This window comes from Lepisosteus oculatus, unplaced genomic scaffold (assembly GCF_040954835.1).
Source record: "Lepisosteus oculatus isolate fLepOcu1 unplaced genomic scaffold, fLepOcu1.hap2 HAP2_SCAFFOLD_41, whole genome shotgun sequence".
NCBI lineage: Eukaryota > Metazoa > Chordata > Actinopteri > Semionotiformes > Lepisosteidae > Lepisosteus > Lepisosteus oculatus.
Window position 1 is genome coordinate 51,255 of NW_027167945.1, and position 1,153,433 is coordinate 1,204,687.

Here is a 1,153,433-nt window from a genome sequence, read left to right on the forward strand (position 1 = left end):
AGACAGCTGTATCCCTATGTAACTGCAAGGCTCAGAAGAGCCCACACACTCAGGTCTTAACCCCAGTGTGCTGAAAGTGTCAAAACATGTTTTTCAGCAGAAATAAACATGTTTCTGCAAGTTTGATCAACCCCATGTAACTTATGGGGCAGTAACAGCTCACTTTTCAAAACGTGTTTTTCAGCCTGAAATAAACGCGTTTTTTCAGACAGCTGTATCCCTATGTAACTGCAAGGCTCAGAAGAGCTCACACACTCAGGTCTTAACACCAGTGTGCTGAAAGTGTCAAAACGTGTTTTTCAGCAGAAATAAACATGTTTCTGCAAGTTTGGTCAACCCCATGTAACTTATGGGGCAGTAACAGCTCACTTTTCAAAACGTGTTTTTCAGCCCGAAATAAACGCGTTTTTTCAGACAGCTGTATCCCTATGTAACTGCAAGGCTCAGAAGAGCCCACACACTCAGGTCTTAACCCCAGTGTGCTGAAAGTGTCAAAACGTGTTTTTCAGCAGAAATAAACATGTTTCTCCAAGTTTGGTAAGCCCCATGTAAGTTATGCGTCAGTAACAGATCACTTTTCAAAACGTGTTTTTCAGCCCGAAATAAATGCGTTTTTTCAGACAGCTGTATCCCTATATAACTGCAAGGCTCGGAAGAGCCCACACACTCAGGTCTTAACCCCAGTGTGCTGAAAGTGTCAAAACGTGTTTTTCAGCAGAAGTAAACATGTTTCTGCAAGTTTGGTCAACCCCATGTAAGTTATGGGGCAGTAACAGCTCACTTTTCAAAACGTGTTTTTCAGCCCGAAATAAACGCGTTTTTTCAGACAGCAGTATCCCTATGTAACTGCAAGGCTCAGAAGAGCCCACACACTCAGGTCTTAACCCCAGTGTGCTGAAAGTGTCAAAACGTGTTTTTCAGCAGAAATAAACATGTTTCTCCAAGTTTGGTAAGCCCCATGTAAGTTATGCGTCAGTAACAGCTCCCTTTTCAAAACGTGTTTTTCAGCCCGAAATAAACGCGTTTTTTCAGAAAGCTGTATCCCTATGTAACTGCAAGGCTCAGAAGAGCCCACACACTCAGGTCTTAACCCCAGTGTGCTGAAAGTGTCAAAACGTGTTTTTCAGCAGAAATAAACATGTTTCTGCAAGTTTGGTCAACCCCATGTAAGTTATGGGGCAGTAACAGCTCACTTTTCAAAATGTGTTTTTCAGCCCGAAATAAACGCGTTTTTTCAGAAAGCTGTATCCCTATGTAACTGCAAGGCTCAGAAGAGCCCACACACTCAGGTCTTAACCCCAGTGTGCTGAAAGTGTCAAAACGTGTTTTTCAGCAGAAATAAACATGTTTCTCCAAGTTTGGTAAGCCCCATGTAAGTTATGCGTTAGTAACAGCTCACTTTTCAAAACGTGTTTTTCAGCCCGAAATAAACGCGTTTTTTCAGACAGCTGTATCCCTATATAACTGCAAGGCTCGGAAGAGCCCACACACTCAGGTCTTAACCCCAGTGTGCTGAAAGTGTCAAAACGTGTTTTTCAGCAGAAATAAACATGTTTCTGCAAGTTTGGTCAACCCCATGTAAGTTATGGGGCAGTAACAGCTCACTTTTCAAAAAGTGTTTTTCAGCCCGAAATAAACGCGTTTTTTCAGACAGCTGTATCCCTATGTAACTGCAAGGCTCAGAAGAGCCCACACACTCAGGTCTTAACCCCAGTGTGCTGAAAGTGTCAAAACGTGTTTTTCAGCAGAAATAAACATGTTTCTCCAAGTTTGGTAAGCCCCATGTAAGTTATGCGTCAGTAACAGCTCACTTTTCAAAACGTGTTTTTCAGCCCGAAATAAACGCGTTTTTTCAGACAGCTGTATCCCTATATAACTGCAAGGCTCGGAAGAGCCCACACACTCAGGTCTTAACCCCAGTGTGCTGAAAGTGTCAAAACGTGTTTTTCAGCAGAAATAAACATGTTTCTGCAAGTTTGGTCAACCCCATGTAAGTTATGGGGCAGTAACAGCTCACTTTTCAAAACGTGTTTTTCAGCCCGAAATAAACGCGTTTTTTCAGACAGCAGTATCCCTATGTAACTGCAAGGCTCAGAAGAGCCCACACACTCAGGTCTTAACCCCAGTGTGCTGAAAGTGTAAAAACGTGTTTTTCAGCAGAAATAAACATGTTTCTCCAAGTTTGGTAAGCCCCATGTAAGTTATGTGTCAGTAACAGCACACTTTTCAAAACGTGTTTTTCAGCCCGAAATAAACGCGTTTTTTCAGACAGCTGTATCCCTATGTAACTGCAAGGCTCAGAAGAGCCCACACACTCAGGTCTTAACCCCCGTGTGCTGAAAGTGTCAAAACGTGTTTTTAAGTAGTTTTTTGATTTGAGGAAAAATTCATCTTTCATCAGATGAAAAGTGTGAAGAATACCTGTTCTAATGGGTAAACTCTCTTCATTTTGTCATTTTAAGTGCAGCTAAAAGTGCAACAGCGGGCAAAATTCTATGGTTCTTGTAACCCTAACCCTAGCCAGGCATTAAAAGCATGCCGATTTAACAACCATTTAACAGCATTTTTCAGCTTCATGAAAATTTGCCTAAACCAGACAGATTATTAAAGACGATACATTTCCTAGAGGTTTATGAAACCGTTCTGATAGTTTGAGACTGATTTTTTGGAGTTTGAGGAAAAAATTCAACTTTGATGTTTGGAGGGCTTCAGAGACACCCTGCCGGAATGTACATTTGAAACCCTAGCTAGGGTTAGGGTTAGCATTCCCACAACAGGTAGAAGTTTTTTACTGTCAGTGCTGCATTCCGGGTCCCCAGTTATCTTTAGAATGAGTGATAATTTGCTCCTATCTGCACTTTTAGTTTTCGGACAGTTTTGGTCACCTTTTTGTATATTGCCCTATCCAGTGATTTTACCAGAACTGAGCCAGATGAAAAGTGTGAAGAATACCTGTTCTAATGGGTAAACTCTCTTCATTTTGTCATTTTAAGTGCAGCTAAAAGTGCAACAGCGGGCAAAATTCTATGGTTCTTGTAACCCTAACCCTAGCCAGGCATTAAAAGCATGCCGATTTAACAACCATTTAACAGCATTTTTCAGCTTCATGAAAATTTGCCTAAACCAGACAGATTATTAAAGACGATACATTTCCTAGAGGTTTATGAAACCGTTCTGATAGTTTGAGACTGATTTTTTGGAGTTTGAGGAAAAAATTCAACTTTGATGTTTGGAGGGCTTCAGAGACACCCTGCCGGAATGTACATTTGAAACCCTAGCTAGGGTTAGGGTTAGCATTCCCACAACAGGTAGAAGTTTTTTACTGTCAGTGCTGCATTCCGGGTCCCCAGTTATCTTTAGAATGAGTGATAATTTGCTCCTATCTGCACTTTTAGTTTTCGGACAGTTTTGGTCACCTTTTTGTATATTGCCCTATCCAGTGATTTTATCCAGAACTGAGCCAGATGAAAAGTGTGAAGAATACCTGTTCTAATGGGTAAACTCTCTTCATTTTGTCATTTAAAGTGCAGCTAAAAGTGCAACAGCATGCAAAATTCTATGGTTCTTGTAACCCTAACTCTAGCCAGGCATTAAAAGCATGCCGATTTAACTACCATTTAACAGCATTTTTCAGCTTCATGAAAATTTGCCTGAACAAGACAGATTATTAAAAAAGATACATTTCCTAGAGGTTTTAAAAACCGTTTTGATAGTTTAAGACTGATTTTTTTTGGTTTGAGGAAAAAAATCATCTTTAATGTTTGGAGGGCTTCTGAGACACCCTGCCGGAACGTACATTTGAAACCCTAGCTAGGGTTAGGGTTAGCATTCCCACAACAGGTAGAAGTTTTTTACTGTCAGTGCTGCATTCCGGGTCCCCAGTTATCTTTAGGATGAGTGATAATTTGCTCCTATCTGCACTTTTAGTTTTCGGACAGTTTTGGTCACCTTTTTGTATATTGCCCTATCCAGTGATTTTATCCAAAACTGAGCGAGATGAAAAGTGTGAAGAATACCTGTTCTAATGGGTAAACTCTCTTCATTTTGTCATTTAAAGTGCTGCTAAAAGTGCAACAGAGGGCAAAATTCTATGGTTCTTGTATCCCTAATCCTAGCCAGGCATTAAAAGCGTGCCGATTTAACTACCATTTAACAGCATTTTTCAGCTTCATGAAAATTTGCCTAAACCAGACAGATTATTAAAGAAGATACATCTCCTAGAGGTTTTAAAAACCGTTTTGATAGTTTGAGACTGATTTTTTGGAGTTTGAGGAAGAAATTCTACTTTGATGTTTGGAGGGCTTCTGAGACACCCTGCCGTAATGTACATTTGAAACCCTAGCTAGGGTTAGGGTTAGCATTCCCACAACAGGTAGAAGTTTTTTACTGTCAGTGCTGCATTCCGGGTCCCCAGTTATCTTTAGGATGAGTGATAATTTTCTCCTATCTGCACTTTTAGTTTTTGGACAGTTTTGGTCACCTTTTTGTATATTGCCCTATCCAGTGATTTTATCCAAAACTTAGCCAGATGAAAAGTGTGAAGAATACCTGTTCTAATGGGTAAACTCTCTTCATTTTGTCATTTAAAGTGCAGCTAAAAGTGCAACAGCGGGCAAAATTCTATGGTTCTTGTAACCCTAACCCTAGCCAGGCATTAAAAGCAGACCGATTTAACTATCATTTAAAAGCATTTTTCAGCTTCATGAAAATTTGCTGAACAAGACAGATTATTAAAGAAGATACATTTCCTAGAGGTTTTAAAAACCGTTTTGATAGTTTAAGAATGATTTTTTTTGGTTTGAGGAGAAAAATCATCTTTGATGTTTGGAGGGCTTCTGAGACACCCTGCCGGAACGTACATTTGAAACCCTAGCTAGGGTTAGGGTTAGCATTCCCACAACAGGTAGAAGTTTTTTACTGTCAGTGCTGCATTCCGGGTCCCCAGTTATCTTTAGGATGAGTGATAATTTGCTCCTATCTGCACTTTTAGTTTTCGGACAGTTTTGGTCACCTTTTTGTATATTGCCCTATCCAGTGATTTTATCCAAAACTGAGCCAGATGAAAAGTGTGAAGAATACCTGTTCTAATGGGTAAACTCTCTTCATTTTGTCATTTAAAGTGCTGCTAAAAGTGCAACAGAGAGCAAAATTCTATGGTTCTTGTATCCCTAATCCTAGCCAGGCATTAAAAGCGTGCCGATTTAACTACCATTTAACAGCATTTTTCAGCTTCATGAAAATTTGCCTAAACCAGACAGATTATTAAAGAAGATACATCTCCTAGAGGTTTTAAAAACCGTTTTGATAGTTTGAGACTGATTTTTTGGAGTTTGAGGAAGAAATTCTACTTTGATGTTTGGAGGGCTTCTGAGACACCCTGCCGTAAAGTACATTTGAAACCCTAGCTAGGGTTAGGGTTAGCATTCCCACAACAGGTAGAAGTTTTTTACTGTCAGTGCTGCATTCCGGGTCCCCAGTTATCTTTAGGATGAGTGATAATTTTCTCCTATCTGCACTTTTAGTTTTTGGACAGTTTTGGTCACCTTTTTGTATATTGCCCTATCCAGTGATTTTATCCAAAACTTAGCCAGATGAAAAGTGTGAAGAATACCTGTTCTAATGGGTAAACTCTCTTCATTTTGTGTTTTAAAGTGCAGCTAAAAGTGCAACAGCGGGCACAATTCTATGGTTCTTGTAACCCTAACCCTAGCCAGGCATTTAAAGCATGCCGATTTAACTACCATTTAAAACCATTTTTCAGATTCATGAAAATTTGCCTGAACAAAACAGATTATTAAAGAAGATACATCTCCTATAGGTTTTAAAAACCATTTTGATAGTTTGAGACTGATTTTTGGAGTTTGAGGAAGAAATTCTACTTTGATGTTTGGAGGGCTTCTGAGACACCCTGCCGGAACGTACATTTGCAACCCTAGCTAGGGTTAGGGTTAGCATTCCCACAACAGGTAGAAGTTTTTTACTGTCAGTGCTGCATTCCGGGCCCCCAGTTATCTTTAGGATGAGTGATAATTTTCTCCTATCTGCACTTTTAGTTTTTGGACAGTTATGGTCACCTTTTTGTATATTGCCCTATCTAGTGATTTTATCCAAAACTGAGCCAGATGAAAAGTGTGAAGAATACCTGTTCTAATGGGTAGACTCTCTTCATTTTGTCATTTAAAGTGCAGCTAAAAGTGCAACAGCGGGCAAAATTCTATGGTTCTTGTAACCCTAACCCTAGCCAGACATTAAAAGCATGCCGATTTAACTACCACTTAACAGCAATGTTCAGCTTCAATTTGCCTAAACCAGACAGATTATTAAAGAAGATACTTTTCCTAGAGGTTTTAAAAACCGTTTTGATAGTTTAAGACTGATTTTTTTTGGTTTGAGGAAAAAAATCATCTTTGATGTTTGGAGGGCTTCTGAGACACCCTGCCGGAATGTACATTTGAAACCCTAGCTAGGGTTAGGGTTAGCATTCCCACAACAGGTAGAAGTTTTTTACTGTCAGTGCTGCATTCCGGGTCCCCAGTTATCTTTAGGATGAGTGATAATTTGCTCCTATCTGCACTTTTAGTTTTCGGACAGTTTTGGTCACCTTTTTGTATATTGCCCTATCCAGTGATTTTATCCAAAACTGAGCCAGATGAAAAGTGTGAAGAATACCTGTTCTAATGGGTAAACTCTCTTCATTTTGTCATTTAAAGTGCTGCTAAAAGTGCAACAGAGGGCAAAATTCTATGGTTCTTGTAACCCTAACCCTAGCCAGGCATTAAAAGCGTGCCGATTTAACTACCATTTAACAGCGTTTTTCAGCTTCATGAAAATTTGCCTAAACCAGACAGATTATTAAAGAAGATACATCTCCTAGAGGTTTTAAAAACCGTTTTGATAGTTTGAGACTGATTTTTTGGAGATTGAGGAAGAAATTCTACTTTGATGTTTGGAGGGCTTCTGAGACACCCTGCCGTAATGTACATTTGAAACCCTAGCTAGGGTTAGGGTTAGCATTCCCACAACAGGTAGCAGTTTTTTACTGTCAGTGCTGCATTCCGGGCCCCCAGTTATCTTTAGGATGAGTGATAATTTGCTCCTATCTGCACTTTTAGGTTTCGGACAGTTTTGGTCACATTTTTGTATATTGCCCTATCCAGTGATTTTATCCAAAACTGAGCCAGATGTAAAGTGTGAAGAATACCTGTTCTAATGGGTAAACTCTCTTCATTTTGTCATTTAAAGTGCAGCTAAAAGTGCAACAGCGGGCAAAATTCTATGGTTCTTGTAACCCTAACCCTAGCCAGGCATTAAAAGCTTACCGATTTAACTATCATTTAATAGCATTTTTCAGCTTCATGAAAATTTGCCTGAACAAGACAGATTATTGAAAAAGATACATTTCCTAGAGGTTTTAAAAACCGTTTTGATAGTTTAAGACTGATTTTTTTTGGTTTGAGGAAAAAAATCATCTTTGATATTTGGAGGGCTTCTGAGACACCCTGCCGGAACGTACATTTGAAACCCTAGCTAGGGTTAGGGTTAGCATTCCCACAACAGGTAGAAGTTTTTTACTGTCAGTGCTGCATTCCGGGTCCCCAGTTATCTTTAGGATGAGTGATAATTTGCTCCTATCTGCACTTTTAGTTTTCGGACAGTTTTGGTCACCTTTTTGTATATTGCCCTATCCAGTGATTTTATCCAAAACTGAGCCAGATGAAAGATGTGAAGAATACCTGTTCTAATGGGTAAACTCTCTTCATTTTGTCATTTAAAGTGCAGTTAAAAGTGCAACAGAGGGCAAAATTCTATGGTTCTTGTAACCCTAACCCTAGCCAGGCATTAAAAGCGTGCCGATTAAACTACCATTTAACAGCATTTTTCAGCTTCATGAAAATTTGCCTAAACCAGACAGATTATTAAAGAAGATACATCTCCTAGAGGTTTTAAAAACCGTTTTGATATTTTAAGACTGATTTTTTTTGGTTTGAGGAAAAAAATCATCTTTGATGTTTGGAGGGCTTCTGAGACACCCTGCCGGAATCTGCATTTGAAACCCCAGCTAGGGTTAGGGTTAGCATTCCCACAACAGGTAGAAGTTTTTTACTGTCAGTGCTGCATTCCGGGTCCCCAGTTATCTTTAGGATGAGTGATAATTTGCTCCTATCTGCACTTTTAGTTTTCGGACAGTTTTGGTCACCTTTTTGTATATTGCCCTATCCAGTGATTTTATCCAAAACTGAGCCAGATGAAAAGTGTGAAGAATACCTGTTCTAATGGGTAAACTCTCTTCATTTTGTCATTTAAAGTGCAGCTAAAAGTGCAACAGCGGGCACAATTCTATGGTTCTTGTAACCCTAACCCTAGCCAGGCATTAAAAGCTTACCGATTTAACTATCATTTAATAGCATTTTTCAGCTTCATGAAAATTTGCCTGAACAAGACAGATTATTAAAGAAGATACATTTCCTAGAGGTTTTAAAAACCGTTTTGATAGTTTAAGACTGATTTTTTTTGGTTTGAGGAAAAAAATCATCTTTGATGTTTGGAGGGCTTCTGAGACACCCTGCCGGAACGTACATTTGAAACCCTAGCTAGGGTTAGGGTTAGCATTCCCACAACAGGTAGAAGTTTTTTACTGTCAGTGCTGCATTCCGGGTCCCCAGTTATCTTTAGGATGAGTGATAATTTGCTCCTATCTGCACTTTTAGTTTTCGGACAGTTTTGGTCACCTTTTTGTATATTGCCCTATCCAGTGATTTTATCCAAAACTGAGCCAGATGAAAAGTGTGAAGAATACCTGTTCTAATGGGTAAACTCTCTTCATTTTGTCATTTAAAGTGCTGCTAAAAGTGCAACAGAGGGCAAAATTCTATGGTTCTTGTAACCCTAACCCTAACCAGGCATTAAAAGCTTACCGATTTAACTATCATTTAATAGCATTTTTCAGCTTCATGAAAATTTGCCTGAACAAGACAGATTATTGAAGAAGATACATTTCCTAGAGGTTTTAAAAACCGTTTTGATAGTTTAAGACTGATTTTTTTTGGTTTGAGGAAAAAAATCATCTTTGATGTTTGGAGGGCTTCTGAGACACCCTGCCGGAACGTACATTTGAAACCCTAGCTAGGGTTAGGGTTAGCATTCCCACAACAGGTAGAAGTTTTTTACTGTCAGTGCTGCATTCCGGGTCCCCAGTTATCTTTAGGATGAGTGATAATTTGCTCCTATCTGCACTTTTAGTTTTCGGACAGTTTTGGTCACCTTTTTGTATATTGCCCTATCCAGTGATTTTATCCAAAACTGAGCCAGATGAAAGATGTGAAGAATACCTGTTCTAATGGGTAAACTCTCTTCATTTTGTCATTTAAAGTGCTGCTAAAAGTGCAACAGAGCGCAAAATTCTATGGTTCTTGTAACCCTAACCCTAGCCAGGCATTAAAAGCGTGCCGATTTAACTACCATTTAACAGCATTTTTCAGCTTCATGAAAGTTTGCCTAAACCAGACAGATTATTAAAGAAGATACATCTCCTAGAGGTTTTAAAAACCGTTTTGATAGTTTGAGACTGATTTTTTGGAGTTTGAGGAAGAAATTCTACTTTGATGTTTGGAGGGCTTCTAAGACACCCTGCCGAAATGTACATTCGAAACCCTAGCTAGGGTTAGGGTTAGCATTCCCACAACAGGTAGAAGTTTTTTACTGTCAGTGCTGCATTCCGGGTCCCCAGTTATCTTTAGGATGAGTGATAATTTTCTCCTATCTGCACTTTTAGTTTTTGGACAGTTTTGGTCACCTTTTTGTATATTGCCCTATCCAGTGATTTTATCCAAAACTTAGCCAGATGAAAAGTGTGAAGAATACCTGTTCTAATGGGTAAACTCTCTTCATTTTGTCATTTAAAGTGCAGCTAAAAGTGCAACAGCGGGCACAATTCTATGGTTCTTGTAACCCTAACCCTAGCCAGGCATTTAAAGCATGCCGATTTAACTACCATTTAAAAGCATTTTTCAGATTCATGAAAATTTGCCTGAACAAAACAGATTATTAAAGAAGATACATTTCCTAGAGGTTTTAAAAACCGTTTTGATAGTTTAAGACTGATTTTTTTTGGTTTGAGGAAAAAAATCATCTTTGATGTTTGGAGGCCTTCTGAGACACCCTGCCGGAACGTACATTTGAAACCGTAGCTAGGGTTAGGGTTAGCATTCCCACAACAGGTAGAATTTTTTACTGTCAGTGCTGCATTCCGGGTCCCCAGTTATCTTTAGGATGAGTGATAATTTGCTCCTATCTGCACTTTTAGGTTTCGGACAGTTTTGGTCACATTTTTGTATATTGCCCTATCCGGTGATTTTATCCAAAACTGAGCCAGATGTAAAGTGTGAAGAATACCTGTTCTAATGGGTAAACTCTCTTCATTTTGTCATTTAAAGTGCAGCTAAAAGTGCAACAGCGGGCAAAATTCTATGGTTCTTGTAACCCTAACCCTAGCCAGGCATTAAAAGCGTGCCGATTTAACTACCATTTAACAGCATTTTTCAGCTTCATGAAAATTTGCCTAAACCAGACAGATTATTAAAGAAGATACGTCTCCTAGAGGTTTTAAAAACCGTTTTGATAGTTTAAGACTGATTTTTTTTGGTTTGAGGAAAAAAATCATCTTTGATGTTTGGAGGGCTTCTGAGACACCCTGCCGGAATCTGCATTTGAAACCCCAGCTAGGGTTAGGGTTAGCATTCCCACAACAGGTAGAAGTTTTTTACTGTCAGTGCTGCATTCCGGGTCCCCAGTTATCTTTAGGATGAGTGATAATTTGCTCCTATCTGCACTTTTAGTTTTCGGACAGTTTTGGTCACCTTTTTGTATATTGCCCTATCCAGTGATTTTATCCAAAACTGAGCCAGATGAAAAGTGTGAAGAATACCTGTTCTAATGGGTAAACTCTCTTCATTTTGTCATTTAAAGTGCAGCTAAAAGTGCAACAGCGGGCACAATTCTATGGTTCTTGTAACCCTAACCCTAGCCAGGCATTAAAAGCTTACCGATTTAACTATCATTTAATAGCATTTTTCAGCTTCATGAAAATTTGCCTGAACAAGACAGATTATTAAAGAAGATACATTTCCTAGAGGTTTTAAAAACCGTTTTGATAGTTTAAGACTGATTTTTTTTGGTTTGAGGAAAAAAATCATCTTTGATGTTTGGAGGGCTTCTGAGACACCCTGCCGGAACGTACATTTGAAACCCTAGCTAGGGTTAGGGTTAGCATTCCCACAACAGGTAGAAGTTTTTTACTGTCAGTGCTGCATTCCGGGTCCCCAGTTATCTTTAGGATGAGTGATAATTTGCTCCTATCTGCACTTTTAGTTTTCGGACAGTTTTGGTCACCTTTTTGTATATTGCCCTATCCAGTGATTTTATCCAAAACTGAGCCAGATGAAAAGTGTGAAGAATACCTGTTCTAATGGGTAAACTCTCTTCATTTTGTCATTTAAAGTGCTGCTAAAAGTGCAACAGAGGGCAAAATTCTATGGTTCTTGTAACCCTAACCCTAGCCAGGCATTAAAAGCTTACCGATTTAACTATCATTTAATAGCATTTTTCAGCTTCATGAAAATTTGCCTGAACAAGACAGATTATTGAAGAAGATACATTTCCTAGAGGTTTTAAAAACCGTTTTGATAGTTTAAGACTGATTTTTTTTGGTTTGAGGAAAAAAATCATCTTTGATGTTTGGAGGGCTTCTGAGACACCCTGCCGGAACGTACATTTGAAACCCTAGCTAGGGTTAGGGTTAGCATTCCCACAACAGGTAGAAGTTTTTTACTGTCAGTGCTGCATTCCGGGTCCCCAGTTATCTTTAGGATGAGTGATAATTTGCTCCTATCTGCACTTTTAGTTTTCGGACAGTTTTGGTCACCTTTTTGTATATTGCCCTATCCAGTGATTTTATCCAAAACTGAGCCAGATGAAAGATGTGAAGAATACCTGTTCTAATGGGTAAACTCTCTTCATTTTGTCATTTAAAGTGCTGCTAAAAGTGCAACAGAGCGCAAAATTCTATGGTTCTTGTAACCCTAACCCTAGCCAGGCATTAAAAGCGTACCGATTTAACTACCATTTAACAGCATTTTTCAGCTTCATGAAAGTTTGCCTAAACCAGACAGATTATTAAAGAAGATACATCTCCTAGAAGTTTTAAAAACCGTTTTGATAGTTTGAGACTGATTTTTTGGAGTTTGAGGAAGAAATTCTACTTTGATGTTTGGAGGGCTTCTAAGACACCCTGCCGAAACGTACATTCGAAACCCTAGCTAGGGTTAGGGTTAGCATTCCCACAACAGGTAGAAGTTTTTTACTGTCAGTGCTGCATTCCGGGTCCCCAGTTATCTTTAGGATGAGTGATAATTTGCTCCTATCTGCACTTTTAGTTTTCGGACAGTTTTGGTCACCTTTTTGTATATTGCCCTATCCAGTGATTTTATCCAAAACTGAGCCAGATGTAAAGTGTGAAGAATACCTGTTCTAATGGGTAAACTCTCTTCATTTTGTCATTTAAAGTGCAGCTAAAAGTGCAACAGCGGGCAAAATTCTATGGTTCTTGTAACCCTAACCCCAGCCAGGCATTAAAAGCAGACCGATTTAACTATCATTTAAAAGCATTTTTCAGCTTCATGAAAATTTGCTGAACAAGACAGATTATTAAAGAAGATACATTTCCTAGAGGTTTTAAAAACCGTTTTGATAGTTTGAGACTGATTTTTTGGAGTTTGAGGAAGAAATTCTACTTTGATGTTTGGAGGGCTTCTGAGACACCCTGCCGTAATGTACATTTGTAACCCCAGCTAGGGTTAGGGTTAGCATTCCCACAACAGGTAGAAGTTTTTTACTGTCAGTGCTGCATTCCGGGTCCCCAGTTATCTTTAGGATGAGTGATAATTTTCTCCTATCTGCACTTTTAGTTTTTGGACAGTTTTGGTCACCTTTTTGTATATTGCCCTATCCAGTGATTTTATCCAAAACTTAGCCAGATGAAAAGTGTGAAGAATACCTGTTCTAATGGGTAAACTCTCTTCATTTTGTGTTTTAAAGTGCAGCTAAAAGTGCAACAGCGGGCACAATTCTATGGTTCTTGTAACCCTAACCCTAGCCAGGCATTTAAAGCATGCCGATTTAACTACCATTTAAAAGCATTTTTCAGATTCATGAAAATTTGCCTGAACAAAACAGATTATTAAAGAAGATACATCTCCTAGAGGTTTTAAAAACCATTTTGATAGTTTGAGACTGATTTTTGGAGTTTGAGGAAGAAATTCTACTTTGATGTTTGGAGGGCTTCTGAGACACCCTGCCGGAACGTATATTTGAAACCCTAGCTAGGATTAGGGTTAGCATTCCCACAACAGGTAGAAGTTTTTTACTGTCAGTGCTGCATTCCGGGCCCCCAGTTATCTTTAGGATGAGTGATAATTTGCTCCTATCTGCACTTTTACGTTTCGGACAGTTTTGTTCACATTTTTGTATATTGCCCTATCCGGTGATTTTATCCCAAACTGAGCCAGATGTAAAGTGTGAAGAATACCTGTTCTAATGGGTAAACTCTCTTCATTTTGTCATTTAAAGTGCAGCTAAAAGTGCAACAGCGGGCAAAATTCTATGGTTCTTGTAACCCCAACCCTAGCCAGACATTAAAAGCATGCCGATTTAACTATCATTTAATAGCATTTTTCAGCTTCATGAAAATTTGCCTGAACAAGACAGATTATTGAAGAAGATACATTTCCTAGAGGTTTTAAAAACCGTTTTGATAGTTTAAGACTGATTTTTTTTGGTTTGAGGAAAAAAATCATCTTTGATGTTTGGAGGGCTTCTGAGACACCCTGCCGGAACGTACATTTGAAACCCTAGCTAGGGTTAGGGTTAGCATTCCCACAACAGGTAGAAGTTTTTTACTGTCAGTGCTGCATTCCGGGTCCCCAGTTATCTTTAGGATGAGTGATAATTTGCTCCTATCTGCACTTTTAGTTTTCGGACAGTTTTGGTCACCTTTTTGTATATTGCCCTATCCAGTGATTTTATCCAAAACTGAGCCAGATGAAAGATGTGAAGAATACCTGTTCTAATGGGTAAACTCTCTTCATTTTGTCATTTAAAGTGCTGCTAAAAGTGCAACAGAGCGCAAAATTCTATGGTTCTTGTAACCCTAACCCTAGCCAGGCATTAAAAGCGTGCCGATTTAACTACCATTTAACAGCATTTTTCAGCTTCATGAAAGTTTGCCTAAACCAGACAGATTATTAAAGAAGATACATCTCCTAGAGGTTTTAAAAACCGTTTTGATAGTTTGAGACTGATTTTTTGGAGTTTGAGGAAGAAATTCTACTTTGATGTTTGGAGGGCTTCTAAGACACCCTGCCGAAATGTACATTCGAAACCCTAGCTAGGGTTAGGGTTAGCATTCCCACAACAGGTAGAAGTTTTTTACTGTCAGTGCTGCATTCCGGGTCCCCAGTTATCTTTAGGATGAGTGATAATTTGCTCCTATCTGCACTTTTAGTTTTTGGACAGTTTTGGTCACCTTTTTGTATATTGCCCTATCCAGTGATTTTATCCAAAACTGAGCCAGATGTAAAGTGTGAAGAATACCTGTTCTAATGGGTAAACTCTCTTCATTTTGTCATTTAAAGTGCAGCTAAAAGTGCAACAGCGGGCAAAATTCTATGGTTCTTGTAACCCTAACCCCAGCCAGGCATTAAAAGCAGACCGATTTAACTATCATTTAAAAGCATTTTTCAGCTTCATGAAAATTTGCTGAACAAGACAGATTATTAAAGAAGATACATTTCCTAGAGGTTTTAAAAACCGTTTTGATAGTTTGAGACTGATTTTTTGGAGTTTGAGGAAGAAATTCTACTTTGATGTTTGGAGGGCTTCTGAGACACCCTGCCGTAATGTACATTTGTAACCCCAGCTAGGGTTAGGGTTAGCATTCCCACAACAGGTAGAAGTTTTTTACTGTCAGTGCTGCATTCCGGGTCCCCAGTTATCTTTAGGATGAGTGATAATTTTCTCCTATCTGCACTTTTAGTTTTTGGACAGTTTTGGTCACCTTTTTGTATATTGCCCTATCCAGTGATTTTATCCAAAACTTAGCCAGATGAAAAGTGTGAAGAATACCTGTTCTAATGGGTAAACTCTCTTCATTTTGTGTTTTAAAGTGCAGCTAAAAGTGCAACAGCGGGCACAATTCTATGGTTCTTGTAACCCTAACCCTAGCCAGGCATTTAAAGCATGCCGATTTAACTACCATTTAAAAGCATTTTTCAGATTCATGAAAATTTGCCTGAACAAAACAGATTATTAAAGAAGATACATCTCCTAGAGGTTTTAAAAACCATTTTGATAGTTTGAGACTGATTTTTGGAGTTTGAGGAAGAAATTCTACTTTGATGTTTGGAGGGCTTCTGAGACACCCTGCCGGAACGTATATTTGAAACCCTAGCTAGGATTAGGGTTAGCATTCCCACAACAGGTAGAAGTTTTTTACTGTCAGTGCTGCATTCCGGGCCCCCAGTTATCTTTAGGATGAGTGATAATTTGCTCCTATCTGCACTTTTACGTTTCGGACAGTTTTGTTCACATTTTTGTATATTGCCCTATCCGGTGATTTTATCCAAAACTGAGCCAGATGTAAAGTGTGAAGAATACCTGTTCTAATGGGTAAACTCTCTTCATTTTGTCATTTAAAGTGCAGCTAAAAGTGCAACAGCGGGCAAAATTCTATGGTTCTTGTAACCCCAACCCTAGCCAGACATTAAAAGCATGCCGATTTAACTATCATTTAATAGCATTTTTCAGCTTCATGAAAATTTGCCTGAACAAGACAGATTATTGAAGAAGATACATTTCCTAGAGGTTTTAAAAACCGTTTTGATAGTTTAAGACTGATTTTTTTTGGTTTGAGGAAAAAAATCATCTTTGATGTTTGGAGGGCTTCTGAGACACCCTGCCGGAACGTACATTTGAAACCCTAGCTAGGGTTAGGGTTAGCATTCCCACAACAGGTAGAAGTTTTTTACTGTCAGTGCTGCATTCCGGGTCCCCAGTTATCTTTAGGATGAGTGATAATTTGCTCCTATCTGCACTTTTAGTTTTCGGACAGTTTTGGTCACCTTTTTGTATATTGCCCTATCCAGTGATTTTATCCAAAACTGAGCCAGATGAAAGATGTGAAGAATACCTGTTCTAATGGGTAAACTCTCTTCATTTTGTCATTTAAAGTGCTGCTAAAAGTGCAACAGAGCGCAAAATTCTATGGTTCTTGTAACCCTAACCCTAGCCAGGCATTAAAAGCGTGCCGATTTAACTACCATTTAACAGCATTTTTCAGCTTCATGAAAGTTTGCCTAAACCAGACAGATTATTAAAGAAGATACATCTCCTAGAGGTTTTAAAAACCGTTTTGATAGTTTGAGACTGATTTTTTGGAGTTTGAGGAAGAAATTCTACTTTGATGTTTGGAGGGCTTCTAAGACACCCTGCCGAAATGTACATTCGAAACCCTAGCTAGGGTTAGGGTTAGCATTCCCACAACAGGTAGAAGTTTTTTACTGTCAGTGCTGCATTCCGGGTCCCCAGTTATCTTTAGGATGAGTGATAATTTTCTCCTATCTGCACTTTTAGTTTTTGGACAGTTTTGGTCACCTTTTTGTATATTGCCCTATCCAGTGATTTTATCCAAAACTTAGCCAGATGAAAAGTGTGAAGAATACCTGTTCTAATGGGTAAACTCTCTTCATTTTGTCATTTAAAGTGCTGCTAAAAGTGCAACAGAGGGCAAAATTCTATGGTTCTTGTAACCCTAACCCTAGCCAGGCATTAAAAGCTTACCGATTTAACTATCATTTAATAGCATTTTTCAGCTTCATGAAAATTTGCCTGAACAAGACAGATTATTGAAGAAGATACATTTCCTAGAGGTTTTAAAAACCGTTTTGATAGTTTAAGACTGATTTTTTTTGGTTTGAGGAAAAAAATCATCTTTGATGTTTGGAGGGCTTCTGAGACACCCTGCCGGAACGTACATTTGAAACCCTAGCTAGGGTTAGGGTTAGCATTCCCACAACAGGTAGAAGTTTTTTACTGTCAGTGCTGCATTCCGGGTCCCCAGTTATCTTTAGGATGAGTGATAATTTGCTCCTATCTGCACTTTTAGTTTTCGGACAGTTTTGGTCACCTTTTTGTATATTGCCCTATCCAGTGATTTTATCCAAAACTGAGCCAGATGAAAGATGTGAAGAATACCTGTTCTAATGGGTAAACTCTCTTCATTTTGTCATTTAAAGTGCTGCTAAAAGTGCAACAGAGCGCAAAATTCTATGGTTCTTGTAACCCTAACCCTAGCCAGGCATTAAAAGCGTACCGATTTAACTACCATTTAACAGCATTTTTCAGCTTCATGAAAGTTTGCCTAAACCAGACAGATTATTAAAGAAGATACATCTCCTAGAAGTTTTAAAAACCGTTTTGATAGTTTGAGACTGATTTTTTGGAGTTTGAGGAAGAAATTCTACTTTGATGTTTGGAGGGCTTCTAAGACACCCTGCCGAAATGTACATTCGAAACCCTAGCTAGGGTTAGGGTTAGCATTCCCACAACAGGTAGAAGTTTTTTACTGTCAGTGCTGCATTCCGGGTCCCCAGTTATCTTTAGGATGAGTGATAATTTTCTCCTATCTGCACTTTTAGTTTTTGGACAGTTTTGGTCACCTTTTTGTATATTGCCCTATCCAGTGATTTTATCCAAAACTTAGCCAGATGAAAAGTGTGAAGAATACCTGTTCTAATGGGTAAACTCTCTTCATTTTGTCATTTAAAGTGCAGGTAAAAGTGCAACAGCGGGCACAATTCTATGGTTCTTGTAACTCTAACCCTAGCCAGGCATTTAAAGCATGCCGATTTAACTACCATTTAAAAGCATTTTTCAGATTCATGAAAATTTGCCTGAACAAAACAGATTATTAAAGAAGATACATCTCCTAGAGGTTTTAAAAACCGTTTTGATAGTTTAAGACTGATTTTTTTTGGTTTGAGGAAAAAAATCATCTTTGATGTTTGGAGGCCTTCTGAGACACCCTGCCGGAACGTACATTTGAAACCCTAGCTAGGGTTAGGGTTAGCATTCCCACAACAGGTAGAAGTTTTTTACTGTCAGTGCTGCATTCCGGGCCCCCAGTTATCTTTAGGATGAGTGATAATTTGCTCCTATCTGCACTTTTAGGTTTCGGACAGTTTTGGTCACATTTTTGTATATTGCCCTATCCAGTGATTTTATCCAAAACTGAGCCAGATGTAAAGTGTGAAGAATACCTGTTCTAATGGGTAAACTCTCTTCATTTTGTCATTTAAAGTGCAGCTAAAAGTGCAACAGCGGGCAAAATTCTATGGTTCTTGTAACCCTAACCCTAGCCAGGCATTAAAAGCTTACCGATTTAACTATCATTTAATAACATTTTTCAGCTTCATGAAAATTTGCCTGAACAAGACAGATTATTAAAGAAGATACATTTCCTAGAGGTTTTAAAAACCGTTTTGATAGTTTAAGACTGATTTTTTTGGTTTGAGGAAAAAAATCATCTTTGATGTTTGGAGGGCTTCTGAGACACGCTGCCGGAACGTACATTTGAAACCCTAGCTAGGGTTAGGGTTAGCATTCCCACAACAGGTAGAGGTTTTTTACTGTCAGTGCTGCATTCCGGGTCCCCAGTTATCTTTAGAATGAGTGATAATTTGCTCCTATCTGCACTTTTAGTTTTCGGACAGTTTTGGTCACCTTTTTGTATATTGCCCTATCCAGTGATTTTATCCAAAACTGAGCCAGATGAAAAGTGTGAAGAATACCTGTTCTAATGGGTAAACTCTCTTCATTTTGTCATTTAAAGTGCTGCTAAAAGTGCAACAGAGGGCAAAATTCTATGGTTCTTGTAACCCTAACCCTAGCCAGGCATTAAAAGCTTACCGATTTAACTATCATTTAATAGCATTTTTCAGCTTCATGAAAATTTGCCTGAACAAGACAGATTATTGAAGAAGATACATTTCCTAGAGGTTTTAAAAACCGTTTTGATAGTTTAAGACTGATTTTTTTTGCTTTGAGGAAAAAAATCATCTTTGATGTTTGGAGGGCTTCTGAGACACCCTGCCGGAACGTACATTTGAAACCCTAGCTAGGGTTAGGGTTAGCATTCCCACAACAGGTAGAAGTTTTTTACTGTCAGTGCTGCATTCCGGGTCCCCAGTTATCTTTAGGATGAGTGATAATTTGCTCCTATCTGCACTTTTAGTTTTCGGACAGTTTTGGTCACCTTTTTGTATATTGCCCTATCCAGTGATTTTATCCAAAACTGAGCCAGATGTAAAGTGTGAAGAATACCTGTTCTAATGGGTAAACTCTCTTCATTTTGTCATTTAAAGTGCAGCTAAAAGTGCAACAGCGGGCAAAATTCTATGGTTCTTGTAACCCTAACCCCAGCCAGGCATTAAAAGCAGACCGATTTAACTATCATTTAAAAGCATTTTTCAGCTTCATGAAAATTTGCTGAACAAGACAGATTATTAAAGAAGATACATTTCCTAGAGGTTTTAAAAACCGTTTTGATAGTTTGAGACTGATTTTTTGGAGTTTGAGGAAGAAATTCTACTTTGATGTTTGGAGGGCTTCTGAGACACCCTGCCGTAATGTACATTTGTAACCCCAGCTAGGGTTAGGGTTAGCATTCCCACAACAGGTAGAAGTTTTTTACTGTCAGTGCTGCATTCCGGGTCCCCAGTTATCTTTAGGATGAGTGATAATTTTCTCCTATCTGCACTTTTAGTTTTTGGACAGTTTTGGTCACCTTTTTGTATATTGCCCTATCCAGTGATTTTATCCAAAACTTAGCCAGATGAAAAGTGTGAAGAATACCTGTTCTAATGGGTAAACTCTCTTCATTTTGTGTTTTAAAGTGCAGCTAAAAGTGCAACAGCGGGCACAATTCTATGGTTCTTGTAACCCTAACCCTAGCCAGGCATTTAAAGCATGCCGATTTAACTACCATTTAAAAGCATTTTTCAGATTCATGAAAATTTGCCTGAACAAAACAGATTATTAAAGAAGATACATCTCCTAGAGGTTTTAAAAACCATTTTGATAGTTTGAGACTGATTTTTGGAGTTTGAGGAAGAAATTCTACTTTGATGTTTGGAGGGCTTCTGAGACACCCTGCCGGAACGTACATTTGAAACCCTAGCTAGGGTTAGGGTTAGCATTCCCACAACAGGTAGAAGTTTTTACTGTCAGTGCTGCATTCCGGGTCCCCAGTTATCTTTAGGATGAGTGATAATTTGCTCCTATCTGCACTTTTAGTTTTCGGACAGTTTTGGTCACCTTTTTGTATATTGCCCTATCCAGTGATTTTATCCAAAACTGAGCCAGATGAAAGATGTGAAGAATACCTGTTCTAATGGGTAAACTCTCTTCATTTTGTCATTTAAAGTGCTGCTAAAAGTGCAACAGAGCGCAAAATTCTATGGTTCTTGTAACCCTAACCCTAGCCAGGCATTAAAAGCGTGCCGATTTAACTACCATTTAACAGCATTTTTCAGCTTCATGAAAGTTTGCCTAAACCAGACAGATTATTAAAGAAGATACATCTCCTAGAGGTTTTAAAAACCGTTTTGATAGTTTGAGACTGATTTTTTGGAGTTTGAGGAAGAAATTCTACTTTGATGTTTGGAGGGCTTCTAAGACACCCTGCCGAAATGTACATTCGAAACCCTAGCTAGGGTTAGGGTTAGCATTCCCACAACAGGTAGAAGTTTTTTACTGTCAGTGCTGCATTCCGGGTCCCCAGTTATCTTTAGGATGAGTGATAATTTTCTCCTATCTGCACTTTTAGTTTTTGGACAGTTTTGGTCACCTTTTTGTATATTGCCCTATCCAGTGATTTTATCCAAAACTGAGCCAGATGTAAAGTGTGAAGAATACCTGTTCTAATGGGTAAACTCTCTTCATTTTGTCATTTAAAGTGCAGCTAAAAGTGCAACAGCGGGCAAAATTCTATGGTTCTTGTAACCCCAACCCTAGCCAGACAATAAAAGCATGCCGATTTAACTATCATTTAATAGCATTTTTCAGCTTCATGAAAATTTGCCTGAACAAGACAGATTATTGAAGAAGATACATTTCCTAGAGGTTTTAAAAACCGTTTTGATAGTTTAAGACTGATTTTTTTTGGTTTGAGGAAAAAAATCATCTTTGATGTTTGGAGGGCTTCTGAGACACCCTGCCGGAACGTACATTTGAAACCCTAGCTAGGGTTAGGGTTAGCATTCCCACAACAGGTAGAAGTTTTTTACTGTCAGTGCTGCATTCCGGGTCCCCAGTTATCTTTAGGATGAGTGATAATTTTCTCCTATCTGCACTTTTAGTTTTTGGACAGTTTTGGTCACCTTTTTGTATATTGCCCTATCCAGTGATTTTATCCAAAACTTAGCCAGATGAAAAGTGTGAAGAATACCTGTTCTAATGGGTAAACTCTCTTCATTTTGTCATTTAAAGTGCAGCTAAAAGTGCAACAGCGGGCACAATTCTATGGTTCTTGTAACCCTAACCCTAGCCAGGCATTTAAAGCATGCCGATTTAACTACCATTTAAAAGCATTTTTCAGATTCATGAAAATTTGCCTGAACAAAACAGATTATTAAAGAAGATACATTTCCTAGAGGTTTTAAAAACCGTTTTGATAGTTTAAGACTGATTTTTTTTGGTTTGAGGAAAAAAATCATCTTTGATGTTTGGAGGCCTTCTGAGACACCCTGCCGGAACGTACATTTGAAACCCTAGCTAGGGTTAGGGTTAGCATTCCCACAACAGGTAGAAGTTTTTTACTGTCAGTGCTGCATTCCGGGCCCCCAGTTATCTTTAGGATGAGTGATAATTTGCTCCTATCTGCACTTTTAGGTTTCGGACAGTTTTGGTCACATTTTTGTATATTGCCCTATCCAGTGATTTTATCCAAAACTGAGCCAGATGTAAAGTGTGAAGAATACCTGTTCTAATGGGTAAACTCTCTTCATTTTGTCATTTAAAGTGCAACTAAAAGTGCAACAGCGGGCAAAATTCTATGGTTCTTGTAACCCTAACCCTAGCCAGGCATTAAAAGCGTGCCGATTTAACTACCATTTAACAGCATTTTTCAGCTTCATGAAAATTTGCCTAAACCAGACAGATTATTAAAGAAGATACGTCTCCTAGAGGTTTTAAAAACCGTTTTGATAGTTTAAGACTGATTTTTTTTGGTTTGAGGAAAAAAATCATCTTTGATGTTTGGAGGGCTTCTGAGACACCCTGCCGGAATCTGCATTTGAAACCCCAGCTAGGGTTAGGGTTAGCATTCCCACAACAGGTAGAAGTTTTTTACTGTCAGTGCTGCATTCCGGGTCCCCAGTTATCTTTAGGATGAGTGATAATTTGCTCCTATCTGCACTTTTAGTTTTCGGACAGTTTTGGTCACCTTTTTGTATATTGCCCTATCCAGTGATTTTATCCAAAACTGAGCCAGATGAAAAGTGTGAAGAATACCTGTTCTAATGGGTAAACTCTCTTCATTTTGTCATTTAAAGTGCAGCTAAAAGTGCAACAGCGGGCACAATTCTATGGTTCTTGTAACCCTAACCCTAGCCAGGCATTAAAAGCTTACCGATTTAACTATCATTTAATAGCATTTTTCAGCTTCATGAAAATTTGCCTGAACAAGACAGATTATTAAAGAAGATACATTTCCTAGAGGTTTTAAAAACCGTTTTGATAGTTTAAGACTGATTTTTTTTGGTTTGAGGAAAAAAATCATCTTTGATGTTTGGAGGGCTTCTGAGACACCCTGCCGGAACGTACATTTGAAACCCTAGCTAGGGTTAGGGTTAGCATTCCCACAACAGGTAGAAGTTTTTTACTGTCAGTGCTGCATTCCGGGTCCCCAGTTATCTTTAGGATGAGTGATAATTTGCTCCTATCTGCACTTTTAGTTTTCGGACAGTTTTGGTCACCTTTTTGTATATTGCCCTATCCAGTGATTTTATCCAAAACTGAGCCAGATGAAAAGTGTGAAGAATACCTGTTCTAATGGGTAAACTCTCTTCATTTTGTCATTTAAAGTGCTGCTAAAAGTGCAACAGAGGGCAAAATTCTATGGTTCTTGTAACCCTAACCCTAGCCAGGCATTAAAAGCTTACCGATTTAACTATCATTTAATAGCATTTTTCAGCTTCATGAAAATTTGCCTGAACAAGACAGATTATTGAAGAAGATACATTTCCTAGAGGTTTTAAAAACCGTTTTGATAGTTTAAGACTGATTTTTTTTGGTTTGAGGAAAAAAATCATCTTTGATGTTTGGAGGGCTTCTGAGACACCCTGCCGGAACGTACATTTGAAACCCTAGCTAGGGTTAGGGTTAGCATTCCCACAACAGGTAGAAGTTTTTTACTGTCAGTGCTGCATTCCGGGTCCCCAGTTATCTTTAGGATGAGTGATAATTTGCTCCTATCTGCACTTTTAGTTTTCGGACAGTTTTGGTCACCTTTTTGTATATTGCCCTATCCAGTGATTTTATCCAAAACTGAGCCAGATGTAAAGTGTGAAGAATACCTGTTCTAATGGGTAAACTCTCTTCATTTTGTCGTTTAAAGTGCAGCTAAAAGTGCAACAGCGGGCACAATTCTATGGTTCTTGTAACCCTAACCCTAGCCAGGCATTTAAAGCATGCCGATTTAACTACCATTTAAAAGCATTTTTCAGATTCATGAAAATTTGCCTGAACAAAACAGATTATTAAAGAAGATACATCTCCTAGAGGTTTTAAAAACCATTTTGATAGTTTGAGACTGATTTTTGGAGTTTGAGGAAGAAATTCTACTTTGATGTTTGGAGGGCTTCTGAGACACCCTGCCGGAACGTACATTTGAAACCCTAGCTAGGGTTAGGGTTAGCATTCCCACAACAGGTAGAAGTTTTTTACTGTCAGTGCTGCATTCCGGGCCCCCAGTTATCTTTAGGATGAGTGATAATTTGCTCCTATCTGCACTTTTACGTTTCGGACAGTTTTGTTCACATTTTTGTATATTGCCCTATCCGGTGATTTTATCCAAAACTGAGCCAGATGTAAAGTGTGAAGAATACCTGTTCTAATGGGTAAACTCTCTTCATTTTGTCATTTAAAGTGCAGCTAAAAGTGCAACAGCGGGCAAAATTCAATGGTTCTTGTAACCCCAACCCTAGCCAGACATTAAAAGCATGCCGATTTAACTACCACTTAACAGCAATGTTCAGCTTCAATTTGCCTAAACCAGACAGATTATTAAAGAACATACATTTCCTAGAGGTTTTAAAAACCGTTTTGATAGTTTAAGACTGATTTTTTTTGGTTTGAGGAAAAAAATCATCTTTGATGTTTGGAGGGCTTCTGAGACACCCTGCCGGAACGTACATTTGAAACCCTAGCTAGGGTTAGGGTTAGCATTCCCACAACAGGTAGAAGTTTTTTACTGTCAGTGCTGCATTCCGGGCCCCCAGTTATCTTTAGGATGAGTGATAATTTTCTCCTATCTGCACTTTTAGTTTTTGGACAGTTATGGTCACCTTTTTGTATATTGCCCTATCTAGTGATTTTATCCAAAACTGAGCCAGATGAAAAGTGTGAAGAATACCTGTTCTAATGGGTAGACTCTCTTCATTTTGTCATTTAAAGTGCAGCTAAAAGTGCAACAGCGGGCAAAATTCTATGGTTCTTGTAACCCTAACCCTAGCCAGACATTAAAAGCATGCCGATTTAACTACCACTTAACAGCAATGTTCAGCTTCATTTTGCCTAAACCAGACAGATTATTAAAGAAGATACTTTTCCTAGAGGTTTTAAAAACCGTTTTGATAGTTTAAGACTGATTTTTTTTGGTTTGAGGAAAAAAATCATCTTTGATGTTTGGAGGGCTTCTGAGACACCCTGCCGGAACGTACATTTGAAACCCTAGCAAGGGTTAGGGTTAGCATTCCCACAACAGGTAGAAGTTTTTTACTGTCAGTGCTGCATTCCGGGTCCCCAGTTATCTTTAGGATGAGTGATAATTTGCTCCTATCTGCACTTTTAGTTTTCGGACAGTTTTGGTCACCTTTTTGTATATTGCCCTATCCAGTGATTTTATCCAAAACTGAGCCAGATGAAAAGTGTGAAGAATACCTGTTCTAATGGGTAAACTCTCTTCATTTTGTCATTTAAAGTGCTGCTAAAAGTGCAACAGAGGGCAAAATTCTATGGTTCTTGTAACCCTAACCCTAGCCATGCATTAAAAGCGTGCCGATTTAACTACCATTTAACAGCGTTTTTCAGCTTCATGAAAATTTGCCTAAACCAGACAGATTATTAAAGAAGATACATCTCCTAGAGGTTTTAAAAACCGTTTTGATAGTTTGAGACTGATTTTTTGGAGATTGAGGAAGAAATTCTACTTTGATGTTTGGAGGGCTTCTGAGACACCCTGCCGTAATGTACATTTGAAACCCTAGCTAGGGTTAGGGTTAGCATTCCCACAACAGGTAGCAGTTTTTTACTGTCAGTGCTGCATTCCGGGCCCCCAGTTATCTTTAGGATGAGTGATAATTTGCTCCTATCTGCACTTTTAGGTTTCGGACAGTTTTGGTCACATTTTTGTATATTGCCCTATCCAGTGATTTTATCCAAAACTGAGCCAGATGTAAAGTGTGAAGAATACCTGTTCTAATGGGTAAACTCTCTTCATTTTGTCATTTAAAGTGCAGCTAAAAGTGCAACAGCGGGCAAAATTCTATGGTTCTTGTAACCCTAACCCTAGCCAGGCATTAAAAGCTTACCGATTTAACTATCATTTAATAGCAATTTTCAGCTTCATGAAAATTTGCCTGAACAAGACAGATTATTAAAGAAGATACATTTCCTAGAGGTTTTAAAAACCGTTTTGATAGTTTAAGACTGATTTTTTTTGGTTTGAGGAAAAAAATCATCTTTGATGTTTGGAGGGCTTCTGAGACACCCTGCCGGAACGTACATTTGAAACCCTAGCTAGGGTTAGGGATAGCATTCCCACAACAGGTAGAAGTTTTTTACTGTCAGTGCTGCATTCCGGGTCCCCAGTTATCTTTAGGATGAGTGATAATTTGCTCCTATCTGCACTTTTAGTTTTCGGACAGTTTTGGTCACCTTTTTGTATATTGCCCTATCCAGTGATTTTATCCAAAACTGAGCCAGATGAAAAGTGTGAAGAATACCTGTTCTAATGGGTAAACTCTCTTCATTTTGTCATTTAAAGTGCTGCTAAAAGTGCAACAGAGGGCAAAATTCTATGGTTCTTGTAACCCTAACCCTAGCCAGGCATTAAAAGCTTACCGATTTAACTATCATTTAATAGCATTTTTCAGCTTCATGAAAATTTGCCTGAACAAGACAGATTATTGAAAAAGATACATTTCCTAGAGGTTTTAAAAACCGTTTTGATAGTTTAAGACTGATTTTTTTTGGTTTGAGGAAAAAAATCATCTTTGATATTTGGAGGGCTTCTGAGACACCCTGCCGGAACGTACATTTGAAACCCTAGCTAGGGTTAGGGTTAGCATTCCCACAACAGGTAGAAGTTTTTTACTGTCAGTGCTGCATTCCGGGTCCCCAGTTATCTTTAGGATGAGTGATAATTTGCTCCTATCTGCACTTTTAGTTTTCGGACAGTTTTGGTCACCTTTTTGTATATTGCCCTATCCAGTGATTTTATCCAAAACTGAGCCAGATGAAAGATGTGAAGAATACCTGTTCTAATGGGTAAACTCTCTTCATTTTGTCATTTAAAGTGCAGTTAAAAGTGCAACAGAGGGCAAAATTCTATGGTTCTTGTAACCCTAACCCTAGCCAGGCATTAAAAGCGTGCCGATTTAACTACCATTTAACAGCATTTTTCAGCTTCATGAAAATTTGCCTAAACCAGACAGATTATTAAAGAAGATACATCTCCTAGAGGTTTTAAAAACCGTTTTGATAGTTTAAGACTGATTTTTTTTGGTTTGAGGAAAAAAATCATCTTTGATGTTTGGAGGGCTTTTGAGACACCCTGCCGGAATCTGCATTTGAAACCCCAGCTAGGGTTAGGGTTAGCATTCCCACAACAGGTAGAAGTTTTTTACTGTCAGTGCTGCATTCCGGGTCCCCAGTTATCTTTAGGATGAGTGATAATTTGCTCCTATCTGCACTTTTAGTTTTCGGACAGTTTTGGTCACCTTTTGTATATTGCCCTATCCAGTGATTTTATCCAAAACTGAGCCAGATGAAAAGTGTGAAGAATACCTGTTCTAATGGGTAAACTCTCTTCATTTTGTCATTTAAAGTGCAGCTAAAAGTGCAACAGCGGGCACAATTCTATGGTTCTTGTAACCCTAACCCTAGCCAGGCATTAAAAGCTTACCGATTTAACTATCATTTAATACCATTTTTCAGCTTCATGAAAATTTGCCTGAACAAGACAGATTATTAAAGAAGATACATTTCCTAGAGGTTTTAAAAACCGTTTTGATAGTTTAAGACTGATTTTTTTTGGTTTGAGGAAAAAAATCATCTTTGATGTTTGGAGGGCTTCTGAGACACCCTGCCGGAACGTACATTTGAAACCCTAGCTAGGGTTAGGGTTAGCATTCCCACAACAGGTAGAAGTTTTTTACTGTCAGTGCTGCATTCCGGGTCCCCAGTTATCTTTAGGATGAGTGATAATTTGCTCCTATCTGCACTTTTAGTTTTCGGACAGTTTTGGTCACCTTTTTGTATATTGCCCTATCCAGTGATTTTATCCAAAACTGAGCCAGATGAAAGATGTGAAGAATACCTGTTCTAATGGGTAAACTCTCTTCATTTTGTCATTTAAAGTGCTGCTAAAAGTGCAACAGAGCGCAAAATTCTATGGTTCTTGTAACCCTAACCCTAGCCAGGCATTAAAAGCGTGCCGATTTAACTACCATTTAACAGCATTTTTCAGCTTCATGAAAGTTTGCCTAAACCAGACAGATTATTAAAGAAGATACATCTCCTAGAGGTTTTAAAAACCGTTTTGATAGTTTGAGACTGATTTTTTGGAGTTTGAGGAAGAAATTCTACTTTGATGTTTGCAGGGCTTCTAAGACACCCTGCCGAAATGTACACTCGAAACCCTAGCTAGGGTTAGGGTTAGCATTCCCACAACAGGTAGAAGTTTTTTACTGTCAGTGCTGCATTCCGGGTCCCCAGTTATCTTTAGGATGAGTGATAATTTTCTCCTATCTGCACTTTTAGTTTTTGGACAGTTTTGGTCACCTTTTTGTATACTGCCCTATCCAGTGATTTTATCCAAAACTTAGCCAGATGAAAAGTGTGAAGAATACCTGTTCTAATGGGTAAACTCTCTTCATTTTGTCATTTAAAGTGCAGCTAAAAGTGCAACAGCGGGCACAATTCTATGGTTCTTGTAACCCTAACCCTAGCCAGGCATTTAAAGCATGCCGATTTAACTACCATTTAAAAGCATTTTTCAGATTCATGAAAATTTGCCTGAACAAAACAGATTATTAAAGAAGATACATTTCCTAGAGGTTTTAAAAACCGTTTTGATAGTTTAAGACTGATTTTTTTTGGTTTGAGGAAAAAAATCATCTTTGATGTTTGGAGGCCTTCTGAGACACCCTGCCGGAACGTACATTTGAAACCCTAGCTAGGGTTAGGGTTAGCATTCCCACAAAAGGTAGAAGTTTTTTACTGTCAGTGCTGCATTCCGGGCCCCCAGTTATCTTTAGGATGAGTGATAATTTGCTCCTATCTGCACTTTTAGGTTTCGGACAGTTTTGGTCACATTTTTGTATATTGCCCTATCCAGTGATTTTATCCAAAACTGAGCCAGATGTAAAGTGTGAAGAATACCTGTTCTAATGGGTAAACTCTCTTCATTTTGTCATTTAAAGTGCAGCTAAAAGTGCAACAGCGGGCAAAATTCTATGGTTCTTGTAACCCTAACCCTAGCCAGGCATTAAAAGCTTACCGATTTAACTATCATTTAATAACATTTTTCAGCTTCATGAAAATTTGCCTGAACAAGACAGATTATTAAAGAAGATACATTTCCTAGAGGTTTTAAAAACCGTTTTGATAGTTTGAGACTGATTTTTTGGAGTTTGAGGAAGAAATTCTACTTTGATGTTTGGAGGGCTTCTAAGACACCCTGCCGAAATGTACACTCGAAACCCTAGCTAGGGTTAGGGTTAGCATTCCCACAACAGGTAGAAGTTTTTTACTGTCAGTGCTGCATTCCGGGTCCCCAGTTATCTTTAGGATGAGTGATAATTTTCTCCTATCTGCACTTTTAGTTTTTGGACAGTTTTGGTCACCTTTTTGTATACTGCCCTATCCAGTGATTTTATCCAAAACTTAGCCAGATGAAAAGTGTGAAGAATACCTGTTCTAATGGGTAAACTCTCTTCATTTTGTCATTTAAAGTGCAGCTAAAAGTGCAACAGCGGGCACAATTCTATGGTTCTTGTAACCCTAACCCTAGCCAGGCATTTAAAGCATGCCGATTTAACTACCATTTAAAAGCATTTTTCAGATTCATGAAAATTTGCCTGAACAAAACAGATTATTAAAGAAGATACATTTCCTAGAGGTTTTAAAAACCGTTTTGATAGTTTAAGACTGATTTTTTTTGGTTTGAGGAAAAAAATCATCTTTGATGTTTGGAGGCCTTCTGAGACACCCTGCCGGAACGTACATTTGAAACCCTAGCTAGGGTTAGGGTTAGCATTCCCACAAAAGGTAGAAGTTTTTTACTGTCAGTGCTGCATTCCGGGCCCCCAGTTATCTTTAGGATGAGTGATAATTTGCTCCTATCTGCACTTTTAGGTTTCGGACAGTTTTGGTCACATTTTTGTATATTGCCCTATCCAGTGATTTTATCCAAAACTGAGCCAGATGTAAAGTGTGAAGAATACCTGTTCTAATGGGTAAACTCTCTTCATTTTGTCATTTAAAGTGCAGCTAAAAGTGCAACAGCGGGCAAAATTCTATGGTTCTTGTAACCCTAACCCTAGCCAGGCATTAAAAGCTTACCGATTTAACTATCATTTAATAACATTTTTCAGCTTCATGAAAATTTGCCTGAACAAGACAGATTATTAAAGAAGATACATTTCCTAGAGGTTTTAAAAACCGTTTTGATAGTTTAAGACTGATTTTTTTTGGTTTGAGGAAAAAAATCATCTTTGATGTTTGGAGGGCTTCTGAGACACCCTGCCGGAACGTACATTTGAAACCCTAGCTAGGGTTAGGGTTAGCATTCCCACAACAGGTAGAAGTTTTTTACTGTCAGTGCTGCATTCCGGGTCCCCAGTTATCTTTAGGATGAGTGATAATTTGCTCCTATCTGCACTTTTAGTTTTCGGACAGTTTTGGTCACCTTTTTGTATATTGCCCTATCCAGTGATTTTATCCAAAACTGAGCCAGATGAAAAGTGTGAAGAATACCTGTTCTAATGGGTAAACTCTCTTCATTTTGTCATTTAAAGTGCTGCTAAAAGTGCAACAGAGGGCAAAATTCTATGGTTCTTGTAACCCTAACCCTAGCCAGGCATTAAAAGCTTACCGATTTAACTATCATTTAATAGCATTTTTCAGCTTCATGAAAATTTGCCTGAACAAGACAGATTATTGAAGAAGATACATTTCCTAGAGGTTTTAAAAACCGTTTTGATAGTTTAAGACTGATTTTTTTTGGTTTGAGGAAAAAAATCATCTTTGATGTTTGGAGGGCTTCTGAGACACCCTGCCGGAACGTACATTTGAAACCCTAGCTAGGGTTAGGGTTAGCATTCCCACAACAGGTAGAAGTTTTTTACTGTCAGTGCTGCATTCCGGGCCCCCAGTTATCTTTAGGATGAGTGATAATTTGCTCCTATCTGCACTTTTACGTTTCGGACAGTTTTGTTCACATTTTTGTATATTGCCCTATCCGGTGATTTTATCCAAAACTGAGCCAGATGTAAAGTGTGAAGAATACCTGTTCTAATGGGTAAACTCTCTTCATTTTGTCATTTAAAGTGCAGCTAAAAGTGCAACAGCGGGCAAAATTCAATGGTTCTTGTAACCCCAACCCTAGCCAGACATTAAAAGCATGCCGATTTAACTACCACTTAACAGCAATGTTCAGCTTCAATTTGCCTAAACCAGACAGATTATTAAAGAACATACATTTCCTAGAGGTTTTAAAAACCGTTTTGATAGTTTAAGACTGATTTTTTTTGGTTTGAGGAAAAAAATCATCTTTGATGTTTGGAGGGCTTCTGAGACACCCTGCCGGAACGTACATTTGAAACCCTAGCTAGGGTTAGGGTTAGCATTCCCACAACAGGTAGAAGTTTTTTACTGTCAGTGCTGCATTCCGGGCCCCCAGTTATCTTTAGGATGAGTGATAATTTTCTCCTATCTGCACTTTTAGTTTTTGGACAGTTATGGTCACCTTTTTGTATATTGCCCTATCTAGTGATTTTATCCAAAACTGAGCCAGATGAAAAGTGTGAAGAATACCTGTTCTAATGGGTAGACTCTCTTCATTTTGTCATTTAAAGTGCAGCTAAAAGTGCAACAGCGGGCAAAATTCTATGGTTCTTGTAACCCTAACCCTAGCCAGACATTAAAAGCATGCCGATTTAACTACCACTTAACAGCAATGTTCAGCTTCATTTTGCCTAAACCAGACAGATTATTAAAGAAGATACTTTTCCTAGAGGTTTTAAAAACCGTTTTGATAGTTTAAGACTGATTTTTTTTGGTTTGAGGAAAAAAATCATCTTTGATGTTTGGAGGGCTTCTGAGACACCCTGCCGGAACGTACATTTGAAACCCTAGCAAGGGTTAGGGTTAGCATTCCCACAACAGGTAGAAGTTTTTTACTGTCAGTGCTGCATTCCGGGTCCCCAGTTATCTTTAGGATGAGTGATAATTTGCTCCTATCTGCACTTTTAGTTTTCGGACAGTTTTGGTCACCTTTTTGTATATTGCCCTATCCAGTGATTTTATCCAAAACTGAGCCAGATGAAAAGTGTGAAGAATACCTGTTCTAATGGGTAAACTCTCTTCATTTTGTCATTTAAAGTGCTGCTAAAAGTGCAACAGAGGGCAAAATTCTATGGTTCTTGTAACCCTAACCCTAGCCATGCATTAAAAGCGTGCCGATTTAACTACCATTTAACAGCGTTTTTCAGCTTCATGAAAATTTGCCTAAACCAGACAGATTATTAAAGAAGATACATCTCCTAGAGGTTTTAAAAACCGTTTTGATAGTTTGAGACTGATTTTTTGGAGATTGAGGAAGAAATTCTACTTTGATGTTTGGAGGGCTTCTGAGACACCCTGCCGTAATGTACATTTGAAACCCTAGCTAGGGTTAGGGTTAGCATTCCCACAACAGGTAGCAGTTTTTTACTGTCAGTGCTGCATTCCGGGCCCCCAGTTATCTTTAGGATGAGTGATAATTTGCTCCTATCTGCACTTTTAGGTTTCGGACAGTTTTGGTCACATTTTTGTATATTGCCCTATCCAGTGATTTTATCCAAAACTGAGCCAGATGTAAAGTGTGAAGAATACCTGTTCTAATGGGTAAACTCTCTTCATTTTGTCATTTAAAGTGCAGCTAAAAGTGCAACAGCGGGCAAAATTCTATGGTTCTTGTAACCCTAACCCTAGCCAGGCATTAAAAGCTTACCGATTTAACTATCATTTAATAGCAATTTTCAGCTTCATGAAAATTTGCCTGAACAAGACAGATTATTAAAGAAGATACATTTCCTAGAGGTTTTAAAAACCGTTTTGATAGTTTAAGACTGATTTTTTTTGGTTTGAGGAAAAAAATCATCTTTGATGTTTGGAGGGCTTCTGAGACACCCTGCCGGAACGTACATTTGAAACCCTAGCTAGGGTTAGGGATAGCATTCCCACAACAGGTAGAAGTTTTTTACTGTCAGTGCTGCATTCCGGGTCCCCAGTTATCTTTAGGATGAGTGATAATTTGCTCCTATCTGCACTTTTAGTTTTCGGACAGTTTTGGTCACCTTTTTGTATATTGCCCTATCCAGTGATTTTATCCAAAACTGAGCCAGATGAAAAGTGTGAAGAATACCTGTTCTAATGGGTAAACTCTCTTCATTTTGTCATTTAAAGTGCTGCTAAAAGTGCAACAGAGGGCAAAATTCTATGGTTCTTGTAACCCTAACCCTAGCCAGGCATTAAAAGCTTACCGATTTAACTATCATTTAATAGCATTTTTCAGCTTCATGAAAATTTGCCTGAACAAGACAGATTATTGAAAAAGATACATTTCCTAGAGGTTTTAAAAACCGTTTTGATAGTTTAAGACTGATTTTTTTTGGTTTGAGGAAAAAAATCATCTTTGATATTTGGAGGGCTTCTGAGACACCCTGCCGGAACGTACATTTGAAACCCTAGCTAGGGTTAGGGTTAGCATTCCCACAACAGGTAGAAGTTTTTTACTGTCAGTGCTGCATTCCGGGTCCCCAGTTATCTTTAGGATGAGTGATAATTTGCTCCTATCTGCACTTTTAGTTTTCGGACAGTTTTGGTCACCTTTTTGTATATTGCCCTATCCAGTGATTTTATCCAAAACTGAGCCAGATGAAAGATGTGAAGAATACCTGTTCTAATGGGTAAACTCTCTTCATTTTGTCATTTAAAGTGCAGTTAAAAGTGCAACAGAGGGCAAAATTCTATGGTTCTTGTAACCCTAACCCTAGCCAGGCATTAAAAGCGTGCCGATTTAACTACCATTTAACAGCATTTTTCAGCTTCATGAAAATTTGCCTAAACCAGACAGATTATTAAAGAAGATACATCTCCTAGAGGTTTTAAAAACCGTTTTGATAGTTTAAGACTGATTTTTTTTGGTTTGAGGAAAAAAATCATCTTTGATGTTTGGAGGGCTTTTGAGACACCCTGCCGGAATCTGCATTTGAAACCCCAGCTAGGGTTAGGGTTAGCATTCCCACAACAGGTAGAAGTTTTTTACTGTCAGTGCTGCATTCCGGGTCCCCAGTTATCTTTAGGATGAGTGATAATTTGCTCCTATCTGCACTTTTAGTTTTCGGACAGTTTTGGTCACCTTTTGTATATTGCCCTATCCAGTGATTTTATCCAAAACTGAGCCAGATGAAAAGTGTGAAGAATACCTGTTCTAATGGGTAAACTCTCTTCATTTTGTCATTTAAAGTGCAGCTAAAAGTGCAACAGCGGGCACAATTCTATGGTTCTTGTAACCCTAACCCTAGCCAGGCATTAAAAGCTTACCGATTTAACTATCATTTAATACCATTTTTCAGCTTCATGAAAATTTGCCTGAACAAGACAGATTATTAAAGAAGATACATTTCCTAGAGGTTTTAAAAACCGTTTTGATAGTTTAAGACTGATTTTTTTTGGTTTGAGGAAAAAAATCATCTTTGATGTTTGGAGGGCTTCTGAGACACCCTGCCGGAACGTACATTTGAAACCCTAGCTAGGGTTAGGGTTAGCATTCCCACAACAGGTAGAAGTTTTTTACTGTCAGTGCTGCATTCCGGGTCCCCAGTTATCTTTAGGATGAGTGATAATTTGCTCCTATCTGCACTTTTAGTTTTCGGACAGTTTTGGTCACCTTTTTGTATATTGCCCTATCCAGTGATTTTATCCAAAACTGAGCCAGATGAAAGATGTGAAGAATACCTGTTCTAATGGGTAAACTCTCTTCATTTTGTCATTTAAAGTGCTGCTAAAAGTGCAACAGAGCGCAAAATTCTATGGTTCTTGTAACCCTAACCCTAGCCAGGCATTAAAAGCGTGCCGATTTAACTACCATTTAACAGCATTTTTCAGCTTCATGAAAGTTTGCCTAAACCAGACAGATTATTAAAGAAGATACATCTCCTAGAGGTTTTAAAAACCGTTTTGATAGTTTGAGACTGATTTTTTGGAGTTTGAGGAAGAAATTCTACTTTGATGTTTGGAGGGCTTCTAAGACACCCTGCCGAAATGTACACTCGAAACCCTAGCTAGGGTTAGGGTTAGCATTCCCACAACAGGTAGAAGTTTTTTACTGTCAGTGCTGCATTCCGGGTCCCCAGTTATCTTTAGGATGAGTGATAATTTTCTCCTATCTGCACTTTTAGTTTTTGGACAGTTTTGGTCACCTTTTTGTATACTGCCCTATCCAGTGATTTTATCCAAAACTTAGCCAGATGAAAAGTGTGAAGAATACCTGTTCTAATGGGTAAACTCTCTTCATTTTGTCATTTAAAGTGCAGCTAAAAGTGCAACAGCGGGCACAATTCTATGGTTCTTGTAACCCTAACCCTAGCCAGGCATTTAAAGCATGCCGATTTAACTACCATTTAAAAGCATTTTTCAGATTCATGAAAATTTGCCTGAACAAAACAGATTATTAAAGAAGATACATTTCCTAGAGGTTTTAAAAACCGTTTTGATAGTTTAAGACTGATTTTTTTTGGTTTGAGGAAAAAAATCATCTTTGATGTTTGGAGGCCTTCTGAGACACCCTGCCGGAACGTACATTTGAAACCCTAGCTAGGGTTAGGGTTAGCATTCCCACAAAAGGTAGAAGTTTTTTACTGTCAGTGCTGCATTCCGGGCCCCCAGTTATCTTTAGGATGAGTGATAATTTGCTCCTATCTGCACTTTTAGGTTTCGGACAGTTTTGGTCACATTTTTGTATATTGCCCTATCCAGTGATTTTATCCAAAACTGAGCCAGATGTAAAGTGTGAAGAATACCTGTTCTAATGGGTAAACTCTCTTCATTTTGTCATTTAAAGTGCAGCTAAAAGTGCAACAGCGGGCAAAATTCTATGGTTCTTGTAACCCTAACCCTAGCCAGGCATTAAAAGCTTACCGATTTAACTATCATTTAATAACATTTTTCAGCTTCATGAAAATTTGCCTGAACAAGACAGATTATTAAAGAAGATACATTTCCTAGAGGTTTTAAAAACCGTTTTGATAGTTTGAGACTGATTTTTTGGAGTTTGAGGAAGAAATTCTACTTTGATGTTTGGAGGGCTTCTAAGACACCCTGCCGAAATGTACACTCGAAACCCTAGCTAGGGTTAGGGTTAGCATTCCCACAACAGGTAGAAGTTTTTTACTGTCAGTGCTGCATTCCGGGTCCCCAGTTATCTTTAGGATGAGTGATAATTTTCTCCTATCTGCACTTTTAGTTTTTGGACAGTTTTGGTCACCTTTTTGTATACTGCCCTATCCAGTGATTTTATCCAAAACTTAGCCAGATGAAAAGTGTGAAGAATACCTGTTCTAATGGGTAAACTCTCTTCATTTTGTCATTTAAAGTGCAGCTAAAAGTGCAACAGCGGGCACAATTCTATGGTTCTTGTAACCCTAACCCTAGCCAGGCATTTAAAGCATGCCGATTTAACTACCATTTAAAAGCATTTTTCAGATTCATGAAAATTTGCCTGAACAAAACAGATTATTAAAGAAGATACATTTCCTAGAGGTTTTAAAAACCGTTTTGATAGTTTAAGACTGATTTTTTTTGGTTTGAGGAAAAAAATCATCTTTGATGTTTGGAGGCCTTCTGAGACACCCTGCCGGAACGTACATTTGAAACCCTAGCTAGGGTTAGGGTTAGCATTCCCACAAAAGGTAGAAGTTTTTTACTGTCAGTGCTGCATTCCGGGCCCCCAGTTATCTTTAGGATGAGTGATAATTTGCTCCTATCTGCACTTTTAGGTTTCGGACAGTTTTGGTCACATTTTTGTATATTGCCCTATCCAGTGATTTTATCCAAAACTGAGCCAGATGTAAAGTGTGAAGAATACCTGTTCTAATGGGTAAACTCTCTTCATTTTGTCATTTAAAGTGCAGCTAAAAGTGCAACAGCGGGCAAAATTCTATGGTTCTTGTAACCCTAACCCTAGCCAGGCATTAAAAGCTTACCGATTTAACTATCATTTAATAACATTTTTCAGCTTCATGAAAATTTGCCTGAACAAGACAGATTATTAAAGAAGATACATTTCCTAGAGGTTTTAAAAACCGTTTTGATAGTTTAAGACTGATTTTTTTTGGTTTGAGGAAAAAAATCATCTTTGATGTTTGGAGGGCTTCTGAGACACCCTGCCGGAACGTACATTTGAAACCCTAGCAAGGGTTAGGGTTAGCATTCCCACAACAGGTAGAAGTTTTTTACTGTCAGTGCTGCATTCCGGGTCCCCAGTTATCTTTAGGATGAGTGATAATTTGCTCCTATCTGCACTTTTAGTTTTCGGACAGTTTTGGTCACCTTTTTGTATATTGCCCTATCCAGTGATTTTATCCAAAACTGAGCCAGATGAAAAGTGTGAAGAATACCTGTTCTAATGGGTAAACTCTCTTCATTTTGTCATTTAAAGTGCTGCTAAAAGTGCAACAGAGGGCAAAATTCTATGGTTCTTGTAACCCTAACCCTAGCCAGGCATTAAAAGCTTACCGATTTAACTATAATTTAATAGCATTTTTCAGCTTCATGAAAATTTGCCTGAACAAGACAGATTATTGAAGAAGATACATTTCCTAGAGGTTTTAAAAACCGTTTTGATAGTTTAAGACTGATTTTTTTTGGTTTGAGGAAAAAAATCATCTTTGATGTTTGGAGGGATTCTGAGACACCCTACCGGAACGTACATTTGAAACCCTAGCTAGGGTTAGGGTTAGCATTCCCACAACAGGTAGAAGTTTTTTACTGTCAGTGCTGCATTCCGGGTCCCCAGTTATCTTTAGGATGAGTGATAATTTGCTCCTATCTGCACTTTTAGTTTTCGGACAGTTTTGGTTACCTTTTTGTATATTGCCCTATCCAGTGATTTTATCCAAAACTGAGCCAGATGAAAGATGTGAAGAATACCTGTTCTAATGGGTAAACTCTCTTCATTTTGTCATTTAAAGTGCTGCTAAAAGTGCAACAGAGGGCAAAATTCTATGGTTCTTGTAACCCTAACCCTAGCCAGGCATTAAAAGCGTGCCGATTTAACTACCATTTAACAGCATTTTTCAGCTTCATGAAAATTTGCCTAAACCAGACAGATTATTAAAGAAGATACATCTCCTAGAGGTTTTAAAAACCGTTTTGATAGTTTGAGACTGATTTTTTGGAGTTTGAGGAAGAAATTCTACTTTGATGTTTGGAGGGCTTCTAAGACACACTGCCGAAGTGTACATTTGAAACCCTAGCTAGGGTTAGGGTTAGCATTCCCACAACAGGTAGAAGTTTTTTACTGTCAGTGCTGCATTCCGGGCCCCCAGTTATCTTTAGGATGAGTGATAATTTGCTCCTATCTGCACTTTTAGGTTTCGGACAGTTTTGGTCACATTTTTGTATATTGCCCTATCCAGTGATTTTATCCAAAACTGAGCCAGATGTAAAGTGTGAAGAATACCTGTTCTAATGGGTAAACTCTCTTCATTTTGTCATTTAAAGTGCAGCTAAAAGTGCAACAGCGGGCAAAATTCTATGGTTCTTGTAACCCTAACCCTAGCCAGGCATTTAAAGCTTACCGATTTAACTATCATTTAATAGCATTTTTCAGCTTCATGAAAATTTGCCTGAACAAGACAGATTATTAAAGAAGATACATTTCCTAGAGGTTTTAAAAACCGTTTTGATAGTTTAAGACTGATTTTTTTTGGTTTGAGGAAAAAAATCATCTTTGATGTTTGGAGGGCTTCTGAGACACCCTGCCGGAACGTACATTTGAAACCCTAGCTAGGGTTAGGGTTAGCATTCCCACAACAGGTAGAGGTTTTTTACTGTCAGTGCTGCATTCCGGGTCCCCAGTTATCTTTAGGATGAGTGATAATTTGCTCCTATCTGCACTTTTAGTTTTCGGACAGTTTTGGTCACCTTTTTGTATATTGCCCTATCCAGTGATTTTATCCAAAACTGAGCCAGATGAAAAGTGTGAAGAATACCTGTTCTAATGGGTAAACTCTCTTCATTTTGTCATTTAAAGTGCTGCTAAAAGTGCAAAAGAGGGCAAAATTCTATGGTTCTTGTAACCCTAACCCTAGCCAGGCATTAAAAGCGTGCCGATTTAACTACCATTTAACAGCATTTTTCAGCTTCATGAAAATTTGCCTAAACCAGACAGATTATTAAAGAAGATACATCTCCTAGAGGTTTTAAAAACCGTTTTGATAGTTTAAGACTGATTTTTTTTGGTTTGAGGAGAAAAATCATCTTTGATGTTTGGAGGGCTTCTGAGACACCCTGCCGGAACGTACATTTGAAACCCTAGCAAGGGTTAGGGTTAGCATTCCCACAACAGGTAGAAGTTTTTTACTGTCAGTGCTGCATTCCGGGTCCCCAGTTATCTTTAGGATGAGTGATAATTTGCTCCTATCTGCACTTTTAGTTTTCGGACAGTTTTGGTCACCTTTTTGTATATTGCCCTATCCAGTGATTTTATCCAAAACTGAGCCAGATGAAAAGTGTGAAGAATACCTGTTCTAATGGGTAAACTCTCTTCATTTTGTCATTTAAAGTGCTGCTAAAAGTGCAACAGAGGGCAAAATTCTATGGTTCTTGTATCCCTAATCCTAGCCAGGCATTAAAAGCGTGCCGATTTAACTACCATTTAACAGCATTTTTCAGCTTCATGAAAATTTGCCTAAACCAGACAGATTATTAAAGAAGATACATCTCCTAGAGGTTTTAAAAACCGTTTTGATAGTTTGAGACTGATTTTTTGGAGTTTGAGGAAGAAATTCTACTTTGATGTTTGGAGGGCTTCTGAGACACCCTGCCGTAATGTACATTTGAAACCCTAGCTAGGGTTAGGGTTAGCATTCCCACAACAGGTAGAAGTTTTTTACTGTCAGTGCTGCATTCCGGGTCCCCAGTTATCTTTAGGATGAGTGATAATTTTCTCCTATCTGCACTTTTAGTTTTTGGACAGTTTTGGTCACCTTTTTGTATATTGCCCTATCCAGTGATTTTATCCAAAACTTAGCCAGATGAAAAGTGTGAAGAATACCTGTTCTAATGGGTAAACTCTCTTCATTTTGTGTTTTAAAGTGCAGCTAAAAGTGCAACAGCAGGCACAATTCTATGGTTCTTGTAACCCTAACCCTAGCCAGGCATTTAAAGCATGCCGATTTAACTACCATTTAAAAGCATTTTTCAGATTCATGAAAATTTGCCTGAACAAAACAGATTATTAAAGAAGATACATTTCCTAGAGGTTTTAAAAACCGTTTTGATAGTTTAAGACTGATTTTTTTTGGTTTGAGGAAAAAAATCATCTTTGATGTTTGGAGGGCTTCTGAGACACCCTGCCGGAACGTACATTTGAAACCCTAGCTAGGGTTAGGTTTAGCATTCCCACAACAGGTAGAAGTTTTTTACTGTCAGTGCTGCATTCCGGGTCCCCAGTTATCTTTAGGATGAGTGATAATTTGCTCCTATCTGCACTTTTAGTTTTCGGACAGTTTTGGTCACCTTTTTGTATATTGCCCTATCCAGTGATTTTATCCAAAACTGAGCCAGATGAAAAGTGTGAAGAATACCTGTTCTAATGGGTAAACTCTCTTCATTTTGTCATTTAAAGTGCTGCTAAAAGTGCAACAGAGGGCAAAATTCTATGGTTCTTGTAACCCTAACCCTAGCCAGGCATTAAAAGCGTGCCGATTTAACTACCATTTAACAGCATTTTTCAGCTTCATGAAAATTTGCCTAAACCAGACAGATTATTAAAGAAGATACTTCTCCTAGAGGTTTTAAAAACCGTTTTGATAGTTTGAGACTGATTTTTTGGAGTTTGAGGAAGAAATTCTACTTTGATGTTTGGAGGGCTTCTGAGACACCCTGCCGTAATGTACATTTGAAACCCTAGCTAGGGTTAGGGTTAGCATTCCCACAACAGGTAGAAGTTTTTTACTGTCAGTGCTGCATTCCGGGTCCCCAGTTATCTTTAGGATGAGTGATAATTTGCTCCTATCTGCACTTTTAGTTTTTGGACAGTTTTGGTCACCTTTTTGTATATTGCCCTATCCAGTGATTTTATCCAAAACTTAGCCAGATGAAAAGTGTGAAGAATACCTGTTCTAATGGGTAAACTCTCTTCATTTTGTGTTTTAAAGTGCAGCTAAAAGTGCAACAGCAGGCACAATTCTATGGTTCTTGTAACCCTAACCCTAGCCAGGCATTTAAAGCATGCCGATTTAACTACCATTTAAAAGCATTTTTCAGATTCATGAAAATTTGCCTGAACAAAACAGATTATTAAAGAAGATACATTTCCTAGAGGTTTTAAAAACCGTTTTGATAGTTTAAGACTGATTTTTTTTGGTTTGAGGAAAAAAATCATCTTTGATGTTTGGAGGGCTTCTGAGACACCCTGCCGGAACGTACATTTGAAACCCTAGCTAGGGTTAGGTTTAGCATTCCCACAACAGGTAGAAGTTTTTTACTGTCAGTGCTGCATTCCGGGTCCCCAGTTATCTTTAGGATGAGTGATAATTTGCTCCTATCTGCACTTTTAGTTTTCGGACAGTTTTGGTCACCTTTTTGTATATTGCCCTATCCAGTGATTTTATCCAAAACTGAGCCAGATGAAAAGTGTGAAGAATACCTGTTCTAATGGGTAAACTCTCTTCATTTTGTCATTTAAAGTGCTGCTAAAAGTGCAACAGAGGGCAAAATTCTATGGTTCTTGTAACCCTAACCCTAGCCAGGCATTAAAAGCGTGCCGATTTAACTACCATTTAACAGCATTTTTCAGCTTCATGAAAATTTGCCTAAACCAGACAGATTATTAAAGAAGATACTTCTCCTAGAGGTTTTAAAAACCGTTTTGATAGTTTGAGACTGATTTTTTGGAGTTTGAGGAAGAAATTCTACTTTGATGTTTGGAGGGCTTCTGAGACACCCTGCCGTAATGTACATTTGAAACCCTAGCTAGGGTTAGGGTTAGCATTCCCACAACAGGTAGAAGTTTTTTACTGTCAGTGCTGCATTCCGGGTCCCCAGTTATCTTTAGGATGAGTGATAATTTGCTCCTATCTGCACTTTTAGTTTTCGGACACTTTTGGTCACCTTTTTGTATATTGCCCTATCTAGTGATTTTATCCAAAACTGAGCCAGATGAAAAGTGTGAAGAATACCTGTTCTAATGGGTAAACTCTCTTCATTTTGTCATTTAAAGTGCTGCTAAAAGTGCAACAGAGGGCAAAATTCTATGGTTCTTGTAACCCTAACCCTAGCCAGGCATTTAAAGCGTGCCGATTTAACTACCATTTAACAGCATTTTTCAGCTTCATGAAAATTTGCCTAAACCAGACAGATTATTAAAGAAGATACATCTCCTAGAGGTTTTAAAAACCGTTTTGATAGTTTGAGACTGATTTTTTGGAGTTTGAGGAAGAAATTCTACTTTGATGTTTGGAGGGCTTCTAAGACACCCTGCCGAAGTGTACATTTGAAACCCTAGCTAGGGTTAGGGTTAGCATTCCCACAACAGGTAGAAGTTTTTTACTGTCAGTGCTGCATTCCGGGCCCACAGTTATCTTTAGGATGAGTGATAATTTGCTCCTATCTGCACTTTTAGGTTTCGGACAGTTTTGGACACATTTTTGTATATTGCCCTATCCAGTGATTTTATCCAAAACTGAGCCAGATGTAAAGTGTGAAGAATACCTGTTCTAATGGGTAAACTCTCTTCATTTTGTCATTTAAAGTGCAGCTAAAAGTGCAACAGCGGGCAAAATTCTATGGTTCTTGTAATCCTAACCCTAGCCAGGCATTAAAAGCAGACCGATTTAACTATCATTTAAAAGCATTTTTCAGCTTCATGAAAATTTGCTGAACAAGACGGATTATTAAAGAAGATACATTTCCTAGAGGTTTTAAAAACCGTTTTGATAGTTTAAGACTGATTTTTTTTGGTTTGAGGAGAAAAATCATCTTTGATGTTTGGAGGGCTTCTGAGACACCCTGCCGGAACGTACATTTGAAACCCTAGCAAGGGTTAGGGTTAGCATTCCCACAACAGGTAGAAGTTTTTTACTGTCAGTGCTGCATTCCGGGTCCCCAGTTATCTTTAGCATGAGTGATAATTTGCTCCTATCTGCACTTTTAGTTTTCGGACAGTTTTGGTCACCTTTTTGTATATTGCCCTATCCAGTGATTTTATCCAAAACTGAGCCAGATGAAAAGTGTGAAGAATACCTGTTCTAATGGGTAAACTCTCTTCATTTTGTCATTTAAAGTGCTGCTAAAAGTGCAACAGAGGGCAAAATTCTATGGTTCTTGTAACCCTAACCCTAGCCAGGCATTAAAAGCGTGCCGATTTAACTACCATTTAACAGCATTTTTCAGCTTCATGAAAATTTGCCTAAACCAGACAGATTATTAAAGAAGATACTTCTCCTAGAGGTTTTAAAAACCGCTTTGATAGTTTGAGACTGATTTTTTGGAGTTTGAGGAAGAAATTCTACTTTGATGTTTGGAGGGCTTCTGAGACACCCTGCCGTAATGTACATTTGAAACCCTAGCTAGGGTTAGGGTTAGCATTCCCACAACAGGTAGAAGTTTTTTACTGTCAGTGCTGCATTCCGGGTCCCCAGTTATCTTTAGGATGAGTGATAATTTTCTCCTATCTGCACTTTTAGTTTTTGGACAGTTTTGGTCACCTTTTTGTATATTGCCCTATCCAGTGATTTTATCCAAAACTTAGCCAGATGAAAAGTGTGAAGAATACCTGTTCTAATGGGTAAACTCTCTTCATTTTGTGTTTTAAAGTGCAGCTAAAAGTGCAACAGCGGGCAAAATTCTATGGTTCTTGTAACCCTAACCCTAGCCAGGCATTAAAAGCAGACCGATTTAACTATCATTTAAAAGCATTTTTCAGCTTCATGAAAATTTGCTGAACAAGACAGATTATTAAAGAAGATACATTTCCTAGAGGTTTTAAAAACCGTTTTGATAGTTTAAGACTGATTTTTTTTGGTTTGAGGAGAAAAATCATCTTTGATGTTTGGAGGGCTTCTGAGACACCCTGCCGGAACGTACATTTGAAACCCTAGCAAGGGTTAGGGTTAGCATTCCCACAACAGGTAGAAGTTTTTTACTGTCAGTGCTGCATTCCGGGTCCCCAGTTATCTTTAGGATGAGTGATAATTTGCTCCTATCTGCACTTTTAGTTTTCGGACAGTTTTGGTCACCTTTTTGTATATTGCCCTATCCAGTGATTTTATCCAAAACTGAGCCAGATGAAAAGTGTGAAGAATACCTGTTCTAATGGGTAAACTCTCTTCATTTTGTCATTTAAAGTGCTGCTAAAAGTGCAACAGAGGGCAAAATTCTATGGTTCTTGTATCCCTAATCGTAGCCAGGCATTAAAAGCGTGCCGATTTAACTACCATTTAACAGCATTTTTCAGCTTCATGAAAATTTGCCTAAACCAGACAGATTATTAAAGAAGATACATCTCCTAGAGGTTTTAAAAACCGTTTTGATAGTTTGAGACTGATTTTTTGGAGTTTGAGGAAGAAATTCTACTTTGATGTTTGGAGGGCTTCTGAGACACCCTGCCGTAATGTACATTTGAAACCCTAGCTAGGGTTAGGGTTAGCATTCCCACAACAGGTAGAAGTTTTTTACTGTCAGTGCTGCATTCCGGGTCCCCAGTTATCTTTAGGATGAGTGATAATTTTCTCCTATCTGCACTTTTAGTTTTTGGACAGTTTTGGTCACCTTTTTGTATATTGCCCTATCCAGTGATTTTATCCAAAACTTAGCCAGATGAAAAGTGTGAAGAATACCTGTTCTAATGGGTAAACTCTCTTCATTTTGTGTTTTAAAGTGCAGCTAAATGTGCAACAGCAGGCACAATTCTATGGTTCTTGTAACCCTAACCCTAGCCAGGCATTTAAAGCATGCCGATTTAACTACCATTTAAAAGCATTTTTCAGATTCATGAAAATTTGCCTGAACAAAACAGATTATTAAAGAAGATACATTTCCTAGAGGTTTTAAAAACCGTTTTGATAGTTTAAGACTGATTTTTTTTGGTTTGAGGAAAAAAATCATCTTTGATGTTTGGAGGGCTTCTGAGACACCCTGCCGGAACGTACATTTGAAACCCTAGCTAGGGTTAGGTTTAGCATTCCCACAACAGGTAGAAGTTTTTTACTGTCAGTGCTGCATTCCGGGTCCCCAGTTATCTTTAGGATGAGTGATAATTTTCTCCTATCTGCACTTTTAGTTTTCGGACAGTTTTGGTCACCTTTTTGTATATTGCCCTATCTAGTGATTTTATCCAAAACTGAGCCAGATGAAAAGTGTGAAGAATACCTGTTCTAATGGGTAAACTCTCTTCATTTTGTCATTTAAAGTGCTGCTAAAAGTGCAACAGAGGGCAAAATTCTATGGTTCTTGTAACCCTAACCCTAGCCAGGCATTTAAAGCGTGCCGATTTAACTACCATTTAACAGCATTTTTCAGCTTCATGAAAATTTGCCTAAACCAGACAGATTATTAAAGAAGATACATCTCCTAGAGGTTTTAAAAACCGTTTTGATAGTTTGAGACTGATTTTTTGGAGTTTGAGGAAGAAATTCTACTTTGATGTTTGGAGGGCTTCTAAGACACCCTGCCGAAGTGTACATTTGAAACCCTAGCTAGGGTTAGGGTTAGCATTCCCACAACAGGTAGAAGTTTTTTACTGTCAGTGCTGCATTCCGGGCCCACAGTTATCTTTAGGATGAGTGATAATTTGCTCCTATCTGCACTTTTAGGTTTCGGACAGTTTTGGACACATTTTTGTATATTGCCCTATCCAGTGATTTTATCCAAAACTGAGCCAGATGTAAAGTGTGAAGAATACCTGTTCTAATGGGTAAACTCTCTTCATTTTGTCATTTAAAGTGCAGCTAAAAGTGCAACAGCGGGCAAAATTCTATGGTTCTTGTAATCCTAACCCTAGCCAGGCATTAAAAGCAGACCGATTTAACTATCATTTAAAAGCATTTTTCAGCTTCATGAAAATTTGCTGAACAAGACGGATTATTAAAGAAGATACATTTCCTAGAGGTTTTAAAAACCGTTTTGATAGTTTAAGACTGATTTTTTTTGGTTTGAGGAGAAAAATCATCTTTGATGTTTGGAGGGCTTCTGAGACACCCTGCCGGAACGTACATTTGAAACCCTAGCAAGGGTTAGGGTTAGCATTCCCACAACAGGTAGAAGTTTTTTACTGTCAGTGCTGCATTCCGGGTCCCCAGTTATCTTTAGCATGAGTGATAATTTGCTCCTATCTGCACTTTTAGTTTTCGGACAGTTTTGGTCACCTTTTTGTATATTGCCCTATCCAGTGATTTTATCCAAAACTGAGCCAGATGAAAAGTGTGAAGAATACCTGTTCTAATGGGTAAACTCTCTTCATTTTGTCATTTAAAGTGCTGCTAAAAGTGCAACAGAGGGCAAAATTCTATGGTTCTTGTAACCCTAACCCTAGCCAGGCATTAAAAGCGTGCCGATTTAACTACCATTTAACAGCATTTTTCAGCTTCATGAAAATTTGCCTAAACCAGACAGATTATTAAAGAAGATACTTCTCCTAGAGGTTTTAAAAACCGCTTTGATAGTTTGAGACTGATTTTTTGGAGTTTGAGGAAGAAATTCTACTTTGATGTTTGGAGGGCTTCTGAGACACCCTGCCGTAATGTACATTTGAAACCCTAGCTAGGGTTAGGGTTAGCATTCCCACAACAGGTAGAAGTTTTTTACTGTCAGTGCTGCATTCCGGGTCCCCAGTTATCTTTAGGATGAGTGATAATTTTCTCCTATCTGCACTTTTAGTTTTTGGACAGTTTTGGTCACCTTTTTGTATATTGCCCTATCCAGTGATTTTATCCAAAACTTAGCCAGATGAAAAGTGTGAAGAATACCTGTTCTAATGGGTAAACTCTCTTCATTTTGTGTTTTAAAGTGCAGCTAAAAGTGCAACAGCGGGCAAAATTCTATGGTTCTTGTAACCCTAACCCTAGCCAGGCATTAAAAGCAGACCGATTTAACTATCATTTAAAAGCATTTTTCAGCTTCATGAAAATTTGCTGAACAAGACAGATTATTAAAGAAGATACATTTCCTAGAGGTTTTAAAAACCGTTTTGATAGTTTAAGACTGATTTTTTTTGGTTTGAGGAGAAAAATCATCTTTGATGTTTGGAGGGCTTCTGAGACACCCTGCCGGAACGTACATTTGAAACCCTAGCAAGGGTTAGGGTTAGCATTCCCACAACAGGTAGAAGTTTTTTACTGTCAGTGCTGCATTCCGGGTCCCCAGTTATCTTTAGGATGAGTGATAATTTGCTCCTATCTGCACTTTTAGTTTTCGGACAGTTTTGGTCACCTTTTTGTATATTGCCCTATCCAGTGATTTTATCCAAAACTGAGCCAGATGAAAAGTGTGAAGAATACCTGTTCTAATGGGTAAACTCTCTTCATTTTGTCATTTAAAGTGCTGCTAAAAGTGCAACAGAGGGCAAAATTCTATGGTTCTTGTATCCCTAATCGTAGCCAGGCATTAAAAGCGTGCCGATTTAACTACCATTTAACAGCATTTTTCAGCTTCATGAAAATTTGCCTAAACCAGACAGATTATTAAAGAAGATACATCTCCTAGAGGTTTTAAAAACCGTTTTGATAGTTTGAGACTGATTTTTTGGAGTTTGAGGAAGAAATTCTACTTTGATGTTTGGAGGGCTTCTGAGACACCCTGCCGTAATGTACATTTGAAACCCTAGCTAGGGTTAGGGTTAGCATTCCCACAACAGGTAGAAGTTTTTTACTGTCAGTGCTGCATTCCGGGTCCCCAGTTATCTTTAGGATGAGTGATAATTTTCTCCTATCTGCACTTTTAGTTTTTGGACAGTTTTGGTCACCTTTTTGTATATTGCCCTATCCAGTGATTTTATCCAAAACTTAGCCAGATGAAAAGTGTGAAGAATACCTGTTCTAATGGGTAAACTCTCTTCATTTTGTGTTTTAAAGTGCAGCTAAATGTGCAACAGCAGGCACAATTCTATGGTTCTTGTAACCCTAACCCTAGCCAGGCATTTAAAGCATGCCGATTTAACTACCATTTAAAAGCATTTTTCAGATTCATGAAAATTTGCCTGAACAAAACAGATTATTAAAGAAGATACATTTCCTAGAGGTTTTAAAAACCGTTTTGATAGTTTAAGACTGATTTTTTTTGGTTTGAGGAAAAAAATCATCTTTGATGTTTGGAGGGCTTCTGAGACACCCTGCCGGAACGTACATTTGAAACCCTAGCTAGGGTTAGGTTTAGCATTCCCACAACAGGTAGAAGTTTTTTACTGTCAGTGCTGCATTCCGGGTCCCCAGTTATCTTTAGGATGAGTGATAATTTTCTCCTATCTGCACTTTTAGTTTTCGGACAGTTTTGGTCACCTTTTTGTATATTGCCCTATCCAGTGATTTTATCCAAAACTGAGCCAGATGAAAAGTGTGAAGAATACCTGTTCTAATGGGTAAACTCTCTTCATTTTGTCATTTAAAGTGCAGCTAAAAGTGCAACAGCGGGCACAATTCTATGGTTCTTGTAACCCAAACCCTAGCCAGGCATTTAAAGCATGCCGATTTAACTACCATTTAAAAGCATTTTTCAGATTCATGAAAATTTGCCTGAACAAAACAGATTATTAAAGAAGATACATTTCCTAGAGGTTTTAAAAACCGTTTTGATAGTTTAAGACTGATTTTTTTTGGTTTGAGGAAAAAAATCATCTTTGATGTTTGGAGGGCTTCTGAGACACCCTGCCGGAACGTACATTTGAAACCCTAGCTAGGTTTAGGGTTAGCATTCCCACAACAGGTAGAAGTTTTTTACTGTCAGTGCTGCATTCCGGGCCCCCAGTTATCTTTAGGATGAGTGATAATTTGCTCCTATCTGCACTTTTAGGTTTCGGACAGTTTTGGTCACATTTTTGTATATTGCCCTATCCAGTGATTTTATCCAAAACTGAGCCAGATGTAAAGTGTGAAGAATATCTGTTCTAATGGGTAAACTCTCTTCATTTTGTCATTTAAAGTGCAGCTAAAAGTGCAACAGCGGGCAAAATTCTATGGTTCTTGTAACCCTAACCCTAGCCAGGCATTAAAAGCTTACCGATTTAACTATCATTTAATAGCATTTTTCAGCTTCATGAAAATTTGCCTGAACAAGACAGATTATTAAAGAAGATACATTTCCTAGAGGTTTTAAAAACCGTTTTGATAGTTTAAGACTGATTTTTTTTGGTTTGAGGAAAAAAATCATCTTTGATGCTTGGAGGGCTTCTGAGACACCCTGCCGGAACGTACATTTGAAACCCTAGCTAGGGTTAGGGTTAGCATTCCCACAACAGGTAGAAGTTTTTTACTGTCAGTGCTGCATTCCGGGCCCCCAGTTATCTTTAGGATGAGTGATAATTTGCTCCTATCTGCACTTTTAGTTTTCGGACAGTTTTGGTCACCTTTTTGTATATTGCCCTATCCAGTGATTTTATCCAAAACTGAGACAGATGAAAAGTGTGAAGAATACCTGTTCTAATGGGTAAACTCTCTTCATTTTGTCATTTAAAGTGCTGCTAAAAGTGCAACAGAGGGCAAAATTCTATGGTTCTTGTAACCCTAACCCTAGCCAGGCATTAAAAGCGTGCCGATTTAACTACCATTTAACAGCATTTTTTAGCTTCATGAAAATTTGCCTAAACCAGACAGATTATTAAAGAAGATACATCTCCTAGAGGTTTTAAAAACCGTTTTGATAGTTTGAGACTGATTTTTGGAGTTTGAGGAAGAAATTCTACTTTGATGTTTGGAGGGCTTCTGAGACACCCTGCCGTAATGTACATTTGAAACCCTAGCTAGGGTTAGGGTTAGCATTCCCACAACAGGTAGAAGTTTTTTACTGTCAGTGCTGCATTCCGGGCCCCCAGTTATCTTTAGGATGAGTGATAATTTGCTCCTATCTGCACTTTTAGGTTTCGGACAGTTTTGTTCACATTTTTGTATATTGCCCTATCCGGTGATTTTATCCAAAACTGAGCCAGATGTAAAGTGTGAAGAATACCTGTTCTAATGGGTAAACTCTCTTCATTTTGTCATTTAAAGTGCAGCTAAAAGTGCAACAGCGGGCAAAATTCTATGGTTCTTGTAACCCCAACCCTAGCCAGACATTAAAAGCATGCCGATTTAACTACCACTTAACAGCAATGTTCAGCTTCAATTTGCCTAAACCAGACAGATTATTAAAGAACATACATTTCCTAGAGGTTTTAAAAACCGTTTTGATAGTTTAAGACTGATTTTTTTTGGTTTGAGGAAAAAAATCATCTTTGATGTTTGGAGGGCTTCTGAGACACCCTGCCGGAACGTACATTTGAAACCCTAGCTAGGGTTAGGTTTAGCATTCCCACAACAGGTAGAAGTTTTTTACTGTCAGTGCTGCATTCCGGGTCCCCAGTTATCTTTAGCATGAGTGATAATTTATTCCTATCTGCACTTTTAGTTTTCGGACAGTTTTGGTCACCTTTTTGTATATTGCCCTATCCAGTGATTTTATCCAAAACTGAGCCAGATGAAAAGTGTGAAGAATACCTGTTCTAATGGGTAAACTCTCTTCATTTTGTCATTTAAAGTGCTGCTAAAAGTGCAACAGAGGGCAAAATTCTATGGTTCTTGTAACCCTAACCCTAGCCAGGCATTAAAAGCGTGCCGATTTAACTACCATTTAACAGCATTTTTCAGCTTCATGAAAATTTGCCTAAACCAGACAGATTATTAAAGAAGATACTTCTCCTAGAGGTTTTAAAAACCGTTTTGATAGTTTGAGACTGATTTTTTGGAGTTTGAGGAAGAAATTCTACTTTGATGTTTGGAGGGCTTCTGAGACACCCTGCCGTAATGTACATTTGAAACCCTAGCTAGGGTTAGGGTTAGCATTCCCACAACAGGTAGAAGTTTTTTACTGTCAGTGCTGCATTCCGGGTCCCCAGTTATCTTTAGGATGAGTGATAATTTTCTCCTATCTGCACTTTTAGTTTTTGGACAGTTTTGGTCACCTTTTTGTATATTGCCCTATCCAGTGATTTTATCCAAAACTTAGCCAGATGAAAAGTGTGAAGAATACCTGTTCTAATGGGTAAACTCTCTTCATTTTGTGTTTTAAAGTGCAGCTAAAAGTGCAACAGCGGGCAAAATTCTATGGTTCTTGTAACCCTAACCCTAGCCAGGCATTAAAAGCAGACCGATTTAACTATCATTTAAAAGCATTTTTCAGCTTCATGAAAATTTGCTGAACAAGACAGATTATTAAAGAAGATACATTTCCTAGAGGTTTTAAAAACCGTTTTGATAGTTTAAGACTGATTTTTTTTGGTTTGAGGAGAAAAATCATCTTTGATGTTTGGAGGGCTTCTGAGACACCCTGCCGGAACGTACATTTGAAACCCTAGCAAGGGTTAGGGTTAGCATTCCCACAACAGGTAGAAGTTTTTTACTGTCAGTGCTGCATTCCGGGTCCCCAGTTATCTTTAGGATGAGTGATAATTTGCTCCTATCTGCACTTTTAGTTTTCGGACAGTTTTGGTCACCTTTTTGTATATTGCCCTATCCAGTGATTTTATCCAAAACTGAGCCAGATGAAAAGTGTGAAGAATACCTGTTCTAATGGGTAAACTCTCTTCATTTTGTCATTTAAAGTGCTGCTAAAAGTGCAACAGAGGGCAAAATTCTATGGTTCTTGTATCCCTAATCGTAGCCAGGCATTAAAAGCGTGCCGATTTAACTACCATTTAACAGCATTTTTCAGCTTCATGAAAATTTGCCTAAACCAGACAGATTATTAAAGAAGATACATCTCCTAGAGGTTTTAAAAACCGTTTTGATAGTTTGAGACTGATTTTTTGGAGTTTGAGGAAGAAATTCTACTTTGATGTTTGGAGGGCTTCTGAGACACCCTGCCGTAATGTACATTTGAAACCCTAGCTAGGGTTAGGGTTAGCATTCCCACAACAGGTAGAAGTTTTTTACTGTCAGTGCTGCATTCCGGGTCCCCAGTTATCTTTAGGATGAGTGATAATTTTCTCCTATCTGCACTTTTAGTTTTTGGACAGTTTTGGTCACCTTTTTGTATATTGCCCTATCCAGTGATTTTATCCAAAACTTAGCCAGATGAAAAGTGTGAAGAATACCTGTTCTAATGGGTAAACTCTCTTCATTTTGTGTTTTAAAGTGCAGCTAAATGTGCAACAGCAGGCACAATTCTATGGTTCTTGTAACCCTAACCCTAGCCAGGCATTTAAAGCATGCCGATTTAACTACCATTTAAAAGCATTTTTCAGATTCATGAAAATTTGCCTGAACAAAACAGATTATTAAAGAAGATACATTTCCTAGAGGTTTTAAAAACCGTTTTGATAGTTTAAGACTGATTTTTTTTGGTTTGAGGAAAAAAATCATCTTTGATGTTTGGAGGGCTTCTGAGACACCCTGCCGGAACGTACATTTGAAACCCTAGCTAGGGTTAGGTTTAGCATTCCCACAACAGGTAGAAGTTTTTTACTGTCAGTGCTGCATTCCGGGTCCTCAGTTATCTTTAGGATGAGTGATAATTTTCTCCTATCTGCACTTTTAGTTTTCGGACAGTTTTGGTCACCTTTTTGTATATTGCCCTATCCAGTGATTTTATCCAAAACTGAGCCAGATGAAAAGTGTGAAGAATACCTGTTCTAATGGGTAAACTCTCTTCATTTTGTCATTTAAAGTGCAGCTAAAAGTGCAACAGCGGGCACAATTCTATGGTTCTTGTAACCCAAACCCTAGCCAGGCATTTAAAGCATGCCGATTTAACTACCATTTAAAAGCATTTTTCAGATTCATGAAAATTTGCCTGAACAAAACAGATTATTAAAGAAGATACATTTCCTAGAGGTTTTAAAAACCGTTTTGATAGTTTAAGACTGATTTTTTTTGGTTTGAGGAAAAAAATCATCTTTGATGTTTGGAGGGCTTCTGAGACACCCTGCCGGAACGTACATTTGAAACCCTAGCTAGGTTTAGGGTTAGCATTCCCACAACAGGTAGAAGTTTTTTACTGTCAGTGCTGCATTCCGGGCCCCCAGTTATCTTTAGGATGAGTGATAATTTGCTCCTATCTGCACTTTTAGGTTTCGGACAGTTTTGGTCACATTTTTGTATATTGCCCTATCCAGTGATTTTATCCAAAACTGAGCCAGATGTAAAGTGTGAAGAATATCTGTTCTAATGGGTAAACTCTCTTCATTTTGTCATTTAAAGTGCAGCTAAAAGTGCAACAGCGGGCAAAATTCTATGGTTCTTGTAACCCTAACCCTAGCCAGGCATTAAAAGCGTGCCGATTTAACTACCATTTAACAGCATTTTTCAGCTTCATGAAAATTTGCCTAAACCAGACAGATTATTAAAGAAGATACTTCTCCTAGAGGTTTTAAAAACCGTTTTGATAGTTTGAGACTGATTTTTTGGAGTTTGAGGAAGAAATTCTACTTTGATGTTTGGAGGGCTTCTGAGACACCCTGCCGTAATGTACATTTGAAACCCTAGCTAGGGTTAGGGTTAGCATTCCCACAACAGGTAGAAGTTTTTTACTGTCAGTGCTGCATTCCGGGTCCCCAGTTATCTTTAGGATGAGTGATAATTTTCTCCTATCTGCACTTTTAGTTTTTGGACAGTTTTGGTCACCTTTTTGTATATTGCCCTATCCAGTGATTTTATCCAAAACTTAGCCAGATGAAAAGTGTGAAGAATACCTGTTCTAATGGGTAAACTCTCTTCATTTTGTGTTTTAAAGTGCAGCTAAAAGTGCAACAGCGGGCAAAATTCTATGGTTCTTGTAACCCTAACCCTAGCCAGGCATTAAAAGCAGACCGATTTAACTATCATTTAAAAGCATTTTTCAGCTTCATGAAAATTTGCTGAACAAGACAGATTATTAAAGAAGATACATTTCCTAGAGGTTTTAAAAACCGTTTTGATAGTTTAAGACTGATTTTTTTTGGTTTGAGGAGAAAAATCATCTTTGATGTTTGGAGGGCTTCTGAGACACCCTGCCGGAACGTACATTTGAAACCCTAGCAAGGGTTAGGGTTAGCATTCCCACAACAGGTAGAAGTTTTTTACTGTCAGTGCTGCATTCCGGGTCCCCAGTTATCTTTAGGATGAGTGATAATTTGCTCCTATCTGCACTTTTAGTTTTCGGACAGTTTTGGTCACCTTTTTGTATATTGCCCTATCCAGTGATTTTATCCAAAACTGAGCCAGATGAAAAGTGTGAAGAATACCTGTTCTAATGGGTAAACTCTCTTCATTTTGTCATTTAAAGTGCTGCTAAAAGTGCAACAGAGGGCAAAATTCTATGGTTCTTGTATCCCTAATCGTAGCCAGGCATTAAAAGCGTGCCGATTTAACTACCATTTAACAGCATTTTTCAGCTTCATGAAAATTTGCCTAAACCAGACAGATTATTAAAGAAGATACATCTCCTAGAGGTTTTAAAAACCGTTTTGATAGTTTGAGACTGATTTTTTGGAGTTTGAGGAAGAAATTCTACTTTGATGTTTGGAGGGCTTCTGAGACACCCTGCCGTAATGTACATTTGAAACCCTAGCTAGGGTTAGGGTTAGCATTCCCACAACAGGTAGAAGTTTTTTACTGTCAGTGCTGCATTCCGGGTCCCCAGTTATCTTTAGGATGAGTGATAATTTTCTCCTATCTGCACTTTTAGTTTTTGGACAGTTTTGGTCACCTTTTTGTATATTGCCCTATCCAGTGATTTTATCCAAAACTTAGCCAGATGAAAAGTGTGAAGAATACCTGTTCTAATGGGTAAACTCTCTTCATTTTGTGTTTTAAAGTGCAGCTAAATGTGCAACAGCAGGCACAATTCTATGGTTCTTGTAACCCTAACCCTAGCCAGGCATTTAAAGCATGCCGATTTAACTACCATTTAAAAGCATTTTTCAGATTCATGAAAATTTGCCTGAACAAAACAGATTATTAAAGAAGATACATTTCCTAGAGGTTTTAAAAACCGTTTTGATAGTTTAAGACTGATTTTTTTTGGTTTGAGGAAAAAAATCATCTTTGATGTTTGGAGGGCTTCTGAGACACCCTGCCGGAACGTACATTTGAAACCCTAGCTAGGGTTAGGTTTAGCATTCCCACAACAGGTAGAAGTTTTTTACTGTCAGTGCTGCATTCCGGGTCCCCAGTTATCTTTAGGATGAGTGATAATTTTCTCCTATCTGCACTTTTAGTTTTCGGACAGTTTTGGTCACCTTTTTGTATATTGCCCTATCCAGTGATTTTATCCAAAACTGAGCCAGATGAAAAGTGTGAAGAATACCTGTTCTAATGGGTAAACTCTCTTCATTTTGTCATTTAAAGTGCAGCTAAAAGTGCAACAGCGGGCACAATTCTATGGTTCTTGTAACCCAAACCCTAGCCAGGCATTTAAAGCATGCCGATTTAACTACCATTTAAAAGCATTTTTCAGATTCATGAAAATTTGCCTGAACAAAACAGATTATTAAAGAAGATACATTTCCTAGAGGTTTTAAAAACCGTTTTGATAGTTTAAGACTGATTTTTTTTGGTTTGAGGAAAAAAATCATCTTTGATGTTTGGAGGGCTTCTGAGACACCCTGCCGGAACGTACATTTGAAACCCTAGCTAGGTTTAGGGTTAGCATTCCCACAACAGGTAGAAGTTTTTTACTGTCAGTGCTGCATTCCGGGCCCCCAGTTATCTTTAGGATGAGTGATAATTTGCTCCTATCTGCACTTTTAGGTTTCGGACAGTTTTGGTCACATTTTTGTATATTGCCCTATCCAGTGATTTTATCCAAAACTGAGCCAGATGTAAAGTGTGAAGAATATCTGTTCTAATGGGTAAACTCTCTTCATTTTGTCATTTAAAGTGCAGCTAAAAGTGCAACAGCGGGCAAAATTCTATGGTTCTTGTAACCCTAACCCTAGCCAGGCATTAAAAGCTTACCGATTTAACTATCATTTAATAGCATTTTTCAGCTTCATGAAAATTTGCCTGAACAAGACAGATTATTAAAGAAGATACATTTCCTAGAGGTTTTAAAAACCGTTTTGATAGTTTAAGACTGATTTTTTTTGGTTTGAGGAAAAAAATCATCTTTGATGCTTGGAGGGCTTCTGAGACACCCTGCCGGAACGTACATTTGAAACCCTAGCTAGGGTTAGGGTTAGCATTCCCACAACAGGTAGAAGTTTTTTACTGTCAGTGCTGCATTCCGGGTCCCCAGTTATCTTTAGGATGAGTGATAATTTTCTCCTATCTGCACTTTTAGTTTTTGGACAGTTTTGGTCACCTTTTTGTATATTGCCCTATCCAGTGATTTTATCCAAAACTTAGCCAGATGAAAAGTGTGAAGAATACCTGTTCTAATGGGTAAACTCTCTTCATTTTGTCATTTAAAGTGCAGCTAAAAGTGCAACAGCGGGCACAATTCTATGGTTCTTGTAATCCTAACCCTAGCCAGGCATTTAAAGCATGCCGATTTAACTACCATTTAAAAGCATTTTTCAGATTCATGAAAATTTGCTTGAACAAAACAGATTATTAAAGAAGATACATTTCCTAGAGGTTTTAAAAACCGTTTTGATAGTTTAAGACTGATTTTTTTTGGTTTGAGGAAAAAAATCATCTTTGATGTTTGGAGGGCTTCTGAGACACCCTGCCGGAACGTACATTTGAAACCCTAGCTAGGGTTAGGGTTAGCATTCCCACAACAGTTAGAAGTTTTTTACTGTCAGTGCTGCATTCCGGGCCCCCAGTTATCTTTAGGATGAGTGATAATTTGCTCCTATCTGCACTTTTAGTTTTCGGACAGTTTTGGTCACCTTTTTGTATATTGCCCTATCCAGTGATTTTATCCAAAACTGAGCCAGATGAAAAGTGTGAAGAATACCTGTTCTAATGGGTAAACTCTCTTCATTTTGTCATTTAAAGTGCTGCTAAAAGTGCAACAGAGGGCAAAATTCTATGGTTCTTGTAACCCTAACCCTAGCCAGGCATTAAAAGCGTGCCGATTTAACTACCATTTAACAGCATTTTTTAGCTTCATGAAAATTTGCCTAAACCAGACAGATTATTAAAGAAGATACATCTCCTAGAGGTTTTAAAAACCGTTTTGATAGTTTGAGACTGATTTTTGGAGTTTGAGGAAGAAATTCTACTTTGATGTTTGGAGGGCTTCTGAGACACCCTGCCGTAATGTACATTTGAAACCCTAGCTAGGGTTAGGGTTAGCATTCCCACAACAGGTAGAAGTTTTTTACTGTCAGTGCTGCATTCCGGGCCCCCAGTTATCTTTAGGATGAGTGATAATTTGCTCCTATCTGCACTTTTAGGTTTCGGACAGTTTTGTTCACATTTTTGTATATTGCCCTATCCGGTGATTTTATCCAAAACTGAGCCAGATGTAAAGTGTGAAGAATACCTGTTCTAATGGGTAAACTCTCTTCATTTTGTCATTTAAAGTGCAGCTAAAAGTGCAACAGCGGGCAAAATTCTATGGTTCTTGTAACCCCAACCCTAGCCAGACATTAAAAGCATGCCGATTTAACTACCACTTAACAGCAATGTTCAGCTTCAATTTGCCTAAACCAGACAGATTATTAAAGAACATACATTTCCTAGAGGTTTTAAAAACCGTTTTGATAGTTTAAGACTGATTTTTTTTGGTTTGAGGAAAAAAATCATCTTTGATGTTTGGAGGGCTTCTGAGACACCCTGCCGGAACGTACATTTGAAACCCTAGCTAGGGTTAGGGTTAGCATTCCCACAACAGGTAGAAGTTTTTTACTGTCAGTGCTGCATTCCGGGTCCCCAGTTATCTTTAGGATGAGTGATAATTTGCTCCTATCTGCACTTTTAGTTTTTGGACAGTTTTGGTCACCTTTTTGTATATTGCCCTATCCAGTGATTTTATCCAAAACTTAGCCAGATGAAAAGTGTGAAGAATACCTGTTCTAATGGGTAAACTCTCTTTATTTTGTCATTTAAAGTGCAGCTAAAAGTGCAACAGCGGGCACAATTCTATGGTTCTTGTAACCCAAACCCTAGCCAGGCATTTAAAGCATGCCGATTTAACTACCATTTAAAAGCATTTTTCAGATTCATGAAAATTTGCCTGAACAAAACAGATTATTAAAGAAGATACATTTCCTAGAGGTTTTAAAAACCGTTTTGATAGTTTAAGACTGATTTTTTTTGGTTTGAGGAAAAAAATCATCTTTGATGTTTGGAGGGCTTCTGAGACACCCTGCCGGAACGTACATTTGAAACCCTAGCTAGGGTTAGGGTTAGCATTCCCACAACAGTTAGAAGTTTTTTACTGTCAGTGCTGCATTCCGGGCCCCCAGTTATCTTTAGGATGAGTGATAATTTGCTCCTATCTGCACTTTTAGTTTTCGGACAGTTTTGGTCACCTTTTTGTATATTGCCCTATCCAGTGATTTTATCCAAAACTGAGCCAGATGAAAAGTGTGAAGAATACCTGTTCTAATGGGTAAACTCTCTTCATTTTGTCATTTAAAGTGCTGCTAAAAGTGCAACAGAGGGCAAAATTCTATGGTTCTTGTAACCCTAACCCTAGCCAGGCATTAAAAGCGTGCCGATTTAACTACCATTTAACAGCATTTTTTAGCTTCATGAAAATTTGCCTAAACCAGACAGATTATTAAAGAAGATACATCTCCTAGAGGTTTTAAAAACCGTTTTGATAGTTTGAGACTGATTTTTGGAGTTTGAGGAAGAAATTCTACTTTGATGTTTGGAGGGCTTCTGAGACACCCTGCCGTAATGTACATTTGAAACCCTAGCTAGGGTTAGGGTTAGCATTCCCACAACAGGTAGAAGTTTTTTACTGTCAGTGCTGCATTCCGGGCCCCCAGTTATCTTTAGGATGAGTGATAATTTGCTCCTATCTGCACTTTTAGGTTTCGGACAGTTTTGTTCACATTTTTGTATATTGCCCTATCCGGTGATTTTATCCAAAACTGAGCCAGATGTAAAGTGTGAAGAATACCTGTTCTAATGGGTAAACTCTCTTCATTTTGTCATTTAAAGTGCAGCTAAAAGTGCAACAGGGGGCAAAATTCTATGGTTCTTGTAACCCCAACCCTAGCCAGACATTAAAAGCATGCCGATTTAACTACCACTTAACAGCAATGTTCAGCTTCAATTTGCCTAAACCAGACAGATTATTAAAGAACATACATTTCCTAGAGGTTTTAAAAACCGTTTTGATAGTTTAAGACTGATTTTTTTTGGTTTGAGGAAAAAAATCATCTTTGATGTTTGGAGGGCTTCTGAGACACCCTGCCGGAACGTACATTTGAAACCCTAGCTAGGGTTAGGGTTAGCATTCCCACAACAGGTAGAAGTTTTTACTGTCAGTGCTGCATTCCGGGTCCCCAGTTATCTTTAGGATGAGTGATAATTTGCTCCTATCTGCACTTTTAGTTTTTGGACAGTTTTGGTCACCTTTTTGTATATTGCCCTATCCAGTGATTTTATCCAAAACTTAGCCAGATGAAAAGTGTGAAGAATACCTGTTCTAATGGGTAAACTCTCTTCATTTTGTCATTTAAAGTGCAGCTAAAAGTGCAACAGCGGGCACAATTCTATGGTTCTTGTAACCCAAACCCTAGCCAGGCATTTAAAGCATGCCGATTTAACTACCATTTAAAAGCATTTTTCAGATTCATGAAAATTTGCCTGAACAAAACAGATTATTAAAGAAGATACATTTCCTAGAGGTTTTAAAAACCGTTTTGATAGTTTAAGACTGATTTTTTTTGGTTTGAGGAAAAAAATCATCTTTGATGTTTGGAGGGCTTCTGAGACACCCTGCCGGAACGTACATTTGAAACCCTAGCTAGGGTTAGGGTTAGCATTCCCACAACAGGTAGAAGTTTTTTACTGTCAGTGCTGCATTCCGGGCCCCCAGTTATCTTTAGGATGAGTGATAATTTGCTCCTATCTGCACTTTTAGGTTTCGGACAGTTTTGGTCACATTTTTGTATATTGCCCTATCCAGTGATTTTATCCAAAACTGAGCCAGATGTAAAGTGTGAAGAATATCTGTTCTAATGGGTAAACTCTCTTCATTTTGTCATTTAAAGTGCAGCTAAAAGTGCAACAGCGGGCAAAATTCTATGGTTCTTGTAACCCTAACCCTAGCCAGGCATTAAAAGCTTACCGATTTAACTATCATTTAATAGCATTTTTCAGCTTCATGAAAATTTGCCTGAACAAGACAGATTATTAAAGAAGATACATTTCCTAGAGGTTTTAAAAACCGTTTTGATAGTTTAAGACTGATTTTTTTTGGTTTGAGGAAAAAAATCATCTTTGATGCTTGGAGGGCTTCTGAGACACCCTGCCGGAACGTACATTTGAAACCCTAGCTAGGGTTAGGGTTAGCATTCCCACAACAGGTAGAAGTTTTTTACTGTCAGTGCTGCATTCCGGGTCCCCAGTTATCTTTAGGATGAGTGATAATTTTCTCCTATCTGCACTTTTAGTTTTTGGACAGTTTTGGTCACCTTTTTGTATATTGCCCTATCCAGTGATTTTATCCAAAACTTAGCCAGATGAAAAGTGTGAAGAATACCTGTTCTAATGGGTAAACTCTCTTCATTTTGTCATTTAAAGTGCAGCTAAAAGTGCAACAGCGGGCACAATTCTATGGTTCTTGTAACCCTAACCCTAGCCAGGCATTTAAAGCATGCCGATTTAACTACCATTTAAAAGCATTTTTCAGATTCATGAAAATTTGCTTGAACAAAACAGATTATTAAAGAAGATACATTTCCTAGAAGTTTTAAAAACCGTTTTGATAGTTTAAGACTGATTTTTTTTGGTTTGAGGAAAAAAATCATCTTTGATGTTTGGAGGGCTTCTGAGACACCCTGCCGGAACGTACATTTGAAACCCTAGCTAGGGTTAGGGTTAGCATTCCCACAACAGTTAGAAGTTTTTTACTGTCAGTGCTGCATTCCGGGCCCCCAGTTATCTTTAGGATGAGTGATAATTTGCTCCTATCTGCACTTTTAGTTTTCGGACAGTTTTGGTCACCTTTTTGTATATTGCCCTATCCAGTGATTTTATCCAAAACTGAGCCAGATGAAAAGTGTGAAGAATACCTGTTCTAATGGGTAAACTCTCTTCATTTTGTCATTTAAAGTGCTGCTAAAAGTGCAACAGAGGGCAAAATTCTATGGTTCTTGTAACCCTAACCCTAGCCAGGCATTAAAAGCGTGCCGATTTAACTACCATTTAACAGCATTTTTCAGCTTCATGAAAATTTGCCTAAACCAGACAGATTATTAAAGAAGATACTTCTCCTAGAGGTTTTAAAAACCGTTTTGATAGTTTGAGACTAATTTTTTGGAGTTTGAGGAAGAAATTCTACTTTGATGTTTGGAGGGCTTCTGAGACACCCTGCCGTAATGTACATTTGAAACCCTAGCTAGGGTTAGGGTTAGCATTCCCACAACAGGTAGAAGTTTTTTACTGTCAGTGCTGCATTCCGGGTCCCCAGTTATCTTTAGGATGAGTGATAATTTTCTCCTATCTGCACTTTTAGTTTTTGGACAGTTTTGGTCACCTTTTTGTATATTGCCCTATCCAGTGATTTTATCCAAAACTTAGCCAGATGAAAAGTGTGAAGAATACCTGTTCTAATGGGTAAACTCTCTTCATTTTGTCATTTAAAGTGCTGCTAAAAGTGCAACAGAGGGCAAAATTCTATGGTTCTAGTAACCCTAACCCTAGCCAGGCATTAAAAGCTTACCGATTTAACTATCATTTAATAGCATTTTTCAGCTTCATGAAAATTTGCCTGAACAAGACAGATTATTGAAGAAGATACATTTCCTAGAGGTTTTAAAAACCGTTTTGATAGTTTAAGACTGATTTTTTTTGGTTTGAGGAAAAAAATCATCTTTGATGTTTGGAGGGCTTCTGAGACACCCTGCCGGAACGTACATTTGAAACCCTAGCTAGGGTTAGGGTTAGCATTCCCACAACAGGTAGAAGTTTTTTACTGTCAGTGCTGCATTCCGGGTCCCCAGTTATCTTTAGGATGAGTGATAATTTGCTCCTATCTGCACTTTTAGTTTTCGGACAGTTTTGGTCACCTTTTTGTATATTGCCCTATCCAGTGATTTTATCCAAAACTGAGCCAGATGAAAAGTGTGAAGAATACCTGTTCTAATGGGTAAACTCTCTTCATTTTGTCATTTAAAGTGCTGCTAAAAGTGCAACAGAGGGCAAAATTCTATGGTTCTTGTAACCCTAACCCTAGCCAGGCATTAAAAGCGTGCCGATTTAACTACCATTTAACAGCATTTTTCAGCTTCATGAAAATTTGCCTAAACCAGACAGATTATTAAAGAAGATACTTCTCCTAGAGGTTTTAAAAACCGTTTTGATAGTTTGAGACTAATTTTTTGGAGTTTGAGGAAGAAATTCTACTTTGATGTTTGGAGGGCTTCTGAGACACCCTGCCGTAATGTACATTTGAAACCCTAGCTAGGGTTAGGGTTAGCATTCCCACAACAGGTAGAAGTTTTTTACTGTCAGTGCTGCATTCCGGGTCCCCAGTTATCTTTAGGATGAGTGATAATTTTCTCCTATCTGCACTTTTAGTTTTTGGACAGTTTTGGTCACCTTTTTGTATATTGCCCTATCCAGTGATTTTATCCAAAACTTAGCCAGATGAAAAGTGTGAAGAATACCTGTTCTAATGGGTAAACTCTCTTCATTTTGTCATTTAAAGTGCTGCTAAAAGTGCAACAGAGGGCAAAATTCTATGGTTCTAGTAACCCTAACCCTAGCCAGGCATTAAAAGCTTACCGATTTAACTATCATTTAATAGCATTTTTCAGCTTCATGAAAATTTGCCTGAACAAGACAGATTATTGAAGAAGATACATTTCCTAGAGGTTTTAAAAACCGTTTTGATAGTTTAAGACTGATTTTTTTTGGTTTGAGGAAAAAAATCATCTTTGATGTTTGGAGGGCTTCTGAGACACCCTGCCGGAACGTACATTTGAAACCCTAGTTAGGGTTAGGGTTAGCATTCCCACAACAGGTAGAAGTTTTTTACTGTCAGTGCTGCATTCCGGGTCCCCAGTTATCTTTAGGATGAGTGATAATTTGCTCCTATCTGCACTTTTAGTTTTCGGACACTTTTGGTCACCTTTTTGTATATTGCCCTATCTAGTGATTTTATCCAAAACTGAGCCAGATGAAAAGTGTGAAGAATACCTGTTCTAATGGGTAAACTCTCTTCATTTTGTCATTTAAAGTGCTGCTAAAAGTGCAACAGAGGGCAAAATTCTATGGTTCTTGTAACCCTAACCCTAGCCAGGCATTTAAAGCGTGCCGATTTAACTACCATTTAACAGCATTTTTCAGCTTCATGAAAATTTGCCTAAACCAGACAGATTATTAAAGAAGATACATCTCCTAGAGGTTTTAAAAACCGTTTTGATCGTTTGAGACTGATTTTTTGGAGTTTGAGGAAGAAATTCTACTTTGATGTTTGGAGGGCTTCTAAGACACCCTGCCGGAATCTGCATTTGAAACCCCAGCTAGGGTTAGGGTTAGCATTCCCACAACAGGTAGAAGTTTTTTACTGTCAGTGCTGCATTCCGGGCCCCCAGTTATCTTTAGGATGAGTGATAATTTGCTCCTATCTGCACTTTTAGGTTTCGGACAGTTTTGGACACATTTTTGTATATTGCCCTATCCAGTGATTTTATCCAAAACTGAGCCAGATGTAAAGTGTGAAGAATACCTGTTCTAATGGGTAAACTCTCTTCATTTTGTCATTTAAAGTGCAGCTAAAAGTGCAACAGCGGGCAAAATTCTATGGTTCTTGTAACCCTAACCCTAGCCAGGCATTAAAAGCAGAACGATTTAACTATCATTTAAAAGCATTTTTCAGCTTCATGAAAATTTGCTGAACAAGACAGATTATTAAAGAAGATACATTTCCTAGAGGTTTTAAAAACCGTTTTGATAGTTTAAGACTGATTTTTTTTGGTTTGAGGAGAAAAATCATCTTTGATGTTTGGAGGGCTTCTGAGACACCCTGCCGGAACGTACATTTGAAACCCTAGCTAGGGTTAGGGTTAGCATTCCCACAACAGGTAGAAGTTTTTTACTGTCAGTGCTGCATTCCGGGTCCCCAGTTATCTTTAGGATGAGTGATAATTTGCTCCTATCTGCACTTTTAGTTTTCGGACAGTTTTGGTCACCTTTTTGTATATTGCCCTATCCAGTGATTTTATCCAAAACTGAGCCAGATGAAAAGTGTGAAGAATACCTGTTCTAATGGGTAAACTCTCTTCATTTTGTCATTTAAAGTGCTGCTAAAAGTGCAACAGAGGGCAAAATTCTATGGTTCTTGTAACCCTAACCCTAGCCAGGCATTAAAAGCGTGCCGATTTAACTACCATTTAACAGCATTTTTTAGCTTCATGAAAATTTGCCTAAACCAGACAGATTATTAAAGAAGATACATCTCCTAGAGGTTTTAAAAACCGTTTTGATAGTTTGAGACTGATTTTTGGAGTTTGAGGAAGAAATTCTACTTTGATGTTTGGAGGGCTTCTGAGACACCCTGCCGTAATGTACATTTGAAACCCTAGCTAGGGTTAGGGTTAGCATTCCCACAACAGGTAGAAGTTTTTTACTGTCAGTGCTGCATTCCGGGCCCCCAGTTATCTTTAGGATGAGTGATAATTTGCTCCTATCTGCACTTTTAGGTTTCGGACAGTTTTGTTCACATTTTTGTATATTGCCCTATCCGGTGATTTTATCCAAAACTGAGCCAGATGAAAAGTGTGAAGAATACCTGTTCTAATGGGTAAACTCTCTTCATTTTGTCATTTAAAGTGCAGCTAAAAGTGCAACAGCGGGCAAAATTCTATGGTTCTTGTAACCCCAACCCTAGCCAGACATTAAAAGCATGCCGATTTAACTACCACTTAACAGCAATGTTCAGCTTCAATTTGCCTAAACCAGACAGATTATTAAAGAACATACATTTCCTAGAGGTTTTAAAAACCGTTTTGATAGTTTAAGACTGATTTTTTTTGGTTTGAGGAAAAAAATCATCTTTGATGTTTGGAGGGCTTCTGAGACACCCTGCCGGAACGTACATTTGAAACCCTAGCTAGGGTTAGGGTTAGCATTCCCACAACAGGTAGAAGTTTTTTACTGTCAGTGCTGCATTCCGGGTCCCCAGTTATCTTTAGGATGAGTGATAATTTGCTCCTATCTGCACTTTTAGTTTTTGGACAGTTTTGGTCACCTTTTTGTATATTGCCCTATCCAGTGATTTTATCCAAAACTTAGCCAGATGAAAAGTGTGAAGAATACCTGTTCTAATGGGTAAACTCTCTTCATTTTGTCATTTAAAGTGCAGCTAAAAGTGCAACAGCGGGCACAATTCTATGGTTCTTGTAACCCAAACCCTAGCCAGGTATTTAAAGCATGCCGATTTAACTACCATTTAAAAGCATTTTTCAGATTCATGAAAATTTGCCTGAACAAAACAGATTATTAAAGAAGATACATTTCCTAGAGGTTTTAAAAACCGTTTTGATAGTTTAAGACTGATTTTTTTTGGTTTGAGGAAAAAAATCATCTTTGATGTTTGGAGGGCTTCTGAGACACCCTGCCGGAACGTACATTTGAAACCCTAGCTAGGGTTAGGGTTAGCATTCCCACAACAGGTAGAAGTTTTTTACTGTCAGTGCTGCATTCCGGGCCCCCAGTTATCTTTAGGATGAGTGATAATTTGCTCCTATCTGCACTTTTAGGTTTCGGACAGTTTTGGTCACATTTTTGTATATTGCCCTATCCAGTGATTTTATCCAAAACTGAGCCAGATGTAAAGTGTGAAGAATACCTGTTCTAATGGGTAAACTCTCTTCATTTTGTCATTTAAAGTGCTGCTAAAAGTGCAACAGAGGGCAAAATTCTATGGTTCTTGTAACCCTAACCCTAGCCAGGCATTTAAAGCGTGCCGATTTAACTACCATTTAACAGCATTTTTCAGCTTCATGAAAATTTGCCTAAACCAGACAGATTATTAAAGAAGATACATCTCCTAGAGGTTTTAAAAACCGTTTTGATCGTTTGAGACTGATTTTTTGGAGTTTGAGGAAGAAATTCTACTTTGATGTTTGGAGGGCTTCTAAGACACCCTGCCGGAATCTGCATTTGAAACCCCAGCTAGGGTTAGGGTTAGCATTCCCACAACAGGTAGAAGTTTTTTACTGTCAGTGCTGCATTCCGGGCCCCCAGTTATCTTTAGGATGAGTGATAATTTGCTCCTATCTGCACTTTTAGGTTTCGGACAGTTTTGGACACATTTTTGTATATTGCCCTATCCAGTGATTTTATCCAAAACTGAGCCAGATGTAAAGTGTGAAGAATACCTGTTCTAATGGGTAAACTCTCTTCATTTTGTCATTTAAAGTGCAGCTAAAAGTGCAACAGCGGGCAAAATTCTATGGTTCTTGTAACCCTAACCCTAGCCAGGCATTAAAAGCAGAACGATTTAACTATCATTTAAAAGCATTTTTCAGCTTCATGAAAATTTGCTGAACAAGACAGATTATTAAAGAAGATACATTTCCTAGAGGTTTTAAAAACCGTTTTGATAGTTTAAGACTGATTTTTTTTGGTTTGAGGAGAAAAATCATCTTTGATGTTTGGAGGGCTTCTGAGACACCCTGCCGGAACGTACATTTGAAACCCTAGCTAGGGTTAGGGTTAGCATTCCCACAACAGGTAGAAGTTTTTTACTGTCAGTGCTGCATTCCGGGTCCCCAGTTATCTTTAGGATGAGTGATAATTTGCTCCTATCTGCACTTTTAGTTTTCGGACAGTTTTGGTCACCTTTTTGTATATTGCCCTATCCAGTGATTTTATGCAAAACTGAGCCAGATGAAAAGTGTGAAGAATACCTGTTCTAATGGGTAAACTCTCTTCATTTTGTCATTTAAAGTGCTGCTAAAAGTGCAACAGAGGGCAAAATTCTATGGTTCTTGTAACCCTAACCCTAGCCAGGCATTAAAAGCGTGCCGATTTAACTACCATTTAAAAGCATTTTTCAGATTCATGAAAATTTGCCTGAACAAAACAGATTATTAAAGAAGATACATTTCCTAGAGGTTTTAAAAACCGTTTTGATAGTTTAAGACTGATTTTTTTTGGTTTGAGGAAAAAAATCATCTTTGATGTTTGGAGGGCTTCTGAGACACCCTGCCGGAACGTACATTTGAAACCCTAGCTAGGGTTAGGGTTAGCATTCCCACAACAGGTAGAAGTTTTTTACTGTCAGTGCTGCATTCCGGGCCCCCATTTATCTTTAGGATGAGTGATAATTTGCTCCTATCTGCACTTTTAGGTTTCGGACAGTTTTGGTCACCTTTTTGTATATTGCCCTATCCAGTGATTTTATCCAAAACTGAGCCAGATGTAAAGTGTGAAGAATATCTGTTCTAATGGGTAAACTCTCTTCATTTTGTCATTTAAAGTGCAGCTAAAAGTGCAACAGCGGGCAAAATTCTATGGTTCTTGTAACCCTAACCCTAGCCAGGCATTAAAAGCTTACCGATTTAACTATCATTTAATAGCACTTTTCAGCTTCATGAAAATTTGCCTGAACAAGACACATTATTAAAGAAGATACATTTCCTAGAGGTTTTAAAAACCGTTTTGATAGTTTAAGACTGATTTTTTTTGGTTTGAGGAAAAAAATCATCTTTGATGCTTGGAGGGCTTCTGAGACACCCTGCCGGAACGTACATTTGAAACCCTAGCTAGGGTTAGGGTTAGCATTCCCACAACAGGTAGAAGTTTTTTACTGTCAGTGCTGCATTCCGGGTCCCCAGTTATCTTTAGGATGAGTGATAATTTGCTCCTATCTGCACTTTTAGTTTTTGGACAGTTTTGGTCACCTTTTTGTATATTGCCCTATCCAGTGATTTTATCCAAAACTTAGCCAGATGAAAAGTGTGAAGAATACCTGTTCTAATGGGTAAACTCTCTTCATTTTGTCATTTAAAGTGCAGCTAAAAGTGCAACAGCGGGCACAATTCTATGGTTCTTGTAACCCTAACCCTAGCCAGGCATTTAAAGCATGCCGATTTAACTACCATTTAAAAGCATTTTTCAGATTCATGAAAATTTGCTTGAACAAAACAGATTATTGAAGAAGATACATTTCCTAGAAGTTTTAAAAACCGTTTTGATAGTTTAAGACTGATTTTTTTTGGTTTGAGGAAAAAAATCATCTTTGATGTTTGGAGGGCTTCTGAGACACCCTGCCGGAACGTACATTTGAAACCCTAGCTAGGGTTAGGGTTAGCATTCCCACAACAGTTAGAAGTTTTTTACTGTCAGTGCTGCATTCCGGGCCCCCAGTTATCTTTAGGATGAGTGATAATTTGCTCCTATCTGCACTTTTAGTTTTCGGACAGTTTTGGTCACCTTTTTGTATATTGCCCTATCCAGTGATTTTATCCAAAACTGAGCCAGATGAAAAGTGTGAAGAATACCTGTTCTAATGGGTAAACTCTCTTCATTTTGTCATTTAAAGTGCTGCTAAAAGTGCAACAGAGGGCAAAATTCTATGGTTCTTGTAACCCTAACCCTAGCCAGGCATTAAAAGCGTGCCGATTTAACTACCATTTAACAGCATTTTTCAGCTTCATGAAAATTTGCCTAAACCAGACAGATTATTAAAGAAGATACTTCTCCTAGAGGTTTTAAAAACCGTTTTGATAGTTTGAGACTAATTTTTTGGAGTTTGAGGAAGAAATTCTACTTTGATGTTTGGAGGGCTTCTGAGACACCCTGCCGTAATGTACATTTGAAACCCTAGCTAGGGTTAGGGTTAGCATTCCCACAACAGGTAGAAGTTTTTTACTGTCAGTGCTGCATTCCGGGTCCCCAGTTATCTTTAGGATGAGTGATAATTTTCTCCTATCTGCACTTTTAGTTTTTGGACAGTTTTGGTCACCTTTTTGTATATTGCCCCATCCAGTGATTTTATCCAAAACTTAGCCAGATGAAAAGTGTGAAGAATACCTGTTCTAATGGGTAAACTCTCTTCATTTTGTCATTTAAAGTGCTGCTAAAAGTGCAACAGAGGGCAAAATTCTATGGTTCTTGTAACCCTAACCCTAGCCAGGCATTAAAAGCTTACCGATTTAACTATCATTTAATAGCATTTTTCAGCTTCATGAAAATTTGCCTGAACAAGACAGATTATTGAAGAAGATACATTTCCTAGAGGTTTTAAAAACCGTTCTGATAGTTTAAGACTGATTTTTTTTGGTTTGAGGAAAAAAATCATCTTTGATGTTTGGAGGGCTTCTGAGACACGCTGCCGGAACGTACATTTGAAACCCTAGCTAGGGTTAGGGTTAGCATTCCCACAACAGGTAGAAGTTTTTTACTGTCAGTGCTGCATTCCGGGTCCCCAGTTATCTTTAGGATGAGTGATAATTTGCTCCTATCTGCACTTTTAGTTTTCGGACAGTTTTGGTCACCTTTTTGTATATTGCCCTATCCAGTGATTTTATCCAAAACTGAGCCAGATGAAAAGTGTGAAGAATACCTGTTCTAATGGGTAAACTCTCTTCATTTTGTCATTTAAAGTGCTGCAAAAAGTGCAACAGAGGGCAAAATTCTATGGTTCTTGTATCCCTAATCGTAGCCAGGCATTAAAAGCGTGCCGATTTAACTACCATTTAACAGCATTTTTCAGCTTCATGAAAATTTGCCTAAACCAGACAGATTATTAAAGAAGATACATCTCCTAGAGGTTTTAAAAACCGTTTTGATAGTTTGAGACTGATTTTTTGGAGTTTGAGGAAGAAATTCTACTTTGATGTTTGGAGGGCTTCTGAGACACCCTGCCGTAATGTACATTTGAAACCCTAGCTAGGGTTAGGGTTAGCATTCCCACAACAGGTAGAAGTTTTTTACTGTCAGTGCTGCATTCCGGGTCCCCAGTTATCTTTAGGATGAGTGATAATTTGCTCCTATCTGCACTTTTAGGTTTCGGACAGTTTTTTTCACATTTTTGTATATTGCCCTATCCAGTGATTTTATCCAAAACTTAGCCAGATGAAAAGTGTGAAGAATACCTGTTCTAATGGGTAAACTCTCTTCATTTTGTCATTTAAAGTGCAGCTAAAAGTGCAACAGCGGGCACAATTCTATGGTTCTTGTAACCCAAACCCTAGCCAGGCATTTAAAGCATGCCGATTTAACTACCATTTAAAAGCATTTTTCAGATTCATGAAAATTTGCCTGAACAAAACAGATTATTAAAGAAGATACATTTCCTAGAGGTTTTAAAAACCGTTTTGATAGTTTAAGACTGATTTTTTTTGGTTTGAGGAAAAAAATCATCTTTGATGTTTGGAGGGCTTCTGAGACACCCTGCCGGAACGTACATTTGAAACCCTAGCTAGGGTTAGGGTTAGCATTCCCACAACAGGTAGAAGTTTTTTACTGTCAGTGCTGCATTCCGGGCCCCCAGTTATCTTTAGGATGAGTGATAATTTGCTCCTATCTGCACTTTTAGGTTTCTTACAGTTTTGGTCACATTTTTGTATATTGCCCTATCCAGTGATTTTATCCAAAACTGAGCCAGATGTAAAGTGTGAAGAATATCTGTTCTAATGGGTAAACTCTCTTCATTTTGTCATTTAAAGTGCAGCTAAAAGTGCAACAGCGGGCAAAATTCTATGGTTCTTGTAACCCTAACCTTAGCCAGGCATTAAAAGCTTACCGATTTAACTATCATTTAATAGCATTTTTCAGCTTCATGAAAATTTGCCTGAACAAGACAGATTATTAAAGAAGATACATTTCCTAGAGGTTTTAAAAACCGTTTTGATAGTTTAAGACTGATTTTTTTTGGTTTGAGGAAAAAAATCATCTTTGATGCTTGGAGGGCTTCTGAGACACCCTGCCGGAACGTACATTTGAAACCCTAGCTAGGGTTAGGGTTAGCATTCCCACAACAAGTAGAAGTTTTTTACTGTCAGTGCTGCATTCCGGGTCCCCAGTTATCTTTAGGATGAGTGATAATTTGCTCCTATCTGTACTTTTAGTTTTCGGACAGTTTTGGTCACCTTTTTGTATATTGCCCTATCCAGTGATTTTATCCAAAACTGAGCCAGATGAAAAGTGTGAAGAATACCTGTTCTAATGGGTAAACTCTCTTCATTTTGTCATTTAAAGTCCTGCTAAAAGTGCAAAAGAGGGCAAAATTCTATGGTTCTTGTAACCCTAACCCTAGCCAGGCATTAAAAGCGTGCCGATTTAACTACCATTTAACAGCATTTTTCAGCTTCATGAAAATTTGCCTAAACCAGACAGATTATTAAAGAAGATACATATCCTAGAGGTTTTAAAAACCGTTTTGATAGTTTGAGACTGACTTTTTGGAGTTTGAGGAAGAAATTCTACTTTGATGTTTGGAGGGCTTCTGAGACACCCTGCCGTAATGTACTTTTGAAACCCTAGCTAGGGTTAGGGTTAGCATTCCCACAACAGGTAGAAGTTTTTTACTGTCAGTGCTGCATTCCGGGTCCCCAGTTATCTTTAGGATGAGTGATAATTTTCTCGTATCTGCACTTTTAGTATTTGGACAGTTTTGGTCACCTTTTTGTATATTGCCCTATCCAGTGATTTTATCCAAAACTTAGCCAGATGAAAAGTGTGAAGAATACCTGTTCTAATGGGTAAACTCTCTTCATTTTGTCATTTAAAGTGCAGCTAAAAGTGCAACAGCGGGCACAATTCTATGGTTCTTGTAACCCTAACCCTAGCCAGGCATTTAAAGCATGACGATTTAACTACCATTTAAAAGCATTTTTCAGATTCATGAAAATTTGCCTGAACAAAACAGATTATTAAAGAAGATACATTTCCTAGAAGTTTTAAAAACCGTTTTGATAGTTTAAGACTGATTTTTTTTGGTTTGAGGAAAAAAATCATCTTTGATGTTTGGAGGGCTTCTGAGACACCCTGCCGGAACGTACATTTGAAACCCTAGCTAGGGTTAGGGTTAGCATTCCCACAACAGTTAGAAGTTTTTTACTGTCAGTGCTGCATTCCGGGCCCCCAGTTATCTTTAGGATGAGTGATAATTTGCTCCTATCTGCACTTTTAGTTTTCGGACAGTTTTGGTCACCTTTCTGTATATTGCCCTATCCAGTGATTTTATCCAAAACTGAGCCAGATGAAAAGTGTGAAGAATACCTGTTCTAATGGGTAAACTCTCTTCATTTTGTCATTTAAAGTGCTGCTAAAAGTGCAACAGAGGGAAAAATTCTATGGTTCTTGTAACCCTAACCCTAGCCAGGCATTAAAAGCGTGCCGATTTAACTACCATTTAACAGCATTTTTCAGCTTCATGAAAATTTGCCTAAACCAGACAGATTATTAAAGAAGATACATCTCCTAGAGGTTTTAAAAACCGTTTTGATAGTTTGAGACTGATTTTTTGGAGTTTGAGGAAGAAATTCTACTTTGATGTTTGGAGGGCTTCTGAGACACCCTGCCGTAATGTACATTTGAAACCCTAGCTAGGGTTAGGGTTAGCATTCCCACAACAGGTAGAAGTTTTTTACTGTCAGTGCTGCATTCCGGGTCCCCAGTTATCTTTAGGATGAGTGATAATTTTCTCCTATCTGCACTTTTAGTTTTTGGACAGTTTTGGTCACCTTTTTGTATATTGCCCTATCCAGTGATTTTATCCAAAACTTAGCCAGATGAAAAGTGTGAAGAATACCTGTTCTAATGGGTAAACTCTCTTCATTTTGTGTTTTAAAGTGCAGCTAAAAGTGCAACAGCGGGCACAATTCTATGGTTCTTGTAACCCTAACCCTAGCCAGGCATTTAAAGCATGCCGATTTAACTACCATTTAAAAGCATTTTTCAGATTCATGAAAATTTGCCTGAACAAAACAGATTATTAAAGAAGATACATTTCCTAGAGGTTTTAAAAACCGTTTTGATAGTTTAAGACTGATTTTTTTTGGTTTGAGGAAAAAAATCATCTTTGATGTTTGGAGGGCTTCTGAGCACCCTGCCGGAACGTACATTTGAAACCCTAGCTAGGGTTAGGTTTAGCATTCCCACAACAGGTAGAAGTTTTTTACTGTCAGTGCTGCATTCCGGGTCCCCAGTTATCTTTAGGATGAGTGATAATTTTCTCCTATCTGCACTTTTAGTTTTCGGACAGTTTTGGTCACCTTTTTGTATATTGCCCTATCCAGTGATTTTATCCAAAACTGAGCCAGATGAAAAGTGTGAAGAATACCTGTTCTAATGGGTAAACTCTCTTCATTTTGTCATTTAAAGTGCTGCTAAAAGTGCAACAGAGGGCAAAATTCTATGGTTCTAGTAACCCTAACCCTAGCCAGGCATTAAAAGCTTACCGATTTAACTATCATTTAATAGCATTTTTCAGCTTCATGAAAATTTGCCTGAACAAGACAGATTATTGAAGAAGATACATTTCCTAGAGGTTTTAAAAACCGTTTTGATAGTTTAAGACTGATTTTTTTTGGTTTGAGGAAAAAAATCATCTTTGATGTTTGGAGGGCTTCTGAGACACCCTGCCGGAACGTACATTTGAAACCCTAGCTAGGGTTAGGGTTAGCATTCCCACAACAGGTAGAAGTTTTTTACTGTCAGTGCTGCATTCCGGGTCCCCAGTTATCTTTAGGATGAGTGATAATTTGCTCCTATCTGCACTTTTAGTTTTCGGACACTTTTGGTCACCTTTTTGTATATTGCCCTATCTAGTGATTTTATCCAAAACTGAGCCAGATGAAAAGTGTGAAGAATACCTGTTCTAATGGGTAAACTCTCTTCATTTTGTCATTTAAAGTGCAGCTAAAAGTGCAACAGCGGGCAAAATTCTATGGTTCTTGTAACCCTAACCTTAGCCAGGCATTAAAAGCTTACCGATTTAACTATCATTTAATAGCATTTTTCAGCTTCATGAAAATTTGCCTGAACAAGACAGATTATTAAAGAAGATACATTTCCTAGAGGTTTTAAAAACCGTTTTGATAGTTTAAGACTGATTTTTTTTGGTTTGAGGAAAAAAATCATCTTTGATGCTTGGAGGGCTTCTGAGACACCCTGCCGGAACGTACATTTGAAACCCTAGCTAGGGTTAGGGTTAGCATTCCCACAACAAGTAGAAGTTTTTTACTGTCAGTGCTGCATTCCGGGTCCCCAGTTATCTTTAGGATGAGTGATAATTTGCTCCTATCTGTACTTTTAGTTTTCGGACAGTTTTGGTCACCTTTTTGTACATTGCCCTATCCAGTGATTTTATCCAAAACTGAGCCAGATGAAAAGTGTGAAGAATACCTGTTCTAATGGGTAAACTCTCTTCATTTTGTCATTTAAAGTGCTGCTAAAAGTGCAAAAGAGGGCAAAATTCTATGGTTCTTGTAACCCCAACCCTAGCCAGGCATTAAAAGCGTGCCGATTTAACTACCATTTAACAGCATTTTTCAGCTTCATGAAAATTTGCCTAAACCAGACAGATTATTAAAGAAGATACATATCCTAGAGGTTTTAAAAACCGTTTTGATAGTTTGAGACTGACTTTTTGGAGTTTGAGGAAGAAATTCTACTTTGATGTTTGGAGGGCTTCTGAGACACCCTGCCGTAATGTACTTTTGAAACCCTAGCTAGGGTTAGGGTTAGCATTCCCACAACAGGTAGAAGTTTTTTACTGTCAGTGCTGCATTCCGGGTCCCCAGTTATCTTTAGGATGAGTGATAATTTTCTCGTATCTGCACTTTTAGTATTTGGACAGTTTTGGTCACCTTTTTGTATATTGCCCTATCCAGTGATTTTATCCAAAACTTAGCCAGATGAAAAGTGTGAAGAATACCTGTTCTAATGGGTAAACTCTCTTCATTTTGTCATTTAAAGTGCAGCTAAAAGTGCAACAGCGGGCACAATTCTATGGTTCTTGTAACCCTAACCCTAGCCAGGCATTTAAAGCATGCCGATTTAACTACCATTTAAAAGCATTTTTCAGATTCATGAAAATTTGCCTGAACAAAACAGATTATTAAAGAAGATACATTTCCTAGAAGTTTTAAAAACCGTTTTGATAGTTTAAGACTGATTTTTTTTGGTTTGAGGAAAAAAATCATCTTTGATGTTTGGAGGGCTTCTGAGACACCCTGCCGGAACGTACATTTGAAACCCTAGCTAGGGTTAGGGTTAGCATTCCCACAACAGTTAGAAGTTTTTTACTGTCAGTGCTGCATTCCGGGCCCCCAGTTATCTTTAGGATGAGTGATAATTTGCTCCTATCTGCACTTTTAGTTTTCGGACAGTTTTGGTCACCTTTTTGTATATTGCCCTATCCAGTGATTTTATCCAAAACTGAGCCAGATGAAAAGTGTGAAGAATACCTGTTCTAATGGGTAAACTCTCTTCATTTTGTCATTTAAAGTGCTGCTAAAAGTGCAACAGAGGGAAAAATTCTATGGTTCTTGTAACCCTAACCCTAGCCAGGCATTAAAAGCGTGCCGATTTAACTACCATTTAACAGCATTTTTCAGCTTCATGAAAATTTGCCTAAACCAGACAGATTATTAAAGAAGATACATCTCCTAGAGGTTTTAAAAACCGTTTTGATAGTTTGAGACTGATTTTTTGGAGTTTGAGGAAGAAATTCTACTTTGATGTTTGGAGGGCTTCTGAGACACCCTGCCGTAATGTACATTTGAAACCCTAGCTAGGGTTAGGGTTAGCATTCCCACAACAGGTAGAAGTTTTTTACTGTCAGTGCTGCATTCCGGGTCCCCAGTTATCTTTAGGATGAGTGATAATTTTCTCCTATCTGCACTTTTAGTTTTTGGACAGTTTTGGTCACCTTTTTGTATATTGCCCTATCCAGTGATTTTATCCAAAACTTAGCCAGATGAAAAGTGTGAAGAATACCTGTTCTAATGGGTAAACTCTCTTCATTTTGTGTTTTAAAGTGCAGCTAAAAGTGCAACAGCGGGCACAATTCTATGGTTCTTGTAACCCTAACCCTAGCCAGGCATTTAAAGCATGCCGATTTAACTACCATTTAAAAGCATTTTTCAGATTCATGAAAATTTGCCTGAACAAAACAGATTATTAAAGAAGATACATTTCCTAGAGGTTTTAAAAACCGTTTTGATAGTTTAAGACTGATTTTTTTTGGTTTGAGGAAAAAAATCATCTTTGATGTTTGGAGGGCTTCTGAGCACCCTGCCGGAACGTACATTTGAAACCCTAGCTAGGGTTAGGTTTAGCATTCCCACAACAGGTAGAAGTTTTTTACTGTCAGTGCTGCATTCCGGGTCCCCAGTTATCTTTAGGATGAGTGATAATTTTCTCCTATCTGCACTTTTAGTTTTCGGACAGTTTTGGTCACCTTTTTGTATATTGCCCTATCCAGTGATTTTATCCAAAACTGAGCCAGATGAAAAGTGTGAAGAATACCTGTTCTAATGGGTAAACTCTCTTCATTTTGTCATTTAAAGTGCTGCTAAAAGTGCAACAGAGGGCAAAATTCTATGGTTCTAGTAACCCTAACCCTAGCCAGGCATTAAAAGCTTACCGATTTAACTATCATTTAATAGCATTTTTCAGCTTCATGAAAATTTGCCTGAACAAGACAGATTATTGAAGAAGATACATTTCCTAGAGGTTTTAAAAACCGTTTTGATAGTTTAAGACTGATTTTTTTTGGTTTGAGGAAAAAAATCATCTTTGATGTTTGGAGGGCTTCTGAGACACCCTGCCGGAACATACATTTGAAACCCTAGCTAGGGTTAGGGTTAGCATTCCCACAACAGGTAGAAGTTTTTTTACTGTCAGTGCTGCATTCCGGGTCCCCAGTTATCTTTAGGATGAGTGACAATTTGCTCCTATCTGCACTTTTAGTTTTCGGACACTTTTGGTCACCTTTTTGTATATTGCCCTATCTAGTGATTTTATCCAAAACTGAGCCAGATGAAAAGTGTGAAGAATACCTGTTCTAATGGGTAAACTCTCTTCATTTTGTCATTTAAAGTGCTGCTAAAAGTGCAACAGAGGGCAAAATTCTATGGTTCTTGTAACCCTAACCCTAGCCAGGCATTTAAAGCGTGCCGATTTAACTACCATTTAACAGCATTTTTCAGCTTCATGAAAATTTGCCTACACCAGACAGATTATTAAAGAAGATACATCTCCTAGAGGTTTTAAAAACCGTTTTGATAGTTTGAGACTGATTTTTTGGAGTTTGAGGAAGAAATTCTACTTTGATGTTTGGAGGGCTTTTAAGACACCCTGCCGGAATCTGCATTTGAAACCCCAGCTAGGGTTAGGGTTAGCATTCCCACAACAGGTAGAAGTTTTTTACTGTCAGTGCTGCATTCCGGGCCCCCAGTTATCTTTAGGATGAGTGATAATATGCTCCTATCTGCACTTTTAGGTTTCGGACAGTTTTGGACACATTTTTGTATATTGCCCTATCCAGTGATTTTATCCAAAACTGAGCCAGATGTAAAGTGTGAAGAATACCTGTTCTAATGGGTAAACTCTCTTCATTTTGTCATTTAAAGTGCAGCTAAAAGTGCAACAGCGGGCAAAATTCTATGGTTCTTGTAACCCTAACCCTAGCCAGGCATTAAAAGCAGACCGATTTAACTATCATTTAAAAGCATTTTTCAGCTTCATGAAAATTTGCTGAACAAGACAGATTATTAAAGAAGATACATTTCCTAGAGGTTTTAAAAACCGTTTTGATAGTTTAAGACTGATTTTTTTTGGTTTGAGGAGAAAAATCATCTTTGATGTTTGGAGGGCTTCTGAGACACCCTGCCGGAACGTACATTTGAAACCCTAGCTAGGGTTAGGGTTAGCATTCCCACAACAGGTAGAAGTTTTTTACTGTCAGTGCTGCATTCCGGGTCCCCAGTTATCTTTAGGATGAGTGATAATTTGCTCCTATCTGCACTTTTAGTTTTCAGAGAGTTTTGGTCACCTTTTTGTATATTGCCCTATCCAGTGATTTTATCCAAAACTGAGCCAGATGAAAAGTGTGAAGAATACCTGTTCTAATGGGTAAACTCTCTTCATTTTGTCATTTAAAGTGCTGCTAAAAGTGCAACAGAGGGCAAAATTCTATGGTTCTTGTATCCCTAATCGTAGCCAGGCATTAAAAGCGTGCCGATTTAACTACCATTTAACAGCATTTTTCAGCTTCATGAAAATTTGCCTAAACCAGACAGATTATTAAAGAAGATACATCTCCTAGAGGTTTTAAAAACCGTTTTGATAGTTTGAGACTGATTTTTTGGAGTTTGAGGAAGAAATTCTACTTTGATGTTTGGAGGGCTTCTGAGACACCCTGCCGTAATGTACATTTGAAACCCTAGCTAGGGTTAGGGTTAGCATTCCCACAACAGGTAGAAGTTTTTTACTGTCAGTGCTGCATTCCGGGTCCCCAGTTATCTTTAGGATGAGTGATAATTTGCTCCTATCTGCACTTTTAGGTTTCGGACAGTTTTTTTCACATTTTTGTATATTGCCCTATCCAGTGATTTTATCCAAAACTTAGCCAGATGAAAAGTGTGAAGAATACCTGTTCTAATGGGTAAACTCTCTTCATTTTGTCATTTAAAGTGCAGCTAAAAGTGCAACAGCGGGCACAATTCTATGGTTCTTGTAACCCAAACCCTAGCCAGGCATTTAAAGCATGCCGATTTAACTACCATTTAAAAGCATTTTTCAGATTCATGAAAATTTGCCTGAACAAAACAGATTATTAAAGAAGATACATTTCCTAGAGGTTTTAAAAACCGTTTTGATAGTTTAAGACTGATTTTTTTTGGTTTGAGGAAAAAAATCATCTTTGATGTTTGGAGGGCTTCTGAGACACCCTGCCGGAACGTACATTTGAAACCCTAGCTAGGGTTAGGGTTAGCATTCCCACAACAGGTAGAAGTTTTTTACTGTCAGTGCTGCATTCCGGGCCCCCAGTTATCTTTAGGATGAGTGATAATTTGCTCCTATCTGCACTTTTAGGTTTCTTACAGTTTTGGTCACATTTTTGTATATTGCCCTATCCAGTGATTTTATCCAAAACTGAGCCAGATGTAAAGTGTGAAGAATATCTGTTCTAATGGGTAAACTCTCTTCATTTTGTCATTTAAAGTGCTGCTAAAAGTGCAAAAGAGGGCAAAATTCTATGGTTCTTGGAACCCTAACCCTAGCCAGGCATTAAAAGCGTGCCGATTTAACTACCATTTAACAGCATTTTTCAGCTTCATGAAAATTTGCCTAAACCAGACAGATTATTAAAGAAGATACATATCCTAGAGGTTTTAAAAACCGTTTTGATAGTTTGAGACTGACTTTTTGGAGTTTGAGGAAGAAATTCTACTTTGATGTTTGGAGGGCTTCTGAGACACCCTGCCGTAATGTACTTTTGAAACCCTAGCTAGGGTTAGGGTTAGCATTCCCACAACAGGTAGAAGTTTTTTACTGTCAGTGCTGCATTCCGGGTCCCCAGTTATCTTTAGGATGAGTGATAATTTTCTCGTATCTGCACTTTTAGTATTTGGACAGTTTTGGTCACCTTTTTGTATATTGCCCTATCCAGTGATTTTATCCAAAACTTAGCCAGATGAAAAGTGTGAAGAATACCTGTTCTAATGGGTAAACTCTCTTCATTTTGTCATTTAAAGTGCAGCTAAAAGTGCAACAGCGGGCACAATTCTATGGTTCTTGTAACCCTAACCCTAGCCAGGCATTTAAAGCATGCCGATTTAACTACCATTTAAAAGCATTTTTCAGATTCATGAAAATTTGCCTGAACAAAACAGATTATTAAAGAAGATACATTTCCTAGAAGTTTTAAAAACCGTTTTGATAGTTTAAGACTGATTTTTTTTGGTTTGAGGAAAAAAATCATCTTTGATGTTTGGAGGGCTTCTGAGACACCCTGCCGGAACGTACATTTGAAACCCTAGCTAGGGTTAGGGTTAGCATTCCCACAACAGTTAGAAGTTTTTTACTGTCAGTGCTGCATTCCGGGCCCCCAGTTATCTTTAGGATGAGTGATAATTTGCTCCTATCTGCACTTTTAGTTTTCGGACAGTTTTGGTCACCTTTTTGTATATTGCCCTATCCAGTGATTTTATCCAAAACTGAGCCAGATGAAAAGTGTGAAGAATACCTGTTCTAATGGGTAAACTCTCTTCATTTTGTCATTTAAAGTGCTGCTAAAAGTGCAACAGAGGGAAAAATTCTATGGTTCTTGTAACCCTAACCCTAGCCAGGCATTAAAAGCGTGCCGATTTAACTACCATTTAACAGCATTTTTCAGCTTCATGAAAATTTGCCTAAACCAGACAGATTATTAAAGAAGATACATCTCCTAGAGGTTTTAAAAACCGTTTTGATAGTTTGAGACTGATTTTTTGGAGTTTGAGGAAGAAATTCTACTTTGATGTTTGGAGGGCTTCTGAGACACCCTGCCGTAATGTACATTTGAAACCCTAGCTAGGGTTAGGGTTAGCATTCCCACAACAGGTAGAAGTTTTTTACTGTCAGTGCTGCATTCCGGGTCCCCAGTTATCTTTAGGATGAGTGATAATTTTCTCCTATCTGCACTTTTAGTTTTTGGACAGTTTTGGTCACCTTTTTGTATATTGCCCTATCCAGTGATTTTATCCAAAACTTAGCCAGATGAAAAGTGTGAAGAATACCTGTTCTAATGGGTAAACTCTCTTCATTTTGTGTTTTAAAGTGCAGCTAAAAGTGCAACAGCGGGCACAATTCTATGGTTCTTGTAACCCTAACCCTAGCCAGGCATTTAAAGCATGCCGATTTAACTACCATTTAAAAGCATTTTTCAGATTCATGAAAATTTGCCTGAACAAAACAGATTATTAAAGAAGATACATTTCCTAGAGGTTTTAAAAACCGTTTTGATAGTTTAAGACTGATTTTTTTTGGTTTGAGGAAAAAAATCATCTTTGATGTTTGGAGGGCTTCTGAGCACCCTGCCGGAACGTACATTTGAAACCCTAGCTAGGGTTAGGTTTAGCATTCCCACAACAGGTAGAAGTTTTTTACTGTCAGTGCTGCATTCCGGGTCCCCAGTTATCTTTAGGATGAGTGATAATTTTCTCCTATCTGCACTTTTAGTTTTCGGACAGTTTTGGTCACCTTTTTGTATATTGCCCTATCCAGTGATTTTATCCAAAACTGAGCCAGATGAAAAGTGTGAAGAATACCTGTTCTAATGGGTAAACTCTCTTCATTTTGTCATTTAAAGTGCTGCTAAAAGTGCAACAGAGGGCAAAATTCTATGGTTCTAGTAACCCTAACCCTAGCCAGGCATTAAAAGCTTACCGATTTAACTATCATTTAATAGCATTTTTCAGCTTCATGAAAATTTGCCTGAACAAGACAGATTATTGAAGAAGATACATTTCCTAGAGGTTTTAAAAACCGTTTTGATAGTTTAAGACTGATTTTTTTTGGTTTGAGGAAAAAAATCATCTTTGATGTTTGGAGGGCTTCTGAGACACCCTGCCGGAACGTACATTTGAAACCCTAGCTAGGGTTAGGGTTAGCATTCCCACAACAGGTAGAAGTTTTTTACTGTCAGTGCTGCATTCCGGGTCCCCAGTTATCTTTAGGATGAGTGATAATTTGCTCCTATCTGCACTTTTAGTTTTCGGACAGTTTTGGTCACCTTTTTGTATATTGCCCTATCTAGTGATTTTATCCAAAACTGAGCCAGATGAAAAGTGTGAAGAATACCTGTTCTAATGGGTAAACTCTCTTCATTTTGTCATTTAAAGTGCTGCTAAAAGTGCAACAGAGGGCAAAATTCTATGGTTCTTGTAACCCTAACCCTAGCCAGGCATTTAAAGCGTGCCGATTTAACTACCATTTAACAGCATTTTTCAGCTTCATGAAAATTTGCCTACACCAGACAGATTATTAAAGAAGATACATCTCCTAGAGGTTTTAAAAACCGTTTTGATAGTTTGAGACTGATTTTTTGGAGTTTGAGGAAGAAATTCTACTTTGATGTTTGGAGGGCTTTTAAGACACCCTGCCGGAATCTGCATTTGAAACCCCAGCTAGGGTTAGGGTTAGCATTCCCACAACAGGTAGAAGTTTTTTACTGTCAGTGCTGCATTCCGGGCCCCCAGTTATCTTTAGGATGAGTGATAATTTGCTCCTATCTGCACTTTTAGGTTTCGGACAGTTTTGGACACATTTTTGTATATTGCCCTATCCAGTGATTTTATCCAAAACTGAGCCAGATGTAAAGTGTGAAGAATACCTGTTCTAATGGGTAAACTCTCTTCATTTTGTCATTTAAAGTGCAGCTAAAAGTGCAACAGCGGGCAAAATTCTATGGTTCTTGTAACCCTAACCCTAGCCAGGCATTAAAAGCAGACCGATTTAACTATCATTTAAAAGCATTTTTCAGCTTCATGAAAATTTGCTGAACAAGACAGATTATTAAAGAAGATACATTTCCTAGAGGTTTTAAAAACCGTTTTGATAGTTTAAGACTGATTTTTTTTGGTTTGAGGAGAAAAATCATCTTTGATGTTTGGAGGGCTTCTGAGACACCCTGCCGGAACGTACATTTGAAACCCTAGCTAGGGTTAGGGTTAGCATTCCCACAACAGGTAGAAGTTTTTTACTGTCAGTGCTGCATTCCGGGTCCCCAGTTATCTTTAGGATGAGTGATAATTTGCTCCTATCTGCACTTTTAGTTTTCAGACAGTTTTGGTCACCTTTTTGTATATTGCCCTATCCAGTGATTTTATCCAAAACTGAGCCAGATGAAAAGTGTGAAGAATACCTGTTCTAATGGGTAAACTCTCTTCATTTTGTCATTTAAAGTGCTGCTAAAAGTGCAACAGAGGGCAAAATTCTATGGTTCTTGTATCCCTAATCGTAGCCAGGCATTAAAAGCGTGCCGATTTAACTACCATTTAACAGCATTTTTCAGCTTCATGAAAATTTGCCTAAACCAGACAGATTATTAAAGAAGATACATCTCCTAGAGGTTTTAAAAACCGTTTTGATAGTTTGAGACTGATTTTTTGGAGTTTGAGGAAGAAATTCTACTTTGATGTTTGGAGGGCTTCTGAGACACCCTGCCGTAATGTACATTTGAAACCCTAGCTAGGGTTAGGGTTAGCATTCCCACAACAGGTAGAAGTTTTTTACTGTCAGTGCTGCATTCCGGGTCCCCAGTTATCTTTAGGATGAGTGATAATTTGCTCCTATCTGCACTTTTAGGTTTCGGACAGTTTTTTTCACATTTTTGTATATTGCCCTATCCAGTGATTTTATCCAAAACTTAGCCAGATGAAAAGTGTGAAGAATACCTGTTCTAATGGGTAAACTCTCTTCATTTTGTCATTTAAAGTGCAGCTAAAAGTGCAACAGCGGGCACAATTCTATGGTTCTTGTAACCCAAACCCTAGCCAGGCATTTAAAGCATGCCGATTTAACTACCATTTAAAAGCATTTTTCAGATTCATGAAAATTTGCCTGAACAAAACAGATTATTAAAGAAGATACATTTCCTAGAGGTTTTAAAAACCGTTTTGATAGTTTAAGACTGATTTTTTTTGGTTTGAGGAAAAAAATCATCTTTGATGTTTGGAGGGCTTCTGAGACACCCTGCCGGAACGTACATTTGAAACCCTAGCTAGGGTTAGGGTTAGCATTCCCACAACAGGTAGAAGTTTTTTACTGTCAGTGCTGCATTCCGGGCCCCCAGTTATCTTTAGGATGAGTGATAATTTGCTCCTATCTGCACTTTTAGGTTTCTTACAGTTTTGGTCACATTTTTGTATATTGCCCTATCCAGTGATTTTATCCAAAACTGAGCCAGATGTAAAGTGTGAAGAATATCTGTTCTAATGGGTAAACTCTCTTCATTTTGTCATTTAAAGTGCAGCTAAAAGTGCAACAGCGGGCAAAATTCTATGGTTCTTGTAACCCTAACCCTAGCCAGGCATTAAAAGCTTACCGATTTAACTATCATTTAATAGCATTTTTCAGCTTCATGAAAATTTGCCTGAACAAGACAGATTATTAAAGAAGATACATTTCCTAGAGGTTTTAAAAACCGTTTTGATAGTTTAAGACTGATTTTTCTTGGTTTGAGGAAAAAAATCATCTTTGATGCTTGGAGGGCTTCTGAGACACCCTGCCGGAACGTACATTTGAAACCCTAGCTAGGGTTAGGGTTAGCATTCCCACAACAGGTAGAAGTTTTTTACTGTCAGTGCTGCATTCCGGGTCCCCAGTTATCTTTAGGATGAGTGATAATTTTCTCCTATCTGCACTTTTAGTTTTCGGACAGTTTTGGTCACCTTTTTGTATATTGCCCTATCCAGTGATTTTATCCAAAACTGAGCCAGATGAAAAGTGTGAAGAATACCTGTTCTAATGGGTAAACTCTCTTCATTTTGTCATTTAAAGTGCTGCTAAAAGTGCAACAGAGGGCAAAATTCTATGGTTCTAGTAACCCTAACCCTAGCCAGGCATTAAAAGCTTACCGATTTAACTATCATTTAACAGCATTTTTCAGATTCATGAAAATTTGCCTGAACAAAACAGATTATTAAAGAAGATACATTTCCTAGAGGTTTTAAAAACCGTTTTGATAGTTTAAGACTGATTTTTTTTGGTTTGAGGAAAAAAATCATCTTTGATGTTTGGAGGGCTTCTGAGACACCCTGCCGGAACGTACATTTGAAACCAGCTAGGGTTAGGGTTAGCATTCCCACAACAGGTAGAAGTTTTTTACTGTCAGTGCTGCATTCCGGGCCCCCAGTTATCTTTAGGATGAGTGATAATTTGCTCCTATCTGCACTTTTAGGTTTCGGACAGTTTTGGTCACATTTTTGTATATTGCCCTATCCAGTGATTTTATCCAAAACTGAGCCAGATGTAAAGTGTGAAGAATATCTGTTCTAATGGGTAAACTCTCTTCATTTTGTCATTTAAAGTGCAGCTAAAAGTGCAACAGCGGGCAAAATTCTATGGTTCTTGTAACCCTAACCTTAGCCAGGCATTAAAAGCTTACCGATTTAACTATCATTTAATAGCATTTTTCAGCTTCATGAAAATTTGCCTGAACAAGACAGATTATTAAAGAAGATACATTTCCTAGAGGTTTTAAAAACCGTTTTGATAGTTTAAGACTGATTTTTTTTGGTTTGAGGAAAAAAATCATCTTTGATGCTTGGAGGGCTTCTGAGACACCCTGCCGTAATGTACTTTTGAAACCCTAGCTAGGGTTAGGGTTAGCATTCCCACAACAGGTAGAAGTTTTTTACTGTCAGTGCTGCATTCCGGGTCCCCAGTTATCTTTAGGATGAGTGATAATTTTCTCGTATCTGCACTTTTAGTATTTGGACAGTTTTGGTCACCTTTTTGTATATTGCCCTATCCAGTGATTTTATCCAAAACTTAGCCAGATGAAAAGTGTGAAGAATACCTGTTCTAATGGGTAAACTCTCTTCATTTTGTCATTTAAAGTGCAGCTAAAAGTGCAACAGCGGGCACAATTCTATGGTTCTTGTAACCCAAACCCTAGCCAGGCATTTAAAGCATGCCGATTTAACTACCATTTAAAAGCATTTTTCAGATTCATGAAAATTTGCCTGAACAAAACAGATTATTAAAGAAGATACATTTCCTAGAGGTTTTAAAAACCGTTTTGATAGTTTAAGACTGATTTTTTTTGGTTTGAGGAAAAAAATCATCTTTGATGTTTGGAGGGCTTCTGAGACACCCTGCCGGAACGTACATTTGAAACCCTAGCTAGGGTTAGGGTTAGCATTCCCACAACAGGTAGAAGTTTTTTACTGTCAGTGCTGCATTCCGGGTCCCCAGTTATCTTTAGGATGAGTGATAATTTGCTCCTATATGCACTTTTAGTTTTCAGACAGTTTTGGTCACCTTTTTGTATATTGCCCTATCCAGTGATTTTATCCAAAACTGAGCCAGATGAAAAGTGTGAAGAATACCTGTTCTAATGGGTAAACTCTCTTCATTTTGTCATTTAAAGTGCTGCTAAAAGTGCAACAGAGGGCAAAATTCTATGGTTCTTGTATCCCTAATCGTAGCCAGGCATTAAAAGCGTGCCGATTTAACTACCATTTAACAGCATTTTTCAGCTTCATGAAAATTTGCCTAAACCAGACAGATTATTAAAGAAGATACATCTCCTAGAGGTTTTAAAAACCGTTTTGATAGTTTGAGACTGATTTTTTGGAGTTTGAGGAAGAAATTCTACTTTGATGTTTGGAGGGCTTCTGAGACACCCTGCCGTAATGTACATTTGAAACCCTAGCTAGGGTTAGGGTTAGCATTCCCACAACAGGTAGAAGTTTTTTACTGTCAGTGCTGCATTCCGGGTCCCCAGTTATCTTTAGGATGAGTGATAATTTGCTCCTATCTGCACTTTTAGGTTTCGGACAGTTTTTTTCACATTTTTGTATATTGCCCTATCCAGTGATTTTATCCAAAACTTAGCCAGATGAAAAGTGTGAAGAATACCTGTTCTAATGGGTAAACTCTCTTCATTTTGTCATTTAAAGTGCAGCTAAAAGTGCAACAGCGGGCACAATTCTATGGTTCTTGTAACCCAAACCCTAGCCAGGCATTTAAAGCATGCCGATTTAACTACCATTTAAAAGCATTTTTCAGATTCATGAAAATTTGCCTGAACAAAACAGATTATTAAAGAAGATACATTTCCTAGAGGTTTTAAAAACCGTTTTGATAGTTTAAGACTGATTTTTTTTGGTTTGAGGAAAAAAATCATCTTTGATGTTTGGAGGGCTTCTGAGACACCCTGCCGGAACGTACATTTGAAACCCTAGCTAGGGTTAGGGTTAGCATTCCCACAACAGGTAGAAGTTTTTTACTGTCAGTGCTGCATTCCGGGCCCCCAGTTATCTTTAGGATGAGTGATAATTTGCTCCTATCTGCACTTTTAGGTTTCTTACAGTTTTGGTCACATTTTTGTATATTGCCCTATCCAGTGATTTTATCCAAAACTGAGCCAGATGTAAAGTGTGAAGAATATCTGTTCTAATGGGTAAACTCTCTTCATTTTGTCATTTAAAGTGCAGCTAAAAGTGCAACAGCGGGCAAAATTCTATGGTTCTTGTAACCCTAACCCTAGCCAGGCATTAAAAGCTTACCGATTTAACTATCATTTAATAGCATTTTTCAGCTTCATGAAAATTTGCCTGAACAAGACAGATTATTAAAGAAGATACATTTCCTAGAGGTTTTAAAAACCGTTTTGATAGTTTAAGACTGATTTTTCTTGGTTTGAGGAAAAAAATCATCTTTGATGCTTGGAGGGCTTCTGAGACACCCTGCCGGAACGTACATTTGAAACCCTAGCTAGGGTTAGGGTTAGCATTCCCACAACAGGTAGAAGTTTTTTACTGTCAGTGCTGCATTCCGGGTCCCCAGTTATCTTTAGGATGAGTGATAATTTTCTCCTATCTGCACTTTTAGTTTTCGGACAGTTTTGGTCACCTTTTTGTATATTGCCCTATCCAGTGATTTTATCCAAAACTGAGCCAGATGAAAAGTGTGAAGAATACCTGTTCTAATGGGTAAACTCTCTTCATTTTGTCATTTAAAGTGCTGCTAAAAGTGCAACAGAGGGCAAAATTCTATGGTTCTAGTAACCCTAACCCTAGCCAGGCATTAAAAGCTTACCGATTTAACTATCATTTAACAGCATTTTTCAGATTCATGAAAATTTGCCTGAACAAAACAGATTATTAAAGAACATACATTTCCTAGAGGTTTTAAAAACCGTTTTGATAGTTTAAGACTGATTTTTTTTGGTTTGAGGAAAAAAATCATCTTTGATGTTTGGAGGGCTTCTGAGACACCCTGCCGGAACGTACATTTGAAACCAGCTAGGGTTAGGGTTAGCATTCCCACAACAGGTAGAAGTTTTTTACTGTCAGTGCTGCATTCCGGGCCCCCAGTTATCTTTAGGATGAGTGATAATTTGCTCCTATCTGCACTTTTAGGTTTCGGACAGTTTTGGTCACATTTTTGTATATTGCCCTATCCAGTGATTTTATCCAAAACTGAGCCAGATGTAAAGTGTGAAGAATATCTGTTCTAATGGGTAAACTCTCTTCATTTTGTCATTTAAAGTGCAGCTAAAAGTGCAACAGCGGGCAAAATTCTATGGTTCTTGTAACCCTAACCCTAGCCAGGCATTAAAAGCTTACCGATTTAACTATCATTTAATAGCATTTTTCAGCTTCATGAAAATTTGCCTGAACAAGACAGATTATTAAAGAAGATACATTTCCTAGAGGTTTTAAAAACCGTTTTGATAGTTTAAGACTGATTTTTCTTGGTTTGAGGAAAAAAATCATCTTTGATGCTTGGAGGGCTTCTGAGACACCCTGCCGGAACGTACATTTGAAACCCTAGCTAGGGTTAGGGTTAGCATTCCCACAACAGGTAGAAGTTTTTTACTGTCAGTGCTGCATTCCGGGTCCCCAGTTATCTTTAGGATGAGTGATAATTTTCTCCTATCTGCACTTTTAGTTTTCGGACAGTTTTGGTCACCTTTTTGTATATTGCCCTATCCAGTGATTTTATCCAAAACTGAGCCAGATGAAAAGTGTGAAGAATACCTGTTCTAATGGGTAAACTCTCTTCATTTTGTCATTTAAAGTGCAGCTAAAAGTGCAACAGCGGGCACAATTCTATGGTTCTTGTAACCCTAACCCTAGCCAGGCATTTAAAGCATGCCGATTTAACTACCATTTAAAAGCATTTTTCAGATTCATGAAAATTTGCCTGAACAAAACAGATTATTAAAGAAGATACATTTCCTAGAAGTTTTAAAAACCGTTTTGATAGTTTAAGACTGATTTTTTTTGGTTTGAGGAAAAAAATCATCTTTGATGTTTGGAGGGCTTCTGAGACACCCTGCCGGAACGTACATTTGAAACCCTAGCTAGGGTTAGGGTTAGCATTCCCACAACAGTTAGAAGTTTTTTACTGTCAGTGCTGCATTCCGGGCCCCCAGTTATCTTTAGGATGAGTGATAATTTGCTCCTATCTGCACTTTTAGGTTTCGGACAGTTTTGGACACATTTTTGTATATTGCCCTATCCAGTGATTTTATCCAAAACTGAGCCAGATGTAAAGTGTGAAGAATACCTGTTCTAATGGGTAAACTCTCTTCATTTTGTCATTTAAAGTGCAGCTAAAAGTGCAACAGCGGGCAAAATTCTATGGTTCTTGTAACCCTAACCCTAGCCAGGCATTAAAAGCAGACCGATTTAACTATCATTTAAAAGCATTTTTCAGCTTCATGAAAATTTGCTGAACAAGACAGATTATTAAAGAAGATACATTTCCTAGAGGTTTTAAAAACCGTTTTGATAGTTTAAGACTGATTTTTTTTGGTTTGAGGAGAAAAATCATCTTTGATGTTTGGAGGGCTTCTGAGACACCCTGCCGGAACGTACATTTGAAACCCTAGCTAGGGTTAGGGTTAGCATTCCCACAACAGGTAGAAGTTTTTTACTGTCAGTGCTGCATTCCGGGTCCCCAGTTATCTTTAGGATGAGTGATAATTTGCTCCTATCTGCACTTTTAGTTTTCAGACAGTTTTGGTCACCTTTTTGTATATTGCCCTATCCAGTGATTTTATCCAAAACTGAGCCAGATGAAAAGTGTGAAGAATACCTGTTCTAATGGGTAAACTCTCTTCATTTTGTCATTTAAAGTGCTGCTAAAAGTGCAACAGAGGGCAAAATTCTATGGTTCTTGTATCCCTAATCGTAGCCAGGCATTAAAAGCGTGCCGATTTAACTACCATTTAACAGCATTTTTCAGCTTCATGAAAATTTGCCTAAACCAGACAGATTATTAAAGAAGATACATCTCCTAGAGGTTTTAAAAACCGTTTTGATAGTTTGAGACTGATTTTTTGGAGTTTGAGGAAGAAATTCTACTTTGATGTTTGGAGGGCTTCTGAGACACCCTGCCGTAATGTACATTTGAAACCCTAGCTAGGGTTAGGGTTAGCATTCCCACAACAGGTAGAAGTTTTTTACTGTCAGTGCTGCATTCCGGGTCCCCAGTTATCTTTAGGATGAGTGATAATTTGCTCCTATCTGCACTTTTAGGTTTCGGACAGTTTTTTTCACATTTTTGTATATTGCCCTATCCAGTGATTTTATCCAAAACTTAGCCAGATGAAAAGTGTGAAGAATACCTGTTCTAATGGGTAAACTCTCTTCATTTTGTCATTTAAAGTGCAGCTAAAAGTGCAACAGCGGGCACAATTCTATGGTTCTTGTAACCCAAACCCTAGCCAGGCATTTAAAGCATGCCGATTTAACTACCATTTAAAAGCATTTTTCAGATTCATGAAAATTTGCCTGAACAAAACAGATTATTAAAGAAGATACATTTCCTAGAGGTTTTAAAAACCGTTTTGATAGTTTAAGACTGATTTTTTTTGGTTTGAGGAAAAAAATCATCTTTGATGTTTGGAGGGCTTCTGAGACACCCTGCCGGAACGTACATTTGAAACCCTAGCTAGGGTTAGGGTTAGCATTCCCACAACAGGTAGAGGTTTTTTACTGTTAGTGCTGCATTCCGGGTCCCCAGTTATCTTTAGGATGAGTGATAATTTGCTCCTATCTGCACTTTTAGTTTTCAGAGAGTTTTGGTCACCTTTTTGTATATTGCCCTATCCAGTGATTTTATCCAAAACTGAGCCAGATGAAAAGTGTGAAGAATACCTGTTCTAATGGGTAAACTCTCTTCATTTTGTCATTTAAAGTGCTGCTAAAAGTGCAACAGAGGGCAAAATTCTATGGTTCTAGTAACCCTAACCCTAGCCAGGCATTAAAAGCTTACCGATTTAACTATCATTTAACAGCATTTTTCAGATTCATGAAAATTTGCCTGAACAAAACAGATTATTAAAGAAGATACATTTCCTAGAGGTTTTAAAAACCGTTTTGATAGTTTAAGACTGATTTTTTTTGGTTTGAGGAAAAAAATCATCTTTGATGTTTGGAGGGCTTCTGAGACACCCTGCCGGAACGTACATTTGAAACCAGCTAGGGTTAGGGTTAGCATTCCCACAACAGGTAGAAGTTTTTTACTGTCAGTGCTGCATTCCGGGCCCCCAGTTATCTTTAGGATGAGTGATAATTTGCTCCTATCTGCACTTTTAGGTTTCGGACAGTTTTGGTCACATTTTTGTATATTGCCCTATCCAGTGATTTTATCCAAAACTGAGCCAGATGTAAAGTGTGAAGAATATCTGTTCTAATGGGTAAACTCTCTTCATTTTGTCATTTAAAGTGCAGCTAAAAGTGCAACAGCGGGCAAAATTCTATGGTTCTTGTAACCCTAACCTTAGCCAGGCATTAAAAGCTTACCGATTTAACTATCATTTAATAGCATTTTTCAGCTTCATGAAAATTTGCCTGAACAAGACAGATTATTAAAGAAGATACATTTCCTAGAGGTTTTAAAAACCGTTTTGATAGTTTAAGACTGATTTTTTTTGGTTTGAGGAAAAAAATCATCTTTGATGCTTGGAGGGCTTCTGAGACACCCTGCCGGAACGTACATTTGAAACCCTAGCTAGGGTTAGGGTTAGCATTCCCACAACAAGTAGAAGTTTTTTACTGTCAGTGCTGCATTCCGGGCCCCCAGTTATCTTTAGGATGAGTGATAATTTGCTCCTATCTGCACTTTTAGGTTTCGGACAGTTTTGGACACATTTTTGTATATTGCCCTATCCAGTGATTTTATCCAAAACTGAGCCAGATGTAAAGTGTGAAGAATACCTGTTCTAATGGGTAAACTCTCTTCATTTTGTCATTTAAAGTGCAGCTAAAAGTGCAACAGCGGGCAAAATTCTATGGTTCTTGTAACCCTAACCCTAGCCAGGCATTAAAAGCAGACCGATTTAACTATCATTTAAAAGCATTTTTCAGCTTCATGAAAATTTGCTGAACAAGACAGATTATTAAAGAAGATACATTTCCTAGAGGTTTTAAAAACCGTTTTGATAGTTTAAGACTGATTTTTTTTGGTTTGAGGAGAAAAATCATCTTTGATGTTTGGAGGGCTTCTGAGACACCCTGCCGGAACGTACATTTGAAACCCTAGCTAGGGTTAGGGTTAGCATTCCCACAACAGGTATAAGTTTTTTACTGTCAGTGCTGCATTCCGGGTCCCCAGTTATCTTTAGGATGAGTGATAATTTGCTCCTATCTGCACTTTTAGTTTTCAGACAGTTTTGGTCACCTTTTTGTATATTGCCCTATCCAGTGATTTTATCCAAAACTGAGCCAGATGAAAAGTGTGAAGAATACCTGTTCTAATGGGTAAACTCTCTTCATTTTGTCATTTAAAGTGCTGCTAAAAGTGCAACAGAGGGCAAAATTCTATGGTTCTTGTATCCCTAATCGTAGCCAGGCATTAAAAGCGTGCCGATTTAACTACCATTTAACAGCATTTTTCAGCTTCATGAAAATTTGCCTAAACCAGACAGATTATTAAAGAAGATACATCTCCTAGAGGTTTTAAAAACCGTTTTGATAGTTTGAGACTGATTTTTTGGAGTTTGAGGAAGAAATTCTACTTTGATGTTTGGAGGGCTTCTGAGACACCCTGCCGTAATGTACATTTGAAACCCTAGCTAGGGTTAGGGTTAGCATTCCCACAACAGGTAGAAGTTTTTTACTGTCAGTGCTGCATTCCGGGTCCCCAGTTATCTTTAGGATGAGTGATAATTTGCTCCTATCTGCACTTTTAGGTTTCGGACAGTTTTTTTCACATTTTTGTATATTGCCCTATCCAGTGATTTTATCCAAAACTTAGCCAGATGAAAAGTGTGAAGAATACCTGTTCTAATGGGTAAACTCTCTTCATTTTGTCATTTAAAGTGCAGCTAAAAGTGCAACAGCGGGCACAATTCTATGGTTCTTGTAACCCAAACCCTAGCCAGGCATTTAAAGCATGCCGATTTAACTACCATTTAAAAGCATTTTTCAGATTCATGAAAATTTGCCTGAACAAAACAGATTATTAAAGAAGATACATTTCCTAGAGGTTTTAAAAACCGTTTTGATAGTTTAAGACTGATTTTTTTTGGTTTGAGGAAAAAAATCATCTTTGATGTTTGGAGGGCTTCTGAGACACCCTGCCGGAACGTACATTTGAAACCCTAGCTAGGGTTAGGGTTAGCATTCCCACAACAGGTAGAGGTTTTTTACTGTTAGTGCTGCATTCCGGGTCCCCAGTTATCTTTAGGATGAGTGATAATTTGCTCCTATCTGCACTTTTAGTTTTCGGACAGTTTTGGTCACCTTTTTGTATATTGCCCTATCCAGTGATTTTATCCAAAACTGAGCCAGATGAAAAGTGTGAAGAATACCTGTTCTAATGGGTAAACTCTCTTCATTTTGTCATTTAAAGTGCTGCTAAAAGTGCAACAGAGGGCAAAATTCTATGGTTCTAGTAACCCTAACCCTAGCCAGGCATTAAAAGCTTACCGATTTAACTATCATTTAACAGCATTTTTCAGATTCATGAAAATTTGCCTGAACAAAACAGATTATTAAAGAAGATACATTTCCTAGAGGTTTTAAAAACCGTTTTGATAGTTTAAGACTGATTTTTTTTGGTTTGAGGAAAAAAATCATCTTTGATGTTTGGAGGGCTTCTGAGACACCCTGCCGGAACGTACATTTGAAACCAGCTAGGGTTAGGGTTAGCATTCCCACAACAGGTAGAAGTTTTTTACTGTCAGTGCTGCATTCCGGGCCCCCAGTTATCTTTAGGATGAGTGATAATTTGCTCCTATCTGCACTTTTAGGTTTCGGACAGTTTTGGTCACATTTTTGTATATTGCCCTATCCAGTGATTTTATCCAAAACTGAGCCAGATGTAAAGTGTGAAGAATATCTGTTCTAATGGGTAAACTCTCTTCATTTTGTCATTTAAAGTGCAGCTAAAAGTGCAACAGCGGGCAAAATTCTATGGTTCTTGTAACCCTAACCTTAGCCAGGCATTAAAAGCTTACCGATTTAACTATCATTTAATAGCATTTTTCAGCTTCATGAAAATTTGCCTGAACAAGACAGATTATTAAAGAAGATACATTTCCTAGAGGTTTTAAAAACCGTTTTGATAGTTTAAGACTGATTTTTTTTGGTTTGAGGAAAAAAATCATCTTTGATGTTTGGAGGGCTTCTGAGACACCCTGCCGGAACGTACATTTGAAACCCTAGCTAGGGTTAGGTTTAGCATTCCCACAACAGGTAGAAGTTTTTTACTGTCAGTGCTGCATTCCGGGTCCCCAGTTATCTTTAGGATGAGTGATAATTTTCTCCTATCTGCACTTTTAGTTTTCGGACAGTTTTGGTCACCTTTTTGTATATTGCCCTATCCAGTGATTTTATCCAAAACTGAGCCAGATGAAAAGTGTGAAGAATACCTGTTCTAATGGGTAAACTCTCTTCATTTTGTCATTTAAAGTGCTGCTAAAAGTGCAAAAGAGGGCAAAATTCTATGGTTCTTGTAACCCTAACCCTAGCCAGGCATTAAAAGCTTACCGATTTAACTATCATTTAATAGCATTTTTCAGCTTCATGAAAATTTGCCTGAACAAGACAGATTATTAAAGAAGATACATTTCCTAGAGGTTTTAAAAACCGTTTTGATAGTTTAAGACTGATTTTTTTTGGTTTGAGGAAAAAAATCATCTTTGATGTTTGGAGGGCTTCTGAGACACCCTGCCGGAACGTACATTTGAAACCCTAGCTAGGGTTAGGGTTAGCATTCCCACAACAGGTAGAAGTTTTTTACTGTCAGTGCTGCATTCCGGGCCCCCAGTTATCTTTAGGATGAGTGATAATTTGCTCCTATCTGCACTTTTAGGTTTCGGACAGTTTTGGTCACATTTTTGTATATTGCCCTATCCAGTGATTTTATCCAAAACTGAGCCAGATGTAAAGTGTGAAGAATATCTGTTCTAATGGGTAAACTCTCTTCATTTTGTCATTTAAAGTGCAGCTAAAAGTGCAACAGCGGGCAAAATTCTATGGTTCTTGTAACCCTAACCCTAGCCAGGCATTAAAAGCTTACCGATTTAACTATCATTTAATAGCATTTTTCAGCTTCATGAAAATTTGCCTGAACAAGACAGATTATTAAAGAAGATACATTTCCTAGAGGTTTTAAAAACCGTTTTGATAGTTTAAGACTGATTTTTTTTGGTTTGAGGAAAAAAATCATCTTTGATGCTTGGAGGGCTTCTGAGACACCCTGCCGGAACGTACATTTGAAACCCTAGCTAGGGTTAGGGTTAGCATTCCCTCAACAGGTAGAAGTTTTTTACTGTCAGTGCTGCATTCCGGGTCCCCAGTTATCTTTAGGATGAGTGATAATTTGCTCCTATCTGTACTTTTAGTTTTCGGACAGTTTTGGTCACCTTTTTGTATATTGCCCTATCCAGTGATTTTATCCAAAACTGAGCCAGATGAAAAGTGTGAAGAATACCTGTTCTAATGGGTAAACTCTCTTCATTTTGTCATTTAAAGTGCTGCTAAAAGTGCAAAAGAGGGCAAAATTCTATGGTTCTTGTAACCCTAACCCTAGCCAGGCATTAAAAGCGTACCGATTTAACTACCATTTAACAGCATTTTTCAGCTTCATGAAAATTTGCCTAAACCAGACAGATTATTAAAGAAGATACATCTCCTAGAGGTTTTAAAAACCGTTTTGATAGTTTGAGACTGATTTTTTGGAGTTTGAGGAAGAAATTCTACTTTGATGTTTGGAGGGCTTCTGAGACACCCTGCCGTAATGTACATTTGAAACCCTAGCTAGGGTTAGGGTTAGCATTCCCACAACAGGTAGAAGTTTTTTACTGTCAGTGCTGCATTCCGGGTCCCCAGTTATCTTTAGGATGAGTGATAATTTTCTCCTATCTGCACTTTTAGTTTTTGGACAGTTTTGGTCACCTTTTTGTATATTGCCCTATCCAGTGATTTTATCCAAAACTTAGCCAGATGAAAAGTGTGAAGAATACCTGTTCTAATGGGTAAACTCTCTTCATTTTGTCATTTAAAGTGCAGCTAAAAGTGCAACAGCGGGCAAAATTCTATGGTTCTTGTAACCCTAACGCTAGCCAGGCATTAAAAGCTTACCGATTTAACTCTCATTTAATAGCATTTTTCAGCTTCATGAAAATTTGCCTGAACAAGACAGATTATTAAAGAAGATACATTTCCTAGAGGTTTTAAAAACCGTTTTGATAGTTTAAGACTGATTTTTTTTGGTTTGAGGAAAAAAATCATCTTTGATGCTTGGAGGGCTTCTGAGACACCCTGCCGGAACGTACATTTGAAACCCTAGCTAGGGTTAGGGTTAGCATTCCCTCAACAGGTAGAAGTTTTTTACTGTCAGTGCTGCATTCCGGGTCCCCAGTTATCTTTAGGATGAGTGATAATTTGCTCCTATCTGTACTTTTAGTTTTCGGACAGTTTTGGTCACCTTTTTGTATATTGCCCTATCCAGTGATTTTATCCAAAACTGAGCCAGATGAAAAGTGTGAAGAATACCTGTTCTAATGGGTAAACTCTCTTCATTTTGTCATTTAAAGTGCTGCTAAAAGTGCAAAAGAGGGCAAAATTCTATGGTTCTTGTAACCCTAACCCTAGCCAGGCATTAAAAGCGTGCCGATTTAACTACCATTTAACAGCATTTTTCAGCTTCATGAAAATTTGCCTAAACCAGACAGATTATTAAAGAAGATACATATCCTAGAGGTTTTAAAAACCGTTTTGATAGTTTGAGACTGACTTTTTGGAGTTTGAGGAAGAAATTCTACTTTGATGTTTGGAGGGCTTCTGAGACACCCTGCCGTAATGTACTTTTGAAACCCTAGCTAGGGTTAGGGTTAGCATTCCCACAACAGGTAGAAGTTTTTTACTGTCAGTGCTGCATTCCGGGTCCCCAGTTATCTTTAGGATGAGTGATAATTTTCTCGTATCTGCACTTTTAGTATTTGGACAGTTTTGGTCACCTTTTTGTATATTGCCCTATCCAGTGATTTTATCCAAAACTTAGCCAGATGAAAAGTGTGAAGAATACCTGTTCTAATGGGTAAACTCTCTTCATTTTGTCATTTAAAGTGCAGCTAAAAGTGCAACAGCGGGCACAATTCTATGGTTCTTGTAACCCTAACCCTAGCCAGGCATTTAAAGCATGCCGATTTAACTACCATTTAAAAGCATTTTTCAGATTCATGAAAATTTGCCTGAACAAAACAGATTATTAAAGAAGATACATTTCCTAGAAGTTTTAAAAACCGTTTTGATAGTTTAAGACTGATTTTTTTTGGTTTGAGGAAAAAAATCATCTTTGATGTTTGGAGGGCTTCTGAGACACCCTGCCGGAACGTACATTTGAAACCCTAGCTAGGGTTAGGGTTAGCATTCCCACAACAGTTAGAAGTTTTTTACTGTCAGTGCTGCATTCCGGGCCCCCAGTTATCTTTAGGATGAGTGATAATTTGCTCCTATCTGCACTTTTAGGTTTCGGACAGTTTTGGACACATTTTTGTATATTGCCCTATCCAGTGATTTTATCCAAAACTGAGCCAGATGTAAAGTGTGAAGAATACCTGTTCTAATGGGTAAACTCTCTTCATTTTGTCATTTAAAGTGCAGCTAAAAGTGCAACAGCGGGCAAAATTCTATGGTTCTTGTAACCCTAACCCTAGCCAGGCATTAAAAGCAGACCGATTTAACTATCATTTAAAAGCATTTTTCAGCTTCATGAAAATTTGCTGAACAAGACAGATTATTAAAGAAGATACATTTCCTAGAGGTTTTAAAAACCGTTTTGATAGTTTAAGACTGATTTTTTTTGGTTTGAGGAGAAAAATCATCTTTGATGTTTGGAGGGCTTCTGAGACACCCTGCCGGAACGTACATTTGAAACCCTAGCTAGGGTTAGGGTTAGCATTCCCACAACAGGTAGAAGTTTTTTACTGTCAGTGCTGCATTCCGGGTCCCCAGTTATCTTTAGGATGAGTGATAATTTGCTCCTATCTGCACTTTTAGTTTTCAGACAGTTTTGGTCACCTTTTTGTATATTGCCCTATCCAGTGATTTTATCCAAAACTGAGCCAGATGAAAAGTGTGAAGAATACCTGTTCTAATGGGTAAACTCTCTTCATTTTGTCATTTAAAGTGCTGCTAAAAGTGCAACAGAGGGCAAAATTCTATGGTTCTTGTATCCCTAATCGTAGCCAGGCATTAAAAGCGTGCCGATTTAACTACCATTTAACAGCATTTTTCAGCTTCATGAAAATTTGCCTAAACCAGACAGATTATTAAAGAAGATACATCTCCTAGAGGTTTTAAAAACCGTTTTGATAGTTTGAGACTGATTTTTTGGAGTTTGAGGAAGAAATTCTACTTTGATGTTTGGAGGGCTTCTGAGACACCCTGCCGTAATGTACATTTGAAACCCTAGCTAGGGTTAGGGTTAGCATTCCCACAACAGGTAGAAGTTTTTTACTGTCAGTGCTGCATTCCGGGTCCCCAGTTATCTTTAGGATGAGTGATAATTTGCTCCTATCTGCACTTTTAGGTTTCGGACAGTTTTTTTCACATTTTTGTATATTGCCCTATCCAGTGATTTTATCCAAAACTTAGCCAGATGAAAAGTGTGAAGAATACCTGTTCTAATGGGTAAACTCTCTTCATTTTGTCATTTAAAGTGCAGCTAAAAGTGCAACAGCGGGCACAATTCTATGGTTCTTGTAACCCAAACCCTAGCCAGGCATTTAAAGCATGCCGATTTAACTACCATTTAAAAGCATTTTTCAGATTCATGAAAATTTGCCTGAACAAAACAGATTATTAAAGAAGATACATTTCCTAGAGGTTTTAAAAACCGTTTTGATAGTTTAAGACTGATTTTTTTTGGTTTGAGGAAAAAAATCATCTTTGATGTTTGGAGGGCTTCTGAGACACCCTGCCGGAACGTACATTTGAAACCCTAGCTAGGGTTAGGGTTAGCATTCCCACAACAGGTAGAGGTTTTTTACTGTTAGTGCTGCATTCCGGGTCCCCAGTTATCTTTAGGATGAGTGATAATTTGCTCCTATCTGCACTTTTAGTTTTCAGAGAGTTTTGGTCACCTTTTTGTATATTGCCCTATCCAGTGATTTTATCCAAAACTGAGCCAGATGAAAAGTGTGAAGAATACCTGTTCTAATGGGTAAACTCTCTTCATTTTGTCATTTAAAGTGCTGCTAAAAGTGCAACAGAGGGCAAAATTCTATGGTTCTAGTAACCCTAACCCTAGCCAGGCATTAAAAGCTTACCGATTTAACTATCATTTAACAGCATTTTTCAGATTCATGAAAATTTGCCTGAACAAAACAGATTATTAAAGAAGATACATTTCCTAGAGGTTTTAAAAACCGTTTTGATAGTTTAAGACTGATTTTTTTTGGTTTGAGGAAAAAAATCATCTTTGATGTTTGGAGGGCTTCTGAGACACCCTGCCGGAACGTACATTTGAAACCAGCTAGGGTTAGGGTTAGCATTCCCACAACAGGTAGAAGTTTTTTACTGTCAGTGCTGCATTCCGGGCCCCCAGTTATCTTTAGGATGAGTGATAATTTGCTCCTATCTGCACTTTTAGGTTTCGGACAGTTTTGGTCACATTTTTGTATATTGCCCTATCCAGTGATTTTATCCAAAACTGAGCCAGATGTAAAGTGTGAAGAATATCTGTTCTAATGGGTAAACTCTCTTCATTTTGTCATTTAAAGTGCAGCTAAAAGTGCAACAGCGGGCAAAATTCTATGGTTCTTGTAACCCTAACCTTAGCCAGGCATTAAAAGCTTACCGATTTAACTATCATTTAATAGCATTTTTCAGCTTCATGAAAATTTGCCTGAACAAGACAGATTATTAAAGAAGATACATTTCCTAGAGGTTTTAAAAACCGTTTTGATAGTTTAAGACTGATTTTTTTTGGTTTGAGGAAAAAAATCATCTTTGATGCTTGGAGGGCTTCTGAGACACCCTGCCGGAACGTACATTTGAAACCCTAGCTAGGGTTAGGGTTAGCATTCCCACAACAAGTAGAAGTTTTTTACTGTCAGTGCTGCATTCCGGGCCCCCAGTTATCTTTAGGATGAGTGATAATTTGCTCCTATCTGCACTTTTAGGTTTCGGACAGTTTTGGACACATTTTTGTATATTGCCCTATCCAGTGATTTTATCCAAAACTGAGCCAGATGTAAAGTGTGAAGAATACCTGTTCTAATGGGTAAACTCTCTTCATTTTGTCATTTAAAGTGCAGCTAAAAGTGCAACAGCGGGCAAAATTCTATGGTTCTTGTAACCCTAACCCTAGCCAGGCATTAAAAGCAGACCGATTTAACTATCATTTAAAAGCATTTTTCAGCTTCATGAAAATTTGCTGAACAAGACAGATTATTAAAGAAGATACATTTCCTAGAGGTTTTAAAAACCGTTTTGATAGTTTAAGACTGATTTTTTTTGGTTTGAGGAGAAAAATCATCTTTGATGTTTGGAGGGCTTCTGAGACACCCTGCCGGAACGTACATTTGAAACCCTAGCTAGGGTTAGGGTTAGCATTCCCACAACAGGTATAAGTTTTTTACTGTCAGTGCTGCATTCCGGGTCCCCAGTTATCTTTAGGATGAGTGATAATTTGCTCCTATCTGCACTTTTAGTTTTCAGACAGTTTTGGTCACCTTTTTGTATATTGCCCTATCCAGTGATTTTATCCAAAACTGAGCCAGATGAAAAGTGTGAAGAATACCTGTTCTAATGGGTAAACTCTCTTCATTTTGTCATTTAAAGTGCTGCTAAAAGTGCAACAGAGGGCAAAATTCTATGGTTCTTGTATCCCTAATCGTAGCCAGGCATTAAAAGCGTGCCGATTTAACTACCATTTAACAGCATTTTTCAGCTTCATGAAAATTTGCCTAAACCAGACAGATTATTAAAGAAGATACATCTCCTAGAGGTTTTAAAAACCGTTTTGATAGTTTGAGACTGATTTTTTGGAGTTTGAGGAAGAAATTCTACTTTGATGTTTGGAGGGCTTCTGAGACACCCTGCCGTAATGTACATTTGAAACCCTAGCTAGGGTTAGGGTTAGCATTCCCACAACAGGTAGAAGTTTTTTACTGTCAGTGCTGCATTCCGGGTCCCCAGTTATCTTTAGGATGAGTGATAATTTGCTCCTATCTGCACTTTTAGGTTTCGGACAGTTTTTTTCACATTTTTGTATATTGCCCTATCCAGTGATTTTATCCAAAACTTAGCCAGATGAAAAGTGTGAAGAATACCTGTTCTAATGGGTAAACTCTCTTCATTTTGTCATTTAAAGTGCAGCTAAAAGTGCAACAGCGGGCACAATTCTATGGTTCTTGTAACCCAAACCCTAGCCAGGCATTTAAAGCATGCCGATTTAACTACCATTTAAAAGCATTTTTCAGATTCATGAAAATTTGCCTGAACAAAACAGATTATTAAAGAAGATACATTTCCTAGAGGTTTTAAAAACCGTTTTGATAGTTTAAGACTGATTTTTTTTGGTTTGAGGAAAAAAATCATCTTTGATGTTTGGAGGGCTTCTGAGACACCCTGCCGGAACGTACATTTGAAACCCTAGCTAGGGTTAGGGTTAGCATTCCCACAACAGGTAGAGGTTTTTTACTGTTAGTGCTGCATTCCGGGTCCCCAGTTATCTTTAGGATGAGTGATAATTTGCTCCTATCTGCACTTTTAGTTTTCGGACAGTTTTGGTCACCTTTTTGTATATTGCCCTATCCAGTGATTTTATCCAAAACTGAGCCAGATGAAAAGTGTGAAGAATACCTGTTCTAATGGGTAAACTCTCTTCATTTTGTCATTTAAAGTGCTGCTAAAAGTGCAACAGAGGGCAAAATTCTATGGTTCTAGTAACCCTAACCCTAGCCAGGCATTAAAAGCTTACCGATTTAACTATCATTTAACAGCATTTTTCAGATTCATGAAAATTTGCCTGAACAAAACAGATTATTAAAGAAGATACATTTCCTAGAGGTTTTAAAAACCGTTTTGATAGTTTAAGACTGATTTTTTTTGGTTTGAGGAAAAAAATCATCTTTGATGTTTGGAGGGCTTCTGAGACACCCTGCCGGAACGTACATTTGAAACCAGCTAGGGTTAGGGTTAGCATTCCCACAACAGGTAGAAGTTTTTTACTGTCAGTGCTGCATTCCGGGCCCCCAGTTATCTTTAGGATGAGTGATAATTTGCTCCTATCTGCACTTTTAGGTTTCGGACAGTTTTGGTCACATTTTTGTATATTGCCCTATCCAGTGATTTTATCCAAAACTGAGCCAGATGTAAAGTGTGAAGAATATCTGTTCTAATGGGTAAACTCTCTTCATTTTGTCATTTAAAGTGCAGCTAAAAGTGCAACAGCGGGCAAAATTCTATGGTTCTTGTAACCCTAACCTTAGCCAGGCATTAAAAGCTTACCGATTTAACTATCATTTAATAGCATTTTTCAGCTTCATGAAAATTTGCCTGAACAAGACAGATTATTAAAGAAGATACATTTCCTAGAGGTTTTAAAAACCGTTTTGATAGTTTAAGACTGATTTTTTTTGGTTTGAGGAAAAAAATCATCTTTGATGTTTGGAGGGCTTCTGAGACACCCTGCCGGAACGTACATTTGAAACCCTAGCTAGGGTTAGGTTTAGCATTCCCACAACAGGTAGAAGTTTTTTACTGTCAGTGCTGCATTCCGGGTCCCCAGTTATCTTTAGGATGAGTGATAATTTTCTCCTATCTGCACTTTTAGTTTTCGGACAGTTTTGGTCACCTTTTTGTATATTGCCCTATCCAGTGATTTTATCCAAAACTGAGCCAGATGAAAAGTGTGAAGAATACCTGTTCTAATGGGTAAACTCTCTTCATTTTGTCATTTAAAGTGCTGCTAAAAGTGCAAAAGAGGGCAAAATTCTATGGTTCTAGTAACCCTAACCCTAGCCAGGCATTAAAAGCTTACCGATTTAACTATCATTTAATAGCATTTTTCAGCTTCATGAAAATTTGCCTGAACAAGACAGATTATTGAAGAAGATACATTTCCTAGAGGTTTTAAAAACCGTTTTGATAGTTTAAGACTGATTTTTTTTGGTTTGAGGAAAAAAATCATCTTTGATGTTTGGAGGGCTTCTGAGACACCCTGCCGGAACGTACATTTGAAACCCTAGCTAGGGTTAGGGTTAGCATTCCCACAACAGGTAGAAGTTTTTTACTGTCAGTGCTGCATTCCGGGCCCCCAGTTATCTTTAGGATGAGTGATAATTTGCTCCTATCTGCACTTTTAGGTTTCGGACAGTTTTGGTCACATTTTTGTATATTGCCCTATCCAGTGATTTTATCCAAAACTGAGCCAGATGTAAAGTGTGAAGAATATCTGTTCTAATGGGTAAACTCTCTTCATTTTGTCATTTAAAGTGCAGCTAAAAGTGCAACAGCGGGCAAAATTCTATGGTTCTTGTAACCCTAACCCTAGCCAGGCATTAAAAGCTTACCGATTTAACTATCATTTAATAGCATTTTTCAGCTTCATGAAAATTTGCCTGAACAAGACAGATTATTAAAGAAGATACATTTCCTAGAGGTTTTAAAAACCGTTTTGATAGTTTAAGACTGATTTTTTTTGGTTTGAGGAAAAAAATCATCTTTGATGCTTGGAGGGCTTCTGAGACACCCTGCCGGAACGTACATTTGAAACCCTAGCTAGGGTTAGGGTTAGCATTCCCTCAACAGGTAGAAGTTTTTTACTGTCAGTGCTGCATTCCGGGTCCCCAGTTATCTTTAGGATGAGTGATAATTTGCTCCTATCTGTACTTTTAGTTTTCGGACAGTTTTGGTCACCTTTTTGTATATTGCCCTATCCAGTGATTTTATCCAAAACTGAGCCAGATGAAAAGTGTGAAGAATACCTGTTCTAATGGGTAAACTCTCTTCATTTTGTCATTTAAAGTGCTGCTAAAAGTGCAAAAGAGGGCAAAATTCTATGGTTCTTGTAACCCTAACCCTAGCCAGGCATTAAAAGCGTACCGATTTAACTACCATTTAACAGCATTTTTCAGCTTCATGAAAATTTGCCTAAACCAGACAGATTATTAAAGAAGATACATCTCCTAGAGGTTTTAAAAACCGTTTTGATAGTTTGAGACTGATTTTTTGGAGTTTGAGGAAGAAATTCTACTTTGATGTTTGGAGGGCTTCTGAGACACCCTGCCGTAATGTACATTTGAAACCCTAGCTAGGGTTAGGGTTAGCATTCCCACAACAGGTAGAAGTTTTTTACTGTCAGTGCTGCATTCCGGGTCCCCAGTTATCTTTAGGATGAGTGATAATTTTCTCCTATCTGCACTTTTAGTTTTTGGACAGTTTTGGTCACCTTTTTGTATATTGCCCTATCCAGTGATTTTATCCAAAACTTAGCCAGATGAAAAGTGTGAAGAATACCTGTTCTAATGGGTAAACTCTCTTCATTTTGTCATTTAAAGTGCAGCTAAAAGTGCAACAGCGGGCAAAATTCTATGGTTCTTGTAACCCTAACGCTAGCCAGGCATTAAAAGCTTACCGATTTAACTATCATTTAATAGCATTTTTCAGCTTCATGAAAATTTGCCTGAACAAGACAGATTATTAAAGAAGATACATTTCCTAGAGGTTTTAAAAACCGTTTTGATAGTTTAAGACTGATTTTTTTTGGTTTGAGGAAAAAAATCATCTTTGATGCTTGGAGGGCTTCTGAGACACCCTGCCGGAACGTACATTTGAAACCCTAGCTAGGGTTAGGGTTAGCATTCCCTCAACAGGTAGAAGTTTTTTACTGTCAGTGCTGCATTCCGGGTCCCCAGTTATCTTTAGGATGAGTGATAATTTGCTCCTATCTGCACTTTTAGTTTTCGGACAGTTTTGGTCACCTTTTTGTATATTGCCCTATCCAGTGATTTTATCCAAAACTGAGCCAGATGAAAAGTGTGAAGAATACCTGTTCTAATGGGTAAACTCTCTTCATTTTGTCATTTAAAGTGCTGCTAAAAGTGCAAAAGAGGGCAAAATTCTATGGTTCTTGTAACCCTAACCCTAGCCAGGCATTAAAAGCGTGCCGATTTAACTACCATTTAACAGCATTTTTCAGCTTCATGAAAATTTGCCTAAACCAGACAGATTATTAAAGAAGATACATCTCCTAGAGGTTTTAAAAACCGTTTTGATAGTTTGAGACTGACTTTTTGGAGTTTGAGGAAGAAATTCTACTTTGATGTTTGGAGGGCTTCTGAGACACCCTGCCGTAATGTACTTTTGAAACCCTAGCTAGGGTTAGGGTTAGCATTCCCACAACAGGTAGAAGTTTTTTACTGTCAGTGCTGCATTCCAGGTCCCCAGTTATCTTTAGGATGAGTGATAATTTTCTCCTATCTGCACTTTTAGTTTTTGGACAGTTTTGGTCACCTTTTTGTATATTGCCCTATCCAGTGATTTTATCCAAAACTTAGCCAGATGAAAAGTGTGAAGAATACCTGTTCTAATGGGTAAACTCTCTTCATTTTGTCATTTAAAGTGCAGCTAAAAGTGCAACAGCGGGCACAATTCTATGGTTCTTGTAACCCTAACCCTAGCCAGGCATTTAAAGCATGCCGATTTAATTACCATTTAAAAGCATTTTTCAGATTCATGAAAATTTGCCTGAAAAAAACAGATTATTAAAGAAGATACATTTCCTAGAAGTTTTAAAAACCGTTTTGATAGTTTAAGACTGATTTTTTTTGGTTTGAGGAAAAAAATCATCTTTGATGTTTGGAGGGCTTCTGAGACACCCTGCCGGAACGTACATTTGAAACCCTAGCTAGGGTTAGGGTTAGCATTCCCACAACAGTTAGAAGTTTTTTACTGTCAGTGCTGCATTCCGGGCCCCCAGTTATCTTTAGGATGAGTGATAATTTGCTCCTATCTGCACTTTTAGTTTTCGGACAGTTTTGGTCACCTTTTTGTATATTGCCCTATCCAGTGATTTTATCCAAAACTGAGCCAGATGAAAAGTGTGAAGAATACCTGTTCTAATGGGTAAACTCTCTTCATTTTGTCATTTAAAGTGCTGCTAAAAGTGCAACAGAGGGCAAAATTCTATGGTTCTTGTAACCCTAAACCTAGCCAGGCATTAAAAGCGTACCGATTTAACTACCATTTAACAGCATTTTTCAGCTTCATGAAAATTTGCCTAAACCAGACAGATTATTAAAGAAGATACATCTCCTAGAGGTTTTAAAAACCGTTTTGATAGTTTGAGACTGATTTTTTGGAGTTTGAGGAAGAAATTCTACTTTGATGTTTGGAGGGCTTCTGAGACACCCTGCCGTAATGTACATTTGAAACCCTAGCTAGGGTTAGGGTTAGCATTCCCACAACAGGTAGAAGTTTTTTACTGTCAGTGCTGCATTCCGGGTCCCCAGTTATCTTTAGGATGAGTGATAATTTTCTCCTATCTGCACTTTTAGTTTTTGGACAGTTTTGGTCACCTTTTTGTATATTGCCCTATCCAGTGATTTTATCCAAAACTTAGCCAGATGAAAAGTGTGAAGAATACCTGTTCTAATGGGTAAACTCTCTTCATTTTGTGTTTTAAAGTGCAGCTAAAAGTGCAACAGCGGGCAAAATTCTATGGTTCTTGTAACCCTAACCCTAGCCAGGCATTAAAAGCTTTCCGATTTAACTATCATTTAATAGCATTTTTCAGCTTCATGAAAATTTGCCTAAACCAGACAGATTATTAAAGAAGATACATCTCCTAGAGGTTTTAAAAACCGTTTTGATAGTTTGAGACTGACTTTTTGGAGTTTGAGGAAGAAATTCTACTTTGATGTTTGGAGGGCTTCTGAGACACCCTGCCGTAATGTACTTTTGAAACCCTAGCTAGGGTTAGGGTTAGCATTCCCACAACAGTTAGAAGTTTTTTACTGTCAGTGCTGCATTCCGGGCCCCCAGTTATCTTTAGGATGAGTGATAATTTGCTCCTATCTGCACTTTTAGTTTTCGGACAGTTTTGGTCACCTTTTTGTATATTGCCCTATCCAGTGATTTTATCCAAAACTTAGCCAGATGAAAAGTGTGAAGAATACCTGTTCTAATGGGTAAACTCTCTTCATTTTGTCATTTAAAGTGCTGCTAAAAGTGCAACAGAGGGCAAAATTCTATGGTTCTTGTAACCCTAACCCTAGCCAGGCATTAAAAGCGTGCCGATTTAACTACCATTTAACAGCATTTTTCAGCTTCATGAAAATTTGCCTAAACCAGACAGATTATTAAAGAAGATACATCTCCTAGAGGTTTTAAAAACCGTTTTGATAGTTTGAGACTGATTTTTTGGAGTTTGAGGAAGAAATTCTACTTTGATGTTTGGAGGGCTTCTGAGGCACCCTGCCGTAATGTACATTTGAAACCCTAGCTATAGGGTTAGGGTTAGCATTCCCACAACAGGTAGAAGTTTTTTACTGTCAGTGCTGCATTCCGGGTCACCAGTTATCTTTAGGATGAGTGATAATTTTCTCCTATCTGCACTTTTAGTTTTCGGACAGTTTTGGTCACCTTTTTGTATATTGCCCTATCCAGTGATTTTATCCAAAACTTAGCCAGATGAAAAGTGTGAAGAATACCTGTTCTAATGGGTAAACTCTCTTCATTTTGTGTTTTAAAGTGCAGCTAAAAGTGCAACAGCGGGCAAAATTCTATGGTTCTAGTAACCCTAACCCTAGCCAGGCATTAAAAGCTTACCGATTTAACTATCATTTAATAGCATTTTTCAGCTTCATGAAAATTTGCCTGAACAAGACAGATTATTAAAGAAGATACATTTCCTAGAGGTTTTAAAAACCGTTTTGATAGTTTAAGACTGATTTTTTTTGGTTTGAGGAAAAAAATCATCTTTGATGTTTGGAGGGCTTCTGAGGCACCCTGCCGTAATGTACATTTGAAACCCTAGCTATAGGGTTAGGGTTAGCATTCCCACAACAGGTAGAAGTTTTTTACTGTCAGTGCTGCATTCCGGGTCACCAGTTATCTTTAGGATGAGTGATAATTTTCTCCTATCTGCACTTTTAGTTTTCGGACAGTTTTGGTCACCTTTTTGTATATTGCCCTATCCAGTGATTTTATCCAAAACTTAGCCAGATGAAAAGTGTGAAGAATACCTGTTCTAATGGGTAAACTCTCTTCATTTTGTGTTTTAAAGTGCAGCTAAAAGTGCAACAGCGGGCAAAATTCTATGGTTCTAGTAACCCTAACCCTAGCCAGGCATTAAAAGCTTTCCGATTTAACTATCATTTAATAGCATTTTTCAGCTTCATGAAAATTTGCCTGAACAAGACAGATTATTGAAGAAGATACATTTCCTAGAGGTTTTAAAAACCGTTTTGATAGTTTAAGACTGATTTTTTTTGGTTTGAGGAGAAAAATCATCTTTGATGCTTGGAGGGCTTCTGAGACACCCTGCCGGAACGTACATTTGAAACCCTAGCTAGGGTTAGGGTTAGCATTCCCACAACAGGTAGAAGTTTTTTACTGTCAGTGCTGCATTCCGGGTCCCCAGTTATCTTTAGGATGAGTGATAATTTGCTCCTATCTGTACTTTTAGTTTTCGGACAGTTTTGGTCACCTTTTTGTATATTGCCCTATCCAGTGATTTTATCCAAAACTGAGCCAGATGAAAAGTGTGAAGAATACCTGTTCTAATGGGTAAACTCTCTTCATTTTGTCATTTAAAGTGCAGCTAAAAGTGCAACAGCGGGCAAAATTCTATGGTTCTTGTAACCCTAACCCTAGCCAGGCATTAAAAGCTTACCGATTTAACTACCATTTAACAGCATTTTTCAGCTTCATGAAAATTTGCCTAAACCAGACAGATTATTAAAGAAGATACATCTCCTAGAGGTTTTAAAAACCGTTTTGATAGTTTGAGACTGATTTTTTGGAGTTTGAGGAAGAAATTCTACTTTGATGTTTGGAGGGCTTCTGAGACACCCTGCCGTAATGTACATTTGAAACCCTAGCTAGGGTTAGGGTTAGCATTCCCACAACAGGTAGAAGTTTTTTACTGTCAGTGCTGCATTCCGGGTCCCCAGTTATCTTTAGGATGAGTGATAATTTTCTCCTATCTGCACTTTTAGTTTTTGGACAGTTTTGGTCACCTTTTTGTATATTGCCCTATCCAGTGATTTTATCCAAAACTTAGCCAGATGAAAAGTGTGAAGAATACCTGTTCTAATGGGTAAACTCTCTTCATTTTGTCATTTAAAGTGCAGCTAAAAGTGCAACAGCGGGCAAAATTCTATGGTTCTTGTAACCCTAACCCTAGCCAGGCATTAAAAGCTTACCGATTTAACTATCATTTAATAGCATTTTTCAGCTTCATGAAAATTTGCCTGAACAAGACAGATTATTAAAGAAGATACATTTCCTAGAGGTTTTAAAAACCGTTTTGATAGTTTAAGACTGATTTTTTTTGGTTTGAGGAAAAAAATCATCTTTGATGCTTGGAGGGCTTCTGAGACACCCTGCCGGAACGTACATTTGAAACCCTAGCTAGGGTTAGGGTTAGCATTCCCTCAACAGGTAGAAGTTTTTTACTGTCAGTGCTGCATTCCGGGTCCCCAGTTATCTTTAGGATGAGTGATAATTTGCTCCTATCTGCACTTTTAGTTTTCGGACAGTTTTGGTCACCTTTTTGTATATTGCCCTATCCAGTGATTTTATCCAAAACTGAGCCAGATGAAAAGTGTGAAGAATACCTGTTCTAATGGGTAAACTCTCTTCATTTTGTCATTTAAAGTGCTGCTAAAAGTGCAAAAGAGGGCAAAATTCTATGGTTCTTGTAACCCTAACCCTAGCCAGGCATTAAAAGCGTGCCGATTTAACTACCATTTAACAGCATTTTTCAGCTTCATGAAAATTTGCCTAAACCAGACAGATTATTAAAGAAGATACATCTCCTAGAGGTTTTAAAAACCGTTTTGATAGTTTGAGACTGACTTTTTGGAGTTTGAGGAAGAAATTCTACTTTGATGTTTGGAGGGCTTCTGAGACACCCTGCCGTAATGTACTTTTGAAACCCTAGCTAGGGTTAGGGTTAGCATTCCCACAACAGGTAGAAGTTTTTTACTGTCAGTGCTGCATTCCGGGTCCCCAGTTATCTTTAGGATGAGTGATAATTTTCTCCTATCTGCACTTTTAGTTTTTGGACAGTTTTGGTCACCTTTTTGTATATTGCCCTATCCAGTGATTTTATCCAAAACTTAGCCAGATGAAAAGTGTGAAGAATACCTGTTCTAATGGGTAAACTCTCTTCATTTTGTCATTTAAAGTGCAGCTAAAAGTGCAACAGCGGGCACAATTCTATGGTTCTTGTAACCCTAACCCTAGCCAGGCATTTAAAGCATGCCGATTTAATTACCATTTAAAAGCATTTTTCAGATTCATGAAAATTTGCCTGAACAAAACAGATTATTAAAGAAGATACATTTCCTAGAAGTTTTAAAAACCGTTTTGATAGTTTAAGACTGATTTTTTTTGGTTTGAGGAAAAAAATCATCTTTGATGTTTGGAGGGCTTCTGAGACACCCTGCCGGAACGTACATTTGAAACCCTAGCTAGGGTTAGGGTTAGCATTCCCACAACAGTTAGAAGTTTTTTACTGTCAGTGCTGCATTCCGGGCCCCCAGTTATCTTTAGGATGAGTGATAATTTGCTCCTATCTGCACTTTTAGTTTTCGGACAGTTTTGGTCACCTTTTTGTATATTGCCCTATCCAGTGATTTTATCCAAAACTGAGCCAGATGAAAAGTGTGAAGAATACCTGTTCTAATGGGTAAACTCTCTTCATTTTGTCATTTAAAGTGCTGCTAAAAGTGCAACAGAGGGCAAAATTCTATGGTTCTTGTAACCCTAACCCTAGCCAGGCATTAAAAGCGTACCGATTTAACTACCATTTAACAGCATTTTTCAGCTTCATGAAAATTTGCCTAAACCAGACAGATTATTAAAGAAGATACATCTCCTAGAGGTTTTAAAAACCGTTTTGATAGTTTTAGACTGATTTTTTGGAGTTTGAGGAAGAAATTCTACTTTGATGTTTGGAGGGCTTCTGAGACACCCTGCCGTAATGTACATTTGAAACCCTAGCTAGGGTTAGGGTTAGCATTCCCACAACAGGTAGAAGTTTTTTACTGTCAGTGCTGCATTCCGGGTCCCCAGTTATCTTTAGGATGAGTGATAATTTTCTCCTATCTGCACTTTTAGTTTTTGGACAGTTTTGGTCACCTTTTTGTATATTGCCCTATCCAGTGATTTTATCCAAAACTTAGCCAGATGAAAAGTGTGAAGAATACCTGTTCTAATGGGTAAACTCTCTTCATTTTGTCATTTAAAGTGCAGCTAAAAGTGCAACAGCGGGCACAATTCTATGGTTCTTGTAACCCTAACCCTAGCCAGGCATTTAAAGCATGCCGATTTAACTACCATTTAAAAGCATTTTTCAGATTCATGAAAATTTGCCTGAACAAAACAGATTATTAAAGAAGATACATTTCCTAGAAGTTTTAAAAACCGTTTTGATAGTTTAAGACTGATTTTTTTTGGTTTGAGGAAAAAAATCATCTTTGATGTTTGGAGGGCTTCTGAGACACCCTGCCGGAACGTACATTTGAAACCCTAGCTAGGGTTAGGTTTAGCATTCCCACAACAGGTAGAAGTTTTTTACTGTCAGTGCTGCATTCCGGGTCCCCAGTTATCTTTAGGATGAGTGATAATTTTCTCCTATCTGCACTTTTAGTTTTCGGACAGTTTTGGTCACCTTTTTGTATATTGCCCTATCCAGTGATTTTATCCAAAACTGAGCCAGATGAAAAGTGTGAAGAATACCTGTTCTAATGGGTAAACTCTCTTCATTTTGTCATTTAAAGTGCTGCTAAAAGTGCAACAGAGGGCAAAATTCTATGGTTCTAGTAACCCTAACCCTAGCCAGGCATTAAAAGCTTACCGATTTAACTATCATTTAATAGCATTTTTCAGCTTCATGAAAATTTGCCTGAACAAGACAGATTATTGAAGAAGATACATTTCCTAGAGGTTTTAAAAACCGTTTTGATAGTTTAAGACTGATTTTTTTTGGTTTGAGGAAAAAAATCATCTTTGATGTTTGGAGGGCTTCTGAGACACCCTGCCGGAACGTACATTTGAAACCCTAGCTAGGGTTAGGGTTAGCATTCCCACAACAGGTAGAAGTTTTTTACTGTCAGTGCTGCATTCCGGGCCCCCAGTTATCTTTAGGATGAGTGATAATTTGCTGCTATCTGCACTTTTAGGTTTCGGACAGTTTTGGTCACATTTTTATATATTGCCCTATCCAGTGATTTTATCCAAAACTGAGCCAGATGTAAAGTGTGAAGAATATCTGTTCTAATGGGTAAACTCTCTTCATTTTGTCATTTAAAGTGCAGCTAAAAGTGCAACAGCGGGCAAAATTCTATGGTTCTAGTAACCCTAACCCTAGCCAGGCATTAAAAGCTTTCCGATTTAACTATCATTTAATAGCATTTTTCAGCTTCATGAAAATTTGCCTGAACAAGACAGATTATTAAAGAAGATACATTTCCTAGAGGTTTTAAAAACCGTTTTGATAGTTTAAGACTGATTTTTTTTGGTTTGAGGAAAAAAATCATCTTTGATGCTTGGAGGGCTTCTGAGACACCCTGCCGGAACGTACATTTGAAACCCTAGCTAGGGTTAGGGTTAGCATTCCCTCAACAGGTAGAAGTTTTTTACTGTCAGTGCTGCATTCCGGGTCCCCAGTTATCTTTAGGATGAGTGATAATTTGCTCCTATCTGTACTTTTAGTTTTCGGACAGTTTTGGTCACCTTTTTGTATATTGCCCTATCCAGTGATTTTATCCAAAACTGAGCCAGATGAAAAGTGTGAAGAATACCTGTTCTAATGGGTAAACTCTCTTCATTTTGTCATTTAAAGTGCTGCTAAAAGTGCAAAAGAGGGCAAAATTCTATGGTTCTTGTAACCCTAACCCTAGCCAGGCATTAAAAGCGTACCGATTTAACTACCATTTAACAGCATTTTTCAGCTTCATGAAAATTTGCCTAAACCAGACAGATTATTAAAGAAGATACATCTCCTAGAGGTTTTAAAAACCGTTTTGATAGTTTGAGACTGATTTTTTGGAGTTTGAGGAAGAAATTCTACTTTGATGTTTGGAGGGCTTCTGAGACACCCTGCCGTAATGTACATTTGAAACCCTAGCTAGGGTTAGGGTTAGCATTCCCACAACAGGTAGAAGTTTTTTACTGTCAGTGCTGCATTCCGGGTCCCCAGTTATCTTTAGGATGAGTGATAATTTTCTCCTATCTGCACTTTTAGTTTTTGGACAGTTTTGGTCACCTTTTTGTATATTGCCCTATCCAGTGATTTTATCCAAAACTTAGCCAGATGAAAAGTGTGAAGAATACCTGTTCTAATGGGTAAACTCTCTTCATTTTGTCATTTAAAGTGCAGCTAAAAGTGCAACAGCGGGCAAAATTCTATGGTTCTTGTAACCCTAACCCTAGCCAGGCATTAAAAGCTTACCGATTTAACTATCATTTAATAGCATTTTTCAGCTTCATGAAAATTTGCCTGAACAAGACAGATTATTAAAGAAGATACATTTCCTAGAGGTTTTAAAAACCGTTTTGATAGTTTAAGACTGATTTTTTTTGGTTTGAGGAAAAAAATCATCTTTGATGCTTGGAGGGCTTCTGAGACACCCTGCCGGAACGTACATTTGAAACCCTAGCTAGGGTTAGGGTTAGCATTCCCTCAACAGGTAGAAGTTTTTTACTGTCAGTGCTGCATTCCGGGTCCCCAGTTATCTTTAGGATGAGTGATAATTTGCTCCTATCTGCACTTTTAGTTTTCGGACAGTTTTGGTCACCTTTTTGTATATTGCCCTATCCAGTGATTTTATCCAAAACTGAGCCAGATGAAAAGTGTGAAGAATACCTGTTCTAATGGGTAAACTCTCTTCATTTTGTCATTTAAAGTGCTGCTAAAAGTGCAAAAGAGGGCAAAATTCTATGGTTCTTGTAACCCTAACCCTAGCCAGGCATTAAAAGCGTGCCGATTTAACTACCATTTAACAGCATTTTTCAGCTTCATGAAAATTTGCCTAAACCAGACAGATTATTAAAGAAGATACATCTCCTAGAGGTTTTAAAAACCGTTTTGATAGTTTGAGACTGACTTTTTGGAGTTTGAGGAAGAAATTCTACTTTGATGTTTGGAGGGCTTCTGAGACACCCTGCCGTAATGTACTTTTGAAACCCTAGCTAGGGTTAGGGTTAGCATTCCCACAACAGGTAGAAGTTTTTTACTGTCAGTGCTGCATTCCGGGTCCCCAGTTATCTTTAGGATGAGTGATAATTTTCTCCTATCTGCACTTTTAGTTTTTGGACAGTTTTGGTCACCTTTTTGTATATTGCCCTATCCAGTGATTTTATCCAAAACTTAGCCAGATGAAAAGTGTGAAGAATACCTGTTCTAATGGGTAAACTCTCTTCATTTTGTCATTTAAAGTGCAGCTAAAAGTGCAACAGCGGGCACAATTCTATGGTTCTTGTAACCCTAACCCTAGCCAGGCATTTAAAGCATGCCGATTTAATTACCATTTAAAAGCATTTTTCAGATTCATGAAAATTTGCCTGAACAAAACAGATTATTAAAGAAGATACATTTCCTAGAAGTTTTAAAAACCGTTTTGATAGTTTAAGACTGATTTTTTTTGGTTTGAGGAAAAAAATCATCTTTGATGTTTGGAGGGCTTCTGAGACACCCTGCCGGAACGTACATTTGAAACCCTAGCTAGGGTTAGGGTTAGCATTCCCACAACAGTTAGAAGTTTTTTACTGTCAGTGCTGCATTCCGGGCCCCCAGTTATCTTTAGGATGAGTGATAATTTGCTCCTATCTGCACTTTTAGTTTTCGGACAGTTTTGGTCACCTTTTTGTATATTGCCCTATCCAGTGATTTTATCCAAAACTGAGCCAGATGAAAAGTGTGAAGAATACCTGTTCTAATGGGTAAACTCTCTTCATTTTGTCATTTAAAGTGCTGCTAAAAGTGCAACAGAGGGCAAAATTCTATGGTTCTTGTAACCCTAACCCTAGCCAGGCATTAAAAGCGTACCGATTTAACTACCATTTAACAGCATTTTTCAGCTTCATGAAAATTTGCCTAAACCAGACAGATTATTAAAGAAGATACATCTCCTAGAGGTTTTAAAAACCGTTTTGATAGTTTGAGACTGATGTTTTGGAGTTTGAGGAAGAAATTCTACTTTGATGTTTGGAGGGCTTCTGAGACACCCTGCCGTAATGTACATTTGAAACCCTAGCTAGGGTTAGGGTTAGCATTCCCACAACAGGTAGAAGTTTTTTACTGTCAGTGCTGCATTCCGGGTCCCCAGTTATCTTTAGGATGAGTGATAATTTTCTCCTATCTGCACTTTTAGTTTTTGGACAGTTTTGGTCACCTTTTTGTATATTGCCCTATCCAGTGATTTTATCCAAAACTTAGCCAGATGAAAAGTGTGAAGAATACCTGTTCTAATGGGTAAACTCTCTTCATTTTGTGTTTTAAAGTGCAGCTAAAAGTGCAACAGCGGGCAAAATTCTATGGTTCTTGTAACCCTAACCCTAGCCAGGCATTAAAAGCTTTCCGATTTAACTATCATTTAATAGCATTTTTCAGCTTCATGAAAATTTGCCTAAACCAGACAGATTATTAAAGAAGATACATCTCCTAGAGGTTTTAAAAACCGTTTTGATAGTTTGAGACTGACTTTTTGGAGTTTGAGGAAGAAATTCTACTTTGATGTTTGGAGGGCTTCTGAGACACCCTGCCGTAATGTACTTTTGAAACCCTAGCTAGGGTTAGGGTTAGCATTCCCACAACAGGTAGAAGTTTTTTACTGTCAGTGCTGCATTCCGGGTCCCCAGTTATCTTTAGGATGAGTGATAATTTTCTCCTATCTGCACTTTTAGTTTTTGGACAGTTTTGGTCACCTTTTTGTATATTGCCCTATCCAGTGATTTTATCCAAAACTTAGCCAGATGAAAAGTGTGAAGAATACCTGTTCTAATGGGTAAACTCTCTTCATTTTGTCATTTAAAGTGCAGCTAAAAGTGCAACAGCGGGCACAATTCTATGGTTCTTGTAACCCTAACCCTAGCCAGGCATTTAAAGCATGCCGATTTAATTACCATTTAAAAGCATTTTTCAGATTCATGAAAATTTGCCTGAACAAAACAGATTATTAAAGAAGATACATTTCCTAGAAGTTTTAAAAACCGTTTTGATAGTTTAAGACTGATTTTTTTTGGTTTGAGGAAAAAAATCATCTTTGATGTTTGGAGGGCTTCTGAGACACCCTGCCGGAACGTACATTTGAAACCCTAGCTAGGGTTAGGGTTAGCATTCCCACAACAGTTAGAAGTTTTTTACTGTCAGTGCTGCATTCCGGGCCCCCAGTTATCTTTAGGATGAGTGATAATTTGCTCCTATCTGCACTTTTAGTTTTCGGACAGTTTTGGTCACCTTTTTGTATATTGCCCTATCCAGTGATTTTATCCAAAACTTAGCCAGATGAAAAGTGTGAAGAATACCTGTTCTAATGGGTAAACTCTCTTCATTTTGTCATTTAAAGTGCTGCTAAAAGTGCAACAGAGGGCAAAATTCTATGGTTCTTGTAACCCTAACCCTAGCCAGGCATTAAAAGCGTGCCGATTTAACTACCATTTAACAGCATTTTTCAGCTTCATGAAAATTTGCCTAAACCAGACAGATTATTAAAGAAGATACATCTCCTAGAGGTTTTAAAAACCGTTTTGATAGTTTGAGACTGATTTTTTGGAGTTTGAGGAAGAAATTCTACTTTGATGTTTGGAGGGCTTCTGAGGCACCCTGCCGTAATGTACATTTGAAACCCTAGCTATAGGGTTAGGGTTAGCATTCCCACAACAGGTAGAAGTTTTTTACTGTCAGTGCTGCATTCCGGGTCACCAGTTATCTTTAGGATGAGTGATAATTTTCTCCTATCTGCACTTTTAGTTTTCGGACAGTTTTGGTCACCTTTTTGTATATTGCCCTATCCAGTGATTTTATCCAAAACTTAGCCAGATGAAAAGTGTGAAGAATACCTGTTCTAATGGGTAAACTCTCTTCATTTTGTGTTTTAAAGTGCAGCTAAAAGTGCAACAGCGGGCAAAATTCTATGGTTCTAGTAACCCTAACCCTAGCCAGGCATTAAAAGCTTACCGATTTAACTATCATTTAATAGCATTTTTCAGCTTCATGAAAATTTGCCTGAACAAGACAGATTATTAAAGAAGATACATTTCCTAGAGGTTTTAAAAACCGTTTTGATAGTTTAAGACTGATTTTTTTTGGTTTGAGGAAAAAAATCATCTTTGATGTTTGGAGGGCTTCTGAGGCACCCTGCCGTAATGTACATTTGAAACCCTAGCTATAGGGTTAGGGTTAGCATTCCCACAACAGGTAGAAGTTTTTTACTGTCAGTGCTGCATTCCGGGTCACCAGTTATCTTTAGGATGAGTGATAATTTTCTCCTATCTGCACTTTTAGTTTTCGGACAGTTTTGGTCACCTTTTTGTATATTGCCCTATCCAGTGATTTTATCCAAAACTTAGCCAGATGAAAAGTGTGAAGAATACCTGTTCTAATGGGTAAACTCTCTTCATTTTGTGTTTTAAAGTGCAGCTAAAAGTGCAACAGCGGGCAAAATTCTATGGTTCTAGTAACCCTAACCCTAGCCAGGCATTAAAAGCTTTCCGATTTAACTATCATTTAATAGCATTTTTCAGCTTCATGAAAATTTGCCTGAACAAGACAGATTATTAAAGAAGATACATTTCCTAGAGGTTTTAAAAACCGTTTTGATAGTTTAAGACTGATTTTTTTTGGTTTGAGGAAAAAAATCATCTTTGATGCTTGGAGGGCTTCTGAGACACCCTGCCGGAACGTACATTTGAAACCCTAGCTAGGGTTAGGGTTAGCATTCCCACAACAGGTAGAAGTTTTTTACTGTCAGTGCTGCATTCCGGGTCCCCAGTTATCTTTAGGATGAGTGATAATTTGCTCCTATCTGTACTTTTAGTTTTCGGACAGTTTTGGTCACCTTTTTGTATATTGCCCTATCCAGTGATTTTATCCAAAACTGAGCCAGATGAAAAGTGTGAAGAATACCTGTTCTAATGGGTAAACTCTCTTCATTTTGTCATTTAAAGTGCTGCTAAAAGTGCAAAAGAGGGCAAAATTCTATGGTTCTTGGAACCCTAACCCTAGCCAGGCATTAAAAGCGTGCCGATTTAACTACCATTTAACAGCATTTTTCAGCTTCATGAAAATTTGCCTAAACCAGACAGATTATTAAAGAAGATACATCTCCTAGAGGTTTTAAAAACCGTTTTGATAGTTTGAGACTGACTTTTTGGAGTTTGAGGAAGAAATTCTACTTTGATGTTTGGAGGGCTTCTGAGACACCCTGCCGTAATGTACTTTTGAAACCCTAGCTAGGGTTAGGGTTAGCATTCCCACAACAGGTAGAAGTTTTTTACTGTCAGTGCTGCATTCCGGGTCCCCAGTTATCTTTAGGATGAGTGATAATTTTCTCCTATCTGCACTTTTAGTTTTTGGACAGTTTTGGTCACCTTTTTGTATATTGCCCTATCCAGTGATTTTATCCAAAACTTAGCCAGATGAAAAGTGTGAAGAATACCTGTTCTAATGGGTAAACTCTCTTCATTTTGTCATTTAAAGTGCAGCTAAAAGTGCAACAGCGGGCACAATTCTATGGTTCTTGTAACCCTAACCCTAGCCAGGCATTTAAAGCATGCCGATTTAATTACCATTTAAAAGCATTTTTCAGATTCATGAAAATTTGCCTGAACAAAACAGATTATTAAAGAAGATACATTTCCTAGAAGTTTTAAAAACCGTTTTGATAGTTTAAGACTGATTTTTTTTGGTTTGAGGAAAAAAATCATCTTTGATGTTTGGAGGGCTTCTGAGACACCCTGCCGGAACGTACATTTGAAACCCTAGCTAGGGTTAGGGTTAGCATTCCCACAACAGTTAGAAGTTTTTTACTGTCAGTGCTGCATTCCGGGCCCCCAGTTATCTTTAGGATGAGTGATAATTTGCTCCTATCTGCACTTTTAGTTTTCGGACAGTTTTGGTCACCTTTTTGTATATTGCCCTATCCAGTGATTTTATCCAAAACTTAGCCAGATGAAAAGTGTGAAGAATACCTGTTCTAATGGGTAAACTCTCTTCATTTTGTCATTTAAAGTGCTGCTAAAAGTGCAACAGAGGGCAAAATTCTATGGTTCTAGTAACCCTAACCCTAGCCAGGCATTAAAAGCTTACCGATTTAACTATCATTTAATAGCATTTTTCAGCTTCATGAAAATTTGCCTGAACAAGACAGATTATTGAAGAAGATACATTTCCTAGAGGTTTTAAAAACCGTTTTGATAGTTTAAGACTGATTTTTTTTGGTTTGAGGAAAAAAATCATCTTTGATGTTTGGAGGGCTTCTGAGACACCCTGCCGGAACGTACATTTGAAACCCTAGCTAGGGTTAGGGTTAGCATTCCCACAACAGGTAGAAGTTTTTTACTGTCAGTGCTGCATTCCGGGCCCCCAGTTATCTTTAGGATGAGTGATAATTTGCTCCTATCTGCACTTTTAGGTTTCGGACAGTTTTGGTCACATTTTTGTATATTGCCCTATCCAGTGATTTTATCCAAAACTGAGCCAGATGTAAAGTGTGAAGAATATCTGTTCTAATGGGTAAACTCTCTTCATTTTGTCATTTAAAGTGCAGCTAAAAGTGCAACAGCGGGCAAAATTCTATGGTTCTTGTAACCCTAACCCTAGCCAGGCATTAAAAGCTTACCGATTTAACTATCATTTAATAGCATTTTTCAGCTTCATGAAAATTTGCCTGAACAAGACAGATTATTAAAGAAGATACATTTCCTAGAGGTTTTAAAAACCGTTTTGATAGTTTAAGACTGATTTTTTTTGGTTTGAGGAAAAAAATCATCTTTGATGCTTGGAGGGCTTCTGAGACACCCTGCCGGAACGTACATTTGAAACCCTAGCTAGGGTTAGGGTTAGCATTCCCTCAACAGGTAGAAGTTTTTTACTGTCAGTGCTGCATTCCGGGTCCCCAGTTATCTTTAGGATGAGTGATAATTTGCTCCTATCTGTACTTTTAGTTTTCGGACAGTTTTTGTCACCTTTTTGTATATTGCCCTATCCAGTGATTTTATCCAAAACTGAGCCAGATGAAAAGTGTGAAGAATACCTGTTCTAATGGGTAAACTCTCTTCATTTTGTCATTTAAAGTGCTGCTAAAAGTGCAAAAGAGGGCAAAATTCTATGGTTCTTGTAACCCTAACCCTAGCCAGGCATTAAAAGCGTGCCGATTTAACTACCATTTAACAGCATTTTTCAGCTTCATGAAAATTTGCCTAAACCAGACAGATTATTAAAGAAGATACATCTCCTAGAGGTTTTAAAAACCGTTTTGATAGTTTGAGACTGACTTTTTGGAGTTTGAGGAAGAAATTCTACTTTGATGTTTGGAGGGCTTCTGAGACACCCTGCCGTAATGTACTTTTGAAACCCTAGCTAGGGTTAGGGTTAGCATTCCCACAACAGGTAGAAGTTTTTTACTGTCAGTGCTGCATTCCGGGTCCCCAGTTATCTTTAGGATGAGTGATAATTTTCTCCTATCTGCACTTTTAGTTTTTGGACAGTTTTGGTCACCTTTTTGTATATTGCCCTATCCAGTGATTTTATCCAAAACTTAGCCAGATGAAAAGTGTGAAGAATACCTGTTCTAATGGGTAAACTCTCTTCATTTTGTTATTTAAAGTGCAGCTAAAAGTGCAACAGCGGGCACAATTCTATGGTTCTTGTAACCCTAACCCTAGCCAGGCATTTAAAGCATGCCGATTTAATTACCATTTAAAAGCATTTTTCAGATTCATGAAAATTTGCCTGAACAAAACAGATTATTAAAGAAGATACATTTCCTAGAAGTTTTAAAAACCGTTTTGATAGTTTAAGACTGATTTTTTTTGGTTTGAGGAAAAAAATCATCTTTGATGTTTGGAGGGCTTCTGAGACACCCTGCCGGAACGTACATTTGAAACCCTAGCTAGGGTTAGGGTTAGCATTCCCACAACAGTTAGAAGTTTTTTACTGTCAGTGCTGCATTCCGGGCCCCCAGTTATCTTTAGGATGAGTGATAATTTGCTCCTATCTGCACTTTTAGTTTTCGGACAGTTTTGGTCACCTTTTTGTATATTGCCCTATCCAGTGATTTTATCCAAAACTTAGCCAGATGAAAAGTGTGAAGAATACCTGTTCTAATGGGTAAACTCTCTTCATTTTGTCATTTAAAGTGCTGCTAAAAGTGCAACAGAGGGCAAAATTCTATGGTTCTTGTAACCCTAACCCTAGCCAGGCATTAAAAGCGTGCCGATTTAACTACCATTTAACAGCATTTTTCAGCTTCATGAAAATTTGCCTAAACCAGACAGATTATTAAAGAAGATACATCTCCTAGAGGTTTTAAAAACCGTTTTGATAGTTTGAGACTGATTTTTTGGAGATTGAGGAAGAAATTCTACTTTGATGTTTGGAGGGCTTCTGAGGCACCCTGCCGTAATGTACATTTGAAACCCTAGCTATAGGGTTAGGGTTAGCATTCCCACAACAGGTAGAAGTTTTTTACTGTCAGTGCTGCATTCCGGGTCACCAGTTATCTTTAGGATGAGTGATAATTTTCTCCTATCTGTACTTTTAGTTTTCGGACAGTTTTGGTCACCTTTTTGTATATTGCCCTATCCAGTGATTTTATCCAAAACTTAGCCAGATGAAAAGTGTGAAGAATACCTGTTCTAATGGGTAAACTCTCTTCATTTTGTGTTTTAAAGTGCAGCTAAAAGTGCAACAGAGGGCAAAATTCTATGGTTCTAGTAACCCTAACCCTAGCCAGGCATTAAAAGCTTTCCGATTTAACTATCATTTAATAGCATTTTTCAGCTTCATGAAAATTTGCCTGAACAAGACAGATTATTAAAGAAGATACATTTCCTAGAGGTTTTAAAAACTGTTTTGATAGTTTAAGACTGATTTTTTTTGGTTTGAGGAAAAAAATCATCTTTGATGCTTGGAGGGCTTCTGAGACACCCTGCCGGAACGTACATTTGAAACCCTAGCTAGGGTTAGGGTTAGCATTCCCACAACAGGTAGAAGTTTTTTACTGTCAGTGCTGCATTCCGGGTCCCCAGTTATCTTTAGGATGAGTGATAATTTTCTCCTATCTGCACTTTTAGTTTTTGGACAGTTTTGGTCACCTTTTTGTATATTGCCCTATCCAGTGATTTTATCCAAAACTGAGCGAGATGAAAAGTGTAAAGAATACCTGTTCTAATGGGTAAACTCTCTTCATTTTGTCATTTAAAGTGCTGCTAAAAGTGCAACAGAGGGCAAAATTCTATGGTTCTTGTAACCCTAACCCTAGCCAGGCATTAAAAGCGTACCGATTTAACTACCATTTAACAGCATTTTTCAGCTTCATGAAAATTTGCCTAAACCAGACAGATTATTAAAGAAGATACATCTCCTAGAGGTTTTAAAAACCGTTTTGATAGATTGAGACTGATTTTTTGGAGTTTGAGGAAGAAATTCTACTTTGATGTTTGGAGGGCTTCTGAGACACCCTGCCGTAATGTACATTTGAAACCCTAGCTAGGGTTAGGGTTAGCATTCCCACGACAGGTAGAAGTTTTTTACTGTCAGTGCTGCATTCCGGGTCCCCAGTTATCTTTAGGATGAGTGATAATTTTCTCCTATCTGCACTTTTAGTTTTTGGACAGTTTTGGTCACCTTTTTGTATATTGCCCTATCCAGTGATTTTATCCAAAACTTAGCCAGATGAAAAGTGTGAAGAATACCTGTTCTAATGGGTAAACTCTCTTCATTTTGTGTTTTAAAGTGCAGCTAAAAGTGCAACAGCGGGCACAATTCTATGGTTCTTGTAACCCTAACCCTAGCCAGGCATTTAAAGCATGCCGATTTAACTACCATTTAAAAGCATTTTTCAGATTCATGAAAATTTGCCTGAACAAAACAGATTATTAAAGAAGATACATTTCCTAGAGGTTTTAAAAACCGTTTTGATAGTTTAAGACTGATTTTTTTTGGTTTGAGGAAAAAAATCATCTTTGATGTTTGGAGGGCTTCTGAGACACCCTGCCGGAACGTACATTTGAAACCCTAGCTAGGGTTAGGTTTAGCATTCCCACAACAGGTAGAAGTTTTTTACTGTCAGTGCTGCATTCCGGGTCCCCAGTTATCTTTAGGATGAGTGATAATTTTCTCCTATCTGCACTTTTAGTTTTCGGACAGTTTTGGTCACCTTTTTGTATATTGCCCTATCCAGTGATTTTATCCAAAACTGAGCCAGATGAAAAGTGTAAAGAATACCTGTTCTAATGGGTAAACTCTCTTCATTTTGTCATTTAAAGTGCTGCTAAAAGTGCAACAGAGGGCAAAATTCTATGGTTCTTGTAACCCTAACCCTAGCCAGGCATTAAAAGCGTACCGATTTAACTACCATTTAACAGCATTTTTCAGCTTCATGAAAATTTGCCTAAACCAGACAGATTATTAAAGAAGATACATCTCCTAGAGGTTTTAAAAACCGTTTTGATAGATTGAGACTGATTTTTTGGAGTTTGAGGAAGAAATTCTACTTTGATGTTTGGAGGGCTTCTGAGACACCCTGCCGTAATGTACATTTGAAACCCTAGCTAGGGTTAGGGTTAGCATTCCCACAACAGGTAGAAGTTTTTTACTGTCAGTGCTGCATTCCGGGTCCCCAGTTATCTTTAGGATGAGTGATAATTTTCTCCTATCTGCACTTTTAGTTTTTGGACAGTTTTGGTCACCTTTTTGTATATTGCCCTATCCAGTGATTTTATCCAAAACTTAGCCAGATGAAAAGTGTGAAGAATACCTGTTCTAATGGGTAAACTCTCTTCATTTTGTGTTTTAAAGTGCAGCTAAAAGTGCAACAGCGGGCACAATTCTATGGTTCTTGTAACCCTAACCCTAGCCAGGCATTTAAAGCATGCCGATTTAACTACCATTTAAAAGCATTTTTCAGATTCATGAAAATTTGCCTGAACAAAACAGATTATTAAAGAAGATACATTTCCTAGAGGTTTTAAAAACCGTTTTGATAGTTTAAGACTGATTTTTTTTGGTTTGAGGAAAAAAATCATCTTTGATGTTTGGAGGGCTTCTGAGACACCCTGCCGGAACGTACATTTGAAACCCTAGCTAGGGTTAGGTTTAGCATTCCCACAACAGGTAGAAGTTTTTTACTGTCAGTGCTGCATTCCGGGTCCCCAGTTATCTTTAGGATGAGTGATAATTTTCTCCTATCTGCACTTTTAGTTTTCGGACAGTTTTGGTCACCTTTTTGTATATTGCCCTATCCAGTGATTTTATCCAAAACTGAGCCAGATGAAAAGTGTGAAGAATACCTGTTCTAATGGGTAAACTCTCTTCATTTTGTCATTTAAAGTGCTGCTAAAAGTGCAACAGAGGGCAAAATTCTATGGTTCTAGTAACCCTAACCCTAGCCAGGCATTAAAAGCTTACCGATTTAACTATCATTTAATAGCATTTTTCAGCTTCATGAAAATTTGCCTGAACAAGACAGATTATTGAAGAAGATACATTTCCTAGAGGTTTTAAAAACCGTTTTGATAGTTTAAGACTGATTTTTTTTGGTTTGAGGAAAAAAATCATCTTTGATGTTTGGAGGGCTTCTGAGACACCCTGCCGGAACGTACATTTGAAACCCTAGCTAGGGTTAGGGTTAGCATTCCCACAACAGGTAGAAGTTTTTTACTGTCAGTGCTGCATTCCGGGTCCCCAGTTATCTTTAGGATGAGTGATAATTTGCTCCTATCTGCACTTTTAGTTTTCGGACAGTTTTGGTCACCTTTTTGTATATTGCCCTATCCAGTGATTTTATCCAAAACTGAGCCAGATGAAAAGTGTGAAGAATACCTGTTCTAATGGGTAAACTCTCTTCATTTTGTCATTTAAAGTGCTGCTAAAAGTGCAACAGAGGGCAAAATTCTATGGTTCTTGTAACCCTAACCCTAGCCAGGCATTAAAAGCGTGCCGATTTAACTACCATTTAACAGCATTTTTCAGCTTCATGAAAATTTGCCTAAACCAGACAGATTATTAAAGAAGATACATCTCCTAGAGGTTTTAAAAACCGTTTTGATAGTTTGAAACTGATTTTTTGGAGTTTGAGGAAGAAATTCTACTTTGATGTTTGGAGGGCTTCTGAGACACCCTGCCGAAATGTACATTTGAAACCCTAGCTAGGGTTAGGGTTAGCATTCCCACAACAGGTAGAAGTTTTTTACTGTCAGTGCTGCATTCCGGGTCCCCAGTTATCTTTAGGATGAGTGATAATTTTCTCCTATCTGCACTTTTAGTTTTTGGACAGTTTTGGTCACCTTTTTGTATATTGCCCTATCCAGTGATTTTATCCAAAACTGAGCCAGATGAAAAGTGTAAAGAATACCTGTTCTAATGGGTAAACTCTCTTCATTTTGTCATTTAAAGTGCTGCTAAAAGTGCAACAGCGGGCACAATTCTATGGTTCTTGTAACCCTAACCCTAGCCAGGCATTTAAAGCATGCCGATTTAACTACCATTTAAAAGCATTTTTCAGATATATGAAAATTTGCCTGAACAAAACAGATTATTAAAGAAGATACATTTCCTAGAGGTTTTAAAAACCGATTTGATAGTTTAAGACTGATTTTTTTTGGTTTGAGGAAAAAAATCATCTTTGATGTTTGGAGGGCTTCTGAGACACCCTGCCGGAACGTACATTTGAAACCCTAGCTAGGGTTAGGGTTAGCATTCCCACAACAGGTAGAAGTTTTTTACTGTCAGTGCTGCATTCCGGGCCCCCAGTTATCTTTAGGATGAGTGATAATTTGCTCCTATCTGCACTTTTAGTTTTCGGACAGTTTTGGTCACCTTTTTGTATATTGCCCTATCCAGTGATTTTATCCAAAACTGAGCCAGATGAAAAGTGTGAAGAATACCTGTTCTAATGGGTAAACTCTCTTCATTTTGTCATTTAAAGTGCTGCTAAAAGTGCAAAAGAGGGCAAAATTCTATGGTTCTTGTAACCCTAACCCTAGCCAGGCATTAAAAGCGTGCCGATTTAACTACCATTTAACAGCATTTTTCAGCTTCATGAAAATTTGCCTAAACCAGACAGATTATTAAAGAAGATACATCTCCTAGAGGTTTTAAAAACCGTTTTGATAGTTTGAGACTGACTTTTTGGGGTTTGAGGAAGAAATTCTACTTTGATGTTTGGAGGGCTTCTGAGACACCCTGCCGTAATGTACTTTTGAAACCCTAGCTAGGGTTAGGGTTAGCATTCCCACAACAGGTAGAAGTTTTTTACTGTCAGTGCTGCATTCCGGGTCCCCAGTTATCTTTAGGATGAGTGATAATTTGCTCCTATCTGCACTTTTAGTTTTTTGACAGTTTTGGTCACCTTTTTGTATATTGCCCTATCCAGTGATTTTATCCAAAACTTAGCCAGATGAAAAGTGTGAAGAATACCTGTTCTAATGGGTAAACTCTCTTCATTTTGTGTTTTAAAGTGCAGCTAAAAGTGCAACAGCGGGCACAATTCTATGGTTCTTGTAACCCTAACCCTAGCCAGGCATTTAAAGCATGCCGATTTAACTACCATTTAAAAGCATTTTTCAGATTCATGAAAATTTGCCTGAACAAAACAGATTATTAAAGAAGATACATTTCCTAGAGGTTTTAAAAACCGTTTTGATAGTTTAAGACTGATTTTTTTTGGTTTGAGGAAAAAAATTATCTTTGATGTTTGGAGGGCTTCTGAGACACCCTGCCGGAATGTACATTTGAAACCCTAGCTAGGGTTAGGTTTAGCATTCCCACAACAGGTAGAAGTTTTTTACTGTCAGTGCTGCATTCCGGGTCCCCAGTTATCTTTAGGATGAGTGATAATTTTCTCCTATCTGCACTTTTAGTTTTCGGACAGTTTTGGTCACCTTTTTGTATATTGCCCTATCCAGTGATTTTATCCAAAACTGAGCCAGATGAAAAGTGTGAAGAATACCTGTTCTAATGGGTAAACTCTCTTCATTTTGTCATTTAAAGTGCTGCTAAAAGTGCAACAGAGGGCAAAATTCTATGGTTCTAGTAACCCTAACCCTAGCCAGGCATTAAAAGCTTACCGATTTAACTATCATTTAATAGCATTTTTCAGCTTCATGAAAATTTGCCTGAACAAGACAGATTATTGAAGAAGATACATTTCCTAGAGGTTTTAAAAACCGTTTTGATAGTTTAAGACTGATTTTTTTTGGTTTGAGGAAAAAATCATCTTTGATGTTTGGAGGGCTTCTGAGACACCCTGTCGGAACGTACATTTGAAACCCTAGCTAGGGTTAGGGTTAGCATTCCCACAACAGGTAGAAGTTTTTTACTGTCAGTGCTGCATTCCGGGTCCCCAGTTATCTTTAGGATGAGTGATAATTTGCTCCTATCTGCACTTTTAGTTTTCGGACAGTTTTGGTCACCTTTTTGTATATTGCCCTATCCAGTGATTTTATCCAAAACTGAGCCAGATGAAAAGTGTGAAGAATACCTGTTCTAATGGGTAAACTCTCTTCATTTTGTCATTTAAAGTGCTGCTAAAAGTGCAACAGAGGGCAAAATTCTATGGTTCTTGTAACCCTAACCCTAGCCAGGCATTAAAAGCGTGCCGATTTAACTACCATTTAACAGCATTTTTCAGCTTCATGAAAATTTGCCTAAACCAGACAGATTATTAAAGAAGATACATCTCCTAGAGGTTTTAAAAACCGTTTTGATAGTTTGAGACTGACTTTTTGGAGTTTGAGGAAGAAATTCTACTTTGATGTTTGGAGGGCTTCTGAGACACCCTGCCGGAACGTACATTTGAAACCCTAGCTAGGGTTAGGTTTAGCATTCCCACAACAGGTAGAAGTTTTTTACTGTCAGTGCTGCATTCCGGGTCCCCAGTTATCTTTAGGATGAGTGATAATTTTCTCCTATCTGCACTTTTAGTTTTCGGACAGTTTTGGTCACCTTTTTGTATATTGCCCTATCCAGTGATTTTATCCAAAACTGAGCCAGATGAAAAGTGTGAAGAATACCTGTTCTAATGGGTAAACTCTCTTCATTTTGTCATTTAAAGTGCTGCTAAAAGTGCAACAGAGGGCAAAATTCTATGGTTCTAGTAACCCTAACCCTAGCCAGGCATTAAAAGCTTACCGATTTAACTATCATTTAATAGCATTTTTCAGCTTCATGAAAATTTGCCTGAACAAGACAGATTATTGAAGAAGATACATTTCCTAGAGGTTTTAAAAACCGTTTTGATAGTTTAAGACTGATTTTTTTTGGTTTGAGGAAAAAAATCATCTTTGATGTTTGGAGGGCTTCTGAGACACCCTGCCGGAACGTACATTTGAAACCCTAGCTAGGGTTAGGGTTAGCATTCCCACAACAGGTAGAAGTTTTTTACTGTCAGTGCTGCATTCCGGGTCCCCAGTTATCTTTAGGATGAGTGATAATTTGCTCCTATCTGCACTTTTAGTTTTCGGACAGTTTTGGTCACCTTTTTGTATATTGCCCTATCCAGTGATTTTATCCAAAACTGAGCCAGATGAAAAGTGTGAAGAATACCTGTTCTAATGGGTAAACTCTCTTCATTTTGTCATTTAAAGTGCTGCTAAAAGTGCAACAGCGTGCACAATTCTATGGTTCTTGTAACCCTAACCCTAGCCAGGCATTTAAAGCATGCCTATTTAACTACCATTTAAAAGCATTTTTCAGATATATGAAAATTTGCCTGAACAAAACAGATTATTAAAGAAGATACATTTCCTAGAGGTTTTAAAAACCGTTTTGATAGTTTAAGACTGATTTTTGTTGGTTTGAGGAAAAAAATCATCTTTGATGTTTGGAGGGCTTCTGAGACACCCTGCCGAAATGTACATTTGAAACCCTAGCTAGGGTTAGGGTTAGCATTCCCACAACAGGTAGAAGTTTTTTACTGTCAGTGCTGCATTCCGGGCCCCCAGTTATCTTTAGGATGAGTGATAATTTGTTCCTATCTGCACTTTTAGGTTTTGGACAGTTTTGGTCACCTTTTTGTATATTGCCCTATCCAGTGATTTTATCCAAAACTTAGCCAGATGAAAAGTGTGAAGAATACCTGTTCTAATGGGTAAACTCTCTTCATTTTGTCATTTAAAGTGCAGCTAAAAGTGCAACAGCGGGCACAATTCTATGGTTCTTGTAACCCTAACCCTAGCCAGGCATTTAAAGCATGCCGATTTAACTACCATTTAAAAGCATTTTTCAGATTCATGAAAATTTGCCTGAACAAAACAGATTATTAAAGAAGATACATTTCCTAGAAGTTTTAAAAACCGTTTTGATAGTTTAAGACTGATTTTTTTTGGTTTGAGGAAAAAAATCATCTTTGATGTTTGGAGGGCTTCTGAGACACCCTGCCGGAACGTACATTTGAAACCCTAGCTAGGGTTAGGGTTAGCATTCCCACAACAGTTAGAAGTTTTTTACTGTCAGTGCTGCATTCCGGGCCCCCAGTTATCTTTAGGATGAGTGATAATTTGCTCCTATCTGCACTTTTAGTTTTCGGACAGTTTTGGTCACCTTTTTGTATATTGCCCTATCCAGTGATTTTATCCAAAACTGAGCCAGATGAAAAGTGTGAAGAATACCTGTTCTAATGGGTAAACTCTCTTCATTTTGTCATTTAAAGTGCTGCTAAAAGTGCAACAGAGGGCAAAATTCTATGGTTCTTGTAACCCTAACCCTAGTCAGGCATTAAAAGCGTACCGATTTAACTACCATTTAACAGCATTTTTCAGCTTCATGAAAATTTGCCTAAACCAGACAGATTATTAAAGAAGATACATCTCCTAGAGGTTTTAAAAACCGTTTTGATAGTTTGAGACTGATTTTTTGGAGTTTGAGGAAGAAATTCTACTTTGATGTTTGGAGGGCTTCTGAGACACCCTGCCGTAATGTACATTTGAAACCCTAGCTAGGGTTAGGGTTAGCATTCCCACAACAGGTAGAAGTTTTTTACTGTCAGTGCTGCATTCCGGGTCCCCAGTTATCTTTAGGATGAGTGATAATTTTCTCCTATCTGCACTTTTAGTTTTTGGACAGTTTTGGTCACCTTTTTGTATATTGCCCTATCCAGTGATTTTATCCAAAACTTAGCCAGATGAAAAGTGTGAAGAATACCTGTTCTAATGGGTAAACTCTCTTCATTTTGTGTTTTAAAGTGCAGCTAAAAGTGCAACAGCGGGCACAATTCTATGGTTCTTGTAACCCTAACCCTAGCCAGGCATTTAAAGCATGCCGATTTAACTACCATTTAAAAGCATTTTTCAGATTCATGAAAATTTGCCTGAACAAAACAGATTATTAAAGAAGATACATTTCCTAGAGGTTTTAAAAACCGTTTTGATAGTTTAAGACTGATTTTTTTTGGTTTGAGGAAAAAAATCATCTTTGATGTTTGGAGGGCTTCTGAGACACCCTGCCGGAACGTACATTTGAAACCCTAGCTAGGGTTAGGTTTAGCATTCCCACAACAGGTAGAAGTTTTTTACTGTCAGTGCTGCATTCCGGGTCCCCAGTTATCTTTAGGATGAGTGATAATTTTCTCCTATCTGCACTTTTAGTTTTCGGACAGTTTTGGTCACCTTTTTGTATATTGCCCTATCCAGTGATTTTATCCAAAACTGAGCCAGATGAAAAGTGTGAAGAATACCTGTTCTAATGGGTAAACTCTCTTCATTTTGTCATTTAAAGTGCTGCTAAAAGTGCAACAGAGGGCAAAATTCTATGGTTCTAGTAACCCTAACCCTAGCCAGGCATTAAAAGCTTACCGATTTAACTATCATTTAATAGCATTTTTCAGCTTCATGAAAATTTGCCTGAACAAGACAGATTATTAAAGAAGATACATTTCCTAGAAGTTTTAAAAACCGTTTTGATAGTTTAAGACTGATTTTTTTTGGTTTGAGGAAAAAAATCATCTTTGATGTTTGGAGGGCTTCTGAGACACCCTGCCGGAACGTACATTTGAAACCCTAGCTAGGGTTAGGGTTAGCATTCCCACAACAGTTAGAAGTTTTTTACTGTCAGTGCTGCATTCCGGGCCCCCAGTTATCTTTAGGATGAGTGATAATTTGCTCCTATCTGCACTTTTAGGTTTCGGACAGTTTTGGTCACATTTTTGTATATTGCCCTATCCAGTGATTTTATCCAAAACTGAGCCAGATGTAAAGTGTGAAGAATATCTGTTCTAATGGGTAAACTCTCTTCATTTTGTCATTTAAAGTGCAGCTAAAAGTGCAACAGCGGGCAAAATTCTATGGTTCTTGTAACCCTAACCCTAGCCAGGCATTTAAAGCATGCCGATTTAACTACCATTTAAAAGCATTTTTCAGATTCATGAAAATTTGCCTGAACAAAACAGATTATTAAAGAAGATACATTTCCTAGAAGTTTTAAAAACCGTTTTGATAGTTTAATACTGATTTTTTTTGGTTTGAGGAAAAAAATCATCTTTGATGTTTGGAGGGCTTCTGAGACACCCTGCCGAAATGTACATTTGAAACCCTAGCTAGGGTTAGGGTTAGCATTCCCACAACAGGTAGAAGTTTTTTACTGTCAGTGCTGCATTCCGGGCCCCCAGTTATCTTTAGGATGAGTGATAATTTGCTCCTATCTGCACTTTTAGGTTTCGGACAGTTTTGGTCACATTTTTGTATATTGCCCTATCCAGTGATTTTATCCAAAACTGAGCCAGATGTAAAGTGTGAAGAATATCTGTTCTAATGGGTAAACTCTCTTCATTTTGTCATTTAAAGTGCAGCTAAAAGTGCAACAGCGGGCAAAATTCTATGGTTCTTGTAACCCTAACCCTAGCCAGGCATTTAAAGCATGCCGATTTAACTACCATTTAAAAGCATTTTTCAGATTCATGAAAATTTGCCTGAACAAAACAGATTATTAAAGAAGATACATTTCCTAGAAGTTTTAAAAACCGTTTTGATAGTTTAAGACTGATTTTTTTTGGTTTGAGGAAAAAAATCATCTTTGATGTTTGGAGGGCTTCTGAGACACCCTGCCGGAACGTACATTTGAAACCCTAGCTAGGGTTAGGGTTAGCATTCCCACAACAGTTAGAAGTTTTTTACTGTCAGTGCTGCATTCCGGGCCCCCAGTTATCTTTAGGATGAGTGATAATTTGCTCCTATCTGCACTTTTAGTTTTCGGACAGTTTTGGTCACCTTTTTGTATATTGCCCTATCCAGTGATTTTATCCAAAACTGAGCCAGATGAAAAGTGTGAAGAATACCTGTTCTAATGGGTAAACTCTCTTCATTTTGTCATTTAAAGTGCTGCTAAAAGTGCAACAGAGGGCAAAATTCTATGGTTCTTGTAACCCTAACCCTAGCCAGGCATTAAAAGCGTACCGATTTAACTACCATTTAACAGCATTTTTCAGCTTCATGAAAATTTGCCTAAACCAGACAGATTATTAAAGAAGATACATCTCCTAGAGGTTTTAAAAACCGTTTTGATAGTTTGAGACTGATTTTTTGGAGTTTGAGGAAGAAATTCTACTTTGATGTTTGGAGGGCTTCTGAGACACCCTGCCGTAATGTACATTTGAAACCCTAGCTAGGGTTAGGGTTAGCATTCCCACAACAGGTAGAAGTTTTTTACTGTCAGTGCTGCATTCCGGGTCCCCAGTTATCTTTAGGATGAGTGATAATTTTCTCCTATCTGCACTTTTAGTTTTTGGACAGTTTTGGTCACCTTTTTGTATATTGCCCTATCCAGTGATTTTATCCAAAACTTAGCCAGATGAAAAGTGTGAAGAATACCTGTTCTAATGGGTAAACTCTCTTCATTTTGTGTTTTAAAGTGCAGCTAAAAGTGCAACAGCGGGCACAATTCTATGGTTCTTGTAACCCTAACCCTAGCCAGGCATTTAAAGCATGCCGATTTAACTACCATTTAAAAGCATTTTTCAGATTCATGAAAATTTGCCTGAACAAAACAGATTATTAAAGAAGATACATTTCCTAGAGGTTTTAAAAACCGTTTTGATAGTTTAAGACTGATTTTTTTTGGTTTGAGGAAAAAAATCATCTTTGATGTTTGGAGGGCTTCTGAGACACCCTGCTGGAACGTACATTTGAAACCCTAGCTAGGGTTAGGTTTAGCATTCCCACAACAGGTAGAAGTTTTTTACTGTCAGTGCTGCATTCCGGGTCCCCAGTTATCTTTAGGATGAGTGATAATTTTCTCCTATCTGCACTTTTAGTTTTCGGACAGTTTTGGTCACCTTTTTGTATATTGCCCTATCCAGTGATTTTATCCAAAACTGAGCCAGATGAAAAGTGTGAAGAATACCTGTTCTAATGGGTAAACTCTCTTCATTTTGTCATTTAAAGTGCTGCTAAAAGTGCAACAGAGGACAAAATTCTATGGTTCTAGTAACCCTAACCCTAGCCAGGCATTAAAAGCTTACCGATTTAACTATCATTTAATAGCATTTTTCAGCTTCATGAAAATTTGCCTGAACAAGACAGATTATTGAAGAAGATACATTTCCTAGAGGTTTTAAAAACCGTTTTGATAGTTTAAGACTGATTTTTTTTGGTTTGAGGAAAAAAATCATCTTTGATGTTTGGAGGGCTTCTGAGACACCCTGCCGGAACGTACATTTGAAACCCTAGCTAGGGTTAGGGTTAGCATTCAGACAACAGGTAGAAGTTTTTTACTGTCAGTGCTGCATTCCGGGTCCCCAGTTATCTTTAGGATGAGTGATAATTTTCTCCTATCTGCACTTTTAGTTTTCGGACAGTTTTGGTCACCTTTTTGTATATTGCCCTATCCAGTGATTTTATCCAAAACTGAGCCAGATGAAAAGTGTGAAGAATACCTGTTCTAATGGGTAAACTCTCTTCATTTTGTCATTTAAAGTGCTGCTAAAAGTGCAACAGAGGGCAAAATTCTATGGTTCTTGTAACCCTAACCCTAGCCAGGCATTAAAAGCATGCCGATTTAACTACCATTTAACAGCATTTTTCAGCTTCATGAAAATTTGCCTAAACCAGACAGATTATTAAAGAAGATACATCTCCTAGAGGTTTTAAAAACCGTTTTGATAGTTTGAAACTGATTTTTTGGAGTTTGAGGAAGAAATTCTACTTTGATGTTTGGAGGGCTTCTGAGACACCCTGCCGAAATGTACATTTGAAACCCTAGCTAGGGTTAGGGTTAGCATTCCCACAACAGGTAGAAGTTTTTTACTGTCAGTGCTGCATTCCGGGTCCCCAGTTATCTTTAGGATGAGTGATAATTTTCTCCTATCTGCACTTTTAGTTTTTGGACAGTTTTGGTCACCTTTTTGTATATTGCCCTATCCAGTGATTTTATCCAAAACTGAGCCAGATGAAAAGTGTGAAGAATACCTGTTCTAATGGGTAAACTCTCTTCATTTTGTCATTTAAAGTGCTGCTAAAAGTGCAACAGCGTGCACAATTCTATGGTTCTTGTAACCCTAACCCTAGCCAGGCATTTAAAGCATGCCGATTTAACTACCATTTAAAAGCATTTTTCAGATATATGAAAATTTGCCTGAACAAAACAGATTATTAAAGAAGATACATTTCCTAGAGGTTTTAAAAACCGTTTTGATAGTTTAAGACTGATTTTTTTTGGTTTGAGGAAAAAAATCATCTTTGATGTTTGGAGGGCTTCTGAGACACCCTGCCGAAATGTACATTTGAAACCCTAGCTAGGGTTAGGGTTAGCATTCCCACAACAGGTAGAAGTTTTTTACTGTCAGTGCTGCATTCCGGGCCCCCAGTTATCTTTAGGATGAGTGATAATTTGCTCCTATCTGCACTTTTAGGTTTCGGACAGTTTTGGTCACATTTTTGTATATTGCCCTATCCAGTGATTTTATCCAAAACTGAGCCAGATGTAAAGTGTGAAGAATATCTGTTCTAATGGGTAAACTCTCTTCATTTTGTCATTTAAAGTGCAGCTAAAAGTGCAACAGCGGGCAAAATTCTATGGTTCTTGTAACCCTAACCCTAGCCAGGCATTTAAAGCATGCCGATTTAACTACCATTTAAAAGCATTTTTCAGATTCATGAAAATTTGCCTGAACAAAACAGATTATTAAAGAAGATACATTTCCTAGAAGTTTTAAAAACCGTTTTGATAGTTTAAGACTGATTTTTTTTGGTTTGAGGAAAAAAATCATCTTTGATGTTTGGAGGGCTTCTGAGACACCCTGCCGGAACGTACATTTGAAACCCTAGCTAGGGTTAGGGTTAGCATTCCCACAACAGTTAGAAGTTTTTTACTGTCAGTGCTGCATTCCGGGCCCCCAGTTATCTTTAGGATGAGTGATAATTTGCTCCTATCTGCACTTTTAGTTTTCGGACAGTTTTGGTCACCTTTTTGTATATTGCCCTATCCAGTGATTTTATCCAAAACTGAGCCAGATGAAAAGTGTGAAGAATACCTGTTCTAATGGGTAAACTCTCTTCATTTTGTCATTTAAAGTGCTGCTAAAAGTGCAACAGAGGGCAAAATTCTATGGTTCTTGTAACCCTAACCCTAGCCAGGCATTAAAAGCGTACCGATTTAACTACCATTTAACAGCATTTTTCAGCTTCATGAAAATTTGCCTAAACCAGACAGATTATTAAAGAAGATACATCTCCTAGAGGTTTTAAAAACCGTTTTGATAGTTTGAGACTGATTTTTTGGAGTTTGAGGAAGAAATTCTACTTTGATGTTTGGAGGGCTTCTGAGACACCCTGCCGTAATGTACATTTGAAACCCTAGCTAGGGTTAGGGTTAGCATTCCCACAACAGGTAGAAGTTTTTTACTGTCAGTGCTGCATTCCGGGTCCCCAGTTATCTTTAGGATGAGTGATAATTTTCTCCTATCTGCACTTTTAGTTTTTGGACAGTTTTGGTCACCTTTTTGTATATTGCCCTATCCAGTGATTTTATCCAAAACTTAGCCAGATGAAAAGTGTGAAGAATACCTGTTCTAATGGGTAAACTCTCTTCATTTTGTGTTTTAAAGTGCAGCTAAAAGTGCAACAGCGGGCACAATTCTATGGTTCTTGTAACCCTAACCCTAGCCAGGCATTTAAAGCATGCCGATTTAACTACCATTTAAAAGCATTTTTCAGATTCATGAAAATTTGCCTGAACAAAACAGATTATTAAAGAAGATACATTTCCTAGAGGTTTTAAAAACCGTTTTGATAGTTTAAGACTGATTTTTTTTGGTTTGAGGAAAAAAATCATCTTTGATGTTTGGAGGGCTTCTGAGACACCCTGCCGGAACGTACATTTGAAACCCTAGCTAGGGTTAGGTTTAGCATTCCCACAACAGGTAGAAGTTTTTTACTGTCAGTGCTGCATTCCGGGTCCCCAGTTATCTTTAGGATGAGTGATAATTTTCTCCTATCTGCACTTTTAGTTTTCGGACAGTTTTGGTCACCTTTTTGTATATTGCCCTATCCAGTGATTTTATCCAAAACTGAGCCAGATGAAAAGTGTTAAGAATACCTGTTCTAATGGGTAAACTCTCTTCATTTTGTCATTTAAAGTGCTGCTAAAAGTGCAACAGAGGGCAAAATTCTATGGTTCTAGTAACCCTAACCCTAGCCAGGCATTAAAAGCTTACCGATTTAACTATCATTTAATAGCATTTTTCAGCTTCATGAAAATTTGCCTGAACAAGACAGATTATTGAAGAAGATACATTTCCTAGAGGTTTTAAAAACCGTTTTGATAGTTTAAGACTGATTTTTTTTGGTTTGAGGAAAAAAATCATCTTTGATGTTTGGAGGGCTTCTGAGACACCCTGCCGGAACGTACATTTGAAACCCTAGCTAGGGTTAGGGTTAGCATTCCCACAACAGGTAGAAGTTTTTTACTGTCAGTGCTGCATTCCGGGCCCCCAGTTATCTTTAGGATGAGTGATAATTTGCTCCTATCTGCACTTTTAGGTTTTGGACAGTTTTGGTCACATTTTTGTATATTGCCCTATCCAGTGATTTTATCCAAAACTGAGCCAGATGTAAAGTGTGAAGAATATGTGTTCTAATGGGTAAACTCTCTTCATTTTGTCATTTAAAGTGCAGCTAAAAGTGCAACAGCGGGCAAAATTCTATGGTTCTTGTAACCCTAACCCTAGCCAGGCATTAAAAGCTTACCGATTTAACTATCATTTAATAGCATTTTTCAGCTTCATGAAAATTTGCCTGAACAAGACAGATTATTAAAGAAGATACATTTCCTAGAGGTTTTAAAAACCGTTTTGATAGTTTAAGACTGATTTTTTTTGGTTTGAGGAAAAAAATCATCTTTGATGCTTGGAGGGCTTCTGAGACACCCTGCCGGAACGTACATTTGAAACCCTAGCTAGGGTTAGGGTTAGCATTCCCACAACAGGTAGAAGTTTTTTACTGTCAGTGCTGCATTCCGGGTCCCCAGTTATCTTTAGGATGAGTGATAATTTGCTCCTATCTGTACTTTTAGTTTTCGGACAGTTTTGGTCACCTTTTTGTATATTGCCCTATCCAGTGATTTTATCCAAAACTGAGCCAGATGAAAAGTGTGAAGAATACCTGTTCTAATGGGTAAACTCTCTTCATTTTGTCATTTAAAGTGCTGCTAAAAGTGCAAAAGAGGGCAAAATTCTATGGTTCTTGTAACCCTAACCCTAGCCAGGCATTAAAAGCGTGCCGATTTAACTACCATTTAACAGCATTTTTCAGCTTCATGAAAATTTGCCTAAACCAGACAGATTATTAAAGAAGATACATCTCCTAGAGGTTTTAAAAACCGTTTTGATAGTTTGAGACTGACTTTTTGGAGTTTGAGGAAGAAATTCTACTTTGATGTTTGGAGGGCTTCTGAGACACCCTGCCGTAATGTAGTTTTGAAACCCTAGCTAGGGTTAGGGTTAGCATTCCCACAACAGGTAGAAGTTTTTTACTGTCAGTGCTGCATTCCGGGTCCCCAGTTATCTTTAGGATGAGTGATAATTTTCTCCTATCTGCACTTTTAGTTTTTGGACAGTTTTGGTCACCTTTTTGTATATTGCCCTATCCAGTGATTTTATCCAAAACTTAGCCAGATGAAAAGTGTGAAGAATACCTGTTCTAATGGGTAAACTCTCTTCATTTTGTCATTTAAAGTGCAGCTTAAAGTGCAACAGGGGGCACAATTCTATGGTTCTTGTAACCCTAACCCTAGCCAGGCATTTAAAGCATGCCGATTTAACTACCATTTAAAAGCATTTTTCAGATTCATGAAAATTTGCCTGAACAAAACAGATTATTGAAGAAGATACATTTCCTAGAGGTTTTAAAAACCGTTTTGATAGTTTAAGACTGATTTTTTTTGGTTTGAGGAAAAAAATCATCTTTGATGTTTGGAGGGCTTCTGAGACACCCTGCCGGAACGTACATTTGAAACCCTAGCTAGGGTTAGGGTTAGCATTCCCACAACAGGTAGAAGTTTTTTACTGTCAGTGCTGCATTCCGGGTCCCCAGTTATCTTTAGGATGAGTGATAATTTGCTCCTATCTGCACTTTTAGTTTTCGGACAGTTTTGGTCACCTTTTTGTATATTGCCCTATCCAGTGATTTTATCCAAAACTGAGCCAGATGAAAAGTGTGAAGAATACCTGTTCTAATGGGTAAACTCTCTTCATTTTGTCATTTAAAGTGCTGCTAAAAGTGCAACAGAGGGCAAAATTCTATGGTTCTTGTAACCCTAACCCTAGCCAGGCATTAAAAGCGTGCCGATTTAACTACCATTTAACAGCATTTTTCAGCTTCATGAAAATTTGCCTAAACCAGACAGATTATTAAAGAAGATACATCTCCTAGAGGTTTTAAAAACCGTTTTGATAGTTTGAGACTGATTTTTTGGAGTTTGAGGAAGAAATTCTACTTTGATGTTTGGAGGGCTTCTGAGACACCCTGCCGAAATGTACATTTGAAACCCTAGCTAGGGTTAGGGTTAGCATTCCCACAACAGGTAGAAGTTTTTTACTGTCAGTGCTGCATTCCGGGTCCCCAGTTATCTTTAGGATGAGTGATAATTTTCTCCTATCTGCACTTTTAGTTTTTGGACAGTTTTGGTCACCTTTTTGTATATTGCCCTATCCAGTGATTTTATCCAAAACTTAGCCAGATGAAAAGTGTGAAGAATACCTGTTCTAATGGGTAAACTCTCTTCATTTTGTCATTTAAAGTGCTGCTAAAAGTGCAACAGCGGGCACAATTCTATGGTTCTTGTAACCCTAACCCTAGCCAGGCATTTAAAGCATGCCGATTTAACTACCATTTAAAAGCATTTTTCAGATTCATGAAAATTTGCCTGAACAAAACAGATTATTAAAGAAGATACATTTCCTAGAGGTTTTAAAAACCGTTTTGATAGTTTAAGACTGATTTTTTTTGGTTTGAGGAAAAATCATCTTTGATGTTTGGAGGGCTTCTGAGACACCCTGCCGGAACATACATTTGAAACCCTAGCTAGGGTTAGGGTTAGCATTCCCACAACAGGTAGAAGTTTTTTACTGTCAGTGCTGCATTCCGGGCCCCCAGTTATCTTTAGGATGAGTGATAATTTGCTCCTATCTGCACTTTTAGGTTTTGGACAGTTTTGGTCACATTTTTGTATATTGCCCTATCCAGTGATTTTATCCAAAACTGAGCCAGATGTAAAGTGTGAAGAATATCTGTTCTAATGGGTAAACTCTCTTCATTTTGTCATTTAAAGTGCAGCTAAAAGTGCAACAGCGGGCAAAATTCTATGGTTCTTGTAACCCTAACCCTAGCCAGGCATTAAAAGCTTACCGATTTAACTATCATTTAATAGCATTTTTCAGCTTCATGAAAATTTGCCTGAACAAGACAGATTATTAAAGAAGATACATTTCCTAGAGGTTTTAAAAACCGTTTTGATAGTTTAAGACTGATTTTTTTTGGTTTGAGGAAAAAAATCATCTTTGATGCTTGGAGGGCTTCTGAGACACCCTGCCGGAACGTACATTTGAAACCCTAGCTAGGGTTAGGGTTAGCATTCCCACAACAGGTAGAAGTTTTTTACTGTCAGTGCTGCATTCCGGGTCCCCAGTTATCTTTAGGATGAGTGATAATTTGCTCCTATCTGTACTTTTAGTTTTCGGACAGTTTTGGTCACCTTTTTGTATATTGCCCTATCCAGTGATTTTATCCAAAACTGAGCCAGATGAAAAGTGTGAAGAATACCTGTTCTAATGGGTAAACTCTCTTCATTTTGTCATTTAAAGTGCTGCTAAAAGTGCAACAGAGGGCAAAATTCTATGGTTCTTGTAACCCTAACCCTAGCCAGGCATTAAAAGCGTGCCGATTTAACTACCATTTAACAGCATTTTTCAGCTTCATGAAAATTTGCCTAAACCAGACAGATTATTAAAGAAGATACATCTCCTAGAGGTTTTAAAAACCGTTTTGATAGTTTGAGACTGACTTTTTGGAGTTTGAGGAAGAAATTCTACTTTGATGTTTTGAGGGCTTCTGAGACACCCTGCCGTAATGTAGTTTTGAAACCCTAGCTAGGGTTAGGGTTAGCATTCCCACAACAGGTAGAAGTTTTTTACTGTCAGTGCTGCATTCCGGGTCCCCAGTTATCTTTAGGATGAGTGATAATTTTCTCCTATCTGCACTTTTAGTTTTTGGACAGTTTTGGTCACCTTTTTGTATATTGCCCTATCCAGTGATTTTATCCAAAACTTAGCCAGATGAAAAGTGTGAAGAATACCTGTTCTAATGGGTAAACTCTCTTCATTTTGTCATTTAAAGTGCAGCTTAAAGTGCAACAGGGGGCACAATTCTATGGTTCTTGTAACCCTAACCCTAGCCAGGCATTTAAAGCATGCCGATTTAACTACCATTTAAAAGCATTTTTCAGATTCATGAAAATTTGCCTGAACAAAACAGATTATTAAAGAAGATACATTTCCTAGAAGTTTTAAAAACCGTTTTGATAGTTTAAGACTGATTTTTTTTGGTTTGAGGAAAAAAATCATCTTTGATGTTTGGAGGGCTTCTGAGACACCCTGCCGGAACGTACATTTGAAACCCTAGCTAGGGTTAGGGTGAGCATTCCCACAACAGGTAGAAGTTTTTTACTGTCAGTGCTGCATTCCGGGTCCCCAGTTATCTTTAGGATGAGTGATAATTTTCTCCTATCTGCACTTTTAGTTTTCGGACAGTTTTGGTCACCTTTTTGTATATTGCCCTATCCAGTGATTTTATCCAAAACTTAGCCAGATGAAAAGTGTGAAGAATACCTGTTCTAATGGGTAAACTCTCTTCATTTTGTGTTTTAAAGTGCAGCTAAAAGTGCAACAGAGCGCAAAATTCTATGGTTCTTGTAACCCTAACCCTAGCCAGGCATTAAAAGCGTGCCGATTTAACTATCATTTAACAGCATTTTTCAGCTTCATGAAAATTTGCCTGAACAAGACAGATTATTAAAGAAGATACATTTCCTAGAGGTTTTAAAAACCGTTTTGATAGTTTGAGACTGATTTTTTGGAGTTTGAGTAAAAAATTCAACTTTGATGTTTGGAGGGCTTCTGAGACACCCTGCTGGAATGCACATTTGAAACCCTAGCTAGGTTTAGGGTTAGCATTCCCACAACAGGTAGAAGTTTTTTACTGTCAGTGCTGCATTCCGGGTCCCCAGTTATCTTTTGGATGAGTGACAATTTGCTCCTATCTGCACTTTTAGTTTTCGGACAGTTTTGGTCACCTTTTTGTATATTGCCCTATCCAGTGATTTTACCCTAAACTGAGCCAGATGAAAAGTGTAAAGAATACCTGTTCTAATGGGTAAACTCTCTTCATTTTGTCATTTAAAGTGCAGCTAAAAGTGCAACAGCGGGCAAAATTCTATGGTTCTTGTAACCCTAGCCCTAGCCAGGCATTAAAAGCATGCCGATTTAACTACCATTTAACAACATTTTTCAGCTTCATGAAAATTTGCCTGAACCAGAAAAAATATTAAAAAAGATACATCTCCTAGAGGTTTTAAAAACCGTTTTGATAGTTTGAGACTGATTTTTTTTGGTTTGATGAAAAAATTCATCTTTGATGTTTGGAGGGCTTCTGAGACACCATGCTGGAATGCACATTTGAAACCCTAGTTAGGGTTAGGGTTAGCATTCCCACAACAGGTAGAAGTTTTTTACTGTCAGTGCTGCATTCTGGGTCCCCAGTTATCTGTAGGATGAGTGATAATTTTCTCCTATCTGCACTTTTAGTTTTCGGACAGTTTTGGTCACCTTTTTGTATATTGCCCTATCCAGTGATTTTATCCAAAACTGAGCCAGATGAAAAGTGTGAAGAATACCTGTTCTAATGGGCAAACTCTCATTATTTTGTCATTTAAAGTGCAGCTAAAAGTGCAACAACAGGCAAAATTCTATGGTTCTTGAAATCCTAACCCTGGCCAGACATTAAAAGCATGCCGATTTAACTACCATTTAACAGCATTTTTCAGCTTCATGAAAATTTGCCTAAACCAGACAGAATATTAAAGAAGATACATCTCCTAAAGGTTTTAAAAACCGTTTTGTTAGTTTGAGACTGATTTTTTGGAGTTTGAGGAAAAAATTCAACTTTGATGTTTGAAGGGCTTCTGAGACACCCTGCTGGAATGCACATTTGAAACCCTAGCTAGGGTTAGGGTTAGCATTCCCACAACAGGTAGAAGTTTTTTACTGTCGGTGCTGCATTCCGGATCCCCAGTTATCTTTTGGATGAGTGACAATTTGCTCCTATCTGCACTTTTAGTTTTCGGACAGTTTTGGTCACCTTTTTGTATATTGCCCTATCCAGTGATTTTACCCTAAACTGAGCCAGATGAAAAGTGTAAAGAATACCTGTTCTAATGGGTAAACTCTCTTCATTTTGTCATTTAAAGTGCAGCTAAAAGTGCAACAGCGGGCAAAATTCTATGGTTCTTGTAACCCTAGCCCTAGCCAGGCATTAAAAGCATGCCGATTTAACTACCATTTAACAACATTTTTCAGCTTCATGAAAATTTGCCTGAACCAGAAAAAATATTAAAAAAGATACATTTCCTAGAGGTTTTAGAAACCGTTTTGATAGTTTGAGACTGATTTTTTTTGGTTTGATGAAAAAATTCATCTTTGATGTTTGGAGGGCTTCTGAGACACCATGCTGGAATGCACATTTGAAACCCTAGTTAGGGTTAGGGTTAGCATTCCCACAACAGGTAGAAGTTTTTTACTGTCAGTGCTGCATTCCGGGTCCCCAGTTATCTGTAGGATGAGTGATAATTTTCTCCTATCTGCACTTTTAGTTTTCGGACCTTTTTGTATATTGCCCTATCCAGTGATTTTATCCAAAACTGAGCCAGATGAAAACTGTGAAGAATACCTGTTCTAATGGGCAAACTCTCATTATTTTGTCATTTAAAGTGCAGCTAAAAGTGCAACAAAAGGCAAAATTCTATGGTTCTTGAAACCCTAACCCTGCCGAGACATTAAAAGCATGACGATTTAACTACCATTTAACAGCATTTTTCAGCTTCATGAAAATTTGCCTATACCAGACAGAATATTAAAGAAGATACATTTCCTAGAGGTTTTAGAAACCGTTTTGACAGTTTGAGACTGATTTTTCTTGGTTTGAGGAAAAAATCATCTTTGATGTTTGGAGGGCGTCTGAGACACCCTGCTGGAATGCGCATTTGAAACCCTAGCTAGGGTTAGGGTTAGCATTTCCACAACAGGTAGAAGTTTTTTACTGTCAGTGCTGCATTCCGGGCCCCCAGTTATCTTTAGGATGAGTGATAATTTGCTCCTATCTGCACTTTTAGTTTTCTGACAGTTTTGGTCACCTTTTTGTATATTGCCCTATCCAGTGATTTTACCCTAAACTGAGCCAGATGAAAAGTGTAAAGAATACCTGTTCTAATGGGTAAACTCTCTTCATTTTGTTATTTAAAGTGCAGCTAAAAGTGCAACAGCGGGCAAAATTCTATGGTTCTTGTAACCCTAACACTGGTCAGGCATTAAAAGCGTGCCGATTTAACTACCATTTAACAGCATTTTTCAGCTTCATGAAAATTTGCCTAAACCAGACAGATTTTTTAAGAAGATACATCTCCTAAAGGTTTTAGAAACCGTTTTGATAGTTTGAGACTGACTTTTTTTTGGTTTGATGAAAAAATTCATCTTTGATGTTTGGAGGGCTTCTGAGACACCATGCTGGAATGCACATTTGAAACCCTAGTTAGGGTTAGGGTTAGCATTCCCACAACAGGTAGAAGTTTTTTACTGTCAGTGCTGCATTCCGGGTCCCCAGTTATCTTTAGGATGAGTGATAATTTGCTCCTATCTGCACTTTTAGTTTTCGGACAGTTTTGGTCACCTTTTTGTATATTGCCCTATGCAGTGATTTTATCCAAAACTGAGCCAGATGAAAAGTGTGAAGAATACCTGTTCTAATGGGTAAACTCTCTTCATTTTGTCATTTAAAGTGCAGCTAAAAGTGCAACAGCGGGCAAAATTCTATGGTTCTTGTAACCCTAGCCCTAGCCAGGCATTAAAAGCATGCCGATTTAACTACCATTTAACAACATTTTTCAGCTTCATGAAAATTTGCCTGAACCACACAGAATATTAAAGAAGATACATTTTCTAGAGGTTTTAGAAACCATTTTGATAGTTTGAGACTGATTTTTTTTGGTTTGATGAAAAAATTCATCTTTGATGTTTGGAGGGCTTCTGAGACACCATGCTGGAATGCACATTTGAAACCCTAGTTAGGGTAGGGTTAGCATTCCCACAACAGGTAGAAGTTTTTTACTGTCAGTGCTGCATTCCGGGTCCCCAGTTATCTTTAGGATGAGTGATAATTTTCTCCTATCTGCTCTTTTAGTTTTCGGACAGTTTTGGTCACCTTTTTGTATATTGCCCTATCCAGTGATTTTATCCAAAACTGAGCCAGATGAAAAGTGTGAAGAATACCTGTTCTAATGGGTAAACTCTCTTCATTTTGTCATTTAAAGTGCAGCTAAAAGTGCAACAGCGGGCAAAATTCTATGGTTCTTGTAACCCTTACCCTAGCCAGGCATTAAAAGCATGCCGAATTAACTACCATTTAACAGCATTTCTCAGCTTCATGAAAATTTGCCTAAACCAGACAGAATATTAAAGAAGATACATTTCCTAAAGGTTTTAAAAACCGTTTTGATAGTTTGAGACTGATTTTTTTTGGTTTGCGGAAAAAATTCAACTTTGATGTTTGGAGGGCTTCTGAGACACCCTGCTGGAATGCACATTTGAAACCCTAGCTAGGGTTAGGGTTAGCATTCCCACAACAGGTAGAAGTTTTTTACTGTCAGTGCTTCATTCCGGGTCCCCAGTTATCTTTAGGATGAGTGATAATTTGCTCCTATCTGCACTTTTAGTTTTCGGACAGTTTTGGTCACCTTTTTGTATATTGCCCTATGCAGTGATTTTATCCAAAACTGAGCCAGATGAAAAGTGTGAAGAATAACTGTTCTAATGGGTAAACTCTCTTCATTTTGTCATTTAAAGTGCAGCTAAAAGTGCAACAGCGGGCAAAATTCTATGGTTCTTGTAAGCCTAACCCTAGCCAGGCATTAAAAGCATGCCGATTTAACTACCATTTAACAGCATTTTTCAGCTTCATGACAATTTGCCTAAACCAGACAGATTATTAAAGAAGATACTTTTTCTAGAGGTTTTAAAAACCGTTTTGATAGTTTGAGACTGATTTTTTGGAGTTTGAGGAAAAAATTCATCTTTGATGTTTGGAGGGCTTCTGAGACACCCTGCTGGAATGCACATTTGAAACCCTAGCTAGGGTTAGGGTTAGCATTCCCACAACAGGTAGAAGTTTTTTACTGTCAATGCTGCATTCCGGGTCCCCAGTTATCTTTAGGATGAGTGATAATTTGCTCCTATCTGCAATTTTAGTTTTCAGACAGTTTTGGTCACCTTTTTGTATATTGCCCTATGCAGTGATTTTATCCAAAACTGAGCCAGATGAAAAGTGTGAAGAATACCTGTTCTAATGGGTAAACTCTCTTCATTTTGTCATTTAAAATGCAGCTAAAAGTGCAACAGCGGGCAAAATTCTATGGTTCTTGAACCCTAACCCTAGCCAGGCATTAAAAGCATGCCGATTTAACTACCATTTAACAGCATTTTTCAGCTTCATGAAAATTTGCCTAAACCAGACAGAATATTAAAGAAGATACATTTCCTAAAGGTTTTAAAAAACGTTTTGATAGTTTGAGACTGATTTTTTTTGGTTTGAGGAAAAAAATCATCTTAGATGTTTGGAGGGCTTATGAGACACCCTGCCGGAACGTACATTTGAAACCCTAGCTAGGGTTAGGGTTAGCATTCCCACAACAGGTAGAAGTTTTTTACTGTCAGTGCTGCAGTCCGGGCCCCCAGTTATCTTTAGGATGAGTGATAATTTGCTCCTATCTGCACTTTTAGTTTTCGGACAGTTTTGGTCACCTTTTTGTATATTGCCCTATGCAGTGATTTTATCCAAAACTGAGCCAGATGAAAAGTGTGAAGAATACCTGTTCTAATGGGTAAACTCTCTTCATTTTGTCATTTAAAGTGCAGCTAAAAGTGCAACAGCGGGCAAAATTCTATGGTTCTTGTAACCCTAGCCCTAGCCAGGCATTAAAAGCATGCCGATTTAACTACCATTTAACAACATTTTTCAGCTTCATGAAAATTTGCCTGAACCAGACAGAATATTAAAGAAGATACATTTTCTAGAGGTTTTAGAAACCATTTTGATAGTTTGAGACTGATTTTTTTTGGTTTGATGAAAAAATTCATCTTTGATGTTTGGAGGGCTTCTGAGACACCATGCTGGAATGCACATTTGAAACCCTAGTTAGGGTAGGGTTAGCATTCCCACAACAGGTAGAAGTTTTTTACTGTCAGTGCTGCATTCCGGGTCCCCAGTTATCTGTAGGATGAGTGATAATTTTCTCCTATCTGCTCTTTTAGTTTTCGGACAGTTTTGGTCACCTTTTTGTATATTGCCCTATCCAGTGATTTTATCCAAAACTGAGCCAGATGAAAAGTGTGAAGAATAACTGTTCTAATGGGTAAACTCTCTTCATTTTGTCATTTAAAGTGCAGCTAAAAGTGCAACAGCGGGCAAAATTCTATGGTTCTTGTAAGCCTAACCCTAGCCAGGCATTAAAAGCATGCCGATTTAACTACCATTTAACAGCATTTTTCAGCTTCATGAAAATTTGCCTAAACCAGACAGAATATTAAAGAAGATACATTTCCTAAAGGTTTTAAAAACCGTTTTGATAGTTTGAGACTGATTTTTTGGAGTTTGAGGAAAAAATTCATCTTTGATGTTTGGAGGGCTTCTGAGACACCCTGCTGGAATGCACATTTGAAACCCTAGCTACGGTTAGGGTTAGCATTCCCACAACAGGTAGAAGTTTTTTACTGTCAGTGCTTCATTCCGGGTCCCCAGTTATCTTTAGGATGAGTGATAATTTGCTCCTATCTGCACTTTTAGTTTTCGGACAGTTTTGGTCACCTTTTTGTATATTGCCCTATGCAGTGATTTTATCCAAAACTGAGCCAGATGAAAAGTGTGAAGAATAACTGTTCTAATGGGTAAACTCTCTTCATTTTGTCATTTAAAGTGCAGCTAAAAGTGCAACAGCGGGCAAAATTCTATGGTTCTTGTAAGCCTAACCCTAGCCAGGCATTAAAAGCATGCCGATTTAACTACCATTTAACAGCATTTTTCAGCTTCATGACAATTTGCCTAAACCAGACAGATTATTAAAGAAGATACTTTTTCTAGAGGTTTTAAAAACCGTTTTGATAGTTTGAGACTGATTTTTTGGAGTTTGAGGAAAAAATTCATCTTTGATGTTTGGAGGGCTTCTGAGACACCCTGCTGGAATGCACATTTGAAACCCTAGCTAGGGTTAGGGTTAGCATTCCCACAACAGGTAGAAGTTTTTTACTGTCAATGCTGCATTCCGGGTCCCCAGTTATCTTTAGGATGAGTGATAATTTGCTCCTATCTGCAATTTTAGTTTTCAGACAGTTTTGGTCACCTTTTTGTATATTGCCCTATGCAGTGATTTTATCCAAAACTGAGCCAGATGAAAAGTGTGAAGAATACCTGTTCTAATGGGTAAACTCTCTTCATTTTGTCATTTAAAATGCAGCTAAAAGTGCAACAGCGGGCAAAATTCTATGGTTCTTGAACCCTAACCCTAGCCAGGCATTAAAAGCATGCCGATTTAACTACCATTTAACAGCATTTTTCAGCTTCATGAAAATTTGCCTAAACCAGACAGAATATTAAAGAAGATACATTTCCTAAAGGTTTTAAAAACCGTTTTGATAGTTTGAGACTGATTTTTTGGAGTTTGAGGAAAAAATTCATCTTTGATGTTTGGAGGGCTTCTGAGACACCCTGCTGGAATGCACATTTGAAACCCTAGCTAGGGTTAGGGTTAGCATTCCCACAACAGGTAGAAGTTTTTTACTGTCAATGCTGCATTCCGGGTCCCCAGTTATCTTTAGGATGAGTGATAATTTGCTCCTATCTGCAATTTTAGTTTTCAGACAGTTTTGGTCACCTTTTTGTATATTGCCCTATGCAGTGATTTTATCCAAAACTGAGCCAGATGAAAAGTGTGAAGAATACCTGTTCTAATGGGTAAACTCTCTTCATTTTGTCATTTAAAATGCAGCTAAAAGTGCAACAGCGGGCAAAATTCTATGGTTCTTGAACCCTAACCCTAGCCAGGCATTAAAAGCATGCCGATTTAACTACCATTTAACAACATTTTTCAGCTTCATGAAAATTTGCCTAAACCAGACAGAATATTAAAGAAGATACATTTTCTAGAGGTTTTAGAAACCATTTTGATAGTTTGAGACTGATTTTTTTTGGTTTGATGAAAAAATTCATCTTTGATGTTTGGAGGGCTTCTGAGACACCATGCTGGAATGCACATTTGAAACCCTAGTTAGGGTAGGGTTAGCATTCCCACAACAGGTAGAAGTTTTTTACTGTCAGTGCTGCATTCCGGGTCCCCAGTTATCTGTAGGATGAGTGATAATTTTCTCCTATCTGCTCTTTTAGTTTTCGGACAGTTTTGGTCACCTTTTTGTATATTGCCCTATCCAGTGATTTTATCCAAAACTGAGCCAGATGAAAAGTGTGAAGAATACCTGTTCTAATGGGTAAACTCTCTTCATTTTGTCATTTAAAGTGCAGCTAAAAGTGCAACAGCGGGCAAAATTCTATGGTTCTTGTAACCCTTACCCTAGCCAGGCATTAAAAGCATGCCGAATTAACTACCATTTAACAGCATTTCTCAGCTTCATGAAAATTTGCCTAAACCAGACAGAATATTAAAGAAGATACATTTCCTAAAGGTTTTAAAAACCGTTTTGATAGTTTGAGACTGATTTTTTTTGGTTTGCGGAAAAAATTCAACTTTGATGTTTGGAGGGCTTCTGAGACACCCTGCTGGAATGCACATTTGAAACCCTAGCTAGGGTTAGGGTTAGCATTCCCACAACAGGTAGAAGTTTTTTACTGTCAGTGCTTCATTCCGGGTCCCCAGTTATCTTTAGGATGAGTGATAATTTGCTCCTATCTGCACTTTTAGTTTTCGGACAGTTTTGGTCACCTTTTTGTATATTGCCCTATGCAGTGATTTTATCCAAAACTGAGCCAGATGAAAAGTGTGAAGAATAACTGTTCTAATGGGTAAACTCTCTTCATTTTGTCATTTAAAGTGCAGCTAAAAGTGCAACAGCGGGCAAAATTCTATGGTTCTTGTAAGCCTAACCCTAGCCAGGCATTAAAAGCATGCCGATTTAACTACCATTTAACAGCATTTTTCAGCTTCATGACAATTTGCCTAAACCAGACAGATTATTAAAGAAGATACTTTTTCTAGAGGTTTTAAAAACCGTTTTGATAGTTTGAGACTGATTTTTTGGAGTTTGAGGAAAAAATTCATCTTTGATGTTTGGAGGGCTTCTGAGACACCCTGCTGGAATGCACATTTGAAACCCTAGCTAGGGTTAGGGTTAGCATTCCCACAACAGGTAGAAGTTTTTTACTGTCAATGCTGCATTCCGGGTCCCCAGTTATCTTTAGGATGAGTGATAATTTGCTCCTATCTGCAATTTTAGTTTTCAGACAGTTTTGGTCACCTTTTTGTATATTGCCCTATGCAGTGATTTTATCCAAAACTGAGCCAGATGAAAAGTGTGAAGAATACCTGTTCTAATGGGTAAACTCTCTTCATTTTGTCATTTAAAATGCAGCTAAAAGTGCAACAGCGGGCAAAATTCTATGGTTCTTGAACCCTAACCCTAGCCAGGCATTAAAAGCATGCCGATTTAACTACCATTTAACAGCATTTTTCAGCTTCATGAAAATTTGCCTAAACCAGACAGAATATTAAAGAAGATACATTTCCTAAAGGTTTTAAAAACCGTTTTGATAGTTTGAGACTGATTTTTTGGAGTTTGAGGAAAAAATTCATCTTTGATGTTTGGAGGGCTTCTGAGACACCCTGCTGGAATGCACATTTGAAACCCTAGCTAGGGTTAGGGTTAGCATTCCCACAACAGGTAGAAGTTTTTTACTGTCAATGCTGCATTCCGGGTCCCCAGTTATCTTTAGGATGAGTGATAATTTGCTCCTATCTGCAATTTTAGTTTTCAGACAGTTTTGGTCACCTTTTTGTATATTGCCCTATGCAGTGATTTTATCCAAAACTGAGCCAGATGAAAAGTGTGAAGAATACCTGTTCTAATGGGTAAACTCTCTTCATTTTGTCATTTAAAATGCAGCTAAAAGTGCAACAGCGGGCAAAATTCTATGGTTCTTGAACCCTAACCCTAGCCAGGCATTAAAAGCATGCCGATTTAACTACCATTTAACAACATTTTTCAGCTTCATGAAAATTTGCCTAAACCAGACAGAATATTAAAGAAGATACATTTTCTAGAGGTTTTAGAAACCATTTTGATAGTTTGAGACTGATTTTTTTTGGTTTGATGAAAAAATTCATCTTTGATGTTTGGAGGGCTTCTGAGACACCATGCTGGAATGCACATTTGAAACCCTAGTTAGGGTAGGGTTAGCATTCCCACAACAGGTAGAAGTTTTTTACTGTCAGTGCTGCATTCCGGGTCCCCAGTTATCTGTAGGATGAGTGATAATTTTCTCCTATCTGCTCTTTTAGTTTTCGGACAGTTTTGGTCACCTTTTTGTATATTGCCCTATCCAGTGATTTTATCCAAAACTGAGCCAGATGAAAAGTGTGAAGAATACCTGTTCTAATGGGTAAACTCTCTTCATTTTGTCATTTAAAGTGCAGCTAAAAGTGCAACAGCGGGCAAAATTCTATGGTTCTTGTAACCCTTACCCTAGCCAGGCATTAAAAGCATGCCGAATTAACTACCATTTAACAGCATTTCTCAGCTTCATGAAAATTTGCCTAAACCAGACAGAATATTAAAGAAGATACATTTCCTAAAGGTTTTAAAAACCGTTTTGATAGTTTGAGACTGATTTTTTTTGGTTTGCGGAAAAAATTCAACTTTGATGTTTGGAGGGCTTCTGAGACACCCTGCTGGAATGCACATTTGAAACCCTAGCTAGGGTTAGGGTTAGCATTCCCACAACAGGTAGAAGTTTTTTACTGTCAGTGCTTCATTCCGGGTCCCCAGTTATCTTTAGGATGAGTGATAATTTGCTCCTATCTGCACTTTTAGTTTTCGGACAGTTTTGGTCACCTTTTTGTATATTGCCCTATGCAGTGATTTTATCCAAAACTGAGCCAGATGAAAAGTGTGAAGAATAACTGTTCTAATGGGTAAACTCTCTTCATTTTGTCATTTAAAGTGCAGCTAAAAGTGCAACAGCGGGCAAAATTCTATGGTTCTTGTAAGCCTATCCCTAGACAGGCATTAAAAGCATGCCGATTTAACTACCATTTAACAGCATTTTTCAGCTTCATGACAATTTGCCTAAACCAGACAGATTATTAAAGAAGATACTTTTTCTAGAGGTTTTAAAAACCGTTTTGATAGTTTGAGACTGATTTTTTGGAGTTTGAGGAAAAAATTCATCTTTGATGTTTGGAGGGCTTCTGAGACACCCTGCTGGAATGCACATTTGAAACCCTAGCTAGGGTTAGGGTTAGCATTCCCACAACAGGTAGAAGTTTTTTACTGTCAATGCTGCATTCCGGGTCCCCAGTTATCTTTAGGATGAGTGATAATTTGCTCCTATCTGCAATTTTAGTTTTCAGACAGTTTTGGTCACCTTTTTGTATATTGCCCTATGCAGTGATTTTATCCAAAACTGAGCCAGATGAAAAGTGTGAAGAATACCTGTTCTAATGGGTAAACTCTCTTCATTTTGTCATTTAAAATGCAGCTAAAAGTGCAACAGCGGGCAAAATTCTATGGTTCTTGAACCCTAACCCTAGCCAGGCATTAAAAGCATGCCGATTTAACTACCATTTAACAGCATTTTTCAGCTTCATGAAAATTTGCCTAAACCAGACAGAATATTAAAGAAGATACATTTCCTAAAGGTTTTAAAAACCGTTTTGATAGTTTGAGACTGATTTTTTGGAGTTTGAGGAAAAAATTCATCTTTGATGTTTGGAGGGCTTCTGAGACACCCTGCTGGAATGCACATTTGAAACCCTAGCTAGGGTTAGGGTTAGCATTCCCACAACAGGTAGAAGTTTTTTACTGTCAATGCTGCATTCCGGGTCCCCAGTTATCTTTAGGATGAGTGATAATTTGCTCCTATCTGCAATTTTAGTTTTCAGACAGTTTTGGTCACCTTTTTGTATATTGCCCTATGCAGTGATTTTATCCAAAACTGAGCCAGATGAAAAGTGTGAAGAATACCTGTTCTAATGGGTAAACTCTCTTCATTTTGTCATTTAAAATGCAGCTAAAAGTGCAACAGCGGGCAAAATTCTATGGTTCTTGAACCCTAACCCTAGCCAGGCATTAAAAGCATGCCGATTTAACTACCATTTAACAGCATTTTTCAGCTTCATGAAAATTTGCCTAAACCAGACAGAATATTAAAGAAGATACATTTCCTAAAGGTTTTAAAAAACGTTTTGATAGTTTGAGACTGATTTGTTTTGGTTTGAGGAAAAAATTCATCTTTGATGTTTGGAGGGCTTCTGAGACAACCTGCTGGAATGCACATTTGAAACCCTAGCTAGGGTTAGGGTTAGCATTCCCACAACAGGTAGAAGTTTTTTACTGTCAGTGCTGCATTCCGGGTCCCCAGTTATCTTTAGGATGAGTGATAATTATCTCCTATCTGTTCTTTTAGTTTTCGGACAGTTTTGGTCACCTTTTTGTATATTGCCCTATCCAGTGATTTTATCCAAAACTGAGCCAGATGAAAAGTGTGAAGAATACCTGTTCTAATGGGTAAACTCTCTTCATTTTGTCATTTAAAGTGCAGCTAAAAGTGCAACAGCGGGCAAAATTCTATGGTTCTTGTAACCCTAACCCTAGCCAGACATTAAAAGCATGCCGATTTAACGACCATTTAACAGCATTTTTCAGCTTCATGACAATTTGCCTAAACCAGACAGAATATTAAAGAAGATACATTTCCTAAAGGTTTTAAAAACCGTTTTGATAGTTTGAGACTGATTTTTTTTGGTTTGAGGAAAAAAATCATCTTAGATGTTTGGAGGGCTTATGAGACACCCTGCCGGAACGTACATTTGAAACCCTAGCTAGGGTTAGGGTTAGCATTCCCACAACAGGTAGAAGTTTTTTACTGTCAGTGCTGCAGTCCGGGCCCCCAGTTATCTTTAGGATGAGTGATAATTTGCTCCTATCTGCACTTTTAGTTTTCGGACAGTTTTGGTCACCTTTTTGTATATTGCCCTATGCAGTGATTTTATCCAAAACTGAGCCAGATGAAAAGTGTGAAGAATACCTGTTCTAATGGGTAAACTCTCTTCAATTTGTCATTTAAAGTGCAGCTAAAAGTGCAACAGCGGGCAAAATTCTATGGTTCTTGTAACCCTAACCCTAGCCAGACATTAAAAGCATGCCGATTTAACGACCATTTAACAGCATTTTTCAGCTTCATGACAATTTGCCTAAACCAGACAGATTATTAAAGAAGATACATTTCCTAGAGGTTTTAAAAACCGTTTTGATAGTTTGAAACTGATTTTTTTTGGTTTGAGGAAAAAATTCATCTTTGATGTTTGGAGGGCTTCTGAGACACCCTGCTGGAATGCACATTTGAAACCCTAGTTAGGGTTAGGGTTAGCATTTCCACAACAGGTAGAAGTTTTTTACTGTCAGTGCTGCATTCCGGGTCCCCAGTTATCTTTAGGATGAGTGATAATTTGCTCCTATCTGCACTTTTAGTTTTCGGAAAGTTTTGGTCACTTTTTTGAATATTGCCCTATCCATTGATTTTATCCAAAACTGAGCCAGATGAAAAGTGTAAAGAATACCTGTTCTAATGGGTAAACTCTCTTCAATTTGTCATTTAAATTGCAGCTAAAAGTGCAACAGCGGTCAAAATTCTATGGTTCTTTTAACCCTAGCCCTAGCCAGGCATTAAAAGCATGCCGATTTAACGACCATTTAACAGCATTTTTCAGCTTCATGACAATTTGCCTAAACCAGACAGATTATTAAAGAAGATACATTTCCTAAAAGTTTTAAAAACCGTTTTGATAGTTTGAGACTGATTTTTTTTGGTTTGAGGAAAAAATTCATCTTTGATGTTTGGAGGGCTTCTGAGACAACCTGCTGGAATGCACATTTGAAACCCTAGCTAGGGTTAGGGTTAGCATTCCCACAACAGGTAGAAGTTTTTTACTGTCAGTGCTGCATTCCGGGTCCCCAGTTATCTTTAGGATGAGTGATAATTATCTCCTATCTGTTCTTTTAGTTTTCGGACAGTTTTGGTCACCTTTTTGTATATTGCCCTATCCAGTGATTTTATCCAAAACTGAGCCAGATGAAAAGTGTGAAGAATACCTGTTCTAATGGGTAAACTCTCTTCATTTTGTCATTTAAAGTGCAGCTAAAAGTGCAACAGCGGGCAAAATTCTATGGTTCTTGTAACCCTAACCCTAGCCAGACATTAAAAGCATGCCGATTTAACGACCATTTAACAGCATTTTTCAGCTTCATGACAATTTGCCTAAACCAGACAGAATATTAAAGAAGATACATTTCCTAAAGGTTTTAAAAACCGTTTTGATAGTTTGAGACTGATTTATTTTGGTTTGAGGAAAAAAATCATCTTAGATGTTTGGAGGGCTTATGAGACACCCTGCCGGAACGTACATTTGAAACCCTAGCTAGGGTTAGGGTTAGCATTCCCACAACAGGTAGAAGTTTTTTACTGTCAGTGCTGCAGTCCGGGCCCCCAGTTATCTTTAGGATGAGTGATAATTTGCTCCTATCTGCACTTTTAGTTTTCGGACAGTTTTGGTCACCTTTTTGTATATTGCCCTATGCAGTGATTTTATCCAAAACTGAGCCAGATGAAAAGTGTGAAGAATACCTGTTCTAATGGGTAAACTCTCTTCAATTTGTCATTTAAAGTGCAGCTAAAAGTGCAACAGCGGGCAAAATTCTATGGTTCTTGTAACCCTAACCCTAGCCAGACATTAAAAGCATGCCGATTTAACGACCATTTAACAGCATTTTTCAGCTTCATGACAATTTGCCTAAACCAGACAGATTATTAAAGAAGATACATTTCCTAGAGGTTTTAGAAACCGTTTTGATAGTTTGAGACTGATTTTTTGGAGTTTGAGGAAAAAATTCAACTTTGATGTTTGGAGGGCTTCTGAGACACCCTGCTGGAATGCACATTTGAAACCCTAGCTAGGGTTAGCATTCCCACAACAGGTAGAAGTTTTTTACTGTCAGTGCTGCATTCCGGGCCCGCAGTTATCTTTAGGATGAGTGATAATTTTCTCCTATCTGCACTTTTAGTTTTCGGACAGTTTTGGTCACTTTTTTGTATATTGCTCTATCCAGTGATTTTATCCAAAACTGAGCCAGATGAGAAGTGTGAAGAATACCTGTTCTAATGGGTAAACTCTCTTCATTTTGTCATTTAAAGTGCAGCTAAAAGTGCAACAGCGGGCAAAATTCTACGGTTCTTGTAACCCTAACCCTAGCCAGGCATTAAAAGCATGCCGATTTAACTACCATTTAACAGCATTTTTCAGCTTCATGAAAATTTGCCTAAACCAGACAGAATATTAAAGAAGATACATTTCCTAAAAGTTTTAAAAACCGTTTTGATAGTTTGAGACTGATTTTTTTTGGTTTGAGGAAAAAATTCATCTTTGATGTTTGGAGGGCTTCTGAGACACCCTGCTGGAATGCACATTTGAAACCCTAGCTAGGGTTAGGGTTAGCATTCCCACAACAGGTAGAAGTTTTTTACTGTCAGTGCTGCAGTCCAGGCCCCCAGTTATCTTTAGGATGAGTGATAATTTTCTCCTATCTGCTCTTTTAGTTTTCGGACAGTTTTGGTCACCTTTTTGTATATTGCCCTATCCAGTGATTTTATCCAAAACTGAGCCAGATGAAAAGTGTGAAGAATACCTGTTCTAATGGGTAAACTCTCTTCATTTTGTCATTTAAAGTGCAGCTAAAAGTGCAACAGCGGGCAAAATTCTATGGTTCTTGTAACCCTAACCCTAGCCAGGCATTAAAAGCATGCCGATTTAACTACCATTTAACAGCATTTTTCAGCTTCATGACAATTTGCCTAAACCAGACAGATTATTAAAGAAGATGCATTTCCTAGAGGTTTTAGAAACCGTTTTGATAGTTTGAGACTGATTTTTTGGAGTTTGAGGAAAAAATTCAACTTTGATGTTTGGAGGGCTTCTGAGACATCCTGCTGGAATGCACATTTGAAACCCTAGCTAGGGTTAGGGTTAGCATTCCCACAACAGGTAGAAGTTTTTTACTGTCAGTGCTGCATTCCGGGTCCCCAGTTATCTTTAGGATGAGTGATAATTTTCTCCTATCTGCTCTTTTAGTTTTCGGACAGTTTTGGTCACCTTTTTGTATATTGCCCTATCCAGTGATTTTATCCAAAACTGAGCCAGATTAAAAGTGTGAAGAATACCTGTTCTAATGGGTAAACTCTCTTCATTTTGTCATTTAAAGTGCAGCTAAAAGTGCAACAGCGGGCAAAATTCTATGGTTCTTGTAACCCTAACCCTAGCCAGGCATTAAAAGCATGCCGATTTAACTACCATTTAACAGCATTTTTCAGCTTCATGACAATTTGCCTAAACCAGACAGAATATTAAAGAAGATACATTTCCTAAAGGTTTTAAAATCCGTTTTGATAGTTTGAGACTGATTTTTCTTGGTTTGAGGAAAAAATTCAACTTTGATGTTTGGAGGGCTTCTGAGACAACCTGCTGGAATGCACATTTGAAACCCTAGCTAGGGTTAGGGTTAGCATTCCCACAACAGGTAGAAGTTTTTTACTGTCAGTGCTGCATTCCGGGTCCCCAGTTATCTTTAGGATGAGTGATAATTATCTCCTATCTGTTCTTTTAGTTTTCGGACAGTTTTGGTCACCTTTTTGTATATTGCCCTATCCAGTGATTTTATCCAAAACTGAGCCAGATGAAAAGTGTGAAGAATACCTGTTCTAATGGGTAAACTCTCTTCATTTTGTCATTTAAAGTGCAGCTAAAAGTGCAACAGCGGGCACAATTCTATGGTTCTTGTAACCCTAACCCTAGCCAGGCATTAAAAGCATGCCGATTTAACTACCATTTAACAGCATTTTTCAGCTTCATGAAAATTTGCCTGAACAAGACAGATTATTAAAGAAGATACATTTCCTAGAGGTTTTAAAAACCGTTTTGATAGTTTGAGACTGATTTTTTTTGGTTTGAGGAAAAAATTCATCTTTGATGTTTGGAGGGCTTCTGAGACACCCTGCTGGAATGCACATTTGAAACCCTAGCTAGGGTTAGGGTTAGCATTCCCACAACAAGTAGAAGTTTTTTACTGTCAGTGCTGCATTCCGGGTCCCCAGTTATCTTTAGGATGAGTGATAATTTGCTCCTATCTGTACTTTTAGTTTTCGGACAGTTTTGGTCACCTTTTTGTATATTGCCCTATGCAGTGATTTTATGCAAAACTGAGCCAGATGAAAAGTGTGAAGAATACCTGTTCTAATGGGTAAACTCTCTTCATTTTGTCATTTAAAGTGCAGCTAAAAGTGCAACAGCGTGCAAAATTCTATGGTTCTTGTAACCCTAACCCTAGCCAGGCATTAAAAGCATGCCGATTTAACTACCATTTAACAGCATTTTTCAGCTTCATGACAATTTGCCTAAACCAGACAGATTATTAAAGAAGATGCATTTCCTAGAGGTTTTAGAAACCGTTTTGATAGTTTGAGACTGATTTTTTGGAGTTTGAGGAAAAAATTCAACTTTGATGTTTGGAGGGCTTCTGAGACACCCTGCTGGAATGCACATTTGAAACCCTAGCTAGGGTTAGGGTTAGCATTCCCACAACAGGTAGAAGTTTTTTACTGTCAGTGCTGCATTCCGGGTCCCCAGTTATCTTTAGGATGAGTGATAATTTGCTCCTATCTGCACTTTTAGTTTTCGGACAGTTTTGGTCACCTTTTTGTATATTGCCCTATGCAGTGATTTTATCCAAAACTGAGCCAGATGAAAAGTGTGAAGAATACCTGTTCTAATGGGTAAACTCTCTTCATTTTGTCATTTAAAATGCAGCTAAAAGTGCAACAGCGGGCAAAATTCTATGGTTCTTGAACCCTAACCCTAGCCAGGCATTAAAAGCATGCCGATTTAACTACCATTTAACAGCATTTTTCAGCTTCATGAAAATTTGCCTAAACCAGACAGAATATTAAAGAAGATACATTTCCTAAAGGTTTTAAAAAACGTTTTGATAGTTTGAGACTGATTTTTTTTGGTTTGAGGAAAAAAATCATCTTAGATGTTTGGAGGGCTTATGAGACACCCTGCCGGAACGTACATTTGAAACCCTAGCTAGGGTTAGGGTTAGCATTCCCACAACAGGTAGAAGTTTTTTACTGTCAGTGCTGCAGTCCGGGCCCCCAGTTATCTTTAGGATGAGTGATAATTTGCTCCTATCTGCACTTTTAGTTTTCGGACAGTTTTGGTCACCTTTTTGTATATTGCCCTATGCAGTGATTTTATCCAAAACTGAGCCAGATGAAAAGTGTGAAGAATAACTGTTCTAATGGGTAAACTCTCTTCATTTTGTCATTTAAAGTGCAGCTAAAAGTGCAACAGTGGGCAAAATTCTATGGTTCTTGTAACCCTAACCCTAGCCAGGCATTAAAAGCATGCCGATTTAACTACCATTTAACAGCATTTTTCAGCTTCATGACAATTTGCCTAAACCAGACAGAATATTAAAGAAGATACATTTCCTAAAGGTTTTAAAATCCGTTTTGATAGTTTGAGACTGATTTTTCTTGGTTTGAGGAAAAAATTCAACTTTGATGTTTGGAGGGCTTCTGAGACAACCTGCTGGAATGCACATTTGAAACCCTAGCTAGGGTTAGGGTTAGCATTCCCACAACAGGTAGAAGTTTTTTACTGTCAGTGCTGCATTCCGGGTCCCCAGTTATCTTTAGGATGAGTGATAATTATCTCCTATCTGTTCTTTTAGTTTTCGGACAGTTTTGGTCACCTTTTTGTATATTGCCCTATCCAGTGATTTTATCCAAAACTGAGCCAGATGAAAAGTGTGAAGAATACCTGTTCTAATGGGTAAACTCTCTTCATTTTGTCATTTAAAGTGCAGCTAAAAGTGCAACAGCGGGCACAATTCTATGGTTCTTGTAACCCTAACCCTAGCCAGGCATTTAAAGCATGCCGATTTAACTACCATTTAAAAGCATTTTTCAGATTCATGAAAATTTGCCTGAACAAGACAGATTATTAAAGAAGATACATTTCCTAGAGATTTTAAAAACCGTTTTGATAGTTTGAGACTGATTTTTTGGAGTTTGAGGAAAAAATTCAACTTTGATGTTTGGAGGGCTTCTGAGACACCCTGCTGGAATGCACATTTGAAACCCTAGCTAGGGTTAGCATTCCCACAACAGGTAGAAGTTTTTTACTGTCAGTGCTGCATTCCGGGTCCCCAGTTATCTTTAGGATGAGTGATAACTTGCTCCTATCTGCACTTTTAGTTTTCGGACAGTTTTGGTCACCTTTTTGTATATTGCCCTATCCAGTGATTTTATCCAAAACTGAGCCAGATGAAAAGTGTGAAGAATACCTGTTCTAATGGGTAAACTCTCTTCATTTTGTCATTTAAAGTGCAGCTATAAGTGCAACAGCGGGCAAAATTCTATGGTTCTTGTAACCCTAACCCTAGCCAGGCATTAAAAGCATGCCGATTTAACTACCATTTAACAGCATTATTCAGCTTCATTAAAACTTGCCTAAACCAGAGAGAATATTAAAGAAGATACATTTCCTAAAGGTTTTAAAAACCGTTTTGATAGTTTGAGACTGATTTTTTTTGGTTTGAGGAAAAAATTCATCTTTGATGTTTGGAGGGCTTATGAGACACCCTGCTGGAATGTACATTTGAAACCCTAGCTAGGGTTAGGGTTAGCATTCCCACAACAGGTAGAAGTTTGTTACTGTCAGTGCTGAATTCCGGGACCCCAATTATCTTTAGGATGAGTTATAATTTTCTCCTATCTGCACTTTTAGTTTTCGGACAGTTTTGGTCACCTTTTTGTATATTGCCCTATCCAGTGATTTTATCCAAAACTGAGCCAGATGAAAAGTGTGAAGAATACCTGTTCTAATGGGTAAACTCTCTTCATTTTGTCATTTAAAGTGCAGCTAAAAGTGCAACAGCGGGCACAATTCTATGGTTCTTGTAACCCTAACCCTAGCCAGGCATTAAAAGCATGCCGATTTAACTACCATTTAACAGCATTTTTCAGCTTCATGACAATTTGCCTAAACCAGACAGATTATTAAAGAAGATACATTTCCTAGAGGTTTTAGAAACCGTTTTGATGGTTTGAGACTGATTTTTTGGAGTTTGAGGAAAAAATTCAACTTTGATGTTTGGAGGGCTTCTGAGACACCCTGCCGGAATGCACATTTGAAACCATAGCTAGGGTTAGGGTTAGCATTCCCACAACAGGTAGAAGTTTTTTACTGTCAGTGCTGCAGTCCGGGCCCCCAGTTATCTTTAGGATGAGTGATAATTTTCTCCTATCTGCTCTTTTAGTTTTCGGACAGTTTTGGTCACCTTTTTGTATATTGCCCTATCCAGTGATTTTATCCAAAACTGAGCCAGATGAAAAGTGTGAAGAATACCTGTTCTAATGGGTAAACTCTCTTCATTTTGTCATTTAAAGTGCAGCTAAAAGTGCAACAGCGGGCAAAATTCTATGGTTCTTGTAACCCTAACCCTAGCCAGGCATTAAAAGCATGCCGATTTAACTACCATTTAACAGCATTTTTCAGCTTCATGACAAATTGCCTAAACCAGACAGATTATTAAAGAAGATGCATTTCCTAGAGGTTTTAGAAACCGTTTTGATAGTTTGAGACTGATTTTTTGGAGTTTGAGGAAAAAATTCAACTTTGATGTTTGGAGGGCTTCTGAGACATCCTGCTGGAATGCACATTTGAAACCCTAGCTAGGGTTAGGGTTAGCATTCCCACAACAGGTAGAAGTTTTTTACTGTCAGTGCTGCATTCCGGGTCCCCAGTTATCTTTAGGATGAGTGATAATTTTCTCCTATCTGCTCTTTTAGTTTTCGGACAGTTTTGGTCACCTTTTTGTATATTGCCCTATCCAGTGATTTTATCCAAAACTGAGCCAGATGAAAAGTGTGAAGAATACCTGTTCTAATGGGTAAACTCTCTTCATTTTGTCATTTAAAGTGCAGCTAAAAGTGCAACAGCGGGCAAAATTCTATGGTTCTTGTAACCCTAACCCTAGCCAGGCATTAAAAGCATGCCGATTTAACTACCATTTAACAGCATTTTTCAGCTTCATGACAATTTGCCTAAACCAGACAGATTATTAAAGAAGATGCATTTCCTAGAGGTTTTAGAAACCGTTTTGATAGTTTGAGACTGATTTTTTGGAGTTTGAGGAAAAAATTCAACTTTGATGTTTGGAGGGCTTCTGAGACACCCTGCTGGAATGCACATTTGAAACCCTAGCTAGGGTTAGGGTTAGCATTCCCACAACAGGTAGAAGTTTTTTACTGTCAGTGCTGCATTCCGGGTCCCCAGTTATCTTTAGGATGAGTGATAATTTTCTCCTATCTGCTCTTTTAGTTTTCGGACAGTTTTGGTCACCTTTTTGTATATTGCCCTATCCAGTGATTTTATCCAAAACTGAGCCAGATGAAAAGTGTGAAGAATACCTGTTCTAATGGGTAAACTCTCTTCATTTTGTCATTTAAAGTGCAGCTAAAAGTGCAACAGCGGGCAAAATTCTATGGTTCTTGTAACCCTAACCCTATCCAGGCATTAAAAGCATGCCGAATTAACTACCATTTAACAGCATTTCTCAGCTTCATGAAAATTTGCCTAAACCAGACAGAATGTTAAAGAAGATACATTTCCTAAAGGTTTTAAAAACCGTTTTGATAGTTTGAGACTGATTTTTCTTGGTTTGAGGAAAAAATTCAACTTTGATGTTTGGAGGGCTTCTGAGACAACCTGCTGGAATGCACATTTGAAACCCTAGCTAGGGTTAGGGTTAGCATTCCCACAACAGGTAGAAGTTTTTTACTGTCAGTGCTGCATTCCGGGTCCCCAGTTATCTTTAGGATGAGTGATAATAATCTCCTATCTGTTCTTTTAGTTTTCGGACAGTTTTGGTCACCTTTTTGTATATTGCCCTATGCAGTGATTCTATCCAAAACTGAGCCAGATGAAAAGTGTGAAGAATACCTGTTCTAATGGGTAAACTCTCTTCATTTTGTCATTTAAAGTGCAGCTAAAAGTGCAACAGCGGGCACAATTCTATGGTTCTTGTAACCCTAACCCTAGCCAGGCATTAAATGCATGCCGATTTAACTACCATTTAACAGCATTTTTCAGCTTCATGAAAATTTGCCTGAACAAGACAGATTATTAAAGAAGATACATTTCCTAGAGGTTTTAAAAACCGTTTTGATAGTTTGAGACTGATTTTTTGGAGTTTGAGGAAAAAATTCAACTTTGATGTTTGGAGGGCTTCTGAGACACCCTGCTGGAATGCACATTTGAAACCCTAGCTAGGGTTAGCATTCCCACAACAGGTAGAAGTTTTTTACTGTCAGTGCTGCATTCCGGGTCCCCAGTTATCTTTAGGATGAGTGATAACTTGCTCCTATCTGCACTTTTAGTTTTCGGACAGTTTTGGTCACCTTTTTGTATATTGCCCTATCCAGTGATTTTATCCAAAACTGAGCCAGATGAAAAGTGTGAAGAATACCTGTTCTAATGGGTAAACTCTCTTCATTTTGTCATTTAAAGTGCAGCTATAAGTGCAACAGCGGGCAAAATTCTATGGTTCTTGTAACCCTAACCCTAGCCAGGCATTAAAAGCATGCCGATTTAACTACCATTTAACAGCATTATTCAGCTTCATTAAAACTTGCCTAAACCAGAGAGAATATTAAAGAAGATACATTTCCTAAAGGTTTTAAAAACCGTTTTGATAGTTTGAGACTGATTTTTTTTGGTTTGAGGAAAAAATTCATCTTTGATGTTTGGAGGGCTTATGAGACACCCTGCTGGAATGTACATTTGAAACCCTAGCTAGGGTTAGGGTTAGCATTCCCACAACAGGTAGAAGTTTGTTACTGTCAGTGCTGAATTCCGGGACCCCAATTATCTTTAGGATGAGTTATAATTTTCTCCTATCTGCACTTTTAGTTTTCGGACAGTTTTGGTCACCTTTTTGTATATTGCCCTATCCAGTGATTTTATCCAAAACTGAGCCAGATGAAAAGTGTGAAGAATACCTGTTCTAATGGGTAAACTCTCTTCATTTTGTCATTTAAAGTGCAGCTAAAAGTGCAACAGCGGGCACAATTCTATGGTTCTTGTAACCCTAACCCTAGCCAGGCATTAAAAGCATGCCGATTTAACTACCATTTAACAGCATTTTTCAGCTTCATGACAATTTGCCTAAACCAGACAGATTATTAAAGAAGATACATTTCCTAGAGGTTTTAGAAACCGTTTTGATGGTTTGAGACTGATTTTTTGGAGTTTGAGGAAAAAATTCAACTTTGATGTTTGGAGGGCTTCTGAGACACCCTGCCGGAATGCACATTTGAAACCATAGCTAGGGTTAGGGTAAGCATTCCCACAACAGGTAGAAGTTTTTTACTGTCAGTGCTGCATTCCGGGTCCCCAGTTATCTTTAGGATGAGTGATAATTTGCTCCTATCTGCACTTTTAGATTTCGGACAGTTTTGGTCACCTTTTTGTATATTGCCCTATCCAGTGATTTTATCCAAAACTGAGCCAGATGAAAAGTTTGAAGAATACCTGTTCTGATGGGTAAACTCTCTTCATTTTTTCATTTAAAGTGCAGCTAAAAGTGCAACAACGGGCACAATTCTATGGTTCTTGTAACCCTAACCCTAGCCAGGCATTAAAAGCATGCCGATTTAACTACCATTTAACAGCATTTTTCAGCTTCATGAAAATTTGCCTGAACAAGACAGATTATTAAAGAAGATACATTTCCTAGAGGTTTTAAAAACCGTTTTGATAGTTTGAGACTGATTTTTCTTGGTTTGAGGAAAAAAATCATCTTAGATGTTTGGAGGGCTTATGAGACAACCTGCCGGAACGTACATTTGAAACCCTAGCTAGGGTTAGGGTTAGCATTCCCACAACAGGTAGAAGTTTTTTACTGTCAGTGCTGCAGTCCGGGCCCCCAGTTATCTTTAGGATGAGTGATAATTTGCTCCTATCTGCACTTTTAGTTTTCGGACAGTTTTGGTCACCTTTTTGTATATTGCCCTATGCAGTGATTTTATCCAAAACTGAGCCAGATGAAAAGTGTGAAGAATAACTGTTCTAATGGGTAAACTCTCTTCATTTTGTCATTTAAAGTGCAGCTAAAAGTGCAACAGTGCGCAAAATTCTATGGTTCTTGTAACCCTAACCCTAGCCAGGCATTAAAAGCATGCCGATTTAACTACCATTTAACAGCATTTTTCAGCTTCATGACAATTTGCCTAAACCAGACAGATTATTAAGAAGATGCATTTCATAGAGGTTTTAGAAACCGTTTTGATAGTTTGAGACTGATTTTTTGGAGTTTGAGGAAAAAATTCAACTTTGATGTTTGGAGGGCTTCTGAGACACCCTGCTGGAATGCACATTTGAAACCCTAGCTAGGGTTAGGGTTAGCATTCCCACAACAGGTAGAAGTTTTTTACTGTCAGTGCTGCATTCCGGGTCCCCAGTTATCTTTAGGATGAGTGATAATTATCTCCTATCTGTTCTTTTAGTTTTCGGACAGTTTTGGTCACCTTTTTGTATATTGCCCTATCCAGTGATTTTATCCAAAACTGAGCCAGATGAAAAGTGTGAAGAATACCTGTTCAATTTGGGTAAACTCTCTTCATTTTGTCATTTAAAGTGCAGCTAAAAGTGCAACAGCGGGCACAATTCTATGGTTCTTGTAACCCTAACCCTAGCCAGGCATTAAAAGCATGCCGATTTAACTACCATTTAACAGCATTTTTCAGCTTCATGAAAATTTGCCTGAACAAGACAGATTATTAAAGAAGATACATTTTCTAGAGGTTTTAAAAACCGTTTTGATAGTTTGAGACTGATTTTTTGGAGTTTGAGGAAAAAATTCAACTTTGATGTTTGGAGGGCTTCTGAGACACCCTGCTGGAATGCACATTTGAAACCCTAGCTAGGGTTAGGGTTAGCATTCCCACAACAGGTAGAAGTTTTTTACTGTCAGTGCTGCATTCCGGGTCCCCAGTTATCTTTAGGATGAGTGATAATTTGCTCCTATCTGCACTTTTAGTTTTCGGACAGTTTTGGTCACCTTTTTGTATATCGCCCTATGCAGTGATTTTATCCAAAACTGAGCCAGATGAAAAGTGTGAAGAATACCTGTTCTAATGGGTAAACTCTCTTCATTTTGTCATTTAAAATGCAGCTAAAAGTGCAACAGCGGGCAAAATTCTATGGTTCTTGTAACCCTAACCCTAGCCAGGCATTAAAAGCATGCCGATTTAACTACCATTTAACAGCATTTTTCAGCTTCATGAAAATTTGCCTAAACCAGACAGAATATTAAAGAAGATACATTTCCTAAAAGTTTTAAAAACCGTTTTGATAGTTTGAGACTGATTTTTTTTGGTTTGAGGAAAAAATTCATCTTTGATGTTTGGAGGGCTTCTGAGACACCCTGCTGGAATGCACATTTGAAACCCTAGCTAGGGTTAGGGTTAGCATTCCCACAACAGGTAGAAGTTTTTTACTGTCAGTGCTGCAGTCCGGACCCCCAGTTATCTTTAGGATGAGTGATAATTTTCTCCTATCTGCTCTTTTAGTTTTCGGACAGTTTTGGTCACCTTTTTGTATATTGCCCTATCCAGTGATTTTATCCAAAACTGAGCCAGATGAAAAGTGTGAAGAATACCTGTTCTAATGGGTAAACTCTCTTCATTTTGTCATTTAAAGTGCAGCTAAAAGTGCAACAGCGGGCAAAATTCTATGGTTCTTGTAACCCTAACCCTAGCCAGGCATTAAAAGCATGCCGATTTAACTACCATTTAACAGCATTTTTCAGCTTCATGACAATTTGCCTAAACCAGACAGATTATTAAAGAAGATGCATTTCCTAGAGGTTTTAGAAACCGTTTTGATAGTTTGAGACAGATTTTTTGGAGTTTGAGGAAAAAATTCAACTTTGATGTTTGGAGGGCTTCTGAGACACCCTGCCGGAATGCACATTTGAAACCATAGCTAGGGTTAGGTTAAGCATTCCCACAACAGGTAGAAGTTTTTTACTGTCAGTGCTGCATTCCGGGTCCCCAGTTATCTTTAGGATGAGTGATAATTTGCTCCTATCTGCACTTTTAGATTTCGGACAGTTTTGGTCACCTTTTTGTATATTGCCCTATCCAGTGATTTTATCCAAAACTGAGCCAGATGAAAAGTGTGAAGAATACCTGTTCTAATGGGTAAACTCTCTTCATTTTTTCATTTAAAGTGCAGCTAAAAGTGCAACAACGGGCACAATTCTATGGTTCTTGTAACCCTAACCCTAGCCAGGCATTAAAAGCATGCCGATTTAACTACCATTTAACAGCATTTTTCAGCTTCATGAAAATTTGCCTGAACAAGACAGATTATTAAAGAAGATACATTTCCTAGAGGTTTTAAAAACCGTTTTGATAGTTTGAGACTGATTTTTCTTGGTTTGAGGAAAAAAATCATCTTAGATGTTTGGAGGGCTTATGAGACAACCTGCCGGAACGTACATTTGAAACCCTAGCTAGGGTTAGGGTTAGCATTCCCACAACAGGTAGAAGTTTTTTACTGTCAGTGCTGCAGTCCGGGCCCCCAGTTATCTATAGGATGAGTGATAATTTGCTCCTATCTGCACTTTTAGTTTTCGGACAGTTTTGGTCACCTTTTTGTATATTGCCCTATGCAGTGATTTTATCCAAAACTGAGCCAGATGAAAAGTGTGAAGAATAACTGTTCTAATGGGTAAACTCTCTTCATTTTGTCATTTAAAGTGCAGCTAAAAGTGCAACAGTGGGCAAAATTCTATGGTTCTTGTAACCCTAACCCTAGCCAGGCATTAAAAGCATGCCGATTTAACTACCATTTAACAGCATTTTTCAGCTTCATGACAATTTGCCTAAACCAGACAGATTATTAAAGAAGATGCATTTCCTAGAGGTTTTAGAAACCGTTTTGATAGTTTGAGACTGATTTTTTGGAGTTTGAGGAAAAAATTCAACTTTGATGTTTGGAGGGCTTCTGAGACACCCTGCCGGAATGCACATTTGAAACCCTAGCTAGGGTTAGGGTTAGCATTCCCACAACAGGTAGAAGTTTTTTACTGTCAGTGCTGCATTCCGGGTCCCCAGTTATCTTTAGGATGAGTGATAATTATCTCCTATCTGTTCTTTTAGTTTTCGGACAGTTTTGGTCACCTTTTTGTATATTGCCCTATCCAGTGATTTTATCCAAAACTGAGCCAGATGAAAAGTTTGAAGAATACCTGTTCTAATGGGTAAACTCTCTTCATTTTGTCATTTAAAGTGCAGCTAAAAGTGCAACAGCGGGCACAATTCTATGGTTCTTGTAACCCTAACCCTAGCCAGGCATTAAAAGCATGCCGATTTAACTACCATTTAACAGCATTTTTCAGCTTCATGAAAATTTGCCTGAACAAGACAGATTATTAAAGAAGATACATTTTCTAGAGGTTTTAAAAACCGTTTTGATAGTTTGAGACTGATTTTTTTTGGTTTGAGGAAAAAATTCATCTTTGATGTTTGGAGGGCTTATGAGACACCCTGCCGGAATGTACATTTGAAACCCTAGCTAGGGTTAGGGTTAGCATTCCCACAACAGGTAGAAGTTTGTTACTGTCAGTGCTGCATTCCGGGACCCCAATTATCTTTAGGATGAGTTATAATTTTCTCCTATCTGCACTTTTAGTTTTCGGACAGTTTTGGTCACCTTTTTGTATATTGCCCTATCCAGTGATTTTATCCAAAACTGAGCCAGATGAAAAGTGTGAAGAATACCTGTTCTAATGGGTAAACTCTCTTCATTTTGTCATTTAAAGTGCAGGTAAAAGTGCAACAACGGGCACAATTCTATGGTTCTTGTAACCCTAACCCTTGCCAGGCATTAAAAGCATGCCGATTTAACTACCATTTAACAGCATTTTTCAGCTTCATGAAAATTTGCCTGAACAAGACAGATTATTAAAGAAGATACATTTCCTAGAGGTTTTAAAAACCGTTTTGATAGTTTGAGACTGATTTTTCTTGGTTTGAGGAAAAAAATCATCTTAGATGTTTGGAGGGCTTATGAGACAACCTGCCGGAACGTACATTTGAAACCCTAGCTAGGGTTAGGGTTAGCATTCCCACAACAGGTAGAAGTTTTTTACTGTCAGTGCTGCAGTCCGGGCCCCCAGTTATCTTTAGGATGAGTGATAATTTGCTCCTATCTGCACTTTTAGTTTTCGGACAGTTTTGGTCACCTTTTTGTATATTGCCCTATGCAGTGATTTTATCCAAAACTGAGCCAGATGAAAAGTGTGAAGAATAACTGTTCTAATGGGTAAACTCTCTTCATTTTGTCATTTAAAGTGCAGCTAAAAGTGCAACAGTGCGCAAAATTCTATGGTTCTTGTAACCCTAACCCTAGCCAGGCATTAAAAGCATGCCGATTTAACTACCATTTAACAGCATTTTTCAGCTTCATGACAATTTGCCTAAACCAGACAGATTATTAAAGAAGATGCATTTCCTAGAGGTTTTAGAAACCGTTTTGATAGTTTGAGACTGATTTTTTGGAGTTTGAGGAAAAAATTCAACTTTGATGTTTGGAGGGCTTCTGAGACACCCTGCTGGAATGCACATTTGAAACCCTAGCTAGGGTTAGGGTTAGCATTCCCACAACAGGTAGAAGTTTTTTACTGTCAGTGCTGCATTCCGGGTCCCCAGTTATCTTTAGGATGAGTGATAATTATCTCCTATCTGTTCTTTTAGTTTTCGGACAGTTTTGGTCACCTTTTTGTATATTGCCCTATCAAGTGATTTTATCCAGAACTGAGCCAGATGAAAAGTGTGAAGAATACCTGTTCAATTTGGGTAAACTCTCTTCATTTTGTCATTTAAAGTGCAGCTAAATGTGCAACAGCGGGCACAATTCTATCGTTCTTGTAACCCTAACCCTAGCCAGGCATTAAAAGCATGCCGATTTAACTACCATTTAACAGCATTTTTCAGTTTCATGAAAATTTGCCTGAACAAGACAGATTATTAAAGAAGATACATTTTCTAGAGGTTTTAAAAACCGTTTTGATAGTTTGAGACTGATTTTTTGGAGTTTGAGGAAAAAATTCAACTTTGATGTTTGGAGGGCTTCTGAGACACCCTGCTGGAATGCACATTTGAAACCCTAGCTAGGGTTAGGGTTAGCATTCCCACAACAGGTAGAAGTTTTTTACTGTCAGTGCTGCATTCCGGGTCCCCAGTTATCTTTAGGATGAGTGATAATTTGCTCCTATCTGCACTTTTAGTTTTCGGACAGTTTTGGTCACCTTTTTGTATATCGCCCTATGCAGTGATTTTATCCAAAACTGAGCCAGATGAAAAGTGTGAAGAATACCTGTTCTAATGGGTAAACTCTCTTCATTTTGTCATTTAAAATGCAGCTAAAAGTGCAACAGCGGGCAAAATTCTATGGTTCTTGTATTCCTAACCCTAGCCAGGCATTAAAAGCATGCCGATTTAACTACCATTTAACAGCATTTTTCAGCTTCATGAAAATTTGCCTAAACCAGACAGAATATTAAAGAAGATACATTTCCTAAAAGTTTTAAAAACCGTTTTGATAGTTTGAGACTGATTTTTTTTGGTTTGAGGAAAAAATTCATCTTAGATGTTTGGAGGGCTTCTGAGACACCCTGCTGGAATGCACATTTGAAACCCTAGCTAGGGTTAGGGTTAGCATTCCCACAACAGGTAGAAGTTTTTTACTTTCAGTGCTGCAGTCCGGGCCCCCAGTTATCTTTAGGATGAGTGATAATTTTCTCCTATCTGCTCTTTTAGTTTTCGGACAGTTTTGGTCACCTTTTTGTATATTGCCCTATCCAGTGATTTTATCCAAAACTGAGCCAGATGAAAAGTGTGAAGAATACCTGTTCTAATGGGTAAACTCTCTTCATTTTGTCATTTAAAGTGCAGCTAAAAGTGCAACAGCGGGCAAAATTCTATGGTTCTTGTAACCCTAACCCTAGCCAGGCATTAAAAGCATGCCGATTTAACTACCATTTAACAGCATTTTTCAGCTTCATGACAATTTGCCTAAACCAGAGAGAATATTAAAGAAGATACATTTCCTAAAGGTTTTAAAAACCGTTTTGATAGTTTGAGACTGATTTTTTTTGGTTTGAGGAAAAAATTCATCTTTGATGTTTGGAGGGCTTATGAGACACCCTGCCGGAACGTACATTTGAAACCCTAGCTAGGGTTAGGGTTAGCATTCCCACAACAGGTAGAAGTTTTTTACTGTCAGTGCTGCAGTCCGGGCCCCCAGTTATCTTTAGGATGAGTGATAATTTGCTCCTATGTGCACTTTTAGTTTTCGGACAGTTTTGGTCACCTTTTTGAATATTGCCCTATCCAGTGATTTTATGCAAAACTGAGCCAGATGAAAAGTGTGAAGAATACCTGTTCTAATGGGTAAACTCTCTTCATTTTGTCATTTAAAGTGCAGCTAAATGTGCAACAGCGGGCACAATTCTATCGTTCTTGTAACCCTAACCCTAGCCAGGCATTAAAAGCATGCCGATTTAACTACCATTTAACAGCATTTTTCAGCTTCATGAAAATTTGCCTGAACAAGACAGATTATTAAAGAAGATACATTTTCTAGAGGTTTTAAAAACCGTTTTGATAGTTTGAGACTGATTTTTTGGAGTTTGAGGAAAAAATTCAACTTTGATGTTTGGAGGGCTTCTGAGACACCCTGCTGGAATGCACATTTGAAACCCTAGCTAGGGTTAGGGTTAGCATTCCCACAACAGGTAGAAGTTTTTTACTGTCAGTGCTGCATTCCGGGTCCCCAGTTATCTTTAGGATGAGTGATAATTTGCTCCTATCTGCACTTTTAGTTTTCGGACAGTTTTGGTCACCTTTTTGTATATCGCCCTATGCAGTGATTTTATCCAAAACTGAGCCAGATGAAAAGTGTGAAGAATACCTGTTCTAATGGGTAAACTCTCTTCATTTTGTCATTTAAAATGCAGCTAAAAGTGCAACAGCGGGCAAAATTCTATGGTTCTTGTATTCCTAACCCTAGCCAGGCATTAAAAGCATGCCGATTTAACTACCATTTAACAGCATTTTTCAGCTTCATGAAAATTTGCCTAAACCAGACAGAATATTAAAGAAGATACATTTCCTAAAAGTTTTAAAAACCGTTTTGATAGTTTGAGACTGATTTTTTTTGGTTTGAGGAAAAAATTCATCTTAGATGTTTGGAGGGCTTCTGAGACACCCTGCTGGAATGCACATTTGAAACCCTAGCTAGGGTTAGGGTTAGCATTCCCACAACAGGTAGAAGTTTTTTACTTTCAGTGCTGCAGTCCGGGCCCCCAGTTATCTTTAGGATGAGTGATAATTTTCTCCTATCTGCTCTTTTAGTTTTCGGACAGTTTTGGTCACCTTTTTGTATATTGCCCTATCCAGTGATTTTATCCAAAACTGAGCCAGATGAAAAGTGTGAAGAATACCTGTTCTAATGGGTAAACTCTCTTCATTTTGTCATTTAAAGTGCAGCTAAAAGTGCAACAGCGGGCAAAATTCTATGGTTCTTGTAACCCTAACCCTAGCCAGGCATTAAAAGCATGCCGATTTAACTACCATTTAACAGCATTTTTCAGCTTCATGACAATTTGCCTAAACCAGAGAGAATATTAAAGAAGATACATTTCCTAAAGGTTTTAAAAACCGTTTTGATAGTTTGAGACTGATTTTTTTTGGTTTGAGGAAAAAATTCATCTTTGATGTTTGGAGGGCTTATGAGACACCCTGCCGGAACGTACATTTGAAACCCTAGCTAGGGTTAGGGTTAGCATTCCCACAACAGGTAGAAGTTTTTTACTGTCAGTGCTGCAGTCCGGGCCCCCAGTTATCTTTAGGATGAGTGATAATTTGCTCCTATGTGCACTTTTAGTTTTCGGACAGTTTTGGTCACCTTTTTGAATATTGCCCTATCCAGTGATTTTATGCAAAACTGAGCCAGATGAAAAGTGTGAAGAATACCTGTTCTAATGGGTAAACTCTCTTCATTTTGTCATTTAAAGTGCAGCTAAATTGCAACAGGGGGCAAAATTCTATGGTTCTTGTAACCCTAACCCTAGCCAGGCATTAAAAGCATGCCGATTTAACTACCATTTAAAAGCATTTTTCAGCTTCATGACAATTTGCCTAAACCAGACAGATTATTAAAGAAGATGCATTTCCTAGAGGTTTTAGAAACCGTTTTGATAGTTTGAGACTGATTTTTTGGAGTTTGAGGAAAAAATTCAACTTTGATGTTTGGAGGGCTTCTGAGACACCCTGCTGGAATGCACATTTGAAACCCTAGCTAGGTTTAGGGTTAGCATTCCCACGACAGGTAGAAGTTTTTTACTGTCAGTGCTGCATTCCGGGTCCCCAGATATCTTTAGGATGAGTGATAATTTTCTCCTATCTGCTCTTTTAGTTTTCGGACAGTTTTGGTCACCTTTTTGTATATTGCCCTATCCAGTGATTTTATCCAAAACTGAGCCAGATGAAAAGTGTGAAGAATACCTGTTCTAATGGGTAAACTCTCTTCATTTTGTCATTTAAAGTGCAGCTAAAAGTGCAACAGCGGGCAAAATTCTATGGTTCTTGTAACCCTAACCCTAGCCAGGCATTAAAAGCATGCCGAATTAACTACCATTTAACAGCATTTCTCAGCTTCATGAAAATTTGCCTAAACCAGACAGAATATTAAAGAAGATACATTTCCTAAAGGTTTTAAAAACCGTTTTGATAGTTTGAGACTGATTTTTCTTGGTTTGAGTTAAAAATTCAACTTTGATGTTTGGAGGGCTTCTGAGACAACCTGCTGGAATGCACATTTGAAACCCTAGCTAGGGTTAGGGTTAGCATTCCCACAACAGGTAGAAGTTTTTTACTGTCAGTGCTGCATTCCGGGTCCCCAGTTATCTTTAGGATGAGTGATAATTTTCTCCTATCTGCTCTTTTAGTTTTCGGACAGTTTTGGTCACCTTTTTGTATATTGCCCTATCCAGTGATTTTATCCAAAACTGAGCCAGATGAAAAGTGTGAAGAATACCTGTTCTAATGGGTAAACTCTCTTCATTTTGTCATTTAAAGTGCAGCTAAAAGTGCAACAGCGGGCAAAATTCTATGGTTCTTGTAACCCTAACCCTAGCCAGGCATTAAAAGCATGCCGATTTAACTACCATTTAACAGCATTTTTCAGCTTCATGACAATTTGCCTAAACCAGACAGATTATTAAAGAAGATACATTTCCTAGAGGTTTTAGAAACCGTTTTGATAGTTTGAGACTGATTTTTTGGAGTTTGAGGAAAAAATTCAACTTTGATGTTTGGAGGGCTTCTGAGACACCCTGCCGGAATGCACATTTGAAACCATAGCTAGGGTTAGGTTAAGCATTCCCACAACAGGTAGAAGTTTTTTACTGTCAGTGCTGCATTCCGGGTCCCCAGTTATCTTTAGGATGAGTGATAATTTGCTCCTATCTGCACTTTTAGATTTCGGACAGTTTTGGTCACCTTTTTGTATATTGCCCTATCCAGTGATTTTATCCAAAACTGAGCCAGATGAAAAGTGTGAAGAATACCTGTTCTAATGGGTAAACTCTCTTCATTTTGTCATTTAAAGTGCAGCTAAAAGTGCAACAGCGGGTACAATTCTATGGTTCTTGTAACCCTAACCCTAGCCAGGCATTAAAAGCATGCCGATTTAACTACCATTTAACAGCATTTTTCAGCTTCATGAAAATTTGCCTGAACAAGACAGATTATTAAAGAAGATACATTTTCTAGAGGTTTTAAGAACCGTTTTGATAGTTTGAGACTGATTTTTTGGAGTTTGAGGAAAAAATTCAACTTTGATGTTTGGAGGGCTTCTGAGACACCCTGCTGGAATGCACATTTGAAACCCTAGCTAGGGTTAGGCTTAGCATTCCCACAACAGGTAGAAGTTTTTTACTGTCAGTGCTGCATTCCGGGTCCCCAGTTATCTTTAGGATGAGTGATAATTTGCTCCTATCTGCACTTTTAGTTTTCGGACAGTTTTGGTCACCTTTTTGTATATCGCCCTATGCAGTGATTTTATCCAAAACTGAGCCAGATGAAAAGTGTGAAGAATACCTGTTCTAATGGGTAAACTCTCTTCATTTTGTCATTTAAAATGCAGCTAAAAGTGCAACAGCGGGCAAAATTCTATGGTTCTTGTAACCCTAACCCTAGCCAGGCATTAAAAGAATGCCGATTTAACTACCATTTAACAGCATTTTTCAGCTTCATGAAAATTTGCCTAAACCAGACAGAATATTAAAGAAGATACATTTCCTAAAAGTTTTAAAAACCGTTTTGATAGTTTGAGACTGATTTTTTTTGGTTTGAGGAAAAAATTCATCTTTGATGTTTGGAGGGCTTCTGAGACACCCTGCTGGAATGCACATTTGAAACCCTAGCTAGGGTTAGGGTTAGCATTCCCACAACAGGTAGAAGTTTTTTACTGTCAGTGCTGCATTCCGGGTCCCCAGTTATCTTTAGGATGAGTGATAATTTTCTCCTATCTGCTCTTTTAGTTTTCGGACAGTTTTGGTCACCTTTTTCTATATTGCCCTATCCAGTGATTTTATCCAAAACTGAGCCAGATGAAAAGTGTGAAGAATACCTGTTCTAATGGGTAAACTCTCTTCATTTTGTCATTTAAAGTGCAGCTAAAAGTGCAACAGCGGGCACAATTCTATGGTTCTTGTAACCCTAACCCTAGCCAGGCATTAAAAGCATGCCGATTTAACTACCATTTAACAGCATTTTTCAGCTTCATGAAAATTTGCCTGAACAAGACAGATTATTAAAGAAGATACATTTTCTAGAGGTTTTAAGAACCGATTTGATAGTTTGAGACTGATTTTTTGGAGTTTGAGGAAAAAATTCAACTTTGATGTTTGGAGGGCTTCTGAGACATCCTGCTGGAATGCACATTTGAAACCCTAGCTAGGGTTAGGGTTAGCATTCCCACAACAGGTAGAAGTTTTTTACTGTCAGTGCTGCATTCCGGGTCCCCAGTTATCTTTTGGATGAGTGATAATTTTCTCCTATCTGCTCTTTTAGTTTTCGGACAGTTTTGGTCACCTTTTTGTATATTGCCCTATCCAGTGATTTTATCCAAAACTGAGCCAGATGAAAAGTGTGAAGAATACCTGTTCTAATGGGTAAACTCTCTTCATTTTGTCATTTAAAGTGCAGCTAAAAGTGCAACAGCGGGTACAATTCTATGGTTCTTGTAACCCTAACCCTAGCCAGGCATTAAAAGCATGCCGATTTAACTACCATTTAACAGCATTTTTCAGCTTCATGAAAATTTGCCTGAACAAGACAGATTATTAAAGAAGATACATTTTCTAGAGGTTTTAAGAACCGTTTTGATAGTTTGAGACTGATTTTTTGGAGTTTGAGGAAAAAATTCAACTTTGATGTTTGGAGGGCTTCTGAGACACCCTGCTGGAATGCACATTTGAAACCCTAGCTAGGGTTAGGCTTAGCATTCCCACAACAGGTAGAAGTTTTTTACTGTCAGTGCTGCATTCCGGGTCCCCAGTTATCTTTAGGATGAGTGATAATTTGCTCCTATCTGCACTTTTAGTTTTCGGACAGTTTTGGTCACCTTTTTGTATATCGCCCTATGCAGTGATTTTATCCAAAACTGAGCCAGATGAAAAGTGTGAAGAATACCTGTTCTAATGGGTAAACTCTCTTCATTTTGTCATTTAAAATGCAGCTAAAAGTGCAACAGCGGGCAAAATTCTATGGTTCTTGTAACCCTAACCCTAGCCAGGCATTAAAAGCATGCCGATTTAACTACCATTTAACAGCATTTTTCAGCTTCATGAAAATTTGCCTAAACCAGACAGAATATTAAAGAAGATACATTTCCTAAAAGTTTTAAAAACCGTTTTGATAGTTTGAGACTGATTTTTTTTGGTTTGAGGAAAAAATTCATCTTTGATGTTTGGAGGGCTTCTGAGACACCCTGCTGGAATGCACATTTGAAACCCTAGCTAGGGTTAGGGTTAGCATTCCCACAACAGGTAGAAGTTTTTTACTGTCAGTGCTGCATTCCGGGTCCCCAGTTATCTTTAGGATGAGTGATAATTTTCTCCTATCTGCTCTTTTAGTTTTCGGACAGTTTTGGTCACCTTTTTGTATATTGCCCTATCCAGTGATTTTATCCAAAACTGAGCCAGATGAAAAGTGTGAAGAATACCTGTTCTAATGGGTAAACTCTCTTCATTTTGTCATTTAAAGTGCAGCTAAAAGTGCAACAGCGGGCACAATTCTATGGTTCTTGTAACCCTAACCCTAGCCAGGCATTAAAAGCATGCCGATTTAACTACCATTTAACAGCATTTTTCAGCTTCATGAAAATTTGCCTGAACAAGACAGATTATTAAAGAAGATACATTTTCTAGAGGTTTTAAGAACCGATTTGATAGTTTGAGACTGATTTTTTGGAGTTTGAGGAAAAAATTCAACTTTGATGTTTGGAGGGCTTCTGAGACATCCTGCTGGAATGCACATTTGAAACCCTAGCTAGGGTTAGGGTTAGCATTCCCACAACAGGTAGAAGTTTTTTACTGTCAGTGCTGCATTCCGGGTCCCCAGTTATCTTTTGGATGAGTGATAATTTTCTCCTATCTGCTCTTTTAGTTTTCGGACAGTTTTGGTCACCTTTTTGTATATTGCCCTATCCAGTGATTTTATCCAAAACTGAGCCAGATGAAAAGTGTGAAGAATACCTGTTCTAATGGGTAAACTCTCTTCATTTTGTCATTTAAAGTGCAGCTAAAAGTGCAACAGCGGGCAAAATTCTATGGTTCTTGTAACCCTAACCCTAGCCAGGCATTAAAAGCATGCCGATTTAACTACCATTTAACAGCATTTTTCAGCTTCATGACAATTTGCCTAAACCAGACAGATTATTAAAGAAGATGCATTTCCTAGAGGTTTTAGAAACCGTTTTGATAGTTTGAGACTGATTTTTTGGAGTTTGAGGAAAAAATTCAACTTTGATGTTTGGAGGGCTTCTGAGACATCCTGCTGGAATGCACATTTGAAACCCTAGCTAGGGTTAGGGTTAGCATTCCCACAACAGGTAGAAGTTTTTTACTGTCAGTGCTGCATTCCGGGTCCCCAGTTATCTTTTGGATGAGTGATAATTTTCTCCTATCTGCTCTTTTAGTTTTCGGACAGTTTTGGTCACCTTTTTGTATATTGCCCTATCCAGTGATTTTATCCAAAACTGAGCCAGATGAAAAGTGTGAAGAATACCTGTTCTAATGGGTAAACTCTCTTCATTTTGTCATTTAAAGTGCAGCTAAAAGTGCAACAGCGGGTACAATTCTATGGTTCTTGTAACCCTAACCCTAGCCAGGCATTAAAAGCATGCCGATTTAACTACCATTTAACAGCATTTTTCAGCTTCATGAAAATTTGCCTGAACAAGACAGATTATTAAAGAAGATACATTTTCTAGAGGTTTTAAGAACCGTTTTGATAGTTTGAGACTGATTTTTTGGAGTTTGAGGAAAAAATTCAACTTTGATGTTTGGAGGGCTTCTGAGACACCCTGCTGGAATGCACATTTGAAACCCTAGCTAGGGTTAGGCTTAGCATTCCCACAACAGGTAGAAGTTTTTTACTGTCAGTGCTGCATTCCGGGTCCCCAGTTATCTTTAGGATGAGTGATAATTTGCTCCTATCTGCACTTTTAGTTTTCGGACAGTTTTGGTCACCTTTTTGTATATCGCCCTATGCAGTGATTTTATCCAAAACTGAGCCAGATGAAAAGTGTGAAGAATACCTGTTCTAATGGGTAAACTCTCTTCATTTTGTCATTTAAAATGCAGCTAAAAGTGCAACAGCGGGCAAAATTCTATGGTTCTTGTAACCCTAACCCTAGCCAGGCATTAAAAGCATGCCGATTTAACTACCATTTAACAGCATTTTTCAGCTTCATGAAAATTTGCCTAAACCAGACAGAATATTAAAGAAGATACATTTCCTAAAAGTTTTAAAAACCGTTTTGATAGTTTGAGACTGATTTTTTTTGGTTTGAGGAAAAAATTCATCTTTGATGTTTGGAGGGCTTCTGAGACACCCTGCTGGAATGCACATTTGAAACCCTAGCTAGGGTTAGGGTTAGCATTCCCACAACAGGTAGAAGTTTTTTACTGTCAGTGCTGCATTCCGGGTCCCCAGTTATCTTTAGGATGAGTGATAATTTTCTCCTATCTGCTCTTTTAGTTTTCGGACAGTTTTGGTCACCTTTTTGTATATTGCCCTATCCAGTGATTTTATCCAAAACTGAGCCAGATGAAAAGTGTGAAGAATACCTGTTCTAATGGGTAAACTCTCTTCATTTTGTCATTTAAAGTGCAGCTAAAAGTGCAACAGCGGGCACAATTCTATGGTTCTTGTAACCCTAACCCTAGCCAGGCATTAAAAGCATGCCGATTTAACTACCATTTAACAGCATTTTTCAGCTTCATGAAAATTTGCCTGAACAAGACAGATTATTAAAGAAGATACATTTTCTAGAGGTTTTAAGAACCGATTTGATAGTTTGAGACTGATTTTTTGGAGTTTGAGGAAAAAATTCAACTTTGATGTTTGGAGGGCTTCTGAGACATCCTGCTGGAATGCACATTTGAAACCCTAGCTAGGGTTAGGGTTAGCATTCCCACAACAGGTAGAAGTTTTTTACTGTCAGTGCTGCATTCCGGGTCCCCAGTTATCTTTTGGATGAGTGATAATTTTCTCCTATCTGCTCTTTTAGTTTTCGGACAGTTTTGGTCACCTTTTTGTATATTGCCCTATCCAGTGATTTTATCCAAAACTGAGCCAGATGAAAAGTGTGAAGAATACCTGTTCTAATGGGTAAACTCTCTTCATTTTGTCATTTAAAGTGCAGCTAAAAGTGCAACAGCGGGCAAAATTCTATGGTTCTTGTAACCCTAACCCTAGCCAGGCATTAAAAGCATGCCGATTTAACTACCATTTAACAGCATTTTTCAGCTTCATGACAATTTGCCTAAACCAGACAGATTATTAAAGAAGATGCATTTCCTAGAGGTTTTAGAAACCGTTTTGATAGTTTGAGACTGATTTTTTGGAGTTTGAGGAAAAAATTCAACTTTGATGTTTGGAGGGCTTCTGAGACATCCTGCTGGAATGCACATTTGAAACCCTAGCTAGGGTTAGGGTTAGCATTCCCACAACAGGTAGAAGTTTTTTACTGTCAGTGCTGCATTCCGGGTCCCCAGTTATCTTTAGGATGAGTGATAATTTTCTCCTATCTGCTCTTTTAGTTTTCGGACAGTTTTGGTCACCTTTTTGTATATTGCCCTATCCAGTGATTTTATCCAAAACTGAGCCAGATTAAAAATGTGAAGAATACCTGTTCTAATGGGTAAACTCTCTTCATTTTGTCATTTAAAGTGCAGCTAAAAGTGCAACAGCGGGCAAAATTCTATGGTTCTTGTAACCCTAACCCTAGCCAGGCATTAAAAGCATGCCGATTTAACTACCATTTAACAGCATTTTTCAGCTTCATGACAATTTGCCTAAACCAGACAGATTATTAAAGAAGATGCATTTCCTAGAGGTTTTAGAAACCGTTTTGATAGTATGAGACTGATTTTTTGGAGTTTGAGGAAAAAATTCAACTTTGATGTTTGGAGGGCTTCTGAGACACCCTGCTGGAATGCACATTTGAAACCCTAGCTAGGGTTAGGGTTAGCATTCCCACAACAGGTAGAAGTTTTTTACTGTCAGTGCTGCATTCCGGGTCCCCAGTTATCTTTAGGATGAGTGATAATTTTCTCCTATCTGCTCTTTTAGTTTTCGGACAGTTTTGGTCACCTTTTTGTATATTGCCCTATCCAGTGATTTTATCCAAAACTGAGCCAGATGAAAAGTGTGAAGAATACCTGTTCTAATGGGTAAACTCTCTTCATTTTGTCATTTAAAGTGCAGCTAAAAGTGCAACAGCGGGCAAAATTCTATGGTTCTTGTAACCCTAACCCTAGCCAGGCATTAAAAGCATGCCGATTTAACTACCATTTAACAGCATTTTTCAGCTTCATGACAATTTGCCTAAACCAGACAGATTATTAAAGAAGATGCATTTCCTAGAGGTTTTAGAAACCGTTTTGATAGTTTGAGACTGATTTTTTGGAGTTTGAGGAAAAAATTCAACTTTGATGTTTGGAGGGCTTCTGAGACACCCTGCCGGAATGCACATTTGAAACCATAGCTAGGGTTAGGTTAAGCATTCCCACAACAGGTAGAAGTTTTTTACTGTCAGTGCTGCATTCCGGGTCCCCAGTTATCTTTAGGATGAGTGATAATTTGCTCCTATCTGCACTTTTAGATTTCGGACAGTTTTGGTCACCTTTTTGTATATTGCCCAATCCAGTGATTTTATCCAAAACTGAGCCAGATGAAAAGTGTGAAGAATACCTGTTCTAATGGGTAAACTCTCTTCATTTTGTCATTTAAAGTGCAGCTAAATGTGCAACAACAGGCAAAATTCTATGGTTCTTGAAACCCTAACCCTGGCCAGACATTAAAAGCATGCCGGTTTAACTACCATTTAACAGCATTTTTCAGCTTCATGAAAATTTGCCTAAACCAGACAGATTATTAAAGAAGATACATTTTCTAGAGGTTTTAAGAACCGTTTTGATAGTTTGAGACTGATTTTTTGGAGTTTGAGGAAAAAATTCAACTTTGATGTTTGGAGGGCTTCTGAGACACCCTGCTGGAATGCACATTTGAAACCCTAGCTAGGGTTAGGCTTAGCATTCCCACAACAGGTAGAAGTTTTTTACTGTCAGTGCTGCATTCCGGGTCCCCAGTTATCTTTAGGATGAGTGATAATTTGCTCCTATCTGCACTGTTAGTTTTCGGACAGTTTTGGTCACCTTTTTGTATATCGCCCTATGCAGTGATTTTATCCAAAACTGAGCCAGATGAAAAGTGTGAAGAATACCTGTTCTAATGGGTAAACTCTCTTCATTTTGTCATTTAAAATGCAGCTAAAAGTGCAACAGTGGGCAAAATTCTATGGTTCTTGTAACCCTAACCCTAGCCAGGCATTAAAAGCATGCCGATTTAACTACCATTTAACAGCATTTTTCAGCTTCATGAAAATTTGCCTAAACCAGACAGAATATTAAAGAAGATACATTTCCTAAAAGTTTTAAAAACCGTTTTGATAGTTTGAGACTGATTTTTTTTGGTTTGAGGAAAAAATTCATCTTTGATGTTTGGAGGGCTTCTGAGACACCCTGCTGGAATGCACATTTGAAACCCTAGCTAGGGTTAGGGTTAGCATTCCCACAACAGGTAGAAGTTTTTTACTGTCAGTGCTGCAGTCCGGGCCCCCAGTTATCTTTAGGATGAGTGATAATTTTCTCCTATCTGCTCTTTTAGTTTTCGGACAGTTTTGGTCACCTTTTTGTATATTGCCCTATCCAGTGATTTTATCCAAAACTGAGCCAGATGAAAAGTGTGAAGAATACCTGTTCTAATGGGTAAACTCTCTTCATTTTGTCATTTAAAGTGCAGCTAAAAGTGCAACAGCGGGCAAAATTCTATGGTTCTTGTAACCCTAACCCTAGCCAGGCATTAAAAGCATGCCGATTTAACTACCATTTAACAGCATTTTTCAGCTTCATGACAAATTGCCTAAACCAGACAGATTATTAAAGAAGATGCATTTCCTAGAGGTTTTAGAAACCGTTTTGATAGTTTGAGACTGATTTTTTGGAGTTTGAGGAAAAAATTCAACTTTGATGTTTGGAGGGCTTCTGAGACATCCTGCTGGAATGCACATTTGAAACCCTAGCTAGGGTTAGGGTTAGCATTCCCACAACAGGTAGAAGTTTTTTACTGTCAGTGCTGCATTCCGGGTCCCCAGTTATCTTTAGGATGAGTGATAATTTTCTCCTATCTGCTCTTTTAGTTTTCGGACAGTTTTGGTCACCTTTTTGTATATTGCCCTATCCAGTGATTTTATCCAAAACTGAGCCAGATGAAAAGTGTGAAGAATACCTGTTCTAATGGGTAAACTCTCTTCATTTTGTCATTTAAAGTGCAGCTAAAAGTGCAACAGCGGGCAAAATTCTATGGTTCTTGTAACCCTAACCCTAGCCAGGCATTAAAAGCATGCCGATTTAACTACCATTTAACAGCATTTTTCAGCTTCATGACAATTTGCCTAAACCAGACAGATTATTAAAGAAGATGCATTTCCTAGAGGTTTTAGAAACCGTTTTGATAGTTTGAGACTGATTTTTTGGAGTTTGAGGAAAAAATTCAACTTTGATGTTTGGAGGGCTTCTGAGACACCCTGCTGGAATGCACATTTGAAACCCTAGCTAGGGTTAGGGTTAGCATTCCCACAACAGGTAGAAGTTTTTTACTGTCAGTGCTGCATTCCGGGTCCCCAGTTATCTTTAGGATGAGTGATAATTTTCTCCTATCTGCTCTTTTAGTTTTCGGACAGTTTTGGTCACCTTTTTGTATATTGCCCTATCCAGTGATTTTATCCAAAACTGAGCCAGATGAAAAGTGTGAAGAATACCTGTTCTAATGGGTAAACTCTCTTCATTTTGTCATTTAAAGTGCAGCTAAAAGTGCAACAGCGGGCAAAATTCTATGGTTCTTGTAACCCTAACCCTAGCCAGGCATTAAAAGCATGCCGTTTTAACTACCATTTAACAGCATTTTTCAGCTTCATGACAATTTGCCTAAACCAGACAGATTATTAAAGAAGATGCATTTCCTAGAGGTTTTAGAAACCGTTTTGATAGTTTGAGACTGATTTTTTGGAGTTTGAGGAAAAAATTCAACTTTGATGTTTGGAGGGCTTCTGAGACACCCTGCCGGAATGCACATTTGAAACCATAGCTAGGGTTAGGTTAAGCATTCCCACAACAGGTAGAAGTTTTTTACTGTCAGTGCTGCATTCCGGGTCCCCAGTTATCTTTAGGATGAGTGATAATTTGCTCCTATCTGCACTTTTAGATTTCGGACAGTTTTGGTCACCTTTTTGTATATTGCCCTATCCAGTGATTTTATCCAAAACTGAGCCAGATGAAAAGTGTGAAGAATACCTGTTCTAATGGGTAAACTCTCTTCATTTTGTCATTTAAAGTGCAGCTAAAAGTGCAACAGCGGGCACAATTCTATGGTTCTTGTAACCCTAACCCTAGCCAGGCATTGAAAGCATGCCGATTTAACTACCATTTAACAGCATTTTTCAGCTTCATGAAAATTTGCCTGAACAAGACAGATTATTAAAGAAGATACATTTTCTAGAGGTTTTAAGAACCGTTTTGATAGTTTGAGACTGATTTTTTGGAGTTTGAGGAAAAAATTCAACTTTGATGTTTGGAGGGCTTCTGAGACATCCTGCTGGAATGCACATTTGAAACCCTAGCTAGGGTTAGGGTTAGCATTCCCACAACAGGTAGAAGTTTTTTACTGTCAGTGCTGCATTCCGGGTCCCCAGTTATCTTTAGGATGAGTGATAATTTTCTCCTATCTGCTCTTTTAGTTTTCGGACAGTTTTGGTCACCTTTTTGTATATTGCCCTATCCAGTGATTTTATCCAAAACTGAGCCAGATTAAAAATGTGAAGAATACCTGTTCTAATGGGTAAACTCTCTTCATTTTGTCATTTAAAGTGCAGCTAAAAGTGCAACAGCGGGCAAAATTCTATGGTTCTTGTAACCCTAACCCTAGCCAGGCATTAAAAGCATGCCGATTTAACTACCATTTAACAGCATTTTTCAGCTTCATGACAATTTGCCTAAACCAGACAGATTATTAAAGAAGATGCATTTCCTAGAGGTTTTAGAAACCGTTTTGATAGTTTGAGACTGATTTTTTGGAGTTTGAGGAAAAAATTCAACTTTGATGTTTGGAGGGCTTCTGAGACACCCTGCCGGAATGCACATTTGAAACCATAGCTAGGGTTAGGTTAAGCATTCCCACAACAGGTAGAAGTTTTTTACTGTCAGTGCTGCATTCCGGGTCCCCAGTTATCTTTAGGATGAGTGATAATTTGCTCCTATCTGCACTTTTAGATTTCGGACAGTTTTGGTCACCTTTTTGTATATTGCCCAATCCAGTGATTTTATCCAAAACTGAGCCAGATGAAAAGTGTGAAGAATACCTGTTCTAATGGGTAAACTCTCTTCATTTTGTCATTTAAAGTGCAGCTAAATGTGCAACAACAGGCAAAATTCTATGGTTCTTGAAACCCTAACCCTGGCCAGACATTAAAAGCATGCCGGTTTAACTACCATTTAACAGCATTTTTCAGCTTCATGAAAATTTGCCTAAACCAGACAGATTATTAAAGAAGATACATTTTCTAGAGGTTTTAAGAACCGTTTTGATAGTTTGAGACTGATTTTTTGGAGTTTGAGGAAAAAATTCAACTTTGATGTTTGGAGGGCTTCTGAGACACCCTGCTGGAATGCACATTTGAAACCCTAGCTAGGGTTAGGCTTAGCATTCCCACAACAGGTAGAAGTTTTTTACTGTCAGTGCTGCATTCCGGGTCCCCAGTTATCTTTAGGATGAGTGATAATTTGCTCCTATCTGCACTGTTAGTTTTCGGACAGTTTTGGTCACCTTTTTGTATATCGCCCTATGCAGTGATTTTATCCAAAACTGAGCCAGATGAAAAGTGTGAAGAATACCTGTTCTAATGGGTAAACTCTCTTCATTTTGTCATTTAAAATGCAGCTAAAAGTGCAACAGTGGGCAAAATTCTATGGTTCTTGTAACCCTAACCCTAGCCAGGCATTAAAAGCATGCCGATTTAACTACCATTTAACAGCATTTTTCAGCTTCATGAAAATTTGCCTAAACCAGACAGAATATTAAAGAAGATACATTTCCTAAAAGTTTTAAAAACCGTTTTGATAGTTTGAGACTGATTTTTTTTGGTTTGAGGAAAAAATTCATCTTTGATGTTTGGAGGGCTTCTGAGACACCCTGCTGGAATGCACATTTGAAACCCTAGCTAGGGTTAGGGTTAGCATTCCCACAACAGGTAGAAGTTTTTTACTGTCAGTGCTGCAGTCCGGGCCCCCAGTTATCTTTAGGATGAGTGATAATTTTCTCCTATCTGCTCTTTTAGTTTTCGGACAGTTTTGGTCACCTTTTTGTATATTGCCCTATCCAGTGATTTTATCCAAAACTGAGCCAGATGAAAAGTGTGAAGAATACCTGTTCTAATGGGTAAACTCTCTTCATTTTGTCATTTAAAGTGCAGCTAAAAGTGCAACAGCGGGCAAAATTCTATGGTTCTTGTAACCCTAACCCTAGCCAGGCATTAAAAGCATGCCGATTTAACTACCATTTAACAGCATTTTTCAGCTTCATGACAAATTGCCTAAACCAGACAGATTATTAAAGAAGATGCATTTCCTAGAGGTTTTAGAAACCGTTTTGATAGTTTGAGACTGATTTTTTGGAGTTTGAGGAAAAAATTCAACTTTGATGTTTGGAGGGCTTCTGAGACATCCTGCTGGAATGCACATTTGAAACCCTAGCTAGGGTTAGGGTTAGCATTCCCACAACAGGTAGAAGTTTTTTACTGTCAGTGCTGCATTCCGGGTCCCCAGTTATCTTTAGGATGAGTGATAATTTTCTCCTATCTGCTCTTTTAGTTTTCGGACAGTTTTGGTCACCTTTTTGTATATTGCCCTATCCAGTGATTTTATCCAAAACTGAGCCAGATTAAAAGTGTGAAGAATACCTGTTCTAATGGGTAAACTCTCTTCATTTTGTCATTTAAAGTGCAGCTAAAAGTGCAACAGCGGGCAAAATTCTATGGTTCTTGTAACCCTAACCCTAGCCAGGCATTAAAAGCATGCCGATTTAACTACCATTTAACAGCATTTTTCAGCTTCATGACAATTTGCCTAAACCAGACAGATTATTAAAGAAGATGCATTTCCTAGAGGTTTTAGAAACCGTTTTGATAGTTTGAGACTGATTTTTTGGAGTTTGAGGAAAAAATTCAACTTTGATGTTTGGAGGGCTTCTGAGACACCCTGTTGGAATGCACATTTGAAACCCTAGCTAGGGTTAGGGTTAGCATTCCCACAACAGGTAGAAGTTTTTTACTGTCAGTGCTGCATTCCGGGTCCCCAGTTATCTTTAGGATGAGTGATAATTTTCTCCTATCTGCTCTTTTAGTTTTCGGACAGTTTTGGTCACCTTTTTGTATATTGCCCTATCCAGTGATTTTATCCAAAACTGAGCCAGATGAAAAGTGTGAAGAATACCTGTTCTAATGGGTAAACTCTCTTCATTTTGTCATTTAAAGTGCAGCTAAAAGTGCAACAGCGGGCAAAATTCTATGGTTCTTGTAACCCTAACCCTAGCCAGGCATTAAAAGCATGCCGTTTTAACTACCATTTAACAGCATTTTTCAGCTTCATGACAATTTGCCTAAACCAGACAGATTATTAAAGAAGATGCATTTCCTAGAGGTTTTAGAAACCGTTTTGATAGTTTGAGACTGATTTTTTGGAGTTTGAGGAAAAAATTCAACTTTGATGTTTGGAGGGCTTCTGAGACACCCTGCCGGAATGCACATTTGAAACCATAGCTAGGGTTAGGTTAAGCATTCCCACAACAGGTAGAAGTTTTTTACTGTCAGTGCTGCATTCCGGGTCCCCAGTTATCTTTAGGATGAGTGATAATTTGCTCCTATCTGCACTTTTAGATTTCGGACAGTTTTGGTCACCTTTTTGTATATTGCCCTATCCAGTGATTTTATCCAAAACTGAGCCAGATGAAAAGTGTGAAGAATACCTGTTCTAATGGGTAAACTCTCTTCATTTTGTCATTTAAAGTGCAGCTAAAAGTGCAACAGCGGGCACAATTCTATGGTTCTTGTAACCCTAACCCTAGCCAGGCATTGAAAGCATGCCGATTTAACTACCATTTAACAGCATTTTTCAGCTTCATGAAAATTTGCCTGAACAAGACAGATTATTAAAGAAGATACATTTTCTAGAGGTTTTAAGAACCGTTTTGATAGTTTGAGACTGATTTTTTGGAGTTTGAGGAAAAAATTCAACTTTGATGTTTGGAGGGCTTCTGAGACACCCTGCTGGAATGCACATTTGAAACCCTAGCTAGGGTTAGGGTTAGCATTCCCACAACAGGTAGAAGTTTTTTACTGTCAGTGCTGCAGTCCGGGCCCCCAGTTATCTTTAGGATGAGTGATAATTTTCTCCTATCTGCTCTTTTAGTTTTCGGACAGTTTTGGTCACCTTTTTGTATATTGCCCTATCCAGTGATTTTATCCAAAACTGAGCCAGATGAAAAGTGTGAAGAATACCTGTTCTAATGGGTAAACTCTCTTCATTTTGTCATTTAAAGTGCAGCTAAAAGTGCAACAGCGGGCAAAATTCTATGGTTCTTGTAACCCTAACCCTAGCCAGGCATTAAAAGCATGCCGATTTAACTACCATTTAACAGCATTTTTCAGCTTCATGACAATTTGCCTAAACCAGACAGATTATTAAAGAAGATGCATTTCCTAGAGGTTTTAGAAACCGTTTTGATAGTTTGAGACTGATTTTTTGGAGTTTGAGGATAAAATTCAACTTTGATGTTTGGAGGGCTTCTGAGACACCCTGCCGGAATGCACATTTGAAACCATAGCTAGGGTTAGGTTAAGCATTCCCACAACAGGTAGAAGTTTTTTACTGTCAGTGCTGCATTCCGGGTCCCCAGTTATCTTTAGGATGAGTGATAATTTGCTCCTATCTGCACTTTTAGATTTCGGACAGTTTTGGTCACCTTTTTGTATATTGCCCAATCCAGTGATTTTATCCAAAACTGAGCCAGATGAAAAGTGTGAAGAATACCTGTTCTAATGGGTAAACTCTCTTCATTTTGTCATTTAAAGTGCAGCTAAATGTGCAACAACAGGCAAAATTCTATGGTTCTTGAAACCCTAACCCTGGCCAGACATTAAAAGCATGCCGGTTTAACTACCATTTAACAGCATTTTTCAGCTTCATGAAAATTTGCCTAAACCAGACAGATTATTAAAGAAGATACATTTTCTAGAGGTTTTAAGAACCGTTTTGATAGTTTGAGACTGATTTTTTGGAGTTTGAGGAAAAAATTCAACTTTGATGTTTGGAGGGCTTCTGAGACACCCTGCTGGAATGCACATTTGAAACCCTAGCTAGGGTTAGGCTTAGCATTCCCACAACAGGTAGAAGTTTTTTACTGTCAGTGCTGCATTCCGGGTCCCCAGTTATCTTTAGGATGAGTGATAATTTGCTCCTATCTGCACTGTTAGTTTTCGGACAGTTTTGGTCACCTTTTTGTATATCGCCCTATGCAGTGATTTTATCCAAAACTGAGCCAGATGAAAAGTGTGAAGAATACCTGTTCTAATGGGTAAACTCTCTTCATTTTGTCATTTAAAATGCAGCTAAAAGTGCAACAGTGGGCAAAATTCTATGGTTCTTGTAACCCTAACCCTAGCCAGGCATTAAAAGCATGCCGATTTAACTACCATTTAACAGCATTTTTCAGCTTCATGAAAATTTGCCTAAACCAGACAGAATATTAAAGAAGATACATTTCCTAAAAGTTTTAAAAACCGTTTTGATAGTTTGAGACTGATTTTTTTTGGTTTGAGGAAAAAATTCATCTTTGATGTTTGGAGGGCTTCTGAGACACCCTGCTGGAATGCACATTTGAAACCCTAGCTAGGGTTAGGGTTAGCATTCCCACAACAGGTAGAAGTTTTTTACTGTCAGTGCTGCAGTCCGGGCCCCCAGTTATCTTTAGGATGAGTGATAATTTTCTCCTATCTGCTCTTTTAGTTTTCGGACAGTTTTGGTCACCTTTTTGTATATTGCCCTATCCAGTGATTTTATCCAAAACTGAGCCAGATGAAAAGTGTGAAGAATACCTGTTCTAATGGGTAAACTCTCTTCATTTTGTCATTTAAAGTGCAGCTAAAAGTGCAACAGCGGGCAAAATTCTATGGTTCTTGTAACCCTAACCCTAGCCAGGCATTAAAAGCATGCCGATTTAACTACCATTTAACAGCATTTTTCAGCTTCATGACAAATTGCCTAAACCAGACAGATTATTAAAGAAGATGCATTTCCTAGAGGTTTTAGAAACCGTTTTGATAGTTTGAGACTGATTTTTTGGAGTTTGAGGAAAAAATTCAACTTTGATGTTTGGAGGGCTTCTGAGACATCCTGCTGGAATGCACATTTGAAACCCTAGCTAGGGTTAGGGTTAGCATTCCCACAACAGGTAGAAGTTTTTTACTGTCAGTGCTGCATTCCGGGTCCCCAGTTATCTTTAGGATGAGTGATAATTTTCTCCTATCTGCTCTTTTAGTTTTCGGACAGTTTTGGTCACCTTTTTGTATATTGCCCTATCCAGTGATTTTATCCAAAACTGAGCCAGATTAAAAGTGTGAAGAATACCTGTTCTAATGGGTAAACTCTCTTCATTTTGTCATTTAAAGTGCAGCTAAAAGTGCAACAGCGGGCAAAATTCTATGGTTCTTGTAACCCTAACCCTAGCCAGGCATTAAAAGCATGCCGATTTAACTACCATTTAACAGCATTTTTCAGCTTCATGACAATTTGCCTAAACCAGACAGATTATTAAAGAAGATGCATTTCCTAGAGGTTTTAGAAACCGTTTTGATAGTTTGAGACTGATTTTTTGGAGTTTGAGGAAAAAATTCAACTTTGATGTTTGGAGGGCTTCTGAGACACCCTGTTGGAATGCACATTTGAAACCCTAGCTAGGGTTAGGGTTAGCATTCCCACAACAGGTAGAAGTTTTTTACTGTCAGTGCTGCATTCCGGGTCCCCAGTTATCTTTAGGATGAGTGATAATTTTCTCCTATCTGCTCTTTTAGTTTTCGGACAGTTTTGGTCACCTTTTTGTATATTGCCCTATCCAGTGATTTTATCCAAAACTGAGCCAGATGAAAAGTGTGAAGAATACCTGTTCTAATGGGTAAACTCTCTTCATTTTGTCATTTAAAGTGCAGCTAAAAGTGCAACAGCGGGCAAAATTCTATGGTTCTTGTAACCCTAACCCTAGCCAGGCATTAAAAGCATGCCGTTTTAACTACCATTTAACAGCATTTTTCAGCTTCATGACAATTTGCCTAAACCAGACAGATTATTAAAGAAGATGCATTTCCTAGAGGTTTTAGAAACCGTTTTGATAGTTTGAGACTGATTTTTTGGAGTTTGAGGAAAAAATTCAACTTTGATGTTTGGAGGGCTTCTGAGACACCCTGCCGGAATGCACATTTGAAACCATAGCTAGGGTTAGGTTAAGCATTCCCACAACAGGTAGAAGTTTTTTACTGTCAGTGCTGCATTCCGGGTCCCCAGTTATCTTTAGGATGAGTGATAATTTGCTCCTATCTGCACTTTTAGATTTCGGACAGTTTTGGTCACCTTTTTGTATATTGCCCTATCCAGTGATTTTATCCAAAACTGAGCCAGATGAAAAGTGTGAAGAATACCTGTTCTAATGGGTAAACTCTCTTCATTTTGTCATTTAAAGTGCAGCTAAAAGTGCAACAGCGGGCACAATTCTATGGTTCTTGTAACCCTAACCCTAGCCAGGCATTGAAAGCATGCCGATTTAACTACCATTTAACAGCATTTTTCAGCTTCATGAAAATTTGCCTGAACAAGACAGATTATTAAAGAAGATACATTTTCTAGAGGTTTTAAGAACCGTTTTGATAGTTTGAGACTGATTTTTTGGAGTTTGAGGAAAAAATTCAACTTTGATGTTTGGAGGGCTTCTGAGACACCCTGCTGGAATGCACATTTGAAACCCTAGCTAGGGTTAGGGTTAGCATTCCCACAACAGGTAGAAGTTTTTTACTGTCAGTGCTGCAGTCCGGGCCCCCAGTTATCTTTAGGATGAGTGATAATTTTCTCCTATCTGCTCTTTTAGTTTTCGGACAGTTTTGGTCACCTTTTTGTATATTGCCCTATCCAGTGATTTTATCCAAAACTGAGCCAGATGAAAAGTGTGAAGAATACCTGTTCTAATGGGTAAACTCTCTTCATTTTGTCATTTAAAGTGCAGCTAAAAGTGCAACAGCGGGCAAAATTCTATGGTTCTTGTAACCCTAACCCTAGCCAGGCATTAAAAGCATGCCGATTTAACTACCATTTAACAGCATTTTTCAGCTTCATGACAATTTGCCTAAACCAGAGAGAATATTAAAGAAGGTACATTTCCTAAAGGTTTTAAAAACCGTTTTGATAGTTTGAGACTGATTTTTTTTGGTTTGAGGAAAAAATTCATCTTTGATGTTTGGAGGGCTTATGAGACACCCTGCCGGAACGTACATTTGAAACCCTAGCTAGGGTTAGGGTTAGCATTCCCACAACAGGTAGAAGTTTTTTACTGTCAGTGCTGCAGTCCGGGCCCCCAGTTATCTTTAGGATGAGTGATAATTTGCTCCTATGTGCACTTTTACTTTTCGGACAGTTTTGGTCACCTTTTTGAATATTGCCCTATCCAGTGATTTTATGCAAAACTGAGCCAGATGAAAAGTGTGAAGAATACCTGTTCTAATGGGTAAACTCTCTTCATTTTGTCATTTAAAGTGCAGCTAAATTGCAACAGCGGGCAAAATTCTATGGTTCTTGTAACCCTAACCCTAGCCAGGCATTAAAAGCATGCCGATTTAACTACCATTTAACAGCATTTTTCAGCTTCATGACAATTTGCCTAAACCAGACAGATTATTAAAGAAGATGCATTTCCTAGAGGTTTTAGAAACCGTTTTGATAGTTTGAGACAGATTTTTTGGAGTTTGAGGAAAAAATTCAACTTTGATGTTTGGAGGGCTTCTGAGACACCCTGCTGGAATGCACATTTGAAACCCTAGCTAGGGTTAGGGTTAGCATTCCCACAACAGGTAGAAGTTTTTTACTGTCAGTGCTGCATTCCGGGTCCCCAGTTATCTTTAGGATGAGTGATAATTTTCTCCTATCTGCTCTTTTAGTTTTCGGACAGTTTTGGTCACCTTTTTGTATATTGCCCTATCCAGTGATTTTATCCAAAACTGAGCCAGATGAAAAGTGTGAAGAATACCTGTTCTAATGGGTAAACTCTCTTCATTTTGTCATTTAAAGTGCAGCTAAAAGTGCAACAGCGGGCAAAATTCTATGGTTCTTGTAACCCTAACCCTAGCCAGGCATTAAAAGCATGCCGAATTAACTACCATTTAACAGCATTTCTCAGCTTCATGAAAATTTGCCTAAACCAGACAGAATATTAAAGAAGATACATTTCCTAAAGGTTTTAAAAACCGTTTTGATAGTTTGAGACTGATTTTTCTTGGTTTGAGGAAAAAATTCAACTTTGATGTTTGGAGGGCTTCTGAGATAACCTGCTGGAATGCACATTTGAAACCCTAGCTAGGGTTAGTGTTAGCATTCCCACAACAGGTAGAAGTTTTTTACTGTCAGTGCTGCATTCCGGGTCCCCAGTTATCTTTAGGATGAGTGATAATTATCTCCTATCTGTTCTTTTAGTTTTCGGACAGTTTTGGTCACCTTTTTGTATATTGCCCTATCCAGTGATTTTATCCAAAACTGAGCCAGATGAAAAGTGTGAAGAATACCTGTTCTAATGGGTAAACTCTCTTCATTTTGTCATTTAAAGTGCAGCTAAATTGCAACAGCGGGCAAAATTCTATGGTTCTTGTAACCCTAACCCTAGCCAGGCATTAAAAGCATGCCGATTTAACTACCATTTAACAGCATTTTTCAGCTTCATGACAATTTGCCTAAACCAGACAGATTATTAAAGAAGATGCATTTCCTAGAGGTTTTAGAAACCGTTTTGATAGTTTGAGACAGATTTTTTAGAGTTTGAGGAAAAAATTCAACTTTGATGTTTGGAGGGCTTCTGAGACACCCTGCTGGAATGCACATTTGAAACCCTAGCTAGGGTTAGGGTTAGCATTCCCACAACAGGTAGAAGTTTTTTACTGTCAGTGCTGCATTCCGGGTCCCCAGTTATCTTTAGGATGAGTGATAATTTTCTCCTATCTGCTCTTTTAGTTTTCGGACAGTTTTGGTCACCTTTTTGTATATTGCCCTATCCAGTGATTTTATCCAAAACTGAGCCAGATGAAAAGTGTGAAGAATACCTGTTCTAATGGGTAAACTCTCTTCATTTTGTCATTTAAAGTGCAGCTAAAAGTGCAACAGCGGGCACAATTCTATGGTTCTTGTAACCCTAACCTTAGCCAGGCATTAAAAGCATGCCGATTTAACTACCATTTAACAGCATTTTTCAGCTTCATGAAAATTTGCCTGAACAAGACAGATTATTAAAGAAGATACATTTCCTAGAGGTTTTAAAAACCGTTTTGATAGTTTGAGACTGATTTTTCTTGGTTTGAGGAAAAAAATCATCTTACATGTTTGGAGGGCTTATGAGACAACCTGCCGGAACGTACATTTGAAACCCTAGCTAGGGTTAGGGTTAGCATTCCCACAACAGGTAGAAGTTTTTTACTGTCAGTGCTGCAGTCCGGGCCCCCAGTTATCTTTAGGATGAGTGATAATTTGCTCCTATCTGCACTTTTAGATTTCGGACAGTTTTGGTCACCTTTTTGTATATTGCCCTATCCAGTGATTTTATCCAAAACTGAGCCAGATGAAAAGTGTGAAGAATACCTGTTCTACTGGGTAAACTCTCTACATTTTGTCATTTAAAGTGCAGCTAAAAGTGCAACAGCGGGCAAAATTCTATGGTTCTTGTAACCCTAACCCTAGCCAGGCATTAAAAGCATGCCGATTTAACTACCATTTAACAGCATTTTTCAGCTTCATGACAATTTGCCTAAACCAGACAGATTATTAAAGAAGATACTATTTCTAGAGGTTTTAAAAACCGTTTTGATAGTTTGAGACTGATTTTTCTTGGTTTGAGGAAAAAAATCATCTTAGATGTTTGGAGGGCTTATGAGACAACCTGCCGGAACGTACATTTGAAACCCCAGCTAGGGTTAGGGTTAGCATTCCCACAACAGGTAGAAGTTTTTTACTGTCAGTGCTGCAGTCCGGGCCCCCGGTTATCTTTAGGATGAGTGATAATTTGCTCCTATCTGCACTTTTAGTTTTCGGACAGTTTTGGTCACCTTTTTGTATATTGCCCTATGCAGTGATTTTATCCAAAACTGAGCCAGATGAAAAGTGTGAAGAATAACTGTTCTAATGGGTAAACTCTCTTCATTTTGTCATTTAAAGTGCAGCTAAAAGTGCAACAGCGGGCAAAATTCTATGGTTCTTGTAACCCTAACCCTAGCCAGGCATTAAAAGCATGCCGATTTAACTACCATTTAACAGCATTTTTCAGCTTCATGACAATTTGCCTAAACCAGACAGATTATTAAAGAAGATGCATTTCCTAGAGGTTTTAGAAACCGTTTTGATAGTTTGAGACTGATTTTTTTTGGTTTGCGGAAAAAATTCAACTTTGATGTTTGGAGGGCTTCTGAGACACCCTGCTGGAATGCACATTTGAAACCGTAGCTAGGGTTAGGGTTAGCATTCCCACAACAGGTAGAAGTTTTTTACTGTCAGTGCTGCATTCCGGGTCCCCAGTTATCTTTAGGATGAGTGATAATTTTCTCCTATCTGCACTTTTAGTTTTCGGACAGTTTTGGTCACCTTTTTGTATATTGCCCTATCCAGTGATTTTATCCAAAACTGAGCCAGATGAAAAGTGTGAAGAATACCTGTTCTAATGGGTAAACTCTCTTCATTTTGTCATTTAAAGTGCTGCTAAAAGTGCAACAGAGGGCAAAATTCTATGGTTCTAGTAACCCTAACCCTAGCCAGGCATTAAAAGCTTACCGATTTAACTATCATTTAATAGCATTTTTCTGCTTCATGAAAATTTGCCTGAACAAGACAGATTATTGAAGAAGATACATTTCCTAGAGGTTTTAAAAACCGTTTTGATAGTTTGAGACTGATTTTTCTTGGTTTGAGGAAAAAAATCATCTTAGATGTTTGGAGGGCTTATGAGACAACCTGCCGGAACGTACATTTGAAACCCTAGCTAGGGTTAGGGTTAGCATTCCCACAACAGGTAGAAGTTTTTTACTGTCAGTGCTGCAGTCCGGGCCCCCAGTTATCTTTAGGATGAGTGATAATTTGCTCCTATCTGCACTTTTAGTTTTCGGACAGTTTTGGTCACCTTTTTGTATATTGCCCTATGCAGTGATTTTATCCAAAACTGAGCCAGATGAAAAGTGTGAAGAATAACTGTTCTAATGGGTAAACTCTCTTCATTTTGTCATTTAAAGTGCAGCTAAAAGTGCAACAGCGGGCAAAATTCTATGGTTCTTGTAACCCTAACCCTAGCCAGGCATTAAAAGCATGCCGATTTAACTACCATTTAACAGCATTTTTCAGCTTCATGACAATTTGCCTAAACCAGACAGATTATTAAAGAAGATGCATTTCCTAGAGGTTTTAGAAACCGTTTTGATAGTTTGAGACTGATTTTTTGGAGTTTGAGGAAAAAATTCAACTTTGATGTTTGGTGGGCTTCTGAGACACCCTGCTGGAATGCACATTTGAAACCCTAGCTAGGGTTAGGGTTAGCATTCCCACAACAGGTAGAAGTTTTTTACTGTCAGTGCTGCATTCCGGGTCCCCAGTTATCTTTAGGATGAGTGATAATTTTCTCCTATCTGCTCTTTTAGTTTTCGGACAGTTTTGGTCACCTTTTAATATATATTGCCCTATCCAGTGATTTTATCCAAAACTGAGCCAGATGAAAAGTGTGAAGAATACCTGTTCTAATGGGTAAACTCTCTTCATTTTGTCATTTAAAGTGCAGCTAAAATTGAAACAGGGGGCAAAATTCTATGGTTCTTGTAACCCTAACCCTAGCCAGGCATTAAAAGCATGCCGATTTAACTACCATTTAACAGCATTTTTCAGCTTCATGACAATTTGCCTAAACCAGACAGATTATTAAAGAAGATACTTTTTCTAGAGATTTTAAAAACCGTTTTGATAGTTTGAGACTGATTTTTTGGAGTTTGAGGAAAAAATTCAACTTTGATGTTTGGAGGGCTTCTGAGACACCCTGCTGGAATGCACATTTGAAACCCTAGCTAGGGTTAGGGTTAGCATTCCCACAACAGGTAGAAGTTTTTTACTGTCAGTGCTGCATTCCGGGTCCCCAGTTATCTTTAGGATGAGTGATAATTTGCTCCTATCTGCACTTTTAGTTTTCGGACATTTTGGTCACCTTTTTGTATATTGCCCTATGCAGTGATTTTATCCAAAACTGAGCCAGATGAAAAGTGTGAAGAATACCTGTTCTAATGGGTAAACTCTCTTCATTTTGTCATTTAAAATGCAGCTAAAAGTGCAACAGCGGGCAAAATTCTATGGTTCTTGTAACCCTAGCCCTAGCCAGGCATTAAAAGCATGCCGATTTAACTACCATTTAACTGCATTTTTCAGCTTCATGAAAATTTGCCTAAACCAGACAGAATATTAAAGAAGATACATTTCCTAAAGGTTTTAAAAACCGTTTTGATAGTTTGAGACTGATTTTTTTTGGTTTGAGGAAAAAATTCATCTTAGATGTTTGGAGGGCTTATGAGACACCCTGCCGGAACGTACATTTGAAACCCTAGCTAGGGTTAGGGTTAGCATTCCCACAACAGGTAGAAGTTTTTTACTGTCAGTGCTGCAGTCCGGGCCCCCAGTTATCTTTAGGATGAGTGATAATTTGCTCCTATCTGCACTTTTAGTTTTCGGACAGTTTTGGTCACCTTTTTGTATATTGCCCTATGCAGTGATTTTATCCAAAACTGAGCCAGATGAAAAGTGTGAAGAATACCAATTCTAATGGGTAAACTCTCTTCATTTTGTCATTTAAAGTGCAGCTCAAAGTGCAACAGCGGGCAAAATTCTATGGTTCTTGTAACCCTAACCCTAGCCAGGCATTAAAAGCATGCCGATTTAACTACCATTTAACAGCATTTTTCAGCTTCATGACGATTTGCCTAAACCAGACAGATTATTAAAGAAGATACTTTTTCTAGAGGTTTTAAAAACCGTTTTGATAGTTTGAGACTGATTTTTTGGAGTTTGAGGAAAAAATTCAACTTTGGTGTTTGGAGGGCTTCTGAGACACCCTACTGGAATGCACATTTGAAACCCTAGCTAGGGTTAGCATTCCCACAACAGGTAGAAGTTTTTTACTGTCAGTGCTGCATTCCGGGCCCGCAGTTATCTTTAGGATGAGTGATAATTTTCTCCTATCTGCACTTTTAGTTTTCGGACAGTTTTGGTCACTTTTTTGTATATTGCTCTATCCAGTGATTTTATCCAAAACTGAGCCAGATGAAAAGTGTGAAGAATACCTGTTCTAATGGGTAAACTCTCTTCATTTTGTCATTTAAAGTGCAGCTAAAAGTGCAACAGCGGGCAAAATTCTACGGTTCTTGTAACCCTAACCCTAGCCAGGCATTAAAAGCATGCCGATTTAACTACCATTTAACAGCATTTTTCAGCATCATGAAAATTTGCCTAAACCAGACAGAATATTAAAGAAGATACATTTCATAAAAGTTTTAAAAACTGTTTTGATAGTTTGAGACTGATTTTTTTTGGTTTGAGGAAAAAATTCATCTTTGATGTTTGGAGGGCTTCTGAGACACCCTGCTGGAATGCACATTTGAAACCCTAGCTAGGGTTAGGGTTAGCATTCCCACAACAGGTAGAAGTTTTTTACTGTCAGTGCTGCAGTCCGGGCCCCCAGTTATCTTTAGGATGAGTGATAATTTTCTCCTATCTGCTCTTTTAGTTTTCGGACAGTTTTGGTCACCTTTTTGTATATTGCCCTATCCAGTGATTTTATCCAAAACTGAGCCAGATGAAAAGTGTGAAGAATACCTGTTATAATGGGTAAACTCTCTTCATTTTGTCATTTAAAGTGCAGCTAAAAGTGCAACAGCGGGCAAAATTCTATGGTTCTTGTAACCCTAACCCTAGCCAGGCATTAAAAGCATGCCGATTTAACTACCATTTAACAGCATTTTTCAGCTTCATGACAATTTGCCTAAACCAGAGAGAATATTAAAGAAGATACATTTCCTAAAGGTTTTAAAAACCGTTTTGATAGTTTGAGACTGATTTTGTTTGGTTTGAGGAAAAAATTCATCTTTGATGTTTGGAGGGCTTATGAGACACCCTGCCGGAATGTACATTTGAAACCCTAGCTAGGGTTAGGGTTAGCATTCCCACAACAGGTAGAAGTTTTTTACTGTCAGTGCTGCATTCCGGGTCCCCAGTTATCTTTAGGATGAGTGATAATTTGCTCCTATGTGCACTTTTAGTTTTCGGACAGTTTTGGTCACCTTTTTGTATATTGCCCAATCCAGTGATTTTATCCAAAACTGAGCCAGATGAAAAGTGTGAAGAATACCTGTTCTAATGGGTAAACTCTCTTCATTTTGTCATTTAAAGTGCAGCTAAAAGTGCAACAGCGGGCACAATTCTATGGTTCTTGTAACCCTAACCCTAGCCAGGCATTAAAAGCATGCCGATTTAACTACCATTTAACAGCATTTTTCAGCTTCATGAAAATTTACCTGAACAAGACAGATTATTAAAGAAGATACATTTCCTAGAGGTTTTAAAAACCGTTTTGATAGTTTGAGACTGATTTTTCTTGGTTTGAGGAAAAAAATCATCTTAGATGTTTGGAGGGCTTCTGAGACAACCTGCCGGAACGTACATTTGAAACCCTAGCTAGGGTTAGGGTTAGCATTCCCACAACAGGTAGAAGTTTTTTACTGTCAGTGCTGCAGTCCGGGCCCCCAGTTATCTTTAGGATGAGTGATAATTTGCTCCTATCTGCACTTTTAGTTTTCGGACAGTTTTGGTCACCTTTTTGTATATTGCCCTATGCAGTGATTTTATCCAAAACTGAGCCAGATGAAAAGTGTGAAGAATAACTGTTCTAATGGGTAAACTCTCTTCATTTTGTCATTTAAAGTGCAGCTAAAAGTGCAACAGCGGGCAAAATTCTATGGTTCTTGTAACCCTAACCCTAGCCAGGCATTAAAAGCATGCCGATTTAACTACCATTTAACAGCATTTTTCAGCTTCATGACAATTTGCCTAAACCAGACAGATTATTAAAGAAGATGCATTTCCTAGAGGTTTTAGAAACCGTTTTGATAGTTTGAGACTGATTTTTTGGAGTTTGAGGAAAAAATTCAACTTTGATGTTTGGTGGGCTTCTGAGACACCCTGCTGGAATGCACATTTGAAACCCTAGCTAGGGTTAGGGTTAGCATTCCCACAACAGGTAGAAGTTTTTTACTGTCAGTGCTGCATTCCGGGCCCCCAGTTATCTTTAGGATGAGTGATAATTTTCTCCTATCTGCTCTTTTAGTTTTCGGACAGTTTTGGTCACCTTTTTGTATATTGCCCTATCCAGTGATTTTATCCAAAACTGAGCCAGATGAAAAGTGTGAAGAATACCTGTTCTAATGGGTAAACTCTCTTCATTTTGTCATTTAAAGTGCAGCTAAAATTGAAACAGGGGGCAAAATTCTATGGTTCTTGTAACCCTAACCCTAGCCAGGCATTAAAAGCATGCCGATTTAACTACCATTTAACTGCATTTTTCAGCTTCATGAAAATTTGCCTAAACCAGACAGAATATTAAAGAAGATACATTTCCTAAAGGTTTTAAAAACCGTTTTGATAGTTTGAGACTGATTTTTTTTGGTTTGAGGAAAAATTCATCTTAGATGTTTGGAGGGCTTATGAGACACCCTGCCGGAATGTACATTTGAAACCCTAGCTAGGGTTAGGGTTAGCATTCCCACAACAGGTAGAAGTTTTTTACTGTCAGTGCTGCATTCCGGGCCCGCAGTTATCTTTAGGATGAGTGATAATTTTCTCCTATCTGCACTTTTAGTTTTCGGACAGTTTTGGTCACTTTTTTGTATATTGCTCTATCCAGTGATTTTATCCAAAACTGAGCCAGATGAAAAGTGTGAAGAATACCTGTTCTAATGGGTAAACTCTCTTCATTTTGTCATTTAAAGTGCAGCTAAAAGTGCAACAGCGGGCAAAATTCTACGGTTCTTGTAACCCTAACCCTAGCCAGGCATTAAAAGCATGCCGATTTAACTACCATTTAACAGCATTTTTCAGCTTCATGAAAATTTGCCTAAACCAGACAGAATATTAAAGAAGATACATTTCCTAAAAGTTTTAAAAACCGTTTTGATAGTTTGAGACTGATTTTTTTTTGGTTTGAGGAAAAAATTCATCTTTGAAGTTTGGAGGGCTTCTGAGACACCCTGCTGGAATGCACATTTGAAACCCTAGCTAGGGTTAGGGTTAGCATTCCCACAACAGGTAGAAGTTTTTTACTGTCAGTGCTGCAGTCCGGGCCCCCAGTTATCTTTAGGATGAGTGATAATTTTCTCCTATCTGCTCTTTTAGTTGTCGGACAGTTTTGGTCACCTTTTTGTATATTGCCCTATCCAGTGATTTTATCCAAAACTGAGCCAGATGAAAAGTGTGAAGAATACCTGTTATAATGGGTAAACTCTCTTCATTTTGTCATTTAAAGTGCAGCTAAAAGTGCAACAGCGGGCAAAATTCTATGGTTCTTGTAACCCTAACCCTAGCCAGGCATTAAAAGCATGCCGATTTAACTACCATTTAACAGCATTTTTCAGCTTCATGACAATTTGCCTAAACCAGAGAGAATATTAAAGAAGATACATTTCCTAGAGGTTTTTAAAACCGTTTTGATAGTTTGAGACTGATTTTTTTTGGTTTGAGGAAAAAATTCATCTTTGATGTTTGGAGGGCTTATGAGACACCCTGCCTGAATGTACATTTGAAACCCTAGCTAGGGTTAGGGTTAGCATTCCCACAACAGGTAGAAGTTTTTTACTGTCAGTGCTGCATTCCGGGTCCCCAGTTATCTTTAGGATGAGTGATAATTTGCTCCTATGTGCACTTTTAGTTTTCGGACAGTTTTGGTCACCTTTTTGTATATTGCCCAATCCAGTGATTTTATCCAAAACTGAGCCAGATGAAAAGTGTGAAGAATACCTGTTCTAATGTGTAAACTCTCTTCATTTTGTCATTTAAAGTGCAGCCAAAAGTGCAACAGCGGGCAAAATTCTATGGTTCTTGTAACCCTAACCCTAGCCAGGCATTAAAAGCATGCCGATTTAACTACCATTTAACAGCATTTTTCAGCTTCATGACAATTTGCCTAAACCAGACAGATTATTAAAGAAGATACATTTCCTAGAGGTTTTAGAAACCGTTTTGATAGTTTGAGACTGATTTTTTGGAGTTCGAGGAAAAAATTCAACTTTGATGTTTGGAGGGCTTCTGAGACACCCTGCCGGAATGCACATTTGAAACCATAGCTAGGGTTAGGTTTAGCATTCCCACAACAGGTAGAAGTTTTTTACTGTCAGTGCTGCATTCCGGGTCCCCAGTTATCTTTAGGATGATTGATAATTTGCTCCTATCTGCACTTTAAGATTTCGGACAGTTTTGGTCACCTTTTTGTATATTGCCCTATCCAGTGATTTTATCCAAAACTGAGCCAGATGAAAAGTGTGAAGAATACCTGTTCTAATGGGTAAACTCTCTTCATTTTGTCATTTAAAGTGCAGCTAAAAGTGCAACAGCGGGCACAATTCTATGGTTCTTGTAACCCTAACCCTAGCCAGGCATTAAAAGCATGCCGATTTAACTACCATTTAACAGCATTTTTCAGCTTCATGAAAATTTGCCTGAACAAGACAGATTATTAAAGAAGATACATTTCCTAGAGGTTTTAAAAACCGTTTTGATAGTTTGAGACTGATTTTTCTTGGTTTGAGGAAAAAAATCATCTTAGATGTTTGGAGGGCTTATGAGACAACCTGCCGGAACGTACATTTGAAACCCTAGCTAGGGTTAGGGTTAGCATTCCCACAACAGGTAGAAGTTTTTTACTGTCAGTGCTGCAGTCCGGGCCCCCAGTTATCTTTAGGATGAGTGATAATTTGCTCCTATCTGCACTTTTAGTTTTCGGACAGTTTTGGTCACCTTTTTGTATATTGCCCTATCCAGTGATTTTATCCAAAACTGAGCCAGATGAAAAGTGTGAAGAATAACTGTTCTAATGGGTAAACTCTCATCATTTTGTCATTTAAAGTGCAGCTAAAAGTGCAACAGCTGGCAAAATTCTATGGTTCTTGTAACCCTAACCCTAGCCAGGCATTAAAAGCATGCCGAATTAACTACCATTTAACAGCATTTCTCAGCTTCATGAAAATTTGCCTAAACCAGACAGAATATTAAAGAAGATACATTTCCTAAAGGTTTTAAAAACCGTTTTGATAGTTTGAGACGGATTTTTTTTGGTTTGCGGAAAAAAATCAACTTTGATGTTTGGAGGGCTTCTGAGACACCCTGCTGGAATGCACATTTGAAACCCTAGCTAGGGTTAGGGTTAGCATTCCCACAACAGGTAGAAGTTTTTTACTGTCAGTGCTGCATTCCGGGTCCCCAGTTATCTTTAGGATGAGTGATAATTATCTCCTATCTGTTCTTTTAGTTTTCGGACAGTTTTGGTCACCTTTTTGTATATTGCCCTATCCAGTGATTTTATCCAAAACTGAGCCAGATGAAAAGTGTGAAGAATACCTGTTCTAATGGGTAAACACTCTTCATTTTGTCATTTAAAGTGCAGCTAAAAGTGCAACAGCGGGCACAATTCTATGGTTCTTGTAACCCTAACCCTAGCCAGGCATTAAAAGCATGCCGATTTAACTACCATGTAACAGCATTTTTCAGCTTCATGAAAATTTGCCTAAACCAGACAGAATATTAAAGAAGATACATTTCCTAGAGGTTTTAAAAACCGTTTTGATAGTTTGAGACTAATTTTTTTTGGTTTGAGGAAAAAATTCATCTTTGATGTTTGGAGGGCTTATGAGACACCCTGCCGGAATGCACATTTGAAACCCTAGCTAGGGTTAGGGTTAGCATTCCCACAACAGGTAGAAGTTTTTTACTGTCAGTGCTGCATTCCGGGTCCCCAGTTATCTTTAGGATGAGTGATAATTTCCTCCTATCTGCACTTTTAGATTTCGGACAGTTTTGGTCACCTTTTTGTATATTGCCCTATCCAGTGATTTTATCCAAAACTGAGCCAGATGAAAAGTGTGAAGAATACCTGTTCTAATGGGTAAACTCTCTTCATTTTGTCATTTAAAGTGCAGCTAAAAGTGCAACAGCGGGCACAATTCTATGGTTCTTGTAACCCTAAACCTAGCCAGGCATTAAAAGCATGCCGATTTAACTACCATTTAACAGCATTTTTCAGCTTCATGAAAATTTGCCTGAACAAGACAGATTATTAAAGAAGATACATTTCCTAGAGGTTTTAAAAACCGTTTTGATAGTTTGAGACTGATTTTTCTTGGTTTGAGGAAAAAAATCATCTTAGATGTTTGGAGGGCTTATGAGACAACCTGCCGGAACGTACATTTGAAACCCTAGCTAGGGTTAGGGTTAGCATTCCCACAACAGGTAGAAGTTTTTTACTGTCAGTGCTGCAGTCCGGGCCCCCAGTTATCTTTAGGATGAGTGATAATTTGCTCCTATCTGCACTTTTAGTTTTCGGACAGTTTTGGTCACCTTTTTGTATATTGCCCTATGCAGTGATTTTATCCAAAACTGAGCCAGATGAAAAGTGTGAAGAATAACTGTTCTAATGGGTAAACTCTCATCATTTTGTCATTTAAAGTGCAGCTAAAAGTGCAACAGCTGGCAAAATTCTATGGTTCTTGTAACCCTAATCCTAGCCAGGCATTAAAAGCATGCCGATTTAACTACCATTTAACAGCATTTTTCAGCTTCATGACAATTTGCCTAAATCAGACAGATTATTAAAGAAGATGCATTTCCTAGAGGTTTTAGAAACCGTTTTGATAGTTTGAGACTGATTTTTTGGTTTGAGGAAAAAATTCATCTTTGATGTTTGGAGGGCTTCTGAGACACCCTGCTGGAATGCACATTTGAAACCCTAGCTAGGGTTAGGGTTAGCATTCCCACAACAGGTAGAAGTTTTTTACTGTCAGTGCTGCATTCCGGGTCCCCAATTATCTTTAGGATGAGTGATAATTTTCTCCTATCTGCTCTTTTAGTTTTCGGACAGTTTTGGTCACCTTTTTGTATATTGCCCTATCCAGTGATTTTATCCAAAACTGAGCCAGATGAAAAGTGTGAAGAATACCTGTTCTAATGGGTAAACTCTCTTCATTTTGTCATTTAAAGTGCAGCTAAAAGTGCAACAGCGGGCAAAATTCTACTGTTCTTGTAACCCTAACCCTAGCCAGGCATTAAAAGCATTCCGATTTAACTACCATTTAAGAGCATTTTTCAGCTTCATGAAAATTTGCCTAAACCAGACAGAATATTAAAGAAGATACATTTCCTAAAAGTTTTAAAAACCGTTTTGATAGTTTGAGACTGATTTTTTTTGGTTTGAGGAAAAAAGTCATCTTTGATGTTTGGAGGGCTTCTGAGACACCCTGCTGGAATGCACATTTGAAACCCTAGCTAGGGTTAGGGTTAGCATTCCCACAACAGGTAGAAGTTTTTTACTGTCAGTGCTGCAGTCCGGGCCCCCAGTTATCTTTAGGATGAGTGATATTTTTCTCCTATCTGCTCTTTTAGTTTTCGGACAGTTTTGGTCACCTTTTTGTATATTGCCCTATCCAGTGATTTTATCCAAAACTGAGCCAGATGAAAAGTGTGAAGAATACCTGTTATAATGGGTAAACTCTCATCATTTTGTCATTTAAAGTGCAGCTAAAAGTGCAACAGCGGGCACAATTCTATGATTCTTGTAACCCTAACCCTAGCAAGGCATTAAAAGCATGCCGATTTAACTACCATTTAACAGCATTTTTCAGCTTCATGAAAATTTGCCTGAACAAGACAGATTATTAAAGAAGATACATTTCCTAGAGGTTTTAAAAACCGTTTTGATAGTTTGAGACTGATTTTTCTTGGTTTGAGGAAAAAAATCATCTTTGATGTTTGGAGGGCTTATGAGACACCCTGCCGGAACGTACATTTGAAACCCTAGCTAGGGTTAGGGTTAGCATTCCCACAACAGGTAGAAGTTTTTTACTGTCAGTGCTGCAGTCCGGGCCCCCAGTTATCTTTAGGATGAGTGATAATTTGCTCCTATCTGCACTTTTAGTTTTCGGACAGTTTTGGTCACCTTTTTGTATATTGCCCTATCCAGTGATTTTATGCAAAACTGAGCCAGATGAAAAGTGTGAAGAATACCTGTTCTAATGTGTAAACTCTCTTCATTTTGTCATTTAAAGTGCAGCTAAAAGTGCAACAGCGGGCAAAATTCTATGGTTCTTGTAACCCTAACCCTAGCCAGGCATTAAAAGCATGCCGATTTAACAGCATTTTTCAGCTTCATGAAAATTTGCCTAAACCAGACAGAATATTAAAGAAGATACATTTCCTAAAGGTTTTAAAAACCGTTTTGATAGTTTGAGACTGATTTTTTTTGGTTTGAGGAAAAAATTCATCTTTGATGTTTGGAGGGCTTCTGAGACACCCTGCTGGAACGCACATTTGAAACCCTAGCTAGGGTTAGGGTTAGCATTCCCACAACAGGTAGAAGTTTTTTACTGTCAGTGCTGCATTCCGGGTCCCCAATTATCTTTAGGATGAGTGATAATTTTCTCCTATCTGCTCTTTTAGTTTTCGGACAGTTTTGGTCACCTTTTTGTATATTGCCCTATCCAGTGATTTTATCCAAAACTGAGCCAGATGAAAAGTGTGAAGAATACCTGTTCTAATGGGTAAACTCTCTTCATTTTGTCATTTAAAGTGCAGCTAAAAGTGCAACAGCGGGCAAAATTCTACTGTTCTTGTAACCCTAACCCTAGCCAGGCATTAAAAGCATTCCGATTTAACTACCATTTAACAGCATTTTTCAGCTTCATGAAAATTTGCCTGAACAAGACAGATTATTAAAGAAGATACATTTCCTAGAGGTTTTAAAAACCGTTTTGATAGTTTGAGACTGATTTTTCTTGGTTTGAGGAAAAAAATCATCTTTGATGTTTGGAGGGCTTATGAGACACCCTGCCGGAACGTACATTTGAAACCCTAGCTAGGGTTAGGGTTAGCATTCCCACAACAGGTAGAAGTTTTTTACTGTCAGTGCTGCAGTCCGGGCCCCCAGTTATCTTTAGGATGAGTGATAATTTGCTCCTATCTGCACTTTTAGTTTTCGGACAGTTTTGGTCACCTTTTTGTATATTGCCCTATCCAGTGATTTTATGCAAAACTGAGCCAGATGAAAAGTGTGAAGAATACCTGTTCTAATGTGTAAACTCTCTTCATTTTGTCATTTAAAGTGCAGCTAAAAGTGCAACAGCGGGCAAAATTCTATGGTTCTTGTAACCCTAACCCTAGCCAGGCATTAAAAGCATGCCGATTTAACAGCATTTTTCAGCTTCATGAAAATTTGCCTAAACCAGACAGAATATTAAAGAAGATACATTTCCTAAAGGTTTTAAAAACCGTTTTGATAGTTTGAGACTGATTTTTTTTGGTTTGAGGAATAAATTCATCTTTGATGTTTGGAGGGCTTCTGAGACACCCTGCTGGAATGCAAATTTGAAACCCTAGCTAGGGTTAGGGTTAGCATTCCCACAACAGGTAGAAGTTTTTTACTGTCAGTGCTGCAGTCCGGGCCCCCAGTTATCTTTAGGATGAGTGATAATTTTCTCCTATCTGCTCTTTTAGTTTTCGGACAGTTTTGGTCACCTTTTTGTATATTGCCCTATCCAGTAATTTTATCCAAAACTGAGCCAGATGAAAAGTGTGAAGAATACCTGTTCTAATGGGTAAACTCTCTTCATTTTGTCATTTAAAGTGCAGCTAAAAGTGCAACAGCGGGCACAATTCTATGGTTCTTGTAACCCTAACCCTAGCCAGGCATTAAAAGCATGCCGATTTAACTACCATTTAACAGCATTTTTCAGCTTCATGAAAATTTGCCTGAACAAGACAGATTATTAAAGAAGATACATTTCCTAGAGGTTTTAAAAACCGTTTTGATAGTTTGAGACTGATTTTTCTTGGTTTGAGGAAAAAAATCATCTTAGATGTTTGGAGGGCTTATGAGACACCCTGCCGGAATGTACATTTGAAACCCTAGCTAGGGTTAGGGTTAGCATTCCCACAACAGGTAGAAGTTTTTTACTGTCAGTGCTGCAGTCCGGGCCCCCAGTTATCTTTAGGATGAGTGATAATTTGCTCCTATCTGCACTTTTAGTTTTCAGACAGTTTTGGTCACCTTTTTGTATATTGCCCTATGCAGTGATTTTATCCAAAAGTGAGCCAGATGAAAAGTATGAAGAATACCTGTTCTAATGGGTAAACTCTCTTCATTTTGTCATTTAAAGTGCAGCTAAAAGTGCAACAGCGGACAAAATTCTATGGTTCTTGTAACCCTAACCCTAGCCAGACATTAAAAGCATGCCGATTTAACTACCATTTAACAGCATTTTTCAGCTTCATGACAATTTGCCTAAACCAGACAGATTATTAAAGAAGATACATTTCCTAGAGGTTTTAAAAACCGTTTTGATAGTTTGAGACTGATTTTTCTTGGTTTGAGGAAAAAAATCATCTTAGATGTTTGGAGGGCTTATGAGACACCCTGCCGGAATGTACATTTGAAACCCTAGCTAGGGTTAGGTTTAGCATTCCCACAACAAGTAGAAGTTTTTTACTGTCAGTGCTGCATTCCGGGTCCCCCGTTATCTTTAGGATGAGTGATAATTTGCTCCTATCTGCACTTTTAGATTTCGGACAGTTTTGGTCACCTTTTTGTATATTGCCCTATCCAGTGATTTTATCCAAAACTGAGCCAGATGAAAAGTGTGAAGAATACCTGTTCTAATGGTAAACTCTCTTCATTTTGTTATTTAAAGTGCAGCTAAAAGTGCAACAGCGGGCACAATTCTATGGTTCTTGTAACCCTAACCCTAGCCAGGCATTAAAAGCATGCCGATTTAACTACCATTTAACAGCATTTTTCAGCTTCATGACAATTTGCCTAAACCAGACAGATTATTAAAGAAGATACTTTTTCTAGAGGTTTTAAAAACCGTTTTGATAGTTTGAGACTGATTTTTTGGAGTTTGAGGAAAAAATTCAACTTTGATGTTTGAAGGGCTTCTGAGACACCCTGCTGGAATGCACATTTGAAACCCTAGCTAGGGTTAGGGTTAGCATTCCCACAACAGGTAGAAGTTTTTTACTGTCAGTGCTGCATTCCGGGTCCCCAGTTATCTTTAGGATGAGTGATAATTTGCTCCTATCTGCACTTTTAGTTTTCGGACAGTTTTGGTCACCTTTTTGTATATTGCCCTATGCAGTGATTTTATCCAAAACTGAGCCAGATGAAAAGTGTGAAGAATACCTGTTCTAATGGGTAAACTCTCTTCATTTTGTCATTTAAAGTGCAGCTAAAAGTGCAACAGCGGGCACAATTCTATGATTCTTGTAACCCTAACCCTAGCAAGGCATTAAAAGCATGCCGATTTAACTACCATTTAACAGCATTTTTCAGCTTCATGAAAATTTGCCTGAACAAGACAGATTATTAAAGAAGATACATTTCCTAGAGGTTTTAAAAACCGTTTTGATAGTTTGAGACTGATTTTTCTTGGTTTGAGGAAAAAAATCATCTTTGATGTTTGGAGGGCTTATGAGACACCCTGCCGGAACGTACATTTGAAACCCTAGCTAGGGTTAGGGTTAGCATTCCCACAACAGGTAGAAGTTTTTTACTGTCAGTGCTGCAGTCCGGGCCCCCAGTTATCTTTAGGATGAGTGATAATTTGCTCCTATCTGCACTTTTAGTTTTCGGACAGTTTTGGTCACCTTTTTGTATATTACCCTATGCAGTGATTTTATCCAAAAGTGAGCCAGATGAAAAGTGTGAAGAATACCTGTTCTAATGGGTAAACTCTCTTCATTTTGTCATTTAAAGTGCAGCTCAAAGTGCAACAGCGGGCAAAATTCTATGGTTCTTGTAACCCTAACCCTAGCCAGGCATTAAAAGCATGCCGATTTAACTACCATTTAACAGCATTTTTCAGCTTCATGACGATTTGCCTAAACCAGACAGATTATTAAAGAAGATACTTTTTCTAGAGGTTTTAAAAAACATTTTGATAGTTTGAGACTGATTTTTTGGAGTTTGAGGAAAAAATTCAACTTTGATGTTTGGAGGGCTTCTGAGACACCCTGCTTGAATGCACATTTGAAACCCTAGCTAGGGTTAGCATTCCCACAACAGGTAGAAGTTTTTTACTGTCAGTGCTGCAGTCCGGGCCCCCAGTTATCTTTAGGATGAGTGATAATTTGCTCCTATCTGCACTTTTAGTTTTCGGACAGTTTTGGTCACCTTTTTGTATATTGCCCTATGCAGTGATTTTATCCAAAACTGAGCCAGATGAAAAGTGTGAAGAATACCTGTTCTAATGCGTAAACTCTCTTCATTTTGTCATTTAAAGTGCAGCTCAAAGTGCAACAGCGGGCAAAATTCTATGGTTCTTGTAACCCTAACCCTAGCCAGGCATTAAAAGCATGCCGATTTAACTACCATTTAACAGCATTTTTCAGCTTCATGACGATTTGCCTAAACCAGACAGATTATTAAAGAAGATACTTTTTCTAGAGGTTTTAAAAACCGTTTTGATAGTTTGAGACTGATTTTTTGGAGTTTGAGGAAAAAATTCAACTTTGATGTTTGGAGGGCTTCTGAGACACCCTGCTGGAATGCAAATTTGAAACCCTAGCTAGGGTTAGGGTTAGCATTCCCACAACAGGTAGAAGTTTTTTACTGTCAGTGCTGCAGTCCGGGCCCCCAGTTATCTTTAGGATGAGTGATAATTTTCTCCTATCTACTCTTTTAGTTTTTGGACAGTTTTGGTCACCTTTTTGTATATTGCCCTATCCAGTAATTTTATCCAAAACTGAGCCAGATGAAAAGTGTGAAGAATACCTGTTCTAATGGGTAAACTCTCTTCATTTTGTCATTTAAAGTGCAGCTAAAAGTGCAACAGCGGGCACAATTCTATGGTTCTTGTAACCCTAACCCTAGCCAGGCATTAAAAGCATGCCGATTTAACTACCATTTAACAGCATTTTTCAGCTTCATGAAAATTTGCCTGAACAAGACAGATTATTAAAGAAGATACATTTCCTAGAGGTTTTAGAAACCGTTTTGATAGTTTGAGACTGATTTTTTGGAGTTTGAGGAAAAAAATTATCTTTGATGTTTGGAGGGCTTCTGAGACACCCTGCTGGAATGCACATCTGAAACCCTAGCTAGGGTTAGGGTTAGCATTCCCACAAATGGTAGAAGTTTTTAACTGTCAGTGCTGCATTCCGGGTCCCCAGTTATCTTTAGGATGAGTGATAATTTGCTCCTATCTGCACTTTTAGTTTTCGGACAGTTTTGGTCACCTTTTTGTATATTGCCCTATCCAGTGATTTTATCCAAAACTGAGCCAGATGAAAAGTTTGAAGAATACCTGTTCTAATGGGTAAACTCTCTTTATTTTGTCATTTAAAGTCCAGCTAAAAGTGCAACAACAGGCAAAATTCTATGGTTCTTGAAACCCTAACCCTAGCCAGACATTAAAAGCATGCCGATTTAACTACCATTTAACAGCATTTTTCAGCTTCATGAAAATTTGCCTAAACCAGACAGAATATTAAAGAAGATACATTTCCTAGAGGTTTTAGAAACCGTTTTGATAGTTTGAGACTGATTTTTCTTGGTTTGAGGAAAAAAATCATCTTTGATGTTTGGAGGGCTTCTGAGACACCCTGCTGTAATGCACATTTGAAACCCTAGCTAGGGTTAGGGTTAGCATTCCCACAACAGGTAGAAGTTTTTTACTGTCAGTGCTGCATTCCGGGTCCCCAATTATCTTTAGGATGAGTTATAATTTTCTCCTATCTGCAGTTTTAGTTTTCGGACAGTTTTGGTCACTTTTTTGTATATTGCCCTATCCAGTGATTTTACCCTAAACTGAGCCAGATGAAAAGTGTAAAGAATACCTGTTCTAATGGGTAAACTCTCTTCATTTTGTCATTTAAAGTGCAGCTAAAAGTGCAACAGCGGGCAAAATTCTATGGTTCTTGTAACCCTAACACTGGTCAGACATTAAAAGCGTGCCGATTTAACTACCATTTAACAGCATTTTTCAGCTTCATGAAAATTTGCCTAAACCAGACAGATTTTTAAAGAAGATACATCTCCTAAAGGTTTTAAAAACCGTTTTCATAGTTTGAGATTGAGTTTTTGGAGTTTGAGGAAAAAATTAAACTTTGATGTTTGGAGGGCTTCTGAGACACCCTGCTGGAATGCACATTTGAAACCCTAGCTAGGGTTAGGGTTAGCATTCCCACAACAGGTAGAAGTTTTTTACTGTCAAGTCTGCATTCCGGGTCCCCAGTTATCTTTAGGATGAGTGATAATTTCCTCCTATCTGCACTTTTAGTTTTCGGACAGTTTTGGTCACCTTTTTGTATATTGCCCTATCCAGTGATTTTATGCAAAACTGAGCCAGATGAAAAGTGTGAAGAATACCTGTTCTAATGGGCAAACTCTCATTATTTTGTCATTTAAAGTGCAAATAAAAGTGCAACAACAGGCAAAATTCTATGGTTCTTGAAACCCTAACCCTGGCCAGACATTAAAAGCATGCCGATTTAACTACCATTTAACAGCATTTTTCAGCTTCATGAAAATTTGCCTAAACCAGACAGAATATTAAAAAAGATACATTTCCTAGAGGTTTTAGAAACCGTTTTGATAGTTTGAGACTGATTTTTTGGAGTTTGAGGAAAAAAATTATCTTTGATGTTTGGAGGGCTTCTGAGACACCCTGCTGGAATGCACATCTGAAACCCTAGCTAGGGTTAGGGTTAGCATTCCCACAAATGGTAGAAGTTTTTTACTGTCAGTGCTGCATTCCGGGTCCCCAGTTATCTTTAGGATGAGTGATAATTTGCTCCTATCTGCACTTTTAGTTTTCGGACAGTTTTGGTCACCTTTTTGTATATTGCCCTATCCAGTGATTTTATCCAAAACTGAGCCAGATGAAAAGTTTGAAGAATACCTGTTCTAATGGGTAAACTCTCTTTATTTTGTCATTTAAAGTCCAGCTAAAAGTGCAACAGCGGGCAAAATTCTATGGTTCTTGTAACCCTAACCCTAGCCAGACATTAAAAGCATGCCGATTTAACTACCATTTAACAGCATTTTTCAGCTTCATGAAAATTTGCCTAAACCAGACAGAATATTAAAGAAGATACATTTCCTAGAGGTTTTAGAAGCCGTTTTGATAGTTTGAGACTGATTTTTTGGAGTTTGAGGAAAAAAATTATCTTTGATGTTTGGAGGGCTTCTGAGACACCCTGCTGGAATGCACATTTGAAACCCTAGCTAGGGTTAGGATTAGCATTCCCACAACAGGTAGAAGTTTTTTACTGTCAGTGCTGCATTCCGGGTCCCCAATTATCTTTAGGATGAGTTATAATTGTCTCCTATCTGCACTTTTAGTTTTCGGACAGTTTTGGTCACCTTTTTGTATATTGCCCTATCCAGTGATTTTATCCAAAACTGAGCCAGATGAAAAGTGTGAAGAATACCTGTTCTAATGGGCAAACTCTCATTATTTTGTCATTTAAAGTGCAGCTAAAAGTGCAACAACAGGCAAAATTCTATGGTTCTTGAAACCCTAACCCTAGCCAGACATTAAAAGCATGCCGATTTAACTACCATTTAACAGCATTTTTCAGCTTCATGAAAATTTGCCTAAACCAGACAGAATATTAAAGAAGATACATTTCCTAGAGGTTTTAGAAACCGTTTTGATAGTTTGAGACTGATTTTTCTTGGTTTGAGGAAAAAAATTATCATTGATGTTTGGAGGGCTTCTGAGACACCCTGCTGTAATGCACATTTGAAACCCTAGCTAGGGTTAGGGTTAGCATTCCCACAACAGGTAGAAGTTTTTTACTGTCAGTGCTGCATTCCGGGCCCCCAATTATCTTAAGGATGAGTGATAATTTTCTCCTATCTGCACTTTTAGTTTTCGGACAGTTTTGGTCACTTTTTTGTATATTGCCCTATCCAGTGATTTTATCCAAAACTGAGCCAGATGAAAAGTGTAAAGAATACCTGTTCTAATGGGTAAACTCTCTTCATTTTGTCATTTAAAGTGCAGCTAAAAGTGCAACAGCGGGCAAAATTCTATGGTTCTTGTAACCCTAACACTGGCCAGGCATTAAAAGCATGCCGATTTAACTACCATTTAACAACATTTTTCAGCTTCATGAAAATTTGCCTAAACCAGACAGAATATTAAAGAAGATACATTTCCTAGAGGTTTTAGAAACCGTTTTGATAGTTTGAGACTGAGTTTTTGGAGTTTGAGGAAAAAAATCATCTTTGATGTTTGGAGGGCTTCTGAGACACCCTGCTGGAATGCACATTTGAAACCCTAGCTAGGTTTAGGGTTAGCATTCCCACAAGAGGTAGAAGTTTTTTACTGTCAGTGCTGCATTCCGGGTCCCCAATTATCTTTAGGATGAGTTATAATTTTCTCCTATCTGCAGTTTTAGTTTTTGGACAGTTTTGGTCACCTTTTTGTATATTGCCCTATCCAGTGATTTTATCCAAAACTGAGCCAGATGAAAAGTGTGAAGAATACCTGTTCTAATGGGCAAACTCTCATTATTTTGTCATTTAAAGTGCAGCTAAAAGTGCAACAACAGGCAAAATTCTATGGTTCTTGAAACCCTAACCCTGGCCAGACATTAAAAGCATGCCGATTTAACTACCATTTAACAGCATTTTTCAGCTTCATGAAAATTTGCCTAAACCAGACAGAATATTAAAGAAGATACATTTCCTAGAGGTTTTAGAAACCGTTTTGATAGTTTGAGACTAATTTTTTGGAGTTTGAGGAAAAAAATTATCTTTGATGTTTGGAGGGCTTCTGAGACACCCTGCTGGAATGCACATCTGAAACCCTAGCTAGGGTTAGGGTTAGCATTCCCACAACAGGTAGAAGTTTTTTACTGTCAGTGCTGCATTCCGGGTCCCCAGTTATCTTTAGGATGAGTGATGATTTGCTCCTATCTGCACTTTTAGTTTTCGGACAGTTTTGGTCACCTTTTTGTATATTGCCCTATCCAGTGATTTTATCCAAAACTGAGCCAGATGAAAAGTGTGAAGAATACCTGTTCTAATGGGTAAACTCTCTTTATTTTGTCATTTGAAGTGCAGCTAAAAGTGCAACAGCGGGCAAAATTCTATGGTTCTTGTAACCCTAACCCTAGCCAGACATTAAAAGCATGCCGATTTAACTACCATTTAACAGCATTTTTCAGCTTCATGACAATTTGCCTAAACCAGACAGATTATTAAAGAAGATACTTTTCCTAGAGATTTTAGAAACCGTTTTGATAGTTTGAGACTGATTTTTTGGAGTTTGAGGAAAAATTCAACTTTGATGTTTGGAGGGCTTCTGAGACACCCTGCTGGAATGCACATTTGAAACCCTAGCTAGGGTTAGGGTTAGCATTCCCACAACATGTAGAAGTTTTTTACTGTCAGTGCTGCATTCCGGGTCCCCAGTTATCTTTAGGATGAGTGATAATTTCTTCCTGTCTGCACTTTTAGTTTTCGGACAGTTTTGGTCACTTTTTTGTATATTGCCCTATCCAGTGATTTTACCCTAAACTGAGCCAGATGAAAAGTGTAAAGAATACCTGTTCTAATGGGTAAACTCTCTTCATTTTGTCATTTAAAGTGCAGCTAAAAGTGCAACAGCGGGCAAAATTCTATGGTTCTTGTAACCCTAACACTGGTCAGACATTAAAAGCGTGCCGATTTAACTACCATTTAACAGCATTTTTCAGCTTCATGAAAATTTGCCTAAACCAGACAGATTTTTAAAGAAGATACATCTCCTAAAGGTTTTAAAAACCGTTTTCATAGTTTGAGATTGAGTTTTTGGAGTTTGAGGAAAAAATTAAACTTTGATGTTTGGAGGGTTTCTGAGACACCCTGCTGGAATGCACATTTGAAACCCTAGCTAGGGTTAGGGTTAGCATTCCCACAACAGGTAGAAGTTTTTTACTGTCAGTGCTGCATTCCGGGTCCCCAGTTATCTTTAAGATGAGTGATAATTTCCTCCTATCTGCACTTTTAGTTTTCGGACAGTTTTGGTCACCTTTTTGTATATTGCCCTATCCAGTGATTTTATGCAAAACTGAGCCAGATGAAAAGTGTGAAGAATACCTGTTCTAATGGGCAAACTCTCATTATTTTGTCATTTAAAGTGCAAATAAAAGTGCAACAACAGGCAAAATTCTATGGTTCTTGAAACCCTAACCCTGGCCAGACATTAAAAGCATGCCGATTTAACTACCATTTAACAGCATTTTTCAGCTTCATGAAAATTTGCCTAAACCAGACAGAATATTAAAGAAGATACATTTCCTAGAGGTTTTAGAAACCGTTTTGATAGTTTGAGACTGATTTTTTGGAGTTTGAGGAAAAAAATTATCTTTGATGTTTGGAGGGCTTCTGAGACACCCTGCTGGAATGCACATCTGAAACCCTAGCTAGGGTTAGGGTTAGCATTCCCACAAATGGTAGAAGTTTTTAACTGTCAGTGCTGCATTCCGGGTATCCAGTTATCTTTAGGATGAGTGATAATTTGCTCCTATCTGCACTTTTAGTTTTCGGACAGTTTTGGTCACCTTTTTGTATATTGCCCTATCCAGTGATTTTATCCAAAACTGAGCCAGATGAAAAGTTTGAAGAATACCTGTTCTAATGGGTAAACTCTCTTTATTTTGTCATTTAAAGTCCAGCTAAAAGTGCAACAGCGGGCAAAATTCTATGGTTCTTGTAACCCTAACCCTAGCCAGACATTAAAAGCATGCCGATTTAACTACCATTTAACAGCATTTTTCAGCTTCATGAAAATTTGCCTAAACCAGACAGAATATTAAAGAAGATATATTTCCTAGAGGTTTTAGAAGCCGTTTTGATAGTTTGAGACTGATTTTTTGGAGTTTGAGGAAAAAAATTATCTTTGATGTTTGGAGGGCTTCTGAGACACCCTGCTGGAATGCACATTTGAAACCCTAGCTAGGGTTAGGGTTAGCATTCCCACAACAGGTAGAAGTTTTTTACTGTCAGTGCTGCATTCCGGGTCCCCAATTATCTTTAGGATGAGTTATAATTGTCTCCTATCTGCACTTTTAGTTTTCGGACAGTTTTGGTCACCTTTTTGTATATTGCCCTATCCAGTGATTTTATCCAAAACTGAGCCAGATGAAAAGTGTGAAGAATACCTGTTCTAATGGGCAAACTCTCATTATTTTGTCATTTAAAGTGCAGCTAAAAGTGCAACAACAGGCAAAATTCTATGGTTCTTGAAACCCTAACCCTAGCCAGACATTAAAAGCATGCCGATTTAACTACCATTTAACAGCATTTCTCAGCTTCATGAAAATTTGCCTAAACCAGACAGAATATTAAAGAAGATACATTTCCTAGAGGTTTTAGAAACCGTTTTGATAGTTTGAGACTGAGTTTTTGGAGTTTGAGGAAAAAATTCATCTTTGATGTTTGGAGGGCTTCTGAGACACCCTGCTGGAATGCACATTTGAAACCCTAGTTAGGGTTAGGGTTAGCATTCCCACAACAGGTAGAAGTTTTTTACTGTCAGTGCTGCATTCCGGGTCCCCAGTTATCTTTAGGATGAGTGATAATTTTCTCCTATCTGCACTTTTAGTTTTCGGACAGTTTTGGTCACCTTTTTGTATATTGCCCTATCCAGTGATTTTATCCAAAACTGAGCCAGATGAAAAGTGTGAAGAATACCTGTTCTAATGGGCAAACTCTCATTATTTTGTCATTTAAAGTGCAGCTAAAAGTGCAACAACAGGCAAAATTCTATGGTTCTTGTAACCCTAACCCTGGCCAGACATTAAAAGCATGCCGATTTAACTACCATTTAACAGCATTTTTCAGCTTCATGAAAATTTGCCTAAACCAGACAGAATATTAAAGAAGATACATTTCCTAGAGGTTTTAGAAACCGTTTTGATAGTTTGAGACTGATTTTTCTTGGTTTGAGGAAAAAAATCATCTTTGATGTTTGGAGGGCTTCTGAGACACCCTGCTGTAATGCACATCTGAAACCCTAGCTAGGGTTAGGGTTAGCATTCCAACAAATGGTAGAAGTTTTTTACTGTCAGTGCTGCATTCCGGGTCCCCAGTTATCTTTAGGATGAGTGATAATTTGCTCCTATCTGCACTTTTAGTTTTCGGACAGTTTTGGTCACCTTTTTCTATATAGCCCTATCCAGTGATTTTATCCAAAACTGAGCCAGATGAAAAGTTTGAAGAATACCTGTTCTAATGGGTAAACTCTCTTTATTTTGTCATTTAAAGTGCAGCTAAAAGTGCAACAGCGGGCAAAATTCTATGGTTCTTGTAACCCTAAACCTAGCCAGACATTAAAAGCATGCCGATTTAACTACCATTTAACAGCATTTTTCAGCTTCATGAATATTTGCCTAAACCACACAGAATATTAAAGAAGATACATTTCCTAGAGGTTTTAGAAACCGTTTTGATAGTTTGAGACTGATTTTTTGGAGTTTGAGGAAAAAAATTATCTTTGATGTTTGGAGGGCTTCTGAGACACCCTGCTGGAATGCACATTTAAAACCCTAGCTAGGGTTAGGGTTAGCATTCCCACAACAGGCAGAAGTTTTTTAATGTCAGTGCTGCATTCCGGGTCCCCAGTTATCTTTAGGATGAGTGATAATTTGCTCCTATCTGCACTTTTAGTTTTCGGACAGTTTTGGTCACCTTTTTGTATATTGCCCTATCCAGTGATTTTATCCAAAACTGAGCCAGATGAAAAGTGTGAAGAATACCTGTTCTAATGGGCAAACTCTCATTATTTTGTCATTTAAAGTGCAGCTAAATGTGCAACAACAGGCAAAATTCTATGGTTCTTGAAACCCTAACCCTGGCCAGACATTAAAAGCATGCCGGTTTAACTACCATTTAACAGCATTTTTCAGCTTCATGAAAATTTGCCTAAACCAGACAGAATATTAAAGAAGATACATTTCCTAGAGGTTTTAGAAACCGTTTTGATAGTTTGAGACTGATTTTTCTTGGTTTGAGGAAAAAATTCATCTTTGATGTTTGGAGGGCTTCTGAGACACCCTGCTGTAATGCACATCTGAAACCCTAGCTAGGGTTAGGGTTAGCATTCCCACAAATGATAGAAGTTTTTTACTGTCAGTGCTGCATTCCGGGTCCCCAGTTATCTTTAGGATGAGTGATAATTTGCTCCTATCTGCACTTTTAGTTTTCGGACAGTTTTCGTCACCTTTTTGTATATTGCCCTATCCAGTGATTTTATCCAAAACTGAGCCAGATGAAAAGTTTGAAGAATACCTGTTCTAATGGGTAAACTCTCTTTATTTTGTCATTTAAAGTGCAGCTAAAAGTGCAACAGCGGGCAAAATTCTATGGTTCTTGTAACCCTAACCCTAGCCAGACATTAAAAGCATGCCGATTTAACTACCATTTAACAGCAATTTTCAGCTTCATGAAAATTTGCCTAAACCAGACAGAATATTAAAGAAGATACATTTCCTAGAGGTTTTAGAAACCGTTTTGATAGTTTGAGACTGATTTTTCTTGGTTTGAGGAAAAAAATCATCTTTGATGTTTGGAGGGCTTCTGAGACACCCTGCTGTAATGCACATTTGAAACCCTAGCTAGGGTTAGGGTTAGCATTCCCACAACAGGTAGAAGTTTTTTACTGTCAGTGCTGCATTCCGGGTCCCCAGTTATCTTTAGGATGAGTGATAATTTGCTCCTATCTGCACTTTTAGTTTTCGGAAAGTTTTTGTCACTTTTTTTTAATATTGCCCTATCCATTGATTTTATCCAAAACTGAGCCAGATGAAACGTGTAAAGAATACCTGTTCTAATGGGTAAACTCTCTTCATTTTGTCATTTAAAGTGCAGCTAAAAGTGCAACAGCGGGCAAAATTCTATGGTTCTTGTAACCCTAACCCTAGCCAGACATTAAAAGCATGCCGATTTAACTACCATTTAGCAGCATTTTTCAGCTTCATGAAAATTTGCCTAAACCAGACAGAATATTAAAGAAGATACATTTCCTAGAGGTTTTAGAAACCGTTTTGATAGTTTGAGACTGAGTTTTTGGAGTTTGAGGAAAAAATTTATCTTTGATGTTTGGAGGGCTTCTGAGACACCCTGCTGGAATGCACATTTGAAACCCTAGCTAGGTTTAGGGTTAGCATTCCCACAAATGGTAGAAGTTTTTTACTGTCAGTGCTGCATTCCGGGTCCCCAGTTATCTTTAGGATGAGTGATAATTTGCTCCTATCTGCACTTTTAGTTTTCGGAAAGTTTTTGTCACTTTTTTTTAATATTGCCCTATCCATTGATTTTATCCAAAACTGAGCCAGATGAAAAGTGTAAAGAATACCTGTTCTAATGGGTAAACTCTCTTCATTTTGTCATTTAAAGTGCAGCTAAAAGTGCAACAGCGGGCAAAATTCTATGGTTCTTGTAACCCTAACCCTAGCCAGGCATTAAAAGCATGCCGATTTAACTACCATTTAGCAGCATTTTTCAGCTTCATGAAAATTTGCCTAAACCAGACAGAATATTAAAGAAGATACATTTCCTAGAGGTTTTAGAAACCGTTTTGATAGTTTGAGACTGAGTTTTTGGAGTTTGAGGAAAAAATTTATCTTTGATGTTTGGAGGGCTTCTGAGACACCCTGCTGGAATGCACATTTGAAACCCTAGCTAGGTTTAGGGTTAGCATTCCCACAAATGGTAGAAGTTTTTTACTGTCAGTGCTGCATTCCGGGTCCCCAGTTATCTTTAGGATGAGTGATAAATTGCTCCTATCTGCACTTTTAGTTTTCGGACAGTTTTGGTCACCTTTCTGTATATTGCCCTATCCAGTGATTTTATCCAAAACTGAGCCAGATGAAAAGTTTGATGAATACCTGTTCTAATGGGTAAACTCTCTTTATTTTGTCATTTAAAGTGCAGCTAAAAGTGCAACAGCGGGCAAAATTCTATGGTTCTTGTAACCCTAACCCTAGCCACACATTAAAAGCATGCCGATTTAACTACCATTTAACAGCATTTTTCAGCTTCATGACAATTTGCCTAAACCAGACAGATTATTAAAGAAGATACTTTTCCTAGAGATTTTAGAAACCGTTTTGATAGTTTGAGACTGATTTTTTGGAGTTTGAGGAAAAATTCAACTTTGATGTTTGGAGGGCTTCTGAGACACCCTGCTGGAATGCACATTTGAAACCCTAGCTAGGGTTAGGGTTAGCATTCCCACAACATGTAGAAGTTTTTTACTGTCAGTGCTGCATTCCGGGTCCCCAGTTATCTTTAGGATGAGTGATAATTTCTTCCTGTCTGCACTTTTAGTTTTCGGACAGTTTTGGTCACTTTTTTGTATATTGCCCTATCCAGTGATTTTACCCTAAACTGAGCCAGATGAAAAGTGTAAAGAATACCTGTTCTAATGGGTAAACTCTCTTCATTTTGTCATTTAAAGTGCAGCTAAAAGTGCAACAGCGGGCAAAATTCTATGGTTCTTGTAACCCTAACACTGGTCAGACATTAAAAGCGTGCCGATTTAACTACCATTTAACAGCATTTTTCAGCTTCATGAAAATTTGCCTAAACCAGACAGATTTTTAAAGAAGATACATCTCCTAAAGGTTTTAAAAACCGTTTTCATAGTTTGAGATTGAGTTTTTGGAGTTTGAGGAAAAAATTAAACTTTGATGTTTGGAGGGCTTCTGAGACACCCTGCTGGAATGCACATTTGAAACCCTAGCTAGGGTTAGGGTTAGCATTCCCACAACAGGTAGAAGTTTTTTACTGTCAGTGCTGCATTCCGGGTCCCCAGTTATCTTTAAGATGAGTGATAATTTCCTCCTATCTGCACTTTTAGTTTTCGGACAGTTTTGGTCACCTTTTTGTATATTGCCCTATCCAGTGATTTTATGCAAAACTGAGCCAGATGAAAAGTGTGAAGAATACCTGTTCTAATGGGCAAACTCTCATTATTTTGTCATTTAAAGTGCAAATAAAAGTGCAACAACAGGCAAAATTCTATGGTTCTTGAAACCCTAACCCTGGCCAGACATTAAAAGCATGCCGATTTAACTACCATTTAACAGCATTTTTCAGCTTCATGAAAATTTGCCTAAACCAGACAGAATATTAAAGAAGATACATTTCCTAGAGGTTTTAGAAACCGTTTTGATAGTTTGAGACTGATTTTTTGGAGTTTGAGGAAAAAAATTATCTTTGATGTTTGGAGGGCTTCTGAGACACCCTGCTGGAATGCACATCTGAAACCCTAGCTAGGGTTAGGGTTAGCATTCCCACAAATGGTAGAAGTTTTTAACTGTCAGTGCTGCATTCCGGGTATCCAGTTATCTTTAGGATGAGTGATAATTTGCTCCTATCTGCACTTTTAGTTTTCGGACAGTTTTGGTCACCTTTTTGTATATTGCCCTATCCAGTGATTTTATCCAAAACTGAGCCAGATGAAAAGTTTGAAGAATACCTGTTCTAATGGGTAAACTCTCTTTATTTTGTCATTTAAAGTCCAGCTAAAAGTGCAACAGCGGGCAAAATTCTATGGTTCTTGTAACCCTAACCCTAGCCAGACATTAAAAGCATGCCGATTTAACTACCATTTAACAGCATTTTTCAGCTTCATGAAAATTTGCCTAAACCAGACAGAATATTAAAGAAGATATATTTCCTAGAGGTTTTAGAAGCCGTTTTGATAGTTTGAGACTGATTTTTTGGAGTTTGAGGAAAAAAATTATCTTTGATGTTTGGAGGGCTTCTGAGACACCCTGCTGGAATGCACATTTGAAACCCTAGCTAGGGTTAGGGTTAGCATTCCCACAACAGGTAGAAGTTTTTTACTGTCAGTGCTGCATTCCGGGTCCCCAATTATCTTTAGGATGAGTTATAATTGTCTCCTATCTGCACTTTTAGTTTTCGGACAGTTTTGGTCACCTTTTTGTATATTGCCCTATCCAGTGATTTTATCCAAAACTGAGCCAGATGAAAAGTGTGAAGAATACCTGTTCTAATGGGCAAACTCTCATTATTTTGTCATTTAAAGTGCAGCTAAAAGTGCAACAACAGGCAAAATTCTATGGTTCTTGAAACCCTAACCCTAGCCAGACATTAAAAGCATGCCGATTTAACTACCATTTAACAGCATTTCTCAGCTTCATGAAAATTTGCCTAAACCAGACAGAATATTAAAGAAGATACATTTCCTAGAGGTTTTAGAAACCGTTTTGATAGTTTGAGACTGAGTTTTTGGAGTTTGAGGAAAAAATTCATCTTTGATGTTTGGAGGGCTTCTGAGACACCCTGCTGGAATGCACATTTGAAACCCTAGTTAGGGTTAGGGTTAGCATTCCCACAACAGGTAGAAGTTTTTTACTGTCAGTGCTGCATTCCGGGTCCCCAGTTATCTTTAGGATGAGTGATAATTTTCTCCTATCTGCACTTTTAGTTTTCGGACAGTTTTGGTCACCTTTTTGTATATTGCCCTATCCAGTGATTTTATCCAAAACTGAGCCAGATGAAAAGTGTGAAGAATACCTGTTCTAATGGGCAAACTCTCATTATTTTGTCATTTAAAGTGCAGCTAAAAGTGCAACAACAGGCAAAATTCTATGGTTCTTGTAACCCTAACCCTGGCCAGACATTAAAAGCATGCCGATTTAACTACCATTTAACAGCATTTTTCAGCTTCATGAAAATTTGCCTAAACCAGACAGAATATTAAAGAAGATACATTTCCTAGAGGTTTTAGAAACCGTTTTGATAGTTTGAGACTGATTTTTCTTGGTTTGAGGAAAAAAATCATCTTTGATGTTTGGAGGGCTTCTGAGACACCCTGCTGTAATGCACATCTGAAACCCTAGCTAGGGTTAGGGTTAGCATTCCAACAAATGGTAGAAGTTTTTTACTGTCAGTGCTGCATTCCGGGTCCCCAGTTATCTTTAGGATGAGTGATAATTTGCTCCTATCTGCACTTTTAGTTTTCGGACAGTTTTGGTCACCTTTTTCTATATAGCCCTATCCAGTGATTTTATCCAAAACTGAGCCAGATGAAAAGTTTGAAGAATACCTGTTCTAATGGGTAAACTCTCTTTATTTTGTCATTTAAAGTGCAGCTAAAAGTGCAACAGCGGGCAAAATTCTATGGTTCTTGTAACCCTAAACCTAGCCAGACATTAAAAGCATGCCGATTTAACTACCATTTAACAGCATTTTTCAGCTTCATGAATATTTGCCTAAACCACACAGAATATTAAAGAAGATACATTTCCTAGAGGTTTTAGAAACCGTTTTGATAGTTTGAGACTGATTTTTTGGAGTTTGAGGAAAAAAATTATCTTTGATGTTTGGAGGGCTTCTGAGACACCCTGCTGGAATGCACATTTAAAACCCTAGCTAGGGTTAGGGTTAGCATTCCCACAACAGGCAGAAGTTTTTTAATGTCAGTGCTGCATTCCGGGTCCCCAGTTATCTTTAGGATGAGTGATAATTTGCTCCTATCTGCACTTTTAGTTTTCGGACAGTTTTGGTCACCTTTTTGTATATTGCCCTATCCAGTGATTTTATCCAAAACTGAGCCAGATGAAAAGTGTGAAGAATACCTGTTCTAATGGGCAAACTCTCATTATTTTGTCATTTAAAGTGCAGCTAAATGTGCAACAACAGGCAAAATTCTATGGTTCTTGAAACCCTAACCCTGGCCAGACATTAAAAGCATGCCGGTTTAACTACCATTTAACAGCATTTTTCAGCTTCATGAAAATTTGCCTAAACCAGACAGAATATTAAAGAAGATACATTTCCTAGAGGTTTTAGAAACCGTTTTGATAGTTTGAGACTGATTTTTCTTGGTTTGAGGAAAAAATTCATCTTTGATGTTTGGAGGGCTTCTGAGACACCCTGCTGTAATGCACATCTGAAACCCTAGCTAGGGTTAAGGTTAGCATTCCCACAAATGATAGAAGTTTTTTACTGTCAGTGCTGCATTCCGGGTCCCCAGTTATCTTTAGGATGAGTGATAATTTGCTCCTATCTGCACTTTTAGTTTTCGGACAGTTTTCGTCACCTTTTTGTATATTGCCCTATCCAGTGATTTTATCCAAAACTGAGCCAGATGAAAAGTTTGAAGAATACCTGTTCTAATGGGTAAACTCTCTTTATTTTGTCATTTAAAGTGCAGCTAAAAGTGCAACAGCGGGCAAAATTCTATGGTTCTTGTAACCCTAACCCTAGCCAGACATTAAAAGCATGCCGATTTAACTACCATTTAACAGCAATTTTCAGCTTCATGAAAATTTGCCTAAACCAGACAGAATATTAAAGAAGATACATTTCCTAGAGGTTTTAGAAACCGTTTTGATAGTTTGAGACTGATTTTTCTTGGTTTGAGGAAAAAAATCATCTTTGATGTTTGGAGGGCTTCTGAGACACCCTGCTGTAATGCACATTTGAAACCCTAGCTAGGGTTAGGGTTAGCATTCCCACAACAGGTAGAAGTTTTTTACTGTCAGTGCTGCATTCCGGGTCCCCAGTTATCTTTAGGATGAGTGATAATTTGCTCCTATCTGCACTTTTAGTTTTCGGAAAGTTTTTGTCACTTTTTTTTAATATTGCCCTATCCATTGATTTTATCCAAAACTGAGCCAGATGAAACGTGTAAAGAATACCTGTTCTAATGGGTAAACTCTCTTCATTTTGTCATTTAAAGTGCAGCTAAAAGTGCAACAGCGGGCAAAATTCTATGGTTCTTGTAACCCTAACCCTAGCCAGACATTAAAAGCATGCCGATTTAACTACCATTTAGCAGCATTTTTCAGCTTCATGAAAATTTGCCTAAACCAGACAGAATATTAAAGAAGATACATTTCCTAGAGGTTTTAGAAACCGTTTTGATAGTTTGAGACTGAGTTTTTGGAGTTTGAGGAAAAAATTTATCTTTGATGTTTGGAGGGCTTCTGAGACACCCTGCTGGAATGCACATTTGAAACCCTAGCTAGGTTTAGGGTTAGCATTCCCACAAATGGTAGAAGTTTTTTACTGTCAGTGCTGCATTCCGGGTCCCCAGTTATCTTTAGGATGAGTGATAATTTGCTCCTATCTGCACTTTTAGTTTTCGGAAAGTTTTTGTCACTTTTTTTTAATATTGCCCTATCCATTGATTTTATCCAAAACTGAGCCAGATGAAAAGTGTAAAGAATACCTGTTCTAATGGGTAAACTCTCTTCATTTTGTCATTTAAAGTGCAGCTAAAAGTGCAACAGCGGGCAAAATTCTATGGTTCTTGTAACCCTAACCCTAGCCAGGCATTAAAAGCATGCCGATTTAACTACCATTTAGCAGCATTTTTCAGCTTCATGAAAATTTGCCTAAACCAGACAGAATATTAAAGAAGATACATTTCCTAGAGGTTTTAGAAACCGTTTTGATAGTTTGAGACTGAGTTTTTGGAGTTTGAGGAAAAAATTTATCTTTGATGTTTGGAGGGCTTCTGAGACACCCTGCTGGAATGCACATTTGAAACCCTAGCTAGGTTTAGGGTTAGCATTCCCACAAATGGTAGAAGTTTTTTACTGTCAGTGCTGCATTCCGGGTCCCCAGTTATCTTTAGGATGAGTGATAAATTGCTCCTATCTGCACTTTTAGTTTTCGGACAGTTTTGGTCACCTTTCTGTATATTGCCCTATCCAGTGATTTTATCCAAAACTGAGCCAGATGAAAAGTTTGATGAATACCTGTTCTAATGGGTAAACTCTCTTTATTTTGTCATTTAAAGTGCAGCTAAAAGTGCAACAGCGGGCAAAATTCTATGGTTCTTGTAACCCTAACCCTAGCCACACATTAAAAGCATGCTGATTTAACTACCATTTAACAGCATTTTTCAGCTTCATGAAAAATTGCCTAAACCAGACAGAATATTAAAGAAGATCCATTTCCTAGAGGTTTTAGAAACCGTTTTGATAGTTTGAGACTGATTTTTTGGAGTTTGAGGAAAAAAATTATCTTTGATGTTTGGAGGGCTTCTGAGACACCCTGCTGGAATGCACATTTGAAACCCTAGCTAGGGTTAGGGTTAGCATTCCCACAAGAGGTAGAAGTTTTTTACTGTCAGTGCTGCATTCCGGGTCCCCAATTATCTTTAGGATGAGTTATAATTTTCTCCTATCTGCAGTTTTAGTTTTCGGACAGTTTTGGTCACATTTTTGTATATTGCCCTATCCAGTGATTTTATCCAAAACTGAGCCAGATGAAAAGTGTGAAGAATACCTGTTCTAATGGGCAAACTCTCATTATTTTGTCATTTAAAGTGCAGCTAAAAGTGCAACAATAGGCAAAATTCTATGGTTCTTGAAACCCTAACCCTGACCAGACATTAAAAGCATGCCGATTTAACTTCCATTTAACAGCATTTTTCAGCTTCATGAAAATTTGCCTAAACCAGACAGAATATTAAAGAAGATACATTTCCTAGAGGTTTTAGAAACCGTTTTGATAGTTTGAGACTGATTTTTCTTGGTTTGAGGAAAAAATTCATCTTTGATGTTTGGAGGGCTTCTGAGACACCCTGCTGTAATGCACATCTGAAACCCTAGCTAGGGTTAGGGTTAGCATTCCCACAAATGGTAGAAGTTTTTTACTGTCAGTGCTGCATTCCGGGTCCCAAGTTATCTTTAGGATGAGTGATAATTTGCTCCTATCTGCACTTTTAGTTTTCGGACAGTTTTCGTCACCTTTTTGTATATTGCCCTATCCAGTGATTTTATCCAAAACTGAGCCAGATGAAAAGTTTGAAGAATACCTGTTCTAATGGGTAAACTCTCTTTATTTTGTCATTTAAAGTGCAGCTAAAAGTGTAACAGCGGGCAAAATTCTATGGTTCTTGTAACCCTAACCCTAGCCAGACATTAAAAGCATGCCGATTTAACTACCATTTAACAGCAATTTTCAGCTTCATGAAAATTTGCCTAAACCAGACAGAATATTAAAGAAGATACATTTCCTAGAGGTTTTAGAAACCGTTTTGATAGTTTGAGACTGATTTTTTGGAGTTTGAGGAAAAAAATTATCTTTGATGTTTGGAGGGCTTCTGAGACACCCTGCTGGAATGCACATTTGAAACCCTAGCTAGGGTTAGGGTTAGCATTCCCACAACAGGTAGAAGTTTGTTACTGTCAGTGCTGCATTCCGGGTCCCCAATTATCTTTAGGATGAGTTATAATTTTCTCCTATCTGCACTTTTAGTTTTCGGACAGTTTTGGTCACCTTTTTGTATATTGCCCTATCCAGTGATTTTATCCAAAACTGAGCCAGATGAAAAGTGTGAAGAATACCTGTTCTAATGGGCAAACTCTCATTATTTTGTCATTTAAAGTGCAGCTAAAAGTGCAACAACAGGCAAAATTCTATGGTTCTTGAAACCCTAACCTTGCCAGACATTAAAAGCATGCCGATTTAACTACCATTTAACAGCATTTTTCAGCTTCATGAAAATTTGCCTAAACCAGACAGAATATTAAAGAAGATACATTTCCTAGAGGTTTTAGAAACCGTTTTGATAGTTTGAGACTGAGTTTTTGGAGTTTGAGAAAAAAATTTATCTTTGATGTTTGGAGGGCTTCTGAGACACCCTGCTGGAATGCACATTTGAAACCCTAGCTAGGTTTAGGGTTAGCATTCCCACAAATGGTAGAAGTTTTTTACTGTCAGTGCTGCATTCCGGGTCCCCAGTTATCTTTAGGATGAGTGATAATTTGCTCCTATCTGCACTTTTAGTTTTCGGAAAGTTTTTGTCACTTTTTTTTAATATTGCCCTATCCATTGATTTTATCCAAAACTGAGCCAGATGAAAAGTGTAAAGAATACCTGTTCTAATGGGTAAACTCTCTTCATTTTGTCATTTAAAGTGCAGCTAAAAGTGCAACAGCGGGCAAAATTCTATGGTTCTTGTAACCCTAACCCTAGCCAGGCATTAAAAGCATGCCGATTTAACTACCATTTAGCAGCATTTTTCAGCTTCATGAAAATTTGCCTAAACCAGACAGAATATTAAAGAAGATACATTTCCTAGAGGTTTTAGAAACCGTTTTGATAGTTTGAGACTGAGTTTTTGGAGTTTGAGGAAAAAATTTATCTTTGATGTTTGGAGGGCTTCTGAGACACCCTGCTGGAATGCACATTTGAAACCCTAGATAGGTTTAGGGTTAGCATTCCCACAAATGGTAGAAGTTTTTTACTGTCAGTGCTGCATTCCGGGTCCCCAGTTATCTTTAGGATGAGTGATAAATTGCTCCTATCTGCACTTTTAGTTTTCGGACAGTTTTGGTCACCTTTCTGTATATTGCCCTATCCAGTGATTTTATCCAAAACTGAGCCAGATGAAAAGTTTGATGAATACCTGTTCTAATGGGTAAACTCTCTTTATTTTGTCATTTAAAGTGCAGCTAAAAGTGCAACAGCGGGCAAAATTCTATGGTTCTTGTAACCCTAACCCTAGCCACACATTAAAAGCATGCTGATTTAACTACCATTTAACAGCATTTTTCAGCTTCATGAAAAATTGCCTAAACCAGACAGAATATTAAAGAAGATCCATTTCCTAGAGGTTTTAGAAACCGTTTTGATAGTTTGAGACTGATTTTTTGGAGTTTGAGGAAAAAAATTATCTTTGATGTTTGGAGGGCTTCTGAGACACCCTGCTGGAATGCACATTTGAAACCCTAGCTAGGGTTAGGGTTAGCATTCCCACAAGAGGTAGAAGTTTTTTACTGTCAGTGCTGCATTCCGGGTCCCCAATTATCTTTAGGATGAGTTATAATTTTCTCCTATCTGCAGTTTTAGTTTTCGGACAGTTTTGGTCACATTTTTGTATATTGCCCTATCCAGTGATTTTATCCAAAACTGAGCCAGATGAAAAGTGTGAAGAATACCTGTTCTAATGGGCAAACTCTCATTATTTTGTCATTTAAAGTGCAGCTAAAAGTGCAACAACAGGCAAAATTCTATGGTTCTTGAAACCCTAACCCTGACCAGACATTAAAAGCATGCCGATTTAACTTCCATTTAACAGCATTTTTCAGCTTCATGAAAATTTGCCTAAACCAGACAGAATATTAAAGAAGATACATTTCCTAGAGGTTTTAGAAACCGTTTTGATAGTTTGAGACTGATTTTTCTTGGTTTGAGGAAAAAATTCATCTTTGATGTTTGGAGGGCTTCTGAGACACCCTGCTGTAATGCACATCTGAAACCCTAGCTAGGGTTAGGGTTAGCATTCCCACAAATGGTAGAAGTTTTTTACTGTCAGTGCTGCATTCCGGGTCCCAAGTTATCTTTAGGATGAGTGATAATTTGCTCCTATCTGCACTTTTAGTTTTCGGACAGTTTTCGTCACCTTTTTGTATATTGCCCTATCCAGTGATTTTATCCAAAACTGAGCCAGATGAAAAGTTTGAAGAATACCTGTTCTAATGGGTAAACTCTCTTTATTTTGTCATTTAAAGTGCAGCTAAAAGTGTAACAGCGGGCAAAATTCTATGGTTCTTGTAACCCTAACCCTAGCCAGACATTAAAAGCATGCCGATTTAACTACCATTTAACAGCAATTTTCAGCTTCATGAAAATTTGCCTAAACCAGACAGAATATTAAAGAAGATACATTTCCTAGAGGTTTTAGAAACCGTTTTGATAGTTTGAGACTGATTTTTTGGAGTTTGAGGAAAAAAATTATCTTTGATGTTTGGAGGGCTTCTGAGACACCCTGCTGGAATGCACATTTGAAACCCTAGCTAGGGTTAGGGTTAGCATTCCCACAACAGGTAGAAGTTTGTTACTGTCAGTGCTGCATTCCGGGTCCCCAATTATCTTTAGGATGAGTTATAATTTTCTCCTATCTGCACTTTTAGTTTTCGGACAGTTTTGGTCACCTTTTTGTATATTGCCCTATCCAGTGATTTTATCCAAAACTGAGCCAGATGAAAAGTGTGAAGAATACCTGTTCTAATGGGCAAACTCTCATTATTTTGTCATTTAAAGTGCAGCTAAAAGTGCAACAACAGGCAAAATTCTATGGTTCTTGAAACCCTAACCTTGCCAGACATTAAAAGCATGCCGATTTAACTACCATTTAACAGCATTTTTCAGCTTCATGAAAATTTGCCTAAACCAGACAGAATATTAAAGAAGATACATTTCCTAGAGGTTTTAGAAACCGTTTTGATAGTTTGAGACTGAGTTTTTGGAGTTTGAGAAAAAAATTTATCTTTGATGTTTGGAGGGCTTCTGAGACACCCTGCTGGAATGCACATTTGAAACCCTAGCTAGGTTTAGGGTTAGCATTCCCACAAATGGTAGAAGTTTTTTACTGTCAGTGCTGCATTCCGGGTCCCCAGTTATCTTTAGGATGAGTGATAATTTGCTCCTATCTGCACTTTTAGTTTTCGGAAAGTTTTTGTCACTTTTTTTTAATATTGCCCTATCCATTGATTTTATCCAAAACTGAGCCAGATGAAAAGTGTAAAGAATACCTGTTCTAATGGGTAAACTCTCTTCATTTTGTCATTTAAAGTGCAGCTAAAAGTGCAACAGCGGGCAAAATTCTATGGTTCTTGTAACCCTAACCCTAGCCAGACATTAAAAGCATGCCGATTTAACTACCATTTAGCAGCATTTTTCAGCTTCATGAAAATTTGCCTAAACCAGACAGAATATTAAAGAAGATACATTTCCTAGAGGTTTTAGAAACCGTTTTGATAGTTTGAGACTGAGTTTTTGGAGTTTGAGAAAAAAATTTATCTTTGATGTTTGGAGGGCTTCTGAGACACCCTGCTGGAATGCACATTTGAAACCCTAGCTAGGTTTAGGGTTAGCATTCCCACAAATGGTAGAAGTTTTTTACTGTCAGTGCTGCATTCCGGGTCCCCAGTTATCTTTAGGATGAGTGATAATTTGCTCCTATCTGCACTTTTAGTTTTCGGAAAGTTTTTGTCACTTTTTTTTAATATTGCCCTATCCATTGATTTTATCCAAAACTGAGCCAGATGAAAAGTGTAAAGAATACCTGTTCTAATGGGTAAACTCTCTTCATTTTGTCATTTAAAGTGCAGCTAAAAGTGCAACAGCGGGCAAAATTCTATGGTTCTTGTAACCCTAACCCTAGCCAGGCATTAAAAGCATGCCGATTTAACTACCATTTAGCAGCATTTTTCAGCTTCATGAAAATTTGCCTAAACCAGACAGAATATTAAAGAAGATACATTTCCTAGAGGTTTTAGAAACCGTTTTGATAGTTTGAGACTGAGTTTTTGGAGTTTGAGGAAAAAATTTATCTTTGATGTTTGGAGGGCTTCTGAGACACCCTGCTGGAATGCACATTTGAAACCCTAGCTAGGTTTAGGGTTAGCATTCCCACAAATGGTAGAAGTTTTTTACTGTCAGTGCTGCATTCCGGGTCCCCAGTTATCTTTAGGATGAGTGATAAATTGCTCCTATCTGCACTTTTAGTTTTCGGACAGTTTTGGTCACCTTTCTGTATATTGCCCTATCCAGTGATTTTATCCAAAACTGAGCCAGATGAAAAGTTTGATGAATACCTGTTCTAATGGGTAAACTCTCTTCATTTTGTCATTTAAAGTGCAGCTAAAAGTGCAACAGCGGGCAAAATTCTATGGTTCTTGTAACCCTAACCCTAGCCACACATTAAAAGCATGCTGATTTAACTACCATTTAACAGCATTTTTCAGCTTCATGAAAAATTGCCTAAACCAGACAGAATATTAAAGAAGATCCATTTCCTAGAGGTTTTAGAAACCGTTTTGATAGTTTGAGACTGATTTTGTGGAGTATGAGGAAAAAAATTATCTTTGATGTTTGGAGGGCTTCTGAGACACCCTGCTGGAATGCACATTTGAAACCCTAGCTAGGGTTAGGGTTAGCATTCCCACAACAGGTAGAAGTTTTTTACTGTCAGTGCTGCATTCCGGGTCCCCAGTTATCTTTAGGATGAGTGATAATTTGCTCCTATCTGCACTTTTAGTTTTCGGACAGTTTTGGTCACATTTTTGTATATTGCCCTATCCAGTGATTTTATCCAAAACTGAGCCAGATGAAAAGTGTGAAGAATACCTGTTCTAATGGGCAAACTCTCATTATTTTGTCATTTAAAGTGCAGCTAAATGTGCAACAACAGGCAAAATTCTATGGTTCTTGAAACCCTAACCCTGGCCAGACATTAAAAGCATGCCGATTTAACTACCATTTAACAGCATTTTTCAGCTTCATGAAAATTTGCCTAAACCAGACAGAATATTAAAGAAGATACATTTCCTAGAGGTTTTAGAAACCGTTTTGATAGTTTGAGACTGATTTTTCTTGGTTTGAGGAAAAAAATTATCATTGATGTTTGGAGGGCTTCTGAGACACCCTGCTGTAATGCACATTTGAAACCCTAGCTAGGGTTAGGGTTAGCATTCCCACAACAGGTAGAAGTTTTTTACTGTCAGTGCTGCATTCCGGGCCCCCAATTATCTTAAGGATGAGTGATAATTTTCTCCTATCTGCACTTTTAGTTTTCGGACAGTTTTGGTCACTTTTTTGTATATTGCCCTATCCAGTGATTTTATCCAAAACTGAGCCAGATGAAAAGTGTAAAGAATACCTGTTCTAATGGGTAAACTCTTTTCATTTTGTCATTTAAACTGCAGCTAAAAGTGCAACAGCGGGCAAAATTCTATGGTTCTTGTAACCCTAACACTGGCCAGGCATTAAAAGCATGCCGATTTAACTACCATTTAACAACATTTTTCAGCTTCATGAAAATTTGCCTAAACCAGACAGAATATTAAAGAAGATACATTTCCTAGAGGTTTTAGAAACCGTTTTGATAGTTTGAGACTGAGTTTTTGGAGTTTGAGGAAAAAATTCATCTTTGATGTTTGGAGGGCTTCTGAGACACCCTGCTGGAATGCACATTTGAAACCCTAGTTAGGGTTAGGGTTAGCATTCCCACAACAGGTAGAAGTTTTTTACTGTCAGTGCTGCATTCCGGGTCCCCAGTTATCTTTAGGATGAGTGATAATTTTCTCCTATCTGCACTTTTAGTTTTCAGACAGTTTTGGTCACCTTTTTGTATATTGCCCTATCCAGAGATTTTATCCAAAACTGAGCCAGATGAAAAGTGTGAAGAATACCTGTTCTAATGGGCAAACTCTCATTATTTTGTCATTTAAAGTGCAGCTAAAAGTGCAACAACAGGCAAAATTCTATGGTTCTTGTAACCCTAACCCTGGCCAGACATTAAAAGCATGCCGATTTAACTACCATTTAACAGCATTTTTCAGCTTCATGAAAATTTGCCTAAACCAGACAGAATATTAAAGAAGATACATTTCCTAGAGGTTTTAGAAACCGTTTTGATAGTTTGAGACTGATTTTTCTTGGTTTGAGGAAAAAAATCATCTTTCATGTTTGGAGGACTTCTGAGACACCCTGCTGTAATGCACATCTGAAACCCTAGCTAGGGTTAGGGTTAGCATTCCAACAAATGGTAGAAGTTTTTTACTGTCAGTGCTGCATTCCGGGTCCCCAGTTATCTTTAGGATGAGTGATAATTTGCTCCTATCTGCACTTTTAGTTTTCGGACAGTTTTGGTCACCTTTTTGTATATTGCCCTATCCAGTGATTTTATCCAAAACTGAGCCAGATGAAAAGTTTGAAGAATACCTGTTCTAATGGGTAAACTCTCTTTATTTTGTCATTTAAAGTGCAGCTAAAAGTGCAACAGCGGGCAAAATTCTATGGTTCTTGTAACCCTAAACCTAGCCAGACATTAAAAGCATGCCGATTTAACTACCATTTAACAGCATTTTTCAGCTTCATGAAAATTTGCCTAAACCAGACAGAATATTAAAGAAGATACATTTCCTAGAGGTTTTAGAAACCGTTTTGATAGTTTGAGACTGATTTTTTGGAGTTTGAGGAAAAAAATTATCTTTGATGTTTGGAGGGCTTCTGAGACACCCTGCTGGAATGCACATTTGAAACCCTAGCTAGGGTTAGGGTTAGCATTCCCACAACAGGTAGAAGTTTTTTACTGTCAGTGCTGCATTCCGGGTCCCCAGTTATCTTTAGGATGAGTGATAATTTCCTCCTGTCTGCACTTTTAGTTTTCGGACAGTTTTGGTCACCTTTTTGTATATTGCCCTATCCAGTGATTTTATGCAAAACTAAGCCAGATGAAAAGTGTGAAAAATTCCTGTTCTAATGGGTAGACTCTCTTCATTTTATCATTTAAAGTGCAGCTAAAAGTGCAACAGCGGGCACAATTCTATGGTTCTTGTAACCCTAACCCTAGCCAGGCATTAAAAGCAGTCCGATTTAACTACCATTTAACAGCATTTTTCAGCTTCATGAAAATTTGCCTGAACAAGACAGAATATTAAAGAAAATACATTTCCTAGAGGTTTTAAAAACCGTTTTGATAGTTTGAGACTGATTTTTCTTGGTTTGAGGGAAAAAATCATCTTTGATGTTTGGAGGGCTTCTGAGACACCCTGCCGGAATGTACATTTGAAACCCTAGCTAGGGTTAGGGTTAGCATTCCCACAACAGGTAGAAGTTTTTTACTGTCAGTGCTGCATTCCGGGCCCCCAGTTATCTTTAGGATGAGTGATAATTTGCTCCTATCTGCACTTTTAGTTTTCTGACAGTTTTGGTCACCTTTTTGTATATTGCCCTATCCAGTGATTTTATCCAAAACTGAGCCAGATGAAAAGTGTGAAGAATACCTGTTCTAATGGGTAAACTCTCTTCATTTTGTCATTTAAAGTGCAGCTAAAAGTGCAACAGCGGGCAAAATTCTATGGTTCTTTTAACCCTAACCCTAGCCAGGCATTAAAAACATGCCGATTTAACTACCATTTAACAGCATTTTTCAGCTTCATGAAAATTTGCCTGAACAAGACAGATTATTAAAGAAGATACATTTCCTAGAGGTTTTAAAAACCGTTTTGATAGTTTGAGACTGATTTTTTGGAGTTTGAGGAAAAAATTCAACTTTGATGTTTGTGTTAGCATTCCTACAAAATCTAAAATACAATCCTCATTTCAGTATCTATGTAAACATACAGTCTGTTAACTTCATCATCTTCATCAAAAGTATGCCTAATTAGGAAGTGTTCTTGTTATCAGTGTATTCCTTAGCTTTCCCAAAATTATCCTCTTCTTACCAACATCTCTAGTCTTTTATCCTGCAATAACTCAGCCAACACTTAAATCCCCAAAAGCTGCTTGTGTTAATTTCTTTAAATCACAAATATCATGTGTAAATACTGGCCATTTAATACTCTGCATTGTGGGATAATAGTTTATTTTAAAAGGAACTAGAGAAACTAAGAACTAGAGAAATTAAGAAAGGCTTTTTTTCCCTAGAATTAATAAATGCACATCCTCTTCACTGGGGAAATTAAATCCACACTGAGCAATCTTCAATATGTTCAGAATATGACAGCGAGAATCCTATCAGGGATGCATTACACCTGTTTTCAAGTCCTTGCACTGGTTACCTATCAGGTTTCGAGTCAACTTCAAATTCCTCATCCTCATTCTGTACCTACAGTATATGGCTTATTATCTGTCTACTCCCCTCCTTTGTCCGTCTGACTCTGGTCTTCTAGCTGTCCTCAAGAACATCTACATTCTGTGGGTGACAGGGTCTTCTCTAGCTGCACCCCTGAGCTCTCAATTTGTATTCCCAGTGATATCAGTCACGTACCCTGAGTGCATTTAAATCTAACCTCAGAACCTTTCTTTTCAGAAGACTTAGTGTCTGTATCTGCTTCATTTTCTAATTTTGGTAGCACCTCTAACTGCTTGTCTTTCTTATATGTATTTACTTTGTAATCTGTGGTCCTTTTATCTGTTTTTACATCTACTGTATTGCTTTGAGATGCCACCTTTAATGGTAATATATAAAATAAAGTTTTTTATTATTGTTATAGGGAAACATGATCAGATTTTCCCTGGTTCAGAAAAAAAGATCTAAAGTATACTAGTTTGTCACTCTTCTCATTCCCTTTGCTAAATGACTTTTCATACTAATCTGATCAATCTAACTGCCAGTTTTCTGTGCTTTCTCTATCCTGCTAGATTTGCAATTATTCTGAAAATTTTCATCTTGAAATAACTCATTTCTAAATACCCTTTTCACTGTTAACATCTTATAGCAACTCTGCGACAAAATATACACTTAGCTCAACCTGACAGTTCATCCTGCTACCAACATTAAATAAAACAAATCTTAAGATTTCTATATTTATGTCTTTATTTAGTGGTTTCATTAGTGACAAAGGCTAAACTTTCTTGGAAAAATGTCTTTTATGTGTTGCGGAAAAAACTGACTTGCTTTAACAAAATATGTTTACAAGTCCTTTCACCTGGCAGTTTACCTAAATGCCCAACTATCTGAGAAGCCCTCCATGAAACCATAGTTGCTATTAATTCATTTAGGGCTCACTGACAGAATTGCTGTTTTTTATGCATGCTAATTTCTGATTCCTCACTCTGTTTCATGTTTATAGATAAGACTATTGATCGCGAAGGGAAATTGATGTACATGTTTACATGTTCTTTTGTAACATACACCTTTTTGTGATTTTTTTGTATATCTAAGCAAGTGTTCCTGCATCCCTCTTCTGCACTATAGGCATGGCTTTTATTCTGTTTGCTCCATTTCTAAAACTTTTTGCTCATGTGCATTTTTGAATTTTTTTACACCTCTAGCACTTTAACGTCCTGAATTTTCATTTGCCTTAATTTGTAGAATGAATTTGAGTTTTAGCCTTAAAAATCTTAAGTTTTCACTATCTTTTGTTTCTTGTCCTACAACTGTTATTATTGATCACCATGACTTCATTCAGCCTTTCCTGAACGTCTATGACAGGAAGAGAGAGTGCTGTTTCTGGTGCGATCTTTTGCAGCTGACATTTCACTGTTTTAAACGAACAAGAAATTAGATTGCTCATAAATCACATATTCTATATAAATACAGTGTAATTGCCCTCCAAAAATCCTCCTTTTCTTGTTCGTTTTAGAGACCTTGATCGAAACTGATTTTAGATGTCAGAAAGGATTTCTTTTCTCTGTATTTCCTACATTGCTTTGTCGAGATTTTAACTTTATATTTAGGCTCAGATTTCAACTATAAATCGTACACTAATAGCAGTAAATACTGATGTTTTGCTCCCTCTTACCACAAAAATATATATGTTTTGTAGCTGGGATGAACTTTATTTCGTACGCGTAGCTACTGCGATTTGGACACGAAGCGGTTAAAAATGGCGGCAAATCAGGCACCCAGAGAGGGGGGGGGGGGGCGTCTTCTCGCCTCCATAACTAAAATGCCAAATAGGAGTGGCTTAAGCGACATACGCAGTCGTGTAACTGACAGTTTGAGGTAGCCTATCGTGTAAATTTCGCTTTGTTGCCGATAGGTTAAGCTTTTGAAACTCTGGCCCAAAGTCATGTGACTGATTTTTCGCCCTGTTTCGTTGGTTAAACGCAATGAACACAAGCACCACCATGGTAACTGGGATGTGTAGTTTTTAATTCCGTTTGAATTATAACTGTACGTACTGTCTTCATATTTGGCCAGGGCTTTAAAGAGAAGGCGCGCCAAAAAATTTCGGTGCCGTCGTCTCCGCTTTAAAGGTACAACTGTGCTGGAAGAATTTGACCTCGGAAGTTTGCCCAGCGCACTTCAAGTACTGCACCTTCTCACACGTGTAGCCAGCTGCGTTGAGCCGTGGTTATATGATGTCATCTTTTATTTTATTATTTTATTTTGTGAACTTCCCCCAGATGAGTTCCTTTTTTCTGTATGGAGTTGGCTTTGCGACAGCCCTTGGGGTTTTTTGGTGGCGGGGCGCCAGTGAAGGTGCCCCTGGGGTCACAGGCGGCTCGTTTCTCTGGGGAGCCCTCAGACACGCTGTGGCCGCCAGTCGGGTGAGACGCCATCACTGTCTCTCTTCAGCGAGCTCCTGCCACTGGATTTGAATCCGTTTCTTTTCTGTTTGAAACTGACTAGTGTGGTGTGATATACTGGTGAGCTGTGCTGCCCGTGATGGTTTCTTGCTGAAGGAGAGAGTCGGGTGTCTGGTCTGAGGGGCTGTGGCGAGATGATCACGTGCCGGAGTGGAGTGGCGTGGGGGGGCGACACGTGCTCCTGCATGTGAGCGTGCCAGCGGCATTTTTTATAATTTATTTTTATTACAGATTCGAGTGGCGACATTATATATATATATTATTTCTGTAGTAGTACAGTTGTGTGCCAGATGAATCGCGGTAATGCACGAAGGTGATGTTTAATGCCTCACACGGTGTTGACCCACATGTTGTGTTTTGCTGAGCAGGAGAGAGAGAGACATTCAGCGTGTGTGACGCCAACGGGTTTTCTGTTCTAGAGGCTCTGTCATCCGTTGTGTTATAATTGTTTTCTTTCTTATTTAGTATTTCAGGTGTGTCGATTTAATGAACCAAATGTTAACGTACAACACGGGAAAAGGTGCATTGTAGAGTAAGATAACGGATATCGGCTTGTATCGTGGAGAGGACGTATAATGTGCTGAAAGATGGGAAGAGAAAGGGGCGATTTCTGCGCGCATTCTAATCATTGTGATTGATTTGATATTGATCTGATATGTGTGGTCATGTGAATGTACATAGATGGTGGGTATGGTGTTAATAATATATGATATGATATAATTACTTGTATATATCATATATCATTCTTTCTATTTTTATATATGGTAATCCTTCTAGATATTATGATTCTGTTTCCCGAAAGCATCGTAGCGCTAAGAACATCGTAAACTCGCTCTTAAGCTCGATCGTTTATTGACGAGTGTTTCCCAAAACCCATCGTAACTGAAGTAGCACGTTAAATCCTTCGTCATCTACGTGCTCCCCGACCCGCTCGTTCATCACTAAGTGCTTCTTAAACTGGCCTCCTCCTGCCCACCCTGAGCGCCAGAGATCGCCAGACAGAGCACAGTCACTTCACGGCAGGGGCATCCTCTGGGAATACAGGACACTAAGAGTTTATATGAAGGACTTTGATATTGTGTTGTACTGTGTCGGAGGAAATTCGAAAAAAGAACATTTATTTATACAGTCATCTTGGGTATATTTCATATTCATTTTTATACTTGACTAGATGATATTATTTTCAGTATGAAATGCAGCAATGCATTATTTAAGTGAAATCATTGGGCCTAACATGTATTTATAATGTAGCGCCACGCAGGGCGCTTTAGTCATGCGCACGCAAGGCGGGCTGAGAACAGCACCTGGGTTCTACCGGACTGTATAGCGGGACGGAGGCTGGGATACAGTCTCTTCCCTTCAGGTGTGTGTGTGTGTGTGTTAGTGAAGGTGCAGCGCTGTAACCCCTGTCCCTGTGTGCGTACCTTTCCCGATTTGAGTTAATAAATGTGTTGTTCAGCCCCATTCCTGAGTCCCACGCCTGCTCCATTCCATACCCAAACCCGCGGTCGATACCGCGTAGTTCCAACACCGTTTGATGTTCTGTCGTGATTGTTGACGGTAAAGCTTAGATCTACTTGTTTTTAAATTTGATTATAGGTCCTGTATTTGTTGAGTGACACATGCCAAGCTTAGTGGTTAATGTTTCCATTGAGTTCCAGTACACCCAATAACTATAAATAACAGTTTTTTCTTATGAAATATTGTGATTCTTAACTATGGCAGCGCGCCAAAAAATATTGCTTTAAATCAAGGACGTCGTGCGGGACGCATACACTGTCCACGCAGTTAATCTTGGTTTTCTTTTACGGCATGTCAGTCATTTCTTTTCTTTGCTCTTTGAAACAATAAGGTCCCTTTTTGTGCCTATCTAGATGCTTTTGCTTAAATTATGATGTCAAGTTTACTTCATATTCCTTTTCACAACTTTATTTTATCCCACTGAAGGACAAAAACCGACACCATATAATGAAAGAATTGTCAATTGATTGTTTACATACGTACATACGTACATCGTAAAGTTGCTTGAAAGTCTCTAAGATTAGTTGTTTTCGGGAAACTCACCCCTGTTCTTTATCCTTCTGCTCTCACTGTGTTTAGTACCACCATCTACTGTCTCCTCTAACTGTCCGTGGAGCCTGAATTACGTACTATGCCTATGTCTGCAAAACACCTTTTCTAGTTAATGCTACAGTACTTCACTTTCTCGGGCGTGATTTTTTTAGGTAAAATCCAGGCTAGCAGGCTTGTTTTGTGATCTTCCTAAGATTGTTGAGCGCGGTGTCAAAATGTTTCCATATGAAAGGCAGTGACGTCACCATCCTGAGGTGCGTGTGGTAGATCTGTGATGTGGTTGAGCGTGAATTGTGGTGAGCCTCTGATTGAGGGAAAAAAAGACCATGTTCAAAAAATCCTAAAAAGAGATTTAAAGTTTCACATAACAAGGCATGAGGTGTGCTGGCAGCTGTGGGACGCAGTGGTGGCCTGGCACAGTGAGGTGCACTGGCAGCTGTGTAGTGTGACGCAGTGGTGGCTTGGCACGGTGAGGTGCGCTTTCAGCTGTGTGTGGTCTGACGCAGTGGTGGCCTGGCACGGTGATGTGCGCTGGCAGCTGTGTAGTGTGACGCAGTGGTGGCCTGGTACGGTGAGGTGCGCTTTCAGCTGTGTGTGGTCTGACGCAGTGGTGGCCTGGCACGGTGAGGTGTGCTGGCAACTGCGTGATGGAGTGGTGGCCTGCCACAGTGAGGTGCACTGGCAGCTGTGTGGTCTGACGAAGTGGTGGCCTGGCACAGTGAGGTGCGCTGGCAGCTGTGTGGTGTGACGCAGTGGTGGCCTGGCATGGTGATGTGCGCTGGCAGCTGTGTGGTCTGACGAAGTGGTGGCCGGGCACGGTGAGGTGTGCTGGCAGCTGTGTGACGCAGTGGTGGCCTGGCACAGTGAGGTGCACTGGCACCTGTGTGGTTTGACGTAGTGGTGGCCTGGCACGGTGAGATGCCTTGGCATCTGTGTAATGAAATGGTGGCCGGGCAGAGTGATGTGCACTGGCAACTGTGTGTTGTGATGCAGTGGTGGCCTGGCACGGTGAGTTGCGCTGGTAGCTGTGTGGTATGACGCAGTGGTGGCCTGGTACGGTGAGGTGTGCTGGCAGCTTTGGGACCCAGTGGTGGCCTGGCACTGTGAGGTTCGCTGGCAGCTGTGTGGTGTGACTCAGTGGTGGCCTGGCATGGTGAGGTGTGCTTGTAGCTGTGTGGTGTGACTCTGTGGTTGCCTGTCATAGTGAGGTGCTCTGGCAGCTGTGTGGTGTGACACAGTGGTGGCCTGGCACGGTGAGGTGCGCTGGCAGCTGTGTGATGCAGTGGTGGCCTGGCACGGTGAGGTGCACTGGGAGCTGTGTGATGTGACGCATTGGTGGCCGGGTACTTTGAGGTGCGCTTGCAGCTGTGTGGTGTGACGCAGTGATGGCCTGGCACGGTGAGGTGCACTGGCAGCTGTGAGATGTAGTGGCTTCTGGGCACAGTGAGGTGCACTGGCACCTGTGTGGTTTGACGTAGTGGTGGCCTGGTATGGTGAGGTGCGCTGGCAGCAGTGTGATGCAGTGGTGGCTGGGCATGGGAGGTGTACTGGCAGCTGTGTGATGCAGTTGTGGCCTGGTACGGTGAGGTGTGCTGGCAGCTGTGTGGTGTGACGCAGTGGTTGCCTGTCATGGTGAGGTGCTCTGGCAGCTGTGTGGTGTGACACAGTGGTGTTCATCAGGCACTAGTTCATCAGTGAAAAGACAACTGGCATTTTTCCTTCCCCCTACATTCTCAGAGCAGAATCGAATTTAATATTAGCATAATTTATTACAGTGCTAAGTTTAATATTATTTATTACTAATAGTTTATGCTAACACCTAACTTTCTTAACGCGAGAAGTACTAATGTAAGAACCTACTGTACTGTACTTAAGTACTACCATAAGAAGTACTGCTGTATGCAACAACAAAAAAAAAGGAGTGGTGAAACAGCCCTACTCATACAGTATCAGTATCAACAGACATTGTATCAGTATCAGTTCTTGCTTTGTGCTGGGTTTAGCAGTTTTCCAAACATAGTCTTTCAGCGAATGCCATACCATCTCTATTGGATTTAAATCTGGATATTCGGCTGGAGTTTTCACCCAGTTCACTCATTCTGCTATAAGCCTCGCCCTTGCTGCTGTGTGTTTCGGATCGTTGTCTTGAAAGAGACTGTGCCTTGATCCAATGTGCTCCCTGATATATGGGGCGGCATGCTGTGTGACCCCGACTTCCTCGAAGAATTCCCGATCCATAATTCCTTCAAAATAAGATTGTTTTTCAAGCAATGTAATGCAAGGTGCTTTCTAACGTTGGGCAATGTGTTTTTTCTCGAAATTTTGTTTCGAGAGACTAGATAAGTAAAGTGTTTATCATATGTCACTGTTGTGAATGTCTGTGGAGTGTCTGTGGAGTGTATCTTATTAGCCTGTCCTGACTGGTGGAGCTCATCCAGCTGTGTCTGGATATCTTGGTCAAATATTCGGGTAGTATGTATTGTCTGTTTAGGGTTCTGTAGCATTCCACACGGCTGGGCAGCTTGTTCCCCCCTCCCTCCCCTCTCTGTGTACAGTAGAGCCTCCTGTCTTGGCTGGTAGAGCTCATCCAGCTGTGTCTGGCTAATATTAAAGCCAGTACTTTAATATTGTTTTCTGTATGTTTATCAATAGTGGGTACTGCCCTAATTCGGTCCTGCACCCGTTGTTAGGTGTTTTTTAGGTGTTGTTAGGGCTTCAACCAAATATGAACACATGGCTGAAAATGTATACAATTCTAATATTTCCTTTTTTCCCATTGAAGGTATAACATATGTGGTGTGAGAATGAGGTCCTCATTTAAGTGCATGAAACTCAGGCACTGGCGCAACAAACTGAACAAAGTTCAAGGGGGTATACGCTTTCTGTAGACACTTTATTTCCTCTTTTTCCATACTTTAAGAAATGATTTGGGAAACCTGTGGGACACTGGAGGTCATTATACATGAGCCTCTTTCTGCACCTTTTAAGCCATTGAAACCTAGTTGCCTTGTTAAAAGGTCTAATATTACAGTAGGTGTGGTTTCTGTCTCCTAATTTCTAAGAATGATCAAATTGGGGAATAAGTTGTAGGGAATACCACTCTTGCACTTCTAAGAAAAGACTATCTCAAATGAAACTCGCTATAGAAAGACATCTTGTTGAAAAATTCTTTATTTTTTGTCATTTCTAAAGAAAAAACATTCATCAAGTCCTTCACAAATGTTTTGTTTGTGACTTTCTCTGTCGTTCCCTTTCACACTCAACTGAACTATGTGTTATGTCTTATAAACGTAATCAAATATTTCACTTAGGTGTGTGGGTTAACACAAACCCATATTGTATGAAACATTCAGTTTTTCATTCACGTTTTTTCTAACAATTGCATCCATGCTAGGACTACAGTAAACAACACTTTTTACTAAAGTAAATGAAATTGTTCATTAAACAAGACACATTGTTTTAAATGTATGCAATACTACGACACTAAAAACAACACTGAAACTTTTCATTGAAATACTGTACGAGATTGTGCATATTCAATGGTTTCTCCTGGTGCTTTTTTTCATCAGTCTTTTCATATTCTTGTTCTCTACTCAGGTGTCTTCTTTTCCTTTGGTGATGTCTGCTGTACACACATGGTATCATACACTTGAGCAAAGTGTGAAAACACCGTTTGTTCTTCTCCTAAAATAAAGATGAACATTGACAAAAGTCAGAAGCACTCTTTTCTTTGACAGACGAACAAAACAATGCAAGAATAACCATACTCTCTGTTCCTAACTCATTTCTACCTACCTGTTTGACCACTTTGTCTGCTTCAGTCAGGACAGGGTCCTGGTGCTGACTCTGAGCAATCTGAGAAGAGCTCTCTGTGATCTTCTCCCCTACATTGGCTACATTGTGCTGTGTTTGAAATCCAGGTATCGCCTCCGGTAAGTTCCTCTGTCCTTTTTGGGACTTGAAAGGGTAGAATCATTTTGTGACTACATTTCATTGTCATGCACTGATATGTTCTGGTTTGTGTTTGATTACTGTAGGCGTTCAAGTACTTTCTTTTTGTTCTAGATTGGCAGTGTTTGAGATGGTAGGAACTTGTCATATTCTCAACTTATTTTCACTATGAGACTCTGAATGCTCTGTAAACATACTATTTTAGCAATTCTTAGAAATCTGAAAGCAGTGTTACCTGTATCATTTTTTGTCTTGGTAGTAGTATTGCAGCTCCAACATCAGCACTTAAATAATGGTTTGTGATCTTACTTGTCCTTGGAGTTAGTATACTCCTGAGAAGTCAAGAGAAATCTTACGTAAGCATTAGTTATGTTTCACTTTTGAAAGCAAAGTACGTGTCAAGTACTTTGAAGGCATTTGTTGATACTTTTAAGCACTTTTAGTTGATTATTATTATCCTTCAATTAGTTATTACAAGTCCAACATTCTCTACATGATCTCACTCCATATTCAGAATGTGGGAATACAGTTGTTTTAAGGAAATGCCACTGAATAGATAGTAGCTGCACTCTACAAAGATGAATTTGCTAATTAATCAGTCAGGGACACAGCTTATACTTCAGTAGTCTTAGATCATGTAATGATGATTATTGTACTTTATAACTAGCAAAATCCCCATATCCTGTTCATTGCCCCTTTTTCAGTTATGTGGATTGACTTATGCCTGAAGTGGTTAATTCTCACCTTGACATCTCATAGAACAACTGAATCTCTACTAAGGGTGAATGTGTCCTTCCTCTTAATGTCTAAAAGAAAAGGTTAAAATTCATTGAAGCAAAATGAATGTCTGTCTTCATATGTTCCTATACGTGACCTGAGATCTGCACATACTGGCCTACTGCAAATACCACATGTGAAATGCAGAAAGAGTGGAAAGGCTGCTTTTTGTTTTTATGCTTCTAAATTATGAAACTCACTTCCACTTTTTATTAGGCAGTCAAGCTCGGTATATTGTTTTAAAAAACATTTGAAAATGTTGCTTTTAGTTAAAGTGGTTCTTTGTTCTTTCTATTTCTGTTTCTTTTTTTAGTTCTCTTTAATTGTTCTTATTTTATTATGACTTTCCTAATTTTTATTTATTTAATTGACATGTATGTTGCTTTACTGTATTGCTGTATTTTAAAGGGGCAATGAACAGGATATGGGGATTTTGCTAGTTATAAAGTACAATAATCATCATTAAAAGATCCAAGACTACTGAAGTACAAGCTGTGTCCCTGACTGATTAATTAGCAAATTCATCTTTGTAGAGTGCAGCTACTATCTATTCAGTTGCATTTCCTTAAAACAACTGCATTCCCACATTCTGAATATGGAGTGAGATCATGTAGAGAATGTTGGACTTGTAATAACTAATTGAAGGATAATAATAATCAACGAAAGTGCTTAAAAGTATCAACAAATGCCTTCAAAGTACTTGACACGTACTTTGCTTTCAAAAGTGAAACATAATTAATGCTTACGTAAGATTTCTCTTGACTTCTCAGGAGTATACTAACTCCAAGGACAAGTAACATCACAAACCATTATTTAAGTGCTGATGTTGGAGCTGCAATACTACTACCAAGACAAAAAATGATACAGGTAACACTGCTTTCAGATTTCTAAGAATTGCTAAAATAGTATGTTTACAGAGCATTCAGAGTTGAGAATATGACAAGTTCCTACCATCTCAAACACTGCCAATCTAGAACAAAAAGAAAGTACTTGAACGCCTGCAGTAATCGAACACAAACCAGAACATATCAGTGCATGACAATGAAATGTAGTCACAAAATGATTCTACCCTTTCAAGTCCCAAAAAAGACCGAGGAACTTACCGGAGGCGATACCTGGATTTCAAACAGAGTACAATGTAGCCACTGTAGGGGAGAAGATCACAGAGAGCTCTTCTCAGATTGCTCAGAGTCAGCCCCAGCACCCTGTCCTGACTGAAGCAGACAAAGTGGTCAAACAGGTAGGTAGAAATGAGTAAGGAACAGAGAGTATGGTTATTCTTGCATTGTTTTGTTCGTCTGTCAAAGAAAAGAGTGCTTCTGACTTTTGTCAATGTTCATCTTTATTTTAGGAGAAGAACAAACGGTGGTATCACACTTTGCTCAAGTGTATGATACCATGTGTGTACAGCAGACATCACCAAAGGAACAGGAGACACCTGAGTAGAGAACAAGAATATGAAAAGACTGATGAAAAAAGGCACCAGGAGAAATCCATTGAATATGCACAATCTCGTCCAGTATTTCAATGAAAAGTTTCAGTGTTGTTTTTAGTGTCGTCGTATTGCATACATTTAAAACAATGTGTCTTGTTTAATGAACAATTTCATTTACTTTAGTAAAAAGTGTTGTTTACTGTAGTCCTAGCATGGATGCAATTGTTAGAAAAAACGTGAATGAAAAACTGAATGTTTCATATAATATGGGTTGGTGTTAACCCACACACCTAAGTGAAATGTTTGATTACGTTTACAAGACATAACACATAGTTCAGTTGAGTGTGAAAGGGAACAACAGAGAAAGTCACAAACAAAACATTTGTGAAGGACTTGATGAATGTTTTTTCTTTAGAAATGACAAAAAATAAATAATTTTTCAACAAGATGTCTTTCTATAGCGAGTTTCATTTGAGATAGTCTTTTCTTAGAAGTGCAAGAGTGGTATTCCCTACAACTTATTCCCCAATTTGATCATTCTCAGAAATTAGGAGACGGAAACCACACCTACTGTAATATTAGACCTTGTAACAAGGCAACTAGGTTTCAATGGCTTAAAAGGTGCAGAAAGAGGCTCATGTATAATGACCTCCAGTGTCCCACAGGTTTCCCAAATCATTTCTTAGAGTATGGAAAAAGAGGAAATAAAGTGTCTACAGAAAGCGTATACCCCCTTGAACTTTGTTCAGTTTGTTGCGCCAGTGCCAGAGTTTCATGCAATTAAATGAGGACCTCTTTCTCACACCACATATGTTATACTTTCAATGGGAAAAAAGGAAATATTACAATTGTATACATTTTCACCCACGTGTTAATATTTGGTAGAAGCCCTTTTCACAGCAATTTCAGCTGTGAGTCTGTTGGTAATGGGCTCCACCACCTCTGCACCAACAAGATTTGATAATATTTGAGAATTTCAGAAGTCTGTCTGGTTTAGCTGAAGAATCAGCTAAGGTAAGTTTCAGGAAGAGCATTTGATTTCTTTCAATAAAGCAGAACAGAGAAAAAACACACAATACAAAATCATGAGAATTGTATCCATATGACACTTTGACTCGAATACTTTTATCAGACCTACACAGAGTATATACTGTACACACTTTTTCAGCCCAGGTTTATACATTTGATACATTTGGAACTGCCATTTGTAGGTGTTTTTGTGTCTTAACACAACACTGTGAAACCTGTAGTTACAAACATGGAGGATGAAGACATGAAGACATATATTGTACCTCTGACCGGCCTACCTTCCAAGAGGTGAAAGATGAAACTTTTCCTTTATCGTCAACTCAGTGAATGTCTTTAAACTTTCGAAAACTGTAACAAAGAATAAGTTAAAAAACGTATTTTCATTGGACCCACAGAAAAGTCAAAGTTGTCCATAGAAATGCCCGTCTAAATCAGAAATCTACAGCACAAAGGCAGTGGCCTTTCGGGACATAAAAATGAAATCAGACTTTACTCAGACGAATTGCCCTTGGTCACGGACATCTTGCTATCAGTCACTACAAAGATGTTTTCTCTCGTGCCATGGCTTGCCTGACTTGCTTCTTCTGCCGGATGGCTTCTGGTCGCTGGTCAGGATCGACAGCCAGCATGTCCTGGAGCAGTGTCCTTAGCTCCGTGCTTATGGCTCTATTTACTTTCAGGGGGATGTGGAACTGCAGCCAGGGGTTCTCATGCAGGGCCTCTCCACCAGGGCCTGACAGACATATGCTCCTGTATCGGAAACACACTTTAGTTCAATTCTAAAATATTTCTCATAGGACTGAAGGAACCTTTGCCTGTTAAGAGTTAACAATTAGGTCCTCAAGAACTGTTTTACGGTTTTCTACACCCCTGGCTGGCCAAGGTCTCTTTAAGGTCTCTTAAGTGGAGGTGTAACTCATGTATCCTACATGTGATTTAGCAACATGAAAGGGAATAGCTTCTTATCGGATTATGGTCTTGGTTAACTGCCTAAGGCTGACCTAAGTGCCTAACTTTCTGACTTTCTTTATACCTTATATGTTAAGAAGCTTCTTCTGACCAATCAGAAATGTATGCTTTATGTATGAACATTTTGCTCATCAAAGTGAGTGAGAGACAAGGTTAACAGAAATTAGCCACGGCAGTAAATGACAGCATATTTTTGGGTTCTTAAATGGTCTCTACCTGGCACACCTGCAGTTCAAACTGACACACACTGTTTAGAGAAACAGCTACTCTATTACTAATATTAATGAAACATTTCTTATTCTATGGAACAAAAACAAACAGTAAAACTAAAACACAGATCTCTTAGCTTCCTATTTCATGAACCAGATGACTGAATGACTAAGCCTAACTAGTAGCCAGAACCCCAGTTAACCCTCCGTAAAACAAACTTTAACCACACGACAGGAACTCTTTCAAACTGAGTGAAAATCATAAATAGATCCATAGCTTTACATCAATTTACTATGTTGTGCCAATACCTGCATTTACATTTAGAACGAATGATGTCATAGAACCAGCATCACACCAGTTCCAGGTGTCTCCAAGGAGACAACAGAACTTCAGTTGTGTTTGCTAAAATACACACTTTGAAACATACTGTAACACTTAGTTAACATGTCTGGTTTAGTTGAAGAATCGGCTAAGGTAAGTTTCAGGGTTTAATGGTGGGATGGCACCTGTGCTTTTTTCCCCCAACCGCTAGAATATGATTCGCACCAAACCCAAAAGAAATACTGCACAGTTCAGGAACTTCATCAACCTAGCAACTGTAAAATAAGCTTACAAATAACTGAATTGAAATGCCAAAAAGTTCAGAGAAAGGCACAAACTATGTTTACTTGGGGTTTCCAAAATTAAAGCTAACTAAAACTGTAATGATAAACAATCATGCTGCCAATGGACAGAGAAATATCATGTTTTTTGAATAATGTATTATTTGTTACATAGGAACCCAGTATAAGGGAATCCCTTGCGATCCTGTCTGCAGAGATAAAGGTAAGTATTGTTTTCTCTTTAGCTCTGTCACTCCAAGAAATATAATGAACATAAATATATTTGCCAATCTTTTCATAGTAATCCAAACAACTCTGCGTGTATCTGACATTTGTAATATTTATCTACCGCAGTATAACTCTTCTGGCAAGGCGATTGGTATTGTACCTTGAAAGAAAACTGATTGGAAATGTCATGTACTCTATGGTTTCTATTGATGTCAAGTGGCAAATGTTGACTGGTGATGTTATGTGAATCTTAGGAAATGGTCATTTTTCAATCGAGTCTATGTTTCTCAGAATTTGAGACAGAGAGGTCAATCTCTGCAATCTGAGCTGAGGGCATTTCTTGGAATGGAAAGGTAAGAGCAACGTGTTCTTTGATATTCTCTTAAGACTCTTCGCCAGATTTAACGATGAAAAATGTAAATAATAATAACAAACATTATTTTATATAGTGCCTTGAAAGGTGGCTTCTTTAGAGAATGACAAAACCAACTACAATAAATAATACACAAGATATGCATGATGACAATACACAGTTAGAGGAGACAGTAGATGGTCATTGTCAGTGTATTCTGAAGGTAGTTTTCCAATTTTTTGGAACGGGGTAAAAGAGGCCACCTCTACTAGAATCTTTGTCCTAACCAAAAATGTAACAAAGTATAATAATAATATTAAAAATAATAATAATAAACTTTATCTATAGAGCACCTTTCATACAAATAGTGCTTTGGTGCTTTAAAAACCAAGCGTAAAAATAAAATATTAAAATTGAGAGATATACTTTCAGTTGTAAAGGAAAATACAGCAATTCAGTAAAGCAACATACATGTCAATTAAATAAATAAAAATTAGGAAAGTCGTAATAAAATAAGAACAATTAAAGAGAATTAAAAAAAGAAACAGAAATAGAAAGAACAAAGAACCACTTTAACGAAAAGCAACATTTTCAAATGTTTTTTAAAACAATATACCGAGCTTGACTGCCTAATAAAAAGTGGAAGTGAGTTTCATAATTTGGAAGCATAAAAACAAAAAGCAGCCTCTCCACTCTTTCTGCATTTCACATGTGGTATTTGCAGTAGGCCAGTATGTGCAGATCTCAGGTCACGTATAGGAACATATGAAGACAGACATTCAGTAAGGTACAGACGTGCTAGGTCGCTTAAAGCTTTAAAAACAAGTAAAAGAACTTTCAAATTTATCCTAGATAATACAGGTGACCAGTGAAGTTTTTTCAAAACAGGAATGATATTCTCTTTCTTGTATTTGTTAGGATCTGTGCTACTGCATTTCGAACAAGTAGTAAGGGATTTATTGTTTTCTTGGGAAGCCCACAAAACAGAGCATTATAATCATATCCACATCAATGTGAGCAATGGAGAAGTCAAATTAACGTGTCTAAATATCATCTAGTTCTATCCCAGGGAAGAGGGCTGTTGCCTACACAGACGACAAGACACAAAACGCTCAACTGTGCAAAACACGCATAAGGACATCAGTCAGGAGAAACAAGGTAAAGTGTTTTTTCTTCTTCACCATGGTCATGTAGTTTCACTCCAAGCACTGTCATATGAAATACCTGTGGAAACGACCTCCCCAACATTTTGGGTTGTTGCATTTTGCTTCAATGAATTTTAACCTTTTCTTTTAGACATTAAGAGGAAGGACACATTCACCCTTGGTAGAGATTCAGTTGTTCTATGAGATGTCAAGGTGAGAATTAACCACTTCAGGGATAAGTCAATCCACATAACTGAAAAAGGGGCAATGAACAGGATATGGGGATTTTGCTAGTTATAAAGTACAATAATCATCATTACATGATCTAAGACTACTGAAGTATAAGCTGTGTCCCTGACTGATTAATTAGCAAATTCATCTTTGTAGAGTGCAACTACTATCTATTCAGTGGCATTTCCTTAAAACAATTGTATTCCCACATTCTGAATATGGAGTGAGATCATGTAGAGAATGTTGGACTTGTAATAACTAATTGAAGGATAATAATAATCAACGAAAGTGCTTAAAAGTATCAACAAATGCCTTCAAAGTACTTGACACGTACTTTGCTTTCAAAAGTGAAACATAATTAATGCTTACGTAAGATTTCTCTTGACTTCTCAGGAGTATACTAACTCCAAGGACAAGTAACATCACAAACCATTATTTAAGTGCTGATGTTGGAGCTGCAATACTACTACCAAGACAAAAAATGATACAGGAAACACTGCTTTCAGATTTCTAAGAATTGCTAAAATAGTATATTTACAGAGCATTCAGAGTTGAGAATATGACAAGTTCCTACCATCTCAAACACTGCCAATCTAGAACAAAAAGAAAGTACTTGAACGCCTGCAGTAATCGAACACAAACCAGAACATATCAGTGCATGACAAGGAAATGTAGTCACAAAATGATTCTACCCTTTCAAGTCCCAAAAAGGACAGAGGAACTTACCGGAGGCGATACCTGGATTTCAAACAGAGTACAATGTAGCCACTGTAGGGGAGAAGATCACAGAGAGCTCTTCTCAGATTGCTCAGAGTCAGCCCCAGCACCCTGTCCTGACTGAAGCAGACAAAGTGGTCAAACAGGTAGGTAGAAATGAGTAAGGAACAGAGAGTATGGTTATGCTTGCATTGTTTTGTTCGTCTGTCAAAGAAAAGAGTGCTTCTGACTTTTGTCAATGTTCATCTTTATTTTAGGAGAAGAACAAACGGTGGTATCACACTTTGCTCAAGTGTATGATACCATGTGTGTACAGCAGACATCACCAAAGGAACAGGAGACACCTGAGTAGAGAACAAGAATATGAAAAGACTGATGAAAAAAAGCACCAGGAGAAATCCATTGAATATGCACAATCTCGTACAGTATTTCAATGAAAAGTTTCAGTGTTGTTTTTAGTGTCGTCGTATTGCATACATTTAAAACAATGTGTCTTGTTTAATGAACAATTTCATTTACTTTAGTAAAAAGTGTTGTTTACTGTAGTCCTAGCATGGATGCAATTGTTAGAAAAAACTTGAATGAAAAACTGAATGTTTCATACAATATGGGTTTGTGTTAACCCACACACCTAAGTGAAATGTTTGATTACGTTTACAAGACATAACACATAGTTCAGTTGAGTGTGAAAGGGAACAACAGAGAAAGTCACAAACAAAACATTTGTGAAGGACTTGATGAATGTTTTTTCTTTAGAAATGACAAAAAATAAAGAATTTTTCAACAAGATGTCTTTCTATAGCGAGTTTCATTTGAGATAGTCTTTTCTTAGAAGTGCAAGAGTGGTATTCCCTACAACGTATTCCCCAATTTGATCATTCTCAGAAATTAGGAGACGGAAACCACACCTACTGTAATATTAGACCTTGTAACAAGGCAACTAGGTTTCAATGGCTTAAAAGGTGCAGAAAGAGGCTCATGTATAATGACCTCCAGTGTCCCACAGGTTTCCCAAATCATTTCTTAGAGTATGGAAAAAGAGGAAATAAAGTGTCTACAGAAAGCGTATACCCCCTTGAACTTTGTTCAGTTTGTTGCGCCAGTGCCAGAGTTTCATGCAATTAAATGAGGACCTCTTTCTCACACCACATATGTTATACTTTCAAAGGGAAAAAAGGAAATATTACAATTGTATACATTTTCACCCACATGTTAATATTTGGTAGAAGCCCTTTTCACAGCAATTTCAGCTGTGAGTCTGTTGGTAATGGGCTCCACCACCTCTGCACCAACAAGATTTGATAATATTTGAGAATTTCAGAAGTCTGTCTGGTTTAGCTGAAGAATCAGCTAAGGTAAGTTTCAGGAAGAGCATCTGATTTCTTTCAATAAAGCAGAACAGAGAAAAAACACACAATACAAAATCATGAGAATTTGTATCCATATGACACTTTGACTCGAATACTTTTATCAGACCTACACAGAGTATATACTGTACACACTTTTTCAGCCCAGGTTTATACATTTGGATCTGCCATTTGTAGGTGTTTTTGTGTCTTAGCTCAACACTGTGAAACCTGTAGTTACAAACATGGAGGATGAAGACATGAAGACATATATTGTACCTCTGACCGGCCTACCTTCCAAGAGGTGAAAGATGAAACTTTTCCTTTATCGTCAACTCAGTGAATGTCTTTAAACTTTCGAAAACTGTAACAAAGAATAAGTTAAAAAACTTATTTTCATTGGACCCACAGAAAAGTCAAAGTTGTCCATAGAAATGCCCGTCTAAATCAGAAATCTACAGCACAAAGGCAGTGGCCTTTCGGGACATAAAAATGAAATCAGACTTTACTCAGACGAATTGCCCTTGGTCACGGACATCTTGCTATCACTCACTACAAAGATGTTTTCTCTCGTGCCATGGCTTGCCTGACTTGCTTCTTCTGCTGGATGGCTTCTGGTCGCTGGTCAGGATCGACAGCCAGCATGTCCTGGAGCAGTGTCCTTAGCTCAGTGCTTATGGCTCTATTTACTTTCAGGGGGATGTGGAACTGCAGCCAGGGGTTCTCATGCAGGGCCTCTCCAACAGGCCCTGACAGACATATGCTCCTGTATCGGAAACACACTTTAGTTCAATTCTAAAATATTTCTCATAGGACTGAAGGAACCTTTGCCTGTTAAGAGTTAACAATTAGGTCCTCAAGAACTGTTTTACGGTTTTCTACACTCCTGGCTGGCCAAGGTCTCTTTAAGGTCTCTTAAGTGGAGGTGTAACTCATGTATCCTACATGTGATTTAGCAACATGAAAGGGAATAGCTTCTTATCGGATTATGGTCTTGGTTAACTGCCTAAGGCTGACCTAAGTGCCTAACTTTCTGACTTTCTTTATACCTTATATGTTAAGAAGCTTCTTCTGACCAATCAGAAATGTATGCTTTATGTATGAACATTTTGCTCATCAAAGTGAGAGTGAGAGACAAGGTTAACACAAAATAGCCACGGCAGTAAATGACAGCATATTTTTGGGTTCTTAAATGGTCTCTACCTGGCACACCTGCAGTGCAAACTGACACACACTGTTTAGAGAAACAGCTACTCTATTACTAATATTATTGAAACATTTCTTATTCTATGGAACAAAAACAAACAGTAAAACTAAAACACAGATCTCTTAGCTTCCTATTTCATGAACCAGATGACTGAATGACCAAGCCTAACTAGTAGCCAGAACCCCAGTTAACCCTCCGTAACACAAACTTTAACCACACGACAGGAACTCTTTCAAACTGAGTGAAAATCATAAATGGATCCATAACTTTACATCAATTTACTATGTTGTGCCAATACCTGCATTTACATTTAGAACGAATGATGTCATAGAACCAGCATCACACCAGTTCCAGGTGTCTCCAAGGAGACAACAGAACTTCAGTTGTGTTTGCTAAAATACACACTTTGAAACATACTGTAACACTTAGTTAACATGTCTGGTTTAGTTGAAGAATCGGCTAAGGTAAGTTTCAGGGTTTAATGGTGGGATGGCACCTGTGCTTTTTTCCCCCAACCGCTAGAATATGATTCGCACCAAACCCAAAAGAAATACTGCACAGTTCAGGAACTTCATCAACCTAGCAACTGTAAAATAAGCTTACAAACAACTGAATTGAAATGCCAAAAAGTTCAGAGAAAGGCACAAACTATGTTTACTTGGGGTTTACAAAATTAAAGCTAACTAAAACTGTAATGATAAACAATCATGCTGCCAATGGACAGAGAAATATCATGTTTTTTGAATAATGTATTATTTGTTACATAGGAACCCAGTATAAGGGAATCCCTTGCGATCCTGTCTGCAGAGATAAAGGTAAGTATTGTTTTCTCTTTAGCTCTGTCACTCCAAGAAATATAATGAACATAAATATATTTGCCAATCTTTTCATAGTAATCCAAACAACTCTGCGTGTATCTGACATTTGTAATATTTATCTACCGCAGTATAACTCTTCTGGCAAGGCGATTGGTATTGTACCTTGAAAGAAAACTGATTGGAAATGTCATGTACTCTATGGTTTCTATTGATGTCAAGTGGCAAATGTTGACTGGTGATGTTATGTGAATCTTAGGAAATGGTCATTTTTCAATCGAGTCTATGTTTCTCAGAATTTGAGACAGAGAGGTCAATCTCTGCAATCCGAGCTGAGGGCATTTCTTGGAATGGAAAGGTAAGAGCAACGTGTTCTTTGATATTCTCTTAAGACTCTTCGCCAGATTTTACGATGAAAAATGTAAATAATAATAACAAACATTATTTTATTAGAATCTTTGTCCTAACCAAAAATGTAACAAAGTATAATACTAATATTAAAAATAATAATAATAAACTTTATCTATAGAGCACCTTTCATACAAATAGTGCTTTGGTGCTTTAAAAACCAAGCGTAAAAATAAAATATTAAAATTGAGAGATATACTTTCAGTTGTCAAGGAAAATACAGCAATACAGTAAAGCAACATACATGTCAATTAAATAAATAAAAATTAGGAAAGTCGTAATAAAATAAGAACAATTAAAGAGAACTAAAAAAAGAAACAGAAATAGAAAGAACAAAGAACCACTTTAACTAAAAGCAACATTTTCAAATGTTTTTTAAAACAATGTACCGAGCTTGACTGCCTAATAAAAAGTGGAAGTGAGTTTCATAATTTAGAAGCATAAAAACAAAAAGCAGCCTCTCCACTCTTTCTGCATTTCACATGTGGTATTTGCAGTAGGCCAGTATGTGCAGATCTCAGGTCACGTATAGGAACATATGAAGACAGACATTCAGTAAGGTACAGACGTGCTAGGTCGCTTAAAGCTTTAAAAACAAGTAAAAGAACTTTCAAATTTATCCTAGATAATACAGGTGACCAGTGAAGTTTTTTCAAAACAGGAATGATATTCTCTTTCTTGTATTTGTTAGGATCTGTGCTACTGCATTTCGAACAAGTAGTAAGGGATTTATTGTTTTCTTGGGAAGCCCACAAAACCGAGCATTATAATCATATCCACATCAATGTGAGCAATGGAGAAGTCAAATTAACGTGTCTAAATATCATCTAGTTCTATCCCAGGGAAGTGGGCTGTTGCCTACACAGACGACAAGGCACAAAACGCTCAACTGTGCAAAACACGCATAAGGACATCAGTCAGGAGAAACAAGGTAAAGTGTTTTTTCTTCTTCACCATGGTCATGTAGTTTCACTCCAAGCACTGTCATATGAAATAACTGTGGAAACGACCTCCCCAACATTTTGGGTTGTTGCATTTTGCTTCAATGAATTTTAACCTTTTCTTTTAGACATTAAGAGGAAGGACACATTCACCCTTGGTAGAGATTCAGTTGTTCTATGAGATGTCAAGGTGAGAATTAACCACTTCAGGGATAAGTCAATCCACATAACTGAAAAAGGGGCAATGAACAGGATATGGGGATTTTGCTAGTTATAAAGTACAATAATCATCATTACATGATCTAAGACTACTGAAGTATAAGCTGTGTCCCTGACTGATTAATTAGCAAATTCATCTTTGTAGAGTGCAACTACTATCTATTCAGTGGCATTTCCTTAAAACAATTGTATTCCCACATTCTGAATATGGAGTGAGATCATGTAGAGAATGTTGGACTTGTAATAACTAATTGAAGGATAATAATAATCAATGAAAGTGCTTAAAAGTATCAACAAATGCCTTCAAAGTACTTGACACGTACTTTGCTTTCAAAAGTGAAACATAATTAATGCTTACGTAAGATTTCTCTTGACTTCTCAGGAGTATACTAACTCCAAGGACAAGTAACATCACAAACCATTATTTAAGTGCTGATGTTGGAGCTGCAATACTACTACCAAGACAAAAAATGATACAGGAAACACTGCTTTCAGATTTCTAAGAATTGCTAAAATAGTATATTTACAGAGCATTCAGAGTTGAGAATATGACAAGTTCCTACCATCTCAAACACTGCCAATCTAGAACAAAAAGAAAGTACTTGAACGCCTGCAGTAATCGAACACAAACCAGAACATATCAGTGCATGACAAGGAAATGTAGTCACAAAATGATTCTACCCTTTCAAGTCCCAAAAAGGACAGAGGAACTTACCGGAGGCGATACCTGGATTTCAAACAGAGTACAATGTAGCCACTGTAGGGGAGAAGATCACAGAGAGCTCTTCTCAGATTGCTCAGAGTCAGCCCCAGCACCCTGTCCTGACTGAAGCAGACAAAGTGGTCAAACAGGTAGGTAGAAATGAGTAAGGAACAGAGAGTATGGTTATGCTTGCATTGTTTTGTTCGTCTGTCAAAGAAAAGAGTGCTTCTGACTTTTGTCAATGTTCATCTTTATTTTAGGAGAAGAACAAACGGTGGTATCACACTTTGCTCAAGTGTATGATACCATGTGTGTACAGCAGACATCACCAAAGGAACAGGAGACACCTGAGTAGAGAACAAGAATATGAAAAGACTGATGAAAAAAAGCACCAGGAGAAATCCATTGAATATGCACAATCTCGTACAGTATTTCAATGAAAAGTTTCAGTGTTGTTTTTAGTGTCGTCGTATTGCATACATTTAAAACAATGTGTCTTGTTTAATGAACAATTTCATTTACTTTAGTAAAAAGTGTTGTTTACTGTAGTCCTAGCATGGATGCAATTGTTAGAAAAAACTTGAATGAAAAACTGAATGTTTCATACAATATGGGTTTGTGTTAACCCACACACCTAAGTGAAATGTTTGATTACGTTTACAAGACATAACACATAGTTCAGTTGAGTGTGAAAGGGAACAACAGAGAAAGTCACAAACAAAACATTTGTGAAGGACTTGATGAATGTTTTTTCTTTAGAAATGACAAAAAATAAAGAATTTTTCAACAAGATGTCTTTCTATAGCGAGTTTCATTTGAGATAGTCTTTTCTTAGAAGTGCAAGAGTGGTATTCCCTACAACGTATTCCCCAATTTGATCATTCTCAGAAATTAGGAGACGGAAACCACACCTACTGTAATATTAGACCTTGTAACAAGGCAACTAGGTTTCAATGGCTTAAAAGGTGCAGAAAGAGGCTCATGTATAATGACCTCCAGTGTCCCACAGGTTTCCCAAATCATTTCTTAGAGTATGGAAAAAGAGGAAATAAAGTGTCTACAGAAAGCGTATACCCCCTTGAACTTTGTTCAGTTTGTTGCGCCAGTGCCAGAGTTTCATGCAATTAAATGAGGACCTCTTTCTCACACCACATATGTTATACTTTCAAAGGGAAAAAAGGAAATATTACAATTGTATACATTTTCACCCACATGTTAATATTTGGTAGAAGCCCTTTTCACAGCAATTTCAGCTGTGAGTCTGTTGGTAATGGGCTCCACCACCTCTGCACCAACAAGATTTGATAATATTTGAGAATTTCAGAAGTCTGTCTGGTTTAGCTGAAGAATCAGCTAAGGTAAGTTTCAGGAAGAGCATCTGATTTCTTTCAATAAAGCAGAACAGAGAAAAAACACACAATACAAAATCATGAGAATTTGTATCCATATGACACTTTGACTCGAATACTTTTATCAGACCTACACAGAGTATATACTGTACACACTTTTTCAGCCCAGGTTTATACATTTGGATCTGCCATTTGTAGGTGTTTTTGTGTCTTAGCTCAACACTGTGAAACCTGTAGTTACAAACATGGAGGATGAAGACATGAAGACATATATTGTACCTCTGACCGGCCTACCTTCCAAGAGGTGAAAGATGAAACTTTTCCTTTATCGTCAACTCAGTGAATGTCTTTAAACTTTCGAAAACTGTAACAAAGAATAAGTTAAAAAACTTATTTTCATTGGACCCACAGAAAAGTCAAAGTTGTCCATAGAAATGCCCGTCTAAATCAGAAATCTACAGCACAAAGGCAGTGGCCTTTCGGGACATAAAAATGAAATCAGACTTTACTCAGACGAATTGCCCTTGGTCACGGACATCTTGCTATCACTCACTACAAAGATGTTTTCTCTCGTGCCATGGCTTGCCTGACTTGCTTCTTCTGCTGGATGGCTTCTGGTCGCTGGTCAGGATCGACAGCCAGCATGTCCTGGAGCAGTGTCCTTAGCTCAGTGCTTATGGCTCTATTTACTTTCAGGGGGATGTGGAACTGCAGCCAGGGGTTCTCATGCAGGGCCTCTCCAACAGGCCCTGACAGACATATGCTCCTGTATCGGAAACACACTTTAGTTCAATTCTAAAATATTTCTCATAGGACTGAAGGAACCTTTGCCTGTTAAGAGTTAACAATTAGGTCCTCAAGAACTGTTTTACGGTTTTCTACACTCCTGGCTGGCCAAGGTCTCTTTAAGGTCTCTTAAGTGGAGGTGTAACTCATGTATCCTACATGTGATTTAGCAACATGAAAGGGAATAGCTTTTTATCGGATTATGGTCTTGGTTAACTGCCTAAGGCTGACCTAAGTGCCTAACTTTCTGACTTTCTTTATACCTTATATGTTAAGAAGCTTCTTCTGACCAATCAGAAATGTATGCTTTATGTATGAACATTTTGCTCATCAAAGTGAGAGTGAGAGACAAGCTTAACACAAAATAGCCACGGCAGTAAATGACAGCATATTTTTGGGTTCTTAAATGGTCTCTACCTGGCACACCTGCAGTGCAAACTGACACACACTGTTTAGAGAAACAGCTACTCTATTACTAATATTATTGAAACATTTCTTATTCTATGGAACAAAAACAAACAGTAAAACTAAAACACAGATCTCTTAGCTTCCTATTTCATGAACCAGATGACTGAATGACCAAGCCTAACTAGTAGCCAGAACCCCAGTTAACCCTCCGTAACACAAACTTTAACCACACGACAGGAACTCTTTCAAACTGAGTGAAAATCATAAATGGATCCATAACTTTACATCAATTTACTATGTTGTGCCAATACCTGCATTTACATTTAGAACGAATGATGTCATAGAACCAGCATCACACCAGTTCCAGGTGTCTCCAAGGAGACAACAGAACTTCAGTTGTGTTTGCTAAAATACACACTTTGAAACATACTGTAACACTTAGTTAACATGTATGGTTTAGTTGAAGAATCGGCTAAGGTAAGTTTCAGGGTTTAATGGTGGGATGGCACCTGTGCTTTTTTCCCCCAACCGCTAGAATATGATTCGCACCAAACCCAAAAGAAATACTGCACAGTTCAGGAACTTCATCAACCTAGCAACTGTAAAATAAGCTTACAAACAACTGAATTGAAATGCCAAAAAGTTCAGAGAAAGGCACAAACTATGTTTACTTGGGGTTTACAAAATTAAAGCTAACTAAAACTGTAATGATAAACAATCATGCTGCCAATGGACAGAGAAATATCATGTTTTTTGAATAATGTATTATTTGTTACATAGGAACCCAGTATAAGGGAATCCCTTGCGATCCTGTCTGCAGAGATAAAGGTAAGTATTGTTTTCTCTTTAGCTCTGTCACTCCAAGAAATATAATGAACATAAATATATTTGCCAATCTTTTCATAGTAATCCAAACAACTCTGCGTGTATCTGACATTTGTAATATTTATCTACCGCAGTATAACTCTTCTGGCAAGGCGATTGGTATTGTACCTTGAAAGAAAACTGATTGGAAATGTCATGTACTCTATGGTTTCTATTGATGTCAAGTGGCAAATGTTGACTGGTGATGTTATGTGAATCTTAGGAAATGGTCATTTTTCAATCGAGTCTATGTTTCTCAGAATTTGAGACAGAGAGGTCAATCTCTGCAATCCGAGCTGAGGGCATTTCTTGGAATGGAAAGGTAAGAGCAACGTGTTCTTTGATATTCTCTTAAGACTCTTCGCCAGATTTTACGATGAAAAATGTAAATAATAATAACAAACATTATTTTATTAGAATCTTTGTCTTAACCAAAAATGTAACAAAGTATAATACTAATATTAAAAATAATAATAATAAACTTTATCTATAGAGCACCTTTCATACAAATAGTGCTTTGGTGCTTTAAAAACCAAGCGTAAAAATAAAATATTAAAATTGAGAGATATACTTTCAGTTGTCAAGGAAAATACAGCAATACAGTAAAGCAACATACATGTCAATTAAATAAATAAAAATTAGGAAAGTCGTAATAAAATAAGAACAATTAAAGAGAACTAAAAAAAGAAACAGAAATAGAAAGAACAAAGAACCACTTTAACTAAAAGCAACATTTTCAAATGTTTTTTAAAACAATGTACCGAGCTTGACTGCCTAATAAAAAGTGGAAGTGAGTTTCATAATTTAGAAGCATAAAAACAAAAAGCAGCCTCTCCACTCTTTCTGCATTTCACATGTGGTATTTGCAGTAGGCCAGTATGTGCAGATCTCAGGTCACGTATAGGAACATATGAAGACAGACATTCAGTAAGGTACAGACGTGCTAGGTCGCTTAAAGCTTTAAAAACAAGTAAAAGAACTTTCAAATTTATCCTAGATAATACAGGTGACCAGTGAAGTTTTTTCAAAACAGGAATGATATTCTCTTTCTTGTATTTGTTAGGATCTGTGCTACTGCATTTCGAACAAGTAGTAAGGGATTTATTGTTTTCTTGGGAAGCCCACAAAACAGAGCATTATAATCATATCCACATCAATGTGAGCAATGGAGAAGTCAAATCAACGTGTCTAAATATCATCTAGTTCTATCCCAGGGAAGAGGGCTGTTGCCTACACAGACGACAAGACACAAAACGCTCAACTGTGCAAAACACGCATAAGGACATCAGTCAGGAGAAACAAGGTAAAGTGTTTTTTCTTCTTCACCATGGTCATGTAGTTTCACTCCAAGCACTGTCATATGAAATAACTGTGGAAACGACCTCCCCAACATTTTGGGTTGTTGCATTTTGCTTCAATTAATTTTAACCTTTTCTTTTAGACATTAAGAGGAAGGACACATTCACCCTTGGTAGAGATTCAGTTGTTCTATGAGATGTCAAGGTGAGAATTAACCACTTCAGGGATAAGTCAATCCACATAACTGAAAAAGGGGCAATGAACAGGATATGGGGATTTTGCTAGTTATAAAGTACAATAATCATCATTACATGATCTAAGACTACTGAAGTATAAGCTGTGTCCCTGACTGATTAATTAGCAAATTCATCTTTGTAGAGTGCAGCTACTATCTATTCAGTGGCATTTCCTTAAAACAATTGTATTCCCACATTCTGAATATGGAGTGAGATCATGTAGAGAATGTTGGACTTGTAATAACTAATTGAAGGATAATAATAATCAACGAAAGTGCTTAAAAGTATCAACAAATGCCTTCAAAGTACTTGACACGTACTTTGCTTTCAAAAGTGAAACATAATTAATGCTTACGTAAGATTTCTCTTGACTTCTCAGGAGTATACTAACTCCAAGGACAAGTAACATCACAAACCATTATTTAAGTGCTGATGTTGGAGCTGCAATACTACTACCAAGACAAAAAATGATACAGGTAACACTGCTTTCAGATTTCTAAGAATTGCTAAAATACTATGTTTACAGAGCATTCAGAGTTGAGAATATGACAAGTTCCTACCATCTCAAACACTGCCAATCTAGAACAAAAAGAAAGTACTTGAACGCCTGCAGTAATGGAACACAAACCAGAACATATCAGTGCATGACAAGGAAATGTAGTCACAAAATGATTCTACCCTTTCAAGTCCCAAAAAGGACCGAGGAACTTACCGGAGGCGATACCTGGATTTCAAACAGAGTACAATGTAGCCACTGTAGGGGAGAAGATCACAGAGAGCTCTTCTCAGATTGCTCAGAGTCAGCCCCAGCACCCTGTCCTGACTGAAGCAGACAAAGTGGTCAAACAGGTAGGTAGAAATGAGTAAGGAACAGAGAGTATGGTTATTCTTGCATTGTTTTGTTCGTCTGTCAAAGAAAAGAGTGCTTCTGACTTTTGTCAATGTTCATCTTTATTTTAGGAGAAGAACAAACGGTGGTATCACACTTTGCTCAAGTGTATGATACCATGTGTGTACAGCAGACATCACCAAAGGAACAGGAGACACCTGAGTAGAGAACAAGAATATGAAAAGACTGATGAAAAAAAGCACCAGGAGAAATCCATTGAATATGCACAATCTCGTACAGTATTTCAATGAAAAGTTTCAGTGTTGTTTTTAGTGTCGTCGTATTGCATACATTTAAAACAATGTGTCTTGTTTAATGAACAATTTCATTTACTTTAGTAAAAAGTGTTGTTTACTGTAGTCCTAGCATGGATGCAATTGTTAGAAAAAACTTGAATGAAAAACTGAATGTTTCATACAATATGGGTTTGTGTTAACCCACACACCTAAGTGAAATGTTTGATTACGTTTACAAGACATAACACATAGTTCAGTTGAGTGTGAAAGGGAACAACAGAGAAAGTCACAAACAAAACATTTGTGAAGGACTTGATGACTGTTTTTTCTTTAGAAATGACAAAAAATAAAGAATTTTTCAACAAGATGTCTTTCTATAGCGAGTTTCATTTGAGATAGTCTTTTCTTAGAAGTGCAAGAGTGGTATTCCCTACAACGTATTCCCCAATTTGATCATTCTCAGAAATTAGGAGACGGAAACCACACCTACTGTAATATTAGACCTTGTAACAAGGCAACTAGGTTTCAATGGCTTAAAAGGTGCAGAAAGAGGCTCATGTATAATGACCTCCAGTGTCCCACAGGTTTCCCAAATCATTTCTTAGAGTATGGAAAAAGAGGAAATAAAGTGTCTACAGAAAGCGTATACCCCCTTGAACTTTGTTCAGTTTGTTGCGCCAGTGCCAGAGTTTCATGCAATTAAATGAGGACCTCTTTCTCACACCACATATGTTATACTTTCAAAGGGAAAAAAGGAAATATTACAATTGTATACATTTTCACCCACATGTTAATATTTGGTAGAAGCCCTTTTCACAGCAATTTCAGCTGTGAGTCTGTTGGTAATGGGCTCCACCACCTCTGCACCAACAAGATTTGATAATATTTGAGAATTTCAGAAGTCTGTCTGGTTTAGCTGAAGAATCAGCTAAGGTAAGTTTCAGGAAGAGCATCTGATTTCTTTCAATAAAGCAGAACAGAGAAAAAACACACAATACAAAATCATGAGAATTTGTATCCATATGACACTTTGACTCGAATACTTTTATCAGACCTACACAGAGTATATACTGTACACACTTTTTCAGTCCAGGTTTATACATTTGGATCTGCCATTTGTAGGTGTTTTTGTGTCTTAGCTCAACACTGTGAAACCTGTAGTTACAAACATGGAGGATGAAGACATGAAGACATATATTGTACCTCTGACCGGCCTACCTTCCAAGAGGTGAAAGATGAAACTTTTCCTTTATCGTCAACTCAGTGAATGTCTTTAAACTTTCGAAAACTGTAACAAAGAATAAGTTAAAAAACTTATTTTCATTGGACCCACAGAAAAGTCAAAGTTGTCCATAGAAATGCCCGTCTAAATCAGAAATCTACAGCACAAAGGCAGTGGCCTTTCGGGACATAAAAATGAAATCAGACTTTACTCAGACGAATTGCCCTTGGTCACGGACATCTTGCTATCAGTCACTACAAAGATGTTTTCTCTCGTGCCATGGCTTGCCTGACTTGCTTCTTCTGCCGGATGGCTTCTGGTCGCTGGTCAGGATCGACAGCCAGCATGTCCTGGAGCAGTGTCCTTAGCTCAGTGCTTATGGCTCTATTTACTTTCAGGGGGATGTGGAACTGCAGCCAGGGGTTCTCATGCAGGGCCTCTCCAACAGGCCCTGACAGACATATGCTCCTGTATCGGAAACACACTTTAGTTCAATTCTAAAATATTTCTCATAGGACTGAAGGAACCTTTGCCTGTTAAGAGTTAACAATTAGGTCCTCAAGAACTGTTTTACGGTTTTCTACACTCCTGGCTGGCCAAGGTCTCTTTAAGGTCTCTTAAGTGGAGGTGTAACTCATGTATCCTACATGTGATTTAGCAACATGAAAGGGAATAGCTTCTTATCGGATTATGGTCTTGGTTAACTGCCTAAGGCTGACCTAAGTGCCTAACTTTCTGACTTTCTTTATACCTTATATGTTAAGAAGCTTCTTCTGACCAATCAGAAATGTATGCTTTATGTATGAACATTTTGCTCATCAAAGTGAGTGAGAGACAAGGTTAACACAAAATAGCCACGGCAGTAAATGACAGCATATTTTTGGGTTCTTAAATGGTCTCTACCTGGCACACCTGCAGTGCAAACTGACACACACTGTTTAGAGAAACAGCTACTCTATTACTAATATTATTGAAACATTTCTTATTCTATGGAACAAAAACAAACAGTAAAACTAAAACACAGATCTCTTAGCTTCCTATTTCATGAACCAGATGACTGAATGACCAAGCCTAACTAGTAGCCAGAACCCGTTAACCCTCCGTAACACAAACTTTAACCACACGACAGGAACTCTTTCAAACTGAGTGAAAATCATAAATGGATCCATAACTTTACATCAATTTACTATGTTGTGCCAATACCTGCATTTACATTTAGAACGAATGATGTCATAGAACCAGCATCACACCAGTTCCAGGTGTCTCCAAGGAGACAACAGAACTTCAGTTGTGTTTGCTAAAATACACACTTTGAAACATACTGTAACACTTAGTTAACATGTATGGTTTAGTTGAAGAATCGGCTAAGGTAAGTTTCAGGGTTTAATGGTGGGATGGCACCTGTGCTTTTTTCCCCCAACCGCTAGAATATGATTCGCACCAAACCCAAAAGAAATACTGCACAGTTCAGGAACTTCATCAACCTAGCAACTGTAAAATAAGCTTACAAACAACTGAATTGAAATGCCAAAAAGTTCAGAGAAAGGCACAAACTATGTTTACTTGGGGTTTACAAAATTAAAGCTAACTAAAACTGTAATGATAAACAATCATGCTGCCAATGGACAGAGAAATATCATGTTTTTTGAATAATGTATTATTTGTTACATAGGAACCCAGTATAAGGGAATCCCTTGCGATCCTGTCTGCAGAGATAAAGGTAAGTATTGTTTTCTCTTTAGCTCTGTCACTCCAAGAAATATAATGAACATAAATATATTTGCCAATCTTTTCATAGTAATCCAAACAACTCTGCGTGTATCTGACATTTGTAATATTTATCTACCGCAGTATAACTCTTCTGGCAAGGCGATTGGTATTGTACCTTGAAAGAAAACTGATTGGAAATGTCATGTACTCTATGGTTTCTATTGATGTCAAGTGGCAAATGTTGACTGGTGATGTTATGTGAATCTTAGGAAATGGTCATTTTTCAATCAAGTCTATGTTTCTCAGAATTTGAGACAGAGAGGTCAATCTCTGCAATCCGAGCTGAGGGCATTTCTTGGAATGGAAAGGTAAGAGCAACGTGTTCTTTGATATTCTCTTAAGACTCTTCGCCAGATTTTACGATGAAAAATGTAAATAATAATAACAAACATTATTTTATTAGAATCTTTGTCCTAACCAAAAATGTAACAAAGTATAATACTAATATTAAAAATAATAATAATAAACTTTATCTATAGAGCACCTTTCATACAAATAGTGCTTTGGTGCTTTAAAAACCAAGCGTAAAAATAAAATATTAAAATTGAGAGATATACTTTCAGTTGTAAAGGAAAATACAGCAATACAGTAAAGCAACATACATGTCAATTAAATAAATAAAAATTAGGAAAGTCGTAATAAAATAAGAACAATTAAAGAGAACTAAAAAAAGAAACAGAAATAGAAAGAACAAAGAACCACTTTAACGAAAAGCAACATTTTCAAATGTTTTTTAAAACAATATACTGAGCTTGACTGCCTAATAAAAAGTGGAAGTGAGTTTCATAATTTGGAAGCATAAAAACAAAAAGCAGCCTCTCCACTCTTTCTGCATTTCACATGTGGTATTTGCAGTAGGCCAGTATGTGCAGATCTCAGGTCACGTATAGGAACATATGAAGACAGACATTCAGTAAGGTACAGACGTGCTAGGTCGCTTAAAGCTTTAAAAACAAGTAAAAGAACTTTCAAATTTATCCTAGATAATACAGGTGACCAGTGAAGTTTTTTCAAAACAGGAATGATATTCTCTTTCTTGTATTTGTTAGGATCTGTGCTACTGCATTTCGAACAAGTAGTAAGGGATTTATTGTTTTCTTGGGAAGCCCACAAAACAGAGCATTATAATCATATCCACATCAATGTGAGCAATGGAGAAGTCAAATTAACGTGTCTAAATATCATCTAGTTCTATCCCAGGGAAGAGGGCTGTTGCCTACACAGACGACAAGACACAAAACGCTCAACTGTGCAAAACACGCATAAGGACATCAGTCAGGAGGAACAAGGTAAAGTGTTTTTTCTTCTTCACCATGGTCATGTAGTTTCACTCCAAGCACTGTCATATGAAATAACTGTGGAAACGACCTCCCCAACATTTTGGGTTGTTGCATTTTGCTTCAATGAATTTTAACCTTTTCTTTTAGACATTAAGAGGAAGGACACATTCACCCTTGGTAGAGATTCAGTTGTTCTATGAGATGTCAAGGTGAGAATTAACCACTTCAGGGATAAGTCAATCCACATAACTGAAAAAGGGGCAATGAACAGGATATGGGGATTTTGCTAGTTATAAAGTACAATAATCATCATTACATGATCTAAGACTACTGAAGTATAAGCTGTGTCCCTGACTGATTAATTAGCAAATTCATCTTTGTAGAGTGCAGCTACTATCTATTCAGTGGCATTTCCTTAAAACAATTGTATTCCCACATTCTGAATATGGAGTGAGATCATGTAGAGAATGTTGGACTTGTAATAACTAATTGAAGGATAATAATAATCAACGAAAGTGCTTAAAAGTATCAACAAATGCCTTCAAAGTACTTGACACGTACTTTGCTTTCAAAAGTGAAACATAATTAATGCTTACGTAAGATTTCTCTTGACTTCTCAGGAGTATACTAACTCCAAGGACAAGTAACATCACAAACCATTATTTAAGTGCTGATGTTGGAGCTGCAATACTACTACCAAGACAAAAAATGATACAGGTAACACTGCTTTCAGATTTCTAAGAATTGCTAAAATACTATGTTTACAGAGCATTCAGAGTTGAGAATATGACAAGTTCCTACCATCTCAAACACTGCCAATCTAGAACAAAAAGAAAGTACTTGAACGCCTGCAGTAATCGAACACAAACCAGAACATATCAGTGCATGACAAGGAAATGTAGTCACAAAATGATTCTACCCTTTCAAGTCCCAAAAAGGACCGAGGAACTTACCGGAGGCGATACCTGGATTTCAAACAGAGTACAATGTAGCCACTGTAGGGGAGAAGATCACAGAGAGCTCTTCTCAGATTGCTCAGAGTCAGCCCCAGCACCCTGTCCTGACTGAAGCAGACAAAGTGGTCAAACAGGTAGGTAGAAATGAGTAAGGAACAGAGAGTATGGTTATTCTTGCATTGTTTTGTTCGTCTGTCAAAGAAAAGAGTGCTTCTGACTTTTGTCAATGTTCATCTTTATTTTAGGAGAAGAACAAACGGTGGTATCACACTTTGCTCAAGTGTATGATACCATGTGTGTACAGCAGACATCACCAAAGGAACAGGAGACACCTGAGTAGAGAACAAGAATATGAAAAGACTGATGAAAAAAGCACCAGGAGAAATCCATTGAATATGCACAATCTCGTCCAGTATTTCAATGAAAAGTTTCAGTGTTGTTTGTAGTGTCGTCGTATTGCATACATTTAAAACAATGTGTCTTGTTTAATGAACAATTTCATTTACTTTAGTAAAAAGTGTTGTTTACTGTAGTCCTAGCATGGATGCAATTGTTAGAAAAAACGTGAATGAAAAACTGAATGTTTCATATAATATGGGTTTGTGTTAACCCACACACCTAAGTGAAATGTTTGATTACGTTTACAAGACATAACACATAGTTCAGTTGAGTGTGAAAGGGAACAACAGAGAAAGTCACAAACAAAACATTTGTGAAGGACTTGATGAATGTTTTTTCTTTAGAAATGACAAAAAATAAAGATTCTTTCAACAAGATGTCTTTCTATAGCGAGTTTCATTTGAGATAGTCTTTTCTTAGAAGTGCAAGAGTGGTATTCCCTACAACTTATTCCCCAATTTGATCATTCTCAGAAATTAGGAGACGGAAACCACACCTACTGTAATATTAGACCTTGTAACAAGGCAACTAGGTTTCAATGGCTTAAAAGGTGCAGAAAGAGGCTCATGTATAATGACCTCCAGTGTCCCACAGGTTTCCCAAATCATTTCTTAGAGTATGGAAAAAGAGGAAATAAAGTGTCTACAGAAAGCGTATACCCCCTTGAACATTGTTCAGTTTGTTGCGCCAGTGCCAGAGTTTCATGCAATTAAATGAGGACCTCTTTCTCACACCACATATGTTATACTTTCAATGGGAAAAAAGGAAATATTAGAATTGTATACATTTTAAAGCCATGTGTTCATATTTGGTAGAAGCCCTAACAACACCTAAAAAACACCTAACAACGGGTGCAGGACCGACTTAGGGCAGTACCCACTATTAATAATTATAATAATAATTGCTTACACTTATATAGCGCTTTTCTGGACACTCCACTCAAAGCGCTTTACAGGTAATGGGGACTCCCCTCCACCACCACCAATGTGCAGCATCCACCTGGATGATGCGACGGCAGCCATAGTGCGCCAGGACGCTCACCACACATCAGCTATCAGTGGGAAGGAGAGCAGAGTAATGTAGCCAATTCATAGAGGGGGATTATTAGGAGGCCATGATTAGTAAGGGCCAATTGGAAATTTGGCCAGGACACCGGGGTTACACCCCTACTCTTTTCGAGAAGCGCCCTGGGATTTTTAATGACCACAGAGAGGACCTCGGTTTTACGTCTCATCCGAAGGACGGCGCCTGTTTACAGTATAGTGTCCCCGTCACTATACTGGGGCATTAGGACCCACATGAACCGCAGGGTGAGCGCCCCCTGCTGGCCCCACTAACACCTCTTCCAGCAGCAACCTTAGTTTTTCCCAGGAGGTCTCCCATCCAGGTACTGACCAGGCTCACACCTGCTTAGCTTCAGTGGGTTGCCAGTTGTGAGTTGCAGGGTGATATGGCTGCTATTGATAAACATACAGAAAACAATATTAAAGTACTGGCTTTTATATTAGCCAGACACAGCTGGATGAGCTCTACCAGCCAGGACAGGAGGCTCTACTGTACACAGAGAGGGGAGGGAGAGGGGAACAAGCTGCCCAGCCGTGTGGAATGCTACAGAACCCTAAACAGACAAAACATACTACCCGAATATTTGACCAAGATATCCAGACACAGCTGGATGAGCTCCACCAGTCAGGACAGGCTAATAAGATACACTCCACAGACATTCACAACAGCGACATATCATAAACACTTGAATTACTTATCTACTCTCTCGAAACAAAATTTCGAGAAAAAACACATTGCCCAACGTTAGAAAGCACCTTGCATTACATTGCTTGAAAAACAATTTTATTTCGAAGGAATTATGGATCGGGAATTCTTCGAGAAAGTCGGGGTCACACAGCATGCCGCCCCATATATCAGGGAGCACAATGGATCAAGGCACAGTCTCTTTCAAGACAACGATCCGAAACACACAGCAGCAAGGGCGAGGCTTATAGCAGAACGAGTGAACTGGGTGAAAACTCCAGCCGAATCTCCAGATTTAAATCCAATAAGGATGGTATGGCATTAGCTGAAAGACTATGTTTGGAAAACTCCTAAACCCAGCACAAAGCAAGAACTGATACTGATACAATGTCTGTTGATACTGATACTGTATGAGTAGGGCTGTTTCACCACTCCTTTTTTTTTGTTGCATACAGCAGTACTTCTTATGGTAGTACTTAAGTACAGTACAGTAGGTACTTACATTAGTACTTCTCACGTTAAAAAAGTTAGGTGTTAGCATAAACTATTAGTAAATAAAAAATATTAAACTTAGCACTGTAATAAATTATGCTAATATTAAATTTGATTCTGCTCTGAGAATGTAGGGGGAAGGAAAAATGCCAGTGGTCTTTTCACTGATGAACTTGTGCCTGATGAACACCACTGCGTCACACCACACAGCTGCGAGTGCACCTCACTGTGCCCGGCCACCACTGCATCACACAACTGCCAGCGCACCTCACCGTACCAGGCCACCACTGCGTCACACAGCTGCAAGCACACCTCACCGTGCCAGGCCACCACGGCGTCACAACACACAGCTGCCAGCGCACCTCACCGTGCAGGCCGGGCAGGAGGGGCTCAAGAGTACGCAAACCTAAGGACAGGACTGTCCTCCCCATGGTGGCGACCCCTCCAGGGCAATGCCCTTCTCATGCCAATGGGAAGGAGCACTTTCAGTTGCAAGAGGAGCTACGAAAAGTGGCCGAGGCAGAGGCCGCGCTGAAGGAGGAGCATCGCCGGAGGGAGGCCAGCCTGCAGGATGAGATGCGCCGGAAGGAGGCCATGATGAAGGACGAGATTCGCCAGAAGGAGGCCATGATGCAGGCGAAGCTCTTCAGAGCTCAGGAGGAGCTGAGGATGGTTCCGAGAGAGATGGAAGACTCCAGACAGGTGGCCGGAAGGGAAAATAGAGGCGAGGCAGAGCGAGCTTTGCCCCAGAGGACCATGGGCCAACCACCGCTCTAAGGCCGTGCCTCTTCTGACCTGCAGAATGGAGAAGCAAAAAGCCTTCACTCCAAGGAAAGCCCTTCCTATCAGAGGAGACAACCTTGATTATGGTTCTCCAATGGAAGATGGCGGATGCGCAGAATCTCACTTTCCCTCTGCGCTTTCCCATCAGGAGAGACGTCAAGTGAGCCCTTGCAGCCGTGGGCTAGAAGACGTCCCCTGTGGAAGGAGAAAGTATCTCAAGAAAGCAAGGCTCCCTGAAAGCGACGTGTCAGCGGCACAGGCCGCGCAGGGCCACTTCAGAAATAACACCACATGTCTGGATGAACAAACTCTGTCAGTGGAAAACAGATATTTGTCCCCTACAAGTCTGATGTGCCCTACCGCTGAGCAATTTCCATATGAGAATAGCCAGAGTGGAAACCCTCAGCTGGTGCCCTGTGAACTGTGTCACGGGAAGTTTGCTGTAGAGAGGCTGGAGAAACACAGCAAGATCTGCAAGAAGCTTCAGAATTCAAAGAGGAAGGTTTTTGACTCTTTCAAGCACAGGGCCAAGGGAACAGAACTGGAGACATACATCCATAAGAAGAAGGTTAAACCGCCAATCGTGGTAAGGGCTATCCTTAAACTCTTTCCAAGCTTCCCTTTTTTTCTCCTAGAGTCAGACTCAGCTTATAAATCAATGTAAACAATAAATAAGTGTTTTATGAAGTACTCTTCTGAAAAACTGCCGCAAAGGCACATTTGCCAGACAGAATAAATGTGTCTTAGTGACTTCTGAATTCTGTTGTAAAAATCTACATATCAAGCAAATAGCACTCACAGGAAACAAAACCATAACTACGTAAATTGTACTCTCTACCCAATGACCTGAAAGGTAGCCCCAGAAAGCTACGTTATTACTGTATTGATATTTTCTTGCCTTGTGAATGGTTTGCGACCAGACTGTGTACGCAGTGCTAGTCTGGACTTTTTCTGGAAGCTGTTTTATTGGTTTCATTTCCTGTTCCCAGCTGAGAAAGAACAACTGGAGGCAGAAGCACGAGGATTTCATTCGGAGCATCAAACAGGCCAGGGAGGTGCAGCAGGTGATCACGCAAGGAGGGAAAGTTGTGAACCTGCCCCAGCCCCCCGCGAATCCAGACCCCGACTACGTGCTCTGCCCTCACTGCGGCCGGCGCTTTGCCCCCAGGCCGGCACAGAGGCACTTCCCCAAGTGTCAGCACATCAGGAGCCGCCCTCCTCCTCCTCCTCGCAGATGAAAACTGATGTGAAGAAGAGCAAAAGAGTCATGATCTTGGCTCACGACTCACGTCCTGCTTTTTCTTTTTAGAAACACATTTAGCACAGTTCATCCGTATGATGATGAAAAAAAAATGTTACCTTATTTTAATTCAATGATTTTTTTTTGGTGGACTGGTGTTTGCGTAGCTGTGGTTATTTCAGTTTTTCTCTTATCATTCATACACCTTGACCTCCTAAAAATAATTTTTCAACCTGGAACGTACAATTAGCAGGCAATAGAACAGGTCACATTGGTCTTGGAACCATCAAAAAGCAGTATTCACACATTCTCGGCATCAATTTTCCTTAAAAACAACTGAAAAAGCAAGGTAAAGAGTGATTGATTTTTTTAATGAAAGTTATTTGATTTAATTTATTTAATTTTCATAATATTTGAAATATGTTGGGATTAATGTGACTCAATATTATCTGCAGCTCTTACACTCCAGGCACCTGATAAAGTGGAACGCAGTGTCTTTGCCTTACATGGCGCTCAGCTCTTCCTCAATCCCAGCAGAAGCACCAGCAGAAGCAGCAGCCTCCGGGTCCTGCCTCATGCACAGCTTAAAATGCAACACCAAGTAATACAACAAACAACAGGGAAAACCATTCACGATCAGACACATCCGTTGATTGCTGGCTCTCAGTAAAGGGACATTGCATCATTACATCACAAAATAGACTACATTTCAAGGTTAAAGAATTACCATGTTCTGCGATTCAGAACGAGGCAGCAAAACTTCCTATAATCTGTTGTGGCCCTATGACATTGTAAAGGAGCAGGCTTGTGAATACATCTCGTTTAATCCAATGGAAATATAACTCTCAACTTTTTTACGTTTTTGCCAATAAATAATACTACATTGTTAACTCTGCATAAAGAACCTTGGAATGGAACGTTTTTTGCAGTGAAATGTTTGCTGCATAACCTATACCCTTTCTCTCCTACATCACATTGCATTAGTCATTACAGTGATTAGTGAGCAGGAAGGGCTGCATCACATCGCAATTTGTGTGGAACTTGAATGCGAATTTGTTACAACATGGCGTAACTTACAGTCCTTTCACAAAATTCATGATTTTGTGCTCAATTTTGAGTTTGTAAAGTTTTTCTATAATGTCAATGATTTTATTTTGTGACTGAAATTAAATAATTTTGTGTCTGCAAAATTGGGACTGTAGTTCCACCTTAACCTACTAGTACTGTATGTCTTTGGACTGTGGGAAGAAACTGGAGCACCTGGAAGAAATCCACACAAATGAAGGGAGAACATACAATTCCATCCAGACTGCACCCCAGGAATTGAACCCAGGACCCCAGCTCTGTGAACCACAGTGCCAGCTCATTGCTATAGTCACTATAATTAATGTCAAAACTCATTTGCAAATGAGCAGCCTGGGATCCAAAAGGATCAAGACAAGGATCCAAACAAAGCACTATCCCAAAGCTTGGCTTTGTACCGTATATAATACAGGGCTTGATCCAGAAGGCAGATAATCAAAGTCCATGCAATAATTGCTAAGGGAAAGTGACTTTGTGTTCTTGGAGGGAAGTCACTCAAGACGGAGCTGTGTTAGTGAAATGATTGTTCTGATGTACGGCTGATGTCCAAACACTGAAAACATGATTGTGTATGCAATCGCACTCCTGAGCTCCATTGGGTATGGTTAAAATAACTTTTTATAGTTCATCACATTCAAAGTGTGTGTACTTGATGAAAGTGTAACACGCATTTGGAGGAGTTATTCAGGATTTTCTTTCATTCAACTATTTCAAGACCCATTATTTTCAGATGTTGTAGTATACGTGAATAATGAAAGGCCTTCATATTACACAATGTAGGAATGACTTCGCAGGTGTGAAGAATAAAAGATTAATTCAGCTCACTTTGGGGAGTTTCACAATGGCCCTCCTTATAGAAATGTGGGTTTGATTAAAGGAGTGAAGAAAAAGCACTGAATAATATTTGCTTCTGTAAACGTAATCATCTCAAAATATGGTTGAAGAAATTGAAGAAGGTTAAACATAATCCAAAACGTATAAGGTCAATTTAAGTACAACCAGAATTCTAGTGTTTATGCAATGCATCTGTGGGTTGATATGAAATATGGCCGTACTTAAAATAAACGAGGTTATCGAGAGCATATTCCGAATACGGCTTTGGCCAGTTGTGCTGTGAACTGCGAGGACCGTATCTTATCCTGAACTGGCTGTGCGAATACCGTCCTCTGCTGGCAGAAGGAATAGATTACAACGGCACTGTATTGGCAATTAGTCCTATTGCTAGAATATTGAAACAACAAGGAGTCCGCGGAGTCAAGCAATGCTGAATAAACAAGTACCTGAAATTCAATAGGATTTTGTGTATTGATTACAAATAGGTGTGGAATTCTCATGTACAGTGGTATTCATGGATTCCTTACACAAGCAGCAGTTGTTATGATGCTTTCATAATCTGAATATAAATCTGTTATCTACTTAAAACTGTAATTATTGAATAGATTAATGTCTTTGAAATGCTTCATTAACTGGGCAGTTTCCATGTTTGGAAATGTTTTTATTTTGATTGCTGATTGCTAGATACTGTATGTTTAATAGGCATGCTGTTAATATTTTCTACAAGAGCCAAATAAGACAGTTATGCTGTAGTAAGTTCTATATAAGTTATATAACATAAGTTATATTTTGTTCTGAGGTCAATTTGAATCTCATACTAAATAACTAGTGTCCTTTTATCTGAGAAACACTACCTGATTGATCACCTGATGCCTAGAAATTTGCATGCACAGTAGCCCAGCGTTTAGCATTGCTAGCTCACAGTGCTGAGGCCCTGGGTACACTTCTGGACCTGGGGTGCTATCTGTATGGAGCTTGTATGTTCTCCCCATGTTTGCATGAGTTTGCTTTGGGTGCTCCGGCTTCCTCCCACAGTTCAAAGAACTACTGGTAGGTTAATTGGCTTCTGGGATAATTGGTGAGTGTCTGTGTCTTCCCTGCATTGGACTACCATCCAGTCCCAGGTATCTCCTGCTTATTACTTTCTGAGGCTCTGGCTCCCCCGTGCCCCGCGACCCCCTGACCCCCTGACCCTGAATTGGATGAAGCGGTTAGAAAATGGGTGGTTTCTGTTATGCTCTGGTCATGCTCTGCCATAGCAACAACTTGTAAAAAATGCAGATGCTAGGATTTAACTCAAAGAAGGAGCTCAGATCACTGTGTTGGCATCACTGTACAGGTGTCCGGTGTGTTTTAGAACATATGTTAAAATCTTATTTACTAACTTCTAGACTTTTTACCCCCCATATCAGTCTGCAGGTGCACAGTGGTCTGTGGACACCCTCCTTGCTCTGTCGTAAAACAGGAAATAAAAAGCAACTGGTTTTGACTTTAATGCACTGAGACTGTGGAACTCACAGAACTCTCTTGTCAGAAAGGCAGCTTCTAACAGCTTTTAAGTGAAGACTAAGAACACTTTTCTATTTTATTAAAATAGATTATATATGTTTTGTTTAAATATATGTTATAAATGTTAAAACGACAGCTCGTATAAGCTTGTATTTTTACCTTTCGATCATTTTTAGAATTGCTTTGAGTTGCTTTTACCATGATAAACAGTACAAAATATGAGGTGTTGAACTTGTCTAAAGTTTTAAAGCGCTTTATGACGTAAAGTGTGATGACAGTCCTTGGCGGTCTATGTAACAATTCTTCTTGAAGTAGGTCATCGGGCCAACAGTATACAAACATTACAGCTCAAGTGCTTTTGTATCTGAACGCTTTTAGGTAAGTTATTTAGCAGCTGCGGTATTAATAATGATTTTAATGGCAAATTCAATTGCAGGTAAAATAAAAATGGCGGATAACTTTCTTTCTAGCTTCGTGAAGCGGTCGCGCTATATTATACATATATACCATAATAAGAAACATAATATGTACAGTATAATTTTCACTTTAAGCTGGCATTATCCAGAACCGGGTCAGGGCCCGGACCCGGACCGTGCAGTGTGGTCCGCCGGCCTTCTAAAGATGTTTAGGAGATCGAGGCGCCCTTGGATTTGATTAGAAACTTGCATAATTTCTTAACTTGACCCCATTATCTTAAAAAAAACGGCCAGGCCAAGACCAAAGCATGAAGGCTGCGAGGATCGGGGGACTCTCATTTTTGGTCACAGCGTACAGTAGTAGATCAGTAACCTCTGTTTATCGTGATAACCTTTAATTATTTTCCAGTACTTTTTTAAATGATAAAACACATTGTCTCGCCAGTTTTGCTAAAGATACGGTTTTAGTGTTTACGCATAAATTTGTAAGCCGTAGGTTTAAATCTCGTGGTCTTATTTTCTGCATTTTCATCGTAAGGGAAGGCGCTCGTTTGCGATTTACGCGCTGAATATTGTAAGCAGAGGAGCCTTAAGGTACAGCCTCGCCTTAACACCATCGTTTGCATTGTCATTGTCATCCAGAAAAGCAGTCGTAAGAAAATGAATCTGTGGCGGCTCCGAACATTAAAAAAACTATATCTAGACTGCAAATACATCCCAATCTTACTATCAACACGTTTTAAGACCCCTCTCCTTTCCACCGGTATACAAGCTAAGAGAGAAATATTGGAAATCCCATCTGAAGTAGCCCTCGTCTCACCTTCGGAGCTGTGAGCGATGGGGATCATAATTAAAAGGGGTACAGTTACTTTGAAAATGTGTATGTGATACTTAAATTTAAATAAAATAAAAAGATAAATTATATAACACAGACTGCTATCTATGTCCATGTGTTTAAGACGTATGAATCGGTTTTAAAACAGGCACACCCCTTTACTTCTCACAAATCCGACTGGAGTCTCAGTCCGTCGTCGCGATGAATTAGGAGCTCAGATGTAGGCTAAGTGATTGCAATTTACTTATTTAAAAGAACCACTTCAAATCAAAAGGGAGACATTTTGTAATGGTAGTTATCGTATTATAGTATACGATAACTGTATACGTAGTATACGTAATTGTAGATATACAGTACATAAAGGGTATGAATAGGTGTGAGCTTTTACTGTATATTTAATATTTTATCTGACCCACTTGTAGAAACCGCCTACTCAGATTTATTTAAGTGGTCTGCCACCATAAAGACAGAAAAATATAATGACACCCTGTTACATTAACTGTAAAATAAACGCCGTAACTGCGGCCATATGAAAATTTGGATAAAGATTATACAAACATCCTAAGGAGCTCTATGACATATGAGCGTCGTAATAATGGTTGGTGACCTGACGTAACAGTGCTCCCTGAATTACGTGATCAGTATATACCCAAATACAGATATATCACATAGGGAGATGCAGTCAAACATTGCATTGCTATCGTCGTGGTGAACTATTTCTCCGCTGTTTAAAACTTGTTTGGTAAGTGTCATCAAATATGCTTGTCAATTTGTAGCGAAATCGATATACTGTATCATAATCCTTCAGCTATCTATAATGTAGTGAAACGGCTAATTAATATTGATAAATTCCCTTATTCACAGTGACTTTTGCTCAAACCCCTGTTGCATAATGGGTTAATTTTATATAAAAAAACATTTATATCATAGATATAATACAAGCTTTGAAATGAAATAGCACATTTCCAGGTTTCAGTTAAACATTTTTAAAAAAGCTCATGACTTTAAGCATTCTGAACATTGAGAATGTTATTTGGGAAACAAATGTTTATTATAATGTTTATGTTTAGGATCTGTCTCCTACTGAGTCATGCATGCAGCATTCAACACCATTAGGTTTAATATTAAAAAGTTGTGTATTTCCTGAATTGTTTTTTTTTATTCTTTTCTATTAGACCATACTAGACTGTGCAGGATATCATTTATTTGCCATTTTTGCCTTTTCCAGATACCTGGGAAACAAAGCTCATATCTCATTTGCCAATGGAGCCCAGTCCTAAGCCTGGTGCTCTGTCCCCCTCCCCGAAGGACACAGACTCGAATCGACCCGCGCCCTTAAGGCAACAGGATCTGATCTCCACGTACTGCCCGCCTCCCAAGATACAGCTTCTGAAGGCCACCTTCCAAGAGAAACTGATGCAGGAAAAGGAGAAAAAAATGATCGCCATGTACAATCGGCGGCAGGAGGCAGCTCTACAGAAGATGAGAAAATGTTTCCAATATGTCAAATACGCTGCGGAGAAGAAGATGGGGAACAGCTATCGCTTCCAAGCCCAACAGGGCCCCGAGAAGAACATTGTGGGGTATGATCGGTCTTACCCCCTGAAGCCTATGGGTAACAGGAAAGTCTCCGGCCCTGGTGAGGTTCGGGCTGTGGACCGCCCGGACGCACAGAGTGATTCCTTGTTTGCCCCCACCCCGCCTCAGGATGGTCATGAGAGGCCCTGCGAGAGGCCGGGCAGGAGGGGCTCAAGAGTACGCAAACCTAAGGACAGGACTGTCCTCCCCATGGTGGCGACCCCTCCAGGGCAATGCCCTTCTCATGCCAATGGGAAGGAGCACTTTCAGTTGCAAGAGGAGCTACGAAAAGTGGCCAAGGCAGAGGCCGCGCTGAAGGAGGAGCATCGCCGGAGGGAGGCCAGCCTGCAGGATGAGATGCGCCGGAAGGAGGCCATGATGAAGGACGAGATTCGCCAGAAGGAGGCCATGATGCAGGCGAAGCTCTTCAGAGCTCAGGAGGAGCTGAGGATGGTTCCGAGAGAGATGGAAGACTCCAGAGAGGTGGCCGGAAGGGAAAATAGAGGCGAGGCAGAGCGAGCTTTGCCCCAGAGGACCATGGGCCAACCACCGCTCTAAGGCCGTGCCTCTTCTGACCTGCAGAATGGAGAAGCAAAAAGCCTTCACTCCAAGGAAAGCCCTTCCTATCAGAGGAGACAACCTTGATTATGGTTCTCCAATGGAAGATGGCGGATGCGCAGAATCGCACTTTCCCTCTGCGCTTTCCCATCAGGAGAGACGTCAAGTGAGCCCTTGCAGCCGTGGGCTAGAAGACGTCCCCTGTGGAAGGAGAAAGTATCTCAAGAAAGCAAGGCTCCCTGAAAGCGACGTGTCAGCGGCACAGGCCGCGCAGGGCCACTTCAGAAATAACACCACATGTCTGGATGAACAAACTCTGTCAGTGGAAAACAGATATTTGTCCCCTACAAGTCTGATGTGCCCTACCGCTGAGCAATTTCCATATGAGAATAGCCAGAGTGGAAACCCTCAGCTGGTGCCCTGTGAACTGTGTCACGGGAAGTTTGCTGTAGAGAGGCTGGAGAAACACAGCAAGATCTGCAAGAAGCTTCAGAATTCAAAGAGGAAGGTTTTTGACTCTTTCAAGCACAGGGCCAAGGGAACAGAACTGGAGACATACATCCATAAGAAGAAGGTTAAACCGCCAATCGTGGTAAGGGCTATCCTTAAACTCTTTCCAAGCTTCCCTTTTTTTCTCCTAGAGTCAGACTCAGCTTATAAATCAATGTAAACAATAAATAAGTGTTTTATGAAGTACTCTTCTGAAAAACTGCCGCAAAGGCACATTTGCCAGACAGAATAAATGTGTCTTAGTGACTTCTGAATTCTGTTGTAAAAATCTACATATCAAGCAAATAGCACTCACAGGAAACAAAACCATAACTACGTAAATTGTACTCTCTACCCAATAACCTGAAAGGTGGCCCCAGAAAGCTACGTTATTACTGTATTGATATTTTCTTGCCTTGTGAATGGTTTGCGACCAGACTGTGTACGCAGTGCTAGTCTGGACTTTTTCTGGAAGCTGTTTTATTGGTTTCATTTCCTGTTCCCAGCTGAGAAAGAACAACTGGAGGCAGAAGCACGAGGATTTCATTCGGAGCATCAAACAGGCCAGGGAGGTGCAGCAGGTGATCACGCAAGGAGGGAAAGTTGTGAACCTGCCCCAGCCCCCCGCGAATCCAAACCCCGACTACGTGCCCTGCCCTCACTGCGGCCGGCGCTTTGCCCCCAGGCCGGCACAGAGGCACATCCCCAAGTGTCAGCACATCAGGAGCCGCCCTCCTCCTCCTCCTCGCAGATGAAAACTGATGTGAAGAAGAGCAAAAGAGTCATGATCTTGGCTCACGACTCACGTCCTGCTTTTTCTTTTAAGAAACACATTTAGCACAGTTCATCCGTATGATGATGAAAAAAAAATGTTACCTTATTTTAATTAAATGATTTTTTTTTGGTGGACTGGTGTTTGCGTAGCTGTGGTTATTTCAGTTTTTCTCTTATCATTCATACACCTTGACCTCCTAAAAATAATTTTTCAACCTGGAACGTACAATTAGCAGGCAATAGAACAGGTCACATTGGTCTTGGAACCATCAAAAAGCAGTATTCACACATTCTCGGCATCAATTTTCCTTAAAAACAACTGAAAAAGCAAGGTAAAGAGTGATTGATTTTTTTAATGAAAGTTATTTGATTTAATTTATTTAATTTTCATAATATTTGAAATATGTTGGGATTAATGTGACTCAATATTATCTGCAGCTCTTACACTCCAGGCACCTGATAAAGTGGAACGCAGTGTCTTTGCCTTACATGGCGCTCAGCTCTTCCTCAATCCCAGCAGAAGCACCAGCAGAAGCAGCAGCCTCCGGGTCCTGCCTCATGCACAGCTTAAAATGCAACACCAAGTAATACAACAAACAACAGGGAAAACCATTCACGATCAGACACATCCGTTGATTGCTGGCTCTCAGTAAAGGGACATTGCATCATTACATCACAAAATAGACTACATTTCAAGGTTAAAGAATTACCATGTTCTGCGATTCAGAACGAGGCAGCAAAACTTCCTATAATCTGTTGTGGCCCTGTGACATTGTAAAGGAGCAGGCTTGTGAATACATCTCGTTTAATCCAATGGAAATATTGCTCTCAACTTTTTTACGTTTTTGCCAATAAATAATACTACATTGTTAACTCTGCATAAAGAACCTTGGAATGGAACGTTTTTTGCAGTGAAATGTTTGCTGCATAACCTATACCCTTTCTCTCCTACATCACATTGCATTAGTCATTACAGTGATTAGTGAGCAGGAAGGGCTGCATCACATCGCAATTTGTGTGGAACTTGAATGCGAATTTGTTAAAACATGGCGTAACTTACAGTCCTTTCACAAAATTCATGATTTTGTGCTCAATTTTGAGTTTGTAAAGTTTTTCTATAATGTCAATGATTTTATTTTGTGACTGAAATTAAATACTTTTGTGTCTGCAAAATTGGGACTGTAGTTCCACCTTAACCTACTAGTACTGTATGTCTTTGGACTGTGGGAAGAAACTGGAGCACCTGGAAGAAATCCACACAAATGAAGGGAGAACATACAATTCCATCCAGACTGCACCCCAGGAATTGAACCCAGGACCCCAGATCTGTGAACCACAGTGCCACCTCATTGCTATAGTCACTATAATTAATGTCAAAACTCATTTGCAAATGAGCAGCCTGGGATCCAAAAGGATCAAGACAAGGATCCAAACAAAGCACTATCCCAAAGCTTGGCTTTGTACCGTATATAATACAGGGCTTGATGCAGAATGCAGATAATCAAAGTCCATGCAATAATTGCTAAGGGAAAGTGACTTTGTGTTCTTGGAGGGAAGTCACTCAACACGGAGCTGTGTTAGTGAAATGATTGTTCTGATGTACGGCTGATGTCCAAACACTGAAAACATGATTGTGTATGCAATCGCACTCCTGAGCTCCATTGGGTATGGTTAAAATAACTTTTTATAGTTCATCACATTCAAAGTGTGTGTACTTGATGAAAGTGTAACACGCATTTGGAGGAGTTATTCAGGATTTTCTTTCATTCAACTATTTCAAGACCCATTATTTTCAGATGTTGTAGTATACGTGAATAATGAAAGGCCTTCATATTACACAATGAAGGAATGACTTCGCAGGTGTGAAGAATAAAAGATTAATTCAGCTCACTTTGGGGAGTTTCACAAAGGCCCTCCTTATAGAAATGTGGGTTTGATTAAAGGAGTGAAGAAAAAGCACTGAATAATATTTGCTTCTGTAAACGTAATCATCTCAAAATATGGTTGAAGAAATTGAAGAAGGTTAAACATAATCCAAAACGTATAAGGTCAATTTAAGTACAACCAGAATTCTAGTGTTTATGCAATGCATCTGTGGGTTGATATGAAATATGGCCGTACTTAAACTAAACGAGGTTATCGAGAGCATATTCCGAATACGGCTTTGGCCAGTTGTACTGTGAACTGCGAGGACCGTATCTTATCCTGAACTGGCTGTGCGAATACCGTCCTCTGCTGGCAGAAGGAATAGATTACAACGGCACTGTATTGGCGATTAGTCCTATTGCTAGAATATTGAAACAACAAGGAGTCCGCGGAGTCAAGCAATGCTGAATAAACAAGTACCTGAAATTCAATAGGATTTTGTGTATTGATTACAAATAGGTGTGGAATTCTCATGTACAGTGGTATTCATGGATTCCTTACACAAGCAGCAGTTGTTATGATGCTTTCGTAATCTGAATATAAATCTGTTATCTACTTAAAACTGTAATTATTGAATAGATTAATGTCTTTGAAATGCTTCATTAACTGGGCAGTTTCCATGTTTGGAAATGTTTTTATTTTGATTGCTGATTGCTAGATACTGTATGTTTAATAGGCATGCTGTTAATATTTTCTACAAGAGCCAAATAAGACAGTTATGCTGTAGTAAGTTCTATATAAGTTATATAACATAAGTTATATTTTGTTCTGAGGTCAATTTGAATCTCATACTAAATAACTGGTGTCCTTTTATCTGAGAAACACTACCTGATTGATCACCTGATGCCTAGAAATTAGCATGCACAGTAGCCCAGCGTTTAGCATTGCTAGCTCACAGTGCTGAGGCCCTGGGTACACTTCTGGACCTGGGGTGCTATCTGTATGGAGCTTGTATGTTCTCCCCATGTTTGCATGAGTTTGCTTTGGGTGCTCCGGCTTCCTCCCACAGTTCAAAGAACTACTGGTAGGTTAATTGGCTTCTGGGATAATTGGTGAGTGTCTGTGTCTTCCCTGCATTGGACTACCATCCAGTCCCAGGTATCTCCTGCTTATTACTTTCTGAGGCTCTGGCTCCCCCGTGCCCCGCGACCCCCTGACCCCCTGACCCTGAATTGGATGAAGCGGTTAGAAAATGGGTGGTTTCTGTTATGCTCTGGTCATGCTCTGCCATAGCAACAACTTGTAAAAAATGCAGATGCTAGGATTTAACTCAAAGAAGGAGCTCAGATCACTGTGTTGGCATCACTGTACAGGTGTCCGGTGTGTTTTAGAACATATGTTAAAATCTTATTTACTAACTTCTAGACTTTTTACCCCCCATATCAGTCTGCAGGTGCACAGTGGTCTGTGGACACCCTCCTTGCTCTGTCGTAAAAGAGGAAATAAAAAGCAACTGGTTTTGACTTTAATGCACTGAGACTGTGGAACTCACAGAACTCTCTTGTCAGAAAGGCAGCTTCTAACAGCTTTTAAGTGAAGACTAAGAACACTTTTCTATTTTATTAAAATAGATTATATATGTTTTGTTTAAATATATGTTATAAATGTTAAAACGACAGCTCGTATAAGCTTGTATTTTTACCTTTCGATCATTTTTAGAATTGCTTTGAGTTGCTTTTACCATGATAAACAGTACAAAATATGAGGTGTTGAACTTGTCTAAAGTTTTAAAGCGCTTTATGACGTAAAGTGTGATGACAGTCCTTGGCGGTCTATGTAACAATTCTTCTTGAAGTAGGTCATCGGGCCAACAGTATACAAACATTACAGCTCAAGTGCTTTTGTATCTGAACGCTTTTAGGTAAGTTATTTAGCAGCTGCGGTATTAATAATGATTTTAATGGCAAATTCAATTGCAGGTAAAATAAAAATGGCGGATAACTTTCTTTCTAGCTTCGTGAAGCGGTCGCGCTATATTATACATATATACCATAATAAGAAACATAATATGTACAGTAGAATTTTTCACTTTAAGCTGGCATTATCCAGAACCGGGTCAGGGAACGGACCCGGACCGTGCAGTGTGGTCCGTCGGCCTTCTAAAGATGTTTAGGAGATCGAGGCGCCCTTGGATTTGATTAGAAACTTGCATAATTTCTTAACTTGACCCCATTATCTTAAAAAAAACGGCCAGGCCAAGACCAAAGCATGAAGGCTGCGAGGATCGGGGGACTCTCATTTTTGGTCACAGCGTACAGTAGTAGATCAGTAACCTCTGTTTATCGTGATAACCTTTAATTATTTTCCAGTACTTTTTTAAATGATAAAACACATTGTCTCGCCAGTTTTGCTAAAGATACGGTTTTAGTGTTTACGCATAAATTTGTAAGCCGTAGGTTTAAATCTCGTGGTCTTATTTTCTGCATTTTCAAAGTAAGAGAGGCGCTCGTTTGCGATTTACGCGCTGAACATTGTAAGCAGAGGAGCCTTAAGGCACAGCCTCGCCTTAACACCATCGTTTGCATTGTCATTGTCATCCAGAAAAGCAGTCGTAAGAAAATGAATCTGTGGCGGCTCCGAACATTAAAAAAACTATATCTAGACTGCAAATACATCCCAATCTTACTATCAACACGTTTTAAGACCCCTCTCCTTTCCACCGGTATACAAGCTAAGAGAGAAATATTGGAAATCCCATCTGAAGTAGCCCTCGTCTCACCTTCGGAGCTGTGAGCGATGGGGATCATAATTAAAAGGGGTACAGTTACTTTGAAAATGTGTATGTGATACTTAAATTTAAATAAAATAAAAAGATAAATTATATAACACAGACTGCTATCTATGTCCATGTGTTTAAGACGTATGAATCGGTTTTAAAACAGGCACACCCCTTCTCACAAATCCGACTGGAGTCTCAGTCCGTCGTCGCGATGAATTAGGAGCTCAGATGTAGGCTAAGTGATTGCAATTTACTTATTTAAAAGAACCACTTCAAATCAAAAGGGAGACATTTTGTAATGGTAGTTATCGTATTATAGTATACGATAACTGTATACGTAGTATACGTAATTGTAGATATACAGTACATAAAGGGTATGAATAGGTGTGAGCTTTTACTGTATATTTAATATTTTATCTGACCCACTTGTAGAAACCGCCTACTCAGATTTATTTAAGTGGTCTGCCACCATAAAGACAGAAAAATATAATGACACCCTGTTACATTAACTGTAAAATAAACGCCGTAACTGCGGCCATATGAAAATTTGGATAAAGATTATACAAACATCCTAAGGAGCTCTATGACATATGAGCGTCGTAATAATGGTTGGTGACCTGACGTAACAGTGCTCCCTGAATTACGTGATCTGTATATACCCAAATACAGATATATCACATAGGGAGATGCAGTCAAACATTGCATTGCTATCGTCGTGGTGAACTATTTCTCCGCTGTTTAAAACTTGTTTGGTAAGTGTCATCAAATATGCTTGTCAATTTGTAGCGAAATCGATATACTGTATCATAATCCTTCAGCTATCTATAATGTAGTGAAACAGCTAATTAATATTGATAAATTCCCTTATTCACAGTGACTTTTGCTCAAACCCCTGTTGCATAATGGGTTAATTTTATATAAAAAAACATTTATATCATAGATATAATACAAGCTTTGAAATGAAATAGCACATTTCCAGGTTTCAGTTAAACATTTTTAAAAAAGCTCATGACTTTAAGCATTCTGAACATTGAGAATGTTATTTGGGAAACAAATGTTTATTATAATGTTTATGTTTAGGATCTGTCTCCTACTGAGTCAGCATGCAGCATTCAACACCATTAGGTTTAATATTAAAAAGTTGTGTATTTCCTGAATTGTTTTTTTTTATTCTTTTCTATTAGACCATACTAGACTGTGCAGGATATCATTTATTTGCCATTTTTGCCTTTTCCAGATACCTGGGAAACAAAGCTCATATCTCATTTGCCAATGGAGCCCAGTCCTAAGCCTGGTGCTCTGTCCCCCTCCCCGAAGGACACAGACTCGAATCGACCCGCGCCCTTAAGGCAACAGGATCTGATCTCCACGTACTGCCCGCCTCCCAAGATACAGCTTCTGAAGGCCACCTTCCAAGAGAAACTGATGCAGGAAAAGGAGAAAAAAATGATCGCCATGTACAATCGGCGGCAGGAGGCAGCTCTACAGAAGATGAGAAAATGTTTCCAATATGTCAAATACGCTGCGGAGAAGAAGATGGGGAACAGCTATCGCTTCCAAGCCCAACAGGGCCCCGAGAAGAACATTGTGGGGTATGATCGGTCTTACCCCCTGAAGCCTATGGGTAACAGGAAAGTCTCCGGCCCTGGTGAGGTTCGGGCTGTGGACCGCCCGGACGCACAGAGTGATTCCTTGTTTGCCCCCACCCCGCCTCAGGATGGTCATGAGAGGCCCTGCGAGAGGCAGGGCAGGAGGGGCTCAAGAGTACGCAAACCTAAGGACAGGACTGTCCTCCCCATGGTGGCGACCCCTCCAGGGCAATGCCCTTCTCATGCCAATGGGAAGGAGCACTTTCAGTTGCAAGAGGAGCTACGAAAAGTGGCCGAGGCAGAGGCCGCGCTGAAGGAGGAGCATCGCCGGAGGGAGGCCAGCCTGCAGGATGAGATGCGCCGGAAGGAGGCCATGATGAAGGACGAGATTCCCCAGAAGGAGGCCATGATGCAGGCGAAGCTCTTCAGAGCTCAGGAGGAGCTGAGGATGGTTCCGAGAGAGATGGAAGACTCCAGAGAGGTGGCCGGAAGGGAAAATAGAGGCGAGGCAGAGCGAGCTTTGCCCCAGAGGACCATGGGCCAACCACCGCTCTAAGGCCGTGCCTCTTCTGACCTGCAGAATGGAGAAGCAAAAAGCCTTCACTCCAAGGAAAGCCCTTCCTATCAGAGGAGACAACCTTGATTATGGTTCTCCAATGGAAGATGGCGGATGCGCAGAATCGCACTTTCCCTCTGCGCTTTCCCATCAGGAGAGACGTCAAGTGAGCCCTTGCAGCCGTGGGCTAGAAGACGTCCCCTGTGGAAGGAGAAAGTATCTCAAGAAAGCAAGGCTCCCTGAAAGCGACGTGTCAGCGGCACAGGCCGCGCAGGGCCACTTCAGAAATAACACCACATGTCTGGATGAACAAACTCTGTCAGTGGAAAACAGATATTTGTCCCCTACAAGTCTGATGTGCCCTACCGCTGAGCAATTTCCATATGAGAATAGCCAGAGTGGAAACCCTCAGCTGGTGCCCTGTGAACTGTGTCACGAGAAGTTTGCTGTAGAGAGGCTGGAGAAACACAGCAAGATCTGCAAGAAGCTTCAGAATTCAAAGAGGAAGGTTTTTGACTCTTTCAAGCACAGGGCCAAGGGAACAGAACTGGAGACATACATCCATAAGAAGAAGGTTAAACCGCCAATCGTGGTAAGGGCTATCCTTAAACTCTTTCCAAGCTTCCCTTCTTTTCTCCTAGAGTCAGACTCAGCTTATAAATCAATGTAAACAATAAATAAGTGTTTTATGAAGTACTCTTCTGAAAAACTGCCGCAAAGGCACATTTGCCAGACAGAATAAATGTGTCTTAGTGACTTCTGAATTCTGTTGTAAAAATCTACATATCAAGCAAATAGCACTCACAGGAAACAAAACCATAACTACGTAAATTGTACTCTCTACCCAATGACCTGAAAGGTAGCCCCAGAAAGCTACGTTATTACTGTATTGATATTTTCTTGCCTTGTGAATGGTTTGTGACCAGACTGTGTACGCAGTGCTAGTCTGGACTTTTTCTGGAAGCTGTTTTATTGGTTTCATTTCCTGTTCCCAGCTGAGAAAGAACAACTGGAGGCAGAAGCACGAGGATTTCATTCGGAGCATCAAACAGGCCAGGGAGGTGCAGCAGGTGATCATGCTTTTTCTTTTTAGAAACACATTTAGCACAGTTCATCCGTATGATGATGAAAAAAAAATGTTACCTTATTTTAATTAAATGATTTTTTTTTGGTGGACTGGTGTTTGCGTAGCTGTGGTTATTTCAGTTTTTCTCTTATCATTCATACACCTTGACCTCCTAATAATAATTTTTCAACCTGGAACGTACAATTAGCAGGCAATAGAACAGGTCACATTGGTCTTGGAACCATCAAAAAGCAGTATTCACACATTCTCGGCATCAATTTTCCTTAAAAACAACTGAAAAAGCAAGGTAAAGAGTGATTGATTTTTTTAATGAAAGTTATTTGATTTAATTTATTTAATTTTCATAATATTTGAAATATGTTGGGATTAATGTGACTCAATATTATCTGCAGCTCTTACACTCCAGGCACCTGATAAAGTGGAACGCAGTGTCTTTGCCTTACATGGCGCTCAGCTCTTCCTCAATCCCAGCAGAAGCACCAGCAGAAGCAGCAGCCTCCGGGTCCTGCCTCATGCACAGCTTAAAATGCAACACCAAGTAATACAACAAACAACAGGGAAAACCATTCACGATCAGACACATCCGTTGATTGCTGGCTCTCAGTAAAGGGACATTGCATCATTACATCACAAAATAGACTACATTTCAAGGTTAAAGAATTACCATGTTCTGCGATTCAGAACGAGGCAGCAAAACTTCCTATAATCTGTTGTGGCCCTATGACATTGTAAAGGAGCAGGCTTGTGAATACATCTCGTTTAATCCAATGGAAATATAACTCTCAACTTTTTTACGTTTTTGCCAATAAATAATACTACATTGTTAACTCTGCATAAAGAACCTTGGAATGGAACGTTTTTTGCAGTGAAATGTTTGCTGCATAACCTATACCCTTTCTCTCCTACATCACATTGCATTAGTCATTACAGTGATTAGTGAGCAGGAAGGGCTGCATCACATCGCAATTTGTGTGGAACTTGAATGCGAATTTGTTACAACATGGCGTAACTTACAGTCCTTTCACAAAATTCATGATTTTGTGCTCAATTTTGAGTTTGTAAAGTTTTTCTAAAATGTCAATGATTTTATTTTGTGACTGAAATTAAATAATTTTGTGTCTGCAAAATTGGGACTGTAGTTCCACCTTAACCTACTAGTACTGTATGTCTTTGGACTGTGGGAAGAAACTGGAGCACCTGGAAGAAATCCACACAAATGAAGGGAGAACATACAATTCCATCCAGACTGCACCCCAGGAATTGAACCCAGGACCCCAGCTCTGTGAACCACAGTGCCAGCTCATTGCTATAGTCGCTATAATTAATGTCAAAACTCATTTGCAAATGAGCAGCCTGGGATCCAAAAGGATCAAGACAAGGATCCAAACAAACCACTATCCCAAAGCTTGGCTTTGTACCGTATATAATACAGGGCTTGATGCAGAAGGCAGATAATCAAAGTCCATGCAATAATTGCTAAGGGAAAGTGACTTTGTGTTCTTGGAGGGAAGTCACTCAACACGGAGCTGTGTTAGTGAAATGATTGTTCTGATGTACGGCTGATGTCCAAACACTGAAAACATGATTGTGTATGCAATCGCACTCCTGAGCTCCATTGGGTATGGTTAAAATAACTTTTTATAGTTCATCACATTCAAAGTGTGTGTACTTGATGAAAGTGTAACACGCATTTGGAGGAGTTATTCAGGATTTTCTTTCATTCAACTATTTCAAGACCCATTATTTTCAGATGTTGTAGTATACGTGAATAATGAAAGGCCTTCATATTACACAATGTAGGAATGACTTCGCAGGTGTGAAGAATAAAAGATTAATTCAGCTCACTTTGGGGAGTTTCACAATGGCCCTCCTTATAGAAATGTGGGTTTGATTAAAGGAGTGAAGAAAAAGCACTGAATAATATTTGCTTCTGCAAATGTAATCATCTCAAAATATGGTTGAAGAAATTGAAGAAGGTTAAACATAATCCAAAACGTATAAGGTCAATTTAAGTACAACCAGAATTCTAGTGTTTATGCAATGCATCTGTGGGTTGATATGAAATATGGCCGTACTTAAACTAAACGAGGTTATCGACAGCATATTCCGAATACGGCTTTGGCCAGTTGTACTGTGAACTGCGAGGACCGTATCTTATCCTGAACTGGCTGTGCGAATACCGTCCTCTGCTGGCAGAAGGAATAGATTACAACGGCATTGTATTGGCGATTAGTCCTATTGCTAGAATATTGAAACAACAAGGAGTCCGCGGAGTCAAGCAATGCTGAATAAACAAGTACCTGAAATTCAATAGGATTTTGTGTATTGATTACAAATAGGTGTGGAATTCTCATGTACAGTGGTATTCATGGATTCCTTACACAAGCAGCAGTTGTTATGATGCTTTCGTAATCTGAATATAAATCTGTTATCTACTTAAAACTGTAATTATTGAATAGATTAATGTCTTTGAAATGCTTCATTAACTGGGCAGTTTCCATGTTTGGAAATGTTTTTATTTTGATTGCTGATTGCTAGATACTGTATGTTTAATAGGCATGCTGTTAATATTTTCTACAAGAGCCAAATAAGACAGTTATGCTGTAGTAAGTTCTATATAAGTTATATAACATAAGTTATATTTTGTTCTGAGGTCAATTTGAATCTCATACTAAATAACTGGTGTCCTTTTATCTGAGAAACACTACCTGATTGATCACCTGATGCCTAGAAATTAGCATGCACAGAAGCCCAGCGTTTAGCATTGCTAGCTCACAGTGCTGAGGCCCTGGGTACACTTCTGGACCTGGGGTGCTATCTGTATGGAGCTTGTATGTTCTCCCCATGTTTGCATGAGTTTGCTTTGGGTGCTCCGGCTTCCTCCCACAGTTCAAAGAACTACTGGTAGGTTAATTGGCTTCTGGGATAATTGGTGAGTGTCTGTGTCTTCCCTGCATTGGACTACCATCCAGTCCCAGGTATCTCCTGCTTATTACTTTCTGAGGCTCTGGCTCCCCCGTGCCCCGCGACCCCCTGACCCCCTGACCCTGAATTGGATGAAGCGGTTAGAAAATGGGTGGTTTCTGTTATGCTCTGGTCATGCTCTGCCATAGCAACAACTTGTAAAAAATGCAGATGCTAGGATTTAACTCAAAGAAGGAGCTCAGAGCACTGTGTTGGCATCACTGTACAGGTGTCCGGTTTGTTTTAGAACATGTGCTAAAATCTTATTTACTAACTTCTAGACTTTTTACCCCCCATATCAGTCTGCAGGTGCACAGTGGTCTGTGGACACCCTCCTTGCTCTGTCGTAAAAGAGGAAATAAAAAGCAACTGGTTTTGACTTTAATGCACTGAGACTGTGGAACTCACAGAACTCTCTTGTCAGAAAGGCAGCTTCTAACAGCTTTTAAGTGAAGACTAAGAACACTTTTCTATTTTATTAAAATAGATTATATATGTTTTGTTTAAATATATGTTATAAATGTTAAAACGACAGCTCGTATAAGCTTGTATTTTTACCTTTCGATCATTTTTAGAATTGCTTTGAGTTGCTTTTACCATGATAAACAGTACAAAATATGAGGTGTTGAACTTGTCAAAAGTTTTAAAGCGCTTTATGACGTAAAGTGTGATGACAGTCCTTGGCGGTCTATGTAACAATTCTTCTTGAAGTAGGTCATCGGGCCAACAGTATACAAACATTACAGCTCAAGTGCTTTTGTATCTGAACGCTTTTAGGTAAGTTATTTAGCAGCTGCGGTATTAATAATGATTTTAATGGCAAATTCAATTGCAGGTAAAATAAAAATGGCGGATAACTTTCTTTCTAGCTTCGTGAAGCGGTCGCGCTATATTATACATATATACCATAATAAGAAACATAATATGTACAGTAGAATTTTTCACTTTAAGCTGGCATTATCCAGATCCGGGTCAGGGAACGGACCCGGACCGTGCAGTGTGGTCCGTCGGCCTTCTAAAGATGTTTAGGAGATCGAGGCGCCCTTGGATTTGATTAGAAACTTGCATAATTTCTTAACTTGACCCCATTATCTTAAAAAAAACGGCCAGGCCAAGACCAAAGCATGAAGGCTGCGAGGATCGGGGGACTCTCATTTTTGGTCACAGCGTACAGTAGTAGATCAGTAACCTCTGTTTATCGTGATAACCTTTAATTATTTTCCAGTACTTTTTTAAATGATAAAACACATTGTCTCGCCAGTTTTGCTAAAGATACGGTTTTAGTGTTTACGCATAAATTTGTAAGCCGTAGGTTTAAATCTCGTGGTCTTATTTTCTGCATTTGCATCGTAAGGGAAGGCGCTCGTTTGCGATTTACGCGCTGAATATTGTAAGCAGAGGAGCCTTAAGGCACAGCCTCGCCTTAACACCATCGTTTGCATTGTCATTGTCATCCAGAAAAGCAGTCGTAAGAAAATGAATCTGTGGCGGCTCCGAACATTAAAAAAACTATATCTAGACTGCAAATACATCCCAATCTTACTATCAACACGTTTTAAGACCCCTCTCCTTTCCACCGGTATACAAGCTAAGAGAGAAATATTGGAAATCCCATCTGAAGTAGCCCTCGTCTCACCTTCGGAGCTGTGAGCGATGGGGATCATAATTAAAAGGGGTACAGTTACTTTGAAAATGTGTATGTGATACTTAAATTTAAATAAAATAAAAAGATAAATTATATAACACAGACTGCTATCTATGTCCATGTGTTTAAGACGTATGAATCGGTTTTAAAACAGGCACACCCCTTCTCACAAATCCGACTGGAGTCTCAGTCCGTCGTCGCGATGAATTAGGAGCTCAGATGTAGGCTAAGTGATTGCAATTTACTTATTTAAAAGAACCACTTCAAATCAAAAGGGAGACATTTTGTAATGGTAGTTATCGTATTATAGTATACGATAACTGTATACGTAGTATACGTAATTGTAGATATACAGTACATAAAGGGTATGAATAGGTGTGAGCTTTTACTGTATATTTAATATTTTATCTGACCCACTTGTAGAAACCGCCTACTCAGATTTATTTAAGTGGTCTGCCACCATAAAGACAGAAAAATATAATGACACCCTGTTACATTAACTGTAAAATAAACGCCGTAACTGCGGCCATATGAAAATTTGGATAAAGATTATACAAACATCCTAAGGAGCTCTATGACATATGAGCGTCGTAATAATGGTTGGTGACCTGACGTAACAGTGCTCCCTGAATTACGTGATCTGTATATACCCAAATACAGATATATCACATAGGGAGATGCAGTCAAACATTGCATTGCTATCGTCGTGGTGAACTATTTCTCCGCTGTTTAAAACTTGTTTGGTAAGTGTCATCAAATATGCTTGTCAATTTGTAGCGAAATCGATATACTGTATCATAATCCTTCAGCTATCTATAATGTAGTGAAACGGCTAATTAATATTGATAAATTCCCTTATTCACAGTGACTTTTGCTCAAACCCCTGTTGCATAATGGGTTAATTTTATATAAAAAACATTTATATCATAGATATAATACAAGCTTTGAAATGAAATAGCACATTTCCAGGTTTCAGTTAAACATTTTTAAAAAAGCTCATGACTTTAAGCATTCTGAACATTGAGAATGTTATTTGGGAAACAAATGTTTATTATAATGTTTATGTTTAGGATCTGTCTCCTACTGAGTCAGCATGCAGCATTCAACACCATTAGGTTTAATATTAAAAAGTTGTGTATTTCCTGAATTGTTTTTTTTTATTCTTTTCTATTAGACCATACTAGACTGTGCAGGATATCATTTATTTGCCATTTTTGCCTTTTCCAGATACCTGGGAAACAAAGCTCATATCTCATTTGCCAATGGAGCCCAGTCCTAAGCCTGGTGCTCTGTCCCCCTCCCCGAAGGACACAGACTCGAATCGACCCGCGCCCTTAAGGCAACAGGATCTGATCTCCACGTACTGCCAGCCTCCCAAGATACAGCTTCTGAAGGACACCTTCCATGAGAAACTGATGCAGGAAAAGGAGAAAAAAATGATCGCCATGTACAATCAGCGGCAGGAGGCAGCTCTACAGAAGATGAGAAAATGTTTCCAATATCTCAAATACGCTGCGGAGAAGAAGATGGGGAACAGCTATCGCTTCCAAGCCCAACAGGGCCCCGAGAAGAACATTGTGGGGTATGATCGGTCTTACCCCCTGAAGCCTATGGGTAACAGGAAAGTCTCCGGCCCTGGTGAGGTTCGGGCTGTGGACCGCCCGGACGCACAGAGTGATTCCTTGTTTGCCCCCACCCCGCCTCAGGATGGTCATGAGAGGCCCTGCGAGAGGCCGGGCAGGAGGGGCTCAAGAGTACGCAAACCTAAGGACAGGACTGTCCTCCCCATGGTGGCGACCTCTCCAGGGTAATGCCCTTCTCATGCCAATGGGAAGGAGGACTTTCAGTTGCAAGAGGAGCTACGAAAAGTGGCCGAGGTAGAGGCCGCGCTGAAGGAGGAGCATCGCCGGAGGGAGGCCAGCCTGCAGGATGAGATGCGCCGGAAGGAGGCCATGATGAAGGACGAGATTCGCCAGAAGGAGGCCATGATGCAGGCGAAGCTCTTCAGAGCTCAGGAGGAGCTGAGGATGGTTCCGAGAGAGATGGAAGACTCCAGAGAGGTGGCCGGAAGGGAAAATAGAGGCGAGGCAGAGCGAGCTTTGCCCCAGAGGACCATGGGCCAACCACCGCTCTAAGGCCGTGCCTCTTCTGACCTGCAGAATGGAGAAGCAAAAAGCCTTCACTCCAAGGAAAGCCCTTCCTATCAGAGGAGACAACCTTGATTATGGTTCTCCAATGGAAGATGGCGGATGCGCAGAATCGCACTTTCCCTCTGCGCTTTCCCATCAGGAGAGACGTCAAGTGAGCCCTTGCAGCCGTGGGCTAGAAGACGTCCCCTGTGGAAGGAGAAAGTATCTCAAGAAAGCAAGGCTCCCTGAAAGCGACGTGTCAGCGGCACAGGCCGCGCAGGGCCACTTCAGAAATAACACCACATGTCTGGATGAACAAACTCTGTCAGTGGAAAACAGATATTTGTCCCCTACAAGTCTGATGTGCCCTACCGCTGAGCAATTTCCATATGAGAATAGCCAGAGTGGAAACCCTCAGCTGGTGCCCTGTGAACTGTGTCACGGGAAGTTTGCTGTACAGAGGCTGGAGAAACACAGCAAGATCTGCAAGAAGCTTCAGAATTCAAAGAGGAAGGTTTTTGACTCTTTCAAGCACAGGGCCAAGGGAACAGAACTGGAGACATACATCCATAAGAAGAAGGTTAAACCGCCAATCGTGGTAAGGGCTATCCTTAAACTCTTTCCAAGCTTCCCTTTTTTTCTCCTAGAGTCAGACTCAGCTTATAAATCAATGTAAACAATAAATAAGTGTTTTATGAAGTACTCTTCTGAAAAACTGCCGCAAAGGCACATTTGCCAGACAGAATAAATGTGTCTTAGTGACTTCTGAATTCTGTTGTAAAAATCTACATATCAAGCAAATAGCACTCACAGGAAACAAAACCATAACTACGTAAATTGTACTCTCTACCCAATGACCTGAAAGGTAGCCCCAGAAAGCTAAGTTATTACTGTATTGATATTTTCTTGCCTTGTGAATGGTTTGCGACCAGACTGTGTACGCAGTGCTAGTCTGGACTTTTTCTGGAAGCTGTTTTATTGGTTTCATTTCCTGTTCCCAGCTGAGAAAGAACAACTGGAGGCAGAAGCACGAGGATTTCATTCGGAGCATCAAACAGGCCAGGGAGGTGCAGCAGGTGATCACGCAAGGAGGGAAAGTTGTGAACCTGCCCCAGCCCCCCGCGAATCCAAACCCCGACTACGTGCCCTGCCCTCACTGCGGCCGGCGCTTTGCCCCCAGGCCGGCACAGAGGCACTTCCCCAAGTGTCAGCACATCAGGAGCCGCCCTCCTCCTCCTCCTCGCAGATGAAAACTGATGTGAAGAAGAGCAAAAGAGTCATGATCTTGGCTCACGACTCACGTCCTGCTTTTTCTTTTTAGAAACACATTTAGCACAGTTCATCCGTATGATGATGAAAAAAAAATGTTACCTTATTTTTTTAAATGATTTTTTTTTGGTGGACTGGTGTTTGCGTAGCTGTGGTTATTTCAGTTTTTCTCTTATCATTCATACACCTTGACCTCCTAAAAATAATTTTTCAACCTGGAACGTACAATTAGCAGGCAATAGAACAGGTCACATTGGTCTTGGAACCATCAAAAAGCAGTATTCACACATTCTCGGCATCAATTTTCCTTAAAAACAACTGAAAAAGCAAGGTAAAGAGTGATTGATTTTTTTAATGAAAGTTATTTGATTTAATTTATTTAATTTTCATAATATTTGAAATATGTTGGGATTAATGTGACTCAATATTATCTGCAGCTCTTACACTCCAGGCACCTGATAAAGTGGAACGCAGTGTCTTTGCCTTACATGGCGCTCAGCTCTTCCTCAATCCCAGCAGAAGCACCAGCAGAAGCAGCAGCCTCCGGGTCCTGCCTCATGCACAGCTTAAAATGCAACACCAAGTAATACAACAAACAACAGGGAAAACCATTCACGATCAGACACATCCGTTGATTGCTGGCTCTCAGTAAAGGGACATTGCATCATTACATCACAAAATAGACTACATTTCAAGGTTAAAGAATTACCATGTTCTGCGATTCAGAACGAGGCAGCAAAACTTCCTGTAATCTGATGTGGCCCTGTGACATTGTAAAGGAGCAGGCTTGTGAATACATCTCGTTTAATCCAATGGAAATATTGCTCTCAACTTTTTTACGTTTTTGCCAATAAATAATATTACATTGTTAACTCTGCATAAAGAACCTTGGAATGGAACGTTTTTTGCAGTGAAATGTTTGCTGCATAACCTATACCTTTTCTCTCCTACATCACATTGCATTAGTCATTACAGTGATTAGTGAGCAGGAAGGGCTGCATCACATCGCAATTTGTGTGGAACTTGAATGCGAATTTGTTACAACATGGCGTAACTTACAGTCCTTTCACAAAATTCATGATTTTGTGCTCAATTTTGAGTATGTAAAGTTTTTCTATAATGTCAATTATTTTATTTTGTGACTGAAATTAAATACTTTTGTGTCTGCAAAATTGGGACTGTAGTTCCACCTTAACCTACTAGTACTGTATGTCTTTGGACTGTGGGAAGAAACTGGAGCACCTGGAAGAAATCCACACAAATGAAGGGAGAACATACAATTCCATCCAGACTGCACCCCAGGAATTGAACCCAGGACCCCAGCTCTGTGAACCACAGTGCCACCTCATTGCTATAGTCACTTTAATTAATGTCAAAACTCATTTGCAAATGAGCAGCCTGGGATCCAAAAGGATCAAGACAAGGATCCAAACAAACCACTATCCCAAAGCTTGGCTTTGTACAGTATATCATACAGGGCTTGATGCAGAAGGCAGATAATCTAAGTCCATGCAATAATTGCTAAGGGAAAGTGACTTTGTGTTTTTGGAGGGAAGTCACTCAACATGGAGCTGTGTTAGTGAAATGATTGTTCTGATGTACGGCTGATGTCCAAACACTGAAAACATGATTGTGTATGCAATCGCACTCCCGAGCTCCATTGGGTATGGTTAAAATAACTTTTTATAGTTCATCACATTCAAAGTGTGTGTACCTGATGAAAGTGTAACACGCATTTGGAGGAGTTATTCAGGATTTTCTTTCATTCAACTATTTCAAGACCGATTATTTTCAGATGTTGTAGTATACGTGAATAATGAAAGGCCTTCATATTACACAATGAAGGAATGACTTCGCAGGTGTGAAGAATAAAAGATTAATTCAGCTCACTTTGGGGAGTTTCACAATGGCCCTCCTTAAAGAAATGTGGGTTTGATTAAAGGAGTGAAGAAAAAGCACTGAATAATATTTGCTTCTGTAAACGTAATCATCTCAAAATATGGTTAAAGAAATTGAAGAAGGTTAAACATAATCCAAAACGTATAAGGTCAATTTAAGTACAACCAGAATTCTAGTGTTTATGCAATGCATCTGTGGGTTGATATGAAATACGGCCGTTCTTAAACTAAACGAGGTTATCGAGAGCATATTCCGAGTACGGCTGTGGCCAGTTGTACTGTGAACTGCAAGGACCGTATCTTATCCTGAACTGGCTGTGCGAATACCGTCCTCTGCTGGCAGAAGGAATAGATTACAACGGCACTGTATTGGCGATTAGTCCTATTGCTAGAATATTGAAACAACAAGGAGTCCGCGGAGTCAAGCAATGCTGAATGAACAAGTACCTGAAATTCAATAGGATTTTGTGTATTAATTACAAATAGGTGTGAAATTCTCATGTACAGTGGTATTCATGGATTCCTTACACAAGCAGCCGTTGTTATGATACTTTCGTAATCTGAATATAAATCTGTTATCTACTTGAAACTGTAATTATTGAATAGATTAATGTCTTTGAAATGCTTCATTAACTGGGCAGTTTCCATGTTTGGAAATGTTTTTATTTTGATTGCTGATTGCTAGATACTATATGTTTAATAGGCATGCTGTTAATATTTTCTACAAGAGCCAAATAAGACAGTTATGCTGTAGTAAGTTCTATATAAGTTATATAACATAAGTTATATTTTGTTCTGAGGTCAATTTGAATCTCATACTAAATAACTGGTGTCCTTTTATCTGAGAAACACTACCTGATTGATCACCTGATGCCTAGAAATTAGCATGCACAGTAGCCCAGTGTTTAGCATTGCTAGCTCACAGTGCTGAGGCCCTGGGTACATTTCTGGACCTGGGGTGCTATCTGTATGGTGCTTGTATGTTCTCCCCATGTTTGCATGAGTTTGCTTTGGGTGCTCCGGCTTCCTCCCACACTTCAAAGAACTACTGGTAGGTTAATTGGCTTCTGGGATAATTAATAATAATAATAATAATAATTGCTTACACTTATATAGCGCTTTTCTGGACACTCCACTCAAAGCGCTTTACAGGTAATGGGGACTCCCCTCCACCACCACCAATGTGCAGCATCCACCTGGATGATGCGACGGCAGCCATAGTGCGCCAGAACGCTCACCACACATCAGCTATCAGTGGGGAGGAGAGCAGAGTAATGTAGCCAATTCATAGAGAGCCAATTCATAATTGGTGAGTGTCTGTGTCTTCCCTGCATTGGACTACCATCCAGTCCCAGGTATCTCCTGCTTATTACTTTCTGAGGCTCTGGCTCCCCCGTGCCCCGCGACCCCCTGACCCCCTGACCCTGAATTGGATGAAGCGGTTAGAAAATGGGTGGTTTCTGTTATGCTCTGGTCATGCTCTGCCATAGCAACAACTTGTAAAAAATGCAGATGCTAGGATTTAACTCAAAGAAGGAGCTCAGATCACTGTGTTGGCATCACTGTACAGGTGTCCGGTTTGTTTTAGAACATGTGCTAAAATCTTATTTACTAACTTCTAGACTTTTTACCCCCCATATCAGTCTGCAGGTGCACAGTGGTCTGTGGACACCCTCCTTGCTCTGTCGTAAAAGAGGAAATAAAAAGCAACTGGTTTTGACTTTAATGCACTGAGACTGTGGAACTCACAGAACTCTCTTGTCAGAAAGGCAGCTTCTAACAGCTTTTAAGTGAAGACTAAGAACACTTTTCTATTTTATTAAAATAGATTATATATGTTTTGTTTAAATATATGTTATAAATGTTAAAACGACAGCTCGTATAAGCTTGTATTTTTACCTTTCGATCATTTTTAGAATTGCTTTGAGTTGCTTTTACCATGATAAACAGTACAAAATATGAGGTGTTGAACTTGTCAAAAGTTTTAAAGCGCTTTATGACGTAAAGTGTGATGACAGTCCTTGGCGGTCTATGTAACAATTCTTCTTGAAGTAGGTCATCGGGCCAACAGTATACAAACATTACAGCTCAAGTGCTTTTGTATCTGAACGCTTTTAGGTAAGTTATTTAGCAGCTGCGGTATTAATCGTGATTTTAATGGCAAATTCAATTGCAGGTAAAATAAAAATGGCGGATAACTTTCTTTCTAGCTTCGTGAAGCGGTCGCGCCACATTATACATATATACCATAATAAGAAACATCATATGTACAGTAGAATTTTTCACTTTAAGCTGGCATTATCCAGAACCGGGTCAGGGCCCGGACCCGGACCGTGCAGTGTGGTCCGTCGGCCTTCTAAAGATGTTTAGGAGATCGAGGCGCCCTTGGATTTGATTAGAAACTTGCATAATTTCTTAACTTGACCCCATTATCTTAAAAAAAACGGCCAGGCCAAGACCAAAGCATGAAGGCTGCGAGGATCGGGGGACTCTCATTTTTGGTCACAGCGTACAGTAGTAGATCAGTAACCTCTGTTTATCGTGATAACCTTTAATTATTTTCCAGTACTTTTTTAAATGATAAAACACATTGTCTCGCCAGTTTTGCTAAAGATACGGTTTTAGTGTTTACGCATAAATTTGTAAGCCGTAGGTTTAAATCTCGTGGTCTTATTTTCTGCATTTTCATCGTAAGGGAAGGCGCTCGTTTGCGATTTACGCGCTGAATATTGTAAGCAGAGGAGCCTTAAGGCACAGCCTCGCCTTAACACCATCGTTTGCATTGTCATTGTCATCCAGAAAAGCAGTCCTAAGAAAATGAATCTGTGGCGGCTCCGAACATTAAAAAAACTATATCTAGACTGCAAATACATCCCAATCTTACTATCAACACGTTTTAAGACCCCTCTCCTTTCCACCGGTATACTGTACAAGCTAAGAGAGAAATATTGGAAATCCCATCTGAAGTAGCCCTCGTCTCACCTTCGGAGCTGTGAGCGATGGGGATCATAATTAAAAGGGGTACAGTTACTTTGAAAATATGTATGTGATACTTAAATTTAAATAAAATAAAAATATAAATTATATAACACAGACTGCTATCTATGTCCATGTGTTTAAGACGTATGAATCGGTTTTAAAACAGGCACACCCCTTCTCACAAATCCGACTGGAGTCTCAGTCCGTCGTCGCGATGAATTAGGAGCTCAGATGTAGGCTAAGTGATTGCAATTTACTTATTTAAAAGAACCACTTCAAATCAAAAGGGAGACATTTTGTAATGGTAGTTATCGTATTATAGTATACGATAACTGTATACGTAGTATACGTAATTGTAGATATACAGTACATAAAGGGTATGAATAGGTGTGAGCTTTTACTGTATATTTAATATTTTATCTGACCCACTTGTAGAAACCGCCTACTCAGATTTATTTAAGTGGTCTGCCACCATAAAGACAGAAAAATATAATGACACCCTGTTACATTAACTGTAAAATAAACGCCGTAACTGCGGCCATATGAAAATTTGGATAAAGATTATACAAACATCCTAAGGAGCTCTATGACATATGAGCGTCGTAATAATGGTTGGTGACCTGACGTAACAGTGCTCCCTGAATTACGTGATCTGTATATACCCAAATACAGATATATCACATAGGGAGATGCAGTCAAACATTGCATTGCTATCGTCGTGGTGAACTATTTCTCCGCTGTTTAAAACTTGTTTGGTAAGTGTCATCAAATATGCTTGTCAATTTGTAGCGAAATCGATATACTGTATCATAATCCTTCAGCTATCTATAATGTAGTGAAACGGCTAATTAATATTGATCAATTCCCTTATTCACAGTGACTTTTGCTCAAATCCCTGTTGCATAATGGGTTAATTTTATATAAAAAAACATTTATATCATAGATATAATACAAGCTTTGAAATGAAATAGCACATTTCCAGGTTTCAGTTAAACATTTTTAAAAAAGCTCATGACTTTAAGCATTCTGAACATTGAGAATGTTATTTGGGAAACAAATGTTTATTATAATGTTTATGTTTAGGATCTGTCTCCTACTGAGTCAGCATGCAGCATTCAACACCATTAGGTTTAATATTAAAAAGTTGTGTATTTCCTGAATTGTTTTTTTTTATTCTTTTCTATTAGACCATACTAGACTGTGCAGGATATCATTTATTTGCCATTTTTGCCTTTTCCAGATACCTGGGAAACAAAGCTCATATCTCATTTGCCAATGGAGCCCAGTCCTAAGCCTGGTGCTCTGTCCCCCTCCCCGAAGGACACAGACTCGAATCGACCCGCGCCCTTAAGGCAACAGGATCTGATCTCCACGTACTGCCCGCCTCCCAAGATACAGCTTCTGAAGGACACCTTCCAAGAGAAACTGATGCAGGAAAAGGAGAAAAAAATGATCGCCATGTACAATCGGCGGCAGGAGGGAGCTCTACAGAAGATGAGAAAATGTTTCCAATATGTCAAATACGCTGCGGAGAAGAAGATGGGGAACAGCTATCGCTTCCAAGCCCAACAGGGCCCCGAGAAGAACATTGTGGGGTATGATTGGTCTTACCCCCTGAAGCCTATGGGTAACAGGAAAGTCTCCGGCCCTGGTGAGGTTCGGGCTGTGGACCGCCCGGACGCACAGAGTGATTCCTTGTTTGCCCCCACCCCGCCTCAGGATGGTCATGAGAGGCCCTGCGAGAGGCCGGGCAGGAGGGGCTCAAGAGTACGCAAACCTAAGGACAGGACTGTCCTCCCCATGGTGGCGACCCCTCCAGGGCAATGCCCTTCTCATGCCAATGGGAAGGAGCACTTTCAGTTGCAAGAGGAGCTACGAAAAGTGGCCGAGGCAGAGGCCGCGCTGAAGGAGGAGCATCGCCGGAGGGAGACCAGCCTGCAGGATGAGATGCGCCGGAAGGAGGCCATGATGAAGGACGAGATTCGCCAGAAGGAGGCCATGATGCAGGCGAAGCTCTTCAGAGCTCAGGAGGAGCTGAGGATGGTTCCGAGAGAGATGGAAGACTCCAGAGAGGTGGCCGGAAGGGAAAATAGAGGCGAGGCAGAGCGAGCTTTGCCCCAGAGGACCATGGGCCAACCACCGCTCTAAGGCCGTGCCTCTTCTGACCTGCAGAATGGAGAAGCAAAAAGCCTTCACTCCAAGGAAAGCCCTTCCTATCAGAGGAGACAACCTTGATTATGGTTCTCCAATGGAAGATGGCGGATGCGCAGAATCGCACTTTCCCTCTGCGCTTTCCCATCAGGAGAGACGTCAAGTGAGCCCTTGCAGCCGTGGGCTAGAAGACGTCCCCTGTGGAAGGAGAAAGTATCTCAAGAAAGCAAGGCTCCCTGAAAGCGACGTGTCAGCGGCACAGGCCGCGCAGGGCCACTTCAGAAATAACACCACATGTCTGGATGAACAAACTCTGTCAGTGGAAAACAGATATTTGTCCCCTACAAGTCTGATGTGCCCTACCGCTGAGCAATTTCCATATGAGAATAGCCAGAGTGGAAACCCTCAGCTGGTGCCCTGTGAACTGTGTCACGGGAAGTTTGCTGTACAGAGGCTGGAGAAACACAGCAAGATCTGCAAGAAGCTTCAGAATTCAAAGAGGAAGGTTTTTGACTCTTTCAAGCACAGGGCCAAGGGAACAGAACTGGAGACATACATCCATAAGAAGAAGGTTAAACCGCCAATCGTGGTAAGGGCTATCCTTAAACTCTTTCCAAGCTTCCCTTTTTTTCTCCTAGAGTCAGACTCAGCTTATAAATCAATGTAAACAATAAATAAGTGTTTTATGAAGTACTCTTCTGAAAAACTGCCGCAAAGGCACATTTGCCAGACAGAATAAATGTGTCTTAGTGACTTCTGAATTCTGTTGTAAAAATCTACATATCAAGCAAATAGCACTCACAGGAAACAAAACCATAACTACGTAAATTGTACTCTCTACCCAATGACCTGAAAGGTAGCCCCAGAAAGCTAAGTTATTACTGTATTGATATTTTCTTGCCTTGTGAATGGTTTGCGACCAGACTGTGTACGCAGTGCTAGTCTGGACTTTTTCTGGAAGCTGTTTTATTGGTTTCATTTCCTGTTCCCAGCTGAGAAAGAACAACTGGAGGCAGAAGCACGAGGATTTCATTCGGAGCATCAAACAGGCCAGGGAGGTGCAGCAGGTGATCACGCAAGGAGGGAAAGTTGTGAACCTGCCCCAGCCCCCCGCGAATCCAAACCCCGACTACGTGCCCTGCCCTCACTGCGGCCGGCGCTTTGCCCCCAGGCCGGCACAGAGGCACTTCCCCAAGTGTCAGCACATCAGGAGCCGCCCTCCTCCTCCTCCTCGCAGATGAAAACTGATGTGAAGAAGAGCAAAAGAGTCATGATCTTGGCTCACGACTCACGTCCTGCTTTTTCTTTTTAGAAACACATTTAGCACAGTTCATCCGTATGATGATGAAAAAAAAATGTTACCTTATTTTAATTAAATGATTTTTTTTTGGTGGACTGGTGTTTGCGTAGCTGTGGTTATTTCAGTTTTTCTCTTATCATTCATACACCTTGACCTCCTAAAAATAATTTTTCAACCTGGAACGTACAATTAGCAGGCAATAGAACAGGTCACATTGGTCTTGGAACCATCAAAAAGCAGTATTCACACATTCTCGGCATCAATTTTCCTTAAAAACAACTGAAAAAGCAAGGTAAAGAGTGATTGATTTTTTTAATGAAAGTTATTTGATTTAATTTATTTAATTTTCATAATATTTGAAATATGTTGGGATTAATGTGACTCAATATTATCTGCAGCTCTTACACTCCAGGCACCTGATAAAGTGGAACGCAGTGTCTTTGCCTTACATGGCGCTCAGCTCTTCCTCAATCCCAGCAGAAGCACCAGCAGAAGCAGCAGCCTCCGGGTCCTGCCTCATGCACAGCTTAAAATGCAACACCAAGTAATACAACAAACAACAGGGAAAACCATTCACGATCAGACACATCCGTTGATTGCTGGCTCTCAGTAAAGGGACATTGCATCATTACATCACAAAATAGACTACATTTCAAGGTTAAAGAATTACCATGTTCTGCGATTCAGAACGAGGCAGCAAAACTTCCTGTAATCTGATGTGGCCCTGTGACATTGTAAAGGAGCAGGCTTGTGAATACATCTCGTTTAATCCAATGGAAATATTGCTCTCAACTTTTTTACGTTTTTGCCAATAAATAATATTACATTGTTAACTCTGCATAAAGAACCTTGGAATGGAACGTTTTTTGCAGTGAAATGTTTGCTGCATAACCTATACCTTTTCTCTCCTACATCACATTGCATTAGTCATTACAGTGATTAGTGAGCAGGAAGGGCTGCATCACATCGCAATTTGTGTGGAACTTGAATGCGAATTTGTTACAACATGGCGTAACTTACAGTCCTTTCACAAAATTCATGATTTTGTGCTCAATTTTGAGTATGTAAAGTTTTTCTATAATGTCAATTATTTTATTTTGTGACTGAAATTAAATACTTTTGTGTCTGCAAAATTGGGACTGTAGTTCCACCTTAACCTACTAGTACTGTATGTCTTTGGACTGTGGGAAGAAACTGGAGCACCTGGAAGAAATCCACACAAATGAAGGGAGAACATACAATTCCATCCAGACTGCACCCCAGGAATTGAACCCAGGACCCCAGCTCTGTGAACCACAGTGCCACCTCATTGCTATAGTCACTTTAATTAATGTCAAAACTCATTTGCAAATGAGCAGCCTGGGATCCAAAAGGATCAAGACAAGGATCCAAACAAAGCACTATCCCAAAGCTTGGCTTTGTACAGTATATCATACAGGGCTTGATGCAGAAGGCAGATAATCTAAGTCCATGCAATAATTGCTAAGGGAAAGTGACTTTGTGTTTTTGGAGGGAAGTCACTCAACATGGAGCTGTGTTAGTGAAATGATTGTTCTGATGTACGGCTGATGTCCAAACACTGAAAACATGATTGTGTATGCAATCGCACTCCCGAGCTCCATTGGGTATGGTTAAAATAACTTTTTATAGTTCATCACATTCAAAGTGTGTGTACCTGATGAAAGTGTAACACGCATTTGGAGGAGTTATTCAGGATTTTCTTTCATTCAACTATTTCAAGACCGATTATTTTCAGATGTTGTAGTATACGTGAATAATGAAAGGCCTTCATATTACACAATGAAGGAATGACTTCGCAGGTGTGAAGAATAAAAGATTAATTCAGCTCACTTTGGGGAGTTTCACAATGGCCCTCCTTAAAGAAATGTGGGTTTGATTAAAGGAGTGAAGAAAAAGCACTGAATAATATTTGCTTCTGTAAACGTAATCATCTCAAAATATGGTTAAAGAAATTGAAGAAGGTTAAACATAATCCAAAACGTATAAGGTCAATTTAAGTACAACCAGAATTCTAGTGTTTATGCAATGCATCTGTGGGTTGATATGAAATACGGCCGTTCTTAAACTAAACGAGGTTATCGAGAGCATATTCCGAGTACGGCTGTGGCCAGTTGTACTGTGAACTGCAAGGACCGTATCTTATCCTGAACTGGCTGTGCGAATACCGTCCTCTGCTGGCAGAAGGAATAGATTACAACGGCACTGTATTGGCGATTAGTCCTATTGCTAGAATATTGAAACAACAAGGAGTCCGCGGAGTCAAGCAATGCTGAATGAACAAGTACCTGAAATTCAATAGGATTTTGTGTATTAATTACAAATAGGTGTGAAATTCTCATGTACAGTGGTATTCATGGATTCCTTACACAAGCAGCCGTTGTTATGATACTTTCGTAATCTGAATATAAATCTGTTATCTACTTGAAACTGTAATTATTGAATAGATTAATGTCTTTGAAATGCTTCATTAACTGGGCAGTTTCCATGTTTGGAAATGTTTTTATTTTGATTGCTGATTGCTAGATACTATATGTTTAATAGGCATGCTGTTAATATTTTCTACAAGAGCCAAATAAGACAGTTATGCTGTAGTAAGTTCTATATAAGTTATATAACATAAGTTATATTTTGTTCTGAGGTCAATTTGAATCTCATACTAAATAACTGGTGTCCTTTTATCTGAGAAACACTACCTGATTGATCACCTGATGCCTAGAAATTAGCATGCACAGTAGCCCAGTGTTTAGCATTGCTAGCTCACAGTGCTGAGGCCCTGGGTACATTTCTGGACCTGGGGTGCTATCTGTATGGTGCTTGTATGTTCTCCCCATGTTTGCATGAGTTTGCTTTGGGTGCTCCGGCTTCCTCCCACACTTCAAAGAACTACTGGTAGGTTAATTGGCTTCTGGGATAATTAATAATAATAATAATAATAATTGCTTACACTTATATAGCGCTTTTCTGGACACTCCACTCAAAGCGCTTTACAGGTAATGGGGACTCCCCTCCACCACCACCAATGTGCAGCATCCACCTGGATGATGCGACGGCAGCCATAGTGCGCCAGAACGCTCACCACACATCAGCTATCAGTGGGGAGGAGAGCAGAGTAATGTAGCCAATTCATAGAGAGCCAATTCATAATTGGTGAGTGTCTGTGTCTTCCCTGCATTGGACTACCATCCAGTCCCAGGTATCTCCTGCTTATTACTTTCTGAGGCTCTGGCTCCCCCGTGCCCCGCGACCCCCTGACCCCCTGACCCTGAATTGGATGAAGCGGTTAGAAAATGGGTGGTTTCTGTTATGCTCTGGTCATGCTCTGCCATAGCAACAACTTGTAAAAAATGCAGATGCTAGGATTTAACTCAAAGAAGGAGCTCAGATCACTGTGTTGGCATCACTGTACAGGTGTCCGGTTTGTTTTAGAACATGTGCTAAAATCTTATTTACTAACTTCTAGACTTTTTACCCCCCATATCAGTCTGCAGGTGCACAGTGGTCTGTGGACACCCTCCTTGCTCTGTCGTAAAAGAGGAAATAAAAAGCAACTGGTTTTGACTTTAATGCACTGAGACTGTGGAACTCACAGAACTCTCTTGTCAGAAAGGCAGCTTCTAACAGCTTTTAAGTGAAGACTAAGAACACTTTTCTATTTTATTAAAATAGATTATATATGTTTTGTTTAAATATATGTTATAAATGTTAAAACGACAGCTCGTATAAGCTTGTATTTTTACCTTTCGATCATTTTTAGAATTGCTTTGAGTTGCTTTTACCATGATAAACAGTACAAAATATGAGGTGTTGAACTTGTCAAAAGTTTTAAAGCGCTTTATGACGTAAAGTGTGATGACAGTCCTTGGCGGTCTATGTAACAATTCTTCTTGAAGTAGGTCATCGGGCCAACAGTATACAAACATTACAGCTCAAGTGCTTTTGTATCTGAACGCTTTTAGGTAAGTTATTTAGCAGCTGCGGTATTAATAATGATTTTAATGGCAAATTCAATTGCAGGTAAAATAAAAATGGCGGATAACTTTCTTTCTAGCTTCGTGAAGCGGTCGCGCTATATTATACATATATACCATAATAAGAAACATAATATGTACAGTAGAATTTTTCACTTTAAGCTGGCATTATCCAGATCCGGGTCAGGGAACGGACCCGGACCGTGCAGTGTGGTCCGTCGGCCTTCTAAAGATGTTTAGGAGATCGAGGCGCCCTTGGATTTGATTAGAAACTTGCATAATTTCTTAACTTGACCCCATTATCTTAAAAAAAACGGCCAGGCCAAGACCAAAGCATGAAGGCTGCGAGGATCGGGGGACTCTCATTTTTGGTCACAGCGTACAGTAGTAGATCAGTAACCTCTGTTTATCGTGATAACCTTTAATTATTTTCCAGTACTTTTTTAAATGATAAAACACATTGTCTCGCCAGTTTTGCTAAAGATACGGTTTTAGTGTTTACGCATAAATTTGTAAGCCGTAGGTTTAAATCTCGTGGTCTTATTTTCTGCATTTGCATCGTAAGGGAAGGCGCTCGTTTGCGATTTACGCGCTGAATATTGTAAGCAGAGGAGCCTTAAGGCACAGCCTCGCCTTAACACCATCGTTTGCATTGTCATTGTCATCCAGAAAAGCAGTCGTAAGAAAATGAATCTGTGGCGGCTCCGAACATTAAAAAAACTATATCTAGACTGCAAATACATCCCAATCTTACTATCAACACGTTTTAAGACCCCTCTCCTTTCCACCGGTATACAAGCTAAGAGAGAAATATTGGAAATCCCATCTGAAGTAGCCCTCGTCTCACCTTCGGAGCTGTGAGCGATGGGGATCATAATTAAAAGGGGTACAGTTACTTTGAAAATGTGTATGTGATACTTAAATTTAAATAAAATAAAAAGATAAATTATATAACACAGACTGCTATCTATGTCCATGTGTTTAAGACGTATGAATCGGTTTTAAAACAGGCACACCCCTTCTCACAAATCCGACTGGAGTCTCAGTCCGTCGTCGCGATGAATTAGGAGCTCAGATGTAGGCTAAGTGATTGCAATTTACTTATTTAAAAGAACCACTTCAAATCAAAAGGGAGACATTTTGTAATGGTAGTTATCGTATTATAGTATACGATAACTGTATACGTAGTATACGTAATTGTAGATATACAGTACATAAAGGGTATGAATAGGTGTGAGCTTTTACTGTATATTTAATATTTTATCTGACCCACTTGTAGAAACCGCCTACTCAGATTTATTTAAGTGGTCTGCCACCATAAAGACAGAAAAATATAATGACACCCTGTTACATTAACTGTAAAATAAACGCCGTAACTGCGGCCATATGAAAATTTGGATAAAGATTATACAAACATCCTAAGGAGCTCTATGACATATGAGCGTCGTAATAATGGTTGGTGACCTGACGTAACAGTGCTCCCTGAATTACGTGATCTGTATATACCCAAATACAGATATATCACATAGGGAGATGCAGTCAAACATTGCATTGCTATCGTCGTGGTGAACTATTTCTCCGCTGTTTAAAACTTGTTTGGTAAGTGTCATCAAATATGCTTGTCAATTTGTAGCGAAATCGATATACTGTATCATAATCCTTCAGCTATCTATAATGTAGTGAAACGGCTAATTAATATTGATAAATTCCCTTATTCACAGTGACTTTTGCTCAAACCCCTGTTGCATAATGGGTTAATTTTATATAAAAAACATTTATATCATAGATATAATACAAGCTTTGAAATGAAATAGCACATTTCCAGGTTTCAGTTAAACATTTTTAAAAAAGCTCATGACTTTAAGCATTCTGAACATTGAGAATGTTATTTGGGAAACAAATGTTTATTATAATGTTTATGTTTAGGATCTGTCTCCTACTGAGTCAGCATGCAGCATTCAACACCATTAGGTTTAATATTAAAAAGTTGTGTATTTCCTGAATTGTTTTTTTTTATTCTTTTCTATTAGACCATACTAGACTGTGCAGGATATCATTTATTTGCCATTTTTGCCTTTTCCAGATACCTGGGAAACAAAGCTCATATCTCATTTGCCAATGGAGCCCAGTCCTAAGCCTGGTGCTCTGTCCCCCTCCCCGAAGGACACAGACTCGAATCGACCCGCGCCCTTAAGGCAACAGGATCTGATCTCCACGTACTGCCAGCCTCCCAAGATACAGCTTCTGAAGGACACCTTCCATGAGAAACTGATGCAGGAAAAGGAGAAAAAAATGATCGCCATGTACAATCAGCGGCAGGAGGCAGCTCTACAGAAGATGAGAAAATGTTTCCAATATCTCAAATACGCTGCGGAGAAGAAGATGGGGAACAGCTATCGCTTCCAAGCCCAACAGGGCCCCGAGAAGAACATTGTGGGGTATGATCGGTCTTACCCCCTGAAGCCTATGGGTAACAGGAAAGTCTCCGGCCCTGGTGAGGTTCGGGCTGTGGACCGCCCGGACGCACAGAGTGATTCCTTGTTTGCCCCCACCCCGCCTCAGGATGGTCATGAGAGGCCCTGCGAGAGGCCGGGCAGGAGGGGCTCAAGAGTACGCAAACCTAAGGACAGGACTGTCCTCCCCATGGTGGCGACCTCTCCAGGGTAATGCCCTTCTCATGCCAATGGGAAGGAGGACTTTCAGTTGCAAGAGGAGCTACGAAAAGTGGCCGAGGTAGAGGCCGCGCTGAAGGAGGAGCATCGCCGGAGGGAGGCCAGCCTGCAGGATGAGATGCGCCGGAAGGAGGCCATGATGAAGGACGAGATTCGCCAGAAGGAGGCCATGATGCAGGCGAAGCTCTTCAGAGCTCAGGAGGAGCTGAGGATGGTTCCGAGAGAGATGGAAGACTCCAGAGAGGTGGCCGGAAGGGAAAATAGAGGCGAGGCAGAGCGAGCTTTGCCCCAGAGGACCATGGGCCAACCACCGCTCTAAGGCCGTGCCTCTTCTGACCTGCAGAATGGAGAAGCAAAAAGCCTTCACTCCAAGGAAAGCCCTTCCTATCAGAGGAGACAACCTTGATTATGGTTCTCCAATGGAAGATGGCGGATGCGCAGAATCGCACTTTCCCTCTGCGCTTTCCCATCAGGAGAGACGTCAAGTGAGCCCTTGCAGCCGTGGGCTAGAAGACGTCCCCTGTGGAAGGAGAAAGTATCTCAAGAAAGCAAGGCTCCCTGAAAGCGACGTGTCAGCGGCACAGGCCGCGCAGGGCCACTTCAGAAATAACACCACATGTCTGGATGAACAAACTCTGTCAGTGGAAAACAGATATTTGTCCCCTACAAGTCTGATGTGCCCTACCGCTGAGCAATTTCCATATGAGAATAGCCAGAGTGGAAACCCTCAGCTGGTGCCCTGTGAACTGTGTCACGGGAAGTTTGCTGTACAGAGGCTGGAGAAACACAGCAAGATCTGCAAGAAGCTTCAGAATTCAAAGAGGAAGGTTTTTGACTCTTTCAAGCACAGGGCCAAGGGAACAGAACTGGAGACATACATCCATAAGAAGAAGGTTAAACCGCCAATCGTGGTAAGGGCTATCCTTAAACTCTTTCCAAGCTTCCCTTTTTTTCTCCTAGAGTCAGACTCAGCTTATAAATCAATGTAAACAATAAATAAGTGTTTTATGAAGTACTCTTCTGAAAAACTGCCGCAAAGGCACATTTGCCAGACAGAATAAATGTGTCTTAGTGACTTCTGAATTCTGTTGTAAAAATCTACATATCAAGCAAATAGCACTCACAGGAAACAAAACCATAACTACGTAAATTGTACTCTCTACCCAATGACCTGAAAGGTAGCCCCAGAAAGCTAAGTTATTACTGTATTGATATTTTCTTGCCTTGTGAATGGTTTGCGACCAGACTGTGTACGCAGTGCTAGTCTGGACTTTTTCTGGAAGCTGTTTTATTGGTTTCATTTCCTGTTCCCAGCTGAGAAAGAACAACTGGAGGCAGAAGCACGAGGATTTCATTCGGAGCATCAAACAGGCCAGGGAGGTGCAGCAGGTGATCACGCAGGGAGGGAAAGTTGTGAACCTGCCCCAGCCCCCCGCGAATCCAAACCCCGACTACGTGCCCTGCCCTCACTGCGGCCGGCGCTTTGCCCCCAGGCCGGCACAGAGGCACTTCCCCAAGTGTCAGCACATCAGGAGCCGCCCTCCTCCTCCTCCTCGCAGATGAAAACTGATGTGAAGAAGAGCAAAAGAGTCATGATCTTGGCTCACGACTCACGTCCTGCTTTTTCTTTTTAGAAACACATTTAGCACAGTTCATCCGTATGATGATGAAAAAAAAATGTTACCTTATTTTAATTAAATGATTTTTTTTTGGTGGACTGGTGTTTGCGTAGCTGTGGTTATTTCAGTTTTTCTCTTATCATTCATACACCTTGACCTCCTAAAAATAATTTTTCAACCTGGAACGTACAATTAGCAGGCAATAGAACAGGTCACATTGGTCTTGGAACCATCAAAAAGCAGTATTCACACATTCTCGGCATCAATTTTCCTTAAAAACAACTGAAAAAGCAAGGTAAAGAGTGATTGATTTTTTTAATGAAAGTTATTTGATTTAATTTATTTAATTTTCATAATATTTGAAATATGTTGGGATTAATGTGACTCAATATTATCTGCAGCTCTTACACTCCAGGCACCTGATAAAGTGGAACGCAGTGTCTTTGCCTTACATGGCGCTCAGCTCTTCCTCAATCCCAGCAGAAGCACCAGCAGAAGCAGCAGCCTCCGGGTCCTGCCTCATGCACAGCTTAAAATGCAACACCAAGTAATACAACAAACAACAGGGAAAACCATTCACGATCAGACACATCCGTTGATTGCTGGCTCTCAGTAAAGGGACATTGCATCATTACATCACAAAATAGACTACATTTCAAGGTTAAAGAATTACCATGTTCTGCGATTCAGAACGAGGCAGCAAAACTTCCTGTAATCTGATGTGGCCCTGTGACATTGTAAAGGAGCAGGCTTGTGAATACATCTCGTTTAATCCAATGGAAATATTGCTCTCAACTTTTTTACGTTTTTGCCAATAAATAATATTACATTGTTAACTCTGCATAAAGAACCTTGGAATGGAACGTTTTTTGCAGTGAAATGTTTGCTGCATAACCTATACCTTTTCTCTCCTACATCACATTGCATTAGTCATTACAGTGATTAGTGAGCAGGAAGGGCTGCATCACATCGCAATTTGTGTGGAACTTGAATGCGAATTTGTTACAACATGGCGTAACTTACAGTCCTTTCACAAAATTCATGATTTTGTGCTCAATTTTGAGTATGTAAAGTTTTTCTATAATGTCAATTATTTTATTTTGTGACTGAAATTAAATACTTTTGTGTCTGCAAAATTGGGACTGTAGTTCCACCTTAACCTACTAGTACTGTATGTCTTTGGACTGTGGGAAGAAACTGGAGCACCTGGAAGAAATCCACACAAATGAAGGGAGAACATACAATTCCATCCAGACTGCACCCCAGGAATTGAACCCAGGACCCCAGCTCTGTGAACCACAGTGCCACCTCATTGCTATAGTCACTTTAATTAATGTCAAAACTCATTTGCAAATGAGCAGCCTGGGATCCAAAAGGATCAAGACAAGGATCCAAACAAAGCACTATCCCAAAGCTTGGCTTTGTACAGTATATCATACAGGGCTTGATGCAGAAGGCAGATAATCTAAGTCCATGCAATAATTGCTAAGGGAAAGTGACTTTGTGTTTTTGGAGGGAAGTCACTCAACATGGAGCTGTGTTAGTGAAATGATTGTTCTGATGTACGGCTGATGTCCAAACACTGAAAACATGATTGTGTATGCAATCGCACTCCCGAGCTCCATTGGGTATGGTTAAAATAACTTTTTATAGTTCATCACATTCAAAGTGTGTGTACCTGATGAAAGTGTAACACGCATTTGGAGGAGTTATTCAGGATTTTCTTTCATTCAACTATTTCAAGACCGATTATTTTCAGATGTTGTAGTATACGTGAATAATGAAAGGCCTTCATATTACACAATGAAGGAATGACTTCGCAGGTGTGAAGAATAAAAGATTAATTCAGCTCACTTTGGGGAGTTTCACAATGGCCCTCCTTAAAGAAATGTGGGTTTGATTAAAGGAGTGAAGAAAAAGCACTGAATAATATTTGCTTCTGTAAACGTAATCATCTCAAAATATGGTTAAAGAAATTGAAGAAGGTTAAACATAATCCAAAACGTATAAGGTCAATTTAAGTACAACCAGAATTCTAGTGTTTATGCAATGCATCTGTGGGTTGATATGAAATACGGCCGTTCTTAAACTAAACGAGGTTATCGAGAGCATATTCCGAGTACGGCTGTGGCCAGTTGTACTGTGAACTGCAAGGACCGTATCTTATCCTGAACTGGCTGTGCGAATACCGTCCTCTGCTGGCAGAAGGAATAGATTACAACGGCACTGTATTGGCGATTAGTCCTATTGCTAGAATATTGAAACAACAAGGAGTCCGCGGAGTCAAGCAATGCTGAATGAACAAGTACCTGAAATTCAATAGGATTTTGTGTATTAATTACAAATAGGTGTGAAATTCTCATGTACAGTGGTATTCATGGATTCCTTACACAAGCAGCCGTTGTTATGATACTTTCGTAATCTGAATATAAATCTGTTATCTACTTGAAACTGTAATTATTGAATAGATTAATGTCTTTGAAATGCTTCATTAACTGGGCAGTTTCCATGTTTGGAAATGTTTTTATTTTGATTGCTGATTGCTAGATACTATATGTTTAATAGGCATGCTGTTAATATTTTCTACAAGAGCCAAATAAGACAGTTATGCTGTAGTAAGTTCTATATAAGTTATATAACATAAGTTATATTTTGTTCTGAGGTCAATTTGAATCTCATACTAAATAACTGGTGTCCTTTTATCTGAGAAACACTACCTGATTGATCACCTGATGCCTAGAAATTAGCATGCACAGTAGCCCAGTGTTTAGCATTGCTAGCTCACAGTGCTGAGGCCCTGGGTACATTTCTGGACCTGGGGTGCTATCTGTATGGTGCTTGTATGTTCTCCCCATGTTTGCATGAGTTTGCTTTGGGTGCTCCGGCTTCCTCCCACACTTCAAAGAACTACTGGTAGGTTAATTGGCTTCTGGGATAATTAATAATAATAATAATAATAATTGCTTACACTTATATAGCGCTTTTCTGGACACTCCACTCAAAGCGCTTTACAGGTAATGGGGACTCCCCTCCACCACCACCAATGTGCAGCATCCACCTGGATGATGCGACGGCAGCCATAGTGCGCCAGAACGCTCACCACACATCAGCTATCAGTGGGGAGGAGAGCAGAGTAATGTAGCCAATTCATAGAGAGCCAATTCATAATTGGTGAGTGTCTGTGTCTTCCCTGCATTGGACTACCATCCAGTCCCAGGTATCTCCTGCTTATTACTTTCTGAGGCTCTGGCTCCCCCGTGCCCCGCGACCCCCTGACCCCCTGACCCTGAATTGGATGAAGCGGTTAGAAAATGGGTGGTTTCTGTTATGCTCTGGTCATGCTCTGCCATAGCAACAACTTGTAAAAAATGCAGATGCTAGGATTTAACTCAAAGAAGGAGCTCAGATCACTGTGTTGGCATCACTGTACAGGTGTCCGGTTTGTTTTAGAACATGTGCTAAAATCTTATTTACTAACTTCTAGACTTTTTACCCCCCATATCAGTCTGCAGGTGCACAGTGGTCTGTGGACACCCTCCTTGCTCTGTCGTAAAAGAGGAAATAAAAAGCAACTGGTTTTGACTTTAATGCACTGAGACTGTGGAACTCACAGAACTCTCTTGTCAGAAAGGCAGCTTCTAACAGCTTTTAAGTGAAGACTAAGAACACTTTTCTATTTTATTAAAATAGATTATATATGTTTTGTTTAAATATATGTTATAAATGTTAAAACGACAGCTCGTATAAGCTTGTATTTTTACCTTTCGATCATTTTTAGAATTGCTTTGAGTTGCTTTTACCATGATAAACAGTACAAAATATGAGGTGTTGAACTTGTCAAAAGTTTTAAAGCGCTTTATGACGTAAAGTGTGATGACAGTCCTTGGCGGTCTATGTAACAATTCTTCTTGAAGTAGGTCATCGGGCCAACAGTATACAAACATTACAGCTCAAGTGCTTTTGTATCTGAACGCTTTTAGGTAAGTTATTTAGCAGCTGCGGTATTAATCGTGATTTTAATGGCAAATTCAATTGCAGGTAAAATAAAAATGGCGGATAACTTTCTTTCTAGCTTCGTGAAGCGGTCGCGCCACATTATACATATATACCATAATAAGAAACATCATATGTACAGTAGAATTTTTCACTTTAAGCTGGCATTATCCAGAACCGGGTCAGGGCCCGGACCCGGACCGTGCAGTGTGGTCCGTCGGCCTTCTAAAGATGTTTAGGAGATCGAGGCGCCCTTGGATTTGATTAGAAACTTGCATAATTTCTTAACTTGACCCCATTATCTTAAAAAAAACGGCCAGGCCAAGACCAAAGCATGAAGGCTGCGAGGATCGGGGGACTCTCATTTTTGGTCACAGCGTACAGTAGTAGATCAGTAACCTCTGTTTATCGTGATAACCTTTAATTATTTTCCAGTACTTTTTTAAATGATAAAACACATTGTCTCGCCAGTTTTGCTAAAGATACGGTTTTAGTGTTTACGCATAAATTTGTAAGCCGTAGGTTTAAATCTCGTGGTCTTATTTTCTGCATTTTCATCGTAAGGGAAGGCGCTCGTTTGCGATTTACGCGCTGAATATTGTAAGCAGAGGAGCCTTAAGGCACAGCCTCGCCTTAACACCATCGTTTGCATTGTCATTGTCATCCAGAAAAGCAGTCCTAAGAAAATGAATCTGTGGCGGCTCCGAACATTAAAAAAACTATATCTAGACTGCAAATACATCCCAATCTTACTATCAACACGTTTTAAGACCCCTCTCCTTTCCACCGGTATACTGTACAAGCTAAGAGAGAAATATTGGAAATCCCATCTGAAGTAGCCCTCGTCTCACCTTCGGAGCTGTGAGCGATGGGGATCATAATTAAAAGGGGTACAGTTACTTTGAAAATATGTATGTGATACTTAAATTTAAATAAAATAAAAAGATAAATTATATAACACAGACTGCTATCTATGTCCATGTGTTTAAGACGTATGAATCGGTTTTAAAACAGGCACACCCCTTCTCACAAATCCGACTGGAGTCTCAGTCCGTCGTCGCGATGAATTAGGAGCTCAGATGTAGGCTAAGTGATTGCAATTTACTTATTTAAAAGAACCACTTCAAATCAAAAGGGAGACATTTTGTAATGGTAGTTATCGTATTATAGTATACGATAACTGTATACGTAGTATACGTAATTGTAGATATACAGTACATAAAGGGTATGAATAGGTGTGAGCTTTTACTGTATATTTAATATTTTATCTGACCCACTTGTAGAAACCGCCTACTCAGATTTATTTAAGTGGTCTGCCACCATAAAGACAGAAAAATATAATGACACCCTGTTACATTAACTGTAAAATAAACGCCGTAACTGCGGCCATATGAAAATTTGGATAAAGATTATACAAACATCCTAAGGAGCTCTATGACATATGAGCGTCGTAATAATGGTTGGTGACCTGACGTAACAGTGCTCCCTGAATTACGTGATCTGTATATACCCAAATACAGATATATCACATAGGGAGATGCAGTCAAACATTGCATTGCTATCGTCGTGGTGAACTATTTCTCCGCTGTTTAAAACTTGTTTGGTAAGTGTCATCAAATATGCTTGTCAATTTGTAGCGAAATCGATATACTGTATCATAATCCTTCAGCTATCTATAATGTAGTGAAACGGCTAATTAATATTGATCAATTCCCTTATTCACAGTGACTTTTGCTCAAATCCCTGTTGCATAATGGGTTAATTTTATATAAAAAAACATTTATATCATAGATATAATACAAGCTTTGAAATGAAATAGCACATTTCCAGGTTTCAGTTAAACATTTTTAAAAAAGCTCATGACTTTAAGCATTCTGAACATTGAGAATGTTATTTGGGAAACAAATGTTTATTATAATGTTTATGTTTAGGATCTGTCTCCTACTGAGTCAGCATGCAGCATTCAACACCATTAGGTTTAATATTAAAAAGTTGTGTATTTCCTGAATTGTTTTTTTTTATTCTTTTCTATTAGACCATACTAGACTGTGCAGGATATCATTTATTTGCCATTTTTGCCTTTTCCAGATACCTGGGAAACAAAGCTCATATCTCATTTGCCAATGGAGCCCAGTCCTAAGCCTGGTGCTCTGTCCCCCTCCCCGAAGGACACAGACTCGAATCGACCCGCGCCCTTAAGGCAACAGGATCTGATCTCCACGTACTGCCCGCCTCCCAAGATACAGCTTCTGAAGGACACCTTCCAAGAGAAACTGATGCAGGAAAAGGAGAAAAAAATGATCGCCATGTACAATCGGCGGCAGGAGGGAGCTCTACAGAAGATGAGAAAATGTTTCCAATATGTCAAATACGCTGCGGAGAAGAAGATGGGGAACAGCTATCGCTTCCAAGCCCAACAGGGCCCCGAGAAGAACATTGTGGGGTATGATTGGTCTTACCCCCTGAAGCCTATGGGTAACAGGAAAGTCTCCGGCCCTGGTGAGGTTCGGGCTGTGGACCGCCCGGACGCACAGAGTGATTCCTTGTTTGCCCCCACCCCGCCTCAGGATGGTCATGAGAGGCCCTGCGAGAGGCCGGGCAGGAGGGGCTCAAGAGTACGCAAACCTAAGGACAGGACTGTCCTCCCCATGGTGGCGACCCCTCCAGGGCAATGCCCTTCTCATGCCAATGGGAAGGAGCACTTTCAGTTGCAAGAGGAGCTACGAAAAGTGGCCGAGGCAGAGGCCGCGCTGAAGGAGGAGCATCGCCGGAGGGAGACCAGCCTGCAGGATGAGATGCGCCGGAAGGAGGCCATGATGAAGGACGAGATTCGCCAGAAGGAGGCCATGATGCAGGCGAAGCTCTTCAGAGCTCAGGAGGAGCTGAGGATGGTTCCGAGAGAGATGGAAGACTCCAGAGAGGTGGCCGGAAGGGAAAATAGAGGCGAGGCAGAGCGAGCTTTGCCCCAGAGGACCATGGGCCAACCACCGCTCTAAGGCCGTGCCTCTTCTGACCTGCAGAATGGAGAAGCAAAAAGCCTTCACTCCAAGGAAAGCCCTTCCTATCAGAGGAGACAACCTTGATTATGGTTCTCCAATGGAAGATGGCGGATGCGCAGAATCGCACTTTCCCTCTGCGCTTTCCCATCAGGAGAGACGTCAAGTGAGCCCTTGCAGCCGTGGGCTAGAAGACGTCCCCTGTGGAAGGAGAAAGTATCTCAAGAAAGCAAGGCTCCCTGAAAGCGACGTGTCAGCGGCACAGGCCGCGCAGGGCCACTTCAGAAATAACACCACATGTCTGGATGAACAAACTCTGTCAGTGGAAAACAGATATTTGTCCCCTACAAGTCTGATGTGCCCTACCGCTGAGCAATTTCCATATGAGAATAGCCAGAGTGGAAACCCTCAGCTGGTGCCCTGTGAACTGTGTCACGGGAAGTTTGTTGTAGAGAGGCTGGAGAAACACAGCAAGATCTGCAAGAAGCTTCAGAATTCAAAGAGGAAGGTTTTTGACTCTTTCAAGCACAGGGCCAAGGGAACAGAACTGGAGACATACATCCATAAGAAGAAGGTTAAACCGCCAATCGTGGTAAGGGCTATCCTTAAACTCTTTCCAAGCTTCCCTTTTTTTCTCCTAGAGTCAGACTCAGCTTATAAATCAATGTAAACAATAAATAAGTGTTTTATGAAGTACTCTTCTGAAAAACTGCCGCAAAGGCACATTTGCCAGACAGAATAAATGTGTCTTAGTGACTTCTGAATTCTGTTGTAAAAATCTACATATCAAGCAAATAGCACTCACAGGAAACAAAACCATAACTACGTAAATTGTACTCTCTACCCAATGACCTGAAAGGTAGCCCCAGAAAGCTACGTTATTACTGTATTGATATTTTCTTGCCTTGTGAATGGTTTGCGACCAGACTGTGTACGCAGTGCTAGTCTGGACTTTTTCTGGAAGCTGTTTTATTGGTTTCATTTCCTGTTCCCAGCTGAGAAAGAACAACTGGAGGCAGAAGCACGAGGATTTCATTCGGAGCATCAAACAGGCCAGGGAGGTGCAGCAGGTGATCACGCAAGGAGGGAAAGTTGTGAACCTGCCCCAGCCCCCCGCGAATCCAAACCCCGACTACGTGCCCTGCCCTCACTGCGGCCGGCGCTTTGCCCCCAGGCCGGCACAGAGGCACATCCCCAAGTGTCAGCACATCAGGAGCCGCCCTCCTCCTCCTCCTCGCAGATGAAAACTGATGTGAAGAAGAGCAAAAGAGTCATGATCTTGGCTCACGACTCACGTCCTGCTTTTTCTTTTTAGAAACACATTTAGCACAGTTCATCCGTATGATGATGAAAAAAAAATGTTACCTTATTTTAATTAAATGATTTTTTTTTGGTGGACTGGTGTTTGCGTAGCTATGGTTATTTCAGTTTTTCTCTTATCATTCATACACCTTGACCTCCTAAAAATAATTTTTCAACCTGGAACGTACAATTAGCAGGCAATAGAACAGGTCACATTGGTCTTGGAACCATCAAAAAGCAGTATTCACACATTCTCGGCATCAATTTTCCTTAAAAACAACTGAAAAAGCAAGGTAAAGAGTGATTGATTTTTTTAATGAAAGTTATTTGATTTAATTTATTTAATTTTCATAATATTTGAAATATGTTGGGATTAATGTGACTCAATATTATCTGCAGCTCTTACACTCCAGGCACCTGATAAAGTGGAACGCAGTGTCTTTGCCTTACATGGCCTCATGCACAGCTTAAAATGCAACACCAAGTAATACAACAAACAACAGGGAAAACCATTCACGATCAGACACATCCGTTGATTGCTGGCTCTCAGTAAAGTGACATTGCATCATTACATCACAAAATAGACTACATTTCAAGGTTAAAGAATTACCATGTTCTGCGATTCAGAACGAGGCAGCAAAACTTCCTATAATCTGTTGTGGCCCTATGACATTGTAAAGGAGCAGGCTTGTGAATACATCTCGTTTAATCCAATGGAAATATAACTCTCAACTTTTTTACGTTTTTGCCAATAAATAATACTACATTGTTAACTCTGCATAAAGAACCTTGGAATGGAACGTTTTTTGCAGTGAAATGTTTGCTGCATAACCTATACCCTTTCTCTCCTACATCACATTGCATTAGTCATTACAGTGATTAGTGAGCAGGAAGGGCTGCATCACATCGCAATTTGTGTGGAACTTGAATGCGAATTTGTTACAACATGGCGTAACTTACAGTCCTTTCACAAAATTCATGATTTTGTGCTCAATTTTGAGTTTGTAAAGTTTTTCTATAATGTCAATGATTTTATTTTGTGACTGAAATTAAATAATTTTGTGTCTGCAAAATTGGGACTGTAGTTCCACCTTAACCTACTAGTACTGTATGTCTTTGGACTGTGGGAAGAAACTGGAGCACCTGGAAGAAATCCACACAAATGAAGGGAGAACATACAATTCCATCCAGACTGCACCCCAGGAATTGAACCCAGGACCCCAGCTCTGTGAACCACAGTGCCAGCTCATTGCTATAGTCACTATAATTAATGTCAAAACTCATTTGCAAATGAGCAGCCTGGGATCCAAAAGGATCAAGACAAGGATCCAAACAAAGCACTATCCCAAAGCTTGGCTTTGTACCGTATATAATACAGGGCTTGATGCAGAAGGCAGATAATCAAAGTCCATGCAATAATTGCTAAGGGAAAGTGACTTTGTGTTCTTGGAGGGAAGTCACTCAACATGGAGCTGTGTTAGTGAAATGATTGTTCTGATGTACGGCTGATGTCCAAACACTGAAAACATGATTGTGTATGCAATCGCACTCCTGAGCTCCATTGGGTATGGTTAAAATAACTTTTTATAGTTCATCACATTCAAAGTGTGTGTACTTGATGAAAGTGTAACACGCATTTGGAGGAGTTATTCAGGATTTTCTTTCATTCAACTATTTCAAGACCCATTATTTTCAGATGTTGTAGTATACGTGAATAATGAAAGGCCTTCATATTACACAATGTAGGAATGACTTCGCAGGTGTGAAGAATAAAAGATTAATTCAGCTCACTTTGGGGAGTTTCACAATGGCCCTCCTTATAGAAATGTGGGTTTGATTAAAGGAGTGAAGAAAAAGCACTGAATAATATTTGCTTCTGTAAACGTAATCATCTCAAAATATGGTTAAAGAAATTGAAGAAGGTTAAACATAATCCAAAACGTATAAGGTCAATTTAAGTACAACCAGAATTCTAGTGTTTATGCAATGCATCTGTGGGTTGATATGAAATACGGCCGTTCTTAAACTAAACGAGGTTATCGAGAGCATATTCCGAGTACGGCTGTGGCCAGTTGTACTGTGAACTGCGAGGACCGTATCTTATCCTGAACTGGCTGTGCGAATACCGTCCTCTGCTGGCAGAAGGAATAGATTACAACGGCACTGTATTGGCGATTAGTCCTATTGCTAGAATATTGAAACAACAAGGAGTCCGCGGAGTCAAGCAATGCTGAATGAACAAGTACCTGAAATTCAATAGGATTTTGTGTATTGATTACAAATAGGTGTGAAATTCTCATGTACAGTGGTATTCATGGATTCCTTACACAAGCAGCCGTTGTTATGATACTTTCGTAATCTGAATATAAATCTGTTATCTACTTGAAACTGTAATTATTGAATAGATTAATGTCTTTGAAATGCTTCATTAACTGGGCAGTTTCCATGTTTGGAAATGTTTTTATTTTGATTGCTGATTGCTAGATACTGTATGTTTAATAGGCATGCTGTTAATATTTTCTACAAGAGCCAAATAAGACAGTTATGCTGTAGTAAATTCTATATAAGTTATATAACATAAGTTATATTTTGTTCTGAGGTCAATTTGAATCTCATACTAAATAACTGGTGTCCTTTTATCTGAGAAACACTACCTGATTGATCACCTGATGCCTAGAAATTAGCATGCACAGTAGCCCAGTGTTTAGCATTGCTAGCTCACAGTGCTGAGGCCCTGGGTACACTTCTGGACCTGGGGTGCTATCTGTATGGTGCTTGTATGTTCTCCCCATGTTTGCATGAGTTTGCTTTGGGTGCTCCGGCTTCCTCCCACACTTCAAAGAACTACTGGTAGGTTAATTGGCTTCTGGGATAATTGGTGAGTGTCTGTGTCTTCCCTGCATTGGACTACCATCCAGTCCCAGGTATCTCCTGCTTATTACTTTCTGAGGCTCTGGCTCCCCCGTGCCCCCCGACCCCCTGACCCCCTGACCCTGAATTGGATGAAGCGGTTAGAAAATGGGTGGTTTCTGTTATGCTCTGGTCATGCTCTGCCATAGCAACAACTTGTAAAAAATGCAGATGCTAGGATTTAACTCAAAGAAGGAGCTCAGAGCACTGTGTTGGCATCACTGTACAGGTGTCCGGTTTGTTTTAGAACATGTGCTAAAATCTTATTTACTAACTTCTAGACTTTTTACCCCCCATATCAGTCTGCAGGTGCACAGTGGTCTGTGGACACCCTCCTTGCTCTGTCGTAAAAGAGGAAATAAAAAGCAACTGGTTTTGACTTTAATGCACTGAGACTGTGGAACTCACAGAACTCTCTTGTCAGAAAGGCAGCTTCTAACAGCTTTTAAGTGAAGACTAAGAACACTTTTCTATTTTATTAAAATAGATTACATATGTTTTGTTTAAATATATGTTATAAATGTTAAAACGACAGCTCGTATAAGCTTGTATTTTTACCTTTCGATCATTTTTAGAATTGCTTTGAGTTGCTTTTACCATGATAAACAGTACAAAATATGAGGTGTTGAACTTGTCTAAAGTTTTAAAGCGCTTTATGACGTAAAGTGTGATGACAGTCCTTGGCGGTCTATGTAACAATTCTTCTTGAAGTAGGTCATCGGGCCAACAGTATACAAACATTACAGCTCAAGTGCTTTTGTATCTGAACGCTTTTAGGTAAGTAATTTAGCAGCTGCGGTATTAATCGTGATTTTAATGGCAAATTCAATTGCAGGTAAAATAAAAATGGCGGATAACTTTCTTTCTAGCTTCGTGAAGCGGTCGCGCTATATTATACATATATACCATAATAAGAAACATAATATGTACAGTAGAATTTTTCACTTTAAGCTGGCATTATCCAGAACCGGGTCAGGGCCCGGACCCGGACCGTGCAGTGTGGTCCGCCGGCCTTCTAAAGATGTTTAGGAGATCGAGGCGCCCTTGGATTTGATTAGAAACTTGCATAATTTCTTAACTTGACCCCATTATCTTAAAAAAAACGGCCAGGCCAAGACCAAAGCATGAAGGCTGCGAGGATCGGGGGACTCTCATTTTTGGTCACAGCGTACAGTAGTAGATCAGTAACCTCTGTTTATCGTGATAACCTTTAATTATTTTCCAGTACTTTTTTAAATGATAAAACACATTGTCTCGCCAGTTTTGCTAAAGATACGGTTTTAGTGTTTACGCATAAATTTGTAAGCCGTAGGTTTAAATCTCGTGGTCTTATTTTCTGCATTTTCATCGTAAGGGAAGGCGCTCGTTTGCGATTTACGCGCTGAATATTGTAAGCAGAGGAGCCTTAAGGCACAGCCTCGCCTTAACACCATCGTTTGCATTGTCATTGTCATCCAGAAAAGCAGTCGTAAGAAAATGAATCTGTGGCGGCTCCGAACATTAAAAAAACTATATCTAGACTGCAAATACATCCCAATCTTACTATCAACACGTTTTAAGACCCCTCTCCTTTCCACCGGTATACAAGCTAAGAGAGAAATATTGGAAATCCCATCTGAAGTAGCCCTCGTCTCACCTTCGGAGCTGTGAGCGATGGGGATCATAATTAAAAGGGGTACAGTTACTTTGAAAATGTGTATGTGATACTTAAATTTAAATAAAATAAAAAGATAAATTATATAACACAGACTGCTATCTATGTCCATGTGTTTAAGACGTATGAATCGGTTTTAAAACAGGCACACCCCTTTACTTCTCACAAATCCGACTGGAGTCTCAGTCCGTCGTCGCGATGAATTAGGAGCTCAGATGTAGGCTAAGTGATTGCAATTTACTTATTTAAAAGAACCACTTCAAATCAAAAGGGAGACATTTTGTAATGGTAGTTATCGTATTATAGTATACGATTACTGTATACGTAGTATACGTAATTGTAGATATACAGTACATAAAGGGTATGAATAGGTGTGAGCTTTTACTGTATATTTAATATTTTATCTGACCCACTTGTAGAAACCGCCTACTCAGATTTATTTAAGTGGTCTGCCACCATAAAGACAGAAAAATATAATGACACCCTGTTACATTAACTGTAAAATAAACGCCGTAACTGCGGCCATATGAAAATTTGGATAAAGATTATACAAACATCCTAAGGAGCTCTATGACATATGAGCGTCGTAATAATGGTTGGTGACCTGACGTAACAGTGCTCCCTGAATTACGTGATCTGTATATACCCAAATACAGATATATCACATAGGGAGATGCAGTCAAACATTGCATTGCTATCGTCGTGGTGAACTATTTTTCCGCTGTTTAAAACTTGTTTGGTAAGTGTCATCAAATATGCTTGTCAATTTGTAGCGAAATCGATATACTGTATCATAATCCTTCAGCTATCTATAATGTAGTGAAACGGCTAATTAATATTGATCAATTCCCTTATTCACAGTGACTTTTGCTCAAACCCCTGTTGCATAATGGGTTAATTTTATATAAAAAAACATTTATATCATAGATATAATACAAGCTTTGAAATGAAATAGCACATTTCCAGGTTTCAGTTAAACATTTTTAAAAAAGCTCATGACTTTAAGCATTCTGAACATTGAGAATGTTATTTGGGAAACAAATGTTTATTATAATGTTTATGTTTAGGATCTGTCTCCTACTGAGTCAGCATGCAGCATTCAACACCATTAGGTTTAATATTAAAAAGTTGTGTATTTCCTGAATTGTTTTTTTTTATTCTTTTCTATTAGACCATACTAGACTGTGCAGGATATCATTTATTTGCCATTTTTGCCTTTTCCAGATACCTGGGAAACAAAGCTCATATCTCATTTGCCAATGGAGCCCAGTCCTAAGCCTGGTGCTCTGTCCCCCTCCCCGAAGGACACAGACTCGAATCGACCCGCGCCCTTAAGGCAACAGGATCTGATCTCCACGTACTGCCCGCCTCCCAAGATACAGCTTCTGAAGGACACCTTCCAAGAGAAACTGATGCAGGAAAAGGAGAAAAAAATGATCGCCATGTACAATCGGCGGCAGGAGGCAGCTCTACAGAAGATGAGAAAATGTTTCCAATATGTCAAATACGCTGCGGAGAAGAAGATGGGGAACAGCTATCGCTTCCAAGCCCAACAGGGCCCCGAGAAGAACATTGTGGGGTATGATCGGTCTTACCCCCTGAAGCCTATGGGTAACAGGAAAGTCTCCGGCCCTGGTGAGGTTCGGGCTGTGGACCGCCCGGACGCACAGAGTGATTCCTTGTTTGCCCCCACCCCGCCTCAGGATGGTCATGAGAGGCCCTGCGAGAGGCCGGGCAGGAGGGGCTCAAGAGTACGCAAACCTAAGGACAGGACTGTCCTCCCCATGGTGGCGACCCCTCCAGGGCAATGCCCTTCTCATGCCAATGGGAAGGAGCACTTTCAGTTGCAAGAGGAGCTACGAAAAGTGGCCGAGGCAGAGGCCGCGCTGAAGGAGGAGCATCGCCGGAGGGAGGCCAGCCTGCAGGATGAGATGCGCCGGAAGGAGGCCATGATGAAGGACGAGATTCGCCAGAAGGAGGCCATGATGCAGGCGAAGCTCTTCAGAGCTCAGGAGGAGCTGAGGATGGTTCCGAGAGAGATGGAAGACTCCAGAGAGGTGGCCGGAAGGGAAAATAGAGGCGAGGCAGAGCGAGCTTTGCCCCAGAGGACCATGGGCCAACCACCGCTCTAAGGCCGTGCCTCTTCTGACCTGCAGAATGGAGAAGCAAAAAGCCTTCACTCCAAGGAAAGCCCTTCCTATCAGAGGAGACAACCTTGATTATGGTTCTCCAATGGAAGATGGCGGATGCGCAGAATCGCACTTTCCCTCTGCGCTTTCCCATCAGGAGAGACGTGGGCTAGAAGACGTCCCCTGTGGAAGGAGAAAGTATCTCAAGAAAGCAAGGCTCCCTGAAAGCGACGTGTCAGCGGCACAGGCCGCGCAGGGCCACTTCAGAAATAACACCACATGTCTGGATGAACAAACTCTGTCAGTGGAAAACAGATATTTGTCCCCTACAAGTCTGATGTGCCCTACCGCTGAGCAATTTCCATATGAGAATAGCCAGAGTGGAAACCCTCAGCTGGTGCCCTGTGAACTGTGTCACGGGAAGTTTGCTGTAGAGAGGCTGGAGAAACACAGCAAGATCTGCAAGAAGCTTCAGAATTCAAAGAGGAAGGTTTTTGACTCTTTCAAGCACAGGGCCAAGGGAACAGAACTGGAGACATACATCCATAAGAAGAAGGTTAGACCGCCAATCGTGGTAAGGGCTATCCTTAAACTCTTTCCAAGCTTCCCTTTTTTTCTCCTAGAGTCAGACTCAGCTTATAAATCAATGTAAACAATAAATAAGTGTTTTATGAAGTACTCTTCTGAAAAACTGCCGCAAAGGCACATTTGCCAGACAGAATAAATGTGTCTTAGTGACTTCTGAATTCTGTTGTAAAAATCTACATATCAAGCAAATAGCACTCACAGGAAACAAAACCATAACTACGTAAATTGTACTCTCTACCCAATAACCTGAAAGGTGGCCCCAGAAAGCTACGTTATTACTGTATTGATATTTTCTTGCCTTGTGAATGGTTTGCGACCAGACTGTGTACGCAGTGCTAGTCTGGACTTTTTCTGGAAGCTGTTTTATTGGTTTCATTTCCTGTTCCCAGCTGAGAAAGAACAACTGGAGGCAGAAGCACGAGGATTTCATTCGGAGCATCAAACAGGCCAGGGAGGTGCAGCAGGTGATCACGCAAGGAGGGAAAGTTGTGAACCTGCCCCAGCCCCCTGCGAATCCAAACCCCGACTACGTGCCCTGCCCTCACTGCGGCCGGCGCTTTGCCCCCAGGCCGGCACAGAGGCACATCCCCAAGTGTCAGCACATCAGGAGCCGCCCTCCTCCTCCTCGCAGATGAAAACTGATGTGAAGAAGAGCAAAAGAGTCATGATCTTGGCTCACGACTCACGTCCTGCTTTTTCTTTTTAGAAACACATTTAGCACAATTCATCCGTATGATGATGAAAAAAAGATGTTACCTTATTTTAATTAAATGATTTTTTTTTTGGTGGACTGGTGTTTGCGTAGCTGTGGTTATTTCAGTTTTTCTCTTATCATTCATACACCTTGACCTCCTAAAAATAATTTTTCAACCTGGAACGTACAATTAGCAGGCAATAGAACAGGTCACATTGGTCTTGGAACCATCAAAAAGCAGTATTCACACATTCTCGGCATCAATTTTCCTTAAAAACAACTGAAAAAGCAAGGTAAAGAGTGATTGATTTTTTTAATGAAAGTTATTTGATTTAATTTATTTAATTTTCATAATATTTGAAATATGTTGGGATTAATGTGACTCAATATTATCTGCAGCTCTTACACTCCAGGCACCTGATAAAGTGGAACGCAGTGTCTTTGCCTTACATGGCGCTCAGCTCTTCCTCAATCCCAGCAGAAGCAGCAGCCTCCGGGTCCTGCCTCATGCACAGCTTAAAATGCAACACCAAGTAATACAACAAACAACAGGGAAAACCATTCACGATCAGACACATCCGTTGATTGCTGGCTCTCAGTAAAGGGACATTGCATCATTACATCACAAAATAGACTACATTTCAAGGTTAAAGAATTACCATGTTCTGCGATTCAGAACGAGGCAGCAAAACTTCCTATAATCTGTTGTGGCCCTATGACATTGTAAAGGAGCAGGCTTGTGAATACATCTCGTTTAATCCAATGGAAATATAACTCAACTTTTTTACGTTTTTGCCAATAAATAATACTACATTGTTAACTCTGCATAAAGAACCTTGGAATGGAACGTTTTTTGCAGTGAAATGTTTGCTGCATAACCTATACCCTTTCTCTCCTACATCACATTGCATTAGTCATTACAGTGATTAGTGAGCAGGAAGGGCTGCATCACATCGCAATTTGTGTGGAACTTGAATGCGAATTTGTTACAACATAGCGTAACTTACAGTCCTTTCACAAAATTCATGATTTTGTGCTCAATTTTGAGTTTGTAAAGTTTTTCTATAATGTCAATGATTTTATTTTGTGACTGAAATTAAATAATTTTGTGTCTGCAAAATTGGGACTGTAGTTCCACCTTAACCTACTAGTACTGTATGTCTTTGGACTGTGGGAAGAAACTGGAGCACCTGGAAGAAATCCACACAAATGAAGGGAGAACATACAATTCCATCCAGACTGCACCCCAGGAATTGAACCCAGGACCCCAGCTCTGTGAACCACAGTGCCAGCTCATTGCTATAGTCACTATAATTAATGTCAAAACTCATTTGCAAATGAGCAGCCTGGGATCCAAAAGGATCAAGACAAGGATCCAAACAAAGCACTATCCCAAAGCTTGGCTTTGTACCGTATATAATACAGGGCTTGATGCAGAAGGCAGATAATCAAAGTCCATGCAATAATTGCTAAGGGAAAGTGACTTTGTGTTCTTGGAGGGAAGTCACTCAACACGGAGCTGTGTTAGTGAAATGATTGTTCTGATGTACGGCTGATGTCCAAACACTGAAAACATGATTGTGTATGCAATCGCACTCCTGAGCTCCATTGGGTATGGTTAAAATAACTTTTTATAGTTCATCACATTCAAAGTGTGTGTACTTGATGAAAGTGTAACACGCATTTGGAGGAGTTATTCAGGATTTTCTTTCATTCAACTATTTCAAGACCCATTATTTTCAGATGTTGTAGTATACGTGAATAATGAAAGGCCTTCATATTACACAATGAAGGAATGATTTTGCAGGTGTGAAGAATGAAAGATTAATTCAGCTCACTTTGGGGAGTTTCACAATGGCCCTCCTTATAGAAATGTGGGTTTGATTAAAGGAGTGAAGAAAAAGCACTGAATAATATTTGCTTCTGTAAACGTAATCATCTCAAAATATGGTTGAAGAAATTGAAGAAGGTTAAACATAATCCAAAACGTATAAGGTCAATTTAAGTACAACCAGAATTCTAGTGTTTATGCAATGCATCTGTGGGTTGATATGAAATATGGCCGTACTTAAAGTAAACGAGGTTATCGAGAGCATATTCCGAATACGGCTTTGGCCAGTTGTACTGTGAACTGCGAGGACCGTATCTTATCCTGAACTGGCTGTGCGAATACCGTCCTCTGCTGGCAGAAGGAATAGATTACAACGGCACTGTATTGGCGATTAGTCCTATTGCTAGAATATTGAAACAACAAGGAGTCCGCGGAGTCAAGCAATGCTGAATAAACAAGTACCTGAAATTCAATAGGATTTTGTGTATTGATTACAAATAGGTGTGGAATTCTCATGTACAGTGGTATTCATGGTTTCCTTACACAAGCAGCAGTTGTTATGATGCTTTCGTAATCTGAATATAAATCTGTTATCTACTTAAAACTGTAATTATTGAATAGATTAATGTCTTTGAAATGCTTCATTAACTGGGCAGTTTTCATGTTTGGAAATGTTTTTATTTTGATTGCTGATTGCTAGATACTGTATGTTTAATAGGCATGCTGTTAATATTTTCTACAAGAGCCAAATAAGACAGTTATGCTGTAGTAAGTTCTATATAAGTTATATAACATAAGTTATATTTTGTTCTGAGGTCAATTTGAATCTCATACTAAATAACTGGTGTCCTTTTATCTGAGAAACACTACCTGATTGATCACCTGATGCCTAGAAATTAGCATGCACAGTAGCCCAGCGTTTAGCATTGCTAGCTCACAGTGCTGAGGCCCTGGGTACACTTCTGGACCTGGGGTGCTATCTGTATGGAGCTTGTATGTTCTCCCCATGTTTGCATGAGTTTGCTTTGGGTGCTCCGGCTTCCTCCCACAGTTCAAAGAACTACTGGTAGGTTAATTGGCTTCTGGGATAATTGGTGAGTGTCTGTGTCTTCCCTGCATTGGACTACCATCCAGTCCCAGGTATCTCCTGCTTATTACTTTCTGAGGCTCTGGCTCCCCCGTGACCCCCCGACCCCCTGACCACCTGACCACCTGACCCTGAATTGGATGAAGCGGTTAGAAAATGGGTGGTTTCTGTTATGCTCTGGTCATGCTCTGCCATAGCAACAACTTGTAAAAAATGCAGATGCTAGGATTTAACTCAAAGAAGGAGCTCAGATCACTGTGTTGGCATCGCTGTACAGGTGTCCGGTTTGTTTTAGAACATGTGCTAAAATCTTATTTACTAACTTCTAGACTTTTTACCCCCCATATCAGTCTGCAGGTGCACAGTGGTCTGTGGACACCCTCCTTGCTCTGTCGTAAAACAGGAAATAAAAAGCAACTGGTTTTGACTTTAATGCACTGAGACTGTGGAACTCACAGAACTCTCTTGTCAGAAAGGCAGCTTCTAACAGCTTTTAAGTGAAGACTAAGAACACTTTTCTATTTTATTAAAATAGATTATATATGTTTTGTTTAAATATATGTTATAAATGTTAAAACGACAGCTCGTATAAGCTTGTATTTTTACCTTTCGATCATTTTTAGAATTGCTTTGAGTTGCTTTTACCATGATAAACAGTACAAAATATGAGGTGTTGAACTTGTCTAAAGTTTTAAAGCGCTTTATGACGTAAAGTGTGATGACAGTCCTTGGCGGTCTATGTAACAATTCTTCTTGAAGTAGGTCATCGGGCCAACAGTATACAAACATTACAGCTCAAGTGCTTTTGTATCTGAACGCTTTTAGGTAAGTAATTTAGCAGCTGCGGTATTAATCGTGATTTTAATGGCAAATTCAATTGCAGGTAAAATAAAAATGGCGGATAACTTTCTTTCTAGCTTCGTGAAGCGGTCGCGCCACATTATACATATATACCATAATAAGAAACATAATATGTACAGTAGAATTTTTCACTTTAAGCTGGCATTATCCAGAACCGGGTCAGGACCCGGACCCGGACCGTGCAGTGTGGTCCGTCGGCCTTCTAAAGATGTTTAGGAGATCGGGGCGCCCTTGGATTTGATTAGAAACTTGCATAATTTCTTAACTTGACCCCATTATCTTAAAAAAAACGGCCAGGCCAAGACCAAAGCATGAAGGCTGCGAGGATCGGGGGACTCTCATTTTTGGTCACAGCGTACAGTAGTAGATCAGTAACCTCTGTTTATCGTGATAACCTTTAATTATTTTCCAGTACTTTTTTAAATGATAAAACACATTGTCTCGCCAGTTTTGCTAAAGATACGGTTTTAGTGTTTACGCATAAATTTGTAAGCCGTAGGTTTAAATCTCGTGGTCTTATTTTCTGCATTTTCATCGTAAGGGAAGGCGCTCGTTTGCGATTTACGCGCTGAATATTGTAAGCAGAGGAGCCTTAAGGCACAGCCTCGCCTTAACACCATCGTTTGCATTGTCATTGTCATCCAGAAAAGCAGTCGTAAGAAAATGAATCTGTGGCGGCTCCGAACATTAAAAAAACTATATCTAGACTGCAAATACATCCCAATCTTACTATCAACACGTTTTAAGACCCCTCTCCTTTCCACCGGTATACAAGCTAAGAGAGAAATATTGGAAATCCCATCTGAAGTAGCCCTCGTCTCACCTTCGGAGCTGTGAGCGATGGGGATCATAATTAAAAGGGGTACAGTTACTTTGAAAATGTGTATGTGATACTTAAATTTAAATAAAATAAAAAGATAAATTATATAACACAGACTGCTATCTATGTCCATGTGTTTAAGACGTATGAATCGGTTTTAAAACAGGCACACCCCTTTACTTCTCACAAATCCGACTGGAGTCTCAGTCCGTCGTCGCGATGAATTAGGAGCTCAGATGTAGGCTAAGTGATTGCAATTTACTTATTTAAAAGAACCACTTCAAATCAAAAGGTAGACATTTTGTAATGGTAGTTATCGTATTATAGTATACGATAACTGTATACGTAGTATACGTAATTGTAGATATACAGTACATAAAGGGTATGAATAGGTGTGAGCTTTTACTGTATATTTAATATTTTATCTGACCCACTTGTAGAAACCGCCTACTCAGATTTATTTAAGTGGTCTGCCACCATAAAGACAGAAAAATATAATGACACCCTGTTACATTAACTGTAAAATAAACGCCGTAACTGCGGCCATATGAAAATTTGGATAAAGATTATACAAACATCCTAAGGAGCTCTATGACATATGAGCGTCGTAATAATGGTTGGTGACCTGACGTAACAGTGCTCCCTGAATTACGTGATCTGTATATACCCAAATACAGATATATCACATAGGGAGATGCAGTCAAACATTGCATTGCTATCGTCGTGGTGAACTATTTCTCCGCTGTTTAAAACTTGTTTGGTAAGTGTCATCAAATATGCTTGTCAATTTGTAGCGAAATCGATATACTGTATCATAATCCTTCAGCTATCTATAATGTAGTGAAACGGCTAATTAATATTGATCAATTCCCTTATTCACAGTGACTTTTGCTCAAACCCCTGTTGCATAATGGGTTAATTTTATATAAAAAAACATTTATATCATAGATATAATACAAGCTTTGAAATGAAATAGCACATTTCCAGGTTTCAGTTAAACATTTTTAAAAAAGCTCATGACTTTAAGCATTCTGAACATTGAGAATGTTATTTGGGAAACAAATGTTTATTATAATGTTTATGTTTAGGATCTGTCTCCTACTGAGTCAGCATGCAGCATTCAACACCATTAGGTTTAATATTAAAAAGTTGTGTATTTCCTGAATTGTTTTTTTTTATTCTTTTCTATTAGACCATACTAGACTGTGCAGGATATCATTTATTTGCCATTTTTGCCTTTTCCAGATACCTGAGAAACAAAGCTCATATCTCATTTGCCAATGGAGCCCAGTCCTAAGCCTGGTGCTCTGTCCCCCTCCCCGAAGGACACAGACTCGAATCGACCCGCGCCCTTAAGGCAACAGGATCTGATCTCCACGTACTGCCCGCCTCCCAAGATACAGCTTCTGAAGGACACCTTCCAAGAGAAACTGATGCAGGAAAAGGAGAAAAAAATGATCGCCATGTACAATCGGCGGCAGGAGGCAGCTCTACAGAAGATGAGAAAATGTTTCCAATATGTCAAATACGCTGCGGAGAAGAAGATGGGGAACAGCTATCGCTTCCAAGCCCAACAGGGCCCCGAGAAGAACATTGTGGGGTATGATCGGTCTTACCCCCTGAAGCCTATGGGTAACAGGAAAGTCTCCGGCCCTGGTGAGGTTCGGGCTGTGGACCGCCCGGACGCACAGAGTGATTCCTTGTTTGCCCCCACCCCGCCTCAGGATGGTCATGAGAGGCCCTGCGAGAGGCCGGGCAGGAGGGGCTCAAGAGTACGCAAACCTAAGGACAGGACTGTCCTCCCCATGGTGGCGACCCCTCCAGGGCAATGCCCTTCTCATGCCAATGGGAAGGAGCACTTTCAGTTGCAAGAGGAGCTACGAAAAGTGGCCGAGGCAGAGGCCGCGCTGAAGGAGGAGCATCGCCGGAGGGAGGCCAGCCTGCAGGATGAGATGCGCCGGAAGGAGGCCATGATGAAGGACGAGATTCGCCAGAAGGAGGCCATGATGCAGGCGAAGCTCTTCAGAGCTCAGGAGGAGCTGAGGATGGTTCCTAGAGAGATGGAAGACTCCAGAGAGGTGGCCGGAAGGGAAAATAGAGGCGAGGCAGAGCGAGCTTTGCCCCAGAGGACCATGGGCCAACCACCGCTCTAAGGCCGTGCCTCTTCTGACCTGCAGAATGGAGAAGCAAAAAGCCTTCACTCCAAGGAAAGCCCTTCCTATCAGAGGAGACAACCTTGATTATGGTTCTCCAATGGAAGATGGCGGATGCGCAGAATCGCACTTTCCCTCTGCGCTTTCCCATCAGGAGAGACGTCAAGTGAGCCCTTGCAGCCGTGGGCTAGAAGACGTCCCCTGTGGAAGGAGAAAGTATCTCAAGAAAGCAAGGCTCCCTGAAAGCGACGTGTCAGCGGCACAGGCCGCGCAGGGCCACTTCAGAAATAAGACCACATGTCTGGATGAACAAACTCTGTCAGTGGAAAACAGATATTTGTCCCCTACAAGTCTGATGTGCCCTACCGCTGAGCAATTTCCATATGAGAATAGCCAGAGTGGAAACCCTCAGCTGGTGCCCTGTGAACTGTGTCACGGGAAGTTTGCTGTAGAGAGGCTGGAGAAACACAGCAAGATCTGCAAGAAGCTTCAGAATTCAAAGAGGAAGGTTTTTGACTCTTTCAAGCACAGGGCCAAGGGAACAGAACTGGAGACATACATCCATAAGAAGAAGGTTAAACCGCCAATCGTGGTAAGGGCTATCCTTAAACTCTTTCCAAGCTTCCCTTTTTTTCTCCTAGAGTCAGACTCAGCTTATAAATCAATGTAAACAATAAATAAGTGTTTTATGAAGTACTCTTCTGAAAAACTGCCGCAAAGGCACATTTGCCAGACAGAATAAATGTGTCTTAGTGACTTCTGAATTCTGTTGTAAAAATCTACATATCAAGCAAATAGCACTCACAGGAAACAAAACCATAACTACGTAAATTGTACTCTCTACCCAATGACCTGAAAGGTAGCCCCAGAAAGCTACGTTATTACTGTATTGATATTTTCTTGCCTTGTGAATGGTTTGCGACCAGACTGTGTACGCAGTGCTAGTCTGGACTTTTTCTGGAAGCTGTTTTATTGGTTTCATTTCCTGTTCCCAGCTGAGAAAGAACAACTGGAGGCAGAAGCACGAGGATTTCATTCGGAGCATCAAACAGGCCAGGGAGGTGCAGCAGGTGATCACGCAAGGAGGGAAAGTTGTGAACCTGCCCCAGCCCCCCGCGAATCCAAACCCCGACTACGTGCTCTGCCCTCACTGCGGCCGGCGCTTTGCCCCCAGGCCGGCACAGAGGCACTTCCCCAAGTGTCAGCACATCAGGAGCCGCCCTCCTCCTCCTCCTCGCAGATGAAAACTGATGTGAAGAAGAGCAAAAGAGTCATGATCTTGGCTCACGACTCACGTCCTGCTTTTTCTTTTTAGAAACACATTTAGCACAGTTCATCCGTATGATGATGAAAAGAAAATGTTACCTTATTTTAATTAAATGATTTTTTTTTGGTGGACTGGTGTTTGCGTAGCTATGGTTATTTCAGTTTTTCTCTTATCATTCATACACCTTGACCTCCTAAAAATAATTTTTCAACCTGGAACGTACAATTAGCAGGCAATAGAACAGGTCACATTGGTCTTGGAACCATAAAAAAGCAGTATTCACACATTCTCGGCATCAATTTTCCTTAAAAACAACTGAAAAAGCAAGGTAAAGAGTGATTGATTTTTTTAATGAAAGTTATTTGATTTAATTTATTTAATTTTCATAATATTTGAAATATGTTGGGATTAATGTGACTCAATATTATCTGCAGCTCTTACACTCCAGGCACCTGATAAAGTGGAACGCAGTGTCTTTGCCTTACATGGCGCTCAGCTCTTCCTCAATCCCAGCAGAAGCACCAGCAGAAGCAGCAGCCTCCGGGTCCTGCCTCATGCACAGCTTAAAATGCAACACCAAGTAATACAACAAACAACAGGGAAAACCATTCACGATCAGACACATCCGTTGATTGCTGGCTCTCAGTAAAGGGACATTGCATCATTACATCACAAAATAGACTACATTTCAAGGTTAAAGAATTACCATGTTCTGCGATTCAGAACGAGGCAGCAAAACTTCCTGTAATCTGATGTGGCCCTGTGACATTGTAAAGGAGCAGGCTTGTGAATACATCTCGTTTAATCCAATGGAAATATAACTCTCAACTTTTTTACGTTTTTGCCAATAAATAATACTACATTGTTAACTCTGCATAAAGAACCTTGGAATGGAACGTTTTTTGCAGTGAAATGTTTGCTGCATAACCTATACCCTTTCTCTCCTACATCACATTGCATTAGTCATTACAGTGATTAGTGAGCAGGAAGGGCTGCATCACATTGCAATTTGTGTGGAACTTGAATGCAAATTTGTTACAACATGGCGTAACTTACAGTCCTTTCACAAAATTCATGATTTTGTGCTCAATTTTGAGTTTGTAAAGTTTTTCTATAATGTCAATGATTTTATTTTGTGACTGAAATTAAATACTTTTGTGTCTGCAAAATTGGGACTGTAGTTCCACCTTAACCTACTAGTACTGTATGTCTTTGGACTGTGGGAAGAAACTGGAGCACCTGGAAGAAATCCACACAAATGAAGGGAGAACATACAATTCCATCCAGACTGCACCCCAGGAATTAAACCCAGGACCCCAGCTCTGTGAACCACAGTGCCACCTCATTGCTATAGTCACTATAATTAATGTCAAAACTCATTTGCAAATGAGCAGCCTGGGATCCAAAAGGATCAAGACAAGGATCCAAACAAAGCACTATCCCAAAGCTTGGCTTTGTACAGTATATCATACAGGGCTTGATGCAGAAGGCAGATAATCTAAGTCCATGCAATAATTGCTAAGGGAAAGTGACTTTGTGTTTTTGGAGGGAAGTCACTCAACATGGAGCTGTGTTAGTGAAATGATTGTTCTGATGTACGGCTGATGTCCAAACACTGAAAACATGATTGTATATGCAATCGCACTCCCGAGCTCCATTGGGTATGGTTAAAATAACTTTTTATAGTTCATCACATTCAAAGTGTGTGTACCTGATGAAAGTGTAACACGCATTTGGAGGAGTTATTCAGGATTTTCTTTCATTCAACTATTTCAAGACCCATTATTTTCAGATGTTGTAGTATACGTGAATAATGAAAGGCCTTCATATTACACAATGAAGGAATGACTTCGCAGGTGTGAAGAATAAAAGATTAATTCAGCTCACTTTGGGGAGTTTCACAATGGCCCTCCTTAAAGAAATGTGGGTTTGATTAAAGGAGTGAAGAAAAAGCACTGAATAATATTTGCTTCTGTAAACGTAATCATCTCAAAATATGGTTAAAGAAATTGAAGAAGGTTAAACATAATCCAAAACGTATAAGGTCAATTTAAATACACCCAGAATTCTAGTGTTTATGCAATGCATCTGTGGGTTGATATGAAATACGGCCGTTCTTAAACTAAACGAGGTTATCGAGAGCATATTCCGAGTACGGCTGTGGCCAGTTGTACTGTGAACTGAGAGGACCGTATCTTATCCTGAACTGACTGTGCAAATACCGTCCTCTGCTGGCAGAAGGAATAGATTACAACGGCACTGTATTGGCGATTAGTCCTATTGCTAGAATATTGAAACAACAAGGAGTCCGCGGAGTCAAGCAATGCAGAATAAACAAGTACCTGAAATTCAATAGGATTTTGTGTATTGATTACAAATAGGTGTGAATTTCTCATGTACAGTGGTATTCATGGATTCCTTACACAAGCAGCAGTTGTTATGATGCTTTCGTAATCTGAATATAAATCTGTTATCTACTTAAAACTGTAATTATTGAATAGATTAATGTCTTTGAAATGCTTCATTAACTGGGCAGTTTCCATGTTTGGAAATGTTTTTATTTTGATTGCTGATTGCTAGGTACTGTATGTTTAATAGGCATGCTGTTAATATTTTCTACAAATAAGACAGTTATGCTGTAGTAAGTTCTATATAAGTTATATAACATAAGTTATATTTTGTTCTGAGGTCAATTTGAATCTCATACTAAATTACTGGTGTCCTTTTATCTGAGAAACACTACCTGATTGATCACCTGATGCCTAGAAATTAGCATGCACAGTAGCCCAGTGTTTAGCATTGCTAGCTCACAGTGCTGAGGCCCTGGGTACACTTCTGGACCTGGGGTGCTATCTGTATGGAGCTTGTATGTTCTCCCCATGTTTGCATGAGTTTGCTTTGGGTGCTCCGGCTTCCTCCCACACTTCAAAGAACTACTGGTAGGTTAATTGGCTTCTGGGATAATTGGTGAGTGTCTGTGTCTTCCCTGCATTGGACTACCATCCAGTCCCAGGTATCTCCTGCTTATTACTTTCTGAGGCTCTGGCTCCCCCGTGACCCCCCGACCCCCTGACCACCTGACCACCTGACCCTGAATTGGATGAAGCGGTTAGAAAATGGGTGGTTTCTGTTATGCTCTGGTCATGCTCTGCCATAGCAACAACTTGTAAAAAATGCAGATGCTAGGATTTAACTCAAAGAAGGAGCTCAGATCACTGTGTTGGCATCGCTGTACAGGTGTCCGGTTTGTTTTAGAACATGTGCTAAAATCTTATTTACTAACTTCTAGACTTTTTACCCCCCATATCAGCCTGCAGGTGCACAGTGGTCTGTGGACACCCTCCTTGCTCTGTCGTAAAACAGGAAATAAAAAGCAACTGGTTTTGACTTTAATGCACTGAGACTGTGGAACTCACAGAACTCTCTTGTCAGAAAGGCAGCTTCTAACAGCTTTTAAGTGAAGACTAAGAACACTTTTCTATTTTATTAAAATAGATTATATATGTTTTGTTTAAATATATGTTATAAATGTTAAAACGACAGCTCGTATAAGCTTGTATTTTTACCTTTCGATCATTTTTAGAATTGCTTTGAGTTGCTTTTACCATGATAAACAGTACAAAATATGAGGTGTTGAACTTGTCTAAAGTTTTAAAGCGCTTTATGACGTAAAGTGTGATGACAGTCCTTGGCGGTCTATGTAACAATTCTTCTTGAAGTAGGTCATCGGGCCAACAGTATACAAACATTACAGCTCAAGTGCTTTTGTATCTGAACGCTTTTAGGTAAGTAATTTAGCAGCTGCGGTATTAATCGTGATTTTAATGGCAAATTCAATTGCAGGTAAAATAAAAATGGCGGATAACTTTCTTTCTAGCTTCGTGAAGCGGTCGCGCCACATTATACATATATACCATAATAAGAAACATAATATGTACAGTAGAATTTTTCACTTTAAGCTGGCATTATCCAGAACCGGGTCAGGACCCGGACCCGGACCGTGCAGTGTGGTCCGTCGGCCTTCTAAAGATGTTTAGGAGATCGGGGCGCCCTTGGATTTGATTAGAAACTTGCATAATTTCTTAACTTGACCCCATTATCTTAAAAAAAACGGCCAGGCCAAGACCAAAGCATGAAGGCTGCGAGGATCGGGGGACTCTCATTTTTGGTCACAGCGTACAGTAGTAGATCAGTAACCTCTGTTTATCGTGATAACCTTTAATTATTTTCCAGTACTTTTTTAAATGATAAAACACATTGTCTCGCCAGTTTTGCTAAAGATACGGTTTTAGTGTTTACGCATAAATTTGTAAGCCGTAGGTTTAAATCTCGTGGTCTTATTTTCTGCATTTTCATCGTAAGGGAAGGCGCTCGTTTGCGATTTCCGCGCTGAATATTGTAAGCAGAGGAGCCTTAAGGCACAGCCTCGCCTTAACACCATCGTTTGCATTGTCATTGTCATCCAGAAAAGCAGTCGTAAGAAAATGAATCTGTGGCGGCTCCGAACATTAAAAAAACTATATCTAGACTGCAAATACATCCCAATCTTACTATCAACACGTTTTAAGACCCCTCTCCTTTCCACCGGTATACAAGCTAAGAGAGAAATATTGGAAATCCCATCTGAAGTAGCCCTCGTCTCACCTTCGGAGCTGTGAGCGATGGGGATCATAATTAAAAGGGGTACAGTTACTTTGAAAATGTGTATGTGATACTTAAATTTAAATAAAATAAAAAGATAAATTATATAACACAGACTGCTATCTATGTCCATGTGTTTAAGACGTATGAATCGGTTTTAAAACAGGCACACCCCTTTACTTCTCACAAATCCGACTGGAGTCTCAGTCCGTCGTCGCGATGAATTAGGAGCTCAGATGTAGGCTAAGTGATTGCAATTTACTTATTTAAAAGAACCACTTCAAATCAAAAGGGAGACATTTTGTAATGGTAGTTATCGTATTACAGTATACGATAACTGTATACGTAGTATACGTAATTGTAGATATACAGTACATAAAGGGTATGAATAGGTGTGAGCTTTTACTGTATATTTAATATTTTATCTGACCCACTTGTAGAAACCGCCTACTCAGATTTATTTAAGTGGTCTGCCACCATAAAGACAGAAAAATATAATGACACCCTGTTACATTAACTGTAAAATAAACGCCGTAACTGCGGCCATATGAAAATTTGGATAAAGATTATACAAACATCCTAAGGAGCTCTATGACATATGAGCGTCGTAATAATGGTTGGTGACCTGACGTAACAGTGCTCCCTGAATTACGTGATCTGTATATACCCAAATACAGATATATCACATAGGGAGATGCAGTCAAACATTGCATTGCTATCGTCGTGGTGAACTATTTCTCCGCTGTTTAAAACTTGTTTGGTAAGTGTCATCAAATATGCTTGTCAATTTGTAGCGAAATCGATATACTGTATCATAATCCTTCAGCTATCTATAATGTAGTGAAACGGCTAATTAATATTGATCAATTCCCTTATTCACAGTGACTTTTGCTCAAACCCCTGTTGCATAATGGGTTAATTTTATATAAAAAAACATTTATATCATAGATATAATACAAGCTTTGAAATGAAATAGCACATTTCCAGGTTTCAGTTAAACATTTTTAAAAAAGCTCATGACTTTAAGCATTCTGAACATTGAGAATGTTATTTGGGAAACAAATGTTTATTATAATGTTTATGTTTAGGATCTGTCTCCTACTGAGTCAGCATGCAGCATTCAACACCATTAGGTTTAATATTAAAAAGTTGTGTATTTCCTGAATTGTTTTTTTTTATTCTTTTCTATTAGACCATACTAGACTGTGCAGGATATCATTTATTTGCCATTTTTGCCTTTTCCAGATACCTGGGAAACAAAGCTCATATCTCATTTGCCAATGGAGCCCAGTCCTAAGCCTGGTGCTCTGTCCCCCTCCCCGAAGGACACAGACTCGAATCGACCCGCGCCCTTAAGGCAACAGGATCTGATCTCCACGTACTGCCCGCCTCCCAAGATACAGCTTCTGAAGGACACCTTCCAAGAGAAACTGATGCAGGAAAAGGAGAAAAAAATGATCGCCATGTACAATCGGCGGCAGGAGGCAGCTCTACAGAAGATGAGAAAATGTTTCCAATATGTCAAATACGCTGCGGAGAAGAAGATGGGGAACAGCTATCGCTTCCAAGCCCAACAGGGCCCCGAGAAGAACATTGTGGGGTATGATCGGTCTTACCCCCTGAAGCCTATGGGTAACAGGAAAGTCTCCGGCCCTGGTGAGGTTCGGGCTGTGGACCGCCCGGACGCACAGAGTGATTCCTTGTTTGCCCCCACCCCGCCTCAGGATGGTCATGAGAGGCCCTGCGAGAGGCCGGGCAGGAGGGGCTCAAGAGTACGCAAACCTAAGGACAGGACTGTCCTCCCCATGGTGGCGACCCCTCCAGGGCAATGCCCTTCTCATGCCAATGGGAAGGAGCACTTTCAGTTGCAAGAGGAGCTACGAAAAGTGGCCGAGGCAGAGGCCGCGCTGAAGGAGGAGCATCGCCGAAGGGAGGCCAGCCTGCAGGATGAGATGCGCCGGAAGGAGGCCATGATGAAGGACGAGATTCGCCAGAAGGAGGCCATGATGCAGGCGAAGCTCTTCAGAGCTCAGGAGGAGCTGAGGATGGTTCCGAGAGAGATGGAAGACTCCAGAGAGGTGGCCGGAAGGGAAAATAGAGGCGAGGCAGAGCGAGCTTTGCCCCAGAGGACCATGGGCCAACCACCGTTCTAAGGCCGTGCCTCTTCTGACCTGCAGAATGGAGAAGCAAAAAGCCTTCACTCCAAGGAAAGCCCTTCCTATCAGAGGAGACAACCTTGATTATGGTTCTCCAATGGAAGATGGCGGATGCGCAGAATCTCACTTTCCCTCTGCGCTTTCCCATCAGGAGAGACGTCAAGTGAGCCCTTGCAGCCGTGGGCTAGAAGACGTCCCCTGTGGAAGGAGAAAGTATCTCAAGAAAGCAAGGCTCCCTGAAAGCGACGTGTCAGCGGCACAGGCCGCGCAGGGCCACTTCAGAAATAAGACCACATGTCTGGATGAACAAACTCTGTCAGTGGAAAACAGATATTTGTCCCCTACAAGTCTGATGTGCCCTACCGCTGAGCAATTTCCATATGAGAATAGCCAGAGTGGAAACCCTCAGCTGGTGCCCTGTGAACTGTGTCACGGGAAGTTTGCTGTAGAGAGGCTGGAGAAACACAGCAAGATCTGCAAGAAGCTTCAGAATTCAAAGAGGAAGGTTTTTGACTCTTTCAAGCACAGGGCCAAGGGAACAGAACTGGAGACATACATCCATAAGAAGAAGGTTAAACCGCCAATCGTGGTAAGGGCTATCCTTAAACTCTTTCCAAGCTTCCCTTTTTTTCTCCTAGAGTCAGACTCAGCTTATAAATCAATGTAGACAATAAATAAGTGTTTTATGAAGTACTCTTCTGAAAAACTGCCGCAAAGGCACATTTGCCAGACAGAATAAATGTGTCTTAGTGACTTCTGAATTCTGTTGTAAAAATCTACATATCAAGCAAATAGCACTCACAGGAAACAAAACCATAACTACGTAAATTGTACTCTCTACCCAATGACCTGAAAGGTGGCCCCAGAAAGCTACGTTATTACTGTATTGATATTTTCTTGCCTTGTGAATGGTTTGCGACCAGACTGTGTACGCAGTGCTAGTCTGGACTTTTTCTGGAAGCTGTTTTATTGGTTTCATTTCCTGTTCCCAGCTGAGAAAGAACAACTGGAGGCAGAAGCACGAGGATTTCATTCGGAGCATCAAACAGGCCAGGGAGGTGCAGCAGGTGATCACGCAAGGAGGGAAAGTTGTGAACCTGCCCCAGCCCCCCGCGAATCCAAACCCCGACTACGTGCTCTGCCCTCACTGCGGCCGGCGCTTTGCCCCCAGGCCGGCACAGAGGCACTTCCCCAAGTGTCAGCACATCAGGAGCCGCCCTCCTCCTCCTCCTCGCAGATGAAAACTGATGTGAAGAAGAGCAAAAGAGTCATGATCTTGGCTCACGACTCACGTCCTGCTTTTTCTTTTTAGAAACACATTTAGCACAGTTCATCCGTATGATGATGAAAAGAAAATGTTACCTTATTTTAATTAAATGATTTTTTTTTGGTGGACTGGTGTTTGCGTAGCTATGGTTATTTCAGTTTTTCTCTTATCATTCATACACCTTGACCTCCTAAAAATAATTTTTCAACCTGGAACGTACAATTAGCAGGCAATAGAACAGGTCACATTGGTCTTGGAACCATCAAAAAGCAGTATTCACACATTCTCGGCATCAATTTTCCTTAAAAACAACTGAAAAAGCAAGGTAAAGAGTGATTGATTTTTTTAATGAAAGTTATTTGATTTAATTTATTTAATTTTCATAATATTTGAAATATGTTGGGATTAATGTGACTCAATATTATCTGCAGCTCTTACACTCCAGGCACCTGATAAAGTGGAACGCAGTGTCTTTGCCTTACATGGCGCTCAGCTCTTCCTCAATCCCAGCAGAAGCACCAGCAGAAGCAGCAGCCTCCGGGTCCTGCCTCATGCACAGCTTAAAATGCAACACCAAGTAATACAACAAACAACAGGGAAAACCATTCACGATCAGACACATCCGTTGATTGCTGGCTCTCAGTAAAGGGACATTGCATCATTACATCACAAAATAGACTACATTTCAAGGTTAAAGAATTACCATGTTCTGCGATTCAGAACGAGGCAGCAAAACTTCCTGTAATCTGATGTGGCCCTGTGACATTGTAAAGGAGCAGGCTTGTGAATACATCTCGTTTAATCCAATGGAAATATAACTCTCAACTTTTTTACGTTTTTGCCAATAAATAATACTACATTGTTAACTCTGCATAAAGAACCTTGGAATGGAACGTTTTTTGCAGTGAAATGTTTGCTGCATAACCTATACCCTTTCTCTCCTACATCACATTGCATTAGTCATTACAGTGATTAGTGAGCAGGAAGGGCTGCATCACATTGCAATTTGTGTGGAACTTGAATGCGAATTTGTTACAACATGGCGTAACTTACAGTCCTTTCACAAAATTCATGATTTTGTGCTCAATTTTGAGTTTGTAAAGTTTTTCTATAATGTCAATGATTTTATTTTGTGACTGAAATTAAATACTTTTGTGTCTGCAAAATTGGGACTGTAGTTCCACCTTAACCTACTAGTACTGTATGTCTTTGGACTGTGGGAAGAAACTGGAGCACCTGGAAGAAATCCACACAAATGAAGGGAGAACATACAATTCCATCCAGACTGCACCCCAGGAATTGAACCCAGGACCCCAGCTCTGTGAACCACAGTGCCACCTCATTGCTATAGTCACTATAATTAATGTCAAAACTCATTTGCAAATGAGCAGCCTGGGATCCAAAAGGATCAAGACAAGGATCCAAACAAAGCACTATCCCAAAGCTTGGCTTTGTACAGTATATCATACAGGGCTTGATGCAGAAGGCAGATAATCTAAGTCCATGCAATAATTGCTAAGGGAAAGTGACTTTGTGTTTTTGGAGGGAAGTCACTCAACATGGAGCTGTGTTAGTGAAATGATTGTTCTGATGTACGGCTGATGTCCAAACACTGAAAACATGATTGTATATGCAATCGCACTCCCGAGCTCCATTGGGTATGGTTAAAATAACTTTTTATAGTTCATCACATTCAAAGTGTGTGTACCTGATGAAAGTGTAACACGCATTTGGAGGAGTTATTCAGGATTTTCTTTCATTCAACTATTTCAAGACCCATTATTTTCAGATGTTGTAGTATACGTGAATAATGAAAGGCCTTCATATTACACAATGAAGGAATGACTTTGCAGGTGTGAAGAATAAAAGATTAATTCAGCTCACTTTGGGGAGTTTCACAATGGCCCTCCTTAAAGAAATGTGGGTTTGATTAAAGGAGTGAAGAAAAAGCACTGAATAATATTTGCTTCTGTAAACGTAATCATCTCAAAATATGGTTAAAGAAATTGAAGAAGGTTAAACATAATCCAAAACGTATAAGGTCAATTTAAATACACCCAGAATTCTAGTGTTTATGCAATGCATCTGTGGGTTGATATGAAATACGGCCGTTCTTAAACTAAACGAGGTTATCGAGAGCATATTCCGAGTACGGCTGTGGCCAGTTGTACTGTGAACTGAGAGGACCGTATCTTATCCTGAACTGACTGTGCAAATACCGTCCTCTGCAGGCAGAAGGAATAGATTACAACGGCACTGTATTGGCGATTAGTCCTATTGCTAGAATATTGAAACAACAAGGAGTCCGCGGAGTCAAGCAATGCAGAATAAACAAGTACCTGAAATTCAATAGGATTTTGTGTATTGATTACAAATAGGTGTGAATTTCTCATGTACAGTGGTATTCATGGATTCCTTACACAAGCAGCCGTTGTTATGATACTTTCGTAATCTGAATATAAATCTGTTATCTACTTGAAACTGTAATTATTGAATAGATTAATGTCTTTGAAATGCTTCATTAACTGGGCAGTTTCCATGTTTGGAAATGTTTTTATTTTGATTGCTGATTGCTAGGTACTGTATGTTTAATAGGCATGCTGTTAATATTTTCTACAAATAAGACAGTTATGCTGTAGTAAGTTCTATATAAGTTATATAACATAAGTTATATTTTGTTCTGAGGTCAATTTGAATCTCATACTAAATTACTGGTGTCCTTTTATCTGAGAAACACTACCTGATTGATCACCTGATGCCTAGAAATTAGCATGCACAGTAGCCCAGTGTTTAGCATTGCTAGCTCACAGTGCTGAGGCCCTGGGTACACTTCTGGACCTGGGGTGCTATCTGTATGGAGCTTGTATGTTCTCCCCATGTTTGCATGAGTTTGCTTTGGGTGCTCCGGCTTCCTCCCACACTTCAAAGAACTACTGGTAGGTTAATTGGCTTCTGGGATAATTGGTGAGTGTCTGTGTCTTCCCTGCATTGGACTACCATCCAGTCCCAGGTATCTCCTGCTTATTACTTTCTGAGGCTCTGGCTCCCCCGTGACCCCCCGACCCCCTGACCACCTGACCCTGAATTGGATGAAGCGGTTAGAAAATGGGTGGTTTCTGTTATGCTCTGGTCATGCTCTGCCATAGCAACAACTTGTAAAAAATGCAGATGCTAGGATTTAACTCAAAGAAGGAGCTCAGATCACTGTGTTGGCATCGCTGTACAGGTGTCCGGTTTGTTTTAGAACATGTGCTAAAATCTTATTTACTAACTTCTAGACTTTTTACCCCCCATATCAGCCTGCAGGTGCACAGTGGTCTGTGGACACCCTCCTTGCTCTGTCGTAAAAGAGGAAATAAAAAGCAACTGGTTTTGACTTTAATGCACTGAGACTGTGGAACTCACAGAACTCTCTTGTCAGAAAGGCAGCTTCTAACAGCTTTTAAGTGAAGACTAAGAACACTTTTCTATTTTATTAAAATAGATTATATATGTTTTGTTTAAATATATGTTATAAATGTTAAAACGACAGCTCGTATAAGCTTGTATTTTTACCTTTCGATCATTTTTAGAATTGCTTTGAGTTGCTTTTACCATGATAAACAGTACAAAATATGAGGTGTTGAACTTGTCTAAAGTTTTAAAGCGCTTTATGACGTAAAGTGTGATGACAGTCCTTGGCGGTCTATGTAACAATTCTTCTTGAAGTAGGTCATCGGGCCAACAGTATACAAACATTACAGCTCAAGTGCTTTTGTATCTGAACGCTTTTAGGTAAGTAATTTAGCAGCTGCGGTATTAATCGTGATTTTAATGGCAAATTCAATTGCAGGTAAAATAAAAATGGCGGATAACTTTCTTTCTAGCTTCGTGAAGCGGTCGCGCCACATTATACATATATACCATAATAAGAAACATAATATGTACAGTAGAATTTTTCACTTTAAGCTGGCATTATCCAGAACCGGGTCAGGACCCGGACCCGGACCGTGCAGTGTGGTCCGTCGGCCTTCTAAAGATGTTTAGGAGATCGGGGCGCCCTTGGATTTGATTAGAAACTTGCATAATTTCTTAACTTGACCCCATTATCTTAAAAAAAACGGCCAGGCCAAGACCAAAGCATGAAGGCTGCGAGGATCGGGGGACTCTCATTTTTGGTCACAGCGTACAGTAGTAGATCAGTAACCTCTGTTTATCGTGATAACCTTTAATTATTTTCCAGTACTTTTTTAAATGATAAAACACATTGTCTCGCCAGTTTTGCTAAAGATACGGTTTTAGTGTTTACGCATAAATTTGTAAGCCGTAGGTTTAAATCTCGTGGTCTTATTTTCTGCATTTTCATCGTAAGGGAAGGCGCTCGTTTGCGATTTACGCGCTGAATATTGTAAGCAGAGGAGCCTTAAGGCACAGCCTCGCCTTAACACCATCGTTTGCATTGTCATTGTCATCCAGAAAAGCAGTCGTAAGAAAATGAATCTGTGGCGGCTCCGAACATTAAAAAAACTATATCTAGACTGCAAATACATCCCAATCTTACTATCAACACGTTTTAAGACCCCTCTCCTTTCCACCGGTATACAAGCTAAGAGAGAAATATTGGAAATCCCATCTGAAGTAGCCCTCGTCTCACCTTCGGAGCTGTGAGCGATGGGGATCATAATTAAAAGGGGTACAGTTACTTTGAAAATGTGTATGTGATACTTAAATTTAAATAAAATAAAAAGATAAATTATATAACACAGACTGCTATCTATGTCCATGTGTTTAAGACGTATGAATCGGTTTTAAAACAGGCACACCCCTTTACTTCTCACAAATCCGACTGGAGTCTCAGTCCGTCGTCGCGATGAATTAGGAGCTCAGATGTAGGCTAAGTGATTGCAATTTACTTATTTAAAAGAACCACTTCAAATCAAAAGGGAGACATTTTGTAATGGTAGTTATCGTATTATAGTATACGATAACTGTATACGTAGTATACGTAATTGTAGATATACAGTACATAAAGGGTATGAATAGGTGTGAGCTTTTACTGTATATTTAATATTTTATCTGACCCACTTGTAGAAACCGCCTACTCAGATTTATTTAAGTGGTCTGCCACCATAAAGACAGAAAAATATAATGACACCCTGTTACATTAACTGTAAAATAAACGCCGTAACTGCGGCCATATGAAAATTTGGATAAAGATTATACAAACATCCTAAGGAGCTCTATGACATATGAGCGTCGTAATAATGGTTGGTGACCTGACGTAACAGTGCTCCCTGAATTACGTGATCTGTATATACCCAAATACAGATATATCACATAGGGAGATGCAGTCAAACATTGCATTGCTATCGTCGTGGTGAACTATTTCTCCGCTGTTTAAAACTTGTTTGGTAAGTGTCATCAAATATGCTTGTCAATTTGTAGCGAAATCGATATACTGTATCATAATCCTTCAGCTATCTATAATGTAGTGAAACGGCTAATTAATATTGATCAATTCCCTTATTCACAGTGACTTTTGCTCAAACCCCTGTTGCATAATGGGTTAATTTTATATAAAAAAACATTTATATCATAGATATAATACAAGCTTTGAAATGAAATAGCACATTTCCAGGTTTCAGTTAAACATTTTTAAAAAAGCTCATGACTTTAAGCATTCTGAACATTGAGAATGTTATTTGGGAAACAACTGTTTATTATAATGTTTATGTTTAGGATCTGTCTCCTACTGAGTCAGCATGCAGCATTCAACACCATTAGGTTTAATATTAAAAAGTTGTGTATTTCCTGAATTGTTTTTTTTTATTCTTTTCTATTAGACCATACTAGACTGTGCAGGATATCATTTATTTGCCATTTTTGCCTTTTCCAGATACCTGGGAAACAAAGCTCATATCTCATTTGCCAATGGAGCCCAGTCCTAAGCCTGGTGCTCTGTCCCCCTCCCCGAAGGACACAGACTCGAATCGACCCGCGCCCTTAAGGCAACAGGATCTGATCTCCACGTACTGCCCGCCTCCCAAGATACAGCTTCTGAAGGACACCTTCCAAGAGAAACTGATGCAGGAAAAGGAGAAAAAAATGATCGCCATGTACAATCGGCGGCAGGAAGCAGCTCTACAGAAGATGAGAAAATGTTTCCAATATGTCAAATACGCTGCGGAGAAGAAGATGGGGAACAGCTATCGCTTCCAAGCCCAACAGGGCCCCGAGAAGAACATTGTGGGGTATGATCGGTCTTACCCCCTGAAGCCTATGGGTAACAGGAAAGTCTCCGGCCCTGGTGAGGTTCGGGCTGTGGACCGCCCGGACGCACAGAGTGATTCCTTGTTTGCCCCCACCCCGCCTCAGGATGGTCATGAGAGGCCCTGCGAGAGGCCGGGCAGGAGGGGCTCAAGAGTACGCAAACCTAAGGACAGGACTGTCCTCCCCATGGTGGCGACCCCTCCAGGGCAATGCCCTTCTCATGCCAATGGGAAGGAGCACTTTCAGTTGCAAGAGGAGCTACGAAAAGTGGCCGAGGCAGAGGCCGCGCTGAAGGAGGAGCATCGCCGAAGGGAGGCCAGCCTGCAGGATGAGATGCGCCGGAAGGAGGCCATGATGAAGGACGAGATTCGCCAGAAGGAGGCCATGATGCAGGCGAAGCTCTTCAGAGCTCAGGAGGAGCTGAGGATGGTTCCGAGAGAGATGGAAGACTCCAGAGAGGTGGCCGGAAGGGAAAATAGAGGCGAGGCAGAGCGAGCTTTGCCCCAGAGGACCATGGGCCAACCACCGTTCTAAGGCCGTGCCTCTTCTGACCTGCAGAATGGAGAAGCAAAAAGCCTTCACTCCAAGGAAAGCCCTTCCTATCAGAGGAGACAACCTTGATTATGGTTCTCCAATGGAATATGGCGGATGCGCAGAATCTCACTTTCCCTCTGCGCTTTCCCATCAGGAGAGACGTCAAGTGAGCCCTTGCAGCCGTGGGCTAGAAGACGTCCCCTGTGGAAGGAGAAAGTATCTCAAGAAAGCAAGGCTCCCTGAAAGCGACGTGTCAGCGGCACAGGCCGCGCAGGGCCACTTCAGAAATAACACCACATGTCTGGATGAACAAACTCTGTCAGTGGAAAACAGATATTTGTCCCCTACAAGTCTGATGTGCCCTACCGCTGAGCAATTTCCATATGAGAATAGCCAGAGTGGAAACCCTCAGCTGGTGCCCTGTGAACTGTGTCACGGGAAGTTTGCTGTAGAGAGGCTGGAGAAACACAGCAAGATCTGCAAGAAGCTTCAGAATTCAAAGAGGAAGGTTTTTGACTCTTTCAAGCACAGGGCCAAGGGAACAGAACTGGAGACATACATCCATAAGAAGAAGGTTAAACCGCCAATCGTGGTAAGGGCTATCCTTAAACTGTTTCCAAGCTTCCCTTTTTTTCTCCTAGAGTCAGACTCAGCTTATAAATCAATGTAGACAATAAATAAGTGTTTTATGAAGTACTCTTCTGAAAAACTGCCGCAAAGGCACATTTGCCAGACAGAATAAATGTGTCTTAGTGACTTCTGAATTCTGTTGTAAAAATCTACATATCAAGCAAATAGCACTCACAGGAAACAAAACCATAACTACGTAAATTGTACTCTCTACCCAATGACCTGAAAGGTGGCCCCAGAAAGCTACGTTATTACTGTATTGATATTTTCTTGCCTTGTGAATGGTTTGCGACCAGACTGTGTACGCAGTGCTAGTCTGGACTTTTTCTGGAAGCTGTTTTATTGGTTTCATTCCCTGTTCCCAGCTGAGAAAGAACAACTGGAGGCAGAAGCACGAGGATTTCATTCGGAGCATCAAACAGGCCAGGGAGGTGCAGCAGGTGATCACGCAAGGAGGGAAAGTTGTGAACCTGCCCCAGCCCCCCGCGAATCCAAACCCCGACTACGTGCCCTGCCCTCACTGCGGCCGGCGCTTTGCCCCCAGGCCGGCACAGAGGCACATCCCCAAGTGTCAGCACATCAGGAGCAGCCCTCCTCCTCCTCCTCGCAGATGAAAACTGATGTGAAGAAGAGCAAAAGAGTCATGATCTTGGCTCACGACTCACGTCCTGCTTTTTCTTTTTAGAAACACATTTAGCACAGTTCATCCGTATGATGATGAAAAAAAAATCTTACCTTATTTTAATTAAATGATTTTTTTTTGGTGGACTGGTGTTTGCGTAGCTGTGGTTATTTAAGTTTTTCTCTTATCATTCATACACCTTGACCTCCTAAAAATAATTTTTCAACCTGGAACGTACAATTAGCAGGCAATAGAACAGGTCACATTGGTCTTGGAACCATCAAAAAGCAGTATTCACACATTCTCGGCATCAATTTTCCTTAAAAACAACTGAAAAAGCAAGGTAAAGAGTGATTGATTTTTTTAATGAAAGTTATTTGATTTAATTTATTTAATTTTCATAATATTTGAAATATGTTGGGATTAATGTGACTCAATATTATCTGCAGCTCTTACACTCCAGGCACCTGATAAAGTGGAACGCAGTGTCTTTGCCTTACATGGCGCTCAGCTCTTCCTCAATCCCAGCAGAAGCACCAGCAGAAGCAGCAGCCTCCGGGTCCTGCCTCATGCACAGCTTAAAATGCAACACCAAGTAATACAACAAACAACAGGGAAAACCATTCACGATCAGACACATCCGTTGATTGCTGGCTCTCAGTAAAGGGACATTGCATCATTACATCACAAAATAGACTACATTTCAAGGTTAAAGAATTACCATGTTCTGCGATTCAGAACGAGGCAGCAAAACTTCCTATAATCTGTTGTGGCCCTATGACATTGTAAAGGAGCAGGCTTGTGAATACATCTCGTTTAATCCAATGGAAATATAACTCTCAACTTTTTTACGTTTTTGCCAGTAAATAATACTACATTGTTAACTCTACATAAAGAACCTTGGAATGGAACGTTTTTTGCAGTGAAATGTTTGCTGCATAACCTATACCCTTTCTCTCCTACATCACATTGCATTAGTCATTACAGTGATTAGTGAGCAGGAAGGGCTGCATCACATCGCAATTTGTGTGGAACTTGAATGCGAATTTGTTACAACATGGCGTAACTTACAGTCCTTTCACAAAATTCATGATTTTGTGCTCAATTTTGAGTTTGTAAAGTTTTTCTATAATGTCAATGATTTTATTTTGTGACTGAAATTAAATACTTTTGTGTCTGCAAAATTGGGACTGTAGTTCCACCTTAACCTACTAGTACTGTATGTCTTTGGACTGTGGGAAGAAACTGGAGCACCTGGAAGAAATCCACACAAATGAAGGGAGAACATACAATTCCATCCAGACTGCACCCCAGGAATTGAACCCAGGACCCCAGCTCTGTGAACCACAGTGCCAGCTCATTGCTATAGTCACTATAATTAATGTCAAAACTCATTTGCAAATGAGCAGCCTGGGATCCAAAAGGATCAAGACAAGGATCCAAACAAAGCACTATCCCAAAGCTTGGCTTTGTACCGTATATAATACAGGGCTTGATGCAGAAGGCAGATAATCAAAGTCCATGCAATAATTGCTAAGGGAAAGTGACTTTGTGTTCTTGGAGGGAAGTCACTCAACACGGAGCTGTGTTAGTGAAATGATTGTTCTGATGTACGGCTGATGTCCAAACACTGAAAACATGATTGTGTATGCAATCGCACTCCTGAGCTCCATTGGGTATGGTTAAAATAACTTTTTATAGTTCATCACATTCAAAGTGTGTGTACTTGATGAAAGTGTAACACGCATTTGGAGGAGTTATTCAGGATTTTCTTTCATTCAACTATTTCAAGACCCATTATTTTCAGATGTTGTAGTATACGTGAAGAATGAAAGGCCTTCATATTACACAATGAAGGAATGACTTTGCAGGTGTGAAGAATAAAAGATTAATTCAGCTCACTTTGGGGAGTTTCACAATGGCCCTCCTTATAGAAATGTGGGTTTGATTAAAGGAGTGAAGAAAAAGCACTGAATAATATTTGCTTCTGTAAACGTAATCATCTCAAAATATGGTTGAAGAAATTGAAGAAGGTTAAACATAATCCAAAACGTATAAGGTCAATTTAAGTACAACCAGAATTCTAGTGTTTATGCAATGCATCTGTGGGTTAATATGAAATATGGCCGTACTTAAACTAAACGAGGTTATCGAGAGCATATTCCGAGTACGGCTGTGGCCAGTTGTACTGTGAACTGCGAGGACCGTATCTTATCCTGAACTGACTGTGCGAATACCGTCCTCTGCTGGCAGAAGGAATAGATTACAACGGCACTGTATTGGCGATTAGTCCTATTGCTAGAATATTGAAACAAGGAGTCCGCGGAGTCAAGCAATGCTGAATAAACAAGTACCTGAAATTCAATAGGATTTTGTGTATTGATTACAAATAGGTGTGAATTTCTCATGTACAGTGGTATTCATGGATTCCTTACACAAGCAGCCGTTGTTATGATACTTTCGTAATCTGAATATAAATCTGTTATCTACTTGAAACTGTAATTATTGAATAGATTAATGTCTTTGAAATGCTTCATTAACTGGGCAGTTTCCATGTTTGGAAATGTTTTTATTTTGATTGCTGATTGCTAGATACTGTATGTTTAATAGGCATGCTGTTAATATTTTCTACAAGAGCCAAATAAGACAGTTATGCTGTAGTAAGTTCTATATAAGTTATATAACATAAGTTATATTTTGTTCTGAGGTCAATTTGAATCTCATACTAGATAACTGGTGTCCTTTTATCTGAGAAACACTACCTGATTGATCACCTGATGCCTAGAAATTAGCATGCACAGTAGCCCAGCGTTTAGCATTGCTAGCTCACAGTGCTGAGGCCCTGGGTACACTTCTGGACCTGGGGTGCTATCTGTATGGAGCTCGTATGTTCTCCCCATGTTTGCATGAGTTTGCTTTGGGTGCTCCGGCTTCCTCCCACAGTTCAAAGAACTACTGGTAGGTTAATTGGCTTCTGGGATAATTGGTGAGTGTCTGTGTCTTCCCTGCATTGGACTACCATCCAGTCCCAGGTATCTCCTGCTTATTACTTTCTGAGGCTCTGGCTCCCCCGTGCCCCGCGACCCCCTGACCCCCTGACCCTGAATTGGATGAAGCGGTTAGAAAATGGGTGGTTTCTGTTATGCTCTGGTCATGCTCTGCCATAGCAACAACTTGTAAAAAATGCAGATGCTAGGATTTAACTCAAAGAAGGAGCTCAGAGCACTGTGTTGGCATCACTGTACAGGTGTCCGGTTTGTTTTAGAACATGTGCTAAAATCTTATTTACTAACTTCTAGACTTTTTACCCCCCATATCAGTCTGCAGGTGCACAGTGGTCTGTGGACACCCTCCTTGCTCTGTCGTAAAAGAGGAAATAAAAAGCAACTGGTTTTGACTTTAATGCACTGAGACTGTGGAACTCACAGAACTCTCTTGTCAGAAAGGCAGCTTCTAACAGCTTTTAAGTGAAGACTAAGAACACTTTTCTATTTTATTAAAATAGATTATATATGTTTTGTTTAAATATATGTTATAAATGTTAAAACGACAGCTCGTATAAGCTTGTATTTTTACCTTTCGATCATTTTTATAATTGCTTTGAGTTGCTTTTACCATGATAAACAGTACAAAATATGAGGTGTTGAACTTGTCTAAAGTTTTAAAGCGCTTTATGACGTAAAGTGTGATGACAGTCCTTGGCGGTCTATGTAACAATTCTTCTTGAAGTAGGTCATCGGGCCAACAGTATACAAACATTACAGCTCAAGTGCTTTTGTATCTGAACGCTTTTAGGTAAGTTATTTAGCAGCTGCGGTATTAATAATGATTTTAATGGCAAATTCAATTGCAGGTAAAATAAAAATGGCGGATAACTTTCTTTCTAGCTTCGTGAAGCGGTCGCGCTATATTATACATATATACCATAATAAGAAACATAATATGTACAGTAGAATTTTTCACTTTAAGCTGGCATTATCCAGAACCGGGTCAGGGCCCGGACCCGGACCGTGCAGTGTGGTCCGCCGGCCTTCTAAAGATGTTTAGGAGATCGGGGCGCCCTTGGATTTGATTAGAAACTTGCATAATTTCTTAACTTGACCCCATTATCTTAAAAAAAACGGCCAGGCCAAGACCAAAGCATGAAGGCTGCGAGGATCGGGGGACTCTCATTTTTGGTCACAGCGTACAGTAGTAGATCAGTAACCTCTGTTTATCGTGATAACCTTTAATTATTTTCCAGTACTTTTTTAAATGATAAAACACATTGTCTCGCCAGTTTTGCTAAAGATACGGTTTTAGTGTTTACGCATAAATTTGTAAGCCGTAGGTTTAAATCTCGTGGTCTTATTTTCTGCATTTTCATCGTAAGGGAAGGCGCTCGTTTGCGATTTACGCGCTGAATATTGTAAGCAGAGGAGCCTTAAGGCACAGCCTCGCCTTAACACCATCGTTTGCATTGTCATTGTCATCCAGAAAAGCAGTCGTAAGAAAATGAATCTGTGGCGGCTCCGAACATTAAAAAAACTATATCTAGACTGCAAATACATCCCAATCTTACTATCAACACGTTTTAAGACCCCTCTCCTTTCCACCGGTATACAAGCTAAGAGAGAAATATTGGAAATCCCATCTGAAGTAGCCCTCGTCTCACCTTCGGAGCTGTGAGCGATGGGGATCATAATTAAAAGGGGTACAGTTACTTTGAAAATGTGTATGTGATACTTAAATTTAAATAAAAAAGATAAATTATATAACACAGACTGCTATCTATGTCCATGTGTTTAAGACGTATGAATCGGTTTTAAAACAGGCACACCCCTTCTCACAAATCCGACTGGAGTCTCAGTCCGTCGTCGCGATGAATTAGGAGCTCAGATGTAGGCTAAGTGATTGCAATTTACTTATTTAAAAGAACCACTTCAAATCAAAAGGGAGACATTTTGTAATGGTAGTTATCGTATTATAGTATACGATAACTGTATACGTAGTATACGTAATTGTAGATATACAGTACATAAAGGGTATGAATAGGTGTGAGCTTTTACTGTATATTTAATATTTTATCTGACCCACTTGTAGAAACCGCCTACTCAGATTTATTTAAGTGGTCTGCCACCATAAAGACAGAAAAATATAATGACATCCTGTTACATTAACTGTAAAATAAACGCCGTAACTGCGGCCATATGAAAATTTGGATAAAGATTATACAAACATCCTAAGGAGCTCTATGACATATGAGCGTCGTAATAATGGTTGGTGACCTGACGTAACAGTGCTCCCTGAATTACGTGATCTGTATATACCCAAATACAGATATATCACATAGGGAGATGCAGTCAAACATTGCATTGCTATCGTCGTGGTGAACTATTTCTCCGCTGTTTAAAACTTGTTTGGTAAGTGTCATCAAATATGCTTGTCAATTTGTAGCGAAATCGATATACTGTATCATAATCCTTCAGCTATCTATAATGTAGTGAAACGGCTAATTAATATTGATAAATTCCCTTATTCACAGTGACTTTTGCTCAAACCCCTGTTGCATAATGGGTTAATTTTATATAAAAAAACATTTATATCATAGATATAATACAAGCTTTGAAATGAAATAGCACATTTCCAGGTTTCAGTTAAACATTTTTAAAAAAGCTCATGACTTTAAGCATTCTGAACATTGAGAATGTTATTTGGGAAACAAATGTTTATTATAATGTTTATGTTTAGGATCTGTCTCCTACTGAGTCAGCATGCAGCATTCAACACCATTAGGTTTAATATTAAAAAGTTGTGTATTTCCTGAATTGTTTTTTTTATTCTTTTCTATTAGACCATACTAGACTGTGCAGGATATCATTTATTTGCCATTTTTGCCTTTTCCAGATACCTGGGAAACAAAGCTCATATCTCATTTGCCAATGGAGCCCAGTCCTAAGCCTGGTGCTCTGTCCCCCTCCCCGAAGGACACAGACTCGAATCGACCCGCGCCCTTAAGGCAACAGGATCTGATCTCCACGTACTGCCCGCCTCCCAAGATACAGCTTCTGAAGGACACCTTCCAAGAGAAACTGATGCAGGAAAAGGAGAAAAAAATGATCGCCATGTACAATCGGCGGCAGGAGGCAGCTCTACAGAAGATGAGAAAATGTTTCCAATATGTCAAATACGCTGCGGAGAAGAAGATGGGGAACAGCTATCGCTTCCAAGCCCAACAGGGCCCCGAGAAGAACATTGTGGGGTATGATCGGTCTTACCCCCTGAAGCCTATGGGTAACAGGAAAGTCTCCGGCCCTGGTGAGGTTCGGGCTGTGGACCGCCCGGACGCACAGAGTGATTCCTTGTTTGCCCCCACCCCGCCTCAGGATGGTCATGAGAGGCCCTGCGAGAGGCCGGGCAGGAGGGGCTCAAGAGTACGCAAACCTAAGGACAGGACTGTCCTCCCCATGGTGGCGACCCCTCCAGGGCAATGCCCTTCTCATGCCAATGGGAAGGAGCACTTTCAGTTGCAAGAGGAGCTACGAAAAGTGGCCGAGGCAGAGGCCGCGCTGAAGGAGGAGCATCGCCGGAGGGAGGCCAGCCTGCAGGATGAGATGCGCCGGAAGGAGGCCATGATGAAGGACGAGATTCGCCAGAAGGAGGCCATGATGCAGGCGAAGCTCTTCAGAGCTCAGGAGGAGCTGAGGATGGTTCCGAGAGAGATGGAAGACTCCAGAGAGGTGGCCGGAAGGGAAAATAGAGGCGAGGCAGAGCGAGCTTTGCCCCAGAGGACCATGGGCCAACCACCGCTCTAAGGCCGTGCCTCTTCTGACCTGCAGAATGGAGAAGCAAAAAGAGGAGACAACCTTGATTATGGTTCTCCAATGGAAGATGGCGGATGCGCAGAATCGCACTTACCCTCTGCGCTTTCCCATCAGGAGAGACGTCAAGTGAGCCCTTGCAGCCGTGGGCTAGAAGACGTCCCCTGTGGAAGGAGAAAGTATCTCAAGAAAGCAAGGCTCCCTGAAAGCGACGTGTCAGCGGCACAGGCCGCGCAGGGCCACTTCAGAAATAACACCACATGTCTGGATGAACAAACTCTGTCAGTGGAAAACAGATATTTGTCCCCTACAAGTCTGATGTGCCCTACCGCTGAGCAATTTCCATATGAGAATAGCCAGAGTGGAAACCCTCAGCTGGTGCCCTGTGAACTGTGTCACGGGAAGTTTGCTGTAGAGAGGCTGGAGAAACACAGCAAGATCTGCAAGAAGCTTCAGAATTCAAAGAGGAAGGTTTTTGACTCTTTCAAGCACAGGGCCAAGGGAACAGAACTGGAGACATACATCCATAAGAAGAAGGTTAAACCGCCAATCGTGGTAAGGGCTATCCTTAAACTCTTTCCAAGCTTCCCTTTTTTTCTCCTAGAGTCAGACTCAGCTTATAAATCAATGTAGACAATAAATAAGTGTTTTATGAAGTACTCTTCTGAAAAACTGCCGCAAAGGCACATTTGCCAGACAGAATAAATGTGTCTTAGTGACTTCTGAATTCTGTTGTAAAAATCTACATATCAAGCAAATAGCACTCACAGGAAACAAAACCATAACTACGTAAATTGTACTCTCTACCCAATAACCTGAAAGGTGGCCCCAGAAAGCTACGTTATTACTGTATTGATATTTTCTTGCCTTGTGAATGGTTTGCGACCAGACTGTGTACGCAGTGCTAGTCTGGACTTTTTCTGGAAGCTGTTTTATTGGTTTCATTTCCTGTTCCCAGCTGAGAAAGAACAACTGGAGGCAGAAGCACGAGGATTTCATTCGGAGCATCAAACAGGCCAGGGAGGTGCAGCAGGTGATCACGCAAGGAGGGAAAGTTGTGAACCTGCCCCAGCCCCCCGCGAATCCAAACCCCGACTACGTGCCCTGCCCTCACTGCGGCCGGCGCTTTGCCCCCAGGCCGGCACAGAGGCACATCCCCAAGTGTCAGCACATCAGGAGCCGCCCTCCTCCTCCTCCTCGCAGATGAAAACTGATGTGAAGAAGAGCAAAAGAGTCATGATCTTGGCTCACGACTCACGTCCTGCTTTTTCTTTTTAGAAACACATTTAGCACAGTTCATCCGTATGATGATGAAAAAAAAATGTTACCTTATTTTAATTAAATGATTTTTTTTTGGTGGACTGGTGTTTGCGTAGCTGTGGTTATTTAAGTTTTTCTCTTATCATTCATACACCTTGACCTCCTAAAAATAATTTTTCAACCTGGAACGTACAATTAGCAGGCAATAGAACAGGTCACATTGGTCTTGGAACCATCAAAAAGCAGTATTCACACATTCTCGGCATCAATTTTCCTTAAAAACAACTGAAAAAGCAAGGTAAAGAGTGATTGATTTTTTTAATGAAAGTTATTTGATTTAATTTATTTAATTTTCATAATATTTGAAATATGTTGGGATTAATGTGACTCAATATTATCTGCAGCTCTTACACTCCAGGCACCTGATAAAGTGGAACGCAGTGTCTTTGCCTTACATGGCGCTCAGCTCTTCCTCAATCCCAGCAGAAGCACCAGCAGAAGCAGCAGCCTCCGGGTCCTGCCTCATGCACAGCTTAAAATGCAACACCAAGTAATACAACAAACAACAGGGAAAACCATTCACGATCAGACACATCCGTTGATTGCTGGCTCTCAGTAAAGGGACATTGCATCATTACATCACAAAATAGACTACATTTCAAGGTTAAAGAATTACCATGTTCTGCGATTCAGAACGAGGCAGCAAAACTTCCTATAATCTGTTGTGGCCCTATGACATTGTAAAGGAGCAGGCTTGTGAATACATCTCGTTTAATCCAATGGAAATATAACTCTCAACTTTTTTACGTTTTTGCCAATAAATAATACTACATTGTTAACTCTGCATAAAGAACCTTGGAATGGAACGTTTTTTTGCAGTGAAATGTTTGCTGCATAACCTATACCCTTTCTCTCCTACATCACATTGCATTAGTCATTACAGTGATTAGTGAGCAGGAAGGGCTGCATCACATCGCAATTTGTGTGGAACTTGAATGCGAATTTGTTACAACATGGCGTAACTTACAGTCCTTTCACAAAATTCATGATTTTGTGCTCAATTTTGAGTTTGTAAAGTTTTTCTATAATGTCAATGATTTTATTTTGTGACTGAAATTAAATAATTTTGTGTCTGCAAAATTGGGACTGTAGTTCCACCTTAACCTACTAGTACTGTATGTCTTTGGACTGTGGGAAGAAACTGGAGCACCTGGAAGAAATCCACACAAATGAAGGGAGAACATACAATTCCATCCAGACTGCACCCCAGGAATTGAACCCAGGACCCCAGCTCTGTGAACCACAGTGCCAGCTCATTGCTATAGTCACTATAATTAATGTCAAAACTCATTTGCAAATGAGCAGCCTGGGATCCAAAAGGATCAAGACAAGGATCCAAACAAAGCACTATCCCAAAGCTTGGCTTTGTACCGTATATAATACAGGGCTTGATGCAGAAGGCAGATAATCAAAGTCCATGCAATAATTGCTAAGGGAAAGTGCCTTTGTGTTCTTGGAGGGAAGTCACTCAACACGGAGCTGTGTTAGTGAAATGATTGTTCTGATGTACGGCTGATGTCCAAACACTGAAAACATGATTGTGTATGCAATCGCACTCCTGAGCTCCATTGGGTATGGTTAAAATAACTTTTTATAGTTCATCACATTCAAAGTGTGTGTACTTGATGAAAGTGTAACACGCATTTGGAGGAGTTATTCAGGATTTTCTTTCATTCAACTATTTCAAGACCCATTATTTTCAGATGTTGTAGTATACGTGAATAATGAAAGGCCTTCATATTACACAATGAAGGAATGACTTCGCAGGTGTGAAGAATGAAAGATTAATTCAGCTCACTTTGGGGAGTTTCACAATGGCCCTCCTTATAGAAATGTGGGTTTGATTAAAGGAGTGAAGAAAAAGCACTGAATAATATTTGCTTCTGTAAACGTAATCATCTCAAAATATGGTTGAAGAAATTGAAGAAGGTTAAACATAATCCAAAACGTATAAGGTCAATTTAAGTACAACCAGAATTCTAGTGTTTATGCAATGCATCTGTGGGTTGATATGAAATATGGCCGTACTTAAACTAAACGAGGTTATCGAGAGCATATTCCGAATACGGCTTTGGCCAGTTGTACTGTGAACTGCGAGGACCGTATCTTATCCTGAACTGGCTGTGCGAATACCGTCCTCTGCTGGCAGAAGGAATAGATTACAACGGCACTGTATTGGCGATTAGTCCTATTGCTAGAATATTGAAACAACAAGGAGTCCGCGGAGTCAAGCAATGCTGAATGAACAAGTACCTGAAATTCAATAGGATTTTGTGTATTGATTACAAATAGGTGTGGAATTCTCATGTACAGTGGTATTCATGGATTCCTTACACAAGCAGCAGTTGTTATGATGCTTTCGTAATCTGGATATAAATCTGTTATCTACTTAAAACTGTAATTATTGAATAGATTAATGTCTTTGAAATGCTTCATTAACTGGGCAGTTTCCATGTTTGGAAATGTTTTTATTTTGATTGCTGATTGCTAGATACTGTATGTTTAATAGGCATGCTGTTAATATTTTCTACAAGAGCCAAATAAGACAGTTATGCTGTAGTAAGTTCTATATAAGTTATATAACATAAGTTATATTTTGTTCTGAGGTCAATTTGAATCTCATACTAAATAACTGGTGTCCTTTTATCTGAGAAACACTACCTGATTGATCACCTGAAGCCTAGAAATTAGCATGCACAGTAGCCCAGCGTTTAGCATTGCTAGCTCACAGTGCTGAGGCCCTGGGTACACTTCTGGACCTGGGGTGCTATCTGTATGGAGCTTGTATGTTCTCCCCATGTTTGCATGAGTTTGCTTTGGGTGCTCCGGCTTCCTCCCACAGTTCAAAGAACTACTGGTAGGTTAATTGGCTTCTGGGATAATTGGTGAGTGTCTGTGTCTTCCCTGCATTGGACTACCATCCAGTCCCAGGTATCTCCTGCTTATTACTTTCTGAGGCTCTGGCTCCCCCGTGCCCCGCGACCCCCTGACCCCCTGACCCTGAATTGGATGAAGCGGTTAGAAAATGGGTGGTTTCTGTTATGCTCTGGTCATGCTCTGCCATAGCAACAACTTGTAAAAAATGCAGATGCTAGGATTTAACTCAAAGAAGGAGCTCAGAGCACTGTGTTGGCATCACTGTACAGGTGTCCGGTTTGTTTTAGAACATGTGCTAAAATCTTATTTACTAACTTCTAGACTTTTTACCCCCCATATCAGTCTGCAGGTGCACAGTGGTCTGTGGACACCCTCCTTGCTCTGTCGTAAAAGAGGAAATAAAAAGCAACTGGTTTTGACTTTAATGCACTGAGACTGTGGAACTCACAGAACTCTCTTGTCAGAAAGGCAGCTTCTAACAGCTTTTAAGTGAAGACTAAGAACACTTTTCTATTTTATTAAAATAGATTATATATGTTTTGTTTAAATATATGTTATAAATGTTAAAACGACAGCTCGTATAAGCTTGTATTTTTACCTTTCGATCATTTTTAGAATTGCTTTGAGTTGCTTTTACCATGATAAACAGTACAAAATATGAGGTGTTGAACTTGTCTAAAGTTTTAAAGCGCTTTATGACGTAAAGTGTGATGACAGTCCTTGGCGGTCTATGTAACAATTCTTCTTGAAGTAGGTCATCGGGCCAACAGTATACAAACATTACAGCTCAAGTGCTTTTGTATCTGAACGCTTTTAGGTAAGTTATTTAGCAGCTGCGGTATTAATAATGATTTTAATGGCAAATTCAATTGCAGGTAAAATAAAAATGGCGGATAACTTTCTTTCTAGCTTCGTGAAGCGGTCGCGCTATATTATACATATATACCATAATAAGAAACATAATATGTACAGTAGAATTTTTCACTTTAAGCTGGCATTATCCAGAACCGGGTCAGGGCCCGGACCCGGACCGTGCAGTGTGGTCCGTCGGCCTTCTAAAGATGTTTAGGAGATCGAGGCGCCCTTGGATTTGATTAGAAACTTGCATAATTTCTTAACTTGACCCCATTATCTTAAAAAAAACGGCCAGGCCAAGACCAAAGCATGAAGGCTGCGAGGATCGGGGGACTCTCATTTTTGGTCACAGCGTACAGTAGTAGATCAGTAACCTCTGTTTATCGTGATAACCTTTAATTATTTTCCAGTACTTTTTTAAATGATAAAACACATTGTCTCGCCAGTTTTGCTAAAGATACGGTTTTAGTGTTTACGCATAAATTTGTAAGCCGTAGGTTTAAATCTCGTGGTCTTATTTTCTGCATTTTCATCGTAAGGGAAGGCGCTCGTTTGCGATTTACGCGCTGAATATTGTAAGCAGAGGAGCCTTAAGGCACAGCCTCGCCTTAACACCATCGTTTGCATTGTCATTGTCATCCAGAAAAGCAGTCGTAAGAAAATGAATCTGTGGCGGCTCCGAACATTAAAAAAACTATATCTAGACTGCAAATACATCCCAATCTTACTATCAACACGTTTTAAGACCCCTCTCCTTTCCACCGGTATACAAGCTAAGAGAGAAATATTGGAAATCCCATCTGAAGTAGCCCTCGTCTCACCTTCGGAGCTGTGAGCGATGGGGATCATAATTAAAAGGGGTACAGTTACTTTGAAAATGTGTATGTGATACTTAAATTTAAATAAAATAAAAAGATAAATTATATAACACAGACTGCTATCTATGTCCATGTGTTTAAGACGTATGAATCGGTTTTAAAACAGGCACACCCCTTCTCACAAATCCGACTGGAGTCTCAGTCCGTCGTCGCGATGAATTAGGAGCTCAGATGTAGGCTAAGTGATTGCAATTTACTTATTTAAAAGAACCACTTGAAATCAAAAGGGAGACATTTTGTAATGGTAGTTATCGTATTATAGTATACGATAACTGTATACGTAGTATACGTAATTGTAGATATACAGTACATAAAGGGTATGAATAGGTGTGAGCTTTTACTGTATATTTAATATTTTATCTGACCCACTTGTAGAAACCGCCTACTCAGATTTATTTAAGTGGTCTGCCACCATAAAGACAGAAAAATATAATGACACCCTGTTACATTAACTGTAAAATAAACGCCGTAACTGCGGCCATATGAAAATGTGGATAAAGATTATACAAACATCCTAAGGAGCTCTATGACATATGAGCGTCGTAATAATGGTTGGTGACCTGACGTAACAGTGCTCCCTGAATTACGTGATCTGTATATACCCAAATACAGATATATCACATAGGGAGATGCAGTCAAACATTGCATTGCTATCGTCGTGGTGAACTATTTCTCCGCTGTTTAAAACTTGTTTGGTAAGTGTCATCAAATGTGCTTGTCAATTTGTAGCGAAATCGATATACTGTATCATAATCCTTCAGCTATCTATAATGTAGTGAAACGGCTAATTAATATTGATAAATTCCCTTATTCACAGTGACTTTTGCTCAAACCCCTGTTGCATAATGGGTTAATTTTATATAAAAAAACATTTATATCATAGATATAATACAAGCTTTGAAATGAAATAGCACATTTCCAGATTTCAGTTAAACATTTTTAAAAAAGCTCATGACTTTAAGCATTCTGAACATTGAGAATGTTATTTGGGAAACAAATGTTTATTATAATGTTTATGTTTAGGATCTGTCTCCTACTGAGTCAGCATGCAGCATTCAACACCATTAGGTTTAATATTCAAAAGTTGTGTATTTCCTGAATTGTTTTTTTTTATTCTTTTCTATTAGACCATACTAGACTGTGCAGGATATCATTTATTTGCCATTTTTGCCTTTTCCAGATACCTGGGAAACAAAGCTCATATCTCATTTGCCAATGGAGCCCAGTCCTAAACCTGGTGCTCTGTCCCCCTCCCCGAAGGACACAGACTCGAATCGACCCGCGCCCTTAAGGCAACAGGATCTGATCTCCACGTACTGCCCGCCTCCCAAGATACAGCTTCTGAAAGACACCTTCCAAGAGAAACTGATGCAGGAAAAGGAGAAAAAAATGATCGCCATGTACAATCGGCGGCAGGAGGCAGCTCTACAGAAGATGAGAAAATGTTTCCAATATGTCAAATACGCTGCGGAGAAGAAGATGGGGAACAGCTATCGCTTCCAAGCCCAACAGGGCCCCGAGAAGAACATTGTGGGGTATGATCGGTCTTACCCCCTGAAGCCTATGGGTAACAGGAAAGTCTCCGGCCCTGGTGAGGTTCGGGCTGTGGACCGCCCGGACGCACAGAGTGATTCCTTGTTTGCCCCCACCCCGCCTCAGGATGGTCATGAGAGGCCCTGCGAGAGGCCGGGCAGGAGGGGCTCAAGAGTACGCAAACCTAAGGACAGGACTGTCCTCCCCATGGTGGCGACCCCTCCAGGGCAATGCCCTTCTCATGCCAATGGGAAGGAGCACTTTCAGTTGCAAGAGGAGCTACGAAAAGTGGCCGAGGCAGAGGCCGCGCTGAAGGAGGAGCATCGCCGGAGGGAGGCCAGCCTGCAGGATGAGATGCGCCGGAAGGAGGCCATGATGAAGGACGAGATTCGCCAGAAGGAGGCCATGATGCAGGCGAAGCTCTTCAGAGCTCAGGAGGAGCTGAGGATGGTTCCGAGAGAGATGGAAGACTCCAGAGAGGTGGCCGGAAGGGAAAATAGAGGCGAGGCAGAGCGAGCTTTGCCCCAGAGGACCATGGGCCAACCACCGCTCTAAGGCCGTGCCTCTTCTGACCTGCAGAATGGAGAAGCAAAAAGCCTTCACTCCAAGGAAAGCCCTTCCTATCAGAGGAGACAACCTTGATTATGGTTCTCCAATGGAAGATGGCGGATGCGCAGAATCGCACTTTCCCTCTGCGCTTTCCCATCAGGAGAGACGTCAAGTGAGCCCTTGCAGCCGTGGGCTAGAAGACGTCCCCTGTGGAAGGAGAAAGTATCTCAAGAAAGCAAGGCTCCCTGAAAGCGACGTGTCAGCGGCACAGGCCGCGCAGGGCCACTTCAGAAATAACACCACATGTCTGGATGAACAAACTCTGTCAGTGGAAAATAGATATTTGTCCCCTACAAGTCTGATCTGCCCTACCGCTGAGCAATTTCCATATGAGAATAGCCAGAGTGGAAACCCTCAGCTGGTGCCCTGTGAACTGTGTCACGGGAAGTTTGCTGTAGAGAGGCTGGAGAAACACAGCAAGATCTGCAAGAAGCTTCAGAATTCAAAGAGGAAGGTTTTTGACTCTTTCAAGCACAGGGCCAAGGGAACAGAACTGGAGACATACATCCATAAGAAGAAGGTTAAACCGCCAATCGTGGTAAGGGCTATCCTTAAACTCTTTCCAAGCTTCCCTTTTTTTCTCCTAGAGTCAGACTCAGCTTATAAATCAATGTAAACAATAAATAAGTGTTTTATGAAGTACTCTTCTGAAAAACTGCCGCAAAGGCACATTTGCCAGACAGAATAAAGGTGTCTTAGTGACTTCTGAATTCTGTTGTAAAAATCTACATATCAAGCAAATAGCACTCACAGGAAACAAAACCATAACTACGTAAATTGTACTCTCTACCCAATGACCTGAAAGGTAGCCCCAGAAAGCTACGTTATTACTGTATTGATATTTTCTTGCCTTGTGAATGGTTTGCGACCAGACTGTGTACGCAGTGCTAGTCTGGACTTTTTCTGGAAGCTGTTTTATTGGTTTCATTTCCTGTTCCCAGCTGAGAAAGAACAACTGGAGGCAGAAGCACGAGGATTTCATTCGGAGCATCAAACAGGCCAGGGAGGTGCAGCAGGTGATCACGCAAGGAGGGAAAGTTGTGAACCTGCCCCAGCCCCCCGCGAATCCAAACCCCGACTACGTGCCCTGCCCTCACTGCGGCCGGCGCTTTGCCCCCAGGCCGGCACAGAGGCACTTCCCCAAGTGTCAGCACATCAGGAGCCGCCCTCCTCCTCCTCCTCGCAGATGAAAACTGATGTGAAGAAGAGCAAAAGAGTCATGATCTTGGCTCACGACTCACGTCCTGCTTTTTCTTTTTAGAAACACATTTAGCACAGTTCATCCGTATGATGATGAAAAAAAAATGTTACCTTATTTTAATTAAATGATTTTTTTTTGGTGGACTGGTGTTTGCGTAGCTGTGGTTATTTCAGTTTTTCTCTTATCATTCATACACATTGACCTCCTAATAAAAATTTTTCAACCTGGAACGTACAATTAGCAGGCAATAGAACAGGTCACATTGGTCTTGGAACCATCAAAAAGCAGTATTCACACATTCTCGGCATCAATTTTCCTTAAAAACAACTGAAAAAGCAAGGTAAAGAGTGATTGATTTTTTTAATGAAAGTTATTTGATTTAATTTATTTAATTTTCATAATATTTGAAATATGTTGGGATTAATGTGACTCAATATTATCTGCAGCTCTTACACTCCAGGCACCTGATAAAGTGGAAAGCAGTGTCTTTGCCTTACATGGCGCTCAGCTCTTCCTCAATCCCAGCAGAAGCACCAGCAGAAGCAGCAGCCTCCGGGTCCTGCCTCATGCACAGCTTAAAATGCAACACCAAGTAATACAACAAACAACAGGGAAAACCATTCACGATCAGACACATCCGTTGATTGCTGGCTCTCAGTAAAGGGACATTGCATCATTACATCACAAAATAGACTACATTTCAAGGTTAAAGAATTACCATGTTCTGCGATTCAGAACGAGGCAGCAAAACTTCCTATAATCTGTTGTGGCCCTATGACATTGTAAAGGAGCAGGCTTGTGAATACATCTCGTTTAATCCAATGGAAATATAACTCTCAACTTTTTTACGTTTTTGCCAATAAATAATACTACATTGTTAACTCTGCATAAAGAACCTTGGAATGGAACGTTTTTTGCAGTGAAATGTTTGCTGCATAACCTATACCCTTTCTCTCCTACATCACATTGCATTAGTCATTACAGTGATTAGTGAGCAGGAAGGGCTGCATCACATCGCAATTTGTGTGGAACTTGAATGCGAATTTGTTACAACATGGCGTAACTTAATGAAAGGCCTTCATATTACACAATGTAGGAATGACTTCGCAGGTGTGAAGAATAAAAGATTAATTCAGCTCACTTTGGGGAGTTTCACAATGGCCCTCCTTATAGAAATGTGGGTTTGATTAAAGGAGTGAAGAAAAAGCACTGAATAATATTTGCTTCTGTAAACGTAATCATCTCAAAATATGGTTGAAGAAATTGAAGAAGGTTAAACATAATCCAAAACGTATAAGGTCAATTTAAGTACAACCAGAATTCTAATGTTTATGCAATGCATCTGTGGGTTGATATGAAATATGGCCGTACTTAAACTAAACGAGGTTATCGAGAGCATATTCCGAATACAGCTTTGGCCAGTTGTACTGTGAACTGCGAGGACCGTATCTTATCCTGAACTGGCTGTGTGAATACCGTCCTCTGCTGGCAGAAGGAATAGATTACAACGGCATTGTATTGGCGATTAGTCCTATTGCTAGAATATTGAAACAACAAGGAGTCCGCGGAGTCAAGCAATGCTGAATAAACAAGTACCTGAAATTCAATAGGATTTTGTGTATTGATTACAAATAGGTGTGGAATTCTCATGTACAGTGGTATTCATGGATTCCTTACACAAGCAGCAGTTGTTATGATGCTTTCGTAATCTGAATATAAATCTGTTATCTACTTAAAACTGTAATTATTGAATAGATTAATGTCTTTGAAATGCTTCATTAACTGGGCAGTTTCCATGTTTGGAAATGTTTTTATTTTGATTGCTGATTGCTAGATACTGTATGTTTAATAGGCATGCTGTTAATATTTTCTACAAGAGCCAAATAAGACAGTTATGCTGTAGTAAGTTCTATATAAGTTATATAACATAAGTTATATTTTGTTCTGAGGTCAATTTGAATCTCATACTAAATTACTGGTGTCCTTTTATCTGAGAAACACTACCTGATTGATCACCTGATGCCTAGAAATTAGCATGCACAGTAGCCCAGTGTTTAGCATTGCTAGCTCACAGTGCTGAGGCCCTGGGTACACTTCTGGACCTGGGGTGCTATCTGTATGGAGCTTGTATGTTCTCCCCATGTTTGCATGAGTTTGCTTTGGGTGCTCCGGCTTCCTCCCACAGTTCAAAGAACTACTGGTAGGTTAATTGGCTTCTGGGATAATTGGTGAGTGTCTGTGTCTTCCCTGCATTGGACTACCATCCAGTCCCAGGTATCTCCTGCTTATTACTTTCTGAGGCTCTGGCTCCCCCGTGCCCCGCGACCCCCTGACCCCCTGACCCTGAATTGGATGAAGCGGTTAGAAAATGGGTGGTTTCTGTTATGCTCTGGTCATGCTCTGCCATAGCAACAACTTGTAAAAAATGCAGATGCTAGGATTTAACTCAAAGAAGGAGCTCAGAGCACTGTGTTGGCATCACTGTACAGGTGTCCGGTTTGTTTTAGAGCATGTGCTAAAATCTTATTTACTAACTTCTAGACTTTTTACCCCCCATATCAGTCTGCAGGTGCACAGTGGTCTGTGGACACCCTCCTTGCTCTGTCGTAAAAGAGGAAATAAAAAGCAACTGGTTTTGACTTTAATGCACTGAGACTGTGGAACTCACAGAACTCTCTTGTCAGAAAGGCAGCTTCTAACAGCTTTTAAGTGAAGACTAAGAACACTTTTCTATTTTATTAAAATAGATTATATATGTTTTGTTTAAATATATGTTATAAATGTTAAAACGACAGCTCGTATAAGCTTGTATTTTTACCTTTCGATCATTTTTAGAATTGCTTTGAGTTGCTTTTACCATGATAAACAGTACAAAATATGAGGTGTTGAACTTGTCAAAAGTTTTAAAGCGCTTTATGACGTAAAGTGTGATGACAGTCCTTGGCGGTCTATGTAACAATTCTTCTTGAAGTAGGTCATCGGGCCAACAGTATATAAACATTACAGCTCAAGTGCTTTTGTATCTGAACGCTTTTAGGTAAGTAATTTAGCAGCTGCGGTATTAATCGTGATTTTAATGGCAAATTCAATTGCAGGTAAAATAAAAATGGCGGATAACTTTCTTTCTAGCTTCGTGAAGCGGTCGCGCCACATTATACATATATACCATAATAAGAAACATAATATGTACAGTAGAATTTTTCACTTTAAGCTGGCATTATCCAGAACCGGGTCAGGGCCCGGACCCGGACCGTGCAGTGTGGTCCGTCGGCCTTCTAAAGATGTTTAGGAGATCGGGGCGCCCTTGGATTTGATTAGAAACTTGCATAATTTCTTAACTTGACCCCATTATCTTAAAAAAAACGGCCAGGCCAAGACCAAAGCATGAAGGCTGCGAGGATCGGGGGACTCTCATTTTTGGTCAGAGCGTACAGTAGTAGATCAGTAACCTCTGTTTATCGTGATAACCTTTAATTATTTTCCAGTACTTTTTTAAATGATAAAACACATTGTCTCGCCAGTTTTGGTTTTTAAAGATACGGTTTTAGTGTTTACGCATAAATTTGTAAGCCGTAGGTTTAAATCTCGTGGTCTTATTTTCTGCATTTTCATCGTAAGGGAAGGCGCTCGTTTGCGATTTACGCGCTGAATATTGTAAGCAGAGGAGCCTTAAGGCACAGCCTCGCCTTAACACCATCGTTTGCATTGTCATTGTCATCCAGAAAAGCAGTCGTAAGAAAATGAATCTGTGGCGGCTCCGAACATTAAAAAAACTATATCTAGACTGCAAATACATCCCAATCTTACTATCAACACGTTTTAAGACCCCTCTCCTTTCCACCGGTATACAAGCTAAGAGAGAAATATTGGAAATCCCATCTGAAGTAGCCCTCGTCTCACCTTCGGAGCTGTGAGCGATGGGGATCATAATTAAAAGGGGTACAGTTACTTTGAAAATGTGTATGTGATACTTAAATTTAAATAAAATAAAAAGATAAATTATATAACACAGACTGCTATCTATGTCCATGTGTTTAAGACGTATGAATCGGTTTTCAAACAGGCACACCCCTTCTCACAAATCCGACTGGAGTCTCAGTCCGTCGTCGCGATGAATTAGGAGCTCAGATGTAGGCTAAGTGATTGCAATTTACTTATTTAAAAGAACCACTTCAAATCAAAAGGGAGACATTTTGTAATGGTAGTTATCGTATTATAGTATACGATAACTGTATACGTAGTATACGTAATTGTAGATATACAGTACATAAAGGGTATGAATAGGTGTGAGCTTTTTACTGTATATTTAATATTTTATCTGACCCACTTGTAGAAACCGCCTACTCAGATTTATTTAAGTGGTCTGCCACCATAAAGACAGAAAAATATAATGACACCCTGTTACATTAACTGTAAAATAAACGCCGTAACTGCGGCCATATGAAAATGTGGATAAAGATTATACAAACATCCTAAGGAGCTCTATGACATATGAGCGTCGTAATAATGGTTGGTGACCTGACGTAACAGTGCTCCCTGAATTACGTGATCTGTATATACCCAAATACAGATATATCACATAGGGAGATGCAGTCAAACATTGCATTGCTATCGTCGTGGTGAACTATTTCTCCGCTGTTTAAAACTTGTTTGGTAAGTGTCATCAAATATGCTTGTCAATTTGTAGCGAAATCGATATACTGTATCATAATCCTTCAGCTATCTATAATGTAGTGAAACGGCTAATTAATATTGATCAATTCCCTTATTCACAGTGACTTTTGCTCAAATCCCTGTTGCATAATGGGTTAATTTTATATAAAAAAACATTTATATCATAGATATAATACAAGCTTTGAAATGAAATAGCACATTTCCAGGTTTCAGTTAAACATTTTTAAAAAAGCTCATGACTTTAAGCATTCTGAACATTGAGAATGTTATTTGGGAAACAAATGTTTATTATAATGTTTATGTTTAGGATCTGTCTCCTACTGAGTCAGCATGCAGCATTCAACACCATTAGGTTTAATATTAAAAAGTTGTGTATTTTCTGAATTGTTTTTTTTTATTCTTTTCTATTAGACCATACTAGACTGTGCAGGATATCATTTATTTGCCATTTTTGCCTTTTCCAGATACCTGGGAAACAAAGCTCATATCTCATTTGCCAATGGAGCCCAGTCCTAAGCCTAGTGCTCTGTCCCCCTCCCCGAAGGACACAGACTCGAATCGACCCGCGCCCTTAAGGCAACAGGATCTGATCTCCACGTACTGCCCGCCTCCCAAGATACAGCTTCTGAAGGACACCTTCCAAGAGAAACTGATGCAGGAAAAGGAGAAAAAAATGATCGCCATGTACAATCGGCGGCAGGAGGCAGCTCTACAGAAGATGAGAAAATGTTTCCAATATGTCAAATACGCTGCGGAGAAGAAGATGGGGAACAGCTATCGCTTCCAAGCCCAACAGGGCCCCGAGAAGAACATTGTGGGGTATGATCGGTCTTACCCCCTGAAGCCTATGGGTAACAGGAAAGTCTCCGGCCCTGGTGAGGTTCGGGCTGTGGACCGCCCGGACGCACAGAGTGATTCCTTGTTTGCCCCCACCCCGCCTCAGGATGGTCATGAGAGGCCCTGCGAGAGGCCGGGCAGGAGGGGCTCAAGAGTACGCAAACCTAAGGACAGGACTGTCCTCCCCATGGTGGCGACCCCTCCAGGGCAATGCCCTTCTCATGCCAATGGGAAGGAGCACTTTCAGTTGCAAGAGGAGCTACGAAAAGTGGCCGAGGCAGAGGCCGCGCTGAAGGAGGAGCATCGCCGGAGGGAGACCAGCCTGCAGGATGAGATGCGCCGGAAGGAGGCCATGATGAAGGACGAGATTCGCCAGAAGGAGGCCATGATGCAGGCGAAGCTCTTCAGAGCTCAGGAGGAGCTGAGGATGGTTCCGAGAGAGATGGAAGACTCCAGAGAGGTGGCCGGAAGGGAAAATAGAGGCGAGGCAGAGCGAGCTTTGCCCCAGAGGACCATGGGCCAACCACCGCTCTAAGGCCGTGCCTCTTCTGACCTGCAGAATGGAGAAGCAAAAAGCCTTCACTCCAAGGAAAGCCCTTCCTATCAGAGGAGACAACCTTGATTATGGTTCTCCAATGGAAGATGGCGGATGCGCAGAATCGCACTTTCCCTCTGCGCTTTCCCATCAGGAGAGACGTCAAGTGAGCCCTTGCAGCCGTGGGCTAGAAGACGTCCCCTGTGGAAGGAGAAAGTATCTCAAGAAAGCAAGGCTCCCTGAAAGCGACGTGTCAGCGGCACAGGCCGCGCAGGGCCACTTCAGAAATAACACCACATGTCTGGATGAACAAACTCTGTCAGTGGAAAACAGATATTTGTCCCCTACAAGTCTGATGTGCCCTACCGCTGAGCAATTTCCATATGAGAATAGCCAGAGTGGAAACCCTCAGCTGGTGCCCTGTGAACTGTGTCACGGGAAGTTTGCTGTAGAGAGGCTGGAGAAACACAGCAAGATCTGCAAGAAGCTTCAGAATTCAAAGAGGAAGGTTTTTGACTCTTTCAAGCACAGGGCCAAGGGAACAGAACTGGAGACATACATCCATAAGAAGAAGGTTAAACCGCCAATCGTGGTAAGGGCTATCCTTAAACTCTTTCCAAGCTTCCCTTTTTTTCTCCTAGAGTCAGACTCAGCTTATAAATCAATGTAAACAATAAATAAGTGTTTTATGAAGTACTCTTCTGAAAAACTGCCGCAAAGGCACATTTGCCAGACAGAATAAATGTGTCTTAGTGACTTCTGAATTCTGTTGTAAAAATCTACATATCAAGCAAATAGCACTCACAGGAAACAAAACCATAACTACGTAAATTGTCCTCTCTACCCAATAACCTGAAAGGTGGCCCCAGAAAGCTACGTTATTACTGTATTGATATTTTCTTGCCTTGTGAATGGTTTGCGACCAGACTGTGTACGCAGTGCTAGTCTGGACTTTTTCTGGAAGCTGTTTTATTGGTTTCATTTCCTGTTCCCAGCTGAGAAAGAACAACTGGAGGCAGAAGCACGAGGATTTCATTCGGAGCATCAAACAGGCCAGGGAGGTGCAGCAGGTGATCACGCAAGGAGGGAAAGTTGTGAACCTGCCCCAGCCCCCCGCGAATCCAAACCCCGACTACGTGCCCTGCCCTCACTGCGGCCGGCGCTTTGCCCCCAGGCCGGCACAGAGGCACATCCCCAAGTGTCAGCACATCAGGAGCCGCCCTCCTCCTCCTCCTCGCAGATGAAAACTGATGTGAAGAAGAGCAAAAGAGTCATGATCTTGGCTCACGACTCACGTCCTGCTTTTTCTTTTTAGAAACACATTTAGCACAGTTCATCCGTATGATGATGAAAAAAAAATGTTACCTTATTTTAATTAAATGATTTTTTTTTGGTGGACTGGTGTTTGCGTAGCTGTGGTTATTTCAGTTTTTCTCTTATCATTCATACACCTTGACCTCCTAAAAATAATTTTTCAACCTGGAACGTACAATTAGCAGGCAATAGAACAGGTCACATTGGTCTTGGAACCATCAAAAAGCAATATTCACACATTCTCGGCATCAATTTTCCTTAAAAACAACTGAAAAAGCAAGGTAAAGAGTGATTGATTTTTTTAATGAAAGTTATTTGATTTAATTTATTTAATTTTCATAATATTTGAAATATGTTGGGATTAATGTGACTCAATATTATCTGCAGCTCTTACACTCCAGGCACCTGATAAAGTGGAACGCAGTGTCTTTGCCTTACATGGCCTCATGCACAGCTTAAAATGCAACACCAAGTAATACAACAAACAACAGGGAAAACCATTCAAGATCAGACACATCCGTTGATTGCTGGCTCTCAGTAAAGGGACATTGCATCATTACATCACAAAATAGACTACATTTCAAGGTTAAAGAATTACCATGTTCTGCGATTCAGAACGAGGCAGCAAAACTTCCTATAATCTGTTGTGGCCCTATGACATTGTAAAGGAGCAGGCTTGTGAATACATCTCGTTTAATCCAATGGAAATATAACTCTCAACTTTTTTACGTTTTTGCCAATAAATAATACTACATTGTTAACTCTGCATAAAGAACCTTGGAATGGAACGTTTTTTGCAGTGAAATGTTTGCTGCATAACCTATACCCTTTCTCTCCTACATCACATTGCATTAGTCATTACAGTGATTAGTGAGCAGGAAGGGCTGCATCACATCGCAATTTGTGTGGAACTTGAATGCGAATTTGTTACAACATGGCGTAACTTACAGTCCTTTCACAAAATTCATGATTTTGTGCTCAATTTTGAGTATGTAAAGTTTTTCTATAATGTCAATGATTTTATTTTGTGACTGAAATTAAATAATTTTGTGTCTGCAAAATTGGGACTGTAGTTCCACCTTAACCTACTAGTACTGTATGTCTTTGGACTGTGGGAAGAAACTGGAGCACCTGGAAGAAATCCACACAAATGAAGGGAGAACATACAATTCCATCCAGACTGCACCCCAGGAATTGAACCCAGGACCCCAGCTCTGTGAACCACAGTGCCAGCTCATTGCTATAGTCACTATAATTAATGTCAAAACTCATTTGCAAATGAGCAGCCTGGGATCCAAAAGGATCAAGACAAGGATCCAAACAAAGCACTATCCCAAAGCTTGGCTTTGTACCGTATATAATACAGGGCTTGATGCAGAAGGCAGATAATCAAAGTCCATGCAATAATTGCTAAGGGAAAGTGACTTTGTGTTCTTGGAGGGAAGTCACTCAACACGGAGCTGTGTTAGTGAAATGATTGTTCTGATGTACGGCTGATGTCCAAACACTGAAAACATGATTGTGTATGCAATCGCACTCCTGAGCTCCATTGGGTATGGTTAAAATAACTTTTTATAGTTCATCACATTCAAAGTGTGTGTACTTGATGAAAGTGTAACACGCATTTGGAGGAGTTATTCAGGATTTTCTTTCATTCAACTATTTCAAGACCCATTATTTTCAGATGTTGTAGTATACGTGAATAATGAAAGGCCTTCATATTACACAATGTAGGAATGACTTCGCAGGTGTGAAGAATAAAAGATTAATTCAGCTCACTTTGGGGAGTTTCACAATGGCCCTCCTTATAGAAATGTGGGTTTGATTAAAGGAGTGAAGAAAAAGCACTGAATAATATTTGCTTCTGTAAACGTAATCATCTCAAAATATGGTTGAAGAAATTGAAGAAGGTTAAACATAATCCAAAACGTATAAGGTCAATTTAAGTACAACCAGAATTCTAGTGTTTATGCAATGCATCTGTGGGTTGATATGAAATATGGCCGTACTTAAACTAAACGAGGTTATCGAGAGCATATTCCGAATACGGCTTTGGCCAGTTGTACTGTGAACTGCGAGGACCGTATCTTATCCTGAACTGGCTGTGCGAATACCGTCCTCTGCTGGCAGAAGGAATAGATTACAACGGCACTGTATTGGCGATTAGTCCTATTGCTAGAATATTGAAACAACAAGGAGTCCGCGGAGTCAAGCAATGCAGAATAAACAAGTACCTGAAATTCAATAGGATTTTGTGTATTGATTACAAATAGGTGTGGAATTCTCATGTACAGTGGTATTCATGGATTCCTTACACAAGCAGCAGTTGTTATGATGCTTTCGTAATCTGAATATAAATCTGTTATCTACTTAAAACTGTAATTATTGAATAGATTAATGTCTTTGAAATGCTTCATTAACTGGGCAGTTTCCATGTTTGGAAATGTTTTTATTTTGATTGCTGATTGCTAGATACTGTATGTTTAATAGGCATGCTGTTAATATTTTCTACAAGAGCCAAATAAGACAGTTATGCTGTAGTAAGTTCTATATAAGTTATATAACATAAGTTATATTTTGTTCTGAGGTCAATTTGAATCTCATACTAAATAACTGGTGTCCTTTTATCTGAGAAACACTACCTGATTGATCACCTGATGCCTAGAAATTAGCATGCACAGTAGCCCAGCGTTTAGCATTGCTAGCTCACAGTGCTGAGGCCCTGGGTACACTTCTGGACCTGGGGTGCTATCTGTATGGAGCTTGTATGTTCTCCCCATGTTTGCATGAGTTTGCTTTGGGTGCTCCGGCTTCCTCCCACAGTTCAAAGAACTACTGGTAGGTTAATTGGCTTCTGGGATAATTGGTGAGTGTCTGTGTCTTCCCTGCATTGGACTACCATCCAGTCCCAGGTATCTCCTGCTTATTACTTTCTGAGGCTCTGGCTCCCCCGTGCCCCGCGACCCCCTGACCACCTGACCCTGAATTGGATGAAGCGGTTAGAAAATGGGTGGTTTCTGTTATGCTCTGGTCATGCTCTGCCATAGCAACAACTTGTAAAAAATGCAGATGCTAGGATTTAACTCAAAGAAGGAGCTCAGAGCACTGTGTTGGCATCACTGTACAGGTGTCCGGTTTGTTTTAGAACATGTGCTAAAATCTTATTTACTAACTCCTAGACTTTTTACCCCCCATATCAGTCTGCAGGTGCACGGTGGTCTGTGGACACCCTCCTTGATCTGTCGTAAAAGAGGAAATAAAAAGCAACTGGTTTTGACTTTAATGCACTGAGACTGTGGAACTCACAGAACTCTCTTGTCAGAAAGGCAGCTTCTAACAGCTTTTAAGTGAAGACTAAGAACACTTTTCTATTTTATTAAAATAGATTATATATGTTTTGTTTAAATATATATTATAAATGTTAAAACGACAGCTCGTATAAGCTTGTATTTTTACCTTTCGATCATTTTTATAATTGCTTTGAGTTGCTTTTACCATGATAAACAGTACAAAATATGAGGTGTTGAACTTGTCAAAAGTTTTAAAGCGCTTTATGACGTAAAGTGTGATGACAGTCCTTGGCGGTCTATGTAACAATTCTTCTTGAAGTAGGTCATCGGGCCAACAGTATACAAACATTACAGCTCAAGTGCTTTTGTATCTGAACGCTTTTAGGTAAGTTATTTAGCAGCTGCGGTATTAATAATGATTTTAATGGCAAATTTAATTGCAGGTAAAATAAAAATGGCGGATAACTTTCTTTCTAGCTTCGTGAAGCGGTCGCGCTATATTATACATATATACCATAATAAGAAACATAATATGTACAGTAGAATTTTTCACTTTAAGCTGGCATTATCCAGAACCGGGTCAGGGCCCGGACCCGGACCGTGCAGTGTGGTCCGTCGGCCTTCTAAAGATGTTTAGGAGATCGGGGCGCCCTTGGATTTGATTAGAAACTTGCATAATTTCTTAACTTGACCCCATTATCCTAAAAAAAAAACGGCCAGGCCCAGACCAAAGCATGAAGGCTGCGAGGATCGGGGGACTCTCATTTTTGGTCACAGCGTACAGTAGTAGATCAGTAACCTCTGTTTATCGTGATAACCTTTAATTATTTTCCAGTACTTTTTTAAATGATAAAACACATTGTCTCGCCAGTTTTGCTAAAGATACGGTTTTAGTGTTTACGCATAAATTTGTAAGCCGTAGGTTTAAATCTCGTGGTCTTATTTTCTGCATTTTCAAAGTAAGAGAGGCGCTCGTTTGCGATTTACGCGCTGAACATTGTAAGCAGAGGAGCCTTAAGGCACAGCCTCGCCTTAACACCATCGTTTGCATTGTCATTGTCATCCAGAAAAGCAGTCGTAAGAAAATGAATCTGTGGCGGCTCCGAACATTAAAAAAACTATATCTAGACTGCAAATACATCCCAATCTTACTATCAACACGTTTTAAGACCCCTCTCCTTTCCACCGGTATACAAGCTAAGAGAGAAATATTGGAAATCCCATCTGAAGTAGCCCTCGTCTCACCTTCGGAGCTGTGAGCGATGGGGATCATAATTAAAAGGGGTACAGTTACTTTGAAAATGTGTATGTGATACTTAAATTTAAATAAAATAAAAAGATAAATTATATAACACAGACTGCTATCTATGTCCATGTGTTTAAGACGTATGAATCGGTTTTAAAACAGGCACACCCCTTCTCACAAATCCGACTGGAGTCTCAGTCCGTCGTCGCGATGAATTAGGAGCTCAGATGTAGGCTAAGTGATTGCAATTTACTTATTTAAAAGAACCACTTCAAATCAAAAGGGAGACATTTTGTAATGGTAGTTATCGTATTATAGTATACGATAACTGTATACGTAGTATACGTAATTGTAGATATACAGTACATAAAGGGTATGAATAGGTGTGAGCTTTTACTGTATATTTAATATTTTATCTGACCCACTTGTAGAAACCGCCTACTTAGATTTATTTAAGTGGTCTGCCACCATAAAGACAGAAAAATATAATGACACCCTGTTACATTAACTGTAAAATAAACGCCGTAACTGCGGCCATATGAAAATTTGGATAAAGATTATACAAACATCCTAAGGAGCTCTATGACATATGAGCGTCGTAATAATGGTTGGTGACCTGACGTAACAGTGCTCCCTGAATTACGTGATCTGTATATACCCAAATACAGATATATCACATAGGGAGATGCAGTCAAACATTGCATTGCTATCGTTGTGGTGAACTATTTCTCCGCTGTTTAAAACTTGTTTGGTAAGTGTCATCAAATATGCTTGTCAATTTGTAGCGAAATCGATATACTGTATCATAATCCTTCAGCTATCTATAATGTAGTGAAACGGCTAATTAATATTGATAAATTCCCTTATTCACAGTGACTTTTGCTCAAACCCCTGTTGCATAATGGGTTAATTTTATATAAAAAAACATTTATATCATAGATATAATACAAGCTTTGAAATGAAATAGCACATTTCCAGATTTCAGTTAAACATTTTTAAAAAAGCTCATGACTTTAAGCATTCTGAACATTGAGAATGTTATTTGGGAAACAAATGTTTATTATAATGTTTATGTTTAGGATCTGTCTCCTACTGAGTCAGCATGCAGCATTCAACACCATTAGGTTTAATATTCAAAAGTTGTGTATTTCCTGAATTGTTTTTTTTTATTCTTTTCTATTAGACCATACTAGACTGTGCAGGATATCATTTATTTGCCATTTTTGCCTTTTCCAGATACCTGGGAAACAAAGCTCATATCTCATTTGCCAATGGAGCCCAGTCCTAAACCTGGTGCTCTGTCCCCCTCCCCGAAGGACACAGACTCGAATCGACCCGCGCCCTTAAGGCAACAGGATCTGATCTCCACGTACTGCCCGCCTCCCAAGATACAGCTTCTGAAAGACACCTTCCAAGAGAAACTGATGCAGGAAAAGGAGAAAAAAATGATCGCCATGTACAATCGGCGGCAGGAGGCAGCTCTACAGAAGATGAGAAAATGTTTCCAATATGTCAAATACGCTGCGGAGAAGAAGATGGGGAACAGCTATCGCTTCCAAGCCCAACAGGGCCCCGAGAAGAACATTGTGGGGTATGATCGGTCTTACCCCCTGAAGCCTATGGGTAACAGGAAAGTCTCCGGCCCTGGTGAGGTTCGGGCTGTGGACCGCCCGGACGCACAGAGTGATTCCTTGTTTGCCCCCACCCCGCCTCAGGATGGTCATGAGAGGCCCTGCGAGAGGCCGGGCAGGAGGGGCTCAAGAGTACGCAAACCTAAGGACAGGACTGTCCTCCCCATGGTGGCGACCCCTCCAGGGCAATGCCCTTCTCATGCCAATGGGAAGGAGCACTTTCAGTTGCAAGAGGAGCTACGAAAAGTGGCCGAGGCAGAGGCCGCGCTGAAGGAGGAGCATCGCCGGAGGGAGGCCAGCCTGCAGGATGAGATGCGCCGGAAGGAGGCCATGATGAAGGACGAGATTCGCCAGAAGGAGGCCATGATGCAGGCGAAGCTCTTCAGAGCTCAGGAGGAGCTGAGGATGGTTCCGAGAGAGATGGAAGACTCCAGAGAGGTGGCCGGAAGGGAAAATAGAGGCGAGGCAGAGCGAGCTTTGCCCCAGAGGACCATGGGCCAACCACCGCTCTAAGGCCGTGCCTCTTCTGACCTGCAGAATGGAGAAGCAAAAAGCCTTCACTCCAAGGAAAGCCCTTCCTATCAGAGGAGACAACCTTGATTATGGTTCTCCAATGGAAGATGGCGGATGCGCAGAATCGCACTTTCCCTCTGCGCTTTCCCATCAGGAGAGACGTCAAGTGAGCCCTTGCAGCCGTGGGCTAGAAGACGTCCCCTGTGGAAGGAGAAAGTATCTCAAGAAAGCAAGGCTCCCTGAAAGCGACGTGTCAGCGGCACAGGCCGCGCAGGGCCACTTCAGAAATAACACCACATGTCTGGATGAACAAACTCTGTCAGTGGAAAACAGATATTTGTCCCCTACAAGTCTGATGTGCCCTACCGCTGAGCAATTTCCATATGAGAATAGCCAGAGTGGAAACCCTCAGCTGGTGCCCTGTGAACTGTGTCACGGGAAGTTTGCTGTAGAGAGGCTGGAGAAACACAGCAAGATCTGCAAGAAGCTTCGGAATTCAAAGAGGAAGGTTTTTGACTCTTTCAAGCACAGGGCCAAGGGAACAGAACTGGAGACATACATCCATAAGAAGAAGGTTAAACCGCCAATCGTGGTAAGGGCTATCCTTAAACTCTTTCCAAGCTTCCCTTTTTTTCTCCTAGAGTCAGACTCAGCTTATAAATCAATGTAAACAATAAATAAGTGTTTTATGAAGTACTCTTCTGAAAAACTGCCGCAAAGGCACATTTGCCAGACAGAATAAATGGGTCTTAGTGACTTCTGAATTCTGTTGTAAAAATCTACATATCAAGCAAATAGCACTCACAGGAAACAAAACCATAACTACGTAAATTGTACTCTCTACCCAATGACCTGAAAGGTGGCCCCAGAAAGCTACGTTATTACTGTATTGATATTTTCTTGCCTTGTGAATGGTTTGCGACCAGACTGTGTACGCAGTGCTAGTCTGGACTTTTTCTGGAAGCTGTTTTATTGGTTTCATTTCCTGTTCCCAGCTGAGAAAGAACAACTGGAGGCAGAAGCACGAGGATTTCATTCGGAGCATCAAACAGGCCAGGGAGGTGCAGCAGGTGATCACGCAAGGAGGGAAAGTTGTGAACCTGCCCCAGCCCCCCGCGAATCCAAACCCCGACTACGTGCCCTGCCCTCACTGCGGCCGGCGCTTTGCCCCCAGGCCGGCACAGAGGCACTTCCCCAAGTGTCAGCACATCAGGAGCCGCCCTCCTCCTCCTCCTCGCAGATGAAAACTGATGTGAAGAAGAGCAAAAGAGTCATGATCTTGGCTCACGACTCACGTCCTGCTTTTTCTTTTTAGAAACACATTTAGCACAGTTCATCCGTATGATGATGAAAAAAAAATGTTACCTTATTTTAATTAAATGATTTTTTTTTGGTGGACTGGTGTTTGCGTAGCTGTGGTTATTTCAGTTTTTCTCTTATCATTCATACACCTTGACCTCCTAAAAATAATTTTTCAACCTGGAACGTACAATTAGCAGGCAATAGAACAGGTCACATTGGTCTTGGAACCATCAAAAAGCAGTATTCACACATTCTCGGCATCAATTTTCCTTAAAAACAACTGAAAAAGCAAGGTAAAGAGTGATTGATTTTTTTAATGAAAGTTATTTGATTTAATTTATTTAATTTTCATAATATTTGAAATATGTTGGGATTAATGTGACTCAATATTATCTGCAGCTCTTACACTCCAGGCACCTGATAAAGTGGAACGCAGTGTCTTTGCCTTACATGGCGCTCAGCTCTTCCTCAATCCCAGCAGAAGCACCAGCAGAAGCAGCAGCCTCCGGGTCCTGCCTCATGCACAGCTTAAAATGCAACACCAAGTAATACAACAAACAACAGGGAAAACCATTCACGATCAGACACATCCGTTGATTGCTGGCTCTCAGTAAAGGGACATTGCATCATTACATCACAAAATAGACTACATTTCAAGGTTAAAGAATTACCATGTTCTGCGATTCAGAACGAGGCAGCAAAACTTCCTATAATCTGTTGTGGCCCTATGACATTGTAAAGGAGCAGGCTTGTGAATACATCTCGTTTAATCCAATGGAAATATAACTCTCAACTTTTTTACGTTTTTGCCAATAAATAATACTACATTGTTAACTCTGCATAAAGAACCTTGGAATGGAACGTTTTTTGCAGTGAAATGTTTGCTGCATAACCTATACCCTTTCTCTCCTACATCACATTGCATTAGTCATTACAGTGATTAGTGAGCAGGAAGGGCTGCATCACATCGCAATTTGTGTGGAACTTGAATGCGAATTTGTTACAACATGGCGTAACTTACAGTCTTTTCACAAAATTCATGATTTTGTGCTCAATTTTGAGTTTGTAAAGTTTTTCTAAAATGTCAATGATTTTATTTTGTGACTGAAATTAAATAATTTTGTGTCTGCAAAATTGGGACTGTAGTTCCACCTTAACCTACTAGTACTGTATGTCTTTGGACTGTGGGAAGAAACTGGAGCACCTGGAAGAAATCCACACAAATGAAGGGAGAACATACAATTCCATCCAGACTGCACCCCAGGAATTGAACCCAGGACCCCAGCTCTGTGAACCACAGTGCCAGCTCATTGCTATAGTCACTATAATTAATGTCAAAACTCATTTGCAAATGAGCAGCCTGGGATCCAAAAGGATCAAGACAAGGATCCAAACAAAGCACTATCCCAAAGCTTGGCTTTGTACCGTATATAATACAGGGCTTGATGCAGAAGGCAGATAATCAAAGTCCATGCAATAATTGCTAAGGGAAAGTGACTTTGTGTTCTTGGAGGGAAGTCACTCAACATGGAGCTGTGTTAGTGAAATGATTGTTCTGATGTACGGCTGATGTCCAAACACTGAAAACATGATTGTGTATGCAATCGCACTCCTGAGCTCCATTGGGTATGGTTAAAATAACTTTTTATAGTTCATCACATTCAAAGTGTGTGTACCTGATGAAAGTGTAACACGCATTTGGAGGAGTTATTCAGGATTTTCTTTCATTCAACTATTTCAAGACCCATTATTTTCAGATGTTGTAGTATACGTGAATAATGAAAGGCCTTCATATTACACAATGAAGGAATGACTTCGCAGGTGTGAAGAATAAAAGATTAATTCAGCTCACTTTGGGGAGTTTCACAATGGCCCTCCTTAAAGAAATGTGGGTTTGATTAAAGGAGTGAAGAAAAAGCACTGAATAATATTTGCTTCTGTAAACGTAATCATCTCAAAATATGGTTAAAGAAATTGAAGAAGGTTAAACATAATCCAAAACGTATAAGGTCAATTTAAATACACCCAGAATTCTAGTGTTTATGCAATGCATCTGTGGGTTGATATGAAATACGGCCGTTCTTAAACTAAACGAGGTTATGGAGAGCATAGTCCGAGTACGGCTGTGGCCAGTTGTACTGTAAACAAGTACCTGAAATTCAATAGGATTTTGTGTATTGATTACAAATAGGTGTGGAATTCTCATGTACAGTGGTATTCATGGATTCCTTACACAAGCAGCAGTTGTTATGATGCTTTCGTAATCTGAATATAAATCTGTTATCTACTTAAAACTGTAATTATTGAATAGATTAATGTCTTTGAAATGCTTCATTAACTGGGCAGTTTCCATGTTTGGAAATGTTTTTATTTTGATTGCTGATTGCTAGATACTGTATGTTTAATAGGCATGCTGTTAATATTTTCTACAAGAGCCAAATAAGACAGTTATGCTGTAGTAAGTTCTATATAAGTTATATAACATAAGTTATATTTTGTTCTGAGGTCAATTTGAATCTCATACTAAATAACTGGTGTCCTTTTATCTGAGAAACACTACCTGATTGATCACCTGATGCCTAGAAATTAGCATGCACAGAAGCCCAGCGTTTAGCATTGCTAGCTCACAGTGCTGAGGCCCTGGGTACACTTCTGGACCTGGGGTGCTATCTGTATGGAGCTTGTATGTTCTCCCCATGTTTGCATGAGTTTGCTTTGGGTGCTTCGGCTTCCTCCCACAGTTCAAAGAACTACTGGTAGGTTAATTGGCTTCTGGGATAATTGGTGAGTGTCTGTGTCTTCCCTGCATTGGACTACCATCCAGTCCCAGGTATCTCCTGCTTATTACTTTCTGAGGCTCTGGCTCCCCCGTGCCCCGCGACCCCCTGACCCCCTGACCCTGAATTGGATGAAGCGGTTAGAAAATGGGTGGTTTCTGTTATGCTCTGGTCATGCTCTGCCATAGCAACAACTTGTAAAAAATGCAGATGCTAGGATTTAACTCAAAGAAGGAGCTCAGATCACTGTGTTGGCATCACTGTACAGGTGTCCGGTGTGTTTTAGAACATGTGCTAAAATCTTATTTACTAACTTCTAGACTTTTTACCCCCCATATCAGTCTGCAGGTGCACAGTGGTCTGTGGACACCCTCCTTGCTCTGTCGTAAAAGAGGAAATAAAAAGCAACTGGTTTTGACTTTAATGCACTGAGACTGTGGAACTCACAGAACTCTCTTGTCAGAAAGGCAGCTTCTAACAGCTTTTAAGTGAAGACTAAGAACACTTTTCTATTTTATTAAAATAGATTATATATGTTTTGTTTAAATATATGTTATAAATGTTAAAACGACAGCTCGTATAAGCTTGTATTTTTACCTTTCGATCATTTTTAGAATTGCTTTGAGTTGCTTTTACCATGATAAACAGTACAAAATATGAGGTGTTGAACTTGTCTAAAGTTTTAAAGCGCTTTATGACGTAAAGTGTGATGACAGTCCTTGGCGGTCTATGTAACAATTCTTCTTGAAGTAGGTCATCGGGCCAACAGTATACAAACATTACAGCTCAAGTGCTTTTGTATCTGAACGCTTTTAGGTAAGTTATTTAGCAGCTGCGGTATTAATAATGATTTTAATGGCAAATTCAATTGCAGGTAAAATAAAAATGGCGGATAACTTTCTTTCTAGCTTCGTGAAGCGGTCGCGCTATATTATACATATATACCATAATAAGAAACATAATATGTACAGTAGAATTTTTCACTTTAAGCTGGCATTATCCAGAACCGGGTCAGGGAACGGACCCGGACCGTGCAGTGTGGTCCGTCGGCCTTCTAAAGATGTTTAGGAGATCGAGGCGCCCTTGGATTTGATTAGAAACTTGCATAATTTCTTAACTTGACCCCATTATCTTAAAAAAAACGGCCAGGCCAAGACCAAAGCATGAAGGCTGCGAGGATCGGGGGACTCTCATTTTTGGTCACAGCGTACAGTAGTAGATCAGTAACCTCTGTTTATCGTGATAACCTTTAATTATTTTCCAGTACTTTTTTAAATGATAAAACACATTGTCTCGCCAGTTTTGCTAAAGATACGGTTTTAGTGTTTACGCATAAATTTGTAAGCCGTAGGTTTAAATCTCGTGGTCTTATTTTCTGCATTTTCATCGTAAGGGAAGGCGCTCGTTTGCGATTTACGCGCTGAATATTGTAAGCAGAGGAGCCTTAAGGCACAGCCTCGCCTTAACACCATCGTTTGCATTGTCATTGTCATCCAGAAAAGCAGTCGTAAGAAAATGAATCTGTGGCGGCTCCGAACATTAAAAAAACTATATCTAGACTGCAAATACATCCCAATCTTACTATCAACACGTTTTAAGACCCCTCTCCTTTCCACCGGTATACAAGCTAAGAGAGAAATATTGGAAATCCCATCTGAAGTAGCCCTCGTCTCACCTTCGGAGCTGTGAGCGATGGGGATCATAATTAAAAGGGGTACAGTTACTTTGAAAATGTGTATGTGATACTTAAATTTAAATAAAATAAAAAGATAAATTATATAACACAGACTGCTATCTATGTCCATGTGTTTAAGACGTATGAATCGGTTTTAAAACAGGCACACCCCTTCTCACAAATCCGACTGGAGTCTCAGTCCGTCGTCGCGATGAATTAGGAGCTCAGATGTAGGCTAAGTGATTGCAATTTACTTATTTAAAAGAACCACTTCAAATCAAAAGGGATACATTTTGTAATGGTAGTTATCGTATTATAGTATACGATAACTGTATACGTAGTATACGTAATTGTAGATATTGTAACGCAACAGGGGCTCGGGCGGGCGCCCTTGCCGCATCTGGTCGGCCCCTGCACCGTCCGGGGCTCGAACCCGGGACTTCCGCGTCTCTCTGCAGCGACCTAGCCCCGTGAGCCAAAGAGAGATCTCTCCACAGCCCAGTAGCTGTGGTCGTGCTATCACAGGGAAGGGCGGTGACGTCACCCGCTCTGGTACGCCGGCTCTTACACACTGCTTGTCGGCCGTAAGCGTTACAATATACAGTACATAAAGGGTATGAATAGGTGTGAGCTTTTACTGTATATTTAATATTTTATCTGACCCACTTGTAGAAACCGCCTACTCAGATTTATTTAAGTGGTCTGCCACCATAAAGACAGAAAAATATAATGACACCCTGTTACATTAACTGTAAAATAAACGCCGTAACTGCGGCCATATGAAAATTTGGATAAAGATTATACAAACATCCTAAGGAGCTCTATGACATATGAGCGTCGTAATAATGGTTGGTGACCTGACGTAACAGTGCTCCCTGAATTACGTGATCTGTATATACCCAAATACAGATATATCACATAGGGAGATGCAGTCAAACATTGCATTGCTATCGTCGTGGTGAACTATTTCTCCGCTGTTTAAAACTTGTTTGGTAAGTGTCATCAAATATGCTTGTCAATTTGTAGCGAAATCGATATACTGTATCATAATCCTTCAGCTATCTATAATGTAGTGAAACGGCTAATTAATATTGATCAATTCCCTTATTCACAGTGACTTTTGCTCAAATCCCTGTTGCATAATGGGTTAATTTTATATAAAAAAACATTTATATCATAGATATAATACAAGCTTTGAAATGAAATAGCACATTTCCAGGTTTCAGTTAAACATTTTTAAAAAAGCTCATGACTTTAAGCATTCTGAACATTGAGAATGTTATTTGGGAAACAAATGTTTATTATAATGTTTATGTTTAGGATCTGTCTCCTACTGAGTCAGCATGCAGCATTCAACACCATTAGGTTTAATATTAAAAAGTTGTGTATTTCCTGAATTGTTTTTTTTTATTCTTTTCTATTAGACCATACTAGACTGTGCAGGATATCATTTATTTGCCATTTTTGCCTTTTCCAGATACCTGGGAAACAAAGCTCATATCTCATTTGCCAATGGAGCCCAGTCCTAAGCCTGGTGCTCTGTCCCCCTCCCCGAAGGACACAGACTCGAATCGACCCGCGCCCTTAAGGCAACAGGATCTGATCTCCACGTACTGCCCGCCTCCCAAGATACAGCTTCTGAAGGACACCTTCCAAGAGAAACTGATGCAGGAAAAGGAGAAAAAAATGATCGCCATGTACAATCGGCGGCAGGAGGCAGCTCTACAGAAGATGAGAAAATGTTTCCAATATGTCAAATACGCTGCGGAGAAGAAGATGGGGAACAGCTATCGCTTCCAAGCCCAACAGGGCCCCGAGAAGAACATTGTGGGGTATGATCGGTCTTACCCCCTGAAGTCTATGGGTAACAGGAAAGTCTCCGGCCCTGGTGAGGTTCGGGCTGTGGACCGCCCGGACGCACAGAGTGATTCCTTGTTTGCCCCCACCCCGCCTCAGGATGGTCATGAGAGGCCCTGCGAGAGGCCGGGCAGGAGGGGCTCAAGAGTACGCAAACCTAAGGACAGGACTGTCCTCCCCATGGTGGCGACCCCTCCAGGGCAATGCCCTTCTCATGCCAATGGGAAGGAGCACTTTCAGTTGCAAGAGGAGCTACGAAAAGTGGCCGAGGCAGAGGCCGCGCTGAAGGAGGAGCATCGCCGGAGGGAGGCCAGCCTGCAGGATGAGATGCGCCGGAAGGAGGCCATGATGAAGGACGAGATTCGCCAGAAGGAGGCCATGATGCAGGCGAAGCTCTTCAGAGCTCAGGAGGAGCTGAGGATGGTTCCGAGAGAGATGGAAGACTCCAGAGAGGTGGCCGGAAGGGAAAATAGAGGCGAGGCAGAGCGAGCTTTGCCCCAGAGGACCATGGGCCAACCACCGCTCTAAGGCCGTGCCTCTTCTGACCTGCAGAATGGAGAAGCAAAAAGCCTTCACTCCAAGGAAAGCCCTTCCTATCAGAGGAGACAACCTTGATTATGGTTCTCCAATGGAAGATGGCGGATGCGCAGAATCGCACTTTCCCTCTGCGCTTTCCCATCAGGAGAGACGTCAAGTGAGCCCTTGCAGCCGTGGGCTAGAAGACGTCCCCTGTGGAAGGAGAAAGTATCTCAAGAAAGCAAGGCTCCCTGAAAGCGACGTGTCAGCGGCACAGGCCGCGCAGGGCCACTTCAGAAATAACACCACATGTCTGGATGAACAAACTCTGTCAGTGGAAAACAGATATTTGTCCCCTACAAGTCTGATCTGCCCTACCGCTGAGCAATTTCCATATGAGAATAGCCAGAGTGGAAACCCTCAGCTGGTGCCCTGTGAACTGTGTCACGGGAAGTTTGCTGTAGAGAGGCTGGAGAAACACAGCAAGATCTGCAAGAAGCTTCAGAATTCAAAGAGGAAGGTTTTTGACTCTTTCAAGCACAGGGCCAAGGGAACAGAACTGGAGACATACATCCATAAGAAGAAGGTTAAACCGCCAATCGTGGTAAGGGCTATCCTTAAACTCTTTCCAAGCTTCCCTTTTTTTCTCCTAGAGTCAGACTCAGCTTATAAATCAATGTAAACAATAAATAAGTGTTTTATGAAGTACTCTTCTGAAAAACTGCCGCAAAGGCACATTTGCCAGACAGAATAAATGTGTCTTAGTGACTTCTGAATTCTGTTGTAAAAATCTACATATCAAGCAAATAGCACTCACAGGAAACAAAACCATAACTACGTAAATTGTACTCTCTACCCAATGACCTGAAAGGTAGCCCCAGAAAGCTACGTTATTACTGTATTGATATTTTCTTGCCTTGTGAATGGTTTGCGACCAGACTGTGTACGCAGTGCTAGTCTGGACTTTTTCTGGAAGCTGTTTTATTGGTTTCATTTCCTGTTCCCAGCTGAGAAAGAACAACTGGAGGCAGAAGCACGAGGATTTCATTCGGAGCATCAAACAGGCCAGGGAGGTGCAGCAGGTGATCACGCAAGGAGGGAAAGTTGTGAACCTGCCCCAGCCCCCCGCGAATCCAAACCCCGACTACGTGCCCTGCCCTCACTGCGGCCGGCGCATTGCCCCCAGGCCGGCACAGAGGCACTTCCCCAAGTGTCAGCACATCAGGAGCCGCCCTCCTCCTCCTCCTCGCAGATGAAAACTGATGTGAAGAAGAGCAAAAGAGTCATGATCTTGGCTCACGACTCACGTCCTGCTTTTTCTTTTTAGAAACACATTTAGCACAGTTCATCCGTATGATGATGAAAAAAAAATGTTACCTTATTTTAATTAAATGATTTTTTTTTGGTGGACTGGTGTTTGCGTAGCTGTGGTTATTTCAGTTTTTCTCTTATCATTCATACACCTTGACCTCCTAATAATAATTTTTCAACCTGGAACGTACAATTAGCAGGCAATAGAACAGGTCACATTGGTCTTGGAACCATCAAAAAGCAGTATTCACACATTCTCGGCATCAATTTTCCTTAAAAACAACTGAAAAAGCAAGGTAAAGAGTGATTGATTTTTTTAATGAAAGTTATTTGATTTAATTTATTTAATTTTCATAATATTTGAAATATGTTGGGATTAATGTGACTCAATATTATCTGCAGCTCTTACACTCCAGGCACCTGATAAAGTGGAACGCAGTGTCTTTGCCTTACATGGCCTCATGCACAGCTTAAAATGCAACACCAAGTAATACAACAAACAACAGGGAAAACCATTCACGATCAGACACATCCGTTGATTGCTGGCTCTCAGTAAAGGGACATTGCATCATTACATCACAAAATAGACTACATTTCAAGGTTAAAGAATTACCATGTTCTGCGATTCAGAACGAGGCAGCAAAACTTCCTATAATCTGTTGTGGCCCTATGACATTGTAAAGGAGCAGGCTTGTGAATACATCTCGTTTAATCCAATGGAAATATAACTCTCAACTTTTTTACGTTTTTGCCAATAAATAATACTACATTGTTAACTCTGCATAAAGAACCTTGGAATGGAACGTTTTTTGCAGTGAAATGTTTGCTGCATAACCTATACCCTTTCTCTCCTACATCACATTGCATTAGTCATTACAGTGATTAGTGAGCAGGAAGGGCTGCATCACATCGCAATTTGTGTGGAACTTGAATGCGAATTTGTTACAACATGGCGTAACTTACAGTCCTTTCACAAAATTCATGATTTTGTGCTCAATTTTGAGTTTGTAAAGTTTTTCTATAATGTCAATGATTTTATTTTGTGACTGAAATTAAATAATTTTGTGTCTGCAAAATTGGGACTGTAGTTCCACCTTAACCTACTAGTACTGTATGTCTTTGGACTGTGGGAAGAAACTGGAGCACCTGGAAGAAATCCACACAAATGAAGGGAGAACATACAATTCCATCCAGACTGCACCCCAGGAATTGAACCCAGGACCCCAGCTCTGTGAACCACAGTGCCAGCTCATTGCTATAGTCACTATAATTAATGTCAAAACTCATTTGCAAATGAGCAGCCTGGGATCCAAAAGGATCAAGACAAGGATCCAAACAAAGCACTATCCCAAAGCTTGGCTTTGTACCGTATATAATACAGGGCTTGATGCAGAAGGCAGATAATCAAAGTCCATGCAATAATTGCTAAGGGAAAGTGACTTTGTGTTCTTGGAGGGAAGTCACTCAAGACGGAGCTGTGTTAGTGAAATGATTGTTCTGATGTACGGCTGATGTCCAAACACTGAAAACATGATTGTGTATGCAATCGCACTCCTGAGCTCCATTGGGTATGGTTAAAATAACTTTTTATAGTTCATCACATTCAAAGTGTGTGTACTTGATGAAAGTGTAACACGCATTTGGAGGAGTTATTCAGGATTTTCTTTCATTCAACTATTTCAAGACCCATTATTTTCAGATGTTGTAGTATACGTGAATAATGAAAGGCCTTCATATTACACAATGAAGGAATGACTTCGCAGGTGTGAAGAATGAAAGATTAATTCAGCTCACTTTGGGGAGTTTCACAATGGCCCTCCTTATAGAAATGTGGGTTTGATTAAAGGAGTGAAGAAAAAGCACTGAATAATATTTGCTTCTGTAAACGTAATCATCTCAAAATATGGTTGAAGAAATTGAAGAAGGTTAAACATAATCCAAAACGTATACGGTCAATTTAAGTACAACCAGAATTCTAGTGTTTATGCAATGCATCTGTGGGTTGATATGAAATATGGCTGTACTTAAACTAAACGAGGTTATCGAGAGCATATTCCGAATACGGCTTTGGCCAGTTGTACTGTGAACTGCGAGGACCGTATCTTATCCTGAACTGGCTGTGCGAATACCGTCCTCTGCTGGCAGAAGGAATAGATTACAACGGCACTGTATTGGCGATTAGTCCTATTGCTAGAATATTGAAACAACAAGGAGTCCGCGGAGTCAAGCAATGCTGAATAAACAAGTACCTGAAATTCAATAGGATTTTGTGTATTGATTACAAATAGGTGTGGAATTCTCATGTACAGTGGTATTCATGGATTCCTTACACAAGCAGCAGTTGTTATGATGCTTTCGTAATCTGAATATAAATCTGTTATCTACTTAAAACTGTAATTATTGAATGGATTAATGTCTTTGAAATGCTTCATTAACTGGGCAGTTTCCATGTTTGGAAATGTTTTTATTTTGATTGCTGATTGCTAGATACTGTATGTTTAATAGGCATGCTGTTAATATTTTCTACAAGAGCCAAATAAGACAGTTATGCTGTAGTAAGTTCTATATAAGTTATATAACATAAGTTATATTTTGTTCTGAGGTCAATTTGAATCTCATACTAAATTACTGGTGTCCTTTTATCTGAGAAACACTACCTGATTGATCACCTGATGCCTAGAAATTAGCATGCACAGTAGCCCAGCGTTTAGCATTGCTAGCTCACAGTGCTGAGGCCCTGGGTACACTTCTGGACCTGGGGTGCTATCTGTATGGAGCTTGTATGTTCTCCCCATGTTTGCATGAGTTTGCTTTGGGTGCTCCGGCTTCCTCCCACAGTTCAAAGAACTACTGGTAGGTTAATTGGCTTCTGGGATAATTGGTGAGTGTCTGTGTCTTCCCTGCATTGGACTACCATCCAGTCCCAGGTATCTCCTGCTTATTACTTTCTGAGGCTCTGGCTCCCCCGTGCCCCGCGACCCCCTGACCCCCTGACCCTGAATTGGATGAAGCGGTTAGAAAATGGGTGGTTTCTGTTATGCTCTGGTCATGCTCTGCCATAGCAACAACTTGTAAAAAATGCAGATGCTAGGATTTAACTCAAAGAAGGAGCTCAGAGCACTGTGTTGGCATCACTGTACAGGTGTCCGGTTTGTTTTAGAACATGTGCTAAAATCTTATTTACTAACTTCTAGACTTTTTACCCCCCATATCAGCCTGCAGGTGCACAGTGGTCTGTGGACACCCTCCTTGCTCTGTCGTAAAACAGGAAATAAAAAGCAACTGGTTTTGACTTTAATGCACTGAGACTGTGGAACTCACAGAACTCTCTTGTCAGAAAGGCAGCTTCTAACAGCTTTTAAGTGAAGACTAAGAACACTTTTCTATTTTATTAAAATAGATTATATATGTTTTGTTTAAATATATGTTATAAATGTTAAAACGACAGCTCGTATAAGCTTGTATTTTTACCTTTCGATCATTTTTAGAATTGCTTTGAGTTGCTTTTACCATGATAAACAGTACAAAATATGAGGTGTTGAACTTGTCTAAAGTTTTAAAGCGCTTTATGACGTAAAGTGTGATGACAGTCCTTGGCGGTCTATGTAACAATTCTTCTTGAAGTAGGTCATCGGGCCAACAGTATACAAACATTACAGCTCAAGTGCTTTTGTATCTGAACGCTTTTAGGTAAGTTATTTAGCAGCTGCGGTATTAATAATGATTTTAATGGCAAATTCAATTGCAGGTAAAATAAAAAAGGCGGATAACTTTCTTTCTAGCTTCGTGAAGCGGTCGCGCTGTATTATACATATATACCATAATAAGAAACATAATATGTACAGTAGAATTTTTCACTTTAAGATGGCATTATCCAGAACCGGGTCAGGGCCAGGACCCGGACCGTGCAGTGTGGTCCGTCGGCCTTCTAAAGATGTTTAGGAGATCGGGGCGCCCTTGGATTTGATTAGAAACTTGCATAATTTCTTAACTTGACCCCATTATCCTAAAAAAAAAACGGCCAGGCCCAGATCAAAGCATGAAGGCTGCGAGGATCGGGGGACTCTCATTTTTGGTCACAGCGTACAGTAGTAGATCAGTAACCTCTGTTTATCGTGATAACCTTTAATTATTTTCCAGTACTTTTTTAAATGATAAAACACATTGTCTCGCCAGTTTTGCTAAAGATACGGTTTTAGTGTTTACGCATAAATTTGTAAGCCGTAGGTTTAAATCTCGTGGTCTTATTTTCTGCATTTTCAAAGTAAGAGAGGCGCTCGTTTGCGATTTACGCGCTGAACATTGTAAGCAGAGGAGCCTTAAGGCACAGCCTCGCCTTAACACCATCGTTTGCATTGTCATTGTCATCCAGAAAAGCAGTCGTAAGAAAATGAATCTGTGGCGGCTCCGAACATTAAAAAAACTATATCTAGACTGCAAATACATCCCAATCTTACTATCAACACGTTTTAAGACCCCTCTCCTTTCCACCGGTATACAAGCTAAGAGAGAAATATTGGAAATCCCATCTGAAGTAGCCCTCGTCTCACCTTCGGAGCTGTGAGCGATGGGGATCATAATTAAAAGGGGTCCAGTTACTTTGAAAATGTGTATGTGATACTTAAATTTAAATAAAATAAAAAGATAAATTATATAACACAGACTGCTATCTATGTCCATGTGTTTAAGACGTATGAATCGGTTTTAAAACAGGCACACCCCTTCTCACAAATCCGACTGGAGTCTCAGTCCGTCGTCGCGATGAATTAGGAGCTCAGATGTAGGCTAAGTGATTGCAATTTACTTATTTAAAAGAACCACTTCAAATCAAAAGGGAGACATTTTGTAATGGTAGTTATCGTATTATAGTATACGATAACTGTATACGTAGTATACGTAATTGTAGATATACAGTACATAAAGGGTATGAATAGGTGTGAGCTTTTACTGTATATTTAATATTTTATCTGACCCACTTGTAGAAACCGCCTACTCAGATTTATTTAAGTGGTCTGCCACCATAAAGACAGAAAAATATAATGACACCCTGTTACATTAACTGTAAAATAAACGCCGTAACTGCGGCCATATGAAAATTTGGATAAAGATTATACAAACATCCTAAGGAGCTCTATGACATATGAGCGTCGTAATAATGGTTGGTGACCTGACGTAACAGTGCTCCCTGAATTACGTGATCTGTATATACCCAAATACAGATATATCACATAGGGAGATGCAGTCAAACATTGCATTGCTATCGTCGTGGTGAACTATTTCTCCGCTGTTTAAAACTTGTTTGGTAAGTGTCATCAAATATGCTTGTCAATTTGTAGCGAAATCGATATACTGTATCATAATCCTTCAGCTATCTATAATGTAGTGAAACGGCTAATTAATATTGATAAATTCCCTTATTCACAGTGACTTTTGCTCAAACCCCTGTTGCATAATGGGTTAATTTTATATAAAAAAACATTTATATCATAGATATAATACAAGCTTTGAAATGAAATAGCACATTTCCAGGTTTCAGTTAAACATTTTTAAAAAAGCTCATGACTTTAAGCATTCTGAACATTGAGAATGTTATTTGGGAAACAAATGTTTATTATAATGTTTATGTTTAGGATCTGTCTCCTACTGAGTCAGCATGCAGAATTCAACACCATTAGGTTTAATATTAAAAAGTTGTGTATTTCCTGAATTGTTTTTTTTATTCTTTTCTATTAGACCATACTAGACTGTGCAGGATATCATTTATTTGCCATTTTTGCCTTTTCCAGATACCTGGGAAACAAAGCTCATATCTCATTTGCCAATGGAGCCCAGTCCTAAACCTGGTGCTCTGTCCCCCTCCCCGAAGGACACAGACTCGAATCGACCCGCGCCCTTAAGGCAACAGGATCTGATCTCCACGTACTGCCCGCCTCCCAAGATACAGCTTCTGAAGGACACCTTCCAAGAGAAACTGATGCAGGAAAAGGAGAAAAAAATGATCGCCATGTACAATCGGCGGCAGGAGGCAGCTCTACAGAAGATGAGAAAATGTTTCCAATATGTCAAATACGCTGCGGAGAAGAAGATGGGGAACAGCTATCGCTTCCAAGCCCAACAGGGCCCCGAGAAGAACATTGTGGGGTATGATCGGTCTTACCCCCTGAAGCCTATGGGTAACAGGAAAGTCTCCGGCCCTGGTGAGGTTCGGGCTGTGGACCGCCCGGACGCACAGAGTGATTCCTTGTTTGCCCCCACCCCGCCTCAGGATGGTCATGAGAGGCCCTGCGAGAGGCCGGGCAGGAGGGGCTCAAGAGTACGCAAACCTAAGGACAGGACTGTCCTCCCCATGGTGGCGACCCCTCCAGGGCAATGCCCTTCTCATGCCAATGGGAAGGAGCACTTTCAGTTGCAAGAGGAGCTACGAAAAGTGGCCGAGGCAGAGGCCGCGCTGAAGGAGGAGCATCGCCGGAGGGAGGCCAGCCTGCAGGATGAGATGCGCCGGAAGGAGGCCATGATGAAGGACGAGATTCGCCAGAAGGAGGCCATGATGCAGGCGAAGCTCTTCAGAGCTCAGGAGGAGCTGAGGATGGTTCCGAGAGAGATGGAAGACTCCAGAGAGGTGGCCGGAAGAGAAAATAGAGGCGAGGCAGAGCGAGCTTTGCCCCAGAGGACCATGGGCCAACCACCGCTCTAAGGCCGTGCCTCTTCTGACCTGCAGAATGGAGAAGCAAAAAGCCTTCACTCCAAGGAAAGCCCTTCCTATCAGAGGAGACAACCTTGATTATGGTTCTCCAATGGAAGATGGCGGATGCGCAGAATCGCACTTTCCCTCTGCGCTTTCCCATCAGGAGAGACGTCAAGTGAGCCCTTGCAGCCGTGGGCTAGAAGACGTCCCCTGTGGAAGGAGAAAGTATCTCAAGATAGCAAGGCTCCCTGAAAGCGACGTGTCAGCGGCACAGGCCGCGCAGGGCCACTTCAGAAATAAGACCACATGTCTGGATAAACAAACTCTGTCAGTGGAAAACAGATATTTGTCCCCTACAAGTCTGATGTGCCCTACCGCTGAGCAATTTCCATATGAGAATAGCCAGAGTGGAAACCCTCAGCTGGTGCCCTGTGAACTGTGTCACGGGAAGTTTGCTGTAGAGAGGCTGGAGAAACACAGCAAGATCTGCAAGAAGCTTCAGAATTCAAAGAGGAAGGTTTTTGACTCTTTCAAGCACAGGGCCAAGGGAACAGAACTGGAGACATACATCCATAAGAAGAAGGTTAAACCGCCAATCGTGGTAAGGGCTATCCTTAAACTCTTTCCAAGCTTCCCTTTTTTTCTCCTAGAGTCAGACTCAGCTTATAAATCAATGTAAACAATAAATAAGTGTTTTATGAAGTACTCTTCTGAAAAACTGCCGCAAAGGCACATTTGCCAGACAGAATAAATGTGTCTTAGTGACTTCTGAATTCTGTTGTAAAAATCTACATATCAAGCAAATAGCACTCACAGGAAACAAAACCATAACTACGTAAATTGTACTCTCTACCCAATGACCTGAAAGGTAGCCCCAGAAAGCTACGTTATTACTGTATTGATATTTTCTTGCCTTGTGAATGGTTTGCGACCAGACTGTGTACGCAGTGCTAGTCTGGACTTTTTCTGGAAGCTGTTTTATTGGTTTCATTTCCTGTTCCCAGCTGAGAAAGAACAACTGGAGGCAGAAGCACGAGGATTTCATTCGGAGCATTAAACAGGCCAGGGAGGTGCAGCAGGTGATCACGCAAGGAGGGAAAGTTGTGAACCTGCCCCAGCCCACCGCGAATCCAAACCCCGACTACGTGCCCTGCCCTCACTGCGGCCAGCGCTTTGCCCCCAGGCCGGCACAGAGGCACTTCCCCAAGTGTCAGCACATCAGGAGCCGCCCTCCTCCTCCTCCTCGCAGATGAAAACTGATGTGAAGAAGAGCAAAAGAGTCATGATCTTGGCTCACGACTCACGTCCTGCTTTTTCTTTTTAGAAACACATTTAGCACAGTTCATCCTTATGATGATGAAAAAAAAATGTTACCTTATTTTAATTAAATGATTTTTTTTTGGTGGACTGGTGTTTGCGTAGCTGTGGTTATTTCAGTTTTTCTCTTATCATTCATACACCTTGACCTCCTAAAAATAATTTTTCAACCTGGAACGTACAATTAGCAGGCAATAGAACAGGTCACATTGGTCTTGGAACCATCAAAAAGCAGTATTCACACATTCTCGGCATCAATTTTCCTTAAAAACAACTGAAAAAGCAAGGTAAAGAGTGATTGATTTTTTTAATGAAAGTTATTTGATTTAATTTATTTAATTTTCATAATATTTGAAATATGTTGGGATTAATGTGACTCAATATTATCTGCAGCTCTTACACTCCAGGCACCTGATAAAGTGGAACGCAGTGTCTTTGCCTTACATGGCGCTCAGCTCTTCCTCAATCCCAGCAGAAGCACCAGCAGAAGCAGCAGCCTCCGGGTCCTGCCTCATGCACAGCTTAAAATGCAACACCAAGTAATACAACAAACAACAGGGAAAACCATTCACGATCAGACACATCCGTTGATTGCTGGCTCTCAGTAAAGGGACATTGCATCATTACATCACAAAATAGACTACATTTCAAGGTTAAAGAATTACCATGTTCTGCGATTCAGAACGAGGCAGCAAAACTTCCTATAATCTGTTGTGGCCCTGTGACATTGTAAAGGAGCAGGCTTGTGAATACATCTCGTTTAATCCAATGGAAATATTGCTCTCAACTTTTTTACGTTTTTGCCAATAAATAATACTACATTGTTAACTCTGCATAAAGAACCTTGGAATGGAACGTTTTTTGCAGTGAAATGTTTGCTGCATAACCTATACCCTTTCTCTCCTACATCACATTGCATTAGTCATTACAGTGATTAGTGAGCAGGAAGGGCTGCATCACATCGCAATTTGTGTGGAACTTGAATGCGAATTTGTTACAACATGGCGTAACTTACAGTCCTTTCACAAAATTCATGATTTTGTGCTCAATTTTGAGTTTGTAAAGTTTTTCTATAATGTCAATGATTTTATTTTGTGACTGAAATTAAATAATTTTGTGTCTGCAAAATTGGGACTGTAGTTCCACCTTAACCTACTAGTACTGTATGTCTTTGGACTGTGGGAAGAAACTGGAGCACCTGGAAGAAATCCACACAAATGAAGGGAGAACATACAATTCCATCCAGACTGCACCCCAGGAATTGAACCCAGGACCCCAGCTCTGTGAACCACAGTTCCAGCTCATTACTATAGTCACTATAATTAATGTCAAAACTCATTTGCAAATGAGCAGCCTGGGATCCAAAAGGATCAAGACAAGGATCCAAACAAAGCACTATCCCAAAGCTTGGCTTTGTACCGTATATAATACAGGGCTTGATGCAGAAGGCAGATAATCAAAGTCCATGCAATAATTGCTAAGGGAAAGTGACTTTGTGTTCTTGGAGGGAAGTCACTCAAGACGGAGCTGTGTTAGTGAAATGATTGTTCTGATGTACGGCTGATGTCCAAACACTGAAAACATGATTGTGTATGCAATCGCACTCCTGAGCTCCATTGGGTATGGTTAAAATAACTTTTTATAGTTCATCACATTCAAAGTGTGTGTACTTGATGAAAGTGTAACACGCATTTGGAGGAGTTATTCAGGATTTTCTTTCATTCAACTATTTCAAGACCCATTATTTTCAGATGTTGTAGTATACGTGAATAATGAAAGGCCTTCATATTACACAATGAAGGAATGACTTCGCAGGTGTGAAGAATGAAAGATTAATTCAGCTCACTTTGGGGAGTTTCACAATGGCCCTCCTTATAGAAATGTGGGTTTGATTAAAGGAGTGAAGAAAAAGCACTGAATAATATTTGCTTCTGTAAACGTAATCATCTCAAAATATGGTTGAAGAAATTGAAGAAGGTTAAACATAATCCAAAACGTATAAGGTCAATTTAAGTACAACCAGAATTCTAGTGTTTATGCAATGCATCTGTGGGTTGATATGAAATATGGCCGTACTTAAACTAAACGAGGTTATCGAGAGCATATTCCGAATACGGCTTTGGCCAGTTGTACTGTGAACTGCGAGGACCGTATCTTATCCTGAACTGGCTGTGCGAATACCGTCCTCTGCTGGCAGAAGGAATAGATTACAACGGCACTGTATTGGCGATTAGTCCTATTGCTAGAATATTGAAACAACAAGGAGTCCGCGGAGTCAAGCAATGCTGAATGAACAAGTACCTGAAATTCAATAGGATTTTGTGTATTGATTACAAATAGGTGTGGAATTCTCATGTACAGTGGTATTCATGGATTCCTTACACAAGCAGCAGTTGTTATGATGCTTTCGTAATCTGAATATAAATCTGTTATCTACTTAAAACTGTAATTATTGAATAGATTAATGTCTTTGAAATGCTTCATTAACTGGGAAGTTTCCATGGTTGGAAATGTTTTTATTTTGATTGCTGATTGCTAGATACTGTATGTTTAATAGGCATGCTGTTAATATTTTCTACAAGAGCCAAATAAGACAGTTATGCTGTAGTAAGTTCTATATAAGTTATATAACATAAGTTATATTTTGTTCTGAGGTCAATTTGAATCTCATACTAAATAACTGGTGTCCTTTTATCTGAGAAACACTACCTGATTGATCACCTGATGCCTAGAAATTAGCATGCACAGTAGCCCAGCGTTTAGCATTGCTAGCTCACAGTGCTGAGGCCCTGGGTACACTTCTGGACCTGGGGTGCTATCTGTATGGAGCTTGTATGTTCTCCCCATGTTTGCATGAGTTTGCTTTGGGTGCTCCGGCTTCCTCCCACAGTTCAAAGAACTACTGGTAGGTTAATTGGCTTCTGGGATAATTGGTGAGTGTCTGTGTCTTCCCTGCATTGGACTACCATCCAGTCCCAGGTATCTCCTGCTTATTACTTTCTGAGGCTCTGGCTCCCCCGTGCCCCGCGACCCCCTGACCCCCTGACCCTGAATTGGATGAAGCGGTTAGAAAATGGGTGGTTTCTGTTATGCTCTGGTCATGCTCTGCCATAGCAACAACTTGTAAAAAATGCAGATGCTAGGATTTAACTCAAAGAAGGAGCTCAGAGCACTGTGTTGGCATCACTGTACAGGTGTCCGGTTTGTTTTAGAACATGTGCTAAAATCTTATTTACTAACTTCTAGACTTTTTACCCCCCATATCAGTCTGCAGGTGCACAGTGGTCTGTGGACACCCTCCTTGCTCTGTCGTAAAAGAGGAAATAAAAAGCAACTGGTTTTGACTTTAATGCACTGAGACTGTGGAACTCACAGAACTCTCTTGTCAGAAAGGCAGCTTCTAACAGCTTTTAAGTGAAGACTAAGAACACTTTTCTATTTTATTAAAATAGATTATATATGTTTTGTTTAAATATATGTTATAAATGTTAAAACGACAGCTCGTATAAGCTTGTATTTTTACCTTTCGATCATTTTTAGAATTGCTTTGAGTTGCTTTTACCGTGATAAACAGTACAAAATATGAGGTGTTGAACTTGTCTAAAGTTTTAAAGCGCTTTATGACGTAAAGTGTGATGACAGTCCTTGGCGGTCTATGTAACAATTCTTCTTGAAGTAGGTCATCGGGCCAACAGTATACAAACATTACAGCTCAAGTGCTTTTGTATCTGAACGCTTTTAGGTAAGTTATTTAGCAGCTGCGGTATTAATAATGATTTTAATGGCAAATTCAATTGCAGGTAAAATAAAAATGGCGGATAACTTTCTTTCTAGCTTCGTGAAGCGGTCGCGCTATATTATACATATATACCATAATAAGAAACATAATATGTACAGTAGAATTTTTCACTTTAAGCTGGCATTATCCAGAACCGGGTCAGGGCCCGGACCCGGACCGTGCAGTGTGGTCCGCCGGCCTTCTAAAGATGTTTAGGAGATCGAGGCGCCCTTGGATTTGATTAGAAACTTGCATAATTTCTTAACTTGACCCCATTATCTTAAAAAAAACGGCCAGGCCAAGACCAAAGCATGAAGGCTGCGAGGATCGGGGGACTCTCATTTTTGGTCACAGCGTACAGTAGTAGATCAGTAACCTCTGTTTATCGTGATAACCTTAAATTATTTTCCAGTACTTTTTTAAATGATAAAACACATTGTCTCGCCAGTTTTGCTAAAGATACGGTTTTAGTGTTTACGCATAAATTTGTAAGCCGTAGGTTTAAATCTCGTGGTCTAATTTTCTGCATTTTCATCGTAAGGGAAGGCGCTCGTTTGCGATTTACGCGCTGAATATTGTAAGCAGAGGAGCCTTAAGGCACAGCCTCGCCTTAACACCATCGTTTGCATTGTCATTGTCATCCAGAAAAGCAGTCGTAAGAAAATGAATCTGTGGCGGCTCCGAACATTAAAAAAACTATATCTAGACTGCAAATACATCCCAATCTTACTATCAACACGTTTTAAGACCCCTCTCCTTTCCACCGGTATACAAGCTAAGAGAGAAATATTGGAAATCCCATCTGAAGTAGCCCTCGTCTCACCTTCGGAGCTGTGAGCGATGGGGATCATAATTAAAAGGGGTACAGTTACTTTGAAAATGTGTATGTGATACTTAAATTTAAATAAAATAAAAAGATAAATTATATAACACAGACTGCTATCTATGTCCATGTGTTTAAGACGTATGAATCGGTTTTAAAACAGGCACACCCCTTCTCACAAATCCGACTGGAGTCTCAGTCCGTCGTCGCGATGAATTAGGAGCTCAGATGTAGGCTAAGTGATTGCAATTTACTTATTTAAAAGAACCACTTCAAATCAAAAGGGAGACATTTTGTAATGGTAGTTATCGTATTATAGTATACGATAACTGTATACGTAGTATACGTAATTGTAGATATACAGTACATAAAGGGTATGAATAGGTGTGAGCTTTTACTGTATATTTAATATTTTATCTGACCCACTTGTAGAAACCGCCTACTCAGATTTATTTAAGTGGTCTGCCACCATAAAGACAGAAAAATATAATGACACCCTTTTACATTAACTGTAAAATAAACGCCGTAACTGCGGCCATATGAAAATTTGGATAAAGATTATACAAACATCCTAAGGAGCTCTATGACATATGAGCGTCGTAATAATGGTTGGTGACCTGACGTAACAGTGCTCCCTGAATTAAGTGATCTGTATATACCCAAATACAGATATATCACATAGGGAGATGCAGTCAAACATTGCATTGCTATCGTCGTGGTGAACTATTTCTCCGCTGTTTAAAACTTGTTTGGTAAGTGTCATCAAATATGCTTGTCAATTTGTAGCGAAATCGATATACTGTATCATAATCCTTCAGCTATCTATAATGTAGTGAAACGGCTAATTAATATTGATAAATTCCCTTATTCACAGTGACTTTTGCTCAAACCCCTGTTGCATAATGGGTTAATTTTATATAAAAAAACATTTATATCATAGATATAATACAAGCTTTGAAATGAAATAGCACATTTCCAGGTTTCAGTTAAACATTTTTAAAAAAGCTCATGACTTTAAGCATTCTGAACATTGAGAATGTTATTTGGGAAACAAATGTTTATTATAATGTTTATGTTTAGGATCTGTCTCCTACTGAGTCAGCATGCAGCATTCAACACCATTAGGTTTAATATTAAAAAGTTGTTTATTTCCTGAATTGTTTTTTTTTTATTCTTTTCTATTAGACCATACTAGACTGTGCAGGATATCATTTATTTGCCATTTTTGCCTTTTCCAGATACCTGGGAAACAAAGCTCATATCTCATTTGCCAATGGAGCCCAGTCCTAAGCCTGGTGCTCTGTCCCCCTCCCCGAAGGACACAGACTCGAATCGACCCGCGCCCTTAAGGCAACAGGATCTGATTTCCACGTACTGCCCGCCTCCCAAGATACAGCTTCTGAAGGCCACCTTCCAAGAGAAACTGATGCAGGAAAAGGAGAAAAAAATGATCGCCATGTACAATCGGCGGCAGGAGGCAGCTCTACAGAAGATGAGAAAATGTTTCCAATATGTCAAATACGCTGCGGAGAAGAAGATGGGGAACAGCTATCGCTTCCAAGCCCAACAGGGCCCCGAGAAGAACATTGTGGGGTATGATCGGTCTTACCCCCTGAAGCCTATGGGTAACAGGAAAGTCTCCGGCCCTGGTGAGGTTCGGGCTGTGGACCGCCCGGACGCACAGAGTGATTCCTTGTTTGCCCCCACCCCGCCTCAGGATGGTCATGAGAGGCCCTGCGAGAGGCCGGGCAGGAGGGGCTCAAGAGTACGCAAACCTAAGGACAGGACTGTCCTCCCCATGGTGGCGACCCCTCCAGGGCAATGCCCTTCTCATGCCAATGGGAAGGAGCACTTTCAGTTGCAAGAGGAGCTACGAAAAGTGGCCGAGGCAGAGGCCGCGCTGAAGGAGGAGCATCGCCGGAGGGAGGCCAGCCTGCAGGATGAGATGCGCCGGAAGGAGGCCATGATGAAGGACGAGATTCGCCAGAAGGAGGCCATGATGCAGGCGAAGCTCTTCAGAGCTCAGGAGGAGCTGAGGATGGTTCCGAGAGAGATGGAAGACTCCAGAGAGGTGGCCGGAAGGGAAAATAGAGGCGAGGCAGAGCGAGCTTTGCCCCAGAGGACCATGGGCCAACCACCGCTCTAAGGCCGTGCCTCTTCTGACCTGCAGAATGGAGAAGCAAAAAGCCTTCACTCCAAGGAAAGCCCTTCTTATCAGAGGAGACAACCTTGATTATGGTTCTCCAATGGAAGATGGCGGATGCGCAGAATCGCACTTTCCCTCTGCGCTTTCCCATCAGGAGAGACGTCAAGTGAGCCCTTGCAGCCGTGGGCTAGAAGACGTCCCCTGTGGAAGGAGAAAGTATCTCAAGAAAGCAAGGCTCCCTGAAAGCGACGTGTCAGCGGCACAGGCCGCGCAGGGCCACTTCAGAAATAACACCACATGTCTGGATGAACAAACTCTGTCAGTGGAAAACAGATATTTGTCCCCTACAAGTCTGATGTGCCCTACCGCTGAGCAATTTCCATATGAGAATAGCCAGAGTGGAAACTCTCAGCTGGTGCCCTGTGAACTGTGTCACGGGAAGTTTGCTGTAGAGAGGCTGGAGAAACACAGCAAGATCTGCAAGAAGCTTCAGAATTCAAAGAGGAAGGTTTTTGACTCTTTCAAGCACAGGGCCAAGGGAACAGAACTGGAGACATACATCCATAAGAAGAAGGTTAAACCGCCAATCGTGGTAAGGGCTATCCTTAAACTCTTTCCAAGCTTCCCTTTTTTTCTCCTAGAGTCAGACTCAGCTTATAAATCAATGTAAACAATAAATAAGTGTTTTATGAAGTACTCTTCTGAAAAACTGCCGCAAAGGCACATTTGCCAGACAGAATAAATGTGTCTTAGTGACTTCTGAATTCTGTTGTAAAAATCTACATATCAAGCAAATAGCACTCACAGGAAACAAAACCATAACTACGTAAATTGTACTCTCTACCCAATGACCTGAAAGGTAGCCCCAGAAAGCTAAGTTATTACTGTATTGATATTTTCTTGCCTTGTGAATGGTTTGCGACCAGACTGTGTACGCAGTGCTAGTCTGGACTTTTTCTGGAAGCTGTTTTATTGGTTTCATTTCCTGTTCCCAGCTGAGAAAGAACAACTGGAGGCAGAAGCACGAGGATTTCATTCGGAGCATCAAACAGGCCAGGGAGGTGCAGCAGGTGATCACGCAAGGAGGGAAAGTTGTGAACCTGCCCCAGCCCCCCGCGAATCCAAACCCCGACTACGTGCCCTGCCCTCACTGCGGCCGGCGCTTTGCCCCCAGGCCGGCACAGAGGCACATCCCCAAGTGTCAGCACATCAGGAGCCGCCCTCCTCCTCCTCCTCGCAGATGAAAACTGATGTGAAGAAGAGCAAAAGAGTCATGATCTTGGCTCACGACTCACGTCCTGCTTTTTCTTTTTAGAAACACATTTAGCACAGTTCATCCGTATGATGATGAAAAAAAAATGTTACCTTATTTTAATTAAATGATTTTTTTTTTGGTGGACTGGTGTTTGCGTAGCTGTGGTTATTTCAGTTTTTCTCTTATCATTCATACACCTTGACCTCCTAAAAATAATTTTTCAACCTGGAACGTACAATTGGCAGGCAATAGAACAGGTCACATTGGTCTTGGAACCATCAAAAAGTAGTATTCACACATTCTCGGCATCAATTTTCCTTAAAAACAACTGAAAAAGCAAGGTAAAGAGTGATTGATTTTTTTAATGAAAGTTATTTGATTTAATTTATTTAATTTTCATAATATTTGAAATATGTTGGGATTAATGTGACTCAATATTATCTGCAGCTCTTACACTCCAGGCACCTGATAAAGTGGAAAGCAGTGTCTTTGCCTTACATGGCGCTCAGCTCTTCCTCAATCCCAGCAGTAGCACCAGCAGAAGCAGCAGCCTCCGGGTCCTGCCTCATGCACAGCTTAAAATGCAACACCAAGTAATACAACAAACAACAGGGAAAACCATTCACGATCAGACACATCCGTTGATTGCTGGCTCTCAGTAAAGGGACATTGCATCATTACATCACAAAATAGACTACATTTCAAGGTTAAAGAATTACCATGTTCTGCGATTCAGAACGAGGCAGCAAAACTTCCTATAATCTGTTGTGGCCCTATGACATTGTAAAGGAGCAGGCTTGTGAATACATCTCGTTTAATCCAATGGAAATATAACTCTCAACTTTTTTACGTTTTTGCCAATAAATAATACTACATTGTTAACTCTGCATAAAGAACCTTGGAATGGAACGTTTTTTGCAGTGAAATGTTTGCTGCATAACCTATACCCTTTCTCTCCTACATCACATTGCATTAGTCATTACAGTGATTAGTGAGCAGGAAGGGCTGCATCACATCGCAATTTGTGTGGAACTTGAATGCGAATTTGTTACAACATGGCGTAACTTACAGTCCTTTCACAAAATTCATGATTTTGTGCTCAATTTTGAGTTTGTAAAGTTTTTCTAAAATGTCAATGATTTTATTTTGTGACTGAAATTAAATAATTTTGTGTCTGCAAAATTGGGACTGTAGTTCCACCTTAACCTACTAGTACTGTATGTCTTTGGACTGTGGGAAGAAACTGGAGCACCTGGAAGAAATCCACACAAATGAAGGGAGAACATACAATTCCATCCAGACTGCACCCCAGGAATTGAACCCAGGACCCCAGCTCTGTGAACCACAGTGCCAGCTCATTGCTATAGTCACTATAATTAATGTCAAAACTCATTTGCAAATGAGCAGCCTGGGATCCAAAAGGATCAAGACAAGGATCCAAACAAAGCACTATCCCAAAGCTTGGCTTTGTACCGTATATAATACAGGGCTTGATGCAGAAGGCAGATAATCAAAGTCCATGCAATAATTGCTAAGGGAAAGTGACTTTGTGTTCTTGGAGGGAAGTCACTCAACATGGAGCTGTGTTAGTGAAATGATTGTTCTGATGTACGGCTGATGTCCAAACACTGAAAACATGATTGTGTATGCAATCGCACTCCTGAGCTCCATTGGGTATGGTTAAAATAACTTTTTATAGTTCATCACATTCAAAGTGTGTGTACTTGATGAAAGTGTAACACGCATTTGGAGGAGTTATTCAGGATTTTCTTTCATTCAACTATTTCAAGACCCATTATTTTCAGATGTTGTAGTATACGTGAATAATGAAAGGCCTTCATATTACACAATGTAGGAATGACTTCGCAGGTGTGAAGAATAAAAGATTAATTCAGCTCACTTTGGGGAGTTTCACAATGGCCCTCCTTATAGAAATGTGGGTTTGATTAAAGGAGTGAAGAAAAAGCACTGAATAATATTTGCTTCTGTAAACGTAATCATCTCAAAATATGGTTGAAGAAATTGAAGAAGGTTAAACATAATCCAAAACGTATAAGGTCAATTTAAGTACAACCAGAATTCTAGTGTTTATGCAATGCATCTGTGGGTTGATATGAAATATGGCCGTACTTAAACTAAACGAGGTTATCGAGAGCATATTCCGAATACGGCTTTGGCCAGTTGTACTGTGAACTGCGAGGACCGTATCTTATCCTGAACTGGCTGTGTGAATACCGTCCTCTGCTGGCAGAAGGAATAGATTACAACGGCATTGTATTGGCGATTAGTCCTATTGCTAGAATATTGAAACAACAAGGAGTCCGCGGAGTCAAGCAGTGCTGAATAAACAAGTACCTGAAATTCAATAGGATTTTGTGTATTGATTACAAATAGGTGTGGAATTCTCATGTACAGTGGTATTCATGGATTTCTTACACAAGCAGCAGTTGTTATGATGCTTTCGTAATCTGAATATAAATCTGTTATCTACTTAAAACTGTAATTATTGAATAGATTAATGTCTTTGAAATGCTTCATTAACTGGGCAGTTTCCATGTTTGGAAATGTTTTTATTTTGATTGCTGATTGCTAGATACTGTATGTTTAATAGGCATGCTGTTAATATTTTCTACAAGAGCCAAATAAGACAGTTATGCTGTAGTAAGTTCTATGTAAGTTATATAACATAAGTTATATTTTGTTCTGAGGTCAATTTGAATCTCATACTAAATAACTGGTGTCCTTTTATCTGAGAAACACTACCTGATTGATCACCTGATGCCTAGAAATTAGCATGCACAGTAGCCCAGCGTTTAGCATTGCTAGCTCACAGTGCTGAGGCCCTGGGTACACTTCTGGACCTGGGGTGCTATCTGTATGGAGCTTGTATGTTCTCCCCATGTTTGCATGAGTTTGCTTTGGGTGCTCCGGCTTCCTCCCACAGTTCAAAGAACTACTGGTAGGTTAATTGGCTTCTGGGATAATTGGTGAGTGTCTGTGTCTTCCCTGCATTGGACTACCATCCAGTCCCAGGTATCTCCTGCTTATTACTTTCTGAGGCTCTGGCTCCCCCGTGCCCCGCGACCCCCTGACCCCCTGACCCTGAATTGGATGAAGCGGTTAGAAAATGGGTGGTTTCTGTTATGCTCTGGTCATGCTCTGCCATAGCAACAACTTGTAAAAAATGCAGATGCTAGGATTTAACTCAAAGAAGGAGCTCAGAGCACTGTGTTGGCATCACTGTACAGGTGTCCGGTTTGTTTTAGAACATGTGCTAAAATCTTATTTACTAACTTCTAGACTTTTTACCCCCCATATCAGTCTGCAGGTGCACAGTGGTCTGTGGACACCCTCCTTGCTCTGTCGTAAAAGAGGAAATAAAAAGCAACTGGTTTTGACTTTAATGCACTGAGACTGTGGAACTCACAGAACTCTCTTGTCAGAAAGGCAGCTTCTAACAGCTTTTAAGTGAAGACTAAGAACACTTTTCTATTTTATTAAAATAGATTATATATGTTTTGTTTAAATATATGTTATAAATGTTAAAACGACAGCTCGTATAAGCTTGTATTTTTACCTTTCGATCATTTTTAGAATTGCTTTGAGTTGCTTTTACCGTGATAAACAGTACAAAATATGAGGTGTTGAACTTGTCTAAAGTTTTAAAGCGCTTTATGACGTAAAGTGTGATGACAGTCCTTGGCGGTCTATGTAACAATTCTTCTTGAAGTAGGTCATCGGGCCAACAGTATACAAACATTACAGCTCAAGTGCTTTTGTATCTGAACGCTTTTAGGTAAGTTATTTAGCAGCTGCGGTATTAATAATGATTTTAATGGCAAATTCAATTGCAGGTAAAATAAAAATGGCGGATAACTTTCTTTCTAGCTTCGTGAAGCGGTCGCGCTATATTATACATATATACCATAATAAGAAACATAATATGTACAGTAGAATTTTTCACTTTAAGCTGGCATTATCCAGAACCGGGTCAGGACCCGGACCCGGACCGTGCAGTGTGGTCCGTCGGCCTTCTAAAGATGTTTAGGAGATCGAGGCGCCCTTGGATTTGATTAGAAACTTGCATAATTTCTTAACTTGACCCCATTATCTTAAAAAAAACGGCCAGGCCAAGACCAAAGCATGAAGGCTGCGAGGATCGGGGGACTCTCATTTTTGGTCACAGCGTACAGTAGTAGATCAGTAACCTCTGTTTATCGTGATAACCTTAAATTATTTTCCAGTACTTTTTTAAATGATAAAACACATTGTCTCGCCAGTTTTGCTAAAGATACGGTTTTAGTGTTTACGCATAAATTTGTAAGCCGTAGGTTTAAATCTCGTGGTCTAATTTTCTGCATTTTCATCGTAAGGGAAGGCGCTCGTTTGCGATTTACGCGCTGAATATTGTAAGCAGAGGAGCCTTAAGGCACAGCCTCGCCTTAACACCATCGTTTGCATTGTCATTGTCATCCAGAAAAGCAGTCGTAAGAAAATGAATCTGTGGCGGCTCCGAACATTAAAAAAACTATATCTAGACTGCAAATACATCCCAATCTTACTATCAACACGTTTTAAGACCCCTCTCCTTTCCACCGGTATACAAGCTAAGAGAGAAATATTGGAAATCCCATCTGAAGTAGCCCTCGTCTCACCTTCGGAGCTGTGAGCGATGGGGATCATAATTAAAAGGGGTACAGTTACTTTGAAAATGTGTATGTGATACTTAAATTTAAATAAAATAAAAAGATAAATTATATAACACAGACTGCTATCTATGTCCATGTGTTTAAGACGTATGAATCGGTTTTAAAACAGGCACACCCCTTCTCACAAATCCGACTGGAGTCTCAGTCCGTCGTCGCGATGAATTAGGAGCTCAGATGTAGGCTAAGTGATTGCAATTTACTTATTTAAAAGAACCACTTCAAATCAAAAGGGAGACATTTTGTAATGGTAGTTATCGTATTATAGTATACGATAACTGTATACGTAGTATACGTAATTGTAGATATACAGTACATAAAGGGTATGAATAGGTGTGAGCTTTTACTGTATATTTAATATTTTATCTGACCCACTTGTAGAAACCGCCTACTCAGATTTATTTAAGTGGTCTGCCACCATAAAGACAGAAAAATATAATGACACCCTTTTACATTAACTGTAAAATAAACGCCGTAACTGCGGCCATATGAAAATTTGGATAAAGATTATACAAACATCCTAAGGAGCTCTATGACATATGAGCGTCGTAATAATGGTTGGTGACCTGACGTAACAGTGCTCCCTGAATTACGTGATCTGTATATACCCAAATACAGATATATCACATAGGGAGATGCAGTCAAACATTGCATTGCTATCGTCGTGGTGAACTATTTCTCCGCTGTTTAAAACTTGTTTGGTAAGTGTCATCAAATATGCTTGTCAATTTGTTGCGAAATCGATATACTGTATCATAATCCTTCAGCTATCTATAATGTAGTGAAACGGCTAATTAATATTGATAAATTCCCTTATTCACAGTGACTTTTGCTCAAACCCCTGTTGCATAATGGGTTAATTTTATATAAAAAAACATTTATATCATAGATATAATACAAGCTTTGAAATGAAATAGCACATTTCCAGGTTTCAGTTAAACATTTTTAAAAAAGCTCATGACTTTAAGCATTCTGAACATTGAGAATGTTATTTGGGAAACAAATGTTTATTATAATGTTTATGTTTAGGATCTGTCTCCTACTGAGTCAGCATGCAGCATTCAACACCATTAGGTTTAATATTAAAAAGTTGTTTATTTCCTGAATTGTTTTTTTTTTATTCTTTTCTATTAGACCATACTAGACTGTGCAGGATATCATTTATTTGCCATTTTTGCCTTTTCCAGATACCTGGGAAACAAAGCTCATATCTCATTTGCCAATGGAGCCCAGTCCTAAGCCTGGTGCTCTGTCCCCCTCCCCGAAGGACACAGACTCGAATCGACCCGCGCCCTTAAGGCAACAGGATCTGATTTCCACGTACTGCCCGCCTCCCAAGATACAGCTTCTGAAGGCCACCTTCCAAGAGAAACTGATGCAGGAAAAGGAGAAAAAAATGATCGCCATGTACAATCGGCGGCAGGAGGCAGCTCTACAGAAGATGAGAAAATGTTTCCAATATGTCAAATACGCTGCGGAGAAGAAGATGGGGAACAGCTATCGCTTCCAAGCCCAACAGGGCCCCGAGAAGAACATTGTGGGGTATGATCGGTCTTACCCCCTGAAGCCTATGGGTAACAGGAAAGTCTCCGGCCCTGGTGAGGTTCGGGCTGTGGACCGCCCGGACGCACAGAGTGATTCCTTGTTTGCCCCCACCCCACCTCAGGATGGTCATGAGAGGCCCTGCGAGAGGCCGGGCAGGAGGGGCTCAAGAGTACGCAAACCTAAGGACAGGACTGTCCTCCCCATGGTGGCGACCCCTCCAGGGCAATGCCCTTCTCATGCCAATGGGAAGGAGCACTTTCAGTTGCAAGAGGAGCTACGAAAAGTGGCCGAGGCAGAGGCCGCGCTGAAGGAGGAGCATCGCCGGAGGGAGGCCAGCCTGCAGGATGAGATGCGCCGGAAGGAGGCCATGATGAAGGACGAGATTCGCCAGAAGGAGGCCATGATGCAGGCGAAGCTCTTCAGAGCTCAGGAGGAGCTGAGGATGGTTCCGAGAGAGATGGAAGACTCCAGAGAGGTGGCCGGAAGGGAAAATAGAGGCGAGGCAGAGCGAGCTTTGCCCCAGAGGACCATGGGCCAACCACCGCTCTAAGGCCGTGCCTCTTCTGACCTGCAGAATGGAGAAGCAAAAAGCCTTCACTCCAAGGAAAGCCCTTCTTATCAGAGGAGACAACCTTGATTATGGTTCTCCAATGGAAGATGGCGGATGCGCAGAATCGCACTTTCCCTCTGCGCTTTCCCATCAGGAGAGACGTCAAGTGAGCCCTTGCAGCCGTGGGCTAGAAGACGTCCCCTGTGGAAGGAGAAAGTATCTCAAGAAAGCAAGGCTCCCTGAAAGCGACGTGTCAGCGGCACAGGCCGCGCAGGGCCACTTCAGAAATAACACCACATGTCTGGATGAACAAACTCTGTCAGTGGAAAACAGATATTTGTCCCCTACAAGTCTGATGTGCCCTACCGCTGAGCAATTTCCATATGAGAATAGCCAGAGTGGAAACTCTCAGCTGGTGCCCTGTGAACTGTGTCACGGGAAGTTTGCTGTAGAGAGGCTGGAGAAACACAGCAAGATCTGCAAGAAGCTTCAGAATTCAAAGAGGAAGGTTTTTGACTCTTTCAAGCACAGGGCCAAGGGAACAGAACTGGAGACATACATCCATAAGAAGAAGGTTAAACCGCCAATCGTGGTAAGGGCTATCCTTAAACTCTTTCCAAGCTTCCCTTTTTTTCTCCTAGAGTCAGACTCAGCTTATAAATCAATGTAAACAATAAATAAGTGTTTTATGAAGTACTCTTCTGAAAAACTGCCGCAAAGGCACATTTGCCAGACAGAATAAATGTGTCTTAGTGACTTCTGAATTCTGTTGTAAAAATCTACATATCAAGCAAATAGCACTCACAGGAAACAAAACCATAACTACGTAAATTGTACTCTCTACCCAATGACCTGAAAGGTAGCCCCAGAAAGCTAAGTTATTACTGTATTGATATTTTCTTGCCTTGTGAATGGTTTGCGACCAGACTGTGTACGCAGTGCTAGTCTGGACTTTTTCTGGAAGCTGTTTTATTGGTTTCATTTCCTGTTCCCAGCTGAGAAAGAACAACTGGAGGCAGAAGCACGAGGATTTCATTCGGAGCATCAAACAGGCCAGGGAGGTGCAGCAGGTGATCACGCAAGGAGGGAAAGTTGTGAACCTGCCCCAGCCCCCCGCGAATCCAAACCCCGACTACGTGCCCTGCCCTCACTGCGGCCGGCGCTTTGCCCCCAGGCCGGCACAGAGGCACATCCCCAAGTGTCAGCACATCAGGAGCCGCCCTCCTCCTCCTCCTCGCAGATGAAAACTGATGTGAAGAAGAGCAAAAGAGTCATGATCTTGGCTCACGACTCACGTCCTGCTTTTTCTTTTTAGAAACACATTTAGCACAGTTCATCCGTATGATGATGAAAAAAAAATGTTACCTTATTTTAATTAAATGATTTTTTTTTTGGTGGACTGGTGTTTGCGTAGCTGTGGTTATTTCAGTTTTTCTCTTATCATTCATACACCTTGACCTCCTAAAAATAATTTTTCAACCTGGAACGTACAATTGGCAGGCAATAGAACAGGTCACATTGGTCTTGGAACCATCAAAAAGTAGTATTCACACATTCTCGGCATCAATTTTCCTTAAAAACAACTGAAAAAGCAAGGTAAAGAGTGATTGATTTTTTTAATGAAAGTTATTTGATTTAATTTATTTAATTTTCATAATATTTGAAATATGTTGGGATTAATGTGACTCAATATTATCTGCAGCTCTTACACTCCAGGCACCTGATAAAGTGGAAAGCAGTGTCTTTGCCTTACATGGCGCTCAGCTCTTCCTCAATCCCAGCAGTAGCACCAGCAGAAGCAGCAGCCTCCGGGTCCTGCCTCATGCACAGCTTAAAATGCAACACCAAGTAATACAACAAACAACAGGGAAAACCATTCACGATCAGACACATCCGTTGATTGCTGGCTCTCAGTAAAGGGACATTGCATCATTACATCACAAAATAGACTACATTTCAAGGTTAAAGAATTACCATGTTCTGCGATTCAGAACGAGGCAGCAAAACTTCCTATAATCTGTTGTGGCCCTATGACATTGTAAAGGAGCAGGCTTGTGAATACATCTCGTTTAATCCAATGGAAATATAACTCTCAACTTTTTTACGTTTTTGCCAATAAATAATACTACATTGTTAACTCTGCATAAAGAACCTTGGAATGGAACGTTTTTTGCAGTGAAATGTTTGCTGCATAACCTATACCCTTTCTCTCCTACATCACATTGCATTAGTCATTACAGTGATTAGTGAGCAGGAAGGGCTGCATCACATCGCAATTTGTGTGGAACTTGAATGCGAATTTGTTACAACATGGCGTAACTTACAGTCCTTTCACAAAATTCATGATTTTGTGCTCAATTTTGAGTTTGTAAAGTTTTTCTAAAATGTCAATGATTTTATTTTGTGACTGAAATTAAATAATTTTGTGTCTGCAAAATTGGGACTGTAGTTCCACCTTAACCTACTAGTACTGTATGTCTTTGGACTGTGGGAAGAAACTGGAGCACCTGGAAGAAATCCACACAAATGAAGGGAGAACATACAATTCCATCCAGACTGCACCCCAGGAATTGAACCCAGGACCCCAGCTCTGTGAACCACAGTGCCAGCTCATTGCTATAGTCACTATAATTAATGTCAAAACTCATTTGCAAATGAGCAGCCTGGGATCCAAAAGGATCAAGACAAGGATCCAAACAAAGCACTATCCCAAAGCTTGGCTTTGTACCGTATATAATACAGGGCTTGATGCAGAAGGCAGATAATCAAAGTCCATGCAATAATTGCTAAGGGAAAGTGACTTTGTGTTCTTGGAGGGAAGTCACTCAACATGGAGCTGTGTTAGTGAAATGATTGTTCTGATGTACGGCTGATGTCCAAACACTGAAAACATGATTGTGTATGCAATCGCACTCCTGAGCTCCATTGGGTATGGTTAAAATAACTTTTTATAGTTCATCACATTCAAAGTGTGTGTACTTGATGAAAGTGTAACACGCATTTGGAGGAGTTATTCAGGATTTTCTTTCATTCAACTATTTCAAGACCCATTATTTTCAGATGTTGTAGTATACGTGAATAATGAAAGGCCTTCATATTACACAATGTAGGAATGACTTCGCAGGTGTGAAGAATAAAAGATTAATTCAGCTCACTTTGGGGAGTTTCACAATGGCCCTCCTTATAGAAATGTGGGTTTGATTAAAGGAGTGAAGAAAAAGCACTGAATAATATTTGCTTCTGTAAACGTAATCATCTCAAAATATGGTTGAAGAAATTGAAGAAGGTTAAACATAATCCAAAACGTATAAGGTCAATTTAAGTACAACCAGAATTCTAGTGTTTATGCAATGCATCTGTGGGTTGATATGAAATATGGCCGTACTTAAACTAAACGAGGTTATCGAGAGCATATTCCGAATACGGCTTTGGCCAGTTGTACTGTGAACTGCGAGGACCGTATCTTATCCTGAACTGGCTGTGTGAATACCGTCCTCTGCTGGCAGAAGGAATAGATTACAACGGCATTGTATTGGCGATTAGTCCTATTGCTAGAATATTGAAACAACAAGGAGTCCGCGGAGTCAAGCAGTGCTGAATAAACAAGTACCTGAAATTCAATAGGATTTTGTGTATTGATTACAAATAGGTGTGGAATTCTCATGTACAGTGGTATTCATGGATTTCTTACACAAGCAGCAGTTGTTATGATGCTTTCGTAATCTGAATATAAATCTGTTATCTACTTAAAACTGTAATTATTGAATAGATTAATGTCTTTGAAATGCTTCATTAACTGGGCAGTTTCCATGTTTGGAAATGTTTTTATTTTGATTGCTGATTGCTAGATACTGTATGTTTAATAGGCATGCTGTTAATATTTTCTACAAGAGCCAAATAAGACAGTTATGCTGTAGTAAGTTCTATGTAAGTTATATAACATAAGTTATATTTTGTTCTGAGGTCAATTTGAATCTCATACTAAATAACTGGTGTCCTTTTATCTGAGAAACACTACCTGATTGATCACCTGATGCCTAGAAATTAGCATGCACAGTAGCCCAGCGTTTAGCATTGCTAGCTCACAGTGCTGAGGCCCTGGGTACACTTCTGGACCTGGGGTGCTATCTGTATGGAGCTTGTATGTTCTCCCCATGTTTGCATGAGTTTGCTTTGGGTGCTCCGGCTTCCTCCCACAGTTCAAAGAACTACTGGTAGGTTAATTGGCTTCTGGGATAATTGGTGAGTGTCTGTGTCTTCCCTGCATTGGACTACCATCCAGTCCCAGGTATCTCCTGCTTATTACTTTCTGAGGCTCTGGCTCCCCCGTGCCCCGCGACCCCCTGACCCCCTGACCCTGAATTGGATGAAGCGGTTAGAAAATGGGTGGTTTCTGTTATGCTCTGGTCATGCTCTGCCATAGCAACAACTTGTAAAAAATGCAGATGCTAGGATTTAACTCAAAGAAGGAGCTCAGAGCACTGTGTTGGCATCACTGTACAGGTGTCCGGTTTGTTTTAGAACATGTGCTAAAATCTTATTTACTAACTTCTAGACTTTTTACCCCCCATATCAGTCTGCAGGTGCACAGTGGTCTGTGGACACCCTCCTTGCTCTGTCGTAAAAGAGGAAATAAAAAGCAACTGGTTTTGACTTTAATGCACTGAGACTGTGGAACTCACAGAACTCTCTTGTCAGAAAGGCAGCTTCTAACAGCTTTTAAGTGAAGACTAAGAACACTTTTCTATTTTATTAAAATAGATTATATATGTTTTGTTTAAATATATGTTATAAATGTTAAAACGACAGCTCGTATAAGCTTGTATTTCTACCTTTCGATCATTTTTAGAATTGCTTTGAGTTGCTTTTACCGTGATAAACAGTACAAAATATGAGGTGTTGAACTTGTCTAAAGTTTTAAAGCGCTTTATGACGTAAAGTGTGATGACAGTCCTTGGCGGTCTATGTAACAATTCTTCTTGAAGTAGGTCATCGGGCCAACAGTATACAAACATTACAGCTCAAGTGCTTTTGTATCTGAACGCTTTTAGGTAAGTTATTTAGCAGCTGCGGTATTAATAATGATTTTAATGGCAAATTCAATTGCAGGTAAAATAAAAATGGCGGATAACTTTCTTTCTAGCTTCGTGAAGCGGTCGCGCTATATTATACATATATACCATAATAAGAAACATAATATGTACAGTAGAATTTTTCACTTTAAGCTGGCATTATCCAGAACCGGGTCAGGACCCGGACCCGGACCGTGCAGTGTGGTCCGTCGGCCTTCTAAAGATGTTTAGGAGATCGAGGCGCCCTTGGATTTGATTAGAAACTTGCATAATTTCTTAACTTGACCCCATTATCTTAAAAAAAACGGCCAGGCCAAGACCAAAGCATGAAGGCTGCGAGGATCGGGGGACTCTCATTTTTGGTCACAGCGTACAGTAGTAGATCAGTAACCTCTGTTTATCGTGATAACCTTAAATTATTTTCCAGTACTTTTTTAAATGATAAAACACATTGTCTCGCCAGTTTTGCTAAAGATACGGTTTTAGTGTTTACGCATAAATTTGTAAGCCGTAGGTTTAAATCTCGTGGTCTAATTTTCTGCATTTTCATCGTAAGGGAAGGCGCTCGTTTGCGATTTACGCGCTGAATATTGTAAGCAGAGGAGCCTTAAGGCACAGCCTCGCCTTAACACCATCGTTTGCATTGTCATTGTCATCCAGAAAAGCAGTCGTAAGAAAATGAATCTGTGGCGGCTCCGAACATTAAAAAAACTATATCTAGACTGCAAATACATCCCAATCTTACTATCAACACGTTTTAAGACCCCTCTCCTTTCCACCGGTATACAAGCTAAGAGAGAAATATTGGAAATCCCATCTGAAGTAGCCCTCGTCTCACCTTCGGAGCTGTGAGCGATGGGGATCATAATTAAAAGGGGTACAGTTACTTTGAAAATGTGTATGTGATACTTAAATTTAAATAAAATAAAAAGATAAATTATATAACACAGACTGCTATCTATGTCCATGTGTTTAAGACGTATGAATCGGTTTTAAAACAGGCACACCCCTTCTCACAAATCCGACTGGAGTCTCAGTCCGTCGTCGCGATGAATTAGGAGCTCAGATGTAGGCTAAGTGATTGCAATTTACTTATTTAAAAGAACCACTTCAAATCAAAAGGGAGACATTTTGTAATGGTAGTTATCGTATTATAGTATACGATAACTGTATACGTAGTATACGTAATTGTAGATATACAGTACATAAAGGGTATGAATAGGTGTGAGCTTTTACTGTATATTTAATATTTTATCTGACCCACTTGTAGAAACCGCCTACTCAGATTTATTTAAGTGGTCTGCCACCATAAAGACAGAAAAATATAATGACACCCTTTTACATTAACTGTAAAATAAACGCCGTAACTGCGGCCATATGAAAATTTGGATAAAGATTATACAAACATCCTAAGGAGCTCTATGACATATGAGCGTCGTAATAATGGTTGGTGACCTGACGTAACAGTGCTCCCTGAATTACGTGATCTGTATATACCCAAATACAGATATATCACATAGGGAGATGCAGTCAAACATTGCATTGCTATCGTCGTGGTGAACTATTTCTCCGCTGTTTAAAACTTGTTTGGTAAGTGTCATCAAATATGCTTGTCAATTTGTTGCGAAATCGATATACTGTATCATAATCCTTCAGCTATCTATAATGTAGTGAAACGGCTAATTAATATTGATAAATTCCCTTATTCACAGTGACTTTTGCTCAAACCCCTGTTGCATAATGGGTTAATTTTATATAAAAAAACATTTATATCATAGATATAATACAAGCTTTGAAATGAAATAGCACATTTCCAGGTTTCAGTTAAACATTTTTAAAAAAGCTCATGACTTTAAGCATTCTGAACATTGAGAATGTTATTTGGGAAACAAATGTTTATTATAATGTTTATGTTTAGGATCTGTCTCCTACTGAGTCAGCATGCAGCATTCAACACCATTAGGTTTAATATTAAAAAGTTGTTTATTTCCTGAATTGTTTTTTTTTTATTCTTTTCTATTAGACCATACTAGACTGTGCAGGATATCATTTATTTGCCATTTTTGCCTTTTCCAGATACCTGGGAAACAAAGCTCATATCTCATTTGCCAATGGAGCCCAGTCCTAAGCCTGGTGCTCTGTCCCCCTCCCCGAAGGACACAGACTCGAATCGACCCGCGCCCTTAAGGCAACAGGATCTGATTTCCACGTACTGCCCGCCTCCCAAGATACAGCTTCTGAAGGCCACCTTCCAAGAGAAACTGATGCAGGAAAAGGAGAAAAAAATGATCGCCATGTACAATCGGCGGCAGGAGGCAGCTCTACAGAAGATGAGAAAATGTTTCCAATATGTCAAATACGCTGCGGAGAAGAAGATGGGGAACAGCTATCGCTTCCAAGCCCAACAGGGCCCCGAGAAGAACATTGTGGGGTATGATCGGTCTTACCCCCTGAAGCCTATGGGTAACAGGAAAGTCTCCGGCCCTGGTGAGGTTCGGGCTGTGGACCGCCCGGACGCACAGAGTGATTCCTTGTTTGCCCCCACCCCACCTCAGGATGGTCATGAGAGGCCCTGCGAGAGGCCGGGCAGGAGGGGCTCAAGAGTACGCAAACCTAAGGACAGGACTGTCCTCCCCATGGTGGCGACCCCTCCAGGGCAATGCCCTTCTCATGCCAATGGGAAGGAGCACTTTCAGTTGCAAGAGGAGCTACGAAAAGTGGCCGAGGCAGAGGCCGCGCTGAAGGAGGAGCATCGCCGGAGGGAGGCCAGCCTGCAGGATGAGATGCGCCGGAAGGAGGCCATGATGAAGGACGAGATTCGCCAGAAGGAGGCCATGATGCAGGCGAAGCTCTTCAGAGCTCAGGAGGAGCTGAGGATGGTTCCGAGAGAGATGGAAGACTCCAGAGAGGTGGCCGGAAGGGAAAATAGAGGCGAGGCAGAGCGAGCTTTGCCCCAGAGGACCATGGGCCAACCACCGCTCTAAGGCCGTGCCTCTTCTGACCTGCAGAATGGAGAAGCAAAAAGCCTTCACTCCAAGGAAAGCCCTTCTTATCAGAGGAGACAACCTTGATTATGGTTCTCCAATGGAAGATGGCGGATGCGCAGAATCGCACTTTCCCTCTGCGCTTTCCCATCAGGAGAGACGTCAAGTGAGCCCTTGCAGCCGTGGGCTAGAAGACGTCCCCTGTGGAAGGAGAAAGTATCTCAAGAAAGCAAGGCTCCCTGAAAGCGACGTGTCAGCGGCACAGGCCGCGCAGGGCCACTTCAGAAATAACACCACATGTCTGGATGAACAAACTCTGTCAGTGGAAAACAGATATTTGTCCCCTACAAGTCTGATGTGCCCTACCGCTGAGCAATTTCCATATGAGAATAGCCAGAGTGGAAACTCTCAGCTGGTGCCCTGTGAACTGTGTCACGGGAAGTTTGCTGTAGAGAGGCTGGAGAAACACAGCAAGATCTGCAAGAAGCTTCAGAATTCAAAGAGGAAGGTTTTTGACTCTTTCAAGCACAGGGCCAAGGGAACAGAACTGGAGACATACATCCATAAGAAGAAGGTTAAACCGCCAATCGTGGTAAGGGCTATCCTTAAACTCTTTCCAAGCTTCCCTTTTTTTCTCCTAGAGTCAGACTCAGCTTATAAATCAATGTAAACAATAAATAAGTGTTTTATGAAGTACTCTTCTGAAAAACTGCCGCAAAGGCACATTTGCCAGACAGAATAAATGTGTCTTAGTGACTTCTGAATTCTGTTGTAAAAATCTACATATCAAGCAAATAGCACTCACAGGAAACAAAACCATAACTACGTAAATTGTACTCTCTACCCAATGACCTGAAAGGTAGCCCTTAGAAAGCTAAGTTATTACTGTATTGATATTTTCTTGCCTTGTGAATGGTTTGCGACCAGACTGTGTACGCAGTGCTAGTCTGGACTTTTTCTGGAAGCTGTTTTATTGGTTTCATTTCCTGTTCCCAGCTGAGAAAGAACAACTGGAGGCAGAAGCACGAGGATTTCATTCGGAGCATCAAACAGGCCAGGGAGGTGCAGCAGGTGATCACGCAAGGAGGGAAAGTTGTGAACCTGCCCCAGCCCCCCGCGAATCCAAACCCCGACTACGTGCCCTGCCCTCACTGCGGCCGGCGCTTTGCCCCCAGGCCGGCACAGAGGCACATCCCCAAGTGTCAGCACATCAGGAGCCGCCCTCCTCCTCCTCCTCGCAGATGAAAACTGATGTGAAGAAGAGCAAAAGAGTCATGATCTTGGCTCACGACTCACGTCCTGCTTTTTCTTTTTAGAAACACATTTAGCACAGTTCATCCGTATGATGATGAAAAAAAAATGTTACCTTATTTTAATTAAATGATTTTTTTTTTGGTGGACTGGTGTTTGCGTAGCTGTGGTTATTTCAGTTTTTCTCTTATCATTCATACACCTTGACCTCCTAAAAATAATTTTTCAACCTGGAACGTACAATTGGCAGGCAATAGAACAGGTCACATTGGTCTTGGAACCATCAAAAAGTAGTATTCACACATTCTCGGCATCAATTTTCCTTAAAAACAACTGAAAAAGCAAGGTAAAGAGTGATTGATTTTTTTAATGAAAGTTATTTGATTTAATTTATTTAATTTTCATAATATTTGAAATATGTTGGGATTAATGTGACTCAATATTATCTGCAGCTCTTACACTCCAGGCACCTGATAAAGTGGAAAGCAGTGTCTTTGCCTTACATGGCGCTCAGCTCTTCCTCAATCCCAGCAGTAGCACCAGCAGAAGCAGCAGCCTCCGGGTCCTGCCTCATGCACAGCTTAAAATGCAACACCAAGTAATACAACAAACAACAGGGAAAACCATTCACGATCAGACACATCCGTTGATTGCTGGCTCTCAGTAAAGGGACATTGCATCATTACATCACAAAATAGACTACATTTCAAGGTTAAAGAATTACCATGTTCTGCGATTCAGAACGAGGCAGCAAAACGTCCTATAATCTGTTGTGGCCCTATGACATTGTAAAGGAGCAGGCTTGTGAATACATCTCGTTTAATCCAATGGAAATATAACTCTCAACTTTTTTACGTTTTTGCCAATAAATAATACTACATTGTTAACTCTGCATAAAGAACCTTGGAATGGAACGTTTTTTGCAGTGAAATGTTTGCTGCATAACCTATACCCTTTCTCTCCTACATCACATTGCATTAGTCATTACAGTGATTAGTGAGCAGGAAGGGCTGCATCACATCGCAATTTGTGTGGAACTTGAATGCGAATTTGTTACAACATGGCGTAACTTACAGTCCTTTCACAAAATTCATGATTTTGTGCTCAATTTTGAGTTTGTAAAGTTTTTCTAAAATGTCAATGATTTTATTTTGTGACTGAAATTAAATAATTTTGTGTCTGCAAAATTGGGACTGTAGTTCCACCTTAACCTACTAGTACTGTATGTCTTTGGACTGTGGGAAGAAACTGGAGCACCTGGAAGAAATCCACACAAATGAAGGGAGAACATACAATTCCATCCAGACTGCACCCCAGGAATTGAACCCAGGACCCCAGCTCTGTGAACCACAGTGCCAGCTCATTGCTATAGTCACTATAATTAATGTCAAAACTCATTTGCAAATGAGCAGCCTGGGATCCAAAAGGATCAAGACAAGGATCCAAACAAAGCACTATCCCAAAGCTTGGCTTTGTACCGTATATAATACAGGGCTTGATGCAGAAGGCAGATAATCAAAGTCCATGCAATAATTGCTAAGGGAAAGTGACTTTGTGTTCTTGGAGGGAAGTCACTCAACATGGAGCTGTGTTAGTGAAATGATTGTTCTGATGTACGGCTGATGTCCAAACACTGAAAACATGATTGTGTATGCAATCGCACTCCTGAGCTCCATTGGGTATGGTTAAAATAACTTTTTATAGTTCATCACATTCAAAGTGTGTGTACTTGATGAAAGTGTAACACGCATTTGGAGGAGTTATTCAGGATTTTCTTTCATTCAACTATTTCAAGACCCATTATTTTCAGATGTTGTAGTATACGTGAATAATGAAAGGCCTTCATATTACACAATGTAGGAATGACTTCGCAGGTGTGAAGAATAAAAGATTAATTCAGCTCACTTTGGGGAGTTTCACAATGGCCCTCCTTATAGAAATGTGGGTTTGATTAAAGGAGTGAAGAAAAAGCACTGAATAATATTTGCTTCTGTAAACGTAATCATCTCAAAATATGGTTGAAGAAATTGAAGAAGGTTAAACATAATCCAAAACGTATAAGGTCAATTTAAGTACAACCAGAATTCTAGTGTTTATGCAATGCATCTGTGGGTTGATATGAAATATGGCCGTACTTAAACTAAACGAGGTTATCGAGAGCATATTCCGAATACGGCTTTGGCCAGTTGTACTGTGAACTGCGAGGACCGTATCTTATCCTGAACTGGCTGTGTGAATACCGTCCTCTGCTGGCAGAAGGAATAGATTACAACGGCATTGTATTGGCGATTAGTCCTATTGCTAGAATATTGAAACAACAAGGAGTCCGCGGAGTCAAGCAGTGCTGAATAAACAAGTACCTGAAATTCAATAGGATTTTGTGTATTGATTACAAATAGGTGTGGAATTCTCATGTACAGTGGTATTCATGGATTCCTTACACAAGCAGCAGTTGTTATGATGCTTTCGTAATCTGAATATAAATCTGTTATCTACTTAAAACTGTAATTATTGAATAGATTAATGTCTTTGAAATGCTTCATTAACTGGGCAGTTTCCATGTTTGGAAATGTTTTTATTTTGATTGCTGATTGCTAGATACTGTATGTTTAATAGGCATGCTGTTAATATTTTCTACAAGAGCCAAATAAGACAGTTATGCTGTAGTAAGTTCTATGTAAGTTATATAACATAAGTTATATTTTGTTCTGAGGTCAATTTGAATCTCATACTAAATAACTGGTGTCCTTTTATCTGAGAAACACTACCTGATTGATCACCTGATGCCTAGAAATTAGCATGCACAGTAGCCCAGCGTTTAGCATTGCTAGCTCACAGTGCTGAGGCCCTGGGTACACTTCTGGACCTGGGGTGCTATCTGTATGGAGCTTGTATGTTCTCCCCATGTTTGCATGAGTTTGCTTTGGGTGCTCCGGCTTCCTCCCACAGTTCAAAGAACTACTGGTAGGTTAATTGGCTTCTGGGATAATTGGTGAGTGTCTGTGTCTTCCCTGCATTGGACTACCATCCAGTCCCAGGTATCTCCTGCTTATTACTTTCTGAGGCTCTGGCTCCCCCGTGCCCCGCGACCCCCTGACCCCCTGACCCTGAATTGGATGAAGCGGTTAGAAAATGGGTGGTTTCTGTTATGCTCTGGTCATGCTCTGCCATAGCAACAACTTGTAAAAAATGCAGATGCTAGGATTTAACTCAAAGAAGGAGCTCAGAGCACTGTGTTGGCATCACTGTACAGGTGTCCGGTTTGTTTTAGAACATGTGCTAAAATCTTATTTACTAACTTCTAGACTTTTTACCCCCCATATCAGTCTGCAGGTGCACAGTGGTCTGTGGACACCCTCCTTGCTCTGTCGTAAAAGAGGAAATAAAAAGCAACTGGTTTTGACTTTAATGCACTGAGACTGTGGAACTCACAGAACTCTCTTGTCAGAAAGGCAGCTTCTAACAGCTTTTAAGTGAAGACTAAGAACACTTTTCTATTTTATTAAAATAGATTATATATGTTTTGTTTAAATATATGTTATAAATGTTAAAACGACAGCTCGTATAAGCTTGTATTTCTACCTTTCGATCATTTTTAGAATTGCTTTGAGTTGCTTTTACCGTGATAAACAGTACAAAATATGAGGTGTTGAACTTGTCTAAAGTTTTAAAGCGCTTTATGACGTAAAGTGTGATGACAGTCCTTGGCGGTCTATGTAACAATTCTTCTTGAAGTAGGTCATCGGGCCAACAGTATACAAACATTACAGCTCAAGTGCTTTTGTATCTGAACGCTTTTAGGTAAGTTATTTAGCAGCTGCGGTATTAATAATGATTTTAATGGCAAATTCAATTGCAGGTAAAATAAAAATGGCGGATAACTTTCTTTCTAGCTTCGTGAAGCGGTCGCGCTATATTATACATATATACCATAATAAGAAACATAATATGTACAGTAGAATTTTTCACTTTAAGCTGGCATTATCCAGAACCGGGTCAGGACCCGGACCCGGACCGTGCAGTGTGGTCCGTCGGCCTTCTAAAGATGTTTAGGAGATCGAGGCGCCCTTGGATTTGATTAGAAACTTGCATAATTTCTTAACTTGACCCCATTATCTTAAAAAAAACGGCCAGGCCAAGACCAAAGCATGAAGGCTGCGAGGATCGGGGGACTCTCATTTTTGGTCACAGCGTACAGTAGTAGATCAGTAACCTCTGTTTATCGTGATAACCTTAAATTATTTTCCAGTACTTTTTTAAATGATAAAACACATTGTCTCGCCAGTTTTGCTAAAGATACGGTTTTAGTGTTTACGCATAAATTTGTAAGCCGTAGGTTTAAATCTCGTGGTCTAATTTTCTGCATTTTCATCGTAAGGGAAGGCGCTCGTTTGCGATTTACGCGCTGAATATTGTAAGCAGAGGAGCCTTAAGGCACAGCCTCGCCTTAACACCATCGTTTGCATTGTCATTGTCATCCAGAAAAGCAGTCGTAAGAAAATGAATCTGTGGCGGCTCCGAACATTAAAAAAACTATATCTAGACTGCAAATACATCCCAATCTTACTATCAACACGTTTTAAGACCCCTCTCCTTTCCACCGGTATACAAGCTAAGAGAGAAATATTGGAAATCCCATCTGAAGTAGCCCTCGTCTCACCTTCGGAGCTGTGAGCGATGGGGATCATAATTAAAAGGGGTACAGTTACTTTGAAAATGTGTATGTGATACTTAAATTTAAATAAAATAAAAAGATAAATTATATAACACAGACTGCTATCTATGTCCATGTGTTTAAGACGTATGAATCGGTTTTAAAACAGGCACACCCCTTCTCACAAATCCGACTGGAGTCTCAGTCCGTCGTCGCGATGAATTAGGAGCTCAGATGTAGGCTAAGTGATTGCAATTTACTTATTTAAAAGAACCACTTCAAATCAAAAGGGAGACATTTTGTAATGGTAGTTATCGTATTATAGTATACGATAACTGTATACGTAGTATACGTAATTGTAGATATACAGTACATAAAGGGTATGAATAGGTGTGAGCTTTTACTGTATATTTAATATTTTATCTGACCCACTTGTAGAAACCGCCTACTCAGATTTATTTAAGTGGTCTGCCACCATAAAGACAGAAAAATATAATGACACCCTTTTACATTAACTGTAAAATAAACGCCGTAACTGCGGCCATATGAAAATTTGGATAAAGATTATACAAACATCCTAAGGAGCTCTATGACATATGAGCGTCGTAATAATGGTTGGTGACCTGACGTAACAGTGCTCCCTGAATTACGTGATCTGTATATACCCAAATACAGATATATCACATAGGGAGATGCAGTCAAACATTGCATTGCTATCGTCGTGGTGAACTATTTCTCCGCTGTTTAAAACTTGTTTGGTAAGTGTCATCAAATATGCTTGTCAATTTGTAGCGAAATCGATATACTGTATCATAATCCTTCAGCTATCTATAATGTAGTGAAACGGCTAATTAATATTGATAAATTCCCTTATTCACAGTGACTTTTGCTCAAACCCCTGTTGCATAATGGGTTAATTTTATATAAAAAAACATTTATATCATAGATATAATACAAGCTTTGAAATGAAATAGCACATTTCCAGGTTTCAGTTAAACATTTTTAAAAAAGCTCATGACTTTAAGCATTCTGAACATTGAGAATGTTATTTGGGAAACAAATGTTTATTATAATGTTTATGTTTAGGATCTGTCTCCTACTGAGTCAGCATGCAGCATTCAACACCATTAGGTTTAATATTAAAAAGTTGTTTATTTCCTGAATTGTTTTTTTTTTATTCTTTTCTATTAGACCATACTAGACTGTGCAGGATATCATTTATTTGCCATTTTTGCCTTTTCCAGATACCTGGGAAACAAAGCTCATATCTCATTTGCCAATGGAGCCCAGTCCTAAGCCTGGTGCTCTGTCCCCCTCCCCGAAGGACACAGACTCGAATCGACCCGCGCCCTTAAGGCAACAGGATCTGATTTCCACGTACTGCCCGCCTCCCAAGATACAGCTTCTGAAGGCCACCTTCCAAGAGAAACTGATGCAGGAAAAGGAGAAAAAAATGATCGCCATGTACAATCGGCGGCAGGAGGCAGCTCTACAGAAGATGAGAAAATGTTTCCAATATCTCAAATACGCTGCGGAGAAGAAGATGGGGAACAGCTATCGCTTCCAAGCCCAACAGGGCCCCGAGAAGAACATTGTGGGGTATGATCGGTCTTACCCCCTGAAGCCTATGGGTAACAGGAAAGTCTCCGGCCCTGGTGAGGTTCGGGCTGTGGACCGCCCGGACGCACAGAGTGATTCCTTGTTTGCCCCCACCCCGCCTCAGGATGGTCATGAGAGGCCCTGCGAGAGGCCGGGCAGGAGGGGCTCAAGAGTACGCAAACCTAAGGACAGGACTGTCCTCCCCATGGTGGCGACCCCTCCAGGGCAATGCCCTTCTCATGCCAATGGGAAGGAGCACTTTCAGTTGCAAGAGGAGCTACGAAAAGTGGCCGAGGCAGAGGCCGCGCTGAAGGAGGAGCATCGCCGGAGGGAGGCCAGCCTGCAGGATGAGATGCGCCGGAAGGAGGCCATGATGAAGGACGAGATTCGCCAGAAGGAGGCCATGATGCTGGCGAAGCTCTTCAGAGCTCAGGAGGAGCTGAGGATGGTTCCGAGAGAGATGGAAGACTCCAGAGAGGTGGCCGGAAGGGAAAATAGAGGCGAGGCAGAGCGAGCTTTGCCCCAGAGGACCATGGGCCAACCACCGCTCTAAGGCCGTGCCTCTTCTGACCTGCAGAATGGAGAAGCAAAAAGCCTTCACTCCAAGGAAAGCCCTTCTTATCAGAGGAGACAACCTTGATTATGGTTCTCCAATGGAAGATGGCGGATGCGCAGAATCGCACTTTCCCTCTGCGCTTTCCCATCAGGAGAGACGTCAAGTGAGCCCTTGCAGCCGTGGGCTAGAAGACGTCCCCTGTGGAAGGAGAAAGTATCTCAAGAAAGCAAGGCTCCCTGAAAGCGACGTGTCAGCGGCACAGGCCGCGCAGGGCCACTTCAGAAATAACACCACATGTCTGGATGAACAAACTCTGTCAGTGGAAAACAGATATTTGTCCCCTACAAGTCTGATGTGCCCTACCGCTGAGCAATTTCCATATGAGAATAGCCAGAGTGGAAACTCTCAGCTGGTGCCCTGTGAACTGTGTCACGGGAAGTTTGCTGTAGAGAGGCTGGAGAAACACAGCAAGATCTGCAAGAAGCTTCAGAATTCAAAGAGGAAGGTTTTTGACTCTTTCAAGCACAGGGCCAAGGGAACAGAACTGGAGACATACATCCATAAGAAGAAGGTTAAACCGCCAATCGTGGTAAGGGCTATCCTTAAACTCTTTCCAAGCTTCCCTTTTTTTCTCCTAGAGTCAGACTCAGCTTATAAATCAATGTAAACAATAAATAAGTGTTTTATGAAGTACTCTTCTGAAAAACTGCCGCAAAGGCACATTTGCCAGACAGAATAAATGTGTCTTAGTGACTTCTGAATTCTGTTGTAAAAATCTACATATCAAGCAAATAGCACTCACAGGAAACAAAACCATAACTACGTAAATTGTACTCTCTACCCAATGACCTGAAAGGTAGCCCCAGAAAGCTAAGTTATTACTGTATTGATATTTTCTTGCCTTGTGAATGGTTTGCGACCAGACTGTGTACGCAGTGCTAGTCTGGACTTTTTCTGGAAGCTGTTTTATTGGTTTCATTTCCTGTTCCCAGCTGAGAAAGAACAACTGGAGGCAGAAGCACGAGGATTTCATTCGGAGCATCAAACAGGCCAGGGAGGTGCAGCAGGTGATCACGCAAGGAGGGAAAGTTGTGAACCTGCCCCAGCCCCCCGCGAATCCAAACCCCGACTACGTGCCCTGCCCTCACTGCGGCCGGCGCTTTGCCCCCAGGCCGGCACAGAGGCACATCCCCAAGTGTCAGCACATCAGGAGCCGCCCTCCTCCTCCTCCTCGCAGATGAAAACTGATGTGAAGAAGAGCAAAAGAGTCATGATCTTGGCTCACGACTCACGTCCTGCTTTTTCTTTTTAGAAACACATTTAGCACAGTTCATCCGTATGATGATGAAAAAAAAATGTTACCTTATTTTAATTAAATGATTTTTTTTTTGGTGGACTGGTGTTTGCGTAGCTGTGGTTATTTCAGTTTTTCTCTTATCATTCATACACCTTGACCTCCTAAAAATAATTTTTCAACCTGGAACGTACAATTGGCAGGCAATAGAACAGGTCACATTGGTCTTGGAACCATCAAAAAGTAGTATTCACACATTCTCGGCATCAATTTTCCTTAAAAACAACTGAAAAAGCAAGGTAAAGAGTGATTGATTTTTTTAATGAAAGTTATTTGATTTAATTTATTTAATTTTCATAATATTTGAAATATGTTGGGATTAATGTGACTCAATATTATCTGCAGCTCTTACACTCCAGGCACCTGATAAAGTGGAAAGCAGTGTCTTTGCCTTACATGGCGCTCAGCTCTTCCTCAATCCCAGCAGTAGCACCAGCAGAAGCAGCAGCCTCCGGGTCCTGCCTCATGCACAGCTTAAAATGCAACACCAAGTAATACAACAAACAACAGGGAAAACCATTCACGATCAGACACATCCGTTGATTGCTGGCTCTCAGTAAAGGGACATTGCATCATTACATCACAAAATAGACTACATTTCAAGGTTAAAGAATTACCATGTTCTGCGATTCAGAACGAGGCAGCAAAACTTCCTATAATCTGTTGTGGCCCTATGACATTGTAAAGGAGCAGGCTTGTGAATACATCTCGTTTAATCCAATGGAAATATAACTCTCAACTTTTTTACGTTTTTGCCAATAAATAATACTACATTGTTAACTCTGCATAAAGAACCTTGGAATGGAACGTTTTTTGCAGTGAAATGTTTGCTGCATAACCTATACCCTTTCTCTCCTACATCACATTGCATTAGTCATTACAGTGATTAGTGAGCAGGAAGGGCTGCATCACATCGCAATTTGTGTGGAACTTGAATGCGAATTTGTTACAACATGGCGTAACTTACAGTCCTTTCACAAAATTCATGATTTTGTGCTCAATTTTGAGTTTGTAAAGTTTTTCTATAATGTCAATGATTTTATTTTGTGACTGAAATTAAATAATTTTGTGTCTGCAAAATTGGGACTGTAGTTCCACCTTAACCTACTAGTACTGTATGTCTTTGGACTGTGGGAAGAAACTGGAGCACCTGGAAGAAATCCACACAAATGAAGGGAGAACATACAATTCCATCCAGACTGCACCCCAGGAATTGAACCCAGGACCCCAGCTCTGTGAACCACAGTGCCAGCTCATTGCTATAGTCACTATAATTAATGTCAAAACTCATTTGCAAATGAGCAGCCTGGGATCCAAAAGGATCAAGACAAGGATCCAAACAAAGCACTATCCCAAAGCTTGGCTTTGTACCGTATATAATACAGGGCTTGATGCAGAAGGCAGATAATCAAAGTCCATGCAATAATTGCTAAGGGAAAGTGACTTTGTGTTCTTGGAGGGAAGTCACTCAACATGGAGCTGTGTTAGTGAAATGATTGTTCTGATGTACGGCTGATGTCCAAACACTGAAAACATGATTGTGTATGCAATCGCACTCCTGAGCTCCATTGGGTATGGTTAAAATAACTTTTTATAGTTCATCACATTCAAAGTGTGTGTACTTGATGAAAGTGTAACACGCATTTGGAGGAGTTATTCAGGATTTTCTTTCATTCAACTATTTCAAGACCCATTATTTTCAGATGTTGTAGTATACGTGAATAATGAAAGGCCTTCATATTACACAATGTAGGAATGACTTCGCAGGTGTGAAGAATAAAAGATTAATTCAGCTCACTTTGGGGAGTTTCACAATGGCCCTCCTTATAGAAATGTGGGTTTGATTAAAGGAGTGAAGAAAAAGCACTGAATAATATTTGCTTCTGTAAACGTAATCATCTCAAAATATGGTTGAAGAAATTGAAGAAGGTTAAACATAATCCAAAACGTATAAGGTCAATTTAAGTACAACCAGAATTCTAGTGTTTATGCAATGCATCTGTGGGTTGATATGAAATATGGCCGTACTTAAACTAAACGAGGTTATCGAGAGCATATTCCGAATACGGCTTTGGCCAGTTGTACTGTGAACTGCGAGGACCGTATCTTATCCTGAACTGGCTGTGTGAATACCGTCCTCTGCTGGCAGAAGGAATAGATTACAACGGCATTGTATTGGCGATTAGTCCTATTGCTAGAATATTGAAACAACAAGGAGTCCGCGGAGTCAAGCAATGCTGAATAAACAAGTACCTGAAATTCAATAGGATTTTGTGTATTGATTACAAATAGGTGTGGAATTCTCATGTACAGTGGTATTCATGGATTTCTTACACAAGCAGCAGTTGTTATGATGCTTTCGTAATCTGAATATAAATCTGTTATCTACTTAAAACTGTAATTATTGAATAGATTAATGTCTTTGAAATGCTTCATTAACTGGGCAGTTTCCATGTTTGGAAATGTTTTTATTTTGATTGCTGATTGCTAGATACTGTATGTTTAATAGGCATGCTGTTAATATTTTCTACAAGAGCCAAATAAGACAGTTATGCTGTAGTAAGTTCTATGTAAGTTATATAACATAAGTTATATTTTGTTCTGAGGTCAATTTGAATCTCATACTAAATAACTGGTGTCCTTTTATCTGAGAAACACTACCTGATTGATCACCTGATGCCTAGAAATTAGCATGCACAGTAGCCCAGCGTTTAGCATTGCTAGCTCACAGTGCTGAGGCCCTGGGTACACTTCTGGACCTGGGGTGCTATCTGTATGGAGCTTGTATGTTCTCCCCATGTTTGCATGAGTTTGCTTTGGGTGCTCCGGCTTCCTCCCACAGTTCAAAGAACTACTGGTAGGTTAATTGGCTTCTGGGATAATTGGTGAGTGTCTGTGTCTTCCCTGCATTGGACTACCATCCAGTCCCAGGTATCTCCTGCTTATTACTTTCTGAGGCTCTGGCTCCCCCGTGCCCCGCGACCCCCTGACCCCCTGACCCTGAATTGGATGAAGCGGTTAGAAAATGGGTGGTTTCTGTTATGCTCTGGTCATGCTCTGCCATAGCAACAACTTGTAAAAAATGCAGATGCTAGGATTTAACTCAAAGAAGGAGCTCAGAGCACTGTGTTGGCATCACTGTACAGGTGTCCGGTTTGTTTTAGAACATGTGCTAAAATCTTATTTACTAACTTCTAGACTTTTTACCCCCCATATCAGTCTGCAGGTGCACAGTGGTCTGTGGACACCCTCCTTGCTCTGTCGTAAAAGAGGAAATAAAAAGCAACTGGTTTTGACTTTAATGCACTGAGACTGTGGAACTCACAGAACTCTCTTGTCAGAAAGGCAGCTTCTAACAGCTTTTAAGTGAAGACTAAGAACACTTTTCTATTTTATTAAAATAGATTATATATGTTTTGTTTAAATATATGTTATAAATGTTAAAACGACAGCTCGTATAAGCTTGTATTTTTACCTTTCGATCATTTTTAGAATTGCTTTGAGTTGCTTTTACCATGATAAACAGTACAAAATATGAGGTGTTGAACTTGTCTAAAGTTTTAAAGCGCTTTATGACGTAAAGTGTGATGACAGTCCTTGGCGGTCTATGTAACAATTCTTCTTGAAGTAGGTCATCGGGCCAACAGTATACAAACATTACAGCTCAAGTGCTTTTGTATCTGAACGCTTTTAGGTAAGTTATTTAGCAGCTGCGGTATTAATAATGATTTTAATGGCAAATTCAATTGCAGGTAAAATAAAAATGGCGGATAACTTTCTTTCTAGCTTCGTGAAGCGGTCGCGCTATATTATACATATATACCATAATAAGAAACATAATATGTACAGTAGAATTTTTCACTTTAAGCTGGCATTATCCAGAACCGGGTCAGGGCCCGGACCCGGACCGTGCAGTGTGGTCCGCCGGCCTTCTAAAGATGTTTAGGAGATCGAGGCGCCCTTGGATTTGATTAGAAACTTGCATAATTTCTTAACTTGACCCCATTATCTTAAAAAAAACGGCCAGGCCAAGACCAAAGCATGAAGGCTGCGAGGATCGGGGGACTCTCATTTTTGGTCACAGCGTACAGTAGTAGATCAGTAACCTCTGTTTATCGTGATAACCTTTAATTATTTTCCAGTACTTTTTTAAATGATAAAACACATTGTCTCGCCAGTTTTGCTAAAGATACGGTTTTAGTGTTTACGCATAAATTTGTAAGCCGTAGGTTTAAATCTCGTGGTCTTATTTTCTGCATTTTCATCGTAAGGGAAGGCGCTCGTTTGCGATTTACGCGCTGAATATTGTAAGCAGAGGAGCCTTAAGGCACAGCCTCGCCTTAACACCATCGTTTGCATTGTCATTGTCATCCAGAAAAGCAGTCGTAAGAAAATGAATCTGTGGCGGCTCCGAACATTAAAAAAACTATATCTAGACTGCAAATACATCCCAATCTTACTATCAACACGTTTTAAGACCCCTCTCCTTTCCACCGGTATACAAGCTAAGAGAGAAATATTGGAAATCCCATCTGAAGTAGCCCTCGTCTCACCTTCGGAGCTGTGAGCGATGGGGATCATAATTAAAAGGGGTACAGTTACTTTGAAAATGTGTATGTGATACTTAAATTTAAATAAAATAAAAAGATAAATTATATAACACAGACTGCTATCTATGTCCATGTGTTTAAGACGTATGAATCGGTTTTAAAACAGGCACACCCCTTCTCACAAATCCGACTGGAGTCTCAGTCCGTCGTCGCGATGAATTAGGAGCTCAGATGTAGGCTAAGTGATTGCAATTTACTTATTTAAAAGAACCACTTCAAATCAAAAGGGAGACATTTTGTAATGGTAGTTATCGTATTATAGTATACGATAACTGTATACGTAGTATACGTAATTGTAGATATACAGTACATAAAGGGTATGAATAGGTGTGAGCTTTTACTGTATATTTAATATTTTATCTGACCCACTTGTAGAAACCGCCTACTCAGATTTATTTAAGTGGTCTGCCACCATAAAGACAGAAAAATATAATGACACCCTGTTACATTAACTGTAAAATAAACGCCGTAACTGCGGCCATATGAAAATTTGGATAAAGATTATACAAACATCCTAAGGAGCTCTATGACATATGAGCGTCGTAATAATGGTTGGTGACCTGACGTAACCGTGCTCCCTGATTTACGTGATCTGTATATACCCAAATACAGATATATCACATAGGGAGATGCAGTCAAACATTGCATTGCTATCGTCGTGGTGAACTATTTCTCCGCTGTTTAAAACTTGTTTGGTAAGTGTCATCAAATATGCTTGTCAATTTGTAGCGAAATCGATATACTGTATCATAATCCTTCAGCTATCTATAATGTAGTGAAACGGCTAATTAATATTGATAAATTCCCTTATTCACAGTGACTTTTGCTCAAACCCCTGTTGCATAATGGGTTAATTTTATATAAAAAAACATTTATATCATAGATATAATACAAGCTTTGAAATGAAATAGCACATTTCCAGGTTTCAGTTAAACATTTTTAAAAAAGCTCATGACTTTAAGCATTCTGAACATTGAGAATGTTATTTGGGAAACAAATGTTTATTATAATGTTTATGTTTAGGATCTGTCTCCTACTGAGTCAGCATGCAGCATTCAACACCATTAGGTTTAATATTAAAAAGTTGTGTATTTCCTGAATTGTTTTTTTTTATTCTTTTCTATTAGACCATACTAGACTGTGCAGGATATCATTTATTTGCCATTTTTGCCTTTTCCAGATACCTGGGAAACAAAGCTCATATCTCATTTGCCAATGGAGCCCAGTCCTAAGCCTAGTGCTCTGTCCCCCTCCCCGAAGGACACAGACTCGAATCGACCCGCGCCCTTAAGGCAACAGGATCTGATCTCCACGTACTGCCCGCCTCCCAAGATACAGCTTCTGAAGGACACCTTCCAAGAGAAACTGATGCAGGAAAAGGAGAAAAAAATGATCGCCATGTACAATCGGCGGCAGGAGGCAGCTCTACAGAAGATGAGAAAATGTTTCCAATATGTCAAATACGCTGCGGAGAAGAAGATGGGGAACAGCTATCGCTTCCAAGCCCAACAGGGCCCCGAGAAGAACATTGTGGGGTATGATCGGTCTTACCCCCTGAAGCCTATGGGTAACAGGAAAGTCTCCGGCCCTGGTGAGGTTCGGGCTGTGGACCGCCCGGACGCACAGAGTGATTCCTTGTTTGCCCCCACCCCGCCTCAGGATGGTCATGAGAGGCCCTGCGAGAGGCCGGGCAGGAGGGGCTCAAGAGTACGCAAACCTAAGGACAGGACTGTCCTCCCCATGGTGGCGACCCCTCCAGGGCAATGCCCTTCTCATGCCAATGGGAAGGAGCACTTTCAGTTGCAAGAGGAGCTACGAAAAGTGGCCGAGGCAGAGGCCGCGCTGAAGGAGGAGCATCGCCGGAGGGAGGCCAGCCTGCAGGATGAGATGCGCCGGAAGGAGGCCATGATGAAGGACGAGATTCGCCAGAAGGAGGCCATGATGCAGGCGAAGCTCTTCAGAGCTCAGGAGGAGCTGAGGATGGTTCCGAGAGAGATGGAAGACTCCAGAGAGGTGGCCGGAAGGGAAAATAGAGGCGAGGCAGAGCGAGCTTTGCCCCAGAGGACCATGGGCCAACCACCGCTCTAAGGCCGTGCCTCTTCTGACCTGCAGAATGGAGAAGCAAAAAGCCTTCACTCCAAGGAAAGCCCTTCCTATCAGAGGAGACAACCTTGATTATGGTTCTCCAATGGAAGATGGCGGATGCGCAGAATCGCACTTTCCCTCTGCGCTTTCCCATCAGGAGAGACGTCAAGTGAGCCCTTGCAGCCGTGGGCTAGAAGACGTCCCCTGTGGAAGGAGAAAGTATCTCAAGAAAGCAAGGCTCCCTGAAAGCGACGTGTCAGCGGCACAGGCCGCGCAGGGCCACTTCAGAAATAACACCACATGTCTGGATGAACAAACTCTGTCAGTGGAAAACAGATATTTGTCCCCTACAAGTCTGATGTGCCCTACCGCTGAGCAATTTCCATATGAGAATAGCCAGAGTGGAAACTCTCAGCTGGTGCCCTGTGAACTGTGTCACGGGAAGTTTGCTGTAGAGAGGCTGGAGAAACACAGCAAGATCTGCAAGAAGCTTCAGAATTCAAAGAGGAAGGTTTTTGACTCTTTCAAGCACAGGGCCAAGGGAACAGAACTGGAGACATACATCCATAAGAAGAAGGTTAAACCGCCAATCGTGGTAAGGGCTATCCTTAAACTCTTTCCAAGCTTCCCTTTTTTTCTCCTAGAGTCAGACTCAGCTTATAAATCAATGTAAACAATAAATAAGTGTTTTATGAAGTACTCTTCTGAAAAACTGCCGCAAAGGCACATTTGCCAGACAGAATAAATGTGTCTTAGTGACTTCTGAATTCTGTTGTAAAAATCTACATATCAAGCAAATAGCACTCACAGGAAACAAAACCATAACTACGTAAATTGTACTCTCTACCCAATGACCTGAAAGGTAGCCCCAGAAAGCTAAGTTATTACTGTATTGATATTTTCTTGCCTTGTGAATGGTTTGCGACCAGACTGTGTACGCAGTGCTAGTCTGGACTTTTTCTGGAAGCTGTTTTATTGGTTTCATTTCCTGTTCCCAGCTGAGAAAGAACAACTGGAGGCAGAAGCACGAGGATTTCATTCGGAGCATCAAACAGGCCAGGGAGGTGCAGCAGGTGATCACGCAAGGAGGGAAAGTTGTGAACCTGCCCCAGCCCCCCGCGAATCCAAACCCCGACTACGTGCCCTGCCCTCACTGCGGCCGGCGCTTTGCCCCCAGGCCGGCACAGAGGCACATCCCCAAGTGTCAGCACATCAGGAGCCGCCCTCCTCCTCCTCCTCGCAGATGAAAACTGATGTGAAGAAGAGCAAAAGAGTCATGATCTTGGCTCACGACTCACGTCCTGCTTTTTCTTTTTAGAAACACATTTAGCACAGTTCATCCGTATGATGATGAAAAAAAAATGTTACCTTATTTTAATTAAATGATTTTTTTTTTGGTGGACTGGTGTTTGCGTAGCTGTGGTTATTTCAGTTTTTCTCTTATCATTCATACACCTTGACCTCCTAAAAATAATTTTTCAACCTGGAACGTACAATTGGCAGGCAATAGAACAGGTCACATTGGTCTTGGAACCATCAAAAAGTAGTATTCACACATTCTCGGCATCAATTTTCCTTAAAAACAACTGAAAAAGCAAGGTAAAGAGTGATTGATTTTTTTAATGAAAGTTATTTGATTTAATTTATTTAATTTTCATAATATTTGAAATATGTTGGGATTAATGTGACTCAATATTATCTGCAGCTCTTACACTCCAGGCACCTGATAAAGTGGAACGCAGTGTCTTTGCCTTACATGGCGCTCAGCTCTTCCTCAATCCCAGCAGAAGCACCAGCAGAAGCAGCAGCCTCCGGGTCCTGCCTCATGCACAGCTTAAAATGCAACACCAAGTAATACAACAAACAACAGGGAAAACCATTCACGATCAGACACATCCGTTGATTGCTGGCTCTCAGTAAAGGGACATTGCATCATTACATCACAAAATAGACTACATTTCAAGGTTAAAGAATTACCATGTTCTGCGATTCAGAACGAGGCAGCAAGACTTCCTGTAATCTGATGTGGCCCTGTGACATTGTAAAGGAGCAGGCTTGTGAATACATCTCGTTTAATCCAATGGAAATATTGCTCTCAACTTTTTTACGTTTTTGCCAATAAATAATATTACATTGTTAACTCTGCATAAAGAACCTTGGAATGGAACGTTTTTTGCAGTGAAATGTTTGCTGCATAACCTATACCTTTTCTCTCCTACATCACATTGCATTAGTCATTACAGTGATTAGTGAGCAGGAAGGGCTGCATCACATCGCAATTTGTGTGGAACTTGAATGCGAATTTGTTACAACATGGCGTAACTTACAGTCCTTTCACAAAATTCATGATTTTGTGCTCAATTTTGAGTATGTAAAGTTTTTCTATAATGTCAATTATTTTATTTTGTGACTGAAATTAAATACTTTTGTGTCTGCAAAATTGGGACTGTAGTTCCACCTTAACCTACTAGTACTGTATGTCTTTGGACTGTGGGAAGAAACTGGAGCACCTGGAAGAAATCCACACAAATGAAGGGAGAACATACAATTCCATCCAGACTGCACCCCAGGAATTGAACCCAGGACCCCAGCTCTGTGAACCACAGTGCCACCTCATTGCTATAGTCACTTTAATTAATGTCAAAACTCATTTGCAAATGAGCAGCCTGGGATCCAAAAGGATCAAGACAAGGATCCAAACAAAGCACTATCCCAAAGCTTGGCTTTGTACCGTATATAATACAGGGCTTGATGCAGAAGGCAGATAATCAAAGTCCATGCAATAATTGCTAAGAGAAAGTGACTTTGTGTTCTTGGAGGGAAGTCACTCAACATGGAGCTGTGCTAGTGAAATGATTGTTCTGATGTACGGCTGATGTCCAAACACTGAAAACATGATTGTGTATGCAATCGCACTCCCGAGCTCCATTGGGTATGGTTAAAATAACTTTTTATAGTTCATCACATTCAAAGTGTGTGTACCTGATGAAAGTGTAACACGCATTTGGAGGAGTTATTCAGGATTTTCTTTCATTCAACTATTTCAAGACCGATTATTTTCAGATGTTGTAGTATACGTGAATAATGAAAGGCCTTCATATTACACAATGAAGGAATGACTTCGCAGGTGTGAAGAATAAAAGATTAATTCAGCTCACTTTGGGGAGTTTCACAATGGCCCTCCTTAAAGAAATGTGGGTTTGATTAAAGGAGTGAAGAAAAAGCACTGAATAATATTTGCTTCTGTAAACGTAATCATCTCAAAATATGGTTAAAGAAATTGAAGAAGGTTAAACATAATCCAAAACGTATAAGGTCAATTTAAGTACAACCAGAATTCTAGTGTTTATGCAATGCATCTGTGGGTTGATATGAAATACGGCCGTTCTTAAACTAAACGAGGTTATCGAGAGCATATTCCGAGTACGGCTGTGGCCAGTTGTACTGTGAACTGCGAGGACCGTATCTTATCCTGAACTGGCTGTGCGAATACCGTCCTCTGCTGGCAGAAGGAATAGATTACAACGGCACTGTATTGGCGATTAGTCCTATTGCTAGAATATTGAAACAACAAGGAGTCCGCGGAGTCAAGCAATGCTGAATGAACAAGTACCTGAAATTCAATAGGATTTTGTGTATTGATTACAAATAGGTGTGAAATTCTCATGTACAGTGGTATTCATGGATTCCTTACACAAGCAGCCGTTGTTATGATACTTTCGTAATCTGAATATAAATCTGTTATCTACTTGAAACTGTAATTATTGAATAGATTAATGTCTTTGAAATGCTTCATTAACTGGGCAGTTTCCATGTTTGGAAATGTTTTTATTTTGATTGCTGATTGCTAGATACTGTATGTTTAATAGGCATGCTGTTAATATTTTCTACAAGAGCCAAATAAGACAGTTATGCTGTAGTAAGTTCTATATAAGTTATATAACATAAGTTATATTTTGTTCTGAGGTCAATTTGAATCTCATACTAAATAACTGGTGTCCTTTTATCTGAGAAACACTACCTGATTGATCACCTGATGCCTAGAAATTAGCATGCACAGTAGCCCAGTGTTTAGCATTGCTAGCTCACAGTGCTGAGGCCCTGGGTACACTTCTGGACCTGGGGTGCTATCTGTATGGTGCTTGTATGTTCTCCCCATGTTTGCATGAGTTTGCTTTGGGTGCTCCAGCTTCCTCCCACACTTCAAAGAACTACTGGTAGGTTAATTGGCTTCTGGGATAATTAATAATAATAATAATAATAATTGCTTACACTTATATAGCGCTTTTCTGGACACTCCACTCAAAGCGCTTTACAGGTAATGGGGACTCCCCTCCACCACCACCAATGTGCAGCATCCACCTGGATGATGCGACGGCAGCCATAGTGCGCCAGAACGCTCACCACACATCAGCTATCAGTGGGGAGGAGAGCAGAGTAATGTAGCCAATTCATAGAGAGCCAATTCATAATTGGTGAGTGTCTGTGTCTTCCCTGCATTGGACTACCATCCAGTCCCAGGTATCTCCTGCTTATTACTTTCTGAGGCTCTGACTCCCCCGTGACCCCCCGACCCCCTGACCACCTGACCCTGAATTGGATGAAGCGGTTAGAAAATGGGTGGTTTCTGTTATGCTCTGGTCATGCTCTGCCATAGCAACAACTTGTAAAAAATGCAGATGCTAGGATTTAACTCAAAGAAGGAGCTCAGAGCACTGTGTTGGCATCACTGTACAGGTGTCCGGTTTGTTTTAGAACATGTGCTAAAATCTTATTTACTAACTTCTAGACTTTTTACCCCCCATATCAGTCTGCAGGTGCACAGTGGTCTGTGGACACCCTCCTTGCTCTGTCGTAAAAGAGGAAATAAAAAGCAACTGGTTTTGACTTTAATGCACTGAGACTGTGGAACTCACAGAACTCTCTTGTCAGAAAGGCAGCTTCTAACAGCTTTTAAGTGAAGACTAAGAACACTTTTCTATTTTATTAAAATAGATTATATATGTTTTGTTTAAATATATGTTATAAATGTTAAAACGACAGCTCGTATAAGCTTGTATTTTTACCTTTCGATCATTTTTAGAATTGCTTTGAGTTGCTTTTACCATGATAAACAGTACAAAATATGAGGTGTTGAACTTGTCTAAAGTTTTAAAGCGCTTTATGACGTAAAGTGTGATGACAGTCCTTGGCGGTCTATGTAACAATTCTTCTTGAAGTAGGTCATCGGGCCAACAGTATACAAACATTACAGCTCAAGTGCTTTTGTATCTGAACGCTTTTAGGTAAGTTATTTAGCAGCTGCGGTATTAATAATGATTTTAATGGCAAATTCAATTGCAGGTAAAATAAAAATGGCGGATAACTTTCTTTCTAGCTTCGTGAAGCGGTCGCGCTATATTATACATATATACCATAATAAGAAACATAATATGTACAGTAGAATTTTTCACTTTAAGCTGGCATTATCCAGAACCGGGTCAGGGCCCGGACCCGGACCGTGCAGTGTGGTCCGCCGGCCTTCTAAAGATGTTTAGGAGATCGAGGCGCCCTTGGATTTGATTAGAAACTTGCATAATTTCTTAACTTGACCCCATTATCTTAAAAAAAACGGCCAGGCCAAGACCAAAGCATGAAGGCTGCGAGGATCGGGGGACTCTCATTTTTGGTCACAGCGTACAGTAGTAGATCAGTAACCTCTGTTTATCGTGATAACCTTTAATTATTTTCCAGTAGTTTTTTAAATGATAAAACACATTGTCTCGCCAGTTTTGCTAAAGATACGGTTTTAGTGTTTACGCATAAATTTGTAAGCCGTAGGTTTAAATCTCGTGGTCTTATTTTCTGCATTTTCATCGTAAGGGAAGGCGCTCGTTTGCGATTTACGCGCTGAATATTGTAAGCAGAGGAGCCTTAAGGCACAGCCTCGCCTTAACACCATCGTTTGCATTGTCATTGTCATCCAGAAAAGCAGTCGTAAGAAAATGAATCTGTGGCGGCTCCGAACATTAAAAAAACTATATCTAGACTGCAAATACATCCCAATCTTACTATCAACACGTTTTAAGACCCCTCTCCTTTCCACCGGTATACAAGCTAAGAGAGAAATATTGGAAATCCCATCTGAAGTAGCCCTCGTCTCACCTTCGGAGCTGTGAGCGATGGGGATCATAATTAAAAGGGGTACAGTTACTTTGAAAATGTGTATGTGATACTTAAATTTAAATAAAATAAAAAGATAAATTATATAACACAGACTGCTATCTATGTCCATGTGTTTAAGACGTATGAATCGGTTTTAAAACAGGCACACCCCTTCTCACAAATCCGACTGGAGTCTCAGTCCGTCGTCGCGATGAATTAGGAGCTCAGATGTAGGCTAAGTGATTGCAATTTACTTATTTAAAAGAACCACTTCAAATCAAAAGGGAGACATTTTGTAATGGTAGTTATCGTATTATAGTATACGATAACTGTATACGTAGTATACGTAATTGTAGATATACAGTACATAAAGGGTATGAATAGGTGTGAGCTTTTACTGTATATTTAATATTTTATCTGACCCACTTGTAGAAACCGCCTACTCAGATTTATTTAAGTGGTCTGCCACCATAAAGACAGAAAAATATAATGACACCCTGTTACATTAACTGTAAAATAAACGCCGTAACTGCGGCCATATGAAAATTTGGATAAAGATTATACAAACATCCTAAGGAGCTCTATGACATATGAGCGTCGTAATAATGGTTGGTGACCTGACGTAACAGTGCTCCCTGAATTACGTGATCTGTATATACCCAAATACAGATATATCACATAGGGAGATGCAGTCAAACATTGCATTGCTATCGTCGTGGTGAACTATTTCTCCGCTGTTTAAAACTTGTTTGGTAAGTGTCATCAAATATGCTTGTCAATTTGTAGCGAAATCGATATACTGTATCATAATCCTTCAGCTATCTATAATGTAGTGAAACGGCTAATTAATATTGATCAATTCCCTTATTCACAGTGACTTTTGCTCAAACCCCTGTTGCATAATGGGTTAATTTTATATAAAAAAAACATTTATATCATAGATATAATACAAGCTTTGAAATGAAATAGCACATTTCCAGGTTTCAGTTAAACATTTTTAAAAAAGCTCATGACTTTAAGCATTCTGAACATTGAGAATGTTATTTGGGAAACAAATGTTTATTATAATGTTTATGTTTAGGATCTGTCTCCTACTGAGTCAGCATGCAGCATTCAACACCATTAGGTTTAATATTAAAAAGTTGTGTATTTCCTGAATTGTTTTTTTTTATTCTTTTCTATTAGACCATACTAGACTATGCAGGATATCATTTATTTGCCATTTTTGCCTTTTCCAGATACCTGGGAAACAAAGCTCATATCTCATTTGCCAGTGGAGCCCAGTCCTAAGCCTGGTGCTCTGTCCCCCTCCCCGAAGGACACAGACTCGAATCGACCCGCGCCCTTAAGGCAACAGGATCTGATCTCCACGTACTGCCCGCCTCCCAAGATACAGCTTCTGAAGGACACCTTCCAAGAGAAACTGATGCAGGAAAAGGAGAAAAAAATGATCGCCATGTACAATCGGCGGCAGGAGGCAGCTCTACAGAAGATGAGAAAATGTTTCCAATATGTCAAATACGCTGCGGAGAAGAAGATGGGGAACAGCTATCGCTTCCAAGCCCAACAGGGCCCCGAGAAGAACATTGTGGGGTATGATCGGTCTTACCCCCTGAAGCCTATGGGTAACAGGAAAGTCTCCGGCCCTGGTGAGGTTCGGGCTGTGGACCGCCCGGACGCACAGAGTGATTCCTTGTTTGCCCCCACCCCGCCTCAGGATGGTCATGAGAGGCCCTGCGAGAGGCCGGGCAGGAGGGGCTCAAGAGTACGCAAACCTAAGGACAGGACTGTCCTCCCCATGGTGGCGACCCCTCCAGGGCAATGCCCTTCTCATGCCAATGGGAAGGAGCACTTTCAGTTGCAAGAGGAGCTACGAAAAGTGGCCGAGGCAGAGGCCGCGCTGAAGGAGGAGCATCGCCGGAGGGAGGCCAGCCTGCAGGATGAGATGCGCCGGAAGGAGGCCATGATGAAGGACGAGATTCGCCAGAAGGAGGCCATGATGCAGGCGAAGCTCTTCAGAGCTCAGGAGGAGCTGAGGATGGTTCCGAGAGAGATGGAAGACTCCAGAGAGGTGGCCGGAAGGGAAAATAGAGGCGAGGCAGAGCGAGCTTTGCCCCAGAGGACCATGGGCCAACCACCGCTCTAAGGCCGTGCTTCTTCTGACCTGCAGAATGGAGAAGCAAAAAGCCTTCACTCCAAGGAAAGCCCTTCCTATCAGAGGAGACAACCTTGATTATGGTTCTCCAATGGAAGATGGCGGATGCGCAGAATCGCACTTTCCCTCTGCGCTTTCCCATCAGGAGAGACGTCAAGTGAGCCCTTGCAGCCGTGGGCTAGAAGACGTCCCCTGTGGAAGGAGAAAGTATCTCAAGAAAGCAAGGCTCCCTGAAAGCGACGTGTCAGCGGCACAGGCCGCGCAGGGCCACTTCAGAAATAACACCACATGTCTGGATGAACAAACTCTGTCAGTGGAAAACAGATATTTGTCCCCTACAAGTCTGATGTGCCCTACCGCTGAGCAATTTCCATATGAGAATAGCCAGAGTGGAAACCCTCAGCTGGTGCCCTGTGAACTGTGTCACGGGAAGTTTGCTGTAGAGAGGCTGGAGAAACACAGCAAGATCTGCAAGAAGCTTCAGAATTCAAAGAGGAAGGTTTTTGACTCTTTCAAGCACAGGGCCAAGGGAACAGAACTGGAGACATACATCCATAAGAAGAAGGTTAAACCGCCAATCGTGGTAAGGGCTATCCTTAAACTCTTTCCAAGCTTCCCTTTTTTTCTCCTAGAGTCAGACTCAGCTTATAAATCAATGTAAACAATAAATAAGTGTTTTATGAAGTACTCTTCTGAAAAACTGCCGCAAAGGCACATTTGCCAGACAGAATAAATGTGTCTTAGTGACTTCTGAATTCTGTTGTAAAAATCTACATATCAAGCAAATAGCACTCACAGGAAACAAAACCATAACTACGTAAATTGTACTCTCTACCCAATGACCTGAAAGGTAGCCCCAGAAAGCTACGTTATTACTGTATTGATATTTTCTTGCCTTGTGAATGGTTTGCGACCAGACTGTGTACGCAGTGCTAGTCTGGACTTTTTCTGGAAGCTGTTTTATTGGTTTCATTTCCTGTTCCCAGCTGAGAAAGAACAACTGGAGGCAGAAGCACGAGGATTTCATTCGGAGCATCAAACAGGCCAGGGAGGTGCAGCAGGTGATCACGCAAGGAGGGAAAGTTGTGAACCTGCCCCAGCCCCCCGCGAATCCAAACCCCGACTACGTGCCCTGCCCTCACTGCGGCCGGCGCTTTGCCCCCAGGCCGGCACAGAGGCACTTCCCCAAGTGTCAGCACATCAGGAGCCGCCCTCCTCCTCCTCCTCGCAGATGAAAACTGATGTGAAGAAGAGCAAAAGAGTCATGATCTTGGCTCACGACTCACGTCCTGCTTTTTCTTTTTAGAAACACATTTAGCACAGTTCATCCGTATGATGATGAAAAAAAAATGTTACCTTATTTTAATTAAATGATTTTTTTTTGGTGGACTGGTGTTTGCGTAGCTGTGGTTATTTCAGTTTTTCTCTTATCATTCATACACCTTGACCTCCTAAAAATAATTTTTCAACCTGGAACGTACAATTAGCAGGCAATAGAACAGGTCACATTGGTCTTGGAACCATCAAAAAGCAGTATTCACACATTCTCGGCATCAATTTTCCTTAAAAACAACTGAAAAAGCAAGGTAAAGAGTGATTGATTTTTTTAATGAAAGTTATTTGATTTAATTTATTTAATTTTCATAATATTTGAAATATGTTGGGATTAATGTGACTCAATATTATCTGCAGCTCTTACACTCCAGGCACCTGATAAAGTGGAACGCAGTGTCTTTGCCTTACATGGCGCTCAGCTCTTCCTCAATCCCAGCAGAAGCACCAGCAGAAGCAGCAGCCTCCGGGTCCTGCCTCATGCACAGCTTAAAATGCAACACCAAGTAATACAACAAACAACAGGGAAAACCATTCACGATCAGACACATCCGTTGATTGCTGGCTCTCAGTAAAGGGACATTGCATCATTACATCACAAAATAGACTACATTTCAAGGTTAAAGAATTACCATGTTCTGCGATTCAGAACGAGGCAGCAAAACTTCCTATAATCTGTTGTGGCCCTATGACATTGTAAAGGAGCAGGCTTGTGAATACATCTCGTTTAATCCAATGGAAATATAACTCTCAACTTTTTTACGTTTTTGCCAATAAATAATACTACATTGTTAACTCTGCATAAAGAACCTTGGAATGGAACGTTTTTTGCAGTGAAATGTTTGCTGCATAACCTATACCCTTTCTCTCCTACATCACATTGCATTAGTCATTACAGTGATTAGTGAGCAGGAAGGGCTGCATCACATCGCAATTTGTGTGGAACTTGAATGCGAATTTGTTACAACATGGCGTAACTTACAGTCCTTTCACAAAATTCATGATTTTGTGCTCAATTTTGAGTTTGTAAAGTTTTTCTAAAATGTCAATGATTTTATTTTGTGACTGAAATTAAATAATTTTGTGTCTGCAAAATTGGGACTGTAGTTCCACCTTAACCTACTAGTACTGTATGTCTTTGGACTGTGGGAAGAAACTGGAGCACCTGGAAGAAATCCACACAAATGAAGGGAGAACATACAATTCCATCCAGACTGCACCCCAGGAATTGAACCCAGGACCCCAGCTCTGTGAACCACAGTGCCAGCTCATTGCTATAGTCACTATAATTAATGTCAAAACTCATTTGCAAATGAGCAGCCTGGGATCCAAAAGGATCAAGACAAGGATCCAAACAAAGCACTATCCCAAAGCTTGGCTTTGTACCGTATATAATACAGGGCTTGATGCAGAAGGCAGATAATCAAAGTCCATGCAATAATTGCTAAGGGAAAGTGACTTTGTGTTCTTGGAGGGAAGTCACTCAACATGGAGCTGTGTTAGTGAAATGATTGTTCTGATGTACGGCTGATGTCCAAACACTGAAAACATGATTGTGTATGCAATCGCACTCCTGAGCTCCATTGGGTATGGTTAAAATAACTTTTTATAGTTCATCACATTCAAAGTGTGTGTACTTGATGAAAGTGTAACACGCATTTGGAGGAGTTATTCAGGATTTTCTTTCATTCAACTATTTCAAGACCCATTATTTTCAGATGTTGTAGTATACGTGAATAATGAAAGGCCTTCATATTACACAATGTAGGAATGACTTCGCAGGTGTGAAGAATAAAAGATTAATTCAGCTCACTTTGGGGAGTTTCACAATGGCCCTCCTTATAGAAATGTGGGTTTGATTAAAGGAGTGAAGAAAAAGCACTGAATAATATTTGCTTCTGTAAACGTAATCATCTCAAAATATGGTTGAAGAAATTGAAGAAGGTTAAACATAATCCAAAACGTATAAGGTCAATTTAAGTACAACCAGAATTCTAGTGTTTATGCAATGCATCTGTGGGTTGATATGAAATATGGCCGTACTTAAACTAAACGAGGTTATCGAGAGCATATTCCGAATACGGCTTTGGCCAGTTGTACTGTGAACTGCGAGGACCGTATCTTATCCTGAACTGGCTGTGCGAATACCGTCCTCTGCTGGCAGAAGGAATAGATTACAACGGCACTGTATTGGCGATTAGTCCTATTGCTAGAATATTGAAACAACAAGGAGTCCGCGGAGTCAAGCAATGCTGAATAAACAAGTACCTGAAATTCAATAGGATTTTGTGTATTGATTACAAATAGGTGTGGAATTCTCATGTACAGTGGTATTCATGGATTCCTTACACAAGCAGCAGTTGTTATGATGCTTTCGTAATCTGAATATAAATCTGTTATCTACTTAAAACTGTAATTATTGAATAGATTAATGTCTTTGAAATGCTTCATTAACTGGGCAGTTTCCATGTTTGGAAATGTTTTTATTTTGATTGCTGATTGCTAGATACTGTATGTTTAATAGGCATGCTGTTAATATTTTCTACAAGAGCCAAATAAGACAGTTATGCTGTTGTAAGTTCTATATAAGTTATATAACATAAGTTATATTTTGTTCTGAGGTCAATTTGAATCTCATACTAAATAACTGGTGTCCTTTTATCTGAGAAACACTACCTGATTGATCACCTGATGCCTAGAAATTAGCATGCACAGTAGCCCAGCGTTTAGCATTGCTAGCTCACAGTGCTGAGGCCCTGGGTACACTTCTGGACCTGGGGTGCTATCTGTATGGAGCTTGTATGTTCTCCCCATGTTTGCATGAGTTTGCTTTGGGTGCTCCGGCTTCCTCCCACAGTTCAAAGAACTACTGGTAGGTTAATTGGCTTCTGGGATAATTGGTGAGTGTCTGTGTCTTCCCTGCATTGGACTACCATCCAGTCCCAGGTATCTCCTGCTTATTACTTTCTGAGGCTCTGGCTCCCCCGTGCCCCGCGACCCCCTGACCACCTGACCCTGAATTGGATGAAGCGGTTAGAAAATGGGTGGTTTCTGTTATGCTCTGGTCATGCTCTGCCATAGCAACAACTTGTAAAAAATGCAGATGCTAGGATTTAACTCAAAGAAGGAGCTCAGATCACTGTGTTGGCATCACTGTACAGGTGTCCGGTGTGTTTTAGAACATATGTTAAAATCTTATTTACTAACTTCTAGACTTTTTACCCCCCATATCAGTCTGCAGGTGCACAGTGGTCTGTGGACACCCTCCTTGCTCTGTCGTAAAACAGGAAATAAAAAGCAACTGGTTTTGACTTTAATGCACTGAGACTGTGGAACTCACAGAACTCTCTTGTCAGAAAGGCAGCTTCTAACAGCTTTTAAGTGAAGACTAAGAACACTTTTCTATTTTATTAAAATAGATTATATATGTTTTGTTTAAATATATGTTATAAATGTTAAAACGACAGCTCGTATAAGCTTGTATTTTTACCTTTCGATCATTTTTAGAATTGCTTTGAGTTGCTTTTACCATGATAAACAGTACAAAATATGAGGTGTTGAACTTGTCTAAAGTTTTAAAGCGCTTTATGACGTAAAGTGTGATGACAGTCCTTGGCGGTCTATGTAACAATTCTTCTTGAAGTAGGTCATCGGGCCAACAGTATACAAACATTACAGCTCAAGTGCTTTTGTATCTGAACGCTTTTAGGTAAGTAATTTAGCAGCTGCGGTATTAATCGTGATTTTAATGGCAAATTCAATTGCAGGTAAAATAAAAATGGCGGATAACTTTCTTTCTAGCTTCGTGAAGCGGTCGCGCTATATTATACATATATACCATAATAAGAAACATAATATGTACAGTAGAATTTTTCACTTTAAGCTGGCATTATCCAGAACCGGGTCAGGGCCCGGACCCGGACCGTGCAGTGTGGTCCGCCGGCCTTCTAAAGATGTTTAGGAGATCGAGGCGCCCTTGGATTTGATTAGAAACTTGCATAATTTCTTAACTTGACCCCATTATCTTAAAAAAAACGGCCAGGCCAAGACCAAAGCATGAAGGCTGCGAGGATCGGGGGACTCTCATTTTTGGTCACAGCGTACAGTAGTAGATCAGTAACCTCTGTTTATCGTGATAACCTTTAATTATTTTCCAGTACTTTTTTAAATGATAAAACACATTGTCTCGCCAGTTTTGCTAAAGATACGGTTTTAGTGTTTACGCATAAATTTGTAAGCCCTAGGTTTAAATCTCGTGGTCTTATTTTCTGCATTTTCATCGTAAGGGAAGGCGCTCGTTTGCGATTTACGCGCTGAATATTGTAAGCAGAGGAGCCTTAAGGCACAGCCTCGCCTTAACACCATCGTTTGCATTGTCATTGTCATCCAGAAAAGCAGTCGTAAGAAAATGAATCTGTGGCGGCTCCGAACATTAAAAAAACTATATCTAGACTGCAAATACATCCCAATCTTACTATCAACACGTTTTAAGACCCCTCTCCTTTCCACCGGTATACAAGCTAAGAGAGAAATATTGGAAATCCCATCTGAAGTAGCCCTCGTCTCACCTTCGGAGCTGTGAGCGATGGGGATCATAATTAAAAGGGGTACAGTTACTTTGAAAATGTGTATGTGATACTTAAATTTAAATAAAATAAAAAGATAAATTATATAACACAGACTGCTATCTATGTCCATGTGTTTAAGACGTATGAATCGGTTTTAAAACAGGCACACCCCTTCTCACAAATCCGACTGGAGTCTCAGTCCGTCGTCGCGATGAATTAGGAGCTCAGATGTAGGCTAAGTGATTGCAATTTACTTATTTAAAAGAACCACTTCAAATCAAAAGGGAGACATTTTGTAATGGTAGTTATCGTATTATAGTATACGATAACTGTATACGTAGTATACGTAATTGTAGATATACAGTACATAAAGGGTATGAATAGGTGTGAGCTTTTACTGTATATTTAATATTTTATCTGACCCACTTGTAGAAACCGCCTACTCAGATTTATTTAAGTGGTCTGCCACCATAAAGACAGAAAAATATAATGACACCCTGTTACATTAACTGTAAAATAAACGCCGTAACTGCGGCCATATGAAAATTTGGATAAAGATTATACAAACATCCTAAGGAGCTCTATGACATATGAGCGTCGTAATAATGGTTGGTGACCTGACGTAACAGTGCTCCCTGAATTACGTGATCTGTATATACCCAAATACAGATATATCACATAGGGAGATGCAGTCAAACATTGCATTTCTATCGTCGTGGTGAACTATTTCTCCGCTGTTTAAAACTTGTTTGGTAAGTGTCATCAAATATGCTTGTCAATTTGTAGCGAAATCGATATACTGTATCATAATCCTTCAGCTATCTATAATGTAGTGAAACGGCTAATTAATATTGATAAATTCCCTTATTCACAGTGACTTTTGCTCAAACCCCTGTTGCATAATGGGTTAATTTTATATAAAAAAACATTTATATCATAGATATAATACAAGCTTTGAAATGAAATAGCACATTTCCAGGTTTCAGTTAAACATTTTTAAAAAAGCTCATGACTTTAAGCATTCTGAACATTGAGAATGTTATTTGGGAAACAAATGTTTATTATAATGTTTATGTTTAGGATCTGTCTCCTACTGAGTCAGCATGCAGCATTCAACACCATTAGGTTTAATATTAAAAAGTTGTGTATTTCCTGAATTGTTTTTTTTTATTCTTTTCTATTAGACCATACTAGACTGTGCAGGATATCATTTATTTGCCATTTTTGCCTTTTCCAGATACCTGGGAAACAAAGCTCATATCTCATTTGCCAATGGAGCCCAGTCCTAAGCCTGGTGCTCTGTCCCCCTCCCCGAAGGACACAGACTCGAATCGACCCGCGCCCTTAAGGCAACAGGATCTGATCTCCACGTACTGCCCGCCTCCCAAGATACAGCTTCTGAAGGACACCTTCCAAGAGAAACTGATGCAGGAAAAGGAGAAAAAAATGATCGCCATGTACAATCGGCGGCAGGAGGCAGCTCTACAGAAGATGAGAAAATGTTTCCAATATGTCAAATACGCTGCGGAGAAGAAGATGGGGAACAGCTATCGCTTCCAAGCCCAACAGGGCCCCGAGAAGAACATTGTGGGGTATGATCGGTCTTACCCCCTGAAGCCTATGGGTAACAGGAAAGTCTCCGGCCCTGGTGAGGTTTGGGCTGTGGACCGCCCGGACGCACAGAGTGATTCCTTGTTTGCCCCCACCCCGCCTCAGGATGGTCATGAGAGGCCCTGCGAGAGGCCGGGCAGGAGGGGCTCAAGAGTACGCAAACCTAAGGACAGGACTGTCCTCCCCATGGTGGCGACCCCTCCAGGGCAATGCCCTTCTCATGCCAATGGGAAGGAGCACTTTCAGTTGCAAGAGGAGCTACGAAAAGTGGCCGAGGCAGAGGCCGCGCTGAAGGAGGAGCATCGCCGGAGGGAGGCCAGCCTGCAGGATGAGATGCGCCGGAAGGAGGCCATGATGAAGGACGAGATTCGCCAGAAGGAGGCCATGATGCAGGCGAAGCTCTTCAGAGCTCAGGAGGAGCTGAGGATGGTTCCGAGAGAGATGGAAGACTCCAGAGAGGTGGCCGGAAGGGAAAATAGAGGCGAGGCAGAGCGAGCTTTGCCCCAGAGGACCATGGGCCAACCACCGCTCTAAGGCCGTGCTTCTTCTGACCTGCAGAATGGAGAAGCAAAAAGCCTTCACTCCAAGGAAAGCCCTTCCTATCAGAGGAGACAACCTTGATTATGGTTCTCCAATGGAAGATGGCGGATGCGCAGAATCGCACTTTCCCTCTGCGCTTTCCCATCAGGAGAGACGTCAAGTGAGCCCTTGCAGCCGTGGGCTAGAAGACGTCCCCTGTGGAAGGAGAAAGTATCTCAAGAAAGCAAGGCTCCCTGAAAGCGACGTGTCAGCGGCACAGGCCGCGCAGGGCCACTTCAGAAATAACACCACATGTCTGGATGAACAAACTCTGTCAGTGGAAAACAGATATTTGTCCCCTACAAGTCTGATGTGCCCTACCGCTGAGCAATTTCCATATGAGAATAGCCAGAGTGGAAACCCTCAGCTGGTGCCCTGTGAACTGTGTCACGGGAAGTTTGCTGTAGAGAGGCTGGAGAAACACAGCAAGATCTGCAAGAAGCTTCAGAATTCAAAGAGGAAGGTTTTTGACTCTTTCAAGCACAGGGCCAAGGGAACAGAACTGGAGACATACATCCATAAGAAGAAGGTTAAACCGCCAATCGTGGTAAGGGCTATCCTTAAACTCTTTCCAAGCTTCCCTTTTTTTCTCCTAGAGTCAGACTCAGCTTATAAATCAATGTAAACAATAAATAAGTGTTTTATGAAGTACTCTTCTGAAAAACTGCCGCAAAGGCACATTTGCCAGACAGAATAAATGTGTCTTAGTGACTTCTGAATTCTGTTGTAAAAATCTACATATCAAGCAAATAGCACTCACAGGAAACAAAACCATAACTACGTAAATTGTACTCTCTACCCAATGACCTGAAAGGTAGCCCCAGAAAGCTAAGTTATTACTGTATTGATATTTTCTTGCCTTGTGAATGGTTTGCGACCAGACTGTGTACGCAGTGCTAGTCTGGACTTTTTCTGGAAGCTGTTTTATTGGTTTCATTTCCTGTTCCCAGCTGAGAAAGAACAACTGGAGGCAGAAGCACGAGGATTTCATTCGGAGCATCAAACAGGCCAGGGAGGTGCAGCAGGTGATCACGCAAGGAGGGAAAGTTGTGAACCTGCCCCAGCCCCCCGCGAATCCAAACCCCGACTACGTGCCCTGCCCTCACTGCGGCCGGCGCTTTGCCCCCAGGCCGGCACAGAGGCACTTCCCCAAGTGTCAGCACATCAGGAGCCGCCCTCCTCCTCCTCCTCGCAGATGAAAACTGATGTGAAGAAGAGCAAAAGAGTCATGATCTTGGCTCACGACTCACGTCCTGCTTTTTCTTTTTAGAAACACATTTAGCACAGTTCATCCGTATGATGATGAAAAAAAAATGTTACCTTATTTTAATTAAATGATTTTTTTTTGGTGGACTGGTGTTTGCGTAGCTGTGGTTATTTCAGTTTTTCTCTTATCATTCATACACCTTGACCTCCTAAAAATAATTTTTCAACCTGGAACGTACAATTAGCAGGCAATAGAACAGGTCACATTGGTCTTGGAACCATCAAAAAGCAGTATTCACACATTCTCGGCATCAATTTTCCTTAAAAACAACTGAAAAAGCAAGGTAAAGAGTGATTGATTTTTTTAATGAAAGTTATTTGATTTAATTTATTTAATTTTCATAATATTTGAAATATGTTGGGATTAATGTGACTCAATATTATCTGCAGCTCTTACACTCCAGGCACCTGATAAAGTGGAACGCAGTGTCTTTGCCTTACATGGCGCTCAGCTCTTCCTCAATCCCAGCAGAAGCACCAGCAGAAGCAGCAGCCTCCGGGTCCTGCCTCATGCACAGCTTAAAATGCAACACCAAGTAATACAACAAACAACAGGGAAAACCATTCACGATCAGACACATCCGTTGATTGCTGGCTCTCAGTAAAGGGACATTGCATCATTACATCACAAAATAGACTACATTTCAAGGTTAAAGAATTACCATGTTCTGCGATTCAGAACGAGGCAGCAAAACTTCCTATAATCTGTTGTGGCCCTATGACATTGTAAAGGAGCAGGCTTGTGAATACATCTCGTTTAATCCAATGGAAATATAACTCTCAACTTTTTTACGTTTTTGCCAATAAATAATACTACATTGTTAACTCGGCATAAAGAACCTTGGAATGGAACGTTTTTTGCAGTGAAATGTTTGCTGCATAACCTATACCCTTTCTCTCCTACATCACATTGCATTAGTCATTACAGTGATTAGTGAGCAGGAAGGGCTGCATCACATCGCAATTTGTGTGGAACTTGAATGCGAATTTGTTACAACATGGCGTAACTTACAGTCCTTTCACAAAATTCATGATTTTGTGCTCAATTTTGAGTTTGTAAAGTTTTTCTAAAATGTCAATGATTTTATTTTGTGACTGAAATTAAATAATTTTGTGTCTGCAAAATTGGGACTGTAGTTCCACCTTAACCTACTAGTACTGTATGTCTTTGGACTGTGGGAAGAAACTGGAGCACCTGGAAGAAATCCACACAAATGAAGGGAGAACATACAATTCCATCCAGACTGCACCCCAGGAATTGAACACAGGACCCCAGCTCTGTGAACCACAGTGCCAGCTCATTGCTATAGTCACTATAATTAATGTCAAAACTCATTTGCAAATGAGCAGCCTGGGATCCAAAAGGATCAAGACAAGGATCCAAACAAAGCACTATCCCAAAGCTTGGCTTTGTACCGTATATAATACAGGGCTTGATGCAGAAGGCAGATAATCAAAGTCCATGCAATAATTGCTAAGGGAAAGTGACTTTGTGTTCTTGGAGGGAAGTCACTCAACATGGAGCTGTGTTAGTGAAATGATTGTTCTGATGTACGGCTGATGTCCAAACACTGAAAACATGATTGTGTATGCAATCGCACTCCTGAGCTCCATTGGGTATGGTTAAAATAACTTTTTATAGTTCATCACATTCAAAGTGTGTGTACTTGATGAAAGTGTAACACGCATTTGGAGGAGTTATTCAGGATTTTCTTTCATTCAACTATTTCAAGACCCATTATTTTCAGATGTTGTAGTATACGTGAATAATGAAAGGCCTTCATATTACACAATGTAGGAATGACTTCGCAGGTGTGAAGAATAAAAGATTAATTCAGCTCACTTTGGGGAGTTTCACAATGGCCCTCCTTATAGAAATGTGGGTTTGATTAAAGGAGTGAAGAAAAAGCACTGAATAATATTTGCTTCTGTAAACGTAATCATCTCAAAATATGGTTGAAGAAATTGAAGAAGGTTAAACATAATCCAAAACGTATAAGGTCAATTTAAGTACAACCAGAATTCTAGTGTTTATGCAATGCATCTGTGGGTTGATATGAAATATGGCCGTACTTAAACTAAACGAGGTTATCGAGAGCATATTCCGAATACGGCTTTGGCCAGTTGTACTGTGAACTGCGAGGACCGTATCTTATCCTGAACTGGCTGTGCGAATACCGTCCTCTGCTGGCAGAAGGAATAGATTACAACGGCACTGTATTGGCGATTAGTCCTATTGCTAGAATATTGAAACAACAAGGAGTCCGCGGAGTCAAGCAATGCTGAATAAACAAGTACCTGAAATTCAATAGGATTTTGTGTATTGATTACAAATAGGTGTGGAATTCTCATGTACAGTGGTATTCATGGATTCCTTACACAAGCAGCAGTTGTTATGATGCTTTCGTAATCTGAATATAAATCTGTTATCTACTTAAAACTGTAATTATTGAATAGATTAATGTCTTTGAAATGCTTCATTAACTGGGCAGTTTCCATGTTTGGAAATGTTTTTATTTTGATTGCTGATTGCTAGATACTGTATGTTTAATAGGCATGCTGTTAATATTTTCTACAAGAGCCAAATAAGACAGTTATGCTGTTGTAAGTTCTATATAAGTTATATAACATAAGTTATATTTTGTTCTGAGGTCAATTTGAATCTCATACTAAATAACTGGTGTCCTTTTATCTGAGAAACACTACCTGATTGATCACCTGATGCCTAGAAATTAGCATGCACAGTAGCCCAGCGTTTAGCATTGCTAGCTCACAGTGCTGAGGCCCTGGGTACACTTCTGGACCTGGGGTGCTATCTGTATGGAGCTTGTATGTTCTCCCCATGTTTGCATGAGTTTGCTTTGGGTGCTCCGGCTTCCTCCCACAGTTCAAAGAACTACTGGTAGGTTAATTGGCTTCTGGGATAATTGGTGAGTGTCTGTGTCTTCCCTGCATTGGACTACCATCCAGTCCCAGGTATCTCCTGCTTATTACTTTCTGAGGCTCTGGCTCCCCCGTGCCCCGCGACCCCCTGACCACCTGACCCTGAATTGGATGAAGCGGTTAGAAAATGGGTGGTTTCTGTTATGCTCTGGTCATGCTCTGCCATAGCAACAACTTGTAAAAAATGCAGATGCTAGGATTTAACTCAAAGAAGGAGCTCAGATCACTGTGTTGGCATCACTGTACAGGTGTCCGGTGTGTTTTAGAACATATGTTAAAATCTTATTTACTAACTTCTAGACTTTTTACCCCCCATATCAGTCTGCAGGTGCACAGTGGTCTGTGGACACCCTCCTTGCTCTGTCGTAAAACAGGAAATAAAAAGCAACTGGTTTTGACTTTAATGCACTGAGACTGTGGAACTCACAGAACTCTCTTGTCAGAAAGGCAGCTTCTAACAGCTTTTAAGTGAAGACTAAGAACACTTTTCTATTTTATTAAAATAGATTATATATGTTTTGTTTAAATATATGTTATAAATGTTAAAACGACAGCTCGTATAAGCTTGTATTTTTACCTTTCGATCATTTTTAGAATTGCTTTGAGTTGCTTTTACCATGATAAACAGTACAAAATATGAGGTGTTGAACTTGTCTAAAGTTTTAAAGCGCTTTATGACGTAAAGTGTGATGACAGTCCTTGGCGGTCTATGTAACAATTCTTCTTGAAGTAGGTCATCGGGCCAACAGTATACAAACATTACAGCTCAAGTGCTTTTGTATCTGAACGCTTTTAGGTAAGTAATTTAGCAGCTGCGGTATTAATCGTGATTTTAATGGCAAATTCAATTGCAGGTAAAATAAAAATGGCGGATAACTTTCTTTCTAGCTTCGTGAAGCGGTCGCGCTATATTATACATATATACCATAATAAGAAACATAATATGTACAGTAGAATTTTTCACTTTAAGCTGGCATTATCCAGAACCGGGTCAGGGCCCGGACCCGGACCGTGCAGTGTGGTCCGCCGGCCTTCTAAAGATGTTTAGGAGATCGAGGCGCCCTTGGATTTGATTAGAAACTTGCATAATTTCTTAACTTGACCCCATTATCTTAAAAAAAACGGCCAGGCCAAGACCAAAGCATGAAGGCTGCGAGGATCGGGGGACTCTCATTTTTGGTCACAGCGTACAGTAGTAGATCAGTAACCTCTGTTTATCGTGATAACCTTTAATTATTTTCCAGTACTTTTTTAAATGATAAAACACATTGTCTCGCCAGTTTTGCTAAAGATACGGTTTTAGTGTTTACGCATAAATTTGTAAGCCCTAGGTTTAAATCTCGTGGTCTTATTTTCTGCATTTTCATCGTAAGGGAAGGCGCTCGTTTGCGATTTACGCGCTGAATATTGTAAGCAGAGGAGCCTTAAGGCACAGCCTCGCCTTAACACCATCGTTTGCATTGTCATTGTCATCCAGAAAAGCAGTCGTAAGAAAATGAATCTGTGGCGGCTCCGAACATTAAAAAAACTATATCTAGACTGCAAATACATCCCAATCTTACTATCAACACGTTTTAAGACCCCTCTCCTTTCCACCGGTATACAAGCTAAGAGAGAAATATTGGAAATCCCATCTGAAGTAGCCCTCGTCTCACCTTCGGAGCTGTGAGCGATGGGGATCATAATTAAAAGGGGTACAGTTACTTTGAAAATGTGTATGTGATACTTAAATTTAAATAAAATAAAAAGATAAATTATATAACACAGACTGCTATCTATGTCCATGTGTTTAAGACGTATGAATCGGTTTTAAAACAGGCACACCCCTTCTCACAAATCCGACTGGAGTCTCAGTCCGTCGTCGCGATGAATTAGGAGCTCAGATGTAGGCTAAGTGATTGCAATTTACTTATTTAAAAGAACCACTTCAAATCAAAAGGGAGACATTTTGTAATGGTAGTTATCGTATTATAGTATACGATAACTGTATACGTAGTATACGTAATTGTAGATATACAGTACATAAAGGGTATGAATAGGTGTGAGCTTTTACTGTATATTTAATATTTTATCTGACCCACTTGTAGAAACCGCCTACTCAGATTTATTTAAGTGGTCTGCCACCATAAAGACAGAAAAATATAATGACACCCTGTTACATTAACTGTCAAATAAACGCCGTAACTGCGGCCATATGAAAATTTGGATAAAGATTATACAAACATCCTAAGGAGCTCTATGACATATGAGCGTCGTAATAATGGTTGGTGACCTGACGTAACAGTGCTCCCTGAATTACGTGATCTGTATATACCCAAATACAGATATATCACATAGGGAGATGCAGTCAAACATTGCATTGCTATCGTCGTGGTGAACTATTTCTCCGCTGTTTAAAACTTGTTTGGTAAGTGTCATCAAATATGCTTGTCAATTTGTAGCGAAATCGATATACTGTATCATAATCCTTCAGCTATCTATAATGTAGTGAAACGGCTAATTAATATTGATAAATTCCCTTATTCACAGTGACTTTTGCTCAAACCCCTGTTGCATAATGGGTTAATTTTATATAAAAAAACATTTATATCATAGATATAATACAAGCTTTGAAATGAAATAGCACATTTCCAGGTTTCAGTTAAACATTTTTAAAAAAGCTCATGACTTTAAGCATTCTGAACATTGAGAATGTTATTTGGGAAACAAATGTTTATTATAATGTTTATGTTTAGGATCTGTCTCCTACTGAGTCAGCATGCAGCATTCAACACCATTAGGTTTAATATTAAAAAGTTGTGTATTTCCTGAATTGTTTTTTTTTATTCTTTTCTATTAGACCATACTAGACTGTGCAGGATATCATTTATTTGCCATTTTTGCCTTTTCCAGATACCTGGGAAACAAAGCTCATATCTCATTTGCCAATGGAGCCCAGTCCTAAGCCTGGTGCTCTGTCCCCCTCCCCGAAGGACACAGACTCGAATCGACCCGCGCCCTTAAGGCAACAGGATCTGATCTCCACGTACTGCCCGCCTCCCAAGATACAGCTTCTGAAGGACACCTTCCAAGAGAAACTGATGCAGGAAAAGGAGAAAAAAATGATCGCCATGTACAATCGGCGGCAGGAGGCAGCTCTACAGAAGATGAGAAAATGTTTCCAATATGTCAAATACGCTGCGGAGAAGAAGATGGGGAACAGCTATCGCTTCCAAGCCCAACAGGGCCCCGAGAAGAACATTGTGGGGTATGATCGGTCTTACCCCCTGAAGCCTATGGGTAACAGGAAAGTCTCCGGCCCTGGTGAGGTTCGGGCTGTGGACCGCCCGGACGCACAGAGTGATTCCTTGTTTGCCCCCACCCCGCCTCAGGATGGTCATGAGAGGCCCTGCGAGAGGCCGGGCAGGAGGGGCTCAAGAGTACGCAAACCTAAGGACAGGACTGTCCTCCCCATGGTGGCGACCCCTCCAGGGCAATGCCCTTCTCATGCCAATGGGAAGGAGCACTTTCAGTTGCAAGAGGAGCTACGAAAAGTGGCCGAGGCAGAGGCCGCGCTGAAGGAGGAGCATCGCCGGAGGGAGGCCAGCCTGCAGGATGAGATGCGCCGGAAGGAGGCCATGATGAAGGACGAGATTCGCCAGAAGGAGGCCATGATGCAGGCGAAGCTCTTCAGAGCTCAGGAGGAGCTGAGGATGGTTCCGAGAGAGATGGAAGACTCCAGAGAGGTGGCCGGAAGGGAAAATAGAGGACTCCTGACCCTAAGGAAGACACTCCAGGCGAGGCAGAGCGAGCTTTGCCCCAGAGGACCATGGGCCAACCACCGCTCTAAGGCCGTGCCTCTTCTGACCTGCAGAATGGAGAAGCAAAAAGCCTTCACTCCAAGGAAAGCCCTTGCTATCAGAGGAGACAACCTTGATTATGGTTCTCCAATGGAAGATGGCGGATGCGCAGAATCGCACTTTCCCTCTGCGCTTTCCCATCAGGAGAGACGTCAAGTGAGCCCTTGCAGCCGTGGGCTAGAAGACGTCCCCTGTGGAAGGAGAAAGTATCTCAAGAAAGCAAGGCTCCCTGAAAGCGACGTGTCAGCGGCACAGGCCGCGCAGGGCCACTTCAGAAATAACACCACATGTCTGGATGAACAAACTCTGTCAGTGGAAAACAGATATTTGTCCCCTACAAGTCTGATGTGCCCTACCGCTGAGCAATTTCCATATGAGAATAGCCAGAGTGGAAACCCTCAGCTGGTGCCCTGTGAACTGTGTCACGGGAAGTTTGCTGTAGAGAGGCTGGAGAAACACAGCAAGATCTGCATGAAGCTTCAGAATTCAAAGAGGAAGGTTTTTGACTCTTTCAAGCACAGGGCCAAGGGAACAGAACTGGAGACATACATCCATAAGAAGAAGGTTAAACCGCCAATCGTGGTAAGGGCTATCCTTAAACTCTTTCCAAGCTTCCCTTTTTTTCTCCTAGAGTCAGACTCAGCTTATAAATCAATGTAAACAATAAATAAGTGTTTTATGAAGTACTCTTCTGAAAAACTGCCGCAAAGGCACATTTGCCAGACAGAATAAATGTGTCTTAGTGACTTCTGAATTCTGTTGTAAAAATCTACATATCAAGCAAATAGCACTCACAGGAAACAAAACCATAACTACGTAAATTGTACTCTCTACCCAATGACCTGAAAGGTAGCCCCAGAAAGCTACGTTATTACTGTATTGATATTTTCTTGCCTTGTGAATGGTTTGCGACCAGACTGTGTACGCAGTGCTAGTCTGGACTTTTTCTGGAAGCTGTTTTATTGGTTTCATTTCCTGTTCCCAGCTGAGAAAGAACAACTGGAGGCAGAAGCACGAGGATTTCATTCGGAGCATCAAACAGGCCAGGGAGGTGCAGCAGGTGATCACGCAAGGAGGGAAAGTTGTGAACCTGCCCCAGCCCCCCGCGAATCCAAACCCCGACTACGTGCCCTGCCCTCACTGCGGCCGGCGCTTTGCCCCCAGGCCGGCACAGAGGCACTTCCCCAAGTGTCAGCACATCAGGAGCCGCCCTCCTCCTCCTCCTCGCAGATGAAAACTGATGTGAAGAAGAGCAAAAGAGTCATGATCTTGGCTCACGACTCACGTCCTGCTTTTTCTTTTTAGAAACACATTTAGCACAGTTCATCCGTATGATGATGAAAAAAAAATGTTACCTTATTTTAATTAAATGATTTTTTTTTGGTGGACTGGTGTTTGCGTAGCTGTGGTTATTTCAGTTTTTCTCTTATCATTCATACACCTTGACCTCCTAAAAATAATTTTTCAACCTGGAACGTACAATTAGCAGGCAATAGAACAGGTCACATTGGTCTTGGAACCATCAAAAAGCAGTATTCACACATTCTCGGCATCAATTTTCCTTAAAAACAACTGAAAAAGCAAGGTAAAGAGTGATTGATTTTTTTAATGAAAGTTATTTGATTTAATTTATTTAATTTTCATAATATTTGAAATATGTTGGGATTAATGTGACTCAATATTATCTGCAGCTCTTACACTCCAGGCACCTGATAAAGTGGAACGCAGTGTCTTTGCCTTACATGGCGCTCAGCTCTTCCTCAATCCCAGCAGAAGCAGCAGCCTCCGGGTCCTGCCTCATGCACAGCTTAAAATGCAACACCAAGTAATACAACAAACAACAGGGAAAACCATTCACGATCAGACACATCCGTTGATTGCTGGCTCTCAGTAAAGGGACATTGCATCATTACATCACAAAATAGACTACATTTCAAGGTTAAAGAATTACCATGTTCTGCGATTCAGAACGAGGCAGCAAAACTTCCTATAATCTGTTGTGGCCCTATGACATTGTAAAGGAGCAGGCTTGTGAATACATCTCGTTTAATCCAATGGAAATATAACTCTCAACTTTTTTACGTTTTTGCCAATAAATAATACTACATTGTTAACTCTGCATAAAGAACCTTGGAATGGAACGTTTTTTGCAGTGAAATGTTTGCTGCATAACCTATACCCTTTCTCTCCTACATCACATTGCATTAGTCATTACAGTGATTAGTGAGCAGGAAGGGCTGCATCACATCGCAATTTGTGTGGAACTTGAATGCGAATTTGTTACAACATGGCGTAACTTACAGTCCTTTCACAAAATTCATGATTTTGTGCTCAATTTTGAGTTTGTAAAGTTTTTCTAAAATGTCAATGATTTTATTTTGTGACTGAAATTAAATAATTTTGTGTCTGCAAAATTGGGACTGTAGTTCCACCTTAACCTACTAGTACTGTATGTCTTTGGACTGTGGGAAGAAACTGGAGCACCTGGAAGAAATCCACACAAATGAAGGGAGAACATACAATTCCATCCAGACTGCACCCCAGGAATTGAACCCAGGACCCCAGCTCTGTGAACCACAGTGCCAGCTCATTGCTATAGTCACTATAATTAATGTCAAAACTCATTTGCAAATGAGCAGCCTGGGATCCAAAAGGATCAAGACAAGGATCCAAACAAAGCACTATCCCAAAGCTTGGCTTTGTACCGTATATAATACAGGGCTTGATGCAGAAGGCAGATAATCAAAGTCCATGCAATAATTGCTAAGGGAAAGTGACTTTGTGTTCTTGGAGGGAAGTCACTCAACATGGAGCTGTGTTAGTGAAATGATTGTTCTGATGTACGGCTGATGTCCAAACACTGAAATCATGATTGTGTATGCAATCGCACTCCTGAGCTCCATTGGGTATGGTTAAAATAACTTTTTATAGTTCATCACATTCAAAGTGTGTGTACTTGATGAAAGTGTAACACGCATTTGGAGGAGTTATTCAGGATTTTCTTTCATTCAACTATTTCAAGACCCATTATTTTCAGATGTTGTAGTACACGTGAATAATGAAAGGCCTTCATATTACACAATGTAGGAATGACTTCGCAGGTGTGAAGAATAAAAGATTAATTCAGCTCACTTTGGGGAGTTTCACAATGGCCCTCCTTATAGAAATGTGGGTTTGATTAAAGGAGTGAAGAAAAAGCACTGAATAATATTTGCTTCTGTAAACGTAATCATCTCAAAATATGGTTGAAGAAATTGAAGAAGGTTAAACATAATCCAAAACGTATAAGGTCAATTTAAGTACAACCAGAATTCTAGTGTTTATGCAATGCATCTGTGGGTTGATATGAAATATGGCCGTACTTAAACTAAACGAGGTTATCGAGAGCATATTCCGAATACGGCTTTGGCCAGTTGTACTGTGAACTGCGAGGACCGTATCTTATCCTGAACTGGCTGTGCGAATACCGTCCTCTGCTGGCAGAAGGAATAGATTACAACGGCACTGTATTGGCGATTAGTCCTATTGCTAGAATATTGAAACAACAAGGAGTCCGCGGAGTCAAGCAATGCTGAATAAACAAGTACCTGAAATTCAATAGGATTTTGTGTATTGATTACAAATAGGTGTGGAATTCTCATGTACAGTGGTATTCATGGATTCCTTACACAAGCAGCAGTTGTTATGATGCTTTCGTAATCTGAATATAAATCTGTTATCTACTTAAAACTGTAATTATTGAATAGATTAATGTCTTTGAAATGCTTCATTAACTGGGCAGTTTCCATGTTTGGAAATGTTTTTATTTTGATTGCTGATTGCTAGATACTGTATGTTTAATCGGCATGCTGTTAATATTTTCTACAAGAGCCAAATAAGACAGTTATGCTGTAGTAAGTTCTATATAAGTTATATAACATAAGTTATATTTTGTTCTGAGGTCAATTTGAATCTCATACTAAATAACTGGTGTCCTTTTATCTGAGAAACACTACCTGATTGATCACCTGATGCCTAGAAATTAGCATGCACAGTAGCCCAGCGTTTAGCATTGCTAGCTCACAGTGCTGAGGCCCTGGGTACACTTCTGGACCTGGGGTGCTATCTGTATGGAGCTTGTATGTTCTCCCCATGTTTGCATGAGTTTGCTTTGGGTGCTCCGGCTTCCTCCCACAGTTCAAAGAACTACTGGTAGGTTAATTGGCTTCTGGGATAATTGGTGAGTGTCTGTGTCTTCCCTGCATTGGACTACCATCCAGTCCCAGGTATCTCCTGCTTATTACTTTCTGAGGCTCTGGCTCCCCCGTGACCCCCCGACCCCCTGACCACCTGACCCTGAATTGGATGAAGCGGTTAGAAAATGGGTGGTTTCTGTTATGCTCTGGTCATGCTCTGCCATAGCAACAACTTGTAAAAAATGCAGATGCTAGGATTTAACTCAAAGAAGGAGCTCAGATCACTGTGTTGGCATCGCTGTACAGGTGTCCGGTTTGTTTTAGAACATGTGCTAAAATCTTATTTACTAACTTCTAGACTTTTTACCCCCCATATCAGCCTGCAGGTGCACAGTGGTCTGTGGACACCCTCCTTGCTCTGTCGTAAAACAGGAAATAAAAAGCAACTGGTTTTGACTTTAATGCACTGAGACTGTGGAACTCACAGAACTCTCTTGTCAGAAAGGCAGCTTCTAACAGCTTTTAAGTGAAGACTAAGAACACTTTTCTATTTTATTAAAATAGATTATATATGTTTTGTTTAAATATATGTTATAAATGTTAAAACGACAGCTCGTATAAGCTTGTATTTTTACCTTTCGATCATTTTTATAATTGCTTTGAGTTGCTTTTACCATGATAAACAGTACAAAATATGAGGTGTTGAACTTGTCTAAAGTTTTAAAGCGCTTTATGACGTAAAGTGTGATGACAGTCCTTGGCGGTCTATGTAACAATTCTTCTTGAAGTAGGTCATCGGGCCAACAGTATATAAACATTACAGCTCAAGTGCTTTTGTATCTGAACGCTTTTAGCTAAGTAATTTAGCAGCTGCGGTATTAATCATGATTTTAATGGCAAATTCAATTGCAGGTAAAATAAAAATGGCGGATAACTTTCTTTCTAGCTTCGTGAAGCGGTCGCGCCACATTATACATATATACCATAATAAGAAACATAATATGTACAGTAGAATTTTTCACTTTAAGCTGGCATTATCCAGAACCGGGTCAGGGCCCGGACCCGGACCGTGCAGTGTGGTCCGTCGGCCTTCTAAAGATGTTTAGGAGATCGGGGCGCCCTTGGATTTGATTATAAACTTGCATAATTTCTTAACTTGACCCCATTATCTTAAAAAAAAAACGGCCAGGCCAAGACCAAAGCATGAAGGCTGCGAGGATCGGGGGACTCTCATTTTTGGTCACAGCGTACAGTAGTAGATCAGTAACCTCTGTTTATCGTGATAACCTTTAATTATTTTCCAGTACTTTTTTAAATGATAAAACACATTGTCTCGCCAGTTTTGCTAAAGATACGGTTTTAGTGTTTACGCATAAATTTGTAAGCCGTAGGTTTAAATCTCGTGGTCTTATTTTCTGCATTTTCATCGTAAGGGAAGGCGCTCGTTTGCGATTTACGCGCTGAATATTGTAAGCAGAGGAGCCTTAAGGCACAGCCTCGCCTTAACACCATCGTTTGCATTGTCATTGTCATCCAGAAAAGCAGTCGTAAGAAAATGAATCTGTGGCGGCTCCGAACATTAAAAAAACTATATCTAGACTGCAAATACATCCCAATCTTACTATCAACACGTTTTAAGACCCCTCTCCTTTCCACCGGTATACAAGCTAAGAGAGAAATATTGGAAATCCCATCTGAAGTAGCCCTCGTCTCACCTTCGGAGCTGTGAGCGATGGGGATCATAATTAAAAGGGGTACAGTTACTTTGAAAATGTGTATGTGATACTTAAATTTAAATAAAATAAAAAGATAAATTATATAACACAGACTGCTATCTATGTCCATGTGTTTAAGACGTATGAATCGGTTTTAAAACAGGCACACCCCTTTACTTCTCACAAATCCGACTGGAGTCTCAGTCCGTCGTCGCGATGAATTAGGAGCTCAGATGTAGGCTAAGTGATTGCAATTTACTTATTTAAAAGAACCACTTCAAATCAAAAGGGAGACATTTTGTAATGGTAGTTATCGTATTATAGTATACGATAACTGTATACGTAGTATACGTAATTGTAGATATACAGTACATAAAGGGTATGAATAGGTGTGAGCTTTTACTGTATATTTAATATTTTATCTGACCCACTTGTAGAAACCGCCTACTCAGATTTATTTAAGTGGTCTGCCACCATAAAGACAGAAAAATATAATGACACCCTGTTACATTAACTGTAAAATAAACGCCGTAACTGCGGCCATATGAAAATTTGGATAAAGATTATACAAACATCCTAAGGAGCTCTATGACATATGAGCGTCGTAATAATGGTTGGTGACCTGACGTAACAGTGCTCCCTGAATTACGTGATCTGTATATACCCAAATACAGATATATCACATAGGGAGATGCAGTCAAACATTGCATTGCTATCGTCGTGGTGAACTATTTCTCCGCTGTTTAAAACTTGTTTGGTAAGTGTCATCAAATATGCTTGTCAATTTGTAGCGAAATCGATATACTGTATCATAATCCTTCAGCTATCTATAATGTAGTGAAACGGCTAATTAATATTGATAAATTCCCTTATTCACAGTGACTTTTGCTCAAACCCCTGTTGCATAATGGGTTAATTTTATATAAAAAAACATTTATATCATAGATATAATACAAGCTTTGAAATGAAATAGCACATTTCCAGGTTTCAGTTAAACATTTTTAAAAAAGCTCATGACTTTAAGCATTCTGAACATTGAGAATGTTATTTGGGAAACAAATGTTTATTATAATGTTTATGTTTAGGATCTGTCTCCTACTGAGTCAGCATGCAGCATTCAACACCATTAGGTTTAATATTAAAAAGTTGTGTATTTCCTGAATTGTTTTTTTTTATTCTTTTCTATTAGACCATACTAGACTGTGCAGGATATCATTTATTTGCCATTTTTGCCTTTTCCAGATACCTGGGAAACAAAGCTCATATCTCATTTGCCAATGGAGCCCAGTCCTAAGCCTGGTGCTCTGTCCCCCTCCCCGAAGGACACAGACTCGAATCGACCCGCGCCCTTAAGGCAACAGGATCTGATCTCCACGTACTGCCCGCCTCCCAAGATACAGCTTCTGAAGGACACCTTCCAAGAGAAACTGATGCAGGAAAAGGAGAAAAAAATGATCGCCATGTACAATCGGCGGCAGGAGGCAGCTCTACAGAAGATGAGAAAATGTTTCCAATATGTCAAATACGCTGCGGAGAAGAAGATGGGGAACAGCTATCGCTTCCAAGCCCAACAGGGCCCCGAGAAGAACATTGTGGGGTATGATCGGTCTTACCCCCTGAAGCCTATGGGTAACAGGAAAGTCTCCGGCCCTGGTGAGGTTCGGGCTGTGGACCGCCCGGACGCACAGAGTGATTCCTTGTTTGCCCCCACCCCGCCTCAGGATGGTCATGAGAGGCCCTGCGAGAGGCCGGGCAGGAGGGGCTCAAGAGTACGCAAACCTAAGGACAGGACTGTCCTCCCCATGGTGGCGACCCCTCCAGGGCAATGCCCTTCTCATGCCAATGGGAAGGAGCACTTTCAGTTGCAAGAGGAGCTACGAAAAGTGGCCGAGGCAGAGGCCGCGCTGAAGGAGGAGCATCGCCGGAGGGAGGCCAGCCTGCAGGATGAGATGCGCCGGAAGGAGGCCATGATGAAGGACGAGATTCGCCAGAAGGAGGCCATGATGCAGGCGAAGCTCTTCAGAGCTCAGGAGGAGCTGAGGATGGTTCCGAGAGAGATGGAAGACTCCAGAGAGGTGGCCGGAAGGGAAAATAGAGGCGAGGCAGAGTGAGCTTTGCCCCAGAGGACCATGGGCCAACCACCGCTCTAAGGCCGTGCCTCTTCTGACCTGCAGAATGGAGAAGCAAAAAGCCTTCACTCCAAGGAAAGCCCTTCCTATCAGAGGAGACAACCTTGATTATGGTTCTCCAATGGAAGATGGCGGATGCGCAGAATCGCACTTTCCCTCTGCGCTTTCCCATCAGGAGAGACGTCAAGTGAGCCCTTGCAGCCGTGGGCTAGAAGACGTCCACTGTGGAAGGAGAAAGTATCTCAAGAAAGCAAGGCTCCCTGAAAGCGACGTGTCAGCGGCACAGGCCGCGCAGGGCCACTTCAGAAATAACACCACATGTCTGGATGAACAAACTCTGTCAGTGGAAAACAGATATTTGTCCTCTACAAGTCTGATCTGCCCTACCGCTGAGCAATTTCCATATGAGAATAGCCAGAGTGGAAACCCTCAGCTGGTGCCCTGTGAACTGTGTCACGGGAAGTTTGCTGTAGAGAGGCTGGAGAAACACAGCAAGATCTGCAAGAAGCTTCAGAATACAAAGAGGAAGGTTTTTGACTCTTTCAAGCACAGGGCCAAGGGAACAGAACTGGAGACATACATCCATAAGAAGAAGGTTAAACCGCCAATCGTGGTAAGGGCTATCCTTAAACTCTTTCCAAGCTTCCCTTTTTTTTTCCTAGAGTCAGACTCAGCTTATAAATCAATGTAGACAATAAATAAGTGTTTTATGAAGTACTCTTCTGAAAAACTGCCGCAAAGGCACATTTGCCAGACAGAATAAATGTCTTAGTGACTTCTGAATTCTGTTGTAAAAATCTACATATCAAGAAAATAGCACTCACAGGAAACAAAACCATAACTACGTAAATTGTACTCTCTACCCAATGACCTGAAAGGTGGCCCCAGAAAGCTACGTTATTACTGTATTGATATTTTCTTGCCTTGTGAATGGTTTGCGACCAGACTGTGTACGCAGTGCTGGTCTGGACTTTTTCTGGAAGCTGTTTTATTGGTTTCATTTCCTGTTCCCAGCTGAGAAAGAACAACTGGAGGCAGAAGCACGAGGATTTCATTCGGAGCATCAAACAGGCCAGGGAGGTGCAGCAGGTGATCACGCAAGGAGGGAAAGTTGTGAACCTGCCCCAGCCCCCCGCGAATCCAAACCCCGACTACGTGCCCTGCCCTCACTGCGGCCGGCGCTTTGCCCCCAGGCCGGCACAGAGGCACATCCCCAAGTGTCAGCACATCAGGAGCCGCCCTCCTCCTCCTCCTCGCAGATGAAAACTGATGTGAAGAAGAGCAAAAGAGTCATGATCTTGGCTCACGTCTCACGTCCTGCTTTTTCTTTTTAGAAACACATTTAGCACAGTTCATCCGTATGATGATGAAAAAAAAATGTTACCTTATTTTAATTAAATGATTTTTTTTGGTGGACTGGTGTTTGCGTAGCTGTGGTTATTTCAGTTTTTCTCTTATCATTCATACACCTTGACCTCCTAAAAATAATTTTTCAACCTGGAACGTACAATTAGCAGGCAATAGAACAGGTCACATTGGTCTTGGAACCATCAAAAAGCAGTATTCACACATTCTCGGCATCAATTTTCCTTAAAAACAACTGAAAAAGCAAGGTAAAGAGTGATTGATTTTTTTAATGAAAGTTATTTGATTTAATTTATTTAATTTTCATAATATTTGAAATATGTTGGGATTAATGTGACTCAATATTATCTGCAGCTCTTACACTCCAGGCACCTGATAAAGTGGAACGCAGTGTCTTTGCCTTACATGGCGCTCAGCTCTTCCTCAATCCCAGCAGAAGCAGCAGCCTCCGGGTCCTGCCTCATGCACAGCTTAAAATGCAACACCAAGTAATACAACAAACAACAGGGAAAACCATTCACGATCAGACACATCCGTTGATTGCTGGCTCTCAGTAAAGGGACATTGCATCATTACATCACAAAATAGATTACATTTCAAGGTTAAAGAATTACCATGTTCTGCGATTCAGAACGAGGCAGCAAAACTTCCTATAATCTGTTGTGGCCCTGTGACATTGTAAAGGAGCAGGCTTGTGAATACATCTCGTTTAATCCAATGGAAATATTGCTCTCAACTTTTTTACGTTTTTGCCAATAAATAATACTACATTGTTAACTCTGCATAAAGAACCTTGGAATGGAACGTTTTTTGCAGTGAAATGTTTGCTGCATAACCTATACCCTTTCTCTCCTACATCACATTGCATTAGTCATTACAGTGATTAGTGAGCAGGAAGGGCTGCATCACATCGCAATTTGTGTGGAACTTGAATGCGAATTTGTTACAACATGGCGTAACTTACAGTCCTTTCACAAAATTCATGATTTTGTGCTCAATTTTGAGTTTGTAAAGGTTTTCTATAATGTCAATGATTTTATTTTGTGACTGAAATTAAATACTTTTGTGTCTGCAAAATTGGGACTGTAGTTCCACCTTAACCTACTAGTACTGTATGTCTTTGGACTGTGGGAAGAAACTGGAGCACCTGGAAGAAATCCACACAAATGAAGGGAGAACATACAATTCCATCCAGACTGCACCCCAGGAATTGAACCCAGGACCCCAGATCTGTGAACCACAGTGCCACCTCATTGCTATAGTCACTATAATTAATGTCAAAACTCATTTGCAAATGAGCAGCCTGGGATCCAAAAGGATCAAGACAAGGATCCAAACAAAGCACTATCCCAAAGCTTGGCTTTGTACCGTATATAATACAGGGCTTGATGCAGAAGGCAGATAATCAAAGTCCATGCAATAATTGCTAAGGGAAAGTGACTTTGTGTTCTTGGAGGGAAGTCACTCAACACGGAGCTGTGTTAGTGAAATGATTGTTCTGATGTACGGCTGATGTCCAAACACTGAAAACATGATTGTGTATGCAATCGCACTCCTGAGCTCCATTGGGTATGGTTAAAATAACTTTTTATAGTTCATCACATTCAAAGTGTGTGTACTTGATGAAAGTGTAACACGCATTTGGAGGAGTTATTCAGGATTTTCTTTCATTCAACTATTTCAAGACCCATTATTTTCAGATGTTGTAGTATACGTGAATAATGAAAGGCCTTCATATTACACAATGAAGGAATGACTTCGCAGGTGTGAAGAATAAAAGATTAATTCAGCTCACTTTGGGGAGTTTCACAATGGCCCTCCTTATAGAAATGTGGGTTTGATTAAAGGAGTGAAGAAAAAGCACTGAATAATATTTGCTTCTGTAAACGTAATCATCTCAAAATATGGTTGAAGAAATTGAAGAAGGTTAAACATAATCCAAAACGTATAAGGTCAATTTAAGTACAACCAGAATTCTAGTGTTTATGCAATGCATCTGTGGGTTGATATGAAATATGGCCGTACTTAAACTAAACGAGGTTATCGAGAGCATATTCCGAATACGGCTTTGGCCAGTTGTACTGTGAACTGCGAGGACCGTATCTTATCCTGAACTGGCTGTGCGAATACCGTCCTCTGCTGGCAGAAGGAATAGATTACAACGGCACTGTATTGGCGATTAGTCCTATTGCTAGAATATTGAAACAACAAGGAGTCCGCGGAGTCAAGCAATGCTGAATAAACAAGTACCTGAAATTCAATAGGATTTTGTGTATTGATTACAAATAGGTGTGGAATTCTCATGTACAGTGGTATTCATGGATTCCTTACACAAGCAGCAGTTGTTATGATGCTTTCGTAATCTGAATATAAATCTGTTATCTACTTAAAACTGTAATTATTGAATAGATTAATGTCTTTGAAATGCTTCATTAACTGGGCAGTTTCCATGTTTGGAAATGTTTTTATTTTGATTGCTGATTGCTAGATACTGTATGTTTAATAGGCATGCTGTTAATATTTTCTACAAGAGCCAAATAAGACAGTTATGCTGTAGTAAGTTCTATATAAGTTATATAACATAAGTTATATTTTGTTCTGAGGTCAATTTGAATCTCATACTAAATAACTGGTGTCCTTTTATCTGAGAAACACTACCTGATTGATCACCTGATGCCTAGAAATTAGCATGCACAGTAGCCCAGCGTTTAGCATTGCTAGCTCACAGTGCTGAGGCCCTGGGTACACTTCTGGACCTGGGGTGCTATCTGTATGGAGCTTGTATGTTCTCCCCATGTTTGCATGAGTTTGCTTTGGGTGCTCCGGCTTCCTCCCACAGTTCAAAGAACTACTGGTAGGTTAATTGGCTTCTGGGATAATTGGTGAGTGTCTGTGTCTTCCCTGCATTGGACTACCATCCAGTCCCAGGTATCTCCTGCTTATTACTTTCTGAGGCTCTGGCTCCCCCGTGACCCCCCGACCCCCTGACCACCTGACCCTGAATTGGATGAAGCGGTTAGAAAATGGGTGGTTTCTGTTATGCTCTGGTCATGCTCTGCCATAGCAACAACTTGTAAAAAATGCAGATGCTAGGATTTAACTCAAAGAAGGAGCTCAGATCACTGTGTTGGCATCGCTGTACAGGTGTCCGGTTTGTTTTAGAACATGTGCTAAAATCTTATTTACTAACTTCTAGACTTTTTACCCCCCATATCAGCCTGCAGGTGCACAGTGGTCTGTGGACACCCTCCTTGCTCTGTCGTAAAACAGGAAATAAAAAGCAACTGGTTTTGACTTTAATGCACTGAGACTGTGGAACTCACAGAACTCTCTTGTCAGAAAGGCAGCTTCTAACAGCTTTTAAGTGAAGACTAAGAACACTTTTCTATTTTATTAAAATAGATTATATATGTTTTGTTTAAATATATGTTATAAATGTTAAAACGACAGCTCGTATAAGCTTGTATTTTTACCTTTCGATCATTTTTATAATTGCTTTGAGTTGCTTTTACCATGATAAACAGTACAAAATATGAGGTGTTGAACTTGTCTAAAGTTTTAAAGCGCTTTATGACGTAAAGTGTGATGACAGTCCTTGGCGGTCTATGTAACAATTCTTCTTGAAGTAGGTCATCGGGCCAACAGTATACAAACATTACAGCTCAAGTGCTTTTGTATCTGAACGCTTTTAGGTAAGTAATTTAGCAGCTGCGGTATTAATCGTGATTTTAATGGCAAATTCAATTGCAGGTAAAATAAAAATGGCGGATAACTTTCTTTCTAGCTTCGTGAAGCGGTCGCGCCACATTATACATATATACCATAATAAGAAACATAATATGTACAGTAGAATTTTTCACTTTAAGCTGGCATTATCCAGAACCGGGTCAGGGCCCGGACCCGGACCGTGCAGTGTGGTCCGTCGGCCTTCTAAAGATGTTTAGGAGATCGGGGCGCCCTTGGATTTGATTATAAACTTGCATAATTTCTTAACTTGACCCCATTATCTTAAAAAAAAACGGCCAGGCCAAGACCAAAGCATGAAGGCTGCGAGGATCGGGGGACTCTCATTTTTGGTCACAGCGTACAGTAGTAGATCAGTAACCTCTGTTTATCGTGATAACCTTTAATTATTTTCCAGTACTTTTTTAAATGATAAAACACATTGTCTCGCCAGTTTTGCTAAAGATACGGTTTTAGTGTTTACGCATAAATTTGTAAGCCGTAGGTTTAAATCTCGTGGTCTTATTTTCTGCATTTTCATCGTAAGGGAAGGCGCTCGTTTGCGATTTACGCGCTGAATATTGTAAGCAGAGGAGCCTTAAGGCACAGCCTCGCCTTAACACCATCGTTTGCATTGTCATTGTCATCCAGAAAAGCAGTCGTAAGAAAATGAATCTGTGGCGGCTCCGAACATTAAAAAAACTATATCTAGACTGCAAATACATCCCAATCTTACTATCAACACGTTTTAAGACCCCTCTCCTTTCCACCGGTATACAAGCTAAGAGAGAAATATTGGAAATCCCATCTGAAGTAGCCCTCGTCTCACCTTCGGAGCTGTGAGCGATGGGGATCATAATTAAAAGGGGTACAGTTACTTTGAAAATGTGTATGTGATACTTAAATTTAAATAAAATAAAAAGATAAATTATATAACACAGACTGCTATCTATGTCCATGTGTTTAAGACGTATGAATCGGTTTTAAAACAGGCACACCCCTTCTCACAAATCCGACTGGAGTCTCAGTCCGTCGTCGCGATGAATTAGGAGCTCAGATGTAGGCTAAGTGATTGCAATTTACTTATTTAAAAGAACCACTTCAAATCAAAAGGGAGACATTTTGTAATGGTAGTTATCGTATTATAGTATACGATAACTGTATACGTAGTATACGTAATTGTAGATATACAGTACATAAAGGGTATGAATAGGTGTGAGCTTTTACTGTATATTTAATATTTTATCTGACCCACTTGTAGAAACCGCCTACTCAGATTTATTTAAGTGGTCTGCCACCATAAAGACAGAAAAATATAATGACACCCTGTTACATTAACTGTAAAATAAACGCCGTAACTGCGGCCATATGAAAATTTGGATAAAGATTATACAAACATCCTAAGGAGCTCTATGACATATGAGCGTCGTAATAATGGTTGGTGACCTGACGTAACAGTGCTCCCTGAATTACGTGATCTGTATATACCCAAATACAGATATATCACATAGGGAGATGCAGTCAAACATTGCATTGCTATCGTCGTGGTGAACTATTTCTCCGCTGTTTAAAACTTGTTTGGTAAGTGTCATCAAATATGCTTGTCAATTTGTAGCGAAATCGATATACTGTATCATAATCCTTCAGCTATCTATAATGTAGTGAAACGGCTAATTAATATTGATAAATTCCCTTATTCACAGTGACTTTTGCTCAAACCCCTGTTGCATAATGGGTTAATTTTATATAAAAAAACATTTATATCATAGATATAATACAAGCTTTGAAATGAAATAGCACATTTCCAGGTTTCAGTTAAACATTTTTAAAAAAGCTCATGACTTTAAGCATTCTGAACATTGAGAATGTTATTTGGGAAACAAATGTTTATTATAATGTTTATGTTTAGAATCTGTCTCCTACTGAGTCAGCATGCAGCATTCAACACCATTAGGTTTAATATTAAAAAGTTGTGTATTTCCTGAATTGTTTTTTTTTATTCTTTTCTATTAGACCATACTAGACTGTGCAGGATATCATTTATTTGCCATTTTTGCCTTTTCCAGATACCTGGGAAACAAAGCTCATATCTCATTTGCCAATGGAGCCCAGTCCTAAGCCTGGTGCTCTGTCCCCCTCCCCGAAGGACACAGACTCGAATCGACCCGCGCCCTTAAGGCAACAGGATCTGATCTCCACGTACTGCCCGCCTCCCAAGATACAGCTTCTGAAGGACACCTTCCAAGAGAAACTGATGCAGGAAAAGGAGAAAAAAATGATCGCCATGTACAATCGGCGGCAGGAGGCAGCTCTACAGAAGATGAGAAAATGTTTCCAATATGTCAAATACGCTGCGGAGAAGAAGATGGGGAACAGCTATCGCTTCCAAGCCCAACAGGGCCCCGAGAAGAACATTGTGGGGTATGATCGGTCTTACCCCCTGAAGCCTATGGGTAACAGGAAAGTCTCCGGCCCTGGTGAGGTTCGGGCTGTGGACCGCCCGGACGCACAGAGTGATTCCTTGTTTGCCCCCACCCCGCCTCAGGATGGTCATGAGAGGCCCTGCGAGAGGCCGGGCAGGAGGGGCTCAAGAGTACGCAAACCTAAGGACAGGACTGTCCTCCCCATGGTGGCGACCCCTCCAGGGCAATGCCCTTCTCATGCCAATGGGAAGGAGCACTTTCAGTTGCAAGAGGAGCTACGAAAAGTGGCCGAGGCAGAGGCCGCGCTGAAGGAGGAGCATCGCCGGAGGGAGGCCAGCCTGCAGGATGAGATGCGCCGGAAGGAGGCCATGATGAAGGACGAGATTCGCCAGAAGGAGGCCATGATGCAGGTGAAGCTCTTCAGAGCTCAGGAGGAGCTGAGGATGGTTCCGAGAGAGATGGAAGACTCCAGAGAGGTGGCCGGAAGGGAAAATAGAGGCGAGGCAGAGCGAGCTTTGCCCCAGAGGACCATGGGCCAACCACCGCTCTAAGGCCGTGCCTCTTCTGACCTGCAGAATGGAGAAGCAAAAAGCCTTCACTCCAAGGAAAGCCCTTCCTATCAGAGGAGACAACCTTGATTATGGTTCTCCAATGGAAGATGGCGGATGCGCAGAATCGCACTTTCCCTCTGCGCTTTCCCATCAGGAGAGACGTCAAGTGAGCCCTTGCAGCCGTGGGCTAGAAGACGTCCCCTGTGGAAGGAGAAAGTATCTCAAGAAAGCAAAGCTCCCTGAAAGCGACGTGTCAGCGGCACAGGCCGCGCAGGGCCACTTCAGAAATAACACCACATGTCTGGATGAACAAACTCTGTCAGTGGAAAACAGATATTTGTCCCCTACAAGTCTGATCTGCCCTACCGCTGAGCAATTTCCATATGAGAATAGCCAGAGTGGAAACCCTCAGCTGGTGCCCTGTGAACTGTGTCACGGGAAGTTTGCTGTAGAGAGGCTGGAGAAACACAGCAAGATCTGCAAGAAGCTTCAGAATACAAAGAGGAAGGTTTTTGACTCTTTCAAGCACAGGGCCAAGGGAACAGAACTGGAGACATACATCCATAAGAAGAAGGTTAAACCGCCAATCGTGGTAAGGGCTATCCTTAAACTCTTTCCAAGCTTCCCTTTTTTTTTCCTAGAGTCAGACTCAGCTTATAAATCAATGTAGACAATAAATAAGTGTTTTATGAAGTACTCTTCTGAAAAACTGCCGCAAAGGCACATTTGCCAGACAGAATAAATGTGTCTTAGTGACTTCTGAATTCTGTTGTAAAAATCTACATATCAAGCAAATAGCACTCACAGGAAACAAAACCATAACTACGTAAATTGTACTCTCTACCCAATGACCTGAAAGGTGGCCCCAGAAAGCTACGTTATTACTGTATTGATATTTTCTTGCCTTGTGAATGGTTTGCGACCAGACTGTGTACGCAGTGCTGGTCTGGACTTTTTCTGGAAGCTGTTTTATTGGTTTCATTTCCTGTTCCCAGCTGAGAAAGAACAACTGGAGGCAGAAGCACGAGGATTTCATTCGGAGCATCAAACAGGCCAGGGAGGTGCAGCAGGTGATCACGCAAGGAGGGAAAGTTGTGAACCTGCCCCAGCCCCCCGCGAATCCAAACCCCGACTACGTGCCCTGCCCTCACTGTGGCCGGCGCTTTGCCCCCAGGCCGGCACAGAGGCACATCCCCAAGTGTCAGCACATCAGGAGCCGCCCTCCTCCTCCTCCTCGCAGATGAAAACTGATGTGAAGAAGAGCAAAAGAGTCATGATCTTGGCTCACGTCTCACGTCCTGCTTTTTCTTTTTAGAAACACATTTAGCACAGTTCATCCGTATGATGATGAAAAAAAAATGTTACCTTATTTTAATTAAATGATTTTTTTTTGGTGGACTGGTGTTTGCGTAGCTGTGGTTATTTCAGTTTTTCTCTTATCATTCATACACCTTGACCTCCTAAAAATAATTTTTCAACCTGGAACGTACAATTAGCAGGCAATAGAACAGGTCACATTGGTCTTGGAACCATCAAAAAGCAGTATTCACACATTCTCGGCATCAATTTTCCTTAAAAACAACTGAAAAAGCAAGGTAAAGAGTGATTGATTTTTTTAATGAAAGTTATTTGATTTAATTTATTTAATTTTCATAATATTTGAAATATGTTGGGATTAATGTGACTCAATATTATCTGCAGCTCTTACACTCCAGGCACCTGATAAAGTGGAACGCAGTGTCTTTGCCTTACATGGCGCTCAGCTCTTCCTCAATCCCAGCAGAAGCACCAGCAGAAGCAGCAGCCTCCGGGTCCTGCCTCATGCACAGCTTAAAATGCAACACCAAGTAATACAACAAACAACAGGGAAAACCATTCACGATCAGACACATCCGTTGATTGCTGGCTCTCAGTAAAGGGACATTGCATCATTACATCACAAAATAGACTACATTTCAAGGTTAAAGAATTACCATGTTCTGCGATTCAGAACGAGGCAGCAAAACTTCCTATAATCTGTTGTGGCCCTGTGACATTGTAAAGGAGCAGGCTTGTGAATACATCTCGTTTAATCCAATGGAAATATTGCTCTCAACTTTTTTACGTTTTTGCCAATAAATAATACTACATTGTTAACTCTGCATAAAGAACCTTGGAATGGAACGTTTTTTGCAGTGAAATGTTTGCTGCATAACCTATACCCTTTCTCTCCTACATCACATTGCATTAGTCATTACAGTGATTAGTGAGCAGGAAGGGCTGCATCACATCGCAATTTGTGTGGAACTTGAATGCGAATTTGTTACAACATGGCGTAACTTACAGTCCTTTCACAAAATTCATGATTTTGTGCTCAATTTTGAGTTTGTAAAGGTTTTCTATAATGTCAATGATTTTATTTTGTGACTGAAATTAAATACTTTTGTGTCTGCAAAATTGGGACTGTAGTTCCACCTTAACCTACTAGTACTGTATGTCTTTGGACTGTGGGAAGAAACTGGAGCACCTGGAAGAAATCCACACAAATGAAGGGAGAACATACAATTCCATCCAGACTGCACCCCAGGAATTGAACCCAGGACCCCAGATCTGTGAACCACAGTGCCACCTCATTGCTATAGTCACTATAATTAATGTCAAAACTCATTTGCAAATGAGCAGCCTGGGATCCAAAAGGATCAAGACAAGGATCCAAACAAAGCACTATCCCAAAGCTTGGCTTTGTACCGTATATAATACAGGGCTTGATGCAGAAGGCAGATAATCAAAGTCCATGCAATAATTGCTAAGGGAAAGTGACTTTGTGTTCTTGGAGGGAAGTCACTCAACACGGAGCTGTGTTAGTGAAATGATTGTTCTGATGTACGGCTGATGTCCAAACACTGAAAACATGATTGTGTATGCAATCGCACTCCTGAGCTCCATTGGGTATGGTTAAAATAACTTTTTATAGTTCATCACATTCAAAGTGTGTGTACTTGATGAAAGTGTAACACGCATTTGGAGGAGTTATTCAGGATTTTCTTTCATTCAACTATTTCAAGACCCATTATTTTCAGATGTTGTAGTATACGTGAATAATGAAAGGCCTTCATATTACACAATGAAGGAATGACTTCGCAGGTGTGAAGAATAAAAGATTAATTCAGCTCACTTTGGGGAGTTTCACAATGGCCCTCCTTATAGAAATGTGGGTTTGATTAAAGGAGTGAAGAAAAAGCACTGAATAATATTTGCTTCTGTAAACGTAATCATCTCAAAATATGGTTGAAGAAATTGAAGAAGGTTAAACATAATCCAAAACGTATAAGGTCAATTTAAGTACAACCAGAATTCTAGTGTTTATGCAATGCATCTGTGGGTTGATATGAAATATGGCCGTACTTAAACTAAACGAGGTTATCGAGAGCATATTCCGAATACGGCTTTGGCCAGTTGTACTGTGAACTGCGAGGACCGTATCTTATCCTGAACTGGCTGTGCGAATACCGTCCTCTGCTGGCAGAAGGAATAGATTACAACGGCACTGTATTGGCGATTAGTCCTATTGCTAGAATATTGAAACAACAAGGAGTCCGCGGAGTCAAGCAATGCTGAATAAACAAGTACCTGAAATTCAATAGGATTTTGTGTATTGATTACAAATAGGTGTGGAATTCTCATGTACAGTGGTATTCATGGATTCCTTACACAAGCAGCAGTTGTTATGATGCTTTCGTAATCTGAATATAAATCTGTTATCTACTTAAAACTGTAATTATTGAATAGATTAATGTCTTTGAAATGCTTCATTAACTGGGCAGTTTCCATGTTTGGAAATGTTTTTATTTTGATTGCTGATTGCTAGATACTGTATGTTTAATAGGCATGCTGTTAATATTTTCTACAAGAGCCAAATAAGACAGTTATGCTGTAGTAAGTTCTATATAAGTTATATAACATAAGTTATATTTTGTTCTGAGGTCAATTTGAATCTCATACTAAATAACTGGTGTCCTTTTATCTGAGAAACACTACCTGATTGATCACCTGATGCCTAGAAATTAGCATGCACAGTAGCCCAGCGTTTAGCATTGCTAGCTCACAGTGCTGAGGCCCTGGGTACACTTCTGGACCTGGGGTGCTATCTGTATGGAGCTTGTATGTTCTCCCCATGTTTGCATGAGTTTGCTTTGGGTGCTCCGGCTTCCTCCCACAGTTCAAAGAACTACTGGTAGGTTAATTGGCTTCTGGGATAATTGGTGAGTGTCTGTGTCTTCCCTGCATTGGACTACCATCCAGTCCCAGGTATCTCCTGCTTATTACTTTCTGAGGCTCTGGCTCCCCCGTGCCCCGCGACCCCCTGACCCCCTGACCCTGAATTGGATGAAGCGGTTAGAAAATGGGTGGTTTCTGTTATGCTCTGGTCATGCTCTGCCATAGCAACAACTTGTAAAAAATGCAGATGCTAGGATTTAACTCAAAGAAGGAGCTCAGATCACTGTGTTGGCATCACTGTACAGGTGTCCGGTGTGTTTTAGAACATATGTTAAAATCTTATTTACTAACTTCTAGACTTTTTACCCCCCATATCAGTCTGCAGGTGCACAGTGGTCTGTGGACACCCTCCTTGCTCTGTCGTAAAAGAGGAAATAAAAAGCAACTGGTTTTGACTTTAATGCACTGAGACTGTGGAACTCACAGAACTCTCTTGTCAGAAAGGCAGCTTCTAACAGCTTTTAAGTGAAGACTAAGAACACTTTTCTATTTTATTAAAATAGATTATATATGTTTTGTTTAAATATATGTTATAAATGTTAAAACGACAGCTCGTATAAGCTTGTATTTTTACCTTTCGATCATTTTTAGAATTGCTTTGAGTTGCTTTTACCATGATAAACAGTACAAAATATGAGGTGTTGAACTTGTCTAAAGTTTTAAAGCGCTTTATGACGTAAAGTGTGATGACAGTCCTTGGCGGTCTATGTAACAATTCTTCTTGAAGTAGGTCATCGGGCCAACAGTATACAAACATTACAGCTCAAGTGCTTTTGTATCTGAACGCTTTTAGGTAAGTTATTTAGCAGCTGCGGTATTAATAATGATTTTAATGGCAAATTCAATTGCAGGTAAAATAAAAATGGCGGATAACTTTCTTTCTAGCTTCGTGAAGCGGTCGCGCTATATTATACATATATACCATAATAAGAAACATAATATGTACAGTAGAATTTTTCACTTTAAGCTGGCATTATCCAGAACCGAGTCAGGGAACGGACCCGGACCGTGCAGTGTGGTCCGTCGGCCTTCTAAAGATGTTTAGGAGATCGGGGCGCCCTTGGATTTGATTAGAAACTTGCATAATTTCTTAACTTGACCCCATTATCTTAAAAAAAAACGGCCAGGCCAAGACCAAAGCATGAAGGCTGCGAGGATCGGGGGACTCTCATTTTTGGTCACAGCGTACAGTAGTAGATCAGTAACCTCTGTTTATCGTGATAACCTTTAATTATTTTCCAGTACTTTTTTAAATGATAAAACACATTGTCTCGCCAGTTTTGCTAAAGATACGGTTTTAGTGTTTACGCATAAATTTGTAAGCCGTAGGTTTAAATCTCGTGGTCTTATTTTCTGCATTTTCATCGTAAGGGAAGGCGCTCGTTTGCGATTTACGCGCTGAATATTGTAAGCAGAGGAGCCTTAAGGCACAGCCTCGCCTTAACACCATCGTTTGCATTGTCATTGTCATCCAGAAAAGCAGTCGTAAGAAAATGAATCTGTGGCGGCTCCGAACATTAAAAAAACTATATCTAGACTGCAAATACATCCCAATCTTACTATCAACACGTTTTAAGACCCCTCTCCTTTCCACCGGTATACAAGCTAAGAGAGAAATATTGGAAATCCCATCTGAAGTAGCCCTCGTCTCACCTTCGGAGCTGTGAGCGATGGGGATCATAATTAAAAGGGGTACAGTTACTTTGAAAATGTGTATGTGATACTTAAATTTAAATAAAATAAAAAGATAAATTATATAACACAGACTGCTATCTATGTCCATGTGTTTAAGACGTATGAATCGGTTTTAAAACAGGCACATCCCTTTACTTCTCACAAATCCAACTGGAGTCTCAGTCCGTCGTCGCGATGAATTAGGAGCTCAGATGTAGGCTAAGTGATTGCAATTTACTTATTTAAAAGAACCACTTCAAATCAAAAGGGAGACATTTTGTAATGGTAGTTATCGTATTATAGTATACGATAACTGTATACGTAGTATACGTAATTGTAGATATACAGTACATAAAGGGTATGAATAGGTGTGAGCTTTTACTGTATATTTAATATTTTATCTGACCCACTTGTAGAAACCGCCTACTCAGATTTATTTAAGTGGTCTGCCACCATAAAGACAGAAAAATATAATGACACCCTGTTACATTAACTGTAAAATAAACGCCGTAACTGCGGCCATATGAAAATTTGGATAAAGATTATACAAACATCCTAAGGAGCTCTATGACATATGAGCGTCGTAATAATGGTTGGTGACCTGACGTAACAGTGCTCCCTGAATTACGTGATCTGTATATACCCAAATACAGATATATCACATAGGGAGATGCAGTCAAACATTGCATTGCTATCGTCGTGGTGAACTATTTCTCCGCTGTTTAAAACTTGTTTGGTAAGTGTCATCAAATATTCTTGTCAATTTGTAGCGAAATCGATATACTGTATCATAATCCTTCAGCTATCTATAATGTAGTGAAACGGCTAATTAATATTGATAAATTCCCTTATTCACAGTGACTTTTGCTCAAACCCCTGTTGCATAATGGGTTAATTTTATATAAAAAAACATTTATATCATAGATATAATACAAGCTTTGAAATGAAATAGCACATTTCCAGGTTTCAGTTAAACATTTTTAAAAAAGCTCATGACTTTAAGCATTCTGAACATTGAGAATGTTATTTGGGAAACAAATGTTTATTATAATGTTTATGTTTAGGATCTGTCTCCTACTGAGTCAGCATGCAGCATTCAACACCATTAGGTTTAATATTAAAAAGTTGTGTATTTCCTGAATTGTTTTTTTTTATTCTTTTCTATTAGACCATACTAGACTGTGCAGGATATCATTTATTTGCCATTTTTGCCTTTTCCAGATACCTGGGAAACAAAGCTCATATCTCATTTGCCAATGGAGCCCAGTCCTAAGCCTGGTGCTCTGTCCCCCTCCCCGAAGGACACAGACTCGAATCGACCCGCGCCCTTAAGGCAACAGGATCTGATTTCCACGTACTGCCCGCCTCCCAAGATACAGCTTCTGAAGGACACCTTCCAAGAGAAACTGATGCAGGAAAAGGAGAAAAAAATGATCGCCATGTACAATCGGCGGCAGGAGGCAGCTCTACAGAAGATGAGAAAATGTTTCCAATATGTCAAATACGCTGCAGAGAAGAAGACGGGGAACAGCTATCGCTTCCAAGCCCAACAGGGCCCCGAGAAGAACATTGTGGGGTATGATCGGTCTTACCCCCTGAAGCCTATGGGTAACAGGAAAGTCTCCGGCCCTGGTGAGGTTCGGGCTGTGGACCGCCCGGAAGCACAGAGTGATTCCTTGTTTGCCCCCACCCCGCCTCAGGATGGTCATGAGAGGCCCTGCGAGAGGCCGGGCAGGAGGGGCTCAAGAGTATGCAAACCTAAGGACAGGACTGTCCTCCCCATGGTGGCGACCCCTCCAGGGCAATGCCCTTCTCATGCCAATGGGAAGGAGCACTTTCAGTTGCAAGAGGAGCTACGAAAAGTGGCCGAGGCAGAGGCCGCGCTGAAGGAGGAGCATCGCCGGAGAGAGGCCAGCCTGCAGGATGAGATGCGCCGGAAGGAGGCCATGATGAAGGACGAGATTCGCCAGAAGGAGGCCATGATGCAGGCGAAGCTCTTCAGAGCTCAGGAGGAGCTGAGGATGGTTCCGAGAGAGATGGAAGACTCCAGAGAGGTGGCCGGAAGGGAAAATAGAGGACTCCTGACCCTAAGGAAGACACTCCAGGCGAGGCAGAGCGAGCTTTGCCCCAGAGGACCATGGGCCAACCACCGCTCTAAGGCCGTGCCTCTTCTGACCTGCAGAATGGAGAAGCAAAAAGCCTTCACTCCAAGGAAAGCCCTTGCTATCAGAGGAGACAACCTTGATTATGGTTCTCCAATGGAAGATGGCGGATGCGCAGAATCGCACTTTCCCTCTGCGCTTTCCCATCAGGAGAGACGTCAAGTGAGCCCTTGCAGCCGTGGGCTAGAAGACGTCCCCTGTGGAAGGAGAAAGTATCTCAAGAAAGCAAGGCTCCCTGAAAGCGACGTGTCAGCGGCACAGGCCGCGCAGGGCCACTTCAGAAATAACACCACATGTCTGGATGAACAAACTCTGTCAGTGGAAAACAGATATTTGTCCCCTACAAGTCTGATGTGCCCTACCGTTGAGCAATTTCCATATGAGAATAGCCAGAGTGGAAACCCTCAGCTGGTGCCCTGTGAACTGTGTCACGGGAAGTTTGCTGTAGAGAGGCTGGAGAAACACAGCAAGATCTGCATGAAGCTTCAGAATTCAAAGAGGAAGGTTTTTGACTCTTTCAAGCACAGGGCCAAGGGAACAGAACTGGAGACATACATCCATAAGAAGAAGGTTAAACCGCCAATCGTGGTAAGGGCTATCCTTAAACTCTTTCCAAGCTTCCCTTTTTTTCTCCTAGAGTCAGACTCAGCTTATAAATCAATGTAAACAATAAATAAGTGTTTTATGAAGTACTCTTCTGAAAAACTGCCGCAAAGGCACATTTGCCAGACAGAATAAATGTGTCTTAGTGACTTCTGAATTCTGTTGTAAAAATCTACATATCAAGCAAATAGCACTCACAGGAAACAAAACCATAACTACGTAAATTGTACTCTCTACCCAATGACCTGAAAGGTAGCCCCAGAAAGCTACGTTATTACTGTATTGATATTTTCTTGCCTTGTGAATGGTTTGCGACCAGACTGTGTACGCAGTGCTAGTCTGGACTTTTTCTGGAAGCTGTTTTATTGGTTTCATTTCCTGTTCCCAGCTGAGAAAGAACAACTGGAGGCAGAAGCACGAGGATTTCATTCGGAGCATCAAACAGGCCAGGGAGGTGCAGCAGGTGATCACGCAAGGAGGGAAAGTTGTGAACCTGCCCCAGCCCCCCGCGAATCCAAACCCCGACTACGTGCCCTGCCCTCACTGCGGCCGGCGCTTTGCCCCCAGGCCGGCACAGAGGCACTTCCCCAAGTGTCAGCACATCAGGAGCCGCCCTCCTCCTCCTCCTCGCAGATGAAAACTGATGTGAAGAAGAGCAAAAGAGTCATGATCTTGGCTCACGACTCACGTCCTGCTTTTTCTTTTTAGAAACACATTTAGCACAGTTCATCCGTATGATGATGAAAAAAAAATGTTACCTTATTTTAATTAAATGATTTTTTTTTGGTGGACTGGTGTTTGCGTAGCTGTGGTTATTTCAGTTTTTCTCTTATCATTCATACACCTTGACCTCCTAAAAATAATTTTTCAACCTGGAACGTACAATTAGCAGGCAATAGAACAGGTCACATTGGTCTTGGAAACATCAAAAAGCAGTATTCACACATTCTCGGCATCAATTTTCCTTAAAAACAACTGAAAAAGCAAGGTAAAGAGTGATTGATTTTTTTAATGAAAGTTATTTGATTTAATTTATTTAATTTTCATAATATTTGAAATATGTTGGGATTAATGTGACTCAATATTATCTGCAGCTCTTACACTCCAGGCACCTGATAAAGTGGAACGCAGTGTCTTTGCCTTACATGGCGCTCAGCTCTTCCTCAATCCCAGCAGAAGCACCAGCAGAAGCAGCAGCCTCCGGGTCCTGCCTCATGCACAGCTTAAAATGCAACACCAAGTAATACAACAAACAACAGGGAAAACCATTCACGATCAGACACATCCGTTGATTGCTGGCTCTCAGTAAAGGGACATTGCATCATTACATCACAAAATAGACTACATTTCAAGGTTAAAGAATTACCATGTTCTGCGATTCAGAACGAGGCAGCAAAACTTCCTATAATCTGTTGTGGCCCTATGACATTGTAAAGGAGCAGGCTTGTGAATACATCTCGTTTAATCCAATGGAAATATAACTCTCAACTTTTTTACGTTTTTGCCAATAAATAATACTACATTGTTAACTCTGCATAAAGAACCTTGGAATGGAACGTTTTTTTGCAGTGAAATGTTTGCTGCATAACCTATACCCTTTCTCTCCTACATCACATTGCATTAGTCATTACAGTGATTAGTGAGCAGGAAGGGCTGCATCACATCGCAATTTGTGTGGAACTTGAATGCGAATTTGTTACAACATGGCGTAACTTACAGTCCTTTCACAAAATTCATGATTTTGTGCTCAATTTTGAGTTTGTAAAGTTTTTCTATAATGTCAATTATTTTATTTTGTGACTGAAATTAAATAATTTTGTGTCTGCAAAATTGGGACTGTAGTTCCACCTTAACCTACTAGTACTGTATGTCTTTGGACTGTGGGAAGAAACTGGAGCACCTGGAAGAAATCCACACAAATGAAGGGAGAACATACAATTCCATCCAGACTGCACCCCAGGAATTGAACCCAGGACCCCAGCTCTGTGAACCACAGTGCCAGCTCATTGCTATAGTCACTATAATTAATGTCAAAACTCATTTGCAAATGAGCAGCCTGGGATCCAAAAGGATCAAGACAAGGATCCAAACAAAGCACTATCCCAAAGCTTGGCTTTGTACCGTATATAATACAGGGCTTGATGCAGAAGGCAGATAATCAAAGTCCATGCAATAATTGCTAAGGGAAAGTGACTTTGTGTTCTTGGAGGGAAGTCACTCAACATGGAGCTGTGTTAGTGAAATGATTGTTCTGATGTACGGCTGATGTCCAAACACTGAAAACATGATTGTGTATGCAATCGCACTCCTGAGCTCCATTGGGTATGGTTAAAATAACTTTTTATAGTTCATCACATTCAAAGTGTGTGTACTTGATGAAAGTGTAACACGCATTTGGAGGAGTTATTCAGGATTTTCTTTCATTCAACTATTTCAAGACCCATTATTTTCAGATGTTGTAGTATACGTGAATAATGAAAGGCCTTCATATTACACAATGTAGGAATGACTTCGCAGGTGTGAAGAATAAAAGATTAATTCAGCTCACTTTGGGGAGTTTCACAATGGCCCTCCTTATAGAAATGTGGGTTTGATTAAAGGAGTGAAGAAAAAGCACTGAATAATATTTGCTTCTGTAAACGTAATCATCTCAAAATATGGTTGAAGAAATTGAAGAAGGTTAAACATAATCCAAAACGTATAAGGTCAATTTAAGTACAACCAGAATTCTAGTGTTTATGCAATGCATCTGTGGGTTGATATGAAATATGGCCGTACTTAAACTAAACGAGTCCTATTGCTAGAATATTGAAACAACAAGGAGTCCGCGGAGTCAAGCAATGCTGAATAAACAAGTACCTGAAATTCAATAGGATTTTGTGTATTGATTACAAATAGGTGTGGAATTCTCATGTACAGTGGTATTCATGGATTCCTTACACAAGCAGCAGTTGTTATGATGCTTTCGTAATCTGAATATAAATCTGTTATCTACTTAAAACTGTAATTATTGAATAGATTAATGTCTTTGAAATGCTTCATTAATTGGGCAGTTTCCATGTTTGGAAATGTTTTTATTTTGATTGCTGATTGCTAGATACTGTATGTTTAATAGGCATGCTGTTAATATTTTCTACAAGAGCCAAATAAGACAGTTATGCTGTAGTAAGTTCTATATAAGTTATATAACATAAGTTATATTTTGTTCTGAGGTCAATTTGAATCTCATACTAAATAACTGGTGTCCTTTTATCTGAGAAACACTACCTGATTGATCACCTGATGCCTAGAAATTAGCATGCACAGTAGCCCAGCGTTTAGCATTGCTAGCTCACAGTGCTGAGGCCCTGGGTACACTTCTGGACCTGGGGTGCTATCTGTATGGAGCTTGTATGTTCTCCCCATGTTTGCATGAGTTTGCTTTGGGTGCTCCGGCTTCCTCCCACAGTTCAAAGAACTACTGGTAGGTTAATTGGCTTCTGGGATAATTGGTGAGTGTCTGTGTCTTCCCTGCATTGGACTACCATCCAGTCCCAGGTATCTCCTGCTTATTACTTTCTGAGGCTCTGGCTCCCCCGTGCCCCGCGACCCCCTGACCCCCTGACCCTGAATTGGATGAAGCGGTTAGAAAATGGGTGGTTTCTGTTATGCTCTGGTCATGCTCTGCCATAGCAACAACTTGTAAAAAATGCAGATGCTAGGATTTAACTCAAAGAAGGAGCTCAGATCACTGTGTTGGCATCACTGTACAGGTGTCCGGTGTGTTTTAGAACATGTGCTAAAATCTTATTTACTAACTTCTAGACTTTTTACCCCCCATATCAGTCTGCAGGTGCACAGTGGTCTGTGGACACCCTCCTTGCTCTGTCGTAAAAGAGGAAATAAAAAGCAACTGGTTTTGACTTTAATGCACTGAGACTGTGGAACTCACAGAACTCTCTTGTCAGAAAGGCAGCTTCTAACAGCTTTTAAGTGAAGACTAAGAACACTTTTCTATTTTATTAAAATAGATTATATATGTTTTGTTTAAATATATGTTATAAATGTTAAAACGACAGCTCGTATAAGCTTGTATTTTTACCTTTCGATCATTTTTATAATTGCTTTGAGTTGCTTTTACCATGATAAACAGTACAAAATATGAGGTGTTGAACTTGTCTAAAGTTTTAAAGCGCTTTATGACGTAAAGTGTGATGACAGTCCTTGGCGGTCTATGTAACAATTCTTCTTGAAGTAGGTCATCGGGCCAACAGTATACAAACATTACAGCTCAAGTGCTTTTGTATCTGAACGCTTTTAGGTAAGTTATTTAGCAGCTGCGGTATTAATAATGATTTTAATGGCAAATTCAATTGCAGGTAAAATAAAAATGGCGGATAACTTTCTTTCTAGCTTCGTGAAGCGGTCGCGCTATATTATACATATATACCATAATAAGAAACATAATATGTACAGTAGAATTTTTCACTTTAAGCTGGCATTATCCAGAACCGGGTCAGGGCCCGGACCCGGACCGTGCAGTGTGGTCCGCCGGCCTTCTAAAGATGTTTAGGAGATCGAGGCGCCCTTGGATTTGATTAGAAACTTGCATAATTTCTCAACTTGACCCCATTATCTTAAAAAAAAACGGCCAGGCCAAGACCAAAGCATGAAGGCTGCGAGGATCGGGGGACTCTCATTTTTGGTCACAGCGTACAGTAGTAGATCAGTAACCTCTGTTTATCGTGATAACCTTTAATTATTTTCCAGTACTTTTTTAAATGATAAAACACATTGTCTCGCCAGTTTTGCTAAAGATACGGTTTTAGTGTTTACGCATAAATTTGTAAGCCGTAGGTTTAAATCTCGTGGTCTAATTTTCTGCATTTTCATCGTAAGGGAAGGCGCTCGTTTGCGATTTACGCGCTGAATATTGTAAGCAGAGGAGCCTTAAGGCACAGCCTCGCCTTAACACCATCGTTTGCATTGTCATTGTCATCCAGAAAAGCAGTCGTAAGAAAATGAATCTGTGGCGGCTCCGAACATTAAAAAAACTATATCTAGACTGCAAATACATCCCAATCTTACTATCAACACGTTTTAAGACCCCTCTCCTTTCCACCGGTATACAAGCTAAGAGAGAAATATTGGAAATCCCATCTGAAGTAGCCCTCGTCTCACCTTCGGAGCTGTGAGCGATGGGGATCATAATTAAAAGGGGTACAGTTACTTTGAAAATGTGTATGTGATACTTAAATTTAAATAAAATAAAAAGATAAATTATATAACACAGACTGCTATCTATGTCCATGTGTTTAAGACGTATGAATCGGTTTTAAAACAGGCACACCCCTTCTCACAAATCCGACTGGAGTCTCAGTCCGTCGTCGCGATGAATTAGGAGCTCAGATGTAGGCTAAGTGATTGCAATTTACTTATTTAAAAGAACCACTTCAAATCAAAAGGGAGACATTTTGTAATGGTAGTTATCGTATTATAGTATACGATAACTGTATACGTAGTATACGTAATTGTAGATATACAGTACATAAAGGGTATGAATAGGTGTGAGCTTTTACTGTATATTTAATATTTTATCTGACCCACTTGTAGAAACCGCCTACTCAGATTTATTTAAGTGGTCTGCCACCATAAAGACAGAAAAATATAATGACACCCTGTTACATTAACTGTAAAATAAACGCCGTAACTGCGGCCATATGAAAATTTGGATAAAGATTATACAAACATCCTAAGGAGCTCTATGACATATGAGCGTCGTAATAATGGTTGGTGACCTGACGTAACAGTGCTCCCTGAATTACGTGATCTGTATATACCCAAATACAGATATATCACATAGGGAGATGCAGTCAAACATTGCATTGCTATCGTCGTGGTGAACTATTTCTCCGCTGTTTAAAACTTGTTTGGTAAGTGTCATCAAATATGCTTGTCAATTTGTAGCGAAATCGATATACTGTATCATAATCCTTCAGCTATCTATAATGTAGTGAAACGGCTAATTAATATTGATCAATTCCCTTATTCACAGTGACTTTTGCTCAAACCCCTGTTGCATAATGGGTTAATTTTATATAAAAAAACATTTATATCATAGATATAATACAAGCTTTGAAATGAAATAGCACATTTCCAGGTTTCAGTTAAACATTTTTAAAAAAGCTCATGACTTTAAGCATTCTGAACATTGAGAATGTTATTTGGGAAACAAATGTTTATTATAATGTTTATGTTTAGGATCTGTCTCCTACTGAGTCAGCATGCAGCATTCAACACCATTAGGTTTAATATTAAAAAGTTGTGTATTTCCTGAATTGTTTTTTTTTATTCTTTTCTATTAGACCATACTAGACTGTGCAGGATATCATTTATTTGCCATTTTTGCCTTTTCCAGATACCTGGGAAACAAAGCTCATATCTCATTTGCCAATGGAGCCCAGTCCTAAGCCTGGTGCTCTGTCCCCCTCCCCGAAGGACACAGACTCGAATCGACCCGCGCCCTTAAGGCAACAGGATCTGATCTCCACGTACTGCCCGCCTCCCAAGATACAGCTTCTGAAGGACACCTTCCAAGAGAAACTGATGCAGGAAAAGGAGAAAAAAATGATCGCCATGTACAATCGGCGGCAGGAGGCAGCTCTACAGAAGATGAGAAAATGTTTCCAATATGTCAAATACGCTGCGGAGAAGAAGATGGGGAACAGCTATCGCTTCCAAGCCCAACAGGGCCCCGAGAAGAACATTGTGGGGTATGATCGGTCTTACCCCCTGAAGCCTATGGGTAATAGGAAAGTCTCCGGCCCTGGTGAGGTTCGGGCTGTGGACCGCCCGGACGCACAGAGTGATTCCTTGTTTGCCCCCACCCCGCCTCAGGATGGTCATGAGAGGCCCTGCGAGAGGCCGGGCAGGAGGGGCTCAAGAGTACGCAAACCTAAGGACAGGACTGTCCTCCCCATGGTGGCGACCCCTCCAGGGCAATGCCCTTCTCATGCCAATGGGAAGGAGCACTTTCAGTTGCAAGAGGAGCTACGAAAAGTGGCCGAGGCAGAGGCCGCGCTGAAGGAGGAGCATCGCCGGAGGGAGGCCAGCCTGCAGGATGAGATGCGCCGGAAGGAGGCCATGATGAAGGACGAGATTCGCCAGAAGGAGGCCATGATGCAGGCGAAGCTCTTCAGAGCTCAGGAGGAGCTGAGGATGGTTCCGAGAGAGATGGAAGACTCCAGAGAGGTGGCCGGAAGGGAAAATAGAGGCGAGGCAGAGCGAGCTTTGCCCCAGAGGACCATGGGCCAACCACCGCTCTAAGGCCGTGCCTCTTCTGACCTGCAGAATGGAGAAGCAAAAAGCCTTCACTCCAAGGAAAGCCCTTCCTATCAGAGGAGACAACCTTGATTATGGTTCTCCAATGGAAGATGGCGGATGCGCAGAATCGCACTTTCCCTCTGCGCTTTCCCATCAGGAGAGACGTCAAGTGAGCCCTTGCAGCCGTGGGCTAGAAGACGTCCACTGTGGAAGGAGAAAGTATCTCAAGAAAGCAAGGCTCCCTGAAAGCGACGTGTCAGCGGCACAGGCCGCGCAGGGCCACTTCAGAAATAACACCACATGTCTGGATGAACAAACTCTGTCAGTGGAAAACAGATATTTGTCCCCTACAAGTCTGATGTGCCCTACCGCTGAGCAATTTCCATATGAGAATAGCCAGAGTGGAAACCCTCAGCTGGTGCCCTGTGAACTGTGTCACGGGAAGTTTGCTGTAGAGAGGCTGGAGAAACACAGCAAGATCTGCAAGAAGCTTCAGAATTCAAAGAGGAAGGTTTTTGACTCTTTCAAGCACAGGGCCAAGGGAACAGAACTGGAGACATACATCCATAAGAAGAAGGTTAAACCGCCAATCGTGGTAAGGGCTATCCTTAAACTCTTTCCAAGCTTCCCTTTTTTTCTCCTAGAGTCAGACTCAGCTTATAAATCAATGTAAACAATAAATAAGTGTTTTATGAAGTACTCTTCTGAAATACTGCCGCAAAGGCACATTTGCCAGACAGAATAAATGTGTCTTAGTGACTTCTGAATTCTGTTGTAAAAATCTACATATCAAGCAAATAGCACTCACAGGAAACAAAACCATAACTACGTAAATTGTACTCTCTACCCAATAACCTGAAAGGTGGCCCCAGAAAGCTACGTTATTACTGTATTGATATTTTCTTGCCTTGTGAATGGTTTGCGACCAGACTGTGTACGCAGTTCTAATCTGGACTTTTTCTGGAAGCTGTTTTATTGGTTTCATTTCCTGTTCCCAGCTGAGAAAGAACAACTGGAGGCAGAAGCACGAGGATTTCATTCGGAGCATCAAACAGGCCAGGGAGGTGCAGCAGGTGATCACGCAAGGAGGGAAAGTTGTGAACCTGCCCCAGCCCCCCGCGAATCCAAACCCCGACTACATGCCCTGCCCTCACTGCGGCCGGCGCTTTGCCCCCAGGCCGGCACAGAGGCACATCCCCAAGTGTCAGCACATCAGGAGCCGCCCTCCTCCTCCTCCTCGCAGATGAAAACTGATGTGAAGAAGAGCAAAAGAGTCATGATCCTGCTTTTTCTTTTTAGAAACACATTTAGCACAGTTCATCCGTATGATGATGAAAAAAAAATGTTACCTTATTTTAATTAAATGATTTTTTTTTGGTGGACTGGTGTTTGCGTAGCTGTGGTTATTTCAGTTTTTCTCTTATCATTCATACACCTTGACCTCCTAAAAATAATTTTTCCACCTGGAACGTACAATTAGCAGGCAATAGAACAGGTCACATTGGTCTTGGAACCATCAAAAAGCAGTATTCACACATTCTCGGCATCAATTTTCCTTAAAAACAACTGAAAAAGCAAGGTAAAGAGTGATTGATTTTTTTAATGAAAGTTATTTGATTTAATTTATTTAATTTTCATAATATTTGAAATATGTTGGGATTAATGTGACTCAATATTATCTGCAGCTCTTACACTCCAGGCACCTGATAAAGTGGAACGCAGTGTCTTTGCCTTACATGGCGCTCAGCTCTTCCTCAATCCCAGCAGAAGCACCAGCAGAAGCAGCAGCCTCCGGGTCCTGCCTCATGCACAGCTTAAAATGCAACACCAAGTAATACAACAAACAACAGGGAAAACCATTCACGATCAGACACATCCGTTGATTGCTGGCTCTCAGTAAAGGGACATTGCATCATTACATCACAAAATAGACTACATTTCAAGGTTAAAGAATTACCATGTTCTGCGATTCAGAACGAGGCAGCAAAACTTCCTATAATCTGTTGTGGCCCTATGACATTGTAAAGGAGCAGGCTTGTGAATACATCTCGTTTAATCCAATGGAAATATAACTCTCAACTTTTTTACGTTTTTGCCAATAAATAATACTACATTGTTAACTCTGCATAAAGAACCTTGGAATGGAACGTTTTTTGCAGTGAAATGTTTGCTGCATAACCTATACCCTTTCTCTCCTACATCACATTGCATTAGTCATTACAGTGATTAGTGAGCAGGAAGGGCTGCATCACATCGCAATTTGTGTGGAACTTGAATGCGAATTTGTTACAACATGGCGTAACTTACAGTCCTTTCACAAAATTCATGATTTTGTGCTCAATTTTGAGTTTGTAAAGTTTTTCTATAATGTCAATTATTTTATTTTGTGACTGAAATTAAATAATTTTGTGTCTGCAAAATTGGGACTGTAGTTCCACCTTAACCTACTAGTACTGTATGTCTTTGGACTGTGGGAAGAAACTGGAGCACCTGGAAGAAATCCACACAAATGAAGGGAGAACATACAATTCCATCCAGACTGCACCCCAGGAATTGAACCCAGGACCCCAGCTCTGTGAACCACAGTGCCAGCTCATTGCTATAGTCACTATAATTAATGTCAAAACTCATTTGCAAATGAGCAGCCTGGGATCCAAAAGGATCAAGACAAGGATCCAAACAAAGCACTATCCCAAAGCTTGGCTTTGTACCGTATATAATACAGGGCTTGATGCAGAAGGCAGATAATCAAAGTCCATGCAATAATTGCTAAGGGAAAGTGACTTTGTGTTCTTGGAGGGAAGTCACTCAACACGGAGCTGTGTTAGTGAAATGATTGTTCTGATGTACAGCTGATGTCCAAACACTGAAAACATGATTGTGTATGCAATCGCACTCCTGAGCTCCATTGGGTATGGTTAAAATAACTTTTTATAGTTCATCACATTCAAAGTGTGTGTACTTGATGAAAGTGTAACACGCATTTGGAGGAGTTATTCAGGATTTTCTTTCATTCAACTATTTCAAGACCCATTATTTTCAGATGTTGTAGTATACGTGAATAATGAAAGGCCTTCATATTACACAATGAAGGAATGACTTCGCAGGTGTGAAGAATGAAAGATTAATTCAGCTCACTTTGGGGAGTTTCACAATGGCCCTCCTTATAGAAATGTGGGTTTGATTAAAGGAGTGAAGAAAAAGCACTGAATAATATTTGCTTCTGTAAACGTAATCATCTCAAAATATGGTTGAAGAAATTGAAGAAGGTTAAACATAATCCAAAACGTATAAGGTCAATTTAAGTACAACCAGAATTCTAGTGTTTATGCAATGCATCTGTGGGTTGATATGAAATATGGCCGTACTTAAACTAAACGAGGTTATCGAGAGCATATTCCGAATACGGCTTTGGCCAGTTGTACTGTGAACTGCGAGGACCGTATCTTATCCTGAACTGGCTGTGCGAATACCGTCCTCTGCTGGCAGAAGGAATAGATTACAACGGCACTGTATTGGCGATTAGTCCTATTGCTAGAATATTGAAACAACAAGGAGTCCGCGGAGTCAAGCAATGCTGAATAAACAAGTACCTGAAATTCAATAGGATTTTGTGTATTGATTACAAATAGGTGTGGAATTCTCATGTACAGTGGTATTCATGGATTCCTTACACAAGCAGCAGTTGTTATGATGCTTTCGTAATCTGAATATAAATCTGTTATCTACTTAAAACTGTAATTATTGAATAGATTAATGTCTTTGAAATGCTTCATTAACTGGGCAGTTTCCATGTTTGGAAATGTTTTTATTTTGATTGCTGATTGCTAGATACTGTATGTTTAATAGGCATGCTGTTAATATTTTCTACAAGAGCCAAATAAGACAGTTATGCTGTAGTAAGTTCTATATAAGTTATATAACATAAGTTATATTTTGTTCTGAGGTCAATTTGAATCTCATACTAAATAACTGGTGTCCTTTTATCTGAGAAACACTACCTGATTGATCACCTGATGCCTAGAAATTAGCATGCACAGTAGCCCAGCGTTTAGCATTGCTAGCTCACAGTGCTGAGGCCCTGGGTACACTTCTGGACCTGGGGTGCTATCTGTATGGAGCTTGTATGTTCTCCCCATGTTTGCATGAGTTTGCTTTGGGTGCTCCGGCTTCCTCCCACAGTTCAAAGAACTACTGGTAGGTTAATTGGCTTCTGGGATAATTGGTGAGTGTCTGTGTCTTCCCTGCATTGGACTACCATCCAGTCCCAGGTATCTCCTGCTTATTACTTTCTGAGGCTCTGGCTCCCCCGTGCCCCGCGACCCCCTGACCCCCTGACCCTGAATTGGATGAAGCGGTTAGAAAATGGGTGGTTTCTGTTATGCTCTGGTCATGCTCTGCCATAGCAACAACTTGTAAAAAATGCAGATGCTAGGATTTAACTCAAAGAAGGAGCTCAGATCACTGTGTTGGCATCACTGTACAGGTGTCCGGTGTGTTTTAGAACATATGTTAAAATCTTATTTACTAACTTCTAGACTTTTTACCCCCCATATCAGTCTGCAGGTGCACAGTGGTCTGTGGACACCCTCCTTGCTCTGTCGTAAAACAGGAAATAAAAAGCAACTGGTTTTGACTTTAATGCACTGAGACTGTGGAACTCACAGAACTCTCTTGTCAGAAAGGCAGCTTCTAACAGCTTTTAAGTGAAGACTAAGAACACTTTTCTATTTTATTAAAATAGATTATATATGTTTTGTTTAAATATATGTTATAAATGTTAAAACGACAGCTCGTATAAGCTTGTATTTTTACCTTTCGATCATTTTTAGAATTGCTTTGAGTTGCTTTTACCATGATAAACAGTACAAAATATGAGGTGTTGAACTTGTCTAAAGTTTTAAAGCGCTTTATGACGTAAAGTGTGATGACAGTCCTTGGCGGTCTATGTAACAATTCTTCTTGAAGTAGGTCATCGGGCCAACAGTATACAAACATTACAGCTCAAGTGCTTTTGTATCTGAACGCTTTTAGGTAAGTTATTTAGCAGCTGCGGTATTAATAATGATTTTAATGGCAAATTCAATTGCAGGTAAAATAAAAATGGCGGATAACTTTCTTTCTAGCTTCGTGAAGCGGTCGCGCTATATTATACATATATACCATAATAAGAAACATAATATGTACAGTAGAATTTTTCACTTTAAGCTGGCATTATCCAGAACCGGGTCAGGGAACGGACCCGGACCGTGCAGTGTTGTCCGTCGGCCTTCTAAAGATGTTTAGGAGATCGAGGCGCCCTTGGATTTGATTAGAAACTTGCATAATTTCTTAACTTGACCCCATTATCTTAAAAAAAACGGCCAGGCCAAGACCAAAGCATGAAGGCTGCGAGGATCGGGGGACTCTCATTTTTGGTCACAGCGTACAGTAGTAGATCAGTAACCTCTGTTTATCGTGATAACCTTTAATTATTTTCCAGTACTTTTTTAAATGATAAAACACATTGTCTCGCCAGTTTTGCTAAAGATACGGTTTTAGTGTTTACGCATAAATTTGTAAGCCGTAGGTTTAAATCTCGTGGTCTTATTTTCTGCATTTTCATCGTAAGGGAAGGCGCTCGTTTGCGATTTACGCGCTGAATATTGTAAGCAGAGGAGCCTTAAGGCACAGCCTCGCCTTAACACCATCGTTTGCATTGTCATTGTCATCCAGAAAAGCAGTCGTAAGAAAATGAATCTGTGGCGGCTCCGAACATTAAAAAAACTATATCTAGACTGCAAATACATCCCAATCTTACTATCAACACGTTTTAAGACCCCTCTCCTTTCCACCGGTATACAAGCTAAGAGAGAAATATTGGAAATCCCATCTGAAGTAGCCCTCGTCTCACCTTCGGAGCTGTGAGCGATGGGGATCATAATTAAAAGGGGTACAGTTACTTTGAAAATGTGTATGTGATACTTAAATTTAAATAAAATAAAAAGATAAATTATATAACACAGACTGCTATCTATGTCCATGTGTTTAAGACGTATGAATCGGTTTTAAAACAGGCACACCCCTTCTCACAAATCCGACTGGAGTCTCAGTCCGTCGTCGCGATGAATTAGGAGCTCAGATGTAGGCTAAGTGATTGCAATTTACTTATTTAAAAGAACCACTTCAAATCAAAAGGGAGACATTTTGTAATGGTAGTTATCGTATTATAGTATACGATAACTGTATACGTAGTATACGTAATTGTAGATATACAGTACATAAAGGGTATGAATAGGTGTGAGCTTTTACTGTATATTTAATATTTTATCTGACCCACTTGTAGAAACCGCCTACTCAGATTTATTTAAGTGGTCTGCCACCATAAAGACAGAAAAATATAATGACACCCTGTTACATTAACTGTAAAATAAACGCCGTAACTGCGGCCATATGAAAATTTGGATAAAGATTATACAAACATCCTAAGGAGCTCTATGACATATGAGCGTCGTAATAATGGTTGGTGACCTGACGTAACAGTGCTCCCTGAATGACGTGATCTGTATATACCCAAATACAGATATATCACATAGGGAGATGCAGTCAAACATTGCATTGCTATCGTCGTGGTGAACTATTTCTCCGCTGTTTAAAACTTGTTTGGTACGTGTCATCAAATATGCTTGTCAATTTGTAGCGAAATCGATATACTGTATCATAATCCTTCAGCTATCTATAATGTAGTGAAACGGCTAATTAATATTGATAAATTCCCTTATTCACAGTGACTTTTGCTCAAACCCCTGTTGCATAATGGGTTAATTTTATATAAAAAAACATTTATATCATAGATATAATACAAGCTTTGAAATGAAATAGCACATTTCCAGGTTTCAGTTAAACATTTTTAAAAAAGCTCATGACTTTAAGCATTCTGAACATTGAGAATGTTATTTGGGAAACAAATGTTTATTATAATGTTTATGTTTAGGATCTGTCTCCTACTGAGTCAGCATGCAGCATTCAACACCATTAGGTTTAATATTAAAAAGTTGTGTATTTCCTGAATTGTTTTTTTTTATTCTTTTCTATTAGACCATACTAGACTGTGCAGGATATCATTTATTTGCCATTTTTGCCTTTTCCAGATACCTGGGAAACAAAGCTCATATCTCATTTGCCAATGGAGCCCAGTCCTAAGCCTGGTGCTCTGTCCCCCTCCCCGAAGGACACAGACTCGAATCGACCCGCGCCCTTAAGGCAACAGGATCTGATCTCCACGTACTGCCCGCCTCCCAAGATACAGCTTCTGAAGGACACCTTCCAAGAGAAACTGATGCAGGAAAAGGAGAAAAAAATGATTGCCATGTACAATCGGCGGCAGGAGGCAGCTCTACAGAAGATGAGAAAATGTTTCCAATATGTCAAATACGCTGCGGAGAAGAAGATGGGGAACAGCTATCGCTTCCAAGCCCAACAGGGCCCCGAGAAGAACATTGTGGGGTATGATCGGTCTTACCCCCTGAAGCCTATGGGTAACAGGAAAGTCTCCGGCCCTGGTGAGGTTCGGGCTGTGGACCGCCCGGACGCACAGAGTGATTCCTTGTTTGCCCCCACCCCGCCTCAGGATGGTCATGAGAGGCCCTGCGAGAGGCAGGGCAGGAGGGGCTCAAGAGTACGCAAACCTAAGGACAGGACTGTCCTCCCCATGGTGGCGACCCCTCCAGGGCAATGCCCTTCTCATGCCAATGGGAAGGAGCACTTTCAGTTGCAAGAGGAGCTACGAAAAGTGGCCGAGGCAGAGGCCGCGCTGAAGGAGGAGCATCGCCGGAGGGAGGCCAGCCTGCAGGATGAGATGCGCCGGAAGGAGGCCATGATGAAGGACGAGATTCGCCAGAAGGAGGCCATGATGCAGGCGAAGCTCTTCAGAGCTCAGGAGGAGCTGAGGATGGTTCCGAGAGAGATGGAAGACTCCAGAGAGGTGGCCGGAAGGGAAAATAGAGGCGAGGCAGAGCGAGCTTTGCCCCAGAGGACCATGGGCCAACCACCGCTCTAAGGCCGTGCCTCTTCTGACCTGCAGAATGGAGAAGCAAAAAGCCTTCACTCCAAGGAAAGCCCTTCCTATCAGAGGAGACAACCTTGATTATGGTTCTCCAATGGAAGATGGCGGATGCGCAGAATCGCACTTTCCCTCTGCGCTTTCCCATCAGGAGAGACGTCAAGTGAGCCCTTGCAGCCGTGGGCTAGAAGACGTCCCCTGTGGAAGGAGAAAGTATCTCAAGAAAGCAAGGCTCCCTGAAAGCGACGTGTCAGCGGCACAGGCCGCGCAGGGCCACTTCAGAAATAACACCACATGTCTGGATGAACAAACTCTGTCAGTGGAAAACAGATATTTGTCCCCTACAAGTCTGATGTGCCCTACCGCTGAGCAATTTCCATATGAGAATAGCCAGAGTGGAAACCCTCAGCTGGTGCCCTGTGAACTGTGTCACGGGAAGTTTGCTGTAGAGAGGCTGGAGAAACACAGCAAGATCTGCAAGAAGCTTCAGAATTCAAAGAGGAAGGTTTTTGACTCTTTCAAGCACAGGGCCAAGGGAACAGAACTGGAGACATACATCCATAAGAAGAAGGTTAAACCGCCAATCGTGGTAAGGGCTATCCTTAAACTCTTTCCAAGCTTCCCTTTTTTTCTCCTAGAGTCAGACTCAGCTTATAAATCAATGTAAACAATAAATAAGTGTTTTATGAAGTACTCTTCTGAAAAACTGCCGCAAAGGCACATTTGCCAGACAGAATAAATGTGTCTTAGTGACTTCTGAATTCTGTTGTAAAAATCTACATATCAAGCAAATAGCACTCACAGGAAACAAAACCATAACTACGTAAATTGTACTCTCTACCCAATGACCTGAAAGGTAGCCCCAGAAAGCTACGTTATTACTGTATTGATATTTTCTTGCCTTGTGAATGGTTTGCGACCAGACTGTGTACGCAGTGCTAGTCTGGACTTTTTCTGGAAGCTGTTTTATTGGTTTCATTTCCTGTTCCCAGCTGAGAAAGAACAACTGGAGGCAGAAGCACGAGGATTTCATTCGGAGCATCAAACAGGCCAGGGAGGTGCAGCAGGTGATCACGCAAGGAGGGAAAGTTGTGAACCTGCCCCAGCCCCCCGCGAATCCAAACCCCGACTACGTGCCCTGCCCTCACTGCGGCCGGCGCTTTGCCCCCAGGCCGGCACAGAGGCACTTCCCCAAGTGTCAGCACATCAGGAGCCGCCCTCCTCCTCCTCCTCGCAGATGAAAACTGATGTGAAGAAGAGCAAAAGAGTCATGATCCTGCTTTTTCTTTTTAGAAACACATTTAGCACAGTTCATCCGTATGATGATGAAAAAAAAATGTTACCTTATTTTAATTAAATGATTTTTTTTTGGTGGACTGGTGTTTGCGTAGCTGTGGTTATTTCAGTTTTTCTCTTATCATTCATACACCTTGACCTCCTAAAAATAATTTTTCAACCTGGAACGTACAATTAGCAGGCAATAGAACAGGTCACATTGGTCTTGGAAACATCAAAAAGCAGTATTCACACATTCTCGGCATCAATTTTCCTTAAAAACAACTGAAAAAGCAAGGTAAAGAGTGATTGATTTTTTTAATGAAAGTTATTTGATTTAATTTATTTAATTTTCATAATATTTGAAATATGTTGGGATTAATGTGACTCAATATTATCTGCAGCTCTTACACTCCAGGCACCTGATAAAGTGGAACGCAGTGTCTTTGCCTTACATGGCGCTCAGCTCTTCCTCAATCCCAGCAGAAGCACCAGCAGAAGCAGCAGCCTCCGGGTCCTGCCTCATGCACAGCTTAAAATGCAACACCAAGTAATACAACAAACAACAGGGAAAACCATTCACGATCAGACACATCCGTTGATTGCTGGCTCTCAGTAAAGGGACATTGCATCATTACATCACAAAATAGACTACATTTCAAGGTTAAAGAATTACCATGTTCTGCGATTCAGAACGAGGCAGCAAAACTTCCTATAATCTGTTGTGGCCCTATGACATTGTAAAGGAGCAGGCTTGTGAATACATCTCGTTTAATCCAATGGAAATATAACTCTCAACTTTTTTACGTTTTTGCCAATAAATAGTACTACATTGTTAACTCTGCATAAAGAACCTTGGAATGGAACGTTTTTTGCAGTGAAATGTTTGCTGCATAACCTATACCCTTTCTCTCCTACATCACATTGCATTAGTCATTACAGTGATTAGTGAGCAGGAAGGGCTGCATCACATCGCAATTTGTGTGGAACTTGAATGCGAATTTGTTACAACATGGCGTAACTTACAGTCCTTTCACAAAATTCATGATTTTGTGCTCAATTTTGAGTTTGTAAAGTTTTTCTATAATGTCAATTATTTTATTTTGTGACTGAAATTAAATAATTTTGTGTCTGCAAAATTGGGACTGTAGTTCCACCTTAACCTACTAGTACTGTATGTCTTTGGACTGTGGGAAGAAACTGGAGCACCTGGAAGAAATCCACACAAATGAAGGGAGAACATACAATTCCATCCAGACTGCACCCCAGGAATTGAACCCAGGACCCCAGCTCTGTGAACCACAGTGCCAGCTCATTGCTATAGTCACTATAATTAATGTCAAAACTCATTTGCAAATGAGCAGCCTGGGATCCAAAAGGATCAAGACAAGGATCCAAACAAAGCACTATCCCAAAGCTTGGCTTTGTACCGTATATAATACAGGGCTTGATGCAGAAGGCAGATAATCAAAGTCCATGCAATAATTGCTAAGGGAAAGTGACTTTGTGTTCTTGGAGGGAAGTCACTCAACACGGAGCTGTGTTAGTGAAATGATTGTTCTGATGTACAGCTGATGTCCAAACACTGAAAACATGATTGTGTATGCAATCGCACTCCTGAGCTCCATTGGGTATGGTTAAAATAACTTTTTATAGTTCATCACATTCAAAGTGTGTGTACTTGATGAAAGTGTAACACGCATTTGGAGAAGTTATTCAGGATTTTCTTTCATTCAACTATTTCAAGACCCATTATTTTCAGATGTTGTAGTATACGTGAATAATGAAAGGCCTTCATATTACACAATGAAGGAATGACTTCGCAGGTGTGAAGAATGAAAGATTAATTCAGCTCACTTTGGGGAGTTTCACAATGGCCCTCCTTATAGAAATGTGGGTTTGATTAAAGGAGTGAAGAAAAAGCACTGAATAATATTTGCTTCTGTAAACGTAATCATCTCAAAATATGGTTGAAGAAATTGAAGAAGGTTAAACATAATCCAAAACGTATAAGGTCAATTTAAGTACAACCAGAATTCTAGTGTTTATGCAATGCATCTGTGGGTTGATATGAAATATGGCCGTACTTAAACTAAACGAGGTTATCGAGAGCATATTCCGAATACGGCTTTGGCCAGTTGTACTGTGAACTGCGAGGACCGTATCTTATCCTGAACTGGCTGTGCGAATACCGTCCTCTGCTGGCAGAAGGAATAGATTACAACGGCACTGTATTGGCGATTAGTCCTATTGCTAGAATATTGAAACAACAAGGAGTCCGCGGAGTCAAGCAATGCTGAATAAACAAGTACCTGAAATTCAATAGGATTTTGTGTATTGATTACAAATAGGTGTGGAATTCTCATGTACAGTGGTATTCATGGATTCCTTACACAAGCAGCAGTTGTTATGATGCTTTCGTAATCTGAATATAAATCTGTTATCTACTTAAAACTGTAATTATTGAATAGATTAATGTCTTTGAAATGCTTCATTAACTGGGCAGTTTCCATGTTTGGAAATGTTTTTATTTTGATTGCTGATTGCTAGATACTGTATGTTTAATAGGCATGCTGTTAATATTTTCTACAAGAGCCAAATAAGACAGTTATGCTGTAGTAAGTTCTATATAAGTTATATAACATAAGTTATATTTTGTTCTGAGGTCAATTTGAATCTCATACTAAATAACTGGTGTCCTTTTATCTGAGAAACACTACCTGATTGATCACCTGATGCCTAGAAATTAGCATGCACAGTAGCCCAGCGTTTAGCATTGCTAGCTCACAGTGCTGAGGCCCTGGGTACACTTCTGGACCTGGGGTGCTATCTGTATGGAGCTTGTATGTTCTCCCCATGTTTGCATGAGTTTGCTTTGGGTGCTCCGGCTTCCTCCCACAGTTCAAAGAACTACTGGTAGGTTAATTGGCTTCTGGGATAATTGGTGAGTGTCTGTGTCTTCCCTGCATTGGACTACCATCCAGTCCCAGGTATCTCCTGCTTATTACTTTCTGAGGCTCTGGCTCCCCCGTGCCCCGCGACCCCCTGACCCCCTGACCCTGAATTGGATGAAGCGGTTAGAAAATGGGTGGTTTCTGGTATGCTCTGGTCATGCTCTGCCATAGCAACAACTTGTAAAAAATGCAGATGCTAGGATTTAACTCAAAGAAGGAGCTCAGATCACTGTGTTGGCATCACTGTACAGGTGTCCGGTGTGTTTTAGAACATATGTTAAAATCTTATTTACTAACTTCTAGACTTTTTACCCCCCATATCAGTCTGCAGGTGCACAGTGGTCTGTGGACACCCTCCTTGCTCTGTCGTAAAACAGGAAATAAAAAGCAACTGGTTTTGACTTTAATGCACTGAGACTGTGGAACTCACAGAACTCTCTTGTCAGAAAGGCAGCTTCTAACAGCTTTTAAGTGAAGACTAAGAACACTTTTCTATTTTATTAAAATAGATTATATATGTTTTGTTTAAATATATGTTATAAATGTTAAAACGACAGCTCGTATAAGCTTGTATTTTTACCTTTCGATCATTTTTAGAATTGCTTTGAGTTGCTTTTACCATGATAAACAGTACAAAATATGAGGTGTTGAACTTGTCTAAAGTTTTAAAGCGCTTTATGACGTAAAGTGTGATGACAGTCCTTGGCGGTCTATGTAACAATTCTTCTTGAAGTAGGTCATCGGGCCAACAGTATACAAACATTACAGCTCAAGTGCTTTTGTATCTGAACGCTTTTAGGTAAGTTATTTAGCAGCTGCGGTATTAATAATGATTTTAATGGCAAATTCAATTGCAGGTAAAATAAAAATGGCGGATAACTTTCTTTCTAGCTTCGTGAAGCGGTCGCGCTATATTATACATATATACCATAATAAGAAACATAATATGTACAGTAGAATTTTTCACTTTAAGCTGGCATTATCCAGAACCGGGTCAGGGAACGGACCCGGACCGTGCAGTGTTGTCCGTCGGCCTTCTAAAGATGTTTAGGAGATCGAGGCGCCCTTGGATTTGATTAGAAACTTGCATAATTTCTTAACTTGACCCCATTATCTTAAAAAAAACGGCCAGGCCAAGACCAAAGCATGAAGGCTGCGAGGATCGGGGGACTCTCATTTTTGGTCACAGCGTACAGTAGTAGATCAGTAACCTCTGTTTATCGTGATAACCTTTAATTATTTTCCAGTACTTTTTTAAATGATAAAACACATTGTCTCGCCAGTTTTGCTAAAGATACGGTTTTAGTGTTTACGCATAAATTTGTAAGCCGTAGGTTTAAATCTCGTGGTCTTATTTTCTGCATTTTCATCGTAAGGGAAGGCGCTCGTTTGCGATTTACGCGCTGAATATTGTAAGCAGAGGAGCCTTAAGGCACAGCCTCGCCTTAACACCATCGTTTGCATTGTCATTGTCATCCAGAAAAGCAGTCGTAAGAAAATGAATCTGTGGCGGCTCCGAACATTAAAAAAACTATATCTAGACTGCAAATACATCCCAATCTTACTATCAACACGTTTTAAGACCCCTCTCCTTTCCACCGGTATACAAGCTAAGAGAGAAATATTGGAAATCCCATCTGAAGTAGCCCTCGTCTCACCTTCGGAGCTGTGAGCGATGGGGATCATAATTAAAAGGGGTACAGTTACTTTGAAAATGTGTATGTGATACTTAAATTTAAATAAAATAAAAAGATAAATTATATAACACAGACTGCTATCTATGTCCATGTGTTTAAGACGTATGAATCGGTTTTAAAACAGGCACACCCCTTCTCACAAATCCGACTGGAGTCTCAGTCCGTCGTCGCGATGAATTAGGAGCTCAGATGTAGGCTAAGTGATTGCAATTTACTTATTTAAAAGAACCACTTCAAATCAAAAGGGAGACATTTTGTAATGGTAGTTATCGTATTATAGTATACGATAACTGTATACGTAGTATACGTAATTGTAGATATACAGTACATAAAGGGTATGAATAGGTGTGAGCTTTTACTGTATATTTAATATTTTATCTGACCCACTTGTAGAAACCGCCTACTCAGATTTATTTAAGTGGTCTGCCACCATAAAGACAGAAAAATATAATGACACCCTGTTACATTAACTGTAAAATAAACGCCGTAACTGCGGCCATATGAAAATTTGGATAAAGATTATACAAACATCCTAAGGAGCTCTATGACATATGAGCGTCGTAATAATGGTTGGTGACCTGACGTAACAGTGCTCCCTGAATGACGTGATCTGTATATACCCAAATACAGATATATCACATAGGGAGATGCAGTCAAACATTGCATTGCTATCGTCGTGGTGAACTATTTCTCCGCTGTTTAAAACTTGTTTGGTACGTGTCATCAAATATGCTTGTCAATTTGTAGCGAAATCGATATACTGTATCATAATCCTTCAGCTATCTATAATGTAGTGAAACGGCTAATTAATATTGATAAATTCCCTTATTCACAGTGACTTTTGCTCAAACCCCTGTTGCATAATGGGTTAATTTTATATAAAAAAACATTTATATCATAGATATAATACAAGCTTTGAAATGAAATAGCACATTTCCAGGTTTCAGTTAAACATTTTTAAAAAAGCTCATGACTTTAAGCATTCTGAACATTGAGAATGTTATTTGGGAAACAAATGTTTATTATAATGTTTATGTTTAGGATCTGTCTCCTACTGAGTCAGCATGCAGCATTCAACACCATTAGGTTTAATATTAAAAAGTTGTGTATTTCCTGAATTGTTTTTTTTTATTCTTTTCTATTAGACCATACTAGACTGTGCAGGATATCATTTATTTGCCATTTTTGCCTTTTCCAGATACCTGGGAAACAAAGCTCATATCTCATTTGCCAATGGAGCCCAGTCCTAAGCCTGGTGCTCTGTCCCCCTCCCCGAAGGACACAGACTCGAATCGACCCGCGCCCTTAAGGCAACAGGATCTGATCTCCACGTACTGCCCGCCTCCCAAGATACAGCTTCTGAAGGACACCTTCCAAGAGAAACTGATGCAGGAAAAGGAGAAAAAAATGATCGCCATGTACAATCGGCGGCAGGAGGCAGCTCTACAGAAGATGAGAAAATGTTTCCAATATGTCAAATACGCTGCGGAGCAGAAGATGGGGAACAGCTATCGCTTCCAAGCCCAACAGGGCCCCGAGAAGAACATTGTGGGGTATGATCGGTCTTACCCCCTGAAGCCTATGGGTAACAGGAAAGTCTCCGGCCCTGGTGAGGTTCGGGCTGTGGACCGCCCGGACGCACAGAGTGATTCCTTGTTTGCCCCCACCCCGCCTCAGGATGGTCATGAGAGGCCCTGCGAGAGGCAGGGCAGGAGGGGCTCAAGAGTACGCAAACCTAAGGACAGGACTGTCCTCCCCATGGTGGCGACCCCTCCAGGGCAATGCCCTTCTCATGCCAATGGGAAGGAGCACTTTCAGTTGCAAGAGGAGCTACGAAAAGTGGCCGAGGCAGAGGCCGCGCTGAAGGAGGAGCATCGCCGGAGGGAGGCCAGCCTGCAGGATGAGATGCGCCGGAAGGAGGCCATGATGAAGGACGAGATTCGCCAGAAGGAGGCCATGATGCAGGCGAAGCTCTTCAGAGCTCAGGAGGAGCTGAGGATGGTTCCGAGAGAGATGGAAGACTCCAGAGAGGTGGCCGGAAGGGAAAATAGAGGCGAGGCAGAGCGAGCTTTGCCCCAGAGGACCATGGGCCAACCACCGCTCTAAGGCCGTGCCTCTTCTGACCTGCAGAATGGAGAAGCAAAAAGCCTTCACTCCAAGGAAAGCCCTTCCTATCAGAGGAGACAACCTTGATTATGGTTCTCCAATGGAAGATGGCGGATGCGCAGAATCGCACTTTCCCTCTGCGCTTTCCCATCAGGAGAGACGTCAAGTGAGCCCTTGCAGCCGTGGGCTAGAAGACGTCCCCTGTGGAAGGAGAAAGTATCTCAAGAAAGCAAGGCTCCCTGAAAGCGACGTGTCAGCGGCACAGGCCGCGCAGGGCCACTTCAGAAATAACACCACATGTCTGGATGAACAAACTCTGTCAGTGGAAAACAGATATTTGTCCCCTACAAGTCTGATGTGCCCTACCGCTGAGCAATTTCCATATGAGAATAGCCAGAGTGGAAACCCTCAGCTGGTGCCCTGTGAACTGTGTCACGGGAAGTTTGCTGTAGAGAGGCTGGAGAAACACAGCAAGATCTGCAAGAAGCTTCAGAATTCAAAGAGGAAGGTTTTTGACTCTTTCAAGCACAGGGCCAAGGGAACAGAACTGGAGACATACATCCATAAGAAGAAGGTTAAACCGCCAATCGTGGTAAGGGCTATCCTTAAACTCTTTCCAAGCTTCCCTTTTTTTCTCCTAGAGTCAGACTCAGCTTATAAATCAATGTAAACAATAAATAAGTGTTTTATGAAGTACTCTTCTGAAAAACTGCCGCAAAGGCACATTTGCCAGACAGAATAAATGTGTCTTAGTGACTTCTGAATTCTGTTGTAAAAATCTACATATCAAGCAAATAGCACTCACAGGAAACAAAACCATAACTACGTAAATTGTACTCTCTACCCAATGACCTGAAAGGTAGCCCCAGAAAGCTACGTTATTACTGTATTGATATTTTCTTGCCTTGTGAATGGTTTGCGACCAGACTGTGTACGCAGTGCTAGTCTGGACTTTTTCTGGAAGCTGTTTTATTGGTTTCATTTCCTGTTCCCAGCTGAGAAAGAACAACTGGAGGCAGAAGCACGAGGATTTCATTCGGAGCATCAAACAGGCCAGGGAGGTGCAGCAGGTGATCACGCAAGGAGGGAAAGTTGTGAACCTGCCCCAGCCCCCCGCGAATCCAAACCCCGACTACGTGCCCTGCCCTCACTGCGGCCGGCGCTTTGCCCCCAGGCCGGCACAGAGGCACTTCCCCAAGTGTCAGCACATCAGGAGCCGCCCTCCTCCTCCTCCTCGCAGATGAAAACTGATGTGAAGAAGAGCAAAAGAGTCATGATCTTGGCTCACGACTCACGTCCTGCTTTTTCTTTTTAGAAACACATTTAGCACAGTTCATCCGTATGATGATGAAAAAAAAATGTTACCTTATTTTAATTAAATGATTTTTTTTTGGTGGACTGGTGTTTGCGTAGCTGTGGTTATTTCAGTTTTTCTCTTATCATTCATACACCTTGACCTCCTAAAAATAATTTTTCAACCTGGAACGTACAATTAGCAGGCAATAGAACAGGTCACATTGGTCTTGGAACCATCAAAAAGCAGTATTCACACATTCTCGGCATCAATTTTCCTTAAAAACAACTGAAAAAGCAAGGTAAAGAGTGATTGATTTTTTTAATGAAAGTTATTTGATTTAATTTATTTAATTTTCATAATATTTGAAATATGTTGGGATTAATGTGACTCAATATTATCTGCAGCTCTTACACTCCAGGCACCTGATAAAGTGGAAAGCAGTGTCTTTGCCTTACATGGCGCTCAGCTCTTCCTCAATCCCAGCAGAAGCACCAGCAGAAGCAGCAGCCTCCGGGTCCTGCCTCATGCACAGCTTAAAATGCAACACCAAGTAATACAACAAACAACAGGGAAAACCATTCACGATCAGACACATCCGTTGATTGCTGGCTCTCAGTAAAGGGACATTGCATCATTACATCACAAAATAGACTACATTTCAAGGTTAAAGAATTACCATGTTCTGCGATTCAGAACGAGGCAGCAAAACTTCCTATAATCTGTTGTGGCCCTATGACATTGTAAAGGAGCAGGCTTGTGAATACATCTCGTTTAATCCAATGGAAATATAACTCTCAACTTTTTTACGTTTTTGCCAATAAATAATACTACATTGTTAACTCTGCATAAAGAACCTTGGAATGGAACGTTTTTTGCAGTGAAATGTTTGCTGCATAACCTATACCCTTTCTCTCCTACATCACATTGCATTAGCCATTACAGTGATTAGTTAGCAGGAAGGGCTGCATCACATCGCAATTTGTGTGGAACTTGAATGCGAATTTGTTACAACATGGCGTAACTTACAGTCCTTTCACAAAATTCATGATTTTGTGCTCAATTTTGAGTTTGTAAAGTTTTTCTAAAATGTCAATGATTTTATTTTGTGACTGAAATTAAATAATTTTGTGTCTGCAAAATTGGGACTGTAGTTCCACCTTAACCTACTAGTACTGTATGTCTTTGGACTGTGGGAAGAAACTGGAGCACCTGGAAGAAATCCACACAAATGAAGGGAGAACATACAATTCCATCCAGACTGCACCCCAGGAATTGAACCCAGGACCCCAGCTCTGTGAACCACAGTGCCAGCTCATTGCTATAGTCACTATAATTAATGTCAAAACTCATTTGCAAATGAGCAGCCTGGGATCCAAAAGGATCAAGACAAGGATCCAAACAAAGCACTATCCCAAAGCTTGGCTTTGTACCGTATATAATACAGGGCTTGATGCAGAAGGCAGATAATCAAAGTCCATGCAATAATTGCTAAGGGAAAGTGACTTTGTGTTCTTGGAGGGAAGTCACTCTACATGGAGCTGTGTTAGTGAAATGATTGTTCTGATGTACGGCTGATGTCCAAACACTGAAAACATGATTGTGTATGCAATCGCACTCCTGAGCTCCATTGGGTATGGTTAAAATAACTTTTTATAGTTCATCACATTCAAAGTGTGTGTACTTGATGAAAGTGTAACACGCATTTGGAGGAGTTATTCAGGATTTTCTTTCATTCAACTATTTCAAGACCCATTATTTTCAGATGTTGTAGTATACGTGAATAATGAAAGGCCTTCATATTACACAATGTAGGAATGACTTCGCAGGTGTGAAGAATAAAAGATTAATTCAGCTCACTTTGGGGAGTTTCACAATGGCCCTCCTTATAGAAATGTGGGTTTGATTAAAGGAGTGAAGAAAAAGCACTGAATAATATTTGCTTCTGTAAACGTAATCATCTCAAAATATGGTTGAAGAAATTGAAGAAGGTTAAACATAATCCAAAACGTATAAGGTCAATTTAAGTACAACCAGAATTCTAGTGTTTATGCAATGCATCTGTGGGTTGATATGAAATATGGCCGTACTTAAACTAAACAAGGTTATCGAGAGCATATTCCGAATACGGCTTTGGCCAGTTGTACTGTGAACTGCGAGGACCGTATCTTATCCTGAACTGGCTGTGCGAATACCGTCCTCTGCTGGCAGAAGGAATAGATTACAACGGCACTGTATTGGCGATTAGTCCTATTGCTAGAATATTGAAACAACAAGGAGTCCGCGGAGTCAAGCAATGCTGAATAAACAAGTACCTGAAATTCAATAGGATTTTATGTATTGATTACAAATAGGTGTGGAATTCTCATGTACAGTGGTATTCATGGATTCCTTACACAAGCAGCAGTTGTTATGATGCTTTCGTAATCTGAATATAAATCTGTTATCTACTTAAAACTGTAATTATTGAATAGATTAATGTCTTTGAAATGCTTCATTAACTGGGCAGTTTCCATGGTTGGAAATGTTTTTATTTTGATTGCTGATTGCTAGATACTGTATGTTTAATAGGCATGCTGTTAATATTTTCTACAAATAAGACAGTTATGCTGTAGTAAGTTCTATATAAGTTATATAACATAAGTTATATTTTGTTCTGAGGTCAATTTGAATCTCATACTAAATTACTGGTGTCCTTTTATCTGAGAAACACTACCTGATTGATCACCTGATGCCTAGAAATTAGCATGCACAGTAGCCCAGTGTTTAGCATTGCTAGCTGACAGTGCTGAGGCCCTGGGTACACTTCTGGACCTGGGGTGCTATCTGTATGGTGCTTGTATGTTCTCCCCATGTTTGCATGAGTTTGCTTTGGGTGCTCCGGCTTCCTCCCACACTTCAAAGAACTACTGGTAGGTTAATTGGCTTCTGGGATAATTGGTGAGTGTCTGTGTCTTCCCTGCATTGGACTACCATCCAGTCCCAGGTATCTCCTGCTTATTACTTTCTGAGGCTCTGGCTCCCCCGTGACCCCCCGACCCCCTGACCACCTGACCCTGAATTGGATGAAGCGGTTAGAAAATGGGTGGTTTCTGTTATGCTCTGGTCATGCTCTGCCATAGCAACAACTTGTAAAAAATGCAGATGCTAGGATTTAACTCAAAGAAGGAGCTCAGATCACTGTGTTGGCATCACTGTACAGGTGTCCGGTGTGTTTTAGAACATATGTTAAAATCTTATTTACTAACTTCTAGACTTTTTACCCCCTATATCAGTCTGCAGGTGCACAGTGGTCTGTGGACACCCTCCTTGCTCTGTCGTAAAAGAGGAAATAAAAAGCAACTGGTTTTGACTTTAATGCACTGAGACTGTGGAACTCACAGAACTCTCTTGTCAGAAAGGCAGCTTCTAAGTGAAGACTAAGAACACTTTTCTATTTTATTAAAATAGATTATATATGTTTTGTTTAAATATATGTTATAAATGTTAAAACGACAGCTCGTATAAGCTTGTATTTTTACCTTTCGATCATTTTTAGAATTGCTTTGAGTTCCTTTTACCATGATAAACAGTACAAAATATGAGGTGTTGAACTTGTCAAAAGTTTTAAAGCGCTTTATGACGTAAAGTGTGATGACAGTCCTTGGCGGTCTATGTAACAATTCTTCTTGAAGTAGGTCATCGGGCCAACAGTATATAAACATTACAGCTCAAGTGCTTTTGTATCTGAACGCTTTTAGGTAAGTAATTTAGCAGCTGCGGTATTAATCGTGATTTTAATGGCAAATTCAATTGCAGGTAAAATAAAAATGGCGGATAACTTTCTTTCTAGCTTCGTGAAGCGGTCGCGCCACATTATACATATATACCATAATAAGAAACATAATATGTACAGTAGAATTTTTCACTTTAAGCTGGCATTATCCAGAACCGGGTCAGGGCCCGGACCCGGACCGTGCAGTGTGGTCCGTCGGCCTTCTAAAGATGTTTAGGAGATCGGGGCGCCCTTGGATTTGATTAGAAACTTGCATAATTTCTTAACTTGACCCCATTATCTTAAAAAAAACGGCCAGGCCAAGACCAAAGCATGAAGGCTGCGAGGATCGGGGGACTCTCATTTTTGGTCACAGCGTACAGTAGTAGATCAGTAACCTCTGTTTATCGTGATAACCTTTAATTATTTTCCAGTACTTTTTTAAATGATAAAACACATTGTCTCGCCAGTTTTGCTAAAGATACGGTTTTAGTGTTTACGCATAAATTTGTAAGCCGTAGGTTTAAATCTCGTGGTCTTATTTTCTGCATTTTCATCGTAAGGGAAGGCGCTCGTTTGCGATTTACGCGCTGAATATTGTAAGCAGAGGAGCCTTAAGGCACAGCCTCGCCTTAACACCATCGTTTGCATTGTCATTGTCATCCAGAAAAGCAGTCGTAAGAAAATGAATCTGTGGCGGCTCCGAACATTAAAAAAACTATATCTAGACTGCAAATACATCCCAATCTTACTATCAACACGTTTTAAGACCCCTCTCCTTTCCACCGGTATACAAGCTAAGAGAGAAATATTGGAAATCCCATCTGAAGTAGCCCTCGTCTCACCTTCGGAGCTGTGAGCGATGGGGATCATAATTAAAAGGGGTACAGTTACTTTGAAAATGTGTATGTGATACTTAAATTTAAATAAAATAAAAAGATAAATTATATAACACAGACTGCTATCTATGTCCATGTGTTTAAGACGTATGAATCGGTTTTAAAACAGGCACACCCCTTCTCACAAATCCGACTGGAGTCTCAGTCCGTCGTCGCGATGAATTAGGAGCTCAGATGTAGGCTAAGTGATTGCAATTTACTTATTTAAAAGAACCACTTCAAATCAAAAGGGAGACATTTTGTAATGGTAGTTATCGTATTATAGTATACGATAACTGTATACGTAGTATACGTAATTGTAGATATACAGTACATAAAGGGTATGAATAGGTGTGAGCTTTTACTGTATATTTAATATTTTATCTGACCCACTTGTAGAAACCGCCTACTCAGATTTATTTAAGTGGTCTGCCACCATAAAGACAGAAAAATATAATGACACCCTGTTACATTAACTGTAAAATAAACGCCGTAACTGCGGCCATATGAAAATTTGGATAAAGAGTATACAAACATCCTAAGGAGCTCTATGACATATGAGCGTCGTAATAATGGTTGGTGACCTGACGTAACAGTGCTCCCTGAATTACGTGATCTGTATATACCCAAATACAGATATATCACATAGGGAGATGCAGTCAAACATTGCATTGCTATCGTCGTGGCGAACTATTTCTCCGCTGTTTAAAACTTGTTTGGTAAGTGTCATCAAATATGCTTGTCAATTTGTAGCGAAATCGATATACTGTATCATAATCCTTCAGCTATCTATAATGTAGTGAAACGGCTAATTAATATTGATAAATTCCCTTATTCACAGTGACTTTTGCTCAAACCCCTGTTGCATAATGGGTTAATTTTATATAAAAAAACATTTATATCATAGATATAATACAAGCTTTGAAATGAAATAGCACATTTCCAGGTTTCAGTTAAACATTTTTAAAAAAGCTCATGACTTTAAGCATTCTGGACATTGAGAATGTTATTTGGGAAACAAATGTTTATTATAATGTTTATGTTTAGGATCTGTCTCCTACTGAGTCAGCATGCAGCATTCAACACCATTAGGTTTAATATTAAAAAGTTGTGTATTTCCTGAATTGTTTTTTTTTATTCTTTTCTATTAGACCATACTAGACTGTGCAGGATATCATTTATTTGCCATTTTTGCCTTTTCCAGATACCTGGGAAATATTCTATACTCCTTATAGAAATGTGGGTTTGATTAAAGGAGTGAAGAAAAAGCACTGAATAATATTTGCTTCTGTAAACGTAATCATCTCAAAATATGGTTGAAGAAATTGAAGAAGGTTAAACATAATCCAAAACGTATAAGGTCAATTTAAGTACAACCAGAATTCTAGTGTTTATGCAATGCATCTGTGGGTTGATATGAAATATGGCCGTACTTAAACTAAACGAGGTTATCGAGAGCATATTCCGAATACGGCTTTGGCCAGTTGTACTGTGAACTGCGAGGACCGTATCTTATCCTGAACTGACTGTGCGAATACCGTCCTCTGCTGGCAGAAGGAATAGATTACAACGGCACTGTATTGGCGATTAGTCCTATTGCTAGAATATTGAAACAACAAGGAGTCCGCGGAGTCAAGCAATGCTGAATAAACAAGTACCTGAAATTCAATAGGATTTTGTGTATTGATTACAAATAGGTGTGGAATTCTCATGTACAGTGGTATTCATGGATTCCTTACACAAGCAGCAGTTGTTATGATGCTTTCGTAATCTGAATATAAATCTGTTATCTACTTAAAACTGTAATTATTGAATAGATTAATGTCTTTGAAATGCTTCATTAACTGGGCAGTTTCCATGTTTGGAAATGTTTTTATTTTGATTGCTGATTGCTAGATACTGTATGTTTAATAGGCATGCTGTTAATATTTTCTACAAGAGCCAAATAAGACAGTTATGCTGTAGTAAGTTCTATATAAGTTATATAACATAAGTTATATTTTGTTCTGAGGTCAATTTGAATCTCATACTAAATAACTGGTGTCCTTTTATCTGAGAAACACTACCTGATTGATCACCTGATGCCTAGAAATTAGCATGCACAGTAGCCCAGCGTTTAGCATTGCTAGCTCACAGTGCTGAGGCCCTGGGTACACTTCTGGACCTGGGGTGCTATCTGTATGGAGCTTGTATGTTCTCCCCATGTTTGCATGAGTTTGCTTTGGGTGCTCCAGCTTCCTCCCACAGTTCAAAGAACTACTGGTAGGTTAATTGGCTTCTGGGATAATTGGTGAGTGTCTGTGTCTTCCCTGCATTGGACTACCATCCAGTCCCAGGTATCTCCTGCTTATTACTTTCTGAGGCTCTGGCTCCCCCGTGCCCCGCGACCCCCTGACCCCCTGACCCTGAATTGGATGAAGCGGTTAGAAAATGGGTGGTTTCTGTTATGCTCTGGTCATGCTCTGCCATAGCAACAACTTGTAAAAAATGCAGATGCTAGGATTTAACTCAAAGAAGGAGCTCAGATCACTGTGTTGGCATCACTGTACAGGTGTCCGGTGTGTTTTAGAACATATGTTAAAATCTTATTTACTAACTTCTAGACTTTTTACCCCCCATATCAGTCTGCAGGTGCACAGTGGTCTGTGGACACCCTCCTTGCTCTGTCGTAAAACAGGAAATAAAAAGCAACTGGTTTTGACTTTAATGCACTGAGACTGTGGAACTCACAGAACTCTCTTGTCAGAAAGGCAGCTTCTAACAGCTTTTAAGTGAAGACTAAGAACACTTTTCTATTTTATTAAAATAGATTATATATGTTTTGTTTAAATATATGTTATAAATGTTAAAACGACAGCTCGTATAAGCTTGTATTTTTACCTTTCGATCATTTTTAGAATTGCTTTGAGTTGCTTTTACCATGATAAACAGTACAAAATATGAGGTGTTGAACTTGTCTAAAGTTTTAAAGCGCTTTATGACGTAAAGTGTGATGACAGTCCTTGGCGGTCTATGTAACAATTCTTCTTGAAGTAGGTCATCGGGCCAACAGTATACAAACATTACAGCTCAAGTGCTTTTGTATCTGAACGCTTTTAGGTAAGTTATTTAGCAGCTGCGGTATTAATAATGATTTTAATGGCAAATTCAATTGCAGGTAAAATAAAAATGGCGGATAACTTTCTTTCTAGCTTCGTGAAGCGGTCGCGCTATATTATACATATATACCATAATAAGAAACATAATATGTACAGTAGAATTTTTCACTTTAAGCTGGCATTATCCAGAACCGGGTCAGGGAACGGACCCGGACCGTGCAGTGTGGTCCGTCGGCCTTCTAAAGATGTTTAGGAGATCGGGGCGCCCTTGGATTTGATTAGAAACTTGCATAATTTCTTAACTTGACCCCATTATCTTAAAAAAAACGGCCAGGCCAAGACCAAAGCATGAAGGCTGCGAGGATCGGGGGACTCTCATTTTTGGTCACAGCGTACAGTAGTAGATCAGTAACCTCTGTTTATCGTGATAACCTTTAATTATTTTCCAGTACTTTTTTAAATGATAAAACACATTGTCTCGCCAGTTTTGCTAAAGATACGGTTTTAGTGTTTACGCATAAATTTGTAAGCCGTAGGTTTAAATCTCGTGGTCTTATTTTCTGCATTTTCATCGTAAGGGAAGGCGCTCGTTTGCGATTTACGCGCTGAATATTGTAAGCAGAGGAGCCTTAAGGCACAGCCTCGCCTTAACACCATCGTTTGCATTGTCATTGTCATCCAGAAAAGCAGTCGTAAGAAAATGAATCTGTGGCGGCTCCGAACATTAAAAAAACTATATCTAGACTGCAAATACATCCCAATCTTACTATCAACACGTTTTAAGACCCCTCTCCTTTCCACCGGTATACAAGCTAAGAGAGAAATATTGGAAATCCCATCTGAAGTAGCCCTCGTCTCACCTTCGGAGCTGTGAGCGATGGGGATCATAATTAAAAGGGGTACAGTTACTTTGAAAATGTGTATGTGATACTTAAATTTAAATAAAATAAAAAGATAAATTATATAACACAGACTGCTATCTATGTCCATGTGTTTAAGACGTATGAATCGGTTTTAAAACAGGCACACCCCTTCTCACAAATCCGACTGGAGTCTCAGTCCGTCGTCGCGATGAATTAGGAGCTCAGATGTAGGCTAAGTGATTGCAATTTACTTATTTAAAAGAACCACTTCAAATCAAAAGGGAGACATTTTGTAATGGTAGTTATCGTATTATAGTATACGATAACTGTATACGTAGTATACGTAATTGTAGATATACAGTACATAAAGGGTATGAATAGGTGTGAGCTTTTACTGTATATTTAATATTTTATCTGACCCACTTGTAGAAACCGCCTACTCAGATTTATTTAAGTGGTCTGCCACCATAAAGACAGAAAAATATAATGACACCCTATTACATTAACTGTAAAATAAACGCCGTAACTGCGGCCATATGAAAATTTGGATAAAGATTATACAAACATCCTAAGGAGCTCTATGACATATGAGCGTCGTAATAATGGTTGGTGACCTGACGTAACAGTGCTCCCTGAATTACGTGATCTGTATATACCCAAATACAGATATATCACATAGGGAGATGCAGTCAAACATTGCATTGCTATCGTCGTGGTGAACTATTTCTCCGCTGTTTAAAACTTGTTTGGTAAGTGTCATCAAATATGCTTGTCAATTTGTAGCGAAATCGATATACTGTATCATAATCCTTCAGCTATCTATAATGTAGTGAAACGGCTAATTAATATTGATAAATTCCCTTATTCACAGTGACTTTTGCTCAAACCCCTGTTGCATAATGGGTTAATTTTATATAAAAAAACATTTATATCATAGATATAATACAAGCTTTGAAATGAAATAGCACATTTCCAGGTTTCAGTTAAACATTTTTAAAAAAGCTCATGACTTTAAGCATTCTGAACATTGAGAATGTTATTTGGGAAACAAATGTTTATTATAATGTTTATGTTTAGGATCTGTCTCCTACTGAGTCAGCATGCATCATTCAACACCATTAGGTTTAATATTAAAAAGTTGTTTATTTCCTGAATTGTTTTTTTTTATTCTTTTCTATTAGACCATACTAGACTGTGCAGGATATCATTTATTTGCCATTTTTGCCTTTTCCAGATACCTGGGAAACAAAGCTCATATCTCATTTGCCAATGGAGCCCAGTCCTAAGCCTGGTGCTCTGTCCCCCTCCCCGAAGGACACAGACTCGAATCGACCCGCGCCCTTAAGGCAACAGGATCTGATTTCCACGTACTGCCCGCCTCCCAAGATACAGCTTCTGAAGGCCACCTTCCAAGAGAAACTGATGCAGGAAAAGGAGAAAAAAATGATCGCCATGTACAATCGGCGGCAGGAGGCAGCTCTACAGAAGATGAGAAAATGTTTCCAATATGTCAAATACGCTGCGGAGAAGAAGATGGGGAACAGCTATCGCTTCCAAGCCCAACAGGGCCCCGAGAAGAACATTGTGGGGTATGATCGGTCTTACCCCCTGAAGCCTATGGGTAACAGGAAAGTCTCCGGCCCTGGTGAGGTTCGGGCTGTGGACCGCCCGGACGCACAGAGTGATTCCTTGTTTGCCCCCACCCCGCCTCAGGATGGTCATGAGAGGCCCTGCGAGAGGCCGGGCAGGAGGGGCTCAAGAGTACGCAAACCTAAGGACAGGACTGTCCTCCCCATGGTGGCGACCCCTCCAGGGCAATGCCCTTCTCATGCCAATGGGAAGGAGCACTTTCAGTTGCAAGAGGAGCTACGAAAAGTGGCCGAGGCAGAGGCCGCGCTGAAGGAGGAGCATCGCCGGAGGGAGGCCAGCCTGCAGGATGAGATGCGCCGGAAGGAGGCCATGATGAAGGACGAGATTCGCCAGAAGGAGGCCATGATGCAGGCGAAGCTCTTCAGAGCTCAGGAGGAGCTGAGGATGGTTCCGAGAGAGATGGAAGACTCCAGAGAGGTGGCCGGAAGGGAAAATAGAGGCGAGGCAGAGTGAGCTTTGCCCCAGTGGACCATGGGCCAACCACCGCTCTAAGGCCGTGCCTCTTCTGACCTGCAGAATGGAGAAGCAAAAAGCCTTCACTCCAAGGAAAGCCCTTCTTATCAGAGGAGACAACCTTGATTATGGTTCTCCAATGGAAGATGGCGGATGCGCAGAATCGCACTTTCCCTCTGCGCTTTCCCATCAGGAGAGACGTCAAGTGAGCCCTTGCAGCCGTGGGCTAGAAGACGTCCCCTGTGGAAGGAGAAAGTATCTCAAGAAAGCAAGGCTCCCTGAAAGCGACGTGTCAGCGGCACAGGCCGTGCAGGGCCACTTCAGAAATAACACCACATGTCTGGATGAACAAACTCTGTCAGTGGAAAACAGATATTTGTCCCCTACAAGTCTGATGTGCCCTACCGCTGAGCAATTTCCATATGAGAATAGCCAGAGTGGAAACCCTCAGCTGGTGCCCTGTGAACTGTGTCACGGGACGTTTGCTGTAGAGAGGCTGGAGAAACACAGCAAGATCTGCAAGAAGCTTCAGAATTCAAAGAGGAAGGTTTTTGACTCTTTCAAGCACAGGGCCAAGGGAACAGAACTGGAGACATACATCCATAAGAAGAAGGTTAAACCGCCAATCGTGGTAAGGGCTATCCTTAAACTCTTTCCAAGCTTCCCTTTTTTTCTCCTAGAGTCAGACTCAGCTTATAAATCAATGTAAACAATAAATAAGTGTTTTATAAAGTACTCTTCTGAAAAACTGCCGCAAAGGCACATTTGCCAGACAGAATAAATGTGTCTTAGTGACTTCTGAATTCTGTTGTAAAAATCTACATATCAAGCAAATAGCACTCACAGGAAACAAAACCATAACTACGTAAATTGTACTCTCTACCCAATGACCTGAAAGGTAGCCCCAGAAAGCTACGTTATTACTGTATTGATATTTTCTTGCCTTGTGAATGGTTTGTGACCAGACTGTGTACGCAGTGCTAGTCTGGACTTTTTTCTGGAAGCTGTTTTATTGGTTTCATTTCCTGTTCCCAGCTGAGAAAGAACAACTGGAGGCAGAAGCACGAGGATTTCATTCGGAGCATCAAACAGGCCAGGGAGGTGCAGCAGGTGATCACGCAAGGAGGGAAAGTTGTGAACCTGCCCCAGCCCCCCGCGAATCCAAACCCCGACTACGTGCCCTGCCCTCACTGCGGCCGGCGCTTTGCCCCCAGGCCGGCACAGAGGCACATGCCCAAGTGTCAGCACATCAGGAGCCGCCCTCCTCCTCCTCCTCGCAGATGAAAACTGATGTGAAGAAGAGCAAAAGAGTCATGATCTTGGCTCACGTCTCACGTCCTGCTTTTTCTTTTTAGAAACACATTTAGCACAGTTCATCCGTATGATGATGAAAAAAAAATGTTACCTTATTTTAATTAAATGATTTTTTTTTGGTGGACTGGTGTTTGCGTAGCTGTGGTTATTTCAGTTTTTCTCTTATCATTCATACACCTTGACCTCCTAAAAATAATTTTTCAACCTGGAACGTACAATTAGCAGGCAATAGAACAGGTCACATTGGTCTTGGAACCATCAAAAAGCAGTATTCACACATTCTCGGCATCAATTTTCCTTAAAAACAACTGAAAAAGCAAGGTAAAGAGTGATTGATTTTTTTAATGAAAGTTATTTGATTTAATTTATTTAATTTTCATAATATTTGAAATATGTTGGGATTAATGTGACTCAATATTATCTGCAGCTCTTACACTCCAGGCACCTGATAAAGTGGAACGCAGTGTCTTTGCCTTACATGGCGCTCAGCTCTTCCTCAATCCCAGCAGAAGCACCAGCAGAAGCAGCAGCCTCCGGGTCCTGCCTCATGCACAGCTTAAAATGCAACACCAAGTAATACAACAAACAACAGGGAAAACCATTCACGATCAGACACATCCGTTGATTGCTGGCTCTCAGTAAAGGGACATTGCATCATTACATCACAAAATAGACTACATTTCAAGGTTAAAGAATTACCATGTTCTGCGATTCAGAACGAGGCAGCAAAACTTCCTATAATCTGTTGTGGCCCTGTGACATTGTAAAGGAGCAGGCTTGTGAATACATCTCGTTTAATCCAATGGAAATATTGCTCTCAACTTTTTTACGTTTTTGCCAATAAATAATACTACATTGTTAACTCTGCATAAAGAACCTTGGAATGGAACGTTTTTTGCAGTGAAATGTTTGCTGCATAACCTATACCCTTTCTCTCCTACATCACATTGCATTAGTCATTACAGTGATTAGTGAGCAGGAAGGGCTGCATCACATCGCAATTTGTGTGGAACTTGAATGCGAATTTGTTACAAATTGGCGTAACTTACAGTCCTTTCACAAAATTCATGATTTTGTGCTCAATTTTGAGTTTGTAAAGTTTTTCTAAAATGTCAATGATTTTATTTTGTGACTGAAATTAAATAATTTTGTGTCTGCAAAATTGGGACTGTAGTTCCACCTTAACCTACTAGTACTGTATGTCTTTGGACTGTGGGAAGAAACTGGAGCACCTGGAAGAAATCCACACAAATGAAGGGAGAACATACAATTCCATCCAGACTGCACCCCAGGAATTGAACCCAGGACCCCAGCTCTGTGAACCACAGTGCCACCTCATTGGTATAGTCACTATAATTAATGTCAAAACTCATTTGCAAATGAGCAGCCTGGGATCCAAAAGGATCAAGACAAGGATCCAAACAAAGCACTATCCCAAAGCTTGGCTTTGTACCGTATATAATACAGGGCTTGATGCAGAAGGCAGATAATCAAAGTCCATGCAATAATTGCTAAGGGAAAGTGACTTTGTGTTCTTGGAGGGAAGTCACTCAACATGGAGCTGTGTTAGTGAAATGATTGTTCTGATGTACGGCTGGTCCAAACACTGAAAACATGATTGTGTATGCAATCGCACTCCTGAGCTCCATTGGGTATGGTTAAAATAACTTTTTATAGTTCATCACATTCAAAGTGTGTGTACTTGATGAAAGTGTAACACGCATTTGGAGGAGTTATTCAGGATTTTCTTTCATTCAACTATTTCAAGACCCATTATTTTCAGATGTTGTAGTATACGTGAATAATTAAAGGCCTTCATATTACACAATGAAGGAATGACTTCCCAGGTGTGAAGAATAAAAGATTAATTCAGCTCACTTTGGGGAGTTTCACAATGGCCCTCCTTATAGAAATGTGGGTTTGATTAAAGGAGTGAAGAAAAAGCACTGAATAATATTTGCTTCTGTAAACGTAATCATCTCAAAATATGGTTGAAGAAATTGAAGAAGGTTAAACATAATCCAAAACGTATAAGGTCAATTTAAGTACAACCAGAATTCTAGTGTTTATGCAATGCATCTGTGGGTTGATATGAAATATGGCCGTACTTAAACTAAACGAGGTTATCGAGAGCATATTCCGAATACGGCTTTGGCCAGTTGTACTGTGAACTGCGAGGACCGTATCTTATCCTGAACTGGCTGTGCGAATACCGTCCTCTGCTGGCAGAAGGAATAGATTACAACGGCACTGTATTGGCGATTAGTCCTATTGCTAGAATATTGAAACAACAAGGAGTCCGCGGAGTCAAGCAATGCTGAATAAACAAGTACCTGAAATTCAATAGGATTTTATGTATTGATTACAAATAGGTGTGGAATTCTCATGTACAGTGGTATTCATGGATTCCTTACACAAGCAGCAGTTGTTATGATGCTTTCGTAATCTGAATATAAATCTGTTATCTACTTAAAACTGTAATTATTGAATAGATTAATGTCTTTGAAATGCTTCATTAACTGGGCAGTTTCCATGGTTGGAAATGTTTTTATTTTGATTGCTGATTGCTAGATACTGTATGTTTAATAGGCATGCTGTTAATATTTTCTACAAATAAGACAGTTATGCTGTAGTAAGTTCTATATAAGTTATATAACATAAGTTATATTTTGTTCTGAGGTCAATTTGAATCTCATACTAAATTACTGGTGTCCTTTTATCTGAGAAACACTACCTGATTGATCACCTGATGCCTAGAAATTAGCATGCACAGTAGCCCAGTGTTTAGCATTGCTAGCTGACAGTGCTGAGGCCCTGGGTACACTTCTGGACCTGGGGTGCTATCTGTATGGTGCTTGTATGTTCTCCCCATGTTTGCATGAGTTTGCTTTGGGTGCTCCGGCTTCCTCCCACACTTCAAAGAACTACTGGTAGGTTAATTGGCTTCTGGGATAATTGGTGAGTGTCTGTGTCTTCCCTGCATTGGACTACCATCCAGTCCCAGGTATCTCCTGCTTATTACTTTCTGAGGCTCTGGCTCCCCCGTGCCCCGCGACCCCCTGACCCCCTGACCCTGAATTGGATGAAGCGGTTAGAAAATGGGTGGTTTCTGTTATGCTCTGGTCATGCTCTGCCATAGCAACAACTTGTAAAAAATGCAGATGCTAGGATTTAACTCAAAGAAGGAGCTCAGATCACTGTGTTGGCATCACTGTACAGGTGTCTGGTGTGTTTTAGAACATATGTTAAAATCTTATTTACTAACTTCTAGACTTTTTACCCCCTATATCAGTCTGCAGGTGCACAGTGGTCTGTGGACACCCTCCTTGCTCTGTCGTAAAAGAGGAAATAAAAAGCAACTGGTTTTGACTTTAATGCACTGAGACTGTGGAACTCACAGAACTCTCTTGTCAGAAAGGCAGCTTCTAAGTGAAGACTAAGAACACTTTTCTATTTTATTAAAATAGATTATATATGTTTTGTTTAAATATATGTTATAAATGTTAAAACGACAGCTCGTATAAGCTTGTATTTTTACCTTTCGATCATTTTTAGAATTGCTTTGAGTTCCTTTTACCATGATAAACAGTACAAAATATGAGGTGTTGAACTTGTCAAAAGTTTTAAAGCGCTTTATGACGTAAAGTGTGATGACAGTCCTTGGCGGTCTATGTAACAATTCTTCTTGAAGTAGGTCATCGGGCCAACAGTATATAAACATTACAGCTCAAGTGCTTTTGTATCTGAACGCTTTTAGGTAAGTAATTTAGCAGCTGCGGTATTAATCGTGATTTTAATGGCAAATTCAATTGCAGGTAAAATAAAAATGGCGGATAACTTTCTTTCTAGCTTCGTGAAGCGGTCGCGCCACATTATACATATATACCATAATAAGAAACATAATATGTACAGTAGAATTTTTCACTTTAAGCTGGCATTATCCAGAACCGGGTCAGGGCCCGGACCCGGACCGTGCAGTGTGGTCCGTCGGCCTTCTAAAGATGTTTAGGAGATCGGGGCGCCCTTGGATTTGATTAGAAACTTGCATAATTTCTTAACTTGACCCCATTATCTTAAAAAAAACGGCCAGGCCAAGACCAAAGCATGAAGGCTGCGAGGATCGGGGGACTCTCATTTTTGGTCACAGCGTACAGTAGTAGATCAGTAACCTCTGTTTATCGTGATAACCTTTAATTATTTTCCAGTACTTTTTTAAATGATAAAACACATTGTCTCGCCAGTTTTGCTAAAGATACGGTTTTAGTGTTTACGCATAAATTTGTAAGCCGTAGGTTTAAATCTCGTGGTCTTATTTTCTGCATTTTCATCGTAAGGGAAGGCGCTCGTTTGCGATTTACGCGCTGAATATTGTAAGCAGAGGAGCCTTAAGGCACAGCCTCGCCTTAACACCATCGTTTGCATTGTCATTGTCATCCAGAAAAGCAGTCGTAAGAAAATGAATCTGTGGCGGCTCCGAACATTAAAAAAACTATATCTAGACTGCAAATACATCCCAATCTTACTATCAACACGTTTTAAGACCCCTCTCCTTTCCACCGGTATACAAGCTAAGAGAGAAATATTGGAAATCCCATCTGAAGTAGCCCTCGTCTCACCTTCGGAGCTGTGAGCGATGGGGATCATAATTAAAAGGGGTACAGTTACTTTGAAAATGTGTATGTGATACTTAAATTTAAATAAAATAAAAAGATAAATTATATAACACAGACTGCTATCTATGTCCATGTGTTTAAGACGTATGAATCGGTTTTAAAACAGGCACACCCCTTCTCACAAATCCGACTGGAGTCTCAGTCCGTCGTCGCGATGAATTAGGAGCTCAGATGTAGGCTAAGTGATTGCAATTTACTTATTTAAAAGAACCACTTCAAATCAAAAGGGAGACATTTTGTAATGGTAGTTATCGTATTATAGTATACGATAACTGTATACGTAGTATACGTAATTGTAGATATACAGTACATAAAGGGTATGAATAGGTGTGAGCTTTTACTGTATATTTAATATTTTATCTGACCCACTTGTAGAAACCGCCTACTCAGATTTATTTAAGTGGTCTGCCACCATAAAGACAGAAAAATATAATGACACCCTGTTACATTAACTGTAAAATAAACGCCGTAACTGCGGCCATATGAAAATTTGGATAAAGAGTATACAAACATCCTAAGGAGCTCTATGACATATGAGCGTCGTAATAATGGTTGGTGACCTGACGTAACAGTGCTCCCTGAATTACGTGATCTGTATATACCCAAATACAGATATATCACATAGGGAGATGCAGTCAAACATTGCATTGCTATCGTCGTGGCGAACTATTTCTCCGCTGTTTAAAACTTGTTTGGTAAGTGTCATCAAATATGCTTGTCAATTTGTAGCGAAATCGATATACTGTATCATAATCCTTCAGCTATCTATAATGTAGTGAAACGGCTAATTAATATTGATAAATTCCCTTATTCACAGTGACTTTTGCTCAAACCCCTGTTGCATAATGGGTTAATTTTATATAAAAAAACATTTATATCATAGATATAATACAAGCTTTGAAATGAAATAGCACATTTCCAGGTTTCAGTTAAACATTTTTAAAAAAGCTCATGACTTTAAGCATTCTGGACATTGAGAATGTTATTTGGGAAACAAATGTTTATTATAATGTTTATGTTTAGGATCTGTCTCCTACTGAGTCAGCATGCAGCATTCAACACCATTAGGTTTAATATTAAAAAGTTGTGTATTTCCTGAATTGTTTTTTTTTATTCTTTTCTATTAGACCATACTAGACTGTGCAGGATATCATTTATTTGCCATTTTTGCCTTTTCCAGATACCTGGGAAACAAAGCTCATATCTCATTTGCCAATGGAGCCCAGTCCTAAGCCTGGTGCTCTGTCCCCCTCCCCGAAGGACACAGACTCGAATCGACCCGCGCCCTTAAGGCAACAGGATCTGATCTCCACGTACTGCCCGCCTCCCAAGATACAGCTTCTGAAGGACACCTTCCAAGAGAAACTGATGCAGGAAAAGGAGAAAAAAATGATCGCCATGTACAATCGGCGGCAGGAGGCAGCTCTACAGAAGATGAGAAAATGTTTCCAATATGTCAAATACGCTGCGGAGAAGAAGATGGGGAACAGCTATCGCTTCCAAGCCCAACAGGGCCCCGAGAAGAACATTGTGGGGTATGATCGGTCTTACCCCCTGAAGCCTATGGGTAACAGGAAAGTCTCCGGCCCTGGTGAGGTTCGGGCTGTGGACCGCCCGGACGCACAGAGTGATTCCTTGTTTGCCCCCACCCCGCCTCAGGATGGTCATGAGAGGCCCTGCGAGAGGCCGGGCAGGAGGGGCTCAAGAGTACGCAAACCTAAGGACAGGACTGTCCTCCCCATGGTGGCGACCCCTCCAGGGCAATGCCCTTCTCATGCCAATGGGAAGGAGCACTTTCAGTTGCAAGAGGAGCTACGAAAAGTGGCCGAGGCAGAGGCCGCGCTGAAGGAGGAGCATCGCCGGAGGGAGGCCAGCCTGCAGGATGAGATGCGCCGGAAGGAGGCCATGATGAAGGACGAGATTCGCCAGAAGGAGGCCATGATGCAGGCGAAGCTCTTCAGAGCTCAGGAGGAGCTGAGGATGGTTCCGAGAGAGATGGAAGACTCCAGAGAGGTGGCCGGAAGGGAAAATAGAGGCAAGGCAGAGCGAGCTTTGCCCCAGAGGACCATGGGCCAACCACCGCTCTAAGGCCGTGCCTCTTCTGACCTGCAGAATGGAGAAGCAAAAAGCCTTCACTCCAAGGAAAGCCCTTCCTATCAGAGGAGACAACCTTGATTATGGTTCTCCAATGGAAGATGGCGGATGCGCAGAATCGCACTTTCCCTCTGCGCTTTCCCATCAGGAGAGACGTCAAGTGAGCCCTTGCAGCCGTGGGCTAGAAGACGTCCCTTGTGGAAGGAGAAAGTATCTCAAGAAAGCAAGGCTCCCTGAAAGCGACGTGTCAGCGGCACAGGCCGCGCAGGGCCACTTCAGAAATAACACCACATGTCTGGATGAACAAACTCTGTCAGTGGAAAACAGATATTTGTCCCCTACAAGTCTGATCTGCCCTACCGCTGAGCAATTTCCATATGAGAATAGCCAGAGTGGAAACCCTCAGCTGGTGCCCTGTGAACTGTGTCACGGGAAGTTTGCTGTAGAGAGGCTGGAGAAACACAGCAAGATCTGCAAGAAGCTTCAGAATTCAAAGAGGAAGGTTTTTGACTCTTTCAAGCACAGGGCCAAGGGAACAGAACTGGAGACATACATCCATAAGAAGAAGGTTTAACCGCCAATCGTGGTAAGGGCTATCCTTAAACTCTTTCCAAGCTTCCCTTTTTTTTTCCTAGAGTCAGACTCAGCTTATAAATCAATGTAGACAATAAATAAGTGTTTTATGAAGTACTCTTCTGAAAAACTGCCGCAAAGGCACATTTGCCAGACAGAATAAATGTGTCTTAGTGACTTCTGAATTCTGTTGTAAAAATCTACATATCAAGAAAATAGCACTCACAGGAAACAAAACCATAACTACGTAAATTGTACTCTCTACCCAATGACCTGAAAGGTGGCCCCAGAAAGCTACGTTATTACTGTATTGATATTTTCTTGCCTTGTGAATGGTTTGCGACCAGACTGTGTACGCAGTGCTGGTCTGGACTTTTTCTGGAAGCTGTTTTATTGGTTTCATTTCCTGTTCCCAGCTGAGAAAGAACAACTGGAGGCAGAAGCACGAGGATTTCATTCGGAGCATCAAACAGGCCAGGGAGGTGCAGCAGGTGATCACGCAAGGAGGGAAAGTTGTGAACCTGCCCCAGCCCCCCGCGAATCCAAACCCCGACTACGTGCCCTGCCCTCACTGCGGCCGGCGCTTTGCCCCCAGGCCGGCACAGAGGCACATCCCCAAGTGTCAGCACATCAGGAGCCGCCCTCCTCCTCCTCCTCGCAGATGAAAACTGATGTGAAGAAGAGCAAAAGAGTCATGATCTTGGCTCACGTCTCACGTCCTGCTTTTTCTTTTTAGAAACACATTTAGCACAGTTCATCCGTATGATGATGAAAAAAAAATGTTACCTTATTTTAATTAAATGATTTTTTTTTGGTGGACTGGTGTTTGCGTAGCTGTGGTTATTTCAGTTTTTCTCTTATCATTCATACACCTTGACCTCCTAAAAATAATTTTTCAACCTGGAACGTACAATTAGCAGGCAATAGAACAGGTCACATTGGTCTTGGAACCATCAAAAAGCAGTATTCACACATTCTCGGCATCAATTTTCCTTAAAAACAACTGAAAAAGCAAGGTATAGAGTGATTGATTTTTTTAATGAAAGTTATTTGATTTAATTTATTTAATTTTCATAATATTTGAAATATGTTGGGATTAATGTGACTCAATATTATCTGCAGCTCTTACACTCCAGGCACCTGATAAAGTGGAACGCAGTGTCTTTGCCTTACATGGCGCTCAGCTCTTCCTCAATCCCAGCAGAAGCACCAGCAGAAGCAGCAGCCTCCGGGTCCTGCCTCATGCACAGCTTAAAATGCAACACCAAGTAATACAACAAACAACAGGGAAAACCATTCACGATCAGACACATCCGTTGATTGCTGGCTCTCAGTAAAGGGACATTGCATCATTACATCACAAAATAGACTACATTTCAAGGTTAAAGAATTACCATGTTCTGCGATTCAGAACGAGGCAGCAAAACTTCCTATAATCTGTTGTGGCCCTGTGACATTGTAAAGGAGCAGGCTTGTGAATACATCTCGTTTAATCCAATGGAAATATTGCTCTCAACTTTTTTACGTTTTTGCCAATAAATAATACTACATTGTTAACTCTGCATAAAGAACCTTGGAATGGAACGTTTTTTGCAGTGAAATGTTTGCTGCATAACCTATACCCTTTCTCTCCTACATCACATTGCATTAGTCATTACAGTGATTAGTGAGCAGGAAGGGCTGCATCACATCGCAATTTGTGTGGAACTTGAATGCGAATTTGTTACAACATGGCGTAACTTACAGTACTTTCACAAAATTCATGATTTTGTGCTCAATTTTGAGTTTGTAAAGTTTTTCTATAATGTCAATGATTTTATTTTGTGACTGAAATTAAATACTTTTGTGTCTGCAAAATTGGGACTGTAGTTCCACCTTAACCTACTAGTACTGTATGTCTTTGGACTGTGGGAAGAAACTGGAGCACCTGGAAGAAATCCACACAAATGAAGGGAGAACATACAATTCCATCCAGACTGCACCCCAGGAATTGAACCCAGGACCCCAGCTCTGTGAACCACAGTGCCAGCTCATTGCTATAGTCACTATAATTCATGTCAAAACTCATTTGCAAATGAGCAGCCTGGGATCCAAAAGGATCAAGACAAGGATCCAAACAAAGCACTATCCCAAAGCTTGGCTTTGTACCGTATATAATACAGGGCTTGATGCAGAAGGCAGATAATCAAAGTCCATGCAATAATTGCTAAGGGAAAGTGACTTTGTGTTCTTGGAGGGAAGTCACTCAACACGGAGCTGTGTTAGTGAAATGATTGTTCTGATGTACGGCTGATGTCCAAACACTGAAAACATGATTGTGTATGCAATCGCACTCCTGAGCTCCATTGGGTATGGTTAAAATAACTTTTTATAGTTCATCACATTCAAAGTGTGTGTACTTGATGAAAGTGTAACACGCATTTGGAGGAGTTATTCAGGATTTTCTTTCATTCAACTATTTCAAGACCCATTATTTTCAGATGTTGTAGTATACGTGAATAATGAAAGGCCTTCATATTACACAATGAAGGAATGACTTCGCAGGTGTGAAGAATAAAAGATTAATTCAGCTCACTTTGGGGAGTTTCACAATGGCCCTCCTTATAGAAATGTGGGTTTGATTAAAGGAGTGAAGAAAAAGCACTGAATAATATTTGCTTCTGTAAACGTAATCATCTCAAAATATGGTTGAAGAAATTGAAGAAGGTTAAACATAATCCAAAACGTATAAGGTCAATTTAAGTACAACCAGAATTCTAGTGTTTATGCAATGCATCTGTGGGTTGATATGAAATATGGCCGTACTTAAACTAAACGAGGTTATCGAGAGCATATTCCGAATACGGCTTTGGCCAGTTGTACTGTGAACTGCGAGGACCGTATCTTATCCTGAACTGGCTGTGCGAATACCGTCCTCTGCTGGCAGAAGGAATAGATTACAACGGCACTGTATTGGCGATTAGTCCTATTGCTAGAATATTGAAACAACAAGGAGTCCGCGGAGTCAAGCAATGCTGAATAAACAAGTACCTGAAATTCAATAGGATTTTGTGTATTGATTACAAATAGGTGTGGAATTCTCATGTACAGTGGTATTCATGGATTCCTTACACAAGCAGCAGTTGTTATGATGCTTTCGTAATCTGAATATAAATCTGTTATCTACTTAAAACTGTAATTATTGAATAGATTAATGTCTTTGAAATGCTTCATTAACTGGGCAGTTTCCATGTTTGGAAATGTTTTTATTTTGATTGCTGATTGCTAGATACTGTATGTTTAATAGGCATGCTGTTAATATTTTCTACAAGAGCCAAATAAGACAGTTATGCTGTAGTAAGTTCTATATAAGTTATATAACATAAGTTATATTTTGTTCTGAGGTCAATTTGAATCTCATACTAAATAACTGGTGTCCTTTTATCTGAGAAACACTACCTGATTGATCACCTGATGCCTAGAAATTAGCATGCACAGTAGCCCAGCGTTTAGCATTGCTAGCTCACAGTGCTGAGGCCCTGGGTACACTTCTGGACCTGGGGTGCTATCTGTATGGAGCTTGTATGTTCTCCCCATGTTTGCATGAGTTTGCTTTGGGTGCTCCGGCTTCCTCCCACAGTTCAAAGAACTACTGGTAGGTTAATTGGCTTCTGGGATAATTGGTGAGTGTCTGTGTCTTCCCTGCATTGGACTACCATCCAGTCCCAGGTATCTCCTGCTTATTACTTTCTGAGGCTCTGGCTCCCCCGTGCCCCGCGACCCCCTGACCCCCTGACCCTGAATTGGATGAAGCGGTTAGAAAATGGGTGGTTTCTGTTATGCTCTGGTCATGCTCTGCCATAGCAACAACTTGTAAAAAATGCAGATGCTAGGATTTAACTCAAAGAAGGAGCTCAGATCACTGTGTTGGCATCACTGTACAGGTGTCCGGTGTGTTTTAGAACATATGTTAAAATCTTATTTACTAACTTCTAGACTTTTTACCCCCCATATCAGTCTGCAGGTGCACAGTGGTCTGTGGACACCCTCCTTGCTCTGTCGTAAAACAGGAAATAAAAAGCAACTGGTTTTGACTTTAATGCACTGAGACTGTGGAACTCACAGAACTCTCTTGTCAGAAAGGCAGCTTCTAACAGCTTTTAAGTGAAGACTAAGAACACTTTTCTATTTTATTAAAATAGATTATATATGTTTTGTTTAAATATATGTTATAAATGTTAAAACGACAGCTCGTATAAGCTTGTATTTTTACCTTTCGATCATTTTTAGAATTGCTTTGAGTTGCTTTTACCATGATAAACAGTACAAAATATGAGGTGTTGAACTTGTCTAAAGTTTTAAAGCGCTTTATGACGTAAAGTGTGATGACAGTCCTTGGCGGTCTATGTAACAATTCTTCTTGAAGTAGGTCATCGGGCCAACAGTATACAAACATTACAGCTCAAGTGCTTTTGTATCTGAACGCTTTTAGGTAAGTTATTTAGCAGCTGCGGTATTAATAATGATTTTAATGGCAAATTCAATTGCAGGTAAAATAAAAATGGCGGATAACTTTCTTTCTAGCTTCGTGAAGCGGTCGCGCTATATTATACATATATACCATAATAAGAAACATAATATGTACAGTAGAATTTTTCACTTTAAGCTGGCATTATCCAGAACCGGGTCAGGGAACGGACCCGGACCGTGCAGTGTGGTCCGTCGGCCTTCTAAAGATGTTTAGGAGATCGGGGCGCCCTTGGATTTGATTAGAAACTTGCATAATTTCTTAACTTGACCCCATTATCTTAAAAAAAACGGCCAGGCCAAGACCAAAGCATGAAGGCTGCGAGGATCGGGGGACTCTCATTTTTGGTCACAGCGTACAGTAGTAGATCAGTAACCTCTGTTTATCGTGATAACCTTTAATTATTTTCCAGTACTTTTTTAAATGATAAAACACATTGTCTCGCCAGTTTTGCTAAAGATACGGTTTTAGTGTTTACGCATAAATTTGTAAGCCGTAGGTTTAAATCTCGTGGTCTTATTTTCTGCATTTTCATCGTAAGGGAAGGCGCTCGTTTGCGATTTACGCGCTGAATATTGTAAGCAGAGGAGCCTTAAGGCACAGCCTCGCCTTAACACCATCGTTTGCATTGTCATTGTCATCCAGAAAAGCAGTCGTAAGAAAATGAATCTGTGGCGGCTCCGAACATTAAAAAAACTATATCTAGACTGCAAATACATCCCAATCTTACTATCAACACGTTTTAAGACCCCTCTCCTTTCCACCGGTATACAAGCTAAGAGAGAAATATTGGAAATCCCATCTGAAGTAGCCCTCGTCTCACCTTCGGAGCTGTGAGCGATGGGGATCATAATTAAAAGGGGTACAGTTACTTTGAAAATGTGTATGTGATACTTAAATTTAAATAAAATAAAAAGATAAATTATATAACACAGACTGCTATCTATGTCCATGTGTTTAAGACGTATGAATCGGTTTTAAAACAGGCACACCCCTTCTCACAAATCCGACTGGAGTCTCAGTCCGTCGTCGCGATGAATTAGGAGCTCAGATGTAGGCTAAGTGATTGCAATTTACTTATTTAAAAGAACCACTTCAAATCAAAAGGGAGACATTTTGTAATGGTAGTTATCGTATTATAGTATACGATAACTGTATACGTAGTATACGTAATTGTAGATATACAGTACATAAAGGGTATGAATAGGTGTGAGCTTTTACTGTATATTTAATATTTTATCTGACCCACTTGTAGAAACCGCCTACTCAGATTTATTTAAGTGGTCTGCCACCATAAAGACAGAAAAATATAATGACACCCTATTACATTAACTGTAAAATAAACGCCGTAACTGCGGCCATATGAAAATTTGGATAAAGATTATACAAACATCCTAAGGAGCTCTATGACATATGAGCGTCGTAATAATGGTTGGTGACCTGACGTAACAGTGCTCCCTGAATTACGTGATCTGTATATACCCAAATACAGATATATCACATAGGGAGATGCAGTCAAACATTGCATTGCTATCGTCGTGGTGAACTATTTCTCCGCTGTTTAAAACTTGTTTGGTAAGTGTCATCAAATATGCTTGTCAATTTGTAGCGAAATCGATATACTGTATCATAATCCTTCAGCTATCTATAATGTAGTGAAACGGCTAATTAATATTGATAAATTCCCTTATTCACAGTGACTTTTGCTCAAACCCCTGTTGCATAATGGGTTAATTTTATATAAAAAAACATTTATATCATAGATATAATACAAGCTTTGAAATGAAATAGCACATTTCCAGGTTTCAGTTAAACATTTTTAAAAAAGCTCATGACTTTAAGCATTCTGAACATTGAGAATGTTATTTGGGAAACAAATGTTTATTATAATGTTTATGTTTAGGATCTGTCTCCTACTGAGTCAGCATGCATCATTCAACACCATTAGGTTTAATATTAAAAAGTTGTTTATTTCCTGAATTGTTTTTTTTTTATTCTTTTCTATTAGACCATACTAGACTGTGCAGGATATCATTTATTTGCCATTTTTGCCTTTTCCAGATACCTGGGAAACAAAGCTCATATCTCATTTGCCAATGGAGCCCAGTCCTAAGCCTGGTGCTCTGTCCCCCTCCCCGAAGGACACAGACTCGAATCGACCCGCGCCCTTAAGGCAACAGGATCTGATTTCCACGTACTGCCCGCCTCCCAAGATACAGCTTCTGAAGGCCACCTTCCAAGAGAAACTGATGCAGGAAAAGGAGAAAAAAATGATCGCCATGTACAATCGGCGGCAGGAGGCAGCTCTACAGAAGATGAGAAAATGTTTCCAATATGTCAAATACGCTGCGGAGAAGAAGATGGGGAACAGCTATCGCTTCCAAGCCCAACAGGGCCCCGAGAAGAACATTGTGGGGTATGATCGGTCTTACCCCCTGAAGCCTATGGGTAACAGGAAAGTCTCCGGCCCTGGTGAGGTTCGGGCTGTGGACCGCCCGGACGCACAGAGTGATTCCTTGTTTGCCCCCACCCCGCCTCAGGATGGTCATGAGAGGCCCTGCGAGAGGCCGGGCAGGAGGGGCTCAAGAGTACGCAAACCTAAGGACAGGACTGTCCTCCCCATGGTGGCGACCCCTCCAGGGCAATGCCCTTCTCATGCCAATGGGAAGGAGCACTTTCAGTTGCAAGAGGAGCTACGAAAAGTGGCCGAGGCAGAGGCCGCGCTGAAGGAGGAGCATCGCCGGAGGGAGGCCAGCCTGCAGGATGAGATGCGCCGGAAGGAGGCCATGATGAAGGACGAGATTCGCCAGAAGGAGGCCATGATGCAGGCGAAGCTCTTCAGAGCTCAGGAGGAGCTGAGGATGGTTCCGAGAGAGATGGAAGACTCCAGAGAGGTGGCCGGAAGGGAAAATAGAGGCGAGGCAGAGTGAGCTTTGCCCCAGAGGACCATGGGCCAACCACCGCTCTAAGGCCGTGCCTCTTCTGACCTGCAGAATGGAGAAGCAAAAAGCCTTCACTCCAAGGAAAGCCCTTCTTATCAGAGGAGACAACCTTGATTATGGTTCTCCAATGGAAGATGGCGGATGCGCAGAATCGCACTTTCCCTCTGCGCTTTCCCATCAGGAGAGACGTCAAGTGAGCCCTTGCAGCCGTGGGCTAGAAGACGTCCCCTGTGGAAGGAGAAAGTATCTCAAGAAAGCAAGGCTCCCTGAAAGCGACGTGTCAGCGGCACAGGCCGTGCAGGGCCACTTCAGAAATAACACCACATGTCTGGATGAACAAACTCTGTCAGTGGAAAACAGATATTTGTCCCCTACAAGTCTGATGTGCCCTACCGCTGAGCAATTTCCATATGAGAATAGCCAGAGTGGAAACCCTCAGCTGGTGCCCTGTGAACTGTGTCACGGGACGTTTGCTGTAGAGAGGCTGGAGAAACACAGCAAGATCTGCAAGAAGCTTCAGAATTCAAAGAGGAAGGTTTTTGACTCTTTCAAGCACAGGGCCAAGGGAACAGAACTGGAGACATACATCCATAAGAAGAAGGTTAAACCGCCAATCGTGGTAAGGGCTATCCTTAAACTCTTTCCAAGCTTCCCTTTTTTTCTCCTAGAGTCAGACTCAGCTTATAAATCAATGTAAACAATAAATAAGTGTTTTATGAAGTACTCTTCTGAAAAACTGCCGCAAAGGCACATTTGCCAGACAGAATAAATGTGTCTTAGTGACTTCTGAATTCTGTTGTAAAAATCTACATATCAAGCAAATAGCACTCACAGGAAACAAAACCATAACTACGTAAATTGTACTCTCTACCCAATGACCTGAAAGGTAGCCCCAGAAAGCTACGTTATTACTGTATTGATATTTTCTTGCCTTGTGAATGGTTTGTGACCAGACTGTGTACGCAGTGCTAGTCTGGACTTTTTTCTGGAAGCTGTTTTATTGGTTTCATTTCCTGTTCCCAGCTGAGAAAGAACAACTGGAGGCAGAAGCACGAGGATTTCATTCGGAGCATCAAACAGGCCAGGGAGGTGCAGCAGGTGATCACGCAAGGAGGGAAAGTTGTGAACCTGCCCCAGCCCCCCGCGAATCCAAACCCCGACTACGTGCCCTGCCCTCACTGCGGCCGGCGCTTTGCCCCCAGGCCGGCACAGAGGCACATGCCCAAGTGTCAGCACATCAGGAGCCGCCCTCCTCCTCCTCCTCGCAGATGAAAACTGATGTGAAGAAGAGCAAAAGAGTCATGATCTTGGCTCACGTCTCACGTCCTGCTTTTTCTTTTTAGAAACACATTTAGCACAGTTCATCCGTATGATGATGAAAAAAAAATGTTACCTTATTTTAATTAAATGATTTTTTTTTGGTGGACTGGTGTTTGCGTAGCTGTGGTTATTTCAGTTTTTCTCTTATCATTCATACACCTTGACCTCCTAAAAATAATTTTTCAACCTGGAACGTACAATTAGCAGGCAATAGAACAGGTCACATTGGTCTTGGAACCATCAAAAAGCAGTATTCACACATTCTCGGCATCAATTTTCCTTAAAAACAACTGAAAAAGCAAGGTAAAGAGTGATTGATTTTTTTAATGAAAGTTATTTGATTTAATTTATTTAATTTTCATAATATTTGAAATATGTTGGGATTAATGTGACTCAATATTATCTGCAGCTCTTACACTCCAGGCACCTGATAAAGTGGAACGCAGTGTCTTTGCCTTACATGGCGCTCAGCTCTTCCTCAATCCCAGCAGAAGCACCAGCAGAAGCAGCAGCCTCCGGGTCCTGCCTCATGCACAGCTTAAAATGCAACACCAAGTAATACAACAAACAACAGGGAAAACCATTCACGATCAGACACATCCGTTGATTGCTGGCTCTCAGTAAAGGGACATTGCATCATTACATCACAAAATAGACTACATTTCAAGGTTAAAGAATTACCATGTTCTGCGATTCAGAACGAGGCAGCAAAACTTCCTATAATCTGTTGTGGCCCTGTGACATTGTAAAGGAGCAGGCTTGTGAATACATCTCGTTTAATCCAATGGAAATATTGCTCTCAACTTTTTTACGTTTTTGCCAATAAATAATACTACATTGTTAACTCTGCATAAAGAACCTTGGAATGGAACGTTTTTTGCAGTGAAATGTTTGCTGCATAACCTATACCCTTTCTCTCCTACATCACATTGCATTAGTCATTACAGTGATTAGTGAGCAGGAAGGGCTGCATCACATCGCAATTTGTGTGGAACTTGAATGCGAATTTGTTACAACATGGCGTAACTTACAGTCCTTTCACAAAATTCATGATTTTGTGCTCAATTTTGAGTTTGTAAAGTTTTTCTAAAATGTCAATGATTTTATTTTGTGACTGAAATTAAATAATTTTGTGTCTGCAAAATTGGGACTGTAGTTCCACCTTAACCTACTAGTACTGTATGTCTTTGGACTGTGGGAAGAAACTGGAGCACCTGGAAGAAATCCACACAAATGAAGGGAGAACATACAATTCCATCCAGACTGCACCCCAGGAATTGAACCCAGGACCCCAGCTCTGTGAACCACAGTGCCAGCTCATTGCTATAGTCACTATAATTAATGTCAAAACTCATTTGCAAATGAGCAGCCTGGGATCCAAAAGGATCAAGACAAGGATCCAAACAAAGCACTATCCCCAAGCTTGGCTTTGTACCGTATATAATACAGGGCTTGATGCAGAAGGCAGATAATCAAAGTCCATGCAATAATTGCTAAGGGAAAGTGACTTTGTGTTCTTGGAGGGAAGTCACTCAACACGGAGCTGTGTTAGTGAAATGATTGTTCTGATGTACGGCTGATGTCCAAACACTGAAAACATGATTGTGTATGCAATCGCACTCCTGAGCTCCATTGGGTATGGTTAAAATAACTTTTTATAGTTCATCACATTCAAAGTGTGTGTACTTGATGAAAGTGTAACACGCATTTGGAGGAGTTATTCAGGATTTTCTTTCATTCAACTATTTCAAGACCCATTATTTTCAGATGTTGTAGTATACGTGAATAATGAAAGGCCTTCATATTACACAATGAAGGAATGACTTCGCAGGTGTGAAGAATGAAAGATTAATTCAGCTCACTTTGGGGAGTTTCACAATGGCCCTCCTTATAGAAATGTGGGTTTGATTAAAGGAGTGAAGAAAAAGCACTGAATAATATTTGCTTCTGCAAACGTAATCATCTCAAAATAGTGTTGAAGAAATTGAAGAAGGTTAAACATAATCCAAAACGTATAAGGTCAATTTAAGTACAACCAGAATTCTAGTGTTTATGCAATGCATCTGTGGGTTGATATGAAATATGGCCGTACTTAAACTAAACGAGGTTATCGACAGCATATTCCGAATACGGCTTTGGCCAGTTGTACTGTGAACTGCGAGGACCGTATCTTATCCTGAACTGGCTGTGCGAATACCGTCCTCTGCTGGCAGAAGGAATAGATTACAACGGCACTGTATTGGCGATTAGTCCTATTGCTAGAATATTGAAACAACAAGGAGTCCGCGGAGTCAAGCAATGCTGAATAAACAAGTACCTGAAATTCAATAGGATTTTGTGTATTGATTACAAATAGGTGTGGAATTCTCATGTACAGTGGTATTCATGGATTCCTTACACAAGCAGCAGTTGTTATGATGCTTTCGTAATCTGAATATAAATCTGTTCTTATAAATCTACTTAAAACTGTAATTATTGAATAGATTAATGTCTTTGAAATGCTTCATTAACTGGGCAGTTTCCATGTTTGGAAATGTTTTTATTTTGATTGCTGATTGCTAGATACTGTATGTTTAATAGGCATGCTGTTAATATTTTCTACAAGAGCCAAATAAGACAGTTATGCTGTAGTAAGTTCTATGTAAGTTATATAACATAAGTTATATTTTGTTCTGAGGTCAATTTGAATCTCATACTAAATAACTGGTGTCCTTTTATCTGAGAAACACTACCTGATTGATCACCTGATGCCTAGAAATTAGCATGCACAGTAGCCCAGCGTTTAGCATTGCTAGCTCACAGTGCTGAGGCCCTGGGTACACTTCTGGACCTGGGGTGCTATCTGTATGGAGCTTGTATGTTCTCCCCATGTTTGCATGAGTTTGCTTTGGGTGCTCCGGCTTCCTCCCACAGTTCAAAGAACTACTGGTAGGTTAATTGGCTTCTGGGATAATTGGTGAGTGTCTGTGTCTTCCCTGCATTGGACTACCATCCAGTCCCAGGTATCTCCTGCTTATTACTTTCTGAGGCTCTGGCTCCCCCGTGCCCCGCGACCCCCTGACCCCCTGACCCTGAATTGGATGAAGCGGTTAGAAAATGGGTGGTTTCTGTTATGCTCTGGTCATGCTCTGCCATAGCAACAACTTGTAAAAAATGCAGATGCTAGGATTTAACTCAAAGAAGGAGCTCAGATCACTGTGTTGGCATCACTGTACAGGTGTCCGGTGTGTTTTAGAACATGTGCTAAAATCTTATTTACTAACTTCTAGACTTTTTACCCCCCATATCAGTCTGCAGGTGCACAGTGGTCTGTGGACACCCTCCTTGCTCTGTCGTAAAAGAGGAAATAAAAAGCAACTGGTTTTGACTTTAATGCACTGAGACTGTGGAACTCACAGAACTCTCTTGTCAGAAAGGCAGCTTCTAACAGCTTTTAAGTGAAGACTAAGAACACTTTTCTATTTTATTAAAATAGATTATATATGTTTTGTTTAAATATATGTTATAAATGTTAAAACGACAGCTCGTATAAGCTTGTATTTTTACCTTTCGATCATTTTTAGAATTGCTTTGAGTTGCTTTTACCATGATAAACAGTACAAAATATGAGGTGTTGAACTTGTCTAAAGTTTTAAAGCGCTTTATGACGTAAAGTGTGATGACAGTCCTTGGCGGTCTATGTAACAATTCTTCTTGAAGTAGGTCATCGGGCCAACAGTATACAAACATTACAGCTCAAGTGCTTTTGTATCTGAACGCTTTTAGGTAAGTTATTTAGCAGCTGCGGTATTAATAATGATTTTAATGGCAAATTCAATTGCAGGTAAAATAAAAATGGCGGATAACTTTCTTTCTAGCTTCGTGAAGCGGTCGCGCTATATTATACATATATACCATAATAAGAAACATAATATGTACAGTAGAATTTTTCACTTTAAGCTGGCATTATCCAGAACCGGGTCAGGGCCCGGACCCGGACCGTGCAGTGTGGTCCGCCGGCCTTCTAAAGATGTTTAGGAGATCGAGGCGCCCTTGGATTTGATTAGAAACTTGCATAATTTCTTAACTTGACCCCATTATCTTAAAAAAAACGGCCAGGCCAAGACCAAAGCATGAAGGCTGCGAGGATCGGGGGACTCTCATTTTTGGTCACAGCGTACAGTAGTAGATCAGTAACCTCTGTTTATCGTGATAACCTTTAATTATTTTCCAGTACTTTTTTAAATGATAAAACACATTGTCTCGCCAGTTTTGCTAAAGATACGGTTTTAGTGTTTACGCATAAATTTGTAAGCCGTAGGTTTAAATCTCGTGGTCTAATTTTCTGCATTTTCATCGTAAGGGAAGGCGCTCGTTTGCGATTTACGCGCTGAATATTGTAAGCAGAGGAGCCTTAAGGCACAGCCTCGCCTTAACACCATCGTTTGCATTGTCATTGTCATCCAGAAAAGCAGTCGTAAGAAAATGAATCTGTGGCGGCTCCGAACATTAAAAAAACTATATCTAGACTGCAAATACATCCCAATCTTACTATCAACACGTTTTAAGACCCCTCTCCTTTCCACCGGTATACAAGCTAAGAGAGAAATATTGGAAATCCCATCTGAAGTAGCCCTCGTCTCACCTTCGGAGCTGTGAGCGATGGGGATCATAATTAAAAGGGGTACAGTTACTTTGAAAATGTGTATGTGATACTTAAATTTAAATAAAATAAAAAGATAAATTATATAACACAGACTGCTATCTATGTCCATGTGTTTAAGACGTATGAATCGGTTTTAAAACAGGCACACCCCTTCTCACAAATCCGACTGGAGTCTCAGTCCGTCGTCGCGATGAATTAGGAGCTCAGATGTAGGCTAAGTGATTGCAATTTACTTATTTAAAAGAACCACTTCAAATCAAAAGGGAGACATTTTGTAATGGTTGTTATCGTATTATAGTATACGATAACTGTATACGTAGTATACGTAATTGTAGATATACAGTACATAAAGGGTATGAATAGGTGTGAGCTTTTACTGTATATTTAATATTTTATCTGACCCACTTGTAGAAACCGCCTACTCAGATTTATTTAAGTGGTCTGCCACCATAAAGACAGAAAAATATAATGACACCCTGTTACATTAACTGTAAAATAAACGCCGTAACTGCGGCCATATGAAAATTTGGATAAAGATTATACAAACATCCTAAGGAGCTCTATGACATATGAGCGTCGTAATAATCGTTGGTGACCTGACGTAACAGTGCTCCCTGAATTACGTGATCTGTATATACCCAAATACAGATATATCACATAGGGAGATGCAGTCAAACATTGTATTGCTATCGTCGTGGTGAACTATTTCTCCGCTGTTTAAAACTTGTTTGGTAAGTGTCATCAAATATGCTTGTCAATTTGTAGCGAAATCGATATACTGTATCATAATCCTTCAGCTATCTATAATGTAGTGAAACGGCTAATTAATATTGATAAATTCCCTTATTCACAGTGACTTTTGCTCAAACCCCTGTTGCATAATGGGTTAATTTTATATAAAAAAACATTTATATCATAGATATAATACAAGCTTTGAAATGAAATAGCACATTTCCAGGTTTCAGTTAAACATTTTTAAAAAAGCTCATGACTTTAAGCATTCTGAACATTGAGAATGTTATTTGGGAAACAAATGTTTATTATAATGTTTATGTTTAGGATCTGTCTCCTACTGAGTCAGCATGCAGCATTCAACACCATTAGGTTTAATATTAAAAAGTTGTGTATTTCCTGAATTGTTTTTTTTTATTCTTTTCTATTAGACCATACTAGACTGTGCAGGATATCATTTATTTGCCATTTTTGCCTTTTCCAGATACCTGGGAAACAAAGCTCATATCTCATTTGCCAATGGAGCCCAGTCCTAAGCCTGGTGCTCTGTCCCCCTCCCCGAAGGACACAGACTCGAATCGACCCGCGCCCTTAAGGCAACAGGATCTGATCTCCACGTACTGCCCGCCTCCCAAGATACAGCTTCTGAAGGACACCTTCCAAGAGAAACTGATGCAGGAAAAGGAGAAAAAAATGATCGCCATGTACAATCAGCGGCAGGAGGCAGCTCTACAGAAGATGAGAAAATGTTTCCAATATGTCAAATACGCTGCGGAGAAGAAGATGGGGAACAGCTATCGCTTCCAAGCCCAACAGGGCCCCAAGAAGAACATTGTGGGGTATGATCGGTCTTACCCCCTGAAGCCTATGGGTAACAGGAAAGTCTCCGGCCCTGGTGAGGTTCGGGCTGTGGACCGCCCGGACGCACAGAGTGATTCCTTGTTTGCCCCCACCCCGCCTCAGGATGGTCATGAGAGGCCCTGTGAGAGGCAGGGCAGGAGGGGCTCAAGAGTACGCAAACCTAAGGACAGGACTGTCCTCCCCATGGTGGCGACCCCTCCAGGGCAATGCCCTTCTCATGCCAATGGGAAGGAGCACTTTCAGTTGCAAGAGGAGCTACGAAAAGTGGCCGAGGCAGAGGCCGCGCTGAAGGAGGAGCATCGCCGGAGGGAGGCCAGCCTGCAGGATGAGATGCGCCGGAAGGAGGCCATGATGAAGGACGAGATTCGCCAGAAGGAGGCCATGATGCAGGCGAAGCTCTTCAGAGCTCAGGAGGATCTGAGGATGGTTCCGAGAGAGATGGAAGACTCCAGAGAGGTGGCCGGAAGGGAAAATAGAGGCGAGGCAGAGCGAGCTTTGCCCCAGAGGACCATGGGCCAACCACCGCTCTAAGGCCGTGCCTCTTCTGACCTGCAGAATGGAGAAGCAAAAAGCCTTCACTCCAAGGAAAGCCCTTCCTATCAGAGGAGACAACCTTGATTATGGTTCTCCAATGGAAGATGGCGGATGCGCAGAATCGCACTTTCCCTCTGCGCTTTCCCATCAGGAGAGACGTCAAGTGAGCCCTTGCAGCCGTGGGCTAGAAGACGTCCCCTGTGGAAGGAGAAAGTATCTCAAGAAAGCAAGGCTCCCTGAAAGCGACGTGTCAGCGGCACAGGCCGCGCAGGGCCACTTCAGAAATATCACCACATGTCTGGATGAACAAACTCTGTCAGTGGAAAACAGATATTTGTCCCCTACAAGTCTGATGTGCCCTACCGCTGAGCAATTTCCATATGAGAATAGCCAGAGTGGAAACCCTCAGCTGGTGCCCTGTGAATTGTGTCACGGGAAGTTTGCTGTAGAGAGGCTGGAGAAACACAGCAAGATCTGCAAGAAGCTTCAGAATTCAAAGAGGAAGGTTTTTGACTCTTTCAAGCACAGGGCCAAGGGAACAGAACTGGAGACATACATCCATAAGAAGAAGGTTAAACCGCCAATCGTGGTAAGGGCTATCCTTAAACTCTTTCCAAGCTTCCCTTTTTTTCTCCTAGAGTCAGACTCAGCTTATAAATCAATGTAAACAATAAATAAGTGTTTTATGAAGTACTCTTCTGAAAAACTGCCGCAAAGGCACATTTGCCAGACAGAATAAATGTGTCTTAGTGACTTCTGAATTCTGTTGTAAAAATCTACATATCAAGCAAATAGCACTCACAGGAAACAAAACCATAACTACGTAAATTGTACTCTCTACCCAATGACCTGAAAGTTAGCCCCAGAAAGCTAAGTTATTACTGTATTGATATTTTCTTGCCTTGTGAATGGTTTGCGACCAGACTGTGTACGCAGTGCTAGTCTGGACTTTTTCTGGAAGCTGTTTTATTGGTTTCATTTCCTGTTCCCAGCTGAGAAAGAACAACTGGAGGCAGAAGCACGAGGATTTCATTCGGAGCATCAAACAGGCCAGGGAGGTGCAGCAGGTGATCACGCAAGGAGGGAAAGTTGTGAACCTGCCCCAGCCCCCCGCGAATCCAAACCCCGACTACGTGCCCTGCCCTCACTGCGGCCGGCGCTTTGCCCCCAGGCCGGCACAGAGGCACATCCCCAAGTGTCAGCACATCAGGAGCCGCCCTCCTCCTCCTCCTCGCAGATGAAAACTGATGTGAAGAAGAGCAAAAGAGTCATGATCTTGGCTCACGACTCACGTCCTGCTTTTTCTTTTTAGAAACACATTTAGCACAGTTCATCCGTATGATGATGAAAAAAAATGTTACCTTATTTTAATTAAATGATTTTTTTTTTGGTGGACTGGTGTTTGCGTAGCTGTGGTTATTTCAGTTTTTCTCTTATCATTCATACACCTTGACCTCCGAAAAATAATTTTTCAACCTGGAACGTACAATTGGCAGGCAATAGAACAGGTCACATTGGTGTTGGAACCATCAAAAAGTAGTATTCACACATTCTCGGCATCAATTTTCCTTAAAAACAACTGAAAAAGCAAGGTAAAGAGTGATTGATTTTTTTAATGAAAGTTATTTGATTTAATTTATTTAATTTTCATAATATTTGAAATATGTTGGGATTAATGTGACTCAATATTATCTGCAGCTCTTACACTCCAGGCACCTGATAAAGTGGAACGCAGTGTCTTTGCCTTACATGGCGCTCAGCTCTTCCTCAATCCCAGCAGAAGCACCAGCAGAAGCAGCAGCCTCCGGGTCCTGCCTCATGCACAGCTTAAAATGCAACACCAAGTAATACAACAAACAACAGGGAAAACCATTCACGATCAGACACATCCGTTGATTGCTGGCTCTCAGTAAAGGGACATTGCATCATTACATCACAAAATAGACTACATTTCAAGGTTAAAGAATTACCATGTTCTGCGATTCAGAACGAGGCAGCAAAACTTCCTATAATCTGTTGTGGCCCTATGACATTGTAAAGGAGCAGGCTTGTGAATACATCTCGTTTAATCCAATGGAAATATAACTCTCAACTTTTTTACGTTTTTGCCAATAAATAATACTACATTGTTAACTCTGCATAAAGAACCTTGGAATGGAACGTTTTTTGCAGTGAAATGTTTGCTGCATAACCTATACCCTTTCTCTCCTACATCACATTGCATTAGTCATTACAGTGATTAGTGAGCAGGAAGGGCTGCATCACATCGCAATTTGTGTGGAACTTGAATGCGAATTTGTTACAACATGGCGTAACTTACAGTCCTTTCACAAAATTCATGATTTTGTGCTCAATTTTGAGTTTGTAAAGTTTTTCTATAATGTCAATGATTTTATTTTGTGACTGAAATTAAATAATTTTGTGTCTGCAAAATTGGGACTGTAGTTCCACCTTAACCTACTAGTACTGTATGTCTTTGGACTGTGGGAAGAAACTGGAGCACCTGGAAGAAATCCACACAAATGAAGGGAGAACATACAATTCCATCCAGACTGCACCCCAGGAATTGAACCCAGGACCCCAGATCTGTGAACCACAGTGCCAGCTCATTGCTATAGTCACTATAATTAATGTCAAAACTCATTTGCAAATGAGCAGCCTGGGATCCAAAAGGATCAAGACAAGGATCCAAACAAAGCACTATCCCAAAGCTTGGCTTTGTACCGTATATAATACAGGGCTTGATGCAGAAGGCAGATAATCAAAGTCCATGCAATAATTGCTAAGGGAAAGTGACTTTGTGTTCTTGGAGGGAAGTCACTCAACATGGAGCTGTGTTAGTGAAATGATTGTTCTGATGTACGGCTGATGTCCAAACACTGAAAACATGATTGTGTATGCAATCGCACTCCTGAGCTCCATTGGGTATGGTTAAAATAACTTTTTATAGTTCATCACATTCAAAGTGTGTGTACTTGATGAAAGTGTAACACGCATTTGGAGGAGTTATTCAGGATTTTCTTTCATTCAACTATTTCAAGACCCATTATTTTCAGATGTTGTAGTATACGTGAATAATGAAAGGCCTTCATATTACACAATGTAGGAATGACTTTGCAGGTGTGAAGAATAAAAGATTAATTCAGCTCACTTTGGGGAGTTTCACAATGGCCCTCCTTATAGAAATGTGGGTTTGATTAAAGGAGTGAAGAAAAAGCACTGAATAATATTTGCTTCTGTAAACGTAATCATCTCAAAATATGGTTGAAGAAATTGAAGAAGGTTAAACATAATCCAAAACGTATAAGGTCAATTTAAGTACAACCAGAATTCTAGTGTTTATGCAATGCATCTGTGGGTTGATATGAAATATGGCCGTACTTAAACTAAACGAGGTTATCGAGAGCATATTCCGAATACGGCTTTGGCCAGTTGTACTGTGAACTGCGAGGACCGTATTTTATCCTGAACTGGCTGTGCGAATACCGTCCTCTGCTGGCAGAAGGAATAGATTACAACGGCACTGTATTGGCGATTAGTCCTATTGCTAGAATATTGAAACAACAAGGAGTCCGCGGAGTCAAGCAATGCTGAATAAACAAGTACCTGAAATTCAATAGGATTTTGTGTATTGATTACAAATAGGTGTGGAATTCTCATGTACAGTGGTATTCATGGATTTCTTACACAAGCAGCAGTTGTTATGATGCTTTCGTAATCTGAATATAAATCTGTTATCTACTTAAAACTGTAATTATTGAATAGATTAATGTCTTTGAAATGCTTCATTAACTGGGCAGTTTCCATGTTTGGAAATGTTTTTATTTTGATTGCTGATTGCTAGATACTGTATGTTTAATAGGCATGCTGTTAATATTTTCTACAAGAGCCAAATAAGACAGTTATGCTGTAGTAAGTTCTATATAAGTTATATAACATAAGTTATATTTTGTTCTGAGGTCAATTTGAATCTCATACTAAATAACTGGTGTCCTTTTATCTGAGAAACACTACCTGATTGATCACCTGATGCCTAGAAATTAGCATGCACAGTAGCCCAGCGTTTAGCATTGCTAGCTCACAGTGCTGAGGCCCTGGGTACACTTCTGGACCTGGGGTGCTATCTGTATGGAGCTTGTATGTTCTCCCCATGTTTGCATGAGTTTGCTTTGGGTGCTCCGGCTTCCTCCCACAGTTCAAAGAACTACTGGTAGGTTAATTGGCTTCTGGGATAATTGGTGAGTGTCTGTGTCTTCCCTGCATTGGACTACCATCCAGTCCCAGGTATCTCCTGCTTATTACTTTCTGAGGCTCTGGCTCCCCCGTGCCCCGCGACCCCCTGACCCCCTGACCCTGAATTGGATGAAGCGGTTAGAAAATGGGTGGTTTCTGTTATGCTCTGGTCATGCTCTGCCATAGCAACAACTTGTAAAAAATGCAGATGCTAGGATTTAACTCAAAGAAGGAGCTCAGAGCACTGTGTTGGCATCACTGTACAGGTGTCCGGTTTGTTTTAGAACATGTGCTAAAATCTTATTTACTAACTTCTAGACTTTTTACCCCCCATATCAGCCTGCAGGTGCACAGTGGTCTGTGGACACCCTCCTTGCTCTGTCGTAAAACAGGAAATAAAAAGCAACTGGTTTTGACTTTAATGCACTGAGACTGTGGAACTCACAGAACTCTCTTGTCAGAAAGGCAGCTTCTAACAGCTTTTAAGTGAAGACTAAGAACACTTTTCTATTTTATTAAAATAGATTATATATGTTTTGTTTAAATATATGTTATAAATGTTAAAACGACAGCTCGTATAAGCTTGTATTTTTACCTTTCGATCATTTTTAGAATTGCTTTGAGTTGCTTTTACCATGATAAACAGTACAAAATATGAGGTGTTGAACTTGTCTAAAGTTTTAAAGCGCTTTATGACGTAAAGTGTGATGACAGTCCTTGGCGGTCTATGTAACAATTCTTCTTGAAGTAGGTCATCGGGCCAACAGTATACAAACATTACAGCTCAAGTGCTTTTGTATCTGAACGCTTTTAGGTAAGTTATTTAGCAGCTGCGGTATTAATAATGATTTTAATGGCAAATTCAATTGCAGGTAAAATAAAAATGGCGGATAACTTTCTTTCTAGCTTCGTGAAGCGGTCGCGCTATATTATACATATATACCATAATAAGAAACATAATATGTACAGTAGAATTTTTCACTTTAAGCTGGCATTATCCAGAACCGGGTCAGGGCCCGGACCCGGACCGTGCAGTGTGGTCCGCCGGCCTTCTAAAGATGTTTAGGAGATCGAGGCGCCCTTGGATTTGATTAGAAACTTGCATAATTTCTCAACTTGACCCCATTATCTTAAAAAAAAACGGCCAGGCCAAGACCAAAGCATGAAGGCTGCGAGGATCGGGGGACTCTCATTTTTGGTCACAGCGTACAGTAGTAGATCAGTAACCTCTGTTTATCGTGATAACCTTTAATTATTTTCCAGTACTTTTTTAAATGATAAAACACATTGTCTCGCCAGTTTTGCTAAAGATACGGTTTTAGTGTTTACGCATAAATTTGTAAGCCGTAGGTTTAAATCTCGTGGTCTTATTTTCTGCATTTTCATCGTAAGGGAAGGCGCTCGTTTGCGATTTACGCGCTGAATATTGTAAGCAGAGGAGCCTTAAGGCACAGCCTCGCCTTAACACCATCGTTTGCATTGTCATTGTCATCCAGAAAAGCAGTCGTAAGAAAATGAATCTGTGGCGGCTCCGAACATTAAAAAAACTATATCTAGACTGCAAATACATCCCAATCTTACTATCAACACGTTTTAAGACCCCTCTCCTTTCCACCGGTATACAAGCTAAGAGAGAAATATTGGAAATCCCATCTGAAGTAGCCCTCGTCTCACCTTCGGAGCTGTGAGCGATGGGGATCATAATTAAAAGGGGTCCAGTTACTTTGAAAATGTGTATGTGATACTTAAATTTAAATAAAATAAAAAGATAAATTATATAACACAGACTGCTATCTATGTCCATGTGTTTAAGACGTATGAATCGGTTTTAAAACAGGCACACCCCTTTACTTCTCACAAATCCGACTGGAGTCTCAGTCCGTCGTCGCGATGAATTAGGAGCTCAGATGTAGGCTAAGTGATTGCAATTTACTTATTTAAAAGAACCACTTCAAATCAAAAGGGAGACATTTTGTAATGGTAGTTATCGTATTATAGTATACGATAACTGTATACGTAGTATACGTAATTGTAGATATACAGTACATAAAGGGTATGAATAGGTGTGAGCTTTTACTGTATATTTAATATTTTATCTGACCCACTTGTAGAAACCGCCTACTCAGATTTATTTAAGTGGTCTGCCACCATAAAGACAGAAAAATATAATGACACCCTGTTACATTAACTGTAAAATAAACGCCGTAACTGCGGCCATATGAAAATTTGGATAAAGATTATACAAACATCCTAAGGAGCTCTATGACATATGAGCGTCGTAATAATGGTTGGTGACCTGACGTAACAGTGCTCCCTGAATTACGTGATCTGTATATACCCAAATACAGATATATCACATAGGGAGATGCAGTCAAACATTGCATTGCTATCGTCGTGGTGAACTATTTCTCCGCTGTTTAAAACTTGTTTGGTAAGTGTCATCAAATATGCTTGTCAATTTGTAGCGAAATCGATATACTGTATCATAATCCTTCAGCTATCTATAATGTAGTGAAACGGCTAATTAATATTGATCAATTCCCTTATTCACAGTGACTTTTGCTCAAACCCCTGTTGCATAATGGGTTAATTTTATATAAAAAAACATTTATATCATAGATATAATACAAGCTTTGAAATGAAATAGCACATTTCCAGGTTTCAGTTAAACATTTTTAAAAAAGCTCATGACTTTAAGCATTCTGAACATTGAGAATGTTATTTGGGAAACAAATGTTTATTATAATGTTTATGTTTAGGATCTGTCTCCTACTGAGTCAGCATGCAGCATTCAACACCATTAGGTTTAATATTAAAAAGTTGTGTATTTCCTGAATTGTTTTTTTTATTCTTTTCTATTAGACCATACTAGACTGTGCAGGATATCATTTATTTGCCATTTTTGCCTTTTCCAGATACCTGGGAAACAAAGCTCATATCTCATTTGCCAATGGAGCCCAGTCCTAAGCCTGGTGCTCTGTCCCCCTCCCCGAAGGACACAGACTCGAATCGACCCGCGCCCTTAAGGCAACAGGATCTGATCTCCACGTACTGCCCGCCTCCCAAGATACAGCTTCTGAAGGACACCTTCCAAGAGAAACTGATGCAGGAAAAGGAGAAAAAAATGATCGCCATGTACAATCGGCGGCAGGAGGCAGCTCTACAGAAGATGAGAAAATGTTTCCAATATGTCAAATACGCTGCGGAGAAGAAGATGGGGAACAGCTATCGCTTCCAAGCCCAACAGGGCCCCGAGAAGAACATTGTGGGGTATGATCGGTCTTACCCCCTGAAGCCTATGGGTAACAGGAAAGTCTCCGGCCCTGGTGAGGTTCGGGCTGTGGACCGCCCGGACGCACAGAGTGATTCCTTGTTTGCCCCCACCCCGCCTCAGGATGGTCATGAGAGGCCCTGCGAGAGGCCGGGCAGGAGGGGCTCAAGAGTACGCAAACCTAAGGACAGGACTGTCCTCCCCATGGTGGCGACCCCTCCAGGGCAATGCCCTTCTCATGCCAATGGGAAGGAGCACTTTCAGTTGCAAGAGGAGCTACGAAAAGTGGCCGAGGCAGAGGCCGCGCTGAAGGAGGAGCATCGCCGGAGGGAGACCAGCCTGCAGGATGAGATGCGCCGGAAGGAGGCCATGATGAAGGACGAGATTCGCCAGAAGGAGGCCATGATGCAGGCGAAGCTCTTCAGAGCTCAGGAGGAGCTGAGGATGGTTCCGAGAGAGATGGAAGACTCCAGAGAGGTGGCCGGAAGGGAAAATAGAGGCGAGGCAGAGCGAGCTTTGCCCCAGAGGACCATGGGCCAACCACCGCTCTAAGGCCGTGCCTCTTTTGACCTGCAGAATGGAGAAGCAAAAAGCCTTCACTCCAAGGAAAGCCCTTCCTATCAGAGGAGACAACCTTGATTATGGTTCTCCAATGGAAGATGGCGGATGCGCAGAATCGCACTTTCCCTCTGCGCTTTCCCATCAGGAGAGACGTCAAGTGAGCCCTTGCAGCCGTGGGCTAGAAGACGTCCCCTGTGGAAGGAGAAAGTATCTCAAGAAAGCAAGGCTCCCTGAAAGCGACGTGTCAGCGGCACAGGCCGCGCAGGGCCACTTCAGAAATAACACCACATGTCTGGATGAACAAACTCTGTCAGTGGAAAACAGATATTTGTCCCCTACAAGTCTGATCTGCCCTACCGCTGAGCAATTTCCATATGAGAATAGCCAGAGTGGAAACCCTCAGCTGGTGCCCTGTGAACTGTGTCACGGGAAGTTTGCTGTAGAGAGGCTGGAGAAACACAGCAAGATCTGCAAGAAGCTTCAGAATACAAAGAGGAAGGTTTTTGACTCTTTCAAGCACAGGGCCAAGGGAACAGAACTGGAGACATACATCCATAAGAAGAAGGTTAAACCGCCAATCGTGGTAAGGGCTATCCTTAAACTCTTTCCAAGCTTCCCTTTTTTTCTCCTAGAGTCAGACTCAGCTTATAAATCAATGTAGACAATAAATAAGTGTTTTATGAAGTACTCTTCTGAAAAACTGCCGCAAAGGCACATTTGCCAGACAGAATAAATGTGTCTTAGTGACTTCTGAATTCTGTTGTAAAAATCTACATATCAAGCAAATAGCACTCACAGGAAACAAAACCATAACTACGTAAATTGTACTCTCTACCCAATGACCTGAAAGGTGGCCCCAGAAAGCTACGTTATTACTGTATTGATATTTTCTTGCCTTGTGAATGGTTTGCGACCAGACTGTGTACGCAGTGCTGGTCTGGACTTTTTCTGGAAGCTGTTTTATTGGTTTCATTTCCTGTTCCCAGCTGAGAAAGAACAACTGGAGGCAGAAGCACGAGGATTTCATTCGGAGCATCAAACAGGCCAGGGAGGTGCAGCAGGTGATCACGCAAGGAGGGAAAGTTGTGAACCTGCCCCAGCCCCCCGCGAATCCAAACCCCGACTACGTGCCCTGCCCTCACTGCGGCCGGCGCTTTGCCCCCAGGCCGGCACAGAGGCACATCCCCAAGTGTCAGCACATCAGGAGCCGCCCTCCTCCTCCTCCTCGCAGATGAAAACTGATGTGAAGAAGAGCAAAAGAGTCATGATCTTGGCTCACGTCTCACGTCCTGCTTTTTCTTTTTAGAAACACATTTAGCACAGTTCATCCGTATGATGATGAAAAAAAAATGTTACCTTATTTTAATTAAATGATTTTTTTTTGGTGGACTGGTGTTTGCGTAGCTGTGGTTATTTCAGTTTTTCTCTTATCATTCATACACCTTGACCTCCTAAAAATAATTTTTCAACCTGGAACGTACAATTAGCAGGCAATAGAACAGGTCACATTGGTCTTGGAACCATCAAAAAGCAGTATTCACACATTCTCGGCATCAATTTTCCTTAAAAACAACTGAAAAAGCAAGGTAAAGAGTGATTGATTTTTTTAATGAAAGTTATTTGATTTAATTTATTTAATTTTCATAATATTTGAAATATGTTGGGATTAATGTGACTCAATATTATCTGCAGCTCTTACACTCCAGGCACCTGATAAAGTGGAACGCAGTGTCTTTGCCTTACATGGCGCTCAGCTCTTCCTCAATCCCAGCAGAAGCACCAGCAGAAGCAGCAGCCTCTGGGTCCTGCCTCATGCACAGCTTAAAATGCAACACCAAGTAATACAACAAACAACAGGGAAAACCATTCACGATCAGACACATCCGTTGATTGCTGGCTCTCAGTAAAGGGACATTGCATCATTACATCACAAAATAGACTACATTTCAAGGTTAAAGAATTACCATGTTCTGCGATTCAGAACGAGGCAGCAAAACTTCCTATAATCTGTTGTGGCCCTGTGACATTGTAAAGGAGCAGGCTTGTGAATACATCTCGTTTAATCCAATGGAAATATAACTCTCAACTTTTTTACGTTTTTGCCAATAAATAATACTACATTGTTAACTCTGCATAAAGAACCTTGGAATGGAACGTTTTTTGCAGTGAAATGTTTGCTGCATAACCTATACCCTTTCTCTCCTACATCACATTGCATTAGTCATTACAGTGATTAGTGAGCAGGAAGGGCTGCATCACATCGCAATTTGTGTGGAACTTGAATGCGAATTTGTTACAACATGGCATAACTTACAGTCCTTTCACAAAATTCATGATTTTGTGCTCAATTTTGAGTTTGTAAAGTTTTTCTATAATGTCAATGATTTTATTTTGTGACTGAAATTAAATACTTTTGTGTCTGCAAAATTGGGACTGTAGTTCCACCTTAACCTACTAGTACTGTATGTCTTTGGACTGTGGGAAGAAACTGGAGCACCTGGAAGAAATCCACACAAATGAAGGGAGAACATACAATTCCATCCAGACTGCACCCCAGGAATTGAACCCAGGACCCCAGATCTGTGAACCACAGTGCCACCTCATTGCTATAGTCACTATAATTAATGTCAAAACTCATTTGCAAATGAGCAGCCTGGGATCCAAAAGGATCAAGACAAGGATCCAAACAAAGCACTATCCCAAAGCTTGGCTTTGTACCGTATATAATACAGGGCTTGATGCAGAAGGCAGATAATCAAAGTCCATGCAATAATTGCTAAGGGAAAGTGACTTTGTGTTCTTGGAGGGAAGTCACTCAACACGGAGCTGTGTTAGTGAAATGATTGTTCTGATGTACGGCTGATGTCCAAACACTGAAAACATGATTGTGTATGCAATCGCACTCCTGAGCTCCATTGGGTATGGTTAAAATAACTTTTTATAGTTCATCACATTCAAAGTGTGTGTACTTGATGAAAGTGTAACACGCATTTGGAGGAGTTATTCAGGATTTTCTTTCATTCAACTATTTCAAGACCCATTATTTTCAGATGTTGTAGTATACGTGAATAATGAAAGGCCTTCATATTACACAACGAAGGAATGACTTCGCAGGTGTGAAGAATAAAAGATTAATTCAGCTCACTTTGGGGAGTTTCACAATGGCCCTCCTTATAGAAATGTGGGTTTGATTAAAGGAGTGAAGAAAAAGCACTGAATAATATTTGCTTCTGTAAACGTAATCATCTCAAAATATGGTTGAAGAAATTGAAGAAGGTTAAACATAATCCAAAACGTATAAGGTCAATTTAAGTACAACCAGAATTCTAGTGTTTATGAAATGCATCTGTGGGTTGATATGAAATATGGCCGTACTTAAACTAAACGAGGTTATCGAGAGCATATTCCGAATACGGCTTTGGCCAGTTGTACTGTGAACTGCGAGGACCGTATCTTATCCTGAACTGGCTGTGCGAATACCGTCCTCTGCTGGCAGAAGGAATAGATTACAACGGCACTGTATTGGCGATTAGTCCTATTGCTAGAATATTGAAACAACAAGGAGTCCGCGGAGTCAAGCAATGCTGAATAAACAAGTACCTGAAATTCAATAGGATTTTGTGTATTGATTACAAATAGGTGTGGAATTCTCATGTACAGTGGTATTCATGGATTCCTTACACAAGCAGCAGTTGTTACGATGCTTTCGTAATCTGAATATAAATCTGTTATCTACTTAAAACTGTAATTATTGAATAGATTAATGTCTTTGAAATGCTTCATTAACTGGGCAGTTTCCATGTTTGGAAATGTTTTTATTTTGATTGCTGATTGCTAGATACTGTATGTTTAATAGGCATGCTGTTAATATTTTCTACAAGAGCCAAATAAGACAGTTATGCTGTAGTAAGTTCTATATAAGTTATATAACATAAGTTATATTTTGTTCTGAGGTCAATTTGAATCTCATACTAAATAACTGGTGTCCTTTTATCTGAGAAACACTACCTGATTGATCACCTGATGCCTAGAAATTAGCATGCACAGTAGCCCAGCGTTTAGCATTGCTAGCTCACAGTGCTGAGGCCCTGGGTACACTTCTGGACCTGGGGTGCTATCTGTATGGAGCTTGTATGTTCTCCCCATGTTTGCATGAGTTTGCTTTGGGTGCTCCGGCTTCCTCCCACAGTTCAAAGAACTACTGGTAGGTTAATTGGCTTCTGGGATAATTGGTGAGTGTCTGTGTCTTCCCTGCATTGGACTACCATCCAGTCCCAGGTATCTCCTGCTTATTACTTTCTGAGGCTCTGGCTCCCCCGTGCCCCGCGACCCCCTGACCCCCTGACCCTGAATTGGATGAAGCGGTTAGAAAATGGGTGGTTTCTGTTATGCTCTGGTCATGCTCTGCCATAGCAACAACTTGTAAAAAATGCAGATGCTAGGATTTAACTCAAAGAAGGAGCTCAGAGCACTGTGTTGGCATCACTGTACAGGTGTCCGGTTTGTTTTAGAACATGTGCTAAAATCTTATTTACTAACTTCTAGACTTTTTACCCCCCATATCAGTCTGCAGGTGCACAGTGGTCTGTGGACACCCTCCTTGCTCTGTCGTAAAAGAGGAAATAAAAAGCAACTGGTTTTGACTTTAATGCACTGAGACTGTGGAACTCACAGAACTCTCTTGTCAGAAAGGCAGCTTCTAACAGCTTTTAAGTGAAGACTAAGAACACTTTTCTATTTTATTAAAATAGATTATATATGTTTTGTTTAAATATATGTTATAAATGTTAAAACGACAGCTCGTATAAGCTTGTATTTTTACCTTTCGATCATTTTTAGAATTGCTTTGAGTTGCTTTTACCATGATAAACAGTACAAAATATGAGGTGTTGAACTTGTCTAAAGTTTTAAAGCGCTTTATGACGTAAAGTGTGATGACAGTCCTTGGCGGTCTATGTAACAATTCTTCTTGAAGTAGGTCATCGGGCCAACAGTATACAAACATTACAGCTCAAGTGCTTTTGTATCTGAACGCTTTTAGGTAAGTTATTTAGCAGCTGCGGTATTAATAATGATTTTAATGGCAAATTCAATTGCAGGTAAAATAAAAATGGCGGATAACTTTCTTTCTAGCTTCGTGAAGCGGTCGCGCTATATTATACATATATACCATAATAAGAAACATAATATGTACAGTAGAATTTTTCACTTTAAGCTGGCATTATCCAGAACCGGGTCAGGGAACGGACCCGGACCGTGCAGTGTGGTCCGTCGGCCTTCTAAAGATGTTTAGGAGATCGAGGCGCCCTTGGATTTGATTAGAAACTTGCATAATTTCTTAACTTGACCCCATTATCTTAAAAAAAACGGCCAGGCCAAGACCAAAGCATGAAGGCTGCGAGGATCGGGGGACTCTCATTTTTGGTCACAGCGTACAGTAGTAGATCAGTAACCTCTGTTTATCGTGATAACCTTTAATTATTTTCCAGTACTTTTTTAAATGATAAAACACATTGTCTCGCCAGTTTTGCTAAAGATACGGTTTTAGTGTTTACGCATAAATTTGTAAGCCGTAGGTTTAAATCTCGTGGTCTTATTTTCTGCATTTTCATCGTAAGGGAAGGCGCTCGTTTGCGATTTACGCGCTGAATATTGTAAGCAGAGGAGCCTTAAGGCACAGCCTCGCCTTAACACCATCGTTTGCATTGTCATTGTCATCCAGAAAAGCAGTCGTAAGAAAATGAATCTGTGGCGGCTCCGAACATTAAAAAAACTATATCTAGACTGCAAATACATCCCAATCTTACTATCAACACGTTTTAAGACCCCTCTCCTTTCCACCGGTATACAAGCTAAGAGAGAAATATTGGAAATCCCATCTGAAGTAGCCCTCGTCTCACCTTCGGAGCTGTGAGCGATGGGGATCATAATTAAAAGGGGTACAGTTACTTTGAAAATGTGTATGTGATACTTAAATTTAAATAAAATAAAAAGATAAATTATATAACACAGACTGCTATCTATGTCCATGTGTTTAAGACGTATGAATCGGTTTTAAAACAGGCACACCCCTTTACTTCTCACAAATCCAACTGGAGTCTCAGTCCGTCGTCGCGATGAATTAGGAGCTCAGATGTAGGCTAAGTGATTGCAATTTACTTATTTAAAAGAACCACTTCAAATCAAAAGGGAGACATTTTGTAATGGTAGTTATCGTATTATAGTATACGATAACTGTATACGTAGTATACGTAATTGTAGATATACAGTACATAAAGGGTATGAATAGGTGTGAGCTTTTACTGTATATTTAATATTTTATCTGACCCACTTGTAGAAACCGCCTACTCAGATTTATTTAAGTGGTCTGCCACCATAAAGACAGAAAAATATAATGACACCCTGTTACATTAACTGTAAAATAAACGCCGTAACTGCGGCCATATGAAAATTTGGATAAAGATTATACAAACATCCTAAGGAGCTCTATGACATATGAGCGTCGTAATAATGGTTGGTGACCTGACGTAACAGTGCTCCCTGAATTACGTGATCTGTATATACCCAAATACAGATATATCACATAGGGAGATGCAGTCAAACATTGCATTGCTATCGTCGTGGTGAACTATTTCTCCGCTGTTTAAAACTTGTTTGGTAAGTGTCATCAAATATGCTTGTCAATTTGTAGCGAAATCGATATACTGTATCATAATCCTTCAGCTATCTATAATGTAGTGAAACGGCTAATTAATATTGATCAATTCCCTTATTCACAGTGACTTTTGCTCAAACCCCTGTTGCATAATGGGTTAATTTTATATAAAAAAACATTTATATCATAGATATAATACAAGCTTTGAAATGAAATAGCACATTTCCAGGTTTCAGTTAAACATTTTTAAAAAAGCTCATGACTTTAAGCATTCTGAACATTGAGAATGTTATTTGGGAAACAAATGTTTATTATAATGTTTATGTTTAGGATCTGTCTCCTACTGAGTCAGCATGCAGCATTCAACACCATTAGGTTTAATATTAAAAAGTTGTGTATTTCCTGAATTGTTTTTTTTTATTCTTTTCTATTAGACCATACTAGACTGTGCAGGATATCATTTATTTGCCATTTTTGCCTTTTCCAGATACCTGGGAAACAAAGCTCATATCTCATTTGCCAATGGAGCCCAGTCCTAAGCCTGGTGCTCTGTCCCCCTCCCCGAAGGACAGAGACTCGAATCGACCCGCGCCCTTAAGGCAACAGGATCTGATCTCCACGTACTGCCCGCCTCCCAAGATACAGCTTCTGAAGGACACCTTCCAAGAGAAACTGATGCAGGAAAAGGAGAAAAAAATGATCGCCATGTACAATCGGCGGCAGGAGGCAGCTCTACAGAAGATGAGAAAATGTTTCCAATATGTCAAATACGCTGCGGAGAAGAAGATGGGGAACAGCTATCGCTTCCAAGCCCAACAGGGCCCCGAGAAGAACATTGTGGGGTATGATCGGTCTTACCCCCTGAAGCCTATGGGTAACAGGAAAGTCTCCGGCCCTGGTGAGGTTCGGGCTGTGGACCGCCCGGACGCACAGAGTGATTCCTTGTTTGCCCCCACCCCGCCTCAGGATGGTCATGAGAGGCCCTGCGAGAGGCCGGGCAGGAGGGGCTCAAGAGTACGCAAACCTAAGGACAGGACTGTCCTCCCCATGGTGGCGACCCCTCCAGGGCAATGCCCTTCTCATGCCAATGGGAAGGAGCACTTTCAGTTGCAAGAGGAGCTACGAAAAGTGGCCGAGGCAGAGGCCGCGCTGAAGGAGGAGCATCGCCGGAGGGAGGCCAGCCTGCAGGATGAGATGCGCCGGAAGGAGGCCATGATGAAGGACGAGATTCGCCAGAAGGAGGCCATGATGCAGGCGAAGCTCTTCAGAGCTCAGGAGGAGCTGAGGATGGTTCCGAGAGAGATGGAAGACTCCAGAGAGGTGGCCGGAAGGGAAAATAGAGGCGAGGCAGAGCGAGCTTTGCCCCAGAGGACCATGGGCCAACCACCGCTCTAAGGCCGTGCCTCTTCTGACCTGCAGAATGGAGAAGCAAAAAGCCTTCACTCCAAGGAAAGCCCTTCCTATCAGAGGAGACAACCTTGATTATGGTTCTCCAATGGAAGATGGCGGATGCGCAGAATCGCACTTTCCCTCTGCGCTTTCCCATCAGGAGAGACGTCAAGTGAGCCCTTGCAGCCGTGGGCTAGAAGACGTCCCCTGTGGAAGGAGAAAGTATCTCAAGAAAGCAAGGCTCCCTGAATGCGACGTGTCAGCGGCACAGGCCGCGCAGGGCCACTTCAGAAATAACACCACATGTCTGGATGAACAAACTCTGTCAGTGGAAAACAGATATTTGTCCCCTACAAGTCTGATGTGCCCTACCGCTGAGCAATTTCCATATGAGAATAGCCAGAGTGGAAACCCTCAGCTGGTGCCCTGTGAACTGTGTCACGGGAAGTTTGCTGTAGAGAGGCTGGAGAAACACAGCAAGATCTGCAAGAAGCTTCAGAATTCAAAGAGGAAGGTTTTTGACTCTTTCAAGCACAGGGCCAAGGGAACAGAACTGGAGACATACATCCATAAGAAGAAGGTTAAACCGCCAATCGTGGTAAGGGCTATCCTTAAACTCTTTCCAAGCTTCCCTTTTTTTCTCCTAGAGTCAGACTCAGCTTATAAATCAATGTAAACAATAAATAAGTGTTTTATGAAGTACTCTTCTGAAAAACTGCCGCAAAGGCACATTTGCCAGACAGAATAAATGTGTCTTAGTGACTTCTGAATTCTGTTGTAAAAATCTACATATCAAGCAAATAGCACTCACAGGAAACAAAACCATAACTACGTAAATTGTACTCTCTACCCAATGACCTGAAAGGTAGCCCCAGAAAGCTACGTTATTACTGTATTGATATTTTCTTGCCTTGTGAATGGTTTGTGACCAGACTGTGTACGCAGTGCTAGTCTGGACTTTTTCTGGAAGCTGTTTTATTGGTTTCATTTCCTGTTCCCAGCTGAGAAAGAACAACTGGAGGCAGAAGCACGAGGATTTCATTCGGAGCATCAAACAGGCCAGGGAGGTGCAGCAGGTGATCACGCAAGGAGGGAAAGTTGTGAACCTGCCCCAGCCCCCCGCGAATCCAAACCCCGACTACGTGCCCTGCCCTCACTGCGGCCGGCGCTTTGCCCCCAGGCCGGCACAGAGGCACATCCCCAAGTGTCAGCACATCAGGAGCCGCCCTCCTCCTCCTCCTCGCAGATGAAAACTGATGTGAAGAAGAGCAAAAGAGTCATGATCTTGGCTCACGACTCATGTCCTGCTTTTTCTTTTTAGAAACACATTTAGCACAGTTCATCCGTATGATGATGAAAAAAAAATGTTACCTTATTTTAATTAAATGATTTTTTTTTGGTGGACTGGTGTTTGCGTAGCTGTGGTTATTTCAGTTTTTCTCTTATCATTCATACACCTTGACCTCCTAAAAATAATTTTTCAACCTGGAACGTACAATTAGCAGGCAATAGAACAGGTCACATTGGTCTTGGAACCATCAAAAAGCAGTATTCACACATTCTCGGCATCAATTTTCCTTAAAAACAACTGAAAAAGCAAGGTAAAGAGTGATTGATTTTTTTAATGAAAGTTATTTGATTTAATTTATTTAATTTTCATAATATTTGAAATATGTTGGGATTAATGTGACTCAATATTATCTGCAGCTCTTACACTCCAGGCACCTGATAAAGTGGAACGCAGTGTCTTTGCCTTACATGGCGCTCAGCTCTTCCTCAATCCCAGCAGAAGCACCAGCAGAAGCAGCAGCCTCCGGGTCCTGCCTCATGCACAGCTTAAAATGCAACACCAAGTAATACAACAAACAACAGGGAAAACCATTCACGATCAGACACATCCGTTGATTGCTGGCTCTCAGTAAAGGGACATTGCATCATTACATCACAAAATAGACTACATTTCAAGGTTAAAGAATTACCATGTTCTGCGATTCAGAACGAGGCAGCAAAACTTCCTATAATCTGTTGTGGCCCTGTGACATTGTAAAGGAGCAGGCTTGTGAATACATCTCGTTTAATCCAATGGAAATATTGCTCTCAACTTTTTTACGTTTTTGCCAATAAATAATACTACATTGTTAACTCTGCATAAAGAACCTTGGAATGGAACGTTTTTTGCAGTGAAATGTTTGCTGCATAACCTATACCCTTTCTCTCCTACATCACATTGCATTAGTCATTACAGTGATTAGTGAGCAGGAAGGGCTGCATCACATCGCAATTTGTGTGGAACTTGAATGCGAATTTGTTACAACATGGCGTAACTTACAGTCCTTTCACAAAATTCATGATTTTGTGCTCAATTTTGAGTTTGTAAAGTTTTTCTATAATGTCAATGATTTTATTTTGTGACTGAAATTAAATACTTTTGTGTCTGCAAAATTGGGACTGTAGTTCCACCTTAACCTACTAGTACTGTATGTCTTTGGACTGTGGGAAGAAACTGGAGCACCTGGAAGAAATCCACACAAATGAAGGGAGAACATACAATTCCATCCAGACTGCACCCCAGGAATTGAACCCAGGACCCCAGCTCTGTGAACCACAGTGCCAGCTCATTGCTATAGTCACTATAATTAATGTCAAAACTCATTTGCAAATGAGCAGCCTGGGATCCAAAAGGATCAAGACAAGGATCCAAACAAAGCACTATCCCAAAGCTTGGCTTTGTACCGTATATAATACAGGGCTTGATGCAGAAGGCAGATAATCAAAGTCCATGCAATAATTGCTAAGGGAAAGTGACTTTGTGTTCTTGGAGGGAAGTCACTCAACATGGAGCTGTGTTAGTGAAATGATTGTTCTGATGTACGGCTGATGTCCAAACACTGAAAACATGATTGTGTATGCAATCGCACTCGTGAGCTCCATTGGGTATGGTTAAAATAACTTTTTATAGTTCATCACATTCAAAGTGTGTGTACTTGATGAAAGTGTAACACGCATTTGGAGGAGTTATTCAGGATTTTCTTTCATTCAACTATTTCAAGACCCATTATTTTCAGATGTTGTAGTATACGTGAAAATGAAAGGCCTTCATATTACACAATGTAGGAATGACTTCGCAGGTGTGAAGAATAAAAGATTAATTCAGCTCACTTTGGGGAGTTTCACAATGGCCCTCCTTATAGAAATGTGGGTTTGATTAAAGGAGTGAAGAAAAAGCACTGAATAATATTTGCTTCTGTAAACGTAATCATCTCAAAATATGGTTGAAGAAATTGAAGAAGGTTAAACATAATCCAAAACGTATAAGGTCAATTTAAGTACAACCAGAATTCTAGTGTTTATGCAATGCATCTGTGGGTTGATATGAAATATGGCCGTACTTAAACTAAACGAGGTTATCGAGAGCATATTCCGAATACGGCATTGGCCAGTTGTACTGTGAACTGCGAGGACCGTATCTTATCCTGAACTGGCTGTGCGAATACCACATCTATTCCTTCTGCTGGCAGAAGGAATAGATTACAACGGCACTGTATTGGCGATTAATAGGTGTGGAATTCTCATGTACAGTGGTATTCATGGATTCCTTACACAAGCAGCAGTTGTTATGATGCTTTCGTAATCTGAATATAAATCTGTTATCTACTTAAAACTGTAATTATTGAATAGATTAATGTCTTTGAAATGCTTCATTAACTGGGCAGTTTCCATGTTTGGAAATGTTTTTATTTTGATTGCTGATTGCTAGATACTGTATGTTTAATAGGCATGCTGTTAATATTTTCTACAAGAGCCAAATAAGACAGTTATGCTGTAGTAAGTTCTATATAAGTTATATAACATAAGTTATATTTTGTTCTGAGGTCAATTTGAATCTCATACTAAATAACTGGTGTCCTTTTATCTGAGAAACACTACCTGATTGATCACCTGATGCCTAGAAATTAGCATGCACAGTAGCCCAGCGTTTAGCATTGCTAGCTCACAGTGCTGAGGCCCTGGGTACACTTCTGGACCTGGGGTGCTATCTGTATGGAGCTTGTATGTTCTCCCCATGTTTGCATGAGTTTGCTTTGGGTGCTCCGGCTTCCTCCCACAGTTCAAAGAACTACTGGTAGGTTAATTGGCTTCTGGGATAATTGGTGAGTGTCTGTGTCTTCCCTGCATTGGACTACCATCCAGTCCCAGGTATCTCCTGCTTATTACTTTCTGAGGCTCTGGCTCCCCCGTGCCCCGCGACCCCCTGACTCCCTGACCCTGAATTGGATGAAGCGGTTAGAAAATGGGTGGTTTCTGTTATGCTCTGGTCATGCTCTGCCATAGCAACAACTTGTAAAAAATGCAGATGCTAGGATTTAACTCAAAGAAGGAGCTCAGAGCACTGTGTTGGCATCACTGTACAGGTGTCCGGTTTGTTTTAGAACATGTGCTAAAATCTTATTTACTAACTTCTAGACTTTTTACCCCCCATATCAGTCTGCAGGTGCACAGTGGTCTGTGGACACCCTCCTTGCTCTGTTGTAAAAGAGGAAATAAAAAGCAACTGGTTTTGACTTTAATGCACTGAGACTGTGGAACTCACAGAACTCTCTTGTCAGAAAGGCAGCTTCTAACAGCTTTTAAGTGAAGACTAAGAACACTTTTCTATTTTATTAAAATAGATGATATATGTTTTGTTTAAATATATGTTATAAATGTTAAAACGACAGCTCGTATAAGCTTGTATTTTTACCTTTCGATCATTTTTATAATTGCTTTGAGTTGCTTTTACCATGATAAACAGTACAAAATATGAGGTGTTGAACTTGTCTAAAGTTTTAAAGCGCTTTATGACGTAAAGTGTGATGACAGTCCTTGGCGGTCTATGTAACAATTCTTCTTGAAGTAGGTCATCGGGCCAACAGTATACAAACATTACAGCTCAAGTGCTTTTGTATCTGAACGCTTTTAGGTAAGTTATTTAGCAGCTGCGGTATTAATAATGATTTTAATGGCAAATTCAATTGCAGGTAAAATAAAAATGGCGGATAACTTTCTTTCTAGCTTCGTGAAGCGGTCGCGCTATATTATACATATATACCATAATAAGAAACATAATATGTACAGTAGAATTTTTCACTTTAAGCTGGCATTATCCAGAACCGGGTCAGGGCCCGGACCCGGACCGTGCAGTGTGGTCCGTCGGCCTTCTAAAGATGTTTAGGAGATCGAGGCGCCCTTGGATTTGATTAGAAACTTGCATAATTTCTTAACTTGACCCCATTATCTTAAAAAAAACGGCCAGGCCAAGACCAAAGCATGAAGGCTGCGAGGATCGGGGGACTCTCATTTTTGGTCACAGCGTACAGTAGTAGATCAGTAACCTCTGTTTATCGTGATAACCTTTAATTATTTTCCAGTACTTTTTTAAATGATAAAACACATTGTCTCGCCAGTTTTGCTAAAGATACGGTTTTAGTGTTTACGCATAAATTTGTAAGCCGTAGGTTTAAATCTCGTGGTCTTATTTTCTGCATTTTCATCGTAAGGGAAGGCGCTCGTTTGCGATTTACGCGCTGAATATTGTAAGCAGAGGAGCCTTAAGGCACAGCCTCGCCTTAACACCATCGTTTGCATTGTCATTGTCATCCAGAAAAGCAGTCGTAAGAAAATGAATCTGTGGCGGCTCCGAACATTAAAAAAACTATATCTAGACTGCAAATACATCCCAATCTTACTATCAACACGTTTTAAGACCCCTCTCCTTTCCACCGGTATACAAGCTAAGAGAGAAATATTGGAAATCCCATCTGAAGTAGCCCTCGTCTCACCTTCGGAGCTGTGAGCGATGGGGATCATAATTAAAAGGGGTACAGTTACTTTGAAAATGTGTATGTGATACTTAAATTTAAATAAAATAAAAAGATAAATTATATAACACAGACTGCTATCTATGTCCATGTGTTTAAGACGTATGAATCGGTTTTAAAACAGGCACACCCCTTTACTTCTCACAAATCCAACTGGAGTCTCAGTCCGTCGTCGCGATGAATTAGGAGCTCAGATGTAGGCTAAGTGATTGCAATTTACTTATTTAAAAGAACCACTTCAAATCAAAAGGGAGACATTTTGTAATGGTAGTTATCGTATTATAGTATACGATAACTGTATACGTAGTATACGTAATTGTAGATATACAGTACATAAAGGGTATGAATAGGTGTGAGCTTTTACTGTATATTTAATATTTTATCTGACCCACTTGTAGAAACCGCCTACTCAGATTTATTTAAGTGGTCTGCCACCATAAAGACAGAAAAATATAATGACACCCTGTTACATTAACTGTCAAATAAACGCCGTAACTGCGGCCATATGAAAATTTGGATAAAGATTATACAAACATCCTAAGGAGCTCTATGACATATGAGCGTCGTAATAATGGTTGGTGACCTGACGTAACAGTGCTCCCTGAATTACGTGATCTGTATATACCCAAATACAGATATATCACATAGGGAGATGCAGTCAAACATTGCATTGCTATCGTCGTGGTGAACTATTTCTCCGCTGTTTAAAACTTGTTTGGTAAGTGTCATCAAATATGCTTGTCAATTTGTAGCGAAATCGATATACTGTATCATAATCCTTCAGCTATCTATAATGTAGTGAAACGGCTAATTAATATTGATAAATTCCCTTATTCACAGTGACTTTTGCTCAAACCCCTGTTGCATAATGGGTTAATTTTATATAAAAAAAACATTTATATCATAGATATAATACAAGCTTTGAAATGAAATAGCACATTTCCAGGTTTCAGTTAAACATTTTTAAAAAAGCTCATGACTTTAAGCATTCTGAACATTGAGAATGTTATTTGGGAAACAAATGTTTATTATAATGTTTATGTTTAGGATCTGTCTCCTACTGAGTCAGCATGCAGCATTCAACACCATTAGGTTTAATATTAAAAAGTTGTGTATTTCCTGAATTGTTTTTTTTTATTCTTTTCTATTAGACCATACTAGACTGTGCAGGATATCATTTATTTGCCATTTTTGCCTTTTCCAGATACCTGGGAAACAAAGCTCATATCTCATTTGCCAATGGAGCCCAGTCCTAAGCCTGGTGCTCTGTCCCCCTCCCCGAAGGACACAGACTCGAATCGACCCGCGCCCTTAAGGCAACAGGATCTGATCTCCACGTACTGCCCGCCTCCCAAGATACAGCTTCTGAAGGACACCTTCCAAGAGAAACTGATGCAGGAAAAGGAGAAAAAAATGATCGCCATGTACAATCGGCGGCAGGAGGCAGCTCTACAGAAGATGAGAAAATGTTTCCAATATGTCAAATACGCTGTGGAGAAGAAGATGGGGAACAGCTATCGCTTCCAAGCCCAACAGGGCCCCGAGAAGAACATTGTGGGGTATGATCGGTCTTACCCCCTGAAGCCTATGGGTAACAGGAAAGTCTCCGGCCCTGGTGAGGTTCGGGCTGTGGACCGCCCGGACGCACAGAGTGATTCCTTGTTTGCCCCCACCCCGCCTCAGGATGGTCATGAGAGGCCCTGCGAGAGGCCGGGCAGGAGGGGCTCAAGAGTACGCAAACCTAAGGACAGGACTGTCCTCCCCATGGTGGCGACCCCTCCAGGGCAATGCCCTTCTCATGCCAATGGGAAGGAGCACTTTCAGTTGCAAGAGGAGCTACGAAAAGTGGCCGAGGCAGAGGCCGCGCTGAAGGAGGAGCATCGCCGGAGGGAGGCCAGCCTGCAGGATGAGATGCGCCGGAAGGAGGCCATGATGAAGGACGAGATTCGCCAGAAGGAGGCCATGATGCAGGCGAAGCTCTTCAGAGCTCAGGAGGAGCTGAGGATGGTTCCGAGAGAGATGGAAGACTCCAGAGAGGTGGCCGGAAGGGAAAATAGAGGCGAGGCAGAGCGAGCTTTGCCCCAGAGGACCATGGGCCAACCACCGCTCTAAGGCCGTGCCTCTTCTGACCTGCAGAATGGAGAAGCAAAAAGCCTTCACTCCAAGGAAAGCCCTTCCTATCAGAGGAGACAACCTTGATTATGGTTCTCCAATGGAAGATGGCAGATGCGCAGAATCGCACTTTCCCTCTGCGCTTTCCCATCAGGAGAGACGTCAAGTGAGCCCTTGCAGCCGTGGGCTAGAAGACGTCCCCTGTGGAAGGAGAAAGTATCTCAAGAAAGCAAGGCTCCCTGAAAGCGACGTGTCAGCGGCACAGGCCGCGCAGGGCCACTTCAGAAATAACACCACATGTCTGGATGAACAAACTCTGTCAGTGGAAAACAGATATTTGTCCCCTACAAGTCTGATGTGCCCTACCGCTGAGCAATTTCCATATGAGAATAGCCAGAGTGGAAACCCTCAGCTGGTGCCCTGTGAACTGTGTCACGGGAAGTTTGCTGTAGAGAGGCTGGAGAAACACAGCAAGATCTGCAAGAAGCTTCAGAATTCAAAGAGGAAGGTTTTTGACTCTTTCAAGCACAGGGCCAAGGGAACAGAACTGGAGACATACATCCATAAGAAGAAGGTTAAACCGCCAATCGTGGTAAGGGCTATCCTTAAACTCTTTCCAAGCTTCCCTTTTTTTCTCCTAGAGTCAGACTCAGCTTATAAATCAATGTAAACAATAAATAAGTGTTTTATGAAGTACTCTTCTGAAAAACTGCCGCAAAGGCACATTTGCCAGACAGAATAAATGTGTCTTAGTGACTTCTGAATTCTGTTGTAAAAATCTACATATCAAGCAAATAGCACTCACAGGAAACAAAACCATAACTACGTAAATTGTACTCTCTACCCAATGACCTGAAAGGTAGCCCCAGAAAGCTACGTTATTACTGTATTGATATTTTCTTGCCTTGTGAATGGTTTGCGACCAGACTGTGTACGCAGTGCTAGTCTGGACTTTTTCTGGAAGCTGTTTTATTGGTTTCATTTCCTGTTCCCAGCTGAGAAAGAACAACTGGAGGCAGAAGCACGAGGATTTCATTCGGAGCATCAAACAGGCCAGGGAGGTGCAGCAGGTGATCACGCAAGGAGGGAAAGTTGTGAACCTGCCCCAGCCCCCCGCGAATCCAAACCCCGACTACGTGCCCTGCCCTCACTGCGGCCGGCGCTTTGCCCCCAGGCCGGCACAGAGGCACTTCCCCAAGTGTCAGCACATCAGGAGCCGCCCTCCTCCTCCTCCTCGCAGATGAAAACTGATGTGAAGAAGAGCAAAAGAGTCATGATCTTGGCTCACGACTCACGTCCTGCTTTTTCTTTTTAGAAACACATTTAGCACAGTTCATCCGTATGATGATGAAAAAAAAATGTTACCTTATTTTAATTAAATGATTTTTTTTTGGTGGACTGGTGTTTGCGTAGCTGTGGTTATTTCAGTTTTTCTCTTATCATTCATACACCTTGACCTCCTAAAAATAATTTTTCAACCTGGAACGTACAATTAGCAGGCAATAGAACAGGTCACATTGGTCTTGGAACCATCAAAAAGCAGTATTCACACATTCTCGGCATCAATTTTCCTTAAAAACAACTGAAAAAGCAAGGTAAAGAGTGATTGATTTTTTTAATGAAAGTTATTTGATTTAATTTATTTAATTTTCATAATATTTGAAATATGTTGGGATTAATGTGACTCAATATTATCTGCAGCTCTTACACTCCAGGCACCTGATAAAGTGGAACGCAGTGTCTTTGCCTTACATGGCGCTCAGCTCTTCCTCAATCCCAGCAGAAGCACCAGCAGAAGCAGCAGCCTCCGGGTCCTGCCTCATGCACAGCTTAAAATGCAACACCAAGTAATACAACAAACAACAGGGAAAACCATTCACGATCAGACACATCCGTTGATTGCTGGCTCTCAGTAAAGGGACATTGCATCATTACATCACAAAATAGACTACATTTCAAGGTTAAAGAATTACCATGTTCTGCGATTCAGAACGAGGCAGCAAAACTTCCTATAATCTGTTGTGGCCCTATGACATTGTAAAGGAGCAGGCTTGTGAATACATCTCATTTAATCCAATGGAAATATAACTCTCAACTTTTTTACGTTTTTGCCAATAAATAACACTACATTGTTAACTCTGCATAAAGAACCTTGGAATGGAACGTTTTTTGCAGTGAAATGTTTGCTGCATAACCTATACCCTTTCTCTCCTACATCACATTGCATTAGTCATTACAGTGATTAGTGAGCAGGAAGGGCTGCATCACATCGCAATTTGTGTGGAACTTGAATGCGAATTTGTTACAACATGGCGTAACTTACAGTCCTTTCACAAAATTCATGATTTTGTGCTCAATTTTGAGTTTGTAAAGTTTTTCTAAAATGTCAATGATTTTATTTTGTGACTGAAATAATTTTGTGTCTGCAAAATTGGGACTGTAGTTCCACCTTAACCTACTAGTACTGTATGTCTTTGGACTGTGGGAAGAAACTGGAGCACCTGGAAGAAATCCACACAAATGAAGGGAGAACATACAATTCCATCCAGACTGCACCCCAGGAATTGAACCCAGGACCCCAGCTCTGTGAACCACAGTGCCAGCTCATTGCTATAGTCACTATAATTAATGTCAAAACTCATTTGCAAATGAGCAGCCTGGGATCCAAAAGGATCAAGACAAGGATCCAAACAAAGCACTATCCCAAAGCTTGGCTTTGTACCGTATATAATACAGGGCTTGATGCAGAAGGCAGATAATCAAAGTCCATGCAATAATTGCTAAGGGAAAGTGACTTTGTGTTCTTGGAGGGAAGTCACTCAACATGGAGCTGTGTTAGTGAAATGATTGTTCTGATGTACGGCTGATGTCCAAACACTGAAAACATGATTGTGTATGCAATCGCACTCCTGAGCTCCATTGGGTATGGTTAAAATAACTTTTTATAGTTCATCACATTCAAAGTGTGTGTACTTGATGAAAGTGTAACACGCATTTGGAGGAGTTATTCAGGATTTTCTTTCATTCAACTATTTCAAGACCCATTATTTTCAGATGTTGTAGTATACGTGAATAATGAAAGGCCTTCATATTACACAATGTAGGAATGACTTCGCAGGTGTGAAGAATAAAAGATTAATTCAGCTCACTTTGGGGAGTTTCACAATGGCCCTCCTTATAGAAATGTGGGTTTGATTAAAGGAGTGAAGAAAAAGCACTGAATAATATTTGCTTCTGTAAACGTAATCATCTCAAAATATGGTTGAAGAAATTGAAGAAGGTTAAACATAATCCAAAACGTATAAGGTCAATTTAAGTACAACCAGAATTCTAGTGTTTATGCAATGCATCTGTGGGTTGATATGAAATATGGCCGTACTTAAACTAAACGAGGTTATCGAGAGCATATTCCGAATACGGCTTTGGCCAGTTGTACTGTGAACTGCGAGGACCGTATCTTATCCTGAACTGGCTGTGCGAATACCGTCCTCTGCTGGCAGAAGGAATAGATTACAACGGCACTGTATTGGCGATTAGTCCTATTGCTAGAATATTGAAACAACAAGGAGTCCGCGGAGTCAAGCAATGCTGAATAAACAAGTACCTGAAATTCAATAGGATTTTGTGTATTGATTACAAATAGGTGTGGAATTCTCATGTACAGTGGTATTCATGGATTCCTTACACAAGCAGCAGTTGTTACGATGCTTTCGTAATCTGAATATAAATCTGTTATCTACTTAAAACTGTAATTATTGAATAGATTAATGTCTTTGAAATGCTTCATTAACTGGGCAGTTTCCATGTTTGGAAATGTTTTTATTTTGATTGCTGATTGCTAGATACTGTATGTTTAATAGGCATGCTGTTAATATTTTCTACAAGAGCCAAATAAGACAGTTATGCTGTAGTAAGTTCTATATAAGTTATATAACATAAGTTATATTTTGTTCTGAGGTCAATTTGAATCTCATACTAAATAACTGGTGTCCTTTTATCTGAGAAACACTACCTGATTGATCACCTGATGCCTAGAAATTAGCATGCACAGTAGCCCAGCGTTTAGCATTGCTAGCTCACAGTGCTGAGGCCCCGGGTACACTTCTGGACCTGGGGTGCTATCTGTATGGAGCTTGTATGTTCTCCCCATGTTTGCATGAGTTTGCTTTGGGTGCTCCGGCTTCCTCCCACACTTCAAAGAACTACTGGTAGGTTAATTGGCTTCTGGGATAATTGGTGAGTGTCTGTGTCTTCCCTGCATTGGACTACCATCCAGTCCCAGGTATCTCCTGCTTATTACTTTCTGAGGCTCTGGCTCCCCCGTGCCCCGCGACCCCCTGACCCCCTGACCCTGAATTGGATGAAGCGGTTAGAAAATGGGTGGTTTCTGTTATGCTCTGGTCATGCTCTGCCATAGCAACAACTTGTAAAAAATGCAGATGCTAGGATTTAACTCAAAGAAGGAGCTCAGAGCACTGTGTTGGCATCACTGTACAGGTGTCCGGTTTGTTTTAGAACATGTGCTAAAATCTTATTTACTAACTTCTAGACTTTTTACCCCCCATATCAGTCTGCAGGTGCACAGTGGTCTGTGGACACCCTCCTTGCTCTGTCGTAAAAGAGGAAATAAAAAGCAACTGGTTTTGACTTTAATGCACTGAGACTGTGGAACTCACAGAACTCTCTTGTCAGAAAGGCAGCTTCTAACAGCTTTTAAGTGAAGACTAAGAACACTTTTCTATTTTATTAAAATAGATTATATATGTTTTGTTTAAATATATGTTATAAATGTTAAAACGACAGCTCGTATAAGCTTGTATTTTTACCTTTCGATTATTTTTAGAATTGCTTTGAGTTGCTTTTACCATGATAAACAGTACAAAATATGAGGTGTTGAACTTGTCTAAAGTTTTAAAGCGCTTTATGACGTAAAGTGTGATGACAGTCCTTGGCGGTCTATGTAACAATTCTTCTTGAAGTAGGTCATCGGGCCAACAGTATACAAACATTACAGCTCAAGTGCTTTTGTATCTGAACGCTTTTAGGTAAGTTATTTAGCAGCTGCGGTATTAATAATGATTTTAATGGCAAATTCAATTGCAGGTAAAATAAAAATGGCGGATAACTTTCTTTCTAGCTTCGTGAAGCGGTCGCGCTATATTATACATATATACCATAATAAGAAACATAATATGTACAGTAGAATTTTTCACTTTAAGCTGGCATTATCCAGAACCGGGTCAGGGAACGGACCCGGACCGTGCAGTGTGGTCCGTCGGCCTTCTAAAGATGTTTAGGAGATCGAGGCGCCCTTGGATTTGATTAGAAACTTGCATAATTTCTTAACTTGACCCCATTATCTTAAAAAAAACGGCCAGGCCAAGACCAAAGCATGAAGGCTGCGAGGATCGGGGGACTCTCATTTTTGGTCACAGCGTACAGTAGTAGATCAGTAACCTCTGTTTATCGTGATAACCTTTAATTATTTTCCAGTACTTTTTTAAATGATAAAACACATTGTCTCGCCAGTTTTGCTAAAGATACGGTTTTAGTGTTTACGCATAAATTTGTAAGCCGTAGGTTTAAATCTCGTGGTCTTATTTTCTGCATTTTCATCGTAAGGGAAGGCGCTCGTTTCCGATTTACGCGCTGAATATTGTAAGCAGAGGAGCCTTAAGGCACAGCCTCGCCTTAACACCATCGTTTGCATTGTCATTGTCATCCAGAAAAGCAGTCGTAAGAAAATGAATCTGTGGCGGCTCCGAACATTAAAAAAACTATATCTAGACTGCAAATACATCCCAATCTTACTATCAACACGTTTTAAGACCCCTCTCCTTTCCACCGGTATACAAGCTAAGAGAGAAATATTGGAAATCCCATCTGAAGTAGCCCTCGTCTCACCTTCGGAGCTGTGAGCGATGGGGATCATAATTAAAAGGGGTACAGTTACTTTGAAAATGTGTATGTGATACTTAAATTTAAATAAAATAAAAAGATAAATTATATAACACAGACTGCTATCTATGTCCATGTGTTTAAGACGTATGAATCGGTTTTAAAACAGGCACACCCCTTCTCACAAATCCGACTGGAGTCTCAGTCCGTCGTCGCGATGAATTAGGAGCTCAGATGTAGGCTAAGTGATTGCAATTTACTTATTTAAAAGAACCACTTCAAATCAAAAGGGAGACATTTTGTAATGGTAGTTATCGTATTATAGTATACGATAACTGTATACGTAGTATACGTAATTGTAGATATACAGTACATAAAGGGTATGAATAGGTGTGAGCTTTTACTGTATATTTAATATTTTATCTGACCCACTTGTAGAAACCGCCTACTCAGATTTATTTAAGTGGTCTGCCACCATAAAGACAGAAAAATATAATGACACCCTGTTACATTAACTGTAAAATAAACGCCGTAACTGCGGCCATATGAAAATTTGGATAAAGATTATACAAACATCCTAAGGAGCTCTATGACATATGAGCGTCGTAATAATGGTTGGTGACCTGACGTAACAGTGCTCCCTGAATTACGTGATCTGTATATACCCAAATACAGATATATCACATAGGGAGATGCAGTCAAACATTGCATTGCTATCGTCGTGGTGAACTATTTCTCCGCTGTTTAAAACTTGTTTGGTAAGTGTCATCAAATATGCTTGTCAATTTGTAGCGAAATCGATATACTGTATCATAATCCTTCAGCTATCTATAATGTAGTGAAACGGCTAATTAATATTGATCAATTCCCTTATTCACAGTGACTTTTGCTCAAACCCCTGTTGCATAATGGGTTAATTTTATATAAAAAAACATTTATATCATAGATATAATACAAGCTTTGAAATGAAATAGCACATTTCCAGGTTTCAGTTAAACATTTTTAAAAAAGCTCATGACTTTAAGCATTCTGAACATTGAGAATGTTATTTGGGAAACAAATGTTTATTATAATGTTTATGTTTAGGATCTGTCTCCTACTGAGTCAGCATGCAGCATTCAACACCATTAGGTTTAATATTAAAAAGTTGTGTATTTCCTGAATTGTTTTTTTTTATTCTTTTCTATTAGACCATACTAGACTGTGCAGGATATCATTTATTTGCCATTTTTGCCTTTTCCAGATACCTGGGAAACAAAGCTCATATCTCATTTGCCAATGGAGCCCAGTCCTAAGCCTGGTGCTCTGTCCCCCTCCCCGAAGGACACAGACTCGAATCGACCCGCGCCCTTAAGGCAACAGGATCTGATCTCCACGTACTGCCCGCCTCCCAAGATACAGCTTCTGAAGGACACCTTCCAAGAGAAACTGATGCAGGAAAAGGAGAAAAAAATGATCGCCATGTACAATCGGCGGCAGGAGGCAGCTCTACAGAAGATGAGAAAATGTTTCCAATATGTCAAATACGCTGCGGAGAAGAAGATGGGAAACAGCTATCGCTTCCAAGCCCAACAGGGCCCCGAGAAGAACATTGTGGGGTATGATCGGTCTTACCCCCTGAAGCCTATGGGTAACAGGAAAGTCTCCGGCCCTGGTGAGGTTCGGGCTGTGGACCGCCCGGACGCACAGAGTGATTCCTTGTTTGCCCCCACCCCGCCTCAGGATGGTCATGAGAGGCCCTGCGAGAGGCCGGGCAGGAGGGGCTCAAGAGTACGCAAACCTAAGGACAGGACTGTCCTCCCCATGGTGGCGACCCCTCCAGGGCAATGCCCTTCTCATGCCAATGGGAAGGAGCACTTTCAGTTGCAAGAGGAGCTACGAAAAGTGGCCGAGGCAGAGGCCGCGCTGAAGGAGGAGCATCGCCGGAGGGAGGCCAGCCTGCAGGATGAGATGCGCCGGAAGGAGGCCATGATGAAGGACGAGATTCGCCAGAAGGAGGCCATGATGCAGGCGAAGCTCTTCAGAGCTCAGGAGGAGCTGAGGATGGTTCCGAGAGAGATGGAAGACTCCAGAGAGGTGGCCGGAAGGGAAAATAGAGGTGAGGCAGAGCGAGCTTTGCCCCAGAGGACCATGGGCCAACCACCGCTCTAAGGCCGTGCCTCTTCTGACCTGCAGAATGGAGAAGCAAAAAGCCTTCACTCCAAGGAAAGCCCTTCCTATCAGAGGAGACAACCTTGATTATGGTTCTCCAATGGAAGATGGCGGATGCGCAGAATCGCACTTTCCCTCTGCGCTTTCCCATCAGGAGAGACGTCAAGTGAGCCCTTGCAGCCGTGGGCTAGAAGACGTCCCCTGTGGAAGGAGAAAGTATCTCAAGAAAGCAAGGCTCCCTGAAAGCGACGTGTCAGCGGCACAGGCCGCGCAGGGCCACTTCAGAAATAAGACCACATGTCTGGATGAACAAACTCTGTCAGTGGAAAACAGATATTTGTCCCCTACAAGTCTGATGTGCCCTACCGCTGAGCAATTTCCATATGAGAATAGCCAGAGTGGAAACCCTCAGCTGGTGCCCTGTGAACTGTGTCACGGGAAGTTTGCTGTAGAGAGGCTGGAGAAACACAGCAAGATCTGCAAGAAGCTTCAGAATTCAAAGAGGAAGGTTTTTGACTCTTTCAAGCACAGGGCCAAGGGAACAGAACTGGAGACATACATCCATAAGAAGAAGGTTAAACCGCCAATCGTGGTAAGGGCTATCCTTAAACTCTTTCCAAGCTTCCCTTTTTTTCTCCTAGAGTCAGACTCAGCTTATAAATCAATGTAAACAATAAATAAGTGTTTTATGAAGTACTCTTCTGAAAAACTGCCGCAAAGGCACATTTGCCAGACAGAATAAATGTGTCTTAGTGACTTCTGAATTCTGTTGTAAAAATCTACATATCAAGCAAATAGCACTCACAGGAAACAAAACCATAACTACGTAAATTGTACTCTCTACCCAATGACCTGAAAGGTAGCCCCAGAAAGCTACGTTATTACTGTATTGATATTTTCTTGCCTTGTGAATGGTTTGCGACCAGACTGTGTACGCAGTGCTAGTCTGGACTTTTTCTGGAAGCTGTTTTATTGGTTTCATTTCCTGTTCCCAGCTGAGAAAGAACAACTGGAGGCAGAAGCACGAGGATTTCATTCGGAGCATCAAACAGGCCAGGGAGGTGCAGCAGGTGATCACGCAAGGAGGGAAAGTTGTGAACCTGCCCCAGCCCCCCGCGAATCCAAACCCCGACTACGTGCTCTGCCCTCACTGCGGCCGGCGCTTTGCCCCCAGGCCGGCACAGAGGCACTTCCCCAAGTGTCAGCACATCAGGAGCCGCCCTCCTCCTCCTCCTCGCAGATGAAAACTGATGTGAAGAAGAGCAAAAGAGTCATGATCTTGGCTCACGACTCACGTCCTGCTTTTTCTTTTTAGAAACACATTTAGCACAGTTCATCCGTATGATGATGAAAAAAAAATGTTACCTTATTTTAATTAAATGATTTTTTTTTGGTGGACTGGTGTTTGCGTAGCTATGGTTATTTCAGTTTTTCTCTTATCATTCATACACCTTGACCTCCTAAAAATAATTTTTCAACCTGGAACGTACAATTAGCAGGCAATAGAACAGGTCACATTGGTCTTGGAACCATCAAAAAGCAGTATTCACACATTCTCGGCATCAATTTTCCTTAAAAACAACTGAAAAAGCAAGGTAAAGAGTGATTGATTTTTTTAATGAAAGTTATTTGATTTAATTTATTTAATTTTCATAATATTTGAAATATGTTGGGATTAATGTGACTCAATATTATCTGCAGCTCTTACACTCCAGGCACCTGATAAAGTGGAACGCAGTGTCTTTGCCTTACATGGCGCTCAGCTCTTCCTCAATCCCAGCAGAAGCACCAGCAGAAGCAGCAGCCTCCGGGTCCTGCCTCATGCACAGCTTAAAATGCAACACCAAGTAATACAACAAACAACAGGGAAAACCATTCACGATCAGACACATCCGTTGATTGCTGGCTCTCAGTAAAGGGACATTGCATCATTACATCACAAAATAGACTACATTTCAAGGTTAAAGAATTACCATGTTCTGCGATTCAGAACGAGGCAGCAAAACTTCCTATAATCTGTTGTGGCCCTATGACATTGTAAAGGAGCAGGCTTGTGAATACATCTCGTTTAATCCAATGGAAATATAACTCTCAACTTTTTTACGTTTTTGCCAATAAATAATACTACATTGTTAACTCTGCATAAAGAACCTTGGAATGAAACGTTTTTTGCAGTGAAATGTTTGCTGCATAACCTATACCCTTTCTCTCCTACATCACATTGCATTAGTCATTACAGTGATTAGTGAGCAGGAAGGGCTGCATCACATTGCAATTTGTGTGGAACTTGAATGCGAATTTGTTACAACATGGCGTAACTTACAGTCCTTTCACAAAATTCATGATTTTGTGCTCAATTTTGAGTTTGTAAAGTTTTTCTATAATGTCAATGATTTTATTTTGTGACTGAAATTAAATACTTTTGTGTCTGCAAAATTGGGACTGTAGTTCCACCTTAACCTACTAGTACTGTATGTCTTTGGACTGTGGGAAGAAACTGGAGCACCTGGAAGAAATCCACACAAATGAAGGGAGAACATACAATTCCATCCAGACTGCACCCCAGGAATTGAACCCAGGACCCCAGCTCTGTGAACCACAGTGCCAGCTCATTGCTATAGTCACTATAATTAATGTCAAAACTCATTTGCAAATGAGCAGCCTGGGATCCAAAAGGATCAAGACAAGGATCCAAACAAAGCACTATCCCAAAGCTTGGCTTTGTACAGTATATCATACAGGGCTTGATGCAGAAGGCAGATAATCTAAGTCCATGCAATAATTGCTAAGGGAAAGTGACTTTGTGTTTTTGGAGGGAAGTCACTCAACATGGAGCTGTGTTAGTGAAATGATTGTTCTGATGTACGGCTGATGTCCAAACACTGAAAACATGATTGTATATGCAATCGCACTCCCGAGCTCCATTGGGTATGGTTAAAATAACTTTTTATAGTTCATCACATTCAAAGTGTGTGTACCTGATGAAAGTGTAACACGCATTTGGAGGAGTTATTCAGGATTTTCTTTCATTCAACTATTTCAAGACCCATTATTTTCAGATGTTGTAGTATACGTGAATAATGAAAGGCCTTCATATTACACAATGAAGGAATGACTTCGCAGGTGTGAAGAATAAAAGATTAATTCAGCTCACTTTGGGGAGTTTCACAATGGCCCTTTAAAGAAATGTGGGTTTGATTAAAGGAGTGAAGAAAAAGCACTGAATAATATTTGCTTCTGTAAACGTAATCATCTCAAAATATGGTTAAAGAAATTGAAGAAGGTTAAACATAATCCAAAACGTATAAGGTCAATTTAAATACACCCAGAATTCTAGTGTTTATGCAATGCATCTGTGGGTTGATATGAAATACGGCCGTTCTTAAACTAAACGAGGTTATCGAGAGCATATTCCGAGTACGGCTGTGGCCAGTTGTACTGTGAACTGAGAGGACCGTATCTTATCCTGAACTGACTGTGCAAATACCGTCCTCTGCTGGCAGAAGAAATAGATTACAACGGCACTGTATTGGCGATTAGTCCTATTGCTAGAATATTGAAACAACAAGGAGTCCGCGGAGTCAAGCAATGCAGAATAAACAAGTACCTGAAATTCAATAGGATTTTGTGTATTGATTACAAATAGGTGTGAATTTCTCATGTACAGTGGTATTCATGGATTCCTTACACAAGCAGCCGTTGTTATGATACTTTCGTAATCTGAATATAAATCTGTTATCTACTTGAAACTGTAATTATTGAATAGATTAATGTCTTTGAAATGCTTCATTAACTGGGCAGTTTCCATGTTTGGAAATGTTTTTATTTTGATTGCTGATTGCTAGATACTGTATGTTTAATAGGCATGCTGTTAATATTTTCTACAAATAAGACAGTTATGCTGTAGTAAGTTCTATATAAGTTATATAACATAAGTTATATTTTGTTCTGAGGTCAATTTGAATCTCATACTAAATTACTGGTGTCCTTTTATCTGAGAAACACTACCTGATTGATCACCTGATGCCTAGAAATTAGCATGCACAGTAGCCCAGTGTTTAGCATTGCTAGCTCACAGTGCTGAGGCCCTGGGTACACTTCTGGACCTGGGGTGCTATCTGTATGGAGCTTGTATGTTCTCCCCATGTTTGCATGAGTTTGCTTTGGGTGCTCCGGCTTCCTCCCACACTTCAAAGAACTACTGGTAGGTTAATTGGCTTCTGGGATAATTGGTGAGTGTCTGTGTCTTCCCTGCATTGGACTACCATCCAGTCCCAGGTATCTCCTGCTTATTACTTTCTGAGGCTCTGGCTCCCCCGTGACCCCCCGACCCCCTGACCACCTGACCCTGAATTGGATGAAGCGGTTAGAAAATGGGTGGTTTCTGTTATGCTCTGGTCATGCTCTGCCATAGCAACAACTTGTAAAAAATGCAGATGCTAGGATTTAACTCAAAGAAGGAGCTCAGATCACTGTGTTGGCATCGCTGTACAGGTGTCCGGTTTGTTTTAGAACATGTGCTAAAATCTTATTTACTAACTTCTAGACTTTTTACCCCCCATATCAGCCTGCAGGTGCACAGTGGTCTGTGGACACCCTCCTTGCTCTGTCGTAAAACAGGAAATAAAAAGCAACTGGTTTTGACTTTAATGCACTGAGACTGTGGAACTCACAGAACTCTCTTGTCAGAAAGGCAGCTTCTAACAGCTTTTAAGTGAAGACTAAGAACACTTTTCTATTTTATTAAAATAGATTATATATGTTTTGTTTAAATATATGTTATAAATGTTAAAACGACAGCTCGTATAAGCTTGTATTTTTACCTTTCGATCATTTTTAGAATTGCTTTGAGTTGCTTTTACCATGATAAACAGTACAAAATATGAGGTGTTGAACTTGTCTAAAGTTTTAAAGCGCTTTATGACGTAAAGTGTGATGACAGTCCTTGGCGGTCTATGTAACAATTCTTCTTGAAGTAGGTCATCGGGCCAACAGTATATAAACATTACAGCTCAAGTGCTTTTGTATCTGAACGCTTTTAGGTAAGTAATTTAGCAGCTGCGGTATTAATCGTGATTTTAATGGCAAATTCAATTGCAGGTAAAATAAAAATGGCGGATAACTTTCTTTCTAGCTTCGTGAAGCGGTCGCGCCACATTATACATATATACCATAATAAGAAACATAATATGTACAGTAGAATTTTTCACTTTAAGCTGGCATTATCCAGAACCGGGTCAGGACCCGGACCCGGACCGTGCAGTGTGGTCCGTCGGCCTTCTAAAGATGTTTAGGAGATCGGGGCGCCCTTGGATTTGATTAGAAACTTGCATAATTTCTTAACTTGACCCCATTATCTTAAAAAAAACGGCCAGGCCAAGACCAAAGCATGAAGGCTGCGAGGATCGGGGGACTCTCATTTTTGGTCACAGCGTACAGTAGTAGATCAGTAACCTCTGTTTATCGTGATAACCTTTAATTATTTTCCAGTACTTTTTTAAATGATAAAACACATTGTCTCGCCAGTTTTGCTAAAGATACGGTTTTAGTGTTTACGCATAAATTTGTAAGCCGTAGGTTTAAATCTCGTGGTCTTATTTTCTGCATTTTCATCGTAAGGGAAGGCGCTCGTTTGCGATTTACGCGCTGAATATTGTAAGCAGAGGAGCCTTAAGGCACAGCCTCGCCTTAACACCATCGTTTGCATTGTCATTGTCATCCAGAAAAGCAGTCGTAAGAAAATGAATCTGTGGCGGCTCCGAACATTAAAAAAACTATATCTAGACTGCAAATACATCCCAATCTTACTATCAACACGTTTTAAGACCCCTCTCCTTTCCACCGGTATACAAGCTAAGAGAGAAATATTGGAAATCCCATCTGAAGTAGCCCTCGTCTCACCTTCGGAGCTGTGAGCGATGGGGATCATAATTAAAAGGGGTACAGTTACTTTGAAAATGTGTATGTGATACTTAAATTTAAATAAAATAAAAAGATAAATTATATAACACAGACTGCTATCTATGTCCATGTGTTTAAGACGTATGAATCGGTTTTAAAACAGGCACACCCCTTTACTTCTCACAAATCCGACTGGAGTCTCAGTCCGTCGTCGCGATGAATTAGGAGCTCAGATGTAGGCTAAGTGATTGCAATTTACTTATTTAAAAGAACCACTTCAAATCAAAAGGGAGACATTTTGTAATGGTAGTTATCGTATTATAGTATACGATAACTGTATACGTAGTATACGTAATTGTAGATATACAGTACATAAAGGGTATGAATAGGTGTGAGCTTTTACTGTATATTTAATATTTTATCTGACCCACTTGTAGAAACCGCCTACTCAGATTTATTTAAGTGGTCTGCCACCATAAAGACAGAAAAATATAATGACACCCTGTTACATTAACTGTAAAATAAACGCTGTAACTGCGGCCATATGAAAATTTGGATAAAGATTATACAAACATCCTAAGGAGCTCTATGACATATGAGCGTCGTAATAATGATTGGTGACCTGACGTAACAGTGCTCCCTGAATTACGTGATCTGTATATACCCAAATACAGATATATCACATAGGGAGATGCAGTCAAACATTGCATTGCTATCGTCGTGGTGAACTATTTCTCCGCTGTTTAAAACTTGTTTGGTAAGTGTCATCAAATATGCTTGTCAATTTGTAGCGAAATCGATATACTGTATCATAATCCTTCAGCTATCTATAATGTAGTGAAACGGCTAATTAATATTGATCAATTCCCTTATTCACAGTGACTTTTGCTCAAACCCCTGTTGCATAATGGGTTAATTTTATATAAAAAAACATTTATATCATAGATATAATACAAGCTTTGAAATGAAATAGCACATTTCCAGGTTTCAGTTAAACATTTTTAAAAAAGCTCATGACTTTAAGCATTCTGAACATTGAGAATGTTATTTGGGAAACAAATGTTTATTATAATGTTTATGTTTAGGATCTGTCTCCTACTGAGTCAGCATGCAGCATTCAACACCATTAGGTTTAATATTAAAAAGTTGTGTATTTCCTGAATTGTTTTTTTTTATTCTTTTCTATTAGACCATACTAGACTGTGCAGGATATCATTTATTTGCCATTTTTGCCTTTTCCAGATACCTGGGAAACAAAGCTCATATCTCATTTGCCAATGGAGCCCAGTCCTAAGCCTGGTGCTCTGTCCCCCTCCCCGAAGGACACAGACTCGAATCGACCCGCGCCCTTAAGGCAACAGGATCTGATCTCCACGTACTGCCCGCCTCCCAAGATACAGCTTCTGAAGGACACCTTCCAAGAGAAACTGATGCAGGAAAAGGAGAAAAAAATGATCGCCATGTACAATCGGCGGCAGGAGGCAGCTCTACAGAAGATGAGAAAATGTTTCCAATATGTCAAATACGCTGCGGAGAAGAAGATGGGGAACAGCTATCGCTTCCAAGCCCAACAGGGCCCCGAGAAGAACATTGTGGGGTATGATCGGTCTTACCCCCTGAAGCCTATGGGTAACAGGAAAGTCTCCGGCCCTGGTGAGGTTCGGGCTGTGGACCGCCCGGACGCACAGAGTGATTCCTTGTTTGCCCCCACCCCGCCTCAGGATGGTCATGAGAGGCCCTGCGAGAGGCCGGGCAGGAGGGGCTCAAGAGTACGCAAACCTAAGGACAGGACTGTCCTCCCCATGGTGGCGACCCCTCCAGGGCAATGCCCTTCTCATGCCAATGGGAAGGAGCACTTTCAGTTGCAAGAGGAGCTACGAAAAGTGGCCGAGGCAGAGGCCGCGCTGAAGGAGGAGCATCGCCGGAGGGAGGCCAGCCTGCAGGATGAGATGCGCCGGAAGGAGGCCATGATGAAGGACGAGATTCGCCAGAAGGAGGCCATGATGCAGGCGAAGCTCTTCAGAGCTCAGGAGGAGCTGAGGATGGTTCCGAGAGAGATGGAAGACTCCAGAGAGGTGGCCGGAAGGGAAAATAGAGGCGAGGCAGAGCGAGCTTTGCCCCAGAGGACCATGGGCCAACCACCGCTCTAAGGCCGTGCCTCTTCTGACCTGCAGAATGGAGAAGCAAAAAGCCTTCACTCCAAGGAAAGCCCTTCCTATCAGAGGAGACAACCTTGATTATGGTTCTCCAATGGAAGATGGCGGATGCGCAGAATCGCACTTTCCCTCTGCGCTTTCCCATCAGGAGAGACGTCAAGTGAGCCCTTGCAGCCGTGGGCTAGAAGACGTCCCCTGTGGAAGGAGAAAGTATCTCAAGAAAGCAAGGCTCCCTGAAAGCGACGTGTCAGCGGCACAGGCCGCGCAGGGCCACTTCAGAAATAAGACCACATGTCTGGATGAACAAACTCTGTCAGTGGAAAACAGATATTTGTCCCCTACAAGTCTGATGTGCCCTACCGCTGAGCAATTTCCATATGAGAATAGCCAGAGTGGAAACCCTCAGCTGGTGCCCTGTGAACTGTGTCACGGGAAGTTTGCTGTAGAGAGGCTGGAGAAACACAGCAAGATTTGCAAGAAGCTTCAGAATTCAAAGAGGAAGGTTTTTGACTCTTTCAAGCACAGGGCCAAGGGAACAGAACTGGAGACATACATCCATAAGAAGAAGGTTAAACCGCCAATCGTGGTAAGGGCTATCCTTAAACTCTTTCCAAGCTTCCCTTTTTTTTTCCTAGAGTCAGACTCAGCTTATAAATCAATGTAGACAATAAATAAGTGTTTTATGAAGTACTCTTCTGAAAAACTGCCGCAAAGGCACATTTGCCAGACAGAATAAATGTGTCTTAGTGACTTCTGAATTCTGTTGTAAAAATCTACATATCAAGCAAATAGCACTCACAGGAAACAAAACCATAACTACGTAAATTGTACTCTCTACCCAATGACCTGAAAGGTAGCCCCAGAAAGCTACGTTATTACTGTATTGATATTTTCTTGCCTTGTGAATGGTTTGCGACCAGACTGTGTACGCAGTGCTAGTCTGGACTTTTTCTGGAAGCTGTTTTATTGGTTTCATTTCCTGTTCCCAGCTGAGAAAGAACAACTGGAGGCAGAAGCACGAGGATTTCATTCGGAGCATCAAACAGGCCAGGGAGGTGCAGCAGGTGATCACGCAAGGAGGGAAAGTTGTGAACCTGCCCCAGCCCCCCGCGAATCCAAACCCCGACTACGTGCTCTGCCCTCACTGCGGCCGGCGCTTTGCCCCCAGGCCGGCACAGAGGCACTTCCCCAAGTGTCAGCACATCAGGAGCCGCCCTCCTCCTCCTCCTCGCAGATGAAAACTGATGTGAAGAAGAGCAAAAGAGTCATGATCTTGGCTCACGACTCACGTCCTGCTTTTTCTTTTTAGAAACACATTTAGCACAGTTCATCCGTATGATGATGAAAAAAAAATGTTACCTTATTTTAATTAAATGATTTTTTTTTGGTGGACTGGTGTTTGCGTAGCTATGGTTATTTCAGTTTTTCTCTTATCATTCATACACCTTGACCTCCTAAAAATAATTTTTCAACCTGGAACGTACAATTAGCAGGCAATAGAACAGGTCACATTGGTCTTGGAACCATCAAAAAGCAGTATTCACACATTCTCGGCATCAATTTTCCTTAAAAACAACTGAAAAAGCAAGGTAAAGAGTGATTGATTTTTTTAATGAAAGTTATTTGATTTAATTTATTTAATTTTCATAATATTTGAAATATGTTGGGATTAATGTGACTCAATATTATCTGCAGCTCTTACACTCCAGGCACCTGATAAAGTGGAACGCAGTGTCTTTGCCTTACATGGCGCTCAGCTCTTCCTCAATCCCAGCAGAAGCACCAGCAGAAGCAGCAGCCTCCGGGTCCTGCCTCATGCACAGCTTAAAATGCAACACCAAGTAATACAACAAACAACAGGGAAAACCATTCACGATCAGACACATCCGTTGATTGCTGGCTCTCAGTAAAGGGACATTGCATCATTACATCACAAAATAGACTACATTTCAAGGTTAAAGAATTACCATGTTCTGCGATTCAGAACGAGGCAGCAAAACTTCCTATAATCTGTTGTGGCCCTATGACATTGTAAAGGAGCAGGCTTGAGAATACATCTCGTTTAATCCAATGGAAATATAACTCTCAACTTTTTTACGTTTTTGCCAATAAATAATACTACATTGTTAACTCTGCATAAAGAACCTTGGAATGGAACGTTTTTTGCAGTGAAATGTTTGCTGCATAACCTATACCCTTTCTCTCCTACATCACATTGCATTAGTCATTACAGTGATTAGTGAGCAGGAAGGGCTGCATCACATTGCAATTTGTGTGGAACTTGAATGCGAATTTGTTACAACATGGCGTAACTTACAGTCCTTTCACAAAATTCATGATTTTGTGCTCAATTTTGAGTTTGTAAAGTTTTTCTATAATGTCAATGATTTTATTTTGTGACTGAAATTAAATACTTTTGTGTCTGCAAAATTGGGACTGTAGTTCCACCTTAACCTACTAGTACTGTATGTCTTTGGACTGTGGGAAGAAACTGGAGCACCTGGAAGAAATCCACACAAATGAAGGGAGAACATACAATTCCATCCAGACTGCACCCCAGGAATTAAACCCAGGACCCCAGCTCTGTGAACCACAGTGCCACCTCATTGCTATAGTCACTATAATTAATGTCAAAACTCATTTGCAAATGAGCAGCCTGGGATCCAAAAGGATCAAGACAAGGATCCAAACAAAGCACTATCCCAAAGCTTGGCTTTGTACAGTATATCATACAGGGCTTGATGCAGAAGGCAGATAATCTAAGTCCATGCAATAATTGCTAAGGGAAAGTGACTTTGTGTTTTTGGAGGGAAGTCACTCAACATGGAGCTGTGTTAGTGAAATGATTGTTCTGATGTACGGCTGATGTCCAAACACTGAAAACATGATTGTATATGCAATCGCACTCCCGAGCTCCATTGGGTATGGTTAAAATAACTTTTTATAGTTCATCACATTCAAAGTGTGTGTACCTGATGAAAGTGTAACACGCATTTGGAGGAGTTATTCAGGATTTTCTTTCATTCAACTATTTCAAGACCCATTATTTTCAGATGTTGTAGTATACGTGAATAATGAAAGGCCTTCATATTACACAATGAAGGAATGACTTCGCAGGTGTGAAGAATAAAAGATTAATTCAGCTCACTTTGGAGAGTTTCACAATGGCCCTCCTTAAAGAAATGTGGGTTTGATTAAAGGAGTGAAGAAAAAGCACTGAATAATATTTGCTTCTGTAAACGTAATCATCTCAAAATATGGTTAAAGAAATTGAAGAAGGTTAAACATAATCCAAAACGTATAAGGTCAATTTAAATACACCCAGAATTCTAGTGTTTATGCAATGCATCTGTGGGTTGATATGAAATACGGCCGTTCTTAAACTAAACGAGGTTATCGAGAGCATATTCCGAGTACGGCTGTGGCCAGTTGTACTGTGAACTGAGAGGACCGTATCTTATCCTGAACTGACTGTGCAAATACCGTCCTCTGCTGGCAGAAGGAATAGATTACAACGGCACTGTATTGGCGTTTAGTCCTATTGCTAGAATATTGAAACAACAAGGAGTCCGCGGAGTCAAGCAATGCAGAATAAACAAGTACCTGAAATTCAATAGGATTTTGTGTATTGATTACAAATAGGTGTGAATTTCTCATGTACAGTGGTATTCATGGATTCCTTACACAAGCAGCCGTTGTTATGATACTTTCGTAATCTGAATATAAATCTGTTATCTACTTGAAACTGTAATTATTGAATAGATTAATGTCTTTGAAATGCTTCATTAACTGGGCAGTTTCCATGTTTGGAAATGTTTTTATTTTGATTGCTGATTGCTAGATACTGTATGTTTAATAGGCATGCTGTTAATATTTTCTACAAATAAGACAGTTATGCTGTAGTAAGTTCTATATAAGTTATATAACATAAGTTATATTTTGTTCTGAGGTCAATTTGAATCTCATACTAAATTACTGGTGTCCTTTTATCTGAGAAACACTACCTGATTGATCACCTGATGCCTAGAAATTAGCATGCACAGTAGCCCAGTGTTTAGCATTGCTAGCTCACAGTGCTGAGGCCCTGGGTACACTTCTGGACCTGGGGTGCTATCTGTATGGAGCTTGTATGTTCTCCCCATGTTTGCATGAGTTTGCTTTGGGTGCTCCGGCTTCCTCCCACACTTCAAAGAACTACTGGTAGGTTAATTGGCTTCTGGGATAATTGGTGAGTGTCTGTGTCTTCCCTGCATTGGACTACCATCCAGTCCCAGGTATCTCCTGCTTATTACTTTCTGAGGCTCTGGCTCCCCCGTGACCCCCCGACCCCCTGACCACCTGACCCTGAATTGGATGAAGCGGTTAGAAAATGGGTGGTTTCTGTTATGCTCTGGTCATGCTCTGCCATAGCAACAACTTGTAAAAAATGCAGATGCTAGGATTTAACTCAAAGAAGGAGCTCAGATCACTGTGTTGGCATCGCTGTACAGGTGTCCGGTTTGTTTTAGAACATGTGCTAAAATCTTATTTACTAACTTCTAGACTTTTTACCCCCCATATCAGCCTGCAGGTGCACAGTGGTCTGTGGACACCCTCCTTGCTCTGTCGTAAAACAGGAAATAAAAAGCAACTGGTTTTGACTTTAATGCACTGAGACTGTGGAACTCACAGAACTCTCTTGTCAGAAAGGCAGCTTCTAACAGCTTTTAAGTGAAGACTAAGAACACTTTTCTATTTTATTAAAATAGATTATATATGTTTTGTTTAAATATATGTTATAAATGTTAAAACGACAGCTCGTATAAGCTTGTATTTTTACCTTTCGATCATTTTTAGAATTGCTTTGAGTTGCTTTTACCATGATAAACAGTACAAAATATGAGGTGTTGAACTTGTCTAAAGTTTTAAAGCGCTTTATGACGTAAAGTGTGATGACAGTCCTTGGCGGTCTATGTAACAATTCTTCTTGAAGTAGGTCATCGGGCCAACAGTATATAAACATTACAGCTCAAGTGCTTTTGTATCTGAACGCTTTTAGGTAAGTAATTTAGCAGCTGCGGTATTAATCGTGATTTTAATGGCAAATTCAATTGCAGGTAAAATAAAAATGGCGGATAACTTTCTTTCTAGCTTCGTGAAGCGGTCGCGCTATATTATACATATATACCATAATAAGAAACATAATATGTACAGTAGAATTTTTCACTTTAAGCTGGCATTATCCAGAACCGGGTCAGGGAACGGACCCGGACCGTGCAGTGTGGTCCGTCGGCCTTCTAAAGATGTTTAGGAGATCGGGGCGCCCTTGGATTTGATTAGAAACTTGCATAATTTCTTAACTTGACCCCATTATCTTAAAAAAAAACGGCCAGCCAAGACCAAAGCATGAAGGCTGCGAGGATCGGGGGACTCTCATTTTTGGTCACAGCGTACAGTAGTAGATCAGTAACCTCTGTTTATCGTAATAACCTTTAATTATTTTCCAGTACTTTTTTAAATGATAAAACACATTGTCTCGCCAGTTTTGCTAAAGATACGGCTTTAGTGTTTACGCATAAATTTGTAAGCCGTAGGTTTAAATCTCGTGGTCTTATTTTCTGCCTTATCATCGTAAGGGAAGGCGCTCGTTTGCGATTTACGCGCTGAATATTGTAAGCAGAGGATCCTTAAGGCACAGCCTCGCCTTAACACCATCGTTTGCATTGTCATTGTCATCCAGAAAAGCAGTCGTAAGAAAATGAATCTGTGGCGGCTCCGAACATTAAAAAAACTATATCTAGACTGCAAATACATCCCAATCTTACTATCAACACGTTTTAAGACCCCTCTCCTTTCCACCGGTATACAAGCTAAGAGAGAAATATTGGAAATCCCATCTGAAGTAGCCCTCGTCTCACCTTCGGAGCTGTGAGCGATGGGGATCATAATTAAAAGGGGTACAGTTACTTTGAAAATGTGTATGTGATACTTAAATTTAAATAAAATAAAAAGATAAATTATATAACACAGACTGCTATCTATGTCCATGTGTTTAAGACGTATGAATCGGTTTTAAAACAGGCACACCCCTTTACTTCTCACAAATCCGACTGGAGTCTCAGTCCGTCGTCGCGATGAATTAGGAGCTCAGATGTAGGCTAAGTGATTGCAATTTACTTATTTAAAAGAACCACTTCAAATCAAAAGGGAGACATTTTGTAATGGTAGTTATCGTATTATAGTATACGATAACTGTATACGTAGTATACGTAATTGTAGATATACAGTACATAAAGGGTATGAATAGGTGTGAGCTTTTACTGTATATTTAATATTTTATCTGACCCACTTGTAGAAACCGCCTACTCAGATTTATTTAAGTGGTCTGCCACCATAAAGACAGAAAAATATAATGACACCCTGTTACATTAACTGTAAAATAAACGCCGTAACTGCGGCCATATGAAAATTTGGATAAAGATTATACAAACATCCTAAGGAGCTCTATGACATATGAGCGTCGTAATAATGATTGGTGACCTGACGTAACAGTGCTCCCTGAATTACGTGATCTGTATATACCCAAATACAGATATATCACATAGGGAGATGCAGTCAAACATTGCATTGCTATCGTCGTGGTGAACTATTTCTCCGCTGTTTAAAACTTGTTTGGTAAGTGTCATCAAATATGCTTGTCAATTTGTAGCGAAATCGATATACTGTATCATAATCCTTCAGCTATCTATAATGTAGTGAAACGGCTAATTAATATTGATCAATTCCCTTATTCACAGTGACTTTTGCTCAAACCCCTGTTGCATAATGGGTTAATTTTATATAAAAAAACATTTATATCATAGATATAATACAAGCTTTGAAATGAAATAGCACATTTCCAGGTTTCAGTTAAACATTTTTAAAAAAGCTCATGACTTTAAGCATTCTGAACATTGAGAATGTTATTTGGGAAACAAATGTTTATTATAATGTTTATGTTTAGGATCTGTCTCCTACTGAGTCAGCATGCAGCATTCAACACCATTAGGTTTAATATTAAAAAGTTGTGTATTTCCTGAATTGTTTTTTTTTATTCTTTTCTATTAGACCATACTAGACTGTGCAGGATATCATTTATTTGCCATTTTTGCCTTTTCCAGATACCTGGGAAACAAAGCTCATATCTCATTTGCCAATGGAGCCCAGTCCTAAGCCTGGTGCTCTGTCCCCCTCCCCGAAGGACACAGACTCGAATCGACCCGCGCCCTTAAGGCAACAGGATCTGATCTCCACGTACTGCCCGCCTCCCAAGATACAGCTTCTGAAGGACACCTTCCAAGAGAAACTGATGCAGGAAAAGGAGAAAAAAATGATCGCCATGTACAATCGGCGGCACGAGGCAGCTCTACAGAAGATGAGAAAATGTTTCCAATATGTCAAATACGCTGCGGAGAAGAAGATGGGGAACAGCTATCGCTTCCAAGCCCAACAGGGCCCCGAGAAGAACATTGTGGGGTATGATCGGTCTTACCCCCTGAAGCCTATGGGTAACAGGAAAGTCTCCGGCCCTGGTGAGGTTCGGGCTGTGGACCGCCCGGACGCACAGAGTGATTCCTTGTTTGCCCCCACCCCGCCTCAGGATGGTCATGAGAGGCCCTGCGAGAGGCCGGGCAGGAGGGGCTCAAGAGTACGCAAACCTAAGGACAGGACTGTCCTCCCCATGGTGGCGACCCCTCCAGGGCAATGCCCTTCTCATGCCAATGGGAAGGAGCACTTTCAGTTGCAAGAGGAGCTACGAAAAGTGGCCGAGGCAGAGGCCGCGCTGAAGGAGGAGCATCGCCGGAGGGAGGCCAGCCTGCAGGATGAGATGCGCCGGAAGGAGGCCATGATGAAGGACGAGATTCGCCAGAAGGAGGCCATGATGCAGGCGAAGCTCTTCAGAGCTCAGGAGGAGCTGAGGATGGTTCCGAGAGAGATGGAAGACTCCAGAGAGGTGGCCGGAAGGGAAAATAGAGGCGAGGCAGAGCGAGCTTTGCCCCAGAGGACCATGGGCCAACCACCGCTCTAAGGCCGTGCCTCTTCTGACCTGCAGAATGGAGAAGCAAAAAGCCTTCACTCCAAGGAAAGCCCTTCCTATCAGAGGAGACAATCTTGATTATGGTTCTCCAATGGAAGATGGCGGATGCGCAGAATCGCACTTTCCCTCTGCGCTTTCCCATCAGGAGAGACGTCAAGTGAGCCCTTGCAGCCGTGGGCTAGAAGACGTCCCCTGTGGAAGGAGAAAGTATCTCAAGAAAGCAAGGCTCCCTGAAAGCGACGTGTCAGCGGCACAGGCCGCGCAGGCCCACTTCAGAAATAACACCACATGTCTGGATGAACAAACTCTGTCAGTGGAAAACAGATATTTGTCCCCTACAAGTCTGATCTGCCCTACCGCTGAGCAATTTCCATATGAGAATAGCCAGAGTGGAAACCCTCAGCTGGTGCCCTGTGAACTGTGTCACAGGAAGTTTGCTGTAGAGAGGCTGGAGAAACACAGCAAGATCTGCAAGAAGCTTCAGAATTCAAAGAGGAAGGTTTTTGACTCTTTCAAGCACAGGGCCAAGGGAACAGAACTGGAGACATACATCCATAAGAAGAAGGTTAAACCGCCAATCGTGGTAAGGGCTATCCTTAAACTCTTTCCAAGCTTCCCTTTTTTTCTCCTAGAGTCAGACTCAGCTTATAAATCAATGTAAACAATAAATAAGTGTTTTATGAAGTACTCTTCTGAAAAACTGCCGCAAAGGCACATTTGCCAGACAGAATAAATGTGTCTTAGTGACTTCTGAATTCTGTTGTAAAAATCTACATATCAAGCAAATACCACTCACAGGAAACAAAACCATAACTACGTAAATTGTACTCTCTACCCAATGACCTGAAAGGTAGCCCCAGAAAGCTAAGTTATTACTGTATTGATATTTTCTTGCCTTGTGAATGGTTTGCGACCAGACTGTGTACGCAGTGCTAGTCTGGACTTTTTCTGGAAGCTGTTTTATTGGTTTCATTTCCTGTTCCCAGCTGAGAAAGAACAACTGGAGGCAGAAGCACGAGGATTTCATTCGGAGCATCAAACAGGCCAGGGAGGTGCAGCAGGTGATCACGCAAGGAGGGAAAGTTGTGAACCTGCCCCAGCCCCTTGCGAATCCAAACCCCGACTACGTGCCCTGCCCTCACTGCGGCCGGCGCTTTGCCCCCAGGCCGGCACAGAGGCACATCCCCAAGTGTCAGCACATCAGGAGCCGCCCTCCTCCTCCTCCTCGCAGATGAAAACTGATGTGAAGAAGAGCAAAAGAGTCATGATCTTGGCTCACGACTCACGTCCTGCTTTTTCTTTTTAGAAACACATTTAGCACAGTTCATCCGTATGATGATGAAAAAAAAATGTTACCTTATTTTAATTAAATGATTTTTTTTTGGTGGACTGGTGTTTGCGTAGCTGTGGTTATTTCAGTTTTTCTCTTATCATTCATACACCTTGACCTCCTAAAAATAATTTTTCAACCTGGAACGTACAATTAGCAGGCAATAGAACAGGTCACATTGGTCTTGGAACCATCAAAAAGCAGTATTGACACATTCTCGGCATCAATTTTCCTTAAAAACAACTGAAAAAGCAAGGTAAAGAGTGATTGATTTTTTTAATGAAAGTTATTTGATTTAATTTATTTAATTTTCATAATATTTGAAATATGTTGGGATTAATGTGACTCAATATTATCTGCAGCTCTTACACTCCAGGCACCTGATAAAGTGGAACGCAGTGTCTTTGCCTTACATGGCCTCATGCACAGCTTAAAATGCAACACCAAGTAATACAACAAACAACAGGGAAAACCATTCACGATCAGACACATCCGTTGATTGCTGGCTCTCAGTAAAGGGACATTGCATCATTACATCACAAAATAGACTACATTTCAAGGTTAAAGAATTACCATGTTCTGCGATTCAGAACGAGGCAGCAAAACTTCCTGTAATCTGATGTGGCCCTGTGACATTGTAAAGGAGCAGGCTTGTGAATACATCTCGTTTAATCCAATGGAAATATTGCTCTCAACTTTTTTACGTTTTTGCCAATAAATAATATTACATTGTTAACTCTGCATAAAGAACCTTGGAATGGAACGTTTTTTGCAGTGAAATGTTTGCTGCATAACCTATACCTTTTCTCTCCTACATCACATTGCATTAGTCATTACAGTGATTAGTGAGCAGGAAGGGCTGCATCACATCGCAATTTGTGTGGAACTTGAATGCGAATTTGTTACAACATGGCGTAACTTACAGTCCTTTCACAAAATTCATGATTTTGTGCTCAATTTTGAGTTTGTAAAGTTTTTCTATAATGTCAATGATTTTATTTTGTGACTGAAATTAAATACTTTTGTGTCTGCAAAATTGGGACTGTAGTTCCACCTTAACCTACTAGTACTGTATGTCTTTGGACTGTGGGAAGAAACTGGAGCACCTGGAAGAAATCCACACAAATGAAGGGAGAACATACAATTCCATCCAGACTGCACCCCAGGAATTGAACCCAGGACCCCAGCTCTGTGAACCACAGTGCTACCTCATTGCTATAGTCACTATAATTAATGTCAAAACTCATTTGCAAATGTGCAGCCTGGGATCCAAAAGGATCAAAACAAGGATCCAAACAAAGCACTATCCCAAAGCTTGGCTTTGTACCGTATATAATACAGGGCTTGATGCAGAAGGCAGATAATCAAAGTCCATGCAATAATTGCTAAGGGAAAGTGACTTTGTGTTCTTGGAGGGAAGTCACTCAACACGGAGCTGTGTTAGTGAAATGATTGTTCTGATGTATGGCTGATGTCCAAACACTGAAAACATGATTGTGTATGCAATCGCACTCCCGAGCTCCATTGGGTATGGTTAAAATAACTTTTTATAGTTCATCACATTCAAAGTGTGTGTACTTGATGAAAGTGTAACACGCATTTGGAGGAGTTATTCAGGATTTTCTTTCATTCAACTATTTCAAGACCCATTATTTTCAGATGTTGTAGTATACGTGAATAATGAAAGGCCTTCATATTACACAATGTAGGAATGACTTCGCAGGTGTGAAGAATAAAAGATTAATTCAGCTCACTTTGGGGAGTTTCACAATGGCCCTCCTTATAGAAATGTGGGTTTGATTAAAGGAGTGAAGAAAAAGCACTGAATAATATTTGCTTCTGTAAACGTAATCATCTCAAAATATGGTTGAAGAAATTGAAGAAGGTTAAACATAATCCAAAACGTATAAGGTCAATTTAAGTACAACCAGAATTCTAGTGTTTATGCAATGCATCTGTGGGTTGATATGAAATATGGCCGTACTTAAACTAAACGAGGTTATCGAGAGCATATTCCGAATACGGCTTTGGCCAGTTGTACTGTGAACTGCGAGGACCGTATCTTATCCTGAACTGGCTGTGCGAATACCGTCCTCTGCTGGCAGAAGGAATAGATTACAACGGCACTGTATTGGCGATTAGTCCTATTGCTAGAATATTGAAACAACAAGGAGTCCGCGGAGTCAAGCAATGCTGAATAAACAAGTACCTGAAATTCAATAGGATTTTGTGTATTGATTACAAATAGGTGTGGAATTCTCATGTACAGTGGTATTCATGGATTCCTTACACAAGCAGCAGTTGTTATGATGCTTTCGTAATCTGAATATAAATCTGTTATCTACTTAAAACTGTAATTATTGAATAGATTAATGTCTTTGAAATGCTTCATTAACTGGGCAGTTTCCATGTTTGGAAATGTTTTTATTTTGATTGCTGATTGCTAGATACTGTATGTTTAATAGGCATGCTGTTAATATTTTCTACAAATAAGACAGTTATGCTGTAGTAAGTTCTATATAAGTTATATAACATAAGTTATATTTTGTTCTGAGGTCAATTTGAATCTCATACTAAATTACTGGTGTCCTTTTATCTGAGAAACACTACCTGATTGATCACCTGATGCCTAGAAATTTGCATGCACAGTAGCCCAGCGTTTAGCATTGCTAGCTCACAGTGCTGAGGCCCTGGGTACACTTCTGGACCTGGGGTGCTATCTGTATGGAGCTTGTATGTTCTCCCCATGTTTGCATGAGTTTGCTTTGGGTGCTCCGGCTTCCTCCCACAGTTCAAAGAACTACTGGTAGGTTAATTGGCTTCTGGGATAATTGGTGAGTGTCTGTGTCTTCCCTGCATTGGACTACCATCCAGTCCCAGGTATCTCCTGCTTATTACTTTCTGAGGCTCTGGCTCCCCCGTGCCCCGCGACCCCCTGACCCCCTGACCCTGAATTGGATGAAGCGGTTAGAAAATGGGTGGTTTCTGTTATGCTCTGGTCATGCTCTGCCATAGCAACAACTTGTAAAAAATGCAGATGCTAGGATTTAACTCAAAGAAGGAGCTCAGAGCACTGTGTTGGCATCACTGTACAGGTGTCCGGTTTGTTTTAGAACATGTGCTAAAATCTTATTTACTAACTTCTAGACTTTTTACCCCCCATATCAGCCTGCAGGTGCACAGTGGTCTGTGGACACCCTCCTTGCTCTGTCGTAAAAGAGGAAATAAAAAGCAACTGGTTTTGACTTTAATGCACTGAGACTGTGGAACTCACAGAACTCTCTTGTCAGAGAGGCAGCTTCTAACAGCTTTTAAGTGAAGACTAAGAACACTTTTCTATTTTATTAAAATAGATGATATATGTTTTGTTTAAATATATGTTATAAATGTTAAAACGACAGCTCGTATAAGCTTGTATTTTTACCTTTCGATCATTTTTAGAATTGCTTTGAGTTGCTTTTACCATGATAAACAGTACAAAATATGAGGTGTTGAACTTGTCTAAAGTTTTAAAGCGCTTTATGACGTAAAGTGTGATGACAGTCCTTGGCGGTCTATGTAACAATTCTTCTTGAAGTAGGTCATCGGGCCAACAGTACACAAACATTACAGCTCAAGTGCTTTTGTATCTGAACGCTTTTAGGTAAGTTATTTAGCAGCTGCGGTATTAATAATGATTTTAATGGCAAATTCAATTGCAGGTAAAATAAAAAAGGCGGATAACTTTCTTTCTAGCTTCGTGAAGCGGTCGCGCTGTATTATACATATATACCATAATAAGAAACATAATATGTACAGTAGAATTTTTCACTTTAAGCTGGCATTATCCAGAACCGGGTCAGGACCCGGACCCGGACCGTGCAGTGTGGTCCGTCGGCCTTCTAAAGATGTTTAGGAGATCGGGGCGCCCTTGGATTTGATTAGAAACTTGCATAATTTCTTAACTTGACCCCATTATCCTAAAAAAAAAACGGCCAGGCCAAGACCAAAGCATGAAGGCTGCGAGGATCGGGGGACTCTCATTTTTGGTCACAGCGTACAGTAGTAGATCAGTAACCTCTGTTTATCGTGATAACCTTTAATTATTTTCCAGTACTTTTTTAAATGATAAAACACATTGTCTCGCCAGTTTTGCTAAAGATACGGTTTTAGTGTTTACGCATAAATTTGTAAGCCGTAGGTTTAAATCTCGTGGTCTTATTTTCTGCATTTTCATCGTAAGGGAAGGCGCTCGTTTGCGATTTACGCGCTGAATATTGTAAGCAGAGGAGCCTTAAGGCACAGCCTCGCCTTAACACCATCGTTTGCATTGTCATTGTCATCCAGAAAAGCAGTCGTAAGAAAATGAATCTGTGGCGGCTCCGAACATTAAAAAAACTATATCTAGACTGCAAATACATCCCAATCTTACTATCAACACGTTTTAAGACCCCTCTCCTTTCCACCGGTATACAAGCTAAGAGAGAAATATTGGAAATCCCATCTGAAGTAGCCCTCGTCTCACCTTCGGAGCTGTGAGCGATGGGGATCATAATTAAAAGGGGTACAGTTACTTTGAAAATGTGTATGTGATACTTAAATTTAAATAAAATAAAAAGATAAATTATATAACACAGACTGCTATCTATGTCCATGTGTTTAAGACGTATGAATCGGTTTTAAAACAGGCACACCCCTTCTCACAAGTCCGACTGGAGTCTCAGTCCGTCGTCGCGATGAATTAGGAGCTCAGATGTAGGCTAAGTGATTGCAATTTACTTATTTAAAAGAACCACTTCAAATCAAAAGGGAGACATTTTGTAATGGTAGTTATCGTATTATAGTATACGATAACTGTATACGTAGTATACGTAATTGTAGATATACAGTACATAAAGGGTATGAATAGGTGTGAGCTTTTACTGTATATTTAATATTTTATCTGACCCACTTGTAGAAACCGCCTACTCAGATTTATTTAAGTGGTCTGCCACCATAAAGACAGAAAAATATAATGACACCCTGTAACATTAACTGTAAAATAAACGCCGTAACTGCGGCCATATGAAAATTTGGATAAAGATTATACAAACATCCTAAGGAGCTCTATGACATATGAGCGTCGTAATAATGGTTGGTGACCTGACGTAACAGTGCTCCCTGAATTACGTGATCTGTATATACCCAAATACAGATATATCACATAGGGAGATGCAGTCAAACATTGCATTGCTATCGTCGTGGTGAACTATTTCTCCGCTGTTTAAAACTTGTTTGGTAAGTGTCATCAAATATGCTTGTCAATTTGTAGCGAAATCGATATACTGTATCATAATCCTTCAGCTATCTATAATGTAGTGAAACGGCTAATTAATATTGATAAATTCCCTTATTCACAGTGACTTTTGCTCAAACCCCTGTTGCATAATGGGTTAATTTTATATAAAAAAACATTTATATCATAGATATAATACAAGCTTTGAAATGAAATAGCACATTTCCAGGTTTCAGTTAAACATTTTTTAAAAAGCTCATGACTTTAAGCATTCTGAACATTGAGAATGTTATTTGGGAAACAAATGTTTATTATAATGTTTATGTTTAGGATCTGTCTCCTACTGAGTCAGCATGCAGCATTCAACACCATTAGGTTTAATATTAAAAAGTTGTGTATTTCCTGAATTGTTTTTTTTTTATTCTTTTCTATTAGACCATACTAGACTGTGCAGGATATCATTTATTTGCCATTTTTGCCTTTTCCAGATACCTGGGAAACAAAGCTCATATCTCATTTGCCAATGGAGCCCAGTCCTAAGCCTGGTGCTCTGTCCCCCTCCCCGAAGGACACAGACTCGAATCGACCCGCGCCCTTAAGGCAACAGGATCTGATCTCCACGTACTGCCCGCCTCCCAAGATACAGCTTCTGAAGGACACCTTCCAAGAGAAACTGATGCAGGAAAAGGAGAAAAAAATGATCGCCATGTACAATCGGCGGCAGGAGGCAGCTCTACAGAAGATGAGAAAATGTTTCCAATATGTCAAATACGCTGCGGAGAAGAAGATGGGGAACAGCTATCGCTTCCAAGCCCAACAGGGCCCCGAGAAGAACATTGTGGGGTATGATCGGTCTTACCCCCTGAAGCCTATGGGTAACAGGAATGTCTCCGGCCCTGGTGAGGTTCGGGCTGTGGACCGCCCGGACGCACAGAGTGATTCCTTGTTTGCCCCCACCCCGCCTCAGGATGGTCATGAGAGGCCCTGCGAGAGGCCGGGCAGGAGGGGCTCAAGAGTACGCAAACCTAAGGACAGGACTGTCCTCCCCATGGTGGCGACCCCTCCAGGGCAATGCCCTTCTCATGCCAATGGGAAGGAGCACTTTCAGTTGCAAGAGGAGCTACGAAAAGTGGCCGAGGCAGAGGCCGCGCTGAAGGAGGAGCATCGCCGGAGGGAGGCCAGCCTGCAGGATGAGATGCGCCGGAAGGAGGCCATGATGAAGGACGAGATTCGCCAGAAGGAGGCCATGATGCAGGCGAAGCTCTTCAGAGCTCAGGAGGAGCTGAGGATGGTTCCGAGAGAGATGGAAGACTCCAGAGAGGTGGCCGGAAGGGAAAATAGAGGCGAGGCAGAGCGAGCTTTGCCCCAGAGGACCATGGGCCAACCACCGCTCTAAGGCCGTGCCTCTTCTGACCTGCAGAATGGAGAAGCAAAAAGCCTTCACTCCAAGGAAAGCCCTTCCTATCAGAGGAGACAACCTTGATTATGGTTCTCCAATGGAAGATGGCGGATGCGCAGAATCGCACTTTCCCTCTGCGCTTTCCCATCAGGAGAGACGTCAAGTGAGCCCTTGCAGCCGTGGGCTAGAAGACGTCCCCTGTGGAAGGAGAAAGTATCTCAAGAAAGCAAGGCTCCCTGAAAGCGACGTGTCAGCGGCACAGGCCGCGCAGGGCCACTTCAGAAATAACACCACATGTCTGGATGAACAAACTCTGTCAGTGGAAAACAGATATTTGTCCCCTACAAGTCTGATGTGCCCTACCGCTGAGCAATTTCCATATGAGAATAGCCAGAGTGGAAACCCTCAGCTGGTGCCCTGTGAACTGTGTCACGGGAAGTTTGCTGTAGAGAGGCTGGAGAAACACAGCAAGATCTGCAAAAAGCTTCAGAATTCAAAGAGGAAGGTTTTTGACTCTTTCAAGCACAGGGCCAAGGGAACAGAACTGGAGACATACATCCATAAGAAGAAGGTTAAACCGCCAATCGTGGTAAGGGCTATCCTTAAACTCTTTCCAAGCTTCCCTTTTTTTCTCCTAGAGTCAGACTCAGCTTATAAATCAATGTAAACAATAAATAAGTGTTTTATGAAGTACTCTTCTGAAAAACTGCCGCAAAGGCACATTTGCCAGACAGAATAAATGTGTCTTAGTGACTTCTGAATTCTGTTGTAAAAATCTACATATCAAACAAATAGCACTCACAGGAAACAAAACCATAACTACGTAAATTGTACTCTCTACCCAATGACCTGAAAGGTAGCCCCAGAAAGCTACGTTATTACTGTATTGATATTTTCTTGCCTTGTGAATGGTTTGCGACCAGACTGTGTACGCAGTGCTAGTCTGGACTTTTTTCTGGAAGCTGTTTTATTGGTTTCATTTCCTGTTCCCAGCTGAGAAAGAACAACTGGAGGCAGAAGCACGAGGATTTCATTCGGAGCATCAAACAGGCCAGGGAGGTGCAGCAGGTGATCACGCAAGGAGGGAAAGTTGTGAACCTGCCCCAGCCCCCCGCGAATCCAAACCCCGACTACGTGCCCTGCCCTCACTGCGGCCGGCGCTTTGCCCCCAGGCCGGCACAGAGGCACTTCCCCAAGTGTCAGCACATCAGGAGCCGCCCTCCTCCTCCTCCTCGCAGATGAAAACTGATGTGAAGAAGAGCAAAAGAGTCATGATCTTGGCTCACGACTCACGTCCTGCTTTTTCTTTTTAGAAACACATTTAGCACAGTTCATCCGTATGATGATGAAAAAAAAATGTTACCTTATTTTAATTAAATGATTTTTTTTTGGTGGACTGGTGTTTGCGTAGCTGTGGTTATTTCAGTTTTTCTCTTATCATTCATACACCTTGACCTCCTAAAAATAATTTTTCAACCTGGAACGTACAATTAGCAGGCAATAGAACAGGTCACATTGGTCTTGGAACCATCAAAAAGCAGTATTCACACATTCTCGGCATCAATTTTCCTTAAAAACAACTGAAAAAGCAAGGTAAAGAGTGATTGATTTTTTTAATGAAAGTTATTTGATTTAATTTATTTAATTTTCATAATATTTGAAATATGTTGGGATTAATGTGACTCAATATTATCTGCAGCTCTTACACTCCAGGCACCTGATAAAGTGGAACGCAGTGTCTTTGCCTTACATGGCGCTCAGCTCTTCCTCAATCCCAGCAGAAGCACCAGCAGAAGCAGCAGCCTCCGGGTCCTGCCTCATGCACAGCTTAAAATGCAACACCAAGTAATACAACAAACAACAGGGAAAACCATTCACGATCAGACACATCCGTTGATTGCTGGCTCTCAGTAAAGGGACATTGCATCATTACATCACAAAATAGACTACATTTCAAGGTTAAAGAATTACCATGTTCTGCGATTCAGAACGAGGCAGCAAAACTTCCTATAATCTGTTGTGGCCCTATGACATTGTAAAGGAGCAGGCTTGTGAATACATCTCATTTAATCCAATGGAAATATAACTCTCAACTTTTTTACGTTTTTGCCAATAAATAATACTACATTGTTAACTCTGCATAAAGAACCTTGGAATGGAACGTTTTTTGCAGTGAAATGTTTGCTGCATAACCTATACCCTTTCTCTCCTACATCACATTGCATTAGTCATTACAGTGATTAGTGAGCAGGAAGGGCTGCATCACATCGCAATTTGTGTGGAACTTGAATGCGAATTTGTTACAACATGGCGTAACTTACAGTCCTTTCACAAAATTCATGATTTTGTGCTCAATTTTGAGTTTGTAAAGTTTTTCTATAATGTCAATGATTTTATTTTGTGACTGAAATTAAATACTTTTGTGTCTGCAAAATTGGGACTGTAGTTCCACCTTAACCTACTAGTACTGTATGTCTTTGGACTGTGGGAAGAAACTGGAGCACCTGGAAGAAATCCACACAAATGAAGGGAGAACATACAATTCCATCCAGACTGCACCCCAGGAATTGAACCCAGGACCCCAGCTCTGTGAACCACAGTGCCACCTCATTGCTATAGTCACTATAATTAATGTCAAAACTCATTTGCAAATGAGCAGCCTGGGATCCAAAAGGATCAAGACAAGGATCCAAACAAAGCACTATCCCAAAGCTTGGCTTTGTACAGTATATCATACAGGGCTTGATGCAGAAGGCAGATAATCTAAGTCCATGCAATAATTGCTAAGGGAAAGTGACTTTGTGTTTTTGGAGGGAAGTCACTCAACATGGAGCTGTGTTAGTGAAATGATTGTTCTGATGTACGGCTGATGTCCAAACACTGAAAACATGATTGTGTATGCAATCGCACTCCCGAGCTCCATTGGGTATGGTTAAAATAACTTTTTATAGTTCATCACATTCAAAGTGTGTGTACCTGATGAAAGTGTAACATGCATTTGGAGGAGTTATTCAGGATTTTCTTTCATTCAACTATTTCAAGACCCATTATTTTCAGATGTTGTAGTATACGTGAATAATGAAAGGCCTTCATATTACACAATGAAGGAATGACTTCGCAGGTGTGAAGAATAAAAGATTAATTCAGCTCACTTTGGGGAGTTTCACAATGGCCCTCCTTAAAGAAATGTGGGTTTGATTAAAGGAGTGAAGAAAAAGCACTGAATAATATTTGCTTCTGTAAACGTAATCATCTCAAAATATGGTTGAAGAAATTGAAGAAGGTTAAACATAATCCAAAACGTATAAGGTCAATTTAAGTACAACCAGAATTCTAGTGTTTATGCAATGCATCTGTGGGTTGATATGAAATATGGCCGTACTTAAACTAAACGAGGTTATCGAGAGCATATTCCGAGTACGGCTGTGGCCAGTTGTACTGTGAACTGCGAGGACCGTATCTTATCCTGAACTGGCTGTGCGAATACCGTCCTCTGCTGGCAGAAGGAATAGATTACAACGGCACTGTATTGGCGATTAGTCCTATTGCTAGAATATTGAAACAACAAGGAGTCCGCGGAGTCAAGCAATGCTGAATAAACAAGTACCTGAAATTCAATAGGATTTTGTGTATTGATTACAAATAGGTGTGGAATTCTCATGTACAGTGGTATTCATGGATTCCTTACACAAGCAGCCGTTGTTATGATACTTTCGTAATCTGAATATACAGTGCCTTGCGAAAGTATTCGGCCCCCTTGAACTTTTCAACCTTTTGCCACATTTCAGGCTTCAAACATAAAGATATACATTTTTTATTTTATGTGAAGAATCACCAACAAGTGGGACACAATTGTGAAGTGGAACGAAATCTATTGGATTTTTGAAACTTTTTTAACTAATAAAAAAATGAAAAGTGGGGCGTGCAAAATTATTCGGCCCCCTTGCGTTAATACTTTGTAGAGCCACCTTTTGCTGCGATTACAGCTGCAAGTCACTTGGGGTATGACTCTATCAATTTTGCACATCGAGAGACTGAAATTCTTGCCCATTCTTCCTTGCAAAACAGCTCGAGCTCAGTGAGGTTGGATGGAGAGCGTTTGTGAACAGCAGTTTTCAGCTCTTTCCACAGATTCTCGATTGGATTCAGGTCTGGACTTTGACTTGGCCATTCAAACACCTGGATACATTTATTTGTGAACCATTCCTTTGTAGATTTTGCTGTATGTTTGGGATCATTGTCTTGTTGGAAGATAAATCTCCGTCCCAGTTTCAGGTCTTTTGCAGACTAACAGGTTTTCATCCAGAATGGTCCTGTATTTGGCTGCATCCATCTTCCCCTCAATTTTAACCATCTTCCCTGTCCCTGCTGAAGAAAAGCAGGCCCAAACCATGATGCTGCCACCACCATGTTTGACAGTGGGGATGGTGTGTTGAGGGTGATGAGCTGTGTTGCTTTTACGCCAAACATATCGTTTTGCATTGTGGCCAAAAAGTTCGATTTTGGTTTCATCTGACCAGAGCACCTTCTTCCACATGTTTGGGGTGTCTCCCAGGTGGCTTGTGGCAAACTTTAGACGAGACTTTTTATGGATATCTTTGAGAAATGGCTTTCTTCTTGCCACTCTTCCATAAAGGCCAGATTTGTGCAGTGTAAGACTGATTGTTGTCCTATGGACAGACTCTCCCACCTCAGCTGTAGTTCTCTGCAGTTCATCCAGAGTGATCATGGGCCTCTTGGCTGCATCTCTGATCAGTCTTCTCCTTGTCTGAGCTGAAAGTTTAGAGGGACGGCCAGGTCTTGGTAGATTTGCAGTGGTCTGATACTCCTTCCATTTCAAGATGATCGCTTGCACAGTGCTCCTTGGGATGTTTGAAGCTTGGGAAATGTTTTTGTATCCAAATCCGGCTTTAAACTTCTCCACAACAGTATTACAGACCTGCCTGGTGTGTTCCTTGGTCTTCATGATGCTCTCTGCGCTTTCAACAGAACCTTGAGACTATCACAGAGCAGGTGCATTTATACAGAGACTTGATTACACACAGGTGGATTCTATTTATCACCATCAGTCATTTAGGAAAACATTGGATCATTCAGAGATCCTCGCTGAACTTCTGGAGTGAGTTTGCTGCACTGAAAGTAAAGGGGCCGAATAATTTTGCACGCCCCACTTTTCATTTTTTTATTAGTTAAAAAAGTTTCAAAAATCCAATAGATTTCGTTCCACTTCACAATTGTGTCCCACTTGTTGGTGATTCTTCACATAAAATAAAAAATGTATATCTTTATGTTTGAAGCCTGAAATGTGGCAAAAGGTTGAAAAGTTCAAGGGGGCCGAATACTTTCGCAAGGCACTGTAAATCTGTTATCTACTTAAAACTGTAATTATTGAATAGATTAATGTCTTTGAAATGCTTCATTAACTGGGCAGTTTCCATGTTTGGAAATGTTTTTATTTTGATTGCTGATTGCTAGATACTGTATGTTTAATAGGCATGCTGTTAATATTTTCTACAAATAAGACAGTTATGCTGTAGTAAGTTCTATATAAGTTATATAAGATAAGTTATATTTTGTTCTGAGGTCAATTTGAATCTCATACTAAATTACTGGTGTCCTTTTATCTGAGAAACACTACCTGATTGATCACCTGATGCCTAGAAATTAGCATGCACAGTAGCCCAGTGTTTAGCATTGCTAGCTCACAGTGCTGAGGCCCTGGGTACACTTCTGGACCTGGGGTGCTATCTGTATGGTGCTTGTATGTTCTCCCCATGTTTGCATGAGTTTGCTTTGGGTGCTCCGGCTTCCTCCCAAAGTTCAAAGAACTACTGGTAGGTTAATTGGCTTCTGGGATAATTGGTGAGTGTCTATGTCTTCCCTGCATTGGACTACCATCCAGTCCCAGGTATCTCCTGCTTATTACTTTCTGAGGCTCTGGCTCCCCCGTGCCCCGCGACCCCCTGACCACCTGACCCTGAATTGGATGAAGCGGTTAGAAAATGGGTGGTTTCTGTTATGCTCTGGTCATGCTCTGCCATAGCAACAACTTGTAAAAAATGCAGATGCTAGGATTTAACTCAAAGAAGGAGCTCAGATCGCTGTGTTGGCATCACTGTACAGGTGTCCGGTGTGTTTTAGAACATATGTTAAAATCTTATTTACTAACTTCTAGACTTTTTACCCCCCATATCAGTCTGCAGGTGCACAGTGGTCTGTGGACACCCTCCTTGCTCTGTCGTAAAACAGGAAATAAAAAGCAACTGGTTTTGACTTTAATGCACTGAGACTGTGGAACTCACAGAACTCTCTTGTCAGAAAGGCAGCTTCTAACAGCTTTTAAGTGAAGACTAAGAACACTTTTCTATTTTATTAAAATAGATTATATATGTTTTGTTTAAATATATGTTATAAATGTTAAAACGACAGCTCGTATAAGCTTGTATTTTTACCTTTCGATCATTTTTAGAATTGCTTTGAGTTGCTTTTACCATGATAAACAGTACAAAATATGAGGTGTTGAACTTGTCTAAAGTTTTAAAGCGCTTTATGACGTAAAGTGTGATGACAGTCCTTGGCGGTCTATGTAACAATTCTTCTTGAAGTAGGTCATCGGGCCAACAGTATACAAACATTACAGCTCAAGTGCTTTTGTATCTGAACGCTTTTAGGTAAGTTATTTAGCAGCTGCGGTATTAATAATGATTTTAATGGCAAATTCAATTGCAGGTAAAATAAAAATGGCGGATAACTTTCTTTCTAGCTTCGTGAAGCGGTCGCGCTATATTATACATATATACCATAATAAGAAACATAATATGTACAGTAGAATTTTTCACTTTAAGCTGGCATTATCCAGAACCGGGTCAGGGCCCGGACCCGGACCGTGCAGTGTGGTCCGCCGGCCTTCTAAAGATGTTTAGGAGATCGGGGCGCCCTTGGATTTGATTAGAAACTTGCATAATTTCTTAACTTGACCCCATTATCTTAAAAAAAACGGCCAGGCCAAGACCAAAGCATGAAGGCTGCGAGGATCGGGGGACTCTCATTTTTGGTCACAGCGTACAGTAGTAGATCAGTAACCTCTGTTTATCGTGATAACCTTTAATTATTTTCCAGTACTTTTTTAAATGATAAAACACATTGTCTCGCCAGTTTTGGTTTTTAAAGATACGGTTTTAGTGTTTACGCATAAATTTGTAAGCCGTAGGTTTAAATCTCGTGGTCTTATTTTCTGCATTTTCATCGTAAGGGAAGGCGCTCGTTTGCGATTTACGCGCTGAATATTGTAAGCAGAGGAGCCTTAAGGCACAGCCTCGCCTTAACACCATCGTTTGCATTGTCATTGTCATCCAGAAAAGCAGTCGTAAGAAAATGAATCTGTGGCGGCTCCGAACATTAAAAAAACTATATCTAGACTGCAAATACATCCCAATCTTACTATCAACACGTTTTAAGACCCCTCTCCTTTCCACCGGTATACAAGCTAAGAGAGAAATATTGGAAATCCCATCTGAAGTAGCCCTCGTCTCACCTTCGGAGCTGTGAGCGATGGGGATCATAATTAAAAGGGGTACAGTTACTTTGAAAATGTGTATGTGATACTTAAATTTAAATAAAATAAAAAGATAAATTATATAACACAGACTGCTATCTATGTCCATGTGTTTAAGACGTATGAATCGGTTTTAAAACAGGCACACCCCTTCTCACAAATCCGACTGGAGTCTCAGTCCGTCGTCGCGATGAATTAGGAGCTCAGATGTAGGCTAAGTGATTGCAATTTACTTATTTAAAAGAACCACTTCAAATCAAAAGGGAGACATTTTGTAATGGTAGTTATCGTATTATAGTATACGATAACTGTATACGTAGTATACGTAATTGTAGATATACAGTACATAAAGGGTATGAATAGGTGTGAGCTTTTACTGTATATTTAATATTTTATCTGACCCACTTGTAGAAACCGCCTACTCAGATTTATTTAAGTGGTCTGCCACCATAAAGACAGAAAAATATAATGACACCCTGTTACATTAACTGTAAAATAAACGCCGTAACTGCGGCCATATGAAAATTTGGATAAAGATTATACAAACATCCTAAGGAGCTCTATGACATATGAGCGTCGTAATAATGGTTGGTGACCTGACGTAACAGTGCTCCCTGAATTACGTGATCTGTATATACCCAAATACAGATATATCACATAGGGAGATGCAGTCAAACATTGCATTGCTATCGTCGTGGTGAACTATTTCTCCGCTGTTTAAAACTTGTTTGGTAAGTGTCATCAAATATGCTTGTCAATTTGTAGCGAAATCGATATACTGTATCATAATCCTTCAGCTATCTATAATGTAGTGAAACGGCTAATTAATATTGATAAATTCCCTTATTCACAGTGACTTTTGCTCAAACCCCTGTTGCATAATGGGTTAATTTTATATAAAAAAACATTTATATCATAGATATAATACAAGCTTTGAAATGAAATAGCACATTTCCAGGTTTCAGTTAAAGATTTTTAAAAAAGCTCATGACTTTAAGCATTCTGAACATTGAGAATGTTATTTGGGAAACAAATGTTTATTATAATGTTTATGTTTAGGATCTGTCTCCTACTGAGTCAGCATGCAGCATTCAACACCATTAGGTTTAATATTAAAAAGTTGTTTATTTCCTGAATTGTTTTTTTTTTATTCTTTTCTATTAGACCATACTAGACTGTGCAGGATATCATTTATTTGCCATTTTTGCCTTTTCCAGATACCTGGGAAACAAAGCTCATATCTCATTTGCCAATGGAGCCCAGTCCTAAGCCTGGTGCTCTGTCCCCCTCCCCGAAGGACACAGACTCGAATCGACCCGCGCCCTTAAGGCAACAGGATCTGATTTCCACGTACTGCCCGCCTCCCAAGATACAGCTTCTGAAGGCCACCTTCCAAGAGAAACTGATGCAGGAAAAGGAGAAAAAAATGATCGCCATGTACAATCGGCGGCAGGAGGCAGCTCTACAGAAGATGAGAAAATGTTTCCAATATGTCAAATACGCTGCGGAGAAGAAGATGGGGAACAGCTATCGCTTCCAAGCCCAACAGGGCCCCGAGAAGAACATTGTGGGGTATGATCGGTCTTACCCCCTGAAGCCTATAGGTAACAGGAAAGTCTCCGGCCCTGGTGAGGTTCGGGCTGTGGACCGCCCGGACGCACAGAGTGATTCCTTGTTTGCCCCCACCCCGCCTCAGGATGGTCATGAGAGGCCCTGCGAGAGGCCGGGCAGGAGGGGCTCAAGAGTACGCAAACCTAAGGACAGGACTGTCCTCCCCATGGTGGCGACCCCTCCAGGGCAATGCCCTTCTCATGCCAATGGGAAGGAGCACTTTCAGTTGCAAGAGGAGCTACGAAAAGTGGCCGAGGCAGAGGCCGCGCTGAAGGAGGAGCATCGCCGGAGGGAGGCCAGCCTGCAGGATGAGATGCGCCGGAAGGAGGCCATGATGAAGGACGAGATTCGCCAGAAGGAGGCCATGATGCAGGCGAAGCTCTTCAGAGCTCAGGAGGAGCTGAGGATGGTTCCGAGAGAGATGGAAGACTCCAGAGAGGTGGCCGGAAGGGAAAATAGAGGCGAGGCAGAGCGAGCTTTGCCCCAGAGGACCATGGGCCAACCACCGCTCTAAGGCCGTGCCTCTTCTGACCTGCAGAATGGAGAAGCAAAAAGCCTTCACTCCAAGGAAAGCCCTTCCTATCAGAGGAGACAACCTTGATTATGGTTCTCCAATGGAAGATGGCGGATGCGCAGAATCGCACTTTCCCTCTGCGCTTTCCCATCAGGAGAGACGTCAAGTGAGCCCTTGCAGCCGTGGGCTAGAAGACGTCCCCTGTGGAAGGAGAAAGTATCTCAAGAAAGCAAGGCTCCCTGAAAGCGACGTGTCAGCGGCACAGGCCGCGCAGGGCCACTTCAGAAATAACACCACATGTCTGGATGAACAAACTCTGTCAGTGGAAAACAGATATTTTTCCCCTACAAGTCTGATGTGCCCTACCGCTGAGCAATTTCCATATGAGAATAGCCAGAGTGGAAACCCTCAGCTGGTGCCCTGTGAACTGTGTCACGGGAAGTTTGCTGTAGAGAGGCTGGAGAAACACAGCAAGATCTGCAAGAAGCTTCAGAATTCAAAGAGGAAGGTTTTTGACTCTTTCAAGCACAGGGCCAAGGGAACAGAACTGGAGACATACATCCATAAGAAGAAGGTTAAACCGCCAATCGTGGTAAGGGCTATCCTTAAACTCTTTCCAAGCTTCCCTTTTTTTCTCCTAGAGTCAGACTCAGCTTATAAATCAATGTAAACAATAAATAAGTGTTTTATGAAGTACTCTTCTGAAAAACTGCCGCAAAGGCACATTTGCCAGACAGAATAAATGTGTCTTAGTGACTTCTGAATTCTGTTGTAAAAATCTACATATCAAGCAAATAGCACTCACAGGAAACAAAACCATAACTACGTAAATTGTACTCTCTACCCAATGACCTGAAAGGTAGCCCCAGAAAGCTACGTTATTACTGTATTGATATTTTCTTGCCTTGTGAATGGTTTGCGACCAGACTGTGTACGCAGTGCTAGTCTGGACTTTTTCTGGAAGCTGTTTTATTGGTTTCATTTCCTGTTCCCAGCTGAGAAAGAACAACTGGAGGCAGAAGCACGAGGATTTCATTCGGAGCATCAAACAGGCCAGGGAGGTGCAGCAGGTGATCACGCAAGGAGGGAAAGTTGTGAACCTGCCCCAGCCCCCCGCGAATCCAAACCCCGACTACGTGCCCTGCCCTCACTGCGGCCGGCGCTTTGCCCCCAGGCCGGCACAGAGGCACTTCCCCAAGTGTCAGCACATCAGGAGCCGCCCTCCTCCTCCTCCTCGCAGATGAAAACTGATGTGAAGAAGAGCAAAAGAGTCATGATCTTGGCTCACGACTCACGTCCTGCTTTTTCTTTTTAGAAACACATTTAGCACAGTTCATCCGTATGATGATGAAAAAAAAATGTTACCTTATTTTAATTAAATGATTTTTTTTTGGTGGACTGGTGTTTGCGTAGCTGTGGTTATTTCAGTTTTTCTCTTATCATTCATACACCTTGACCTCCTAAAAATAATTTTTCAACCTGGAACGTACAATTAGCAGGCAATAGAACAGGTCACATTGGTCTTGGAACCATCAAAAAGCAGTATTCACACATTCTCGGCATCAATTTTCCTTAAAAACAACTGAAAAAGCAAGGTAAAGAGTGATTGATTTTTTTAATGAAAGTTATTTGATTTAATTTATTTAATTTTCATAATATTTGAAATATGTTGGGATTAATGTGACTCAATATTATCTGCAGCTCTTACACTCCAGGCACCTGATAAAGTGGAACGCAGTGTCTTTGCCTTACATGGCGCTCAGCTCTTCCTCAATCCCAGCAGAAGCACCAGCAGAAGCAGCAGCCTCCGGGTCCTGCCTCATGCACAGCTTAAAATGCAACACCAAGTAATACAACAAACAACAGGGAAAACCATTCACGATCAGACACATCCGTTGATTGCTGGCTCTCAGTAAAGGGACATTGCATCATTACATCACAAAATAGACTACATTTCAAGGTTAAAGAATTACCATGTTCTGCGATTCAGAACGAGGCAGCAAAACTTCCTATAATCTGTTGTGGCCCTATGACATTGTAAAGGAGCAGGCTTGTAAATACATCTCATTTAATCCAATGGAAATATAACTCTCAACTTTTTTACGTTTTTGCCAATAAATAATACTACATTGTTAACTCTGCATAAAGAACCTTGGAATGGAACGTTTTTTGCAGTGAAATGTTTGCTGCATAACCTATACCCTTTCTCTCCTACATCACATTGCATTAGTCATTACAGTGATTAGTGAGCAGGAAGGGCTGCATCACATCGCAATTTGTGTGGAACTTGAATGCGAATTTGTTACAACATGGCGTAACTTACAGTCCTTTCACAAAATTCATGATTTTGTGCTCAATTTTGAGTTTGTAAAGTTTTTCTATAATGTCAATGATTTTATTTTGTGACTGAAATTAAATAATTTTGTGTCTGCAAAATTGGGACTGTAGTTCCACCTTAACCTACTAGTACTGTATGTCTTTGGACTGTGGGAAGAAACTGGAGCACCTGGAAGAAATCCACACAAATGAAGGGAGAACATACAATTCCATCCAGACTGCACCCCAGGAATTGAACCCAGGACCCCAGATCTGTGAACCACAGTGCCACCTCATTGCTATAGTCACTATAATTAATGTCAAAACTCATTTGCAAATGAGCAGCCTGGGATCCAAAAGGATCAAGACAAGGATCCAAACAAAGCACTATCCCAAAGCTTGGCTTTGTAACGAATATAATACAGGGCTTGATGCAGAAGGCAGATAATCAAAGTCCATGCAATAATTGCTAAGGGAAAGTGACTTTGTGTTCTTGGAGGGAAGTCACTCAACACGGAGCTGTGTTAGTGAAATGATTGTTCTGATGTACGGCTGATGTCCAAACACTGAAAACATGATTGTGTATGCAATCGCACTCCTGAGCTCCATTGGGTATGGTTAAAATAACTTTTTATAGTTCATCACATTCAAAGTGTGTGTACTTGATGAAAGTGTAACACGCATTTGGAGGAGTTATTCAGGATTTTCTTTCATTCAACTATTTCAAGACCCATTATTTTCAGATGTTGTAGTATACGTGAATAATGAAAGGCCTTCATATTACACAATGAAGGAATGACTTCGCAGGTGTGAAGAATAAAAGATTAATTCAGCTCACTTTGGGGAGTTTCACAATGGCCCTCCTTAAAGAAATGTGGGTTTGATTAAAGGAGTGAAGAAAAAGCACTGAATAATATTTGCTTCTGTAAACGTAATCATCTCAAAATATGGTTGAAGAAATTGAAGAAGGTTAAACATAATCCAAAACGTATAAGGTCAATTTAAGTACAACCAGAATTCTAGTGTTTATGCAATGCATCTGTGGGTTGATATGAAATATGGCCGTACTTAAACTAAACGAGGTTATCGAGAGCATATTCCGAATACGGCTTTGGCCAGTTGTACTGTGAACTGCGAGGACCGTATCTTATCCTGAACTGGCTGTGCGAATACCGTCCTCTGCTGGCAGAAGGAATAGATTACAACGGCACTGTATTGGCGATTAGTCCTATTGCTAGAATATTGAAACAACAAGGAGTCCGCGGAGTCAAGCAATGCTGAATAAACAAGTACCTGAAATTCAATAGGATTTTGTGTATTGATTACAAATAGGTGTGGAATTCTCATGTACAGTGGTATTCATGGATTCCTTACACAAGCAGCAGTTGTTATGATGCTTTCGTAATCTGAATATAAATCTGTTATCTACTTAAAACTGTAATTATTGAATAGATTAATGTCTTTGAAATGCTTCATTAACTGGGCAGTTTCCATGTTTGGAAATGTTTTTATTTTGATTGCTGATTGCTAGATACTGTATGTTTAATAGGCATGCTGTTAATATTTTCTACAAGAGCCAAATAAGACAGTTATGCTGTAGTAAGTTTTATATAAGTTATATAACATAAGTTATATTTTGTTCTGAGGTCAATTTGAATCTCATACTAAATAACTGGTGTCCTTTTATCTGAGAAACACTACCTGATTGATCACCTGATGCCTAGAAATTAGCATGCACAGTAGCCCAGCGTTTAGCATTGCTAGCTCACAGTGCTGAGGCCCTGGGTACACTTCTGGACCTGGGGTGCTATCTGTATGGAGCTTGTATGTTCTCCCCATGTTTGCATGAGTTTGCTTTGGGTGCTCCGGCTTCCTCCCACAGTTCAAAGAACTACTGGTAGGTTAATTGGCTTCTGGGATAATTGGTGAGTGTCTGTGTCTTCCCTGCATTGGACTACCATCCAGTCCCAGGTATCTCCTGCTTATTACTTTCTGAGGCTCTGGCTCCCCCGTGCCCCGCGACCCCCTGACCCCCTGACCCTGAATTGGATGAAGCGGTTAGAAAATGGGTGGTTTCTGTTATGCTCTGGTCATGCTCTGCCATAGCAACAACTTGTAAAAAATGCAGATGCTAGGATTTAACTCAAAGAAGGAGCTCAGAGCACTGTGTTGGCATCACTGTACAGGTGTCCGGTTTGTTTTAGAACATGTGCTAAAATCTTATTTACTAACTTCTAGACTTTTTACCCCCCATATCAGTCTGCAGGTGCACAGTGGTCTGTGGACACCCTCCTTGCTCTGTCGTAAAACAGGAAATAAAAAGCAACTGGTTTTGACTTTAATGCACTGAGACTGTGGAACTCACAGAACTCTCTTGTCAGAAAGGCAGCTTCTAACAGCTTTTAAGTGAAGACTAAAAACACTTTTCTATTTTATTAAAATAGATTACATATGTTTTGTTTAAATATATGTTATAAATGTTAAAACGACAGCTCGTATAAGCTTGTATTTTTACCTTTCGATCATTTTTATAATTGCTTTGAGTTGCTTTTACCATGATAAACAGTACAAAATATGAGGTGTTGAACTTGTCTAAAGTTTTAAAGCGCTTTATGACGTAAAGTGTGATGACAGTCCTTGGCGGTCTATGTAACAATTCTTCTTGAAGTAGGTCATCGGGCCAACAGTATACAAACATTACAGCTCAAGTGCTTTTGTATCTGAACGCTTTTAGGTAAGTTATTTAGCAGCTGCGGTATTAATAATGATTTTAATGGCAAATTCAATTGCAGGTAAAATAAAAATGGCGGATAACTTTCTTTCTAGCTTCGTGAAGCGGTCGCGCTATATTATACATATATACCATAATAAGAAACATAATATGTACAGTAGAATTTTTCACTTTAAGCTGGCATTATCCAGAACCGGGTCAGGGAACGGACCCGGACCGTGCAGTGTGGTCCGTCGGCCTTCTAAAGATGTTTAGGAGATCGGGGCGCCCTTGGATTTGATTAGAAACTTGCATAATTTCTTAACTTGACCCCATTATCTTAAAAAAAACGGCCAGGCCAAGACCAAAGCATGAAGGCTGCGAGGATCGGGGGACTCTCATTTTTGGTCACAGCGTACAGTAGTAGATCAGTAACCTCTGTTTATCGTGATAACCTTTAATTATTTTCCAGTACTTTTTTAAATGATAAAACACATTGTCTCGCCAGTTTTGCTAAAGATACGGTTTTAGTGTTTACGCATAAATTTGTAAGCCGTAGGTTTAAATCTCGTGGTCTTATTTTCTGCATTTTCATCGTAAGGGAAGGCGCTCGTTTGCGATTTACGCGCTGAATATTGTAAGCAGAGGAGCCTTAAGGCACAGCCTCGCCTTAACACCATCGTTTGCATTGTCATTGTCATCCAGAAAAGCAGTCGTAAGAAAATGAATCTGTGGCGGCTCCGAACATTAAAAAAACTATATCTAGACTGCAAATACATCCCAATCTTACTATCAACACGTTTTAAGACCCCTCTCCTTTCCACCGGTATACAAGCTAAGAGAGAAATATTGGAAATCCAATCTGAAGTAGCCCTCGTCTCACCTTCGGAGCTGTGAGCGATGGGGATCATAATTAAAAGGGGTACAGTTACTTTGAAAATGTGTATGTGATACTTAAATTTAAATAAAATAAAAAGATAAATTATATAACACAGACTGCTATCTATGTCCATGTGTTTAAGACGTATGAATCGGTTTTAAAACAGGCACACCCCTTCTCACAAATCCGACTGGAGTCTCAGTCCGTCGTCGCGATGAATTAGGAGCTCAGATGTAGGCTAAGTGATTGCAATTTACTTATTTAAAAGAACCACTTCAAATCAAAAGGGAGACATTTTGTAATGGTAGTTATCGTATTATAGTATACGATAACTGTATACGTAGTATACGTAATTGTAGATATTGTAACGCAACGGGGGCTCAGGCGGGCGCCCTTGCCTCATTTGGTCGGCCCCTGCACCCTCCGGGGCTCGAACCCGGGACTTCCGCGTCTCTCTGCAGCGACCCAGCCCCGTGAGCTAAAGAGAGATCTCTCCACAGCCCAGTAGCTGTGGTCCTGCTATCACAGGGAAGGGCGGTGACGTCACCCGCTCTGGTACGCCGGCTCTTACACACAGTGCTTGTCGGCCGTAAGCGTTACACTCTCCCCCGCTTAAATCGCCGTCCCCGGCGAAGGGCTATCCCGCCCCGCTTCTGACACCAATGTAACGCAACGGGGGCTCAGGCGGGCGCCCTTGCCGCATCTGGTCGGCCCCATCCCGACTGGAGGCTCGAACCCGGGACTTCCGCGTCTCTCTGCAGCGACCTAGCCCCGTGAGCTAAAGAGAGATCTCTCTTTAGCTCACGGGGCTGGGTCGCTGCAGAGAGACGCGGAAGTCCCGGGTTCGAGCCCCGGAGGGTCCAGGGGCCGACCAAATGCGGCAAGGGCGCCCGCCTGAGCCCCCGTTGCGTTACATTGGTGTCAGAAGCGGGCAGAATGAACAACTTGTGGCAGACACTACCCGATTCCATAAAGCGCCGGCTGACGCTGGAAGACGCAGAACCCATCGGCGGCGCACATAGGGAGCCTGAGCAACTCCTGGGTGCGACAGGTGGCCACAGCCCTTACCAGGGCTACCCAGTAGTGGTCCCGCCAGTAGAATTGGGGCGGCCGCCCCGGAGAGAGGATGCCCTCCCTGCCGGAGCCAATCAGCGATTCCCACACCCATCGGCGCGGGTGCGACCAGGTCGCTACGATGGTGAGGCGCCTTGGGAGACCTATGAGGCGCAGTTCCAGCTCGCGGCCCGGACGAATGGCTGGAGCCGGGCGGAGATGGCCGGCCACCTGGCGGCGGCGCTGGAAGGAGCGGCCTGCCAGGTGCTCCTGGACGTCCCGGAGGAGGACAGAGGCGACTACACGGCGCTGGCAGCAGCCCTCCAGCTGCGCTTCAGTGTAGAGGAGGCGCCGGACTTGATGCGGGAGAGGCTGGCCCTGCGGCGGCGCCGACCAGGAGAGCGACTGGGCCCGGTCGCCGCGGATGTCATGTTCCTCCCCCGCCGAGGATACCCAACTTTCCCCCGGGAGGCGCAGCGGGAGATGGCTCTCCAGGCCTTTCTCAAGGCCCTCTCGCCCGAGGAGCTGCGGCGCCACGTGCAGCTGGCCGCGCCAACATCGCTGGAGCAGGCCTTGGCCCTTGCTACACGGGCTGAGGTAGTGTTCGGGGTGACTGGCAGCGCCAGCAGACGCAGTGCGCCCTGCCGGCTGACCGAGGCGGCGACGGAGGAATCCAGCGAGGGGGAAGAGGAGCCAGCCCGTGCAGCGACCGCCGGGGGAACAGCCCCGCACGCTGATTTGCGACCGCTGCGGGAAAAGAGGACACCGAGCCCGGTTCTGCCGGGCACCCGAACCTCGCTCTCCCCGATCGGCGTCGGGAAACGGGAACGGGGCGGCTCAGCGCAGGGAAGGCCGCCCTTGAACACCTCAACCCCCGCTCCGGCTGTAAAAACCGGCGCCCCTCACGCCACCGTGGGGCGAGTCGGCTGTAGCCGGGGCCTGTACCTCCACTGCCGGATTGAGGACCAACCCTGCCTGGCCCTACTCGACACCGGTTCATCAGTGACCCTACTTCGGCCGGGCATCCTCCCCGACACCGAGGGCACCAACCCCCCAGGATGGGAGGCCTCCAGCCTGCGGCTGAGGACCGTGACGGGACAGCTCGCTGCAGTCCGGGGGAAACGGGTGCTTGCCTTCCGTCTGGGTGCAGCGACGGTGCGCCACCCCTGCTACCTTGCACCCATCCAGGAGGACTGCATTCTGGGGCTGGACCTACTGCATCGAGTGGGGGCCAGGTTGGACTTGGACCGGCAGGAGTTGGTGTGGCAGGGGGAGCGACTGCACCTGGTGGAGGGCAGGTCCGGCGAAGGCCGAGGGACGCGGGCTTGCCGGAGCCGGGGGAACAAGAGGCAGCGGCGGCGGCGGCGGCGTCAGTCGCCGGGGCAGACCAGGCATGCGAGCCGGGGAGCGAGCGTGCCGGATCCTGCCCCTGAGTCGGCCGGGGGGCCAGACAAGGCGGCGGCGGGGGCCGAGCGTTGCGTGGAAGCGAAGCGTGCCGTTGAGGACCTCTTCCAGCGGAGCTGCGAGGGCCTCGATCAGGACCAGCGGCAGCGGCTCCAGGAGCTACTCGCCCAGAACGAAGACCTCTTTGCGGCGAGGGATGAGGACTGCACCCGCACTGCCCTGGTCCAACACGAGATCAACACCGGCGACGCTCGGCCCATCCGCATCCCACCAGGACGCATGGTCCACGCCAAGCGGACCGCCGGCGAGGAAAAGATCCGGGAGATGGCCGCAGCGGGGGTGATTGAGCCCTCCGCGAGCCCGTGGTCGGCGCCAGCCGTACTGGTTAAAAAAAAAGACGGCTCGTGGAGGTTCTGCGTCAACTACCGCAAGCTGAATGAGGTCACCCGGAAAGATTCCTACCCCCTGCCGAGGATAGATGACGCCCTGGACTACATCACCGGGTCGACCTGGTTCAGCTCCCTGGACCTCCGCTGCGGCTACTGGCAGGTACCGCTTGCTCCCGATGCTCGCCCGAAGACGGCCTTTTCCATCGGCCAGGGCCTCTGGCAGTTTACTGTCATGCCTTTTGGCCTGTGCAATGCCCTGGCGATGTTCGAGAGGCTGATGGAGAGGGTGCTGGCATCGGTCCCGCGGAACCAGTGCGTGTTATATCTGGACGATCTGCTGGTTCATGCACGGAGTTTCGACCAGGCCTTGACGAACCTCCAGGCGGTGCTGGCCTGCATCCGCCGTGCTGGCCTGAGGCTCAACCCCCGCAAGTGCGAGCTCCTGCGGCGGGAGGTGACCTTCCTGGGACATGTTGTTGGACCGCGAGGGGTGGCTACGGACCCAGGTAAGGTCGCCGCAGTGAGGGGCTGGCCGACTCCACGCACCGTCGCGGAGCTCCGCAGCTTTCTGGGGTTGGCCTCGTACTATCGGAGGTTCGTCCGGGACTTTGCCAGCATCGCCGCCCCGCTGCACCGCCTCACCGACAAGGGCCGCCGTTTTGACTGGGACTCGGGCTGTGAGACTGCCTTTGGCCGGTTGCGCGAAGCTCTGGTGGGGGCCCCCGTGCTGGCCTACCCCGACCCACGTTTGCCGTATATTCTCGACACCGACGCGAGTGACTCGGGGGTGGGGGCGGTGTTGGCGCAGGAGGGGCCGGATGGGGAGCGCGTAGTGGCCTACTATAGTCGGGCTCTGACTAGGCCTGAGCGGAACTACTGCGTGACCCGTCGCGAGCTGCTGGCGGTGATGGCGGCGGTCCACCATTTCAGGCCGTACCTGTTCGGGACCCGGTTCCGGTTGAGGACCGACCATGCGTCCCTCACCTGGCTGCTCCACTTTAAGGAGCCAGAGGGACAGATGGCGCGATGGATAGAGATCCTGCAGTACGACTTCACTGTCGTGCACCGTGCGGGGTCTCGCCATCTCAATGCCGACGCTCTCTCGCGGCGCCCCTGCGAGGCCGCGGACTGCCATCACTGCGCCCGGCGGGAGCAGCGTGAGGAGGCTGTCCGCACCGTGGCGGGGGTGAGCGCCGCGGCCACGGCCCGGGAGGGGCCGCTGGGGGTGGGCCTGCCAGACCTGGCGCAGCGTCAGGCAGCTGATCCTGACGTGGGCCCGGTGCTCCGCTGGAGGGCAGCAGGAGTCCGGCCTACACGAGAGGAGCTCGCCCCGCACCCGAAGTCCGTCAAGGCCCTCTGCGCCCTGTGGGAGGCCTTGGAGGTAAAGGACGGGGTGCTGCGCCGGGGGTGGCGGGTACCCTCCAGTGGCGAGGTACGGTGGCAGCTGGTGGTGCCTCGGTCGCTCCGCGGGGCGGTGCTCCGAGCGGTGCACGGCCAACCGGGTGTGGGGCACTTCGGCGGTAAAAAAACCCTGCAGCGTCTCCGAGGCCATTTTTATTGGGGTCTTTGCCACCGGGACGTGGAGCGGTACTGCCGAACGTGTGCGGTGTGCGTGGCGCAGAAGGGTCCCCCCGAGCGCTCTCGGGCCCCCCTCCAACAACACCAGGTGGGGGCTCCTATGGAGCGGGTGGGAGTGGACGTTTTGGGCCCGTTTCCGCGCACCGAGGCCGGGAACCGCTACGTCTTGGTGGCTATGGATTACTTTACGAAGTGGCCGGAGGCCTACGCCCTCCCGGACCAGAGTGCCCCCACGGTGGCCGATGCACTGCTGGAGGGGATGTTTGCCAGGCTGGGGGTGCCGGAGGAGTTACACAGTGACCAGGGGCGTAACTTCGAGTCCCAGGTCTTCGCCAGAGTGTGCCAGCGCCTGGGGATTACTAAGACGCGGACCACCCCGCTGCATCCCCAGAGCGACGGGTTGGTAGAGCGGTTTAATCGGACGCTCGCCACCCAGCTGGCCACCCTGGTGTCCCGGCACCAATGGGACTGGGACCGCCACCTCCCCCTTGCGCTCTGGGCGTATCGGACCGTGGTCCAGGAATCCACCGGGTGCACCCCGGCCTCGCTCATGCTGGGCCGGGAAATGCGAACACCGGTGGACCTGGTCTTCGGCCCGCCGCCCGGAGACGGGTCGGCACCGCCGGCTGGACCGGACTACGAGTGGGACCTGCGGCAGCGGATGCAGCGGGTGCACAGCTTTGCACGGACCCACCTGACACAGGCGGGGGTCCGGCAGAAGCGGTACTACGACCTGCGCTGCAGGGGGCCTGCCTTCCAGCCCGGGGACTCGGTTTGGGTGTACAACCCGCAGCGCCGCAAAGGCCTCAGTCCTAAGCTGGCGCCGTCGTGGGAGGGGCCCGCTGAGGTACTCGGGGTGGTGGGCGAGGTCTGCTACCGTGTCCGGTTGCGAACACGGGGGAGAGTGGTGGTCCTGCACCGAGACCGCCTGGCCCCCTACCGGGCCCGGGAGGAGGAGCCGTGTGGGGAGGCTCCAGAGGAGCAGCCGGGGCCGGAGCCGGCCGATAGTGGGGCGTCCGTGGATCGCCAGCCGTCACCGCGGCGCAGCGGCCGCTCGCGCAGGGTTTCGCAGCAGTTAGCCGAGTACGAGTACAGCCTGAGGGGGGTGTTCGACGTCGGCGAGACGCCAGACGCTTCAGGTGGGGGCAGTGTAACGCCCTCGCCTGGTGGTGAGGAGGAAGCGCCCCTAGGCGCTCGTAGTACCGCTGGGCATGCTGGGAGTGGTAGCCGGGAAGAGTCTGAGGGTCAGCACGATGACCAGCGGCTGACCCTACCTGTGTAAATAATGTCCTAGTAATTCTAGTGCCCTGTGTAGTCCTGTAAAAGTAGAGTGTGTTGTTAGGTAATTACCACCCTAACTGTGTGTACGTGTTCGTCAGTCTCCTCATGTGTGTGTAGATCCTGTGTTTGGTTTTGGTGTGGTTGTAAAATAAAGCCAGTGCTTGGTTAATCGCGTCTCCACTGTTCTTTAGTTCTGAAAAAGAACCTGCAAAACGCTACAATATACAGTACATAAAGGGTATGAATAGGTGTGAGCTTTTACTGTATATTTAATATTTTATCTGACCCACTTGTAGAAACCGCCTACTCAGATTTATTTAAGTGGTCTGCCACCATAAAGACAGAAAAATATAATGACACCCTGTTACATTAACTGTAAAATAAACGCTGTAACTGCGGCCATATGAAAATTTGGATAAAGATTATACAAACATCCTAAGGAGCTCTATGACATATGAGCGTCGTAATAATGGTTGGTGACCTGACATAACAGTGCTCCCTGAATTACGTGATCTGTATATACCCAAATACAGATATATCACATAGGGAGATGCAGTCAAACATTGCATTGCTATCGTCGTGGTGAACTATTTCTCCGCTGTTTAAAACTTGTTTGGTAAGTGTCATCAAATATGCTTGTCAATTTGTAGCGAAATCGATATACTGTATCATAATCCTTCAGCTATCTATAATGTAGTGAAACGGCTAATTAATATTGATAAATTCCCTTATTCACAGTGACGTTTGCTCAAACCCCTGTTGCATAATGGGTTAATTTTATATAAAAAAACATTTATATCATAGATATAATACAAGCTTTGAAATGAAATAGCACATTTCCAGGTTTCAGTTAAACATTTTTAAAAAAGCTCATGACTTTAAGCATTCTGAACATTGAGAATGTTATTTGGGAAACAAATGTTTATTATAATGTTTATGTTTAGGATCTGTCTCCTACTGAGTCAGCATGCAGCATTCAACACCATTAGGTTTAATATTAAAAAGTTGTGTATTTCCTGAATTGTTTTTTTTTTATTCTTTTCTATTAGACCATACTAGACTGTGCAGGATATCATTTATTTGCCATTTTTGCCTTTTCCAGATACCTGGGAAACAAAGCTCATATCTCATTTGCCAATGGAGCCCAGTCCTAAGCCTGGTGCTCTGTCCCCCTCCCCGAAGGACACAGACTCGAATCGACCCGGGCCCTTAAGGCAACAGGATCTGATCTCCACGTACTGCCCGCCTCCCAAGATACAGCTTCTGAAGGACACCTTCCAAGAGAAACTGATGCAGGAAAAGGAGAAAAAAATGATCGCCATGTACAATCGGCGGCAGGAGGCAGCTCTACAGAAGATGAGAAAATGTTTCCAATATGTCAAATACGCTGCGGAGAAGAAGATGGGGAACAGCTATCGCTTCCAAGCCCAACAGGGCCCCGAGAAGAACATTGTGGGGTATGATCGGTCTTACCCCCTGAAGCGTATGGGTAACAGGAAAGTCTCCGGCCCTGGTGAGGTTCGGGCTGTGGACCGCCCGGACGCACAGAGTGATTCCTTGTTTGCCCCCACCCCGCCTCAGGATGGTCATGAGAGGCCCTGCGAGAGGCCGGGCAGGAGGGGCTCAAGAGTACGCAAACCTAAGGACAGGACTGTCCTCCCCATGGTGGCGACCCCTCCAGGGCAATGCCCTTCTCATGCCAATGGGAAGGAGCACTTTCAGTTGCAAGAGGAGCTACGAAAAGTGGCCGAGGCAGAGGCCGCGCTGAAGGAGGAGCATCGCCGGAGGGAGACCAGCCTGCAGGATGAGATGTGCCGGAAGGAGGCCATGATGAAGGACGAGATTCGCCAGAAGGAGGCCATGATGCAGTCGAAGCTCTTCAGAGCTCAGGAGGAGCTGAGGATGGTTCCGAGAGAGATGGAAGACTCCAGAGAGGTGGCCGGAAGGGAAAATAGAGGCGAGGCAGAGCGAGCTTTGCCCCAGAGGACCATGGGCCAACCACCGCTCTAAGGCCGTGCCTCTTCTGACCTGCAGAATGGAGAAGCAAAAAGCCTTCACTCCAAGGAAAGCCCTTCCTATCAGAGGAGACAACCTTGATTATGTTTCTCCAATGGAAGATGGCGGATGCGCAGAATCGCACTTTCCCTCTGCGCTTTCCCATCAGGAGAGACGTCAAGTGAGCCCTTGCAGCCGTGGGCTAGAAGACGTCCCCTGTGGAAGGAGAAAGTATCTCAAGAAAGCAAGGCTCCCTGAAAGCGACGTGTCAGCGGCACAGGCCGCGCAGGGCCACTTCAGAAATAACACCACATGTCTGGATGAACAAACTCTGTCAGTGGAAAACAGATATTTGTCCCCTACAAGTCTGATGTGCCCTACCGCTGAGCAATTTCCATATGAGAATAGCCAGAGTGGAAACCCTCAGCTGGTGCCCTGTGAACTGTGTCACGGGAAGTTTGCTGTAGAGAGGCTGGAGAAACACAGCAAGATCTGCAAGAAGCTTCAGAATTCAAAGAGGAAGGTTTTTTACTCTTTCAAGCACAGGGCCAAGGGAACAGAACTGGAGACATACATCCATAAGAAGAAGGTTAAACCGCCAATTGTGGTAAGGGCTATCCTTAAACTCTTTCCAAGCTTCCCTTTTTTTCTCCTAGAGTCAGACTCAGCTTATAAATCAATGTAAACAATAAATAAGTGTTTTATGAAGTACTCTTCTGAAAAACTGCCGCAAAGGCACATTTGCCAGACAGAATAAATGTGTCTTAGTGACTTCTGAATTCTGTTGTAAAAATCTACATATCAAGCAAATAGCACTCACAGGAAACAAAACCATAACTACGTAAATTGTACTCTCTACCCAATGACCTGAAAGGTGGCCCCAGAAAGCTACGTTATTACTGTATTGATATTTTCTTGCCTTGTGAATGGTTTGCGACCAGACTGTGTACGCAGTGCTAGTCTGGACTTTTTCTGGAAGCTGTTTTATTGGTTTCATTTCCTGTTCCCAGCTGAGAAAGAACAACTGGAGGCAGAAGCACGAGGATTTCATTCGGAGCATCAAACAGGCCAGGGAGGTGCAGCAGGTGATCACGCAAGGAGGGAAAGTTGTGAACCTGCCCCAGCCCCCCGCGAATCCAAACCCCGACTACGTGCCCTGCCCTCACTGCGGCCGGCGCTTTGCCCCCAGGCCGGCACAGAGGCACTTCCCCAAGTGTCAGCACATCAGGAGCCGCCCTCCTCCTCCTCCTCGCAGATGAAAACTGATGTGAAGAAGAGCAAAAGAGTCATGATCTTGGCTCACGACTCACGTCCTGCTTTTTCTTTTTAGAAACACATTTAGCACAGTTCATCCGTATGATGATGAAAAAAAAATGTTACCTTATTTTAATTAAATGATTTTTTTTTGGTGGACTGGTGTTTGCGTAGCTGTGGTTATTTCAGTTTTTCTCTTATCATTCATACACCTTGACCTCCTAAAAATAATTTTTCAACCTGGAACGTACAATTAGCAGGCAATAGAACAGGTCACATTGGTCTTGGAACCATCAAAAAGCAGTATTCACACATTCTCGGCATCAATTTTCCTTAAAAACAACTGAAAAAGCAAGGTAAAGAGTGATTGATTTTTTTAATGAAAGTTATTTGATTTAATTTATTTAATTTTCATAATATTTGAAATATGTTGGGATTAATGTGACTCAATATTATCTGCAGCTCTTACACTCCAGGCACCTGATAAAGTGGAACGCAGTGTCTTTGCCTTACATGGCGCTCAGCTCTTCCTCAATCCCAGCAGAAGCACCAGCAGAAGCAGCAGCCTCCGGGTCCTGCCTCATGCACAGCTTAAAATGCAACACCAAGTAATACAACAAACAACAGGGAAAACCATTCACGATCAGACACATCCGTTGATTGCTGGCTCTCAGTAAAGGGACATTGCATCATTACATCACAAAATAGACTACATTTCAAGGTTAAAGAATTACCATGTTCTGCGATTCAGAACGAGGCAGCAAAACTTCCTGTAATCTGTTGTGGCCCTATGACATTGTAAAGGAGCAGGCTTGTGAATACATCTCGTTTAATCCAATGGAAATATAACTCTCAACTTTTTTACGTTTTTGCCAATAAATAATACTACATTGTTAACTCTGCATAAAGAACCTTGGAATGGAACGTTTTTTGCAGTGAAATGTTTGCTGCATAACCTATACCCTTTCTCTCCTACATCACATTGCATTAGTCATTACAGTGATTAGTGAGCAGGAAGGGCTGCATCACATCGCAATTTGTGTGGAACTTGAATGCGAATTTGTTACAACATGGCGTAACTTACAGTCCTTTCACAAAATTCATGATTTTGTGCTCAATTTTGAGTTTGTAAAGTTTTTCTATAATGTCAATGATTTTATTTTGTGACTGAAATTAAATAATTTTGTGTCTGCAAAATTGGGACTGTAGTTCCACCTTAACCTACTAGTACTGTATGTCTTTGGACTGTGGGAAGAAACTGGAGCACCTGGAAGAAATCCACACAAATGAAGGGAGAACATACAATTCCATCCAGACTGCACCCCAGGAATTGAACCCAGGACCCCAGCTCTGTGAACCACAGTGCCAGCTCATTGCTATAGTCACTATAATTAATGTCAAAACTCATTTGCAAATGAGCAGCCTGGGATCCAAAAGGATCAAGACAAGGATCCAAACAAAGCACTATCCCAAAGCTTGGCTTTGTACCGTATATAATACAGGGCTTGATGCAGAAGGCAGATAATCAAAGTCCATGCAATAATTGCTAAGGGAAAGTGACTTTGTGTTCTTGGAGGGAAGTCACTCAACACGGAGCTGTGTTAGTGAAATGATTGTTCTGATGTACGGCTGATGTCCAAACACTGAAAACATGATTGTGTATGCAATCGCACTCCTGAGCTCCATTGGGTATGGTTAAAATAACTTTTTATAGTTCATCACATTCAAAGTGTGTGTACTTGATGAAAGTGTAACACGCATTTGGAGGAGTTATTCAGGATTTTCTTTCATTCAACTATTTCAAGACCCATTATTTTCAGATGTTGTAGTATACGTGAATAATGAAAGGCCTTCATATTACACAATGAAGGAATGACTTTGCAGGTGTGAAGAATGAAAGATTAATTCAGCTCACTTTGGGGAGTTTCACAATGGCCCTCCTTATAGAAATGTGGGTTTGATTAAAGGAGTGAAGAAAAAGCACTGAATAATATTTGCTTCTGTAAACGTAATCATCTCAAAATATGGTTGAAGAAATTGAAGAAGGTTAAAAATAATCCAAAACGTATAAGGTCAATTTAAGTACAACCAGAATTCTAGTGTTTATGCAATGCATCTGTGGGTTGATATGAAATATGGCCGTACTTAAACTAAACGAGGTTATCGAGAGCATATTCCGAATACGGCTTTGGCCAGTTGTACTGTGAACTGCGAGGACCGTATCTTATCCTGAACTGGCTGTGCGAATACCGTCCTCTGCTGGCAGAAGGAATAGATTACAACGGCACTGTATTGGCGATTAGTCCTATTGCTAGAATATTGAAACAACAAGGAGTCCGCGGAGTCAAGCAATGCTGAATAAACAAGTACCTGAAATTCAATAGGATTTTGTGTATTGATTACAAATAGGTGTGGAATTCTCATGTACAGTGGTATTCATGGATTCCTTACACAAGCAGCAGTTGTTATGATGCTTTCGTAATCTGAATATAAATCTGTTATCTACTTAAAACTGTAATTATTGAATAGATTAATGTCTTTGAAATGCTTCATTAACTGGGCAGTTTCCATGTTTGGAAATGTTTTTATTTTGATTGCTGATTGCTAGATACTGTATGTTTAATAGGCATGCTGTTAATATTTTCTACAAGAGCCAAATAAGACAGTTATGCTGTAGTAAGTTTTATATAAGTTATATAACATAAGTTATATTTTGTTCTGAGGTCAATTTGAATCTCATACTAAATAACTGGTGTCCTTTTATCTGAGAAACACTACCTGATTGATCACCTGATGCCTAGAAATTAGCATGCACAGTAGCCCAGCGTTTAGCATTGCTAGCTCACAGTGCTGAGGCCCTGGGTACACTTCTGGACCTGGGGTGCTATCTGTATGGAGCTTGTATGTTCTCCCCATGTTTGCATGAGTTTGCTTTGGGTGCTCCGGCTTCCTCCCACAGTTCAAAGAACTACTGGTAGGTTAATTGGCTTCTGGGATAATTGGTGAGTGTCTGTGTCTTCCCTGCATTGGACTACCATCCAGTCCCAGGTATCTCCTGCTTATTACTTTCTGAGGCTCTGGCTCCCCCGTGCCCCGCGACCCCCTGACCCCCTGACCCTGAATTGGATGAAGCGGTTAGAAAATGGGTGGTTTCTGTTATGCTCTGGTCATGCTCTGCCATAGCAACAACTTGTAAAAAATGCAGATGCTAGGATTTAACTCAAAGAAGGAGCTCAGAGCACTGTGTTGGCATCACTGTACAGGTGTCCGGTTTGTTTTAGAACATGTGCTAAAATCTTATTTACTAACTTCTAGACTTTTTACCCCCCATATCAGTCTGCAGGTGCACAGTGGTCTGTGGACACCCTCCTTGCTCTGTCGTAAAACAGGAAATAAAAAGCAACTGGTTTTGACTTTAATGCACTGAGACTGTGGAACTCACAGAACTCTCTTGTCAGAAAGGCAGCTTCTAACAGCTTTTAAGTGAAGACTAAAAACACTTTTCTATTTTATTAAAATAGATTACATATGTTTTGTTTAAATATATGTTATAAATGTTAAAACGACAGCTCGTATAAGCTTGTATTTTTACCTTTCGATCATTTTTATAATTGCTTTGAGTTGCTTTTACCATGATAAACAGTACAAAATATGAGGTGTTGAACTTGTCTAAAGTTTTAAAGCGCTTTATGACGTAAAGTGTGATGACAGTCCTTGGCGGTCTATGTAACAATTCTTCTTGAAGTAGGTCATCGGGCCAACAGTATACAAACATTACAGCTCAAGTGCTTTTGTATCTGAACGCTTTTAGGTAAGTTATTTAGCAGCTGCGGTATTAATAATGATTTTAATGGCAAATTCAATTGCAGGTAAAATAAAAATGGCGGATAACTTTCTTTCTAGCTTCGTGAAGCGGTCGCGCTATATTATACATATATACCATAATAAGAAACATAATATGTACAGTAGAATTTTTCACTTTAAGCTGGCATTATCCAGAACCGGGTCAGGGCCCGGACCCGGACCGTGCAGTGTGGTCCGTCGGCCTTCTAAAGATGTTTAGGAGATCGGGGCGCCCTTGGATTTGATTAGAAACTTGCATAATTTCTTAACTTGACCCCATTATCTTAAAAAAAACGGCCAGGCCAAGACCAAAGCATGAAGGCTGCGAGGATCGGGGGACTCTCATTTTTGGTCACAGCGTACAGTAGTAGATCAGTAACCTCTGTTTATCGTGATAACCTTTAATTATTTTCCAGTACTTTTTTAAATGATAAAACACATTGTCTCGCCAGTTTTGCTAAAGATACGGTTTTAGTGTTTACGCATAAATTTGTAAGCCGTAGGTTTAAATCTCGTGGTCTTATTTTCTGCATTTTCATCGTAAGGGAAGGCGCTCGTTTGCGATTTACGCGCTGAATATTGTAAGCAGAGGAGCCTTAAGGCACAGCCTCGCCTTAACACCATCGTTTGCATTGTCATTGTCATCCAGAAAAGCAGTCGTAAGAAAATGAATCTGTGGCGGCTCCGAACATTAAAAAAACTATATCTAGACTGCAAATACATCCCAATCTTACTATCAACACGTTTTAAGACCCCTCTCCTTTCCACCGGTATACAAGCTAAGAGAGAAATATTGGAAATCCAATCTGAAGTAGCCCTCGTCTCACCTTCGGAGCTGTGAGCGATGGGGATCATAATTAAAAGGGGTACAGTTACTTTGAAAATGTGTATGTGATACTTAAATTTAAATAAAATAAAAAGATAAATTATATAACACAGACTGCTATCTATGTCCATGTGTTTAAGACGTATGAATCGGTTTTAAAACAGGCACACCCCTTCTCACAAATCCGACTGGAGTCTCAGTCCGTCGTCGCGATGAATTAGGAGCTCAGATGTAGGCTAAGTGATTGCAATTTACTTATTTAAAAGAACCACTTCAAATCAAAAGGGAGACATTTTGTAATGGTAGTTATCGTATTATAGTATACGATAACTGTATACGTAGTATACGTAATTGTAGATATTGTAACGCAACGGGGGCTCAGGCGGGCGCCCTTGCCGCATTTGGTCGGCCCCTGCACCCTCCGGGGCTCGAACCCGGGACTTCCGCGTCTCTCTGCAGCGACCCAGCCCCGTGAGAGAGATCTCTCCACAGCCCAGTAGCTGTGGTCCTGCTATCACAGGGAAGGGCGGTGACGTCACCCGCTCTGGTACGCCGGCTCTTACACACAGTGCTTGTCGGCCGTAAGCGTTACACTCTCCCCCGCTTAAATCGCCGTCCCCGGCGAAGGGCTATCCCGCCCCGCTTCTGACACCAATGTAACGCAACGGGGGCTCAGGCGGGCGCCCTTGCCGCATCTGGTCGGCCCCATCCCGACTGGAGGCTCGAACCCGGGACTTCCGCGTCTCTCTGCAGCGACCTAGCCCCGTGAGCTAAAGAGAGATCTCTCTTTAGCTCACGGGGCTGGGTCGCTGCAGAGAGACGCGGAAGTCCCGGGTTCGAGCCCCGGAGGGTCCAGGGGCCGACCAAATGCGGCAAGGGCGCCCGCCTGAGCCCCCGTTGCGTTACATTGGTGTCAGAAGCGGGCAGAATGAACAACTTGTGGCAGACACTACCCGATTCCATAAAGCGCCGGCTGACGCTGGAAGACGCAGAACCCATCGGCGGCGCACATAGGGAGCCTGAGCAACTCCTGGGTGCGACAGGTGGCCACAGCCCTTACCAGGGCTACCCAGTAGTGGTCCCGCCAGTAGAATTGGGGCGGCCGCCCCGGAGAGAGGATGCCCTCCCTGCCGGAGCCAATCAGCGATTCCCACACCCATCGGCGCGGGTGCGACCAGGTCGCTACGATGGTGAGGCGCCTTGGGAGACCTATGAGGCGCAGTTCCAGCTCGCGGCCCGGACGAATGGCTGGAGCCGGGCGGAGATGGCCGGCCACCTGGCGGCGGCGCTGGAAGGAGCGGCCTGCCAGGTGCTCCTGGACGTCCCGGAGGAGGACAGAGGCGACTACACGGCGCTGGCAGCAGCCCTCCAGCTGCGCTTCAGTGTAGAGGAGGCGCCGGACTTGATGCGGGAGAGGCTGGCCCTGCGGCGGCGCCGACCAGGAGAGCGACTGGGCCCGGTCGCCGCGGATGTCATGTTCCTCCCCCGCCGAGGATACCCAACTTTCCCCCGGGAGGCGCAGCGGGAGATGGCTCTCCAGGCCTTTCTCAAGGCCCTCTCGCCCGAGGAGCTGCGGCGCCACGTGCAGCTGGCCGCGCCAACATCGCTGGAGCAGGCCTTGGCCCTTGCTACACGGGCTGAGGTAGTGTTCGGGGTGACTGGCAGCGCCAGCAGACGCAGTGCGCCCTGCCGGCTGACCGAGGCGGCGACGGAGGAATCCAGCGAGGGGGAAGAGGAGCCAGCCCGTGCAGCGACCGCCGGGGGAACAGCCCCGCACGCTGATTTGCGACCGCTGCGGGAAAAGAGGACACCGAGCCCGGTTCTGCCGGGCACCCGAACCTCGCTCTCCCCGATCGGCGTCGGGAAACGGGAACGGGGCGGCTCAGCGCAGGGAAGGCCGCCCTTGAACACCTCAACCCCCGCTCCGGCTGTAAAAACCGGCGCCCCTCACGCCACCGTGGGGCGAGTCGGCTGTAGCCGGGGCCTGTACCTCCACTGCCGGATTGAGGACCAACCCTGCCTGGCCCTACTCGACACCGGTTCATCAGTGACCCTACTTCGGCCGGGCATCCTCCCCGACACCGAGGGCACCAACCCCCCAGGATGGGAGGCCTCCAGCCTGCGGCTGAGGACCGTGACGGGACAGCTCGCTGCAGTCCGGGGGAAACGGGTGCTTGCCTTCCGTCTGGGTGCAGCGACGGTGCGCCACCCCTGCTACCTTGCACCCATCCAGGAGGACTGCATTCTGGGGCTGGACCTACTGCATCGAGTGGGGGCCAGGTTGGACTTGGACCGGCAGGAGTTGGTGTGGCAGGGGGAGCGACTGCACCTGGTGGAGGGCAGGTCCGGCGAAGGCCGAGGGACGCGGGCTTGCCGGAGCCGGGGGAACAAGAGGCAGCGGCGGCGGCGGCGGCGTCAGTCGCCGGGGCAGACCAGGCATGCGAGCCGGGGAGCGAGCGTGCCGGATCCTGCCCCTGAGTCGGCCGGGGGGCCAGACAAGGCGGCGGCGGGGGCCGAGCGTTGCGTGGAAGCGAAGCGTGCCGTTGAGGACCTCTTCCAGCGGAGCTGCGAGGGCCTCGATCAGGACCAGCGGCAGCGGCTCCAGGAGCTACTCGCCCAGAACGAAGACCTCTTTGCGGCGAGGGATGAGGACTGCACCCGCACTGCCCTGGTCCAACACGAGATCAACACCGGCGACGCTCGGCCCATCCGCATCCCACCAGGACGCATGGTCCACGCCAAGCGGACCGCCGGCGAGGAAAAGATCCGGGAGATGGCCGCAGCGGGGGTGATTGAGCCCTCCGCGAGCCCGTGGTCGGCGCCAGCCGTACTGGTTAAAAAAAAAGACGGCTCGTGGAGGTTCTGCGTCAACTACCGCAAGCTGAATGAGGTCACCCGGAAAGATTCCTACCCCCTGCCGAGGATAGATGACGCCCTGGACTACATCACCGGGTCGACCTGGTTCAGCTCCCTGGACCTCCGCTGCGGCTACTGGCAGGTACCGCTTGCTCCCGATGCTCGCCCGAAGACGGCCTTTTCCATCGGCCAGGGCCTCTGGCAGTTTACTGTCATGCCTTTTGGCCTGTGCAATGCCCTGGCGATGTTCGAGAGGCTGATGGAGAGGGTGCTGGCATCGGTCCCGCGGAACCAGTGCGTGTTATATCTGGACGATCTGCTGGTTCATGCACGGAGTTTCGACCAGGCCTTGACGAACCTCCAGGCGGTGCTGGCCTGCATCCGCCGTGCTGGCCTGAGGCTCAACCCCCGCAAGTGCGAGCTCCTGCGGCGGGAGGTGACCTTCCTGGGACATGTTGTTGGACCGCGAGGGGTGGCTACAGACCCAGGTAAGGTCGCCGCAGTGAGGGGCTGGCCGACTCCACGCACCGTCGCGGAGCTCCGCAGCTTTCTGGGGTTGGCCTCGTACTATCGGAGGTTCGTCCGGGACTTTGCCAGCATCGCCGCCCCGCTGCACCGCCTCACCGACAAGGGCCGCCGTTTTGACTGGGACTCGGGCTGTGAGACTGCCTTTGGCCGGTTGCGCGAAGCTCTGGTGGGGGCCCCCGTGCTGGCCTACCCCGACCCACGTTTGCCGTATATTCTCGACACCGACGCGAGTGACTCGGGGGTGGGGGCGGTGTTGGCGCAGGAGGGGCCGGATGGGGAGCGCGTAGTGGCCTACTATAGTCGGGCTCTGACTAGGCCTGAGCGGAACTACTGCGTGACCCGTCGCGAGCTGCTGGCGGTGATGGCGGCGGTCCACCATTTCAGGCCGTACCTGTTCGGGACCCGGTTCCGGTTGAGGACCGACCATGCGTCCCTCACCTGGCTGCTCCACTTTAAGGAGCCAGAGGGACAGATGGCGCGATGGATAGAGATCCTGCAGTACGACTTCACTGTCGTGCACCGTGCGGGGTCTCGCCATCTCAATGCCGACGCTCTCTCGCGGCGCCCCTGCGAGGCCGCGGACTGCCATCACTGCGCCCGGCGGGAGCAGCGTGAGGAGGCTGTCCGCACCGTGGCGGGGGTGAGCGCCGCGGCCACGGCCCGGGAGGGGCCGCTGGGGGTGGGCCTGCCAGACCTGGCGCAGCGTCAGGCAGCTGATCCTGACGTGGGCCCGGTGCTCCGCTGGAGGGCAGCAGGAGTCCGGCCTACACGAGAGGAGCTCGCCCCGCACCCGAAGTCCGTCAAGGCCCTCTGCGCCCTGTGGGAGGCCTTGGAGGTAAAGGACGGGGTGCTGCGCCGGGGGTGGCGGGTACCCTCCAGTGGCGAGGTACGGTGGCAGCTGGTGGTGCCTCGGTCGCTCCGCGGGGCGGTGCTCCGAGCGGTGCACGGCCAACCGGGTGTGGGGCACTTCGGCGGTAAAAAAACCCTGCAGCGTCTCCGAGGCCATTTTTATTGGGGTCTTTGCCACCGGGACGTGGAGCGGTACTGCCGAACGTGTGCGGTGTGCGTGGCGCAGAAGGGTCCCCCCGAGCGCTCTCGGGCCCCCCTCCAACAACACCAGGTGGGGGCTCCTATGGAGCGGGTGGGAGTGGACGTTTTGGGCCCGTTTCCGCGCACCGAGGCCGGGAACCGCTACGTCTTGGTGGCTATGGATTACTTTACGAAGTGGCCGGAGGCCTACGCCCTCCCGGACCAGAGTGCCCCCACGGTGGCCGATGCACTGCTGGAGGGGATGTTTGCCAGGCTGGGGGTGCCGGAGGAGTTACACAGTGACCAGGGGCGTAACTTCGAGTCCCAGGTCTTCGCCAGAGTGTGCCAGCGCCTGGGGATTACTAAGACGCGGACCACCCCGCTGCATCCCCAGAGCGACGGGTTGGTAGAGCGGTTTAATCGGACGCTCGCCACCCAGCTGGCCACCCTGGTGTCCCGGCACCAATGGGACTGGGACCGCCACCTCCCCCTTGCGCTCTGGGCGTATCGGACCGTGGTCCAGGAATCCACCGGGTGCACCCCGGCCTCGCTCATGCTGGGCCGGGAAATGCGAACACCGGTGGACCTGGTCTTCGGCCCGCCGCCCGGAGACGGGTCGGCACCGCCGGCTGGACCGGACTACGAGTGGGACCTGCGGCAGCGGATGCAGCGGGTGCACAGCTTTGCACGGACCCACCTGACACAGGCGGGGGTCCGGCAGAAGCGGTACTACGACCTGCGCTGCAGGGGGCCTGCCTTCCAGCCCGGGGACTCGGTTTGGGTGTACAACCCGCAGCGCCGCAAAGGCCTCAGTCCTAAGCTGGCGCCGTCGTGGGAGGGGCCCGCTGAGGTACTCGGGGTGGTGGGCGAGGTCTGCTACCGTGTCCGGTTGCGAACACGGGGGAGAGTGGTGGTCCTGCACCGAGACCGCCTGGCCCCCTACCGGGCCCGGGAGGAGGAGCCGTGTGGGGAGGCTCCAGAGGAGCAGCCGGGGCCGGAGCCGGCCGATAGTGGGGCGTCCGTGGATCGCCAGCCGTCACCGCGGCGCAGCGGCCGCTCGCGCAGGGTTTCGCAGCAGTTAGCCGAGTACGAGTACAGCCTGAGGGGGGTGTTCGACGTCGGCGAGACGCCAGACGCTTCAGGTGGGGGCAGTGTAACGCCCTCGCCTGGTGGTGAGGAGGAAGCGCCCCTAGGCGCTCGTAGTACCGCTGGGCATGCTGGGAGTGGTAGCCGGGAAGAGTCTGAGGGTCAGCACGATGACCAGCGGCTGACCCTACCTGTGTAAATAATGTCCTAGTAATTCTAGTGCCCTGTGTAGTCCTGTAAAAGTAGAGTGTGTTGTTAGGTAATTACCACCCTAACTGTGTGTACGTGTTCGTCAGTCTCCTCATGTGTGTGTAGATCCTGTGTTTGGTTTTGGTGTGGTTGTAAAATAAAGCCAGTGCTTGGTTAATCGCGTCTCCACTGTTCTTTAGTTCTGAAAAAGAACCTGCAAAACGCTACAATATACAGTACATAAAGGGTATGAATAGGTGTGAGCTTTTACTGTATATTTAATATTTTATCTGACCCACTTGTAGAAACCGCCTACTCAGATTTATTTAAGTGGTCTGCCACCATAAAGACAGAAAAATATAATGACACCCTGTTACATTAACTGTAAAATAAACGCCGTAACTGCGGCCATATGAAAATTTGGATAAAGATTATACAAACATCCTAAGGAGCTCTATGACATATGAGCGTCGTAATAATGGTTGGTGACCTGACGTAACAGTGCTCCCTGAATTACGTGATCTGTATATACCCAAATACAGATATATCACATAGGGAGATGCAGTCAAACATTGCATTGCTATCGTCGTGGTGAACTATTTCTCCGCTGTTTAAAACTTGTTTGGTAAGTGTCATCAAATATGCTTGTCAATTTGTAGCGAAATCGATATACTGTATCATAATCCTTCAGCTATCTATAATGTAGTGAAACGGCTAATTAATATTGATCAATTCCCTTATTCACAGTGACTTTTGCTCAAACCCCTGTTGCATAATGGGTTAATTTTATATAAAAAAAACATTTATATCATAGATATAATACACAATAGCACATTTCCAGGTTTCAGTTAAACATTTTTAAAAAAGCTCATGACTTTAAGCATTCTGAACATTGAGAATGTTATTTGGGAAACAAATGTTTATTATAATGTTTATGTTTAGGATCTGTCTCCTACTGAGTCAGCATGCAGCATTCAACACCATTAGGTTTAATATTAAAAAGTTGTGTATTTCCTGAATTGTTTTTTTTTATTCTTTTCTATTTGACCATACTAGACTGTGCAGGATATCATTTATTTGCCATTTTTGCCTTTTCCAGATACCTGGGAAACAAAGCTCATATCTCATTTGCCAATGGAGCCCAGTCCTAAGCCTGGTGCTCTGTCCCCCTCCACGAAGGACACAGACTCGAATCGACCCGCGCCCTTAAGGCAACAGGATCTGATCTCCACGTACTGCCCGCCTCCCAAGATACAGCTTCTGAAGGACACCTTCCAAGAGAAACTGATGCAGGAAAAGGAGAAAAAAATGATCGCCATGTACAATCGGCGGCAGGAGGCAGCTCTACAGAAGATGAGAAAATGTTTCCAATATGTCAAATACGCTGCGGAGAAGAAGATGGGGAACAGCTATCGCTTCCAAGCCCAACAGGGCCCCGAGAAGAACATTGTGGGGTATGATCGGTCTTACCCCCTGAAGCGTATGGGTAACAGGAAAGTCTCCGGCCCTGGTGAGGTTCGGGCTGTGGACCGCCCGGACGCACAGAGTGATTCCTTGTTTGCCCCCACCCCGCCTCAGGATGGTCATGAGAGGCCCTGCGAGAGGCCGGGCAGGAGGGGCTCAAGAGTACGCAAACCTAAGGACAGGACTGTCCTCCCCATGGTGGCGACCCCTCCAGGGCAATGCCCTTCTCATGCCAATGGGAAGGAGCACTTTCAGTTGCAAGAGGAGCTACGAAAAGTGGCCGAGGCAGAGGCCGCGCTGAAGGAGGAGCATCGCCGGAGAGAGGCCAGCCTGCAGGATGAGATGCGCCGGAAGGAGGCCATGATGAAGGACGAGATTCGCCAGAAGGAGGCCATGATGCAGGCGAAGCTCTTCAGAGCTCAGGAGGAGCTGAGGATGGTTCCGAGAGAGATGGAAGACTCCAGAGAGGTGGCCGGAAGGGAAAATAGAGGCGAGGCAGAGCGAGCTTTGCCCCAGAGGACCATGGGCCAACCACCGCTCTAAGGCCGTGCCTCTTCTGACCTGCAGAATGGAGAAGCAAAAAGCCTTCACTCCAAGGAAAGCCCTTCCTATCAGAGGAGACAACCTTGATTATGGTTCTCCAATGGAAGATGGCGGATGCGCAGAATCGCACTTTCCCTCTGCGCTTTCCCATCAGGAGAGACGTCAAGTGAGCCCTTGCAGCCGTGGGCTAGAAGACGTCCCCTATGGAAGGAGAAAGTATCTCAAGAAAGCAAGGCTCCCTGAAAGCGACGTGTCAGCGGCACAGGCCGCGCAGGGCCACTTCAGAAATAACACCACATGTCTGGATGAACAAACTCTGTCAGTGGAAAACAGATATTTGTCCCCTGCAAGTCTGATGTGCCCTACCGCTGAGCAATTTCCATATGAGAATAGCCAGAGTGGAAACCCTCAGCTGGTGCCCTGTGAACTGTGTCACGGGAAGTTTGCTGTAGAGAGGCTGGAGAAACACAGCAAGATCTGCAAGAAGCTTCAGAATTCAAAGAGGAAGGTTTTTGACTCTTTCAAGCACAGGGCCAAGGGAACAGAACTGGAGACATACATCCATAAGAAGAAGGTTAAACCGCCAATCGTGGTAAGGGCTATCCTTAAACTCTTTCCAAGCTTCCCTTTTTTTCTCCTAGAGTCAGACTCAGCTTATAAATCAATGTAGACAATAAATAAGTGTTTTATGAAGTACTCTTCTGAAAAACTGCCGCAAAGGCACATTTGCCAGACAGAATAAATGTGTCTTAGTGACTTCTGAATTCTGTTGTAAAAATCTACATATCAAGCAAATAGCACTCACAGGAAACAAAACCATAACTACGTAAATTGTACTCTCTACCCAATGACCTGAAAGGTAGCCCCAGAAAGCTACGTTATTACTGTATTGATATTTTCTTGCCTTGTGAATGGTTTGCGACCAGACTGTGTACGCAGTGCTAGTCTGGACTTTTTCTGGAAGCTGTTTTATTGGTTTCATTTCCTGTTCCCAGCTGAGAAAGAACAACTGGAGGCAGAAGCACGAGGATTTCATTCGGAGCATCAAACAGGCCAGGGAGGTGCAGCAGGTGATCACGCAAGGAGGGAAAGTTGTGAACCTGCCCCAGCCCCCCGCGAATCCAAACCCCGACTACGTGCCCTGCCCTCACTGCGGCCGGCGCTTTGCCCCCAGGCCGGCACAGAGGCACTTCCCCAAGTGTCAGCACATCAGGAGCCGCCCTCCTCCTCCTCCTCGCAGATGAAAACTGATGTGAAGAAGAGCAAAAGAGTCATGATCTTGGCTCACGACTCACGTCCTGCTTTTTCTTTTTAGAAACACATTTAGCACAGTTCATCCGTATGATGATGGAAAAAAAATGTTACCTTATTTTAATTAAATGATTTTTTTTTGGTGGACTGGTGTTTGCGTAGCTGTGGTTATTTCAGTTTTTCTCTTATCATTCATACACCTTGACCTCCTAAAAATAATTTTTCAACCTGGAACGTACAATTAGCAGGCAATAGAACAGGTCACATTGGTCTTGGAACCATCAAAAAGCAGTATTCACACATTCTCGGCATCAATTTTCCTTAAAAACAACTGAAAAAGCAAGGTAAAGAGTGATTGACTTTTTTAATGAAAGTTATTTGATTTAATTTATTTAATTTTCATAATATTTGAAATATGTTGGGATTAATGTGACTCAATATTATCTGCAGCTCTTACACTCCAGGCACCTGATAAAGTGGAACGCAGAGTCTTTGCCTTACATGGCGCTCAGCTCTTCCTCAATCCCAGCAGAAGCACCAGCAGAAGCAGCAGCCTCCGGGTCCTGCCTCATGCACAGCTTAAAATGCAACACCAAGTAATACAACAAACAACAGGGAAAACCATTCACGATCAGACACATCCGTTGATTGCTGGCTCTCAGTAAAGGGACATTGCATCATTACATCACAAAATAGACTACATTTCAAGGTTAAAGAATTACCATGTTCTGCGATTCAGAACGAGGCAGCAAAACTTCCTATAATCTGTTGTGGCCCTGTGACATTGTAAAGGAGCAGGCTTGTGAATACATCTCGTTTAATCCAATGGAAATATTGCTCTCAACTTTTTTACGTTTTTGCCAATAAATAATACTACATTGTTAACTCTGCATAAAGAACCTTGGAATGGAACGTTTTTTGCAGTGAAATGTTTGCTGCATAACCTATACCCTTTCTCTCCTACATCACATTGCATTAGTCATTACAGTGATTAGTGAGCAGGAAGGGCTGCATCACATCGCAATTTGTGTGGAACTTGAATGCGAATTTGTTACAACATGGCGTAACTTACAGTCCTTTCACAAAATTCATGATTTTGTGCTCAATTTTGAGTTTGTAAAGTTTTTCTATAATGTCAATGATTTTATTTTGTGACTGAAATTAAATACTTTTGTGTCTGCAAAATTGGGACTGTAGTTCCACCTTAACCTACTAGTACTGTATGTCTTTGGACTGTGGGAAGAAACTGGAGCACCTGGAAGAAATCCACACAAATGAAGGGAGAACATACAATTCCATCCAGACTGCACCCCAGGAATTGAACCCAGGACCCCAGCTCTGTGAACCACAGTGCCAGCTCATTGCTATAGTCACTATAATTAATGTCAAAACTCATTTGCAAATGAGCAGCCTGGGATCCAAAAGGATCAAGACAAGGATCCAAACAAAGCACTATCCCAAAGCTTGGCTTTGTACCGTATATAATACAGGGCTTGATGCAGAAGGCAGATAATCAAAGTCCATGCAATAATTGCTAAGGGAAAGTGACTTTGTGTTCTTGGAGGGAAGTCACTCAACATGGAGCTGTGTTAGTGAAATGATTGTTCTGATGTACGGCTGATGTCCAAACACTGAAAACATGATTGTGTATGCAATCGCACTCCTGAGCTCCATTGGGTATGGTTAAAATAACTTTTTATAGTTCATCACATTCAAAGTGTGTGTACTTGATGAAAGTGTAACACGCATTTGGAGGAGTTATTCAGGATTTTCTTTCATTCAACTATTTCAAGACCCATTATTTTCAGATGTTGTAGTATACGTGAATAATGAAAGGCCTTCATATTACACAATGTAGGAATGACTTCGCAGGTGTGAAGAATAAAAGATTAATTCAGCTCACTTTGGGGAGTTTCACAATGGCCCTCCTTATAGAAATGTGGGTTTGATTAAAGGAGTGAAGAAAAAGCACTGAATAATATTTGCTTCTGTAAACGTAATCATCTCAAAATATGGTTGAAGAAATTGAAGAAGGTTAAACATAATCCAAAACGTATAAGGTCAATTTAAGTACAACCAGAATTCTAGTGTTTATGCAATGCATCTGTGGGTTGATATGAAATATGGCCGTACTTAAACTAAACGAGGTTATCGAGAGCATATTCCGAATACGGCTTTGGCCAGTTGTACTGTGAACTGCGAGGACCGTATCTTATCCTGAACTGGCTGTGCGAATACCGTCCTCTGCTGGCAGAAGGAATAGATTACAACGGCACTGTATTGGCGATTAGTCCTATTGCTAGAATATTGAAACAACAAGGAGTCCGCGGAGTCAAGCAATGCTGAATAAACAAGTACCTGAAATTCAATAGGATTTTGTGTATTGATTACAAATAGGTGTGGAATTCTCATGTACAGTGGTATTCATGGATTCCTTACACAAGCAGCAGTTGTTATGATGCTTTCGTAATCTGAATATAAATCTGTTATCTACTTAAAACTGTAATTATTGAATAGATTAATGTCTTTGAAATGCTTCATTAACTGGGCAGTTTCCATGTTTGGAAATGTTTTTATTTTGATTGCTGATTGCTAGATACTGTATGTTTAATAGGCATGCTGTTAATATTTTCTACAAGAGCCAAATAAGACAGTTATGCTGTAGTAAGTTCTATACAAGTTATATAACATAAGTTATATTTTGTTCTGAGGTCAATATGAATCTCATACTAAATAACTAAATAACTCCTTTTATCTGAGAAACACTACCTGATTGATCACCTGATGCCTAGAAATTAGCATGCACAGTAGCCCAGCGTTTAGCATTGCTAGCTCACAGTGCTGAGGCCCTGGGTACACTTCTGGACCTGGGGTGCTATCTGTATGGAGCTTGTATGTTCTCCCCATGTTTGCATGAGTTTGCTTTGGGTGCTCCGGCTTCCTCCCACAGTTCAAAGAACTACTGGTAGGTTAATTGGCTTCTGGGATAATTGGTGAGTGTCTGTGTCTTCCCTGCATTGGACTACCATCCAGTCCCAGGTATCTCCTGCTTATTACTTTCTGAGGCTCTGGCTCCCCCGTGCCCCCCGACCCCCTGACCCCCTGACCCTGAATTGGATGAAGCGGTTAGAAAATGGGTGGTTTCTGTTATGCTCTGGTCATGCTCTGCCATAGCAACAACTTGTAAAAAATGCAGATGCTAGGATTTAACTCAAAGAAGGAGCTCAGATCACTGTGTTGGCTTCACTGTACAGGTGTCCGGTGTGTTTTAGAACATGTGCTAAAATCTTATTTACTAACTTCTAGACTTTTTACCCCCCATATCAGTCTGCAGGTGCACAGTGGTCTGTGGACACCCTCCTTGCTCTGTCGTAAAAGAGGAAATAAAAAGCAACTGGTTTTGACTTTAATGCACTGAGACTGTGGAACTCACAGAACTCTCTTGTCAGAAAGGCAGCTTCTAACAGCTTTTAAGTGAAGACTAAGAACACTTTTCTATTTTATTAAAATAGATGATATATGTTTTGTTTAAATATATGTTATAAATGTTAAAACGACAGCTCGTATAAGCTTGTATTTTTACCTTTCGATCATTTTTATAATTGCTTTGAGTTGCTTTTACCATGATAAACAGTACAAAATATGAGGTGTTGAACTTGTCTAAAGTTTTAAAGCGCTTTATGACGTAAAGTGTGATGACAGTCCTTGGCGGTCTATGTAACAATTCTTCTTGAAGTAGGTCATCGGGCCAACAGTATACAAACATTACAGCTCAAGTGCTTTTGTATCTGAACGCTTTTAGGTAAGTTATTTAGCAGCTGCGGTATTAATAATGATTTTAATGGCAAATTCAATTGCAGGTAAAATAAAAATGGCGGATAACTTTCTTTCTAGCTTCGTGAAGCGGTCGCGCTATATTATACATATATACCATAATAAGAAACATAATATGTACAGTAGAATTTTTCACTTTAAGCTGGCATTATCCAGAACCGGGTCAGGGAACGGACCCGGACCGTGCAGTGTGGTCCGTCGGCCTTCTAAAGATGTTTAGGAGATCGAGGCGCCCTTGGATTTGATTAGAAACTTGCATAATTTCTTAACTTGACCCCATTATCTTAAAAAAAACGGCCAGGCCAAGACCAAAGCATGAAGGCTGCGAGGATCGGGGGACTCTCATTTTTGGTCACAGCGTACAGTAGTAGATCAGTAACCTCTGTTTATCGTGATAACCTTTAATTATTTTCCAGTACTTTTTTAAATGATAAAACACATTGTCTCGCCAGTTTTGCTAAAGATACGGTTTTAGTGTTTACGCATAAATTTGTAAGCCGTAGGTTTAAATCTCGTGGTCTTATTTTCTGCATTTTCATCGTAAGGGAAGGCGCTCGTTTGCGATTTACGCGCTGAATATTGTAAGCAGAGGAGCCTTAAGGCACAGCCTCGCCTTAACACCATCGTTTGCATTGTCATTGTCATCCAGAAAAGCAGTCGTAAGAAAATGAATCTGTGGCGGCTCCGAACATTAAAAAAACTATATCTAGACTGCAAATACATCCCAATCTTACTATCAACACGTTTTAAGACCCCTCTCCTTTCCACCGGTATACAAGCTAAGAGAGAAATATTGGAAATCCCATCTGAAGTAGCCCTCGTCTCACCTTCGGAGCTGTGAGCGATGGGGATCATAATTAAAAGGGGTACAGTTACTTTGAAAATGTGTATGTGATACTTAAATTTAAATAAAATAAAAAGATAAATTATATAACACAGACTGCTATCTATGTCCATGTGTTTAAGACGTATGAATCGGTTTTAAAACAGGCACACCCCTTCTCACAAATCCGACTGGAGTCTCAGTCCGTCGTCGCGATGAATTAGGAGCTCAGATGTAGGCTAAGTGATTGCAATTTACTTATTTAAAAGAACCACTTCAAATCAAAAGGGAGACATTTTGTAATGGTAGTTATCGTATTATAGTATACGATAACTGTATACGTAGTATACGTAATTGTAGATATACAGTACATAAAGGGTATGAATAGGTGTGAGCTTTTACTGTATATTTAATATTTTATCTGACCCACTTGTAGAAACCGCCTACTCAGATTTATTTAAGTGGTCTGCCACCATAAAGACAGAAAAATATAATGACACCCTGTTACATTAACTGTAAAATAAACGCCGTAACTGCGGCCATATGAAAATTTGGATAAAGATTATACAAACATCCTAAGGAGCTCTATGACATATGAGCGTCGTAATAATGGTTGGTGACCTGACGTAACAGTGCTCCCTGAATTACGTGATCTGTATATACCCAAATACAGATATATCACATAGGGAGATGCAGTCAAACATTGCATTGCTATCGTCGTGGTGAACTATTTCTCCGCTGTTTAAAACTTGTTTGGTAAGTGTCATCAAATATGCTTGTCAATTTGTAGCGAAATCGATATACTGTATCATAATCCTTCAGCTATCTATAATGTAGTGAAACGGCTAATTAATATTGATCAATTCCCTTATTCACAGTGACTTTTGCTCAAACCCCTGTTGCATAATGGGTTAATTTTATATAAAAAAACATTTATATCATAGATATAATACAAGCTTTGAAATGAAATAGCACATTTCCAGGTTTCAGTTAAACATTTTTAAAAAAGCTCATGACTTTAAGCATTCTGAACATTGAGAATGTTATTTGGGAAACAAATGTTTATTATAATGTTTATGTTTAGGATCTGTCTCCTACTGAGTCAGCATGCAGCATTCAACACCATTAGGTTTAATATTAAAAAGTTGTGTATTTCCTGAATTGTTTTTTTTTTATTCTTTTCTATTAGACCATACTAGACTGTGCAGGAAATCATTTATTTGCCATTTTTGCCTTTTCCAGATACCTGGGAAACAAAGCTCATATCTCATTTGCCAATGGAGCCCAGTCCTAAGCCTGGTGCTCTGTCCCCCTCCCCGAAGGACACAGACTCGAATCGACCCGCGCCCTTAAGGCAACAGGATCTGATCTCCACGTACTGCCCGCCTCCCAAGATACAGCTTCTGAAGGACACCTTCCAAGAGAAACTGATGCAGGAAAAGGAGAAAAAAATGATCGCCATGTACAATCGGCGGCAGGAGGCAGCTCTACAGAAGATGAGAAAATGTTTCCAATATGTCAAATACGCTGCGGAGAAGAAGATGGGGAACAGCTATCGCTTCCAAGCCCAACAGGGCCCCGAGAAGAACATTGTGGGGTATGATCGGTCTTACCCCCTGAAGCCTATGGGTAACAGGAAAGTCTCCGGCCCTGGTGAGGTTCGGGCTGTGGACCGCCCGGACGCACAGAGTGATTCCTTGTTTGCCCCCACCCCGCCTCAGGATGGTCATGAGAGGCCCTGCGAGAGGCCGGGCAGGAGGGGCTCAAGAGTACGCAAACCTAAGGACAGGACTGTCCTCCCCATGGTGGCGACCCCTCCAGGGCAATGCCCTTCTCATGCCAATGGGAAGGAGCACTTTCAGTTGCAAGAGGAGCTACGAAAAGTGGCCGAGGCAGAGGCCGCGCTGAAGGAGGAGCATCGCCGGAGGGAGGCCATGATGAAGGACGAGATTCGCCAGAAGGAGGCCATGATGCAGGCGAAGCTCTTCAGAGCTCAGGAGGAGCTGAGGATGGTTCCGAGAGAGATGGAAGACTCCAGAGAGGTGGCCGGAAGGGAAAATAGAGGCGAGGCAGAGCGAGCTTTGCCCCAGAGGACCATGGGCCAACCACCGCTCTAAGGCCGTGCCTCTTCTGACCTGCAGAATGGAGAAGCAAAAAGCCTTCACTCCAAGGAAAGCCCTTCCTATCAGAGGAGACAACCTTGATTATGGTTCTCCAATGGAAGATGGCGGATGCGCAGAATCGCACTTTCCCTCTGCGCTTTCCCATCAGGAGAGACGTCAAGTGAGCCCTTGCAGCCGTGGGCTAGAAGACGTCCCCTATGGAAGGAGAAAGTATCTCAAGAAAGCAAGGCTCCCTGAAAGCGACGTGTCAGCGGCACAGGCCGCGCAGGGCCACTTCAGAAATAACACCACATGTCTGGATGAACAAACTCTGTCAGTGGAAAACAGATATTTGTCCCCTGCAAATCTGATGTGCCCTACCGCTGAGCAATTTCCATATGAGAATAGCCAGAGTGGAAACCCTCAGCTGGTGCCCTGTGAACTGTGTCACGGGAAGTTTGCTGTAGAGAGGCTGGAGAAACACAGCAAGATCTGCAAGAAGCTTCAGAATTCAAAGAGGAAGGTTTTTGACTCTTTCAAGCACAGGGCCAAGGGAACAGAACTGGAGACATACATCCATAAGAAGAAGGTTAAACCGCCAATCGTGGTAAGGGCTATCCTTAAACTCTTTCCAAGCTTCCCTTTTTTTCTCCTAGAGTCAGACTCAGCTTATAAATCAATGTAGACAATAAATAAGTGTTTTATGAAGTACTCTTCTGAAAAACTGCCGCAAAGGCACATTTGCCAGACAGAATAAATGTGTCTTAGTGACTTCTGAATTCTGTTGTAAAAATCTACATATCAAGCAAATAGCACTCACAGGAAACAAAACCATAACTACGTAAATTGTACTCTCTACCCAATGACCTGAAAGGTAGCCCCAGAAAGCTACGTTATTACTGTATTGATATTTTCTTGCCTTGTGAATGGTTTGCGACCAGACTGTGTACGCAGTGCTAGTCTGGACTTTTTCTGGAAGCTGTTTTATTGGTTTCATTTCCTGTTCCCAGCTGAGAAAGAACAACTGGAGGCAGAAGCACGAGGATTTCATTCGGAGCATCAAACAGGCCAGGGAGGTGCAGCAGGTGATCACGCAAGGAGGGAAAGTTGTGAACCTGCCCCAGCCCCCCGCGAATCCAAACCCCGACTACGTGCCCTGCCCTCACTGCGGCCGGCGCTTTGCCCCCAGGCCGGCACAGAGGCACTTCCCCAAGTGTCAGCACATCAGGAGCCGCCCTCCTCCTCCTCCTCGCAGATGAAAACTGATGTGAAGAAGAGCAAAAGAGTCATGATCTTGGCTCACGACTCACGTCCTGCTTTTTCTTTTTAGAAACACATTTAGCACAGTTCATCCGTATGATGATGGAAAAAAAATGTTACCTTATTTTAATTAAATGATTTTTTTTTGGTGGACTGGTGTTTGCGTAGCTGTGGTTATTTCAGTTTTTCTCTTATCATTCATACACCTTGACCTCCTAAAAATAATTTTTCAACCTGGAACGTACAATTAGCAGGCAATAGAACAGGTCACATTGGTCTTGGAACCATCAAAAAGCAGTATTCACACATTCTCGGCATCAATTTTCCTTAAAAACAACTGAAAAAGCAAGGTAAAGAGTGATTGACTTTTTTAATGAAAGTTATTTGATTTAATTTATTTAATTTTCATAATATTTGAAATATGTTGGGATTAATGTGACTCAATATTATCTGCAGCTCTTACACTCCAGGCACCTGATAAAGTGGAACGCAGAGTCTTTGCCTTACATGGCGCTCAGCTCTTCCTCAATCCCAGCAGAAGCACCAGCAGAAGCAGCAGCCTCCGGGTCCTGCCTCATGCACAGCTTAAAATGCAACACCAAGTAATACAACAAACAACAGGGAAAACCATTCACGATCAGACACATCCGTTGATTGCTGGCTCTCAGTAAAGGGACATTGCATCATTACATCACAAAATAGACTACATTTCAAGGTTAAAGAATTACCATGTTCTGCGATTCAGAACGAGGCAGCAAAACTTCCTATAATCTGTTGTGGCCCTGTGACATTGTAAAGGAGCAGGCTTGTGAATACATCTCGTTTAATCCAATGGAAATATTGCTCTCAACTTTTTTACGTTTTTGCCAATAAATAATACTACATTGTTAACTCTGCATAAAGAACCTTGGAATGGAACGTTTTTTGCAGTGAAATGTTTGCTGCATAACCTATACCCTTTCTCTCCTACATCACATTGCATTAGTCATTACAGTGATTAGTGAGCAGGAAGGGCTGCATCACATCGCAATTTGTGTGGAACTTGAATGCGAATTTGTTACAACATGGCGTAACTTACAGTCCTTTCACAAAATTCATGATTTTGTGCTCAATTTTGAGTTTGTAAAGTTTTTCTATAATGTCAATGATTTTATTTTGTGACTGAAATTAAATACTTTTGTGTCTGCAAAATTGGGACTGTAGTTCCACCTTAACCTACTAGTACTGTATGTCTTTGGACTGTGGGAAGAAACTGGAGCACCTGGAAGAAATCCACACAAATGAAGGGAGAACATACAATTCCATCCAGACTGCACCCCAGGAATTGAACCCAGGACCCCAGCTCTGTGAACCACAGTGCCAGCTCATTGCTATAGTCACTATAATTAATGTCAAAACTCATTTGCAAATGAGCAGCCTGGGATCCAAAAGGATCAAGACAAGGATCCAAACAAAGCACTATCCCAAAGCTTGGCTTTGTACCGTATATAATACAGGGCTTGATGCAGAAGGCAGATAATCAAAGTCCATGCAATAATTGCTAAGGGAAAGTGACTTTGTGTTCTTGGAGGGAAGTCACTCAACATGGAGCTGTGTTAGTGAAATGATTGTTCTGATGTACGGCTGATGTCCAAACACTGAAAACATGATTGTGTATGCAATCGCACTCCTGAGCTCCATTGGGTATGGTTAAAATAACTTTTTATAGTTCATCACATTCAAAGTGTGTGTACTTGATGAAAGTGTAACACGCATTTGGAGGAGTTATTCAGGATTTTCTTTCATTCAACTATTTCAAGACCCATTATTTTCAGATGTTGTAGTATACGTGAATAATGAAAGGCCTTCATATTACACAATGTAGGAATGACTTCGCAGGTGTGAAGAATAAAAGATTAATTCAGCTCACTTTGGGGAGTTTCACAATGGCCCTCCTTATAGAAATGTGGGTTTGATTAAAGGAGTGAAGAAAAAGCACTGAATAATATTTGCTTCTGTAAACGTAATCATCTCAAAATATGGTTGAAGAAATTGAAGAAGGTTAAACATAATCCAAAACGTATAAGGTCAATTTAAGTACAACCAGAATTCTAGTGTTTATGCAATGCATCTGTGGGTTGATATGAAATATGGCCGTACTTAAACTAAACGAGGTTATCGAGAGCATATTCCGAATACGGCTTTGGCCAGTTGTACTGTGAACTGCGAGGACCGTATCTTATCCTGAACTGGCTGTGCGAATACCGTCCTCTGCTGGCAGAAGGAATAGATTACAACGGCACTGTATTGGCGATTAGTCCTATTGCTAGAATATTGAAACAACAAGGAGTCCGCGGAGTCAAGCAATGCTGAATAAACAAGTACCTGAAATTCAATAGGATTTTGTGTATTGATTACAAATAGGTGTGGAATTCTCATGGATTCCTTACACAAGCAGCAGTTGTTATGATGCTTTCGTAATCTGAATATAAATCTGTTATCTACTTAAAACTGTAATTATTGAATAGATTAATGTCTTTGAAATGCTTCATTAACTGGGCAGTTTCCATGTTTGGAAATGTTTTTATTTTGATTGCTGATTGCTAGATACTGTATGTTTAATAGGCATGCTGTTAATATTTTCTACAAGAGCCAAATAAGACAGTTATGCTGTAGTAAGTTCTATATAAGTTATATAACATAAGTTATATTTTGTTCTGAGGTCAATTTGAATCTCATACTAAATAACTGGTGTCCTTTTATCTGAGAAACACTACCTGATTGATCACCTGATGCCTAGAAATTAGCATGCACAGTAGCCCAGCGTTTAGCATTGCTAGCTCACAGTGCTGAGGCCCTGGGTACACTTCTGGACCTGGGGTGCTATCTATATGGAGCTTGTATGTTCTCCCCATGTTTGCATGAGTTTGCTTTGGGTGCTCCGGCTTCCTCCCACAGTTCAAAGAACTACTGGTAGGTTAATTGGCTTCTGGGATAATTGGTGAGTGTCTGTGTCTTCCCTGCATTGGACTACCATCCAGTCCCAGGTATCTCCTGCTTATTACTTTCTGAGGCTCTGGCTCCCCCGTGCCCCGCGACCCCCTGACCCCCTGACCCTGAATTGGATGAAGCGGTTAGAAAATGGGTGGTTTCTGTTATGCTCTGGTCATGCTCTGCCATAGCAACAACTTGTAAAAAATGCAGATGCTAGGATTTAACTCAAAGAAGGAGCTCAGATCACTGTGTTGGCATCACTGTACAGGTGTCCGGTTTGTTTTAGAACATGTGCTAAAATCTTATTTACTAACTTCTAGACTTTTTACCCCCCATATCAGTCTGCAGGTGCACAGTGGTCTGTGGACACCCTCCTTGCTCTGTCGTAAAAGAGGAAATAAAAAGCAACTGGTTTTGACTTTAATGCACTGAGACTGTGGAACTCACAGAACTCTCTTGTCAGAAAGGCAGCTTCTAACAGCTTTTAAGTGAAGACTAAGAACACTTTTCTATTTTATTAAAATAGATGATATATGTTTTGTTTAAATATATGTTATAAATGTTAAAACGACAGCTCGTATAAGCTTGTATTTTTACCTTTCGATCATTTTTATAATTGCTTTGAGTTGCTTTTACCATGATAAACAGTACAAAATATGAGGTGTTGAACTTGTCTAAAGTTTTAAAGCGCTTTATGACGTAAAGTGTGATGACAGTCCTTGGCGGTCTATGTAACAATTCTTCTTGAAGTAGGTCATCGGGCCAACAGTATACAAACATTACAGCTCAAGTGCTTTTGTATCTGAACGCTTTTAGGTAAGTTATTTAGCAGCTGCGGTATTAATAATGATTTTAATGGCAAATTCAATTGCAGGTAAAATAAAAATGGCGGATAACTTTCTTTCTAGCTTCGTGAAGCGGTCGCGCTATATTATACATATATACCATAATAAGAAACATAATATGTACAGTAGAATTTTTCACTTTAAGCTGGCATTATCCAGAACCGGGTCAGGGCCCGGACCCGGACCGTGCAGTGTGGTCCGTCGGCCTTCTAAAGATGTTTAGGAGATCGGGGCGCCCTTGGATTTGATTAGAAACTTGCATAATTTCTTAACTTGACCCCATTATCTTAAAAAAAACGGCCAGGCCAAGACCAAAGCATGAAGGCTGCGAGGATCGGGGGACTCTCATTTTTGGTCACAGCGTACAGTAGTAGATCAGTAACCTCTGTTTATCGTGATAACCTTTAATTATTTTCCAGTACTTTTTTAAATGATAAAACACATTGTCTCGCCAGTTTTGCTAAAGATACGGTTTTAGTGTTTACGCATAAATTTGTAAGCCGTAGGTTTAAATCTCGTGGTCTTATTTTCTGCATTTTCATCGTAAGGGAAGGCGCTCGTTTGCGATTTACGCGCTGAATATTGTAAGCAGAGGAGCCTTAAGGCACAGCCTCGCCTTAACACCATCGTTTGCATTGTCATTGTCATCCAGAAAAGCAGTCGTAAGAAAATGAATCTGTGGCGGCTCCGAACATTAAAAAAACTATATCTAGACTGCAAATACATCCCAATCTTACTATCAACACGTTTTAAGACCCCTCTCCTTTCCACCGGTATACAAGCTAAGAGAGAAATATTGGAAATCCCATCTGAAGTAGCCCTCGTCTCACCTTCGGAGCTGTGAGCGATGGGGATCATAATTAAAAGGGGTACAGTTACTTTGAAAATGTGTATGTGATACTTAAATTTAAATAAAATAAAAAGATAAATTATATAACACAGACTGCTATCTATGTCCATGTGTTTAAGACGTATGAATCGGTTTTAAAACAGGCACACCCCTTCTCACAAATCCGACTGTAGTCTCAGTCCGTCGTCGCGATGAATTAGGAGCTCAGATGTAGGCTAAGTGATTGCAATTTACTTATTTAAAAGAACCACTTCAAATCAAAAGGGAGACATTTTGTAATGGTAGTTATCGTATTATAGTATACGATAACTGTATACGTAGTATACGTAATTGTAGATATACAGTACATAAAGGGTATGAATAGGTGTGAGCTTTTACTGTATATTTAATATTTTATCTGACCCACTTGTAGAAACCGCCTACTCAGATTTATTTAAGTGGTCTGCCACCATAAAGACAGAAAAATATAATGACACCCTGTTACATTAACTGTAAAATAAACGCCGTAACTGCGGCCATATGAAAATTTGGATAAAGATTATACAAACATCCTAAGGAGCTCTATGACATATGAGCGTCGTAATAATGGTTGGTGACCTGACGTAACAGTGCTCCCTGAATTACGTGATCTGTATATACCCAAATACAGATATATCACATAGGGAGATGCAGTCAAACATTGCATTGCTATCGTCGTGGTGAACTATTTCTCCGCTGTTTAAAACTTGTTTGGTAAGTGTCATCAAATATGCTTGTCAATTTGTAGCGAAATCGATATACTGTATCATAATCCTTCAGCTATCTATAATGTAGTGAAACGGCTAATTAATATTGATCAATTCCCTTATTCACAGTGACTTTTGCTCAAACCCCTGTTGCATAATGGGTTAATTTTATATAAAAAAACATTTATATCATAGATATAATACAAGCTTTGAAATGAAATAGCACATTTCCAGGTTTCAGTTAAACATTTTTAAAAAAGCTCATGACTTTAAGCATTCTGAACATTGAGAATGTTATTTGGGAAACAAATGTTTATTATAATGTTTATGTTTAGGATCTGTCTCCTACTGAGTCAGCATGCAGCATTCAACACCATTAGGTTTAATATTAAAAAGTTGTGTATTTCCTGAATTGTTTTTTTTTATTCTTTTCTATTAGACCATACTAGACTGTGCAGGATATCATTTATTTGCCATTTTTGCCTTTTCCAGATACCTGGGAAACAAAGCTCATATCTCATTTGCCAATGGAGCCCAGTCCTAAGCCTGGTGCTCTGTCCCCCTCCCCGAAGGACACAGACTCGAATCGACCCGCGCCCTTAAGGCAACAGGATCTGATCTCCACGTACTGCCCGCCTCCCAAGATACAGCTTCTGAAGGACACCTTCCAAGAGAAACTGATGCAGGAAAAGGAGAAAAAAATGATCGCCATGTACAATCGGCGGCAGGAGGCAGCTCTACAGAAGATGAGAAAATGTTTCCAATATGTCAAATACGCTGCGGAGAAGAAGATGGGGAACAGCTATCGCTTCCAAGCCCAACAGGGCCCCCGAGAAGAACATTGTGGGGTATGATCGGTCTTACCCCCTGAAGCCTATGGGTAACAGGAAAGTCTCCGGCCCTGGTGAGGTTCGGGCTGTGGACCGCCCGGACGCACAGAGTGATTCCTTGTTTGCCCCCACCCCGCCTCAGGATGGTTATGAGAGGCCCTGCGAGAGGCCGGGCAGGAGGGGCTCAAGAGTACGCAAACCTAAGGACAGGACTGTCCTCCCCATGGTGGCGACCCCTCCAGGGCAATGCCCTTCTCATGCCAATGGGAAGGAGCACTTTCAGTTGCAAGAGGAGCTACGAAAAGTGGCCGAGGCAGAGGCCGCGCTGAAGGAGGAGCATCGCCGGAGGGAGGCCAGCCTGCAGGATGAGATGCGCCGGAAGGAGGCCATGATGAAGGACGAGATTCGCCAGAAGGAGGCCATGATGCAGGCGAAGCTCTTCAGAGCTCAGGAGGAGCTGAGGATGGTTCCGAGAGAGATGGAAGACTCCAGAGAGGTGGCCGGAAGGGAAAATAGAGGCGAGGCAGAGCGAGCTTTGCCCCAGAGGACCATGGGCCAACCACCGCTCTAAGGCCGTGCCTCTTCTGACCTGCAGAATGGAGAAGCAAAAAGCCTTCACTCCAAGGAAAGCCCTTCCTATCAGAGGAGACAACCTTGATTATGGTTCTCCAATGGAAGATGGCGGATGCGCAGAATCGCACTTTCCCTCTGCGCTTTCCCATCAGGAGAGACGTCAAGTGAGCCCTTGCAGCCGTGGGCTAGAAGACGTCCCCTGTGGAAGGAGAAAGTATCTCAAGAAAGCAAGGCTCCCTGAAAGCGACGTGTCAGCGGCACAGGCCGCGCAGGGCCACTTCAGAAATAACACCACATGTCTGGATGAACAAACTCTGTCAGTGGAAAACAGATATTTGTCCCCTACAAGTCTGATGTGCCCTACCGCTGAGCAATTTCCATATGAGAATAGCCAGAGTGGAAACCCTCAGCTGGTGCCCTGTGAACTGTGTCACGGGAAGTTTGCTGTAGAGAGGCTGGAGAAACACAGCAAGATCTGCAAGAAGCTTCAGAATTCAAAGAGGAAGGTTTTTGACTCTTTCAAGCACAGGGCCAAGGGAACAGAACTGGAGACATACATCCATAAGAAGAAGGTTAAACCGCCAATCGTGGTAAGGGCTATCCTTAAACTCTTTCCAAGCTTCCCTTTTTTTCTCCTAGAGTCAGACTCAGCTTATAAATCAATGTAAACAATAAATAAGTGTTTTATGAAGTACTCTTCTGAAAAACTGCCGCAAAGGCACATTTGCCAGACAGAATAAATGTGTCTTAGTGACTTCTGAATTCTGTTGTAAAAATCTACATATCAAGCAAATAGCACTCACAGGAAACAAAACCATAACTACGTAAATTGTACTCTCTACCCAATGACCTGAAAGGTGGCCCCAGAAAGCTACGTTATTACTGTATTGATATTTTCTTGCCTTGTGAATGGTTTGCGACCAGACTGTGTACGCAGTGCTAGTCTGGACTTTTTCTGGAAGCTGTTTTATTGGTTTCATTTCCTGTTCCCAGCTGAGAAAGAACAACTGGAGGCAGAAGCACGAGGATTTCATTCGGAGCATCAAACAGGCCAGGGAGGTGCAGCAGGTGATCACGCAAGGAGGGAAAGTTGTGAACCTGCCCCAGCCCCCCGCGAATCCAAACCCCGATTACGTGCCCTGCCCTCACTGCGGCCGGCGCTTTGCCCCCAGGCCGGCACAGAGGCACTTCCCCAAGTGTCAGCACATCAGGAGCCGCCCTCCTCCTCCTCCTTGCAGATGAAAACTGATGTGAAGAAGAGCAAAAGAGTCATGATCTTGGCTCACGACTCACGTCCTGCTTTTTCTTTTTAGAAACACATTTAGCACAGTTCATCCGTATGATGATGAAAAAAAAATGTTACCTTATTTTAATTAAATGATTTTTTTTTGGTGGACTGGTGTTTGCGTAGCTGTGGTTATTTCAGTTTTTCTCTTATCATTCATACACCTTGACCTCCTAAAAATAATTTTTCAACCTGGAACGTACAATTAGCAGGCAATAGAACAGGTCACATTGGTCTTGGAACCATCAAAAAGCAGTATTCACACATTCTCGGCATCAATTTTCCTTAAAAACAACTGAAAAAGCAAGGTAAAGAGTGATTGATTTTTTTAATGAAAGTTATTTGATTTAATTTATTTAATTTTCATAATATTTGAAATATGTTGGGATTAATGTGACTCAATATTATCTGCAGCTCTTACACTCCAGGCACATGATAAAGTGGAACGCAGTGTCTTTGCCTTACATGGCGCTCAGCTCTTCCTCAATCCCAGCAGAAGCACCAGCAGAAGCAGCAGCCTCCGGGTCCTGCCTCATGCACAGCTTAAAATGCAACACCAAGTAATACAACAAACAACAGGGAAAACCATTCACGATCAGACACATCCGTTGATTGCTGGCTCTCAGTAAAGGGACATTGCATCATTACATCACAAAATAGACTACATTTCAAGGTTAAAGAATTACCATGTTCTGCGATTCAGAACGAGGCAGCAAAACTTCCTATAATCTGTTGTGGCCCTATGACATTGTAAAGGAGCAGGCTTGTGAATACATCTCGTTTAATCCAATGGAAATATAACTCTCAACTTTTTTACGTTTTTGCCAATAAATAATACTACATTGTTAACTCTGCATAAAGAACCTTGGAATGGAACGTTTTTTGCAGTGAAATGTTTGCTGCATAACCTATACCCTTTCTCTCCTACATCACATTGCATTAGTCATTACAGTGATTAGTGAGCAGGAAGGGCTGCATCACATCGCAATTTGTGTGGAACTTGAATGCGAATTTGTTACAACATGGCGTAACTTACAGTCCTTTCACAAAATTCATGATTTTGTGCTCAATTTTGAGTTTGTAAAGTTTTTCTATAATGTCAATGATTTTATTATGTGACTGAAATTAAATAATTTTGTGTCTGCAAAATTGGGACTGTAGTTCCACCTTAACCTACTAGTACTGTATGTCTTTGGACTGTGGGAAGAAACTGGAGCACCTGGAAGAAATCCACACAAATGAAGGGAGAACATACAATTCCATCCAGACTGCACCCCAGGAATTGAACCCAGGACCCCAGATCTGTGAACCACAGTGCCAGCTCATTGCTATAGTCACTATAATTAATGTCAAAACTCATTTGCAAATGAGCAGCCTGGGATCCAAAAGGATCAAGACAAGGATCCAAACAAAGCACTATCCCAAAGCTTGGCTTTGTACCGTATATAATACAGGGCTTGATGCAGAAGACAGATAATCAAAGTCCATGCAATAATTGCTAAGGGAAAGTGACTTTGTGTTCTTGGAGGGAAGTCACTCAACACGGAGCTGTGTTAGTGAAATGATTGTTCTGATGTACGGCTGATGTCCAAACACTGAAAACATGATTGTGTATGCAATCGCACTCCTGAGCTCCATTGGGTATGGTTAAAATAACTTTTTATAGTTCATCACATTCAAAGTGTGTGTACTTGATGAAAGTGTAACACGCATTTGGAGGAGTTATTCAGGATTTTCTTTCATTCAACTATTTCAAGACCCATTATTTTCAGATGTTGTAGTATACGTGAATAATGAAAGGCCTTCATATTACACAATGAAGGAATGACTTCGCAGGTGTGAAGAATAAAACATTAATTCAGCTCACTTTGGGGAGTTTCACAATGGCCCTCCTTATAGAAATGTGGGTTTGATTAAAGGAGTGAAGAAAAAGCACTGAATAATATTTGCTTCTGTAAACGTAATCATCTCAAAATATGGTTGAAGAAATTGAAGAAGGTTAAACATAATCCAAAACGTATAAGGTCAATTTAAGTACAACCAGAATTCTAGTGTTTATGCAATGCATCTGTGGGTTGATATGAAATATGGCCGTACTTAAACTAAACGAGGTTATCGAGAGCATATTCCGAATACGGCTTTGGCCAGTTGTACTGTGAACTGCGAGGACCGTATCTTATCCTGAACTGGCTGTGCGAATACCGTCCTCTGCTGGCAGAAGGAATAGATTACAACGGCACTGTATTGGCGATTAGTCCTATTGCTAGAATATTGAAACAACAAGGAGTCCGCGGAGTCAAGCAATGCTGAATAAACAAGTACCTGAAATTCAATAGGATTTTGTGTATTGATTACAAATAGGTGTGGAATTCTCATGTTCAGTGGTATTCATGGATTCCTTACACAAGCAGCAGTTGTTATGATGCTTTCATAATCTGAATATAAATCTGTTATCTACTTAAAACTGTAATTATTGAATAGATTAATGTCTTTGAAATGCTTCATTAACTGGGCAGTTTCCATGTTTGGAAATGTTTTTATTTTGATTGCTGATTGCTAGATACTGTATGTTTAATAGGCATGCTGTTAATATTTTCTACAAGAGCCAAATAAGACAGTTATGCTGTAGTAAGTTCTATATAAGTTATATAACATAAGTTATATTTTGTTCTGAGGTCAATTTGAATCTCATACTAAATAACTGGTGTCCTTTTATCTGAGAAACACTACCTGATTGATCACCTGATGCCTAGAAATTAGCATGCACAGTAGCCCAGCGTTTAGCATTGCTAGCTCACAGTGCTGAGGCCCTGGGTACACTTCTGGACCTGGGGTGCTATCTGTATGGAGCTTGTATGTTCTCCCCATGTTTGCATGAGTTTGCTTTGGGTGCTCCGGCTTCCTCCCACAGTTCAAAGAACTACTGGTAGGTTAATTGGCTTCTGGGATAATTGGTGAGTGTCTGTGTCTTCCCTGCATTGGACTACCATCCAGTCCCAGGTATCTCCTGCTTATTACTTTCTGAGGCTCTGGCTCCCCCGTGCCCCGCGACCCCCTGACCCCCTGACCCTGAATTGGATGAAGCGGTTAGAAAATGGGTGGTTTCTGTTATGCTCTGGTCATGCTCTGCCATAGCAACAACTTGTAAAAAATGCAGATGCTAGGATTTAACTCAAAGAAGGAGCTCAGATCACTGTGTTGGCATCACTGTACAGGTGTCCGGTGTGTTTTAGAACATATGTTAAAATCTTATTTACTAACTTCTAGACTTTTTACCCCCCATATCAGTCTGCAGGTGCACAGTGGTCTGTGGACACCCTCCTTGCTCTGTCGTAAAACAGGAAATAAAAAGCAACTGGTTTTGACTTTAATGCACTGAGACTGTGGAACTCACAGAACTCTCTTGTCAGAAAGGCAGCTTCTAACAGCTTTTAAGTGAAGACTAAGAACACTTTTCTATTTTATTAAAATAGATTACATATGTTTTGTTTAAATATATGTTATAAATGTTAAAACGACAGCTCGTATAAGCTTGTATTTTTACCTTTCGATCATTTTTAGAATTGCTTTGAGTTGCTTTTACCATGATAAACAGTACAAAATATGAGGTGTTGAACTTGTCTAAAGTTTTAAAGCGCTTTATGACGTAAAGTGTGATGACAGTCCTTGGCGGTCTATGTAACAATTCTTCTTGAAGTAGGTCATCGGGCCAACAGTATACAAACATTACAGCTCAAGTGCTTTTGTATCTGAACGCTTTTAGGTAAGTTATTTAGCAGCTGCGGTATTAATAATGATTTTAATGGCAAATTCAATTGCAGGTAAAATAAAAATGGCGGATAACTTTCTTTCTAGCTTCGTGAAGCGGTCGCGCTATATTATACATATATACCATAATAAGAAACATAATATGTACAGTAGAATTTTTCACTTTAAGCTGGCATTATCCAGAACCGGGTCAGGGAACGGACCCGGACCGTGCAGTGTGGTCCGTCGGCCTTCTAAAGATGTTTAGGAGATCGAGGCGCCCTTGGATTTGATTAGAAACTTGCATAATTTCTTAACTTGACCCCATTATCTTAAAAAAAACGGCCAGGCCAAGACCAAAGCATGAAGGCTGCGAGGATCGGGGGACTCTCATTTTTGGTCACAGCGTACAGTAGTAGATCAGTAACCTCTGTTTATCGTGATAACCTTTAATTATTTTCCAGTACTTTTTTAAATGATAAAACACATTGTCTCGCCAGTTTTGCTAAAGATACGGTTTTAGTGTTTACGCATAAATTTGTAAGCCGTAGGTTTAAATCTCGTGGTCTTATTTTCTGCATTTTCATCGTAAGGGAAGGCGCTCGTTTGCGATTTACGCGCTGAATATTGTAAGCAGAGGAGCCTTAAGGCACAGCCTCGCCTTAACACCATCGTTTGCATTGTCATTGTCATCCAGAAAAGCAGTCGTAAGAAAATGAATCTGTGGCGGCTCCGAACATTAAAAAAACTATATCTAGACTGCAAATACATCCCAATCTTACTATCAACACGTTTTAAGACCCCTCTCCTTTCCACCGGTATACAAGCTAAGAGAGAAATATTGGAAATCCCATCTGAAGTAGCCCTCGTCTCACCTTCGGAGCTGTGAGCGATGGGGATCATAATTAAAAGGGGTACAGTTACTTTGAAAATGTGTATGTGATACTTAAATTTAAATAAAATAAAAAGATAAATTATATAACACAGACTGCTATCTATGTCCATGTGTTTAAGACGTATGAATCGGTTTTAAAACAGGCACACCCCTTCTCACAAATCCGACTGGAGTCTCAGTCCGTCGTCGCGATGAATTAGGAGCTCAGATGTAGGCTAAGTGATTGCAATTTACTTATTTAAAGGAACCACTTCAAATCAAAAGGGAGACATTTTGTAATGGTAGTTATCGTATTATAGTATACGATAACTGTATACGTAGTATACGTAATTGTAGATATACAGTACATAAAGGGTATGAATAGGTGTGAACTTTTACTGTATATTTAATATTTTATCTGACCCACTTGTAGAAACCGCCTACTCAGATTTATTTAAGTGGTCTGCCACCATAAAGACAGAAAAATATAATGACACCCTGTTACATTAACTGTAAAATAAACGCCGTAACTGCGGCCATATGAAAATTTGGATAAAGATTATACAAACATCCTAAGGAGCTCTATGACATATGAGCGTCGTAATAATGGTTGGTGACCTGACGTAACAGTGCTCCCTGAATTACGTGATCTGTATATACCCAAATACAGATATATCACATAGGGAGATGCAGTCAAACATTGCATTGCTATCGTCGTGGTGAACTATTTCTCCGCTGTTTAAAACTTGTTTGGTAAGTGTCATCAAATATGCTTGTCAATTTGTAGCGAAATCGATATACTGTATCATAATCCTTCAGCTATCTATAATGTAGTGAAACGGCTAATTAATATTGATCAATTCCCTTATTCACAGTGACTTTTGCTCAAACCCCTGTTGCATAATGGGTTAATTTTATATAAAAAAACATTTATATCATAGATATAATACAAGCTTTGAAATGAAATAGCACATTTCCAGGTTTCAGTTAAACATTTTTAAAAAAGCTCATGACTTTAAGCATTCTGAACATTGAGAATGTTATTTGGGAAACAAATGTTTATTATAATGTTTATGTTTAGGATCTGTCTCCTACTGAGTCAGCATGCAGCATTCAACACCATTAGGTTTAATATTAAAAAGTTGTGTATTTCCTGAATTGTTTTTTTTTATTCTTTTCTATTAGACCATACTAGACTGTGCAGGATATCATTTATTTGCCATTTTTGCCTTTTCCAGATACCTGGGAAACAAAGCTCATATCTCATTTGCCAATGGAGCCCAGTCCTAAGCCTGGTGCTCTGTCCCCCTCCCCGAAGGACACAGACTCGAATCGACCCGCGCCCTTAAGGCAACAGGATCTGATCTCCACGTACTGCCCGCCTCCCAAGATACAGCTTCTGAAGGACACCTTCCAAGAGAAACTGATGCAGGAAAAGGAGAAAAAAATGATCGCCATGTACAATCGGCGGCAGGAGGCAGCTCTACAGAAGATGAGAAAATGTTTCCAATATGTCAAATACGCTGCGGAGAAGAAGATGGGGAACAGCTATCGCTTCCAAGCCCAACAGGGCCCCCGAGAAGAACATTGTGGGGTATGATCGGTCTTACCCCCTGAAGCCTATGGGTAACAGGAAAGTCTCCGGCCCTGGTGAGGTTCGGGCTGTGGACCGCCCGGACGCACAGAGTGATTCCTTGTTTGCCCCCACCCCGCCTCAGGATGGTTATGAGAGGCCCTGCGAGAGGCCGGGCAGGAGGGGCTCAAGAGTACGCAAACCTAAGGACAGGACTGTCCTCCCCATGGTGGCGACCCCTCCAGGGCAATGCCCTTCTCATGCCAATGGGAAGGAGCACTTTCAGTTGCAAGAGGAGCTACGAAAAGTGGCCGAGGCAGAGGCCGCGCTGAAGGAGGAGCATCGCCGGAGGGAGGCCAGCCTGCAGGATGAGATGCGCCGGAAGGAGGCCATGATGAAGGACGAGATTCGCCAGAAGGAGGCCATGATGCAGGCGAAGCTCTTCAGAGCTCAGGAGGAGCTGAGGATGGTTCCGAGAGAGATGGAAGACTCCAGAGAGGTGGCCGGAAGGGAAAATAGAGGCGAGGCAGAGCGAGCTTTGCCCCAGAGGACCATGGGCCAACCACCGCTCTAAGGCCGTGCCTCTTCTGACCTGCAGAATGGAGAAGCAAAAAGCCTTCACTCCAAGGAAAGCCCTTCCTATCAGAGGAGACAACCTTGATTATGGTTCTCCAATGGAAGATGGCGGATGCGCAGAATCGCACTTTCCCTCTGCGCTTTCCCATCAGGAGAGACGTCAAGTGAGCCCTTGCAGCCGTGGGCTAGAAGACGTCCCCTGTGGAAGGAGAAAGTATCTCAAGAAAGCAAGGCTCCCTGAAAGCGACGTGTCAGCGGCACAGGCCGCGCAGGGCCACTTCAGAAATAACACCACATGTCTGGATGAACAAACTCTTTCAGTGGAAAACAGATATTTGTCCCCTACAAGTCTGATGTGCCCTACCGCTGAGCAATTTCCATATGAGAATAGCCAGAGTGGAAACCCTCAGCTGGTGCCCTGTGAACTGTGTCACGGGAAGTTTGCTGTAGAGAGGCTGGAGAAACACAGCAAGATCTGCAAGAAGCTTCAGAATTCAAAGAGGAAGGTTTTTGACTCTTTCAAGCACAGGGCCAAGGGAACAGAACTGGAGACATACATCCATAAGAAGAAGGTTAAACCGCCAATCGTGGTAAGGGCTATCCTTAAACTCTTTCCAAGCTTCCCTTTTTTTCTCCTAGAGTCAGACTCAGCTTATAAATCAATGTAGACAATAAATAAGTGTTTTATGAAGTACTCTTCTGAAAAACTGCCGCAAAGGCACATTTGCCAGACAGAATAAATGTGTCTTAGTGACTTCTGAATTCTGTTGTAAAAATCTACATATCAAGCAAATAGCACTCACAGGAAACAAAACCATAACTACGTAAATTGTACTCTCTACCCAATGACCTGAAAGGTGGCCCCAGAAAGCTACGTTATTACTGTATTGATATTTTCTTGCCTTGTGAATGGTTTGCGACCAGACTGTGTACGCAGTGCTAGTCTGGACTTTTTCTGGAAGCTGTTTTATTGGTTTCATTTCCTGTTCCCAGCTGAGAAAGAACAACTGGAGGCAGAAGCACGAGGATTTCATTCGGAGCATCAAACAGGCCAGGGAGGTGCAGCAGGTGATCACGCAAGGAGGGAAAGTTGTGAACCTGCCCCAGCCCCCCGCGAATCCAAACCCCGATTACGTGCCCTGCCCTCACTGCGGCCGGCGCTTTGCCCCCAGGCCGGCACAGAGGCACTTCCCCAAGTGTCAGCACATCAGGAGCCGCCCTCCTCCTCCTCCTTGCAGATGAAAACTGATGTGAAGAAGAGCAAAAGAGTCATGATCTTGGCTCACGACTCACGTCCTGCTTTTTCTTTTTAGAAACACATTTAGCACAGTTCATCCGTATGATGATGAAAAAAAAATGTTACCTTATTTTAATTAAATGATTTTTTTTTGGTGGACTGGTGTTTGCGTAGCTGTGGTTATTTCAGTTTTTCTCTTATCATTCATACACCTTGACCTCCTAAAAATAATTTTTCAACCTGGAACGTACAATTAGCAGGCAATAGAACAGGTCACATTGGTCTTGGAACCATCAAAAAGCAGTATTCACACATTCTCGGCATCAATTTTCCTTAAAAACAACTGAAAAAGCAAGGTAAAGAGTGATTGATTTTTTTAATGAAAGTTATTTGATTTAATTTATTTAATTTTCATAATATTTGAAATATGTTGGGATTAATGTGACTCAATATTATCTGCAGCTCTTACACTCCAGGCACCTGATAAAGTGGAACGCAGTGTCTTTGCCTTACATGGCGCTCAGCTCTTCCTCAATCCCAGCAGAAGCACCAGCAGAAGCAGCAGCCTCCGGGTCCTGCCTCATGCACAGCTTAAAATGCAACACCAAGTAATACAACAAACAACAGGGAAAACCATTCACGATCAGACACATCCGTTGATTGCTGGCTCTCAGTAAAGGGACATTGCATCATTACATCACAAAATAGACTACATTTCAAGGTTAAAGAATTACCATGTTCTGCGATTCAGAACGAGGCAGCAAAACTTCCTATAATCTGTTGTGGCCCTATGACATTGTAAAGGAGCAGGCTTGTGAATACATCTCGTTTAATCCAATGGAAATATAACTCTCAACTTTTTTACGTTTTTGCCAATAAATAATACTACATTGTTAACTCTGCATAAAGAACCTTGGAATGGAACGTTTTTTGCAGTGAAATGTTTGCTGCATAACCTATACCCTTTCTCTCCTACATCACATTGCATTAGTCATTACAGTGATTAATGAGCAGGAAGGGCTGCATCACATCGCAATTTGTGTGGAACTTGAATGCGAATTTGTTACAACATGGCGTAACTTACAGTCCTTTCACAAAATTCATGATTTTGTGCTCAATTTTGAGTTTGTAAAGTTTTTCTATAATGTCAATGATTTTATTTTGTGACTGAAATTAAATAATTTTGTGTCTGCAAAATTGGGACTGTAGTTCCACCTTAACCTACTAGTACTGTATGTCTTTGGACTGTGGGAAGAAACTGGAGCACCTGGAAGAAATCCACACAAATGAAGGGAGAACATACAATTCCATCCAGACTGCACCCCAGGAATTGAACCCAGGACCCCAGCTCTGTGAACCACAGTGCCAGCTCATTGCTATAGTCACTATAATTAATGTCAAAACTCATTTGCAAATGAGCAGCCTGGGATCCAAAAGGATCAAGACAAGGATCCAAACAAAGCACTATCCCAAAGCTTGGCTTTGTACCGTATATAATACAGGGCTTGATGCAGAAGGCAGATAATCAAAGTCCATGCAATAATTGCTAAGGGAAAGTGACTTTGTGTTCTTGGAGGGAAGTCACTCAACACGGAGCTGTGTTAGTGAAATGATTGTTCTGATGTACGGCTGATGTCCAAACACTGAAAACATGATTGTGTATGCAATCGCACTCCTGAGCTCCATTGGGTATGGTTAAAATAACTTTTTATAGTTCATCACATTCAAAGTGTGTGTACTTGATGAAAGTGTAACACGCATTTGGAGGAGTTATTCAGGATTTTCTTTCATTCAACTATTTCAAGACCCATTATTTTCAGATGTTGTAGTATACGTGAATAATGAAAGGCCTTCATATTACACAATGTAGGAATGACTTCGCAGGTGTGAAGAATAAAAGATTAATTCAGCTCACTTTGGGGAGTTTCACAATGGCCCTCCTTATAGAAATGTGGGTTTGATTAAAGGAGTGAAGAAAAAGCACTGAATAATATTTGCTTCTGTAAACGTAATCATCTCAAAATATGGTTGAAGAAATTGAAGAAGGTTAAACATAATCCAAAACGTATAAGGTCAATTTAAGTACAACCAGAATTCTAGTGTTTATGCAATGCATCTGTGGGTTGATATGAAATATGGCCGTACTTAAACTAAACGAGGTTATCGAGAGCATATTCCGAATACGGCTTTGGCCAGTTGTACTGTGAACTGCGAGGACCGTATCTTATCCTGAACTGGCTGTGCGAATACCGTCCTCTGCTGGCAGAAGGAATAGATTACAACGGCACTGTATTGGCGATTAGTCCTATTGCTAGAATATTGAAACAACAAGGAGTCCGCGGAGTCAAGCAATGCAGAATAAACAAGTACCTGAAATTCAATAGGATTTTGTGTATTGATTACAAATAGGTGTGGAATTCTCATGTACAGTGGTATTCATGGATTCCTTACACAAGCAGCAGTTGTTATGATGCTTTCGTAATCTGAATATAAATCTGTTATCTACTTAAAACTGTAATTATTGAATAGATTAATGTCTTTGAAATGCTTCATTAACTGGGCAGTTTCCATGTTTGGAAATGTTTTTATTTTGATTGCTGATTGCTAGATACTGTATGTTTAATAGGCATGCTGTTAATTTTTTCTACAAGAGCCAAATAAGACAGTTATGCTGTAGTAAGTTCTATATAAGTTATATAACATAAGTTATATTTTGTTCTGAGGTCAATTTGAATCTCATACTAAATAACTGGTGTCCTTTTATCTGAGAAACACTACCTGATTGATCACCTGATGCCTAGAAATTAGCATGCACAGTAGCCCTGCGTTTAGCATTGCAAGCTCACAGTGCTGAGACCCTGGGTACACTTCTGGACCTGGGGTGCTATCTGTATGGAGCTTGTATGTTCTCCCCATGTTTGCATGAGTTTGCTTTGGGTGCTCCGGCATCCTCCCACAGTTCAAAGAACTACTGGTAGGTTAATTGGCTTCTGGGATAATTGGTGAGTGTCTGTGTCTTCCCTGCATTGGACTACCATCCAGTCCCAGGTATCTCCTGCTTATTACTTTCTGAGGCTCTGGCTCCCCCGTGCCCCGCGACCCCCTGACCCCCTGACCCTGAATTGGATGAAGCGGTTAGAAAATGGGTGGTTTCTGTTATGCTCTGGTCATGCTCTGCCATAGCAACAACTTGTAAAAAATGCAGATGCTAGGATTTAACTCAAAGAAGGAGCTCAGATCACTGTGTTGGCATCACTGTACAGGTGTCCGGTGTGTTTTAGAACATATGTTAAAATCTTATTTACTAACTTCTAGACTTTTTACCCCCCATATCAGTCTGCAGGTGCACAGTGGTCTGTGGACACCCTCCTTGCTCTGTCGTAAAAGAGGAAATAAAAAGCAACTGGTTTTGACTTTAATGCACTGAGACTGTGGAACTCACAGAACTCTCTTGTCAGAAAGGCAGCTTCTAACAGCTTTTAAGTGAAGACTAAGAACACTTTTCTATTTTATTAAAATAGATTATATATGTTTTGTTTAAATATATGTTATAAATGTTAAAACGACAGCTCGTATAAGCTTGTATTTTTACCTTTCGATCATTTTTAGAATTGCTTTGAGTTGCTTTTACCATGATAAACAGTACAAAATATGAGGTGTTGAACTTGTCTAAAGTTTTAAAGCGCTTTATGACGTAAAGTCCTTGGCGGTCTATGTAACAATTCTTCTTGAAGTAGGTCATCGGGCCAACAGTATACAAACATTACAGCTCAAGTGCTTTTGTATCTGAACGCTTTTAGGTAAGTTATTTAGCAGCTGCGGTATTAATAATGATTTTAATGGCAAATTCAATTGCAGGTAAAATAAAAATGGCGGATAACTTTCTTTCTAGCTTCGTGAAGCGGTCGCGCTATATTATACATATATACCATAATAAGAAACATAATATGTACAGTAGAATTTTTCACTTTAAGCTGGCATTATCCAGAACCGGGTCAGGGAACGGACCCGGACCGTGCAGTGTGGTCCGCCGGCCTTCTAAAGATGTTTAGGAGATCGGGGCGCCCTTGGATTTGATTAGAAACTTGCATAATTTCTTAACTTGACCCCATTATCTTAAAAAAAACGGCCAGGCCAAGACCAAAGCATGAAGGCTGCGAGGATCGGGGGACTCTCATTTTTGGTCACAGCGTACAGTAGTAGATCAGTAACCTCTGTTTATCGTGATAACCTTTAATTATTTTCCAGTACTTTTTTAAATGATAAAACACATTGTCTCGCCAGTTTTGCTAAAGATACGGTTTTAGTGTTTACGCATAAATTTGTAAGCCGTAGGTTTAAATCTCGTGGTCTTATTTTCTGCATTTTCATCGTAAGGGAAGGCGCTCGTTTGCGATTTACGCGCTGAATATTGTAAGCAGAGGAGCCTTAAGGCACAGCCTCGCCTTAACACCATCGTTTGCATTGTCATTGTCATCCAGAAAAGCAGTCGTAAGAAAATGAATCTGTGGCGGCTCCGAACATTAAAAAAACTATATCTAGACTGCAAATACATCCCAATCTTACTATCAACACGTTTTAAGACCCCTCTCCTTTCCACCGGTATACAAGCTAAGAGAGAAATATTGGAAATCCCATCTGAAGTAGCCCTCGTCTCACCTTCGGAGCTGTGAGCGATGGGGATCATAATTAAAAGGGGTACAGTTACTTTGAAAATGTGTATGTGATACTTAAATTTAAATAAAATAAAAAGATAAATTATATAACACAGACTGCTATCTATGTCCATGTGTTTAAGACGTATGAATCGGTTTTAAAACAGGCACACCCCTTCTCACAAATCCGACTGGAGTCTCAGTCCGTCGTCGCGATGAATTAGGAGCTCAGATGTAGGCTAAGTGATTGCAATTTACTTATTTAAAGGAACCACTTCAAATCAAAAGGGAGACATTTTGTAATGGTAGTTATCGTATTATAGTATACGATAACTGTATACGTAGTATACGTAATTGTAGATATACAGTACATAAAGGGTATGAATAGGTGTGAGCTTTTACTGTATATTTAATATTTTATCTGACCCACTTGTAGAAACCGCCTACTCAGATTTATTTAAGTGGTCTGCCACCATAAAGACAGAAAAATATAATGACACCCTGTTACATTAACTGTAAAATAAACGCCGTAACTGCGGCCATATGAAAATTTGGATAAAGATTATACAAACATCCTAAGGAGCTCTATGACATATGAGCGTCGTAATAATGGTTGGTGACCTGACGTAACAGTGCTCCCTGAATTACGTGATCTGTATATACCCAAATACAGATATATCACATAGGGAGATGCAGTCAAACATTGCATTGCTATCGTCGTGGTGAACTATTTCTCCGCTGTTTAAAACGTGTTTGGTAAGTGTCATCAAATATGCTTGTCAATTTGTAGCGAAATCGATATACTGTATCATAATCCTTCAGCTATCTATGATGTAGTGAAACGGCTAATTAATATTGATAAATTCCCTTATTCACAGTGACTTTTGCTCAAACCCCTGTTGCATAATGGGTTAATTTTATATAAAAAAACATTTATATCATAGATATAATACAAGCTTTGAAATGAAATAGCACATTTCCAGGTTTCAGTTAAACATTTTTAAAAAAGCTCATGACTTTAAGCATTCTGAACATTGAGAATGTTATTTGGGAAACAAATGTTTATTATAATGTTTATGTTTAGGATCTGTCTCCTACTGAGTCAGCATGCAGCATTCAACACCATTAGGTTTAATATTAAAAAGTTGTGTATTTCCTGAATTGTTTTTTTTTATTCTTTTCTATTAGACCATACTAGACTGTGCAGGATATCATTTATTTGCCATTTTTGCCTTTTCCAGATACCTGGGAAACAAAGCTCATATCTCATTTGCCAATGGAGCCCAGTCCTAAGCCTGGTGCTCTGTCCCCCTCCCCGAAGGACACAGACTCGAATCGACCCGCGCCCTTAAGGCAACAGGATCTGATCTCCACGTACTGCCCGCCTCCCAAGATACAGCTTCTGAAGGACACCTTCCAAGAGAAACTGATGCAGGAAAAGGAGAAAAAAATGATCGCCATGTACAATCGGCGGCAGGAGGCAGCTCTACAGAAGATGAGAAAATGTTTCCAATATGTCAAATACGCTGCGGAGAAGAAGATGGGGAACAGCTATCGCTTCCAAGCCCAACAGGGCCCCGAGAAGAACATTGTGGGGTATGATCGGTCTTACCCCCTGAAGCCTATGGGTAACAGGAAAGTCTCCGGCCCTGGTGAGGTTCGGGCTGTGGACCGCCCGGACGCACAGAGTGATTCCTTGTTTGCCCCCACCCCGCCTCAGGATGGTCATGAGAGGCCCTGCGAGAGGCCGGGCAGGAGGGGCTCAAGAGTACGCAAACCTAAGGACAGGACTGTCCTCCCCATGGTGGCAACCCCTCCAGGGCAATGCCCTTCTCATGCCAATGGGAAGGAGCACTTTCAGTTGCAAGAGGAGCTACGAAAAGTGGCCAAGGCAGAGGCCGCGCTGAAGGAGGAGCATCGCCGGAGGGAGGCCAGCCTGCAGGATGAGATGCGCCGGAAGGAGGCCATGATGAAGGACGAGATTCGCCAGAAGGAGGCCATGATGCAGGCGAAGCTCTTCAGAGCTCAGGAGGAGCTGAGGATGGTTCCGAGAGAGATGGAAGACTCCAGAGAGGTGGCCGGAAGGGAAAATAGAGGCGAGGCAGAGCGAGCTTTGCCCCAGAGGACCATGGGCCAACCACCGCTCTAAGGCCGTGCCTCTTCTGACCTGCAGAATGGAGAAGCAAAAAGCCTTCACTCCAAGGAAAGTCCTTCCTATCAGAAGAGACAACCTTGATTATGGTTCTCCAATGGAAGATGGCGGATGCGCAGAATCGCACTTTCCCTCTGCGCTTTCCCATCAGGAGAGACGTCAAGTGAGCCCTTGCAGCCGTGGGCTAGAAGACGTCCCCTGTGAAGGAGAAAGTATCTCAAGAAAGCAAGGCTCCCTGAAAGCGACGTGTCAGCGGCACAGGCCGCGCAGGGCCACTTCAGAAATAACACCACATGTCTGGATGAACAAACTCTGTCAGTGGAAAACAGATATTTGTCCCCTACAAGTCTGATCTGCCCTACGGCTGAGCAATTTCCATATGAGAATAGCCAGAGTGGAAACCCTCAGCTGGTGCCCTGTGAACTGTGTCACGGGAAGTTTGCTGTAGAGAGGCTGGAGAAACACAGCAAGATCTGCAAGAAGCTTCAGAATTCAAAGAGGAAGGTTTTTGACTCTTTCAAGCACAGGGCCAAGGGAACAGAACTGGAGACATACATCCATAAGAAGAAGGTTAAACCGCCAATCGTGGTAAGGGCTATCCTTAAACTCTTTCCAAGCTTCCCTTGTTTTCTCCTAGAGTCAGACTCAGCTTATAAATCAATGTAGACAATAAATAAGTGTTTTATGAAGTACTCTTCTGAAAAACTGCCGCAAAGGCACATTTGCCAGACAGAATAAATGTGTCTTAGTGACTTCTGAATTCTGTTGTAAAAATCTACATATCAAGCAAATAGCACTCACAGGAAACAAAACCATAACTACGTAAATTGTACTCTCTACCCAATGACCTGAAAGGTAGCCCCAGAAAGCTACGTTATTACTGTATTGATATTTTCTTGCCTTGTGAATGGTTTGCGACCAGACTGTGTACGCAGTGCTAGTCTGGACTTTTTCTGGAAGCTGTTTTATTGGTTTCATTTCCTGTTCCCAGCTGAGAAAGAACAACTGGAGGCAGAAGCACGAGGATTTCATTCGGAGCATCAAACAGGCCAGGGAGGTGCAGCAGGTGATCACGCAAGGAGGGAAAGTTGTGAACCTGCCCCAGCCCCCCGCGAATCCAAACCCCGACTACGTGCCCTGCCCTCACTGCGGCCGGCGCTTTGCCCCCAGGCCGGCACAGAGGCACTTCCCCAAGTGTCAGCACATCAGGAGCCGCCCTCCTCCTCCTCCTCGCAGATGAAAACTGATGTGAAGAAGAGCAAAAGAGTCATGATCTTGGCTCACGACTCACGTCCTGCTTTTTCTTTTTAGAAACACATTTAGCACAGTTCATCCGTATGATGATGAAAAAAAAATGTTACCTTATTTTAATTAAATGATTTTTTTTGGTGGACTGGTGTTTGCGTAGCTGTGGTTATTTCAGTTTTTCTCTTATCATTCATACACCTTGACCTCCTAAAAATAATTTTTCAACCTGGAACGTACAATTAGCAGGCAATAGAACAGGTCACATTGGTCTTGGACCCATCAAAAAGCAGTATTCACACATTCTCAGCATCAATTTTCCTTAAAAACAACTGAAAAAGCAAGGTAAAGAGTGATTGATTTTTTGAATGAAAGTTATTTGATTTAATTTATTTAATTTTCATAATATTTGAAATATGTTGGGATTAATGTGACTCAATATTATCTGCAGCTCTTACACTCCAGGCACCTGATAAAGTGGAACGCAGTGTCTTTGCCTTACATGGCGCTCAGCTCTTCCTCAATCCCAGCAGAAGCACCAGCAGAAGCAGCAGCCTCCGGGTCCTGCCTCATGCACAGCTTAAAATGCAACACCAAGTAATACAACAAACAACAGGGAAAACCATTCACGATCAGACACATCCGTTGATTGCTGGCTCTCAGTAAAGGGACATTGCATCATTACATCACAAAATAGACTACATTTCAAGGTTAAAGAATTACCATGTTCTGCGATTCAGAACGAGGCAGCAAAACTTCCTATAATCTGTTGTGGCCCTATGACATTGTAAAGGAGCAGGCTTGTGAATACATCTCGTTTAATCCAATGGAAATATAACTCTCAACTTTTTTACGTTTTTGCCAATAAATAATACTACATTGTTAACTCTGCATAAAGAACCTTGGAATGGAACGTTTTTTGCAGTGAAATGTTTGCTGCATAACCTATACCCTTTCTCTCCTACATCACATTGCATTAGTCATTACAGTGATTAGTGAGCAGGAAGGGCTGCATCACATCGCAATTTGTGTGGAACTTGAATGCGAATTTGTTACAACATGGCGTAACTTACAGTCCTTTCACAAAATTCATGATTTTGTGCTCAATTTTGAGTTTGTAAAGTTTTTCTATAATGTCAATGATTTTATTTTGTGACTGAAATTAAATAATTTTGTGTCTGCAAAATTGGGACTGTAGTTCCACCTTAACCTACTAGTACTGTATGTCTTTGGACTGTGGGAAGAAACTGGAGCACCTGGAAGAAATCCACACAAATGAAGGGAGAACATACAATTCCATCCAGACTGCACCCCAGGAATTGAACCCAGGACCCCAGCTCTGTGAACCACAGTGCCAGCTCATTGCTATAGTCACTATAATTAATGTCAAAACTCATTTGCAAATGAGCAGCCTGGGATCCAAAAGGATCAAGACAAGGATCCAAACAAAGCACTATCCCAAAGCTTGGCTTTGTACCGTATATAATACAGGGCTTGATGCAGAAGGCAGATAATCAAAGTCCATGCAATAATTGCTAAGGGAAAGTGACTTTGTGTTCTTGGAGGGAAGTCACTCAACATGGAGCTGTGTTAGTGAAATGATTGTTCTGATGTACGGCTGATGTCCAAACACTGAAAACATGATTGTGTATGCAATCGCACTCCTGAGCTCCATTGGGTATGGTTAAAATAACTTTTTATAGTTCATCACATTCAAAGTGTGTGTACTTGATGAAAGTGTAACACGCATTTGGAGGAGTTATTCAGGATTTTCTTTCATTCAACTATTTCAAGACCCATTATTTTCAGATGTTGTAGTATACGTGAATAATGAAAGGCCTTCATATTACACAATGTAGGAATGACTTCGCAGGTGTGAAGAATAAAAGATTAATTCAGCTCACTTTGGGGAGTTTCACAATGGCCCTCCTTATAGAAATGTGGGTTTGATTAAAGGAGTGAAGAAAAAGCACTGAATAATATTTGCTTCTGTAAACGTAATCATCTCAAAATATGGTTGAAGAAATTGAAGAAGGTTAAACATAATCCAAAACGTATAAGGTCAATTTAAGTACAACCAGAATTCTAGTGTTTATGCAATGCATCTGTGGGTTGATATGAAATATGGCCGTACTTAAACTAAACGAGGTTATCGAGAGCATATTCCGAATACGGCTTTGGCCAGTTGTACTGTGAACTGCGAGGACCGTATCTTATCCTGAACTGGCTGTGCGAATACCGTCCTCTGCTGGCAGAAGGAATAGATTACAACAGCACTGTATTGGCGATTAGTCCTATTGCTAGAATATTGAAACAACAAGGAGTCCGCGGAGTCAAGCAATGCAGAATAAACAAGTACCTGAAATTCAATAGGATTTTGTGTATTGATTACAAATAGGTGTGGAATTCTCATGTACAGTGGTATTCATGGATTCCTTACACAAGCAGCAGTTGTTATGATGCTTTCGTAATCTGAATATAAATCTGTTATCTACTTAAAACTGTAATTATTGAATAGATTAATGTCTTTGAAATGCTTCATTAACTGGGCAGTTTCCATGTTTGGAAATGTTTTTATTTTGATTGCTGATTGCTAGATACTGTATGTTTAATAGGCATGCTGTTAATTTTTTCTACAAGAGCCAAATAAGACAGTTATGCTGTAGTAAGTTCTATATAAGTTATATAACATAAGTTATATTTTGTTCTGAGGTCAATTTGAATCTCATACTAAATAACTGGTGTCCTTTTATCTGAGAAACACTACCTGATTGATCACCTGATGCCTAGAAATTAGCATGCACAGTAGCCCAGCGTTTAGCATTGCTAGCTCACAGTGCTGAGGCCCTGGGTACACTTCTGGACCTGGGGTGCTATCTGTATGGAGCTTGTATGTTCTCCCCATGTTTGCATGAGTTTGCTTTGGGTGCTCCGGCTTCCTCCCACAGTTCAAAGAACTACTGGTAGGTTAATTGGCTTCTGGGATAATTGGTGAGTGTCTGTGTCTTCCCTGCATTGGACTACCATCCAGTCCCAGGTATCTCCTGCTTATTACTTTCTGAGGCTCTGGCTCCCCCGTGCCCCGCGACCCCCTGACCCCCTGACCCTGAATTGGATGAAGCGGTTAGAAAATGGGTGGTTTCTGTTATGCTCTGGTCATGCTCTGCCATAGCAACAACTTGTAAAAAATGCAGATGCTAGGATTTAACTCAAAGAAGGAGCTCAGATCACTGTGTTGAAATCACTGTACAGGTGTCCGGTGTGTTTTAGAACATATGTTAAAATCTTATTTACTAACTTCTAGACTTTTTACCCCCCATATCAGTCTGCAGGTGCACAGTGGTCTGTGGACACCCTCCTTGCTCTGTCGTAAAAGAGGAAATAAAAAGCAACTGGTTTTGACTTTAATGCACTGAGACTGTGGAACTCACAGAACTCTCTTGTCAGAAAGGCAGCTTCTAACAGCTTTTAAGTGAAGACTAAGAACACTTTTCTATTTTATTAAAATAGATTATATATGTTTTGTTTAAATATATGTTATAAATGTTAAAACCACAGCTCGTATAAGCTTGTATTTTTACCTTTCGATCATTTTTAGAATTGCTTTGAGTTGCTTTTACCATGATAAACAGTACAAAATATGAGGTGTTGAACTTGTCTAAAGTTTTAAAGCGCTTTATGACGTAAAGTGTGATGACAGTCCTTGGCGGTCTATGTAACAATTCTTCTTGAAGTAGGTCATCGGGCCAACAGTATACAAACATTACAGCTCAAGTGCTTTTGTATCTGAACGCTTTTAGGTAAGTTATTTAGCAGCTGCGGTATTAATAATGATTTTAATGGCAAATTCAATTGCAGGTAAAATAAAAATGGCGGATAACTTTCTTTCTAGCTTCGTGAAGCGGTCGCGCTATATTATACATATATACCATAATAAGAAACATAATATGTACAGTAGAATTTTTCACTTTAAGCTGGCATTATCCAGAACCGGGTCAGGGCCCGGACCCGGACCGTGCAGTGTGGTCCGCCGGCCTTCTAAAGATGTTTAGGAGATCGAGGCGCCCTTGGATTTGATTAGAAACTTGCATAATTTCTTAACTTGACCCCATTATCTTAAAAAAAACGGCCAGGCCAAGACCAAAGCATGAAGGCTGCGAGGATCGGGGGACTCTCATTTTTGGTCACAGCGTACAGTAGTAGATCAGTAACCTCTGTTTATCGTGATAACCTTTAATTATTTTCCAGTACTTTTTTAAATGATAAAACACATTGTCTCGCCAGTTTTGCTAAAGATACGGTTTTAGTGTTTACGCATAAATTTGTAAGCTGTAGGTTTAAATCTCGTGGTCTTATTTTCTGCATTTTCATCGTAAGGGAAGGCGCTCGTTTGCGATTTACGCGCTGAATATTGTAAGCAGAGGAGCCTTAAGGCACAGCCTCGCCTTAACACCATCGTTTGCATTGTCATTGTCATCCAGAAAAGCAGTCGTAAGAAAATGAATCTGTGGCGGCTCCGAACATTAAAAAAACTATATCTAGACTGCAAATACATCCCAATCTTACTATCAACACGTTTTAAGACCCCTCTCCTTTCCACCGGTATACAAGCTAAGAGAGAAATATTGGAAATCCCATCTGAAGTAGCCCTCGTCTCACCTTCGGAGCTGTGAGCGATGGGGATCATAATTAAAAGGGGTACAGTTACTTTGAAAATGTGTATGTGATACTTAAATTTAAATAAAATAAAAAGATAAATTATATAACACAGACTGCTATCTATGTCCATGTGTTTAAGACGTATGAATCGGTTTTAAAACAGGCACACCCCTTCTCACAAATCCGACTGGAGTCTCAGTCCGTCGTCGCGATGAATTAGGAGCTCAGATGTAGGCTAAGTGATTGCAATTTACTTATTTAAAAGAACCACTTCAAATCAAAAGGGAGACATTTTGTAATGGTAGTTATCGTATTATAGTATACGATAACTGTATACGTAGTATACGTAATTGTAGATATACAGTACATAAAGGGTATGAATAGGTGTGAGCTTTTACTGTATATTTAATATTTTATCTGACCCACTTGTAGAAACCGCCTACTCAGATTTATTAAAGTGGTCTGCCACCATAAAGACAGAAAAATATAATGACACCCTGTTACATTAACTGTAAAATAAACGCCGTAACTGCGGCCATATGAAAATTTGGATAAAGATTATACAAACATCCTAAGGAGCTCTATGACATATGAGCGTCGTAATAATGGTTGGTGACCTGACGTAACAGTGCTCCCTGAATTACGTGATCTGTATATACCCAAATACAGATATATCACATAGGGAGATGCAGTCAAACATTGCATTGCTATCGTCGTGGTGAACTATTTCTCCGCTGTTTAAAACGTGTTTGGTAAGTGTCATCAAATATGCTTGTCAATTTGTAGCGAAATCGATATACTGTATCATAATCCTTCAGCTATCTATAATGTAGTGAAACGGCTAATTAATATTGATAAATTCCCTTATTCACAGTGACTTTTGCTCAAACCCCTGTTGCATAATGGGTTAATTTTATATAAAAAAACATTTATATCATAGATATAATACAAGCTTTGAAATGAAATAGCACATTTCCAGGTTTCAGTTAAACATTTTTAAAAAAGCTCATGACTTTAAGCATTCTGAACATTGAGAATGTTATTTGGGAAACAAATGTTTATTATAATGTTTATGTTTAGGATCTGTCTCCTACTGAGTCAGCATGCAGCATTCAACACCATTAGGTTTAAAATTAAAAAGTTGTGTATTTCCTGAATTGTTTTTTTTTATTCTTTTCTATTAGACCATACTAGACTGTGCAGGATATCATTTATTTGCCATTTTTGCCTTTTCCAGATACCTGGGAAACAAAGCTCATATCTCATTTGCCAATGGAGCCCAGTCCTAAGCCTGGTGCTCTGTCCCCCTCCCCGAAGGACACAGACTCGAATCGACCCGCGCCCTTAAGGCAACAGGATCTGATCTCCACGTACTGCCTGCCTCCCAAGATACAGCTTCTGAAGGACACCTTCCAAGAGAAACTGATGCAGGAAAAGGAGAAAAATGATCGCCATGTACAATCGGCGGCAGGAGGCAGCTCTACAGAAGATGAGAAAATGTTTCCAATATGTCAAATACGCTGCGGAGAAGAAGATGGGGAACAGCTATCGCTTCCAAGCCCAACAGGGCCCCGAGAAGAACATTGTGGGGTATGATCGGTCTTACCCCCTGAAGCCTATGGGTAACAGGAAAGTCTCCGGCCCTGGTGAGGTTCGGGCTGTGGACCGCCCGGACGCACAGAGTGATTCCTTGTTTGCCCCCACCCCGCCTCAGGATGGTCATGAGAGGCCCTGCGAGAGGCCGGGCAGGAGGGGCTCAAGAGTACGCAAACCTAAGGACAGGACTGTCCTCCCCATGGTGGCGACCCCTCCAGGGCAATGCCCTTCTCATGCCAATGGGAAGGAGCACTTTCAGTTGCAAGAGGAGCTACGAAAAGTGGCCGAGGCAGAGGCCGCGCTGAAGGAGGAGCATCGCCGGAGGGAGGCCAGCCTGCAGGATGAGATGCGCCGGAAGGAGGCCATGATGAAGGACGAGATTCGCCAGAAGGAGGCCATGATGCAGGCGAAGCTCTTCAGAGCTCAGGAGGAGCTGAGGATGGTTCCGAGAGAGATGGAAGACTCCAGAGAGGTGGCCGGAAGGGAAAATAGAGGCGAGGCAGAGCGAGCTTTGCCCCAGAGGACCATGGGCCAACCACCGCTCTAAGGCCGTGCCTCTTCTGACCTGCAGAATGGAGAAGCAAAAAGCCTTCACTCCAAGGAAAGCCCTTCCTATCAGAGGAGACAACCTTGATTATGGTTCTCCAATGGAAGATGGCGGATGCGCAGAATCGCACTTTCCCTCTGCGCTTTCCCATCAGGAGAGACGTCAAGTGAGCCCTTGCAGCCGTGGGCTAGAAGACGTCCCCTGTGGAAGGAGAAAGTATCTCAAGAAAGCAAGGCTCCCTGAAAGCGACGTGTCAGCGGCACAGGCCGCGCAGGGCCACTTCAGAAATAACACCACATGTCTGGATGAACAAACTCTGTCAGTGGAAAACAGATATTTGTCCCCTACAAGTCTGATGTGCCCTACCGCTGAGCAATTTCCATATGAGAATAGCCAGAGTGGAAACCCTCAGCTGGTGCCCTGTGAACTGTGTCACGGGAAGTTTGCTGTAGAGAGGCTGGAGAAACACAGCAAGATCTGCAAGAAGCTTCAGAATTCAAAGAGGAAGGTTTTTGACTCTTTCAAGCACAGGGCCAAGGGAACAGAACTGGAGACATACATCCATAAGAAGAAGGTTAAACCGCCAATCGTGGTAAGGGCTATCCTTAAACTCTTTCCAAGCTTCCCTTTTTTTCTCCTAGAGTCAGACTCAGCTTATAAATCAATGTAAACAATAAATAAGTGTTTTATGAAGTACTCTTCTGAAAAACTGCCGCAAAGGCACATTTGCCAGACAGAATAAATGTGTCTTAGTGACTTCTGAATTCTGTTGTAAAAATCTACATATCAAGCAAATAGCACTCACAGGAAACAAAACCATAACTACGTAAATTGTACTCTCTACCCAATGACCTGAAAGGTAGCCCCAGAAAGCTACGTTATTTCTGTATTGATATTTTCTTGCCTTGTGAATGGTTTGCGACCAGACTGTGTACGCAGTGCTAGTCTGGACTTTTTCTGGAAGCTGTTTTATTGGTTTCATTTCCTGTTCCCAGCTGAGAAAGAACAACTGGAGGCAGAAGCACGAGGATTTCATTCGGAGCATCAAACAGGCCAGGGAGGTGCAGCAGGTGATCACGCAAGGAGGGAAAGTTGTGAACCTGCCCCAGCCCCCCGCGAATCCAAACCCCGACTACGTGCCCTGCCCTCACTGCGGCCGGCGCTTTGCCCCCAGGCCGGCACAGAGGCACTTCCCCAAGTGTCAGCACATCAGGAGCCGCTCTCCTCCTCCTCCTCGCAGATGAAAACTGATGTGAAGAAGAGCAAAAGAGTCATGATCTTGGCTCACGACTCACGTCCTGCTTTTTCTTTTTAGAAACACATTTAGCACAGTTCATCCGTATGATGATGAAAAAAAAATGTTACCTTATTTTAATTAAATGATTTTTTTTTTGGTGGACTGGTGTTTGCGTAGCTGTGGTTATTTCAGTTTTTCTCTTATCATTCATACACCTTGACCTCCTAAAAATAATTTTTCAACCTGGAACGTACAATTAGCAGGCAATAGAACAGGTCACATTGGTCTTGGAACCATCAAAAAGCAGTATTCACACATTCTCGGCATCAATTTTCCTTAAAAACAACTGAAAAAGCAAGGTAAAGAGTGATTGATTTTTTTAATGAAAGTTATTTGATTTAATTTATTTAATTTTCATAATATTTGAAATATGTTGGGATTAATGTGACTCAATATTATCTGCAGCTCTTACACACCAGGCACCTGATAAAGTGGAACGCAGTGTCTTTGCCTTACATGGCGCTCAGCTCTTCCTCAATCCCAGCAGAAGCACCAGCAGAAGCAGCAGCCTCCGGGTCCTGCCTCATGCACAGCTTAAAATGCAACACCAAGTAATACAACAAACAACAGGGAAAACCATTCACGATCAGACACATCCGTTGATTGCTGGCTCTCAGTAAAGGGACATTGCATCATTACATCACAAAATAGACTACATTTCAAGGTTAAAGAATTACCATGTTCTGCGATTCAGAACGAGGCAGCAAAACTTCCTATAATCTGTTGTGGCCCTATGACATTGTAAAGGAGCAGGCTTGTGAATACATCTCGTTTAATCCAATGGAAATATAACTCTCAACTTTTTTACGTTTTTGCCAATAAATAATACTACATTGTTAACTCTGCATAAAGAACCTTGGAATGGAACGTTTTTTGCAGTGAAATGTTTGCTGCATAACCTATACCCTTTCTCTCCTACATCACATTGCATTAGTCATTACAGTGATTAGTGAGCAGGAAGGGCTGCATCACATCGCAATTTGTGTGGAACTTGAATGCGAATTTGTTACAACATGGCGTAACTTACAGTCCTTTCACAAAATTCATGATTTTGTGCTCAATTTTGAGTTTGTAAAGTTTTTCTATAATGTCAATGATTTTATTTTGTGACTGAAATTAAATAATTTTGTGTCTGCAAAATTGGGACTGTAGTTCCACCTTAACCTACTAGTACTGTATGTCTTTGGACTGTGGGAAGAAACTGGAGCACCTGGAAGAAATCCACACAAATGAAGGGAGAACATACAATTCCATCCAGACTGCACCCCAGGAATTGAACCCAGGACCCCAGCTCTGTGAACCACAGTGCCAGCTCATTGCTATAGTCACTATAATTAATGTCAAAACTCATTTGCAAATGAGCAGCCTGGGATCCAAAAGGATCAAGACAAGGATCCAAACAAAGCACTATCCCAAAGCTTGGCTTTGTACCGTATATAATACAGGGCTTGATGCAGAAGGCAGATAATCAAAGTCCATGCAATAATTGCTAAGGGAAAGTGACTTTGTGTTCTTGGAGGGAAGTCACTCAACATGGAGCTGTGTTAGTGAAATGATTGTTCTGATGTACGGCTGATGTCCAAACACTGAAAACATGATTGTGTATGCAATCGCACTCCTGAGCTCCATTGGGTATGGTTAAAATAACTTTTTATAGTTCATCACATTCAAAGTGTGTGTACTTGATGAAAGTGTAACACGCATTTGGAGGAGTTATTCAGGATTTTCTTTCATTCAACTATTTCAAGACCCATTATTTTCAGATGTTGTAGTATACGTGAATAATGAAAGGCCTTCATATTACACAATGTAGGAATGACTTCGCAGGTGTGAAGAATAAAAGATTAATTCAGCTCACTTTGGGGAGTTTCACAATGGCCCTCCTTATAGAAATGTGGGTTTGATTAAAGGAGTGAAGAAAAAGCACTGAATAATATTTGCTTCTGTAAACGTAATCATCTCAAAATATGGTTGAAGAAATTGAAGAAGGTTAAACATAATCCAAAACGTATAAGGTCAATTTAAGTACAACCAGAATTCTAGTGTTTATGCAATGCATCTGTGGGTTGATATGAAATATGGCCGTACTTAAACTAAACGAGGTTATCGAGAGCATATTCCGAATACGGCTTTGGCCAGTTGTACTGTGAACTGCGAGGACCGTATCTTATCCTGAACTGGCTGTGCGAATACCGTCCTCTGCTGGCAGAAGGAATAGATTACAACGGCACTGTATTGGCGATTAGTCCTATTGCTAGAATATTGAAACAACAAGGAGTCCGCGGAGTCAAGCAATGCTGAATAAACAAGTACCTGAAATTCAATAGGATTTTGTGTATTGATTACAAATAGGTGTGGAATTCTCATGTACAGTGGTATTCATGGATTCCTTACACAAGCAGCCGTTGTTATGATGCTTTCGTAATCTGAATATAAATCTGTTATCTACTTAAAACTGTAATTATTGAATAGATTAATGTCTTTGAAATGCTTCATTAACTGGGCAGTTTCCATGTTTGGAAATGTTTTTATTTTGATTGCTGATTGCTAGATACTGTATGTTTAATAGGCATGCTGTTAATATTTTCTACAAGAGCCAAATAAGACAGTTATGCTGTAGTAAGTTCTATATAAGTTATATAACATAAGTTATATTTTGTTCTGAGGTCAATTTGAATCTCATACTAAATTACTGGTGTCCTTTTATCTGAGAAACACTACCTGATTGATCACCTGATGCTTAGAAATTAGCATGCACAGTAGCCCAGCGTTTAGCATTGCTAGCTCACCGTGCTGAGGCCCTGGGTACACTTCTGGACCTGGGGTGCTATCTGTATGGAGCTTGTATGTTCTCCCCATGTTTGCATGAGTTTGCTTTGGGTGCTCCGGCTTCCTCCCACAGTTCAAAGAACTACTGGTAGGTTAATTGGCTTCTGGGATAATTGGTGAGTGTCTGTGTCTTCCCTGCATTGGACTACCATCCAGTCCCAGGTATCTCCTGCTTATTACTTTCTGAGGCTCTGGCTCCCCCGTGCCCCGCGACCCCCTGACCCCCTGACCCTGAATTGGATGAAGCGGTTAGAAAATGGGTGGTTTCTGTTATGCTCTGGTCATGCTCTGCCATAGCAACAACTTGTAAAAAATGCAGATGCTAGGATTTAACTCAAAGAAGGAGCTCAGATCACTGTGTTGTCATCACTGTACAGGTGTCCGGTTTGTTTTAGAACATGTGCTAAAATCTTATTTACTAACTTCTAGACTTTTTACCCCCCATATCAGCCTGCAGGTGCACAGTGGTCTGTGGACACCCTCCTTGCTCTGTCGTAAAAGAGGAAATAAAAAGCAACTGGTTTTGACTTTAATGCACTGAGACTGTGGAACTCACAGAACTCTCTTGTCAGAAAGGCAGCTTCTAACAGCTTTTAAGTGAAGACTAAGAACACTTTTCTATTTTATTAAAATAGATTATATATGTTTTGTTTAAATATATGTTATAAATGTTAAAACGACAGCTCGTATAAGCTTGTATTTTTACCTTTCGATCATTTTTATAATTGCTTTGAGTTGCTTTTACCATGATAAACAGTACAAAATATGAGGTGTTGAACTTGTCTAAAGTTTTAAAGCGCTTTATGACGTAAAGTGTGATGACAGTCCTTGGCGGTCTATGTAACAATTCTTCTTGAAGTAGGTCATCGGGCCAACAGTATACAAACATTACAGCTCAAGTGCTTTTGTATCTGAACGCTTTTAGGTAAGTTATTTAGCAGCTGCGGTATTAATAATGATTTTAATGGCAAATTCAATTGCAGGTAAAATAAAAATGGCGGATAACTTTCTTTCTAGCTTCGTGAAGCGGTCGCGCTATATTATACATATATACCATAATAAGAAACATAATATGTACAGTAGAATTTTTCACTTTAAGCTGGCATTATCCAGAACCGGGTCAGGGCCCGGACCCGGACCGTGCAGTGTGGTCCGCCGGCCTAAAGATGTTTAGGAGATCGAGGCGCCCTTGGATTTGATTAGAAACTTGCATAATTTCTTAACTTGACCCCATTATCTTAAAAAAAAACGGCCAGGCCAAGACCAAAGCATGAAGGCTGCGAGGATCGGGGGACTCTCATTTTTGGTCACAGCGTACAGTAGTAGATCAGTAACCTCTGTTTATCGTGATAACCTTTAATTATTTTCCAGTACTTTTTTAAATGATAAAACACATTGTCTCGCCAGTTTTGCTAAAGATACGGTTTTAGTGTTTACGCATAAATTTGTAAGCCGTAGGTTTAAATCTCGTGGTCTTATTTTCTGCATTTTCATCGTAAGGGAAGGCGCTCGTTTGCGATTTACGCGCTGAATATTGTAAGCAGAGGAGCCTTAAGGCACAGCCTCGCCTTAACACCATCGTTTGCATTGTCATTGTCATCCAGAAAAGCAGTCGTAAGAAAATGAATCTGTGGCGGCTCCGAACATTAAAAAAACTATCAACACGTTTTAAGACCCCTCTCCTTTCCACCGGTATACAAGCTAAGAGAGAAATATTGGAAATCCCATCTGAAGTAGCCCTCGTCTCACCTTCGGAGCTGTGAGCGATGGGGATCATAATTAAAAGGGGTACAGTTACTTTGAAAATGTGTATGTGATACTTAAATTTAAATAAAATAAAAAGATAAATTATATAACACAGACTGCTATCTATGTCCATGTGTTTAAGACGTATGAATCGGTTTTAAAACAGGCACACCCCTTCTCACAAATCCGACTGGAGTCTCAGTCCGTCGTCGCGATGAATTAGGAGCTCAGATGTAGGCTAAGTGATTGCAATTTACTTATTTAAAAGAACCACTTCAAATCAAAAGGGAGACATTTTGTAATGGTAGTTATCGTATTATAGTATACGATAACTGTATACGTAGTATACGTAATTGTAGATATACAGTACATAAAGGGTATGAATAGGTGTGAGCTTTTACTGTATATTTAATATTTTATCTGACCCACTTGTAGAAACCGCCTACTCAGATTTATTTAAGTGGTCTGCCACCATAAAGACAGAAAAATATAATGACACCCTGTTACATTAACTGTAAAATAAACGCCGTAACTGCGGCCATATGAAAATTTGGATAAAGATTATACAAACATCCTAAGGAGCTCTATGACATATGAGCGTCGTAATAATGGTTGGTGACCTGACGTAACAGTGCTCCCTGAATTACGTGATCTGTATATACCCAAATACAGATATATCACATAGGGAGATGCAGTCAAACATTGCATTGCTATCGTCGTGGTGAACTATTTCTCCGCTGTTTAAAACTTGTTTGGTAAGTGTCATCAAATATGCTTGTCAATTTGTAGCGAAATCGATATACTGTATCATAATCCTTCAGCTATCTATAATGTAGTGAAACGGCTAATTAATATTGATCAATTCCCTTATTCACAGTGACTTTTGCTCAAACCCCTGTTGCATAATGGGTTAATTTTATATAAAAAAACATTTATATCATAGATATAATACAAGCTTTGAAATGAAATAGCACATTTCCAGGTTTCAGTTAAACATTTTTAAAAAAGCTCATGACTTTAAGCATTCTGAACATTGAGAATGTTATTTGGGAAACAAATGTTTATTATAATGTTTATGTTTAGGATCTGTCTCCTACTGAGTCAGCATGCAGCATTCAACACCATTAGGTTTAATATTAAAAAGTTGTGTATTTCCTGAATTGTTTTTTTTTATTCTTTTCTATTAGACCATACTAGACTGTGCAGGATATCATTTATTTGCCATTTTTGCCTTTTCCAGATACCTGGGAAACAAAGCTCATATCTCATTTGCCAATGGAGCCCAGTCCTAAGCCTGGTGCTCTGTCCCCCTCCCCGAAGGACACAGACTCGAATCGACCCGCGCCCTTAAGGCAACAGGATCTGATCTCCACGTACTGCCCGCCTCCCAAGATACAGCTTCTGAAGGACACCTTCCAAGAGAAACTGATGCAGGAAAAGGAGAAAAAAATGATCGCCATGTACAATCGGCGGCAGGAGGCAGCTCTACAGAAGATGAGAAAATGTTTCCAATATGTCAAATACGCTGCGGAGAAGAAGATGGGGAACAGCTATCGCTTCCAAGCCCAACAGGGCCCCGAGAAGAACATTGTGGGGTATGATCGGTCTTACCCCCTGAAGCCTATGGGTAACAGGAAAGTCTCCGGCCCTGGTGAGGTTCGGGCTGTGGACCGCCCGGACGCACAGAGTGATTCCTTGTTTGCCCCCACCCCGCCTCAGGATGGTCATGAGAGGCCCTGCGAGAGGCCGGGCAGGAGGGGCTCAAGAGTACGCAAACCTAAGGACAGGACTGTCCTCCCCATGGTGGCGACCCCTCCAGGGCAATGCCCTTCTCATGCCAATGGGAAGGAGCACTTTCAGTTGCAAGAGGAGCTACGAAAAGTGGCCGAGGCAGAGGCCGCGCTGAAGGAGGAGCATCGCCGGAGGGAGGCCAGCCTGCAGGATGAGATGCGCCGGAAGGAGGCCATGATGAAGGACGAGATTCGCCAGAAGGAGGCCATGATGCAGGCGAAGCTCTTCAGAGCTCAGGAGGAGCTGAGGATGGTTCCGAGAGAGATGGAAGACTCCAGAGAGGTGGCCGGAAGGGAAAATAGAGGCGAGGCAGAGCGAGCTTTGCCCCAGAGGACCATGGGCCAACCACCGTTCTAAGGCCGTGCCTCTTCTGACCTGCAGAATGGAGAAGCAAAAAGCCTTCACTCCAAGGAAAGCCCTTCCTATCAGAGGAGACAACCTTGATTATGGTTCTCCAATGGAAGATGGCGGATGCGCAGAATCGCACTTTCCCTCTGCGCTTTCCCATCAGGAGAGACGTCAAGTGAGCCCTTGCAGCCGTGGGCTAGAAGACGTCCCCTGTGGAAGGAGAAAGTATCTCAAGAAAGCAAGGCTCCCTGAAAGCGACGTGTCAGCGGCACAGGCCGCGCAGGGCCACTTCAGAAATAAGACCACATGTCTGGATGAACAAACTCTGTCAGTGGAAAACAGATATTTGTCCCCTACAAGTCTGATGTGCCCTACCGCTGAGCAATTTCCATATGAGAATAGCCAGAGTGGAAACCCTCAGCTGGTGCCCTGTGAACTGTGTCACGGGAAGTTTGCTGTAGAGAGGCTGGAGAAACACAGCAAGATCTGCAAGAAGCTTCAGAATTCAAAGAGGAAGGTTTTTGACTCTTTCAAGCATAGGGCCAAGGGAACAGAACTGGAGACATACATCCATAAGAAGAAGGTTAAACCGCCAATCGTGGTAAGGGCTATCCTTAAACTCTTTCCAAGCTTCCCTTTTTTTCTCCTAGAGTCAGACTCAGCTTATAAATCAATGTAGACAATAAATAAGTGTTTTATGAAGTACTCTTCTGAAAAACTGCCGCAAAGGCACATTTGCCAGACAGAATAAATGTGTCTTAGTGGCTTCTGAATTCTGTTGTAAAAATCTACATATCAAGCAAATAGCACTCACAGGAAACAAAACCATAACTACGTAAATTGTACTCTCTACCCAATGACCTGAAAGGTGGCCCCAGAGAGCTACGTTATTACTGTATTGATATTTTCTTGCCTTGTGAATGGTTTGCGACCAGACTGTGTACGCAGTGCTAGTCTGGACTTTTTCTGGAAGCTGTTTTATTGGTTTCATTCCCTGTTCCCAGCTGAGAAAGAACAACTGGAGGCAGAAGCACGAGGATTTCATTCGGAGCATCAAACAAGCCAGGGAGGTGCAGCAGGTGATCACGCAAGGAGGGAAAGTTGTGAAACTGCCCCAGCCCCCCGCGAATCCAAACCCCGACTACGTGCCCTGCCCTCACTGCGGCCGGCGCTTTGCCCCCAGGCCGGCACAGAGGCACATCCCCAAGTGTCAGCACATCAGGAGCCGCCCTCCTCCTCCTCCTCGCAGATGAAAACTGATGTGAAGAAGAGCAAAAGAGTCATGATCTTGGCTCACGACTCACGTCCTGCTTTTTCTTTTTAGAAACACATTTAGCACAGTTCATCCGTATGATGATGAAAAAAAAATGTTACCTTATTTTAATTAAATGATTTTTTTTTGGTGGACTGGTGTTTGCGTAGCTGTGGTTATTTCAGTTTTTCTCTTATCATTCATACACCTTGACCTCCTAAAAATAATTTTTCAACCTGGAACGTACAATTAGCAGGCAATAGAACAGGTCACATTGGTCTTGGAACCATCAAAAAGCAGTATTCACACATTCTCGGCATCAATTTTCCTTAAAAACAACTGAAAAAGCAAGGTAAAGAGTGATTGATTTTTTTAATGAAAGTTATTTGATTTAATTTATTTAATTTTCATAATATTTGAAATATGTTGGGATTAATGTGACTCAATATTATCTGCAGCTCTTACACTCCAGGCACCTGATAAAGTGGAACGCAGTGTCTTTGCCTTACATGGCCTCATGCACAGCTTAAAATGCAACACCAAGTAATACAACAAACAACAGGGAAAACCATTCACGATCAGACACATCCGTTGATTGCTGGCTCTCAGTAAAGGGACATTGCATCATTACATCACAAAATAGACTACATTTCAAGGTTAAAGAATTACCATGTTCTGCGATTCAGAACGAGGCAGCAAAACTTCCTATAATCTGTTGTGGCCCTATGACATTGTAAAGGAGCAGGCTTGTGAATACATCTCGTTTAATCCAATGGAAATATAACTCTCAACTTTTTTACGTTTTTGCCAATAAATAATACTACATTGTTAACTCTGCATAAAGAACCTTGGAATGGAACGTTTTTTGCAGTGAAATGTTTGCTGCATAACCTATACCCTTTCTCTCCTACATCACATTGCATTAGTCATTACAGTGATTAGTGAGCAGGAAGGGCTGCATCACATCGCAATTTGTGTGGAACTTGAATGCGAATTTGTTACAACATGGCGTAACTTACAGTCCTTTCACAAAATTCATGATTTTGTGCTCAATTTTGAGTTTGTAAAGTTTTTCTATAATGTCAATGATTTTATTTTGTGACTGAAATTAAATAATTTTGTGTCTGCAAAATTGGGACTGTAGTTCCACCTTAACCTACTAGTACTGTATGTCTTTGGACTGTGGGAAGAAACTGGAGCACCTGGAAGAAATCCACACAAATGAAGGGAGAACATACAATTCCATCCAGACTGCACCCCAGGAATTGAACCCAGGACCCCAGCTCTGTGAACCACAGTGCCAGCTCATTGCTATAGTCACTATAATTAATGTCAAAACTCATTTGCAAATGAGCAGCCTGGGATCCAAAAGGATCAAGACAAGGATCCAAACAAAGCACTATCCCAAAGCTTGGCTTTGTACCGTATATAATACAGGGCTTGATGCAGAAGGCAGATAATCAAAGTCCATGCAATAATTGCTAAGGGAAAGTGACTTTGTGTTCTTGGAGGGAAGTCACTCAACACGGAGCTGTGTTAGTGAAATGATTGTTCTGATGTACGGCTGATGTCCAAACACTGAAAACATGATTGTGTATGCAATCGCACTCCTAAGCTCCATTGGGTATGGTTAAAATAACTTTTTATAGTTCATCACATTCAAAGTGTGTGTACTTGATGAAAGTGTAACACGCATTTGGAGGAGTTATTCAGGATTTTCTTTCATTCAACTATTTCAAGACCCATTATTTTCAGATGTTGTAGTATACGTGAATAATGAAAGGCCTTCATATTACACAATGAAGGAATGACTTCGCAGGTGTGAAGAATGAAAGATTAATTCAGCTCACTTTGGGGAGTTTCACAATGGCCCTCCTTATAGAAATGTGGGTTTGATTAAAGGAGTGAAGAAAAAGCACTGAATAATATTTGCTTCTGTAAACGTAATCATCTCAAAATATGGTTGAAGAAATTGAAGAAGGTTAAACATAATCCAAAACGTATAAGGTCAATTTAAGTACAACCAGAATTCTAGTGTTTATGCAATGCATCTGTGGGTTGATATGAAATATGGCCGTACTTAAACTAAACGAGGTTATCGAGAGCATATTCCGAATACGGCTTTGGCCAGTTGTACTGTGAACTGCGAGGACCGTATCTTATCCTGAACTGGCTGTGCGAATACCGTCCTCTGCTGGCAGAAGGAATAGATTACAACGGCACTGTATTGGCGATTAGTCCTATTGCTAGAATATTGAAACAACAAGGAGTCCGCGGAGTCAAGCAATGCTGAATAAACAAGTACCTGAAATTCAATAGGATTTTGTGTATTGATTACAAATAGGTGTGGAATTCTCATGTACAGTGGTATTCATGGATTCCTTACACAAGCAGCAGTTGTTATGATGCTTTCGTAATCTGAATATAAATCTGTTATCTACTTAAAACTGTAATTATTGAATAGATTAATGTCTTTGAAATGCTTCATTAACTGGGCAGTTTCCATGTTTGGAAATGTTTTTATTTTGATTGCTGATTGCTAGATACTGTATGTTTAATAGGCATGCTGTTAATATTTTCTACAAGAGCCAAATAAGACAGTTATGCTGTAGTAAGTTCTATATAAGTTATATAACATAAGTTATATTTTGTTCTGAGGTCAATTTGAATCTCATACTAAATAACTGGTGTCCTTTTATCTGAGAAACACTACCTGATTGATCACCTGATGCCTAGAAATTAGCATGCACAGTAGCCCAGCGTTTAGCATTGCTAGCTCACAGTGCTGAGGCCCTGGGTACACTTCTGGACCTGGGGTGCTATCTGTATGGAGCTTGTATGTTCTCCCCATGTTTGCATGAGTTTGCTTTGGGTGCTCCGGCTTCCTCCCACAGTTCAAAGAACTACTGGTAGGTTAATTGGCTTCTGGGATAATTGGTGAGTGTCTGTGTCTTCCCTGCATTGGACTACCATCCAGTCCCAGGTATCTCCTGCTTATTACTTTCTGAGGCTCTGGCTCCCCCGTGCCCCGCGACCCCCTGACCCCCTGACCCTGAATTGGATGAAGCGGTTAGAAAATGGGTGGTTTCTGTTATGCTCTGGTCATGCTCTGCCATAGCAACAACTTGTAAAAAATGCAGATGCTAGGATTTAACTCAAAGAAGGAGCTCAGATCACTGTGTTGGCATCACTGTACAGGTGTCCGGTTTGTTTTAGAACATGTGCTAAAATCTTATTTACTAACTTCTAGACTTTTTACCCCCCATATCAGCCTGCAGGTGCACAGTGGTCTGTGGACACCCTCCTTGCTCTGTCGTAAAACAGGAAATAAAAAGCAACTGGTTTTGACTTTAATGCACTGAGACTGTGGAACTCACAGAACTCTCTTGTCAGAAAGGCAGCTTCTAACAGCTTTTAAGTGAAGACTAAGAACACTTTTCTATTTTATTAAAATAGATTATATATGTTTTGTTTAAATATATGTTATAAATGTTAAAACGACAGCTCGTATAAGCTTGTATTTTTACCTTTCGATCATTTTTATAATTGCTTTGAGTTGCTTTTACCATGATAAACAGTACAAAATATGAGGTGTTGAACTTGTCTAAAGTTTTAAAGCGCTTTATGACGTAAAGTGTGATGACAGTCCTTGGCGGTCTATGTAACAATTCTTCTTGAAGTAGGTCATCGGGCCAACAGTATACAAACATTACAGCTCAAGTGCTTTTGTATCTGAACGCTTTTAGGTAAGTTATTTAGCAGCTGCGGTATTAATAATGATTTTAATGGCAAATTCAATTGCAGGTAAAATAAAAATGGCGGATAACTTTCTTTCTAGCTTCGTGAAGCGGTCGCGCTATATTATACATATATACCATAATAAGAAACATAATATGTACAGTAGAATTTTTCACTTTAAGCTGGCATTATCCAGAACCGGGTCAGGGCCCGGACCCGGACCGTGCAGTGTGGTCCGCCGGCCTAAAGATGTTTAGCAGATCGAGGCGCCCTTGGATTTGATTAGAAACTTGCATAATTTCTTAACTTGACCCCATTATCTTAAAAAAAAACGGCCAGGCCAAGACCAAAGCATGAAGGCTGCGAGGATCGGGGGACTCTCATTTTTGGTCACAGCGTACAGTAGTAGATCAGTAACCTCTGTTTATCGTGATAACCTTTAATTATTTTCCAGTACTTTTTTAAATGATAAAACACATTGTCTCGCCAGTTTTGCTAAAGATACGGTTTTAGTGTTTACGCATAAATTTGTAAGCCGTAGGTTTAAATCTCGTGGTCTTATTTTCTGCATTTTCATCGTAAGGGAAGGCGCTCGTTTGCGATTTACGCGCTGAATATTGTAAGCAGAGGAGCCTTAAGGCACAGCCTCGCCTTAACACCATCGTTTGCATTGTCATTGTCATCCAGAAAAGCAGTCGTAAGAAAATGAATCTGTGGCGGCTCCGAACATTAAAAAAACTATCAACACGTTTTAAGACCCCTCTCCTTTCCACCGGTATACAAGCTAAGAGAGAAATATTGGAAATCCCATCTGAAGTAGCCCTCGTCTCACCTTCGGAGCTGTGAGCGATGGGGATCATAATTAAAAGGGGTACAGTTACTTTGAAAATGTGTATGTGATACTTAAATTTAAATAAAATAAAAAGATAAATTATATAACACAGACTGCTATCTATGTCCATGTGTTTAAGACGTATGAATCGGTTTTAAAACAGGCACACCCCTTCTCACAAATCCGACTGGAGTCTCAGTCCGTCGTCGCGATGAATTAGGAGCTCAGATGTAGGCTAAGTGATTGCAATTTACTTATTTAAAAGAACCACTTCAAATCAAAAGGGAGACATTTTGTAATGGTAGTTATCGTATTATAGTATACGATAACTGTATACGTAGTATACGTAATTGTAGATATACAGTACATAAAGGGTATGAATAGGTGTGAGCTTTTACTGTATATTTAATATTTTATCTGACCCACTTGTAGAAACCGCCTACTCAGATTTATTTAAGTGGTCTGCCACCATAAAGACAGAAAAATATAATGACACCCTGTTACATTAACTGTAAAATAAACGCCGTAACTGCGGCCATATGAAAATTTGGATAAAGATTATACAAACATCCTAAGGAGCTCTATGACATATGAGCGTCGTAATAATGGTTGGTGACCTGACGTAACAGTGCTCCCTGAATTACGTGATCTGTATATACCCAAATACAGATATATCACATAGGGAGATGCAGTCAAACATTGCATTGCTATCGTCGTGGTGAACTATTTCTCCGCTGTTTAAAACTTGTTTGGTAAGTGTCATCAAATATGCTTGTCAATTTGTAGCGAAATCGATATACTGTATCATAATCCTTCAGCTATCTATAATGTAGTGAAACGGCTAATTAATATTGATCAATTCCCTTATTCACAGTGACTTTTGCTCAAACCCCTGTTGCATAATGGGTTAATTTTATATAAAAAAACATTTATATCATAGATATAATACAAGCTTTGAAATGAAATAGCACATTTCCAGGTTTCAGTTAAACATTTTTAAAAAAGCTCATGACTTTAAGCATTCTGAACATTGAGAATGTTATTTGGGAAACAAATGTTTATTATAATGTTTATGTTTAGGATCTGTCTCCTACTGAGTCAGCATGCAGCATTCAACACCATTAGGTTTAATATTAAAAAGTTGTGTATTTCCTGAATTGTTTTTTTTTATTCTTTTCTATTAGACCATACTAGACTGTGCAGGATATCATTTATTTGCCATTTTTGCCTTTTCCAGATACCTGGGAAACAAAGCTCATATCTCATTTGCCAATGGAGCCCAGTCCTAAGCCTGGTGCTCTGTCCCCCTCCCCGAAGGACACAGACTCGAATCGACCCGCGCCCTTAAGGCAACAGGATCTGATCTCCACGTACTGCCCGCCTCCCAAGATACAGCTTCTGAAGGACACCTTCCAAGAGAAACTGATGCAGGAAAAGGAGAAAAAAATGATCGCCATGTACAATCGGCGGCAGGAGGCAGCTCTACAGAAGATGAGAAAATGTTTCCAATATGTCAAATACGCTGCGGAGAAGAAGATGGGGAACAGCTATCGCTTCCAAGCCCAACAGGGCCCCGAGAAGAACATTGTGGGGTATGATCGGTCTTACCCCCTGAAGCCTATGGGTAACAGGAAAGTCTCCGGCCCTGGTGAGGTTCGGGCTGTGGACCGCCCGGACGCACAGAGTGATTCCTTGTTTGCCCCCACCCCGCCTCAGGATGGTCATGAGAGGCCCTGCGAGAGGCCGGGCAGGAGGGGCTCAAGAGTACGCAAACCTAAGGACAGGACTGTCCTCCCCATGGTGGCGACCCCTCCAGGGCAATGCCCTTCTCATGCCAATGGGAAGGAGCACTTTCAGTTGCAAGAGGAGCTACGAAAAGTGGCCGAGGCAGAGGCCGCGCTGAAGGAGGAGCATCGCCGGAGGGAGGCCAGCCTGCAGGATGAGATGCGCCGGAAGGAGGCCATGATGAAGGACGAGATTCGCCAGAAGGAGGCCATGATGCAGGCGAAGCTCTTCAGAGCTCAGGAGGAGCTGAGGATGGTTCCGAGAGAGATGGAAGACTCCAGAGAGGTGGCCGGAAGGGAAAATAGAGGCGAGGCAGAGCGAGCTTTGCCCCAGAGGACCATGGGCCAACCACCGTTCTAAGGCCGTGCCTCTTCTGACCTGCAGAATGGAGAAGCAAAAAGCCTTCACTCCAAGGAAAGCCCTTCCTATCAGAGGAGACAACCTTGATTATGGTTCTCCAATGGAAGATGGCGGATGCGCAGAATCGCACTTTCCCTCTGCGCTTTCCCATCAGGAGAGACGTCAAGTGAGCCCTTGCAGCCGTGGGCTAGAAGACGTCCCCTGTGGAAGGAGAAAGTATCTCAAGAAAGCAAGGCTCCCTGAAAGCGACGTGTCAGCGGCACAGGCCGCGCAGGGCCACTTCAGAAATAAGACCACATGTCTGGATGAACAAACTCTGTCAGTGGAAAACAGATATTTGTCCCCTACAAGTCTGATGTGCCCTACCGCTGAGCAATTTCCATATGAGAATAGCCAGAGTGGAAACCCTCAGCTGGTGCCCTGTGAACTGTGTCACGGGAAGTTTGCTGTAGAGAGGCTGGAGAAACACAGCAAGATCTGCAAGAAGCTTCAGAATTCAAAGAGGAAGGTTTTTGACTCTTTCAAGCATAGGGCCAAGGGAACAGAACTGGAGACATACATCCATAAGAAGAAGGTTAAACCGCCAATCGTGGTAAGGGCTATCCTTAAACTCTTTCCAAGCTTCCCTTTTTTTCTCCTAGAGTCAGACTCAGCTTATAAATCAATGTAGACAATAAATAAGTGTTTTATGAAGTACTCTTCTGAAAAACTGCCGCAAAGGCACATTTGCCAGACAGAATAAATGTGTCTTAGTGGCTTCTGAATTCTGTTGTAAAAATCTACATATCAAGCAAATAGCACTCACAGGAAACAAAACCATAACTACGTAAATTGTACTCTCTACCCAATGACCTGAAAGGTGGCCCCAGAGAGCTACGTTATTACTGTATTGATATTTTCTTGCCTTGTGAATGGTTTGCGACCAGACTGTGTACGCAGTGCTAGTCTGGACTTTTTCTGGAAGCTGTTTTATTGGTTTCATTCCCTGTTCCCAGCTGAGAAAGAACAACTGGAGGCAGAAGCACGAGGATTTCATTCGGAGCATCAAACAGGCCAGGGAGGTGCAGCAGGTGATCACGCAAGGAGGGAAAGTTGTGAACCTGCCCCAGCCCCCCGCGAATCCAAACCCCGACTACGTGCCCTGCCCTCACTGCGGCCGGCGCTTTGCCCCCAGGCCGGCACAGAGGCACTTCCCCAAGTGTCAGCACATCAGGAGCCGCCCTCCTCCTCCTCCTCGCAGATGAAAACTGATGTGAAGAAGAGCAAAAGAATCATGATCTTGGCTCACGACTCACGTCCTGCTTTTTCTTTTTAGAAACACATTTAGCACAGTTCATCCGTATGATGATGAAAAAAAAATGTTACCTTATTTTAATTAAATGATTTTTTTTTGGTGGACTGGTGTTTGCGTAGCTGTGGTTATTTCAGTTTTTCTCTTATCATTCATACACCTTGACCTCCTAAAAATAATTTTTCAACCTGGAACGTACAATTAGCAGGCAATAGAACAGGTCACATTGGTCTTGGAACCATCAAAAAGCAGTATTCACACATTCTCGGCATCAATTTTCCTTAAAAACAACTGAAAAAGCAAGGTAAAGAGTGATTGATTTTTTTAATGAAAGTTATTTGATTTAATTTATTTAATTTTCATAATATTTGAAATATGTTGGGATTAATGTGACTCAATATTATCTGCAGCTCTTACACTCCAGGCACCTGATAAAGTGGAACGCAGTGTCTTTGCCTTACATGGCCTCATGCACAGCTTAAAATGCAACACCAAGTAATACAACAAACAACAGGGAAAACCATTCACGATCAGACACATCCGTTGATTGCTGGCTCTCAGTAAAGGGACATTGCATCATTACATCACAAAATAGACTACATTTCAAGGTTAAAGAATTACCATGTTCTGCGATTCAGAACGAGGCAGCAAAACTTCCTATAATCTGTTGTGGCCCTATGACATTGTAAAGGAGCAGGCTTGTGAATACATCTCGTTTAATCCAATGGAAATATAACTCTCAACTTTTTTACGTTTTTGCCAATAAATAATACTACATTGTTAACTCTGCATAAAGAACCTTGGAATGGAACGTTTTTTGCAGTGAAATGTTTGCTGCATAACCTATACCCTTTCTCTCCTACATCACATTGCATTAGTCATTACAGTGATTAGTGAGCAGGAAGGGCTGCATCACATCGCAATTTGTGTGGAACTTGAATGCGAATTTGTTACAACATGGCGTAACTTACAGTCCTTTCACAAAATTCATGATTTTGTGCTCAATTTTGAGTTTGTAAAGTTTTTCTATAATGTCAATGATTTTATTTTGTGACTGAAATTAAATAATTTTGTGTCTGCAAAATTGGGACTGTAGTTCCACCTTAACCTACTAGTACTGTATGTCTTTGGACTGTGGGAAGAAACTGGAGCACCTGGAAGAAATCCACACAAATGAAGGGAGAACATACAATTCCATCCAGACTGCACCCCAGGAATTGAACCCAGGACCCCAGCTCTGTGAACCACAGTGCCAGCTCATTGCTATAGTCACTATAATTAATGTCAAAACTCATTTGCAAATGAGCAGCCTGGGATCCAAAAGGATCAAGACAAGGATCCAAACAAAGCACTATCCCAAAGCTTGGCTTTGTACCGTATATAATACAGGGCTTGATGCAGAAGGCAGATAATCAAAGTCCATGCAATAATTGCTAAGGGAAAGTGACTTTGTGTTCTTGGAGGGAAGTCACTCAACACGGAGCTGTGTTAGTGAAATGATTGTTCTGATGTACGGCTGATGTCCAAACACTGAAAACATGATTGTGTATGCAATCGCACTCCTAAGCTCCATTGGGTATGGTTAAAATAACTTTTTATAGTTCATCACATTCAAAGTGTGTGTACTTGATGAAAGTGTAACACGCATTTGGAGGAGTTATTCAGGATTTTCTTTCATTCAACTATTTCAAGACCCATTATTTTCAGATGTTGTAGTATACGTGAATAATGAAAGGCCTTCATATTACACAATGAAGGAATGACTTCGCAGGTGTGAAGAATGAAAGATTAATTCAGCTCACTTTGGGGAGTTTCACAATGGCCCTCCTTATAGAAATGTGGGTTTGATTAAAGGAGTGAAGAAAAAGCACTGAATAATATTTGCTTCTGTAAACGTAATCATCTCAAAATATGGTTGAAGAAATTGAAGAAGGTTAAACATAATCCAAAACGTATAAGGTCAATTTAAGTACAACCAGAATTCTAGTGTTTATGCAATGCATCTGTGGGTTGATATGAAATATGGCCGTACTTAAACTAAACGAGGTTATCGAGAGCATATTCCGAATACGGCTTTGGCCAGTTGTACTGTGAACTGCGAGGACCGTATCTTATCCTGAACTGGCTGTGCGAATACCGTCCTCTGCTGGCAGAAGGAATAGATTACAACGGCACTGTATTGGCGATTAGTCCTATTGCTAGAATATTGAAACAACAAGGAGTCCGCGGAGTCAAGCAATGCTGAATAAACAAGTACCTGAAATTCAATAGGATTTTGTGTATTGATTACAAATAGGTGTGGAATTCTCATGTACAGTGGTATTCATGGATTCCTTACACAAGCAGCAGTTGTTATGATGCTTTCGTAATCTGAATATAAATCTGTTATCTACTTAAAACTGTAATTATTGAATAGATTAATGTCTTTGAAATGCTTCATTAACTGGGCAGTTTCCATGTTTGGAAATGTTTTTATTTTGATTGCTGATTGCTAGATACTGTATGTTTAATAGGCATGCTGTTAATATTTTCTACAAGAGCCAAATAAGACAGTTATGCTGTAGTAAGTTCTATATAAGTTATATAACATAAGTTATATTTTGTTCTGAGGTCAATTTGAATCTCATACTAAATAACTGGTGTCCTTTTATCTGAGAAACACTACCTGATTGATCACCTGATGCCTAGAAATTAGCATGCACAGTAGCCCAGCGTTTAGCATTGCTAGCTCACAGTGCTGAGGCCCTGGGTACACTTCTGGACCTGGGGTGCTATCTGTATGGAGCTTGTATGTTCTCCCCATGTTTGCATGAGTTTGCTTTGGGTGCTCCGGCTTCCTCCCACAGTTCAAAGAACTACTGGTAGGTTAATTGGCTTCTGGGATAATTGGTGAGTGTCTGTGTCTTCCCTGCATTGGACTACCATCCAGTCCCAGGTATCTCCTGCTTATTACTTTCTGAGGCTCTGGCTCCCCCGTGCCCCGCGACCCCCTGACCCCCTGACCCTGAATTGGATGAAGCGGTTAGAAAATGGGTGGTTTCTGTTATGCTCTGGTCATGCTCTGCCATAGCAACAACTTGTAAAAAATGCAGATGCTAGGATTTAACTCAAAGAAGGAGCTCAGATCACTGTGTTGGCATCACTGTACAGGTGTCCGGTTTGTTTTAGAACATGTGCTAAAATCTTATTTACTAACTTCTAGACTTTTTACCCCCCATATCAGCCTGCAGGTGCACAGTGGTCTGTGGACACCCTCCTTGCTCTGTCGTAAAACAGGAAATAAAAAGCAACTGGTTTTGACTTTAATGCACTGAGACTGTGGAACTCACAGAACTCTCTTGTCAGAAAGGCAGCTTCTAACAGCTTTTAAGTGAAGACTAAGAACACTTTTCTATTTTATTAAAATAGATTATATATGTTTTGTTTAAATATATGTTATAAATGTTAAAACGACAGCTCGTATAAGCTTGGATTTTTACCTTTCGATCATTTTTAGAATTGCTTTGAGTTGCTTTTACCATGATAAACAGTACAAAATATGAGGTGTTGAACTTGTCTAAAGTTTTAAAGCGCTTTATGACGTAAAGTGTGATGACAGTCCTTGGCGGTCTATGTAACAATTCTTCTTGAAGTAGGTCATCGGGCCAACAGTATATAAACATTACAGCTCAAGTGCTTTTGTATCTGAACGCTTTTAGGTAAGTAATTTAGCAGCTGCGGTATTAATCGTGATTTTAATGGCAAATTCAATTGCAGGTAAAATAAAAATGGCGGATAACTTTCTTTCTAGCTTCGTGAAGCGGTCGCGCCACATTATACATATATACCATAATAAGAAACATAATATGTACAGTAGAATTTTTCACTTTAAGCTGGCATTATCCAGAACCGGGTCAGGACCCGGACCCGGACCGTGCAGTGTGGTCCGTCGGCCTTCTAAAGATGTTTAGGAGATCGGGGCGCCCTTGGATTTGATTAGAAACTTGCATAATTTCTTAACTTGACCCCATTATCTTAAAAAAAACGGCCAGGCCAAGACCAAAGCATGAAGGCTGCGAGGATCGGGGGACTCTCATTTTTGGTCACAGCGTACAGTAGTAGATCAGTAACCTCTGTTTATCGTGATAACCTTTAATTATTTTCCAGTACTTTTTTAAATGATAAAACACATTGTCTCGCCAGTTTTGCTAAAGATACGGTTTTAGTGTTTACGCATAAATTTGTAAGCCGTAGGTTTAAATCTCGTGGTCTTATTTTCTGCATTTTCATCGTAAGGGAAGGCGCTCGTTTGCGATTTACGCGCTGAATATTGTAAGCAGAGGAGCCTTAAGGCACAGCCTCGCCTTAACACCATCGTTTGCATTGTCATTGTCATCCAGAAAAGCAGTCGTAAGAAAATGAATCTGTGGCGGCTCCGAACATTAAAAAAACTATATCTAGACTGCAAATACATCCCAATCTTACTATCAACACGTTTTAAGACCCCTCTCCTTTCCACCGGTATCCAAGCTAAGAGAGAAATATTGGAAATCCCATCTGAAGTAGCCCTCGTCTCACCTTCGGAGCTGTGAGCGATGGGGATCATAATTAAAAGGGGTACAGTTACTTTGAAAATGTGTATGTGATACTTAAATTTAAATAAAATAAAAAGATAAATTATATAATACAGACTGCTATCTATGTCCATGTGTTTAAGACGTATGAATCGGTTTTAAAACAGGCACACCCCTTCTCACAAATCCGACTGGAGTCTCAGTCCGTCGTCGCGATGAATTAGGAGCTCAGATGTAGGCTAAGTGATTGCAATTTACTTATTTAAAAGAACCACTTCAAATCAAAAGGGAGACATTTTGTAATGGTAGTTATCGTATTATAGTATACGATAACTGTATACGTAGTATACGTAATTGTAGATATACAGTACATAAAGGGTATGAATAGGTGTGAGCTTTTACTGTATATTTAATATTTTATCTGACCCACTTGTAGAAACCGCCTACTCAGATTTATTTAAGTGGTCTGCCACCATAAAGACAGAAAAATATAATGACACCCTGTTACATTAACTGTAAAATAAACGCCGTAACTGCGGCCATATGAAAATTTGGATAAAGATTATACAAACATCCTAAGGAGCTCTATGACATATGAGCGTCGTAATAATGGTTGGTGACCTGACGTAACAGTGCTCCCTGAATTACGTGATCTGTATATACCCAAATACAGATATATCACATAGGGAGATGCAGTCAAACATTGCATTGCTATCGTCGTGGTGAACTATTTCTCCGCTGTTTAAAACTTGTTTGGTAAGTGTCATCAAATATGCTTGTCAATTTGTAGCGAAATCGATATACTGTATCATAATCCTTCAGCTATCTATAATGTAGTGAAACGGCTAATTAATATTGATCAATTCCCTTATTCACAGTGACTTTTGCTCAAACCCCTGTTGCATAATGGGTTAATTTTATATAAAAAAACATTTATATCATAGATATAATACAAGCTTTGAAATGAAATAGCACATTTCCAGGTTTCAGTTAAACATTTTTAAAAAAGCTCATGACTTTAAGCATTCTGAACATTGAGAATGTTATTTGGGAAACAAATGTTTATTATAATGTTTATGTTTAGGATCTGTCTCCTACTGAGTCAGCATGCAGCATTCAACACCATTAGGTTTAATATTAAAAAGTTGTGTATTTCCTGAATTGTTTTTTTTTATTCTTTTCTATTAGACCATACTAGACTGTGCAGGATATCATTTATTTGCCATTTTTGCCTTTTCCAGATACCTGGGAAACAAAGCTCATATCTCATTTGCCAATGGAGCCCAGTCCTAAGCCTGGTGCTCTGTCCCCCTCCCCGAAGGACACAGACTCGAATCGACCCGCGCCCTTAAGGCAACAGGATCTGATCTCCACGTACTGCCCGCCTCCCAAGATACAGCTTCTGAAGGACACCTTCCAAGAGAAACTGATGCAGGAAAAGGAGAAAAAAATGATCGCCATGTACAATCGGCGGCAGGAGGCAGCTCTACAGAAGATGAGAAAATGTTTCCAATATGTCAAATACGCTGCGGAGAAGAAGATGGGGAACAGCTATCGCTTCCAAGCCCAACAGGGCCCCGAGAAGAACATTGTGGGGTATGATCGGTCTTACCCCCTGAAGCCTATGGGTAACAGGAAAGTCTCCGGCCCTGGTGAGGTTCGGGCTGTGGACCGCCCGGACGCACAGAGTGATTCCTTGTTTGCCCCCACCCCGCCTCAGGATGGTCATGAGAGGCCCTGCGAGAGGCCGGGCAGGAGGGGCTCAAGAGTACGCAAACCTAAGGACAGGACTGTCCTCCCCATGGTGGCGACCCCTCCAGGGCAATGCCCTTCTCATGCCAATGGGAAGGAGCACTTTCAGTTGCAAGAGGAGCTACGAAAAGTGGCCGAGGCAGAGGCCGCGCTGAAGGAGGAGCATCGCCGGAGGGAGGCCAGCCTGCAGGATGAGATGCGCCGGAAGGAGGCCATGATGAAGGACGAGATTCGCCAGAAGGAGGCCATGATGCAGGCGAAGCTCTTCAGAGCTCAGGAGGAGCTGAGGATGGTTCCGAGAGAGATGGAAGACTCCAGAGAGGTGGCCGGAAGGGAAAATAGAGGCGAGGCAGAGCGAGCTTTGCCCCAGAGGACCATGGGCCAACCACCGTTCTAAGGCCGTGCCTCTTCTGACCTGCAGAATGGAGAAGCAAAAAGCCTTCACTCCAAGGAAAGCCCTTCCTATCAGAGGAGACAACCTTGATTATGGTTCTCCAATGGAAGATGGCGGATGCGCAGAATCTCACTTTCCCTCTGCGCTTTCCCATCAGGAGAGACGTCAAGTGAGCCCTTGCAGCCGTGGGCTAGAAGACGTCCCCTGTGGAAGGAGAAAGTATCTCAAGAAAGCAAGGCTCCCTGAAAGCGACGTGTCAGCGGCACAGGCCGCGCAGGGCCACTTCAGAAATAAGACCACATGTCTGGATGAACAAACTCTGTCAGTGGAAAACAGATATTTGTCCCCTACAAGTCTGATGTGCCCTACCGCTGAGCAATTTCCATATGAGAATAGCCAGAGTGGAAACCCTCAGCTGGTGCCCTGTGAACTGTGTCACGGGAAGTTTGCTGTAGAGAGGCTGGAGAAACACAGCAAGATCTGCAAGAAGCTTCAGAATTCAAAGAGGAAGGTTTTTGACTCTTTCAAGCACAGGGCCAAGGGAACAGAACTGGAGACATACATCCATAAGAAGAAGGTTAAACCGCCAATCGTGGTAAGGGCTATCCTTAAACTCTTTCCAAGCTTCCCTTTTTTTCTCCTAGAGTCAGACTCAGCTTATAAATCAATGTAGACAATAAATAAGTGTTTTATGAAGTACTCTTCTGAAAAACTGCCGCAAAGGCACATTTGCCAGACAGAATAAATGTGTCTTAGTGACTTCTGAATTCTGTTGTAAAAATCTACATATCAAGCAAATAGCACTCACAGGAAACAAAACCATAACTACGTAAATTGTACTCTCTACCCAATGACCTGAAAGGTGGCCCCAGAAAGCTACGTTATTACTGTATTGATATTTTCTTGCCTTGTGAATGGTTTGCGACCAGACTGTGTACGCAGTGCTAGTCTGGACTTTTTCTGGAAGCTGTTTTATTGGTTTCATTCCCTGTTCCCAGCTGAGAAAGAACAACTGGAGGCAGAAGCACGAGGATTTCATTCGGAGCATCAAACAGGCCAGGGAGGTGCAGCAGGTGATCACGCAAGGAGGGAAAGTTGTGAACCTGCCCCAGCCCCCCGCGAATCCAAACCCCGACTACGTGCCCTGCCCTCACTGCGGCCGGCGCTTTGCCCCTAGGCCGGCACAGAGGCACATCCCCAAGTGTCAGCACATCAGGAGCAGCCCTCCTCCTCCTCCTCGCAGATGAAAACTGATGTGAAGAAGAGCAAAAGAGTCATGATCTTGGCTCACGACTCACGTCCTGCTTTTTCTTTTTAGAAACACATTTAGCACAGTTCATCCGTATGATGATGAAAAAAAAATGTTACCTTATTTTAATTAAATGATTTTTTTTTGGTGGACTGGTGTTTGCGTAGCTGTGGTTATTTAAGTTTTTCTCTTATCATTCATACACCTTGACCTCCTAAAAATAATTTTTCAACCTGGAACGTACAATTAGCAGGCAATAGAACAGGTCACATTGGTCTTGGAACCATCAAAAAGCAGTATTCACACATTCTCGGCATCAATTTTCCTTAAAAACAACTGAAAAAGCAAGGTAAAGAGTGATTGATTTTTTTAATGAAAGTTATTTGATTTAATTTATTTAATTTTCATAATATTTGAAATATGTTGGGATTAATGTGACTCAATATTATCTGCAGCTCTTACACTCCAGGCACCTGATAAAGTGGAACGCAGTGTCTTTGCCTTACATGGCGCTCAGCTCTTCCTCAATCCCAGCAGAAGCACCAGCAGAAGCAGCAGCCTCCGGGTCCTGCCTCATGCACAGCTTAAAATGCAACACCAAGTAATACAACAAACAACAGGGAAAACCATTCACGATCAGACACATCCGTTGATTGCTGGCTCTCAGTAAAGGGACATTGCATCATTACATCACAAAATAGACTACATTTCAAGGTTAAAGAATTACCATGTTCTGCGATTCAGAACGAGGCAGCAAAACTTCCTATAATCTGTTGTGGCCCTATGACATTGTAAAGGAGCAGGCTTGTGAATACATCTCGTTTAATCCAATGGAAATATAACTCTCAACTTTTTTACGTTTTTGCCAATAAATAATACTACATTGTTAACTCTGCATAAAGAACCTTGGAATGGAACGTTTTTTGCAGTGAAATGTTTGCTGCATAACCTATACCCTTTCTCTCCTACATCACATTGCATTAGTCATTACAGTGATTAGTGAGCAGGAAGGGCTGCATCACATCGCAATTTGTGTGGAACTTGAATGCGAATTTGTTACAACATGGCGTAACTTACAGTCCTTTCACAAAATTCATGATTTTGTGCTCAATTTTGAGTTTGTAAAGTTTTTCTATAATGTCAATGATTTTATTTTGTGACTGAAATTAAATAATTTTGTGTCTGCAAAATTGGGACTGTAGTTCCACCTTAACCTACTAGTACTGTATGTCTTTGGACTGTGGGAAGAAACTGGAGCACCTGGAAGAAATCCACACAAATGAAGGGAGAACATACAATTCCATCCAGACTGCACCCCAGGAATTGAACCCAGGACCCCAGCTCTGTGAACCACAGTGCCAGCTCATTGCTATAGTCACTATAATTAATGTCAAAACTCATTTGCAAATGAGCAGCCTGGGATCCAAAAGGATCAAGACAAGGATCCAAACAAAGCACTATCCCAAAGCTTGGCTTTGTACCGTATATAATACAGGGCTTGATGCAGAAGGCAGATAATCAAAGTCCATGCAATAATTGCTAAGGGAAAGTGACTTTGTGTTCTTGGAGGGAAGTCACTCATCATGGAGCTGTGTTAGTGAAATGATTGTTCTGATGTACGGCTGATGTCCAAACACTGAAAACATGATTGTGTATGCAATCGCACTCCTGAGCTCCATTGGGTATGGTTAAAATAACTTTTTATAGTTCATCACATTCAAAGTGTGTGTACTTGATGAAAGTGTAACACGCATTTGGAGGAGTTATTCAGGATTTTCTTTCATTCAACTATTTCAAGACCCATTATTTTCAGATGTTGTAGTATACGTGAATAATGAAAGGCCTTCATATTACACAATGTAGGAATGACTTCGCAGGTGTGAAGAATAAAAGATTAATTCAGCTCACTTTGGGGAGTTTCACAATGGCCCTCCTTATAGAAATGTGGGTTTGATTAAAGGAGTGAAGAAAAAGCACTGAATAATATTTGCTTCTGTAAACGTAATCATCTCAAAATATGGTTGAAGAAATTGAAGAAGGTTAAACATAATCCAAAACGTATAAGGTCAATTTAAGTACAACCAGAATTCTAGTGTTTATGCAATGCATCTGTGGGTTGATATGAAATATGGCCGTACTTAAACTAAACGAGGTTATCGAGAGCATATTCCGAATACGGCTTTGGCCAGTTGTACTGTGAACTGCGAGGACCGTATCTTACCCTGAACTGGCTGTGCGAATATCGTCCTCTGCTGGCAGAAGGAATAGATTACAACGGCACTGTATTGGCGATTAGTCCTATTGCTAGAATATTGAAACAACAAGGAGTCCGCGGAGTCAAGCAATGCTGAATAAACAAGTACCTGAAATTCAATAGGATTTTGTGTATTGATTACAAATAGGTGTGGAATTCTCATGTACAGTGGTATTCATGGATTCCTTACACAAGCAGCCGTTGTTATGATACTTTCGTAAGATTTTATAAATCTGTTATCTACTTAAAACTGTAATTATTGAATAGATTAATGTCTTTGAAATGCTTCATTAACTGGGCAGTTTCCATGTTTGGAAATGTTTTTATTTTGATTGCTGATTGCTAGATACTGTATGTTTAATAGGCATGCTGTTAATATTTTCTACAAGAGCCAAATAAGACAGTTATGCTGTAGTAAGTTCTATATAAGTTATATAACATAAGTTATATTTTGTTCTGAGGTCAATTTGAATCTCATACTAAATAACTGGTGTCCTTTTATCTGAGAAACACTACCTGATTGATCACCTGATGCCTAGAAATTAGCATGCACAGTAGCCCAGCGTTTAGCATTGCTAGCTCACAGTGCTGAGGCCCTGGGTACACTTCTGGACCTGGGGTGCTATCTGTATGGAGCTTGTATGTTCTCCCCATGTTTGCATGAGTTTGCTTTGGGTGCTCCGGCTTCCTCCCACAGTTCAAAGAACTACTGGTAGGTTAATTGGCTTCTGGGATAATTGGTGAGTGTCTGTGTCTTCCCTGCATTGGACTACCATCCAGTCCCAGGTATCTCCTGCTTATTACTTTCTGAGGCTCTAGCTCCCCCGTGCCCCGCGACCCCCTGACCACCTGACCCTGAATTGGATGAAGCGGTTAGAAAATGGGTGGTTTCTGTTATGCTCTGGTCATGCTCTGCCATAGCAACAACTTGTAAAAAATGCAGATGCTAGGATTTAACTCAAAGAAGGAGCTCAGAGCACTGTGTTGGCATCACTGTACAGGTGTCCGGTGTGTTTTAGAACATGTGTTAAAATCTTATTTACTAACTTCTAGACTTTTTACCCCCCATATCAGTCTGCAGGTGCACAGTGGTCTGTGGACACCCTCCTTGCTCTGTCGTAAAACAGGAAATAAAAAGCAACTGGTTTTGACTTTAATTCACTGAGACTGTGGAACTCACAGAACTCTCTTGTCAGAAAGGCAGCTTCTAACAGCTTTTAAGTGAAGACTAAGAACACTTTTCTATTTTATTAAAATAGATTATATATGTTTTGTTTAAATATATGTTATAAATGTTAAAACGACAGCTCGTATAAGCTTGTATTTTTACCTTTCGATCATTTTTATAATTGCTTTGAGTTGCTTTTACCATGATAAACAGTACAAAATATGAGGTGTTGAACTTGTCTAAAGTTTTAAAGCGCTTTATGACGTAAAGTGTGATGACAGTCCTTGGCGGTCTATGTAACAATTCTTCTTGAAGTAGGTCATCGGGCCAACAGTATACAAACATTACAGCTCAAGTGCTTTTGTATCTGAACGCTTTTAGGTAAGTTATTTAGCAGCTGCGGTATTAATAATGATTTTAATGGCAAATTCAATTGCAGGTAAAATAAAAATGGCGGATAACTTTCTTTCTAGCTTCGTGAAGCGGTCGCGCCACATTATACATATATACCATAATAAGAAACATAATATGTACAGTAGAATTTTTCACTTTAAGCTGGCATTATCCAGAACCGGGTCAGGGAACGGACCCGGACCGTGCAGTGTGGTCCGTCGGCTTTCTAAAGATGTTTAGGAGATCGAGGCGCCCTTGGATTTGATTAGAAACTTGCATAATTTCTTAACTTGACCCCATTATCTTAAAAAAAACGGCCAGGCCAAGACCAAAGCATGAAGGCTGCGAGGATCGGGGGACTCTCATTTTTGGTCACAGCGTACAGTAGTAGATCAGTAACCTCTGTTTATCGTGATAACCTTTAATTATTTTCCAGTACTTTTTTAAATGATAAAACACATTGTCTCGCCAGTTTTGCTAAAGATACGGTTTTAGTGTTTACGCATAAATTTGTAAGCCGTAGGTTTAAATCTCGTGGTCTAATTTTCTGCATTTTCATCGTAAGGGAAGGCGCTCGTTTGCGATTTACGCGCTGAATATTGTAAGCAGAGGAGCCTTAAGGCACAGCCTCGCCTTAACACCATCGTTTGCATTGTCATTGTCATCCAGAAAAGCAGTCGTAAGAAAATGAATCTGTGGCGGCTCCGAACATTAAAAAAACTATATCTAGACTGCAAATACATCCCAATCTTACTATCAACACGTTTTAAGACCCCTCTCCTTTCCACCGGTATACAAGCTAAGAGAGAAATATTGGAAATCCCATCTGAAGTAGCCCTCGTCTCACCTTCGGAGCTGTGAGCGATGGGGATCATAATTAAAAGGGGTACAGTTACTTTGAAAATGTGTATGTGATACTTAAATTTAAATAAAATAAAAAGATAAATTATATAACACAGACTGCTATCTATGTCCATGTGTTTAAGACGTATGAATCGGTTTTAAAACAGGCACACACCTTTACTTCTCACAAATCCGACTGGAGTCTCAGTCCGTCGTCGCGATGAATTAGGAGCTCAGATGTAGGCTAAGTGATTGCAATTTACTTATTTAAAAGAACCACTTCAAATCAAAAGGGAGACATTTTGTAATGGTAGTTATCGTATTATAGTATACGATAACTGTATACGTAGTATACGTAATTGTAGATATACAGTACATAAAGGGTATGAATAGGTGTGAGCTTTTACTGTATATTTAATATTTTATCTGACCCACTTGTAGAAACCGCCTACTCAGATTTATTTAAGTGGTCTGCCACCATAAAGACAGAAAAATATAATGACACCCTGTTACATTAACTGTAAAATAAACGCCGTAACTGCGGCCATATGAAAATTTGGATAAAGATTATACAAACATCCTAAGGAGCTCTATGACATATGAGCGTCGTAATAATGGTTGGTGACCTGACGTAACAGTGCTCCCTGAATTACGTGATCTGTATATACCCAAATACAGATATATCACATAGGGAGATGCAGTCAAACATTGCATTGCTATCGTCGTGGTGAACTATTTCTCCGCTGTTTAAAACTTGTTTGGTAAGTGTCATCAAATATGCTTGTCAATTTGTAGCGAAATCGATATACTGTATCATAATCCTTCAGCTATCTATAATGTAGTGAAACGGCTAATTAATATTGATCAATTCCCTTATTCACAGTGACTTTTGCTCAAACCCCTGTTGCATAATGGGTTAATTTTATATAAAAAAACATTTATATCATAGATATAATACAAGCTTTGAAATGAAATAGCACATTTCCAGGTTTCAGTTAAACATTTTTAAAAAAGCTCATGACTTTAAGCATTCTGAACATTGAGAATGTTATTTGGGAAACAAATGTTTATTATAATGTTTATGTTTAGGATCTGTCTCCTACTGAGTCAGCATGCAGCATTCAACACCATTAGGTTTAATATTAAAAAGTTGTGTATTTCCTGAATTGTTTTTTTTTATTCTTTTCTATTAGACCATACTAGACTGTGCAGGATATCATTTATTTGCCATTTTTGCCTTTTCCAGATACCTGGGAAACAAAGCTCATATCTCATTTGCCAATGGAGCCCAGTCCTAAGCCTGGTGCTCTGTCCCCCTCCCCGAAGGACACAGACTCGAATCGACCCGCGCCCTTAAGGCAACAGGATCTGATCTCCACGTACTGCCCGCCTCCCAAGATACAGCTTCTGAAGGACACCTTCCAAGAGAAACTGATGCAGGAAAAGGAGAAAAAAATGATCGCCATGTACAATCGGCGGCAGGAGGCAGCTCTACAGAAGATGAGAAAATGTTTCCAATATGTCAAATACGCTGCGGAGAAGAAGATGGGGAACAGCTATCGCTTCCAAGCCCAACAGGGCCCCGAGAAGAACATTGTGGGGTATGATCGGTCTTACCCCCTGAAGCCTATGGGTAACAGGAAAGTCTCCGGCCCTGGTGAGGTTCGGGCTGTGGACCGCCCGGACGCACAGAGTGATTCCTTGTTTGCCCCCACCCCGCCTCAGGATGGTCATGAGAGGCCCTGCGAGAGGCCGGGCAGGAGGGGCTCAAGAGTACGCAAACCTAAGGACAGGACTGTCCTCCCCATGGTGGCGACCCCTCCAGGGCAATGCCCTTCTCATGCCAATGGGAAGGAGCACTTTCAGTTGCAAGAGGAGCTACGAAAAGTGGCCGAGGCAGAGGCCGCGCTGAAGGAGGAGCATCGCCAGAGGGAGGCCAGCCTGCAGGATGAGATGCGCCGGAAGGAGGCCATGATGAAGGACGAGATTCGCCAGAAGGAGGCCATGATGCAGGCGAAGCTCTTCAGAGCTCAGGAGGAGCTGAGGATGGTTCCGAGAGAGATGGAAGACTCCAGAGAGGTGGCCGGAAGGGAAAATAGAGGCGAGGCAGAGCGAGCTTTGCCCCAGAGGACCATGGGCCAACCACCGCTCTAAGGCCGTGCCTCTTCTGACCTTCAGAATGGAGAAGCAAAAAGCCTTCACTCCAAGGAAAGCCCTTCCTATCAGAGGAGACAACCTTGATTATGGTTCTCCAATGGAAGATGGCGGATGCGCAGAATCGCACTTTCCCTCTGCGCTTTCCCATCAGGAGAGACGTCAAGTGAGCCCTTGCAGCCGTGGGCTAGAAGACGTCCCCTGTGGAAGGAGAAAGTATCTCAAGAAAGCAAGGCTCCCTGAAAGCGACGTGTCAGCGGCACAGGCCGCGCAGGGCCACTTCAGAAATAACACCACATGTCTGGATGAACAAACTCTGTCAGTGGAAAACAGATATTTGTCCCCTACAAGTCTGATGTGCCCTACCGCTGAGCAATTTCCATATGAGAATAGCCAGAGTGGAAACCCTCAGCTGGTGCCCTGTGAACTGTGTCACGGGAAGTTTGCTGTAGAGAGGCTGGAGAAACACAGCAAGATCTGCAAGAAGCTTCGGAATTCATAGAGGAAGGTTTTTGACTCTTTCAAGCACAGGGCCAAGGGAACAGAACTGGAGACATACATCCATAAGAAGAAGGTTAAACCGCCAATCGTGGTAAGGGCTATCCTTAAACTCTTTCCAAGCTTCCCTTTTTTTCTCCTAGAGTCAGACTCAGCTTATAAATCAATGTAAACAATAAATAAGTGTTTTATGAAGTACTCTTCTGAAAAACTGCCGCAAAGGCACATTTGCCAGACAGAATAAATGTGTCTTAGTGACTTCTGAATTCTGTTGTAAAAATCTACATATCAAGCAAATAGCACTCACAGGAAACAAAACCATAACTACGTAAATTGTACTCTCTACCCAATGACCTGAAAGGTAGCCCCAGAAAGCTACGTTATTACTGTATTGATATTTTCTTGCCTTGTGAATGGTTTGCGACCAGACTGTGTACGCAGTGCTAGTCTGGACTTTTTCTGGAAGCTGTTTTATTGGTTTCATTTCCTGTTCCCAGCTGAGAAAGAACAACTGGAGGCAGAAGCACGAGGATTTCATTCGGAGCATCAAACAGGCCAGGGAGGTGCAGCAGGTGATCACGCAAGGAGGGAAAGTTGTGAACCTGCCCCAGCCCCCCGCGAATCCAAACCCCGACTACGTGCCCTGCCCTCACTGCGGCCGGCGCTTTGCCCCCAGGCCGGCACAGAGGCACTTCCCCAAGTGTCAGCACATCAGGAGCCGCCCTCCTCCTCCTCCTCGCAGATGAAAACTGATGTGAAGAAGAGCAAAAGAGTCATGATCTTGGCTCACAACTCACGTCCTGCTTTTTCTTTTTAGAAACACATTTAGCACAGTTCATCCGTATGATGATGAAAAAAAAATGTTACCTTATTTTAATTAAATGATTTTTTTTGGTGGACTGGTGTTTGCGTAGCTGTGGTTATTTCAGTTTTTCTCTTATCATTCATACACCTTGACCTCCTAAAAATAATTTTTCAACCTGGAACGTACAATTAGCAGGCAATAGAACAGGTCACATTGGTCTTGGAACAATCAAAAAGCAGTATTCACACATTCTCGGCATCAATTTTCCTTAAAAACAACTGAAAAAGCAAGGTAAAGAGTGATTGATTTTTTTAATGAAAGTTATTTGATTTAATTTATTTAATTTTCATAATATTTGAAATATGTTGGGATTAATGTGACTCAATATTATCTGCAGCTCTTACACTCCAGGCACCTGATAAAGTGGAACGCAGTGTCTTTGCCTTACATGGCGCTCAGCTCTTCCTCAATCCCAGCAGAAGCACCAGCAGAAGCAGCAGCCTCCGGGTCCTGCCTCATGCACAGCTTAAAATGCAACACCAAGTAATACAACAAACAACAGGGAAAACCATTCACGATCAGACACATCCGTTGATTGCTGGCTCTCAGTAAAGGGACATTGCATCATTACATCACAAAATAGACTACATTTCAAGGTTAAAGAATTACCATGTTCTGCGATTCAGAACGAGGCAGCAAAACTTCCTATAATCTGTTGTGGCCCTATGACATTGTAAAGGAGCAGGCTTGTGAATACATCTCGTTTAATCCAATGGAAATATAACTCTCAACTTTTTTACGTTTTTGCCAATAAATAATACTACATTGTTAACTCTGCATAAAGAACCTTGGAATGGAACGTTTTTTGCAGTGAAATGTTTGCTGCATAACCTATACCCTTTCTCTCCGACATCACATTGCATTAGTCATTACAGTGATTAGTGAGCAGGATGGGCTGCATCACATCGCAATTTGTGTGGAACTTGAATGCGAATTTGTTACAACATGTCGTAACTTACAGTAAATTTCACAAAATTCATGATTTTGTGATCAATTTTGAGTTTGTAAAGTTTTTCTATAATGTCAATGATTTTATTTTGTGACTGAAATTAAATACTTTTGTGTCTGCAAAATTGGGACTGTAGTTCCACCTTAACCTACTAGTACTGTATGTCTTTGGACTGTGGGAAGAAACTGGAGCACCTGGAAGAAATCCACACAAATGAAGGGAGAACATACAATTCCATCCAGACTGCACCCCAGGAATTGAACCCAGGACCCCAGCTCTGTGAACCACAGTGCCAGCTCATTGCTATAGTCACTATAATTAATGTCAAAACTCATTTGCAAATGAGCAGCCTGGGATCCAAAAGGATCAAGACAAGGATCCAAACAAAGCACTATCCCAAAGCTTGGCTTTGTACCGTATATAATACAGGGCTTGATGCAGAAGGCAGATAATCAAAGTCCATGCAATAATTGCTAAGGGAAAGTGACTTTGTGTTCTTGGAGGGAAGTCACTCATCATGGAGCTGTGTTAGTGAAATGATTGTTCTGATGTACGGCTGATGTCCAAACACTGAAAACATGATTGTGTATGCAATCGCACTCCTGAGCTCCATTGGGTATGGTTAAAATAACTTTTTATAGTTCATCACATTCAAAGTGTGTGTACTTGATGAAAGTGTAACACGCATTTGGAGGAGTTATTCAGGATTTTCTTTCATTCAACGATTTCAAGACCAATTATTTTCAGATGTTGTAGTATACGTGAATAATGAAAGGCCTTCATATTACACAATGAAGGAATGACTTTGCAGGTGTGAAGAATAAAAGATTAATTCAGCTCACTTTGGGGAGTTTCACAATGGCCCTCCTTATAGAAATGTGGGTTTGATTAAAGGAGTGAAGAAAAAGCACTGAATAATATTTGCTTCTGTAAACGTAATCATCTCAAAATATGGTTGAAGAAATTGAAGAAGGTTAAACATAATCCAAAACGTATAAGGTCAATTTAAGTACAACCAGAATTCTAGTGTTTATGCAATGCATCTGTGGGTTGATATGAAATATGGCCGTACTTAAACTAAACGAGGTTATCGAGAGCATATTCCGAATACGGCTTTGGCCAGTTGTACTGTGAACTGCGAGGACCGTATCTTATCCTGAACTGGCTGTGCGAATATCGTCCTCTGCTGGCAGAAGGAATAGATTACAACGGCACTGTATTGGCGATTAGTCCTATTGCTAGAATATTGAAACAACAAGGAGTCCGCGGAGTCAAGCAATGCTGAATAAACAAGTACCTGAAATTCAATAGGATTTTGTGTATTGATTACAAATAGGTGTGGAATTCTCATGTACAGTGGTATTCATGGATTCCTTACACAAGCAGCCGTTGTTATGATACTTTCGTAAGATTTTATAAATCTGTTATCTACTTAAAACTGTAATTATTGAATAGATTAATGTCTTTGAAATGCTTCATTAACTGGGCAGTTTCCATGTTTGGAAATGTTTTTATTTTGATTGCTGATTGCTAGATACTGTATGTTTAATAGGCATGCTGTTAATATTTTCTACAAGAGCCAAATAAGACAGTTATGCTGTAGTAAGTTCTATATAAGTTATATAACATAAGTTATATTTTGTTCTGAGGTCAATTTGAATCTCATACTAAATAACTGGTGTCCTTTTATCTGAGAAACACTACCTGATTGATCACCTGATGCCTAGAAATTAGCATGCACAGTAGCCCAGCGTTTAGCATTGCTAGCTCACAGTGCTGAGGCCCTGGGTACACTTCTGGACCTGGGGTGCTATCTGTATGGAGCTTGTATGTTCTCCCCATGTTTGCATGAGTTTGCTTTGGGTGCTCCGGCTTCCTCCCACAGTTCAAAGAACTACTGGTAGGTTAATTGGCTTCTGGGATAATTGGTGAGTGTCTGTGTCTTCCCTGCATTGGACTACCATCCAGTCCCAGGTATCTCCTGCTTATTACTTTCTGAGGCTCTGGCTCCCCCGTGACCCCCCGACCCCCTGACCACCTGACCCTGAATTGGATGAAGCGGTTAGAAAATGGGTGGTTTCTGTTATGCTCTGGTCATGCTCTGCCATAGCAACAACTTGTAAAAAATGCAGATGCTAGGATTTAACTCAAAGAAGGAGCTCAGAGCACTGTGTTGGCATCACTGTACAGGTGTCCGGTGTGTTTTAGAACATATGTTAAAATCTTATTTACTAACTTCTAGACTTTTTACCCCCCATATCAGTCTGCAGGTGCACAGTGGTCTGTGGACACCCTCCTTGCTCTGTCGTAAAACAGGAAATAAAAAGCAACTGGTTTTGACTTTAATGCACTGAGACTGTGGAACTCACAGAACTCTCTTGTCAGAAAGGCAGCTTCTAACAGCTTTTAAGTGAAGACTAAGAACACTTTTCTATTTTATTAAAATAGATTATATATGTTTTGTTTAAATATATGTTATAAATGTTAAAACGACAGCTCGTATAAGCTTGTATTTTTACCTTTCGATCATTTTTAGAATTGCTTTGAGTTGCTTTTACCATGATAAACAGTACAAAATATGAGGTGTTGAACTTGTCTAAAGTTTTAAAGCGCTTTATGACGTAAAGTGTGATGACAGTCCTTGGCGGTCTATGTAACAATTCTTCTTGAAGTAGGTCATCGGGCCAACAGTATACAAACATTACAGCTCAAGTGCTTTTGTATCTGAACGCTCTTAGGTAAGTTATTTAGCAGCTGCGGTATTAATAATGATTTTAATGGCAAATTCAATTGCAGGTAAAATAAAATTGGCGGATAACTTTCTTTCTAGCTTCGTGAAGCGGTCGCGCTATATTATACATATATACCATAATAAGAAACATAATATGTACAGTAGAATTTTTCACTTTAAGCTGGCATTATCCAGAACCGGGTCAGGACCCGGACCCGGACCGTGCAGTGTGGTCCGCCGGCCTAAAGATGTTTAGGAGAACGAGGCGCCCTTGGATTTGATTAGAAACTTGCATAATTTCTTAACTTGACCCCATTATCTTAAAAAAAAAACGGCCAGGCCAAGACCAAAGCATGAAGGCTGCGAGGATCGGGGGACTCTCATTTTTGGTCACAGCGTACAGTAGTAGATCAGTAACCTCTGTTTATCGTGATAACCTTTAATTATTTTCCAGTACTTTTTTAAATGATAAAACACATTGTCTCGCCAGTTTTGCTAAAGATACGGTTTTAGTGTTTACGCATAAATTTGTAAGCCGTAGGTTTAAATCTCGTGGTCTAATTTTCTGCATTTTCATCGGAAGGGAAGGCGCTCGTTTGCGATTTACGCGCTGAATATTGTAAGCAGAGGAGCCTTAAGGCACAGCCTCGCCTTAACACCATCGTTTGCATTGTCATTGTCATCCAGAAAAGCAGTCGTAAGAAAATGAATCTGTGGCGGCTCCGAACATTAAAAAAACTATATCTAGACTGCAAATACATCCCAATCTTACTATCAACACGTTTTAAGACCCCTCTCCTTTCCACCGGTATACAAGCTAAGAGAGAAATATTGGAAATCCCATCTGAAGTAGCCCTCGTCTCACCTTCGGAGCTGTGAGCGATGGGGATCATAATTAAAAGGGGTACAGTTACTTTGAAAATGTGTATGTGATACTTAAATTTAAATAAAATAAAAAGATAAATTATATAACACAGACTGCTATCTATGTCCATGTGTTTAAGACGTATGAATCGGTTTTAAAACAGGCACACCCCTTCTCACAAATCCGACTGGAGTCTCAGTCCAACGTCGCGATGAATTAGGAGCTCAGATGTAGGCTAAGTGATTGCAATTTACTTATTTAAAAGAACCACTTCAAATCAAAAGGGAGACATTTTGTAATGGTAGTTATCGTATTATAGTATACGATAACTGTATACGTAGTATACGTAATTGTAGATATACAGTACATAAAGGGTATGAATAGGTGTGAGCTTTTACTGTATATTTAATATTTTATCTGACCCACTTGTAGAAACCGCCTACTCAGATTTATTTAAGTGGTCTGCCACCATAAAGACAGAAAAATATAATGACACCCTGTTACATTAACTGTAAAATAAACGCCGTAACTGCGGCCATATGAAAATTTGGATAAAGATTATACAAACATCCTAAGGAGCTCTATGACATATGAGCGTCGTAATAATGGTTGGTGACCTGACGTAACAGTGCTCCCTGAATTACGTGATCTGTATATACCCAAATACAGATATATCACATAGGGAGATGCAGTCAAACATTGCATTGCTATCGTCGTGGTGAACTATTTCTCCGCTGTTTAAAACTTGTTTGGTAAGTGTCATCAAATATGCTTGTCAATTTGTAGCGAAATCGATATACTGTATCATAATCCTTCAGCTATCTATAATGTAGTGAAACGGCTAATTAATATTGATAAATTCCCTTATTCACAGTGACTTTTGCTCAAACCCCTGTTGCATAATGGGTTAATTTTATATAAAAAAACATTTATATCATAGATATAATACAAGCTTTGAAATGAAATAGCACATTTCCAGGTTTCAGTTAAACATTTTTAAAAAAGCTCATGACTTTAAGCATTCTGAACATTGAGAATGTTATTTGGGAAACAAATGTTTATTATAATGTTTATGTTTAGGATCTGTCTCCTACTGAGTCAGCATGCAGCATTCAACACCATTAGGTTTAATATTAAAAAGTTGTGTATTTCCTGAATTGTTTTTTTTTATTCTTTTCTATTAGACCATACTAGACTGTGCAGGATATCATTTATTTGCCATTTTTGCCTTTTCCAGATACCTGGGAAACAAAGCTCATATCTCATTTGCCAATGGAGCCCAGTCCTAAGCCTGGTGCTCTGTCCCCCTCCCCGAAGGACACAGACTCGAATCGACCCGCGCCCTTAAGGCAACAGGATCTGATCTCCACGTACTGCCCGCCTCCCAAGATACAGCTTCTGAAGGACACCTTCCAAGAGAAACTGATGCAGGAAAAGGAGAAAAAAATGATCGCCATGTACAATCGGCGGCAGGAGGCAGCTCTACAGAAGATGAGAAAATGTTTCCAATATGTCAAATACGCTGCGGAGAAGAAGATGGGGAACAGCTATCGCTTCCAAGCCCAACAGGGCCCTGAGAAGAACATTGTGGGGTATGATCGGTCTTACCCCCTGAAGCCTATGGGTAACAGGAAAGTCTCCGGCCCTGGTGAGGTTCGGGCTGTGGACCGCCCGGACGCACAGAGTGATTCCTTGTTTGCCCCCACCCCGCCTCAGGATGGTCATGAGAGGCCCTGCGAGAGGCAGGGCAGGAGGGGCTCAAGAGTACGCAAACCTAAGGACAGGACTGTCCTCCCCATGGTGGCGACCCCTCCAGGGCAATGCCCTTCTCATGCCAATGGGAAGGAGCACTTTCAGTTGCAAGAGGAGCTACGAAAAGTGGCCGAGGCAGAGGCCGCGCTGAAGGAGGAGCATCGCCGGAGGGAGGCCAGCCTGCAGGATGAGATGCGCCGGAAGGAGGCCATGATGAAGGACGAGATTCGCCAGAAGGAGGCCATGATGCAGGCGAAGCTCTTCAGAGCTCAGGAGGAGCTGAGGATGGTTCCGAGAGAGATGGAAGACTCCAGAGAGGTGGCCGGAAGGGAAAATAGAGGCGAGGCAGAGCGAGCTTTGCCCCAGAGGACCATGGGCCAACCACCGCTCTAAGGCCGTGCCTCTTCTGACCTTCAGAATGGAGAAGCAAAAAGCCTTCACTCCAAGGAAAGCCCTTCCTATCAGAGGAGACAACCTTGATTATGGTTCTCCAATGGAAGATGGCGGATGCGCAGAATCGCACTTTCCCTCTGCGCTTTCCCATCAGGAGAGACGTCAAGTGAGCCCTTGCAGCCGTGGGCTAGAAGACGTCCCCTGTGGAAGGAGAAAGTATCTCAAGAAAGCAAGGCTCCCTGAAAGCAACGTGTCAGCGGCACAGGCCGCGCAGGGCCACTTCAGAAATAACACCACATGTCTGGATGAACAAACTCTGTCAGTGGAAAACAGATATTTGTCCCCTACAAGTCTGATGTGCCCTACCGCTGAGCAATTTCCATATGAGAATAGCCAGAGTGGAAACCCTCAGCTGGTGCCCTGTGAACTGTGTCACGGGAAGTTTGCTGTAGAGAGGCTGGAGAAACACAGCAAGATCTGCAAGAAGCTTCGGAATTCATAGAGGAAGGTTTTTGACTCTTTCAAGCACAGGGCCAAGGGAACAGAACTGGAGACATACATCCATAAGAAGAAGGTTAAACCGCCAATCGTGGTAAGGGCTATCCTTAAACTCTTTCCAAGCTTCCCTTTTTTTCTCCTAGAGTCAGACTCAGCTTATAAATCAATGTAAACAATAAATAAGTGTTTTATGAAGTACTCTTCTGAAAAACTGCCCCAGCCCCCCGCGAATCCAAACCCCGACTACGTGCCCTGCCCTCACTGCGGCCGGCGCTTTGCCCCCAGGCCGGCACAGAGGCACATCCCCAAGTGTCAGCACATCAGGAGCAGCCCTCCTCCTCCTCCTCGCAGATGAAAACTGATGTGAAGAAGAGCAAAAGAGTCATGATCTTGGCTCACGACTCACGTCCTGCTTTTTCTTTTTAGAAACACATTTAGCACAGTTCATCCGTATGATGATGAAAAAAAAATGTTACCTTATTTTAATTAAATGATTTTTTTTTGGTGGACTGGTGTTTGCGTAGCTGTGGTTATTTAAGTTTTTCTCTTATCATTCATACACCTTGACCTCCTAAAAATAATTTTTCAACCTGGAACGTACAATTAGCAGGCAATAGAACAGGTCACATTGGTCTTGGAACCATCAAAAAGCAGTATTCACACATTCTCGGCATCAATTTTCCTTAAAAACAACTGAAAAAGCAAGGTAAAGAGTGATTGATTTTTTTAATGAAAGTTATTTGATTTAATTTATTTAATTTTCATAATATTTGAAATATGTTGGGATTAATGTGACTCAATATTATCTGCAGCTCTTACACTCCAGGCACCTGATAAAGTGGAACGCAGTGTCTTTGCCTTACATGGCCTCATGCACAGCTTAAAATGCAACACCAAGTAATACAACAAACAACAGGGAAAACCATTCACGATCAGACACACCCGTTGATTGCTGGCTCTCAGTAAAGGGACATTGCATCATTACATCACAAAATAGACTACATTTCAAGGTTAAAGAATTACCATGTTCTGCGATTCAGAACGAGGCAGCAAAACTTCCTATAATCTGTTGTGGCCCTATGACATTGTAAAGGAGCAGGCTTGTGAATACATCTCGTTTAATCCAATGGAAATATAACTCTCAACTTTTTTACGTTTTTGCCAATAAATAATACTACATTGTTAACTCTGCATAAAGAACCTTGGAATGGAACGTTTTTTGCAGTGAAATGTTTGCTGCATAACCTATACCCTTTCTCTCCTACATCACATTGCATTAGTCATTACAGTGATTAGTGAGCAGGAAGGGCTGCATCACATCGCAATTTGTGTGGAACTTGAATGCGAATTTGTTACAACATGGCGTAACTTACAGTCCTTTCACAAAATTCATGATTTTGTGCTCAATTTTGAGTTTGTAAAGTTTTTCTATAATGTCAATGATTTTATTTTGTGACTGAAATTAAATAATTTTGTGTCTGCAAAATTGGGACTGTAGTTCCACCTTAACCTACTAGTACTGTATGTCTTTGGACTGTGGGAAGAAACTGGAGCACCTGGAAGAAATCCACACAAATGAAGGGAGAACATACAATTCCATCCAGACTGCACCCCAGGAATTGAACCCAGGACCCCAGCTCTGTGAACCACAGTGCCAGCTCATTGCTATAGTCACTATAATTAATGTCAAAACTCATTTGCAAATGAGCAGCCTGGGATCCAAAAGGATCAAGACAAGGATCCAAACAAAGCACTATCCCAAAGCTTGGCTTTGTACCGTATATAATACAGGGCTTGATGCAGAAGGCAGATAATCAAAGTCCATGCAATAATTGCTAAGGGAAAGTGACTTTGTGTTCTTGGAGGGAAGTCACTCAACACGGAGCTGTGTTAGTGAAATGATTGTTCTGATGTACGGCTGATGTCCAAACACTGAAAACATGATTGTGTATGCAATCGCACTCCTGAGCTCCATTGGGTATGGTTAAAATAACTTTTTATAGTTCATCACATTCAAAGTGTGTGTACTTGATGAAACACGCATTTGGAGGAGTTATTCAGGATTTTCTTTCATTCAACTATTTCAAGACCCATTATTTTCAGATGTTGTAGTATACGTGAATAATGAAAGGCCTTCATATTACACAATGAAGGAATGACTTCGCAGGTGTGAAGAATGAAAGATTAATTCAGCTCACTTTGGGGAGTTTCACAATGGCCCTCCTTATAGAAATGTGGGTTTGATTAAAGGAGTGAAGAAAAAGCACTGAATAATATTTGCTTCTGTAAACGTAATCATCTCAAAATATGGTTGAAGAAATTGAAGAAGGTTAAACATAATCCAAAACGTATAAGGTCAATTTAAGTACAACCAGAATTCTAGTGTTTATGCAATGCATCTGTGGGTTGATATGAAATATGGCCGTACTTAAACTAAACGAGGTTATCGAGAGCATATTCCGAATACGGCTTTGGCCAGTTGTACTGTGAACTGCGAGGACCGTATCTTATCCTGAACTGGCTGTGCGAATACCGTCCTCTGCTGGCAGAAGGAATAGATTACAACGGCACTGTATTGGCGATTAGTCCTATTGCTAGAATATTGAAACAACAAGGAGTCCGCGGAGTCAAGCAATGCTGAATAAACAAGTACCTGAAATTCAATAGGATTTTGTGTATTGATTACAAATAGGTGTGGAATTCTCATGTACAGTGGTATTCATGGATTTCTTACACAAGCAGCAGTTGTTATGATGCTTTCGTAATCTGAATATAAATCTGTTATCTACTTAAAACTGTAATTATTGAATAGATTAATGTCTTTGAAATGCTTCATTAACTGGGCAGTTTCCATGTTTGGAAATGTTTTTATTTTGATTGCTGATTGCTAGATACTGTATGTTTAATAGGCATGCTGTTAATATTTTCTACAAGAGCCAAATAAGACAGTTATGCTGTAGTAAGTTCTATGTAAGTTATATAACATAAGTTATATTTTGTTCTGAGGTCAATTTGAATCTCATACTAAATAACTGGTGTCCTTTTATCTGAGAAACACTACCTGATTGATCACCTGATGCCTAGAAATTAGCATGCACAGTAGCCCAGCGTTTAGCATTGCTAGCTCACAGTGCTGAGGCCCTGGGTACACTTCTGGACCTGGGGTGCTATCTGTATGGAGCTTGTATGTTCTCCCCATGTTTGCATGAGTTTGCTTTGGGTGCTCCGGCTTCCTCCCACAGTTCAAAGAACTACTGGTAGGTTAATTGGCTTCTGGGATAATTGGTGAGTGTCTGTGTCTTCCCTGCATTGGACTACCATCCAGTCCCAGGTATCTCCTGCTTATTACTTTCTGAGGCTCTGGCTCCCCCGTGCCCCGCGACCCCCTGACCCCCTGACCCTGAATTGGATGAAGCGGTTAGAAAATGGGTGGTTTCTGTTATGCTCTGGTCATGCTCTGCCATAGCAACAACTTGTAAAAAATGCAGATGCTAGGATTTAACTCAAAGAAGGAGCTCAGAGCACTGTGTTGGCATCACTGTACAGGTGTCCGGTTTGTTTTAGAACATGTGCTAAAATCTTATTTACTAACTTCTAGACTTTTTACCCCCCATATCAGTCTGCAGGTGCACAGTGGTCTGTGGACACCCTCCTTGCTCTGTCGTAAAAGAGGAAATAAAAAGCAACTGGTTTTGACTTTAATGCACTGAGACTGTGGAACTCACAGAACTCTCTTGTCAGAAAGGCAGCTTCTAACAGCTTTTAAGTGAAGACTAAGAACACTTTTCTATTTTATTAAAATAGATGATATATGTTTTGTTTAAATATATGTTATAAATGTTAAAACGACAGCTCGTATAAGCTTGTATTTTTACCTTTCGATCATTTTTATAATTGCTTTGAGTTGCTTTTACCATGATAAACAGTACAAAATATGAGGTGTTGAACTTGTCTAAAGTTTTAAAGCGCTTTATGACGTAAAGTGTGATGACAGTCCTTGGCGGTCTATGTAACAATTCTTCTTGAAGTAGGTCATCGGGCCAACAGTATACAAACATTACAGCTCAAGTGCTTTTGTATCTGAACGCTTTTAGGTAAGTTATTTAGCAGCTGCGGTATTAATAATGATTTTAATGGCAAATTCAATTGCAGGTAAAATAAAAATGGCGGATAACTTTCTTTCTAGCTTCGTGAAGCGGTCGCGCTATATTATACATATATACCATAATAAGAAACATAATATGTACAGTAGAATTTTTCACTTTAAGCTGGCATTATCCAGAACCGGGTCAGGGAACGGACCCGGACCGTGCAGTGTGGTCCGTCGGCCTTCTAAAGATGTTTAGGAGATCGAGGCGCCCTTGGATTTGATTAGAAACTTGCATAATTTCTTAACTTGACCCCATTATCTTAAAAAAAAACGGCCAGGCCAAGACCAAAGCATGAAGGCTGCGAGGATCGGGGGACTCTCATTTTTGGTCACAGCGTACAGTAGTAGATCAGTAACCTCTGTTTATCGTGATAACCTTTAATTATTTTCCAGTACTTTTTTAAATGATAAAACACATTGTCTCGCCAGTTTTGCTAAAGATACGGTTTTAGTGTTTACGCATAAATTTGTAAGCCGTAGGTTTAAATCTCGTGGTCTTATTTTCTGCATTTTCATCGTAAGGGAAGGCGCTCGTTTGCGATTTACGCGCTGAATATTGTAAGCAGAGGAGCCTTAAGGCACAGCCTCGCCTTAACACCATCGTTTGCATTGTCATTGTCATCCAGAAAAGCAGTCGTAAGAAAATGAATCTGTGGCGGCTCCGAACATTAAAAAAACTATATCTAGACTGCAAATACATCCCAATCTTACTATCAACACGTTTTAAGACCCCTCTCCTTTCCACCGGTATACAAGCTAAGAGAGAAATATTGGAAATCCCATCTGAAGTAGCCCTCGTCTCACCTTCGGAGCTGTGAGCGATGGGGATCATAATTAAAAGGGGTACAGTTACTTTGAAAATGTGTATGTGATACTTAAATTTAAATAAAATAAAAAGATAAATTATATAACACAGACTGCTATCTATGTCCATGTGTTTAAGACGTATGAATCGGTTTTAAAACAGGCACACCCCTTCTCACAAATCCGACTGGAGTCTCAGTCCGTCGTCGCGATGAATTAGGAGCTCAGATGTAGGCTAAGTGATTGCAATTTACTTATTTAAAAGAACCACTTCAAATCAAAAGGGAGACATTTTGTAATGGTAGTTATCGTATTATAGTATACGATAACTGTATACGTAGTATACGTAATTGTAGATATACAGTACATAAAGGGTATGAATAGGTGTGAGCTTTTACTGTATATTTAATATTTTATCTGACCCACTTGTAGAAACCGCCTACTCAGATTTATTTAAGTGGTCTGCCACCATAAAGACAGAAAAATATAATGACACCCTGTTACATTAACTGTAAAATAAACGCCGTAACTGCGGCCATATGAAAATTTGGATAAAGATTATACAAACATCCTAAGGAGCTCTATGACATATGAGCGTCGTAATAATGGTTGGTGACCTGACGTAACAGTGCTCCCTGAATTACGTGATCTGTATATACCCAAATACAGATATATCACATAGGGAGATGCAGTCAAACATTGCATTGCTATCGTCGTGGTGAACTATTTCTCCGCTGTTTAAAACTTGTTTGGTAAGTGTCATCAAATATGCTTGTCAATTTGTAGCGAAATCGATATACTGTATCATAATCCTTCAGCTATCTATAATGTAGTGAAACGGCTAATTAATATTGATAAATTCCCTTATTCACAGTGACTTTTGCTCAAACCCCTGTTGCATAATGGGTTAATTTTATATAAAAAAACATTTATATCATAGATAAAATACAAGCTTTGAAATGAAATAGCACATTTCCAGGTTTCAGTTAAACATTTTTAAAAAAGCTCATGACTTTAAGCATTCTGAACATTGAGAATGTTATTTGGGAAACAAATGTTTATTATAATGTTTATGTTTAGGATCTGTCTCCTACTGAGTCAGCATGCAGCATTCAACACCATTAGGTTTAATATTAAAAAGTTGTGTATTTCCTGAATTGTTTTTTTTTATTCTTTTCTATTAGACCATACTAGACTGTGCAGGATATCATTTATTTGCCATTTTTGCCTTTTCCAGATACCTGGGAAACAAAGCTCATATCTCATTTGCCAATGGAGCCCAGTCCTAAGCCTGGTGCTCTGTCCCCCTCCCCGAAGGACACAGACTCGAATCGACCCGCGCCCTTAAGGCAACAGGATCTGATCTCCACGTACTGCCCGCCTCCCAAGATACAGCTTCTGAAGGACACCTTCCAAGAGAAACTGATGCAGGAAAAGGAGAAAAAAATGATCGCCATGTACAATCGGCGGCAGGAGGCAGCTCTACAGAAGATGAGAAAATGTTTCCAATATGTCAAATACGCTGCGGAGAAGAAGATGGGGAACAGCTATCGCTTCCAAGCCCAACAGGGCCCCCGAGAAGAACATTGTGGGGTATGATCGGTCTTACCCCCTGAAGCCTATGGGTAACAGGAAAGTCTCCGGCCCTGGTGAGGTTCGGGCTGTGGACCGCCCGGACGCACAGAGTGATTCCTTGTTTGCCCCCACCCCGCCTCAGGATGGTCATGAGAGGCCCTGCGAGAGGCCGGGCAGGAGGGGCTCAAGAGTATGCAAACCTAAGGACAGGACTGTCCTCCCCATGGTGGCGACCCCTCCAGGGCAATGCCCTTCTCATGCCAATGGGAAGGAGCACTTTCAGTTGCAAGAGGAGCTACGAAAAGTGGCCGAGGCAGAGGCCGCGCTGAAGGAGGAGCATCGCCGGAGGGAGGCCAGCCTGCAGGATGAGATGCGCCGGAAGGAGGCCATGATAAAGGACGAGATTCGCCAGAAGGAGGCCATGATGCAGGCGAAGCTCTTCAGAGCTCAGGAGGAGCTGAGGATGGTTCCGAGAGAGATGGAAGACTCCAGAGAGGTGGCCGGAAGGGAAAATAGAGGCGAGGCAGAGCGAGCTTTGCCCCAGAGGACCATGGGCCAACCACCGCTCTAAGGCCATGCCTCTTCTGACCTGCAGAATGGAGAAGCAAAAAGCCTTCACTCCAAGGAAAGCCCTTCCTATCAGAGGAGACAACCTTGATTATGGTTCTCCAATGGAAGATGGCGGATGCGCAGAATCGCACTTTCCCTCTGCGCTTTCCCATCAGGAGAGACGTCAAGTGAGCCCTTGCAGCCGTGGGCTAGAAGACGTCCCCTGTGGAAGGAGAAAGTATCTCAAGAAAGCAAGGCTCCCTGAAAGCGACGTGTCAGCGGCACAGGCCGCGCAGGGCCACTTCAGAAATAACACCACATGTCTGGATGAACAAACTCTGTCAGTGGAAAACAGACATTTGTCCCCTACAAGTCTGATGTGCCCTACCGCTGAGCAATTTCCATATGAGAATAGCCAGAGTGGAAACCCTCAGCTGGTGCCCTGTGAACTGTGTCACGGGAAGTTTGCTGTAGAGAGGCTGGAGAAACACAGCAAGATCTGCAAGAAGCTTCAGAATTCAAAGAGGAAGGTTTTTGACTCTTTCAAGCACAGGGCCAAGGGAACAGAACTGGAGACATACATCCATAAGAAGAAGGTTAAACCGCCAATCGTGGTAAGGGCTATCCTTAAACTCTTTCCAAGCTTCCCTTTTTTTCTCCTAGAGTCAGACTCAGCTTATAAATCAATGTAGACAATAAATAAGTGTTTTATGAAGTACTCTTCTGAAAAACTGCCGCAAAGGCACATTTGCCAGACAGAATAAATGTGTCTTAGTGACTTCTGAATTCTGTTGTAAAAATCTACATATCAAGCAAATAGCACTCACAGGAAACAAAACCATAACTACGTAAATTGTACTCTCTACCCAATGACCTGAAAGGTGGCCCCAGAAAGCTACGTTATTACTGTATTGATATTTTCTTGCCTTGTGAATGGTTTGCGACCAGACTGTGTACGCAGTGCTAGTCTGGACTTTTTCTGGAAGCTGTTTTATTGGTTTCATTCCCTGTTCCCAGCTGAGAAAGAACAACTGGAGGCAGAAGCACGAGGATTTCATTCGGAGCATCAAACAGGCCAGGGAGGTGCAGCAGGTGATCACGCAAGGAGGGAAAGTTGTGAACCTGCCCCAGCCCCCCGCGAATCCAAACCCCGACTACGTGCCCTGCCCTCACTGCGGCCGGCGCTTTGCCCCCAGGCCGGCACAGAGGCACATCCCCAAGTGTCAGCACATCAGGAGCCGTCCTCCTCCTCCTCCTCGCAGATGAAAACTGATGTGAAGAAGAGCAAAAGAGTCATGATCTTGGCTCACGACTCACGTCCTGCTTTTTCTTTTTAGAAACACATTTAGCACAGTTCATCCGTATGATGATGAAAAAAAAATGTTATCTTATTTTAATTAAATGATTTTTTTTTGGTGGACTGGTGTTTGCGTAGCTGTGGTTATTTCAGTTTTTCTCTTATCATTCATACACCTTGACTTCCTAAAAATAATTTTTCAACCAGGAACGTACAATTAGCAGGCAATAGAACAGGTCACATTGGTCTTGGAACCATCAAAAAGCAGTATTCACACATTCTCGGCATCAATTTTCCTTAAAAACAACTGAAAAAGCAAGGTAAAGAGTGATTGATTTTTTTAATGAAAGTTATTTGATTTAATTTATTTAATTTTCATAATATTTGAAATATGTTGGGATTAATGTGACTCAATATTATCTGCAGCTCTTACACTCCAGGCACCTGATAAAGTGGAACGCAGTGTCTTTGCCTTACATGGCGCTCAGCTCTTCCTCAATCCCAGCAGAAGCACCAGCAGAAGCAGCAGCCTCCGGGTCCTGCCTCATGCACAGCTTAAAATGCAACACCAAGTAATACAACAAACAACAGGGAAAACCATTCACGATCAGACACATCCGTTGATTGCTGGCTCTCAGTAAAGGGACATTGCATCATTACATCACAAAATAGACTACATTTCAAGGTTAAAGAATTACCATGTTCTGCGATTCAGAACGAGGCAGCAAAACTTCCTATAATCTGTTGTGGCCCTATGACATTGTAAAGGAGCAGGCATGTGAATACATCTCGTTTAATCCAATGGAAATATAACTCTCAACTTTTTTACGTTTTTGCCAATAAATAATACTACATTGTTAACTCTGCATAAAGAACCTTGGAATGGAACGTTTTTTGCAGTGAAATGTTTGCTGCATAACCTATACCCTTTCTCTCCTACATCACATTGCATTAGTCATTACAGTGATTAGTGAGCAGGAAGGGCTGCATCACATCGCAATTTGTGTGGAACTTGAATGCGAATTTGTTACAACATGGCGTAACTTACAGTCCTTTCACAAAATTCATGATTTTGTGCTCAATTTTGAGTTTGTAAAGTTTTTCTATAATGTCAATGATTTTATTTTGTGACTGAAATTAAATAATTTTGTGTCTGCAAAATTGGGACTGTAGTTCCACCTTAACCTACTAGTACTGTATGTCTTTGGACTGTGGGAAGAAACTGGAGCACCTGGAAGAAATCCACACAAATGAAGGGAGAACATACAATTCCATCCAGACTGCACCCCAGGAATTGAACCCAGGACCCCAGATCTGTGAACCACAGTGCCACCTCATTGCTATAGTCACTATAATTAATGTCAAAACTCATTTGCAAATGAGCAGCCTGGGATCCAAAAGGATCAAGACAAGGATCCAAACAAAGCACTATCCCAAAGCTTGGCTTTGTACCGTATATAATACAGGGCTTGATGCAGAAGGCAGATAATCAAAGTCCATGCAATAATTGCTAAGGGAAAGTGACTTTGTGTTCTTGGAGGGAAGTCACTCAACACGGAGCTGTGTTAGTGAAATGATTGTTCTGATGTACGGCTGATGTCCAAACACTGAAAACATGATTGTGTATGCAATCGCACTCCTGAGCTCCATTGGGTATGGTTAAAATAACTTTTTATAGTTCATCACATTCAAAGTGTGTGTACTTGATGAAAGTGTAACACGCATTTGGAGGAGTTATTCAGGATTTTCTTTCATTCAACTATTTCAAGACCCATTATTTTCAGATGTTGTAGTATAAGTGAATAATGAAAGGCCTTCATATTACACAATGTAGGAATGACTTCGCAGGTGTGAAGAATAAAAGATTAATTCAGCTCACTTTGGGGAGTTTCACAATGGCCCTCCTTATAGAAATGTGGGTTTGATTAAAGGAGTGAAGAAAAAGCACTGAATAATATTTGCTTCTGTAAACGTAATCATCTCAAAATATGGTTGAAGAAATTGAAGAAGGTTAAACATAATCCAAAACGTATAAGGTCAATTTAAGTACAACCAGAATTCTAGTGTTTATGCAATGCATCTGTGGGTTGATATGAAATATGGCCGTACTTAAACTAAATGAGGTTATCGAGAGCATATTCCGAATACGGCTTTGGCCAGTTGTACTGTGAACTGCGAGGACCGTATCTTATCCTAAACTGGCTGTGCGAATACCGTCCTCTGCTGGCAGAAGGAATAGATTACAACGGCACTGTATTGGCGATTAGTCCTATTGCTAGAATATTGAAACAACAAGGAGTCCGCGGAGTCAAGCAATGCTGAATAAACAAGTACCTGAAATTCAATAGGATTTTGTGTATTGATTACAAATAGGTGTGGAATTCTCATGTACAGTGGTATTCATGGATTCCTTACACAAGCAGCAGTTGTTATGATGCTTTCGTAATCTGAATATAAATCTGTTATCTACTTAAAACTGTAATTATTGAATAGATTAATGTCTTTGAAATGCTTCATTAACTGGGCAGTTTCCATGTTTGGAAATGTTTTTATTTTGATTGCTGATTGCTAGATACTGTATGTTTAATAGGCATGCTGTTAATATTTTCTACAAGAGCCAAATAAGACAGTTATGCTGTAGTAAGTTCTATATAAGTTATATAACATAAGTTATATTTTGTTCTGAGGTCAATTTGAATCTCATACTAAATAACTGGTGTCCTTTTATCTGAGAAACACTACCTGATTGATCACCTGATGCCTAGAAATTAGCATGCACAGTAGCCCAGCGTTTAGCATTGCTAGCTCACAGTGCTGAGGCCCTGGGTACACTTCTGGACCTGGGGTGCTATCTGTATGGAGCTTGTATGTTCTCCCCATGTTTGCATGAGTTTGCTTTGGGTGCTCCGGCTTCCTCCCACAGTTCAAAGAACTACTGGTAGGTTAATTGGCTTCTGGGATAATTGGTGAGTGTCTGTGTCTTCCCTGCATTGGACTACCATCCAGTCCCAGGTATCTCCTGCTTATTACTTTCTGAGGCTCTGGCTCCCCCGTGCCCCGCGACCCCCTGACCCCCTGACCCTGAATTGGATGAAGCGGTTAGAAAATGGGTGGTTTCTGTTATGCTCTGGTCATGCTCTGCCATAGCAACAACTTGTAAAAAATGCAGATGCTAGGATTTAACTCAAAGAAGGAGCTCAGATCACTGTGTTGGCATCACTGTACAGGTGTCCGGTGTGTTTTAGAACATGTGCTAAAATCTTATTTACTAACTTCTAGACTTTTTACCCCCCATATCAGTCTGCAGGTGCACAGTGGTCTGTGGACACCCTCCTTGCTCTGTCGTAAAAGAGGAAATAAAAAGCAACTGGTTTTGACTTTAATGCACTGAGACTGTGGAACTCACAGAACTCTCTTGTCAGAAAGGCAGCTTCTAACAGCTTTTAAGTGAAGACTAAGAACACTTTTCTATTTTATTAAAATAGATTATATATGTTTTGTTTAAATATATGTAATAAATGTTAAAACGACAGCTCGTATAAGCTTGTATTTTTACCTTTCGATCATTTTTAGAATTGCTTTGAGTTGCTTTTACCATGATAAACAGTACAAAATATGAGGTGTTGAACTTGTCTAAAGTTTTAAAGCGCTTTATGACGTAAAGTGTGATGACAGTCCTTGGCGGTCTATGTAACAATTCTTCTTGAAGTAGGTCATCGGGCCAACAGTATACAAACATTACAGCTCAAGTGCTTTTGTATCTGAACGCTTTTAGGTAAGTTATTTAGCAGCTGCGGTATTAATAATGATTTTAATGGCAAATTCAATTGCAGGTAAAATAAAAATGGCGGATAACTTTCTTTCTAGCTTCGTGAAGCGGTCGCGCTATATTATACATATATACCATAATAAGAAACATAATATGTACAGTAGAATTTTTCACTTTAAGCTGGCATTATCCAGAACCGGGTCAGGGAACGGACCCGGACCGTGCAGTGTGGTCCGTCGGCCTTCTAAAGATGTTTAGGAGATCGAGGCGCCCTTGGATTTGATTAGAAACTTGCATAATTTCTTAACTTGACCCCATTATCTTAAAAAAAACGGCCAGGCCAAGACCAAAGCATGAAGGCTGCGAGGATCGGGGGACTCTCATTTTTGGTCACAGCGTACAGTAGTAGATCAGTAACCTCTGTTTATCGTGATAACCTTTAATTATTTTCCAGTACTTTTTTAAATGATAAAACACATTGTCTCGCCAGTTTTGCTAAAGATACGGTTTTAGTGTTTACGCATAAATTTGTAAGCCGTAGGTTTAAATCTCGTGGTCTTATTTTCTGCATTTTCAAAGTAAGAGAGGCGCTCGTTTGCGATTTACGCGCTGAACATTGTAAGCAGAGGAGCCTTAAGGCACAGCCTCGCCTTAACACCATCGTTTGCATTGTCATTGTCATCCAGAAAAGCAGTCGTAAGAAAATGAATCTGTGGCGGCTCCGAACATTAAAAAAACTATATCTAGACTGCAAATACATCCCAATCTTACTATCAACACGTTTTAAGACCCCTCTCCTTTCCACCGGTATACAAGCTAAGAGAGAAATATTGGAAATCCCATCTGAAGTAGCCCTCGTCTCACCTTCGGAGCTGTGAGCGATGGGGATCATAATTAAAAGGGGTACAGTTACTTTGAAAATGTGTATGTGATACTTAAATTTAAATAAAATAAAAAGATAAATTATATAACACAGACTGCTATCTATGTCCATGTGTTTAAGACGTATGAATCGGTTTTAAAACAGGCACACCCCTTCTCACAAATCCGACTGGAGTCTCAGTCCGTCGTCGCGATGAATTAGGAGCTCAGATGTAGGCTAAGTGATTGCAATTTACTTATTTAAAAGAACCACTTCAAATCAAAAGGGAGACATTTTGTAATGGTAGTTATCGTATTATAGTATACGATAACTGTATACGTAGTATACGTAATTGTAGATATACAGTACATAAAGGGTATGAATAGGTGTGAGCTTTTACTGTATATTTAATATTTTATCTGACCCACTTGTAGAAACCGCCTACTCAGATTTATTTAAGTGGTCTGCCACCATAAAGACAGAAAAATATAATGACACCCTGTTACATTAACTGTAAAATAAACGCCGTAACTGCGGCCATATGAAAATTTGGATAAAGATTATACAAACATCCTAAGGAGCTCTATGACATATGAGCGTCGTAATAATGGTTGGTGACCTGACGTAACAGTGCTCCCTGAATTACGTGATCTGTATATACCCAAATACAGATATATCACATAGGGAGATGCAGTCAAACATTGCATTGCTATCGTCGTGGTGAACTATTTCTCCGCTGTTTAAAACTTGTTTGGTAAGTGTCATCAAATATGCTTGTCAATTTGTAGCGAAATCGATATACTGTATCATAATCCTTCAGCTATCTATAATGTAGTGAAACGGCTAATTAATATTGATAAATTCCCTTATTCACAGTGACTTTTGCTCAAACCCCTGTTGCATAATGGGTTAATTTTATATAAAAAAACATTTATATCATAGATATAATACAAGCTTTGAAATGAAATAGCACATTTCCAGGTTTCAGTTAAACATTTTTAAAAAAGCTCATGACTTTAAGCATTCTGAACATTGAGAATGTTATTTGGGAAACAAATGTTTATTATAATGTTTATGTTTAGGATCTGTCTCCTACTGAGTCAGCATGCAGCATTCAACACCATTAGGTTTAATATTAAAAAGTTGTGTATTTCCTGAATTGTTTTTTTTTATTCTTTTCTATTAGACCATACTAGACTGTGCAGGATATCATTTATTTGCCATTTTTGCCTTTTCCAGATACCTGGGAAACAAAGCTCATATCTCATTTGCCAATGGAGCCCAGTCCTAAGCCTGGTGCTCTGTCCCCCTCCCCGAAGGACACAGACTCGAATCGACCCGCGCCCTTAAGGCAACAGGATCTGATCTCCACGTACTGCCCGCCTCCCAAGATACAGCTTCTGAAGGACACCTTCCAAGAGAAACTGATGCAGGAAAAGGAGAAAAAAATGATCGCCATGTACAATCGGCGGCAGGAGGCAGCTCTACAGAAGATGAGAAAATGTTTCCAATATGTCAAATACGCTGCGGAGAAGAAGATGGGGAACAGCTATCGCTTCCAAGCCCAACAGGGCCCCGAGAAGAACATTGTGGGGTATGATCGGTCTTACCCCCTGAAGCCTATGGGTAACAGGAAAGTCTCCGGCCCTGGTGAGGTTCGGGCTGTGGACCGCCCGGACGCACAGAGTGATTCCTTGTTTGCCCCCACCCCGCCTCAGGATGGTCATGAGAGGCCCTGCGAGAGGCCGGGCAGGAGGGGCTCAAGAGTACGCAAACCTAAGGACAGGACTGTCCTCCCCATGGTGGCGACCCCTCCAGGGCAATGCCCTTCTCATGCCAATGGGAAGGAGCACTTTCAGTTGCAAGAGGAGCTACGAAAAGTGGCCGAGGCAGAGGCCGCGCTGAAGGAGGAGCATCGCCGGAGGGAGGCCAGCCTGCAGGATGAGATGCGCCGGAAGGAGGCCATGATGAAGGACGAGATTCGCCAGAAGGAGGCCATGATGCAGGCGAAGCTCTTCAGAGCTCAGGAGGAGCTGAGGATGGTTCCGAGAGAGATGGAAGACTCCAGAGAGGTGGCCGGAAGGGAAAATAGAGGCGAGGCAGAGCGAGCTTTGCCCCAGAGGACCATGGGCCAACCACCGCTCTAAGGCCGTGCCTCTTCTGACCTGCAGAATGGAGAAGCAAAAAGCCTTCACTCCAAGGAAAGCCCTTCCTATCAGAGGAGACAACCTTGATTATGGTTCTCCAATGGAAGATGGCGGATGCGCAGAATCGCACTTTCCCTCTGCGCTTTCCCATCAGGAGAGACGTCAAGTGAGCCCTTGCAGCCGTGGGCTAGAAGACGTCCCCTGTGGAAGGAGAAAGTATCTCAAGAAAGCAAGGCTCCCTGAAAGCGACGTATCAGCGGCACAGGCCGCGCAGGGCCACTTCAGAAATAACACCACATGTCTGGATGAACAAACTCTGTCAGTGGAAAACAGATATTTGTCCCCTACATGTCTGATGTGCCCTACCGCTGAGCAATTTCCATATGAGAATAGCCAGAGTGGAAACCCTCAGCTGGTGCCCTGTGAACTGTGTCACGGGAAGTTTGCTGTAGAGAGGCTGGAGAAACACAGCAAGATCTGCAAGAAGCTTCAGAATTCAAAGAGGAAGGTTTTTGACTCTTTCAAGCACAGGGCCAAGGGAACAGAACTGGAGACATACATCCATAAGAAGAAGGTTAAACCGCCAATCGTGGTAAGGGCTATCCTTAAACTCTTTCCAAGCTTCCCTTTTTTTCTCCTAGAGTCAGACTCAGCTTATAAATCAATGTAGACAATAAATAAGTGTTTTATGAAGTACTCTTCTGAAAAACTGCCGCAAAGGCACATTTGCCAGACAGAATAAATGTGTCTTAGTGGCTTCTGAATTCTGTTGTAAAAATCTACATATCAAGCAAATAGCACTCACAGGAAACAAAACCATAACTACGTAAATTGTACTCTCTACCCAATGACCTGAAAGGTGGCCCCAGAAAGCTACGTTATTACTGTATTGATATTTTCTTGCCTTGTGAATGGTTTGCGACCAGACTGTGTACGCAGTGCTAGTCTGGACTTTTTCTGGAAGCTGTTTTATTGGTTTCATTCCCTGTTCCCAGCTGAGAAAGAACAACTGGAGGCAGAAGCACGAGGATTTCATTCGGAGCATCAAACAGGCCAGGGAGGTGCAGCAGGTGATCACGCAAGGAGGGAAAGTTGTGAACCTGCCCCAGCCCCCCGCGAATCCAAACCCCGACTACGTGCCCTGCCCTCACTGCGGCCGGCGCTTTGCCCCCAGGCCGGCACAGAGGCACATCCCCAAGTGTCAGCACCTCAGGAGCCGCCCTCCTCCTCCTCCTCGCAGATGAAAACTGATGTGAAGAAGAGCAAAAGAGTCATGATCTTGGCTCACGACTCACGTCCTGCTTTTTCTTTTTAGAAACACATTTAGCACAGTTCATCCGTATGATGATGAAAAAAAAATGTTACCTTATTTTAATTAAATGATTTTTTTTTGGTGGACTGGTGTTTGCGTAGCTGTGGTTATTTCAGTTTTTCTCTTATCATTCATACACCTTGACCTCCTAAAAATAATTTTTCAACCTGGGACGTACAATTAGCAGGCAATAGAACAGGTCACATTGGTCTTGGAACCATCAAAAAGCAGTATTCACACATTCTCGGCATCAATTTTCCTTAAAAACAACTGAAAAAGCAAGGTAAAGAGTGATTGATTTTTTTAATGAAAGTTATTTGATTTAATTTATTTAATTTTCATAATATTTGAAATATGTTGGGATTAATGTGACTCAATATTATCTGCAGCTCTTACACTCCAGGCACCTGATAAAGTGGAACGCAGTGTCTTTGCCTTACATGGCGCTCAGCTCTTCCTCAATCCCAGCAGAAGCACCAGCAGAACCAGCAGCCTCCGGGTCCTGCCTCATGCACAGCTTAAAATGCAACACCAAGTAATACAACAAACAACAGGGAAAACCATTCACGATCAGACACATCCGTTGATTGCTGGCTCTCAGTAAAGGGACATTGCATCATTACATCACAAAATAGACTACATTTCAAGGTTAAAGAATTACCATGTTCTGCGATTCAGAACGAGGCAGCAAAACTTCCTATAATCTGTTGTGGCCCTATGACATTGTAAAGGAGCAGGCTTGTGAATACATCTCGTTTAATCCAATGGAAATATAACTCTCAACTTTTTTACGTTTTTGCCAATAAATAATACTACATTGTTAACTCTGCATAAAGAACCTTGGAATGGAACGTTTTTTGCAGTGAAATGTTTGCTGCATAACCTATACCCTTTCTCTCCTACATCACATTGCATTAGTCATTACAGTGATTAGTGAGCAGGAAGGGCTGCATCACATCGCAATTTGTGTGGAACTTGAATGCGAATTTGTTACAACATGGCGTAACTTACAGTCCTTTCACAAAATTCATGATTTTGTGCTCAATTTTGAGTTTGTAAAGTTTTTCTATAATGTCAATGATTTTATTTTGTGACTGAAATTAAATAATTTTGTGTCTGCAAAATTGGGACTGTAGTTCCACCTTAACCTACTAGTACTGCATGTCTTTGGACTGTGGGAAGAAACTGGAGCACCTGGAAGAAATCCACACAAATGAAGGGAGAACATACAATTCCATCCAGACTGCACCCCAGGAATTGAACCCAGGACCCCAGCTCTGTGAACCACAGTGCCAGCTCATTGCTATAGTCACTATAATTAATGTCAAAACTCATTTGCAAATGAGCAGCCTGGGATCCAAAAGGATCAAGACAAGGATCCAAACAAAGCACTATCCCAAAGCTTGGCTTTGTACCGTATATAATACAGGGCTTGATGCAGAAGGCAGATAATCAAAGTCCATGCAATAATTGCTAAGGGAAAGTGACTTTGTGTTCTTGGAGGGAAGTCACTCATCATGGAGCTGTGTTAGTGAAATGATTGTTCTGATGTACGGCTGATGTCCAAACACTGAAAACATGATTGTGTATGCAATCGCACTCCTGAGCTCCATTGGGTATGGTTAAAATAACTTTTTATAGTTCATCACATTCAAAGTGTGTGTACTTGATGAAAGTGTAACACGCATTTGGAGGAGTTATTCAGGATTTTCTTTCATTCAACTATTTCAAGACCCATTATTTTCAGATGTTGTAGTATACGTGAATAATGAAAGGCCTTCATATTACACAATGTAGGAATGACTTCGCAGGTGTGAAGAATAAAAGATTAATTCAGCTCACTTTGGGGAGTTTCACAATGGCCCTCCTTATAGAAATGTGGGTTTGATTAAAGGAGTGAAGAAAAAGCACTGAATAATATTTGCTTCTGTAAACGTAATCATCTCAAAATATGGTTGAAGAAATTGAAGAAGGTTAAACATAATCCAAAACGTATAAGGTCAATTTAAGTACAACCAGAATTCTAGTGTTTATGCAATGCATCTGTGGGTTGATATGAAATATGGCCGTACTTAAACTAAACGAGGTTATCGAGAGCATATTCCGAATACGGCTTTGGCCAGTTGTACTGTGAACTGCGAGGACCGTATCTTATCCTGAACTGGCTGTGCGAATACCGTCCTCTGCTGGCAGAAGGAATAGATTACAACGGCACTGTATTGGCGATTAGTCCTATTGCTAGAATATTGAAACAACAAGGAGTCCGCGGAGTCAAGCAATGCTGAATAAACAAGTACCTGAAATTCAATAGGATTTTGTGTATTGATTACAAATAGGTGTGGAATTCTCATGTACAGTGGTATTCATGGATTCCTTACACAAGCAGCAGTTGTTATGATGCTTTCGTAATCTGAATATAAATCTGTTATCTACTTAAAACTGTAATTATTGAATAGATTAATGTCTTTGAAATGCTTCATTAACTGGGCAGTTTCCATGTTTGGAAATGTTTTTATTTTGATTGCTGATTGCTAGATACTGTATGTTTAATAGGCATGCTGTTAATATTTTCTACAAGAGCCAAATAAGACAGTTATGCTGTAGTAAGTTCTATATAAGTTATATAACATAAGTTATATTTTGTTCTGAGGTCAATTTGAATCTCATACTAAATAACTGGTGTCCTTTTATCTGAGAAACACTACCTGATTGATCACCTGATGCCTAGAAATTAGCATGCACAGTAGCCCAGCGTTTAGCATTGCTAGCTCACAGTGCTGAGGCCCTGGGTACACTTCTGGACCTGGGGTGCTATCTGTATGGAGCTTGTATGTTCTCCCCATGTTTGCATGAGTTTGCTTTGGGTGCTCCGGCTTCCTCCCACACTTCAAAGAACTACTGGTAGGTTAATTGGCTTCTGGGATAATTGGTGAGTGTCTGTGTCTTCCCTGCATTGGACTACCATCCAGTCCCAGGTATCTCCTGCTTATTACTTTCTGAGGCTCTGGCTCCCCCGTGCCCCGCGACCCCCTGACCACCTGACCCTGAATTGGATGAAGCGGTTAGAAAATGGGTGGTTTCTGTTATGCTCTGGTCATGCTCTGCCATAGCAACAACTTGTAAAAAATGCAGATGCTAGGATTTAACTCAAAGAAGGAGCTCAGATCACTGTGTTGGCATCACTGTACAGGTGTCCGGTGTGTTTTAGAACATATGTTAAAATCTTATTTACTAACTTCTAGACTTTTTACCCCCCATATCAGTCTGCAGGTGCACAGTGGTCTGTGGACACCCTCCTTGCTCTGTCGTAAAAGAGGAAATAAAAAGCAACTGGTTTTGACTTTAATGCACTGAGACTGTGGAACTCACAGAACTCTCTTGTCAGAAAGGCAGCTTCTAACAGCTTTTAAGTGAAGACTAAGAACACTTTTCTATTTTATTAAAATAGATTATATATGTTTTGTTTAAATATATGTTATAAATGTTAAAACGACAGCTCGTATAAGCTTGTATTTTTACCTTTCGATCATTTTTAGAATTGCTTTGAGTTGCTTTTACCATGATAAACAGTACAAAATATGAGGTGTTGAACTTGTCTAAAGTTTTAAAGCGCTTTATGACGTAAAGTGTGATGACAGTCCTTGGCGGTCTATGTAACAATTCTTCTTGAAGTAGGTCATCGGGCCAACAGTATACAAACATTACAGCTCAAGTGCTTTTGTATCTGAACGCTTTTAGGTAAGTTATTTAGCAGCTGCGGTATTAATAATGATTTTAATGGCAAATTCAATTGCAGGTAAAATAAAAATGGCGGATAACTTTCATTCTAGCTTCGTGAAGCGGTCGCGCCACATTATACATATATACCATAATAAGAAACATAATATGTACAGTAGAATTTTTCACTTTAAGCTGGCATTATCCAGAACCGGGTCAGGGCCCGGACCCGGACCGTGCAGTGTGGTCCGCCGGCCTTCTAAAGATGTTTAGGAGATCGAGGCGCCCTTGGATTTGATTAGAAACTTGCATAATTTCTTAACTTGACCCCATTATCTTAAAAAAAACGGCCAGGCCAAGACCAAAGCATGAAGGCTGCGAGGATCGGGGGACTCTCATTTTTGGTCACAGCGTACAGTAGTAGATCAGTAACCTCTGTTTATCGTGATAACCTTTAATTATTTTCCAGTACTTTTTTAAATGATAAAACACATTGTCTCGCCAGTTTTGCTAAAGATACGGTTTTAGTGTTTACGCATAAATTTGTAAGCCGTAGGTTTAAATCTCGTGGTCTTATTTTCTGCATTTTCATCGTAAGGGAAGGCGCTCGTTTGCGATTTACGCGCTGAATATTGTAAGCAGAGGAGCCTTAAGGCACAGCCTCGCCTTAACACCATCGTTTGCATTGTCATTGTCATCCAGAAAAGCAGTCGTAAGAAAATGAATCTGTGGCGGCTCCGAACATTAAAAAAACTATATCTAGACTGCAAATACATCCCAATCTTACTATCAACACGTTTTAAGACCCCTCTCCTTTCCACCGGTATCCAAGCTAAGAGAGAAATATTGGAAATCCCATCTGAAGTAGCCCTCGTCTCACCTTCGGAGCTGTGAGCGATGGGGATCATAATTAAAAGGGGTACAGTTACTTTGAAAATGTGTATGTGATACTTAAATTTAAATAAAATAAAAAGATAAATTATATAATACAGACTGCTATCTATGTCCATGTGTTTAAGACGTATGAATCGGTTTTAAAACAGGCACACCCCTTCTCACAAATCCGACTGGAGTCTCAGTCCGTCGTCGCGATGAATTAGGAGCTCAGATGTAGGCTAAGTGATTGCAATTTACTTATTTAAAAGAACCACTTCAAATCAAAAGGGAGACATTTTGTAATGGTAGTTATCGTATTATAGTATACGATAACTGTATACGTAGTATACGTAATTGTAGATATACAGTACATAAAGGGTATGAATAGGTGTGAGCTTTTACTGTATATTTAATATTTTATCTGACCCACTTGTAGAAACCGCCTACTCAGATTTATTTAAGTGGTCTGCCACCATAAAGACAGAAAAATATAATGACACCCTGTTACATTAACTGTAAAATAAACGCCGTAACTGCGGCCATATGAAAATTTGGATAAAGATTATACAAACATCCTAAGGAGCTCTATGACATATGAGCGTCGTAATAATGGTTGGTGACCTGACGTAACAGTGCTCCCTGAATTACGTGATCTGTATATACCCAAATACAGATATATCACATAGGGAGATGCAGTCAAACATTGCATTGCTATCGTCGTGGTGAACTATTTCTCCGCTGTTTAAAACTTGTTTGGTAAGTGTCATCAAATATGCTTGTCAATTTGTAGCGAAATCGATATACTGTATCATAATCCTTCAGCTATCTATAATGTAGTGAAACGGCTAATTAATATTGATCAATTCCCTTATTCACAGTGACTTTTGCTCAAACCCCTGTTGCATAATGGGTTAATTTTATATAAAAAAACATTTATATCATAGATATAATACAAGCTTTGAAATGAAATAGCACATTTCCAGGTTTCAGTTAAACATTTTTAAAAAAGCTCATGACTTTAAGCATTCTGAACATTGAGAATGTTATTTGGGAAACAAATGTTTATTATAATGTTTATGTTTAGGATCTGTCTCCTACTGAGTCAGCATGCAGCATTCAACACCATTAGGTTTAATAATAAAAAGTTGTGTATTTCCTGAATTGTTTTTTTTTATTCTTTTCTATTAGACCATACTAGACTGTGCAGGATATCATTTATTTGCCATTTTTGCCTTTTCCAGATACCTGGGAAACAAAGCTCATATCTCATTTGCCAATGGAGCCCAGTCCTAAGCCTGGTGCTCTATCCCCCTCCCTGAAGGACACAGACTCGAATCGACCCGCGCCCTTAAGGCGACAGGATCTGATCTCCACGTACTGCCCGCCTCCCAAGATACAGCTTCTGAAGGACACCTTCCAAGAGAAACTGATGCAGGAAAAGGAGAAAAAAATGATCGCCATATACAATCGACGGCAGGAGGCGGCTCTACAGAAGATGAGAAAATCTTTCCAATATGTCAAATACGCTGCGGAGAAGAAGATGGGGAACAGCTATCGCTTCCAAACCCAACAGGGACCCGAGAAGAACATTGTGGGGTATGATCGGTCTTACCCCCTGAAGCCTATGGGTAACAGGAAAGTCTCCGGCCCTGGTGAGGTTCGGGCTGTGGACCGCCCGGACGCACAGAGTGATTCCTTGTTTGCCCCCACCCCGCCTCAGGATGGTCATGAGAGGCCCTGCGAGAGGCCGGGCAGGAGGGGCTCAAGAGTACGCAAACCTAAGGACAGGACTGTCCTCCCCATGGTGGCGACCCCTCCAGGGCAATGCCCTTCTCATGCCAATGGGAAGGAGCACTTTCAGTTGCAAGAGGAGCTACGAAAAGTGGCCGAGGCAGAGTCCGCGCTGAAGGAGGAGCATCGCCGGAGGGAGGCCAGTCTGCAGGATGTGATGCGCCGGAAGGAGGCCATGATGAAGGACGAGATTCGCCAGAAGGAAGCCATGATTCAGGCGAAGCTCTTTAGAGCTCAGGAGGAGCTGAGGATGGTTCAGAGAGAGATGGAAGACTCCAGAGTGGTGGCCGGAAGGGAAAATAGAGGACTCCTGACCCGAAGGAAGACACTCCAGGCGAGGCAGAGCGAGCTTCGCCCCAGAGGACCGTGGGCCAACCACTGCTCTAAGGCCGTGCCTCTTCTGACCTGCAGAATGGAGAAGCAAAAAGCCTTCACTCCAAAGAAAGCCCTTCCTTTCAAAGGAGACAACCTTGATTATGGTTCTCCAATGGAAGACGGCGGATGCGCAGAATCGCACTTTCCCTCTGCGCTTTCCCATCAGGAGAGACGTCAAGTGAGCCCTTGCAGCCGTGGGCTAGAAGATGTCCCCTGTGGAAGGAGAAAGTACCTCAAGAAAGCAAGGCTCCCTGAAAGTGACGTGTCAGCGGCACAGGCCGCGCAGGCCCACTTCAGAAATAACACCGCATGTCTGGATGAACAAACTCTGTCAGTGGAAAACAGATATTTGTCCCCTACAAGTCTGATGTGCCCTATCGCTGAGCAATTTCCATATGAGAATAGCCAGAGTGGAAACCCTCAGCTGGTGCCCTGTGAACTGTGTCACAGGAAGTTTGCTGTAGAGAGTTTGGAGAAACACAGCAAGATCTGCAAGAAGCTTCAGAATTCAAAGAGGAAGGTTTTTGACTCTTTCAAGCACAGGGCCAAGGGAACAGAACTGGAGACATACATCCATAAGAAGAAGGTTAGACCGCCAATCGTGGTAAGGGCTATCCTTAAACTCTTTCCAAGCTTCCCTTGTTTTCTCCTAGAGTCAGACTCAGCTTATAAATCAATGTAAACAATAAATAAGTGTTTTATGAAGTACTCTTCTGAAAAACTGCCGCAAAGGCACATTTGCCAGACAGAATAAATGGGTCTTAGTGACTTCTGAATTCTGTTGTAAAAATCTACATGAGATATCAAGCAAATAGCACTCACGGGAAACAAAACCATAACTAAATTGTACTCTCTACCCAATGACATGAAAGGTAGGCCCAGAAAGCTAAGTTATTACTGTATTGATATTTTCTTGCCTTGTGAATGGTTTGCGACCAGACTGTGTACGCAGTGCTAGTCTGGACTTTTTCTGGAAGCTGTTTCATTGGTTTCATTTCCTGTTCCCAGCTGAGAAAGAACAACTGGAGGCAGAAGCACGAGGATTTCATTCAGAGCATCAAATAGGCCAGGGAGGTGCAGCAGGTGATCACGCAAGGAGGGAAGGTTGTGAACCTGCCCCAGCCCCCCGCGAATCCAAACCCCGACTACGTGCCCTGCCCTCACTGCGGCCGGCGCTTTGCCCCCAGGCCGGCACAGAGGCACATCCCCAAGTGTCAGCACATCAGGAGCCGCCCTCCTCCTCCTCCTCACAGATGAAAACTGATGTGAAGAAGAGTAAAAGAGTCATGATCTTGGCTCACGACTCATGTCCTGCTTTTTCTTTTTAGAAATATATTTAGCACAGTTCATCCGTATGATGATAAAAAAAATGTTACCTTGTTTTAATAAAATGATTTTTTTTTGGTGGACTGGTGTTTGCGTAACTGTGGTTATTTCAGTTTTTTTCCCTTGCGAAAATGTGTGTCGACCGTGAAAATAAATTTCAAGCTGTTCTTATCATTCATACACCTTGACCTCCTAAAAATAATTGTTCAACCTAGAACGTACAATTAGCAGGCAATAGAACAGGTCACATTGGCCTTGGAACCATCAAAAAGTAGTATTCACACATTCTCTGCATCAATTTTCCTTTAAAACAACTGAAAAAGCAAGGTAAAGTGTGATTGATTTTTTTAATTAAAGTTATTTGATTTAATTTATTTAATTTTCATAATATTTGAAATATGTTGGGATTAATGTGACTCAATATTATCTGCAGCTCTTACACTCCAGGCACCTGATAAAGTGGAACGCAGTGTCTTTGCCTTACATGGCGCTCAGCTCTTCCTCAATCCCAGCAGAAGCAGCAGCCTCCGGGTCCTGCCTCATGCACAGCTTAAAATGCAACACCGAGTAATACAACAAACAACAGGGAAAACCATTCACGATCAGACACATCCGTTGATTGCTGGCTCTCAGTAAAGGGACATTGCATCATTACATCACAAAATAGACTACATTTCAAGGTTAAAGAATTACCATGTTCTGCGATTCAGAACGAGGCAGCAAAACTTCCTGTGATCTGATGTGGCCCTGTGACATTGTAAAGGAGCAGGCTTGTGAATACATCTCGTTTAATCCAATGGAAATATTGCTCTCAACTTTTTTACGTTTTTGCCAAAAAATAATATTACATTGTTAACTCTGCATAAAGAACCTTGGAATGGAACGTTTTTTGCAGTGAAATGTTTGCTGCATAACCTATACCTTTTCTCTCCTACATCACATTGCATTAGTCATTACAGTGATTAGTGAGCAGGAAGGGCTGCATCACATCGCAATTTGTGTGGAACTTGAATGCGAATTTGTTACAACATGGCGTAACTTACAGTACTTTCACAAAATTCATGATTTTGTGCTCAATTTTGAGTTTGTAAAGTTTTTCTATAATGTCAATGATTTTATTTTGTGACTGAAATTAAATACTTTTGTGTCTGCAAAATTGGGACTGTAGTTCCACCTTAACCTACTAGTACTGTATGTCTTTGGACTGTGGGAAGAAACTGGAGCACCTGGAAGAAATCCACACAAATGAAGGGAGAACATACAATTCCATCCAGACTGCACCCCAGGAATTGAACCCAGGACCCCAGCTCTGTGAACCACAGTGCCACCTCATTGCTATAGTCACTATAATTAATGTCAAAACTCATTTGCAAATGAGCAGCCTGGGATCCAAAAGGATCAAGACAAGGATCCAAACAAAGCACTATCCCAAAGCTTGGCTTTGTACAGTATATCATACAGGGCTTGATGCAGAAGGCAGATAATCTAAGTCCATGCAATAATTGCTAAGGGAAAGTGACTTTGTGTTTTTGGAGGGAAGTCACTCAACATGGAGCTGTGTTAGTGAAATGATTGTTCTGATGTACGGCTGATGTCCAAACACTGAAAACATGATTGTGTATGCAATCGCACTCCCGAGCTCCATTGGGTATGGTTAAAATAACTTTTTATAGTTCATCACATTCAAAGTGTGTGTACCTGATGAAAGTGTAACACGCATTTGGAGGAGTTATTCAGGATTTTCTTTCATTCAACTATTTCAAGACCCATTATTTTCAGATGTTGTAGTATACGTGAATAATGAAAGGCCTTCATATTACACAATGAAGGAATGACTTCGCAGGTGTGAAGAATAAAAGATTAATTCAGCTCACTTTGGGGAGTTTCACAATGGCCCTCCTTAAAGAAATGTGGGTTTGATTAAAGGAGTGAAGAAAAAGCACTGAATAATATTTGCTTCTGTAAACGTAATCATCTCAAAATATGGTTAAAGAAATTGAAGAAGGTTAAACATAATCCAAAACGTATAAGGTCAATTTAAATACAACCAGAATTCTAGTGTTTATGCAATGCATCTGTGGGTTGATATGAAATACGGCCGTTCTTAAACTAAACGAGGTTATCGAGAGCATATTCCGAGTACGGCTGTGGCCAGTTGTACTGTGAACTGCGAGGACCGTATCTTATCCTGAACTGGCTGTGCGAATACCGTCCTCTGCTGGCAGAAGGAATAGATTACAACGGCACTGTATTGGCGATTAGTCCTATTGCTAGAATATTGAAACAACAAGGAGTCCGCGGAGTCAAGCAATGCTGAATAAACAAGTACCTGAAATTCAATAGGATTTTGTGTATTGATTACAAATAGGTGTGAATTTCTCATGTACAGTGGTATTCATGGATTCCTTACACAAGCAGCCGTTGTTATGATACTTTCGTAATCTGAATATAAATCTGTTATCTACTTGAAACTGTAATTATTGAATAGATTAATGTCTTTGAAATGCTTCATTAACTGGGCAGTTTCCATGTTTGGAAATGTTTTTATTTTGATTGCTGATTGCTAGATACTGTATGTTTAATAGGCATGCTGTTAATATTTTCTACAAATAAGACAGTTATGCTGTAGTAAGTTCTATATAAGTTATATAACATAAGTTATATTTTGTTGTGAGGTCAATTTGAATCTCATACTAAATTACTGGTGTCCTTTTATCTGAGAAACACTACCTGATTGATCACCTGATGCCTAGAAATTAGCATGCACAGTAGCCCAGTGTTTAGCATTGCTAGCTCACAGTGCTGAGGCCCTGGGTACACTTCTGGACCTGGGGTGCTATCTGTATGGTGCTTGTATGTTCTCCCCATGTTTGCATGAGTTTGCTTTGGGTGCTCCGGCTTCCTCCCAAAGTTCAAAGAACTACTGGTAGGTTAATTGGCTTCTGGGATAATTGGTGAGTGTCTGTGTCTTCCCTGCATTGGACTACCATCCAGTCCCAGGTATCTCCTGCTTATTACTTTCTGAGGCTCTGGCTCCCCCGTGCCCCGCGACCCCCTGACCCCCTGACCCTGAATTGGATGAAGCGGTTAGAAAATGGGTGGTTTCTGTTATGCTCTGGTCATGCTCTGCCATAGCAACAACTTGTAAAAAATGCAGATGCTAGGATTTAACTCAAAGAAGGAGCTCAGATCACTGTGTTGGCATCACTGTACAGGTGTCCGGTGTGTTTTAGAACATATGTTAAAATCTTATTTACTAACTTCTAGACTTTTTACCCCCCATATCACTCTGCAGGTGCACAGTGGTCTGTGGACACCCTCCTTGCTCTGTCGTAAAACAGGAAATAAAAAGCAACTGGTTTTGACTTTAATGCACTGAGACTGTGGAACTCACAGAACTCTCTTGTCAGAAAGGCAGCTTCTAACAGCTTTTAAGTGAAGACTAAGAACACTTTTCTATTTTATTAAAATAGATTATATATGTTTTGTTTAAATATATGTTATAAATGTTAAAACGACAGCTCGTATAAGCTTGTATTTTTACCTTTCGATCATTTTTAGAATTGCTTTGAGTTGCTTTTACCATGATAAACAGTACAAAATATGAGGTGTTGAACTTGTCTAAAGTTTTAAAGCGCTTTATGACGTAAAGTGTGATGACAGTCCTTGGCGGTCTATGTAACAATTCTTCTTGAAGTAGGTCATCGGGCCAACAGTATACAAACATTACAGCTCAAGTGCTTTTGTATCTGAACGCTTTTAGGTAAGTTATTTAGCAGCTGCGGTATTAATCGTGATTTTAATGGCAAATTCAATTGCAGGTAAAATAAAAATGGCGGATAACTTTCATTCTAGCTTCGTGAAGCGGTCGCGCCACATTATACATATATACCATAATAAGAAACATAATATGTACAGTAGAATTTTTCACTTTAAGCTGGCATTATCCAGAACCGGGTCAGGGCCCGGACCCGGACCGTGCAGTGTGGTCCGCCGGCCTTCTAAAGATGTTTAGGAGATCGAGGCGCCCTTGGATTTGATTAGAAACTTGCATAATTTCTTAACTTGACCCCATTATCTTAAAAAAAACGGCCAGGCCAAGACCAAAGCATGAAGGCTGCGAGGATCGGGGGACTCTCATTTTTGGTCACAGCGTACAGTAGTAGATCAGTAACCTCTGTTTATCGTGATAACCTTTAATTATTTTCCAGTACTTTTTTAAATGATAAAACACATTGTCTCGCCAGTTTTGCTAAAGATACGGTTTTAGTGTTTACGCATAAATTTGTAAGCCGTAGGTTTAAATCTCGTGGTCTTATTTTCTGCATTTTCATCGTAAGGGAAGGCGCTCGTTTGCGATTTACGCGCTGAATATTGTAAGCAGAGGAGCCTTAAGGCACAGCCTCGCCTTAACACCATCGTTTGCATTGTCATTGTCATCCAGAAAAGCAGTCGTAAGAAAATGAATCTGTGGCGGCTCCGAACATTAAAAAAACTATATCTAGACTGCAAATACATCCCAATCTTACTATCAACACGTTTTAAGACCCCTCTCCTTTCCACCGGTATCCAAGCTAAGAGAGAAATATTGGAAATCCCATCTGAAGTAGCCCTCGTCTCACCTTCGGAGCTGTGAGCGATGGGGATCATAATTAAAAGGGGTACAGTTACTTTGAAAATGTGTATGTGATACTTAAATTTAAATAAAATAAAAAGATAAATTATATAACACAGACTGCTATCTATGTCCATGTGTTTAAGACGTATGAATCGGTTTTAAAACAGGCACACCCCTTCTCACAAATCCGACTGGAGTCTCAGTCCGTCGTCGCGATGAATTAGGAGCTCAGATGTAGGCTAAGTGATTGCAATTTACTTATTTAAAAGAACCACTTCAAATCAAAAGGGAGACATTTTGTAATGGTAGTTATCGTATTATAGTATACGATAACTGTATACGTAGTATACGTAATTGTAGATATACAGTACATAAAGGGTATGAATAGGTGTGAGCTTTTACTGTATATTTAATATTTTATCTGACCCACTTGTAGAAACCGCCTACTCAGATTTATTTAAGTGGTCTGCCACCATAAAGACAGAAAAATATAATGACACCCTGTTACATTAACTGTAAAATAAACGCCGTAACTGCGGCCATATGAAAATTTGGATAAAGATTATGCAAACAATCTAAGGAGCTCTATGACATATGAGCGTCGTAATAATGGTTGGTGACCTGACGTAACAGTGCTCCCTGAATTACGTGATCTGTATATACCCAAATACAGATATATCACATAGGGAGATGCAGTCAAACATTGCATTGCTATCGTCGTGGTGAACTATTTCTCCGCTGTTTAAAACTTGTTTGGTAAGTGTCATCAAATATGCTTGTCAATTTGTAGCGAAATCGATATACTGTATCATAATCCTTCAGCTATCTATAATGTAGTGAAACGGCTAATTAATATTGATCAATTCCCTTATTCACAGTGACTTTTGCTCAAACCCCTGTTGCATAATGGGTTAATTTTATATAAAAAAACATTTATATCATAGATATAATACAAGCTTTGAAATGAAATAGCACATTTCCAGGTTTCAGTTAAACATTTTTAAAAAAGCTCATGACTTTAAGCATTCTGAACATTGAGAATGTTATTTGGGAAACAAATGTTTATTATAATGTTTATGTTTAGGATCTGTCTCCTACTGAGTCAGCATGCAGCATTCAACACCATTAGGTTTAATAATAAAAAGTTGTGTATTTCCTGAATTGTTTTTTTTTATTCTTTTCTATTAGACCATACTAGACTGTGCAGGATATCATTTATTTGCCATTTTTGCCTTTTCCAGATACCTGGGAAACAAAGCTCATATCTCATTTGCCAATGGAGCCCAGTCCTAAGCCTGGTGCTCTATCCCCCTCCCTGAAGGACACAGACTCGAATCGACCCGCGCCCTTAAGGCGACAGGATCTGATCTCCACGTACTGCCCGCCTCCCAAGATACAGCTTCTGAAGGACACCTTCCAAGAGAAACTGATGCAGGAAAAGGAGAAAAAAATGATCGCCATATACAATCGACGGCAGGAGGCGGCTCTACAGAAGATGAGAAAATCTTTCCAATATGTCAAATATGCTGCGGAGAAGAAGATGGGGAACAGCTATCGCTTCCAAACCCAACAGGGCCCCGAGAAGAACATTGTGGGGTATGATCGGTCTTACCCCCTGAAGCCTATGGGTAACAGGAAAGTCTCCGGCCCTGGTGAGGTTCGGGCTGTGGACCGCCCGGACGCACAGAGTGATTCCTTGTTTGCCCCCACCCCGCCTCAGGATGGTCATGAGAGGCCCTGCGAGAGGCCGGGCAGGAGGGGCTCAAGAGTACGCAAACCTAAGGACAGGACTGTCCTCCCCATGGTGGCGACCCCTCCAGGGCAATGCCCTTCTCATGCCAATGGGAAGGAGCACTTTCAGTTGCAAGAGGAGCTACGAAAAGTGGCCGAGGCAGAGGCCGCGCTGAAGGAGGAGCATCGCCGGAGGGAGGCCAGCCTGCAGGATGAGATGCGCCGGAAGGAGGCCATGATGAAGGACGAGATTCGCCAGAAGGAGGCCATGATGCAGGCGAAGCTCTTCAGAGATCAGGAGGAGCTGAGGATGGTTCAGAGAGAGATGGAAGACTCCAGAGTGGTGGCCGGAAGGGAAAATAGAGGACTCCTGACCCGAAGGAAGACACTCCAGGCGAGGCAGAGCGAGCTTCGCCCCAGAGGACCGTGGGCCAACCACTGCTCTAAGGCCGTGCCTCTTCTGACCTGCAGAATGGAGAAGCAAAAAGCCTTCACTCCAAAGAAAGCCCTTCCTTTCAAAGGAGACAACCTTGATTATGGTTCTCCAATGGAAGACGGCGGATGCGCAGAATCGCACTTTCCCTCTGCGCTTTCCCATCAGGAGAGACGTCAAGTGAGCCCTTGCAGCCGTGGGCTAGAAGACGTCCCCTGTGGAAGGAGAAAGTATCTCAAGAAAGCAAGGCTCCCTGAAAGTGACGTGTCAGCGGCACAGGCCGCGCAGGCCCACTTCAGAAATAACACCGCATGTCTGGATGAACAAACTCTGTCAGTGGAAAACAGATATTTGTCCCCTACAAGTCTGATGTGCCCTATCGCTGAGCAATTTCCATATGAGAATAGCCAGAGTGGAAACCCTCAGCTGGTGCCCTGTGAACTGTGTCACAGGAAGTTTGCTGTAGAGAGGTTGGAGAAACACAGCAAGATCTGCAAGAAGCTTCAGAATTCAAAGAGGAAGGTTTTTGACTCTTTCAAGCACAGGGCCAAGGGAACAGAACTGGAGACATACATCCATAAGAAGAAGGTTAGACCGCCAATCGTGGTAAGGGCTATCCTTAAACTCTTTCCAAGCTTCCCTTGTTTTCTCCTAGAGTCAGACTCAGCTTATAAATCAATGTAAACAATAAATAAGTGTTTTATGAAGTACTCTTCTGAAAAACTGCCGCAAAGGCACATTTGCCAGACAGAATAAATGGGTCTTAGTGACTTCTGAATTCTGTTGTAAAAATCTACATGAGATATCAAGCAAATAGCACTCACGGGAAACAAAACCATAACTAAATTGTACTCTCTACCCAATGACATGAAAGGTAGGCCCAGAAAGCTAAGTTATTACTGTATTGATATTTTCTTGCCTTGTGAATGGTTTGCGACCAGACTGTGTACGCAGTGCTAGTCTGGACTTTTTCTGGAAGCTGTTTCATTGGTTTCATTTCCTGTTCCCAGCTGAGAAAGAACAACTGGAGGCAGAAGCACGAGGATTTCATTCAGAGCATCAAATAGGCCAGGGAGGTGCAGCAGGTGATCACGCAAGGAGGGAAGGTTGTGAACCTGCCCCAGCCCCCCGCGAATCCAAACCCCGACTACGTGCCCTGCCCTCACTGCGGCCGGCGCTTTGCCCCCAGGCCGGCACAGAGGCACATCCCCAAGTGTCAGCACATCAGGAGCCGCCCTCCTCCTCCTCCTCACAGATGAAAACTGATGTGAAGAAGAGTAAAAGAGTCATGATCTTGGCTCACGACTCATGTCCTGCTTTTTCTTTTTAGAAATATATTTAGCACAGTTCATCCGTATGATGATAAAAAAAATGTTACCTTGTTTTAATAAAATGATTTTTTTTTGGTGGACTGGTGTTTGCGTAACTGTGGTTATTTCAGTTTTTTTCCCTTGCGAAAATGTGTGTCGACCGTGAAAATAAATTTCAAGCTGTTCTTATCATTCATACACCTTGACCTCCTAAAAATAATTGTTCAACCTAGAACGTACAATTAGCAGGCAATAGAACAGGTCACATTGGCCTTGGAACCATCAAAAAGTAGTATTCACACATTCTCTGCATCAATTTTCCTTTAAAACAACTGAAAAAGCAAGGTAAAGTGTGATTGATTTTTTTAATTAAAGTTATTTGATTTAATTTATTTAATTTTCATAATATTTGAAATATGTTGGGATTAATGTGACTCAATATTATCTGCAGCTCTTACACTCCAGGCACCTGATAAAGTGGAACGCAGTGTCTTTGCCTTACATGGCGCTCAGCTCTTCCTCAATCCCAGCAGAAGCAGCAGCCTCCGGGTCCTGCCTCATGCACAGCTTAAAATGCAACACCGAGTAATACAACAAACAACAGGGAAAACCATTCACGATCAGACACATCCGTTGATTGCTGGCTCTCAGTAAAGGGACATTGCTGTGGTCCACGCATGAATCTGTTTTCTAAGTGCCTTATCCAATACAGTGTTGAGGCCAGTTTTCCCAGAAGCCATCTAAAGGAGAACACACAATAACTTGTACAACCTCCAATTTACATCACAAAATAGACTACATTTCAAGGTTAAAGAATTATCATGTTCTGCGATTCAGAACGAGGCAGCAAAACTTCCTGTGATCTGATGTGGCCCTGTGACATTGTAAAGGAGCAGGCTTGTGAATACATCTCGTTTAATCCAATGGAAATATTGCTCTCAACTTTTTTACGTTTTTGCCAAAAAATAATATTACATTGTTAACTCTGCATAAAGAACCTTGGAATGGAACGTTTTTTGCAGTGAAATGTTTGCTGCATAACCTATACCTTTTCTCTCCTACATCACATTGCATTAGTCATTACAGTGATTAGTGAGCAGGAAGGGCTGCATCACATCGCAATTTGTGTGGAACTTGAATGCGAATTTGTTACAACATGGCGTAACTTACAGTACTTTCACAAAATTCATGATTTTGTGCTCAATTTTGAGTTTGTAAAGTTTTTCTATAATGTCAATGATTTTATTTTGTGACTGAAATTAAATACTTTTGTGTCTGCAAAATTGGGACTGTAGTTCCACCTTAACCTACTAGTACTGTATGTCTTTGGACTGTGGGAAGAAACTGGAGCACCTGGATGAAATCCACACAAATGAAGGGAGAACATACAATTCCATCCAGACTGCACCCCAGGAATTGAACCCAGGACCCCAGCTCTGTGAACCACAGTGCCACCTCATTGCTATAGTCACTATAATTAATGTCAAAACTCATTTGCAAATGAGCAGCCTGGGATCCAAAAGGATCAAGACAAGGATCCAAACAAAGCACTATCCCAAAGCTTGGCTTTGTACAGTATATCATACAGGGCTTGATGCAGAAGGCAGATAATCTAAGTCCATGCAATAATTGCTAAGGGAAAGTGACTTTGTGTTTTTGGAGGGAAGTCACTCAACATGGAGCTGTGTTAGTGAAATGATTGTTCTGATGTACGGCTGATGTCCAAACACTGAAAACATGATTGTGTATGCAATCGCACTCCCGAGCTCCATTGGGTATGGTTAAAATAACTTTTTATAGTTCATCACATTCAAAGTGTGTGTACCTGATGAAAGTGTAACACGCATTTGGAGGAGTTATTCAGGATTTTCTTTCATTCAACTATTTCAAGACCCATTATTTTCAGATGTTGTAGTATACGTGAATAATGAAAGGCCTTCATATTACACAATGAAGGAATGACTTCGCAGGTGTGAAGAATAAAAGATTAATTCAGCTCACTTTGGGGAGTTTCACAATGGCCCTCCTTAAAGAAATGTGGGTTTGATTAAAGGAGTGAAGAAAAAGCACTGAATAATATTTGCTTCTGTAAACGTAATCATCTCAAAATATGGTTAAAGAAATTGAAGAAGGTTAAACATAATCCAAAACGTATAAGGTCAATTTAAATACAACCAGAATTCTAGTGTTTATGCAATGCATCTGTGGGTTGATATGAAATACGGCCGTTCTTAAACTAAACGAGGTTATCGAGAGCATATTCCGAGTACGGCTGTGGCCAGTTGTACTGTGAACTGCGAGGACCGTATCTTATCCTGAACTGACTGTGCGAATACCGTCCTCTGCTGGCAGAAGGAATAGATTACAACGGCACTGTATTGGCGATTAGTCCTATTGCTAGAATATTGAAACAACAAGGAGTCCGCGGAGTCAAGCAATGCTGAATAAACAAGTACCTGAAATTCAATAGGATTTTGTGTATTGATTACAAATAGGTGTGAATTTCTCATGTACAGTGGTATTCATGGATTCCTTACACAAGCAGCCGTTGTTATGATACTTTCGTAATCTGAATATAAATCTGTTATCTACTTGAAACTGTAATTATTGAATAGATTAATGTCTTTGAAATGCTTCATTAACTGGGCAGTTTCCATGTTTGGAAATGTTTTTATTTTGATTGCTGATTGCTAGATACTGTATGTTTAATAGGCATGCTGTTAATATTTTCTACAAATAAGACAGTTATGCTGTAGTAAGTTCTATATAAGTTATATAACATAAGTTATATTTTGTTGTGAGGTCAATTTGAATCTCATACTAAATTACTGGTGTCCTTTTATCTGAGAAACACTACCTGATTGATCACCTGATGCCTAGAAATTAGCATGCACAGTAGCCCAGTGTTTAGCATTGCTAGCTCACAGTGCTGAGGCCCTGGGTACACTTCTGGACCTGGGGTGCTATCTGTATGGTGCTTGTATGTTCTCCCCATGTTTGCATGAGTTTGCTTTGGGTGCTCCGGCTTCCTCCCAAAGTTCAAAGAACTACTGGTAGGTTAATTGGCTTCTGGGATAATTGGTGAGTGTCTGTGTCTTCCCTGCATTGGACTACCATCCAGTCCCAGGTATCTCCTGCTTATTACTTTCTGAGGCTCTGGCTCCCCCGTGCCCCGCGACCCCCTGACCCCCTGACCCTGAATTGGATGAAGCGGTTAGAAAATGGGTGGTTTCTGTTATGCTCTGGTCATGCTCTGCCATAGCAACAACTTGTAAAAAATGCAGATGCTAGGATTTAACTCAAAGAAGGAGCTCAGATCACTGTGTTGGCATCACTGTACAGGTGTCCGGTGTGTTTTAGAACATATGTTAAAATCTTATTTACTAACTTCTAGACTTTTTACCCCCCATATCACTCTGCAGGTGCACAGTGGTCTGTGGACACCCTCCTTGCTCTGTCGTAAAACAGGAAATAAAAAGCAACTGGTTTTGACTTTAATGCACTGAGACTGTGGAACTCACAGAACTCTCTTGTCAGAAAGGCAGCTTCTAACAGCTTTTAAGTGAAGACTAAGAACACTTTTCTATTTTATTAAAATAGATTATATATGTTTTGTTTAAATATATGTTATAAATGTTAAAACGACAGCTCGTATAAGCTTGTATTTTTACCTTTCGATCATTTTTAGAATTGCTTTGAGTTGCTTTTACCATGATAAACAGTACAAAATATGAGGTGTTGAACTTGTCTAAAGTTTTAAAGCGCTTTATGACGTAAAGTGTGATGACAGTCCTTGGTGGTCTATGTAACAATTCTTCTTGAAGTAGGTCATCGGGCCAACAGTATACAAACATTACAGCTCAAGTGCTTTTGTATCTGAACGCTTTTAGGTAAGTTATTTAGCAGCTGCGGTATTAATAATGATTTTAATGGCAAATTCAATTGCAGGTAAAATAAAAATGGCGGATAACTTTCATTCTAGCTTCGTGAAGCGGTCGCGCCACATTATACATATATACCATAATAAGAAACATAATATGTACAGTAGAATTTTTCACTTTAAGCTGGCATTATCCAGAACCGGGTCAGGGCCCGGACCCGGACCGTGCAGTGTGGTCCGCCGGCCTTCTAAAGATGTTTAGGAGATCGAGGCGCCCTTGGATTTGATTAGAAACTTGCATAATTTCTTAACTTGACCCCATTATCTTAAAAAAAACGGCCAGGCCAAGACCAAAGCATGAAGGCTGCGAGGATCGGGGGACTCTCATTTTTGGTCACAGCGTACAGTAGTAGATCAGTAACCTCTGTTTATCGTGATAACCTTTAATTATTTTCCAGTACTTTTTTAAATGATAAAACACATTGTCTCGCCAGTTTTGCTAAAGATACGGTTTTAGTGTTTACGCATAAATTTGTAAGCCGTAGGTTTAAATCTCGTGGTCTTATTTTCTGCATTTTCATCGTAAGGGAAGGCGCTCGTTTGCGATTTACGCGCTGAATATTGTAAGCAGAGGAGCCTTAAGGCACAGCCTCGCCTTAACACCATCGTTTGCATTGTCATTGTCATCCAGAAAAGCAGTCGTAAGAAAATGAATCTGTGGCGGCTCCGAACATTAAAAAAACTATATCTAGACTGCAAATACATCCCAATCTTACTATCAACACGTTTTAAGACCCCTCTCCTTTCCACCGGTATACAAGCTAAGAGAGAAATATTGGAAATCCCATCTGAAGTAGCCCTCGTCTCACCTTCGGAGCTGTGAGCGATGGGGATCATAATTAAAAGGGGTACAGTTACTTTGAAAATGTGTATGTGATACTTAAATTTAAATAAAATAAAAAGATAAATTATATAACACAGACTGCTATCTATGTCCATGTGTTTAAGACGTATGAATCGGTTTTAAAACAGGCACACCCCTTCTCACAAATCCGACTGGAGTCTCAGTCCGTCGTCGCGATGAATTAGGAGCTCAGATGTAGGCTAAGTGATTGCAATTTACTTATTTAAAAGAACCACTTCAAATCAAAAGGGAGACATTTTGTAATGGTAGTTATCGTATTATAGTATACGATAACTGTATACGTAGTATACGTAATTGTAGATATACAGTACATAAAGGGTATGAATAGGTGTGAGCTTTTACTGTATATTTAATATTTTATCTGACCCACTTGTAGAAACCGCCTACTCAGATTTATTTAAGTGGTCTGCCACCATAAAGACAGAAAAATATAATGACACCCTGTTACATTAACTGTAAAATAAACGCCGTAACTGCGGCCATATGAAAATTTGGATAAAGATTATACAAACATCCTAAGGAGCTCTATGACATATGAGCGTCGTAATAATGGTTGGTGACCTGACGTAACAGTGCTCCCTGAATTACGTGATCTGTATATACCCAAATACAGATATATCACATAGGGAGATGCAGTCAAACATTGCATTGCTATCGTCGTGGTGAACTATTTCTCCGCTGTTTAAAACTTGTTTGGTAAGTGTCATCAAATATGCTTGTCAATTTGTAGCGAAATCGATATACTGTATCATAATCCTTCAGCTATCTATAATGTAGTGAAACGGCTAATTAATATTGATCAATTCCCTTATTCACAGTGACTTTTGCTCAAACCCCTGTTGCATAATGGGTTAATTTTATATAAAAAAACATTTATATCATAGATATAATACAAGCTTTGAAATGAAATAGCACATTTCCAGGTTTCAGTTAAACATTTTTAAAAAAGCTCATGACTTTAAGCATTCTGAACATTGAGAATGTTATTTGGGAAACAAATGTTTATTATAATGTTTATGTTTAGGATCTGTCTCCTACTGAGTCAGCATGCAGCATTCAACACCATTAGGTTTAATATTAAAAAGTTGTGTATTTCCTGAATTGTTTTTTTTTTATTCTTTTCTATTAGACCATACTAGACTGTGCAGGATATCATTTATTTGCCATTTTTGCCTTTTCCAGATACCTGGGAAACAAAGCTCATATCTCATTTGCCAATGGAGCCCAGTCCTAAGCCTGGTGCTCTGTCCCCCTCCCCGAAGGACACAGACTCGAATCGACCCGCGCCCTTAAGGCAACAGGATCTGATCTCCACGTACTGCCCGCCTCCCAAGATACAGCTTCTGAAGGACACCTTCCAAGAGAAACTGATGCAGGAAAAGGAGAAAAAAATGATCGCCATGTACAATCGGCGGCAGGAGGCAGCTCTACAGAAGATGAGAAAATGTTTCCAATATGTCAAATACGCTGCGGAGAAGAAGATGGGGAACAGCTATCGCTTCCAAGCCCAACAGGGCCCCGAGAAGAACATTGTGGGGTATGATCGGTCTTACCCCCTGAAGCCTATGGGTAACAGGAAAGTCTCCGGCCCTGGTGAGGTTCGGGCTGTGGACCGCCCGGACGCACAGAGTGATTCCTTGTTTGCCCCCACCCCGCCTCAGGATGGTCATGAGAGGCCCTGCGAGAGGCCGGGCAGGAGGGGCTCAAGAGTACGCAAACCTAAGGACAGGATTGTCCTCCCCATGGTGGCGACCCCTCTAGGGCAATGCCCTTCTCATGCCAATGGGAAGGAGCACTTTCAGTTGCAAGAGGAGCTACGAAAAGTGGCCGAGGCAGAGGCCGCGCTGAAGGAGGAGCATCGCCGGAGGGAGGCCAGCCTGCAGGATGAGATGCGCCGGAAGGAGGCCATGATGAAGGACGAGATTCGCCAGAAGGAGGCCATGATGCAGGCGAAGCTCTTCAGAGCTCAGGAGGAGCTGAGGATGGTTCCGAGAGAGATGGAAGACTCCAGAGAGGTGGCCGGAAGGGAAAATAGAGGCGAGGCAGAGCGAGCTTTGCCCCAGAGGACCATGGGCCAACCACCGCTCTAAGGCCGTGCCTCTTCTGACCTGCAGAATGGAGAAGCAAAAAGCCTTCACTCCAAGGAAAGCCCTTCCTATCAGAGGAGACAACCTTGATTATGGTTCTCCAATGGAAGATGGCGGATGCGCAGAATCGCACTTTCCCTCTGCGCTTTCCCATCAGGAGAGACGTCAAGTGAGCCCTTGCAGCCGTGGGCTAGAAGACGTCCCCTGTGGAAGGAGAAAGTATCTCAAGAAAGCAAGGCTCCCTGAAAGCGACGTGTCAGCGGCACAGGCCGCGCAGGGCCACTTCAGAAATAACACCACATGTCTGGATGAACAAACTCTGTCAGTGGAAAACAGATATTTGTCCCCTACAAGTCTGATGTGCCCTACCGCTGAGCAATTTCCATATGAGAATAGCCAGAGTGGAAACCCTCAGCTGGTGCCCTGTGAACTGTGTCACGGGAAGTTTGCTGTAGAGAGGCTGGAGAAACACAGCAAGATCTGCAAGAAGCTTCAGAATTCAAAGAGGAAGGTTTTTGACTCTTTCAAGCACAGGGCCAAGGGAACAGAACTGGAGACATACATCCATAAGAAGAAGGTTAAACCGCCAATCGTGGTAAGGGCTATCCTTAAACTCTTTCCAAGCTTCCCTTTTTTTCTCCTAGAGTCAGACTCAGCTTATAAATCAATGTAAACAATAAATAAGTGTTTTATGAAGTACTCTTCTGAAAAACTGCCGCAAAGGCACATTTGCCAGACAGAATAAATGTGTCTTAGTGACTTCTGAATTCTGTTGTAAAAATCTACATATCAAGCAAATAGCACTCACAGGAAACAAAACCATAACTACGTAAATTGTACTCTCTACCCAATGACCTGAAAGGTAGCCCCAGAAAGCTACGTTATTACTGTATTGATATTTTCTTGCCTTGTGAATGGTTTGCGACCAGACTGTGTACGCAGTGCTAGTCTGGACTTTTTCTGGAAGCTGTTTTATTGGTTTCATTTCCTGTTCCCAGCTGAGAAAGAACAACTGGAGGCAGAAGCACGAGGATTTCATTCGGAGCATCAAACAGGCCAGGGAGGTGCAGCAGGTGATCACGCAAGGAGGGAAAGTTGTGAACCTGCCCCAGCCCCCCGCGAATCCAAACCCCGACTACGTGCCCTGCCCTCACTGCGGCCGGCGCTTTGCCCCCAGGCCGGCACAGAGGCACTTCCCCAAGTGTCAGCACATCAGGAGCCGCCCTCCTCCTCCTCCTCGCAGATGAAAACTGATGTGAAGAAGAGCAAAAGAATCATGATCTTGGCTCACGACTCACGTCCTGCTTTTTCTTTTTAGAAACACATTTAGCACAGTTCATCCGTATGATGATGAAAAAAAAATGTTACCTTATTTTAATTAAATGATTTTTTTTTGGTGGACTGGTGTTTGCGTAGCTGTGGTTATTTCAGTTTTTCTCTTATCATTCATACACCTTGACCTCCTAAAAATAATTTTTCAACCTGGAACGTACAATTAGCAGGCAATAGAACAGGTCACATTGGTCTTGGAACCATCAAAAAGCAGTATTCACACATTCTCGGCATCAATTTTCCTTAAAAACAACTGAAAAAGCAAGGTAAAGAGTGATTGATTTTTTTAATGAAAGTTATTTGATTTAATTTATTTAATTTTCATAATATTTGAAATATGTTGGGATTAATGTGACTCAATATTATCTGCAGCTCTTACACTCCAGGCACCTGATAAAGTGGAACGCAGTGTCTTTGCCTTACATGGCGCTCAGCTCTTCCTCAATCCCAGCAGAAGCACCAGCAGAAGCAGCAGCCTCCGGGTCCTGCCTCATGCACAGCTTAAAATGCAACACCAAGTAATACAACAAACAACAGGGAAAACCATTCACGATCAGACACATCCGTTGATTGCTGGCTCTCAGTAAAGGGACATTGCATCATTACATCACAAAATAGACTACATTTCAAGGTTAAAGAATTACCATGTTCTGCGATTCAGAACGAGGCAGCAAAACGTCCTATAATCTGTTGTGGCCCTATGACATTGTAAAGGAGCAGGCTTGTGAATACATCTCGTTTAATCCAATGGAAATATAACTCTCAACTTTTTTACGTTTTTGCCAATAAATAATACTACATTGTTAACTCTGCATAAAGAACCTTGGAATGGAACGTTTTTTGCAGTGAAATGTTTGCTGCATAACCTATACCCTTTCTCTCCTACATCACATTGCATTAGTCATTACAGTGATTAGTGAGCAGGAAGGGCTGCATCACATCGCAATTTGTGTGGAACTTGAATGCGAATTTGTTACAACATGGCGTAACTTACAGTCCTTTCACAAAATTCATGATTTTGTGCTCAATTTTGAGTTTGTAAAGTTTTTCTAAAATGTCAATGATTTTATTTTGTGACTGAAATTAAATAATTTTGTGTCTGCAAAATTGGGACTGTAGTTCCACCTTAACCTACTAGTACTGTATGTCTTTGGACTGTGGGAAGAAACTGGAGCACCTGGAAGAAATCCACACAAATGAAGGGAGAACATACAATTCCATCCAGACTGCACCCCAGGAATTGAACCCAGGACCCCAGCTCTGTGAACCACAGTGCCAGCTCATTGCTATAGTCACTATAATTAATGTCAAAACTCATTTGCAAATGAGCAGCCTGGGATCCAAAAGGATCAAGACAAGGATCCAAACAAAGCACTATCCCAAAGCTTGGCTTTGTACCGTATATAATACAGGGCTTGATGCAGAAGGCAGATAATCAAAGTCCATGCAATAATTGCTAAGGGAAAGTGACTTTGTGTTCTTGGAGGGAAGTCACTCAACATGGAGCTGTGTTAGTGAAATGATTGTTCTGATGTACGGCTGATGTCCAAACACTGAAAACATGATTGTGTATGCAATCGCACTCCTGAGCTCCATTGGGTATGGTTAAAATAACTTTTTATAGTTCATCACATTCAAAGTGTGTGTACTTGATGAAAGTGTAACACGCATTTGGAGGAGTTATTCAGGATTTTCTTTCATTCAACTATTTCAAGACCCATTATTTTCAGATGTTGTAGTATACGTGAATAATGAAAGGCCTTCATATTACACAATGTAGGAATGACTTCGCAGGTGTGAAGAATAAAAGATTAATTCAGCTCACTTTGGGGAGTTTCACAATGGCCCTCCTTATAGAAATGTGGGTTTGATTAAAGGAGTGAAGAAAAAGCACTGAATAATATTTGCTTCTGTAAACGTAATCATCTCAAAATATGGTTGAAGAAATTGAAGAAGGTTAAACATAATCCAAAACGTATAAGGTCAATTTAAGTACAACCAGAATTCTAGTGTTTATGCAATGCATCTGTGGGTTGATATGAAATATGGCCGTACTTAAACTAAACGAGGTTATCGAGAGCATATTCCGAATACGGCTTTGGCCAGTTGTACTGTGAACTGCGAGGACCGTATCTTATCCTGAACTGGCTGTGCGAATACCGTCCTCTGCTGGCAGAAGGAATAGATTACAACGGCACTGTATTGGCGATTAGTCCTATTGCTAGAATATTGAAACAACAAGGAGTCCGCGGAGTCAAGCAATGCTGAATAAACAAGTACCTGAAATTCAATAGGATTTTGTGTATTGATTACAAATAGGTGTGGAATTCTCATGTACAGTGGTATTCATGGATTTCTTACACAAGCAGCAGTTGTTATGATGCTTTCGTAATCTGAATATAAATCTGTTATCTACTTAAAACTGTAATTATTGAATAGATTAATGTCTTTGAAATGCTTCATTAACTGGGCAGTTTCCATGTTTGGAAATGTTTTTATTTTGATTGCTGATTGCTAGATACTGTATGTTTAATAGGCATGCTGTTAATATTTTCTACAAGAGCCAAATAAGACAGTTATGCTGTAGTAAGTTCTATATAAGTTATATAACATAAGTTATATTTTGTTCTGAGGTCAATTTGAATCTCATACTAAATAACTGGTGTCCTTTTATCTGAGAAACACTACCTGATTGATCACCTGATGCCTAGAAATTAGCATGCACAGTAGCCCAGCGTTTAGCATTGCTAGCTCACAGTGCTGAGGCCCTGGGTACACTTCTGGACCTGGGGTGCTATCTGTATGGAGCTTGTATGTTCTCCCCATGTTTGCATGAGTTTGCTTTGGGTGCTCCGGCTTCCTCCCACAGTTCAAAGAACTACTGGTAGGTTAATTGGCTTCTGGGATAATTGGTGAGTGTCTGTGTCTTCCCTGCATTGGACTACCATCCAGTCCCAGGTATCTCCTGCTTATTACTTTCTGAGGCTCTGGCTCCCCCGTGCCCCGCGACCCCCTGACCCCCTGACCCTGAATTGGATGAAGCGGTTAGAAAATGGGTGGTTTCTGTTATGCTCTGGTCATGCTCTGCCATAGCAACAACTTGTAAAAAATGCAGATGCTAGGATTTAACTCAAAGAAGGAGCTCAGAGCACTGTGTTGGCATCACTGTACAGGTGTCCGGTTTGTTTTAGAACATGTGCTAAAATCTTATTTACTAACTTCTAGACTTTTTACCCCCCATATCAGTCTGCAGGTGCACAGTGGTCTGTGGACACCCTCCTTGCTCTGTCGTAAAAGAGGAAATAAAAAGCAACTGGTTTTGACTTTAATGCACTGAGACTGTGGAACTCACAGAACTCTCTTGTCAGAAAGGCAGCTTCTAACAGCTTTTAAGTGAAGACTAAGAACACTTTTCTATTTTATTAAAATAGATGATATATGTTTTGTTTAAATATATGTTATAAATGTTAAAACGACAGCTCGTATAAGCTTGTATTTTTACCTTTCGATCATTTTTATAATTGCTTTGAGTTGCTTTTACCATGATAAACAGTACAAAATATGAGGTGTTGAACTTGTCTAAAGTTTTAAAGCGCTTTATGACGTAAAGTGTGATGACAGTCCTTGGCGGTCTATGTAACAATTCTTCTTGAAGTAGGTCATCGGGCCAACAGTATACAAACATTACAGCTCAAGTGCTTTTGTATCTGAACGCTTTTAGGTAAGTTATTTAGCAGCTGCGGTATTAATAATGATTTTAATGGCAAATTCAATTGCAGGTAAAATAAAAATGGCGGATAACTTTCTTTCTAGCTTCGTGAAGCGGTCGCGCTATATTATACATATATACCATAATAAGAAACATAATATGTACAGTAGAATTTTTCACTTTAAGCTGGCATTATCCAGAACCGGGTCAGGGCCCGGACCCGGACCGTGCAGTGTGGTCCGTCGGCCTTCTAAAGATGTTTAGGAGATCGGGGCGCCCTTGGATTTGATTAGAAACTTGCATAATTTCTTAACTTGACCCCATTATCTTAAAAAAAACGGCCAGGCCAAGACCAAAGCATGAAGGCTGCGAGGATCGGGGGACTCTCATTTTTGGTCACAGCGTACAGTAGTAGATCAGTAACCTCTGTTTATCGTGATAACCTTTAATTATTTTCCAGTACTTTTTTAAATGATAAAACACATTGTCTCGCCAGTTTTGCTAAAGATACGGTTTTAGTGTTTACGCATAAATTTGTAAGCCGTAGGTTTAAATCTCGTGGTCTTATTTTCTGCATTTTCATCGTAAGGGAAGGCGCTCGTTTGCGATTTACACGCTGAATATTGTATGCAGAGGAGCCTTAAGGCACAGCCTCGCCTTAACACCATCGTTTGCATTGTCATTGTCATCCAGAAAAGCAGTCGTAAGAAAATGAATCTGTGGCGGCTCCGAACATTAAAAAAACTATATCTAGACTGCAAATACATCCCAATCTTACTATCAACACGTTTTAAGACCCCTCTCCTTTCCACCGGTATACAAGCTAAGAGAGAAATATTGGAAATCCCATCTGAAGTAGCCCTCGTCTCACCTTCGGAGCTGTGAGCGATGGGGATCATAATTAAAAGGGGTACAGTTACTTTGAAAATGTGTATGTGATACTTAAATTTAAATAAAATAAAAAGATAAATTATATAACACAGACTGCTATCTATGTCCATGTGTTTAAGACGTATGAATCGGTTTTAAAACAGGCACACCCCTTCTCACAAATCCGACTGGAGTCTCAGTCCGTCGTCGCGATGAATTAGGAGCTCAGATGTAGGCTAAGTGATTGCAATTTACTTATTTAAAAGAACCACTTCAAATCAAAAGGGAGACATTTTGTAATGGTAGTTATCGTATTATAGTATACGATAACTGTATACGTAGTATACGTAATTGTAGATATACAGTACATAAAGGGTATGAATAGGTGTGAGCTTTTACTGTATATTTAATATTTTATCTGACCCACTTGTAGAAACCGCCTACTCAGATTTATTTAAGTGGTCTGCCACCATAAAGACAGAAAAATATAATGACACCCTGTTACATTAACTGTAAAATAAACGCCGTAACTGCGGCCATATGAAAATTTGGATAAAGATTATACAAACATCCTAAGGAGCTCTATGACATATGAGCGTCGTAATAATGGTTGGTGACCTGACGTAACAGTGCTCCCTGAATTACGTGATCTGTATATACCCAAATACAGATATATCACATAGGGAGATGCAGTCAAACATTGCATTGCTATCGTCGTGGTGAACTATTTCTCCGCTGTTTAAAACTTGTTTGGTAAGTGTCATCAAATATGCTTGTCAATTTGTAGCGAAATCGATATACTGTATCATAATCCTTCAGCTATCTATAATGTAGTGAAACGGCTAATTAATATTGATCAATTCCCTTATTCACAGTGACTTTTGCTCAAACCCCTGTTGCATAATGGGTTAATTTTATATAAAAAAACATTTATATCATAGATATAATACAAGCTTTGAAATGAAATAGCACATTTCCAGGTTTCAGTTAAACATTTTTAAAAAAGCTCATGACTTTAAGCATTCTGAACATTGAGAATGTTATTTGGGAAACAAATGTTTATTATAATGTTTATGTTTAGGATCTGTCTCCTACTGAGTCAGCATGCAGCATTCAACACCATTAGGTTTAATATTAAAAAGTTGTGTATTTCCTGAATTGTTTTTTTTTTATTCTTTTCTATTAGACCATACTAGACTGTGCAGGATATCATTTATTTGCCATTTTTGCCTTTTCCAGATACCTGGGAAACAAAGCTCATATCTCATTTGCCAATGGAGCCCAGTCCTAAGCCTGGTGCTCTGTCCCCCTCCCCGAAGGACACAGACTCGAATCGACCCGCGCCCTTAAGGCAACAGGATCTGATCTCCACGTACTGCCCGCCTCCCAAGATACAGCTTCTGAAGGACACCTTCCAAGAGAAACTGATGCAGGAAAAGGAGAAAAAAATGATCGCCATGTACAATCGGCGGCAGGAGGCAGCTCTACAGAAGATGAGAAAATGTTTCCAATATGTCAAATACGCTGCGGAGAAGAAGATGGGGAACAGCTATCGCTTCCAAGCCCAACAGGGCCCCGAGAAGAACATTGTGGGGTATGATCGGTCTTACCCCCTGAAGCCTATGGGTAACAGGAAAGTCTCCGGCCCTGGTGAGGTTCGGGCTGTGGACCGCCCGGACGCACAGAGTGATTCCTTGTTTGCCCCCACCCCGCCTCAGGATGGTCATGAGAGGCCCTGCGAGAGGCCGGGCAGGAGGGGCTCAAGAGTACGCAAACCTAAGGACAGGACTGTCCTCCCCATGGTGGCGACCCCTCCAGGGCAATGCCCTTCTCATGCCAATGGGAAGGAGCACTTTCAGTTGCAAGAGGAGCTACGAAAAGTGGCCGAGGCAGAGGCCGCGCTGAAGGAGGAGCATCGCCGGAGGGAGGCCAGCCTGCAGGATGAGATGCGCCGGAAGGAGGCCATGATGAAGGACGAGATTCGCCAGAAGGAGGCCATGATGCAGGCGAAGCTCTTCAGAGCTCAGGAGGAGCTGAGGATGGTTCCGAGAGAGATGGAAGACTCCAGAGAGGTGGCCGGAAGGGAAAATAGAGGCGAGGCAGAGCGAGCTTTGCCCCAGAGGACCATGGGCCAACCACCGCTCTAAGGCCGTGCCTCTTCTGACCTGCAGAATGGAGAAGCAAAAAGCCTTCACTCCAAGGAAAGCCCTTCCTATCAGAGGAGACAACCTTGATTATGGTTCTCCAATGGAAGATGGCGGATGCGCAGAATCGCACTTTCCCTCTGCGCTTTCCCATCAGGAGAGACGTCAAGTGAGCCCTTGCAGCCGTGGGCTAGAAGACGTCCCCTGTGGAAGGAGAAAGTATCTCAAGAAAGCAAGGCTCCCTGAAAGCGACGTGTCAGCGGCACAGGCCGCGCAGGGCCACTTCAGAAATAACACCACATGTCTGGATGAACAAACTCTGTCAGTGGAAAACAGATATTTGTCCCCTACAAGTCTGATGTGCCCTACCGCTGAGCAATTTCCATATGAGAATAGCCAGAGTGGAAACCCTCAGCTGGTGCCCTGTGAACTGTGTCACGGGAAGTTTGCTGTTGAGAGGCTGGAGAAACACAGCAAGATCTGCAAGAAGCTTCAGAATTCAAAGAGGAAGGTTTTTGACTCTTTCAAGCACAGGGCCAAGGGAACAGAACTGGAGACATACATCCATAAGAAGAAGGTTAAACCGCCAATCGTGGTAAGGGCTATCCTTAATCTCTTTCCAAGCTTCCCTTTTTTTCTCCTAGAGTCAGACTCAGCTTATAAATCAATGTAAACAATAAATAAGTGTTTTATGAAGTACTCTTCTGAAAAACTGCCGCAAAGGCACATTTGCCAGACAGAATAAATGTGTCTTAGTGACTTCTGAATTCTGTTGTAAAAATCTACATATCAAGCAAATAGCACTCACAGGAAACAAAACCATAACTACGTAAATTGTACTCTCTACCCAATAACCTGAAAGGTGGCCCCAGAAAGCTACGTTATTACTGTATTGATATTTTCTTGCCTTGTGAATGGTTTGCGACCAGACTGTGTACGCAGTGCTAGTCTGGACTTTTTCTGGAAGCTGTTTTATTGGTTTCATTTCCTGTTCCCAGCTGAGAAAGAACAACTGGAGGCAGAAGCACGAGGATTTCATTCGGAGCATCAAACAGGCCAGGGAGGTGCAGCAGGTGATCACGCAAGGAGGGAAAGTTGTGAACCTGCCCCAGCCCCCCGCGAATCCAAACCCCGACTACGTGCCCTGCCCTCACTGCGGCCGGCGCTTTGCCCCCAGGCCGGCACAGAGGCACATCCCCAAGTGTCAGCACATCAGGAGCCGCCCTCCTCCTCCTCGCAGATGAAAACTGATGTGAAGAAGAGCAAAAGAGTCATGATCTTGGCTCACGACTCACGTCCTGCTTTTTCTTTTTAGAAACACATTTAGCACAGTTCATCCGTATGATGATGAAAAAAAAATGTTACCTTATTTTAATTAAATGATTTTTTTTTTGGTGGACTGGTGTTTGCGTAGCTGTGGTTATTTCAGTTTTTCTCTTATCATTCATACACCTTGACCTCCTAAAAATAATTTTTCAACCTGGAACGTACAATTAGCAGGCAATAGAACAGGTCACATTGGTCTTGGAACCATCAAAAAGCAGTATTAACACATTCTCGGCATCAATTTTCCTTAAAAACAACTGAAAAAGCAAGGTAAAGAGTGATTGATTTTTTTAATGAAAGTTATTTGATTTAATTTATTTAATTTTCATAATATTTGAAATATGTTGGGATTAATGTGACTCAATATTATCTGCAGCTCTTACACTCCAGGCACCTGATAAAGTGGAACGCAGTGTCTTTGCCTTACATGGCGCTCAGCTCTTCCTCAATCCCAGCAGAAGCACCAGCAGAAGCAGCAGCCTCCGGGTCCTGCCTCATGCACAGCTTAAAATGCAACACCAAGTAATACAACAAACAACAGGGAAAACCATTCACGATCAGACACATCCGTTGATTGCTGGCTCTCAGTAAAGGGACATTGCATCATTACATCACAAAATAGACTACATTTCAAGGTTAAAGAATTACCATGTTCTGCGATTCAGAACGAGGCAGCAAAACTTCCTATAATCTGTTGCGGCCCTATGACATTGTAAAGGAGCAGGCTTGTGAATACATCTCGTTTAATCCAATGGAAATATAACTCAACTTTTTTACGTTTTTGCCAATAAATAATATTACATTGTTAACTCTGCATAAAGAACCTTGGAATGGAACGTTTTTTGCAGTGAAATGTTTGCTGCATAACCTATACCCTTTCTCTCCTACATCACATTGCATTAGTCATTACAGTGATTAGTGAGCAGGAAGGGCTGCATCACATCGCAATTTGTGTGGAACTTGAATGCGAATTTGTTACAACATGGCGTAACTTACAGTCCTTTCACAAAATTCATGATTTTGTGCTCAATTTTGAGTTTGTAAAGTTTTTCTATAATGTCAATGATTTTATTTTGTGACTGAAATTAAATAATTTTGTGTCTGCAAAATTGGGACTGTAGTTCCACCTTAACCTACTAGTACTGTATGTCTTTGGACTGTGGGAAGAAACTGGAGCACCTGGAAGAAATCCACACAAATGAAGGGAGAACATACAATTCCATCCAGACTGCACCCCAGGAATTGAACCCAGGACCCCAGATCTGTGAACCACAGTGCCAGCTCATTGCTATAGTCACTATAATTAATGTCAAAACTCATTTGCAAATGAGCAGCCTGGGATCCAAAAGGATCAAGACAAGGATCCAAACAAAGCACTATCCCAAAGCTTGGCTTTGTACCGTATATAATACAGGGCTTGATGCAGAAGGCAGATAATCAAAGTCCATGCAATAATTGCTAAGGGAAAGTGACTTTGTGTTCTTGGAGGGAAGTCACTCAACACGGAGCTGTGTTAGTGAAATGATTGTTCTGATGTACGGCTGATGTCCAAACACTGAAAACATGATTGTGTATGCAATCGCACTCCTGAGCTCCATTGGGTATGGTTAAAATAACTTTTTATAGTTCATCACATTCAAAGTGTGTGTACTTGATGAAAGTGTAACACGCATTTGGAGGAGTTATTCAGGATTTTCTTTCATTCAACTATTTCAAGACCCATTATTTTCAGATGTTGTAGTATACGTGAATAATGAAAGGCCTTCATATTACACAATGAAGGAATGATTTTGCAGGTGTGAAGAATGAAAGATTAATTCAGCTCACTTTGGGGAGTTTCACAATGGCCCTCCTTATAGAAATGTGGGTTTGATTAAAGGAGTGAAGAAAAAGCACTGAATAATATTTGCTTCTGTAAACGTAATCATCTCAAAATATGGTTGAAGAAATTGAAGAAGGTTAAACATAATCCAAAACGTATAAGGTCAATTTAAGTACAACCAGAATTCTAGTGTTTATGCAATGCATCTGTGGGTTGATATGAAATATGGCCGTACTTAAAGTAAACGAGGTTATCGAGAGCATATTCCGAATACGGCTTTGGCCAGTTGTACTGTGAACTGCGAGGACCGTATCTTATCCTGAACTGGCTGTGCGAATACCGTCCTCTGCTGGCAGAAGGAATAGATTACAACGGCACTGTATTGGCGATTAGTACTATTGCTAGAATATTGAAACAACAAGGAGTCAGCGGAGTCAAGCAATGCTGAATAAACAAGTACCTGAAATTCAATAGGATTTTGTGTATTGATTACAAATAGGTGTGGAATTCTCATGTACAGTGGTATTCATGGATTCCTTACACAAGCAGCAGTTGTTATGATGCTTTCGTAATCTGAATATAAATCTGTTATCTACTTAAAACTGTAATTATTGAATAGATTAATGTCTTTGAAATGCTTCATTAACTGGGCAGTTTCCATGTTTGGAAATGTTTTTATTTTGATTGCTGATTGCTAGATACTGTATGTTTAATAGGCATGCTGTTAATATTTTCTACAAGAGCCAAATAAGACAGTTATGCTGTAGTAAGTTCTATATAAGTTATATAACATAAGTTATATTTTGTTCTGAGGTCAATTTGAATCTCATACTAAATAACTGGTGTCCTTTTATCTGAGAAACACTACCTGATTGATCACCTGATGCCTAGAAATTAGCATGCACAGTAGCCCAGCATTTAGCATTGCTAGCTCACAGTGCTGAGGCCCTGGGTACACTTCTGGACCTGGGGTGCTATCTGTATGGAGCTTGTATGTTCTCCCCATGTTTGCATGAGTTTGCTTTGGGTGCTCCGGCTTCCTCCCACACTTCAAAGAACTACTGGTAGGTTAATTGGCTTCTGGGATAATTGGTGAGTGTCTGTGTCTTCCCTGCATTGGACTACCATCCAGTCCCAGGTATCTCCTGCTTATTACTTTCTGAGGCTCTGGCTCCCCCGTGACCCCCCGACCCCCTGACCCCCTGACCCTGAATTGGATGAAGCGGTTAGAAAATGGGTGGTTTCTGTTATGCTCTGGTCATGCTCTGCCATAGCAACAACTTGTAAAAAATGCAGATGCTAGGATTTAACTCAAAGAAGGAGCTCAGATCACTGTGTTGGCATCACTGTACAGGTGTCCGGTGTGTTTTAGAACATATGTTAAAATCTTATTTACTAACTTCTAGACTTTTTACCCCCCATATCAGGTGCACAGTGGTCTGTGGACACCCTCCTTGCTCTGTCTTAAAAGAGGAAATAAAAAGCAACTGGTTTTGACTTTAATGCACTGAGACTGTGGAACTCACAGAACTCTCTTGTCAGAAAGGCAGCTTCTAACAGCTTTTAAGTGAAGACTAAGAACACTTTTCTATTTTATTAAAATAGATTATATATGTTTTGTTTAAATATATGTTATAAATGTTAAAACAACAGCTCGTATAAGCTTGTATTTTTACCTTTCGATCATTTTTAGAATTGCTTTGAGTTGCTTTTACCATGATAAACAGTACAAAATATGAGGTGTTGAACTTGTCTAAAGTTTTAAAGCGCTTTATGACGTAAAGTGTGATGACAGTCCTTGGCGGTCTATGTAACAATTCTTCTTGAAGTAGGTCATCGGGCCAACAGTATACAAACATTACAGCTCAAGTGCTTTTGTATCTGAACGCTTTTAGGTAAGTTATTTAGCAGCTGCGGTATTAATAATGATTTTAATGGCAAATTCAATTGCAGGTAAAATAAAAATGGCGGATAACTTTCTTTCTAGCTTCGTGAAGCGGTCGCGCTATATTATACATATATACCATAATAAGAAACATAATATGTACAGTAGAATTTTTCACTTTAAGCTGGCATTATCCAGAACCGGGTCAGGGCCCGGACCCGGACCGTGCAGTGTGGTCCGGCGGCCTTCTAAAGATGTTTAGGAGATCGAGGCGCCCTTGGATTTGATTAGAAACTTGCATAATTTCTTAACTTGACCCCATTATCTTAAAAAAAACGGCCAGGCCAAGACCAAAGCATGAAGGCTGCGAGGATCGGGGGACTCTCATTTTTGGTCACAGCGTACAGTAGTAGATCAGTAACCTCTGTTTATCGTGATAACCTTTAATTATTTTCCAGTACTTTTTTAAATGATAAAACACATTGTCTCGCCAGTTTTGCTAAAGATACGGTTTTAGTGTTTACGCATAAATTTGTAAGCCGTAGGTTTAAATCTCGTGGTCTTATTTTCTGCATTTTCATCGTAAGGGAAGGCGCTCGTTTGCGATTTACGCGCTGAATATTGTAAGCAGAGGAGCCTTAAGGCACAGCCTCGCCTTAACACCATCGTTTGCATTGTCATTGTCATCCAGAAAAGCAGTCGTAAGAAAATGAATCTGTGGCGGCTCCGAACATTAAAAAAACTATATCTAGACTGCAAATACATCCCAATCTTACTATCAACACGTTTTAAGACCCCTCTCCTTTCCACCGGTATACAAGCTAAGAGAGAAATATTGGAAATCCCATCTGAAGTAGCCCTCGTCTCACCTTCGGAGCTGTGAGCGATGGGGATCATAATTAAAAGGGGTACAGTTACTTTGAAAATGTGTATGTGATACTTAAATTTAAATAAAATAAAAAGATAAATTATATAACACAGACTGCTATCTATGTCCATGTGTTTAAGACGTATGAATCGGTTTTAAAACAGGCACACCCCTTCTCACAAATCCGACTGGAGTCTCAGTCCGTCGTCGCGATGAATTAGGAGCTCAGATGTAGGCTAAGTGATTGCAATTTACTTATTTAAAAGAACCACTTCAAATCAAAAGGGAGACATTTTGTAATGGTAGTTATCGTATTATAGTATACGATAACTGTATACGTAGTATACGTAATTGTAGATATACAGTACATAAAGGGTATGAATAGGTGTGAGCTTTTACTGTATATTTAATATTTTATCTGACCCACTTGTAGAAACCGCCTACTCAGATTTATTTAAGTGGTCTGCCACCATAAAGACAGAAAAATATAATGACACCCTGTTACATTAACTGTAAAATAAACGCCGTAACTGCGGCCATATGAAAATTTGGATAAAGATTATACAAACATCCTAAGGAGCTCTATGACATATGAGCGTCGTAATAATGGTTGGTGACCTGACGTAACAGTGCTCCCTGAATTACGTGATCTGTATATACCCAAATACAGATATATCACATAGGGAGATGCAGTCAAACATTGCATTGCTATCGTCGTGGTGAACTATTTCTCCGCTGTTTAAAACTTGTTTGGTAAGTGTCATCAAATATGCTTGTCAATTTGTAGTGAAATCGATATACTGTATCATAATCCTTCAGCTATCTATAATGTAGTGAAACGGCTAATTAATATTGATAAATTCCCTTATTCACAGTGACTTTTGCTCAAACCCCTGTTGCATAATGGGTTAATTTTATATAAAAAAACATTTATATCATAGATATAATACAAGCTTTGAAATGAAATAGCACATTTCCAGGTTTCAGTTAAACATTTTTAAAAAAGCTCATGACTTTAAGCATTCTGAACATTGAGAATGTTATTTGGGAAACAAATGTTTATTATAATGTTTATGTTTAGGATCTGTCTCCTACTGAGTCAGAATGCAGCATTCAACACCATTAGGTTTAATATTCAAAAGTTGTGTATTTCCTGAATTGTTTTTTTTTTATTCTTTTCTATTAGACCATACTAGACTGTGCAGGATATCATTTATTTGCCATTTTTGCCTTTTCCAGATACCTGGGAAACAAAGCTCATATCTCATTTGCCAATGGAGCCCAGTCCTAAGCCTGGTGCTCTGTCCCCCTCCCCGAAGGACACAGACTCGAATCGACCCGCGCCCTTAAGGCAACAGGATCTGATTTCCACGTACTGCCCGCCTCCCAAGATACAGCTTCTGAAGGACACCTTCCAAGAGAAACTGATGCAGGAAAAGGAGAAAAAAATGATCGCCATGTACAATCGGCGGCAGGAGGCAGCTCTACAGAAGATGAGAAAATGTTTCCAATATGTCAAATACGCTGCGGAGAAGAAGATGGGGAACAGCTATCGCTTCCAAGCCCAACAGGGCCCCGAGAAGAACATTGTGGGGTATGATCGGTCTTACCCCCTGAAGCCTATGGGTAACAGGAAAGTCTCCGGCCCTGGTGAGGTTCGGGCTGTGGACCGCCCGGACGCACAGAGTGATTCCTTGTTTGCCCCCACCCCGCCTCCGGATGGTCATGAGAGGCCCTGCGAGAGGCCGGGCAGGAGGGGCTCAAGAGTACGCAAACCTAAGGACAGGACTGTCCTCTCCATGGTGGCGACCCCTCCAGGGCAATGCCCTTCTCATGCCAATGGGAAGGAGCACTTTCAGTTGCAAGAGGAGCTACGAAAAGTGGCCGAGGCAGAGGCCGCGCTGAAGGAGGAGCATCGCCGGAGGGAGGCCAGCCTGCAGGATGAGATGCGCCGGAAGGAGGCCATGATGAAGGACGAGATTCGCCAGAAGGAGGCCATGATGCAGGCGAAGCTCTTCAGAGCTCAGGAGGAGCTGAGGATGGTTCCGAGAGAGATGGAAGACTCCAGAGAGGTGGCCGGAAGGGAAAATAGAGGCGAGGCAGAGCGAGCTTTGCCCCAGAGGACCATGGGCCAACCACCGCTCTAAGGCCGTGCCTCTTCTGACCTGCAGAATGGAGAAGCAAAAAGCCTTCACTCCAAGGAAAGCCCTTCCTATCAGAGGAGACAACCTTGATTATGGTTCTCCAATGGAAGATGGCGGATGCGCAGAATCGCACTTTCCCTCTGCGCTTTCCCATCAGGAGAGACGTCAAGTGAGCCCTTGCAGCCGTGGGCTAGAAGACGTCCCCTGTGGAAGGAGAAAGTATCTCAAGAAAGCAAGGCTCCCTGAAAGCGACGTGTCAGCGGCACAGGCCGCGCAGGGCCACTTCAGAAATAACACCACATGTCTGGATGAACAAACTCTGTCAGTGGAAAACAGATATTTGTCCCCTACAAGTCTGATGTGCCCTACCGCTGAGCAATTTCCATATGAGAATAGCCAGAGTGGAAACCCTCAGCTGGTGCCCTGTGAACTGTGTCACGGGAAGTTTGCTGTAGAGAGGCTGGAGAAACACAGCAAGATCTGCAAGAAGCTTCAGAATTCAAAGAGGAAGGTTTTTGACTCTTTCAAGCACAGGGCCAAGGGAACAGAACTGGAGACATACATCCATAAGAAGAAGGTTAAACCGCCAATCGTGGTAAAGGCTATCCTTAAACTCTTTCCAAGCTTCCCTTTTTTTCTCCTAGAGTCAGACTCAGCTTATAAATCAATGTAAACAATAAATAAGTGTTTTATGAAGTACTCTTCTGAAAAACTGCCGCAAAGGCACATTTGCCAGACAGAATAAATGTGTCTTAGTGACTTCTGAATTCTGTTGTAAAAATCTACATATCAAGCAAATAGCACTCACAGGAAACAAAACCATAACTACGTAAATTGTACTCTCTACCCAATGACCTGAAAGGTAGCCCCAGAAAGCTACGTTATTACTGTATTGATATTTTCTTGCCTTGTGAATGGTTTGCGACCAGACTGTGTACGCAGTGCTAGTCTGGACTTTTTCTGGAAGCTGTTTTATTGGTTTCATTTCCTGTTCCCAGCTGAGAAAGAACAACTGGAGGCAGAAGCACGAGGATTTCATTCGGAGCATCAAACAGGCCAGGGAGGTGCAGCAGGTGATCGCGCAAGGAGGGAAAGTTGTGAACCTGCCCCAGCCCCCCGCGAATCCAAACCCCGACTACGTGCCCTGCCCTCACTGCGGCCGGCGCTTTGCCCCCAGGCCGGCACAGAGGCACATCCCCAAGTGTCAGCACATCAGGAGCCGCCCTCCTCCTCCTCCTCGCAGATGAAAATTGATGTGAAGAAGAGCAAAAGAGTCATGATCTTGGCTCACGACTCATGTCCTGCTTTTTCTTTTTAGAAACACATTTAGCACAGTTCATCCGTATGATGATGAAAAAAAAATGTTACCTTATTTTAATTAAATGATTTTTTTTTGGTGGACTGGTGTTTGCGTAGCTGTGGTTATTTCAGTTTTTCTCTTATCATTCATACACCTTGACCTCCTAAAAATAATTTTTCAACCTGGAACGTACAATTAGCAGGCAATAGAACAGGTCACATTGGTCTTGGAACCATCAAAAAGCAGTATTCACACATTCTCGGCATCAATTTTCCTTAAAAACAACTGAAAAAGCAAGGTAAAGAGTGATTGATTTTTTTAATGAAAGTTATTTGATTTAATTTATTTAATTTTCATAATATTTGAAATATGTTGGGATTAATGTGACTCAATATTATCTGCAGCTCTTACACTCCAGGCACCTGATAAAGTGGAACGCAGTGTCTTTGCCTTACATGGCGCTCAGCTCTTCCTCAATCCCAGCAGAAGCACCAGCAGAAGCAGCAGCCTCCGGGTCCTGCCTCATGCACAGCTTAAAATGCAACACCAAGTAATACAACAAACAACAGGGAAAACCATTCACGATCAGACACATCCGTTGATTGCTGGCTCTCAGTAAAGGGACATTGCATCATTACATCACAAAATAGACTACATTTCAAGGTTAAAGAATTACCATGTTCTGCGATTCAGAACGAGGCAGCAAAACTTCCTATAATCTGTTGTGGCCCTATGACATTGTAAAGGAGCAGGCTTGTGAATACATCTCGTTTAATCCAATGGAAATATAACTCTCAACTTTTTTACGTTTTTGCCAATAAATAATACTACATTGTTAACTCTGCATAAAGAACCTTGGAATGGAACGTTTTTTGCAGTGAAATGTTTGCTGCATAACCTATACCCTTTCTCTCCTACATCACATTGCATTAGTCATTACAGTGATTAGTGAGCAGGAAGGGCTGCATCACATCGCAATTTGTGTGGAACTTGAATGCGAATTTGTTACAACATGGCGTAACTTACAGTCCTTTCACAAAATTCATGATTTTGTGCTCAATTTTGAGTTTGTAAAGTTTTTCTATAATGTCAATGATTTTATTTTGTGACTGAAATTAAATAATTTTGTGTCTGCAAAATTGGGACTGTAGTTCCACCTTAACCTACTAGTACTGTATGTCTTTGGACTGTGGGAAGAAACTGGAGCACCTGGAAGAAATCCACACAAATGAAGGGAGAACATACAATTCCATCCAGACTGCACCCCAGGAATTGAACCCAGGACCCCAGATCTGTGAACCACAGTGCCACCTCATTGCTATAGTCACTATAATTAATGTCAAAACTCATTTGCAAATGAGCAGCCTGGGATCCAAAAGGATCAAGACAAGGATCCAAACAAAGCACTATCCCAAAGCTTGGCTTTGTACCGTATATAATACAGGGCTTGATGCAGAAGGCAGATAATCAAAGTCCATGCAATAATTGCTAAGGGAAAGTGACTTTGTGTTCTTGGAGGGAAGTCACTCAACACGGAGCTGTGTTAGTGAAATGATTGTTCTGATGTACGGCTGATGTCCAAACACTGAAAACATGATTGTGTATGCAATCGCACTCCCGAGCTCCATTGGGTATGGTTAAAATAACTTTTTATAGTTCATCACATTCAAAGTGTGTGTACTTGATGAAAGTGTAACACGCATTTGGAGGAGTTATTCAGGATTTTCTTTCATTCAACTATTTCAAGACCCATTATTTTCAGATGTTGTAGTATACGTGAATAATGAAAGGCCTTCATATTACACAATGAAGGAATGACTTCGCAGGTGTGAAGAATAAAAGATTAATTCAGCTCACTTTGGGGAGTTTCACAATGGCCCTCCTTATAGAAATGTGGGTTTGATTAAAGGAGTGAAGAAAAAGCACTGAATAATATTTGCTTCTGTAAACGTAATCATCTCAAAATATGGTTGAAGAAATTGAAGAAGGTTAAACATAATCCAAAACGTATAAGGTCAATTTAAGTACAACCAGAATTCTAGTGTTTATGCAATGCATCTGTGGGTTGATATGAAATATGGTCGTACTTAAACTAAACGAGGTTATCGAGAGCATATTCCGAATACGGCTTTGGCCAGTTGTACTGTGAACTGCGAGGACCGTATCTTATCCTGAACTGGCTGTGCGAATACCGTCCTCTGCTGGCAGAAGGAATAGATTACAACGGCACTGTATTGGCGATTAGTCCTATTGCTAGAATATTGAAACAACAAGGAGTCCGCGGAGTCAAGCAATGCTGAATAAACAAGTACCTGAAATTCAATAGGATTTTGTGTATTGATTACAAATAGGTGTGGAATTCTCATGTACAGTGGTATTCATGGATTCCTTACACAAGCAGCAGTTGTTATGATGCTTTCGTAATCTGAATATAAATCTGTTATCTACTTAAAACTGTAATTATTGAATAGATTAATGTCTTTGAAATGCTTCATTAACTGGGCAGTTTCCATGTTTGGAAATGTTTTTATTTTGATTGCTGATTGCTAGATACTGTATGTTTAATAGGCATGCTGTTAATATTTTCTACAAGAGCCAAATAAGACAGTTATGCTGTAGTAAGTTCTATATAAGTTATATAACATAAGTTATATTTTGTTCTGAGGTCAATTTGAATCTCATACTAAATAACTGGTGTCCTTTTATCTGAGAAACACTACCTGATTGATCACCTGATGCCTAGAAATTAGCATGCACAGTAGCCCAGCGTTTAGCATTGCTAGCTCACAGTGCTGAGGCCCTGGGTACACTTCTGGACCTGGGGTGCTATCTGTATGGAGCTTGTATGTTCTCCCCATGTTTGCATGAGTTTGCTTTGGGTGCTCCGGCTTCCTCCCACAGTTCAAAGAACTACTGGTAGGTTAATTGGCTTCTGGGATAATTGGTGAGTGTCTGTGTCTTCCCTGCATTGGACTACCATCCAGTCCCAGGTATCTCCTGCTTATTACTTTCTGAGGCTCTGGCTCCCCCGTGCCCCGCGACCCCCTGACCCCCTGACCCTGAATTGGATGAAGCGGTTAGAAAATGGGTGGTTTCTGTTATGCTCTGGTCATGCTCTGCCATAGCAACAACTTGTAAAAAATGCAGATGCTAGGATTTAACTCAAAGAAGGAGCTCAGAGCACTGTGTTGGCATCACTGTACAGGTGTCCGGTTTGTTTTAGAACATGTGCTAAAATCTTATTTACTAACTTCTAGACTTTTTACCCCCCATATCAGTCTGCAGGTGCACAGTGGTCTGTGGACACCCTCCTTGCTCTGTCGTAAAACAGGAAATAAAAAGCAACTGGTTTTGACTTTAATGCACTGAGACTGTGGAACTCACAGAACTCTCTTGTCAGAAAGGCAGCTTCTAACAGCTTTTAAGTGAAGACTAAGAACACTTTTCTATTTTATTAAAATAGATTATATATGTTTTGTTTAAATATATGTTATAAATGTTAAAACGACAGCTCGTATAAGCTTGTATTTTTACCTTTCGATCATTTTTATAATTGCTTTGAGTTGCTTTTACCATGATAAACAGTACAAAATATGAGGTGTTGAACTTGTCTAAAGTTTTAAAGCGCTTTATGACGTAAAGTGTGATGACAGTCCTTGGCGGTCTATGTAACAATTCTTCTTGAAGTAGGTCATCGGGCCAACAGTATAAAAACATTACAGCTCAAGTGCTTTTGTATCTGAACGCTTTTAGGTAAGTTATTTAGCAGCTGCGGTATTAATAATGATTTTAATGGCAAATTCAATTGCAGGTAAAATAAAAATGGCGGATAACTTTCTTTCTAGCTTCGTGAAGCGGTCGCGCTATATTATACATATATACCATAATAAGAAACATAATATGTACAGTAGAATTTTTCACTTTAAGCTGGCATTATCCAGAACCGGGTCAGGGCCCGGACCCGGACCGTGCAGTGTGGTCCGTCGGCCTTCTAAAGATGTTTAGGAGATCGGGGCGCCCTTGGATTTGATTAGAAACTTGCATAATTTCTTAACTTGACCCCATTATCTTAAAAAAAACGTCCAGGCCAAGACCAAAGCATGAAGGCTGCGAGGATCGGGGGACTCTCATTTTTGGTCACAGCGTACAGTAGTAGATCAGTAACCTCTGTTTATCGTGATAACCTTTAATTATTTTCCAGTACTTTTTTAAATGATAAAACACATTGTCTCGCCAGTTTTGCTAAAGATACGGTTTTAGTGTTTACGCATAAATTTGTAAGCCGTAGGTTTAAATCTCGTGGTCTTATTTTCTGCATTTTCATCGTAAGGGAAGGCGCTCGTTTGCGATTTACGCGCTGAATATTGTAAGCAGAGGAGCCTTAAGGCACAGCCTCGCCTTAACACCATCGTTTGCATTGTCATTGTCATCCAGAAAAGCAGTCGTAAGAAAATGAATCTGTGGCGGCTCCGAACATTAAAAAAACTATATCTAGACTGCAAATACATCCCAATCTTACTATCAACACGTTTTAAGACCCCTCTCCTTTCCACCGGTATACAAGCTAAGAGAGAAATATTGGAAATCCCATCTGAAGTAGCCCTCGTCTCACCTTCGGAGCTGTGAGCGATGGGGATCATAATTAAAAGGGGTACAGTTACTTTGAAAATGTGTATGTGATACTTAAATTTAAATAAAATAAAAAGATAAATTATATAACACAGACTGCTATCTATGTCCATGTGTTTAAGACGTATGAATCGGTTTTAAAACAGGCACACCCCTTCTCACAAATCCGACTGGAGTCTCAGTCCGTCGTCGCGATGAATTAGGAGCTCAGATGTAGGCTAAGTGATTGCAATTTACTTATTTAAAAGAACCACTTCAAATCAAAAGGGAGACATTTTGTAATGGTAGTTATCGTATTATAGTATACGATAACTGTATACGTAGTATACGTAATTGTAGATATACAGTACATAAAGGGTATGAATAGGTGTGAGCTTTTACTGTATATTTAATATTTTATCTGACCCACTTGTAGAAACCGCCTACTCAGATTTATTTAAGTGGTCTGCCACCATAAAGACAGAAAAATATAATGACACCCTGTTACATTAACTGTAAAATAAACGCCGTAACTGCGGCCATATGAAAATTTGGATAAAGATTATACAAACATCCTAAGGAGCTCTATGACATATGAGCGTCGTAATAATGGTTGGTGACCTGACGTAACAGTGCTCCCTGAATTACGTGATCTGTATATACCCAAATACAGATATATCACATAGGGAGATGCAGTCAAACATTGCATTGCTATCGTCGTGGTGAACTATTTCTCCGCTGTTTAAAACTTGTTTGGTAAGTGTCATCAAATATGCTTGTCAATTTGTAGCGAAATCGATATACTGTATCATAATCCTTCAGCTATCTATAATGTAGTGAAACGGCTAATTAATATTGATCAATTCCCTTATTCACAGTGACTTTTGCTCAAACCCCTGTTGCATAATGGGTTAATTTTATATAAAAAAACATTTATATCATAGATATAATACAAGCTTTGAAATGAAATAGCACATTTCCAGGTTTCAGTTAAACATTTTTAAAAAAGCTCATGACTTTAAGCATTCTGAACATTGAGAATGTTATTTGGGAAACAAATGTTTATTATAATGTTTATGTTTAGGATCTGTCTCCTACTGAGTCAGCATGCAGCATTCAACACCATTAGGTTTAATATTAAAAAGTTGTGTATTTCCTGAATTGTTTTTTTTTTATTCTTTTCTATTAGACCATACTAGACTGTGCAGGATATCATTTATTTGCCATTTTTGCCTTTTCCAGATACCTGGGAAACAAAGCTCATATCTCATTTGCCAATGGAGCCCAGTCCTAAGCCTGGTGCTCTGTCCCCCTCCCCGAAGGACACAGACTCGAATCGACCCGCGCCCTTAAGGCAACAGGATCTGATCTCCACGTACTGCCCGCCTCCCAAGATACAGCTTCTGAAGGACACCTTCCAAGAGAAACTGATGCAGGAAAAGGAGAAAAAAATGATCGCCATGTACAATCGGCGGCAGGAGGCAGCTCTACAGAAGATGAGAAAATGTTTCCAATATGTCAAATACGCTGCGGAGAAGAAGATGGGGAACAGCTATCGCTTCCAAGCCCAACAGGGCCCCGAGAAGAACATTGTGGGGTATGATCGGTCTTACCCCCTGAAGCCTATGGGTAACAGGAAAGTCTCCGGCCCTGGTGAGGTTCGGGCTGTGGACCGCCCGGACGCACAGAGTGATTCCTTGTTTGCCCCCACCCCGCCTCAGGATGGTCATGAGAGGCCCTGCGAGAGGCCGGGCAGGAGGGGCTCAAGAGTACGCAAACCTAAGGACAGGACTGTCCTCCCCATGGTGGCGACCCCTCCAGGGCAATGCCCTTCTCATGCCAATGGGAAGGAGCACTTTCAGTTGCAAGAGGAGCTACGAAAAGTGGCCGAGGCAGAGGCCGCGCTGAAGGAGGAGCATCGCCGGAGGGAGGCCAGCCTGCAGGATGAGATGCGCCGGAAGGAGGCCATGATGAAGGACGAGATTCGCCAGAAGGAGGCCATGATGCAGGCGAAGCTCTTCAGAGCTCAGGAGGAGCTGAGGATGGTTCCGAGAGAGATGGAAGACTCCAGAGAGGTGGCCGGAAGGGAAAATAGAGGCGAGGCAGAGCGAGCTTTGCCCCAGAGGACCATGGGCCAACCACCGCTCTAAGGCCGTGCCTCTTCTGACCTGCAGAATGGAGAAGCAAAAAGCCTTCACTCCAAGGAAAGCCCTTCCTATCAGAGGAGACAACCTTGATTATGGTTCTCCAATGGAAGATGGCGGATGCGCAGAATCGCACTTTCCCTCTGCGCTTTCCCATCAGGAGAGACGTCAAGTGAGCCCTTGCAGCCGTGGGCTAGAAGACGTCCCCTGTGGAAGGAGAAAGTATCTCAAGAAAGCAAGGCTCCCTGAAAGCGACGTGTCAGCGGCACAGGCCGCGCAGGGCCACTTCAGAAATAACACCACATGTCTGGATGAACAAACTCTGTCAGTGGAAAACAGATATTTGTCCCCTACAAGTCTGATGTGCCCTACCGCTGAGCAATTTCCATATGAGAATAGCCAGAGTGGAAACCCTCAGCTGGTGCCCTGTGAACTGTGTCACGGGAAGTTTGCTGTTGAGAGGCTGGAGAAACACAGCAAGATCTGCAAGAAGCTTCAGAATTCAAAGAGGAAGGTTTTTGACTCTTTCAAGCACAGGGCCAAGGGAACAGAACTGGAGACATACATCCATAAGAAGAAGGTTAAACCGCCAATCGTGGTAAGGGCTATCCTTAAACTCTTTCCAAGCTTCCCTTTTTTTCTCCTAGAGTCAGACTCAGCTTATAAATCAATGTAAACAATAAATAAGTGTTTTATGAAGTACTCTTCTGAAAAACTGCCGCAAAGGCACATTTGCCAGACAGAATAAATGTGTCTTAGTGACTTCTGAATTCTGTTGTAAAAATCTACATATCAAGCAAATAGCACTCACAGGAAACAAAACCATAACTACGTAAATTGTACTCTCTACCCAATGACCTGAAAGGTAGCCCCAGAAAGCTACGTTATTACTGTATTGATATTTTCTTGCCTTGTGAATGGTTTGCGACCAGACTGTGTACGCAGTGCTAGTCTGGACTTTTTCTGGAAGCTGTTTTATTGGTTTCATTTCCTGTTCCCAGCTGAGAAAGAACAACTGGAGGCAGAAGCACGAGGATTTCATTCGGAGCATCAAACAGGCCAGGGAGGTGCAGCAGGTGATCACGCAAGGAGGGAAAGTTGTGAACCTGCCCCAGCCCCCCGCGAATCCAAACCCCGACTACGTGCCCTGCCCTCACTGTGGCCGGCGCTTTGCCCCCAGGCCGGCACAGAGGCACTTCCCCAAGTGTCAGCACATCAGGAGCCGCCCTCCTCCTCCTCGCAGATGAAAACTGATGTGAAGAAGAGCAAAAGAGTCATGATCTTGGCTCACGACTCACGTCCTGCTTTTTCTTTTTAGAAACACATTTAGCACAGTTCATCCGTATGATGATGAAAAAAAAATGTTACCTTATTTTAATTAAATGATTTTTTTTTGGTGGACTGGTGTTTGCGTAGCTGTGGTTATTTCAGTTTTTCTCTTATCATTCATACACCTTGACCTCCTAAAAATAATTTTTCAACCTGGAACGTACAATTAGCAGGCAATAGAACAGGTCACATTGGTCTTGGAACCATCAAAAAGCAGTATTCACACATTCTCGGCATCAATTTTCCTTAAAAACAACTGAAAAAGCAAGGTAAAGAGTGATTGATTTTTTTAATGAAAGTTATTTGATTTAATTTATTTAATTTTCATAATATTTGAAATATGTTGGGATTAATGTGACTCAATATTATCTGCAGCTCTTACACTCCAGGCACCTGATAAAGTGGAACGCAGTGTCTTTGCCTTACATGGCGCTCAGCTCTTCCTCAATCCCAGCAGAAGCACCAGCAGAAGCAGCAGCCTCCGGGTCCTGCCTCATGCACAGCTTAAAATGCAACACCAAGTAATACAACAAACAACAGGGAAAACCATTCACGATCAGACACATCCGTTGATTGCTGGCTCTCAGTAAAGGGACATTGCATCATTACATCACAAAATAGACTACATTTCAAGGTTAAAGAATTACCATGTTCTGCGATTCAGAACGAGGCAGCAAAACTTCCTATAATCTGTTGTGGCCCTATGACATTGTAAAGGAGCAGGCTTGTGAATACATCTCGTTTAATCCAATGGAAATATAACTCTCAACTTTTTTACGTTTTTGCCAATAAATAATACTACATTGTTAACTCTGCATAAAGAACCTTGGAATGGAACGTTTTTTGCAGTGAAATGTTTGCTGCATAACCTATACCCTTTCTCTCCTACATCACATTGCATTAGTCATTACAGTGATTAGTGAGCAGGAAGGGCTGCATCACATCGCAATTTGTGTGGAACTTGAATGCGAATTTGTTACAACATGGCGTAACTTACAGTCCTTTCACAAAATTCATGATTTTGTGCTCAATTTTGAGTTTGTAAAGTTTTTCTAAAATGTCAATGATTTTATTTTGTGACTGAAATTAAATAATTTTGTGTCTGCAAAATTGGGACTGTAGTTCCACCTTAACCTACTAGTACTGTATGTCTTTGGACTGTGGGAAGAAACTGGAGCACCTGGAAGAAATCCACACAAATGAAGGGAGAACATACAATTCCATCCAGACTGCACCCCAGGAATTGAACCCAGGACCCCAGCTCTGTGAACCACAGTGCCAGCTCATTGCTATAGTCACTATAATTAATGTCAAAACTCATTTGCAAATGAGCAGCCTGGGATCCAAAAGGATCAAGACAAGGATCCAAACAAAGCACTATCCCAAAGCTTGGCTTTGTACCGTATATAATACAGGGCTTGATGCAGAAGGCAGATAATCAAAGTCCATGCAATAATTGCTAAGGGAAAGTGACTTTGTGTTCTTGGAGGGAAGTCACTCAACATGGAGCTGTGTTAGTGAAATGATTGTTCTGATGTACGGCTGATGTCCAAACACTGAAAACATGATTGTGTATGCAATCGCACTCCTGAGCTCCATTGGGTATGGTTAAAATAACTTTTTATAGTTCATCACATTCAAAGTGTGTGTACTTGATGAAAGTGTAACACGCATTTGGAGGAGTTATTCAGGATTTTCTTTCATTCAACTATTTCAAGACCCATTATTTTCAGATGTTGTAGTATACGTGAATAATGAAAGGCCTTCATATTACACAATGTAGGAATGACTTCGCAGGTGTGAAGAATAAAAGATTAATTCAGCTCACTTTGGGGAGTTTCACAATGGCCCTCCTTATAGAAATGTGGGTTTGATTAAAGGAGTGAAGAAAAAGCACTGAATAATATTTGCTTCTGTAAACGTAATCATCTCAAAATATGGTTGAAGAAATTGAAGAAGGTTAAACATAATCCAAAACGTATAAGGTCAATTTAAGTACAACCAGAATTCTAGTGTTTATGCAATGCATCTGTGGGTTGATATGAAATATGGCCGTACTTAAACTAAACGAGGTTATCGAGAGCATATTCCGAATACGGCTTTGGCCAGTTGTACTGTGAACTGCGAGGACCGTATCTTATCCTGAACTGGCTGTGTGAATACCGTCCTCTGCTGGCAGAAGGAATAGATTACAACGGCATTGTATTGGCGATTAGTCCTATTGCTAGAATATTGAAACAACAAGGAGTCCGCGGAGTCAAGCAATGCTGAATAAACAAGTACCTGAAATTCAATAGGATTTTGTGTATTGATTACAAATAGGTGTGGAATTCTCATGTACAGTGGTATTCATGGATTCCTTACACAAGCAGCAGTTGTTATGATGCTTTCGTAATCTGAATATAAATCTGTTATCTACTTAAAACTGTAATTATTGAATAGATTAATGTCTTTGAAATGCTTCATTAACTGGGCAGTTTCCATGTTTGGAAATGTTTTTATTTTGATTGCTGATTGCTAGATACTGTATGTTTAATAGGCATGCTGTTAATATTTTCTACAAGAGCCAAATAAGACAGTTATGCTGTAGTAAGTTCTATATAAGTTATATAACATAAGTTATATTTTGTTCTGAGGTCAATTTGAATCTCATACTAAATAACTGGTGTCCTTTTATCTGAGAAACACTACCTGATTGATCACCTGATGCCTAGAAATTAGCATGCACAGTAGCCCAGCGTTTAGCATTGCTAGCTCACAGTGCTGAGGCCCTGGGTACACTTCTGGACCTGGGGTGCTATCTGTATGGAGCTTGTATGTTCTCCCCATGTTTGCATGAGTTTGCTTTGGGTGCTCCGGCTTCCTCCCACAGTTCAAAGAACTACTGGTAGGTTAATTGGCTTCTGGGATAATTGGTGAGTGTCTGTGTCTTCCCTGCACTGGACTACCATCCAGTCCCAGGTATCTCCTGCTTATTACTTTCTGAGGCTCTGGCTCCCCCGTGCCCCGCGACCCCCTGACCCCCTGACCCTGAATTGGATGAAGCGGTTAGAAAATGGGTGGTTTCTGTTATGCTCTGGTCATGCTCTGCCATAGCAACAACTTGTAAAAAATGCAGATGCTAGGATTTAACTCAAAGAAGGAGCTCAGAGCACTGTGTTGGCATCACTGTACAGGTGTCCGGTTTGTTTTAGAACATGTGCTAAAATCTTATTTACTAACTTCTAGACTTTTTACCCCCCATATCAGTCTGCAGGTGCACAGTGGTCTGTGGACACCCTCCTTGCTCTGTCGTAAAAGAGGAAATAAAAAGCAACTGGTTTTGACTTTAATGCACTGAGACTGTGGAACTCACAGAACTCTCTTGTCAGAAAGGCAGCTTCTAACAGCTTTTAAGTGAAGACTAAGAACACTTTTCTATTTTATTAAAATAGATTATATATGTTTTGTTTAAATATATGTTATAAATGTTAAAACGACAGCTCGTATAAGCTTGTATTTTTACCTTTCGATCATTTTTAGAATTGCTTTGAGTTGCTTTTACCATGATAAACAGTACAAAATATGAGGTGTTGAACTTGTCTAAAGTTTTAAAGCGCTTTATGACGTAAAGTGTGATGACAGTCCTTGGCGGTCTATGTAACAATTCTTCTTGAAGTAGGTCATCGGGCCAACAGTATACAAACATTACAGCTCAAGTGCTTTTGTATCTGAACGCTTTTAGGTAAGTTATTTAGCAGCTGCGGTATTAATAATGATTTTAATGGCAAATTCAATTGCAGGTAAAATAAAAATGGCGGATAACTTTCTTTCTAGCTTCGTGAAGCGGTCGCGCTATATTATACATATATACCATAATAAGAAACATAATATGTACAGTAGAATTTTTCACTTTAAGCTGGCATTATCCAGAACCGGGTCAGGGCCCGGACCCGGACCGTGCAGTGTGGTCCGCCGGCCTTCTAAAGATGTTTAGGAGATCGAGGCGCCCTTGGATTTGATTAGAAACTTGCATAATTTCTTAACTTGACCCCATTATCTTAAAAAAAACGGCCAGGCCAAGACCAAAGCATGAAGGCTGCGAGGATCGGGGGACTCTCATTTTTGGTCACAGCGTACAGTAGTAGATCAGTAACCTCTGTTTATCGTGATAACCTTTAATTATTTTCCAGTACTTTTTTAAATGATAAAACACATTGTCTCGCCAGTTTTGCTAAAGATACGGTTTTAGTGTTTACGCATAAATTTGTAAGCCGTAGGTTTAAATCTCGTGGTCTAATTTTCTGCATTTTCATCGTAAGGGAAGGCGCTCGTTTGCGATTTACGCGCTGAATATTGTAAGCAGAGGAGCCTTAAGGCACAGCCTCGCCTTAACACCATCGTTTGCATTGTCATTGTCATCCAGAAAAGCAGTCCTAAGAAAATGAATCTGTGGCGGCTCCGAACATTAAAAAAACTATATCTAGACTGCAAATACATCCCAATCTTACTATCAACACGTTTTAAGACCCCTCTCCTTTCCACCGGTATACAAGCTAAGAGAGAAATATTGGAAATCCCATCTGAAGTAGCCCTCGTCTCACCTTCGGAGCTGTGAGCGATGGGGATCATAATTAAAAGGGGTACAGTTACTTTGAAAATGTGTATGTGATACTTAAATTTAAATAAAATAAAAAGATAAATTATATAACACAGACTGCTATCTATGTCCATGTGTTTAAGACGTATGAATCGGTTTTAAAACAGGCACACCCCTTCTCACAAATCCGACTGGAGTCTCAGTCCGTCGTCGCGATGAATTAGGAGCTCAGATGTAGGCTAAGTGATTGCAATTTACTTATTTAAAAGAACCACTTCAAATCAAAAGGGAGACATTTTGTAATGGTAGTTATCGTATTATAGTATACGATAACTGTATACGTAGTATACGTAATTGTAGATATACAGTACATAAAGGGTATGAATAGGTGTGAGCTTTTACTGTATATTTAATATTTTATCTGACCCACTTGTAGAAACCGCCTACTCAGATTTATTTAAGTGGTCTGCCACCATAAAGACAGAAAAATATAATGACACCCTGTTACATTAACTGTAAAATAAACGCCGTAACTGCGGCCATATGAAAATTTGGATAAAGATTATACAAACATCCTAAGGAGCTCTATGACATATGAGCGTCGTAATAATGGTTGGTGACCTGACGTAACAGTGCTCCCTGAATTACGTGATCTGTATATACCCAAATACAGATATATCACATAGGGAGATGCAGTCAAACATTGCATTGCTATCGTCGTGGTGAACTATTTCTCCGCTGTTTAAAACTTGTTTGGTAAGTGTCATCAAATATGCTTGTCAATTTGTAGCGAAATCGATATACTGTATCATAATCCTTCAGCTATCTATAATGTAGTGAAACGGCTAATTAATATTGATAAATTCCCTTATTCACAGTGACTTTTGCTCAAACCCCTGTTGCATAATGGGTTAATTTTATATAAAAAAACATTTATATCATAGATATAATACAAGCTTTGAAATGAAATAGCACATTTCCAGGTTTCAGTTAAACATTTTTAAAAAAGCTCATGACTTTAAGCATTCTGAACATTGAGAATGTTATTTGGGAAACAAATGTTTATTATAATGTTTATGTTTAGGATCTGTCTCCTACTGAGTCAGCATGCAGCATTCAACACCATTAGGTTTAATATTAAAAAGTTGTGTATTTCCTGAATTGTTTTTTTTTATTCTTTTCTATTAGACCATACTAGACTGTGCAGGATATCATTTATTTGCCATTTTTGTCTTTTCCAGATACCTGGGAAACAAAGCTCATATCTCATTTGCCAATGGAGCCCAGTCCTAAGCCTGGTGCTCTGTCCCCCTCCCCGAAGGACACAGACTCGAATCGACCCGCGCCCTTAAGGCAACAGGATCTGATCTCCACGTACTGCCCGCCTCCCAAGATACAGCTTCTGAAGGACACCTTCCAAGAGAAACTGATGCAGGAAAAGGAGAAAAAAATGATCACCATGTACAATCAGCGGCAGGAGGCAGCTCTACAGAAGATGAGAAAATGTTTCCAATATGTCAAATACGCTGCGGAGAAGAAGATGGGGAACAGCTATCGCTTCCAAGCCCAACAGGGCCCCGAGAAGAACATTGTGGGGTATGATGGGTCTTACCCCCTGAAGCCTATGGGTAACAGGAAAGTCTCCGGCCCTGGTGAGGTTCGGGCTGTGGACCGCCCGGACGCACAGAGTGATTCCTTGTTTGCCCCCACCCCGCCTCAGGATGGTCATGAGAGGCCCTGCGAGAGGCAGGGCAGGAGGGGCTCAAGAGTACGCAAACCTAAGGACAGGACTGTCCTCCCCATGGTGGCGACCCCTCCAGGGCAATGCCCTTCTCATGCCAATGGGAAGGAGCACTTTCAGTTGCAAGAGGAGCTACGAAAAGTGGCCGAGGCAGAGGCCGCGCTGAAGGAGGAGCATCGCCGGAGGGAGGCCAGCCTGCAGGATGAGATGCGCCGGAAGGAGGCCATGATGAAGGACGAGATTCGCCAGAAGGAGGCCATGATGCAGGCGAAGCTCTTCAGAGCTCAGGAGGAGCTGAGGATGGTTCCGAGAGAGATGGAAGACTCCAGAGAGGTGGCCGGAAGGGAAAATAGAGGCGAGGCAGAGCGAGCTTTGCCCCAGAGGACCATGGGCCAACCACCGCTCTAAGGCCGTGCCTCTTCTGACCTGCAGAATGGAGAAGCAAAAAGCCTTCACTCCAAGGAAAGCCCTTCCTATCAGAGGAGACAACCTTGATTATGGTTCTCCAATGGAAGATGGCGGATGCGCAGAATCGCACTTTCCCTCTGCGCTTTCCCATCAGGAGAGACGTCAAGTGAGCCCTTGCAGCCGTGGGCTAGAAGACGTCCCCTGTGGAAGGAGAAAGTATCTCAAGAAAGCAAGGCTCCCTGAAAGCGACGTGTCAGCGGCACAGGCCGCGCAGGGCCACTTCAGAAATAACACCACATGTCTGGATGAACAAACTCTGTCAGTGGAAAACAGATATTTGTCCCCTACAAGTCTGATGTGCCCTACCGCTGAGCAATTTCCATATGAGAATAGCCAGAGTGGAAACCCTCAGCTGGTGCCCTGTGAACTGTGTCACGGGAAGTTTGCTGTAGAGAGGCTGGAGAAACACAGCAAGATCTGCAAGAAGCTTCAGAATTCAAAGAGGAAGGTTTTTGACTCTTTCAAGCACAGGGCCAAGGGAACAGAACTGGAGACATACATCCATAAGAAGAAGGTTAAACCGCCAATCGTGGTAAGGGCTATCCTTAAACTCTTTCCAAGCTTCCCTTTTTTTCTCCTAGAGTCAGACTCAGCTTATAAATCAATGTAGACAATAAATAAGTGTTTTATGAAGTACTCTTCTGAAAAACTGCCGCAAAGGCACATTTGCCAGACAGAATAAATGTGTCTTAGTGACTTCTGAATTCTGTTGTAAAAATCTACATATCAAGCAAATAGCACTCACAGGAAACAAAACCATAACTACGTAAATTGTACTCTCTACCCAATGACCTGAAAGGTAGCCCCAGAAAGCTAAGTTATTACTGTATTGATATTTTCTTGCCTTGTGAATGGTTTGCGACCAGACTGTGTACGCAGTGCTAGTCTGGACTTTTTCTGGAAGCTGTTTTATTGGTTTCATTTCCTGTTCCCAGCTGAGAAAGAACAACTGGAGGCAGAAGCACGAGGATTTCATTCGGAGCATCAAACAGGCCAGGGAGGTGCAGCAGGTGATCACGCAAGGAGGGAAAGTTGTGAACCTGCCCCAGCCCCCCGCGAATCCAAACCCCGACTACGTGCCCTGCCCTCACTGCGGCCGGCGCTTTGCCCCCAGGCCGGCACAGAGGCACATCCCCAAGTGTCAGCACATCAGGAGCCGCCCTCCTCCTCCTCCTCGCAGATGAAAACTGATGTGAAGAAGAGCAAAAGAGTCATGATCTTGGCTCACGACTCACGTCCTGCTTTTTCTTTTTAGAAACACATTTAGCACAGTTCATCCGTATGATGATGAAAAAAAAATGTTACCTTATTTTAATTAAATGATTTTTTTTTTTGGTGGACTGGTGTTTGCGTAGCTGTGGTTATTTCAGTTTTTCTCTTATCATTCATACACCTTGACCTCCTAAAAATAATTTTTCAACCTGGAACGTACAATTAGCAGGCAATAGAACAGGTCACATTGGTCTTGGAACCATCAAAAAGCAGTATTCACACATTCTCGGCATCAATTTTCCTTAAAAACAACTGAAAAAGCAAGGTAAAGAGTGATTGATTTTTTTAATGAAAGTTATTTGATTTAATTTATTTAATTTTCATAATATTTGAAATATGTTGGGATTAATGTGACTCAATATTATCTGCAGCTCTTACACTCCAGGCACCTGATAAAGTGGAACGCAGTGTCTTTGCCTTACATGGCGCTCAGCTCTTCCTCAATCCCAGCAGAAGCACCAGCAGAAGCAGCAGCCTCCGGGTCCTGCCTCATGCACAGCTTAAAATGCAACACCAAGTAATACAACAAACAACAGGGAAAACCATTCACGATCAGACACATCCGTTGATTGCTGGCTCTCAGTAAAGGGACATTGCATCATTACATCACAAAATAGACTACATTTCAAGGTTAAAGAATTACCATGTTCTGCGATTCAGAACGAGGCAGCAAAACTTCCTATAATCTGTTGTGGCCCTATGACATTGTAAAGGAGCAGGCTTGTGAATACATCTCGTTTAATCCAATGGAAATATAACTCTCAACTTTTTTACGTTTTTGCCAATAAATAATACTACATTGTTAACTCTGCATAAAGAACCTTGGAATGGAACGTTTTTTGCAGTGAAATGTTTGCTGCATAACCTATACCCTTTCTCTCCTACATCACATTGCATTAGTCATTACAGTGATTAGTGAGCAGGAAGGGCTGCATCACATCGCAATTTGTGTGGAACTTGAATGCGAATTTGTTACAACATGGCGTAACTTACAGTCCTTTCACAAAATTCATGATTTTGTGCTCAATTTTGAGTTTGTAAAGTTTTTCTAAAATGTCAATGATTTTATTTTGTGACTGAAATTAAATAATTTTGTGTCTGCAAAATTGGGACTGTAGTTCCACCTTAACCTACTAGTACTGTATGTCTTTGGACTGTGGGAAGAAACTGGAGCACCTGGAAGAAATCCACACAAATGAAGGGAGAACATACAATTCCATCCAGACTGCACCCCAGGAATTGAACCCAGGACCCCAGCTCTGTGAACCACAGTGCCAGCTCATTGCTATAGTCACTATAATTAATGTCAAAACTCATTTGCAAATGAGCAGCCTGGGATCCAAAAGGATCAAGACAAGGATCCAAACAAAGCACTATCCCAAAGCTTGGCTTTGTACCGTATATAATACAGGGCTTGATGCAGAAGGCAGATAATCAAAGTCCATGCAATAATTGCTAAGGGAAAGTGACTTTGTGTTCTTGGAGGGAAGTCACTCAACATGGAGCTGTGTTAGTGAAATGATTGTTCTGATGTACGGCTGATGTCCAAACACTGAAAACATGATTGTGTATGCAATCGCACTCCTGAGCTCCATTGGGTATGGTTAAAATAACTTTTTATAGTTCATCACATTCAAAGTGTGTGTACTTGATGAAAGTGTAACACGCATTTGGAGGAGTTATTCAGGATTTTCTTTCATTCAACTATTTCAAGACCCATTATTTTCAGATGTTGTAGTATACGTGAATAATGAAAGGCCTTCATATTACACAATGTAGGAATGACTTCGCAGGTGTGAAGAATAAAAGATTAATTCAGCTCACTTTGGGGAGTTTCACAATGGCCCTCCTTATAGAAATGTGGGTTTGATTAAAGGAGTGAAGAAAAAGCACTGAATAATATTTGCTTCTGTAAACGTAATCATCTCAAAATATGGTTGAAGAAATTGAAGAAGGTTAAACATAATCCAAAACGTATAAGGTCAATTTAAGTACAACCAGAATTCTAGTGTTTATGCAATGCATCTGTGGGTTGATATGAAATATGGCCGTACTTAAACTAAACGAGGTTATCGAGAGCATATTCCGAATACGGCTTTGGCCAGTTGTACTGTGAACTGCGAGGACCGTATCTTATCCTGAACTGGCTGTGTGAATACCGTCCTCTGCTGGCAGAAGGAATAGATTACAACGGCATTGTATTGGCGATTAGTCCTATTGCTAGAATATTGAAACAACAAGGAGTCCGCGGAGTCAAGCAATGCTGAATAAACAAGTACCTGAAATTCAATAGGATTTTGTGTATTGATTACAAATAGGTGTGGAATTCTCATGTACAGTGGTATTCATGGATTCCTTACACAAGCAGCAGTTGTTATGATGCTTTCGTAATCTGAATATAAATCTGTTATCTACTTAAAACTGTAATTATTGAATAGATTAATGTCTTTGAAATGCTTCATTAACTGGGCAGTTTCCATGTTTGGAAATGTTTTTATTTTGATTGCTGATTGCTAGATACTGTATGTTTAATAGGCATGCTGTTAATATTTTCTACAAGAGCCAAATAAGACAGTTATGCTGTAGTAAGTTCTATATAAGTTATATAACATAAGTTATATTTTGTTCTGAGGTCAATTTGAATCTCATACTAAATAACTGGTGTCCTTTTATCTGAGAAACACTACCTGATTGATCACCTGATGCCTAGAAATTAGCATGCACAGTAGCCCAGCGTTTAGCATTGCTAGCTCACAGTGCTGAGGCCCTGGGTACACTTCTGGACCTGGGGTGCTATCTGTATGGAGCTTGTATGTTCTCCCCATGTTTGCATGAGTTTGCTTTGGGTGCTCCGGCTTCCTCCCACAGTTCAAAGAACTACTGGTAGGTTAATTGGCTTCTGGGATAATTGGTGAGTGTCTGTGTCTTCCCTGCATTGGACTACCATCCAGTCCCAGGTATCTCCTGCTTATTACTTTCTGAGGCTCTGGCTCCCCCGTGCCCCGCGACCCCCTGACCCCCTGACCCTGAATTGGTTGAAGCGGTTAGAAAATGGGTGGTTTCTGTTATGCTCTGGTCATGCTCTGCCATTGCAACAACTTGTAAAAAATGCAGATGCTAGGATTTAACTCAAAGAAGGAGCTCAGAGCACTGTGTTGGCATCACTGTACAGGTGTCCGGTTTGTTTTAGAACATGTGCTAAAATCTTATTTACTAACTTCTAGACTTTTTACCCCCCATATCAGTCTGCAGGTGCACAGTGGTCTGTGGACACCCTCCTTGCTCTGTCGTAAAAGAGGAAATAAAAAGCAACTGGTTTTGACTTTAATGCACTGAGACTGTGGAACTCACAGAACTCTCTTGTCAGAAAGGCAGCTTCTAACAGCTTTTAAGTGAAGACTAAGAACACTTTTCTATTTTATTAAAATAGATTATATATGTTTTGTTTAAATATATGTTATAAATGTTAAAACGACAGCTCGTATAAGCTTGTATTTTTACCTTTCGATCATTTTTAGAATTGCTTTGAGTTGCTTTTACCATGATAAACAGTACAAAATATGAGGTGTTGAACTTGTCTAAAGTTTTAAAGCGCTTTATGACGTAAAGTGTGATGACAGTCCTTGGCGGTCTATGTAACAATTCTTCTTGAAGTAGGTCATCGGGCCAACAGTATACAAACATTACAGCTCAAGTGCTTTTGTATCTGAACGCTTTTAGGTAAGTTATTTAGCAGCTGCGGTATTAATAATGATTTTAATGGCAAATTCAATTGCAGGTAAAATAAAAATGGCGGATAACTTTCTTTCTAGCTTCGTGAAGCGGTCGCGCTATATTATACATATATACCATAATAAGAAACATAATATGTACAGTAGAATTTTTCACTTTAAGCTGGCATTATCCAGAACCGGGTCAGGGCCCGGACCCGGACCGTGCAGTGTGGTCCGCCGGCCTTCTAAAGATGTTTAGGAGATCGAGGCGCCCTTGGATTTGATTAGAAACTTGCATAATTTCTTAACTTGACCCCATTATCTTAAAAAAAACGGCCAGGCCAAGACCAAAGCATGAAGGCTGCGAGGATCGGGGGACTCTCATTTTTGGTCACAGCGTACAGTAGTAGATCAGTAACCTCTGTTTATCGTGATAACCTTTAATTATTTTCCAGTACTTTTTTAAATGATAAAACACATTGTCTCGCCAGTTTTGCTAAAGATACGGTTTTAGTGTTTACGCATAAATTTGTAAGCCGTAGGTTTAAATCTCGTGGTCTAATTTTCTGCATTTTCATCGTAAGGGAAGGCGCTCGTTTGCGATTTACGCGCTGAATATTGTAAGCAGAGGAGCCTTAAGGCACAGCCTCGCCTTAACACCATCGTTTGCATTGTCATTGTCATCCAGAAAAGCAGTCCTAAGAAAATGAATCTGTGGCGGCTCCGAACATTAAAAAAACTATATCTAGACTGCAAATACATCCCAATCTTACTATCAACACGTTTTAAGACCCCTCTCCTTTCCACCGGTATACAAGCTAAGAGAGAAATATTGGAAATCCCATCTGAAGTAGCCCTCGTCTCACCTTCGGAGCTGTGAGCGATGGGGATCATAATTAAAAGGGGTACAGTTACTTTGAAAATGTGTATGTGATACTTAAATTTAAATAAAATAAAAAGATAAATTATATAACACAGACTGCTATCTATGTCCATGTGTTTAAGACGTATGAATCGGTTTTAAAACAGGCACACCCCTTCTCACAAATCCGACTGGAGTCTCAGTCCGTCGTCGCGATGAATTAGGAGCTCAGATGTAGGCTAAGTGATTGCAATTTACTTATTTAAAAGAACCACTTCAAATCAAAAGGGAGACATTTTGTAATGGTAGTTATCGTATTATAGTATACGATAACTGTATACGTAGTATACGTAATTGTAGATATACAGTACATAAAGGGTATGAATAGGTGTGAGCTTTTACTGTATATTTAATATTTTATCTGACCCACTTGTAGAAACCGCCTACTCAGATTTATTTAAGTGGTCTGCCACCATAAAGACAGAAAAATATAATGACACCCTGTTACATTAACTGTAAAATAAACGCCGTAACTGCGGCCATATGAAAATTTGGATAAAGATTATACAAACATCCTAAGGAGCTCTATGACATATGAGCGTCGTAATAATGGTTGGTGACCTGACGTAACAGTGCTCCCTGAATTACGTGATCTGTATATACCCAAATACAGATATATCACATAGGGAGATGCAGTCAAACATTGCATTGCTATCGTCGTGGTGAACTATTTCTCCGCTGTTTAAAACTTGTTTGGTAAGTGTCATCAAATATGCTTGTCAATTTGTAGCGAAATCGATATACTGTATCATAATCCTTCAGCTATCTATAATGTAGTGAAACGGCTAATTAATATTGATAAATTCCCTTATTCACAGTGACTTTTGCTCAAACCCCTGTTGCATAATGGGTTAATTTTATATAAAAAAACATTTATATCATAGATATAATACAAGCTTTGAAATGAAATAGCACATTTCCAGGTTTCAGTTAAACATTTTTAAAAAAGCTCATGACTTTAAGCATTCTGAACATTGAGAATGTTATTTGGGAAACAAATGTTTATTATAATGTTTATGTTTAGGATCTGTCTCCTACTGAGTCAGCATGCAGCATTCAACACCATTAGGTTTAATATTAAAAAGTTGTGTATTTCCTGAATTGTTTTTTTTTATTCTTTTCTATTAGACCATACTAGACTGTGCAGGATATCATTTATTTGCCATTTTTGTCTTTTCCAGATACCTGGGAAACAAAGCTCATATCTCATTTGCCAATGGAGCCCAGTCCTAAGCCTGGTGCTCTGTCCCCCTCCCCGAAGGACACAGACTCGAATCGACCCGCGCCCTTAAGGCAACAGGATCTGATCTCCACGTACTGCCCGCCTCCCAAGATACAGCTTCTGAAGGACACCTTCCAAGAGAAACTGATGCAGGAAAAGGAGAAAAAAATGATCACCATGTACAATCAGCGGCAGGAGGCAGCTCTACAGAAGATGAGAAAATGTTTCCAATATCTCAAATACGCTGCGGAGAAGAAGATGGGGAACAGCTATCGCTTCCAAGCCCAACAGGGCCCCGAGAAGAACATTGTGGGGTATGATCGGTCTTACCCCCTGAAGCCTATGGGTAACAGGAAAGTCTCCGGCCCTGGTGAGGTTCGGGCTGTGGACCGCCCGGACGCACAGAGTGATTCCTTGTTTGCCCCCACCCCGCCTCAGGATGGTCATGAGAGGCCCTGCGAGAGGCAGGGCAGGAGGGGCTCAAGAGTACGCAAACCTAAGGACAGGACTGTCCTCCCCATGGTGGCGACCCCTCCAGGGCAATGCCCTTCTCATGCCAATGGGAAGGAGCACTTTCAGTTGCAAGAGGAGCTACGAAAAGTGGCCGAGGCAGAGGCCGCGCTGAAGGAGGAGCATCGCCGGAGGGAGGCCAGCCTGCAGGATGAGATGCGCCGGAAGGAGGCCATGATGAAGGACGAGATTCGCCAGAAGGAGGCCATGATGCAGGCGAAGCTCTTCAGAGCTCAGGAGGAGCTGAGGATGGTTCCGAGAGAGATGGAAGACTCCAGAGAGGTGGCCGGAAGGGAAAATAGAGGCGAGGCAGAGCGAGCTTTGCCCCAGAGGACCATGGGCCAACCACCGCTCTAAGGCCGTGCCTCTTCTGACCTGCAGAATGGAGAAGCAAAAAGCCTTCACTCCAAGGAAAGCCCTTCCTATCAGAGGAGACAACCTTGATTATGGTTCTCCAATGGAAGATGGCGGATGCGCAGAATCGCACTTTCCCTCTGCGCTTTCCCATCAGGAGAGACGTCAAGTGAGCCCTTGCAGCCGTGGGCTAGAAGACGTCCCCTGTGGAAGGAGAAAGTATCTCAAGAAAGCAAGGCTCCCTGAAAGCGACGTGTCAGCGGCACAGGCCGCGCAGGGCCACTTCAGAAATAACACCACATGTCTGGATGAACAAACTCTGTCAGTGGAAAACAGATATTTGTCCCCTACAAGTCTGATGTGCCCTACCGCTGAGCAATTTCCATATGAGAATAGCCAGAGTGGAAACCCTCAGCTGGTGCCCTGTGAACTGTGTCACGGGAAGTTTGCTGTAGAGAGGCTGGAGAAACACAGCAAGATCTGCAAGAAGCTTCAGAATTCAAAGAGGAAGGTTTTTGACTCTTTCAAGCACAGGGCCAAGGGAACAGAACTGGAGACATACATCCATAAGAAGAAGGTTAAACCGCCAATCGTGGTAAGGGCTATCCTTAAACTCTTTCCAAGCTTCCCTTTTTTTCTCCTAGAGTCAGACTCAGCTTATAAATCAATGTAGACAATAAATAAGTGTTTTATGAAGTACTCTTCTGAAAAACTGCCGCAAAGGCACATTTGCCAGACAGAATAAATGTGTCTTAGTGACTTCTGAATTCTGTTGTAAAAATCTACATATCAAGCAAATAGCACTCACAGGAAACAAAACCATAACTACGTAAATTGTACTCTCTACCCAATGACCTGAAAGGTAGCCCCAGAAAGCTAAGTTATTACTGTATTGATATTTTCTTGCCTTGTGAATGGTTTGCGACCAGACTGTGTACGCAGTGCTAGTCTGGACTTTTTCTGGAAGCTGTTTTATTGGTTTCATTTCCTGTTCCCAGCTGAGAAAGAACAACTGGAGGCAGAAGCACGAGGATTTCATTCGGAGCATCAAACAGGCCAGGGAGGTGCAGCAGGTGATCACGCAAGGAGGGAAAGTTGTGAACCTGCCCCAGCCCCCCGCGAATCCAAACCCCGACTACGTGCCCTGCCCTCACTGCGGCCGGCGCTTTGCCCCCAGGCCGGCACAGAGGCACATCCCCAAGTGTCAGCACATCAGGAGCCGCCCTCCTCCTCCTCCTCGCAGATGAAAACTGATGTGAAGAAGAGCAAAAGAGTCATGATCTTGGCTCACGACTCACGTCCTGCTTTTTCTTTTTAGAAACACATTTAGCACAGTTCATCCGTATGATGATGAAAAAAAAATGTTACCTTATTTTAATTAAATGATTTTTTTTTTTGGTGGACTGGTGTTTGCGTAGCTGTGGTTATTTCAGTTTTTCTCTTATCATTCATACACCTTGACCTCCTAAAAATAATTTTTCAACCTGGAACGTACAATTGGCAGGCAATAGAACAGGTCACATTGGTCTTGGAACCATCAAAAAGTAGTATTCACACATTCTCGGCATCAATTTTCCTTAAAAACAACTGAAAAAGCAAGGTAAAGAGTGATTGATTTTTTTAATGAAAGTTATTTGATTTAATTTATTTAATTTTCATAATATTTGAAATATGTTGGGATTAATGTGACTCAATATTATCTGCAGCTCTTACACTCCAGGCACCTGATAAAGTGGAACGCAGTGTCTTTGCCTTACATGGCGCTCAGCTCTTCCTCAATCCCAGCAGAAGCACCAGCAGAAGCAGCAGCCTCCGGGTCCTGCCTCATGCACAGCTTAAAATGCAACACCAAGTAATACAACAAACAACAGGGAAAACCATTCACGATCAGACACATCCGTTGATTGCTGGCTCTCAGTAAAGGGACATTGCATCATTACATCACAAAATAGACTACATTTCAAGGTTAAAGAATTACCATGTTCTGCGATTCAGAACGAGGCAGCAAAACTTCCTGTAATCTGATGTGGCCCTGTGACATTGTAAAGGAGCAGGCTTGTGAATACATCTCGTTTAATCCAATGGAAATATTGCTCTCAACTTTTTTACGTTTTTGCCAATAAATAATATTACATTGTTAACTCTGCATAAAGAACCTTGGAATGGAACGTTTTTTGCAGTGAAATGTTTGCTGCATAACCTATACCTTTTCTCTCCTACATCACATTGCATTAGTCATTACAGTGATTAGTGAGCAGGAAGGGCTGCATCACATCGCAATTTGTGTGGAACTTGAATGCGAATTTGTTACAACATGGCGTAACTTACAGTCCTTTCACAAAATTCATGATTTTGTGCTCAATTTTGAGTATGTAAAGTTTTTCTATAATGTCAATTATTTTATTTTGTGACTGAAATTAAATACTTTTGTGTCTGCAAAATTGGGACTGTAGTTCCACCTTAACCTACTAGTACTGTATGTCTTTGGACTGTGGGAAGAAACTGGAGCACCTGGAAGAAATCCACACAAATGAAGGGATAACATACAATTCCATCCAGACTGCACCCCAGGAATTGAACCCAGGACCCCAGCTCTGTGAACCACAGTGCCACCTCATTGCTATAGTCACTTTAATTAATGTCAAAACTCATTTGCAAATGAGCAGCCTGGGATCCAAAAGGATCAAGACAAGGATCCAAACAAAGCACTACCCCAAAGCTTGGCTTTGTACAGTATATCATACAGGGCTTGATGCAGAAGGCAGATAATCTAAGTCCATGCAATAATTGCTAAGGGAAAGTGACTTTGTGTTTTTGGAGGGAAGTCACTCAACATGGAGCTGTGTTAGTGAAATGATTGTTCTGATGTACGGCTGATGTCCAAACACTGAAAACATGATTGTGTATGCAATCGCACTCCCGAGCTCCATTGGGTATGGTTAAAATAACTTTTTATAGTTCATCACATTCAAAGTGTGTGTACCTGATGAAAGTGTAACACGCATTTGGAGGAGTTATTCAGGATTTTCTTTCATTCAACTATTTCAAGACCGATTATTTTCAGATGTTGTAGTATACGTGAATAATGAAAGGCCTTCATATTACACAATGAAGGAATGACTTCGCAGGTGTGAAGAATAAAAGATTAATTCAGCTCACTTTGGGGAGTTTCACAATGGCCCTCCTTAAAGAAATGTGGGTTTGATTAAAGGAGTGAAGAAAAAGCACTGAATAATATTTGCTTCTGTAAACGTAATCATCTCAAAATATGGTTAAAGAAATTGAAGAAGGTTAAACATAATCCAAAACGTATAAGGTCAATTTAAGTACAACCAGAATTCTAGTGTTTATGCAATGCATCTGTGGGTTGATATGAAATACGGCCGTTCTTAAACTAAACGAGGTTATCGAGAGCATATTCCGAGTACGGCTGTGGCCAGTTGTACTGTGAACTGCGAGGACCGTATCTTATCCTGAACTGGCTGTGCGAATACCGTCCTCTGCTGGCAGAAGGAATAGGCACTGTATTGGCGATTAGTCCTATTGCTAGAATATTGAAACAACAAGGAGTCCGCGGAGTCAAGCAATGCTGAATGAACAAGTACCTGAAATTCAATAGGATTCTGTGTATTGATTACAAATAGGTGTGAAATTCTCATGTACAGTGGTATTCATGGATTCCTTACACAAGCAGCCGTTGTTATGATACTTTCGTAATCTGAATATAAATCTGTTATCTACTTGAAACTGTAATTATTGAATAGATTAATGTCTTTGAAATGCTTCATTAACTGGGCAGTTTCCATGTTTGGAAATGTTTTTATTTTGATTGCTGATTGCTAGATACTGTATGTTTAATAGGCATGCTGTTAATATTTTCTACAAGAGCCAAATAAGACAGTTATGCTGTAGTAAGTTCTATATAAGTTATATAACATAAGTTATATTTTGTTCTGAGGTCAATTTGAATCTCATACTAAATAACTGGTGTCCTTTTATCTGAGAAACACTACCTGATTGATCACCTGATGCCTAGAAATTAGCATGCACAGTAGCCCAGTGTTTAGCATTGCTAGCTCACAGTGCTGAGAACCTGGGTACACTTCTGGACCTGGGGTGCTATCTGTATGGAGCTTGTATGTTCTCCCCATGTTTGCATGAGTTTGCTTTGGGTGCTCCGGCTTCCTCCCACACTTCAAAGAACTACTGGTAGGTTAATTGGCTTCTGGGATAATTAATAATAATAATAATAATAATTGCTTACACTTATATAGCGCTTTTCTGGACACTCCACTCAAAGCGCTTTACAGGTAATGGGGACTCCCCTCCACCACCACCAATGTGCAGCATCCACCTGGATGATGCGACGGCAGCCATAGTGCGCCAGAACGCTCACCACACATCAGCTATCAATGGGGAGGAGAGCAGAGTAATGTAGCCAATTCATAGAGAGCCAATTCATAATTGGTGAGTGTCTGTGTCTTCCCTGCATTGGACTACCATCCAGTCCCAGGTATCTCCTGCTTATTACTTTCTGAGGCTCTGGCTCCCCCGTGACCCCCCGACCCCCTGACCACCTGACCCTGAATTGGATGAAGCGGTTAGAAAATGGGTGGTTTCTGTTATGCTCTGGTCATGCTCTGCCATAGCAACAACTTGTAAAAAATGCAGATGCTAGGATTTAACTCAAAGAAGGAGCTCAGATCACTGTGTTCGCATCACTGTACAGGTGTCCGGTGTGTTTTAGAACATGTGTTAAAATCTTATTTACTAACTTCTAGACTTTTTACCCCCCATATCAGCCTGCAGGTGCACAGTGGTCTGTGGACACCCTCCTTGCTCTGTCGTAAAACAGGAAATAAAAAGCAACTGGTTTTGACTTTAATGCACTGGGACTGTGGAACTCACAGAACTCTCTTGTCAGAAAGGCAGCTTCTAACAGCTTTTAAGTGAAGACTAAGAACACTTTTCTATTTTATTAAAATAGATTATATATGTTTTGTTTAAATATATGTTATAAATGTTAAAACGACAGCTCGTATAAGCTTGTATTTTTACCTTTCGATCATTTTTAGAATTGCTTTGAGTTGCTTTTACCATGATAAACAGTACAAAATATGAGGTGTTGAACTTGTCAAAAGTTTTAAAGCGCTTTATGACGTAAAGTGTGATGACAGTCCTTGGCGGTCTATGTAACAATTCTTCTTGAAGTAGGTCATCGGGCCAACAGTATATAAACATTACAGCTCAAGTGCTTTTGTATCTGAACGCTTTTAGGTAAGTAATTTAGCAGCTGCGGTATTAATCGTGATTTTAATGGCAAATTCAATTGCAGGTAAAATAAAAATGGCGGATAACTTTCTTTCTAGCTTCGTGAAGCGGTCGCGCCACATTATACATATATACCATAATAAGAAACATAATATGTACAGTAGAATTTTTCACTTTAAGCTGGCATTATCCAGAACCGGGTCAGGGCCCGGACCCGGACCGTGCAGTTTAGTCCGTCGGCCTTCTAAAGATGTTTAGGAGATCGGGGCGCCCTTGGATTTGATTAGAAACTTGCATAATTTCTTAACTTGACCCCATTATCTTAAAAAAAACGGCCAGGCCAAGACCAAAGCATGAAGGCTGCGAGGATCGGGGGACTCTCATTTTTGGTCACAGCGTACAGTAGTAGATCAGTAACCTCTGTTTATCGTGATAACCTTTAATTATTTTCCAGTACTTTTTTAAATGATAAAACACATTGTCTCGCCAGTTTTGCTAAAGATACGGTTTTAGTGTTTACGCATAAATTTGTAAGCCGTAGGTTTAAATCTCGTGGTCTTATTTTCTGCATTTTCATCATAAGGGAAGGCGCTCGTTTGCGATTTACGCGCTGAATATTGTAAGCAGAGGAGCCTTAAGGCACAGCCTCGCCTTAACACCATCGTTTGCATTGTCATTGTCATCCAGAAAAGCAGTCCTAAGAAAATGAATCTGTGGCGGCTCCGAACATTAAAAAAACTATATCTAGACTGCAAATACATCCCAATCTTACTATCAACACGTTTTAAGACCCCTCTCCTTTCCACCGGTATACTGTACAAGCTAAGAGAGAAATATTGGAAATCCCATCTGAAGTAGCCCTCGTCTCACCTTCGGAGCTGTGAGCGATGGGGATCATAATTAAAAGGGGTCCAGTTACTTTGAAAATGTGTATGTGATACTTAAATTTAAATAAAATAAAAAGATAAATTATATAACACAGACTGCTATCTATGTCCATGTGTTTAAGACGTATGAATCGGTTTTAAAACAGGCACACCCCTTCTCACAAATCCGACTGGAGTCTCAGTCCGTCGTCGCGATGAATTAGGAGCTCAGATGTAGGCTAAGTGATTGCAATTTACTTATTTAAAAGAACCACTTCAAATCAAAAGGGAGACATTTTGTAATGGTAGTTATCGTATTATAGTATACGATAACTGTATACGTAGTATACGTAATTGTAGATATACAGTACATAAAGGGTATGAATAGGTGTGAGCTTTTACTGTATATTTAATATTTTATCTGACCCACTTGTAGAAACCGCCTACTCAGATTTATTTAAGTGGTCTGCCACCATAAAGACAGAAAAATATAATGACACCCTGTTACATTAACTGTAAAATAAACGCCGTAACTGCGGCCATATGAAAATTTGGATAAAGATTATACAAACATCCTAAGGAGCTCTATGACATATGAGCGTCGTAATAATGGTTGGTGACCTGACGTAACAGTGCTCCCTGAATTACGTGATCTGTATATACCCAAATACAGATATATCACATAGGGAGATGCAGTCAAACATTGCATTGCTATCGTCGTGGTGAACTATTTCTCCGCTGTTTAAAACTTGTTTAGTAAGTGTCATCAAATATGCTTGTCAATTTGTAGCGAAATCGATATACTGTATCATAATCCTTCAGCTATCTATAATGTAGTGAAACGGCTAATTAATATTGATCAATTCCCTTATTCACAGTGACTTTTTCTCAAATCCCTGTTGCATAATGGGTTAATTTTATATAAAAAAACATTTATATCATAGATATAATACAAGCTTTGAAATGAAATAGCACATTTCCAGGTTTCAGTTAAACATTTTTAAAAAAGCTCATGACTTTAAGCATTCTGAACATTGAGAATGTTATTTGGGAAACAAATGTTTATTATAATGTTTATGTTTAGGATCTGTCTCCTACTGAGTCAGCATGCAGCATTCAACACCATTAGGTTTAATATTAAAAAGTTGTGTATTTCCTGAATTGTTTTTTTTTATTCTTTTCTATTAGACCATACTAGATTGTGCAGGATATCATTTATTTGCCATTTTTGCCTTTTCCAGATACCTGGGAAACAAAGCTCATATCTCATTTGCCAATGGAGCCCAGTCCTAAGCCTGGTGCTCTGTCCCCCTCCCCGAAGGACACAGACTCGAATCGACCCGCGCCCTTAAGGCAACAGGATCTGATCTCCACGTACTGCCCGCCTCCCAAGATACAGCTTCTGAAGGACACCTTCCAAGAGAAACTGATGCAGGAAAAGGAGAAAAAAATGATCGCCATGTACAATCGGCGGCAGGAGGCAGCTCTACAGAAGATGAGAAAATGTTTCCAATATGTCAAATACGCTGCGGAGAAGAAGATGGGGAACAGCTATCGCTTCCAAGCCCAACAGGGCCCCGAGAAGAACATTGTGGGGTATGATCGGTCTTACCCCCTGAAGCCTATGGGTAACAGGAAAGTCTCCGGCCCTGGTGAGGTTCGGGCTGTGGACCGCCCGGACGCACAGAGTGATTCCTTGTTTGCCCCCACCCCGCCTCAGGATGGTCATGAGAGGCCCTGCGAGAGGCCGGGCAGGAGGGGCTCAAGAGTACACAAACCTAAGGACAGGACTGTCCTCCCCATGGTGGCGACCCCTCCAGGGCAATGCCCTTCTCATGCCAATGGGAAGGAGCACTTTCAGTTGCAAGAGGAGCTACGAAAAGTGGCCGAGGCAGAGGCCGCGCTGAAGGAGGAGCATCGCCGGAGGGAGACCAGCCTGCAGGATGAGATGCGCCGGAAGGAGGCCATGATGAAGGACGAGATTCGCCAGAAGGAGGCCATGATGCAGGCGAAGCTCTTCAGAGCTCAGGAGGAGCTGAGGATGGTTCCGAGAGAGATGGAAGACTCCAGAGAGGTGGCCGGAAGGGAAAATAGAGGCGAGGCAGAGCGAGCTCTGCCCCAGAGGACCATGGGCCAACCACCGCTCTAAGGCCGTGCCTCTTCTGACCTGCAGAATGGAGAAGCAAAAACCCTTCACTCCAAGGAAAGCCCTTCCTATCAGAGGAGACAACCTTGATTATGGTTCTCCAATGGAAGATGGCGGATGCGCAGAATCGCACTTTCCCTCTGCGCTTTCCCATCAGGAGAGACGTCAAGTGAGCCCTTGCAGCCGTGGGCTAGAAGACGTCCCCTGTGGAAGGAGAAAGTATCTCAAGAAAGCAAGGCTCCCTGAAAGCGACGTGTCAGCGGCACAGGCCGCGCAGGGCCACTTCAGAAATAACACCACATGTCTGGATGAACAAACTCTGTCAGTGGAAAACAGATATTTGTCCCCTACAAGTCTGATGTGCCCTACCGCTGAGCAATTTCCATATGAGAATAGCCAGAGTGGAAACCCTCAGCTGGTGCCCTGTGAACTGTGTCACGGGACGTTTGCTGTAGAGAGGCTGGAGAAACACAGCAAGATCTGCAAGAAGCTTCAGAATTCAAAGAGGAAGGTTTTTGACTCTTTCAAGCACAGGGCCAAGGGAACAGAACTGGAGACATACATCCATAAGAAGAAGGTTAAACCGCCAATCGTGGTAAGGGCTATCCTTAAACTCTTTCCAAGCTTCCCTTTTTTTCTCCTAGAGTCAGACTCAGCTTATAAATCAATGTAAACAATAAATAAGTGTTTTATGAAGTACTCTTCTGAAAAACTGCCGCAAAGGCACATTTGCCAGACAGAATAAATGTGTCTTAGTGACTTCTGAATTCTGTTGTAAAAATCTACATATCAAGCAAATAGCACTCACAGGAAACAAAACCATAACTACGTAAATTGTACTCTCTACCCAATGACCTGAAAGGTAGCCCCAGAAAGCTACGTTATTACTGTATTGATATTTTCTTGCCTTGTGAATGGTTTGCGACCAGACTGTGTACGCAGTGCTAGTCTGGACTTTTTCTGGAAGCTGTTTTATTGGTTTCATTTCCTGTTCCCAGCTGAGAAAGAACAACTGGAGGCAGAAGCACGAGGATTTCATTCGGAGCATCAAACAGGCCAGGGAGGTGCAGCAGGTGATCACGCAAGGAGGGAAAGTTGTGAACCTGCCCCAGCCCCCCGCGAATCCAAACCCCGACTACGTGCCCTGCCCTCACTGCGGCCGGCGCTTTGCCCCCAGGCCGGCACAGAGGCACTTCCCCAAGTGTCAGCACATCAGGAGCCGCCCTCCTCCTCCTCCTCGCAGATGAAAACTGATGTGAAGAAGAGCAAAAGAGTCATGATCTTGGCTCACGACTCATGTCCTGCTTTTTCTTTTTAGAAACACATTTAGCACAGTTCATCTGTATGATGATGAAAAAAAAATGTTACCTTATTTTAATTAAATGATTTTTTTTGGTGGACTGGTGTTTGCGTAGCTGTGGTTATTTCAGTTTTTCTCTTATCATTCATACACCTTGACCTCCTAAAAATAATTTTTCAACCTGGAACGTACAATTAGCAGGCAATAGAACAGGTCACATTGGTCTTGGAACCATCAAAAAGCAGTATTCACACATTCTCGGCATCAATTTTCCTTAAAAACAACTGAAAAAGCAAGGTAAAGAGTGATTGATTTTTTTAATGAAAGTTATTTGATTTAATTTATTTAATTTTCATAATATTTGAAATATGTTGGGATTAATGTGACTCAATATTATCTGCAGCTCTTACACTCCAGGCACCTGATAAAGTGGAACGCAGTGTCTTTGCCTTACATGGCGCTCAGCTCTTCCTCAATCCCAGCAGAAGCACCAGCAGAAGCAGCAGCCTCCGGGTCCTGCCTCATGCACAGCTTAAAATGCAACACCAAGTAATACAACAAACAACAGGGAAAACCATTCACGATCAGACACATCCGTTGATTGCTGGCTCTCAGTAAAGGGACATTGCATCATTACATCACAAAATAGACTACATTTCAAGGTTAAAGAATTACCATGTTCTGCGATTCAGAACGAGGCAGCAAAACTTCCTATAATCTGTTGTGGCCCTGTGACATTGTAAAGGAGCAGGCTTGTGAATACATCTCGTTTAATCCAATGGAAATATTGCTCTCAACTTTTTTACGTTTTTGCCAATAAATAATACTACATTGTTAACTCTGCATAAAGAACCTTGGAATGGAACGTTTTTTGCAGTGAAATGTTTGCTGCATAACCTATACCCTTTCTCTCCTACATCACATTGCATTAGTCATTACAGTGATTAGTGAGCAGGAAGGGCTGCATCACATCGCAATTTGTGTGGAACTTGAATGCGAATTTGTTACAACATGGCGTAACTTACAGTCCTTTCACAAAATTCATGATTTTGTGCTCAATTTTGAGTTTGTAAAGTTTTTCTAAAATGTCAATGATTTTATTTTGTGACTGAAATTAAATAATTTTGTGTCTGCAAAATTGGGACTGTAGTTCCACCTTAACCTACTAGTACTGTATGTCTTTGGACTGTGGGAAGAAACTGGAGCACCTGGAAGAAATCCACACAAATGAAGGGAGAACATACAATTCCATCCAGACTGCACCCCAGGAATTGAACCCAGGACCCCAGCTCTGTGAACCACAGTGCCAGCTCATTGCTATAGTCACTATAATTAATGTCAAAACTCATTTGCAAATGAGCAGCCTGGGATCCAAAAGGATCAAGACAAGGATCCAAACAAAGCACTATCCCAAAGCTTGGCTTTGTACCGTATATAATACAGGGCTTGATGCAGAAGGCAGATAATCAAAGTCCATGCAATAATTGCTAAGGGAAAGTGACTTTGTGTTCTTGGAGGGAAGTCACTCAACATGGAGCTGTGTTAGTGAAATGATTGTTCTGATGTACGGCTGATGTCCAAACACTGAAAACATGATTGTGTATGCAATCGCACTCCTGAGCTCCATTGGGTATGGTTAAAATAACTTTTTATAGTTCATCACATTCAAAGTGTGTGTACTTGATGAAAGTGTAACACGCATTTGGAGGAGTTATTCAGGATTTTCTTTCATTCAACTATTTCAAGACCCATTATTTTCAGATGTTGTAGTATACGTGAATAATGAAAGGCCTTCATATTACACAATGTAGGAATGACTTCGCAGGTGTGAAGAATAAAAGATTAATTCAGCTCACTTTGGGGAGTTTCACAATGGCCCTCCTTATAGAAATGTGGGTTTGATTAAAGGAGTGAAGAAAAAGCACTGAATAATATTTGCTTCTGCAAACGTAATCATCTCAAAATATGGTTGAAGAAATTGAAGAAGGTTAAACATAATCCAAAACGTATAAGGTCAATTTAAGTACAACCAGAATTCTAGTGTTTATGCAATGCATCTGTGGGTTGATATGAAATATGGCCGTACTTAAACTAAACGAGGTTATCGACAGCATATTCCGAATACGGCTTTGGCCAGTTGTACTGTGAACTGCGAGGACCGTATCTTATCCTGAACTGGCTGTGCGAATACCGTCCTCTGCTGGCAGAAGGAATAGATTACAACGGCACTGTATTGGCGATTAGTCCTATTGCTAGAATATTGAAACAACAAGGAGTCCGCGGAGTCAAGCAATGCTGAATAAACAAGTACCTGAAATTCAATAGGATTTTGTGTATTGATTACAAATAGGTGTGGAATTCTCATGTACAGTGGTATTCATGGATTCCTTACACAAGCAGCAGTTGTTATGATGCTTTCGTAATCTGAATATAAATCTGTTCTTATAAATCTACTTAAAACTGTAATTATTGAATAGATTAATGTCTTTGAAATGCTTCATTAACTGGGCAGTTTCCATGTTTGGAAATGTTTTTATTTTGATTGCTGATTGCTAGATACTGTATGTTTAATAGGCATGCTGTTAATATTTTCTACAAGAGCCAAATAAGACAGTTATGCTGTAGTAAGTTCTATGTAAGTTATATAACATAAGTTATATTTTGTTCTGAGGTCAATTTGAATCTCATACTAAATAACTGGTGTCCTTTTATCTGAGAAACACTACCTGATTGATCACCTGATGCCTAGAAATTAGCATGCACAGTAGCCCAGCGTTTAGCATTGCTAGCTCACAGTGCTGAGGCCCTGGGTACACTTCTGGACCTGGGGTGCTATCTGTATGGAGCTTGTATGTTCTCCCCATGTTTGCATGAGTTTGCTTTGGGTGCTCCGGCTTCCTCCCACAGTTCAAAGAACTACTGGTAGGTTAATTGGCTTCTGGGAAAATTGGTGAGTGTCTGTGTCTTCCCTGCATTGGACTACCATCCAGTCCCAGGTATCTCCTGCTTATTACTTTCTGAGGCTCTGGCTCCCCCGTGCCCCGTGACCCCCTGACCCCCTGACCCTGAATTGGATGAAGCGGTTAGAAAATGGGTGGTTTCTGTTATGCTCTGGTCATGCTCTGCCATAGCAACAACTTGTAAAAAATGCAGATGCTAGGATTTAACTCAAAGAAGGAGCTCAGAGCACTGTGTTGGCATCACTGTACAGGTGTCCGGTTTGTTTTAGAACATGTGCTAAAATCTTATTTACTAACTTCTAGACTTTTTACCCCCCATATCAGTCTGCAGGTGCACAGTGGTCTGTGGACACCCTCCTTGCTCTGTCGTAAAAGAGGAAATAAAAAGCAACTGGTTTTGACTTTAATGCACTGAGACTGTGGAACTCACAGAACTCTCTTGTCAGAAAGGCAGCTTCTAACAGCTTTTAAGTGAAGACTAAGAACACTTTTCTATTTTATTAAAATAGATTATATATGTTTTGTTTAAATATATGTTATAAATGTTAAAACGACAGCTCGTATAAGCTTGTATTTTTACCTTTCGATCATTTTTAGAATTGCTTTGAGTTGCTTTTACCATGATAAACAGTACAAAATATGAGGTGTTGAACTTGTCTAAAGTTTTAAAGCGCTTTATGACGTAAAGTGTGATGACAGTCCTTGGCGGTCTATGTAACAATTCTTCTTGAAGTAGGTCATCGGGCCAACAGTATACAAACATTACAGCTCAAGTGCTTTTGTATCTGAACGCTTTTAGGTAAGTTATTTAGCAGCTGCGGTATTAATAATGATTTTAATGGCAAATTCAATTGCAGGTAAAATAAAAATGGCGGATAACTTTCTTTCTAGCTTCGTGAAGCGGTCGCGCTATATTATACATATATACCATAATAAGAAACATAATATGTACAGTAGAATTTTTCACTTTAAGCTGGCATTATCCAGAACCGGGTCAGGGCCCGGACCCGGACCGTGCAGTGTGGTCCGCCGGCCTTCTAAAGATGTTTAGGAGATCGAGGCGCCCTTGGATTTGATTAGAAACTTGCATAATTTCTTAACTTGACCCCATTATCTTAAAAAAAACGGCCAGGCCAAGACCAAAGCATGAAGGCTGCGAGGATCGGGGGACTCTCATTTTTGGTCACAGCGTACAGTAGTAGATCAGTAACCTCTGTTTATCGTGATAACCTTAAATTATTTTCCAGTACTTTTTTAAATGATAAAACACATTGTCTCGCCAGTTTTGCTAAAGATACGGTTTTAGTGTTTACGCATAAATTTGTAAGCCGTAGGTTTAAATCTCGTGGTCTAATTTTCTGCATTTTCATCGTAAGGGAAGGCGCTCGTTTGCGATTTACGCGCTGAATATTGTAAGCAGAGGAGCCTTAAGGCACAGCCTCGCCTTAACACCATCGTTTGCATTGTCATTGTCATCCAGAAAAGCAGTCGTAAGAAAATGAATCTGTGGCGGCTCCGAACATTAAAAAAACTATATCTAGACTGCAAATACATCCCAATCTTACTATCAACACGTTTTAAGACCCCTCTCCTTTCCACCGGTATACAAGCTAAGAGAGAAATATTGGAAATCCCATCTGAAGTAGCCCTCGTCTCACCTTCGGAGCTGTGAGCGATGGGGATCATAATTAAAAGGGGTACAGTTACTTTGAAAATGTGTATGTGATACTTAAATTTAAATAAAATAAAAAGATAAATTATATAACACAGACTGCTATCTATGTCCATGTGTTTAAGACGTATGAATCGGTTTTAAAACAGGCACACCCCTTCTCACAAATCCGACTGGAGTCTCAGTCCGTCGTCGCGATGAATTAGGAGCTCAGATGTAGGCTAAGTGATTGCAATTTACTTATTTAAAAGAACCACTTCAAATCAAAAGGGAGACATTTTGTAATGGTAGTTATCGTATTACCATTATCGTATTATAACGATAACTAACGATAACGATAGTATACGATAACTGTATACGTAGTATACGTAATTGTAGATATACAGTACATAAAGGGTATGAATAGGTGTGAGCTTTTTACTGTATATTTAATATTTTATCTGACCCACTTGTAGAAACCGCCTACTCATATTTATTTAAGTGGTCTGCCACCATAAAGACAGAAAAATATAATGACACCCTGTTACATTAACTGTAAAATAAACGCCGTAACTGCGGCCATATGAAAATTTGGATAAAGATTATACAAACATCCTAAGGAGCTCTATGACATATGAGCGTCGTAATAATCGTTGGTGACCTGACGTAACAGTGCTCCCTGAATTACGTGATCTGTATATACCCAAATACAGATATATCACATAGGGAGATGCAGTCAAACATTGTATTGCTATCGTCGTGGTGAACTATTTCTCCGCTGTTTAAAACTTGTTTGGTAAGTGTCATCAAATATGCTTGTCAATTTGTAGCGAAATCGATATACTGTATCATAATCCTTCAGCTATCTATAATGTAGTGAAACGGCTAATTAATATTGATCAATTCCCTTATTCACAGTGACTTTTGCTCAAACCCCTGTTGCATAATGGGTTAATTTTATATAAAAAAACATTTATATCATAGATATAATACAAGCTTTGAAATGAAATAGCACATTTCCAGGTTTCAGTTAAACATTTTTAAAAAAGCTCATGACTTTAAGCATTCTGAACATTGAGAATGTTATTTGGGAAACAAATGTTTATTATAATGTTTATGTTTAGGATCTGTCTCCTACTGAGTCAGCATGCAGCATTCAACACCATTAGGTTTAATATTAAAAAGTTGTGTATTTCCTGAATTGTTTTTTTTTATTCTTTTCTATTAGACCATACTAGACTGTGCAGGATATCATTTATTTGCCATTTTTGCCTTTTCCAGGTACCTGGGAAACAAAGCTCATATCTCATTTGCCAATGGAGCCCAGTCCTAAGCCTGGTGCTCTGTCCCCCTCCCCGAAGGACACAGACTCGAATCGACCCGCGCCCTTAAGGCAACAGGATCTGATCTCCACGTACTGCCCGCCTCCCAAGATACAGCTTCTGAAGGACACCTTCCAAGAGAAACTGATGCAGGAAAAGGAGAAAAAAATGATCGCCATGTACAATCGGCGGCAGGAGGCAGCTCTACAGAAGATGAGAAAATGTTTCCAATATGTCAAATACGCTGCGGAGAAGAAGATGGGGAACAGCTATCGCTTCCAAGCCCAACAGGGCCCCGAGAAGAACATTGTGGGGTATGATCGGTCTTACCCCCTGAAGCCTATGGGTAACAGGAAAGTCTCCGGCCCTGGTGAGGTTCGGGCTGTGGACCGCCCGGACGCACAGAGTGATTCCTTGTTTGCCCCCACCCCGCCTCAGGATGGTCATGAGAGGCCCTGCGAGAGGCCGGGCAGGAGGGGCTCAAGAGTACGCAAACCTAAGGACAGGACTGTCCTCCCCATGGTGGCGACCCCTCCAGGGCAATGCCCTTCTCATGCCAATGGGAAGGAGCACTTTCAGTTGCAAGAGGAGCTACGAAAAGTGGCCGAGGCAGAGGCCGCGCTGAAGGAGGAGCATCGCCGGAGGGAGGCCAGCCTGCAGGATGAGATGCGCCGGAAGGAGGCCATGATGAAGGACGAGATTCGCCAGAAGGAGGCCATGATGCAGGCGAAGCTCTTCAGAGCTCAGGAGGAGCTGAGGATGGTTCCGAGAGAGATGGAAGACTCCAGAGAGGTGGCCGGAAGGGAAAATAGAGGCGAGGCAGAGCGAGCTTTGCCCCAGAGGACCATGGGCCAACCACCGCTCTAAGGCCGTGCCTCTTCTGACCTGCAGAATGGAGAAGCAAAAAGCCTTCACTCCAAGGAAAGCCCTTCCTATCAGAGGAGACAACCTTGATTATGGTTCTCCAATGGAAGATGGCGGATGCGCAGAATCGCACTTTCCCTCTGCGCTTTCCCATCAGGAGAGACGTCAAGTGAGCCCTTGCAGCCGTGGGCTAGAAGACGTCCCCTGTGGAAGGAGAAAGTATCTCAAGAAAGCAAGGCTCCCTGAAAGCGACGTGTCAGCGGCACAGGCCGCGCAGGGCCACTTCAGAAATAACACCACATGTCTGGATGAACAAACTCTGTCAGTGGAAAACAGATATTTGTCCCCTACAAGTCTGATGTGCCCTACTGCTGAGCAATTTCCATATGAGAATAGCCAGAGTGGAAACCCTCAGCTGGTGCCCTGTGAACTGTGTCACGGGAAGTTTGCTGTAGAGAGGCTGGAGAAACACAGCAAGATCTGCAAGAAGCTTCAGAATTCAAAGAGGAAGGTTTTTGACTCTTTCAAGCACAGGGCCAAGGGAACAGAACTGGAGACATACATCCATAAGAAGAAGGTTAAACCGCCAATCGTGGTAAGGGCTATCCTTAAACTCTTTCCAAGCTTCCCTTTTTTTCTCCTAGAGTCAGACTCAGCTTATAAATCAATGTAAACAATAAATAAGTGTTTTATGAAGTACTCTTCTGAAAAACTGCCGCAAAGGCACATTTGCCAGACAGAATAAATGTGTCTTAGTGACTTCTGAATTCTGTTGTAAAAATCTACATATCAAGCAAATAGCACTCACAGGAAACAAAACCATAACTACGTAAATTGTACTCTCTACCCAATGACCTGAAAGGTAGCCCCAGAAAGCTACGTTATTACTGTATTGATATTTTCTTGCCTTGTGAATGGTTTGCGACCAGACTGTGTACGCAGTGCTAGTCTGGACTTTTTCTGGAAGCTGTTTTATTGGTTTCATTTCCTGTTCCCAGCTGAGAAAGAACAACTGGAGGCAGAAGCACGAGGATTTCATTCGGAGCATCAAACAGGCCAGGGAGGTGCAGCAGGTGATCACGCAAGGAGGGAAAGTTGTGAACCTGCCCCAGCCCCCCGCGAATCCAAACCCCGACTACGTGCCCTGCCCTCACTGCGGCCGGCGCTTTGCCCCCAGGCCGGCACAGAGGCACTTCCCCAAGTGTCAGCACATCAGGAGCCGCCCTCCTCCTCCTCCTCGCAGATGAAAACTGATGTGAAGAAGAGCAAAAGAGTCATGATCTTGGCTCACGACTCACGTCCTGCTTTTTCTTTTTAGAAACACATTTAGCACAGTTCATCCGTATGATGATGAAAAAAAAATGTTACCTTATTTTAATTAAATGATTTTTTTTTGGTGGACTGGTGTTTGCGTAGCTGTGGTTATTTCAGTTTTTCTCTTATCATTCATACACCTTGACCTCCTAAAAATAATTTTTCAACCTGGAACGTACAATTAGCAGGCAATAGAACAGGTCACATTGGTCTTGGAACCATCAAAAAGCAGTATTCACACATTCTCGGCATCAATTTTCCTTAAAAACAACTGAAAAAGCAAGGTAAAGAGTGATTGATTTTTTTAATGAAAGTTATTTGATTTAATTTATTTAATTTTCATAATATTTGAAATATGTTGGGATTAATGTGACTCAATATTATCTGCAGCTCTTACACTCCAGGCACCTGATAAAGTGGAACGCAGTGTCTTTGCCTTACATGGCGCTCAGCTCTTCCTCAATCCCAGCAGAAGCACCAGCAGAAGCAGCAGCCTCCGGGTCCTGCCTCATGCACAGCTTAAAATGCAACACCAAGTAATACAACAAACAATAGGGAAAACCATTCACGATCAGACACATCCGTTGATTGCTGGCTCTCAGTAAAGGGACATTGCATCATTACATCACAAAATAGACTACATTTCAAGGTTAAAGAATTACCATGTTCTGCGATTCAGAACGAGGCAGCAAAACTTCCTATAATCTGTTGTGGCCCTATGACATTGTAAAGGAGCAGGCTTGTGAATACATCTCGTTTAATCCAATGGAAATATAACTCTCAACTTTTTTACGTTTTTGCCAATAAATAATACTACATTGTTAACTCTGCATAAAGAACCTTGGAATGGAACGTTTTTTGCAGTGAAATGTTTGCTGCATAACCTATACCCTTTCTCTCCTACATCACATTGCATTAGTCATTACAGTGATTAGTGAGCAGGAAGGGCTGCATCACATCGCAATTTGTGTGGAACTTGAATGCGAATTTGTTACAACATGGCGTAACTTACAGTCCTTTCACAAAATTCATGATTTTGTGCTCAATTTTGAGTTTGTAAAGTTTTTCTAAAATGTCAATGATTTTATTTTGTGACTGAAATTAAATAATTTTGTGTCTGCAAAATTGGGACTGTAGTTCCACCTTAACCTACTAGTACTGTATGTCTTTGGACTGTGGGAAGAAACTGGAGCACCTGGAAGAAATCCACACAAATGAAGGGAGAACATACAATTCCATCCAGACTGCACCCCAGGAATTGAACCCAGGACCCCAGCTCTGTGAACCACAGTGCCAGCTCATTGCTATAGTCACTATAATTAATGTCAAAACTCATTTGCAAATGAGCAGCCTGGGATCCAAAAGGATCAAGACAAGGATCCAAACAAAGCACTATCCCAAAGCTTGGCTTTGTACCGTATATAATACAGGGCTTGATGCAGAAGGCAGATAATCAAAGTCCAAGCAATAATTGCTAAGGGAAAGTGACTTTGTGTTCTTGGAGGGAACTTGAACTTGAACTTGAACTTGAACTTTATTGCCATATGTAACCGGTACTGGTACAATGGAATTCTTACTTACAGAAAGTCTCTCGATTGTAAAACAAGTGTAAAAACAAAACAAAGTGCAAACAGTGCATCAAGACAATGTGCAAACAATAGACAATGTGCAAGTAAACATGCAGGCAGGTTGAATGTAAACAATACAGACATGTAAACAATGACTGGAGACGTACAATAAATAAATTACAATGAGGTAGATGGTGATGGTGTGGGTGTGGTCCGAGGGGGATGGCTAAATATGTTCGCCAGTCTCACTGCTTGTGGATAGAAGCTATTGAAGAATCTAGTGGTAAGTGTCCGTATGCTCTTATATCTCTTGCCTGAGGGCAGTGGGGTGAAGAGCTCATGCCCGGGGTGGTGACTGTCCTCTGTGATGGCCAGAATTCTACCACGGCAGCGGTCCTCGTAGAGCTGTTTAATCTCGGTGAGACCGCAGCCAATGATCTTCTGGGCCATATTGACCATTCTCTGCAGTGCCTTTCTTTCTCGCGAAGAGGTGTTGCCATACCACACGGTGATCCCGTTGGTGAGGACGCTCTCGATAAAGTCACTCAACATGGAGCTGTGTTAGTGAAATGATTGTTCTGATGTACGGCTGATGTCCAAACACTGAAAACATGATTGTGTATGCAATCGCACTCCTGAGCTCCATTGGGTATGGTTAAAATAACTTTTTATAGTTCATCACATTCAAAGTGTGTGTACTTGATGAAAGTGTAACACGCATTTGGAGGAGTTATTCAGGATTTTCTTTCATTCAACTATTTCAAGACCCATTATTTTCAGATGTTGTAGTATACGTGAATAATGAAAGGCCTTCATATTACACAATGTAGGAATGACTTCGCAGGTGTGAAGAATAAAAGATTAATTCAGCTCACTTTGGGGAGTTTCACAATGGCCCTCCTTATAGAAATGTGGGTTTGATTAAAGGAGTGAAGAAAAAGCACTGAATAATATTTGCTTCTGTAAACGTAATCATCTCAAAATATGGTTGAAGAAATTGAAGAAGGTTAAACATAATCCAAAACGTATAAGGTCAATTTAAGTACAACCAGAATTCTAGTGTTTATGCAATGCATCTGTGGGTTGATATGAAATATGGCCGTACTTAAACTAAACGAGGTTATCGAGAGCATATTCCGAATACGGCTTTGGCCAGTTGTACTGTGAACTGCGAGGACCGTATCTTATCCTGAACTGGCTGTGCGAATACCGTCCTCTGCTGGCAGAAGGAATAGATTACAACGGCACTGTATTGGCGATTAGTCCTATTGCTAGAATATTGAAACAACAAGGAGTCCGCGGAGTCAAGCAATGCTGAATAAACAAGTACCTGAAATTCAATAGGATTTTGTGTATTGATTACAAATAGGTGTGGAATTCTCATGTACAGTGGTATTCATGGATTCCTTACACAAGCAGCAGTTGTTATGATGCTTTCGTAATCTGAATATAAATCTGTTATCTACTTAAAACTGTAATTATTGAATAGATTAATGTCTTTGAAATGCTTCATTAACTGGGCAGTTTCCATGTTTGGAAATGTTTTTATTTTGATTGCTGATTGCTAGATACTGTATGTTTAATAGGCATGCTGTTAATATTTTCTACAAGAGCCAAATAAGACAGTTATGCTGTAGTAAGTTCTATATAAGTTATATAACATAAGTTATATTTTGTTCTGAGGTCAATTTGAATCTCATACTAAATAACTGGTGTCCTTTTATCTGAGAAACACTACCTGATTGATCACCTGATGCCTAGAAATTAGCATGCACAGTAGCCCAGCGTTTAGCATTGCTAGCTCACAGTGCTGAGGCCCTGGGTACACTTCTGGACCTGGGGTGCTATCTGTATGGAGCTTGTATGTTCTCCCCATGTTTGCATGAGTTTGCTTTGGGTGCTCCGGCTTCCTCCCACAGTTCAAAGAACTACTGGTAGGTTAATTGGCTTCTGGGAAAATTGGTGAGTGTCTGTGTCTTCCCTGCATTGGACTACCATCCAGTCCCAGGTATCTCCTGCTTATTACTTTCTGAGGCTCTGGCTCCCCCGTGCCCCGCGACCCCCTGACCCCCTGACCCTGAATTGGATGAAGCGGTTAGAAAATGGGTGGTTTCTGTTATGCTCTGGTCATGCTCTGCCATAGCAACAACTTGTAAAAAATGCAGATGCTAGGATTTAACTCAAAGAAGGAGCTCAGAGCACTGTGTTGGCATCACTGTACAGGTGTCCGGTTTGTTTTAGAACATGTGCTAAAATCTTATTTACTAACTTCTAGACTTTTTACCCCCCATATCAGTCTGCAGGTGCACAGTGGTCTGTGGACACCCTCCTTGCTCTGTCGTAAAAGAGGAAATAAAAAGCAACTGGTTTTGACTTTAATGCACTGAGACTGTGGAACTCACAGAACTCTCTTGTCAGAAAGGCAGCTTCTAACAGCTTTTAAGTGAAGACTAAGAACACTTTTCTATTTTATTAAAATAGATTATATATGTTTTGTTTAAATATATGTTATAAATGTTAAAACGACAGCTCGTATAAGCTTGTATTTTTACCTTTCGATCATTTTTAGAATTGCTTTGAGTTGCTTTTACCATGATAAACAGTACAAAATATGAGGTGTTGAACTTGTCTAAAGTTTTAAAGCGCTTTATGACGTAAAGTGTGATGACAGTCCTTGGCGGTCTATGTAACAATTCTTCTTGAAGTAGGTCATCGGGCCAACAGTATACAAACATTAGAGCTCAAGTGCTTTTGTATCTGAACGCTTTTAGGTAAGTTATTTAGCAGCTGCGGTATTAATAATGATTTTAATGGCAAATTCAATTGCAGGTAAAATAAAAATGGCGGATAACTTTCTTTCTAGCTTCGTGAAGCGGTCGCGCTATATTATACATATATACCATAATAAGAAACATAATATGTACAGTAGAATTTTTCACTTTAAGCTGGCATTATCCAGAACCGGGTCAGGGCCCGGACCCGGACCGTGCAGTGTGGTCCGTCGGCCTTCTAAAGATGTTTAGGAGATCGGGGCGCCCTTGGATTTGATTAGAAACTTGCATAATTTCTTAACTTGACCCCATTATCTTAAAAAAAACGGCCAGGCCAAGACCAAAGCATGAAGGCTGCGAGGATCGGGGGACTCTCATTTTTGGTCACAGCGTACAGTAGTAGATCAGTAACCTCTGTTTATCGTGATAACCTTTAATTATTTTCCAGTACTTTTTTAAATGATAAAACACATTGTCTCGCCAGTTTTGCTAAAGATACGGTTTTAGTGTTTACGCATAAATTTGTAAGCCGTAGGTTTAAATCTCGTGGTCTTATTTTCTGCATTTTCATCGTAAGGGAAGGCGCTCGTTTGCGATTTACGCGCTGAATATTGTAAGCAGAGGAGCCTTAAGGCACAGCCTCGCCTTAACACCATCGTTTGCATTGTCATTGTCATCCAGAAAAGCAGTCGTAAGAAAATGAATCTGTGGCGGCTCCGAACATTAAAAAAACTATATCTAGACTGCAAATACATCCCAATCTTACTATCAACACGTTTTAAGACCCCTCTCCTTTCCACCGGTATACAAGCTAAGAGAGAAATATTGGAAATCCCATCTGAAGTAGCCCTCGTCTCACCTTCGGAGCTGTGAGCGATGGGGATCATAATTAAAAGGGGTACAGTTACTTTGAAAATGTGTATGTGATACTTACATTTAAATAAAATAAAAAGATAAATTATATAACACAGACTGCTATCTATGTCCATGTGTTTAAGACGTATGAATCGGTTTTAAAACAGGCACACCCCTTTACTTCTCACAAATCCGACTGGAGTCTCAGTCCGTCGTCGCGATGAATTAGGAGCTCAGATGTAGGCTAAGTGATTGCAATTTACTTATTTAAAAGAACCACTTCAAATCAAAAGGGATACATTTTGTAATGGTAGTTATCGTATTATAGTATACGATAACTGTATACGTAGTATACGTAATTGTAGATATACAGTACATAAAGGGTATGAATAGGTGTGAGCTTTTACTGTATATTTAATATTTTATCTGACCCACTTGTAGAAACCGCCTACTCAGATTTATTTAAGTGGTCTGCCACCATAAAGACAGATAAAATATAATGACACCCTGTTACATTAACTGTAAAATAAACGCCGTAACTGCGGCCATATGAAAATTTGGATAAAGATTATACAAACATCCTAAGGAGCTCTATGACATATGAGCGTCATAATAATGGTTGGTGACCTGACGTAACAGTGCTCCCTGAATTACGTGATCTGTATATACCCAAATACAGATATATCACATAGGGAGATGCAGTCAAACATTGCATTGCTATCGTCGTGCTGAACTATTTCTCCGCTGTTTAAAACTTGTTTGGTAAGTGTCATCAAATATGCTTGTCAATTTGTAGCGAATCGATATACTGTATCATAATCCTTCAGCTATCTATAATGTAGTGAAACGGCTAATTAATATTGATAAATTCCCTTATTCACAGTGACTTTTGCTCAAACCCCTGTTGCATAATGGGTTAATTTTATATAAAAAAACATTTATATCATAGATATAATACAAGCTTTGAAATGAAATAGCACATTTCCAGGTTTCAGTTAAACATTTTTAAAAAAGCTCATGACTTTAAGCATTCTGAACATTGAGAATGTTATTTGGGAAACAAATGTTTATTATAATGTTTATGTTTAGGATCTGTCTCCTACTGAGTCAGCATGCAGCATTCAACACCATTAGGTTTAATATTCAAAAGTTGTGTATTTCCTGAATTGTTTTTTTTTATTCTTTTCTATTAGACCATACTAGACTGTGCAGGATATCATTTATTTGCCATTTTTGCCTTTTCCAGATACCTGGGAAACAAAGCTCATATCTCATTTGCCAATGGAGCCCAGTCCTAAGCCTGGTGTTCTGTCCCCCTCCCCGAAGGACACAGACTCGAATCGACCCGCGCCCTTAAGGCAACAGGATCTGATTTCCACGTACTTCCCGCCTCCCAAGATACAGCTTCTGAAGGACACCTTCCAAGAGAAACTGATGCAGGAAAAGGAGAAAAAAATGATCGCCATGTACAATCGGCGGCAGGAGGCAGCTCTACAGAAGATGAGAAAATGTTTCCAATATGTCAAATACGCTGCGGAGAAGAAGATGGGGAACAGCTATCGCTTCCAAGCCCAACAGGGCCCCGAGAAGAACATTGTGGGGTATGATCGGTCTTACCCCCTGAAGCCTATGGGTAACAGGAAAGTCTCCGGCCCTGGTGAGGTTTCGGGCTGTGGACCGCCCGGACGCACAGAGTGATTCCTTGTTTGCCCCCACCCCGCCTCAGGATGGTCATGAGAGGCCCTGCGAGAGGCCGGGCAGGAGGGGCTCAAGAGTACGCAAACCTAAGGACAGGACTGTCCTCCCCATGGTGGCGACCCCTCCAGGGCAATGCCCTTCTCATGCCAATGGGAAGGAGCACTTTCAGTTGCAAGAGGAGCTACGAAAAGTGGCCGAGGCAGAGGCCGCGCTGAAGGAGGAGCATCGCCGGAGGGAGGCCAGCCTGCAGGATGAGATGCGCCGGAAGGAGGCCATGATGAAGGACGAGATTCGCCAGAAGGAGGCCATGATGCAGGCGAAGCTCTTCAGAGCTCAGGAGGAGCTGAGGATGGTTCCGAGAGAGATGGAAGACTCCAGAGAGGTGGCCGGAAGGGAAAATAGAGGCGAGGCAGAGCGAGCTTTGCCCCAGAGGACCATGGGCCAACCACCGCTCTAAGGCCGTGCCTCTTCTGACCTGCAGAATGGAGAAGCAAAAAGCCTTCACTCCAAGGAAAGCCCTTCCTATCAGAGGAGACAACCTTGATTATGGTTCTCCAATGGAAGATGGCGGATGCGCAGAATCGCACTTTCCCTCTGCGCTTTCCCATCAGGAGAGACGTCAAGTGAGCCCTTGCAGCCGTGGGCTAGAAGACGTCCCCTGTGGAAGGAGAAAGTATCTCAAGAAAGCAAGGCTCCCTGAAAGCGACGTGTCAGCGGCACAGGCCGCGCAGGGCCACTTCAGAAATAACACCACATGTCTGGATGAACAAACTCTGTCAGTGGAAAACAGATATTTGTCCCCTACAAGTCTGATCTGCCCTACCGCTGAGCAATTTCCATATGAGAATAGCCAGAGTGGAAACCCTCAGCTGGTGCCCTGTGAACTGTGTCACGGGAAGTTTGCTGTAGAGAGGCTGGAGAAACACAGCAAGATCTGCAAGAAGCTTCAGAATTCAAAGAGGAAGGTTTTTGACTCTTTCAAGCACAGGGCCAAGGGAACAGAACTGGAGACATACATCCATAAGAAGAAGGTTAAACCGCCAATCGTGGTAAGGGCTATCCTTAAACTCTTTCCAAGCTTCCCTTTTTTTCTCCTAGAGTCAGACTCAGCTTATAAATCAATGTAAACAATAAATAAGTGTTTTATGAAGTACTCTTCTGAAAAACTGCCGCAAAGGCACATTTGCCAGACAGAATAAATGTGTCTTAGTGACTTCTGAATTCTGTTGTAAAAATCTACATATCAAGCAAATAGCACTCACAGGAAACAAAACCATAACTACGTAAATTGTACTCTCTACCCAATGACCTGAAAGGTAGCCCCAGAAAGCTACGTTATTACTGTATTGATATTTTCTTGCCTTGTGAATGGTTTGCGACGAGACTGTGTAAGCAGTGCTAGTCTGGACTTTTTCTGGAAGCTGTTTTATTGGTTTCATTTCCTGTTCCCAGCTGAGAAAGAACAACTGGAGGCAGAAGCACGAGGATTTCATTCGGAGCATCAAACAGGCCAGGGAGGTGCAGCAGGTGATCACGCAAGGAGGGAAAGTTGTGAACCTGCCCCAGCCCCCCGCGAATCCAAACCCCGACTACGTGCCCTGCCCTCACTGCGGCCGGCGCTTTGCCCCCAGGCCGGCACAGAGGCACTTCCCCAAGTGTCAGCACATCAGGAGCCGCCCTCCTCCTCCTCCTCGCAGATGAAAACTGATGTGAAGAAGAGCAAAAGAGTCATGATCTTGGCTCACGACTCACGTCCTGCTTTTTCTTTTTAGAAACACATTTAGCACAGTTCATCCGTATGATGATGAAAAAAAAATGTTACCTTATTTTAATTAAATGATTTTTTTTTGGTGGACTGGTGTTTGCGTAGCTGTGGTTATTTCAGTTTTTCTCTTATCATTCATACACCTTGACCTCCTAAAAATAATTTTTCAACCTGGAACGTACAATTAGCAGGCAATAGAACAGGTCACATTGGTCTTGGAACCATCAAAAAGCAGTATTCACACATTCTCGGCATCAATTTTCCTTAAAAACAACTGAAAAAGCAAGGTAAAGAGTGATTGATTTTTTTAATGAAAGTTATTTGATTTAATTTATTTAATTTTCATAATATTTGAAATATGTTGGGATTAATGTGACTCAATATTATCTGCAGCTCTTACACTCCAGGCACCTGATAAAGTGGAACGCAGTGTCTTTGCCTTACATGGCGCTCAGCTCTTCCTCAATCCCAGCAGAAGCACCAGCAGAAGCAGCAGCCTCCGGGTCCTGCCTCATGCACAGCTTAAAATGCAACACCAAGTAATACAACAAACAACAGGGAAAACCATTCACGATCAGACACATCCGTTGATTGCTGGCTCTCAGTAAAGGGACATTGCATCATTACATCACAAAATAGACTACATTTCAAGGTTAAAGAATTACCATGTTCTGCGATTCAGAACGAGGCAGCAAAACTTCCTATAATCTGTTGTGGCCCTATGACATTGTAAAGGAGCAGGCTTGTGAATACATCTCGTTTAATCCAATGGAAATATAACTCTCAACTTTTTTACGTTTTTGCCAATAAATAATACTACATTGTTAACTCTGCATAAAGAACCTTGGAATGGAACGTTTTTTGCAGTGAAATGTTTGCTGCATAACCTATACTCTTTCTCTGCTACATCACATTGCATTAGTCATTACAGTGATTAGTGAGCAGGAAGGGCTGCATCACATCGCAATTTGTGTGGAACTTGAATGCGAATTTGTTACAACATGGCGTAACTTACAGTCCTTTCACAAAATTCATGATTATGTGCTCAATTTTGAGTTTGTAAAGTTTTTCTAAAATGTCAATGATTTTATTTTGTGACTGAAATTAAATAATTTTGTGTCTGCAAAATTGGGACTGTAGTTCCACCTTAACCTACTAGTACTGTATGTCTTTGGACTGTGGGAAGAAACTGGAGCACCTGGAAGAAATCCACACAAATGAAGGGAGAACATACAATTCCATCCAGACTGCACCCCAGGAATTGAACCCAGGACCCCAGCTCTGTGAACCACAGTGCCAGCTCATTGCTATAGTCACTATAATTAATGTCAAAACTCATTTGCAAATGAGCAGCCTGGGATCCAAAAGGATCAAGACAAGGATCCAAACAAAGCACTATCCCAAAGCTTGGCTTTGTACCGTATATAATACAGGGCTTGATGCAGAAGGCAGATAATCAAAGTCCATGCAATAATTGCTAAGGGAAAGTGACTTTGTGTTCTTGGAGGGAAGTCACTCAACATGGAGCTGTGTTAGTGAAATGATTGTTCTGATGTACGGCTGATGTCCAAACACTGAAAACATGATTGTGTATGCAATCGCACTCCTGAGCTCCATTGGGTATGGTTAAAATAACTTTTTATAGTTCATCACATTCAAAGTGTGTGTACTTGATGAAAGTGTAACACGCATTTGGAGGAGTTATTCAGGATTTTCTTTCATTCAACTATTTCAAGACCCATTATTTTCAGATGTTGTAGTATACGTGAATAATGAAAGGCCTTCATATTACACAATGTAGGAATGACTTCGCAGGTGTGAAGAATAAAAGATTAATTCAGCTCACTTTGGGGAGTTTCACAATGGCCCTCCTTATAGAAATGTGGGTTTGATTAAAGGAGTGAAGAAAAAGCACTGAATAATATTTGCTTCTGTAAACGTAATCATCTCAAAATATGGTTGAAGAAATTGAAGAAGGTTAAACATAATCCAAAACGTATAAGGTCAATTTAAGTACAACCAGAATTCTAGTGTTTATGCAATGCATCTGTGGGTTGATATGAAATATGGCCGTACTTAAACTAAACGAGGTTATCGAGAGCATATTCCGAATACGGCTTTGGCCAGTTGTACTGTGAACTGCGAGGACCGTATCTTATCCTGAACTGGCTGTGTGAATACCGTCCTCTGCTGGCAGAAGGAATAGATTACAACGGCATTGTATTGGCGATTAGTCCTATTGCTAGAATATTGAAACAACAAGGAGTCCGCGGAGTCAAGCAATGCTGAATAAACAAGTACCTGAAATTCAATAGGATTTTGTGTATTGATTACAAATAGGTGTGGAATTCTCATGTACAGTGGTATTCATGGATTCCTTACACAAGCAGCAGTTGTTATGATGCTTTCGTAATCTGAATATAAATCTGTTATCTACTTAAAACTGTAATTATTGAATAGATTAATGTCTTTGAAATGCTTCATTAACTGGGCAGTTTCCATGTTTGGAAATGTTTTTATTTTGATTGCTGATTGCTAGATACTGTATGTTTAATAGGCATGCTGTTAATATTTTCTACAAGAGCCAAATAAGACAGTTATGCTGTAGTAAGTTCTATATAAGTTATATAACATAAGTTATATTTTGTTCTGAGGTCAATTTGAATCTCATACTAAATAACTGGTGTCCTTTTATCTGAGAAACACTACCTGATTGATCACCTGATGCCTAGAAATTAGCATGCACAGTAGCCCAGCGTTTAGCATTGCTAGCTCACAGTGCTGAGGCCCTGGGTACACTTCTGGACCTGGGGTGCTATCTGTATGGAGCTTGTATGTTCTCCCCATGTTTGCATGAGTTTGCTTTGGGTGCTCCGGCTTCCTCCCACAGTTCAAAGAACTACTGGTAGGTTAATTGGCTTCTGGGATAATTGGTGAGTGTCTGTGTCTTCCCTGCATTGGACTACCATCCAGTCCCAGGTATCTCCTGCTTATTACTTTCTGAGGCTCTGGCTCCCCCGTGCCCCGCGACCCCCTGACCCCCTGACCCTGAATTGGATGAAGCGGTTAGAAAATGGGTGGTTTCTGTTATGCTCTGGTCATGCTCTGCCATAGCAACAACTTGTAAATAATGCAGATGCTAGGATTTAACTCAAAGAAGGAGCTCAGAGCACTGTGTTGGCATCACTGTACAGGTGTCCGGTTTGTTTTAGAACATGTGCTAAAATCTTATTTACTAACTTCTAGACTTTTTACCCCCCATATCAGTCTGCAGGTGCACAGTGGTCTGTGGACACCCTCCTTGCTCTGTCGTAAAAGAGGAAATAAAAAGCAACTGGTTTTGACTTTAATGCACTGAGACTGTGGAACTCACAGAACTCTCTTGTCAGAAAGGCAGCTTCTAACAGCTTTTAAGTGAAGACTAAGAACACTTTTCTATTTTATTAAAATAGATTATATATGTTTTGTTTAAATATATGTTATAAATGTTAAAACGACAGCTCGTATAAGCTTGTATTTTTACCTTTCGATCATTTTTAGAATTGCTTTGAGTTGCTTTTACCATGATAAACAGTACAAAATATGAGGTGTTGAACTTGTCTAAAGTTTTAAAGCGCTTTATGACGTAAAGTGTGATGACAGTCCTTGGCGGTCTATGTAACAATTCTTCTTGAAGTAGGTCATCGGGCCAACAGTATACAAACATTACAGCTCAAGTGCTTTTGTATCTGAACGCTTTTAGGTAAGTAATTTAGCAGCTGCGGTATTAATAATGATTTTAATGGCAAATTCAATTGCAGGTAAAATAAAAATGGCGGATAACTTTCTTTCTAGCTTCGTGAAGCGGTCGCGCTATATTATACATATATACCATAATAAGAAACATAATATGTACAGTAGAATTTTTCACTTTAAGCTGGCATTATCCAGAACCGGGTCAGGGCCCGGACCCGGACCGTGCAGTGTGGTCCGCCGGCCTTCTAAAGATGTTTAGGAGATCGAGGCGCCCTTGGATTTGATTAGAAACTTGCATAATTTCTTAACTTGACCCCATTATCTTAAAAAAAACGGCCAGGCCAAGACCAAAGCATGAAGGCTGCGAGGATCGGGGGACTCTCATTTTTGGTCACAGCGTACAGTAGTAGATCAGTAACCTCTGTTTATCGTGATAACCTTTAATTATTTTCCAGTACTTTTTTAAATGATAAAACACATTGTCTCGCCAGTTTTGCTAAAGATACGGTTTTAGTGTTTACGCATAAATTTGTAAGCCGTAGGTTTAAATCTCGTGGTCTTATTTTCTGCATTTTCATCGTAAGGGAAGGCGCTCGTTTGCGATTTACGCGCTGAATATTGTAAGCAGAGGAGCCTTAAGGCACAGCCTCGCCTTAACACCATCGTTTGCATTGTCATTGTCATCCAGAAAAGCAGTCGTAAGAAAATGAATCTGTGGCGGCTCCGAACATTAAAAAAACTATATCTAGACTGCAAATACATCCCAATCTTACTATCAACACGTTTTAAGACCCCTCTCCTTTCCACCGGTATACAAGCTAAGAGAGAAATATTGGAAATCCCATCTGAAGTAGCCCTCGTCTCACCTTCGGAGCTGTGAGCGATGGGGATCATAATTAAAAGGGGTCCAGTTACTTTGAAAATGTGTATGTGATACTTAAATTTAAATAAAATAAAAAGATAAATTATATAACACAGACTGCTATCTATGTCCATGTGTTTAAGACGTATGAATCGGTTTTAAAACAGGCACACCCCTTCTCACAAATCCGACTGGAGTCTCAGTCCGTCGTCGCGATGAATTAGGAGCTCAGATGTAGGCTAAGTGATTGCAATTTACTTATTTAAAAGAACCACTTCAAATCAAAAGGGAGACATTTTGTAATGGTAGTTATCGTATTATAGTATACGATAACTGTATACGTAGTATACGTAATTGTAGATATACAGTACATAAAGGGTATGAATAGGTGTGAGCTTTTACTGTATATTTAATATTTTATCTGACCCACTTGTAGAAACCGCCTACTCAGATTTATTTAAGTGGTCTGCCACCATAAAGACAGAAAAATATAATGACACCCTGTTACATTAACTGTAAAATAAATGCCGTAACTGCGGCCATATGAAAATTTGGATAAAGATTATACAAACATCCTAAGGAGCTCTATGACATATGAGCGTCGTAATAATGGTTGGTGACCTGACGTAACAGTGCTCCCTGAATTACGTGATCTGTATATACCCAAATACAGATATATCACATAGGGAGATGCAGTCAAACATTGCATTGCTATCGTCGTGGTGAACTATTTCTCCGCTGTTTAAAACTTGTTTGGTAAGTGTCATCAAATATGCTTGTCAATTTGTAGCGAAATCGATATACTGTATCATAATCCTTCAGCTATCTATAATGTAGTGAAACGGCTAATTAATATTGATAAATTCCCTTATTCACAGTGACTTTTGCTCAAACCCCTGTTGCATAATGGGTTAATTTTATATAAAAAAACATTTATATCATAGATATAATACAAGCTTTGAAATGAAATAGCACATTTCCAGGTTTCAGTTAAACATTTTTAAAAAAGCTCATGACTTTAAGCATTCTGAACATTGAGAATGTTATTTGGGAAACAAATGTTTATTATAATGTTTATGTTTAGGATCTGTCTCCTACTGAGTCAGCATGCAGCATTCAACACCATTAGGTTTAATATTAAAAAGTTGTGTATTTCCTGAATTGTTTTTTTTTATTCTTTTCTATTAGACCATACTAGACTGTGCAGGATATCATTTATTTGCCATTTTTGCCTTTTCCAGATACCTGGGAAACAAAGCTCATATCTCATTTGCCAATGGAGCCCAGTCCTAAGCCTGGTGCTCTGTCCCCCTCCCCGAAGGACACAGACTCGAATCGACCCGCGCCCTTAAGGCAACAGGATCTGATCTCCACGTACTGCCCGCCACCCAAGATACAGCTTTTGAAGGACACCTTCCAAGAGAAACTGATGCAGGAAAAGGAGAAAAAAATGATCGCCATGTACAATCGGCGGCAGGAGGCAGCTCTACAGAAGATGAGAAAATGTTTCCAATATGTCAAATACGCTGCGGAGAAGAAGATGGGGAACAGCTATCGCTTCCAAGCCCAACAGGGCCCCGAGAAGAACATTGTGGGGTATGATCGGTCTTACCCCCTGAAGCCTATGGGTAACAGGAAAGTCTCCGGCCCTGGTGAGGTTCGGGCTGTGGACCGCCCGGACGCACAGAGTGATTCCTTGTTTGCCCCCACCCCGCCTCAGGATGGTCATGAGAGGCCCTGCGAGAGGCCGGGCAGGAGGGGCTCAAGAGTACGCAAACCTAAGGACAGGACTGTCCTCCCCATGGTGGCGACCCCTCCAGGGCAATGCCCTTCTCATGCCAATGGGAAGGAGCACTTTCAGTTGCAAGAGGAGCTACGAAAAGTGGCCGAGGCAGAGGCCGCGCTGAAGGAGGAGCATCGCCGGAGGGAGGCCAGCCTGCAGGATGAGATGCGCCGGAAGGAGGCCATGATGAAGGACGAGATTCGCCAGAAGGAGGCCATGATGCAGGCGAAGCTCTTCAGAGCTCAGGAGGAGCTGAGGATGGTTCCGAGAGAGATGGAAGACTCCAGAGAGGTGGCCGGAAGGGAAAATAGAGGCGAGGCAGAGCGAGCTTTGCCCCAGAGGCACCATGGGCCAACCACCGCTCTAAGGCCGTGCCTCTTCTGACCTGCAGAATGGAGAAGCAAAAAGCCTTCACTCCAAGGAAAGCCCTTCCTATCAGAGGAGACAACCTTGATTATGGTTCTCCAATGGAAGATGGCGGATGCGCAGAATCGCACTTTCCCTCTGCGCTTTCCCATCAGGAGAGACGTCAAGTGAGCCCTTGCAGCCGTGGGCTAGAAGACGTCCCCTGTGGAAGGAGAAAGTATCTCAAGAAAGCAAGGCTCCCTGAAAGCGACGTGTCAGCGGCACAGGCCGCGCAGGGCCACTTCAGAAATAACACCACATGTCTGGATGAACAAACTCTGTCAGTGGAAAACAGATATTTGTCCCCTACAAGTCTGATCTGCCCTACCGCTGAGCAATTTCCATATGAGAATAGCCAGAGTGGAAACCCTCAGCTGGTGCCCTGTGAACTGTGTCACGGGAAGTTTGCTGTAGAGAGGCTGGAGAAACACAGCAAGATCTGCAAGAAGCTTCAGAATTCAAAGAGGAAGGTTTTTGACTCTTTCAAGCACAGGGCCAAGGGAACAGAACTGGAGACATACATCCATAAGAAGAAGGTTAAACCGCCAATCGTGGTAAGGGCTATCCTTAAACTCTTTCCAAGCTTCCCTTTTTTTCTCCTAGAGTCAGACTCAGCTTATAAATCAATGTAAACAATAAATAAGTGTTTTATGAAGTACTCTTCTGAAAAACTGCCGCAAAGGCACATTTGCCAGACAGAATAAATGTGTCTTAGTGACTTCTGAATTCTGTTGTAAAAATCTACATATCAAGCAAATAGCACTCACAGGAAACAAAACCATAACTACGTAAATTGTACTCTCTACCCAATGACCTGAAAGGTAGCCCCAGAAAGCTACGTTATTACTGTATTGATATTTTCTTGCCTTGTGAATGGTTTGCGACCAGACTGTGTACGCAGTGCTAGTCTGGACTTTTTCTGGAAGCTGTTTTATTGGTTTCATTTCCTGTTCCCAGCTGAGAAAGAACAACTGGAGGCAGAAGCACGAGGATTTCATTCGGAGCATCAAACAGGCCAGGGAGGTGCAGCAGGTGATCACGCAAGGAGGGAAAGTTGTGAACCTGCCCCAGCCCCCCGCGAATCCAAACCCCGACTACGTGCCCTGCCCTCACTGCGGCCGGCGCTTTGCCCCCAGGCCGGCACAGAGGCACTTCCCCAAGTGTCAGCACATCAGGAGCCGCCCTCCTCCTCCTCCTCGCAGATGAAAACTGATGTGAAGAAGAGCAAAAGAGTCATGATCTTGGCTCACGACTCACGTCCTGCTTTTTCTTTTTAGAAACACATTTAGCACAGTTCATCCGTATGATGATGAAAAAAAAATGTTACCTTATTTTAATTAAATGATTTTTTTTGGTGGACTGGTGTTTGCGTAGCTGTGGTTATTTCAGTTTTTCTCTTATCATTCATACACCTTGACCTCCTAAAAATAATTTTTCAACCTGGAACGTACAATTAGCAGGCAATAGAACAGGTCACATTGGTCTTGGAACCATCAAAAAGCAGTATTCACACATTCTCGGCATCAATTTTCCTTAAAAACAACTGAAAAAGCAAGGTAAAGAGTGATTGATTTTTTTAATGAAAGTTATTTGATTTAATTTATTTAATTTTCATAATATTTGAAATATGTTGGGATTAATGTGACTCAATATTATCTGCAGCTCTTACACTCCAGGCACCTGATAAAGTGGAACGCAGTGTCTTTGCCTTACATGGCGCTCAGCTCTTCCTCAATCCCAGCAGAAGCACCAGCAGAAGCAGCAGCCTCCGGGTCCTGCCTCATGCACAGCTTAAAATGCAACACCAAGTAATACAACAAACAACAGGGAAAACCATTCACGATCAGACACATCCGTTGATTGCTGGCTCTCAGTAAAGGGACATTGCATCATTACATCACAAAATAGACTACATTTCAAGGTTAAAGAATTACCATGTTCTGCGATTCAGAACGAGGCAGCAAAACTTCCTATAATCTGTTGTGGCCCTATGACATTGTAAAGGAGCAGGCTTGTGAATACATCTCGTTTAATCCAATGGAAATATAACTCTCAACTTTTTTACGTTTTTGCCAATAAATAATACTACATTGTTAACTCTGCATAAAGAACCTTGGAATGGAACGTTTTTTGCAGTGAAATGTTTGCTGCATAACCTATACCCTTTCTCTCCTACATCACATTGCATTAGTCATTACAGTGATTAGTGAGCAGGAAGGGCTGCATCACATCGCAATTTGTGTGGAACTTGAATGCGAATTTGTTACAACATGGCGTAACTTACAGTCCTTTCACAAAATTCATGATTTTGTGCTCAATTTTGAGTTTGTAAAGTTTTTCTATAATGTCAATGATTTTATTTTGTGACTGAAATTAAATAATTTTGTGTCTGCAAAATTGGGACTGTAGTTCCACCTTAACCTACTAGTACTGTATGTCTTTGGACTGTGGGAAGAAACTGGAGCACCTGGAAGAAATCCACACAAATGAAGGGAGAACATACAATTCCATCCAGACTGCACCCCAGGAATTGAACCCAGGACCCCAGCTCTGTGAACCACAGTGCCAGCTCATTGCTATAGTCACTATAATTAATGTCAAAACTCATTTGCAAATGAGCAGCCTGGGATCCAAAAGGATCAAGACAAGGATCCAAACAAAGCACTATCCCAAAGCTTGGCTTTGTACCGTATATAATACAGGGCTTGATGCAGAAGGCAGATAATCAAAGTCCATGCAATAATTGCTAAGGGAAAGTGACTTTGTGTTCTTGGAGGGAAGTCACTCAACATGGAGCTGTGTTAGTGAAATGATTGTTCTGATGTACGGCTGATGTCCAAACACTGAAAACATGATTGTGTATGCAATCGCACTCCTGAGCTCCATTGGGTATGGTTAAAATAACTTTTTATAGTTCATCACATTCAAAGTGTGTGTACTTGATGAAAGTGTAACACGCATTTGGAGGAGTTATTCAGGATTTTCTTTCATTCAACTATTTCAAGACCCATTATTTTCAGATGTTGTAGTATACGTGAATAATGAAAGGCCTTCATATTACACAATGTAGGAATGACTTTGCAGGTGTGAAGAATAAAAGATTAATTCAGCTCACTTTGGGGAGTTTCACAATGGCCCTCCTTATAGAAATGTGGGTTTGATTAAAGGAGTGAAGAAAAAGCACTGAATAATATTTGCTTCTGTAAACGTAATCATCTCAAAATATGGTTGAAGAAATTGAAGAAGGTTAAACATAATCCAAAACGTATAAGGTCAATTTAAGTACAACCAGAATTCTAGTGTTTATGCAATGCATCTGTGGGTTGATATGAAATATGGCCGTACTTAAACTAAACGAGGTTATCGAGAGCATATTCCGAATACGGCTTTGGCCAGTTGTACCGTGAACTGCGAGGACCGTATCTTATCCTGAACTGGCTGTGCGAATACCGTCCTCTGCTGGTAGAAGGAATAGATTACAACGGCACTGTATTGGCGATTAGTCCTATTGCTAGAATATTGAAACAACAAGGAGTCCGCGGAGTCAAGCAATGCTGAATAAACAAGTACCTGAAATTCAATAGGATTTTGTGTATTGATTACAAATAGGTGTGGAATTCTCATGTACAGTGGTATTCATGGATTCCTTACACAAGCAGCAGTTGTTATGATGCTTTCGTAATCTGAATATAAATCTGTTATCTACTTAAAACTGTAATTATTGAATAGATTAATGTCTTTGAAATGCTTCATTAACTGGGCAGTTTCCATGTTTGGAAATGTTTTTATTTTGATTGCTGATTGCTAGATACTGTATGTTTAATAGGCATGCTGTTAATATTTTCTACAAGAGCCAAATAAGACAGTTATGCTGTAGTAAGTTCTATATAAGTTATATAACATAAGTTATATTTTGTTCTGAGGTCAATTTGAATCTCATACTAAATAACCGGTGTCCTTTTATCTGAGAAACACTACCTGATTGATCACCTGATGCCTAGAAATTAGCATGCACAGTAGCCCAGCGTTTAGCATTGCTAGCTCACAGTGCTGAGGCCCTGGGTACACTTCTGGACCTGGGGTGCTATCTGTATGGAGCTTGTATGTTCTCCCCATGTTTGCATGAGTTTGCTTTGGGTGCTCCGGCTTCCTCCCACAGTTCAAAGAACTACTGGTAGGTTAATTGGCTTCTGGGAAAATTGGTGAGTGTCTGTGTCTTCCCTGCATTGGACTACCATCCAGTCCCAGGTATCTCCTGCTTATTACTTTCTGAGGCTCTGGCTCCCCCGTGCCCCGCGACCCCCTGACCCCCTGACCCTGAATTGGATGAAGCGGTTAGAAAATGGGTGGTTTCTGTTATGCTCTGGTCATGCTCTGCCATAGCAACAACTTGTAAAAAATGCAGATGCTAGGATTTAACTCAAAGAAGGAGCTCAGAGCACTGTGTTGGCATCACTGTACAGGTGTCCGGTTTGTTTTAGAACATGTGCTAAAATCTTATTTACTAACTTCTAGACTTTTTACCCCCCATATCAGTCTGCAGGTGCACAGTGGTCTGTGGACACCCTCCTTGCTCTGTCGTAAAAGAGGAAATAAAAAGCAACTGGTTTTGACTTTAATGCACTGAGACTGTGGAACTCACAGAACTCTCTTGTCAGAAAGGCAGCTTCTAACAGCTTTTAAGTGAAGACTAAGAACACTTTTCTATTTTATTAAAATAGATTACATATGTTTTGTTTAAATATATGTTATAAATGTTAAAACGACAGCTCGTATAAGCTTGTATTTTTACCTTTCGATCATTTTTATAATTGCTTTGAGTTGCTTTTACCATGATAAACAGTACAAAATATGAGGTGTTGAACTTGTCTAAAGTTTTAAAGCGCTTTATGACGTAAAGTGTGATGACAGTCCTTGGCGGTCTATGTAACAATTCTTCTTGAAGTAGGTCATCGGGCCAACAGTATACAAACATTACAGCTCAAGTGCTTTTGTATCTGAACGCTTTTAGGTAAGTTATTTAGCAGCTGCGGTATTAATAATGATTTTAATGGCAAATTCAATTGCAGGTAAAATAAAAATGGCGGATAACTTTCTTTCTAGCTTCGTGAAGCGGTCGCGCTATATTATACATATATACCATAATAAGAAACATAATATGTACAGTAGAATTTTTCACTTTAAGCTGGCATTATCCAGAACCGGGTCAGGGCCCGGACCCGGACCGTGCAGTGTGGTCCGCCGGCCTTCTAAAGATGTTTAGGAGATCGAGGCGCCGTTGGATTTGATTAGAAACTTGCATAATTTCTTAACTTGACCCCATTATCTTAAAAAAAACGGCCAGGCCAAGACCAAAGCATGAAGGCTGCGAGGATCAGGGGACTCTCATTTTTGGTCACAGCGTACAGTAGTAGATCAGTAACCTCTGTTTATCGTGATAACCTTTAATTATTTTCCAGTACTTTTTTAAATGATAAAACACATTGTCTCGCCAGTTTTGCTAAAGATACGGTTTTAGTGTTTACGCATAAATTTGTAAGCCGTAGGTTTAAATCTCGTGGTCTTATTTTCTGCATTTTCATCGTAAGGGAAGGCGCTCGTTTGCGATTTACGCGCTGAATATTGTAAGCAGAGGAGCCGTAAGGCACAGCCTCGCCTTAACACCATCGTTTGCATTGTCATTGTCATCCAGAAAAGCAGTCGTAAGAAAATGAATCTGTGGCGGCTCCGAACATTAAAAAAACTATATCTAGACTGCAAATACATCCCAATCTTACTATCAACACGTTTTAAGACCCCTCTCCTTTCCACCGGTATACAAGCTAAGAGAGAAATATTGGAAATCCCATCTGAAGTAGCCCTCGTCTCACCTTCGGAGCTGTGAGCGATGGGGATCATAATTAAAAGGGGTACAGTTACTTTGAAAATGTGTATGTGATACTTAAATTTAAATAAAATAAAAAGATAAATTATATAACACAGACTGCTATCTATGTCCATGTGTTTAAGACGTATGAATCGGTTTTAAAACAGGCACACCCCTTCTCACAAATCCGACTGGAGTCTCAGTCCGTCGTCGCGATGAATTAGGAGCTCAGATGTAGGCTAAGTGATTGCAATTTACTTATTTAAAAGAACCACTTCAAATCAAAAGGGAGACATTTTGTAATGGTAGTTATCGTATTATAGTATACGATAACTGTATACGTAGTATACGTAATTGTAGATATACAGTACATAAAGGGTATGAATAGGTGTGAGCTTTTACTGTATATTTAATATTTTATCTGACCCACTTGTAGAAACCGCCTACTCAGATTTATTTAAGTGGTCTGCCACCATAAAGACAGAAAAATATAATGACACCCTGTTACATTAACTGTAAAATAAACGCCGTAACTGCGGCCATATGAAAATTTGGATAAAGATTATACAAACATCCTAAGGAGCTCTATGACATATGAGCGTCGTAATAATGGTTGGTGACCTGACGTAACAGTGCTCCCTGAATTACGTGATCTGTATATACCCAAATACAGATATATCACATAGGGAGATGCAGTCAAACATTGCATTGCTATCGTCGTGGTGAACTATTTCTCCGCTGTTTAAAACTTGTTTGGTAAGTGTCATCAAATATGCTTGTCAATTTGTAGCGAAATCGATATACTGTATCATAATCCTTCAGCTATCTATAATGTAGTGAAACGGCTAATTAATATTGATCAATTCCCTTATTCACAGTGACTTTTGCTCAAACCCCTGTTGCATAATGGGTTAATTTTATATAAAAAAACATTTATATCATAGATATAATACAAGCTTTGAAATGAAATAGCACATTTCCAGGTTTCAGTTAAACATTTTTAAAAAAGCTCATGACTTTAAGCATTCTGAACATTGAGAATGTTATTTGGGAAACAAATGTTTATTATAATGTTTATGTTTAGGATCTGTCTCCTACTGAGTCAGCATGCAGCATTCAACACCATTAGGTTTAATATTAAAAAGTTGTGTATTTCCTGAATTGTTTTTTTTTATTCTTTTCTATTAGACCATACTAGACTGTGCAGGATATCATTTATTTGCCATTTTTGCCTTTTCCAGATACCTGGGAAACAAAGCTCATATCTCATTTGCCAATGGAGCCCAGTCCTAAGCCTGGTGCTCTGTCCCCCTCCCCGAAGGACACAGACTCGAATCGACCCGCGCCCTTAAGGCAACAGGATCTGATCTCCACGTACTGCCCGCCTCCCAAGATACAGCTTCTGAAGGACACCTTCCAAGAGAAACTGATGCAGGAAAAGGAGAAAAAAATGATCGCCATGTACAATCGGCGGCAGGAGGCAGCTCTACAGAAGATGAGAAAATGTTTCCAATATGTCAAATACGCTGCGGAGAAGAAGATGGGGAACAGCTATCGCTTCCAAGCCCAACAGGGCCCCGAGAAGAACATTGTGGGGTATGATCGGTCTTACCCCCTGAAGCCTATGGGTAACAGGAAAGTCTCCGGCCCTGGTGAGGTTCGGGCTGTGGACCGCCCGGACGCACAGAGTGATTCCTTGTTTGCCCCCACCCCGCCTCAGGATGGTCATGAGAGGCCCTGCGAGAGGCCGGGCAGGAGGGGCTCAAGAGTACGCAAACCTAAGGACAGGACTGTCCTCCCCATGGTGGCGACCCCTCCAGGGCAATGCCCTTCTCATGCCAATGGGAAGGAGCACTTTCAGTTGCAAGAGGAGCTACGAAAAGTGGCCGAGGCAGAGGCCGCGCTGAAGGAGGAGCATCGCCGGAGGGAGGCCAGCCTGCAGGATGAGATGCGCCGGAAGGAGGCCATGATGAAGGACGAGATTCGCCAGAAGGAGGCCATGATGCAGGCGAAGCTCTTCAGAGCTCAGGAGGAGCTGAGGATGGTTCCGAGAGAGATGGAAGACTCCAGAGAGGTGGCCGGAAGGGAAAATAGAGGCGAGGCAGAGCGAGCTTTGCCCCAGAGGACCATGGGCCAACCACCGCTCTAAGGCCGTGCCTCTTCTGACCTGCAGAATGGAGAAGCAAAAAGCCTTCACTCCAAGGAAAGCCCTTCCTATCAGAGGAGACAACCTTGATTATGGTTCTCCAATGGAAGATGGCGGATGCGCAGAATCGCACTTTCCCTCTGCGCTTTCCCATCAGGAGAGACGTCAAGTGAGCCCTTGCAGCCGTGGGCTAGAAGACATCCCCTGTGGAAGGAGAAAGTATCTCAAGAAAGCAAGGCTCCCTGAAAGCGACGTGTCAGCGGCACAGGCCGCGCAGGGCCACTTCAGAAATAACACCACATGTCTGGATGAACAAACTCTGTCAGTGGAAAACAGATATTTGTCCCCTACAAGTCTGATGTGCCCTACCGCTGAGCAATTTCCATATGAGAATAGCCAGAGTGGAAACCCTCAGCTGGTGCCCTGTGAACTGTGTCACGGGAAGTTTGCTGTAGAGAGGCTGGAGAAACACAGCAAGATCTGCAAGAAGCTTCAGAATTCAAAGAGGAAGGTTTTTGACTCTTTCAAGCACAGGGCCAAGGGAACAGAACTGGAGACATACATCCATAAGAAGAAGGTTAAACCGCCAATCGTGGTAAGGGCTATCCTTAAACTCTTTCCAAGCTTCCCTTTTTTTCTCCTAGAGTCAGACTCAGCTTATAAATCAATGTAAACAATAAATAAGTGTTTTATGAAGTACTCTTCTGAAAAACTGCCGCAAAGGCACATTTGCCAGACAGAATAAATGTGTCTTAGTGACTTCTGAATTCTGTTGTAAAAATCTACATATCAAGCAAATAGCACTCACAGGAAACAAAACCATAACTACGTAAATTGTACTCTCTACCCAATGACCTGAAAGGTAGCCCCAGAAAGCTACGTTATTACTGTATTGATATTTTCTTGCCTTGTGAATGGTTTGCGACCAGACTGTGTACGCAGTGCTAGTCTGGACTTTTTCTGGAAGCTGTTTTATTGGTTTCATTTCCTGTTCCCAGCTGAGAAAGAACAACTGGAGGCAGAAGCACGAGGATTTCATTCGGAGCATCAAACAGGCCAGGGAGGTGCAGCAGGTGATCACGCAAGGAGGGAAAGTTGTGAACCTGCCCCAGCCCCCCGCGAATCCAAACCCCGACTACGTGCCCTGCCCTCACTGCGGCCGGCGCTTTGCCCCCAGGCCGGCACAGAGGCACTTCCCCAAGTGTCAGCACATCAGGAGCCGCCCTCCTCCTCCTCCTCGCAGATGAAAACTGATGTGAAGAAGAGCAAAAGAGTCATGATCTTGGCTCACGACTCACGTCCTGCTTTTTCTTTTTAGAAACACATTTAGCACAGTTCATCCGTATGATGATGAAAAAAAAATGTTACCTTATTTTAATTAAATGATTTTTTTTTGGTGGACTGGTGTTTGCGTAGCTGTGGTTATTTCAGTTTTTCTCTTATCATTCATACACCTTGACCTCCTAAAAATAATTTTTCGACCTGGAACGTACAATTAGCAGGCAATAGAACAGGTCACATTGGTCTTGGAACCATCAAAAAGCAGTATTCACACATTCTCGGCATCAATTTTCCTTAAAAACAACTGAAAAAGCAAGGTAAAGAGTGATTGATTTTTTTAATGAAAGTTATTTGATTTAATTTATTTAATTTTCATAATATTTGAAATATGTTGGGATTAATGTGACTCAATATTATCTGCAGCTCTTACACTCCAGGCACCTGATAAAGTGGAACGCAGTGTCTTTGCCTTACATGGCGCTCAGCTCTTCCTCAATCCCAGCAGAAGCACCAGCAGAAGCAGCAGGCTCCGGGTCCTGCCTCATGCACAGCTTAAAATGCAACACCAAGTAATACAACAAACAACAGGGAAAACCATTCACGATCAGACACATCCGTTGATTGCTGGCTCTCAGTAAAGGGACATTGCATCATTACATCACAAAATAGACTACATTTCAAGGTTAAAGAATTACCATGTTCTGCGATTCAGAACGAGGCAGCAAAACTTCCTATAATCTGTTGTGGCCCTATGACATTGTAAAGGAGCAGGCTTGTGAATACATCTCGTTTAATCCAATGGAAATATAACTCTCAACTTTTTTACGTTTTTGCCAATAAATAATACTACATTGTTAACTCTGCATAAAGAACCTTGGAATGGAACGTTTTTTGCAGTGAAATGTTTGCTGCATAACCTATACCCTTTCTCTCCTACATCACATTGCATTAGTCATTACAGTGATTAGTGAGCAGGAAGGGCTGCATCACATCGCAATTTGTGTGGAACTTGAATGCGAATTTGTTACAACATGGCGTAACTTACAGTCCTTTCACAAAATTCATGATTTTGTGCTCAATTTTGAGTTTGTAAAGTTTTTCTATAATGTCAATGATTTTATTTTGTGACTGAAATTAAATAATTTTGTGTCTGCAAAATTGGGACTGTAGTTCCACCTTAACCTACTAGTACTGTATGTCTTTGGACTGTGGGAAGAAACTGGAGCACCTGGAAGAAATCCACACAAATGAAGGGAGAACATACAATTCCATCCAGACTGCACCCCAGGAATTGAACCCAGGACCCCAGCTCTGTGAACCACAGTGCCAGCTCATTGCTATAGTCACTATAATTAATGTCAAAACTCATTTGCAAATGAGCAGCCTGGGATCCAAAAGGATCAAGACAAGGATCCAAACAAAGCACTATCCCAAAGCTTGGCTTTGTACCGTATATAATACAGGGCTTGATGCAGAAGGCAGATAATCAAAGTCCATGCAATAATTGCTAAGGGAAAGTGACTTTGTGTTCTTGGAGGGAAGTCACTCAACACGGAGCTGTGTTAGTGAAATGATTGTTCTGATGTACGGCTGATGTCCAAACACTGAAAACATGATTGTGTATGCAATCGCACTCCTGAGCTCCATTGGGTATGGTTAAAATAACTTTTTATAGTTCATCACATTCAAAGTGTGTGTACTTGATGAAAGTGTAACACGCATTTGGAGGAGTTATTCAGGATTTTCTTTCATTCAACTATTTCAAGACCCATTATTTTCAGATGTTGTAGTATACGTGAATAATGAAAGGCCTTCATATTACACAATGAAGGAATGACTTCGCAGGTGTTAAGAATGAAAGATTAATTCAGCTCACTTTGGGGAGTTTCACAATGGCCCTCCTTATAGAAATGTGGGTTTGATTAAAGGAGTGAAGAAAAAGCACTGAATAATATTTGCTTCTGTAAACGTAATCATCTCAAAATATGGTTGAAGAAATTGAAGAAGGTTAAACATAATCCAAAACGTATAAGGTCAATTTAAGTACAACCAGAATTCTAGTGTTTATGCAATGCATCTGTGGGTTGATATGAAATATGGCCGTACTTAAACTAAACGAGGTTATCGAGAGCATATTCCGAATACGGCTTTGGCCAGTTGTACTGTGAACTGCGAGGACCGTATCTTATCCTGAACTGGCTGTGCGAATACCGTCCTCTGCTGGCAGAAGGAATAGATTACAACGGCACTGTATTGGCGATTAGTCCTATTGCTAGAATATTGAAACAACAAGGAGTCCGCGGAGTCAAGCAATGCTGAATAAACAAGTACCTGAAATTCAATAGGATTTTGTGTATTGATTACAAATAGGTGTGGAATTCTCATGTACAGTGGTATTCATGGATTCCTTACACAAGCAGCAGTTGTTATGATGCTTTCGTAATCTGAATATAAATCTGTTATCTACTTAAAACTGTAATTATTGAATAGATTAATGTCTTTGAAATGCTTCATTAACTGGGCAGTTTCCATGTTTGGAAATGTTTTTATTTTGATTGCTGATTGCTAGATACTGTATGTTTAATAGGCATGCTGTTAATATTTTCTACAAGAGCCAAATAAGACAGTTATGCTGTAGTAAGTTCTATATAAGTTATATAACATAAGTTATATTTTGTTCTGAGGTCAATTTGAATCTCATACTAAATAACTAAATAACTCCTTTTATCTGAGAAACACTACCTGATTGATCACCTGATGCCTAGAAATTAGCATGCACAGTAGCCCAGCGTTTAGCATTGCTAGCTCACAGTGCTGAGGCCCTGGGTACACTTCTGGACCTGGGGTGCTATCTGTATGGAGCTTGTATGTTCTCCCCATGTTTGCATGAGTTTGCTTTGGGTGCTCCGGCTTCCTCCCACAGTTCAAAGAACTACTGGTAGGTTAATTGGCTTCTGGGATAATTGGTGAGTGTCTGTGTCTTCCCTGCATTGGACTACCATCCAGTCCCAGGTATCTCCTGCTTATTACTTTCTGAGGCTCTGGCTCCCCCGTGCCCCGCGACCCCCTGACCCCCTGACCCTGAATTGGATGAAGCGGTTAGAAAATGGGTGGTTTCTGTTATGCTCTGGTCATGCTCTGCCATAGCAACAACTTGTAAAAAATGCAGATGCTAGGATTTAACTCAAAGAAGGAGCTCAGAGCACTGTGTTGGCATCACTGTACAGGTGTCCGGTTTGTTTTAGAACATGTGCTAAAATCTTATTTACTAACTTCTAGACTTTTTACCCCCCATATCAGTCTGCAGGTGCACAGTGGTCTGTGGACACCCTCCTTGCTCTGTCGTAAAACAGGAAATAAAAAGCAACTGGTTTTGACTTTAATGCACTGAGACTGTGGAACTCACAGAACTCTCTTGTCAGAAAGGCAGCTTCTAACAGCTTTTAAGTGAAGACTAAGAACACTTTTCTATTTTATTAAAATAGATTATATATGTTTTGTTTAAATATATGTTATAAATGTTAAAACGACAGCTCGTATAAGCTTGTATTTTTACCTTTCGATCATTTTTAGAATTGCTTTGAGTTGCTTTTACCATGATAAACAGTACAAAATATGAGGTGTTGAACTTGTCTAAAGTTTTAAAGCGCTTTATGACGTAAAGTGTGATGACAGTCCTTGGCGGTCTATGTAACAATTCTTCTTGAAGTAGGTCATCGGGCCAACAGTATACAAACATTACAGCTCAAGTGCTTTTGTATCTGAACGCTTTTAGGTAAGTTATTTAGCAGCTGCGGTATTAATAATGATTTTAATGGCAAATTCAATTGCAGGTAAAATAAAAATGGCGGATAACTTTCTTTCTAGCTTCGTGAAGCGGTCGCGCTATATTATACATATATACCATAATAAGAAACATAATATGTACAGTAGAATTTTTCACTTTAAGCTGGCATTATCCAGAACCGGGTCAGGGAACGGACCCGGACCGTGCAGTGTGGTCCGCCGGCCTTCTAAAGATGTTTAGGAGATCGAGGCGCCCTTGGATTTGATTAGAAACTTGCATAATTTCTTAACTTGACCCCATTATCTTAAAAAAAACGGCCAGGCCAAGACCAAAGCATGAAGGCTGCGAGGATCGGGGGACTCTCATTTTTGGTCACAGCGTACAGTAGTAGATCAGTAACCTCTGTTTATCGTGATAACCTTTAATTATTTTCCAGTACTTTTTTAAATGATAAAACACATTGTCTCGCCAGTTTTGCTAAAGATACGGTTTTAGTGTTTACGCATAAATTTCTAAGCCCTAGGTTTAAATCTCGTGGTCTTATTTTCTGCATTTTCATCGTAAGGGAAGGCGCTCGTTTGCGATTTACGCGCTGAATATTGTAAGCAGAGGAGCCTTAAGGCACAGCCTCGCCTTAACACCATCGTTTGCATTGTCATTGTCATCCAGAAAAGAAGTCGTAAGAAAATGAATCTGTGGCGGCTCCGAACATTAAAAAAACTATATCTAGACTGCAAATACATCCCAATCTTACTATCAACACGTTTTAAGACCCCTCTCCTTTCCACCGGTATACAAGCTAAGAGAGAAATATTGGAAATCCCATCTGAAGTAGCCCTCGTCTCACCTTCGGAGCTGTGAGCGATGGGGATCATAATTAAAAGGGGTCCAGTTACTTTGAAAATGTGTATGTGATACTTAAATTTAAATAAAATAAAAAGATAAATTATATAACACAGACTGCTATCTATGTCCATGTGTTTAAGACGTATGAATCGGTTTTAAAACAGGCACACCCCTTCTCACAAATCCGACTGGAGTCTCAGTCCGTCGTCGCGATGAATTAGGAGCTCAGATGTAGGCTAAGTGATTGCAATTTACTTATTTAAAAGAACCACTTCAAATCAAAAGGGAGACATTTTGTAATGGTAGTTATCGTATTATAGTATACGATAACTGTATACGTAGTATACGTAATTGTAGATATACAGTACATAAAGGGTATGAATAGGTGTGAGCTTTTACTGTATATTTAATATTTTATCTGACCCACTTGTAGAAACCGCCTACTCAGATTTATTTAAGTGGTCTGCCACCATAAAGACAGAAAAATATAATGACACCCTGTTACATTAACTGTAAAATAAACGCCGTAACTGCGGCCATATGAAAATGTGGATAAAGATTATACAAACATCCTAAGGAGCTCTATGACATATGAGCGTCGTAATAATGGTTGGTGACCTGACGTAACAGTGCTCCCTGAATTACGTGATCTGTATATACCCAAATACAGATATATCACATAGGGAGATGCAGTCAAACATTGCATTGCTATCGTCGTGGTGAACTATTTCCCCGCTGTTTAAAACTTGTTTGGTAAGTGTCATCAAATATGCTTGTCAATTTGTAGCGAAATCGATATACTGTATCATAATCCTTCAGCTATCTATAATGTAGTGAAACAGCTAATTAATATTGATCAATTCCCTTATTCACAGTGACTTTTGCTCAAACCCCTGTTGCATAATGGGTTAATTTTATATAAAAAAACATTTATATCATAGATATAATACAAGCTTTGAAATGAAATAGCACATTTCCAGGTTTCAGTTAAACATTTTTAAAAAAGCTCATGACTTTAAGCATTCTGAACATTGAGAATGTTATTTGGGAAACAAATGTTTATTATAATGTTTATGTTTAGGATCTGTCTCCTACTGAGTCAGCATGCAGCATTCAACACCATTAGGTTTAATATTAAAAAGTTGTGTATTTCCTGAATTGTTTTTTTTTTATTCTTTTCTATTAGACCATACTAGACTGTGCAGGATATCATTTATTTGCCATTTTTGCCTTTTCCAGATACCTGGGAAACAAAGCTCATATCTCATTTGCCAATGGAGCCCAGTCCTAAGCCTGGTGCTCTGTCCCCCTCCCCGAAGGACACAGACTCGAATCGACCCGCGCCCTTAAGGCAACAGGATCTGATCTCCACGTACTGCCCGCCTCCCAAGATACAGCTTTTGAAGGACACCTTCCAAGAGAAACTGATGCAGGAAAAGGAGAAAAAAATGATCGCCATGTACAATCGGCGGCAGGAGGCAGCTCTACAGAAGATGAGAAAATGTTTCCAATATGTCAAATACGCTGCGGAGAAGAAGATGGGGAACAGCTATCGCTTCCAAGCCCAACAGGGCCCCGAGAAGAACATTGTGGGGTATGATCGGTCTTACCCCCTGAAGCCTATGGGTAACAGGAAAGTCTCCGGCCCTGGTGAGGTTCGGGCTGTGGACCGCCCGGACGCACAGAGTGATTCCTTGTTTGCCCCCACCCCGCCTCAGGATGGTCATGAGAGGCCCTGCGAGAGGCCGGGCAGGAGGGGCTCAAGAGTACGCAAACCTAAGGACAGGACTGTCCTCCCCATGGTGGCGACCCCTCCAGGGCAATGCCCTTCTCATGCCAATGGGAAGGAGCACTTTCAGTTGCAAGAGGAGCTACGAAAAGTGGCCGAGGCAGAGGCCGCGCTGAAGGAGGAGCATCGCCGGAGGGAGGCCAGCCTACAGGATGAGATGCGCCGGAAGGAGGCCATGATGAAGGACGAGATTCGCCAGAAGGAGGCCATGATGCAGGCGAAGCTCTTCAGAGCTCAGGAGGAGCTGAGGATGGTTCCGAGAGAGATGGAAGACTCCAGAGAGGTGGCCGGAAGGGAAAATAGAGGTGAGGCAGAGCGAGCTTTGCCCCAGAGGACCATGGGCCAACCACCGCTCTAAGGCCGTGCCTCTTCTGACCTGCAGAATGGAGAAGCAAAAAGCCTTCACTCCAAGGAAAGCCCTTCCTATCAGAGGAGACAACCTTGATTATGGTTCTCCAATGGAAGATGGCGGATGCGCAGAATCGCACTTTCCCTCTGCGCTTTCCCATCAGGAGAGACGTCAAGTGAGCCCTTGCAGCCGTGGGCTAGAAGACGTCCCCTGTGGAAGGAGAAAGTATCTCAAGAAAGCAAGGCTCCCTGAAAGCGACGTGTCAGCGGCACAGGCCGCGCAGGGCCACTTCAGAAATAAGACCACATGTCTGGATGAACAAACTCTGTCAGTGGAAAACAGATATTTGTCCCCTACAAGTCTGATGTGCCCTACCGCTGAGCAATTTCCATATGAGAATAGCCAGAGTGGAAACCCTCAGCTGGTGCCCTGTGAACTGTGTCACGGGAAGTTTGCTGTAGAGAGGCTGGAGAAACACAGCAAGATCTGCAAGAAGCTTCAGAATTCAAAGAGGAAGGTTTTTGACTCTTTCAAGCACAGGGCCAAGGGAACAGAACTGGAGACATACATCCATAAGAAGAAGGTTAAACCGCCAATCGTGGTAAGGGCTATCCTTAAACTCTTTCCAAGCTTCCCTTTTTTTCTCCTAGAGTCAGACTCAGCTTATAAATCAATGTAAACAATAAATAAGTGTTTTATGAAGTACTCTTCTGAAAAACTGCCGCAAAGGCACATTTGCCAGACAGAATAAATGTGTCTTAGTGACTTCTGAATTCTGTTGTAAAAATCTACATATCAAGCAAATAGCACTCACAGGAAACAAAACCATAACTACGTAAATTGTACTCTCTACCCAATGACCTGAAAGGTAGCCCCAGAAAGCTACGTTATTACTGTATTGATATTTTCTTGCCTTGTGAATGGTTTGCGACCAGACTGTGTACGCAGTGCTAGTCTGGACTTTTTCTGGAAGCTGTTTTATTGGTTTCATTTCCTGTTCCCAGCTGAGAAAGAACAACTGGAGGCAGAAGCACGAGGATTTCATTCGGAGCATCAAACAGGCCAGGGAGGTGCAGCAGGTGATCACGCAAGGAGGGAAAGTTGTGAACCTGCCCCAGCCCCCCGCGAATCCAAACCCCGACTACGTGCCCTGCCCTCACTGCGGCCGGCGCTTTGCCCCCAGGCCGGCACAGAGGCACTTCCCCAAGTGTCAGCACATCAGGAGCCGCCCTCCTCCTCCTCCTCGCAGATGAAAACTGATGTGAAGAAGAGCAAAAGAGTCATGATCTTGGCTCACGACTCACGTCCTGCTTTTTCTTTTTAGAAACACATTTAGCACAGTTCATCCGTATGATGATGAAAAAAAAATGTTACCTTATTTTAATTAAATGATTTTTTTTTGGTGGACTGGTGTTTGCGTAGCTGTGGTTATTTCAGTTTTTCTCTTATCATTCATACACCTTGACCTCCTAAAAATAATTTTTCAACCTGGAACGTACAATTAGCAGGCAATAGAACAGGTCACATTGGTCTTGGAACCATCAAAAAGCAGTATTCACACATTCTCGGCATCAATTTTCCTTAAAAACAACTGAAAAAGCAAGGTAAAGAGTGATTGATTTTTTTAATGAAAGTTATTTGATTTAATTTATTTAATTTTCATAATATTTGAAATATGTTGGGATTAATGTGACTCAATATTATCTGCAGCTCTTACACTCCAGGCACCTGATAAAGTGGAACGCAGTGTCTTTGCCTTACATGGCGCTCAGCTCTTCCTCAATCCCAGCAGAAGCACCAGCAGAAGCAGCAGCCTCCGGGTCCTGCCTCATGCACAGCTTAAAATGCAACACCAAGTAATACAACAAACAACAGGGAAAACCATTCACGATCAGACACATCCGTTGATTGCTGGCTCTCAGTAAAGGGACATTGCATCATTACATCACAAAATAGACTACATTTCAAGGTTAAAGAATTACCATGTTCTGCGATTCAGAACGAGGCAGCAAAACTTCCTATAATCTGTTGTGGCCCTGTGACATTGTAAAGGAGCAGGCTTGTGAATACATCTCGTTTAATCCAATGGAAATATAACTCTCAACTTTTTTACGTTTTTGCCAATAAATAATACTACATTGTTAACTCTGCATAAAGAACCTTGGAATGGAACGTTTTTTGCAGTGAAATGTTTGCTGCATAACCTATACCCTTTCTCTCCTACATCACATTGCATTAGTCATTACAGTGATTAGTGAGCAGGAAGGGCTGCATCACATCGCAATTTGTGTGGAACTTGAATGCGAATTTGTTACAACATGGCGTAACTTACAGTCCTTTCACAAAATTCATGATTTTGTGCTCAATTTTGAGTTTGTAAAGTTTTTCTATAATGTCAATGATTTTATTTTGTGACTGAAATTAAATACTTTTGTGTCTGCAAAATTGGGACTGTAGTTCCACCTTAACCTACTAGTACTGTATGTCTTTGGACTGTGGGAAAAAAACTGGAGCACCTGGAAGAAATCCACACAAATGAAGGGAGAACATACAATTCCATCCAGACTGCACCCCAGGAATTGAACCCAGGACCCCAGCTCTGTGAACCACAGTGCCACCTCATTGCTATAGTCACTAAAATTAATGTCAAAACTCATTTGCAAATGAGCAGCCTGGGATCCAAAAGGATCAAGACAAGGATCCAAACAAAGCACTATCCCAAAGCTTGGCTTTGTACAGTATATAATACAGGGCTTGATGCAGAAGGCAGATAATCTAAGTCCATGCAATAATTGCTAAGGGAAAGTGACTTTGTGTTTTTGGAGGGAAGTCACTCAACATGGAGCTGTGTTAGTGAAATGATTGTTCTGATGTACGGCTGATGTCCAAACACTGAAAACATGATTGTGTATGCAATCGCACTCCCGAGCTCCATTGGGTATGGTTAAAATAACTTTTTATAGTTCATCACATTCAAAGTGTGTGTACCTGATGAAAGTGTAACACGCATTTGGAGGAGTTATTCAGGATTTTCTTTCATTCAACTATTTCAAGACCCATTATTTTCAGATGTTGTAGTATACGTGAATAATGAAAGGCCTTCATATTACACAATGTAGGAATGACTTCGCAGGTGTGAAGAATAAAAGATTAATTCAGCTCACTTTGGGGAGTTTCACAATGGCCCTCCTTATAGAAATGTGGGTTTGATTAAAGGAGTGAAGAAAAAGCACTGAATAATATTTGCTTCTGTAAACGTAATCATCTCAAAATATGGTTGAAGAAATTGAAGAAGGTTAAACATAATCCAAAACGTATAAGGTCAATTTAAGTACAACCAGAATTCTAGTGTTTATGCAATGCATCTGTGGGTTGATATGAAATATGGCCGTACTTAAACTAAACGAGGTTATCGAGAGCATATTCCGAATACGGCTTTGGCCAGTTGTACTGTGAACTGCGAGGACCGTATCTTATCCTGAACTGGCTGTGCGAATACCGTCCTCTGCTGGCAGAAGGAATAGATTACAACGGCACTGTATTGGCGATTAGTCCTATTGCTAGAATATTGAAACAACAAGGAGTCCGCGGAGTCAAGCAATGCTGAATAAACAAGTACCTGAAATTCAATAGGATTTTGTGTATTGATTACAAATAGGTGTGGAATTCTCATGTACAGTGGTATTCATGGATTCCTTACACAAGCAGCAGTTGTTATGATGCTTTCGTAATCTGAATATAAATCTGTTATCTACTTAAAACTGTAATTATTGAATAGATTAATGTCTTTGAAATGCTTCATTAACTGGGCAGTTTCCATGTTTGGAAATGTTTTTATTTTGATTGCTGATTGCTAGATACTGTATGTTTAATAGGCATGCTGTTAATATTTTCTACAAGAGCCAAATAAGACAGTTATGCTGTAGTAAGTTCTATATAAGTTATATAACATAAGTTATATTTTGTTCTGAGGTCAATTTGAATCTCATACTAAATAACTGGTGTCCTTTTATCTGAGAAACACTACCTGATTGATCACCTGATGCCTAGAAATTAGCATGCACAGTAGCCCAGCGTTTAGCATTGCTAGCTCACAGTGCTGAGGCCCTGGGTACACTTCTGGACCTGGGGTGCTATCTGTATGGAGCTTGTATGTTCTCCCCATGTTTGCATGAGTTTGCTTTGGGTGCTCCGGCTTCCTCCCACACTTCAAAGAACTACTGGTAGGTTAATTGGCTTCTGGGATAATTGGTGAGTGTCTGTGTCTTCCCTGCATTGGACTACCATCCAGTCCCAGGTATCTCCTGCTTATTACTTTCTGAGGCTCTGGCTCCCCCGTGCCCCGCGACCCCCTGACCCCCTGACCCTGAATTGGATGAAGCGGTTAGAAAATGGGTGGTTTCTGTTATGCTCTGGTCATGCTCTGCCATAGCAACAACTTGTAAAAAATGCAGATGCTAGGATTTAACTCAAAGAAGGAGCTCAGATCACTGTGTTGTCATCACTGTACAGGTGTCCGGTTTGTTTTAGAACATGTGCTAAAATCTTATTTACTAACTTCTAGACTTTTTACCCCCCATATCAGCCTGCAGGTGCACAGTGGTCTGTGGACACCCTCCTTGCTCTGTCGTAAAACAGGAAATAAAAAGCAACTGGTTTTGACTTTAATGCACTGAGACTGTGGAACTCACAGAACTCTCTTGTCAGAAAGGCAGCTTCTAACAGCTTTTAAGTGAAGACTAAGAACACTTTTCTATTTTATTAAAATAGATTATATATGTTTTGTTTAAATATATGTTATAAATGTTAAAACGACAGCTCGTATAAGCTTGTATTTTTACCTTTCGATCATTTTTATAATTTCTTTGAGTTGCTTTTACCATGATAAACAGTACAAAATATGAGGTGTTGAACTTGTCTAAAGTTTTAAAGCGCTTTATGACGTAAAGTGTGATGACAGTCCTTGGCGGTCTATGTAACAATTCTTCTTGAAGTAGGTCATCGGGCCAACAGTATACAAACATTACAGCTCAAGTGCTTTTGTATCTGAACGCTTTTAGGTAAGTTATTTAGCAGCTGCTGTATTAATAATGATTTTAATGGCAAATTCAATTGCAGGTAAAATAAAAATGGCGGATAACTTTCTTTCTAGCTTCGTGAAGCGGTCGCGCTATATTATACATATATACCATAATAAGAAACATAATATGTACAGTAGAATTTTTCACTTTAAGCTGGCATTATCCAGAACCGGGTCAGGGCCCGGACCCGGACCGTGCAGTGTGGTCCGCCGGCCTTCTAAAGATGTTTAGGAGATCGAGGCGCCCTTGGATTTGATTAGAAACTTGCATAATTTCTTAACTTGACCCCATTATCTTAAAAAAAACGGCCAGGCCAAGACCAAAGCATGAAGGCTGCGAGGATCGGGGGACTCTCATTTTTGGTCACAGCGTACAGTAGTAGATCAGTAACCTCTGTTTATCGTGATAACCTTTAATTATTTTCCAGTACTTTTTTAAATGATAAAACACATTGTCTCGCCAGTTTTGCTAAAGATACGGTTTTAGTGTTTACGCATAAATTTGTAAGCCGTAGGTTTAAATCTCGTGGTCTTATTTTCTGCATTTTCATCGTAAGGGAAGGCGCTCGTTTGCGATTTACGCGCTGAATATTGTAAGCAGAGGAACCTTAAGGCACAGCCTCGCCTTAACACCATCGTTTGCATTGTCATTGTCATCCAGAAAAGCAGTCGTAAGAAAATGAATCTGTGGCGGCTCCGAACATTAAAAAAACTATATCTAGACTGCAAATACATCCCAATCTTACTATCAACACGTTTTAAGACCCCTCTCCTTTCCACCGGTATACAAGCTAAGAGAGAAATATTGGAAATCCCATCTGAAGTAGCCCTCGTCTCACCTTCGGAGCTGTGAGCGATGGGGATCATAATTAAAAGGGGTCCAGTTACTTTGAAAATGTGTATGTGATACTTAAATTTAAATAAAATAAAAAGATAAATTATATAACACAGACTGCTATCTATGTCCATGTGTTTAAGACGTATGAATCGGTTTTAAAACAGGCACACCCCTTCTCACAAATCCGACTGGAGTCTCAGTCCGTCGTCGCGATGAATTAGGAGCTCAGATGTAGGCTAAGTGATTGCAATTTACTTATTTAAAAGAACCACTTCAAATCAAAAGGGAGACATTTTGTAATGGTAGTTATCGTATTATAGTATACGATAACTGTATACGTAGTATACGTAATTGTAGATATACAGTACATAAAGGGTATGAATAGGTGTGAGCTTTTACTGTATATTTAATATTTTATCTGACCCACTTGTAGAAACCGCCTACTCAGATTTATTTAAGTGGTCTGCCACCATAAAGACAGAAAAATATAATGACACCCTGTTACATTAACTGTAAAATAAACGCCGTAACTGCGGCCATATGAAAATTTGGATAAAGATTATACAAACATCCTAAGGAGCTCTATGACATATGAGCGTCGTAATAATGGTTGGTGACCTGACGTAACAGTGCTCCCTGAATTACGTGATCTGTATATACCCAAATACAGATATATCACATAGGGAGATGCAGTCAAACATTGCATTGCTATCGTCGTGGTGAACTATTTCTCCGCTGTTTAAAACTTGTTTGGTAAGTGTCATCAAATATGCTTGTCAATTTGTAGCGAAATCGATATACTGTATCATAATCCTTCAGCTATCTATAATGTAGTGAAACGGCTAATTAATATTGATAAATTCCCTTATTCACAGTGACTTTTGCTCAAACCCCTGTTGCATAATGGGTTAATTTTATATAAAAAAACATTTATATCATAGATATAATACAAGCTTTGAAATGAAATAGCACATTTCCAGGTTTCAGTTAAACATTTTTAAAAAAGCTCATGACTTTAAGCATTCTGAACATTGAGAATGTTATTTGGGAAACAAATGTTTATTATAATGTTTATGTTTAGGATCTGTCTCCTACTGAGTCAGCATGCAGCATTCAACACCATTAGGTTTAATATTAAAAAGTTGTTTATTTCCTGAATTGTTTTTTTTTTATTCTTTTCTATTAGACCATACTAGACTGTGCAGGATATCATTTATTTGCCATTTTTGCCTTTTCCAGATACCTGGGAAACAAAGCTCATATCTCATTTGCCAATGGAGCCCAGTCCTAAGCCTGGTGCTCTGTCCCCCTCCCCGAAGGACACAGACTCGAATCGACCCGCGCCCTTAAGGCAACAGGATCTGATTTCCACGTACTGCCCGCCTCCCAAGATACAGCTTCTGAAGGCCACCTTCCAAGAGAAACTGATGCAGGAAAAGGAGAAAAAAATGATCGCCATGTACAATCGGCGGCAGGAGGCAGCTCTACAGAAGATGAGAAAATGTTTCCAATATGTCAAATACGCTGCGGAGAAGAAGATGGGGAACAGCTATCGCTTCCAAGCCCAACAGGGCCCCGAGAAGAACATTGTGGGGTATGATCGGTCTTACCCCCTGAAGCCTATGGGTAACAGGAAAGTCTCCGGCCCTGGTGAGGTTCGGGCTGTGGACCGCCCGGACGCACAGAGTGATTCCTTGTTTGCCCCCACCCCGCCTCAGGATGGTCATGAGAGGCCCTGCGAGAGGCCGGGCAGGAGGGGCTCAAGAGTACGCAAACCTAAGGACAGGACTGTCCTCCCCATGGTGGCGACCCCTCCAGGGCAATGCCCTTCTCATGCCAATGGGAAGAAGCACTTTCAGTTGCAAGAGGAGCTACGAAAAGTGGCCGAGGCAGAGGCCGCGCTGAAGGAGGAGCATCGCCGGAGGGAGGCCAGCCTGCAGGATGAGATGCGCCGGAAGGAGGCCATGATGAAGGACGAGATTCGCCAGAAGGAGGCCATGATGCAGGCGAAGCTCTTCAGAGCTCAGGAGGAGCTGAGGATGGTTCCGAGAGAGATGGAAGACTCCAGAGAGGTGGCCGGAAGGGAAAATAGAGGCGAGGCAGAGCGAGCTTTGCCCCAGAGGACCATGGGCCAACCACCGCTCTAAGGCCGTGCCTCTTCTGACCTGCAGAATGGAGAAGCAAAAAGCCTTCACTCCAAGGAAAGCCCTTCCTATCAGAGGAGACAACCTTGATTATGGTTCTCCAATGGAAGATGGCGGATGCGCAGAATCGCACTTTCCCTCTGCGCTTTCCCATCAGGAGAGACGTCAAGTGAGCCCTTGCAGCCGTGGGCTAGAAGACGTCCCCTGTGGAAGGAGAAAGTATCTCAAGAAAGCAAGGCTCCCTGAAAGCGACGTGTCAGCGGCACAGGCCGCGCAGGGCCACTTCAGAAATAACACCACATGTCTGGATGAACAAACTCTGTCAGTGGAAAACAGATATTTGTCCCCTACAAGTCTGATGTGCCCTACCGCTGAGCAATTTCCATATGAGAATAGCCAGAGTGGAAACCCTCAGCTGGTGCCCTGTGAACTGTGTCACGGGAAGTTTGCTGTAGAGAGGCTGGAGAAACACAGCAAGATCTGCAAGAAGCTTCAGAATTCAAAGAGGAAGGTTTTTGACTCTTTCAAGCACAGGGCCAAGGGAACAGAACTGGAGACATACATCCATAAGAAGAAGGTTAAACCGCCAATCGTGGTAAGGGCTATCCTTAAACTCTTTCCAAGCTTCCCTTTTTTTCTCCTAGAGTCAGACTCAGCTTATAAATCAATGTAAACAATAAATAAGTGTTTTATGAAGTACTCTTCTGAAAAACTGCCGCAAAGGCACATTTGCCAGACAGAATAAATGTGTCTTAGTGACTTCTGAATTCTGTTGTAAAAATCTACATATCAAGCAAATAGCACTCACAGGAAACAAAACCATAACTACGTAAATTGTACTCTCTACCCAATGACCTGAAAGGTAGCCCCAGAAAGCTACGTTATTACTGTATTGATATTTTCTTGCCTTGTGAATGGTTTGCGACCAGACTGTGTACGCAGTGCTAGTCTGGACTTTTTCTGGAAGCTGTTTTATTGGTTTCATTTCCTGTTCCCAGCTGAGAAAGAACAACTGGAGGCAGAAGCACGAAGATTTCATTCGGAGCATCAAACAGGCCAGGGAGGTGCAGCAGGTGATCACGCAAGGAGGGAAAGTTGTGAACCTGCCCCAGCCCCCCGCGAATCCAAACCCCGACTACGTGCCCTGCCCTCACTGCGGCCGGCGCTTTGCCCCCAGGCTGGCACAGAGGCACTTCCCCAAGTGTCAGCACATCAGGAGCCGCCCTCCTCCTCCTCCTCGCAGATGAAAACTGATGTGAAGAAGAGCAAAAGAGTCATGATCTTGGCTCACGACTCACGTCCTGCTTTTTCTTTTTAGAAACACATTTAGCACAGTTCATCCGTATGATGATGAAAAAAAAATGTTACCTTATTTTAATTAAATGATTTTTTTTTGGTGGACTGGTGTTTGCGTAGCTGTGGTTATTTCAGTTTTTCTCTTATCATTCATACACCTTGACCTCCTAAAAATAATTTTTCAACCTGGAACGTACAATTAGCAGGCAATAGAACAGGTCACATTGGTCTTGGAACCATCAAAAAGCAGTATTCACACATTCTCGGCATCAATTTTCCTTAAAAACAACTGAAAAAGCAAGGTAAAGAGTGATTGATTTTTTTAATGAAAGTTATTTGATTTAATTTATTTAATTTTCATAATATTTGAAATATGTTGGGATTAATGTGACTCAATATTATCTGCAGCTCTTACACTCCAGGCACCTGATAAAGTGGAACGCAGTGTCTTTGCCTTACATGGCGCTCAGCTCTTCCTCAATCCCAGCAGAAGCACCAGCAGAAGCAGCAGCCTCCGGGTCCTGCCTCATGCACAGCTTAAAATGCAACACCAAGTAATACAACAAACAACAGGGAAAACCATTCACGATCAGACACATCCGTTGATTGCTGGCTCTCAGTAAAGGGACATTGCATCATTACATCACAAAATAGACTACATTTCAAGGTTAAAGAATTACCATGTTCTGCGATTCAGAACGAGGCAGCAAAACTTCCTATAATCTGTTGTGGCCCTATGACATTGTAAAGGAGCAGGCTTGTGAATACATCTCATTTAATCCAATGGAAATATAACTCTCAACTTTTTTACGTTTTTGCCAATAAATAATACTACATTGTTAACTCTGCATAAAGAACCTTGGAATGGAACGTTTTTTGCAGTGAAATGTTTGCTGCATAACCTATACCCTTTCTCTCCTACATCACATTGCATTAGTCATTACAGTGATTAGTGAGCAGGAAGGGCTGCATCACATCGCAATTTGTGTGGAACTTGAATGCGAATTTGTTACAACATGGCGTAACTTACAGTCCTTTCACAAAATTCATGATTTTGTGCTCAATTTTGAGTTTGTAAAGTTTTTCTATAATGTCAATGATTTTATTTTGTGACTGAAATTAAATAATTTTGTGTCTGCAAAATTGGGACTGTAGTTCCACCTTAACCTACTAGTACTGTATGTCTTTGGACTGTGGGAAGAAACTGGAGCACCTGGAAGAAATCCACACAAATGAAGGGAGAACATACAATTCCATCCAGACTGCACCCCAGGAATTGAACCCAGGACCCCAGATCTGTGAACCACAGTGCCACCTCATTGCTATAGTCACTATAATTAATGTCAAAACTCATTTGCAAATGAGCAGCCTGGGATCCAAAAGGATCAAGACAAGGATCCAAACAAAGCACTATCCCAAAGCTTGGCTTTGTAACGAATATAATACAGGGCTTGATGCAGAAGGCAGATAATCAAAGTCCATGCAATAATTGCTAAGGGAAAGTGACTTTGTGTTCTTGGAGGGAAGTCACTCAACACGGAGCTGTGTTAGTGAAATGATTGTTCTGATGTACGGCTGATGTCCAAACACTGAAAACATGATTGTGTATGCAATCGCACTCCTGAGCTCCATTGGGTATGGTTAAAATAACTTTTTATAGTTCATCACATTCAAAGTGTGTGTACTTGATGAAAGTGTAACACGCATTTGGAGGAGTTATTCAGGATTTTCTTTCATTCAACTATTTCAAGACCCATTATTTTCAGATGTTGTAGTATACGTGAATAATGAAAGGCCTTCATATTACACAATGAAGGAATGACTTCGCAGGTGTGAAGAATAAAAGATTAATTCAGCTCTCTTTGGGGAGTTTCACAATGGCCCTCCTTATAGAAATGTGGGTTTGATTAAAGGAGTGAAGAAAAAGCACTGAATAATATTTGCTTCTGTAAAGGTAATCATCTCAAAATATGGTTGAAGAAATTGAAGAAGGTTAAACATAATCCAAAACGTATAAGGTCAATTTAAGTACAACCAGAATTCTAGTGTTTATGCAATGCATCTGTGGGTTGATATGAAATATGGCCGTACTTAAACTAAACGAGGTTATCGACAGCATATTCCGAATACGGCTTTGGCCAGTTGTACTGTGAACTGCGAGGACCGTATCTTATCCTGAACTGGCTGTGCGAATACCGTCCTCTGCTGGCAGAAGGAATAGATTACAACGGCACTGTATTGGCGATTAGTCCTATTGCTAGAATATTGAAACAACAAGGAGTCCGCGGAGTCAAGCAATGCTGAATAAACAAGTACCTGAAATTCAATAGGATTTTGTGTATTGATTACAAATAGGTGTGGAATTCTCATGTACAGTGGTATTCATGGATTCCTTACACAAGCAGCAGTTGTTATGATGCTTTCGTAATCTGAATATAAATCTGTTATCTACTTAAAACTGTAATTATTGAATAGATTAATGTCTTTGAAATGCTTCATTAACTGGGCAGTTTCCATGTTTGGAAATGTTTTTATTTTGATTGCTGATTGCTAGATACTGTATGTTTAATAGGCATGCTGTTAATATTTTCTACAAGAGCCAAATAAGACAGTTATGCTGTAGTAAGTTCTATATAAGTTATATAACATAAGTTATATTTTGTTCTGAGGTCAATTTGAATCTCATACTAAATAACTGGTGTCCTTTTATCTGAGAAACACTACCTGATTGATCACCTGATGCCTAGAAATTAGCATGCACAGTAGCCCAGCGTTTAGCATTGCTAGCTCACAGTGCTGAGGCCCTGGGTACACTTCTGGACCTGGGGTGCTATCTGTATGGAGCTTGTATGTTCTCCCCATGTTTGCATGAGTTTGCTTTGGGTGCTCCGGCTTCCTCCCACAGTTCAAAGAACTACTGGTAGGTTAATTGGCTTCTGGGATAATTGGTGAGTGTCTGTGTCTTCCCTGCATTGGACTACCATCCAGGAGGTATCTCCTGCTTATTACTTTCTGAGGCTCTGGCTCCCCCGTGCCCCGCGACCCCCTGACCCCCTGACCCTGAATTGGATGAAGCGGTTAGAAAATGGGTGGTTTCTGTTATGCTCTGGTCATGCTCTGCCATAGCAACAACTTGTAAAAAATGCAGATGCTAGGATTTAACTCAAAGAAGGAGCTCAGAGCACTGTGTTGGCATCACTGTACAGGTGTCCGGTTTGTTTTAGAACATGTGCTAAAATCTTATTTACTAACTTCTAGACTTTTTACCCCCCATATCAGTCTGCAGGTGCACAGTGGTCTGTGGACACCCTCCTTGCTCTGTCGTAAAACAGGAAATAAAAAGCAACTGGTTTTGACTTTAATGCACTGAGACTGTGGAACTCACAGAACTCTCTTGTCAGAAAGGCAGCTTCTAACAGCTTTTAAGTGAAGACTAAGAACACTTTTCTATTTTATTAAAATAGATTATATATGTTTTGTTTAAATATATGTTATAAATGTTAAAACGACAGCTCGTATAAGCTTGTATTTTTACCTTTCGATCATTTTTATAATTGCTTTGAGTTGCTTTTACCATGATAAACAGTACAAAATATGAGGTGTTGAACTTGTCTAAAGTTTTAAAGCGCTTTATGACGTAAAGTGTGATGACAGTCCTTGGCGGTCTATGTAACAATTCTTCTTCAAGTAGGTCATCGGGCCAACAGTATACAAACATTACAGCTCAAGTGCTTTTGTATCTGAACGCTTTTAGGTAAGTTATTTAGCAGCTGCGGTATTAATAATGATTTTAATGGCAAATTCAATTGCAGGTAAAATAAAAATGGCGGATAACTTTCATTCTAGCTTCGTGAAGCGGTCGCGCTATATTATACATATATACCATAATAAGAAACATAATATGTACAGTAGAATTTTTCACTTTAAGCTGGCATTATCCAGAACCGGGTCAGGGAACGGACCCGGACCGTGCAGTGTTGTCCGTCGGCCTTCTAAAGATGTTTAGGAGATCGAGGCGCCCTTGGATTTGATTAGAAACTTGCATAATTTCTTAACTTGACCCCATTATCTTAAAAAAAACGGCCAGGCCAAGACCAAAGCATGAAGGCTGCGAGGATCGGGGGACTCTCATTTTTGGTCACAGCGTACAGTAGTAGATCAGTAACCTCTGTTTATCGTGATAACCTTTAATTATTTTCCAGTACTTTTTTAAATGATAAAACACATTGTCTCGCCAGTTTTGCTAAAGATACGGTTTAAGTGTTTACGCATAAATTTGTAAGCCGTAGGTTTAAATCTCGTGGTCTTATTTTCTGCATTTTCATCGTAAGGGAAGGCGCTCGTTTGCGATTTACGCGCTGAATATTGTAAGCAGAGGAGCCTTAAGGCACAGCCTCGCCTTAACACCATCGTTTGCATTGTCATTGTCATCCAGAAAAGCAGTCGTAAGAAAATGAATCTGTGGCGGCTCCGAACATTAAAAAAACTATATCTAGACTGCAAATACATCCCAATCTTACTATCAACACGTTTTAAGACCCCTCTCCTTTCCACCGGTATACAAGCTAAGAGAGAAATATTGGAAATCCCATCTGAAGTAGCCCTCGTCTCACCTTCGGAGCTGTGAGCGATGGGGATCATAATTAAAAGGGGTCCAGTTACTTTGAAAATGTGTATGTGATACTTAAATTTAAATAAAATAAAAAGATAAATTATATAACACAGACTGCTATCTATGTCCATGTGTTTAAGACGTATGAATCGGTTTTAAAACAGGCACACCCCTTTACTTCTCACAAATCCGACTGGAGTCTCAGTCCGTCGTCGCGATGAATTAGGAGCTCAGATGTAGGCTAAGTGATTGCAATTTACTTATTTAAAAGAACCACTTCAAATCAAAAGGGAGACATTTTGTAATGGTAGTTATCGTATTATAGTATACGATAACTGTATACGTAGTATACGTAATTGTAGATATACAGTACATAAAGGGTATGAATAGGTGTGAGCTTTTACTGTATATTTAATATTTTATCTGACCCACTTGTAGAAACCGCCTACTCAGATTTATTTAAGTGGTCTGCCACCATAAAGACAGAAAAATATAATGACACCCTGTAACATTAACTGTAAAATAAACGCCGTAACTGCGGCCATATGAAAATTTGGATAAAGATTATACAAACATCCTAAGGAGCTCTATGACATATGAGCGTCGTAATAATGGTTGGTGACCTGACGTAACAGTGCTCCCTGAATTACGTGATCTGTATATACCCAAATACAGATATATCACATAGGGAGATGCAGTCAAACATTGCATTGCTATCGTCGTGGTGAACTATTTCTCCGCTGTTTAAAACTTGTTTGGTAAGTGTCATCAAATATGCTTGTCAATTTGTAGCGAAATCGATATACTGTATCATAATCCTTCAGCTATCTATAATGTAGTGAAACGGCTAATTAATATTGATAAATTCCCTTATTCACAGTGACTTTTGCTCAAACCCCTGTTGCATAATGGGTTAATTTTATATAAAAAAACATTTATATCATAGATATAATACAAGCTTTGAAATGAAATAGCACATTTCCAGGTTTCAGTTAAACATTTTTAAAAAAGCTCATGACTTTAAGCATTCTGAACATTGAGAATGTTATTTGGGAAACAAATGTTTATTATAATGTTTATGTTTAGGATCTGTCTCCTACTGAGTCAGCATGCAGCATTCAACACCATTAGGTTTAATATTAAAAAGTTGTGTATTTCCTGAATTGTTTTTTTTAATTCTTTTCTATTAGACCATACTAGACTGTGCAGGATATCATTTATTTGCCATTTTTGCCTTTTCCAGATACCTGGGAAACAAAGCTCATATCTCATTTGCCAATGGAGCCCAGTCCTAAGCCTGGTGCTCTGTCCCCCTCCCCGAAGGACACAGACTCGAATCGACCCGCGCCCTTAAGGCAACAGGATCTGATCTCCACGTACTGCCCGCCTCCCAAGATACAGCTTCTGAAGGACACCTTCCAAGAGAAACTGATGCAGGAAAAGGAGAAAAAAATGATCGCCATGTACAATCGGCGGCAGGAGGCAGCTCTACAGAAGATGAGAAAATGTTTCCAATATGTCAAATACGCTGCGGAGAAGAAGATGGGGAACAGCTATCGCTTCCAAGCCCAACAGGGCCCCGAGAAGAACATTGTGGGGTATGATCGGTCTTACCCCCTGAAGCCTATGGGTAACAGGAAAGTCTCCGGCCCTGGTGAGGTTCGGGCTGTGGACCGCCCGGACGCACAGAGTGATTCCTTGTTTGCCCCCACCCCGCCTCAGGATGGTCATGAGAGGCCCTGCGAGAGGCCGGGCAGGAGGGGCTCAAGAGTACGCAAACCTAAGGACAGGACTGTCCTCCCCATGGTGGCGACCCCTCCAGGGCAATGCCCTTCTCATGCCAATGGGAAGGAGCACTTTCAGTTGCAAGAGGAGCTACGAAAAGTGGCCGAGGCAGAGGCCGCGCTGAAGGAGGAGCATCGCCGGAGGGAGGCCAGCCTGCAGGATGAGATGCGCCGGAAGGAGGCCATGATGAAGGACGAGATTCGCCAGAAGGAGGCCATGATGCAGGCGAAGCTCTTCAGAGCTCAGGAGGAGCTGAGGATGGTTCCGAGAGAGATGGAAGACTCCAGAGAGGTGGCCGGAAGGGAAAATAGAGGCGAGGCAGAGCGAGCTTTGCCCCAGAGGACCATGGGCCAACCACCGCTCTAAGGCCGTGCCTCTTCTGACCTGCAGAATGGAGAAGCAAAAAGCCTTCACTCCAAGGAAAGCCCTTCCTATCAGAGGAGACAACCTTGATTATGGTTCTCCAATGGAAGATGGCGGATGCGCAGAATCGCACTTTCCCTCTGCGCTTTCCCATCAGGAGAGACGTCAAGTGAGCCCTTGCAGCCGTGGGCTAGAAGACGTCCCCTGTGGAAGGAGAAAGTATCTCAAGAAAGCAAGGCTCCCTGAAAGCGACGTGTCAGCGGCACAGGCCGCGCAGGGCCACTTCAGAAATAACACCACATGTCTGGATGAACAAACTCTGTCAGTGGAAAACAGATATTTGTCCCCTACAAGTCTGATGTGCCCTACCGCTGAGCAATTTCCATATGAGAATAGCCAGAGTGGAAACCCTCAGCTGGTGCCCTGTGAACTGTGTCACGGGAAGTTTGCTGTAGAGAGGCTGGAGAAACACAGCAAGATCTGCAAGAAGCTTCAGAATTCAAAGAGGAAGGTTTTTGACTCTTTCAAGCACAGGGCCAAGGGAACAGAACTGGAGACATACATCCATAAGAAGAAGGTTAAACCGCCAATCGTGGTAAGGGCTATCCTTAAACTCTTTCCAAGCTTCCCTTTTTTTCTCCTAGAGTCAGACTCAGCTTATAAATCAATGTAAACAATAAATAAGTGTTTTATGAAGTACTCTTCTGAAAAACTGCCGCAAAGGCACATTTGCCAGACAGAATAAATGTGTCTTAGTGACTTCTGAATTCTGTTGTAAAAATCTACATATCAAGCAAATAGCACTCACAGGAAACAAAACCATAACTACGTAAATTGTACTCTCTACCCAATGACCTGAAAGGTAGCCCCAGAAAGCTACGTTATTACTGTATTGATATTTTCTTGCCTTGTGAATGGTTTGCGACCAGACTGTGTACGCAGTGCTAGTCTGGACTTTTTCTGGAAGCTGTTTTATTGGTTTCATTTCCTGTTCCCAGCTGAGAAAGAACAACTGGAGGCAGAAGCACGAGGATTTCATTCGGAGCATCAAACAGGCCAGGGAGGTGCAGCAGGTGATCACGCAAGGAGGGAAAGTTGTGAACCTGCCCCAGCCCCCCGCGAATCCAAACCCCGACTACGTGCCCTGCCCTCACTGCGGCCGGCGCTTTGCCCCCAGGCCGGCACAGAGGCACTTCCCCAAGTGTCAGCACATCAGGAGCCGCCCTCCTCCTCCTCCTCGCAGATGAAAACTGATGTGAAGAAGAGCAAAAGAATCATGATCTTGGCTCACGACTCACGTCCTGCTTTTTCTTTTTAGAAACACATTTAGCACAGTTCATCCGTATGATGATGAAAAAAAAATGTTACCTTATTTTAATTAAATGATTTTTTTTTGGTGGACTGGTGTTTGCGTAGCTGTGGTTATTTCAGTTTTTCTCTTATCATTCATACACCTTGACCTCCTAAAAATAATTTTTCAACCTGGAACGTACAATTAGCAGGCAATAGAACAGGTCACATTGGTCTTGGAACCATCAAAAAGCAGTATTCACACATTCTCGGCATCAATTTTCCTTAAAAACAACTGAAAAAGCAAGGTAAAGAGTGATTGATTTTTTTAATGAAAGTTATTTGATTTAATTTATTTAATTTTCATAATATTTGAAATATGTTGGGATTAATGTGACTCAATATTATCTGCAGCTCTTACACTCCAGGCACCTGATAAAGTGGAACGCAGTGTCTTTGCCTTACATGGCGCTCAGCTCTTCCTCAATCCCAGCAGAAGCACCAGCAGAAGCAGCAGCCTCCGGGTCCTGCCTCATGCACAGCTTAAAATGCAACACCAAGTAATACAACAAACAACAGGGAAAACCATTCACGATCAGACACATCCGTTGATTGCTGGCTCTCAGTAAAGGGACATTGCATCATTACATCACAAAATAGACTACATTTCAAGGTTAAAGAATTACCATGTTCTGCGATTCAGAACGAGGCAGCAAAACTTCCTATAATCTGTTGTGGCCCTATGACATTGTAAAGGAGCAGGCTTGTGAATACATCTCGTTTAATCCAATGGAAATATAACTCTCAACTTTTTTACGTTTTTGCCAATAAATAATACTACATTGTTAACTCTGCATAAAGAACCTTGGAATGGAACGTTTTTTGCAGTGAAATGTTTGCTGCATAACCTATACCCTTTCTCTCCTACATCACATTGCATTAGTCATTACAGTGATTAGTGAGCAGGAAGGGCTGCATCACATCGCAATTTGTGTGGAACTTGAATGCGAATTTGTTACAACATGGCGTAACTTACAGTCCTTTCACAAAATTCATGATTTTGTGCTCAATTTTGAGTTTGTAAAGTTTTTCTATAATGTCAATGATTTTATTTTGTGACTGAAATTAAATAATTTTGTGTCTGCAAAATTGGGACTGTAGTTCCACCTTAACCTACTAGTACTGTATGTCTTTGGACTGTGGGAAGAAACTGGAGCACCTGGAAGAAATCCACACAAATGAAGGGAGAACATACAATTCCATCCAGACTGCACCCCAGGAATTGAACCCAGGACCCCAGCTCTGTGAACCACAGTGCCAGCTCATTGCTATAGTCACTATAATTAATGTCAAAACTCATTTGCAAATGAGCAGCCTGGGATCCAAAAGGATCAAGACAAGGATCCAAACAAGGCACTATCCCAAAGCTTGGCTTTGTACCGTATATAATACAGGGCTTGATGCAGAAGGCAGATAATCAAAGTCCATGCAATAATTGCTAAGGGAAAGTGACTTTGTGTTCTTGGAGGGAAGTCACTCAACACGGAGCTGTGTTAGTGAAATGATTGTTCTGATGTACGGCTGATGTCCAAACACTGAAAACATGATTGTGTATGCAATCGCACTCCTGAGCTCCATTGGGTATGGTTAAAATAACTTTTTATAGTTCATCACATTCAAAGTGTGTGTACTTGATGAAAGTGTAACACGCATTTGGAGGAGTTATTCAGGATTTTCTTTCATTCAACTATTTCAAGACCCATTATTTTCAGATGTTGTAGTATACGTGAATAATGAAAGGCCTTCATATTACACAATGTAGGAATGACTTCGCAGGTGTGAAGAATAAAAGATTAATTCAGCTCACTTTGGGGAGTTTCACAATGGCCCTCCTTATAGAAATGTGGGTTTGATTAAAGGAGTGAAGAAAAAGCACTGAATAATATTTGCTTCTGTAAAGGTAATCATCTCAAAATATGGTTGAAGAAATTGAAGAAGGTTAAACATAATCCAAAACGTATAAGGTCAATTTAAGTACAACCAGAATTCTAGTGTTTATGCAATGCATCTGTGGGTTGATATGAAATATGGCCGTACTTAAACTAAACGAGGTTATCGAGAGCATATTCCGAATACGGCTTTGGCCAGTTGTACTGTGAACTGCGAGGACCGTATCTTATCCTGAACTGGCTGTGCGAATACCGTCCTCTGCTGGCAGAAGGAATAGATTACAACGGCACTGTATTGGCGATTAGTCCTATTGCTAGAATATTGAAACAACAAGGAGTCCGCGGAGTCAAGCAATGCTGAATAAACAAGTACCTGAAATTCAATAGGATTTTGTGTATTGATTACAAATAGGTGTGGAATTCTCATGTACAGTGGTATTCATGGATTCCTTACACAAGCAGCAGTTGTTATGATGCTTTCGTAATCTGAATATAAATCTGTTATCTACTTAAAACTGTAATTATTGAATAGATTAATGTCTTTGAAATGCTTCATTAACTGGGCAGTTTCCATGTTTGGAAATGTTTTTATTTTGATTGCTGATTGCTAGATACTGTATGTTTAATAGGCATGCTGTTAATATACAAGTAATAGGTTTATTCCATGCTGAAAAAAAGAAGAAAGAGAACACAACGTTTCGGCCGTGGAGCCTTCTTCAGGTGTGTCAAAGCACGGCCGAAACGTTGTGTTCTCTTTCTTCTTTTTTTCAGCATGGAATAAACCTATTACTTGTTCCATTGCAGCCTACGCATGCTGACGCAGCTACCCACCTGAACTACTATGCTGTTAATATTTTCTACAAGAGCCAAATAAGACAGTTATGCTGTAGTAAGTTCTATATAAGTTATATAACATAAGTTATATTTTGTTCTGAGGTCAATTTGAATCTCATACTAAATAACTGGTGTCCTTTTATCTGAGAAACACTACCTGATTGATCACCTGATGCCTAGAAATTAGCATGCACAGTAGCCCAGCGTTTAGCATTGCTAGCTCACAGTGCTGAGGCCCTGGGTACACTTCTGGACCTGGGGTGCTATCTGTATGGAGCTTGTATGTTCTCCCCATGTTTGCATGAGTTTGCTTTGGGTGCTCCGGCTTCCTCCCACAGTTCAAAGAACTACTGGTAGGTTAATTGGCTTCTGGGATAATTGGTGAGTGTCTGTGTCTTCCCTGCATTGGACTACCATCCAGTCCCAGGTATCTCCTGCTTATTACTTTCTGAGGCTCTGGCTCCCCCGTGCCCCGCGACCCCCTGACCCCCTGACCCTGAATTGGATGAAGCGGTTAGAAAATGGGTGGTTTCTGTTATGCTCTGGTCATGCTCTGCCATAGCAACAACTTGTAAAAAATGCAGATGCTAGGATTTAACTCAAAGAAGGAGCTCAGAGCACTGTGTTGGCATCACTGTACAGGTGTCCGGTTTGTTTTAGAACATGTGCTAAAATCTTATTTACTAACTTCTAGACTTTTTACCCCCCATATCAGTCTGCAGGTGCACAGTGGTCTGTGGACACCCTCCTTGCTCTGTCGTAAAAGAGGAAATAAAAAGCAACTGGTTTTGACTTTAATGCACTAGACTGTGGAACTCACAGAACTCTCTTGTCAGAAAGGCAGCTTCTAACAGCTTTTAAGTGAAGACTAAGAACACTTTTCTATTTTATTAAAATAGATGATATATGTTTTGTTTAAATATATGTTATAAATGTTAAAACGACAGCTCGTATAAGCTTGTATTTTTACCTTTCGATCATTTTTAGAATTGCTTTGAGTTGCTTTTACCATGATAAACAGTACAAAATATGAGGTGTTGAACTTGTCTAAAGTTTTAAAGCGCTTTATGACGTAAAGTGTGATGACAGTCCTTGGCGGTCTATGTAACAATTCTTCTTGAAGTAGGTCATCGGGCCAACAGTATACAAACATTACAGCTCAAGTGCTTTTGTATCTGAACGCTTTTAGGTAAGTTATTTAGCAGCTGCGGTATTAATAATGATTTTAATGGCAAATTCAATTGCAGGTAAAATAAAAATGGCGGATAACTTTCTTTCTAGCTTCGTGAAGCGGTCGCGCTATATTATACATATATACCATAATAAGAAACATAATATGTACAGTAGAATTTTTCACTTTAAGCTGGCATTATCCAGAACCGGGTCAGGGCCCGGACCCGGACCGTGCAGTGTGGTCCGCCGGCCTTCTAAAGATGTTTAGGAGATCGAGGCGCCCTTGGATTTGATTAGAAACTTGCATAATTTCTTAACTTGACCCCATTATCTTAAAAAAAACGGCCAGGCCAAGACCAAAGCATGAAGGCTGCGAGGATCGGGGGACTCTCATTTTTGGTCACAGCGTACAGTAGTAGATCAGTAACCTCTGTTTATCGTGATAACCTTTAATTATTTTCCAGTACTTTTTTAAATGATAAAACACATTGTCTCGCCAGTTTTGCTAAAGATACGGTTTTAGTGTTTACGCATAAATTTGTAAGCCGTAGGTTTAAATCTCGTGGTCTTATTTTCTGCATTTTCATCGTAAGGGAAGGCGCTCGTTTGCGATTTACGCGCTGAATATTGTAAGCAGAGGAGCCTTAAGGCACAGCCTCGCCTTAACACCATCGTTTGCATTGTCATTGTCATCCAGAAAAGCAGTCGTAAGAAAATGAATCTGTGGCGGCTCCGAACATTAAAAAAACTATATCTAGACTGCAAATACATCCCAATCTTACTATCAACACGTTTTAAGACCCCTCTCCTTTCCACCGGTATACAAGCTAAGAGAGAAATATTGGAAATCCCATCTGAAGTAGCCCTCGTCTCACCTTCGGAGCTGTGAGCGATGGGGATCATAATTAAAAGGGGTCCAGTTACTTTGAAAATGTGTATGTGATACTTAAATTTAAATAAAATAAAAAGATAAATTATATAACACAGACTGCTATCTATGTCCATGTGTTTAAGACGTATGAATCGGTTTTAAAACAGGCACACCCCTTTACTTCTCACAAATCCGACTGGAGTCTCAGTCCGTCGTCGCGATGAATTAGGAGCTCAGATGTAGGCTAAGTGATTGCAATTTACTTATTTAAAAGAACCACTTCAAATCAAAAGGGAGACATTTTGTAATGGTAGTTATCGTATTATAGTATACGATAACTGTATACGTAGTATACGTAATTGTAGATATACAGTACATAAAGGGTATGAATAGGTGTGAGCTTTTACTGTATATTTAATATTTTATCTGACCCACTTGTAGAAACCGCCTACTCAGATTTATTTAAGTGGTCTGCCACCATAAAGACAGAAAAATATAATGACACCCTGTAACATTAACTGTAAAATAAACGCCGTAACTGCGGCCATATGAAAATTTGGATAAAGATTATACAAACATCCTAAGGAGCTCTATGACATATGAGCGTCGTAATAATGGTTGGTGACCTGACGTAACAGTGCTCCCTGAATTACGTGATCTGTATATACCCAAATACAGATATATCACATAGGGAGATGCAGTCAAACATTGCATTGCTATCGTCGTGGTGAACTATTTCTCCGCTGTTTAAAACTTGTTTGGTAAGTGTCATCAAATATGCTTGTCAATTTGTAGCGAAATCGATATACTGTATCATAATCCTTCAGCTATCTATAATGTAGTGAAACGGCTAATTAATATTGATAAATTCCCTTATTCACAGTGACTTTTGCTCAAACCCCTGTTGCATAATGGGTTAATTTTATATAAAAAAACATTTATATCATAGATATAATACAAGCTTTGAAATGAAATAGCACATTTCCAGGTTTCAGTTAAACATTTTTAAAAAAGCTCATGACTTTAAGCATTCTGAACATTGAGAATGTTATTTGGGAAACAAATGTTTATTATAATGTTTATGTTTAGGATCTGTCTCCTACTGAGTCAGCATGCAGCATTCAACACCATTAGGTTTAATATTAAAAAGTTGTGTATTTCCTGAATTGTTTTTTTTTATTCTTTTCTATTAGACCATACTAGACTGTGCAGGATATCATTTATTTGCCATTTTTGCCTTTTCCAGATACCTGGGAAACAAAGCTCATATCTCATTTGCCAATGGAGCCCAGTCCTAAGCCTGGTGCTCTGTCCCCCTCCCCGAAGGACACAGACTCGAATCGACCCGCGCCCTTAAGGCAACAGGATCTGATCTCCACGTACTGCCCGCCTCCCAAGATACAGCTTCTGAAGGACACCTTCCAAGAGAAACTGATGCAGGAAAAGGAGAAAAAAATGATCGCCATGTACAATCGGCGGCAGGAGGCAGCTCTACAGAAGATGAGAAAATGTTTCCAATATGTCAAATACGCTGCGGAGAAGAAGATGGGGAACAGCTATCGCTTCCAAGCCCAACAGGGCCCCGAGAAGAACATTGTGGGGTATGATCGGTCTTACCCCCTGAAGCCTATGGGTAACAGGAAAGTCTCCGGCCCTGGTGAGGTTCGGGCTGTGGACCGCCCGGACGCACAGAGTGATTCCTTGTTTGCCCCCACCCCGCCTCAGGATGGTCATGAGAGGCCCTGCGAGAGGCCGGGCAGGAGGGGCTCAAGAGTACGCAAACCTAAGGACAGGACTGTCCTCCCCATGGTGGCGACCCCTCCAGGGCAATGCCCTTCTCATGCCAATGGGAAGGAGCACTTTCAGTTGCAAGAGGAGCTACGAAAAGTGGCCGAGGCAGAGGCCGCGCTGAAGGAGGAGCATCGCCGGAGGGAGGCCAGCCTGCAGGATGAGATGCGCCGGAAGGAGGCCATGATGAAGGACGAGATTCGCCAGAAGGAGGCCATGATGCAGGCGAAGCTCTTCAGAGCTCAGGAGGAGCTGAGGATGGTTCCGAGAGAGATGGAAGACTCCAGAGAGGTGGCCGGAAGGGAAAATAGAGGCGAGGCAGAGCGAGCTTTGCCCCAGAGGACCATGGGCCAACCACCGCTCTAAGGCCGTGCCTCTTCTGACCTGCAGAATGGAGAAGCAAAAAGCCTTCACTCCAAGGAAAGCCCTTCCTATCAGAGGAGACAACCTTGATTATGGTTCTCCAATGGAAGATGGCGGATGCGCAGAATCGCACTTTCCCTCTGCGCTTTCCCATCAGGAGAGACGTCAAGTGAGCCCTTGCAGCCGTGGGCTAGAAGACGTCCCCTGTGGAAGGAGAAAGTATCTCAAGAAAGCAAGGCTCCCTGAAAGCGACGTGTCAGCGGCACAGGCCGCGCAGGGCCACTTCAGAAATAACACCACATGTCTGGATGAACAAACTCTGTCAGTGGAAAACAGATATTTGTCCCCTACAAGTCTGATGTGCCCTACCGCTGAGCAATTTCCATATGAGAATAGCCAGAGTGGAAACCCTCAGCTGGTGCCCTGTGAACTGTGTCACGGGAAGTTTGCTGTAGAGAGGCTGGAGAAACACAGCAAGATCTGCAAGAAGCTTCAGAATTCAAAGAGGAAGGTTTTTGACTCTTTCAAGCACAGGGCCAAGGGAACAGAACTGGAGACATACATCCATAAGAAGAAGGTTAAACCGCCAATCGTGGTAAGGGCTATCCTTAAACTCTTTCCAAGCTTCCCTTTTTTTCTCCTAGAGTCAGACTCAGCTTATAAATCAATGTAGACAATAAATAAGTGTTTTATGAAGTACTCTTCTGAAAAACTGCCGCAAAGGCACATTTGCCAGACAGAATAAATGTGTCTTAGTGACTTCTGAATTCTGTTGTAAAAATCTACATATCAAGCAAATAGCACTCACAGGAAACAAAACCATAACTACGTAAATTGTACTCTCTACCCAATGACCTGAAAAGTGGCCCCAGAAAGCTACGTTATTACTGTATTGATATTTTCTTGCCTTGTGAATGGTTTGCGACCAGACTGTGTACGCAGTGCTAGTCTGGACTTTTTCTGGAAGCTGTTTTATTGGTTTCATTTCCTGTTCCCAGCTGAGAAAGAACAACTGGAGGCAGAAGCACGAGGATTTCATTCGGAGCATCAAACAGGCCAGGGAGGTGCAGCAGGTGATCACGCAAGGAGGGAAAGTTGTGAACCTGCCCCAGCCCCCCGCGAATCCAAACCCCGACTACGTGCCCTGCCCTCACTGCGGCCGGCGCTTTGCCCCCAGGCCGGCACAGAGGCACATCCCCAAGTGTCAGCACATCAGGAGCCGCCCTCCTCCTCCTCCTCGCAGATGAAAATTGATGTGAAGAAGAGCAAAAGAGTCATGATCTTGGCTCACGACTCACGTCCTGCTTTTTCTTTTTAGAAACACATTTAGCACAGTTCATCCGTATGATGATGAAAAAAAAATGTTACCTTATTTTAATTAAATGATTTTTTTTTGGTGGACTGGTGTTTGCGTAGCTGTGGTTATTTCAGTTTTTCTCTTATCATTCATACACCTTGACCTCCTAAAAATAATTTTTCAACCTGGAACGTACAATTAGCAGGCAATAGAACAGGTCACATTGGTCTTGGAACCATCAAAAAGCAGTATTCACACATTCTCGGCATCAATTTTCCTTAAAAACAACTGAAAAAGCAAGGTAAAGAGTGATTGATTTTTTTAATGAAAGTTATTTGATTTAATTTATTTAATTTTCATAATATTTGAAATATGTTGGGATTAATGTGACTCAATATTATCTGCAGCTCTTACACTCCAGGCACCTGATAAAGTGGAACGCAGTGTCTTTGCCTTACATGGCGCTCAGCTCTTCCTCAATCCCAGCAGAAGCACCAGCAGAAGCAGCAGCCTCCGGGTCCTGCCTCATGCACAGCTTAAAATGCAACACCAAGTAATACAACAAACAACAGGGAAAACCATTCACGATCAGACACATCCGTTGATTGCTGGCTCTCAGTAAAGGGACATTGTATCATTACATCACAAAATAGACTACATTTCAAGGTTAAAGAATTACCATGTTCTGCGATTCAGAACGAGGCAGCAAAACTTCCTATAATCTGTTGTGGCCCTATGACATTGTAAAGGAGCAGGCTTGTGAATACATCTCGTTTAATCCAATGGAAATATAACTCTCAACTTTTTTACGTTTTTGCCAATAAATAATACTACATTGTTAACTCTGCATAAAGAACCTTGGAATGGAACGTTTTTTGCAGTGAAATGTTTGCTGCATAACCTATACCCTTTCTCTCCTACATCACATTGCATTAGTCATTACAGTGATTAGTGAGCAGGAAGGGCTGCATCACATCGCAATTTGTGTGGAACTTGAATGCGAATTTGTTACAACATGGCGTAACTTACAGTCCTTTCACAAAATTCATGATTTTGTGCTCAATTTTGAGTTTGTAAAGTTTTTCTATAATGTCAATGATTTTATTTTGTGACTGAAATTAAATAATTTTGTGTCTGCAAAATTGGGACTGTAGTTCCACCTTAACCTACTAGTACTGTATGTCTTTGGACTGTGGGAAGAAACTGGAGCACCTGGAAGAAATCCACACAAATGAAGGGAGAACATACAATTCCATCCAGACTGCACCCCAGGAATTGAACCCAGGACCCCAGCTCTGTGAACCACAGTGCCAGCTCATTGCTATAGTCACTATAATTAATGTCAAAACTCATTTGCAAATGAGCAGCCTGGGATCCAAAAGGATCAAGACAAGGATCCAAACAAAGCACTATCCCAAAGCTTGGCTTTGTACCGTATATAATACAGGGCTTGATGCAGAAGGCAGATAATCAAAGTCCATGCAATAATTGCTAAGGGAAAGTGACTTTGTGTTCTTGGAGGGAAGTCACTCAACATGGAGCTGTGTTAGTGAAATGATTGTTCTGATGTACGGCTGATGTCCAAACACTGAAAACATGATTGTGTATGCAATCGCACTCCTGAGCTCCATTGGGTATGGTTAAAATAACTTTTTATAGTTCATCACATTCAAAGTGTGTGTACTTGATGAAAGTGTAACACGCATTTGGAGGAGTTATTCAGGATTTTCTTTCATTCAACTATTTCAAGACCCATTATTTTCAGATGTTGTAGTATACGTGAATAATGAAAGGCCTTCATATTACACAATGTAGGAATGACTTCGCAGGTGTGAAGAATAAAAGATTAATTCAGCTCACTTTGGGGAGTTTCACAATGGCCCTCCTTATAGAAATGTGGGTTTGATTAAAGGAGTGAAGAAAAAGCACTGAATAATATTTGCTTCTGTAAATGTAATCATCTCAAAATATGGTTGAAGAAATTGAAGAAGGTTAAACATAATCCAAAACGTATAAGGTCAATTTAAGTACAACCAGAATTCTAGTGTTTATGCAATGCATCTGTGGGTTGATATGAAATATGGCCGTACTTAAACTAAACGAGGTTATCGAGAGCATATTCCGAATACGGCTTTGGCCAGTTGTACTGTGAACTGCGAGGACCGTATCTTATCCTGAACTGGCTGTGCGAATACCGTCCTCTGCTGGCAGAAGGAATAGATTACAACGGCACTGTATTGGCGATTAGTCCTATTGCTAGAATATTGAAACAACAAGGAGTCCGCGGAGTCAAGCAATGCTGAATAAACAAGTACCTGAAATTCAATAGGATTTTGTGTATTGATTACAAATAGGTGTGGAATTCTCATGTACAGTGGTATTCATGGATTCCTTACACAAGCAGCAGTTGTTATGATGCTTTCGTAATCTGAATATAAATCTGTTATCTACTTAAAACTGTAATTATTGAATAGATTAATGTCTTTGAAATGCTTCATTAACTGGGCAGTTTCCATGTTTGGAAATGTTTTTATTTTGATTGCTGATTGCTAGATACTGTATGTTTAATAGGCATGCTGTTAATATTTTCTACAAGAGCCAAATAAGACAGTTATGCTGTAGTAAGTTCTATATAAGTTATATAACATAAGTTATATTTTGTTCTGAGGTCAATTTGAATCTCATACTAAATAACTGGTGTCCTTTTATCTGAGAAACACTACCTGATTGATCACCTGATGCCTAGAAATTAGCATGCACAGTAGCCCAGCGTTTAGCATTGCTAGCTCACAGTGCTGAGGCCCTGGGTACACTTCTGGACCTGGGGTGCTATCTGTATGGAGCTTGTATGTTCTCCCCATGTTTGCATGAGTTTGCTTTGGGTGCTCCGGCTTCCTCCCACAGTTCAAAGAACTACTGGTAGGTTAATTGGCTTCTGGGATAATTGGTGAGTGTCTGTGTCTTCCCTGCATTGGACTACCATCCAGTCCCAGGTATCTCCTGCTTATTACTTTCTGAGGCTCTGGCTCCCCCGTGCCCCGCGACCCCCTGACCCCCTGACCCTGAATTGGATGAAGCGGTTAGAAAATGGGTGGTTTCTGTTATGCTCTGGTCATGCTCTGCCATAGCAACAACTTGTAAAAAATGCAGATGCTAGGATTTAACTCAAAGAAGGAGCTCAGAGCACTGTGTTGGCATCACTGTACAGGTGTCCGGTTTGTTTTAGAACATGTGCTAAAATCTTATTTACTAACTTCTAGACTTTTTACCCCCCATATCAGTCTGCAGGTGCACAGTGGTCTGTGGACACCCTCCTTGCTCTGTCGTAAAAGAGGAAATAAAAAGCAACTGGTTTTGACTTTAATGCACTGAGACTGTGGAACTCACAGAACTCTCTTGTCAGAAAGGCAGCTTCTAACAGCTTTTAAGTGAAGACTAAGAACACTTTTCTATTTTATTAAAATAGATGATATATGTTTTGTTTAAATATATGTTATAAATGTTAAAACGACAGCTCGTATAAGCTTGTATTTTTACCTTTCGATCATTTTTATAATTGCTTTGAGTTGCTTTTACCATGATAAACAGTACAAAATATGAGGTGTTGAACTTGTCTAAAGTTTTAAAGCGCTTTATGACGTAAAGTGTGATGACAGTCCTTGGCGGTCTATGTAACAATTCTTCTTGAAGTAGGTCATCGGGCCAACAGTATACAAACATTACAGCTCAAGTGCTTTTGTATCTGAACGCTTTTAGGTAAGTTATTTAGCAGCTGCGGTATTAATAATGATTTTAATGGCAAATTCAATTGCAGGTAAAATAAAAATGGCGGATAACTTTCTTTCTAGCTTCGTGAAGCGGTCGCGCTATATTATACATATATACCATAATAAGAAACATAATATGTACAGTAGAATTTTTCACTTTAATCTGGCATTATCCAGAACCGGGTCAGGGAACGGACCCGGACCGTGCAGTGTGGTCCGTCGGCCTTCTAAAGATGTTTAGGAGATCGAGGCGCCCTTGGATTTGATTAGAAACTTGCATAATTTCTCAACTTGACCCCATTATCTTAAAAAAAACGGCCAGGCCAAGACCAAAGCATGAAGGCTGCGAGGATCGGGGGACTCTCATTTTTGGTCACAGCGTACAGTAGTAGATCAGTAACCTCTGTTTATCGTGATAACCTTTAATTATTTTCCAGTACTTTTTTAAATGATAAAACACATTGTCTCGCCAGTTTTGCTAAAGATACGGTTTTAGTGTTTACGCATAAATTTGTAAGCCGTAGGTTTAAATCTCGTGGTCTTATTTTCTGCATTTTCATCGTAAGGGAAGGCGCTCGTTTGCGATTTACGCGCTGAATATTGTAAGCAGAGGAGCCTTAAGGCACAGCCTCGCCTTAACACCATCGTTTGCATTGTCATTGTCATCCAGAAAAGCAGTCGTAAGAAAATGAATCTGTGGCGGCTCCGAACATTAAAAAAACTATATCTAGACTGCAAATACATCCCAATCTTACTATCAACACGTTTTAAGACCCCTCTCCTTTCCACCGGTATACAAGCTAAGAGAGAAATATTGGAAATCCCATCTGAAGTAGCCCTCGTCTCACCTTCGGAGCTGTGAGCGATGGGGATCATAATTAAAAGGGGTACAGTTACTTTGAAAATGTGTATGTGATACTTAAATTTAAATAAAATAAAAAGATAAATTATATAACACAGACTGCTATCTATGTCCATGTGTTTAAGACGTATGAATCGGTTTTAAAACAGGCACACCCCTTCTCACAAATCCGACTGGAGTCTCAGTCCGTCGTCGCGATGAATTAGGAGCTCAGATGTAGGCTAAGTGATTGCAATTTACTTATTTAAAAGAACCACTTCAAATCAAAAGGGAGACATTTTGTAATGGTAGTTATCGTATTATAGTATACGATAACTGTATACGTAGTATACGTAATTGTAGATATACAGTACATAAAGGGTATGAATAGGTGTGAGCTTTTACTGTATATTTAATATTTTATCTGACCCACTTGTAGAAACCGCCTACTCAGATTTATTTAAGTGGTCTGCCACCATAAAGACAGAAAAATATAATGACACCCTGTTACATTAACTGTAAAATAAACGCCGTAACTGCGGCCATATAAAAATTTGGATAAAGATTATACAAACATCCTAAGGAGCTCTATGACATATGAGCGTCGTAATAATGGTTGGTGACCTGACGTAACAGTGCTCCCTGATTACGTGATCTGTATATACCCAAATACAGATATATCACATAGGGAGATGCAGTCAAACATTGCATTGCTATCGTCGTGGCGAACTATTTCTCCGCTGTTTAAAACTTGTTTGGTAAGTGTCATCAAATATGCTTGTCAATTTGTAGCGAAATCGATATACTGTATCATAATCCTTCAGCTATCTATAATGTAGTGAAGCGGCTAATTAATATTGATAAATTCCCTTATTCACAGTGACTTTTGCTCAAACCCCTGTTGCATAATGGGTTAATTTTATATAAAAAAACATTTATATCATAGATATAATACAAGCTTTGAAATGAAATAGCACATTTCCAGGTTTCAGTTAAACATTTTTAAAAAAGCTCATGACTTTAAGCATTCTGAACATTGAGAATGTTATTTGGGAAACAAATGTTTATTATAATGTTTATGTTTAGGATCTGTCTCCTACTGAGTCAGCATGCAGCATTCAACACCATTAGGTTTAATATTAAAAAGTTGTGTATTTCCTGAATTGTTTTTTTTTATTCTTTTCTATTAGACCATACTAGACTGTGCAGGATATCATTTATTTGCCATTTTTGCCTTTTCCAGATACCTGGGAAACAAAGCTCATATCTCATTTGCCAATGGAGCCCAGTCCTAAGCCTGGTGCTCTGTCCCCCTCCCCGAAGGACACAGACTCGAATCGACCCGCGCCCTTAAGGCAACAGGATCTGATCTCCACGTACTGCCCGCCTCCCAAGATACAGCTTCTGAAGGACACCTTCCAAGAGAAACTGATGCAGGAAAAGGAGAAAAAAATGATCGCCATGTACAATCGGCGGCAGGAGGCAGCTCTACAGAAGATGAGAAAATGTTTCCAATATGTCAAATACGCTGCGGAGAAGAAGATGGGGAACAGCTATCGCTTCCAAGCCCAACAGGGCCCCGAGAAGAACATTGTGGGGTATGATCGGTCTTACCCCCTGAAGCCTATGGGTAACAGGAAAGTCTCCGGCCCTGGTGAGGTTCGGGCTGTGGACCGCCCGGACGCACAGAGTGATTCCTTGTTTGCCCCCACCCCGCCTCAGGATGGTCATGAGAGGCCCTGCGAGAGGCCGGGCAGGAGGGGCTCAAGAGTACGCAAACCTAAGGACAGGACTGTCCTCCCCATGGTGGCGACCCCTCCAGGGCAATGCCCTTCTCATGCCAATGGGAAGGAGCACTTTCAGTTGCAAGAGGAGCTACGAAAAGTGGCCGAGGCAGAGGCCGCGCTGAAGGAGGAGCATCGCCGGAGGGAGGCCAGCCTGCAGGATGAGATGCGCCGGAAGGAGGCCATGATGAAGGACGAGATTCGCCAGAAGGAGGCCATGATGCAGGCGAAGCTCTTCAGAGCTCAGGAGGAGCTGAGGATGGTTCCGAGAGAGATGGAAGACTCCAGAGAGGTGGCCGGAAGGGAAAATAGAGGCGAGGCAGAGCGAGCTTTGCCCCAGAGGACCATGGGCCAACCACCGCTCTAAGGCCGTGCCTCTTCTGACCTGCAGAATGGAGAAGCAAAAAGCCTTCACTCCAAGGAAAGCCCTTCCTATCAGAAGAGACAACCTTGATTATGGTTCTCCAATGGAAGATGGCGGATGCGCAGAATCGCACTTTCCCTCTGCGCTTTCCCATCAGGAGAGACGTCAAGTGAGCCCTTGCAGCCGTGGGCTAGAAGACGTCCCCTGTGGAAGGAGAAAGTATCTCAAGAAAGCAAGGCTCCCTGAAAGCGACGTGTCAGCGGCACAGGCCGCGCAGGGCCACTTCAGAAATAACACCACATGTCTGGATGAACAAACTCTGTCAGTGGAAAACAGATATTTGTCCCCTACAAGTCTGATGTGCCCTACCGCTGAGCAATTTCCATATGAGAATAGCCAGAGTGGAAACCCTCAGCTGGTGCCCTGTGAACTGTGTCACGGGACGTTTGCTGTAGAGAGGCTGGAGAAACACAGCAAGATCTGCAAGAAGCTTCAGAATTCAAAGAGGAAGGTTTTTGACTCTTTCAAGCACAGGGCCAAGGGAACAGAACTGGAGACATACATCCATAAGAAGAAGGTTAAACCGCCAATCGTGGTAAGGGCTATCCTTAAACTCTTTCCAAGCTTCCCTTTTTTTCTCCTAGAGTCAGACTCAGCTTATAAATCAATGTAAACAATAAATAAGTGTTTTATGAAGTACTCTTCTGAAAAACTGCCGCAAAGGCACATTTGCCAGACAGAATAAATGTGTCTTAGTGACTTCTGAATTCTGTTGTAAAAATCTACATATCAAGCAAATAGCACTCACAGGAAACAAAACCATAACTACGTAAATTGTACTCTCTACCCAATGACCTGAAAGGTAGCCCCAGAAAGCTACGTTATTACTGTATTGATATTTTCTTGCCTTGTGAATGGTTTGTGACCAGACTGTGTACGCAGTGCTAGTCTGGACTTTTTTCTGGAAGCTGTTTTATTGGTTTCATTTCCTGTTCCCAGCTGAGAAAGAACAACTGGAGGCAGAAGCACGAGGATTTCATTCGGAGCATCAAACAGGCCAGGGAGGTGCAGCAGGTGATCACGCAAGGAGGGAAAGTTGTGAACTTGCCCCAGCCCCCCGCGAATCCAAACCCCGACTACGTGCCCTGCCCTCACTGCGGCCGGCGCTTTGCCCCCAGGCCGGCACAGAGGCACTTCCCCAAGTGTCAGCACATCAGGAGCCGCCCTCCTCCTCCTCCTCGCAGATGAAAACTGATGTGAAGAAGAGCAAAAGAGTCATGATCTTGGCTCACGACTCATGTCCTGCTTTTTCTTTTTAGAAACACATTTAGCACAGTTCATCCGTATGATGATGAAAAAAAAATGTTACCTTATTTTAATTAAATGATTTTTTTTTGGTGGACTGGTGTTTGCGTAGCTGTGGTTATTTCAGTTTTTCTCTTATCATTCATACACCTTGACCTCCTAAAAATAATTTTTCAACCTGGAACGTACAATTAGCAGGCAATAGAACAGGTCACATTGGTCTTGGAACCATCAAAAAGCAGTATTCACACATTCTCGGCATCAATTTTCCTTAAAAACAACTGAAAAAGCAAGGTAAAGAGTGATTGATTTTTTTAATGAAAGTTATTGATTTAATTTATTTAATTTTCATAATATTTGAAATATGTTGGGATTAATGTGACTCAATATTATCTGCAGCTCTTACACTCCAGGCACCTGATAAAGTGGAACGCAGTGTCTTTGCCTTACATGGCGCTCAGCTCTTCCTCAATCCCAGCAGAAGCACCAGCAGAAGCAGCAGCCTCCGGGTCCTGCCTCATGCACAGCTTAAAATGCAACACCAAGTAATACAACAAACAACAGGGAAAACCATTCACGATCAGACACATCCGTTGATTGCTGGCTCTCAGTAAAGGGACATTGCATCATTACATCACAAAATAGACTACATTTCAAGGTTAAAGAATTACCATGTTCTGCGATTCAGAACGAGGCAGCAAAACTTCCTATAATCTGTTGTGGCCCTGTGACATTGTAAAGGAGCAGGCTTGTGAATACATCTCGTTTAATCCAATGGAAATATTGCTCTCAACTTTTTTACGTTTTTGCCAATAAATAATACTACATTGTTAACTCTGCATAAAGAACCTTGGAATGGAACGTTTTTTGCAGTGAAATGTTTGCTGCATAACCTATACCCTTTCTCTCCTACATCACATTGCATTAGTCATTACAGTGATTAGTGAGCAGGAAGGGCTGCATCACATCGCAATTTGTGTGGAACTTGAATGCGAATTTGTTACAACATGGCGTAACTTACAGTCCTTTCACAAAATTCATGATTTTGTGCTCAATTTTGAGTTTGTAAAGTTTTTCTATAATGTCAATGATTTTATTTTGTGACTGAAATTAAATAATTTTGTGTCTGCAAAATTGGGACTGTAGTTCCACCTTAACCTACTAGTACTGTATGTCTTTAGACTGTGGGAAGAAACTGGAGCACCTGGAAGAAATCCACACAAATGAAGGGAGAACATACAATTCCATCCAGACTGCACCCCAGGAATTGAACCCAGGACCCCAGCTCTGTGAGCCACAGTGCCAGCTCATTGCTATAGTCACTATAATTAATGTCAAAACTCATTTGCAAATGAGCAGCCTGGGATCCAAAAGGATCAAGACAAGGATCCAAACAAAGCACTATCCCAAAGCTTGGCTTTGTACCGTATATAATACAGGGCTTGATGCAGAAGGCAGATAATCAAAGTCCATGCAATAATTGCTAAGGGAAAGTGACTTTGTGTTCTTGGAGGGAAGTCACTCAACATGGAGCTGTGTTAGTGAAATGATTGTTCTGATGTACGGCTGATGTCCAAACACTGAAAACATGATTGTGTATGCAATCGCACTCCTGAGCTCCATTGGGTATGGTTAAAATAACTTTTTATAGTTCATCACATTCAAAGTGTGTGTACTTGATGAAAGTGTAACACGCATTTGGAGGAGTTATTCAGGATTTTCTTTCATTCAACTATTTCAAGACCCATTATTTTCAGATGTTGTAGTATACGTGAATAATGAAAGGCCTTCATATTACACAATGTAGGAATGACTTTGCAGGTGTGAAGAATAAAAGATTAATTCAGCTCACTTTGGGGAGTTTCACAATGGCCCTCCTTATAGAAATGTGGGTTTGATTAAAGGAGTGAAGAAAAAGCACTGAATAATATTTGCTTCTGCAAACGTAATCATCTCAAAATATGGTTGAAGAAATTGAAGAAGGTTAAACATAATCCAAAACGTATAAGGTCAATTTAAGTACAACCAGAATTCTAGTGTTTATGCAATGCATCTGTGGGTTGATATGAAATATGGCCGTACTTAAACTAAACGAGGTTATCGACAGCATATTCCGAATACGGCTTTGGCCAGTTGTACTGTGAACTGCGAGGACCGTATCTTATCCTGAACTGGCTGTGCGAATACCGTCCTCTGCTGGCAGAAGGAATAGATTACAACGGCACTGTATTGGCGATTAGTCCTATTGCTAGAATATTGAAACAACAAGGAGTCCGCGGAGTCAAGCAATGCTGAATAAACAAGTACCTGAAATTCAATAGGATTTTGTGTATTGATTACAAATAGGTGTGGAATTCTCATGTACAGTGGTATTCATGGATTCCTTACACAAGCAGCCGTTGTTATGATACTTTCGTAATCTGAATATAAATCTGTTATCTACTTGAAACTGTAATTATTGAATAGATTAATGTCTTTGAAATGCTTCATTAACTGGGCAGTTTCCATGTTTGGAAATGTTTTTATTTTGATTGCTGATTGCTAGATACTGTATGTTTAATAGGCATGCTGTTAATATTTTCTACAAGAGCCAAATAAGACAGTTATGCTGTAGTAAGTTCTATATAAGTTATATAACATAAGTTATATTTTGTTCTGAGGTCAATTTGAATCTCATACTAAATAACTGGTGTCCTTTTATCTGAGAAACACTACCTGATTGATCACCTGATGCCTAGAAATTAGCATGCACAGTAGCCCAGTGTTTAGCATTGCTAGCTCACAGTGCTGAGGCCCTGGGTACACTTCTGGACCTGGGGTGCTATCTGTATGGTGCTTGTATGTTCTCCCCATGTTTGCATGAGTTTGCTTTGGGTGCTCCGGCTTCCTCCCACACTTCAAAGAACTACTGGTAGGTTAATTGGCTTCTGGGATAATTAATAATAATAATAATAATAATAATTGCTTACACTTATATAGCGCTTTTCTGGACACTCCACTCAAAGCGCTTTACAGGTAATGGGGACTCCCCTCCACCACCACCAATGTGCAGCATCCACCTGGATGATGCGACGGCAGCCATAGTGCGCCAGAACGCTCACCACACATCAGCTATCAGTGGGGAGGAGAGCAGAGTAATGTAGCCAATTCATAGAGAGCCAATTCATAATTGGTGAGTGTCTGTCTCTTCCCTGCATTGGACTACCATCCAGTCCCAGGTATCTCCTGCTTATTACTTTCTGAGGCTCTGGCTCCCCCGTGACCCCCCGACCCCCTGACCACCTGACCCTGAATTGGATGAAGCGGTTAGAAAATGGGTGGTTTCTGTTATGCTCTGGTCATGCTCTGCCATAGCAACAACTTGTAAAAAATGCAGATGCTAGGATTTAACTCAAAGAAGGAGCTCAGATCACTGTGTTGGCATCACTGTACAGGTGTCCGGTGTGTTTTAGAACATGTGTTAAAATCTTATTTACTAACTTCTAGACTTTTTACCCCCCATATCAGTCTGCAGGTGCACAGTGGTCTGTGGACACCCTCCTTGCTCTGTCGTAAAACAGGAAATAAAAAGCAACTGGTTTTGACTTTAATGCACTGAGACTGTGGAACTCACAGAACTCTCTTGTCAGAAAGGCAGCTTCTAACAGCTTTTAAGTGAAGACTAAGAACACTTTTCTATTTTATTAAAATAGATTATATATGTTTTGTTTAAATATATGTTATAAATGTTAAAACGACAGCTCGTATAAGCTTGTATTTTTACCTTTCGATCATTTTTAGAATTGCTTTGAGTTGCTTTTACCATGATAAACAGTACAAAATATGAGGTGTTGAACTTGTCAAAAGTTTTAAAGCGCTTTATGACGTAAAGTGTGATGACAGTCCTTGGCGGTCTATGTAACAATTCTTCTTGAAGTAGGTCATCGGGCCAACAGTATATAAACATTACAGCTCAAGTGCTTTTGTATCTGAACGCTTTTAGGTAAGTAATTTAGCAGCTGCGGTATTAATCGTGATTTTAATGGCAAATTCAATTGCAGGTAAAATAAAAATGGCGGATAACTTTCTTTCTAGCTTCGTGAAGCGGTCGCGCCACATTATACATATATACCATAATAAGAAACATAATATGTACAGTAGAATTTTTCACTTTAAGCTGGCATTATCCAGAACCGGGTCAGGGCCCGGACCCGGACCGTGCAGTGTGGTCCGTCGGCCTTCTAAAGATGTTTAGGAGATCGAGGCGCCCTTGGATTTGATTAGAAACTTGCATAATTTCTTAACTTGACCCCATTATCTTAAAAAAAACGGCCAGGCCAAGACCAAAGCATGAAGGCTGCGAGGATCGGGGGACTCTCATTTTTGGTCACAGCGTACAGTAGTAGATCAGTAACCTCTGTTTATCGTGATAACCTTTAATTATTTTCCAGTACTTTTTTAAATGATAAAACACATTGTCTCGCCAGTTTTGCTAAAGATACGGTTTTAGTGTTTACGCATAAATTTGTAAGCCGTAGGTTTAAATCTCGTGGTCTTATTTTCTGCATTTTCATTGTAAGGGAAGGCGCTCGTTTGCGATTTACGCGCTGAATATTGTAAGCAGAGGAGCCTTAAGGCACAGCCTCGCCTTAACACCATCGTTTGCATTGTCATTGTCATCCAGAAAAGCAGTCCTAAGAAAATGAATCTGTGGCGGCTCCGAACATTAAAAAAACTATATCTAGACTGCAAATACATCCCAATCTTACTATCAACACGTTTTAAGACCCCTCTCCTTTCCACCGGTATACTGTACAAGCTAAGAGAGAAATATTGGAAATCCCATCTGAAGTAGCCCTCGTCTCACCTTCGGAGCTGTGAGCGATGGGGATCATAATTAAAAGGGGTACAGTTACTTTGAAAATGTGTATGTGATACTTAAATTTAAATAAAATAAAAAGATAAAATATATAACAGACTGCTATCTATGTCCATGTGTTTAAGACGTATGAATCGGTTTTAAAACAGGCACACCCCTTCTCACAAATCCGACTGGAGTCTCAGTCAGTCGTCGCGATGAATTAGGAACTCAGATGTAGGCTAAGTGATTGCAATTTACTTATTTAAAAGAACCACTTCAAATCAAAAGGGAGACATTTTGTAATGGTAGTTATCGTATTATAGTATACGATAACTGTATACGTAGTATACGTAATTGTAGATATACAGTACATAAAGGGTATGAATAGGTGTGAGCTTTTACTGTATATTTAATATTTTATCTGACCCACTTGTAGAAACCGCCTACTCAGATTTATTTAAGTGGTCTGCCACCATAAAGACAGAAAAATATAATGACACCCTGTTACATTAACTGTAAAATAAACGCCGTAACTGCGGCCATATGAAAATTTGGATAAAGATTATACAAACATCCTAAGGAGCTCTATGACATATGAGCGTCGTAATAATGGTTGGTGACCTGACGTAACAGTGCTCCCTGAATTACGTGATCTGTATATACCCAAATACAGATATATCACATAGGGAGATGCAGTCAAACATTGCATTGCTATCGTCGTGGTGAACTATTTCTCCGCTGTTTAAAACTTGTTTGGTAAGTGTCATCAAATATGCTTGTCAATTTGTAGCGAAATCGATATACTGTATCATAATCCTTCAGCTATCTATAATGTAGTGAAACGGCTAATTAATATTGATCAATTCCCTTATTCACAGTGACTTTTGCTCAAATCCCTGTTGCATAATGGGTTAATTTTATATAAAAAAACATTTATATCATAGATATAATACAAGCTTTGAAATGAAATAGCACATTTCCAGGTTTCAGTTAAACATTTTTAAAAAAGCTCATGACTTTAAGCATTCTGAACATTGAGAATGTTATTTGGGAAACAAATGTTTATTATAATGTTTATGTTTAGGATCTGTCTCCTACTGAGTCAGCATGCAGCATTCAACACCATTAGGTTTAATATTAAAAAGTTGTGTATTTCCTGAATTGTTTTTTTTTATTCTTTTCTATTAGACCATACTAGACTGTGCAGGATATCATTTATTTGCCATTTTTGCCTTTTCCAGATACCTGGGAAACAAAGCTCATATCTCATTTGCCAATGGAGCCCAGTCCTAAGCCTGGTGCTCTGTCCCCCTCCCCGAAGGACACAGACTCGAATCGACCCGCGCCCTTAAGGCAACAGGATCTGATCTCCACGTACTGCCCGCCTCCCAAGATACAGCTTCTGAAGGACACCTTCCAAGAGAAACTGATGCAGGAAAAGGAGAAAAAAATGATCGCCATGTACAATCGGCGGCAGGAGGCAGCTCTACAGAAGATGAGAAAATGTTTCCAATATGTCAAATACGCTGCGGAGAAGAAGATGGGGAACAGCTATCGCTTCCAAGCCCAACAGGGCCCCGAGAAGAACATTGTGGGGTATGATCGGTCTTACCCCCTGAAGCCTATGGGTAACAGGAAAGTCTCCGGCCCTGGTGAGGTTCGGGCTGTGGACCGCCCGGACGCACAGAGTGATTCCTTGTTTGCCCCCACCCCGCCTCAGGATGGTCATGAGAGGCCCTGCGAGAGGCCGGGCAGGAGGGGCTCAAGAGTACGCAAACCTAAGGACAGGACTGTCCTCCCCATGGTGGCGACCCCTCCAGGGCAATGCCCTTCTCATGCCAATGGGAAGGAGCACTTTCAGTTGCAAGAGGAGCTACGAAAAGTGGCCGAGGCAGAGGCCGCGCTGAAGGAGGAGCATCGCCGGAGGGAGGCCAGCCTGCAGGATGAGATGCGCCGGAAGGAGGCCATGATGAAGGACGAGATTCGCCAGAAGGAGGCCATGATGCAGGCGAAGCTCTTCAGAGCTCAGGAGGAGCTGAGGATGGTTCCGAGAGAGATGGAAGACTCCAGAGAGGTGGCCGGAAGGGAAAATAGAGGCGAGGCAGAGCGAGCTTTGCCCCAGAGGACCATGGGCCAACCACCGCTCTAAGGCCGTGCCTCTTCTGACCTGCAGAATGGAGAAGCAAAAAGCCTTCACTCCAAGGAAAGCCCTTCCTATCAGAGGAGACAACCTTGATTATGGTTCTCCAATGGAAGATGGCGGATGCGCAGAATCGCACTTTCCCTCTGCGCTTTCCCATCAGGAGAGACGTCAAGTGAGCCCTTGCAGCCGTGGGCTAGAAGACGTCCCCTGTGGAAGGAGAAAGTATCTCAAGAAAGCAAGGCTCCCTGAAAGCGACGTGTCAGCGGCACAGGCCGCGCAGGGCCACTTCAGAAATAACACCACATGTCTGGATGAACAAACTCTGTCAGTGGAAAACAGATATTTGTCCCCTACAAGTCTGATGTGCCCTACCGCTGAGCAATTTCCATATGAGAATAGCCAGAGTGGAAACCCTCAGCTGGTGCCCTGTGAACTGTGTCACGGGAAGTTTGCTGTAGAGAGGCTGGAGAAACACAGCAAGATCTGCAAGAAGCTTCAGAATTCAAAGAGGAAGGTTTTTGACTCTTTCAAGCACAGGGCCAAGGGAACAGAACTGGAGACATACATCCATAAGAAGAAGGTTAAACCGCCAATCGTGGTAAGGGCTATCCTTAAACTCTTTCCAAGCTTCCCTTTTTTTCTCCTAGAGTCAGACTCAGCTTATAAATCAATGTAAACAATAAATAAGTGTTTTATGAAGTACTCTTCTGAAAAACTGCCGCAAAGGCACATTTGCCAGACAGAATAAATGTGTCTTAGTGACTTCTGAATTCTGTTGTAAAAATCTACATATCAAGCAAATAGCACTCACAGGAAACAAAACCATAACTACGTAAATTGTACTCTCTACCCAATAACCTGAAAGGTGGCCCCAGAAAGCTACGTTATTACTGTATTGATATTTTCTTGCCTTGTGAATGGTTTGCGACCAGACTGTGTACGCAGTGCTAGTCTGGACTTTTTCTGGAAGCTGTTTTATTGGTTTCATTTCCTGTTCCCAGCTGAGAAAGAACAACTGGAGGCAGAAGCACGAGGATTTCATTCGGAGCATCAAACAGGCCAGGGAGGTGCAGCAGGTGATCACGCAAGGAGGGAAAGTTGTGAACCTGCCCCAGCCCCCCGCGAATCCAAACCCCGACTACGTGCCCTGCCCTCACTGCGGCCGGCGCTTTGCCCCCAGGCCGGCACAGAGGCACATCCCCAAGTGTCAGCACATCAGGAGCCGCCCTCCTCCTCCTCCTCGCAGATGAAAACTGATGTGAAGAAGAGCAAAAGAGTCATGATCTTGGCTCACGACTCACGTCCTGCTTTTTCTTTTTAGAAACACATTTAGCACAGTTCATCCGTATGATGATGAAAAAAAAATGTTACCTTATTTTAATTAAATGATTTTTTTTTGGTGGACTGGTGTTTGCGTAGCTGTGGTTATTTCAGTTTTTCTCTTATCATTCATACACCTTGACCTCCTAAAAATAATTTTTCAACCTGGAACGTACAATTAGTAGGCAATAGAACAGGTCACATTGGTCTTGGAACCATCAAAAAGCAGTATTCACACATTCTCGGCATCAATTTTCCTTAAAAACAACTGAAAAAGCAAGGTAAAGAGTGATTGATTTTTTTAATGAAAGTTATTTGATTTAATTTATTTAATTTTCATAATATTTGAAATATGTTGGGATTAATGTGACTCAATATTATCTGCAGCTCTTACACTCCAGGCACCTGATAAAGTGGAACGCAGTGTCTTTGCCTTACATGGCCTCATGCACAGCTTAAAATGCAACACCAAGTAATACAACAAACAACAGGGAAAACCATTCACGATCAGACACATCCGTTGATTGCTGGCTCTCAGTAAAGGGACATTGCATCATTACATCACAAAATAGACTACATTTCAAGGTTAAAGAATTACCATGTTCTGCGATTCAGAACGAGGCAGCAAAACTTCCTATAATCTGTTGTGGCCCTATGACATTGTAAAGGAGCAGGCTTGTGAATACATCTCGTTTAATCCAATGGAAATATAACTCTCAACTTTTTTACGTTTTTGCCAATAAATAATACTACATTGTTAACTCTGCATAAAGAACCTTGGAATGGAACGTTTTTTGCAGTGAAATGTTTGCTGCATAACCTATACCCTTTCTCTCCTACATCACATTGCATTAGTCATTACAGTGATTAGTGAGCAGGAAGGGCTGCATCACATCGCAATTTGTGTGGAACTTGAATGCGAATTTGTTACAACATGGCGTAACTTACAGTCCTTTCACAAAATTCATGATTTTGTGCTCAATTTTGAGTTTGTAAAGTTTTTCTATAATGTCAATGATTTTATTTTGTGACTGAAATTAAATAATTTTGTGTCTGCAAAATTGGGACTGTAGCTCCACCTTAACCAACTAGTACTGTATGTCTTTGGACTGTGGGAAGAAACTGGAGCACCTGGAAGAAATCCACACAAATGAAGGGAGAACATACAATTCCATCCAGACTGCACCCCAGGAATTGAACCCAGGACCCCAGCTCTGTGAACCACAGTGCCAGCTCATTGCTATAGTCACTATAATTAATGTCAAAACTCATTTGCAAATGAGCAGCCTGGGATCCAAAAGGATCAAGACAAGGATCCAAACAAAGCACTATCCCAAAGCTTGGCTTTGTACAGTATATCATACAGGGCTTGATGCAGAAGGCAGATAATCTAAGTCCATGCAATAATTGCTAAGGGAAAGTGACTTTGTGTTTTTGGAGGGAAGTCACTCAACATGGAGCTGTGTTAGTGAAATGATTGTTCTGATGTACGGCTGATGTCCAAACACTGAAAACATGATTGTGTATGCAATCGCACTCCCGAGCTCCATTGGGTATGGTTAAAATAACTTTTTATAGTTCATCACATTCAAAGTGTGTGTACCTGATGAAAGTGTAACACGCATTTGGAGGAGTTATTCAGGATTTTCTTTCATTCAACTATTTCAATACCGATTATTTTCAGATGTTGTAGTATACGTGAATAATGAAAGGCCTTCATATTACACAATGAAGGAATGACTTCGCAGGTGTGAAGAATAAAAGATTAATTCAGCTCACTTTGGGGAGTTTCACAATGGCCCTCCTTAAAGAAATGTGGGTTTGATTAAAGGAGTGAAGAAAAAGCACTGAATAATATTTGCTTCTGTAAACGTAATCATCTCAAAATATGGTTAAAGAAATTGAAGAAGGTTAAACATAATCCAAAACGTATAAGGTCAATTTAAGTACAACCAGAATTCTAGTGTTTATGCAATGCATCTGTGGGTTGATATGAAATACGGCCGTTCTTAAACTAAACGAGGTTATCGAGAGCATATTCCGAGTACGGCTGTGGCCAGTTGTACTGTGAACTGCGAGGACCGTATCTTATCCTGAACTGGCTGTGCGAATACCGTCCTCTGCTGGCAGAAGGAATAGATTACAACGGCACTGTATTGGCGATTAGTCCTATTGCTAGAATATTGAAACAACAAGGAGTCCGCGGAGTCAAGCAATGCTGAATGAACAAGTACCTGAAATTCAATAGGATTTTGTGTATTGATTACAAATAGGTGTGAAATTCTCATGTACAGTGGTATTCATGGATTCCTTACACAAGCAGCCGTTGTTATGATACTTTCGTAATCTGAATATAAATCTGTTATAATAATAATAATAATTGCTTACACTTATATAGCGCTTTTCTGGACACTCCGCTCAAAGCGCTTTACAGGTAATGGGGACTCCCCTCCACCACCACCAATGTGCAGCATCCACCTGGATGATGCGACGGCAGCCATAGTGCGCCAGAACGCTCACCACACATCAGCTATCAGTGGGGAGGAGAGCAGAGTAATGTAGCCAATTCATAGAGGGGGATTATTAGGAGGCCATGATTGGTAAGGGCCAATTGGAAATTTGGCCAGGACACCGGGGTTACACCCCTACTCTTTTTCGAGAAGCACCCTGGGATTTTTAATGACCACAGAGAGTCAGGACCTCGGTTTTACGTCTCATCCGAAGGACGGCGCCTGTTTACAGTATAGTGTCCCCATCACTATACTGGGGCATTAGGACCCACATGGACCCACATGTTATCTACTTGAAACTGTAATTATTGAATAGATTAATGTCTTTGAAATGCTTCATTAACTGGGCAGTTTCCATGTTTGGAAATGTTTTTATTTTGATTGCTGATTGCTAGATACTTTATGTTTAATAGGCATGCTGTTAATATTTTCTACAAGAGCCAAATAAGACAGTTATGCTGTAGTAAGTTCTATATAAGTTATATAACATAAGTTATATTTTGTTCTGAGGTCAATTTGAATCTCATACTAAATAACTGGTGTCCTTTTATCTGAGAAACACTACCTGATTGATCACCTGATGCCTAGAAATTAGCATGCACAGTAGCCCAGTGTTTAGCATTGCTAGCTCACAGTGCTGAGGCCCTAGGTACACTTCTGGACCTGGGGTGCTATCTGTATGGTGCTTGTATGTTCTCCCCATGTTTGCATGAGTTTGCTTTGGGTGCTCCGGCTTCCTCCCACACTTCAAAGAACTACTGGTAGGTTAATTGGCTTCTGGGATAATTGGTGAGTGTCTGTGTCTTCCCTGCATTGGACTACCATCCAGTCCCAGGTATCTCCTGCTTATTACTTTCTGAGGCTCTGGCTCCCCCGTGACCCCCCGACCCCCTGACCACCTGACCCTGAATTGGATGAAGCGGTTAGAAAATGGGTGGTTTCTGTTATGCTCTGGTCATGCTCTGCCATAGCAACAACTTGTAAAAAATGCAGATGCTAGGATTTAACTCAAAGAAGGAGCTCAGATCACTGTGTTGGCATCACTGTACAGGTGTCCGGTGTGTTTTAGAACATATGTTAAAATCTTATTTACTAACTTCTAGACTTTTTACCCCCTATATCAGTCTGCAGGTGCACAGTGGTCTGTGGACACCCTCCTTGCTCTGTCGTAAAACAGGAAATAAAAAGCAACTGGTTTTGACTTTAATGCACTGAGACTGTGGAACTCACAGAACTCTCTTGTCAGAAAGGCAGCTTCTAACAGCTTTTAAGTGAAGACTAAGAACACTTTTCTATTTTATTAAAATAGATTATATGTTTTGTTTAAATATATGTTATAAATGTTAAAACGACAGCTCGTATAAGCTTGTATTTTTACCTTTCGATCATTTTTAGAATTGCTTTGAGTTGCTTTTACCATGATAAACAGTACAAAATATGAGGTGTTGAACTTGTCAAAAGTTTTAAAGCGCTTTATGACGTAAAGTGTGATGACAGTCCTTGGCGGTCTATGTAACAATTCTTCTTGAAGTAGGTCATCGGGCCAACAGTATATAAACATTACATCTCAAGTGCTTTTGTATCTGAACGCTTTTAGGTAAGTAATTTAGCAGCTGCGGTACTAATCGTGATTTTAATGGCAAATTCAATTGCAGGTAAAATAAAAATGGCGGATAACTTTCTTTCTAGCTTCGTGAAGCGGTCGCGCCACATTATACATATATACCATAATAAGAAACATAATATGTACGGTAGAATTTTTCACTTTAAGCTGGCATTATCCAGAACCGGGTCAGGGCCCGGACCCGGACCGTGCAGTGTGGTCCGTCGGCCTTCTAAAGATGTTTAGGAGATCGGGGCGCCCTTGGATTTGATTAGAAACTTGCATAATTTCTTAACTTGACCCCATTATCTTAAAAAAAACGGCCAGGCCAAGACCAAAGCATGAAGGCTGCGAGGATCGGGGGACTCTCATTTTTGGTCACAGCGTACAGTAGTAGATCAGTAACCTCTGTTTATCGTGATAACCTTTAATTATTTTCCAGTACTTTTTTAAATGATAAAACACATTGTCTCGCCAGTTTTGCTAAAGATACGGTTTTAGTGTTTACGCATAAATTTGTAAGCCGTAGGTTTAAATCTCGTGGTCTTATTTTCTGCATTTTCATCGTAAGGGAAGGCGCTCGTTTGCGATTTACGCGCTGAATATTGTAAGCAGAGGAGCCTTAAGGCACAGCCTCGCCTTAACACCATCGTTTGCATTGTCATTGTCATCCAGAAAAGCAGTCGTAAGAAAATGAATCTGTGGCGGCTCCGAACATTAAAAAAACTATATCTAGACTGCAAATACATCCCAATCTTACTATCAACACGTTTTAAGACCCCTCTCCTTTCCACCGGTATACAAGCTAAGAGAGAAATATTGGAAATCCCATCTGAAGTAGCCCTCGTCTCACCTTCGGAGCTGTGAGCGATGGGGATCATAATTAAAAGGGGTACAGTTACTTTGAAAATGTGTATGTGATACTTAAATTTAAATAAAATAAAAAGATAAATTATATAACACAGACTGCTATCTATGTCCATGTGTTTAAGACGTATGAATCGGTTTTAAAACAGGCACACCCCTTCTCACAAATCCGACTGGAGTCTCAGTCCGTCGTCGCGATGAATTAGGAGCTCAGATGTAGGCTAAGTGATTGCAATTTACTTATTTAAAAGAACCACTTCAAATCAAAAGGGAGACATTTTGTAATGGTAGTTATCGTATTATAGTATATGATAACTGTATACGTAGTATACGTAATTGTAGATATACAGTACATAAAGGGTATGAATAGGTGTGAGCTTTTACTGTATATTTAATATTTTATCTGACCCACTTGTAGAAACCGCCTACTCAGATTTATTTAAGTGGTCTGCCACCATAAAGACAGAAAAATATAATGACACCCTGTTACATTAACTGTAAAATAAACGCCGTAACTGCGGCCATATAAAAATTTGGATAAAGATTATACAAACATCCTAAGGAGCTCTATGACATATGAGCGTCGTAATAATGGTTGGTGACCTGACGTAACAGTGCTCCCTGATTACGTGATCTGTATATACCCAAATACAGATATATCACATAGGGAGATGCAGTCAAACATTGCATTGCTATCGTCGTGGTGAACTATTTCTCCGCTGTTTAAAACTTGTTTGGTAAGTGTCATCAAATATGCTTGTCAATTTGTAGCGAAATCGATATACTGTATCATAATCCTTCAGCTATCTATAATGTAGTGAAGCGGCTAATTAATATTGATAAATTCCCTTATTCACAGTGACTTTTGCTCAAACCCCTGTTGCATAATGGGTTAATTTTATATAAAAAAACATTTATATCATAGATATAATACAAGCTTTGAAATGAAATAGCACATTTCCAGGTTTCAGTTAAACATTTTTAAAAAAGCTCATGACTTTAAGCATTCTGAACATTGAGAATGTTATTTGGGAAACAAATGTTTATTATAATGTTTATGTTTAGGATCTGTCTCCTACTGAGTCAGCATGCAGCATTCAACACCATTAGGTTTAATATTAAAAAGTTGTGTATTTCCTGAATTGTTTTTTTTTATTCTTTTCTATTAGACCATACTAGACTGTGCAGGATATCATTTATTTGCCATTTTTGCCTTTTCCAGATACCTGGGAAACAAAGCTCATATCTCATTTGCCAATGGAGCCCAGTCCTAAGCCTGGTGCTCTGTCCCCCTCCCCGAAGGACACAGACTCGAATCGACCCGCGCCCTTAAGGCAACAGGATCTGATCTCCACGTACTGCCCGCCTCCCAAGATACAGCTTCTGAAGGACACCTTCCAAGAGAAACTGATGCAGGAAAAGGAGAAAAAAATGATCGCCATGTACAATCGGCGGCAGGAGGCAGCTCTACAGAAGATGAGAAAATGTTTCCAATATGTCAAATACGCTGCGGAGAAGAAGATGGGGAACAGCTATCGCTTCCAAGCCCAACAGGGCCCCGAGAAGAACATTGTGGGGTATGATCGGTCTTACCCCCTGAAGCCTATGGGTAACAGGAAAGTCTCCGGCCCTGGTGAGGTTCGGGCTGTGGACCGCCCGGACGCACAGAGTGATTCCTTGTTTGCCCCCACCCCGCCTCAGGATGGTCATGAGAGGCCCTGCGAGAGGCCGGGCAGGAGGGGCTCCCCATGGTGGCGACCCCATGGACTGTCCTCCCCATGGTGGCGACCCCTCCAGGGCAATGCCCTTCTCATGCCAATGGGAAGGAGCACTTTCAGTTGCAAGAGGAGCTACGAAAAGTGGCCGAGGCAGAGGCCGCGCTGAAGGAGGAGCATCGCCGGAGGGAGGCCAGCCTGCAGGATGAGATGCGCCGGAAGGAGGCCATGATGAAGGACGAGATTCGCCAGAAGGAGGCCATGATGCAGGCGAAGCTCTTCAGAGCTCAGGAGGAGCTGAGGATGGTTCCGAGAGAGATGGAAGACTCCAGAGAGGTGGCCGGAAGGGAAAATAGAGGCGAGGCAGAGCGAGCTTTGCCCCAGAGGACCATGGGCCAACCACCGCTCTAAGGCCGTGCCTCTTCTGACCTGCAGAATGGAGAAGCAAAAAGCCTTCACTCCAAGGAAAGCCCTTCCTATCAGAAGAGACAACCTTGATTATGGTTCTCCAATGGAAGATGGCGGATGCGCAGAATCGCACTTTCCCTCTGCGCTTTCCCATCAGGAGAGACGTCAAGTGAGCCCTTGCAGCCGTGGGCTAGAAGACGTCCCCTGTGGAAGGAGAAAGTATCTCAAGAAAGCAAGGCTCCCTGAAAGCGACGTGTCAGCGGCACAGGCCGCGCAGGGCCACTTCAGAAATAACACCACATGTCTGGATGAACAAACTCTGTCAGTGGAAAACAGATATTTGTCCCCTACAAGTCTGATGTGCCCTACCGCTGAGCAATTTCCATATGAGAATAGCCAGAGTGGAAACCCTCAGCTGGTGCCCTGTGAACTGTGTCACGGGACGTTTGCTGTAGAGAGGCTGGAGAAACACAGCAAGATCTGCAAGAAGCTTCAGAATTCAAAGAGGAAGGTTTTTGACTCTTTCAAGCACAGGGCCAAGGGAACAGAACTGGAGACATACATCCATAAGAAGAAGGTTAAACCGCCAATCGTGGTAAGGGCTATCCTTAAACTCTTTCCAAGCTTCCCTTTTTTTCTCCTAGAGTCAGACTCAGCTTATAAATCAATGTAAACAATAAATAAGTGTTTTATGAAGTACTCTTCTGAAAAACTGCCGCAAAGGCACATTTGCCAGACAGAATAAATGTGTCTTAGTGACTTCTGAATTCTGTTGTAAAAATCTACATATCAAGCAAATAGCACTCACAGGAAACAAAACCATAACTACGTAAATTGTACTCTCTACCCAATGACCTGAAAGGTGGCCCCAGAAAGCTACGTTATTACTGTATTGATATTTTCTTGCCTTGTGAATGGTTTGCGACCAGACTGTGTACGCAGTGCTAGTCTGGACTTTTTTCTGGAAGCTGTTTTATTGGTTTCATTTCCTGTTCCCAGCTGAGAAAGAACAACTGGAGGCAGAAGCACGAGGATTTCATTCGGAGCATCAAACAGGCCAGGGAGGTGCAGCAGGTGATCACGCAAGGAGGGAAAGTTGTGAACTTGCCCCAGCCCCCCGCGAATCCAAACCCCGACTACGTGCCCTGCCCTCACTGCGGCCGGCGCTTTGCCCCCAGGCCGGCACAGAGGCACTTCCCCAAGTGTCAGCACATCAGGAGCCGCCCTCCTCCTCCTCCTCGCAGATGAAAACTGATGTGAAGAAGAGCAAAAGAGTCATGATCTTGGCTCACGACTCATGTCCTGCTTTTTCTTTTTAGAAACACATTTAGCACAGTTCATCCGTATGATGATGAAAAAAAAATGTTACCTTATTTTAATTAAATGATTTTTTTTTGGTGGACTGGTGTTTGCGTAGCTGTGGTTATTTCAGTTTTTCTCTTATCATTCATACACCTTGACCTCCTAAAAATAATTTTTCAACCTGGAACGTACAATTAGCAGGCAATAGAACAAGTCACATTGGTCTTGGAACCATCAAAAAGCAGTATTCACACATTCTCGGCATCAATTTTCCTTAAAAACAACTGAAAAAGCAAGGTAAAGAGTGATTGATTTTTTAAATGAAAGTTATTGATTTAATTTATTTAATTTTCATAATATTTGAAATATGTTGGGATTAATGTGACTCAATATTATCTGCAGCTCTTACACTCCAGGCACCTGATAAAGTGGAACGCAGTGTCTTTGCCTTACATGGCGCTCAGCTCTTCCTCAATCCCAGCAGAAGCACCAGCAGAAGCAGCAGCCTCCGGGTCCTGCCTCATGCACAGCTTAAAATGCAACACCAAGTAATACAACAAACAACAGGGAAAACCATTCACGATCAGACACATCCGTTGATTGCTGGCTCTCAGTAAAGGGACATTGCATCATTACATCACAAAATAGACTACATTTCAAGGTTAAAGAATTACCATGTTCTGCGATTCAGAACGAGGCAGCAAAACTTCCTATAATCTGTTGTGGCCCTGTGACATTGTAAAGGAGCAGGCTTGTGAATACATCTCGTTTAATCCAATGGAAATATTGCTCTCAACTTTTTTACGTTTTTGCCAATAAATAATACTACATTGTTAACTCTGCATAAAGAACCTTGGAATGGAACGTTTTTTGCAGTGAAATGTTTGCTGCATAACCTATACCCTTTCTCTCCTACATCACATTGCATTAGTCATTACAGTGATTAGTGAGCAGGAAGGGCTGCATCACATCGCAATTTGTGTGGAACTTGAATGCGAATTTGTTACAACATGGCGTAACTTACAGTCCTTTCACAAAATTCATGATTTTGTGCTCAATTTTGAGTTTGTAAAGTTTTTCTATAATGTCAATGATTTTATTTTGTGACTGAAATTAAATAATTTTGTGTCTGCAAAATTGGGACTGTAGTTCCACCTTAACCTACTAGTACTGTATGTCTTTGGACTGTGGGAAGAAACTGGAGCACCTGGAAGAAATCCACACAAATGAAGGGAGAACATACAATTCCATCCAGACTGCACCCCAGGAATTGAACCCAGGACCCCAGCTCTGTGAACCACAGTGCCAGCTCATTGCTATAGTCACTATAATTAATGTCAAAACTCATTTGCAAATGAGCAGCCTGGGATCCAAAAGGATCAAGACAAGGATCCAAACAAAGCACTATCCCAAAGCTTGGCTTTGTACCGTATATAATACAGGGCTTGATGCAGAAGGCAGATAATCAAAGTCCATGCAATAATTGCTAAGGGAAAGTGACTTTGTGTTCTTGGAGGGAAGTCACTCAACATGGATATGTGTTAGTGAAATGATTGTTCTGATGTACGGCTGATGTCCAAACACTGAAAACATGATTGTGTATGCAATCGCACTCCTGAGCTCCATTGGGTATGGTTAAAATAACTTTTTATAGTTCATCACATTCAAAGTGTGTGTACTTGATGAAAGTGTAACACGCATTTGGAGGAGTTATTCAGGATTTTCTTTCATTCAACTATTTCAAGACCCATTATTTTCAGATGCTGTAGTATACGTGAATAATGAAAGGCCTTCATATTACACAATGTAGGAATGACTTCGCAGGTGTGAAGAATAAAAGATTAATTCAGCTCACTTTGGGGAGTTTCACAATGGCCCTCCTTATAGAAATGTGGGTTTGATTAAAGGAGTGAAGAAAAAGCACTGAATAATATTTGCTTCTGCAAACGTAATCATCTCAAAATATGGTTGAAGAAATTGAAGAAGGTTAAACATAATCCAAAACGTATAAGGTCAATTTAAGTACAACCAGAATTCTAGTGTTTATGCAATGCATCTGTGGGTTGATATGAAATATGGCCGTACTTAAACTAAACGAGGTTATCGACAGCATATTCCGAATACGGCTTTGGCCAGTTGTACTGTGAACTGCGAGGACCGTATCTTATCCTGAACTGGCTGTGCGAATACCGTCCTCTGCTGGCAGAAGGAATAGATTACAACGGCACTGTATTGGCGATTAGTCCTATTGCTAGAATATTGAAACAACAAGGAGTCCGCGGAGTCAAGCAATGCTGAATAAACAAGTACCTGAAATTCAATAGGATTTTGTGTATTGATTACAAATAGGTGTGGAATTCTCATGTACAGTGGTATTCATGGATTCCTTACACAAGCAGCCGTTGTTATGATACTTTCGTAATCTGAATATAAATCTGTTATCTACTTGAAACTGTAATTATTGAATAGATTAATGTCTTTGAAATGCTTCATTAACTGGGCAGTTTCCATGTTTGGAAATGTTTTTATTTTGATTGCTGATTGCTAGATACTGTATGTTTAATAGGCATGCTGTTAATATTTTCTACAAGAGCCAAATAAGACAGTTATGCTGTAGTAAGTTCTATATAAGTTATATAACATAAGTTATATTTTGTTCTGAGGTCAATTTGAATCTCATACTAAATAACTGGTGTCCTTTTATCTGAGAAACACTACCTGATTGATCACCTGATGCCTAGAAATTAGCATGCACAGTAGCCCAGTGTTTAGCATTGCTAGCTCACAGTGCTGAGGCCCTGGGTACACTTCTGGACCTGGGGTGCTATCTGTATGGTGCTTGTATGTTCTCCCCATGTTTGCATGAGTTTGCTTTGGGTGCTCCGGCTTCCTCCCACACTTCAAAGAACTACTGGTAGGTTAATTGGCTTCTGGGATAATTAATAATAATAATAATAATAATAATAATAATTGCTTACACTTATATAGCGCTTTTCTGGACACTCCACTCAAAGCGCTTTACAGGTAATGGGGACTCCCCTCCACCACCACCAATGTGCAGCATCCACCTGGATGATGCGACGGCAGCCATAGTGCGCCAGAACGCTCACCACACATCAGCTATCAGTGGGGAGGAGAGCAGAGTAATGTAGCCAATTCATAGAGAGCCAATTCATAATTGGTGAGTGTCTGTCTCTTCCCTGCATTGGACTACCATCCAGTCCCAGGTATCTCCTGCTTATTACTTTCTGAGGCTCTGGCTCCCCCGTGACCCCCCGACCCCCTGACCACCTGACCCTGAATTGGATGAAGCGGTTAGAAAATGGGTGGTTTCTGTTATGCTCTGGTCATGCTCTGCCATAGCAACAACTTGTAAAAAATGCAGATGCTAGGATTTAACTCAAAGAAGGAGCTCAGATCACTGTGTTGGCATCACTGTACAGGTGTCCGGTGTGTTTTAGAACATGTGCTAAAATCTTATTTACTAACTTCTAGACTTTTTACCCCCCATATCAGTCTGCAGGTGCACAGTGGTCTGTGGACACCCTCCTTGCTCTGTCGTAAAACAGGAAATAAAAAGCAACTGGTTTTGACTTTAATGCACTGAGACTGTGGAACTCACAGAACTCTCTTGTCAGAAAGGCAGCTTCTAACAGCTTTTAAGTGAAGACTAAGAACACTTTTCTATTTTATTAAAATAGATTATATATGTTTTGTTTAAATATATGTTATAAATGTTAAAACGACAGCTCGTATAAGCTTGTATTTTTACCTTTCGATCATTTTTAGAATTGCTTTGAGTTGCTTTTACCATGATAAACAGTACAAAATATGAGGTGTTGAACTTGTCAAAAGTTTTAAAGCGCTTTATGACGTAAAGTGTGATGACAGTCCTTGGCGGTCTATGTAACAATTCTTCTTGAAGTAGGTCATCGGGCCAACAGTATACAAACATTACAGCTCAAGTGCTTTTGTATCTGAACGCTTTTAGGTAAGTAATTTAGCAGCTGCGGTATTAATCGTGATTTTAATGGCAAATTCAATTGCAGGTAAAATAAAAATGGCGGATAACTTTCTTTCTAGCTTCGTGAAGCGGTCGCGCCACATTATACATATATACCATAATAAGAAACATAATATGTACAGTAGAATTTTTCACTTTAAGCTGGCATTATCTAGAACCGGGTCAGGACCCGGACCCGGACCGTGCAGTGTGGTCCGTCGGCCTTCTAAAGATGTTTAGGAGATCGGGGCGCCCTTGGATTTGATTAGAAACTTGCATAATTTCTTAACTTGACCCCATTATCTTAAAAAAAACGGCCAGGCCAAGACCAAAGCATGAAGGCTGCGAGGATCGGGGGACTCTCATTTTTGGTCACAGCGTACAGTAGTAGATCAGTAACCTCTGTTTATCGTGATAACCTTTAATTATTTTCCAGTACTTTTTTAAATGATAAAACACATTGTCTCGCCAGTTTTGCTAAAGATACGGTTTTAGTGTTTACGCATAAATTTGTAAGCCGTAGGTTTAAATCTCGTGGTCTTATTTTCTGCATTTTCATCGTAAGGGAAGGCGCTCGTTTGCGATTTACGCGCTGAATATTGTAAGCAGAGGAGCCTTAAGGCACAGCCTCGCCTTAACACCATCGTTTGCATTGTCATTGTCATCCAGAAAAGCAGTCGTAAGAAAATGAATCTGTGGCGGCTCCGAACATTAAAAAAACTATATCTAGACTGCAAATACATCCCAATCTTACTATCAACACGTTTTAAGACCCCTCTCCTTTCCACCGGTATACAAGCTAAGAGAGAAATATTGGAAATCCCATCTGAAGTAGCCCTCGTCTCACCTTCGGAGCTGTGAGCGATGGGGATCATAATTAAAAGGGGTACAGTTACTTTGAAAATGTGTATGTGATACTTAAATTTAAATAAAATAAAAAGATAAATTATATAACACAGACTGCTATCTATGTCCATGTGTTTAAGACGTATGAATCGGTTTTAAAACAGGCACACCCCTTCTCACAAATCCGACTGGAGTCTCAGTCCGTCGTCGCGATGAATTAGGAGCTCAGATGTAGGCTAAGTGATTGCAATTTACTTATTTAAAAGAACCACTTCAAATCAAAAGGGAGACATTTTGTAATGGTAGTTATCGTATTATAGTATACGATAACTGTATACGTAGTATACGTAATTGTAGATATTGTAACGCAACGGGGGCTCAGGCGGGCGCCCTTGCCGCATTTGGTCGGCCCCTGCACCCTCCGGGGCTCGAACCCGGGACTTCCGCGTCTCTCTGCAGCGACCCAGCCCCGTGAGCTAAAGAGAGATCTCTCCACAGCCCACTAGCTGTGGTCCTGCTATCACAGGGAAGGGCGGTGACGTCACCCGCTCTGGTACGCCGGCTCTTACACACAGTGCTTGTCGGCCGTAAGCGTTACACTCTCCCCCGCTTAAATAGCCGTCCCCGGCTATGAATTAGGAGCTCAGATGTAGGCTAAGTGATTGCAATTTACTTATTTAAAAGAACCACTTCAAATCAAAAGGGAGACATTTTGTAATGGTAGTTATTGTATTACCATTATCGTATTATAACGATAACTAACGATAACGATAGTATACGATAACTGTATACGTAGTATACATAATTGTAGATATACAGTACATAAAGGGTATGAATAGGTGTGAGCTTTTACTGTATATTTAATATTTTATCTGATCCACTTGTAGAAACCGCCTACTCAGATTTATTTAAGTGGTCTGCCACCATAAAGACAGAAAAATATAATGACACCCTGTAACATTAACTGTAAAATAAACGCCGTAACTGCGGCCATATGAAAATTTGGATAAAGATTATACAAACATCCTAAGGAGCTCTATGACATATGAGCGTCGTAATAATGATTGGTGACCTGACGTAACAGTGCTCCCTGAATTACGTGATCTGTATATACCCAAATACAGATATATCACATAGGGAGATGCAGTCAAACATTGCATTGCTATCGTCGTGGTGAACTATTTCTCCGCTGTTTAAAACTTGTTTGGTAAGTGTCATCAAATATGCTTGTCAATTTGTAGCGAAATCGATATACTGTATCATAATCCTTCAGCTATCTATAATGTAGTGAAACGGCTAATTAATATTGATCAATTCCCTTATTCACAGTGACTTTTGCTCAAACCCCTGTTGCATAATGGGTTAATTTTATATAAAAAAACATTTATATCATAGATATAATACAAGCTTTGAAATGAAATAGCACATTTCCAGGTTTCAGTTAAACATTTTTAAAAAAGCTCATGACTTTAAGCATTCTGAACATTGAGAATGTTATTTGGGAACATATGTTTATTATAATGTTTATGTTTAGGATCTGTCTCCTACTGAGTCAGCATGCAGCATTCAACACCATTAGGTTTAATATTAAAAAGTTGTTTATTTCCTGAATTGTTTTTTTTTTATTCTTTTCTATTAGACCATACTAGACTGTGCAGGATATCATTTATTTGCCATTTTTGCCTTTTCCAGATACCTGGGAAACAAAGCTCATATCTCATTTGCCAATGGAGCCCAGTCCTAAGCCTGGTGCTCTGTCCCCCTCCCCGAAGGACACAGACTCGAATCGACCCGCGCCCTTAAGGCAACAGGATCTGATTTCCACGTACTGCCCGCCTCCCAAGATACAGCTTCTGAAGGACACCTTCCAAGAGAAACTGATGCAGGAAAAGGAGAAAAAAATGATCGCCATGTACAATCGGCGGCAGGAGGTAGCTCTACAGAAGATGAGAAAATGTTTCCAATATGTCAAATTCGCTGCGGAGAAGAAGATGGGGAACAGCTATCGCTTCCAAGCCCAACAGGGCCCCGAGAAGAACATTGTGGGGTATGCTCGGTCTTACCCCCTGAAGCCTATGGGTAACAGGAAAGTCTCCGGCCCTGGTGAGGTTCGGGCTGTGGACCGCCCGGACGCACAGAGTGATTCCTTGTTTGCCCCCACCCCGCCTCAGGATGGTCATGAGAGGCCCTGCGAGAGGCCGGGCAGGAGGGGCTCAAGAGTACGCAAACCTAAGGACAGGACTGTCCTCCCCATGGTGGCGACCCCTCCAGGGCAATGCCCTTCTCATGCCAATGGGAAGGAGCACTTTCAGTTGCAAGAGGAGCTACGAAAAGTGGCCGAGGCAGAGGCCGCGCTGAAGGAGGAGCATCGCCGGAGGGAGGCCAGCCTGCAGGATGAGATGCGCCGGAAGGAGGCCATGATGAAGGACGAGATTCGCCAGAAGGAGGCCATGATGCAGGCGAAGCTCTTCAGAGCTCAGGAGGAGCTGAGGATGGTTCCGAGAGAGATGGAAGACTCCAGAGAGGTGGCCGGAAGGGAAAATAGAGGCGAGGCAGAGCGAGCTTTGCCCCAGAGGACCATGGGCCAACCACCGCTCTAAGGCCGTGCCTCTTCTGACCTGCAGAATGGAGAAGCAAAAAGCCTTCACTCCAAGGAAAGCCCTTCCTATCAGAGGAGACAACCTTGATTATGGTTCTCCAATGGAAGATGGCGGATGCGCAGAATCGCACTTTCCCTCTGCGCTTTCCCATCAGGAGAGACGTCAAGTGAGCCCTTGCAGCCGTGGGCTAGAAGACGTCCCCTGTGGAAGGAGAAAGTATCTCAAGAAAGCAAGGCTCCCTGAAAGCGACGTGTCAGCGGCACAGGCCGCGCAGGGCCACTTCAGAAATAACACCACATGTCTGGATGAACAAACTCTGTCAGTGGAAAACAGATATTTGTCCCCTACAAGTCTGATGTGCCCTACCGCTGAGCAATTTCCATATGAGAATAGCCAGAGTGGAAACCCTCAGCTGGTGCCCTGTGAACTGTGTCACGGGAAGTTTGCTGTAGAGAGGCTGGAGAAACACAGCAAGATCTGCAAGAAGCTTCAGAATTCAAAGAGGAAGGTTTTTGACTCTTTCAAGCACAGGGCCAAGGGAACAGAACTGGAGACATACATCCATAAGAAGAAGGTTAAACCGCCAATCGTGGTAAGGGCTATCCTTAAACTCTTTCCAAGCTTCCCTTTTTTTCTCCTAGAGTCAGACTCAGCTTATAAATCAATGTAAACAATAAATAAGTGTTTTATGAAGTACTCTTCTGAAAAACTGCCGCAAAGGCACATTTGCCAGACAGAATAAATGTGTCTTAGTGACTTCTGAATTCTGTTGTAAAAATCTACATATCAAGCAAATAGCACTCACAGGAAACAAAACCATAACTACGTAAATTGTACTCTCTACCCAATGACCTGAAAGGTAGCCCCAGAAAGCTACGTTATTACTGTATTGATATTTTCTTGCCTTGTGAATGGTTTGCGACCAGACTGTGTACGCAGTGCTAGTCTGGACTTTTTCTGGAAGCTGTTTTATTGGTTTCATTTCCTGTTCCCAGCTGAGAAAGAACAACTGGAGGCAGAAGCACGAGGATTTCATTCGGAGCATCAAACAGGCCAGGGAGGTGCAGCAGGTGATCACGCAAGGAGGGAAAGTTGTGAACCTGCCCCAGCCCCCCGCGAATCCAAACCCCGACTACGTGCTCTGCCCTCACTGCGGCCGGCGCTTTGCCCCCAGGCCGGCACAGAGGCACTTCCCCAAGTGTCAGCACATCAGGAGCCGCCCTCCTCCTCCTCCTCGCAGATGAAAACTGATGTGAAGAAGAGCAAAAGAGTCATGATCTTGGCTCACGACTCACGTCCTGCTTTTTCTTTTTAGAAACACATTTAGCACAGTTCATCCGTATGATGATGAAAAAAAAATGTTACCTTATTTTAATTAAATGATTTTTTTTGGTGGACTGGTGTTTGCGTAGCTATGGTTATTTCAGTTTTTCTCTTATCATTCATACACCTTGACCTCCTAAAAATAATTTTTCAACCTGGAACGTACAATTAGCAGGCAATAGAACAGGTCACATTGGTCTTGGAACCATCAAAAAGCAGTATTCACACATTCTCGGCATCAATTTTCCTTAAAAACAACTGAAAAAGCAAGGTAAAGAGTGATTGATTTTTTTAATGAAAGTTATTTGATTTAATTTATTTAATTTTCATAATATTTGAAATATGTTGGGATTAATGTGACTCAATATTATCTGCAGCTCTTACACTCCAGGCACCTGATAAAGTGGAACGCAGTGTCTTTGCCTTACATGGCGCTCAGCTCTTCCTCAATCCCAGCAGAAGCACCAGCAGAAGCAGCAGCCTCCGGGTCCTGCCTCATGCACAGCTTAAAATGCAACACCAAGTAATACAACAAACAACAGGGAAAACCATTCACGATCAGACACATCCGTTGATTGCTGGCTCTCAGTAAAGGGACATTGCATCATTACATCACAAAATAGACTACATTTCAAGGTTAAAGAATTACCATGTTCTGCGATTCAGAACGAGGCAGCAAAACTTCCTATAATCTGTTGTGGCCCTATGACATTGTAAAGGAGCAGGCTTGTGAATACATCTCGTTTAATCCAATGGAAATATAACTCTCAACTTTTTTACGTTTTTGCCAATAAATAATACTACATTGTTAACTCTGCATAAAGAACCTTGGAATGAAACGTTTTTTGCAGTGAAATGTTTGCTGCATAACCTATACCCTTTCTCTCCTACATCACATTGCATTAGTCATTACAGTGATTAGTGAGCAGGAAGGGCTGCATCACATTGCAATTTGTGTGGAACTTGAATGCGAATTTGTTACAACATGGCGTAACTTACAGTCCTTTCACAAAATTCATGATTTTGTGCTCAATTTTGAGTTTGTAAAGTTTTTCTATAATGTCAATGATTTTATTTTGTGACTGAAATTAAATACTTTTGTGTCTGCAAAATTGGGACTGTAGTTCCACCTTAACCTACTAGTACTGTATGTCTTTGGACTGTGGGAAGAAACTGGAGCACCTGGAAGAAATCCACACAAATGAAGGGAGAACATACAATTCCATCCAGACTGCACCCCAGGAATTGAACCCAGGACCCCAGCTCTGTGAACCACAGTGCCACCTCATTGCTATAGTCACTATAATTAATGTCAAAACTCATTTGCAAATGAGCAGCCTGGGATCCAAAAGGATCAAGACAAGGATCCAAACAAAGCACTATCCCAAAGCTTGGCTTTGTACAGTATATCATACAGGGCTTGATGCAGAAGGCAGATAATCTAAGTCCATGCAATAATTGCTAAGGGAAAGTGACTTTGTGTTTTTGGAGGGAAGTCACTCAACATGGAGCTGTGTTAGTGAAATGATTGTTCTGATGTACGGCTGATGTCCAAACACTGAAAACATGATTGTATATGCAATCGCACTCCCGAGCTCCATTGGGTATGGTTAAAATAACTTTTTATAGTTCATCACATTCAAAGTGTGTGTACCTGATGAAAGTGTAACACGCATTTGGAGGAGTTATTCAGGATTTTCTTTCATTCAACTATTTCAAGACCCATTATTTTCAGATGTTGTAGTATACGTGAATAATGAAAGGCCTTCATATTACACAATGAAGGAATGACTTCGCAGGTGTGAAGAATAAAAGATTAATTCAGCTCACTTTGGGGAGTTTCACAATGGCCCTTTAAAGAAATGTGGGTTTGATTAAAGGAGTGAAGAAAAAGCACTGAATAATATTTGCTTCTGTAAACGTAATCATCTCAAAATATGGTTAAAGAAATTGAAGAAGGTTAAACATAATCCAAAACGTATAAGGTCAATTTAAATACACCCAGAATTCTAGTGTTTATGCAATGCATCTGTGGGTTGATATGAAATACGGCCGTTCTTAAACTAAACGAGGTTATCGAGAGCATATTCCGAGTACGGCTGTGGCCAGTTGTACTGTGAACTGAGAGGACCGTATCTTATCCTGAACTGACTGTGCAAATACCGTCCTCTGCTGGCAGAAGGAATAGATTACAACGGCACTGTATTGGCGATTAGTCCTATTGCTAGAATATTGAAACAACAAGGAGTCCGCGGAGTCAAGCAATGCAGAATAAACAAGTACCTGAAATTCAATAGGATTTTGTGTATTGATTACAAATAGGTGTGAATTTCTCATGTACAGTGGTATTCATGGATTCCTTACACAAGCAGCCGTTGTTATGATACTTTCGTAATCTGAATATAAATCTGTTATCTACTTGAAACTGTAATTATTGAATAGATTAATGTCTTTGAAATGCTTCATTAACTGGGCAGTTTCCATGTTTGGAAATGTTTTTATTTTGATTGCTGATTGCTAGATACTGTATGTTTAATAGGCATGCTGTTAATATTTTCTACAAATAAGACAGTTATGCTGTAGTAAGTTCTATATAAGTTATATAACATAAGTTATATTTTGTTCTGAGGTCAATTTGAATCTCATACTAAATTACTGGTGTCCTTTTATCTGAGAAACACTACCTGATTGATCACCTGATGCCTAGAAATTAGCATGCACAGTAGCCCAGTGTTTAGCATTGCTAGCTCACAGTGCTGAGGCCCTGGGTACACTTCTGGACCTGGGGTGCTATCTGTATGGAGCTTGTATGTTCTCCCCATGTTTGCATGAGTTTGCTTTGGGTGCTCCGGCTTCCTCCCACACTTCAAAGAACTACTGGTAGGTTAATTGGCTTCTGGGATAATTGGTGAGTGTCTGTGTCTTCCCTGCATTGGACTACCATCCAGTCCCAGGTATCTCCTGCTTATTACTTTCTGAGGCTCTGGCTCCCCCGTGCCCCGCGACCCCCTGACCCCCTGACCCTGAATTGGATGAAGCGGTTAGAAAATGGTTGGTTTCTGTTATGCTCTGGTCATGCTCTGCCATAGCAACAACTTGTAAAAAATGCAGATGCTAGGATTTAACTCAAAGAAGGAGCTCAGAGCACTGTGTTGGCATCACTGTACAGGTGTCCGGTTTGTTTTAGAACATGTGCTAAAATCTTATTTACTAACTTCTAGACTTTTTACCCCCCATATCAGTCTGCAGGTGCACAGTGGTCTGTGGACACCCTCCTTGCTCTGTCGTAAAACAGGAAATAAAAAGCAACTGGTTTTGACTTTAATGCACTGAGACTGTGGAACTCACAGAAATCTCTTGTCAGAAAGGCAGCTTCTAACAGCTTTTAAGTGAAGACTAAGAACACTTTTCTATTTTATTAAAATAGATTATATATGTTTTGTTTAAATATATGTTATAAATGTTAAAACGACAGCTCGTATAAGCTTGTATTTTTACCTTTCGATCATTTTTATAATTGCTTTGAGTTGCTTTTACCATGATAAACAGTACAAAATATGAGGTGTTGAACTTGTCTAAAGTTTTAAAGCGCTTTATGACGTAAAGTGTGATGACAGTCCTTGGCGGTCTATGTAACAATTCTTCTTGAAGTAGGTCATCGGGCCAACAGTATACAAACATTACAGCTCAAGTGCTTTTGTATCTGAACGCTTTTAGGTAAGTTATTTAGCAGCTGCGGTATTAATAATGATTTTAATGGCAAATTCAATTGCAGGTAAAATAAAAATGGCGGATAACTTTCTTTCTAGCTTCGTGAAGCGGTCGCGCTATATTATACATATATACCATAATAAGAAACATAATATGTACAGTAGAATTTTTCACTTTAAGCTGGCATTATCCAGAACCGGGTCAGGGCCCGGACCCGGACCGTGCAGTGTGGTCCGCCGGCCTTCTAAAGATGTTTAGGAGATCGAGGCGCCCTTGGATTTGATTAGAAACTTGCATAATTTCTTAACTTGACCCCATTATCTTAAAAAAAACGGCCAGGCCAAGACCAAAGCATGAAGGCTGCGAGGATCGGGGGACTCTCATTTTTGGTCACAGCGTACAGTAGTAGATCAGTAACCTCTGTTTATCGTGATAACCTTTAATTATTTTCCAGTACTTTTTTAAATGATAAAACACATTGTCTCGCCAGTTTTGCTAAAGATACGGTTTTAGTGTTTTAGTGTTTACGCATAAATTTGTAAGCCGTAGGTTTAAATCTCGTGGTCTTATTTTCTGCATTTTCATCGTAAGGGAAGGCGCTCGTTTGCGATTTACGCGCTGAATATTGTAAGCAGAGGAGCCTTAAGGCACAGCCTCGCCTTAACACCATCGTTTGCATTGTCATTGTCATCCAGAAAAGCAGTCGTAAGAAAATGAATCTGTGGCGGCTCCGAACATTAAAAAAACTATATCTAGACTGCAAATACATCCCAATCTTACTATCAACACGTTTTAAGACCCCTCTCCTTTCCACCGGTATACAAGCTAAGAGAGAAATATTGGAAATCCCATCTGAAGTAGCCCTCGTCTCACCTTCGGAGCTGTGAGCGATGGGGATCATAATTAAAAGGGGTACAGTTACTTTGAAAATGTGTATGTGATACTTAAATTTAAATAAAATAAAAAGATAAAATGATTGGTGACCTGACGTAACAGTGCTCCCTGAAATACGTGATCTGTATATACCCAAATAAAGATATATCACATAGGGAGATGCAGTCAAACATTGCATTGCTATCGTCGTGGTGAACTATTTCTCCGCTGTTTAAAACTTGTTTGGTAAGTGTCATCAAATATGCTTGTCAATTTGTAGCGAAATCGATATACTGTATCATAATCCTTCAGCTATCTATAATGTAGTGAAACGGCTAATTAATATTGATCAATTCCCTTATTCACAGTGACTTTTGCTCAAACTCCTGTTGCATAATGGGTTAATTTTATATAAAAAAACATTTATATCATAGATATAATACAAGCTTTGAAATGAAATAGCACATTTCCAGGTTTCAGTTAAACATTTTTAAAAAAGCTCATGACTTTAAGCATTCTGAACATTGAGAATGTTATTTGGGAAACAAATGTTTATTATAATGTTTATGTTTAGGATCTGTCTCCTACTGAGTCAGCATGCAGCATTCAACACCATTAGGTTTAATATTAAAAAGTTGTGTATTTCCTGAATTGTTTTTTTTTATTCTTTTCTATTAGACCATACTAGACTGTGCAGGATATCATTTATTTGCCATTTTTGCCTTTTCCAGATACCTGGGAAACAAAGCTCATATCTCATTTGCCAATGGAGCCCAGTCCTAAGCCTGGTGCTCTGTCCCCCTCCCCGAAGGACACAGACTCGAATCGACCCGCGCCCTTAAGGCAACAGGATCTGATCTCCACGTACTGCCCGCCTCCCAAGATACAGCTTCTGAAGGACACCTTCCAAGAGAAACTGATGCAGGAAAAGGAGAAAAAAATGATCGCCATGTACAATCGGCGGCAGGAGGCAGCTCTACAGAAGATGAGAAAATGTTTCCAATATGTCAAATACGCTGCGGAGAAGAAGATGGGGAACAGCTATCGCTTCCAAGCCCAACAGGGCCCCGAGAAGAACATTGTGGGGTATGATCGGTCTTACCCCCTGAAGCCTATGGGTAACAGGAAAGTCTCCGGCCCTGGTGAGGTTCGGGCTGTGGACCGCCCGGACGCACAGAGTGATTCCTTGTTTGCCCCCACCCCGCCTCAGGATGGTCATGAGAGGCCCTGCGAGAGGCCGGGCAGGAGGGGCTCAAGAGTACGCAAACCTAAGGACAGGACTGTCCTCCCCATGGTGGCGACCCCTCCAGGGCAATGCCCTTCTCATGCCAATGGGAAGGAGCACTTTCAGTTGCAAGAGGAGCTACGAAAAGTGGCCGAGGCAGAGGCCGCGCTGAAGGAGGAGCATCGCCGGAGGGAGGCCAGCCTGCAGGATGAGATGCGCCGGAAGGAGGCCATGATGAAGGACGAGATTCGCCAGAAGGAGGCCATGATGCAGGCGAAGCTCTTCAGAGCTCAGGAGGAGCTGAGGATGGTTCCGAGAGAGATGGAAGACTCCAGAGAGGTGGCCGGAAGGGAAAATAGAGGCGAGGCAGAGCGAGCTTTGCCCCAGAGGACCATGGGCCAACCACCGCTCTAAGGCCGTGCCTCTTCTGACCTGCAGAATGGAGAAGCAAAAAGCCTTCACTCCAAGGAAAGCCCTTCCTATCAGAGGAGACAACCTTGATTATGGTTCTCCAATGGAAGATGGCGGATGCGCAGAATCGCACTTTCCCTCTGCGCTTTCCCATCAGGAGAGACGTCAAGTGAGCCCTTGCAGCCGTGGGCTAGAAGACGTCCCCTGTGGAAGGAGAAAGTATCTCAAGAAAGCAAGGCTCCCTGAAAGCGACGTGTCAGCGGCACAGGCCGCGCAGGGCCACTTCAGAAATAACACCACATGTCTGGATGAACAAACTCTGTCAGTGGAAAACAGATATTTGTCCCCTACAAGTCTGATCTGCCCTACCGCTGAGCAATTTCCATATGAGAATACCCAGAGTGGAAACCCTCAGCTGGTGCCCTGTGAACTGTGTCACGGGAAGTTTGCTGTAGAGAGGATGGAGAAACACAGCAAGATCTGCAAGAAGCTTCAGAATACAAAGAGGAAGGTTTTTGACTCTTTCAAGCACAGGGCCAAGGGAACAGAACTGGAGACATACATCCATAAGAAGAAGGTTAAACCGCCAATCGTGGTAAGGGCTATCCTTAAACTCTTTCCAAGCTTCCCTTTTTTTCTCCTAGAGTCAGACTCAGCTTATAAATCAATGTAGACAATAAATAAGTGTTTTATGAAGTACTCTTCTGAAAAACTGCCGCAAAGGCACATTTGCCAGACAGAATAAATGTGTCTTAGTGACTTCTGAATTCTGTTGTAAAAATTGACATATCAAGCAAATAGCACTCACAGGAAACAAAACCATAACTACGTAAATTGTACTCTCTACCCAATGACCTGAAAGGTGGCCCCAGAAAGCTACGTTATTACTGTATTGATATTTTCTTGCCTTGTGAATGGTTTGCGACCAGACTGTGTACGCAGTGCTGGTCTGGACTTTTTCTGGAAGCTGTTTTATTGGTTTCATTTCCTGTTCCCAGCTGAGAAAGAACAACTGGAGGCAGAAGCACGAGGATTTCATTCGGAGCATCAAACAGGCCAGGGAGGTGCAGCAGGTGATCACGCAAGGAGGGAAAGTTGTGAACCTGCCCCAGCCCCCCGCGAATCCAAACCCCGACTACGTGCCCTGCCCTCACTGCGGCCGGCGCTTTGCCCCCAGGCCGGCACAGAGGCACATCCCCAAGTGTCAGCACATCAGGAGCCGCCCTCCTCCTCCTCCTCGCAGATGAAAACTGATGTGAAGAAGAACAAAAGAGTCATGATCTTGGCTCACGTCTCACGTCCTGCTTTTTCTTTTTAGAAACACATTTAGCACAGTTCATCCGTATGATGATGAAAAAAAAATGTTACCTTATTTTAATTAAATGATTTTATTTTGGTGAACTGGTGTTTGCGTAGCTGTGGTTATTTCAGTTTTTCTCTTATCATTCATACACCTTGACCTCCTAAAAATAATTTTTCAACCTGGAACGTACAATTAGCAGGCAATAGAACAGGTCACATTGGTCTTGGAACCATCAAAAAGCAGTATTCACACATTCTCGGCATCAATTTTCCTTAAAAACAACTGAAAAAGCAAGGTAAAGAGTGATTGATTTTTTTAATGAAAGTTATTTGATTTAATTTATTTAATTTTCATAATATTTGAAATATGTTGGGATTAATGTGACTCAATATTATCTGCAGCTCTTACACTCCAGGCACCTGATAAAGTGGAACGCAGTGTCTTTGCCTTACATGGCGCTCAGCTCTTCCTCAATCCCAGCAGAAGCACCAGCAGAAGCAGCAGCCTCCGGGTCCTGCCTCATGCACAGCTTAAAATGCAACACCAAGTAATACAACAAACAACAGGGAAAACCATTCACGATCAGACACATCCGTTGATTGCTGGCTCTCAGTAAAGGGACATTGCATCATTACATCACAAAATAGACTACATTTCAAGGTTAAAGAATTACCATGTTCTGCGATTCAGAACGAGGCAGCAAAACTTCCTATAATCTGTTGTGGCCCTGTGACATTGTAAAGGAGCAGGCTTGTGAATACATCTCGTTTAATCCAATGGAAATATTGCTCTCAACTTTTTTACGTTTTTGCCAATAAATAATACTACATTGTTAACTCTGCATAAAGAACCTTGGAATGGAACGTTTTTTGCAGTGAAATGTTTGCTGCATAACCTATACCCTTTCTCTCCTACATCACATTGCATTAGTCATTACAGTGATTAGTGAGCAGGAAGGGCTGCATCACATCGCAATTTGTGTGGAACTTGAATGTGAATTTGTTACAACATGGCGTAACTTACAGTCCTTTCACAAAATTCATGATTTTGTGCTCAATTTTGAGTTTGTAAAGTTTTTCTATAATGTCAATGATTTTATTTTGTGACTGAAATTAAATACTTTTGTGTCTGCAAAATTGGGACTGTAGTTCCACCTTAACCTACTAGTACTGTATGTCTTTGGACTGTGGGAAGAAACTGGAGCACCTGGAAGAAATCCACACAAATGAAGGGAGAACATACAATTCCATCCAGACTGCACCCCAGGAATTGAACCCAGGACCCCAGATCTGTGAACCACAGTGCCACCTCATTGCTATAGTCACTATAATTAATGTCAAAACTCATTTGCAAATGAGCAGCCTGGGATCCAAAAGGATCAAGACAAGGATCCAAACAAAGCACTATCCCAAAGCTTGGCTTTGTACCGTATATAATACAGGGCTTGATGCAGAAGGCAGATAATCAAAGTCCATGCAATAATTGCTAAGGGAAAGTGACTTTGTGTTCTTGGAGGGAAGTCACTCAACACGGAGCTGTGTTAGTGAAATGATTGTTCTGATGTACGGCTGATGTCCAAACACTGAAAACATGATTGTGTATGCAATCGCACTCCTGAGCTCCATTGGGTATGGTTAAAATAACTTTTTATAGTTCATCACATTCAAAGTGTGTGTACTTGATGAAAGTGTAACACGCATTTGGAGGAGTTATTCAGGATTTTCTTTCATTCAACTATTTCAAGACCCATTATTTTCAGATGTTGTAGTATACTTGAATAATGAAAGGCCTTCATATTACACAATGAAGGAATGACTTCGCAGGTGTGAAGAATAAAAGATTAATTCAGCTCACTTTGGGGAGTTTCACAATGGCCCTCTTTATAGAAATGTGGGTTTGATTAAAGGAGTGAAGAAAAAGCACTGAATAATATTTGCTTCTGTAAACGTAATCATCTCAAAATATGGTTGAAGAAATTGAAGAAGGTTAAACATAATCCAAAACGTATAAGGTCAATTTAAGTACAACCAGAATTCTAGTGTTTATGCAATGCATCTGTGGGTTGATATGAAATATGGCCGTACTTAAACTAAACGAGGTTATCGAGAGCATATTCCGAATACGGCTTTGGCCAGTTGTACTGTGAACTGCAAGGACCGTATCTTATCCTGAACTGGCTGTGCGAATACCGTCCTCTGCTGGCAGAAGGAATAGATTACAACGGCACTGTATTGGCGATTAGTCCTATTGCTAGAATATTGAAACAACAAGGAGTCCGCGGAGTCAAGCAATGCTGAATAAACAAGTACCTGAAATTCAATAGGATTTTGTGTATTGATTGCAAATAGGTGTGGAATTCTCATGTACAGTGGTATTCATGGATTCCTTACACAAGCAGCAGTTGTTATGATGCTTTCGTAATCTGAATATAAATCTGTTATCTACTTAAAACTGTAATTATTGAATAGATTAATGTCTTTGAAATGCTTCATTAACTGGGCAGTTTCCATGTTTGGAAATGTTTTTATTTTGATTGCTGATTGCTAGATACTGTATGTTTAATAGGCATGCTGTTAATATTTTCTACAAGAGCCAAATAAGACAGTTATGCTGTAGTAAGTTCTATATAAGTTATATAACATAAGTTATATTTTGTTCTGAGGTCAATTTGAATCTCATACTAAATAACTGGTGTCCTTTTATCTGAGAAACACTACCTGATTGATCACCTGATGCCTAGAAATTAGCATGCACAGTAGCCCAGCGTTTAGCATTGCTAGCTCACAGTGCTGAGGCCCTGGGTACACTTCTGGACCTGGGGTGCTATCTGTATGGAGCTTGTATGTTCTCCCCATGTTTGCATGAGTTTGCTTTGGGTGCTCCGGCTTCCTCCCACAGTTCAAAGAACTACTGGTAGGTTAATTGGCTTCTGGGATAATTGGTGAGTGTCTGTGTCTTCCCTGCATTGGACTACCATCCAGTCCCAGGTATCTCCTGCTTATTACTTTCTGAGGCTCTGGCTCCCCCGTGCCCCGCGACCCCCTGACCCCCTGACCCTGAATTGGATGAAGCGGTTAGAAAATGGGTGGTTTCTGTTATGCTCTGGTCATGCTCTGCCATAGCAACAACTTGTAAAAAATGCAGATGCTAGGATTTAACTCAAAGAAGGAGCTCAGATCACTGTGTTGGCATCACTGTACAGGTGTCCGGTGTGTTTTAGAACATATGTTAAAATCTTATTTACTAACTTCTAGACTTTTTACCCCCCATATCAGTCTGCAGGTGCACAGTGGTCTGTGGACACCCTCCTTGCTCTGTCGTAAAAGAGGAAATAAAAAGCAACTGGTTTTGACTTTAATGCACTGAGACTGTGGAACTCACAGAACTCTCTTGTCAGAAAGGCAGCTTCTAACAGCTTTTAAGTGAAGACTAAGAACACTTTTCTATTTTATTAAAATAGATTATATATGTTTTGTTTAAATATATGTTATAAATGTTAAAACGACAGCTCGTATAAGCTTGTATTTTTACCTTTCGATCATTTTTAGAATTGCTTTGAGTTGCTTTTACCATGATAAACAGTACAAAATATGAGGTGTTGAACTTGTCTAAAGTTTTAAAGCGCTTTATGACGTAAAGTGTGATGACAGTCCTTGGCGGTCTATGTAACAATTCTTCTTGAAGTAGGTCATCGGGCCAACAGTATACAAACATTACGGCTCAAGTGCTTTTGTATCTGAACGCTTTTAGGTAAGTTATTTAGCAGCTGCGGTATTAATAATGATTTTAATGGCAAATTCAATTGCAGGTAAAATAAAAATGGCGGATAACTTTCTTTCTAGCTTCGTGAAGCGGTCGCGCTATATTAGACATATATACCATAATAAGAAACATAATATGTACAGTAGAATTTTTCACTTTAAGCTGGCATTATCCAGAACCGGGTCAGGGCCCGGACCCGGACCGTGCAGTGTGGTCCGTCGGCCTTCTAAAGATGTTTAGGAGATCGGGGCGCCCTTGGATTTGATTAGAAACTTGCATAATTTCTTAACTTGACCCCATTATCTTAAAAAAAACGGCCAGGCCAAGACCAAAGCATGAAGGCTGCGAGGATCGGGGGACTCTCATTTTTGGTCACAGCGTACAGTAGTAGATCAGTAACCTCTGTTTATCGTGATAACCTTTAATTATTTTCCAGTACTTTTTTAAATGATAAAACACATTGTCTCGCCAGTTTTGCTAAAGATACGGTTTTAGTGTTTACGCATAAATTTGTAAGCCGTAGGTTTAAATCTCGTGGTCTTATTTTCTGCATTTTCATCGTAAGGGAAGGCGCTCGTTTGCGATTTACGCGCTGAATATTGTAAGCAGAGGAGCCTTAAGGCACAGCCTCGCCTTAACACCATCGTTTGCATTGTCATTGTCATCCAGAAAAGCAGTCGTAAGAAAATGAATCTGTGGCGGCTCCGAACATTAAAAAAACTATATCTAGACTGCAAATACATCCCAATCTTACTATCAACACGTTTTAAGACCCCTCTCCTTTCCACCGGTATACAAGCTAAGAGAGAAATATTGGAAATCCCATCTGAAGTAGCCCTCGTCTCACCTTCGGAGCTGTGAGCGATGGGGATCATAATTAAAAGGGGTACAGTTACTTTGAAAATGTGTATGTGATACTTAAATTTAAATAAAATAAAAAGATAAATTATATAACACAGACTGCTATCTATGTCCATGTGTTTAAGACGTATGAATCGGTTTTAAAACAGGCACACCCCTTCTCACAAATCCGACTGGAGTCTCAGTCCGTCGTCGCGATGAATTAGGAGCTCAGATGTAGGCTAAGTGATTGCAATTTACTTATTTAAAAGAACCACTTCAAATCAAAAGGGAGACATTTTGTAATGGTAGTTATCGTATTATAGTATACGATAACTGTATACGTAGTATACGTAATTGTAGATATACAGTACATAAAGGGTATGAATAGGTGTGAGCTTTTACTGTATATTTAATATTTTATCTGACCCACTTGTAGAAACCGCCTACTCAGATTTATTTAAGTGGTCTGCCACCATAAAGACAGAAAAATATAATGACACCCTGTTACATTAACTGTAAAATAAACGCCGTAACTGCGGCCATATGAAAATTTGGATAAAGATTATACAAACATCCTAAGGAGCTCTATGACATATGAGCGTCGTAATAATGGTTGGTGACCTGACGTAACAGTGCTCCCTGAATTACGTGATCTGTATATACCCAAATACAGATATATCACATAGGGAGATGCAGTCAAACATTGCATTGCTATCGTCGTGGTGAACTATTTCTCCGCTGTTTAAAACTTGTTTGGTAAGTGTCATCAAATATGCTTGTCAATTTGTAGCGAAATCGATATACTGTATCATAATCCTTCAGCTATCTATAATGTAGTGAAACGGCTAATTAATATTGATAAATTCCCTTATTCACAGTGACTTTTGCTCAAACCCCTGTTGCATAATGGGTTAATTTTATATAAAAAACCATTTATATCATAGATATAATACAAGCTTTGAAATGAAATAGCACATTTCCAGGTTTCAGTTAAACATTTTTAAAAAAGCTCATGACTTTAAGCATTCTGAACATTGAGAATGTTATTTGGGAAACAAATGTTTATTATAATGTTTATGTTTAGGATCTGTCTCCTACTGAGTCAGCATGCAGCATTCAACACCATTAGGTTTAATATTAAAAAGTTGTGTATTTCCTGAATTGTTTTTTTTTATTCTTTTCTATTAGACCATACTAGACTGTGCAGGATATCATTTATTTGCCATTTTTGCCTTTTCCAGATATCTGGGAAACAAAGCTCATATCTCATTTGCCAATGGAGCCCAGTCCTAAGCCTGGTGCTCTGTCCCCCTCCCCGAAGGACACAGACTCGAATCGACCCGCGCCCTTAAGGCAACAGGATAATAATAATAATAATAATAATAATAATAATAATAATAATAAACTTTATTTTATATAGCGCCTTTAAAGGTGGCTTCTCAAAGCGCTTTACAGGATGACAATAACAATAAATAAGAAGACTACAACAATAAATAAGAAAGTTTCACAAGACAGGACACAATTATAATTACAACAATACAACAATAACAATAGAGGAGACCGTGGAAGATGGTATTAAGAAGAGCAGAGGGGTGAAGAATGGAAGCAGTTAAGTAAAGGCTTTTCTGAAAAGGAGGGTTTTGAGTCTGGATTTGAAGGAGTTTAGAGAAGGTGACTCTCTAATATCCTTGGGCAAGGAGTTCCAGAGCTTGGGGGCATAGCAGGAGAAGGCCCTGTCGCCCATACAATGTAGACGGGCTTGGGGGACAGTAAGGAGGGCAGAATTTGAAGAGCGGAGGTTGCGAGGTGGGGAGTAGGGCGATAAAAGTTCAGACAGGTATTGAGGTGCCAAGCCATGTAAAGCCTTGTAGGTGAGCATGAGGATTTTAAAGTCTACGCGGAATTTGACCGGAAACCAGTGCAAGGACTCCAGGAAAGGAGTAATGTGAACACTTGCACTAGATCTGGTCAGGATTCTGGCTGCTGAATTTTGGACATACTGCAGCTTGTTCAGAGTAGATTTAGATACCCCAGGGAGCAGAGCATTGCAGTAGTCAATTCGAGAGAATACAAATATGTTGATCAGCTTTTCAGCCACAGTTAATGATAGCATAGGGCGTAGTCTTGCGATATTTCTAAGGTGAAAAAAAGATGTTTTGACAGTATGCTGTACATGTGGGTCGAATGTTAAGCCAGAATCGAATATAACCCCAAGGTTTTTCAATTTTGATTGGAGCTCAAGTACAGAGCCATCTACAGACAGGGTTACAGGACTGGCTTTACGAAGTTGATGGGGGGTACCAATAAGCATGACTTCAGTCTTGTCACAGTTAAGATGAAGGAAGTTTTGAGTCATCAGAGATCTGATCTCCACGTACTGCCCGCCTCCCAAGATACAGCTTCTGAAGGACACCTTCCAAGAGAAACTGATGCAGGAAAAGGAGAAAAAAATGATCGCCATGTACAATCGGCGGCAGGAGGCAGCTCTACAGAAGATGAGAAAATGTTTCCAATATGTCAAATACGCTGCAGAGAAGAAGATGGGGAACAGCTATCGCTTCCAAGCCCAACAGGGCCCCGAGAAGAACATTGTGGGGTATGATCGGTCTTACCCCCTGAAGCCTATGGGTAACAGGAAAGTCTCCGGCCCTGGTGAGGTTCGGGCTGTGGACCGCCCGGACGCACAGAGTGATTCCTTGTTTGCCCCCACCCCGCCTCAGGATGGTCATGAGAGGCCCTGCGAGAGGCCGGGCAGGAGGGGCTCAAGAGTACGCAAACCTAAGGACAGGACTGTCCTCCCCATGGTGGCGACCCCTCCAGGGCAATGCCCTTCTCATGCCAATGGGAAGGAGCACTTTCAGTTGCAAGAGGAGCTACGAAAAGTGGCCGAGGCAGAGGCCGCGCTGAAGGAGGAGCATCGCCGGAGGGAGGCCAGCCTGCAGGATGAGATGCGCCGGAAGGAGGCCATGATGAAGGACGAGATTCGCCAGAAGGAGGCCATGATGCAGGCGAAGCTCTTCAGAGCTCAGGAGGAGCTGAGGATGGTTCCGAGAGAGATGGAAGACTCCAGAGAGGTGGCCGGAAGGGAAAATAGAGGCGAGGCAGAGCGAGCTTTGCCCCAGAGGACCATGGGCCAACCACCGCTCTAAGGCCGTGCCTCTTCTGACCTGCAGAATGGAGAAGCAAAAAGCCTTCACTCCAAGGAAAGCCCTTCCTATCAGAGGAGACAACCTTGATTATGGTTCTCCAATGGAAGATGGCGGATGCGCAGAATCGCACTTTCCCTCTGCGCTTTCCCATCAGGAGAGACGTCAAGTGAGCCCTTGCAGCCGTGGGCTAGAAGACGTCCCCTGTGGAAGGAGAAAGTATCTCAAGAAAGCAAGGCTCCCTGAAAGCGACGTGTCAGTGGCACAGGCCGCGCAGGGCCACTTCAGAAATAACACCACATGTCTGGATGAACAAACTCTGTCAGTGGAAAACAGATATTTGTCCCCTACAAGTCTGATGTGCCCTACCGCTGAGCAATTTCCATATGAGAATAGCCAGAGTGGAAACCCTCAGCTGGTGCCCTGTGAACTGTGTCACGGGAAGTTTGCTGTAGAGAGGCTGGAGAAACACAGCAAGATCTGCAAGAAGCTTCAGAATTCAAAGAGGAAGGTTTTTGACTCTTTCAAGCACAGGGCCAAGGGAACAGAACTGGAGACATACATCCATAAGAAGAAGGTTAAACCGCCAATCGTGGTAAGGGCTATCCTTAAACTCTTTCCAAGCTTCCCTTTTTTTCTCCTAGAGTCAGACTCAGCTTATAAATCAATGTAAACAATAAATAAGTGTTTTATGAAGTACTCTTCTGAAAAACTGCCGCAAAGGCACATTTGCCAGACAGAATAAATGTGTCTTAGTGACTTCTGAATTCTGTTGTAAAAATCTACATATCAAGCAAATAGCACTCACAGGAAACAAAACCATAACTACGTAAATTGTACTCTCTACCCAATGACCTGAAAGGTAGCCCCAGAAAGCTACGTTATTACTGTATTGATATTTTCTTGCCTTGTGAATGGTTTGCGACCAGACTGTGTACGCAGTGCTAGTCTGGACTTTTTCTGGAAGCTGTTTTATTGGTTTCATTTCCTGTTCCCAGCTGAGAAAGAACAACTGGAGGCAGAAGCACGAGGATTTCATTCGGAGCATCAAACAGGCCAGGGAGGTGCAGCAGGTGATCACGCAAGGAGGGAAAGTTGTGAACCTGCCCCAGCCCCCCGCGAATCCAAACCCCGACTACGTGCCCTGCCCTCACTGCGGCCGGCGCTTTGCCCCCAGGCCGGCACAGAGGCACTTCCCCAAGTGTCAGCACATCAGGAGCCGCCCTCCTCCTCCTCCTCGCAGATGAAAACTGATGTGAAGAAGAGCAAAAGAGTCATGATCTTGGCTCACGACTCACGTCCTGCTTTTTCTTTTTAGAAACACATTTAGGACAGTTCATCCGTATGATGATGAAAAAAAAATGTTACCTTATTTTAATTAAATGATTTTTTTTTGGTGGACTGGTGTTTGCGTAGCTGTGGTTATTTCAGTTTTTCTCTTATCATTCATACACCTTGACCTCCTAAAAATAATTTTTCAACCTGGAACGTACAATTAGCAGGCAATAGAACAGGTCACATTGGTCTTGGAACCATCAAAAAGCAGTATTCACACATTCTCGGCATCAATTTTCCTTAAAAACAACTGAAAAAGCAAGGTAAAGAGTGATTGATTTTTTTAATGAAAGTTATTTGATTTAATTTATTTAATTTTCATAATATTTGAAATATGTTGGGATTAATGTGACTCCATATTATCTGCAGCTCTTACACTCCAGGCACCTGATAAAGTGGAACGCAGTGTCTTTGCCTTACATGGCGCTCAGCTCTTCCTCAATCCCAGCAGAAGCACCAGCAGAAGCAGCAGCCTCCGGGTCCTGCCTCATGCACAGCTTAAAATGCAACACCAAGTAATACAACAAACAACAGGGAAAACCATTCACGATCAGACACATCCGTTGATTGCTGGCTCTCAGTAAAGGGACATTGCATCATTACATCACAAAATAGACTACATTTCAAGGTTAAAGAATTACCATGTTCTGTGTTTCAGAACGAGGCAGCAAAATTTCCTATAATCTGTTGTGGCCCTATGACATTGTAAAGGAGCAGGCTTGTGAATACATCTCGTTTAATCCAATGGAAATATAACTCTCAACTTTTTTACGTTTTTGCCAATAAATAATACTACATTGTTAACTCTGCATAAAGAACCTTGGAATGGAACGTTTTTTGCAGTGAAATGTTTGCTGCATAACCTATACCCTTTCTCTCCTACATCACATTGCATTAGTCATTAGAGTGATTAGTGAGCAGGAAGGGCTGCATCACATCGCAATTTGTGTGGAACTTGAATGCGAATTTGTTACAACATGGCGTAACTTACAGTCCTTTCACAAAATTCATGATTTTGTGCTCAATTTTGAGTTTGTAAAGTTTTTCTAAAATGTCAATGATTTTATTTTGTGACTGAAATTAAATAATTTTGTGTCTGCAAAATTGGGACTGTAGTTCCACCTTAACCTACTAGTACTGTATGTCTTTGGACTGTGGGAAGAAACTGGAGCACCTGGAAGAAATCCACACAAATGAAGGGAGAACATACAATTCCATCCAGACTGCACCCCAGGAATTGAACCCAGGACCCCAGATCTGTGAACCACAGTGCCAGCTCATTGCTATAGTCACTATAATTAATGTCAAAACTCATTTGCAAATGAGCAGCCTGGGATCCAAAAGGATCAAGACAAGGATCCAAACAAAGCACTATCCCAAAGCTTGGCTTTGTACCGTATATAATACAGGGCTTGATGCAGAAGGCAGATAATCAAAGTCCATGCAATAATTGCTAAGGGAAAGTGACTTTGTGTTCTTGGAGGGAAGTCACTCAACATGGAGCTGTGTTAGTGAAATGATTGTTCTGATGTACGGCTGATGTCCAAACACTGAAAACATGATTGTGTATGCAATCGCACTCCTGAGCTCCATTGGGTATGGTTAAAATAACTTTTTATAGTTCATCACATTCAAAGTGTGTGTACTTGATGAAAGTGTAACACGCATTTGGAGGAGTTATTCAGGATTTTCTTTCATTCAACTATTTCAAGACCCATTATTTTCAGATGTTGTAGTATACGTGAATAATGAAAGGCCTTCATATTACACAATGTAGGAATGACTTCGCAGGTGTGAAGAATAAAAGATTAATTCAGCTCACTTTGGGGAGTTTCACAATGGCCCTCCTTATAGAAATGTGGGTTTGATTAAAGGAGTGAAGAAAAAGCACTGAATAATATTTGCTTCTGTAAACGTAATCATCTCAAAATATGGTTGAAGAAATTGAAGAAGGTTAAACATAATCCAAAACGTATAAGGTCAATTTAAGTACAACCAGAATTCTAGTGTTTATGCAATGCATCTGTGGGTTGATATGAAATATGGCCGTACTTAAACTAAACGAGGTTATCGAGAGCATATTCCGAATACGGCTTTGGCCAGTTGTACTGTGAACTGCGAGGACCGTATCTTATCCTGAACTGGCTGTGCGAATACCGTCCTCTGCTGGCAGAAGGAATAGATTACAACGGCACTGTATTGGCGATTAGTCCTATTGCTAGAATATTGAAACAACAAGGAGTCCGCGGAGTCAAGCAATGCTGAATAAACAAGTACCTGAAATTCAATAGGATTTTGTGTATTGATTACAAATAGGTGTGGAATTCTCATGTACAGTGGTATTCATGGATTCCTTACACAAGCAGCAGTTGTTATGATGCTTTCGTAATCTGAATATAAATCTGTTATCTACTTAAAACTGTAATTATTGAATAGATTAATGTCTTTGAAATGCTTCATTAACTGGGCAGTTTCCATGTTTGGAAATGTTTTTATTTTGATTGCTGATTGCTAGATACTGTATGTTTAATAGGCATGCTGTTAATATTTTCTACAAGAGCCAAATAAGACAGTTATGCTGTAGTAAGTTCTATATAAGTTATATAACATAAGTTATATTTTGTTCTGAGGTCAATTTGAATCTCATACTAAATAACTGGTGTCCTTTTATCTGAGAAACACTACCTGATTGATCACCTGATGCCTAGAAATTAGCATGCACAGTAGCCCAGCGTTTAGCATTGCTAGCTCACAGTGCTGAGGCCCTGGGTACACTTCTGGACCTGGGGTGCTATCTGTATGGAGCTTGTATGTTCTCCCCATGTTTGCATGAGTTTGCTTTGGGTGCTCCGGCTTCCTCCCACAGTTCAAAGAACTACTGGTAGGTTAATTGGCTTCTGGGATAATTGGTGAGTGTCTGTGTCTTCCCTGCATTGGACTACCATCCAGTCCCAGGTATCTCCTGCTTATTACTTTCTGAGGCTCTGGCTCCCCCGTGCCCCGCGACCCCCTGACCCCCTGACCCTGAATTGGATGAAGCGGTTAGAAAATGGGTGGTTTCTGTTATGCTCTGGTCATGCTCTGCCATAGCAACAACTTGTAAAAAATGCAGATGCTAGGATTTAACTCAAAGAAGGAGCTCAGATCACTGTGTTGGCATCACTGTACAGGTGTCCGGTTTGTTTTAGAACATATGTTAAAATCTTATTTACTAACTTCTAGACTTTTTACCCCCCATATCAGCCTGCAGGTGCACAGTGGTCTGTGGACACCCTCCTTGCTCTGTCGTAAAACAGGAAATAAAAAGCAACTGGTTTTGACTTTAATGCACTGAGACTGTGGAACTCACAGAACTCTCTTGTCAGAAAGGCAGCTTCTAACAGCTTTTAAGTGAAGACTAAGAACACTTTTCTATTTTATTAAAATAGATTATATATGTTTTGTTTAAATATATGTTATAAATGTTAAAACGACAGCTCGTATAAGCTTGTATTTTTACCTTTCGATCATTTTTAGAATTGCTTTGAGTTGCTTTTACCATGATAAACAGTACAAAATATGAGGTGTTGAACTTGTCTAAAGTTTTAAAGCGCTTTATGACGTAAAGTGTGATGACAGTCCTTGGCGGTCTATGTAACAATTCTTCTTGAAGTAGGTCATCGGGCCAACAGTATACAAACATTACAGCTCAAGTGCTTTTGTATCTGAACGCTTTTAGGTAAGTTATTTAGCAGCTGCGGTATTAATAATGATTTTAATGGCAAATTCAATTGCAGGTAAAATAAAAATGGCGGATAACTTTCTTTCTAGCTTCGTGAAGCGGTCGCGCTATATTATACATATATACCATAATAAGAAACATAATATGTACAGTAGAATTTTTCACTTTAAGCTGGCATTATCCAGAACCGGGTCAGGGCCCGGACCCGGACCGTGCAGTGTGGTCCGCCGGCCTTCTAAAGATGTTTAGGAGATCGGGGCGCCCTTGGATTTGATTAGAAACTTGCATAATTTCTTAACTTGACCCCATTATCTTAAAAAAAACGGCCAGGCCAAGACCAAAGCATGAAGGCTGCGAGGATCGGGGGACTCTCATTTTTGGTCACAGCGTACAGTAGTAGATCAGTAACCTCTGTTTATCGTGATAACCTTTAATTATTTTCCAGTACTTTTTTAAATGATAAAACACATTGTCTCGCCAGTTTTGCTAAAGATACGGTTTTAGTGTTTACGCATAAATTTGTAAGCCGTAGGTTTAAATCTCGTGGTCTTATTTTCTGCATTTTCATCGTAAGGGAAGGCGCTCGTTTGCGATTTACGCGCTGAATATTGTAAGCAGAGGAGCCTTAAGGCACAGCCTCGCCTTAACACCATCGTTTGCATTGTCATTGTCATCCAGAAAAGCAGTCGTAAGAAAATGAATCTGTGGCGGCTCCGAACATTAAAAAAACTATATCTAGACTGCAAATACATTCCAATCTTACTATCAACACGTTTTAAGACCCCTCTCCTTTCCACCGGTATACAAGCTAAGAGAGAAATATTGGAAATCCCATCTGAAGTAGCCCTCGTCTCACCTTCGGAGCTGTGAGCGATGGGGATCATAATTAAAAGGGGTACAGTTACTTTGAAAATGTGTATGTGATACTTAAATTTAAATAAAATAAAAAGATAAATTATATAACACAGACTGCTATCTATGTCCATGTGTTTAAGACGTATGAATCGGTTTTAAAACAGGCACACCCCTTCTCACAAATCCGACTGGAGTCTCAGTCCGTCGTCGCGATGAATTAGGAGCTCAGATGTAGGCTAAGTGATTGCAATTTACTTATTTAAAAGAACCACTTCAAATCAAAAGGGAGACATTTTGCAATGGTAGTTATCGTATTATAGTATACGATAACTGTATACGTAGTATACGTAATTGTAGATATACAGTACATAAAGGGTATGAATAGGTGTGAGCTTTTACTGTATATTTAATATTTTATCTGACCCACTTGTAGAAACCGCCTACTCAGATTTATTTAAGTGGTCTGCCACCATAAAGACAGAAAAATATAATGACACCCTGTTACATTAACTGTAAAATAAACGCCGTAACTGCGGCCATATGAAAATTTGGATAAAGATTATACAAACATCCTAAGGAGCTCTATGACATATGAGCGTCGTAATAATGGTTGGTGACCTGACGTAACAGTGCTCCCTGAATTACGTGATCTGTATATACCCAAATACAGATATATCACATAGGGAGATGCAGTCAAACATTGCATTGCTATCGTCGTGGTGAACTATTTCTCCGCTGTTTAAAACTTGTTTGGTAAGTGTCATCAAATATGCTTGTCAATTTGTAGCGAAATCGATATACTGTATCATAATCCTTCAGCTATCTATAATGTAGTGAAACGGCTAATTAATATTGATAAATTCCCTTATTCACAGTGACTTTTGCTCAAACCCCTGTTGCATAATGGGTTAATTTTATATAAAAAAACATTTATATCATAGATATAATACAAGCTTTGAAATTTGAAACATTTCCAGGTTTCAGTTAAACATTTTTAAAAAAGCTCATGACTTTAAGCATTCTGAACATTGAGAATGTTATTTGGGAAACAAATGTTTATTATAATGTTTATGTTTAGGATCTGTCTCCTACTGAGTCAGCATGCAGCATTCAACACCATTAGGTTTAATATTAAAAAGTTGTGTATTTCCTGAATTGTTTTTTTTTATTCTTTTCTATTAGACCATACTAGACTGTGCAGGATATCATTTATTTGCCATTTTTGCCTTTTCCAGATACCTGGGAAACAAAGCTCGTATCTCATTTGCCAATGGAGCCCAGTCCTAAGCCTGGTGCTCTGTCCCCCTCCCCGAAGGACACAGACTCGAATCGACCCGCGCCCTTAAGGCAACAGGATCTGATCTCCACGTACTGCCCGCCTCCCAAGATACAGCTTCTGAAGGACACCTTCCAAGAGAAACTGATGCAGGAAAAGGAGAAAAAAATGATCGCCATGTACAATCGGCGGCAGGAGGCAGCTCTACAGAAGATGAGAAAATGTTTCCAATATGTCAAATACGCTGCGGAGAAGAAGATGGGGAACAGCTATCGCTTCCAAGCCCAACAGGGCCCCGAGAAGAACATTGTGGGGTATGATCGGTCTTACCCCCTGAAGCCTATGGGTAACAGGAAAGTCTCCGGCCCTGGTGAGGTTCGGGCTGTGGACCGCCCGGACGCACAGAGTGATTCCTTGTTTGCCCCCACCCCGCCTCAGGATGGTCATGAGAGGCCCTGCGAGAGGCAGGGCAGGAGGGGCTCAAGAGTACGCAAACCTAAGGACAGGACTGTCCTCCCCATGGTGGCGACCCCTCCAGGGCAATGCCCTTCTCATGCCAATGGGAAGGAGCACTTTCAGTTGCAAGAGGAGCTACGAAAAGTGGCCGAGGCAGAGGCCGCGCTGAAGGAGGAGCATCGCCGGAGGGAGGCCAGCCTGCAGGATGAGATGCGCCGGAAGGAGGCCATGATGAAGGACGAGATTCGCCAGAAGGAGGCCATGATGCAGGCGAAGCTCTTCAGAGCTCAGGAGGAGCTGAGGATGGTTCCGAGAGAGATGGAAGACTCCAGAGAGGTGGCCGGAAGGGAAAATAGAGGCGAGGCAGAGCGAGCTTTGCCCCAGAGGACCATGGGCCAACCACCGCTCTAAGGCCGTGCCTCTTCTGACCTGCAGAATGGAGAAGCAAAAAGCCTTCACTCCAAGGAAAGTCCTTCCTATCAGAGGAGACAACCTTGATTATGGTTCTCCAATGGAAGATGGCGGATGCGCAGAATCGCACTTTCCCTCTGCGCTTTCCCATCAGGAGAGACGTCAAGTGAGCCCTTGCAGCCGTGGGCTAGAAGACGTCCCCTGTGGAAGGAGAAAGTATCTCAAGAAAGCAAGGCTCCCTGAAAGCGACGTGTCAGCGGCACAGGCCGCGCAGGGCCACTTCAGAAATAACACCACATGTCTGGATGAACAAACTCTGTCAGTGGAAAACAGATATTTGTCCCCTACAAGTCTGATGTGCCCTACCGCTGAGCAATTTCCATATGAGAATAGCCAGAGTGGAAACCCTCAGCTGGTGCCCTGTGAACTGTGTCATGGGAAGTTTGCTGTAGAGAGGCTGGAGAAACACAGCAAGATCTGCAAGAAGCTTCAGAATTCAAAGAGGAAGGTTTTTGACTCTTTCAAGCACAGGGCCAAGGGAACAGAACTGGAGACATACATCCATAAGAAGAAGGTTAAACCGCCAATCGTGGTAAGGGCTATCCTTAAACTCTTTCCAAGCTTCCCTTTTTTTCTCCTAGAGTCAGACTCAGCTTATAAATCAATGTAGACAATAAATAAGTGTTTTATGAAGTACTCTTCTGAAAAACTGCCGCAACGGCACATTTGCCAGACAGAATAAATGTGTCTTAGTGGCTTCCGAATTCTGTTGTAAAAATCTACATATCAAGCAAATAGCACTCACAGGAAACAAAACCATAACTACGTAAATTGTACTCTCTACCCAATGACCTGAAAGGTGGCCCCAGAAAGCTACGTTATTACTGTATTGATATTTTCTTGCCTTGTGAATGGTTTGCGACCAGACTGTGTACGCAGTGCTAGTCTGGACTTTTTCTGGAAGCTGTTTTATTGGTTTCATTTCCTGTTCCCAGCTGAGAAAGAACAACTGGAGGCAGAAGCACGAGGATTTCATTCGGAGCATCAAACAGGCCAGGGAGGTGCAGCAGGTGATCACGCAAGGAGGGAAAGTTGTGAACCTGCCCCAGCCCCCCGCGAATCCAAACTCCGACTACGTGCCCTGCCCTCACTGCGGCCGGCGCTTTGCCCCCAGGCCGGCACAGAGGCACATCCCCAAGTGTCAGCACATCAGGAGCCGCCCTCCTCCTCCTCCTCGCAGATGAAAATTGATGTGAAGAAGAGCAAAAGAGTCATGATCTTGGCTCACGACTCACGTCCTGCTTTTTCTTTTTAGAAACACATTTAGCACAGTTCATCCGTATGATGATGAAAAAAAAATGTTACCTTATTTTAATTAAATGATTTTTTTTTGGTGGACTGGTGTTTGCGTAGCTGTGGTTATTTCAGTTTTTCTCTTATCATTCATACACCTTGACCTCCTAAAAATAATTTTTCAACCTGGAACGTACAATTAGCAGGCAATAGAACAGGTCACATTGGTCTTGGAACCATCAAAAAGCAGTATTCACACATTCTCGGCATCAATTTTCCTTAAAAACAACTGAAAAAGCAAGGTAAAGAGTGATTGATTTTTTTAATGAAAGTTATTTGATTTAATTTATTTAATTTTCATAATATTTGAAATATGTTGGGATTAATGTGACTCAATATTATCTGCAGCTCTTACACTCCAGGCACCTGATAAAGTGGAACGCAGTGTCTTTGCCTTACATGGCGCTCAGCTCTTCCTCAATCCCAGCAGAAGCACCAGCAGAAGCAGCAGCCTCCGGGTCCTGCCTCATGCACAGCTTAAAATGCAACACCAAGTAATACAACAAACAACAGGGAAAACCATTCACGATCAGACACATCCGTTGATTGCTGGCTCTCAGTAAAGGGACATTGCATCATTACATCACAAAATAGACTACATTTCAAGGTTAAAGAATTACCATGTTCTGCGATTCAGAACGAGGCAGCAAAACTTCCTATAATCTGTTGTGGCCCTATGACATTGTAAAGGAGCAGGCTTGTGAATACATCTCGTTTAATCCAATGGAAATATAACTCTCAACTTTTTTACGTTTTTGCCAATAAATAATACTACATTGTTAACTCTGCATAAAGAACCTTGGAATGGAACGTTTTTTGCAGTGAAATGTTTGCTGCATAACCTATACCCTTTCTCTCCTACATCACATTGCATTAGTCATTACAGTGATTAGTGAGCAGGAAGGGCTGCATCACATCGCAATTTGTGTGGAACTTGAATGCGAATTTGTTACAACATGGCGTAACTTACAGTCCTTTCACAAAATTCATGATTTTGTGCTCAATTTTGAGTTTGTAAAGTTTTTCTATAATGTCAATGATTTTATTTTGTGACTGAAATTAAATAATTTTGTGTCTGCAAAATTGGGACTGTAGTTCCACCTTAACCTACTAGTACTGTATGTCTTTGGACTGTGGGAAGAAACTGGAGCACCTGGAAGAAATCCACACAAATGAAGGGAGAACATACAATTCCATCCAGACTGCACCCCAGGAATTGAACCCAGGACCCCAGCTCTGTGAACCACAGTGCCAGCTCATTGCTATAGTCACTATAATTAATGTCAAAACTCATTTGCAAATGAGCAGCCTGGGATCCAAAAGGATCAAGACAAGGATCCAAACAAAGCACTATCCCAAAGCTTGGCTTTGTACCGTATATAATACAGGGCTTGATGCAGAAGGCAGATAATCAAAGTCCATGCAATAATTGCTAAGGGAAAGTGACTTTGTGTTCTTGGAGGGAAGTCACTCAAGACGGAGCTGTGTTAGTGAAATGATTGTTCTGATGTACGGCTGATGTCCAAACACTGAAAACATGATTGTGTATGCAATCGCACTCCTGAGCTCCATTGGGTATGGTTAAAATAACTTTTTATAGTTCATCACATTCAAAGTGTGTGTACTTGATGAAAGTGTAACACGCATTTGGAGGAGTTATTCAGGATTTTCTTTCATTCAACTATTTCAAGACCCATTATTTTCAGATGTTGTAGTATACGTGAATAATGAAAGGCCTTCATATTACACAATGAAGGAATGACTTCGCAGGTGTGAAGAATGAAAGATTAATTCAGCTCACTTTGGGGAGTTTCACAATGGCCCTCCTTATAGAAATGTGGGTTTGATTAAAGGAGTGAAGAAAAAGCACTGAATAATATTTGCTTCTGTAAACGTAATCATCTCAAAATATGGTTGAAGAAATTGAAGAAGGTTAAACATAATCCAAAACGTATAAGGTCAATTTAAGTACAACCAGAATTCTAGTGTTTATGCAATGCATCTGTGGGTTGATATGAAATATGGCCGTACTTAAACTAAACGAGGTTATCGAGAGCATATTCCGAATACGGCTTTGGCCAGTTGTACTGTGAACTGCGAGGACCGTATCTTATCCTGAACTGGCTGTGCGAATACCGTCCTCTGCTGGCAGAAGGAATAGATTACAACGGCACTGTATTGGCGATTAGTCCTATTGCTAGAATATTGAAACAACAAGGAGTCCGCGGAGTCAAGCAATGCTGAATAAACAAGTACCTGAAATTCAATAGGATTTTGTGTATTGATTACAAATAGGTGTGGAATTCTCATGTACAGTGGTATTCATGGATTCCTTACACAAGCAGCAGTTGTTATGATGCTTTCGTAATCTGAATATAAATCTGTTATCTACTTAAAACTGTAATTATTGAATAGATTAATGTCTTTGAAATGCTTCATTAACTGGGCAGTTTCCATGTTTGGAAATGTTTTTATTTTGATTGCTGATTGCTAGATACTGTATGTTTAATAGGCATGCTGTTAATATTTTCTACAAGAGCCAAATAAGACAGTTATGCTGTAGTAAGTTCTATATAAGTTATATAACATAAGTTATATTTTGTTCTGAGGTCAATTTGAATCTCATACTAAATAACTGGTGTCCTTTTATCTGAGAAACACTACCTGATTGATCACCTGATGCCTAGAAATTAGCATGCACAGTAGCCCAGCGTTTAGCATTGCTAGCTCACAGTGCTGAGGCCCTGGGTACACTTCTGGACCTGGGGTGCTATCTGTATGGAGCTTGTATGTTCTCCCCATGTTTGCATGAGTTTGCTTTGGGTGCTCCGGCTTCCTCCCACAGTTCAAAGAACTACTGGTAGGTTAATTGGCTTCTGGGATAATTGGTGAGTGTCTGTGTCTTCCCTGCATTGGACTACCATCCAGTCCCAGGTATCTCCTGCTTATTACTTTCTGAGGCTCTGGCTCCCCCGTGCCCCGCGACCCCCTGACCCCCTGACCCTGAATTGGATGAAGCGGTTAGAAAATGGGTGGTTTCTGTTATGCTCTGGTCATGCTCTGCCATAGCAACAACTTGTAAAAAATGCAGATGCTAGGATTTAACTCAAAGAAGGAGCTCAGAGCACTGTGTTGGCATCACTGTACAGGTGTCCGGTTTGTTTTAGAACATGTGCTAAAATCTTATTTACTAACTTCTAGACTTTTTACCCCCCATATCAGTCTGCAGGTGCACAGTGGTCTGTGGACACCCTCCTTGCTCTGTCGTAAAAGAGGAAATAAAAAGCAACTGGTTTTGACTTTAATGCACTGAGACTGTGGAACTCACAGAACTCTCTTGTCAGAAAGGCAGCTTCTAACAGCTTTTAAGTGAAGACTAAGAACACTTTTCTATTTTATTAAAATAGATTATATATGTTTTGTTTAAATATATGTTATAAATGTTAAAACGACAGCTCGTATAAGCTTGTATTTTTACCTTTCGATCATTTTTAGAATTGCTTTGAGTTGCTTTTACCATGATAAACAGTACAAAATATGAGGTGTTGAACTTGTCTAAAGTTTTAAAGCGCTTTATGACGTAAAGTGTGATGACAGTCCTTGGCGGTCTATGTAACAATTCTTCTTGAAGTAGGTCATCGGGCCAACAGTATACAAACATTACAGCTCAAGTGCTTTTGTATCTGAACGCTTTTAGGTAAGTTATTTAGCAGCTGCGGTATTAATAATGATTTTAATGGCAAATTCAATTGCAGGTAAAATAAAAATGGCGGATAACTTTCTTTCTAGCTTCGTGAAGCGGTCGCGCTATATTATACTGTAACACAACGGGGGCCCAGGCGGGCGCCCTAGCCGCATTAGGTCGGCCCCTGCACCCTCCGGGGCTCGAACCCGGGACTTCCGCGTCTCTCTCTGCAGCGACCTAGCCCCGTGAGCCAAAGAGAGATCTCTCCCCAGCCCAGTAGCTGTGGTCGTGCTATCACAGGGAAGGGCGGTGACGTCACCCGCTCTGGTACGCCGGCTCTTACACACAGTGCTTGTCGGCCGTAAGCGTTACACTCTCCCCCGCTTAAATCGCCGTCCCCGGCGAAGGGCTATCCCGCCCCGCTTCTGACACCAATGTAACGCAACGGGGGCTCAGGCGGGCGCCCTTGCCACATTAGGTCGGCCCCTGCACCCTCCGGGGCTCGAACCCGGGACTTCCGCGTCTCTCTGCAGCGACCTAGCCCCGTGAGCCAAGGAGAGATCTCTCCACAGCCCAGTAGCTGTGGTCCTGCTATCACAGGGAAGGGCGGTGACGTCACCTGCTCTGGTACGCCGGCTCTTACACAGCGCCTGTCGGCCGTAAGCGTTACACTCTCCCCTGCTTAAATCGCCGTCCCCGGCGAAGGGCTATCCCATCCCACTTCTAACACCAATGTAACGCAACGGGGGCCCAGGCTGGCGCCCTAGCCGCATTAGGTCGGCCCCTGCACCCTCCGGGGCTCGAACCCGGGACTTCCGCGTCTCTCTCTGCAGCGACCTAGCCCCGTGAGCCAAAGAGAGATCTCTCCCCAGCCCAGTAGCTGTGGTCGTGCTATCACAGGGAAGGGCGGTGACGTCACCCGCTCTGGTACGCCGGCTCTTACACACTGCTTGTCGGCCGTAAGCGTTACAATACATATATACCATAATAAGAAACATAATATGTACAGTAGAATTTTTCACTTTAAGATGGCATTATCCAGAACCGGGTCAGGGCCCGGACCCGGACCGTGCAGTGTGGTCCGCCGGCCTTCTAAAGATGTTTAGGAGATCGAGGCGCCCTTGGATTTGATTAGAAACTTGCATAATTTCTTAACTTTACCCCATTATCTTAAAAAAAACGGCCAGGCCAAGACCAAAGCATGAAGGCTGCGAGGATCGGGGGACTCTCATTTTTGGTCACAGCGTACAGTAGTAGATCAGTAACCTCTGTTTATCGTGATAACCTTTAATTATTTTCCAGTACTTTTTTAAATGATAAAACACATTGTCTCGCCAGTTTTGCTAAAGATACGGTTTTAGTGTTTACGCATAAATTTGTAAGCCGTAGGTTTAAATCTCGTGGTCTAATTTTCTGCATTTTCATCGTAAGGGAAGGCGCTCGTTTGCGATTTACGCGCTGAATATTGTAAGCAGAGGAGCCTTAAGGCACAGCCTCGCCTTAACACCATCGTTTGCATTGTCATTGTCATCCAGAAAAGCAGTCGTAAGAAAATGAATCTGTGGCGGCTCCGAACATTAAAAAAACTATATCTAGACTGCAAATACATCCCAATCTTACTATCAACACGTTTTAAGACCCCTCTCCTTTCCACCGGTATACAAGCTAAGAGAGAAATATTGGAAATCCCATCTGAAGTAGCCCTCGTCTCACCTTCGGAGCTGTGAGCGATGGGGATCATAATTAAAAGGGGTACAGTTACTTTGAAAATGTGTATGTGATACTTAAATTTAAATAAAATAAAAAGATAAATTATATAACACAGACTGCTATCTATGTCCATGTGTTTAAGACGTATGAATCGGTTTTAAAACAGGCACACCCCTTCTCACAAATCCGACTGGAGTCTCAGTCCGTCGTCGCGATGAATTAGGAGCTCAGATGTAGGCTAAGTGATTGCAATTTACTTATTTAAAAGAACCACTTCAAATCAAAAGGGAGACATTTTGTAATGGTAGTTATCGTATTACCATTATCGTATTATAACGATAACTAACGATAACGATAGTATACGATAACTGTATACGTAGTATACGTAATTGTAGATATACAGTACATAAAGGGTATGAATAGGTGTGAGCTTTTACTGTATATTTAATATTTTATCTGACCCACTTGTAGAAACCGCCTACTCAGATTTATTTAAGTGGTCTGCCACCATAAAGACAGAAAAATATAATGACACCCTGTTACATTAACTGTAAAATAAACGCCGTAACTGCGGCCATATGAAAATTTGGATAAAGATTATACAAACATCCTAAGGAGCTCTATGACATATGAGCGTCGTAATAATGGTTGGTGACCTGACGTAACAGTGCTCCCTGAATTACGTGATCTGTATATACCCAAATACAGATATATCACATAGGGAGACGCAGTCAAACATTGCATTGCTATCGTCGTGGTGAACTATTTCTCCGCTGTTTAAAACTTGTTTGGTAAGTGTCATCAAATATGCTTGTCAATTTGTAGCGAAATCGATATACTGTATCATAATCCTTCAGCTATCTATAATGTAGTGAAACAGCTAATTAATATTGATAAATTCCCTTATTCACAGTGACTTTTGCTCAAACCCCTGTTGCATAATGGGTTAATTTTATATAAAAAAACATTTATATCATAGATATAATACAAGCTTTGAAATGAAATAGCACATTTCCAGGTTTCAGTTAAACATTTTTAAAAAAGCTCATGACTTTAAGCATTCTGAACATTGAGAATGTTATTTGGGAAACAAATGTTTATTATAATGTTTATGTTTAGGATCTGTCTCCTACTGAGTCAGCATGCAGCATTCAACACCATTAGGTTTAATATTAAAAAGTTGTTTATTTCCTGAATTGTTTTTTTTTTATTCTTTTCTATTAGACCATACTAGACTGTGCAGGATATCATTTATTTGCCATTTTTGCCTTTTCCAGATACCTGGGAAACAAAGCTCATATCTCATTTGCCAATGGAGCCCAGTCCTAAGCCTGGTGCTCTGTCCCCCTCCCCGATGGACACAGACTCGAATTGACCCGCGCCTTTAAGGCAACAGGATCTGATTTCCACGTACTGCCCGCCTCCCAAGATACAGCTTCTGAAGGCCACCTTCCAAGAGAAACTGATGCAGGAAAAGGAGAAAAAAATGATCGCCATGTACAATCGGCGGCAGGAGGCAGCTCTACAGAAGATGAGAAAATGTTTCCAATATGTCAAATACGCTGCGGAGAAGAAGATGGGGAACAGCTATCGCTTCCAAGCCCAACAGGGCCCCGAGAAGAACATTGTGGGGTATGATCGGTCTTACCCCCTGAAGCCTATGGGTAACAGGAAAGTCTCCGGCCCTGGTGAGGTTCGGGCTGTGGACCGCCCGGACGCACAGAGTGATTCCTTGTTTGCCCCCACCCCGCCTCAGGATGGTCATGAGAGGCCCTGCGAGAGGCCGGGCAGGAGGGGCTCAAGAGTACGCAAACCTAAGGACAGGACTGTCCTCCGCATGGTGGCGACCCCTCCAGGGCAATGCCCTTCTCATGCCAATGGGAAGGAGCACTTTCAGTTGCAAGAGGAGCTACGAAAAGTGGCCGAGGCAGAGGCCGCGCTGAAGGAGGAGCATCGCCGGAGGGAGGCCAGCCTGCAGGATGAGATGCGCCGGAAGGAGGCCATGATGAAGGACGAGATTCGCCAGAAGGAGGCCATGATGCAGGCGAAGCTCTTCAGAGCTCAGGAGGAGCTGAGGATGGTTCCGAGAGAGATGGAAGACTCCAGAGAGGTGGCCGGAAGGGAAAATAGAGGTGAGGCAGAGCGAGCTTTGCCCCAGAGGACCATGGGCCAACCACCGCTCTAAGGCCGTGCCTCTTCTGACCTGTAGAATGGAGAAGCAAAAAGCCTTCACTCCAAGGAAAGCCCTTCCTATCAGAGGAGACAACCTTGATTATGGTTCTCCAATGGAAGATGGCGGATGCGCAGAATCGCACTTTCCCTCTGCGCTTTCCCATCAGGAGAGACGTCAAGTGAGCCCTTGCAGCCGTGGGCTAGAAGACGTCCCCTGTGGAAGGAGAAAGTATCTCAAGAAAGCAAGGCTCCCTGAAAGCGACGTGTCAGCGGCACAGGCCGCGCAGGGCCACTTCAGAAATAACACCACATGTCTGGATGAACAAACTCTGTCAGTGGAAAACAGATATTTGTCCCCTACAAGTCTGATGTGCCCTACCGCTGAGCAATTTCCATATGAGAATAGCCAGAGTGGAAACCCTCAGCTGGTGCCCTGTGAACTGTGTCACGGGAAGTTTGCTGTAGAGAGGCTGGAGAAACACAGCAAGATCTGCAAGAAGCTTCAGAATTCAAAGAGGAAGGTTTTTGACTCTTTCAAGCACAGGGCCAAGGGAACAGAACTGGAGACATACATCCATAAGAAGAAGGTTAAACCGCCAATCGTGGTAAGGGCTATCCTTAAACTCTTTCCAAGCTTCCCTTTTTTTCTCCTAGAGTCAGACTCAGCTTATAAATCAATGTAAACAATTAATAAGTGTTTTATGAAGTACTCTTCTGAAAAACTGCCGCAAAGGCACATTTGCCAGACAGAATAAATGTGTCTTAGTGACTTCTGAATTCTGTTGTAAAAATCTACATATCAAGCAAATAGCACTCACAGGAAACAAAACCATAACTACGTAAATTGTACTCTCTACCCAATGACCTGAAAGGTAGCCCCAGAAAGCTACGTTATTACTGTATTGATATTTTCTTGCCTTGTGAATGGTTTGCGACCAGACTGTGTACGCAGTGCTAGTCTGGACTTTTTCTGGAAGCTGTTTTATTGGTTTCATTTCCTGTTCCCAGCTGAGAAAGAACAACTGGAGGCAGAAGCACGAGGATTTCATTCGGAGCATCAAACAGGCCAGGGAGGTGCAGCAGGTGATCACGCAAGGAGGGAAAGTTGTGAACCTGCCCCAGCCCCCCGCGAATCCAAACCCCGACTACGTGCCCTGCCCTCACTGCGGCCGGCGCTTTGCCCCCAGGCCGGCACAGAGGCACTTCCCCAAGTGTCAGCACATCAGGAGCCGCCCTCCTCCTCCTCCTCGCAGATGAAAACTGATGTGAAGAAGAGCAAAAGAGTCATGATCTTGGCTCACGACTCACGTCCTGCTTTTTCTTTTTAGAAACACATTTAGCACAGTTCATCCGTATGATGATGAAAAAAAAATGTTACCTTATTTTAATTAAATGATTTTTATTTGGTGGACTGGTGTTTGCGTAGCTGTGGTTATTTCAGTTTTTCTCTTATCATTCATACACCTTGACCTCCTAAAAATAATTTTTCAACCTGGAACGTACAATTAGCAGGCAATAGAACAGGTCACATTGGTCTTGGAACCATCAAAAAGCAGTATTCACACATTCTCGGCATCAATTTTCCTTAAAAACAACTGAAAAAGCAAGGTAAAGAGTGATTGATTTTTTTAATGAAAGTTATTTGATTTAATTTATTTAATTTTCATAATATTTGAAATATGTTGGGATTAATGTGACTCAATATTATCTGCAGCTCTTACACTCCAGGCACCTGATAAAGTGGAACGCAGTGTCTTTGCCTTACATGGCGCTCAGCTCTTCCTCAATCCCAGCAGAAGCACCAGCAGAAGCAGCAGCCTCCGGGTCCTGCCTCATGCACAGCTTAAAATGCAACACCAAGTAATACAACAAACAACAGGGAAAACCATTCACGATCAGACACATCCGTTGATTGCTGGCTCTCAGTAAAGGGACATTGCATCATTACATCACAAAATAGACTACATTTCAAGGTTAAAGAATTACCATGTTCTGCGATTCAGAACGAGGCAGCAAAACTTCCTATAATCTGTTGTGGCCCTATGACATTGTAAAGGAGCAGGCTTGTGAATACATCTCATTTAATCCAATGGAAATATAACTCTCAACTTTTTTACGTTTTTGCCAATAAATAATACTACATTGTTAACTCTGCATAAAGAACCTTGGAATGGAACGTTTTTTGCAGTTTGCTGCATAACCTATACCCTTTCTCTCCTACATCACATTGCATTAGTCATTACAGTGATTAGTGAGCAGGAAGGGCTGCATCACATTGCAATTTGTGTGGAACTTGAATGCGAATTTGTTACAACATGGCGTAACTTACAGTCCTTTCACAAAATTCATGATTTTGTGCTCAATTTTGAGTTTGTAAAGTTTTTCTATAATGTCAATGATTTTATTTTGTGACTGAAATTAAATAATTTTGTGTCTGCAAAATTGGGACTGTAGTTCCACCTTAACCTACTAGTACTGTATGTCTTTGGACTGTGGGAAGAAACTGGAGCACCTGGAAGAAATCCACACAAATGAAGGGAGAACATACAATTCCATCCAGACTGCACCCCAGGAATTAAACCCAGGACCCCAGCTCTGTGAACCACAGTGCCAGCTCATTGCTATAGTCACTATAATTAATGTCAAAACTCATTTGCAAATGAGCAGCCTGGGATCCAAAAGGATCAAGACAAGGATCCAAACAAAGCACTATCCCAAAGCTTGGCTTTGTACCGTATATAATACAGGGCTTGATGCAGAAGACAGATAATCAAAGTCCATGCAATAATTGCTAAGGGAAAGTGACTTTGTGTTCTTGGAGGGAAGTCACTCAACATGGAGCTGTGTTAGTGAAATGATTGTTCTGATGTACGGCTGATGTCCAAACACTGAAAACATGATTGTGTATGCAATCGCACTCCTGAGCTCCATTGGGTATGGTTAAAATAACTTTTTATAGTTCATCACATTCAAAGTGTGTGTACTTGATGAAAGTGTAACACGCATTTGGAGGAGTTATTCAGGATTTTCTTTCATTCAACTATTTCAAGACCCATTATTTTCAGATGTTGTAGTATACGTGAATAATGAAAGGCCTTCATATTACACAATGTAGGAATGACTTCGCAGGTGTGAAGAATAAAAGATTAATTCAGCTCACTTTGGGGAGTTTCACAATGGCCCTCCTTATAGAAATGTGGGTTTGATTAAAGGAGTGAAGAAAAAGCACTGAATAATATTTGCTTCTGTAAACGTAATCATCTCAAAATATGGTTGAAGAAATTGAAGAAGGTTAAACATAATCCAAAACGTATAAGGTCAATTTAAGTACAACCAGAATTCTAGTGTTTATGCAATGCATCTGTGGGTTGATATGAAATATGGCCGTACTTAAACTAAACGAGGTTATCGAGAGCATATTCCGAATACGGCTTTGGCCAGTTGTACTGTGAACTGCGAGGACCGTATCTTATCCTGAACTGGCTGTGCGAATACCGTCCTCTGCTGGCAGAAGGAATAGATTACAACGGCACTGTATTGGCGATTAGTCCTATTGCTAGAATATTGAAACAACAAGGAGTCCGCGGAGTCAAGCAATGCTGAATAAACAAGTACCTGAAATTCAATAGGATTTTGTGTATTGATTACAAATAGGTGTGGAATTCTCATGTACAGTGGTATTCATGGATTCCTTACACAAGCAGCCGTTGTTATGATACTTTCGTAATCTGAATATACAGTGCCTTGCGAAAGTATTCGGCCCCCTTGAACTTTTCAACCTTTTGCCACATTTCAGGCTTCAAACATAAAGATATACATTTTTTATTTTATGTGAAGAATCACCAACAAGTGGGACACAATTGTGAAGTGGAACGAAATCTATTGGTTTTTTGAAACTTTTTTAACTAATAAAAAAAATGAAAAGTGGGGCGTGCAAAATTATTCGGCCCCCTTGCGTTTATACTTTGTAGAGCCACCTTTTGCTGCGATTACAGCTGCAAGTCACTTGGGGTATGTCTCTATCAATTTTGCACATCGAGAGACTGAAATTCTTGCCCATTCTTCCTTGCAAAACAGCTCGAGCTCAGTGAGGTTGGATGGAGAGCGTTTGTGAACAGCAGTTTTCAGCTCTTTCCACAGATTCTCGATTGGATTCAGGTCTGGACTTTGACTTGGCCATTCAAACACCTGGATACGTTTATTTGTGAACCATTCCTTTGTAGATTTTGCTGTATGTTTGGGATCATTGTCTTGTTGGAAGATAAATCTACGTCCCAGTTTCAGGTCTTTTGCAGACTAACAGGTTTTCATCCAGAATGGTCCTGTATTTGGCTGCATCCATCTTCCCCTCAATTTTAACCATCTTCCCTGTCCCTGCTGAAGAAAAGCAGGCCCAAACCATGATGCTGCCACCACCATGTTTGACAGTGGGGATGGTGTGTTGAGGGTGATGAGCTGTGTTGCTTTTACGCCAAACATATCGTTTTGCATTGTGGCCAAAAAGTTCGATTTTGGTTTCATCTGACCAGAGTACCTTCTTCCACATGTTTGGGGTGTCTCCCAGGTGGCTTGTGGCAAACTTTAGACGAGACTTTTTATGGATATCTTTGAGAAATGGCTTTCTTCTTGCCACTCTTCCATAAAGGCCAGATTTGTGCAGTGTAAGACTGATTGTTGTCCTATGGACAGACTCTCCCACCTCAGCTGTAGTTCTCTGCAGTTCATCCAGAGTGATCATGGGCCTCTTGGCTGCATCTCTGATCAGTCTTCTCCTTGTCTGAGCTGAAAGTTTAGAGGGACGGCCAGGTCTTGGTAGATTTGCAGTGGTCTGATACTCCTTCCATTTCAAGATGATCGCTTGCACAGTGCTCCTTGGGATGTTTGAAGCTTGGGAAATGTTTTTGTATCCAAATCCGGCTTTAAACTTCTCCACAACAGTATTACAGACCTGCCTGGTGTGTTCCTTGGTCTTCATGATGCTCTCTGCGCTTTCAACAGAACCTTGAGACTATCACAGAGCAGGTGCATTTATACAGAGACTTGATTACACACAGGTGGATTCTATTTATCACCATCAGTCATTTAGGAAAACATTGGATCATTCAGAGATCCTCGCTGAACTTCTGGAGTGAGTTTGCTGCACTGAAAGTAAAGGGGCCGAATAATTTTGCACGCCCCACTTTTCATTTTTTTATTAGTTAAAAAAGTTTCAAAAATCCAATAGATTTCGTTCCACTTCACAATTGTGTCCCACTTGTTGGTGATTCTTCACATAAAATAAAAAATGTATATCTTTATGTTTGAAGCCTGAAATGTGGCAAAAGATTGAAAAGTTCAAGGGGGCCGAATACTTTCGCAAGGCACTGTAAATCTGTTATCTACTTAAAACTGTAATTATTGAATAGATTAATGTCATTGAAATGCTTCATTAACTGGGCAGTTTCCATGTTTGGAAATGTTTTTATTTTGATTGCTGATTGCTAGATACTGTATGTTTAATAGGCATGCTGTTAATATTTTCTACAAATAAGACAGTTATGCTGTAGTAAGTTCTATATAAGTTATATAACATAAGTTATATTTTGTTCTGAGGTCAATTTGAATCTCATACTAAATTACTGGTGTCCTTTTATCTGAGAAACACTACCTGATTGATCACCTGATGCCTAGAAATTAGCATGCACAGTAGCCCAGCGTTTAGCATTGCTAGCTCACAGTGCTGAGGCCCTGGGTACACTTCTGGACCTGGGGTGCTATCTGTATGGTGCTTGTATGTTCTCCCCATGTTTGCATGAGTTTGCTTTGGGTGCTCCGGCTTCCTCCCAAAGTTCAAAGAACTACTGGTAGGTTAATTGGCTTCTGGGATAATTGGTGAGTGTCTGTGTCTTCCCTGCATTGGACTACCATCCAGTCCCAGGTATCTCCTGCTTATTACTTTCTGAGGCTCTGGCTCCCCCGTGACCCCCCGACCCCCTGACCACCTGACCCTGAATTGGATGAAGCGGTTAGAAAATGGGTGGTTTCTGTTATGCTCTGGTCATGCTCTGCCATAGCAACAACTTGTAAAAAATGCAGATGCTAGGATTTAACTCAAAGAAGGAGCTCAGATCGCTGTGTTGGCATCACTGTACAGGTGTCCGGTGTGTTTTAGAACATATGTTAAAATCTTATTTACTAACTTCTAGACTTTTTACCCCCCATATCAGTCTGCAGGTGCACAGTGGTCTGTGGACACCCTCCTTGCTCTGTCGTAAAACAGGAAATAAAAAGCAACTGGTTTTGACTTTAATGCACTGAGACTGTGGAACTCACAGAACTCTTGTCAGAAAGGCAGCTTCTAACAGCTTTTAAGTGAAGACTAAGAACACTTTTCTATTTTATTAAAATAGATGATATATGTTTTGTTTAAATATATGTTATAAATGTTAAAACGACAGCTCGTATAAGCTTGTATTTTTACCTTTCGATCATTTTTATAATTGCTTTGAGTTGCTTTTACCATGATAAACAGTACAAAATATGAGGTGTTGAACTTGTCAAAAGTTTTAAAGCGCTTTATGACGTAAAGTGTGATGACAGTCCTTGGCGGTCTATGTAACAATTCTTCTTGAAGTAGGTCATCGGGCCAACAGTATATAAACATTACAGCTCAAGTGCTTTTGTATCTGAACGCTTTTAGGTAAGTAATTTAGCAGCTGCGGTATTAATCGTGATTTTAATGGCAAATTCAATTGCAGGTAAAATAAAAATGGCGGATAACTTTCTTTCTAGCTTCGTGAAGCGGTCGCGCCACATTATACATATATACCATAATAAGAAACATAATATGTACAGTAGAATTTTTCACTTTAAGCTGGCATTATCCAGAACCGGGTCAGGGCCCGGACCCGGACCGTGCAGTGTGGTCCGCCGGCCTTCTAAAGATGTTTAGGAGATCGGGGCGCCCTTGGATTTGATTAGAAACTTGCATAATTTCTTAACTTGACCCCATTATCTTAAAAAAAACGGCCAGGCCAAGACCAAAGCATGAAGGCTGCGAGGATCGGGGGACTCTCATTTTTGGTCACAGCGTACAGTAGTAGATCAGTAACCTCTGTTTATCGTGATAACCTTTAATTATTTTCCAGTACTTTTTTAAATGATAAAACACATTGTCTCGCCAGTTTTGGTTTTTAAAGATACGGTTTTAGTGTTTACGCATAAATTTGTAAGCCGTAGGTTTAAATCTCGTGGTCTTATTTTCTGCATTTTCATCGTAAGAGAGGCGCTCGTTTGCGATTTACGCGCTGAACATTGTAAGCAGAGGAGCCTTAAGGCACAGCCTCGCCTTAACACCATCGTTTGCATTGTCATTGTCATCCAGAAAAGCAGTCGTAAGAAAATGAATCTGTGGCGGCTCCGAACATTAAAAAAACTATATCTAGACTGCAAATACATCCCAATCTTACTATCAACACGTTTTAAGACCCCTCTCCTTTCCACCGGTATACAAGCTAAGAGAGAAATATTGGAAATCCCATCTGAAGTAGCCCTCGTCTCACCTTCGGAGCTGTGAGCGATGGGGATCATAATTAAAAGGGGTACAGTTACTTTGAAAATGTGTATGTGATACTTAAATTTAAATAAAATAAAAAGATAAATTATATAACACAGACTGCTATCTATGTCCATGTGTTTAAGACGTATGAATCGGTTTTAAAACAGGCACACCCCTTTACTTCTCACAAATCCAACTGGAGTCTCAGTCCGTCGTCGCGATGAATTAGGAGCTCAGATGTAGGCTAAGTGATTGCAATTTACTTATTTAAAAGAACCACTTCAAATCAAAAGGGATACATTTTGTAATGGTAGTTATCGTATTATAGTATACGATAACTGTATACGTAGTATACGTAATTGTAGATATACAGTACATAAAGGGTATGAATAGGTGTGAGCTTTTACTGTATATTTAATATTTTATCTGACCCACTTGTAGAAACCGCCTACTCAGATTTATTTAAGTGGTCTGCCACCATAAAGACAGAAAAATATAATGACACCCTGTTACATTAACTGTAAAATAAACGCCGTAACTGCGGCCATATGAAAATTTGGATAAAGATTATACAAACATCCTAAGGAGCTCTATGACATATGAGCGTCGTAATAATGGTTGGTGACCTGGCGTAACAGTGCTCCCTGAATTACGTGATCTGTATATACCCAAATACAGATATATCACATAGGGAGATGCAGTCAAACATTGCATTGCTATCGTCGTGGTGAACTATTTCTCCGCTGTTTAAAACTTGTTTGGTAAGTGTCATCAAATATGCTTGTCAATTTGTAGCGAAATCGATATACTGTATCCTAATCCTTCAGCTATCTATAATGTAGTGAAACGGCTAATTAATATTGATCAATTCCCTTATTCACAGTGACTTTTGCTCAAACCCCTGTTGCATAATGGGTTAATTTTATATAAAAAAAACATTTATATCATAGATATAATACAAGCTTTGAAATGAAATAGCACATTTCCAGGTTTCAGTTAAACATTTTTAAAAAAGCTCATGACTTTAAGCATTCTGAACATTGAGAATGTTATTTGGGAAACAAATGTTTATTATAATGTTTATGTTTAGGATCTGTCTCCTACTGAGTCAGCATGCAGCATTCAACACCATTAGGTTTAATATTCAAAAGTTGTGTATTTCCTGAATTGTTTTTTTTTATTCTTTTCTATTAGACCATACTAGACTGTGCAGGATATCATTTATTTGCCATTTTTGCCTTTTCCAGATACCTGGGAAACAAAGCTCATATCTCATTTGCCAATGGAGCCCAGTCCTAAGCCTGGTGCTCTGTCCCCCTCCCCGAAGGACACAGACTCGAATCGACCCGCGCCCTTAAGGCAACAGGATCTGATCTCCACGTACTGCCCGCCTCCCAAGATACAGCTTCTGAAGGACACCTTCCAAGAGAAACTGATGCAGGAAAAGGAGAAAAAAATGATCGCCATGTACAATCGGCGGCAGGAGGCAGCTCTACAGAAGATGAGAAAATGTTTCCAATATGTCAAATACGCTGCGGAGAAGAAGATGGGGAACAGCTATCGCTTCCAAGCCCAACAGGGCCCCGAGAAGAACATTGTGGGGTATGATCGGTCTTACCCCCTGAAGCCTATGGGTAACAGGAAAGTCTCCGGCCCTGGTGAGGTTCGGGCTGTGGACCGCCCGGACGCACAGAGTGATTCCTTGTTTGCACCTACCCCGCCTCAGGATGGTCATGAGAGGCCCTGCGAGAGGCCGGGCAGGAGGGGCTCAAGAGTACGCAAACCTAAGGACAGGACTGTCCTCCCCATGGTGGCGACCCCTCCAGGGCAATGCCCTTCTCATGCCAATGGGAAGGAGCACTTTCAGTTGCAAGAGGAGCTACGAAAAGTGGCCGAGGCAGAGGCCGCGCTGAAGGAGGAGCATCGCCGGAGGGAGGCCAGCCTGCAGGATGAGATGCGCCGGAAGGAGGCCATGATGAAGGACGAGATTCGCCAGAAGGAGGCCATGATGCAGGCGAAGCTCTTCAGAGCTCAGGAGGAGCTGAGGATGGTTCTGAGAGAGATGGAAGACTCCAGAGAGGTGGCCGGAAGGGAAAATAGAGGCGAGGCAGAGCGAGCTTTGCCCCAGAGGACCATGGGCCAACCACCGCTCTAAGGCCGTGCCTCTTCTGACCTGCAGAATGGAGAAGCAAAAAGCCTTCACTCCAAGGAAAGCCCTTCCTATCAGAGGAGACAACCTTGATTATGGTTCTCCAATGGAAGATGGCGGATGCGCAGAATCGCACTTTCCCTCTGCGCTTTCCCATCAGGAGAGACGTCAAGTGAGCCCTTGCAGCCGTGGGCTAGAAGACGTCCCCTGTGGAAGGAGAAAGTATCTCAAGAAAGCAAGGCTCCCTGAAAGCGACGTGTCAGCGGCACAGGCCGCGCAGGGCCACTTCAGAAATAACACCACATGTCTGGATGAACAAACTCTGTCAGTGGAAAACAGATATTTGTCCCCTACAAGTCTGATGTGCCCTACCGCTGAGCAATTTCCATATGAGAATAGCCAGAGTGGAAACCCTCAGCTGGTGCCCTGTGAACTGTGTCACGGGAAGTTTGCTGTAGAGAGGCTGGAGAAACACAGCAAGATCTGCAAGAAGCTTCAGAATTCAAAGAGGAAGGTTTTTGACTCTTTCAAGCACAGGGCCAAGGGAACAGAACTGGAGACATACATCCATAAGAAGAAGGTTAAACCGCCAATCGTGGTAAGGGCTATCCTTAAACTCTTTCCAAGCTTCCCTTTTTTTCTCCTAGAGTCAGACTCAGCTTATAAATCAATGTAAACAATAAATAAGTGTTTTATGAAGTACTCTTCTGAAAAACTGCCGCAAAGGCACATTTGCCAGACAGAATAAATGTGTCTTAGTGACTTCTGAATTCTGTTGTAAAAATCTACATATCAAGCAAATAGCACTCACAGGAAACAAAACCATAACTACGTAAATTGTACTCTCTACCCAATGACCTGAAAGGTAGCCCCAGAAAGCTACGTTATTACTGTATTGATATTTTCTTGCCTTGTGAATGGTTTGCGACCAGACTGTGTACGCAGTGCTAGTCTGGACTTTTTCTGGAAGCTGTTTTATTGGTTTCATTTCCTGTTCCCAGCTGAGAAAGAACAACTGGAGGCAGAAGCACGAGGATTTCATTCGGAGCATCAAACAGGCCAGGGAGGTGCAGCAGGTGATCACGCAAGGAGGGAAAGTTGTGAACCTGCCCCAGCCCCCCGCGAATCCAAACCCCGACTACGTGCCCTGCCCTCACTGCGGCCGGCGCTTTGCCCCCAGGCCGGCACAGAGGCACTTCCCCAAGTGTCAGCACATCAGGAGCCGCCCTCCTCCTCCTCCTCGCAGATGAAAACTGATGTGAAGAAGAGCAAAAGAGTCATGATCTTGGCTCACGACTCACGTCCTGCTTTTTCTTTTTAGAAACACATTTAGCACAGTTCATCCGTATGATGATGAAAAAAAAATGTTACCTTATTTTAATTAAATGATTTTTTTTTGGTGGACTGGTGTTTGCGTAGCTGTGGTTATTTCAGTTTTTCTCTTATCATTCATACACCTTGACCTCCTAAAAATAATTTTTCAACCTGGAACGTACAATTGGCAGGCAATAGAACAGGTCACATTGGTCTTGGAACCATCAAAAAGTAGTATTCACACATTCTCGGCATCAAATTTCCTTAAAAACAACTGAAAAAGCAAGGTAAAGAGTGATTGATTTTTTTAATGAAAGTTATTTGATTTAATTTATTTAATTTTCATAATATTTGAAATATGTTGGGATTAATGTGACTCAATATTATCTGCAGCTCTTACACTCCAGGCACCTGATAAAGTGGAACGCAGTGTCTTTGCCTTACATGGCGCTCAGCTCTTCCTCAATCCCAGCAGAAGCACCAGCAGAAGCAGCAGCCTCCGGGTCCTGCCTCATGCACAGCTTAAAATGCAACACCAAGTAATACAACAAACAACAGGGAAAACCATTCACGATCAGACACATCCGTTGATTGCTGGCTCTCAGTAAAGGGACATTGCATCATTACATCACAAAATAGACTACATTTCAAGGTTAAAGAATTACCATGTTCTGCGATTCAGAACGAGGCAGCAAAACTTCCTATAATCTGTTGTGGCCCTATGACATTGTAAAGGAGCAGGCTTGTGAATACATCTCGTTTAATCCAATGGAAATATAACTCTCAACTTTTTTACGTTTTTGCCAATAAATAACACTACATTGTTAACTCTGCATAAAGAACCTTGGAATGGAACGTTTTTTGCAGTGAAATGTTTGCTGCATAACCTATACCCTTTCTCTCCTACATCACATTGCATTAGTCATTACAGTGATTAGTGAGCAGGAAGGGCTGCATCACATCGCAATTTGTGTGGAACTTGAATGCGAATTTGTTACAACATGGCGTAACTTACAGTCCTTTCACAAAATTCATGATTTTGTGCTCAATTTTGAGTTTGTAAAGTTTTTCTATAATGTCAATGATTTTATTTTGTGACTGAAATTAAATAATTTTGTGTCTGCAAAATTGGGACTGTAGTTCCACCTTAACCTACTAGTACTGTATGTCTTTGGACTGTGGGAAGAAACTGGAGCACCTGGAAGAAATCCACACAAATGAACGGAGAACATACAATTCCATCCAGACTGCACCCCAGGAATTGAACCCAGGACCCCAGCTCTGTGAACCACAGTGCCAGCTCATTGCTATAGTCACTATAGTTAATGTCAAAACTCATTTGCAAATGAGCAGCCTGGGATCCAAAAGGATCAAACTAAACGAGGTTATCGAGAGCATATTCCGAATACGGCTTTGGCCAGTTGTACTGTGAACTGCGAGGACCGTATCTTATCCTGAACTGGCTGTGCGAATACCGTCCTCTGCTGGCAGAAGGAATAGATTACAACGGCACTGTATTGGCGATTAGTCCTATTGCTAGAATATTGAAACAACAAGGAGTCCGCGGAGTCAAGCAATGCTGAATAAACAAGTACCTGAAATTCAATAGGATTTTGTGTATTGATTACAAATAGGTGTGGAATTCTCATGTACAGTGGTATTCATGGATTCCTTACACAAGCAGCAGTTGTTATGATGCTTTCGTAATCTGAATATAAATCTGTTATCTACTTAAAACTGTAATTATTGAATAGATTAATGTCTTTGAAATGCTTCATTAACTGGGCAGTTTCCATGTTTGGAAATGTTTTTATTTTGATTGCTGATTGCTAGATACTGTATGTTTAATAGGCATGCTGTTAATATTTTCTACAAGAGCCAAATAAGACAGTTATGCTGTAGTAAGTTCTATATAAGTTATATAACATAAGTTATATTTTGTTCTGAGGTCAATTTGAATCTCATACTAAATTACTGGTGTCCTTTTATCTGAGAAACACTACCTGATTGATCACCTGATGCCTAGAAATTAGCATGCACAGTAGCCCAGCGTTTAGCATTGCTAGCTCACAGTGCTGAGGCCCTGGGTACACTTCTGGACCTGGGGTGCTATCTGTATGGAGCTTGTATGTTCTCCCCATGTTTGCATGAGTTTGCTTTGGGTGCTCCGGCTTCCTCCCACAGTTCAAAGAACTACTGGTAGGTTAATTGGCTTCTGGGATAATTGGTGAGTGTCTGTGTCTTCCCTGCATTGGACTACCATCCAGTCCCAGGTATCTCCTGCTTATTACTTTCTGAGGCTCTGGCTCCCCCGTGCCCCGCGACCCCCTGACCCCCTGACCCTGAATTGGATGAAGCGGTTAGAAAATGGGTGGTTTCTGTTATGCTCTGGTCATGCTCTGCCATAGCAACAACTTGTAAAAAATGCAGATGCTAGGATTTAACTCAAAGAAGGAGCTCAGAGCACTGTGTTGGCATCACTGTACAGGTGTCCGGTTTGTTTTAGAACATGTGCTAAAATCTTATTTACTAACTTCTAGACTTTTTACCCCCCATATCAGTCTGCAGGTGCACAGTGGTCTGTGGACACCCTCCTTGCTCTGTCGTAAAAGAGGAAATAAAAAGCAACTGGTTTTGACTTTAATGCACTGAGACTGTGGAACTCACAGAAATCTCTTGTCAGAAAGGCAGCTTCTAACAGCTTTTAAGTGAAGACTAAGAACACTTTTCTATTTTATTAAAATAGATTATATATGTTTTGTTTAAATATATGTTATAAATGTTAAAACGACAGCTCGTATAAGCTTGTATTTTTACCTTTCGGTCATTTTTAGAATTGCTTTGAGTTGCTTTTACCATGATAAACAGTACAAAATATGAGGTGTTGAACTTGTCTAAAGTTTTAAAGCGCTTTATGACGTAAAGTGTGATGACAGTCCTTGGCGGTCTATGTAACAATTCTTCTTGAAGCAGGTCATCGGGCCAACAGTATACAAACATTACAGCTCAAGTGCTTTTGTATCTGAACGCTTTTAGGTAAGTTATTTAGCAGCTGCGGTATTAATAATGATTTTAATGGCAAATTCAATTGCAGGTAAAATAAAAATGGCGGATAACTTTCTTTCTAGCTTCGTGAAGCGGTCGCGCTATATTATACATATATACCATAATAAGAAACATAATATGTACAGTAGAATTTTTCACTTTAAGCTGGCATTATCCAGAACCGGGTCAGGGCCCGGACCCGGACCGTGCAGTGTGGTCCGCCGGCCTTCTAAAGATGTTTAGGAGATCGAGGCGCCCTTGGATTTGATTAGAAACTTGCATAATTTCTTAACTTGACCCCATTATCTTAAAAAAAACGGCCAGGCCAAGACCAAAGCATGAAGGCTGCGAGGATCGGGGGACTCTCATTTTTGGTCACAGCGTACAGTAGTAGATCAGTAACCTCTGTTTATCGTGATAACCTTTAATTATTTTCCAGTACTTTTTTAAATGATAAAACACATTGTCTCGCCAGTTTTGCTAAAGATACGGTTTTAGTGTTTACGCATAAATTTGTAAGCCGTAGGTTTAAATCTCGTGGTCTTATTTTCTGCATTTTCATCGTAAGGGAAGGCGCTCGTTTGCGATTTACGCGCTGAATATTGTAAGCAGAGGAGCCTTAAGGCACAGCCTCGCCTTAACACCATCGTTTGCATTGTCATTGTCATCCAGAAAAGCAGTCGTAAGAAAATGAATCTGTGGCGGCTCCGAACATTAAAAAAACTATATCTAGACTGCAAATACATCCCAATCTTACTATCAACACGTTTTAAGACCCCTCTCCTTTCCACCGGTATACAAGCTAAGAGAGAAATATTGGAAATCCCATCTGAAGTAGCCCTCGTCTCACCTTCGGAGCTGTGAGCGATGGGGATCATAATTAAAAGGGGTACAGTTACTTTGAAAATGTGTATGTGATACTTAAATTTAAATAAAATAAAAAGATAAATTATATAACACAGACTGCTATCTATGTCCATGTGTTTAAGACGTATGAATCGGTTTTAAAACAGGCACACCCCTTCTCACAAATCCGACTGGAGTCTCAGTCCGTCGTCGCGATGAATTAGGAGCTCAGATGTAGGCTAAGTGATTGCAATTTACTTATTTAAAAGAACCACTTCAAATCAAAAGGGAGACATTTTGTAATGGTAGTTATCGTATTACCATTATCGTATTATAACGATAACTAACGATAACGATAGTATACGATAACTGTATACGTAGTATACGTAATTGTAGATATACAGTACATAAAGGGTATGAATAGGTGTGAGCTTTTACTGTATATTTAATATTTTATCTGACCCACTTGTAGAAACCGCCTACTCAGATTTATTTAAGTGGTCTGCCACCATAAAGACAGAAAAATATAATGACACCCTGTTACATTAACTGTAAAATAAACGCCGTAACTGCGGCCATATGAAAATTTGGATAAAGATTATACAAACATCCTAAGGAGCTCTATGACATATGAGCGTCGTAATAATGGTTGGTGACCTGACGTAACAGTGCTCCCTGAATTACGTGATCTGTATATACCCAAATACAGATATATCACATAGGGAGATGCAGTCAAACATTGCATTGCTATCGTCGTGGTGAACTATTTCTCCGCTGTTTAAAACTTGTTTGGTAAGTGTCATCAAATATGCTTGTCAATTTGTAGCGAAATCGATATACTGTATCATAATCCTTCAGCTATCTATAATGTAGTGAAACGGCTAATTAATATTGATAAATTCCCTTATTCACAGTGACTTTTGCTCAAACCCCTGTTGCATAATGGGTTAATTTTATATAAAAAAACATTTATATCATAGATATAATACAAGCTTTGAAATGAAATAGCACATTTCCAGGTTTCAGTTAAACATTTTTAAAAAAGCTCATGACTTTAAGCATTCTGAACATTGAGAATGTTATTTGGGAAACAAATGTTTATTATAATGTTTATGTTTAGGATCTGTCTCCTACTGAGTCAGCATGCAGCATTCAACACCATTAGGTTTAATATTAAAAAGTTGTTTATTTCCTGAATTGTTTTTTTTTTATTCTTTTCTATTAGACCATACTAGACTGTGCAGGATATCATTTATTTGCCATTTTTGCCTTTTCCAGATACCTGGGAAACAAAGCTCATATCTCATTTGCCAATGGAGCCCAGTCCTAAGCCTGGTGCTCTGTCCCCCTCCCCGAAGGACACAGACTCGAATCGACCCACGCCCTTAAGGCAACAGGATCTGATTTCCACGTACTGCCCGCCTCCCAAGATACAGCTTCTGAAGGCCACCTTCCAAGAGAAACTGATGCAGGAAAAGGAGAAAAAAATGATCGCCATGTACAATCGGTGGCAGGAGGCAGCTCTACAGAAGATGAGAAAATGTTTCCAATATGTCAAATTCGCTGCGGAGAAGAAGATGGGGAACAGCTATCGCTTCCAAGCCCAACAGGGCCCCGAGAAGAACATTGTGGGGTATGATCGGTCTTACCCCCTGAAGCCTATGGGTAACAGGAAAGTCTCCGGCCCTGGTGAGGTTCGGGCTGTGGACCGCCCGGACGCACAGAGTGATTCCTTGTTTGCCCCCACCCCGCCTCAGGATGGTCATGAGAGGCCCTGCGAGAGGCCGGGCAGGAGGGGCTCAAGAGTACGCAAACCTAAGGACAGGACTGTCCTCCCCATGGTGGCGACCCCTCCAGGGCAATGCCCTTCTCATGCCAATGGGAAGGAGCACTCTCAGTTGCAAGAGGAGCTACGAAAAGTGGCCGAGGCAGAGGCCGCGCTGAAGGAGGAGCATCGCCGGAGGGAGGCCAGCCTGCAGGATGAGATGCGCCGGAAGGAGGCCATGATGAAGGACGAGATTCGCCAGAAGGAGGCCATGATGCAGGCGAAGCTCTTCAGAGCTCAGGAGGAGCTGAGGATGGTTCCGAGAGAGATGGAAGACTCCAGAGAGGTGGCCGGAAGGGAAAATAGAGGCGAGGCAGAGCGAGCTTTGCCCCAGAGGACCATGGGCCAACCACCGCTCTAAGGCCGTGCCTCTTCTGACCTGCAGAATGGAGAAGCAAAAAGCCTTCACTCCAAGGAAAGCCCTTCCTATCAGAGGAGACAACCTTGATTATGGTTCTCCAATGGAAGATGGCGGATGCGCAGAATCGCACTTTCCCTCTGCGCTTTCCCATCAGGAGAGACGTCAAGTGAGCCCTTGCAGCCGTGGGCTAGAAGACGTCCCCTGTGGAAGGAGAAAGTATCTCAAGAAAGCAAGGCTCCCTGAAAGCGACGTGTCAGCGGCACAGGCCGCGCAGGGCCACTTCAGAAATAACACCACATGTCTGGATGAACAAACTCTGTCAGTGGAAAACAGATATTTGTCCCCTACAAGTCTGATGTGCCCTACCGCTGAGCAATTTCCATATGAGAATAGCCAGAGTGGAAACCCTCAGCTGGTGCCCTGTGAACTGTGTCATGGGAAGTTTGCTGTAGAGAGGCTGGAGAAACACAGCAAGATCTGCAAGAAGCTTCAGAATTCAAAGAGGAAGGTTTTTGACTCTTTCAAGCACAGGGCCAAGGGAACAGAACTGGAGACATACATCCATAAGAAGAAGGTTAAACCGCCAATCGTGGTAAGGGCTATCCTTAAACTCTTTCCAAGCTTCCCTTTTTTTCTCCTAGAGTCAGACTCAGCTTATAAATCAATGTAAACAATAAATAAGTGTTTTATGAAGTACTCTTCTGAAAAACTGCCGCAAAGGCACATTTGCCAGACAGAATAAATGTGTCTTAGTGACTTCTGAATTCTGTTGTAAAAATCTACATATCAAGCAAATAGCACTCACAGGAAACAAAACCATAACTACGTAAATTGTACTCTCTACCCAATGACCTGAAAGGTAGCCCCAGAAAGCTACGTTATTACTGTATTGATATTTTCTTGCCTTGTGAATGGTTTGCGACCAGACTGTGTACGCAGTGCTAGTCTGGACTTTTTCTGGAAGCTGTTTTATTGGTTTCATTTCCTGTTCCCAGCTGAGAAAGAACAACTGGAGGCAGAAGCACGAGGATTTCATTCGGAGCATCAAACAGGCCAGGGAGGTGCAGCAGGTGATCACGCAAGGAGGGAAAGTTGTGAACCTGCCCCAGCCCCCCGCGAATCCAAACCCCGACTACGTGCCCTGCCCTCACTGCGGCCGGCGCTTTGCCCCCAGGCCGGCACAGAGGCACTTCCCCAAGTGTCAGCACATCAGGAGCCGCCCTCCTCCTCCTCGCAGATGAAAACTGATGTGAAGAAGAGCAAAAGAGTCATGATCTTGGCTCACGACTCACGTCCTGCTTTTTCTTTTTAGAAACACATTTAGCACAGTTCATCCGTATGATGATGAAAAAAAAATGTTACCTTATTTTAATTAAATGATTTTTTTTTGGTGGACTGGTGTTTGCGTAGCTGTGGTTATTTCAGTTTTTCTCTTATCATTCATACACCTTGACCTCCTAAAAAAATAATTTTTCAACCTGGAACGTACAATTAGCAGGCAATAGAACAGGTCACATTGGTCTTGGAACCATCAAAAAGCAGTATTCACACATTCTCGGCATCAATTTTCCTTAAAAACAACTGAAAAAGCAAGGTAAAGAGTGATTGATTTTTTTAATGAAAGTTATTTGATTTAATTTATTTAATTTTCATAATATTTGAAATATGTTGGGATTAATGTGACTCAATATTATCTGCAGCTCTTACACTCCAGGCACCTGATAAAGTGGAACGCAGTGTCTTTGCCTTACATGGCGCTCAGCTCTTCCTCAATCCCAGCAGAAGCACCAGCAGAAGCAGCAGCCTCCGGGTCCTGCCTCATGCACAGCTTAAAATGCAACACCAAGTAATACAACAAACAACAGGGAAAACCATTCACGATCAGACACATCCGTTGATTGCTGGCTCTCAGTAAAGGGACATTGCATCATTACATCACAAAATAGACTACATTTCAAGGTTAAAGAATTACCATGTTCTGCGATTCAGAACGAGGCAGCAAAACTTCCTATAATCTGTTGTGGCCCTGTGACATTGTAAAGGAGCAGGCTTGTGAATACATCTCGTTTAATCCAATGGAAATATTGCTCTCAACTTTTTTACGTTTTTGCCAATAAATAATACTACATTGTTAACTCTGCATAAAGAACCTTGGAATGGAACGTTTTTTGCAGTGAAATGTTTGCTGCATAACCTATACCCTTTCTCTCCTACATCACATTGCATTAGTCATTACAGTGATTAGTGAGCAGGAAGGGCTGCATCACATCGCAATTTGTGTGGAACTTGAATGCGAATTTGTTACAACATGGCGTAACTTACAGTCCTTTCACAAAATTCATGATTTTGTGCTCAATTTTGAGTTTGTAAAGTTTTTCTATAATGTCAATGATTTTATTTTGTGACTGAAATTAAATAATTTTGTGTCTGCAAAATTGGGACTGTAGTTCCACCTTAACCTACTAGTACTGTATGTCTTTGGACTGTGGGAAGAAACTGGAGCACCTGGAAGAAATCCACACAAATGAAGGGAGAACATACAATTCCATCCAGACTGCACCCCAGGGATTGAACCCAGGACCCCAGCTCTGTGAACCACAGTGCCAGCTCATTGCTATAGTCACTATAATTAATGTCAAAACTCATTTGCAAATGAGCAGCCTGGGATCCAAAAGGATCAAGACAAGGATCCAAACAAAGCACTATCCCAAAGCTTGGCTTTGTACCGTATATAATACAGGGCTTGATGCAGAAGGCAGATAATCAAAGTCCATGCAATAATTGCTAAGGGAAAGTGACTTTGTGTTCTTGGAGGGAAGTCACTCAACATGGAGCTGTGTTAGTGAAATGATTGTTCTGATGTACGGCTGATGTCCAAACACTGAAAACATGATTGTGTATGCAATCACACTCCTGAGCTCCATTGGGTATGGTTAAAATAACTTTTTATAGTTCATCACATTCAAAGTGTGTGTACTTGATGAAAGTGTAACACGCATTTGGAGGAGTTATTCAGGATTTTCTTTCATTCAACTATTTCAAGACCCATTATTTTCAGATGTTGTAGTATACGTGAATAATGAAAGGCCTTCATATTACACAATGTAGGAATGACTTCGCAGGTGTGAAGAATAAAAGATTAATTCAGCTCACTTTGGGGAGTTTCACAATGGCCCTCCTTATAGAAATGTGGGTTTGATTAAAGGAGTGAAGAAAAAGCACTGAATAATATTTGCTTCTGTAAACGTAATCATCTCAAAATATGGTTGAAGAAATTGAAGAAGGTTAAACATAATCCAAAACGTATAAGGTCAATTTAAGTACAACCAGAATTCTAGTGTTTATGCAATGCATCTGTGGGTTGATATGAAATATGGCCGTACTTAAACTAAACGAGGTTATCGAGAGCATATTCCGAATACGGCTTTGGCCAGTTGTACTGTGAACTGCGAGGACCGTATCTTATCCTGAACTGGCTGTGCGAATACCGTCCTCTGCTGGCAGAAGGAATAGATTACAACGGCACTGTATTGGCGATTAGTCCTATTGCTAGAATATTGAAACAACAAGGAGTCCGCGGAGTCAAGCAATGCTGAATAAACAAGTACCTGAAATTCAATAGGATTTTGTGTATTGATTACAAATAGGTGTGGAATTCTCATGTACAGTGGTATTCATGGATTCCTTACACAAGCAGCAGTTGTTATGATGCTTTCGTAATCTGAATATAAATCTGTTATCTACTTAAAACTGTAATTATTGAATAGATTAATGTCTTTGAAATGCTTCATTAACTGGGCAGTTTCCATGGTTGGAAATGTTTTTATTTTGATTGCTGATTGCTAGATACTGTATGTTTAATAGGCATGCTGTTAATATTTTCTACAAGAGCCAAATAAGACAGTTATGCTGTAGTAAGTTCTATATAAGTTATATAACATAAGTTATATTTTGTTCTGAGGTCAATTTGAATCTCATACTAAATTACTGGTGTCCTTTTATCTGAGAAACACTACCTGATTGATCACCTGATGCCTAGAAATTTGCATGCACAGTAGCCCAGCGTTTAGCATTGCTAGCTCACAGTGCTGAGGCCCTGGGTACACTTCTGGACCTGGGGTGCTATCTGTATGGAGCTTGTATGTTCTCCCCATGTTTGCATGAGTTTGCTTTGGGTGCTCCGGCTTCCTCCCACAGTTCAAAGAACTACTGGTAGGTTAATTGGTTTCTGGGATAATTGGTGAGTGTCTGTGTCTTCCCTGCATTGGACTACCATCCAGTCCCAGGTATCTCCTGCTTATTACTTTCTGAGGCTCTGGCTCCCCCGTGCCCCGCGACCCCCTGACCCCCTGACCCTGAATTGGATGAAGCGGTTAGAAAATGGGTGGTTTCTGTTATGCTCTGGTCATGCTCTGCCATAGCAACAACTTGTAAAAAATGCAGATGCTAGGATTTAACTCAAAGAAGGAGCTCAGAGCACTGTGTTGGCATCACTGTACAGGTGTCCGGTTTGTTTTAGAACATGTGCTAAAATCTTATTTACTAACTTCTAGACTTTTTACCCCCCATATCAGTCTGCAGGTGCACGGTGGTCTGTGGACACCCTCCTTGCTCTGTCGTAAAAGAGGAAATAAAAAGCAACTGGTTTTGACTTTAATGCACTGAGACTGTGGAACTCACAGAACTCTCTTGTCAGAAAGGCAGCTTCTAACAGCTTTTAAGTGAAGACTAAGAACACTTTTCTATTTTATTAAAATAGATGATATATGTTTTGTTTAAATATATGTTATAAATGTTAAAACGACAGCTCGTATAAGCTTGTATTTTTACCTTTCGATCATTTTTATAATTGCTTTGAGTTGCTTTTACCATGATAAACAGTACAAAATATGAGGTGTTGAACTTGTCTAAAGTTTTAAAGCGCTTTATGACGTAAAGTGTGATGACAGTCCTTGGCGGTCTATGTAACAATTCTTCTTGAAGTAGGTCATCGGGCCAACAGTATACAAACATTACAGCTCAAGTGCTTTTGTATCTGAACGCTTTTAGGTAAGTTATTTAGCAGCTGCGGTATTAATAATGATTTTAATGGCAAATTCAATTGCAGGTAAAATAAAAAAGGCGGATAACTTTCTTTCTAGCTTCGTGAAGCGGTCGCGCTGTATTATACATATATACCATAATAAGAAACATAATATGTACAGTAGAATTTTTCACTTTAAGCTGGCATTATCCAGAACCGGGTCAGGGCCCGGACCCGGACCGTGCAGTGTGGTCCGTCGGCCTTCTAAAGATGTTTAGGAGATCGGGGCGCCCTTGGATTTGATTAGAAACTTGCATAATTTCTTAACTTGACCCCATTATCCTAAAAAAAAAACGGCCAGGCCCAGACCAAAGCATGAAGGCTGCGAGGATCGGGGGACTCTCATTTTTGGTCACAGCGTACAGTAGTAGATCAGTAACCTCTGTTTATCGTGATAACCTTTAATTATTTTCCAGTACTTTTTTAAATGATAAAACACATTGTCTCGCCAGTTTTGCTAAAGATACGGTTTTAGTGTTTACGCATAAATTTGTAAGCCGTAGGTTTAAATCTCGTGGTCTTATTTTCTGCATTTTCATCGTAAGGGAAGGCGCTCGTTTGCGATTTACGCGCTGAACATTGTAAGCAGAGGAGCCTTAAGGCACAGCCTCGCCTTAACACCATCGTTTGCATTGTCATTGTCATCCAGAAAAGCAGTCGTAAGAAAATGAATCTGTGGCGGCTCCGAACATTAAAAAAACTATATCTAGACTGCAAATACATCCCAATCTTACTATCAACACGTTTTAAGACCCCTCTCCTTTCCACCGGTATACAAGCTAAGAGAGAAATATTGGAAATCCCATCTGAAGTAGCCCTCGTCTCACCTTCGGAGCTGTGAGCGATGGGGATCATAATTAAAAGGGGTACAGTTACTTTGAAAATGTGTATGTGATACTTAAATTTAAATAAAATAAAAAGATAAATTATATAACACAGACTGCTATCTATGTCCATGTGTTTAAGACGTATGAATCGGTTTTAAAACAGGCACACCCCTTCTCACAAATCCGACTGGAGTCTCAGTCCGTCGTCGCGATGAATTAGGAGCTCAGATGTAGGCTAAGTGATTGCAATTTACTTATTTAAAAGAACCACTTCAAATCAAAAGGGAGACATTTTGTAATGGTAGTTATCGTATTATAGTATACGATAACTGTATACGTAGTATACGTAATTGTAGATATACAGTACATAAAGGGTATGAATAGGTGTGAGCTTTTACTGTATATTTAATATTTTATCTGACCCACTTGTAGAAACCGCCTACTCAGATTTATTTAAGTGGTCTGCCACCATAAAGACAGAAAAATATAATGACACCCTGTTACATTAACTGTAAAATAAACGCCGTAACTGCGGCCATATGAAAATTTGGATAAAGATTATACAAACATCCTAAGGAGCTCTATGACATATGAGCGTCGTAATAATGGTTGGTGACCTGACGTAACAGTGCTCCCTGAATTACGTGATCTGTATATACCCAAATACAGATATATCACATAGGGAGATGCAGTCAAACATTGCATTGCTATCGTCGTGGTGAACTATTTCTCCGCTGTTTAAAACTTGTTTGGTAAGTGTCATCAAATATGCTTGTCAATTTGTAGCGAAATCGATATACTGTATCATAATCCTTCAGCTATCTATAATGTAGTGAAACGGCTAATTAATATTGATAAATTCCCTTATTCACAGTGACTTTTGCTCAAACCCCTGTTGCATAATGGGTTAATTTTATATAAAAAAACATTTATATCATAGATATAATACAAGCTTTGAAATGAAATAGCACATTTCCAGGTTTCAGTTAAACATTTTTAAAAAAGCTCATGACTTTAAGCATTCTGAACATTGAGAATGTTATTTGGGAAACAAATGTTTATTATAATGTTTATGTTTAGGATCTGTCTCCTACTGAGTCAGCATGCAGCATTCAACACCATTAGGTTTAATATTAAAAAGTTGTGTATTTCCTGAATTGTTTTTTTTTATTCTTTTCTATTAGACCATACTAGACTGTGCAGGATATCATTTATTTGCCATTTTTGCCTTTTCCAGATACCTGGGAAACAAAGCTCATATCTCATTTGCCAATGGAGCCCAGTCCTAAACCTGGTGCTCTGTCCCCCTCCCCGAAGGACACAGACTCGAATCGACCCGCGCCCTTAAGGCAACAGGATCTGATCTCCACGTACTGGCCGCCTCCCAAGATACAGCTTCTGAAGGACACCTTCCAAGAGAAACTGATGCAGGAAAAGGAGAAAAAAATGATCGCCATGTACAATCGGCGGCAGGAGGCAGCTCTACAGAAGATGAGAAAATGTTTCCAATATGTCAAATACGCTGCGGAGAAGAAGATGGGGAACAGCTATCGCTTCCAAGCCCAACAGGGCCCCGAGAAGAACATTGTGGGGTATGATCGGTCTTACCCCCTGAAGCCTATGGGTAACAGGAAAGTCTCCGGCCCTGGTGAGGTTCGGGCTGTGGACCGCCCGGACGCACAGAGTGATTCCTTGTTTGCCCCCACCCCGCCTCAGGATGGTCATGAGAGGCCCTGCGAGAGGCCGGGCAGGAGGGGCTCAAGAGTACGCAAACCTAAGGACAGGACTGTCCTCCCCATGGTGGCGACCCCTCCAGGGCAATGCCCTTCTCATGACAATGGGATGGGGCACTTTCAGTTGCAAGAGGAGCTACGAAAAGTGGCCGAGGCAGAGGCCGCGCTGAAGGAGGAGCATCGCCGGAGGGAGGCCAGCCTGCAGGATGAGATGCGCCGGAAGGAGGCCATGATGAAGGACGAGATTCGCCAGAAGGAGGCCATGATGCAGGCGAAGCTCTTCAGAGCTCAGGAGGAGCTGAGGATGGTTCCGAGAGAGATGGAAGACTCCAGAGAGGTGGCCGGAAGGGAAAATAGAGGCGAGGCAGAGCGAGCCTTGCCCCAGAGGACCATGGGCCAACCACCGCTCTAAGGCCGTGCCTCTTCTGACCTGCAGAATGGAGAAGCAAAAAGCCTTCACTCCAAGGAAAGCCCTTCCTATCAGAGGAGACAACCTTGATTATGGTTCTCCAATGGAAGATGGCGGATGCGCAGAATCGCACTTTCCCTCTGCGCTTTCCCATCAGGAGAGACGTCAAGTGAGCCCTTGCAGCCGTGGGCTAGAAGACGTCCCCTGTGGAAGGAGAAAGTATCTCAAGAAAGCAAGGCTCCCTGAAAGCGACGTGTCAGCGGCACAGGCCGCGCAGGGCCACTTCAGAAATAACACCACATGTCTGGATGAACAAACTCTGTCAGTGGAAAACAGATATTTGTCCCCTACAAGTCTGATGTGCCCTACCGCTGAGCAATTTCCATATGAGAATAGCCAGAGTGGAAACCCTCAGCTGGTGCCCTGTGAACTGTGTCACAGGAAGTTTGCTGTAGAGAGGCTGGAGAAACACAGCAAGATCTGCAAATACTTCAGAATTCAAAGAGGAAGGTTTTTGACTCTTTCAAGCACAGGGCCAAGGGAACAGAACTGGAGACATACATCCATAAGAAGAAGGTTAAACCGCCAATCGTGGTAAGGGCTATCCTTAAACTCTTTCCAAGCTTCCCTTTTTTTCTCCTAGAGTCAGACTCAGCTTATAAATCAATGTAGACAATAAATAATTGTTTTATGAAGTACTCTTCTGAAATACTGCCGCAAAGGCACATTTGCCAGACAGAATAAATGTGTCTTAGTGACTTCTGAATTCTGTTGTAAAAATCTACATATCAAGCAAATAGCACTCACAGGAAACAAAACCATAACTACGTAAATTGTACTCTCTACCCAATGACCTGAAAGGTAGCCCCAGAAAGCTAAGTTATTACTGTATTGATATTTTCTTGCCTTGTGAATGGTTTGCGACCAGACTGTGTACGCAGTGCTAGTCTGGACTTTTTCTGGAAGCTGTTTTATTGGTTTCATTTCCTGTTCCCAGCTGAGAAAGAACAACTGGAGGCAGAAGCACGAGGATTTCATTCGGAGCATCAAACAGGCCAGGGAGGTGCAGCAGGTGATCACGCAAGGAGGGAAAGTTGTGAACCTGCCCCAGCCCCCCGTGAATCCAAACCCCGACTACGTGCCCTGCCCTCACTGCGGCCGGCGCTTTGCCCCCAGGCCGGCACAGAGGCACATCCCCAAGTGTCAGCACATCAGGAGCCGCCCTCCTCCTCCTCCTCGCAGATGAAAACTGATGTGAAGAAGAGCAAAAGAGTCATGATCTTGGCTCACGACTCACGTCCTGCTTTTTCTTTTTAGAAACACATTTAGCACAGTTCATCCGTATGATGATGAAAAAAAAATGTTACCTTATTTTAATTAAATGATTTTTTTTTGGTGGACTGGTGTTTGCGTAGCTGTGGTTATTTCAGTTTTTCTCTTATCATTCATACACCTTGACCTCCTAAAAATAATTTTTCAACCTGGAACGTACAATTGGCAGGCAATAGAACAGGTCACATTGGTCTTGGAACCATCAAAAAGTAGTATTCACACATTCTCGGCATCAATTTTCCTTAAAAACAACTGAAAAAGCAAGGTAAAGAGTGATTGATTTTTTTAATGAAAGTTATTTGATTTAATTTATTTAATTTTCATAATATTTGAAATATGTTGGGATTAATGTGACTCAATATTATCTGCAGCTCTTACACTCCAGGCACCTGATAAAGTGGAACGCAGTGTCTTTGCCTTACATGGCGCTCAGCTCTTCCTCAATCCCAGCAGAAGCACCAGCAGAAGCAGCAGCCTCCGGGTCCTGCCTCATGCACAGCTTAAAATGCAACACCAAGTAATACAACAAACAACAGGGAAAACCATTCACGATCAGACACATCCGTTGATTGCTGGCTCTCAGTAAAGGGACATTGCATCATTACATCACAAAATAGACTACATTTCAAGGTTAAAGAATTACCATGTTCTGCGATTCAGAACGAGGCAGCAAAACTTCCTGTAATCTGATGTGGCCCTGTGACATTGTAAAGGAGCAGGCTTGTGAATACATCTCGTTTAATCCAATGGAAATATTGCTCTCAACTTTTTTACGTTTTTGCCAATAAATAATATTACATTGTTAACTCTGCATAAAGAACCTTGGAATGGAACGTTTTTTGCAGTGAAATGTTTGCTGCATAACCTATACCTTTTCTCTCCTACATCACATTGCATTAGTCATTACAGTGATTAGTGAGCAGGAAGGGCTGCATCACATCGCAATTTGTGTGGAACTCGAATGCGAATTTGTTACAACATGGCGTAACTTACAGTCCTTTCACAAAATTCATGATTTTGTGCTCAATTTTGAGTTTGTAAAGTTTTTCTATAATGTCAATGATTTTATTTTGTGACTGAAATTAAATACTTTTGTGTCTGCAAAATTGGGACTGTAGTTCCACCTTAACCTACTAGTACTGTATGTCTTTGGACTGTGGGAAGAAACTGGAGCACCTGGAAGAAATCCACACAAATGAAGGTAGAACATACAATTCCATCCAGACTGCACCCCAGGAATTGAACCCAGGACCCCAGCTCTGTGAACCACAGTGCCACCTCATTGCTATAGTCACTATAATTAATGTCAAAACTCATTTGCAAATGAGCAGCCTGGGATCCAAAAGGATCAAGACAAGGATCCAAACAAAGCACTATCCCAAAGCTTGGCTTTGTACAGTATATCATACAGGGCTTGATGCAGAAGGCAGATAATCTAAGTCCATGCAATAATTGCTAAGGGAAAGTGACTTTGTGTTTTTGGAGGGAAGTCACTCAACATGGAGCTGTGTTAGTGAAATGATTGTTCTGATGTACGGCTGATGTCCAAACACTGAAAACATGATTGTGTATGCAATCGCACTCCCGAGCTCCATTGGGTATGGTTAAAATAACTTTTTATAGTTCATCACATTCAAAGTGTGTGTACCTGATGAAAGTGTAACACGCATTTGGAGGAGTTATTCAGGATTTTCTTTCATTCAACTATTTCAAGACCGATTATTTTCAGATGTTGTAGTATACGTGAATAATGAAAGGCCTTCATATTACACAATGAAGGAATGACTTCGCAGGTGTGAAGAATAAAAGATTAATTCAGCTCACTTTGGGGAGTTTCACAATGGCCCTCCTTAAAAAAATGTGGGTTTGATTAAAGGAGTGAAGAAAAAGCACTGAATAATATTTGCTTCTGTAAACGTAATCATCTCAAAATATGGTTAAAGAAATTGAAGAAGGTTAAACATAATCCAAAACGTATAAGGTCAATTTAAGTACAACCAGAATTCTAGTGTTTATGCAATGCATCTGTGGGTTGATATGAAATACGGCCGTTCTTAAACTAAACGAGGTTATCGAGAGCATATTCCGAGTACGGCTGTGGCCAGTTGTACTGTGAACTGCGAGGACCGTATCTTATCCTGAACTGGCTGTGCGAATACCGTCCTCTGCTGGCAGAAGGAATAGATTACAACGGCACTGTATTGGCGATTAGTCCTATTGCTAGAATATTGAAACAACAAGGAGTCCGCGGAGTCAAGCAATGCTGAATGAACAAGTACCTGAAATTCAATAGGATTTTGTGTATTGATTACAAATAGGTGTGAAATTCTCATGTACAGTGGTATTCATGGATTCCTTACACAAGCAGCCGTTGTTATGATACTTTCGTAATCTGAATATAAATCTGTTATAATAATAATAATAATAATTGCTTACACTTATATAGCGCTTTTCTGGACACTCCGCTCAAAGCGCTTTACAGGTAATGGGGACTCCCCTCCACCACCACCAATGTGCAGCATCCACCTGGATGATGCGACGGCAGCCATAGTGCGCCAGAACGCTCACCACACATCAGCTATCAGTGGGGAGGAGAGCAGAGTAATGTAGCCAATTCATAGAGGGGGATTATTAGGAGGCCATGATTGGTAAGGGCCAATTGGAAATTTGGCCAGGACACCGGGGTTACACCCTACTCTTTTTCGAGAAGCACCCTGGGATTTTTAATGACCACAGAGAGTCAGGACCTCGGTTTTACGTCTCATCCGAAGGACGGCGCCTGTTTACAGTATAGTGTCCCCATCACTATACTGGGGCATTAGGACCCACATGGACCCACATGTTATCTACTTGAAACTGTAATTATTGAATAGATTAATGTCTTTGAAATGCTTCATTAACTGGGCAGTTTCCATGTTTGGAAATGTTTTTATTTTGATTGCTGATTGCTAGATACTTTATGTTTAATAGGCATGCTGTTAATATTTTCTACAAGAGCCAAATAAGGCAGTTATGCTGTAGTAAGTTCTATATAAGTTATATAACATAAGTTATATTTTGTTCTGAGGTCAATTTGAATCTCATACTAAATTACTGGTGTCCTTTTATCTGAGAAACACTACCTGATTGATCACCTGATGCCTAGAAATTAGCATGCACAGTAGCCCAGTGTTTAGCATTGCTAGCTCACAGTGCTGAGGCCCTGGGTACACTTCTGGACCTGGGGTGCTATCTGTATGGTGCTTGTATGTTCTCCCCATGTTTGCATGAGTTTGCTTTGGGTGCTCCGGCTTCCTCCCACACTTCAAAGAACTACTGGTAGGTTAATTGGCTTCTGGGATAATTGGTGAGTGTCTGTGTCTTCCCTGCATTGGACTACCATCCAGTCCCAGGTATCTCCTGCTTATTACTTTCTGAGGCTCTGGCTCCCCCGTGCCCCGCGACCCCCTGACTCCCTGACCCTGAATTGGATGAAGCGGTTAGAAAATGGGTGGTTTCTGTTATGCTCTGGTCATGCTCTGCCATAGCAACAACTTGTAAAAAATGCAGATGCTAGGATTTAACTCAAAGAAGGAGCTCAGATCACTGTGTTGGCATCACTGTACAGGTGTCCGGTTTGTTTTAGAACATGTGCTAAAATCTTATTTACTAACTTCTAGACTTTTTACCCCCCATATCAGTCTGCAGGTGCACAGTGGTCTGTGGACACCCTCCTTGCTCTGTCGTAAAACAGGAAATAAAAAGCAACTGGTTTTGACTTTAATGCACTGAGACTGTGGAACTCACAGAACTCTCTTGTCAGAAAGGCAGCTTCTAACAGCTTTTAAGTGAAGACTAAGAACACTTTTCTATTTTATTAAAATAGATGATATATGTTTTGTTTAAATATATGTTATAAATGTTAAAACGACAGCTCGTATAAGCTTGTATTTTTACCTTTCGATCATTTTTAGAATTGCTTTGAGTTGCTTTTACCATGATAAACAGTACAAAATATGAGGTGTTGAACTTGTCTAAAGTTTTAAAGCGCTTTATGACGTAAAGTGTGATGACAGTCCTTGGCGGTCTATGTAACAATTCTTCTTGAAGTAGGTCATCGGGCCAACAGTATACAAACATTACAGCTCAAGTGCTTTTGTATCTGAACGCTTTTAGGTAAGTTATTTAGCAGCTGCGGTATTAATAATGATTTTAATGGCAAATTCAATTGCAGGTAAAATAAAAATGGCGGATAACTTTCTTTCTAGCTTCGTGAAGCGGTCGCGCTATATTATACATATATACCATAATAAGAAACATAATATGTACAGTAGAATTTTTCACTTTAAGCTGGCATTATCCAGAACCGGGTCAGGGCCCGGACCCGGACCGTGCAGTGTGGTCCGCCGGCCTTCTAAAGATGTTTAGGAGATCGAGGCGCCCTTGGATTTGATTAGAAACTTGCATAATTTCTTAACTTGACCCCATTATCTTAAAAAAAACGGCCAGGCCAAGACCAAAGCATGAAGGCTGCGAGGATCGGGGGACTCTCATTTTTGGTCACAGCGTACAGTAGTAGATCAGTAACCTCTGTTTATCGTGATAACCTTTAATTATTTTCCAGTACTTTTTTAAATGATAAAACACATTGTCTCGCCAGTTTTGCTAAAGATACGGTTTTAGTGTTTACGCATAAATTTGTAAGCCGTAGGTTTAAATCTCGTGGTCTTATTTTCTGCATTTTCATCGTAAGGGAAGGCGCTCGTTTGCGATTTACGCGCTGAATATTGTTAGCAGAGGAGCCTTAAGGCACAGCCTCGCCTTAACACCATCGTTTGCATTGTCATTGTCATCCAGAAAAGCAGTCGTAAGAAAATGAATCTGTGGCGGCTCCGAACATTAAAAAAACTATATCTAGACTGCAAATACATCCCAATCTTACTATCAACACGTTTTAAGACCCCTCTCCTTTCCACCGGTATACAAGCTAAGAGAGAAATATTGGAAATCCCATCTGAAGTAGCCCTCGTCTCACCTTCGGAGCTGTGAGCGATGGGGATCATAATTAAAAGGGGTACAGTTACTTTGAAAATGTGTATGTGATACTTAAATTTAAATAAAATAAAAAGATAAATTATATAACACAGACTGCTATCTATGTCCATGTGTTTAAGACGTATGAATCGGTTTTAAAACAGGCACACCCCTTCTCACAAATCCGACTGGAGTCTCAGTCCGTCGTCGCGATGAATTAGGAGCTCAGATGTAGGCTAAGTGATTGCAATTTACTTATTTAAAAGAACCACTTCAAATCAAAAGGGAGACATTTTGTAATGGTAGTTATCGTATTATAGTATACGATAACTGTATACGTAGTATACGTAATTGTAGATATACAGTACATAAAGGGTATGAATAGGTGTGAGCTTTTACTGTATATTTAATATTTTATCTGACCCACTTGTAGAAACCGCCTACTCAGATTTATTTAAGTGGTCTGCCACCATAAAGACAGAAAAATATAATGACACCCTGTTACATTAACTGTAAAATAAACGCCGTAACTGCGGCCATATGAAAATTTGGATAAAGATTATACAAACATCCTAAGGAGCTCTATGACATATGAGCGTCGTAATAATGGTTGGTGACCTGACGTAACAGTGCTCCCTGAATTACGTGATCTGTATATACCCAAATACAGATATATCACATAGGGAGATGCAGTCAAACATTGCATTGCTATCGTCGTGGTGAACTATTTCTCCGCTGTTTAAAACTTGTTTGGTAAGTGTCATCAAATATGCTTGTCAATTTGTAGCGAAATCGATATACTGTATCATAATCCTTCAGCTATCTATAATGTAGTGAAACGGCTAATTAATATTGATCAATTCCCTTATTCACAGTGACTTTTGCTCAAACCCCTGTTGCATAATGGGTTAATTTTATATAAAAAAACATTTATATCATAGATATAATACAAGCTTTGAAATGAAATAGCACATTTCCAGGTTTCAGTTAAACATTTTTAAAAAAGCTCATGACTTTAAGCATTCTGAACATTGAGAATGTTATTTGGGAAACAAATGTTTATTATAATGTTTATGTTTAGGATCTGTCTCCTACTGAGTCAGCATGCAGCATTCAACACCATTAGGTTTAATATTAAAAAGTTGTGTATTTCCTGAATTGTTTTTTTTTATTCTTTTCTATTAGACCATACTAGACTGTGCAGGATATCATTTATTTGCCATTTTTGCCTTTTCCAGATACCTGGGAAACAAAGCTCATATCTCATTTGCCAATGGAGCCCAGTCCTAAGCCTGGTGCTCTGTCCCCCTCCCCGAAGGACACAGACTCGAATCGACCCGCGCCCTTAAGGCAACAGGATCTGATCTCCACGTACTGCCCGCCTCCCAAGATACAGCTTCTGAAGGACACCTTCCAAGAGAAACTGATGCAGGAAAAGGAGAAAAAAATGATCGCCATGTACAATCGGCGGCAGGAGGCAGCTCTACAGAAGATGAGAAAATGTTTCCAATATGTCAAATACGCTGCGGAGAAGAAGATGGGAAACAGCTATCGCTTCCAAGCCCAACAGGGCCCCGAGAAGAACATTGTGGGGTATGATCGGTCTTACCCCCTGAAGCCTATGGGTAACAGGAAAGTCTCCGGCCCTGGTGAGGTTCGGGCTGTGGACCGCCCGGACGCACAGAGTGATTCCTTGTTTGCCCCCACCCCGCCTCAGGATGGTCATGAGAGGCCCTGCGAGAGACCGGGCAGGAGGGGCTCAAGAGTATGCAAACCTAAGGACAGGACTGTCCTCCCCATGGTGGCGACCCCTCCAGGGCAATGCCCTTCTCATGCCAATGGGAAGGAGCACTCTCAGTTGCAAGAGGAGCTACGAAAAGTGGCCGAGGCAGAGGCCGCGCTGAAGGAGGAGCATCGCCGGAGGGAGGCCAGCCTGCAGGATGAGATGCGCCGGAAAGGAGGCCATGATGAAGGACGAGATTCGCCAGAAGGAGGCCATGATGCAGGCGAAGCTCTTCAGAGCTCAGGAGGAGCTGAGGATGGTTCCGAGAGAGATGGAAGACTCCAGAGAGGTGGCCGGAAGGGAAAATAGAGGTGAGGCAGAGCGAGCTTTGCCCCAGAGGACCATGGGCCAACCACCGCTCTAAGGCCGTGCCTCTTCTGACCTGCAGAATGGAGAAGCAAAAAGCCTTCACTCCAAGGAAAGCCCTTCCTATCAGAGGAGACAACCTTGATTATGGTTCTCCAATGGAAGATGGCGGATGCGCAGAATCGCACTTTCCCTCTGCGCTTTCCCATCAGGAGAGACGTCAAGTGAGCCCTTGCAGCCGTGGGCTAGAAGACGTCCCCTGTGGAAGGAGAAAGTATCTCAAGAAAGCAAGGCTCCCTGAAAGCGACGTGTCAGCGGCACAGGCCGCGCAGGGCCACTTCAGAAATAAGACCACATGTCTGGATGAACAAACTCTGTCAGTGGAAAACAGATATTTGTCCCCTACAAGTCTGATGTGCCCTACCGCTGAGCAATTTCCATATGAGAATAGCCAGAGTGGAAACCCTCAGCTGGTGCCCTGTGAACTGTGTCACGGGAAGTTTGCTGTAGAGAGGCTGGAGAAACACAGCAAGATCTGCAAGAAGCTTCAGAATTCAAAGAGGAAGGTTTTTGACTCTTTCAAGCACAGGGCCAAGGGAACAGAACTGGAGACATACATCCATAAGAAGAAGGTTAAACCGCCAATCGTGGTAAGGGCTATCCTTAAACTCTTTCCAAGCTTCCCTTTTTTTCTCCTAGAGTCAGACTCAGCTTATAAATCAATGTAAACAATAAATAAGTGTTTTATGAAGTACTCTTCTGAAAAACTGCTGCAAAAGCACATTTGCCAGACAGAATAAATGTGTCTTAGTGACTTCTGAATTCTGTTGTAAAAATCTACATATCAAGCAAATAGCACTCACAGGAAACAAAACCATAACTACGTAAATTGTACTCTCTACCCAATGACCTGAAAGGTAGCCCCAGAAAGCTACGTTATTACTGTATTGATATTTTCTTGCCTTGTGAATGGTTTGCGACCAGACTGTGTACGCAGTGTTAGTCTGGACTTTTTCTGGAAGCTGTTTTATTGGTTTCATTTCCTGTTCCCAGCTGAGAAAGAACAACTGGAGGCAGAAGCACGAGGATTTCATTCGGAGCATCAAACAGGCCAGGGAGGTGCAGCAGGTGATCACGCAAGGAGGGAAAGTTGTGAACCTGCCCCAGCCCCCCGCGAATCCAAACCCCGACTACGTGCTCTGCCCTCACTGCGGCCGGCGCTTTGCCCCCAGGCCGGCACAGAGGCACTTCCCCAAGTGTCATCACATCAGGAGCCGCCCTCCTCCTCCTCCTCGCAGATGAAAACTGATGTGAAGAAGAGCAAAAGAGTCATGATCTTGGCTCACGACTCACGTCCTGCTTTTTCTTTTTAGAAACACATTTAGCACAGTTCATCCGTATGATGATGAAAAAAAAATGTTACCTTATTTTAATTAAATGATTTTTTTTTGGTGGACTGGTGTTTGCGTAGCTGTGGTTATTTCAGTTTTTCTCTTATCATTCATACACCTTGACCTCCTAAAAATAATTTTTCAACCTGGAACGTACAATTAGCAGGCAATAGAACAGGTCACATTGGTCTTGGAACCATCAAAAAGCAGTATTCACACATTCTCGGCATCAATTTTCCTTAAAAACAACTGAAAAAGCAAGGTAAAGAGTGATTGATTTTTTTAATGAAAGTTATTTGATTTAATTTATTTAATTTTCATAATATTTGAAATATGTTGGGATTAATGTGACTCAATATTATCTGCAGCTCTTACACTCCAGGCACCTGATAAAGTGGAACGCAGTGTCTTTGCCTTACATGGCGCTCAGCTCTTCCTCAATCCCAGCAGAAGCACCAGCAGAAGCAGCAGCCTCCGGGTCCTGCCTCATGCACAGCTTAAAATGCAACACCAAGTAATACAACAAACAACAGGGAAAACCATTCACGATCAGACACATCCGTTGATTGCTGGCTCTCAGTAAAGGGACATTGCATCATTACATCACAAAATAGACTACATTTCAAGGTTAAAGAATTACCATGTTCTGCGATTCAGAACGAGGCAGCAAAACTTCCTATAATCTGTTGTGGCCCTATGACATTGTAAAGGAGCAGGCTTGTGAATACATCTCGTTTAATCCAATGGAAATATAACTCTCAACTTTTTTACGTTTTTGCCAATAAATAATACTACATTGTTAACTCTGCATAAAGAACCTTGGAATGGAACGTTTTTTGCAGTGAAATGTTTGCTGCATAACCTATACCCTTTCTCTCCTACATCACATTGCATTAGTCATTACAGTGATTAGTGAGCCGGAAGGGCTGCATCACATCGCAATTTGTGTGGAACTTGAATGCGAATTTGTTACAACATGGCGTAACTTACAGTCCTTTCACAAAATTCATGATTTTGTGCTCAATTTTGAGTTTGTAAAGTTTTTCTATAATGTCAATGATTTTATTTTGTGACTGAAATTAAATACTTTTGTGTCTGCAAAATTGGGACTGTAGTTCCACCTTAACCTACTAGTACTGTATGTCTTTGGACTGTGGGAAGAAACTGGAGCACCTGGAAGAAATCCACACAAATGAAGGGAGAACATACAATTCCATCCAGACTGCACCCCAGGAATTGAACCCAGGACCCCAGCTCTGTGAACCACAGTGCCACCTCATTGCTATAGTCACTACAATTAATGTCAAAACTCATTTGCAAATGAGCAGCCTGGGATCCAAAAGGATCAAGACAAGGATCCAAACAAAGCACTATCCCAAAGCTTGGCTTTGTACAGTATATCATACAGGGCTTGATGCAGAAGGCAGATAATCTAAGTCCATGCAATAATTGCTAAGGGAAAGTGACTTTGTGTTCTTGGAGGGAAGTCACTCAACATGGAGCTGTGTTAGTGAAATGATTGTTCTGATGTACGGCTGATGTCCAAACACTGAAAACATGATTGTATATGCAATCGCACTCCCGAGCTCCATTGGGTATGGTTAAAATAACTTTTTACAGTTCATCACATTCAAAGTGTGTGTACCTGATGAAAGTGTAACACGCATTTGGAGGAGTTATTCAGGATTTTCTTTCATTCAACTATTTCAAGACCCATTATTTTCAGATGTTGTAGTATACGTGAATAATGAAAGGCCTTCATATTACACAATGAAGGAATGACTTCGCAGGTGTGAAGAATAAAAGATTAATTCAGCTCACTTTGGGGAGTTTCACAATGGCCCTCCTTAAAGAAATGTGGGTTTGATTAAAGGAGTGAAGAAAAAGCACTGAATAATATTTGCTTCTGTAAACGTAATCATCTCAAAATATGGTTAAAGAAATTGAAGAAGGTTAAACATAATCCAAAACGTATAAGGTCAATTTAAATACACCCAGAATTCTAGTGTTTATGCAATGCATCTGTGGGTTGATATGAAATACGGCCGTTCTTAAACTAAACGAGGTTATGGAGAGCATAGTCCGAGTACGGCTGTGGCCAGTTGTACTGTGAACTGAGAGGACCGTATCTTATCCTGAACTGACTGTGCAAATACCGTCCTCTGCTGGCAGAAGGAATAGATTACAACGGCACTGTATTGGCGATTAGTCCTATTGCTAGAATATTGAAACAACAAGGAGTCCGCGGAGTCAAGCAATGCAGAATAAACAAGTACCTGAAATTCAATAGGTTTTGTGTATTGATTACAAATAGGTGTGAATTTCTCATGTACAGTGGTATTCATGGATTCCTTACACAAGCAGCCGTTGTTATGATACTTTCGTAATCTGAATATAAATCTGTTATCTACTTGAAACTGTAATTATTGAATAGATTAATGTCTTTGAAATGCTTCATTAACTGGGCAGTTTCCATGTTTGGAAATGTTTTTATTTTGATTGCTGATTGCTAGGTACTGTATGTTTAATAGGCATGCTGTTAATATTTTCTACAAATAAGACAGTTATGCTGCAGTAAGTTCTATATAAGTTATATAACATAAGTTATATTTTGTTCTGAGGTCAATTTGAATCTCATACTAAATAACTGGTGTCCTTTTATCTGAGAAACACTACCTGATTGATCACCTGATGCCTAGAAATTAGCATGCACAGTAGCCCAGCGTTTAGCATTGCTAGCTCACAGTGCTGAGGCCCTGGATACACTTCTGGACCTGGGGTGCTATCTGTATGGAGCTTGTATGTTCTCCCCATGTTTGCATGAGTTTGCTTTGGGTGCTCCGGCTTCCTCCCACACTTCAAAGAACTACTGGTAGGTTAATTGGCTTCTGGGATAATTGGTGAGTGTCTGTGTCTTCCCTGCATTGGACTACCATCCAGTCCCAGGTATCTCCTGCTTATTACTTTCTGAGGCTCTGGCTCCCCCGTGCCCCGCGACCCCCTGACCCCCTGACCCTGAATTGGATGAAGCGGTTAGAAAATGGGTGGTTTCTGTTATGCTCTGGTCATGCTCTGCCATAGCAACAACTTGTAAAAAATGCAGATGCTAGGATTTAACTCAAAGAAGGAGCTCAGATCACTGTGTTGGCATCACTGTACAGGTGTCCGGTTTGTTTTAGAACATGTGCTAAAATCTTATTTACTAACTTCTAGACTTTTTACCCCCCATATCAGTCTGCAGGTGCACAGTGGTCTGTGGACACCCTCCTTGCTCTGTCGTAAAACAGGAAATAAAAAGCAACTGGTTTTGACTTTAATGCACTGAGACTGTGGAACTCACAGAACTCTCTTGTCAGAAAGGCAGCTTCTAACAGCTTTTAAGTGAAGACTAAGAACACTTCTCTATTTTATTAAAATAGATTATATATGTTTTGTTTAAATATATGTTATAAATGTTAAAACGACAGCTCGTATAAGCTTGTATTTTTACCTTTCGATCATTTTTATAATTGCTTTGAGTTGCTTTTACCATGATAAACAGTACAAAATATGAGGTGTTGAACTTGTCTAAAGTTTTAAAGCGCTTTATGACGTAAAGTGTGATGACAGTCCTTGGCGGTCTATGTAACAATTCTTCTTGAAGTAGGTCATCGGGCCAACAGTATACAAACATTACAGCTCAAGTGCTTTTGTATCTGAACGCTTTTAGGTAAGTTATTTAGCAGCTGCGGTATTAATAATGATTTTAATGGCAAATTCAATTGCAGGTAAAATAAAAATGGCGGATAACTTTCTTTCTAGCTTCGTGAAGCGGTCGCGCTATATTATACATATATACCATAATAAGAAACATAATATGTACAGTAGAATTTTTCACTTTAAGCTGGCATTATCCAGAACCGGGTCAGGACCCGGACCCGGACCGTGCAGTGTGGTCCGTCGGCCTTCTAAAGATGTTTAGGAGATCGAGGCGCCCTTGGATTTGATTAGAAACTTGCATAATTTCTTAACTTGACCCCATTATCTTAAAAAAACGGCCAGGCCAAGACCAAAGCATGAAGGCTGCGAGGATCGGGGGACTCTCATTTTTGGTCACAGCGTACAGTAGTAGATCAGTAACCTCTGTTTATCGTGATAACCTTTAATTATTTTCCAGTACTTTTTTAAATGATAAAACACATTGTCTCGCCAGTTTTGCTAAAGATACGGTTTTAGTGTTTACGCATAAATTTGTAAGCCGTAGGTTTAAATCTCGTGGTCTTATTTTCTGCATTTTCATCGTAAGGGAAGGCGCTCGTTTGCGATTTACGCGCTGAATATTGTAAGCAGAGGAGCCTTAAGGCACAGCCTCGCCTTAACACCATCGTTTGCATTGTCATTGTCATCCAGAAAAGCAGTCGTAAGAAAATGAATCTGTGGCGGCTCCGAACATTAAAAAAACTATATCTAGACTGCAAATACATCCCAATCTTACTATCAACACGTTTTAAGACCCCTCTCCTTTCCACCGGTATACAAGCTAAGAGAGAAATATTGGAAATCCCATCTGAAGTAGCCCTCGTCTCACCTTCGGAGCTGTGAGCGATGGGGATCATAATTAAAAGGGGTACAGTTACTTTGAAAATGTGTATGTGATACTTAAATTTAAATAAAATAAAAAGATAAATTATATAACACAGACTGCTATCTATGTCCATGTGTTTAAGACGTATGAATCGGTTTTAAAACAGGCACACCCCTTCTCACAAATCCGACTGGAGTCTCAGTCCGTCGTCGCGATGAATTAGGAGCTCAGATGTAGGCTAAGTGATTGCAATTTACTTATTTAAAAGAACCACTTCAAATCAAAAGGGAGACATTTTGTAATGGTAGTTATCGTATTATAGTATACGATAACTGTATACGTAGTATACGTAATTGTAGATATACAGTACATAAAGGGTATGAATAGGTGTGAGCTTTTACTGTATATTTAATATTTTATCTGACCCACTTGTAGAAACCGCCTACTCAGATTTATTTAAGTGGTCTGCCACCATAAAGACAGAAAAATATAATGACACCCTGTTACATTAACTGTAAAATAAACGCCGTAACTGCGGCCATATGAAAATTTGGATAAAGATTATACAAACATCCTAAGGAGCTCTATGACATATGAGCGTCGTAATAATGGTTGGTGACCTGACGTAACAGTGCTCCCTGAATTACGTGATCTGTATATACCCAAATACAGATATATCACATAGGGAGATGCAGTCAAACATTGCATTGCTATCGTCGTGGTGAACTATTTCTCCGCTGTTTAAAACTTGTTTGGTAAGTGTCATCAAATATGCTTGTCAATTTGTAGCGAAATCGATATACTGTATCATAATCCTTCAGCTATCTATAATGTAGTGAAACGGCTAATTAATATTGATAAATTCCCTTATTCACAGTGACTTTTGCTCAAACCCCTGTTGCATAATGGCTTAATTTTATATAAAAAAACATTTATATCATAGATATAATACAAGCTTTGAAATGAAATAGCACATTTCCAGGTTTCAGTTAAACATTTTTAAAAAAGCTCATGACTTTAAGCATTCTGAACATTGAGAATGTTATTTGGGAAACAAATGTTTATTATAATGTTTATGTTTAGGATCTGTCTCCTACTGAGTCAGCATGCAGCATTCAACACCATTAGGTTTAATATTCAAAAGTTGTGTATTTCCTGAATTGTTTTTTTTTTTTATTCTTTTCTATTAGACCATACTAGACTGTGCAGGATATCATTTATTTGCCATTTTTGCCTTTTCCAGATACCTGGGAAACAAAGCTCATATCTCATTTGCCAATGGAGCCCAGTCCTAAGCCTGGTGCTCTGTCCCCCTCCCCGAAGGACACAGACTCGAATCGACCCGCGCCCTTAAGGCAACAGGATCTGATCTCCACGTACTGCCCGCCTCCCAAGATACAGCTTCTGAAGGACACCTTCCAAGAGAAACTGATGCAGGAAAAGGAGAAAAAAATGATCGCCATGTACAATCGGCGGCAGGAGGCAGCTCTACAGAAGATGAGAAAATGTTTCCAATATGTCAAATACGCTGCGGAGAAGAAGATGGGGAACAGCTATCGCTTCCAAGCCCAACAGGGCCCCGAGAAGAACATTGTGGGGTATGATCGGTCTTACCCCCTGAAGCCTATGGGTAACAGGAAAGTCTCCGGCCCTGGTGAGGTTCGGGCTGTGGACCGCCCGGACGCACAGAGTGATTCCTTGTTTGCCCCCACCCCGCCTCAGGATGGTCATGAGAGGCCCTGCGAGAGGCAGGGCAGGAGGGGCTCAAGAGTACGCAAACCTAAGGACAGGACTGTCCTCCCCATGGTGGCGACCCCTCCAGGGCAATGCCCTTCTCATGCCAATGGGAAGGAGCACTTTCAGTTGCAAGAGGAGCTACGAAAAGTGGCCGAGGCAGAGGCCGCGCTGAAGGAGGAGCATCGCCGGAGGGAGGCCAGCCTGCAGGATGAGATGCGCCGGAAGGAGGCCATGATGAAGGACGAGATTCGCCAGAAGGAGGCCATGATGCAGGCGAAGCTCTTCAGAGCTCAGGAGGAGCTGAGGATGGTTCCGAGAGAGATGGAAGACTCCAGAGAGGTGGCCGGAAGGGAAAATAGAGGCGAGGCAGAGCGAGCTTTGCCCCAGAGGACCATGGGCCAACCACCGCTCTAAGGCCGTGCCTCTTCTGACCTGCAGAATGGAGAAGCAAAAAGCCTTCACTCCAAGGAAAGCCCTTCCTATCAGAGGAGACAACCTTGATTATGGTTCTCCAATGGAAGATGGCGGATGCGCAGAATCGCACTTTCCCTCTGCGCTTTCCCATCAGGAGAGACGTCAAGTGAGCCCTTGCAGCCGTGGGCTAGAAGACGTCCCCTGTGGAAGGAGAAAGTATCTCAAGAAAGCAAGGCTCCCTGAAAGCGACGTGTCAGCGGCACAGGCCGCGCAGGGCCACTTCAGAAATAACACCACATGTCTGGATGAACAAACTCTGTCAGTGGAAAACAGATATTTGTCCCCTACAAGTCTGATCTGCCCTACCGCTGAGCAATTTCCATATGAGAATAGCCAGAGTGGAAACCCTCAGCTGGTGCCCTGTGAACTGTGTCACGGGAAGTTTGCTGTAGAGAGGCTGGAGAAACACAGCAAGATCTGCAAGAAGCTTCAGAATTCAAAGAGGAAGGTTTTTGACTCTTTCAAGCACAGGGCCAAGGGAACAGAACTGGAGACATACATCCATAAGAAGAAGGTTAAACCGCCAATCGTGGTAAGGGCTATCCTTAAACTCTTTCCAAGCTTCCCTTTTTTTCTCCTAGAGTCAGACTCAGCTTATAAATCAATGTAAACAATAAATAAGTGTTTTATGAAGTACTCTTCTGAAAAACTGCCGCAAAGGCACATTTGCCAGACAGAATAAATGTGTCTTAGTGACTTCTGAATTCTGTTGTAAAAATCTACATATCAAGCAAATAGCACTCACAGGAAACAAAACCATAACTACGTAAATTGTACTCTCTACCCAATGACCTGAAAGGTAGCCCCAGAAAGCTACGTTATTACTGTATTGATATTTTCTTGCCTTGTGAATGGTTTGCGACCAGACTGTGTACGCAGTGCTAGTCTGGACTTTTTCTGGAAGCTGTTTTATTGGTTTCATTTCCTGTTCCCAGCTGAGAAAGAACAACTGGAGGCAGAAGCACGAGGATTTCATTCGGAGCATCAAACAGGCCAGGGAGGTGCAGCAGGTGATCACGCAAGGAGGGAAAGTTGTGAACCTGCCCCAGCCCCCCGCGAATCCAAACCCCGACTACGTGCCCTGCCCTCACTGCGGCCGGCGCATTGCCCCCAGGCCGGCACAGAGGCACTTCCCCAAGTGTCAGCACATCAGGAGCCGCCCTCCTCCTCCTCCTCGCAGATGAAAACTGATGTGAAGAAGAGCAAAAGAGTCATGATCTTGGCTCACGACTCACGTCCTGCTTTTTCTTTTTAGAAACACATTTAGCACAGTTCATCCGTATGATGATGAAAAAAAAATGTTACCTTATTTTAATTAAATGATTTTTTTTTGGTGGACTGGTGTTTGCGTAGCTGTGGTTATTTCAGTTTTTCTCTTATCATTCATACACCTTGACCTCCTAATAATAATTTTTCAACCTGGAACGTACAATTAGCAGGCAATAGAACAGGTCACATTGGTCTTGGAACCATCAAAAAGCAGTATTCACACATTCTCGGCATCAATTTTCCTTAAAAACAACTGAAAAAGCAAGGTAAAGAGTGATTGATTTTTTTAATGAAAGTTATTTGATTTAATTTATTTAATTTTCATAATATTTGAAATATGTTGGGATTAATGTGACTCAATATTATCTGCAGCTCTTACACTCCAGGCACCTGATAAAGTGGAAAGCAGTGTCTTTGCCTTACATGGCGCTCAGCTCTTCCTCAATCCCAGCAGTAGCACCAGCAGAAGCAGCAGCCTCCGGGTCCTGCCTCATGCACAGCTTAAAATGCAACACCAAGTAATACAACAAACAACAGGGAAAACCATTCACGATCAGACACATCCGTTGATTGCTGGCTCTCAGTAAAGGGACATTGCATCATTACATCACAAAATAGACTACATTTCAAGGTTAAAGAATTACCATGTTCTGCGATTCAGAACGAGGCAGCAAAACTTCCTATAATCTGTTGTGGCCCTATGACATTGTAAAGGAGCAGGCTTGTGAATACATCTCGTTTAATCCAATGGAAATATAACTCTCAACTTTTTTACGTTTTTGCCAATAAATAATACTACATTGTTAACTCTGCATAAAGAACCTTGGAATGGAACGTTTTTTGCAGTGAAATGTTTGCTGCATAACCTATACCCTTTCTCTCCTACATCACATTGCATTAGTCATTACAGTGATTAGTGAGCAGGAAGGGCTGCATCACATCGCAATTTGTGTGGAACTTGAATGCGAATTTGTTACAACATGGCGTAACTTACAGTCCTTTCACAAAATTCATGATTTTGTGCTCAATTTTGAGTATGTAAAGTTTTTCTATAATGTCAATGATTTTATTTTGTGACTGAAATTAAATAATTTTGTGTCTGCAAAATTGGGACTGTAGTTCCACCTTAACCTACTAGTACTGTATGTCTTTGGACTGTGGGAAGAAACTGGAGCACCTGGAAGAAATCCACACAAATGAAGGGAGAACATACAATTCCATCCAGACTGCACCCCAGGAATTGAACCCAGGACCCCAGCTCTGTGAACCACAGTGCCAGCTCATTGCTATAGTCACTATAATTAATGTCAAAACTCATTTGCAAATGAGCAGCCTGGGATCCAAAAGGATCAAGACAAGGATCCAAACAAAGCACTATCCCAAAGCTTGGCTTTGTACCGTATATAATACAGGGCTTGATGCAGAAGGCAGATAATCAAAGTCCATGCAATAATTGCTAAGGGAAAGTGACTTTGTGTTCTTGGAGGGAAGTCACTCAACACGGAGCTGTGTTAGTGAAATGATTGTTCTGATGTACGGCTGATGTCCAAACACTGAAAACATGATTGTGTATGCAATCGCACTCCTGAGCTCCATTGGGTATGGTTAAAATAACTTTTTATAGTTCATCACATTCAAAGTGTGTGTACTTGATGAAAGTGTAACACGCATTTGGAGGAGTTATTCAGGATTTTCTTTCATTCAACTATTTCAAGACCCATTATTTTCAGATGTTGTAGTATACGTGAATAATGAAAGGCCTTCATATTACACAATGTAGGAATGACTTCGCAGGTGTGAAGAATAAAAGATTAATTCAGCTCACTTTGGGGAGTTTCACAATGGCCCTCCTTATAGAAATGTGGGTTTGATTAAAGGAGTGAAGAAAAAGCACTGAATAATATTTGCTTCTGTAAACGTAATCATCTCAAAATATGGTTGAAGAAATTGAAGAAGGTTAAACATAATCCAAAACGTATAAGGTCAATTTAAGTACAACCAGAATTCTAGTGTTTATGCAATGCATCTGTGGGTTGATATGAAATATGGCCGTACTTAAACTAAACGAGGTTATCGAGAGCATATTCCGAATACGGCTTTGGCCAGTTGTACTGTGAACTGCGAGGACCGTATCTTATCCTGAACTGGCTGTGCGAATACCGTCCTCTGCTGGCAGAAGGAATAGATTACAACGGCACTGTATTGGCGATTAGTCCTATTGCTAGAATATTGAAACAACAAGGAGTCCGCGGAGTCAAGCAATGCTGAATAAACAAGTACCTGAAATTCAATAGGATTTTGTGTATTGATTACAAATAGGTGTGGAATTCTCATGTACAGTGGTATTCATGGATTCCTTACACAAGCAGCAGTTGTTATGATGCTTTCGTAATCTGAATATAAATCTGTTATCTACTTAAAACTGTAATTATTGAATAGATTAATGTCTTTGAAATGCTTCATTAACTGGGCAGTTTCCATGTTTGGAAATGTTTTTATTTTGATTGCTGATTGCTAGATACTGTATGTTTAATAGGCATGCTGTTAATATTTTCTACAAAAGCCAAATAAGACAGTTATGCTGTAGTAAGTTCTATATAAGTTATATAACATAAGTTATATTTTGTTCTGAGGTCAATTTGAATCTCATACTAAATTACTGGTGTCCTTTTATCTGAGAAACACTACCTGATTGATCACCTGATGCCTAGAAATTTGCATGCACAGTAGCCCAGCGTTTAGCATTGCTAGCTCACAGTGTTGAGGCCCTGGGTACACTTCTGGACCTGGGGTGCTATCTGTATGGAGCTTGTATGTTCTCCCCATGTTTGCATGAGTTTGCTTTGGGTGCTCCGGCTTCCTCCCACAGTTCAAAGAACTACTGGTAGGTTAATTGGCTTCTGGGAAAATTGGTGAGTGTCTGTGTCTTCCCTGCATTGGACTACCATCCAGTCCCAGGTATCTCCTGCTTATTACTTTCTGAGGCTATGGCTCCCCCGTGCCCCGCGACCCCCTGACCCCCTGACCCTGAATTGGATGAATTGGTTAGAAAATGGGTGGTTTCTGTTATGCTCTGGTCATGCTCTGCCATAGCAACAACTTGTAAAAAATGCAGATGCTAGGATTTAACTCAAAGAAGGAGCTCAGAGCACTGTGTTGGCATCACTGTACAGGTGTCCGGTTTGTTTTAGAACATGTGCTAAAATCTTATTTACTAACTTCTAGACTTTTTACCCCCCATATCAGTCTGCAGGTGCACAGTGGTCTGTGGACACCCTCCTTGCTCTGTCGTATAAGAGGAAATAAAAAGCAACTGGTTTTGACTTTAATGCACTGAGACTGTGGAACTCACAGAACTCTCTTGTCAGAAAGGCAGCTTCTAACAGCTTTTAAGTGAAGACTAAGAACACTTTTCTATTTTATTAAAATAGATTATATATGTTTTGTTTAAATATATGTTATAAATGTTAAAACGACAGCTCGTATAAGCTTGTATTTTTACCTTTCGATCATTTTTATAATTGCTTTGAGTTGCTTTTACCATGATAAACAGTACAAAATATGAGGTGTTGAACTTGTCTAAAGTTTTAAAGCGCTTTATGACGTAAAGTGTGATGACAGTCCTTGGCGGTCTATGTAACAATTCTTCTTGAAGTAGGTCATCGGGCCAACAGTATACAAACATTAGAGCTCAAGTGCTTTTGTATCTGAACGCTTTTAGGTAAGTTATTTAGCAGCTGCGGTATTAATAATGATTTTAATGGCAAATTCAATTGCAGGTAAAATAAAAATGGCGGATAACTTTCTTTCTAGCTTCGTGAAGCGGTCGCGCTATATTATACATATATACCATAATAAGAAACATAATATGTACAGTAGAATTTTTCACTTTAAGCTGGCATTATCCAGAACCGGGTCAGGGCCCGGACCCGGACCGTGCAGTGTGGTCCGTTGGCCTTCTAAAGATGTTTAGGAGATCGGGGCGCCCTTGGATTTGATTAGAAACTTGCATAATTTCTTAACTTGACCCCATTATCTTAAAAAAAACGGCCAGGCCAAGACCAAAGCATGAAGGCTGCGAGGATCGGGGGACTCTCATTTTTGGTCACAGCGTACAGTAGTAGATCAGTAACCTCTGTTTATCGTGATAACCTTTAATTATTTTCCACTACCTTTTTAAATGATAAAACACATTGTCTCGCCAGTTTTGCTAAAGATACGGTTTTAGTGTTTACGCATACATTTGTAAGCCGTAGGTTTAAATCTCGTGGTCTTATTTTCTGCATTTTCATCGTAAGGGAAGGCGCTCGTTTGCGATTTACGCGCTGAATATTGTAAGCAGAGGAGCCTTAAGGCACAGCCTCGCCTTAACACCATCGTTTGCATTGTCATTGTCATCCAGAAAAGCAGTCGTAAGAAAATGAATCTGTGGCGGCTCCGAACATTAAAAAAACTATATCTAGACTGCAAATACATCCCAATCTTACTATCAACACGTTTTAAGACCCCTCTCCTTTCCACCGGTATACAAGCTAAGAGAGAAATATTGGAAATCCCATCTGAAGTAGCCCTCGTCTCACCTTCGGAGCTGTGAGCGATGGGGATCATAATTAAAAGGGGTACAGTTACTTTGAAAATGTGTATGTGATACTTAAATTTAAATAAAATAAAAAGATAAATTATATAACACAGACTGCTATCTATGTCCATGTGTTTAAGACGTATGAATCGGTTTTAAAACAGGCACACCCCTTCTCACAAATCCGACTGGAGTCTCAGTCCGTCGTCGCGATGAATTAGGAGCTCAGATGTAGGCTAAGTGATTGCAATTTACTTATTTAAAAGAACCACTTCAAATCAAAAGGGAGACATTTTGTAATGGTAGTTATCGTATTATAGTATACGATAACTGTATACGTAGTATACGTAATTGTAGATATACAGTACATAAAGGGTATGAATAGGTGTGAGCTTTTACTGTATATTTAATATTTTATCTGACCCACTTGTAGAAACCGCCTACTCAGATTTATTTAAGTGGTCTGCCACCATAAATACAGAAAAATATAATGACACCCTGTTACATTAACTGTAAAATAAACGCCGTAACTGCGGCCATATGAAAATTTGGATAAAGATTATACAAACATCCTAAGGAGCTCTATGACATATGAGCGTCGTAATAATGGTTGGTGACCTGACGTAACAGTGCTCCCTGAATTACGTGATCTGTATATACCCAAATACAGATATATCACATAGGGAGATGCAGTCAAACATTGCATTGCTATCGTCGTGGTGAACTATTTCTCCGCTGTTTAAAACTTGTTTGGTAAGTGTCATCAAATATGCTTGTCAATTTGTAGCGAAATCGATATACTGTATCATAATCCTTCAGCTATCTATAATGTAGTGAAACGGCTAATTAATATTGATCAATTCCCTTATTCACAGTGACTTTTGCTCAAACCCCTGTTGCATAATGGGTTAATTTTATATAAAAAAACATTTATATCATAGATATAATACAAGCTTTGAAATGAAATAGCACATTTCCAGGTTTCAGTTAAACATTTTTAAAAAAGCTCATGACTTTAAGCATTCTGAACATTGAGAATGTTATTTGGGAAACAAATGTTTATTATAATGTTTATGTTTAGGATCTGTCTCCTACTGAGTCAGCATGCAGCATTCAACACCATTAGGTTTAATATTCAAAAGTTGTGTATTTCCTGAATTGTTTTTTTTTTATTCTTTTCTATTAGACCATACTAGACTGTGCAGGATATCATTTATTTGCCATTTTTGCCTTTTCCAGATACCTGGGAAACAAAGCTCATATCTCATTTGCCAATGGAGCCCAGTCCTAAGCCTGGTGCTCTGTCCCCCTCCCCGAAGGACACAGACTCGAATCGACCCGCGCCCTTAAGGCAACAGGATCTGATCTCCACGTACTGCCCGCCACCCAAGATACAGCTTTTGAAGGACACCTTCCAAGAGAAACTGATGCAGGAAAAGGAGAAAAAAATGATCGCCATGTACAATCGGCGGCAGGAGGCAGCTCTACAGAAGATGAGAAAATGTTTCCAATATGTCAAATACGCTGCGGAGAAGAAGATGGGGAACAGCTATCGCTTCCAAGCCCAACAGGGCCCCGAGAAGAACATTGTGGGGTATGATCGGTCTTACCCCCTGAAGCCTATGGGTAACAGGAAAGTCTGCGGCCCTGGTGAGGTTCGGGCTGTGGACCGCCCGGACGCACAGAGTGATTCCTTGATTGCCCCCACCCCGCCTCAGGATGGTCATGAGAGGCCCTGCGAGAGGCCGGGCAGGAGGGGCTCAAGAGTACGCAAACCTAAGGACAGGACTGTCCTCCCCATGGTGGCGACCCCTCCAGGGCAATGCCCTTCTCATGCCAATGGGAAGGAGCACTTTCAGTTGCAAGAGGAGCTACGAAAAGTGGCCGAGGCAGAGGCCGCGCTGAAGGAGGAGCATCGCCGGAGGGAGGCCAGCCTGCAGGATGAGATGCGCCGGAAGGAGGCCATGATGAAGGACGAGATTCGCCAGAAGGAGGCCATGATGCAGGCGAAGCTCTTCAGAGCTCAGGAGGAGCTGAGGATGGTTCCGAGAGAGATGGAAGACTCCAGAGAGGTGGCCGGAAGGGAAAATAGAGGTGAGGCAGAGCGAGCTTTGCCCCAGAGGACCATGGGCCAACCACCGCTCTAAGGCCGTGCCTCTTCTGACCTGCAGAATGGAGAAGCAAAAAGCCTTCACTCCAAGGAAAGCCCTTCCTATCAGAGGAGACAACCTTGATTATGGTTCTCCAATGGAAGATGGCGGATGCGCAGAATCGCACTTTCCCTCTGCGCTTTCCCATCAGGAGAGACGTCAAGTGAGCCCTTGCAGCCGTGGGCTAGAAGACGTCCCCTGTGGAAGGAGAAAGTATCTCAAGAAAGCAAGGCTCCCTGAAAGCGACGTGTCAGCGGCACAGGCCGCGCAGGGCCACTTCAGAAATAACACCACATGTCTGGATGAACAAACTCTGTCAGTGGAAAACAGATATTTGTCCCCTACAAGTCTGATCTGCCCTACCGCTGAGCAATTTCCATATGAGAATAGCCAGAGTGGAAACCCTCAGCTGGTGCCCTGTGAACTGTGTCACGGGAAGTTTGCTGTAGAGAGGCTGGAGAAACACAGCAAGATCTGCAAGAAGCTTCAGAATTCAAAGAGGAAGGTTTTTGACTCTTTCAAGCACAGGGCCAAGGGAACAGAACTGGAGACATACATCCATAAGAAGAAGGTTAAACCGCCAATCGTGGTAAGGGCTATCCTTAAACTCTTTCCAAGCTTCCCTTTTTTTCTCCTAGAGTCAGACTCAGCTTATAAATCAATGTAAACAATAAATAAGTGTTTTATGAAGTACTCTTCTGAAAAACTGCCGCAAAGGCACATTTGCCAGACAGAATAAATGTGTCTTAGTGACTTCTGAATTCTGTTGTAAAAATCTACATATCAAGCAAATAGCACTCACAGGAAACAAAACCATAACTACGTAAATTGTACTCTCTACCCAATGACCTGAAAGGTAGCCCCAGAAAGCTACGTTATTACTGTATTGATATTTTCTTGCCTTGTGAATGGTTTGTGACCAGACTGTGTACGCAGTGCTAGTCTGGACTTTTTCTGGAAGCTGTTTTATTGGTTTCATTTCCTGTTCCCAGCTGAGAAAGAACAACTGGAGGCAGAAGCACGAGGATTTCATTCGGAGCATCAAACAGGCCAGGGAGGTGCAGCAGGTGATCACGCAAGGAGGGAAAGTTGTGAACCTGCCCCAGCCCCCCGCGAATCCAAACCCCGACTACGTGCCCTGCCCTCACTGCGGCCGGCGCTTTGCCCCCAGGCCGGCACAGAGGCACTTCCCCAAGTGTCAGCACATCAGGAGCCGCCCTCCTCCTCCTCCTCGCAGATGAAAACTGATGTGAAGAAGAGCAAAAGAGTCATGATCTTGGCTCACGACTCACGTCCTGCTTTTTCTTTTTAGAAACACATTTAGCACAGTTCATCCGTATGATGATGAAAAAAAAATGTTACCTTATTTTAATTAAATGATTTTTTTTTGGTGGACTGGTGTTTGCGTAGCTGTGGTTATTTCAGTTTTTCTCTTATCATTCATACACCTTGACCTCCTAAAAATAATTTTTCAACCTGGAACGTACAATTAGCAGGCAATAGAACAGGTCACATTGGTCTTGGAACCATCAAAAAGCAGTATTCACACATTCTCGGCATCAATTTTCCTTAAAAACAACTGAAAAAGCAAGGTAAAGAGTGATTGATTTTTTTAATGAAAGTTATTTGATTTAATTTATTTAATTTTCATAATATTTGAAATATGTTGGGATTAATGTGACTCAATATTATCTGCAGCTCTTACACTCCAGGCACCTGATAAAGTGGAACGCAGTGTCTTTGCCTTACATGGCGCTCAGCTCTTCCTCAATCCCAGCAGAAGCACCAGCAGAAGCAGCAGCCTCCGGGTCCTGCCTCATGCACAGCTTAAAATGCAACACCAAGTAATACAACAAACAACAGGGAAAACCATTCACGATCAGACACATCCGTTGATTGCTGGCTCTCAGTAAAGGGACATTGCATCATTACATCACAAAATAGACTACATTTCAAGGTTAAAGAATTACCATGTTCTGCGATTCAGAACGAGGCAGCAAAACTTCCTATAATCTGTTGTGGCCCTGTGACATTGTAAAGGAGCAGGCTTGTGAATACATCTCGTTTAATCCAATGGAAATATTGCTCTCAACTTTTTTACGTTTTTGCCAATAAATAATACTACATTGTTAACTCTGCATAAAGAACCTTGGAATGGAACGTTTTTTGCAGTGAAATGTTTGCTGCATAACCTATACCCTTTCTCTCCTACATCACATTGCATTAGTCATTACAGTGATTAGTGAGCAGGAAGGGCTGCATCACATCGCAATTTGTGTGGAACTTGAATGCGAATTTGTTACAACATGGCGTAACTTACATTCCTTTCACAAAATTCATGATTTTGTGCTCAATTTTGAGTTTGTAAAGTTTTTCTATAATGTCAATGATTTTATTTTGTGACTGAAATTAAATAATTTTGTGTCTGCAAAATTGGGACTGTAGTTCCACCTTAACCTATTAGTACTGTATGTCTTTGGACTGTGGGAAGAAACTGGAGCACCTGGAAGAAATCCACACAAATGAAGGGAGAACATACAATTCCATCCAGACTGCACCCCAGGAATTGAACCCAGGACCCCAGCTCTGTGAACCACAGTGCCAGCTCATTGCTATAGTCACTATAATTAATGTCAAAACTCATTTGCAAATGAGCAGCCTGGGATCCAAAAGGATCAAGACAAGGATCCAAACAAAGCACTATCCCAAAGCTTGGCTTTGTACCGTATATAATACAGGGCTTGATGCAGAAGGCAGATAATCAAAGTCCATGCAATAATTGCTAAGGGAAAGTGACTTTGTGTTCTTGGAGGGAAGTCACTCAACATGGAGCTGTGTTAGTGAAATGATTGTTCTGATGTACGGCTGATGTCCAAACACTGAAAACATGATTGTGTATGCAATCGCACTCCTGAGCTCCATTGGGTATGGTTAAAATAACTTTTTATAGTTCATCACATTCAAAGTGTGTGTACTTGATGAAAGTGTAACACGCATTTGGAGGAGTTATTCAGGATTTTCTTTCATTCAACTATTTCAAGACCCATTATTTTCAGATGTTGTAGTATACGTGAATAATGAAAGGCCTTCATATTACACAATGTAGGAATGACTTCGCAGGTGTGAAGAATAAAAGATTAATTCAGCTCACTTTGGGGAGTTTCACAATGGCCCTCCTTATAGAAATGTGGGTTTGATTAAAGGAGTGAAGAAAAAGCACTGAATAATATTTGCTTCTGTAAACGTAATCATCTCAAAATATGGTTGAAGAAATTGAAGAAGGTTAAACATAATCCAAAACGTATAAGGTCAATTTAAGTACAACCAGAATTCTAGTGTTTATGCAATGCATCTGTGGGTTGATATGAAATATGGCCGTACTTAAACTAAACGAGGTTATCGAGAGCATATTCCGAATACGGCTTTGGCCAGTTGTACTGTGAACTGCGAGGACCGTATCTTATCCTGAACTGGCTGTGCGAATACCGTCCTCTGCTGGCAGAAGGAATAGATTACAACGGCACTGTACTGGCGATTAGTCCTATTGCTAGAATATTGAAACAACAAGGAGTCCGCGGAGTCAAGCAATGCTGAATAAACAAGTACCTGAAATTCAATAGGATTTTGTGTATTGATTACAAATAGGTGTGGAATTCTCATGTACAGTGGTATTCATGGATTCCTTACACAAGCAGCAGTTGTTATGATGCTTTCGTAATCTGAATATAAATCTGTTATCTACTTAAAACTGTAATTATTGAATAGATTAATGTCTTTGAAATGCTTCATTAACTGGGCAGTTTCCATGTTTGGAAATGTTTTTATTTTGATTGCTGATTGCTAGATACTGTATGTTTAATAGGCATGCTGTTAATATTTTCTACAAGAGCCAAATAAGACAGTTATGCTGTAGTAAGTTCTATATAAGTTATATAACATAAGTTATATTTTGTTCTGAGGTCAATTTGAATCTCATACTAAATAACTGGTGTCCTTTTATCTGAGAAACACTACCTGATTGATCACCTGATGCCTAGAAATTAGCATGCACAGTAGCCCAGCGTTTAGCATTGCTAGCTCACAGTGCTGAGGCCCTGGGTACACTTCTGGACCTGGGGTGCTATCTGTATGGAGCTTGTATGTTCTCCCCATGTTTGCATGAGTTTGCTTTGGGTGCTCCGGCTTCCTCCCACAGTTCAAAGAACTACTGGTAGGTTAATTGGCTTCTGGGATAATTGGTGAGTGTCTGTGTCTTCCCTGCATTGGACTACCATCCAGTCCCAGGTATCTCCTGCTTATTACTTTCTGAGGCTCTGGCTCCCCCGTGCCCCGCGACCCCCTGACCCCCTGACCCTGAATTGGATGAAGCGGTTAGAAAATGGGTGGTTTCTGTTATGCTCTGGTCATGCTCTGCCATAGCAACAACTTGTAAAAAATGCAGATGCTAGGATTTAACTCAAAGAAGGAGCTCAGATCACTGTGTGGGCATCACTGTACAGGTGTCCGGTGTGTTTTAGAACATGTGTTAAAATCTTATTTACTAACTTCTAGACTTTTTACCCCCCATATCAGTCTGCAGGTGCACAGTGGTCTGTGGACACCCTCCTTGCTCTGTCGTAAAACAGGAAATAAAAAGCAACTGGTTTTGACTTTAATGCACTGAGACTGTGGAACTCACAGAACTCTCTTGTCAGAAAGGCAGCTTCTAACAGCTTTTAAGTGAAGACTAAGAACACTTTTCTATTTTATTAAAATAGATTATATATGTTTTGTTTAAATATATGTTATAAATGTTAAAACGACAGCTCGTATAAGCTTGTATTTTTACCTTTCGATCATTTTTATAATTGCTTTGAGTTGCTTTTACCATGATAAACAGTACAAAATATGAGGTGTTGAACTTGTCTAAAGTTTTAAAGCGCTTTATGACGTAAAGTGTGATGACAGTCCTTGGCGGTCTATGTAACAATTCTTCTTGAAGTAGGTCATCGGGCCAACAGTATACAAACATTAGAGCTCAAGTGCTTTTGTATCTGAACGCTTTTAGGTAAGTTATTTAGCAGCTGCGGTATTAATAATGATTTTAATGGCAAATTCAATTGCAGGTAAAATAAAAATGGCGGATAACTTTCTTTCTAGCTTCGTGAAGCGGTCGCGCTATATTATACATATATACCATAATAAGAAACATAATATGTACAGTAGAATTTTTCACTTTAAGCTGGCATTATCCAGAACCGGGTCAGGGCCCGGACCCGGACCGTGCAGTGTGGTCCGTTGGCCTTCTAAAGATGTTTAGGAGATCGGGGCGCCCTTGGATTTGATTAGAAACTTGCATAATTTCTTAACTTGACCCCATTATCTTAAAAAAAACGGCCAGGCCAAGACCAAAGCATGAAGGCTGCGAGGATCGGGGGACTCTCATTTTTGGTCACAGCGTACAGTAGTAGATCAGTAACCTCTGTTTATCGTGATAACCTTTAATTATTTTCCACTACCTTTTTAAATGATAAAACACATTGTCTCGCCAGTTTTGCTAAAGATACTGTTTTAGTGTTTACGCATACATTTGTAAGCCGTAGGTTTAAATCTCGTGGTCTTATTTTCTGCATTTTCATCGTAAGGGAAGGCGCTCGTTTGCGATTTACGCGCTGAATATTGTAAGCAGAGGAGCCTTAAGGCACAGCCTCGCCTTAACACCATCGTTTGCATTGTCATTGTCATCCAGAAAAGCAGTCGTAAGAAAATGAATCTGTGGCGGCTCCGAACATTAAAAAAACTATATCTAGACTGCAAATACATCCCAATCTTACTATCAACACGTTTTAAGACCCCTCTCCTTTCCACCGGTATACAAGCTAAGAGAGAAATATTGGAAATCCCATCTGAAGTAGCCCTCGTCTCACCTTCGGAGCTGTGAGCGATGGGGATCATAATTAAAAGGGGTACAGTTACTTTGAAAATGTGTATGTGATACTTAAATTTAAATAAAATAAAAAGATAAATTATATAACACAGACTGCTATCTATGTCCATGTGTTTAAGACGTATGAATCGGTTTTAAAACAGGCACACCCCTTCTCACAAATCCGACTGGAGTCTCAGTCCGTCGTCGCGATGAATTAGGAGCTCAGATGTAGGCTAAGTGATTGCAATTTACTTATTTAAAAGAACCACTTCAAATCAAAAGGGAGACATTTTGTAATGGTAGTTATCGTATTATAGTATACGATAACTGTATACGTAGTATACGTAATTGTAGATATACAGTACATAAAGGGTATGAATAGGTGTGAGCTTTTACTGTATATTTAATATTTTATCTGACCCACTTGTAGAAACCGCCTACTCAGATTTATTTAAGTGGTCTGCCACCATAAATACAGAAAAATATAATGACACCCTGTTACATTAACTGTAAAATAAACGCCGTAACTGCGGCCATATGAAAATTTGGATAAAGATTATACAAACATCCTAAGGAGCTCTATGACATATGAGCGTCGTAATAATGGTTGGTGACCTGACGTAACAGTGCTCCCTGAATTACGTGATCTGTATATACCCAAATACAGATATATCACATAGGGAGATGCAGTCAAACATTGCATTGCTATCGTCGTGGTGAACTATTTCTCCGCTGTTTAAAACTTGTTTGGTAAGTGTCATCAAATATGCTTGTCAATTTGTAGCGAAATCGATATACTGTATCATAATCCTTCAGCTATCTATAATGTAGTGAAACGGCTAATTAATATTGATCAATTCCCTTATTCACAGTGACTTTTGCTCAAACCCCTGTTGCATAATGGGTTAATTTTATATAAAAAAACATTTATATCATAGATATAATACAAGCTTTGAAATGAAATAGCACATTTCCAGGTTTCAGTTAAACATTTTTAAAAAAGCTCATGACTTTAAGCATTCTGAACATTGAGAATGTTATTTGGGAAACAAATGTTTATTATAATGTTTATGTTTAGGATCTGTCTCCTACTGAGTCAGCATGCAGCATTCAACACCATTAGGTTTAATATTCAAAAGTTGTGTATTTCCTGAATTGTTTTTTTTTTATTCTTTTCTATTAGACCATACTAGACTGTGCAGGATATCATTTATTTGCCATTTTTGCCTTTTCCAGATACCTGGGAAACAAAGCTCATATCTCATTTGCCAATGGAGCCCAGTCCTAAGCCTGGTGCTCTGTCCCCCTCCCCGAAGGACACAGACTCGAATCGACCCGCGCCCTTAAGGCAACAGGATCTGATCTCCACGTACTGCCCGCCACCCAAGATACAGCTTTTGAAGGACACCTTCCAAGAGAAACTGATGCAGGAAAAGGAGAAAAAAATGATCGCCATGTACAATCGGCGGCAGGAGGCAGCTCTACAGAAGATGAGAAAATGTTTCCAATATGTCAAATACGCTGCGGAGAAGAAGATGGGGAACAGCTATCGCTTCCAAGCCCAACAGGGCCCCGAGAAGAACATTGTGGGGTATGATCGGTCTTACCCCCTGAAGCCTATGGGTAACAGGAAAGTCTCCGGCCCTGGTGAGGTTCGGGCTGTGGACCGCCCGGACGCACAGAGTGATTCCTTGATTGCCCCCACCCCGCCTCAGGATGGTCATGAGAGGCCCTGCGAGAGGCCGGGCAGGAGGGGCTCAAGAGTACGCAAACCTAAGGACAGGACTGTCCTCCCCATGGTGGCGACCCCTCCAGGGCAATGCCCTTCTCATGCCAATGGGAAGGAGCACTTTCAGTTGCAAGAGGAGCTACGAAAAGTGGCCGAGGCAGAGGCCGCGCTGAAGGAGGAGCATCGCCGGAGGGAGGCCAGCCTGCAGGATGAGATGCGCCGGAAGGAGGCCATGATGAAGGACGAGATTCGCCAGAAGGAGGCCATGATGCAGGCGAAGCTCTTCAGAGCTCAGGAGGAGCTGAGGATGGTTCCGAGAGAGATGGAAGACTCCAGAGAGGTGGCCGGAAGGGAAAATAGAGGTGAGGCAGAGCGAGCTTTGCCCCAGAGGACCATGGGCCAACCACCGCTCTAAGGCCGTGCCTCTTCTGACCTGCAGAATGGAGAAGCAAAAAGCCTTCACTCCAAGGAAAGCCCTTCCTATCAGAGGAGACAACCTTGATTATGGTTCTCCAATGGAAGATGGCGGATGCGCAGAATCGCACTTTCCCTCTGCGCTTTCCCATCAGGAGAGACGTCAAGTGAGCCCTTGCAGCCGTGGGCTAGAAGACGTCCCCTGTGGAAGGAGAAAGTATCTCAAGAAAGCAAGGCTCCCTGAAAGCGACGTGTCAGCGGCACAGGCCGCGCAGGGCCACTTCAGAAATAACACCACATGTCTGGATGAACAAACTCTGTCAGTGGAAAACAGATATTTGTCCCCTACAAGTCTGATCTGCCCTACCGCTGAGCAATTTCCATATGAGAATAGCCAGAGTGGAAACCCTCAGCTGGTGCCCTGTGAACTGTGTCACGGGAAGTTTGCTGTAGAGAGGCTGGAGAAACACAGCAAGATCTGCAAGAAGCTTCAGAATTCAAAGAGGAAGGTTTTTGACTCTTTCAAGCACAGGGCCAAGGGAACAGAACTGGAGACATACATCCATAAGAAGAAGGTTAAACCGCCAATCGTGGTAAGGGCTATCCTTAAACTCTTTCCAAGCTTCCCTTTTTTGCTCCTAGAGTCAGACTCAGCTTATAAATCAATGTAAACAATAAACAAGTGTTTTATGAAGTACTCTTCTGAAAAACTACCGCAAAGGCACATTTGCCAGACAGAATAAATGTGTCTTAGTGACTTCTGAATTCTGTTGTAAAAATCTACATATCAAGCAAATAGCACTCACAGGAAACAAAACCATAACTACGTAAATTGGACTCTCTACCCAATGACCTGAAAGGTAGCCCCAGAAAGCTACGTTATTACTGTATTGATATTTTCTTGCCTTGTGAATGGTTTGCGACCAGACTGTGTACGCAGTGCTAGTCTGGACTTTTTCTGGAAGCTGTTTTATTGGTTTCATTTCCTGTTCCCAGCTGAGAAAGAACAACTGGAGGCAGAAGCACGAGGATTTCATTCGGAGCATCAAACAGGCCAGGGAGGTGCAGCAGGTGATCACGCAAGGAGGGAAAGTTGTGAACCTGCCCCAGCCCCCCGCGAATCCAAACCCCGACTACGTGCCCTGCCCTCACTGCGGCCGGCGCTTTGCCCCCAGGCCGGCACAGAGGCACTTCCCCAAGTGTCAGCACATCAGGAGCCGCCCTCCTCCTCCTCCTCGCAGATGAAAACTGATGTGAAGAAGAGCAAAAGAGTCATGATCTTGGCTCACGACTCACGTCCTGCTTTTTCTTTTTAGAAACACATTTAGCACAGTTCATCCGTATGATGATGAAAAAAAAATGTTACCTTATTTTAATTAAATGATTTTTTTTTGGTGGACTGGTGTTTGCGTAGCTGTGGTTATTTCAGTTTTTCTCTTATCATTCATACACCTTGACCTCCTAAAAATAATTTTTCAACCTGGAACGTACAATTAGCAGGCAATAGAACAGGTCACATTGGTCTTGGAACCATCAAAAAGCAGTATTCACGCATTCTCGGCATCAATTTTCCTTAAAAACAACTGAAAAAGCAAGGTAAAGAGTGATTGATTTTTTTAATGAAAGTTATTTGATTTAATTTATTTAATTTTCATAATATTTGAAATATGTTGGGATTAATGTGACTCAATATTATCTGCAGCTCTTACACTCCAGGCACCTGATAAAGTGGAACGCAGTGTCTTTGCCTTACATGGCGCTCAGCTCTTCCTCAATCCCAGCAGAAGCACCAGCAGAAGCAGCAGCCTCCGGGTCCTGCCTCATGCACAGCTTAAAATGCAACACCAAGTAATACAACAAACAACAGGGAAAACCATTCACGATCAGACACATCCGTTGATTGCTGGCTCTCAGTAAAGGGACATTGCATCATTACATCACAAAATAGACTACATTTCAAGGTTAAAGAATTACCATGTTCTGCGATTCAGAACGAGGCAGCAAAACTTCCTATAATCTGTTGTGGCCCTGTGACATTGTAAAGGAGCAGGCTTGTGAATACATCTCGTTTAATCCAATGGAAATATAACTCTCAACTTTTTTACGTTTTTGCCAATAAATAATACTACATTGTTAACTCTGCATAAAGAACCTTGGAATGGAACGTTTTTTGCAGTGAAATGTTTGCTGCATAACCTATACCCTTTCTCTCCTACATCACATTGCATTAGTCATTACAGTGATTAGTGAGCAGGAAGGGCTGCATCACATCGCAATTTGTGTGGAACTTGAATGCGAATTTGTTACAACATGGCGTAACTTACAGTCCTTTCACAAAATTCATGATTTTGTGCTCAATTTTGAGTTTGTAAAGTTTTTCTATAATGTCAATGATTTTATTTTGTGACTGAAATTAAATACTTTTGTGTCTGCAAAATTGGGACTGTAGTTCCACCTTAACCTACTAGTACTGTATGTCTTTGGACTGTGGGAAGAAACTGGAGCACCTGGAAGAAATCCACACAAATGAAGGGAGAACATACAATTCCATCCAGACTGCACCCCAGGAATTGAACCCAGGACCCCAGCTCTGTGAACCACAGTGCCACCTCATTGCTATAGTCACTATAATTAATGTCAAAACTCATTTGCAAATGAGCAGCCTGGGATCCAAAAGGATCAAGACAAGGATCCAAACAAAGCACTATCCCAAAGCTTGGCTTTGTACAGTATATCATACAGGGCTTGATGCAGAAGGCAGATAATCTAAGTCCATGCAATAATTGCTAAGGGAAAGTGACTTTGTGTTTTTGGAGGGAAGTCACTCAACATGGAGCTGTGTTAGTGAAATGATTGTTCTGATGTACGGCTGATGTCCAAACACTGAAAACATGATTGTGTATGCAATCGCACTCCCGAGCTCCATTGGGTATGGTTAAAATAACTTTTTATAGTTCATCACATTCAAAGTGTGTGTACTTGATGAAAGTGTAACACGCATTTGGAGGAGTTATTCAGGATTTTCTTTCATTCAACTATTTCAAGACCCATTATTTTCAGATGTTGTAGTATACGTGAATAATGAAAGGCCTTCATATTACACAATGAAGGAATGACTTCGCAGGTGTGAAGAATAAAAGATTAATTCAGCTCACTTTGGGGAGTTTCAGAATGGCCCTCCTTAAAGAAATGTGGGTTTGATTAAAGGAGTGAAGAAAAAGCACTGAATAATATTTGCTTCTGTAAACGTAATCATCTCAAAATATGGTTAAAGAAATTGAAGAAGGTTAAACATAATCCAAAACGTATAAGGTCAATTTAAATACAACCAGAATTCTAGTGTTTATGCAATGCATCTGTGGGTTGATATGAAATACGGCCGTTCTTAAACTAAACGAGGTTATCGAGAGCATATTCCGAGTACGGCTGTGGCCAGTTGTACTGTGAACTGCGAGGACCGTATCTTATCCTGAACTGACTGTGCGAATACCGTCCTCTGCTGGCAGAAGGAATAGATTACAACGGCACTGTATTGGCGATTAGTCCTATTGCTAGAATATTGAAACAACAAGGAGTCCGCGGAGTCAAGCAATGCTGAATAAACAAGTACCTGAAATTCAATAGGATTTTGTGTATTGATTACAAATAGGTGTGAATTTCTCATGTACAGTGGTATTCATGGATTCCTTACACAAGCAGCCGTTGTTATGATGCTTTCGTAATCTGAATATAAATCTGTTATCTACTTGAAACTGTAATTATTGAATAGATTAATGTCTTTGAAATGCTTCATTAACTGGGCAGTTTCCATGTTTGGAAATGTTTTTATTTTGATTGCTGATTGCTAGATACTGTATGTTTAATAGGCATGCTGTTAATATTTTCTACAAATAAGACAGTTATGCTGTAGTAAGTTCTATATAAGTTATATAGCATAAGTTATATTTTGTTCTGAGGTCAATTTGAATCTCATACTAAATTACTGGTGTCCTTTTATCTGAGAAACACTACCTGATTGATCACCTGATGCCTAAAAATTAGCATGCACAGTAGCCCAGCGTTTAGCATTGCTAGCTCACAGTGCTGAGGCCCTGGGTACACTTCTGGACCTGGGGTGCTATCTGTATGGTGCTTGTATGTTCTCCCCATGTTTGCATGAGTTTGCTTTGGGTGCTCCGGCTTCCTCCCAAAGTTCAAAGAACTACTGGTAGGTTAATTGGCTTCTGGGATAATTGGTGAGTGTCTGTGTCTTCCCTGCATTGGACTACCATCCAGTCCCAGGTATCTCCTGCTTATTACTTTCTGAGGCTCTGGCTCCCCCGTGACCCCCCGACCCCCTGACCACCTGACCCTGAATTGGATGAAGCGGTTAGAAAATGGGTGGTTTCTGTTATGCTCTGGTCATGCTCTGCCATAGCAACAACTTGTAAAAAATGCAGATCCTAGGATTTAACTCAAAGAAGGAGCTCAGATCACTGTGTTGGCATCACTGTACAGGTGTCCGGTGTGTTTTAGAACATATGTTAAAATCTTATTTACTAACTTCTAGACTTTTTACCCCCCATATCAGTCTGCAGGTGCACAGTGGTCTGTGGACACCCTCCTTGCTCTGTCGTAAAACAGGAAATAAAAAGCAACTGGTTTTGACTTTAATGCACTGAGACTGTGGAACTCACAGAACTCTCTTGTCAGAAAGGCAGCTTCTAACAGCTTTTAAGTGAAGACTAAGAACACTTTTCTATTTTATTAAAATAGATTATATATGTTTTGTTTAAATATATGTTATAAATGTTAAAACGACAGCTCGTATAAGCTTGTATTTTTACCTTTCGATCATTTTTAGAATTGCTTTGAGTTGCTTTTACCATGATAAACAGTACAAAATATGAGGTGTTGAACTTGTCTAAAGTTTTAAAGCGCTTTATGACGTAAAGTGTGATGACAGTCCTTGGCGGTCTATGTAACAATTCTTCTTGAAGTAGGTCATCGGGCCAACAGTATATAAACATTACAGCTCAAGTGCTTTTGTATCTGAACGCTTTTAGGTAAGTAATTTAGCAGCTGCGGTATTAATCGTGATTTTAATGGCAAATTCAATTGCAGGTAAAATAAAAATGGCGGATAACTTTCTTTCTAGCTTCGTGAACCGGTCGCGCCACATTATACATATATACCATAATAAGAAACATAATATGTACAGTAGAATTTTTCACTTTAAGCTGGCATTATCCAGAACCGGGTCAGGGCCCGGACCCGGACCGTGCAGTGTGGTCCGTCGGCCTTCTAAAGATGTTTAGGAGATCGAGGCGCCCTTGGATTTGATTAGAAACTTGCATAATTTCTTAACTTGACCCCATTATCTTAAAAAAAAACGGCCAGGCCAAGACCAAAGCATGAAGGCTGCGAGGATCGGGGGACTCTCATTTTTGGTCACAGCGTACAGTAGTAGATCAGTAACCTCTGTTTATCGTGATAACCTTTAATTATTTTCCAGTACTTTTTTAAATGATAAAACACATTGTCTCCCCAGTTTTGCTAAAGATACGGTTTTAGTGTTTACGCATAAATTTGTAAGCCGTAGGTTTAAATCTCGTGGTCTTATTTTCTGCATTTTCATCGTAAGGGAAGGCGCTCGTTTGCGATTTACGCGCTGAATATTGTAAGCAGAGGAGCCTTAAGGCACAGCCTCGCCTTAACACCATCGTTTGCATTGTCATTGTCATCCAGAAAAGCAGTCATAAGAAAATGAATCTGTGGCGGCTCCGAACATTAAAAAAACTATATCTAGACTGCAAATACATCCCAATCTTACTATCAACACGTTTTAAGACCCCTCTCCTTTCCACCGGTATACAAGCTAAGAGAGAAATATTGGAAATCCCATCTGAAGTAGCCCTCGTCTCACCTTCGGAGCTGTGAGCGATGGGGATCATAATTAAAAGGGGTACAGTTACTTTGAAAATGTGTATGTGATACTTAAATTTAAATAAAATAAAAAGATAAATTATATAACACAGACTGCTATCTATGTCCATGTGTTTAAGACGTATGAATCGGTTTTAAAACAGGCACACCCCTTTACTTCTCACAAATCCGACTGGAGTCTCAGTCCGTCGTCGCGATGAATTAGGAGCTCAGATGTAGGCTAAGTGATTGCAATTTACTTATTTAAAAGAACCACTTCAAATCAAAAGGGAGACATTTTGTAATGGTAGTTATCGTATTATAGTATACGATAACTGTATACGTAGTATACGTAATTGTAGATATACAGTACATAAAGGGTATGAATAGGTGTGAGCTTTTACTGTATATTTAATATTTTATCTGACCCACTTGTAGAAACCGCCTACTCAGATTTATTTAAGTGGTCTGCCACCATAAAGACAGAAAAATATAATGACACCCTGTTACATTAACTGTAAAATAAACACCGTAACTGCGGCCATATGAAAATTTGGATAAAGATTATACAAACATCCTAAGGAGCTCTATGACATATGAGCGTCGTAATAATGGTTGGTGACCTGACGTAACAGTGCTCCCTGAATTACGTGATCTGTATATACCCAAATACAGATATATCACATAGGGAGATGCAGTCAAACATTGCATTGCTATCGTCGTGGTGAACTATTTCTCCGCTGTTTAAAACTTGTTTGGTAAGTGTCATCAAATATGCTTGTCAATTTGTAGCGAAATCGATATACTGTATCATAATCCTTCAGCTATCTATAATGTAGTGAAACGGCTAATTAATATTGATCAATTCCCTTATTCACAGTGACTTTTGCTCAAACCCCTGTTGCATAATGGGTTAATTTTATATAAAAAAACATTTATATCATAGATATAATACAAGCTTTGAAATGAAATAGCACATTTCCAGGTTTCAGTTAAACATTTTTAAAAAAGCTCATGACTTTAAGCATTCTGAACATTGAGAATGTTATTTGGGAAACAAATGTTTATTATAATGTTTATGTTTAGGATCTGTCTCCTACTGAGTCAGCATGCAGCATTCAACACCATTAGGTTTAATATTCAAAAGTTGTGTATTTCCTGAATTGTTTTTTTTTATTCTTTTCTATTAGACCATACTAGACTGTGCAGGATATCATTTATTTGCCATTTTTGCCTTTTCCAGATACCTGGGAAACAAAGCTCATATCTCATTTGCCAATGGAGCCCAGTCCTAAGCCTGGTGCTCTGTCCCCCTCCCCGAAGGACACAGACTCGAATCGACCCGCGCCCTTAAGGCAACAGGATCTGATCTCCACGTACTGCCCGCCTCCCAAGATACAGCTTCTGAAGGACACCTTCCAAGAGAAACTGATGCAGGAAAAGGAGAAAAAAATGATCGACATGTACAATCGGCGGCAGGAGGCAGTTCTACAGAAGATGAGAAAATGTTTCCAATATGTCAAATACGCTGCGGAGAAGAAGATGGGGAACAGCTATCGCTTCCAAGCCCAACAGGGCCCCGAGAAGAACATTGTGGGGTATGATCGGTCTTACCCCCTGAAGCCTATGGGTAACAGGAAAGTCTCCGGCCCTGGTGAGGTTCGGGCTGTGGACCGCCCGGACGCACAGAGTGATTCCTTGTTTGCCCCCACCCCGCCTCAGGATGGTCATGAGAGGCCCTGCGAGAGGCCGGGCAGGAGGGGCTCAAGAGTACGCAAACCTAAGGACAGGACTGTCCTCCCCATGGTGGCGACCCCTCCAGGGCAATGCCCTTCTCATGCCAATGGGAAGGAGCACTCTCAGTTGCAAGAGGAGCTACGAAAAGTGGCCGAGGCAGAGGCCGCGCTGAAGGAGGAGCATCGCCGGAGGGAGGCCAGCCTGCAGGATGAGATGCGCCGGAAGGAGGCCATGATGAAGGACGAGATTCGCCAGAAGGAGGCCATGATGCAGGCGAAGCTCTTCAGAGCTCAGGAGGAGCTGAGGATGGTTCCGAGAGAGATGGAAGACTCCAGAGAGGTGCCCGGAAGGGAAAATAGAGGCGAGGCAGAGCGAGCTTTGCCCCAGAGGACCATGGGCCAACCACCGCTCTAAGGCCGTGCCTCTTCTGACCTGCAGAATGGAGAAGCAAAAAGCCTTCACTCCAAGGAAAGCCCTTCCTATCAGAGGAGACAACCTTGATTATGGTTCTCCAATGGAAGATGGCGGATGCGCAGAATCGCACTTTCCCTCTGCGCTTTCCCATCAGGAGAGACGTCAAGTGAGCCCTTGCAGCCGTGGGCTAGAAGACGTCCCCTGTGGAAGGAGAAAGTATCTCAAGAAAGCAAGGCTCCCTGAAAGCGACGTGTCAGCGGGACAGGCCGCGCAGGGCCACTTCAGAAATAACACCACATGTCTGGATGAACAAACTCTGTCAGTGGAAAACAGATATTTGTCCCCTACAAGTCTGATGTGCCCTACCGCTGAGCAATTTCCATATGAGAATAGCCAGAGTGGAAACCCTCAGCTGGTGCCCTGTGAACTGTGTCACGGGAAGTTTGCTGTAGAGAGGCTGGAGAAACACAGCAAGATCTGCAAGAAGCTTCAGAATTCAAAGAGGAGGGTTTTTGACTCTTTCAAGCACAGGGCCAAGGGAACAGAACTGGAGACATACATCCATAAGAAGAAGGTTAAACCGCCAATCGTGGTAAGGGCTATCCTTAAACTCTTTCCAAGCTTCCCTTTTTTTCTCCTAGAGTCAGACTCAGCTTATAAATCAATGTAAACAATAAATAAGTGTTTTATGAAGTACTCTTCTGAAAAACTGCCGCAAAGGCACATTTGCCAGACAGAATAAATGTGTCTTAGTGACTTCTGAATTCTGTTGTAAAAATCTACATATCAAGCAAATAGCACTCACAGGAAACAAAACCATAACTACGTAAATTGTACTCTCTACCCAATGACCTGAAAGGTAGCCCCAGAAAGCTACGTTATTACTGTATTGATATTTTCTTGCCTTGTGAATGGTTTGCGACCAGACTGTGTACGCAGTGCTAGTCTGGACTTTTTCTGGAAGCTGTTTTATTGGTTTCATTTCCTGTTCCCAGCTGAGAAAGAACAACTGGAGGCAGAAGCACGAGGATTTCATTCGGAGCATCAAACAGGCCAGGGAGGTGCAGCAGGTGATCACGCAAGGAGGGAAAGTTGTGAACCTGCCCCAGCCCCCCGCGAATCCAAACCCCGACTACGTGCTCTGCCCTCACTGCGGCCGGCGCTTTGCCCCCAGGCCGGCACAGAGGCACTTCCCCAAGTGTCAGCACATCAGGAGCCGCCCTCCTCCTCCTCCTCGCAGATGAAAACTGATGTGAAGAAGAGCAAAAGAGTCATGATCTTGGCTCACGACTCACGTCCTGCTTTTTCTTTTTAGAAACACATTTAGCACAGTTCATCCGTATGATGATGAAAAAAAAATGTTACCTTATTTTAATTAAATGATTTTTTTTTGGTGGACTGGTGTTTGCGTAGCTGTGGTTATTTCAGTTTTTCTCTTATCATTCATACACCTTGACCTCCTAAAAATAATTTTTCAACCTGGAACGTACAATTAGCAGGCAATAGAACAGGTCACATTGGTCTTGGAACCATCAAAAAGCAGTATTCACACATTCTCGGCATCAATTTTCCTTAAAAACAACTGAAAAAGCAAGGTAAAGAGTGATTGATTTTTTTAATGAAAGTTATTTGATTTAATTTATTTAATTTTCATAATATTTGAAATATGTTGGGATTAATGTGACTCAATATTATCTGCAGCTCTTACACTCCAGGCACCTGATAAAGTGGAACGCAGTGTCTTTGCCTTACATGGCGCTCAGCTCTTCCTCAATCCCAGCAGAAGCACCAGCAGAAGCAGCAGCCTCCGGGTCCTGCCTCATGCACAGCTTAAAATGCAACACCAAGTAATACAACAAACAACAGGGAAAACCATTCACGATCAGACACATCCGTTGATTGCTGGCTCTCAGTAAAGGGACATTGCATCATTACATCACAAAATAGACTACATTTCAAGGTTAAAGAATTACCATGTTCTGCGATTCAGAACGAGGCAGCAAAACTTCCTATAATCTGTTGTGGCCCTATGACATTGTAAAGGAGCAGGCTTGTGAATACATCTCGTTTAATCCAATGGAAATATAACTCTAAACTTTTTTACGTTTTTGCCAATAAATAATACTACATTGTAAACTCTGCATAAAGAACCTTGGAATGGAACGTTTTTTGCAGTGAAATGTTTGCTGCATAACCTATACCCTTTCTCTCCTACATCACATTGCATTAGTCATTACAGTGATTAGTGAGCAGGAAGGGCTGCATCACATCGCAATTTGTGTGGAACTTGAAATCCTTACAGTCCTTTCACAAAATTCATGATTTTGTGCTCAATTTTGAGTTTGTAAAGTTTTTCTATAATGTCAATGATTTTATTTTGTGACTGAAATTAAATAATTTTGTGTCTGCAAAATTGGGACTGTAGTTCCACCTTAACCTACTAGTACTGTATGTCTTTGGACTGTGGGAAGAAACTGGAGCACCTGGAAGAAATCCACACAAATGAAGGGAGAACATACAATTCCATCCAGACTGCACCCCAGGAATTGAACCCAGGACCCCAGCTCTGTGAACCACAGTGCCAGCTCATTGCTATAGTCAGTATAATTAATGTCAAAACTCATTTGCAAATGAGCAGCCTGGGATCCAAAAGGATCAAGACAAGGATCCAAACAAAGCACTATCCCAAAGCTTGGCTTTGTACCGTATATAATACAGGGCTTGATGCAGAAGGCAGATAATCAAAGTCCATGCAATAATTGCTAAGGGAAAGTGACTTTGTGTTCTTGGAGGGAAGTCACTCAAGACGGAGCTGTGTTAGTGAAATGATTGTTCTGATGTACGGCTGATGTCCAAACACTGAAAACATGATTGTGTATGCAATCGCACTCCTGAGCTCCATTGGGTATGGTTAAAATAACTTTTTATAGTTCATCACATTCAAAGTGTGTGTACTTGATGAAAGTGTAACACGCATTTGGAGGAGTTATTCAGGATTTTCTTTCATTCAACTATTTCAAGACCCATTATTTTCAGATGTTGTAGTATACGTGAATAATGAAAGGCCTTCATATTACACAATGAAGGAATGACTTCGCAGGTGTGAAGAATAAAAGATTAATTCAGCTCACTTTGGGGAGTTTCACAATGGCCCTCCTTATAGAAATGTGGGTTTGATTAAAGGAGTGAAGAAAAAGCACTGAATAATATTTGCTTCTGTAAACGTAATCATCTCAAAATATGGTTGAAGAAATTGAAGAAGGTTAAACATAATCCAAAACGTATAAGGTCAATTTAAGTACAACCAGAATTCTAGTGTTTATGCAATGCATCTGTGGGTTGATATGAAATATGGCCGTACTTAAACTAAACGAGGTTATCGAGAGCATATTCCGAATACGGCTTTGGCCAGTTGTACTGTGAACTGCGAGGACCGTATCTTATCCTGAACTGGCTGTGCGAATACCGTCCTCTGCTGGCAGAAGGAATAGATTACAACGGCACTGTACTGGCGATTAGTCCTATTGCTAGAATATTGAAACAACAAGGAGTCCGCGGAGTCAAGCAATGCTGAATAAACAAGTACCTGAAATTCAATAGGATTTTGTGTATTGATTACAAATAGGTGTGGAATTCTCATGTACAGTGGTATTCATGGATTCCTTACACAAGCAGCAGTTGTTATGATGCTTTCATAATCTGAATATAAATCTGTTATCTACTTAAAACTGTAATTATTGAATAGATTAATGTCTTTGAAATGCTTCATTAACTGGGCAGTTTCCATGTTTGGAAATGTTTTTATTTTGATTGCTGATTGCTAGATACTGTATGTTTAATAGGCATGCTGTTAATATTTTCTACAAGAGCCAAATAAGACAGTTATGCTGTAGTAAGTTCTATATAAGTTATATAACATAAGTTATATTTTGTTCTGAGGTCAATTTGAATCTCATACTAAATAACTGGTGTCCTTTTATCTGAGAAACACTACCTGATTGATCACCTGATGCCTAGAAATTAGCATGCACAGTAGCCCAGCGTTTAGCATTGCTAGCTCACAGTGCTGAGGCCCTGGGTACACTTCTGGACCTGGGGTGCTATCTGTATGGAGCTTGTATGTTCTCCCCATGTTTGCATGAGTTTGCTTTGGGTGCTCCGGCTTCCTCCCACAGTTCAAAGAACTACTGGTAGGTTAATTGGCTTCTGGGATAATTGGTGAGTGTCTGTGTCTTCCCTGCATTGGACTACCATCCAGTCCCAGGTATCTCCTGCTTATTACTTTCTGAGGCTCTGGCTCCCCCGTGCCCCGCGACCCCCTGACCCCCTGACCCTGAATTGGATGAAGCGGTTAGAAAATGGGTGGTTTCTGTTATGCTCTGGTCATGCTCTGCCATAGCAACAACTTGTAAAAAATGCAGATGCTAGGATTTAACTCAAAGAAGGAGCTCAGATCACTGTGTTCGCATCACTGTACAGGTGTCCGGTGTGTTTTAGAACATATGTTAAAATCTTATTTACTAACTTCTAGACTTTTTACCCCCCATATCAGTCTGCAGGTGCACAGTGGTCTGTGGACACCCTCCTTGCTCTGTCGTAAAACAGGAAATAAAAAGCAACTGGTTTTGACTTTAATGCACTGAGACTGTGGAACTCACAGAACTCTCTTGTCAGAAAGGCAGCTTCTAACAGCTTTTAAGTGAAGACTAAGAACACTTTTCTATTTTATTAAAATAGATTATATATGTTTTGTTTAAATATATGTTATAAATGTTAAAACGACAGCTCGTATAAGCTTGTATTTTTACCTTTCGATCATTTTTATAATTGCTTTGAGTTGCTTTTACCATGATAAACAGTACAAAATATGAGGTGTTGAACTTGTCTAAAGTTTTAAAGCGCTTTATGACGTAAAGTGTGATGACAGTCCTTGGCGGTCTATGTAACAATTCTTCTTGAAGTAGGTCATCGGGCCAACAGTATACAAACATTACAGCTCAAGTGCTTTTGTATCTGAACGCTTTTAGGTAAGTTATTTAGCAGCTGCGGTATTAATAATGATTTTAATGGCAAATTCAATTGCAGGTAAAATAAAAATGGCGGATAACTTTCATTCTAGCTTCGTGAAGCGGTCGCGCTATATTATACATATATACCATAATAAGAAACATAATATGTACAGTATAATTTTCACTTTAAGCTGGCATTATCCAGAACCGGGTCAGGGCCCGGACCCGGACCGTGCAGTGTGGTCCGCCGGCCTTCTAAAGATGTTTAGGAGATCGAGGCGCCCTTGGATTTGATTAGAAACTTGCATAATTTCTTAACTTGACCCCATTATCTTAAAAAAAACGGCCAGGCCAAGACCAAAGCATGAAGGCTGCGAGGATCGGGGGACTCTCATTTTTGGTCACAGCGTACAGTAGTAGATCAGTAACCTCTGTTTATCGTGATAACCTTTAATTATTTTCCAGTACTTTTTTAAATGATAAAACACATTGTCTCGCCAGTTTTGCTAAAGATACGGTTTTAGTGTTTACGCATAAATTTGTAAGCCGTAGGTTTAAATCTCGTGGTCTAATTTTCTGCATTTTCATCGTAAGGGAAGGCGCTCGTTTGCGATTTACGCGCTGAATATTGTAAGCAGAGGAGCCTTAAGGCACAGCCTCGCCTTAACACCATCGTTTGCATTGTCATTGTCATCCAGAAAAGCAGTCGTAAGAAAATGAATCTGTGGCGGCTCCGAACATTAAAAAAACTATATCTAGACTGCAAATACATCCCAATCTTACTATCAACACGTTTTAAGACCCCTCTCCTTTCCACCGGTATACAAGCTAAGAGAGAAATATTGGAAATCCCATCTGAAGTAGCCCTCGTCTCACCTTCGGAGCTGTGAGCGATGGGGATCATAATTAAAAGGGGTACAGTTACTTTGAAAATGTGTATGTGATACTTAAATTTAAATAAAATAAAAAGATAAATTATATAACACAGACTGCTATCTATGTCCATGTGTTTAAGACGTATGAATCGGTTTTAAAACAGGCACACCCCTTTACTTCTCACAAATCCGACTGGAGTCTCAGTCCGTCGTCGCGATGAATTAGGAGCTCAGATGTAGGCTAAGTGATTGCAATTTACTTATTTAAAAGAACCACTTCAAATCAAAAGGGAGACATTTTGTAATGGTAGTTATCGTATTATAGTATACGATAACTGTATACGTAGTATACGTAATTGTAGATATACAGTACATAAAGGGTATGAATAGGTGTGAGCTTTTACTGTATATTTAATATTTTATCTGACCCACTTGTAGAAACCGCCTACTCAGATTTATTTAAGTGGTCTGCCACCATAAAGACAGAAAAATATAATGACACCCTGTTACATTAACTGTAAAATAAACGCCGTAACTGCGGCCATATGAAAATTTGGATAAAGATTATACAAACATCCTAAGGAGCTCTATGACATATGAGCGTCGTAATAATGGTTGGTGACCTGACGTAACAGTGCTCCCTGAATTACGTGATCTGTATATACCCAAATACAGATATATCACATAGGGAGATGCAGTCAAACATTGCATTGCTATCGTCGTGGTGAACTATTTCTCCGCTGTTTAAAACTTGTTTGGTAAGTGTCATCAAATATGCTTGTCAATTTGTAGCGAAATCGATATACTGTATCATAATCCTTCAGCTATCTATAATGTAGTGAAACGGCTAATTAATATTGATCAATTCCCTTATTCACAGTGACTTTTGCTCAAACCCCTGTTGCATAATGGGTTAATTTTATATAAAAAAACATTTATATCATAGATATAATACAAGCTTTGAAATGAAATAGCACATTTCCAGGTTTCAGTTAAACATTTTTAAAAAAGCTCATGACTTTAAGCATTCTGAACATTGAGAATGTTATTTGGGAAACAAATGTTTATTATAATGTTTATGTTTAGGATCTGTCTCCTACTGAGTCAGCATGCAGCATTCAACACCATTAGGTTTAATATTAAAAAGTTGTGTATTTCCTGAATTGTTTTTTTTTATTCTTTTCTATTAGACCATACTAGACTGTGCAGGATATCATTTATTTGCCATTTTTGCCTTTTCCAGATACCTGGGAAACAAAGCTCATATCTCATTTGCCAATGGAGCCCAGTCCTAAGCCTGGTGCTCTGTCCCCCTCCCCGAAGGACACAGACTCGAATCGACCCGCGCCCTTAAGGCAACAGGATCTGATCTCCACGTACTGCCCGCCTCCCAAGATACAGCTTCTGAAGGACACCTTCCAAGAGAAACTGATGCAGGAAAAGGAGAAAAAAATGATCGACATGTACAATCGGCGGCAGGAGGCAGTTCTACAGAAGATGAGAAAATGTTTCCAATATGTCAAATACGCTGCGGAGAAGAAGATGGGGAACAGCTATCGCTTCCAAGCCCAACAGGGCCCCGAGAAGAACATTGTGGGGTATGATCGGTCTTACCCCCTGAAGCCTATGGGTAACAGGAAAGTCTCCGGCCCTGGTGAGGTTCGGGCTGTGGACCGCCCGGACGCACAGAGTGATTCCTTGTTTGCCCCCACCCCGCCTCAGGATGGTCATGAGAGGCCCTGCGAGAGGCCGGGCAGGAGGGGCTCAAGAGTACGCAAACCTAAGGACAGGACTGTCCTCCCCATGGTGGCGACCCCTCCAGGGCAATGCCCTTCTCATGCCAATGGGAAGGAGCACTCTCAGTTGCAAGAGGAGCTACGAAAAGTGGCCGAGGCAGAGGCCGCGCTGAAGGAGGAGCATCGCCGGAGGGAGGCCAGCCTGCAGGATGAGATGCGCCGGAAGGAGGCCATGATGAAGGACGAGATTCGCCAGAAGGAGGCCATGATGCAGGCGAAGCTCTTCAGAGCTCAGGAGGAGCTGAGGATGGTTCCGAGAGAGATGGAAGACTCCAGAGAGGTGCCCGGAAGGGAAAATAGAGGCGAGGCAGAGCGAGCTTTGCCCCAGAGGACCATGGGCCAACCACCGCTCTAAGGCCGTGCCTCTTCTGACCTGCAGAATGGAGAAGCAAAAAGCCTTCACTCCAAGGAAAGCCCTTCCTATCAGAGGAGACAACCTTGATTATGGTTCTCCAATGGAAGATGGCGGATGCGCAGAATCGCACTTTCCCTCTGCGCTTTCCCATCAGGAGAGACGTCAAGTGAGCCCTTGCAGCCGTGGGCTAGAAGACGTCCCCTGTGGAAGGAGAAAGTATCTCAAGAAAGCAAGGCTCCCTGAAAGCGACGTGTCAGCGGCACAGGCCGCGCAGGGCCACTTCAGAAATAACACCACATGTCTGGATGAACAAACTCTGTCAGTGGAAAACAGATATTTGTCCCCTACAAGTCTGATGTGCCCTACCACTGAGCAATTTCCATATGAGAATAGCCAGAGTGGAAACCCTCAGCTGGTGCCCTGTGAACTGTGTCACGGGAAGTTTGCTGTAGAGAGGCTGGAGAAACACAGCAAGATCTGCAAGAAGCTTCAGAATTCAAAGAGGAGGGTTTTTGACTCTTTCAAGCACAGGGCCAAGGGAACAGAACTGGAGACATACATCCATAAGAAGAAGGTTAAACCGCCAATCGTGGTAAGGGCTATCCTTAAACTCTTTCCAAGCTTCCCTTTTTTTCTCCTAGAGTCAGACTCAGCTTATAAATCAATGTAAACAATAAATAAGTGTTTTATGAAGTACTCTTCTGAAAAACTGCCGCAAAGGCACATTTGCCAGACAGAATAAATGTGTCTTAGTGACTTCTGAATTCTGTTGTAAAAATCTACATATCAAGCAAATAGCACTCACAGGAAACAAAACCATAACTACGTAAATTGTACTCTCTACCCAATGACCTGAAAGGTAGCCCCAGAAAGCTACGTTATTACTGTATTGATATTTTCTTGCCTTGTGAATGGTTTGCGACCAGACTGTGTACGCAGTGCTAGTCTGGACTTTTTCTGGAAGCTGTTTTATTGGTTTCATTTCCTGTTCCCAGCTGAGAAAGAACAACTGGAGGCAGAAGCACGAGGATTTCATTCGGAGCATCAAACAGGCCAGGGAGGTGCAGCAGGTGATCACGCAAGGAGGGAAAGTTGTGAACCTGCCCCAGCCCCCCGCGAATCCAAACCCCGACTACGTGCTCTGCCCTCACTGCGGCCGGCGCTTTGCCCCCAGGCCGGCACAGAGGCACTTCCCCAAGTGTCAGCACATCAGGAGCCGCCCTCCTCCTCCTCCTCGCAGATGAAAACTGATGTGAAGAAGAGCAAAAGAGTCATGATCTTGGCTCACGACTCACGTCCTGCTTTTTCTTTTTAGAAACACATTTAGCACAGTTCATCCGTATGATGATGAAAAAAAAATGTTACCTTATTTTAATTAAATGATTTTTTTTTGGTGGACTGGTGTTTGCGTAGCTGTGGTTATTTCAGTTTTTCTCTTATCATTCATACACCTTGACCTCCTAAAAATAATTTTTCAACCTGGAACGTACAATTAGCAGGCAATAGAACAGGTCACATTGGTCTTGGAACCATCAAAAAGCAGTATTCACACATTCTCGGCATCAATTTTCCTTAAAAACAACTGAAAAAGCAAGGTAAAGAGTGATTGATTTTTTTAATGAAAGTTATTTGATTTAATTTATTTAATTTTCATAATATTTGAAATATGTTGGGATTAATGTGACTCAATATTATCTGCAGCTCTTACACTCCAGGCACCTGATAAAGTGGAACGCAGTGTCTTTGCCTTACATGGCGCTCAGCTCTTCCTCAATCCCAGCAGAAGCACCAGCAGAAGCAGCAGCCTCCGGGTCCTGCCTCATGCACAGCTTAAAATGCAACACCAAGTAATACAACAAACAACAGGGAAAACCATTCACGATCAGACACATCCGTTGATTGCTGGCTCTCAGTAAAGGGACATTGCATCATTACATCACAAAATAGACTACATTTCAAGGTTAAAGAATTACCATGTTCTGCGATTCAGAACGAGGCAGCAAAACTTCCTATAATCTGTTGTGGCCCTATGACATTGTAAAGGAGCAGGCTTGTGAATACATCTCGTTTAATCCAATGGAAATATTGCTCTCAACTTTTTTACGTTTTTGCCAATAAATAATACTACATTGTAAACTCTGCATAAAGAACCTTGGAATGGAACGTTTTTTGCAGTGAAATGTTTGCTGCATAACCTATACCCTTTCTCTCCTACATCACATTGCATTAGTCATTACAGTGATTAGTGAGCAGGAAGGGCTGCATCACATCGCAATTTGTGTGGAACTTGAAATCCTTACAGTCCTTTCACAAAATTCATGATTTTGTGCTCAATTTTGAGTTTGTAAAGTTTTTCTATAATGTCAATGATTTTATTTTGTGACTGAAATTAAATAATTTTGTGTCTGCAAAATTGGGACTGTAGTTCCACCTTAACCTACTAGTACTGTATGTCTTTGGACTGTGGGAAGAAACTGGAGCACCTGGAAGAAATCCACACAAATGAAGGGAGAACATACAATTCCATCCAGACTGCACCCCAGGAATTGAACCCAGGACCCCAGCTCTGTGAACCACAGTGCCAGCTCATTGCTATAGTCAGTATAATTAATGTCAAAACTCATTTGCAAATGAGCAGCCTGGGATCCAAAAGGATCAAGACAAGGATCCAAACAAAGCACTATCCCAAAGCTTGGCTTTGTACCGTATATAATACAGGGCTTGATGCAGAAGGCAGATAATCAAAGTCCATGCAATAATTGCTAAGGGAAAGTGACTTTGTGTTCTTGGAGGGAAGTCACTCAAGACGGAGCTGTGTTAGTGAAATGATTGTTCTGATGTACGGCTGATGTCCAAACACTGAAAACATGATTGTGTATGCAATCGCACTCCTGAGCTCCATTGGGTATGGTTAAAATAACTTTTTATAGTTCATCACATTCAAAGTGTGTGTACTTGATGAAAGTGTAACACGCATTTGGAGGAGTTATTCAGGATTTTCTTTCATTCAACTATTTCAAGACCCATTATTTTCAGATGTTGTAGTATACGTGAATAATGAAAGGCCTTCATATTACACAATGAAGGAATGACTTCGCAGGTGTGAAGAATAAAAGATTAATTCAGCTCACTTTGGGGAGTTTCACAATGGCCCTCCTTATAGAAATGTGGGTTTGATTAAAGGAGTGAAGAAAAAGCACTGAATAATATTTGCTTCTGTAAACGTAATCATCTCAAAATATGGTTGAAGAAATTGAAGAAGGTTAAACATAATCCAAAACGTATAAGGTCAATTTAAGTACAACCAGAATTCTAGTGTTTATGCAATGCATCTGTGGGTTGATATGAAATATGGCCGTACTTAAACTAAACGAGGTTATCGAGAGCATATTCCGAATACGGCTTTGGCCAGTTGTGCTGTGAACTGCGAGGACCGTATCTTATCCTGAACTGGCTGTGCGAATACCGTCCTCTGCTGGCAGAAGGAATAGATTACAACGGCACTGTATTGGCGATTAGTCCTATTGCTAGAATATTGAAACAACAAGGAGTCCGCGGAGTCAAGCAATGCTGAATAAACAAGTACCTGAAATTCAATAGGATTTTGTGTATTGATTACAAATAGGTGTGGAATTCTCATGTACAGTGGTATTCATGGATTCCTTACACAAGCAGCAGTTGTTATGATGCTTTCATAATCTGAATATAAATCTGTTATCTACTTAAAACTGTAATTATTGAATAGATTAATGTCTTTGAAATGCTTCATTAACTGGGCAGTTTCCATGTTTGGAAATGTTTTTATTTTGATTGCTGATTGCTAGATACTGTATGTTTAATAGGCATGCTGTTAATATTTTCTACAAGAGCCAAATAAGACAGTTATGCTGTAGTAAGTTCTATATAAGTTATATAACATAAGTTATATTTTGTTCTGAGGTCAATTTGAATCTCATACTAAATAACTGGTGTCCTTTTATCTGAGAAACACTACCTGATTGATCACCTGATGCCTAGAAATTAGCATGCACAGTAGCCCAGCGTTTAGCATTGCTAGCTCACAGTGCTGAGGCCCTGGGTACACTTCTGGACCTGGGGTGCTATCTGTATGGAGCTTGTATGTTCTCCCCATGTTTGCATGAGTTTGCTTTGGGTGCTCCGGCTTCCTCCCACAGTTCAAAGAACTACTGGTAGGTTAATTGGCTTCTGGGATAATTGGTGAGTGTCTGTGTCTTCCCTGCATTGGACTACCATCCAGTCCCAGGTATCTCCTGCTTATTACTTTCTGAGGCTCTGGCTCCCCCGTGCCCCGCGACCCCCTGACCCCCTGACCCTGAATTGGATGAAGCGGTTAGAAAATGGGTGGTTTCTGTTATGCTCTGGTCATGCTCTGCCATAGCAACAACTTGTAAAAAATGCAGATGCTAGGATTTAACTCAAAGAAGGAGCTCAGATCACTGTGTTCGCATCACTGTACAGGTGTCCGGTGTGTTTTAGAACATATGTTAAAATCTTATTTACTAACTTCTAGACTTTTTACCCCCCATATCAGTCTGCAGGTGCACAGTGGTCTGTGGACACCCTCCTTGCTCTGTCGTAAAACAGGAAATAAAAAGCAACTGGTTTTGACTTTAATGCACTGAGACTGTGGAACTCACAGAACTCTCTTGTCAGAAAGGCAGCTTCTAACAGCTTTTAAGTGAAGACTAAGAACACTTTTCTATTTTATTAAAATAGATTATATATGTTTTGTTTAAATATATGTTATAAATGTTAAAACGACAGCTCGTATAAGCTTGTATTTTTACCTTTCGATCATTTTTATAATTGCTTTGAGTTGCTTTTACCATGATAAACAGTACAAAATATGAGGTGTTGAACTTGTCTAAAGTTTTAAAGCGCTTTATGACGTAAAGTGTGATGACAGTCCTTGGCGGTCTATGTAACAATTCTTCTTGAAGTAGGTCATCGGGCCAACAGTATACAAACATTACAGCTCAAGTGCTTTTGTATCTGAACGCTTTTAGGTAAGTTATTTAGCAGCTGCGGTATTAATAATGATTTTAATGGCAAATTCAATTGCAGGTAAAATAAAAATGGCGGATAACTTTCATTCTAGCTTCGTGAAGCGGTCGCGCTATATTATACATATATACCATAATAAGAAACATAATATGTACAGTATAATTTTCACTTTAAGCTGGCATTATCCAGAACCGGGTCAGGGCCCGGACCCGGACCGTGCAGTGTGGTCCGCCGGCCTTCTAAAGATGTTTAGGAGATCGAGGCGCCCTTGGATTTGATTAGAAACTTGCATAATTTCTTAACTTGACCCCATTATCTTAAAAAAAACGGCCAGGCCAAGACCAAAGCATGAAGGCTGCGAGGATCGGGGGACTCTCATTTTTGGTCACAGCGTACAGTAGTAGATCAGTAACCTCTGTTTATCGTGATAACCTTTAATTATTTTCCAGTACTTTTTTAAATGATAAAACACATTGTCTCGCCAGTTTTGCTAAAGATACGGTTTTAGTGTTTACGCATAAATTTGTAAGCCGTAGGTTTAAATCTCGTGGTCTAATTTTCTGCATTTTCATCGTAAGGGAAGGCGCTCGTTTGCGATTTACGCGCTGAATATTGTAAGCAGAGGAGCCTTAAGGCACAGCCTCGCCTTAACACCATCGTTTGCATTGTCATTGTCATCCAGAAAAGCAGTCGTAAGAAAATGAATCTGTGGCGGCTCCGAACATTAAAAAAACTATATCTAGACTGCAAATACATCCCAATCTTACTATCAACACGTTTTAAGACCCCTCTCCTTTCCACCGGTATACAAGCTAAGAGAGAAATATTGGAAATCCCATCTGAAGTAGCCCTCGTCTCACCTTCGGAGCTGTGAGCGATGGGGATCATAATTAAAAGGGGTACAGTTACTTTGAAAATGTGTATGTGATACTTAAATTTAAATAAAATAAAAAGATAAATTATATAACACAGACTGCTATCTATGTCCATGTGTTTAAGACGTATGAATCGGTTTTAAAACAGGCACACCCCTTTACTTCTCACAAATCCGACTGGAGTCTCAGTCCGTCGTCGCGATGAATTAGGAGCTCAGATGTAGGCTAAGTGATTGCAATTTACTTATTTAAAAGAACCACTTCAAATCAAAAGGGAGACATTTTGTAATGGTAGTTATCGTATTATAGTATACGATAACTGTATACGTAGTATACGTAATTGTAGATATACAGTACATAAAGGGTATGAATAGGTGTGAGCTTTTACTGTATATTTAATATTTTATCTGACCCACTTGTAGAAACCGCCTACTCAGATTTATTTAAGTGGTCTGCCACCATAAAGACAGAAAAATATAATGACACCCTGTTACATTAACTGTAAAATAAACGCCGTAACTGCGGCCATATGAAAATTTGGATAAAGATTATACAAACATCCTAAGGAGCTCTATGACATATGAGCGTCGTAATAATGGTTGGTGACCTGACGTAACAGTGCTCCCTGAATTACGTGATCTGTATATACCCAAATACAGATATATCACATAGGGAGATGCAGTCAAACATTGCATTGCTATCGTCGTGGTGAACTATTTCTCCGCTGTTTAAAACTTGTTTGGTAAGTGTCATCAAATATGCTTGTCAATTTGTAGCGAAATCGATATACTGTATCATAATCCTTCAGCTATCTATAATGTAGTGAAACGGCTAATTAATATTGATCAATTCCCTTATTCACAGTGACTTTTGCTCAAACCCCTGTTGCATAATGGGTTAATTTTATATAAAAAAACATTTATATCATAGATATAATACAAGCTTTGAAATGAAATAGCACATTTCCAGGTTTCAGTTAAACATTTTTAAAAAAGCTCATGACTTTAAGCATTCTGAACATTGAGAATGTTATTTGGGAAACAAATGTTTATTATAATGTTTATGTTTAGGATCTGTCTCCTACTGAGTCAGCATGCAGCATTCAACACCATTAGGTTTAATATTAAAAAGTTGTGTATTTCCTGAATTGTTTTTTTTTATTCTTTTCTATTAGACCATACTAGACTGTGCAGGATATCATTTATTTGCCATTTTTGCCTTTTCCAGATACCTGGGAAACAAAGCTCATATCTCATTTGCCAATGGAGCCCAGTCCTAAGCCTGGTGCTCTGTCCCCCTCCCCGAAGGACACAGACTCGAATCGACCCGCGCCCTTAAGGCAACAGGATCTGATCTCCACGTACTGCCCGCCTCCCAAGATACAGCTTCTGAAGGACACCTTCCAAGAGAAACTGATGCAGGAAAAGGAGAAAAAAATGATCGCCATGTACAATCGGCGGCAGGAGGCAGCTCTACAGAAGACGAGAAAATGTTTCCAATATGTCAAATACGCTGCGGAGAAGAAGATGGGGAACAGCTATCGCTTCCAAGCCCAACAGGGCCCCGAGAAGAACATTGTGGGGTATGATCGGTCTTACCCCCTGAAGCCTATGGGTAACAGGAAAGTCTCCGGCCCTGGTGAGGTTCGGGCTGTGGACCGCCCGGACGCACAGAGTGATTCCTTGTTTGCCCCCACCCCGCCTCAGGATGGTCATGAGAGGCCCTGCGAGAGGCCGGGCAGGAGGGGCTCAAGAGTACGCAAACCTAAGGACAGGACTGTCCTCCCCATGGTGGCGACCCCTCCAGGGCAATGCCCTTCTCATGCCAATGGGAAGGAGCACTTTCAGTTGCAAGAGGAGCTACGAAAAGTGGCCGAGGCAGAGGCCGCGCTGAAGGAGGAGCATCGCCGGAGGGAGGCCAGCCTGCAGGATGAGATGCGCCGGAAGGAGGCCATGATGAAGGACGAGATTCGCCAGAAGGAGGCCATGATGCAGGCGAAGCTCTTCAGAGCTCAGGAGGAGCTGAGGATGGTTCCGAGAGAGATGGAAGACTCCAGAGAGGTGGCCGGAAGGGAAAATAGAGGCGAGGCAGAGCGAGCTTTGCCCCAGAGGACCATGGGCCAACCACCGCTCTAAGGCCGTGCCTCTTCTGACCTGCAGAATGGAGAAGCAAAAAGCCTTCACTCCAAGGAAAGCCCTTCCTATCAGAGGAGACAACCTTGATTATGGTTCTCCAATGGAAGATGGCGGATGCGCAGAATCGCACTTTCCCTCTGCGCTTTCCCATCAGGAGAGACGTCAAGTGAGCCCTTGCAGCCGTGGGCTAGAAGACGTCCCCTGTGGAAGGAGAAAGTATCTCAAGAAAGCAAGGCTCCCTGAAAGCGACGTGTCAGCGGCACAGGCCGCGCAGGGCCACTTCAGAAATAACACCACATGTCTGGATGAACAAACTCTGTCAGTGGAAAACAGATATTTGTCCCCTACAAGTCTGATGTGCCCTACCGCTGAGCAATTTCCATATGAGAATAGCCAGAGTGGAAACCCTCAGCTGGTGCCCTGTGAACTGTGTCACGGGAAGTTTGCTGTAGAGAGGCTGGAGAAACACAGCAAGATCTGCAAGAAGCTTCAGAATTCAAAGAGGAAGGTTTTTGACTCTTTCAAGCACAGGGCCAAGGGAACAGAACTGGACACATACATCCATAAGAAGAAGGTTAAGCCGCCAATCGTGGTAAGGGCTATCCTTAAACTCTTTCCAAGCTTCCCTTTTTTTCTCCTAGAGTCAGACTCAGCTTATAAATCAATGTAAACAATAAATAAGTGTTTTATGAAGTACTCTTCTGAAAAACTGCCACAAAGGCACATTTGCCAGACAGAATAAATGTGTCTTAGTGACTTCTGAATTCTGTTGTAAAAATCTACATATCAAGCAAATAGCACTCACAGGAAACAAAACCATAACTACGTAAATTGTACTCTCTACCCAATGACCTGAAAGGTAGCCCCAGAAAGCTACGTTATTACTGTATTGATATTTTCTTGCCTTGTGAATGGTTTGCGACCAGACTGTGTACGCAGTGCTAGTCTGGACTTTTTCTGGAAGCTGTTTTATTGGTTTCATTTCCTGTTCCCAGCTGAGAAAGAACAACTGGAGGCAGAAGCACGAGGATTTCATTCGGAGCATCAAACAGGCCAGGGAGGTGCAGCAGGTGATCACGCAAGGAGGGAAAGTTGTGAACCTGCCCCAGCCCCCCGCGAATCCAAACCCCGACTACGTGCCCTGCCCTCACTGTGGCCGGCGCTTTGCCCCCAGGCCGGCACAGAGGCACTTCCCCAAGTGTCAGCACATCAGGAGCCGCCCTCCTCCTCCTCCTCGCAGATGAAAACTGATGTGAAGAAGAGCAAAAGAGTCATGATCTTGGCTCACGACTCACGTCCTGCTTTTTCTTTTTAGAAACACATTTAGCACAGTTCATCCGTATGATGATGAAAAAAAAATGTTACCTTATTTTAATTAAATGATTTTTTTTTGGTGGACTGGTGTTTGCGTAGCTGTGGTTATTTCAGTTTTTCTCTTATCATTCATACACCTTGACCTCCTAATAATAATTTTTCAACCTGGAACGTACAATTAGCAGGCAATAGAACAGGTCACATTGGTCTTGGAACCATCAAAAAGCAGTATTCACACATTCTCGGCATCAATTTTCCTTAAAAACAACTGAAAAAGCAAGGTAAAGAGTGATTGATTTTTTTAATGAAAGTTATTTGATTTAATTTATTTAATTTTCATAATATTTGAAATATGTTGGGATTAATGTGACTCAATATTATCTGCAGCTCTTACACTCCAGGCACCTGATAAAGTGGAACGCAGTGTCTTTGCCTTACATGGCGCTCAGCTCTTCCTCAATCCCAGCAAAGCACCAGCAGAAGCAGCAGCCTCCGGGTCCTGCCTCATGCACAGCTTAAAATGCAACACCAAGTAATACAACAAACAACAGGGAAAACCATTCACGATCAGACACATCCGTTGATTGCTGGCTCTCAGTAAAGGGACATTGCATCATTACATCACAAAATAGACTACATTTCAAGGTTAAAGAATTACCATGTTCTGCGATTCAGAACGAGGCAGCAAAACTTCCTATAATCTGTTGTGGCCCTATGACATTGTAAAGGAGCAGGCTTGTGAATACATCTGGTTTAATCCAATGGAAATATAACTCATAACTTTTTTACGTTTTTGCCAATAAATAATACTACATTGTAAACTCTGCATAAAGAACCTTGGAATGGAACGTTTTTTGCAGTGAAATGTTTGCTGCATAACCTATACCCTTTCTCTCCTACATCACATTGCATTAGTCATTACAGTGATTAGTGAGCAGGAAGGGCTGCATCACATCGCAATTTGTGTGGAACTTGAATGCGAATTTGTTACAACATGGCGTAACTTACAGTCCTTTCACAAAATTCATGATTTTGTGCTCAATTTTGAGTTTGTAAAGTTTTTCTATAATGTCAATGATTTTATTTTGTGACTGAAATTAAATAATTTTGTGTCTGCAAAATTGGGACTGTAGTTCCACCTTAACCTACTAGTACTGTATGTCTTTGGACTGTGGGAAGAAACTGGAGCACCTGGAAGAAATCCACACAAATGAAGGGAGAACATACAATTCCATCCAGACTGCACCCCAGGAATTGAACCCAGGACCCCAGATCTGTGAACCACAGTGCCAGCTCATTGCTATAGTCAGTATAATTAATGTCAAAACTCATTTGCAAATGAGCAGCCTGGGATCCAAAAGGATCAAGACAAGGATCCAAACAAAGCACTATCCCAAAGCTTGGCTTTGTACCGTATATAATACAGGGCTTGATGCAGAAGGCAGATAATCAAAGTCCATGCAATAATTGCTAAGGGAAAGTGACTTTGTGTTCTTGGAGGGAAGTCACTCAAGACGGAGCTGTGTTAGTGAAATGATTGTTCTGATGTACGGCTGATGTCCAAACACTGAAAACATGATTGTGTATGCAATCGCACTCCTGAGCTCTATTGGGTATGGTTAAAATAACTTTTTATAGTTCATCACATTCAAAGTGTGTGTACTTGATGAAAGTGTAACACGCATTTGGAGGAGTTATTCAGGATTTTCTTTCATTCAACTATTTCAAGACCCATTATTTTCAGATGTTGTAGTATACGTGAATAATGAAAGGCCTTCATATTACACAATGAAGGAATGACTTCGCAGGTGTGAAGAATAAAAGATTAATTCAGCTCACTTTGGGGAGTTTCACAATGGCCCTCCTTATAGAAATGTGGGTTTGATTAAAGGAGTGAAGAAAAAGCACTGAATAATATTTGCTTCTGTAAACGTAATCATCTCAAAATATGGTTGAAGAAATTGAAGAAGGTTAAACATAATCCAAAACGTATAAGGTCAATTTAAGTACAACCAGAATTCTAGTGTTTATGCAATGCATCTGTGGGTTGATATGAAATATGGCCGTACTTAAACTAAACGAGGTTATCGAGAGCATATTCCGAATACGGCTTTGGCCAGTTGTACTGTGAACTGCGAGGACCGTATCTTATCCTGAACTGGCTGTGCGAATACCGTCCTCTGCTGGCAGAAGGAATAGATTACAACGGCACTGTATTGGCGATTAGTCCTATTGCTAGAATATTGAAACAACAAGGAGTCCGCGGAGTCAAGCAATGCTGAATAAACAAGTACCTGAAATTCAATAGGATTTTGTGTATTGATTACAAATAGGTGTGGAATTCTCATGTACAGTGGTATTCATGGATTCCTTACACAAGCAGCAGTTGTTATGATGCTTTCGTAATCTGAATATAAATCTGTTATCTACTTAAAACTGTAATTATTGAATAGATTAATGTCTTTGAAATGCTTCATTAACTGGGCAGTTTCCATGTTTGGAAATGTTTTTATTTTGATTGCTGATTGCTAGATACTGTATGTTTAATAGGCATGCTGTTAATATTTTCTACAAGAGCCAAATAAGACAGTTATGCTGTAGTAAGTTCTATGTAAGTTATATAACATAAGTTATATTTTGTTCTGAGGTCAATTTGAATCTCATACTAAATAACTGGTGTCCTTTTATCTGAGAAACACTACCTGATTGATCACCTGATGCCTAGAAATTAGCATGCACAGTAGCCCAGCGTTTAGCATTGCTAGCTCACAGTGCTGAGGCCCTGGGTACACTTCTGGACCTGGGGTGCTATCTGTATGGAGCTTGTATGTTCTCCCCATGTTTGCATGAGTTTGCTTTGGGTGCTCCGGCTTCCTCCCACAGTTCAAAGAACTACTGGTAGGTTAATTGGCTTCTGGGATAATTGGTGAGTGTCTGTGTCTTCCCTGCATTGGACTACCATCCAGTCCCAGGTATCTCCTGCTTATTACTTTCTGAGGCTCTGGCTCCCCCGTGCCCCGCGACCCCCTGACCCCCTGACCCTGAATTGGATGAAGCGGTTAGAAAATGGGTGGTTTCTGTTATGCTCTGGTCATGCTCTGCCATAGCAACAACTTGTAAAAAATGCAGATGCTAGGATTTAACTCAAAGAAGGAGCTCAGATCACTGTGTTGGCATCACTGTACAGGTGTCCGGTGTGTTTTAGAACATATGTTAAAATCTTATTTACTAACTTCTAGACTTTTTACCCCCCATATCAGCCTGCAGGTGCACAGTGGTCTGTGGACACCCTCCTTGCTCTGTCGTAAAACAGGAAATAAAAAGCAACTGGTTTTGACTTTAATGCACTGAGACTGTGGAACTCACAGAACTCTCTTGTCAGAAAGGCAGCTTCTAACAGCTTTTAAGTGAAGACTAAGAACACTTTTCTATTTTATTAAAATAGATTATATATGTTTTGTTTAAATATATGTTATAAATGTTAAAACGACAGCTCGTATAAGCTTGTATTTTTACCTTTCGATCATTTTTATAATTGCTCTGAGTTGCTTTTACCATGATAAACAGTACAAAATATGAGGTGTTGAACTTGTCTAAAGTTTTAAAGCGCTTTATGACGTAAAGTGTGATGACAGTCCTTGGCGGTCTATGTAACAATTCTTCTTGAAGTAGGTCATCGGGCCAACAGTATACAAACATTACAGCTCAAGTGCTTTTGTATCTGAACGCTTTTAGGTAAGTTATTTAGCAGCTGCGGTATTAATAATGATTTTAATGGCAAATTCAATTGCAGGTAAAATAAAAATGGCGGATAACTTTCTTTCTAGCTTCGTGAAGCGGTCGCGCTATATTATACATATATACCATAATAAGAAACATAATATGTACAGTAGAATTTTTCACTTTAAGCTGGCATTATCCAGAACCGGGTCAGGGAACGGACCCGGACCGTGCAGTGTGGTCCGTCGGCCTTCTAAAGATGTTTAGGAGATCGAGGCGCCCTTGGATTTGATTAGAAACTTGCATAATTTCTTAACTTGACCCCATTATCTTAAAAAAAACGGCCAGGCCAAGACCAAAGCATGAAGGCTGCGAGGATCGGGGGACTCTCATTTTTGGTCACAGCGTACAGTAGTAGATCAGTAACCTCTGTTTATCGTGATAACCTTTAATTATTTTCCAGTACTTTTTTAAATGATAAAACACATTGTCTCGCCAGTTTTGCTAAAGATACGGTTTTAGTGTTTACGCATAAATTTGTAAGCCGTAGGTTTAAATCTCGTGGTCTTATTTTCTGCATTTTCATCGTAAGGGAAGGCGCTCGTTTGCGATTTACGCGCTGAATATTGTAAGCAGAGGAGCCTTAAGGCACAGCCTCGCCTTAACACCATCGTTTGCATTGTCATTGTCATCCAGAAAAGCAGTCGTAAGAAAATGAATCTGTGGCGGCTCCGAACATTAAAAAAACTATATCTAGACTGCAAATACATCCCAATCTTACTATCAACACGTTTTAAGACCCCTCTCCTTTCCACCGGTATACAAGCTAAGAGAGAAATATTGGAAATCCCATCTGAAGTAGCCCTCGTCTCACCTTCGGAGCTGTGAGCGATGGGGATCATAATTAAAAGGGATACAGTTACTTTGAAAATGTGTATGTGATACTTAAATTTAAATAAAATAAAAAGATAAATTATATAACACAGACTGCTATCTATGTCCATGTGTTTAAGACGTATGAATCGGTTTTAAAACAGGCACACCCCTTTACTTCTCACAAATCCGACTGGAGTCTCAGTCCGTCGTCGCGATGAATTAGGAGCTCAGATGTAGGCTAAGTGATTGCAATTTACTTATTTAAAAGAACCACTTCAAATCAAAAGGGAGACATTTTGTAATGGTAGTTATCGTATTATAGTATACGATAACTGTATACGTAGTATACGTAATTGTAGATATACAGTACATAAAGGGTATGAATAGGTGTGAGCTTTTACTGTATATTTAATATTTTATCTGACCCACTTGTAGAAACCGCCTACTCAGATTTATTTAAGTGGTCTGCCACCATAAAGACAGAAAAATATAATGACACCCTGTTACATTAACTGTAAAATAAACGCCGTAACTGCGGCCATATGAAAATTTGGATAAAGATTATACAAACATCCTAAGGAGCTCTATGACATATGAGCGTCGTAATAATGGTTGGTGACCTGACGTAACAGTGCTCCCTGAATTACGTGATCTGTATATACCCAAATACAGATATATCACATAGGGAGATGCAGTCAAACATTGCATTGCTATCGTCGTGGTGAACTATTTCTCCGCTGTTTAAAACTTGTTTGGTAAGTGTCATCAAATATGCTTGTCAATTTGTAGCGAAATCGATATACTGTATCATAATCCTTCAGCTATCTATAATGTAGTGAAACGGCTAATTAATATTGATAAATTCCCTTATTCACAGTGACTTTTGCTCAAACCCCTGTTGCATAATGGGTTAATTTTATATAAAAAAACATTTATATCATAGATATAATACAAGCTTTGAAATGAAATAGCACATTTCCAGGTTTCAGTTAAACATTTTTAAAAAAGCTCATGACTTTAAGCATTCTGAACATTGAGAATGTTATTTGGGAAACAAATGTTTATTATAATGTTTATGTTTAGGATCTGTCTCCTACTGAGTCAGCATGCAGCATTCAACACCATTAGGTTTAATATTAAAAAGTTGTGTATTTCCTGAATTGTTTTTTTTTATTCTTTTCTATTAGACCATACTAGACTGTGCAGGATATCATTTATTTGCCATTTTTGCCTTTTCCAGATACCTGGGAAACAAAGCTCATATCTCATTTGCCAATGGAGCCCAGTCCTAAGCCTGGTGCTCTGTCCCCCTCCCCGAAGGACACAGACTCGAATCGACCCGCGCCCTTAAGGCAACAGGATCTGATCTCCACGTACTGCCCGCCTCCCAAGATACAGCTTCTGAAGGACACCTTCCAAGAGAAACTGATGCAGGAAAAGGAGAAAAAAATGATCGCCATGTACAATCAGCGGCAGGAGGCAGCTCTACAGAAGATGAGAAAATGTTTCCAATATGTCAAATACGCTGCGGAGAAGAAGATGGGGAACAGCTATCGCTTCCAAGCCCAACAGGGCCCCGAGAAGAACATTGTGGGGTATGATCGGTCTTACCCCCTGAAGCCTATGGGTAACAGGAAAGTCTGCGGCCCTGGTGAGGTTCGGGCTGTGGACCGCCCGGACGCACAGAGTGATTCCTTGTTTGCCCCCACCCCGCCTCAGGATGGTCATGAGAGGCCCTGCGAGAGGCCGGGCAGGAGGGGCTCAAGAGTACGCAAACCTAAGGACAGGACTGTCCTCCCCATGGTGGCGACCCCTCCAGGGCAATGCCCTTCTCATGCCAATGGGAAGGAGCACTTTCAGTTGCAAGAGGAGCTACGAAAAGTGGCCGAGGCAGAGGCCGCGCTGAAGGAGGAGCATCGCCGGAGGGAGGCCAGCCTGCAGGATGAGATGCGCCGGAAGGAGGCCATGATGAAGGATGAGATTCGCCAGAAGGAGGCCATGATGCAGGCGAAGCTCTTCAGAGCTCAGGAGGAGCTGAGGATGGTTCCGAGAGAGATGGAAGACTCCAGAGAGGTGGCCGGAAGGGAAAATAGAGGCGAGGCAGAGCGAGCTTTGCCCCAGAGGACCATGGGCCAACCACCGCTCTAAGGCCGTGCCTCTTCTGACCTGCAGAATGGAGAAGCAAAAAGCCTTCACTCCAAGGAAAGCCCTTCCTATCAGAGGAGACAACCTTGATTATGGTTCTCCAATGGAAGATGGCGGATGCGCAGAATCGCACTTTCCCTCTGCGCTTTCCCATCAGGAGAGACGTCAAGTGAGCCCTTGCAGCCGTGGGCTAGAAGACGTCCCCTGTGGAAGGAGAAAGTATCTCAAGAAAGCAAGGCTCCCTGAAAGCGACGTGTCAGCGGCACAGGCCGCGCAGGGCCACTTCAGAAATAACACCACATGTCTGGATGAACAAACTCTGTCAGTGGAAAACAGATATTTGTCCCCTACAAGTCTGATGTGCCCTACCGCTGAGCAATTTCCATATGAGAATAGCCAGAGTGGAAACCCTCAGCTGGTGCCCTGTGAACTGTGTCACGGGAAGTTTGCTGTAGAGAGGCTGGAGAAACACAGCAAGATCTGCAAGAAGCTTCAGAATTCAAAGAGGAAGGTTTTTGACTCTTTCAAGCACAGGGCCAAGGGAACAGAACTGGAGACATACATCCATAAGAAGAAGGTTAAACCGCCAATCGTGGTAAGGGCTATCCTTAAACTCTTTCCAAGCTTCCCTTTTTTTCTCCTAGAGTCAGACTCAGCTTATAAATCAATGTAAACAATAAATAAGTGTTTTATGAAGTACTCTTCTGAAAAACTGCCGCAAAGGCACATTTGCCAGACAGAATAAATGTGTCTTAGTGACTTCTGAATTCTGTTGTAAAAATCTACATATCAAGCAAATAGCACTCACAGGAAACAAAACCATAACTACGTAAATTGTACTCTCTACCCAATGACCTGAAAGGTAGCCCCAGAAAGCTACGTTATTACTGTATTGATATTTTCTTGCCTTGTGAATGGTTTGCGACCAGACTGTGTACGCAGTGCTAGTCTGGACTTTTTCTGGAAGCTGTTTTATTGGTTTCATTTCCTGTTCCCAGCTGAGAAAGAACAACTGGAGGCAGAAGCACGAGGATTTCATTCGGAGCATCAAACAGGCCAGGGAGGTGCAGCAGGTGATCACGCAAGGAGGGAAAGTTGTGAACCTGCCCCAGCCCCCCGCGAATCCAAACCCCGACTACGTGCCCTGCCCTCACTGCGGCCGGCGCTTTGCCCCCAGGCCGGCACAGAGGCACTTCCCCAAGTGTCAGCACATCAGGAGCCGCCCTCCTCCTCCTCCTTGCAGATGAAAACTGATGTGAAGAAGAGCAAAAGAGTCATGATCTTGGCTCACGACTCACGTCCTGCTTTTTCTTTTTAGAAACACATTTAGCACAGTTCATCCGTATGATGATGAAAAAAAAATGTTACCTTATTTTAATTAAATGATTTTTTTTTGGTGGACTGGTGTTTGCGTAGCTGTGGTTATTTCAGTTTTTCTCTTATCATTCATACACCTTGACCTCCTAAAAATAATTTTTCAACCTGGAACGTACAATTAGCAGGCAATAGAACAGGTCACATTGGTCTTGGAACCATCAAAAAGCAGTATTCACACATTCTCGGCATCAATTTTCCTTAAAAACAACTGAAAAAGCAAGGTAAAGAGTGATTGATTTTTTTAATGAAAGTTATTTGATTTAATTTATTTAATTTTCATAATATTTGAAATATGTTGGGATTAATGTGACTCAATATTATCTGCAGCTCTTACACTCCAGGCACCTGATAAAGTGGAACGCAGTGTCTTTGCCTTACATGGCGCTCAGCTCTTCCTCAATCCCAGCAGAAGCACCAGCAGAAGCAGCAGCCTCCGGGTCCTGCCTCATGCACAGCTTAAAATGCAACACCAAGTAATACAACAAACTACAGGGAAAACCATTCACGATCAGACACATCCGTTGATTGCTGGCTCTCAGTAAAGGGACATTGCATCATTACATCACAAAATAGACTACATTTCAAGGTTAAAGAATTACCATGTTCTGCGATTCAGAACGAGGCAGCAAAACTTCCTATAATCTGTTGTGGCCCTGTGACATTGTAAAGGAGCAGGCTTGTGAATACATCTCGTTTAATCCAATGGAAATATTGCTCTCAACTTTTTTACGTTTTTGCCAATAAATAATACTACATTGTTAACTCTGCATAAAGAACCTTGGAATGGAACGTTTTTTGCAGTGAAATGTTTGCTGCATAACCTATACCCTTTCTCTCCTACATCACATTGCATTAGTCATTACAGTGATTAGTGAGCAGGAAGGGCTGCATCACATCGCAATTTGTGTGGAACTTGAATGCGAATTTGTTACAACATGGCGTAACTTACAGTCCTTTCACAAAATTCATGATTTTGTGCTCAATTTTGAGTTTGTAAAGTTTTTCTATAATGTCAATGATTTTATTTTGTGACTGAAATTAAATACTTTTGTGTCTGCAAAATTGGGACTGTAGTTCCACCTTAACCTACTAGTACTGTATGTCTTTGGACTGTGGGAAGAAACTGGAGCACCTGGAAGAAATCCACACAAATGAAGGGAGAACATACAATTCCATCCAGACTGCACCCCAGGAATTGAACCCAGGACCCCAGATCTGTGAACCACAGTGCCACCTCATTGCTATAGTCACTATAATTAATGTCAAAACTCATTTGCAAATGAGCAGCCTGGGATCCAAAAGGATCAAGACAAGGATCCAAACAAAGCACTATCCCAAAGCTTGGCTTTGTACCGTATATAATACAGGGCTTGATGCAGAAGGCAGATAATCAAAGTCCATGCAATAATTGCTAAGGGAAAGTGACTTTGTGTTCTTGGAGGGAAGTCACTCAACACGGAGCTGTGTTAGTGAAATGATTGTTCTGATGTACGGCTGATGTCCAAACACTGAAAACATGATTGTGTATGCAATCGCACTCCTGAGCTCCATTGGGTATGGTTAAAATAACTTTTTATAGTTCATCACATTCAAAGTGTGTGTACTTGATGAAAGTGTAACACGCATTTGGAGGAGTTATTCAGGATTTTCTTTCATTCAACTATTTCAAGACCCATTATTTTCAGATGTTGTAGTATACGTGAATAATGAAAGGCCTTCATATTACACAATGAAGGAATGACTTCGCAGGTGTGAAGAATAAAAGATTAATTCAGCTCACTTTGGGGAGTTTCACAATGGCCCTCCTTATAGAAATGTGGGTTTGATTAAAGGAGTGAAGAAAAAGCACTGAATAATATTTGCTTCTGTAAACGTAATCATCTCAAAATATGGTTGAAGAAATTGAAGAAGGTTAAACATAATCCAAAACGTATAAGGTCAATTTAAGTACAACCAGAATTCTAGTGTTTATGCAATGCATCTGTGGGTTGATATGAAATATGGCCGTACTTAAACTAAACGAGGTTATCGAGAGCATATTCCGAATACGGCTTTGGCCAGTTGTACTGTGAACTGCGAGGACCGTATCTTATCCTGAACTGGCTGTGCGAATACCGTCCTCTGCTGGCAGAAGGAATAGATTACAACGGCACTGTATTGGCGATTAGTCCTATTGCTAGAATATTGAAACAACAAGGAGTCCGCGGAGTCAAGCAATGCTGAATAAACAAGTACCTGAAATTCAATAGGATTTTGTGTATTGATTACAAATAGGTGTGGAATTCTCATGTACAGTGGTATTCATGGATTCCTTACACAAGCAGCAGTTGTTATGATGCTTTCGTAATCTGAATATAAATCTGTTATCTACTTAAAACTGTAATTATTGAATAGATTAATGTCTTTGAAATGCTTCATTAACTGGGCAGTTTCCATGTTTGGAAATGTTTTTATTTTGATTGCTGATTGCTAGATACTGTATGTTTAATAGGCATGCTGTTAATATTTTCTACAAGAGCCAAATAAGACAGTTATGCTGTAGTAAGTTCTATATAAGTTATATAACATAAGTTATATTTTGTTCTGAGGTCAATTTGAATCTCATACTAAATAACTGGTGTCCTTTTATCTGAGAAACACTACCTGATTGATCACCTGATGCCTAGAAATTAGCATGCACAGTAGCCCAGCGTTTAGCATTGCTAGCTCACAGTGCTGAGGCCCTGGGTACACTTCTGGACCTGGGGTGCTATCTGTATGGAGCTTGTATGTTCTCCCCATGTTTGCATGAGTTTGCTTTGGGTGCTCCGGCTTCCTCCCACAGTTCAAAGAACTACTGGTAGGTTAATTGGCTTCTGGGATAATTGGTGAGTGTCTGTGTCTTCCCTGCATTGGACTACCATCCAGTCCCAGGTATCTCCTGCTTATTACTTTCTGAGGCTCTGGCTCCCCCGTGCCCCGCGACCCCCTGACCCCCTGACCCTGAATTGGATGAAGCGGTTAGAAAATGGGTGGTTTCTGTTATGCTCTGGTCATGCTCTGCCATAGCAACAACTTGTAAAAAATGCAGATGCTAGGATTTAACTCAAAGAAGGAGCTCAGAGCACTGTGTTGGCATCACTGTACAGGTGTCCGGTTTGTTTTAGAACATGTGCTAAAATCTTATTTACTAACTTCTAGACTTTTTACCCCCCATATCAGTCTGCAGGTGCACAGTGGTCTGTGGACACCCTCCTTGCTCTGTCGTAAAAGAGGAAATAAAAAGCAACTGGTTTTGACTTTAATGCACTGAGACTGTGGAACTCACAGAACTCTCTTGTCAGAAAGGCAGCTTCTAACAGCTTTTAAGTGAAGACTAAGAACACTTTTCTATTTTATTAAAATAGATTATATATGTTTTGTTTAAATATATGTTATAAATGTTAAAACGACAGCTCGTATAAGCTTGTATTTTTACCTTTCGATCATTTTTAGAATTGCTTTGAGTTGCTTTTACCATGATAAACAGTACAAAATATGAGGTGTTGAACTTGTCTAAAGTTTTAAAGCGCTTTATGACGTAAAGTGTGATGACAGTCCTTGGCGGTCTATGTAACAATTCTTCTTGAAGTAGGTCATCGGGCCAACAGTATACAAACATTACAGCTCAAGTGCTTTTGTATCTGAACGCTTTTAGGTAAGTTATTTAGCAGCTGCGGTATTAATAATGATTTTAATGGCAAATTCAATTGCAGGTAAAATAAAAATGGCGGATAACTTTCATTCTAGCTTCGTGAAGCGGTCGCGCTATATTATACATATATACCATAATAAGAAACATAATATGTACAGTAGAATTTTTCACTTTAAGCTGGCATTATCCAGAACCGGGTCAGGGAACGGACCCGGACCGTGCAGTGTTGTCCGTCGGCCTTCTAAAGATGTTTAGGAGATCGAGGCGCCCTTGGATTTGATTAGAAACTTGCATAATTTCTTAACTTGACCCCATTATCTTAAAAAAAACGGCCAGGCCAAGACCAAAGCATGAAGGCTGCGAGGATCGGGGGACTCTCATTTTTGGTCACAGCGTACAGTAGTAGATCAGTAACCTCTGTTTATCGTGATAACCTTTAATTATTTTCCAGTACTTTTTTAAATGATAAAACACATTGTCTCGCCAGTTTTGCTAAAGATACGGTTTTAGTGTTTACGCATAAATTTGTAAGCCGTAGGTTTAAATCTCGTGGTCTTATTTTCTGCATTTTCATCGTAAGGGAAGGCGCTCGTTTGCGATTTACGCGCTGAATATTGTAAGCAGAGGAGCCTTAAGGCACAGCCTCGCCTTAACACCATCGTTTGCATTGTCATTGTCATCCAGAAAAGCAGTCGTAAGAAAATGAATCTGTGGCGGCTCCGAACATTAAAAAAACTATATCTAGACTGCAAATACATCCCAATCTTACTATCAACACGTTTTAAGACCCCTCTCCTTTCCACCGGTATACAAGCTAAGAGAGAAATATTGGAAATCCCATCTGAAGTAGCCCTCGTCTCACCTTCGGAGCTGTGAGCGATGGGGATCATAATTAAAAGGGGTACAGTTACTTTGAAAATGTGTATGTGATACTTAAATTTAAATAAAATAAAAAGATAAATTATATAACACAGACTGCTATCTATGTCCATGTGTTTAAGACGTATGAATCGGTTTTAAAACAGGCACACCCCTTCTCACAAATCCGACTGGAGTCTCAGTCCGTCGTCGCGATGAATTAGGAGCTCAGATGTAGGCTAAGTGATTGCAATTTACTTATTTAAAAGAACCACTTCAAATCAAAAGGGAGACATTTTGTAATGGTAGTTATCGTATTATAGTATACGATAACTGTATACGTAGTATACGTAATTGTAGATATACAGTACATAAAGGGTATGAATAGGTGTGAGCTTTTACTGTATATTTAATATTTTATCTGACCCACTTGTAGAAACCGCCTACTCAGATTTATTTAAGTGGTCTGCCACCATAAAGACAGAAAAATATAATGACACCCTGTTACATTAACTGTAAAATAAACGCCGTAACTGCGGCCATATGAAAATTTGGATAAAGATTATACAAACATCCTAAGGAGCTCTATGACATATGAGCGTCGTAATAATGGTTGGTGACCTGACGTAACAGTGCTCCCTGAATTACGTGATCTGTATATACCCAAATACAGATATATCACATAGGGAGATGCAGTCAAACATTGCATTGCTATCGTCGTGGTGAACTATTTCTCCGCTGTTTAAAACTTGTTTGGTAAGTGTCATCAAATATGCTTGTCAATTTGTAGCGAAATCGATATACTGTATCATAATCCTTCAGCTATCTATAATGTAGTGAAACGGCTAATTAATATTGATAAATTCCCTTATTCACAGTGACTTTTGCTCAAACCCCTGTTGCATAATGGGTTAATTTTATATAAAAAAACATTTATATCATAGATATAATACAAGCTTTGAAATGAAATAGCACATTTCCAGGTTTCAGTTAAACATTTTTAAAAAAGCTCATGACTTTAAGCATTCTGAACATTGAGAATGTTATTTGGGAAACAAATGTTTATTATAATGTTTATGTTTAGGATCTGTCTCCTACTGAGTCAGCATGCAGCATTCAACACCATTAGGTTTAATATTAAAAAGTTGTGTATTTCCTGAATTGTTTTTTTTTATTCTTTTCTATTAGACCATACTAGACTGTGCAGGATATCATTTATTTGCCATTTTTGCCTTTTCCAGATACCTGGGAAACAAAGCTCATATCTCATTTGCCAATGGAGCCCAGTCCTAAGCCTGGTGCTCTGTCCCCCTCCCCGAAGGACACAGACTCGAATCGACCCGCGCCCTTAAGGCAACAGGATCTGATCTCCACGTACTGCCCGCCTCCCAAGATACAGCTTCTGAAGGACACCTTCCAAGAGAAACTGATGCAGGAAAAGGAGAAAAAAATGATCGCCATGTACAATCGGCGGCAGGAGGCAGCTCTACAGAAGATGAGAAAATGTTTCCAATATGTCAAATACGCTGCGGAGAAGAAGATGGGGAACAGCTATCGCTTCCAAGCCCAACAGGGCCCCGAGAAGAACATTGTGGGGTATGATCGGTCTTACCCCCTGAAGCCTATGGGTAACAGGAAAGTCTCCGGCCCTGGTGAGGTTCGGGCTGTGGACCGCCCGGACGCACAGAGTGATTCCTTGTTTGCCCCCACCCCGCCTCAGGATGGTCATGAGAGGCCCTGCGAGAGGCCGGGCAGGAGGGGCTCAAGAGTACGCAAACCTAAGGACAGGACTGTCCTCCCCATGGTGGTGACCCCTCCAGGGCAATGCCCTTCTCATGCCAATGGGAAGGAGCACTTTCAGTTGCAAGAGGAGCTACGAAAAGTGGCCGAGGCAGAGGCCGCGCTGAAGGAGGAGCATCGCCGGAGGGAGGCCAGCCTGCAGGATGAGATGCGCCGGAAGGAGGCCATGATGAAGGACGAGATTCGCCAGAAGGAGGCCATGATGCAGGCGAAGCTCTTCAGAGCTCAGGAGGAGCTGAGGATGGTTCCGAGAGAGATGGAAGACTCCAGAGAGGTGGCCGGAAGGGAAAATAGAGGCGAGGCAGAGCGAGCTTTGCCCCAGAGGACCATGGGCCAACCACCGCTCTAAGGCCGTGCCTCTTCTGACCTGCAGAATGGAGAAGCAAAAAGCCTTCACTCCAAGGAAAGCCCTTCCTATCAGAGGAGACAACCTTGATTATGGTTCTCCAATGGAAGATGGCGGATGCGCAGAATCGCACTTTCCCTCTGCGCTTTCCCATCAGGAGAGACGTCAAGTGAGCCCTTGCAGCCGTGGGCTAGAAGACGTCCCCTGTGGAAGGAGAAAGTATCTCAAGAAAGCAAGGCTCCCTGAAAGCGACGTGTCAGCGGCACAGGCCGCGCAGGGCCACTTCAGAAATAACACCACATGTCTGGATGAACAAACTCTGTCAGTGGAAAACAGATATTTGTCCCCTACAAGTCTGATGTGCCCTACCGCTGAGCAATTTCCATATGAGAATAGCCAGAGTGGAAACCCTCAGCTGGTGCCCTGTGAACTGTGTCACGGGAAGTTTGCTGTAGAGAGGCTGGAGAAACACAGCAAGATCTGCAAGAAGCTTCAGAATTCAAAGAGGAAGGTTTTTGACTCTTTCAAGCACAGGGCCAAGGGAACAGAACTGGAGACATACATCCATAAGAAGAAGGTTAAACCGCCAATCGTGGTAAGGGCTATCCTTAAACTCTTTCCAAGCTTTCCACAGAGGCACTTCCCCAAGTGTCAGCACATCAGGAGCCGCCCTCCTCCTCCTCCTCGCAGATGAAAACTGATGTGAAGAAGAGCAAAAGAGTCATGATCTTGGCTCACGACTCACGTCCTGCTTTTTCTTTTTAGAAACACATTTAGCACAGTTCATCCGTATGATGATGAAAAAAAAATGTTACCTTATTTTAATTAAATGATTTTTTTTTGGTGGACTGGTGTTTGCGTAGCTGTGGTTATTTCAGTTTTTCTCTTATCATTCATACACCTTGACCTCCTAAAAATAATTTTTCAACCTGGAACGTACAATTAGCAGGCAATAGAACAGGTCACATTGGTCTTGGAACCATCAAAAAGCAGTATTCACACATTCTCGGCATCAATTTTCCTTAAAAACAACTGAAAAAGCAAGGTAAAGAGTGATTGATTTTTTTAATGAAAGTTATTTGATTTAATTTATTTAATTTTCATAATATTTGAAATATGTTGGGATTAATGTGACTCAATATTATCTGCAGCTCTTACACTCCAGGCACCTGATAAAGTGGAACGCAGTGTCTTTGCCTTACATGGCGCTCAGCTCTTCCTCAATCCCAGCAGAAGCACCAGCAGAAGCAGCAGCCTCCGGGTCCTGCCTCATGCACAGCTTAAAATGCAACACCAAGTAATACAACAAACAACACGGAAAACCATTCACGATCAGACACATCCGTTGATTGCTGGCTCTCAGTAAAGGGACATTGCATCATTACATCACAAAATAGACTACATTTCAAGGTTAAAGAATTACCATGTTCTGCGATTCAGAACGAGGCAGCAAAACTTCCTGTAATCTGATGTGGCCCTGTGACATTGTAAAGGAGCAGGCTTGTGAATACATCTCGTTTAATCCAATGGAAATATTGCTCTCAACTTTTTTACGTTTTTGCCAATAAATAATATTACATTGTTAACTCTGCATAAAGAACCTTGGAATGGAACGTTTTTTGCAGTGAAATGTTTGCTGCATAACCTATACCTTTTCTCTCCTACATCACATTGCATTAGTCATTACAGTGATTAGTGAGCAGGAAGGGCTGCATCACATCGCAATTTGTGTGGAACTTGAATGCGAATTTGTTACAACATGGCGTAACTTACAGTCCTTTCACAAAATTCATGATTTTGTGCTCAATTTTGAGTATGTAAAGTTTTTCTATAATGTCAATTATTTTATTTTGTGACTGAAATTAAATACTTTTGTGTCTGCAAAATTGGGACTGTAGTTCCACCTTAACCTACTAGTACTGTATGTCTTTGGACTGTGGGAAGAAACTGGAGCACCTGGAAGAAATCCGCACAAATGAAGGGAGAACATACAATTCCATCCAGACTGCACCCCAGGAATTGAACCCAGGACCCCAGCTCTGTGAACCACAGTGCCACCTCATTGCTATAGTCACTTTAATTAATGTCAAAACTCATTTGCAAATGAGCAGCCTGGGATCCAAAAGGATCAAGACAAGGATCCAAACAAAGCACTATCCCAAAGCTTGGCTTTGTATAGTATATCATACAGGGCTTGATGCAGAAGGCAGATAATCTAAGTCCATGCAATAATTGCTAAGGGAAAGTGACTTTGTGTTTTTGGAGGGAAGTCACTCAACATGGAGCTGTGTTAGTGAAATGATTGTTCTGATGTACGGCTGATGTCCAAACACTGAAAACATGATTGTGTATGCAATCGCACTCCCGAGCTCCATTGGGTATGGTTAAAATAACTTTTTATAGTTCATCACATTCAAAGTGTGTGTACCTGATGAAAGTGTAACACGCATTTGGAGGAGTTATTCAGGATTTTCTTTCATTCAACTATTTCAAGACCGATTATTTTCAGATGTTGTAGTATACGTGAATAATGAAAGGCCTTCATATTACACAATGAAGGAATGACTTCGCAGGTGTGAAGAATAAAAGATTAATTCAGCTCACTTTGGGGAGTTTCACAATGGCCCTCCTTAAAGAAATGTGGGTTTGATTAAAGGAGTGAAGAAAAAGCACTGAATAATATTTGCTTCTGTAAACGTAATCATCTCAAAATATGGTTAAAGAAATTGAAGAAGGTTAAACATAATCCAAAACGTATAAGGTCAATTTAAGTACAACCAGAATTCTAGTGTTTATGCAATGCATCTGTGGGTTGATATGAAATACGGCCGTTCTTAAACTAAACGAGGTTATCGAGAGCATATTCCGAGTACGGCTGTGGCCAGTTGTACTGTGAACTGCGAGGACCGTATCTTATCCTGAACTGGCTGTGCGAATACCGTCCTCTGCTGGCAGAAGGAATAGATTACAACGGCACTGTATTGGCGATTAGTCCTATTGCTAGAATATTGAAACAACAAGGAGTCCGCGGAGTCAAGCAATGCTGAATGAACAAGTACCTGAAATTCAATAGGATTTTGTGTATTGATTACAAATAGGTGTGAAATTCTCATGTACAGTGGTATTCATGGATTCCTTACACAAGCAGCCGTTGTTATGATACTTTCGTAATCTGAATATAAATCTGTTATCTACTTGAAACTGTAATTATTGAATAGATTAATGTCTTTGAAATGCTTCATTAACTGGGCAGTTTCCATGTTTGGAAATGTTTTTATTTTGATTGCTGATTGCTAGATACTGTATGTTTAATAGGCATGCTGTTAATATTTTCTACAAGAGCCAAATAAGACAGTTATGCTGTAGTAAGTTCTATATAAGTTATATAACATAAGTTATATTTTGTTCTGAGGTCAATTTGAATCTCATACTAAATAACTGGTGTCCTTTTATCTGAGAAACACTACCTGATTGATCACCTGATGCCTAGAAATTAGCATGCACAGTAGCCCAGTGTTTAGCATTGCTAGCTCACAGTGCTGAGGCCCTGGGTACACTTCTGGACCTGGGGTGCTATCTGTATGGTGCTTGTATGTTCTCCCCATGTTTGCATGAGTTTGCTTTGGGTGCTCCGGCTTCCTCCCACACTTCAAAGAACTACTGGTAGGTTAATTGGCTTCTGGGATAATTAATAATAATAATAATAATAATTGCTTACACTTATATAGCGCTTTTCTGGACACTCCACTCAAAGCGCTTTACAGGTAATGGGGACTCCCCTCCACCACCACCAATGTGCAGCATCAACCTGGATGATGCGACGGCAGCCATAGTGCGCCAGAACGCTCACCACACATCAGCTATCAGTGGGGAGGAGAGCAGAGTAATGTAGCCAATTCATAGAGAGCCAATTCATAATTGGTGAGTGTCTGTGTCTTCCCTGCATTGGACTACCATCCAGTCCCAGGTATCTCCTGCTTATTACTTTCTGAGGCTCTGGCTCCCCCGTGACCCCCCGACCCCCTGACCACCTGACCCTGAATTGGATGAAGCGGTTAGAAAATGGGTGGTTTCTGTTATGCTCTGGTCATGCTCTGCCATAGCAACAACTTGTAAAAAATGCAGATGCTAGGATTTAACTCAAAGAAGGAGCTCAGATCACTGTGTTGGCATCACTGTACAGGTGTCCGGTGTGTTTTAGAACATGTGTTAAAATCTTATTTACTAACTTCTAGACTTTTTACCCCCCATATCAGTCTGCAGGTGCACAGTGGTCTGTGGACACCCTCCTTGCTCTGTCGTAAAACAGGAAATAAAAAGCAACTGGTTTTGACTTTAATGCACTGAGACTGTGGAACTCACAGAACTCTCTTGTCAGAAAGGCAGCTTCTAACAGCTTTTAAGTGAAGACTAAGAACACTTTTCTATTTTATTAAAATAGATTATATATGTTTTGTTTAAATATATGTTATAAATGTTAAAACGACAGCTCGTATAAGCTTGTATTTTTACCTTTCGATCATTTTTAGAATTGCTTTGAGTTGCTTTTACCATGATAAACAGTACAAAATATGAGGTGTTGAACTTGTCAAAAGTTTTAAAGCGCTTTATGACGTAAAGTGTGATGACAGTCCTTGGCGGTCTATGTAACAATTCTTCTTGAAGTAGGTCATCGGGCCAACAGTATATAAACATTACAGCTCAAGTGCTTTTGTATCTGAACGCTTTTAGGTAAGTAATTTAGCAGCTGCGGTATTAATCGTGATTTTAATGGCAAATTCAATTGCAGGTAAAATAAAAATGGCGGATAACTTTCTTTCTAGCTTCGTGAAGCGGTCGCGCCACATTATACATATATACCATAATAAGAAACATAATATGTACAGTAGAATTTTTCACTTTAAGCTGGCATTATCCAGAACCGGGTCAGGGCCCGGACCCGGACCGTGCAGTGTGGTCCGTCGGCCTTCTAAAGATGTTTAGGAGATCGGGGCGCCCTTGGATTTGATTAGAAACTTGCATAATTTCTTAACTTGACCCCATTATCTAAAAAAAAACGGCCAGGCCAAGACCAAAGCATGAAGGCTGCGAGGATCGGGGGACTCTCATTTTTGGTCACAGCGTACAGTAGTAGATCAGTAACCTCTGTTTATCGTGATAACCTTTAATTATTTTCCAGTACTTTTTTAAATGATAAAACACATTGTCTCGCCAGTTTTGCTAAAGATACGGTTTTAGTGTTTACGCATAAATTTGTAAGCCGTAGGTTTAAATCTCGTGGTCTTATTTTCTGCATTTTCATCGTAAGGGAAGGCGCTCGTTTGCGATTTACGCGCTGAATATTGTAAGCAGAGGAGCCTTAAGGCACAGCCTCGCCTTAACACCATCGTTTGCATTGTCATTGTCATCCAGAAAAGCAGTCGTAAGAAAATGAATCTGTGGCGGCTCCGAACATTAAAAAAACTATATCTAGACTGCAAATACATCCCAATCTTACTATCAACACGTTTTAAGACCCCTCTCCTTTCCACCGGTATACTGTACAAGCTAAGAGAGAAATATTGGAAATCCCATCTGAAGTAGCCCTCGTCTCACCTTCGGAGCTGTGAGCGATGGGGATCATAATTAAAAGGGGTCCAGTTACTTTGAAAATGTGTATGTGATACTTAAATTTAAATAAAATAAAAAGATAAATTATATAACACAGACTGCTATCTATGTCCATGTGTTTAAGACGTATGAATCGGTTTTAAAACAGGCACACCCCTTCTCACAAATCCGACTGGAGTCTCAGTCCGTCGTCGCGATGAATTAGGAGCTCAGATGTAGGCTAAGTGATTGCAATTTACTTATTTAAAAGAACCACTTCAAATCAAAAGGGAGACATTTTGTAATGGTAGTTATCGTATTATAGTATACGATAACTGTATACGTAGTATACGTAATTGTAGATATACAGTACATAAAGGGTATGAATAGGTGTGAGCTTTTACTGTATATTTAATATTTTATCTGACCCACTTGTAGAAACCGCCTACTCAGATTTATTTAAGTGGTCTGCCACCATAAAGACAGAAAAATATAATGACACCCTGTTACATTAACTGTAAAATAAACGCCGTAACTGCGGCCATATGAAAATTTGGATAAAGATTATACAAACATCCTAAGGAGCTCTATGACATATGAGCGTCGTAATAATGGTTGGTGACCTGACGTAACAGTGCTCCCTGAATTACGTGATCTGTATATACCCAAATACAGATATATCACATAGGGAGATGCAGTCAAACATTGCATTGCTATCGTCGTGGTGAACTATTTCTCCGCTGTTTAAAACTTGTTTGGTAAGTGTCATCAAATATGCTTGTCAATTTGTAGCGAAATCGATATACTGTATCATAATCCTTCAGCTATCTATAATGTAGTGAAACGGCTAATTAATATTGATAAATTCCCTTATTCACAGTGACTTTTGCTCAAACCCCTGTTGCATAATGGGTTAATTTTATATAAAAAAACATTTATATCATAGATATAATACAAGCTTTGAAATGAAATAGCACATTTCCAGGTTTCAGTTAAACATTTTTAAAAAAGCTCATGACTTTAAGCATTCTGAACATTGAGAATGTTATTTGGGAAACAAATGTTTATTATAATGTTTATGTTTAGGATCTGTCTCCTACTGAGTCAGCATGCAGCATTCAACACCATTAGGTTTAATATTAAAAAGTTGTGTATTTCCTGAATTGTTTTTTTTTATTCTTTTCTATTAGACCATACTAGACTGTGCAGGATATCATTTATTTGCCATTTTTGCCTTTTCCAGATACATGGGAAACAAAGCTCATATCTCATTTGCCAATGGAGCCCAGTCCTAAGCCTGGTGCTCTGTCCCCCTCCCCGAAGGACACAGACTCGAATCGACCCGCGCCCTTAAGGCAACAGGATCTGATCTCCACGTACTGCCCGCCTCCCAAGATACAGCTTCTGAAGGACACCTTCCAAGAGAAACTGATGCAGGAAAAGGAGAAAAAAATGATCGCCATGTACAATCGGCGGCAGGAGGCAGCTCTACAGAAGATGAGAAAATGTTTCCAATATGTCAAATACGCTGCGGAGAAGAAGATGGGGAACAGCTATCGCTTCCAAGCCCAACAGGGCCCCGAGAAGAACAATGTGGGGTATGATCGGTCTTACCCCCTGAAGCCTATGGGTAACAGGAATGTCTCCGGCCCTGGTGAGGTTCGGGCTGTGGACCGCCCGGACGCACAGAGTGATTCCTTGTTTGCCCCCACCCCGCCTCAGGATGGTCATGAGAGGCCCTGCGAGAGGCCGGGCAGGAGGGGCTCAAGAGTACTCAAACCTAAGGACAGGACTGTCCTCCCCATGGTGCAAGAAGCTTCAGAATTCAAAGAGGAAGGTTTTTGACTCTTTCAAGCACAGGGCCAAGGGAACAGAACTGGAGACATACATCCATAAGAAGAAGGTTAAACCGCCAATCGTGGTAAGGGCTATCCTTAAACTCTTTCCAAGCTTCCCTTTTTTTCTCCTAGAGTCAGACTCAGCTTATAAATCAATGTAAACAATAAATAAGTGTTTTATGAAGTACTCTTCTGAAATACTGCCGCAAAGGCACATTTGCCAGACAGAATAAATGTGTCTTAGTGACTTCTGAATTCTGTTGTAAAAATCTACATATCAAGCAAATAGCACTCACAGGAAACAAAACCATAACTATGTAAATTGTACTCTCTACCCAATGACCTGAAAGGTGGCCCCAGAAAGCTACGTTATTACTGTATTGATATTTTCTTGCCTTGTGAATGGTTTGCGACCAGACTGTGTACGCAGTGCTAGTCTGGACTTTTTCTGGAAGCTGTTTTATTGGTTTCATTTCCTGTTCCCAGCTGAGAAAGAACAACTGGAGGCAGAAGCACGAGGATTTCATTCGGAGCATCAAACAGGCCAGGGAGGTGCAGCAGGTGATCACGCAAGGAGGGAAAGTTGTGAACCTGCCCCAGCCCCCCGCGAATCCAAACCCCGACTACGTGCCCTGCCCTCACTGCGGCCGGCGCTTTGCCCCCAGGCCGGCACAGAGGCACATCCCCAAGTGTCAGCACATCAGGAGCCGCCCTCCTCCTCCTCCTCGCAGATGAAAACTGATGTGAAGAAGAGCAAAAGAGTCATGATCTTGGCTCACGACTCACGTCCTGCTTTTTCTTTTTAGAAACACATTTAGCACAGTTCATCCGTATGATGATGAAAAAAAAATGTTACCTTATTTTAATTAAATGATTTTTTTTTGGTGGACTGGTGTTTGCGTAGCTGTGGTTATTTCAGTTTTTCTCTTATCATTCATACACCTTGACCTCCTAAAAATAATTTTTCAACCTGGAACGTACAATTAGCAGGCAATAGAACAGGTCACATTGGTCTTGGAACCATCAAAAAGCAGTATTCACACATTCTCGGCATCAATTTTCCTTAAAAACAACTGAAAAAGCAAGGTAAAGAGTGATTGATTTTTTTAATGAAAGTTATTTGATTTAATTTATTTAATTTTCATAATATTTGAAATATGTTGGGATTAATGTGACTCAATATTATCTGCAGCTCTTACACTCCAGGCACCTGATAAAGTGGAACGCAGTGTCTTTGCCTTACATGGCCTCATGCACAGCTTAAAATGCAACACCAAGTAATACAACAAACAACAGGGAAAACCATTCACGATCAGACACATCCGTTGATTGCTGGCTCTCAGTAAAGGGACATTGCATCATTACATCACAAAATAGACTACATTTCAAGGTTAAAGAATTACCATGTTCTGCGATTCAGAATGAGGCAGCAAAACTTCCTATAATCTGTTGTGGCCCTATGACATTGTAAAGGAGCAGGCTTGTGAATACATCTCGTTTAATCCAATGGAGATATAACTCTCAACTTTTTTACGTTTTTGCCAATAAATAATACTACATTGTTAACTCTGCATAAAGAACCTTGGAATGGAACGTTTTTTGCAGTGAAATGTTTGCTGCATAACCTATACCCTTTCTCTCCTACATCACATTGCATTAGTCATTACAGTGATTAGTGAGCAGGAAGGGCTGCATCACATCGCAATTTGTGTGGAACTTGAATGCGAATTTGTTACAACATGGCGTAACTTACAGTCCTTTCACAAAATTCATGATTTTGTGCTCAATTTTGAGTTTGTAAAGTTTTTCTATAATGTCAATGATTTTATTTTGTGACTGAAATTAAATAATTTTGTGTCTGCAAAATTGGGACTGTAGTTCCACCTTAACCTACTAGTACTGTATGTCTTTGGACTGTGGGAAGAAACTGGAGCACCTGGAAGAAATCCACACAAATGAAGGGAGAACATACAATTCCATCCAGACTGCACCCCAGGAATTGAACCCAGGACCCCAGCTCTGTGAACCACAGTGCCAGCTCATTGCTATAGTCACTATAATTAATGTCAAAACTCATTTGCAAATGAGCAGCCTGGGATCCAAAAGGATCAAGACAAGGATCCAAACAAAGCACTATCCCAAAGCTTGGCTTTGTACCGTATATAATACAGGGCTTGATGCAGAAGGCAGATAATCAAAGTCCATGCAATAATTGCTAAGGGAAAGTGACTTTGTGTTCTTGGAGGGAAGTCACTCAACACGGAGCTGTGTTAGTGAAATGATTGTTCTGATGTACGGCTGATGTCCAAACACTGAAAACATGATTGTGTATGCAATCGCACTCCTGAGCTCCATTGGGTATGGTTAAAATAACTTTTTATAGTTCATCACATTCAAAGTGTGTGTACTTGATGAAAGTGTAACACGCATTTGGAGGAGTTATTCAGGATTTTCTTTCATTCAACTATTTCAAGACCCATTATTTTCAGATGTTGTAGTATACGTGAATAATGAAAGGCCTTCATATTACACAATGAAGGAATGACTTCGCAGGTGTGAAGAATGAAAGATTAATTCAGCTCACTTTGGGGAGTTTCACAATGGCCCTCCTTATAGAAATGTGGGTTTGATTAAAGGAGTGAAGAAAAAGCACTGAATAATATTTGCTTCTGTAAACGTAATCATCTCAAAATATGGATGAAGAAATTGAAGAAGGTTAAACATAATCCAAAACGTATAAGGTCAATTTATGTACAACCAGAATTCTAGTGTTTATGCAATGCATCTGTGGGTTGATATGAAATATGGCCGTACTTAAACTAAACAAGGTTATCGAGAGCATATTCCGAATACGGCTTTGGCCAGTTGTACTGTGAACTGCGAGGACCGTATCTTATCCTGAACTGGCTGTGCGAATACCGTCCTCTGCTGGCAGAAGGAATAGATTACAACGGCACTGTATTGGCGATTAGTCCTATTGCTAGAATATTGAAACAACAAGGAGTCCGCGGAGTCAAGCAATGCTGAATAAACAAGTACCTGAAATTCAATAGGATTTTGTGTATTGATTACAAATAGGTGTGGAATTCTCATGTACAGTGGTATTCATGGATTCCTTACACAAGCAGCAGTTGTTATGATGCTTTCGTAATCTGAATATAAATCTGTTATCTACTTAAAACTGTAATTATTGAATAGATTAATGTCTTTGAAATGCTTCATTAACTGGGCAGTTTCCATGTTTGGAAATGTTTTTATTTTGATTGCTGATTGCTAGATACTGTATGTTTAATAGGCATGCTGTTAATATTTTCTACAAGAGCCAAATAAGACAGTTATGCTGTAGTAAGTTCTATATAAGTTATATAACATAAGTTATATTTTGTTCTGAGGTCAATTTGAATCTCATACTAAATAACTGGTGTCCTTTTATCTGAGAAACACTACCTGATTGATCACCTGATGCCTAGAAATTAGCATGCACAGTAGCCCAGCGTTTAGCATTGCTAGCTCACAGTGCTGAGGCCCTGGGTACACTTCTGGACCTGGGGTGCTATCTGTATGGAGCTTGTATGTTCTCCCCATGTTTGCATGAGTTTGCTTTGGGTGCTCCGGCTTCCTCCCACAGTTCAAAGAACTACTGGTAGGTTAATTGGCTTCTGGGATAATTGGTGAGTGTCTGTGTCTTCCCTGCATTGGACTACCATCCAGTCCCAGGTATCTCCTGCTTATTACTTTCTGAGGCTCTGGCTCCCCCGTGCCCCGCGACCCCCTGACCCCCTGACCCTGAATTGGATGAAGCGGTTAGAAAATGGGTGGTTTCTGTTATGCTCTGGTCATGCTCTGCCATAGCAACAACTTGTAAAAAATGCAGATGCTAGGATTTAACTCAAAGAAGGAGCTCAGATCACTGTGTTGGCATCACTGTACAGGTGTCCGGTGTGTTTTAGAACATGTGTTAAAATCTTATTTACTAACTTCTAGACTTTTTACCCCCCATATCAGTCTGCAGGTGCACAGTGGTCTGTGGACACCCTCCTTGCTCTGTCGTAAAAGAGGAAATAAAAAGCAACTGGTTTTGACTTTAATGCACTGAGACTGTGGAACTCACAGAAATCTCTTGTCAGAAAGGCAGCTTCTAACAGCTTTTAAGTGAAGACTAAGAACACTTTTCTATTTTATTAAAATAGATTATATATGTTTTGTTTAAATATATGTTATAAATGTTAAAACGACAGCTCGTATAAGCTTGTATTTTTACCTTTCGATCATTTTTAGAATTGCTTTGAGTTGCTTTTACCATGATAAACAGTACAAAATATGAGGTGTTGAACTTGTCTTAAGTTTTAAAGCGCTTTATGACGTAAAGTGTGATGACAGTCCTTGGCGGTCTATGTAACAATTCTTCTTGAAGTAGGTCATCGGGCCAACAGTATATAAACATTACAGCTCAAGTGCTTTTGTATCTGAACGCTTTTAGGTAAGTTATTTAGCAGCTGCGGTATTAATAATGATTTTAATGGCAAATTCAATTGCAGGTAAAATAAAAATGGCGGATAACTTTCTTTCTAGCTTCGTGAAGCGGTCGCGCTATATTATGCATATATACCATAATAAGAAACATAATATGTACAGTAGAATTTTTCACTTTAAGCTGGCATTATCCAGAACCGGGTCAGGGCCCGGACCCGGACCGTGCAGTGTGGTCCGCCGGCCTTCTAAAGATGTTTAGGAGATCGAGGCGCCCTTGGATTTGATTAGAAACTTGCATAATTTCTTAACTTGACCCCATTATCTTAAAAAAAACGGCCAGGCCAAGACCAAAGCATGAAGGCTGCGAGGATCGGCGGACTCTCATTTTTGGTCACAGCGTACAGTAGTAGATCAGTAACCTCTGTTTATCGTGATAACCTTTAATTATTTTCCAGTACTTTTTTAAATGATAAAACACATTGTCTCGCCAGTTTTGCTAAAGATACGGTTTTAGTGTTTACGCATAAATTTGTAAGCCGTAGGTTTAAATCTCGTGGTCTTATTTTCTGCATTTTCATCGTAAGGGAAGGCGCTCGTTTGCGATTTACGCGCTGAATATTGTAAGCAGAGGAGCCTTAAGGCACAGCCTCGCCTTAACACCATCGTTTGCATTGTCATTGTCATCCAGAAAAGCAGTCGTAAGAAAATGAATCTGTGGCGGCTCCGAACATTAAAAAAACTATATCTAGACTGCAAATACATCCCAATCTTACTATCAACACGTTTTAAGACCCCTCTCCTTTCCACCGGTATACAAGCTAAGAGAGAAATATTGGAAATCCCATCTGAAGTAGCCCTCGTCTCACCTTCGGAGCTGTGAGCGATGGGGATCATAATTAAAAGGGGTACAGTTACTTTGAAAATGTGTATGTGATACTTAAATTTAAATAAAATAAAAAGATAAATTATATAACACAGACTGCTATCTATGTCCATGTGTTTAAGACGTATGAATCGGTTTTAAAACAGGCACACCCCTTCTCACAAATCCGACTGGAGTCTCAGTCCGTCGTCGCGATGAATTAGGAGCTCAGATGTAGGCTAAGTGATTGCAATTTACTTATTTAAAAGAACCACTTCAATTCAAAAGGGAGACATTTTGTAATGGTAGTTATCGTATTATAGTATACGATAACTGTATACGTAGTATACGTAATTGTAGATATTGTAACGCAACGGGGGCTCAGGCGGGCGCCCTTGCCGCATTTGGTCGGCCCCTGCACCCTCCGGGGCTCGAACCCGGGACTTCCGCGTCTCTCTGCAGCGACCCAGCCCCGTGAGCTAAAGAGAGATCTCTCCACAGCCCACTAGCTGTGGTCCTGCTATCACAGGGAAGGGCGGTGACGTCACCCGCTCTGGTACGCCGGCTCTTACACACAGTGCTTGTCGGCCGTAAGCGTTACACTCTCCCCCGCTTAAATCGCCGTCCCCGGCGAAGGGCTATCCCGCCCCGCTTCTGACACCAATGTAACGCAACGGGGGCTCAGGCGGGCGCCCTTGCCGCATCTGGTCGGCCCCATCCCGACTGGAGGCTCGAACCCGGGACTTCCGCGTCTCTCTGCAGCAACCTAGCCCCGTGAGCTAAAGAGAGATCTCTCTTTAGCTCACGGGGCTGGGTCGCTGCAGAGAGACGCGGAAGTCCCGGGTTCGAGCCCCGGAGGGTCCAGGGGCCGACCAAATGCGGCAAGGGCGCCCGCCTGAGCCCCCGTTGCGTTACATTGGTGTCAGAAGCGGGCAGAATGAACAACTTGTGGCAGACACTACCCAATTCCATAAAGCGCCGGCTGACGCTGGAAGACGCAGAACCCATCGGCGGCGCACATAGGGAGCCTGAGCAACTCCTGGGTGCGACAGGTGGCCACAGCCCTTACCAGGGCTACCCAGTAGTGGTCCCGCCAGTAGAATTGGGGCGGCCGCCCCGGAGAGAGGATGCCCTCCCTGCCGGAGCCGATCAGCGATTCCCACACCCATCGGCGCGGGTGCGACCAGGTCGCTACGATGGTGAGGCGCCTTGGGAGACCTATGAGGCGCAGTTCCAGCTCGCGGCCCGGACGAATGGCTGGAGCCGGGCGGAGATGGCCGGCCACCTGGCGGCGGCGCTGGAAGGAGCGGCCTGCCAGGTGCTCCTGGACGTCCCGGAGGAGGACAGAGGCGACTACACGGCGCTGGCAGCAGCCCTCCAGCTGCGCTTCAGTGTAGAGGAGGCGCCGGACTTGATGCGGGAGAGGCTGGCCCTGCGGCGGCGCCGACCAGGAGAGCGACTGGGCCCGGTCGCCGCGGATGTCATGTTCCTCGCCCGCCGAGGATACCCAACTTTCCCCCGGGAGGCGCAGCGGGAGATGGCTCTCCAGGCCTTTCTCAAGGCCCTCTCGCCCGAGGAGCTGCGGCGCCACGTGCAGCTGGCCGCGCCAACATTGCTGGAGCAGGCCTTGGCCCTTGCTACACGGGCTGAGGTAGTGTTCGGGGTGACTGGCAGCGCCAGCAGACGCAGTGCGCCCTGCCGGCTGACCGAGGCGGCGACGGAGGAATCCAGCGAGGGGGAAGAGGAGCCAGCCCGTGCAGCGACCGCCGGGGGAACAGCCCCGCACGCTGATTTGCGACCGCTGCGGAAAAAGAGGACACCGAGCCCGGTTCTGCCGGGCACCCGAACCTCGCTCTCCCCGATCGGCGTCGGGAAACGGGAACGGGGCGGCTCAGCGCGGGGAAGGCCGCCCTTGAACACCTCAACCCCCGCTCCGGAGAGCGCTGTAAAAACCGGCGCCCCTCACGCCACCGTGGGGCGAGTCGGCTGTAGCCGGGGCCTGTACCTCCACTGCCGGATTGAGGACCAACCCTGCCTGGCCCTACTCGACACCGGTTCATCAGTGACCCTACTTCGGCCGGGTGTCCTCCCCGACACCGAGGGCACCAACCCCCCAGGATGGGAGGCCTCCAGCCTGCGGCTGAGGACCGTGACGGGACAGCTCGCTGCAGTCCGGGGGAAACGGGTGCTTGCCTTCCGTCTGGGTGCAGCGACGGTGCGCCACCCCTGCTACCTTGCACCCATCCAGGAGGACTGCATTCTGGGGCTGGACCTACTGCATCGAGTGGGGGCCAGGTTGGACTTGGACCGGCAGGAGTTGGTGTGGCAGGGGGAGCGACTGCACCTGGTGGAGGGCAGGTCCGGCGAAGGCCGAGGGACGCGGGCTTGCCGGAGCCGGGGGAACAAGAGGCAGCGGCGGCGGCGGCGGCGTCAGTCGCCGGGGCAGACCAGGCATGCGAGCCGGGGAGCGAGCGTGCCGGATCCTGCCCCTGAGTCGGCCGGTGGGCCAGACAAGGCGGCGGCGGCGGGGGCCGAGCGTTGCGTGGAAGCGAAGCGTGCCGTTGAGGACCTCTTCCAGCGGAGCTGCGAGGGCCTCGATCAGGACCAGCGGCAGTGGCTCCAGGAGCTACTCGCCCAGAACGAAGACCTCTTTGCGGCGAGGGATGAGGACTGCACCCGCACTGCCCTGGTCCAACACGAGATCAACACCGGCGACGCTCGGCCCATCCGCATCCCACCAGGACGCATGGTCCACGCCAAGCGTGACCGCCGCCGAGGAAAAGATCCGGGAGATGGCCGCAGCGGGGGTGATTGAGCCCTCCGCGAGCCCGTGGTCGGCGCCAGCCGTACTGGTTAAAAAAAAAGACGGCTCGTGGAGGTTCTGCGTCAACTACCGCAAGCTGAATGAGGTCACCCGGAAAGATTCCTACCCCCTGCCGAGGATAGATGACGCCCTGGACTACATCACCGGGTCGACCTGGTTCAGCTCCCTGGACCTCCGCTGCGGCTACTGGCAGGTACCGCTTGCTCCCGATGCTCGCCCGAAGACGGCCTTTTCCATCGGCCAGGGCCTCTGGCAGTTTACTGTCATGCCTTTTGGCCTGTGCAATGCCCCGGCGACGTTCGAGAGGCTGATGGAGAGGGTGCTGGCATCGGTCCCGCGGAACCAGTGCGTGTTATATCTGGACGATCTGCTGGTTCATGCACGGAGTTTCGACCAGGCCTTGACGAACCTCCAGGCGGTGCTGGCCTGCATCCGCCGTGCTGGCCTGAGGCTCAACCCCCGCAAGTGCGAGCTCCTGCGGCGGGAGGTGACCTTCCTGGGACATGTTGTTGGACCGCGAGGGGTGGCTACGGACCCAGGTAAGGTCGCCGCAGTGAGGGGCTGGCCGACTCCACGCACCGTCGCGGAGCTCCGCAGCTTTCTGGGGTTGGCCTCGTACTATCGGAGGTTCGTCCGGGACTTTGCCAGCATCGCCGCCCCGCTGCACCGCCTCACCGACAAGGGCCGCCGTTTTGACTGGGACTCGGGCTGTGAGACTGCCTTTGGCCGGTTGCGCGAAGCTCTGGTGGGGGCCCCCGTGCTGGCCTACCCCGACCCGCGGTTGCCGTATATTCTCGACACCGACGCGAGTGACTCGGGGGTGGGGGCGGTGTTGGCGCAGGAGGGGCCGGATGGGGAGCGCGTAGTGGCCTACTATAGTCGGGCTCTGACTAGGCCTGAGCGGAACTACTGCGTGACCCGTCGCGAGCTGCTGGCGGTGATGGCGGCGGTCCACCATTTCAGGCCGTACCTGTTCGGGACCCGGTTCCGGTTGAGGACCGACCATGCGTCCCTCACCTGGCTGCTCCACTTTAAGGAGCCAGAGGGACAGATGGCGCGATGGATAGAGATCCTGCAGTACGACTTCACTGTCGTGCACCGTGCGGGGTCTCGCCATCTCAATGCCGACGCTCTCTCGCGGCGCCCCTGCGAGGCCACGGACTGCCATCACTGCGCCCGGCGGGAGCAGCGTGAGGAGGCTGTCCGCACCGTGGCGGGGGTGAGCGCCGCGGCCACGGCCCGGGAGGGGCCGCTGGGGGTGGGCCTGCCAGACCTGGCGCAGCGTCAGGCAGCTGATCCTGACGTGGGCCCGGTGCTCCGCTGGAGGGCAGCAGGAGTGCGGCCTACACGAGAGGAGCTCGCCCCGCACCCGAAGTCCGTCAAGGCCCTCTGCGCCCTGTGGGAGGCCTTGGAGGTAAAGGACGGGGTGCTGCGCCGGGGGTGGCGGGTACCCTCCAGTGGCGAGGTACGGTGGCAGCTGGTGGTGCCTCGGTCGCTCCGCGGGGCGGTGCTCCGAGCGGTGCACGGCCAACCGGGTGTGGGGCACTTCGGCGGTAAAAAAACCCTGCAGCGTCTCCGAGGCCATTTTTATTGGGGTCTTTGCCACCGGGACGTGGAGCGGTACTGCCGAACGTGTGCGGTGTGCGTGGCGCAGAAGGGTCCCCCCGAGCGCTCTCGGGCCCCCCTCCAACAACACCAGGTGGGGGCTCCTATGGAGCGGGTGGGAGTGGACGTTTTGGGCCCGTTTCCGCGCACCGAGGCCGGGAACCGCTACGTCTTGGTGGCTATGGATTACTTTACGAAGTGGCCGGAGGCCTACGCCCTCCCGGACCAGAGTGCCCCCACGGTGGCCGATGCACTGCTGGAGGGGATGTTTGCCAGGCTGGGGGTGCCGGAGGAGTTACACAGTGACCAGGGGCGTAACTTCGAGTCCCAGGTCTTCGCCAGAGTGTGCCAGCGCCTGGGGATTACTAAGACGCGGACCACCCCGCTGCATCCCCAGAGCGACGGGTTGGTAGAGCGGTTTAATCGGACGCTCGCCACCCAGCTGGCCACCCTGGTGTCCCGGCACCAACGGGACTGGGACCGCCACCTCCCCCTTGCGCTCTGGGCGTATCGGACCGCGGTCCAGGAATCCACCGGGTGCACCCCTGCCTCGCTCATGCTGGGCCGGGAAATGCGAACACCGGTGGACCTGGTCTTCGGCCCGCCGCCCGGAGACGGGTCGGCACCGCCGGCTGGACCGGACTACGAGTGGGACCTGCGGCAGCGGATGCAGCGGGTGCACAGCTTTGCACGGACCCACCTGACACAGGCGGGGGTCCGGCAGAAGCGGTACTACGACCTGCGCTGCAGGGGGCCTGCCTTCCAGCCCGGGGACTCGGTTTGGGTGTACAACCCGCAGCGCCGCAAAGGCCTCAGTCCTAAGCTGGCGCCGTCGTGGGAGGGGCCCGCTGAGGTACTCGGGGTGGTGGGCGAGGTCTGCTACCGTGTCCGGTTGCGAACACGGGGGAGAGTGGTGGTCCTGCACCGAGACCGCCTGGCCCCCTACCGGGCCCGGGAGGAGGAGCCGTGTGGGGAGGCTCCAGAGGAGCAGCCGGGGCCGGAGCCGGCCGATAGTGGGGCGTCCGTGGATCGCCAGCCGTCACCGCGGCGCAGCGGCCGCTCACGCAGGGTTCCGCAGCAGTTGGCCGAATACGAGTACAGCCTGAGGGGGGTGTTCGACGTCGGCGAGACGCCAGACGCTTCAGGTGGGGGCAGTGTAACGCCCTCGCCTGGTGGTGAGGAGGAAGCGCCCCTAGGCGCTCGTAGTACCGCTGGGCATGCTGGGAGTGGTAGCCGGGAAGAGTCTGAGGGTCAGCACGATGACCAGCGGCTGACCCTACCTGTGTAAATAATGTCCTAGTAATTCTAGTGCCCTGTGTAGTCCTGTAAAAGTAGAGTGTGTTGTTAGGTAATTACCACCCTAAATGTGTGTACGTGTTCGTCAGTCTCCTCATGTGTGTGTAGATCCTGTGTTTGGTTTTGGTGTGGTTGTAAAATAAAGCCAGTGCTTGGTTAATCGCGTCTCCATACTTACCTGGCAGGGGAGATACCTTGATCAGCCTGTAGGTGGAGTAGTTGGATTGTTTTTCTTTTGTTGGAAGCAGTGTTCGATTTGCGGTTTTTGAAATGGCAACCTTTGGATCCCGTAAGAATGCTGTACGTTTTGAGCTCTTGGATGACCTCTTCATGGATCGTATGCAGTTCAGCAGAAAAGTGTTACAGAAGGAACTTGGCTTTGAACCTCGGCACTTGGATTTCATCTTCGCTCTCCCAGGTCAGAAAGCATTTGAGGTTGTATTTGCTACCTATCCTCTGTTTGAACAATGCGTGGATGTGTTTGAGGCAAAAAGAGGCAAAGTTCCTGCACTTGAGAAGATCAACTTGCAGCCTCTGACACAGAGAGAGAGGAAAACGGTGCATGTTGTTATGTTCTCGGAACTGGCAAAGACGGAGGACATTCACACCTGGCTTAACCAGTACTGCACCGTCCACCATGGAACTGAGGTTAGAGATGTTGATGGTATAAAAACAGGAGCAAGGAAATTCGAGGTTCGCTTGCTACCGGACAGCGTAAATGGAGGCTTAAGGCACCTGCCCTCTACAATCCGGCTGGGCGCCTGCAATGGCTATGTGTTTTATGTGGGACAACCAAAGGTGTGTCGGCGCTGTGGTGCTGTGGGACACCTGGCATCGTCCTGCACTGTGAAATGCTGCAAGACCTGTGGCAAACAGGGACATTTAGCCTCTGACTGTTCAATGCTGCCAAAGTGCAATTTATGTGGCTCGGAAGGACACGTTTTTAAGAACTGCCCTCACGCCTACGCCAATAAACTCAAAATGAGAAAGGATGAGGCAGTGCTTGTTTCAGCCAAACCGGCCCGAAAATCCAAAGCAAACAACAAGTCAAACAAAGAACCCTTGTTGGACAAAGACTCTCAGCCTCCAGCCAGGATCAGTCCTGCTGTGGCTCCGGGGCTGGTGGAAGAGAAATCCACTACGCCCCCACAACCGCAGACTGCACCAGACAAGCACGAGGGTTTGAAAACCCCCGAGAACAGCGAGGACCCCTCCCCCACTCCTGCTACTCAGAACGAGGGCCAGTGTGGGGCCCCCCGGTGGAGCGGGTCCAGCGAGGATACCCAGGATTCAGCGGAGCTGCTTTTCTCAGACTCTGCAAGTGCTACAGATGCCCTCCTCTCCTCCATCCAGTCCATCACGGAGGATCTGCAGCAGCTGGTGGGTGAGGGGGAAGAGGAGACTGGTGCATCGGCTGCACCCCTTTCCCCTCAGTGCTCCCAGGAGCTGGACTTGAGGAAAAGAAAAAATGACTCTGTTTTCTCCCCGAGCGAGGAGGAAGGAGAGCATGGCGATGGGGACAGCTGGAACCCCTCCACCCCTCCCTCTACCCCCTTCCTTGAAATGGACTCTGTGAACGCTTTTACTGCTGCCACCCTGATGAAGGCTCATTCAGAGGATGGCTGGCAGGAAATTGGTAAGAAGAAAAAGAAAAAGAAAAAGGTAACAGGTGAGACCGAAGAGAAATGTGTTTTGTAAAGACTGGTTCCACTTTCTTATGTAATATGGCTCTTAACATAATTTCTCTTAACACAAGAGGTATCAATGACAGAGTTAAATGCCAGTCTGTCTTTGATTACCTCCAGCAGAGAGAGGGAGATGTGTTGATGTTGCAGGAGTGTGCTTTAGCCTATCAAGAGAGGTATAAAAGTTTTGAAGATAGGTGGGATAAAGGGCCTTCTGTTTGGTCAGGGGACAATAACAACAGAGCCTCTGGCGTGGCCATTCTTTTCAAAGGATGGGCATTCAAATTGAAAAGTATTCAGAGGGTCATAGATGGCAGGTTGCTGTGTGTGGATGTGGAATGGGGGACCGTTAACCTGCGGCTAATCAATGTGTATTGCCCTACTGACGTAGGAGGAAGGGTGGAGCTACTCAAGGCACTCTCCCCCCTATTGTTATGCAGCACAGACGTGATAGTGGGAGGGGATTTTAATTGTATCTTAGAGCACACAGACAGGCAGTCTAGCTCGCCGATAAAATTGGATTCCAGCTCACTGGCCCTGCAAAACTTAGTTCAAGACTTTAAACTCTCAGACACATATAGATGTATATATCCCACAACAGCAGGATATACATGGTCAGGGAGGAATAGCAGCTCCAGAATTGACTATTGCTTTGTCTCAGAGAGAGTGAAAGTTGTTGGGGTCACTCTTCAGCCTGTCTTCTTCTCAGATCATCAGGCTTTAGGGTGTAGAGTGGAACTCCAGGGCGGGACTGTCTTTGGCCCAGGCCTCTGGAAACTCAACACAAAGCTGCTAGAGAACGAGGGGGTAGTATCCCGCTACAAGGAGAAACTATCACAGTGGCTGTCCTTGCAGTGTCTGTACGGGTCAGTAGGAGAGTGGTGGGAGGAGGTGAAGGTGAGGACAAAGGCCTTTTTCATGGCTGAGGGAAGGAAGGCTGCTGCCAGACGGAGAGGAGTGCTAGCCAGGAAACAGAGGCAGCTGCAGCGTCTCTACACGATGCTGCACAGTGGCTTCGATGTGCTCGAGGATATCGCCCTTTTAAAAAAGGACATCCGGAGCATAGCCGAAGAAAGTAGTCGAGGAGTGCTGTTAAGAAGCAGAGTGCAGTTCTTGGAAGAAAATGAGAAGTGTACTCGCTTCTTTTTCAGGAAAGTGGTAGGCTCCAAGACTGTCATGGAAAGTGTAGTTGATGAGGAGGGACGAGAGAGAACAGAGCCGAGTGCTATCCTCTCCTGCACCGAGGCCTTCTACTCAAGACTGTACAGCTCTACAGAGGTAAAGGATGAAGATATTCATTTTTTTACCTCAAAGCTAGAAAACATTTTGAGTGAAGAAGATAGGGAAGTACTTGAGAGGGATTTGACAGTAGAAGAGCTGAGACAGGCTATGGAGAGCTTACAGAAGGGGAAAACTCCGGGTGCTGACGGGCTCCCTAAAGAATTTTATTGCACCTTTTGGGATCTGCTTCAGGATCCGCTACTGCTCCTATTCGAGGAAAGCTACAAGACAGAATTGCTGCCTGACTCCTTAAGAGAAGGCACTATCTCTCTCTTGTTTAAGAAAGGAGCAAAAAATGACATAAAGAACTGGAGACCCCTCAGCCTGTTAGGCGTGGACACTAAGATCCTGTCCAAAGCCCTTTTCCTGCGCCTACAAAATGTAGTGGCCTCACTGGTAGGGAAAGAACAGACTTGTGGGATAGCAGGACGCCTGATGAGCGACAACCTGGCCTTGTTGAGGGATGTCTGTCTGTACTCTGAGGATCGCTCCCTCCCTCTGTGCATTTTAGGTGTAGACCTAGAAAAGGCCTTTGACCGCCTAAACCGGCAGTACTTAACATCGGTACTTGAGCACATGAAGTTTGGCCCCATCATGAGAAAGTGGATTAACCTGCTGTACACAGGTAGCAACAGCAGAGTCATGGTTAATGGCAATAGATCACGCACCTTTGAAGTCTGTTCAGGGGTGAGGCAGGGCTGCCCATTATCCCCCTTGTTATTCGTTTTGGCTATGGAGCCCTTAGCCTGTGCCTTGCGCCAGGATCAGGCCATTAATGGGATACCAGTGCCTGGAAGTGGGGGAGGAGAGGTAAAGACATCTCTATACATGGATGACGTCACCCTGCTCCTCTCTGACAATGCCTCAATTAGCAGAGCTCTGCAGTGCTGTGATCGGTTCTCTTTGGCTTCCTCCGCAAAAATTAACACATCTAAGAGTGAGATTTTTTATCAGAACTGGAGGGAGCCAAAAGAAGGACATGATCTCAGGCTGCAAGAGAAGAGAATTAAGGTCCTGGGGGTGTATTTTGGAGAAGAGATGGGAACAGTAAATTGGCAGAACAAATTGCCAATCTTAAACAAAAAACTGATGCAATGGAAGGACCGAGACCTCACCATGACAGGGAAGGTGCTGGTCATCAAAGCCGAGCTCTTGCCTGTCTTGAATTTTCTGGCTTCTACCTTCCCAATCCCACACCGTGTTGCGGCGGTGCTGAGGAGATTGATGTTTCAATTTCTATGGGGTGGGAAGCAGGAAAGACTCAGAAGGGAAATAATGTACAGGCCGCTACCCTCAGGGGGGAAGTCTGTCCCAGATATTGCTACGAAGCTGCTGTGCATTTTCCTGGCCTCTGTGCTGAGAGGCTTTGCAACAGCACCTGCAGCGCGTACCTGGACTTATTTTTCCAGGCTCTGGGTAGGTAGGGAGGTGTTCAGAGTGTGGGGTGTCAGACCCAAGCTGGACGTCCCACTCTCTGACACATGCCCTGCAATTTATGGGACAGTTAAAAGTTTTCTAAGATCTCACCCAATTGGCCATATTCCCCTCCGAGATGTCAGCGTCCAAAAACTGGAAGATTTCGTAGCACCCCAGAACAATAGGCAGACCCCTGTGGGCATTTTAACATCAGCCCAAACAAGGAAGGTGTGGAAACACACATCCTCTAAATTTCTGTGCAACATTCACAGAGATTTAGCCTGGAGTGTCGTCCACCAGTGCTTACCGGTACGAACTTTCTTGTACCGTAGGGGCCTCACCCCCAGCCCTCGCTGCGTTAGGGTGGGCTGCGGCGAGGAGGAGACTGTGACCCATCTCCTGTGGTCCTGCTTTTTTGCTAAGGCTTTCTGGGCACAGTTTGAAGATTGGTTGCAGGCTCTCTCGCCCCAATTTACCCTGACCGCTGCTTTCATCATATACGGCATCTCTCCTGTCAAACTTCCCCCTGACGTGTTTGACAGGATCTGGGCCGTGGTGAACAGTGGGAAAGACGCCCTGTGGAGAGTGAGGAACATGGGGCTGTTCAAAGGCATCGAGGTCCCAGTCAAGGCAGCAGGTAGCCTGGCCCTGTTCATCACCCGAGAGAACTATTACCTCAGAGATCTGTGGAGAGAAGGGAGGGAGGAAGCAGAAAATCTGTGGGAAATAGAGAGCATTGGACAGTATCTCAAGAAACTGTGAAAAACATTATCATGTTTAAATAAAGAATGTGATTTGCACCAGAAAAAAAGAAAATTGTTGCTATGTAACTGTTACCGTGTCAAAATGTAATGAGATGTGATCATATATACTGTTTTAAGTATGTATATTAATGTAAAGCTTTCTGATTTGTGATTTCCTGTATTTTTTTGTGAAAAGAAAATAAAGTTCTTGAAAATCGGTTAAAAATCGCGTCTCCACTGTTCTTTAGTTCTGAAAAAGAACCTGCAAAACGCTACAATATACAGTACATAAAGGGTATGAATAGGTGTGAGCTTTTACTGTATATTTAATATTTTATCCGACCCACTTGTAGAAACCGCCTACTCAGATTTATTTAAGTGGTCTGCCACCATAAAGACAGAAAAATATAATGACACCCTGTTACATTAACTGTAAAATAAACGCCGTAACTGCGGCCATATGAAAATTTGGATAAAGATTATACAAACATCCTAAGGAGCTCTATGACATATGAGCGTCGTAATAATGGTTGGTGACCTGACGTAACAGTGCTCCCTGAATTACGTGATCTGTATATACCCAAATACAGATATATCACATAGGGAGATGCAGTCAAACATTGCATTGCTATCGTCGTGGTGAACTATTTCTCCGCTGTTTAAAACTTGTTTGGTAAGTGTCATCAAATATGCTTGTCAATTTGTAGCGAAATCGATATACTGTATCATAATCCTTCAGCTATCTATAATGTAGTGAAACGGCTAATTAATATTGATAAATTCCCTTATTCACAGTGACTTTTGCTCAAACCCCTGTTGCATAATGGGTTAATTTTATATAAAAAAACATTTATATCATAGATATAATACAAGCTTTGAAATGAAATAGCACATTTCCAGGTTTCAGTTAAACATTTTTAAAAAAGCTCATGACTTTAAGCATTCTGAACATTGAGAATGTTATTTGGGAAACAAATGTTTATTATAATGTTTATGTTTAGGATCTGTCTCCGACTGAGTCAGCATGCAGCATTCAACACCATTAGGTTTAATATTAAAAAGTTGTGTATTTCCTGAATTGTTTTTTTTTATTCTTTTCTATTAGACCATACTAGACTGTGCAGGATATCATTTATTTGCCATTTTTGCCTTTTCCAGATACCTGGGAAACAAAGCTCATATCTCATTTGCCAATGGAGCCCAGTCCTAAGCCTGGTGCTCTGTCCCCCTCCCCGAAGGACACAGACTCGAATCGACCCGCGCCCTTAAGGCAACAGGATCTGATCTCCACGTACTGCCCGCCTCCCAAGATACAGCTTCTGAAGGACACCTTCCAAGAGAAACTGATGCAGGAAAAGGAGAAAAAAATGATCGCCATGTACAATCGGCGGCAGGAGGCAGCTCTACAGAAGATGAGAAAATGTTTCCAATATGTCAAATACGCTGCGGAGAAGAAGATGGGGAACAGCTATCGCTTCCAAGCCCAACAGGGCCCCGAGAAGAACATTGTGGGGTATGATCGGTCTTACCCCCTGAAGCCTATGGGTAACAGGAAAGTCTCCGGCCCTGGTGAGGTTCGGGCTGTGGACCGCCCGGACGCAAAGAGTGATTCCTTGTTTGCCCCCACCCCGCCTCAGGATGGTCATGAGAGGCCCTGCGAGAGGCCGGGCAGGAGGGGCTCAAGAGTACGCAAACCTAAGGACAGGACTGTCCTCCCCATGGTGGCGACCCCTCCAGGGCAATGCCCTTCTCATGCCAATGGGAAGGAGCACTTTCAGTTGCAAGAGGAGCTACGAAAAGTGGCCGAGGCAGAGGCCGCGCTGAAGGAGGAGCATCGCCGGAGGGAGGCCAGCCTGCAGGATGAGATGCGCCGGAAGGAGGCCATGATGAAGGACGAGATTCGCCAGAAGGAGGCCATGATGCAGGCGAAGCTCTTCAGAGCTCAGGAGGAGCTGAGGATGGTTCCAAGAGAGATGGAAGACTCCAGAGAGGTGGCCGGAAGGGAAAATAGAGGCGAGGCAGAGCGAGCTTTGCCCCAGAGGACCATGGGCCAACCACCGCTCTAAGGCCGTGCCTCTTCTGACCTGCAGAATGGAGAAGCAAAAAGCCTTCACTCCAAGGAAAGCCCTTCCTATCAGAGGAGACAACCTTGATTATGGTTCTCCAATGGAAGATGGCGGATGCGCAGAATCGCACTTTCCCTCTGCGCTTTCCCATCAGGAGAGACGTCAAGTGAGCCCTTGCAGCCGTGGGCTAGAAGACGTCCCCTGTGGAAGGAGAAAGTATCTCAAGAAAGCAAGGCTCCCTGAAAGCGACGTGTCAGCGGCACAGGCCGCTCAGGGCCACTTCAGAAATAACACCACATGTCTGGATGAACAAACTCTGTCAGTGGAAAACAGATATTTGTCCCCTACAAGTCTGATGTGCCCTACCGCTGAGCAATTTCCATATGAGAATAGCCAGAGTGGAAACCCTCAGCTGGTGCCCTGTGAACTGTGTCACGGGAAGTTTGCTGTAGAGAGGCTGGAGAAACACAGCAAGATCTGCAAGAAGCTTCAGAATTCAAAGAGGAAGGTTTTTGACTCTTTCAAGCACAGGGCCAAGGGAACAGAACTGGAGACATACATCCATAAGAAGAAGGTTAAACCGCCAATCGTGGTAAGGGCTATCCTTAAACTCTTTCCAAGCTTCCCTTTTTTTCTCCTAGAGTCAGACTCAGCTTATAAATCAATGTAAACAATAAATAAGTGTTTTATGAAGTACTCTTCTGAAAAACTGCCGCAAAGGCACATTTGCCAGACAGAATAAATGTGTCTTAGTGACTTCTGAATTCTGTTGTAAAAATCTACATATCAAGCAAATAGCACTCACAGGAAACAAAACCATAACTACGTAAATTGTACTCTCTACCCAATGACCTGAAAGGTAGCCCCAGAAAGCTACGTTATTACTGTATTGATATTTTCTTGCCTTGTGAATGGTTTGCGACCAGACTGTGTACGCAGTGCTAGTCTGGACTTTTTCTGGAAGCTGTTTTATTGGTTTCATTTCCTGTTCCCAGCTGAGAAAGAACAACTGGAGGCAGAAGCACGAGGATTTCATTCGGAGCATCAAACAGGCCAGGGAGGTGCAGCAGGTGATCACGCAAGGAGGGAAAGTTGTGAACCTGCCCCAGCCCCCCGCGAATCCAAACCCCGACTACGTGCCCTGCCCTCACTGCGGCCGGCGCTTTGCCCCCAGGCTGGCACAGAGGCACTTCCCCAAGTGTCAGCACATCAGGAGCCGCCCTCCTCCTCCTCCTCGCAGATGAAAACTGATGTGAAGAAGAGCAAAAGAGTCATGATCTTGGCTCACGACTCACGTCCTGCTTTTTCTTTTTAGAAACACATTTAGCACAGTTCATCCGTATGATGATGAAAAAATAATGTTACCTTATTTTAATTAAATGATTTTTTTTGGGTGGACTGGTGTTTGCGTAGCTGTGGTTATTTCAGTTTTTCTCTTATCATTCATACACCTTGACCTCCTAAAAATAATTTTTCAACCTGGAACGTACAATTAGCAGGCAATAGAACAGGTCACATTGGTCTTGGAACCATCAAAAAGCAGTATTCACACATTCTCGGCATCAATTTTCCTTAAAAACAACTGAAAAAGCAAGGTAAAGAGTGATTGATTTTTTTAATGAAAGTTATTTGATTTAATTTATTTAATTTTCATAATATTTGAAATATGTTGGGATTAATGTGACTCAATATTATCTGCAGCTCTTACACACCAGGCACCTGATAAAGTGGAACGCAGTGTCTTTGCCTTACATGGCGCTCAGCTCTTCCTCAATCCCAGCAGAAGCACCAGCAGAAGCAGCAGCCTCCGGGTCCTGCCTCATGCACAGCTTAAAATGCAACACCAAGTAATACAACAAACAACAGGGAAAACCATTCACGATCAGACACATCCGTTGATTGCTGGCTCTCAGTAAAGGGACATTGCATCATTACATCACAAAATAGACTACATTTCAAGGTTAAAGAATTACCATGTTCTGCGATTCAGAACGAGGCAGCAAAACTTCCTATAATCTGTTGTGGCCCTATGACATTGTAAAGGAGCAGGCTTGTGAATACATCTCGTTTAATCCAATGGAAATATAACTCTCAACTTTTTTACGTTTTTGCCAATAAATAATACTACATTGTTAACTCTGCATAAAGAACCTTGGAATGGAACGTTTTTTGCAGTGAAATGTTTGCTGCATAACCTATACCCTTTCTCTCCTACATCACATTGCATTAGTCATTACAGTGATTAGTGAGCAGGAAGGGCTGCATCACATCGCAATTTGTGTGGAACTTGAATGCGAATTTGTTACAACATGGCGTAACTTACAGTCCTTTCACAAAATTCATGATTTTGTGCTCAATTTTGAGTTTGTAAAGTTTTTCTATAATGTCAATGATTTTATTTTGTGACTGAAATTAAATAATTTTGTGTCTGCAAAATTGGGACTGTAGTTCCACCTTAACCTACAAGTACTGTATGTCTTTGGACTGTGGGAAGAAAATGGAGCACCTGGAAGAAATCCACACAAATGAAGGGAGAACATACAATTCCATCCAGACTGCACCCCAGGAATTGAACCCAGGACCCCAGCTCTGTGAACCACAGTGCCAGCTCATTGCTATAGTCACTATAATTAATGTCAAAACTCATTTGCAAATGAGCAGCCTGGGATCCAAAAGGATCAAGACAAGGATCCAAACAAAGCACTATCCCAAAGCTTGGCTTTGTACCGTATATAATACAGGGCTTGATGCAGAAGGCAGATAATCAAAGTCCATGCAATAATTGCTAAGGGAAAGTGACTTTGTGTTCTTGGAGGGAAGTCACTCAACATGGAGCTGTGTTAGTGAAATGATTGTTCTGATGTACGGCTGATGTCCAAACACTGAAAACATGATTGTGTATGCAATCGCACTCCTGAGCTCCATTGGGTATGGTTAAAATAACTTTTTATAGTTCATCACATTCAAAGTGTGTGTACTTGATGAAAGTGTAACACGCATTTGGAGGAGTTATTCAGGATTTTCTTTCATTCAACTATTTCAAGACCCATTATTTTCAGATGTTGTAGTATACGTGAATAATGAAAGGCCTTCATATTACACAATGTAGGAATGACTTCGCAGGTGTGAAGAATAAAAGATTAATTCAGCTCACTTTGGGGAGTTTCACAATGGCCCTCCTTATAGAAATGTGGGTTTGATTAAAGGAGTGAAGAAAAAGCACTGAATAATATTTGCTTCTGTAAACGTAATCATCTCAAAATATGGTTGAAGAAATTGAAGAAGGTTAAACATAATCCAAAACGTATAAGGTCAATTTAAGTACAACCAGAATTCTAGTGTTTATGCAATGCATCTGTGGGTTGATATGAAATATGGCCGTACTTAAACTAAACGAGGTTATCGAGAGCATATTCCGAATACGGCTTTGGCCAGTTGTACTGTGAACTGCGAGGACCGTATCTTATCCTGAACTGGCTGTGCGAATACCGTCCTCTGCTGGCAGAAGGAATAGATTACAACGGCACTGTATTGGCGATTAGTCCTATTGCTAGAATATTGAAACAACAAGGAGTCCGCGGAGTCAAGCAATGCTGAATAAACAAGTACCTGAAATTCAATAGGATTTTGTGTATTGATTACAAATAGGTGTGGAATTCTCATGTACAGTGGTATTCATGGATTCCTTACACAAGCAGCAGTTGTTATGATGCTTTCGTAATCTGAATATAAATCTGTTATCTACTTAAAACTGTAATTATTGAATAGATTAATGTCTTTGAAATGCTTCATTAACTGGGCAGTTTCCATGTTTGGAAATGTTTTTATTTTGATTGCTGATTGCTAGATACTGTATGTTTAATAGGCATGCTGTTAATATTTTCTACAAGAGCCAAATAAGACAGTTATGCTGTAGTAAGTTCTATATAAGTTATATAACATAAGTTATATTTTGTTCTGAGGTCAATTTGAATCTCATACTAAATTACTGGTGTCCTTTTATCTGAGAAACACTACCTGATTGATCACCTGATGCTTAGAAATTAGCATGCACAGTAGCCCAGCGTTTAGCATTGCTAGCTCACCGTGCTGAGGCCCTGGGTACACTTCTGGACCTGGGGTGCTATCTGTATGGAGCTTGTATGTTCTCCCCATGTTTGCATGTTTGCTTTGGGTGCTCCGGCTTCCTCCCACAGTTCAAAGAACTACTGGTAGGTTAATTGGCTTCTGGGATAATTGGTGAGTGTCTGTGTCTTCCCTGCATTGGACTACCATCCAGTCCCAGGTATCTCCTGCTTATTACCCTGCTTATTACTTTCTGAGGCTCTGGCTCCCCCGTGCCCCGCGACCCCCTGACCCCCTGACCCTGAATTGGATGAAGCGGTTAGAAAATGGGTGGTTTCTGTTATGCTCTGGTCATGCTCTGCCATAGCAACAACTTGTAAAAAATGCAGATGCTAGGATTTAACTCAAAGAAGGAGCTCAGATCACTGTGTTGGCATCACTGTACAGGTGTCCGGTGTGTTTTAGAACATATGTTAAAATCTTATTTACTAACTTCTAGACTTTTTACCCCCCATATCAGCCTGCAGGTGCACAGTGGTCTGTGGACACCCTCCTTGCTCTGTCGTAAAACAGGAAATAAAAAGCAACTGGTTTTGACTTTAATGCACTGAGACTGTGGAACTCACAGAACTCTCTTGTCAGAAAGGCAGCTTCTAACAGCTTTTAAGTGAAGACTAAGAACACTTTTCTATTTTATTAAAATAGATTATATATGTTTTGTTTAAATATATGTTATAAATGTTAAAACGACAGCTCGTATAAGCTTGTATTTTTACCTTTCGATCATTTTTAGAATTGCTTTGAGTTGCTTTTACCATGATAAACAGTACAAAATATGAGGTGTTGAACTTGTCAAAAGTTTTAAAGCGCTTTATGACGTAAAGTGTGATGACAGTCCTTGGCGGTCTATGTAACAATTCTTCTTGAAGTAGGTCATCGGGCCAACAGTATATAAACATTACAGCTCAAGTGCTTTTGTATCTGAACGCTTTTAGGTAAGTTATTTAGCAGCTGCGGTATTAATAATGATTTTAATGGCAAATTCAATTGCAGGTAAAATAAAAATGGCGGATAACTTTCTTTCTAGCTTCGTGAAGCGGTCGCGCTATATTATACATATATACCATAATAAGAAACATAATATGTACAGTAGAATTTTTCACTTTAAGCTGGCATTATCCAGAACCGGGTCAGGGAACGGACCTGGACCGTGCAGTGTGGTCCGTCGGCCTTCTAAAGATGTTTAGGAGATCGAGGCGCCCTTGGATTTGATTAGAAACTTGCATAATTTCTTAACTTGACCCCATTATCTTAAAAAAAAACGGCCAGGCCAAGACCAAAGCATGAAGGCTGCGAGGATCGGGGGACTCTCATTTTTGGTCACAGCGTACAGTAGTAGATCAGTAACCTCTGTTTATCGTGATAACCTTTAATTATTTTCCAGTACTTTTTTAAATGATAAAACACATTGTCTCGCCAGTTTTGCTAAAGATACGGTTTTAGTGTTTACGCATAAATTTGTAAGCCGTAGGTTTAAATCTCGTGGTCTTATTTTCTGCATTTTCATCGTAAGGGAAGGCGCTCGTTTGCGATTTACGCGCTGAATATTGTAAGCAGAGGAGCCTTAAGGCACAGCCTCGCCTTAACACCATCGTTTGCATTGTCATTGTCATCCAGAAAAGCAGTCGTAAGAAAATGAATCTGTGGCGGCTCCGAACATTAAAAAAACTATATCTAGACTGCAAATACATCCCAATCTTACTATCAACACGTTTTAAGACCCCTCTCCTTTCCACCGGTATACAAGCTAAGAGAGAAATATTGGAAATCCCATCTGAAGTAGCCCTCGTCTCACCTTCGGAGCTGTGAGCGATGGGGATCATAATTAAAAGGGGTACAGTTACTTTGAAAATGTGTATGTGATACTTAAATTTAAATAAAATAAAAAGATAAATTATATAACACAGACTGCTATCTATGTCCATGTGTTTAAGACGTATGAATCGGTTTTAAAACAAGCACACCCCTTCTCACAAATCCGACTGGAGTCTCAGTCCGTCGTCGCGATGAATTAGGAGCTCAGATGTAGGCTAAGTGATTGCAATTTACTTATTTAAAAGAACCACTTCAAATCAAAAGGGAGACATTTTGTAATGGTAGTTATCGTATTATAGTATACGATAACTGTATACGTAGTATACGTAATTGTAGATATACAGTACATAAAGGGTATGAATAGGTGTGAGCTTTTACTGTATATTTAATATTTTATCTGACCCACTTGTAGAAACCGCCTACTCAGATTTATTTAAGTGGTCTGCCACCATAAAGACAGAAAAATATAATGACACCCTGTTACATTAACTGTAAAATAAACGCCGTAACTGCGGCCATATGAAAATTTGGATAAAGATTATACAAACATCCTAAGGAGCTCTATGACATATGAGCGTCGTAATAATGGTTGGTGACCTGACGTAACAGTGCTCCCTGAATTACGTGATCTGTATATACCCAAATACAGATATATCACATAGGGAGATGCAGTCAAACATTGCATTGCTATCGTCGTGGTGAACTATTTCTCCGCTGTTTAAAACTTGTTTGGTAAGTGTCATCAAATATGCTTGTCAATTTGTAGCGAAATCGATATACTGTATCATAATCCTTCAGCTATCTATAATGTAGTGAAACGGCTAATTAATATTGATCAATTCCCTTATTCACAGTGACTTTTGCTCAAACCCCTGTTGCATAATGGGTTAATTTTATATAAAAAAACATTTATATCATAGATATAATACAAGCTTTGAAATGAAATAGCACATTTCCAGGTTTCAGTTAAACATTTTTAAAAAAGCTCATGACTTTAAGCATTCTGAACATTGAGAATGTTATTTGGGAAACAAATGTTTATTATAATGTTTATGTTTAGGATCTGTCTCCTACTGAGTCAGCATGCAGCATTCAACACCATTAGGTTTAATATTAAAAAGTTGTGTATTTCCTGAATTGTTTTTTTTTATTCTTTTCTATTAGACCATACTAGACTGTGCAGGATATCATTTATTTGCCATTTTTGCCTTTTCCAGATACCTGGGAAACAAAGCTCATATCTCATTTGCCAATGGAGCCCAGTCCTAAGCCTGGTGCTCTGTCCCCCTCCCCGAAGGACACAGACTCGAATCGACCCGCGCCCTTAAGGCAACAGGATCTGATCTCCACGTACTGCCCGCCTCCCAAGATACAGCTTCTGAAGGACACCTTCCAAGAGAAACTGATGCAGGAAAAGGAGAAAAAAATGATCGCCATGTACAATCGGCGGCAGGAGGCAGCTCTACAGAAGATGAGAAAATGTTTCCAATATGTCAAATACGCTGCGGAGAAGAAGATGGGGAACAGCTATCGCTTCCAAGCCCAACAGGGCCCCGAGAAGAACATTGTGGGGTATGATCGGTCTTACCCCCTGAAGCCTATGGGTAACAGGAAAGTCTCCGGCCCTGGTGAGGTTCGGGCTGTGGACCGCCCGGACGCACAGAGTGATTCCTTGTTTGCCCCCACCCCGCCTCAGGATGGTCATGAGAGGCCCTGCGAGAGGCCGGGCAGGAGGGGCTCAAGAGTACGCAAACCTAAGGACAGGACTGTCCTCCCCATGGTGGCGACCCCTCCAGGGCAATGCCCTTCTCATGCCAATGGGAAGGAGCACTTTCAGTTGCAAGAGGAGCTACGAAAAGTGGCCGAGGCAGAGGCCGCGCTGAAGGAGGAGCATCGCCGGAGGGAGGCCAGCCTGCAGGATGAGATGCGCCGGAAGGAGGCCATGATGAAGGACGAGATTCGCCAGAAGGAGGCCATGATGCAGGCGAAGCTCTTCAGAGCTCAGGAGGAGCTGAGGATGGTTCCGAGAGAGATGGAAGACTCCAGAGAGGTGGCCGGAAGGGAAAATAGAGGCGAGGCAGAGCGAGCTTTGCCCCAGAGGACCATGGGCCAACCACCGCTCTAAGGCCGTGCCTCTTCTGACCTGCAGAATGGAGAAGCAAAAAGCCTTCACTCCAAGGAAAGCCCTTCCTATCAGAGGAGACAACCTTGATTATGGTTCTCCAATGGAAGATGGCGGATGCGCAGAATCGCACTTTCCCTCTGCGCTTTCCCATCAGGAGAGACGTCAAGTGAGCCCTTGCAGCCGTGGGCTAGAAGACGTCCCCTGTGGAAGGAGAAAGTATCTCAAGAAAGCAAGGCTCCCTGAAAGCGACGTGTCAGCGGCACAGGCCGCACAGGGCCACTTCAGAAATAAGACCACATGTCTGGATGAACAAACTCTGTCAGTGGAAAACAGATATTTGTCCCCTACAAGTCTGATGTGCCCTACCGCTGAGCAATTTCCATATGAGAATAGCCAGAGTGGAAACCCTCAGCTGGTGCCCTGTGAACTGTGTCACGGGAAGTTTGCTGTAGAGAGGCCGGAGAAACACAGCAAGATCTGCAAGAAGCTTCAGAATTCAAAGAGGAAGGTTTTTGACTCTTTCAAGCACAGGGCCAAGGGAACAGAACTGGAGACATACATCCATAAGAAGAAGGTTAAACCGCCAATCGTGGTAAGGGCTATCCTTAAACTCTTTCCAAGCTTCCCTTTTTTTCTCCTAGAGTCAGACTCAGCTTATAAATCAATGTAAACAATAAATAAGTGTTTTATGAAGTACTCTTCTGAAAAACTGCCGCAAAGGCACATTTGCCAGACAGAATAAATGTGTCTTAGTGACTTCTGAATTCTGTTGTAAAAATCTACATATCAAGCAAATAGCACTCACAGGAAACAAAACCATAACTACGTAAATTGTACTCTCTACCCAATGACCTGAAAGGTAGCCCCAGAAAGCTACGTTATTACTGTATTGATATTTTCTTGCCTTGTGAATGGTTTGCGACCAGACTGTGTACGCAGTGCTAGTCTGGACTTTTTCTGGAAGCTGTTTTATTGGTTTCATTTCCTGTTCCCAGCTGAGAAAGAACAACTGGAGGCAGAAGCACGAGGATTTCATTCGGAGCATCAAACAGGCCAGGGAGGTGCAGCAGGTGATCACGCAAGGAGGGAAAGTTGTGAACCTGCCCCAGCCCCCCGCGAATCCAAACCCCGACTACGTGCTCTGCCCTCACTGCGGCCGGCGCTTTGCCCCCAGGCCGGCACAGAGGCACTTCCCCAAGTGTCAGCACATCAGGAGCCGCCCTCCTCCTCCTCCTCGCAGATGAAAACTGATGTGAAGAAGAGCAAAAGAGTCATGATCTTGGCTCACGACTCACGTCCTGCTTTTTCTTTTTAGAAACACATTTAGCACAGTTCATCCGTATGATGATGAAAAAAAAATGTTACCTTATTTTAATTAAATGATTTTGTTTTGGTGGACTGGTGTTTGCGTAGCTATGGTTATTTCAGTTTTTCTCTTATCATTCATACACCTTGACCTCCTAAAAATAATTTTTCAACCTGGAACGTACAATTAGCAGGCAATAGAACAGGTCACATTGGTCTTGGAACCATCAAAAAGCAGTATTCACACATTCTCGGCATCAATTTTCCTTAAAAACAACTGAAAAAGCAAGGTAAAGAGTGATTGATTTTTTTAATGAAAGTTATTTGATTTAATTTATTTAATTTTCATAATATTTGAAATATGTTGGGATTAATGTGACTCAATATTATCTGCAGCTCTTACACTCCAGGCACCTGATAAAGTGGAACGCAGTGTCTTTGCCTTACATGGCGCTCAGCTCTTCCTCAATCCCAGCAGAAGCACCAGCAGAAGCAGCAGCCTCCGGGTCCTGCCTCATGCACAGCTTAAAATGCAACACCAAGTAATACAACAAACAACAGGGAAAACCATTCACGATCAGACACATCCGTTGATTGCTGGCTCTCAGTAAAGGGACATTGCATCATTACATCACAAAATAGACTACATTTCAAGGTTAAAGAATTACCATGTTCTGCGATTCAGAACGAGGCAGCAAAACTTCCTATAATCTGTTGTGGCCCTATGACATTGTAAAGGAGCAGGCTTGTGAATACATCTCGTTTAATCCAATGGAAATATAACTCAACTTTTTTACGTTTTTGCCAATAAATAATACTACATTGTTAACTCTGCATAAAGAACCTTGGAATGAAACGTTTTTTGCAGTGAAATGTTTGCTGCATAACCTATACCCTTTCTCTCCTACATCACATTGCATTAGTCATTACAGTGATTAGTGAGCAGGAAGGGCTGCATCACATTGCAATTTGTGTGGAACTTGAATGCGAATTTGTTACAACATGGCGTAACTTACAGTCCTTTCACAAAATTCATGATTTTGTGCTCAATTTTGAGTTTGTAAAGTTTTTCTATAATGTCAATGATTTTATTTTGTGACTGAAATTAAATACTTTTGTGTCTGCAAAATTGGGACTGTAGTTCCACCTTAACCTACTAGTACTGTATGTCTTTGGACTGTGGGAAGAAACTGGAGCACCTGGAAGAAATCCACACAAATGAAGGGAGAACATACAATTCCATCCAGACTGCACCCCAGGAATTGAACCCAGGACCCCAGCTCTGTGAACCACAGTGCCAGCTCATTGCTATAGTCACTATAATTAATGTCAAAACTCATTTGCAAATGAGCAGCCTGGGATCCAAAAGGATCAAGACAAGGATCCAAACAAAGCACTATCCCAAAGCTTGGCTTTGTACAGTATATCATACAGGGCTTGATGCAGAAGGCAGATAATCTAAGTCCATGCAATAATTGCTAAGGGAAAGTGACTTTGTGTTTTTGGAGGGAAGTCACTCAACATGGAGCTGTGTTAGTGAAATGATTGTTCTGATGTACGGCTGATGTCCAAACACTGAAAACATGATTGTATATGCAATCGCACTCCCGAGCTCCATTGGGTATGGTTAAAATAACTTTTTATAGTTCATCACATTCAAAGTGTGTGTACCTGATGAAAGTGTAACACGCATTTGGAGGAGTTATTCAGGATTTTCTTTCATTCAACTATTTCAAGACCCATTATTTTCAGATGTTGTAGTATACGTGAATAATGAAAGGCCTTCATATTACACAATGAAGGAATGACTTCGCAGGTGTGAAGAATAAAAGATTAATTCAGCTCACTTTGGGGAGTTTCACAATGGCCCTCCTTAAAGAAATGTGGGTTTGATTAAAAGAGTGAAGAAAAAGCACTGAATAATATTTGCTTCTGTAAACGTAATCATCTCAAAATATGGTTGAAGAAATTGAAGAAGGTTAAACATAATCCAAAACGTATAAGGTCAATTTAAATACACCCAGAATTCTAGTGTTTATGCAATGCATCTGTGGGTTGATATGAAATTCATATGAAGTTCTTAAACTAAACGAGGTTATCGAGAGCATATTCCGAGTACGGCTGTGGCCAGTTGTACTGTGAACTGAGAGGACCGTATCTTATCCTGAACTGACTGTGCAAATACCGTCCTCTGCTGGCAGAAGGAATAGATTACAACGGCACTGTATTGGCGATTAGTCCTATTGCTAGAATATTGAAACAACAAGGAGTCCGCGGAGTCAAGCAATGCAGAATAAACAAGTACCTGAAACTCAATAGGATTTTGTGTATTGATTACAAATAGGTGTGAATTTCTCATGTACAGTGGTATTCATGGATTCCTTACACAAGCAGCCGTTGTTATGATACTTTCGTAATCTGAATATAAATCTGTTATCTACTTGAAACTGTAATTATTGAATAGATTAATGTCTTTGAAATGCTTCATTAACTGGGCAGTTTCCATGTTTGGAAATGTTTTTATTTTGATTGCTGATTGCTAGATACTGTATGTTTAATAGGCATGCTGTTAATATTTTCTACAAATAAGACAGTTATGCTGTAGTAAGTTCTATATAAGTTATATAACATAAGTTATATTTTGTTCTGAGGTCAATTTGAATCTCATACTAAATTACTGGTGTCCTTTTATCTGAGAAACACTACCTGATTGATCACCTGATGCCTAGAAATTAGCATGCACAGTAGCCCAGTGTTTAGCATTGCTAGCTCACAGTGCTGAGGCCCTGGGTACACTTCTGGACCTGGGGTGCTATCTGTATGGAGCTTGTATGTTCTCCCCATGTTTGCATGAGTTTGCTTTGGGTGCTCCGGCTTCCTCCCACACTTCAAAGAACTACTGGTAGGTTAATTGGCTTCTGGGATAATTGGTGAGTGTCTGTGTCTTCCCTGCATTGGACTACCATCCAGTCCCAGGTATCTCCTGCTTATTACTTTCTGAGGCTCTGGCTCCCCCGTGACCCCCCGACCCCCTGACCACCTGACCCTGAATTGGATGAAGCGGTTAGAAAATGGGTGGTTTCTGTTATGCTCTGGTCATGCTCTGCCATAGCAACAACTTGTAAAAAATGCAGATGCTAGGATTTAACTCAAAGAAGGAGCTCAGATCACTGTGTTGGCATCGCTGTACAGGTGTCCGGTTTGTTTTAGAACATGTGCTAAAATCTTATTTACTAACTTCTAGACTTTTTACCCCCCATATCAGCCTGCAGGTGCACAGTGGTCTGTGGACACCCTCCTTGCTCTGTCGTAAAACAGGAAATAAAAAGCAACTGGTTTTGACTTTAATGCACTGAGACTGTGGAACTCACAGAACTCTCTTGTCAGAAAGGCAGCTTCTAACAGCTTTTAAGTGAAGACTAAGAACACTTTTCTATTTTATTAAAATAGATTATATATGTTTTGTTTAAATATATGTTATAAATGTTAAAACGACAGCTCGTATAAGCTTGTATTTTTACCTTTCGATCATTTTTAGAATTGCTTTGAGTTGCTTTTACCATGATAAACAGTACAAAATATGAGGTGTTGAACTTGTCAAAAGTTTTAAAGCGCTTTATGACGTAAAGTGTGATGACAGTCCTTGGCGGTCTATGTAACAATTCTTCTTGAAGTAGGTCATCGGGCCAACAGTATATAAACATTACAGCTCAAGTGCTTTTGTATCTGAACGCTTTTAGGTAAGTTATTTAGCAGCTGCGGTATTAATAATGATTTTAATGGCAAATTCAATTGCAGGTAAAATAAAAATGGCGGATAACTTTCTTTCTAGCTTCGTGAAGCGGTCGCGCTATATTATACATATATACCATAATAAGAAACATAATATGTACAGTAGAATTTTTCACTTTAAGCTGGCATTATCCAGAACCGGGTCAGGGAACGGACCCGGACCGTGCAGTGTTGTCCGTCGGCCTTCTAAAGATGTTTAGGAGATCGAGGCGCCCTTGGATTTGATTAGAAACTTGCATAATTTCTTAACTTGACCCCATTATCTTAAAAAAAAACGGCCAGGCCAAGACCAAAGCATGAAGGCTGCGAGGATCGGGGGACTCTCATTTTTGGTCACAGCGTACAGTAGTAGATCAGTAACCTCTGTTTATCGTGATAACCTTTAATTATTTTCCAGTACTTTTTTAAATGATAAAACACATTGTCTCGCCAGTTTTGCTAAAGATACGGTTTTAGTGTTTACGCATAAATTTGTAAGCCGTAGGTTTAAATCTCGTGGTCTTATTTTCTGCATTTTCATCGTAAGGGAAGGCGCTCGTTTGCGATTTACGCGCTGAATATTGTAAGCAGAGGAGCCTTAAGGCACAGCCTCGCCTTAACACCATCGTTTGCATTGTCATTGTCATCCAGAAAAGCAGTCGTAAGAAAATGAATCTGTGGCGGCTCCGAACATTAAAAAAACTATATCTAGACTGCAAATACATCCCAATCTTACTATCAACACGTTTTAAGACCCCTCTCCTTTCCACCGGTATACAAGCTAAGAGAGAAATATTGGAAATCCCATCTGAAGTAGCCCTCGTCTCACCTTCGGAGCTATGAGCGATGGGGATCATAATTAAAAGGGGTACAGTTACTTTGAAAATGTGTATGTGATACTTAAATTTAAATAAAATAAAAAGATAAATTATATAACACAGACTGCTATCTATGTCCATGTGTTTAAGACGTATGAATCGGTTTTAAAACAGGCACACCCCTTCTCACAAATCCGACTGGAGTCTCAGTCCGTCGTCGCGATGAATTAGGAGCTCAGATGTAGGCTAAGTGATTGCAATTTACTTATTTAAAAGAACCACTTCAAATCAAAAGGGAGACATTTTGTAATGGTAGTTATCGTATTATAGTATACGATAACTGTATACGTAGTATACGTAATTGTAGATATACAGTACATAAAGGGTATGAATAGGTGTGAGCTTTTACTGTATATTTAATATTTTATCTGACCCACTTGTAGAAACCGCCTACTCAGATTTATTTAAGTGGTCTGCCACCATAAAGACAGAAAAATATAATGACACCCTGTTACATTAACTGTAAAATAAACGCCGTAACTGCGGCCATATGAAAATTTGGATAAAGATTATACAAACATCCTAAGGAGCTCTATGACATATGAGCGTCGTAATAATGGTTGGTGACCTGACGTAACAGTGCTCCCTGAATTACGTGATCTGTATATACCCAAATACAGATATATCACATAGGGAGATGCAGTCAAACATTGCATTGCTATCGTCGTGGTGAACTATTTCTCCGCTGTTTAAAACTTGTTTGGTAAGTGTCATCAAATATGCTTGTCAATTTGTAGCGAAATCGATATACTGTATCATAATCCTTCAGCTATCTATAATGTAGTGAAACGGCTAATTAATATTGATCAATTCCCTTATTCACAGTGACTTTTGCTCAAACCCCTGTTGCATAATGGGTTAATTTTATATAAAAAAACATTTATATCATAGATATAATACAAGCTTTGAAATGAAATAGCACATTTCCAGGTTTCAGTTAAACATTTTTAAAAAAGCTCATGACTTTAAGCATTCTGAACATTGAGAATGTTATTTGGGAAACAAATGTTTATTATAATGTTTATGTTTAGGATCTGTCTCCTACTGAGTCAGCATGCAGCATTCAACACCATTAGGTTTAATATTAAAAAGTTGTGTATTTCCTGAATTGTTTTTTTTTATTCTTTTCTATTAGACCATACTAGACTGTGCAGGATATCATTTATTTGCCATTTTTGCCTTTTCCAGATACCTGGGAAACAAAGCTCATATCTCATTTGCCAATGGAGCCCAGTCCTAAGCCTGGTGCTCTGTCCCCCTCCCCGAAGGACACAGACTCGAATCGACCCGCGCCCTTAAGGCAACAGGATCTGATCTCCACGTACTGCCCGCCTCCCAAGATACAGCTTCTGAAGGACACCTTCCAAGAGAAACTGATGCAGGAAAAGGAGAAAAAAATGATCGCCATGTACAATCGGCGGCAGGAGGCAGCTCTACAGAAGATGAGAAAATGTTTCCAATATGTCAAATACGCTGCGGAGAAGAAGATGGGGAACAGCTATCGCTTCCAAGCCCAACAGGGCCCCGAGAAGAACATTGTGGGGTATGCTCGGTCTTACCCCCTGAAGCCTATGGGTAACGGGAAAGTCTCCGGCCCTGGTGAGGTTCGGGCTGTGGACCGCCCGGACGCACAGAGTGATTCCTTGTTTGCCCCCACCCCGCCTCAGGATGGTCATGAGAGGCCCTGCGAGAGGCCGGGCAGGAGGGGCTCAAGAGTACGCAAACCTAAGGACAGGACTGTCCTCCCCATGGTGGCGACCCCTCCAGGGCAATGCCCTTCTCATGCCAATGGGAAGGAGCACTTTCAGTTGCAAGAGGAGCTACGAAAAGTGGCCGAGGCAGAGGCCGCGCTGAAGGAGGAGCATCGCCGGAGGGAGGCCAGCCTGCAGGATGAGATGCGCCGGAAGGAGGCCATGATGAAGGACGATATTCGCCAGAAGGAGGCCATGATGCAGGCGAAGCTCTTCAGAGCTCAGGAGGAGCTGAGGATGGTTCCGAGAGAGATGGAAGACTCCAGAGAGGTGGCCGGAAGGGAAAATAGAGGCGAGGCAGAGCGAGCTTTGCCCCAGAGGACCATGGGCCAACCACCGCTCTAAGGCCGTGCCTCTTCTGACCTGCAGAATGGAGAAGCAAAAAGCCTTCACTCCAAGGAAAGCCCTTCCTATCAGAGGAGACAACCTTGATTATGGTTCTCCAATGGAAGATGGCGGATGCGCAGAATCGCACTTTCCCTCTGCGCTTTCCCATCAGGAGAGACGTCAAGTGAGCCCTTGCAGCCGTGGGCTAGAAGACGTCCCCTGTGGAAGGAGAAAGTATCTCAAGAAAGCAAGGCTCCCTGAAAGCGACGTGTCAGCGGCACAGGCCGCGCAGGGCCACTTCAGAAATAAGACCACATGTCTGGATGAACAAACTCTGTCAGTGGAAAACAGATATTTGTCCCCTACAAGTCTGATGTGCCCTACCGCTGAGCAATTTCCATATGAGAATAGCCAGAGTGGAAACCCTCAGCTGGTGCCCTGTGAACTGTGTCACGGGAAGTTTGCTGTAGAGAGGCTGGAGAAACACAGCAAGATCTGCAAGAAGCTTCAGAATTCAAAGAGGAAGGTTTTTGACTCTTTCAAGCACAGGGCCAAGGGAACAGAACTGGAGACATACATCCATAAGAAGAAAGTTAAACCGCCAATCGTGGTAAGGGCTATCCTTAAACTCTTTCCAAGCTTCCCTTTTTTTCTCCTAGAGTCAGACTCAGCTTATAAATCAATGTAGACAATAAATAAGTGTTTAATGAAGTACTCTTCTGAAATACTGCCGCAAAGGCACATTTGCCAGACAGAATAAATGTGTCTTAGTGACTTCTGAATTCTGTTGTAAAAATCTACATATCAAGCAAATAGCACTCACAGGAAACAAAACCATAACTACGTAAATTGTACTCTCTACCCAATGACCTGAAAGGTAGCCCCAGAAAGCTACGTTATTACTGTATTGATATTTTCTTGCCTTGTGAATGGTTTGCGACCAGACTGTGTACGCAGTGCTAGTCTGGACTTTTTCTGGAAGCTGTTTTATTGGTTTCATTTCCTGTTCCCAGCTGAGAAAGAACAACTGGAGGCAGAAGCACGAGGATTTCATTCGGAGCATCAAACAGGCCAGGGAGGTGCAGCAGGTGATCACGCAAGGAGGGAAAGTTGTGAACCTGCCCCAGCCCCCCGCGAATCCAAACCCCGACTACGTGCCCTGCCCTCACTGCGGCCGGCGCTTTGCCCCCAGGCCGGCACAGAGGCACTTCCCCAAGTGTCAGCACATCAGGAGCCGCCCTCCTCCTCCTCGCAGATGAAAACTGATGTGAAGAAGAGCAAAAGAGTCATGATCTTGGCTCACGACTCACGTCCTGCTTTTTCTTTTTAGAAACACATTTAGCACAGTTCATCCGTATGATGATGAAAAAAAAATGTTACCTTATTTTAATTAAATGATTTTTTTTGGGTGGACTGGTGTTTGCGTAGCTGTGGTTATTTCAGTTTTTCTCTTATCATTCATACACCTTGACCTCCTAAAAATAATTTTTCAACCTGGAACGTACAATTAGCAGGCAATAGAACAGGTCACATTGGTCTTGGAACCATCAAAAAGCAGTATTCACACATTCTCGGCATCAATTTTCCTTAAAAACAACTGAAAAAGCAAGGTAAAGAGTGATTGATTTTTTTAATGAAAGTTATTTGATTTAATTTATTTAATTTTCATAATATTTGAAATATGTTGGGATTAATGTGACTCAATATTATCTGCAGCTCTTACACTCCAGGCACCTGATAAAGTGGAACGCAGTGTCTTTGCCTTACATGGCGCTCAGCTCTTCCTCAATCCCAGCAGAAGCACCAGCAGAAGCAGCAGCCTCCGGGTCCTGCCTCATGCACAGCTTAAAATGCAACACCAAGTAATACAACAAACAACAGGGAAAACCATTCACGATCAGACACATCCGTTGATTGCTGGCTCTCAGTAAAGGGACATTGCATCATTACATCACAAAATAGACTACATTTCAAGGTTAAAGAATTACCATGTTCTGCGATTCAGAACGAGGCAGCAAAACGTCCTATAATCTGTTGTGGCCCTATGACATTGTAAAGGAGCAGGCTTGTGAATACATCTCGTTTAATCCAATGGAAATATAACTCAACTTTTTTACGTTTTTGCCAATAAATAATACTACATTGTTAACTCTGCATAAAGAACCTTGGAATGGAACGTTTTTTGCAGTGAAATGTTTGCTGCATAACCTATACCCTTTCTCTCCTACATCACATTGCATTAGTCATTACAGTGATTAGTGAGCAGGAAGGGCTGCATCACATCGCAATTTGTGTGGAACTTGAATGCGAATTTGTTACAACATGGCGTAACTTACAGTCCTTTCACAAAATTCATGATTTTGTGCTCAATTTTGAGTTTGTAAAGTTTTTCTATAATGTCAATGATTTTATTTTGTGACTGAAATTAAATAATTTTGTGTCTGCAAAATTGGGACTGTAGTTCCACCTTAACCTACTAGTACTGTATGTCTTTGGACTGTGGGAAGAAACTGGAGCACCTGGAAGAAATCCACACAAATGAAGGGAGAACATACAATTCCATCCAGACTGCACCCCAGGAATTGAACCCAGGACCCCAGCTCTGTGAACCACAGTGCCAGCTCATTGCTATAGTCACTATAATTAATGTCAAAACTCATTTGCAAATGAGCAGCCTGGGATCCAAAAGGATCAAGACAAGGATCCAAACAAAGCACTATCCCAAAGCTTGGCTTTGTACCGTATATAATACAGGGCTTGATGCAGAAGGCAGATAATCAAAGTCCATGCAATAATTGCTAAGGGAAAGTGACTTTGTGTTTTTGGAGGGAAGTCACTCAACACGGAGCTGTGTTAGTGAAATGATTGTTCTGATGTACGGCTGATGTCCAAACACTGAAAACATGATTGTGTATGCAATCGCACTCCCGAGCTCCATTGGGTATGGTTAAAATAACTTTTTATAGTTCATCACATTCAAAGTGTGTGTACCTGATGAAAGTGTAACACGCATTTGGAGGAGTTATTCAGGATTTTCTTTCATTCAACTATTTCAAGACCCATTATTTTCAGATGTTGTAGTATACGTGAATAATGAAAGGCCTTCATATTACACAATGAAGGAATGACTTCGCAGGTGTGAAGAATAAAAGATTAATTCAGCTCACTTTGGGGAGTTTCACAATGGCCCTCCTTAAAGAAATGTGGGTTTGATTAAAGGAGTGAAGAAAAAGCACTGAATAATATTTGCTTCTGTAAACGTAATCATCTCAAAATATGGTTGAAGAAATTGAAGAAGGTTAAACATAATCCAAAACGTATAAGGTCAATTTAAGTACAACCAGAATTCTAGTGTTTATGCAATGCATCTGTGGGTTGATATGAAATATGGCCGTACTTAAACTAAACGAGGTTATCGAGAGCATATTCCGAATACGGCTTTGGCCAGTTGTACTGTGAACTGCGAGGACCGTATCTTATCCTGAACTGGCTGTGCGAATACCGTCCTCTGCTGGCAGAAGGAATAGATTACAACGGCACTGTATTGGCGATTAGTCCTATTGCTAGAATATTGAAACAACAAGGAGTCCGCGGAGTCAAGCAATGCTGAATAAACAAGTACCTGAAATTCAATAGGATTTTGTGTATTGATTACAAATAGGTGTGGAATTCTCATGTACAGTGGTATTCATGGATTCCTTACACAAGCAGCAGTTGTTATGATGCTTTCGTAATCTGAATATAAATCTGTTATCTACTTAAAACTGTAATTATTGAATAGATTAATGTCTTTGAAATGCTTCATTAACTGGGCAGTTTCCATGTTTGGAAATGTTTTTATTTTGATTGCTGATTGCTAGATACTGTATGTTTAATAGGCATGCTGTTAATATTTTCTACAAGAGCCAAATAAGACAGTTATGCTGTAGTAAGTTCTATATAAGTTATATAACATAAGTTATATTTTGTTCTGAGGTCAATTTGAATCTCATACTAAATAACTGGTGTCCTTTTATCTGAGAAACACTACCTGATTGATCACCTGATGCCTAGAAATTAGCATGCACAGTAGCCCAGCGTTTAGCATTGCTAGCTCACAGTGCTGAGGCCCTGGGTACACTTCTGGACCTGGGGTGCTATCTGTATGGAGCTTGTATGTTCTCCCCATGTTTGCATGAGTTTGCTTTGGGTGCTCCGGCTTCCTCCCACAGTTCAAAGAACTACTGGTAGGTTAATTGGCTTCTGGGATAATTGGTGAGTGTCTGTGTCTTCCCTGCATTGGACTACCATCCAGTCCCAGGTATCTCCTGCTTATTACTTTCTGAGGCTCTGGCTCCCCCGTGCCCCGCGACCCCCTGACCACCTGACCCTGAATTGGATGAAGCGGTTAGAAAATGGGTGGTTTCTGTTATGCTCTGGTCATGCTCTGCCATAGCAACAACTTGTAAAAAATGCAGATGCTAGGATTTAACTCAAAGAAGGAGCTCAGATCACTGTGTTGGCATCACTGTACAGGTGTCCGGTGTGTTTTAGAACATATGTTAAAATCTTATTTACTAACTTCTAGACTTTTTACCCCCCATATCAGTCTGCAGGTGCACAGTGGTCTGTGGACACCCTCCTTGCTCTGTCGTAAAAGAGGAAATAAAAAGCAACTGGTTTTGACTTTAATGCACTGAGACTGTGGAACTCACAGAACTCTCTTGTCAGAAAGGCAGCTTCTAACAGCTTTTAAGTGAAGACTAAGAACACTTTTCTATTTTATTAAAATAGATTATATATGTTTTGTTTAAATATATGTTATAAATGTTAAAACGACAGCTCGTATAAGCTTGTATTTTTACCTTTCGATCATTTTTAGAATTGCTTTGAGTTGCTTTTACCATGATAAACAGTACAAAATATGAGGTGTTGAACTTGTCAAAAGTTTTAAAGCGCTTTATGACGTAAAGTGTGATGACAGTCCTTGGCGGTCTATGTAACAATTCTTCTTGAAGTAGGTCATCGGGCCAACAGTATACAAACATTACAGCTCAAGTGCTTTTGTATCTGAACGCTTTTAGGTAAGTTATTTAGCAGCTGCGGTATTAATAATGATTTTAATGGCAAATTCAATTGCAGGTAAAATAAAAATGGCGGATAACTTTCTTTCTAGCTTCGTGAAGCGGTCGCGCCACATTATACATATATACCATAATAAGAAACATAATATGTACAGTAGAATTTTTCACTTTAAGCTGGCATTATCCAGAACCGGGTCAGGGCCCGGACCCGGACCGTGCAGTGTGGTCCGCCGGCCTTCTAAAGATGTTTAGGAGATCGAGGCGCCCTTGGATTTGATTAGAAACTTGCATAATTTCTTAACTTGACCCCATGATCTTAAAAAAAACGGCCAGGCCAAGACCAAAGCATGAAGGCTGCGAGGATCGGGGGACTCTCATTTTTGGTCACAGCGTACAGTAGTAGATCAGTTACCTCTGTTTATCGTGATAACCTTTAATTATTTTCCAGTACTTTTTTAAATGATAAAACACATTGTCTCGCCAGTTTTGCTAAAGATACGGTTTTAGTGTTTACGCATAAATTTGTAAGCCGTAGGTTTAAATATCGTGGTCTTATTTTCTGCATTTTCATCGTAAGGGAAGGCGCTCGTTTGCGATTTACGCGCTGAATATTGTAAGCAGAGGAGCCTTAAGGCACAGCCTCGCCTTAACACCATCGTTTGCATTGTCATTGTCATCCAGAAAAGCAGTCGTAAGAAAATGAATCTGTGGCGGCTCCGAACATTAAAAAAACTATATCTAGACTGCAAATACATCCCAATCTTACTATCAACACGTTTTAAGACCCCTCTCCTTTCCACCGGTATACAAGCTAAGAGAGAAATATTGGAAATCCCATCTGAAGTAGCCCTCGTCTCACCTTCGGAGCTGTGAGCGATGGGGATCATAATTAAAAGGGGTACAGTTACTTTGAAAATGTGTATGTGATACTTAAATTTAAATAAAATAAAAAGATAAATTATATAACACAGACTGCTATCTATGTCCATGTGTTTAAGACGTATGAATCGGTTTTAAAACAGGCACACCCCTTCTCACAAATCCGACTGGAGTCTCAGTCCGTCGTCGCGATGAATTAGGAGCTCAGATGTAGGCTAAGTGATTGCAATTTACTTATTTAAAAGAACCACTTCAAATCAAAAGGGAGACATTTTGTAATGGTAGTTATCGTATTATAGTATACGATAACTGTATACGTAGTATACGTAATTGTAGATATACAGTACATAAAGGGTATGAATAGGTGTGAGCTTTTACTGTATATTTAATATTTTATCTGACCCACTTGTAGAAACCGCCTACTCAGATTTATTTAAGTGGTCTGCCACCATAAAGACAGAAAAATATAATGACACCCTGTTACATTAACTGTAAAATAAACGCCGTAACTGCGGCCATATGAAAATTTGGATAAAGATTATACAAACATCCTAAGGAGCTCTATGACATATGAGCGTCGTAATAATGGTTGGTGACCTGACGTAACAGTGCTCCCTGAATTACGTGATCTGTATATACCCAAATACAGATATATCACATAGGGAGATGCAGTCAAACATTGCATTGCTATCGTCGTGGTGAACTATTTCTCCGCTGTTTAAAACTTGTTTGGTAAGTGTCATCAAATATGCTTGTCAATTTGTAGCGAAATCGATATACTGTATCATAATCCTTCAGCTATCTATAATGTAGTGAAACGGCTAATTAATATTGATAAATTCCCTTATTCACAGTGACTTTTGCTCAAACCCCTGTTGCATAATGGGTTAATTTTATATAAAAAAAACATTTATATCATAGATATAATACAAGCTTTGAAATGAAATAGCACATTTCCAGGTTTCAGTTAAACATTTTTAAAAAAGCTCATGACTTTAAGCATTCTGAACATTGAGAATGTTATTTGGGAAACAAATGTTTATTATAATGTTTATGTTTAGGATCTGTCTCCTACTGAGTCAGCATGCAGCATTCAACACCATTAGGTTTAATATTAAAAAGTTGTGTATTTCCTGAATTGTTTTTTTTTATTCTTTTCTATTAGACCATACTAGACTGTGCAGGATATCATTTATTTGCCATTTTTGCCTTTTCCAGATACCTGGGAAACAAAGCTCATATCTCATTTGCCAATGGAGCCCAGTCCTAAGCCTGGTGCTCTGTCCCCCTCCCCGAAGGACACAGACTCGAATCGACCCGCGCCCTTAAGGCAACAGGATCTGATCTCCACGTACTGCCCGCCTCCCAAGATACAGCTTCTGAAGGACACCTTCCAAGAGAAACCGATGCAGGAAAAGGAGAAAAAAATGATCGCCATGTACAATCGGCGGCAGGAGGCAGCTCTACAGAAGATGAGAAAATGTTTCCAATATGTCAAATACGCTGCGGAGAAGAAGATGGGGAACAGCTATCGCTTCCAAGCCCAACAGGGCCCCGAGAAGAACATTGTGGGGTATGATCGGTCTTACCCCCTGAAGCCTATGGGTAACAGGAAAGTCTCCGGCCCTGGTGAGGTTCGGGCTGTGGACCGCCCGGACGCACAGAGTGATTCCTTGTTTGCCCCCACCCCGCCTCAGGATGGTCATGAGAGGCCCTGCGAGAGGCCGGGCAGGAGGGGCTCAAGAGTACGCAAACCTAAGGACAGGACTGTCCTCCCCATGGTGGCGACCCCTCCAGGGCAATGCCCTTCTCATGCCAATGGGAAGGAGCACTTTCAGTTGCAAGAGGAGCTACGAAAAGTGGCCGAGGCAGAGGCCGCGCTGAAGGAGGAGCATCGCCGGAGGGAGGCCAGCCTGCAGGATGAGATGCGCCGGAAGGAGGCCATGATGAAGGACGAGATTCGCCAGAAGGAGGCCATGATGCAGGCGAAGCTCTTCAGAGCTCAGGAGGAGCTGAGGATGGTTCCGAGAGAGATGGAAGACTCCAGAGAGGTGGCCGGAAGGGAAAATAGAGGCGAGGCAGAGCGAGCTTTGCCGCAGAGGACCATGGGCCAACCACCGCTCTAAGGCCGTGCCTCTTCTGACCTGCAGAATGGAGAAGCAAAAAGCCTTCACTCCAAGGAAAGCCCTTCCTATCAGAGGAGACAACCTTGATTATGGTTCTCCAATGGAAGATGGCGGATGCGCAGAATCGCACTTTCCCTCTGCGCTTTCCCATCAGGAGAGACGTCAAGTGAGCCCTTGCAGCCGTGGGCTAGAAGACGTCCCCTGTGGAAGGAGAAAGTATCTCAAGAAAGCAAGGCTCCCTGAAAGCGACGTGTCAGCGGCACAGGCCGCGCAGGGCCACTTCAGAAAAAAGACCACATGTCTGGATGAACAAACTCTGTCAGTGGAAAACAGATATTTGTCCCCTACAAGTCTGATGTGCCCTACCGCTGAGCTATTTCCATATGAGAATAGCCAGAGTGGAAACCCTCAGCTGGTGCCCTGTGAACTGTGTCACGGGAAGTTTGCTGTAGAGAGGCTGGAGAAACACAGCAAGATCTGCAAGAAGCTTCAGAATTCAAAGAGGAAGGTTTTTGACTCTTTCAAGCACAGGGCCAAGGGAACAGAACTGGAGACATACATCCATAAGAAGAAGGTTAAACCGCCAATCGTGGTAAGGGCTATCCTTAAACTCTTTCCAAGCTTCCCTTTTTTTCTCCTAGAGTCAGACTCAGCTTATAAATCAATGTAGACAATAAATAAGTGTTTTATGAAGTACTCTTCTGAAAAACTGCCGCAAAGGCACATTTGCCAGACAGAATAAATGTGTCTTAGTGACTTCTGAATTCTGTTGTAAAAATCTACATATCAAGCAAATAGCACTCACAGGAAACAAAACCATAACTACGTAAATTGTACTCTCTACCCAATGACCTGAAAGGTGGCCCCAGAAAGCTACGTTATTACTGTATTGATATTTTCTTGCCTTGTGAATGGTTTGCGACCAGACTGTGTACGCAGTGCTAGTCTGGACTTTTTCTGGAAGCTGTTTTATTGGTTTCATTCCCTGTTCCCAGCTGAGAAAGAACAACTGGAGGCAGAAGCACGAGGATTTCATTCGGAGCATCAAACAGGCCAGGGAGGTGCAGCAGGTGATCACGCAAGGAGGGAAAGTTGTGAACCTGCCCCAGCCCCCCGCGAATCCAAACCCCGACTACGTGCCCTGCCCTCACTGCGGCCGGCGCTTTGCCCCCAGGCCGGCACAGAGGCACATCCCCAAGTGTCAGCACATCAGGAGCCGCCCTCCTCCTCCTCCTCGCAGATGAAAACTGATGTGAAGAAGAGCAAAAGAGTCATGATCTTGGCTCACGACTCACGTCCTGCTTTTTCTTTTTAGAAACACATTTAGCACAGTTCATCCGTATGATGATGAAAAAAAAATGTTACCTTATTTTAATTAAATGATTTTTTTTTGGTGGACTGGTGTTTGCGTAGCTGTGGTTATTTCAGTTTTTCTCTTATCATTCATACACCTTGACCTCCTAAAAATAATTTTTCAACCTGGAACGTACAATTAGCAGGCAATAGAACAGGTCACATTGGTCTTGGAACCATCAAAAAGCAGTATTCACACATTCTCGGCATCAATTTTCCTTAAAAACAACTGAAAAAGCAAGGTAAAGAGTGATTGATTTTTTTAATGAAAGTTATTTGATTTAATTTATTTAATTTTCATAATATTTGAAATATGTTGGGATTAATGTGACTCAATATTATCTGCAGCTCTTACACTCCAGGCACCTGATAAAGTGGAACGCAGTGTCTTTGCCTTACATGGCGCTCAGCTCTTCCTCAATCCCAGCAGAAGCACCAGCAGAAGCAGCAGCCTCCGGGTCCTGCCTCATGCACAGCTTAAAATGCAACACCAAGTAATACAACAAACAACAGGGAAAACCATTCACGATCAGACACATCCGTTGATTGCTGGCTCTCAGTAAAGGGACATTGCATCATTACATCACAAAATAGACTACATTTCAAGGTTAAAGAATTACCATGTTCTGCGATTCAGAACGAGGCAGCAAAACTTCCTATAATCTGTTGTGGCCCTATGACATTGTAAAGGAGCAGGCTTGTGAATACATCTCGTTTAATCCAATGGAAATATAACTCTCAACTTTTTTACGTTTTTGCCAATAAATAATACTACATTGTTAACTCTGCATAAAGAACCTTGGAATGGAACGTTTTTTACAGTGAAATGTTTGCTGCATAACCTATACCCTTTCTCTCCTACATCACATTGCATTAGTCATTACAGTGATTAGTGAGCAGGAAGGGCTGCATCACATCGCAATTTGTGTGGAACTTGAATGCGAATTTGTTACAACATGTCGTAACTTACAGTAAATTTCACAAAATTCATGATTTTGTGATCAATTTTGAGTTTGTAAAGTTTTTCTATAATGTCAATGATTTTATTTTGTGACTGAAATTAAATAATTTTGTGTCTGCAAAATTGGGACTGTAGTTCCACCTTAACCTACTAGTACTGTATGTCTTTGGACTGTGGGAAGAAACTGGAGCACCTGGAAGAAATCCACACAAATGAAGGGAGAACATACAATTCCATCCAGACTGCACCCCAGGAATTGAACCCAGGACCCCAGCTCTGTGAACCACAGTGCCAGCTCATTGCTATAGTCACTATAATTAATGTCAAAACTCATTTGCAAATGAGCAGCCTGGGATCCAAAAGGATCAAGACAAGGATCCAAACAAAGCACTATCCCAAAGCTTGGCTTTGTACCGTATATAATACAGGGCTTGATGCAGAAGGCAGATAATCAAAGTCCATGCAATAATTGCTAAGGGAAAGTGACTTTGTGTTCTTGGAGGGAAGTCACTCAACATGGAGCTGTGTTAGTGAAATGATTGTTCTGATGTACGGCTGATGTCCAAACACTGAAAACATGATTGTGTATGCAATCGCACTCCTGAGCTCCATTGGGTATGGTTAAAATAACTTTTTATAGTTCATCACATTCAAAGTGTGTGTACCTGATGAAAGTGTAACACGCATTTGGAGGAGTTATTCAGGATTTTCTTTCATTCAACTATTTCAAGACCCATTATTTTCAGATGTTGTAGTATACGTGAATAATGAAAGGCCTTCATATTACACAATGAAGGAATGACTTCGCAGGTGTGAAGAATAAAAGATTAATTCAGCTCACTTTGGGGAGTTTCACAATGGCCCTCCTTAAAGAAATGTGGGTTTGATTAAAGGAGTGAAGAAAAAGCACTGAATAATATTTGCTTCTGTAAACGTAATCATCTCAAAATATGGTTAAAGAAATTGAAGAAGGTTAAACATAATCCAAAACGTATAAGGTCAATTTAAATACAACCAGAATTCTAGTGTTTATGCAATGCATCTGTGGGTTGATATGAAATACGGCCGTTCTTAAACTAAACGAGGTTATCGAGAGCATATTCCGAGTACGGCTGTGGCCAGTTGTACTGTGAACTGCGAGGACCGTATCTTATCCTGAACTGACTGTGCGAATACCGTCCTCTTCTGGCAGAAGGAATAGATTACAACGGCACTGTATTGGCGATTAGTCCTATTGCTAGAATATTGAAACAACAAGGAGTCCGCGGAGTCAAGCAATGCTGAATAAACAAGTACCTGAAATTCAATAGGATTTTGTGTATTGATTACAAATAGGTGTGAATTTCTCATGTACAGTGGTATTCATGGATTCCTTACACAAGCAGCCGTTGTTATGATACTTTCGTAATCTGAATATAAATCTATCTACTTGAAACTGTAATTATTGAATAGATTAATGTCTTTGAAATGCTTCATTAACTGGGCAGTTTCCATGTTTGGAAATGTTTTTATTTTGATTGCTGATTGCTAGATACTGTATGTTTAATAGGCATGCTGTTAATATTTTCTACAAATAAGACAGTTATGCTGTAGTAAGTTCTATATAAATTATATAACATAAGTTATATTTTGTTCTGAGGTCAATTTGAATCTCATACTAAATTACTGGTGTCCTTTTATCTGAGAAACACTACCTGATTGATCACCTGATGCCTAGAAATTAGCATGCACAGTAGCCCAGCGTTTAGCATTGCTAGCTCACAGTGCTGAGGCCCTGGGTACACTTCTGGACCTGGGGTGCTATCTCTATGGAGCTTGTATGTTCTCCCCATGTTTGCATGAGTTTGCTTTGGGTGCTCCGGCTTCCTCCCACAGTTCAAAGAACTACTGGTAGGTTAATTGGCTTCTGGGATAATTGGTGAGTGTCTGTGTCTTCCCTGCATTGGACTACCATCCAGTCCCAGGTATCTCCTGCTTATTACTTTCTGAGGCTCTGGCTCCCCCGTGCCCCGCGACCCCCTGACCCCCTGACCCTGAATTGGATGAAGCGGTTAGAAAATGGGTGGTTTCTGTTATGCTCTGGTCATGCTCTGCCATAGCAACAACTTGTAAAAAATGCAGATGCTAGGATTTAACACAAAGAAGGAGCTCAGATCACTGTGTTGGCATCACTGTACAGGTGTCCGGTTTGTTTTAGAACATGTGCTAAAATCTTATTTACTAACTTCTAGACTTTTTACCCCCCATATCAGCCTGCAGGTGCACAGTGGTCTGTGGACACCCTCCTTGCTCTGTCGTAAAACAGGAAATAAAAAGCAACTGGTTTTGACTTTAATGCACTGAGACTGTGGAACTCACAGAACTCTCTTGTCAGAAAGGCAGCTTCTAACAGCTTTTAAGTGAAGACTAAGAACACTTTTCTATTTTATTAAAATAGATTATATATGTTTTGTTTAAATATATGTTATAAATGTTAAAACGACAGCTCGTATAAGCTTGTATTTTTACCTTTCGATCATTTTTAGAATTGCTTTGAGTTGCTTTTACCATGATAAACAGTACAAAATATGAGGTGTTGAACTTGTCAAAAGTTTTAAAGCGCTTTATGACGTAAAGTGTGATGACAGTCCTTGGCGGTCTATGTAACAATTCTTCTTGAAGTAGGTCATCGGGCCAACAGTATACAAACATTACAGCTCAAGTGCTTTTGTATCTGAACGCTTTTAGGTAAGTTATTTAGCAGCTGCGGTATTAATAATGATTTTAATGGCAAATTCAATTGCAGGTAAAATAAAAATGGCGGATAACTTTCTTTCTAGCTTCGTGAAGCGGTCGCGCTATATTATACATATATACCATAATAAGAAACATAATATGTACAGTAGAATTTTTCACTTTAAGCTGGCATTATCCAGAACCGGGTCAGGGCCCGGACCCGGACCGTGCAGTGTGGTCCGCCGGCCTTCTAAAGATGTTTAGGAAATCGAGGCGCCCTTGGATTTGATTAGAAACTTGCATAATTTCTTAACTTGACCCCATTATCTTAAAAAAAACGGCCAGGCCAAGACCAAAGCATGAAGGCTGCGAGGATCGGGGGACTCTCATTTTTGGTCACAGCGTACAGTAGTAGATCAGTAACCTCTGTTTATCGTGATAACCTTTAATTATTTTCCAGTACTTTTTTAAATGATAAAACACATTGTCTCGCCAGTTTTGCTAAAGATATGGTTTTAGTGTTTACGCATAAATTTGTAAGCCGTAGGTTTAAATCTCGTGGTCTTATTTTCTGCATTTTCATCGTAAGGGAAGGCGCTCGTTTGCGATTTACGCGCTGAATATTGTAAGCAGAGGAGCCTTAAGGCACAGCCTCGCCTTAACACCATCGTTTGCATTGTCATTGTCATCCAGAAAAGCAGTCGTAAGAAAATGAATCTGTGGCGGCTCCGAACATTAAAAAAACTATATCTAGACTGCAAATACATCCCAATCTTACTATCAACACGTTTTAAGACCCCTCTCCTTTCCACCGGTATACAAGCTAAGAGAGAAATATTGGAAATCCCATCTGAAGTAGCCCTCGTCTCACCTTCGGAGCTGTGAGCGATGGGGATCATAATTAAAAGGGGTACAGTTACTTTGAAAATGTGTATGTGATACTTAAATTTAAATAAAATAAAAAGATAAATTATATAACACAGACTGCTATCTATGTCCATGTGTTTAAGACGTATGAATCGGTTTTAAAACAGGCACACCCCTTCTCACAAATCCGACTGGAGTCTCAGTCCGTCGTCGCGATGAATTAGGAGCTCAGATGTAGGCTAAGTGATTGCAATTTACTTATTTAAAAGAACCACTTCAAATCAAAAGGGAGACATTTTGTAATGGTAGTTATCGTATTATAGTATACGATAACAGTATACGTAGTATACGTAATTGTAGATATACAGTACATAAAGGGTATGAATAGGTGTGAGCTTTTACTGTATATTTAATATTTTATCTGACCCACTTGTAGAAACCGCCTACTCAGATTTATTTAAGTGGTCTGCCACCATAAAGACAGAAAAATATAATGACACCCTGTTACATTAACTGTAAAATAAACGCCGTAACTGCGGCCATATGAAAATTTGGATAAAGATTATACAAACATCCTAAGGAGCTCTATGACATATGAGCGTCGTAATAATGGTTGGTGACCTGACGTAACAGTGCTCCCTGAATTACGTGATCTGTATATACCCAAATACAGATATATCACATAGGGAGATGCAGTCAAACATTGCATTGCTATCGTCGTGGTGAACTATTTCTCCGCTGTTTAAAACTTGTTTGGTAAGTGTCATCAAATATGCTTGTCAATTTGTAGCGAAATCGATATACTGTATCATAATCCTTCAGCTATCTATAATGTAGTGAAACGGCTAATTAATATTGATAAATTCCCTTATTCACAGTGACTTTTGCTCAAACCCCTGTTGCATAATGGGTTAATTTTATATAAAAAAACATTTATATCATAGATATAATACAAGCTTTGAAATGAAATAGCACATTTCCAGGTTTCAGTTAAACATTTTTAAAAAAGCTCATGACTTTAAGCATTCTGAACATTGAGAATGTTATTTGGGAAACAAATGTTTATTATAATGTTTATGTTTAGGATCTGTCTCCTACTGAGTCAGCATGCAGCATTCAACACCATTAGGTTTAATATTAAAAAGTTGTGTATTTCCTGAATTGTTTTTTTTTATTCTTTTCTATTAGACCATACTAGACTGTGCAGGATATCATTTATTTGCCATTTTTGCCTTTTCCAGATACCTGGGAAACAAAGCTCATATCTCATTTGCCAATGGAGCCCAGTCCTAAGCCTGGTGCTCTGTCCCCCTCCCCGAAGGACACAGACTCGAATCGACCCGCGCCCTTAAGGCAACAGGATCTGATCTCCACGTACTGCCCGCCTCCCAAGATACAGCTTCTGAAGGACACCTTCCAAGAGAAACTGATGCAGGAAAAGGAGAAAAAAATGATCGCCATGTATAATCGGCGGCAGGAGGCAGCTCTACAGAAGATGAGAAAATGTTTCCAATATGTCAAATCCGCTGCGGAGAAGAAGATGGGGAACAGCTATCGCTTCCAAGCCCAACAGGGCCCCGAGAAGAACATTGTGGGGTATGATCGGTCTTACCCCCTGAAGCCTATGGGTAACAGGAAAGTCTCCGGCCCTGGTGAGGTTCGGGCTGTGGACCGCCCGGACGCACAGAGTGATTCCTTGTTTGCCCCCACCCCGCCTCAGGATGGTCATGAGAGGCCCTGCGAGAGGCCGGGCAGGAGGGGCTCAAGAGTATGCAAACCTAAGGACAGGACTGTCCTCCCCATGGTGGCGACCCCTCCAGGGCAATGCCCTTCTCATGCCAATGGGAAGGAGCACTTTCAGTTGCAAGAGGAGCTACGAAAAGTGGCCGAGGCAGAGGCCGCGCTGAAGGAGGAGCATCGCCGGAGGGAGGCCAGCCTGCAGGATGAGATGCGCCGGAAGGAGGCCATGATGAAGGACGAGATTCGCCAGAAGGAGGCCATGATGCAGGCGAAGCTCTTCAGAGCTCAGGAGGAGCTGAGGATGGTTCCGAGAGAGATGGAAGACTCCAGAGAGGTGGCCGGAAGGGAAAATAGAGGCGAGGCAGAGCGAGCTTTGCCCCAGAGGACCATGGGCCAACCACCGCTCTAAGGCCGTGCCTCTTCTGACCTGCAGAATGGAGAAGCAAAAAGCCTTCACTCCAAGGAAAGCCCTTCCTATCAGAGGAGACAACCTTGATTATGGTTCTCCAATGGAAGATGGCGGATGCGCAGAATCGCACTTTCCCTCTGCGCTTTCCCATCAGGAGAGACGTCAAGTGAGCCCTTGCAGCCGTGGGCTAGAAGACGTCCCCTGTGGAAGGAGAAAGTATCTCAAGAAAGCAAGGCTCCCTGAAAGCGACGTATCAGCGGCACAGGCCGCGCAGGCCCACTTCAGAAATAACACCACATGTCTGGATGAACAAACTCTGTCAGTGGAAAACAGATATTTGTCCCCTACAAGTCTGATGTGCCCTACCGCTGAGCAATTTCCATATGAGAATAGCCAGAGTGGAAACCCTCAGCTGGTGCCCTGTGAACTGTGTCACAGGAAGTTTGCTGTAGAGAGGCTGGAGAAACACAGCAAGATCTGCAAGAAGCTTCAGAATTCAAAGAGGAAGGTTTTTGACTCTTTCAAGCACAGGGCCAAGGGAACAGAACTGGAGACATACATCCATAAGAAGAAGGTTAAACCGCCAATCGTGGTAAGGGCTATCCTTAAACTCTTTCCAAGCTTCCCTTTTTTCTCCTAGAGTCAGACTCAGCTTATAAATCAATGTAAACAATAAATAGGTGTTTTATGAAGTACTGTTCTGAAAAACTGCCGCAAAGGCACATTTGCCAGACAGAATAAATGTGTCTTAGTGACTTCTGAATTCTGTTGTAAAAATCTACATATCAAGCAAATAGCACTCACAGGAAACAAAACCATAACTACGTAAATTGTACTCTCTACCCAATGACCTGAAAGGTAGCCCCAGAAAGCTAAGTTATTACTGTATTGATATTTTCTTGCCTTGTGAATGGTTTGCGACCAGACTGTGTACGCAGTGCTAGTCTGGACTTTTTCTGGAAGCTGTTTTATTGGTTTCATTTCCTGTTCCCAGCTGAGAAAGAACAACTGGAGGCAGAAGCACGAGGATTTCATTCGGAGCATCAAACAGGCCAGGGAGGTGCAGCAGGTGATCACGCAAGGAGGGAAAGTTGTGAACCTGCCCCAGCCCCCCGCGAATCCAAACCCCGACTACGTGCCCTGCCCTCACTGCGGCCGGCGCTTTGCCCCCAGGCCGGCACAGAGGCACATCCCCAAGTGTCAGCACATCAGGAGCCGCCCTCCTCCTCCTCCTCGCAGATGAAAACTGATGTGAAGAAGAGCAAAAGAGTCATGATCTTGGCTCACGACTCACGTCCTGCTTTTTCTTTTTAGAAACACATTTAGCACAGTTCATCCGTATGATGATGAAAAAAAAATGTTACCTTATTTTAATTAAATGATTTTTTTTTTGGTGGACTGGTGTTTGCGTAGCTGTGGTTATTTCAGTTTTTCTCTTATCATTCATACACCTTGACCTCCTAAAAATAATTTTTCAACCTGGAACGTACAATTGGCAGGCAATAGAACAGGTCACATTGGTCTTGGAACCATCAAAAAGTAGTATTCACACATTCTCGGCATCAATTTTCCTTAAAAACAACTGAAAAAGCAAGGTAAAGAGTGATTGATTTTTTTAATGAAAGTTATTTGATTTAATTTATTTAATTTTCATAATATTTGAAATATGTTGGGATTAATGTGACTCAATATTATCTGCAGCTCTTACACTCCAAGCACCTGATAAAGTGGAACGCAGTGTCTTTGCCTTACATGGCGCTCAGCTCTTCCTCAATCCCAGCAGAAGCACCAGCAGAAGCAGCAGCCTCCGGGTCCTGCCTCATGCACAGCTTAAAATGCAACACCAAGTAATACAACAAACAACAGGGAAAACCATTCACGATCAGACACATCCGTTGATTGCTGGCTCTCAGTAAAGGGACATTGCATCATTACATCACAAAATAGACTACATTTCAAGGTTAAAGAATTACCATGTTCTGCGATTCAGAACGAGGCAGCAAAACTTCCTATAATCTGTTGTGGCCCTGTGACATTGTAAAGGAGCAGGCTTGTGAATACATCTCGTTTAATCCAATGGAAATATTGCTATCAACTTTTTTACGTTTTTGCACATAAATAATACTACATTGTTAACTCTGCATAAAGAACCTTGGAATGGAACGTTTTTTGCAGTGAAATGTTTGCTGCATAACCTATACCCTTTCTCTCCTACATCACATTGCATTAGTCATTACAGTGATTAGTGAGCAGGAAGGGCTGCATCACATCGCAATTTGTGTGGAACTTGAATGCGAATTTGTTACAACATGGCGTAACTTACAGTCCTTTCACAAAATTCATGATTTTGTGCTCAATTTTGAGTTTGTAAAGTTTTTCTATAATGTCAATGATTTTATTTTGTGACTGAAATTAAATAATTTTGTGTCTGCAAAATTGGGACTGTAGTTCCACCTTAACCTACTAGTACTGTATGTCTTTGGACTGTGGGAAGAAACTGGAGCACCTGGAAGAAATCCACACAAATGAAGGGAGAACATACAATTCCATCCAGACTGCACCCCAGGAATTGAACCCAGGACCCCAGCTCTGTGAACCACAGTGCCAGCTCATTGCTATAGTCACTATAATTAATGTCAAAACTCATTTGCAAATGAGCAGCCTGGGATCCAAAAGGATCAAGACAAGGATCCAAACAAAGCACTATCCCAAAGCTTGGCTTTGTACCGTATATAATACAGGGCTTGATGCAGAAGGCAGATAATCAAAGTCCATGCAATAATTGCTAAGGGAAAGTGACTTTGTGTTCTTGGAGGGAAGTCACTCAACATGGAGCTGTGTTAGTGAAATGATTGTTCTGATGTACGGCTGATGTCCAAACACTGAAAACATGATTGTGTATGCAATCGCACTCCTGAGCTCCATTGGGTATGGTTAAAATAACTTTTTATAGTTCATCACATTCAAAGTGTGTGTACTTGATGAAAGTGTAACACGCATTTGGAGGAGTTATTCAGGATTTTCTTTCATTCAACTATTTCAAGACCGATTATTTTCAGATGTTGTAGTATACGTGAATAATGAAAGGCCTTCATATTACACAATGTAGGAATGACTTCGCAGGTGTGAAGAATAAAAGATTAATTCAGCTCACTTTGGGGAGTTTCACAATGGCCCTCCTTATAGAAATGTGGGTTTGATTAAAGGAGTGAAGAAAAAGCACTGAATAATATTTGCTTCTGCAAACGTAATCATCTCAAAATATGGTTGAAGAAATTGAAGAAGGTTAAACATAATCCAAAACGTATAAGGTCAATTTAAGTACAACCAGAATTCTAGTGTTTATGCAATGCATCTGTGGGTTGATATGAAATATGGCCGTACTTAAACTAAACGAGGTTATCGAGAGCATATTCCGAATACGGCTTTGGCCAGTTGTACTGTGAACTGCGAGGACCGTATCTTATCCTGAACTGGCTGTGCGAATACCGTCCTCTGCTGGCAGAAGGAATAGATTACAACGGCACTGTATTGGCGATTAGTCCTATTGCTAGAATATTGAAACAACAAGGAGTCCGCGGAGTCAAGCAATGCTGAATAAACAAGTACCTGAAATTCAATAGGATTTTGTGTATTGATTACAAATAGGTGTGGAATTCTCATGTACAGTGGTATTCATGGATTCCTTACACAAGCAGCAGTTGTTATGATGCTTTCGTAATCTGAATATAAATCTGTTATCTACTTAAAACTGTAATTATTGAATAGATTAATGTCTTTGAAATGCTTCATTAACTGGGCAGTTTCCATGTTTGGAAATGTTTTTATTTTGATTGCTGATTGCTAGATACTGTATGTTTAATAGGCATGCTGTTAATATTTTCTACAAGAGCCAAATAAGACAGTTATGCTGTAGTAAGTTCTATATAAATTATATAACATAAGTTATATTTTGTTCTGAGGTCAATTTGAATCTCATACTAAATTACTGGTGTCCTTTTATCTGAGAAACACTACCTGATTGATCACCTGATGCCTAGAAATTAGCATGCACAGTAGCCCAGCGTTTAGCATTGCTAGCTCACAGTGCTGAGGCCCTGGGTACACTTCTGGACCTGGGGTGCTATCTCTATGGAGCTTGTATGTTCTCCCCATGTTTGCATGAGTTTGCTTTGGGTGCTCCGGCTTCCTCCCACAGTTCAAAGAACTACTGGTAGGTTAATTGGCTTCTGGGATAATTGGTGAGTGTCTGTGTCTTCCCTGCATTGGACTACCATCCAGTCCCAGGTATCTCCTGCTTATTACTTTCTGAGGCTCTGGCTCCCCCGTGCCCCGCGACCCCCTGACCCCCTGACCCCCTGACCCTGAATTGGATGAAGCGGTTAGAAAATGGGTGGTTTCTGTTATGCTCTGGTCATGCTCTGCCATAGCAACAACTTGTAAAAAATGCAGATGCTAGGATTTAACACAAAGAAGGAGCTCAGATCACTGTGTTGGCATCACTGTACAGGTGTCCGGTTTGTTTTAGAACATGTGCTAAAATCTTATTTACTAACTTCTAGACTTTTTACCCCCCATATCAGCCTGCAGGTGCACAGTGGTCTGTGGACACCCTCCTTGCTCTGTCGTAAAACAGGAAATAAAAAGCAACTGGTTTTGACTTTAATGCACTGAGACTGTGGAACTCACAGAACTCTCTTGTCAGAAAGGCAGCTTCTAACAGCTTTTAAGTGAAGACTAAGAACACTTTTCTATTTTATTAAAATAGATTATATATGTTTTGTTTAAATATATGTTATAAATGTTAAAACGACAGCTCGTATAAGCTTGTATTTTTACCTTTCGATCATTTTTAGAATTGCTTTGAGTTGCTTTTACCATGATAAACAGTACAAAATATGAGGTGTTGAACTTGTCAAAAGTTTTAAAGCGCTTTATGACGTAAAGTGTGATGACAGTCCTTGGCGGTCTATGTAACAATTCTTCTTGAAGTAGGTCATCGGGCCAACAGTATACAAACATTACAGCTCAAGTGCTTTTGTATCTGAACGCTTTTAGGTAAGTTATTTAGCAGCTGCGGTATTAATAATGATTTTAATGGCAAATTCAATTGCAGGTAAAATAAAAATGGCGGATAACTTTCTTTCTAGCTTCGTGAAGCGGTCGCGCTATATTATACATATATACCATAATAAGAAACATAATATGTACAGTAGAATTTTTCACTTTAAGCTGGCATTATCCAGAACCGGGTCAGGGCCCGGACCCGGACCGTGCAGTGTGGTCCGCCGGCCTTCTAAAGATGTTTAGGAAATCGAGGCGCCCTTGGATTTGATTAGAAACTTGCATAATTTCTTAACTTGACCCCATTATCTTAAAAAAAACGGCCAGGCCAAGACCAAAGCATGAAGGCTGCGAGGATCGGGGGACTCTCATTTTTGGTCACAGCGTACAGTAGTAGATCAGTAACCTCTGTTTATCGTGATAACCTTTAATTATTTTCCAGTACTTTTTTAAATGATAAAACACATTGTCTCGCCAGTTTTGCTAAAGATATGGTTTTAGTGTTTACGCATAAATTTGTAAGCCGTAGGTTTAAATCTCGTGGTCTTATTTTCTGCATTTTCATCGTAAGGGAAGGCGCTCGTTTGCGATTTACGCGCTGAATATTGTAAGCAGAGGAGCCTTAAGGCACAGCCTCGCCTTAACACCATCGTTTGCATTGTCATTGTCATCCAGAAAAGCAGTCGTAAGAAAATGAATCTGTGGCGGCTCCGAACATTAAAAAAACTATCAACACGTTTTAAGACCCCTCTCCTTTCCACCGGTATACAAGCTAAGAGAGAAATATTGGAAATCCCATCTGAAGTAGCCCTCGTCTCACCTTCGGAGCTGTGAGCGATGGGGATCATAATTAAAAGGGGTACAGTTACTTTGAAAATGTGTATGTGATACTTAAATTTAAATAAAATAAAAAGATAAATTATATAACACAGACTGCTATCTATGTCCATGTGTTTAAGACGTATGAATCGGTTTTAAAACAGGCACACCCCTTCTCACAAATCCGACTGGAGTCTCAGTCCGTCGTCGCGATGAATTAGGAGCTCAGATGTAGGCTAAGTGATTGCAATTTACTTATTTAAAAGAACCACTTCAAATCAAAAGGGAGACATTTTGTAATGGTAGTTATCGTATTATAGTATACGATAACTGTATACGTAGTATACGTAATTGTAGATATACAGTACATAAAGGGTATGAATAGGTGTGAGCTTTTACTGTATATTTAATATTTTATCTGACCCACTTGTAGAAACCGCCTACTCAGATTTATTTAAGTGGTCTGCCACCATAAAGACAGAAAAATATAATGACACCCTGTTACATTAACTGTAAAATAAACGCCGTAACTGCGGCCATATGAAAATTTGGATAAAGATTATACAAACATCCTAAGGAGCTCTATGACATATGAGCGTCGTAATAATGGTTGGTGACCTGACGTAACAGTGCTCCCTGAATTACGTGATCTGTATATACCCAAATACAGATATATCACATAGGGAGATGCAGTCAAACATTGCATTGCTATCGTCGTGGTGAACTATTTCTCCGCTGTTTAAAACTTGTTTGGTAAGTGTCATCAAATATGCTTGTCAATTTGTAGCGAAATCGATATACTGTATCATAATCCTTCAGCTATCTATAATGTAGTGAAACGGCTAATTAATATTGATAAATTCCCTTATTCACAGGGACTTTTGCTCAAACCCCTGTTGCATAATGGGTTAATTTTATATAAAAAAACATTTATATCATAGATATAATACAAGCTTTGAAATGAAATAGCACATTTCCAGGTTTCAAACATTTTTAAAAAAGCTCATGACTTTAAGCATTCTGAACATTGAGAATGTTATTTGGGAAACAAATGTTTATTATAATGTTTATGTTTAGGATCTGTCTCCTACTGAGTCAGCATGCAGCATTCAACACCATTAGGTTTAATATTAAAAAGTTGTGTATTTCCTGAATTGTTTTTTTTTATTCTTTTCTATTAGACCATACTAGACTGTGCAGGATATCATTTATTTGCCATTTTTGCCTTTTCCAGATACCTGGGAAACAAAGCTCATATCTCATTTGCCAATGGAGCCCAGTCCTAAGCCTGGTGCTCTGTCCCCCTCCCCGAAGGACACAGACTCGAATCGACCCGCGCCCTTAAGGCAACAGGATCTGATCTCCACGTACTGCCCGCCTCCCAAGATACAGCTTCTGAAGGACACCTTCCAAGAGAAACTGATGCAGGAAAAGGAGAAAAAAATGATCGCCATGTACAATCAGCGGCAGGAGGCAGCTCTACAGAAGATGAGAAAATGTTTCCAATATCTCAAATACGCTGCGGAGAAGAAGATGGGGAACAGCTATCGCTTCCAAGCCCAACAGGGCCCCGAGAAGAACATTGTGGGGTATGATCGGTCTTACCCCCTGAAGCCTATGGGTAACAGGAAAGTCTCCGGCCCTGGTGAGGTTCGGGCTGTGGACCGCCCGGACGCACAGAGTGATTCCTTGTTTGCCCCCACCCCGCCTCAGGATGGTCATGAGAGGCCCTGCGAGAGGCCTGGCAGGAGGGGCTCAAGAGTACGCAAACCTAAGGACAGGACTGTCCTCCCCATGGTGGCGACCCCTCCAGGGCAATGCCCTTCTCATGCCAATGGGAAGGAGCACTTTCAGTTGCAAGAGGAGCTACGAAAAGTGGCCGAGGCAGAGGCCGCGCTGAAGGAGGAGCATCGCCGGAGGGAGGCCAGCCTGCAGGATGAGATGCGCCGGAAGGAGGCCATGATGAAGGACGAGATTCGCCAGAAGGAGGCCATGATGCAGGCGAAGCTCTTCAGAGCTCAGGAGGAGCTGAGGATGGTTCCGAGAGAGATGGAAGACTCCAGAGAGGTGGCCGGAAGGGAAAATAGAGGCGAGGCAGAGCGAGCTTTGCCCCAGAGGACCATGGGCCAACCACCGCTCTAAGGCCGTGCCTCTTCTGACCTGCAGAATGGAGAAGCAAAAAGCCTTCACTCCAAGGAAAGCCCTTCCTATCAGAGGAGACAACCTTGATTATGGTTCTCCAATGGAAGATGGCGGATGCGCAGAATCGCACTTTCCCTCTGCGCTTTCCCATCAGGAGAGACGTCAAGTGAGCCCTTGCAGCCGTGGGCTAGAAGACGTCCCCTGTGGAAGGAGAAAGTATCTCAAGAAAGCAAGGCTCCCTGAAAGCGACGTGTCAGCGGCACAGGCCGCGCAGGGCCACTTCAGAAATAACATCACATGTCTGGATGAACAAACTCTGTCAGTGGAAAACAGATATTTGTCCCCTACAAGTCTGATGTGCCCTACCGCTGAGCAATTTCCATATGAGAATAGCCAGAGTGGAAACCCTCAGCTGGTGCCCTGTGAACTGTGTCACGGGAAGTTTGCTGTAGAGAGGCTGGAGAAACACAGCAAGATCTGCAAGAAGCTTCAGAATTCAAAGAGGAAGGTTTTTGACTCTTTCAAGCACAGGGCCAAGGGAACAGAACTGGAGACATACATCCATAAGAAGAAGGTTAAACCGCCAATCGTGGTAAGGGCTATCCTTAAACTCTTTCCAAGCTTCCCTTTTTTTCTCCTAGAGTCAGACTCAGCTTATAAATCAATGTAAACAATAAATAAGTGTTTTATGAAGTACTCTTCTGAGAAACTGCCGCAAAGGCACATTTGCCAGACAGAATAAATGTGTCTTAGTGACTTCTGAATTCTGTTGTAAAAATCTACATATCAAGCAAATAGCACTCACAGGAAACAAAACCATAACTACGTAAATTGTACTCTCTACCCAATGACCTGAAAGGTAGCCCCAGAAAGCTAAGTTATTACTGTATTGATATTTTCTTGCCTTGTGAATGGTTTGCGACCAGACTGTGTACGCAGTGCTAGTCTGGACTTTTTCTGGAAGCTGTTTTATTGGTTTCATTTCCTGTTCCCAGCTGAGAAAGAACAACTGGAGGCAGAAGCACGAGGATTTCATTCGGAGCATCAAACAGGCCAGGGAGGTGCAGCAGGTGATCACGCTAGGAGGGAAAGTTGTGAACCTGCCCCAGCCCCCCGCGAATCCAAACCCCGACTACGTGCCCTGCCCTCACTGCGGCCGGCGCTTTGCCCCCAGGCCGGCACAGAGGCACATCCCCAAGTGTCAGCACATCAGGAGCCGCCCTCCTCCTCCTCCTCGCAGATGAAAACTGATGTGAAGAAGAGCAAAAGAGTCATGATCTTGGCTCACGACTCACGTCCTGCTTTTTCTTTTTAGAAACACATTTAGCACAGTTCATCCGTATGATGATGAAAAAAAAATGTTACCTTATTTTAATTAAATGATTTTTTTTTTGGTGGACTGGTGTTTGCGTAGCTGTGGTTATTTCAGTTTTTCTCTTATCATTCATACACCTTGACCTCCTAAAAATAATTTTTCAACCTGGAACGTACAATTGGCAGGCAATAGAACAGGTCACATTGGTCTTGGAACCATCAAAAAGTAGTATTCACACATTCTCGGCATCAATTTTCCTTAAAAACAACTGAAAAAGCAAGGTAAAGAGTGATTGATTTTTTTAATGAAAGTTATTTGATTTAATTTATTTAATTTTCATAATATTTGAAATATGTTGGGATTAATGTGACTCAATATTATCTGCAGCTCTTACACTCCAGGCACCTGATAAAGTGGAACGCAGTGTCTTTGCCTTACATGGCGCTCAGCTCTTCCTCAATCCCAGCAGAAGCACCAGCAGAAGCAGCAGCCTCCGGGTCCTGCCTCATGCACAGCTTAAAATGCAACACCAAGTAATACAACAAACAACAGTGAAAACCATTCACGATCAGACACATCCGTTGATTGCTGGCTCTCAGTAAAGGGACATTGCATCATTACATCACAAAATAGACTACATTTCAAGGTTAAAGAATTACCATGTTCTGCGATTCAGAACGAGGCAGCAAAACTTCCTGTAATCTGATGTGGCCCTGTGACATTGTAAAGGAGCAGGCTTGTGAATACATCTCGTTTAATCCAATGGAAATATTGCTCTCAACTTTTTTACGTTTTTGCCAATAAATAATATTACATTGTTAACTCTGCATAAAGAACCTTGGAATGGAACGTTTTTTGCAGTGAAATGTTTGCTGCATAACCTATACCTTTTCTCTCCTACATCACATTGCATTAGTCATTACAGTGATTAGTGAGCAGGAAGGGCTGCATCACATCGCAATTTGTGTGGAACTTGAATGCGAATTTGTTACAACATGGCGTAACTTACAGTCCTTTCACAAAATTCATGATTTTGTGCTCAATTTTGAGTATGTAAAGTTTTTCTATAATGTCAATTATTTTATTTTGTGACTGAAATTAAATACTTTTGTGTCTGCAAAATTGGGACTGTAGTTCCACCTTAACCTACTAGTACTGTATGTCTTTGGACTGTGGGAAGAAACTGGAGCACCTGGAAGAAATCCACACAAATGAAGGGAGAACATACAATTCCATCCAGACTGCACCCCAGGAATTGAACCCAGGACCCCAGCTCTGTGAACCACAGTGCCACCTCATTGCTATAGTCACTTTAATTAATGCTTGATGCAGAAGGCAGATAATCTAAGTCCATGCAATAATTGCTAAGGGAAAGTGACTTTGTGTTTTTGGAGGGAAGTCACTCAACATGGAGCTGTGTTAGTGAAATGATTGTTCTGATGTACGGCTGATGTCCAAACACTGAAAACATGATTGTGTATGCAATCGCACTCCCGAGCTCCATTGGGTATGGTTAAAATAACTTTTTATAGTTCATCACATTCAAAGTGTGTGTACCTGATGAAAGTGTAACACGCATTTGGAGGAGTTATTCAGGATTTTCTTTCATTCAACTATTTCAAGACCGATTATTTTCAGATGTTGTAGTATACGTGAATAATGAAAGGCCTTCATATTACACAATGAAGGAATGACTTCGCAGGTGTGAAGAATAAAAGATTAATTCAGCTCACTTTGGGGAGTTTCACAATGGCCCTCCTTAAAGAAATGTGGGTTTGATTAAAGGAGTGAAGAAAAAGCACTGAATAATATTTGCTTCTGTAAACGTAATCATCTCAAAATATGGTTAAAGAAATTGAAGAAGGTTAAACATAATCCAAAACGTATAAGGTCAATTTAAATACAACCAGAATTCTAGTGTTTATGCAATGCATCTGTGGGTTGATATGAAATACGGCCGTTCTTAAACTAAACGAGGTTATCGAGAGCATATTCCGAGTACGGCTGTGGCCAGTTGTACTGTGAACTGCGAGGACCGTATCTTATCCTGAACTGACTGTGCGAATACCGTCCTCTGCTGGCAGAAGGAATAGATTACAACGGCACTGTATTGGCGATTAGTCCTATTGCTAGAATATTGAAACAACAAGGAGTCCGCGGAGTCAAGCAATGCTGAATAAACAAGTACCTGAAATTCAATAGGATTTTGTGTATTGATTACAAATAGGTGTGAATTTCTCATGTACAGTGGTATTCATGGATTCCTTACACAAGCAGCCGTTGTTATGATACTTTCGTAATCTGAATATAAATCTGTTATCTACTTGAAACTGTAATTATTGAATAGATTAATGTCTTTGAAATGCTTCATTAACTGGGCAGTTTCCATGTTTGGAAATGTTTTAATTTTGATTGCTGATTGCTAGATACTGTATGTTTAATAGGCATGCTGTTAATATTTTCTACAAATAAGACAGTTATGCTGTAGTAAGTTCTATATAAGTTATATAACATAAGTTATATTTTGTTGTGAGGTCAATTTGAATCTCATACTAAATTACTGGTGTCCTTTTATCTGAGAAACACTACCTGATTGATCACCTGATGCCTAGAAATTAGCATGCACAGTAGCCCAGTGTTTAGCATTGCTAGCTCACAGTGCTGAGGCCCTGGGTACACTTCTGGACCTGGGGTGCTATCTGTATGGTGCTTGTATGTTCTCCCCATGTTTGCATGAGTTTGCTTTGGGTGCTCCGGCTTCCTCCCAAAGTTCAAAGAACTACTGGTAGGTTAATTGGCTTCTGGGATAATTGGTGAGTGTGTCTTCCCTGCATTGGACTACCATCCAGTCCCAGGTATCTCCTGCTTATTACTTTCTGAGGCTCTGGCTCCCCCGTGACCCCCCGACCCCCTGACCACCTGACCCTGAATTGGATGAAGCGGTTAGAAAATGGGTGGTTTCTGTTATGCTCTGGTCATGCTCTGCCATAGCAACAACTTGTAAAAAATGCAGATGCTAGGATTTAACTCAAAGAAGGAGCTCAGAGCACTGTGTTGGCATCACTGTACAGGTGTCCGGTGTGTTTTAGAACATGTGCTAAAATCTTATTTACTAACTTCTAGACTTTTTACCCCCCATATCACTCTGCAGGTGCACAGTGGTCTGTGGACACCCTCCTTGCTCTGTCGTAAAACAGGAAATAAAAAGCAACTGGTTTTGACTTTAATGCACTGAGACTGTGGAACTCACAGAACTCTCTTGTCAGAAAGGCAGCTTCTAACAGCTTTTAAGTGAAGACTAAGAACACTTTTCTATTTTATTAAAATAGATTATATATGTTTTGTTTAAATATATGTTATAAATGTTAAAACGACAGCTCGTATAAGCTTGTATTTTTACCTTTCGATCATTTTTAGAATTGCTTTGAGTTGCTTTTACCATGATAAACAGTACAAAATATGAGGTGTTGAACTTGTCAAAAGTTTTAAAGCGCTTTATGACGTAAAGTGTGATGACAGTCCTTGGCGGTCTATGTAACAATTCTTCTTGAAGTAGGTCATCGGGCCAACAGTATATAAACATTACAGCTCAAGTGCTTTTGTATCTGAACGCTTTTAGGTAAGTAATTTAGCAGCTGCGGTATTAATCGTGATTTTAATGGCAAATTCAATTGCAGGTAAAATAAAAATGGCGGATAACTTTCTTTCTAGCTTCGTGAAGCGGTCGCGCCACATTATACATATATACCATAATAAGAAACATAATATGTACAGTAGAATTTTTCACTTTAAGCTGGCATTATCCAGAACCGGGTCAGGGCCCGGACCCGGACCGTGCAGTGTGGTCCGTCGGCCTTCTAAAGATGTTTAGGAGATCGGGGCGCCCTTGGATTTGATTAGAAACTTGCATAATTTCTTAACTTGACCCCATTATCTAAAAAAAAACGGCCAGGCCAAGACCAAAGCATGAAGGCTGCGAGGATCGGGGGACTCTCATTTTTGGTCACAGCGTACAGTAGTAGATCAGTAACCTCTGTTTATCGTGATAACCTTTAATTATTTTCCAGTACTTTTTTAAATGATAAAACACATTGTCTCGCCAGTTTTGCTAAAGATACGGTTTTAGTGTTTACGCATAAATTTGTAAGCCGTAGGTTTAAATCTCGTGGTCTTATTTTCTGCATTTTCATCGTAAGGGAAGGCGCTCGTTTGCGATTTACGCGCTGAATATTGTAAGCAGAGGAGCCTTAAGGCACAGCCTCGCCTTAACACCATCGTTTGCATTGTCATTGTCATCCAGAAAAGCAGTCGTAAGAAAATGAATCTGTGGCGGCTCCGAACATTAAAAAAACTATATCTAGACTGCAAATACATCCCAATCTTACTATCAACACGTTTTAAGACCCCTCTCCTTTCCACCGGTATACAAGCTAAGAGAGAAATATTGGAAATCCCATCTGAAGTAGCCCTCGTCTCACCTTCGGAGCTGTGAGCGATGGGGATCATAATTAAAAGGGGTCCAGTTACTTTGAAAATGTGTATGTGATACTTAAATTTAAATAAAATAAAAAGATAAATTATATAACACAGACTGCTATCTATGTCCATGTGTTTAAGACGTATGAATCGGTTTTAAAACAGGCACACCCCTTCTCACAAATCCGACTGGAGTCTCAGTCCGTCGTCGCGATGAATTAGGAGCTCAGATGTAGGCTAAGTGATTGCAATTTACTTATTTAAAAGAACCACTTCAAATCAAAAGGGAGACATTTTGTAATGGTAGTTATCGTATTATAGTATACGATAACTGTATACGTAGTATACGTAATTGTAGATATACAGTACATAAAGGGTATGAATAGGTGTGAGCTTTTACTGTATATTTAATATTTTATCTGACCCACTTGTAGAAACCGCCTACTCAGATTTATTTAAGTGGTCTGCCACCATAAAGACAGAAAAATATAATGACACCCTGTTACATTAACTGTAAAATAAACGCCGTAACTGCGGCCATATGAAAATTTGGATAAAGATTATACAAACATCCTAAGGAGCTCTATGACATATGAGCGTCGTAATAATGGTTGGTGACCTGACGTAACAGTGCTCCCTGAATTACGTGATCTGTATATACCCAAATACAGATATATCACATAGGGAGATGCAGTCAAACATTGCATTGCTATCGTCGTGGTGAACTATTTCTCCGCTGTTTAAAACTTGTTTGGTAAGTGTCATCAAATATGCTTGTCAATTTGTAGCGAAATCGATATACTGTATCATAATCCTTCAGCTATCTATAATGTAGTGAAACGGCTAATTAATATTGATCAATTCCCTTATTCACAGTGACTTTTGCTCAAACCCCTGTTGCATAATGGGTTAATTTTATATAAAAAAACATTTATATCATAGATATAATACAAGCTTTGAAATGAAATAGCACATTTCCAGGTTTCAGTTAAACATTTTTAAAAAAGCTCATGACTTTAAGCATTCTGAACATTGAGAATGTTATTTGGGAAACAAATGTTTATTATAATGTTTATGTTTAGGATCTGTCTCCTACTGAGTCAGCATGCAGCATTCAACACCATTAGGTTTAATATTAAAAAGTTGTGTATTTCCTGAATTGTTTTTTTTTATTCTTTTCTATTAGACCATACTAGACTGTGCAGGATATCATTTATTTGCCATTTTTGCCTTTTCCAGATACCTGGGAAACAAAGCTCATATCTCATTTGCCAATGGAGCCCAGTCCTAAGCCTGGTGCTCTGTCCCCCTCCCCGAAGGACACAGACTCGAATCGACCCGCGCCCTTAAGGCAACAGGATCTGATCTCCACGTACTGCCCGCCTCCCAAGATACAGCTTCTGAAGGACACCTTCCAAGAGAAACTGATGCAGGAAAAGGAGAAAAAAATGATCGCCATGTACAATCGGCGGCAGGAGGCAGCTCTACAGAAGATGAGAAAATGTTTCCAATATGTCAAATACGCTGCGGAGAAGAAGATGGGGAACAGCTATCGCTTCCAAGCCCAACAGGGCCCCGAGAAGAACATTGTGGGGTATGATCGGTCTTACTCCCTGAAGCCTATGGGTAACAGGAAAGTCTCCGGCCCTGGTGAGGTTCGGGCTGTGGACCGCCCGGACGCACAGAGTGATTCCTTGTTTGCCCCCACCCCGCCTCAGGATGGTCATGAGAGGCCCTGCGAGAGGCCGGGCAGGAGGGGCTCAAGAGTACGCAAACCTAAGGACAGGACTGTCCTCCCCATGGTGGCGACCCCTCCAGGGCAATGCCCTTCTCATGCCAATGGGAAGGAGCACTTTCAGTTGCAAGAGGAGCTACGAAAAGTGGCCGAGGCAGAGGCCGCGCTGAAGGAGGAGCATCGCCGGAGGGAGGCCAGCCTGCAGGATGAGATGCGCCGGAAGGAGGCCATGATGAAGGACGAGATTCGCCAGAAGGAGGCCATGATGCAGGCGAAGCTCTTCAGAGCTCAGGAGGAGCTGAGGATGGTTCCGAGAGAGATGGAAGACTCCAGAGAGGTGGCCGGAAGGGAAAATAGAGGCGAGGCAGAGCGAGCTTTGCCCCAGAGGACCATGGGCCAACCACCGCTCTAAGGCCGTGCCTCTTCTGACCTGCAGAATGGAGAAGCAAAAAGCCTTCACTCCAAGGAAAGCCCTTCCTATCAGAGGAGACAACCTTGATTATGGTTCTCCAATGGAAGATGGCGGATGCGCAGAATCGCACTTTCCCTCTGCGCTTTCCCATCAGGAGAGACGTCAAGTGAGCCCTTGCAGCCGTGGGCTAGAAGACGTCCCCTGTGGAAGGAGAAAGTATCTCAAGAAAGCAAGGCTCCCTGAAAGCGACGTGTCAGCGGCACAGGCCGCGCAGGGCCACTTCAGAAATAACACCACATGTCTGGATGAACAAACTCTGTCAGTGGAAAACAGATATTTGTCCCCTACAAGTCTGATCTGCCCTACCGCTGAGCAATTTCCATATGAGAATAGCCAGAGTGGAAACCCTCAGCTGGTGCCCTGTGAACTGTGTCACGGGAAGTTTGCTGTAGAGAGGCTGGAGAAACACAGCAAGATCTGCAAGAAGCTTCGGAATTCAAAGAGGAAGGTTTTTGACTCTTTCAAGCACAGGGCCAAGGGAACAGAACTGGAGACATACATCCATAAGAAGAAGGTTAAACCGCCAATCGTGGTAAGGGCTATCCTTAAACTCTTTCCAAGCTTCCCTTTTTTTCTCCTAGAGTCAGACTCAGCTTATAAATCAATGTAGACAATAAATAAGTGTTTTATGAAGTACTCTTCTGAAAAACTGCCGCAAAGGCACATTTGCCAGACAGAATAAATGTGTCTTAGTGACTTCTGAATTCTGTTGTAAAAATCTACATATCAAGCAAATAGCACTCACAGGACACAAAACCATAACTACGTAAATTGTACTCTCTACCCAATGACCTGAAAGGTAGCCCCAGAAAGCTACGTTATTACTGTATTGATATTTTCTTGCCTTGTGAATGGTTTGCGACCAGACTGTGTACGCAGTGCTAGTCTGGACTTTTTCTGGAAGCTGTTTTATTGGTTTCATTTCCTGTTCCCAGCTGAGAAAGAACAACTGGAGGCAGAAGCACGAGGATTTCATTCGGAGCATCAAACAGGCCAGGGAGGTGCAGCAGGTGATCACGCAAGGAGGGAAAGTTGTGAACCTGCCCCAGCCCCCCGCGAATCCAAACCCCGACTACGTGCCCTGCCCTCACTGCGGCCGGCGCTTTGCCCCCAGGCCGGCACAGAGGCACTTCCCCAAGTGTCAGCACATCAGGAGCCGCCCTCCTCCTCCTCCTCGCAGATGAAAACTGATGTGAAGAAGAGCAAAAGAGTCATGAACTTGGCTCACGACTCACGTCCTGCTTTTTCTTTTTAGAAACACATTTAGCACAGTTCATCCGTATGATGATGAAAAAAAAATGTTACCTTATTTTAATTAAATGATTTTTTTTTGGTGGACTGGTGTTTGCGTAGCTGTGGTTATTTCAGTTTTTCTCTTATCATTCATACACCTTGACCTCCTAAAAATAATTTTTCAACCTGGAACGTACAATTAGCAGGCAATAGAACAGGTCACATTGGTCTTGGAACCATCAAAAAGCAGTATTCACACATTCTCGGCATCAATTTTCCTTAAAAACAACTGAAAAAGCAAGGTAAAGAGTGATTGATTTTTTTAATGAAAGTTATTTGATTTAATTTATTTAATTTTCATAATATTTGAAATATGTTGGGATTAATGTGACTCCATATTATCTGCAGCTCTTACACTCCAGGCACCTGATAAAGTGGAACGCAGTGTCTTTGCCTTACATGGCGCTCAGCTCTTCCTCAATCCCAGCAGAAGCACCAGCAGAAGCAGCAGCCTCCGGGTCCTGCCTCATGCACAGCTTAAAATGCAACACCAAGTAATACAACAAACAACAGGGAAAACCATTCACGATCAGACACATCCGTTGATTGCTGGCTCTCAGTAAAGGGACATTGCATCATTACATCACAAAATAGACTACATTTCAAGGTTAAAGAATTACCATGTTCTGCGATTCAGAACGAGGCAGCAAAACTTCCTATAATCTGTTGTGGCCCTATGACATTGTAAAGGAGCAGGCTTGTGAATACATCTCGTTTAATCCAATGGAAATATAACTCTCAACTTTTTTACGTTTTTGCCAATAAATAATACTACATTGTTAACTCTGCATAAAGAACCTTGGAATGGAACGTTTTTTGCAGTGAAATGTTTGCTGCATAACCTATACCCTTTCTCTCCTACATCACATTGCATTAGTCATTACAGTGATTAGTGAGCAGGAAGGGCTGCATCACATCGCAATTTGTGTGGAACTTGAATGCAAATTTGTTACAACATGGCGTAACTTACAGTCCTTTCACAAAATTCATGATTTTGTGCTCAATTTTGAGTTTGTAAAGTTTTTCTATAATGTCAATGATTTTATTTTGTGACTGAAATTAAATAATTTTGTGTCTGCAAAATTGGGACTGTAGTTCCACCTTAACCTACTAGTACTGTATGTCTTTGGACTGTGGGAAGAAACTGGAGCACCTGGAAGAAATCCACACAAATGAAGGGAGAACATACAATTCCATCCAGACTGCACCCCAGGAATTGAACCCAGGACCCCAGCTCTGTGAACCACAGTCCCAGCTCATTGCTATAGTCACTATAATTAATGTCAAAACTCATTTGCAAATGAGCAGCCTGGGATCCAAAAGGATCAAGACAAGGATCCAAACAAAGCACTATCCCAAAGCTTGGCTTTGTACCGTATATAATACAGGGCTTGATGCAGAAGGCAGATAATCAAAGTCCATGCAATAATTGCTAAGGGAAAGTGACTTTGTGTTCTTGGAGGGAAGTCACTCAACATGGAGCTGTGTTAGTGAAATGATTGTTCTGATGTACGGCTGATGTCCAAACACTGAAAACATGATTGTGTATGCAATCGCACTCCTGAGCTCCATTGGGTATGGTTAAAATAACTTTTTATAGTTCATCACATTCAAAGTGTGTGTACTTGATGAAAGTGTAACACGCATTTGGAGGAGTTATTCAGGATTTTCTTTCATTCAACTATTTCAAGACCCATTATTTTCAGATGTTGTAGTATATGTGAATAATGAAAGGCCTTCATATTACACAATGTAGGAATGACTTCGCAGGTGTGAAGAATAAAAGATTAATTCAGCTCACTTTGGGGAGTTTCACAATGGCCCTCCTTATAGAAATGTGGGTTTGATTAAAGGAGTGAAGAAAAAGCACTGAATAATATTTGCTTCTGTAAACGTAATCATCTCAAAATATGGTTGAAGAAATTGAAGAAGGTTAAACATAATCCAAAACGTATAAGGTCAATTTAAGTACAACCAGAATTCTAGTGTTTATGCAATGCATCTGTGGGTTGATATGAAATATGGCCGTACTTAAACTAAACGAGGTTATCGAGAGCATATTCCGAATACGGCTTTGGCCAGTTGTACTGTGAACTGCGAGGACCGTATCTTATCCTGAACTGGCTGTGCGAATACTGTCCTCTGCTGGCAGAAGGAATAGATTACAACGGCACTGTATTGGCGATTAGTCCTATTGCTAGAATATTGAAACAACAAGGAGTCCGCGGAGTCAAGCAATGCTGAATAAACAAGTACCTGAAATTCAATAGGATTTTGTGTATTGATTACAAATAGGTGTGGAATTCTCATGTACAGTGGTATTCATGGATTCCTTACACAAGCAGCAGTTGTTATGATGCTTTCGTAATCTGAATATAAATCTGTTATCTACTTAAAACTGTAATTATTGAATAGATTAATGTCTTTGAAATGCTTCATTAACTGGGCAGTTTCCATGTTTGGAAATGTTTTTATTTTGATTGCTGATTGCTAGATACTGTATGTTTAATAGGCATGCTGTTAATATTTTCTACAAGAGCCAAATAAGACAGTTATGCTGTAGTAAGTTCTATATAAGTTATATAACATAAGTTATATTTTGTTCTGAGGTCAATTTGAATCTCATACTAAATAACTGGTGTCCTTTTATCTGAGAAACACTACCTGATTGATCACCTGATGCCTAGAAATTAGCATGCACAGTAGCCCAGCGTTTAGCATTGCTAGCTCACAGTGCTGAGGCCCTGGGTACACTTCTGGACCTGGGGTGCTATCTGTATGGAGCTTGTATGTTCTCCCCATGTTTGCATGAGTTTGCTTTGGGTGCTCCGGCTTCCTCCCACAGTTCAAAGAACTACTGGTAGGTTAATTGGCTTCTGGGATAATTGGTGAGTGTCTGTGTCTTCCCTGCATTGGACTACCATCCAGTCCCAGGTATCTCCTGCTTATTACTTTCTGAGGCTCTGGCTCCCCCGTGCCCCGCGACCCCCTGACCCCCTGACCCTGAATGGGATGAAGCGGTTAGAAAATGGGTGGTTTCTGTTATGCTCTGGTCATGCTCTGCCATAGCAAAAACTTGTAAAAAATGCAGATGCTAGGATTTAACTCAAAGAAGGAGCTCAGAGCACTGTGTTGGCATCACTGTACAGGTGTCCGGTGTGTTTTAGAACATATGTTAAAATCTTATTTACTAACTTCTAGACTTTTTACCCCCCATATCAGCCTGCAGGTGCACAGTGGTCTGTGGACACCCTCCTTGCTCTGTCGTAAAACAGGAAATAAAAAGCAACTGGTTTTGACTTTAATGCACTGAGACTGTGGAACTCACAGAACTCTCTTGTCAGAAAGGCAGCTTCTAACAGCTTTTAAGTGAAGACTAAGAACACTTTTCTATTTTATTAAAATAGATTATATATGTTTTGTTTAAATATATGTTATAAATGTTAAAACGACAGCTCGTATAAGCTTGTATTTTTACCTTTCGATCATTTTTATAATTGCTTTGAGTTGCTTTTACCATGATAAACAGTACAAAATATGAGGTGTTGAACTTGTCTAAAGTTTTAAAGCGCTTTATGACGTAAAGTGTGATGACAGTACTTGGCGGTCTATGTAACAATTCTTCTTGAAGTAGGTCATCGGGCCAACAGTATACAAACATTACAGCTCAAGTGCTTTTGTATCTGAACGCTCTTAGGTAAGTTATTTAGCAGCTGCGGTATTAATAATGATTTTAATGGCAAATTCAATTGCAGGTAAAATAAAAATGGCGGATAACTTTCTTTCTAGCTTCGTGAAGCGGTCGCGCTATATTATACATATATACCATAATAAGAAACATAATATGTACAGTAGAATTTTTCACTTTAAGCTGGCATTATCCAGAACCGGGTCAGGGCCCGGACCCGGACCGTGCAGTGTGGTCCGCCGGCCTTCTAAAGATGTTTAGGAGATCGAGGCGCCCTTGGATTTGATTAGAAACTTGCATAATTTCTTAACTTGACCCCATTATCTAAAAAAAAACGGCCAGGCCAAGACCAAAGCATGAAGGCTGCGAGGATCGGGGGACTCTCATTTTTGGTCACAGCGTACAGTAGTAGATCAGTAACCTCTGTTTATCGTGATAACCTTTAATTATTTTCCAGTACTTTTTTAAATGATAAAACACATTGTCTCGCCAGTTTTGCTAAAGATACGGTTTTAGTGTTTACGCATAAATTTGTAAGCCGTAGGTTTAAATCTCGTGGTCTTATTTTCTGCATTTTCATCGTAAGGGAAGGCGCTCGTTTGCGATTTACGCGCTGAATATTGTAAGCAGAGGAGCCTTAAGGCACAGCCTCGCCTTAACACCATCGTTTGCATTGTCATTGTCATCCAGAAAAGCAGTCGTAAGAAAATGAATCTGTGGCGGCTCCGAACATTAAAAAAACTATATCTAGACTGCAAATACATCCCAATCTTACTATCAACACGTTTTAAGACCCCTCTCCTTTCCACCGGTATACAAGCTAAGAGAGAAATATTGGAAATCCCATCTGAAGTAGCCCTCGTCTCACCTTCGGAGCTGTGAGCGATGGGGATCATAATTAAAAGGGGTCCAGTTACTTTGAAAATGTGTATGTGATACTTAAATTTAAATAAAATAAAAAGATAAATTATATAACACAGACTGCTATCTATGTCCATGTGTTTAAGACGTATGAATCGGTTTTAAAACAGGCACACCCCTTCTCACAAATCCGACTGGAGTCTCAGTCCGTCGTCGCGATGAATTAGGAGCTCAGATGTAGGCTAAGTGATTGCAATTTACTTATTTAAAAGAACCACTTCAAATCAAAAGGGAGACATTTTGTAATGGTAGTTATCGTATTATAGTATACGATAACTGTATACGTAGTATACGTAATTGTAGATATACAGTACATAAAGGGTATGAATAGGTGTGAGCTTTTACTGTATATTTAATATTTTATCTGACCCACTTGTAGAAACCGCCTACTCAGATTTATTTAAGTGGTCTGCCACCATAAAGACAGAAAAATATAATGACACCCTGTTACATTAACTGTAAAATAAACGCCGTAACTGCGGCCATATGAAAATTTGGATAAAGATTATACAAACATCCTAAGGAGCTCTATGACATATGAGCGTCGTAATAATGGTTGGTGACCTGACGTAACAGTGCTCCCTGAATTACGTGATCTGTATATACCCAAATACAGATATATCACATAGGGAGATGCAGTCAAACATTGCATTGCTATCGTCGTGGTGAACTATTTCTCCGCTGTTTAAAACTTGTTTGGTAAGTGTCATCAAATATGCTTGTCAATTTGTAGCGAAATCGATATACTGTATCATAATCCTTCAGCTATCTATAATGTAGTGAAACGGCTAATTAATATTGATCAATTCCCTTATTCACAGTGACTTTTGCTCAAACCCCTGTTGCATAATGGGTTAATTTTATATAAAAAAAACATTTATATCATAGATATAATACAAGCTTTGAAATGAAATAGCACATTTCCAGGTTTCAGTTAAACATTTTTAAAAAAGCTCATGACTTTAAGCATTCTGAACATTGAGAATGTTATTTGGGAAACAAATGTTTATTATAATGTTTATGTTTAGGATCTGTCTCCTACTGAGTCAGCATGCAGCATTCAACACCATTAGGTTTAATATTAAAAAGTTGTGTATTTCCTGAATTGTTTTTTTTTATTCTTTTCTATTAGACCATACTAGACTGTGCAGGATATCATTTATTTGCCATTTTTGCCTTTTCCAGATACCTGGGAAACAAAGCTCATATCTCATTTGCCAATGGAGCCCAGTCCTAAGCCTGGTGCTCTGTCCCCCTCCCCGAAGGACACAGACTCGAATCGACCCGCGCCCTTAAGGCAACAGGATCTGATTTCCACGTACTGCCCGCCTCCCAAGATACAGCTTCTGAAGGACACCTTCCAAGAGAAACTGATGCAGGAAAAGGAGAAAAAAATGATCGCCATGTACAATCGGCGGCAGGAGGCAGCTCTACAGAAGATGAGAAAATGTTTCCAATATGTCAAATACGCTGCGGAGAAGAAGACGGGGAACAGCTATCGCTTCCAAGCCCAACAGGGCCCCGAGAAGAACATTGTGGGGTATGATCGGTCTTACCCCCTGAAGCCTATGGGTAACAGGAAAGTCTCCGGCCCTGGTGAGGTTCGGGCTGTGGACCGCCCGGACGCACAGAGTGATTCCTTGTTTGCCCCCACCCCGCCTCAGGATGGTCATGAGAGGCCCTGCGAGAGGCCGGGCAGGAGGGGCTCAAGAGTACGCAAACCTAAGGACAGGACTGTCCTCCCCATGGTGGCGACCCCTCCAGGGCAATGCCCTTCTCATGCCAATGGGAAGGAGCACTTTCAGTTGCAAGAGGAGCTACGAAAAGTGGCCGTGGCAGAGGCCGCGCTGAAGGAGGAGCATCGCCGGAGAGAGGCCAGCCTGCAGGATGAGATGCGCCGGAAGGAGGCCATGATGAAGGACGAGATTCGCCAGAAGGAGGCCATGATGCAGGCGAAGCTCTTCAGAGCTCAGGAGGAGCTGAGGATGGTTCCGAGAGAGATGGAAGACTCCAGATAGGTGGCCGGAAGGGAAAATAGAGGACTCCTGACCCTAAGGAAGACACTCCAGGCGAGGCAGAGCGAGCTTTGCCCCAGAGGACCATGGGCCAACCACCGCTCTAAGGCCGTGCCTCTTCTGACCTGCAGAATGGAGATGCAAAAAGCCTTCACTCCAAGGAAAGCCCTTCCTATCAGAGGAGACAACCTTGATTATGGTTCTCCAATGGAAGATGGCGGATGCGCAGAATCGCACTTTCCCTCTGCGCTTTCCCATCAGGAGAGACGTCAAGTGAGCCCTTGCAGCCGTGGGCTAGAAGACGTCCCCTGTGGAAGGAGAAAGTATCTCAAGAAAGCAAGGCTCCCTGAAAGCGACGTGTCAGCGGCACAGGCCGCGCAGGGCCACTTCAGAAATAACACCACATGTCTGGATGAACAAACTCTGTCAGTGGAAAACAGATATTTGTCCCCTACAAGTCTGATGTACCCTACCGCTGAGCAATTTCCATATGAGAATAGCCAGAGTGGAAACCCTCAGCTGGTGCCCTGTGAACTGTGTCACGGGAAGTTTGCTGTAGAGAGGCTGGAGAAACACAGCAAGATTTGCAAGAAGCTTCAGAATTCAAAGAGGAAGGTTTTTGACTCTTTCAAGCACAGGGCCAAGGGAACAGAACTGGAGACATACATCCATAAGAAGAAGGTTAAACCGCCAATCGTGGTAAGGGCTATCCTTAAACTCTTTCCAAGCTTCCCTTTTTTTCTCCTAGAGTCAGACTCAGCTTATAAATCAATGTAGACAATAAATAAGTGTTTTATGAAGTACTCTTCTGAAATACTGCCGCAAAGGCACATTTGCCAGACAGAATAAATGTGTCTTAGTGACTTCTGAATTCTGTTGTAAAAATCTACATATCAAGCAAATAGCACTCACAGGAAACAAAACCATAACTACGTAAATTGTACTCTCTACCCAATGACCTGAAAGGTGGCCCCAGAAAGCTACGTTATTACTGTATTGATATTTTCTTGCCTTGTGAATGGTTTGCGACCAGACTGTGTACGCAGTGCTGGTCTGGACTTTTTCTGGAAGCTGTTTTATTGGTTTCATTTCCTGTTCCCAGCTGAGAAAGAACAACTGGAGGCAGAAGCACGAGGATTTCATTCGGAGCATCAAACAGGCCAGGGAGGTGCAGCAGGTGATCACGCAAGGAGGGAAAGTTGTGAACCTGCCCCAGCCCCCCGCGAATCCAAACCCCGACTACGTGCCCTGCCCTCACTGCGGCCGGCGCTTTGCCCCCAGGCCGGCACAGAGGCACATCCCCAAGTGTCAGCACATCAGGAGCCGCCCTCCTCCTCCTCCTCGCAGATGAAAACTGATGTGAAGAAGAGCAAAAGAGTCATGATCTTGGCTCACGTCTCACGTCCTGCTTTTTCTTTTTAGAAACACATTTAGCACAGTTCATCCGTATGATGATGAAAAAAAAATGTTACCTTATTTTAATTAAATGATTTTTTTTTGGTGGACTGGTGTTTGCGTAGCTGTGGTTATTTCAGTTTTTCTCTTATCATTCATACACCTTGACCTCCTAAAAATAATTTTTCAACCTGGAACGTACAATTAGCAGGCAATAGAACAGGTCACATTGGTCTTGGAACCATCAAAAAGCAGTATTCACACATTCTCGGCATCAATTTTCCTTAAAAACAACTGAAAAAGCAAGGTAAAGAGTGATTGATTTTTTTAATGAAAGTTATTTGATTTAATTTATTTAATTTTCATAATATTTGAAATATGTTGGGATTAATGTGACTCAATATTATCTGCAGCTCTTACACTCCAGGCACCTGATAAAGTGGAACGCAGTGTCTTTGCCTTACATGGCGCTCAGCTCTTCCTCAATCCCAGCAGAAGCACCAGCAGAAGCAGCAGCCTCCGGGTCCTGCCTCATGCACAGCTTAAAATGCAACACCAAGTAATACAACAAACAACAGGGAAAACCATTCACGATCAGACACATCCGTTGATTGCTGGCTCTCAGTAAAGGGACATTGCATCATTACATCACAAAATAGACTACATTTCAAGGTTAAAGAATTACCATGTTCTGCGATTCAGAACGAGGCAGCAAAACTTCCTATAATCTGTTGTGGCCCTATGACATTGTAAAGGAGCAGGCTTGTGAATACATCTCGTTTAATCCAATGGAAATATTGCTCTCAACTTTTTTACGTTTTTGCCAATAAATAATACTACATTGTTAACTCTGCATAAAGAACCTTGGAATGGAACGTTTTTTGCAGTGAAATGTTTGCTGCATAACCTATACCCTTTCTCTCCTACATCACATTGCATTAGTCATTACAGTGATTAGTGAGCAGGAAGGGCTGCATCACATCGCAATTTGTGTGGAACTTGAATGCGAATTTGTTACAACATGGCGTAACTTACAGTCCTTTCACAAAATTCATGATTTTGTGCTCAATTTTGAGTTTGTAAAGTTTTTCTATAATGTCAATGATTTTATTTTGTGACTGAAATTAAATACTTTTGTGTCTGCAAAATTGGGACTGTAGTTCCACCTTAACCTACTAGTACTGTATGTCTTTGGACTGTGGGAAGAAACTGGAGCACCTGGAAGAAATCCACACAAATGAAGGGAGAACATACAATTCCATCCAGACTGCACCCCAGGAATTGAACCCAGGACCCCAGATCTGTGAACCACAGTGCCACCTCATTGCTATAGTCACTATAATTAATGTCAAAACTCATTTGCAAATGAGCAGCCTGGGATCCAAAAGGATCAAGACAAGGATCCAAACAAAGCACTATCCCAAAGCTTGGCTTTGTACCGTATATAATACAGGGCTTGATGCAGAAGGCAGATAATCAAAGTCCATGCAATAATTGCTAAGGGAAAGTGACTTTGTGTTCTTGGAGGGAAGTCACTCAACACGGAGCTGTGTTAGTGAAATGATTGTTCTGATGTACGGCTGATGTCCAAACACTGAAAACATGATTGTGTATGCAATCGCACTCCTGAGCTCCATTGGGTATGGTTAAAATAACTTTTTATAGTTCATCACATTCAAAGTGTGTGTACTTGATGAAAGTGAAACACGCATTTGGAGGAGTTATTCAGGATTTTCTTTCATTCAACTATTTCAAGACCGATTATTTTCAGATGTTGTAGTATACGTGAATAATGAAAGGCCTTCATATTACACAATGAAGGAATGACTTCGCAGGTGTGAAGAATAAAAGATTAATTCAGCTCACTTTGGGGAGTTTCACAATGGCCCTCCTTATAGAAATGTGGGTTTGATTAAAGGAGTGAAGAAAAAGCACTGAATAATATTTGCTTCTGTAAACGTAATCATCTCAAAATATGGTTGAAGAAATTGAAGAAGGTTAAACATAATCCAAAACGTATAAGGTCAATTTAAGTACAACCAGAATTCTAGTGTTTATGCAATGCATCTGTGGGTTGATATGAAATATGGCCGTACTTAAACTAAACGAGGTTATCGAGAGCATATTCCGAATACGGCTTTGGCCAGTTGTACTGTGAACTGCGAGGACCGTATCTTATCCTGAACTGGCTGTGCGAATACCGTCCTCTGCTGGCAGAAGGAATAGATTACAACGGCACTGTATTGGCGATTAGTCCTATTGCTAGAATATTGAAACAACAAGGAGTCCGCGGAGTCAAGCAATGCTGAATAAACAAGTACCTGAAATTCAATAGGATTTTGTGTATTGATTACAAATAGGTGTGGAATTCTCATGTACAGTGGTATTCATGGATTCCTTACACAAGAGCCAAATAAGACAGTTATGCTGTAGTAAGTTCTATATAAGTTATATAACATAAGTTATATTTTGTTCTGAGGTCAATTTGAATCTCATACTAAATAACTGGTGTCCTTTTATCTGAGAAACACTACCTGATTGATCACCTGATGCCTAGAAATTAGCATGCACAGTAGCCCAGCGTTTAGCATTGCTAGCTCACAGTGCTGAGGCCCTGGGTACACTTCTGGACCTGGGGTGCTATCTGTATGGAGCTTGTATGTTCTCCCCATGTTTGCATGAGTTTGCTTTGGGTGCTCCGGCTTCCTCCCACAGTTCAAAGAACTACTGGTAGGTTAATTGGCTTCTGGGATAATTGGTGAGTGTCTGTGTCTTCCCTGCATTGGACTACCATCCAGTCCCAGGTATCTCCTGCTTATTACTTTCTGAGGCTCTGGCTCCCCCGTGCCCCGCGACCCCCTGACCCCCTGACCCTGAATTGGATGAAGCGGTTAGAAAATGGGTGGTTTCTGTTATGCTCTGGTCATGCTCTGCCATAGCAACAACTTGTAAAAAATGCAGATGCTAGGATTTAACTCAAAGAAGGAGCTCAGAGCACTGTGTTGGCATCACTGTACAGGTGTCCGGTTTGTTTTAGAACATGTGTTAAAATCTTATTTACTAACTTCTAGACTTTTTACCCCCCATATCAGTCTGCAGGTGCACAGTGGTCTGTGGACACCCTCCTTGCTCTGTCGTAAAAGAGGAAATAAAAAGCAACTGGTTTTGACTTTAATGCACTGAGACTGTGGAACTCACAGAACTCTCTTGTCAGAAAGGCAGCTTCTAACAGCTTTTAAGTGAAGACTAAGAACACTTTTCTATTTTATTAAAATAGATTATATATGTTTTGTTTAAATATATGTTATAAATGTTAAAACGACAGCTCGTATAAGCTTGTATTTTTACCTTTCGATCATTTTTAGAATTGCTTTGAGTTGCTTTTACCATGATAAACAGTACAAAATATGAGGTGTTGAACTTGTCTAAAGTTTTAAAGCGCTTTATGACGTAAAGTGTGATGACAGTCCTTGGCGGTCTATGTAACAATTCTTCTTGAAGTAGGTCATCGGGCCAACAGTATACAAACATTACAGCTCAAGTGCTTTTGTATCTGAACGCTTTTAGGTAAGTTATTTAGCAGCTGCGGTATTAATAATGATTTTAATGGCAAATTCAATTGCAGGTAAAATAAAAATGGCGGATAACTTTCTTTCTAGCTTCGTGAAGCGGTCGCGCTATATTATACATATATACCATAATAAGAAACATAATATGTACAGTAGAATTTTTCAGTTTAAGCTGGCATTATCCAGAACCGGGTCAGGGCCCGGACCCGGACCGTGCAGTGTGGTCCGCCGGCCTTCTAAAGATGTTTAGGAGATCGAGGCGCCCTTGGATTTGATTAGAAACTTGCATAATTTCTTAACTTGACCCCATTATCTTAAAAAAAACGGCCAGGCCAAGACCAAAGCATGAAGGCTGCGAGGATCGGGGGACTCTCATTTTTGGTCACAGCGTACAGTAGTAGATCAGTAACCTCTGTTTATTGTGATAACCTTTAATTATTTTCCAGTACTTTTTTAAATGATAAAACACATTGTCTCGCCAGTTTTGCTAAAGATACGGTTTTAGTGTTTACGCATAAATTTGTAAGCCGTAGGTTTAAATCTCGTGGTCTAATTTTCTGCATTTTCATCGTAAGGGAAGGCGCTCGTTTGCGATTTACGCGCTGAATATTGTAAGCAGAGGAGCCTTAAGGCACAGCCTCGCCTTAACACCATCGTTTGCATTGTCATTGTCATCCAGAAAAGCAGTCGTAAGAAAATGAATCTGTGGCGGCTCCGAACATTAAAAAAACTATATCTAGACTGCAAATACATCCCAATCTTACTATCAACACGTTTTAAGACCCCTCTCCTTTCCACCGGTATACAAGCTAAGAGAGAAATATTGGAAATCCCATCTGAAGTAGCCCTCGTCTCACCTTCGGAGCTGTGAGCGATGGGGATCATAATTAAAAGGGGTACAGTTACTTTGAAAATGTGTATGTGATACTTAAATTTAAATAAAATAAAAAGATAAATTATATAACACAGACTGCTATCTATGTCCATGTGTTTAAGACGTATGAATCGGTTTTAAAACAGGCACACCCCTTTACTTCTCACAAATCCGACTGGAGTCTCAGTCCGTCGTCGCGATGAATTAGGAGCTCAGATGTAGGCTAAGTGATTGCAATTTACTTATTTAAAAGAACCACTTCAAATCAAAAGGGAGACATTTTGTAATGGTAGTTATCGTATTATAGTATACGATAACTGTATACGTAGTATACGTAATTGTAGATATACAGTACATAAAGGGTATGAATAGGTGTGAGCTTTTACTGTATATTTAATATTTTATCTGACCCACTTGTAGAAACCGCCTACTCAGATTTATTTAAGTGGTCTGCCACCATAAAGACAGAAAAATATAATGACACCCTGTTACATTAACTGTAAAATAAACGCCGTAACTGCGGCCATATGAAAATTTGGATAAAGATTATACAAACATCCTAAGGAGCTCTATGACATATGAGCGTCGTAATAATGGTTGGTGACCTGACGTAACAGTGCTCCCTGAATTACGTGTTCTGTATATACCCAAATACAGATATATCACATAGGGAGATGCAGTCAAACATTGCATTGCTATCGTCGTGGTGAACTATTTCTCCGCTGTTTAAAACTTGTTTGGTAAGTGTCATCAAATATGCTTGTCAATTTGTAGCGAAATCGATATACTGTATCATAATCCTTCAGCTATCTATAATGTAGTGAAACGGCTAATTAATATTGATAAATTCCCTTATTCACAGTGACTTTTGCTCAAACCCCTGTTGCATAATGGGTTAATTTTATATAAAAAAACATTTATATCATAGATATAATACAAGCTTTGAAATGAAATAGCACATTTCCAGGTTTCAGTTAAACATTTTTAAAAAAGCTCATGACTTTAAGCATTCTGAACATTGAGAATGTTATTTGGGAAACAAATGTTTATTATAATGTTTATGTTTAGGATCTGTCTCCTACTGAGTCAGCATGCAGCATTCAACACCATTAGGTTTAATATTAAAAAGTTGTGTATTTCCTGAATTGTTTTTTTTTATTCTTTTCTATTAGACCATACTAGACTGTGCAGGATATCATTTATTTGCCATTTTTGCCTTTTCCAGATACCTGGGAAACAAAGCTCATATCTCATTTGCCAATGGAGCCCAGTCCTAAGCCTGGTGCTCTGTCCCCCTCCCCGAAGGACACAGACTCGAATCGACCCGCGCCCTTAAGGCAACAGGATCTGATCTCCACGTACTGCCCGCCTCCCAAGATACAGCTTCTGAAGGACACCTTCCAAGAGAAACTGATGCAGGAAAAGGAGAAAAAAATGATCGCCATGTACAATCGGCGGCAGGAGGCAGCTCTACAGAAGATGAGAAAATGTTTCCAATATGTCAAATACGCTGCGGAGAAGAAGATGGGGAACAGCTATCGCTTCCAAGCCCAACAGGGCCCCGAGAAGAACATTGTGGGGTATGATCGGTCTTACCCCCTGAAGCCTATGGGTAACAGGAAAGTCTCCGGCCCTGGTGAGGTTCGGGCTGTGGACCGCCCGGACGCACAGAGTGATTCCTTGTTTGCCCCCACCCCGCCTCAGGATGGTCATGAGAGGCCCTGCGAGAGGCCGGGCAGGAGGGGCTCAAGAGTACGCAAACCTAAGGACAGGACTGTCCTCCCCATGGTGGCGACCCCTCCAGGGCAATGCCCTTCTCATGCCAATGGGAAGGAGCACTTTCAGTTGCAAGAGGAGCTACGAAAAGTGGCCGAGGCAGAGGCCGCGCTGAAGGAGGAGCATCGCCGGAGGGAGGCCAGCCTGCAGGATGAGATGCGCCGGAAGGAGGCCATGATGAAGGACGAGATTCGCCAGAAGGAGGCCATGATGCAGGCGAAGCTCTTCAGAGCTCAGGAGGAGCTGAGGATGGTTCCGAGAGAGATGGAAGACTCCAGAGAGGTGGCCGGAAGGGAAAATAGAGGCGAGGCAGAGCGAGCTTTGCCCCAGAGGACCATGGGCCAACCACCGCTCTAAGGCCGTGCCTCTTCTGACCTGCAGAATGGAGAAGCAAAAAGCCTTCACTCCAAGGAAAGCCCTTCCTATCAGAGGAGACAACCTTGATTATGGTTCTCCAATGGAAGATGGCGGATGCGCAGAATCGCACTTTCCCTCTGCGCTTTCCCATCAGGAGAGACGTCAAGTGAGCCCTTGCAGCCGTGGGCTAGAAGACGTCCCCTGTGGAAGGAGAAAGTATCTCAAGAAAGCAAGGCTCCCTGAAAGCGACGTGTCAGCGGCACAGGCCGCGCAGGGCCACTTCAGAAATAACACCACATGTCTGGATGAACAAACTCTGTCAGTGGAAAACAGATATTTGTCCCCTACAAGTCTGATGTGCCCTACCGCTGAGCAATTTCCATATGAGAATAGCCAGAGTGGAAACCCTCAGCTGGTGCCCTGTGAACTGTGTCACGGGACGTTTGCTGTAGAGAGGCTGGAGAAACACAGCAAGATCTGCAAGAAGCTTCAGAATTCAAAGAGGAAGGTTTTTGACTCTTTCAAGCACAGGGCCAAGGGAACAGAACTGGAGACATACATCCATAAGAAGAAGGTTAAACCGCCAATCGTGGTAAGGGCTATCCTTAAACTCTTTCCAAGCTTCCCTTTTTTTCTCCTAGAGTCAGACTCAGCTTATAAATCAATGTAAACAATAAATAAGTGTTTTATGAAGTACTCTTCTGAAAAACTGCCGCAAAGGCACATTTGCCAGACAGAATAAATGTGTCTTAGTGACTTCTGAATTCTGTTGTAAAAATCTACATATCAAGCAAATAGCACTCACAGGAAACAAAACCATAACTACGTAAATTGTACTCTCTACCCAATGACCTGAAAGGTAGCCCCAGAAAGCTACGTTATTACTGTATTGATATTTTCTTGCCTTGTGAATGGTTTGCGACCAGACTGTGTACGCAGTGCTAGTCTGGACTTTTTCTGGAAGCTGTTTTATTGGTTTCATTTCCTGTTCCCAGCTGAGAAAGAACAACTGGAGGCAGAAGCACGAGGATTTCATTCGGAGCATCAAACAGGCCAGGGAGGTGCAGCAGGTGATCACGCAAGGAGGGAAAGTTGTGAACCTGCCCCAGCCCCCCGCGAATCCAAACCCCGACTACGTGCCCTGCCCTCACTGCGGCCGGCGCTTTGCCCCCAGGCCGGCACAGAGGCACTTCCCCAAGTGTCAGCACATCAGGAGCCGCCCTCCTCCTCCTCCTCGCAGATGAAAACTGATGTGAAGAAGAGCAAAAGAGTCATGATCTTGGCTCACGACTCACGTCCTGCTTTTTCTTTTTAGAAACACATTTAGCACAGTTCATCCGTATGATGATGAAAAAAAAATGTTACCTTATTTTAATTAAATGATTTTTTTTTGGTGGACTGGTGTTTGCGTAGCTGTGGTTATTTCAGTTTTTCTCTTATCATTCATACACCTTGACCTCCTAATAATAATTTTTCAACCTGGAACGTACAATTAGCAGGCAATAGAACAGGTCACATTGGTCTTGGAACCATCAAAAAGCAGTATTCACACATTCTCGGCATCAGTTTTCCTTAAAAACAACTGAAAAAGCAAGGTAAAGAGTGATTGATTTTTTTAATGAAAGTTATTTGATTTAATTTATTTAATTTTCATAATATTTGAAATATGTTGGGATTAATGTGACTCAATATTATCTGCAGCTCTTACACTCCAGGCACCTGATAAAGTGGAACGCAGTGTCTTTGCCTTACATGGCGCTCAGCTCTTCCTCAATCCCAGCAGAAGCACCAGCAGAAGCAGCAGCCTCCGGGTCCTGCCTCATGCACAGCTTAAAATGCAACACCAAGTAATACAACAAACAACAGGGAAAACCATTCACGATCAGACACATCCGTTGATTGCTGGCTCTCAGTAAAGGGACATTGCATCATTACATCACAAAATAGACTACATTTCAAGGTTAAAGAATTACCATGTTCTGCGATTCAGAACGAGGCAGCAAAACTTCCTATAATCTGTTGTGGCCCTATGACATTGTTAAGGAGCAGGCTTGTGAATACATCTCGTTTAATCCAATGGAAATATAACTCTCAACTTTTTTACGTTTTTGCCAATAAATAATACTACATTGTTAACTCTGCATAAAGAACCTTGGAATGGAACGTTTTTTGCAGTGAAATGTTTGCTGCATAACCTATACCCTTTCTCTCCTACATCACATTGCATTAGTCATTACAGTGATTAGTGAGCAGGAAGGGCTGCATCACATCACAATTTGTGTGGAACTTGAATGCGAATTTGTTACAACATGGCGTAACTTACAGTCCTTTCACAAAATTCATGATTTTGTGCTCAATTTTGAGTTTGTAAAGTTTTTCTGAAATGTCAATGATTTTATTTTGTGACTGAAATTAAATAATTTTGTGTCTGCAAAATTGGGACTGTAGTTCCTTCTTAACCTACTAGTACTGTATGTCTTTGGACTGTGGGAAGAAACTGGAGCACCTGGAAGAAATCCACACAAATGAAGGGAGAACATACAATTCCATCCAGACTGCACCCCAGGAATTGAACCCAGGACCCCAGCTCTGTGAACCACAGTGCCAGCTCATTGCTATAGTCACTATAATTAATGTCAAAACTCATTTGCAAATGAGCAGCCTGGGATCCAAAAGGATCAAGACAAGGATCCAAACAAAGCACTATCCCAAAGCTTGGCTTTGTACCGTATATAATACAGGGCTTGATGCAGAAGGCAGATAATCAAAGTCCATGCAATAATTGCTAAGGGAAAGTGACTTTGTGTTCTTGGAGGGAAGTCACTCAACATGGAGCTGTGTTAGTGAAATTATTGTTCTGATGTACGGCTGATGTCCAAACACTGAAAACATGATTGTGTATGCAATCGCACTCCTGAGCTCCATTGGGTATGGTTAAAATAACTTTTTATAGTTCATCACATTCAAAGTGTGTGTACTTGATGAAAGTGTAACACGCATTTGGAGGAGTTATTCAGGATTTTCTTTCATTCAACTATTTCAAGACCCATTATTTTCAGATGTTGTAGTATACGTGAATAATGAAAGGCCTTCATATTACACAATGTAGGAATGACTTCGCAGGTGTGAAGAATAAAAGATTAATTCAGCTCACTTTGGGGAGTTTCACAATGGCCCTCCTTATAGAAATGTGGGTTTGATTAAAGGAGTGAAGAAAAAGCACTGAATAATATTTGCTTCTGTAAACGTAATCATCTCAAAATATGGTTGAAGAAATTGAAGAAGGTTAAACATAATCCAAAACGTATAAGGTCAATTTAAGTACAACCAGAATTCTAGTGTTTATGCAATGCATCTGTGGGTTGATATGAAATATGGCCTTACTTAAACTAAACGAGGTTATCGAGAGCATATTCCGAATACGGCTTTGGCCAGTTGTACTGTGAACTGCGAGGACCGTATCTTATCCTGAACTGGCTGTGTGAATACCGTCCTCTGCTGGCAGAAGGAATAGATTACAACGGCATTGTATTGGCGATTAGTCCTATTGCTAGAATATTGAAACAACAAGGAGTCCGCGGAGTCAAGCAATGCTGAATAAACAAGTACCTGAAATTCAATAGGATTTTGTGTATTGATTACAAATAGGTGTGGAATTCTCATGTACAGTGGTATTCATGGATTCCTTACACAAGCAGCAGTTGTTATGATGCTTTCGTAATCTGGATATAAATCTGTTATCTACTTAAAACTGTAATTATTGAATAGATTAATGTCTTTGAAATGCTTCATTAACTGGGCAGTTTCCATGTTTGGAAATGTTTTTATTTTGATTGCTGATTGCTAGATACTGTATGTTTAATAGGCATGCTGTTAATATTTTCTACAAGAGCCAAATAAGACAGTTATGCTGTAGTAAGTTCTATATAAGTTATATAACATAAGTTATATTTTGTTCTGAGGTCAATTTGAATCTCATACTAAATAACTGGTGTCCTTTTATCTGAGAAACACTACCTGATTGATCACCTGATGCCTAGAAATTAGCATGCACAGTAGCCCAGCGTTTAGCATTGCTAGCTCACAGTGCTGAGGCCCTGGGTACACTTCTGGACCTGGGGTGCTATCTGTATGGAGCTTGTATGTTCTCCCCATGTTTGCATGAGTTTGCTTTGGGTGCTCCGGCTTCCTCCCACAGTTCAAAGAACTACTGGTAGGTTAATTGGCTTCTGGGATAATTGGTGAGTGTCTGTGTCTTCCCTGCATTGGACTACCATCCAGTCCCAGGTATCTCCTGCTTATTACTTTCTGAGGCTCTGGCTCCCCCGTGCCCCGCGACCCCCTGACCCCCTGACCCTGAATTGGATGAAGCGGTTAGAAAATGGGTGGTTTCTGTTATGCTCTGGTCATGCTCTGCCATAGCAACAACTTGTAAAAAATGCAGATGCTAGGATTTAACTCAAAGAAGGAGCTCAGAGCACTGTGTTGGCATCACTGTACAGGTGTCCGGTTTGTTTTAGAACATGTGTTAAAATCTTATTTACTAACTTCTAGACTTTTTACCCCCCATATCAGTCTGCAGGTGCACAGTGGTCTGTGGACACCCTCCTTGCTCTGTCGTAAAAGAGGAAATAAAAAGCAACTGGTTTTGACTTTAATGCACTGAGACTGTGGAACTCACAGAACTCTCTTGTCAGAAAGGCAGCTTCTAACAGCTTTTAAGTGAAGACTAAGAACACTTTTCTATTTTATTAAAATAGATTATATATGTTTTGTTTAAATATATGTTATAAATGTTAAAACGACAGCTCGTATAAGCTTGTATTTTTACCTTTCGATCATTTTTAGAATTGCTTTGAGTTGCTTTTACCATGATAAACAGTACAAAATATGAGGTGTTGAACTTGTCTAAAGTTTTAAAGCGCTTTATGACGTAAAGTGTGATGACAGTCCTTGGCGGTCTATGTAACAATTCTTCTTGAAGTAGGTCATCGGGCCAACAGTATACAAACATTACAGCTCAAGTGCTTTTGTATCTGAACGCTTTTAGGTAAGTTATTTAGCAGCTGCGGTATTAATAATGATTTTAATGGCAAATTCAATTGCAGGTAAAATAAAAATGGCGGATAACTTTCTTTCTAGCTTCGTGAAGCGGTCGCGCTATATTATACATATATACCATAATAAGAAACATAATATGTACAGTAGAATTTTTCACTTTAAGCTGGCATTATCCAGAACCGGGTCAGGGCCCGGACCCGGACCGTGCAGTGTGGTCCGCCGGCCTTCTAAAGATGTTTAGGAGATCGAGGCGCCCTTGGATTTGATTAGAAACTTGCATAATTTCTTAACTTGACCCCATTATCTTAAAAAAAACGGCCAGGCCAAGACCAAAGCATGAAGGCTGCGAGGATCGGGGGACTCTCATTTTTGGTCACAGCGTACAGTAGTAGATCAGTAACCTCTGTTTATCGTGATAACCTTTAATTATTTTCCAGTACTTTTTTAAATGATAAAACACATTGTCTCGCCAGTTTTGCTAAAGATACGGTTTTAGTGTTTACGCATAAATTTGTAAGCCGTAGGTTTAAATCTCGTGGTCTAATTTTCTGCATTTTCATCGTAAGGGAAGGCGCTCGTTTGCGATTTACGCGCTGAACATTGTAAGCAGAGGAGCCTTAAGGCACAGCCTCGCCTTAACACCATCGTTTGCATTGTCATTGTCATCCAGAAAAGCAGTCGTAAGAAAATGAATCTGTGGCGGCTCCGAACATTAAAAAAACTATATCTAGACTGCAAATACATCCCAATCTTACTATCAACACGTTTTAAGACCCCTCTCCTTTCCACCGGTATACAAGCTAAGAGAGAAATATTGGAAATCCCATCTGAAGTAGCCCTCGTCTCACCTTCGGAGCTGTGAGCGATGGGGATCATAATTAAAAGGGGTACAGTTACTTTGAAAATGTGTATGTGATACTTAAATTTAAATAAAATAAAAAGATAAATTATATAACACAGACTGCTATCTATGTCCATGTGTTTAAGACGTATGAATCGGTTTTAAAACAGGCACACCCCTTCTCACAAATCCGACTGGAGTCTCAGTCCGTCGTCGCGATGAATTAGGAGCTCAGATGTAGGCTAAGTGATTGCAATTTACTTATTTAAAAGAACCACTTCAAATCAAAAGGGAGACATTTTGTAATGGTAGTTATCGTATTATAGTATACGATAACTGTATACGTAGTATACGTAATTGTAGATATACAGTACATAAAGGGTATGAATAGGTGTGAGCTTTTACTGTATATTTAATATTTTATCTGACCCACTTGTAGAAACCGCCTACTCAGATTTATTTAAGTGGTCTGCCACCATAAAGACAGAAAAATATAATGACACCCTGTTACATTAACTGTAAAATAAACGCCGTAACTGCGGCCATATGAAAATTTGGATAAAGATTATACAAACATCCTAAGGAGCTCTATGACATATGAGCGTCGTAATAATGGTTGGTGACCTGACGTAACAGTGCTCCCTGAATTACGTGATCTGTATATACCCAAATACAGATATATCACATAGGGAGATGCAGTCAAACATTGCATTGCTATCGTCGTGGTGAACTATTTCTCCGCTGTTTAAAACTTGTTTGGTAAGTGTCATCAAATATGCTTGTCAATTTGTAGCGAAATCGATATACTGTATCATAATCCTTCAGCTATCTATAATGTAGTGAAACGGCTAATTAATATTGATCAATTCCCTTATTCACAGTGACTTTTGCTCAAACCCCTGTTGCATAATGGGTTAATTTTATATAAAAAAACATTTATATCATAGATATAATACAAGCTTTGAAATGAAATAGCACATTTCCAGGTTTCAGTTAAACATTTTTAAAAAAGCTCATGACTTTAAGCATTCTGAACATTGAGAATGTTATTTGGGAAACAAATGTTTATTATAATGTTTATGTTTAGGATCTGTCTCCTACTGAGTCAGCATGCAGCATTCAACACCATTAGGTTTAATATTAAAAAGTTGTGTATTTCCTGAATTGTTTTTTTTTATTCTTTTCTATTAGACCATACTAGACTGTGCAGGATATCATTTATTTGCCATTTTTGCCTTTTCCAGATACCTGGGAAACAAAGCTCATATCTCATTTGCCAATGGAGCCCAGTCCTAAGCCTGGTGCTCTGTCCCCCTCCCCGAAGGACACAGACTCGAATCGACCCGCGCCCTTAAGGCAACAGGATCTGATCTCCACGTACTGCCCGCCTCCCAAGATACAGCTTCTGAAGGACACCTTCCAAGAGAAACTGATGCAGGAAAAGGAGAAAAAAATGATCGCCATGTACAATCGGCGGCAGGAGGCAGCTCTACAGAAGATGAGAAAATGTTTCCAATATGTCAAATACGCTGCGGAGAAGAAGATGGGGAACAGCTATCGCTTCCAAGCCCAACAGGGCCCCGAGAAGAACATTGTGGGGTATGATCGGTCTTACCCCCTGAAGCCTATGGGTAACAGGAAAGTCTCCGGCCCTGGTGAGGTTCGGGCTGTGGACCGCCCGGACGCACAGAGTGATTCCTTGTTTGCCCCCACCCCGCCTCAGGATGGTCATGAGAGGCCCTGCGAGAGGCCGGGCAGGAGGGGCTCAAGAGTACGCAAACCTAAGGACAGGACTGTCCTCCCCATGGTGGCGACCCCTCCAGGGCAATGCCCTTCTCATGCCAATGGGAAGGAGCACTTTCAGTTGCAAGAGGAGCTACGAAAAGTGGCCGAGGCAGAGGCCGCGCTGAAGGAGGAGCATCGCCGGAGGGAGGCCAGCCTGCAGGATGAGATGCGCCGGAAGGAGGCCATGATGAAGGAAGAGATTCGCCAGAAGGAGGCCATGATGCAGGCGAAGCTCTTCAGAGCTCAGGAGGAGCTGAGGATGGTTCCGAGAGAGATGGAAGACTCCAGAGAGGTGGCCGGAAGGGAAAATAGAGGCGAGGCAGAGCGAGCTTTGCCCCAGAGGACCATGGGCCAACCACCGCTCTAAGGCCGTGCCTCTTCTGACCTGCAGAATGGAGAAGCAAAAAGCCTTCACTCCAAGGAAAGCCCTTCTTATCAGAGGAGACAACCTTGATTATGGTTCTCCAATGGAAGATGGCGGATGCGCAGAATCGCACTTTCCCTCTGCGCTTTCCCATCAGGAGAGACGTCAAGTGAGCCCTTGCAGCCGTGGGCTAGAAGACGTCCCCTGTGGAAGGAGAAAGTATCTCAAGAAAGCAAGGCTCCCTGAAAGCGACGTGTCAGCGGCACAGGCCGCGCAGGGCCACTTCAGAAATAAGACCACATGTCTGGATGAACAAACTCTGTCAGTGGAAAACAGATATTTGTCCCCTACAAGTCTGATCTGCCCTACCGCTGAGCAATTTCCATATGAGAATAGCCAGAGTGGAAACCCTCAGCTGGTGCCCTGTGAACTGTGTCACGGGACGTTTGCTGTAGAGAGGCTGGAGAAACACAGCAAGATCTGCAAGAAGCTTCAGAATTCAAAGAGGAAGGTTTTTGACTCTTTCAAGCACAGGGCCAAGGGAACAGAACTGGAGACATACATCCATAAGAAGAAGGTTAAACCGCCAATCGTGGTAAGGGCTATCCTTAAACTCTTTCCAAGCTTCCCTTTTTTTCTCCTAGAGTCAGACTCAGCTTATAAATCAATGTAAACAATAAATAAGTGTTTTATGAAGTACTCTTCTGAAAAACTGCCGCAAAGGCACATTTGCCAGACAGAATAAATGTGTCTTAGTGACTTCTGAATTCTGTTGTAAAAATCTACATATCAAGCAAATAGCACTCACAGGAAACAAAACCATAACTACGTAAATTGTACTCTCTACCCAATGACCTGAAAGGTAGCCCCAGAAAGCTACGTTATTACTGTATTGATATTTTCTTGCCTTGTGAATGGTTTGTGACCAGACTGTGTACGCAGTGCTAGTCTGGACTTTTTTCTGGAAGCTGTTTTATTGGTTTCATTTCCTGTTCCCAGCTGAGAAAGAACAACTGGAGGCAGAAGCACGAGGATTTCATTCGGAGCATCAAACAGGCCAGGGAGGTGCAGCAGGTGATCACGCAAGGAGGGAAAGTTGTGAACCTGCCCCAGCCCCCCGCGAATCCAAACCCCGACTACGTGCCCTGCCCTCACTGCGGCCGGCGCTTTGCCCCCAGGCCGGCACAGAGGCACTTCCCCAAGTGTCAGCACATCAGGAGCCGCCCTCCTCCTCCTCCTCGCAGATGAAAACTGATGTGAAGAAGAGCAAAAGAGTCATGATCTTGGCTCACGACTCATGTCCTGCTTTTTCTTTTTAGAAACACATTTAGCACAGTTCATCCGTATGATGATGAAAAAAAAATGTTACCTTATTTTAATTAAATGGTTTTTTTTTGGTGGACTGGTGTTTGCGTAGCTGTGGTTATTTCAGTTTTTTTCTTATCATTCATACACCTTGACCTCCTAAAAATAATTTTTCAACCTGGAACGTACAATTAGCAGGCAATAGAACAGGTCACATTGGTCTTGGAACCATCAAAAAGCAGTATTCACACATTCTCGGCATCAATTTTCCTTAAAAACAACTGAAAAAGCAAGGTAAAGAGTGATTGATTTTTTTAATGAAAGTTATTTGATTTAATTTATTTAATTTTCATAATATTTGAAATATGTTGGGATTAATGTGACTCAATATTATCTGCAGCTCTTACACTCCAGGCACCTGATAAAGTGGAACGCAGTGTCTTTGCCTTACATGGCGCTCAGCTCTTCCTCAATCCCAGCAGAAGCACCAGCAGAAGCAGCAGCCTCCGGGTCCTGCCTCATGCACAGCTTAAAATGCAACACCAAGTAATACAACAAACAACAGGGAAAACCATTCACGATCAGACACATCCGTTGATTGCTGGCTCTCAGTAAAGGGACATTGCATCATTACATCACAAAATAGACTACATTTCAAGGTTAAAGAATTACCATGTTCTGCGATTCAGAACGAGGCAGCAAAACTTCCTATAATCTGTTGTGGCCCTGTGACATTGTAAAGGAGCAGGCTTGTGAATACATCTCGTTTAATCCAATGGAAATATTGCTCTCAACTTTTTTACGTTTTTGCCAATAAATAATACTACATTGTTAACTCTGCATAAAGAACCTTGGAATGGAACGTTTTTTGCAGTGAAATGTTTGCTGCATAACCTATACCCTTTCTCTCCTACATCACATTGCATTAGTCATTACAGTGATTAGTGAGCAGGAAGGGCTGCATCACATCGCAATTTGTGTGGAACTTGAATGCGAATTTGTTACAACATGGCGTAACTTACAGTCCTTTCACAAAATTCATGATTTTGTGCTCAATTTTGAGTTTGTAAAGTTTTTCTATAATGTCAATTATTTTATTTTGTGACTGAAATTAAATAATTTTGTGTCTGCAAAATTGGGACTGTAGTTCCACCTTAACCTACTAGTACTGTATGTCTTTGGACTGTGGGAAGAAACTGGAGCACCTGGAAGAAATCCACACAAATGAAGGGAGAACATACAATTCCATCCAGACTGCACCCCAGGAATTGAACCCAGGACCCCAGCTCTGTGAACCACAGTGCCAGCTCATTGCTATAGTCACTATAATTAATGTCAAAACTCATTTGCAAATGAGCAGCCTGGGATCCAAAAGGATCAAGACAAGGATCCAAACAAAGCACTATCCCAAAGCTTGGCTTTGTACCGTATATAATACAGGGCTTGATGCAGAAGGCAGATAATCAAAGTCCATGCAATAATTGCTAAGGGAAAGTGACTTTGTGTTCTTGGAGGGAAGTCACTCAACATGGAGCTGTGTTAGTGAAATGATTGTTCTGATGTACGGCTGATGTCCAAACACTGAAAACATGATTGTGTATGCAATCGCACTCCCGAGCTCCATTGGGTATGGTTAAAATAACTTTTTATAGTTCATCACATTCAAAGTGTGTGTACCTGATGAAAGTGTAACACGCATTTGGAGGAGTTATTCAGGATTTTCTTTCATTCAACTATTTCAAGACCGATTATTTTCAGATGTTGTAGTATACGTGAATAATGAAAGGCCTTCATATTACACAATGAAGGAATGACTTCGCAGGTGTGAAGAATAAAAGATTAATTCAGCTCACTTTGGGGAGTTTCACAATGGCCCTCCTTAAAGAAATGTGGGTTTGATTAAAGGAGTGAAGAAAAAGCACTGAATAATATTTGCTTCTGTAAACGTAATCATCTCAAAATATGGTTAAAGAAATTGAAGAAGGTTAAACATAATCCAAAACGTATAAGGTCAATTTAAGTACAACCAGAATTCTAGTGTTTATGCAATGCATCTGTGGGTTGATATGAAATACGGCCGTTCTTAAACTAAACGAGGTTATCGAGAGCATATTCCGAGTACGGCTGTGGCCAGTTGTACTGTGAACTGCGAGGACCGTATCTTATCCTGAACTGGCTGTGCGAATACCGTCCTCTGCTGGCAGAAGGAATAGATTACAACGGCACTGTATTGGCGATTAGTCCTATTGCTAGAATATTGAAACAACAAGGAGTCCGCGGAGTCAAGCAATGCTGAATGAACAAGTACCTGAAATTCAATAGGATTTTGTGTATTGATTACAAATAGGTGTGAAATTCTCATGTACAGTGGTATTCATGGATTCCTTACACAAGCAGCCGTTGTTATGATACTTTCGTAATCTGAATATAAATCTGTTATCTACTTGAAACTGTAATTATTGAATAGATTAATGTCTTTGAAATGCTTCATTAACTGGGCAGTTTCCATGTTTGGAAATGTTTTTATTTTGATTGCTGATTGCTAGATACTGTATGTTTAATAGGCATGCTGTTAATATTTTCTACAAGAGCCAAATAAGACAGTTATGCTGTAGTAAGTTCTATATAAGTTATATAACATAAGTTATATTTTGTTCTGAGGTCAATTTGAATCTCATACTAAATAACTGGTGTCCTTTTATCTGAGAAACACTACCTGATTGATCACCTGATGCCTAGAAATTAGCATGCACAGTAGCCCAGTGTTTAGCATTGCTAGCTCACAGTGCTGAGGCCCTGGGTACACTTCTGGACCTGGGGTGCTATCTGTATGGTGCTTGTATGTTCTCCCCATGTTTGCATGAGTTTGCTTTGGGTGCTCCGGCTTCCTCCCACACTTCAAAGAACTACTGGTAGGTTAATTGGCTTCTGGGATAATTAATAATAATAATAATAATAATTGCTTACACTTATATAGCGCTTTTCTGGACACTCCACTCAAAGCGCTTTACAGGTAATGGGGACTCCCCTCCACCACCACCAATGTGCAGCATCCACCTGGATGATGCGACGGCAGCCATAGTGCGCCAGAACGCTCACCACACATCAGCTATCAGTGGGGAGGAGAGCAGAGTAATGTAGCCAATTCATAGAGAGCCAATTCATAATTGGTGAGTGTCTGTGTCTTCCCTGCATTGGACTACCATCCAGTCCCAGGTATCTCCTGCTTATTACTTTCTGAGGCTCTGGCTCCCCCGTGACCCCCCGACCCCCTGACCACCTGACCCTGAATTGGATGAAGCGGTTAGAAAATGGGTGGTTTCTGTTATGCTCTGGTCATGCTCTGCCATAGCAACAACTTGTAAAAAATGCAGATGCTAGGATTTAACTCAAAGAAGGAGCTCAGATCACTGTGTTGGCATCACTGTACAGGTGTCCGGTGTGTTTTAGAACATGTGTTAAAATCTTATTTACTAACTTCTAGACTTTTTACCCCCCATATCAGTCTGCAGGTGCACAGTGGTCTGTGGACACCCTCCTTGCTCTGTCGTAAAACAGGAAATAAAAAGCAACTGGTTTTGACTTTAATGCACTGAGACTGTGGAACTCACAGAACTCTCTTGTCAGAAAGGCAGCTTCTAACAGCTTTTAAGTGAAGACTAAGAACACTTTTCTATTTTATTAAAATAGATTATATATGTTTTGTTTAAATATATGTTATAAATGTTAAAACGACAGCTCGTATAAGCTTGTATTTTTCCCTTTCGATCATTTTTAGAATTGCTTTGAGTTGCTTTTACCATGATAAACAGTACAAAATATGAGGTGTTGAACTTGTCAAAAGTTTTAAAGCGCTTTATGACGTAAAGTGTGATGACAGTCCTTGGCGGTCTATGTAACAATTCTTCTTGAAGTAGGTCATCGGGCCAACAGTATATAAACATTACAGCTCAAGTGCTTTTGTATCTGAACGCTTTTAGGTAAGTAATTTAGCAGCTGCGGTATTAATCGTGATTTTAATGGCAAATTCAATTGCAGGTAAAATAAAAATGGCGGATAACTTTCTTTCTAGCTTCGTGAAGCGGTCGCGCCACATTATACATATATACCATAATAAGAAACATAATATGTACAGTAGAATTTTTCACTTTAAGCTGGCATTATCCAGAACCGGGTCAGGGCCCGGACCCGGACCGTGCAGTGTGGTCCGCCGGCCTTCTAAAGATGTTTAGGAGATCGAGGCGCCCTTGGATTTGATTAGAAACTTGCATAATTTCTTAACTTGACCCCATTATCTTAAAAAAAACGGCCAGGCCAAGACCAAAGCATGAAGGCTGCGAGGATCGGGGGACTCTCATTTTTGGTCACAGCGTACAGTAGTAGATCAGTAACCTCTGTTTATCGTGATAACCTTTAATTATTTTCCAGTACTTTTTTAAATGATAAAACACATTGTCTCGCCAGTTTTGCTAAAGATACGGTTTTAGTGTTTACGCATAAATTTGTAAGCCGTAGGTTTAAATCTCGTGGTCTTATTTTCTGCATTTTCATCGTAAGGGAAGGCGCTCGTTTGCGATTTACGCGCTGAATATTGTAAGCAGAGGAGCCTTAAGGCACAGCCTCGCCTTAACACCATCGTTTGCATTGTCATTGTCATCCAGAAAAGCAGTCGTAAGAAAATGAATCTGTGGCGGCTCCGAACATTAAAAAAACTATATCTAGACTGCAAATACATCCCAATCTTACTATCAACACGTTTTAAGACCCCTCTCCTTTCCACCGGTATACAAGCTAAGAGAGAAATATTGGAAATCCCATCTGAAGTAGCCCTCGTCTCACCTTCGGAGCTGTGAGCGATGGGGATCATAATTAAAAGGGGTACAGTTACTTTGAAAATGTGTATGTGATACTTAAATTTAAATAAAATAAAAAGATAAATTATATAACACAGACTGCTATCTATGTCCATGTGTTTAAGACGTATGAATCGGTTTTAAAACAGGCACACCCCTTCTCACAAATCCGACTGGAGTCTCAGTCCGTCGTCGCGATGAATTAGGAGCTCAGATGTAGGCTAAGTGATTGCAATTTACTTATTTAAAAGAACCACTTCAAATCAAAAGGGAGACATTTTGTAATGGTAGTTATCGTATTATAGTATACGATAACTGTATACGTAGTATACGTAATTGTAGATATACAGTACATAAAGGGTATGAATAGGTGTGAGCTTTTACTGTATATTTAATATTTTATCTGACCCACTTGTAGAAACCGCCTACTCAGATTTATTTAAGTGGTCTGCCACCATAAAGACAGAAAAATATAATGACACCCTGTTACATTAACTGTAAAATAAACGCCGTAACTGCGGCCATATGAAAATTTGGATAAAGATTATACAAACATCCTAAGGAGCTCTATGACATATGAGCGTCGTAATAATGGTTGGTGACCTGACGTAACAGTGCTCCCTGAATTACGTGATCTGTATATACCCAAATACAGATATATCACATAGGGAGATGCAGTCAAACATTGCATTGCTATCGTCGTGGTGAACTATTTCTCCGCTGTTTAACACTTGTTTGGTAAGTGTCATCAAATATGCTTGTCAATTTGTAGCGAAATCGATATACTGTATCATAATCCTTCAGCTATCTATAATGTAGTGAAACGGCTAATTAATATTGATAAATTCCCTTATTCACAGTGACTTTTGCTCAAACCCCTGTTGCATAATGGGTTAATTTTATATAAAAAAACATTTATATCATAGATATAATACAAGCTTTGAAATGAAATAGCACATTTCCAGGTTTCAGTTAAACATTTTTAAAAAAGCTCATGACTTTAAGCATTCTGAACATTGAGAATGTTATTTGGGAAACAAATGTTTATTATAATGTTTATGTTTAGGATCTGTCTCCTACTGAGTCAGCATGCAGCATTCAACACCATTAGGTTTAATATTAAAAAGTTGTGTATTTCCTGAATTGTTTTTTTTTATTCTTTTCTATTAGACCATACTAGACTGTGCAGGATATCATTTATTTGCCATTTTTGCCTTTTCCAGATACCTGGGAAACAAAGCTCATATCTCATTTGCCAATGGAGCCCAGTCCTAAGCCTGGTGCTCTGTCCCCCTCCCCGAAGGACACAGACTCGAATCGACCCGCGCCCTTAAGGCAACAGGATCTGATCTCCACGTACTGCCCGCCTCCCAAGATACAGCTTCTGAAGGACACCTTCCAAGAGAAACTGATGCAGGAAAAGGAGAAAAAAATGATCGCCATGTACAATCGGCGGCAGGAGGCAGCTCTACAAAAGATGAGAAAATGTTTCCAATATGTCAAATACGCTGCGGAGAAGAAGATGGGGAACAGCTATCGCTTCCAAGCCCAACAGGGCCCCGAGAAGAACATTGTGGGGTATGATCGGTCTTACTCCCTGAAGCCTATGGGTAACAGGAAAGTCTCCGGCCCTGGTGAGGTTCGGGCTGTGGACCGCCCGGACGCACAGAGTGATTCCTTGTTTGCCCCCACCCCGCCTCAGGATGGTCATGAGAGGCCCTGCGAGAGGCAGGGCAGGAGGGGCTCAAGAGTACGCAAACCTAAGGACAGGACTGTCCTCCCCATGGTGGCGACCCCTCCAGGGCAATGCCCTTCTCATGCCAATGGGAAGGAGCACTTTCAGTTGCAAGAGGAGCTACGAAAAGTGGCCGAGGCAGAGGCCGCGCTGAAGGAGGAGCATCGCCGGAGGGAGGCCAGCCTGCAGGATGAGATGCGCCGGAAGGAGGCCATGATGAAGGACGAGATTCGCCAGAAGGAGGCCATGATGCAGGCGAAGCTCTTCAGAGCTCAGGAGGAGCTGAGGATGGTTCCGAGAGAGATGGAAGACTCCAGAGAGGTGGCCGGAAGGGAAAATAGAGGTGAGGCAGAGCGAGATTTGCCCCAGAGGACCATGGGCCAACCACCGCTCTAAGGCCGTGCCTCTTCTGACCTGCAGAATGGAGAAGCAAAAAGCCTTCACTCCAAGGAAAGCCCTTCCTATCAGAGGAGACAACCTTGATTATGGTTCTCCAATGGAAGATGGCGGATGCGCAGAATCGCACTTTCCCTCTGCGCTTTCCCATCAGGAGAGACGTCAAGTGAGCCCTTGCAGCCGTGGGCTAGAAGACGTCCCCTGTGGAAGGAGAAAGTATCTCAAGAAAGCAAGGCTCCCTGAAAGCGACGTGTCAGCGGCACAGGCCGCGCAGGGCCACTTCAGAAATAACATCACATGTCTGGATGAACAAACTCTGTCAGTGGAAAACAGATATTTGTCCCCTACAAGTCTGATGTGCCCTACCGCTGAGCAATTTCCATATGAGAATAGCCAGAGTGGAAACCCTCAGCTGGTGCCCTGTGAACTGTGTCACGGGAAGTTTGCTGTAGAGAGGCTGGAGAAACACAGCAAGATCTGCAAGAAGCTTCAGAATTCAAAGAGGAAGGTTTTTGACTCTTTCAAGCACAGGGCCAAGGGAACAGAACTGGAGACATACATCCATAAGAAGAAGGTTAAACCGCCAATCGTGGTAAGGGCTATCCTTAAACTCTTTCCAAGCTTCCCTTTTTTTCTCCTAGAGTCAGACTCAGCTTATAAATCAATGTAAACAATAAATAAGTGTTTTATGAAGTACTCTTCTGAAAAACTGCCGCAAAGGCACATTTGCCAGACAGAATAAATGTGTCTTAGTGACTTCTGAATTCTGTTGTAAAAATCTACATATCAAGCAAATAGCATTCACAGGAAACAAAACCATAACTACGTAAATTGTACTCTCTACCCAATGACCTGAAAGGTAGCCCCAGAAAGCTAAGTTATTACTGTATTGATATTTTCTTGCCTTGTGAATGGTTTGCGACCAGACTGTGTACGCAGTGCTAGTCTGGACTTTTTCTGGAAGCTGTTTTATTGGTTTCATTTCCTGTTCCCAGCTGAGAAAGAACAACTGGAGGCAGAAGCACGAGGATTTCATTCGGAGCATCAAACAGGCCAGGGAGGTGCAGCATGTGATCACGCAAGGAGGGAAAGTTGTGAACCTGCCCCAGCCCCCTGCGAATTCAAACCCCGACTACGTGCCCTGCCCTCACTGCGGCCGGCGCTTTGCCCCCAGGCCGGCACAGAGGCACATCCCCAAGTGTCAGCACATCAGGAGCCGCCCTCCTCCTCCTCCTCGCAGATGAAAACTGATGTGAAGAAGAGCAAAAGAGTCATGATCTTGGCTCACGACTCACGTCCTGCTTTTTCTTTTTAGAAACACATTTAGCACAGTTCATCCGTATGATGATGAAAAAAAAATGTTACCTTATTTTAATTAAATGATTTTTTTTTGGTGGACTGGTGTTTGCGTAGCTGTGGTTATTTCAGTTTTTCTCTTATCATTCATACACCTTGACCTCCTAAAAATAATTTTTCAACCTGGAACGTACAATTGGCAGGCAATAGAACAGGTCACATTGGTCTTGGAACCATCAAAAAGTAGTATTCACACATTCTCGGCATCAATTTTCCTTAAAAACAACTGAAAAAGCAAGGTAAAGAGTGATTGATTTTTTTAATGAAAGTTATTTGATTTAATTTATTTAATTTTCATAATATTTGAAATATGTTGGGATTAATGTGACTCAATATTATCTGCAGCTCTTACACTCCAGGCACCTGATAAAGTGGAACGCAGTGTCTTTGCCTTACATGGCGCTCAGCTCTTCCTCAATCCCAGCAGAAGCACCAGCAGAAGCAGCAGCCTCCGGGTCCTGCCTCATGCACAGCTTAAAATGCAACACCAAGTAATACAACAAACAACAGGGAAAACCATTCACGATCAGACACATCCGTTGATTGCTGGCTCTCAGTAAAGGGACATTGCATCATTACATCACAAAATAGACTACATTTCAAGGTTAAAGAATTACCATGTTCTGCGATTCAGAACGAGGCAGCAAAACTTCCTGTAATCTGATGTGGCCCTGTGACATTGTAAAGGAGCAGGCTTGTGAATACATCTCGTTTAATCCAATGGAAATATTGCTCTCAACTTTTTTACGTTTTTGCCAATAAATAATATTACATTGTTAACTCTGCATAAAGAACCTTGGAATGGAACGTTTTTTGCAGTGAAATGTTTGCTGCATAACCTATACCTTTTCTCTCCTACATCACATTGCATTAGTCATTACAGTGATTAGTGAGCAGGAAGGGCTGCATCACATTGCAATTTGTGTGGAACTTGAATGCGAATTTGTTACAACATGGGGTAACTTACAGTCCTTTCACAAAATTCATGATTTTGTGCTCAATTTTGAGTATGTAAAGTTTTTCTATAATGTCAATTATTTTATTTTGTGACTGAAATTAAATACTTTTGTGTCTGCAAAATTGGGACTGTAGTTCCACCTTAACCTACTAGTACTGTATGTCTTTGGACTGTGGGAAGAAACTGGAGCACCTGGAAGAAATCCACACAAATGAAGGGAGAACATACAATTCCATCCAGACTGCACCCCAGGAATTGAACCCAGGACCCCAGCTCTGTGAACCACAGTGCCACCTCATTGCTATAGTCACTTTAATTAATGTCAAAACTCATTTGCAAATGAGCAGCCTGGGATCCAAAAG

The 1,153,433-nt window shown here is 41.2% G+C and overlaps 3 long non-coding RNA genes across 4 annotated transcripts; all 3 read left to right on the top strand.

Moving 5' to 3' along the window:
- The first annotated feature begins 251,531 nt into the window (after positions 1-251,531).
- LOC138229128 (uncharacterized) lies at positions 251,532-252,282 on the top strand. The gene is made up of 3 exons (XR_011185609.1): positions 251,532-251,573; positions 251,877-251,924; positions 252,221-252,282. It is a non-coding gene; the product is annotated as an uncharacterized lncRNA (long non-coding RNA).
- A 12,577-nt stretch (positions 252,283-264,859) lies between these two features.
- On the top strand, positions 264,860-266,141 carry LOC138229130 (uncharacterized). Of its 2 annotated transcripts, XR_011185610.1 has the most exons (4): positions 264,860-264,923; positions 265,335-265,431; positions 265,653-265,804; positions 265,916-266,141. It is a non-coding gene; the product is annotated as an uncharacterized lncRNA (long non-coding RNA). The 2 variants fall into 2 exon arrangements; XR_011185611.1 differs by lacking the exon at positions 265,653-265,804.
- Positions 266,142-270,497: 4,356 nt separating this feature from the next.
- Positions 270,498-271,711, top strand: LOC138229127 (uncharacterized). Its single transcript, XR_011185608.1, has 4 exons — positions 270,498-270,561; positions 270,973-271,069; positions 271,291-271,442; positions 271,554-271,711. It is a non-coding gene; the product is annotated as an uncharacterized lncRNA (long non-coding RNA).
- The last annotated feature ends 881,722 nt before the right edge of the window (positions 271,712-1,153,433 follow it).